General features: G+C 40.2%; 11 protein-coding genes, 7 long non-coding RNA genes and 3 pseudogenes across 52 annotated transcripts; 7 read left to right on the forward strand and 14 right to left on the reverse strand.

Moving 5' to 3' along the window:
- Nucleotides 1-1,057: 1,057 nt before the first annotated feature.
- On the reverse strand, nucleotides 1,058-39,165 carry LOC112672086 (protein FRA10AC1). Of its 6 annotated transcripts, none has more exons than XM_049103034.1 (15): nucleotides 39,147-39,165; nucleotides 38,048-38,117; nucleotides 36,345-36,421; nucleotides 34,640-34,735; nucleotides 34,467-34,512; nucleotides 31,085-31,161; nucleotides 29,937-30,020; nucleotides 29,136-29,220; nucleotides 20,949-20,994; nucleotides 18,388-18,501; nucleotides 17,253-17,295; nucleotides 14,598-14,713; nucleotides 9,380-9,418; nucleotides 3,739-3,814; nucleotides 1,058-1,245 (listed from the first exon to the last, which is right to left on the reverse strand). In XM_049103034.1, exons 3-15 carry the CDS (start codon nucleotides 36,419-36,421, stop codon nucleotides 1,203-1,205), a joined length of 942 nt encoding a protein of 313 aa, XP_048958991.1. In that variant the 5' UTR covers nucleotides 38,048-38,117; nucleotides 39,147-39,165; the 3' UTR covers nucleotides 1,058-1,202. The 6 variants fall into 6 exon arrangements, 5 of the variants coding, with proteins under 5 accessions (XP_048958991.1, XP_025322353.1, XP_025322350.1 ...); XM_025466568.3 differs by lacking the exon at nucleotides 39,147-39,165 and adding an exon at nucleotides 38,312-38,382; XM_025466565.3 differs by lacking the exons at nucleotides 38,048-38,117; nucleotides 39,147-39,165 and adding an exon at nucleotides 38,165-38,254.
- A 33,487-nt stretch (nucleotides 39,166-72,652) lies between these two features.
- Nucleotides 72,653-98,813, reverse strand: LOC112672090 (uncharacterized). Its single transcript, XR_003144029.3, has 5 exons — nucleotides 97,904-98,813; nucleotides 94,490-94,529; nucleotides 76,077-80,028; nucleotides 75,709-75,812; nucleotides 72,653-74,815 (listed from the first exon to the last, which is right to left on the reverse strand). It is a non-coding gene; the product is annotated as an uncharacterized LOC112672090 (long non-coding RNA).
- Nucleotides 76,068-114,956, forward strand: LGI1 (leucine rich glioma inactivated 1). Of its 3 annotated transcripts, none has more exons than XM_025466576.3 (8): nucleotides 76,068-76,583; nucleotides 76,978-77,049; nucleotides 96,140-96,211; nucleotides 96,309-96,380; nucleotides 107,499-107,570; nucleotides 110,170-110,339; nucleotides 110,616-110,780; nucleotides 114,539-114,956. In XM_025466576.3, exons 1-8 carry the CDS (start codon nucleotides 76,369-76,371, stop codon nucleotides 114,574-114,576), a joined length of 876 nt encoding a protein of 291 aa, XP_025322361.1. In that variant the 5' UTR covers nucleotides 76,068-76,368; the 3' UTR covers nucleotides 114,577-114,956. The 3 variants fall into 3 exon arrangements, with proteins under 3 accessions (XP_025322361.1, XP_048958992.1, XP_025322359.1); XM_025466574.3 differs by having other exon boundaries at nucleotides 76,070-76,583; nucleotides 113,758-114,956; XM_049103035.1 differs by lacking the exon at nucleotides 107,499-107,570 and having other exon boundaries at nucleotides 76,069-76,583; nucleotides 113,758-114,956.
- LOC112672088 (uncharacterized) lies at nucleotides 107,380-123,647 on the reverse strand. Of its 12 annotated transcripts, XR_007406678.1 has the most exons (8): nucleotides 123,269-123,573; nucleotides 121,144-121,202; nucleotides 119,374-119,583; nucleotides 116,265-116,447; nucleotides 112,708-112,779; nucleotides 112,263-112,448; nucleotides 109,034-109,300; nucleotides 107,400-108,781 (listed from the first exon to the last, which is right to left on the reverse strand). It is a non-coding gene; the product is annotated as an uncharacterized LOC112672088 (long non-coding RNA). The 12 variants fall into 12 exon arrangements; XR_004810332.2 differs by lacking the exon at nucleotides 121,144-121,202 and having other exon boundaries at nucleotides 112,263-112,374; XR_003144025.3 differs by lacking the exon at nucleotides 121,144-121,202 and having other exon boundaries at nucleotides 107,401-108,781.
- Nucleotides 123,648-124,880: 1,233 nt separating this feature from the next.
- On the reverse strand, nucleotides 124,881-127,015 carry LOC112672634 (stress-induced-phosphoprotein 1-like; annotated as a pseudogene).
- Nucleotides 127,016-130,444: 3,429 nt separating this feature from the next.
- Nucleotides 130,445-136,127, forward strand: LOC125753895 (uncharacterized). The gene is made up of 3 exons (XR_007406679.1): nucleotides 130,445-131,082; nucleotides 132,390-132,994; nucleotides 133,778-136,127. It is a non-coding gene; the product is annotated as an uncharacterized LOC125753895 (long non-coding RNA).
- Nucleotides 136,128-190,612: 54,485 nt separating this feature from the next.
- Nucleotides 190,613-201,613, forward strand: SLC35G1 (solute carrier family 35 member G1). 2 transcript variants are annotated; one of them, XM_025466578.3, is made up of 3 exons: nucleotides 190,613-190,876; nucleotides 196,377-196,557; nucleotides 198,532-201,613. In XM_025466578.3, the coding sequence occupies exons 1-3, from the start codon at nucleotides 190,699-190,701 to the stop codon at nucleotides 199,274-199,276; spliced, it is 1,104 nt and encodes a 367-aa protein (XP_025322363.1). In that variant the 5' UTR covers nucleotides 190,613-190,698; the 3' UTR covers nucleotides 199,277-201,613. The 2 variants fall into 2 exon arrangements, with proteins under 2 accessions (XP_025322363.1, XP_048958993.1); XM_049103036.1 differs by having other exon boundaries at nucleotides 196,449-196,557.
- A 74,367-nt stretch (nucleotides 201,614-275,980) lies between these two features.
- On the reverse strand, nucleotides 275,981-278,034 carry LOC112672583 (uncharacterized). Its single transcript, XR_003144364.3, has 2 exons — nucleotides 277,831-278,034; nucleotides 275,981-277,014 (listed from the first exon to the last, which is right to left on the reverse strand). It is a non-coding gene; the product is annotated as an uncharacterized LOC112672583 (long non-coding RNA).
- A 323-nt stretch (nucleotides 278,035-278,357) lies between these two features.
- PLCE1 (phospholipase C epsilon 1) lies at nucleotides 278,358-599,462 on the forward strand. 6 transcript variants are annotated; one of them, XM_035708087.2, is made up of 34 exons: nucleotides 278,358-278,508; nucleotides 321,321-322,901; nucleotides 431,591-431,879; nucleotides 463,693-464,009; nucleotides 511,324-511,469; nucleotides 516,957-517,215; nucleotides 518,854-519,059; nucleotides 524,763-525,438; nucleotides 532,526-532,708; nucleotides 534,128-534,245; nucleotides 535,255-535,411; nucleotides 538,104-538,226; nucleotides 538,310-538,446; nucleotides 539,882-540,120; nucleotides 541,630-541,691; nucleotides 541,772-541,937; nucleotides 545,386-545,493; nucleotides 547,181-547,297; nucleotides 549,093-549,251; nucleotides 558,060-558,189; nucleotides 561,166-561,207; nucleotides 562,378-562,499; nucleotides 563,444-563,561; nucleotides 567,828-567,959; nucleotides 570,743-571,033; nucleotides 575,785-575,948; nucleotides 577,642-577,903; nucleotides 579,936-580,054; nucleotides 582,448-582,576; nucleotides 585,904-586,113; nucleotides 591,217-591,375; nucleotides 593,217-593,432; nucleotides 593,764-593,954; nucleotides 595,447-599,462. In XM_035708087.2, exons 2-33 carry the CDS (start codon nucleotides 321,672-321,674, stop codon nucleotides 593,947-593,949), a joined length of 6,972 nt encoding a protein of 2,323 aa, XP_035563980.2. In that variant the 5' UTR covers nucleotides 278,358-278,508; nucleotides 321,321-321,671; the 3' UTR covers nucleotides 593,950-593,954; nucleotides 595,447-599,462. The 6 variants fall into 6 exon arrangements, with proteins under 6 accessions (XP_035563980.2, XP_035563981.2, XP_035563982.2 ...); XM_035708088.2 differs by having other exon boundaries at nucleotides 561,169-561,207; XM_035708089.2 differs by having other exon boundaries at nucleotides 535,255-535,363.
- On the reverse strand, nucleotides 303,980-304,234 carry LOC112672097 (NADH dehydrogenase [ubiquinone] 1 alpha subcomplex subunit 3-like; annotated as a pseudogene).
- LOC112672096 (heterogeneous nuclear ribonucleoprotein A3) lies at nucleotides 307,324-308,881 on the reverse strand. The gene has a single exon (XM_025466592.3). It carries the CDS (start codon nucleotides 308,841-308,843, stop codon nucleotides 307,707-307,709), a length of 1,137 nt encoding a protein of 378 aa, XP_025322377.1. The 5' UTR covers nucleotides 308,844-308,881; the 3' UTR covers nucleotides 307,324-307,706.
- Nucleotides 596,399-632,094, reverse strand: NOC3L (NOC3 like DNA replication regulator). Of its 2 annotated transcripts, XM_025466583.3 has the most exons (22): nucleotides 631,920-632,094; nucleotides 630,969-631,176; nucleotides 628,669-628,801; nucleotides 627,334-627,491; nucleotides 626,462-626,515; nucleotides 624,483-624,613; nucleotides 621,609-621,770; nucleotides 620,973-621,066; nucleotides 617,764-617,939; nucleotides 617,233-617,361; nucleotides 611,599-611,730; nucleotides 609,571-609,651; nucleotides 609,178-609,278; nucleotides 606,571-606,643; nucleotides 606,389-606,452; nucleotides 606,235-606,306; nucleotides 604,665-604,846; nucleotides 603,725-603,853; nucleotides 602,997-603,094; nucleotides 601,521-601,605; nucleotides 601,046-601,185; nucleotides 596,399-596,507 (listed from the first exon to the last, which is right to left on the reverse strand). In XM_025466583.3, exons 1-21 carry the CDS (start codon nucleotides 631,926-631,928, stop codon nucleotides 601,057-601,059), a joined length of 2,400 nt encoding a protein of 799 aa, XP_025322368.1. In that variant the 5' UTR covers nucleotides 631,929-632,094; the 3' UTR covers nucleotides 596,399-596,507; nucleotides 601,046-601,056. The 2 variants fall into 2 exon arrangements, with proteins under 2 accessions (XP_025322368.1, XP_048958996.1); XM_049103039.1 differs by lacking the exon at nucleotides 596,399-596,507 and having other exon boundaries at nucleotides 599,851-601,185.
- A 321-nt stretch (nucleotides 632,095-632,415) lies between these two features.
- On the forward strand, nucleotides 632,416-753,802 carry TBC1D12 (TBC1 domain family member 12). Of its 5 annotated transcripts, XM_025466589.3 has the most exons (14): nucleotides 657,504-657,536; nucleotides 690,974-691,097; nucleotides 694,667-694,703; nucleotides 714,492-714,607; nucleotides 724,271-724,353; nucleotides 726,864-726,981; nucleotides 728,424-728,530; nucleotides 735,543-735,623; nucleotides 739,001-739,089; nucleotides 739,968-740,039; nucleotides 747,558-747,686; nucleotides 747,949-748,058; nucleotides 750,639-750,897; nucleotides 751,960-753,802. In XM_025466589.3, exons 5-14 carry the CDS (start codon nucleotides 724,329-724,331, stop codon nucleotides 752,026-752,028), a joined length of 1,059 nt encoding a protein of 352 aa, XP_025322374.1. In that variant the 5' UTR covers nucleotides 657,504-657,536; nucleotides 690,974-691,097; nucleotides 694,667-694,703; nucleotides 714,492-714,607; nucleotides 724,271-724,328; the 3' UTR covers nucleotides 752,029-753,802. The 5 variants fall into 5 exon arrangements, with proteins under 5 accessions (XP_048958997.1, XP_025322369.3, XP_025322374.1 ...); XM_049103040.1 differs by lacking the exons at nucleotides 657,504-657,536; nucleotides 694,667-694,703 and adding an exon at nucleotides 632,416-632,555; XM_025466584.3 differs by lacking the exon at nucleotides 694,667-694,703 and having other exon boundaries at nucleotides 656,423-657,536.
- On the reverse strand, nucleotides 661,998-665,546 carry LOC125753896 (uncharacterized). The gene is made up of 2 exons (XR_007406681.1): nucleotides 665,184-665,546; nucleotides 661,998-662,063 (listed from the first exon to the last, which is right to left on the reverse strand). It is a non-coding gene; the product is annotated as an uncharacterized LOC125753896 (long non-coding RNA).
- On the reverse strand, nucleotides 748,235-771,781 carry LOC112672098 (uncharacterized). Of its 2 annotated transcripts, none has more exons than XR_003144030.3 (3): nucleotides 771,642-771,781; nucleotides 754,771-754,871; nucleotides 748,235-748,873 (listed from the first exon to the last, which is right to left on the reverse strand). It is a non-coding gene; the product is annotated as an uncharacterized LOC112672098 (long non-coding RNA). The 2 variants fall into 2 exon arrangements; XR_007406680.1 differs by having other exon boundaries at nucleotides 771,480-771,769.
- A 41-nt stretch (nucleotides 771,782-771,822) lies between these two features.
- Nucleotides 771,823-816,499, forward strand: HELLS (helicase, lymphoid specific). 3 transcript variants are annotated; one of them, XM_025466581.3, is made up of 22 exons: nucleotides 771,824-772,003; nucleotides 772,414-772,535; nucleotides 778,649-778,771; nucleotides 782,795-782,851; nucleotides 786,021-786,057; nucleotides 786,139-786,203; nucleotides 789,323-789,364; nucleotides 793,578-793,802; nucleotides 794,532-794,714; nucleotides 795,355-795,498; nucleotides 798,638-798,834; nucleotides 799,037-799,133; nucleotides 800,902-801,063; nucleotides 802,317-802,456; nucleotides 802,539-802,677; nucleotides 803,876-803,959; nucleotides 804,041-804,160; nucleotides 806,506-806,622; nucleotides 807,183-807,342; nucleotides 809,392-809,488; nucleotides 809,570-809,646; nucleotides 815,926-816,499. In XM_025466581.3, exons 1-22 carry the CDS (start codon nucleotides 771,973-771,975, stop codon nucleotides 816,018-816,020), a joined length of 2,514 nt encoding a protein of 837 aa, XP_025322366.3. In that variant the 5' UTR covers nucleotides 771,824-771,972; the 3' UTR covers nucleotides 816,021-816,499. The 3 variants fall into 3 exon arrangements, with proteins under 3 accessions (XP_048958994.1, XP_025322366.3, XP_048958995.1); XM_049103037.1 differs by lacking the exon at nucleotides 778,649-778,771 and having other exon boundaries at nucleotides 771,823-772,003; XM_049103038.1 differs by lacking the exons at nucleotides 771,824-772,003; nucleotides 772,414-772,535; nucleotides 778,649-778,771; ... (5 more) ...; nucleotides 794,532-794,714; nucleotides 798,638-798,834 and having other exon boundaries at nucleotides 795,361-795,498.
- Nucleotides 816,500-833,942: 17,443 nt separating this feature from the next.
- Nucleotides 833,943-854,233, forward strand: LOC112672584 (cytochrome P450 2C41). Its single transcript, XM_025467767.3, has 9 exons — nucleotides 833,943-834,165; nucleotides 835,581-835,743; nucleotides 835,913-836,062; nucleotides 840,309-840,469; nucleotides 842,921-843,097; nucleotides 845,962-846,103; nucleotides 846,263-846,450; nucleotides 851,898-852,039; nucleotides 853,863-854,233. The coding sequence occupies exons 1-9, from the start codon at nucleotides 834,001-834,003 to the stop codon at nucleotides 854,042-854,044; spliced, it is 1,470 nt and encodes a 489-aa protein (XP_025323552.1). The 5' UTR covers nucleotides 833,943-834,000; the 3' UTR covers nucleotides 854,045-854,233.
- A 10,838-nt stretch (nucleotides 854,234-865,071) lies between these two features.
- LOC112672099 (cytochrome P450 2C21) lies at nucleotides 865,072-899,019 on the reverse strand. 2 transcript variants are annotated; one of them, XM_049103042.1, is made up of 10 exons: nucleotides 898,883-899,019; nucleotides 888,625-888,713; nucleotides 886,561-886,723; nucleotides 884,692-884,841; nucleotides 882,155-882,315; nucleotides 880,176-880,352; nucleotides 879,083-879,224; nucleotides 876,233-876,420; nucleotides 872,126-872,267; nucleotides 865,072-865,728 (listed from the first exon to the last, which is right to left on the reverse strand). In XM_049103042.1, exons 3-10 carry the CDS (start codon nucleotides 886,679-886,681, stop codon nucleotides 865,547-865,549), a joined length of 1,263 nt encoding a protein of 420 aa, XP_048958999.1. In that variant the 5' UTR covers nucleotides 886,682-886,723; nucleotides 888,625-888,713; nucleotides 898,883-899,019; the 3' UTR covers nucleotides 865,072-865,546. The 2 variants fall into 2 exon arrangements, with proteins under 2 accessions (XP_048958999.1, XP_025322379.3); XM_025466594.3 differs by lacking the exon at nucleotides 898,883-899,019 and having other exon boundaries at nucleotides 888,625-888,846.
- Nucleotides 894,882-896,044, reverse strand: LOC112672635 (succinate dehydrogenase cytochrome b560 subunit, mitochondrial-like; annotated as a pseudogene).
- A 16,694-nt stretch (nucleotides 899,020-915,713) lies between the features above and the next one.
- Nucleotides 915,714-962,916, reverse strand: PDLIM1 (PDZ and LIM domain 1). 2 transcript variants are annotated; one of them, XM_025466595.3, is made up of 7 exons: nucleotides 962,704-962,916; nucleotides 945,804-945,955; nucleotides 943,493-943,577; nucleotides 938,673-938,872; nucleotides 923,323-923,474; nucleotides 916,667-916,784; nucleotides 915,714-916,228 (listed from the first exon to the last, which is right to left on the reverse strand). In XM_025466595.3, exons 1-7 carry the CDS (start codon nucleotides 962,797-962,799, stop codon nucleotides 916,042-916,044), a joined length of 990 nt encoding a protein of 329 aa, XP_025322380.1. In that variant the 5' UTR covers nucleotides 962,800-962,916; the 3' UTR covers nucleotides 915,714-916,041. The 2 variants fall into 2 exon arrangements, with proteins under 2 accessions (XP_025322380.1, XP_025322381.1); XM_025466596.3 differs by lacking the exon at nucleotides 962,704-962,916 and adding an exon at nucleotides 954,947-955,035.
- LOC125753897 (uncharacterized) lies at nucleotides 950,091-954,937 on the reverse strand. Its single transcript, XR_007406682.1, has 2 exons — nucleotides 951,362-954,937; nucleotides 950,091-951,085 (listed from the first exon to the last, which is right to left on the reverse strand). It is a non-coding gene; the product is annotated as an uncharacterized LOC125753897 (long non-coding RNA).
- Nucleotides 962,917-965,800: the final 2,884 nt, after the last annotated feature.

The raw sequence follows: 965,800 nt of genomic DNA on the forward strand, positions 1-965,800 counted from the left end.
AATCTCACATATAATAGAAGCCTGATGAATATTTGAATTAATGAATAACAACTATTTAATAAAAGGAAAATCTCTGATACTAACCATTTAAAAGTAAAACACTAAACTACTTATCCTGCAATTTAATGCTAATCATTCCAATGTTTAAATGCCATTTAAAATAGTTTATCTTCAACAAAATAGTTGAAATGCTATGATTGCTTTCTATAGGTCCTCTCTCTTCACCAAATCGTCCATTTTCTCCTCTATCCATCTCTTTATTCTTTACAAAAATGGGTTAAAACCTTTTTTAAAAAATTAAATCCATTTAAAAATTTGATGAAATCTATGGACTCTTTCCCTCCAAAAAATACACATAATCATCGAACTCACATACAGATTCTAGGAGTACTTAGCACACCCACTGACTCTGAGGGGTATGATCATCAAATTAAGAAGTTACATTTTATAATATATCCTGGCATATAAGTATATCCATATTTTATGACTGTATCTGAGATAAGCTCTAGCAATACTATTATTCAGTTAAATTATCTTATAGAATCTCTCTGTTGGAGAGTCAACTTTTGTGAACCTAATAACTGTTTAAGACTTCTGGGACCTCATTTGCCATGCCCTGCCACCCCATGGTATTAATTTACTTTATAATAAACTACTCACATGCTGGGAAGTCAAATTTGATTATAACAAACTCCCTTAAATACTATAGGTGAGAAGGAAGCAAAAGAAAGGTAAGGCTAGAAACTGGTGGTAATGGGAAAGAGGGGTGCCGATATATCAAAAGAAAGCAAAAAAGTTGAAGACATACTCTATTTTATCATTTTTGCGAGACACCAATAATTCTAATAATTTAAACTAATTTAGGCAAAGGAAGATAATAAGAATGAGTAAAGACAACTACAAACTGCAGGAACAATGGACTCCCTGTACAGTGTGCTAGCTTCATCCTCTACGAGCTATAAATGGAGCAGTTGTAGGATAAGCAATTGAAAAGATACATAAGAGAGGGGAAACATGTCTCCAACAGAACTGAAAGACTTCCAAAGCAGCCAACATCTTGAAAGTAGTTGGATTTTTATTTCCGAAGACAAACCACTCAAGCTGCAACTTGTAGATAAATTTTTTGTGAAGAGTTTCAAAAAAAAAAACGAAGTGTCAAAGTGTACTTTCACATTAAGGAATGTGGGCTTCTCTCTTCCATCTCACAGAAATAAATCTTGAAAATAGTCATCAAATTCTTCTTCTCTATTTAAAAGAAAAAGTATACATATTGATTAAAATCAACAGTTATAGAAAAAATTACTGGGTGACGTATGTGATTAATGAAAATAAAATATTTTAACTTAATATAATTTGCTGATTTTTATATATATTGATACATTTCATGATACAGCCAATCAAAACTAAGAATTAGTTTTTGGAATAATCATAACTATACTCAGACTGATTAAATTTAAAATGTTTTACATGTTGTCACCTCTCCCTAAATGTTTTTTTTCCAAAGATTTTATTTATTTATTCATGAGAGACAGAGAGAGAGGCAGAGACATAGGCAGAGCAAGAAGCAGGTTCTCCACGGGAAGCCCAATGCAGGACTAGATCCCAGGACCCAGGGATCATGACCTGAGCCAAAGGCAGATACTCAACTACGAGCCACCCAAGCTCCCTCCCTAAATGTATTTTTTACCTAAGATTTTTACCTTAAAGTATATTCTTTGTGAAATGTTACTGCTTTTCTTTACTTTTTTGGTGGACTTTGTAACTTATCTGTTCATTCTCATTCCAAACTATAGTCTGATCAAGAAATGAATGAAAAAGAAAACTATTTTCAGGAAAAAAACAAGTCTTACTCCTAGGAATGGGGAAAACCTGCTTAGGCTATAGGTTTTTATTGCTCTGAGAATAGTAAATATATTTGTAGCAGTAAATATCATGTCTCAAACAATGAGTCAAACTCTGAAAGGAGATATGAAATTGTATTATATAATATGTTAAAATACTATGAAAACTGTGTCAAGTACGAAATAAATATTAGCGCTGGGAACCAGAGTGGTACAGGAAAATACGACAGGGTTTCAAGTCAGAGAGTGTTTAAGTCCCAGCTCTGTCACTTATTGGCTTAGATGAGCAGGTTACTTAACTTCTCTGGGCTCAGTCTCCTTATTTATTCAATGGAGAACATTATATTTCTTCACAGAGGTGCTGTGAGGATTCAATGTATATACACGCAGCTGTATATTTGTATATTGTTGTATATTGTTTTCTTCCTTCTGGGATAGGGAATTATGCTGGAAAATCAAATTGAGTCTACCAATCTCTTCAGAAAAAGTTTTTATTTTTTTATTATTTTTTATTTTTTTAGAAAAAGTTTTTAGATGAAGGATCTATAATGGCACTACATTATCTGGTTTCAAGTAACTGTGAATGCATAAAGCCATTATACCCATGTTCAAATTTTTTAAAAAATTACAGAATCAGATAAAGTTGATTTAAGAATAATCTTCAATTTGGTATTCCCCATGTTATTGTCCCTTCTTCCCCAATATGAAAGCAAAATGCAGTAAAATTTTAAAAATTGAAGAACTTAAATATAGGAAATTAACTGAATTTCTGTGTAGGTTTAGATGTTTAGTACTTGATCAATGTCAAGTATTTGTAAGGTCACAAAGAGTGCTGGATTATGAGTTTTCTTAGGATTTACTCAAGTATCATCACTGCCTAAAAAGGTGAGCTAATCTTAAGTTCTGTTCTGTCATTTTCAACGACAAAGCTCCTTAATGGGAAGTTATACCATTAAAAGTTTAGTCCACTGTTTAATTAGAATAGCAGAATTTTATTTACAGTGAAAACTTTTTTATAATCTGTTCTATAATGATTACACATTTAGGAATTCTTTATTTGGCTAGGGGGAGAAAAGTTAAGGTCACAGAAAAAGTTATCTTCTTTAAAGATTATTAAACACACCTGAATTCTATTACACTGAGAACATATCATAAATAGCAAGATGTTTCATAATCAGCTTAAATTAGTGAATTATGATAGATTTAACAGGTGTCTTTCCATTATGAACCAATATGCCTAAAGACTAAAAAATGGCACTAAAATTTATTGAGAACTTATATTTGTAGGTATTGTACCAAGTGCTTTACCTTCTTTATTTCATTAAATCTTCGTAATAAACTCTATGCAGTAGTTATTATTTTATTGTCTTTTAACAGATAAAGCTCAAGGGCTAAACATCCCTGCATATGACAAGAGTTGATAAAATTTCAGCCCACATCCAGACAGCTCTTCCAACCCAAAGCAGATAACAATGTGCACACTGAGTTATCTGTCTTTGGGGGGCTAAGGTAGCTGTTGCCAAGTAAACTTTTACCCATACGTAGCTTCAAGGGGCTCCCTGTACAAGTTTATGATGATCAGAATATCATGAATAGGCTGCTCTGAAGTAGGAAACAGCCCTTCTCTGAAGGATTCCAAGCAAAGACCAGAGGGTCATTTGTCAAGGTGAGCTGAAGAAAGGTTTACTCACTGAGAGGAAGCTGGATGAGTTAGCTATTTATGGCCACAAACAATGACTTCCGGGAATAAACTCTGATCTTACCATGCTAGGCAGTCCTTGGCATTAAAAAGACATTCATGACAAGCTTTTTCATTAACTGTTATCAAGAATGGCTGTGGTTGTAGCTTCTTTACTGATGCAAAGGGTATACATTATCTATTAGTATCAGGACTCACTGTGATTTTTCATCTGTCTCTGGTAGGGGGCCCTTCCAAAGTTCAGAATCTGAAGTACCTTCTTCATCAGAATTTCCTGTTCATTTAAAAAGAGATTTTTAAAAATGTATTATATTTAAAACACATTTTGAACTACCCACCAATGCAACTAAATTAACCTCAGATTTAACAGCAGTTTATTTTTAACATTTATGGCTCTGAGGACGTAATTCACTCTTTCAGACCAATAAATTCTTTTTTAAAAATAAATAAATAAGCTGAGCTATACCCAAGAGTCTCAGCAAAAAAAAACAAAGAAAGTCTCATGGGAAAATTCCCTAAGTTACACTGAGTTAAAGTAGCAATTCCAGTATTAACTTTTAAAAAGGAACTATCTCTTGCAATACAATTGTCTTTTAGTTTCTTCTTTCTGTTGGCATACAAAAGACATGCAGGTTAAGATTTGGAGTATAGGTAGAGTATATTTACATTAGGATCAAGAACTCAAAAAAAAAACTAGTATGTAGGACTAGCTAGTTAAATTATAAAAAATATTGTCAGATGCTTTTAAAAATTGATGCTGATTAAATTAATTAGAAGAAGTTGGTTTCAGTAAAGAACTAGGCATACTCACATTGTTAGGAGTAAAAATTATGTAAACTTTTCTTTAGGAAAATTTAACAATATGATCAGTTTAAAATGTACATATCCTTTGACCAGCAATGCTGCTGTTAAGGATTTAATTATTTACTTAGAATAAATAAGCACCTGAGATACATGTACAAAGACATTAATTATATAACAACAAAAGAAAAACAACCTATATCCCACCAATTAGGGATTAAGGATGGTTAAATTAATATTATACAACTGTTTAAAAAAACCTTAATTAGCATATCTATATGTATTACCATGGAAAAATGTCTGTGCTGTATCAATTTTTTTAAAAGTTACAGAAAGCAAAAAAAAAAAAAAAAAATTACAGAAAGCATTCATGGTATAATCTAATTTATGATTACATATGTGTATATAAACTGTAAGTCTATAAGGACCAACCAAACTTAACAGTAATTATACTACCTGTGGGCCTGGGATACTTTCACTTTATCTTAAGTATTTCCAAAATTTTTTGTATTTTAAACAGTAATCATGTATTACCCTTAAAAATCAATCAAAATAATAAAGATATTTCTATTTCTTAAATATAACAAAATAGACATGTTTCAGAAAATCACCCTGTATTATTGAACTAAAAATTATCAAACTCTGAAAAATGTATTACCAGGCAATAAAAGTATATGCCATAAAGTAATTACATTACAAATAGCTCCTCTCCAATAAGTTAGTCTCAAAAAGAACGGACACAAATTTGGCCTGTCAATACAGCATGTCCTTTACTTAAACACACATAAAAATAAAACAGCATTGATTTGCCACAGTGGTTTTAGCCTTTTACCTGTTGGACTTTGATCCTTGAATCAATATGCATGTCTGAACTTTGGTCCTAACTGCATCTATTCTGTCTAGCATAAATTTTAACAAAAATGACAGGGGAAAAAAGAAAAGGCAAGAGGTTGTACTTTTTTTTTTTTTTTAAGGAGGGAGTGGGGGAGGAGTAGAGGGAGAAGAAGAGAGAGAATCTTAAGCAGGCTGCATGCCTAGTGTGGAGCCTAAAGTGGGGGGGCTCAATCTCACAACCCTGACATGATGACCTGAGCTGAAATCAAGAGTCAGATACTTAACTAACTGAGCCATCAGGCGCCCCAGCGGTTATATTTTTAATGATATACAGAGAAAGACAGTAAAAAGATGGTAAGATTATAAAGCCTTGGGAATCAGATTCCCATGCAATGACAATCAGCACTGAAACTGCCAGTGTCTCAAACTGAATGTGTTGAGAAGAGAGAATAAGTGTTCTACTCTTATTTTTATAAAAACTCACTAACATGAGATAAAGCACAAAAAAACTAATTAGGCCTAATGGTTAACATTACAGTGTTACCCTGTTAATGATGTCAGAGAACAAAACTTCTGCAAGATCTTTGAAAGTGGGCAGCTAATTTTAAAAGGCCTTACAACCACCTGTCCTCTTGTTCCCTTTCAAGAGTATTTCCCACATGCCAGCTTCCCTGCACTAGTTTTCTGATACCAGATAACCCAGTTTTACTAAAAGATCAAATCAGTTTAGAATATTCTAAAATAACTCTCCTTGAAAGATTACATGCTTTAAAAGTAGCCAAATATTATTAGAGAATCAAATCTGAAAGACTGGACTACATGGCCTTTAAGTTCAACTCTGTGAACCTATACCATCCTAGTTCCTGGAGAGTGGCAGCAATTAGAAACCATTCCTAGGGTAGCTGGTAAGGCCAGCCGGAGGTAGGAAAGGCACTGCTAAGGAAATCCCAATGAGAAGAACAGGCAATACAAAGGGTGCTCTTGTATTAGTGTCAAAGCTGTGCAGCAGTTCTTAGCAAGTGGGGATCAGAATGTAAATCACTGACTTGCTGTGTGGGATTCTGCAGGTCTTTAATCTAGCCCTCATATAATGATTGAGTCTCTTACTGCAAGAGAGTGGCTGTTCAATCTATGCTTAAACACCTACTTCCTGAAGCAGCCCATTCCTCCATTCCTTTCCTCAGATAGTTCTGACAAGTTTTTCCTTAAATTAAGGCAAAAATCTGTCTCTGGGCAATTTTTATCCATAGATTCTAGTTCTGCCAAATAGTCATCAAAAATAAGTCTCCTACCCAAAAGCAATTTACAAACATCTACAGTTTCCATGTCTACCTCCTTACCCTTTCCCTCCCATTCCTTCACTTTTCTCCAAACTAATCTATATTTCCTTCAACTTTCTTCCTATGACACAAATTCAAGTTCTGTCAATGCCTTGGATATTCATTCTTGACCCGCTTTAAGTTTTCAATGTTCCTTTTAGCAATGTGATGCAAACTGCATACAATTTGAATTGTCTGAATAATGAAAACAGACCGGTCATCTTGGTTTTTCTAGATATTATATTCTAGATATTACCTAAATAACTTGGGTTTCCTGAAGAAGTGGCAAGTCTACAATTATGGTAACAAATGAACAGGTCCAACTTTTACAAGACTTAACTTTTGATATGACCAATTTTAGAGAACAAAACACAGAATCTGTTTAATGTCTGTTTTTTTTCTTTTCTCCAACAATAATAGCTGCAGGTTATCAAGAACTTACTTTCTGCTGGACACATGCTTTACATATATATTGATTTATTTGGCTCTGATAATAATAAAACAAAGTTAAGTCTCTATATCCATTTTACAGATAGAACTGAGACACAGATCAAATTATTAAATGCAGATTTGTAGAATGTATCTGCCAAAATTAGAGTAAAAAGAATAAATTTACATTTGATTCACTGATGAACAGTTATTGATGATATAGGTAAAGGGGCACAGACTTTGTGGAATTATAAATCTGTGTTTCATCCCAATTTTGCTATTAACCAACTACTAGATTTTAGGCAATTTATTTAAGTCTCTGGGTCTTGGTTCTCCTATCTGCAAAATGGGATACCAAATGCCCATTATTAAGATTAAATGGTGTAACACAACTAAACCACTTGCCATTGTGGCTGATGGAGTAGATAATCAACAAAGGCAAGTTAAAATTACTTTTCCCCACAGAAATAGGGTTTTTCTTCATGGATTTGGTTTCTATAATCCATATGTTAAATAATGGTAAAAGAGAGCATTATCCAATTGGAAATGGAAGATTATATATATATAGATATACTACTTTGGCCCAAATAGCATGAGTCTATCTATCAGTCTCATGCCTAGTTATGTTCTAGAAACTCACATTTTTACCTAATTTAGGAAAAGAGCTACAGATCAATTAGGATTCACATGGGAAGAAACAAACTATCAGTGCTTTAGAACAATTCAAATATGCTGAAAACAAAATTGGTATGAGCAAAATAATTTATAAGGAATATGTTGTATTCCTAAACTAGAGGAATGCCTCCACTGACACCTCCCTCTCCATTCAATCTTTAAACGATAAATATCTTAAAACTTCTCTTTTTCTATTTTTCACAGTGCAAAATTTCTGATTACCGACCACTTAAAAATTCTCCTTAAGTGGGGATCCCTGGGTGGCTCAGCGGTTTAGCGCCGCCTTCAGGCTGGGGCGTGATCCTGGAGTCCTGGGATCAAGTCCCATTTCGGGCTCCCTGCATGGAGCCTGCTTCTGCCTCTGCCTGTGTCTCTGCCTCTCTTTCTCTCTGTGTCTCTCTCATGAATAAATAAATAAAATCTTAAAAAAAATTCTCCTTAAGAATTACATTAAAATGCTAATAATATTTCTCTCTGAATGGTGGGATTTGGAGTAATTGCTAATTTTTTTTCTGAGTTTGCCACAGTAAATATAACTTTAAATCAGAAAAAAAAATCTTAAGTTTAGAAATTTCCAAGCCTAGAAGTCTCAAAAAATAAGTCTAGATATTATAAAATAAATTAGATATGTTATTGAACTGCACTTTATTATTAGCCCTAACCCTACTGCAAGGTCTTTAAGAAATCTGATACTGTATTACTACTGAGATGCAAGGCTACTGCTTGTTGTATCACAGGTGGGTGCCCTCTTTTATGAATCCACAAGAGAGTCTGCTTTCTGGAAAAAGGTGATCATATGCGTACAATAAATCATTCTATTGGTGGTTTCCTTCTTTGTTTTGGTTGTTTAGAATAATAGTGACATATGTGTGATCTACCTATGTAATTATGCAGGACTTTTTGGTAAACATTTGTCTGTTAATTTTACCTCAAGCTTTACTTTGCTATTCTATCTTATTTTTCCATTATTCTGATTTTACTTTTTAAAATTCTATTTTACTGTATATATATATTTATAAATCATTTTAATGTTTTTTAGAATGTTACAGGGAAAAATAATAAAATCTGTGGCAAATACTCAATAAAATCCAATCTGGTTTGACATACTCTGGTGAAAACAACAAGTACTTCTTAAAAAACGATCCAATTGTGGGCAGCCCAGGTGGCTCAGCGGTTTAGCACCGCCTTCCGCCCAGGGCGTGGTCCTGGAGACCCGGGATCGAGTCCCGCATCGGGCTTCCTGCATGGAGCCTGCTTCTCCCTCTGCCTGTGTCTCTGCCTCTCTGTGTCTCTCATTAATAAATAAATAAATAAATAAAACTTAAAAAAAAACCAAACTATCCAGTTGTAACTAGTTGCCAACTTTTACTTTCCATGCACAAACCACATATTTCATTTGATCAGTCAAAATCACCAAATAACAGAGATAACTCAGCATACAATATAAGTAACATTTCTTAAATCTTAATCCTCTTCTCCAATTCTTTCTCCATTCCAACCTCATTCTTCTACTTTTCTTTCTTTATATTCTATAAAGTGAAATTAAAGTGTATATCCATTGTATTTACTGAAAAAGAAATTTTATGTTCTTCTATTTTAAAATAATAAAGTTTAATAAGTTCAAAATTGGGGAAGAAATCATACACTTTTGTTATTTTTTTCTATGACTTAGTACAAAAATTAAAAAATAATATATCAGAGCAAGTCACAATTGATGAGAAACCCAAACTGTGAATAACTTGAATCTATATATTTTTATTAAATAAATACTAGATACTTACTGTTTACACAACTTTCTGATTTCTTTGAGGATGAATGCCCTGAAAGGAAAACAGCATTGTTTTGTTAAAAATCATTTTGCAGTGGTGTAACTAACAGTTACAGCTGTAACCAGAATTCTTCCTAAGACTAGTTTACATAATCTTCTAATCTTTCATGTTCCTCAAAAATCTCTCTCTAATTAAAATACCTCTTTTAGGGATGCCTGGGTGGCTCAGTGGTTGAGCATCTGCCTTTGGCTCAGGATGTGATCCCAGAGTCCCAGAATCGAGTCCCACATCAGGCTCCCTGCATGGAGCCTGCTTCTCCCTCTGCCTGTGTCTCTGCTTCTCTCTCTCTGTGTCTCTCATGAATAAATAAACCAAACCTTTAAAAAATAAAATAAAATACCTCTTTTAGGCAGAGATATTTTATGCCTAGAATATATAGCACAAAGCTTAAAAAGTAATGAACACCTGTAAAAAAAAAGAAACTCAGGTGCTAAAAAAAACTTCATAGATTAACTGCAATATAAGTATTTTATCTATAGCAATGTTCAACGTCTGAAAGCAATTTACGAATACTAATTTTTCACAATACTTTTTCATATACAGATGAGAATTCTTAGTAACTAAAATTCATACAAATATTATTCATAAAATAGTTTCAGTTCTACAATAGTTACCCAGTGAGAGAAATAGAAAGAAAAAAGTACTAAAAATCTACTAGAATAATTTTAAAAAATCACTCTAGAGTCTCCTGTAATAAGACTACAAGGGAAATAATTCTGAAGGCTGATAAAAAAAAAAAAAAAAAGACAGATAACAGATGGAGAGTAATGACCCCTACAACCTCCTTGGACAGGAGATCTCATAAACTGAAGCTGACGCATAAATGGCCCCTTTCAGGCCCAATGAAGAGGGTGTCAGAAGTATAGGGTAAAGACTCCACAGGAAGCCAAGGCCTGGACTACAGCAACTACTTTAGGTTATTGCTTCTTTTTTGGTTTTGTTTTGTTTTGGGGTTATTGTTTCTTCACTCCGATTTCCTACTTATCAGAAAGCAAATAAAAACATAGCTAAGCTGGTGACAAATTCTTCTCTGTCATATGAGAAATATAATACCCATTCCAAATGTCTATAGGTAAAAAAAAAGATTAGGCTTACTTTGGAGGCCTAAGGATATAACTGGAATCAAAGGGCAGAAACTGCAGATTTGGGCTAAATTAGTTAAAGAGAAACTTGCTAGGATTACAACTAACTGAAATGTAAAAGGATATTTTGGATGGTAGTAAGTTCCTCTTCCCTGGAAGCAAAAGCAGAACAAGTACTTGATATAGAGCCGTACATCTCAACTTTATGGTGCGTATGAATCATCCCAGAACCCGGAATAGTAATTCAGGAGATTGGGGAAGGGTCTGAGATTGTGCACTTCTAACAAGTTTCCAAGTGATGACAATGCCAAAAGACCATACTTTGAAAAGCAAAACCACAGAGTATCTTTTTGATCATGAACCCAAGGCTGAATTCTGATGTTCCTTTCAATTTGAGAAACTACTGTTTCACTGATTGACTCACTCACCTAACATTTATTGAATGCCTATTATGTGGAGAAAGCACAGTGCTTAGAAACTGGAGACAAAGACTTAAGTCTCACAGTTCCTTCCTTAACAGAAAAATTATTCCGAGGGTGAAATGTATTTCTAAAGGAGAAGTGCAGGGTGCTACTGGCATGTGTAACAGTGACTTAACCTTGCTTAGAAGAGTGGGGTGAAGGATGTCAGGAAAGGACTTCCCAAGGAAGTGAGTTTGGGGATGCAGTGGTAGTGGTAGGAGCGATAAGATCTTCTACTTTCTGCCAAAAAAATTCTATCTAAGTACCTTGTTCTGCTTAGACCTGCCAAAGCAGACTGGTCCTCAAAGTCAAGTTATTGATCTTACATTTTCTCTCTATTCAGTCATTTAGCTAACTAGCTATCCAATTATCCATCCACCCACCCATTTACTTAACACTTTATATGGTAGTAACCTGACACTACAGGAATAAGTGGGATCACACAGGGAGAACAGAGAGAAAGAAGAAAAGTTCAATAAAAGCCTTGGGCAATTCCAACACTGAGGAGGACCTATAATCAAGAGGCAGAGGAGAAGCCAGAAAGATAGGATGAAAATCAAGAAAGCAGACTGTTTTGAGAACTTTCCTCAACAGTTCAAATGCAGCTATTAAGAATTTATTAATTACTATTCAAGTTTGGGCCAAATTAAGGTGGTCGGGCAGCCTGGGTAGCTCAGCGGTTTAGTGCCGCCTTCGGCCCAGGGCATGATCCTGGAGACCTGGGATCGAGTCCCATGTCAGGCTCCCTGCATGGAGCCTGCTTCTCCCTCTGCCTGTGTCTCTGCACCCACCCCCTCTGTGTTTCTCATGAATAAATAAATAAAATCTTAAAAAAAAAAATTAAGGTGGTCTGGCTATAAAGTATCACATCAAAATCAAGCTAGTTCCAGATGATCCCAGATACAATGATATTGCAGAGTTCCCATTGGTTTTCCTTAGTTTGCTAAAGTGTTGTCATTTTCTGCTTTACACCATAGAAGTTGAAAAAAACTTTATCCTGTACTCTGCTATCAAAGGTGCTCTAAATAAAGAATAAATGAGAAACAGTTATCTCAATTCCACTCTGCTTTGATTCTCTATTCCTGACATTCTGAAATAATCTTCAAAGTCTTTCATTCTCTCATTCTTTATTATTTACACCTAACATGTGCTAGTGGGGTGCTGAGGATACTAATTGGAAGTACTAATTTAAATTCATGGTCAGGGATGGAATCAAGAAAGGATCAGTAACATTTAAACTCAGACCTGGAGGATGAGTTAGGGTGGGACCTGGCAGTGGGGGAGGGGTTAGAAAGAGAGGAAGCAGTATCTACATATTCCCTAAATGGAAAGAAGTTTGGCGTTTTCTAGAAACTGAAAGGCTATGAGCATGGAGTGTGAAAGTGAGGTGGAGTGTGGTGAGAAACAAGTGTTGTATGATGGATCATACAGAGCACCTGGGCTTTGTGCAGATTTTGGTACTATCCTAAGAACAACAGGAAATCACTGCTTTATTGAGAAGGCATTAAGGGAAGGGCAGGTGGGATGACAACACAGTGGCAAAACTAGTAAGGACAATATAGCAGTAGTCTAGATGAGATAACATGGTGGTTTGAATTAGGGTGGAGAGAACTTGAGAAATACATACTCTGAGGGTAAAACTGACAGGATTTAGTGACAAATTAAACAAATAATAAGAGAAAAGATGTCAAGGATAATTTCCAGATATCTGATTAGTTTTTAGGTTGACAGAGGTGTCATCTACTAAAATATGGAACACTACAGGGAAAACGACTATAAGGAAGATCACATGCATATGTATGTATAATCTGAGGGGTCCAATCCTATAACTGATCCTGAGTATCCAGCTACCTAATTGTCTGCTATGAAGGTACTAAAGAAGATTTTACAATGTAGGAATTATTCTTTAATTTGGAATATGTAGTGATTAACATGGTATCATACTATGATATAAATATAATATTATATAATACAATAATGAATACAACAAAACTCTCAAGTACGATACATTAAACATTTTTAAAACAAAAATGTTTTAAACTCAAATGGAATTTTCACATTAATTAATCAAGTTATTTTGGAGTTGGGAAATGATTAAGATAGACACAAAAAGGCATTCTGCTTCAAGTACCATTTCCCAATTGTCAAAAACAGTATTTTCTCCTCACCATCTATCAGTATCACCAAGTTTTCCACTTGGTGATATTATATGCTTGAATATGTTAAGATTCACTAGAAAAGTACATGTAAGAATGAAACCTATCTAATAATCTTCATAGCTGGAGCAAGGGAGCCCTCTCCTGTCCAAGTATTGTGTTAACATTAGGCTTAATCTAATATAGTCTACCATTAGCTTCATAATTTAAGTTCAGTTCACTCTAAGTTATAGCAAATTTGACTGTATTATGGCCTGAAAAAGAAACTGGCAGTAACCTTCATAACAGCTAACTATGCACCAAGCACTGTGCAAACTGCTTATATGCATTATCTCATTTCAACTTCTGAACATTCCTATGAGTTAGGATCTATTGTCATGACCATTTCATATATGAAGAAATTAAGGCTTAGAGAGCTTAAGCAGTACTGAGGAAGAAGTGAGTGAATGACTGATGGATTTGAATTTAACAATTATTTACTAAGCATATGTGCACAGCACCATGCTAGGTTCTGAGGACACACATATATATCAGGCTCCATGATTTCAGAAGCTCATAGACCATGGTAATGAAATCCCAGTACTACAATTTTACACGGACTTATAGATGATGTAATGTTTTACAGTGTTCAAAATGCCTTTCACATTCTTACTTGGTTCTCCACAAATAAGCTCAAATAGTACAGAAGCCAGATATTCACATCACCCGACTTATATAAGGAATGTAAAACTAAAGAAGTTCAGGTATTTTCTCAAGGTAACAAGTCTATTAGAGACAATATCAGGAAGGAGAATGTTGTTTGCAAGATTATTACCATCTGCCCAAAATGGTAATACCATTTCTTGAATTTGTATTAAAACCAACCTTGTTCTTGACACTCTTTAAAAGTTGCTATAAATTCTTATCTAAATTCCCCAACCAGGGGGCACCTGGGTGGCTCAGTCAGTTAAGAGTTCAACTCTTGATTTTGGCTCAGGTAATGATCTCAGAATTCTGAGACTGAGCCCCATGTCAAGCTCCATGCTGGGCTCCAGCTCCGTGCTGGTATGGAGCCTGCTTAAGATTGTCTCTCTCCCTCTGCTTCTCACTCCTTGTCTTAAAAAAAAAAAAAAAAATCTTATAAATCCCCCAACCAGTTTCCTTTCAACCACTGTAAGATTTATTTTTTATTTGAGAGACAGAGCAAGCTATGGGGTGGGGGCGGGAGCTGGGAGGGGGCGGCAAAGGGAGAGGGAGAAGGAGCACCTGACTTAGGGCCAGGGCTCCATCTCACAACCCTGAGATCATGACCTGAGCCAAAATGAAGAGCTGGACACTTAACTGACTGAGCCACCCAGGCACCCTCCTTTCAACTTGTACAGAACAGAAATCTAAATGCATTCACCAATTAAATTCTTCATTTGACACATACAGCAGATTACATTTCATGTTAAAAAATGTGAGTAGATATTATATTTTGATTTCCTTTTACCTTTATCCTTTTTCTTAGAGGTCTCTTCTGCAGAAGATAATCTGGATTTTTTATGTGATGACTCTTCATCTTTTTTGGTTTTGTCCTTTCTTTTTTTTGACTTGACTTCTTTTCTCCTTTATATTGAACAATATAAAATTAAAGTTAACTTTTTCAACTGACCTTTATGAAATATAAGAACCAACGAGCAAAAAGTCAAATCAATTAAAGTAACTTATTTTTACAACGTAATTTACATAAGGAACCCTCAGATGAATCTGTAAATACTTTAGGTTAGGTTGGTACATTAAAGACAATTCTGTAAGATAATAAAGTCTAAAACTCTAAGACAAATTATTTTTTATAAGTTCTGTATACAAACCTTAGTAAATATAAATCATAGTTTTACTCATTTCCTCATTTTCTATCACTTAGCCATTTTTTTTTAAATTACAAAATCAAATGTCATTTCCCTCCATCTAATTCATAGCTACCTATATTTTTAAATAAATAAATAAATGAATGAATGAATGAATGAATGAATGAATGAATGAAAGAAGAAACAATGCTGTAACAGCTCTAAAATACCACTAAGGGCAGCCCTGGTGGCTTAGCGGTTTAGCGCTGCCTTCAGCCCAGGGCGTGATCCTGGAGAACCCGGATCGAGTCCCACATCGGGTTGCCTGCATGGAGCCTGCTTCTCCCTCTGCCTGTCTCTCTATCTCTGTCTCTCTCTCTCTCTGTGTCTCTAATATATAAATAAAATCTTAAAAAAAAAATAAACTACCACTAAGTAGAAAATTCTTCTGTTATGAATAAAAGAACACAGTATCAGACATTTGGTGTATGTGCTTGGCTGAGGAGCCAATGGGGCGAAGCTACCATCTGTGGGATTATGACTGAATGCCTCTAAGTCAGAATCCCGCCCAGGGCTGAACGATAAGGCAGCGCCGGGGAGCCTCAGTTGGCCTCGGTTGGTTGGCCTCGGATAGCCGGTCCCCTGCAGGCCCCAACACACGTGGGGACGGAGGTCGGGTGTGGAGAGCCCCTCCTCCCGGGAAACTGGACGCGGCAGAAAGGGGGCCGTGCCCTCGCCCCTCACGCAACACACGTTCGTGGGGAACCTGGTGCTAAACCATTCGTAGACGACCTGCTTCTGGGTCGGGGTTTTGTTTGTAGCAGGGCAGCTCCCTCGCTGCGATCTATTGAAAGTCAGCCCTGGACACAAGGGTTTGTAAAAAAATAAATAAAAATAAAAAAATAAATAAAAGAACACAGTAAAGCATAAAGGAATGAGGATGGAGGGGCTTACTGTTAACTCAAATGTCTACTTTACACCACTTGTCCTTTTACTGCTATAGCTTTATCTCTTCTAGGCCAGGTTTACAAGGCTGTCAGTACCATAGTTGGCAAGCAATTGATTTTAACTGGTTAAGAAAGGAAATACTAGACAGGAAAAGGTGATAATGCTGAAACTAAAACCAGGAAGGAGAATGAAGAGACATCAAAGAGGTTCAGTTTCAAGAAACATACTCATCAGACCTCCCAAATTAAGGAACTTATACCAAATGCTATAATACTATTTAAGGCAGTAACACGTTCTCTCATAAGAATTATGTCAATTTTGAAATGAAGCTTGAAAGTCAAAGTCAAAAGCCTCTCTGATATCTTTCAGTATCACTGATGGGAGAGGGGAAATAAAGATTAGGCTATTCGAGTAATCTAAAAAATCCTGCTTTCAAGAATTTAAAAATTATTCATTACTTAATATTTATTTTTAATAACTAGAATTCTAGATTGCTAACATTTATAACATAGCTGATTTTTAATTTAATATACTGACATACACATTTTATAAAGTTGCAGAATCTCATTATTAAACTTTCAACTGTTATTCAGGCCCTGAAACCTGACCATCACAATAATGATAGGTCACAGATTTTCTCTGAACATCTTCAATGCCAGGGACCCCATTATGCTTAACTTACCATATACCAGGCTCTATGTCAAGCACTTTATATGCACTTTCATCAATCCCCATGATAACCCTAGCACATTCATTTTTAGAGGTGATAAAATTGAGTCTTACAGAGATTAAGTACCTTGCCCAAAGAAAACAACTAGTAAGTGGAGAAGCTTAGAGGAATACACAGGGTCTGATTTCAAAGTCCATGATCTTATTTACATGTACTGCACATTGAAGAACACTAATTCCTCCCACACTCAACATGACAGACACATTCTATCTCACTCGACAGGAGGCTGATTTTAACATTTAAAATGAGAATAAAGGTATACAATCCTTTGGAAGAATGACAAACTCCAAATAAAATACTGTTTAAATGAAACATAAGAATCATTTTATAAAGATCTACTTTACAATAGTTTCCAAGAATACTATGGCTTCTGAACATTGACTCCAAACTAAAAATTCTAGCATCTATCAACTACCCTGCACAGGCCTTCATCTTTAAAACTGCTTGGCTAAAGGCATGGCAAACTTCCAGCTTCCCAGTATATATATGTACAGTGTATCACACAATAATGCTGAATATTCTATATAATCAATTAATTAAACCATCAACCACTCATGTCCACATTTAGACATTCAGTGCAGGTAAGTGACTATGCCCATGATTACTAACCATTAACAACAGTATTTTAAGATAGTATTACCTGTGATGAAAATTTAATTTAAAGGAACATTCTTTGCATAATCCTAAAAAAAAAAAAAAAAGTGACACCACTGAAAAGTTGATTTTGAATTAACTGTACTGCTACTCTTTATTATCATACATTCCCATTTTTCCTTATATCCCTTTTTCAGGCTATTTGAAAAAACAATCTGATTCGTTCCACCTTAAAAAATGCATATGCATAATAAAAAGGGCAACAGAAATGTGTGAAGAATTGAAAATATTCTAACATTACTTTAGAAAAAAGTGCTGTCAATTTACTCCAAAAGCAAACTCTGTTCATATATAGCACTAATGTCTCACATCAAAGATATCTAATGAAAATAGTGCGGGTATGGTCACTTCCTGTAAAGTGCTCTAAGAGTTTTCAAATAGAAAAGAGCTTTTCAAAAAGTTCCACAATTGTGGCATCTTCTTTTGCCTTAATCTTAGTTCACTCCAGTTGCCTTTCCCTCATGAGTACTTCCAGGAGGAACTTCTGCATTGGTGTGCATTGAGTAGCACCTGAGGAAATTCTTGACTTTGCTGGTATACAGAAAACTCTGAAGCATATTTATTTAGGAGTCAGAGAAGGTTGCTAACATGATGGACAAAAGAAGCTGACCCATAAGACTAGCTTAGTTTAAAAAACAAAGAAGGAACAAAAAGTTCTAAAACATATTAAGAGAGACTGCTGTATTCTGGGGTATATAACCTTAAGCTTTTAAGACTGATATCAAGAACAATTATGCCATCCTAAAACTTTTTATTGACACAAAGAGAGTATATTTATTGTCCACACCACAACAATATGGCTACCAAATAATGAGAGATTTTACATTGCTTTTTCTGATACTCCGGATCTCATTCTGCATTCGTGACATTCTCATATTAATGGGAAGAGGTCTTCATTTGGCATTAGAACTATTTCACCTAAAGGTCACCATAAGGCTGAGAGTATAAAAACTTCGGCTCAAAAGTTTCTGCCACTTTGAGAAACTCAGAAAAAAGTGCACTTCCAGAAAGATATATTAAAATTTTTAAATTAAATTTTAAATTAGCCTATATATTTTTATATCTGAATTATTAGATAAATTTTGAAGAAGTCAATTATATCCCACCTAAAGTCAACTTACTTAATTTAACAAGTGCATTTCTCTTTTCACCATGCTCAATATAACCAAAATTAACTTCCCAACTCTTCAAATCTTCTTTTTTATCACAGCACTTATTTCCACAGAAAAATTGGCCTGCAATAAAGAAATATCAACTATGATAGTTGGTGACAATATTTATCTGTACAATCTAGAATTACTCCTGAAATTTACTCTTAACATACATAAATTCTTAGTTCTAGGTAATAAGCACCAAAAACTAACTGAGCATAATAATAACTACAGTATGCTCAACGGATGTGTATACAGGTATTAAATCAAAAAGCTGAAGAAAATGTCTTTTTTTTTTAAATATTTTAATTTATTTATTCATAGAGACAGAGAGAGAGGCAGAGACACAGGCAGAGGGAGAAGCAGGCTCCATGCAGGGAACCCGATGTGGGACTCGATCCTGGGTCTCCAGGATCACACCCCGGGCTACAGGCGGTGTTAAACTGCTGTGCCACTGGGACTGCCCTGAAGAAAATGTTTTTTAAAAAGAAATCTGTCACAGAATTCTTGCTCAATAGATAACACTGTTTAGATAAGGGTTTCAGTGACTCCCTGTTAGGAAATCTTATACTTTGGAAAATGGAAGTACAAAAAGAGTATACTGAATGATATTCTAAAAGAATAAATGTATTTTCCATAGTACGTGTATTTACACCTGGGTGAATCCTTTTTAATAGTTAATAATAATTTTTAAATTGACTAAAATTCTTATTTTAATTATTAACTTTATGGCACCTATTTTAAATACCAGCATAAAATGACATTTAAAGGACATTTTAAAATGGGTGGACTCTGAGATGAAGTAAGAATAAGTAAACAAACCCAATGTTCTAAATTTTAGAGTTTACCTGACACTAAAATCAACACCACCTTATCATGTCCACTGTGTACTAAAACGTTTTGCAAAGAAGGATTAACACTGATGACCCATGAGAAAAAAATAAACTACTCAACAACTATTTACTTTCACAGCAGAAGATGAACCTCCTATTTGTACAAGCAAAAAGGAACTTTTATCTCAATAATCTGCACCAACAGAAACAAATCTAAACTTTTCGTAAAAAAGAAATTAAAAATTAATTCTGAAAATTATCAGTCCAAAGAGCCTGTAACTATTCTATAACTTTTCTATGCTATAACTTGGCATTTTTACTCATTCCAAATGAACACTTCATGAAATCTGTGTATGTTTAATAATGTCTCTATTGCTAAAACCAAAAACGTTATACTTCTAAATCAAAGCAAAAGCTTTCTTTCACCAACTAATTCTTTTTTCAGTTATACTAACTTAAAGAATGCCCATCATTTCTTTAAGGCAGCATTACTTACCATCACCTGAAAATGCCATCTAATAAAAGTACAAAATTTTAAAACTGTGAGACATTTCAAAATTTTTCATTGTTTAAGTAAAAACACAAACTAAATGTAATACTAAGAGTTTTAAAAAGTTAAAAATAGCTTTAAATTTATTCATTTTCCTTCTCCTTAGAGTATCTTCACAAGGCCAATCATTCTTCTAAAGAAAAAAAATTCCTATTTCTTAATTTTGTTTTACTGCATATCCAATTTTATACCTCACATACACATCCAATTCATGTAAGATGTAAATGACCCACAATGATGACATCAATGTTTAATCATTTTAAAATGCAACCTTTATTTTCAGTTTAAAGGTTTTTAAACTATTAGTTTAAAATTATTTCCTAAATGCTCTTATGTAGTTTACAGAAGCATTAACACTTTAAAATGCAATTATCAATAAGGAGTTAATTTAATATAGAGACAGCATAAAGATACTAATTTTTCGGAGATCTATGAATAGATTACAACAATGAGTAGAAAAAGCATTTATTGATTGCCTATCAAATGTCTGATCTTTTGCCATAAGACTAAATATTTGGGCTCAATCTCAATGACATTCCAAATAAGAACTAACTTGTCCAAAAATTCTATTAGGTTCAAAGTGATATTTAATCTCTACTTTCAAAACATGATTAGACTAGGGGTGCCTGGGTGGCTCAGTGGTTGAACATCTGCCTTTGGTTCAGGTCGTGATCCCGGGGTCCTGGGATTGAGTCCTGCATCAGGCTCCCTCCAGGGAGCCTGTTTCTCCCTCTGCCTATGTCTCCCGTCTCTCTCTCTCTCTCTGTCTCTCATGAATAAATAAATAAAATCTTTAAAAAAAAAAGTGGTTAGACTGGCATACAATAATACCAACTCATTATTCCAAAAGTTTATAAAAAGAAAAACTCAAGTATTCATCCTTTATCAATTTCTTTTAACTCTTTTGACATTTTCTACTTCTACTCCATTGAATGTTCTAAAACCAAAAATGTAAAGGTAAAAATCACTAAAGCATTATATTTTGACTTTGCTAGTAATATATCATGAATACACTGTCTCTAATTTTACTTTTATAGATAACCATTTATTAAATACATAAGGAATAATCTTATCCAATGACTTTAATTCAATAATACAACAAAATAACCTTATCCTATTAAAAAGTAAATTTTCAAAAAAGAAATTACCTTTTCCTGAAATTACTTCTTTTTCTACTCGCCACCTAAATCCAAACTAATAAGAAAAAAGTTATATTTACACTAGCATAAATTTAAACACTATTTAAATTGTATATATACCTAAACATAGAGCCAACAATTGACATAACGACATTTACCAACCTAAAAAGCAAACTTAATTCTGCAGGAGGGGAAGATGGCAGCAGAGTAGGAGGACCCTAGGCTTGCTTTGTCCCATGAACACAGCTAGGTAACTTATCAAGTTATCCTAAATACCCTAGAAATCCATCTGTAGACTGGCAGAACAAATTCCACAAGTAAAGGCAGAGAAGAGGCCACATCAAAGTAAATAGAAAGTGTGGAGATGTGACTTTGGAAAGAAACAGATAGTGGCTGGTAGGGAGGGACCTATGGTCAAGGAGAAGGATGAGAGATGGTACTAACACACAGGGGAGCATGCAAGGCAAATGAATCCACATAGTAATTGGCTTGGAAGGCAAAAAAGGCCAAATTTGGTAAGTTCATGCAACCAGTACTGCTTAAAGTTTAGAGTTTTAAAGATTAGCATGCTTGGCTCTGGGAGACCTTGGAGGACATGGAGGCTGCTCTTGGACAGAAGGCAGGGGAAACACCCCATGGGCATATAGTGTGGAAAGAGTGATTGAAGAGTGCCTGGGGCACATAGTGCAGAGGTTAGTTGCTCATGTCCCAGAAAGGCAGTGTTCTGAGCATGTCCCAGAAAGGCAGTGTTTAGAGAAAAACCCCTGGGAATAAAGCAACTGGCCAGTACCATTTCCCTCCCCTGCCCCTCAGCATAAACACAGAGCCATCTACAGAAATCAGAGCAGTGCTGACACTCACTACCTAACTTGCTTACACCAGGCCCTGCCTGCCCCCCTTCCCAGGCACACTTGCCTCAGTCTCAGCACAATGATCCCCCCCTCCCCAGACCACTAACTCAAACCCCTTCCAGACCATGTCTCCCTATCTCGGAGTTTTGCAAGGCCTTGGTTCTAAGTGGCAGTGACAGGTCTCATTTCACGAGCACACCTAGTTAAAACACACTATATTCAGGCCAGAGACTGAACACTGCCTGTGACAGGCAAAGAAAACATTTGCAGACAACTGGCCTGAAGGATAAAGCAGCCAGGACACAACAGCAGAGTGCATACAGTATACACTGGAGACACTCCCAGAAGTACCAAGCCCTGGAGAACAGGGGACACTACTCTGCAGGGCACTACAAGTTCTCTTCTGCATAAAGCCAGTACTCCCAAGAACAGATGTAGCTGACTTTCCTAACACAGAGAAACAAGCACAAAGATTTGAACAAAATGAAAAGACCGAGAAATTTGTCCTAAATTAAAGAACAGGACAAGGCCATGGCTAGAGATCTAAACAAAACAGATATAAGTAACATGCCTGATGGAAAACTGAAGCAGTGATCATAAAGATACTCACTGGACTTTAGAAAAGAGTGGAAGGCATCAGTGAGACCATTAACACATTAACACAGAGATAGGAATAACAGCAGAGATAAAGGGTTCAATACATGAAATGAAAAACATGCTTCATGGAATAAACAACCGGCAGGAAGAAGCGCAGACAAATTAACGGCCTAGAAGACAAGAGTGGTGGAAGGTAATCAAGATGAACAAACGAGAGAAAAAAGAATTATGCAAAGAGATAGTAGATTCAGGGAACTCAGTGACACCATCAAATGTAGTAATATTTGTATTATAGGAGTCCTGGAAAAAGAGAAAAAATGGGGCAGAGGATTTATTAGAAGAAATAATAGCTGAAAACTTCCCTAATCTGGGGAAAGAAATAGTTATCCAGATCCAGGAGGTGTAGAGAACCACCAACAACATCAAAAAAAGCAAATCTCCGCCAAGACATATTGTAATTAAAATGGCAAAATATAGTGATAAAGAAAAAATATTAAAAGCAGCAAGACAAGACAGTTACATACAAAAGAAACTCCATAGGGCTATCAGATTTTTCAGCAGAAACTTTCCAAGTCAGAAAGGAGTGGCATGGCATATTCAAAGTGCTGAATGGGGGAAAAAACCTGTAGCTAAGACTACTCCATCCAGCATGACTATCATTCAGAATAGAAGAAGAGATAAAGAGCTGCCCAGGCAAATAAAAACTAAAGGAGTTCATGACCACTAAACCAACCCTGCAAGAACTATTAAAGGGGACTCTTTGAGAGGAAAGGAAAAACCAAAAATGAGAGTATGAAGGTAGGAAACACAAAAGCAGTGAAAATGAATATTTCTGTACAAAAACAGTCAAGCAACTCACAAAATAGCTACAGCAGACAACAAAAAAAATAAAAGTCATCAAATAGGTAAGGAAGAAGTAAAACTTTCACTATTTGCAGATGACATGATACTGTATATAGAAAATCTGAAAGACTCCACCAAAAAATTATTAACTGATCAATAAACTCAGTCAAGTCGCAGGATATAAAATCAATGTACAGAATCTGTTTCATTTCTATACACCAGTAATGAAGCAACAAGAAGAGATATTAAGAAAACAATCTCATTTACAATTGCACCAAAAATATATGATACCTAAGAACAAATCTAACCAGAGAGGTGAAAGACCTATACTCTGAAAACTATAAAACACTGATGAAATAAAGTGAAGATGACACAAAGAAATGGGAAGACATTCCATGCTCATGGATTGGAAGAACAAATATTATTAAAATGTCTATCCTACCCAACCCAAAGTAATCTACACATTTAATGCAATCCCTATCAAAATATCAAACAGCATTTTTCACAGAAGTAGCACAAAGAATCCTAAAATTTGTATGGAACCACAAGGGACCCTGAATAGCCAAAGCAATCTTGAAAAAGAAAAGAAAAGATGGAGGCATCACAATTCCAGACTTCCACGTTTCATTACAAAGCTGTAGTAATCAGAACAGTACAGTTCTGGCACAAAATCAGAAGAATAGAAAAGAAGTGAACCCACAAGTATATGATCAATTAATTAATCTTTAAAAAAACAGGAAAGAAAAAAAAAAAAAACAGGAAAGAATATCCAACGGGAAAAAGACAGTGTTTTCAACAAATGGTGTTGGGAAAACTGGACAGCAACAAGCAAAAGAATGAAACTGGACCACTTTATTACACCATACACAGAAATAAATTCAAAATGGATTAAAGACATGAAATCATGAAAATCCTAGAAAAGAACACAGGCAATAATTTATTTGACATTAACCACAGCAACTTTTTTCTAGATAGGTTCCTTGAGGCAAGGGAAACAAGAGCAAAAATAAATGATCAGAACTATATTTACAAAAAAAAAAAAAAAAAAAAGGCAGCCCCGGTGGTGCAGCGGTTTAGCGCCGCCTGCAATCCAGGGCGTGATCCTGGAGACCTGGGATCGAGTCCCACGTCGGGCTCTCTACATGGAGCCTGCTTCTGCTTCTCCCTCTGCCTATGTCTCTGCCTCTCTCTCTCTCTCTGTCTCTATGAATAAATAAATAAAATCTTAAAAAAAAAAAAAAACTACCTTTGCACAATGAAGGAAACAACCAACAAAACTAAAAGGCAATCGATGGAATGAGAGAAGGTATCTGCAAATGACTTATCTGATAAAGGGTTAGTTTCTAAAATATATAAAGAACTTACAAAACTCAACACCCAAAGAACAAATAATCTAATTTTTAAAATGGGCAGAAGACACTAACAGACATTTCTCTAAAGAAGACATATAAATGGCACACACAAAAAGATGCTCATCATCATTTATCATGAAGGCAATGCAAATCAAAACTACAAGGAGATATATCCTCACACCTGTTAGAATGGCTAACATCAACAACACAAGAAACAATAGGTTTTGGTGAGGAAATGGAGAAAGAGTAACTCTCTTGCACCATTGGTGAGAATGCAAACTGGTAAGGCCGCTCTGAAAAACAGTATGGAGGTTCCTCAAAAAGTTAAAAATAGACCTATACTACAATCTAAAAGTGGAACTAGTGAGTATTTACCCAAAGAAACAAAAACAGGGATACATGCACCCCTATATTTACAGCAACATTATTTACAATAGTCAGGATATGAAAGCAACCCAAGTGTCCATCAATTGATAAATGGATAAATATAAATATAAATACACACACACACACACACGCAATCGAGTATTATTCAGCCATATAAAAAATATCTTGCCATTTATAACAACATGGATGGAGCTAGAATATAATGCTAAATGAAATAACTCCATAATAATACCATAGGATTTCACTCACATGTGGAATTTAAGAAACAAAACAGATAAGCAAAGGGAAAAAAAAGAGAGATATAAAGACAAACTAAAAAACAGACTCTCAACTATAGAGAACTGATGGTTACCAGCAAAGAGGTGGTGGGAGGAAGGGTGAAATAGGTGATGGGGATTAGGAGTGCACTTGTTATGAGCACCCTTAAAATAAAAAGTTAAAAAAAAAGAAGCAAACCTCATTCTCATCATGATAGCTTTTTCCTCCTTTGAAGACTCTAGGTATTTAAAAACACATTTGAACAATTACCAACTTCTCTGTTATGGAATAATCTTCTTTACTTTTGAACTACCTATTAAAAGGTATAGTGCTAGGCCACAAGATACCTAAATTTAAAAAAATATGTATCTTGTTTTATGACACTTCCTGATACAGTAAAGAGGCAATATACTACAGTACAAAAGAATTAGATTCTCTGAGTTTTACATCTTAGCTCCACTACTTAACAGCTTTATAATAGTGGACAAGGTATTTAATGTTCTTGTGCCTCAGTTTCCTTATATGTAATGTAGAGATAATACAGTACCTACTTCTTTAGGTTAAGAGGTTTAAATGGGATAATACACACAAAGTACTCAGAATAATACCTGGTACATAGTATCCCAGGGGTTAGCAAACTATGGCCTGCTCCCTATTTTATAAACAAAGTTTTATTGGAACACAACCAAAATTATTCATTCTTGCATGGTTCTTTCTCCACTGCAATGGCAAAGTAAAGAACAGGAAAGAGGAAGGGAACCCTTTGGAGCCTTTGGAGCCCAAAAGTGGAAAGCAGTGAAACTTCTGTACAGATTCCTAAACATAACTTTGTTTTTTGGCTAAAAATAATTTTTCTTTTTAATGTCTTTCATATTCATATGCTAATTTTCTATAATTTCAGTAAATAACTTAGTTTTCTATTCAGTTTACTAAAATGGTTAAAAATTCAGCTTTAGAATTATGCAGACCCAATGTAAGCTCTACCATTCATTAACTAGTTCTGGGGCCTTGGAAAGTTTCTCAATTTCTCAGTCTATTTCCTTTTTATGTAGAAAAACCTCAATCTTATAGGTTGTTGTATTGAGAGATAATTCTTTTTTTTTTTTTTGAGAGAGATAATTCTGATAAAGTGTTCAACACCTGATTAACTTTGCTTATTTTTATTTTTTTATTACTTGAATTTGACAATTCTGTATTTTAAATGCAAATGAGGGCTCAAAATATTTGAAAAATATTCTGATTAAAATCCAATAAAAATAAAATCCTCCTAGCCTAGGAAAAAAAATTAAAAACTCAAAGTAACTGTTTAATTCTGTTTTAAACCCATACATGTATGTGAGGATTGCCTGCCATCTAACATTTATGTTGGGATGTCCAATGAAGCACATACCAATGTGTACACCAATAGCTTCTCAACTTTTTCTTCATTAATCCATTCAACAAATAATATTCAAATATTTGAATAATTATTAAGCAACTATTTACTGAGTTTGGCACTCTGCTGAAGATAGGATTATTAAAACAGAGTCTAATGTCAAGAAGTTTACAATCTTATAGGGGGATAGGAAATGCAAAACAAATACAGTATGTTCTACTAGTTAAAGGTTGCATGGAGGTTTTGTCTCAATGTGTTTTTTATATTCTTTCCAGACATAAATTTTCCTGCTGATAGGCTGTAATAAACACTAGAGTTACTAAGGATTGGTGCTAGGCCTTCTTCTCTTCATCTACCTTCTAGTACAAAGAGATCACACATGCAAGCAGTAAGACAGAGAGATCCTAACTTCCTGAAAACACAAAGTTCCATGACCATCTACTTGGACTTCTATGTAGAAGAAAAATAAACTTTTGGCTCATTTAAGCCAGTGTTAGTGTTATTTAGGAGTGCTTCAAGACCTCGCAGCTGAATCTATTCCTAACTGATGCAACAATCCAACAAAACTCTCAATGATGAAAGGGAAGAAGTAATAAGGAAGGGAATAGGTGTGTGGGACAAAGGCTAGAATTCACTAAAAATGCCCCAAGTAACAGGTGCTAAACTAGATGATTAATTAAAAATGAATAAAACACTGTCTTTGTAGAAATGAAACTATGACAAAATGCATCCTAGCAAGGAAATCAAAGATACTACTCTTAACTCTCTCCAATACCTCAAACATTGTATGCCCAAAAAACAGTAATATTTTCTAGAAAAGACCCCCCTCATACGTATGGAGTAAGGGCACATCAGAAATCCCTGTACCCTCCCCTCAATTTTGTTGTGAACTTAAAACTCTCTAAAAAATAGTCTTTAAAAAAAAGAAAGCATTTACCTCACTCCACATTTCCTATTTCTTATTTCTTACTTGGATTTACCCTCATATCTAACTATTCATCATGTTCTAATAGGAACATATGTAAGACTGATGAATCACTGACCTCTACCTCTGAAACTAATAGTAAATTATGTGAATTAATTGAATTTAAATAAAATTTTTAAAAGGGGAAAATATAATTTTTTCCAGATTATCCTCTTTAAAGTATGATTTCCAATAATATATTACATATTTTAAATGGAGAATACAAATATTTATTGTTTTATGTACACTTTTCCCCCTTGACTAGATTATAGGGTTTTTTTGTTTGTTTGTTTGTTTAAGATTTATTTATTTATTCATTCAAAGAGAGCGAGAGAGAGGCAGAGACACAGGCAGAGGGAGAAGCAGGCTCCATGCAGGAAGCCTGATGTGGGACTCGATCCCGGGTCTCCAGGATCACACCCCAGGCTGCAGGCAGCGCTAAACCTCTGCACCACCAGGGCTGCCCGATTATAGGGTTTTTTTGAAAGGTAATCATGCTTTAATTCACAGTGCCCTGCCCATCCTTAATTAATCCTGAAGAGCAATCAACAAATGAGCCAGTGTTGAAAAATCTGCTTTATCATGCAATCCTAGAAAGATTTGTATTTTATACTCAACTTGCACTGTAGTAACTTCAAGTAACTCCAATTACCGTGGTGCCTTTTAGATTTGATATGATCAATAACTAGTACAGAGAGGAGAGCTAGTTCCTAAGAAACTGAGAAAGTCTTTGGGTTACATGACATACATGGGTTTGTAAACAGGGTTGCAAAACTGGACACTCTTATCTATAAAAATACTGTGAAGCAACCCACATAGTAAAGGCACTATTGAAAAAAATATTAAACCAATCATGCTTCTGAGATTTAACTAATTAAATGAAAAAGAAATACTTAAATAAATCTAAGACAATTTTTTAAATAGACTGTCTTAATACAAATGTACACCATCTAAAATATACAGATTTATGCAACATTCTCTCCCCCCATTTCAAACTGACATCATCTGTTTCAGGTCACCTTCTCCAGCTGCAAATGTGAAATTTGAGATAGAAATAAAAATCACTTTAGTATCAACTAAAGTAAGATGTAAAGCAAGAACGGAAATCTGCCATTACTAAATAGCACTGATAAGAGTTAATTATACTAAAACAGACGTTGATATAAAAGAAGATGTGCACCTGCCTCTTTATAGATGGTAATTTATTTGAAAAAAAAACATATCAATTTCGAACACCATCCATGATACAAGACATCATCCTGCAGTGTCAAATCATTCATTATAATCAGTAAAGGCTCTAGGTCAGAGTCAGGATGAAACAGGATCCAGTAGCCACTTGTGTTTAATTTTAGACTATTCATGCCTCAGCTCACAAAGTACCCTTGACTAAAAGGCCCTTTGTAAATTTCATAGCTGCAGAGGTTAAACCATCCAGATGATATTTCATAGATACAAGACAACCTACACTTGAATTAGCAGCTTTAAAAGAATAACGTGGGGCATGATAGTATAATTAAAAGTAATACTATACTTAAATAAGAACCTTCTATAAATATTTGGAAGGCATACCTTATTTTCTTTGTATCTACTGAGATCTGCTATGCAATATTCCTTGAATAATTTATCATAGTATTTCTTTGCAAGTCTCTTCTCCCTAGAGCCATAAAAAATAGATAAATCTTTTACATTTAGAAATTCAACCACAGTTTGCCACTTGGAAGCAATGCCAAGTAAATAACGTATATCATATAAATATTAATGTTTTAAAAGAGGCCTATTACTTACATGTGCATAGACTAGTTGGATGTTAACTATTAATAGTGGCTCTCTTAAGGAAGGAAACTAGAAGATTGACAGTCAGAGGAGAGGAGACTTACTCCTTGCTTTTTATCTTTTGTAATGTTTGCACTTTTAAAACTACTTTCAGCCTGACGGGATGAGCACTGGGTGTTATTCTGTTGTAAATGTTGGTAAATTGAACACCAATAAAAAATAAATTTATTTAAAAAAATAATAAATAAATAAATAAATAAATAAATAAATAAAACCACTTTCAGGTATTACTTTTTCTCAAAATATTTTTTAAAATTTTGTAAAAGGTGTATTACAGGACAATAAACAATACAGTAAAAATGTAATAAATTTTCTTTTCAAGACAAAGTGAAGCAATGAGAAGTTAGTTAAAACTGCTAAAAATTACTGAAAGAACCAAACCAGACTCAATACTCTGAGGCATGTTTTTATGTCCTCCTTATCCTCCATGCACAGGCTAAATGCCTTGGACAGGTGGCAGGGTAAGAAAACACAGAGAGAACAGGAGAGACAGGACTAAAGTATTTTATGCGTTATGTCTCAGGTGGAAAAAATTACCAATTCATGTCCATTTCATCCTCCTCATTCCACAGGAATCTATGATTTTCTCGTATAACATCCATATCTGTCTTGTCATTTTCCCTGGAAAATAAAACTATTTTAATTACACATAACCACAAAATTTAGTCAAATTTAGGAGGTTAAACAATTCTGTGAGATTTTTTAACACTTGGGAGAAAATACATGAAGATATAGTTTTCTGTGTGAATATATACGTATGTACATATATTTATAAAAACAATTTTCATATTTTCAAATGACACTTATGAGTGCTGTTAACAGAAGCAAGTGGATAAGGCATCCATTCACCTCTTGTACTGGCTTCAATTATACAGATGGTCCTAAACGACCAAAGCCAGGATGAGAAACCTGAATAAACACTAAATGGATAAGGAAAACTTATGAAAATAAGTTTAGAATTGAAAAAAAGTCAGTAACCCCATCCCACTGAGATCACATTGAAAAACTATATGAAGAGTTTTCCATATCTCATTTCACTACAGCTTTCTAGAAAGACTGAGTAAGGGCAGAAGAGAATTAGAGAATGCGGGGGGAGAGGGGGTGTATTTTAAGATCCTAACAGTCTGGGGGTATAACAAGGGAGTGTTGGGGAATATAGGCTAAATTGAGAGGGGAGATAAATTTGGGGTAGATGAGATCATGTAAAGTTTTTTAAGGCTCTACCTAACTCAGAAAATTATTAAGTCAGAGAAAAAAACCCACACAACCAAGAGTCTTTGATAGAAGAGCCTCAAATATAGGAATTGTTTTTTTTTTTCCTGTTTGCCCTATCTTTTAAAAAAGCAAGCCCAAACATTGAGTCTAAGAAGTTAATTAGTTCAAAGATCCTTGCCCAGAAAAAAAAAAAAAAAAAAATTTACTGCATAATCAGGCACATGAGTATCCCTCACATATCCTATTATTGCCAGGCGCAGATCTGGCTCAACAGGCTACCTGAGGCCTGTTGCCAGAGAAATGGGATTCATGATGAGGTACTTAGCAAGAAGTTGTGGATAGCCTCTTCACTTTAGGGTACTATAAATGGAAAGCAGAAAAGAATGACAGAATCAGAAGACACAGTAGCTGTGGATCTTTAAAGACATCTACACCTTTCTCACATTCTATGTAAGCTTCATGACACTTACCCCAATCGCCTGAAGTCTTCTTTTTTGCCACCATAGTATAAAATATAGTCATTTACAAACTTTGTATGCCTTTGATACTGAAATGCAAAAAATTAAGGATTTGACTTGCTCAGGAGTTGTTCTGTGCCTATGATATATGAGTAAGGAGAGAAAAACAGCATGAGTCTACTTAGTTTTTTAAATATGCAAATACAGGGGCACCTGGGGAGCTCAGTCAGTTAAGCATCTACTGTCCCCTCAGGTCATGATCCCAGGTCCTGGGATCAAGCCTCATGTCAGGCTCCCAGCTTAGCAGGGAGCTTGCTTTTCCTTCTCCCCCTGCCTGCCACTCCCTCTGCTTGTGCTGTCAAATAAATAAAAATAATTATAAGTAAATAAATAAATATGCAAATAGATACTGTACATGCTTATGGTTTTTAAAAAATATCTACAAGGGGACACAGGGGTGGCTCACTCAGTCAGTTGAGCGTCCAGCTCTTGATTTCAGCTCAGGTCATGATCTCAGGGTCCTGGGATTGAGCCCCACATGGGGCTCCACACCCAGTGGGGAGTCTGCTTGTCTCCCTCTCTCTGCCCCTCCCCCCACTCACATGCAGGTGGGCATTCTCTTTGAAATAAATAAATAAATCTTTTAAAAAATATATCTAAAAGGTTAAATATTAAACTGTTAGAAGGAGTCAACAATGTAGAGCAGAAGGGCTTTCATTTTCTACTGAATATCATTTATATTGCTTTGAATATTTTTTCAAATTAAAGGTAAGGAGTACAAATTGCATTTTATTACTACAAGATATAATTTAATTATTCCAGTAATGAAAAAGCCTCTAAAATAGAAGATACAAATTTTATATATTAAATCCTAGTATTAGGCTTTCAAAAATATGTAAATATAACAAATCAGATGTTCTTTTTTATACTTTCAATATTTAAGGAATTCAGTCATGTTTAATTGTTTTTTAAAGATTTATTTATTTATTCATGAGAGACACAGACTGAGAGAGAGGCAGAGACACAGACAGAGGGAGAAGCAGGCTCCTTGCAGGGAGTCCAATCCGGGACTTAATCCTAGATTCCGGGATCACAACCTGAGCCGAAGGCAGGCGCCCAACTACTGAGCCACCCAGGCATCCCAGTCATGTTTATTTTTAATGCAATATAACAAGATATACGAGCATTTTACTTTTTTGTTTAAAAAGTTCAATGGTATTCTCTCCAGAGCAGAGCATGCAAATTACAGAACTGATCTCATCCATAATGCTGTCTGATTACACCCTATTATGTCAAAGGTAAATAATGACTTAATTCATCACAATATGTTCTAATAGAATATTGAATCAGAATATAACACTTCCAAAACTGGCAACAAAGCAGCTAACCTTTCAGAAAAGAAAAAAGAGAAAGCCAGATATCCAGAGATTTGCTCTTGGCCTGTCTCTAACTGGTCATACAATCACGGCAAGTCACCTCAATCTTTTAAAACTAGGGTTAGCAAATTCTGTTAATGGTACATACGCAGGCAATATGGTACCTGTCACAACAGCTTGGCTCTGTCATTTTAGCATGAAAGTGGGAACAGATAACACCTCGATGAATAAGCACAGGTATGTGGCAATAAGACTTTATTTACAAAAATAGGTGCTCAATGGGTCCTTGGTTCCAGGAAGATGGTGTAGACAAAAATGTACTTCTCCCTATTCTTCCCACCAAGAACAACTAAAAACCTTGGAAATTATATCTTAAACAAATATAAGACTCTGAAAGGTGAGGAGTCGAAGGCATAACAGCTAGAGAGCTCAAGACCTATGGTATGACATGGTAGTAAGTTACTCAGGTTTTCTTTTTGACTCATAAACTCAAACAGAAATAAAGAAGCTAGCAACCTAAAAATCCCAACAAGCATAGACAAGAAGAGTCCCAACAAAGCTCTCTCTAATTGAATAATCAAGAGAGAGGGTAGCCTAACATGAGGAAACTTAGACAATATCTACTCTACTCTAGCCAGAAATCCTAGAAATACCTGGCCCAACCTCTCCCCATGCCAGAAAAGGGGACCTACACTTTCACACTCACCAGGCTATAACTAGATCCCCCAACACCCTCAAATGAGTGGGGTCATAGAAGGCATAACAGATGCTGAAATACTAAAGGAACAAGTGGCAGATGAGATCCATGGGAAAGCCAAGCCATTGGGTTAGAAGAGGAATAAATCGGTGGTAAGATAATTTCTATAAGTTAAAGAAAAAGATTAGGAATGATAACAAAGGAAACAGATGGCAATAGGTAGATGATGTATCTAATTGCCATCATCTCCTTCTCTTAATCCTGACTGTAATAATAAATACCAAGAAACACTATAGGTCTTGGTTGGCTTCTCTTTCATTCTCCAACATTCCCAACTGTAATATGGATGGCCAGTGGTAGCAGTCAGAATAATGAGCCACAGTCTTACCAAAAAGCTGAAGTGAGACATGGCTATAATAGCGGAAGCAAGATACAGCTTAAAGATAGTCCTAAGTCATGCCTGAGAGATGAAGCCACAAGAGGTCTGAGGACAGTCCACACACCCATCTATCTACTTTTAGGTACAAGTTTTACGAAGACCTTAAAAAGCCAAGAACCAGATAGTAAAAGAGTAAGAGTTAAAATGAGACTAAAGATAAAAGCAGTACTAAAATGAGAAATGTTGAGAGCGTGGCAAATACAGGTTGGAAAAATAACTGCAGGTTCATGGACTTTGTAAACCTATTTATAGATCATTAGTAATATGTTTTATTATTATTATTTTAAAGATTTATTTATTCATGAAAGACAGAGAGAGAGAGAGAGGCAGAGACACAGGCAGGCACACAGGCTCCCTGTAGGGAGCCCAATGCAGGACTCGATCCCAGGACCTGGAGATCTTGCCCTGAGCCGCAGGCAGAGGCTAAACCACTGAGCCACCCAGGCGTCCCATGTTTTATTATTTTTGTCTTTAAATCTTTCTTATGTATTAATAAAACAGAATTGTACTCAAAAGTATAAATGACAAGACTGCACATCAATAAACACCTTTAAAAACATAATTTAGAAAAAAAAAACATAATTTAGGTCTACCTGACTTCACAAGATTTTATGAAATAAAAAAGTAGATTTTAAAATATTCTAGGGATCCCTGGGTGACACAGCGGTTTAGCGCCTGCCTTTGGCCCAGGGCGCGATCCTGGAGACCTGGGATCGAATCCCACGTCGGGCTCCCGGTGCATGGAGCCTGCTTCTCCCTCTGCCTGTGTCTCTGCCTCTCTCTCTCTCTCTCTGTGTGACTATCATAAAAAAATTTAAAAAAATAAATAAAAATTTAAAATATTCTATTGGTTATAAAAATCTAGAAATACAAAAAGGATACAGCATCCATAGCTATGAGATGAAACCTTCTATTTCTTGCTTCTTCCCTGTTAAGACAAATTTTAAACAAATTCAAATGTCCATATTCTAATATAATTAAATCTCCAAGTCCTTGAGTTTATAAAAACATCTTAAGCCAAAAAAAAAAAAAGTAATTTACACTGAAGTACATACCTATCCAGCAATTCTGCTGCAACTTGTTTATGGGCCACCTTTCCATGTTTTTCTTTCTGAAATGGCTTTTTGAGCAGTAAATCATCTTCAATTGTCCTGTTTGTGATGAAGAAAAGTTAATTAAATTATAAAAGAAAAATTATCAAAAATTATTAAAAGAAAAATTATTATAAATTATTTTCTCAAAAGGCATTTGCTGTTTCTTTATACTTTAAAAATTGGAACATTTTTAAAAATTCAAGTCTTAAAAAAGACTCACTGATCTTTAATGAGACATGTTAGTCTTGCTCCAATAACTTAATTTCTTAACTTTATTTAATACATAAAAAATAGAGAGGGTAGCCCAGGGGGCTCAGTGGTTTAGTGCCGCCTTCGGCCCACGGTGTGATCCTGGAGACCCGGGATCAAGTCCCACGCTCGGCTCCCCGCATGGAGCCTGCTTCTCCCTCTGCCTGTGCCTCTGCCTCTCTCTCTCTCTCTCTCTCTCTCTGTCTCATGAATGAATGAAATGAATGAATGAATGAATGAATAAATAAATAAATAAATAAATAAATAAATAAATAAATAAATAAATAAATATAAATTGAGAAGATGAAACTAATGAATGGGTTCTGGGGTCAGGCCACCCAGATTTCAGGATCCAAACTTGGGCTCTGTCATTCACTATCTTAATCTTAAACAAGGTTAAGTTACTTGATCTCTTTGTGTCATAATTCTCCTGTTTGTAAAGTAGAGATATTGAAGCTTTTGGTTGATAATACAAAAAAAGAGCTAGATTATAAGTGATATAGACTACAGATGATCATCCCTAGTTAAGAAGATAGATATAACCCTAGAGTAGAAACTATTCAACTAGATTTACTCAAATTCTATTCTTACAATGTAGTATTTCTGAATGAAAAATCCTGAAAATGTAGAAAACCATACAATGTAATTTATTATGATTATTTCTATTCTTTTGGTTATCCATGAAGTCTGAGTATCTAACAAAATGTTCAGTCCCATTTAGTATGCCTAAGATATGGCTCTCAGTCTGAAATAAAGCAATTTTTATAAGTTTGGTTAATATGAATCAGTCAACCACTCCTAAGTTAACAGATAAAATCTAGTTTCCAAGCACTACAAGCTGAAAACAATGCCCCTTAACACAGCAACATCACCAAGATGCACACTTCTTATAAGGCCCAGGTTTTTTTTGCTGACAGTTCTTGTCCCTTCCAATTCAATAAAAACTTCCATGAGCTCCCTCCTTTGAGCATTTAGTCTGTTCATTCCCAAAACCATAAAACTGCACTGTATCACAATCTCACCCTCCACATTAACCTCATTTTGAAGTCACGTACTTGCAAAGGGACCACCAACCAAGCTCCCTTCTTAGCTATGACGTTTGCAAATAAAGTCCTTAAAAGCTGGATGAAAAAGAGATGCAACAGAGAAATCTAAGAGTTTTAATTGATTTCCTTTCCCCCCACTTCCCTTTCCATAAATCCCTTTAAGTAAGTTAAACATTACTTTCTTATTTTTCACATAACTGTTCTCAAATTCTCAAGTCAATCCATTATAGTTTAATAAACAAAAATTCATTCAGTAGAGCAACACTGTCTTCCCATGCAAACACAATCCAAAAATTTTCAAATACTTATTTATACCTCACCGCAATCTAGAAAGGATTTGAAACACAGACAAAAAAAAAAAAATTACTTACCTTTTTTTCCTTTTGTTAGATTCTCCAACTTGTTCATCATCACTAAAATCAGAATCATAGCCTCCATGTCCATGCATCTGTAAAGGAGTATAAAGTCAGTTACTTAGAACTTAAGTTGCCATAGTTCAGGAAACAGAATAATTCAAAAATAAGTTATCTTTAAAAGCCGTAATAATTTTAATGGATCGTGGTGGATATATCACTGTTCGTGGGCTATCCAGCCACCTAAAACTTTCATTCACTTTGAAATAACAGATTTACCCTTCAGAAAATGACTCAACATTTTCCACCTTAATTACCAGGAGGCTACTCTTTGACCTCATTGAGAACAAGCTCTAGAAGCTGCTGTGTGACTGCACACAGGGTTGTGATGCTTCACTTTTGACTCAAGAGGACTAACAGTTGCTGTGTATTTATTATCATCAACTATGCTCCAGACATTATGGTAGGTCCTTAACAAATGATGCTAATTCTGTAAGTTAGGAACTATTATCTCCAGTTTACAGATGAAGGAATCAAGGACAAAGTTAAGTAAATCAATTCTATAGCAGATAAGTGGCTAAACTGACCTACTTGATTCTTAAACTCATGATTCCAACGACTCCAGATTGCCTCTCTGGAATATGCTAACATGATTATACTCCACTAGACTTACTGTATCTGTGACCAGTACACCATCGATGCATTGAAGCTTTCCTATGTTTATTTCCACACATGTTGAGGTTTCCTTTTTCCTTTAAACCGAGTTTCTTTGAGGTAAACAGTCTTGCCTTTTGGCCTAGTTAATTTTATCTTGTTCCAACTCATTTCTTTAACTTAAATTCTTAGAAATACTGAAAGATTTCAATTGTCACTCAGTTGTGTTGGAAACCTCTGGTTTCAGCATTATATTGAATTTGGGACACACATTAATGGGAAATCAGTAGATGATTGGACTTTTGATATCATACTCAATTCATACGGCCACAAGGAACTAGTCCTGGTCAAATGATACCATCAGAATGTCTAAACTTTAATATTTACTATTACAAGTGCAGCAGGAAAAAGAGGAAAGCACCCCCTAAGCTTTCTGGCCCTGGACCTAATAGGACAAGGTACGTTCTAGTCGTGGCCACCTCGAGTAAACGAAGTCTGTGATCTTTCTCAAACTCTGGTACCTGGGGCACACCTCTCCTTCCTGGCCCACAGAATTCTAGAGAGGGAGGTCCTAGCCCGGGTTGGAGGTAAAGGCACGTCTGTAAAGGAGGCTCCCGTCTCACACCCCTTGCTCCGGCTGTCGTATCACGTCTGTTCAAGCCAGCCCCTCACCGCTGAGGTCCTCACTTTCTTGGCATCTTGAGGAGGCCGGCCGCTGTGTGGGGCTTAGAGATTTTATCTTGCCATCAGCCTACCACAGGGGAACCCTGCTCTGAGCCTCCCACTCGTCTTCCGTGGTGCACGTTCCTTAACCTCTCCGGGCCTCGGTGAGGCTAGTGGTCAGACTGCCGCCCTCAGAGGGCTCCACGTTAAAGGAGTTACAGCCTCCAAAGAGTTTTAGAGGACAGTCTGACATGTAACGATCCTGTACCTGCTGACCATTATCAACGTCATCTTGTTCCCACCACCTCCTACCCTTGCTCCCGCTCGCCCATTTCTTTTTTCTCTGGCGTCTGCATCCCATACCCATCTCGAATGAGAGGTTGCACGAAGAAGCTCTCACTCACTTCAGGCCACGAATCAACTGACAGGGGCCGAGAGAAATGCGAGAAGGGAGACGCCGGGTGTTTCTAGAACCTACCAAAAGAATAACAAACAGACAAACAAAGATAATCAACTAGTACCATGCGAGGAACCAGTTTGGAGGGCCTTCTCCCCGACCCCAAATACGCTCAAGGCCCTTATCGCACGCCCCGTCCCCCCTCCCCGCTCTGCCAAGGACGCGCGCGGAGTCCTTCCCCCTTTTCCCGGCGGCCACAGCGACGACCCACGGCCTGAGCGCGCCGCTGCAGCGCCCGTCCGGTCCGCGCCGGCCGCACCGCACCGCCCCGGCCGCACCGCCCCGCCGCCGCGACAGCCGCCGCCGCCGCCGCCGCCGCCGCCGCCGCCGCCGGCTCCCCGCCTCTTTCTACGGGTCCCGACTGGGCGCCGCTTCCGGCCCGACTCGGCCGCGTGTCACATTCACAGGACTCCGTCTTGGGGCGCGGCGACCTTGTGCTACAGCCAGAACAGCCCCGGGAAACGGAGGCGGCGGAGAACGGGGCCCGGAGCGGAGGCAGAGGCTTCCTGCTTTCTCAAGTCGAAGCCCTGGATTTTCTCCTGGGCCTCCTTCCCTTCGGGAGCCCATCATCTAATGTCGTGTGGCACTGCTCACACGACGCCCACGCCCTGCGTTTGAAAATGTTTGGTTTCAGAAAAAGCCCTGCCTGCATATCACCTGCCGTCCTCTTTCTAGTAACCTTAGTAACGCCTCCTCGGAGCATCCTCGCGGAGCGTCTGTCTCCGATCTGCCTCTCCTCCCCCTTACATAAAACAGTTCTCATAATTAGAACAAAAATAACTTTCCATCATTTCACCGCCCACACAATAGATACCATTCCAAATGCTGTGCTGGTGGCAGAGGAGCTCATGGAATATCGGAGGAAAGGAAGAACAGGGAATAGGGGAGATGGCCCAGGGTCTCGGATTCTCTGCAGGCAACCACCTGGCACACGTGAAAGGGGATCCAAAATAGTTCTTTTTAAAAAAGAAGACAAAGAAAAAAAAAAAAAACACATAGCAAATTTTACATTATTTGAGCCCCACCGGGTTCTCCCTGTGCTTTACCTTTTCCATGCTATGATGCTCCGTTCTGCTTTGCAGACTAGTTCCTGGGCTCCTGCCCGTCTGCCTGCAGCTAATGCTGTTCACCCTTGCTGCCTCCCCAGGAGCAGCAGCAGTTCCCTGGAAATCAGAAGCGCTAATTAAGTATTTGCTGAGTTGAACTGGCAAGCCACTGACTTTTACAGCGGGCCCGTCTTAGGGAAGACTTTGGCACTAACATAGATACCATTTTACATCTTTTGCATTAAACAGAAGATAATGATATTCACGGCCCCCTTCTATTCCTGACAGAAATTATAGATAAATCCCGCTTTACTCAATGCAGTGAATGTGATCTTAAAGATCTGTCAGTTAAGTTATTGTAAATTCGATTATTTCAAAATACAATCAGATTATACTTTTTTTGAGAGGGGAGGGGAGGGGGGAAGAGGAGGAAGAGACAGAGTGTCTTAAGCGGGGTTCACACACTGTGCGGAGCCAGATGCAGAGTTGGGTCTCAGGACCCTGACATCATGACTTGAGTTGAAATCCAGTCCAATGCAATGCTAAACAGACTGACCACCCAGGCGTCCCAGATTATGCTTTGATAAAAACATTTACTACAAAAAATATAAAGTACTTTAAATTTAATATTATACAACACTGAATTACTTTGTCAAGCAGTTCGTTTTTAAGTATCTAAAATCTACATTTAGTTCTTTTATTACTACTAAAACCAAGCACATCTGTACCTTGTATTCAGTTTACTTTCTACTAGTATTTGACATTTAATAGCATTTTTCTACCATACTTGGTATGTTTCTGTTATCAGCCCCATTTTGCAGGTGAGAAATTAAAGCACAGAACTTAAAGCCACAGACCTGGTGAAGGTCTAGAACTATGAGTGCTTGTCTCTCAACAAGACTCAGTTTCCTCTCTGTCTGTGTGTCTCTGTCAATTTCTCCCTCTCTTTTTAACTCATTGATTGTGTGGAAAGTAGACCCTGGTTCAAACATTTTAAGAATTTTAGATCTGTTGCTGCCAGACCATTCAGCCAAATATTTGCATTTTTCCCTTTGAGGCAACAGTTATTGAAAGAGAGAAAATAGGATAGATCACATGATCTGAACTAAAAACAATTTGTGCAGGATAGAAAACCTACCTGAACGGAAAATCTCAAGTTAGCAATCAACAACTATAAAAACACAAATATGTATTAAGTGCTTGCTCTGCTCAGAGCACTGTGCTAGTTATCAGGGTTACAAATATGTAAAAGCCACTCCTTACCCTCAAAGGTTGACAAATAATAAAGAAAGAATATATAGTATAATAGCAGCAATATATTCTATGCAGGCACCTGGCTGGCTCAGTCATAAAGCCTGTGACTCTTGATTTTAGGGTTGTGAGTTTCAGCCCCCCTGTTGGGTACAGAGATTACTTAAAAAATAAAATCTTAAAAAAAAAAAAAGAACAACATATTCTATCATATGCCAAGTACCTAGTAAATGGCATGAACCTATGGTTCCTAATCTATAAAATGTGCTATTTCAATGAATGTGAAAATTTAAATGTACACCAGTGCCACATGCCATGCTCAAATAAAGCAACAAAATACTATAATAAGTGTGTGGTGGGGGTGAGGGAAGTAGGTCTCACTCCTGTGCATTACCCTTCACTGTCAACATACCTACTCTTATTGCAAAAGTTCAAAAAGCTTCTCTGGGAAACAGTAAAGAGCCACATTTCAAAGTCAGCCAGACTTTCCTTCACTTACTAGGTGGGAGATCTTGGGCAAATTATTTAATTCTCTGAGTCTTAATTTTTTCATCTACAAAATGGAGATTATACTAGTAGCTATCTCACAGGGGTTATTGACATTAAAATGAAATGATGCAGTGAAAATGCTTAGCATGATGCCTAGTTCATAATGAGTATGTAATGAATGCTACTTGAGGAAAGAATCAAATAACAAGCATTCTTTCCTGAGAATAAGATTAACAATTAACTGCTACTTAAATAGAGCCCAGAAACAGATCCACACATATGTAATCCCACGATTAATGGCATAGTTTTAAGTGTGGAATTTTCAATAGATAGTTTTGGGTCAATCGAAAAATATGGGAAAAAAATACTGATTCCTACTTTACACCATACACAAAAGTCAGTTTCAAAAAAAAAAAAAAAAAAAGGAAAACATCTCCATGATATTTCATGATATCTTCCTTAGGGTATAAAAAAATTTTCCTAGACAGGACATACAAAGGGCTAACCATGAAAGAAAAAAAAATAAAGACTTCTGTTCATTTAAAAGACTTAATTAGGGCCCTCTGGGTGGCTCAGTGGTTGAGCATCTGCCTTTGGCTCAGGTCATGATCCCGGGGACCTGGGATCGAATCTCACATCAGGCTCCCTCAAAGGGAGCCTGCTTCTCCCTCTGTCTATGTCTCTGCCTCTCTCTGTGTCGCTCATGAATAAATAAATAAAATCTTTTTTTAAATAAAAATAAAAAATAAAAGACTTTTTTAAACAATGAAAAGTTAATTCATGAAGTAGGAAAAATATTGCAGTATGCACATTTAACAAATTACCATATTATATGAAGAACTTTAAAAATCATTAGGTAAAAGGCAGAAACCTAATAGAAAATTTAGCCCAAGTCTTGAACAAACAATTCACCAAAAAAGATATCCAAATGGCCAATGCATATAAAACAAAGTGCTCATCTCTACTAGTTACCAGATAAATGGAAATTAAGAACATCATATACACCATTACACACCCACCAGAATTGCTAAATGGAAAGGACGGATTGACTACTAATGAATATATCCTGTGTCTCATATATTCCATTCCTCAGTGTATTTTCAACAGAAAAGTGTACATATGTTTATTGAAAGACCTGAACTAGGAAACACTAGTTATAAATAACAGCACTATTTATAAGTAAAACACAGGAAGCAACCCAAATGTCCATCAGCATTAGAAGAGTTAAATAAATTGTAGCTTATTTACACTATGGAAGACTATGTAGCAATAAAAGAAAATAAACCACAACTATATGCATCAGCACAGATAAATCTCACAAATATAATACTGGGCAAAAGAAACAATGTATATGCAAAAGAATATCTATAATACAATCCCATCTATATAATGAACAAAAGCAAAAGTAATCTGTTATGATTTGGGATAATGGTTTCCCTGGTGGGTGAAGATGAGGTGACCGGAAGGGGGCACAAGACAGTAGTGGGGAGGGCTTATGGGGAGATGACAATATTCTGTTTCTTGATCCTTACATTCATTACATGAGTGGTTCACTAACACCTACGGCTTATATACTTTTTTTTTAATGATTTATTTATTTATTTTAGAGAGAGAGAGAGAGCAGGGGAGGGGCAGAGGGTGAGGGAGAGAGAGAGAGAGAGAGAATCTCAAGTAGACTCTCCATGGAGCCTGACGAGGGGCTCGATCTCAGAAACCTGAGATCATGACCTAAGCATCTGAAATCAGGACTCAGATGTTTAATTGACTGAGCCCCCCAGGTGCCCCTGGTTGGTGTACTTTTATGTATGAATGTTATACTTCAGTAAAAAGTTTACATTTTAATAAATGTAACTATTCCTAGAGGTTTTTAAAAACTTTGACTCTGTTGGGTAAATGGAAGTGTTAGTGATTAAAGCAGTGTCAGGCATGACAGAACAGGTTGGGGAATAGGTGAGATTTCCTGGGGAATCATGCCATATAAATGCTACATAGTCAAAGACAAATTTCCTAGGCACTGAGTTGGGGGCAGGTGGGAGGTAGTGGGGGATCTCTGTAAGCGCTTAGTGAGTACCCAAAGAACTGAAAGTACTCAGGCCTAGAATCCTTGGCAGGGTCAGGCTATACCTCCTGAACAAGTCAGGATCTGGCAGATGGCAGCTCTACAACCTCCGTGGTAGAGCTCAGTCCATGAATAGAGACACAGCCCAATAGGTATCTTTTGCAAGGTGGTCAATGTGTAAATGCCCAAAGGAAACTGCCAGAGCATGAACACTGTGGGTTGGATGGACAGCAATATACCAAGTACCAAGTGAACTGATAGTCATCTTTAGGCCTGCTCCCAGGAGGCAAGAACAGAGACAGGATGTCTAAAAAACCCCTCCCTGAGGCAGTCGTGGATAAGGAGCTTTGTGATTAAGAGATAAGGAGACACCAGATCAGACGAAATGAGAAGCAGACACCAGGAACACTAAATGTCACTGGAAAACTGATGCACTTATTTTTTGTCATATAATATCTGTGTGTCTAAAGATTTCATGCCTCACTCAGGCATACGCAAAGTAGAGAGATTCACTACACTAATGAAGGTGGATGGATGTTGTATCTCTGGATCCTGCCTCAAGGGCTGCCCAGGCCTAGGCCTATAATCATGGAAAATACATAATTCCCCCAACAAGGCCCAAACTCTAAGTGGGACACAGACACAGAAATAGGTCATTAGAGTACAGTGCTGTGAGCAGTGATGGAGATGAAACCAAACGTCTGTAAAAGTGCCAGGGAGGGGCCTCTAGTCCTGAGAATAGGAAGACTGGAAATGCTTATGTGAAGGAGGACTTTGTTTATGTTCCAAATGCCACAGATTTAACTCCATGCTACAAACTGCACTGACTTTGCATCCAAAGGATAGGGAAGTATGTCCTTCCAGGCCTCTCACATTTCACCAGTAACTACCAACAGCCTCTACCTCTTTTTTTCTTGCTTTGTAAGCAAGAACCAAGTAGGAGTTGACCAAATCACATGATTTTACAGCATATGAACACAAGTTGACCATGTAAAGAGCATGCTGGTATAGTCAAGTGAAATGTCCAGTGAAGTAGGGCTGCTGCCTGGTTAAGGATACATGTTAGTGTTATTATGTGGTCAGGCAATTACATGTAAATAGTAAGCAATTTTCCTAAATGCTCCTTTAATTAACATAATCTCTGCAAGTAAAAACTCTTTGACTAGTTGTTTTGGTACTGAAAGTGATCATTGGCGGTAGGAAATAGAAATACTTAAACACATACAGTGACATAAATGACTGAATAGGCTCAGAGGAGCAACGGTAAATAGGAGATGGAGAGCTCATGCCTCTCCTTCATCAGGCTGTATAAAAGCAATAGCATCCAAAGTAATATTTGGATCCATAAACAGAACTTTTTCAATGGCACACTTTACTGTCAAGAATTCAGTTAAATACTGTAGGAGGCATACAATAGAAACGCAGACCAGAATTACTAGACCAATCCATTTTTCCAGAGAAGTTGGGAATTTGGATTCTTAGATTCAATATTTTGATTTTTAACATTGGCATCTTATTCAAGTTTAAAAATCAAAGCAAAACACCATTTGAAACAAAGCACTTCTGTGAGCTGCATTCAGCCCATAGGATGCCGATTTCCAAGGAGTGGGTGGTCCATTATCCTCCTTGGAGATGGTGGTTTGGAAACAAAGATCATGAAGCTATCTTGAGTTTATCTTTTGAGGATAAGACAGGCTCCTGGCAGGTCAAGCAGGAAGAATCAAAGCCTTAAATAAACACTCAGGAAAGGGGACTTGGAGGGGTCCCACCTAAATTCCTGGGCAGGAATATCTATGTTGGCTGAGAAGAACAGGGTGACCCCTATTGGGAGGATGGAATTCACATACCAGAGCGTACTGACAATGTTGAATTTTACCTGAGCTCTTCACTCCTAGAAGACAGGGATGATTAAAGGAATCCCCTCATTTTTGTGTTCTGGAGAACAGCCTACCGCAAAGAACAACTCTTTCCCATAAGACTTAGATAAGACTTAGAAGATCTCTGTTTAACTTATGACAAAGCTACATACAGACCTTCCAAATTCCCATTCATTGCCTCAAATGATGAGCTGAACTGTTTACTCCACTGATCAATTGAAACACAGTGTTCATTAACCAAACTATGGTTAAGCTTCTTTCCATCTTCCAAGCCCCTGAACTTTGGTGTTCCTGTAGCCTGAGCTACAGTGAATCCCTCTTGAGAACAGAACAGTCTTAGCATAAAATCCTCTCTGATCTACCCTCTAATCATGCCACCCTTTCATTCCATTTCCCCACATTTGGTTCTTTCCAGCCCTGCTTGTGCCTCTCTGCAAAAGACAAGCTTTATTTGCCCTGAACCTTGAGACACTTGCAGGTTCCTCCTGTTTCCTCCCTTTTAAATATCTTTGAATAAAAGTCTCTCCTAACTATGTCCTGATTTGTTTTCTATTAGACAATGTCCTTACGCAGCCTATACTATTTAACACAATTTCTGACAATGAAGTGTGTTGCTGACATGGTTAAGTTTCTAGCCAGAAGTATTACTTTGTTGGATGATGCCCTCACATGACAAGAATTAAACAGCAGCTGAAGTGGCCCCCCATCACTGGACAGTGAGTTCCTAGACATCAGGAGTTGGCTTCTGCAACACCACACTCAATTTTCCCTCTTTCTCAGAGTCAGTGCCTTATCAGGCTCCTGGTGCTCTGCAGGGCTGGGACTGGGTGTTCATTGCTACCTGCACTATCAAACATGGCCATGGCCCAGAGGTCCATCTACATGCTGATGCGCCGCAGTTTATATTCTTTATGGCTGAATAATATTCATTGCATATGTATCACATTTTGTTCATTCATTGATCTGTTGACAGACACTTGGGTTGTTTCTACTTTTTGGCTATTGTGAATAATGACAGTATGAACATCTGTTCAAGTCCCTGCTTTCAATTCTTTTGATATATCTGTAAAAGTAAAATTACTGGGTCATGGGAGTTCTATGTTAACCTTTTAAGAAACTACCAAACTGTTCTCCATAGCAGTTATTATTTTACATTCCTACCTTCTCCATACCCTCATCAATATTTGTTATTTTAAAAAATTTTTTTTAAGATTTTATTTATTTATTCATGAGAGACACAGAGAGAGGCAAAGACATAGGCAGAGGGAGAAGCAGGCTCCATGCAAGGAGCCCCATATGGGACTCCATCCCGGGACCCCGGGATAATGCCCTGAGCTGAAGGCAGACGTTCAACCACAGAGCCACCCAGGCATCCCTAAAATTATTATTGTTATAGCCATCTTAGTAGGTATGAAGCAGTAGCTCATTGTAGTTTTTTTTTTTTAAGATTTTCTTTTTTATTTATTCATGAGTGACACAGAGAGATGTGGAGACATAGGCAGAGGGAGAAGCAGGCTTCCTGCAGGGAGCCCAACATGGGACTCAATCCTGGGTCCCCAGGATCATGCCCCGAGATGAAGGCAAACACTCAGCCACTGAACCACCCAGGAGTCCCAGTAGTTTTGATTTGATTTCCCTAATGACTAATGATATTGAGCATCTTTTCACATACATATTGGATATTTTTATATCTTCTTTAGAGAGCTGTCTATTCTAGTCCATCGCCCATTTTCAATTTGGGTTCTTTGGTTTTTCTGTTGCTGAGTTTTGGTTTTGTATAAACTCTAGATATTGATTTCTTATCAGCTATATGATTCACAAATATTTTCTTCCATTCTGTATGCTATCTTTTTTGCTTTCTTGGTAGTATCCTTTGATTTAAAAATATAATTTTTTAAAAGCCAAAATCATGACTCTTCTACATATATAAAAATACATTATCAGGATTTTATTTACCTAACTCATGCGACAACCAGCAAGAGTTTACCATCAGTTCAAAGAAAAAATCAAAGAACCGACGAATAAAGGCAATCAGGAAAGCTAACAGGAATTTACAAGGAGATGCAAAACTGGTCAATATCCAAGAGCAATAATCAATTGCACTTGCATTAGACAAAATGCATTTGCACCTCTATGGACAAGAATTATTTGTATGTTATCAGTTTTATACAACCTAAAAAGTTGTAAAAATACCTCAAAGATGATGAAAGTCCCAATAACTCAGTACGGTGCCAGCCTGGTAACCTTTTTTTCTGCCTGTTTCAAAGTCTTTCATCATTTTTCCTGGTGCCACTCTCGGACCACCCCACCATCACCACTATCCCACCAGTAAGGAGCACCAGCTGCTCTCAGGTTGTAAGTCCTTTAGCAGTGTGATGGCTACTGGGGACAGTTATTTAAGCTCAAGGACTGCTCATTAGGTGCTGAATGGTGGAGGTATAGCTCTCCAGCCATTCCTGCTACAAATACTCCCTATCTACTCTGAGATGGCATTATGCTATGAGCACAGTGGGGAACACGCAGACTGATTTTTGTCCCCTTACTGTCCAAATGGGGACAGGAAGAATAGTAAAGAGACAAAATCATTACAAAGTGATAAATACAATGAAGGAAAATAGCTGCCAACACAGAGAATCACCATGAGGAGCTTAGGTGAGTAGGGTGGCCAGGATGGCTGTTCTGAAAAAACATTTAAGGTGTGACCTGAAAAATGAAGAGGAGCCAGCTAATCTGAATGCGATGGTGGCAGGAAGCCAGCAGAACAGCCAACTCTACAGTTGGTCCTCACCCTCTGTATTTCTAGGGACGGGTCTGCAACAAGTACAGCTCCTGCTTATCCCCGCCCCAGTGTTCAGGAGGCGAGACAGGCCAGGTTCTGCATTCCCAGTGGTGCTCCTGGCTGCCTTTGAGCCTAGGCTTCAAAAAATGTCAAGGAGAAAAGGGTCCCTCCCAAACCAGCTTTCCCTCCTTCCTCCTCTGACCCAGTTTCCCTCTGCAGGACCCCCATCTGCTAAGTGAAGTCTGAAGGGTCTTCAACTTGTGAACCAGGGTTGAACAAAAAAGATAAAAGGCTTTAAAAATGCAAATGAGTGGCAGAATTAACACATCCGTGAGACTGTGTAAAACGATCGGCTTTCTGCTGAACTGTTTTGATTACAAAGCTGCAAAGCACAGGGCTCTTATGGGCAAGAGGAAAGACCCAAGGGTCGTGTAGGGTATAGGCACCCAAAGCAATGTATCATCTGCCTCACGATTTTGTCCAGAGCCTGGGCAATAGTTCATCCCTGTTCCAAAATCATATGCCGCTTCATGACTCTCACCAGGATGCTGGCACCAGAATGGCTGGCTTTGGAACCATCTGCCCGAGCTGGAGTGCTGAGTGGATGGTTCATGGGGACAGGCAGCAGAGGGAGGAGAAGGCAGGGGGCAGAGTCTGGGGCCACTGATCCGAGCAGGAGAGGAAGAAGGAGGTGGAGAACAACAGACTCAGAGAGACCACAGAACCAGAAAAAAATGTTGTATCATAGCAACCGAAGGAAATGTTTAAAGAAAGGAAGTGGCCAATTATGCCAATACAGAGGGACTGTTTCTCAAAATGTGTGTGGTTCTGGGAACACCCACATCAGAATCACTTAGGGCATCATTAAGAATTAAGATTCCTAGGCCTCGGACACCACCTGGTTTGGAACCTCTGGCCCTGCAACCAGGAATTGGCATTTTAAAAGGTGCTCAGGGATACTGATGCATGTTCTGGGGTAATGTGTAATACATGGGACGTGGAGTCAGAACCGAGTCTGATCCTGGTTCCTTCACTTAAGTGATTTAACTTCTCAGGTTTTTTTTAATTTGTAAGATAATACCTACTACATAGGGTTGATATGAGGATAATCTTCACAATGAGATTATATTTATACATACAAGCTATATACTCAGTGCTTAGCACAATGCCTGGAACACAGTTGGAAGTCAATGAATATCAACTGCTATTGTTACATAATGAAGAAAGGCCACTGGGTTTGGCAAGAAGGGGATTTTCAATTTTCCAGATAGTAGAGCAGCTTGGGAAATTTCTGGTAATTAGAAAGCAAATACATGGATAAGAAGTAGAAGTAGCAAGTGAAGATCACGTTCAAGTTCAGAAAAAATGTGCAGCAGAAGAAAAGCTATTGGGGTTGGTAGTTAGAACCAGGTATGTTGGTGAGAGAAAGGTGACTATGGAAAGACCACTGAGGAGGGTGCTAGAAGGCCCCGGTAAGGACAGTTTCAATGGGGCAGATAGAGAAGGCACGAGAAGAAAACAGGAATAGGAGTCCAGTCTCAGAGAAGGTGAGAAGGAGTTCTGGAGGATGGATAATTGGGTGGGTATGAGTTAAGAGAGGCTAAACCATTTCCCCTGACATCAGGGGAAAGAATTACAGCGTGAGTTTACTAAGTGAGGACCCTGTTCCAGCAGCATCAGAACCACCAGGAACAATTTGCCTGCTCCAACACAGACCTACTACTACATCAGAAACTCTGGAGGATGGGGCAATCTTTGCTCTAACAAACCCTCCAGGTGATCCCAATGGTACCCAAAGCTTGAGAACCACTGGATTAGGCAGGAGTTGAAGAGTTGATACAAAGCTACGTGGTGCCGTGGGCAGGCCATCTGCCCAGTGGGGAGGGTGGCAGAGGGCACATGGGAAGGCTGAAGAAGCAGAGGAGGAGGCTGGGACAACTGTCATGGGCAGATGCTAAAGTCAGTAAAACATGTGCAAGAATTTCCAAACTACAAGATGCTATAAGCAGGTAGGAACATTTCTGTCCTACAATAACAACACCTCTCAGTTGTCAAAAAATATATATATAGTTCATAATATTCAAAAGCAACATGTACTGAGATATTTATAATATTGAAAAACTAAACACTTAATTGCCCAACATGAGTGAAAGCATTAACAAAGCCCCAAGGTATTCATTAACACCTTGTGCAGACTGAGACAATGAGAAAAAACGTCTAAGTACAGGGGAGGAAAATACCTACAATAGTATACATATACAATTTTTTTTTAAGAAAAGCATATTTGGATGGATTCTAGGATTTTAAAATAGATTGCCAAAGGCCACTGGAGCCAAGAACATGGCTGTTACACTTGCCACCCTGGAAGCAGTGGCCATTGGTAGGAAGAGTTAGTCAGCAAGGCCTTCTGGATAAAACAGGCTTTAATCTGGGAGTTGACAGCCATGGGGTGGTGCAGGGACCAGGAGCTGCTTTCTGACAGCTGCAGTGGCTAAGAGCCAGAGCAGCTAGGATGGAATCATTTGAGTTTGTTCAGAGTCCTTAAGGCTACCCATATGTCTGGAATAGAAGAATGCCATAGAGAATAATAGGAGATGGTCTTGACAAGCTAGGGTGGTGATATTTTTAAAATTCAAACTTGGGACCCAATGCCCAGCAGAGTAGAGATGCTATCGGGAGTGTGGGCCAGCATATCTGAATGTGGGCATTCCTGGGAAATGTGAGAACAGGGCAGTCCTGGTGGATGGGCAGTTCTAGGAGACCATTTACATTTGGAGTCCCCAGTCATTTATAGATAAGGTAAAGGAAGGCAAGGGAAATTGAAGAACATGCCCAGAGTTCTACAGGTTGAAAGCTGCAAAGGCCTAGGCAAAAGCTAGATCTCCTATTTTATTACCATGATTTCTGAGCTAAAAAAAAAAAAAAAAAAAAACCTGAGCTGAAAAGTTGAAATGAGATGTGACAGGTAACAGGGAGTTGTAATGAATCATGGCCTAGGAAGCAACACGGTGAGTGGAGTGTCTGAGGCAGGACAGCGACACGTGAAGGGAGAGGATCACTGGAGGACCAGCAGCAACTCTAGGCATGTGGTTAATTAGGGCCTGGACAGATTGCTGGCTATGACATTAGTAAAGAACCACAGAGAGGCATGGCATTCCTCTCTCACTTCACACTGTCCCCAATTTCCTTCCATCCGTTCCTTAGGACTCATTTCATTTGCTTTCAAGGCTTTGTGGACACAACTCAGCACAGACTTCAGCCATCCTGTAGATCTTTCAGATATTGTTTGCTAAGCCATGCTCTACATCTTCCAGAACCAGTGCTATACCCACTGGTAAATAAAAGGAATTGAACCCACCACAAACTGCAAGGGGCCCCGACCCTGTGGCCTTTTACAAATACTGTGGTATTGAAGAAAAGGCTGACAGAGCAGAGAAGCGCTGGGATGTCTCACCTCTGCTCTTCCCTCACACCTCCAGTTTCCTTCGCTCCTAGGGGACAACTGGAGGCATCACACTAACATTAGGACCGAGAGGATGAGGTTCCAGGCTAAGCCCTCACAGACCCAGAACTTAAATGGTGAAGGAGAAACAAGACCAGAACCAGGTCTCTTAAAGACTTCTCTGCACTACAACCTGTCTTTCCCCCTCCCTGAAATGCAACCTGAAATAAAGTTCCAAAATAAAAAAAATCTTTTTCAGTATTAATTACATAGAATTTTTAAAAATTACATAGAGAGAATATATATAAAATATAAATGTATTTGTATAAAACGTAATTATATATTTGTATATAAAATATACATATACATCATATATATACAGACTAGAGTCAATAGAAAGCGATAAAGTTATGGTAAATGCATAGAAATCCAAATGTCACCTTCAGTGCAGTAACTGAACAGCATTCTTTAAGTCAAATTATTTTCAGAAAAGGGAGAATGAAGAATTTTTCCTTTAAGTTAGATCTGCCATCAGAAGTAACTGATCTACATGTGCTTTTCTTTGTTGCGTTTCTGTTAACTTCCCTTGGAACCGCGTTAGGTTATTCCTGGTACTTGTTTCCCTTTCCTTCTATGACCCAATCTGCTGAAAGGAGAAGACCTTATCTTTGCATGCCTCATGATTCTTTGTATTGTTTTTGGCACATTGTTTATTCTTCCAAATGTTTTGGCACCGTATTTGTGCTTTATAAACATTTGTGGAATGACAGCACATAAAGTAACTTGCAGCCAATATTTTTGCGACTTGTCCCTTCACCAAGTAAAGGAGAAAAGTCAAATAGCAAAATGGATGTGCCACATCAAGTGGAGAATTTAACAACTTGCTTTTCCAAAGAAAACACCTTAGAAAGCTTTGGGTTCACACATACAATTCTGAAATCCACAGTCACACAGATGAGTCTCAACAGTTGAATCAAGTCTTTGGAAACAAATTAAACATTTGACCAATTTGATCAATTGGGGCAGAATCAAATAAGATGTCAGATGGCATTTAAGCCAATTTCCCTTTCTATAATCATGAGTTATTTTAAAGCACACACACACAAAAATCCTCAGGACTGTGTTTACTTACAATATTTTAAGAAAACTGCTTTGCTTGCTTTTCTATAAAACCAAGAACAGAGTAGTTTCCTAGACTTCTCTCCGATGTTTCAGCTAAAAAGTTAAATGAATACCAGTGCCAATAAAATGAGGAGAAAAATTATGCCAAATGCTTGACACCAGCTGCAGCAATTAAGTAAGCACCTGCTTTATGTTTCATCTCCCATCACCCCCTCCCTGCTTCATTTAGGCTGGTTTCTGAGGTTTTTTGAAAATAAATGCACCTCAGTGGACAAGCACACAAATGTGCTTTTCCCTCTTTTTTTCTTTCTTTCTTTCTTTCTTTCTTTCTTTCTTTCTTTCTTTCTTTCTTTCGCTGTCATTAACTGGAGCAAACTGAGTGGCAGGAATATCTGGACAAAGGCAGGGTAGTAAAGGCACTTAAGTTTCAAAATCTAGAGTTTTGAGAATGTTGGGGGCAGATGTAACCATAGTGATCAGCCCTGCTATGAGTGCTGATGTATGCTGCTTGTACTAAGCAGCAGACTATACCATCCCAGGGAGACCCTGCAGATGAAGATGTAGATTTGATTTCTGGAAGCAAGGTTTCTATTGGCTTAAAAAGCAACTTTCTCTGCAGAGATTCAGGCTTGAAACGAGTTGCCATCAAGTAGTTCAAGACTGTTATCAGCACAGAGCTAGCATGAGCATCAAACAAGATATGAAAGACATAACAGTGCTTTGAAAAGTTAAAAAGATTATGCAAATGTGAGGCAGGTATTAATATTAAACATGCTTATTGAAATCCAAAGAATAGAAACTAGACAGTAAGCATATTCATCCCCTGGAAGTAAATTAGCACTTTTCAGAGCCCTGAGCTACCATTTCCTCTTTCCGCTTTCATCTTCTCTGTGGAAGCTGGCTCAAGACATGCCTCACTCCTGGGAGATTGGGAGGCATACGGGAGATCAAGTGAGATAATGTATGTGAAGCACCTTGCTCCATGCCTCCCATATGGAAAACACTTAATAAATGTGACTTGATTTCAAGGAGGAAATTAAATACATTAGCCTGAGAATTCTTCGTACCTGCAGTCCACCAGATGCTTTTCATTAAATTATGTCTCCAAGAGAGAAGAATGGAAAGTCACCCTCAACAGTATTGAATCAGTGAAGCTGACTGCTTCTCACTTGGAGAAAACAGACGTGAAACCAAGACATTGATCCTTCAGTTCATGGGTACTAGAGTAGCAACCATTCCTTTCTTCCCATATTGATTATTATCCCTCTGTTCTCCAGGGGGAAATGTTAAAGCTGCTTTTGCAGTTCCTTTAACAAAGCTAGACACTCACAAAAGAGAGATTCTGAGAATGGAACAAGAACTTCTGAAAAAAAAAAAAAAAAAAGAACTTCTGGATGCAGACAAGCAGCTCCTTGAGGGCAGGGACATGTCTACTCGTTTCCTGCCATGACTCAACACCAGGTAGAGTGCCCCTGCATGTAAGGAGCCCTCAGGGCATATTCATTAATGAATCCAGCCGCATTAGAGATATGAGGAAGAAAATGAGGTATCAAATTAAAGATCTCTTTTTCCACAATTTCATTGGTAGTTTTGCTTACTCTGCCTTTGGTTCAGAATAACGCCACATTTGTGTTACGGCTCAAACCATGACAATTCTGTAACTCTGCATGGTGACGTGTGGAGCTAGACTTACTGTGGTGTTCACTTCCCAAAGTGTACAAATATCGAATCATTATGCTGTGCACCTGAAACTAACATAATGTCATAGTTCTATTATACTTGAATAAAAGAAAAACATAATGATGCTGAAGTGTCATTCTTGATCAAGGGTCCACCCTACTCTTCTTAATAGTGTGCTCAACCCATCAATAAAAGTAAGAGCTCCAGGAGTACATAGTCCAAAGTGGTCAACTTATTAATGGTTAATGAGTTAATATTGCCTCAAAGAAGAAGCCAGAAAGTCTGGTCTGTCTACCTAAGAGCTCTGCCATCTGTTGTTGGTACAGATTTACATTTGTGCAAAAGAAATGTAGTTGTATAGAATAAGCCTCTATTTTTTTAAGATATCGCTACAGCACCAAGACAGATAGCCACTGACAATCCTAAGAGATTCTGCACCAAACAGATCTGTGCTTCCAGTGTTTTATCACTTGCAGGTTTACATATACTCATGGACACACAGCCTGTTTATCCCTAAGGCATATCTATGGTGCCTGGGTGGCTGGACCAGCAAGTCCAGCATCAGCCTTACACCATGCTGAGAATCCTCGTTTTGAGTATTTTCTCCTCTGGAGAGCCTAGAAACCTTGAGCTTGAGTTCAAGGAGGTAACACTTGAGCAGAGCCTTCAAGGATGGAAAGGAGAGGAGGAGATGGCATACTACGAAAGAAAACACTCTACCAAAGACAGAGTAGGGCTTTTTTTTATTATTATTTGCTTTTTGTTTTCCTTAGGTTTCTAGCAAATTTAATGCACAACATTCAAAACTCAATAATAAGGAAGAGGTGAATAAAATAAAAATGGGGTCAAGAAAGAGGACTATGGGCAAGAAGTGGACAAGTTAGGATCTGGAGCAGGGAGGTGTCTTTCTTTGAGTATCACATCTCATCCAATCCATAGTCTTCCTTGGGGCCAGTCCCCCACTGTCACAACTGAGGGCTTCATGAAGACGCTGTACCTAGCCCAGCATTCATGGTAGCATTTTCCATTCATACTGTCATCATTTTCCCCTAGTGGCTTATTACAGTGGCGCCAATCTGGTAGCTGGGATTGAAATCTGTGAGTCCTATGTACATGATGGTGCTGTGGCAGGGGGCTCCCGAGGCACCTATGCCTCACAGGGGCTGCCGACAGGCAGTCTGGGCCTTTTCTCTTTGGTGAGGAGCTCAGTGGTCTCAGCCTCAAGCAATTTTCATCTGTCTGGACACAAAAATCATGCAAGAGTAGGGAGGTAGGAAATGTCATAGAAAAGCAGGGCCATTTGGGAGATCTACAATTGCAGGGTGGATGGAGTATAGAGGTGACAAGACTTAAAGAAGCATTCATTCTTTGGAATACAAAGATACCTTGAAAGGTGCTATTTGTACCACATTTTAGACTTGGTGTAAAATCTAGAACCTACTGCCATAACTGCAGTGTCCTGTAGATCAGTGGTGGCCCCAGGGAGGCCTTAAAGAGCTATGACAGCATATTGGGAAGAATCGGACTTCCACATCATTAGGGTAACATGGCTCAGGTGGGTCTATCATACAACATGGACTAATTTTTTCCAAGACAGGAATAGGTTAAAGGTGGAAAGGCCCTTAAAAACATACCCAAGTCAGCACAGGATAATTAGAGAAATAATTCTGGTTATAAGAGTAAACTCCTCAAAATCTTAATCTTGATTGGTAAGGAGTATATTTATTTGTTCATTTGGCCCAGGAGAGTGTGATTACCCATGATTGGTTAGACCAATACTTTTCATTGGTCCTCTTCCCTGGCCATCAAATAAATCCACCTAGGGAGCTTTAAAAAATCCCCAGGGTGCCTGGGTGGCTCAGTCAATTAAGTGGCTGCCTTTGGCTCAGGTCATAATCTCAGGGTCTTGGGATGGAGCCTGGCATGGGGCTCTCTGCTCAGCGGGGAGTCTATCTCTCTGCCCCTCCCCCACTCGTGTTTTCTCTCTCTCTCTCTCTCTCTCTCTCTCTCTCTCTCTCTCTCCACGCCTCTCTCTCTCAAATAAATAAATAAAATCTTTTTTAAAAAAAATTCCCGGGACGCCTCCGTGGCTCAGTGGTTGAGTGTGTCTGCCTTTGGCTCCGGCCGTGATCCTGGAGCCCTGGCATGAAGTCCTGCATCAGGCTACCTGCAGGGAGTCTGCTTCTCCTTCTACCTATGTCTCTGTCTCTCTCTGAGTGTGCCTCATGAATAAATAAATAAAATCTTTTAAAAAAATTCCCAATGCCTAGGTCCATTCCAGTGACTCTAGATCCATCTGGGTTGAAGGAACAATGAGTGGGAAGACCTAAAGAACAGGATAAGTTGGGCAGCCCCGGTGGCTCAGCGGTTTAGCGCCGCCTGCAGCCCGGGGTGTGATCCTGGAGACCCAGAATCGAGTCCCACGTCAGGCTCCCTGCATGGAGCCTGCTTCTCCCTCTGCCTGTGTCTCTGCCTCTCTCTCTCTCTCTCTCTCTCTCTCTCTCTCTCTCTCTCTGTCTCTATGAATAAATAAATAAAATCTTTAAAAAAAAAAAGAACAGGGTAAGTTTCTGGGGATATTTATAGTTCTACTTGCCTGGAACACAGCATAGGGACATGAAGCATCAGGTGACACACTGGGGCCACCACTGTTCAATGGGACATGGAGGTAATGGTGTAGGTTTTAACTTCCTGTCCCCAAGTCTAAAATGTGGTAGGTGTCCCTGCAGCCATATCACAGCAGAGGCTATTAAAGAAGGGAATCTTTTTTTTTTTAATTTTTTTAAATTTTTTAAATTTATTTATGATAGTCACAGAGAGAGAGAGAGAGAGGCAGAGACATAGGCAGAGGGAGAAGCAGGCTCCATGCACTGGGAGCCCAATGTGGGATTCGATCCTGGGTCTCCAGAATCGCGCCCTGGGCCAAAGGCAGGCGCCAAACCGCTGCGCCACCCAGGGATCCCTAAACAAGGGAATCTTAAAGAATCTTTGGGAAAGGGTACAATGGTTGTTATGGCAGACATGAAGTATTCCTCAAATCATGTCTCCTTTTTCTCCTGGTAAAGGACGATGTGACTGAGTTCTGACCAGTGGAGTATGGGTAGAAGCAATACATGCCACATCCAAGGCTGGATCTGAAGAAAATTTCGCTTGACAACCTCCCCATGTGCACTCTCTCCCTCTCCCCTCATCTGCTGCTGGGTGGCAGAGTCCAGAGGAGGACTTCAAGGTCCTGGGGAGGATGTGCTATGAGTAAGCAGTCAACCTCTACTGTATTAAGTCACTGAGATTTGGGGAATGTTTGTTATGGCAGTTAGCCTACCCTGATTTATATAGCAATCATAGATCAAACTAATTTATTTATAAGCACAATGTCAAGAACAGCAAGTATTTTAGTAATAGCTACTTATTATTATATGATATTTGCCCAGCTTTGGGTATCTAGACTTTCCCTCCCCTTTTTTTCTAAGGTTATTTCTTCCCTTGATCCAGTGACCAAGGCATATCTGGATGTCTATGTCTATTTTGTCTTTAAGCCTGATCACAATGTCAGTGCAATACTTCTTCCTGGATCTTGCTTTTCTCATGCATTTCCTTGCAAAAAAATATGGGGAGAGAGGAGATGCTTCTGTTGACATGATAGTGAGACAGAAGCATGAGGCAGTCCAACTGGCACCACTCATCACGGCTCTGCTCTGCTTTCCCGGCCTTTCCGCATGAAGGCTACAGGGCCGAGAGTTCAACTAGCTTGAGGACTAATTGGAGGAGTAGTACAATCTGCTCCACTGGAGAAAACATTCCATAAAAATTGTTCCTGCTGAGTTTTCTCACAAAACTTCCAAATTTTAATTAGACGCTGGATGAACCAGATGGGCGGCAATTCTGACGAATACAAGGAGTTTAAGTTATGGAAGAAGCAAGTGCTCCTATACTAAGATTAAAAATCAATAGTCATGTGACTAGGTGACCACTTAATCCACATGATTTGAGGAACTCCAGGGGTTCCCTGTCGAGTGTCAGCAATACCTGAAAAGTGGTTCATAGCAAAGCTTTCACAGTTATCTGTCACTTCACGGGATCTCCCTTAATGCTCTCAATTCTCCAGCAAGGTAGGGGTGTAAGTATGGACCCCCAAGGCACCGTGAAAGCAAGTGATTTGCACAAGACTGCACAGCTGGTAAAGAGCAGGATGGGGGCTCTTCACATGTTTAGTGGCTTCAGAGTTTCTGCTACACCCCAAATTGCCTCTGCCATTGTTAAAGCTTCACTTCTTTGGGCTCACAGCATCTCCTAAGCAACTGATCATTCAAATGAAATCTCACCTGAATCTTAGTGTAGAAGTGGAGCTGTTCTGGTAAAAGTGTATTTATGGGAAGGAGAGGCAGGGAGAGGGAAAGATTAGGGAATTAGATGCAAAGCCCAAGAAATACAGTCTAAAAGCCACTAGCTTAAAGCATCTGTGCCCTATTTTGATACAAATGGCCTTGGAGGAACCACTTAGTGTCATTCATACACTGTATCCCATCAGATAACTTCCTACTAGTGGAGACAGGGAGATAGAATAGCAATCCCACATCGAAGGGCCCTGTTGACACATGGCCAGGTGGGAAGAAGAGAAGGAATACAACAACGGATGAAAACCAACTTTACATTCTGCTTCAGGTTTAGTCTGCCTGGGGAGGGAATTGAATTTTGCTGCTGCTAATATAGTGCTTTTTGAACGCTGATGTTTAAAGCCAATACTTTAAAGTATTCCTTGTATTTCATCAAGTGCCATGAGATTCGGGGTTTTAGGGACCAGGGAGAGTGATGGAAACCAGACACCAAGCTCCCCAAATTCCTGGGAACAGGCAGATACAAGAGATGAGAGTGTGGGCCGCTGGACAGTGACAAGGCTTAGTGGGAGAAGACACTGGATGGGTCCTGATAAATTGGGAGAGATTAACTGAGGGGCTGCCCGCCTCCCATTACCCCCCTCTTCACCCCTTCCCTCTCTGCTTTACTCAGTTCATGTGGATCGAGCTCCTCCTGCAGCCAGCACTAGCACATGCTGGAGGATTTACAGTTCCTACTAAAGATCTCTTTCTTAATTCTTTTTGAATGCCCCTCTTAAAGAACAGTGGTATTTCCCACATTCAATCCTGAAAAAATTTATCTTTACTAAAAAAAAGGAGCAGTTAATTTTCTCATTTTCCTTGGCTTAAATCCTACCTCTGCTGTTGGGTGGCTTTATGATCTATTTATTTTACCTTTCTAGCTTCAGTTCCCTTACCTGAAAAATGGGCATAGTAACACCTACCTTGGGGCACATGGGTGGCTCAGTGGTTGAGCATCTGCCTTGGGCTCAGGTCATGATCCCAGGGTCCTGGGATTGAGTCCTGCATTGGGCTCCCTGCAGGGAGCCTGCTTCTCCCTCTGCCTTGCCTATGTCTCTGCCTCTCTTTCTGTGTCTTTCATGAATAAATAATCTTAAAAAAAAAAAAAAACCCACACCTACCTCATAGGGTTGTAATGAGAAATAAATGATAGAATGAAAAATATATAAACGGTTCTTAGCACAGGGCTCAATACCCACACAGGGCCCAGTGAAAGAGATCAGAGTATGCCACCCCAAAATATGCCACTTTGGAATAAAGTTTGTTTTGAGCTGAAAGGGGTTAGCTCTTTGCTCTTTCCCTTCCTGTTTAGATGCAGGGCACACATTTCCCTTTGTAAATATAATAGAAGTTTTCATTTGTAAATGTGACTACCTCTCCAGTACCAGGAAATGAACTACTCCCAGACAATTCTTACCTACATAACAAACCTTACTAAACAACTCTTTTTTTTAAGATTTTATTTATTTATTTATTTGAAGGAAAGAGCCAGAGCCAGAGAGAGAGAAAGAGCACTAGCAAGGGGAGGGACAGAGAGAGAGAGACGGAGAAGCAGGACCCCGGGATCAAGACCTGAGCTGAAGGCAGATGCTTAACTAACTGAGCCACCCAGGTGCCCTAAACAACTCTTATCTACCATATGTTTCCTAGTCACCTTTTCCTAACTCACTGACATTCCAGAAGCCCCAAGCCCATTTTCCTTTGTCTAGCTTCTTCTCCAGACAGTGCCACCCTCTGTTATGATGATATAGGAGTCCCAAATTCTAACACCTCCTTAAGTCATGTTTCTTTATGAATTCCTTGGCATAAGTATATAATTAAATCCTATTTTTTAAAAACTCTTGTTAATCTGCCTTTTGTCAGTTTAATTTGCTGGGCTCAGGTTGAGAACCTAAGAGAGTAGAAGAGAAAGATTCTCCTTCCCTAAGGAGAAAAGACACTTTTTTCTTGTTTCACATTATACTCTGTGTTCCCTGGTTTACCCTAGAAGCCATTTCTCAGAAGCCTTGGCCATGGGGTGCCTTGGTGGCTCAGTGGTTGAGGGACTACCTTTAGCTGAGGTCGTGACCCTTGGGTCCTGGGATGGAGTCCCGAATCGGGCCTCCTGCAGGGACCCTGCTTCTCCCTCTGTCTGTGTCTCTGCCTCTCTCTGTGTGTCTATCATGAAGAAATAAATAAAATCTTTAAAGAAGAAAAAGAAGAAGAAGAAGAAGCTGCAGCAGCAGCCTTAACCATTTTGGGGAGGATTCAGAGGCAAAGGAGTGAGAAGGTTTCCCAGATCTTTGGGAGCAGAGGGACTACAGCGGGACACTCTATCACTATAGCCACCTGACATTCACAGGCACTTTGGGGACCCTGAGGAGGCTACCAGAATGGACTCTGAAACAGTAATGGAGCCCGTTGGGTTTAGTTGAAACTTCCCTGATACCTCAGTGGAGACTGTGCTGTTATCACTATTCCACTACTCTGATCGTCCCTAACACAGCCTTCTTCCACCCTGTGCTTCTCTTGTTTAATTCGTAACTCCTCCTCTAAATTATATCATGCCTGAGGCAGGAGTGCTGTGGGTCCAGTGCTGTGCTTTGCCTCGTGGAGAAAACACACTTAGCACACATGTGTTGAGCGAATGAACTTACATAACTATGCTGAGTAAGAAACAAAATTCAATTGTTCATAGTAAACCAAACAAACAACAATCCAGTATTTACTTAGTTCTAATCTGAGTGTCATGATTACAGTCAAATGTCAGATGATGGGTGTGCCTGGATGGCTCAGTGGTTGAGCGTCTGCCTTTGGCTCAGGTCATGATCCCAGGGTCCTGGGATAAAGCACATCAGGCTTCCCGTAGAGAGTGTGCATCTCCCTCTGCCTATGTCTCTGCCTCTTCTACGTCTCTCATGAAGAAATAAATAAAATCTTAAAAAAAAAAAAAAAGTCATTTAAGCAAGGCCTATGTCCATCATGACTTGCTTCAATGTTGGTCCAGAAAAGTGACAAAAGGGGAAAATGTGGTTTTCCTGGAAAAACCTTAACAATCATCTCAGAGTGTTGATGCCATCATTTGAGATCCCCTCTGAAATGTGGCTGCTCCCTAGGGTGAGGATAGGAAGGAATGCCACCTCTGGACTGTGTTTCTTTAGGGTCCTGTGATTTATCCTCAGACTAGAAGGAACGTACCCATAACAGAGGCCTGGGGTTGAGGTTATAGTCTGGGCTGAGAAAGCAGCCATTCCAGTCTGTTCTTCCCTCTGGCCAGGTTGGTTTCTCCCCTCAGTCATTCTGACAGCTTGAGGAGGGGCGCTTTTGCAAGGGTACCTCAGATAATGAAAGATCCGAATAATAATAGCTTGCTATGTGCTAGGCACTTTCTTACATTATCTCATTTCCTTTCCATCACAATCCTGTGAGATGAGTACTGATATGTCCATTTTACAGATGAGAAAACTGAGGATAAGAAAGTTTAAAAATTTTACCAATGTCACTCAGCTAGTAAATGGCAAAGCCAGGAGTTGAACTGTAACTACCATGCTAGCCTGCATCCTCCTGGATTGAGATGACCCAAGGGTCACCCCAGGCTTCCCCCGAGAGCCTCCAGAGCCAGGGCTGGATCAGCCTCAGTCATTTCCATGCCGCAAATGCCATATACTACACAGACATTTTACACAGTACTCATCTCATGTGGACAGGCCTCAAGAACAGCCCATAATTTCATAATGTCAAAAATAAGGAATCACATGGTAAACATTTTGGAAACAGAAGTCAGTTTGAAGCCCAATACTATATGGCCTTGAGCAAGTCATTTAACATCTGTGACCTTGTGTTCCCTTATCCACAGGCTGGGGGTAATAATGCCTCATATGCAAGGCAGGTAAGCTGAACAATTGGTCCGGCAAGTAGTGGTTCTTCCATCTTCCTGGCTCCACCACTGTGAGGAGTGCATGCAGTGCCAAGTGTGTGGCCAGGAGAGGGGCTGGTGCAGAAGCCTGACACTTCCTTGCTATATGATGCTCCTTTCTGCTCCAGACCAGCAAGGCACTAAGCCTATGGTCATAACCACTTCCATCATTCCCTTGCCATGTTCTGGGGTTAAATTCCAAGCTTCTGGGATCATCATTCCTATGAAAACTTAATGGGTGTAATATAGGCCACAAGTCACGGGCAGCAATGGAAAGCTCTTGTTCTTCCAGAATGAGAGTACAAAGCCAAACAAAACAAAACAGGGCCTTTCTTTGGGGGTAAGGGAAAAGCAAGAAGCTTGAAATCCAACATCACGAAGTTCAAGTTTCCAAAGCACGAACACTCTCATTGCATGTTTCTCCTTTAATTTCAGAATCTTAAACAAAAATAACCAAACAAAAAATCACTTAATGACCTCTTGAAAAGGTAAAGAACTATTTCTTTTAAGAAAAAATGACTGCTAATAACTACAGTGGGAGTGATTCAGGCATGAAGAAGGAGAAGGAGAAGAAGAGAGAATAATCATAGTTTCAGCTTCATATTCCAATAAACAAGCCTTCCCTAGGGCAAGACATCTCTGAGGCACTGCTTTCCCTTACAGTCCCCAAATCATATTTCTGGTTCAATTATGTTCATCTTGCCCACGACTTAGAATTATGCTTGTTTTATTCACTAACAACCTTTTTTTTTTTTTTTTTTTTTTTTGCTATTGAAGTCTAGCTGGTAGAAGGGCAGCCTACCAAGGCCTTCCCTGCACTTTTGGCATTTGGCTCTGAAAAATTCAAATATAGTTCTAGAGAAAATGCTAAATAGCTAAAATCATACCTTATAAAAAAAATTCTTGGATCAGTTGCTTCTGTACACTTTTGTTTTAAATTGAGGTACAAGTGACCTATAATATCACATTAATTTCCAGCGTACAACTTAATATTTACATGGAGTTTTGCAAAATAATCAGCACAATTAATCTAGTTAACATGTATCACCATATATAGCCACCAAAAAAAGTTTTTTTTTCTTGTGATGAGAACTTTTAAGATCTACCCTCCTGGCAACTTTCAAATATGCAATATGGTATTGTTAACTACAGTCAATACAGTATGCTTTTGTATTTTGATTTAAACTTCACCACGTGCATTTTGGTTACCTGTAGTCCATGCAGTCACCATATACAAAATGAGGTAAATGGGTGCCTGGGTGGCTCAGTGGTTGAGCGTCTGCCTTTGGCTCAGGTCGTGATCCCGGGGTCCTGGGATCGAGTCCCACATCAGGCTTCCTATAGGGAGCCTGCTTCTCCTTCTGCCTATGTCTCTGCCTCTCTCTGTGTCACTCATGAAGAAATAAATAAAATCTTTTTAAAAATGAGGAAAACAAAGTCTTTTCAAGCCTCTGTTTTGACAAGGTATTTCTCCTGCCTGAGGAGAGAAGCTTGGAAGTTCTAGAATGTTAGTGCTATGAAGATGGAGAAACTGAGGCCTGAGGAAATGAAAGTCTTGCCCACAGCCACATGGCCTCTTAGCAGTTCTTGCCAGAGGGTATCTGTCAGTTTGTTTTGGATTCTGTATGTAAAGCATTCAGCTTCCCTGGGTTAATGGATTATTGATTAATGTTCAGAAGAATATACAAAGAAGTTTTTATGTTCCCACTATGAGAACTTCTTTTGTTCCTTCTCAGTGGGAATGCTAAGAGCTTTGGGGCAGGACAATTCTTTGTTGTGTGTGGAGGTTCCAAGAGTTTCAGGATGTTGGCTTCTCCAGTCCAACAGTTGCAGCCAGGGTGAAGCTGGAGGCAACTAGGCCAATGTTTTCACAACTCCTCATGGCACTCTCATAGCTATGAGTGACTCGCTGTTGTACACTCAAGAACCTGTTCAACACTTTCCCTACCTTTCCAATCATCTTCTCTCCAGTGGGATTGCTGGCAGAGGCAGTTCACATGTCCAGGATCCCTAGATCTCATCCAGCCCAAGCACGTCCTTTGAAAACCAGAGCCTCAATATCAGGAACTATATGCAAGGTCATACAGCTCATCCCAGAACCAGATCTTGGCTCCTTGTCTACCATGTCCCAGAGATGAACTTCCCATATGCCACAGTTTTTCCAAGGATCAGCCCTGGTTACATGGCCAGGCCAGCACCAGGGCCCAATACCCATCACTCACAGGGGTTCTGCACCCCATAGTCTCCAACTGCTTATTGTGTGAGTAAGGTGAGGTATCCTTTGTTCCGGGAAACCACCCAGAAGCAAGGAGACAGTGCTGTGGAGTGATAAAGAGAGTGAAACATCTCTGGTTTTGTTGTTGTTGTTGTTTTAAGATTTTATTTATTTGACAGAAAGAGAGAGCACAAGCAGGGGGAGCAGCAGGCAGAGGGAGAGGGAGAAGCAGGCTCTCGGCTGAGCAGGGAGCCCGATGCGATGCGGGGCTCAATCCCAATCCCAGGACCTTGGGATCATGACCTGAGCTGAAGGCAGATACTTAACCGACTGAGCCACCCAGGTGCCCTGACACGTCTCCGTTTTTAAGCCAGATGGACCTTATCTTGGGCAAGCTGACTCTTTTCTGCCCTTCAGTTTCCTCATTTTTGAATCGGGAGTCAATAGTAGCCAAACGATGTTTGTTACAATTAAGTGAGGTAGCAGCTCCAAAGCACCTACACCGCTGCCTGCCAGGCTATAAGCACATGCTAAGTGTTATTTGTCAGCAGCAACACCACTGTCCTCTTCTTTCTTCATCATCAATTACATCAATTGCCTCCCCTGAAAACTTCACAGAGGAAAGAAGGCAGGGCCAGTTTAATTTCTCTCTGCAGCATGAACCAGAGGTCCTCATTCTTTGAGGCTGCAAGTAATGGTCCCCAGTCCATGCCAAATTCAGTTGCTACTCAATAATGAAGACAGCTATGAATAATATAAATTCAGCATACTAAACTGTAGCAATAAAAATTAAACAAAGTTTATTTTTTAAGAGCAAAAGAAAATACCAGCCCATACATCTAAACTATATTTTCTCCTTTATAATGCCATTTTAGTTCTTTCACCTAGGTAATGATCATTCAGTCAAGGGAATAGAAAGATACATAAATTGAAGATCCTGTCTTCAAGGAGGCTTTTTACTTTTTTTTATTTATTTTTTTAAAAAAGATTTTTATTTATTTATTCATAGAGACACAGAGAGAGAATGAGAGGCAGAGACACAGGCAGGGGGAGAAGCAGGCTCCATGCAGGGAGCCTGATGTGGGACTCGATCCAGGGTCTCCAGGATCATGCCCCGGGCTGCAGGCGGCACTAAACTGCTGCACCACCAGGGCTGCCCTCAAGGAGGCTTTTTAAAACAGTACAACTGGAGCACCTGGGTGGCTCAGTGGTTGAGTATCTGCCTTTGGCTCAGGTCATGACCCCCAGGTCCTGGAATCAGGTCCTGCATCAGGCTCCCCAAAGGAGAGCCTTCTTGTTCTCCCTCTGCCTGTCTCTGCCTCTCTCTGTGTGTGTCTCATGAATAAATAAATAAAATCTTTAAAAAAATAATAAATACATAAAAAATAAAATAAAAAATAAATAAAGCAGTAGAAGTTGCTGCCTTTTATCCCATCCACCCAGGCTTCACTCTGTGATGGGCTTGGAATCTCCATAAACCAAAGAGCACCAAAGCTAAAATCCTACTGGACTCACTGACCCTCCCATTCCCTTCCTTGCAGACCACCACTTCTAATGGGGTGGTTCCCCAGGCTTCCACACTGTTCTTAGTTCTCCTAGAGCCCTGTCAGTTGCTTCCTATTGAGGAGTGGTTGGAAGTGTGTATTAAACATGTCTTTTTATTTTCTATATTCTGATGGTTTGACATTCAAGGTCTTCCTGACCTTAGAGGGACCACCTCTGCCAGAGTTAACCAATTCCTAGAGTTTGTAAATGACTCATCTGTGAGAATATCTTTCACATGCAAACCCACCAATACAGAGGCCAGCTCCCCAACCATCTCCTCTACTGGGCTCTCCTACTCTGAGCCTCTTCCACCTGCCCTAATAATCCCAGAAGCAGCTATCAGACAATTAGGGACAGCTCCTCTATCCCAAAGCCCACTGCATATTCAAACTAGAACAATAAAGGCTCTTGTCTACATTTTCCCTTCACACTTTATGCCTCCTGACTGTCCCATGTGCTTCCTCATGTGCTTCCCTGCGTGACATGCCTCCTGTTTTACACTCCTGGGGAGAGTACAGCAACTTCTTCCTTCATGACAGTAACTTCCATGTCTGCTGGTCTTACCATACCCAATTAAAACAAATCTTGGCTACCTTTACAATAAAGGGAAATAAAAAGGGGGAAAAATCAGAGATAAAAGCCAGCTGGGGAGGGGTGCTTGGGTGACTCACCCGGTTAAGCGGCTGCCTTTGGCTCAGGTCACAATCCCAGGGTCCTGAGTTGGAGGCCCGCACTCAGTAGGGAGTCTGCTTCTCTGTCTCCCTCCCCCAGGTTGTGCTCTCTCTGTCTCTCTCTCAAGTAGATAAATAAATAAAATCTTTTTTTTTTTTTCAAAAAAAAACTAGTCGGGGAGGAAGGGTAGAATTCAATTTAGTAAACATCATTAAAACAGCATAATAACTCCTTGTACTTGTAAAAGATTAGAGTTGATAAAATAAGTTCATAGACACGATTTCATACAGCCCTTGACAAAAGCCTGTGAGGTCAACACTGATCTCATTTCACACAAAGATATGGAGATAGAGAGAGGCCAAGTGATTTAACCATGATCCCACAGCCCGTAGGTAGCAATGTCAGAATTTGAACTTGGCTCTGTCAATTTCTTTTTTTGGGGGGAGGGGGGCACCGTTCACACAATTTTATTTACTCTAAAGTCAGCGACATTATCCTGATATTCTTTTTTTTTTACATTTTTTAAAATTTAAATTCAATTTGAGATCTGTCAGTTTCTACAATTCTCCTGCTGTCTCTCAAAGAAGCAGAGAGAAAATTAAGAATGGAAAGTGAGCTGCCTACCTTCTTATAATCTGGGTATTCTTTCTGTTTGCTGAAGACAGAGCCTTGTGTGTCCTTGCATTCCCCCAAAGCCTTGTGCATAACAGAGTATTCAGAAGTACACACTGAACCAATAAATGAAGAGCAATCCAACGGGGTGGTTTACAGTTCCAAGCACCTTAGGAACCCATGGACCCTCCCTCTCTTGTCCATGGTTCTGACACAACTATGTCGCATTGGTGCATCAAATAGATTGAAGGAGATTTTAAGATATTTCCTACACAAGACACTGGAGCTTCTGTCAGAAAAATTTTAAAAGAAGTAGAAAAGAAAGAAAGAAAGAAAGAAAGAAAGAAAGAAGGAAGAACGAAGGAAGGAAGAGAGGAAGGAGGAGAAGAAAGAAAGAAAGAAAGAAAGAAAGAAAGAAAGAAAGAAAGAAAGAAAGAAAGAAAACCCTACACGTTTTTTCGTATAGTTTTGAACAGATAGAGGCCAAAGAAGCTGTTCTGGTGTGGCTTGCATCCGGCTGTGTTTTTTCTTAAGCAACCGATTGCTCAGGAAACTCACTTCTGGGACTGAGAAGTTTGGTTTAGGTTTCTCAGAATGCCTAAATGTCTGACCACTTTTCATCACAGAAGGCTGGACCTATGATTAACTACTGGTTTCCTTTGTTTTACCAAATAGATGTAACCTATCAACTTCAGCTGTAACATAAGATCTATTTTTCCATGGACGTCTATCCTGAAATGGGAGATACGTTCACGCGTGAACATGGTGTGTTTTATTTACCACCAAAGGCAGATGGTAATCTTCTTTGTTATCATGATTTAAGACTGAGCTACCCACAGGGTCACTATTCAGTTTTCCGGGATAGTTTGGTCCTACTGTGTGCTTAAAACCTTGAATTTTAGAATTAGAAAAATATGATTTGAGTTCCAATTAATAATAGCTCCATGACTTTGGGCAAATGATTTAACCCATTTGACCTTATATTTCTATGAGATGGGGTAATAATAGTACTTATGCAAACCTTTGAGAAGAATTAATATCTAATTCAGATATATATAATACAATTATATAGAACACTGTATGAGTTATGTGTATGTTATACATTTAAAATATGTAATATTTGTTGTTGAGAATTAATATTAGTAAAATGTTTTATCCATATACCTGGCATATAATCAGCAGTCAGTGTGTGGCAGCAAGAGTTAGTACCTTTGATTCTTCTGCTCTTAGCTAGGCACTTGGGCCTTTGCTGTCTGGGCTGTGGGTACAGAATTAATGGCTTCCTGGTCAAAGCTCCCTCCTTAGCCATCCTGGCTAGTATGTTCCTGCTTTCTATCTAACTTCTGTTTTTCCTCCTTTGACAAAGGAGAGAGGTTGGGTCTAGCTCCATGTCCATTAATTCGACAGGTATTTATTGAGCATTATTTCATTTTTCCTGTAGCTGCATTAACAAACTACCCAAAACTTACTGGCTTAAAATCATTTTATTTGCTCACAGCTCATAGATCTGGTCTGGGCTCAGCTGGGAGTCCCTTTTTTGGTTTTGCCAGTGGTCACTCTCATGGCTGCATTCATCTGATAGACCCAGCTGGAAGCTGAACTCAGCCTGGGTTCCGGGGTGGCTGGGTCTCTTTCTCTACAGAAACTCAGGATTTTTAACTCTATGTGGCCTCTTCACAAGGAGCCTGACTACTTAAATGACACCTCAGGGCTCCTAAAAGGATAAAAGCAGAAGCTACCAGTTCTTAAATATTCTGATCAGGAAACTGGCACCATATCACTTCTGCATGTTTTGTTGCCAGTCTAGCTCCCAGGGGAGAGGGCACAAGGGCATGAATACTGGCAGGCCTGGGTCATTGAGGACCATTAATGTAACAGACCATGGAAAGCATATTCTCTGTTCCTAACACTTTGCTAGGTGAAAACATCAAATCAAGTTTCTATCTCCGTAGAGCCTACATCTCAGGGCAGTGATTATGGTTACCAAAACTTGACAGTGCATTGGAATCACTTGGAAGCTTTGTGAAAACACAAATTTCTGGACCCTCACCCACAGTTTCTGTTCCCATTTGTTGGAGGTGGGTCCCAAGAATCTATATCTCTAGCAAGTTGCCATGTGATAGCCATGCTGCCAGTCTGGGAACACTTTGAGGACCACTATTCTGGGGTTCAGTTCTTTCACCAGAATACATCCCCAGAGATGTTACTTCCATTGGTCTGGGGTAAGGTAATTTTTAAAAACATTTCCTAGGTGATCCTAATGTGCCCGGATTGAAAAACACTGCTTGTGAGTCTATTCTGTCTGTCTCTCTCTTTTTTCTTACAAGTTTCCTTGAGCTAGTCACAATTTGTTTTATCTTTATGACCCCACCTAAATACTTCTCTTCTTCAAAGCAAGAGTTCTCAGATTTTGCTGCACTTTAGAATTTCATGCAACCTTTAACAGTCTTAATGTCCAGGTCATACTCCAGACCAATTAAATCAGGACCTCTAGGGATGTGACCCCAGCATTAAATATTTTTAGAAACTCTCTAAGTGATTGCGAAGTGCAACAAAGTTTGAGAATAGGTGCTTTAACATGGCCTTGGTGTTATTATCATGGTACACATTTCTCAGTTAAAAAACGATCTTTCCCACACTGATTTTCAGTACCTTCCTCTGAACACTAAAAAAATGCAGAGTATTTTAAACCAGAATTTAACCTTCTCCTCTATATACTCCCACTTACATCTGCATTCATGCCTCAGTTGCATAATTATCCCTTAGGGAGACCAGATTTTGCCACATTTGCCCTTAAAATTTTTTTTTACCAAGACCGTGAAGAACTTTTGGTGAGGAAGGGGTTAAGATGGTAGCCCAGTTGCATGCTGGGAATTGTAGTACAAGAGCAGCGCCTCGCCAATGAGGCACTATGGGCCTGGAAAGCAGCACCCGGGACTCCTTCTCCCCCTGACCCTTTGGGGAGGCAGCTCCCAGGAGTGGCTAACACCGTGGGCATCAGACTGAGAGATGCCTGGGTTGGATCCCAGTGCCGCTCCTTACCAGCTACAGGACCCTGGCAAGCTACGTCACCTCCTGGCCCTAAGTTTTCTTTTCTGTAAGTGGAGAGGAAATAGCAACAGCAACAACAATAATAATAAGTATTTAGCCCATTGGATTGTTATGAGGATTAAATGAATTAATTACAGTAGGGGCTTAAAACAGCAAATGGCACAAAATATGCATTCGTAAATGTCTGCTTTTGTTAGTACGGTCTTCTAATTCCTCTCCTGGCCAAAGTTGGACCAGGAGAGTCAAAAATGCCCCAATCCCACAGTCAGGACACAAGGGTTTAGCTGTCTTTTCAGAAGTTATCCATGTCTGTTAGTCTAAATTGTACCCTGGTCATTCTCTTAAAAATCATGAGGTTGGTTGGTTGGGATGATAGGCTGGGGCCACGGGATATGATATTAGCTAACACATGCTGGTATACATGCCATCTCGTAGTGAATGTCCCTTGGTTTTGCCTGCCCGGCCATCCTCTCTACTCCTGGTAATAATTCCAAAGTTTCTATTGGGGCACAATGTCCCCTCCACTGCATCCACCCTTGATGGGATTGCTGCCAAGGTGTCCTGCTTTCCTGTGGCAAATGGGTGGGCACCTGACCCCAGCTCAGCCCACTGGGCTCTCTCCTCTAGGGAGGAATATGGAGACAAGAGCTGCTTGAAATGGATTTACCTGAGGACGTTGTCCCTTACCTCCTGTCGCTTACATCCCCAAACTCTCACAAGTTTCTCCTTTCTGAAACCTATTTGGACAGCCCTTCCTTGGATTCCACGAGTCACTTTATCACCATGGCAATAAGGGCCTTTTTTGCTAAGACTGGCAGAATCAATGTCTGGCACTTTCTACCAAAGAGTCCTAAGTGACACACTCCTTCTAAGTAATCTTTAAAATCTGGTCCTTGGGACGCCCGGGGGGCTCAGCGGTTGGGCTTTTGCCTTTGGCCCAGGGCGTGATCCCGGAGTCCCGGGATCGAGTCCCACGTCGGGCTCCCTGCATGGAGCCTGCTTCTCCCTCTGCCTGTGTCTCTGCCTCTCTCTCTGTGTCTTTCATGGATAAAAAAATAAAATCTTTTAAAAATAAAATAAAATAAAATAAAATAAATAAAATAAAATAAATAAAATAAAATAAAATAAAATAAAATAAAATAAAATAAAATAAAATAAAATCTGGTCCTCTGCTCTATGCCCTTGCCCTCTTCCCATCTAATTTCTGGCAGAATTATCAGTAGCTGAATGCCTTCTTTGTGACATGTCTTCCACATGTATTATCACTAATCTTAATATCAACAATGCAAAGATGGTATTACTGCTACTTTAGCAATGTAGAAAATGAGGCACAGAGAAGCTAAGCAGCTTGCCCAAGGTCACACAGCTAGTTAATAACAGAAATGATATTCCAACCAATCTACCCAGGCCCCTCAATCAGTGAGTGAAATTTTTTGGAATTGTGTTCAACATTTCTCTGCCATTTCACAGACTCCTGGGGTGGGTGAAGATCTTTTGCATTCTCTAATGAAGTATTTTCTTTTACTTTCTTTCTTTCTTTTTTTTTTTTTTCTTTTTTTCAGTCATATACTGATAGTAAGAAACATTTTACATCAAAGCTCTCCCCCCACGGGCACATGCAAAGAAGAGCTGATACCCGTTTGCATGTGTGAGTGTTTGTAAAAGGAGGCAGGGCCAAGCTAGAGCTTTTAAGGCTCGTAATAATGATTTGTTTACTTGCATAATGCGTGTTTCCTAGGCCACGCCAGCTTGAGGGGAGAGCTGGGATCAGAACCAGCACAGGCTGTTCCTCTCTCGCTTTGCTTTCATCAGCTCCCCCAGAATCTCCAGCTCCTCCACGAAGCCCCAGTCCAGTTTCTGAGGATGCCCAGAGAACATCACACATGTGTACCCAAACACAGGCCAGGTCCTCGTGTCCCTCCTCTCATGCTCTGGCTCCCTGCTGGCATCATTTGCCAACTCTTCGATGTGGCTGTCACTGCTGCTGGGCCACTAATGTTGAGCTGCTCCTGGTGGAAAACCCAGTGACTTTGGTGATGTGTGAGTGAGTCATGGGCTTGGACGGGGATGCTGTTGTATCTCCACAGCAGCTCCAGTGCCACAAGGCTGTGTGCAGTTCCTCCTAGCACCCACGTGCAATGCCCTGATATCCACTAAACTAGAAAAAAAATCCCTTTTGTCACAGGGATCCCAAAGTAGATTCTTTTCACCCCTTCTAACATGTTCAAGGCATGTTCAAGGGCAACAGGCTGACAACAATCTCCATCCTGTGTCCATACCCACCTTCTTTTTCTCCAGCTCTGGATCTTGTCCTTGGACTGAGCTTGGGTGTTCTCACTCTCACCCAGACTGGTGAGTTCTTTCTTTCTCAGGAGGATCCTTGGTTGCTTTATGCAAATAGACTCTTGGCAAGGCCACAGACTGTCATCTTGCCCAGAAGTGCCTGCTCCCTAGAGTGAATACAGACTTAAGAGAAACCCATTTTTATTTGAGAGCTTTGCTTCCCAGGTATCAAGAGTCACATGTTCGGAGTTCAAGTCTTGTTGCAGTGATGATGATGATGATTAACAAATCTTCCCCAGTATCAGATCCCAGGTTAACACTTTAGATACATTTAATTCTGTCAACAATTCTATGTGACATGTATTACTATTATACTCATGATACAGAGGAGAAAACCAAGGCTTAGAAAGGTTACATTGTAGACTGCGGTCACATGGCTGGCAAAGCACAGAGCCAGCCCTGGACCCACTCGGCTACTCCTCTACAGCTGGGCCTGTGCATCCACCCTTCTGCAGCCAAGCCTCACAGCCTCCCTGGGCCTCCTTCCAGCTCTCTTTGGTCCTTTCTAGGCCACTCTCTCAAGGGCCCCCACTGTGATCCACAGGTTGTCAAACCTTATCTAAAGGTTTCCAGTTTGGTGGAAGCCCCTAAGCTTCCACCCTCCCAACTCCCACGTCCTCTCTGTGCCCTCCCAGGGCTTCCTGGAGGAGGAGGAGTTGTGGGGAAGGGAAGTCTCATCAGCACTAAGAGTCCCCTCTCCAGGTCCCTCAAGACTTCAATATGGCAAACTGCTCTTCCCAGGCCCCTCCTCAGATCCAATTCTGGAGCCTGGCAGTTTCTCCTCCCTGAAAAAGCCATCAGCATTCCACATTACACGGTTAAAATTTTGCCTGATCTTCGTGGGTTAGTGGGTGTTTTAATTCAATAGGGAATTCAAGTCTGGGTTTTAAATGCCATAGAAAAAGAAAAAGTTACTGTCTTTTCAGAATGCCCATTGTAATTTGTCCTTAGAGTCCCCCACTCCCCTCCCCATGGTCCTTTTTCCACTTGAACGGACAAACTGAGCCACCAGATAAATACAGCTGCAAAGTGAAGTTATGGATATGATTTCTTTCCCTCATTCATTTGCCCTTCTGGCTTAGTCAAGTCATAGATGAAAGACTGGTCACATTTTCTTTGACCAGTCTACGGAGTGCAAAGCCAAGGGCTGATCAAGCAATCTTGATAATTTGATACATTTGAAAGTGAAACATAGGGAGTGAATTATCTGTTTAACCAAGTATCTGTGAGAATGTCACCCCATACACAGTGGCAGCTCTGCTCCCGATCATCTGTATGACCTCTCAGGAATTCACTTTCCCCATCTGTAACATTTTGGGGATTGGATCTGAGAATTCTGAGGTCCCCGAAAGTTCTTGGGATCTTTATTTTATACGTACAAAATGCATCATTTAAAAGTCAGGTAAGTTAGGGAATGGATGGTTAGAATAAAAACAATCCTCTATAAAATTTTTACCACGTAATTATTTTATGGAGCAAGTTTCCACTGTGCACTTGAAACGGGATTCAATTTACAGAAATCTGGCTTGCAGCCCACTTTTAAGTGACACTTTTACCATTTCAAGTGGGGCTTGCCTGTGGGTCACGGTTTCTAAAAACACTATCAGGAGATCCCTGGGTGGTGCAGCGGTTGGGCGCCTGCCTTTGGCCCAGGGCCCGATCCTGGAGACCCGGGATCGAATCCCACATCGGGCTCCCGGTGCATGGAGCCTGCTTCTCCCTCTGCCTGTGTCTCTACCCCTCCCTCTCTCTCTGACTATCATAAATAAATAAAAATTTAAATAAAAATAAAAACACTATCAATCCTCTCTCCACAAAGACTCTGGCAGTGAAACATTAGTAGAACTTATTCTAAAATCATTACTTCTCTTAGATTGAGGTTTTTTTCCTTTTTTGTCAAAATACAACAGATTATATCACTCATTGCCTAAAACACTGTCCTCAGGGTTGAGGCCAGGCCCTTGTGTGTCTATTTGCCCCACCTGGAAGGTTCCTGCTCTCTCTTTCATTTCCCTTTATCTGAGAACTCAGCTCAATCATCACTTCAGAGAACTGTCCTCTGACCCCCTTGATGAAATCAAAGTCCTGTATTCTAACTGGGAGATGTGATGTGAAGTTTCTTTGGATGAGCAAGTTCTGGTCACGAATAGCCTACAGGCTCCATTGTTGCTCTACAAGGCACACTGTTTGCCCACTGTGTGCACCACGCCATCCAGGCACTGGATTCACTTCAGGGTCTCTATCCTCCAGAAGCTTACAGCCTGCTGGGTCAACAGACAGTAATCAGATACAAGAATGAACATGCCTGCCACCGCCCCCCTCCCTCCACCTCCAGAGCTTATTGAGATGAAACAAGGGATTGCAGGGAGCGTGGGGTGTGTGTTGGGAGGGCAGGGGTGGACTGCCAATGCATCAAGCTCCTGTGGAGGAGGAGTTTAGGTCATAATCACACATATGCTGGAACAGTCCTTTACTGCTTTCAGTCTAAGAAGCCGAACGAGAGAAAGGACTGACATCCCCTAGCCGGCTGTGCCAGCTTGAGAGATGGTAAGAGGACCAAGGGTCTATTCTCCTCCTTGTCCTCCGAGCTACAGGTCTTCCCACCCTCTTGGACTCTACCACTGTGCCCCAGTGTCAAGGTCTGTTTTATTCTTCTTTGAATACGTTTCTATCCCAAAGGTACATTCTGTTTCCCATCAAATATGGCAGTGACATAGCCTACCATTTTGATGTAATATTCATAATATTATGGGACATCTATGCTACCATTCCCATTTCACAGACAGGGTAACAGATGCAAGGATAACAGTGGCTGGTTTGTGGCAGAACTGGGACCTCAAAGCCAGGGCCCCGACTCTTTAGTCCAGGGCTTTCCCCACCCTGTCTGAGCCTCCAGGGCTAAACCAGGCCCTGTACAGGGCCCCAAAGAGCCAAAGTTGGCTGCCTCCTGCTGGCAGGGAGCTCCTTCAGGCTTCTGGTCCTACGCTAGGGAAGGGAGTGTGAGAAATGAAGAGGGTGGATTATGCACAGAGGCAGTCTACATTCCCATTTCCTCCCTCATCACGGAAGGAGGAGATGGCTTACCCATGGGGGGAGGGGGATGAAAAGCAATAATTCGTAAGAGTTGGTAAGTGTCAGCAAAGTATTTACTCACATTCATTCCCTGCAAGTCCCCTTCTCCATGTGCTCCTATTTGTCTTTCAACGATGGCACCGATCAGGTGGATTCAGCACGAAATACCAAGGTTTTAGCCAAATGCTGCAGAGGGAGAGTTTCATTTAACTTCATTTTTCCAGCCGGGGCTGGCTCAGAAGCGAGTTTTTCTGACTCGGTCCTTTGCTACATGCACAGCAAATTCCCAGGGGTTTCTGAGACTGCCCAGACCTGACACACGATGACTGCTCCCCCCCGCCCGCCCACCCACTCACTAATAGGACATAAAGCGCTCCTATTTTTGGTAACAATTAAAGGGCCTCCCGGTGCAAGGCAAAGGGCTGTTTATTTTCTGTTACATCACTTCACTTTGCCTTCGAAGGCTGGTCTGCGCGCCGCGTTCTCGTGGTGATGCAAGTCGGCTCTCTCCTCCAGCACTTGGGTCCCTCCCATCGCCAGCACCTCACAGGTCTCTTCCCGAGCAGTGCGTTGCTGGAGCCAAGAGCAGCTCACGAATCAGCTGCAGGTCCCCGTTTTGAAAAGCAGAGATACAGAGGCAGAGGAAAAGGGTGGACTCCTGTGTGACCTGGTCTCAGAGCAAGACAATCACCAGCTGAATTCCAGAAGCCCTGTTCATGTTCGGGGATATTTTTTCGACTGCATGGAATCAGAGAGAAGCCAAAGGATGGGAAATGCCTGCATCCCCCTGAAAAGAATTGCTTATTTCCTATGTCTCTTATCTGCGCTTTTGCTGACTGAGGGGAAGAAACCAGCGAAGCCAAAATGCCCTGCCGTGTGTACTTGTACCAAAGATAATGCTTTATGTGAGAATGCCAGATCCATTCCACGCACCGTTCCTCCTGATGTTATCTCATTGTAAGGCCCGTAAGCATTTTGATATCTAATTTACGATTTAAAAATTCCAGCTGATGTATTTGGGGCTTTGTATGTATCAGTAGGAGGGCATGGAGAGAGAGATTCCTCTTGCGTGCTTGGCCATTTGACAGTGCTAACATTTTGCTGCATTTGGAAATTTGGATTTTGATTAGCTGCTATGGAACATGCTTAGATGCCCCCCACCCCTGACCATTATTATGAGAAACCTGTAGCAGATTCATCTCTCCTACTTCATCTGGGAAGGAACAGTATCGTACTTCATAAAATAGTGTCGAAATAGTGACTGTTTTGCTAAACCAGATTAACATAAGGTTTGTTCTGTGTGTGTGTCTCTTTGTGTACGTCTGTTTGTTTTTTGTTTGTTTTCTTTCAGATCCTTTGTGAGATCTGGTTTTACTGAAATCTCAGAAGGGAGTTTTTTATTCACACCATCGCTGCAGCTCTTGTGAGAAATATTTATATCATGACTATTTTTAATATAGCATATATTTGGATAAGCCCTCTAGTAAAACGATCTCAATATTAATTTTGTCAAATGTGATTGTATTTCTGGAAAGAAAAAGATGATTAGTAAAGTCAGAGGTAGCTGGGTTTGTTTGCGACTTGACACGGACAGTGCAGGTTGATTCTTGCAATGGTAAATTTGCTAACCTGTAATGCTGTCTACTTTAATGGCTATTTATGAAGTTGTTGGAATGTTTGCAACAATGATCCCCATTCCATGCCACTATTTTACTTTCATTTTTGACTTGGGAACTTTGCTTATTTTGCCCTGGAGTTTTTGAATTAGTCGATACAGAACCCTGCATAACATATGCGCTCAAGATGTTGTCTCCCGGGGATCTGGGGCAGGCTGCTACTCTGTATGATTTACCATGTGGGGAAAAACAAATCCGGGTTCTTTCTAGGTAACTCCTTAATATATTAACTCTCGTGAGGCTGTTTTCTGATCTCCCATAATTTATAACTGGTCCCCTTACAAGGAGGGAAAGAAAATATTAATATAGGATAGTGCAAAGGATTAGTCTTTGCTGTGTGTTTTGAGTTAGCCACGAGGGAACCACATATTCCAGCTATGTCTCAAAATAGTCAAAAAACAATATTTAACTAAGAAATCGGATTTCTCCACAGGCACAATATCACATGTATAATTTGTTCTGATGTGTAATGTTTGGCCATTGGAGTGCTAGTTCTTAGAGCTGGACCACGTGAGGGTCAAGAAGTTCCCCCCTCCAGGACTCAGGTGTCAGGCGACAGATTAGAGTTGTAGTGACATGGTTCCAGGAGGAAATTAGCCAATTGTTGATCAACTGAGCTTTCATTATCTGAACTGCATGATTCAGGACCCAAGTTTCTTACTTGCTTATTTTTTGTTTGGGGTTTTTTGGTTGGTTGTAGTTTGTTTTGTTTTTGTTTTTGTTTTTTTGCCCTAATTGGCCATTTTGGCTGTTCGAGGTTATATATACAGAGACATACAGCATGGTTTGAAATTGGAGAGACCTGTGTAAATCTATCCTCACCACTCACTAGAAACTAGACATAAAAACTTGTGCAAATGACTAAGTCCCTCTGAGCCTCAGTCTCCTCATCTGTAAAATGGAGGTGATAGTACATTGAAGGGTTGTTTTCAGAGATAAATAAGATTTAAGTAGATAAAATGCTTGGTGTCAGGTATGACAAATGGTTACACATTTTATGAAAGATAGGTTTTTAATTTGTACGTAAAGTTGAAAAGCTAAAAACAAATTCTATTGAGTCCATTAATCTGTTGTTTTATCTGTATGAAATTCCAAAACTGGCCTATTTCATTGAAATCATAAACCTGACCAGGTGTCCAGACATTATGTAACAATGTTGGCTAATGTCTTTCTACTAGCTAATGTCTGGGGGTGATATACAGTTGAGTAGAATATTCTTAAGGGATTGATCTTATTGAGGTCTAGTGGTATGATTAGGGGAATTGTTAGCACATCAAACAAATCCAAAAAAAGAGTCTTTAGCACATAAAGAGGCAAAGTCTCCAATGCTGGGATCCTTCCGCAGCATAAAAATTGGTTGTATCTGGAAAAGTGATAACTGTGCTTATGTTGTCCACTTATTAAATAAACAAATGGCTCGTTTAAAAGGCATCCTTTTCAGGAGCTAAGGCACTTCTTTCTCCCCAGGATAGTTAAATAGATGAGTCCTTAAAATTCAAGAAGAGGCATCAGTCAATACATACTAATATTCCAACAGTAAGTAGATGTTAGCTGTGACAGAAAACCTGGCTTGAGCAACACCCAATCAGTTAGAACACGTCTACTTGGTTTGTTTGTTTTTTTTTTTTTTTTTTTTTTTACAGTGATGGACCAGTCTCACAAGCGCAGATGCTGGACAGTGGTATAGGAATAGTTACCGGCTGCTGCGGGGTAATGTGATTACACGTATTTAGAATCACAGAGGGAAGCCAAGGAACTGGTTTTAAATAGCCCACACGGAGTGTGTGCCATGCCCCTGTGTCCCATGCTCTGAGTTCCTATGGAACATTCCAGCCTTTATTTCTAAAAGCAGTTCAGGTTTCAGAAATAACAAAAGGGCGAGTAATTCTTGCCCTGTTTGTCCTTGCTTAACTCACATTGGCTAACCTCAACATGCAGATTTGTGCCGGGGCAGATCTTATGCAAAAGTGTCAGGTGTCAAAGTTTGTCTCCGATCTCAGCACCTTGTTTCCTAATGATTTTGTTTCCCATTCTTCCTGCCCAATGGTCTTTGCTTCCTCCTTCTCCTGAGGAGAGGGTCTAATAAGCTCATTTTCACTGAGAAGGAAATAAATCATAAGACTCCAAACATGAATTGTGCCATAATCATAACATTGATGGGAATAGATGGTTCACAGACGAGAAGAGTTCTTCTGTGGGGCAGGGCCATCCAATGCCCTGAAAACCCCACATGGGTTGCCAACCCCCACCCCCTGGCACATGAAGACGAAGGGGTCTGAATTTGCCTTTGCCTGACTTTTGCCGTGAGATGAGGCCTGGATCACACCAGCCATTTCTTGTGGTTTGCAATGAATTCTAATAGCATTTATGACCATGGATTACCAAACTGACCTGTCAAATCCTGTGAAGAGATGAACTTCAGACTTGATTCTGCTTGTTTGATGTGCAAAGGCAGTTGGTTTCTTGCTCTGTTGTTGGAAAGGGAAAAGAAATGACCCATTCCCACCATCCATGCTGACAATCTGATGATTTTGTTAAGGCCCCAAATGCTTTTTCAGACCTTCTGCAGAAGCATGATGAGAAGTACTTTTTGAAATGTCAGCCTGGGGTACTGAGGAAAACAGGCGCAGTGCCTCCTTAAGTTACATTCAGTGTTTTGGGAGAAAAGATCCTGGTAGGCCGTGGCTGACGTGTGTCAGAGAGCAAAAAGAACAAAAGCCCACACTCTGTAGAGAGGAGAGGAAGAAAAAGAATTATCTAGTAAAAATTCATCAAATTAGTTGTACAAAAAACTTTTTTAAAGATTTTATTTATTTATTCATGAGAGACACACAGAGAGAAGGCAGAGACACAGGCAGAGGGAGGAGTAGGCTCCCTGCAGGGAGCCCGATGTGGGACTTGATCTTGGAACTCCGGGATCCTACCCTGAGCTGAAGGCAGACGCTCAACCGCTGAGCCACCCAGGTGTCCCTAGCTGTACAAAATGTTTTAAAAATATCTTATTTCTTGTTTTAAGCAGCCACAATAACAAAACTTTGCCCGAGCAAATGCAATTTCATTCATGGTTTCCATAGAGCCAGGTGTGAAACATAACCAATGAGAATGATTATTCATTTGGGTTTGCTTTTAGCAGTGGGGAACTATGCTTGTAGTGAATGCAATTTACAGAAATGTGTTTTCACACATTAAAACCCTGTTCTTCTCAACTACAGACTGAAATCCCCAATGATAAAAGCTCTTTGCAGAAGTAAAATTCTAACTGAATAGTATAAAATGTGGCCACATTGCCATTTGTTCATAAAATTTTTAATAAACGAAATCCCTCTGACTCTTGCAAGAGTTCTATTTGCAGGGAACAAATTACAGGGTTGATTTTTGTATAGTGCTCAAAAAAAAAATTCCATGTATATAAGAACTCAGTGTGGTCAGAAGAAAATTCTCTTTAATCCAGTAATATTTGGTTTTGTTTGAAGCAATAGAATTGATCCTTCTGGGGGAAAAAAAATCACTATTTAATAATCCACAATCAAGACACAAGTACATAGTTCATAAGAAGTAAAAAATTAAAAAAGGAAAAAGCAAATACCATGAACAAGATAATGAGTTCATCTTTATGAAGGTTTTACCATGTAGTCCCTCAAAATATTATTTGTCCAGGAAAAAAATATCCATGGCCTATCTCACCTTTCCAGTGATCAACCCCTTTCTCAAATTCCTCCTCATATTACAAGCATAAGAAAAATGCAGCACTCTTTAATGACTACTCAAGCCAGACCTAAAAGCTAAGAGGGCTGCTAGAGGAATTATTAGCTGATTATGGGTGAGCATGTTTTGGTTTGTGGCCAGCTAATGCCCCCTACAATAGAACAAGGAGTAAAGATTTCAGTCAGCAACTAGATTGTTTTGTCTAAAATTTGCTTAATGACCCCTAGCTCTGATTTTTAAACTTTTTAATTACTTAATTGTTGTGACTGCAAATTAACCCTATACAACCAATGTTTTCTCTGAAAGTGTATTTCATCTTCTCAATTATTCAAGCAAGAAATGGGAGTTACCAGCCACTTCTCCTTCACTGTCCACTTGCAACCAGACAAATCCTCTCTCAAACAGGATGAGAACCTGCCACCTCATCTTCACCCCAAGGCCATGGCCCTAATTGAAGCTGCAATCAGTGATTCATGGGCTGCTGTGGGAACTTCTGTATTGGGTGCCCATCATACCTATCTCCATTAGTGTTACCTTCCTAAAACACAGATCTCATCATGTCACTCTTGTGCTTGGAAATTTTTAGTGATTCCCCAGAAACAGAAAAAGTCTGAATGCCTGAGTTGGTATTAAAAGAATTTGCTTATTTGACCGGGGTCATCTCTCATAATATTGACACCATGCACAAACACACACACACCCATGTACACACAAACACTCCCTAAACCCTAGCCATAACAAACTGAAGTACCTTATTCCCTGACCTCTGTTCTTTCAAACTCTATAGACTTTTTAGATATCTCTAATTCTTCCTGTCACTAGAGCTATTTGTGTTTCTATCTGCCCCATGTCTCTGGACGTCAATGGAGGGTTACCAATAGCCAAGGTCCTAGAAAAGAGCTGGGATGTTGCAAGCCTAGACTAGCATATATTTGTTGAATTCAATCCATAGTTTCACAAATTTTATATTAAAGAGTCTTGCTTTTCTATCAGTAGATAATCACATTCTTTTTAACGTTTGGTGTACCCTATCAGATTTCACATGAACTAACTGCGTGGAGGTCTATAAAGTGAACTAAACCAAAAAAAAAATGCGAAAAGAGTCTGTTCAGTCTCAAAATAAACATATTGTTCACCGACTCAGCTACCTCCTGTATACTGGCATTTATGTTGGGAATCATCTTCCTTCCCTAGGAACGAAGGACTAACCCAACAAAGAGAGTCGTGGTTGGGTGGTACTCCCTCAAACCAAAGAGAAGCTCCCCAATCTGTCCTAGGGACCCAGGTAACCTAGAAAGTGTGAGACAGGACACAACAGGGCATCATGGGGGGAGCCCCCAGGTCTAAGGCTCCAGTTCCTGGAGGACTCGGACCCTCCCTCCTGAAGGCCTGAATTTCAAACTGAATTTGAATGGGTCAGGCAGAGTCTAGTCAGGCAACTACCTTGCCTTTGGGACCAGAACAAAATAGTAGAGGGCAGACTGAGAGACACGGGCACATCCTCTTCCCCAGGAGAGACCAGGGAAAAATGGCAGTTTGCATGGCAAACACCTCCCTCTTCTTCAGTGCCTCTTCACGCTCTTACTGCCTTTTCCCTCATCTCTTCACACCCATTTCTGGGCTGTCCCAATCCCCTCTTATGTATCATGTGTATTGCTTGTACACATAAATTATACTTTCAAAAAAAAAAAAAGGAAAAAATCATGGTGCTATGATGTCAAACTTCTTCAACAGAGATTTCTAGTGTACCAGAATTAAAAAGGCAAAGCATAGGGCAGCCCGGGTGGCTCAGCGGTTTAGCACCACCTTCAGCCCAGGGCCTGATCCTGGAGTCCCACGTCGGGCTTCCTGCATGGAGCCTGCTTCTCCCTCTGCCTGTGTCTCTGCCTCTCTCTCTCTCTCTCTCTCTCTATCTCTCATAAATAAATAAATAAAATCTTAAAAAAAAAAAAAAAAAGGCAAAGCATCCAAAGCGTTACTTAGACCCTTTGCCTAACACCCTTCTATCCGCTTGGACTTCCTTTGGCCTTTGACATATAAAAAAATAATATTTGAAAAAAAAATCATATTTGCCTCCCAGGTTCTCTATTGACTCTGGAGGTTGACGAGCATCAAGTGTGTGAAGGGTAAAATTCCCCTTTATTCAGTCTGACAAGACATCCAAAGGGAAATGTTGGGTAAGCAGTATTAAGATGAAAAAAAAAATCACTAACCGAAAGGTAATTTCATTTTAGACTTATTTATATTTGCTTAGCTAAAAGTAGGTATTCATCGTAGTGTGGCAAGCAGTAACAAAATGAAAGGAGCAAAAGACTCCCATTTCAGTAAAAACATTTTGGGACTCTACTGTGCAATGGGCATAGCATTGGGCTTTGTGAGGGACACAAAGATGACTATCATCTCTGTCTCCCTCCCTGCCCTGATACGGCAGCTCCAAGCTGCCAGTGATCCCTCAAAAGGTAAATTATAATTGCCTGCATTTGAATGGATCATAAGGTAGTCTCTTTTTACATTTTTTATCATAATGTAGTCTTGATAGACTTTCTCATTTTGTCTGAAATGATATTCAGTTGATTGGTGATGATAGGACTTTTGCCAACTGTTGAGATATAGGCTACGAAATGATTACAGGGGCTTTATGTTGACAGCTGTGATATGAAAATGGCTAACCCTGGAGAGCTGGCAATGTGGCAAATAGCAAAGGACACAGGTTTTGTGGTCAAATAAACATGGGCTCAATCACCACTCTGCTGCTTAGTAGTTCTATGATTTGAGGCAAGTTGAATCAAGCCTCATTATCTGCATCTGAAAAATGGGGAACAACCATGGTACCTATTGCACAGGATTACAGTAAGGATTAAACGAAGTAGTAAATATAAAGTGCTTGGCACAGTTCCTGTAACTCAATAATAAACGTTAGTTTTTATTACAGTTTTTGAAAATCAGTTTAATTTGACCGACCACAATATCTGATTAGCATCTGATTGTATGGGCTGGGTATGCTTATGATCCTAGATTCAAAATGTTGTGGTTCTACCCATAGGTCTCCATCAGAACCTGATAAGAAATCTTTCCTTGAAATACTTCTCACAGAAAACATGAACCATTTACCTTTCTGGGGTAGAAGACTGAGAAGAAGCAGAATCCTCTCACTTCTTCCTCATGAAAAAACAACTGGTACCACATTTTGTAAAACATGATTTTGTTCAAAATTATTAGCACTGACCAGTCTTCAGATGAGTGGTTCTGTGGTAGGATGAAAAGAGGTCTGAACTAGAAGACATGAGTTTCAAATCCATTTCAACCACTAATGGGCTTTCTGAACTTGGGTTGGTCACAAAATATCCCTGGGCCTCAGATTGTATATGTATAAAATACCAGAGATAGTTAATTTATGGTTTTCAAACTCAAATGCCAATAGGGGTTGGGTAACAGGGTAATAAAAGAAGCAGTGGGATATAAGACAATAGGCAGTGGTAGTGACTGAGGTAAATCAGAGAAGACATACTTTGCCTAAAAATGACATCCTCAGCTCCAGCTGGTTATTGCTGATAAGAATATGGTACATGAATATGGAGCCATATTTTCCTAATTTTTAGGAGAAGGCAAAAATCTGGAAGCAGATCTTAAAAAGGATAAAAACCAAACAAAACAAGTTGACATTTTGAGATGGATATATTTAATTAACTAAGGTGTCTTCCTGGCTTAAAAAGGTTCTATTCTATTCTATTCTATTCTATTCTATTCTATTCTATTCTATTCTACAGATAGAGTTACTTTAAATTAATATAATATAGAAAGTGGTCTTGTTAAAGAAATAGAATTTATTAGATCAATTTTAACAAACCAGTAAATAGGATTATTAGATGAAAGAGCCTCATAATATGGAATTGGCTATCATAAAGTCATTATTAAAATAATAATGTGATTCTCAATTTTCCAAATAGAACCCTTGGGATTTACCAAGACCTCCTCATGGTGGATGATGATAAAACAGTATTTCATTATCCCTTCCAAGGGCAGGGACTGGAAAGAAATTGTTGTGCCCATTTACATGGCAAGATGGCAGGTGTTTGCCTATGTAAAATGTGATTAAAGAGCAATAAGTCCTTAAAAAAAAAAAAGTAAACAGACTAGAGTTTATATGTACAAATAACTCTGGAGTCAATATAGAACTCCTGTGGTAGGTCATGGATTCCTCCTAACTATGCTTCCATAGCTAAACATTTCTAGATCCTTCTCTGAGAACTGTCTTCACTGCCAGTTTACAAACCATGCAATAAAACCAGGCAGTTTTGTTAGGAGGCGTTTGTCATTTTTGTATTGCCTGATACTAAGCACTTTATAGATCTCATTTTTTACTTCATCATCACAGTAACCCTATGAGGGTGTATAATTACTTCCATCCCACAGATGAAACACAGAGTCATAGAAGAGTTTTAGGTAATCTCCTCAATGACACACTCCTCCTAAGTGGCACATCTGGGGCTTAACCCCACATCCTCACTTCTAACTACTTCTATCTACTTCCTCTTGAACATGAATCACAGGGCTTGACTTTGCATAGTTCCGTTCCCAAAATCCAACCCCCTCTCAAAGGGACAGCCTTTGCCATTAATGAGGGTATTCAGGGGAATGTGTCCTGATTCCTGGAGACAATTAATGAGAAGGAGTTTCAAAAGCCCTTTGAAAGAGTGGTAGCATTACTGGCAAGAACATCTCGTTTCCCTAGGATTCAACTCTAATTTGTATGTGTAAGCTCTGGTCTCCTTGCTTGAAAAAAAAAAAAAAAGAGAGAGAGAGGAAAATAGCAAGCAAAAAAGGACTTATATACTTTAATGTTATGCCTCAGACCAATGTTTTCTAAATTTGTGTCCTGTGGAACAGTTATCCTGAAAGAAACGGGTCTGTGCTCCAAAAAAATTTGAGAAACTGCACATTTTATCCCTACCTTGGCTACTCACAAAGCACTTTGGCTTAAAAAAAACCTCTGGAATTATTTTATGTCATTTCACTTTTCTTAACATCTCATAGGATATTGGGAATCTATGCCTTTGGTACTCATATTATTTATTAGCTTAATTATTTATACCTCACCTCTTCTAGAAAAGCTTGCCAGCAGTGCTTAGGCAGGTACAAAGAATTCCATCTTAAAGGATACACTAAAATATCTATCTCCATATAAGGAGTTAATTCAATTTTGTTAGTGTGAGTGTGATATCTGGGAGCATGCCTCCCTCTCACACTGTCTACCTAGTCAAGCAGCTTGGCACACATAGCTTCTTTGAGGACCTCCCAGTGGATGCTCCTTCTTTCTAAGGAAGTAGATTACCACTTGCAGCATATTCAACAGGAAAAATGCCCCTGAGCTTACATTTACACTCTCACTATTTTTGTTTGGAGCATGTTCCCTCACAGCCATTTCCCAAATGCCTAATCCAGCATTTACCTGGTATGTTCCATGGTTCATATTCAGTTTACATAAAGCTCAATGAAAAAGGGTCCCATGATCAATAAGATTGGGAAACTGCGTGTTTCATACCCTTTTGAAGAGTCTCAATTTATTTAAGGATAAAAAGATTAATGTAATTTAAAACCTTACTTATCTTTACTTATGTACTTTCCCCAGATTTATCTGTTTTTTGTTCATGTAAAACCTCTCAACCCTATGAAAGCCTTGAATTCCAGGGAATATACTCTGGGAACTATCCGGCAAGGCTGTTCTAGATTTGCGGCAAACACTGGGCAAATCTGATGGGACAAAAAAGAAGCAGCATGGCCTTCTTTTTTGAAAGCCCATGACCATTACCAGTCAAAGCACAGAATCCTAGCTTTGCCAATTTCAAGTTTCAAATTACTTTGCCTCTCTCACCTTGATTTTCTTCATATTTTAAGAGAATATGAAACCTAAATTACAGTGTTTATTTTAAGATTAAAATGAGTTCATAGATGGCAAACTGCTGAAGATGAGACTGGGCACAGTGTAGGCATTCCATAAAATTTAAGTCCCTTCTCCTTGGTGCTTCAGGACCAGAGCGATACAGACTGAATTTATAAACAACATCAGAAGGGTGGGCTGTTGACTAGTTATACCAATTCCTAGACTAGTTATGCCAACTCCTAGAAAGTTTGACTGTCCTGGTGTAAGAGTTAATAGACTATAAGAGCAAAGAGATAGATCCATGCTCCGATCTTTGCTAGTATGCATGCCAAGAATACTCCCAAGGGGATCCCTGCAAATTTAAAACCTACATTCTAATCCTGGCCTGCTGTTGATAAAAGATGTATGTGACCTTGGGTAAATCACTTAACTTCTGCAGACCTCAGTTTCCTCACCTGTAAAAAGAGGAATTGAACTATGTCTCTCTGGATTGCCCCTCACCCCCCACCAGATTTATGTGAAGCTAAAGTAGGGTTATTTCCTACTTTCCTATTTCGGTGGTAGTGTGCTTAAGGATCAGCTGAATTTCATTGAAAATGTTTTTCAAAGATGAGAGGCCAAAAAAACTCCACAAAACAAAAACTGACATAATGTGCTCACGTGTGATGCTTCCCATTTTAATGCTTTCCTATCTTAAAAGCATATTTTTAAATATGCAAATGTAAATTATTCACATGGCACATACCCTTAGAATTGTGCATTTAACTAAGGTGAATCATCAGCCTATTATTAATTATCATTCAACCAGCCCTAGTCTTTTAGATAAAGGAGAATATTAATATCTAAAGGGGCTGACTCATTTCAGCACAGTAAGCTCTAAACAAGTTGTCAAACCCCTCCCACTGTTCCCCTAACTAGCTCATCTAGCAGCCCATGGCCTATATGGCTTGATCTCTTATTTACCTGTATATGCATATATACATCACATATTTGCCTGCATTTGTGCAGTTTTGTGTTTTTACACACTACCCATGGCTGCCTAATTCCCTCTACAATGCCCATAACAATTCTCTGGGACAGATGACAATCTCACTAGATCTCAATTTCCCTAGCAGTAAAACTAAGGTTCTTCACTATATCTAATGGCTATTCCAGCTCTGATGTTTTATGTCTATGCTCTTTACTTAGATAGTCTTTGGCAGAAGCATTGGGGATATGTTCATATACATTATCTCATGTAATTCTTAGAATCTCCCAGGAAGTCTTGTTGCTATCATAATTCCTATCTTGACAGATGATGAAACAGATTCACCTACTTTATGTACCATGTACATAGTAAGTGCCAGTTACAAACTTAGAAACCAGATTCTCCATTCTATATCTGATCAATGCCATCTCCAAGTGCCAAACAAGCAAACAAGTATGGGCTGCCCACTCTTTTCTTCTTCAATCCAGAGTAGTCCTCACTGAGAGGAGAGTGTATGGGAGATTCCCCTAAATCATCTCCCCTCCATAGCCAAGAGAATCTGCTCTGGGCTAGAAGACACCATGCAGACCACTCATGGGTCAATGACAATTCTGATGATGATTGAGATGTCACAGGTGACTAGAGGAAGTATGTAGAAGTGTCATTAGAGCTAGAGATCCCTGGCACATGACAAGATGAGCAGTCTGGTTTGAGACAAGGGGAGATTTTCTCAGTAGGGTTACTCCTGCCATTCAGCTCTCTGCAGACCTGCCTTCACACCACTACCTGCTCCCCATGCAGAGCCCATGCTTAGTCTTTCGTGAATAAAGCCCACAATGCTACAAGCATAGACTCATACATATTTCAAGCTAGAAACGACCTAAAAAAATCATCTTGTTTAGCCCCCTCATTTGATAAATATCTTAAGGCCATACAGAGGATCTACAACCAATTCATGGGAATTAAGACCCAAGCTTCCTGATTCCCCCTTCACTGCTGGAAAAGTGAGGAACCAGGGCAGGAAACTACTTCAGCAGCCCATCAGCCTCAGGCTCATTGACACATGGGCCTTTTGCTCTTGGACTCCCATTTCTGGCTTCTTGGCTGGGCATTGGGCAACCTGAAATTTGACCTTCCACTGTAGCTAGATTTGCATTTTCTGATCTGCTCATTTCTTTACTTCTCTGTTGCCACCTCAGTTTCCCTCAGGACTCTGAGCTCCACACTAACGTTGTTGCCCACTTCTTTGCTCCTTTTGAACTAAATGCTCTGGTCCTAGCTTTTCAGTTCAACTGGGAAGCTCCTAACAACTTCATGGCCTTGGTGTTAATTTATTGCTTGTGAAGACATGTGACCCACCCATCTAGGTAGTTAGATGTAGTCACCAGAAAGAGGGAGTAGAGCTCGAGGTGAGCAGATATTTTTCAAATATCATCCTCTGTTCCCAATGCAATATTAACAATAAAATAATGAAAGCTTAAAAAAAAAAAAAACTATCATTGGAGCACCTGGGTGGCTCAGTTGGTTAAGCATCTGCCTTCAACTCAGGTCATGATCTCAGGATTGTGGGATTGAGCCCCATGTTGGGCTCCTTGCTCAGCGGCAAGCCTGCTTCTCCCTCTCCCACTACCCTCCCCCTGCTTGTGTTTTCTTCTCTCTCTCTCTCTCTCTCTCTCTCCCCCTCTCTGTATGTCAAATAAATAAATAAAATTAAAAACAAAAACAAAAATAGAAAACAACCTATCATTGACAGGAATTATAAGACTATTATTCTAAATGCTTGTGGAAATCAAATATACAATTTAAAAAGATTATTACCTTTCAAAACTCACTGGATGCCTTATTTGAGAGTAAAGTCTTATTTCTAAATACTTTCATTTTAAATCAGAAAGAATAAAATATATGAATTGAACACTAAACTCAATATCCTAAGAAAATAAGTATCAGATAAAATAATAAATTAGGAAGCAGTAGGAATAATAAATAAATCCAAGATTTGATTCTTGGAAAAACCCAATAAAATAGCAGACATTTGAAGGAAGCATTACTCATAAGTGGGGAAAGCATCAATTATTCAACAAAAGATTTTAAGTAAATTTGAGTATTTAGGAAAGAATCGAGGCAGTATCTCACCTCACATTAAACATCAAAGTAAGTCCCAAATGGATCAAGGAGTCAATTGTTTTAAAAAAAGTTTTAAGGGGGTAGTTGTAGGTACTATTTCATTGATCTTTATACAGGAAAGAGCATTTTTAAGAATAAAAGCAAAGGAAGAATATACAATACAATATTTTGTTAAAAATGTAAAACTTCTATATGTTAAAAATCATGAATGAAAAGACAAATCATAATTTATAAGGAAAAACCCTATCAAATAAAGATAAGAAAGGAATAAGTACTGTTCTGTTTTGTTTTTTTTTTTAATTTTTATTTATTTATGATAGTCACAGAGAGAGAGAGAGGCAGAGACACAGGCAGAGGGAGAAGCAGGCTCCCCACAGGCAGCCTGATGTGGGACTTGATCCCAGGACCCCAGGGTCCTGGGCCGAAGGCAGACACTCAACCACTGAGCCACCAAGGTGCACCAGTAATGTTCTTAATATATAGAAAATGCTCAGAAAGTAACAAAAATGGTCAAAAGATGATTTTGTAGAAAAAGAAACAAAAATTATAATTCTAAAAAAATTTGTAATTCTAAATGTTGATGAGGATGTGGTAATAAAATAGGTAAAAGTATTTGTATATGAGAATGGTTATAGTAGTGTTTATAATAATAAAAATTGGAATAAAAAATAAATAAAAATAAAAATTGGAATCAACAATAAAAAGTTATACAAAACTTAATCATCTGTTAAAATAATATTATCGAGGGGCACCTGGGTGGCTCAGTGGTTGAGCATCTGCCTTTGGCCCATGGCATGATCCCAGGGTCCTGGGCTTGAGTCCCACATCAGGCTCCCCAGCAGGGGAGCTGTGGCACAGGAGCTCCCTCTGCCTATGTCTCTGCCCCTCTCTGCATCTCTCTGCATCTCTCATCAATAAATAAATAAAATCCTTAAAAAATAAAATTATATTATTGAAAATTAATTGTCATGAGAAATTTTTCATGAAAAAATAAGTACATAAAAAGGACAGAAAAACATAACAATTTTTATCCCAATTTTATAAATATATATGTGTATATCTCATATATGTATTGTGTATGCATATCAATATCTTTGGGTAGTATGATTATGCAATCTTTATCTTTTCCTTTAAGCCTTTCTGTGTTTTTGCAGAATTTCTATAATAAGCATATTCATGTGCAAAACACACCAAAGTGCATTAAAAATTTTTAAAGTCTTTACTTGAAAAAAAAATACAGGTTTCAATGATCTTATGTCACTTTGAGACTACTTAAATTGATCTAGTTCCTTTAAAAAGGGGATTATTATCTAATTAGATTTCTTAAATCCTTATGAGCTGAGCAGTGTTGTTAAGATTGTCTACCAGAATGTAGATCTTAAGTTATAATGTGATCCTATACTGAGATTTGCCAATAGGGCATTGGACAAGGTGTCTTGGGTGTGCCAATAGGGCACTGGACAAGGATTCTTGGGCCTCGTGACCTTAAGCAAAGCTGTTAACAGCCCTCTGAGCCTCAGTTTCCTCCTATCAAGCAGATATTAACACCTCCTCTACCACTTTCACAGAGTTTTTCCAAAGACCAAATAAAATAATCCAGCAGGAGCCCATGAAATATAGGCTATTATGAAGGCAACAACCATCCTTTAAAGAATGAACTATTGCCTGCCTGGAATTAACAGTTGGTATGTACAGTCTTCCTAAATCTCCTTCTTGTAAGGAAACATATACTCTCTTGGTTGCAGAGGGGAAAAAAAAGTTCATTCCTCCTATTGTCCCTTTTCTTACTGAATTTGTGAGGGTGCTAATTAAAAGATATAAGTGCATCACCTTTGGGGCTGAAGTACAGATAGGTCATTGCACATCCCTGTGTTCACCTCCACCAAAATGCTAGGGGTAAATGCCTGGTGGAAATGGCAGAGACCTCACAGGTTCCCACAGGACCAAAGGTAAAAAGGGCAAACTCTACACTGTCTGCACAGATCCACCGGATGATTGCTTGGCAAGGCTATGGGATTCAGATCTCTGATTTGTGGCTCAGAATAACAAGTTCATTCATATAGTACATTGGTCTCCACCAACCCTTCCATGATGCTGCTATTGTGAAGATGGTTGTCAAATCTGAGTCACATTATTGCAGACTCTTACTGCATATAGTTTTGGGGACGGGACAGTCCACAGCACCTCTATATCCCAGAGCCACTGCTTCAACCAGACTTGCTGCAAAAAGCAGACTGCTTTCTCAGCTGCCACAGGTAAAGGGGAGGGAAGGTTGTGCAACTGACGTAGAAGGAAAGTCAGGCTGCATGTAAGAGTCACCCGGGGAACTTTTGAATATCCCCATGCCTAAGCCACACTCAACATGTAGAATTTAACTCCTCAGGGTTAGAACTGGGTATCAGTATTTTTAAAGCTTCTCAGGTCATTCCAAGTGCAACCAAGATTGAGAAGCAGTGGCTTAGGCATCTCCCCTGCTCCAACATTCACATACCCTTCCCTTTTCAAGTCCTCTTCCACATTCTGCTCTCTCTTGAGTGTGCCTTGCACATGCTTTGCCTGCCACGGAGCTAACTCAACCCTGAGGCATCCTTTCTCCTTTGGCTCCTCTGCTGGCTGGTTCCATTTCTGCTGATCCCAAATCCCCAGGAAGAGATAGCCCGACTCACCTTTCTGAACTAGGGTATTTGGGCCTTGGAAAGCTTTATGGTATCATACAGAGTATTTTACATTATGGTATCCTACAGAGTATTTTACATTATGGTATCATACAGAGTATTTTCACTGCCCACCTCAGGATCTGGATTCACCTCTGGATGAAGACCTGAGCCCTTCTTGCCCTAATAACCTGTGGAAAGGGACAGAGGTCATGTGCTATGAAACATGGCCAACCTTGGTCCTCTCCAGGTCTGTCGTATGCAAAGATGGTATGGGGGTGGCACAGTTTCCTTTTAACAGGAGCCCTGGGATTCTTGGCTCAATAACAAATCGTAGTATTGAAATCAAACATACTTCCAAGAAGTTCTTAAAAATCAAAGATCATTGTTTTGCCCTCTTTATAGAATATGATTTTTAGTCTTTTTAAGTACACATAGGACAATAAAATACCCTGCTCAACTATTTTTATCGTGTATGTATAATTTTATACATCTTTGTCCACAGAATCCTTGTCCATAGGAAACTAAAATTGAATTTAGAATCAAAAGAATAAAATATTCATTATTACTTTACCCAGAGGGATTTTTTTAAAAGTTCTTATTAAGAAATTTTTTATTGAAATATAATATATATAATGAAAAGTGCACATATCCTAAGGGTTTATCTCAATGATTTTTTAAGACAACTTTTTTAGAGCAATTTTTAGGTTTAGAGCAAAATTGAGGAGAAGGCACAGAGATGGCCCATATACCCCCTACCCTCCCACGTACATAGCCTCCACCATTACCAACATCCCCCACCAGAGTGGGGACATCTTTACAGTCGATGACCTACATTATTGCCCAGGGTCCCTAGTTTACACTAAAGTTAACTCTTGGTGTTGTGCATTCTACAGGTTTAGACAAATGTCTAATGACATGTACCCATCATTATGGTATCATACAGAGTATTTTCACTGCCCTAAAATTCCTCTGGGCTCTGTCTAGTCATCCTTCCTCCCCACCACCATGATTTTTTATAAAGTGAACACCTTTGTAACCAGCATCCAGGTCAAGAAACTGAGCACAATCATTACCCCAAAGCCTCCCTTTGTGCTCCCTTCCAGTCACTACCCCTTGAGGGTAACAAGTATAGATGAGTTTTACTGTTTTGTTTTGGTTTGTTTTGTTTTGTTTTACTTTATATAAATGAAATCATATAAGATATACTTTATTGTGTTCTGGCTTCTTTCTCTCAACTTAGGTTTGTGAGATTCATTCATATTTTTGCATGTAGTTTCAGCTTTAGCCAGAGATTTTGATCCTTGAAATCTGGTTCAACAAGCATTATTTAACCAGGAACTATGCTCAGGGCTGGGGACACAAAGGCAAACAAGGGTAAGCCCTTGCTATAAAGAACATTCAATCTAGTAATGTAGTAATGACAAGAATTTAATGTAAAGTGAATTCCTTTTGGTTTAACAAATATTTGTTCAGTGTCCACTATGGGACAGGCAGTATCACAGGTGCTAGGGATAAGCAATGAACAAGCAGATACAAATTCTAGTGGAAATTCTCTGTTTTATTTCCCTGACATGTGTGGGCAAGTTCTGCCCACTAATATCCATTTCCTGCTCTGTTGTGCATCTGCTTTCAACATAAGGGGGACTAGTACTGAAAGCTATTTCTTCTGGCAACTTGGGTATACTAGTTTTGAAATCGCTGGTCCAACCATGAGGCAGCTTGTGAACCAGTGAGCACGGGAGGTATTTCTCTGTATCTATTTTGCCTTATTCTATTCTCTCCATCCCTGATACTGCCTGTACAGAATGAAACAAAAATCTGAAACTTAAGGAAGGCTTTGGATGTTAGCTTACCTTGGAGTAAAGCTGGGAAATCTTGTTGCTTTCCCGAACCCTGTAGTAAGAAGAAACAGTGGCCAAAGTTGGACTGAAATCATAAATCTTTGAATTTGTTTTAATAGCTACAAGTATCTAATATGTATCATTACTCATTAATGTTGACATTTCAGAGCCTAGTGAATGATTTGAGTATAAAGCTATGATGGAGGAGGAGGGATAGAGAATCCAACATCACTCCAGAATTGATAGCTTAAGAAGAAATGGAACAGATCATCTAATTTTATTTGTTTGGTTTGTGTTTTACCTCATTTTTATGGAAAATGTCAAGCGTATATCAAAGTAGAGATAATAGCAAAATTCACTTCCATGTATCCATCTTTTACCTTCAAAGATTATCAATCATGCTCAATTCATCTCTAACCCACTGCTTTCTCCTCCCCTTATTTGGAAGAAATCCCAGATATCAAATAAGTTATTCATAAATGTTCAGAAAGTGAGGTCTCTTAGTTTTAATCTCCTTAGTTCATCAGCACAGAGAGGCAAAGTCACCAACGTGGTTAGTAGCAATTATTTTTAATCCCTAGACTTCAAAAGTCAAAAAGGTTACTAACAGAGAATATTGGACTTTACATAGTGCAGTTAAACGGCATGTATGAGACATGAATTGTCAAGTTATGTCAAACATCTGGTCTGATCCATGACCATGGTCACATATTGGATAATAGTTATAAGTGGAATAAGAGGCTCCCCACACAAGAACCTTAAGATGTAGACTGAACATCACTTGAATCCACTATAAATTTGTCATCAGTACATTTACAATCTTATTTTTAGCTTGTATCAACATTTTATCTAATGAATTTCATAAATTAATACTCTAAAAAAACCAAACAAAACAAAACAAAACAATAAAACCAACTCTGTATTATTTGGCCTACAATCACCTCTTTTAAATCTCCCATTCAGAGAGTGGCTACTTTTCCAAACTGTTCAACATGACGTTGGGACTGCTAGTTGATGTTCCTTTTCATCAATAATTTCAAAACAAATTCTTGTGGATTTTGAAATTGCAAATAAATGTGTCCAAGTGAAACTGTTCTTTTCAACTAGTTAGTAATAAAATGGGTCTAAGACCTTTCCTAAGCTGCATTGTTTCCCGTCTTCAGCCTGTTCTATTTTCTAAGGTTAGTTGATGTTCATTGAGCCAGTGTCAATGGCTTATCTACTATGAGATATCAAAGCACAACTAGGCTTTGATGGAGATACTTTTCCAGGGTTTCCAGGCTTAACACCCTGAGTTACCATTGTTGGAAGATACAATGTTCCAGTAGTTTCTAGTAGCAAGAGGGAAAGATTCTGTTAGTGTCTTTGTTGTGAAAATGTGCAAAATGTTGCTTTGGCTGCTTTGACTGTCATACTTGTCGAATTGTATCTCAAAATGTTACCCAAGGTAGGTGACATCCATCACTGTGAGAAATGGGACATAAAGCCTCTCCCAATGTGTATTCGATGAGGAGATAATTGGGGGTAAAAAAAAAAAAGCTGCAAAGATTACCTAAATAAATAACACTGTAAAAGGCAGATACCCAGTCATTTTTTCATATACAACTCTCACTCATTTCCCTGTCAGGTTAACCATTTTCATTGTGTACTTTTTCTGGGCAGATTATTCACATCGAACTCCTTTGATGTGATAAGTGATGATGCTTTTATTGGTCTTCCACATCTAGAGTATTTGTAAGTAAAGAAACTTTTTTTTTTGACATAATGATTCAGGACAAGTGTTCTCAGTTTCCTACAGCCGTCTGACAACAAATATTATAACCCATTGCAGATTCATAGAAAACAACAACATCAAGTCCATTTCAAGGCATACTTTCCGGGGACTAAAGTCTTTAATCCACCTGTAAGTATGAATGTTGCTCTTACTTTTTAAGCGTACTAAGGGACAATGCAGTTTGATAATCTGTGGTTCAAATGCCCACTTCATAGGTAGCCCATGAAGATTTAAGAATGATTTATCCCCATGCACACGTGCCATATATCTCCCAGTCATCAGCCAGTGTGGGTTCAGGAAATTGATTACTATTGATATGATTAGCCTAATCCAACCATAATTAGGAAAACAACCTAATGCAGGAAAGTTGTGTGACTGAAATAACTTTTTTATCATCTACATCATTACTCCCTTCATGGGTAATTATGGGTTGACTATATACCTTAATTTGATATGTGCTGTTTTTCTTTTTCTGTGTAAGCCCTGACTTTATATACATTTATACATATACTATAAACACCAGCTATGTTTACACAATATCTGAACAATTTGTTTATAAATTAAATATTTAATTATTCAGTGAATGACTAGAGCTACAATAGTTGTTCTTAACAGGAGACAATTGTGCCTCTTAGGGAACATTCATCAATATCTAGAGACAAGTTTAGTTGTCAGAACTCAGTGCTGTAACTGATATCTGGTGGGTAGAGGACAGCGATGCTCTCCTAAAAACCCTGCAATATACAAGACAGCCCCCACAAAAATGGAATCTGCACCCTGAAATGGCATAGTGCTGAGGCTGGGAAGCCCTGAAAAACATGAACCAAATAACTTATTTCTCCTAGCCTCTCTCACCTCCTACACACACACACACACACACACACACACACACACACTTTGAAGGAAGCTAGAGGGCATGGGAAGAAAAGGCACTAAGATTTATTAAGTGCCTACTATTAGGTCAGTCAATTTGCTTTACTTGGATTTTCATTTAATCCTCTCAACAATCCTGCCAGATAGACACAATAATCCCCATTTTAGAAATGAGAAAACAGAGACCTGGAGGGGATATATGACGAGTGAGCTGAATAGTTATGGGATTATAACATCAATTCAACAGTTGAACTGCAAGGGCTACTCATTCATTCAAGACTATTTTTCAAGTGCCTAATATGTGTCTCATTAATATTAAGACATAGATGCAGAAGATCCCGATGTCATTCTGTTAACTTTTACATGTCCCTCATAATACCTCACTGACAATTGTTCTAAGCCTCAGAATGCAGCAGGGAACAAGGCAGACAAAAATACTTGCCTTTTGAACCTACGTTCTAGTATGACCACATAGCCATTACACTTCCTCTCACCAAACTTGTCTCAACTGCTGTTTGGATTTGCATGGGCAGATGTATTATGCTCAAATCATTAGGCTCTTCAAGTCCTCAATAAAAAGTCATTATAATAAAAAATATTTGCTATGCTATGCTACATGTCAATGATGTAACACAATGCAAAAATAGGCTGTGTATGGTATAAACATTATGCCATTTTGTCAGAGAGCCAAACACTGACAAACCCCATTGTTTAGAAAACAATTAAAAAAAAAAAAAAAACAGAAACAAATATATGGAAGGGGAAATGGGAGTCATCACCTCAACTTGAGAGCTGCTTAATTCACATAAATCCCATTCAACATAGCTTCTGTGTGATGCTCAGCATCATAAAGTGCTGAAGGAAATATGTAAAATCCAGGTGTCCTCTCTGGGAACTCGGGATATAAGCCTTGCTGTTCCCATTGGTCCATTCAGGTGTATCTTCTCTCCAGTGTAAAGGATTACCTGACACAGAAGAAAAAGAGGAAAGAAGGAAGAAAGGATGGAAGAGAGGAAAAAAGGATAGACAAAAGAGTTAAAGGAGAGAGGGAGAAAGGGAGGAAAGAAGGGGAAGAGAAAACAGAAGGAAAGAGGGGAGCAATGGGGAGCAAGGGAGAATGAAAAAAATTTATGTAACACCCTAATGAAAAATATCTATTTTGTTTAACTGGAGCCTATTAGGTCCATCAAATGAAATGGGAATTGAAATTTGGGTCATAATGAGGCCTTTTATCACAAGGAGACACTAGTATAGCATGTGCTTAGTATCCAGACATTTTCAAGCTCAAGGGAACACCAAAGTCAGTCTTCAAAGAGAGAAGCATGAATCTAAAAGGTCAGACAGTGAAAGGGAAGTCTAACCCTCTGACCAGGTGCTAGAGGTGGGAAGAAAGTGTTAGGAGGGAACAGGTTAAAGTTAATTGAGTGAATATGACCCTTAGGTCTCTTTATCTAACAGTTAGGTTGACTCATATGGCATTGCCAGTATTAGACTGTTTTTGATCTACAAAAATGCAATGCCATATGGTTCATCCTAAATAGTCTCTAGGGAGTGCCACACAAAGATGAATAAGATCCAGTTTCAACCTGGAGGAGCTCAGTCTGACAAGAGGAATTAGACAAACAAATATTTTCTCACTGAGTGCCTTTGTCCCCAAGTTATGTTCTCCTTTCTAATTATGCTATTCAAGATGTATTTCCTCCTTCCTCCCTCCCTTCTTCCCTCCCTTCCTTCTTTTTTTTTTTTTTTTTTCCTTTCCTTTCTTCCTTTCAAGGAGAGATGGGTAGGGAGGATTTGAAACTCAAATGTCCCTCTGACTGCTCACTACATCAAATTAATTTTCCATTATTTACCACCTATAAATAAATCTGACATTTGTTTGAGCCATTAGTTTCCTTTTTAGGATTTTAGGCTTTAAATGCACTTTCTTCCACCTCAGACCAACTCTACCCAATCAAAGGGAAACACTGGAGGAAAAGTTTACAAAGCTCTTTCAGATTCTTGACCTCATGATAGTTTCCTGGTGACCTTACAAAATAGTGCTTAGCACACTACCCCTGGTGGACAGATGAGAACATGAAGGTGTACCCTGCATTTAAGCTGCTCCCCATCTAGTAGTAGTAAAGGCAGAAGTTTCTTGGGTTCATTAATGGGATGTCTCATGCCCTCTCCATTGTGTCAGTCATAGCAGGACCAGAAAGCTTTGACTGAGCTGCCTGGATCCTTCCACAAGACATGGTCTCAGTAGCAAATATGACTAGAGAAGAAGGAGAAGATCCTGAAGACAGGGGCCCTAACTTTGCTTTTAGACTCCAAATGCAAATAATTGTATTCAGACATATACTTTTAGATCCAACTGGTTCCCACTCTGGCCTAACATTGCACCTACCTGAGGATTTTTACAAATTCCATTAGTTCCTAAGGAAGCAACAAACTTATCTCACTTTCAAATGCATCTATCTCAGGAGACTTAACTTCTAAAAAGAGATTTATAGACAACTTGAAAGTTACTATATATACCCCTTCCCTCTCAAGCTAGCTTTCAGAAAAGGGAAAATTCCTTACATTTCAGTCCTTACGATGCCAGTCAAATCCTGGGACCCTCTATCTTATTACTTTATTCTGAGTTACTGTCCCAATGTTATACGTGTTTAACTTTAATGTTTGAATAGTTCATATTTTTCAACAAGGTTTGAATTTTTCTGATGAAATCAGAGTGAAAATGCATTAAAAATAGCTTATGGCCAATGATGACCAAAATCTCTAAACATGATGTATTGGTTTCTGTTAACACCCATGAGCCTTTTTAGTAGTGATTTCCTTTGGTATCACATATGTATCACTGTGACTAAGACCCAGTAGAGGCAGGACTGTTGGCATGCATGTATAAAAATATTTGGGGAAAATTGTCATCAATCTATATGTGTTGTGGAGCACCTGCTGATTTCTCAGCATTGGGGGGTGGGGGGTGCAAGAGATATATACAGTAGTCCTCAAACTCAGGATGCCTGTGTGTCCCCAGTCAGTCAGGTAGGATGTCTTCATTTCAGCCTTCACAATGACATGCATATAAAGAGGCAGTGCAGTGTAGTGGCTGACAGTGACCTCTGCCACTGGACTGTCCAGGTTCAAAGCCTGAATATCTGTGGGATATCAGGTCACTTAGCTTCACTGTGCCTCAGATTTCTCATGTGTAAAATGGGAGTGATAATAATCTGTAAAAACGGGGACAGGAGATAATAAGGTACGTAGGAGTACCTGGCTCCTAAGGTTGTCCTAAGATCAAATGAGTTAATCTATGCAAGATGCTTAGAACAGAACCTGGTATGCAGTAAATACCATTATGTAGGAATAAACTAACACTTGCTGCCTAACCTCTGTTGGTCCTGGATCAGGATTCCAAATGCTGCAGTTTTAATCCACTTTAAGCATTTTGTATGAAATTAAAATAACTGCACTTGAAACACTGCAAAATCAGTGAGACACCGACTCAAGCTGAGAATCTGCACTGCAGGGAGGCTGGGAGCACCCCAGATGGCTGTGGGCGCTGCTTTCTTAGCAGTGGAGCCCAGTGGCACTGAAACAAACGTGCTATCTGAGCCAGTCTGGTCTGCCTTAAAGAGAAGACTTTCCAGTAGATTCCATAGTCATAATCAGAGGTTTTCTCAGGTAAACCAGGATGACACCAAAGTGGAGGGAATGGTCATCCCCTCTGTTGGGAAGGAAAGACTGCCTGCCAATGGGAATGCTTGAAACTTCTCAGCTAGTTTCAAGGCAACTAGATGTTCGGTTGGGCAGTTTCTGGTATCTTAAGGAATGTTTCTTAGGCAGGCTTTGAATCACCAGGAAATGGTGCTTAGTTGAAGGCACACTTTAGAGAGCCTCCACACTGCTTTGGAATGATTGCCACACGGAGGTGAAAAAGAGGAAGAGGGCACATTGTGAGCAGCAGGTCCATGTGATGTGGGGGTGGGTGGCAAGGGCAGTTCCCAGGGTTTGCACTTTCTTCCCAACTCAGTGTCTTTGTACAAGGGGTCTAAGAGAAGCATCCTCTACTCTTTTCTTTGTCTAGATTGCTGTCCTTCCTCTCCTCCACTCCAGCCTGCCCCATTCATTCATTACTTTCAAAGTATCTACTTTGTGCCATCACTAAGAATACAGTGGTAAGAAGAGCATCCTTCCAGTACTCACAGCAGAATCAACCTAGAAAAAAATTAACATCGATGAAATATGTCCTCGAACCTTTCATCACCTTGTCTTCACTAACCTCCTGATCAGTTCTATCTGTGCCCCTCCCACCCTCCCCCACCCTGCCCTGCCCTACTCAGACATTCCAGTGCCATCCTATTCTGTATAAAAACTCACTGACTCAAAACTACATGGCTTAAAGTGTTGCCTCTCCTCATATCATTTCATGATTTTTAAAGATGAAGCCATAGACTTTCGTGGTGAAAAGCATAAAGATGTAATTTCAGAACTAGAATAGAACTTGCAAATAATTCTGACCAAGTGATCATTTACTTTATACAAAAGAAGAGAGCCAGGACTCAAACCCAGATATGCCATTCCTGGACTATGTCATTTCCAACCCACTCCCCTGCCCAATCCAAGGAGCCATGAAGAGGGCAGACAGGCAAAGGGTCAGCATGGACAGTCACCAGGATTTCCTTCAGTCATATCACACTGAACATCTTTTCCTAACAACTCTGGTAGCCACCTCTGTCTCCTTGCCTCTCTCTCCATCAGCCTTCTAATTTGTCTTTCTCTTATTCCTAATGATACTTGTATTTAGTTTTAAAATCCAGCACTGATTTGGCCCTTGCTCACCTAACAGACTTTCAAAGAGGAAGGAGGACCCCCCCCCCCAATTCACACTCACACTCTTTCATGCCATCTCACTCTGGACCAGAAGGGGAGAGAAGAAGGTCTCTAGACCTTGAGGACCAGTAGCATGTCTCTCTGCAATCAGTTGCTTTCCAAATAAATATCCCCCATGAGATGAAATCTGTATTAATGATTGAAAGAAAATATGACAAAAATCTTAAGGGTGATTACCTCTGCCAGATGATTATTTTATCCTTTAAAAGAATAACTTTTACACTTACCAAATTTTCTTGAAGAAATAATATTACACATATATGTATGCATGTATATATATGAAAAAATATATATGCCAATGACATATATATCACATAAAAATATATATATGTATATGTTTTATGTATATCATAAAAGATGAAACACTTAAAAATACCAAGGCATGGAGTCCTGTCTATTCAGAGAGGCAAAGAAAATAGGTGATTTCACTCTCCTGAGCTGAGCATTCAAAAGTTCTTAGGTATTAAATATCACTGGTTTTGATAACAACAAACAAATTAGTTTTGTGGCCTTGATTATCTGACATAAGGTTTAAATATTCACCTACAGATGCAGAATTTTTACCTGGAATCCACTTCAAAAGCATGTGTATAAAAAAAAATTAGTTGTGTGTGTTAATTTTCAGAACAAATGGGGATGCCTGGGTGGCTCAGCAGTTGAGCATCTGCCTTTGGCTCAGGGTGTGATCCTGGAGTCCCAGGATCGAGTCCCACATTGAGCTCCCTGCATGGAGCCTGCTTCTCCCTCTGCCTGTGTGTGTCTCTGCCCCTCTCTCTCTCTTTCATGAATAAATAAATAAAATCTTTAAAAAAATTTTTTCACAATAAATGAAATTGGTATTCTTTACTCCATTTTGCAGATGGAGAGGCAGAAACCAAAAGAGGTTAAATCAAGTAGGTGAAAGGCATACTCCTGAAAATGAGGATACTCAAACTGAAGCCCTTGTCTGCTTGAGAGGGCTTCACTCAGTGATGCCAGGGATGAGAACGACAGCCAGTTTTACAAAAGACACAGAACATATTTCAACTAGAGCCTCTCTTAGGGAAAAGGAAATAATAATATGAAGCTGTTACTCTGTGAAGCTGGGAGGATGATGGAGGGAAAGGAGAAACTGAGAAAATTTAATGCATTCGATTTTTCCATTTTGTTCTCCAGTAGCAAGACTCAATGCAGGGATGGAATCTGAAGAATCAAATGATCCTAACATCAAGCCTAAAAACTCTAACCCTAACCCATGAAATGCTATCTCAATCTCTCTAGCTCTTTAAATAACCTAATAGGCACCAGATCTTCACTCTTTTCACCTAAGGACCAAATGCTGAGCAGGCTTCAGGAAGCATTGGGAAGTTGCTACTTTTTCTTCTTGGCCACCTTGGTGCAGAGTCTGCAGGAGACCCTATCCCACCCCACCCCCCATAGAGAATTTCCCTTAGGCCCCCAGATGCCTGAGATGGTTTTGAAGCTCCAGGTGCTCCTCAAAGCTGAGTTTCAGCTGGTGCAACGAATCAGAGGGATGGCTCCCAATCTAGACTAACTGCAGTCCTAAAATTCTCCAGAGGATGAGGGCCTGAAACCCTGTGGGAATCTTGTGAGTAAAATGGGAGCTCCATCCTGAAACCCATCTCATGAAAGAGTTGATATCATCTGACCATTCAGGCACCCACATACTGACCCTGACATTTATTCACACTCCAGGTCAGTAACTTTGGGGCTTTATGAATGAAATAAAATAGCTGTTTTAGAATCACTAAATCCTCACTGGACAGAACCATTCCATACACACATACTAAGCAATGGGGTGTTTTTATTTATTTTTATTTTTATTTTTTTAAAGATTTTATTTATTTATTCATGAGAGACAGAGAGATAGAGATAGAGAGAGAGAGGCAGAGATACAGGCAGAGGGAGAAGCAGGCTCCATGCAGAGAGCCTGACGTGGGACTCGATCTGGGGTCTCCAGGATCACGCCCTGGGCTGAAGGCAGGCGCTAAACCACTGAGCCACCAGGGCTGCCCAATGGGATGTTTTTAAAACCTCAACTTTATTCTTTGTTTCTTCTGAATTTAACAATACGTGCTTGATGATAAAAAAAAATCTCACAATCTAGACGTCTATATAGCAAAAGTAAAAGATTCCAAATGTAAAAGATTATGTCTCCTTCTAGACCTTTCTTTATGCATTGTTAAATATGTGTCCTCCATCCCCAAGTGGAATTACTCTCTACTTACTATTCTCCAATTTCCTTTTTTTCCCCTTAAGCATCATTTTGTGTTAAATCATTGAGCTCTGCCTCATGTTTTAAAATTTCCTGCAAAAAAATAAAATAAAATAAAATAAAATAAAATAAAATTTCCTGCAACATATTCCATGCTAAGTATAAACCATCACTTATTTACACAATCCCTTATTAATGGACATGTAGGTTGTTTCCAATTCTTTTCTATTAGACATAATGCTAGAATAAATATCTTTCCCCAATTGTGCTCAAAATAATTCAACTCCTCTTCACTTGGTAAATTGGTAAATACTCTTAATTGGCCAGCTAATTAATGTGTGGAGGCATTTCGTATCTCTCTTCTTAACTTTGCATATTCTGCTGGTCTCCTATGTGCCCTATGCATCCTTCACCATTTACCCATCAGTCCGCACTGGAAAGCTACTTTATATTAAGGCTGTTGCATTTGTTTTGCAGAATAATTCCTGGGATTTCTCAGAATTGCTTTCCTAGGACATTCTCTGCTCCAGTCCCTTCTGCCTCCTTTCTTTTTATGCAAATGTAAACCCAGTCACTGAGGCCTCCCAAAGACTTTAGGGAAACTATCTAAATCCTTCTTGGGGGAAGCCTGGGTGGATCAGTGGTTGAGCACTTGCCTCTGGTCCAGGGTGTGATCCTGGAGTACCAGGATCAAGTCCCATGTCAGGTTCCTTGCATGGAGCCTGCTTCTCCTTCTGCCTATGTCTCTGCTGTGCTCTCTCTCTCTCATGTTTCTCATAAATAAATAAAAATCTTAAAAAAAAATAAATCCTTCTTGGACCTCAGGCATCCATCCAGAAGCCTTCCTGTCCTTTCTGGGTCTTACTTCCTCTTGTTTCTGCCTCTTTTATGAGGCCAGGCAGACTTCTTATGCCTACTCCTCAGCAAACCTAGGCATGAAGCTCCGTCCTATCTTTTTCAGAAACAATCCACTGTGAGTCAGTATTTCACTGAATTTTGGCAGTGGAACAGGAAGAGAGTCACATTAAGTGCAATAAATCCATCCACCACTTCTGTCTCTGGCACCTCTCATGCCTCCCTGCCTCCCCCACTCACTGGTCCCCAGAGTGAGAGCCTGCCTGTGACAAGAAGTCTTCAAAAGGCATAAAGCCTCATTTTACAGCCCAAGAATGCCAGCCTGCCCTCATCAGCCCCATCCCCCAAGGCTGTTGAATTAAAAGACCTCCATCTTGTCATGGAAAAATGATCTCTCTCTACCCCAGAAGCATTGTAGCCCCAAGTCTATGTCTTAACCGCTGCTTCTGTAGTTGGCCTTCACCTTGGCTTTGTGAGGCCTAGAGCTTCTAACCTTTGGGCAGCAAGTGGAACTCCCAGATTTGCTCATTGTTTAAAAGAACTGCCTTGGGCAGCAACGCAAACATGGTGCCTCTCCCTGGGCAACCCTGATGGCAGTAGTAATTCAGGACTTAACTGTTTCTTCACTTCACGCCCACTGTCCTATGACCCAGCCTCCTCTAAATTTGCACCTTGCAACCAGTTGCAGTTTGTTTCATCCACTTAGAAGTTCACACGAGAACTTTAAGACACATAACTTGGGAATGACTCAGGACTAGTCCAAGACACCAGAAAGTCTCTTCATTCAACTAGGCAGAAAGGTGAATTATAGAGACATTCTTTTGAAAAGTCTTCTTTAGCACATTTTATTAATCCTAATACCACTACAGTCATAGTGGTTCTTTCATATGGCCAATTTTCTAAATGTTGTTTATTTGGCAAGCCCTTCTCCTGCTTTTCCTCTCACCCTCTTCCCTGCTGTTCTTTGTTAAAAGGTAGACCAGATGCCAGGTACCATCGGGAGTTATCTCATTTACTTTCTCTATCTTGTGACACGAGGTATTATTACCTTCCCCTAAAAACGAAAAAGCTAAGTCCTAAAGAAGATTCATAGTTAAAGTCACACTGCCAGGAAATAGTGGAGTCAGGCAGGATTCAAACCAAGCTCTGAATAGCTCCAAAACTGCCCTTCTTTACATAATGAACCGTCATTGAGACTGGAACATTCAGATTCAGTTCCCATTCTTATGTTCCAAGGTCCATTGAAAAGAGTTTTCCAACCTACTCACAATTTCTAAAACTCAGGAAAACAACATAATTAACTTTAAAATAGGTTTTAAAAGTCTTGAATGTTTGCACTTGAGAAATCTCATATTAATTAGGGCAGGTAAAAGACAGAAGAGTTTTAAGAGTCTTTTAAATGGAATTTGAGAGAATTTTCAAGGACTTTGAAGGCCAACAACATAAGCTCTTTGCTTCAGTTTAGTTTTTAATTTTTTTGTGGAAGAAAAACATTCATAAGAAAAGTATATAACAGGTATATACACACACAAGTCTGGTTAAGAGAAAATGATCAGCACCTACATCCCTTCTTATCATGCAGGGGCCACTCCTTGTTATGTCTACACTTCTGCAATATGGACACATTTCTCTTTTCTTGATACCATCACTCCTTACTCATTAGCTTTGATTAGAATAATTATAGTGATTCATGAAAGAACACATAGAAGGAGAAAGAGAAAACAATTCCTGTGACAATAAGACAATTGGAAGAAAAGGAAAGGAGATGATTAAAAAGGATGGATGGAGGACGGATGGGTATTTGTGAGAAAGTTGTTTTCTGAGGTCAAATGAATGGAACTAAAAGAAAAATATAAAAAAGGAGTATATACTTTGGAAAGAATAAAACGATGTGCTGGCAGGGGAATAGGTTAGGTAGATCCCCAAACTCTAGAGCTATTGGCACTGTCACTTGGGGTTTGGCCATGGTCTGATGGCAAATGAGAAGAGAGGGAGGAGCAGGGGCAGCCTGAGTGTGAAGGGAAATGGGCACTGTCACCCATTTAGTTAGTCATCATTTGGGACATATCCCCTAGACTGACTAAGAGTATGAATCTCATATTCCATTCTACATAGAAAGATCAATGCCCAATGTCATTTTGTTGCTGGTGATTTGGGGGTTGTCAGTTTCTTTTTTGCCATGATACATAAAGTGCCATAAAGACTGAGTGAGCATTAAAGCAAAGAAACCAAGAATTGAAAATATGATAGTGGGAATGTTAGTAGTATTTTAGAAGAAGAAATAAAAAAGGTACTGCAAGTAATTTAGTAAAGTCAGGAAAGAATAAAAGGAATTCATAATTAAGTTTTATCATAAAATGCATTTTATTTAGTTTATCATTATAGTTTACATCAGTCTTTTTTTTTTTATTTTTTTCTTTTTCCAGGAGCCTTGCAAACAACAATCTCCAGACACTCCCAAAAGATATTTTCAAAGGCCTGGATTCTTTAACAAATGTGTAAGAGGACCTAAGAAATCATTGATTAATTAATTTGTAGTAGTTAACAAAGAAGCCTAGTATTGATGTTTAGAATTTGTAATTGGCTTTAAATTTTAATTAGGGCCTTACAATTTAAATTTTAAATTGGCTTAAATTTTAAATTTACTTGAACTAATGTTTGAGTCTTCTATGGTATTTCCCACTGGAAATTCTGAACATAAAGTGCCCAGGCATTCCTTGGGGCAAAGTGTGTGTCCTATGGGAGGAGGTGCTGATAAGCGACTTTGAGGGGGTGGGAAGAGGAGGCCCAGAGTAAAATTTCAAGATGCCTTTTTTCTCATGAGGTCCAGGAAATGGGGCTACAAAAGGAAAAACATAAAGGAGTCTGGGAAACTGACCGAGTGTAGAAGAAAGGTTACACCCATGGGTTGGTCAGTCAACAGAGAAATGGAGCAGGAAGTGGGGGAAGGGAGGCAAGTTTGCCTTTTCTCTCCTTAGACTGAACAACAACTCTAGGCTTAATCCCCAGGAATTTGGCTTAAGCCCCAGGAAAGGGAATGAACTTAATTATTTTTGACCCTTTTTCAAACAAAAGAGCTTTCAAACTTTGACTTTTAAGCCTCAGAGTGAAAGATCTTTGTAAGGAATTTGTATATTTTGTTGTAAGCAAAACAAGTAATATATGCCTAACTCTCTCAAAAGCAATTTAGCTTCATTAAGTTCCTTCCAGACATTAGAAGGGTATTTAAATGGTCATAAGGTAGATACAGGGACAAATGAAAGGATATATGAAAAAAAAAAAGGTTTCTTATCAATTAAGGTATTTTGCTACAGAATATATACTCAAAACAACTTTTCTCCAATCTGAGATCTGAGTCAAGTATTTTCTCCTAAACCTAGTATTTAACTTCAAATCAGTAAGCTAATGAAAAACTTTCTTTGTTCCTTCTGGTATTTCCCCAGCCCCGCCTCAATGCCTAGTGCCCCAATTCCTGAATGATGATTTATTTCCAAGAGAGTGCCAGAAGCAAGACACATCCAAGAGGGTCTCGGACAGACCACGGTTATCTGTTCTGGTTTACAATCACCCAGAGAAGTTCACACTCATTATTTAGGGTCAGAATATTCTTGGGAGATGAAGTCAGTCTTGGGAATGTCTTGGAAGTTAGATGATACGCCATGGCAGACTTGAGGATGCAGCTTATTTGGGTGTCATCCTCTGGCCCATCCTTGAGAAAAAAACAAAAAAAACAAAAAACAACAACAACAACAAAAACACACTTGAAATTGACTCGGTCTCTATGGAAATCCCATAATGGGTTTGGCCTCTTGGGCCTACTCTGATATGCCCAAATTAAGAATTATCTAAGAAGTACAAGGATCCTTGCCAACTTGTCTTTTAGCGGATTTCTTGGTTTTCTTGAATGTATCCCCCAAAAAACTTTTTTAAATCCTTCAACATTTAAAAATTATTCACGTACTGTGTGAAGATGAGGCAGTATCTATCGTAGGAATTCTGTGTGACTGAGAAGGGTCTAGGAAGGAGCTGGAATTTCTGAACAGAAGCAATGCAAATAAACAGAAAGCTTGGTGAGTTGGGATCATATGTGGAAACTGAAATTATCCATGCTGTATAGTTTATCACAGACATGAGCTGCTGTACGTCTGAGTTAACTCTGCTGTGTCAAAGCCATTTCCTATTAAAATTGAATTTGTAGACCATGGAATAGCATCCGGATGAATTCCATCTGTGAGGAAGAACAAAAACAAATAACTCCCTTGATTTAATTGAATATGATACAATAAGGACTATATTCTACCCTCTAGACCTGCACTGGCCAACATGGTAGCCACACATGTGGTTACCAAGCAGCGTTCCAGGTGCATCTAAGGAGCAAAGCTTTAGATTTCACTTAATTCTTAAAAAAAAAAAAAAAAAAGATTTCACTTAATTCTTAAAAAATTAAGTAAAAAACTAAATTTAAATTGAAAAACAGATTCTCAGTTCAATTATTGAAAGAATTATGTTTGGAACAACTTGGACATGTGAAACTATTTTTTCCAACTATAAATTTTATGAAATCTAAATATAGATCACATACTTCTGATGAAAACTTAGCATCCAAATTGAGATATTTTTTAAAACTGTAAAATATCTCATTAATAATGTTTGTATTGGCTACACATCTAAATGATAATATTTTGTGTGAAATATTAAATAAATTATATTATTTTAAAATTAATAAAATAAGTTATTTTAAATAAAAAATATTTTAAAAATTAGTTTCACCTACTTCTTGTTACTTTTTTCAGAAATACAGAAAAATTTAAATTACATATATAGTTCACACTGTAGTTCTACAGACAGCACAGCTCTAGACAGAGCCACCTTTGATCCAAGAGGGAATAAGTTATGAAGTTCTATTGATTGGGTGGCATTCAAGGATGAACTGTGGGAACTCTCTAAAATGAATTGTCAGTCAAGTTCAAGGTAGATCATGGGGCATGATGTAAAACTGGGTAAAGGCATTCTCCATATGTTAATTGCTGAAGTAGAAGTCATACCTGTTTAGGTAGAATAATCCTACAGCAAAAGCAACTGAAGTTTGTCTTTCAGGGACCTGAGAGGGAATTCATTTAATTGTGATTGTAAACTGAAGTGGCTGGTAGAATGGCTGGGCCACACCAATGCAACTGTTGAAGACATCTACTGTGAAGGCCCCCCAGAATACAAAAAACGCAAAATCAATAGTCTCTCTCCCAAGGATTTTGATTGCATTATTACAGGTAATTATTCCAAATCATTCCACCTCATAAAGCTAAAAATAGGGCTACATTTTTGTGTGTGCAGAAATTGATATTTTTTATATCTTTAAAAGCCAACCAACCAATTTTACTTTTTAAAATTTGATAAAGCATTAAAACTTTGTGTGTTTAAAAGCAAAGTAAAATTATCATTTTACTATTACTCTTAAATAAATGTATCTCTTAAGAACATTTGAGATCTAGCCAAGAGTGACGCATTAGCACATGGTTATTCATCATCATTTCCTATTTTTGCAGAATTTGCAAAGTCTCAAGACCTGCCTTATCAATCACTGTCCATAGATACTTTTTCTTATATGAATGATGAGTATGTAGTCATTGCTCAGCCTTTTACTGGAAAGTGCATTTTCCTTGAATGGGACCACGTAGAAAAGACCTTCCGAAATTATGACAACATTACAGGTATGAAAAGCCTAATCATATTTTGAATAGAAAGTTAAGCAAGTTGGACCAAGGGCAACAGAAAAAGACAACTGATATAGGGGATGCGTGGGCAGGCTTAGAGTCCTTTAATTCCCAACTGTATCATTTACTAAGTGACTGAGGACTCTCCTAAACCTCAATTTCCTGACTTGTAAATGAGAATAATAATACCTAACTCACAGGATTGTTGTAAGATGATGTAATCATAAGATAATGTGATCACATATTCAAGAAACTTAGCATAGAAGTTAGCAAAGTAAATATGCAATAAAAGATGGATTATTTTTCTTCAAAAGAAAAGTATTGGACTAGGAATCATGAGTTTTAATCCAGGTTCTGCCACAAACTAGCTGGGTGAGCTACTCACCCTCACTGAGCCTTCCTTTTTTCTTAACTATGAAATAAAGATGTTATTTTAGATCAATGACTCTGCAAGCTCTGTTGCACAAATGTGACTCCTAAAAAATGTTAATGTACGCCTTGTGACAAAAATGGTTTTTGGTTCAATAAATCTGTGAACCATATCGCCCTCTTAGAGATTCATAATAATATACATATGAGGCTCTGAGAAGTCTAGCAGTGAGGAAGCCTCTTTCCAGTGTTTTGTGCATTTAATTTGAGCTTGGGAACCACTTTTTTTTCCATGAAAACTTTTACTTAGGTGACCTCTTAAATTTTGTTCTCATTTCCACAAGTTTATAGTTTTTAAACAAGTTAGAATATGGAGCTTCCTCTGAAACGTTTCCATCAGCTTTAGCTTCTAACACCTTTAAATCTGCTCCTAAGGGGGACCTGGATGGTATAGTTGGTTAAGCATCTGCCTTCAGTTCAGGTCATGATCCCAGGGCCCTGGGATCAAGCCCCGCTTTGGGTTCCCTGCTCAGAAGAGAGTCTGCTTCTCCCTCTCCCTCTTCCTGCTTATGTTCTTTCTCACTCTTTCTCTCTCTCTCTCAAATAAATAAATAAAATCCTTTTTAAAAATTTAAAAAAAGAAATCTGCTCCTAAGAACGTTCAAACCTCCCTGTATAAGAGTACCCTTTTTGGGTGGGAAGGGTCATAATTAGATTGTGTTGGTGGCCTTCAGCCCCATTACTTACAGGATCAAGACAGGTCTGGAGTTTGCTTGAGACTGAGGTGCCCAGATGAAGAGATTTTCTCCAAACTGAAGTCCTCCCAGAAGCTTCCTTCTTTCTCAAGGAGGAAGATCATGCTTCCCTTTCTCCCAAACCCCTCAGTTTTCCAATGAACTGCAACAGCTTTGTGCAGTTTAAATTAGGTTCTTACCTGTGTATAGTCTATCAATTATTCTAGATGATTCTTCAGATGAACACTTGAAAGAGAAATGAATCACATATATACAGACTTTCAGAGGACATTATCTCATCAAAGATAACAAATATATTCCAAATGATGCATCCACTTGAAAGATATTGCTAATCATTCATGGTGTTCTTACTTACAGAGTGCAGACAGAGCTACAGAATCCTTCTCAACACAGTTTTCCAATCAATCAGTTGATCAGTATTGATACATAGTTGAGATCTAGTGGCCATCCGTGATCTAGTCCAAACCCTTATTGTACAGAGTGAAAACTGAATTACAGAGAAGCTAAGTGATTTTCCCAAAATCACACAATCACTGGAATCCTGAAAAGTGTCACAAATAGAATAGTTTCACCTTAGTAGAAAGAGTTGATGCAGATCTTACTGCTTTGGAGCTTTCAAAATTAGAAAAGTCTTGAGGCCCAGATTTTCCCTGCTCTGTTTAGATTTCCTAGAGCCAAGCTCCCTCTAGTTGATCAGAATTTACTGATATATGTCAAACTCTTACTGAAAGGATACTGAACAAGGATACTGATCCATATTGTTTTCTGCAATATCCCAAAATAACTTTCAGGAGTTTTACCTGTGACTGTAAACCTCTTTTCATTTTTCTCAAGGATTCCTCTTCCTTGTCTTCTCTCTTGCCACCAGTGACCTAAAGCATCAGAAAAATGATAAGTGGCATCTCTTTCCTTCCTTAGGGGAAAATCAGGTTATTTTTAGAGCAAGAAGCCATTCACACTAGGAACAAACTAATTACAGGTAGAACCATGGGCTACCCAGATCACTGCTCAAGACTTTGTAAGTTGGGGGACGCCTGGGTGGCTCAGTGGTTAAGCGTTTGCCTTTGGCTCAAGTTGTGATCCCAGGGTCCTGGGATCAAGTTCCACATCGGGCTCCTTGCGTGGAGCCTGCTTCTCCCTCTGCCTGTGTCTCTGCCTCTCTGTGTGTGTGTCTTTCATGAATAATTAAATAAAATATTTTTTTAAAAAAACAAAACAACTTTGTTTCAAGGTTTCTAGAAACTTGTGGGATTCTAGTCCAAGTTGGAAGCCCTGGAATAGCTCACCTCCCCAAAGGTTGGGTTAAAAGCATAGAGACTCTGGTAGACCTGGATTTGATTCCCAACTTTGCCTTCTCCTAGCAGCACTGAACCTCTCTGAGCTTCAGTCTGCTCACTTGCAAAAGGGAGGATAATGATATTTATGTCTTAAGATTATTGGGAATTTTTAATGCGATGATTTGGCAAAGCACATAGTTAGTGCTCAAGAAATGGCAACTTTCATTAGAATTATGGTAATTAACTCATGATGTGTCAGGGAAAGCAATGCTTTCTTTCTGCAAGAAGTGAAAGGAGAAAACTCAGGCTGTAGCTGTGTGTCCTGAACGTCTAGTGCAGGTTGGATGTGACTTGACAACTCAGTTTTCGGTAACAAGGCCTCATGAGGCACAAAGGCACAGAACTTCATAATCCTGCTGCCATTGGGCCTTGGAGATTGGCCTTGCCTATTCAACCAAGGAAATGTCTTATTCCAGGCTGATCTTGGTGGAAGTTGTATGGCCTCAGCCTGCACATTTACATGCTGCAAAAGAGGATGGCCATCCAACTAATCTCTCATTTGTCTTTTCCCAGGCACGTCCACTGTAGTGTGCAAGCCTATAGTCATTGAAACTCAGCTCTATGTTATTGTGGCCCAGCTGTTTGGCGGCTCTCACATCTATAAGCGAGACAGTTTTGCAAATAAATTTATAAAAATCCAGGATATTGAAATTCTCAAAATCCGAAAACCCAATGACATTGAAACATTCAAGATTGAAAACAACTGGTACTTTGTTGTTGCTGACAGTTCAAAAGCTGGTTTTACTACCATTTATAAATGGAATGGAAATGGATTCTACTCCCATCAATCCTTACATGCGTGGTACAGGGACACTGATGTGGAATATCTAGAAATAGCCAGAACACCTCAGACACTCAGAACGCCTCATTTAATCCTGTCTAGTAGTTCCCAGCGTCCTGTAATTTATCAGTGGAACAAAGCAACACAATTATTCACTAACCAAACTGACATCCCTAACATGGAGGATGTATATGCTGTTAAGCACTTCTCCGTGAAAGGTGACGTGTACATTTGCTTGACAAGATTCATTGGTGATTCCAAAGTAATGAAATGGGGAGGTTCCTCATTTCAGGATATTCAGAGGATGCCATCACGAGGATCCATGGTGTTCCAGCCTCTTCAGATAAATAACTACCAATATGCAATTCTTGGAAGTGATTATTCCTTTACTCAAGTGTATAACTGGGATGCAGAGAAAGCCAAATTTGTGAAATTTCAGGAATTAAATGTTCAGGCGCCGAGATCATTCACGCATGTATCCATTAATAAGCGTAATTTTCTTTTTGCTTCCAGTTTTAAGGGAAATACACAGATTTACAAACATGTCATAGTTGACTTAAGCGCATGACACACCAAATTCTGTGGCTGCCATCAGAAACTTTCTACAGTACATGATCCGGATGAACTCAATGCATGATGACTCTTCTTATCACACTTGCAAATGAATGCCTTTCAAACATTGAGACTACTAGAACCAAGCACTACCAGTATCTCCATCCCTAACTGTCCAGTCCAGTGGTGTGGGAAGTGACCTTTTATAAGACAAAATTGAATCGTGTGACTGTTCTTTGCAGTGAAGATGTGTAAATAAGTGTTTAATGGTATCTGTTACTCCAAAAAGAAATATTAATATGTACTTTTCCATTTATTTATTCATGTGTTCAGAAACAACTGCCAAATAAAATGTTTACATTTTCTTTCATATCCCAAAGGTAATCATTTATGGTTGTTTTATTCTTGGTGATGGTATGTTGAAGAAATAGTATTATACAACAGGGTTATGTTTAGATCAAGAGCTCATGGTATGAATAAGGAGTGAAAATGAAACACTAATATTCATTACCCAAGATTTATGAACAGGTTTTTTGGCTGATTTGGAACATTTAAGGGTGTTTCCAAAGGTCATAGCTTTTAAGAACATTTTGTGGTGAAATAGTGACAAATTTAAAGCAGGATAGAGAAATTTACTTATTACAAATTGGAAGGGAAGACTAATTGGAAATAAAGACTAGTAAGGCCAGCATCCTTTTCCTATCTGATAGCTCTAGCTAAAAAAAATATATTCAAAAAACTTATTAAAGAAGTGAAAGTCAAGATTTTGAATTTTAAAAACTGTATTTAGGGACTTTCTAAGTGTCTGAATGACCTAGAATCATCTAAGAGCTGATTGAGATTGTAACCTTATACTACTTGCCTCAAATTCACCCTATATGGAGGCCTCCTAATCTGATTAAGGATACTTCACTTCTAGACATCAGTTCGGGTGTTACTGACATGTTGCAGAGTACCCAGGAGGCTCATATTTGATTTCTAAACTCCTGCTCCTGGATCACATGGATTGTTAGCACCTAGCACAATGCCTATGATAGGGTAGGCTCTCAAAACTGCTTTTGAAGATGCATGTGTGTCCTCCTGATACAATATAATAATAAACTTCTAAGTCCCTCTGATCTAATCAGTCCTATTTATTGAGTACCTGTTCAGAATGGGGTATTGTTCTTGTGGTGTTGGGGAGAAGAATTGAGGAGGAATAGGACATGGCCCTTACCCTCTGGGGCCTTAGATTAATTGGAGGGTTAGGACACAGAAACCTACAGAGTAAGCTTGTAAGTGCCAACCATCATCTGAACATTCTGATTATAAAAATCCTGGGAGTATCAAAGATGAGTTCCTGGAGGAAGTGGTCCTTGTTTGAACTTAAAGGGGACATATGGCTTCAAAAGGGGATCACGGCGGAGAAGATACTCATGGCATGAATTGGTTCTGTGTGAATCAGAGCTTCCTCCAGCTTTTTATTCCCCACAATCCTTTGCTGAATGAATGGGTAGGGGGAGGAAGGCAGACAGCAACCCCACTGCCATCATATACTAGGCAAAGTTGAAGCACCAAAGGTACACACAATGGTTACACATTTTCCAAGAAGCAATACCTCAGGAAGTTATACATAGGAAACAAATTCCTTTACCACGTGAGGAAGATATTAACTGACACTAGAGTTATGGGTGATAAGAAGTCTTACCTATTCCTGATCTTGTGCCCAGGGAGAACTGGCCTTTGGATTTCTTTATTTTTTTCAGTTCCCTTTTTCTATAAGCGGCATATATGCTGTTGAAGAACACCTGCTTTGTACAGACTGGATTTAAATCCAGTCTTGCCATGTCCTGGCAAGTTACTGAAGTCCTCTGAATCTCAGTTTCTTTATCTGTAAAGGGACAATAATGCCTACTCCAAGTACAGTGGAAGGATTAAATGAGATAATATGCATTTGGTGGATTGAATTTTCCAAATATGGCCACAATATTTTCTAACCTACATGTTCTATGAGAACTTTGCCCCTCACCTCGTCAAGAGGTAGTGCCTAATTCCATTATTCTTAAATCTGGGCAGGCTTGTAATCAATAGAATGTGTAGAATGTGGTGGAAATGATGCAGTTTGGCTTTTGAGCCTAGATCATAAAAACAACAAAGCTTCTTTCTTGTGAACTGGGCCAATTGCTTTTGGAACTCAGAGCTGATCCTACAAGATCCCACTAGGTTGAAGCCACCATTCCGAGGAAGTCCAGGCTTTGGTCGACAGCCCCAGCTGAGGTCCCATTTAACATTACATCAAGCACTGGTCATATGAGTGAAGATGCCTGTGGGTGATTCCAGCTCCTCGATGTCAAATCTTCCCAACCGAGGCCCTGGACATTATGAAGCAGAGACAAGCCATTCCCAAAGCATCTGGTCCAAATTCCTGACCCACAGAATTTATGAGCATAATAAAATGGTCTATTTAAGCATCTAAGTTTTGGGATGATTTGTTACATTGCAGCAGTGATCAGAACAGCACACAAAGTACTTAACAGAGACCTGACACAAATTAGCACTTACTAAGTGTGCTGGCTCCACACTCAGAATATTGCATGCTTCTGGGTCAAGCTCTACATTATTACCTTAATGTAATTCATGGTCATTTCCTTTTGAAAGGATATCTCTTGTTTTCAATATGTTGCCAGTGTTCTAACTCTGTGCCAGCCTATCTGCCGAGTTCAGAGATGCAGAGATGAAAGGCCTAGGGGATCCCTGGGTGGCTCAGCGGTTTATTGCCTGCCTTTGGCCCAGGGTGCAGGTCCTGGGGTCCCGGGATCGAGTTCCGCATCGGGCTCCCGGCATGGAGCCTGCTTCTCCTTCCTCCTGTGTCTCTGCCTCTCTCTCTCTCTCTCATAAATAAATAAATAAATAAATAAATAAATAAATAAATAAATCTTTAAAAAAAAGAAAGAAAGAAAGGCTTAGATTCTTTGTTTTCACAGAAGCATGACTATTTAAATTGGCAAACCGACTCTCTAATTTACCTGAAACCTGAGAGCTAGAGATACGAAGCAAAGTGAGCAGAGGGAGGCAGCTACAACCTAAGCCTACAGACAGTCAATCCAGATCTTTCTTCATCACATGGTACTACCTTTCAACACCTCACCCTCCAATCTAAACATAGGATTGTAGATGGGGAAGAGGTGAGGAGTGAGAAGACTGACAAGAATTTAAGAAAACTGAGAAGGACAGATGGTAGGGCCCATGTTCACAGGAATTGGCCAATCCTTCCTGAGAGTTGCCCTCTCTCTCTCTCTCTCTCTCTGTACCCATCTTCTATCCTATACTATATAACCCTGGCTCCTCTCCAGCCAAAGATGATTGAACCTGGAGGAACTCCTGATCCAGGGTTCAGCCCGGAAACTGGACTGGGCTCAGCCTGAACTGATCTAGTTCTCTCTCCTGGATATCTGGATTTAGGACCACAGCGGCTGGGTCAATTGGCTACAGGCATCAGATTTGTAAAGTGACTATCTTAAATCAGGTTCCCTCAAAGCAAAGGGATTTACTGAGGGAGTGCTCTCCTGTTATACTTATAAGGGAATAAGACCAGGGCAGGTGAAGGTTCTACACAGAGACGTCCTTTCAGGAGAAGTTAGCTTCAGACTGACCCCAATCCAGAAATCCAGAGTGTGAATCGTACCACACAGTGTGTCCTGCCTTGAGGCAAGGAGAATGGATGTTTATACCTCCCATCTGATAGTCTTTGACCAAAGAGTATGGGGACATGAAAGAGATGACCTCTCAGACATCTCCAGCAATGAAGGCTCCCGTTGGCTAAGGACAATCCTCCGGATAAGTATGCAAATCTAGGCTGTTATGAACTGACACCCATGGCAGCTGCAGGATGGGTACTTCAACCCAATAAAGAGCTTCTGGGCAGGAAACAAGGGCATATGCTACAGGCACAGTGACAGAGATGCTGAAGACACCATTTTGGAGCAGCTGTAAGAGCAGAGGAAGCTGGTCTGAAAGGTAAGAAGAGAATGATGTAGAAGGTCAGAGAGAAGCGAAGGTGAGAAGCTATAGTCTGAGGGGGAGGAGGAGGAAGAGCAAAGAGAGAGAGAAAAGGGAGGAAAAGGAAGAGGGAGGGAGGTCTGGTGACCCTGGTAAATTCGCCTGAGAACCAGACTCTGTGAAGCTAACATACACACATTTATTAGGTGGTACCCTTGAGATGCCACCTGGAAAGGATGAGAAGAAAGGAGAATTTGACAGAGAGCAGCTGAGTCGTGATGCAGTTCCAATAAAAGCAGCCCTGTAGGGAACTGAGATTTTCCTTCTCAGGTATCTCAAGTTGGAGCAAGGAGACCCACCAGATCTTTCCACCTCCATGGTGATTAGTCACTGGATGTAGGCTGGAAGAAAGCATGGCCCCAAGTGAGGCTGCGTTTTAACTACAGCAATCCCCAGAGGCTAGCAGAGGTAACAGAGGCTGTTTCTGAGTCCTCCCAGCAGCTAGGAAAGTAAGTCTTTTATTCCTGAAGGAAGATCTGGGCAATGCAACACAGCATGCACCACAGGGGGAAAGAGGGAGAGAGAGAAGAGTGGAAGAGATTCCTAGTGACTGTCCATTTCCCACTCATCCCTCATTACATGCAATGGCATTGCCTGCCCCTGAATTCCTTGACGTACTTCTGGAACCTTCTACTAACAACCCTGCCCCACCATCACCACACATACACATTTGGCTTTGTTCTATGTTAGTTTGAATGGATTTCTGTATTTGCCACACAATTATCTTTACCTAAGTCAGAATGTATAGGCATAGTTACCTCAGTGTGGATACGATGCTGAGTACTGGATATTTCCATCTCCTTTTCCTCTGCTATTCAAACTGCTTGATTTCTATTGATCTTATCTTCAAGTTCACAGACTCTCTTCTCTGTCATCTCTTAGCTCATTTCTTTAAAGAGTAATATTACTTTGACTAGATCAGAGCTGCTCACTTTAAAAAAATTGTTCCAATGTTTAAAAAAATTAAACTGTGGAAATTAAAAAAAAAAAAACTCCAATGTATTTTTGGCCAATGTCTTTCCATTGTGTTGTGGACCAATATTTTTGGAAATTAAAATAAAAATGAATTACCAGAAAATTAATCACACACTTCATTATTACGGCAATGACAAATTGCCGTAAAAGCTCCTCAACATTTCCTCTCAAGTCGTGTACTCATTCCATCCCAAACTGATTCCAGACTCCATCTGGCCTGACATTGGTCCTGGGATCACATCTGTAGGTACACTGACTAGTCAATGAGGGCTCCACTCCCTCAACGCAGTTCTTACATGTTGATCTTAGTGTGGGATGTAGATGCATTTTAACATGATTGAATGGATGTCCATTGCATAGAACATCTAGGACCACCACCAGCCTACGAAGACCTTCAAGTGGCCCTATAAAGTCCTAAAGATTGAGTTCAAAATCTAGCCAGCTTCTTCTTCCACTCCAGCATCCTCTGTTTTACCCACACTTTCTTTAAACTCACAATTTGCCAATCCCTGTTCATCTGAGCATGTACTTGCTTCTGTGCCCAGGCTACCCTACCACCAATAATGCCCTTTCCCAACTCTTCTACCTTTGGACATCTTAGTCCTCACCTAACCACCTAGATATGGTTTCTCCTTTCTCCAGCTTTCCCAACCCATGGTTTTTACCATAAGCAAGGTTCATAGTTCATTCTGCCTTGTATTATGGTTGGTTGTTGTTGTATCCATCTCTCCTACCAGGTTACACATCTCTGCAGGTCAGGACTGTGTCTTAGGGGTCTGTGATTTTTACATCCCATCCCCCCCTTTATCCCCTGGAATAGTCTTATGTTGTAGAAAAAAAGCTGGTGGAAATGAAATAGCTTTAAGCCCACCAGCTTTAGCCTTCTTGTTTGCATATCTCAGAAGCAGCTTCCTCCCCTACAGCAAATTTCCAGCCCCATAAAGAATCCTGGTCATGGATTACCCCAAAAGAATAGACCTGCACAAGCCCACCTGCTTCCCCGGGATAACTGGGGTATTCTAGAAGATAAAGAGACATAATTTCTTTTCTAAATAAATCTCCATTCAAGCATAAGAAGCAAATCTACCTAAAAACTGATCCACAAAAATGAAGGATGGGAACTAATTTAATTAATCCATGGAGACCCAAGAACAAGAAGCTTGATACTAACACTTTCAGAAAGTCTATGCCCTTTGAAAGTTTTATCCCCGAGAAGGATCCACATCCGTGGTCGGCACTACTCAGATGTCCCGAAAGAAGCATCTTCCCTAGCTGAAGCCTTTAACAATAATTCTCTGCAAAACTGTGTCCCAGAAATCAGTCCTCCCAACAGTGCCAGATCCCAGGACAACTGTTCTTTGTCCTTTATTCCCTTAACCTTGTCTACCCACACATATTTAACAATTCTAAAATAAATAAATAAATAAATAAATAAATAAATAAATAAATAACAAAAAACTTTAGAAATTGTAATATTTTAATTTAATATTATAATTTATATTTTAACATTTTAATTTCATTATAATAATAAGTGGCATTTATTAAGCACTTACTATGAGCCAGGCACTATACCATGTGCTTTATCTGTATTGTTATTCCATCCTCTGTGATTCTGCAATAGGGCATTGTTTTACAAATTAGAAAGCTTAGTCTTAGAACAGCAAAGTAACTTTCCCAGCCACATAGCCAGTTAAGATGCAATGTCAAGATTCATTTTGGGTAGCATCCATCAGTGACACACCATGCTATAAAGTTCTTAAAGACAAAATATATATTAAAAATTCAGAACTCAGGGTGCCTGAGTGGCTCAGTGGGTTAAGCGTCTGCCTTCAGCTCAGGTCAGGATCTCAGGGTCCTGGGACTCTTGGGGTGTCTGAGTGGCACAGTTAGTTGAGTGTCCAACCCTTGGTTTTGGCTCAGGTCTGATCTCTGGGTCGTGGGATTCAGCCCTCAGTAGGGCTCTTCACTCAGCACAGAGTTCGCTTAAGATTTTCCCTCCCTCTCCCTCTGCTCCTCCTGCTTGTGCTGGTGCTCTCTCTCTCTCAAATAAATAAATAAATCTTTTTTTAAATGTCAGGACTCTTGTAAGCTGCCAGATAAACACCCCAGTCAAGAACCCAGAACATTCCAAGTATCCTAGGACTATTGACTAGTACTTACACCAATGGACACAAAAAGCTCAATTTTATCAAAAACATTTCTTGAACATCTATTATAGGCAAAGTACTATGGAAGATGGTATGAAGAAAACAAAAATGAGCGAGAAATTGTCCCTACCCTTAAAGGATTTATGTACCTCTGGGGTTTATTTCTAAAAGGCAGCATGCAAAAACAATAAAAGGGGCAAAAGTAAGTTCTATAGGGATCTAAAGGAAAAGTGAAACATGACCTGTGTTTTCTTGCTTTTTGCCTGTAGATCTGACCTGCTGTTGGCCACAATATTTCTCTCTTTAGAGCAGTGGACATAGTAATTAACAACATGTGTTTAGATGCAGACAGACCTGGGTTTGCATTTCATTGTGGCTGCTCACAAACTATAAACTTAGACAAATTAATTAATCATTAATCATTTCTCCACCCAGGATCTGATCCCTGAGGAGACATAGTGGTTTGGATTCTTTTTGTTATAAGTTGCTGAAATCCAACTACAATAGTTTAAATATAAAAATACATATAACTTTAGAAATACCTGGACCAGATATTCAGATGCTATTTTCATGAATCTGTTTATCTCTGACTCTATTGTTGACTTCTATCTAATCAGTCTCTCCTTTTGTGGTAGAGAAATACCGGGATCCCTGGGTGGCGCAGCGGTTTGGCGCCTGCCTTTGGCCCAGGGCCCGATCCTGGAGACCCGGGATCGAATCCCACATCGGGCTCCCGGTGCATGGAGCCTGCTTCTCCCTCTGCCTGTGTCTCTGCCTCTCTCTCTCTCTCTCTCTCTCTGTGACTATCATAAATAAATAAAAAATTAAAAAAAAAAAAAAGAAAGAAAGAAATACCCATCAGCTCCTCCAACAGGACATCTTGCCAATTTAGCTGTGCTTAATAAAAACACAGTGCTCCTTTTCCAGTAGTTCTAGCAAAAGTTTGAAGCTGATGCTCATTGGCCCAGGGCTCATCCCTGAAGCAATTGTTCTGGCTAAGGAGAGAAGGCTCTGATTGGCCGGGTGTGGGTCACGTGCCCACCCCTGGAACCCATGGGTGAGAATCATGTGCAATGAGAGTGAGGTAAGAGTATTTCCCTAAAGCAAAATTGTAGTGTTGTTAAAAAGGAAAAAGGATGCTGAACAGGCAAAACAACAACAGTCATCAACCGGAGGTGTGGTCTCTGTGGAGAATCTCGATTCAGAGAGCCAGAGTTACCAGGAAAGGGGCCACACCCTTAAATGTGTCTAGAAGCCCTTCACTAAAAGGTTTCAAAGAGTCCTTCCGGCTCCTATTTTGCAAAACTTGACAAAATATAATCTCCCATCTTTGTCTATTATTCATGACGATTCACTGTTACAATTGCTATATACATTTGTAAATGGTGTTCTCTCAAACATTCTGTTTTAAAATATTTAAACTGATATCCTCTGTTTCAAAATGATGTTTTCCCAAGTGAAATCAAGCTGCCAATTCTGATTTAGTGGCCACCCATTCCCTGGGAGATGAGATCAAGCATTCCTAGCTCACTTTTTGTTCTGGATGTGCTTCCACTTCAGATCAATCTTCACCTGGCAAGGGCAGCTGTCTCTTTGCTCTGATCACCTTGAGACTGGCTTCAAGATTAAAATCTTAAAGGCTCCTTACTGGCCCAGGATTCTCCTTACTTAGCTTTCCCACAGGTATCTAGGTATTAGCTGGAAATTATCATAGATCAACCTTAGCAAAGAAGAGAAGAACACAAAACACTGACTTCTATTAATAATGGTTCCCCCAACTGGTTTCCCTCCCAGAACCACCTAGAAAGCAAAAACTAACTATCTAGCTTCCTGGGACCCCACCTTAGAGCCACTGAAACTGAATCTTCAAAGAACAGGACCCAGGAATTTTTTATTTTTAAACATTCCTTAGGTGATTGTGATGTTGTTAGCCAATCACATTGAACTGACCAGCAGCACGTCAGGAACACCAAGCCTGTGGTTACAATACTTGGCCAAAGCTTTCCAATGTGCTAGCTTTAAGGATTACCTAAAGCAAGACATTGAGTTTCTTTTAGCCTTAGTTTTCTTTATAAGATCTTGGAACTGGATCAGGTCAACCTACAGGTTCTTAGAGCTCTGAAAAATCTGTAACTCTCTGTTATAGGAGAAAAACATAGCTTGGAAGTTTGGAGATCTTGGCTCATACAACCACCTTTATACTTTTGTGACCTTGAGAAGTCACTTGCACTTCCTTGCTCACAATTGCTTTTCTTTAAAAATTAGTTGGCTGGAGTATATGAATTATAATTCTAAGATAGCTGTAAGATAACACTTAAGCCTTAGAATATTCTCTAAAATAATTGTCAAGATGTACAGTATGAACAAGCTGAGGTTGATCATGATTTCCTGTTGACTTGGGTTTGCTGGGTTGAGAATCTGCAAGCAGCATTTGGTATGTTGGTGTTTAATGGATATGACATTTCACTACACCAAATGGGAATGGAATATTTTTAGCACAGAATTCTCTAAGTTTTAGTAAAGAGGGCTTGTTCTGTGAATGGAGTGTGAACAAGCAGAGATACTATTTTAAAAGACCAAATATAATCCCCCTCCCCATCACAGAATAGTCATACATGTACATATTTTCACCACAAAGCTGGAAGATCTTACCCCTTTTTATAGCTCCTAAAAGGCAGCATTTCATCTACTTTAATAACTCTACTGGCTCACACACATTCCTCCTGTCTTCGCATAGCCTGCATACTTATGGTTAATAGGTTAAAATATTGTTAATGATTGAAAGCAATAATAATAGCTACCATTTATTGAGCACTTAATATATGTAGAACGTGCTGAATATTTTATGTGTATTTAGTCATTCAACCCCTGTAACAATGCTATTATTTTTTAAATAATATTTTTTTATTAGTTTTCTAAAGAAAAAATGGAAGTTCAGAGAAGTAAGGAAGTCTATGTAAGGCATGTAGCTAACAGCTGAACTAGGATTCAAACCAGGTGTCTGCAATCAGGGCCCTAATGACTGACCTACACTGATGTACTTACACTGATCGTTATCAGTCAGGATAAGCTGGATTATTAATACTTGGGTAGCACTGAAATATTACTGGCTTAAAATAATAAAGACTTATTTCTTGTACATGTTACTGAGAGCACTGTTCCAAGTCATCATAATCTATTCCATCAACACATGAATTGATGGAATAGCCACTATATGGGACATTACTAAGTAACAGTATCAGAGGGAAAAAGAGCCATGGCAAAGTATGCATGACTGCTACTACTGCTTTTATTAGAATTCTTTATCTGAATTTTTAAAAACAATGTGAATATAGTTGGGACCTGAGGTCGGGAAGACTATCCTCCCCTCCCCACACATGCTCATTGCCTCAAATAAAAAATAACCAACTATGGGAGAGCAGGTGACACAGTGACTGGGAATGGAGAAGCAAACATGGAACCCCAGGGCAGCAGAAGACACCACGCATGTGCTGGGAGGGCCCAGAGGCAGTAGCAGTACGAGTAAAGTCAGTAAGACTCTGTATCTTCCACATTGGTCTATGTAAACAGAGAGAGAGAAATTGTTTGTTTTCCCTTGCTCTCCTCTCTGCTCCATGCTACTCGCTGCTGCAGTCCCTGCTCTTTCTACATGAGGGTGAAGGAAAGAGGATGATGAGCCAGTCATCACCAAATTGTGACAGACCCACACATCCATCAGCTTCGGGATCTTCTGTGTTCTTACAGGATTCTTCAAGTGCTCACTGAGTGCATATGGGTCCTTCTGCATCTGTTCCAGGATAAGCTGTATGACCATGTCACTCATTATCTTCTGCACCCCCAGTTTGTCACATTGGTTCTATTAGGCCATCATATAGCATTGGTAACCATCTGCCGCCACCTTACAATTGGAGTCCAGATCTAATGCCTTCAGGTAGACATCCATGGCTTTAATGTAGTGCTTCATCTCCTCTAGTGCAGCTCCTTGCTGTGTGTAACCCTTGATGAAGGTTGGCGCCAGCTGGATACATTCCTCACAGTCCTCACAGTTTCCGCTGGTGCTGGAGTTTGGTATAGCAGGCAGCTCCATTGCTGTACATGTTGGCATCTCTTGAGTTCTGTTTGATGGCTTCTGTATTAATGCTTCATGGCCTAGGGAGAGTCCCCTTTCTGAAAACATTCATTGCCTTTGTTCTTCTCGTCCAATGCCAGGTCAGGGTTTATATGTAAGTCAGCTGCTCCCTGTCCTTGATGATTTTCTCCACCTGTTGGTATTTCTTGAGCACATCTTGGGTTCTGTGTTCTGCCAAAGACTTGTTATAGAAATGGATGGCATCCTTATACTTTTCTTCTTTGAAATAGGAGTTGCCAATTCAAGCATAAGCTTTGGAAATAGTCTTCTCAATTTTCTGACCCCACCTCGATGGCCTTACAAAGCTCCCAGCATTTACTACAGTCATCCTCCTTGAAGTACATAGCTGCCTTACTGGTTACGTAGGTTGTGTTGGTAGGATCCAGGTCCTTGGCTCTGTCATAGTGCTTCAAGGCTATATCAAAGTCTTTTGTCTTGGAGGCCTCATTCCCCAGTTCTTTCTCTTTCAGTGCCTGCTTCTTATCCTATGGAAGATCTTCTTCCACTGGCTGGCTTGGTATCCTTTTTGGGAGGAAGTAGCAGTAGAGCTCTTGCAACTCCCTCTTCCTCATCCATACTGCCCAGATCCACTCCCAGGAGGGCACTGAGAATAGTCACAATCCCTGGATCTTAGTTTTGTACTCAGGTCATATGGCTTGCTTCATAGTTGCTCTATCAGCTGCTGGTAGGTAGGATTAGTGAGCAGCATCCTTGTTCTGGGATCACTCTCCAACTTCTGATACAGATTAAGCATGTTGAAATAATCCATGGGTTTCCTCTCTGCACAACCAGGGCCTCCATTTTCTGTAAGCCTTCTTTGATCTAAGGATTATTTGCTGCATGTTTTAAACCCTCTTCATAGGTTCACTTGGCTTCTTCAGATTGGTTTAAGAACTCAAGAGCTGCTGCTTTTAGTGAATAGAACTTGCCCCAGTCAGGCTTTAAGTTAATGGTGTTGCAACCATCCTCATAAGCCTTCTGGTTGTCACTTCTCTTGGCATAGGCTGCTGAGCGATTACCATAAAGCAAGTGGTTCTGGGGATCTGACCTAATGGCCTCAGAGGAGCTCTATAACGCATCATCGAAGTTGCCTGCACTCAGGGCCTTATTGCCTTTTCTTTTCGCTAGCTCATTTACCTGCTCCATAGCCCAGCTTGGAACTGGATTGAATCAATTCCATCCGCTCTGCACTCCCAACCCTTAAAACCTATTTTCATTTAATACTTGGATAACTTTTTTAAAGAGAAGTTTCTCTAAAAATGGAAAGATTAAAAGGGCCTCAGTCCTTGGAGATGTCTCTGTTTGATGAAGATTTTACTGTCTTGCCCTCCTTTTTTTTTTTATTGGAGTTCAATTTGCCAACATATAGTATATCAGCCAGTGCTCATCCCGTCCTGTCTTGCCCTCCTAATATGAGGCCAATATGCCCTGTAGTTATCAATGACATGAGCCAGATGGTCATATTTACAGTATTTACACTGGTGTAGGGGCAAAGTGCTGACCACTTTTATACACACACATCTGCTAAAAGGCTCTTCCATGACAAAGAAGAAAGGTTACATGGTGGGTATATTGTCCCAGAAATATAGCCCAAGCATAGCACTGCCAGACTGCATTGGTGTGCCAGGAAGGGCCAGAGGGGCTAGCCCAAGATTCTAAGGTGGTCTACAGCATACAATAAAATTTGGCATGTGTTATTGGTCCCTGATAACCCGGCACATTGGGCTATCTAAACTTAGTGTCCCTTATCTTCAGGATACCCAACTTCACCCCCATTAGCATCTTTCCAAAACTTCTCCCCTTTACTTTCAGTTTAAAGGGTCAACCTGATGCTAAGATTTGAGATATCTGCAACACTCAGCTACTGCTTCAAGGATACTATAGTAGAGGAAGTGTAACAATAGCAATTATTATTATGCTATAGAAAGTGGCTTTCTCTTTAGAGGCTCCCAAATAGAAACTATCATAATATATGGGGGCAAGGTCAAGAGATATCATTTGATAACATATTGAATGAGTCAGGGCATAGTTGATGAGCTCAGATATTTCCTGGACATATTTCAGGGCCCTTCCCAGAAATAACCCATTATCCATTGTGATGGGTGCCAGAATCATTCACCCGGGGATGTTAGATAGATAAACTCTACATGGAAGCTGAAACCTGGCTCCATGCCACCCTCCTTAATAATAAGAGGGATTGCAAAGGAAAAAGAATTAGAGGGTAATAATCGCAGCCTTTTGGGGGAGAGACAATGAACCAATGGTTAACAGGCGGAATATGCCCCCTGTGGCCAGCAGAGGGCAGCAGAACCAGACTACTCCTGCAAGTGACTCTCCAGGGACCCTGTGGGAACTGCTCTGGACATCTGTGCTGCAGGAGACCAGGACCACAAAGGGTAGTGCCAGAAAAGGTACAGCTAAAGTGGGGAGGGGTTTTGGGGAAAGAGATTTCCTTCCCAGTGATAACATTCTTCCATGAAATCTATCCACTGTCCTGCCTCCTGGGAGATTAATCTTCCAAAGCCTAGTCATCCCAAGAGGAACAGTCAGAATAGCAATTTGGATCATGCAAAGCTGAATACTAGAACATAAACTCCTAATAACTCAATCAAGATATAAACGATTCATTAAATTCAGCCTGAATCAGTGCATCCTTCCCTGTGTGCCCCAACAGATTTACCATTACATTGCCTGTGCCACCAATGTCCACTGCCTCCACAACACAGAGGGATACTGGGGCACCTGGCTGGCTCAGCAGTTGAGCATCTGCTTTTGGCTCAGGGCGTTTGATCCTGGGGTCCTGGGACTGAGTCCCGCATCAGCTCCCTGCATGAGCCTGCTTCTCCCTCTGTCTATGTCTCTGCCTCTTTTTCTGTGTCTCTTATGAATAAATAAATAAAATCTTAAACACACACACACACACACCAGAGAGATAATATAAACACTTAACTCTCATTTTCCCTATAGATGTCCTGCCCTCCATCTTCTTTTCTAGAAAGTCAGTGTTCTCATTCAGAGGATGGTAAGTATGGGCAATACACACAAAGCGAGGGCCATACTTCATTGCCTCCCATTCTTCTTTGGTTAAGCCAGAGATGACGGGGTATAGCTGAATTTTACCGCTTTTGAAAACTAGCAAGACTCCTTTGACCTCATGTGTAGAAGTAGGGTCAAGTAAGATGTACCACTAAGAATCATAGCTATTAAGACAGCTGTCCCAAAAGGTCTGGGCAGATGCTCAGATGCTTTAAAGAAATTATGGCTAGCTTTGTTCTCAAAAATGTAAGTCTAACCAGACAAAAACCTTGATGTTAACATATTTCCAGTCCTTCCCCTGGCCCTATAAGCTAAAGAGGGTTCTGCCTTTTTCTGTTCGGTTTCTTCCTTTCCCATAGTCCTCCCAGCAGGGTCCTGTTTTAGAGACTCTCATGAAGCAAAATTGGGAGGAGAATAACACAAAGAAACTCACAGATCAGGCTGAAAGAGGATGTCCAAATCTGTGTTTTAGAAGCAAGAGGGCCAGCAGCAGCTGTGGAAGGGGAGTGGGTGACCGAAGACACAGGAATTCTAAGTGTTTCTGTGAGTTACAGCCATTAATGACATTTAAAAAAAAAAAAAAAGTTGCTCAACTGTTCATTTGGTGCAAGTCTTCTCTGAGAGTGGACCCTATGAATCATAGTTACAATAGAATTATAGACACTAACATAATTCTGCCTCTTGCTTTGAATGATCATTTGCATAATTTGAGTAGGTTATCCTGCAGTGCATGAGGAACATGGAAAAATACCTAACTCACAGAATCTCAGCATACCAAAAGCCAAGCAAATCAAAAGCCAAAGACTTATCAAAACACTGCTGTTTCTGATCTTTGCTTCCATGTTGCTGCACCTAAAGCTTTTCAGAATCATTTCTGTGGCTTGAAAACTGTTGGAGATATTTCCACTCCATCCCTCTTGGAAAGTTCCTTTTTCTAGGGACCTTTAGCTTTGCCATCTCATTACACAGCTGAAGACTGTCCTCCAGAACCTCTGGCATGACCCAGCCCGACCCAGCTGATGCTTTTACATTGATGCCTCCCCCACATGACAGAGCCAGTGATCTTGGTTCAGTGCAGTTCCTTTTTCTGTCCTGAAAGGACACTTTTAACTTCCAGAATTGAAGGCGGTTATAGAAGAAAACAGTTACTGGGTGTTGTTATAGCCCCAAGACCAAAAAGCAATTAATTAAATGTTACATTACATATGGATTTAGGTGACACCACAGTACGAGAGGACCAAAGTGGCTTTTCCTCCTTAAACAGGGAAAACAAAAAGAAGGGGTAACATTACCTAGAGAAAATCTCTCAGCTGCAGATAGAATTTTTATATCTGAGCAGCTAGGATTTTCTCTCTTCTCTCTCTCTCTTTCCTCCCTCTCTCTCTCTCCCCAAATTTTTTTTCTTCATTGGAGGAAGATGAGGGCAGAGATAGCTGAGAGGAGCTGGAATTCACTGGGGAAATTACCTCAGAAGCAAGCTATGGAAGAGGGCACCACAGAAACAGGTTCCCATGTAACCATGGTGACAAGCAGCATCAGGAGGAGGTGGGGAGATGAGGGAGCAAAGAGCCTGTGTAGTTAGAGGGCAGGAGAGAAGGCAGGGAGAGGAGGGGACACCCAGGTCAACAGGGAGAGTGACAAGAGCTTTAAAGCCAAATTCAGGTTTTTATTTATTTTTTTTAAGATTTTATTTATTCATGACAGAGAGAGAGAGAGAGAGGCAGAGACACAGGCAGAGGGAGAAGCGGGCTCCATGCAGGGAGCCAACGTGGTCCCTGGTCTTCAGGATCACACCCCCAGCTGAAGGCGGTGCTAAACCTCTGCACCACCGGGGCTGCCCAAATTCAGGTTTCTAAAGGAAGAAAGAATTTGTGGCTGCAATGAACTAGGAAGGCAGGATGTAGATCACATTACAGATTCTTTTTACATTTAGAAAGGGTTTTAAATGTTTCCAGAATTTAGCTATTTTAACAGAGCAAGATTAGGAAAGAGCAGTGGAAAGTTGCGGCTGAGTTGGGGGTGGGGATGGGGTGTGTTGGAGGAGAAAGGAAGGCACCCTCAGAGTTACCCAGAAGCCCTAAGACTGCTGTCATCTAGAGTCAGTTTAGCACCCGGCTGCCTCTGGTGGCAGCTGTCTTCCCAGAGATTCCCTGAGGCTGAAGTGGAAAAGCCAAGGCTGGGTAAGTACAGGATGCCTACATTTAGCAAATACAAATACAGGATGCAGATTAATTGTGACTATCAGATAAACAGCAAATAATATTTTAGTAGGTTTGTGTTTCATGGCAACTCTCATGAGGTGGCACTCACTAAATATCTTCTTGTTCTCTCATCTCCTCTATATTTAAAAAAAAGAAATGATAGGGCATCTGGGTAGCTCATTCGGTTAAGCATCTGCCTTCAGCTCAGGTCATGATCTCAGGGTCCTCAGATCTAGCCTGGCATCAGGTTCCTTACTCAGCAGGGAGTCTGCTTCTCCCTCTTTTCCCCACTTGTGCTGTCTCTCTCTCACTATCTCTGTCCCTCTCTCTCAAATAAATACATAAAATCTTTTTTAAAAAATAAAGGATAGAGGCAAGGAAGGAGAAAAAGAAGGAAGGGAGGGAGGGAGGGAAGATCTGAACACCAAATGCTAGTTTCTTTCTGATTACTGACCCACCTTCCATTCCTGCTTGCTCCTCTCTCTCCTCACCATCATAGAACATTCTCTAACTATTCTCTAGCCAATGTCTTCAAACAAACAAATCAGAACAAAGTCACACACAATCAAACCAAACCTGTCTGGTTCAGACTGTCTTTTCCTGGGTGCTACCTGTGTGTGACGACACCTTCAGCCTCATCAAGAGCCTTTACACTGACCTCACTAATCTTTCTTGCAGCTGATATAGGAAAGATGTTAGGATTCAAGGCCAAAGGCCATGAAAGAATTCTTGAGACATCTTGGTGCAAAAAAGGTGATTTTATTAAGCATGGGGACAGGACCCCTGGGCAGAAAGAGCTGCACTGGGGTCATGAGGAGTGGCCAATTATATACTTTCAAGTTGGGAGGGGCTTAGGGATAGGGTAAGTCTCTAAGAAATTTTGGAAGCAAGGTTTCCAGGACCTTGAGAGGGCTAGCTATTGTTGGGTTTAATAAAACCTTAGTCATGAGACCCTTCAAATGTATATTGTTGGGCCATATGCTTAGGGAATGATTGCCAACACGTATCTTAGAAGGTTTAGAGATAAGGGAAATTTTTAAAGGAATTTTTATTTTTACTTTATTTTTACTTTATATTTTTACTTTATATTTACTTCAGCAAGAGAGAGTGTGCACAAACAGAAGATGGGGCAGAGGAAGGAGAAGCAGGCTCTCCACTTAGCAGGGAGCCCAATGCAGGGTTTGATCCCAGGACCTAAATTTCAAATTTATTGCATATCAGAATGGCCAACCTTTGACGTGGGATGGCCCCAAGAAGGAAATTTCCACCTACCTATTATCTTACAGGTTAAGGCCGAGATCTTCAAGGATGAACCGGACGGCCACCCTGACCAGGTGCCCTACATCCTGTCCTGGCAGGACATGATCGAGAATTCCCCTCCTTGGCTAAAACCCTTTTTACCCCCCAAAGCGCACATCTCAGCTGAAGGTAAGGAGAGACTCCGGGTCCACCGCCAGACTCTAGGGGCAGGTCTCCAGGCTGCCGCGCACAAGCCTACCAATCTGGCCGAGGTATGGTTATGTGAGACAGGGTAAGGGTGAGAGTCCAGCAGCCTTCTTAGAGAGAGTCATAGAGGCTTTTAGGGAGTGCACCTATGAACCCAGAAGCCCCGGAAACAAAGGCCGCAATTATCATGGCTTTTGTTAACCAGACCACTCAGGACATTTAAAAAAAAAAAAAATTGCAAAAAGTAGAGAGACTGGGAGAGAAGAGCTTGCAGGACTTAGTGATAGTAGCAGAATGAGTCTATAATAATAGAGAAAGTCTGGAAGAACAACAAACCAAACTAAGTGACCGGCAGACCCGAAACCTGGCCAGGATCCTGCTGGCCACACCATGGATGACCCACAGGAAAGACGGAGGCACCTCAAGAAGCTGGCTTCAGGGACAGGTAAGGAGGATGACCCTGGTCCCCTTCGGGAGCGCCCTAAGCTGAACAAAAACCAATGTGCTTATTGCAAAGAGGAGGGCCACTGGGCGAAAAGCTGCCCTAACAAAAGATCTAAGGCCCCTGCCAAGATCTTGAAAATGGGGGACCTGGACGATTAGGGGAGTCGGGGTTCAGCACCCCTCCCCGAGCCCAGGGTAACTCTTAAAGTGGAGGGGCAACCTGTTGAATTCCTAGTGGACACTGGGGCACAACATTCAGTTTTATTACAACCCCAAGGGAAATTGGCAAGCAAGACATTATGCAAGGGGCCACGGGCACCAAACAGTACTCATGGACTACCCGAAGAACTGTGGATCTCGGCGTGGGCCGGGCATCCCACTCCTGCATGGTCATCCCTGAGTGTCCCTATTAGAATACCTGCTGTTAGGTCGGGATTTGCTCACCAAGATGGGGGCACAAGTTCGCTTCCACCCCGAAGGGGCAAAAGTCCTAAACAAAGGGGCACCCGATTCAGGTGCTTGTCCTGAGTTTAGAAGACGAATATCGTCTCCACCAAACGCCCTCAGCCCCAATGACTGACAGTGACTGTCGGCTGCTGCGGGAATTTCCCCAAGCGTGGGCAGAACCCGGGGGAATTGGGCTGGCCCGGCACCGACCGGCCATATACATAGAACTAAAGCCGGGGGCAGACCCTGTCAGGGTCCGCCAATACCCCGTGCCTCTCGTCTCCCAAACCCAGACTGGGACCCCCCCCCCCCCGCCTGTGAAGAAATTTTGGCGCAGGTGCAGGGAATCAGAGATCTCCAGGACCAGCCACTGCAGACGGACGCCACCTGGTGCACGGACGGCAGCAGTTTCCTCTGAAAAGGAATCGGATGCGCGGGGGGAGGGGGCGGGGGCAGCTGTAACCATGGAAACGGAGACCCGATCGGGGGCACCGACCCTGCCCGACACCCCCAACTATACTGATGCTGATTTACACTGGATCAAACCCTTGCCTGTGACCCAGTGCTTGCGTGGCTGGTGGAGGGCGGCGGACTCCAGCATCATCCTGCCGAGGAACTAGGACGGCGAGTCCTATCCAGGATGCATCGGAGCACTCACGTGGGGACAAGGAAGGTGGGAGACCTCAAGACATGCAAAGATCACTGTTAAAGACTCTCGAGCAAAGATGGAGCAGATCGTGGCGAGCTGCCACGCGTGCCAGTTAACTAATGCCTCCGCCCATGGATCTAACCCGGGCACCCGGCTCCAGGGGGACCGCCCAGGAGCCTACTGGGAAGTGGACTTCACTGAGGTAAAACCTGGAAAATACGGATACAGGTATTTACTAGTGTTTGTAGATACTTTTTCAGGATGGACAGAGGCATTTCCCACCAAACATGAAACGGCACAGACCGTGACCAAGAAACTGCTGGAAGACCTCTTACCGAGGTATGGTTTTCCTGTTAGGATCGGATCAGACAACAGCCCAGGACTCGTCTCTAAGGTAACACGGGGAGTGGCCCTAGTACTTGGGGCAGATTGGAAATTACATTGTGCATATAGGCCCCAGAGCTCAGGACAGGTAGAGTCCAGGACAGGTAAACTAAATTAGCCCTGGAGACTGGAGGAGACTCTCTCCTCCCCTTTGCCCTATATAGGGTGAGGAACTCCCCGTATAAGATGGGACTGACTCCCTATGAGATCATGTTTGGTCTTCCTCCACCTGTTATCCCCAATTTAAAACCTGAGGTGCTTGCTGAGTTTGATGATCATCAACTTCTTTTCTCCCTCCAAATGTTACAACGAACCCATGAGCAGGTGTGGTCTTAGCTGAGGGCCCTCTATGAGACTGGTCCCCCGAACCCCCATCGATATCGGCCAGGTGACTGGGTGTAGGTGCGGAGATACCAACACCAGACACTTCAACCTGGCTGGAAGGGACCTTCCATCCTGACCACTCCCACCGCTCTCAAGGTCGACGGGATTACTCCCTAGGTCCACTACACCCCCTCCGGCCAACTGACCCACGTGCTGTTTTCAAGGACTTTGTTCCAAAATGGAAAAGCCAACCAGACAAGGACAATCCCCTAAAGCTAAGACTGTGCCGTTCTCACTTATTTCCCACCTCCAAGACTCCCTAGTCTGAGGTTGTCCTTCAAAATAAAAGAGGATTAGACTTAGTCTTCTTACAACAAAGGGGGGAGGTATGTGCTGCCTTAAACGTAGGATGTTGCTTCTTCACTGGAATGTAAATGGGAGCGAGAACAGCAACAAGGTTGGTTCGAATCCTGGTTTAATCATTCCCCCTGGCTCACTCTGAGAGGAACCTGGACCCATGATTGGGTCCTTCCTTAGGTTCCTCTGAGAGGGGGAAATGTGGAGGCTGAGAAAATTAAGGCCATTCCACTTTAAGTTCAGCGTTAGCACAAGTACAGCCATCCCAGGCCCCTGTGAATAAGAGCTGAACTTTACCTTACTTCAGTTACAGAAAGAAAACAGCTTACAGCTTAACATCCTAGAAAGCCTCACATTAGAATAAAAACAGCCCAAGCCAAGGGCAGGAAGCCCCTATTAGAATAAGAACAGAGCTCATTGCGCTTGAAACCCCCATATCAGAATGTAAGCAGAACTTGAGAAATTCCTCCACCCCTTCTGGGGGTCCCCTAGACCAGCCCTTAAAACTAAGCTGAAACCCACCTCAGGGTCCAAGTCCCTGCTCCGCTGTGTCGGTTTCACTTGGACCCAAGCTCGAGCTTGTAAATAAACCCTCGTGTGTTTGCATCGGTGTCGGCTCCTCGGTGGTTTCTCGGATTCGCGATCTTGGGCACAACACTGCCCTAGACTCTTAAGTTTCATGAAGGTAAGAACTATGTTTTGTTCATCTCTATTTTCAGGGTCTAAACAGTGCCTGGCCCAAACTCAGCAACCCTTCAATAAATGTTAGCTCCCCATTATGCCTCCTGCCAACTGGCCCCTACCGCAATCTCCTAGATTTTCATCAGAGCCTGGATCCTGGCCAGTTGCCTGCAAACTGGAGATTCTTGCCATCTGCCATCCCTTCCTAGTCCTGCCTTCTTACTCTTTATCTTCAACTGGTGCTACTGAAAAGTGATCTGATCACAACCAACAATCCCACACCACAAAGCTTCCTCTGGTTTGTAGCCATCAGAACCATCTTTTGTAATCAAAACATCATGTTATGTGGCCAAGGCATTCTTTTTTTTTTTTTTTAAGATTTTATTTATTTATTTGACAGAGAGAGAGAGAGAGAGATTGAGAACGAGCAAGCACAAGCAGGGGAGGGATAGCAGAAGGAGAGGAAGAAGCAGGTTCCTTGCTGAGCAGAGAGCCCATGAGGCTCAATCCCAGGACCCCAGGATCATGACCTGAGCCGAATGCTCAACTGCTGAGCCACCCAGGTGCCCCTCATTCTCACTTTTTAAGAGGCATAAAAACCTCTAGAAAAGGTTCTCAAAATAAATATACTCAATCCTATTTCTTGCACCTCAAATCTATAAGAATGAGAGATAATATATTAAGATATATATTTAAACACTACTCTCAAAACACAAGAGCAAAATCTCAGTGGCTCAAAAGAGAGAGACAAACTTAATAAGCAAAATGTTAAGTCACGGGAACCAAAGGTAGGACTGGAGCCAGGCAAGCAAAAGTGGAGTTAAATACCTCCTAGGTAAGCCAGAATGCACCTTCTGTAAGAAGAACCTGTGCTGGGCTTCCCACCCAAGAACAGTGGGTGACATAGCTCCACCCACACATCTAGAATTCTGGCAGAAACACACTACTTGCTCAGGGCCAGTGTCCATAGCAGAGTCCCCTCCCGGTCTGTACCATGTGAATTCTGGAGAATTGTTGCTACAGAAATGGGGAGTTCTGAGCTAAACTGTAAATATATGACATGGATTGTGTTTGGTCAATCCATGGAGACCAAGGCTAAGGCAGTTAAGAAATTACCACACAGACAAGGGAAGTAGAGGAGAAAATTCCCACACAGTATGAGATTTCAAGGAAAAGTTTAGAAACACATTTAGCACAATGAAAAGTAGTTATAAAAGAGAAATTTATATCCTGAGGTGACAGATGAAAAGAAGTTTGAAATGAATCTGTCTGAAATCTTCAAAGAAATACAATAAGGTAATATCAATAGAATCATAATAGGATATTATAAAACTGGAATAGGTAAATAATGAAAAGAACACAAAAGAATTATCCACCTCAAACTTAAAAAAACAAAACCAGCCAGCTCTTAAAGTAACTGTACTTCACTACATTGACAGAAGAGGGTGATCTTGAACTAGGAATGGCAAATTGCTCTGAATGAAGTATGAAATGAAGTATCATAAATCCACACGAAGCTACTCAAAAGAGAAGAAATTAATTAGGATAAAAACATCTCAGTTGAAGACAGTTTTTACTGAAAAACAACCACAGAGCAATCGCAAAACACAAAATTCCAAGTGGGATATCCTCAAACAAGCATTAGAAAATATGAAAAACTCCTTAAATCAGAAATTCAAATCCAAGATCAGAAATGGACAAAGTGGTAAGTAGGTAGGTAGGTAGATGGATAGATAGGTAGATATATCGAAGTCAGGAAAGAAAAGACAAAATCATCTTAGGAATGAAAGCTACATTATGAGTCCCCAGTGGAGAATATACTCAAATGAAGTTTTAATAAAGAGTACTGAGGAATGGCAGGAAAATATAAAAGAAAATGAAAATGAAATAAAGAAATAAAAAGATTCAGAGAGAAAGTGGTTGAAATGGAAGACAGAGAAAATTAAGAATACCCATGAAAGAAGACACATGAAACACTGGAATAAAACTTGTATTTAAATCTACAATCCAAAATGGAGAGATATACCATGTTCATGTATTGGAAGACTGAATATTATTAAGACATCAGTTCTCCCCAGACTGAACTATAGACTGGCTAGGAAAAACTCCTTATTTCTCCTTTTTTCTCACACAACTCTTCACACAGTGTTGAATAGAAGTGTGGATCTGTTCCTACACTTACCAAACTCTCCAATACAGCTGGGTATCCTACAGTTCAACTCAATTCTGCACTGTCTACCTGGAGTTAGCATTAGATCCCACAAATAAAGGGCTCAGTACAATAAGGCTGTCCCCACTTCAGGTGCCTATTTTAAGTCCTAGGTTGTCTCTTATACCTCTGACCAACAAACAACCTGCTATATATCAGGGTTCCTGTGACTCCCTTCTCAGGTCTGGTAACTTGCTGGAATAGGTCACAAAAGTAAAGGAAACACTTACTAGATTTATTATATAATAAAAGATATGATAAAAGACATAGATGAACATCCAGGCAAAGAGATACATGGGGCAAAGTCTGGAAGTGTACAAATGTAGGAGGTTCTGTCTCCGTGGAGTTGGAGTATACCACCCTCCCAGTAAGTGGATGTGTTCGCCAACTCAGAAGCTCTCCAAACCCTATGCTTCTAGGATTTTTATGGAGGTTGTATTGTGTACGCATGATTGATCATTAACTCAATCTGTAGATCCTCTCGCTTTCTCAAAGAATAGGAGGTGGGCTGAAAGTTCAAAGCTTCTAATTGTGGCTGCATCTTTCTGGTGACCATCATGCATCCTGAAGCCATCTAGGAACCCACCAAGAGTCACCTCACAAAAAAAAAATTCCTATAATCCAGGGAATTCCAAGGGATTTAGGGGCTCTTTGTTAGGAACCAAGATCAAAGACTAAATATTAGAACAGAAGATGCTACTTGTGCTCTTAACATTCAGGAAATTACAACTGTTTTAGGACCTCTGTGCCAGGAATCGGGGACAGAAACATATTTTTTTTTCTATTATTTCACAAGACACAGTATTGCTAAGATACCAGTTCTCCCCAAATTGAACTATAGACTCAATCCTAATCAAAATCCCAATAAACTTTACTGTAGGAATTGATAAGCTGTTTCTAAAATTCATACAGAAATGCAAAAACCTAGAAGAGCCAAAACAATTTTGAAAGAAAAGAACAAATTTGGAGGACTTACAATATTTGATTTTAAGACTTACTACAAAATGAGCTATAATCAAAAGAGAGTGTCATTCAATGAGATATATCACTTCATGCCTGGCCATCATCAAAAAGAAAGGAGATAATACATGCTAGCATAGATGTAAAGAAAAGGAAGCCCTTGTGCACTGTTGGTGGGAATATAAATTGGTGCAGCCAGTATAGGAAAACAGCATGGAGGTCCTAGAAACAAATATATATATATATATATATATATATATATATATATATATATATATATATATAATATGATCCAGCAATTTTACTTCTAGGAATATATCCAAAGGAAACAAAAAACACTAACTTGAAAAGATACCTGCACCCCCACATTAATAGCATTATTCACAATAGCCAAGATATGAAAAAAACCTAAGTGTCTACTGATACATGAGTGGATAAAGTTGTGGTATGTATGTGGTATGTATGTGCACATGTATGTGTAAATTTCCAGAGGAAATTTAATCATTATGACAACATGGACAGACTTAACATGACCCCAAGTCAGACAGAGATAAATACTGCATGTTTTCATTTATATGTGCAATCTAAAAAACACCAAACTGGGCAGCCCCGGTGGCGCAGCGGTTTAGCGCTGCCTGCAGCCCGGGGTGTGATCCTGGAGACCCAGAATTGAGTCCCACGTGGAGCTTTCTGCATGGAGCCTGCTTCTCCCTCTGCCTGTGTCTCTGCCTCTCTCTCTCTCTCTCTCTCTCTCTGAATAAATAAATAAATAAATCTTAAAAAAATAAAAATTAAAAAACACCAAACTTACAGAAAAAAAAAATAAGATTCATGGTTACCAGAGGTATGGGTGGGGAAAGGTAGATTTGGAGGAATCTTGTCAAAACATACAAACTTCCAGTCATAAGATAAATAAGTACTAGAGATGTCATGTAAAATACAATGGCCATAGTCAACACTACTAGATGATGTGTAGGAAAGTAGTTAAGAGAGTAGATCCTAAGAATTCTTGTCACAGGAAGACATTTTTTTGTTTCTTTTTATTGTATCTATATGAGATGATGAATGTTAACTAACCTACTGTGGTAGTCATTTCATGATATATGTAAATCAAAGCATCATACTGTATGCCTGAACCTTATGCTGTGATATATGTCAATTATTTCTTAATAAAACTGGGGAGGAAACTATGAAAGAAAGAAAGAAAGAAAGAAAGAAAGAAAGAAAGAAAGAAAGAAAGAAAGAAAGAAAGAAGAAAGAAAGAAGAAAGAAAGAAAAAAGAAAGAAAAAGAAAGAAAGAAAGAAAGAAAGAAAGAAAGAAAAAGAAAGAAAGAAAGAAAGAAAAGAAAGAAAGAAAGAAAGCCCTTGTGCAGTGGTACTGGCACAAGGCTTGACATATAGATTAGTGGAAAAGAGTAGAAGGTCCTAAAATATACCCACATATTATATAGTCAATTGATTTTTTATAAAGGTATCAAGGTAATTCAATGGGGAAAGAACTGATGCTCTTTCAAGAAATGGTGCTAGAACAACTGAAAATCCATATTAAAAAATGAACCTCAACTATTACTTTACATCATGCATAAACATTTAAGTTGAATTATAAACCTAAGCATAATATTTAAAAATATAAACCTTGTAGAAAAAAATATAGTAGAAAATGTTTGTGACACTGGGGTAGGCAAAGATTTCTTAAATTGGGCATGAAAAGCAAAACATATAAACATATAACATATAAAAGCCCATATAAATTGGGCTTCATCACAATTTTAACTTGTGCTCTTTCAAATACACCATTGAAAAAGAAATAGACAAGCCATATAATGAGATAAAATATATATACATTATATATATATATATGTCTTAGGTTATATATATGACCTATGAATTATATCCAGAATATAAAAAGAACTCTTGTAACTCAATAATGAGAAGATAGATTACTTCATTTTAAAAACTGGAAAAGAACGAAGATTGGGAAGAAAGAGTCTCTGGCAAGCTGATGTGGTATCCTCAAGCCAAAGTCAGGGTCCTCTTGATAGAACAGGCTCACCTTAGTTAGTCCCTCTGCCATGCTCAGTCATTGGAGGAAGCAGCCTTGGGCAGCAGATCTCCACACAATGGTGGCAGTGGATCTAGAGGGGCAGAGGTGGTGGCCAGCTAGGGAATTTTACTCTTCACAGTAGAAGATGGAGATGGTACATTTTCATGACCACTCCATCCTCTCTCCTTTCTATTCTCCTTGGCCCGTGATCTCCCAAGTATCATTTTCCTCTGAGCCTCTATTCCTCCTCTATAAAATCAGAGAGATGGTACCAAACATTATGCATTTTCCTAACATCTGACAAAGATGAGGAACTCCAGCTTTCCAAGAGGCTCCCTTGAAATTTTGCAGCAGAAAAATACTATTCTCACTATTGCTAGGGCCTCTTTTCTCTAGCCCCAGGTCCCCTAGCGTGGTGTGTACCATCCATGTCAGAGAATTCTGTCCCATTCCTACATTGTAATAAGAAGATGCTAGAAGGCAGAAAATCCCACATTATACCATCAGCCAATTCTTTTTTTTTTTTTTTAAGATTTTATTTATTTATTCATGAAAGACACAGAGGGAGGCAGAGACATAGGCAGAGGAAGGAGCAGGCTGTCTAGGGCGAGCCTGATGTGGGACTCAATCCCAGGGCCCCAGGACCACAACCTGAGCCTAAGGCAGATGCTTAACCACTGAGCAACCCAGGCGTTCCCCATTAGCCAATTGTGTGTGTGTGTTTCTCTCCTAGTTTTAAGCAGCTTTTAACTATTTTAAGCATGTTTCTTTCCTTTTTTTCTCTTTTTGGAAGACTTGGTGATATAACACACGGTTTCAAGTTTTTGCTGCCAGAGGCCCCCTGGAAATAAGCAGAGGAATATTCCTATGGGTTTTGATCAGATCTCACATGGGTCTACACAATGCGTCAAATGATCATCCACCAGGAGTTCACAGACTGGTGCCCCAATTGACTGGGCACCGAGGTCCAAAAGCTCCCATTTTATATCTTTGGCAAAGTTCTCCTCACACAAAACTCTACTCTCTTCCCCACAGGATGGTGGGTGGGATGAAGGAGTGGTTTTCCTCAGATATCAAACAATGCCACAAAACTTGCCTCTCCCCATATCTATTTTATCATGTGAAGAACATTGGGATACATGGGTAAGAGGCATCTATATATTTGGGGTTTGTGAAAAGTGATTTGAGGCTGATGAAGAATATGTCACCTCCATGGAGGGGTGAGGTGAGGGTTGTCATTCTCTGTACACACTTGGTTAGAGCAGCAGATGCATGTTGGGGAAGAATAAAAATCAGATTAGATAACTGACAGTAGTTTGCCAGCCATGGGATGCTAAGAGCTATAGTTTATCTTCTCAGCATATCTTTCTAGACTCATTTTGTTCTTGTCATTCAAGTCTTAGCTCACATGTCACCTCCTCAGAGAGGTCATCCCTAAGCACCCATTCTAAAAATCACTCCCTCCCTGCTACCCCATCATGTCACTCCACTTTATTTTATTTGGAGTACTACTCATATTTAAAATTATGTTACTCATTTACTTATATTCTTGTTTGTTATCTTTGCCTTCACTAGAGTGTAAATTCCATGGGGACTGAGTCTATCTCTGTTTAGTTCACAGCTACAATCCCCTGCCTAACATTATTCCTAGCATTTAGTAAGTACTCAATAAAATAGGTATTGAATGAACAAGTGAATTGACATTTTTTTCATTAAACATCATGAATATTTGTTAATCCATACCAGAAACATAAGTATAAATGCTATAATGATAGACGCATCAGTGCCACAGGGGCCCATAACTTGCACTGTTCCTCAGAATCCATGTGGACTACTTTGCAAATTCTGAACTACATTTGAAAAGTCACTGACAATGTCAATGAAGAAAAAGACAGAAGTTGAGAACTTGCAGAATCTTTCTCAAGTTCTAACACAGGGTTTTCTGATTTGACATTTAAGAGAAAATCAGCAAATCAGTCTATATCCGACATAAATCCAAGCATTGAAAGGTAATAATTACTCACGAACATTACATTTAAAAACCTTTAGCATGAAAAAAACTTTAGGCAGATGGGTGTGTTTGACTTAATTTTTATTTTATCTCAGAAAAGAAAAAACAGACTTAACTGAGTCTTTTTAATGAATAAAAACTTATATTAACACTAAATAAAACTTGCCACAAGCTGGCAATGGAGTATTTGTCAAAATGTAGGTGGAGAAGAATCAAATTCAATTAATCACCAAGAACTCAGAGTTCAATCAAGGATAGAAAAACAGGAAGAAGAATATTAAAAGCTCTCACATATTAATGAAGTCTGCACACCACTTCCCAATATGTAAGATTATAATAGTCAAAATTTGTGTTATCTGCAGCTCTGGGTGTAATTCTCCTATATTTTAAATGTCACAAAAGTTCATTTCTTCAGATCTGCAAAGAGCACAGTTTTTCTAAAAATAGACAAATAGAGCCTGTAAATCCTTTACCCTGCTGAAGTCTAAGTATTTATAATTATGCCTTGCTTTTAAAAAGGAGGCAGGTACATTATCTGTGCCTTTTAAAGAGATGTTCGGGAATTTGGTTAAGGTTGTCAAATTTATAAGATGGTTGATTAGCTTAAAACAGGCTATTTGGGCTTCTATTTTGATTTTGAAACTTCTGGCTTCATTAATTCATTTTCCATTCACTTCCTTCTAATGCTGAGTTATGGGTCTATGTCCATCGTAGATAATGTGCCTCTAGTTCAGAGCCTCTGTGTTCCCAGCAGAACCTAGCATAATTCATTCATTCAAGTGTTTGTAAGTGCCTGCTATGATCTAGAAACTGCAGAAACAACAGTAAACAAAGACATCTGCCTTCTTGGAGCTTGCATTTTAGTGACAAAGACAAACAATAAATAAGATAAATAAGTAAAATAAGTACTCTGGTAGAGGGCCGCCTGGGTGGCTCAGTGGTTGAGTGTCTGCCTTTGGCTCAGGGCGTGATCCTGGAATCCTGGATAGAGTCCTGCATTGGGTTCCCTATGGAGAGTCTGCTTCTCCCTCTACCTAAGTCTCTGCCTCTCTCTCTCTCTCTCTCTCTCTGTCTCTTATAAACAAATAAATCTTTTTTTTTTTTAAGTACTCTGGTAGAATGTGATGGATGCTAAGAAGAAAGCTAACCAGAAAAATGTCCATAGAAAATCTGTGTATGGGTGAGGGCTATAGTGGAGTCAGCATAGCCAGAAAAGGTCTCAAGGAGAAAAGATGTCATTTAAGTAAAGATGGGAAGGAAGGGGAGCATGTCAGGTAGATAGCGAGCACTCAGGTGCTCTGAACCACAGTCAAATGATTGCTCAGCTCTCACTGTATTTGGGATGTCTTCTCCTTTTGGGCACTGATGTGTTTACACTATAGATGGTTTGTCCCTTCTCATAACTCTTGAATAGTGTCCTTATCAATAGCTTATAAACAGCAATCCCAAATGCAGCTGATGTACATATCCACATCCTCAAGAATAAACGTCTCTACATTCTCTGAAATTGGCTGAAAAGCCAGCTGACTGGATACGTAAGGGTTAACACGGTAGCTTGGACTAGTGACAGGTAAGCAGCAAGCCTGAGGCTGTTTGGATGTGGAATAGTACTATGCATAAGTAAAGATGAAACGGAAGTAATTAAAGACTTCCAAAGAGAAAGCAAAAGACAGAGGTGTTGCTATCAGGAATTTAGGTTTTATACGCAAACCGCAACCAAACTCCACATTATAAACTAGTTTTCTATCTCTGAGATGCAAATGTGTGGATGAGTCTCTGCCTCTGACACTTATTTACTGGTCACACGCAAAGGGCATGTTGTTCTTGGGGCAAACAACTGCCACAAGGGCCTTAATGCTCTTTTTAGCTCTGTATGCTTTTGCGCCTAGGCACTCCTGACCTTTAGCCTGCTGTTCATTCTTCTAAGACTCAAAATTTGGAAGTTTTGAGTCACCAAAATTTCACCTTATCTGTCAAAACCCATTGAATAGTAACCATTAAGATTGGTGCATATCACTGTAGGTAAATTATACCTCACACACACAGACACACACACACACAAAGTAAAAGGAAAAGGCTTCATTTCCTCTGAGAGTATTCCTGGCACAACCTCATCTTTGTCCCGCGTCTCAGCAGGAATGGCCATCAACACTGGCAGGCAGTTCCAGCATCTGGGGGCGAGCTTCCTAGAGAGCCAAGGAGCCAAAGGGAGGGGCATTAGTGCATCTGGTAGCAATCCGGGTGGATTATTATCTTTTTTGCCATTTCTACATTCCACATTCCCCCTCCTTTTTCCTTTCAACAGTAGACAGATAATTACAGCTTTCTGGGCTTCTGTTCACTATTGAATTATTAATTTTAATATGTCCTCCATCCTTGTTAAGTTTTGGGATTCAAATTTAGCATCACAGGGATCCCTGGGTGGCTCAGCAGTTTAGCGCCTGCCTTCAGCCCAGGGCATCATCCTGGAGTCCCGGGATCAGGATCGAGTCCCGGGATCAAGTCCCTCATCGGGCTCCCTGCATGGAGCCTGCTTCTCCCTCTGCCTGTGTCTCTGCTCCCCCACCCGCCCACCCCGTCTCAAATGAATAAATAAATAAAATCTTAAAAAAAATTGCATCATAATTCTGATGTGTCCTATCCATCCATCCAACCATCTGTCCACCTATCCATCTTGTAACTGTTTATAGCATAGCTCTGAACTCCAATTGCCTAGGTTGAAATTGTGGCTTCTTCACCTACAAAGTAACTTTGAACAAGTTACTTAACTTCTCTGAACCTCAATTTACTTATCAGTAGAGTGGAATAGGAATAGTCCTTAGGGACGCCTGGGTGGCTCAGCGGTTGAGCGTCTGCCTTTGGCCCAGGGCATGATCCTGGGGTCCCGGGATCGAGTCCCGCATCAGGCTCCCCACATGGAGCCTGCTTCTCCCTCTGCCTGTGTCTCTGCCTCTCTCTGTGTCTCTCATGAATAAATAGATAAATAAATAAAATCTTAAAAAAAAATAAAAAGGAATAGTCTTTATTTATGAGAGTTACTGGGAGAACTAAATGGGTTAATGCACATAAAATGCATAGACGGTACCCAGCACTTATCAATCAAAAATTCACAGTGAGCATTCATTCATGAATCATTCACTGAGCATCTGCCATATGCCAGAACTGAATTTGACACTATGGAAAGATAATAAATAAGACAGGAACCTTAACCTTAAAAACTGAGTTTTATGAGGGAAGATTTATAGACAGACGGACAGACAGACAAATACAACAGAATGGATTGAACCTATTATGAGGCAAGTCCTAGGTGCCATGGGAATCCAAAGAAAGGGTCCTCATCTTTCACTGGGAGACAAGTCAGTGAAGACCTCCCAGAGGTGGAATTAGTTGGACTAAGTCCTACAATTCTGGCTTCTTCTGTTTTTTTTTTCCCCCAAGTTCACCATCACATTGATGTCTTTGCTTCTGATTCCACATTCTCTGATGCCCTGGACTAACATCCAGACTTTAGCATTCTTATTTCTGGTTGGTGTCCTGCATCCCCTGTAACTCTAAAAGGACCCAAGCCTCTTCTCCCAAGAGTAGAGTAGGCAAAAAAGAACAATAGTGCTAGTAATATGGTAATAACAAATGTTCAAAAAAAAAAATGTTCAAGTTCCCATTTCATTCAAAGTGAAAGCCCTTCTAAAGGCATCCAAGGTGCTATATCAGCTGCCTCCATCATTTCTCTGATCTCTCTATCATGTTATTCCTTTTTCTTCTGCTCTAGGCAGACCTTTTTGCTGCTCCTTGAATATATCAGGCACACAACCACCCCACACAACCACCCCGGGGTCTTTGCACTGGCTTCAACCTCTGTCCAAGGTTTCTTCCTTCTACATCGGCAAGTCTCATTCTCTCACCTTCAAATCTTTACTCAACTGACCACCCTATCTAAAATGCAAACCCTTCCTCCTAGCACTTCCAAGCTTCCTTTACTGTGAGCTCTTTTTTTTTCTAAAGCGCCCATCATGTTTTCTCATTCTCCATAATATACTTATTTACTGTGTTCATTATCTCTTTACTCCACTTGTAAGCCTCCGAAGAGGAAGGACATTTATCTGTTTTATTCACTAAATAGGCTATGTCAGTGGTTAGCACATCGTGGGTGCTCAATCAATATATTAAATGAGAGGATATTCACATTAGCCGCCTAAAGGAGAGCTTATGAGGCCACACAAGTTAGAAAGCACAGAACTAACTACCTTTTAATTATTAAGCTGCAGAAGTGTAAAAAACTCATTCTGATTTTACCCTTTAGTCAACAAAGCAGTAAAGGTCCTTGAACTTCCTTAATGAGTTCATGAGAATGACGGGTAATCAACGTGAAGCAACTAGTTGCTCTGCCAAATTAGCTCCTAGGATCACCTGAAGAGCCCCTTGGGAGTGGAACAGGCCTCTCTCTGGCTCCCCAATTGTGTGCCCAGCTGTCCGTGCAAGCCCAGAGGGGTATTGAGAGTGGAAAGAGAGATGAGACAGCTTCTACCTCAGGATCTCTGAAAGTTCCTGGTAGTTCTCCTTGCCTATAGGGAGCCTGGGACCTTCCCAGCTGGGGACCCTCAGCGTGGATCTTGGGTTGTTGGATTCCTCAAAGGTTGATCCTAGAACCATTTAACTAGAACCCAACTCTAATTCCATGCATGCTCATGGGATAACTGAATCTGAACCATGTTCTCTGGAATCTTCCCTGGCCTTGGCTTTTCCTGGTCAAATGGCACTCAATCTCTCCTTTTATAGAAACTGATGTTCTGACTGCAAATCCAGAACAGATTGCCCTGGTCAGACTGGGTCTGGATCCAGCTGGGCCACTTAACTGGCTAATTGACTTTGAACATGTGTTTCAACCTTTTGACAATACTGAATCTTGAGTCCCAAGAAAACATTGAGGGTTAAGAAGTCCCCCCACCCTTTCGTACATCAAAATCCCTTTATTTTTTTGTATTCTAGGAACAGCTAATCTCACAAAGGACAACTCTGACCTCCCCAGATTCCAAGATAAGACCTGTCTCCACCCTTCCCAGAACTCCCCTAGATCCATTCGCTTGTTTATTTGTTTCTATAAAACCCCAGACCCCCTTCCCTTTCACTGAGATAGTCCTAGTTAATGAACCTTCTCCCTAGCGCAATAGCCTGAATAAAACTAGCTCCTTAATTGTCCAGTGCATTTTGTCTTTCATACTTTTAAGCCTCAGTTTCTCCACCTGTTAAAAGATCATCATAACTACTTCCTAGGGATAGGTGTAAGGATTAAATGAAATAATGTGTGAAGTGTAGTGAGCCCTCAATAAATATTCTGATGGGATTATTCCTACTGTTAATTCCCTCCAGCCTGGTCCTACCAGGCCTTGATCTTTAGGCTTCCTGTGCTTATAAATGTCTGAACATAAGAACATTCGTTTTTAGTAACTTAAAACTTGCTATTACCACACATTGTTAATATGTCATTTTTCTAGAAGCTTTTGAAGGGTTTAGTCACATGTAGTGCTACTGAGCCACTATCAACCACCATTCTAAGAGCATGTCCTAAATGCTATCTGAAAACAGCATTTCAGCAACCCATCTCCATCCAGATATGGAGTTCTGAACTGCTTCCCCAACCTACCCCAGACTGTTCTCCAAGATCTGGCTTGCATTTCCCTTCACATTTGATTCTTGGGGTGTTTTGGGGTTTTTTGTTTGTTTGTTTGTTTGTTTTTTCCTATTCAGCTATATGTCTCCGTGTTCTCATGGGGCTGGGGGTGGAGAACTCCTTTAGCTCTGGGGAGAGCTAGAGCTAATCACTCCCTCACTGCGCCTCTGCAGAACCTTGTCTATAGTTGGAATTAGAGTCCTCCCAGGAAGCAATTTAATACTCCTGATACCCAGGTGGCAACAGAGCAACTAAATCATAACCTCTGGATATGGGACCAGGATGGATGTTTTTAAAAAGTCCCTAGATGTTTCTCTATGCAGCCAAGATTGAAAAACATTGTTATACAGACTTCTGTGGTATCAAACACCTTCTAGTATAATTTACCTTTCTGCCTTCCCTGATAAACCAAAGTTCTTAATCTCCAGTTCATGGACCTTTACAGGGATGATCAGGGATCTGTGACCCAGAAAACATCTATAATCATTCATCCCTAGTCTAAAAGCTCCTTGAGAACAAGGCTTATAGCTTATCCATTATTGAAACCACTGTGTTAACCCTTTCTCACTCAATAATGTAACATTTATGCAATGATAAAACAGATATTGGAGGACAGCATCTCAGGAGGCATTGCACAGAAATTCTTTGAGGAAAGAAGATGAGAATTAGGTTAAAGAATAATTTCATAGCTTCACATGCACAGAATAAGGGAGAAGAAAAATCTTTTTCCCTCTACTTTCCTGGATTTAATGTCTGACCCATTAACCAAACTAATAAAAGAGTAATAAGAGAAAAAACAGTTTTGATTACATATCCATGCAAGGGAGTTCAAAAAAATATAGCTCAAGGAAGCAGCCCCATGGTTGAGGCTTATATCCCATCATAAGCCAAACAAAGGAGTTTTGGGGCTTCCAGTCAGGAAAGCCAAGATATGGGAAGGGGAGGGGAAGAAATTTATGACAAATAAGGATTGTCATGTTACTCTGATAAAAGCCTCTCAGAAGATAAAGATTATCTCTGAGAGCAGCTCTCTTCCTGATATGGAGACATCTTTATATGAAAATTTCCTTTATAAGTGCAAATTTCCTTTGCAAAAGGAGAAATTTATACTTTATTTTTCAGTAGTTAGGGGGAGGTAAAGAGCTTTTCTTGTGCTTGCTGGTTCTCAATGGTCTTTTAGCACAAAAGAATACATATACCGAAGAGACATATTTGCAGATAGATATTGTGGTACCCTTCATATGTTTATTGAGGGGTTTGATTCCTGTCAAATTGTAATTGTCTGAAAGTTTGCAGCATTTGAAGAATTATCCCAAGTTCAAAATGTTTGCCCAGGTTAATTCATTTTAAACCAACTTAAAGATTCGCCCATTTCCCTTTTTCTTTCACCTTAATTGGATAATAAAGTTGCAGAGAAGTTTTGAAATGAAAATGCTTTAAAATTCCTCCTGTATGGGACACCAGGGTTACTCAGTGGTTGAGTATCTGCCTTCGGCTCAGGGCGTGATCCCAGGTCTGGGGATCAAGTCCCACATCAGGCTCTCTGTGAGGAGCCTGCTTCTCCCTCTGCTTATGTTTCTGCCTCTCTCTGTATCTCGCATGAATAAATACATTAGAATCTTAAAAAAAAAAAAAACAACTCTTAATGCATATTTGAGCTGAAGGGGAGCAGAATATGTAACCCCAAAATAAGTCCCTTGAACACGTGAATTATTTTGAGCTGAAGGTAATAAAGACCCAGATGACCCAAGAAAAACTTTTTTTTTTTTTTTAAGATTTATTTGCGAGAGCAAGAGAAAGCACATGCACAGGTGCAAGTGGTGGAAGGGGCAGAGAAAGAGAGAGAGAGAGAGAGAGAGGAGAGGGAGAGGGAGAGGGAGACAAGCAGACTCTCTGATAAGTTGGGAGCCCCACGAAGACAGTGACACAAGGTGATTCCAGGACCCCAAGATCATGATCAAAGCCAAAATCAGGAGCCAGGTGCTTAACTGGCTAAGCCCCCCAACACCCCACAAGAAAAGCTTTCACCTATCCCTTAACTGCCCAGAAGAATTAGATAGGTGCCCTGGCACAGAGAGAGAGAGAGAGAGAGAGAGAGAGAGAGCATGCTATTACCAGAGATAGCTTTTACCTGAATGGCAAGGCAAACATATAAGTAGCAAACACCTGCTCTTCATATTGTCCTATGAATTACACTCCTCCCCTGTAAAGCCCCCAGCCCCTATCCCATTCCTTAGTTCATAATGGCATATAAACCTCAATTGCTGGACTTATCCTTGGGTCTCATAGTCTTATAGGCACCACATATGTATGTAATTAAACTTGTTTTTCTTCTACTACTCTGTAAGTTGTTGATTAGACCAGCCAAAGTATCATGAAGGATAGAGGGGAAAAAATTGTTCTCCCTAAAAGATTATAATCATCTGAGGTCTCATTATTATCACTGGAATGGAATACTGCACAAATTCAGAGATCAAACATGATCACATCTCTGCTTGAGGCCCAATCTGCCTTACTAGCAGAAAGCAATGTTTCCTATCTTGAATTGTACAAGAACCATGGGGGAAGAGTAGTGAGTAGGGATGGGGGCGTCTCACCTCAGCCAAAGAGGAATTCAGTCCAATTTCCTTCATCTCTGCTCTAGCAGGGAGTACCTGTATTGAGTGTGCCTTTTTATTTTCTTCATTTCCAATGCTTTGACAATTTGGGGCCTTGCTAACTGTAGATAGACTGTGTCTTCCAGGGTTAGCCTAGAGAGAGTAGATTTGCTTAGATTTCTCTTTTCCTATGCAAACTAACCAGTCCAGAGCCCATATCCCCACCACCTCCTCTATCAGCTTCTCACAGAGGGCCACTCTTCCCCTGCCCTAACCATCTCAGGGCCAGGTACCAGACAACTAGAGACAGACCTATACCCCAGAGCTCACTGAAATTATTCAGACTAGCTAATCCTCAGCCTGCTTACATGCCTCACCTGTTTCTTTCCACAGAAACCACAATAAACATACTTGCCCACATTTTTCCTGAGTTCCTTTTGCCTCTGAACAATCTTGTTGCTTCTCTTTATGCCCCCCATCCCCCACTGTGGTGTGGCATGCTCCCTTCTCTCGGGAACTATGAATAACTCTCTTTGTTGGCAATTGTTTCCCAATCTGTTAGTCTCACTATTCTTGAATAATAATAAAAGTTACATGTTAAAACCCACCAGAGTGGTGAATCCAGCAGGCTATGGCTTCCGAGGGCATCAGCATTGAAAATGGGTCTTATAAAGTCCAAGATGCCTTGGCAAGTCCCCTACTGCCATGATGTCTGTATGTTCTAGATTGCAACCAAAACTGTGGGAAATCCTGGGAGCAGAGCCCAGATTAGCCAGATTCAGATTAGCCCAGATCCCACTTTTGGGATCCCAAGACGGCAGAGCCTTAGCCTTTCAGTTCACATATCCAGGAACCTCCTGAGAGAAAGTCTGCCTGGTGGAAGCAACATCACCTCCATCAGCCTTGTTCTCTTTCCCTTCACCCTGGCCCATTTGGGGTTCCCCACTAACTCAAAGCTTAGCTTTCAGAAAGGTTTAGGGACAAATGTTTTTGGAGGGCTCAGGCTGCTTCAGAGATTGAAACAGTAATATGAGTTAAAATGGGTTTTGAGCTGGCCAGAGAACCTAGTCAAGATATAAACAAGTATGTGTCCCAAGTTCCAAACAAGCGACATACAAATGCAGTTTCAGAATGTAATGCTATTTGCAGGCAGAGTATGGCCTGACTTTACAGCCTCTAGCTAGTGGCAAAGGGGTTGCCGTGGAACAATCACTGCCCTAGGAGGCTGGGGTACTATCCCCAGCGTGGCCACTCGGCTAATTCAGTAAAATTGGCATGCCAACTTTAATACCTTCCTTACCAGAAATTAGGAGAGTGGATCAGATTGTCTCTTGAAGTTCTAACAATAATGTAAAATTAAAGCTGAACTCCAAGAGGCTCATTTCCTGCTGTGAAGAATTCCTGCACTAAATGAATTATGGAAAGTTTTAGGACTGGGAGTGGTTTGACACCAAAGGATCCTCCTTCCCTCTCTGGGAAGGAGTTTACTAATTCAAGGATCACAACAGAGAGGAGAATAGGCAGTGGGTTGAGGGCTTTAAGGATGGTTGGGCCTGAGACTCCAAGGTTCACAAAGAGACCAGGGGTGACCAATTTATTTCTTGCTGCAATTTCCTTTTTCTCAAATCACGTGCGGTATCCCATCTCAGTAGTCTCAGAGTAGCCATTTGCCTTCATTCCAAAGAGTAGTCATTTGCCACCTGCGGGTTTGCATTAACATAAACTATACAGACACCTTTTTGTTCTAGAACAAAAAGCCTCTCTGTAGGGTTGCTTAAGGCAATCAGACATTCTGCTTAAGAAAGCCTGAATTAATTGCAGAAAATAAGCTGATATTCTGCTCCAAGTACTTTTGAAGGGAAATAATTTTGAATGGGTTTGTAACTGGTTCACTTACACAATTTTTGGTTTTTTAAAAGGATTCAGTGAGCTTTTACAGTTTAGGGTCCTAGGTTCAGTAAAATTTGCCCTGGGCAAGATGTTAAACATTGACACTCATGTACATCATCTTTCCATAGTGTTTATTACAAACATTCAAGCTACCGCTACTAATTCCTTAAGGGATATTAGGCTATATTAAATGTCAAGACCTATTTTCACATTTCTATTTTCATTTTGCTAACTAGCACTTAACCAAAACCTGATTGACCCTCATCAACCAGTTAACAAAGAGACAGATTTCAAAAAGAATTTTCATTTAAACACATCACTGGACTAGAGTGCACTAAGCAGCAGGCGTTGGCAAAGCCTGGAGGTGGGAAAGACAGTGACTAGGGAGGCTGAGGTTAGTAAAACTCAGTAAACAGAGCAATGGTCTTGGAACCCAGAAGTCATAGGTTCAAGTCCCAGCTGTGTAGGATAAAATGACCAAATGAATTATTGTTCAAACCAGGGCACATCTGACAGTAATGTTGCAGGATTTCTCTGCCTTTACTGCTTGTGGTTCTTGGTCACGTCGCTTCAAAGAATGAAGAGGTAGCCAGACAAAAAGTGGTGGGCAGCAAAGTTTATTGATATATATAGCACAAAGCTCCCAGAGAGGGGTGGGAGCCCAAGAGGGTTGCCCTGGAGTTTCTAGTTTATAGGTTTTTATGATCTCTTTTGCGGGACGATCTTAAGCAAGGAGGGTGTACTGAGTCATGCCAATCAAGGCTTTGGTCATATACCTGTCTACCTGTTAGGTTAATGTCAGTGTGCTGATGGTCTTTTTTGCTGACATCTGGGGGCTTATGTCTTAACTGCCTCTTGCTTGTGATATTGAGAAATGTTTTGTGGTTAATTGCCTTATTTTAGGACATTTTGCAGAAGTCATTTCTGCAAAGGCTGCAAAGCAGAATGCTAGTGCAGCCCTGTCTAAGCTGCAAAACAGGATGTTGGTGCTGTTTTTTAGCTGTCCTGACTCTGCAGTTTCTTACTGGGGATCCTGGCCCTAACTACCTAACTATCTAACTAACTCCTAACAGTAACAGGGGTTTTTAACTGGATGGCAGACCAGGATAAAAGAACAGAAATTGATGTGGGAAACAAAGAAGAAAAATTATTGAATTTCCTATCTACAGCCCATTGACAAGTCCTCAAAACAGGCAAAGTGACATCCCCTAGCAATTCAACTGCCTAGATGTTATTTTGCTAAGGGCAAAAGGCAATCTTAGCCCAACCCCCAAGATCCTGTAAATCTACTTAGATAAATAAAAAAATCTTTTGGAAACTTCCTTTATCTCTACCCCCCCCCTATACATTTGGCAATCATCCTCCAAGTATATGACCCAACTATATACATTGAAGGGTCTCATTGAGTAAGGGACAGGTGGAGCTAAGTAGGGAGAAGTAGGTAGGGGGCTACACAAACAGGCTCACAGAAATCCCAGAAATGCTGATTACACTGATTACTCTAACGCATAATGAAATCAGTAATAAGGCAACAATCCAGGCCACCCTGATCTGAGGTCAGAGGTGGGGTCTTTTAATGGCAGTCACATTGTGACCAGACCCCAAAAAAGAACTAAGCCATTAAAGATGTTATCATCAGTCCTTATTCAAACCGAGACACTACAAGAATGATAAGGCCACAAGCTCCCTGGTCAGTGGAACATATAAATAAAAATAAAAGACTGTCAGTAGAGACCCACATTGGCAACCTTTTTGGAACCCTTCTCACTCCTGACAGGTTTTTCTGTATCCTTGCTTAATAAAACTCTATCACCTTTACTCACTCTCCTTTGTCTATAAGATTCATTCCTTGACCCTGTGAGACAAGAACCTCCCTTGCCCACTTCAAAATTTTCTTAGGAAAATCAGAATGAGTCGTCATCATCCCACATGGTTCCTTAGCAGTTTTGTGACAGTAGGAAGTCATTTGACCTTTGACCTCTCTGAGCCTATTTCCCAACTTTACAATGAAGATAATAATGTCCTCCAGGATTTTAATACTTACTAGACTTGGAGATATATCTCAATGTACTTTATAACTTGTAAAACATAATATAAATGTGTCATAGTTGAAAAAAACAAGTTTATTGCTTGCTACTGAGAGACTGAATATATGAACAATGGCCAGACCGTACATAAGAAATAGAACTTTGGGGATCCCTGGGTGGCTCAGCGGTTTGGTGCCTGCCTTTGGCCCAGGGCGCAATCCTGGAGACCCAGGATTGAGTCCCGCACTGGGCTCCCTGCATGGAGCCTGCTTCTCCCTCTGCCTGTGTCTCTGCCTCTATGTCTATCATGAATGAATGAATAAAAAATAATAATAAAAAAGGGTCTAAACAAACTATTCTTAAAAAGAAAGAAAAAGAAAGAAAGAAAGAAAGAAAGAAAGAAAGAAAGAAAGAAAGAAGAAGAAAGAGAAGAAAGAAAGAAAGAAAGAAAGAAAGAAAGAAAGAAAGAAAGAAAGAAAGAAAGGAATAGAACTTTGAGGGGCACCTAGGTGGCTCAGTAGGTTAAGTGTCTGCTGTCAGCTCAGGTCATGATCTCAGGATCCTGGGATCTAAAGTTCCACATTGGGTTCCCTGCTTAGTGGGGGGTCTGCTTGTCCCTGTCCCTCTGTCCCTCCCCTTCTTATGCTTACTCACCTGCACTCTCTCTCTCAAATAAATAAATAAAATATTTAAATAAACAAAGCCCTAAAGCTGAGGAAAATAGGTGCTAAGAACATTCAGAGGATGAAGAGGAACTCAAGAGGTCCTGCTATCATTCTGTCATCATTTCCTACAGCCTAAATCAAGAGCAGAAATATTCCCAGAGTAGTAGGACTACCTTAGAAGGGTGTAGAGTCTTCCCGAGCAAGGATATTTGCATTTTCTGTGAAAACTGACTCCATATAAAATAGTAGAGCTTGAGACTTCTCACTGGAACCCTGAATAGGCAGCTGCTTGCTCATGAGAGGGCACCAGCCCAGAAGGGGCTGGGGGCGATAGTCAGAAAAGGTTATGTTGGAAGAGGTCACCTTGCCTTGGGTACATTTCCTATGTCCCTCCATCTAGATGTGTTTGGTTCTGGCTGATGAGATATACAGCATCTATGCAGTACAGAGATCCTGCAGGGCCTCCTTCCCTGCAAAGGTTTTATTTTTCTCTCTTTAGTCCCTCCTCTGCCTCTCCAATCCTGGTGGCTACAGAAGCAGAATGGAAAAAAATGGGAATGGACTGTATCTTCCCCAGTGCGGGGCCCTTGGTCATACCCAAGTTGGGGAGGAAGGAAAGAGCATTGAGTTGGATGTGAAACTGAAGCTTCTCATTGTGCTGGACTAGGCTGGACTTTTTAAAACATGAGTGTGGCCAGGAAGCTTTGAGATCTGCCCAAGATGTCATTAAGAGGGAAGCCCGGGTGGCTCAGCGTTTTAGCACAGGCTTCGTCCCAGGGCGTGATCCGGGAGACCCAGGATCGTGTCCCACGTCGGGCTCCCTGCATGGAGCCTGCTTCTCCCTCTGCCTGTGTCTCTGCCTCTCTCTCTGTGTGTCTCTCATGAATAAATAAATAAAACCTTAAAAAAAAAAAAAAAAAGATGTCATTAAGAAACAAAAAATAGGTGTTTAGTGGATTTTAGTTCAATGACACTAAGCTGTCTAGTACATTCACACACTCTATTTTCTTAAAACAAGGGTGGAGGGCACATTTGTATGTTGTGCGGAATATGTATAGATTAAGGTGGGAGGAAACACCAAAATTGGGTAGCCCCAGTGGCGCAGCGGTTTGGCGCCACCTGCAGCCCAGGGTATGATCCTGGAGATCCAGGATCGAGTCCCAAGTCGGGCGGGGCTCCCTGCGTGGAGTCTGCTTCTCCCTCTGCCTGTCTCTCTCTCTCCTTCTCTCTCTCTCTGTGTCTCTATGAATAAATAAATAAAATTAAAAAAAAAAGAAACACCAAAATTAAGACAAATGTCTCCCAAAAGAAACCAGTGAGCCAAAATACATCATTTTAAACTTCAATATCCTATGACATGCAGGATCCTCTCCTACAACTCTTGACTTCTTTATTGCTGAGTACACAAAGTAAGGTAGTCAATAAATAGTCATTATGCATCAATGACTGAATGATTCTATATGAAAATTATTTTCTTAATCTTTGCATCAAGAAGGCAGCTTCTATCCTCAAACTCTTCCCTATTTTTAAAATGTTTAAAATGTAATCTCTGTGCATATATTCAACAAAAGAGAAGCTTGAAAATGGAATTACAGCTTTCTAGACATTAAAAAAGTAGGAAACTAATTTGTTTTACATAATTGCAATCTGAGTTTCAATGAAGAGTTTAAGCCATCCTTCATTTTTTGATAGATGCTGACACCTACTGGCCAAATTTGATATTAAATGCTTGCCATGCTTTGACCAAGAAGAAATGTTCCTGGTTCTTGGAGGGAGAAATTTGGAGAAGAGGGGGAAATCCTGGTTCTAGGTGGGTAAGAGTGTGACCACTGGGAAAGAGAAATGCAACTGTGAAAAAACACCTAAGGAAAAGAATCACAGAGTAGCTTCTGAAAAGTCATCAATTAGTTGACCCCAGAACTCCTGGCTTGCCCAACTTAAGCCCTTCCTCTCCTTGAGTTTTTCACTTGGTGTTCTAAGTGACTTTACTACAGGTGCACAATTCTGCCTTCAAACTAGACTTTGGAAAAGAATCACCCTCCAAGCTACCAAACAGAAGTGCTCCTGCATCCTTGTCTGGGCATCCATGTGGCGCCTGATCATCCACATTATTATTGTTTGGAAGCTCATCCTGTGCTACTGTGCTAAATGCTTTATAAGTGCACAGAGCCTGGAGTCGGGCTGCCTGGATCCCAATATGGCTCTGGTGTTTATAAGATATCCCACTGGTCAGATGACTTAATCTCTCTTCCTTATCTCTAAAATGGAATCAACAATAATGCCTATCACATAGAGTTCTGGTGAGGTTTTAAAAAGTTTGCATATGTAAAGTGCTCAAAACAATGCCTAGTACAACTCAAGTGCTATAAAGAATGTTATTCTTACCTTACTTCACCTTTACAATGAGACTCTAAAATAAATACTGAGGGAACTGAGGCTTAGTGTATGAGTTGGAAATGCTTTCACTTCAAATAACTGAACACTGGGATGCCTGGGTGGCTCCTCGGTTGGGCATCTGCCTTTGGTTCAGGGCAGGATTCCAGGATCTGGGATCGAGTCTCACATCGGGCTCCTTGCGGGAGGCCTGCTTCTCCCTCTGCCTGTGTCTCTGCCTCTGGGAGTGTGTGTGTGTGTCTCTCATGAATAAATAAATAAAATCTTTTAAAAAAATTAACTGAAAACTAACAATGACTTAATAAAGTTCCCCTCCCACCACGGCTCTCTCTGCTCTCTCCCCACCCTCAGCCCATCTCTCCCTTAACAACCAGTCCAGAGGTAAAGTGCCAGCTGGCACTGGCTAGATGATGCCAGGGCTAGTGTCTGGGAGATTATTTAGGTTTCTCCGTGTCAGGATCACAAGATGATTGCCCAGTTCCAGGCATCATGTCTGTTCAGCAAGAACAGGGATAGAGAAGGAACCCGAGGGCATTAGTTCCATTTGTTCTTTTATAAGAAAAGCAAAGCATTCCCAGAATCTTTCCCATTAACTTCTACTGCTTATGTTCCATTGACCAGATCGGTGTCTCTTGTCACTCCCGGCTAAAAAAAGAGTGTGGGAAAGTGAGTATCTAACTTTTCCTGATCTATTGCAGCAGGCTGCAAAGGAGAAGGGAGTTGAGAATGACTATCGAACCAACCAGCCAGCTGTATCTGCCATATCTTGGAGAAGATAAACCACTTGATAAGACCATATCACTATTACTGGTGGTGGTGCCAGCATTCAAACCCAACAGTCTGGCTCCTGGTCTACCTTTTGCCCCCAACCCCCCCCCCCCATCTTTCTAGTATCCCAGCTTCTCGGTTTTTTGTTTTTTGTTTTTAAGATTTTATTATTTATTTATGAGAGACACAGAGAGAGAGAGAGAGAGAGGCAGAGACACAGGCAGAGGGAGAAGCAGGCTCCATGCAAGGGGCCCAATGTGGTACTCGATCCCGAGACCCCAGGATCACACCCTGAGCTGAATGCAGACGCTCAACTGCTGAGCCACCCAGGAGTCCCTAACCCAGCTTCTCATAAAGGCATGATCTATCGGCATATGCACAACTTTCCTGTAGAATAAGGGAGACTTGGCCTCATAAGGTATGCAGGAGAGAATTACAGTTACGTGGCTTACACAAGTACAGCCTGACATACTTTCCTTTATAAATTCTGATTTTCATAGTTGCAACTTGCATTTCTCCAAGGCTGTCCTGCTTAATCTTGGTCTCAATCCTTGGTCTAGTCTTTCTAAGAAGAAGTCCAGCTTCTTTGTCCTCTCCCTTTATCTTGTATCCTTGGCTCTTAAGCTTTGCCCAATGGAACTCATATAAGCCATTTTTCCCCTTTGTCAGGGTTCCATTCCCCTAACATTTCCCATTCGTAGTCATTTCACTTCTTTCTTCTTTTCTCCTTCCTCTAGTCCATGCTTCTCCTTTTCCTATCCTACCCACTTGCATCTGGAACAGGGCACCACTACAAACTAATTTCCCAAGCCTAGTATCTCATTGCTCATCAATTGTTTATAGACCATCATGGCAAGTGTACAATATTTTATTGTATGAGTACTGGCATTATAATAGGGCAAACCTTAGATAAAAACAAATATAAAATAAACATAAAAAATGGGGCACCTGGATTGCTCAGTTGGTTAAGCAGCTGCCTTCAGCTCAGGCAATGATCCCAGGGTTCTGGGATTGAGCCCTGCATCAAGCTTCCTGCTCTCTGGGGGTCCTGCTTCTCCTTTTCCCTCTGCCTGCTGATGCTTATGCTCTCTTTCTATCAAATACATTTTTAAAATCTTAAAAATATATATAAAAAAAATATAAAAATAAATATAAAAATAAGCATTGCTCAACTTTATCATCACATGGATAGGAGTCCTATTCTGTTCATTCATAAAAACTATTTGTCTTTATTATGGTATAACACAAATAACATAAAAATTACCATTTTAACCATTTTTGAGTGCACAGTTCCATGGCATTAAGTACATTCACACTTCACACTGTTGTGCAGCAATCACCACCACCTATCTCCAGAACTTTTTCTTTCCTAAACTGAATCTGTACTGTTAAACACTAACTCCTCATTCCTTGCTCTTCCAGTTCTTGGCAATGACCATTTTATTTTTTGTCTTTATGATTTTGCCTCAGAGTGGATTTATTTTGTACTCTTGAGTAGAATAAGCTCAGAATCACTGCACGTAAATTGCAAATGTTACACAGAGATGTAGGTTCAGGGAGGGCCTGTTGTTGGAGGTTGCTGCAGACCGAGTTGCCTGCCTGTGGCAATGCTCAGGATAGCCCAAATGACCATCAGATGCCAAGGGGTGAGCTGTTGAAAGAGAAGACCCTCCCACTCTTGACCCCAACCCCCAATCCCACCCCTGCAAGCTCCCTTCTGATTCTTCAATTCCATGAAAAGGAAACTTGGACTGACTAATATGAAATGTGTTAATAGAAAACACAAGTTGGCTAGGTTATTATAACCAATATGTCCATACATGAGCTATTGAAAGTTAATGCCAGATTTGTGTATAATAATGTCAATGACATCTTAGTCTTTTGATTAAGGCAAGTATCTCCAAAAAAAAGAACAAAACAACAACAAAAAAAAAAAAAAAAAAAAAAACAGGAATGAGGGATGTTGAGGTGGTGAGAATAGGCAAATTCTGTATGGTAAAAGTTGCAGATAGAAAGCCTGTAGGCCAGATTCAGATCAGACTTGCCCAGTTTGGCCTGCATGATATATTTTCAAACGTGTTTAGTTAGCAGATTTAAACATCTAATTTCTGGTTTTACTTGAAAAATCTGACATCATTAGGCCTGTAGTCCTGCCTGGCAAGAAAATAAGGTTCTCCACTTCTTGTTCCCCTACAGCCAAGCCCTACGAGCATTTAAGTTTGCAATTCTTTCTCTTTGGGATTTGGAGGCCATCTTTATTTTTATTTTTTATTTTTTTAATTTTTTTTATTTATTTATGATAGTCACAGAGAGAGAGAGAGAGAGAGAGTGAAAGAGGCAGAGACACAGGCAGAAGGAGAAGCAGGCTCCATGCAGGGAGCCCGACGTGGGATTCGATCCCGGGTCTCCAGGATCGCGCCCTGGGCCAAAGGCGGGCGCCAAACTGCTGTGCCACCCAGGGATCCCTGGAGGCCATCTTTAAACATACACTTAGTAAAATGTCAAAACATGATTAACTTTAGCTTTATTTTTTTAATTAAATATTTTATTTATTTATTTGAGAGAGAGAGAATAAGCATGAGTGGGGGGCAGAGGGAGAAGGAGAAGCAGACTTCTCACCTAGCAGGAAGCTCCTTGTAGGGCACATCCCAGGACCCCGAGGTCATGACCTGAACTGAAGGCAGATGCTTAACCTACTGAGTCAGCCAGGTGCTCCTAATTATAGCTTTAAAAATACAATTTTAATGTTTTCTTTAAAATATTTTATTTATTTATTTGTTTGCTTGTTTGTTTGTTTATTTGAGACAGAGAGTGTGGGAGGGGGAGAGGTATATGGAGAGGGAGAGAGAATCTCAAGCAGACTCTGTGCTGAGCCCAGAGCCTGACTCAAGTGTTGATTGCTCAATCCCGAGACCATGACCTAAGCCAAAATCAAGGGTTGGGCATTTAACCAACTGAGCCACACAGGGACCTCTAAAAGATAATTTTTAAATGAGTAGAGGAAATACTTGAAAATGAAAATGAAGATTCCATGAGTGCTATGGAAAAGGAGGTTTGACTTCATTAAACATATGCAAGGTTGGTAAAATAATTTAAAGAAATTGGGGTGCCTGAGTGGCTGCCTTCAGCTAAGGTCATGATCTCACAGTCCTGGGATCCAGCCTCAGGTCAGGCTCCCTGCTCAGCAGGGAGTCTGCTTCTCTGTCTCCCTCTGTCTTCACCCCTACCTTCCCACCCCCAACCCCCATTCATGCTTTCTCTCTTTCAAATAAATAAATAAAGTCTTAACAAAAAAGGGCACCTGAGTGGCTTAGTGGTTGAATGCCGGCCTTTGACTCAGGTCAAGATCCCGGGGTCCTGGGATCAAGTCCTGCATTAGGCTCCCTATAGGGATCCTGCATCTCCCTCTGCCTGTATCTCTCTCTGCCTGTCTCTGTGTGTCTCTTATGAATAAATAAATAAAATCTCAAAAAAAGATCTTAACAGAAAAAGAAATATGAGAGGAAAGGTCAATTGATAGATGCCACTCACCACTCCCCCCCAACCCCTGCTCTGTCTCCACAGCACTTACCATTATTTAACATATCGTATGCTTTAGTTATTTATTACGTTGATTTATGTGTATAATACTTATTATAGCTTAATAAAGTTATATTTTTAAATATAATTATTCATGTTCACTTATTTTGTTTCTATTCTACTAGAATATAAGCTTGCCAAGGGTAGAATTTTCCCATCTGTCTTATTTATAGTTGTATCTCGAGAGCTGAAAATAGTTTCTGACACTTAGCAATATTTGCTAAATGAATGAATAAACTTATTGTGAGCAAGTAGTGCTGTATGAGCAGTTGTGAGTGGTACAGGGGATATATATGACACCACATCATGTTTGAAGCTCTCCATGTAATTAGACAAATAGGACATACAGACAAAAGACAATAGTAAAAGATTTGCATATAATTTTTAAACTTTTAAAATTTTTAATGTTTTATTTATTTGAGAGAGAGAGATCATGAGCCTCCCTCCCCCACCCTTGGGAGGGGCAGAGGGAGGGGGAGAGGTAGAGGGAGGGAGAAGCAGACTCCCTGTTGAGCAAGGGTCCCAGGATCCTGAGATCATGACCTGAGCCGAAGGCAGCTGCTTAACCTACTGAGCCAACCAGAAGACTCAACCAGAAGATTTGTATATAATTAACAAATGACTGGAGGAGACAAAATGTTCCAAAACTGCAGAGAGAGGAGAGACTTCGACTTGTATTTGGATGCTCAGGAAAGCTTCATAAAGGTGGGACTTAATTTCAACTTTGAAGGAAGGGTGAGGAAAAAACAATCAGATGACATCTGTGAACATTTTCACTCTATCATTCCATAGTCTGAGCAGAATTTAACTAAAGTATATATTCCTGGAGGTCTGAGAACAAGTAACAAGTAATTCTCCAAAGCAATGTTTTTAGACATTTAGTTCATGGCAAGGTGAAGGATGAATTCACAGGACACGGTATTGACAGTACTTGCAGAGGCAAGGGAAAGAAGTCCTGGAGATTTCACAGCTTAACTAACTAAGAGTATCAGTAACAGAAATAGAGAAGTCAAGGAAAGGTAGAGGCAGCTGGTCAGGATTTTTATCACAAGTAACAGAAATGCAATTTGAACTTCTATGGCAAAATAGAGACTCTTGGCTCATGAAACCAAACTGTGGAAAGAGCAGGAATAACATGGAGTCTCAAGAACATTTGGCACAGGAACTCGAAGTTCATTTCACTTTCCATCAGCATCTGTTTCTTTTCTCTGGGTTCCCTTCATTCATGAAGGGAGAGTACTTCTGCCAGCATCTCCCAGGTTCACATGCTCCCCACATCAGAGATGAGAGCATTTGCTTCCTTAGTTCCAATTAGAAAACTCCCAGGGAACCCTAATCAATCTATTAGGGTCTCTATTTTAGTTGGAGAGAAGAGGCAGAGGACTCTGATTAGCAGTGCCCACTAAATCACCGGGTTGGCAGTTGGAGCAGTCCCTCAAAACAAAGGCGGGGTATATTTTGAGAAAGAATAGGAACACATGCTTGATAAACAAAGCAACTAATGCAAACCATAAGGGACAGGCTGATAGCCATTTGTTTAAACATTTTAAACTTTGGTAAATGGCATACATGTAAGATTGCAGAATTACATGATCTCAGAGTTCCGTAAAAGTCATCTGATCCCACATCCTACCTAATGTATTCATTATTTCCATAATATTCCCAGCAAGTGATCTCCCAACAGGAACCCAAACAATTTACTTCCTCCTTAAGCACTGTATCCATTATAAAATGTTCCTAGTTGTTACAAAGGTGTTCCTTATAGTCAGGTAAAATTTGCCACCTTAGAATTTCCACCAGTCAGTGGCAACTTCCTCTGTTGGAGGTGTCCAAAATGAATCTCTTCCATTCTGCAGGTTCTCTCATTTTCCCCAGTGAGTCTCTTCTTCTCAGGCTAAGTACCAATTTACTCCAACTATTTCTCATGTGGCATAGAAATTAAGTCTCCTTGGAGTGAATTCTTTCAACACTCAACAAATGTTTATTTATGCACTTGCTTTGTACCAAGCAGTAAATTGGATCTTGAGAATAAGATGATGAGAAAAACAGATTACATCCCTATCCTAATGGAGCTTACAGTCTAGGAGAGACAAATGCTATATATTCACACAAAAATATTGCAACCATGATAGATACTATAAAGAAAAACTACACTAATTAATTATCGTAATTTTTGGTGGCCAGCATCATGTAAAATGCTTCATGTATGGTCTTGCCAGCAATAATGATGGGTGATTTAAATAGGTACACAAATTCCTTGACATTGCCTTCAAAAGGTGCAACCCTCCCCTTGAGTATTCACTGGACCAACAGGAAAAAAGCAGAAGTGACAGGATGCCACTTCAGAGACTAGCTCATAAAAGGCACTGCAGTTTCTTGCTTGCTCTTTCTCTCATGAAGGGAAAGTCAGCTTCCATCATGAGAAAGCTCAAAGGTCCAATTAAGATGCCCACATGTGAGAAATGGAGGTCTCTGGCTAACAGTCTTGTGAGAAATGTTGGAAGCAGATCCTCAGTCAAGACTTCAAATGGCCACAGCCCTGGGCAAATTTCTGTTGCAACTTCATGAGATCTGAGCCAGAAATACCCAGAAAACCAGTCCTTAGTTCCTAACCCACAGAAACTGTAAGATAATAAGTATATGTTTTAAGCTGCTGAGTTTTGAGAAAATTGGTTACACAGTTATAAACAATTAATATAATAGCCAAAATATAACAATTTAACATCCATCTGAAAATTAATAAATGGAAACATCTTTTAGAATGGAGTCAGAAGGCTGCCAAGGGAAGAAGCTCTCACACCCTGCCACTCATCAGTCGTAGATCCCACAAGAAGAGACAGACTTTGTAAGTCTATATACTATTTTACTAACCCAGCAGGAGGAAGGAGGATTTTTTCCTTCCCTGGCAAGAGACCAGCCAATGAGAGTCACAGCTCAGCCAATGAAAAGCTACTGTACTTCCAGCTCCTAGTTTACTCTAATGGATTTAGTTAAAAACAGCCACTTCTAACTCCCCTCTTTGCTCTATGAAAGAGCCATTCCTCTCTTTTGTTCTCTAGACTTGGCTGTGGTTTCCTCATCTTTTGGTTGTTCCAGATTGTAATTCTCAGCAATTCCTGAATAGACCTATCTCTTGCCAATCAAACAGCTGGCAGTTTTATTTTTAAGATTAACAACATTCTTCACATTGACTATTTTAGCTCTCAGATTGCCCTGTTGATTCATGTTGATTTTACTGTCAATTAATATTCCTCAGTCTTTTTCTCTCACATTCTATTAAGACTTGGCTCATTGTTCCATCCTATCAAAATCCTTTGAGAGTTTAATTCTCTTTCAAGATACTAAGTTATCCCTCTTGCTTCGTCCTACTTCATGGAAGAAACAATAACATCAAAATCCATGAAACTGGGTGGTAGTCCCAGATTTGCCACTAACTGGTTGAGTGACAATGAGAAAATCTCCCAATCTCCTTCAGCTTCAGTTTCTTCATGTACAAATTGAGTATAATAATGCTGACTTTGTGGGGGCTCTGTGGGCAGACTAATCCAAGATCTATCTGTTCCTAGATCCTGGACTCACCAGCTACAAGGGACATCTTTCACCTGCTGAGCTTTTACTCTCTTGCCTGCTTCTGGTAACAATTCAAATTTCTTTTGAGCCACCCCTCCTACATTCTCAGTCTATACAGTTCAGCAAGGGACTGCTCAATTATAAATGACTTTAAATTATAAAGACTGTATAAGTGTAAGAGGTTTCTGGTTTGGAGTAGTGGTTGAACAATGTCAACTCTAACTCCACATCTCTGAGATTCTCTTGGCCTTCTCATTGTCACACTCCAGTCTTTTCATTCTCATGCATCAGTGGCAGAGCAGGAAGTTACTGGGTGGGATGTGGGGTACACATATAGAAAACTGGTTTCTCTTTCAATCAGGGGAGAAAATTGTTATGACTTTATCATATTAATAATTAGTAAACAAACCTACAGGATGCTGGACAGTGAGCTGGAATTCAACAAAAGACCACAAAGAATTGAAATAGAGAGGTTTATTACTCACAGGTACTAGAGGAAGTATAATGCATGCCTTGAGAGACCACACAGGGAAGTCAAGGCAGGGCTCAGGCAGAGAGACAGGCAGGACCTGGGGCACATGTATTAATGAGGGTCTATAGGTGAATTGCTTTGGGGAATCCCAAGCCAGATTTCATCAATTTAAACCAAAAAGAGCAGGGTTTTTGATAAGTTTCCCAGAGGTTTTACCTAAGAGGAAGGGTACAAGGGTAAGGCCCTGGGAGTTGGGGGAAATTGTTTATCACAAAGGCAATTTCAAAAGTCATATCAGAAATTTACACTTACTTAGGACTCTGTAGGCTATTATCTAGGGTATGAGCTTGCATGAGGAGGCTAATGTTAGTTTAAGGTCTCTAGAGTTCATTTGACCAAAGAAAATAGATGCTGAGGAAGCAATCCCAGAGTAGCTTAGCTCAACCCCCTTTTTCACTTCACTGGCCAAACTCAATAGCATGAACACACCTAGCTAGAAGGAAAGCTGAGAAATTGAGTATTTGGCTTTTTCAGACTCTCAGGCAATGGAGAAGATGACAGAGAAATAATAGTTGGGTAGGTAGTTAATCAATAGCATGTGCCATAGGTAAGCACATGACCCAGACTAGCGAATTAGCATATTCCATCCTCTCAATCACAGGAAGGGTGCATGGATGGATGGATACATGGTCCTGCATGGCTCCTCAAAAGTCAGAAATACTGTGGCCATTTGCCACCATTAATAAGGAGTCTGCCTGTGAATGGTGTTGACACAGAGGAAGCAGAGTGAGAGGCAGAGAAGCATATTCCAGTTGACCTCATTTGAGTGCCTTGCTACTGTCATGCCTAAGCCAGCCATACTTTTCTTCTGGTCGGGGGAGGGGTGAAGGGAGGTGGGTGGGCGGTGGGCATAGGGAGAAGGAGAGAGAATCCTAGGCCTCCATGCCCTGCACAGAACCTAAAGCTGGGCTTGATCTCACAACCCTGAGATCATGACCTGAGCCAAAATCAAGAGTTGGATGCTTAACTGACTGAGCCACCCAGGTCCCCCCTAAGCCAGCTATATTTCTTAAACTTGCCAGTAATGTGAGCTAATAAAATCCCTAGACCAATATGGCTAGCATATTGCTTTAAAAACCTGCAATATACCATGTTTCACAATATTCATACCTTTTGCAGTCTCTCTCCTTGAATCTGGGCTGGCCCTCTGTCTTATTTTAGCCAATAAACTATGATGAAAATGACATTGTGCAAGTGCTAGGTCTAAACCTTAGGATTTGAGCCACTGCACTTTCGGAAATCAGCCACTCTAGAAGTCCACTACCCTTAGATAGTTGTGCTGTGAGGAAGTCCAAACTAACCATATGCAAGAGAACTGAGGAATCTAGCTGTATTAGTCAGGGTCCTCCAGAAAAACAGAACTAATAGGATATGTAGATATATACAGCAAGAGATATATTATCAGGGATTGGCTCATAATGTAAGCTGAGAAGTCCCATGATTTGCCATCTGTAAGCTGAATACCCAGGAAAGCTGGAAGTGTAGTTCCAGTTTCAACCCAGGGGCTTGAGAACCAAGGGAACCAATATGTAAGTCCCAGTCCAAGTCTGAAGGTCCAACCAAGAGTGCTGATATCCAAGGGCAGGAGAAGACAAGTAACCCAGCTCAAGTAGAGAAAGCAAATTTGCCCTTCCTATGCTTCTTTATTCTATTCAGCCCCTCCATGGATGGGTGATTCTCCACCAAATTGTCAAAGGTGATCTTCTTTACTCAGTCTACCAATTTGAATGCTAATCTCTTCCAAAAACACCCTCTCAGACACACCCAGAAATAACATTTTTAAGTTACCTGGGCGTCTCTTAGCCTGGTAAATATTGGCACATAAAATTAACTATCACACCAGCTATCAGCAAGAACTGAAGCTCCCAGCTGAAAGCCAGCACAACTTGTCAGCCATGTGAGTGAGCCCTCTTAGAAGTGGATGCTCCAGTTCCAGTTGATAAGCTTTCCCCACTGAGTTCTATCCACAGTGCAAATACATAAAATGGTTGTTGTTTTAAGCTTCTCAGTCATGGAGTTGTGTATTACACAGCAATAGATAGTTAAAACACTGAGTAGGATTCAGGTATCATTTGCAGTTGAAAGGTCTTTAGCTAATACACCAGCCATATAACCTTAGAGGAGCTGTATTATCTGCTCACAATTCAGTTTCTTTAGCTATACAAACTTGTAACCAACTTTCAGTGTATATTTAATTTTCTTCCACTCTTTGGGTTATTTTTAGGGTTAAAATGAAATAACACATATAAAAGTACCTTATAATATCAAGGATTCTTGCTGACTCCCAGTGACCACTGCTTTCCCACCTGCCTTGCTGAAATCCAGCAACACTGTCTCCAGCATTGCTTGATCATCCAGCTTTGTAAATCATCAAAAAGTGAGTAGGATTAACTTAGCTAGTAAATTCCTGCTGATACACAATGACCATTGCTTTCCCAAGTGGGTAAAAGATTCACCAAATAGAACTTTCTAAACTTTTGCCATGAATAAAGAAGGCATAGAAAGCCATTTAAAACTGAATTTTGTTCATTTCTGCATTTATTTCTTGTTTATTCCTGTTTCCTTCCTTCTCTCATCTCACTTCCCTTTCTACCTGCCATCCCCAGATTAGATGAGGATTCTTTGGCCTTGACTAGTGAGGAAATTGACTCCGCTTTTCTTTTCTTTTAAGAGAGAGAGAGGCAAAGACACAGGCAAAGGGAGAAGCAGACTCCATGCAAGGAGCCCATGTGGGACTTGATCCCAGGACTCCAGGATCACACCCTGGGCCAAAGGCGGGCGCCAAACCGCTGAGCCACTCAGGGATCCCTCCACATGGTTCTAAGAGGAATATTTCATCCTGATTCTCCTCTGGACATGCAAGAGGTACAGAACAGAAATCTGAGATTGGTTTTGGAGTTCTAAAAGCAGGGGGATCTAAATTGCTTCTCTCCAGTAGAATCTGGGAGGGGCAAAATAGCAGAAACTGGGAATAGGTTTGGGGTTTTGAGCTCAGTGGGGACTGGGGGCAAGACCTCAGGCTAGAAATGGCTGTGGTGGCCTGGGCAGAAGGGCTTGAGAAATCTTCACTGGAGACCCCCATACCACACTAAGTATGGATACAGGAAATGATTCCCCTTAATACATCCCAGGCATAGTAGCAACCATCCAACAAGATTCCTTTGGGCCTGGTTTGATGAGCAACACCAGGAACCCCATGCTCCTGGAGAAGGCACCCAGTGAGCTGAGAGAACACCAGACCTAAGAGAAGGACCCAGCCCTAAGGAGGGATGACTCAAGTGGAACCTGTGTGGATTTACTAAAGACCAGGTGAGAATGAAGACTTCTCAGCAGTGGCCAAACATTCCACATGCCCCTCCCTCTTGTACTTTAACATAAAATACTAGAACTTTGTTGAAAGATTGACTAAGAATTTAAGGGCTACCACTCAAATAAGAGTGGGAACTCAGAACAGAAATCAAGCTGATTTATGGGGCTCCTGGGTGGCTAAGTCAATTAAGCATCTGCCTTTGGCTCAGGTCATGATCCCAGGGTCCTGGGATCAAGCCCCACATCCGGCTCCCTGCTCAGCAGGAACCTACTTCTCCCTCTGCCTGTCACGCCCCCTGTTTGTGCACTCTCTCTCTCTCTCCCTCTGGCAAATAAACAAAATCTTTAAAAAAAAAAAAAGGGGGGGGGGGCAGCCCGGGTGGCTCAGTGGTTTAGCACCGCCTTTGGCCCAGGGCATGATCCTGGAGACCTGGGATCCATTCCCACATCAGGCTCCTGCCTGGAGCCTGCTTCTCCCTGCCTGTGTCTCTGCCTCTCTCTCTCTCTCTCTCTGTGTCTCTCATGAATAAATAAATAAATAATCTTTAAAAAAAGAAAAAAGAAAGAAATCAAGCTCACTTATAGAAAACTAAGTGCTCATATTTTTCATACCTGAATTTGTACAAACATATTATCTGCCTGGATTTTGGTAAAATAGTTTGCAGATGTATGGGGAGTACTGGGACCTGATTACCTCAGGTGCCATCACCCTGTGATACCAGGACATGGACTCCCAGTATCAAGCCCAGGGCCATTTGATTCAGTTCATGAAGGCGGAAGAGACTGCTGCCAGCAAGTGCCACTGAACAGTGGTCAAGCAGATTTCAAGATCAAGGTCCTGGTGTCTCACCAGGTCCAATGTGGACAATAAATGCTATACCTCACCCCTAAGAGGCCCAACATCATCTTTTATTATTATTTTTATTTATTTCTATTTTTCCAACACCCTCTTTTAGATACAGGGCCCTTCCAATTCCCAGGTCTGCTCAAATAAATTCCTTGGAGGGAAAAAAAGACATACTCTCCACCTAGGGAATGTGTCAAGTGGAAATGTGGAAGATGGGTAGGGATTAGGGAATAATGAAACATGAGAGAGAGAGTTCCAGGCAACAGGAGGAGCAGTGTGCCCTCCTGTTTTCAGAGAACTGTGTAGTAGTTCATTTTGAGTAATGTCTCATGTAAAATAATTTTTGTTTGTATATTTTATATACCATTAAAGGGACAAGCCTCAAAAGTTACCAAAATCCAGTGGTTTCTGGTTACCTGAGATATATTGTACATTCCATGATGTTAGTTCCCTTACCCAACTTTGCATAACATTGGGGACCATTTTGAACTACATTGTTTTAGTGGAAATCTACTGGAGTATCTGCCATTTCTCAGTGACCCTGTTCACAGTGAATTGCTCTTCCGTGAAAGTGGACTCCTGGCAACCTTGTTTGTAATAGATGATCCTGGGCAATTATAAATCAGATTGAGGGAGACATCTGGCTCCATCTGAACCAATCAGATTCTCTTCTGGAAATTAAGTTTGGTGGCTAAGCAACAGCTTGTTATTCTCAGTATGCAGCTGGAACTGAGGGACACAATAACCCCAAAAGCTGACTTTTCTTTCACTGAACAGAGAAGTGAAGAAAGAGAAGAAAAAGGCAGATGGGCAGGGAGATCGCATCATGGAATCATCTGTTCCACAAAGAGAGAAGAGTCTGAGAGAGGGTGCTTTACTTCTGAGGGCAATCCTGTAGGAGATCCAGCTGCATTCTCACCTTTGGCTTCTGAGACACACCCTGTATCTCCTTACATACATAATCCCCCATCTCCACTTGTCTTTTGTGAAGCTAGTTCAAGTAAATCCCATTACTTGCAAGAAAGAGTTCAAAGATAGTGATTATTTGTGTGTCTTCATTTTCTGGTGGGACAGTCAGTACCTGTTACATGCCTAAACAGTAATGTTGCAAGACCTCAAAATAAAATTATTCCCTGCTCTAAATGCTTGCCTATGACTCAGCAGTTTTCTTCTCAGAGTCCCTGCGAAGTCCTGGTAAATCTCAGCCAACTGCTGCCCTCTCCCTGTTCCCCAGTAGGTTAGGGTGACTGCTTCTGCAACTTCACACTAACTTGCTCAAGGCATATCATATGAATAAGTTGTCTAACACATTGGGATGCAATGGTGAACAAGACAGACCAGATACCTACCCACCCAGAGCTTCTAGCTTCTAGCTGGAATTAAACACAAAATTATAATTCTATTTAAATATTGTTTAGCCAAGGAGAAGTACAGCATGCTAGAAAGACACATGGCAGGGGGTACCTAATCCAGTCAGGTAGGGGTGGAAGAGGAAGAGTGATTTGTCAAGAGGGAACACAATACCCAATCAAAGTCATTGATTACATTCATCTGTTAGGCTTCAGACATTGTTCTAAGCACTTTGTGTGTATGAGATCATATAATCCTCACAAGTTTATATGGTGAATACTTTTATTAGCTCCATTTTATAGATGATTCAGGTCCATCATAGAAAGATTAATAAGCACATCTAAGAACATACAGTTAGTAGTGGTGGAGCTGAGATTCAAACCTGGGCAGTTTGAATAATAATTGCTTATTTATTGATGGAACAGCTACAAACTGGACAAAGCACAACAATGGTTATCCCTCCAACAACACCCCTACTGGTCATTCTTATTCCTAAAATGCTAATACCTGTAGGCCTTGAAATGAGCATCTAGTGTGACTACACTGGATATGTGGAGTTAATGTCAAGATATAGAAAAAACATTTTGAGGCAATTCTGTCATGTTATCACACTCCAGATAATAATGAACAGCAGCCACGTTATTATCAGCAGTGACCTCTACATATTGGGAAGCAGGAAAATAAACAGGATCATTTCAAGGTTGCAACAGCTGCCAGCTGAAATTACCCCATTAAAGGGAACTCCAGAGGAGTGGTTGCTGGGTAACAGGAGAAGCTTGCTGACATGCAGCACTCCTTTTCAGGAAACTCTTTCCATGCAGATTTTTATTTCCACAATTTTCTTTTTTTTTTTTTTTTAAATTTTTTTTTTTTCATTTATTTATGATAGTCACACAGAGAGAGAGAGAGAGGCAGAGACACAGGCAGAGGGAGAAGCAGGCTCCATGCACCGGGAGCCTGATGTGGGATTCGATCCCGGGTCTCCAGGATCGCGCCCTGGGCCAAAGGCAGGCGCTAAACCGCTGCGCCACCCAGGGATCCCATATTTCCACAATTTTCAGATTGATTTTATAGCTTCATCAGAAAATGATTATTTGGGTACTCTATTTCACAAAACATACTGCAGCATTTACTCGTGAGAAGCCATTGAGAGGTGAACCAACTTCAGGCTGAAAGCTTAATTACCAGAACTTGAGTGCTATTTGGATACACTATATTTTGTACTAAAAAAGAAGAGATGGAATTTTTTTTAGATTGACATTGTATTCATAATTCATTAACAAAATATGGCATTCTACTTTAGAAGTTTTTTGTTTATTTCTGCTCTTCTTTCCTTCTGGCCTTTATTCCCCCCTCCTCTTCTTTTGGCTCACATCTATCCAGTTAAGTCTCTGATCATTTCCCTCCTGGAAACTTTATAACATTTAAGTAAGAGATAATGGCTTGGTTTGGACATATGAACTCTCAGAGACAATGGATTTATTTTTTTCAATTTCTCATCTCTCTTGATATTAACTGTGTGATTGATAGTCATTAGGGCTCTCACAAATATCTTGGCACTTCTGTTTCTGGCACATGGCAGGACTGCACCTCTCACCCATCTTGAAGCTAGGCGTGATCACGTGACCTGCTTTGTCCAGTAGAATATGAGCAGAGTGATGTGAATGAATTAAAAGCATGTAAGGCAATAATAATGGAAAATTACAAGTTTGGACAAAAATTTGGAGAAACTGGAGCCCTCATATATTGCTACAAGAAACATAAAAATAGTGTTACTGTTGTGGAAAACAGTTTCTCAATAAATTGAACATAGAATTACCATATGACCCAGTGATTCTGCTCCTAGGTATATACTCAAAAGAACTGAAAACAGATTTTTTTTTTTTTAAGATTTTATGTATCCATTTGAGAGAGAGAGAGAGAGAGAAAGCACAAGCAGGGGGAAAAGAACAAGCAGACTTCCCACTGAGCATGGAGCCCCATGGGGGGTTTGACTTGGGCTTTATCCCACAACCCCAAGATCCCCACAACCGTGAGATCATGACCTGAGCCAAAGTCAGACACTTAATTGAGTAAGCCACCTGGATACCCTGAAAACAGATATTTAAACAAAACTTGTACCTGAGTTTTCATAGCAGCTATATTCAAAATTGTCAAAGGTGGAAACAACCCAAATGTCTATCAATTGAAAAATAAACAAAATGTGGCATACACACATAATGGGATATTATTCAGCCATAAATAGGAAGGAGATATTGATATGTGCTAAAACAGAAATGAAGCTAGGAAACAAGATGCTGAGTGAAAGGTACCATATGTAAAAGGCCACAAATTATATGATTCTATTTATTTATTTATTTATTTATTTATTTATTTATTTAAGATTCTATTTATTTATTCATGAGAGACGCAGAGAGAGAGGCAGAGACCTAGGCAGAGGGAGAAGCAGACTCCCTGTGGGGAGCCCAATGCGGGACTTGATCCCAGGACACTGGGATCACCCTGAACTGAAGGTAGACACTCAACCCCTGAGCCACCCAGGTGTTCCACTCATATGAAATATCCAGAACAGACAAGTAAAGAAAGCAGATTAGCAATTGCCTAGAGTTGGGGGTGAGGGGTGGGGGTAGGGAATGTGCTTAATGGGTGTGGGATTTCTATTTGGGGTGATAATAATGTTATGGAACTAGATAGTAGTGATGGTTTCAAAACATTGTGAATATACTTACTGCCACTAAATTGTACACATTAGTTAAGATAATAAATTTTGTATAACGTGTGTTATATCACAATTTTTAAAAATGAATGTGTGTGTGTGTGTGTGCATATGAACGGCATATATAATTCCCCAGAGCAAACATGAGTTGATAGGGAATATATATCAATCTGAATGATTACAGCACGACTAAGAAAGAAACTTTTACTATTCTGCCATTTGTTGCAATAATAGCATATACCCCATCCTGACTGATACAAACTATTATACTGCATTTATTTCACCTAATCTTTTCTTCAGCCTCCTTGGTGCCAGGTACTGGGGAAGCAAAGATGAAAGGCCATAAGCAGCTTACAGATTAGCAAGAGAGATAAACATGTTAACCTAAAAGTGCTCTTCTGTGTGATGATGCTCTAATGGAGGTAGATTATGAGCATAGGGGAAGCATAAACGCTAGGATGGCCAATTCCACCCTGGAAACTCAGAGAAGGCTACCTACCCAAGACAGCCAAGAATGAATTACATTTTATTTTTATTTTTTTTAAGATTTTAATTATTTATTTGACACAGAGAGTGGGGCAGGGGGAGAACACAAGCAGGGGGAATGGGAGAGGTAGAAGCAGACTCCCCACTGAACAGGGAGCCCAATGCTTGGTTTGATCCCAGAACCCTGATATCATGACCTGAGAAGGCAGACGCTTAAACGACTAAGCCACTCAGGCTCCCCTGAATTACATTTTAAAAGATGTATAAAAGCTAGTGAAAGGGAGAGATTCACTGAAGGTTTATAGAAGAGCTTGTGTTCTATGCAATGATATAGGCATGAAACAGCTGGGCATATGGCAGCAAATGGCGATCATTAGATAATAAGATGTAAAGTGATGAGCACTGGAGACGGAACTAGAAAAGTCAACAAGTATCTGGAGTTTAGACCTAATCTTTCCATTCATGCCATACATGGAAAATGAAAACACTTATAGCATACTGGAATAAAAAGTTGACGCTTCTAGTGATTGACAACACATCTGGCCCAAACTTGTTCACCCCTGGCATTCTTAATCCACACACAATTGAGGCACATGTTTTGGGAAGCTCTCCTATGAGTAATGAAGTAACACTGAAGATTTTTAAGCTAGGAAATAATATAAGATTTGGAAAATAGGCGTGCCTGGGTGACTCAGTCAGTTAAGCATATGCTTTCAGCTCAGGTCATGATCCTGGGGTTCCAGGATCAAGCTCCATAATGGGCTCCCTGCTTAGTGGGGTGTCTGTTTCCCCCTCTGCCTCTGCCCCTCGCCTTGTTCTCTCAAATAAGTAAATAAAATCTAAAAAAAAAAAAAAAAAAAAAGAAGAAGAAGAAGAAAAGATTTGGAAAATAAAGGAGTATGAAGACTAAAATTGAAGTCAGAAAGATCTAGAAGGAGTTAACGGCAACAACCCAGAAAAATAATAAGAGCTTACATCATAATAGTGGCCATGGAAATAAAAAGAGGGGATAGTTTCAAGGTATAGTTACAAGTGACTTCCACAAGGTAGAATTAACCAACCTTACTGATTGATTAGAAGTGGAGGATGAAGGGAGAGAAAGAGGCTGATATGGCTCCCCACCTGGGTCGAATGTTACTGTTCCACTGGAATAAGAGGGAGAGGAATGAGAGGATTGTGAAGACAGGAGTCAGTTATCAGGGACCTGTTGAACTGATGTGCTAGTGGGAGTACCTGAAAGGCAGTTGAAACCCAGGGTAGAGATTCAGGGTATGGGTTCAGAGAGAAGACTGGAATAGGCGTAAAGATGGGGAGTGGGGGTGTCATGGACAGATACAAGCAGTAGTTAAAGCCCTGGGAATGGATGAGTTGGTTGAGAGAGGACGTAAGTGAAAGAAGAAAAGGTCCAAGGTCATTTAAGGGGAACATAGAGGAAGGAAAGCCTTTGGGAATAACATTGGCATTTCTTTGATGCATAATAGGATTTCTCAACTGACTGAACAGATATCCGTTGAAAAGAATGACTCTCTTTAATCTTTCTAAATCTGTCTGAATTATCTGTAAAGGCACCTCTGGGAAATTCCAGAAGACTGGTCCCCTAATACAGCCGGATACTTTTTATGAAAAATGAATGTTTAAAGAGCATATCACTTGAAGTAATTTTAACAAAGTCATAGTTATGGCTCTTGCTAACATATTACTACTATTTATTATGATTATCTACTCATATGTCTATCCCTTCTCACTGGACTGTAAAATCCTCAATGCTAGACAGCATTGGTGTCTAGCATAGTACCTGACACATAGCACACAGTTGATAAATATTTGTGAATTACTATGAATTTGAGTTTTAAAGTTCAATATATTCAGAGTATAACTCAGTTTCAGTAGTCTTTCCAATGGAAATATGTTAAATTGGCACGATATACTATAGTTCTAAATATGGTGGTGCCCTTCATAATAGTCAACATTGATAATGATGCATGATATAGTCATAAAATGTCACATAGTAAAGAGAATAAATCAACTGAAACTACCTGTAACAAGGATGAATTTCACAGATATGATATTGAATGAAAGATACCACACAAAAACAAGTACATATGTAGAATTCCAATCATATGAAGTTCATAAACAAACAAATGTATTGCATAAGTTTTAGAAGTCTGGAGAGTTATCTTTGGAGGTGGGGTAGTGATGAGGAAGAGGCACAAGGAAGACTTTTGCAGAACTGGTTATGTTCTATTTTTTGATCTAGGTGTTTTTTTTTTTTTTCCATGAGTACATTAAATTTGTGATCCTTCATTGCACTGTAAACTTATTACTTGCATTTTTCTGTACGATCGCTAGACTTCAATAGAATATTGCTTTACACAAATAATTCTGATACATGATACTACATGATAACTAATAACATGAAAAAATAATTCCTACAAGTGATGAAGAATAAAGCTTTAGGCAAGTAATTGAACCTACAGTAATCAACTAATAAGAAAAGAGAGAAAAAAGAATGAAGCCAGTGGGTTTCAGGTGTGGGAGACTTCGTTGGTTTATTAGCTAAAGCCCCAAGTGGTTGCTGATAACTACATATCTGCGTGGGATCAAAACACAAACCGTGGATGGCTCCCCGGTTTAGCCCCGCCTTCAGCCCAGGGCCTGATCCTGGAGACCCCGGATTGAGTCCCACGTCAGGCTCCCCACATGGAACCTGCTTCTGTCTCTCTCTCTCTCTGCCTCTCAATAAATAAATAAAAATCTTAAAAAAAAAAAAAACCCAAAGTGGCCTTGCTGTTTGATAAGGCCATCGCAATTTCTGATCATTTAGCACAACTCTCACCAAAGGACACTTCATTCCATTAGATCAAAACTCTGAGAATAAAGGACTTCCACTCAGGCTGTAATGGAGTAACTGGTATTATCCTAGCCGCCCTGGACCCCACCCCCCCCGCTGTAAATAAAGTACAGATAAATATGAAACAAATCTATTTTTAGACAGTGAACAACACTCTATACAAGAGTATAATCTCTCAGAGAAGGGGAACAAATGAGGGAAGTCCTTCAAATTGTCTCAGCTTCAGGCTTAAAGGCACTTAGATTCTGACACAGAGAGGAGGAACCCAAAGCATAATAGCCTTACTCAGTTGAGGAGACAGAGATTCTAGTTTGTTGAGATTAAGATACCTGGAATTTGGGATCCCTGGGTGGCGCAGCGGTTTGGCGCCTGCCTTTGGCCCAGGGCACGATCCTGGAGACCCGGGATCGAATCCCACGTCGGGCTCCCGGTGCATGGAGCCTGCTTCTCCCTCTGCCTGTGTCTCTGCCTCTCTCTCTCTCTCTCTCTCTCTGTGACTATCATAAAATAAATTTAAAAAAAAAAAAAAGATACCTGGAATTTGCACAGTAAATGTGTGAGAGGAGGATACTATGCAGAGAAAAAAAACTTCCAGAAATCTGCATACAGTTGGGGGGTGGGGGTCGGGTGGGGAAGACAACTATTGAAGAAAGAAAAACTTCCAGAGAGCTAGGAGCTGAACAACCCTGAATTTCACAAAATTTGGGGAGACCTTTCTATTCTGATTAATCACAGTGGAAAGATCTCATTAAACATCTAGGACATTCATGAGGGATGCCAGAAAGCCCAGGTCTTATGAGTAAAAATAATCTAGCTGTAGAGTTAAAGCTACCATGAATCCATTCTAGTGGAGTAAAAAGTCAAACTTTGAAAGTATCAAGCTGAGCCACAATAAATTAACTGCAGGGCAGAACAAAGCTCAACAGTTCTCTTTTTGTTTTGTTTTGTTTTGTTTTTCTGTTTTTAAGATTTCATTTATTTATTCATGAGACACACACACACACACACACACACACAGAGGCAGAGACACAGGCAGAGAGAGAAGCAGGCTCCATGCTGGGAGCCTGATGTGGGACCTGATCCCAGGACTCCAGTATCATGCCCTGGTTGAAGGTAGACACTTAACCACTGAGCCAGCCACGCATCCCAAAGCTCAATAGTTCTTAAAGGAAGACAACAAAATCTAGACTCTATCCTAATCAATAAAAACAAAACAAAACAAACAAAATAACACTGACCTGCAAAGAAGTAGGAATATGTAATCTATAACTAGGAGAAAAGTTAGTCAGTATGGAGACCCAGAAATGACAGAGATGATGGAATTAGCAGATGAGGACTTTAAAACTATTATTGTAAATATAACTTAAAGGAAAACATAAACACATTAAGGCAAGAAATGGAAACTATTAAGAAGATCCAAATAGTAATTTCTAGGGGGATCCCTGGGTGGCTCAGCGGTTTAGCACCTGCCTTTGGCCCAGGGCGCAATCCTGGAGTCCCGGGATCGAGTCCCGCATCGGGATCCCGGGATGGGGCCTGCTTCTCCCTCTGCCTGTGTCTCTGCCTCTCTCTCTCTTTCTCTCTCTTTCTCTCTCCCTCTCTGTGTCTATCATGAATAAGTAAATTAAAAAAAAATCTTAACAATAGTAATTTCTAGAGTTGAAAGACATAACACCTGAAATGAAAAATTAATTAGATTGGCCTGATATAAATGTAAATACTACAGAAAAAGACAAGCAATTTGAAGACATGAGGCAGAAACTATTTAAACCAAACCACAGAGAAAAAAGAGGATTAAAAAATGAATAGCCTCAGTGATCTATGAAACAAGAACAGTCTAACATTTACATACTCAGAGTCTCAAAAATTAGGAGGGTAGAGTAGTAGGGCAGGCCAAGAGAGAAAATATTTGAGGAAATCATAGCTGTTAATTTTCTACATTTAATGAAAAATATTAACCCAGAGAGCCAAGAAGCTCAATGACCCCTGAAGAGAAAACTACAAATTACATCAATGCATACTAATGAAAATCAATGATTAAAAAGTTGCCAGAGAAAGTAGGGCAACAGAGATAAGAATATTCAATTCAAGCCAGAAGAAAATGGACCAAGATCTTTAAAGGATTGAAAGGAAAAACCGTCAACCTATAATTGTGCTTCCAACAAAAACATCTCTTAAACACAAAAGAGATATAAAGGCATGTTTCAGACAAAGAATTATGTGCCAGCATATCTGCTTTACAAGAAATGTTTTTCAAAGTTCCTCAGACTGCAAAAAAATGACATCATGTAAAAACTTAGATTGGTATGAAGGAATGAAAAGTGCTGGAAATGGTAAATATTTGAATATATCTAAAAGGTTTCTCTCCTAATTTTTAATCTCTTTAAAAGATAACTGACTTTCTTGAACAAAATAAAAACCAATGTATCTCCATGTGAAGAACCTTCTAATATTCCATTTCCCTTGTCCTGTTCATTAAGATATCATTGTCATAATCGTCATACACTTTATTTCTACACAGTAGAAATGTGAATATATATGCATGTGCACACAGGCACATGCACACGTATACAACTCGCAGGATGAAGGAAATATTCACTGTGGCAGAATCAGACTGGCCTTAGAGAATCTGTTGTTCTAGGGCAGTAATGGTTAAGATTCAGAGTGGGTATTAGAGAGTACAGGTTAAGTTTAACTCTACCAGTTATTAACTATCAGATGCTGAGCAGGTTACATAACTTGCCCAAACCTCAATTTCCTTATCTGTATAATGCAAGTAGTGCCTATTACTAGCATGGGTGTGAAGATTAATTAAATTACCATAGATAGAGTGTTAGCACATCGCCTGGCTGACAATAACAAGGACCTGACGGGGGCACCTGGGTGGCTCAGTGGTTGAGCATCTGCCTTCAGCACAGGTCGTGATCCCAGGGTCCTGAGATCGAGTCCCACATCAGGCTCCCCTCAGGAAGCCTGTTTCTCCCTCCGCGAATGTCTCTGCCTCTCTCTGTGTGTCCCTCATGAATAAATGAGTAAAATCTTTGGAAAAAAAAAAAAAAAAACAAGGACCTGACAAACAACAACTATTACTGCACTAAAATCAAATGTGTCCCCACCTTGCCAGATATCAACTTGTTTGGATAGTGGTTGATCAAAAAGATATGACAGGAACTAGGGAAAGCAGGAGGTGGCAAGTGGCACTACAATCTTCCAAAGAGAAATACAAGAAATCATCTAACGTAATTAGAGACTTAGGAATGTATGAGTCTAATGGCAACCCGTAGAAGAGTTAAAAACAGAAATTGTTTACAGTGATTGTCTCTGATAAGTGGGATTGTAGGGAAGAAAGAAAAGGTTTTATTATTCATAGTATACCCTTCTATACTGTTAAAAATTTCATCACTCATTAAATATTACATAGAACTTCAAAACCTAGTTCTATAAAGTACATCTGGGGGGGGCAAGTAGAAATGTTAAACAAATATACCTGAATTTGTATAAAAATGGACTCTCTTGAGTGCTTCCCATCCTCACCACCACTGAAGGTGAAACTGCTTGCCATTTCAGAAGACTGGTACTGGCTTCCATCAGGCTGTGGCAAACAAGAACTCTGTGTGTGTGTGTGTGTTATGCTCACACATGCATGCAAACCTGTGCACCTCCATTTGTCTGGAAAGTAAATGCTTTATTGTTTAATATCAGAATCTTCTGCTGACACTTTGGTTATGCCTTCTTCCTATTACTAAAATTAATTACTATTTTTACTAAATTCATATTTTTCCTTTTGGTTGATAGCATGAAAAGTTGGGAAAAAATCCAGTAATGAGAAAATAGAAATAAAGCAGACACCTGGAGTGCAGGAAAAATAGTAGAGCGCACTGGAGAGACAGTGGATGCAGAAAATAACTAAAATCAGGTCTGCATTGCTCGTGGGTATCTATTCACTTTGCAAATTGCCTATGAACTCTCATTCCACCCCAGCCCTGTGGGTCCTAGCCAAGATCAGCTTTGGACAACATAAATGAGATAGAAAGAGATCAGAGTTGTGGACACTGGAGCATGTTTGTTCTCGTAGCAGATGAGAAAGTAGATTGGTTTCTATTATTATTGTTATTATAAAAATTGCTTTTTTTCTTTGTTTCATAGCATTTACTCCAAGAAAGTTAAGATGCTAGACACATAACATAAGCCTAACACAAACCACACAGCATCACTGTGGTATAGAACATAGTCATGGAATGTTGTGAAAGTACTGGCCTCAAAGCTGAAGCCAGGATATAATGTGAAAGGGACTGTGTCCTAATGAGGTCCTTTCAGAAACCAGCAATCCTGGCAATCAAGACCCCTGGATAAGTAAAGTTGTTGGGACTATGGACTTTGACTCCTGACAGTCTTGTATTCCAATCCTTTGTCTGCTCTTCCCTATCAGTGTGCCTTTTTGACAAGTGTTTAACATCTCTGAGCCTTAATTTTCTTATCTGTAAAATGGGGATAATAAAATGCACACTTTTTTTTTTAAAGTACTTACTATCTGGCATTCTACATGTATTACTTCATTTCATTCTCATAGCAGTGTATAGTATTATCCCATTTCATTTATTTTTATTTTTAAACATTTTTGTATGTTTATTATTATATTTCATAAAATTATACCTTGCAGTTCAAAACAAATAAAATTTTTAAAAAATTTGTGTATTTCATGAAGCAAACTATATACTAGGTAGTCCAACTATTAAAGTAAAGCCATGTAGGAGCACCTGGGTGGCTCAGTCCATTAAGCATCTGGCTTTGGCTCAGGTCATGATCCCAGGGTCCTGAGATCCAGCCCCATATCAGGCTCTCTGTTCAGTGGAGAGTCTGTTTCTCTCTCTCTCTCTGCCCTCCCTCCACTTGTGCACTCTCTCTCTCTCCCTCAAATAAAGAAATAAAATCTTTAAAAAAATAAGTAAAATAAAATAAAGCTAAGTTATGATTCTTAGTTAACAAGGTTTCTTTTTTTCAAATTTTTACTTAAATACTAGTTAGTTAACATATTGTGTAATATTGGTTTCAGGAGTAGAATTCAGTGATGCATTACCTACATACAATACCCAGTGCTAACAAGTGCCCTCCTAATACCTATCTCTCATTTAGCCCACCCCCCACCCATTTCTCCTCCAGCAAACCTTAGTTTGTTCTCTATTTTTAAAAGTCTCTTAGGATTGTCTCCTCCCTTCTCTTTTTATCCCCTTCCCATACATTCATCTGTTTTGTTTCCTAAATTCCACATATGAGTGAAATCACATATTGTCTTTCTCTAACTCCTTTTGCTTAGCATAATACACTCAAGCTTCCTCCACATTGCTGCAAATGGCAAGATTTCATTCTTTTTGATGGCTGAGTAATATAATACATGTATATATAATATATATACATATATAACATATATATGGTACATATATAACATACACACACACACACACACACCACTCTTCTTTATTTATTCATCAGTCAATAAATATCTGGGCTCTTTTCACTGTCTGGATATTGTTGATAATGCTGCTAGAAACATCACATGCCCATACCCCTTCAAATCTGTATTTTTGTATTAGTTGGGTTATTATCCCATTTTATAAATGTGAAAATAGAGGCTCCTAGAGAGGCTAAGTCACTTGTTTGAAATCACACAGCTAGTAAGTAAGGCAGCTGGTGCCCCAGCAGTTAGACAAGAGCCCTTCCGTTAATCATTACACTAAAATGTATGATAAAGTTCACCTGAGGATTAAATGAAATGCATTTAATAGTGGTTGGCATACTTCGAGCATTTAATTAAGAACAATTATTATAATGAGATCTGGGTAGAATCCAAATCCCAAACTATAATAAATTTGGGGTTAAAGTGGATTGTGTTATACTTTTATCATCTAGGGCAAAGCCTAAAGTACAGACATCCATCCTCATTCTCAGGAGATTTGTAAGCAGAAAGCAAGTTCCCACAGGAGGGTACAGGTTCCCCAGAGGCAGGGCAGGGCAGGGGCCATGAATCATTTTTACTGGAGCTACCTTTCACAGGGAAAAACAGATGAGAGCAGGAAAACAAGTCACTGGAGAAAGTCCTGGTGTTATCAAGACCAGCCGGGTGCTCCCTCTGACCGCTTGGGATCCCACTTGTGACTTCTGAGCTTAAGAAATAGAAATGGAGGGGCACCTGGGTGGCTCAGTCAGTTAAGCAGCTGCCTTCAATTCAGGTCATGATCTCAGGGTCCTGGGATGGAGCCCCACATTGGGGAATCTGCTTAGCAGGGAGCCTGCTTCTCCTTCTTCCTCTGTGCTTCCCCCCACTTGTGCTCTCTCTCTCTCTCTCTCTCTCAAATAAATAAATAAAATATTTTTAAAAAATAGAGATGGAGAGAGCCAAAAGGGCCAAGCGGATGTATCCGGATCTGCACAACTGCACGGAACCCAGTGTCTTGATTCCTTGCCAGTGGGTCAACCTGGCAGGGACAGGAAGCTAAGCAAGATGCACACAGCATGGGTTCTGCATACTAGGTAATGCTCACATCCTCTTTTGTTCCTCCATCATCCCTCACCCCACCCTAGAGAGGACTCTAGCCTTGTATCGTGCCCCCACTGTATCCCTGCTAGGAACTGGAAGTAATCCAGTGCAGGCACTCAAACATTAGTTGAATGAGTTACGTGAAAATGGCATTAAGATAAACATAAATATATTGGGGAATAGAATAGAAAAGTGGCATACATGTCTAAGACAGGACAAAGGACTTTAAAGAAATTTCCCATTTCTGAAGAGGGCTTTAAACTCCGTCTCCAGGGGACCCCTGGGTGGTTCAGTGGTTTGGCGCCTGCCTTTGGCCCAGGGCACGATCCTGGGGTTCCGGGATTGAGTTTCGCGTCGGGCTCCTGGCATGAAGCCTGCTTCTCCCTCCTCCTGTGTCTCTGCCTCTCTCTCTCTATGTCTATCATAAATCATAAATAAATAAATTTAAAAATATAAAAAAATAAACTCCGTCTCCAGAAATTAAAGTTTACAGTTCCAAGTGTTCACACTTTTTTAGCTGTTAGGGATACTTGGATGGAAAAGTTTCAGAAGCCCAGAACACACTATACCTTGTTACCTCTTTTCCTTCTACTATGTAACTTTTTAATGTATTATTATCTGTCTACAATTATGAAGGAGAACTGAAGAAAGGAGAGCATGGCTAGTGCTGGGGAAAATATCTTGCACTCCTGGGTTTGTATGCAGACTCAGGTTTACTTCAACTTTGGATCTATGTTGCTGGCTTATTGGATGTCAGTTGCATACCCTCAGAAAGTAAGATTTTTCCCCTGGCATTTCTTTTTTAACTTTTTTTTTATTGTGGTAAAATACAAACAACATAAAATTTACCAGTTTAATCATTTTTAAGTGCACCAGTTCAGGGGCACTTAGTACAGCAATGTGAACTAAGGGGCACTCAGTTCACATCGTGGTGCAACCATCAGTCACCATTACCCACCCGCACAATGTCCATCATCACAGATTGACACTCTGTACCTGTTAAACACTAACACCCCTTTTTCTCCTCCTCTTGGCTCCCGACAACCACCACTCATTTGTCTTCTATCTCTATGCATTTGACTATTCTAGGTCCCTCATATAATTGGAATCAGATGGGATGTGTCCTTTTAGGTTTGGCTTATTTCACTTTGTGTAATGTTTTTCAAGGTTCATCCATGTTGGAGTATGTGTCAAAATTCCCTTCCTTTTAAGGCTGAATAATATTCCATTATATGTATATACCACATTTTGTTTATCCATTCATCTGTTAGTAGACATTTGGGATCTTTCCACCTTTTGGCTACTGTAAATAATGCTGCTATAAACATTGTTGTACATATTATCTGTTAGATTCCCTGCTTTCAGTTCTTCTGAGTATATAACTAGAAATGGAATTACTAGATCATAAGGTAAATTCTAGGTTGAAATTTTTCTTAGGAACTGACTCTGGCTTTTTTCCCTGTTATATTTCCAGAATCAGTTTTTAGAATCTATTCAAACAGCTTATTTTTGGCTCTCCAATGTACTATCCTACATTTATACTAAACTACCTCTCTTTTGCTTGTTCCCTCTTTCATTTATCATGGTATTCAGAATTATGATCTTACGTTCCACAGTACTGATATTCCCCAAAACACAAACATTGGACCTCATTCCTTGGAGGAAACTGCCTTTTCCAAATCATGAAAATACATTAGTTAAAAGAGTAAGAGATGAACTTTTTTTTGGAGTTGAGGAATGGGGAGCAGTCTTTCAAATCAGTACCAAGATACCAGTCTGATATGAATCAGGTAGACATACCAGAAGAGAGCTTCTGATTTACAAATGTCTCACTCAGGAATATCCCTGACATATAAATGGTCGCAGAAATCGGAAGTCCAACTCCTCCCCTGCAGTAGCCAGAGGTCTCCACCTGCCACCACTGCGATGATGAGCTCTTGCACTCTCATTTTTTCACGGGACAGCTACTGCAGTGGGCTGTGAGCTGATTTCCCCCAAATCAGAATTTCCCTGTGGGGAAGCCCATGTCTCCCCAGCTTGAAGTCATTGTCACCAGAGTCTCGAAATAATAATGCTCAAAGCAAAACTTAGTTACTCCATGCCTCTGCTGGGTGGAGAGGCAACTTGGGAGCCATGTCTTGTGAACTGAGTCTGGTCCACACTTTTCTTATCAGTTGCTTTTTATGTTTCTATGGCTCTTGCTTATTTAGCAAACAAGAAAAACTACAGTGACTGCTATCTTTCACATATCGATGTCAGCAGCAAAGGGGAAGGAATTTAAAGGGAATAAAAGTGCAAGGCCCAAATTTTGCAGGATTTTTTTCCTTTGAGTCTGCAGTTTTTAGTCATGCTGCTTCAAAGAATGAAGAGATAGACCAGGCGGAGTGGTGGGCAGCAAAGCCAGGGTTATTGAGCAATAGCAAAGTGATAGTACAAAGCTCCCCAAGACGGGCGGGACCCTGAGACGGTTGCCATTGAGGTTTCTAAATCTAGGGGTTTTTATGGCTTTGCTGGAGGGATGTTTTAATTTGATTAACCCTCCCTGCGTCTGTCATCCAATCAGGCTTTTGTCATCTATCACATGGAAAAGGCTGGAGGTCTCCTTCCAGGGTGCTGTAAAACCCTTTTGAGGGTGGTTTCCTCTTGGAGGGGGCAGCCTTGTCCTTGCCTACCTTTCTTCCAATTATCCTTCATCCAAAGCATCCCATCATCTGTCGTCACCCTAGTCAATACTGATATGGTACCCATTTTCTTCTCCCTTTTTGTGGATGGCATTGAACGTGAAGTAGTCAAGGCACTTCTTGATCAAACCATCTGATTCTTCCTTACACTTCCTAACCACTATCTTTACTATTTGAAAAGGAAAACTAACAGAGTCCCTGGACCCAATTCCACTTGGGGGTGGGGTGGGTGGGTGGTAGGAGGTTTCCCCACATCAACAATTTTCCAGATACCAACTGAGTGTCCTACGATTCAACTCAATTCTGATACTGTTTACCTCGAGATAGCATCAGACCCCACAGATTAGGGATCAGTCCTCCAAGCCTGCCCCTAACCCCTTCAGATGCCAATCGCAAGTCCAGGTTATTGCTTGTGCTTCTGACCTACCAGCTATAGGTTGGGGGTTCCCAAGACCCTTGCCTCAGGTTTAATGAATTTACTAGAGCAACTCATAGAACTAAGAAACATTTTACTCACTAGATCATCAGTTTACTATATAAAGATACAACTTAGGAATAGCCAGATGGAAGAGATCCACAGGGCAATGGATGGGGAAAGAATGCAAGGCTTCCTTCCATGTGCTCTCTAGGAGAGCCACTCTCCCAGTACCTTCACGTGGTCACCAATAGGAAGTTCTCCGAACTCCATCCTTTGGAGGTTTTTATGGAGGATTCATTATATAGGTATGACTGATTAAATTACTAACTAGCCATTAATGATGGAACTCAATCCCTGTGCCTTCCCTCTCCCCACAGGTGTTGAGTGCAACTGCAAGTGCCAACCCTCTAACCACTGGTTGGTTCCCCTGGCAATGAATCTCTATCCTTAGGTATTTTCCGAAAGTCACTTCATTAACATAAACCCAGTTGTGGTAGAGAGAGGTGTGTTATGAATAACAAGATGCTGGGATGCCTGGGTGGCTCAGCGGTTGAGCTTCTGCCTTTGGCTCAGGGTGTCATCCTGGAGTCCTGGGATCAAATCTCATATTAGGCTCCTGGCATGGAACCTGCTTCTCCCTCTGCCTGTGTCTCTGCCCCTCTCTGTGTCTCTCATGAATAAATAAATAGAATCTTTAAACACACACACACACACACACACACAACAAGATCCTTATTACACCTTTATGGCTCTGAAGCTATTTTAGGAACTAAGGACAAGAGACCAACTATTATGACAAAAATTGCTCCCATTGCTCTTGTCACTCAGGAAATTCCAAGGGTTTTGAGAGCTGTGAGCCCAGAACCATGGATGAAGAGCAAATAAATATGTGAATGACCAAATATATATTTCCTGTAAATCACAATATTGCAGGAACTCTTCAAACACTCTGCACATCTAAATCTTTTTTTTTTTAAAGATTTTATTTATTTATTCATGAAAGACACACACACAGAGAGAGAGAGAGAGAGGCAGAGACACAGGCAAAGGGAGAAGCAGGCTCCATGCAGGGGAGCCTGATGTGGGACTTGATCCCAGGTCTCCAGGATCACGCCCTGGGCCGAAGGCAGGCGCCAAACTGCTGAGCCACCCAGGCATCCCCAGCACATCTAAATCTTACAAATAAATGTAGTTGTGAAACTGCACTTGATGTCTAGATGTTTGGAGAAGCTTTTTGGTTCTTGTTTCATAATCATGGTCTATGACCCTCACCACACTTCTCTACAATTTACCCACTAAAATATCACCACCACCACCACCACCACCACCACCACCAACAACAACAACAACAACAAAATCAGTTTCATATATTTTTATAAGCAGCTTTAAATTCTTTTTAATGCAAGGCAAAAGTATATGTTAACCAAGTCAGAATTGAGGTGGCTATCTGTTCCAGTTTGCCTACAATAATCCCAGTTTATGCCTAGTGCCCTGCATTATTTTTGAAAGAGCTCCTTTTACCCTTAAAAAGGGGGGGGGGGGTTCCAGTTTAGAGGATAAATTATATGTTCACCTTATTAAAAATACACCTTGATTTTCCAATAAAGTGCTTTTCAGGTGACACTGTGCTTTTGCCCACATCATTGGACTCGATCAACACAACTCTGCAAAACAGGAAGGGAAATATTTTATCTCTGTTCATTAAATGAAGTAACCAAGACTTCAAGTAGTAGGTGGTGACCGTCTGAGGTCACATACTTAAGGACAGAATCAGAGGCAGAACCCAGGATTCCTGACTTCAAGTCCAGTATTTTTTGGCTGTCGACCATTCCACAAATATCTGAGTAAAGACAAACTTCACTCTCCTGGTTGGTAAATCCGCTTGCACTTGGACTTAGAACATTTTAGGCAGGTTCATCCCTTCCAAGACACTGTCCTTTCACATTTAAAGCAAGCAGAGATGAAAGAAGACTTACATAAAGAGCCCATTAGTGAATCCTAGGGATCCTGGGGCCAAATGACCTATGTTTTTTACTTTACTGGGTGCAATTACATCAGGTTATTGCAATCTTACATCTAACCAAATTAGGATGTCTCAGTTAACAACAACAACAACAACAACAAAAAAAAAAACAAGAAAAAAATCAATAATGAATGCCTACTAAGAACACATAAATGGGTCCTGCCCCAGTCTTACAGATGTATTTTCCCTATGGTTATGTGCTAACCTTTTTTTTTTTTTAACCTAAAGCCAGTAAAATTCTACCTTCCTTGGATAACTGGCAAGGAGACAAAGGCAGGCAGTGTTTGCAAGGGGTCCAGGGCATCCGAGAGGTGCTGAGGCCGCCGCCACACCATTCACTACACGCACACGGTCCTGCCCTCCGGTGCCTGCCCCCGGAGGAGGCCACAGGGCTCCCAGGCGTCCCTCCCTCTCCTGCAACGGCAGGAAGGGCTCTGCTGCGCCTGGGGAAGGAGGACTGCGAGCTGCCGGCCGGCGGAGCTAGACCAGAGCCGAGGGGAGGACGCCCGCGGCCCGCGGGGGGCGCCGGCGCAGACCCGGGGGTCCGGGCGGCCGCGCGGGAGGCGACCGGCGCCCGAGGTACGAGGACGGCGGGGGAGCGGCGCGGTCCCGGCGGGGAGGAGGCCGCGCGCATGCGCCCCGCCCCGCCCCGCGCCGGCCGGAAGAGCCGGGCCGCCGAGCCGCTGCTCGCCACGCCGGGCGCCACGGCGCAGGGGAGAGCGCCCGCCGCGCGATGCGGCCCCTGGACGGCGCCGGGGCCGCCGAGGTGCCCGAGCCCGGGCTGCGGCCGGCGGACGACGCGCCGCGGGGAGCGGCGGAGGAGCCCGCGGCGGCCGAGGCAGCGGGGACGCCCGGCCCCGGCCGCCGCTGGCTGTGCGGCTCCTCGCCGTGCGGCTGGTGCGCGCCGCCGGGTGAGTGGGTGCAGACCCGGGCGCGGGTCTCGGGTCTCGGGTCTCGCCGGGCGGGGGGGGTCCCCGCAGCCGCGGGCGGGGGGCGCAGGGAGGACCGCGCCGCGTCCCTCCCCGGCTCCCCGGGGAGACGCTCGAGCCCTCCCCTTGGGGTCTGCGGAGCCGAACCCCTCACGGCTCCGCGCGCGGACACCGGAGAAAGTTTCTGGTTGTGTTTGGAGCCCCTGGGGACTCCGGAACTGGCGTGGAAGTAAGGCGTTGCGGGGGCACCGCGGGGCCAGGTTGCAGCGTGCGCGCCCTGCCGGAGGTCGGAGGCCGGAGGCCGGAGGCGCGGGGTCCCGAGAGGCCACCGAGCCGGCCGCGGCTGGGAGGGAGCGGCGCCGAGCGGCGGTGCGGGCGGCGGGCCGGGTCCTGCCACGGGAAGTCGGAAAGCACAGAGCGGGGGCGCCTGGGGGCTCGGTCGGTTGAGCGTGGGGCTCTCGATCTCCGCCCGGTTCTCCATCTCAGGGTCCTGAGTTCAAGCCATGGAGCCTACTTGATTAAAAAAAAAAGCATAGAGTCTAGAAAATGCTTGCCTTTAAAGTCTGAGACTCTTGGGAAGGCAGAGTTGAGTGGGAAACCACCTGGGTCTTGAACTTTCGGTGTTAGGACTTTTTTGTTTTTGTGATTTTTTACAGTATCTTTATTCATAACACCTCACACTGAGCTAAGCCAAAAGTCCATTCATAATATAACGAATATTTTGTGATTTTTTTTCTATTTTTTAAAAAAATATTTTATTTATGTATTTATTCACGAGAAACAGAGAGAGAGAGAGAGAGAGAGGCAGAGACACAGGCAGAGGGAGAAGCAGGCTCCATGCAGGGAGCCTGACGTGGGACTCGATCCCGGGTCTCCAGGGTCATGCCCTGGGCTGAAGACGGCGCTAAACCGCTGAGCCACCCCGGCTGCCCTCTATTTTTAAAAATTTGAATCATTATATTATAGACCTGAAACAAACATGGGAGGACTAGGATTAGCATTAGTTGCTAATTAGGATTAGTTGGCTAAACAAGGCAGAGGCACAATATTACATTGTTAGGAGGTTCAGACCTGTCTCAAAAGCCAGGTCCCTGCGTAGAAACGCCCTGATCCTGTTCAGCCTCTTCCTTCCACAAATGAGGAAGGTGAGGGCTTGGGGGTGGGGGGAGGGCGAAGGGGGTTGCTTTGTTTTCCCCTAGATCTGGCAAGTAAGTATGAGTGAGACACAGCACAGGTGGGTGCTACAACAAAGTTCATGCTCTCAGCATGCCAGAGACCCAGGCCAAGGCCCTTTCTGCTGACCACAGTGCTCCTTTAAGCATATTCCTCCTTAAACTGCACCATCCACCTGGAGCATCTTCCTGAAAGAAGAGGAAATAGATCTCCTGTTGCAAGACAAAGTTACACCGTCTGCATCATCTCATTCTCTGAGTACCTCCTCTAAGTGTGACCCCAGATTTCTACACCTCCAACACAACCCCATTTGCTCCTTCTCCCTATTGATTATGAACTTCCCGTAATATAGGGAGACGAACCCCAGAGGATGATTCTTGCTCCATTTTTGTCCTAAATACTAACAAATGACCAGACTTCTGGTTATTTATGCATGACTGGTACCTCCAGAGCAGGGGTCACTCCAAGCTGTGTTGACCAGATGTGCAGCCCATGAAGAGGTGAATTTCTCACCTTATCAGTTTTTATGGCTGTCATTTGGTGAAATGCTGAGTCAGTCCATACAGACTCTTAAATGTTTCCGCTGTTTATGAGCCAAAGAGGAATACTGTGCACTCAGGCAGCACATGGCAATGTGATAACCCTGTCTTAAGCAACTGCACTTAAGAATCTTGCGGGGTATTTTAACTTAAAAGAAAGCATTTAACTTCAAGGAATAACAGTAAGACTTAGTAATAGTGATTGTGAGATTATGAGATAATATTCTGAAAACAGAATTGCTTTAACACTTTAAATCACTGTACTGTTTGTTGTCATTGAACTTTGTGATGGTATCATTTTAACGGCTTAATCATGGTTATCTCAGGAAAGCTCATTTTCAGATTCAGGTTGAGACCCTTATCTGTTTTTCTGCCTTCTTGCTCCATTTTTGTCCTAAATACTAACAAATGACCAGACTTCTGGTTATTTATGCATGACTGGTACCTCCAGAGCAGGGGTCACTCCAAGCTGTGTTGACCAGATGTGCAGCCCATGAAGGGGTGAATTTCTCACCTTATCAGTTTTTATGGCTGTCATTTGGTGAAATGCTGAGTCAGTCCATACAGACTCTTAAATGTTTCCGCTGTTTATGAGCCAAAGAGGAATACTGTGCACTCAGGCAGCACATGGCAATGTGATAACCCTGTCTTAAGCAACTGCACTTAAGAATCTTGTGGGGTATTTTAACTTAAAAGAAAGCATTTAACTTCAAGGAATAACAGTAAGACTTAGTAATAGTGATTGTGAGATTATGAGATAATATTCTGAAAACAGAATTGCTTTAACACTTTAAATCACTGTACTGTTTGTTGTCATTGAACTTTGTGATGGTATCATTTTAACGGCTTAATCATGGTTATCTCAGGAAAGCTCATTTTCAGATTCAGGTTGAGACCCTTATCTGTTTTTCTGCCTTCTTGGATAAACTTCCCAGACATCATACAGCTATCTTAAGACATCTATTTATTTTTTTAAGGTACAGTGTGGATCTTAGACTGAGGCAAGAAGTTCTAGATTTGTGCCTCTTCTGCTCCTGAAAAGAGTTCTCTAGTGTAGCACTGGTTCTCAAGCTGGTAGAGCTTTTTACAGTTGCAGAGATTCTGTACCAGTGGGCTCAGGAACTGAAGTTTAAAAAGTTACTCAGTTGATTCTCATTCCCAGCCAGGGCTGTGAATCACCAGCTTAAAGCAGAGGATAGAGAAATGGAGCAATTTTTCAATTTTCTTCTAACTCAGGAAATTACACTGTGGCCACTTACTTAATTTGAATTTAGAGTTGCCAAATTATTAGCTATGCTTGTAGTGGAATATGATCATAGAAGCACATTACATAAGCAGATACCTCTTTGAATTATGCTACTTTCTTGTTCATCTCCACTGGCAGAAAGGAAATTATTCAGTAAGAGACGGGTCTGCCTGAGTAGAACCAGGCCACCCTCATAACAAATAATCAAGCTCAGCCATGCCTTGTAACAACAGCCATGTCCCGGTCAGCGATCATGGGCCTTAACGTGTTTATAGGCAAGAAAATATGTGAGTGTGGCAGTGTTTTAAGAGACAAAAGAAAATTAGAACCAGGGGTATAAAGTTAAGTTTTTAAAAGGTTAAATATCATGTGAAGTTACAATATTCCTGGAGAAAAATTTAAAAGTTTAGGTTGGAGAAGATCCTTGAAATATAGACCAGGGAGATGTTTTCTGTCCTGGATCTTCCTGTTCTGTCTGAGGTTGCAGGTTCTATGTATGAGTTGGATTTCTTTTAAGAAACTTTTAACTTATTTTATTTGGACCTGAACTCTGAAATTTCAGAAGCTGAACTCCGAGGCTGACCACAGCCAAGGCATGTATTTTGTGGCACTTAACTTAGAAGTCTTCTAAAGTTTCCTTCTCGTGGGCTGAGTATGTGCAGTTTGTTTCTGTGGTATCTGAGCACCTAGGTATTGAACAGAATGTGGAGGATTCTGGCACTTAAAAACATATAACCCTTGACATGACAACTGGTAGCTTTAAATGATTTTCTTTGACTAAAGAAAATCTGTTCTTTGAAGAAGAGGTAGAGGCCTCTGAGCACATGTACCTGCAACAGGAAGAGGTAGAGGCCTCTGAGCATACCCGCATCTTTTACTACAGAGGTCATGCTGTAGCATATGCCCCTGGGAAGATAGTGCATCATCATACTTTGGTCCCAATTCACAAGTGTTTGTCACTTGTGGGCAAAGGTATCCAGCTAATATAAAGATGCTGAAATGTATTACCTGGTGTCTGCATTTATCAGAGAAGGGCGTTTTTCATAAACATGATTATGCAATATTGTTTCTATAGCTGAGTGACATGTTATAAATCCCCAGCCTGGAATGACAGTCCTAGTTTTACTACAAATGGCAGTGCCCAAACAATACACCCTTCCGTTTTGCTGTGCTCCTAACTGATAAGGACCAATAAATAGTGTTTCCTTCTTATTCTCCCCTTGTTTTTAATTTCAAAAAAGAAAAGAAAAAAAAAAAACTAATATATTCCTTGGTGTGTCACCTCTCACCTCTCTTTTAGGGAGTTCTCTGCTTACTCTGTCCCTTTTTTGCTCCCCTTTGAATGACAAGGTTGGGGAGGGTATGAGATTGAAAATAGGTTCTTGTCGTAGGTAACTAAGATAGAGGAAGTGGCTAAACAAATGTTTAATGCTCATACAGTAAGTCATTAATGGATTGAATATATGATGCCCTAGAGAAAGAAGTTTCCTGGTTCAGATCTAGCCAAGAAGTTAGTGCTTAATGGCAGTTCTAACTTTTAAAACTATATTTTAAAGCACTTTGAGGTCAGAGAGGTGGTAGATATCCTAGCCCCTGCCCTCAAAGAGTTTGTGTTCTAAACGGAAACAAAATCATAAACCATGAAAAATAAAATATTTGATTAACAGTTCAAAATCACAAAACAGAGCCTTCCCAGATTATGCTGTCGCCAGTGGTGTTAGACTTGGCGTCTTTCCATGAAGTTCTCTCATATTCTTTCATTCAGCAAGTATTTAATCAAGGTCTTCTGTGTGCCAGCATAAACAAGACAGTGAGGTCCCAGCCTGGAAGAGTCCACAAGCTTGTGGGGGAAGTAAGATAATCAACAAGTAGCCATATGACACCGCTATAAACTGTTGTCCAGAAAGAATGTGTTCTTCATAAGGCCCGATTCACCAGTGAGATGATATAAATTATCACTCAGAAGCATTTTTCTCTAGCCATCTTGACAAGCGTTTCTTTATTTTTTTTTATTTTATTTATCTTTTTATTTATGATAGTCACACACAGAGAGAGAGAGGCAAAGACATAGGCAGAAGGAGAAGCAGGCTCCACGCACCGGGAGCCCGACGTGGGATTCGATCCCAGGTCTCCAGGATCGCGCCCTGGGCCAAAGGCAGGCGCTAAACCGCTGCGCCACCTAGGGATCCCTTGACAAGCGTTTCTTAAAGATTTCTCTCATTGTTTTGGCAAGCATTTTTACTTCTTTTTGACTTACAAGTGAGGGATGATTCTTGAGCCAAAGGAAAATCCATTTTATGGGGTAAAACTGCATTTCAAAGTTACAGGTTTAAATTGTTGCTTTCATCAATGATTCTTCATTCTTGGTGGGGAAATGGCTTGGGTCCAGAGAATGGATATGCTTAGGAGACAGTATTTGTAGCCTGTTAGCTATTAACACTGTTCCATTTTTCTCAATTCCTAAGTGAAAATAATAAAACATACACTTGGAAGCAAGGACTAACCAGAACTTAATCTTTTTCAGAAGCCAAGAAGAAAGCACCCTGTCCTGGACTTGGCTTGTTTTATACATTATTGTCTGCCTTCCTTTTCTCAGTGGGCTCTTTATTTGTTAAAAAAGTGCAAGACGTCCATGCTGTAGAAATTAGTGCATTCCGATGTGTGTTCCAAATGCTAGTCGTTATCCCTTGCTTAATATACAGAAAGTAAGTATTTCTTACCTGCAAAGTAGAAGGTATTAACAAATGTTTGTGAATCTTTTGACCTGCTTATTTATTCTATAGTGTCTGCTTTATCCCTCCCATAGATTTACCAGGTTCCTACATCCTTTGGCTCTGATTAATAAAAAGTCTCAAGGACCCACCCACAGAATATGCTCTCATAAGCACATACCACATGCCCAGCAAAGGAGGGGAAAGAGATTGTTGTCCTGCACTCTCCATTTTGAGAACAAAGCTTTCCTTGTACAATTCCCTCCATCTTTTACCACCCTTCCTTCTTTCCCTTGGCATACTAGTATTTAGAAGAAAAAAGTAAATGAGGAGAAGTGGTGGTGTCTCCTCATACCAGGGTTTCTTTCAGTAGAATGGGCTGCTCTGTTATCAGGGCATACAGAAGGTTACTGTAATAATATCTAGGTCTACCCCTAGGGTGATGTGGGAAAGGAAGAAGGTAATTTTGAGCAAGGCCTTTTAAAATTGTTTCATATTTAGTGTCCTCATCTGTGAACTGAGGGAATTATATACACCTTTGTTGCAAGGGCCAAATAAAATTTATTATAGATCAGAGCTCTTTGTATAGAATGTAACAGTATATGAAAACTATGTTCCCCATCCTTACTGTTCTCTCCCCACACAGCACCTCTTCCCCTTCCATATAGAATCCCTTCCCTTCCCTTTCCCAGGTTAAAATTATGCCTCTCTCACCCCATTATAACCTCTGCCCACTCCTTGTACTTAGAACCCCTGGAGGAGAGACCAGTTGGGTCCCTTGTGGATGTCTGGCTCTTTCACTCTTTGGGCAAAAAAATGCTTAAACCCTAAACTAAATGCTTCAGTCACATGCCACCAGTCTCCTTGTATCTATAACACAGTACAGATTCATTTCAAAGAGTTTCATTCCGTATCCTGAGGATTTGATGAAAAAGGTCAAAGAAAACTTACTAAGATTTATATTGTCAGAAATTTCTGTGTAAGTGTGGACAAGTCACAGTATTTTAGGAAATGATGGTAAGACTTCAGAAATTTCTAAGGTTGCAACAGACCACTGATGCTAACACAATTTTCTTCCCTATAATAAAAGAATTGGCAGTGAAAGGCAAAGAATTTTTTTAAATCTTAAGCACCAATCTGTTCTGACCCATTTTATGTTTCATTATAATGGAAGATGATATGGTATTCCAAGCATTTTCAAAGTGTGAGTCAAAGGTGACCCATACTTACATTTCTAACTCCAGATATCCAGGGGTCCTCATGTCAGGCCTACAGGCTACCCTACAGATAGATGTTCAGTGCTGGCATAGGTCAGCAGGCTGCACCTAGTCTGACACGTACCCATCACTTTGCTTGGTAAATATTTAAGTTTAAAAAAAAAATTTAGTAGCTTAACTCTTCCTGCAGAGAACAATGAAAAGTTGTCTCACATTCAATGGCAAAAATAAATTTTAGCATTGCTTCCACTTTTATGGAAAAACGCCTAAGTTTGGCAACACATACCAAATTTTCTTATGTAGGACAGCTCAGTCTTGAAATTACATTGATTATAAAAATTCCATGTTGTCAGTGTAGAAAATCAGGGGAAAATAAAGAAGAAAAATTACATATGAGTCCATTTTTAAGGTTTGCCCACAATTAACATTTCAGTACCTTTTTTGTCTTTTATGCAAGCGTATAAACATAGGGAAAAAATTCTATTTGCTGAATTATTGTACTATTTATGGAGTTCTCTTTTGCTATTTTTGCTTATACTGTGAACACTTCCATGTTTTTAGCTATACTTAGAAACCAGTATTTAAAGGTGTGGTTTATAGGTTTAAAGGTGTGGGCACTATTATAATTAATTTACTATTCCCTTATTTTTTGACAGTTAGGACTTCAAAAATAATGCTTAAGTAAGAACTGCAATATCAAAAAACAAATGGCAAGTTGGTTTAATGTGCGTTCCTCCGTTTGAATTTGCAGAACTGGGTTTATAGGCCCCAAAGGTCAGCGCATTTTCCTCTTTCTCCGAGGAGTTCTGGGCTCCACGGCCATGATCCTATTGTACTACGCTTTCCAGGCCACATCCCTCGCCGACGCCACGGTTATCACCTTTAGCACGCCCGTGTTCACGTCTATCTTTGCTTGGATATTTCTCAAGGAGAAATACAGCCCTTGGGATGCCCTCTTCACCGTCTTCACCATCACCGGCGTGATCCTTATCGTGCGGCCCCCGTTCCTGTTCGGCGCCGGCGCCAGCGCGGCGAGCGGGGACGGGGACTACTCCGTCCACCTGAAGGGCACGGTCGCCGCGGTCGCGCACGCGGTCTTCGCCGCCCTGACTCTGGTCATCCTCCGCAGGATGGGCAAGTCCGTGGACTACTTCCTGAGCATCTGGTATTACGTCATCCTCGGGCTGCTGGAGTGCGTCGTGGTCCTCTTCATCCTAGGGGAGTGGAGTTTGCCCTACTGCGGCTTGGACAGGCTGTTTCTCATCCTCATCGGCCTGTTTGGTTTGGGGGGTCAAGTGTTTCTCGCGAAAGCCATCCAGATAGAAAAGGCAGGGCCGGTGGCAATAATGAAGACTATGGATGTGGTCTTTGCTTTCATCTTGCAGATTATCTTCTTTAACGATGTGCCCACGTGGTGGACGGTGGGCGGGGCGCTGTGTGTCATCGCCAGCAGCTCGGGCGCAGCGATTCGGAAGTGGTGCCACGGCGCGCAGTGAGGCTCGGCTGGGCCGGGCGTGCGCAGCGTGGGCTCGCGTCCCGCACACCCCACGCGTGCGCACGCCAGAAGCAGCATTTCCCTCACTGATCATACTTAATAAGTTTCATAATTAAAGTGCCATTTCTGAATATGGGATGTCTTTAATGAGCTAAGAATTAGCCAGTCCGTGTGGTCTAGCGATTTTCTTTTTTTTTTTTTTTCCCTCAATGATGTGTTGGTTTGGGTTTGGGTTTTTTATTGTTCTTGGGGTGGCGTCGGTAAGAGGACAGATCATTTGTTGCAAAAAGCCCTGCAAAATGTTTTATGACTGGTGTATGTAATTTCTTTGAAGCATATTTTTGGTACTGATGGTACTGATAGAGGTGGGAGAAAATTTTAGAACCTCTTTTAACCAGTGTAGAGGCTAAGAAACTTATGGATAATAATGCTGCTATAATTGGTATTATTATGTTGGAAATTCATTTGAAACCTAATTCCACTTAGGAGGCCAAAGCTGAAACTTGGAAAAGGTGCCTACTTAATGGTGTTAATAATACAAATCAGCCTTATTTTCAAGGCTTTTATAATGATTATTATTCTTTTAACCCATATGAGTGCCTTTTCATTTTGATGCCAGAATTTTTTATATGTAAAGTTAAAAAACATTTTTGATCACCCCGTTTGACTGGTTTTCTGTTTCAGTGGCATTCATGATGGTAGTAGCTCTGTCATTCTGTAATTTTAAGTTGTCCTCTGTTTTTTTGAAACTGCACTACATTTTTCTTCACTTTCTAAGATTTCAGGTCTTTAAACCACAAGAGAAATCTTGGCATAACCAGTGTGCACATTTCCATCCTGAAGTATTTTCCCCTCACTAGAAATGTGATTTTCTATAACTTCTCTTTGAATTTATAGTATGATGCCAAATAAAATTTTCTCAGGATTTTATTAGGTTGAACCATATGAAATTGCTGAAATTTTACCATTTTAACTAACAAAAACCATAGTTTCTTATGGTTCACCCTAATAGATACCTCCCTTACCTTCTTTACACCAAATATTTAGAACACTGTGGCATATATTTTTTTAAAACAACTTTTTAAAAAATACGGTGATCCTCTTAAACTTATTTTTATAGTCTTTTTCCCTTATGGAATTATATATAATAGTGTTTCATGTTATTTGTTAAATGTAAAGACCTGTGAATCCATGGTTGATTGACTTTTGTAGTTGCTTGATTAGGAAAAAAAAAAAAAAATCACTGTTAAGTTCTAGTATATCAGTATGTTATTAAATGTCAATGCTGCACCATGACACTAACTTCATGAATTCAAACAACATTTTATATCTGGAACTTCATCAGGCCAATACTCTGCAGTTAAAGAGAGAATATAATATTTAAGAAAGCTTGGGAGGTTGATCGGGAAGTAGAGAGTACACACAAATGATTCTTTTTCACAATAAACCCTTTATTGGTGAAGCTATGATGGTTTCCAACTCTTACTGTCCAACCTAGCAACTGTTATTATCTTAAGCCTGTATATTGGAAAGATTATAGGCTTTCTCTCCCTTTCATCATAATTCTTCAAAGAAAGAACGAACTTGGCTTCTGAGGTTTATGCCTTGGTGAGAAAGGATCTTTTCTAGTAGTTTCAAGAGGAAATTTTTAGCTTGCTGATTTTCCCAAATGTTTCCCACCTGACAAATCCTAAATGAAATCTACTTAAGGGAGTCACACTATCATTATAATTTTAGCCTAACCCACAATTTTTGGATTTAGAGTTGCAGAAGCATCATTTTACAAGGATATTAGATAGTTACAAGACCAGAGCATTTTAGAGCTCAAAGGTTAGAAATCCTCTTGTAGGAACCGCACTGCATGGATAGGGATGCTGGGGAGGGGATCTGCCCAAGATGGGTTTCCATGGCCTTCTCCTCTCCCTTACTTCCACGATAAAGTATGGAAAGTAAATGACTGCTTAAGCTACCTAAGGTAAATTAACTCAGGGAACCCTCTCCTGGTTCTTTACCTTGCACAATAAAAGAACCTATGGGACATTGAGAGTTAAATCCCTTTGGGCCTGTACACTAGAGACATGTTTTATTTCAACAGTGTGGTTTAAGTACTTGAATGTCACAATATATGACCAAGGTTGGAGAAAATGTTTCTTCTCTCAACTTTTACAGGGTGTCATTCTTAAACACTTTTATATAATGTCCAAGGTATATACAAGGATGTGTATTGTAACAATTATAAGTGTATATTTTACAAAGATTGTAGTTTATATCTTGAAAATATTTTTGTAAATTGTTTTTATTATTTAAATACTAATAAAGTTAATATCGAAGAAGGCTACATGTTGGTTTTTATGATTATAGTAAATGTGCTCACTGACTTATTTCCTTTTTCATCCATGTGCTTCAAAATTCATTTTATAAAGGATATTGATCTCTGAATGACTATTCAGCTGTGATGTAATCTCAAATTTCAATCTGTTTTTTTGTTTCCTTGGTACTGTTATATCCAATCTAATATCTCTAAAATAAAGACCCTAACCTTCCTTTCCAGTAAGGCCTTCATCATTGTGGACTCCCAGAGCTTGGAGTAGCTTTGAACCCATACTTTTATTTCCATAGCTAATATGTCACTAAGTCCTGGAGTGTCTGTCTTCTTATTGTCTCATGGATTCATTCTTTCCTTGCCATTTCCACTGCTACCATCTTAGTCCAAGACTGACCACCTCATGGCTGAATTATAACAATTATAACAATATTCTAATGGGTTACCTACTGCTTGACTCTCTTCCACTCAGATCCTTGTCTCACTGCCAGATGGACCTTCCTAAAGCCCTGCTCTCATTGTTAACTTTGGTTCTCATAAAACCAGAATGATGCCATATCACGTACCACATCTCATCCAAATTATTTTTCTGGCCCTACTCCAGATTTTCCAACCTGATTTCCCATGTCCCAACACAAATCCATACTCTCATCAATCTTTCCACGGACTCCCACATTTGCCAAGGGATTCCTTCCTATGTCTCCCCTGCTACCTTTGCCTTCTCTTTGTCCTCTAAACCTCCTAGCCTCCAGGGCAGCCCTGGTGGCGTGGCGGTTTAGCGCCGCCTGCAGGCTGGGGTGTGATCCTGGAAATCCGGGATAGAGTCCTGCATGGGACTCCCCGCGTGGGGCTCCCCGCGTGGGGCTCCCTGCATGGAGCCTGCCTCTCTCTTTCTCTGTGTGTCTCTATGAATGAATGAATGAATGAATGAATGAATGAATGAATGAATGAATAAATAAATAAATAAATAATAAATAATAAATAAACCTCCTAGCCTCCAAAGGCTCAGCTTGAGATTTTGTTTCTTCTGCTGCTTCCAGCTTCTGCCACCCACACTTGCCCACTCTGACAGAGTGGATACGGCACTGGAATAGGAAGGAGTCTAAAGATAAGAGTGTGGTTGTGTCACTTTCCAGATGACTTAGTCACAATGTATCTCAGCCTGTCCTCATTTGTTAAATAGAATATTACTTGCCAACCCATGTTCCAAAGGAGTGCCACAGAAGGACTTGCAGACCACAAAGGAAGATAACACTACCGTATCAAACTGCAGTTAGAGGTTAACATTCTCCTCTTAAAAATTATGTCCAGTTCTGGGTCCTTCGTTCTGAGCAGTTTCGCGAGGACTGCAGGAATCGTCTAAAGGATTTCAAACCTCATTTGACTTCTTCCTGCCAGAACACAATTCCACTGTTAAGTTCCTGGCTGATCTGCCCACATGGGTACCAAGGGTCACCAGTCTTATGCATAGGTGTTGCCACTTTTCCAAAAGTTCTGGCTTTGGCTCTAATCCTGTGTATTATACTTGAATCTGGCTGGGGAATGATCCTGATTTTTTGTGTTTCCCATGCACTACTCTCTGTACTCAGTATGGCTTTTTTAGCCCTTATCTGTTCACTCAGTAAGCACAATTAGTCTCTTAAGGGTAATCTGGTGGTAAGAGCCAGATGTCTTTATGTAACATATTGGCCTCTGATGTAGGTGTATGGAGCTGTGGTCAGTACTGGGCATAGGATTTGATTCTTAGGGTGTAGGTTGGGCACATGAAGCCTGGGCACTACCCCAAGCACACCATCATATGGTCTCTTTGGTCTAAGAATTCACTTAGAATTCTTCAGGCTGCCCTAACAGGGACTCTCTGATCCACAAAGACCTATCCAAGTTTTAGCCTATTTGAACACAAGGTTTGGAGAAGCTGGATTTGGAAAACCAATTCACAGACAGCCTGTGAAAACTGGTGCTGCCTGTCTTCTAGAAATTGGGGTGAGGCTTTATAGAAAGAAGGAGGGTAAGGAGAAGACATATCTAATGTCAAGGCAGGGCAGAAAATGTTGCATCATAGAAGTCCAGTCCACAAGAAATATTCCACTGGGTTGCATCAGGTACCATGCTAGCTATCATCTTTTAAGCCAGATTTTTAACAATATAAAAGAATGATATTCTCACTATATTTTTAAATAGTTATTTTTCATAACTATTATTTATGTTAACATTATGTAACATTTTAATACATTTTTTTTGTTTTGCTTTCAAATCTAAATATCTATATATAACCCACTTAACAGAAGCTCTTTGGAGTTCTCAATAATATTTAAGAAAGTAAAGGAATACAAAACCAAAAAGTTCCCAAGCTGCAGATTTAATGTATAGAATTCTCAAATTTGAAAACTTAAAAGCAATGATTGAGCCCACTATCAAATCTATCAACTTTTTCATTTCAAACCTGACAGTTTGAAAGGCAGGTAAATAACAATTTCTAAATTAGAAACATTTTTAATGTGATGTTCCATTTTAGAATTATGAGTTACACAACCCTAAATCTACATAAGAGATCCAAATTATCTACCCGACAGAGAGCAAAGGAACAACAAGAAATCCAAGTGGCCTATGCTCATAGGGTCATATCAAGTTGTCTTTGTTGCTTCCTATGTATGTGTCTTAGCTCCTTTGTACAAGCATTTTAGAAAAGTCAGAAGACTTTGATACTTGGCAGGTAAGTATGTATATTGGTACAACTTCTATGAAGGGCAATTTGGCAGTATCTATCAATTTACAAATGAACATACTTTTTCACCCAGAAATTCCATAATTCCATTTCAAGAATTTATCATACATATATATATATATAGTATCATATATATATACTTATTGTAAAATAAAATGTACAAGTTTATTCATTGCAGCATTACTTGTAATACAAAAAAATAGAGCTAGTCTGATGGTAATGGTAATGAGTTAAATGACTAAACAAGTAATGGTACTGAAAGGGAGGAAGAAATTTTCCTCTGTCCAAGGTTCTTCTAGCTGGACTAATAACTAAATTTACATAAGATAGATTAATGGAAGAAAAAAAACCTCACAAAGTTTTATTACATGTGCACAGAGTCCAATAATGAAATTGAGACCTAAAGAAATGACCAAGGCAGGCAGTTTTAATACTTTTTAGACAAAGAGACAATGAATCTATGAGGAATTGACAGGACAAAAATAACTTTGGGAGCTTCAGTAATTAAAAAATTCTAAACAGTATTTGGGCTTAATAAATCAGTAAAAAGTAACAAGAGTCATTTATACAGCCTTCTTGGCTCTAAATTTCCATCTCTGGTGATAAAGATATCTCTACTTCTTCATACAGGGAGAGCACCTTTCACTTGGGAGATTTCTTTACTGCTTTCAGGGGGACAGAAAAGGGCCTGAATGTTCTTGCACAGGCTGTGTCTTAAGTAACTTTTATTTAAAATATTTGATATGCCAAAGTGACATATTTGGGGTGGACTGCCCTTGGTCCTTACGATACATACATAAAATGAAATACACAATAAAAATAAATTAAGGAAGAGCAAGGAAGCTTTCTTCGTATGAGTGTGGAGTAATCTTCAAGATTATTAAGTAAAAAAGCCAGATCCAGATAGTAATACAGCATAGTATGTATTCATTTATGTAAAAAGAGGGTAAACAGGATATTCCAAGAGGATATACAAGGAACCAGTAACATTGGTTGCCTTTAGGGAAAAGAATTTAGTGGCTGAACGAGTGGAAAGGAGACTTTTAATTAAATTCCCTTTTATACCTTTGAAATTCTGAACCATGTATATATGTGACCTAGTCAAAAAACAAAATAAAATATAAACTGGTGAAACAACAACAAAAAATGACTTGTAGAAAGGAAGGGAGAAAAGAAAGGAAGGGGTAAAATAGAGATAATAGAGATATCCATATACATATGCATAGAGAAATGTTTACTGCTTTAATCTGAGCCATCACTGTGGTTCACCATTACTGACTTCCTTTTGCCTCATTCAGCCCACGAATTAAATTCCCACATGCTCCATGACTGAAGAAAATATAAAAGGAAAACCTGAATTTCAGCTTAATAAAATCTATCTTCCAAGATCCCAGAAAGCATTGCCCAGCCCTGAGCCAAATATCTATCTTTCCATAGCACCAGAACCATTTTTACAGGGAAAGGAAACTAACATTTACTAAATATGTCCCATCCAGGCCAGGAGCTTCTTGATTTCTGTCTCATTCAGTCCTTGCCAACTCTGGGAGATGGGCTGAATAGAAAACTGAAGTTCAAAGAAATTGAATAGGGTCAACCTACCTAGTAAAGTCTAGTGCTCTCACTTGTAAATGGTGAAGTTGGCCACTACCCTAGGTCTGCCTGACCACAAAGATTTGATCTTTCCAATTCCCCATGTCACCTCCCTAGCTGGCATAGAATGCACACTAGGGAGTCACTGTAGCATTTGTCACTGTGGTGAAAAGATTGTTTCTTGACTTTGGGATTTGAAGATATGTATGCCCTCTTCGTCTCTCCTTTCCCATGCATGTAGCAAGAGCTGAATGTGAAAGAATAGAAGGTGACAACACTGCTTATATTTTAGTTTTATTTCTTTCAATCTATCAATATTTATTGAGCAGTAGCCATATACAATCACAATCAAAGCAGGGAAACATCAAATATTGTCAAGTATTGCTTTCAAAATGTTCAAAACTGGATGCAAACATGACATACACACACTATAATAATCCATACATATGTGCTGCAATGAGAACCTCGAAATAAGATAGTCTCCTAAGGTGACAAATCAAGGAAAAACAAAGAACAAAGGTCACCTAAAGATACAGAATTGAATTTTGGGTCAGCCACATTTAGCCATAATTTACCTAGATGTACTAAAAACATTTCTAAAGATATAATGTACCAATTGGAATAAGGGTTGGCCAGGCTTGGAAACAGGAAAGAAGGGTGGTTACATCAGGTATGTTCCCATTGTAGAGATGGGCTGCACCAAGATGGTGAGTTCCTAGTTTTTCTCCTTAAAGTGCTCCCAGTAGCTAAGAAGGGTCTAGAGGCATAATCACAGAGGTATCACCACAATCACAATGCAATAACAATAATCACTACCCTTTATTGTATCCTTCATGTATCAACTACTCTCCTAACTGCTTTTTGTACTCAGGATCATTAAGTCCTTGCAACTCTATAAGGAAGGCTTTTTATTGTCTTCATTTCATCCTGGAGGAAATAGAGGCTTGAAGAAGTTACATGACATGTCCAAGTTAAGTGACTTGTCTACTTGCTAATAAGAGTTGGAACTTGGGTCTTAAAACCCTGGTCTGTTAAACTCCAAGTTTACATTCTGGACTCTGCTCCTCTACCGCTCACCCTAAGCCTGAAGCCATGCTTAAAAAAAAAAAAAAAAATCCCAAGTTTTATGTGCCCCCTGGCACACTGTAGAGTAGCTCAAGGGACTCTTCAACTCTATTTTAGGAAACATGGCCAATGATTATGCAGTTAAGTCCTCATGCTACTGAAAACTAGAACTATAAAATCACAACCCTTATTCTTTCTATATCCATGTTATCAGTATCTATGCAATTATAATTTGGCTTCTCATATACTTTAAATGCAGAGGATAATGGATTAAGCAAAAGATTAAGCCCTTGGTTCCCTAAACTGTTGTATTTCTCATTGTATACTAGTAAAATTGGCATTGTTCCACTTATTGGTCTCCATATACTTAGTCATTGTGACTCTTCCCAGAGGGATATATTGCTATTCCCAGCATCCCTCATCCCTTTTCTTCTAAGCTATTACTCCTATATTACACAGGGTAATTATGCTAGCTCATATAACAACCCCCAAATCTCAGGTATGTGCCAATAGAGTTTTATTTCTTAATTATATCACAATCTGATTAAGTTACAAGTTATAAGCTCTCTGTAGTTTCTCCTTTAAGCAGTGACTCAGGCTTCCAGGCTCCTGCCATCCTAAAGTCCTAACTTCTTAAACATGTAACCTCTAAGCTTGCTGCAGATTTCATTACCACATGAACTTGCATATGCGGAACATCACTTACACCTAAATCTTACTGACCTTAACCTAACTGAAAAGGAAGGTAGGAAATAAGGTTTTCATCTGGTTCCAGGAAGAGGAAAAGAAAATAGAACTTGGTGAACATATAACAGTATCTGTACTGCAACCCCATCCCTTTGGAGAACCACCCAAACCTAATTCCATATAGTTCTAGTGGAACTGGCAATACAGAATCTCATCAACAATAATGGCCTAAGGAGTGGGTGGGCCTATGACCTGAATGCAACAAAGTCAAGTTTCTCTCTCCTGATCATTTGAACATTAAGCAGAGTCACCAGAGCAGAAGAAGGGACATAGTTGAGTTGTCTGACAGCAGTGTTCAGTGAGGTGGGCCTTGGGTGCTGGCTGCCAAGAGGTGTCCAATTCTTTAGTCAAGTCTGTGAGCTCACCACTATCATTCCAATTAATCCCCTATTCACAACTAAAGTAGAAACTGTAAAGTAACAGTTTCTGTTACTTGTACCCCAAATAGATAATATTTGCTATCTATATGCTGACCAACCAAATTCTCACTCCCTCATGACTCAGCCCTGAACTATAATTTCACTGAGGTGGTGCCTCCCCTTGGGGATCTGATGCAGTGTCTGACCAATCTTTTTCAGGTGACACCACTTTATCTCATTGCAAGCCATCTTTGAATTTCTATGAACATGAAATTTCTTAGAAATGTCCTTGAGTTTCTATGAACATGAAATTTCTATGAAAAAAAAGCAATTAAAAATATAAAGTGGATGTCTAAGGCCAAATAAGTGATAAAGACAACATGATATCCTCAACAAGGGTATCATGTGGGCAATAGAATCATATCCAGGAGTGATCTCTAAAGAAAAATCTCAGACAATACTTTGTCAACCTTTTCTATTTCACAGACAAAAGTCAAGATTTTACAATAATAGCACAGTCCAGTAGAAGCATAATGCAGGTCAAAGCTCTTAAAATTTCCTCTCAATTTTTCCTTGGAATAACCTTATGAGATCGATGTTCTTTTCCCTCTTTTATAGATAAGAAAGATAAGACTCAGCATGTTTAAGAGACCTCTGTAAAGTCACACAGCCAGCAAAGGACAGAGGTAGAGCAGGCCACACATGGGTCTATTTGACTTGAAGCAGTTTCTAATTGATCTCATGCTTCCCATTTATAATACAAAAAGTTTAATTGGTCTGGACTTTATCCTACACGTTGAGAAGCAGGGCAGAGCCTAAACATAGTCCAGGGGAACAATACTCATACCACCAGTAAGATGTGTACCAAACCAGCTGCTCCCTGTGAAGGCAGGAGACACCTGCTATGGAACTGAGAAGAGCAGGGATAAGGGGCTAATTGATTTCCCCAGCCAAAAACACCCATGAGAAACAATGGTGAGGAGATCAGCAAGGTGAAAACAAGAGAAATGTTTACACTAACCGGAAAGAGATAAATGAGTTTGAACATTAACAAAGGGCAGAGTTGATGATACAAGACAGTCATAACCCTGGCAGATAAACATGCAATTTCCATAAAGTGAGTGGAAGTGAGTGCCATAGGTCCCACCTGGTAGCTTACCCTTGGGAGGAGGAGAAACCAGAGCCCTGGAGCCAGGTCAGGGGTTACCCAGATTGGCTGGGAAGCAAGTCAGAGGGAGACCCAAGGTCTCCAAAGATGGGAAAGGAGATGGGAGTGTGCAATCATCCAAGGTGTGTTGGGAGAATACATGTGGTGGTGAGATCCATGTGGGCTATCAGGGCAGACACACCTGCTTATTACTCATGCTCAGCAAGGACTGACCCCAAAAGCTAGAGCTCATCTAAACAGAACTCAGTGAAATGAGAACATCATGCTGAATTTGCCACATGCTTACATTATGCTTCTTCTATATTTAGAGTTTAAATACTTTTTATTTATGAAAGGATGGCAATAGTGTATAACCATTGTTTGGATGGCTTTGTCTGTCTTTTTTTTTTTAATATCTTTACTTAGCAAATATAGAAGTTGTCAACCTTATTTGGTCCTTCAGTTTTATTATTTAAGAAAAATTCTTAGTGGTAGGTAAAGTTTTAAAAATCACGGGTTAAGATTCTATCCTCTCTCATACATACTAGATTTTTGCTTCTCCTAATTTTAACTACTCCCTCTACCAGAGGTCCATGACTTTAGCCCATAAATATGCTCACATTTCTTCCAATTAAATCAAATTAAATGGAATCTTCCCTAAACTTTCTTTCCCTCCCCTCTAAATACATCCGATATCTATTTCTTCTTTAACTACCATTCTTTCCTCAATCTCGCAGCTGTTCCCCCTAATTTTTCACACTGGCACTTGAATATTCAACAATGATCAATAGCTTCTCCACCAGAATAAAGATTAATTAAAATCTGTTATTCAGTTCTAAAGTTTTTTCTTCTGGTTGAATTATTGTGAAAATGGTACTGCCTTCTTCCTATTAAATCACTTTGGGAGGGCCCAGGATTTTGGTTCTATTACATGTTAGATGTTTATGTATAAGAGAAAAGCCATGTTCCAAACTGGTTTTCAAGTAAGTATTTTTTTTTTATCTTTTTATTTTGACTTAATTTCAGAATTACAGAAACATTGTAAGAATTATATAAATTCCCATTACCTTTTACCCAGATTCCCCAAGAGTGAATGAACATTTAAGAGTAAGTTATACACATGATGCCATATAGGTCTTGTGTTATTCAAGATTCTCCAGAGAAACAAACTAATAGAAGACATATATTCAAATCTTGAGAAAGAATTATTTTATGTGATTGTAGGGGCTGGCAAGTCTGAAATTTGTAGAGCAGGCTGGTAGCCCGGAAATTTAGGTGAGAGTTGATATTGATATTGTCTTGAAACTGAATTCTTCAGGCAAGCAGGCTGGAAATTTAGATAGGCTTTCTATGTTGCAGTCTTGAGAATTCCTTCTCCTTTGGGAAGCCTAAATCTTTCCTCTTGAGGACTTCAAATGCTTGGGTAAGGCCCATCCACATTACAGATGATAATCTGGTTTACTCAAAGTCTATTGATTTAAATGTTGATCACATTGGGGTGCCTGGGTGGCTCAGTCAGTTAAGCATACCACTCTTAATTTCAGCTCAGGTTATGATCTTAGGGTCCTGAGATTGAGCCCCATGTCAGGCTCTGTGCTCAGCAGGGCATCTGCTTGAATCCTCTCTCTCCCTCTCCCCTTCCTCTTTCTCTCTAAAATAAATAAATAAATTCTTTATTTTTTTTTAAATTTTTTAAGCTTTTATTTATTTATTCATGACAGCATAGAGAAAGAGAGAGTGAGAGAGAGAGAGAGAGGCAGAGACACAGGCAGAGAGAGATGCAGGCTCCATGCAGGGATCCTGATGTGGGACTCGATCCGGGTTTCCAGGATCACACCCCGGGGCCAAAGGTGGTGCCAAACCACTGGGCCACCCGGGATGCCCAATAAATAAATCTTTAAAAAAAATTAAATGTTAGTCACATCCGAAAATATCTTCACACCAATATCCAGATGGATGTTTGACCAAACAACTGAGCAGCATAGCCTAGCCAAGTTGACACATTAATCAACCATCATACCCCTAAAATGGTCCTTTCAAAGGCTACCCAGAGGCTTAGGCTATGATTTTTCAGCAAAGACAGTGATAGTATTTCAAAAAGAAAGCTTTTAAAATTCAGAAATCATTTCCAGGAAAGTGGTCCTTCATTTTTTTCTAAAGATTATCTATTTATTTATTTATTTGAACGACAGAGTGAGATCGAGCATGAGCAGAGATGGGGAGGCAGAGGGAGAGGGAGTAGCAGACTCTCACTAAGCAGGGAGCCAGACTTGGGGCTCAATCCCAGGACCCTGGGATCATGACCTGAGCTGAAGGCAGAGGCCTAACCGACTAAACCACCTAGGAGACCCCAGGACAGTGACTTCAATGAAATGGTTTAAAAGTTACCATTATCACAGAATGCTGATTTGGACATGTGCCTGGACTACACTTTAGGGAAAAAAAGAATCCTCAAGATACCATAGACACAATAGGCTCAGGCCGCCCTTGGTTTAGAGCTCAATTTTACCAGAAGATGTCGCTATAGTCAGGCATTATTTTAGAACAACACAAAAAGGTGACCTCATTTGTGTTCAAAGGATATGGGGGGAGGCGGGGGGAGAGCAAACTAACTCTTACTCTTCTATATCTAAACATGTACTCTTCATTTTAAGAAAACACAGTAGGCATCTAATAATCATTTGTTGAGTGAATTAATGAATAATCAATGTATATTAATTATTCTACCTGGAAATTTTTATAATTGAGTTATGCTCTGATAGGTGAAGAGGAGGAAAATTTGTCACCCTAAAATGTGGCTCTTTGGCATAAAGACTATTTTAGGCTGATTATTGTTAAGAAATTGTAGATTCAGGAAAAGCTCTTTACCTTTCTTTCAAATGCCTAAATTTACATAACATTACAGGAAGAGCTATTATCAGAGATACCTTTTTACCTAAGAAACTTATCTGTAACACGGGGCAACCTTTGTTCCCTGAACATCTCCTTGCCCTTCCTGTGAATGGCCTTCCTTCCCTCTGTACCCCTAGATTCCTACCCTTCCCCTTAGCTCAAGATGTTATGTTTCAACTACCTAGTTGCCCTTTGAGTGTCATATTTTTATAGGTTTCCCATAGGTACATTACATTTTAAATTAAATTTTTCTATTGTTAATCTGTTGTATGTTAATTTATTTGGCCAGCCAAAGAACCTAGAAGGGAAGTGATAAAAAGAAACAAAACAAAAATTGGAGCCACTTCTGCTAAACCCCACCAAGACTTAACATGTAACCTAACTGCAGTTTCAGCCTCGGTAGGAGTGGAATTTTAAAACCAATCAGTCTGGAATTTCTTGATCCCACTAGTGAGGTCATTTGCATAATAAGGCCTCTGGGCTTGCCCTAAGGGAAAGTAACTTTGCCTGAAATAATCCACTCATAACTTCCTTGTCCCACTTGCTAGATAAGATGCTGCTCCACACTGAGCTCAGTTTTACTAAAGAGCAAGATGTGATTTGTCGAGTTCCATGGGAAAGTGAAGCATAGGCCACTTGTTTTGTCCTCCATCCAAGAGATAGGAAAGAGACAGATCTTCCTGGCACCAGAGAAAGGCAAGTTCTAAAATCTGGGAGAAAGAGCCAAGAAACAATTCCCACTAGTTTTCCTTCAACACCCACCATCTTTTTTTAAACTGAGGTTTGCCTGCATAAAACACAGAGATTAGGGAAAGTTTAGAATTATTCAGAGGTTTGCTACTGATTTCATACAAGAATATGCATTATATCCATTTTGAACTCTTGCTAAGGAGCTCACTCTGCCAAGTCCTTTATCTGATTCAATCCTCTCAAAACCTCATAAGGCAGGAATTTTTATTGTCCTAACTTTTATAGATGAAATATCTGAAAAATAGCTGGTGGGGAGTTAGAGGTCAAGCAACTTGTCTAGTACCACCCGGTTAACGAATGGTAGAACCAGATCCAAACCCATCCCTGGAAGAAGCACTCTGCCAGGCTCTCTTAGGTTATTATTCCCAGGTAACAGGCTCTAGGCAGAGTCTGACCATAGATTACATGTAGACTCAACCTTAAGTTCATTTTACCCCATTCGTTTTAAAAATCTTAATTAACTGAATCATGCCTATGAAAGAGGTACTCTGCTTTGTGCTAGAAGAGAAATGTAAAGGAAAGAAGCCGAGTGCCCTTAGAATTTATAATTGAGTGGCAGAAGTGTGGGGAGGGGTGTCTGGAAATGAGGAGGGACTTGAATGAGGAAGGTCACCCAGTCTCTGTCTTCTCCACATAGCTTAGGAAGGTTCGGGGAAAGTTGAAAAGATTTAGAGCAGCTGCTATGAGGAATGTGTTAGGTTAAATAATATGTCTGGAGAAAAGAAGGGTATTTCAGGATCTTTCTTTCCACTTCTTAGAATTAGTTGAGCTTATTTTCTAATCTAGTCTTGTCTCTCTCGCTTTTTTAAAAAAGAGTTGGTACTGCTTTACACTTTCCTTTCAAAGACCCCATTTATTTATTTGAGTGAGTGAGTATAAGTGGAGGGAGAGGCAGAGGGAGAGAAGCAGACTCTCATCCCAGGACCCCAGGATCATGACCTGAGCCAACGGCAGATACTTAACCAACTGAGCCACCCAGACGCCCCTCTACTCTTCTCTTTTGAAAATTTGTCAGCACTTAAATTTTTTATCACAAAAATAGATAATTGATAATATTACCTTATGGAGGAGGAGACTTCTTTGAAATGCTTACTCGACTCTCAGAGTTGACTATCTTTTTTTTTTTTTTTAAAGGTTTTATTTATTCATTCATGAGAGACAGTGAGAGAGGTGCAGAGACACAGGCAGAGGGAGAAGCAGGCTCCATGCAGGGAGCCCGACATGGGAGTTGATCCCCGGTCTCCAGGATCAGGCCCTGGGCGCGCTAAACCGCTGAGCCACCCGGGCTGCCTCGTCTTTTTTTTTTTTTTTTTTTTTTAGATTTTATTTATTTATTCATGAGAGACACACACAGAGAGAAAGAGAGAAAGAGAGAGAGGGGCAGGGACACAGGTAGAGGGAGAAGCAGGCTCCATATAGGGAGCCCGATGTGGGACTCAATCCCCGGTCTCCAGGATCACGCCCTGGGCTAAAGGCAGCGCTAAACCGCTGAGCCACCGGGGCTACCCTTGATTATCTATTTAACTTTTTTTTCTTAAGTCATCTCAGTTCTGAAGTAAGGAAACAACCAAGTAAGAAATGGCTTCAAACCCCAAGTTGAAATTGTAAAACAAACATCTGCGTTTGCTAGTACCTTCAAGGCACATGGGTTGTATTGCCCTAAATCTTACCTTTTGAACAATGTCATCTGCCTGCCTTGTGTTTCTTCCTAACCGTGTACACATTTCCTGGCTCCACCAGAATGTTTTCATTTCTGCCTTCATTCCACTTAAAATAGTTTGTTAAATTATCACATTGCAGGGATGCCTGGATGTCTCAGCAGTTGAGCTCTGCTTTTGGCTCAGGGCCTGATCCTGGGGTCCCCCGATCGAGTCCCACATCGGGCTCCCTACATGGAACCTGCTTCTCCCTCTGCCTGTGTCTCTGCCTCTCTCTCTCTCTCTCTCTCTCTCGGTGTCCCTCATGAATGAATAAATAAAATCTTAAAAAAAAATTATCTCATTGCATTTTATGTTTAGAAATCTCTTTGAGACATTCCATCCTGCTTCTAGCAAGGGCGGTAAATCTGTTTGAGTGTTAATTACTAATGTAATTTCTTCAGACTCAAATCTTCCCTCATACACTTTGCTTCAGAGCAGGTAGAAAATGCTGCCGTGGAGAAATTAAAGATAAAAATCTCTTAACTGACGATCTAATAACCAAGTCCATAACCCAGTACCTTTTTTCAGAGAAGCCTTCAAAAAGTGTATAAACTGGTTTTTAAAGCCCTACAGAGGATGAGAATTCCCCAAACAGGAAACACAAATGGCTAACGAATATATGAAAAAATTTCAACTTTTTGACAAAGTACATTAATACAACAATGAGTTCTTTTCACTTTAAGTAAGAATCTTTGTTTTTGTTTTAATAATACTCAATATTGGCAAGAGGGTGCAAATTGCCAGATGGCACTGTGGTTGGCAGTGTAAACTATAAAATCTTTCTGAAAATAAATTTGTAATATATGTCATATCCTGTGGCCCAGGAATTCCATTTCTAGGACTTTTTCCTAAGACAACAGTCTGAATGCAGGAAAAAAAAAAAAACCTTTACATAAAGATAATCTTTTTGTATAATTTATAATAATAAAATATAAAGAACTATACTCCTATTTGAATATATTAGTTTTTTTTAAAACTACATCCATAGATTAGGATCCTAAGCATCCTTTTACAATTATGTTTATAAAGACAAAACTAAAGGAAAATAATTGTGATGTGACATTAAATGGAAAAATCAGAATAAAGATGTATAAGCAAATATATGTATAATACATATAAAGTACATATGTACATATATGTATATATACATCCACGTCGTCTTGTAAAATAACTAGAGGCGCTCTGAGGCTCTAAGTATGATTCCACAAAGCGAAGAGAGCAGTTCAGTACCTTACCAATGTATTGTCATCACTCAAGTCATTAATTTCTGAACCATGACATGGTATCAGTGACACTTAGTACTTGTATTAGCTCAGATTCCCTAGAAGCAGAGCTTGAGACAGGGATTTGGGTTTATATGATTTGCTAGGGTGTGCTCTTCAGGAACAGCCTGTGAAAGCTGAGAGGAAAAGACTGGGGAGAGAAAGAGGCAAGGATGTGGTTTTAGGTAAAGTCTCTTTCTTACTGATCCTGGGAGTGCACTGGAACAGAAACTATACCTTAGTGTTACAGGTGATTCCCTTCTCCAAGCTGTTCTGGGGTTGGGGGCTGGGGAGAGAAGGGTAGAATCATGAACAGCCAAGTTCAAAGCAGCAGGGCACAGGGTGCAACAGTAGATAAGATCTGCACTGGTCCTGTTGTGTCAACGAAGCCATGTAGCCACAACTAAGCCATTATGAGCATTAAATGACACCACTGTGTGGCCCTATAAGAACCATCAAGGAACATAGCTTTTTTTTTTTTTTTTTTTTTTTTTTTTAAGATTTTATTTGTTTATTCATGAGAGACACACAAAGAGAGGCAGAGACACAGGCAGAGGGAGAAGCAGGCTCCTTGCAGGGAGCCCGATGCTGGACTCAATCCCAGGACCCTGGGATTACAACCTGAGCCAAAGGCAGATGCTCCACCGCTGAGCCACCCAGGTGTTTCAAAGAACATAGCTTTTTATATTCTTAATGTTAACTAGCTACTGATTTTTTTTCTCTCTCTCTTTCTCTTTTTTAAAGATTATTTGAGAGGGAGAGAGTGCATGTGAGAGCACGGGAGAAGGGGGGGGGGGGCGGGACAAGCAGACCGCGCTGAGCGCAGAGCCCAAGGAAGAACTTGATCCTAGGACCCTGAGATCATGACCTGAGCTGAAACCAAGAGTCAGCAGCTTAATGGACTGAGCCACCCAGGCACCCAACTAGCTAACTGATTTTCAAAGACCACATCTAAATTTAATTATGTGACATGGAAGCTCAGTTTAGAGAGCACCCCTTCCCCTGGTGTGGGCACCATCCATTGTTTCCACAAGCTTTGGTCACCTGCCTTCCTACTGCTTACAGATATGGGGTGAGGGTGAGGATGGGCAGAGCAGGAGCAAGGACATGGGGTTGAGCTCTCCCTATCAGCTAGATAGGATTTTTCCTGACTCTGTTCTTCTCCTGGGTACAATAAAATAATTAAATTAAATCAATAAAGCATCCATAATCTGGGCCCGGAAATCCCCAGAAATTGTATCCAAAATTCAGTCTTCCATGCAATTTTCTGGGATTCCAGTGCCTAACTTTCATCAGATTCTTACAGGAGACTTTTAGCTGACTTCCAAGCTTCTTTCCACTCCAGCACGCTGATAATGAGTGTGAGAAGAGACTTAAGTGAAAGGAAGATATCAAGCATTCAATTCTTTGTTCTGGTTTTATAAATATCTTGGGTTAGCAGAAGGATTCTTTATTCTCATTTTCCCTCAACTCTCATTCAGATTTAGGAAAATTAAATGCAGGCTTCCAAGGTACATCAAATAACTTTCAAGGCTACATTTTCCATGCTCCCCACCCTGGTGATAGGTGGGTGTTATCTTCATTTTACAGAGCAAGAAACTGAGGTGCCTGGGAAGGGACTCATCCAAAGTCCAACAGCACCCCCTTGTGGTTTGGTCCCAGGTGGCAAAGAGGTGGAATCTAGTGGCTTTCAAATGTCCTGGGGAATATATATATATATATATATATAATTTTCCCCCCTGGGGAACATATTTTTAAATATTTTTATTTAAAACAAGGTATATGTTTTCTTCCTCACTCTTTTAAAAATTATACTTTAGAAATTCAACAACACGGATGTGTAAAATATAAATGGAAGGCTCAAATCCCCAGTTTACCTCCCTAAGGGCTAAGTAATACAGTGATTCTTTCTTACGTATATAGATTTGTTTGATTGATCTTCACAAAAATAGAATTATATTTTACACTCTGCCCTGTAATTTCTGTCCAGACATTCTATCATGGGCATTTTCCATGTCACCATATAAAGATGTACCTCACTCATTTGAAAACTGTACTAAAAACAAATTTATATGTATTAAAAATCCATAACATGTTCATTTGAATCAGTAGCTTAAATTGTGAACGATGTGGAATGAAGCTTCTGCCATGGAGAGATTATTTGAACTTCCTCTAAACTACTTTTGGAGGTTGAAGTTCTTCACTGTTCAAAAAAAAAATTCAGGGGCTGTTCAGGACCACTCACATGGAACTGCCCAAGGACGCATGCCTCCAGCCCCAGGGAGCTGTTCTCTAATAAATGTCGGACAAAGTTCAGGCCCATCTGTTTTGTGCAGGTGCTCATAAGGTCATAATTCTAAACTGTGCAGTAGCAAGAGAACACATCAGATGTTTTATCATAACTATACTGTATTATACATAGATTTAGCTCTTACAATTTTGGTGTCCTGCCTGTCCAATCAACAATACTTATAATATTTATAAGTTTTAGACACATATGGCTTAGCTTTTAACTATAAATGTTATTATATTTTTGAAATAAGTAACCTAAGAACTAAAAGTCAACTGATAGATATATGATGGATAGATAGATAGATAGATAGATAGATAGATAGATAGAGATGTATAATTACTTAACAAATCTTATTCAGGAGGAGGGGCAAGACGGCGGAGGAGTAGGGTCCCCAAGTCACCTGTCCCCACCAAATTACCTAGATAACCTTCAACTCACCTGAAAATCTACGAATTCGGCCTGAGATTTAAAGAGAGACCAGCTGGAATGCTACAGTGAGAAGAGTTCGCGCTTCTATCAAGGTAGGAAGACGGGGAAAAAGAAATAAAGAAACAAAAGGCCTCCGAGGGGGAGGGGCCCCGCGAGGAGCCGGGCTGAGGCCGGGGCGAGTGTCCCCAGGACAGGAGAGCCCCGACCCGGAGGAGCAGGAGCTGCACCGACCTTCCCGGGGGAAAGGGGCTCGCGGGGAGGTGGAGCAGGACCCAGGAGGGCGGGGATGCCCTCGGGCTCCCCGGGACACTAACAGACACCTGCGCCCCGGGAGAGTGCGCCGAGCTCCCTGAGGGCTGCAGCGCGGGCGGCGGGACCCGGAGCAGCTTGGGGGGGCTCGGGGCGGCTCCGCGGAGGGGGCTGCGGGGCGGGAGCAGCTTGGAGGGCTCGGGGCGGCTCCGCGGAGGGGGCTGCGGGGCGGGAGCAGCTCGGGGGGGGGCTCGGGGGGGGCTCCGCGGAGGGGGCTGCGGGGCGGGAGCAGCTGGGGGGGCTCGGGGGCGGCTCCGCGGATGGGGCTGCGGGGCGGGCGCAGCTCGGGGGGGGCTCGGGGGCGGCTCCGCGGAGGGGGCTGCGGGGCGGGAGCAGCTCGGGGGGCTCGGGGCGGCTCCGCGGAGGAGGCTGTGGGGCGGGAGCAGCTGGGGGGGCTCGAGGGCGGCTCCGCGGAGGGGGCTGCGGGGCGGGAGCGCGAGTCCAACAGCGCAGACACCGGAGCACAGGGCGCCGGGACACAGCCCGGGATCCGGCCTCCCCCCAGACAGGCAGAGGCCGGGAGGGCCCAGGACAGCGAGGACGCTCCTGCCCCAGCTGAGCAGATCAGCGGCCCCGCCCGGAGCCTCCAGGCCCTGCAGACGGAGAGCTCCGGAGTTACTGCGGGGGCTGACTCCAGGGCTCCAGGGCTGGCCCCGCCACTGCGGTTGTTCCTCCTGGGACCTCACGGGGTAAACAACCCCCACTGAGCCCTGCACCAGGCAGGGGCTGAGCAGCTCCCCCAAGTGCTAACACCTGAAAATCAGCACAACAGGCCCCTCCCCCAGAATACCAGCTAGACGGACAAGTTCCAGGGGAAGTCAAGGGACTTATACAGGGGAAGTCAAGGGACTTACAGTATACAGAATCAGAAGAGGGATCCCTGGGTGGCGCAGCGGTTTGGCGCCTGCCTTTGGCCCAGGGCGCGATCCTGGAGACCCGGGATCGAATCCCACGTCGGGCTCCCGAGGTGCATGGAGCCTGCTTCTCCCTCTGCCTGTGTCTCTGCCTCTCTCTCTCTCTCTCTCTCTCTCACTGTGACTATCATAAATAAATAAAATAAAATTACTTAATAAAACTAAAAAATAATTTAAAAATTGATATCAAAATAATACCATTTAAAAAAAAATCAGAAGATACTCCCCCGTGTTTTTTTTTTTTTTTGCTTTTTGATTTCTGTTTGCTTCCCCCACCCTTTTTTTCCCTTTCTTCTTTTTCTTTCTCTTTTTCTTCTCTTTTTTCTTTTTTTCCTTTTTTCTTTTTTTTTTTCTCTTTTTGTTCCTTCTTTCTCTCCTCTCTTTTTCTCTTTTTCCCAATACAACTTGCTTTTGGCCACTCTGCACTGAGCAAAATGACTAGAAGGAAAACCTCACCTCAAAAGAAAGAATTAGAAACAGTCCTCTCTCCCACAGAGTTACAAAATCTGGATTACAATTCAATGTCAGAAAGCCAATTCAGAAGCACTATTATACAGCTACTGGTGGCTCTAGAAAAAAGCATAAAGGACTCAAGAGACTTCATGACTGCAGAATTTAGAGCTAATCAGGCAGAAAATAAAAATCAATTGAATGAGATGCAATCCAAACTAGAAGTCCTAACGACGAGGGTTAACGAGGTGGATGAACGAGTGAGTGACATAGAAGACAAGTTGATGGCAAAGAGAGAAACTGAGGGAAAAAGAGACAAACAATTAAAAGACCATGAAGACACATTAAGGTAAATAACGACAGCCTGAGGAAGAAAAACCTACGTTTAATTAGGGTTCCCAAGGACGCTGACAGGGCCAGTGGGCCAGAATATGTATTTAAACAAATCCTAGCTGAAAACTTTCCTAATCTGGAAAGGGAAATAGGCATTCAGATCCAGGAAATAGAGAGATTCCCCCCTAAAATCAGTAAAAACTGTTCAACACCTCGACATCTAATAGTGAAGCTTGCAAATTCCAAAGATAAAGAGAAGATCCTTAAAGCCGCAAGAGACAAGAAATCCCTGACTTTTATGGGGAGGAGTATTAGGGTAACAGCAGACCTCTCCACAGAGACCTGGCAGGCCAGAAAGGGCTGGCAGGATATATTCAGGGTCCTAAATGAGAAGAACATGCAACCAAGAATACTTTATCCAGCAAGGCTCTCATTCAGAATGGAAGGAGAGATAAAGAGCTTCCAAGACAGGCAGGAACTGAAAGAATATGTGACCTCCAAACCAGCTCTGCAAGAAATTTTTTGGGGGACTCTTAAAATTCCCCTTTAAGAAGAAGTTCAGTGGAACAATCCACAAAAACAAGGTCTGAATAGATATCATGGTGACACTAAACTCCTATCTCTCAATAGTAACTCTGAATGTGAATGGGCTTAATGACCCCATCAAAAGGCGCAGGGTTTCAGACTGGATACAAGAGCAGGACCCATCTATTTGCTGTCTACAAGAGACTCAGTTTAGACAGAAAGACACCTACAGCCTGAAAATAAAAGGTTGGAGAACCATTTACCATTCGAATGGTCCTCAAAAGAAAGCAGGGGTAACCATCCTCATATCAGATAAACTAAAACTTACCCCGAAGACTGTAGTGAGAGATGAAGAGGGACACTATATCATCCTTAAAGGATCTATGCAACAAGAGGACTTAACAATCCTCAATATATATGCCCCGAATGTGGGAGCTGCCAAATATTTAAATCAATTAATAACCAAAGTGAAGAAATACTTAGATAATAATACACTTATACTTGGTGACTTCAATCTAGCTCTTTCTATACTCGATAGGTCTTCTAAGCACAACATCTCCAAAGAAATGATACACTGGACCAGATGGATTTCACAGATATCTACAGAACTTTACATCCAAACTCAACTGAATACACATTCTTCTCAAGTGCACATGGAACTTTCTCCAGAATAGACCACATACTGGGTCACAAATCGGGTCTGAACCGATACCAAAAGATTGGGATCGTCCCCTGCATATTCTCAGACCATAATGCCTTGAAATTAGAACTAAATCACAACAAGAAGTTTGGAAGGACCTCACACACGTGGAGGTTAAGGACCATCCTGCTAAAAGATGAAAGGGTCAACCAGGAAATTAAGGAAGAATTAAAAAGATTCATGGAAACTAATGAGAATGAAGATACAACCGTTCAAAATCTTTGGGATGCAGCAAAAGCAGTCCTAAGGGGGAAATACATCACAATATAAGCATCCATTCAAAAACTGGAAAGAACTCAAATACAAAAGCTAACCTTACACATAAAGGAGCTAGAGAAAAAACAGCAAATAGATCCTACACCCAGCAAAAGAAGAGAGTTAATAAAGATTCGAGCAGAACTCAACGAAATCGAGACCAGAAGAACTGTGGAACAGATAAACAGAACCAGGAGTTGGTTCTTTGGAAGAATTAATAAGATAGATAAACCATTAGCCAGCCTTATTAAAAAGAAGAGAGAGAAGACTCAAATTAATAAAATCATGAATGAGAAAGGAGAGATCACTACCAACACCAAGGAAATACAGATGATTTTAAAAACATATTATGAACAGCTATACGCCAATAAATTAGGCAATCTAGAAGAAATGGACGCATTCCTGGAAAGCCACAAACTACCAAAACTGGAACAGGAAGAAATAGAAAACCTGAACAGGCCAATAACCAGTGAGGAAATTGAAGCAGTCATCAAAAACCTCCCAAGACACAAAAGTCCAGGGCCAGATGGCTTCCCAGGGGAATTCTATCAAATGTTTAAAGAAGAAACCATACCTATTCTCCTAAAGCTGTTTGGAAAGATAGAAAGAGATGGAGTACTTCCAAATTCGTTCTATGAGGCAGCATCACCTTAATTCCAAAACCAGACAAAGACCCCACCAAAAAGGAGAATTACAGACCAATATCCCTGATGAACATGGATGCAAAAATTCTCAACAAGATACTGGCCAATAGGATCCAACAATACATTAAGAAAATTATTCACCATGACCAAGTAGGATTTATCCCCAGGACACAAGGCTGGTTCAACACCCGTAAAACAATCAATGTGATTCATCATATCAGCAAGAGAAAAATCAAGAACCATATGATCCTCTCATTAGATGCAGAGAAAGCATTTGACAAAATACAGCATCCATTTCTGATCAAAACTCTTCAGAGTGTAGGGATAGAGGGAACATTCCTCAACATCTTAAAAGCCATCTACGAAAAGCCCACAGCAAATATCATTCTCAATGGGGAAGCACTGGGAGCCTTTCCCCTAAGATCAGGAACAAGACAGGGATGTCCACTCTCACCACTGCTATTCAACATAGTACTGGAAGTCCTGCCTCAGCAATCAGACAACAAAAAGACATTAAAGGCATTCAAATTGACAAAGAAGAAGTCAAACTCTCCCTCTTCACCGATGACGTGATACTCTGCATAGAAAACCCAAAAGTCTCCACCCCAAGATTGCTAGAACTCATACAGCAATTTGGTAGCGGGGCAGGATACAAAATCAATGCCCAGAAATCAGTGGCATTTCTATACACTAACAATGAGACTGAAGAAAGAGAAATTAAGGAGTCAATCCCATTTACAATTGCACCCAAAAGCATCAGATACCTAGGAATAAACCTAACCAAAGAGGTAAAGGATCTATACCCTAAAAACTATAGAACACTTCTGAAAGAAATTGAGGAAGACACAAAGAGATGGAAAAATATTCCATGCTCATGGATTGGCAGAATTAATATTGTGAAAATGTCAATGTTACCCAGGGCAATATACACGTTTAATGCAATCCCTATCAAAATACCATGGACTTTCTTCAGAGAGTTAGAACAAATTATTTTAAGATTTGTGTGGAATCAGAAAAGACCCCGAATAGCCAGGGGAATTTTAAAAAAGAAAACCATGTCTGGGGGCATCACAATGCCAGATTTCAGGTTGTACTACAAAGCTGTGGTCATCAAGACAGTGTGGTACTGGCACAAAAACAGACACATAGATCCATGGAACAGAATGGAGAACCCAGAAGTGGACCCTGAACTTTATGGTCAACTAATATTCGATAAAGGAGGAAAGACTATCCATTGGAAGAAAGACAGTCTCTTCAATAAACGGTGCTGGGAAAATAGGACATCCACATGCAGAAGAATGAAACTAGACCACTCTCTTGCACCATACACAAAGATAAACTCAAAATGGATGAAAGATCTAAATGTGAGACAAGATTCCATTAAAATCCTAGAGGAGAACACAGGCAACACCCTTTTTGAACTCGGCCACAGTAACTTCTTGCAAGATACATCCACGAAGGCAAAAGAAACAAAAGCAAAAATGAACTATTGGGACTTCATCAAGATAAGAAGCTTTTGCACAGCAAAGGATACAGTCAACAAAACTCAAAGACAACCTACAGAATGGGAGAAGATAGTTGCAAATGACATATCAGATAAAGGGCTAGTTTCCATGATCTATAAAGAACTTCTTAAACTCAACACCAAAGAAACAAACAATCCAATCATGAAATGGGCAAAAGACATGAAGAGAAATCTCATAGAGGAAGACATAGACATGGCCAACAAGCACATGAGAAAATGCTCTGCATCACTTGCCATCAGGGAAATACAAATCAAAACCACAATGAGATACCACCTCTCACCAGTGAGAATGGGGAAAATTAACAAGGCAGGACACCACAAATGAGGATGCGGAGAAAAGGGAACCAACCCTCTTACACTGTTGGTGGGAATGTGAACTGGTGCAGCCACTCTGGAAAACTGTGTGGAGGTTCCTCAAAGAGTTAAAAATAGACCTGCCCTACGACCCAGCAATTGCACTGTTGGGGATTTACCCCAAAGATACAGATGCAATGAAACGCCAGGACACCTGCACCCCGATGTTTATAGCAGCAATGTCCACAATAGCCAAACTGTGGAAGGAGCCTCGGTGTCCATCGAAAGATGAATGGATAAAGAAGATGTGGTTTATGTATACAATGGAATATTACTCAGCCATTAGAAATGACAAATACCCACCATTTTCTTCAACGTGTATGGAACTGGAGGGTATTATGCTGAGTGAAGTAAGTCAATCGGAGAAGGACAAACATTATATGTTCTTATTCATTTGGGGAATATAAATAATAGTGAAAGGGAATATAAGGGAAGGGAGAAGAAATGTGTGGGAAATATCAGAAAGGGAGACAGAACATAAAGACTCCTAACTCTGGGAAACGAACTAGGGGTGGTGGAAGGGGAGGCGGGTGGGAGGTGGGGGTGAATGGGTGACGGGCACTGAGGGGGGCACTTGACGGGATGAGCACTGGGTGTTATTCTGTATGTTGGTAAATTGAACACCAATAAAAAATAAATTTATTAAAAACAAAACAAAACAAAAAACAAATCTTATTCAAAACAGGAAATTCAAATAGCTTCAAATTGAGCTACCTAAGCTTAATCTGGCAATGCGGAACACAATTGTACCAATCTTACAATGTAGACAAAATTGCAGGGGTGAAATTTTAAACACAACATTCTTTTATGCAATCTATAAAACAAAATGTGATTGTTTTAAAATTTTAAGTAAATGCTTCACTGACACAGAAACTATCTGAATATTTTCAAAATGGCTTTGTTGAACATCTCATAATGTTACAATACACACCTGAAAAGTGTGTTATACCAAAAGAACAGTAAAGCATGGTAGCTCATGGTTCCAGCTCTGGAGACTGATGAACCTAGATTTGAATCCTAGCCTCATCACTAGCTAGATGATCTTTAGCAAGTAACATCACCTTCCTAAACTTCATCTGTGTAATGGGTTTATTAGTCCCTAAGTAACAGGGATGTTGCAAGGATTACATAGGATCACAATAGAGTTTAGCATAATACCTAATACTGAATAACCTTTAAGGATTATTATTCTTTTAAACAAAGGAGAAGCAAAAGCCACCAAGAGCCAAATTGAAGGATGTTCTTCTCTGAGGCCTTGCTGAGCAACAAGTAGCTCATCAGTTGTCTCACCTGTGTAACCCTCCCACATGGTGTTCCTTTTTTTTTTTTTTTTTTAAGATTTTATTTATTTATTTTAGAGAGAGAGCATAAGCAGGGGGAGGGGGAAAGGGCAGAGGGAGAAACAGACTCTCCACTGAGTAGGGAGCCCGACATGAGGCTTGGTTCCAGGACCCTGGGATCATGACCTGAGCCAAAGGCAGACGCTTAGCAGACTGAGCCATCCAGGCACCTCTTACACATGGTGTTCTTAACCACTTCACTGCATGATCTCACAGTGTCTGTTCCTAGCAGGGAGATGCCCTTCATTAAATCTATTTTTCTTCTTTCCTGACATCTGGAAAATGGAGAGAAAGTGTTAAAGTTCAGTACAAGAAAAGGCAAATGTTAGCAGAGAAAAGACTCTTGCTGCAGGCCTCTGAGGAAAGCTGCCCAGAAGTGCTATGATGCCAATGTGATCTGAAGGGAAAAAATCGCTTCCAGGCTAGAATTCACAGTGAATTTATTTTGTCTTCTTTTTCATGAAAGTAATACGTATAGCTGGTAAAGAAAAACAAAATACATACTACAGAGAAGTTAAGCATTATGTTTCCTATCCCCAAATACCTGCAGTCCTGGTCTCTTGCTCCAACTATTGGTTTTGAGGTCTTTTGGGGTCACCTCCATTGGAAATGGATTTCAATAGGACAATCTTGTCCAAGCATTTGTAAAGTCTGAGGTCAGGATTTGGTGAACCAAAGGAAACAAAAGGATTCTGTGTTCTTCTGGTTAAGGACAGTGTCAGCATCAGGAATTAGCAAACATTGTCCTAGCAGAATTTGAAAATGGAATTCTGGAATAAATGGGCAGATAAGGGTCAAAAGGGCCAGCAGAGCCAGCAGAGGGACTAGGGTTGTCTTTCCTGTTTATCTCTTACCTCACCCATCCCAAGGTTCCGGGTAGAGCCAAGCAGAGGACCATCATAAACTGGACATATGTCCATAGTTGGTCCAAAGAACAAGGCTTGGAAACTAGGTTAGATACCAGATCTCTTCCTGTCACAACCAGGCACCTAGGATGGTGACAGAATAAACTTGATCTTAAATGTTCTGGTCCTGGCACCCAGACAGATCCCTGAAGAAAAAAGAAGAGAGTCCACCTGGTGAGATGCAGTATTCTCTTAGCCAAGGCAGTCACAAGTAAATTAGAATAAGTCAGAACTCTACTCTCCTTCCCATAGACAGGCTAGCCAATATGTAACTTACCTAGCAGGAATTTGGAAGCTGATTAAGGAAATGAAAGCAATCCAAATTCATTTTATTATGGTCAGATGCCAGCAAAATAAATCTAGATTATCATTATGTATTTATATGCATGAAGGGAACGATTTGGCATGTATTGCAAAGTATTTAATTTAGACATATCATGGCATTCAATGGTTTGTTTCATTATGCCTTTATTTATTGACATGCCAACATGACCACAGAAAATGCTAAGTTCCTGCCAGTACTTCACTGACCTTCTGTATTATTAGGAAAAATTAAAATGAGCTATACAGGGGGAAAAAAAGATTCATTTTCATAAGTAGCTTATGTGTGATGTAGTAAGATCAGTGAAACTCAAGGAGGAAAGATGTCTCCTTCAGCAGCTCTTTGAAATTTCTCTGCCTTTTCAAAGGCTATCCTCCCACCTCCATTGTATCCTTCCAGGCTCACCATCTTTTATGATTTTCACTTCCCAGTTGGGATGCGTTTCTCCCTCTTTTCTACTCCTGGGTGCGCTGCTCTTGCTTAAATAATTGTACTAGCAATGTGTTTTAAGGATTAAATTAACAGTCTGATTCTCCTACTGGTCAGTGAATTCCCAAGAGGGCGCAAGACTCAAGAAATTGCCTTGCTCATTATGTTACATTACACAAAAAAGTACCATGCTGCAGTCAAAGAGAATAAGGAGCCATCAGGCCTCAGGGATATGAAAACTAAAGAGACAAGGAGATACCACTTCACATCCTCTAGTCAAAAAGTTGATAACAGCAAGTGTTGGCAAGAATATGGAGAAACATGGAGAATGGAGGAACAAAATGTGGCATATCTATACAATGGAGAGCTGGGAAAAAAAAAAAAAAAAGAAAGGAAACAAAGTACTGATAGATGACACAACATGGATGAATCTTGAAAACATTGTGATGAATAAAACAGGCCAGACACAACAGACTACACATTGTATGATTCCATTTACATGAAAGGTTAGAATAAGCAAAGCTAGAGAGACAGAAAATAGATTGGTGGTTTTTTAGGTTGGTGGATTTGGGGGAAATGGTCAGTAACTGCTAATGGGTACTAGGGTGATGAAAATGTCAAACAACTCTGTGAATATACTAAAGTTATGGGGATCCCTGGGTGGCGCAGCGGTTTGGCGCCTGCCTTTGGTCCAGGGCGCGATCCTGGAGACCCGGGATCGAATCCCACGTCGGGCTCCCGGTGCATGGAGCCTGCTTCTCCCTCTGCCTGTGTCTCTGCCTCTCTCTCTCTCTCTCTGTGTGTGACTATCATAAATAAATAAAAATTAAAAAAAAAATTAAAAAAAAATTCTTAAAAAAATATACTAAAGTTATTAAATTGTATACTTCAAATGGGTGAACCATATTGTATGAGAGCTATATCTCAATAAAGTTGTTACTAAAAAAAATAAGGAATGGGATCCCTGGGTGGCGCAGCGGTTTGGCGCCTGCCTTTGGCCCAGGGCGCGATCCTTGAGACCCGGGATCGAATCCCACGTCGGGCTCCCGGTGCATGGAGCCTGCTTCTCCCTCTGCCTGTGTCTCTGTGCCTCTCTCTCTCTCTGTGACTATCATAAATAAATAAAAAAAAATTTAAAAAAAAAGAACTTAATATTTAAAAATAAAAAAATAAAAAAAAATTAAAAAAAAATAAAAAAAATAAGGAAGAACTCTTGAATACCTCACGGTATGATTTCTAAGATAAAGCTAACCAAAAAACAAAACAAAAACAAAAACAAATGTGCAAATTTATAATATATGTGTAAGAAACAAGGTAAATAAAAAATATGCATACGGCAGCTTATTTTAGCAAAAAGAATCACAAGAAGGATAAACCAGATATTAATGATAATGTCCCCTATAAAGGAAAAGTGGAAAAGTGGTGGGAGAGGAAGAAGAGATATTGTCACTTCTCTGGGTAAACTTTTGTGTATTATTTTGACTTTTGGAACCATGCTAATGTTTTTACATATTCAAAAAAATTAAATCAACAAGTTAACATGAAAACTAAAATTGAATGCAAACAAAACCAAATATATCAAGCTGTATATCAAATGGATAATATAATTGCATGGGGGAAACTAATTTAGGACTCTGAACATATAAACATACTCTAAAGACAAAAAGAACCAGAAACAAATTTTAACTTTTGCTTAGTAAGTTTGTTAGTGGCAGCAGTATGGGTGTACTCTCGGAGTATTTTATAAATATCATAGGATAGAACAAACAACCTCATATTGAAGTTTTTGGAGATCAGAGCTTTGCAGTTGGAAAACAAATGTGTAAATATAAATGGGGCATGGATACGAAGAACTCTGTGCTGCTGGGCTGGTATCAGAGGAATCATTATAAAGTAACGATTTAAAAATACATAGGTATAGATTTACTATTTATATTGGCTGAAAAGGTCTACAAGAAATCACAACCCAGAAGCAATAAGCACACTAAGTGCCCAGATCTTGGTTTCTAAATTCCATTCCCCACTAATGAAAACCAGAGCTTGTTGGAAAAAATGGCTGATTGTAGCACTGTGCCGTGGAAAACACAAAAGAATTACCTTGTTGTGTAAAGAAGAGTTCAAAAAATATGAGGATATGTCAAAAGTTTCATGTTCAAGTCAGGGACAATTTGAGCAATAAATAAATATCATTAGTAACATATTATAACATGTTAAACAAAATAAGAATCCATGAGCCCATACTGATTAAATAAAGGATAGATAGAGGATGGATAGATGATGATAGATAGATAGATAGATAGATAGATAGATAGAGATAGATAGATAGACAGAAAACCTACTTATACTGGAAAATCAATCGATAAATGTGGATAGAACGATAGAATTAGAAAATCACTAAATTGCTAGTTGGCCACCAATATAGTAATAAATTCAGCCAAGAAATATCAGTGAATATTGAAATTAGTGGGTGAATATTTAATGAGGAACAGAATACTTACATCATCAGAAAATAACTATATAAAATATTTTTTGAGTATAAGGTGAGAGAAAGTAACTATAGTAGAGAAACCTTGCAGCAGATACCACTTTAATCAAGTAATGAAGGTTAACATCACCATGATAGGAAAACTGAAATTGTATGCTACCTCATAGGATATATTGAAGATACACAGGATCACTTTTGAGATATCCCTCCCAAAACATAAAACTTGAATCTAATCACAAAAAACATAGAGCAGTCAAATTGAGGGACATTCCACAAAATAACAACTTTAAGAGTGTCAAAGTCCTAAAAGTCAAGGAAAGATAAACAGGTATGGCAATTAATTGCAATATGTATTCCTGGGTTGGATCTTTTTGTGACAAAGGACGTCCATGGAACAAAGAAGAAACATGCATTGGGTCTGTAGATTAGATAGTAATCATCAATGTTAATTTTCTGATTTTAAAGGTTGTATTGTGGTTTTGTAGGAGCATGTCCTTGTTTAAAAGAATTCTAAAGTATTCAGGGGTAATGGACATTATGTCTTCAACTTTTCCTCAGATGGTTGGGTGATGGGGAACTCTTTGTTCTATATTTGCAACTTTTCTTTAAGTTTGAATTTATTTCAAAAAGAAAAAAAAAGATTCTGTAAGTCCACATTTCTCCTAAAAATAAACAGACATAAATAAAGGAGTAAGGGGAAAGAGAAAGTTTCTATTTACAGAAAAATGTCAAATGCAAAATGTATGAGGTACAATAGTTTTTTGAATCAGCATTTTGAACTACTGTGTTATTAATTGATTCAGGCAAGAATCACCAATGGTTGCTAACATTATTGGTCAAAAATTTGTTGGGGAAAGGGAATAAAGGGGAAAGGAGAGAAAATGAGTGAAAATATCAGTGAGGATGACAAAACATGAGAGATACCTAACTCTGGGAAATGAACAGGGGTAGTGGAAAGGGAGGTGGGCAGGGGGTTGGGGTGACTGGGTGATGGGCACTGAGGGGGGCACTTGGTGGGATGAGCACTGGGTGTTATGCTATATGTTGCAAATTGAACTCCAATAAAATAAATAAATAAATAAATAAATAAATAAATAAATAAATAAATAAAATCTTTAAAAAATTTGTTGGGGACTAGAATATGTATACAGACTCAAAGCATCTTCTTAAAGATTACTTATTAATTATAGAAGAAGAAATGGTACCTTTACAAAAACATTGTAAATACTACTGTAGCCAAGTGATCAAAATTAACATCACCCAAGGTGGGATGAAGGAACATGAGGTGATATCTGCCCTGATGCACTGAAAGAGTTTACCATGTTGTATTCCCGCCAAGAACACATCTTCATAATGAAGTCACAGAGGCACTCAGACACACCTCAAGTGAGGGACATTTTATAAAGCAATAGGCAAGTACTCTGTAAAAATGTTAGTGTCATGAAAAACAATGAAAGGCTGACAAGACTTTGCAGATTGAAAAACACTAAAGAGATGTGGCAGCTAAATGGAATGTGTGTGTGGTCCTGAGTTAAATCCTGGATTAGTGAAGAAAAGTATTGTTATATTCAATATTGAGACTGTCAGCAAAATTTGATAGAAACTGTATTTTAGATAATAATATTTATTGGATCAATGTAATTTTCCTAAATTTGATAATAACAGACTGTCCTAAGGAACCGCAAATGATCCTAATAGCCAAAAGAATCTTAAGAAAGAAGAACAAACTGGAGGTATCACAATTCCAGATTTCAAGATGTACTACAAAGCTGTAATAATTAAAACAGTATGGTACTGGCACAAAAATAGATACACAGATCAACAGAACAGAATAGAGTTCAGAAATAAACACACTCATACGGTCAGTTAATCTATGACAAAAGAGATAAGAATATAGAATGTGGAAAAGATAGTCTCTTCAATAAATGGTAATGGGAAAACTGGACAGTTATAGGCAAAAGAATGAAACTGGACCACTTTCTAACACTACACACATAAACTCAAAATGGATTGGAAACCGAAAGGTGAGACCTAAAACCATAAAAATCATAGATGAGAACAAAGGCAGTAGTTTCTTTGACATCAGATATAGCAACATTTTTCTAGATATGTTGCTAGATATGCCTTCTGAGTCAAAGGAAACAAAAGCAAAAATTAACCATTGGGACTACATCCAAATAAAAAGCTTTTGCATAGTGAAAGAAACCACCCATAAAACAAAAAGGTAATCTACTGAATGGGAGGAGATATTTGCAAGTGACATATCTGACAAGGAGTTAATATCCAACATATATAAAGAACTTGTACAATTCAACATCCTCCCCCCTCCCAAGAAAATCCAATTAAAAAATGGGCAAATATCTGAAGACACATTTTTCCAAAGAAGACATACTGATGGTCAATAGATACATAAAAAGATGCTCAACATCATTAATCATCAGGTAAATGCAAATCAAAACCACAATGAGAGCTCACTGTATACCTGTCAGAATGGCTAGTATCAAAGAAGAGGGTGCTGGGTAGCTCAGTTGGTTGAGCAGCTCACCCTGGGTTTTGGCCCAGGTCATGGTCCTGGGGTCCTGGGATGGAGCCCCAGTGTTGGGATCCACACTCGGTATGGAGTTTGCTTGATATTCTTTCTCCCTCTCCCTCTCTCCCTGCTTTCTCTCTAGCTCTCAAATAGATAAATCTTTTTTTTTTTTAATAAGAAGAAATAAGAAATGTTAGAGAAGATATGGAGAAAAAGGAACCTTGTGTACTGTTGGTGGGAATGTAAGCTGATGTAGCCATTGTGGAAATGGTATGGAAGATCCTCAAAAACTAAAAATAGAAATACTATAAGATCCAACAATTCCACAAATGGGTATTTACTCAAAGAAAATGAAAACACTAATTCAAAAAGATATATCCAAAAAAAGATATATGAACCCCTATGTTTATTACATCATTATTTATAATAGCCAAGATTTGGAAGCGACCTAAGGGTCCATTAGTACATGAATGGGTAATGAAGACGTGGTGCACACACACACACACACACACACACACAGAGGAATATTTACATAGCCATAAAAAAGGATGATATCTAGCCATTGGTGACATGGGTGAACCTAGAGGGTATTATGTTAAGTGAAATAAGTCAGTCAGAGAAAGATAAATACCATATGATTTCACTCATATGTGGAACCTAAAAAACAAAACAATAAACACACACAAAAAGAAATAGTTATAATTCTAAGGAGATACCCATTAGCAGTAAAGGGTCTTATTCTCTTTAGCTTACTCTTAAATGTTTCTTTAGAAAAAAAGAAAAACATGTGTGTGTGTTTAAGACAGAGAGAGAAAGACAAATGTATCAAATTGCTAATAAAAGGCTAAGTTTTCAAAATTTTAATTTATAAAGAAATTGTCTTCCTCAACTCTGTATCCCCAGGACTCCCCTAGCCTAACCTTGGGAACATAATAGATGCTCAACATATGTTTATTAAACGCTTAAATTAAATGAGAAAGTCTGATCAGGACTCTTTGATCTGTAAGATATCCTGTTCAAAATGCTTAGGTGAAGGAAGTACATTTAACTATAAAGGAAGTCAGTACATTTAACTATAAAGTCAGAAGGTATATTTGCTTCGGGCATATCTGGATCCAGGGGCTCAATCAACATCCTTAAGATCTGGACTTTCTCTCTTTCTTGCTCTCATTCTCTCCCTTTGCCTTATTTTTCCTATGTTGTAAATACATTTTCCTCTGTTTCTTCTACTCTCTTTCTTAAGCTGACTCTCCATATGGTAGCCCCATACAGCTCTCTAATTCAGCAGAAATAAGGATATTTCTGTCCAACTATTCCATATTCTTCCACTACTAAATCTCACTGAACTGACTTGAGTAGTCAGAGAGGATGAAAAATGCTGATGGGCAGATATGAGACTTGTGTTCTCAAGTGTACCTACATGCCTTGTGGAATGAGCAGCCTTAAAAGTTTCAAAACACAAAGCCATGCAGGCTCTTGGAACATTATCACTGAGATAAGAAGTGCAGCCAGGTTCTCCCTTCTCCCCTGGTCCCTTTTGATTAGCTTCTCTATGAGCCTTGTGGTACAAAATGATCAGCTGGACACTACAAAGTCCCCACAGTGAATCTCCAAAGCCCAAGCTATTTATCCTCGGAGGTTAATCCACTATGCTTCAAAATAAAATGATGTAATTTGAAAATTAAAGGAAAGAAAGTTCCACTAAATCTCTTCTTTAAAGAACAGTGATAAGAGGTACTTAGGTAGGTCAGCTGGTTATGCATCTGACTCTTAATTTCATCTCAGGTCATGATCTCAGGGTTGTGAGATTGAGTCCCATGTTAGGCTCCATGCTAGGCATGGAGCATGCTTAAGATTCTCTCTCTCCCTCTCCCTCTGCCTTTCCCTCCTGCTCTCTCTCTCTCTCTCTAAAAAAACAAAACAAAACAAAACAAAACAAAAGGACAGTGATAAAATGTGATTACCTGCTCTAATATGCTACAATCCACCAGTTATGATAAAATCAGTTCAATTAATCAAACAGTGGACAATTTTAGACATTTGGGGGAGTCCTATGAGATTTCCAGAAGTAGAAACTATGGTCTCTGCTGTCAAAAGTTCTCATTTCAGTCAGGAGAGAATTTACACACTAGAGACATTCACCAGGAATCTGATCTAGCCCCTAGGTGCCAGAGATGTGGTGAAATTTTGAGTTCCCTGTGAGTTCTGTGGGTTTAAGGGCAAACAGAGCTCAAGAGAGATTAGAATGTGACATCAACGAGGATACGGCTTTTTGCCTATCCTACACTGATATGACTCCATGCCTAAAAGAGTGCCTGGCCCATAATAGAGCACCAGTAAGCATGTATTAAATGAAAGAATGGACTGAGGATGCCCAAAAAGGACATCAGAAAAAGTGGGAGGGAAAGTGAAGGCTAAAACTTAATGAGAAAGGATGGGGACCACACTCTGGACCTGAGAAGAATGGGGTGGCTGGCAGAATGGGGCAAAGCCAGGCCATACTGGAACCAATGATTCACAGTGGTGCAGAAGGAGACTTGGTGAGCAGCAGATGGTATGGGGGCACCGAGTTGTGGAGGGCAGTGGTCACTAATCAGAAGCCCCAGGCTACATAAGCTGGCAGATATGTTTTGTTTGACCTCCCCAGTGTTTTAAAGATTTATTTATTTTAGGGAGGAGGGGTGGAGAGAATCTCAAGCAGAGAGTGCAGAGCCCAATATGGAGCTTGATCTCACAATCCTGAGATCATGACCTGAGCCAAAACCAAGAGTCTGACACTTAAATGACTGAGCCACCCAGGTACCCCAAGACCTCCTCAATGTTTTAAGAATGAAAAAATCCTATATGGCATTCAGATTTCCAGCTTCTCTTGAATACTCAGAAGATCTGGCAGCCATGAGCCATGTTGTCACACAGGCACAGCTGGTGGAGCTAAGTGGCCTCACAGGCCTCACGTCCTCTTCATTTTACCACAGCCACCTACTCCCAGTTTTGTTACCCCGGGACCAAGTCTCTCCTTTACATGACCTGCAAACTCTGTAAGGATTTGAGCTCGTGGCATCATATGTGGACTGCGAATTTTACTCAGTTACCTCTGAAAACCCACTTAGCACCTTCACCTTCCTGTTTGTACTTTCTGCATTGTATTCTGTTCTCAGTAAAATTTCACAATGTTTTAAAAATAAGTATCAGGCACTCAGAGTTTGGCAAAACTAAGCTAATGCTTGAAAACTGTAAAAAAAAAAAAAAAAAAGAGGCATAAACAAATGTTTTACCACAATTTGGCTCAAAGGATTCCCATTCATTTAAAGACTTGAGAAACAAAGTCATTGATGATGCCTGCTCCCTTACCGCACCCCCACCCACAATGTCCCAGAGCTACCATCTCTTTAAAGACATTGGTATGAATATTTTTGCCATTTCCTTCTCCAGTATTTTCAGAAACTTAACACATGCTGGATGTGGCAGGTGTGATGCTAATTTTATTATGGGTGGGAGTCCACCCAGCCAACTATTCAAGAAGGGCTTTGGGAATTGTATCAGAGCTTCAAGCTGGTTGGAGCATATTGTGCTGCCTGAACAACATCCCATTTGGGCACAGGTCCACTGAGTGGGGGCCTCCTTCCAACCAGCTAAGCCCCCGTGAGCTATGAGTATGAGTATTAAAAAAAGAAAAAAAGTCACCACCTGTTTCAGCTTTGGCAAGAACCCTAAAATAGAGCAACCATTTCTCACGAAAGCTGAACTTCAGCATTTGCAGTTGCTTACTTCCTTATCAAAAATCAATTTCTGCCTATTATATAACCCACAGAAATAGGATGACCTCCCCTACTTTTCTAATTCACCACTTTTCTTCTTGACCAAAGGAATCTTTTTGAACACTTTTGTGTAGATTTGGAGTTAATGGGGAGGGTTTTATTTTCCCCCCTATGAAAAGCCATTGACCCACGAAAAAGAAGACATCTATTTATTAAAAAATTTTTTAAGTTGTTCACTTTTAAAAGGAAGCATCTGGCTGAGTGTTCTTTGTTTTGTTTGGTTGTTGCTTTGTTTTGTTTTCCTTTCTCAGGCAACCTGCAAGAGGATGAATGAAAAAATAAACAAACAACATAAAACTTTATTCAGTAAATACAACAATCCATAAAACAGCCTTCAGCGTGTATAATAGTATCCATGGAGGGAGATGGATAAAATGGGATGGCAAAAAAAGGCCAAGAGAGAGAAGGAAAGAGGAACAGAGAAGGAATGAGAGAGACAAATGTCCTGGAAGATAGGAAAGGAAAAGCCTAATGCTGACTCCTCCTCATACCACTCTCCACGCTCCCAACCCTAGTGCCTGAACTCCTCTTACATCCTCATTGTGCAAACGCTACACCTCCTTGGCCTATGTCCACAAGCCTCTGGAACTTCTCTCTAGTCTATTCAGCTGGATCCCTTATGCCTCGGATCCAACCCCTGGGCCACCCTGATAAAATCAACCACAGGATCTTCTTTCACCAAACATGTCTGAATCTCCTCAAGAATAATGAGCACACTCCAGGTAGAAATATCCCTATGATAGGTTATGCATCTTAATTATCCAGTGCTTTTTTGAGAGTGTGCATGGTTTTATTGACTACATTTTGGATGGCTCATTTTTAGGAGTGGAGAAAAAAATACATGCCTAGCTCTTTATAAAATCAGCATTTCCTGATTTTCTGTTTAGCACCATTGCCATCCGAGATATTGAGAATGACTAATTCAAAAGGGCCTTTTCTCACCCCCTAAAACATAATTCTCTAGTATTCACAGCACTAGCCATTCTGTCAAAATATCTTATATGCAGCCCTATTATTTCTTTTATTTAAATAAATTCAAGTTGTTAATAGTGAAATTAGATAAGCAGGATAAAAATCTTAGAGGAAAACAAAATCTATTCCTTAAATTTTACTCACAGAAATAGGATGCTTTCAAATATACACATTAAAAAAATAGTTTACTGTAAAATGTGGAGGAAGAAAAAATATAAAAAATAGTTCTGAAAAACCATTAGGAATTATAAGTCATCAGTAAAGTAAATACATCTCATCATTTCCTTCCTCCCACCACAGCTTCTGGCCCCCATTGATTCTGCAGTGTCTCTTGGTAAAGAGCACACAGAGAGCGGAAGTTAAAGATAGATAAGTGGATTCTAAAGTCTGTGAACTCAGTAATTTTATCTTCCTTCAGCCAATCTTTAATTTAGGCAAGGACTCAGAAGTCAGCTTCCACTGCTCATCCCTATTCTTGGCCTTCCAGTTATATCAGATAATCCTTTTAAGGCCTGGCATTCTTATTGTCAAATACAATTGCTGGTTAATCTGATGGCTGCCTCCTTTCCTAAAGAAAGTCCTTCTAAAACCAGATGAAATTATGTCAGATCTGGCCTCAGAGCTCCAAGCTCCTCCCTAGCCTCTGGTTCCAACAGTGAAGAATGAGCGATGTTCTCAGCAGACCTGGGAATGGGAGACCCCTGACCTGGTTCCATTTATGTTCTGAATTTATGTTAAGTCTTTAGAATGCCTGGGTAGCTCAGTGGTTGAGCATCTGCCTTTGGCTCGGGGCGTGATCCCAGAGTCCCGGGATCGAGTCCCACATCGGGCTCTGCCTATGTCTCTGTGTGTCTCTCATGAATAAATAAATAAAATCTTAAAAAAAAAGAAAGTCTGAAACTGTGTGTCTCTCATGAATAAATAAATAAAATCTTAAAAAAAAAGAAAGTCTGAAAGTGAAGCCAGAAGTTTATTTGAATTCTATTATGAAACCAGTTAATTTTCTGGTCTACTAGAAGGGTAGCAGAGTGATTTGTCTAAAAACAATGTCACGCCTCTGCTCAAAAGCATCCAGTGGCCCTTCTCACTCAGAGAGAAACTTCTTCAGCCAACAAGTTCTTTTATTTTATTTTATTTTATTTATTTATTCGTGAGAGACACAGAGAGGCAGGACCTAGTATATAGGTATATACCTAGTAGTAGATCTCTATTATTTTTATCCTACTTTATTTTGAGCATTTTTTACTATCTGATATATATTTACTCACTTTCTTTTCTTTTGCCTGCTCTTTTCCTGCCAGAATATACGCTCCCTGAAGATGATTTTTGGTCTGTTTTGTTCACTGCTTAGACTAGTACTGGCACATGGTAGCCAGCAATACATGTACACTGCATGAATGAAAGAGTGCTAGTATCATTAGGGCAAACTGAAGGGAGGAAAATCTATTAAATCAGCAAGTTGATTGTGTACACATTACAGGTTACTTTGTCAAGAGGTTTGGAATGATAGCTTACAGGGAAGGAAGAAAATTTTTAGAGCTATCAGCCAGTGCCTTAGTCAAACAACCACGTTGTGGTCCCGGCTCCTCCTCTATAAAATGTCAGGATTGGACCAGTGTTCCTGACACCCTGTAGCTCCATATTCCATGATCCAACATAAAAATTAACAATTGACTTGATTTGCTCATGCAAGTGTTTATCATTCATTCACTCACTCATTCAACAAATATTTATTAAGTGCCTTCATGAGTCAGACAGCACGCAGGTGCCTTATTTGGACTATTGACAATCATAATCTACGTGGAGGGGAATTACACCCTTGCTGATTTAATTTTTTTTCTTTTTTTCTTTTTTTCTTTTTTTTTTTTGTGTGTGTGCGTATCAACAACTACAGCTAAGTTGGGCTCTAAAAAATGAATGCTATCTCTTAACTCTTTTAAGTTTCTAAGACATAGGCAGAAACTGGAAAGCTGAAAAATATCAACATCAACATAAGTTTATTATTATTTATTTTAGTGTCTTCCAGTTTTTCTAAAACATACTCATTATCAGAAATAGAGTGGTAAGTGGGGTGTGGTGCAAAAACCTCTGCAGACTGATTGGCCATAGCTTTTGCTCTGTGGAAAACTAGTGTTCACCCTACCTCTTATTGTCGTTTTCATGATGGTCACAGACTGAAGCATTGCCTGAAATGAGACAAATTTCTCTATCATTTCTTTATCCAGGCAGTTTATGGCTTGACTTAGCATACTTCCTCAAATGTTGGCGGGCAGAAGGAGTTAGAGAGTCAAAAGCCTTTTTCTAGAGGTGCTTGGGTGGCTCAAGCATCCAACTTTTGATTTCAGTTCAGGTCTGATCTCAGGGTCCGGGATGAAGCCCATTGGGCTCCATGCTCAGCAGGGAATCTGCTTGAGTTTCTCTCTCTCATGTTTTCCTTTGCCCCTTCCCTGCTTGCACATGCCGGGATGCTCTCTCTCTAAAATAATAAATAAAATATTTTTTAAAAAAGGCCTTTTCGGGATGCCTGTTTGGCTTAGCAATTGAGTGTCTGCCTTTGGCTCAGGTCGTGATCCCGGGGTTCTGGGATCAAATCCCACACTGGGGTCCCCGCAGGGAGCCTGCTTCTCCCTCTGCATAGGTCTCTGCCTCTCTCTCTGTGTCTCTCATGAATAAATAAAATCTTTAAAAAAAATAATAAAGCCTTTTCTACTCCTATTGACATCGTGTCTGTGAATAAGCCACACATTGTTCCCTTGTACTTTGGTTTCCTCATTAGTAAGATTGTGGGTTTAGACTTTAGACCCCAGGCTCTTTCAGGCTGAACATGACTATCTGTAGAAGAAGAACAATCCTTGCAGAAAAAAGAAAAAAAAAAAAAAAAGAACAAGAACAATTCAAAACAGACAAAAAGCCAAGGTGATAAGATAATAAGATGTCCTATTGTCCAAAGGCCTTATTTTTGCTGGAGAGATACACTTGCAAAATCACTGGCTATGTTTTTGGACCAAATACCCCAAAATGTACTTTGTCTGAAATATTTGCTATGATTAAGTTCCAGGAACAATTTTTCAACATCTGCCTACTGCATTTTTAAAATTAATTAATTTATTCATGAGAGACACAGAGAGAGAGAGAGAGAGAGGCAGAGACATAGGCAAAGGGAGAAGTAGGCTCCCTGCAGGGAGCCTGATGTGGGACTGATTCCAGAACCCTGGGATCACACCCTGAGCCGAAGGCAGATGCCCAACCACTGAGCCACCAAGGTGTCCCTGCCCACTGCATAATGTTAAGAAAGTGTCTTGGGAGAGTGAAGTGGACTTGGGAGGTAATATGTAAGTGCTTCATTCAACAAACGTTTAATTGCCTATGATGTCCTAGCCTGCAAGCAGGAGGTGGTTAACATTTTTTCATCCACACTCTGCATTGGGTCTCCATGAGACAGGTATCACTGGCATACTTTGCTTCATAAATGAGGACAGCTGAGGCTCTAAGATGTAAAAAGCTTACCTTTGTGAGGATTATACAAGTCATGGACAAAGTCTATGGGCCCCCAAAGATTGGACACTCTTTCACCCTGTAAATACCACTCCAAACACATCTTTCACATTCACTGATGGATCTAGAATGTTATATTTGCATATGAAGTGAACAATATGTATTGGAGATAATAGGTGTTAATAATTACAATTCTTTTTCTTAAAAAAGGAGGATATTTTATCCTGTAACTGGAGAGTTTTATGAAAAACTGAAAAATCTGACCAATTCCTTTATTTTAAATCACCAAAGATAAATCATAAGGCACCTCTCTAAAAGGAAAAGTCTGTAGTGAACTTTGGAAGCTCTGAAGTGCTGTTTGCAAGAAAATTTAGGTGAATATATTATTCAAATTTTGTATGGGGGGCGGGTTCCCTCCCCATATATCAGAAGTCGTTAATAGATACCTCCCCTAAAGTGAACTCAGTAACTAGATGACCAGGACACTACATGTTACCTCAATTCCTAAGATGTCAATTTCCTTATTTGCAGGATATGAGGGCTATATGGGAAGATCTGCAACTTAGTTCTGCTCTACAGCCCTTTAATGTGATCCTGGGATATAAATCATGCTGGCAGGGCACCTGGGTGGCTCAGTTAAGCAGCTGACTCTTGATTTAAGCTCAGGTCATGATCCCAGGGTCCTGGGATCGAGCCCCACATCAGGCTCTGTGCTCAATGAGGAATCTCTCCCTCTCCCTCTGCCCCTCCCCCTGCTCACTCACTCTCTCTCTCTCAAAACAATAAATAAAATCTTTAAAATCAACCAATCACACTTTCCAAATAATTCTGTAAAATTGTAAAAAAAAAAAGGAAAAAAATGTTGGCTGTAAATTAGTTGTATCTACTGGTCATAAATGATAGAAACAGCTCTTGGTATTGTAAAATAATAAAATAAACTCTGGAAATTGAAGTAAAAGCAATAGAATGAAGCTTAGAAATAGGAATGAACTAGAAAGTTTTAGGTAGTAGAAACAAAGAAACATCATCTTCCTGTTCAGTAGCTTTAACTGTTTAGGGCCACTGTAATGTTTCAGAGAGAGAGCATCTGAACGATTTAGTTTAGAATTTCTGCCCTGCTTTGGCCAAGGGAAGGAGACTGCTCATGTACAGTGGATCTATATTATTTCTGATTAGAGGTGACCATAGAACCCCCCCAAGCAAAAGTTGGGTGCTGTTACCAGAAGAAGAGAGAGGAAGCTGGGCAGGCAAAAACAACAAATGTCCGTGAACCCAATGTCAAGAATTTGGCCTTACTGTCCCCTTGGAGGGATCTGTGACACAGGTTTGGGGCTAGGGACAAATACAAGCCATGAATAGACACATGAGGATAAACCCTGGACCAAAGCTATGGTCTAGGCCAGGAAGGGGCAGGCTGGAGCTGAGGAAGGCAGATGACAAGAGAGGACACTTAGAGCTCTGAGGGGTGAGCAGCTGTATTTTCTGATACGCACTTCATCCAGCCGCCTGCACTGAGAATGCACCACATGGTCAGTGGAATGGAATGCAGGGCAGACACCAGCCCCTCCAAAGCACAGAAATCTGATATAATGTCTTCAGCCTAATGCATGTCCGGGCATTTTCTCTGATTTAATTCCAATTCTTTGTGATGTCCTACAAAATAAAGATGGCCAGGCTGGGTCAAAGGGTCAGACCAGTCAAGTGAGAGTGGTCATGCCCAAACTGCACATTTAGGTGAGGCCAGGTACAGTTGAGGGTAAAACTGCCCTTTCCCCTTTCACAAGCTGAGGCTCATACAGCTGATACTGGAGAGGGGTCCTGGTTTGCTTTGGAAGGGGCTGGTACCTCAAGGGTAGAGGAGACTGCTATGATAGAGGCATGGGGCACAGCAGCTTTTGGAGCCAAGGACTGGAGCCAAAGGAGCAATAACAGCTGCCAGATCCAAGAGGTCAATTTGAGACTGTGTTCAAGAATGAGGCAAGAGACCAGGAGCTAGGATTTAAAAAGGTCTGGAAACACAGTGGGAAGTGGGATGGTTTGAAAAAGTTCAGGATATAGACTATACAGCCCAAGGGCCAAAGTCTTGTTTTCACTGGGTGTTGGCCACATGGCAGGGACCTGGCAGCCAATCAGAATAATTTCATAGCATAGAGCTGGCCTGGAGGAAAATGGGCAAATACCCAAGGTGTCCATGGACACCTGAGCAGGCAGGAACTAGGAGTCTAAAGGCTGGAATCCAGAGTCCCAGAGGTCAAAAAGTGGGCATTAGCCAATAAGACAGACCTCTACTTCCAGCAATACCTCCAAGTGAGGACACCAGGTCATTGGACTTGGTGGTGATGCCATCTTCTAATTGGGTAAGTACAGACTCTTAAAAAAAAAAAAGGTCCTGTTTCTCTAAGCAGTTTTCAACCATGGCGGCACACTGGAATCACCTGGAATCTTGAATAGGTCAATGCCAGGACTCCGCCAATAGAGTCTAGTTTAGTTAGTTTGGGCATAGCCTGGACTTTAGGGGTTTAAAACTGTCTTTAATCAGGATTAAAAATATAAATATTCAAAACTTGGAAAATTACAAAATGTCAACTAATCCTTCTACAAACAAACTAGCTCCTGATCAATAACTCAAATGCCCTCTTTGTGAGTTCTAGGGAAAAAAGAACCCTACCTCATTCATCTCTTTTTCTCTCAGCATCCAAAACAGTTCTGGGCATATATTAAACACTCATTAAAAATATTTCCAGTTGAAATAAAATATTTCTCAAAGGGCACACAACAAAAGTGTTAAGTTGTTCTTTTGGTAGTGAAACTACGGGTGCCTTTTTTCTTTATTTTTTAATCTCAATTTTTGTATTTTTCAACAGTGAACAGGAACTACTTTTACAGTTAAAAATGCATATTTTAAAAATTCTCATTGGGAAGACCTATTGAATCTCCAGTGGGGGAAAAAAAAGGAATGCTTAATATCATCATTGCTTAAATATTTCCCAATGAAGTAGTTTAACATTCATACCAAGACTGCGAAGATTCAGTTTGAGTTTGAGAAACTAATAATTGATGGGACTAAGAGACAGGAGCAGTTATGCACATTTTGCAAATGCTTGCAGACAGCAACAGGAAATAAGAAGATATATAACTAAATGCTTTACCAAACAGGCCTGAGGTAGTGATTACTGCTGGATGAGAACATTTGAACATCTGGTCTGCTTTTTCAATATCTAATTTACCTTCAAACATCAAATACTCAGTTTCTAAGTTGATGATTACAGAATACTATTAGAGGCGTCACATCAAGATTCCTCCACCTCAAAGGATTCCTTAAAAAAAAGCTGAGGTTTTTGTTTTTGCTTTTAATAATCTGTAGTGGCTCTAATCAAGGATTACTAAACCTTGGGTCAGAGTATTTATTGTGTTTAATCTACTAATGGAACAGTTGTATCTTGTAAATTATTTCAAATATTATTAGATTTGTGTTTGCCTATTTTTAAAAAATTCTTTTTTTTTAAGGCACTTCATACTCCACTTGCACTACCTACAAAGCCCTACACCTACAGACAGTGGAGTCTACAGAGGGTGGCCACAGCAAACCTCCGTTAATAAGGTTGTTGTGATGCAGGACAAGTCACCTCCATAAATGAAAACATTATAGCCAAATGTGAGAGGTTTTCTTTACCCTATCAGAATGGTAAGCAGTTTCCCCTCTTAACTTGCTTATACAGAAAGCACACTTTAAACACATTAAAAAAAAAGATACAGAATACCATAAATGGATATTTGTCTATTGTTCTATTTTGCAGAATATATGTGGTAAGGTATTGTTGGAATACCTAAGTGATGGCTGTTTATTGTTTTGGTTAACACGAAATACAAAAAGAGAAGATACTTGAAGAGTACTGAAAGGAGTATTGCAGATGACAGATTCAGTAATGGCTCCAGCAGACCTCAAAGGATTAGTTTTACAGCAAGAAACTTGGGGTAACCTGGCTAAATATTTCACTCACGTGATCAAGGAGGTTGGGGGTCAGATGGCTGGGATTTGCTTAGCAGTGCTGGTGACTGTGGCTTGGCCAAGGCTTGGGGTTAATTTCTCCCCCATTGCTTCAGACTCTACAGAACATCCTGCTTATGCCCTGTGCTCCACTGTAGAACTTGTGGTCTCACCCCTCAGGTCAAGGCTATCTTAAAATGGCAAGATAAGGAGCAGGACTGGAGCCAATCTTTAAAAAGGAGGAGGGCTGGCTGGCTTAGGCTGCTGGGTGTGAGAGAGATGAAGACGTTCTTGTCAAAAGCCCAGCAAGGATCCTTTCAAATTTCGTTGTTATAAATGTCCTGCATTTAGGCAGCATTTCCCACTTTTAAAAAATTAATTAATTAATTAATTTTTTAAAAAAAATTATTTATTTATTCATGAGACACACACACACACACACAGAGGCAGAGACACAGGCAGAGGGAGAAGCAGGCTCCCCACCGGGAGCCCAATGCAGGGACTTGATCCCAGGACCCCGGGATCTTGAACCAGAGGCAGACGCTCAACAACTGAGCCACCCAGGTGTCCGTCCTACTTTGATCCAATGGAGTAGGCACTGGGAAGGAGAGAAGCAGGAGGAAATGAGAATGCTTAGGGCCTGGAGAGTAAGGAAGGCTTTTGCACAGGATATGATTTATCTGGACCCCAGTTGATTTCTCACTGGGGTTCCACAAACTGACCTGCATTATCAGAGCCTCTTCCATATTCATTTGAATTTTTTTCAGTGATGGAACATTTATGCTTTCAGTGGTTGCATCTGAATTTTGGAATAGCCGAGCCGATTCAATTAGAATTAAGCTGAGCCAATCATAACCTACATTTGGATAGAGCTTTTCATTTCACGAGATGCTATAACAATGCCTTGTTTCATTTAATCTCCAGGACAACCCCTGGAGTAGGCACTATTATTCTCTAGTTGTAGAGGAGGAAAGTAAGTTTGAAGCAGTTAAAAGATGTGCAGAATTGCAAAACAGAGGCTGGACTTGAATCCAGATCTGATTCCAAATCCATTGCTTTTTACTCCATATCAGAGATGCTGTTTTTAATTTAAAATATATGAAGCAGTAGTATGGGGCAACTTAACTAATTTTAATACACACTAGGATAATCTTGGGCTAAAGACAATTCAAAAAGAGGATTTCCAAAACATTTTAAGCAATGTCATCCTCACCAGGATAAACATGTGTTTTCCTAAGAAATAAATGTATGGTTTTCCTATCTTTCCAAATGCATGGTTAGATTTTCAAAGTCCTATTATTTTATTGTTACAACTGGTAAGACTTTAAAATGCTTACTATATTTGCTTCCATAAAAATCACTACGCAGGAAAAAATACTATTTAACATCTGGGAAAAAGCTATTAGACATCTGGGAAAGAAAAAATTGCAAAGAGCCTCTAATAGGACATAAAACCAGACTTATGGGCTACTTTTTATCTGGGAAAAGAAAAAAATGTTAGCATAATAATAGTTATACCTATACCACAAGAACCTCATTATATTTCAAGGTTTTATTCTAGAGATTCCAAGGAAATAAAGAAATGTGAGAGGGGTATTTCCCTAATTCATTTTTTTCCCTCCCATTTTTGGTTTTTGGTCATTTGTTCCATTATACCCACCTTTCTTTTAGGTGACTATGTAGGAAATCAGCATGCAATAGTGTTCTATCAAGATAAAAGTGTCCTGTAGGTGCCATAATTGATCATTGAGTGGCTGGACACCGGTGTGCTCCAGCAGCTCAGAGCTGAATGTTAAATATTCAGGAATTTGGGGAGCCAATTGTTAAACTGTTGGTACTTCAAACTACAGGGGGAGTATTTACAACATGGAAATCAAGAAACCTGCTACAAATCAGGGTTCCCTCCCCACCCAGAGCTAGTTTGCCAGCACATTTCCTGTCAGTCTGAGGAATTAAGGATGGGGTTTTGCTACTTTACAAATGTTGAAAGTCAGAGAAGAACGAAGAATGTGCCATTTTGTCCAGTAACTTTGGATTTGATTCATAGAGTTTTAATAAAGCTGAGAGAGTTGGACTGCATTTAGGGACATTTCTGCAATGTCGAACAAACGTTTGGCACCACATAAGCAATTCAATATGGTTACAGTGAGTTGTTTAATTTACCTTCGGGTTAAAATGATGTAAGGTGGTCACTACATATTGTCAAATGAAAAAAAGCAAGTCACGAACTGCATACTGTTGATCCAAGAAAAAAAAATCAATGTCGATATGTATATTCTGGAAAAATATATACCAAACTGATGAACTCTTAAAAGAGCGGGGAGGAAGAATAATGTTTACTCTTTTTATTTCTGGATTGTACTTTATTGCTTTCTTTTTTTAATGAACATTATATTTCCTTATAACTAAATAATAATTTTAAAAGAAGGAAGAGAACCATACAATGTCAGATAAATTTGGTCAGGCTAACAATTTGACAATGATATGCTCATAGCATAAAACTGATGCAACTGATTATTTTCATCCCCATTCTTATAGTCTCATTCTATTTTCCTTTTTTAATTGTCTTGACTTTTCAAACTGTTGTTCTCAATAAGTGCATTTCCATCTTTTGGGCTCCAAATTTTCAATTTAAAATACTTTAAAATTGTACCTGCTTTAAAATACTTTAAAGGAAGTTCCTATATTTCATGAAAGACATACCAACTCCACCGTTGGGATGAGTTAGGTCTTAAAAGCCCACCACTATGTCCAGGATCAGTTAGGTCCTGGACTGTGTCCATTAGCAAGCCCCAGAGGACTCCTAATTCCAATTGCTGGTTGCAGGCAGAGTTGACAAGATTTTCTTCTGGCAAACTGCTTTGCTCTTGTCAAGGAAAATTTGTAAATGGAAAGTTTGTTCATAGGGAAGTTTCTGGAGAACTCTAGCTAAGTTGTATTTCTGGCTTGGCCATAAATGAACTACATTACTTTGGGTTAGTCATTTAATCTTCTAGAACCTCATCTGAAAATAGGGATAGTACTGTATTTCCATGACTCTAAGATATACATTTCCTCCTATATTTTACTACTCCTGAGATGGGATGTGTCTAAATAAATTTTCCAGCTTCCGGGCCCAGTATGGGAGATAAATGTCATTTGTGAGTGTAGGAGAACTTCGAAATTTCCATAAAGGTATCTGTTCAGTTCATATCACTTTGCATTTGGTAGCACTGCATGTGTTTATTTGCATTTCATCTTAAGTAACTCTACATTTACATTTATTCTAAGTAAAGCAAACCTTAGTCACTGGAGGACTGATGAAATCTCCATATTTTCTTGTTAAGTAACAACAGACACTCTCTAATAACTATTAAGAAATACAGTCTTCCACTGGTGACATGTCACAACCAAGGGAAAGGGAAAATAACACTGGCAGGCTAATGTTAATAATTAATTAAATTAGTTATTAACACTAATGTTGTTAATGTCAATTTAATAAAGATTAAATGAGATTTTGCTCATAAAATGCTTAGGATACTACCTGTTACATAGTAAGCACTCAAGAAACATCTTCATCATTGTCATCATCACACTTTGCAACACATTCATTGAAAATAACTTACCATATCCATATCTCACAAACCCTGGGCAAGGAAGGCAGTGAGATCTGAGATGATGGTTCTCAACCTTAACCAAACCTCAGAGTTACCTGGTGAGATTTTGAAAAATATCAGTGCCCTGAGACCCAGACCAATTAACCCTCTAAAGGTTGGGCTCTGGCACTTGAAGTATTAATAAAGCCTCCCCAGTGATTCTAATGTACGTCACATTGTTAGTGATTCTCAAACTCAGCTGCACATGAGGGACCCCCACAGCTCAGCTCAGCACATGAGCTTCTCAGGGTAGAGATCTAGGTATCAGGTTTTCTTTCCTAAGTGGTAAAGCCCAAACATCAGAATAACCTGGGGCCCTTGTAATTGAATTCAGACTCACATACACCCCAGTCCCCCAATTCTTACTTAGGTCTCAGGTGAGAGCCTTGTAGTCTATATTTTTAATAAGGTCCCCAGTTTATGCTGTGATATGGATTTGAGAATCATCAATCTAGCTTCATTCACTAAATCGGCAGTTAAAAGAGCTAGTCTTAGTTCTGCTAACTAGTTCTCTTGTACAGTTCTCCTCTATGAAATAAGGAGGTTGGATGAGATGTACTCTAAGATGTCTGAGATCCATTCTGACTCCAACATGGGAAGCCTGAGTCATTGGTCTACTGTGGGACATTTGTTGTGCTGTCTGGTGAAGGCAGCCTTCTGTCCACCTTTTTTGGGAGTGTGTGATTTTAATGGGAGCTGCCAATCTTCCTATAGAAGTCATCTCCCAGGCCACTGTGATTGGTCTAAGGTTGAATATTTACCCAAAGTGAGTCAACTGGAGTAATTGTGCAATAGTTTTGGACTTCAGGCCATAGAACCAAAGATTCTGAGACTTCTCTGGTGATAAAATGGAAGTTGCTTATCTGGCAGCCACAGATACCTATTCCTCTGCCACAACCAAGGGAATGAAGGTGATGTTCTAAAAAGCCAAGATGAGAGGTAGAGAGAATGTAGCCTACTTCAAATCTCTAATTTTAGGGCTTGTAGTTTGGTTATATGAATCAGTTAAGTCTCAAGTTAGATTTCTATCAAACACAGAACCAAAACAAACAAACAACAAAAAAAAAACCTCCCAACTAATACAACTGATCCTAACTAAAAATGACACTATAATTTACAGAGGTTTTATGCATATGCTCCCTCGGCTTCCTAATGATAAACATGAAGTAGCATGTGTATTTTCTTTTAAAACTGAGATATAACAAACATACAATAATATTCACTAAAGCATACAGTGGTTTTTAGTATATTCACAAGGTGTGCAATCATGACCACTGTCTAGTTCCAGAACATTCCATCATCCCAAAAGAGCAACCCCATCCCCATTAGAAGTCTCTCCTTATTTCCTCTTGGCCCCAGCACATAACAACCAAATCTACTTTCAGTTCTTACATTCTTCATTGGAAGGTAAGACAAGGAGATCTAGAAATTTTGGTGGCTTTCTTAAGCTTTTCTGAAGATGCTAGAGTTGAGATTAGAGCCTGTTAAACCATTCTGCCTCCCTTTTGTAGACATATTTATGCCTGGTTTATTTCTTCAAGTTATTATATTTGTTTGCTATTGTAGACGGGGAAGAGGGTTAAAACAACTACATGTAAATGCTGTAGTCATTTAGAAATGGCATTGTTTTGTTCTGAAAGGGCAATTTACTCCTACGTGGCTTGCTTTAATTTTGTTAACGTTGTGCTTTCTTAATAAAAGAGATCAGTATGCTTCTTTGCAACTGAAACCCACTTGACCTCCCCAGGAGGGGGAAAAAATGGTTATTGAAGTTAAGTCAATTGAGCTGGAACTGACTGTCTTATAAATCTAAGGAAGAAAACAAGTTTTAGTCCCCTTTGGAGCCATATGTCTTAAGTATTGTAATTCCATTTTAGTCTACTAAGCTACTGAACAGGACAAATAAACCTTATACAAAATTCAGAGTTCAATAGGATTATAAAAGAGACATCAGAGAGAAGATGTGGATATATTTTGATTCATTTGGAATTCAAACCAACTTGGAGCCTTTCATTTGGCAGATATTATTTTAGTAAGAGTTTTGCCTACCGACTGCTTTAATCTAATTCTAGAAACCAATAAACTGCAATCTAATTGGGAAATGATGAAAGACAGTGATTTGGAGAAATGGATTTGTTTACATGCAGTTTTGTCCAAGTTCAGCTTTGTAGAAGAGTCAGAAATATCCAGTCTCTACTTTAGGGGTAAAAACACATCTCGAGGTACACACCCACATAGCTGGGTATGTATCTCCCTTTGTGTGCTTTCTTTCCATTCATGGGAGTCTATTTCTGTCAATGGGGATAATACCAGGCCTGCACATCCCAGCTTCCAGGGCCCCTCAGGGTGAAGGACCAGAGAACAGCAAGTCCCTAGAACAATTGGGGTGCCTGTTCAATTTTGGCTGCCCGTGTCACTGCTCTGCCAGTCTGTTGAAGCATTTGGGGGAACACCCAGTCTTTGCAGAAGCTTGAACTTGGCTCTAGAGGAAAACAATGAATAAAGAACAAATTTTCTCTGAAGCTGAGAACAGGGGGCTTCACTCTCCTAATTTTTCTGACAATCAGCCACATCTGGATCAGAAAACCCAGTGCACATGCATGACAGGAGGAGGGACGACATACACTCCTTCCCTACGCACCCTGGATATGGTGGGTTTAATGGTCTCTCTCACAACCAACCGTTAATAGATGTTTATCTTCCCCAAAAGACACATAAAGAGAGGCTCAATCTCACTAATCATCGGGGACATGCAAACCAAAATCACAATGAGATATCACCTCATACCACTAGGAAGGGATACTATCAGAAAGACAAGAAATAACAAGTGTTGGTGAGGATGTGGAACAAAGGGAACCCTGGTGGGAATGTATGCCTTAAACTAATATAACATTGTATGTCAACAGTACTTCGATACAAACAAAGAGATACTCACTTTCTATTTGTTTCACAAAGCCATAGTGGTTTCATGTCTCTGTCCTTGGTCCACACTATTGCTCTACTAGGACAACCACACCTCACTTCTTTCAAGACAGTCTCCTAGATTTGGCTTATACTGTCCTCCTTGGAAGTCTTTCCTGATCCCCCTCGTCTGTAGTCCTGGTTAGCTCCTTCCTCAGTGCTCCTCTAATATCCACCCAATCCCATTCTGCATCCTCTTCTCATGATGACTATTGTACTCTGTTATTACCTTTCCTTTAAAAATATCCCCTATTTGATTGCTTCTACAGAGTCTGGCTTACCATGCTTATCCCTGTGTCCTCAAGACCTGATATCACACTTGGCTTATATCAGGCATTTCATTCACTCAAAAACATGTATTGGAGATGTATTGTGTGCTAGTACTGCGTAGGGTGCTGCAGCTAATCAGCATACAGTGCTTGCTGAATGAACAGTCTCCCATCCCTTGGTTCTGTGCCATCTTTTGCAGTGCAGTGGGAAAGAGAGCTTGCCAGGGGTGTTGGGTATCAAGGTGTGAATGGAAGAGACAAGAGTGATCTCCCTTGTTATTTTTGTTTACATGTATTGACTGCTCACTGTGTGCCAAGCACAGTGTCTAGGACTTCATGTGCATTCACACACTTACTCCTTTGGTACCATCTTTATCTCCATTCTATAAATAAGGAAACTGAGGTGTAGAGGTTATAGTTTGCCTAAGGCCACAGGGCTAATAAGTGCAGCTAGAAATAAAAGTCAGGCCATCATCACTATACTATATTATAATCGGTGGGAGATGAAAGAGAGGTCAGTTTTTTTCTGATCTCTGTGAATGGAACTTCTTTTCAACCCTCAGATGGAGGCCAACTCTGGGTCTGGGCTCTGAAAAGCCAGCTCCAGCTGACTGCCACTATGCCACTGAGCAGTGAGCAGCTATGGTTCTGACCCATTTAGTAGGCAGCGTAGCATGATGATAAAAGCCCAGTCTCTGAACTAAACTTCCTACATATGGGTCTTACCTCTATAATGTCTCAGTTCTACAACTTTAGATGAGTCCCTTAACCTCTGTTTCCTCATCCGTAAAATGGGAGATACAGATTGGAAGAGGGTGATCAGCCATATCAGCTCGTCTGGGACTGCCTAGTTTTAGCTGAAAGTTCTATATCCTAGAAAATGTATTAGTTTCAGGCAAACCAGGACGGTTGGTTACTCTCAGCCAACTGTTTTGCTCTAGGATTCATGGCCTTTATGAGGACTGTTTGAGTTCAGTATTATCAAACATGGCCACTGAAGACTCTATAGCAGCTCTCACCCAAGAGTCTACATCAGAAGCACCTGGAGGGCTTGTTAAAACAGATTGCTGGGCTCCACCCCCAGAGTTTCCAAATCAGTAGGTCTGAGGTGGAGCCTGAGAATTTTTTTTTTTTTTTTTTTTGAGAATTTGTATTTTTAACAAGTTCCCCAGTCATGCTGATGCTGCTGGTCTTAGGAACACACCTTATGAATTATTGCTTCTGTGCATTTAAACATCAGTATCTTGGGATCCCTGGGTGTCTCAGCGGTTTAGCGCCTGCCTTTGGCCCAGGGTGCGATCCTGGAGACCCGGGATCGAGTAGCACGTTGGGCTCCGGGCATGGAGCCTGCTTCTCCCTCCTCCTGTGTCTCTGCCTCTCTCTCTCTCTCTCTCTCTCATAAATAAATAAATAAATAGATCTTTAAAAAAAAAAAAATCAGTATCTTATTAGCAAAGAAATTGTATTTGAATGAAATTTAAATTTCAGCTGCCATGACATGACAGGAAAAGCTGAAATTTCATAAATGTTTTGGTTTATTTATTTTTAAAGATTGTATTTATTTATTCATGAGAGATACACAGAAAGAGAGAGAGAGAGGCAGAAACATAGGCAGAGGGAGAAGCAGGCTCCATGCAGGGAGCCCAATGTGGGACTCGATCCTAGGACTTGAAGATCAAATCCTGAGCCAAAGGCAGATGCTTAACTGCTGAGCCAGCCACGCATCCCGATATTTTGGTTTATATGTGCACCACCTTGGGGCTACCCAAATTGGTATTAAGATGAAAATATTGCAAGGGACAATATGTTAGCAGTTGTGCTAAGAAAATTGGTTTGTTGGTTTAACCAATAAATAGAGTAAACCAGGCTTCTTTCACTTAATCTTTAATATACTAAAATGAGATGTAAATCTCTGAGGGAGATGTTACATTTCCCAAACTTTCTAACCACAGAAATCTTTGCTCTCCAGTATTTGGAAACTATTGCTCAATTTACAATGTAATAAAAAATCATTCCACCAGTTTTAAAGTAACATTTAATCCCTAATCTCTTACTCATTAATTGGCCAATTGCTAAATCAAATTATGTAGTACTGAAGGTAATGAAAACCTTATTTGTCTACAGATTTCTGCGGACCACTTTATGTGTCAAATTTAACTTAGATTGTTCATACATGTTTTTCTTTATTACCCAAGGTCTCAGGAGCACATCTTTACTCTTGCCATGGACATTTTTGGAGATGGCTGTAGGACTCATACAAATCCTTCCTCTGAGAGTGGCACCCAATAGCTATGTCAGGGCCACCAGACCCTCTCAGCAGCCACAGTCCAAAGTTGTTTCATGCCCCACGCTGGCTGATCTTTCCTGAGAATTTGAAACTGTGAACTGAAAGACAGAGTCTAGAAAGCCCTTGGAGCCTCTTCATATCAACGGCATAGCACTAGTGAGAAGGTCTGCCACAGTTTCCCCATGTGTAAAATGAAGCAGATAACATATCTACCACACACAACTGATATAAGGATTGAGTGAGTTAATACACATGGAATACTTAGGAGTGCCCGATGCATAGTAAGAGCTTTTTAATTATGACTATTTATTAATGCTGTTATCAATTAATTGAAGATAACAAGCCTCCTTCCCTCTCTAAACCTCAGTGGTTCAAATTCTTCTTGATTTTCATGAGATAATGCAGTGTCCTTCCAAAATATTCCTTTATGGCATCTGGTAAGAGGAATAATAGTCACCCAAATAAATATACCCAAGTTCTAATCCCTGGAACCTAATGAACCTTATCTACTAAAAGGGACTTTGCAGATATGATTAAATTAAGGAGTTGAACATAGGGAGGTAGTCTTGGATTCTCTGGGTAGGCCAGAGAAGAGATGTGATCACGAAGCAGAGTCAGAGAGATCTGAAGATGCAGCATGGCTGGCTCTGAAGATGGAGGAAGGAGCCATGAGTAAAGGAAGGTAGACAGCCTCTAGAAACCCTAGAGCTTTGAGAAGGGATGCAAAACTGCCAACACCTTATTTTTAGCTCAGTGAGACCTATTTTGGATGTCTGAACTTTTGGTTCTTACTTTCAGAATTATAAGATAATAAAATTGTATTGTTTTAAGCCACTAAGTCAGCTATTACAACAGAAATAGGGAACTAAAATATGGCATAGGCTAGGCAAAGCTGGATTCTGTTGCTCAAGACCAACCAACCAACTAAACAACAAACAAACCCTAACCATCGTAGCTCTACAATCACTGGAAGAGTCTGAGGCATGGAGAGGTCTCTGTTGGGTGATTTTTCAGCTTCTTATGGCATCTAATACAATCGCTAGGTGGTATTTTACTTATAGCTGGATTGGTCTGGGGGCGTTTATGATGGCTTTACTCATATGCCTAGCACCCTAATGGGGACAGTTGGAAGGTTAGACCTTTCTCTCTCCCATGTAGTCTCAGGGACTCTCCATATGATCTTTCCAGCAGGATAGCTGGACTTCACACATGGCAGCTCTAAAGAGCGAGTATTCCAAGAGAACCAAGCAAAAGCTGTAAGGCTTCTTATGAGCTTGTTTTGGAAGACTCAGAAAGTCACTTCCACCACATATTATTGGTTAAAGAGCAACGTATAGAATTAGTTCCACCAAGAAAAGCATGTGGCTAACATGCAGAGAGGAATAATTTCTCCAAAGCAAGACTGGAGGCGCTATTACCAGTGGAGGGAGAAAGGAAAACAAAAACAAAAATAAAAAAACAGAACAGAGGTCTACCAATGAAGGTATAGAAGCCAGCGAGTTGACAGATGAGAGAAAAGCAACCCCTATAGCCAACCTACTTTAAAGTGCCTATATTAAAGAGTGTGTCTACAGCTTTAAAGAGATAAAATATGTAAAGCAAGTGCGGAATGAATGGTAGCTATGAGTTTCATTCTTTGTTTCTTGTTTAAATAACTTTTGAATGTACTGATAAAATAATAGCATCAAGAGAAATCATAATATTCAGGATTCTACCACAGTGGCACCTAGTTTCAAATTTCCTTCCAGTCCATACCCTTCACATACATAGTTTTTACAAGATTAACTAATTTGTCACTTGATCTTTAGAATACCCACAGGGTACACTAAAATATGGGACCTTTATCCACCATGCCATGAAAGCTTTTATAGAAATAAATTTAACTTTGTTGAGATTATTATTGCATAAAATGCAACAGTTTTAAATGACTTTAAAGAAAAAAAAATCACCCATAATTCTGACACTGTAATACAATAAATTTAATGTTTACATATTACCTGTTAGTCTTGCTGCATATGCATACATACTTTTTTCCCCAAAGTTGGAATCACAATGTTCTTTCTTTCTTTTTTTTTTAAGAACTAAATGCTTACCATTAATAGTTTGGTTTTCATTTTAGGAAGTCTTAAAACCGATGTTTCATGCTTGCATAATATTCCATCTAGTGGCCGGGCATAGTTTCCTAAAGCTAACACTTATTGTTAGACATTAAAGTAATTTCTACTTCCAATTGTCAAGCCCAGCATTTTGCTTTTGTCAACCTAATTTCTGGAAATGAATCCTCAGGGCAATGATTGCCTCCATCATTATAAATGTTTCAGTGCTTAGTAAGCACTGCTCCATTCTAGTCCACATGGGCTGAGCCTATGGTCATGCCCTTGGAAGTTCGACTATAGTTTCTTACCACTTTGGCAGTACTGGATATTATTTTAAAAAACAAAGCACAGTGAAGTGGGAGGAACTGGTTTAATAGGCATAAAATGGGATTTGTTTTTCTTGAGCTGTTTATTTTTCTATTGCTATTTTATCCATTTTATTTTGAAAATGTTTAACCTTACAGAGGTTGAAAGAAAAATATAGTGAATCTCATATTCCCTTTACCTATATTCACTTATTGTCAATATTTTGCCACATTTTCTTTTTCTCCTCCTTTCTCAACATATGCACACACACACACACAATTTATTTGCTGAACCATTTGAAAACTGTAGACATCATGATATTCTATTCCTAAACACTCCATCATGTGTTTCCTACATAATACCATTATCATTCACAGTAAATGTAACTGTGATACAAGTTAGTGTCTAATATATAGTATAGAAGCCAATTCCTCAATAATTACAAAATATCTTTTTTTTTTTTTTTTCTAAGTAGGCTCCATTCCCAGCACAGAGCCCAAAGTGGGGCTTGAACTCACAACCCTAAGATCAAGAGCTGGGCTGAAATCAAGAGTTGGATGTTTAACCAGCTGAACCCTCATAGGTGCCCCACAAAATGCCTTTTCAAGCTGCTTCTTGGGATGCCTACACGGCTCAGCGGTTGAACATCTGCCTTTGGCTCAGGTCGTGACCCCAGAGTCCCGGGATTGAGTCCCACATCAGGCTCCCTGCATGGAGCTTGCTTCTCTCTCTGCCTGTGTCTCTGCCTCTCTCTATGTCTCTTATGAATAAATAAATAAAATATATTTTTTTAAAAAGCTGCTTTTTAAAATCCAGGATTTAGTCAAGGTTCGTACATTACATTTGTTTGTCACATCTGTTAGCTGTCTAGAAAAGTGCCCTGTCATACTTTCAACTGTTTCAGAGGCTTTTTTTGTCGTTTTTGTTTTTGTTTTTGTTTTTGTTTTTTTAACAGTCCTTACCAACTGTTTCAGAGTATATTCCACGTTCTGGATTTGCCATATTGTATTCTTCATGATTAAATTCAAGTCAAACATTTTGGTCAAGAACACTACACATTTGATGATGTGTGTACTTCCCATTGCATCTCATCAGGAAGCACATTATACCAGGTTGTACAATTATTGCTTATGCTAAGTTTCATAACTGTACTGTCTGTTGTAAAAGCACTTTTTCCCTCCCTCTGATACTCAAGACTCTGTGAATATCATGTTCTCCAACATTTCACTCAGAGTGTTTGGGATCTCCTGACAATGCTTCCTAATTAGTTACTACATTAGTGGCTACAAAATGATGATTCCTAACTCAATTCTTCCTTTTTACATATTAACTGATATTCTTATATAAAAATGAGCTACAACTCTTTTAAAATACTAGTGTGAACTCATGAATTCTTTTTTCAATGCAATGTTAAAGTTCATCGTATTGCTAGTGATTTTGAAGCTCAAACTGTCCCAAACTGGGACTGGATAAGAGCTTCTCAAGCTAACTCCTGTGTCCTTTTGACATGTTCCCACTGGTTTTTCAGCTCTTCTTTGAATTTCGGCACAAAAAGACATTATAGGCTCACCTTGTACTCTTATTGTCCCAGACTTGGGATAAGTAATTTCTCTAAGGAAACCTGGTTCCTTTTAGGGGGAAGTGGTATGTAGTAACCAAGATCTGGGGGGTACTTGTGCTCATTGCTACTGGGGTGTCACTATTTCTAGGCCCTGTCTGTGGAAAGGCTTAACATATGTGTATATGTATGTGCATGTATCTATTTGAAATCATGATTTCACACTGATACCTCCAATTCAAACATATCATCACAAGATTCTTCCTCACCTTCCCCTACTCCACATTTGTATTTCCCTTCTACCATAGTGAAAATTCTGGTTCCCCAATATATCAACATATTGCTCTATTACACAACATGAAAAAATAGTTTCTGAATTACTATGTCAATATCACTACCAAAATAAAAACTACAAAGTGAAATTCAAGATCTTGAAGATTTTTTCTTGTTGGTTTGTCCTTTAACTATATCTCATATGGGTGTACCATTAGAATATTATGCTAAAAATTTTCTTAGATTAATTTATTCTTATGTGTGGGTATATTATCAGTTTGGTATCTACTTATATTGAATCTTATAGTTTGCTTTTTTCATCATTTTTATTTGAATTTACTTTTGAAAATACAGAATATTTTATGTGGCTCTAAGGTTAAAACTATATACAAAATATGATAGGCTGTTCTACTGGTAGCCCTCAATGAACTATAGTATCTGGTGTTAGTGTCCTGTGTAGTCTTCTCTCACACTGACATGGGATTTGGCCAGATGACAAACACGTATGATCAAGGAGAGGTTTGATTAAATCTTACATTGAGACTTGTCGTCTGGGAACATTCTTTGAACTCAGCCACCAAACTGTAAGAAATACAGGCTCTCTTGCTAGAAACAGAGACCAGGTAGAAAGACCCAGGAAGAGAACTGAAGCACCCCAGCTGAACTTCTAGCTTAAGGCAGCCATATGAGTGATTCTACCTGACACCATGTGAAGCAAAAGAACCCTTCCAGAATCGTGAGAAATTACAGATTACTATTGTTTTCAGCCACTAAGTTTGGCGTGTTGCACTGTAATAGATAACAAAACAAAAGATATTCACAGAGAAGTCTCAATCCCATCTATTCCATTTGTATATTTTTGCACAAAAAATTACCCCAAAACTTACAGGCTTAAAATAATTTGTTATTATTATATCTCACTCTTTAGTGGTTCAAGAATCAAGGAAAGGTATATCAAGGAAGCCTTGACTCTGCTCTACAATATCTGAGGCTTCAGCTAGGTTGATCTAAATGCTACAGGCTAGAATAGCTGGGAAGCTGTTAGGACACACCTCTCTGTCTCTCTCTCTTCACACACACACACACACACACACACAGCCATCCACATGACTAAGGCTCCTTAGCAATATGGCAACCGCATAGTTGCTTCTTACAGAGCATTTCAGGGCTCCATGAGTGAGTGTTCCAAGAGACCAGAGCAAGCTCTCTTTCTCTTAAGGTCCAAGCACGTACACTGACACAGTATTACTTCCATTTGAATTCTGTTAGCCAAAGCTATCACAGAATCTACCTATATGCAAGGAATAGGAACATAGACCCCACCTCTTGATGGAAAGATGTCAAAAAATCTGTGGCCACCTTAATCTGCCATCTCATCCTTTCTTTCTCATCCCATTCTCTCTTTCCCCCTTAAGAAACCATTTTAATTGTGTGTTTTCAAAAATAAGTGAGAACACCCACAATTTGTATTTCCCACTTGAACCAATAGTACTGTTGGATAATAAACAGGTCCATCACCCTCAAAGTTTCCTCCTGTCTCTTTGTAATCTTTCCCTCCTGCCCCACCCCAACCTTGTTCCAGGCAACCACTGATTTATCACTATCGTGCTGATTCTGTCACTATAGGTTGGCTTACTTTTTAAAGAATTACACAGAAATGAATAATACTACATATACTGCTTTTCATATTGTTTTTTGTGTGGCTTCTTTCACTTAGCATAATTATTTTGAAATTCATTCATATTGTTGTATGTACCAACAGTTTATTCCTTTTTATTACTGAGCAGTATTTCATTGTAAGGATATATCACAATTTGTTTTCCTGTTCATCTGTTGATGAGTATTTTTTTTTTTTTTTCCAGTTTGGGACTTCTCTTAGTCTGCTAAGGCTACTAATTGCAAAATACTATAGACTGAGTGGCCTAAACAACAAACATTTATTTCTCATAGTTCTGGGGACGGGAAGTCCAAGATCAAGGTGTCGGCTGATTCACCTCCTGATGAAGGTCTTCCTCCTGGCTTGCAGACAGCCACTTTCTCATGCGTCCTCACAAGGTAGAGTAAGCTCTGGTTCTCTTCCTCTTCTTTTAAGGACACTAAGCCCATTATGGAGGCCTTACTCTCATGATCCCAACTAAACTTAATTACCTCCCAAAGGCTCCACCTCCAAATACTGTTACATTAAGGTTAGTGCTCCAACATAGGCATAGGAAAAGGACACAAACATCAGTTTGTGCTATTACAAATCACAAATAAAGCTCTTATGACCACTCATGTAAAGTCTTTGTATGGATATTTGCTTTCCTTTCTCTTGGGTAAACACTTAAAAGAGAGATTGCTGAGTCATATTAGGTGTATATGTTAATGGCAAGAGTTTAGGGAGCCTGGGCGGTGCAGTTGGTAAAGCCTCCAACTCTTGGTTTCCACTCAAGTCATAATCTCATGGTCTTGAGATCAAGCCCTTCATCAGGCTCTGAGTTCAGCCTGGTGTCTGCTGAGATTCTCTCTCCCTTTGCCCCTTCCACTCATGCTCTCTCTCTCTAAAATAAATACATAAATCTTAAAAAAAAAACCCTGCTAGAGTTTATATGCCATTTTTCATTCTACCAGTAATATATGTTTCAACCGTTTCATATCTTTACCAATAAACTACAACACTTGCATTATCAATTTTTTTGACTTTAGCCATTTCATTAGATTTGTATGGTTATTTCATTGCAATTTTAATTAACTAACATAACTAATGATATTCATGCAATAATTTGCCATTCAAATATCTTCTTTGGAAAAATCCATACAAATCTTTTGACCATTTTTAAAATTGGGTTCTTTGTTCTCTTATAGTGTTTTCAGAGTTCTTTATATATTTTATATTCAAGTCCTTTATCAGATGTATAATTTCCAAATATTTTCTCCCGGTCTTCAGCTTATCTTTTCATTCCTTCACAGTGTCTTTAGAAGAGTAGAATTTCTTAATTTCATTGAAGTCCAATTATCAGTTTTTTTCTTATATGGATCAAATATTAAGTGCTGTATCTAAAAAAAAAACAAAAAGCAAAAAAAAATCTTTGCTAATCTAAAGTCACAGACATTTTCTCCAGTAAGTTTTTTATTTTAGGTTTGAATTTAGATATGTGTACCATTTTTTTAAGTAGTACAAGACATGAATTGAGGTTCTTTTTTTTTTTTTTGTATATGGATATCCAATTGTCCAACACCACTTTTTGAAAAATACTTTTTTTTTAACTTAATACATCCTAGAAATCACTCAATACTTATTAGAAATATTTAACATTCTTTATTATGTCCACATGGTATTCTGTTATATGAATGTGCCATAATTTATTCAACCAGCCTCCTAAATAGGACTTAGGTTTTATTCAAAATTTTAAATTTGAGAATTACAAATAATTTTATGATGGATAACTTTGTGCATATAGTGTGTTTTGTCTATTTATATATTAATTTATATCTTTGAGGTAAATTTAGACTACTTATTTTTCAGATATTTTCAGATAGAGTTATGTTAGATGTTTTGAGGCCTAAGCTTAACTCTTGGCCATATTAATTAGCCAAGAACTTACTACTTACTAGGAAGTATACTAGGTGTCCTACATACATAACCTAATTTCCTTTTCACACTCTCTGATTATTATGCCCATTTTAAAGGTAAGAACCTGACGTTCTGAGATATTAATTCAGTAGTTCTGAAATGCTATTGGGTCTGGGCCATTTTGAAAATCTGAAAAAAAGCTGGAAAACTTTTGCAGAGAAATTCATCTGCATGACATTTCTAGGATTTCATAGACTCACCTACTCCTCACCTGTAAGTGCCCACACTCACAGGTAGATTATAACAGTAGCTATACTTTGAACTCTCCCTCCATACACTTGTCATGAAGATTTTACATTTTTCTAATAACCAAGTGGTCAGAAAGGGAAGGAAGATAGAGGGTGCAGTCTTATTTGTCCCTGAGAAAACAGTTGCTAAAGCTATAGTAGGGGATGTGACCAGGGGAAGGTCCCAGCTAGACCAATCAAAGTGATTTGATGCTAGCAAACACTTGCTTAAGCCAGGCCATCTCACTCAGAAGTCCTGGCCATTTGACTCCCTCACAATACTTAAAATCTACAGATACAAGTCTTTGGTGACAAGAGTGTTGAATGAACTAACTGGATTCTAATATTCTGAAGTAGGTGTTAGGGAGAACTGTCTAGAACTATGCCACACTTATGAATTGGCTCATTCAACAAATTATGTTAATGTTTATCAAGTACCTCCTATATATCAGGCTGTCTTCCTGGCATTTAATTATCAGCTCATCTACTTCTCACTGCCATACTAGAAGGTAAATACTATTATCATAAGTAAGAGGGGAACAGGATTTGGGCCATGGTCGTCTAAGTCTAGGCAGCATCTTAGCCATGAGTCTGTATCTGCTTATTGAGAACCTATTCACTCACCTTCCCCAAAGTAGATACATGCCCAACATGTTAAAAACAGCCAGAAGCTAAATATAATGAAGAGGAAAAACAAAAGGGAAGAGGTGAGAGAGATGTCAGGAGACCAGGTCATGTAGAGCCTTGTGGGCTGAGGAAAGACTTGTGAATGAGATGGAAGCCACTAGGGGGTTGCAAGTAGAAGAGTGGTGTGATTGGGATTGACTCACACTTTGAAGGAATTATTCTGGCTGTGGTGAGGAAACTAGATGGTAGGTGGCAAGAGCAGAAGCAGACAGACCAGAGAGGAGGCTGCTGACAGATGTGCAGGTGAAAGACAATAGTGGGTCCAGGCACTGGAGGTTGTGAGAAAGGAACACCAACTTTACAGCACATAATTGAGCTTCATTACTGGTTTCCTGGTGGCTCTTGACTCCCAGAAACCAATCGCTGACCAACATGTGCATCTGCAGGCTACTTGAAGTGTCCAAGGTCTCAGATTAGGAGTTCCTGGTCTAAGGAAAGTATCTAAGCAGAGCAATAGCTCTATGTTGTTTGACTTACCAGAAAGCATGTAGCTTAATATAGATGAAAAATGAAAAACTTTAATGAACTATGGCAGAGCCTCCAGCCTCTAATAAATTTGAGCATGCCTGCTCCTTCAACAGTGAAATTATGCTCAGAGTTCAGACCAAATTGCATTAACTGTTGCTTCCATGTATTCAATAAAAAATAAAAGCATGAGTCACATTCCCAATTCCAAAAGTCACACTTTTTCAATACTGTAGTAAAGGCTGCAGGAATGTATCTGGCTGGATCTCAATGACTGATCCTCTACGGAGTTACCATCACCAAGGGCTGGTCCTTAGTCTTGTAGAGCCAGGGATTTCATCTGGTTGTTGACCCAGGAGTTTCCTAAAGGAGGCTCCTGACCTGCCTGAGGATGCATATGGCCCAGAGCAGAGATTGTTGGTGTACCCTTGTGGGAGCCAAAGTCTAAGAAAGATGTCATGAGATGTCAAATGGCTCAAGAGAGATACCACATTCAGCAACAGGGTGCTCAGGAGGAAGGTGGGTCATTGAAGATCAAGAGAGAGTCATTACTAACTGTAGGGAGCGTCATTACTAACTGTAGGGAGCAACTGCCTTGGTTCAAATCCTGATTCTGCTACTTAATTTACTTAATATTTCTGTATTGACACTAAATGAGTTAAAATGTATGATGTACATAAAATAGTGGCTGGTATATTATGTTATGATATGATAAAATCATAGCTAAATGAAGAACAAAGATAAGTTAGGACAGCTACCAAGAGATCAAATTGAAAAGAACCTGGTATTTTACAAGGTGAAGCCCTAGGGCTAATTCTCTCTAGTTAAGATCTACCCCAAAAGCATCCACATTCTAATCCCAAGAACCTATGAATATATTACATTACATGGCAAAAGAGATTTTGTGGCTGTGATTAAGGGTCTTGGGATGGGAAGATTATCCTGGATTATTGGGGTGATCCAAGATCATCACAAGGATCCTTAGAAGAGGGAGATAGGACATCAGAGAAGGACATGCCACAGCAGAAGCCAAGATGGAGGTCACAAGCTAAGGGAGACTGGCAACTCTTGGAAGCTGGAAAAGGTAAGAAAGATCCTCCCTAGAGCCTCCTGAAGAACCAGCCCTGCTGATACTTTGGTTGTAGCCCATTGAGACTGATTTGGACTTCCAACCTCTAGAACTATAACATAATAAACTTGTGTTATTCTAAGCCACTAAATTTGTATAATTTGTTACATCAGCAATAGGAAATGAATAGTCTTCACCACTCAATGAGGTATCAGTACTTCCATATTACCTCTGGGATGATACTTCCTGATAACACAGAGTATGCTCCCAAATCTCTCCTGTAAATTGTCCCAGGCAGTTTTCTGCAAGTACTAATGCCCTGTCTGGTTCATGTTTCTGGCCACTTCAGTCACTTGGGTGGTGCTTGTTTTACTTACATTAATTGGATCATATAGTGAAGGATTTTTTCTAGATAATATATTCAAAGGAGTTATAGTTTATACAGTAGCTGTATTCCGTGAAAAAGAGAGCATACACCAATCCCTTGTGAAATAAGTCATTTCTGTACTTTAGTCATGTTTTTAGGTATCAGTGAGACTATTTAAAAATACCCTACCGGACGCCTGGGTAGCTCAGCAGTTGAGCCTCTGCCTTTGGCTCAGGGTATGATCCCAGAGACCGGGGATCCAGTCCCACATTGGGCTCTCTGTGAGGAGCCTGCTTCTCCCTCTGCCTGTGTCTCTGCCTCTCTCTGTGTGTTTCTCATAAATAAATGAATAAGATCTTAAAAAAAAAAAAACTACAGTGACTCCTTTTCAAATGATTTTGTTTAATTGGAAGCATATCTTTATAAGCAGTATCTTAAACTATAGCTCTAACTTCTGGTTTTTGCTTATTTACACATTCATCCTTTCGACCGGTATCCACTGAGATGCTATTTAGTACCACCTATAGCATAGGAGCTGGGAAATGATAATGAGTGGAGTCAGACAATAAAAAAAATAAATAGAAAAATATTTTCTATTTCAGGCTGTTAAAAAAAAACAGCTAAAAAAAAAGCTATGTAGAAACTAAAATAAAGTGATGTGATAAAATTGAAATAAGCTTTAAAAACTCACTACTGATCACCCTGTGGAATGATTACCTCCCAAGTATGGGAAGATGTCTCGAGAAATGCCTTTCTATCTATGAAGCTTTGGCATAGCTCATAGGTAGAAGCTGGAGTGTGTTTCCCCTGTAAGTTTGAAGATGAACTTGTTTGTTCTTTCTAGGGCAAAAGATGAGAATGTGTTAAAAGATCTTCACACATGAGACACACAGTAAATAGGTATTATTATTATTCATTATTTGTCAATGTTCAGCCCTCCATGGTGTTCTGAGTTCACCGGGCAAGTGGAAGTTACAAATACACAGCAGTTGGTTTCACTTAGGCAATGGTCTATTCCAAGTCTTCATGGTTAGAGAATTGTGACTGGAAAGGTCATCTGTGTCCCATGTTGGGTGCCCACAGCAATGACAACAGCAACATTCCTTCTTCAGAGGAATATTCCTGCACACTGTCACCTGCTTGATCCCAGGGTATCTGTTTGGTAGAAACCAAGCTGCTATTCCCCAGTGAGGCACAGGGGAGACAGCACTCCATGACTTCTGACAATCTTCAAGTCCCTTGTCTGAGTTTGTTTGCTGCCTTAGTTCCAAACCACCTTCTCCCAACTGCTCACTGTTCCATTTTGATTCTTGCCTTTTTTTTTTTTTAAAGATTTTATTTATTTATTCATGAGAGACAGAGAGAGAGAGAGGCAGAGACACAGGCAGAGGGAGAAGCAGGCTCCATGCAAGGAGCCGGACGTAGGACTGGATCCTGGGTCTCCAGGATCAGGCCCTGGGCTGAAGGCGGCACTAAACCACTGAGCTACCTAGGCTGCCCTTGATTCTTGTCTTTAATTTTAGATTCGACATTCAGGATCACTTTCCCATCAGTGGCCCTAGATCTTCCAACAATAATTCTTGTTCTCCATCCATGCCAGCTGTGCTGCTGCCTCACATCAGATCAGATCAACCAGCCTCCAAGTTCACTTCAACCCTTTGAAGCAGCTTTTCCTCAGGCACTACCCATGTGAACAACCCCCCACCCCTCAAGCTTTCCCTACTCCATTGTCGTGAGCTTGAAAACTAAGCAGAGAGTTTTTTCAGAGACATTAGCCTAAAGGCAGTATAATAATAGGGGTTAACCAAACAGGTTCTGGAAAAACACAGCCTGGCTTGGAAAACCAGATCTTCCACTTATCAGCTATGCAAACTTGGACAAATTTAACTTTCAGATTTCTCATCTATAAAATGGGGCCAATGATTCACTGAGGTAATGGCTATTAAGGGTTTAGCTCGAGCCTGACTCATAGTAAGTAAATGTTAGCTACTTTTGGTCCTTTATCACAAATTTACTCAATAACATAGTGACCTGAAAGTGTCAAAGGATGCCTACCTTTCCACCAAAGTGCAATCTCCCATAAAGGCATGTATTTTATAAATCTTATTTATAAAAATGGATCCCCCTTCTCTAAAATCAAAATGGAAAAGTATTTGATTGTATGGCTCATGTAAAAGATGAGAGGATAATTCTCTGGAGATGTGGCAGGTTACCAATGGCAGAAACAGTTTGATACAAGGCTTAACCATAGAACATCCTGAGAAAATGTAGAAAAATGGTAATCTATGGCTGAGTGAAAGAAGTGGAGAATAAGGCTGAAAAGATAGGAAGGGGAAGGTAATGGAGGGCCTCAAATGTCAGGTTGAATAGGAAGCAGTAACACGCCAGGTGATAGGCTCTAGAGGCCCAGGCCCTGGATATGAATACTGGCTCTCATATTAAGTAAGCCAATGGCATTCAAACTTTTCTGAATATGACACACAGTATAAACGATGTTTTACATTGTGTTCCAGGACACACACACACACACACACACACACACCACACCACACAACTCCTGAATCAAAGGTTAATGAAACAGTTCTTACCCTTACAGCATGGTGTATTTTGATATTTTTTCTGCTATTTTATTTCATTTTTCAAAGCTGCTAGCCATGGCCACTAAATTGACCTCATGACCTATTAATGAGTTGAAGCCCACAGTTGAACTAAGAAAAATTCTTATCTCTGAACTTTAGGTACCTCATCTATGAAAAGGAAATAATGCTGGTGCTGTAGAGTGGGAAATAAGATAAACTATGAAAAGCACCTGAAGAGTGCTTGATACATAGCACATACTCGGTAAGTGCTCAAAATATTTTTGCCAATGTATTGATGGAATTGTAGAGAAAAGTTCTGAGCAGCTAAAGATTCCTGATTTTAAGTCTGGTGATCAGGGAAAATTCTGCAGTGACATGAATTGGATGAGGAGTCAGGAGAAAGCTAACTGGGGATACCTTCAGAATTATTGCATGGCTTCAGTTTGCTTTTATTTTCAGACCATGGTAATCATACTTGCTCACTAGGCAGTTTGGTTTTTGTATTTTTAATTGTTTTTGATACTTTAACATGCTGTTTTAAATATTTATGTTTTTAAATATTCACTCAAGTTTCTTCTATTGCTTTTAAGACTTAGAAAGCCCCTCCCCAAAATTGGACAAAGGAAATATTCATCTTCACTTTATTTTACTTTTTTATGTTAATAGTTTCATTTTAACATTTAGTTATTCATTCTTCTGAAATTTATTTGATATGTGTGTGAGGCAAGGTTCTCACTTCATATTTTGCCAAATAGCCAAATTTTTAATACCACTGTTTAATAATTCATCCTTTTCCCGTTAATGTGTCAAATTTATCATTTATTAAACCCAGATATATTATATATGTGTGTGTGTGTATTTGGGTTATTTTCATACCATCTTTTCTATTATTTTGTTCAGTTCAGTCTTGTGATCATATTACATATATTTTTCTTTTGCAGAATTGAGAACATTTTCAAACATAAAAATGTACAGAAACTAATAAAAATTATGTATCCACCCCTCAGAATGAACAAATGTTATTATATTTGTTTCAGATATTTTTAGTTTACAAACTTTAATTTTTAGAACAATTTTAGGGTGATAGCAAAATTGAACAGAAACCTCCTGTTTCCGCATATGTATAGCCTCTTCCATTATCAAGATCCTGCCCCAGAATGGTACTTTTTTTTTTTTAAGATTTTAATTATTTGAGAGAGAGAGAGAACGAGAGAGCTGAGAGAGTGAGAGAGATCATGAGCAGAAACAGGGCGGGAGGAGGAGAGGGAGAAGCAGACTCCCTGCTTAGTGGGGAGCCCAACTTGGGATCATGACCTGCAGAAAGCAGCCTAGGACTGAGCCATCCAGAGTGGTACATTTGTTACAACTGATGAATCTGCACTGATACATCATTATTATCTAAAGTCCATAGCTTAAATTAGGGTTCAGCTTTGGTGTTATATATCCTATGGGTTTTGACAAATGAATAATGACATGCAGCATAGTTCAGCTGCTTTAAGATAGTTTAGGTGCACCTAGCACTCATCCGTCCCTCTTACCTAACCTCTGGCAAACACTGATCTTACTGTCTCTATAGCTTTGCTTTTTCTGAATGTCATAATAGTTGGAATTATACAGTATGTAGTCTTTTCAGATTGGCTTCCTTCACTTAGTAATATACATTTAAGATTCCTCAATGTCTTCTCATGCTTTACTATTACAGTTCTGCTTATCACTGAATAATATTCCATTGTCTGATTATACCACAGTTTATTTATTTACTCACATACTGAAGGATAGCTTGGTAGCTTCCAAGTCCTCGCAACTATAAACAAATCTGCTATAAACATTTGTGTGCAGGATTTTATGTGAACATAAATTTTCTATTAATTTTAGTATATACTAATATGCTGGATTACATGTAAAGAATATGTTCAGTTTTATAAGAAATTGCCAAATTACCTTTCATGGTAACTTTACCATTTTGCATTCCCTCTAGCAACATATGAGAGTTCCTATTGCTCCATATCCTTGTCAGCATTTGTATTATCAATGTTTGGGATTTTAACTATTCTAATAGGTATGTAATGATACCTCATTTTTTAAAAAATTTGTAATTCCCTAATGACATATGATGTTGAACATCTTTTCACATGCTTACCTGCCATCTGTCTATCTTCTTTGGTGAGATGTTCAGGTCTTTTGCCATTTTAAAAATTGGTTTGTTCATTTTCTTATTGTTGAGTTATAGTTACTTTTATACTTTGGATAATAGTCCTTTATCAGATGTGTCTTTTGTAAATGTTTTCTCCCAGTCTGTGACTTACCTTCTCATTCTCTTGACTGTCTTTCACAGAGCAGAGGTTTTTAATTTTAATGAAGTCCAGTTTCAGATATTTTTAAAGACCAAAAGCATTACAGATATAATTAAAGTGATATTTATATCCTTCCCTTTCATTCCCTTGCCTGTCTAGAGGCAAATTACTGTCATTCACAAAAAGGGTTTTCTGTTCACACATCCTTTTTTTCTTTTTTGTTCACACATCCTATTCATGTTTTTACACTTGCGTATCTTGTATGCCCATGAGCCAGATATAATCTTATTTTGTTTTTATTTTTTATTTTTTTTTAAAGATTTATTTGTTTATTTATTCATGAGAGACACACACAGAGAGAGAGAGGCAGAGACACAGGCAGAGGGAGAAGCAGGCTCCATGCAGGGAGCCCGACGTGGGACTCGATCTTGGCCCTCCAGGTTCACGCCCTGGGCTGAAGTCAGGGCGCTGAGCCACCCAGGCTGCCCATTTTGTTTGTTTTTAAAAATTACAGCAATGGTATCCTACTGTACATGTCATTCTGCATTTTTTGTTTTTCACTCAGCCTATTTTTTAAGATATAGCTTGATACTTATGAATCTAATGCATTTACTTAAATTATTGCATAGCATTCTGTTACATGAGTAAACAAAAGCAGATGTGTTAATACATTATCCCATAGATGTACATTCAAACATTCAGGCTTGTTTTAATTAATTAATTAATTAATTAATTTCCGTTCTCTCTCTCTCTCTCTCTCTCTCTGTCTTTGGGTAATTAACAACAAGGCTGCAAAGAAAGTATAGTATGTTTCTTCATGTATATATGCAGAAATTCCTCTGTGTATATACCTAGATGTGAAACTGGATTTGAAGCATAAGGATATCTTCAACTTCACCATATACTGCCTAACTGCTCTTCTAAGTGTTTGTACCAATTTATTGTCCCAGCAACAGTATATATATTACTACATTCTGTAATTCTAACATTTGTTCTTGCCAAACTGTATTTTTTGTTGCCAAAAAGCTGGTGTAAAAAAAAAATCTCACTTTAAAATATATTAGTTTTTCCAAGATTATAAATGAGGTTTAGCATGTTTTCATGTTACTGTCCTTTTATTTTTTCCTATCAATTACCTGTTCATATCATTTGCCCATTTTCTAGTTTTCCCACTGATTTCAAGACATTCTTTAAAGGATTCTAAAGCTTTTTGTTATGATGTTGCAATTTTCTTCTTTCATTCTTTGGATTTTAACTTTGTTAACGATGCCTATGCTTATACAGGTTATATAGTAAACACCAAATTTACCAATTGTCTCTTATTATTTAGCTTTTAAAGGCATTCATCAAAAAACTGCCTTTCTACCCTGGGACTGCAGATCTTTATCCTATATTCTTTTCTAAAAGTTATAAAGTTTTTATATTTGAGAGGGTATATCTCATTCTTTATCCACTATCACAGAGTCATCCTGGCTCTTCTGTGTCAGATGCCAAAGAAAACATAACAGTCCTTTTGGTACCAAGGTAAGAGATCACATTACCTAAAAAATAAAAAAAAAAAAGGTGAGATTGGCCTCAGACATTTCTTAAATAAATGCAGAAAGGATGCTGAATGCAGAGAAGCTAAACAGGTGTGGGAAGGTCCCTAAAGAAGACACCCAAGGCTGCAAACATCCCACAAAAGAGGCAAGATGCCAAAGAAAATGACACACCCTGAAGGGAAATCCTATAATTCCATGTTGGAAGAGCCTAAAGAAGTTTGAGAAGCAATTTATTGGAGGAGGCAAGAAAACAAGTACTCACATACATTGTCAGTGGAAATAGAAAGTGCTACAACCCCTATCATGGTCAATCCTGCAGTTTTTAAATTTAAAACTTTTGAAAACTTTGAAACCTAGCACTTCAACTTACAGCAATGTCTCCTATAGAAATACTGCTCATACATGAGTAAAATGATGTGCATACAAGGCTATTCATTGCAGCCCTTTTTGTAATTACAAAAGGATGTCAATTACTTAGATTAGACAACAACTTAGATGTCCATCAAGGGAGGACTGGATAAGTAAATAATGAGATGGCTATATACTGGGGTGCAACTGTTAGTTTAAAAAGGAAACAGTACTCTGTACTATTATGGGAACATCTCTACAGCATCCTATTAGGTGAAAAAATCAAGGTACATAAAACATCGTGGGTTATTGACACTTTTTTGAAAAAAGGTACAAATAAATATTTGAATCTGCATAGAACAGCCCTAGAAGGATATCTAAGTGGTTTTGTGAGGGTGAGGGAAATGCAGAGAGAGAAATTCACTTTTTGCACCTTTTGAAAATTTGTCCATGTTCCTTAATCTACAGATATAAACTGATTCAAATTGATCTACAGATTCAATCCCTACCAAAATCCCAGCTGACTTTTTTGGCAGAAATTGCCAAGCCAATCTTAAAATTCATATGGAAATGTAAGGGACCCAGAATAGCAAAAACAACCTCGAAAAAGAACAAAGTCAAAGGAATCACACTGCCTGTGATAGCTATTAAGTAAATAAATTTGTTTTATTTTTATTTATGTTTTTGAAAGATTTTATTTGTGTGAGTGTGGGAGGGGTGGGGAAGAGAGAAAGAGAGAGAGAGTGTGTGTGCACACAAGCAACAGCAGGGAGGGGCAGAGGAAGAAGCAGATTCTCTGCCAAGCAGGGAGTCTGATGCAGGACTTGATCCCAGGACCCTGGGATCATGACCTCAGCCGAAAGCAGTCGCTTAACCAACTGAGCCACCCAGGCGCTCCAATAAATTTGTTTTAAAGAGTAACAAAGAACCAGGGTGCCTGGGTGGCATTGTTGATTAAGCATCACACTCTTGGTTTCAGCTCAGGTCCTGACCTCAGGGTCCTAGGATAGAACCCCCCATTGGGCTCCACATTCAGTGTGGAATCTGCTTGGGATTGTCTCTTCCCTCTCCCTTGGCCCCTCCCCCCACATGCTTGTGCTCTCTCTGCCTCTTTTCCAAATAAATAAATCTTAAAAAAAAAACAAACTAATAACCTAACACACTTAAAATTGTCCATTTAATTCTTTTTAAAATTAATGGCATAAGATTTTTCATACAATTGTCACGTGATCTTTTACTCTCTACTATAATTCTAGTTATGTCCAACTTCTTTGGAGCCAGACTGCCTACGGTCTTTGGCAACTGGCCATGAAACTTTAGCAAACTACTTAACTCCTCTGTGCCTCAGTTTCCTATTATGTAAACCAGAATTATAAGAACATTTATTTCATAGGCCGATTGTAAGGATTAAATGAGTCATGTCAAATACTTCCTCTGACACTAAGTCACCTTTCAATAAAGTTTACAACCATTCTCACACTATTTATGTATTTTTCTTTTACCTTAATTATTCTTGCTAAAAGCTTACCTAGCTTATTAGTGTTTTTAAATTTGCAGCTTTTTTTTTTTTGGTTTTCTACTTAATGTATTACTTTTCTTTTAGGCTTTAATCTGTTGTTCTCTGACTAGTTTCTTGTGTTGAATGCTTACACAGTTTAATATACACCTTTCTTCTTTTCTAATAAATGCTTTTTAAAAGATTTATTTATTTTTTGAGAGAGAGAGTGCACAAGCAGTGGGGAGGGGCAGAGAGAGAATCCTCAAGCAGACACCCTGTTGAGTCAGAGTCTGACACAGGACTTGATCCCAGGACCCTGAAATCATGACCTGAGCTGAAATCAAGAGTTGGATGCTCAGACTGAGGCACCCAGGAGCCCCTCTAATAAATGCATTTGAGAGCTATAAATTTCCCTTCAGTACTGCTTTAGGTACAGCCAACAAGTTTAGGTATATAGTTTGTTATTTTTAAAAAATTATCATTCAGTTCTAAATATTTCAGAATTTGTTATGATTTTTTCTTTAGCCTATTAATTACTTAGAAATATGTTTTTTCTTTTCTAAATTGTTCAAGCCAAACTTCCTGGTTGCAAACAACAAAAACAAACTCTTGCTAGCTTAAGTATAAAAGGAATATACCAGAATAACTGGGAAGCCTGGAGAATCAGGCTCAGAAAAAGGCTGGAATCAAGAAATAAAAGACATAGCCACACTCATATGACAGGAGCAGCCAGAGTAGGACAAGTTGCTGGTGTTTCTCCACTGGACATTCACTGCTACCACATGACCTCTACCTGTGGACAGTCACTATTGATGCTGAAATGTCACCTTTGCTCTCTTCCTAATGTCTTTCTTTTACAACATCCTTTTAGCTAATCATTTATTTTTTTTTTAACGATTTGTTGAAATGTTCAGTCAAGTTTTTTAAAACTTCTCAATATGGAAAATATTAAACAAAAGGAAAAGGAGGGAGAATATTATAATGAAATTCAATGTGATGATCACCTCAGTTTCAGCAAATCAGCATTTTCTGGCAAATTTTTCAAAAAAAATTCTGGAGGGATTTTGTTACATGTTAAGTATTAACTTAGTAGAAATTGATATTTTTAAATCTTTAAGTCTTCTCATGAATGAATAGTATGTCTCTCTTTATTTATTCAAATCTCTCTAATGTCTCCAAAATAATTAGACATGTGTGTGTGCACACATGTATACAGATGTATGTATATCATTATGATTATCCCTGATTTCCATATTTTAATGCTCTTGTTGCTATCATGAATGAGATCACCCCCAATATATCACTAAGTAGTTATTAATGTTATGTAGGAAAGCTGTTGATTTTTTTAATGTTTCACATATATCCAGTGACTCTAGTAAGTTCTCATTAATTCCAAGTATTTTGTATTTTGTAGTTTCTATTACCTAGAAACATAATCACATTTTTTCTGCAGATAATCATAATTTTACCTCTTCTTTTTCAGGAGGTACATTTTTTCTTCCATTGTATCCATGTGGCTAAACCTCTGAAGAAAAATGTACTGCCCCCATGACTGGGCTCCCTTTACATTTATGACCACAATTGAACTCTTAATGCCTGGCATTATATTTCATTATTACATTCGCTCTCTCACTTTCCTAAATGAGTATTTTACACCTTCTCTCTCAAATTTTTTGCACCTCTTACCTGAGGACATTGTTTGCCATTTCATTGAGAACATAGAAGCAATCAGTAGAAAACTTTCAGAAGCTTCTAAAAACTCTACCTACCTCCCAACATCCATATCTATTTTTCTAGTTGCTAAAGCTACAGAGCAAAGTTATCCCAAAACTTGTGGCTTAAAAGACTGAAAACATTTATTTTACTCACAAAACTACAATTTGGGCAGGGATTTGCAAGGATAGCTTTTGTCTGCTCCCCTGGCTAGAGCTAGGATGGCTTGAAGGCTAGGTCTGGAAACCCCATGAAGTCGCACTCACTCACAGGTCTAGGGTTAATGCTGGTGGTCAGCTAGGATCCTGTCTGGGACCATCAGATGGAACCCTTCCTTCTATGTTCTAGGTGCTTCACATAGATTAACTCATTCAATTCTCATAACAACACTTAGGAATAGGTATAGTTTACCGAAGAGGAAAATGAGGCAGAGACAGGTAGGTAACTAGCCTGAGGGCCTACACCAGGGAGACAGATTGAGGATTTCAACTCAAGCGGTCCCATACTAGTCTATGCCCCTAATACTGGCTATGCTGAGAGATAACATTTAGGACTGCCTCTCCTGGCTTTGCCCACTGTTCTCACTAGATCTCCTCTACCCTCACTCCTAAGCACCTTAGAGAAGTAGAGCTACCTACTACTTTAACAAACAAGGTTTTTTTCCCAACAACCTCAAACTGCCTTGGTACTTCACCTTCACATATGACAGAACTCTAAAAACCTTGTTAATGGTGCTCACTCCACTGTCTGAACTTCCTAGCCTACTTGCAGAGAGCTGGTAGACCCAGTACAATCTGATGCATGGACTTCAAAGGAGAGAAGATGGTGATTCTCAAACTAAAAGCTGGCTTGTTCCTTCCATTCTTGGTCTTCAAGGCTACCAAGATGTCTGTTGGCAAATACCTCTGCCTGGCAATAAGCTACTGTTTAGCAGAGACCAATAAATTTGTCAGCTATGCCCGTGCAGACCTTGGGGCTTGTTTATAAATGGGTTAACTGATGGCTGTCTTGTTGAGTGTGGCAAAGGGCCAATCTTTTTTCTGTAATATGTGCAGTAGGGAGTGTGGGGCCTCCTGTTGGCAGCAACAACCATGAAGTCAGAGACACCCTCCCCCCCGCCACCAACCTGAAAAATTACAGGATGGGAGAGGAAGAAAATAGGGAGATGATTCCATTTCTTAAAATGGTTTTATGACTTAAATTCCCTAGTCCCAACATTTATAACTTATTTAAATCAATTTCTATCAAATGGAGACCATTATGTAACAAGTTCAGAAAATAAGTGTGCTTTCTTCTGAAATTTCAAACACAGACACACTATATTTAAATAAAGTTTCCACAGCATTATTTCCTGGGGGTTTGCTTTTATTGCTTTTGAAGATGCAGAATCATCTTGTATACAAAGATGCATAACTTCATTGAAGCTGAATTTTCCATGGAAATTATTCAGTGCTCCCTCAATTCCCCCCACTTTATCTGACAGTCTTTCTTCCTCCAGATAATGGCTGGCAGCAACCCACAGCATGGAGGTTATATGCTGCACTTTTGAAAAAGTCTTGAATGGAGCCATTGTTCCCCTGAGATGGTCTGCATGTTTCACTGAACAGAGAGCAGGGTGTAAAAAAGGCACCTTGTGTGCAACTGTTGGCGAGGTTGGGAAGTGAATTAAAATCTCCAGAAAGTCTGGGCAGTGCTGTTCAGAGGAGCAATGAACCCTCTGGAAGCACTGTTAGCTCAGACATTCCAATGCGGTGAGGCAGCCTCAGGGACGCGGCTCCCTCCAGTCTCATTTAGAGAGGGAGCGAGGGGGCGAGCAAAGGACATTGATTTGGACGGGCTCTCTTTGCAAAGATTTGAGGAAGGTGCTATTTCCCAGGCATGGATGGGATGGTTGATTATCACACTCAGGTAACCTTCCCGTTCAGTGGACCTAGATTTGCCTTGGTTACTAACAGTGCAATGACTCATTTGGAGGATTCAATGTTAACTGCTTGTGCATCCACCAGTTTGTAGCAATCTAATTCCCATGTGCCTATTTCTTTTTTTTTTTTTTAAAGACAACGCAAGTCTTTGGGGGCTCCAGGTGACTGATGATATTTGACATTATGAGATTCATTAATCTTGTTTTATTTAACTTAATTAATTATTTAATTAATTCATTAATCTTGTTTACTGTCAGCAGTGGTTCCTTTTTTCCTGGCTCCTCCATTCACCTGTCCAGCGTGGACCCAGGGATTGCAGTGACTGACCACTCCCTATTGCTCTAGTGCTGAGATCTCAAGCGCTTACTGAACAAAGAGTTTCCTCAGTGTCCTCTGCAGAGACCCTTCCAAAACCAGCTCTCAAGGGAGGCAGTGATGTTAATTTTCATTAAAATCCTAGTGATGAGAAAATAGCAAAAAAAAAAAAAAACAGTTAAGGACCAGGCTGGCAGATTTCTCTTACAGGCAGAAATTCTTTGGTGTCCTCTGGTGCATTCTTGCTCCAACCTCTCCTGTGCCCTGGAGGCTCAAAGTAGGGGAAGTCACTTTTAAGATCAATAAGAAAAAAAAAAAAAAAAGAAAGAAAAAAAGAAAACTTGAGCAGGAGGAAAGTGTGGGAGGAGGTGGGGATGTTCTAGTTAGAGGCTCAGCCTAAACACACGTATAGAGTTGGAGTGGGAGACATATGCTGGGTGGTCCATAGTAACCAGGATGAGGCGGGTTCCTCCAGTCGTGGGGAGTCAGTTTGGAAGGCAGTGGGGAGCCTCTGAAGGTTTCTGCACAGATTAAAGTTGTAGAAGAGGGAAAACCCTATGACTGTGGATCCAAGAAGAGGACAGAGGAGAGGGGTGATGGGCCTCAGGAATTAATCCCGATTGAAGGTACCAGATGTCAGACCTATGGAAAGGTCATGTGTCTATCAAAGTAGGTAAAGAAGAACAGGTTTAGGGGAGAGGGGAAGGGATGATAATCTGACTTTTCTTCAGGTCCCCGGATCTCCTGACTGTCGACAGGCGGTCAAACCCCCCGGCGCCGAGGGGCGACCCCGCAGGGCCTGCAGCGTCGGCGGTGGGTGAACCAACATCCCGGGGTTGGCTTCGGCAATGACAGGGCCCTGGGTTTGGAGTCCGCGGCCCTGAAGCGAGAGGAGTGCTTGGCACAGCGCCAGGCACCGTACGGCGCTCAGTAAAATCTGTTCAGTTAACGACTGACCGAACGGGTCCGAGAGCCAGCGCGGCCTTTCCCAGGGTGACCGCGGTCACGGGTCCATGCGCCACGAGCCTCAGTTTCCAGCAGTGCCAGGCAGAGGCGCTCCCGGGAGGAGGTGTGGGCTGCGGTCCCCGCGGCCCGAGCGGCCCAGGGCTGCCGCCTCCCCGGGGCCCGCCGCCCGCTCCCGCCGGGGCAGAGGCCGAGGCCGAGCGGGGGGCGCGCGGCGGGCCCGGGGCGCGGGCGGCAGCCGGGTCCGCCCCTCGCCCCCGCCCGCTCCGCGCGGCCCGAGCCGGGGGCGGGCCCGCCTCAGGCCGCTCCCCCCGCCGCCCGGGGGCCCGCGGCGGCGCTCTCGGCCTCTCACCCGGGGCGGGCGAGTTCTGGGAAAGGCCTGCCCAGGGCGGGGGCCCGCTGCCGCCCGCGCCGTCCCGTACCCGCAGCGCGGGCGGAGCGAGAGAGCGGCGCCCCCGGGGCGCACAGGCTAGCGCGGCGGGCGGGGGCGGGGGGGCGGGGGCGGCGCGCCCCGGGCCCTGCCTCCCGGGCACTCGCCTGGCTGCGGCGCGCTGCTGGCCCCGCTCCGCCGCGGACACTCGGGAGCGGGGACCCCGACGCCGCCGGCCGCAGGCGCGTCCCAGACGGACGCTGCCCTTGGGGACTCCGGCGCGACGGGCCCGGAGAGGAGAGGTGAGGAGACGACTGCGTGGCTCGCGGCCCGAGGGTGGCGCAGGGGACGTGGGCTCTTTCCGCGGGGGCGGCCGCGGGCCGGCACCTGGCGCGGGTCCCCCCCCCCCCCCCCCCGGCGGACGGAGGCCGGGCCCGGGGCGCGCAGGCCGCTCCCGCTGCGGGGCCCCTGGGTGCGGGCTTCGCTCCCGCGCGCCTCGCCTCCTCCCCGCCGCCTGGTCTGTGCACTTGCGGACGCGGAAAACCCAAGCTCTCGGGGAGGCGGCACCTGGCAGCTGCACCTCGAGGAAGGTGCCTACGGCATTGTTCCTGGAGAGACCGGTCCACAGCAAGTCCTAGGAAAGACCGCGTTGGACCCGGGCTCACTTTAATGACTACAGGAATGGCCCCGTCTTTTTTAAGGCGCTCTGGTGCTATGATAAGGAATAGCCTAGAGCCCGAAGTCCTCCGTCGTGGCTAATATTAAATGCACAGTGCAAATGTGTGGGTTCCCCGCCCCTCCCCGTGTCTAGTATTTCAGCCCCGGGACGGTTGGTGCAACAGACTCAACTAAATTGTTCCGTGTAAGAAAGATTCTACATCAGCGTCCTTTTCAATAGTGAGCTCCCTGAATAGATGTTATGGGGCATTCACTTCATTGCACACCGTTCATAATGGTGGTTGCACTTTGCAGAATTTGCTGGTAGGTCCTTTAGATTCCTGCAAGATTAGGCGCATTTCCTTGTGTTTCTTGTCGGAACCCCCGGCGGTGTAGGGTGAGGCCACTGCCGCCAAGAACGCTTGACCCACCAGGGAGAGTTGTTGAGAGCCTGTCTTGGGAGGTGGACGCAGGTGACCCCATGGATACCGTCACGGCGGAGAAGGGGAGCGGAACTATCGCTGGATACTGTATGCAGCCATGTCCTCACAGATATTTTCTAAAGAATGCCTGAAGATGCTGTCATCTAGAACATCCTTTCCATTTTCCTCTTCTTGAATGCCCTTCCCCACCCATTTCACCACTCTAAACCCTAACCATCCATCCAGATGAATTTTATTGCTGCTGTGAGGCCCTCCCCGATAACCCCAGCCTCAAATAGTCAACTGTCCCCTGCTGGGATTCCTGCAGCATTTTAGGTTCCAGACCTTCCTCCATTCTCTTTCTTTGAGAGTTATTTGTGTGCAGGTCTCCTTTTCCCTACTGAAGGCATTAACTGTGGCTTTCCAAGCACAGTGCTTTTAGCCATAAGACCCTTGGAAATAATTGTGGGCTGCTAATAAATGTTAAGACTTCGGTTCTTCAACACCAATCTTATTTTGGAGGAGATAATATAATTGAAAGTATAATTTGTTGAAAAACATAATATTTACCATTTACAGGCCCACAGAGGAACTTTTTCTTTGTACCTAGGAGCCATGCATAATAATTATCTTTGATCCATGCTTTGGGACCAAGTGAGAGGTGAGATTGAGCTGAGGGACGTTCTTCCAGTCCTTCTAGTAACATAAGCTCCTTGGATGTGCTCCAAGGTTGACCTGTGTCATTAAAAATTCCATGCTCAAGTGTGTTGTGGTGAAGCTAGATTCCAGTGAAGGTGCTTGGTTTTCTTTTTCTGTTTGCAACTGTGGTTAGTTACAGTCCCTTCTGGGCTTTTGTTGTATACTTTAAAACATGAATTTGATGTGTAACTTGTTATACATTTCTAAATGAATAAAGGATAATTGAAAAGAGTTGTGCATGATGTTTTGTAAAGCAGAGAGCAGGGAATGTTTCCCATGCTTGGACAAGAGGAGATATTTGCACAGAGCAAGGCTGCTCTGCACGTGTGTGTGTTGGCATTCCCAGTCTTCCCCACACCTGGCTGGCAAGCAGCCTAGGTAGGACAACAGCTGCTTCAGTCCAGACTCTGTCTCTCTCTGCCTGGGCCTACCTCTACTGGGGGTGAGTGGGGGGAGAGGGGGACTCCCAGGGAATACAACAATTTAGAGCTTCTGGATTAGAAGGAAAAGTAGGAGAAAAGCTAGAAAAAGCAGTAGCAGCTTGGTTCATCAATTTGCTTTCCTGCTGACATTTGGTCAAGATCTTGGCATTGAGCAAGTGGGAATTCAGTTGGGAAGAGGAAGGCAGGTGATGGGGAGCATGGCACTCTGGCAGAAAGGCTGGGAGGTATTAATGTGGCCCAGTTAGGAGGGGTCCCCAAAAAGGAAGTTGGAGATGGAGAAGTGGGGAGTAAACATAATATCAAAGATGTACTTTGCCGTGGGCCAACCATGGAGCCTAAAAAGGAAGAGAAAACTCTTCAGCTTCGTGTGGTCTTCTTTGCTTTCAGGTGCAGAATGCAGACTTATTTTTATTAAAGCTACAGTTCATCTGTGTTATGGCTTAAATAGGTTTTCATGGGCCAGATTGGAACCTAGCCCTCTATAGCTATGCTATCAGTATGGTAACCACAAGCCATGTATGGTTATTTGCTTTAAATTTAAATTAGAATTAAATGAAATTAATGGGCTACCTTTCAAGTGCTCAGTAGTTACGTGTGGCCAGTTGCTACCCTACTGGACGATAAAGATGTAGAACATTTCCATCATTTCAGAAACCCCATCCTAGAATATTGTTCTAAAGGACTCATGCCTATTTTTTTTTTCTTAAGATTTTACTTATTCATTTAAGAGAGAGAGTGAGAGCAGTGGGCGGGGGTTGGGGAGAGAGGAAGAAGCAGGGATCATGGCCTGAGCCGAAAGCAGACCTGTAACCGACTGAGCTACCTAGGTCCCGGGTTCATGCCTGTTAATCCCCAAGATATTGATGTCAGAACCCAATTCAGTCATAAATTTTTTTTTCAGTCATAAATTAAAATGTTCCTGTTTATAATCCTCTAGCAAATCTATTTAAATGCAAGTAATTGTAGCAGTTGTTGGTAACGCTTTTGTAGTGCTTACTGCATGCCAGGCAGTGTTCTAAGAATTCTACATCTATTAACTCATTTCATTCTAACATGAGGCAGCAAGTGCCAGAGACCTGTTGTCCGTTACCTGCAATTCCAAAATCAAAACAAGCTCTGAAAACTGGTTTTCTTTTTTTATGATAGTCACGGGGAGAGAGAGAGAGAGAGAGAGAGAGAGGCAGAAACACAGGCAGAGGGAGAAGCAGGCTCCATGTACCGGGAGCCCGACGTGGGATTCGATCCCGGGTCTCCAGGATCACGCCCTGGGCCAAAGGCAGGCGCTAAACCGCTATGCCACCCAGGGATCCCTGAAAACTGGTTTTCTTAAGTTTGGCTACAAAACTTAATCTGAGTTGACATGAGATTATTTTTTTTTTTTGACATGAGATTATTATAGTCTTTATTTTTCTGACCTGGTGAGAATTATTCATACATTTTTATTTCAGAAAGAATGAACATGTTTGCTGTGGATCCTATCAAGAGTGTTATGTAATATATGGTCTATGGTACTGTCTTACCATTATAAAAACCAAAAAAAAAAAGCCTTCTGATTTTGGATAAAGGAGTATGGGCCAACATTATCATGCCCATTTTGAAGAAAGGAAAACTGAGGAACTAAAAGGTTAAGCAACTTGTGTGGAATCATAGCAAGAAAGTGCCAGAGCCAGGAGTCTGTCGGAACAGGCTGGCTTCAGAATCCATTCCCTTGACTACTGCTATCCTGCCTCTGGTCTCATCACCCAGAACAAATGACTGGCCACTTTTTTGGCTGGGTGAAGCCAGATGGCTTTAATTCAGCTCATTAGAAAGCTTCAGGTAGAGCTCTGGCTAAATTGTTAAGCAGTTGAGATTGAAATGCTATGGATAGTTAAACTGCTGTAATAGGCACGCTTAGTGATTGTTAGCTTGCCCCTTTCTACCTCGTGCCAATCGCAATTTATTTTGAGCCATTTGCTCTATGAGAACCAATAGCAAAAGAGGATTGTGGCATTGGTAAAGCTAAATGCCAATGGCCTTTGTTGAAACCAGTGGCACATGGGGGTTTATATACTCATGATTGTTATGAGGTAGGAGGCAGGAGATGGTTTGGTCCTGGTATCTACTGACTGCTGAGCACTGATGAGGCCATTCTGGGGCTTGCAGGGGTTCTGAGACTTCCTGGGATGGTTTCAGAGGATCTGGATCCATCTGACTCATTTGGAAGTCTCTCCAGGGAGACTAAGTTCCTCTCTTCTTTTTGGAGGTTGACTAGAACTACAGACCTGGCCTTGGGTCGGGAATGGACTTTTCACTTTTCCTCCCCAAGTGGTGGCAGGAATAGGTGGTCCTTTCTTGACAACATTTGAAGAAATTCTTTTTATTTAAAAATTTTTATTTATTCATTTGAAGAGGACAACAGAGAGCGTGTCCAGGGTGAGGGATAGAGGGAGAAAGATAAGCAGCTCAGCAGGGAACTAGATGTGGGGCTCGATCCCAGAACCCTGAGATCATGACTGAGCTGAGATTAAGAGTGGGACACTTACAGACTGAGTCACCCAGGCACCCACATTTGAAGAAATTCTTAATTACCCCCAACGTTCTCCTTTGAGTATAAGAAAATGTTCTGAGTGTTCCACTGTCTGTGTGGATCTTTTAGTATGGGCTCCACAGAACCTCTGTCTGTGTCCAGGGAGCATTTTGCCTTTTATTTTATTTTATTTTTTATTTACTTATTTATTTTTATTTTTTTGCATTTTGCCTTTTATAGCGCAGTCACCAAGGTCCCTAATAGTCATGGTACAACCCTCCCCCCGCCCCCAAGTTATAATGATTTAAGCTGTAGGGACACAACACTCGATTGGTGAAATACAAAGACACTAGAATCAAACTTACCTAGTTTACATAGGCTTTACCACCTACTAGTTGTATAAGCAATTAACCTTTCTGTAGGATAGTGATTTTACAGGGTTGCTGTGAGACCTAAGCAAGATAATTCACTTACAGCACTTTGCATAATGCCCGGTAAGTAGTGAGTGCTCACAAAGTTAGCTACTAAGATTCTTATTCTTGCCCTCTGGGCCTGTCTTGCTAGTCTGCAATTTTAGGCTTTGGAGGGGTGTGTATGGTAGGCTGAATAATGCCAATAGCCTCCTAAAGGTGTCTAAGTCTTCATTCCTGGAACCTATAAATATGTTGCTTTACATAACAAAGGGACTCAGCAGAAGTGATTAAAGATTTTGAGATGAGGAAATTATCTGGATGGGCCCAGTCTGATCAAAAGGGTCTTTATAAAAGGGAGGCAAAAGGATCAGAGTCCCTAGTAGGAGATAGGGGTACTGAGCCAAGGAATGCAAGGCTGCCCAGAAGCTGGAAAAAGCAAGAAAATGGCTTCTTCCCTAGAGCCTCCAGAAGGAATGCAGCCCTACCAACCCATTTTAGACTTCTGACCTCGAAAACTGAGATAACGAATTTGTGTTGTTTAAAGCTACAAAGACTGTGTCAATTTTATCACAGCAGCAATAAGAAACTAATATGGCACAGAAGAGAAACAAGAAGGTGGTTGGGAGTTAAACAAAAGCTCTCCAATGAGGGAATGAGAACAGCCAACATGTAGTGCAGACCTTGCTGGGTACGTTTCTAAGTGCTCTATATGTATTAACCCGTCATCCTCATGACCACCTTCTGAGATAGGTACTTTTGTTATCTATATATCAGAGAAGAGGAAACAGAGGCTCTAAGAAGTTGGGTAATTTGCCAGAGGCTACACAACTAGTAGTGGTGGAGCTAGGATATGAATCCAAGTAGTCTGGCACTAAGTGCTACCCACACTGCTCCCCAAAGCAAGCATTTCTGTCTCTTAGGTCTGACAGCATCGGCCACTGAATGGTATGGGACTGTCTGGAATGAAAAGAATATTTGAATTGGTGAGAAGGAGGGCAATGTAGTCCCCCTAACACCACCTCCCCCTTCCAAAAAAAAAAAAAAAAAAAAGCCTGATATTGAAATGCTTGGTAAGTTTTTGCCATTGCTATCTCCTATGATATGTGTGGACAGCCCAGAGCTAGAGAACGCTGGCTCTGGGAGCAGTTCCTGTGCTGGCCACCCTCTCCTCTCATGCTCCCACCTCTCTTCTTAGAGCAGCCTCCCTCACTCACCACAGACCGCTGGCCCAGGCGTCCTGTTGGCTCTGCTTCCCACCTCTGCCTGTTTATTGGATTTGCCTCATTCCTGACTCTCTGCTCCAGCCCTGAATTCCACCTCCCTCTGGCCCCTCAAATGCTCAGACTGAGATGGTTAGCGTCAGGGACTGGATTGTGAGGGACCTTTGTGACTGCTAAGGTTGCAGGGGGAGGTTATTTTTGCCTTTTTCCTTTGGTTTATGTGGCTGCTGTTAGTTTTCTAGCTGTGCTTCTTTGGTCTCTCAAGCACATAATTTGGAGCGGTATTAGTTGGGACCAGTGGATTTCAAACTGTGTTCCAGGAGTATGTGGGGCCCCTACCAGGTGAGGGGTGTGGTGGGGAAGACCTCAGCCCTTCACCCTGCTTTTGTAGCCCGCTCTTACTAATTTTACTTCTCTATTGAGGTTCTGTCTTAGCTTTGTCGTGGAAAGGCAGTTCTAACTGCTAGAGACAGAGACGTTTGAGAGGAACAAAACTGCATGTTAAGGCACTCTATTTCTTCAGCCCAGAGACTGGGGTGTGCAAGACACAGAAATCTGTGTTTTCTCTAATTGCATTTTGCAAATTTGGGGTCTGGATGCATGTTGCTTAGCTTTGTTTACATCCTGCCTCCACTATTTATATACAATCTGCACAACCTTGTGCAAAACTTGGCCTCTGGGGGCCCAAACTTCCTTATGTATGTAATGGGAGGGGCAATAGTAGAACCTATGTAATAAATGAGATAATTCATGTACAGGGCTTAGATCAGTGCCCGATACACAATAAGATTTCAACTAACCCTAGCTCCCAGGATCCTTTTTGTTATTACCCAGTCTCCCAATGCTGTTGCAGAAGAAGCAGGCAGCCTCGTGTCTTCACGGGATTCTGATCTCCTGTGCTGCTGCAGCTGGGGAAGCGGGGGGGTCTCTTGTTCCTTCTTTCTCTGCCAAGTTGCTCCTGAAATTTCCCTCATCCCTGACTATAGATGACTTCAGGTACAGTGACAGAAGGCTGCCTCTCAGGGGCACAGCAGCCACACTCCTCAGGGTCTCTGAGGCCTCTCTGCTTCTGCCAAGAAGCAGGGTCTCTGCTACTTTTAGGATTTGTAGGACATTTCTTCTTTTTTTCCCCTGCCTGCCAGATGCAGGTACTGGGATGGGAGAGGTAGAATGAAACCCCGGTCTTTTCCCTGCTTCTTTTCCAAGGCATTTTGATTTATAATACAGACTGAATACTATTGAACCCTTTCCCCTCTACCCTTAGGACTTAACAAAATGTAAACATAAACAGGGTGGTTAAGCTTGACAGGGTTATTGGTCAGGCAGTGGTCAGTGCCATATGTGCTCAGTGGTAGCATTGCTGTGTACTCTATGGCATGATCTGCTACGTGGTGGCCCTGACAAATGTGCTCCATTTATAAAAATACTGGAAAGTCTCCTTCTGAGGGGGCTGATGATGTGTGCTCACAAGTCCAGAGGTATAACAAAACATGATGATAATCTATAAATTTTTAATGCCTTTTTGGAACAGCTACATTATAATAATAAAACAGTAAGGCTGCAATATTCAGAATTAAGGAATAGGCAGAAGCAAGGAAAGACTGTTTTGATGACTTCATTTTATGTTTAAACTATATAATATCACCGACTATGGAAAATCCAGGGAATGGAAAAAAAATCATTGGAAAAAACACATGTGACCAAGTGCATACTATACACATCTGGGATTAAAATATCATATAACACAGTTTAATTTGGATATCACTGGAATTGGTTCAAGTTACTGTCATTTCTAAAGAAGCCTTTATTCATTTGTTATTATTAATGACATGAACTCACATTTCATTGATGAACATATTTTCACCTATGTTATGTTTGCCTAAAAGAATTGAAGCCCTCTCTGGTAGTCTGGTTTGTCAATCTCAGAGAGGTGGATACAATTCACAGAAGTTAAATACTTTTGGCATGAAATTGTATTCCCTTTTCCCCCTAAAAGCAGAATGAATTTGGATGACAGAGCAAAGCATAAATCTCACTCTGTGTGTAGTTTGTTAACTGTTGGAGTATGAGCAGATTCAGATTCACTTCTTTGCCGCTCAGCAGGCTCAATAGTCCCTAACTCAGCCTGGATTACTGTGCTTGAGATTTATTTTTTCATCATGCCTCGGCATGGCTTTAAAATTCACAGTGGGAGGGATTGATAAAGCTCCAGGCAGTTGTGAAAGAAATATGCTCAATTAATGTTTGAATCTAACAGAGGAAGGTTAAGAACTTCTTTAGCTATTTTATATAGGAGCTATAGAAATTTACAAAAAGAACCCTAAAAGGTGACCTTCATGTACCATCAATGCAACATAGTAGTCAGACAGCCCTGAAGGTTCTTCCATGACAGCTCTTGGATCTAGGACTTTGACTACCCTTTGCTGACTGAGAATAGGCTGGGCCTCACCAATGCCAAGTCATGGGATGGCTGACAACAGGTGAAGTGTGTTCCCAACCCAGGCAGGCAGGCCCAGATCAAATTAGTTACAGAGGATAAGAGAGTGTGCTTATTTCTAGCTGCACTGTATAGTTCTAATGAATTATCACTATCTAAGCAGTCACATCTAAAATATGTCACCTATTTAGGAGATACTAGTTAAAAAAAAAAAAGAATCTTTAATCCAAACAATTTTAACTAAAATTTTATCTTTTAATTATTAATGGACATTATATATTCATTTTATGATTTGTTTATTACTTATTTATTCTATGCTGTGTCATCCAACAATGAAAATTGAGGGCTAGAAAGGAGGAATCCAAGTTTCCTCTTCTCACTTTTTTTTTTTTTTTGCAAGATTTTATTTATTAAAGAGAGAGAGTGAGCACTAATGAGAGAGCACAAGCAGGGGGAGCTGCAACAGAGGGAGAGGTAGAGGTAGGCTCCTGAGGATGCCTGGGTGGTTCAGTGGTTAAGCGTCTGGCTTCAGCTCAGGGGGTGATCCTGGAGTCCTGGGATCGAGTCCCACATCAGGCTGCCCTAGAGGAGCCTGCTTCTTCCTCTGCCTATGTCTTTGCCTCTCTCTGTGTGTCTCTCATGAATAAATAAATAAAATCTTAAAAAAAAAAAAAGAAAGAAAGAAATAGGCTCCTGGCTGAGCAGGGAGCCCAATGTGGAACTCCATCCTAGGACCCCAGGATTATGACCTGAGCTGAAGGCAGAGGCTCAACTGACTGAGTCATCCAGGCGCCATCCCACCTCACTTTTAAAGTTTAAAGAACTGGTCTCTTGAGAGACTCAGGATTTGACCAAAGCCAACTAGTTGGGGAATAGCAAAACTGAGACCTTTGTTTCAAATAGAATTATGACCATACTGTAGATACATAATACATAATTTTGAATCCTGGATTCTTTGTCTGACATTCATTTCATCATTAAGATGTTTTCATATCATTCAGTATTTTCAAACCTTGATTTCAGTGGCTGGGTCTCATTCTGTCTCGTGGAGGGGGTTAGAATCCCCCTATTGCTGGACACTTAGCTGTTGATCCCCAATTTTTTTCTATTTAAATACCTCTCCATTGCTCAGATCTCTAATTCTTTCTTTAGCAGAGGCCCTAGAAGTGAAATTACCAGATCAAAGTGTAGAACTTTTTAAAAAAAAATATTTTATTTATTTATTCATGAGAGACACACAGAGAGAGGCAGAGACACAGGCAGAGGGAGAAGCAGGCTCCATGCAGGGAGACGATGTGGGACTCCACCCGGGACTCCAGGATCACACCCGGTGAGCCGAAGGCAGATGCTCAACTGCTGAGCCACCCAGGTGCCCCAAAGTGTAGAACTTTTTTAGAGACTTCGAGTACATCCTGCCAAAATGCTCTCCAAAAAGGTTGTACCAATTTGCACTTCTACTAATGTTACCCTAGTCTTTCCAGTGGATGTAAGTGAAAGATACCAGACTTGGTATTTCATAGTTTGAACGTACATTTCTTTGATTACTGGAAATAAAATGATTATATATATAATATATAATATATATATATATAATATATATATCATCATTGTGCTTTCTCTTGGTTAATAGTTTTGTCCATTTGTCTTTTATTTTTTAATATTTTTTTTTAAAGATTTTCTTTCTTTATTCATGAGAGAGAGAGGCAGAGACTCAGGCAGAGGGAGAAGCAGGCTTCCTGCAAGGAGCCTGATTCCAGACCCAATCCCAGATGCTGGGATCACACCCTGAGCCAAAGGCAGATGCTCAACCACTGAGCCACCCAGGTGTCCCCATTTGCCTTTTTTTTTAAACTTAAGATTTCTTAATGAATTAAGAATGTAACATCCCTGCATTCTGTATTTTTGCAAGTATTTTCCTATCTTTGTCACTTGATGCTGTTTTTCTTAACTAGCATTTTTTTCCTGATTGCAATATAATACAAGTTTATTTTGGATAACTTGGAAAATAGAAAAGCTCAATAAAGAAAAAGTCCAAATATCACCCACAATTCTACCATCTAGAGTAATTAGAACATTTGGTTCATGGCTTTCTAGGGGTTTTTTCCTTGTGTTTTTTTATTTCTCCAAATTGAGATCATATTTTCATGTTTTATACGTTTTCACGTAACTATGTCAATCATAATTAAGCAGATTGTGCTTATCCCTGCTATGGGATACTATATAAAAATATTAATGAAATACCATATTTTTGAAATGTTTAGCATGTTTTTTAATGTACAGAAAATTTTAGTATCTATATGGTCATAGATCTATGTTTTCCCTGATAATTATTTCCATGGCCTTTAAATTTGTAGTCTTTATCTATTTCCTATGATTAGTTATATTTTTTAGATTTTCAGGCTCTTGTTTACATTGAGCTTTTCATTTGGAATCAGTTTTTTGTCCATTTTATGAGTTGAAGACCTAACCTATTTTCTAAATACTTAGTTTTCCTTAAAATATACTTATTTCCTCATATATATATATATTTATATATTTACATTCCTTATATAATTTCCTTGAATAATATATCTATTGGATAATCCTAGGCAATACCTAATCTTATTTCGTATATTCTAAAGTCAGCCTTAAGCCTAAAATAATCTATCCACAAATGCTTGAGTACCTTACTGTTTAGTTATGTTAGCCTTATAATGTATATTAGTGTCACATAGAGGCAGTTCTCTCTCGTAATTATTCAAATTTTCTTTATTATTACTTTTTTGCTTATTCTTGCCAATTAAATTTTGAGATATTTTGTGAGATCTCAAAAATCCACTGAAATTCTGAATGGGATTATAAGAAACCTATGTATTAATTCAGGAAGAATGAATATGTTTATAATATTTAGTCTTTATATACTACTATATTTCCTTTTCTTGAAAAATTATTATTGATGCGTGTTAGTTTCATATGTGCAACATATTGACTTGACAGTCCTATTACATTACTCAGTGCTCACCACAATAAGTATAATCACCAGCTGTCACTGTATAAAGTTATTACAGTGTTATTAACTATATTCCTTATGCTGTGATTCCCCCTCCCCCACCTCCTCTCTGGCAACCACCAGTTTTCTGTATTTAAAGGTTTGTTTGTTTTGTTTGTTCATTTGTTTTATTTTTTAGATTCCATATATAAGTGAAATCATATGGTATTTGTCTTTCTTTGTCTGACTCATTTCACTTAGTGTAATAACCTCTTAGATCCATCCATGCTTGATGGCCAGATTTCATTCTTCTTTATGGGTGCGTAATACTCCATTTTAGTGTGTGTGTGTGTGTGTGTGTGTGTGTGTGTGTGTATCACATCTCACATCTTTATCCTTTCAGTATGTTTCTTAATCTACTCAAATATATTTATATCCCTCATTAAATTTTGTAGTGATCTTCATATTAATCATAGTTTTCTTATTTTTTAGGGTTTTTTTTTTAGTTTTCTTATTTAAAAAAATGTTTTGTATTTTTTATTTAATCAACTTAATTTTTTAGTTGATTCTCCTGAGCTTTTTAGGTAAAGAATTGTATTATCTTCAAGTAAGGATTATTTCCCCTTTGAATCAGAGATCCCAGAACCTTAATAACAAAGAATAAGGATAATAGACCTTTTTATTTAATCCTGCTTTTAATGGAAATGCTTTTCATATTCACTAGGAAATACAATGTTGTCTTTTGGTTTTAAAAAGTTTAAATCACTTTGAGAAAGTAGTTTCATATTCACAGATTTAAATAAGAAATAAAAGAGAAAAGAATTATGTCACATGCCAAAAAGGTAATCTTTGAGGTGATTATATGCATTTTTTCACGTTTGACTACTGGTGTGTTTTATTAACAAATTTCCTATTGTTACACCATGCTGCAGTCATGTGGTGACACTTTATTATCATGGTGTTAATGAGTTAACATTAACTAAGATAGAGATTAATCTGGAACCAATTTAGATTTTACTTTGGATTTTTTTTTAGCTAGCTTTATTTTAGCTTTGGTCATCAAAGCCTGGTGTTAAAATTAGCTTGCTTCTCCTGTCTATGCATAGATTGGATTCCAAGAGACCCCTGTGCCTTCCTGAGAGTGACAGGGGCAGATTCCCATGTGGTAAGGAGCTGGTGTCGCTGTTTGTGTCGTGGAGAGTAAGGAGGATAAAGTATTTATCAGAGACTGATTAACTGAGGCTTTTTCAGTGTCCTAAAAATGCAATCAGTACCTTTGTTTTTTTTTAACCTGGATGCCCTTACCTCTTTATGTCTCTCATAAGATGGGCATAATTGGAATTCTGCTGTTAGAGGATTCCAGACACTGAATGCAGACCTCCTTTTCTGGAGCAGTGGGATGTTGAGTAGCACTGCAGCAAATCCACAGGACAGGCATGAGCTGCATCATCGCCTAAGAACCTAGCAGTTTTTAAATTCAGTGTCAAGGCTTAGTTTAGGTGAAAGGTTATAAATATATATATATGTTCCTGGGGTGCCTGGATGGCTCAGTCAGTAAAATGTCTGTGTTTGGCTCAGATCATGATCTCAGGGTCCTGGGATCAAGCCCAGTGTTGGGCTCCCTGCTCAGTGGGGAATCTGCTTCTTCTCTCCCTCTGCTGCTCCCCCCAGCTCTTGCTTGTGTTCTCTCTCTCTCTCTCAACTAAATAAATAAAATCTTAAAAAAAAAAAGTGTTCCTAAGGCACATAAAAAGGAAGAAAGAAAGCAGTTACAAAACTTAAGAATATTAAATGGAGAATACTATATGTGTGCAGTTTGTCCGCTATAGGATTGAGAAGCTGACCCCAAAATGTAGTTATTGTATGGGTGTCTTTGTGGAGAAACTGAAGATCATATGAACTTCAAATGTAGGGAGGTGGTTGGTTGTCTCTTCACCTTCGCCTTCTTCACACACTTGCTACTTATATGTTACCCCTCATTCCCTGTCTCCTCATTTTTTCCTACAATTTTGTTTTTTCCCAACCTTCTTTTTTCATCCATTCACCGCTAATATACACAGAGGTCATTTTGAGTTATTCCAGTGTGTCAGGCACTGTGGTGGCTGGTAAGATGAGCAGGACCCCCACAGCTACTGCCTACCTGGACTTACTGAGCCAGCAGTAATGTAGGTGAGAGCCTGACAATTTCTGGGATTTGTGAAACAAGGTGTTACTCTCTCCCTTTCTATCTCAGACATTTATTTATTTATGAAAGGGTAGTATAAAACATCACAGATGAGGAATCAGTTACAAGCCATAAAATACGAACATATTTTGTCAAAGGGGCTTGGTGAAAACTGCAGCTCGCCTCACAAGAAAGAGGCTTCTTTTTTTTTTAATTTTTTTTTTATTTATTGATGATAGTCACAGAGAGAGAGAGAGAGAGAGAGAGGCAGAGACACAGGCAGAGGGAGAAGCAGACTCCATGCACCAGGAGCCTGACGTGGGATTTGATCCTGGGTCTCCAGGATCGCGCCCTGGGCCAAAGGCAGGCGCCAAACCGCTGCACCACCCAGGGATCCCAGAAAGAGGCTTCTTGTACTGCTACTTGGTGTTTTCTTGAGCAAAACATTTTCATCTTCATGTGTTCCCCTTTTTAAAAAAAAAATATTTTATTTATTTATTCATGAGAGACACAGAGGGAGAGAGAGGCAGAGACACAGACAGAGGGAGAAGCAGGCTCCATGCAGGGAGCCTGACGTGGGACTCGATCCCAGGTCTCAAGGATCACACCCTAGGCTGAAGGCGGCGCTAAACCACTGAGCCACCTGGGCTGCCCCATGTGTTCCCTTTTGAAGACATTTCTTTTCAACTTGAAGAATTCTGGAAGCAAGGGCCGCTAGGATGAAGAACATGGCCAGTTCCAAGGAATAGGTTAGAATGCACAAGAAGAGGAGGCAAGTGGTCACCTCGTGACTGGCTCTGTTCTGTGCAGAGGCTCAGGGGAAAGCTTGGGAGAACGTCCAGGATGTTGGTTTCTGTTGTCCTGAGGAAGGCATTCAGGTCCTTCCGGAGTAACTAGTTTACATAAATGCTCGTCTGTTGATTTACTACTTTATTACATACGCTTCTTGAAATAGACTGCTGCTGGTTGATTCTGTAAAGAAGATGTTGACTATATTCCTAATTTTATACCCAAAATTTGCCGTCAAAGATCTTTTAGTCCAGCTAGGGAGACAGGGCACAAATAGTTAAAATTTTCAGTGTCCTTGTGAAGAAATGAGTCTCTGGCCATTTGTTAAATGTCTTGAGTCCAGGAGAGGGAGCTCTGGCTTGGATTTTCTGGCACAGAGTGAGGGCTTGACTGAGGCAGGGTATGGCTTGATGGAATAGAACGGTGTTCCTGCTTGGGAAAAGATGAAGTAGTCTCAGAAGGCTTGTTCACAGGAGAGCACAGCCCAGGTGGGCAGGGTCTCCTTCGAGGCTCTCTTTTTCCCTGTTTGCCCTGCATAAATGTTGGAGCTCCATAAGGTAAATCCACCTCCATGAGTTTTCATCTTTACATCAATGGTTCCAGATCTTTTTGTGGTCCACTCTTTACTCTTCAGCTCCAGATCTGCCCGTACAAATGCCTGTGTGACATCTTCCCAAAACTTGTGTCACCAATTGAACTCAACCTTTTCCCAAACCTCTTTCTCCTGTGTTCCTTAATGTGGTGAATAGAACACTTATATCGACCTACTTACCGAGACCAGAAACCTCAACTCTCCAAGGCTATCCCTTTGGAGCCCATGGTCTTTTAGCACTGGGGGCTTTTCCCCATTTCAATGTCTGTTTTCCCCAGTAGAGTATATGCTCCATGAAGCCAGGGGCAGGGACTACTGTCGGTGTTCATTTCTTTTATCTCCAGTCCCAGCACTATTGAGCCTGACAGATATTGATTGATTGACTGTGTGAATTGAATTTCTGTTTGTCCTGCCTTCTAAATATTTCTCTAGTTAAGCAGACCTCAGTTTGAAATCCAACTTTGCTGTTTATAAGCTGGCTAATGTTGATATTTTTAAAATTTTATTTTGAGATAATTTTTTTGATTTACAGATTAAGCTACTTTTAATCTGAGTTCCTGGATCCGTAAAATGAATATTATCCTAGTACCTATCTCATAGATTTGTGGTAGATTAAATGAAATAGAGCACATGAAACATTATTAGTGTTTTTGACAGGTGCATACTCTATACTGTTACAAAGTTAGGTTGGAAGCTAGAACATTGAAGGTCTTCAATACAGGTTAAGAGGTGTATGCTTTATCTTTCAGAAGATGAAGATCATGAAAGTTTCCAACGATGCAGTGGAAAAACCATGAGCTCTGGAATCAACAGATATAGGTTCAGATCAGAACTCTACGACTTAATAGCTGTGAGGCTTTTCACAAGTTTCTTAGCCATTCTCAACCTTAGTTTTAAAACCTCCAAAATTGAGGGTCTTCTGGGTGGCTCAATGGGTAAGTGCCTGCCTTCGGCTCAGGTCATGATCCCAGGATCCTGGGATTGAGCACTGCATCGGGCACTCTGCTTAGTGGAGAGTCTTTTTCACCCTCTCCCTCTGCCCTTCCCCCTGCTCGTGCACACACACATGTTCTCTCAAATAAATAAAATCTTAAAGAAAAAAAAAACTCTAAAATTAGGACAATAATACCTTGTACCAGGAATTGTTGTAAGGTACAGGTAATATTAATAACTGAGATAGTATATGAAAAGTATCTGACAAGGTACAAGGTATTATTAATAAGTAAAATCGTATATGAAAAGTGTCTGACACTAATTTGTTCTTTTGGGTTTTGTTTTTGTTTTTTGTTTTTTTTTAAGTTGCTCTCTTTCTTCCAGTGATAAGCTCTGGGTTCCGTTGGAAGGAGATGTATGATCCAGAGGCTTGTCTTTGGCTCAGCTCAGTTTAACATTTTTGTCAGATACTTTAATGAAGCCTGATTTCCTAAATTCGCAGAGAACTCAGTGTTGAAATAGCTGATATAATAGGTGATGGAATGGAGGCTCAAAATGACATCAACAGGCTGACATGGGAAGTCAGGCATCTAGCAGATGGATCCAAGCAGTCAGGAGCAAGGAGACCAGTTGGAAGATGATTCCACTCGTCCAGGTCAGAGATGGAAAGGACCTGAACTGGGTGATATCAGTGACAACAGAAGAGAGTTAACAGTTGGGAGAACTTTTTTGAAGAATCACTAGAATATAGCAGCTAACTGGGTGAATATGTGGATAAAGACGGCCAGAGATGAAAGAGAAGTTTCCTTTCTTGGTTCCTGGGAAAAAGAAGGTGCCAGTTACTAGGAAGCAGGAAGTTAGGCAAAAGAATTGAATTAGGGAGAGGAGGAAGGCAGGAGTCTGGTTTTGTACACGGGGTATTGGCTCTACCCAACAGGAAGTTGGAAAGTCAGGACTGTAGCTTATGGGAGAGAGGCTGTGTCTGGAAAGAGGCATTTGGGAGTCATCCACATAGAGGTGATAGTTGAAGTTGTGGGTGGGAGGGGATGAGATGGCCAAGGAGTGGCCGGTGCTATTCAGAATCATTAGCGTTGTTGGCTCTAACTTAAGATAAGCAGGATAAACAAACCCTTCCCCAAGTGGGAACTAGTTCTACTGCCTTCCTCAGGTTCTTTAACTCATTCAAGCAGTTTTACAGGATGAAAAAAAACACATAAAATAATATCAGATTTAAAAAAATCATATCTTTGATTTGTATATTATGGTTTATTTTTAGTTATGCAAGTAATACCTTCTTGATTGGAAAGAATGTAAATACTGTATAAACACAGATAAAGTAAAAGTCCCCATTAACATTAACCCTTGTCCAATTTTACTTTTTTTTCGGAAGTAATCACTGTTACAAGTTCAGTGGGTGTTCTTACAAATTTTTTTATGCATTTATATAGTTGTACTCATATATACACATAAAGATACACTTTTGGTTTTGTGCGTATGGTTTGGTTTTATATAAGTGAGTTCATAAAATGTTCTTTAATTTTTATTTTCATTTATTTATTTTTAAATATTTATTCATTTGAGAGAGAGATAGTAGGGGGAAGGGCAGAGGGAGAGGGAGAGAATCCCAAGCAGAGGCCCCTGAGTTGGCTGTCAATTCCACAACCCTGAGATCGTGACTGGAACCAAAATCGAGAGTCCAACACTTAACCAACTGAGCAACCCAGGTACCCCAATTTTTACTTTAAAAAATGAAACAATATGCTCTGAAACTCTTTCCAAGTAAATTTATTTAGATCTGAGTCATAAAAACAAATAAAAAATCTGTTTTCCTGGGTATGAATATACTGTTTTATTTAATCATTTCCTTATTGATGGAATATACCATGTTTTCAACTTTTGCATCTGTCCATCCTACAGATATTTATTGCTTGTACTGTGTAGGAGACTGCCCAGTAGATACTAGGTATGTTGGTAAATAGTAAGCTAGGGTTTTGCAAGTGTTGGGGTTGATGAGAAGCACATCTTCCAGGGGTCAACTATGAATATGCTGTTAACCTTATGACAGAAAATTTCTTTGTCAGCCTCAGCCACTTGCTGTGTTCAGCCATGCCAGAGCCTTCTCAGCGCCTTAAGCTAGAGGACCTGGAAGTAGCAGGAAGAAAGGGAAAGGATTAGCCTATACTAATGAGATGGGGCTTCCACCTCTATCCCCAGGTTCAAGCCAAACGAAGTTATAGTAATTGATTGTGGGGGAGTAGAGTGGGTTTGAGAACGTTTTTCTTATCACAAACATAATCAAAATGAATATACAAAACTTTAAGTTCACACTTGAGAGCTTCTGAGGGTATATCCACCTGTGAGAAACTGGTTCATTGTTCTCTTTTCTCTTGAGTACATATGATTGAGGCAGCTCCAGTGTAAGGACAGCAGCAGAAGGAAAGGGAGAAGGAGCACCTGGGTGACTCAGTGATTGAGCGTCTGCCTTTGGCTCAGGTTGTGATCCCGGAGTCCTGGGATCAGAGTCCCACATCAGGCTCCCTGCATGGATGGGGCCTGCTTCTCCCTCTGCCTATGTCTCTGCCTCTTTCTCTGTCTCTCAACAATAAATAAATAAAATCTTAAAAAAAAAAAAAGGGAAAGGAAGAAGAACCCCTTCTGTAACTGTTTTATCTCAACCCAACCATTCTTTTCCTTTTTCCTCTTTCTCTGCTTTTCCTGCCTTTAATGCTCTGAATCGATTGTACCACATTTAGTGAGCAAGTTTGGGGCATAGGTGTTTTATGCAACAACGCCAGGGCCCTAATTTTCCTTTTCTTCATTTCTGCTGCCTTCTTCACTCAGGACTCAGAGAAGGTTCATTCCACTTTGGGCTAAAATGCAGGGAATCATGCTGGTCCTTCTTTCTCCTCTTCCCTCTGTTCAGCACTGGCTCGGCAGCTGGGAGGCTCTGCCAGGAGGTCAGGAAGCTGCACCATCCCAGAGCAAGACTGCCAAGAGCAAGGGCTTCACGGCAGTCCTGAATCAATGACCTAGGCAGCCGTGTCCTCTAGCATGTGTGACAAGTTTGGCTTGGAAATTTCTTGGGATCTCTCCAATTCCCCAAGCCAGGCCCCTCCCAACTTGAGTCCTCTGCTTGTAGCACAGTGAAGACTGGGGGATCCTTTTCATTTTACCTGTTTCTACTCCTAGCCAAGCCAAACTGGCCCTCAGGGCCGCTGGACACTGAATGGGCTCATCTCCACATGGCTTCCACAGGGATATGTCTGAAGCACAGCTCTCATCTGCTACTTGCAGAAAAGTGGTTGGTATCCACTTCTTTGGGTACATGTCCCAGCCCCCTTTGTCCCTCTGATCCCCACCTATCTCCTGGCACCCTGAACACCCCAGCAGCAGATGCCTAATGCTTTCACTACTTGGAGCTCCCTAAATATAACACATGGTCTTCCCATTCTGTGTCTTACCTTGGGCTGCTCACTTTTCCCCATCCATCTTTCTTCTGTACTTTAAGTTTAGGTGTCATTCTAGAAAGCCTTCCCCAACACACGCACACACACACACACACACACACGCACACACACACACACACATCTAATACCATATTCATGTCACTGACCTTGAGTTTTTTGTTTAGTATCTGTGTCTTCCACTCCAGGATGACAGTCTGAGTCACCTCTCTGCCCCAGGACCTGGAATATATACTGGACACTCAGTTTATGCTTGTTGAACTCAGATGACCTGGGGCAGGGATTATCTTTGTGGTTCTTCCAGGTTTGCCTACCTGACAGATCCCTGACTTCCTAAGTAACATCTTATTATTTGAGAAATAATGCCTTATTAGTGAGGAAACACATTGAGAGTCCTTGCCTTATAATAAATAATTGTGTTGCATTCAGTTTGGGTGGTTTGCAGGGTGGAGCATCATCATTTTTAGATTCCAGACAAATCTCTGCCTACGAAGAGTGCAGAAGTAAGGAGGAGCCACATCATTGTGTCAAGGTCAGGGTGTCATGAACTGCCTTTCCCCCCAACCCGCTACAATAACCCCACCTATCGTGTGGAGTCTTTCCTTTTACAAAGCACCTTGGCCACAGCTGATTTCTTGTGTCTTTTCCTGTAAATCATCTTGGGAGGTAGACGGAACCCGTGTATGCATAATTTATCAAGTGAGGCCAATTCATTTATTTATTCTACAAATATTTATTGAGTTCCTACTGTGTCTCTGCTTTGGGAACATGGTAGTAGACAAGACTACTTTTGCAGCTCTCAGGAAGCTCTGGTCCTAGTTGCAGGATGCCAACCAGTAGCTAGTATACAAATAAGTAATACATTTAATTTCCAGTGGTGGTAGATGCTCAGAAAACAATCAGGCAGTGGAATAGGATGGAAAGCAATGGGTGGGAGGGGAGAAGGCCACTTTAGAGCTTGCAGAGCCTTTCTGAGGTGATGACATTTGAGCTGAAATCTGAAAGGTGAGAAGCAACTGGCTAGATGGTGTCTGAGGGAAGTGGAGTGACTTGCTGAAAGTCCCAGGGTGGAGCTGGCCCTGAAGCTGTGAAGCAAGCTCATTCCCCGATGTTCCTTAAGCCCTTCTCTTTCTTCTCTACCATGTCCAGGTACACCCATGAGTATGTTGGGGTAACAAGCTATGGGCAAGAAGTGGATGAGGCATGCTAACACATGTCAGGAACTCTCACCAAGTATGGCCCTGTCAGCTATCCTTAGAAAGTACACGGCAGTCCATATTTGAAGAGGGGTCACCCAGGGGCCAAATTTCTTCATCATTTGTCTCTCAGTAGGTCCATTTCACAAGGGATCCCTTAAGAGTAAACCTCACCTCTTTCCAGATCAGCAGGAAGGGGTATCACAAACTCCTCTACAATGCAGGTTATCATCCTGCCCTGTTTGTTTTTTTTTATTGTGATAACGTATACATAACATAAAACTGGCCATTTTAACCATTTTTAAGTGTAAAGTTTAGTGGTATTAAGTGCAGTCCATTCTTGTGCAGCCACCAATACCAGCCATCATCAGAACTAGTTCATCATCACAAACTGACACTCTGTACCCGTTCAGCACTAACTCCCTGCCACCTTTTTTATTTTTTTAAAAGATTTTATTTATTTATTCATGAGAGACACAAACAGAGAGAGAGAGAGGCAGAGACACAGGCAGAGGGAGAAGCAGGCTCCATGCAGGAAGCCCAACGTGGGACTCAATCCCGGGTCTCCAGGATCACGCCCTGGGCTGAAGGCGGCGCTAAACCCCTGAGCCACCGGGGCTGCCCCCTGCCACCTTTTTTAAAGCTCTGGTGGATCACAGGTAATGAAATGAATGCCATTTTACAAAAGCTCACCACCACCTGCACCCTCCAGTGAGTTTGTCCTCCTTGTGTTTAATGCAGTGTCATCGATGTAGCAGTCTGAACATAGCTGGCACTAGAGTCACCTGGTTGGCAGGGAGAAGAAGGGGAAGTGCCTGCTGAAATTTAGATCTCCTCTGTCCTTCCTGAATCAGAACCTCTCACCCAAACCTGTGTATTTGTACTAAGTCTCTCACATGATTATAATGCTGACCTAAATATGAGAATCACTAGTTTCAGCCTAATGGGAAGAGCACATGAAGAAGAATATTAGTGAGGGCATAAAGGGCTTGCTATGGGGAAGTAGCTACCTGCATTTGAATACCTGCCTTCCCCAGTGGCTAGCTGAATAATTCTGGGCAAGTTGTTTAATCTCTAAACCTGTTTTCTTATCTCTAAATTGGAAATTGTGGTCTTAGTATGTATCTCACCAGAGTTGCTGTGATGATTGAGTAAGACATGAGGTGCTCAGATGGGTGCCTCGCATGGACGTTCTCAGGTCTTTTTTTTTTTTTTTTTTTTTTTTTTTTTATTTATGACAGTCACAGAGAGAGAGAGAGAGAGGCAGAGACACAGGCAGAGGGAGAAGCAGGCTCCATGCACCGGGAGCCCGATGTGGGATTCGATCCTGGGACTCCAGGATCGCGCCCTGGGCCAAAGGCAGGCTCCAAACCGCTGTGCCACCCAGGGATCCCCCCGTTCTCAGGTCTTGATGTGGCCTAGAGGTGGCGAAGTGACCCAGGAGATTACTGTACACAGGGTGGTTCTGTTTTCTTGAGGAGTTATGGGCAAAGTGGATCAAAATGTATGATTTCAAAAGTGTTTCATCTTTCTCTGTCATCCCACTGCAGGAAAGGAACCAAAGTTTTATTTAGGATAGGAAATATATAGATATGCCTGCAGCGATTGATAGGGTATAGTATTCTTGAAAAATATTTTCAGAGATGGATTTGTGTGGAGAAATTCCTTAGAGGATGGTTAGGTGATGAGTAGTAATGCATGTAGTACTTAGCTGTGGGAAATAAGAAAATGAGGCTCTGGTATTTGTCCCTGATACTTACCAACACCCCATTTTTGAACAAGGGCAATTAAAGCTTGCTTAAAGAATGTTCTGGGTGGCTGATGCAAGAGTAGTTTGAAAGTGAGTCTCATAGTCACTTGTCAAAGAAGTTTCCTCAGTAGAATGTAGCTCTGCAGAAAGGAATGTAGAGGGGGCTAAGGAGTGATAAACAGGACACAAAAGTGGAGGTGAATGCAGGTTCAGGGAGTAGCAGACCAGACCATGCTAGCTGAGGTGTGTCAAACTGGTGGGTTGGAGAGTGGTTTTGATTAGATCACCTTCAAACTGGGCTCTATTTGGCCTAGTTTAATATAAAATATCACCTGAATATGTCTCTTTGATAAATTTCAATTAGAATCAGTAGTTTTATGGACCATTTGTACTTAGTGCTTAGCATAGGATTTGGCACATAGTTAGGCGTTCAAAACTTTTTTGTTGAATAAGTGAATAAATATACCCTTTGGCTGACCAGCCCTTGCAGGAAAGATTGAGCGATCTGGAAGTTATTGTACTCCAAGGATAGGACCGTATTACAAATATATCAAACAAGTAAGATTAGGCATGACTTCAGGGGAGCATTTTCCATGATCTCCTCCTTTTTAAAATAATATTTAGAACATTGGGAAAGGAACATTGTTGATGTTTGTATAGATTCCATTGTGTTCAAAAGTTATTCCTTTGGACAATATAATATTAATATTAAACAAACGAAGCAGGATATAATTTTAGTTCTGTATAGATGTATGTTCATGGGGGAAAACTGGAAGCAAGCTGTAAGAAAATTAGGACTTACCTAATGATCTTACCTTATCTTTATACTTTATGCTTATTAGACTTTTTTCAAATTTTCTGCAGTAAATCTACTTTCATAATCAGAAAAATATAACATATGTTATTTGTTAAACAGTATAGAATGCGGTACAACACTCTTGCCAAAACTTGCTTTGTTTTTTTTAGCCCTAGAACTCATAAAAGTCATAACTGATATTTGGAATAATGATATAGTGGTAACAAAAATGAACTATACCTTACCAAGTGTCATGTGACATTATTGATTTACTGAGGAGCTTATACGATCTAGGTCCCGAGATTGGCCATCCCATGGCTCCTTGCTTCCACCTGCATATCCTCACCCTCCCTGGATACCCTTTGCCCTCCATCACCTTTAAGAGGCTCATGAGTGTCCTGAAAGCTGGCAATGCAGATCAGAGCCACCCTGCTTGCTTCAGATTGTGGACTCTGCAAACAGCTCTGTACTTGAGTTACACTACCCTGAAAAATAGCAAAAGTGCCAAGGTATTTGCCTACAGACTAAAAAATTTAAAATGACAACAACAAAACCCCCAAAACTTATGTGCTTCATTTTTTTTCAAATACAAAAAAGTATAAGTAATATTTCTTCTCCCTTTTGGATGACTTCTTAGTGATAGATCAGAGGCACAGCTAAAATGAACTTTGAGAGGGTTTTTGGAGGGTTTTCTTTTTTTTTTTTTTTTTTAAGATTTTATTTATTTGAGTCAGAGAGCACACAGTAGGGAGGAGGGGCAAAGGGAGAAGCAGACTCTCCGCTGAACAGGACCCTGGGATCATGACCGGAGCCGAAGGCAAATGCTCAACTGACTGAGCCATACAGGTGCCCCTGAACTTTGAGTTTTAATGAGGTATTCCATTTACATAAGCCATTAGAATAGTATCAGCTCCTCAGCTGTTGGCTTGGGCTTCCACCCAGAATTTGATGTCATTGGTGGACATTCATAAGGAACAGGAATTATTTTTAAGCTTGTTGACCAGAGGACCTCTGAAGACCTTCTTGGTACTAAATATAATGTTAAATATAATGCAAATATAAAAAAGAAAATGGCTAGAAATGGTTATCTTATGTGTTAGGTATGTGGATTCAAAATGCTTTCCATCTGTTAAGGCTTTATGGGAGAGCCTCTCTGAAACTGGAGAGTTATTTAGTCTGGAAAATGTTTTACTCTGTGAGATGATGAAATGTAGGCTAGGTATCAGATGTGGGGGAGCCAGGTAGGAGGGAGCTCAAGAAGCATAGCCATGAAGAAAAGAGTTTGCAGGAGCTGAATCATATCCTATTTTGATTAAATCAGGATCATTTTACTGAGAGACTGTAATGTGAGAATGTGTTAGGTAGTAGAGCAGTTCTTTTATGTTTATCTCATCCAGAGTGAGTTAGTTTTCATCACATGTATTTTTAATTCTTTGGAAAGACAATTACATTAATTGAGGAATGACTTACAGAATACCAGTTTGAAAAGAACATTTAGTGAATGGATGTGTTGATATTGTGAACTGTCAATTAACTAAAACTTGCTTGTAATATGAGCATGCTGAATGGTGGCTGGCGGTTGGCTGCTTGGGGAAGCCCGTTATATTTTTAATGCATAGGATGGATAATACAAGGGCTTTGAGAAAGCAGCTCTGGGTTCTTCTCATTTTTTTCTTCCCCTTCATTGCAAGACTTCCAATGTTGCCTTGACCTAATATGAGAACTTTCCAGCACCTCTCCAGGATGGTTCTACTCCTGCTGCTGCCATTAGGCTTAGCAAGGGTAGAGTAACCTCCACATGCCAGTCAACCTGCAACCTTCCATCCCATCTCCAAACATGGCCAAAACTCCTTCTCTCCTCCATTTTCTCCCCGGCCTCACTTCCCAGGCCAGAGTCCTTTATTAAAGGACTATGATATTCTCTGGGAAGTCTTTGCTGTTAAGACTTGAGTTCCTGGGATCCCTGGGTGGCTCAGCGGTTTGGCGCTTGCCTTTGTCCCAGGGCGTGATCCTGGAGACCCGGGATCGAGTCCCGCGTTGGGCTCCCGGTGCATGGAGCCTGCTTCTCCCTCCTCCTGTGTCTCTGCCTCTCTCTTTCTCTCTCTCTCTCTCTCTCTCTCTATGTCTATCATAAATAAATGAGTAAATCTTAAAAAAAAAAAAAGACTTGAGTTCCTGTTATTTTTTATCTTCACTTTTTATCAGTTGCACAATTAGTACACACACTATTGAATGATTCTCTCACTATTTCCCCCCCTGGGGTTACTCTATGCATTTTATTGGCTACAGGGGAGGGGCTGCCTCCATGTCACCGGAGATGCTCACAATTTCTTCAGCCACTCCAGGCTGGGGCCCTGGGGGTCCTGGAGGTGGCTGGGCACGTCAGGCATGTTCCCATCATCTCAGAGGGGCACTGGATAGTTGTAGGGCATGGCCTGGTTGATCATGGTGGCATATTTGGTGAAGGGACTGAGGGTGGGCAGAATCACAGTGAGGCCTCCGATGGTGAAGGATGCGAGCAGCACCGGCAATTTGGCCCAGGCATCCTTGAGGAAGGTGGCGAGTCTCCCAGCCATCTGATCTCTGTGGCGGCGGCCAATTCTTTGACTTTTTAACTGCCTGGGTTATTCAGTATTTTATGATATTAGCTCATATCCTAAGTTTTTTCTTTATGGCTCTGTAATAGTGAAGGATTTTGCTGTAGGCAGGGATTGTGTCTTTTTCTTCTTGTGGAGCCATGTAGTCCCTTGCACATGTGCCAACACCCAGTATATTTGTAGAGCTAAACTTAAAAACTAATTTAGCTGCTTCCACTGGATGAGATAAAAAAAAAATCACCTTTTTGCGTACAAGTAATATTCTATACAAAACAATATATGAGCAAATACTTATTGAGCCTTTATTATTGTAGTCCTGGGAAGTGATTTAAAAGAAATAAACATGGTTCTACATCAGGAAGAAATATGTGATGACACTGGATATAATGATAAGAATAAAGGGTACTATTTTTTGACAGATTACCACTTTGTAGGATTATTGTGAGGGTTATATGAGAAACTATTATTTCCTCCCATGTCACAAATATAAGAACTAAGCCTTAGCAAAGTTAAATGGAGATGGGATCCAAACTCAGATTGAATGATTCCACTGCCCTGGTGCTATGTCAGCACCATATTATGCAGTTGAGCAGGTTGTTCAGTGCTTGGAGGTGCCTGGCCGAGAGCACAAGTGGTATTGAAATGCAGCCTGCAGTCCACTTGAAAAGCTGATAGGAGGTAAAGTATACAGTTGGAGGAGTGTACACCTGTGCAGCTACTACTCCTTTGTGCCATTTTATCATCTTATCTGTGCTGTTTTCTACAGTTGCAATGAGTCACATATGACTATTGAGCACTTGAAATGTGGCTAGTGCAGCTTTGGAGCTGAATTTTTAATTCTCCTTAATTTAAATTAAGTTTTTACTTAAACTCAGATGGCCACATATGGCTAGAAGCTACTACATTAGCACAGGTCTAAAGGTTCAAATAAATGGAATCATTCAGTGCATAGCTTCTTTGATACAACCTAATGTTTTTAAGATTCATCCACATATGTTACATAATTAGGGGATCATTCTTTTTATTGTTGAGCAGTCTTTGATTGTATGACTATACCACAGGTGGTTTATTTATCTGTTGATAGGCTTTTAGGTTTTTTCCCAGTTTGGGCTGTTATGAATAAAACTGCTAAAGACATTTGCATACGAGTCTATTTGTGGATGTATGCTTTTATTTTTCTTCTACCAGTGGAATTTTTGGGTCATCTGGTAAATGTATATTTAACTTTATAAGAAGCTGCCAAACTATTTTCAAAAGTGGCTATACCAATTTATATTCCCACCACAATATCCAGTCTCTCCAAGTTTGTACCAACTTTAGTATGGCCAGCCATTTTAATGTTAGCAATGCTAGTGGGAATGAAGTTCTATCTCATTGTGATTTTAATTGGTATTTCCCTGATGACTAATAACATTGCACATCATTTTGTGTGCTTGTAGGCCAATTGTATTCTTTTATAAAGTGCTTATTCAAACTTTTGCCCTTTTTAAAAAATAGTGTTGTCTGTCTACTTATTACTGAGTTATAAGAGTTTTTTATGTGTTCTGGATGCATATCCTTTATTAGATATTTATCTTACAAATATTTTCTGCCATACAATAATGGCTTGCCTTTGCAGAGCAGATGTTTTTAATTGTGTTGCAGTTTATCAATTGTTTTTCTTTTGTGATTTGTACTTTGTGTTCATTCTAAGAAATTTCTGCTTACTCCAGTAGTTGTAAAAATTTTCTCCTATGTGTCCTATTAGAAGTTTTATAATTTTGACTTTTACACTTAGAATCCATTTTGTGATCCATTTTGAGTTAACTTTTGTGTGTGGTGTGAGGAAGGGATTGAGCATCTTATTTTTTTCATATAGAAATATTCGTGTATGTTATTTTATGAAGTATCTGTTCAAGTCTCTTGCTCATTTTTTAAAAATTGTGTTAAGTGCTTATTACTGAGTTATAAGAGTTTTATGTATATTCTGGATACAGGAATTTTTTCACATGTATGTTTTGTTTTTTGTTTTTTGTTTTTTTTCACATGTATGTTTTGTGAATATTTTCTCCCACTCTGGGGCTTTTCATTCTTCTTTCCTCCCTTCCTCCCTCCTTTCCTCCCTTCCTTCCTTCCTTCCTTTTCTTTCTTTCTTGAAGAACAGAAGTTTACAAATTTTTTAAAAACTTTTGATTAAGTCCATTTTACTTTTTTTTCTTTGTGGTTAGTGCCCTTTGTGTCCTAAGAAATTTTTCAGCATCCCGAAGTTATGAAGATTTTTCCTGTTTTCTTCTAAATGTTTTACACTTTTAGATTTTGGTTTTAGCTTTATAATCTGTTTTGAATTAATTACTGTGTATGGTGTGATATAGGGGTTGATGTTCATTATTTTTCTATTTGGATCCAGTACCATTTATTGACTATCCTTTTCCCACTGAATTACCTTTGCATCGTTGTTCAAAAGCCAATTGACTGTGTATAGGTGTATTTCTGGATATTCTATTTTATTGATCTAAATTTCTATCCTTTTGCCAGTAACACACTGTTTAGATTACTGTGGCTTTGTAGTAGTATTGAAATCAGACTGTGTAACTTGTTCTCCAATTTGTTCTTCTTGTGTGTGTGTGTGTGTGTGTGTGTGTGTTTTGTTCTTTTTTGTTGTTGTTGTTCTTTTTTTTTTAAGATGAGACACAGAGGGAGAGAGAGAGACAGAGACAGAGACACAGGCAGAGGGAGAAGCAGGCTTCTTGCAGGGAACCGGATGTGGAACTCAATCTGATCCCGGGACTCTGGGATCATGCCCCACGCTGAAGGTGGTGCTAAACCAGGGAGCCACCCAGGCGGCTCCTCCAATTTGTTCTTTTAACTATTTTGGCTACTCTAGGTCCTTTACATTTTACATGAATTTGTGAGATTGTTTCATTATTTGAAGATCAATCAGTATAGTTTACCAAGGAGATAACTCATACAGTCATCTTAATAAGTGGAGGAAAAGCAAAAACTCATTTGTAATAAAAACTTCTAGCAAATGAAGGATGCAAGGAAACATTCTTAGTTTATTTTTTTATTTTTTTTTTTTTATTGAAAAGTTAAAAATTCCTTAATTTTTTATTCCTGGTACCACTACCACAATTTACAGGGCAATATACCTGATGTAATGAAAAGAAAAAGAAAAAGACAAAGCTACAACAGATAAAAGACCTCAGGAATGTACATCTAATTGACACTACATTGCATTAATCAATAGCTGCACTTTTTGCAAACTGTGGCTATGACAGTCCTGAACAAGAAGGGTTTCCTGTTTAAGCTGCAGTAACTTTTCTGACTATGGATCATCGTTCCTCCTGTGGCAGATTTTTACAGTTCCTCTAATGCATTTGGGACGACTGTCTCAAAGTAACCTGCAGCTTTCCTGACAACTCCTCGCTCTCTCTCCTGCTAAGAACTGTAGCCCTTTTCTTCTGAAATTTTTTTAGAACCTTCTGCTACCATATCCACCACTTCCACCACCAGATCCATAACCACCACCATAGGGACTGCCCGAGCTTCTTCCACCAAAACTGCCCCCTTTCATGGGTCCATAATTTGATTGCTGTTGTCCACTATAATTTCCAAAATCATTATAGTTCCCACCACCACCATAGTTACCACCTCCAAAATTTCCTCCTTCATTGTAACCATCGTATCCTCCACCACCACCACCATATCCGCCTCCTTGGTTTCCATATCCTGGTCCACCACCACCATAGCCTCCTCTACTACTATAACCAGGACCACCACCATAGTTGCCACCATCACCTCCAAATCCATTATATCCACCATCACCTCCTCCATAACTACCTCTGCTGCCACCACCTCCACCACCATAGCCTCCTCTTCCCCCAAAGTTTCCACCACGGCCAAAATTACCACCACCTCCAAAGTTTCCTCCACGACCCATGAAGTTGCCAGATCCACCTCCACGACCTCTTTGCGATCCAGCAGACTGCATCTCTTGTTTAGAAAGGGCCTTTTTCACTTCACAATTATGCCCATTAATAGTGTGGTATTTCTGAACAACAATTTTATCAACTGTATCATGATCATCGAAAGTTACAAAAGCAAATCCTCTCTTTTTTCCACTCTGCCGGTCTTCCATAACTTCTATGGTTTCAATTTTGCCATACTTTTCAAAGTAGTCTCTCAAATTATATTCTTCTGTATCTTCTTTAATACCACCAACAAAAATTTTCTTCACTGTTAGATGGGCACCAGGCTTTACAGAATCCTCTCTAGAAACAGCTCTCTTTGGTTCCACTACACGCCCATCAACCTTGTGTGGTCGGGCACACATTGCTGCATCCACCTCTTCAACACAAGAGTAAGTCACAAAACCAAAACCCCTGGAACGTTTTGTTTGGGGGTCTCTCATTACCACACAATCTGTAAGTGTGCCCCATTTTTCAAAATGTTCTCTTAAACTATCATCCGTAGTTTCAAAGCTCAAACCACCAATAAACAGTTTTCTCAACTGCTCGGGTTCCTTTGGATCATGGCCCTCCTCCCCCCGGCGGCGGCGGCGACGGCCGGAGTCGGGCTGGGGGCGACCGGGCGGCGGTTTTACCTCCATTTTGAGACCGGACTCGCCTCTTCCAACTCGAGTTCAATATCACATTCTTAGTTTAATAAAAGATATTTGTAAGACACAGTTAACATAATATTAAATTGTGATGTATTAAATACTCTCCCTCAAAGACTGAGAACAAGGCAAAGATGTATGGTCTTTATACTTATATTGGTATCATAATTGGAGATCCTAGCCAGTGCAATAGGCAAGAATAAAAGGTATGCATTTTGAAAAGAAATAAGTAAAACTTTCTTTATATGAAGATGACATGGTATTTGTATAGAAAATTCTAAGTCATCTACAAAATATCTGTGGAAGTAATAATTGAATTTAGCAAGGGTATAAGTTGTATTGTTTACACACAATATTCAGTTGTATTCCTGCATACTAGCAGCAAACAACTGGAAAATGAAACATAAAATAATTCTGCATATAATAGCAACACTATCATAGGAGCAAATTTAGCAAAAGATATTCAAGACCTCTATAGATAAATACAAAATATTACTGAGATAAATTTTTTAAAAATATACGTGGAAATTTCTGTTGGTGAGCACATGGAGATTTGGAGAAGGTGGTGTGCTTGGAGAGGGCATGGAAGCTACTTGACATTGTCCTATGCGTTGCCCTATGCGTCTCTACCATCCGGCTGTTCCTGAGTTATAGTTTTACAATAAACTAGTAATCTGTGTCTCATCCTCTCAGCCATCATTTTCAAAGCAGTAAATTCATTGTGGAACAAAGTGGCAGCAAATGTCAGACTCTCTTCTCTGGGCTTCCTTGGTCTAATGCCTTGGTAGCTCTTTAGCACCTTTATGAAAGTTCCAGATGAACCAAAAATTGTGAACCAAAAATTATTGAGGAACCATGAAATAATCCTTTGTTTTAATAATTTATTAAGAGTTCATATTTAGGGTGCTTGAGTTGCTCTGTCGGTTGAACGTTTGCCTTCAGGTCAGGCTATGATCCCAGGGTGCTGGGATCAAGTCCTGCATTGGGCTCCTACCTGCTCAGCAGAGTCTGCTTCTCCCTCTAACCCTCCCTCCTGCTCATTCTCTCTCTCTCTCTCTCTCTCTCTCTCTCTCTCTCTCTCTCTCCCCCTCCCTCCCGTGCTCTCTCTCTCATGCTTTCTTTCTCTCTCAAATAAATAAAATAAAATCTTAAAAAAAATAGTTCATATTCAGACAGTACCATGCATGACTTGATTTTCCTGCGTAGGTTCCACAGAGCTATGTGGTTGACTCTGCCACCACCTCTACACAGCATAACCAGTTTACTCAGCCACTGTCCGCTGCTGCCTCCTTTGAGCAAATGCAGTTCAGCTGTGTGACATTCCATAAACAGCACACACATTGTATAAACAGTGTGGCCATGCAGCAGCTCTTGCATCCATGACATACAGAAAATAGTCAAGAAGGGCTCTCCACTACCCCAGGATCTAGAGTTTTCTTTTTTTGAGTTTGCTCTTATAGTGTCACTCATAACTGAGACAGCTGCCAGGCCCAGCTATCACACAATATGTCCTATTAATAAAAACAAGAAACATGCAGGAGTTAATTCACCTAAACACAGTTTAAAGTCAGTTTAAGGGCAGCCTGGGTGGCTCAGCAGTTTAGCGCCACCTTCAGCCCAGGGAGAGTGATCCTGTGGACCTGGAATTGAGTCCCACATTGGGCTTCCTGCATGGAGCCTGCTTCTACCTCTGCCTGTGTCTCTGCCTCTCTGTCTCTCACGAATAAATAAATAAAATCTTTTTAAAAAAGCCACTTTAATTATAGGGCACATCTTGTTCCCAATATTTTATTTTTAAAATACTATTAGATGTCCATGGCAGTTATAATATAAAGGTATTTCAACTTAAATATTAGCTCTGAGGATATCAGATATTGTTTTATGGAAAGCTTTTAAGTCACAATAAAATAGTTAGCAAATGGCAAAAGATATATATATATATATATGTATATATATAGATACTATATCTATGTGCATATATATATGCATGCCCATACGTATATTCTTCATTATATATATATATGGAGAGAAAGAGAGAGAACTCTAGTGTTAGCTAGCTATATCATGATTATGGATTAGACACCTCAATATTGGGGGCGCCTGGGTGGCTCAGTCACTTGGGCCGCTGCCTTTGACTCAGGCCTTGATCCCAGAGTTGGAGGATCAATCCCCACATCTGCCTCCCTGCTAGCCTGCTTCTCCCGGCCTCCCTGCTTGTGCTTACAACCACACCTGCTCTCTCTCTCTGTCATATTAATAAATAAAATCTTAATAAAACAAAAACCTCAATATTTTTAAAATGATATTTCCCTCCAAATTGATACATTAATTTACATTACCAGTCCCAAGCAAAGTTCCTGCAGGAATATTTTTTCTTTTTTTTAGTTTATTAATATAATTTATATTGAGTTTTGAATGTTAAACTTTCATTCCAGGGATTAAACCCCACTTGGTACTAATGTATTAACCTTTTTATATATTGGTACATTTAATTTCTAAATATTTCTTTAGAATTTTTACATCTATGCTCACAAGGGACATTGATCTATAGTATTTTTCATGTAATGTCTTTGTCTACTTTTGATCTCAGGGCAGAGATTTGCCCTCACAGAATGAGTTGGAAAATATCCCCTCCTCTTCAATTTTCTGGAAAAGTTTGGGTAGAATTTGTATTATGTTTTCTTTAAATGTTTGGTAAAATTCACCAGTGAAACCATCTTGGCCTGAAGTTTTGTTGTTTGGGTTTTATTTTAAGGTTAGATTTTATTTTATTTTTTTATTTTATTTTATTTTTTTAAGGTTAGATTTTAACGGCAAATTCAATTTCTTTAATAAATTAAAAGTCATTCAATTTTTCTGTTTCTTCTTGAATAAGTTTTGGTAGTTTGTGACTTTCAAGGAATTTGTCTATTTCATTTGAGTGGAAAATTTATAGGTATAACACTGTTCATAATATTCCTTAATTATCCTTTTATTATCTATAAAATCTATAGTGATATTACTTTTCTCATTCCTGAATATTGATCATCTGTGTCTTCTCTCTTCCTGATCAGTATGATAGGAGTTTTATTAAGTTTATTGATCTTGTTAAAGATCAGCTTTTTATTTCATAAATGTTTTGATCTTTCTATATCATTTATTTTCTTTCTTCAGATTTCATTTGTTGTTCTTTCTCTAGTTTCTTTTTTTTTTTTTTTAAGATTTTATTTATTTTTTCATGAGAGACACACAGAGAGAGGCAGAGATACAGGCAGAGACACAGGCAGAGGGAGAAGTGGGCTCCATGCACGGAGCCTGATGTGGGACTCAATCCCGGGTCTCCAGGATCACGCCCTGGGCTGAAGGCAGTGCTAAACCGCTGAGCCACCTGGGCTGCCCATTTCTCTAGTTTCTTAAGATAGAAGCAGAGGGCATTGATTTGTATGTATGTATGTACTGCTTTAGCAAATTCTGATATTAACATCTTCATTCAGTTCAAATAGTTTCTATTTTTTCTTGATTTTTGTTTTTTTTAAGTTTTAATTTAAATTCAGTTTAGTTAAAATATAGTATATTATTAGTTTCAGGGGTAGAATTTAGTGATTCATTAATTGCATATAACAATACCCAGTGCTCATTACATCACCTGCCCTCCTTAATGCCCATCACCCAATTACTCTATCCCCTCACTGAACTCCCCTCCAGCAGCCCTGTTTGTTTCCTATAGTTAAGAGTCTCTTACAGTTTGCCTCCCTCTCTGTTTTTATCGTATTTTATTTCTCCTTTCCTTTCACTATGTTCATCTGTTTTGTTACTTACATTCTACATATGAGTGAAATCATATGGTATTTGTCTTTTTCTGACGGACTTATTTCACTTAGCATAATACTTCCTACTTCCATCCATGTCGTAAATGGCAAGATTTCATTCTTTTTGATGACTGAGTGATATTCCTCTGTGTGTGTGTGTGTGTGTGTGTGTGTATCACATCTTCTTTATCCATTCATCTGTCAATGGACAGACATCTGGGCTTTTTCCATAGTCTGGCTGTTGTGGACCCTACTGCTATAGGAATTTTTTTATTGATATTCTCCAGATTGGGGTAAGGTGTGGATTTACTGTACTAGATAAAAGGCACTATGTTTTTTCTCAAGTAAAGGAGTGACAATATGATGAGAATAATGTTTGGGAAGTATTTTTCTGCACTTTCTCTTAGCCAAAAGTCTGAGAAGTGAGGGAATATTTTTCTGAAAATTATATGCGATGGACTGAAATAGGAGGCGGTTAACATTTAGGAAACTGAAAGCTCTTCAGGAATCCAGGTACTAATGGACAAGGAGTGGGTTCAAAGAGCCATGGAAAAGAAAGAATAAAATGTCTATTGGGACTATATACCTTGATACTGTGCCAGGAATGTAGGGTGCAGAGTATTTCTAAAACCCTTAAATCTAAGGATGCAAGGTCTCTGCTCTTCACAAGCTTTCAATCCAAGCAGTAGTCCTATATAATCGGTAGCTACGGTATAGTGTTTCATGACATGCTGTACTGGTGAAAGGTAGGGAGAACTGTGGGAAACAGATGAGAGCAATTAATGCTGTCCAGTCAGCGTCAGGGAGGGCTACAGGCGGGAGATGCCATTTACACTGGGCTAAGGAGTCTTAGCAGAGTTAGAAAACAATGGAAAGGAAAATGCACGGAGGCATTAATGCTAGGCTAGTTCCATACATGGAAAAAAAGACTAGTATGACAGGAGATCTTCTCCTTGGGGGTATCATTTAGAGATGAAGCAGGAGAAAATAGACTAGGACTAAATCATGGAGGATCTAATGCCACCTTCTGCTACTCACTTTTCTCCCTTTACGTCTCTTATCAAAAACATGCATCTTTGTGTGCATGAGTGTGTGTACGCGCATACACAGAACTCCAGAATTTCTTGACATGATTGTACTACAGCAAAGGAGAGGGAATCCTGTTAAGTGTCACAACATTGCAATCCTATCTGCTTCCACTCTTGGCTTAAAGTTCTAGTAATGTCTATGACTCCGTATTTCTGGGAGAGCAATAAGGTGAGAGGGGTCATTTGCAGGCTGATGGAGACTGTGTTTGCAGTGAGGATTTCCTTTCTTTGTGAGTTTTACAATTGAGAATTAATCTGTTATGAGCAAACTTTTTTGTAATCCTCCATTTTACTATATTGGCGACCTCATCAATGTATTAGCTCAAAAATATTTGTATATCTTTGTCATCTACCTATCAGTTAACTCCTGATATCTAATATACTCAGTATATAAAGATTGGGGTATCTCTGGGTTTTCTGGGTCACAAGTATAGCATCCCAGACTTTGAAACTTTTCTGATAGAGGGGGTGAAAGTCATAAAAGGTTAAGTCTGGGCCTTGGAAAAGAACCCAGAAATAGTACACCAGTGCCTTTGGAGAATGTTTTAAAAGCTTTGTTTCTTTGTAAGTTATGGAGTTTCCATCATAATAGTTTGGAGAAAGGAGGTCAGGAGGGAGTGGAGCAGCAGACAGTGGAGAAGAAAGTGAAGACTGACTCATCCTGTAGGGTTTGGGTGTGGGTGTGCCTGCAGTAGAGAGAGAGGGAGGAAGGATTGTGTAGGCAAAATATTTTCTTTAATCTCTTTGCAGAGTGGGCTTTGGGGAAGAGAATGCATAAGTAAATAACTGTGGCATGGTTGTTTATCTATCATATATGTGATACCGTAAGTGCATCTATAAAATCCTTTAAGTTTAAAGATGAAATAGGACTGTTACATCCCATTACTAGCTCTGACAGTTGTCCTAGTATTTCTTTCTATGATGATGAAATTACTTTTGCTTTCTTTGATTGAATTAAATGTTTTCCTAAGAGCTTCAGATGAATTCATAGTTATGCATTGTATTTTCCTACTTCTTTATCTTTCTGTACACTGTTCCTTTTACCCAAGGTCTCTTTTTTGATTATACATATAAGTAATTGCTACCTCTCTGTAAAGTTCAAGCTTAAATCCCCCTCCATCAGAGCTTTACTGACCTCCTGCTTCTGAACCTTGCTTCTGAACTCTGGAATGCTTAATAAATAATTGACAGTTGTCTGATAGTTTTTGTTGTTGTTAGATCCCACCTCCTTCTGACATTTATAATCATAAAAAACAATGTGCTTGTATTTAACATTTTTCTCATTTAATTGTTCTTTATGGCACAAAGGATTTCATCTGGTTTAGAAACAAAATTGAAAAAAAGAAACATAAAATTGGAGACATACTGCAAATTAGTGATTATAACTTTCTAATGCAGGAATTCTCTCTATAGTTTCTTTGTTATATCACATCTCTACTTTTAGATAAGCCATTCAAATATTCTGAACATCATCCATTAAATGGGGGTGATAATAGTATTCCTTTATTAATTAGGAAAAGGTTTGGATGTGACAGAAAACCTAAAATACTGGTGGCTTAAACAGCATAAAATTTTATTTTTCTTTCCCTCAAATCCAGGAAACAACCACCCAGGTTTGTATCTTATTTCTTTATGAAAGGCGTCCATTCTTAGTTTACCTCGTGGTCTAAGATAGCTGCCTCAGCTCCAATCATCATGCCTTCCCTCCAGCCAGCAGAAAGGAGAAAAGTGGAGGAGAAAGGCACACCTTGTGGTTCAAAGACATCTCCCAGAAATAGCAAACCACTTCTGCTTATATCTAATTAGCAATAACTTAGTGGTATGGCTATATCTAACTATAAGGGCTATAAGGCTGATATAGGGATGGCCATATGGTTGGCTAAAATTCAGAGGTTCTATTACTGAAAAAAATGTGAACAGATTTTGGGTTCAATTACTAGTTTCTGCCACTCTACTGATAATGTTATTATAATCAGATATTATGTACACTGTGCTTAGAACATGCCTGACACACACTCCATGCTCAGTAAATACTTATGAGACATTAGTTTTATAATTAGCCATTATAGATAGTATTCATTCACTCTGTTATTTTTCAACACCTATTGAACACTTGCTGTGGTGTACCCTGTGCCTCTTTCTATTTAAATCTCTATATCAACAATGGGGAGAAGACTACCATCCAGAATAGCTTCTCCTTTGTTAAACAGATCTAAAAGTTAGGGAATACTTTATCACACTAAGCCAAAGCATACCTCCTCAATAATTCATTTGTTTTGGCCCTGATCCTACCTTATGAAACAAAATAACCAGCCTATTTTCTCATCTCTGCTCTTCAAATATATGAAGATGGCAGTCAAGGCTTCTACTTAGCTTTTTGGCTCTAACTAGACATTTTATTAACTCATTTACCTAGCACACAGTTTGGCAAACTTTTTTTATAAAGGACTAGATGGTGAATATTTCTGGCTTTGCAGGCCTTATGGTTTCTGTCACAATTTCTCAACTGTATCATTATAATGCAAAAGAAACCATAGACGTTACATAAATGAATGGCTATGGCTGTGTTCCAATAAAATTTTATTTACAAAAGCAGCAGGTCAGATTTGGACCTTGGTCTGCAGTTTGCCAGCCTGATTTAGCCCATGAAATTTATTAACAAGGCTATTTGTGACTGTTATTTCTCCATCCTGAAGGTGAAAACTTACTCTATGTCACTTCTGATTCTTCTTAAACCTTTTCTTTTCTTTTTTTTTTTTTTTTTTTCCTGTCTTACTACTTTGGCTAGGATTTCCAGCACTCCCTGCATCTCCTTAGCCATACTTCATGGCCAATCATTTTCCTAGACATATTACCCATCCTAGCTCATCTCCAGCTTGGAAATGCTACCTTGACAAGTTACCTCTGGTTCTTCCATATTCTTAACCCACATATCCTTTGGTCTCTCCCAGGCTGGTCCTTCTCTAGTATTCCCTACAAACCACATTAAGAAAAGAAGAATCTTTTTCTCCACCTCTTTCTTCTTCAGAACTGTTAGACTACGATCTTTATTCAGTGCTTCAGGGTTTTTTTGGCCAACTGTCTAATGCTAACTATAACTTTAACCTAACACATCGTCTCTCACAGATAGCCTAGGCCTAAGCCAAGAGGTGGTAGGTAGAAAATTAACATTTATTGATTGACATATAAAATACATAGATTTTTATTCTAATGTCATAGAAATGGAAAGTATAATTTGGGATCGATCATATAACCTGCTCATAGTCATGCAGCTGGATTCAGGGAGTCCAACTCAGTTATAGAATTGAAATTTAAATTTGAGTGAACCTGGTAAGTGGAGTGAGAGCAATCTGGCAAAAGTAAATTGAACACCGTGTTACCAGTGGGGCCGCTAAACTTTACAAGGCATAGAATAACAAACACTTGCCCTTAACTTTTGGTTTCCAAAGCATTTTCTTCACAGTCTGATGGAATAGTTGATTTTATTTCTGTCTTACAGCAGAGGAAATCAAACCAAACCCAAAGTAGTTAAAATATTTGCCTGAAGTGCCAGGTGCCAATGTCTTACTGTTTTTCTCTATGAGAATCCACATTTGCTCTTTTCTAAAAAGTCCACCCCACCTCTTTATCTAGCTAATTCCTTCTTATCTTTCAGCTAGATCATCATCTTCTCCAGGAAATCCTCCCTGGCAATAACTTCCACCTTGTCCCCACTATCTGATTTAGGTGCTCTTTTCTCTGTGTTAACCCAGATTATAGCCCTATTTGCACTGTACTTTACCTGATGATTTATTAGCTTATAAAGAGATCAAGGACAGATTCTGCCTCATTTATTTTTGTACTTGATAGGAATTTGGTTAATAAAAGAATGACCTGAGCTGCAGTCTTCAGTCCTTGGTCTTAATTACAGCTGGAGGCAAAACAAAGATCTCAGCCTTCCAGAGACAAAACTGAAATAAAAGAGGATCCTCCCAAAAGCCATGAATCTCTGCAGCCAGTGGACATTAGGAATTCAAACCCATGAGGTTTCAGACTAGGTAGCAAGAAAGCATCCTAACTATAATAAAGAGCATAGATTCTGGAATCAGGTTATTGGGTTTGAATCCTGCTCCATCATTTTCCAGCAGGGTGATCTTTAGCAAGTGACCTAGCTTCTTTCTGCTTTGGTTTCTAATCTGTCAAATGTAGATAACGATAGAACTGATCCATATTAGTTTTCGCTTGCTGTGCAACAAATTACCTCAGAACGGTGCCTTGAAACAATAAACATTTATTATCTCACATTTTCTGTGGTTCAGGAATTTGGGAGCTGAGTGCTTCTGGTTCAGGCTTGCTCATGAGGTTAGAATCAATATGTAGACATGTAGACCATGGCTGCAGTCATGTGAAGCCTGGACTGGTGTTGGAGGATCCCCTTCCAAGATGACTCACTCCAGTGGTTCTTGCCCCCTGGAACTCTGCTTTTGACATGGCAGCTGATTTCCCCCAGAGCAAATGAGAGGAAGAGCAAGGAGGAAACCCCAATGATTTTATAACTTTTTATGATCTATTCTCAAAATGTATGTATTCTGTGTGTTGGAAGTCACTACGTACAGCCCACATTGCAAGGGGAAGACAGTTAGGCTCCACTTTTTGAAAGGAGTATCAGAGAATTTGTGGACATATTTTAAAACCATCATGCTATCTTGTAGGGTTGAGTGAGAATGAAATGAAATGAAAATCTTTAAAATAAAAAAAATAAAATTATCTATGTAGTTCTTGGCATGAAAAGCTGTTCATGAATTGAATTTGTAAAAAAAAAAAAACAGGTGTAAAGCAGGATATACAGCATGATCTGGTGCTTGTGTAATTATATACTATATCTCTGTGTGTTGATGCATAGGGAGCCTTCTGAAAGGGATTTCCTCAAACTATTAATAGTGGTTATCTCTGGATAGTGGGATTTATGTTAAGTTGAAAATTTTTTTTCTTTGTGTTTTCTGCATCATTTGAGTTGGTTTACACTGAGCATATATCTCCAAAAATAATAGAGGCATTTTTTTTCCCCAAAGAAAATAAAAAAGAAACCAAGCTGGGAGGAGGATGTGAAAGGTGGAAGGCTTAAGTTGAATCAGTACATTGCTGCTCACTGTGGGCCGATTGACTCCCTGTGAAGTATCTGGTGTCCTCTGATTTTTTTTTTAATATTTTATTTATTTATTCATGAGAGACACAGAGAGAGACAGGCAGAGTCTCAGGCAGAGGGAGAATCAGGCTCCATGCAGGGAGCCTGACATGGGACTCAATCCTGGGTCTCCAGGATCAGGCTCTGGGCTGAAGGCAGCGCTAAACCGCTGAGCCACCTGGGCTGCCCACCTCTGATTTTTTTTTTAAGATAGTTGTGAAGACTGCATATGCTAGAGCAGGTGATTGCACTTGAGGGGCATATATGTAAGGGAGGAGGGATTGCTACTTCTTCGGGATAACAGGAAAAGAGAGAAGCAAGGGGAGGAGGGACACCTGTGTGGCAAAGGGCAAAGATAGGTCAAATCTGGTGTTAACAGCAGAACATGAATGCTCATCAATTTTCTTGGAAAGGACAGCTTTATCTACAAAGGAATAGTATACTTGTGATGTGCAACCATAGTCTCATAGTGACTTGTATATCCTTGATAATTACACTTGCCATACTGAATTGACATTTGTTCAGTTCTCCCTCTCAATAGACTTGCAAGCAGGTCTTGTATATCTAGCCCATTATACATTTCCCAGTATAGAACAGGGTTCAATAATTTGGAGAATAAAGATAAACTGAATTCATTTTTCATAATGCTTTTCATAAATCGAATTTATTGAATTTTTTTATGTCCACTTATATTCACCTTATAATTTCTTATAAGAAATTAGAAGGGGATCCCTGGGTGGCTCAGCGGTTTAGCGCGCCTGCCTTTGGCCCAGGGCACGATCCTGAAGGCCCGGGATCGAGTCCCATGTCAGGCTCCCTGCATGGAGCCTGCTTCTCCCTCTGCCTGTGTCTCTGCCTCTCTATGTCTATCGTGAATAAATAAATAAAATCTTTAAAAAAAAAAAAGAAATTAGAATATATATAAATTATAGAATAATTTATAATTATTCACCAATAATTTCTTATTCAAAGGAAACAGAGGGAGTACACAGTCACATTTGCCACATTATTCTTTGTTCATCTTTTCCTTTTTTTCTACCTTTTGATTACTTGAAATTTTTTATGATTCTAATATTTTGACTTATTACCTGTATTTTTTCTTAAAGTGGTTGTGTTGGGGCTTACAATATACATCTTTAACTTACAACAGCTTGCTTTTAAGTATAATTATACCAATTAATGTAGAAAATAATCTTACAACAATATACTTTCTTTTCTCTTCTCTTGACCTTGTGTTATTATTGTCATTTATTTTTCTTCTGCATTTGTTAGAAACGCCACAATACATTATTATTATTTTTGTTTTAAAAGATCAGCTGTCTTAAGTGGTTTACAATAAGAAAAATTGTATTTACACACATATTTAATAACATTTTCCATACTCTTTATTCTTTTGCATGGATCCAGATTTCTATCTGGTATCATTTTTGTTCTACCTAAAGTACTTCCTTTGCCATTTTTTTTTTTAATTTTATTTATTCAGAGAAAGAGAGAGACAGGCAGAGGGAGAAGCAGGCTCCATGCAGGGAGCCCAATGTGGGACTTGATCCCGGGTCTCCAGGATCACACCCCAGGCTGCAGGCAGCGCTAAACCGCTGTGCCACTGGAGCTGCCCCTCCTTTACCATTTCTTATAGGCAAATTTGCTGGTGATGAATTCTTTCAGCTTTTGTATGTCTAGAAAGTTTTTATTTTATTTTTGTTTTCAGAAGATATTTTTGCTGAGCATAGAAATCTAAGTTGGCAGTATTTTTTCTTTTAGTACTTTAAAGATTTACTCCACTCTCATCTGGTTGTATTGTTTCTTATTTTATTTTATTTGTTCATCATTATAAGTACACTCTTCAATCCCCATTTCCTATTTCGCCCATCCACCCCACTTTTCTCCCCATGGCATTGTTCCTCATGAGAAGCCTGCTGCCATTCTTATTTTTGCTTCTCTCCATTTAATTTGTCTTCTTTCTCCAGTTTTTATGGGCTTATTGAACTCTTAATTTTTTTCTTTATATCAGCACTCTGTTGGGTTCAACCTGAGTTCCCCTTTCCTCCCTTGTAGACTAAAAACTCTCAAGCTGTAAATTAGGGCATTTATAGGACTCATCTCATTTTGTTTTTTTCTTATTTCAGGAATCACTATTCTGTGTTACCTGTTGTTCAATATGTAAAAACCTTTTTTTTAATGATTTTTTTCAGTTGTTTAAGGTGGGGGGATAATTCTGGTCTCTGTTATGACTTCACTTTGTCTGGAAACAGAATTTCTGAAATATTAAATCAGAAAAATAAATACCTAAAACATTAAAAGTAACTATAAGATTGCAAAGCTCCTTCCTCAAAATTAGTTCATATTTTGTGTTAGCTTAGAATTATGAGTTCAGTTTTAAAAATTTATTTCATGTCACAGTGTTTGACATCATGTCTTTTTCTTACAGGAAACATTCAAACTGGATTTTTAAAACATTAGTAAGTCAGTGATCAGAATTTACAGAATGCAATCCCCAGTAAAAATCTCAAAAAGAATTCCTTCAACTAACAGAGTAAAGAAAGTTGAACTACCACCTTGAAACCCTGGTCTAGAAAAACGTATTGCACATGACAGGAAGTGACAACTAGGGAAATATATTTGGCTCTTAATGCACCCGAATCAAAGAAATTGTCACAGTGCTTCTCAGAGGACTTGTATATCTGAGATTATTTTAACAATAAGTTGTTTTATAAAAATCTTGACATGATCGCCAGGGAGGAGAGACAGCAATAGCTAAAACCTGTGTGTGTGGGTCAGGATGACTTCTGAAGGAATGGCAGCTTCTGTTCTCACACCTGTGACTCAAAGAAAAGTGACATTTGCTCCATCGGCTGTAGATGAAAGTAGTGAAAAGGTCTCAGACATCAGTGTTCCAAAGGCACATAGTGTCAAGCAGAGTGAGCAGACTTCTACCATCCCGTGGATGAACAAGCTTAAAGAAGAATCTTCTGGAAGCAACTTGCCCAAAATTCTCTCCATAGCAAGGGAGAAAATAGCAAGTGATGAGAACAGCAATGAAGAGTGCTGGACGGAAAGCACACCAGTTTCTGTGAAAAACCTTAACATTAACCATAACAACATCCTGACAAACCGCCAGTGCGTCCTTCCTCAGAGCCAGTCTTATGACACGTGCAATTCTGTCATGGAGGAAGACCCATGTTTAGAAACTGGAATCTCATCCTCACTGGAAAGAAAGGTATTCCCTGGAATTCAACTGGAAGTCAACAGACCTCCCATGGACTTTAGGCCTACAGGCCTAATGGACTTTAGTACCTTAGGAAGTCAGTCAGCCATTGTAGATACTGGCCAGGCGCACCCTGACAGCAACAAAGCAGCATTTCAAATCTTTAATTATAAAGTTGACAGAAGGATGTCTGACACTTTCTGTACCCTGTCAGGTGACTTGATATTGGATGACTGTGGAAACTGTGTGCCACTGTCATCTGGTTTTGGCGGGGAGCAAAAGAAAAATTACGTGGCATATACCTGTAAACTCATGGAATTGGCTGAAAACTGTGATAATGAGAATGGACAGCTGCAGTGTGATGATTATGATGCCTTGGATGACAAATACTTGTGCTTTGAAGATTCTTGCCAAAGGGACAGTGTGGTATGTTCAAGTGACAGCTTTCGCAGGGAGGACCTAACTAACAGTCCACCTGCCAAGACCTTTCTGAGCCATTTTGAAGACTTCCCTGATAATGGTGAAGATGTAGAAGATTTTTTAAAAAACAAAAAGGAGAGATCCACTTTGTTAGTGAGGAGATTTTGTAAAAATGACAGAGAAGTAAAGAAATCTGTGTATACTGGGACAAGGGCAATCATGAGAACTCTGCCTTCTGGTCACATTGGGCTGGAAGCTTACAGTTACATCGATCAGAAGAGAAGTGGTCCCTTATTACCCCGTGGGAGAGTTCTGGAACAGCTGCCAGTGGTGGCAATTAGGCAAGATGGGAGCCAGTGCCTGTCAGAAGCCCAGTGGTATCGGGTAAGAGTTAAAGTTTCTTTTTGACCACATCTTTAAACTTGATCTTTAAAAATCCAATTTTCCATTGTTTTAGTTCATGGAAAGTTTTAAGTTCTGTCAAATTGTGATTCTTAGGGGAAGCATTTGTAGTTACTGGAAACTAATAGACCTAACAGATACTCCAATTGATAGCTGTTAAGATTGAGTTAACTTTGCAACGATTTAAGTAACTAAATATACATATATATGTCATCAGGAGTGCAGAAATTAGGGAGATTCCCTAGTTACTGTATGTAAGATTATAAGACAGACTCCTGATAGTGGGAAAGAAGCTCCATTGACTGATTATCTAGTCATGTCCTTTGGAGGTACATGCCTATGTTTTTAGGTTGCAGGGCCTAAAAGAAGTAAAAATCTGGTTTCCTCCATTTTCCAACCAGTATTCCCACATTCTTCCCTTTTTGTCTTTTTTGTGCCATGGACCCCTTTGGCAATTCAGTGAAGCCTCTGGACTCAGAAGAATGCTTTTAAATGCATCAAATGAAATATAAAATGTTAGCGAGGACACAGATTATGTGGCCATATGTACATTTACCAAGATATTGTTTGAAATTGTGATATATGGTAGGTGCTTCCTTATTAACACATTAAACAGTGGCATTCAGTAAGGCGATAACTACTGTAATTTCAAAGTAGTAGGAATATCAGTAGGGAATGGTTTCCCTGGGGCTTTGCCAGTTTAGCACTGCAAATCCTGCATCCAGGGAAGCCCCTTAGTCCTGGCCAGACCAGGGTAGTTGGTCACCCTGAATATAAATACTCTTTTAGGGATTTGACCATGACTGTAATATATGGAAATATCTGTGATTTCTATTGGTGACAAGATCACAGATGCTATTCCTACTGCTGAGGCTTGTTGCCTATATTCATAATTGAAAGATATGCTAAATGTCTAATTCTCACATTTTAGCATTTCACAATTCTTTGAAACCTGGCCTTGTGAATAAATACCCAGTTCAGAAAAACATTATTTTTATTGGAACACAACTGGTATATTTTTACTATCATCATCATCAGTCATGGTAATTAATACTTACTGTGCATTTTACATGTGCCAGACGTTGGGTTACATAATTTACATTATTGATGCAATCCTCTCAGCTATCCTCGGATACTGGTATGAGTATTAACCCCATTGTTTTTCTAAGAAAATGGAGTCTCCCCTGAGACGTACCTTGTCCAAGGTTAGTTAACTGCTAAGTGGTATAACTAAGGATTGTAATCCAAGGAGCCTAGACTCTTAGTTTCTCAAGATCCAGAAAAAGAAAATTGAGAGTAAGCTTTTAAAGGAACAGAAGAATTATGTTCATTTCAGTGTCTGTTGATTGAGTAGCCATACTCACTGATGCTTAATGGATTTAGCTGTGTTCAGTGTGGCAGTTCTAACCCTGGTTCTGTACTAGAACCACAGTGTCCAGGCCCCACTCTAGACCCTCTGAATCAGAATCAGTAGGGTAGGGTACAACATGAATGTTTTTTCAGAGTTTCCCTGGTGATTCTATGATTCTATGGAGTTGAGAACCACTGTCCAGGAGCTTTAACTGAGCTCTTTGCTCTTTGGTCAGGACATTTGGGGAATATTTACTGTCTTAAAGTCCCTGACACTGCTTGGGTTCTCAGGAGTGGCAGGGTTGAGCTGAAAGCCTGCCTGAAAAGTGATGACTGACAAGCCCTTCTTTCTGTGCATTGAACCTACCATTCACCCAGCAAGTGTCGGCTGATTCGTTTTTACCACTTCACCTTATTCCTCATAAAACCTGAGTTACAAGCAAGGTGATGTCAATGACACGCAGGCTCCCCAGCCCTTCTGGCTAAATTATCCACACAAAGAGAAAGGAGCTCATCACAGTAATGTGTCTTCCCAATTAAAAATGCAGGAATTTAAAAAATTCATGCACACCTGAAGTTGAATGTTAAGAATGCAACAGAAATTTAAATGCAGCAAAGAGAATGTAAGCTGATTGATTGAGAACCGTTATCACAGGCCACATGTCCCACCCCTTCCCCCTTACTCAGGCACAAGGGTCATGAGCCTGCTGTAAGTAATTGCAGAATAATTTCTGGCGTGACCATACTCACTCCTCCACTTTCTGGAGCATTGCCACTTCTCCTGAGAAAGCTCACGGATCCCTAGCTCCACTCAGCCCCTTTCTGTCAGCCAGAGGCCCTGGGATGGGTAATTTCCAGTGAAAAGAACCAAAGAGATGATGCAAATCATCCTCCCTTAGTCTCTGGAGGCTGGGAGAGGTTGCCACACCTCAGTCAGAGTGAACTCCAGGAAGTCCTTTCTCCTTTCTGACGGGTTTGCAGGAGGCTGTGGGCAAATTTATTAACACTTAAGATGAAGCTGGGGAATGGATTGATGGTCCACTCCTTTCTGAAGGGAGAGTTCTGAAAGGGAGAGCCCTTTTTGAATATTCTAACCATACCATGGCAGGAATGACTCCGTAATTTCTAAAGTATAGTATTCTCTCAGTATCTCAGTTTTTAGCATAGAGTCTGGTAGAAATCTTTCTCAAAATTGCACAGATAAATTATAGCCACTTCCTCCAACTCCTATAAGCAGCTTCCTTCACCTGAACAAAGCAGACCCTAGTACAGTGCTCCCGTTCCTGATCATTTCACATGTAGCCATCCTGGTTCCCCAATCAGATTATAAATTTATTAAGGACAGGAAGTGGCCATACCATTTTCCTACTCTCCATGATGCAAGCATAATGCCAAGTATGTGAAAAACAGGACAGTGTCATCTTAGGAACATGGTCTCTGGAGTCAGCCTGCCTGAACTGAAAGTCGACCACAGTGACTTCACCATTTATGGCCAGGTGTGATTTCAGGCAAGTTATTTGACCTCTTTGTTTCTAATTACCTTATATGTAAACTGGAAGTAATCATAATATTAGGGGATTAAATGAAATGGCCATGTGAAGTTGACAGCACAGTATCTGGCAAGGAGTGGGAGCCACTGTTCTCACTCTGGCAATTTATTACATGCTTTGTCATGAACACGTGCCCACCGCCTTCTGTTCTTTGGAGCTTCTCCCATAGGGGAGTTTATGGTGAGGTGAATTTGAATGTATGTCTCTCAGTTTATGATGTGGTAGCTTGTATAGTCCTTCCTACACATTTTTTTTTCCTTCCTACACATTTAAAGAATGTGTTGTGTCCAGTTAGTTCCTCTGCCTCACACTGAAATTTTTTTCATGTATGCTTCGTCAAAATGACCCAATTAATTTATGTTTGCACAGCTGTGCAGGAAGAATGGAAGATGTTAATGAGGATTAATGCTTGCTGACTGACTAACCATATTGGTATCCTCCTCCCCCTGCTTGTGAGAAATGAAAATCCTATCTCTTATCCAGTTACAGCCACACTCCTTATTCTCCTGCTCTACGTTTATTGGCTTAACAAGAGGGTAAGAGGGTATATTTTGGCAGGTGTGGCTCAAGTCTCCAGGTTGAAAGTAGGCTAAGAGTGTTTTTCCTTCTAAAAAAAACTCTCTCCCTGCCTGAATTTTGGGGAGTTTAGGGTACTTAAGAGTTATTCTGAAGATGAAGGACCAGAAGTTCCTGCCTGTGCTGGAATCATTCATGTAAGCGGAGTCCCATGTACACTGAAGAATGGAGCATGGAGGAGGGGAGGGTGGCCAGGGCAGACGGGCCACCAGCTCCCATACCATCACTTAATTTATCTCTCTGCTGTGATCTGCAAGAGGATTTATTGTAAAAGGATATGGGTGTCAAAATAGGAAAAAATGAAGTGTTATTCATTTTTTTAAAAATCAGACTACAAAAACTGTAACTTAGAAAGTCAAACCAGCTTCTGTGTTGTTAGCTCTTATCCTCCTTTCTTCCTTCTAAAATATATCTTTCTTCTTCACATTTTATTCTACTCTTTTGCAGAGAAAATTTAAACGTAGGAGGCAATGAAAAAATTTTGAGTGGCTTAACATAAATACCTTTGTCAGTATAAATGTCTTTGAGTCCATATTTTCTCAGTTATGTGTCAAGGGACCAACCAATAACAAATTATTCTTGCAAATTGTAACTTTTAGGGATGATCAGATATCCACTGGGCTCTGCTGTCCAGCGTTGTCGTAGGTGGCTGCTGAAACAGCAATATGTTTCATTTTCTCCTCTGGAAATTTGGTCTCCCTACACATTGGGTATAATGTGGACTTTGAAATAATTAAAATTTCACAGGGTGTGCAGGCAAAACTAAAAGCCTGGGCTTGGTGGCATGCCAGGCCCCCTCTTCCATTTCTAAGGGTCACGTCAAGTTCGTGACATGGATACAGGACGATGTTGTCCCCTTCCTGCTGAGCACAGTGAAAGGGAACCCAGATCCCGGACGGACAGCCCCTGCACAGTTTAGTCACGTCTGGTGCATCAGTGGAAAATGTGACAGGCTGTCAGAGGCTGACACTGTGGTGATTGGACAGCTTTCTCGTATTAGCTGCATGGGGGCAGTTTAGGATAAATTTGCTTCCATATCTCTGTCTACCAGCTCTTTGGCTAGGATTCGGCAAAAAATGGAATGACAATGAAAAATGCTGATCCTGGACACTAAATTTAAGGTGAATATATTCATGGCCACTGTTACTCATACAGTAGCCTGGGACAGTAACAGCACTAGGCTTGTTTTTTTCCTTTTCCCCAGATGTCCTGCATAATGAGAATTAGGCCTCATCCCTGGATATGGACCATGGTTAAAATGTGGCCTGAAAAGAATCAGAACCCATAAGCCAGAATAAGACTATCAGATGGAGTCTTGATCTAATGCACACTTTGCATTTTTACGCAGGAGGGATTTGGGCTGCCCATAGAATGACCTCCTGTAGTCATGTGTGATAATAGTGTTCCTCTTCCCATGGTCCCCTCCCTGGGTGCTGATTCAAATATAAGTCCCCTTGAGGGCTTATAGGCCTTCTGGAGTAGTGTGGAGGTTTCTTCTCCAGTGACCACAGGATCCAGCATCAGGGACTGAAGCATCATTGGGAGTGAGGGGTGACTATCCCCTGATTCTTCCATGACTAGACTAACTCATGACTCATGAGGAGAGGGCCCTCCCTGAAAAGCTCTTCTCAGACAGTGGTGCTGGGTCATTTTCTGGTCTTGAAGACCTTTATGACACTAATATGGTTTTCCATCCATTGGTTCTTTTTTCTAGCAGCTGGCCTGGATACATTCAGAGCCTGATATTAAATATGAGTCCTGCAGAGCTCAGGCATCCAAATCCCAAACCCTAGCCAATATTTAGCCCTTGAGCCCCTGCCCCATCCCAGTCATTTAGGCCATCACCCCTCAAACAGTCTTCAGCAATACAGAGATTGCATTATCTTTCAAGGATAAGGAGAGCCCATACTTTGAATCCCTAAAGCAGATCTCTTTGGAGGCAAGGAGAAATTGATTACTTCTGTTTTTGATAACTTTATTGATAGTCTTCTTTATTTTGATAGCTTTATTAAGTGGTTTTTGACCTAGTCACAGATATGTGCAGCCATCACCACAATTTTAGAACATTTCATTACTTCATAAGGAAACCCCATACCCTCTAGCTATCAGCCTCCATTCTCCTCATGCTGTCTCCCCTCCCCCACCCAGAAGCATCCACTGATCTACTTTCTGATCTCTAAGTTTCCCTATTCCCTATTCTAGACCATCATATGAATGTGCACTCTTTTGTGACAGGCTTCTTTCACTTAGCATAATGTATTTTTAAATTTTAATACCAGTGTACTGAACACAATATAATATTTTTAAGGTTCAAGGTACATCTCTACTGTAGCATGTGTAGGTACTTTGTTTTTTTACCTCTGAATAATACTCCATTGTATGAACATATGACATTTAATTATCTATTCATCAGTTGTTAGACATCAGATTCTTTCCACTTCTTGTCTGGTATAAATAATACTGCTGTGAACATCCATATGCAAGTGTTTGTGTGGACATATGTCTTCATTTCTCTTGGGTACATATCCAGGAGTGGAATTACTGAGTTTTATAACTGTGTTTAACCTTCTGAAGAACTGCCAGACTATTTTCCAAAGCAGCCACACCTTTCTGCATTCCCACTAGCAGTGTGTGAGGGTTCCAATATTTCTATATCTTGACCAGCATTTCTTAGTGTCCGCCTTTTTGGTTATAGCCATCCTAATGGATATGAGGTAATATTGCATTGTAGTTTTGATTTGTATTTTCCTGATAGCTAATGATGTTGAACACATTTTCCTTTGCATATTGGCCATTTGTACATCTTTGGAGAAATGCCTATTCAAATCTTTTGCCTATTTTTAAATTTCTTTTATTATTGAATTCTTTATATTTCTGGATGTAAGTCTATTTTCACGTATGTGTGTATGTGTGTGTGTGTGTGTATAGAGGTACAGGTATGGACATGGATATAATGAATGCAAGTCAAGAAAGTAGCAAAGAAGGCTTACAATTTTAATTCATAGTGAAACTTGTTAAGTATTTTCTTTGGACATTGATCTCATTCTCAGTCGTCTTTTTCAAATTTGCCCTACTAGCAACAATGGTTAAGTCAAATTTTTTTGACTTCCTTCTCCCCCAAATTCTTTCTGAACTCCAGTCTGCATAGTTTCTCACTCCTCTTCTGCCTGAGCTTGTATTATATAGGCCATTTTTCTTATTATCTAAATTCTGCACCCCAGAGCAATGGCAGATTGTCATCTGCAAACTTGTGCATTACATGGAATGCATCCAAGGCAAGGCTGATTAAGGAGGTCACCACTTTACAGTAATGTACTTCATTATGTACAAGTGGTGGGACCAAAACTAGGCTGAGACGAGCAGGGTGCCTGAGTGGTAACATTTAAGGAGGCACTCAATCTCAGGATCTGGCTGGTGCTAGCTCTCTACTTATCAACTAATGCTTCCTTAAATTTTGAGCCCTAGGTAGCTCACTTTTCTCACTTTAGTCCCAGACCTGGGTAGAGGATCTAAGAGAATCTGTGGTTTAGAAACGCCTATCATCTTTTTAGCTCAGGAATGGCCTTGACTAATCCCTCTCATATACCTTAATGCACATACTGTTAAAATACAAGCTAAGAATGGTTCCTCATTTTTGAAGCATTCAAAAAAATCAAAAGAAGAATGCTATTTCATGCCATGTAAAAATTATATGAATTTGAAATTTCAGTGTTCACAAATGAAGATTATTAGAACACAGCCTCATTCATTCCTTTTAATACTCATGTATTTTTCTGTAGCTGCTTTCTCCTTGTAACAGCACAGTCAGGGAGCGCTAATTGAGACTATATGTCTTGGAAAGACTAGAATATTTATTATCTGGCCCTGTAGAGTAAAATTCCCCCTGGTTTAGAACATCCCTCTCTACCTGGCTAGTTTCTACCCATCCTTTAGTCCTGAGCTTAGGTTTCACATCCTCTTGGTGGTCCTTTCCTGTGAACCCCTCCCCAGCATGGACCCCAGTCCAGAGTTTCAGCCAGTGCTGATATGTATTTCTCGAATGATTCCTTGAATTATAAGTAAAGAAAAGCAGTTTCCGCTCACTGCTGATGTCTCCTTCTCTCCTTCCCAGACCCAGTGCAGGCTTATAAGCTGTCCTCCCTTTGACCATCGGAGCTTGGAAACACTTTCTTTGAGCAATATCTAGGACAGAATCAGAATTTCCCATTGCTATTCAGAAAGGCCTTTTTCAGTCCTGTGAACCCAGAGACCTATGCTTGTTACCTCCACAGACTTGTCCTGAAAGACAAAGAGGGGACATTTGTAGATCTCCTTGTCTGTGACCATTTCAATTGCAAAACCCCCTGGGAAAGTTTCCATATGTTTTGCGTTTACAAGGGGAGCATCTAAGACTGCTGTTTATCTGCAGTGGGCCACAGAGGAAAGAAGCCCCCTCCTCGAAGATCCTGGAGCTCTGTCCCTGTCCTTCGGAACCTGTAGTCCGTACAGGCACAGATTTCTACCATGGACCAGAGGGGATCTAGCTTCTGTTTCTCAGTGGTGGTCAGAGGTGGGGTTGGTAGTAAAGGGATAGGGTCAGCATGCTGTGTTGAGGAGATCATTCTTAAGTTGGGGAGGTATTTGGTCAGTTTCTTCATACCATCTGACCCCCAGTACGATCAGGAATAAACTTGAGGCAGCATCCTCCCCCACACACCCAAAATAAGACCTAAGTATCAATTCCAGCTCTCCCATTAACTGGTTGTATGACCTTAAGCAGGTCACTGCTGAGATTTTTAGTTCCTTTGAAAACGAAGTAAGGATAGGGGTGCCTGGTTGGCATAGTGGGTTAAGCGTTTGAGTCTTGATTTTGGCTCAGGCCATGATCTTGGGTTATAGAATCCAGCCCTGCATCTGGCTCCTTGCTCAGTGTGGAGTCTGCTAGACATTCTTTCTCTCCCTCTCTGCCTGTTCCTCTCCCCTGCTCATGCTCTCTAAATAAATAAATAAATACTTTTTTAAAAAGTGAGGGCAGACATGTATTCACTGCCTGCTGTGTGCTATAAAATTTGCATATGTTAATACATTATAAGTTACACATTTCATCTTATCTCTGAAAGCCCAACAATCTGTGATTTTCCTGATTTAAGTCTTGACTCTGGATTTATGGTGGAGTAAATATTCTACCTCCCCCAGCACTGCCTCCTAGAGGCTTGATTTGGAGAGAACGTTGTAGTCACTCTCCAGCACTTGCAGTAGTGAATGGGCGCAGGAGAGATGCTTCTTCATCAATGGCTAAGCCCTGAAATGCCTATAGCAATAAAAAAGCAAGCACTTGGTGGGCTTTTACTGTATGCTAGGCACTGTGCTTTCCAGACATGACCAAGGTCACACAGTGTTAGGACTCCAGCCTTGGTTGGGCTGTCTCCAAAGCCCATTCTCATAACCACTCCTCAGAGGTTCCTCTGGAAGATTCTGATGTAACTCATCCCTATAACTTGGCAAGAGGTTCTGTTCCCTTATTAACTGTGCAAACTTTGAGCTGGATGAGCCCTTAAGCTGTTTCTCTGTCTTCAAATGTGATCTGGGTGTGACCTTTGGATGAAATGGGAGATGTGGGGAACAATACCAATTCTTAATGTGAGGGGTGTGTTGGCTCTTGAAATGGCTAAGATTTATTTTTATGACTCAGCCTGCTAGGGGGAGGAAACCAAGCCCGAAGGTTTGAATTTTTCACTGAATTGCTGTAATTTAAAAGTACATTTTGAGAGTTTTATAAGTAAGTAAGCAAGAACAGAGTCCAAAGCAAACTGCACACATCTGACTCAGAATCTATAGCTTATTCATGATCATGCTAGAATGACCAAAACTGGTGCAAACATAGTTTAGTATTTTTCCATTTTAATTTAAAGTTTTCTGTGATCTTTGAGGGTTCTGACCAACTGCCCAAAGTATGAAAAACATTGCTCAGGAACATTTCTTTCCGTAGTCCCACCATTTTCACCTCCTTCACAGGGTTGTGAGGTTGGAGGGAAAAAAATGAGGCTGGTTGTATATTCAGATGCTTGGCAAACATTACAAAATGACCCCAGGATTATAAGTTTTCTTTTCTTACTCCAGGCTCTGAGGCTTCAGCTTGAGGTACCTGGGGGAAAAGGGGATTCCAAAACTATTCTGGAGGCAGCAAAACAAAGCCAGAGTCAGCTGTTTCCTTTCTATAAACGCTGTAAGCATCCAGGGGAACCTGCTTACTGAAACCTGACCCTTTGGTTTCCTCATTGTGAGGCTGGCCTAGTTTTCATAACTTCATTTTAAACTTGAGATTAGGTGATTTTTGTCACCAACACCTACTTCATCTTATCCCTGTGTTTTAATAAAACAAGGAATCAATTTATCTGTATACCACGTTGAGCAGCCTAGCTTCAGAAAATTTAGCATCAAATTATAAACAGTGACACTTTAACAGTGAATGTGGATGTGTCTCGAGAGCCAGCATGTGGGAGTTTGGCAGTTGGAAAACCCCATGGCTTCAGTTTTTCCAGATTATGTACCCTTCCATCACATAGTAATTTCTTAGCCTTGAAAAACTCTTCTAGAATAAGAGAAATGTTCATTTGAGTTCTAAATTGGTGATCCAAAACTGGCTTAGTAGCAGATTCATTATTTTTCTCTTTAATGGGGCCAAAGAAAATGGTCTCATGTCCTGGATGGACCAGCAAGTTCTTCTTTTGTTGGCCACATACCAAATAAGGGCACTGTAGTGTGGGTATGACTCTGCCATGACTAATATTTTGTGACGGTAATGCCATTATTGTGGCGACCATCTTTTCCAAATAAAAAGTTGGGAACTTTTTGTTGAGAGGACAGAGGGGCAGAATATTTGAAATTGAGACTGACTCAGGAAATCCAGAATGATTGGTCTTGGAGTTGCTGTTGATCACAATACAAAGGAGAAAGAATGTGAGTGAACTAGAGCACATCTACTTTGTTGCAAGAAAAATGAGGAGCTTCAAAATGAATGACTTGGTAGTGGTACTAAGTGTGTTGTAGAGACAACACATTAGGAGCCCAGAACAGAATCTAGCAAATGTTTTTCTCAAAGTTTTTGTTTTTCTGTATTTTTTCCAAGTACTTGGTAGCTACTGTGCTTTGGAAGTATAAAAGTAGTAAAATAGATTTCGTTGAAAGACTAAGATATGCTCAGCTAAATAAGGGTTGTCTCTTTCTAAGAAATCACCTTGAAAGGCAGACTCCATTTTCCACTTATGTTACCATTATGCAAAATGTCTTCATCCTTTGAGCTTGGATGGGCATTTTAGAAACAGTCCATTCAAGCATCCTAGCTAAAGGTGATTTAGCTCAATTTGATATAGGACTGTGAAGGATAGGATTGGTTTTATTAGGGGCTTTATAAACAGACAAGAGGTGAAAGGAGGTATCTGGAAATGTTTTGAGTAAAGGTAAAATTATAAGTTCTGCATACAACACGAACTGGTATACAAACTTGGTCATTGCTTCACAGTCTTGCTCAGTATCAATGGATAGTTCGGACATACCCACAAACCCACAATGCCCATTTGGCTTGTACTCAGTCTCATGTACACGAAGCTCATATCACAGGTGAGAATGAAATTTAGCCCCATCTCCACAAGCCTTCTTGGCCAAGTGCTCTTGTACAGGGTGCACCTGCTCAACCATACAAGGTGATCCTGGTGATCCATACCATGTGGAAGACAATCAGAGGAGCTACTGAAGAACAAAGCTACAATTGGATTTTTTCTTGGATTCATATATAATGTGCTCAGCACAGTGGAGTTGTTAAGTTCTAGTGGTCTGAAATATAAACAAATAGTGCAAATGCTTTTCTAGGTAAATATAAAATAAGTATTTGATAACTTCATGAACTGTAGAATTCTCGAGCTGGGAGGCCCATCTTCTATAACCTTTTTCACTCCCTCATTTTATGGATAAAGTAGACAAGTCCCTCCACAGTGGAAATTATTTAACCAGATTCACGTAGCTAATAATGGAAGACACAGAACTAGAATCCGGATCCTCATCTCTCAAAATAGGATGAAAATATATGATACAGCCTTTCACATAGTAGGTGCTCTATTAATGTCAGCTGATTCTGAACCCCAAAGCCAGAGACATGGATTCCTGATACGTCACCTGCCCTGGCAGAGCTCATGGTAAATAATGGTGGAGGCCACATGCCTTATCTTTCATTTGTTCCACAGTTTTCCCAGATTGTAAATGATCATGGTTGGTGCATATTCAGTCACCTTTTTTTGGTGTTCTCTGGTCCATTCCAGTTTTCACAGCTTTTCCTATCTTCAGTTCTTTAAGAAGCTGGCTCATCTTATTGCAATAACATTGTCAGTTCTTTAAGTACTCTGAGGTGCCCTTTAAATTTGAATGTAGCCAAGTTTTGTTGAGTTCATTTCTCCCCTTCGTCTAGTTTCTTTCCATCCTTCACTTGGCAGGTAGCTCTCTCTGGTTAACGACCAGGTCTTCAAAGCATATGGAGCAGCCGTGAGATCCCTCCCAGTCTCTCAGGAGGATATTTTCCTGTGTTCTTTTTCTCTTATTTATGGGATGTGGAGCCAGTGAGAGACACTGAGCCCAGCAGGAAGGGCCAAAGTGGGCTCAAGTAATTGAGCCAGCAATCCCAGGCTCATAAAACATTAGCACTGGAAGCGTCTTGGAGACTGTCAACTCCAGCTCTTCATTTTACAGAGAAGGAAACTGAGGCTGAAAGGAAGGCCTAGGTCCACTCAGGTATCAGTTTCACAGCCAGGCCTGGAATCTGGGTTGCTCCCAAGCCAACTCTCCTGCCCTGTGCCAGATGCCAAACACTGTTTCTGACCCATAGGCAAGGAGTGAATTGATTGTATTATAACAGATAAGTTATTCGAGGTATAAGGCTCCATAGTGGTTAAGTAAGCTGGGAGCCAGCTGGCCTATGTTCAAATCTGACTCTCTACTTACTTGCACTGTGACCTCATGAAAGTTACTTAACTTCTCTGTGCCTCTATTTCCTATCCTCTAAAGTGGGGATTATAATTTAACCTACTTATTGGGATTGTTATAAGATTAACAGGTTGTTCTATGTTAAATGTTAACAAATGTTAATAAAAATGTTATTAATTTTAAAGCACTTAGAACAGTACTTGACACTGCTGTTATTTTCCTTTTGATTCTTAAGCCTCAATTTTTGACGAAAATTCTGAATTATCTCCCTACAAATACAAAGTTTTCTCTAGGAACCCTGAGGGAATAACTCTAAATTGTGGGATAGTCTCCAAGTGCTGTAAGAGTGGCAGGGGGGTTTGTATAGTCTGAGAAGGCTTCCTGGAGGAGGTGGGCTATCATTTGGCTTCTGTCAGGAGTTAGGATTGTTCTGCCTACAGTGGGCAAAGTGTTCCATCATAAGAAAATTGACCATCTTTCTTCTTGCTGAAGTCCGCATTTGGTTTATTCCAAATGTAATGTTGATTTCAGAGGCCTTCTGGCATCTTGCCTTAGCCATTTTCCCCCAAGGAAATTGCTTCATATAAAATTTAAAGTGACATAATTTTTCTCAACAGAATAGGAATCTCCCTGTTTTGTTTTCAAAGCACCTCTTGTGAAAATTGCCTTCTATACTTTGCAAAGGTTGTTGGCAGCATCTGTTGATGTAAAGCAAAAAGGACTGGTCTGTTTGTTTGTTCATATAGTTGGTTTTTGGTATTGAAATGAGGACCTGTCTAACTCACCATCTAAAACTGAGGCTAGGAAAACCCTACACCTAGCCTGTTAGCCTCCTCTTTTGGCTCTCCCAGTTTTAATCTGTCCAGGCACCATTACCTGAATCTCATTTCTGTCATTCCCTTACTTTCTTTTGTATGCAAGGTTGTTGCATGTATGTGTATACTTAAGAACTATATAATAATACTAAATTCCACTGCATTTTATACTTTAAAAGTTAATTAGTTGTATGTCACATTATTTTCACCTTAATATTAAAAACTATGCACTTTTAAAGATAAAAAATGGTCATGGGAGGAAAAAGAGAGAAGCAAACCAAAAAACAGACTCTTTACAATGGAGAACAAACTGATGGTTAGAAGAAAGGAGGTGGATGGGGGATGGGTGAAATAGGTGATGGGAATTAGGGAGTGCACTTGTGATGAGCACCAGGTGTTGTATGGAAGTGTTGAATCACTAAATTGTACATCCGAAACTAATATTAGACTGTATGCTAACAAACTGGAATTTAAATAAAAACTAAAAAATAACAAATAATAAAATAAAATAAATTTTAAATTTAAAAATATGCATTTTTAGTTTTAGTTGTTTTGAACTTTTCATAAAGGCATAGTATGTGTAATTTTTAAAATTTTTATGCATTATATTTCTTTTTTAAAAGAAAATAAGTTATTTATTCATGAGAGACACAGATAGAGAGAGGCAGAGACAAGATAGAGGAGAAGCAGGCTCCATGCAGGTAGCCTGTTGTGGGACTCTATCCCAGGACTCCAGGATCATGCCCTGACCTGAAGGCAGGTGCCAAACTGCTGAGCCACCCAGGGATTCCCATGCATTATATTTCTAAGTTTTATTTATACTGTTATATGTTTTAGTTTGTTTTGATTGCTGTATAATATTCCTCTGTGTAAATATAGCATAGCTTCCTCAGGCATTTTCCTGTTGATATGCATTTAGGTTGTTTTTATGTTTATGCTATTTTAAATAGTTCTTCCACGACCTTTTTTTTTTTTTTTTTTTTTTGTCTATGTTGCTTGTTACATACGTCTAAAATTTTCTCTTGGACGTATACCTAGGAGTGGAATTGCTGGAACATAGGGCATGTGAGTATTCAATTTAGAAGATAGTGGTAAACTGTTTCCTAAAGTGGCTGCACCAATTTAGACTATATGCCCTGCCCCTTCCCCCACCCCCTGTGATGTATAGAAGATTCTATGAATCTGTATCCTCTCTAATACTTGGTATATTCCAACTTATTTTTGCCAGTCAAGCAGGTTTAAAAACTTTTCTCTGAGGTTCATTTGGTATTTCCTGATCACTAGTAATATTAATCATATCTTCACATTGTCATTGTTTTTTTATTTGTGTTTGTGTGTGTGTGTTGTTTTGTTTTGTTTTAAAATAGGCTCCACACCCAGCATGGAGCCCAACATGGGGCTTAAACTCATGACCATAGATTGAGAACTAACCTGAGATCAAGAGTCGGACACTTAACCAACTGAGCCACCAAGGCACCATCATTGTTTCTTTTTCTATGAAATGCCTTAGATCTTTTGCCCATTTTCTATTGGGTTGCTTGTGCTTCTGATTGATGTGTAGTTTTTGTATATTCCTGATATCCATTTTCATTTGCGTGTATTGCTGATATTTTACCCAGTTTAAAATTTTTTTTGGTAAAATTTCTCTCAATAAGATATACAAAATTTTAATTTAAATAGTCAAATTTATTAAAGTTTTATTTTATGGTCAATGCCTTTTGTTTTTAAGAAAACTTTCTCTACCTGAAAGCTAAAAGTATTCATTTGTATTTTCTACTATGAGTTTTATTTTTGACAATTTAATTCTCTAGTCTGTTTAAATCCTTGATTTTATATATGGTATGAGGCAGGGATTTCACTTTAATCTGTTTTCATATCAGTATCCATTTTCTAGCTGTAATCTGACATGCCCCTCTTGTCATATATCAAAGTTCCATACATGCACCAGTCTTCTCTGAGCTCCTAACCTAGCTCTTTGGTTAGTTTATCCATCACTGTGCCAATAACATTAGGATGTATAACAACTTCTTTTGAGAAGTGTCCTTACTATTCTTGGCTCTTTACTCTTTGAAATCATGATGATGATGATGATGATCATGACTGATGACTGAGGACGGAAGCATCACATAGTTACAGAGAAATATACAAGCAGTACAAAGGGAAACACAGTGATGTAACTGGTACCAAAATCAGCAAATGGAAATTAGCACCCCACAAGCCTTACTTGTATCATCTTCCAGTCTCTCTCTCTCTGTCCCCCAAAAGTAACCAGTCTTGTCTTCTAACACCATACATTCATTTGGCCTATTTTTGAACTTCATATAAATGAATTCATAGAAGGTACTATTTTGTATGCTTTCCCCCAGCATTATATTGTGCAGTTCATCCCTGTAGTTGTAGTTTGTGCATTCTCTTTGCTATGTACTATTCCATTCCATTTTATGACTATCCTACTCTTTATCTACTCTACTATTAATAGTCATTTGAGTTGTTCTCAGTTTGAAGCTATTGTGAATAGTACTATTCTGTACCCTGCCAGCCTCCAAGCCCTTGCCTGAGCTGATTCCCTCTTCCTGTTATTCTTCCATTCCCTCTGCTACTTAAGACTCTGGCCATTTTATAAAGCCTTGGTAAGTAAGGCCCACCCGTTTTGGGAATCTTTCCATCCCAGTATACCAAGCTATTCTCTGTTAGGGCATCTAACCTTGTAGCTCATGAGTTGAACCCTAACTGCAATACTTGGAAGGTTTTTTGCAGGAGAAAGAGGAGGAGGAAGAGGAGAAAGAGAAAATGAGAAAGTTTTACAAAGCAGTTAATATCTAGCAGATAGGAACTAATCAGATCTAAGCACTTGCCAGGGAAGAATTGGAAAAATTTTTCCTAAACATGTAAACATTGAGTTCACTTTAGTCATATGCAAGGAAAGGATGGAGTACAAAGCTCCCAAGATTTTGTGTATGTCAAAGAGATAATGGGGATAACCAATTTCCATTTCATCCTTCTCAGGAGAAAGTGTAGGCCAGGTTCATAGCATGATGTAATGGAGAAAATGACTGAAGTTGTTAATGACTTATGCGCTTCTACCCTTAACTATTGCCAGTTTATGGGATGGGATACTTAGAAGAAGTCGAAGCAGATTATTAATACTTAGTTGATTTTAATGCTGTCAGATGGCTATGTAATTGAAACTTGTTGAAAAGATTTCCTCAACTGTTTTTTCAGATTAGGGACTTTGGGGACCAAAAGGCTCTGTGCAGTAGTGGTTTGAAGTGCATCCTTTTTTTTTTTTTTTTTTTTTTTTACTAATGAGACAAAGATCTGAATAAACTTAATTAGAAGATGCAAAAAAAAAATCCAAACCAAACAAAAACAATGTAATGCATATTTGTTAAAATAAGTAAAGATGCTCAGACTCAAACTGGACATGACACTTAAACATTTTTTTATTAATTCATTTATTTAACAAATATTTATCAAGCACCTGCTACTATGTGCCAGTACTGTTAAGGAGCTAGAGAAACAGTGAAAAAAAACAGAAGCATCTCTGCACTGTTGAAGTATGGTAGTTGGGATATAGGTTCTCTATCTTTAACAATGACCAAAAATAGAAGTGGCTTAAATAAGATAGACATGTTTCTTTGTCACTTAAGAATGGTCTGTGGTTATTTAGAAATTTTACCCTACAAACATCCTCCAGGGACTCAGGGTCATTCTGGTGTATTTCTGTTATCCACATGGTCCAGATGGCTCAGCATTTCATCCATGTTCTCAATGACAGGAAGAAGAAGAGGGGGAAAAGATGGCATGCGTATTCCTTTTATTTATTTTTACTTTTATTTTTTATTTTTGTGTATTCCTTTTAGAGGACACACCCCAGAAGTTGTCTACATCACTTTCCAAAACATGCCATTGGCCAGAATTTTGTTACATGATCATTACTACCTCATTCCAAAGAAAACTGGGAAATAGAGTCTTGATTCTGAAATATCTTAGACACAGATAAATTCAAGGGCATTATGTCTATGGGAGAGTGTATACTGGAGAACTAGTAGTCTTTGCTACATTCAGGGAAAAACACATTAGACAGCAAATATTATATAGTCAGATGATATGTGTTAAATCAACATACAGAAATAGAGGATAAAGATGAAGAAAAAGGTACTATTTTAATAAGAGAGGGAATAATTCTCTGATTAGGTGATATTTTATCAGGAGTCATATGGAGAATATGTAATTCTCACATTTCTAAGGGTTTCTAAGCTCACAGACTTGGAGAGTTACTTAGAAGAAGTTGAAATCATAATTGCAAAAGAGAATCACAGTTTTTCATGAGTAAGAATCACACTTTAAGATTTTGCCAGCTGTCTTGGCTTGTCTGGGTGATCAAACTTCAGCTCCATCATTGTAGCTCATTATAAGAGAACCTGATCCATCTGAAAAACAACTATATTCATCAGAAAGATATGTCATTCCATAAATCTTGGCAATGAGCGTATACATCCCAGAGCAAGCCAGAAATTTCTGATTATGTGGTCAAACATTGAGCAGTGCTAGAGACCGGTGGGCATTATAAAAGTATATTCTTCATCATGAAACTACTGAAATTTAAACTTAAAGTCACCATTAGTAAAATAAACCTGGATAGAGAAATTGAAATGTGTTGGGACTGAATGGAGTCCATAGTTCTTGAAGATCTCTCAGCATGTCAAACACACCAGTATTCTCATCAACACGACTAAAATTGAACAGTAACAGGCAAACCGCCTATACACCAGTAGGCTTATGGTCATCTGACTCATTACTTGAATCCCCTTGTATTTTTATATATTATCTCCCTGACTAAGGCCTTAAATTTTTTTTAAAAGGGTAATACATACTTCTTATAAAGAAAAAATGGTGTATAAAATCTTAAAAGTGATTCTTCCTTCTCCAATCTCCCCTACCCCTATTTTGCCTCCAAATTAACTGTTTGTTCTGGTTCCAGACCTTTTCCTAAGAATTCTATCTAGGTTTTAAGCTTCTTGTTTAACTTTGTAATCATTTCTACCTGGAAGAGTGCTTTGCACAGAACAGGTTCTCCATAAATATTGATTGATTGATTTGACTAGTGATTGATAAAATAGAGTTCAGGAAGGAAAATACCCAAATGGAAATCTCGAGCCTTGTGAGAAGCTAAGTGCAATATTTTCAGAGTTGCATTTGACGAGAAATATTGCTAATAACCTTTTAAGGAACATTCTGGGTGCTATTTTTCTACTTCCTCCTTCCCCCTTAGTACAAAATCATGAAGACATCATCAACAAAACCTTTTCTCAAAGCTATGTGTGATTTCCTTTCCCACATCTTCCCTCTTAGTGAAGAGCCTGTGGAAGGAGGAGGTGGGCACGACAGGAGAGGGGCCCTAGCAGTAGATAAATCTCTAACTTTGTTCTGGCTGGCTCTAAAATTTGCTGTGGGGTGCTTTTATCGGTAATTTCTTTTACAGATGTTTTCAGAGGAAGTTGAAATTATGCTGGTAAAAACACATCTAGACTCCACAGTGCAATTTAAACATACTGTATTTTATTTCCTCAAGCAAAAGGGCTGGGAACTCTTTTTCTTTCTTTCTTTCTTTCTTTCTTTTCCTCCCTCTCTCTTTTCCTTTTTAATTAAAAAAGGAAATGAACCAAAGAAAGTCTAAAGTATCTCTTCCTATCTGGACTAAAAAATTAGTTATTGCTTTGGGAATAAAGGTAGTGATCATGATGTTTCATTTCTAGTTAACCAGTAATTGTCTTTAAATGTAAAGAATCATGACTTCAGAAGATTAAAAAATATGTAGTTTTAAGGTGTGATTCATATTATTTCCCCAAGGTTTCATTTTAATTTTATTATCCTCCAACCCCATGACTAAACGTTTCTTTGGCAGTTGCAAACTGAAAAAGTCTGGGCTATAATAAGCCCTTTGCTGCTTCTGATTAATGGCCATGGATATGCCTTTCATTCCTTCCGGTGAACCTGAGATGTACTGTCTTGAGGAGTCCTTTCCGAAGGGAAAATTTTTGGAAGGCCTTCCATTTCTCTGAGTTTTCATAATAGTGAAATGTGTTATACAGGCAGCTGAGGGAGCAGTTAAGAGTGAGGCTCTGGAAGCAGGCTCTGTTCCACCATTAACTGGTGGTGGAGCCTTCAGCAACGTACTTGATCTCCTTAAGACTTAGTTTGTCTCATCTGTAAAATGAGAACAGTGGAAATAACACCTAATTCAGAGACATAAGATTGGATATCTGAAAAAACACTAAACATAGCACTTGGTAATTGTCCCAAGAGATTTCAGTAGCTGCAATTGTGATTATGACCTCTCTGTGACTGTCACTGCTACTCCTAATGGACTGTGAAGCCCCATAGTAGAGGAATATGCTGTGCCTGAGCAAATAGTGTGTGCGTTACTGTTATCTTATGTAGCATGTGACATTTTTACCCTGTTAGATGGCAGTCATTTATAGCCTGTTGCCCATCCTAGATTGTACCCCTCCTGACCTGCTCCTATATACTAGCTTTTGCATCTATCAGTAGACCCTCAGGATGGCTTGCTTTGAGCAGGTCCTCAAGAAGGGGTGTTTTGTTGTGTGGGGTTTTTTTTTTTTGTTTTTTTTTGTTTTTGTTTTTGTTTTCTGGGTTTTTTTGAGAAGGAGAGAGAATGGGTGGGGGAGGCAGGTGAGGAGCAGAGGGAGAGAGAATCTTAAGCAGACTCTACACCCAGCATGGAGCCCAACATGGGGCTTAATCTCATAACCCTCAGGTCATGCATGACTTGAGCATAAATCAAGAGTTGGATGCTTAACTGACTGAGCCACCCAGCACCCCTCAAGAAGAGTTTCTTGAATTGCACTGGGAAATCCTAGGTGGAAGCTGGGTTCCAGCCTGCACCAGAGTAAAGTCTCTCTCTTAGAAATATATTATATATTTATATATAATTGTTGAATGAAGGCCAGGGATAGGGATTTAGGATTTTTGCATTCCAACCAGGAACTGGGGCTGCCAAGGTGCTAGTCACTGTAGTAAGAGCCAGCCTTCCAGTTTCTAAATAAAGTTGAAAAATAGAGCAGATTTGGAAAGCAGAAGTTAGTCTCTTTTACAGGATGGCCAGATTAGTTTCTTTCTTTCTTCCTTTTTTTTTATTTTAGTAAATATTTTAAATTACAAGAAGTAAATGAATACAACTTGAAATTCAGATTCATAAGTTGCCAGAGTCCAGGTTGAAGAAACAGGTGGTAGGAGTGTCCATACAAATGATAAAATCATCAAGGGAAAAATGCAAGTCTGAGAGTCTCAGGATATAATTGAGAAAGTCTCATAATGTGAGAGATGGGAATGGTCAGCTCCACAGGCTTTAACTGTGGATGACGTCGGCCTTGCTGATCTTTCCAGCCAACAAGGATGAAATCAAACCAAAGTAAAATGAAAAAATGCAAAATCTCTGTCCAGTCTATATTAAAGAGGCTACAGGTCCTCCCTGCTAACCCTGGGCTCCGGGAAGTGTTTGGGGAGAAAGAGACCATGTTAAATCCAAAATTATTCCTTTTTCCTCTGCTGGCCAGTGCTTCCACCTCCAACTCATCTCCACTAAATCTTTGATTTCCTTTCTCCCCTCAGATCTCTGCTTTTCTGGGATTTCAGTTAAAAACTCCAAACTTATCTTCTCAGAGATGAGTTAAGATGGTATAATAGGGGAACCCTGAGCTTGCCTTGTCCCTCCAATACAGCTGGATCCAACTATTTTGAACACCTAGAGTTATGATCTGAAGATTAAAAAAAAATCTGTACAGTTGGAGGAAGAGAACACAACAGAGGCTTATCTTAACAAACAAATCAAAGCACCCCTAGTTAAAGATCCAAATACTCCCTAATACAAGCAAGGAGGACCTCTGTAAAGGACAGAGCAACGTGAAAGAGCAGCCATAACATAAGAGCAGAGTGTACAGAGCATATACCAGAAACACTTCCTGAAGTTTTTGCTATTCTTGTTATTGTTGGTTTTGTGCGGGTTTTTTTCTTTTTTCTTTTTGTTTCTGGACAAAATGATTAGATAGAGAAATTCACCCCAAAGGAAAGAACAGGAGATAGTACTCCCAACCAGGGATTGATTTAATCAATACAGATATAAGTAAGATGTCTGAACTAGAGTTTAAAACAATTATAAAGATACTACCTGGGCTTGGAAAAAAGCATCAAAGACAATAGAGAATCCCTTACTCTAAAGATAAAAAACTAAAATCTAGTCAGGCTGAAATTAATAATGCTAGAACTGAGATGCAGTCCCAAGGGGAGGTCATAAAAATGAAGATGAACGAAGCAGAAGAGCAAACCAGTGATTCAAAAGATAAAACTACAGAGAAAAAATGAAGCTGAAAAGAAGAAGGAAAGAAAACTACTAGATCACAAAGGTAGACGTAGGGAACTCAGCAATTCTGTAAAGTGGAATAATATCTGAATTATAGGAGTCCCAGAATAAGAAGAGTGGGAACAAGGGCAGAAGGTTTATTTGAACAAATTATGGCTGAGAACTTCCCTAATCTGGGGAAAGGAACAAGCATTCAGGTCCAAGACACACAGAGAACTCCCTTCAAAACAACAAAAATAGCAGATCCCTGGGTGGCTCAGCGGTTTAGCGCCTGCCTTTGGCCCAGGGCGCGATCCTGGAGTCCCGGGATCAGGTCCCACATCAGGCTCCCTGCATGGAGCCTGCTTCTCCCTCTGCCTGTGTCTCTGCCTCTTTTTCCCCCTATGTCTATCATGAATAAATAAATAAAATCTTTAAAAAAAACAAAAACAACAAAAATAGGTCAACACTTGGACATATTATAACGAAACTTGCAAATTACAAAGATAAAGAGAAAATCCTGAAAACAGCTCAGGTCAAAAGACCTTTAAACTACAAGGGTAGACACATAAGGCTGACAGCAGACATGTCCACAGACACCTGGCAGGCCAGAAAGAACTAGCATGATATATTCAATGTGCCAAATATGCAGCAAAGAATAATTTATCCAGCAAGGCTGTCATTCAGAATAGAAGGAGAGATAAAGAGTTTCTGGAACAAACAAAAACTAAAGGAATTTGTGAACATTAAACCAGCCCTAAAAGAAATGCTAAATGGGACCCTTTGAGTGGAGAGAGAGACCAAAAGCAGCAAAGACTAGAAAGGAACAGAGACAATCTATAGGAACAGCACTTTACAGGTAATACAATAGCACTAAATTCATAGCTTTCAATAATTACTCTGAATGTAAATGGACTAACTACTCCAATCAAAAGACACAGAGTACCCCCCCCCCAAAAAAAAGACACAGAGTATCAGAATGGTTAAAAAAAAAAACAAGACCCATCCCATCGATATGCTCCTTACAGGGGACTCATTTTAGACCCAAAGATACCTCCAGATTGAAAGTGAGGGGATGGAGAAACATTTATCATGCTAATAGACATCAAAAGCAAGCTGGAGTAGCCATCACTATATCAGACAAACTAGATTTTAAAACAAAGACTGTAATAAGAGATGAAGATCTAACAACTATAAATATTTATGCCCCTAACTTGGAAGCAGCTGAATATATAGATCAATTAATAACAAAATTAAAGAAACTCATTGATGATAATACAATAACAGTAGAGACTTTAACACCCCACTCACAATAATGAAGAGATCATCTAAGCAGAAGATTATCAAGGAAACAAGGGCTTTCAATGACACACTGGATTAGATGGACTTAACAGATATATTCAGAGCATTTCATCCTAAAGCAGCAGAATACATATTGTTTTCAAGTGCACATGTAATATTCTCCAGAATAGATCACATACTTGGTTACAAACCAGGTCTCAACCAGTACAAAAAGATTGAAATCATACCATGCATATTTTCAGACCACAGTGCTATGAAGCTTGATGTCAACCCCAAGAAATTTAGAATGACCACAAACACATGGACGTTAAAGAACATCCTACTAAAGAATGAATGGGTCACCCAGGAAATTAGAGAAGAATTTAAAAAATACATTGAAGCAAATGAAAATGAAAACACCACAGTCAAAACCTTTGGGATGTAGCAAAGATGGTCCTAAGAGGGAAGTATACAGCAATATAGGCCTTCCTCAAGAAATAAGAAAAGTCTCAAATACACAACCTAACCTTACACCTAAAAGAGCTGGAAAAAGAACAGCAAATAAAGCCAAACTACAGCAGAAGAGAAATAATAAAGATTAGAGCAGAAATCAATGATATAGAAATAAAAGAAAAAAAAACAGTAGAACAGACTGACAAAACTAGGAGCTGGTTCTTTGAAAGAATTAGTAAGATTAATAAACCCGTAGCCAGATTTATCAAAAAGAAAAGAGAAAGGGCCCAAATAAATAAAATCATGAATGAAAGAGGAGAGATCACAACCAACTCCAGAGAAATACAAACAATAATAAGAGAATATTATGAGCAATTATATGCCAACAAATAGGCAATCTGGAAGAAATGGATAAATTCCTAGAAACATATAAACTACCAAAACTGAAACAGGAAGAAATAGAAAACCTGAGCAGACCCATAACCAGCGAAGAAATTGAATCAGTAACCAAAATACTCCCAACGAGTGTCCAGGGTTGGATGGTCTCCTAGGGGAATTCTACTAAACATTTAAAGAAGAATTAATACCTATTCTTCTGAAACTGTTACAAAAAAATACAAATGTAAGGAAAACTTCTGAACTCATTTTATGAGGCCAGCATTAGTTTGATCCCAAAACCAAAGACCCTACCAGAAAGGTGAATTATGGACTAATATTCCTGTTGAAAAGGGTGCAAAAATTCTCACCCAGATACTAGTTAATGAGACCTAACAGTACATTGAAAGGATTATTCACCATGACCAAGTGGGATTTATTCCTGGGCTGCAGAGGTGGTTCAACATCCACAAATCAATAAATACATCAGATTAATAAAGCATAAGAATCATATGAGCCTCTCAATAGATGCAGAAAAAACATTTGATGAAATATGCCATCCTTTCTTGATAAAAACTCTCCTCCATGGGAAGCCTGAGTGGCTCAGCAGTTAAGCATCTGCCTTCGGCTCAGGGCGTGATCCTGGAGTCCCGGGATCGAATCCCACATCGGGCTTCCTGCATGGAGCCTACTTCTCCCTCTGCCTATGTCTCTGCCCCCCGCCTCTTTCTATGTCTCTAATGAATAAATAGAGGGATAGAGGGAACATACCTCAACATCATAAAAGCCATTTATGAAAGGCTCAGAGTGAATATCATCTGCAACAGGGAAAAACAGAGCTTTCCCCTAAGGTCAGGAACACAACAGGGATGTCCACTCTCACCACTGTTGTTCAACATTGTACTGGAAATTCGGTCTCAGTAATCAGACAACAAAAAGAAATTAAAATCATCCAAATCAGCAAAGAGGTCAAACTTTCACTCTTCACAGACATCATGATACAGCATGTAGAAAACCCAAAAATTGCACCCAAAGAATTGCTAGAACTGATAGCAGGAATCCACCAGCAAAGACACAGGATGTAAAATCAACACACCGAAGTCTATTGCATATCTATACACTAACAAAGAATCAACAGAAAGAGAGATCAAGGAATCTATACCATTTACAATTGCACCAAAAACCATAAGATACCTTGGAATAAACTTAACCAAAGAGGTAAAATATCTGTACTCTGAAAACCATAGCTTATGAAAGAAATGGAGGAAGACACAAAGAAATGGAAAAACATTCCATGCTCATGAATTGGAAGAACTAATATTGTTAAAATGTCTATGCTACCCAAGGCAATCTACACATTTAATGCAATCCCTATCAAAATACCATCAGCATTTTTCACAGGGCTGGAACAAACAATTGTAAAATTTGTATGGAACCAAAAAAGACCCCAAATAGCCAAATAATATTGAAAAAAACAACCAAAGCTGGAGATATCACAATTCTGGACTTCAAGTGGTATTACAAAGCTGTAATAATCAAGGCAGTATGCAAAAAAAAAAAAAAAAAAAAAACACAAACAAACAAACAAAAAAAAAAAACAAGGCAGTATTATTGGCACAAAAGCAGACACATAGATCAATGGTACAGAACAGAGAATCCGGAAATGGATCCTTAACTCTATGGTTAACTAATCTTCGACAAAGCAGGAAAGAATATCCAATGGAAAAAAGTCTCTTTCAGCAAATCATGTTGAGAAAATTGGACATCCATCGGCAGAAGAATGAAACTGGACCACTTCCTTGCACCATACATAAAATAAACTCAAAATGGATGAAAAAACCTAAATGTGAAATGGGAATCCATCAGAATCCTAGAGGAGAATGCAGTCAGCAACCACTTTGACCTCAGCCACAGCAACTTGCTAGACACGTCTCCAAAGGCAAGAGAAACAAAAGCAAAAATGAACCCTTGGGATTTCATCAGGAAAAAAAGTTTTTCCACAGCAAAGGAAACAATTAACAAAACTAAAAGGCAACCTGTGGAATAGGAGAAGATATTGACAAATGACGTATCAGAGAAAGGGCTAGTATTCAAAATGTATAAAGAACTTCTCAAACTTAACACCTAAAACCCAAAAAATCCACTCAAGAATGGGGCAGAAAACATGAACAGACATTTCTCCAAAGAAGGCATACAAGTGTCTAATAGACACATGAAAAAATGCTTAACATCACTCAACATCAGGGAAATACAAATCAAACCCACAATGAGATACCACCTCACACAAGTCAGAATGGCTAAAATTAACAACTCAGGAAACAATAGATGTTGATGAGGATGCAGAGAAAAGGGAACCATCTTACACTGTTGGTGGGAATGCAAGCTGGTGCAGCCACTCTGGAAAGCAGTATGGAGGTTCCTCAAAAAGTTAGAAATAGAACTACCCTACGACCCAGCAATTGTACTACTGGGTATTTATCCAAAGTATACAAACATAGCCATTTGAAGGGGCATCTGCATCCCAATGTTTATAGCAGCCATGTCCACAATAGCCACAAAAAGAGCTAAGATGTCCATCAACAGATGAATGAGTAAAGGTGTGTGTGTGTGTGTGTGTGTGTGTACACGTACATACATACATATATACACACACCCATTGTATACGTATATATATACACACAATGGAATATTCCCCAGCCATCAGAAAGAATGAAATCTTGCCATTTGCAATGACATGGATGGAACTAGAGGGTATTATACTAAACGAAATAAGTCAGTCAGAGAAAGGCAAGTACTATATGATTTCACTCGTGGAATTTAAGAAACAAAACAGATGAATGTAGTGGAAGGGAAGGAAAAATAAAATACAGTAAAAACAGAGAGGGAGGAGGCAAGCCATAAGAGACTCAACTATAGGAAATAAACAGGGCTGCTGGAGGGGTGGTGGGTGGGAGATAGGATAATTGGGTGATGGGCATTATGGGGGGCACCTGATGCAATGAGCACTGGGTATTATATGCAACTGTTGAATCACTAAATTCTATGCCTGAAACTAGTAATACATTATATGTTAACTAAATTGAATTTAAATTAAATAATTTTTTAAAACAAAAATTTAATAAAAATTTAGAAAAAAGAGGGGATCCCTGGGTGGCTTGGTGGTTTAGCGCCTGCCTTTGGCTCCAGGCGCGATCCTGGAGTCCTGGGATCGAGTCCCACGTCGGGCTCCCGGCATGGAGCCTGCTTCTCCCTCTGCCTGTGTCTCTGCCTCTCTCTCTCTCTCTGTGTGTCTATCATGAATAAATAAATAAATAATTTTTTTACAAATTTAGGAAAAAGGGGCACCTGGGTGGGTATCTGCCCTCAGCTCAGGGTGTGACCTGGGAGTCCCGGGATTGAGTCCTACATCAGAATCCCCTCGAGGAGCCTGCTTCTCCCTCTGCCTGTGTCTCTGCCGCTCTCTGTGTTTCTCATGAATAAATAAATAAAATCTTTTTTAAAAATTTAGAAAAGAACCTCCAAATGTCCTCAATGCCATTCTCAAACATAATGTAACAGCATTCAATAATGTTGACTAAAACTTTCCACATGACCAGTGCTCTCTGTAGGAGGATTTTTGGGTTACATCTCCCTTTGCCACATGATGCATTCTTTTTTTAAATAATAAAATCATTATTGAATCATAGAACATGGAGTCCAAGAAAAGATATAAAAGTTGGAATGTAGAAATTTGATTTGTAGAAAACATCAAAACATCACTCTCCCCCTGTCCAGCTGTGTACCTACCCCCACGCCACACCTCTGGTAGAGGGTTCTCCAGCAAGGGCACAAGGGGGCAAACCCCTCCTAGTATAAGCAGTTTGTTTGCAGCATCCCCCAGGCCATGGGGACAGTGAAAGTGCAGAGACCCTGGGTCAGAGCTGTACCAGGGTGGGGTGGGGTGGGCTGAAGTGAGGGGCTGATATCAAGGCAGGAGTTTCCAGAACAGGCAGGACATAAATGCACCCTGAGGGACAGTGTAGGTCCTCAACCTTGCAAAGACAGACACCCAGGACAGGTTGTCCCAGAAGCCCTGACTTGGGAGCCAGCTTGAGGTTACAAAGAGGAGGCAGAGCTCAGGGTGAAGGCACACGGCTGCCCATCCAAGGGCACCTTGAGGCATTCTTACTTTTGAAGCCCTTCCTGGTACTATTTTTATATAAACCATTTTAAATATGGCTTTTGCTTTAGGTTTTTGAAGGGTTTTTCATTATTTTGAATTTTTAAAATAATAAATTCTTTGCTTGGTTCCTGTGATTTAAGGTGTGTTAAGTTTCTACATGACCATGTAGAATGAACTTGTAGTTAGTGGACATATTATTTTGGGGGAGAAATTTCATTTATAATTTTGATATTGTAGTTTTTCTTTCATATTTGAGCCAACCAATTATTTCTTCAGGGCTTAGTTATTTTCTGTAGGCCCTTAAAAAGTTTGTTGGCATACTATGAAGGATAAGACAAGATAGAACCAGTTTCTTTGGTGGAGCTTATGGTTAATAGGACCTTTGTTCTGTCATAGAAATTACTGACACACTACTAGGTGAAGCAAGAGGTCACATGGAAGGGTGGACAGACCCTCAGTCTCTTACAATAGCAGAAGATGTGTTCTATAAAGGAGACTGGCTAGCTCTCTGCCAAAACTGTCTTCCTTTTCTTTTTAGCTCCCAGCCAGACCACATTTCTAGACTCCCTCGCATTGAAATGCACCCATGTGCCCAAGTTTTGGCCAGTGGAATGGACAGAGTTAGAAGTATACCACATCTAGATGGGGCCCATAAACAAAACTTCCTAGTTGATCCTCTTGCCAGCTCTCTTTTCACATCCACCTGCTGGAGATGCAGGATTGGGGACCCAGGAGAGGTGGAGGGCAAAAGGCAAGGAGTCTGCTTGCTGAATCACCATGTAGAAATCTTCCTGCTGAGTGCTCACAGCTAACTGTGTGGACACGAACTATTTTGTGGAGCCTTTGAGGGTTCAGAGGTTCAGGACTTAACTCTTAACAACAGTCAGAATCATCTTAGCCATTAATAACATTCCCTCATAGGCTCTTAGTCTATCAGAGCGAACAGATGAAAATTAAATGACCCCACAGATTATTCAGGTGAAATTAAAATGCCCTGCTCAGTCAGAGAATATGAGAGCAAACCTAAATAAATTACAGTCACTTTTGAATAGCTGAAATTTGAGCACTATGATCTGATGTGATTTTATTATGGAAGGAGGCTGTATAATGGGATAATATTTGGTCCTGTATCATAGGGTTATTCCGAGGACTAAGTGTTGTATTGTAAATAAGCTAATAATTACACACATAAATTAATAAAACATAAAACATTGCCTGAATTGTAATAAACATTTACTGTTTTTGTTGTCTTACTTTTGAGTTATACTTTCTGCGTTCAGATCCCAACTCTACCTCTTATTGTAACCTGGACAGGTTACTTAACCTCTCTGAACTTCAATTTCGCCACCTGTAAGTAGGGCTGCTAACAATACATGCCTCATAGAATTATTGTAAGGAGTAAGGAGACAATTTATGGTTCCCTCTACAGTACCACATGTAGTGCATAACGAGTTAATGGCCTCTCTCTCTTCAAGCTGCTTTAGAGCAACTTTTCCTTGAGCTATTACTATGTTAGCCTCCATACTCTGCTCATAGAGACCTTACTATCATTAGGAAGGCAAGATATACACACAGAAGTAATAACCATTCAAGGTGTTACATATGTGATTTCATGTGAATATGAGTGACTGTTTCACTGTTGTGGTCTTGTATCAGTTTGAATTGTCAAAGGACCTTTCAATCCATTGTGAGGCGCTGTGCAGCTCAGCGCAGTGATCTAGGTCTATATCCAGTGGATTTCTGTAGCATGGCTATTCTATGGATATCAGTGCAGCATGATTATATTTTTTAGCAGACTCTTTCATACCTCAGTAAGATAGAATTTTCTGAAAGTTAAGATTCATTCTTTTGACTTCATTATGAAAGAGCAGCACCATATGCTTAAATTTATACTTATTACTCTTGGATTTTTATCAAGATTAAATAGAGTGGAAAAAAGAGAGAGAGGGTTGGACCAGTTTTTAATGTGATTGAAAGAGTACCCAGAATTTATGATTCTCTTTGTCAGACACCATGAAATTGTTTTATGAAATATTAAATAATCAGGAATATTGTTATATATTAAATACCTTATTTTATTTTATTTTATTTTATTTTTTAATTTATTTTATAGAGCATGTGAGCAAGGGAGAGAGAGAATCTCAAGCAGGCTCTACACCCAGTGCGGAGTCCAACAGGGTACTCAGTCTTACAACCCTGAGATCATGACCTGAGCCAAAATCAAGAGTTGGACACTTAACCAGTTGAGCTACCTATGCATCCCAGTACCTTCTTATTTTAGATTATAGGATAGACTGTAATGGGTAGTATAAGAAATGTATGAAGTAATTGATTTTTCAAATTTTAACAATTACGTATCTTGCTACAAAATTGAGAATACAAAAAAGAGAAAAGGAAAAAAGTTATCTGAATTAAACCACCAAATAATGGCCAATATTAGTATTTGGTGAATTTCCTTCTAGTCTTTGTAGCATATACTTTTTATCCCCTCAAATTGTGAGTCCTATCCTATTTAATGTTTTTTTCTTAGCCTTTTTAAAAAAGAAGTTTTATTAAGGTGCGATTTACATAACGTAAAATTCACCCTGTTAAAATACGTAATTCACTGGTTTTTGGTGTATTTGAGATGTTGTACAACCATTACCATAGTCAATTTTAGAACATTTTCATTACTCCAAAGAGAAACTCCATCTGTTACCAATTACTCCCCATTCTTCCTCCCTCCAACCGTAGAAACCATTCATCTCCTTTCTCTCTCTGTACTTATTCTGGACATTTTGTATAAGCAGAATCATACAGTAAGCAGAATACACATTGGCCTTTAGTGACTGGCTTTTTTCATTTAGCACCGCATTTTCAAGGTTCCTCTATGTGTAGCATGTATGTCACTATTTTGTTCCTTTTTTAGCTGAATAATATTTCATTATACTTTTTACTTATCCATTCAGTAATTTTTAGACATTTAGATTGTTTAAACCTTTTGGATATTATGAATAATGCTGCTCTGAATATTTGTATACAAATTGTTCTGTAGACATGTTTTTAGTTCCTTTGTGTATATACCTAGGAGTAGAAATTCTGGGTCAAGTGGTGATTCTATGTTTAAAATTTTGAGAAATCACCAAACTGTTTTCCAAAATGACTTCACCATTTTCTTTTTTTTTTTTTAATTTTTATTTATTTATGATAGTCACAGAGAGAGAGAGAGAGAGAGAGAGAGAGAGAGAGGCAGAGACACAGGAAGAGGGAGAAGTAGGCTCCATGCACCGGGAGCCCGACGTGGGATTCGATCCCGGGTCTCCAGGATCTCGCCCTGGGCCAAAGGCAGGCGCCAAACCGCTGAGCCACCCAAGGATCCCCACCATTTTCATAATGTTTTATAGACTGCTTTTTCATGTAGCATTTTATCATAATCATTTGTGTCACTAAATTATTTTTGCAAATATTATTTTTAATAGCTGACCTATATTCCATCCTGTGGTTATACAATAATTAAGTCAACTATTTTCCTAATGCTGGACATTGTTGAAGAGGATGATGATGATGCAGTGACTGTGTGTGTGTGTATGTATGTGTATGTATGTATGTATGTACTTATTTATTTATTGTTTAGTAGGCTCTACACCCAACATGGGGCTTGAACTCATGACTCCAAGATCAAGAGTCTCACATGCTTCACCAGCTCAGCGAAGTGCCTCCATCCCTCTTCCTTTTAGAGTAAATTCCTAGAAGTAGAGTGTTTAGGTCAAAGGATATGTATTTTTTTAAGATTTTATTTATTTATTCATGAGAGACACACAGAGAGAGGCAGAGACACAGGCAGAGGGAGAAGCAGGTTCCATGCAGGGATCCCGATGTGGGACTTGATCCTGGAACTCCAGGATCATGCCCTGAGCCAAAGGCAGCTGCTCAACCACTGAGCCACCCAGGCATCCCAGGGTATGAACGTATTTTAGACCCTTATTACTTAGTGTGACATTTTCCTCTAAGAAGGATTAACAACCTACGCTTTCACCAAACTGTGTGCATGGCTCTGTCATGTCCTTTGCCCATTTTTTCTAATGAGAACCTAGCAAAAATCTGTATTAGTCTCTCTCTCTGTCTCTAATAAATAAATAAATAAATAAATCTTAAAAAAAAAAAAAAGAAAGAAAGAAAAAACGGCAACCCAGGTGGCTCAGGGGTTTAGCACTGCCTTCAGCCCAGGGCATGATCCTAAAGACCCGGGATTGAGTCCCATGTTAGGCTCCCTGCATGGAGCCTGCTTCTCTCTCTGCCTGTGTCTCTGCCTCTCTCTCTCTTTGTCTCTAATAAATAAATAAATAATCTTTTAAAAAATCTGTGTTAGTTTTCCATGCTGCATAGTAAATGCTACAAGTGCTTTGCCTTTAAGAAACACAAATTTATCATCTCAGTTTCTGTAGAGCAGATGTCTGGTGTGGTGTGGCTGGATCCTCTGCTCAGGTTTTTACCTAGCTAAACTTAAGGTGTTAGCCAGGGCTGCCATACTCATTTGGGGCTCGGGGGTCTTCTTCCAAGCTCACTGGTTGTTGTTAGAATTCATTTCCTTCTCACACTTTCTATTAATTAAATTACTTTCTTTGTCTTTGAATTAGGAGAAGATACCCTGGTACTCACTTTTAGCAGTTCTGCAGGTACAAGTTTGAGAACCAGTGGACTAGATTAATTTTAAGACCTTTCTAATTATAATATTTTACCAATTGTTATCTATTTGGCCATCTTTCTGCAACAAAAACCTAATTGTAACTGGTCTAATACAGCCTTTCAGAAGTATACTTCAATTAACAATGACAAAGAAACATTTTCTCAGTGGAGAATTTATGCTTTTGCTTGTTACTGTGTGTCAACGTGTTTTTTAAAATTTCAAGTGCCACATAAAATTAGCTGTATTATTGTTATTGGTGTGTAAATTTGGGGGGAACTTGGTGCAGTCTCTCAATACTCTTCTTTTTTGAGAATTATGCTAGTCTCTGGAATCAGAAACATCAATGAGAAAGATGTCAAAAACTATGATGGCCTTTTTTTTTTTTTTTTTTTGCAAATGTGTTCTGTAAAGTATTTTTGAGCCAAGCATCCCATGATAGCCAAGTTTGGGAACAAATACATTTCCTATTTCTAATCCCTTATGTGCTCCTCTGCAAAGTCATAGTACACATGAACACTTGAAAAGTTCTTCAGTAAAGAGCTTGTTTGAATTACTACATCAGATTTTCCTTGGCTGTGGAATGAGCATGCTATAGGCAATGCTGCTTTATGCCTCTCTTTCTCTTCATTAATCAGGTTAAGCACAGCTCAGTGGGTTTTCTCAAACTTGGGTGATGACCAGGGGATCTAGAAAAAATTACCTAACTTGTCTGGGATACTATTTCCTATTATTTACTTGGTAAAGTGAGCATTGAGGGATTAATTACACTTTAAAGTCTCTGTTCTAACATTATGGGATTCCATCATTTATTATAAAAGTGTAAAGGAAAAACTTCTGGTAAACACAGCTTTGCTGAAAATAAAACAATTAAAACCAAAACCAAAATATTAAAGTCATCTACTGGCCCTCAGAGAAGCAGTTGGATCATGGAAATCTTTCCTCATGAATTTTTGAATATCCCTTAGCATAAACATGTGCCCATATCAGCATAGCTTACAGTGATCTGTCTAAATGATAAGTTTGGTGTGCTCTCATATATTGGACCCACAGGGTGGTGACAAAATGAAAGGGGAAGGGAGAGAAGTTTGGTTGAACAGAGATAGTTGTGGTGGAAAGCGAGATAATAGATATGTGGAAAGGAATGTATTGAGAGCCTTGAATGTTGTGGGGCTGATAGGCAGTACTTCCTGAGTATAGAAATAACATCATGACAAATACAGTTTAGCTGAATTTCTCAGGCTGTGATGCATAGGATAGATCAGAGGAGAGAATTGCTACAAGACAAGGACTGAGGCCATGGCAGCAACCTGCTGGACAGAGATGGGGCTGTGCCGGGTGAGGGCGAGAGCAATGTGGAGGAAGGGTTGTTGGAACATGGTAACTCATGAACTCTGACTCTTGGGGAAAAAGGAGGAACCAGTGGTGACTCCAGGGTGGAGATCTCAAAAGAGGAAGTGATACTGTTGGTATTGACAAGGTGGGTAAGCAGAAATGGTGACTCAGAAGTAAAATGGCACTTTTTACTAGATATGTTGAAATTTGGAAGGGTACCAAGGCAGCCCAATAGAGCTGGCCACTAAGCAGGGCAGGCAAGTACGTTGAGAAGTATGACAGAGAAAATAACTCTGTTGCTTCTCTTATCAGAAATATCTGTGTTCCATGCTAATCTTGTTTGCTCAGGTACTTTTGCAGTGGGAAGATACCTTTGTACTCCATTTAAAATATCTTCTACATTGTTTGAAGGTGAATTTATTACAGTGCTCCAAAATATTGGACACTTATACTACTTTTCAAGCTCCATTTTATTTCTTTATACTTTTGTGAAATTAATAAGTGATCTTTTTTTCAACTCAAATACTGGGCATGCTCTTCCAGCTCCCGATGGCTTTTGCTGTTTGTTTCCATCATGGCCCTTGAAAGAGTGAGTGCCTGTGTTTGATTAAATTTGCACACTGTTGGGATCCCTGGGTGGCGCAGCGGTTTAGCGCCTGCCTTTGGCCCAGGGCGCGATCCTGGAGACCCTGGATCGAATCCCACGTCGGGCTCCAGGTGCATGGAGCCTGCTTCTCCCTCTGCCTATGTCTCTGCCTCTCTCTCTCTCTCTCTGTGACTATCATAAATAAATTAAAAAAATAAAATAAAAAAATAAAAATAAAAAAAAAATAAAAATAAATAAATTTGCACACTGTTAAATTGCATCAGGTTATAGTGGAAGCATTCTTTGTGATTTTTGTTTGCCTTCTTAAAATAAAAAGGCAGCTAAAAACAATATCCATATAGGGACTTCCTTAATGTTCATGGCTTTAATGGCATGTGAAGCCCTAACTCAGGGCTTAGGTGGTGCAAGAGACCATGTGGCTCTGAAATGCAGGCTTACTACAAGCCTGGTCTCCATCAAGTTACTTTTTCTCACTAGGCTCTAGATTTCTCTGCTCTAAAATGGAGATAACCATACTACTTATTTCCTAATGTGGTTGTAAGACTGGAGTGAGTTGATACATTTAAGGCTTAGCATAGTACCTGGCATCTGGTAAGTACTCAATAAATAGGGACTATTATTATCATCATTATCACTAGCAATGGAAATGTGTGAGGTCTACCACTGATAGAACTAGTTAAAATTTTAATTATATAGAAAAGAATAAAGACATATAAAAATAAAGAAGAATATGAGAATAAGATTACCTTTCTCTCGATGTCTGTTTCTTAGTTTTGTGAGCTTGGCAAAACTTCCCTGCGCCTTGAAGAAATGAGTACTCTTGTGGCTGGCCTTACATGAAAATTACAAGGATTAGTGTATTTATATTGAACTTCTGGATTCTCTGATTGCAAAGTAGGAAATATTTTTTGCAGCTGTGATACATTAATGTTAGCATGAACCCAGGCACAATTACTGGACTTAAGAATTTTTTCCTGCCCTTTTCCAAATTTCATGAACCCTTTCTGTGTTTCTCAGTTATGAGACTAAGGAAATGGCAGAAAATGTGGCTCCAAGGTATAGCGAGGAGGAAGCCGTGGGACAAGGGCACTGGATGCTCCACGTGGCAAATTTCAAGCAAAACCTGTTTTGTTTTTTTCTGGTCTGAGAAAACTTTCCACAAAACGTGTTTCTCACCAAAACAAGCTGGAGAAACCGGTTGTGTAGGAAGATTATAACAAGTTGTGGTGAAAATGAACTTCCTTTATTGGAAGTCAAAAGATTAGCTTGAGCAGCCAATCTCTAAGTGGTAGTTCTTCCAGAGTCTGTGGAAATGGAAGAGACCATAGAAAACCAACACAGTGTTTCTGTGGATGGGAATTAAAGTGTACTAAGGACCTGGCCTTTAAGCAAGGCACCCAGGACAAACAAAAAGCAGGGATTAACATCACATAGAAGAGTAGTTGGATTTCTTATGATGTGTGTGCCATTAGCCAAAGAAAAAATGCCTTTTATGCTTACACAATCAGGAAATTATCCCCTAGGATTTTCTGTCTATTTTTTGTTCAGGCAAGTAAGGGAGTAAAAGTTTAACCCGTAATATCTAAATTGTAGCACCATAAAAACTCAAGTAAAAAAGTTAGTCTTTGTTTTTACATGCCTCCAGTGATGCCATTTGGAGGGACTGCTCACATGAGGAGCCAGTATAATGATGAAGAGTGAAGACTCTTGAGCCAGACTGCCTGAGATTGAATCCAGGTTCCACCTCTTCATAGCTGTGTACCTTCAGGCAAGTTTCTAGACCTTTCTGTGCCTCTATTTCCTCATATTTAAAATGGCAGGATAGCAGGAGCCACCTCAGGTTGTAAGGATTGAAAAGAGGTAATAAATGTAAAACATTAAGGACAGTATGTGACATACAGAGTAAGCAGTAGGTATGAGTTAGCTATTATTATTTTGATAACTTGGTGGTTAAGAGTGTGGGTTCTGGACTCAGATGGCCTGAAGCTTGACCTTTGATGTGTTACCTAACTTCTCATAGTCTTTACATTTGTCAAATGATTATACCAATGTTACCTACTTTATAGGAACGATGTGACAAGTTTACAAAGCACTTTATCATTCACACAGTGCCTAGTATATAGCAAACACTCAATAAGTGTTAGCTATTGTAGATTTTTAAAAAATATATCTTTGTTGTCTTTAAAACATACCATTTTTAGCCCTCAAGCAGAAAATTGGAAAATCTGAAGGTGACAACTATGGGAGCTTATCTCTACCCTCTACTGCGGGAAGATCCTTCCCAGATTTTATGTTGGTGCCTAAACAACAGAGTTAATTATTGTCTTTCTGAATTAACTTTCCAGACCACACTGTTCTATAGCCAATCTTGGCAATACATCAGGTTCCAGGAAAGTACGTGAATCATCACAGGATGCTCGACTCTGTTCTTCTGAACTTCATAAAAACATGTGATTCTATTAGCAGATCTCATGAGTCTCCTTCTCTGATATTCTTACTTCCTTTCATCTTCTGCTGGCTCAGCCCTGGTTTCACACCTACCACTCCATGCCTTCTCCCCTCCTGCTACCTTTGGCCCAATCCCAAACACATGCAGCCTTTTCTTACCTGGACTCTTTTCCCACCCACTAACTTCTTGCTATCTTTCCTCCTGCTCTCTGCTGTGAGCAGATCCTGTATCTCTGCCTTGCTCACTACTGTCACTCCTATCCAATGGGAGTACGATGGGGAACAAAAAGATAGTCTACCCTTGAGAGTAGAAAAAGGAATGAGAAAAAAGTCTTTGGATCATACTGTAAACAAACAAACAGATGCAGAACAAATATCAAAAACACTGAACTTTTACCCCAGTTATTGCTCAGGGCTCTGCTGAGAAAGGTCAAGAAGAGGCAGGAAAAGGGATAGGTTACTATTTATTATAGCATAAGGGCTTTTATTTTATTTTTTAAAATATTTTATTTATTTATTCATGAGAGAGAGAGAGAGAGGCAGAGACACAGGCAGAGAGAGAAGCAGGCTCTACGCAGGGATCCTGGTGTGGGACTCCATCCCAGGTCTCCAGGATCACACCCCGGGGCTGAAGGCGGCGCTAAACCACTGGGCCACCAGGGCTGCCCCATAAGGGCTTTTAAATGTTCCTCAACCTTCAAGAAGCCTGGCCATGTAATGAACAATTAATATGACTCAAGTTCTGTGCTCAATGCTTTTACTGCATTCATTTATTTAATCTTCACCAAATCTACAAGGTAATGATTATCATGCTCGTTTTCAGATGAGAGAATTTAAGCTCAGAGAGGTTAAGTAAGTTGTCCAAGATCACCCAGCTAGGTGATGAAGCTAGGTAGGATCGGAACCACAGTTCTGCCAGATTGCAAGTCTATTGCTCTCAGTCATCCAATTAACCTGCTTTACTATGGTAAGTCTCTCCAAGTCTGGTCATTGTGATCACCCTGGATTGGCGACAAGGCAAATTGCTTTTATAGGGATAAAAATATATAATGTGTAGGAACATATAGGGCAATGATGTAAAAAGTTAAGGGCTATTATGTTACAGAATCTAAAGTGTTACCAAATGACTGCTTAAACCCCCAGGCTTGGCCCTTGCCCACCTATCACAGTCTGCACCCATCACCCCTGCTCCCATACCTCTGGTTTTCCTCAGCACCTCCATTGTGTGCTGTGCTCCTTGCTACCTCAGGGCTTTTGCACATTCTATTCACGCTGCCTGGAACGCTCTTCCCTGCTTCTCTCACCCACCTTGACCTAACCAATTATTATTTCCCCTCCTAGTACACAACTGAACCTCACTTCTTTACAAAAGCCCTTACTAACCACCCCATTCCCCACTAGGTTAAACCCCATAGAACCCTGCACTTTTTCTTCATATGTCTATACAACTCTAATTAATTTAAGCAATGTATCTTCTCACTAAATGGCATGTCTCAGGAGAAGACCACACTCTGATTGGTGAAGCACTCCTAGCAGCTCTATAAATATCTATTAAGTGGGTGAATAACTAGTGATAAGTAAATGGGGTGAGGGAAAGCAAAAAAATGTGCCAATTGATTAAACTCCATAGGGAGAATAATTCATTCAGTTCACTCAACATATATTAGAAGAATGCCTACTATATACCAGGCTCTGTTCCAGATGTTTAGTCTGGGATTATGGAAATGAGACGTGGCAATATTATGGCAAGGACTGACAACATGAATATCCTGTAAGAGTTGGGGAGAAGGTGACAGTTCAATGCCTACTCCCAGCACAGGGCAGTGAGAAAGGCAGATCTCCTCCTTCCCCACGAAGAAAGTGAGGCTTCCATAAGTGAAGACTGTAGAGTATCTGAAATCTTCAGTTAGGAATGAAACACCTATAAAGGGGAGGAGGGGCAAGACGGCGAAAGAGTAGGGTCCCCAAATCACCTGTCCCCACCAAATTACCTAGATAACCTTCAAATTATCCTGAAAATCTATGAATTTGGCCTGACATTTAAAGAGAGAACAGCTGGAATGCTACAGTGAGAAGAGGGGCCCCGCGAGGAGCCGGGCTGAGGCCGGGGCGAGTGTCCCCAGGACAGGAGAGCCCCGTCCCGGAGGAGCAGGAGCTGCACCGACCTTCCCGGGTGGAAAGGGGCTCGCGGGGAGGTGGAGCAGGACCCAGGAGGGCGTGGATGCCCTCGGGCTCCCGGGGACACTAACAGACACCTGCGCCCCGGGAGAGTGCGCCGAGCTCCCTAAGGGCTGCAGCGCGCACGGCGGGACCCGGAGCAGCTCGGGGGGCTCGGGGGCGGCTCCGCGGAGGGGGCTGCGGGGCGGGAGCAGCTCGGGGGGCTCGGGTGGCGGCTCCGCGGAGGGGGCTGCGGGGCGGGAGCAGCTCGGGGGGCTCGGGGGCAGCTCCGCGGAGGGGGATGCGGGGCGGGAGCAGCTCGGAGGGCTCGGGGGCGGCTCCGCGGAGGGGGCTTCGGGGCGGGAGCAGCTCGGGGGGCTCGGGGGCAGCTCCGCGGAGGGGGATGCGGGGCGGGAGCAGCTCGGGGGGCTCGGGTGGCGGCTCCGCGGAGGGGGCTGCGGGGCGGGAGCAGCTCGGGGGGCTCGGGTGGCGGCTCAGCGGAGGGGGCTGTGGGGCGGGAGCGCGAATCCAACAGCGCAAGCTCCGGAGCACAGGGCGCCAGGACACAGCCCAGGATCCGGCCTCCCCCGGGACAGGCAGAGGCCGGGAGGGCCCAGGACAGCGAGGACGCTCCTGCCCCGAGCTGAGCAGATCAGCGGCCCCGCCCGGAGCCTCCAGGCCCTGCAGACGGAGAGCTCTGGAGCTACTGCGGGGGCTGACTCCAGGGCTCCAGAGCTGGCCCCGCCACTGCGGTTGTTCCTCCTGGGGCCTCACGGGGTAAACAACCCCCACTGAGCCCTGCACCAGGCAGGGGCAGAGCAGCTCCCCCAAGTGCTAACACCTGAAAATCAGCACAACAGGCCCCTCCCCCAGAAGACCAGCTAGACGGACGAGTTCCAGGGGAAGTCAAGGGACTTAAAGTACACATTATCAGAAGATACTTCCCCGTGGTTTTTTTGTTTTGTTTTGCTTTTTTGTTTTTTGGTTTTTGTTTTGTTTTGTTTTGTTTTTGCTTTTAGATTTCTGTTTGCTTCCCCCACCCTTTTTTCCCCTCTCTTTTTCTTTCTCCTTTTCTTCTCTTTTTTCTTTTTTCTTCCTCTCTTTTCTTTCCTTCTTTCTCTCCTCTCTTTTTCTCCTTTTCCCAATACAACTTGCTTTTGGCCACTCTGCACTGAGCAAAATGACTAGAAGGAAAACCAGACCTCAAAAGAAAGAATCAGAAACAGTCCTCTCTCCCACAGAGTTACAAAATCTGGATTACAATTCAATGTCAGAAAGCCAATTCAGAAGCACTATTATACAGCTACTGGTGGCTCTAGAAAAAAGCATAAAGGACTCAAGAGACTTCATGACTGCAGAATTTAGAGCTAATCGGGCAGAAATTAAAAATCAATTGAATGAAATGCAATCCAAACTAGAAGACCTAACAACGAGGGTTAACGAGGTGGAAGAACGAGTGAGTGACATAGAAGACAAGTTGATGGCAAAGAGGGAAACTGAGGAAAAAAGAGACAAACAATTAAAAGACCATGAAGATAGATTAAGGGAAATAAACGACAGCCTGAGGAAGAAAAACCTATGTTTAATTGGGGTTCCCGAGGGCGCCAAAAGGGCCAGAGGGCCAGAATATGTATTTAAACAAATCCTAGCTGAAAACTTTCCCAATCTGGGAAAGGAAACAGGCATTCAGATCCAGGAAATAGAGAGATCCCACCCTAAAATCAGTAAAAACCGTTCAACACCTTGACATCTAATAGTGAAGCTTGCAAATTCCAAAGATAAAGAGAAAATCCTTAAAGCAGCAAGAGACAAGAAATCCCTGACTTTTATGGGGAGGAGTATTAGGGTAACAGCAGACCTCTCCACAGAGACCTGGCTGGCCAGAAAGGGCTGGCAGGATATATTCAGGGTCCTAAATGAGAAGAACATGCAACCAAGAATACTTTATCCAGCAAGGCTCTCATTCAAAATGGAAGGAGAGATAAAGAGCTTCCAAGACAGGCAGGAACTGAAAGAATATGTGACCTCCAAACCAGCTCTGCAAGAAATTTTAAGGGGGACTCTTAAAATTCCCCTTTAAGAAGAAGTTCAGTGGAACAATCCACAAAAACAAGGACTGAATAGATATCATGGTGACACTAAACTCTTATATCTCAATAGTAACTCTGAATGTGAATGGGCTTAATGACCCCATCAAAAGGCGCAGGGTTTCAGACTGGATACAAGAGCAGGACCCATCTATTTGCTGTCTACAAGAGACTCATTTTAGACAGAAGGACACCTACAGCCTGAAAATAAAAGGTTGGAGAACCATCTACCATTTGAATGGTCCTCAAAAGAAAGCAGGGGTAGCCATGCTTATATCAGATAAACTAAAATTTACCCCGAAGACTGTAGTGAGAGATGAAGAGGGACACTATATCATCCTTAAAGGATCTATGCAACAAGAGGACTTAACAATCCTCAATATATATGCCCCGAATGTGGGAGCTGCCAAATATTTAAATCAATTAATAACCAAAGTGAAGAAATACTTAGATAATAATACACTTATACTTGGTGACTTCAATCTAGCTCTTTCTATACTCGATAGGTCTTCTAAGCACTACATCTCCAAAGAAACGAGAGCTTTAAATGATACACTGGACCAGATGGACTTCACAGATATCTACAGAACTTTACATCCAAACTCAACTGAATACACATTCTTCTCAAGTGCACATGGAACTTTCTCCAGAATAGACCACATACTGGGTCACAAATCGGGTCTGAACCTATACCAAAAGATTGGGATCCTCCCTTGCATATTCTCAGACCATAATGCCTTGAAATTAGAACTAGATCACAACAAGAAGGTTGGAAGGACCTCAAACACGTGGAGGTTAAGGACCATCCTGCTAAAAGATGAAAGGGTCAACCAGGAAATTAAGGAAGAATTAAAAAGATTAATGGAAACTAATGAGAATGAAGATACAACCGTTCAAAATCTTTGGGATGCAGCAAAAGCAGTCCTAAGGGGGAAATACATCACAATACAAGCATCCATTCAAAAACTGGAAAGAACTCAAATACAAAAGCTCACCTTACACATAAAGGAGCTAGAGAAAAAACAGCAAATAGATCCTACACCCAGCAGAAGAAGAGAGTTAATAAAGATTCGAGCAGAACTCAATGAAATCGAGACCAGAAGAACTGTGGAACAGATAAACAGAACCAGGAGTTGGTTCTTTGAAAGAATTAATAAGATAGATAAACCATTAGCCAGCCTTATTAAAAAGAAGAGAGAGAAGACTCAAATTAATAAAATCATGAATGAGAAAGGAGAGATCACTACCAACACCAAGGAAATACAAACGATTTTAGAAACGTATTATGAACAGCTATACTCCAATAAATTAGGCAATCTAGAAGAAATGGACGCATTCCTGGAAAGCCACAAACTACCAAAACTGGAACAGGAAGAAATAGAAAACCTGAACAGGCCAATAACCAGGGAGGAAATTGAAACAGTAATCAAAAACCTCCCAAGACACAATAGTCCAGGGCCAGATGGCTTCCCAGGGGAATTCTATCAAACGTTTAAAGAAGAAACCATACCTATTCTCCTAAAGCTGTTTGGAAAGATAGAAAGAGATGGAGTACTTCCAAATTCGTTCTATGAGGCCAGCATCACCTTAATTCCAAAACCAGACAAAGACCCCACCAAAAAGGAAAATTACAGACCAATATCCCTGATGAACATGGATGTAAAAATTCTCAACAAGATACTAACCAATAGGATCCAATAGTACATTAAGAAAATTATTCACCATGACCCAGTAGGATTTTTTCCCGGGACACAAAGCTGGTTCAACACCCGTAAAACAATCAATGTGATTCATCATATCAGCAAGAGAAAAACCAGGAACCATATGATCCTCTCATTAGATGCAGAGAAAGCATTTGACAAAATACAGCATCCATTTCTGATCAAAACTCTTCAGAGTGTAGGGATAGAGGGAACATTCCTCAACATCTTAAAAGCCATCTACGAAAAGCCCACAGCAAATATTCTCAATGGGGAAGCACTGGGAGCCTTTCCCCTAAGATCAGGAACAAGACAGGGATGTCCACTCTCATCACTGCTATTCAACATAGTACTGGAAGTCCTAGCCTCAGCAATCAGACAACAAAAAGACATTAAAGGCATTCAAATTGGCCAAGAAGAAGTCAAACTCTCTCTCTTCGCCGATGACATGATACTCTACATAGAAAACCCAAAAGTCTCCACCCCAAGATTGCTAGAACTCATACAGCAATTTGGTAGCGTGGCAGGATACAAAATCAATGCCCAGAAATCAGTAGCATTTCTATACACTAACAATGAGACTGAAGAAAGAGAAATTAAGGAGTCAATCCCATTTACAGTTGCACCCAAAAGCATCAGATACCTAGGAATAAACCTAACCAAAGAGGTAAAGGATCTATACGCTAAAAACTATAGAACACATCTGAAAGAAATTGAGGAAGACACAAAGAGATGGAAAAATATTCCATGCTCATGGATTGGAAGAATTAATATTGTGAAAATGTCAATGTTACCCAGGACAATATACACGTTTATTGCAATCCCTATCAAAATACCATGGACTTTCTTCAGAGAGTTAGAACAAATTATTTTAAGATTTGTGTGGAATCAGAAAAGACCCCGAATAGCCAGGGGAATTTTAAAAAAGAAAACCATATCTGGGGGCATCACAATGCCAGATTTCAGGTTGTGCTACAAAGCTGTGGTCATCAAGACAGTGTGGTACTGGCACAAAAACAGACACATAGATCCATGGAACAGAATGGAGAACCCAGAAGTGGACCCTGAACTTTATGGTCACCTAATATTCGATAAAGGAGGAAAGACTATCCATTGGAAGAAAGACAGTCTCTTCAATAAATGGTGCTGGGAAAATAGGACACCCACATGCAGAAGAATGAAACTAGACCACTCCCTTTCACCATACACAAAGATAAACTCAAAATGGATGAAAGATCTAAATGTGAGACAAGATTCCATCAAAATCCTAGAGGAGAACATAGGCAACACCCTTTTTGAACTCGGCCACAGTAACTTCTTGCAAGATACATCCACGAAGGCAAAAGAAACAAAAGCAAAAATGAACTATTGGGACTTCATCAAGATAAGAAGCTTTTGCACAGCAAAGGATACAGTTAACAAAACTAAAAGACAACCTACAGAATGGGAGAAGATAGTTGCAAATGACATATCAGATAAAGGGCTAGTTTCCAAGATCTATAAAGAACTTATTAAACTCAACACCAAAGAAACAAGCAATCCAATCATGAAATGGGCAAAAGACATGAAGAGAAATCTCACAGAGGAAGACATAGACATGGCCAACATGCACATGAGAAAATGCTCTGCATCACTTGCCATCAGGGAAATACAAATCAAAACCACAATGAGATACCACCTCACACCAGTGAGAATGGGGGAAATTAACAAGGCAGGAAACCACAAATGTTGGAGAGGATGCGGAGAAAAGGGAACCCTCTTACACTGTTGGTGGGAATGTGAACTGGTGCAGCCACTCTGGACAACTGTGTGGAGATTCCTCAAAGAGTTAAAAATAGACCTGCCCTACGACCCAGCAATTGCACTGTTGGGGATTTACCCCAAAGATACAGATGCAATGAAACGCCGGGACACCTGCACCCTGATGTTTATAGCAGCAATGGCCACAATAGCCAAACTGTGGAAGGAGCCTTGGTGTCCATCAAAAGATGAATGGATAAAGAAGATGTGGTTTATGTATTCAATGGAATATTACTCAGCCATTAGAAATGACAAATACCCACCATTTGCTTCAACATGGATGGAACTGGAGGGTATTACGCTGAATGAAATAAGTCAATCGGAGAAGGACAAACATTGTATGGTCTCATTCATTTGGGAATATAAATAATAGTGAAAGGGAATATAAGGGAAGGGAGAAGAAATGTGTGGGAAATATCAGAAAGGGAGACAGAACATAAGGACTCCTAACTCTGGGAAACGAACTAGGGGTGGTAGAAGCAGAGGAGGGTGGACGGTGGGAGTGAATGGGTGACGGGCACTGGGGGTTATTCTGTATGTTGGTAAATTGAACACCAATAAAAAATAAATTAAAAAAAAAGAAACAGCTATAAAGGAAAGAATGCGAGGGAAAGATATGAGTAAGTTGATGTCCATGTTTAGTCTTGGCCTCTGATTCTCACTCAGTACTCCTTAGGGAAACTGTCTGTTCTTAGGTCTTCTACTAGCTTGTCTCTGTTACTCCCCTTGTTTATATCTACCACTCCAACTACTCACTCAACTGCTGCCTCTACCTGACCTGGGTTCTGTACCTTTGTCTGTCCTAGTCATTGAAATCTGGTTGTCTTTGTTTCAATGATCCATTAATCTGGTCTCATACTCTTGGATTGCACTGGAAATGGGATACAATGTATGCATTCCTTTCTCTTCCTTTGACCTACTGGCTCTGAGCCAAAGCTGGCCTGTGTAGATACTTACCATCTGAGGAAACTTAACCCCTGTTTTCCAGTCCTAGACCCAGACTCATGTCCAACCTTCTCTTGGCCTTACTCCTTAGAGTAAAACCTTATACTGTTGCTGCCTTTATTTCCTCCTACATAAGAGACAGGTCTTTGGGTTCCCATCACCAATTTTGGTTCAACATAACCTAAAACAGCATTTACCTCCATATGCTTCATTCTTTCTGTACTTTGGTCGGGTTGCAGATGTAAAACTTATTGCAGCATATTTGCCTGCCCCGTTAAATTATGAAATCTCTGAAGACACAAATGTCCTTAATTATCTCTATGTTCCAAAATTTAGCTCAGGCCCTGAAAAATAAAAGAAGACCTATAATAAATGATGTTCCAAAATTAATTGGAAAATGTCACTCTTCCAGAAAAGCTGCAGTCTGCTTGCACCATCAGGAAAGTTCACACTATTTCCACTTCTTGTGCATAGGACCACTGGCTGCTAGAGGGCATCAGGGCTATGATAGCATTGTCATCTTCAGATTATTTGGGGGAAGGTTCCATGGTCAGTTGATAGAGTCAGGGCCATGGCCTCTTTGCTTGTAGAGGACTTCCTAGATACCAACATGCACAAAAGTTCATCTATTGATTTTCACAAGTTCCCTGCCCCCTCCAGCCTGCTAAAGATAAAGATAAAGTCTGTGTTTGTTTTTTCAGTGTTGCATTTTCTGTCTCTTCCAAAAGAGGTAGTATTCTGGGTGGCTGAGAGAGAAGCTAGGTTCCTTTCTAGAATAATGGACACCCAGGGGAAGGAGGACTCAGAAATCACAGAGGTCTGTGTTGAGAAAGAGTGAATTTGGGGGTGGGGAGGTCGTGTTGCAGAGAGAGCTCTGCAGCTGCTAAAAGGTGAAAAGGAATTGGGAGACAGTAGAGAAGAAGTGAATGAGCCTCTCTGGTGTTCTTTAAGAAAAGCAAATAAAAGATTTGACCTGGGAAAAATCTTTCTCTGTATTTTTTATTGGTCTATCCCTTGCCTGGCATATGGGAACTTCTCAATAAATACTTATTGAATTAATTCCCTAAATATTCCTTAAATATTAGAACTGTGTCTTCAACAAATGATGATGTCCAGACTGTAGGCCCTGTATTCATACCAGTCAGGGTAGTACAAGTCTGGGAGCACAGTCCTTTGACACCATGAATCTTGTATGGTGGGGTGTTACAGAGGAGCAGGGACACATAGACCAACCCAACCCCAACTTCACAGTGAAATGACCATACTTTGGTGTGCAGTGATAGTTCAGGACCAAGGACAGCATCCAGTGGCCGCTCCCCCTCACATTTTAGTGCTGCTACTCCCATGCTTGTGTGTGATTCAACATCCTGGGCCCCTTATCTTTCTATCACACCTACTCTGCACCCTCCCAACTGGAACCAATCCAACTACTGCCTTTGCCATTTCTAGATGTGGACTACCAAATACTGCCAGAGAGAAGTGACAAAACTGAGCCCTCAGATGACACACAAATTTGTGCTCTTGTATTAAGCTTTACCAATAAGTCTTAAATGTTATCATCACTCTACTCGATACCCCACAATGTTTATTTCAATCTACATCACTCTAGGCCCTCACTTTTGCCTGCTCTATCAGTTATAGTGTGTGATTCTGCCTCCTGCTTCCATAGGAAAAGGAAGTTACGAGGCAAGAATTTCTTTAACTCTTTATTCTGTTTTGCCAGCCCTCAAAAGAAAAGGTGTCCTATGGCCTTCTCAAAACAAATTAGCCTACCTTTGCTTTTGATTTTTCTCCCCATCCGTCCAGGTCCTCTAGGACCAGATGGTGTTCCATCAGCTATCCTCCCCCCTCCTCTGGTTCTCTCTGGATCCTCCCCACAATACTGATTGGTGTTCCTAGACAAACTGTGAGAGTCCATCATAGTTATGTAGATTTAAGCACCCTTTTCCAGGCCTACTGAATCAGAGTCTTCAGTGGGGTAGGGGGCTGGAATCTATATTTGTAGCAGGTATACATGGGTTGGGAAGCCTTCCTTCTTTTATTCTTGTGGCCCCCAAATCATCCTCTACTTAGGAGCCAGAAAGACTTCTCTGAAGTGCAAATTTACTCACATCATTCCCTGTAAAAAGCACTTTAGCAGTTTTTTTGTTTTGTTTTGTTTTGTTTTGTTTTGTTTTAACAAGTCAGGGTCAAGGCAGGATGCACATAACACACTCAAAATGGCTAATTTGAAGACTTTATTGAAGGTCATATTTTAAAGGTATGGCAGAGAGAGGGACCTAAATGAGGGCTCTGCAGGACCCCAGGGCTAACAGCAGGAACCCTGAAAGGGTAAGGGGAGGGAGTGGTTACTTATTTAGGGAGAGAGAGCTGCCTAACTTGAGCTGCATTTAGTGGAAAGGTGCATCCAACCTACAGCAGTAAATTCAGCATCCCTCTGAATTCTTGCCAGCATTCCCCATTGGATGAGGCAAAGAGCCAGTGGCACAGTCTATATTTGTCAACTTCAGGGCATAGAACATGGTGGAGAAGGGAAAAGAGTAGGATTTGGGAAAGTAGGAGAGATAGGTGGGGTACATAAATAGAAGTTACCTATCATGTATTTCTAGCTAGTGCTAGGAACTAAACCTTCATGGGTATATAGTGTCTATCAGGCTGTCCCTTCCTGCCTCCTGTCCTTCCCAGAAACCACTGTAGGTTTCTGGGGCTCTGGAGCAGTCTTAGGCTACTCCTTTGCTCATGTATCTATCTGCTCATATTACCTACTTTGCCTAGAATGCCCACTCTATTCTTATCCACCTAACATCTGCCAAACTTTCTGCAAAACTAACCTGAATGGCACCATCTTTATGAAGACTTCCTTTACCCTCCTCACCAAGTAGAATTGGCCACATTCCTTTTTGCTTCCATAATACCTCACACTTATTCCATCATCATAATAATAGTTAACATGTAGGGAGTGCTTACTATTTGCTAAGTACTGAGAAGTTTGCATGTGTTAACTGATTAAATCCTCATAAAAATTTAGTATCCCCATTTTACAGACAAGTAAACTGAGACACAGAGTGGTTAAGTAAAATTGCACTAGACTACCTAGCTAATAATTCACAAAGCCAGGATTTGAAACCAGGGAAACTGGCTCTAACTACTAATCACTCTGCCATAGAAACCCACAGCACCAGTACCATATGACTTGCATTAATTTATTTACATGTCTGTCTTCCTTTACTAAACTATTAACTTACCAAGGATAGGATGGTGTTTTATTTATTTTTTTTCTTCACTTCCCCCCGCCTTCTCCCAGTACTTAGCATAGAACTTGGCAAATAGGAGTTACTTAATAGATGATGAGTGGAAGGAATGAGTGAAGGGTGAAGGAAGAGAAATCTTTTGCAAACATTTTCTCTTTACAGTTGAAAAGACTGCACCTCAGGGAAGCTAAATAACTTTCACTGGCATAGCCCATGCTATGATGTCAATCCAGGTCTGCTTGATGATAAAGTCCATGCCCCCCACCCACTATCAGGTTACTTCCAAGAGGAATACAAAACTTTAATGTGATACAATTGTTCCCAAAGAAAAACATGGCAAACCACTTAGCATTTTATGGATCTAGCATAACTCAGATAACTCAAAGGAAATTGGGTGCCATTTGAGGTCAAGACCCAAAGCAAAAATTACTCAGGAATAATAAATTAGTGCTGGAGGGGTGGTAATGGAGGTATGGGACAAGGAGAAAGTTCTAAGTCCGAATTCAAGTTACTATCCAAAGAGTTGGAATTTAAGAACCATAGTTCTGGAACTGGAGGACAGGCATCTGACCCCATTGTGCCTCTTTTTGAAGCCACAACTTGAATAAACAGAAAATAGCTATGATTTAAGGAATGTGCCTTCCAAGGAATGGGGAAGGATTTGATCAAAGTCAATTCTATAGGATGGCTATCTGGGGACTCTAATTCTATAATGAGTTACTAAAATATCACTAGAATATATTGGAATTGATATGCTACTTTTCTCGGCTTTTCCATAGTCAATTCCTAAAATGATTAGGGAAAGAGGAATTTGTCTTTTCCCATGCAAGTCTCTTTCCATCAAATAAAAACTGTTTTGAAGCATGCGCACCAGTGCTGGCCACTCTTCAAAAAGTGAGCAGATAGGGTGTCTGGGTGGCCCAGTCAATTAAACATCCAACTCTTGGTTTTGGCTCAGGTCATGACCTCAGGGTTGTGAGATCGAGTCCCACATCGGGCTCCATGCTCAGCTCAAGGTCTGTTTGAGATTCTCTCCCTCTCCCTCTGTCCCTCCCCCTGCTCATATGAGCACTCTTTTCTCTCTCTCAAATAAAATAAATAAATAAAATCTTTTTTAAAAAAGTGAGCAGAGTGTAACTGCTGCCATTGGCATCAGCATCAATCCAGACAATGGCCAGTTGTCATCAGCAGGTGCCACCGACCAATTCTAAAACTGAATAATGCATGACGTAATACTTATCTAAATTATAAACAGTTAAGATTCCTGGTTTCAAAAAAATACTTGCCAGAAAGTAATACATCCCTCTTTTAAGCATAAAGAATGAGATGCACATTTTCTTAATAGAAGATCAGCTTTGTCCTTGGTCCAACAAGTAAATTTTGAGCAAACATGTTAAGAACATCAATGTTAGGACTATCCATATGTCTGAGACTCCTCCTCTGTACCCACACCCTCTGTCAATAGCCTCACCCTAAAAAGGAAGAGCTGGTTACCCTCCCTTCCCCAGGAACAATGATCCTCCAGCCCAGGCCAGGTTGTTCTCCTTCTGGTCTCTCAATTTGCTCCTTCTCTTTCTTTCTTTATCTCAGTCCAGGCTCTGATTGCCCAATTACTGGGTCAGTTGCTTCTCTTTTCATTTTCGCATATAATGAGGGTTAAATTAATGTCATCTGATGTCATTAGGTGGCGCTCGTCGTGGAGTTTCCCCAGAAGCGACCACTCCAGACTCAGAAGCATTGGTTGGCGATGTGGAGGTTTACTGAGTAGAGGGTTTACATCACTTTCCCCTCAGCAACAACTCCGACTTCCTCTCTGGCATCTCCAACTGCAAAGGTGATGCCAGGAGTTCTTTTTCTCCTCCCTGCCCCTCATCTCCCACCCCAGAGAGCATCCAGCTCTCCATACTCACGTCTTCATCCTTCCCTACCCAACTTACCACTTCAAGCTTTGGGCATTTTCTTGGAGTGTAACCCACTGGCCCCAAGCAGATTATTACATTTATCTTTTTTTTTTTTAAGATTTTATTTGTTTATTCATGAAAGAACAGAAAGAGAGGCAGAGACATAGGCAGAGGGAGAAGCAGGCTCCCTGCAGTGAGCCCAATGCAGGACTTGATCCTGGGGTCCCAGAATCACGACCTGAGCCAAAGACAGATGCTCAACCACTGAGCCACCTAGGAGTCTCTACATTTATCTTTTTTTTTTTTAAGATTTTATTTATTTATTCATGAGAGACAGAGAGAGAGAGAAAGAGAGGCAGAGACACAGGCAGAGGGAGAAGCAGGCTCCATGCAGGGAGCCCAACGTGGGACCCCATCCAGGATCTCCAGGATCAGACCCTGGGCTGAAGGTGGTGCTAAACCGCTGAGCCACCTGGGCTGCCCTACATTTACCTATAAATGAACATTCTGGCAAATACATTTTTCCCCGTGTCATTATTTAGATTTTTATAGGCTATCTCAGGATACTAATCAAATTTATATACCTTTTCATAGGTGAACAGGTTCTGAATTCCAAATAACTGACTTAAAAACTTGTAACTGGTATAACTACAATCATATGGAGCTAGTGAAGGCTAAAAATCATCAGGAATGGTTTCACGGAAAGTGAGTCTTAAGTTAAATTTTGAGGGATACGCAAGAGTTCAGAAAGGGAGATGTTTCAGATGAGGAAGTGAAGAAACAGAAGCAGAACTCATAAGGGAGAGCAAAGAGAAGAGAGGAGTAAACATGTTGAGAGAGTTTTACCTAATAGTTTAAATAAACAGACTCCAATTGAATGATTTGTTTCTCCTCCTCTCAACTTTCTTTGATTTTAAGTTAGGGATGATAATGCTGGGCAGACATGTTGCTGTTTACCCACCACATCCAGGGCAGACCTTACTAGTCACCATGACACTTTTGTGGGGGAGAAGTCCAGATAAGGCCTAAAAATCCTTCATGATGAAACATCCAAACACTTCTACCAGTTGATTAGAATTGGCATGCAGTATGAAATTCATTTTTCTATTCGTGGCCTGCATTTAATGACTTTTATCTCTAAATCGAAATGTATTATGACTAATTTATTTAAAAATCTAAATATCTATTTATAACAACTTTACTATAATTGTTCAAATTATAGGATACTGTTTGTCTGGGATATAAATTTCATAGTGATACACCAAAGCCCTTTTAACTGATGCCTGAATCCATTTGCTTTTAGAAAAGAACATCAGTCTAGTTACTGATGTTAATAGTTACTGTTCTCAGATTTCAGTTTTGCGTTGATCCATTTCCCAGAACTTGGTACTAATTTTCTTAAGAATAATTTTTATAATACCAAGTGGAACAGCTTTATTGATAAATTCTAATTCTCTCATCAAATAGATCACTTATGCCTGGACAATACAGCTCTCACATGTTTTCCACAAAGACAGTAAGATTTTAAGTGTCTGGGCTTCTGTGGATTCCCTTCATTGCTTACCTTTTTCTCTTTCTCCTGCCATTTAATTCTTATCTTCCAAGAACTGGCTCAAGTATTATCTTCCTGTGATATCTTTCTTGAATCTCCATATCCACCATCAGACTTAGTGTCCCTCTTCTCTGCTCCATAGCATTTTGTATTTGCACCATTAGCAGAATGGCTAGTTAGCCGGGGACATGCCCCCCTCTCCAGCTGCGCAGGGAGCTTTCTGAGGGCAACTGAGTACCTCACCTCCTCATTACCCAACACAGTGTAGGGGCCAGAAGCATTCTTTATTTTTGGTTACAGTAAGACATCATTTAAAAATACTAGGCTAGTAGAGGCACCAGGGTGCCTCAGTCAGTTAAGTACATGACTCTTGATCTCAGCTCAGGTCCTGGTCTCAGGCTTTTGGATTCATGTCCTTCTAGCCTAGGAGAATTTTCATTTTGTTTGAAGATATCAAAGTTTGTGCTGTTTTACCTGAGAAAGCAAAATTGACATAAAATTAGAAGACAAATACATATATGTGGACTTCGGGAGTATTGGAAGACTGAGTAGTTTTTCTACTGACTAAACTGCTGGCATTCTGTTTTTTACAATAAAAGTGCCATGGGGTGAAAGCATTGGTGTTGGTGTCTATCTCAAGCTGAGCCTACCTTTGTTTGAGTGAAGGGGAATGTATTTGGATCATATGACTGGAAACATGCCTGTCATGAGACAAATATGTGGGCATTTCTAACAGGACAACAGATGATATCCTCTTCCTGAGTACAATGGGAAAAGCAGGGAGTGTGGGGAGGCCTGCATCATGACCTGGATGAGAGAGTACATTCAGAATGTGTCTTGATGTTCAAAGTTCCCTTCCTCTTGAGCATTACCCTTTGCCTCAGTTTTCCATGTGAGAAATGGGTGGAAGTCAGTGGAATTATTGTGTAATAAAAATAGCTAGTGTTTACTTCCTATGAGTCAAGGACTGTGCTGAATACATGAGCTCATGTAGTCCTAACAACAGCCCTATACAGTGGTAACATTAGGATTCCCCCTTCACTGGAGAGAAAATGGCAGCTTGGCAGCCCAGTGACTTGCTCAAGGTCAGCTGCAAGAAAGTGGGAAACTCGGTGGCTTGAATCCAGGTCTTCCTAACTATAAAGCGTTTCCTTTTACTTCTATGCTAAGCTGCCTCTGTGGGAAATCTGGAGAGTTTCATAAAAGAGCTCTACATAGAATGGGTCAGGGAATCCTTATTAGAGTGTTCAGTGGGAAGTTAATGAAGACAATGTTCTCTATTTTCTTGAGAGAGCTTCCAGCTGTTTTGAAACTGTACAGTGCTTGATTTGATCAATAATGTGATCTTTTGAATCCATTTGAGTTAATATTACTGCCAGGTGATTTCTGAGACTTTGGTCCGTTGCAGTAGGAGTTCAGAGAACAAAGGTCCCTGTTAGGACTGGAGGGGGTTGGTGCAAATTGAGAGTTGTGGCTGCCTCTCCTCAACTGGGTCTTGCTGTCTTCTTTCCTGCCAGTAGGTGGAAACAGAACTGAATCTTCCAGCCCTTGTTCTTCCAGCTGAATCCCAGCAGGATTCCTTTAATTTCTGCCTCAAAAGAACAGCAGGAAAAAAAAAAGCCCTCAGGAGAAGTTCGGAGTGTGCAGTTAGGGGGTGGCATTCTGCAGTCAAACTGGAGTATTTCCAGCATGATGGTAAGATAATGGGTTGAGCCTCTACCAAGGCCAGGTGCTGGAAGCAACTGCTGGCAATCTTGGGTGTCCTGTGAGCACTGCTGGACATCCCACTTCAAGTAGGGTTTTTTCCCCCTGTCCCAGCCACATACCCTTTTCTAAGGCTTTTGTTCCAAGTTTTAAACCTTCGTACTTGCTCTCAATTTGTATATCATCTTTTTTTTTTAAACCACATTTCATAAAAACTTACCATAAGTGCATAAATGAACAAATAAAAGGCAAAAGTCTGGGATGCGTGGGCAGCTCAGTGACTGAGCATCTGCCTTTGGCTCAGGTTGTGGTCCTGGAGTCCTGGGATCGAGTCCTGCATTGGACTCTCTGCAAGGGGGCCTGCTTCTCCCTCTGCTTATGTCTCTGCCTTTCTCCATGTCTCTCATGAAAAAATAAATTAAAAATCTTTAAAAAAAAAAAGGGGGGTGTCTCCCACTCATGGTCCCCCTCACCTCCTCAAAGTATTCACTAACTGTTTGTGGCATAGCTACCCAGACATTTTTCTGTATGTCTACTATGATAGATCCTCATTTATATAAAACCAGAATCCTGTAATAAGCATTATTCTGCATCTTGCCTTTGCCATCAGTGGCGTATAGCTGTCCATGCAGTGATTATCTGAAGAATAGTGGTTCTCAGTTGGGGCAATTTTGCACACACACCCCTCCCCGTATACATCACACCTACTTGGCAATGACTAGAGGCATTTTTGGTTGTTATAACTGAGGGTAGAGGGAGGTGCTCCTGGCATCTAGTGAGTAGAGCTCAGAGATGCTGATAAACATCCAGTGATACACAGGACAGCCCCTCACTACAAAGATTGATCCAGCCCCCCATATCGATACTACTGGGTTTGAAGAAGCCCTTCTTTCTCTCTCTCTCTCTCTCTTAATATTTTATTTATCCATTCATAAGAGACACAGAGAGAGAGAGAGAGAGAGAGAGAGAAGCAGAGACACAGGCAGAGGGACAAGCAAGCTCCATGCAGGAAGCCCAATACAGTCCTCCCAGGACTCCAGGATCACCCCCTGAGTCAAAGGCAGATGCTCAACCACTGAGCCACCCAGGTGTCCTGAAGAAGCCCTTCTCTAGAGAGCCTCACTCTTTATAGTGGGTGCACAGTATTCTATGGTGTGGATTTCCCATTCTGTGCTAATCAGTCTTCCTAGGAGCAGTCCCCTAAGGCTGTTTCCAACCCTTTGCTCTTAAAATGTCCTAGCAAATGTTGTTAACATCTTTGTGCACTGTGAGATTTTGTTTTTTTTTTTCTTTTTTTTCATTTTATTTGTTTTTATTGAAGTTCGATTTGCCAACATATAGTATAACACCCAGTGCTTATCCCATCAAGATTTTGTTTCTACAAGATAAAGACAGAAAAGTAAAATGTCTGAGTATGGGAACTTTATTTTATTTTATTTTAAAAGTAAAAGATCTAAAACCAAAAACTTGTTTCTTAAGCTCCTAGCAAGCTCATTTGGTGGCAAAACCTGACTTGAACATGGCATGAGGCTAGTTACAGTCTTTATTTATTCTATTTAATGGGAATATTCAGATGCTTTGTGATTATAGAATGCTGCCTCTGTCTCTGATAGGAATGTTAGAGTAAAAGTACCTCATTGGTTTTTTTTAATCTTAAAAAAAATTGAATCCCAAAGTTTTCTAAACTTTCTGATATTGTAGTGATGTGCTGCCTTTAGACCCTATAATCCTCATGAGCAGATAGTGATGATTTTGATGATAGTTTTGTATTCAGCATCTAAAACCTCCTTTTAATGGTAATTTGGTTGTATCAAGAAGAGCTGCATGTATTCAGGTCATAATTAATGCCAGTGCCTTGTGGTTCTTAGCCCATCAGAAAACAGCAAGCATGACCTTGAGAAGCACTTTTTGCCTTGATATTTATGAGTATATTTATAATATTTTCAATAACTACAACAATTGCTTATTGTGGTTCATGCTTAAAAAACATTACCAGGGGGCACCTGTGGGGCTCAGTGGTTGAGCATCTGCCCTTGGTTTAGGTTGTGGTTCTGGGGTCCTGGGATTGAGTCCCACCTCGGGCTTCCTGTGGGGAACCTGCTTCTCCCTCTGCCTGTGTCTCTGCCTCTCTCTCTCTCTCTGTGTCTCTCAAGAATAAATAAATTAAAAAACAAAACAAAACATTACCAAGTCTGACTTTTACCATGGTGTCCCTAAGAGGTGTGTTTTTAGCTTTCTTTATACTTGAGGGAATGGGCTTCGGCAATTGATGACTTAGGCAAAGTAACATATATGGCAAAAAGAAGCAGAACCCAAGCCTTCAATAGTGTGTGCTGCATCCCTCCCCAGTTTAGTCCAATTCATATTCCCCTGTGTGGAGCAGAATTTTAGTATTTCTACATGGATGGCCATTAAAATTTTCTGAGCAAAAAAAAATAGTTTCAAGTTCCCTTTTCTCTCAAGGAAGTTGCACTTGGACTTGAGGGCAAATAGGTGAATGTCACTGGAGTCTAGTGGATATTTTCATCACAATGTTAAGAGAAAGTCATTGGAGCAAATCTGAGGTCACACACTCTCCCACCAGAGGACTCCAGTATCGAGCGTTGTTTGAAATGAGAAAATGCTAATGTCTTCCCTGGAGTCTGGATTTGAGATGATATTAGGGGAAAGCTTTCAGTTTTATTTCTCTTGGTTTAATCCCAAGAAGATGTCACTTTTCATTATGAAAATTGCAGGTGTAAAATATATTATCTTTTGTTCTCTATAGCAGAGCCAATTCAAGAACCCTCTGGAGAAATTCCTGTCCCAGGCCAGTTGGAATTTCTGACTCTTGAATCTTTTGTGTGTGACCAGCTTCAGCTAAGGTAGCATCCAAGAAGGATGCTCCTAGATTGTTTTTTGGTTTTTTTTTCCTAACTGCCTCTGACATAATCCGCTTTGCTGCCTTCTAGCTCTAGGAGTTCCTCCAAAACTCAGTGTGCAGGAAATGTTCCCATTCCTCAGCAGATCCTTGTTCCTCAATGCACCTTTCCCAGGGTGTCCTCTGCAGTTCAACCTACTGACTTGTTTTCAAATTTATCATTTATTTTACATCGGTGAAAGGCAGTATCACAGTATGAACTGTATGCAGACCAGTTAAGTTCTCCTGTTAATCCTTTTCCTGCCCAGCTTTTATTATTGCTTTTAGATGTCTTTCAACTTTTTACACCTGATCCTTTACCCTGGGTGGTTTCTCTCTGGTTCTTTGATTCTTGAGAAAGATCAAAGTGCCCATCCTCACAGCACCCCAGAACCTTTCATAGAGGTTTCTATACTGCACTAACACCACACAGCCCTAGGCTTCTTTCTGCTTCAGGGCCTTTGCACATACTGGTTTCTCTGCCTAGGATGCACAATTCTACCTACTACCTCATTGTATCTGGTGGTTAATTTCAGTTCATGTCCTCAGAGAAGGCTTTCTAAAATCATATCTCTTCCCCTTGCCAAGACCAGACATTACTTTGATTATCTCATAAGTCTGTCTCTACCATAAGACTGGACATGGTATTAGGCCAGAGACCAGGCAAAATACTCCAGTACAATAAATATTTGTGCAATGAGTGGATAAGCAAGGCCTGTACTGCTCTGTGTTACCAGAGAAGTAGGTCCTGTGCTTTTAGACTTTATTTTCTAGACTAGCATTTTCTCTAAAATGTGCATCTTTCTGGGCAGCCTGGATGGCCCAGCAGTTTAGCGCCTCCTTCAGCCCAGAGCCTGATCCCGGAATCCCGAGATCGAGTCCCACATCGGGGGACTGCATGGAGCCTGCTTCTCCCTCTGCCTGTGTCTCTGCCTCTCTCTCTCTCTCTCTCTCTCTCTCTCTCTGTGTCTCTCATGAGTAAATAAATAAAATCTTTTAAAAAATAAAATGTGCATCTTTCTTCTAGTCACTCACCTGTCCTTTCTGCTGCCCCCACCTGCCAGCCTTTACACTATCCTTCTCCAAGGCATCCTAGCTCCCATCTGGACCTAGTCAACAAGTTCAAAAACTGGCTTATTTAGGCATTTTTCTATTATGTCATTCTTCCTCAATATCAACAGTATTGTTTTAGATATAGTTTGTTTGCTTATGCTCACTTATTACTGTTATTTCAAGCATATAGGAAAGCACAGAGAAGTTTATGACAAATAGTCATGTATCTACTGCCTAGAGTTGCAAATCCTGTTTGCCTCAGATTTTTTAATGAAATGAAATGTTAAAGAGACCTATTCTCTATCTTCCTTCCTCAGAGATAACCACTATGGGGACAATTGTCAGAGTAGTCCCTGGAAAATCTTGAAGTGAAAGAAAATAGAAAATTTGACATCTTAGCTAGCCTTATGGATGGGAAATACTATCTCACTCTTGTTTTCATTTATATTTTTCTGATTACTGGTAAGGTTAAACATTTTTCAGTTTATTGGCTACTTGGGTTGCTTCTTTAAATTGTCTATTTGCATCTTTTGCCATTTTTGTGTTTGGTTGTCTTTTTCTCATTGATTTGTAAAGTTCCCTGTGTAGTTGGATTATTCTTTTGCTTTATATGTGTTGCAAATACCTTCTTCTAGTCCATAACTTTTATTTCTTTTGTGTCTGTTCAAAATATCATGTGTTATATAGAAATTTTAGATTTGAATGCAATCCAATTAACATTTTCCTCTTTGATTTCTGTTTTTTGTATTTGTATTATATTCCCTGCCCTGTGATTATAAAGATATTCTCAAAATGTCTTTAAATGTTTCGCTTTTCACGTTTTAAATTTTCATTCATCTGGAATTTATTTTTGTTATTAAGTAGAAATCGAGTTGGTTTTTTTTTTTTTTTTTTTTTTTTGAGTTGATTTCTACCAAGCTGCCACATACAGTTGGGTGTATTTTTAACTTTGCCATCTTTATACTTCCTGTTTGTTTTTCTTGTCTTATCACACTGCCTAGGACTTTCAGTGCAGTATTAAATTGATGTGTCCTCAGCCCTATACTACATCTCATTTAATTTGATTACTGTAATAGTCAGTAATGCAGGTGTTATTTCAACTTTATAGATGAAGGTACCAAAACTTGGAGAGGATGAATAACCTTCCCAGAATCACACAGCTAGTAAGTAAATAAGTAACAGAGTCAGTATTCAATTCCAACTCTGAGTGACTACAAAGTTGAACTGCTTATACTGCCTCTTGTCACGAATGACTTGAGGAAAAGATATTCCTTCTACCTTGTCTACTCTTGCCTGGATTCTCTATGTATAACGAGGAAAGGAGATTTTATTGAAGTCATGCCAGAAAAGCACTTCCAGTGTGTCTGAACAAAACCCACAGACTTTGTTTAATTTAGACCTGCCAAAAGCAGATTAAAGAACCTTGTAAGTATGGAACAGGTCTTATTCCAGTTGGAGTAAGCATTCACGCAGGTTTAAAAAAAAAATAAAAAGTCCTATGTTGGTGGAACTTTAGAAAGGAGAAGTAGATCTTCATAGTAAGTTAACATTCTCGGAAATATTAACAAGTAACTGGAATTTCCTTCCTTCCTTTCTCCTTTTCTTTCTCTTTTCCTCCTTTTCTTCCTTCCCTCCCAGCCTCTATCCATAAAAGATTTGAGGCATCCTGCACGTATCTGCCCAAAGCAAAATAAAATAATAAAATGAGAAAAACAGGAAAAAAGCAAAAATAAATATGGCAAAATTAATGTTTGCTTTAGCGTCATTTGCAAGAGTTTGGCCACAACATAGACCTGAGCATCCTAGCAACTGAAGCAAAGAAAATCTGTCCAACTATACAATTCATAGTGAGCATGGGATCAAAATAGAATGGTTGCTAAGGACATACATAGCATTTCCTACTTCTGCCATGGTCTCATACAGGGACCGTGTATGAAGATGTCGGCAATGCTCACCAGCGTCTTCTCAGGAAGCACACATCACCTGTACCCAGTTCCTCTACTCAACCCCAAGCTCTTGAGGGAACAAGCACCATATCTGTTTTATCCTTCATCATATACCAGAGCCCAGCACAGAGCCTGATACATAGTAGGTGCTCAGGGTATATTTTTTGAATGAATGAATATGTTTTGTAACATCCGTCAGTAAAAGCCAATAGCTGGGTACAAGATCAATATGCAGAGATCAATTATATTTCTTTACACTAGCAATGAACAAATTCAAAATGAAATTAAGAAAAACATTCCTTTTATAATATCATCAAAAAAATAAAATGCTTAGGAATAAATTTAACAAAAGTTTTGAGACTTGTACTCTGAGAACTATAGAACATTATTGAAAAGACATTGGAGCAAATTTAATTATTTATTTATTTATTTATTGGAGCAAATTTATTAAAAACAATTTTAGGGGAAGTAGAAATACTGATATTTTAAGTATGTGGCTTTCCAATGATTTGATTTGATCAAAGACTGTAATATAAAATTTTAGTAGAAATATATAGGCCAAACATACTTCTGGCAATTCTTTCTGATCGTTACTTTTTGCATCCAAGCTCCTGGTAAGAAGGAACAGCAGAGAATCGGGATTTTTCATTCTTGGTTAAGAATCTGAAGGGTAAATATTACATGTTGCCAAGAAAGGGTATTGCTAGAAACTTAGATGAATCTATAATATACCATAATTACTTTGTGAGTTGGGAAACGGTATATTAGATAGAAAAAAAATCAGGATGTATGTGGAAAATGGGAAATTGCCTCAAATGCTTAGCAGCATCTAATAGGACCCTTTTATTGATTACTGAATTCGGCCATTAATCTGTATTCTGATACCTGCCTTAAAAATGTGTCTGTTGTCGTTAGCGGATTTTTATTGAGCCCACTATGAGTGCCTAACACTTTTGCAAACAGCTTCACTGATGTTCTCTCATGTAAGGCCCTTAGCTGTATAAAAGAGGCACTGCTTTGACTTTCTCCTTTTACAGAAGAGGACACTGGGGCCTAGAGAAGTTAAGCCACTTGTCTAGGGTCACACAGGAGATGTGACAGTGTCAAGAACAATAGCCTGCCCCCGGGAGCCACGCTGCCTGTGCACTCAACCTTCTTGTTGTGTTGCTCCCACTTATTTCCAGCCCAATGAGGGCAAACACTGGTTTCCTGTGATTGGCCAAGAGTGATGTTCCCTGTTAGCTATGGTGTATTGGATGGTCTCTGGGGGCCTTGTTTTGATTTTGTCCTCAGGACACCACAGTTAAAGAATCGCCCCAATTTTAAGATCATCTTTCCAGAGAATCTCCTAGAACTTTAGGATAAGCAGTTACAGTTTGTACAGCCTTTGCCAAGTGCTGGACTCAGAAACGTTACTGCTCAGACAGGAGCCTTGACATGAGCACAGTTGCCAGGCTTACTTCCTGCTTCACAGGATTCTCATTCTGCAAAGGTAACAGAGTTTGTAGTGAAGACGCTGGACTCTGAAGTCAACCAGTCCAGTTCAGATCCTGATTGAATATGGAACCTTCTTCATACTGGTCTTGGAAAGAATAACTAGGCCTATCACTTAGGGCACTTCACATGCCTTGGGGCACTTAGAAAGCTTTTAAGAATGGTAGCAGCTAAACACACCACCTTTTAAAACTGGACATTGGGGTAGGGAGTGCATTCTGACAACAGGCAGACACAGCTGGCAGTTCAGAGCTCACAGCAGCTTTGTGTGGCAGATGGCAAAGGCTGCTTGGACACTTGCCATCCCCGACTTTGAAAATTTAAACATTTTCAAGATTATTTTTAACCAAACTTAAAGAATAGGGATTCCCACAGTGTGAAGGAGGCTGCCTAGGCTTTGCCATTTCCCACAGGGAAAGAGACCAAGGGAAACTTCTTTTTTGTTGGGGGAAGAGAGGAGGGAGAGGTGAGAGTACAGGGTGGAGGATGAGCACTGAAGTGGGAGCACCAAGCCTGGGTCCTCAGGCAGCGACCCCTGGAGCTCCTGGCACTCTTTCCACCTCCATAAAACCAGGGAGCTGGACTATGGGCCCTCCTGATGCTGACATTCTGTGAAACCATAAACGCTTCCTTGGAGCTGCAGTTTAACATGGGCCCTCAGCTTTTATGGAGGAGCTATGTAAGTCTGGGCCCTTGCAAAAATGTCTCTGTATCTTGTATGCAAGTCCCAGGGAAGGGATTGTCCTTCATATTACCCAGTGCCCTATATCGCAGCTTATAAATTCCTCTCAAAATTTGGAGCCAGGAAAAAGTTTGCTTCTCAGCTTGAACCCTTACTTTTTTTTTTTTTTTTTTTTGGATTGGATGACATCTGTGCTGTCCCCTCCATTTGTTTCTCTTCTTACTTCCTTTGCCAAGAGGCTCAAGAGCTAAATACAGTGGTCAACAATAGTGGCTTCCCTCAGACAACTTGGGGCTTGAAATTTTTCTCAGAGCTGAATATTATTGTTGCTTGATTTTATGTACCATAATACAGAAACCACACCAAATCCTTCTGTGGCACTCAACAGGGCATGAATCATTGACACAGAATGACGTAGTGACTAGATGCAGAAATACACAAATGCTGTCCCCCCACTATCAGTGGCTTCATTTGTCACCATCTTTCACAACTCTCAGTGAGTGTGAAACAATAACAACACGTGTGAGGTCTGGACCTGGCACTAAGTCTTTTATATGTATTTTCTCATTCAACCACCTTGTGTTTGGGGGTATTATTACATTCTTTATTTAAAAGTGAGGAAAGTCAGATACCAGAAGGTTAAGTAGCTGGACAAAGTCTCAAGTGAATGAGTTAATGAAAGACCACTCCTTTCTGTCACTGCTAGTGGACAGGCAGGCCCATTAGATCCAAGGAATTCCTTTGGCCCTGGGATTCTGAGTGGGAGAGAGGCTTTGGCCCATCTGGTGTTGGCTTGTTTATGTGGATAATTAGTAAGCCAAGCACAAGCAAACAAAAACCAGGAATAAACATGAGGATGGGAAGGGGAGAAATGATGACCACCAAAGACAAGAGAAATGTCTAGATTCTGACTCTCCTAAGATCAATCCTGAACTCCCATTGAGCCTATTTGTTTGAGGAACCCTGTGGAGTCTCAGAGATGTCGGCTCATCTCTTTTGGAATGTGTATGGAGTCAGGCTGTGGTTGGGGAATGGTTCCTGGGATGTCCCACATTTCCTCATACTTGGATTTACTAGGAGTCCAGCTTGGCTGTGGGGCACAAACCCTGCCCACCCCTAACAGAGTTGTGGAAACATTTCCCAGTATTGCCTGACCTCCAGATCTGGCACTAATGGAGGAACCTGTCAGCCCATTCAGCCATAAGCCCTAAACTGATCCTGCATGGTGGCATCTTTAGTGCCTGTCCTCACTCCTCTCCCCACTGAATACAAGACTGGCCATGAGTAGGGACAGGATGGGAAGTTGTCATGGCCAGGCTGAGCACCCAGGGCTTGGCCTCGTAGACAGACTGGGTAAGTATAGCCTTACTTTGGCCTTTGGACTCAGCTGGGAATATGTCCACAGTCAGTATGCAGATATCCAGGTATGACCAAATAATAACACAACTTTTAACATTTCACATTCAAAAGTATCTCGCATTCAGCCAAAAATATCTATTAAAGCATTCCCCTGTGCCAAGCTTCATTCCATGTGCTGGGGGCACAGTACCAAGCAAGGTAATCGGGGCATGCTGATAGGGAGCTCACTGCAAATGATTATGCAGCCTGTTGCCCCTGGTATAGTCAAGTGCTGTGCTTGGGAAGCCTTGTCTTTTGGAATCACTTTGGTTGACTCTCCCTTTAATCTGGAGATGGTATCATTGCTCAAAACATTTTTGGAACTGCCCTTTAGGAATCGCCTTCAGGGCTAGTCTGGGCCACACAGGAAAATCCATCTCACTATTTTATAGCCACACCTAGCTGTGACCAAAAATGGTTTTGCCCAGCTTAATGACCCACTTTATTCCCCAGACTTGGCTCTGATTGACTTGCCTGTGAGCCAAAATTACATCCACCCTCCTACGATGGATATTTACCACCATTGAATATATTAGTAGTAATTTGGATACTTTTGAAATAATTTCTCACTTGCCCAAACTCCCATCACCCTTGGTGGCTCTGTAGTAACACTTAGCCCAGGCTCCCTTTTGGTAGAATAACCTTGTTCTGCTTCCACTTGCCCTACCAGGTGGGGAACCTTTGGAAAACAGGACCATATAGTTACACTCTCTGCAGTGCCAAACATGGAACAGATATTCAAAAATGTGTATTTACTAAAATGGGATGGACAGGCTCTAAAGGACGTTTCCAAAGAGGTGTTCCAGAATTTCTCTGAGTGACAAGACTATCATTGGAAGAATAGGTATTGTAGTATAGTATATGGAGCTCTAGAATCTTTCGGGCCTGGCTTCAATCCCTACTCACCCCCTTAGCCAGCTGTGTGGCTGGCCCCATAAGGCATTCATTCCCCTGAGTTTTCATTTCTGCATCTGCAGAATAGGGATGATAATACTGCCTCATAGAGACTTTTATAGGGCAAGTGACAATATTCACAGAGTGTCCTTAGCACAGTGCCTATTGCATAGTACACTAACTCAATAAATGGGAATGATATTGTTATTACTATTGTTATTATTATGTCTATGGTGGCAGTGGTGATGGTGATGGTTAGTGAAGCTGGCAGGAGCAATAGGCTGATGGTTAAGGAGCACACCACACAAATCTGGTACCACTACTTACCAGTTCACCACCACTTCATTCCTCTGTGTTTGGGGGTTCCTTCATCTGTAGAATGGGAACAATAATAGTATCTACCTTGCAGGATTGTTGTGAGGGCTCAGTGAGTAAGGTGTTAGCACAATGCCTAGCACATAATAAATACTTTGTAGTTTCACATTGTGATCAATAATACATCTGAAACCAAACCGTCTGCCTCTAGCATCCCCACCAGTCTCAAGCCAGGCAGTGAGCAGTTATGAAACCTTAGTCGATCTCTCCCCCAAGCAAGTGCCTTTCCCCTCTTCCCTCTCCTCAAACCCTTCTCACATCTTCCCATTCCATCTGTTTCAGGGACTGTAAGATCCTAAAGTAATCAATAGCAGTTGTCTGTTGGGAATGGTATTGAGAACCCTTAGGCTTTCTTGTTCATCAAAAGTTATAGGAAGAAAAATGGACTTCCGGCTTAAAACAACACTTTTCCTGAGAGTTACCTTTACTTTGAAGGCATCTGCACCTTTAGGATCCTCTCATATCCTGTAGCACGGCAGGCTCCCACATCCCTGGATTGGTGCCTTCCAATTACCCTCTCGATACTAGGGTTTTTGCACACAGATTCACTTTGGGTTCTGTTTGCTACCTTTTATTCTCTTGACTAAAACGATGGGTAATTGAGAAGTTCTGAATATCTTTTTTGGAAAATATACTCTTGATGAGACCAGAACAATCCAAATAACTCTCCATGTGCCAAGGCCAGATTAATAAAATCCAAAGATGAATATATATATTTTTTTCTCTCCATCTAGAAAAGTTGTATTTCACAACAATTCTTACAATGTCCTGACTCTGGATCAGGGCCCTCCCCTGATTCTGGATATTACATCATTTTATTTCAGCTAATGTAAACACTCATCACCCTGTGTGTTGCAGGATTTTTCAGTACAGTTTGAGATTGGGCTTCATTTGGTGGATCTGAGTTGTTGCAGTGACTGATAGTTTCAGAAGGAAATGTAGCAGGAAGAGGCTTTGCAGGAATGGAAGAGGTGAGGCAGCTTCATGTGAGATTCTGCAAAGGGATTAAGATTTGGCACCGACTTGGTTTCTGTGCAGCCTCTTAGGCAGAGAGCCTGGCGAGAGGGAAGCAGGCTGTCAGCTGGGGCTTTGCACGCTCTCAGCCTGCCTTGAGGTTTGGTTGGCTCTTCCCTCTCTCTGCAGTACCTAATTTTACCTTTCTTAAAGGATGGATATGGATGCTGGAGGCTTAAGGAAGACGAGGTAAGGGCTCCCATTGTCCACAAATCCCCCAGTTCCTTAATGCATGGAATCTTGGGGACTGTTTCTTCACTCACACCGCTGTGCAGTGTTAGCCAAAACACAATTCCTATGAGACGTTTCACAGAGAAGATCAGGGAAGTTTCTTTCTTAGTTAAGAAAATTTCTAAAATGTTTTAGCCCAAAATAGTTAGCTATAGAGATGCAATTTTTTCCTTTGAAATCACAGCTTTAAGATTACTTCTTTGCATTTTAATCTGCTAGATTTTGAAAAGAATCTTGATGGTGTACTAGATGTTTGTTTTCCTTCCTTTTATAATGACCTGTGGTGTGTTATATATCAACATCTAGTGTAATGAAGATGAGTAATTCGTTATATTCTTCAAATAAGTTGATATTCTTTTTGCAGATTTGATTTGTTTTTTTCTCTTTCTTAATCTTTTGGCTTTTGTGCATATGGTACCCGTAAGGAATATCTTTAAGTATAGCTAAGTTTTAAGAAGAAAAAGTATATACTTAGAGAGTTCAATTCAATCATATTTTATAGGATCCCTGTTTTAAATGAACTACATGTTTTTGATGCTTCAGATGTACTTTATTAAAAAATTTTTTTTCAGTGTAAATATCTGTGGCTGGTGGGAAAGGTAGTTTAGCTTATCTGTGTGGTTGAGCTATTATTTACAAGCAGTAAAAGCAAGTTAGACCTTTGATAAGATCAGCTCAAGAAGAGATCATTGGAAGAGTAGTTTCTGCTCACCACCAACTTAATTCCAAATTCTGTTCCTTTTCTTAAAAAAAAAAAAAAATTCTGGAGTTAAAAATAACCCAGAATAAAACTTGAAAACTGTTTTGTTTCTCTGTATTTGGCTAACTTCATTGCAAAGTACTGTGTTTAAGGAATTCAAGCTATGAGGACTCCTCTTGAAATGGTTTGCTCAATTCTATCTGTGAATTTCTATACTCTTTTCAAGAGCAGAGGATGTTTTGTGAGTATGAAGATTCAACTTTTCACCGAGTCTTCATTCCTAGTCTGCAGCCTTGGGGGATGGAAAACAACTCTAAGAAAATAACATGAAAAATCATGTCCATTTTCTGACACAGATTCAGTTCTCCAGTGTCTGTCATATTGCAGAGTTGCCAAAGTGAGGAGAGGGGGGCATTTGGCCCCCCTCATTACAATGAGTGACTTCCTCGGACTGTTGTGATTGATAGAGGCAAGGACTCGTGATCCCTCTTATTTACTGAAAGTAAACTGTTTTTGTTCAGTGTAGGGATCTCTGACCCTGCCTTCAATTTTGTTTGGGTGAGGGGGGTAGGGTCTGTGCATCCAGTTGTTCTTACTATTTTTGTTTGATGAGCCCTTAGTTCATGAAGTCCTCTGGTTTTTCCTTTGGAAATAGACTGACAGTAGAGTCTTAGCCTCATGTATTACTTTAACTTAGCTTTTTAGCCATTATGTTTTTTCTTTTAGCAAGATGGCTAAAAATAAGGCAGTCTTAATGCAAGGTGTGAGAGCAGCTATCATCTTTAGGAAAATAAAATCAGGCCAAGGGTTAAAACATACATGCAGACTCTTAATTGGCTGTGTACACTCTCTTCCGATTATTGAAGAATCTAGGCAAGCTATCGTAACAACTGCTTTCCCTAATGGAGCTTAAAAAAAAAAATCAAGCTGTATAGTGTGGAAACGGTATGTCATCCTGGCTTTCCTCATTGTCACATTGATATCTTCTTAAGGGACATCTGGAGTCCTCTAATATTTTTAGAAATGTCAAACAAAATATGTTTTGTTAACAAAATATAATTTTGCCAATGTATTACCTTATCCTCATTCTATCTTCTTCCTCCTTGCTTGTCATTTAGGAGAGAGGGGAAATTGTCCAGCTAAACAGTTGAGGAATGATTGTTAGGAACATCCTAGAGTAGTTGCTGTGAGTTATCCTTTCCTTTTCAGTGTGCTCTTGATAGAGATTCAGTGTATTTGTTGTTTTTATTTCTATTAAAACAGCAAGATAGTCACATGACTGAAAAAAAGTTTTTTTAAGTACAAAAAGGGTAAATAATGAAAAGCTTCTTCCATGGGTTCCAGATACCCCGTTTCCCCTCTAGGTAACTGAAAGAATTCTGGAAAGGAGTAAACAGCACTTTAGACCTGTGCTGCTCAAGTTTGGTATGCCAGGGCAAACACCTGCAGAGCTGGTGAAAACACAGCTTCCTGGGCTCCCCCTATGCCCCTACACCCTTGTGCCCCTGAGATTCTGACTCTGGAAGAAGGAGATTGGATCCCAGTATTTGCATTCTCCATGGTTTCCCAGGTGCTGATGCCATCTGGTGGGATCACACTTTGAACAGTGCCGGTTTAAAGTGAAGTCCTCCTTTTTCTGTGTCCATTTCCCACCCTCTTTCCTCTACTTTTCAGAATGGCTGAAATCAACAGCCCTGGTAACCCACTGGGAGAAAACTGTGGTGACAAATAAAACACATCTGTAAATAGAATTTGGCTGGAGAGAGGGGGTGGCGATGGGCTAAGGCCTTGTGTGTGATGGACACACACTGGGTACAGGGCATTGTCTTACAGTTGGTCTACTGTAAATTCACATCTCAATTACAGCCTAAAATGGTGCCAGCAACTGAGGTGAGCACCACCTCCATGAAAAATCTTCTTACAGGTTGTAATTTTGAAAATATTTGGCATAATTATATGTATACACACACATCTATGTATGTGCTGGGAAAACGACCCAGCCTCTGTCCCCTTTCACCTCTGCTTCCCTATAAGTGCCACCATATCTCCTGTCTGATGGCAAATGGCATACGTGAATATGTTTGACACAAGTGAACACAGGTCACTCTGTGGTACTGAGCAGTGTTTTCCATGAAACCAGCCCAAATTGGAAACAGGTTTATTTTCCTTTATTTACTGGGTCAAAAAATGTTTAGTGGGGGCCTGGTACACCACACACTGCCAGGGATGTGGATGCAGCAGGGAGGTGGATGACATGGTCCCTGCCCATGAAGCTTCAGATATAGTAGAGATTCTTAGAAAGGGAGATGAGTAGTCCAGCACAGAGATGGAGGAGGGAGAGAAAGGGAGAATAATAATGTATGAGGCATATGGTTAGTAAATGGCTGGTTGTGTGTATGGATCCCTTCCAGTAAATGACTGGTTGGGTGGATGGATCCCTTTAATTGAACTGTCATATTCAGTTCAATTAAATAGTTACTCAATGCAAGTCATAACATTAGGACTATAGGGGACACGCATGAAAGTAAAACATAGTTCTTGCCCTCAAGAAATTTGCTATTCAGGGGCAGGTGATACAACTCCCAACTGTCCAGCCCTGTCTCATTTTCATAGAACTTTCCCATATATTGTGGACTCTCGGTGATAATGTGATGTGGATTGGATAATAAAATATAATTACTTGTTTCTGGTACCCTCTTCTGCCACTTCCCAAAGGAGCTGTTGCAGCAAGAAGAACCAAAAGCTAAAACAACCTACTATGTTGTATTTAGTGCTCATTGCACACCTACCATGCTTTGCCACAAGAAGCCATTTGAATTCAAATGGCTTAGATATCTAATACTAATAACCTTCATATTCTCACCTGCCACATGGAGACATACAAAGAAACAGCAGGTGCACTTGTGTGTTGTGGGGTGGAGAGGGGTTTTGCCAGAGGCTATGTATGTCGAGTGATTTCTCCACTGGAGTCCATCTAGCTTACGAATCCAGGAAGGGGTCAACAGATTGCACCATGAGGAAAGAACTGTGGCAACCACTGCAAGTTTAGGCAGGTGTGGACACGGGGAAGCCTTAGGGCATTCTAGAATAGGGACTCCATCTTTGTAACAATTGGCAGAAGGAGTTGTACGCTGGCACTAGCTGGGTAAGGACAATCTGATGAAAATGGAGAAGGCAGAGGTCGGAAATCAATAGGGTGGAAACTATCCTGTGCATGTCTCAAAGGTAAATTCCCAACTCTCTCCTTTAGTCCCAGTAGCATGACCTGGGAGCAAATAATAGAGTTCTGAAGGCTAATTTGGGAAGCTGAAAAAGAGGCTGAAGATCAGAACTTTTTGTGATCATTGCTGAGCTATAGCCATATATATATATATATATATATGGCTGTAGTCCATTGATGGCTATCACACATAGCACAGATGGAAACAGGTGGAATTTGAGGGTCCTGGTGAAAGCAGATATAGGGATATTGTGTTTTTTAGTTAGGAATCAAAGTTGTGAGATAGCTGTCAAAGAAGGGTAAGAAACCAGAATCATGAAACAGATTGTCAGAGCACTGGAGAAATCCAAGGAGCCTCAGCATAAAAATGGCATCAGGAAATGTCCAGTGGGTAGAAGTAGCCAACAGTAATGAAAATATGGCAGTAGAAAGGGGTTATAAGCCACCTGACAAGGATAATGAGATTGAGCTGGGAACTGCAATAGGACTGGCTAAGCTAAAGAATCGGGCCAATTAGTAATAATGAGAGTGTTTACTCACTTGCAAATTGGCAAAATATCTCCCTGGGATGAATTAGGACAAATGATCATTTCCTGTCCTAATGATTTTACAGAAAAAAAGGAAGAGAAGCACCATAGGAGGTGCAGAGAGTATCTGTGTGTAACTACTGTAATTTAATAACTCTAATAAGTTTAAGGTGAACAGTCTGGTGTAAGAACGGAAAATGAAGATAATATGTACGTAACAAGAGAAGAAAAGCATGTGTACAGTAATAGAAAAGGAATTATAAACAAAATGTCAATCAACCTCAAGAATCTTGCCAGCTAATTTTTAGAAAACACTACTAAACGTGTTTTAGGAGGCACAAAGTATGACAAAATTTGAGAAATCATTTTTTTTGGGGGGGGCTTGGAAAGAACCAACTTTTTTCCTACTTTACCTTCTTTGGCCAACACAGAAAGAATAAAAAAGAGTTTGCTAAACACTTACTTTGTACCAAGCATCAGGCACAACCCTCTCTGGCCTTACTTCATTTGACTCTCATAGCCCTGGAGGTTGGGATAATAATCATGATTTACAGAATCAGCCAAAACAGGATTGCTGAAGACAAAGGCACGTTCGTAAGAAAGAGATATCTTCAGAAAAAACAAAAAGTTAATTCAGTTGGAAAATTAGGGGAACCCACTCAGGAAATGCACAGAAAGGATCCCACATAATTTAAGGAGCATCTGGGATCCCTGGGTGGCGCAGCGGTTTGGCGCCTGCCTTTGGCCCAGGGCGCGATCCTGGAGACCCGGGATCGAATCCCACATCGGGCTCCCTGCATGGAGCCTGCTTCTCCCTCTGCCTATGTCTCTGCCTCTCTCTCTCTCTCTGTGTGACTATCATGAATAAATAAATAAAATCTTTAAAAAAAAAAATTTAAGGAGCATCTTATAAGAATCAGATATTAAAAAAGAAAAGAAACAAGAGGATCTTTCAAAGTAATTGAAATGAAGAAACCAGCCAACTACCTGGTAGAACCTTTGTAGATAAATGATCAGAACACTCCTTTGGATTTTGGAAAAAGAGCCAGCAGACATAATAAATTATGTGCCCTGAAATTTTCAGAGAAATATATCAAAATGAATATCATTCTTAAAGTATCTTTAGAAGCAGAGGTACTAGATCAAATAGTAGCCAATGCACAGAATGTTCTGGACTTAGTTGATAAATTGGGTGTGGATAAATCACGGGGACAGGTTGGCATTCATCCAAGAGTTCTGAAGGAATTCAGGGGTGAAATCGTGGGACTGTTGGTCAAAGCATCTAAATTTTAGCTTCAAAAATCCAGCAATCCTCTAACCTTCTTTGTCTCATAAAATTGCTTGCCTCCTCTCTCTGCACTACATTATTTGAACATAAATTATAATATATGTGTAAAACATGAAATGCAATATACCAAATAAGAAAATATGTTTTAAACAGCAGTGATTTTGAATTGCCAAACCCTGTTGTGTCACAGTCTTGAAAGTCTTTGTGAACATTTCATTCTTGAAATTGCTGAGAATTACCCAGCCCCTTAGGATCATGTAAAATAAGCTTATAATTGTTCATGTGAACTCAGTAGCAAAAGCACAAAGAAATGGGCAGTGACTCAGTGTTTTGAGAAAATATTTATCATACAGAGCTGCTTTGCTAAAGGGAGAGAAGATTCTTGCAGCCTCGGAAATGGACGCTCAATGTCCATTAATTACCTAAAAGGCATGTGGAGGATTTGAAAACTAATCAGCTTCTGAGCCCCTAAGTGCACAGTCCAGCTGCCCAATTTGCCCGGTGGTCTGGCCCTGCTCCCAGCTGGCTCAGGACTTCTTCCCTTTCTCATGGCCTTGACTTCGTCTAGCCCTGCTCAACTGCTAGTCCAGACACCCTGTTCTCAGAATTGTTGCAGGCAGCCCTGACTCTCTATCATCCATGGCCTGCACAGAGCAGGAGTTAGGATGAGGACCCTGGCCAGAGTCAGAACAGAATTTGTGCTGAGTGACATGGAGAGGCCAGTACAGGGAGTTGGTCAGGGGCAAAGCAAGCAGCAGTAAACAAGAGATGGGAGCTGAGGTGAAGGTCATTCGGCCATTTCAAGGGCCTTTTCTGAGCATCTGGAATATTCCAGGCATCATACAGGGATACAGATGTGAATGAGACAGCCACAGTGGGAAAGATAAATAATGACACTAGAGCAGGATTTCACAACCTCGCACTAGGGGCATTTGGAGCTGGATAATTTTTTGTTGTATAGGTGTCCTGTGCATTACAGGATGTTTAGCAGCATCCCTGGCCTCTACCCACTAGGTTCTAGGAGTATCCTCTCTCACACACCATTGTGACAACCAAAAATGTCTCCAGATACTGCTGAATGTCCCCTAGAGGCAAAATTGTCAGTAGTGGTTAATCACTGAGGTAAGGTATGATAAGTGCCTGAAGGGAGAAAGAACAGGCAATTAATATGGGAGCTCCTGGTAGGTCCTCTTAACCCAGACCTGGTGGGCAGGGGAGGCTTCTGGAGCAACTCATAACTAAGATGAGAGCTACAGAGGGAGTGAGTGATCCTCAAGGGCAAGTTTGGAAGAGGAGTGTCAGGAAAGGATGTCCTTCAGGCAGAGGGAACAGCCAGGCCTGGAGACAGAGAAGAAGCCCTTGGCCAGTTGAGTAGTGACTCGTGGGTGGTGGATATTCTTTTTGGTGCACCCCTTATCCCCAAGAGGCAGCATTTTACTCCCAGGGTCCACCAGCAGATTAACACGTTTGGATGCTGCAATTACACCAAAGCAGCCGCCACTGGATGAGTAGCAACATTGGTTTAGAAATGTTTAGCCCATTGTTAAAAGTATAGGGTAAGAAATGGGTCTCTAATGGTGTTTTTTCCATAAAACTCTAATTGCCCCTTTCAGCTCTAGTATCTACGTTTGATAAGCAAATCTAATCAAATTAGAGCCAGATTCAAAACTTGTTAGCATAAACTTCTTTTTTTTTAAAAGATTTTATTTATTCATGAAAGACACAGAGAGAGAGAGAGGCAGAGACACAGGCGAGGGTAAAGCAGGCTCCACGCAGGGAGCCGGATGTGGGACTCGATCCTGGGACCCCGGGATCACGCCACAGTCCGAAGGCAGACACTAAACAGCTGAGCCACCAGGGAATCCCAGCAAAACCTTTTCTCACAAGGCTACCCCAGGAATTGCTTTCCATTGCTGGGACTACAGACTCTTTCAGGAACTACAAAGGATACATTTTAACCACCTTTCAAATTCCTCCCTCTTGAACCAACGCTGTTATAGAGAGACTGGTTTTTATTTCCACCAGGAAAGGGGCTATGAGCCATGGGCTGGGTCTGCCTCAGGTCTATACAACAATGAACACATTGGGGAAGTATGGCGCTCTGAGTAGCAGGACTAATTTCATACAGCTACTAAGGGTTACAGGTGGGATCTGAACCCACCTTTTAGACTCTGATCCCATGTGCCTTCTACTTCCATATTCTGGAGGGACCACCTACCCAGTGGTCCTTGCTAGAGCCCAGATCCCACACCATGAGGACAGACTGGTTGGGGGGCTTCTCAGGCTGCATGGCAGATCTGGACTGGAATGACCTCCAGGACTAAAAGTGAGGTTATCATCTCCAGCTGTTCTTGGGGGCTTCTTGTGATCCAGATACACCCTTATTTGAACCATCAGTTCACTGATCATTCAACATTATTGAAACGTCTTCACAAGGCCAGACCTTGGTTCTCTTCACCCTCCCCTCTGTCCTGCTGCTACCATGGGTAGTATGCAATGATGCCCAAGAGTCTAGGATCAGGATTTGGGAGACCTAAATTCTAGATACCCCTGCCTTTTACTTGCTTTTTGGTCTTGAGTCTGTTGGTTATCCAGCTGACTCATTTGTGAAATTATCAGCCAACCATAAACTCTACCCAGTTGTCTCTACTGGTTGCCCTGGGTATGGAATAACATAATGGTTATAAAGGCAGACTGAAAAGGTGCATAACTTAACACCTGTCAGAAGGTACAGTGTCAGCAATGGGAGTGACAAATTGAATTGGTGCACAGTAGGAACTTAATACATGTGTGTTGAACAAAGGTGTGAAAGAAACTCCATCAGGAGGTAAATCCCAGAGAGGAACTTTATATCAGAGTCTGATTGCCCTGTCAGGCAAACAGCTGGAAACTATAATAAAGAGGAAGCTCTCCAAACACTTAGGTAACATAACATATTAGGCATAGGGCACAATTCCTTCAATGAAAGAAAGTACCAAGAAGATCATAACTGATCATAACTTGGATCCTACCAAGTACGTTTCACAGATGATGAAACCAAGGATCAGAGACATTTGGTGGCTAGACCAAGTTTGTGTGCATTATCACTGGCTGCCTGGGATAGAGGATGAAGGGGGAGACCAAGGTGATGGTGAGGTTTCTAGCCAGAAGAGTGGAAGGAGAGAGTAGAAATGGTAGAGCCGGGATAGCAGGGACAGTGAGCCTATTTGTGGAAGGAGAGGCAGAATGGTCCAGGTCACGACAGATGCTTAACCTCACTTGAATGTACATTTGAGAAACTTTATATCATCAAGGAAACTGAGCTCTCTTGGAAAAAAAGTAGTTGCAGAACAAAACAAGATTTCTGGGGACTCACACCATTCATTCTTTCTTTAAACAAACAAAAAACCTTATTGTGCAAGTTTTTGAACAAACAGAAAAATATTGAGAATAGTATAGTGAATCCCCTTGGGCCCATCACCTTGCTTCACCATTTATCAACATTTGCTAGTGTTGTTTCATCGGTCACCTCCCAGGAGTATTTGCCACTCCTGCTGGAGTATCTAAAATAGACCCCAGATTTATATCATTTCATCCATAAATACTTCATTATATATTCTTTTTTTAATTTTATTTATTTATTCATGAGAGACACAGAGAGGCAGAGACGTAGGCAGAGGAAGAAGCAGACTCCACGCAGGGAGCCCGATGTGGGACTCAATCCCAGGACCCCAGGATCACACCCTGAGCCAAAGGCAGATACTCAGCTGTTGAGACACCCAGGGTTCCATTTATTATATATTCCTTTTTTTTTTTTTTTTTTTTTATTTATTTATGATAGTCACAGAGAGAGAGAGAGAGAGGCAGAGACACAGGCAGAGGGAGAAGCAGGCTCCATGCACTGGGAGCCCGATGTGGGATTCGATCCCGGGTCTCCAGGATCCCGCCCTGGGCCAAAGGCAGGCGCCAAACCACTGCGCCACCCAGGGATCCCCATTTATTATATATTCTTAGAAAGATTTTTATAGAAACATAACTACAGTATTATCCATATCTAAACAAACAAATAGTAATTCTAAATTACAATTTAATAATGAGCCTCTATTCAGATTTCCCTGATTGTCCCCAAAATGGCTTTTAATATTTGATTTTTGGAATCAGAGATCAGATGAGAAATATTACATTTGAATGACATATCTCTTAAGTCTTTTACTCTGTAACAGATTCCTTTCTTTTCAGACATGATTTACGTGTTGAAGAAGATGGAGCAATTTTCCCATAGAACATTCATTCTCTTTTAAAGCATCTTGAATTCCCCTTATACTTCTTATAAGTGCACTGGGCATACAATTGTTGGTGACTCTGGAAGTATCTCTCAAGAGTCTCCATCACCATGGCCAATGCTGCTTATGTTTTTGAAGAGCAAGCTGGGTACCAGGCTGAGCAAGAGCAGCCGTATTTGCTTTACCAGTGGTAGAATGGGAACACAGCATGGGTAATGCTGTGCCAGGCCATTTGAGAAATGTGGAGAATAGGGAACTGCCTTCACATGGCTCTGAGAAGCTTATCACTCAGTTGGAAAGAAGATGATTATGCCTTTATAAGGCAGACTGAAAAGATGCATAACTTAACACCTGTCAGAAGGTACCTCCCATTGTGTCAGCAATGGGAGGGACAAATTGAATTGGTGCACAGTAGGAACTTAATACATGTGTGTTGAACAAAGGCGTGAAAGAAACTCCATCAGGAGGTAAATCCCAGAGAAGAACTTCCTATCAGAGAGTCTGATTAACACAAGGCAGCGCAGTGCTGAGAAGTCAATTAAACTGCACTTGGCTCCAGCCTCAGCTATGACACTTAACAGCTGTGTGATTACAAAAAAAAAAAACAACAGCTGTGTGATTACAAACCAGTCACTTCATCTTTCTGAACCTAATTCCTCATCTTTAAAACAGGGACATTAAACTCTGCCTACCTCAGGATTATATGAGAAGTGGGAAGTGTGGGCCCTGGAGTAAGACGATCAGGAGCTGACTCTAAGCTCTGCTTCTTCCTAGTGGAATTAAGTACTCACACTTCGCTCCATGCCAATCGTGTCCTCAGAACTTCATGATCCGTTTTAAAGGTGGCCAAACTGAGGTTTAGAGGAATAGTTTGTGCACATTTACCTACTTAGTGTACTGGGATTGAATACAGGCAAACTAATATGGAGCTTACACAAACTGCTGGGATATATTACTTTTCCCATCCAAGTTTATCAAAATTCAGTACCCTTGTATGTGAGGAGGGAAACATTATATCCACTTTATGGAACTATTGTGAAAATTAAACAAGAAAAACATACTCAGCAGGTAGCAAATGCTCAAGAGTATTTGTTTTCACAGTTGTTATAAAATAATAAATTACTATACCAGTTGTTGGACAATGCTGTGGACTATTACATTGTGAAGAGCCATCTGCAGGTGTATTAGGAGCATGGAGAAAGGAATCTCTAAGTTGGATTGAAGCCTTTATGGCAGGGGAGGAGGCAGGTAGGCCCCAGCAGGGATTGGATTTGACTATCATAGGAGATAAAGATGTAAAGCAAGAGGGGAGAGCCGCCCAAGCAGGAAGACTTGATAGACAAATAGTATTCAAAAGAACACTATTTTTAGTTTAAACTAGAAGTTTAAACTTCTTAGTGTCTTATTAGTGCAAGTGAGTGTTTAGATGGTCAGAGAGAACACACATAGACACCCTGGACCCCTTTCAGGAGGGTCTGTAAGAAATTAGAGAAAGGGGCGGTTGTTAGGAGCCTGCTCTGGGTGCAGCTCAACACAACTTCTGACCAGTCTGTCCGTGATCTCAGTGAGTCACTGAACTTTGCATTCCATTATTTCTTCCTAGGTAAAATGGAGATCATAAAGGACTTACATCTTAGGGCTGCTTGGGGGGATTATATCATGTGGGGAAAGAATCCATAGAAGTCAAGACCCAGAGTTTTTTTCCATTCTGGCCTCCATATGGTGCTTCCTGCCTCTATTGTGGCCTCGCCTTCCCCTCCCCTCACTCCTTGAAGGGCAGCCAGGACTCTGGGTCACCCTGGGTCAAAGGCTAGCTGACTAAAGCACCGGGATGTTGCACCAGGAGGATGCTCTCAAAGGCTTATTCCTTTTGGTAGAAACACGGCCCTGGATAAGAAAAGGTGTGAATCAAGAGGAGGGATTAGATATGCTTTTCTGGACCTGGTTAATTGCTCTGCCCCCCACCCCCAGTATTTGCTTGGGTAAAAAGTCTATCCCCGGTTTCTTGAAAAACTTAGAAGAAGCTCCCTCAGTCTGAAGTTGTTAAATCATTTGTCTGTGAGCTTTTGACTACCCTTGGGACTCTTCCTTTCTTCAAGTGCTTGGTGCCTGAATCTCTGCAGATAGGAGAGATTTTAAAGGTCACTAACACTTTGTTTTGTATGAGTCAGTCAACTGCATTGGCTCTGCCCTCATGCTGCAGGCAGACTTCTAAGGGAGGACGGATACAAGGAGGTTAATGATCTGTTGCAAGACTGGTGAGCAAAACTCATCTTGGAGAGAAGGTGTACAATTCACTGCTGGGGAAACATGGGAGGACTCCCTTGCCTTTGTGGAATTGGAGGCTCTTCCTTTCCAATGGAAGGTTCTTCTTCAGGTGGCCTTCCTGGAGAAAACACCTAGAGAATGAATGTGACATAGCCAAAGTTATTAGGAAAAGGAAATGGCATTTACAAAAGCCTGGAAGTCAGGAAGAAAGAATAAGTCCATGATGGATTTGGGACACCTGAAGGGAGCTACTTCTGCAAATGTACCAGCCCCTCGGAAGATCTCCCCATAGAGGGAAGTGCAGTCATTGTCAGAAGCCATGCCATGCAGAACCTGGACCTGGTGTAACAAGGAAATAGGATCTATGGTGGGGTGAGAGGTACGAGTAACGTAGGTGTGTGTGGTCTGCTTTCCTTCTCCTGAGTGCCTTACCACAGTGTGACCACCACAAAGCTCCCCCTTTGGGGGCCTCAGTTTTTTCATGAATGAAACAGGCACTGGATGAGCTCCTTTCAGTTCCTCAGTTCCATGGCTCTCTGAAATTATTTTTAAAGCTGAGAAAAAAAAATCAAGTAACTACTGAAAACAGATTTCAGTCCTTATTAGGTTGCAAAATGGGAACAGAAACAGAACCTGGTATTGAGAAAGAATTCAAAAAAAACAGTTAAGGAGAGACATCTTTGATATTGAGTAGATAAAGATTCCATGGCAATTCAAGTCAGTGCTGAGCTTGAATTACCAAAAAACAAGAGCTGAATCACAGGAGAAAGAGGAAGAAAAGAAAAACCCTCCTCAGAGGCAAAGGGGCCTTTGGAAACCAGTGTCTGAGGGCCATCCCCAGGGTGGAATGGGTTACTTAGTAAAGATGATGACCAGGAACTGCACAGATGTGCAATGTTTTGATGGCAGTGTTTTTGTGATGTATATCAAAGAGCATGTGCTCTGTGGGCGGGGAGGGGGCTGGATTGTGTTAGCTTGTAGAAAGATGCAGGCCGAAGGGCACAAGGAAGTTGTCACCCTTCGCTCTGTGCTCAGACGCTGGAGGGGTCTAGCTCTTGAAGCCAGAAGGCCATTTGTAGAGCTGAGTGAGTGCCGGCAGGCCAGGCCAGGCCAGGCAGGGCAGGATGGAGGTCTGACGCCTAGTGGGGTGTGTGTGTGTGTGTGTGTGTGTGTGTGTAGTAGATGTCTGTTTGGGGCATGTACTTGGTGTTGCCTAGAGACCTCTGAGGCCAAGGGACAGAATCCCCTAGGAAGCTAGATGCTTGGGGCTGCAGCTGAGCAACTTGTCTGCTCTGCTTGCCAAGAAGCCAGGTTCTGATAAAGAATCCTAGAGAAGAGAGGAGAATGGGTTTTCTTTCCAGCAGCATTATAATATTATAGAACCAGGGCGAATCATCATCGTCTTTATCCTGGTAACAATAAGCATCTGGTAGGTGTCAAATGTTAGGCTAGCTCCTTTACCTACATTATTTCCAGACCTTCCAGCAACCCATCAAGTGGGCATTATTTTTACTATTGCCATTTTATTCATTTTCCCCCTCCATTGCAGAAGTGGAGTCTCAAAAAGTTTGGGCCTCAAAAGTAGTGAGTTGAAAAGATGAGGATTCATACCACATTTACCTCCTTTTCTTTCATGAGGCACAATATGAATTGTGGTTTTCAGTCCCACACAGGCCAATTTACCAGTGCTCCCAGTAATGTAGAAAAGTGACATTGTATTCACATTTATACTTTAATAAACTGAAACATAATGTCTTCATTTAATAAATAACATTATGGCTGTCCTATAATTTGCATTTTTTTGACAACTAGAGAAGGGAACAAAATTTACTGTTTGTCTTCCCAGGTGAATGAATTGTCTTCCTGGTTTTTGCCCATTGCTGGCCCTCTCATGGCACAAATGAATACAATACAGTCTGGCAAAGGTTAAGTGGCCTGTCTCAGGTCACACAGCTAGTTGTTGGAATGGCCAAGGCCAGAACTCCACTGTAGGGTCTCCTGACTGACTTAACCAGCCTTCTGCCCCATAGCTGAGCTTCCAGCACCCCTCAACCTGCCACCTTGAGGAGAGGAACTCGAAGCTCTCCTCATTCCAGGGGCTGTCCCAGGGGAAGAAAGTACAAGATAGGCAGCTCTTTGAGCAAAGCATCTTGACATGGAATCCTTCCTACAAAAAGCTTTGGAATCTCTTCTGATGAGTAATAGGCAACCACTCAGACACACTTTAAAATAGCTGGTTTGTTTTGAAATAATAATTTTTAAAAATGCAAAGTAGAAAAACAGCAGAAGAGGCAGATGGCATGTTTTAAAAGAGTTCTTACTGAAGATTTTAAAAGCTATTATAAAAACCAGCTAATAAACTGCCCATCACAATCCAGAGAAGAATATACCTAAGATCTCCCTGGAGCACTCGGAGACAAAAACAGCCATTACTGCGAAATCTCCTGTTTCGTGAGCACTGTCAGGTGTCATGCTAAGTGCTTCTTGAGTACTCTTATTTATTCTTCACAGCCACCTGATAAGATAGATACTGTTATTACCATTATCACCATTTTATGGCTAGGCAAACTCAGGCTTAGGGAGAGTCAGCACTTTTTTTCAAGGTCACAAGATAATACGTGGCAAAATTGGGGCTTGAACTCTTAATTCAAGGTTTGTGCTCTTAATTATTTATGTTACCAGACACCCTCTAGTCCCTTAAATGGTGCAGTGGCTGCAGCCCTCTGGCTGGCCTGTGAGGGGGCAGTTGTTATGAAAACAAATTATCCCAACCACTTTGAAGAATGGGTCTAAAAAGAGCATCCAAAGGACCATTTGTCAAGAACATTTTTCTTTTTTTTTAAGATTTATTTATTTATTTGTTTATGAGAGAGAGAGAGAGAGGCAGAGACACAGGCAGAGGGAGAAGCAGGCTCTATGCTGGAAGCCCGACGCGGGACTCGATCCTGGAACTCCAGGATCGCGTCCTGGGCCAAAGGCAGGCGCTAAACCGCTGAGCCACCCAAGGATCCCCCAAGAACATTTTTCAATTCCAATAATTAAGGCTTAAGAAGTTAGGTAATTGGGCAGCGATGGTGGCTTAGCAGTTTAGCACTGCCTTCAGCCCAGGGTGTGATCCTGGGGACCCAGGATTGAGTCCCACATCGGGCTCCATGCGTGGAACCTGCTTCTCCCTCTCTGTATCTCTCATGAATAAATAAACAAAACCTTAAAAAAAAAAAAAAAAAAGAAGTAGTTAGGTAATTTGCTCCAGGTGACAACTCTACATTTTGGAGCCAAACTGACCCAGACTCAGGCATTCAAGCATCAAGTCTCCTGGGGTGTTTCCCTCCCCACTGCCGTGCATTTGTGCAAACATGTGTGCACGCAAACATGCGTGCACACACACACACGCACACAGAGACACACACACACACACACCTTATTCAGAAAGGCCAAGAATAAAATGGGTTCAAATAACTCAAGCAAACGGTTGAAATTACAGACTCTGAGGCTGGTGGGCACCATGCCAGGGCATTCTAATTTCATCTCTATCAACAAACTTGTATCTCTTTTATAAAGAGAAGAGTCATTTTGATTTCAGCAATCCTGGCAGGAGGTTTTTAGTGTAAATTTTTCCTAGTCCTTCCTAAGTACAAATGAAGAACAGCCGATCCCTATCTTGTCTAATGTATGGTTTTCTGTGGTACTTTTGTGAGTGAGTAGGATGAACAGAGAGGAAGTATCCTTTAAGAGGATCAATATGCAACTGCTCTCAGCTGCCTTGTGTTGCCTCTAGCAACTAAGACTTCTCTTATAAACACATAGACAGTGCTTACTGCGTAGCAGGCACTATTCAAAATAATGTAGAAATAGTAAATCCTCATCACAACCCTGTGGGAGGAGGACTGAAGAGGAGGAGGTACGTAACTTTCACGTGGGTAGTGAGCAGCAGGGTTGGGCTCAGGGCTCAGGTCACTTGACTTCTGTGCCCGTTTCCCGTGGGTAGTGGAAAGTTGCAATCTCTTCTAACATCGAGTTGATTATCTTCGTGCAGGGTTTTTCTCATGCAGAGAGTAAGGCTGAAGTTCATGTATCTCCTGACCCTGGGTGGGGAGAGAACCCAGCTCCAGCAAGCAATGGGAAATGAGTCAGAGTCTTGATTTTGGTGGTTTACTTTGTGAGAGAGATTTGATGAATGAATGAACAAATGAAACAGGCTTTTTGCAGCTTCTGTCTGCCACCCAGCTATTCCATGATTTCCTTCTTTTGATCTTTTAAGACATCTAAATACCCACAAATTCAGATATTACAGTCTATAATTGGCCTTCAGGCCCCTGTCTGCATCTGGCACAGTGGACTTGACTATATTTCACCCCTTGTACATTTGACCTCTCACTCTAAAAATAAGGGCCAGATAAATGCTTATATTCTTTATGGAACAGATGATGGTTTTACTGGGTGAATGTGGCTTATGCTTTAGAACAGCTGCATGTGTGGAAGGAAATTATTTGAGTAACCCATTTTCAGACCTTGACACATACATTTGGCCTAAAATTCAGTATGTGCTTTCTCAAAAAGGAAATGAATGTAAACAATCTTCTCTTACATTATCCTGTACATCTGAATCGTATGTTTCAATGACTTCTCTTTTGACTCTAGTATAATATATTGGTAATGGGAAAGGAAGTCCCATTCAGTTGCCACTTTGTAATGACATGAAAACTATAGAATGTTGGAGCCAAAAGGGGCCCTGGAGATCATCAGAGGTGACCCTGTCATTTTATAAAAGGATTCTGAGACTCAGAGAAACTTGAGTCTGGGGCCCCTCACATCAGAGGTGGTGGACATGGGACCAGAGCCAGGTCCAAGCCAATTGAGTTGGCCGATGCTGGGATGAGCTTTGAAAAGCTGGTGCTAAGAGATTCTCTGGCCACCACAGTTCCCTCCCTAGCCCCTCCCCTCAGCTGCCTTGTCTACACTGGAGATTGCCAGTCTGTAATCTCTGTCCTTGGGTACCTCTTCTGCACCTTGCCTGGAATCCCCTTCATGTATCTGTCCCTGGTTACCTGAACAATGTAATGGCCTCCTGACTGACAGCCCCCAATCTTCTGGATCATCTCCCCACCTGCACACACAAAATACTTTTAAGACATATAACCAACATGCCCAAAAGGCCAGTCTTGATTACCTTGGTCCTTTTCTAAAATGCTCTTATCTGTTTCATTTACTGATGTGTCCCAGTCATCTAGAACAGTGCTTGACACATAGAAGGTGTTTAATAAATATTTGTTGAATATTTATCTCCTATTGAATAAGTTAGTTCTCACTCTTTTGCCTGGTGTGCAAGGCATCTGGCACTACTCTTTTCTTACTTTTCTCCTTCCATCCTCTGGCCATTAAAGAAAGAACCAAATCATTCTTTTCCTTGGCCAACAATTTACTGAGCATTTACAATATGTCAGGCTTTTTCTAAAACTTTAGTGTATATTAACTCATTTAATTGGCACAATAACCCTACAAGGTTGGTACTGTCATTATTACCATTTTACAAATGAGAACACTGAGTCACAGAGAAGTGGAGTTACCTATCACTTGTAGGAAAAGGCAGAACTGGATTCAAGCTCCCAGTAGAATGGCTTCATAGTCTGTGCACATGACCACTGTGCTGTAACTAGCTTTCCTGTTTATGTTTAATTACAGATATCAACAATCTAGAAGTACCCAAAGTAAAAAGTGACAATCCTCTACCTCTCCAAGAAAATCGAGGCAATCCATGTGTATCTTTCCATATTGATGTATTTATATTATTATAAAACAAAAATTGACTCATATTACAACTTGCCTTTTTCACTTAGTGTATTTTTAAGAACTTTTCATGTTAGTAATATATCACTACCTCACTGTTTTCAACTATTGCCTAGTATTCATTGTATAGATGCACTATCATTTATTTAATCAGTCCCATTGAACCCTTAGTTGTTCCTAAGGGAACAATGCTGGACTGAACATCATTGTACAACTATGTGTGCAATGTTAATATTTCTGCAAATTTTTATTCCTAAAAATGTGATTGCTGAATCTCTTAAAGTTGTGATGGATATTGATCAGTGGTCCTCTCAAGAACTTGTGCCAATTTATCCTCCTGCCCATACTGTCTTGAAGTTCTCCGTGACTTTCTTTTCCTTTTCAAATGAGTTCCGGAAGGGAACACTGGTGCCTTTCCTAATAGTTCCAATCCTCTCAGAGAACTTCTCTTCTCTGCTTCTCACGCCTCTCTTTTCTGCAGAGGATACATTTCTTCCTCCCACATGGCTCAGCTAGATCAGATTCCCCCCCTGCTCAGTCCTTCTTGCTTGTGCTTCCCCAGCCCCTCTGTTGACCTCTCTCAGTTATGCAAAGAAATAATAGGATCCTCACTGGGAAGAAGGGTTCTTTGCTGCAATTTTCTTATCAAGAGAACTTAGAAGCTACTTAGAAAAGAGTGAACTCTGTATTCCTGGCTGTGATGCCACTTCCCTTCGTGCCAGTTGAGATTGGGGTTCACAGTCTTGCAGCATTACTCTTTGACTGTGTAGGGAAAGATGATCCCCTAATCTTGCTCAGCCTTATTTGGGGCACAGCAGTGAGTATGACTAAGAAAGGAACAAAGAGTTACAGTGGAAGGCAAAACTAGGCAAGGGCCCTTTAAGTGATGAAGGACATGGAAGAGGAAGGATAAAGGCATAATGCTTGCTGAACCCCTCCTTTGTGCCACTCTCCTAGCTTACTTGGTACTTTACATACATTATTGCATTTCAGTCCTCCAGGGAGAACAGACTAGACAGATGAGGAATGTTCTGTCTGGAAAAAGGAGGAGGATATGAACAAAGTTTCTTAAGTCATAAATATTTCTAGTGTAACTACTGGGAAGAAGAAAAGATACCCCTTGAAGTGAGAGCAGAGCCAGTCTAGTACAAGAGAAAGGTAGTAAGTAGTACTTCTCAAAGTGGCAAGTAAACAGTGGACTCTATAACCAGAAGTGTGGTGCAGATGGGAAAATAGATTATTTTTAAAGGTTTTAGAAAACTGCATGGTAATAGGTTGCTTAGGGTCCTTAGCCATTTTTGTTGATGCCAAGGGATCCAACGCTGCTTATGGCCCTAGTGTCCATGAAGGTATCTAGATTGGAAATGGGTGGAAAGAGGACATTCTGAGATTCCTTCATCTCTCTTTATTTTTTTTTAAAGATTTTATTTATTTATTCATGAGCGACAGAGAGAGAGAGGCAGAGACACAGGCAGAGGGAGAAGCAGGCTCCATGCAGGGAGCCCGACGTGGGACTCGATCGGGTCCCCGGGATCACACCCCGGACTGCAGGCGGCGCTAAACCGCTGCGCCACCAGGGCCGCCCCTTCGTCTCTCTTTAAACCACAGTCTCTCTACTACTTATCTTTTGTAAATTCTAGACTTCTACCTGAGATTTCTCTTGAAAATACATTTTTTGTTGTTATTTAAAAAGTCCACAAGCCATTGCATTAGTTTCTTTGATTTCATTGTTGGAGATGAGCCCCGGGCTAAATGGACCATGGGTATAGCCCACTGTGGTGGATTTACCTGCAGACCAAGGCTCCACTGTTGCTTCTCTCACTTCCATAGCATAGGCTGGGGTTTGTTGGGCTCCTTGTCCATTCCTGACCCTGACTGTTCATGGGGGAGGGCAGGGAAGAGAGGGCAAGTATGCCAGCAGGAACTGTTCCCTGGTCCTGGTAGAACAAGCCCAGTCTATTCATCAGACTTCCTGGCCCCTACCCCACTATGCCCCAGGCAAGGTCTGAGCTCCTCTGCAGCTGGGGGCCTCTGAGAGCTTTGCCCGCTGGGTGCCCCAGGACAAGTCAGGGAGGCCTCGGTGTCCACCTCACTCAAGTTCATGCCTCCTCTGAGTTCCTTATTTAATGCCTCCTCTTGCCTGGCCTTTGTGGTGGTCTCTGAGTCAGAAGATGGGGTTGAAATCTCTGCATGGCCATCTTGCAGCTCTAAGATGTACAATACTCTGAACTTTTCTCCTAACCTTGGTCATGTGTCTATTTTAATAGGTTCCTCTGGGGCAGTTGCAAGGATGAGCTGAGATAATGCAAATGACACACTTTAGCAGAGTGCTTATAATGAGGGATACCCTCAACTGTCCTCAGTGATCATGGTTGCTGCGATGATACGTCATTTTTATGCCTCCTTTCATCATTGCCAACATCCTGGTCCTGGACCTGTGACTTGGAAGGAACTTTTGATTCCTGCCATGATACCTGATTGTGAACCACTAATTCTCCACCCAGACCTCTTCCTATTTCTTTCCATTTCTTCAGCTTGCCTGATCAGACTGATTTTTCTGTGCTTGACAGTATTTAGGTTGACATCATAAAGGAGAGCACACAATACATGGGAATACATAATAACAACACTCTATTTTTTTTTAAAAGATTTTATTTATTTATTTGAAAGAGAGAAAGTGCATAACCAGGAGGAGGGGCAGAGGGAGAGAGAGAAGCAGACTCCCTGCTGAGTGCAGAGCCCAACCCAGGCTCCATCCCAGAACCCTGAGATCATGACCTGAGCCAAACACAAGACACATAACCGACTGAGCCACCCAGGCACTCCAATAACAACCCTTTTTGTGCTGTTATTGCATTTAGAGAAGTATGTATCTCCAAAACTACTCATATACTAATTCATATTTGATAGTCTTCCTATTTTGAATTGAACATTTCAGATGTCAGTGACAAAGCTGGGGACATGTTACACACCAAGACATATTGCTTTGAATTGATTTATATATACTTGCAGGTTTCCCTTTGAACCTGGGAGCAGGAAGAGAAAGTCACAGTTTAACTTCTGCTTCTCTGTAGCTATCCTATAAGCTTCTAAAACATAAGGAAGAACTGGTTTGGGTGTTAATGAAAAAAATTTTATCTTTGACCTTATTCTTGTTTTAATGTTCCCAAATTGATCCCAATCAACAGCTGTTAAGATTTTTGTCAGAAAAAAAAAAAAAAAAGATTTTTGTCAGAATCATTGCATTCCCAAAAGCCGAAACACCTGAGATAAAGAGAAAATGCAACCCAAAATGTTTAAAAATAAAATAGTGAAACTCCTTTAATGAACAGAAAATGGCTTTATGCTTATAGGAAAGACATTGTAAATAAAATCATTTGCCTCTGTAACCAGCAAGTCCTGCCATCTTAAGGGCATATTAGGTCTCTTTGTGCCAAAAATCACAAGCCTTTCATTCTTGTTCTCATGGTCTACTGCAGTGCTCTATTCAGAAAGTTGTGGGATGAATTTTTTTTTCCTAGGTCCTTTGATGTTCCTCAAATGGAAACACTTTAAGTTGCAAGTTTGGAGTATGTTTTTAGACTAGAGCAGAACCAGAGTCCAGGGGAATGTTTCACATGGGTTTTGATGTTAGATAGAATCATTTCACAAATCCTGTTTGCCTCTCAATATTGTACATGGATTATAGACCCTTTTTAAGATTTGTCCAGAAAATAACCACTCATGAAGAAAAAGTTTATGCACAAATATGTATATCACAGCAGGCTGAAGACCTGGAACAACTACAATTTACTCTACAAAGAGAAAGGTTAATTACTCTGTGGTTGAATCATAGGGAGCAGCTTTACATAACAAATAAAGTAGTGTCTTAATAATGTGGAGAAAACTTGGTTGTCATGCTATACAGAAAATGCAGAATATGAATGGTGTGTAATACAATCACAACTATTACATGTGAAAATATAAGGACAGTGGTATCACAGGCAGTCTTTTGCTTTTCTTAATTTTCTAATTTTTCTGTAATGAGGGGGAATGGATGGGAAACATTTGGGGGGCTAAATATAGGAGCATTATCCTTTTTTGTTGGTGATTTTCAGTTTGATTGGATTTGTAGTGCTATAAAAGTTTTCTTTGATTTTTCTAGAACAGTTTCTCAACCTCAGCCAGTTTTCTAGGCTGGATAATTCTCACTTGTGGGAGTGGTCCTGGACATTCTAGCATGTTTAACAGTACCATTGGCCTCTACCCATTAGATGCTAGTAGCACGTCTTCAACTGTGACAACAATGTCTGGCAATGTCTCCACATATTGCCAAATATTCCCTAGGGGAGCAAAATGGCTGAGAACCACTGTTCTAGGATCATGTGCTGATACTTTACCAAATGTCCACTCCTCTGTGAAGTAAGAGGGACCAGAGAGATGGTGAACCAGGAAGGAGAATGTGTGTACCAGGGGGTTTTGGTGAGTGACTTAAGCCTGGAGCTAGTAAGACCTCAGGTCAGTGTAGTGAAGAAGGGGCAGAGAGAGGGAGAGAGGAATCCTGGAGACCCTTCCAAGGGGAAGCAGGTACAGTGTTCACAGTACATTGTTTTCACAAAGAGGCCATGGTGGCTGGCAGTCCAGAAGCAACCTGACTCCGAGACATGCACCAAGAGCTAGCAGTATCTGTTCAGTTGTGCACAGCATGGAGAGGGCTAGGAATTCTCTCGTTCATGAAACACTTGTTTGCCAGAGAGGTGCTTGGCATTAAAAAAGTACGGCAGGAGGTAGCAGAACCCCAGGGTAGGGTTCAAGGAGAGGTCTTCAGCCTCTTGCAGGCAGAGGTGGAGTGAGGAAGGAGTCTGCCAAGCAGCAAGGCTCCAAAGAACAGAAATATGAGCAGTTCCGGTCACAAGAAGGAGGTAGACCCCTGACTTCCCAGCCAGAGATGGGAATGAAAGCAGAAGCGCACTTGACTAGACATGGTGGAGCCTGCACCAGAGACCTAAGCTCCTTAAATTCCTCCTGACTCAGAACAGGATTGTCCTCAGAACCTGGGGCAACACACAGCTGGCAGGTGGAAGAAGCAGAGCCTCACAGGGGGAGCTGGCTGAATGGGCAAGAGCCCTGACGGCACTACCCAGGTGGAAGTGAGATGGTGCAGGGTCTCAGGTCTAGATTGAGACGTTACACATGTTCTGAGAGGACAGGAAGAGACAGAGTCAGTTTTCCTATAGGAATGATCAAAGAATGTGCACTTTTTGAGTTTTGATATGCAGTGCTAAATTACCTTCCAAAATGACAGTATAATGATCAATGGGTAAAACATGATTTTAATATTTTATAGTGTTTAAATAATAAATTTATTATTTAAATTTATTATCTTAAATGTTTACAGAGGTTCATAGCTGTTGCAGCTTTGTTTCTGTGACCTGTTTTTGATCATATCTCTGATTTATACAATGTCTAGTCAGGAACACAATCCCAAATAATAAACATATATTTGGGAAAATATACTTTATGACAATCCACTTTATGGCGCGATTTCCAGAAACGATGTGACACAAAGTAAAGATTGTAAGGTTGGTGTTGTTTTATCTGTTTGTGAATTTTCATGCTTTTGTCTTCTTCAATGGCTAATTTATTTTCTATCCTCTACTAGAAATGTATATTTAATGAAGTTTGAATGTTCTTTTTAAAAAGTGTGTAGAGCACAGGAAGATGAATAGGTGGATGAGTAAGATGGTGGCTCAGTTGAATATTATGTGTATCTTCTCTTTCATGAAATAAGTCCATTCAATTAGTATGAATAATATGAAGTTTCCATTTTATAGCTCAGAAACGGTCAGATATCAGCAATTTTGTACGATTCAGTTTAATAGTAATGTTGGCTATAAAGAAAATTTTTGTGAAATGAATATTCTGCTTTTCATTACTTTCTTAAAAATTTAGAGATTCATTTTCCTGAAGACAGAGTTGAAAACTTTGGCTGTGTATCCTTCTGGGCATGGCTGGAATTCAACAAATTATTCTTGCTTAGGTGGTGTTTCCATTGGAACAAGAGTTCTTAGCCCTGGCTGTTCATAAAATCACATTTAAAATTGGGCAAAGATACTGATGGCCCCCACTACAGGATGATAAGTCAGAGCCTTGGGGGGGAGGAAGGAAAGAGGAAAGGCTCATGCCTCACTACCTTCTGTCCCCTGGGTGACACTAAGGTACAGTTACCTTTGAGAACCATGCACTAAAATTCCACTTTAAGGAGTCTTAGCAAAGCTTTTTTAGGCCCTAGAAAACAAAAACACAGCAACTCTGCTCCTGATCTATTTTCTGAACTTGTTTTGAACCAAGTTCCAAGGATGAAATGTGAAAAAATTTTATACTTAACTTGATTGAACCCATATTTTCATTTTCACTCAGTAGCACATTTATTGGGTGCCAACTATGTGCCTGGACCTATGGATCTGGGTATTTGGGGGAAACAGATTAGTGATAAGTAAAAGGAGAAGACTATGGATCCTTGAAAAAGCCATAGGATTATATAAAATATCCAGAACTGGCAAATCTATATAGATAGGAAGTAGATTGGTGGTGATCTAGGCCTGGGGAGGTTGGGGAGAAAATGGGGAGTGACTGCTAATGGGTATGGGACTCTTTTATTGGATAATAAAAGTGATATAAAATTGATTGTGGTGATGATCGCACAACTCAGTGAATATACCAAAAACCATTGACCGTACACTTCAAATGGATGAATTGTGTGGCTTGTGAATTAGATCTCAATAAAACTGCTATTAAAAAAAAAAAGCCACAAGTATCCTTCACTGGGAGGACTTCACACTGAGTAGTTGAATTGGGACTGGCAGAGGAGAAACTCAGTGCTATACCCTCATTCCTTTCAAAATTGACAGAACTTAAAATGGGGACAATTCTGAAAGCAAAATGAAGTAAATCCTGATTGGTGACATTTAATTATCACCTGTATTCCAGATAGCATGTGAGTGATGAGACAGGAAGATGGGCCAGGAGCCATGCAGATGTCCTAGGACATCCAATGGGTGAGAAAGAAACAAGAACTTTCATACAACTGACTCAGTCCCAGAGCTCCTAAGTGTTTTACTTTTATAATTCATATAATCACCACAGTCTTATCCCCATTTTCCTTAGTGAAATGAGGCACATAGAAGGTAACTGTCCCAAGGTCATGCAACCAGCCAAGTAGTGACTTTAAGATTGCCTTGAAGAACAGATAGGATTCTGATAGGTGACAAAGGAAAGCTTGGGTGTGCTGAGTTCGGAGGGATGGTGGTAAGCAGCTTGGTTTGGCAGGAGCAGTGGATCCCTGGAGGGTAGTAACTGAGAATGAGTCCAGAAGGGTGGACAGATGATGGAGGCACTGTCATGACTACATCCCAAGATGCCATGGGGTGGTCACCATTGGAGATGATTGAGTCAAACCGAGGCTTAAGAAGGCCATGTATTCTCAATGCTCAGGTATGTGTTTCTGTCTGATGTGTGTGTCTCTGGGTCTGTTTAGCAGCAGCTATGAGTGTATTGTCTGGAGCACCACCCAGTGTCATCTACATCTTACCTGGTGCTCGGGTAAGACACACCATAGGACCTGCCATCCCACTTGACCCCATGATCTGGCGTCTGGTTGGAGTAGCCATCAAAAGAGAAGTCACAACAACCTGGGGGAACTACAGAGCCTCCAAGGACCTGCCTTAGAACCTTAAATTCTTTGCCATGATACCACAGTCCCAGCCCAGGGGCTCTCCCCAAGCCCAGAATGCTCAGAACATTTGGCATCAGACCTCCTGGACGAAAAGGCAAACTCTATACAAAGGGGAAGGAAAATACTGTTCTCCTTTGACCCCCTCACTCTCTTCAAGACGGGAGCAAGTTGGGCTTCCCAGCCTTCTCCCCCTTCCCACCAGGATGGATAGGGATGAACAGTAATGCAGCTAACAAGGGCAGAGGAGGGAAGGACATCCAGCATCTTTGGCTGACAGTCTGATCTCCAACCCAGACCTGCATTCAGAGCCAGCAACTTTTCATCCCCATAAACTCATCCCTGTGCACCTTCCTAGCCCAGTGTTGTCCATCTCAGAGCTTAGTTCATTCAGGAAGGTTTTTCCTTCAGATTGCTGTCTGTTCTGACTTCCTCTCCTGCTTGGATATTTATAACAAGCTTCATAGCTCCTCATACCTTACAGGTAACTTTGCTTTTTATTAAGATCTCCATGTTACCCAGATAATCAGGAATTCACAGTACAGCTGCTCTTGCCTTATTTTTTCATCCACCGGCCTTACTATAGGTTCATGTATTACACCCTGTCTCATGCCCTTGCCTGATTTGGGGGATGTGGTAGCTACTCACTTCCCCCATGAAGTCAGCCTGTTCCACTTGCCTGAACCTTTCTCTTCTCACTTATTATCTCCTGTCACATCCTGTTCATTAACTTTCCTTATTACCTGACCTGCCTTCCAGCCACCTTTGGTCATGTAAGAGACACTCAATGAAGCAGGGGTGAGTCATTGATTAATGGGTGAGTACTTCATAGGTTGGTGCTTCATAGGATGGAGGGTGATAATTGTTCTGATGTCTAAAACCAGGCAAACAGCAGGTGCCTCCAGAGCAGACTTATCTGAGACTCACTGTTCTTCTTCATGCCCCTACCTCCCTCTTTCCATCCTGAGCTTCAAAACTGCATCTTTCTAGGATTCTCTTCTTGTCAAATTCTTTCCCATTCTTAACTGCTCATACAGTGGATCTCATTTATCCTCACATTCACTATACATACACTTCTTGGCTTTGCTTACTTTTTATGTCTCATGTCTGAAAATAATACTAGATATGATTTTTTTTAACGCTTTGTGAGTGGCCTTTGATTGATTTTGGAAATAGAGAAAGGATTCATGGCCTTGATAGGAAAAGGTTGCTCCGTCTGTCTTAAGAATTCTTAGAAATGTGTCCTGGGCAAAACATGGATGAGGAAACCTGTTGGAGGAACTGATGGAAACAGAATTAGCCCAGTCAAGGATAGCCATGCCCTCCTTCCTAACACAGAATATGTCCTACTTCCTGCTTTCTCCATGGCTGACAGGTGAAGAGTGGAAAAGGAGCAGTGTGGAGGGAGGGCATCAAAAGAAAAGAACTTCTATACCCCTGACTTCCTGGAGCCTGTTTCTTCTCTATTCCTAATGCCTCTACCTCCTTTTTGTAGTACATCATAGTCACTGCTATATCACAAATCAGCAACAGTTAAGAGGGTTATCTGTGGTCTCTCCATCAGTTTGGCTCCATGCCAGGTCCCCATATGTGCTTCTTCTCCATCCATGATGAGACAAATATAGCTCCTTCCTCTCTCCTTCACTCACAGGAAGTAAATGGCTAAGCACCATTGGGGTTCTTATAGTGAGGGCACAAGATTTTGAGAAATGGAAGAGCACAGGGAATGAGCTTCTCAGTTACAAAAGATAGCCTGATGATAGAACCCTCTAGCTGAACCCTCATTTTTTCTCCAGAAGACACCCACTGATGTTCAAAGAAACCACAGAAATGACTGGGATTTACACTGAAGTATGGCCCAATCAGAAGACCCCCTTCTTCCAGCTCAGTACTGCATGCACTAGGCCTCCTTTAGTTCCTACCTGCTTTGCTGACAGTGAGCCTCAGCTGCCCTGGCCTCCCTCTAGGGAGGCGATGATGCTCTCTGCATTATCTTTGCCTCCTTCCTTTGTCATTACTGGTAATGTCCAGTAATGATGCCAAGAGCTAGCTGAATCAATTCAGGGAATATATGATGAGTTCCAACTGTATGCAGCTGATCACTGGATCATGGCGGGTGCAAAGAAAATCCTTGAGACACCCACCAGTGATTGATCCCAGTGGGGTCAGTCATGCCTGTCAGGAGACACACTGTTGTTGACATTGCCTTTAATTATATGTAGTCACATCTGTATAGTATCCCTTACAAGCTCTTAGAAAATAATGACTGCATTCAGTTATTCAGGGTCTCTGCAAGTGAAAGACAAAGGTATTTTAGACTGTTGCAACCCAGAGAATCTGGAGACAAGGAGAGAGCTCTTAAGTTTTCTTTTTACACAATGGAGCTTCATACCATTATTCTGTATATAATCTTTTTACCAAAACACTGTCGCCTATTTCTGTCAACAAAAGACCTCTTTGTTTTGATAGCCAAGAAAAACCTTAGGCTCAGCAGAGACAACAGAACAGGCTTTTTAAATGACAAAATGTAAGGGCCAAAATGCCTTATTTTTGGAATGTAAATTAGAAGCTTTTATTTTATTTTATTTTAATATGAGTGTAGTCCTCCGTTTTGATGAACTTTAGGTGCTGTTTTGTTTTAATAATATCCGTGTAGTTCTTTGGAATGCACCTCATGGTGACTATATCTTTTGTATCTGACTACAGAGTAGGCACAGATGAAGTGGAAGGTAATAACTTCTCATACCTCTGAGCATGTTATCTTTGACCTTCGATCTTTCCATATGATCCTATTCCTGAGCATATGTGCTTATGCACACACGTTAGCCAAGAGCCTCTCTAACAAGACAGAAGCCCTCTATCTCAGGGAGAGAGTCCCTGACTCTTCTTCATTAACTTGCATACAGTTCTCCATTATTTTGGAAACTTCTTGAAGGCTTACATTTCCACTTCTATATTCCCAAGATGGAGAGGAAGGCAGTGTTTCCTTCAGTCTTTCTCATCTCTTTCTGGCTCTATACATCCAGCTAGACAGGGAAAGTTCTCAATCGCTACCCACTTTGTCAGATGCCTGTCTCATTGTTACACTGCAGGTGTGAATGAGGTCAGTAGTCTCTCTCCTGTTCCAGGCTGGTAGATAATGTTGAGCACTTTGTCCATTCCCACTGGCTTTTGTTAACAAGGAAACCATCACAATGTAAGAACTCTTAGAAGTGATCATCTTAGGGCACTTGGGTGACTCCTGTCCGTTGTGTCTGACTTGGGCTCAGGTCATAATCTCAGGGTCTTGGAATCAGCCCTGCGTTGGACTCCATGCTCAGTGGGGGAGTCTGCTTGTCTCTCTCCCGCTGCCCCTTCCTCCACTCATGCTTGCTCTCTCTTCCTGAAATAAATAAATAAAATCTTAAAAAAAAAAAAAAAAAGAAGTGATCATCTCTATCCCATTGGTTCCTTGAGAGCTGAGACTGGATCTTATTTGATATTACATCTTCAGCATTTAGCATGCTACCCCCAGAAGGGTATTGGTGTCCGCAGACAAAGGAGATAGAATCCTCCAGCTATAAACTTTTTTTTTTTTCTACTGAAGTTACTTCCATGGTTGTTAGCTTAGGAAATATTTGTGAAAGGGAATAGTTCTGGGCTAATTGCATTCGCTTATCAGAACTCAGAAAGACCTTGTCTACACCCAAGGCTCATTACTCACTCTCAGTTCCAACCACAGGGAGCCACTCTGTACTTGCTGTTCCTTCTGTTTAGAATGTTTTCTTCTCTCATACCTGATTCTGCCCTCATTTTTGGCTGGCTAACTCTTACTGTCTTTAGGTTATGTTTAGTTGTTACAACCTAGGAAAAGCTTTCCACTCCCCCGCCTCCATGGCCTTCTAAAACCCTCTTCTGTGTTACCAAAGTACTCTGTGGTCACACCATTGCAGAATCACATGCTATAAAAGAATTTCTCATTTTCTGGCCTACCTCCCCAAATACTTGGTTACTCTCTTGAAGACAAAAACTGTTTTATTCATCATTTTATTCTGGCACACTGTTTGGCACAAATCCACATTCAGTAAATATTTGTTAAGTGAATGAAGGAATGGAGTCCAAACAAGGAAGACATTCGTAGGCATAGATTTCTTCCTCTTCAGAGATTAGGATGCAGCCAGAGACTTTGTCCATGTCTACCTTTCATGCCAATCTGTGCCACTCCAAGGATTCCTGAGTGAGTACTCCTGCCTGGGACCTGGTTGTTACTTATGTTCTGTCAGAGGCTGCCCTTCTCTGCATGGGGGTCCCTAGGATTTCCCCCCAAGCTGGGCTATACCCCTTTCCTATACCATACCTCAACTCTCCATCCTGTCCAGGCTCCTGGTGCCTTTTCTCTCCTAGACTCAGCAGTTCCTCTCCCAGGCTCCATGTCTTCCTGACCTATCTGAGTTCGATGATCACTCTGTCTCCTGGAAACCTGGTGCTCTCCATTCACTCATCATGGCCCAGTCCATTTGTTTTGCCTGAAGCATGTTTACTGGTTGGCATGTGGTTGTTATCAACCAGTTGTTAAGCCTGATTCTACTTTGGATGAAACCTGAGAGTCTATACTGCTAGTTCTAAACAACTCTCAAGTCTTACTGGTAGTATGAGGCTCTGAAGTGGGTGCTGTCATGCCTGCAGCCAGCTTGATGAGTTAAGGCCAGGAGTCAACTTACACAGGGTGCTGTGTTTCAGGGTTGGTCTAATGTTGGATCACTACCAAATTTCTATTCCTTTGAGATTAGGGGGAAGAATGTCCCTAGCTCCTCTCTGGTGACCATTCATTTAGCCCCCATTAGAGGAGAGACTTTCAAGGATTAAACCACTGCAGATTTCCAGTAGAAGAAATACAGTACATTCAATAATGACAAACAACTATCTACTGACAATTAGAGGAGGGTCTCTGCTTACAGATCCTACTAGTCAACACTCCTTTATTCCTACCTTCTTCCTTTGCCCTCAGAAATGAAGCTCAGAGAACCCCCATCAAAAGATGGTGGGAGGGGACGCCTGGGTGGCTTAGTGGTTGAGTATCTGCCTTCAGCTCAGGGTGTAATCCCGGGATCCTGGGATCAAGTCCCACATGAGGCTCCCTGCAGGGAGCCTGCTTCTCCCTCTCCCTATATCTCTGTCTCTCTGTGTGTCTCATGAATAAATAAATAAAATCTTTTTTTAAAAAAAGAAAGGTGGTGAGAAGAAATGAGGGGTTGAGGAGAGACACAGGCAATGGGAATAAAGGGAAGGCAAGGCAAGAGCATGAGGAAGATAGGAATATCAGGGGATTTGAAATTGGGGAGGAATAAAAAAATTTGAGAGTGAAGAAACCATGAGGATCCAGGGAAAGTTGGAGAAAATATCCCAGGAGCAACCTGGACAGAAAGAAAACAGAGAAATAGGAATAAAGAAGCCTGCTTTAACTGCCATATGAACCAAGAGGGGATACATATATATATGCCAAGATATCTCCACAGGAGATATATTTTTTATATATATATATATAATATATAGTATACATATTATGTTATATATTTTATATATATATATACTAGAATATAACTTAGCCATCAAAAAGAATGAAATCTTGCCATTTGCAGTGACATTGGATGGAACTAGATGTATTATGCTAAACAAAATAAGTCAGAGAAAGACAAAATAAGTCAGAGAAAGACAAAATACTTCACTCATATGTGGAATTTAAGAAACAAAACAGGTGAACATGTGGGATGGGGAAGAAAAGAAAGATACAAACCATCAGAGACTCTTAATGACAGAGAACAAACTGAGGGTGAATAGAGGGAGGTGGGTAGGGGATGGGCTAAATGAATGACAGAGATTAAGGAGGGTTCCAGAAACCAATATTGCTATGTATGTTAACTAGAACTTAAATAAAAATCTGGGAAAAAAAGAAAACAAAAACCACAGATTACTTCCCCACTGCTACTAGATGGTGGCATTAAAGAGTCCAACACGATCAGCCAAAGATCAGGGTCTTTCCTCTCTACCACCAGGCTTCTATTCTGCTATTCCATCTCTGGTGGTAAGAGCAGTATGTTCTGGGAGATCAGCCTCGGGCAGTCTTCAGGCAAAGCGCAGAAGAAGGAAATGCAGTGTTGGTTGGTCCAGAAGCAATGACTCCAGGCAGTCCAGGGCAGAAGAGGCCAGGACAGAGTGAGTGGGGGGATTCAGTTGGCACAAGAAGCAAGCAGCCTGGCCCTCTGGGTCAGCCTTGGTCCCCTCCACCTGTTGTGGACACACAGCAGTCTGGAGCCATGGGACTTCAGGAATTTTCTGCCCCCCTCACAGCTTCACATGTGCATAGCTTAGCAAGAATGTTGCTTCTGAGCCTCTGAGCCAAGGCATCATGGTCCACAGGATTTGTGAGTTTGTTTTTTTCTTACAGGGGCTTTGTCCCCATGTGATTCATTAATTGACCCATTGCTCCTTAGAGCTGCAGGGAGCCTGGTAGTTCAGGTCATTAAATCCCTTCTGTCGGCCTAATTCATGGCTTGACATCACAAGCCTCACAACATAATCCATTTGTCCTGATTTGATTGATTTTTTTTCTTTCCAAGAGGCGTCCTTAGCAGCCAGGTTTTCTCATTATGATATGATTCATCTGTATGGTAATTCCCATTAGAATTAGTATCTCAGACATGATTCATCCTTGGTAATATTAAGCCAGAAGCATCATTTCAGAAAGGCCTGTTCCAATCACAAGGACTTTCTGTGATAGATGCCCCATCATTCAGCTAGTATTTGTAAAATTTACTCTGTGCTGGACTCTAAGCTGGGGCTTTGGGGAATATAGATATGGACTTCACCCTTGACTCAGGAGCTCCCATTCTGAAAGAAAGGTGACATGAATGTGAGTATTTATGGAACAGATAATGAGAAGTGCAGAGATAAAGAGTAACATGTTCTACTTAAAGTCTTAGGTAGTGATTCTCAAACTATCAGTAATCAAGGTCACCTGGAGGACTTGTTACAACACATTTCAGGCCCCAGCCCAAAGGTTTCTGATTCACTAGGCCTAGTGTAGGGCCCAAGAATTTGCATTTCTAACCAGTTCCCGGGTAATGATGACATTATGGGAACTGTACTTTGGGAAACTGGCTTTAAGCCTTCAGTGATTTCTCTGTTGGCTCCCTTTCTCTACAGCCTGCAGGGTGCTAAGCAGTGCACTCTGTGCTGGAGATAGCCTGTTAAATAAGACATGGCCCCAGGCCTCTCTGGGAACTCACAGCCTGGGAGGGGAATAAAACAGTGACTTCCATATCTCACAGACGTGCCTTTAGAGAGTTTTGCAAATGGGCAGTTGGAGCACAGAAAAGAAGATGGTCTTTTCTTGCTAGTGCCTGGAGAAGGCTGCATGGAGGAGGCAAAGTCTGAATGCAAGGATAAAATGTGGATTGAAAGAAGTTATGTGGAAGGGCTTTTCCAAATGTTAAATTCCCAGTTTATCAAATGTCTGGGACACCCTCTCACACTCCTTCTTAGATGTTTCCTGCAATAATAAAGGTTCAGCTTACTTCCCATAGAAGCAAATGGCGGAGCTCTGGTTAATTGGCCTGGCCTTAGCAAAGCCTTTATTTTTGGCTCCCTGAAGCTGTGTTTGGTCAGCGTCTCCTGCATGGTCTGAATATTCTCAGTAGAATGGAATTCTCCGCACAGGCACTTGAATGGAATGTGGAATGAAGAGCAGAGGAAACGACCACCTGCTACCAATATCCTGCTCCCTGTTCCTGCCACTAGGTCTGCAGGTTGCTTCAGCCCTTATCCCCTAAAACAGCCTCATTGCTTTTGTTGACTCTTCAGGAAATATGGCAGTTCCTCCATCATTCCATTTTGTTTAGACACACATACCCCTCAAACTTCCAGTATTTTCAACCTTCTTAAACACTGCTTCTAGATTCCAGAAGTTAGGAAAAGGGCCCAGGAGACCAGTAAAAGGGGTTTCCAAACCACAGCTCCTAACTGCATTGTTACCCAGCCTATTTACTCACAGTTAACACAAAGTTCAAATAAATGTGATTATTTGGTTTTCTGGCTCAGGCTACTTTAAGAATCACATTATGGGGAGATAAGGTGCTATTAGAAGTGCATAATTGTCACTAGTGACAAATGACAACTGATATTAAAGAACACTGATAAGATAGAGGGAAACAGAAGATCCTAACTAGGGGCACCTGGGTGCCTGAGTCAGTTAAGTGTCCAACTCTTGGTTTCTGCTCAGGTCATGATTTCAAGGTTATGAGATCAAGCCCAGTGTGGGCCTTTGCACTCAGCAGGGAGTCAGCTTCCCTCTCCCTGCTGCCCCTCCCCACCCCATACACACTCTCCCTCAAATAAATAAATAAACCCTTAAAAAAAAAAAAAAGAAGACCCTAACTCTACACTGTATTAGAAAATAATGATCAAAATTGTCATCAAAATTAAGGTTAATCTCCTCCATCTCCCATTTAAGAAGGCTAGGAAGCATGGATCACTGAACAGTAACACTAAGATAATTGAAGATACTGTTGGCTAACCCTTTATGTTGAAGAATATTCTTTGAATTAAGCTGAACTAGGAGAGTCAAGATATGAATGTATATCCTGTTTTTTTAAGCCCCAATATTTCCAAATCATCATTTTCCTGCAGAATCAGGATGGAAAATAGATCAGATTAAGCATTCTCAATCAGCAAATTATAATAGAATAATGTTAAACTGGGGATCCCTGGGTGGCGCAGTGGTTTGGCGCCTGCCTTTGGCCCTGGGCGCGATCCTGGAGACCCGGGATCGAATCCCACATCGGGCTCGGTGCATGGAGCCTGCTTCTCCCTCTGCCTATGTCTCTGCCTCTCTCTCTTTCTCTCTCTGTGACTATCATAAATAAAAAAAATTAAAAAAATTAAAAAAAAGAATAATGTTAAACTATTGGCAAATATCTCAGAACAGGCCACATTTGGTTAGTAGCAATTAGGAGCCTATTCTGGATACTTTGTAAACATTTGATGCCATTTCATGTGATTTCCATGTCTGATGTTCAGCAAATACGAGTGACATTACAATGTCTCCTGTAGTTCAGATGACTCCACTAGATTCATGACCAAAAAACTGGAGAATTCTAGCCAAGTTCTTGGAGAAGATATGGAATAGAGACATTTATTAATTTAATCAAGAACTTATTGAGAAACTATTATGCCAAACACTCCTAGGCACTAGAAATAGAGCCATGAAAAAAAGAAGCAAAATCCTAATGAAGCTGATATTCCAGATGGAGGAGACAGCCAATAAACAGAATCCTACAATGATCCCTCTTAAAAGTGATTTCTTTGACAACTGTAGTATAGGATTCCCTAACTGGTTAGTAGCACTGATGGAGAATCCTAGTGCTAAGTCCTAGCTTTGTGCATACTGGTTCTTTAAGTCGTGGTAATCTCTCTTCCTAGAGCTCTTCTGAAGTTTTAATGAAATCATGGCTCGAGGCTCAGTACCCACTTCATTTTAAGCACTCAGTAAATGTTGCTGTGATTACAACATAGATAGATATGATAGATATATCTATCTGATATATCGACTATCTGATGGTCGATAGATACCTAAGTAACAAGCCTTCTTCTTGTTGAAAGATTTCAGAAGATATGCCATCAAATCTAGGAACATCATAATTTTCCATAACTCTGACCCCAGAAAGATAGCTTTTAAAGCAGAGCAAGTTATGAAATTTACTCCCCTTGACCAGTACCCTCTTTGATCCCAGTAGAAGTCAAATTGAGACAAAGCTCTTGGTAGCTATGTAGAAGAAGGAGCTCTCCTGGGTGAGTGCTGTGGATGTGGTATATCTGGCTTCTTCATGCCTTTCCATGCACCAAAGTCTTTGGCTTTGTCTTATCTGAATTGCCCCAGCTCTCCTCAGTCTTGGATGTTTCTTTTATTTTGTTTTAATTCTGAACTCTGCGTCCCAGTGCTGGTTTCTACAAGGTATATCTCTTTCTTGAGTCATAAGGAGCGCAAATGTTTTCTTAAGTTTGTCCAAGCACTACTTGCTTTTCTGCAAGTAACTTCATAATATCAAGGTCATCCTGCTCAAAGGTAGCACCTTGGCATAAAGGGGATAGTGTACCTCCATGAAAAAAAATCCACTCACAGTCCGCAGTCATTGTCACGCGGAGCCATGAGGGGTGCTGTTGGCAACATTGATCTATATAGCTATCTATGTAAATCTTAAATCTCTAAGAATTTAACAATGACCCAATGTAAAAACCTCGACTCCTTTTCTTTCCTCATTCCCAACACTTCAGCAAGTCCTGTGGAATCTATATTCAAAATATATCTTGACTGTAACAGTCTTCAGCATTTAATTAACTTGTTTGGCCCACATATGTATTGTCTGCACACTAAGATGAAGCTCTTCCTGCTCACTGTTGGATACCCAGTAATTGGGCTTGACTTAACATATGTGCTTAATAAATATAAATCAATTGTTGAGTGAATGAGTGGACACATACCTGTTTGGCAAACTCAGATGCTGTGTTGTGACATGTTGATTTTATCTCAAAAAAGATATTGGCCTATACAGGGTGGTGGTGTCTAGTTTTCAGCACCTTTAATATCATATTAATCAAGTGAGATAAAGTTTATGTATTTTTTTTTACATTGTACTCTAAAACTATAAATCTCCATATAAAGGAAGCATATTTGGTCATTCATTAATCATAATAACTTGCTTATTTTCAAAAGTAGTTTTAGGGTGACCATGAAAGGAATTATCATGAATCAAAACAATAACAGCATTATAAACACCACTTAAATATCTTGCCAAATAACAATATTTTCTTGAATCCCGCTGTTTGGGCTTTTGGTGTAACCAAGTTTAGTGCAATGGATAAAGCCAGACCACAGAGCTGGACAAACCAGATTTCAGTCCTGGCTCAGCCTTTTACTAACTGGATGAAGTTGGCTGTATTTCTCCATCTCTCTAGGCTTACTATTTCTATTTGCAAAATAAATCAACCTCACAGGTTTAGTGTGTAGATTCAAATCTCATGTAAGTAAATACTTATCATTGTACCCAACACACCATCATTGTGTCAGTTAACTTTTGTAACAAAGCACTCCCAAAATGTAGAGATTTTTAACAACAATCATTTACTTAGCTCTGTGTTTCTGTGATTTATCTGGATAGCTCACCTAGTCTGGATCGACTAATCTCTGCTGGGCTCTCTCATGTATCTATGATGACAGTTGGACTGACAATTGGATGAGCTAGGATCTAAGATGGCCTCGCCATGTGTCTGGCCGGAGTAACTGGGCCATGGTCTCTCATCTTCCAGCAAACTAGTTCTGGCTTCTCCACATAGCAGTTGTTACAGAGTTCCCAAAAGCAACAAGAGGGCAAGGTCCAAAGAACAAGTATTTTTCAAGACTTTACATGCATCACATTTGTTAAATTCCCATTGGTAAAGCAAATCACAAGGCTGGCTCAGAATCAGTGAAAGAAATAATTTATGGCCATTTTTACAGTCTAACATGATCAGAATTGTCACCATCGTTGTAAAAAAAACAATATTTGTTGAGTATTTTTTAAGTGGTAGGTGCTATTCTAATTGATTGTATTTATAAAAAGCTTGTAATCCTTACCTCAACCTTATGAGGCAGATACTATTATATCCTCATATTGGAGAAAAGGAAACAGAGACACAGAATGACAAAGGAGCTGATCCAACGTCACACAACTGGGAAGCAAGGGAGCAAGGATTCAAACCAACATTCATATGTTGGTATGTTGGTTTCAATCCATATTCATAATGACTGTTCTATACTGCATCCTCTTCCCACTCTACATATGTAGGACTTTCCATGATTGTTTCTTTTTTTAAGTGGATGATCTAATAAGAGGTTATAGCCTGAATTTAACATGTTCCCTGAGCATTGTCATATCTGTCACCACTTCATCCATGTTTCAGCTTTCTTCCAACAGACACCTTATTAAAGCTTACCCAGTATTGTTATGGCTGACCTGTGTTAGTCCAGTTCTTGGTAGAACCTGATTATTTTTTGTTTTTAGTGGTTGGAGTGTTAGCAGTGGTGTGGAGTTTATTCTAGAACTTTTCATCTTTATTTCTTCAGAGAAATTTGAGGATTTGGAAACAAGTGACTTATGGTGATGCTGAATGATTAATAAATAAATACATAACATATATATATATATATATATATATATATGGTAAAATGCAATACCCCTTGAAAGCAGAGACTGTGACTTTGTCTCCTTGGCAACTAGCAAAGGGAAGAACACCCAGAGGACATGTTACGGGAGCTCAGTATATATTTATTGTATATAGTTACACCAAGTTCATGTCCCATTAAGGCAAGGGATCACACACTTATATACTAATAGTGACCAGATATTGGCAACATGTAATCACTAGAGAGGGGTAGAACTGGAGAACTCATGCCTCAGGTAACAGGGAAAGGTCTAGCCATTTGACACCGCACGGGAATGTTTAGTGTTGCCAGATTGTTCTAGTTTTTAGGAAATGCTGTAACTTCAAATGTGTATGTAAAATTTCCTGATTTGATATGATGTTTTAAAATATTAAATAATTGGGATCCCTGGGTGGCTCAGTGGTTTAGTGCCTGCCTTCAGCCCAGGGCATGATCCTGGAGTCCCAGGATCGAGTCCCACATCAAGCTCCCTGCATGGAGCCTGCTTCTCTCTCTGCCTGTGTGTCTGCCTCTCTCTCTCTCTCTCTCTCTCTCTCTCTGTGTGTGTGTCTCTCATGAATAAATAAGTAAAATATTTTTAAAAATAAAAAATTAATTAACTAATTAAATAATCTCTACAACCCAACATGAGGCTCAAATTCACAACCCTGAGATCAAGAGTTGCATGCTCTACCAACTGAGCCAGCCAGGCACCCCACTTTCCTGAGTTTAAAACACTATGTCGGGGATCCCTGGGTGCCTCAGCGGTTTAGCGCCTGCCTTTGGCTCAGGGCACAATCCTGGAGTCCTAGGATCGAGTCCCACGTCGGGCTTCCTGCATGAGCCTGCTTCTCCCTCCTCCTGTGTCTCTGCCTCTCTCTATATATCTATCATGAATAAATAAATAAAAAAAAAACACTATGTGTCAAATCAAACAGATCTTTTGATACATCTGACCCATGGCCAGCCAATGTGTCACCCCGTACATCAGGCGCTGACTGGCATCTCTGTTGTATAACAGCTGTCCTAAAGGCCCAAGAAGGAAGGGGAACCACAGAATAAGGCAGAGATGGAGCAATGAGATAATAAGAGAGGCAGAACTTCAAGAAAGATGGAAAATTGTCTATTTCAGAGATTTCACAGAGGTCAAGGAAATGAAAATAAAAAAAGATCATTTGATTCAAGTAGATTATTTGGTACAACACTGCATTCACAGGCTGTGTTTTTAAAAAAGAAAGAGAGAAAGAAAAGAAAAGAAGAGAAGAGAAGAAAAGAAAGAAAAGAAAAGAAAAGAAAAGAAAAGAAAGAAAAGAAAAGAAAAGAAAAGAAAAGAAAAGAAAAGAAAAGAAAAGAAAAGAAAAGAAAAGAAAAAGCAAGCCATGGGCAAGTAACATGAGAAATACTCCAAACAGTTAAACAAAATAAAATCAATTTCTTTTTTTTTAATTTATTTTTTATTGGTGTTCAATTTACTAACATACAGAATAACCCCCAGTGCCCGTCACCCATTCACTCCCACCCCCCACCCTTCTCCCCTTCCACCACCCCTAGTTTCCCAGAGTTAGCAGTCTTTACGTTCTGTCTCCCTTTCTGATATTTCCCACACATTTCTTCTCCCTTCCCTTATATTCCCTTTCACTATTATTTATATTCCCCAAATGAATGAGAACATATAATGTTTGTCCTTCACCAACTGACTTACTTCACTCAGCATAATACCCTCCAGAAAATCAATTTCTTTACTCTGACCCTTTTCATTGTCTTTAATATCCTAATATGCAATGTAAATCTTCAAAAGGAGAAATAGGTACTGTTTCAGTGATCAAGAAGTCATTTCATACAGTTCCTTTAGATCTAATGACCTGGGGAAAACATTTAAGGAAAGCTGTATAAGGGACTGAATGAGTGAGCCACTGGGACTCTCTGGAGGAGTGATATGGAAACTGGAATGCATAAGGTAATGAATGAGGCATGATAAGCCAGTGGAGCAGCTTAGCATGTAAAAAAGTAGGTAAACCCATTAGTAACTAAGAACCATCAGCATCTTAACTTTGTAAAATAAAAGCCTTTTAGCATCATTCCTCTGATAAAAATGAATAAACCAGGGCACCCCTGGTGGCACAGCGGTTTAGCGCTGCCTGCAGCCTGGGGTCTGATCCTGGAGACCCAGGATCCAGTCCCGCGTCGGGCTCCCTGCATGGAGCCTGCTTCTCCCTCTGCCTGTGTCTCTGCCTCTCAGTCTCTCTCTCTCTGAATAAATAAATTAAAAAAAAACTTATTAAAAAAAATGAATAAACCAAAAAAAATAAAGGGGTCCCCAACTTCTCATGGATTAAACCTCTTTGCCTGACATTCAAGGTTCTCCTTTATCAGGCCAACTGACATTTCTGATTCCCCTGTTATGTCCTATACTTATTCTCTGTTCTAAATACCCTGCTCTGCGCTCTGTCCTTAGGGCATTTTCTGTTTTCCAGCCTCTTTACCCTTGCTTACCTTGTGAGTTGCCTTCCCCAGCTGCTCCGATTAGAGCTGTGCCTATTTTCCAAGGCACAGCTCAAATCTGCTTTCCTCAGAAGCCTTCCTTAGCCATCAAACCTCACAGTTTTTTTCTCTGAATTTCTAGAGCATTTAAATTTCTGAAGGATTCGTTTGAGACTTAGTGTGTTGGAGATTGCCTATATGATTGGGAACTGAGAGAAGAAAGGCATGTCCTGAGCTGTGCAACTCTCAACCCCCGTTTACCCTCACAATACACCCAAATAAGGTTAGGATGATATTATTCAGCAGCACATAAGAACAAGGGTATAACCCCATCACAGTGAATTTCATAGACTATGCTCTGTTGTTCTGCAACCACCTGCTGCTATTCCCTGAGGATAGAAGAGTTCATTCTCTTCTTGCTTAGAGTAATCAGTGCCATTTGTAGATACTAGGTTGAGCACTTACATGTATTGTCTTGGTGAATCCCCCAATTTCTCTAAGAAGGGGCACTAGTATCCCCAGTTTACAGAAGAGGAAGCATTCTCTAAACATTCAAGTCAGATTGTTCATGTTTATGGCCCTCTCTTTAGCTGGTCAAGGCAGAACCAGCAGTACAACCCCACATTCCTGACCCAAAAGTCTGGGCTTTTTCTGTCTCAGCACACCATCTCCATGGCTACACTGGCCACCAGAAATTTAATGACAGAGAAAGGAAAGAATTCATACTTGCCCTTCAAGTGGCAAGTATATATTAGTAGACTGCAAAAGGCAGAGTAGAAGTCTACTGAGAGTCAGTGCAGTTTGAATATGAGAGGTATTCTGGGAATATTCTAGGATCTGCTAAGGACCTAGCACAGCCCAGTGGGCATCCTCTTGAGAACCAGTGGGTTGTGGTTAAGGTGAGGTTTGGAGGTTTGTGCATGACAGGGGCACATGCACAGCCCGGAGGACATGTGAGGGTCTTCTCTTCCTTGGGTACTCACTGATGTCACTAGGGGGATTGACCTCCATTTTCACTCTGCTATGAGCTCTTTGATTATCTCTCTGTCTCTCTTACTAGACTTGGAACTCTCTGAGGGGAAAAGCTGTCTTATTTACTTAGACCTGATGCATAACTGGTATATAAATATAAAATACTTGTTGATTTGATGAATGGATGACAAGGCAAGGTGCTCAAGGTGGAGATAACCCAATATAGTCCACTTTTACTCCACTATCAGAAAACTAAATTAACTATTTCTTCCCTGTTGTTTATATACTACCCAGCAGTCTCAGGCCTCCCAGAGACCTTCACAAAACCCAGAACCTCTCTTCAATAATGTAGAACCTCATAATTTTCAGGCCTCATCTTCTAAATTAGATTGTGCAGTTTTTCAGCACAAGAGGTATGTGCTACTTCTTGTACATGCCTCACATCCTTCAGCTCACTGCCTCACACAGAGCAGGATCTATATAAATGCATGTTGAACAACTGTATTGGAATTATGATTGGAAGCCTATCCTAACTGTACAATCTCTGTGAGATAATTCTTGGTGAATTCAGATGATAAAAGGGAGAGGAAATCAGGATGGTGATAGAGACAGAGCAAGAACAGTGGGTAGGATCTGTCAACTCATTGGATGTGGAAGATGAGACAAAATGAAGAGGAAAAAGGATTCCAAGACTTTGAACCAAGCTGATGGGCTGAAGGATTATGCCCAAGAGAGAAATATAGAACTTCTACTTCCCCTGAACTTCTCATCCTCACTGCACTTTGAGCAGAGAGAAAAAGATTCCTCATGAATGTCCGGCTCAAGTGTTCCTTGGAGGCAGACAAACCTGTGGCAGTCAGGCACTCAGGAGAGTTCAAAAGGACAAAAAGGAAAGGTTGACTTTGTCACTCTGCAGAAGAGCTTTGCTCTGCCAAGGAGGAGGAGGAGAAATTGGAGCTGAATATATTTTTGGTTGGAACTACTTGTAAGTGTTCTGTTTGATAGCAGAGTTGTTTGAATGGCCGATTTCATAACTGCACATAGCTTTTCCAAATAAATGGTGTCTGTAGAATGTTCAGGTTAATGCATGAGTCCAGTGCTCAAGAGTGTTTGTGCTTAGAGCAACTGGGCCTTCTTTCTTAATAAGTCATCTTGGCATTTTGTCAACAAACTAATTTGCTTTTCTAAGAAACTAGATTAATACTTCCTGTACTCTGTGCTATTCACAGATCTACAATGCAGTGAGAAGGGAAGAAGAAATAGAAAATACCATTGGATCTCTTCTCCATTACTTTACCAAGCTCCCAGCCTCCAAGACAGCCCATGAAAGGATTAGTGTTGGTCCATGCCTAAAGCAGTGTGTCCGAGACACCATATGTGAGTATCGTGCCACCCTCCAGAGGACGTCCATATCTCAGTACATCACGGGTTCGCTCCTAGAAGCAACCACATCTTTAGGAGCGAGAAGTGGCCTACTCAGTACTTTTGGAGGATCCACTGGACGAATGATGCTAAAAGGTAATGTCTGAGATTTACTTTTCACTTTCCACCCTTTCAGTGCAGAAAGGAATCTAAGTTAGCATTTATGCATCTCCTCATGGAAAATTGAGTTTACTTTTTGGCAATTTTAAATAAAGTTTGCCACTGTCATAAGCTATAAAAAAGATAGTCCTTTATCAAAATCCTTTAAGGTATAAACATTCCAAACAATAAGCATTAAGATTTTGAGATTGTTTTTTCAAAAGCAGTATGACTGATTACAAGATTATCTTTAATCAAAAAGAAACTATTCAGACAAAGCGTTTCTCCTAGTGGTGGTCTATGACAGATGTGATGTGATAAGATGTGATAAGATGCTTAAAAACAAGTGTGGTCATGTGGTCACAGTGAAAACCAACACTGAGATGGAACAGAGCAAAATGTAGTCCTTTCTACACAGAATCAATAAGTTCGTGTTGACCAGAAAAGCTAAAGGCCATCTTCCAATGATTCCCATCTTTAAAAAAAGGATAGTCAGGCATCCTGCTAAAACATGAAAGCCAATGGAAAATGAGGTGCTTCAGCACCAGAACTTCCCAGCTACTTCCCACGAGTAGCAGACAGGCAGGTCAGAAATGGCAGTGTACCAAAGAACCTTGGAGATTTGTGCACTGCACAGCTGTCACAACCCGCTTGGCAGTCTTCCCTGGCAGGAAGCTGCCATCCAGACGGGGACCATGCAAAGCTACGTTCCACTGCCTGGGGGCTGCCAAGAGCTTGATCTGACATCCGGCCATTTCTCTCAAGGAGAGCAGCTACTGCCCCTCCACAGCAAGCCCCAGACCTATGGCTAGCAAGCCAGTGGCCTTCCTCCTCAATTCTTGGCCACCCTCCCACCCCACACCACACACACCTGGGCAGGCTCAAGGGGAAGTATACACCTCCCTGTGTACCATGTGGGTACCATGTAGGTTTGTTTTCTGGAACCATTTTAATTTTGCAGCTTGGTTATAAATAATGAACGAAGGAAAACATAAGTTGTGGGAACACTAATCCAAGTGACCAAAGGGTTTCATATGTTTTTTGAGTTCCTACTAGGTGCTTGGTGCTGGGTAGGGAAAAAACAGTTCCTGCTGCCATGGAGCTTTATAGTCTCTAGATGGTAAGCAGTTTCCTCTATGCACAGGACTCAGGATTTCTCTACTCTATTGTAGCTCCTGATGACTGCCAAACTTCCATTCTCCATCCATGCTCTTCCTAGAAAGTTGGGCTGAGATTGGTATGCCGAGTTATTGTTGCTTCAAGGCTTGTGACTCTATGGGACCTCATCCTGTGAGTTAATCAACTTGTGTTTCTCAGATACCCCATCTGTGCCCAGCAATGTAGGTATATGGAAGATTCTAATGACGTACAAGTCAGTTTACTTGCCTTTAACTTGTTTATGATCCTAATGAGGAGGCCAGCGTTGTGTGCACCAAGTATTCGAAGAATAATATAAGACTAGAGAGAGTTAAGTGCTAAATAGTGTGAAAGTGCCTCCAGTAGTTCAAAGAGTTTAGAGAGGGAGTTAATGTTCTTTATGACAAATGGCATGGCCCAAAACATGAGACCTCAAACAAACAAACAACCATCAGTAAAAGCCACTTTCTTTCTTCTCCGTTAATTGCAAAGGGACAGATCTCAGACTCACCAACTAAGGCAGCTGCCTCCAGCTTTATACAGACCTCTAGGAAAAAAGGAGGCTGCTTGTTAATATGTCTGTTGCCCTGATAGTAACTTGACCTCAATTGCTATCTGTACTTCTCCCTTCAGATCAGAACATTTTTTTAAAAGATTTGTTTATTTATTTTAGAGAGGAGGGAGGGAGCGCTAGAGGGAGATGGAGAGAGAGTCCCAAGCAGACTCTGCACTGAGTGTGGAGCCTGACACAGGCTTGAGCTCACAACCCTGGGATCACAACCTGAACTGAAACAGAGAGCCAGATGCCACCCAGGCACCCCCAGATCAGAACTTTTTGATCAATATTCTTAGCTCAGAGATTCATTGGCCCATCTGCTAATGTGTTATCTTTAAATTGGCAATTTGTACAAGAGTTGGGAGTTTCTTTAACTTTCTGTTTTGTAGTTCTTTAATGGTTTTTGGTATCCCTCTGTAAGTAGCTTCTGCTGAATAATACAATTAGCTGGTTGGCTTCTGTTCCAGGCTTACTTGTAGCTCTGACTTGTTTTCTTGGGAAACTTTTACAACTTCTGTACCTTCTCCTGTGGGGTCCTCAGAGTCTATACATGCCATAGTGAAACATGTTTCTTTAACATGCAGTGGAAGAAAATATATCCAAAAAACCACATCAGCATTCAGAATCATAGAATTTTTTTTTTAAGATTTTATTTATTCATTCATGAGAGACCAGAGAGAGAGAGAGGCAGTCACAGGTAGAGGGAGAAGCAGGCTCCATGCAGGGAGCCGGATGTGGGACTTGATCCCAGGATCATGCCCTGGGCCGAAGGCAGACACTTAACCACTTAACCACTGCGCCGCTGAGCCACCCAGGTGACCCAGAATCATAGAATGATTATAGAATCTATAGGTTCAGCATACTGACTAGTTGAGTCTTGACCTCTGTTGGCCATATACTCCAGCAGGAGGTCTGGTGGACACACTGGCACTGTAACCTGGTTGTCTGATTCTTTTATTGTTCATTGTGTGTCCTGTGGCATTGAGTTGGCTGACAGCTTTCAGCTCTGTATTACTAATGAAAATCTCTGGGAAGTATATAACACAGACTCCGTCCCATTTTATAAATAACTTGTATTCCAGAAGTTCTTTTCTCAGGAGCTGTGTGGAGCTTAGAATTCTTTACTAGCGACACAGTATTAAACATTGTGATTTGGTTGACTCTAGTCCTCAAAAGCCTCTTTAACCCACAACACAGTTGAAATCTATAGACTTCCCATGGAAGTGTATTCTCTTTATTCTCTTGTAACACTAGTACTGGAATACTGAGAATCAGCCTCCAAAGAAAAAGCAATACAAATGAGTTGAAAGAAACTTCTTGTGTAAGGGAAATACATTTAGTCCAGGTGAACACAGTTAAATTGAAACTTCTATGAAGATTTTGAAAAGAACTTTGGGCCATTTTAGAAATTTTAGATATTAGCATCTAGTTCTCTTTTTGGTTAATCACATTTCAAAACTCATACCTATATATAAGAATCAGAAAATTATTATCCCAAGACTTTACTCTCCCCACTTTTTAAATGGAGGCTTATAAATGGAATGAAAAAGAGAAGAGAGGCAGGGCAGGGTTTAATTCCCCACCCCCTTAACCCCCGAGGAAAACGTTAAGGAATAGATTCAAAAAGAATGACTTCTTCCATGAGAAAGGTCATATTTGAAGTAGATTAAATGGGTTGGGTAAAGGTAGAGAAAAAGGAGAGAAAAAGACAAGTACTGTTTGATTCCATTTATATGAGGCACTTAGAACAGTCAGCATCATAAAGACCAAGGGCTGGGAATGAAGAGTCATTGGTACTAAGTATAGAGTTTCCATTTTACAAGATGAAGAGTTCTATACAACAGTATGAATGTATCTAATACCACTGAATTATACACTTAAAAGTGGTTACGATGTTACATTTTATATGTATTTAAACCTCCTTCTCCTCCCCCTCAAAAAAGAATAAAATATTTTAAAAAGAGGACAAAGATGTTATGTAGGTCTTTGGTCCCCAGGTTTATTAAGATGTTAGAATCAAGGTTCTGGAAAAAGGAAATACGAAAACAGCTTCTCATGTGAACATCCAGGGTGGGGTGGAAGCATGTCAACTTGTCTTCTGGAATGGTTGTGATTACAAGATGAGGTTTGGAGCCTGCAGTAGTTGAAAATAGGAAGAGAAAATGTCCAATCAGTTGTTCACCAGTCACAAGGCATTCACAAGTCAGGAACTGGTGACTCAAGGCTTGATTGGCCAGAGTTCTGCAGCCCTGCAGCTTTACCACAGACTACAGGATTCTGCTAACTCTTCAACATCTCATTGAGCTTCCACACCTCCAATGATACAGGTGACTCTAGAAAGACCAGTCAGGAGACGAACATTCCTGGTTTCCTGCCTTCAGGATCACTAAGGATGATCTATTAAGTCAAAAATTTGCCAAATAACAAGAAACATTTTCTGATATGAAGCATTGATTAGCAAGAATATGCCCTGGATATCAAAGGTGTGTTATCTCCAAATGGGAAATGGAGCATTTATACCATCTACTTCTGGTCTAGGTCCATTTCTCCCTCTCCCCATTAACCTTGCTAGAATCTCAGGATCAACCACCTGTAGCAATGACAGCCAAAAGAATTATTGATGTCAATAATCAGGAGGCTTTCTAAACCCATTACCTGCTTTTGTTTCTATTTTTTTATATGTACTATCTACTGAAAATTACAAAAAGCAAGATAAAGTAACAAGGGAGAGAAAAAAGTGAGATCACTGATATTAATGTAAAATGCTGATAGTAAAATTAGAAAAAGTAGTGATAAGGGAAAGGATTTTTCATTAGAAGGCAGCTAAGTGTTTTCAAATGTGCATATTGTACAATGTGCATATTGTACCAGCCAATATAATAAATTTGGTACATTAAACTCATTTTTTCCTTCCCAAACTGTTGCTAAGTAAATTTGTAAATTTAAGAATTAAGTATTTACATATAACCAGGACAATGCTTAGTTATTCATATTTAAATTATGTAGTAGAAAAGAAAACTCCATTGTTCATTTTAACCAGTTTGAGTATGTGTGTATGTAGAGAATAGCTATTAAAGTTATTGGTCATATATAGAGTGTAAATAGAATATTAATATGAAAACAAAAATGCCTTATATACTTAATATTCTTATTGAAAGTAGACAATATTTTATTTCTGATAGAAAGGTCTAATAAATTTTTCTTTTATTGCAATAAGGATATTCTATTTGTGTATTTTTCTAAAATTAATATCTTCAAGGATAAAAACAAGAAGTTGTAATAAGAGTACACACACACATTTGAACTATGTGGCTGTACCTCATAAATAATTTAATTTATAAAGACTGTCTTTGTTGACTTCCTCGTAATCAAAACAATTACCCTTTCCATGCCTACCAAACAGAGGAAGGCATATGCATATTTCTCATTCCCAGATTTATTTAAAGAAATCCTCTGACTTATTAGTTTTGTGGCCTTGAAATTATTTTCTTGGTATGTGTTCATGTAATTTGGGGTATGTTTCTATACCAGTTAATCAACTAGAAAGTATTCATTCACCGTGGCCAAGTGCCATATCACCTCTGGGAAGAATGCAAAGGATTACATCTGGAAATCTTCAACTTGAACTAATCTTCAATTTCTCACTCCAGAGAAAATTTAATATTAGGTCTACTGAAGTAGCTCTTACTACCTGCCAAGAGATTCATGAAGTGCTGGGCTACACAATTGATGGCAGGATCTGTAGCTCCTGGGGTAGGTTTGGTGGGTATAGGACAAGGCCCTATGCCTTCGGTGTACAGTAGTCAGGTGTCATCCAGGACTGTGACTCTGTGCCTGAGTGTGAGCCACGAATGTGATTCCATGTCTAGGTGTGACCTAAACTTGCTCAGATGTGACCGAGGAGTGCATTTCCCCTCCTAGGTAGAACCTCAGAGTAAAAAGTACCACACATGACCCACACATGTCAGTCACTTCATGGCCAGGTGTGAGGGTTGTGACCCTGTACCCCTTCTTATAACCAGGGATGCTTCCAAAGTACCAGGGAAGAATGAAGTCATGTACCTCAAATGTAGTAGAGACATGATGCTTCTAAAGCTAAAACAATTATGGATATTTTGAAGGGGAAGAAGAGTAGAGCAGAGGAATGACTTCTTCTTCTTCTTCTTCTTCCTTCTTCTTCTTCCTTCTTCCTTCTTCTTTTTTGTTTTTTGTTTTTTGTTTTGTTTTTCTCAAGATGCCATCCCCATTACTGTTATCTCTGAAATTTTAAACTCTTCTGTAAAGAGAAAATTGGGCATAGCGATGGATTAGAGTAAGGTAGAATTACGATACTACTACTTGTTTACATTTTCTTAGTTCTTGCTGAGTGCCAGATATTGCTCTGAGTGTTTTGCATGTATAATTTCATTGAAAACTATTCAGTGGTCCAGTGAAGGAGGTACTATTTACTAATGAGGAAACTGAGGCCCAGAGACATTAAGAATCTTGCACCTGGGTACAGAGGTAGTCAGGATAGTGTGAGTACTTGAATCTGGGTAGCCTGTTGAGCTCATACCATGTTCCAGGCAATGCATCAAGTCCTTTTAGTGCATTATTTAGATTAGTCTTTATTGTGGGTTGACTTGTGTCCCCGAAAAGAGATATGCTGAAGTCCTACTCCCTAGTACCTATGAATGTGACCCGTTTGGGTCTTTGTAGATATGCTCAAGTGAAGATGAGCTCATTTTCAGGGAAAGTGAGCCCCAAACCCAGCAACTGGCTTTCCTTGTTAGAGGAAGAGAAGAGACATAGAAGCATACCCACATTGTGGTGAACACCATGTGATGATGGAGGCAGAGATGGGAGTGGTGGAACCATAAGCCAAGGAATGTCAAAGACTGCCAGCCACCACCGGAAGCTGGAAAGAGACAAAGGAGGATTCCAACCAGAGTCTTACAGGAGGCATGGCACTGCTAACACCTTGACTCTGGATGTTTAGCCTCTAGAACTAGGAGAAGATAAATTTCTCTTGTTACAAACCATTCCATTTATGATAACTTATTGCAGCAGCACTAGAAAACTAAGACAATCCTTTTGATAATGCTGTGAGGAGGAAATTATTAGCACCAGAAAACTGAAGCTCAGAGAGGTTAAATGACTTGCCCAATGTCACACAACCATTGGTGTGTGCAGGCAACCTAGACCAAGCTTCTCTAAGGTTCATGATCACAGCTATGATGGAGACATATTTGCAGCTCTCCAGTGGCAATGTACATCTCCACCTTGTTTTAGTTATTTGGACGTTTTTCCAGTAATAAGCTCTGATGTTCATCCTCCTCCCATACACACTTTGCCTGGCACAGGACCAGGCACAGATTAGGTCTTCAGGGGGCTGTATTTTATGATAAAAAGCTTAGATTTTACCTTGTCAGTAATGAAGGATGCTGGAGGGTTCTGAGGAAAGGTGTGATTTGATCAGATTGGGTTTTTAGAAAGACCCATCTGGCATAAACTTTCATGGAATCGAGTAGTGGATGTGTTCACAGAATCAAGGAACATGTCATTGCTATTTGATAACACTTAATTGAATGAGGTAATTTTGGAATCAAATATGTAGGTTATACAGACATATCATAAGCTATAGGTTATAGAGACATATCAAACTCATACAAAACAAAAATGCAGGGATGCCTGGGTGGCTCAGCAGTTGAGCATCTGCCTTTGGCTCGGGATGTGATCCCAGTCCCAGGATTGAGTCCCACATCAGGCTCCCTGCAAGGAGCCTGCTTCTCCCCCTGCTTATGTCTCTGCCTCTCTCTGTGTGTCTCTCATGAATAAATAAATAAAATCTTTCAAAAAATGCAAATATATTCAGGAAGTTTTTGAGCTGGCACAAAAGCCATTTCTAGTGTCTCAGCAAGCCATTCTAAGCACCAGGGCCCTGGAATGGTTGCAGGGCTATCTCTGGGGCTCCCCCTTACTCTTGTCTGAATTCCTCCCCTCTCCTTCCAAGGCACCAACTGCCTCTGGAGGTCCAGAGCCACCTTGACTATACCAGCCCATCCACTCCTCACTCATGGCCCCATAATAACATCATTTCCTCTTCTTTCTGTAGTGGATCCCAGCTGAGCTTTGTGAACAAAATGCCCTCATGGATTAGAATAGAGTTCTGGAGTGTTGACTGATGAGGGAGACTCCCTTGGGAGAGCTGGAGACAGATGGAAGAGCTGATGGCAACTGGCATAGGGAATGGGGCACACAGGTGCAAAGACATGAGACAGGAAGAGACACAATGTGTTCAGGTAACTGCTGGTCTACCAGGCTGTCCTGGCTGCAGCTTGGGAAGTACAGAGGCTAAGTAGGAAGACATGGGGCTGGGGCTAGGGGAGAAAATAGGTCTCCAGGGGGCTGTATTTAATGATAAAGAGCTTGAATTTCACCTTGCAAGTAACAAGAAATGCTGACGATTAGTAAAGAAGGGTGTGATTTGATCAAATTGTGTTTTCAGAAAAATCCATCTGGCTACAGTAAGGGGTGAGGCTGCATAGTGTGTCATCCTTAACCCCGGCATAAGTGTCCAAAGTATAGCCTCCTGGGCTTTACCCCCAAACCTACTGAGTCTCTGATCCTACAGGTCAGTGTGCTTGGTGTGGAAGGTGGGTGGAGAGAAAGGAAAATGAGAATTGAAGCACTTAGGAAGATACTGCTAAGGCATTCTTCTTGGTAGGGTGTTTCTGGCACATTTAGCCACGTAAAAATTACAAAAAGGCCCCCTCCCCATTCTCTGTAGGGTAATACAGCCTCATACCCATGCATATCATTTAGTGCACAGCATGCTGGCTGGATTTCAGACCTCTTTTCCATTCAGGTAAGCTCCTTTGTGCAGTGCAAAAACTTCACTGTATCAAAAAGTCTGAATCCTGAGAAAGCAGCAGAGAGGTGTATGTAAGGGGTAAAATTAATAGAATGTGGAGATTGAATGGATATAGTATAGATAAAGGCAGCTGAGCCTAAGATGACCATTAATTTTACCTCTAAAAATATCCTTCCAATTTGTTATTAATGGTTAAAAATCAATAGGATTGTTGAATCATATGCCCACTCTTACCCTGTACCCACCATCACTTTAAGAAATCAGGAGGTTAAGCATTCATTAAATAATAATTATTGAGTATAAGTGCTAAAACCTCCAAAATAGGAAACTAATAAATTCTTCATGATGAAAAAAAAAGTCATAATTCTTGAATTCAGAAAGCTGATTGGTGGGCAGCTTCGGTGGCTCAGCGGTTTAGCGCCGCCTACAGCCCAGGGCGTGATCCTGGAGACCCAGGATCGAGTCCCACATCAGGCTCCCTGCATGGAGCCTGCTTCTCCCCCTGCCTGTGTCTCTGCCTCTCTCTCTCTCTCCTCTCTGTGTATTCTCATGAATGAATAAATAAATAAAATCTTAAAAAAAAAAAAAAGGGAAAAGAAAAGAAAGGTGATTCGTGAGGACAACAACACCAGGTAACCACTTGGGGTCTCTGTATTTGAGCTGGTCATAGTTACAGAATTTCAGAATGGTCCATGTTCCAGAAATTCATTTGGAAGATAGTTATTTGAAACTCTATACCCAAAGACAAAACAGCAATTAAATTCCAAGCCTTCCCCTAAATACTCATTCAATATAAATTCAAATAAAATTGAACTCTGAATATTTTAAATGAATAAGTCCTAATAGATGATTTTTCTAAGTCCCAATTCCTTATCTTTCATTGAGATGATTGAATATATTCTTGTTTCAAGGGAAGGGAATATATAAATAGGGATGTAAACTTTCTTTAGTGTAAGGACATAACTGCCCAAGAATAGATACAGAAACAAGCAAAAATGGTTACTTCCAAGAGAGGCCTTTTGCTTGTCAATTTCTACTCATCTGCACTGTTCAAATGTTGATTTCCATGAGCCCATACTACATGGATCATGTTTTAAAAGAGACTTTTGGAGCCTATGTGAGGATTCTGATGGATTCAAGCCCCTCATTTCTAGTACCACTATTGCCAGCTGCCATACTGAAGACCATTTGGGGCTCTCATTCAAATGAGAAAACAGAGGGGAGGACCAGAGGCTTCTTTGAAGTAGGGTGGGGAGAGGGTCTCAGAGTGAGTAAGACTAGTGTGATTTCAGGCTCTTCTTTGTTCTGATAGGATTGTCAGCCTCTGAGTTGCTTCCTGATTTAAAGAAATGCAATGCGAGCATCATTCTGTCTTGGATTTGAGACTTGATTTCAACACTGCGTTATCTTGAATAGGTGACTTTCCTTCTCGAGGCTTCAATGTCTACATCTGTAAAATGAAAATAAGAGCACAACTTCACAAAGTTGTTTTGAGAATTAAATAAGATACTGTATATAAAGAACTTAGCCTAGTAGCTGGCACCTAATATGTGCACAATAAATGTAATGATGCTGATGCTGAGGATGATGGTGGTGGTAATGATTGCTGCCACCTTGGAATGTCAGCCGTCCACTGTTCTTAATTCAAGTGCTCTGCTCTTAGCTCAGTCACAGATGCACACAGAAGGAAAGACACCCTCCAGGTTTCCATGGCTGGAGACCCAGAGCAGTAGCACCTTAAGGGACACTTGAAAGGAGGTATTTGCAGCATGGGGGCCCACCCCTACGTAAAGTCTTCAGTTAGGTTTTCCTTAGGACCCATGCATCAGGCCATTTATTCATTCATTTGTGTATTCAACAAATATTTATTGAGCATTTACTGTGTTTGAAGCACTATGCTAGGTCCCAAGGACAAAACATTGAATAAGATATAGTCTTAACTTTCAAGAAATTCACTTGCTATTGGAGGAGATGGACAGATAAACATGCAGTTTTGGGGTATAAATGTTATAGTTGCAGTAAGCACAAGATGTAGAGGCTCAGAGGGAAGTTCCTATACCATCTCAAGTGAAGGCTGTTTCTAAAACCATTTACAAGCCTGGAGAAATGTGAAGCCCTATTTCACCATGGAAAACAAGCCCTCCCCTGCATTGTCAAACTTCTGTTGTTTCTACTTCGTTCTTTGTTGGCATCATCTCTCTCCCCTTCAGAGAGGAAAAGATGTGAAGCATTTATTCCCAGGATTAAGAGGCATGTCTAAAATCTGTGATTGGTACAGAAATTAATGCCCAGGTGAAAATTGGTATGTATTTATGAAGATGCATAAAATTAAATGAGATTTTTGCAGTAAATGTAACAATCCTTTTGAGTGTTTTGGATTCTTTAATCTTTTAAAGAATTTTAAATGAACTACGAAAATTCTTGTCCATCAGAACAGCTATAGGACATAATAGAATAGTTATAGAACATATGCTTATAATTTGTTTATAATAACATGTGGGTCAGTACCAGATATTTAAAGGCATCTACATTTGGGACCCCTGGGTTGTATTCTGAGATATGCACGGGCTCTGGAGGATTTCAGGTCATGGGTTTAGGAAGCTGGGCAAGAAGTTTGGACAAAGAGGAGAAGAGTTGTAAACACAAACAGGTTGACTTTGAACTGGCTTCTGGTGGTGGGGGTGGGGTGGGGGTGGGGAATCTCCCTGGGAGGCATAGGAGTTGTTCTAGACAGGAAAAGCACATGAGATGAAGTTCCAGGGTCAGAATGAGTGCAGTATCTGGGAAACAATGAGGAAATGATTCTCAGCAACAATCTAGTGAGTGGGTACGAGAGATAAGATTCATTTGGTAGATGTGGTTACAGTTCTGAGAGCAAGATGAAAATCTGGACCTCAAGCATTAGAGAGCCGTCATTGACTGTCAGAAGGTTGAATATTAGGAAGGTCAGGCCAACAGCAGCATGTTGGAGTCAAGAGCCTGGAGGCAGAGTCACACTCTGTAGGAAGGAGAGAGACAAACACAAGCCTAAATGATTATTCCCAGATTAGGAATGGCACACCCAGAATAAAGAGCCAGAAGCTGATGCTAGCCCTTGTAGTTTCATTGGCACAGTGCAGTGGTTACAGGAAAAAGACTAGTCTTGAAAATTTAGCATCATCACAGAGAAAGATGAAATGTAATAAAAATTACAGTTGGTTCAGAATGGAGGCATTTTTTACTACAACACAGCACCGCTGTGAAAATCTCCAGGCTCGTGCCAATGGAGAGAGGCTGCTAACCTTTTCCTGGAGTCAGGGCATCTGAGTGCTCTTGGTGTATTGGCCCAGCCCATCTGGCTGGGAGCAGGGCCTCCTCTGGCTTCCATAAAGCATAGATCTTGCCCAAATGTGGAAAACCTTTAGGGACATGAAAACCATTAGGGATCCGTAGCCCTGATTTGAACCAAGCAGAATAAACAAACCCCTGCCCAAATTGGAACTTGCTGGATGCCTTTCAGAGTTATCCAAGGAGAGAGGCTGGAAGCCTCAAGGGTCTTCAAGTGGGGTTAGGTCTTGTTTCAGCTGCTCTGCTCCAGTCTGATGAGACTTAAGTCTTTGTCCTTTTCTGGAGCATTTTAACACCTCACATGCACATCCACAAATGGATTGTATTCTGAACCTATCACATAGACAGTATTTTTTTTTTCCTTGCTAGCGGGATTTTAAAGCCCAAGTTAGATCTTCTGGAAGTGTGTTATATATCCAGGAACTCGGTTGGAAAAGGTCCAGAGAGCATTCACATTTTCCATAGACAGGGTCTTGCTAAGTTCCCAACCTCGATTTCTATTTTCAATATCCTTTGTCACTCTTTCCAGCCGCATAAGTTTAGTTAGTTTTCTATATGCATAGCATCATATAACTTTACATCTAACTCCCCAGAACTGTGAAGTGGCTTATTTTCTTTTTTTGATCCCGATGATTTTTTAAAAACTGGGGAGGCAGATTCAGAGAGAATTACAAATGTTCATTAGTTCACTAAGTAGTCGCCTCAGTGCCTGCTGGGGGCAGTTTGGGGACAGACAAGGGGGAGGGGGTTGAAGAAGAGCAAACAGTTCCCCTAATACCCTGTTATTCGTGATCCACTAAACATGGAGGTGGACAAAGGGTGAGGAAACCAAGCACAGAGATAAAGAACCAAGCCCTCCATGGTCACAAATTCAGAGGCCAGAGAAGCATGATTTGAACTACTCTCAAGCTAGACCAGAGCTGTCTCCAGTCTGCCTGTAGGAAATACACTGTAATATAGCACAATATAGGAAACATTTCTTGAGCTCTGGCTGTGGCTTTGTTCTAGTTGGGGATAAAAACAGTGAAAAAAGGGCAGTGTTTTTAATCCCCGGGAGTTAGTGATTTCGTTGTGGTTACATTGTAGCATGATACATATGAGGCTAAGGTTGGTGTGTCCTTTGGTGACAGACAGACCTAAACCCACATACAAGCTGTGTGACCCAGGGCAGATTACTTACCTTCTCTGTTCCTAAATTTCATCATCATCTTGCTCGTAAAATGGGGACAATGCAGATAATTGCCTCAGAGAATTAGACTGGTATACCATAAATGAATCTAATGACTATAAGGTGATTAGCACACTCTCAAAAATAAAAAACAGAGCTAACAAGATGGAGATGGGACAAAGAAGACATTCCCGAAACACCGAGAACAAGGGCTTAGCTGTAGAATGGTCCCCTGACAGGGACCAGCAAAGAAGGAGGGGTCAGGTTTGGCAGGAGCAGAGCAAGGGAACATGGAGGGGACTGTGAGAAATGGAGCGCCCTGGTCTGGAGGCTTGTCTGGAGCAGGAGGCTCAGGGAGGGGGCAGACAGGGCTCTGGATGACAGTCCTTCCTAACTCTTGCTTTCAGAGCTCATTTCTCCCATCCATACCTACTCCTCCCCATGATTTCAAGCCACATCAGCCACAGACAGCACCTCCACCTGCCCAGAAGGTCTTTTTAATCTTCCTAGCTTGCACAGTGGAATGATACACAGATAAATCCGTTCCTCTCCTTCTCTAGCTCAGGCATGAGAAAGTTGGAATTTTTAATGCAAATGCTTCCTTTCAAAAGGAAAAGAGAGAAAGGATGGAAGGAAGGGAGGAGGAAAGAGATGGATGAAAAGAAAGGAAGGAAAATGGAACCAGAAGGGGTAAGGGAAGGTTATATCAAAATAGCAAAGTTCAGCAAAGCACAGACTTACTAGCTTATTTATCAAAAGTGGGTCCCAGATCAACCTTGACGATGGATTCCACTTGTAGGACTTCCTGTTCTTCTTCCTATCCTTGCTTCTTCCCTGAATGTCTGGACTTGGAGAGATTACACTAGCTATCTGAGGAAGATCTGCAGACTTGGCTGCCATGTCCCTCCCAGAACCTCTGACCTCTTCACAGAGGACCCTAGGTCTTGGATCTCTTTGATCTTAGGCTGTGTCACACTCCTTTGTGCTTATCAATCTCTCCATGTATTTATTTGGTGATGGTTACTGAGCTCTCCTCTCTGTGGGCACTCTGCCAGGGGCTGGAGACAGCAAAATAAGGTGTAGGAGGCCCAACACCAGTGCCAATGACTCTGAACACAGCACTGAGAAAGAACCTCCCTGCAGGGTGCCTGCTTCTCCCTCTGCATATGCCTCTGCCTCTCTCTCTCTCTCTCTGTGTCTCCCATGAAAAAATAAAATCTTAAAAAAAAAAAAAGTTACTAGTATTAATCTTTTCTACTACTCAGTACAAATTAATGGAAAGCCATGTATTTATGAAGTGATCAATGTATAATAAAATAACTTCGATTTAGGCTTCTTTGTTGAAAATGGATTTTTGAAGTGTAGTTTCAGAGTGCCACTCTGGGGGACCTCAAATTTGATTATTCAGTCTCTCCAAGCCTTAGTTTTCTGTATCTGCAAAGTAGAAATAATAGGCTTGTCCTATAAATCAAAGGATTGCAGAGGCATCTGATTTGTTGACTGTAAACAATTATACAAATGTAAACTGCCTTTGCTACTACTATTAATAATTGTGGTGATAAACAATGGCTGTAGTTGTGGCCATGGGTGAGGTTTGTAAAGCCAGCCAGCTCAACCTCTCTATGTCTGGATGCTTCTGTGTTGACACGTAATGAAACTCCTTCAGACAGAGCTGAGCTTCTCAAACTGTAATGTGCATCTGGGTCCCCTGGGAAACTTACTGAAATCTTGGATTCACTAGGTCTGGGATGGGATGAGATCCTCAATGTTTATGAGGTTCCCTACAGTGCAGTTGTTGCTGGGCAAGGCCCTCCCTCATATTGAGTCTCAAGACTCAAGGTTCTCCCTGAAAGCCTCCTCAAGGGAACCTCTCTGTGTCTCATGGCTTCTTTGTCTCCCACCTTTGCTTGAGGAGAGCTAACTCACCTTTTGAAGGCCAGGAGCTTCCCTGCCAGGTCTATATCTGGTCCTGGAGCAAGATAGCCATCTGCTACACAGAGCAAAAACCCCATCCTCCTGCAGCACTCTTTGCTTGCTGCCACATCTGGGAGGCAGAGTATTTTTTTTTTTATGTTCTCCTGAATTTTCATTACACAGTACCTTGACGTCTGATCCTCAGCTCAGAAGAGGTGTCCATTCACCCACTCTGCTTGAATCTGTCTTTGAACCCTGGGACACTGATCTGAGCAAATCACAGAAAACTGACTGCAGAGTCTGCATTATTTTTTTTTAAGATTTTTATTTATTTGACATAGAGAGATTGAGAGAGAGAGCACAAGTAGGAGGAGTAGCAGAGCAAGAGGGAGAAACAGACTTCGTGCTGGGCAGAGCCCAATGTGGGGCTCGATCCCAGGACCCTGAGATCATGACCTAAGCTGAAGGCAGACACTTAACCAACTGAGGCACCTAGGCACCCCAGTATCTGCATTATTTTAAGAAATAGAATTCTAGGTAAAAACATGAGTTCAGGGACACCTGGGTGGCTCAACGGTTTAGAGTCTGCCTTCGGCCCAGGGCATGATCCTGGAGTCCTGGGATCAAGTCCCACATCAGGCTCCCTGCATGGAGCCTGCTTCTCCCTCTGCCTGTGTCTCTGCCTTTCTCTGTGTCTCTCATGAATAAATAAATTTTAAAAATCTTTTAAAAATAAACAAACAAACAAACATGAGTTCAAGTCCTAGCTATGCCACCTATTAATCCTGCAACTTTAATCTTTTCTCCCCTACCTTCCATCCTCAGTCCCTTGGTCTCATTTGGTTTCAAGATCAACTTAAAAAGACCTCAAATAATCACCCTTGATAAAAATGTTGGGAGTTCTCTTTGATGCCCACGATTAGTGGCCAGTGACTCTAAGACTCACTTAGAGGCCAGAGGGAAATCACTCAGTCTGTGATTGTTCCTTCAAAGACAACAGAAGTGGCCAGTTGGGTCCCTTTAGGTGAAGAAATTACAGAGTAATTAGATATGACCCACCAGCTGTCAGAATATAATCTCCTTGTATTATTTATATTTATATCTGTAACTGTAGACAAAAAGGAAGTCACCCTGAAAGAAATAACAGACCAGTGAGTAATTGGGCCTTTAACAGAATGAAGGAGCCACATGCCTTATGTGTATTTTAGACCTATTTCCCCCTTTGCCAACTCTCATATGCCTCTAAATAAGTGAATATCAACACACTCCCAGTGTATATGATAATCTGCTCACAGTTTACATGGAAACATGCAGGGCTTCTATTAATGGCCTAGCCACTGTGCTGAGTGTTTTTGTGTACATCTTATGAAATTCTAGAAACAACCTGGTGAGGTGGGATCTTGATCCCCATTTTAAAGATGAGAAAACTGAGACTTAAGGCTATAAACTGGTGCCCCTTTAAATTATACTTAAGAAATTGGGAAGGGGAAGGATCACAAGTGGCTTTACACTCTGTTGTCCTGAGCCATTCCCTTCTGGCCCCAAGTTTGCCTACCCCAGTCCGCAAACCCAAGCCTCTATGCTTGGGCTAACTGGGTGCCCCTGTTTTAGAAGACATTTAGGAACCTCATGGTAATCCCACCCCTTCCCACCTCAGAGGTGTGTCAAAGTATTCATTCCATGTATGATATTTAACTTGTGAGGAGATTAGGAAAATTTATTTTCCCCATCTTTTCTTATCTTTGATGATGTTTTTACTCCTTCTTAGCTAGGAGTTCACAGGAAGATGAGCAGATGGCCTGGTTTGCTCCGAAATATTAATCACAGGGTTAAGCAATTCAAGGGTGGGGAGCATGGATTTGAACTTGGTTCCATACTACTTCAGAGACCTGGCACCTGAGCATTTTCCTGTGTTGCATCTGAAGCCCATGGTTCTTCCTTATTACCCCATGCTTCTGGTAAGAGGCACACGAATGAAGGTGCCGTGCCCAAAGCCCTTATGTCTACAGCCCTGGTTTGTAGGATGAGAGCTGGCCGTAGTCCAACAGCAAGTCATAGATACCTGATGCTGGTCGGCCTGGACTGTCTGTGTCCATCGGTAGGCACCAGCACCTCTTTTGTCTCTGCTGCTCAGACTCATGGGAGAGAGGTCAACAGCTGTTCTAGTTCCTATGACTGTTTAATACCAAGTCAGAAAGTAACTAACCTTAGGAAGGGAGTGTGAAGTTTCTCTCGGATATGTATAAACCTGTGTGTTTTCTTTACACATTTTATTGGGCTGGCTTCCACCTTTCTCCCACCTCCCACTGCCATCGTGAACATCACCTCACAGGACCAAATGGCCTTTCTAACCCCTGACATGTTGGCCTAGGAAGAATTTTATAAGGATTCTTCTTGGTGTCTTACAGCTAAGGACAATCAGGAGGCTGTTGCAGACATCCACGTGGTAGCTGAGAGAAAGCAATGAAAATAGGAAAAAAGAAAAAAAAAGAAAATAGGATGGAAGGGACCTGTTCTTGGGACAACTGGTGGTTGAATGGATTTGAACTCTTCCCAGGATGTTAAAGAATAACAGACACCTCCAAGATTTTGGACCCAGAAAGATGAAAGTGGTACCATAAAAAGAAAGTGAGAAGTATATCCATATTGGATATCTTGCTTTGAGATGTTGGAATGTTCAAGGAGATGCTCCCAAAGCACCAGCATTGAATCTGAGTGAGAGGTCAGAACTAGAATTGTACATTTGCAGGTCATCTGCTTGGCCGTGATAGTGACAGCTTGAGGTGAGCTTTTCTGGAGGAGAGAGAAAAAGACATTTGCAGGTCATCTGCTTGGCTGTGATAGTGACAGCTTGACGTGAGCTTTTCTGGAAGAGAGAGAAAAAGACAAGCAGAGAACTGAGACATGTACATTCAGACTGAGGGGCTGCAAGAAGGGGCAGAAACCACTACCATAGCTGGAGAGTTAAGAGGAAAGCCAATAGAGTGTAATGCCCTGAGCCAGAACTCAGGAAAGTCCATGGTGTTGGGCTTAGAGTTGTAGATTATGAAACTCGTGCTACATGACAACTCTCTGTTGATGTTAATGCACCAAATCATAATATTCTCAAATCTATTGTTAGCTACAGTGGCATAGATAGCTATTTTTTCCTGTTAAGGTGAGTTTGATTTTGTCAATAAATAGCTTCTATTTATATAAAACATAGTCAAACGTAGTCAAAAAGCCAATAACTGCCTAATTAAATACAAAACAGTTCCTGTATAGCCTCACCCACTACTGAATTGAATTCCCATAGGAAGTACTTAATGAGTACTTAAGAAATAGTACTTGGTCAATAAGTGAGACACTGTGAATCCTATGACCTTCCAGGTTTTGGTGCCATTTCAGTTGAAAAAGGGAAATAAAATAAATAAATAAATAAAATAAAATAAATTAAAATTTTAAAAATTTAAAAGAAAAGAAAAAAGGAAATAGACAGTTTGAATATGTACATAAATTAACCTCAGGTACCCAAAGTAAAAAAAAAAAACAAAAAACAAAACAAAAACGGTAAAGAGGATGGACTTTGGAGTCAAATGGGTCTGAGCCATAATCCTGGCCTCACTACATACTACCTGTGAATAATTAGGCATGTTACTTAACCTCTCTGAGTTTCCTCGGCTATAAATGGAATACTAATCTTACATAGGCCACAGAGGTGCTGACAGGGCTAATGGTGATAATTAAAATGTTAGCAAGTAATACTATTAGTACCATTATTATTGCCTTCTAAGGGAAAAAAAATTTCCAGGCCCATATGTGTTTTTCTTATTAAGTGATTTTGACGTACCTAAAGTCTGGCCCAAGTCATTTCTGCAGTAATATGTACTAAATTAGAAATTACATGCACCAGTTTTAAGTCATAGAGCTGTTTTAATTGATACTCATATCGTCAAGGGTTAAAAATTCACATTGTGATTATAATAACAATAATATAGAGTGCATGTCCAACATGAATTTTAAAAATATATATTTCCTTTAAAACAAATACAATTTTTAAAAATATCAGAGTGTTTGTGATGTGAAGTCATTGTTACAGTCACGTCCCAGTTTGTCATCTGTTCTTGTCCAATGTCAGGTCCAATTTAGGGCTAGAATTGCAGATAGACAATAAATATCTGGTGGTCTTGTACAAGGTTCTTCTCAGATATTCTTAAACATGTAATGTAAAACTGAGTGGACATTTTAAAGATATGAAAACCAAAGTAATACACTATTAATGCCTTAATGGATAACAACCACATGGTCATCTCAATAGGTGCAGAAAAAACATTTGACAAAATCTAGCCCCCTTTTATGAAAAAAAACCAACAAAATAGGAATAGAAGGGAACATCCCCAACCTGACAAAGTGCATCTATGAAAAATTCACAGTTAACATAATGCATAATGGGAGAAGCCGGAAAGCTTTCCACCTAAAATCAGGAACCAGACAAAGATATCTATTCTCACCACTTCTATTCAACATCATACTGGAGATTCTAGCCAGGGCAGTTAGGCAAGGAAAATAAATACAAGGGCATCCAGATTGGAAAGGAAGCAGTTAGACTATCTCTATTATCAGATAACATGACCTTATATATAGAAAATCCTAAGGAATCCACTGAAACACCATTAGAACTAATAAATTAGTTCAGCAAGGTTGTAGGATATAAGCTCAGTTGTAATTCTGTACACTAGGCATGAAAAATTGAAAAGTGAAGTTAAGAAAACAATTCCATTTACAATAGTATCAAAAACAAAATATTAGGGACAAATTTAACAAAGGAATTCTAAGACTTGTACACTAAAAACTACAAAACATTGTTGAGAGAAATTGTATAAGACATAAACAAATGGAAAGACATTCTATGTTCATGGAGTAGAAGATTAATATTGTTCAGATAACAGTACTCCCCAAAGCAGTCTACTGATTCAGTGTCATCCCTGTCAAAATTCCAGCTGCATTTTTTGCAGAAATTAACAAGCTGATTCTAACATTCATATGGACTTTCAAGGATAACCAGAAGAGCCAAAATAAGTTTTTAAAGGAAGAATTAAGTTGAAGGACTCATACTTCTGATTTCTAAACTTATTGCAAATATATGGTAATCAATTACATGTGGTACTGGCATAATGACAGACATATAGATCAATGGAATAGAATAGAGAGCCTAGAAATAAACCTTAGCATATCTGGTCGAGTTATTTTTAAGAAGGGTGCCAAGATCATTCAATAGGGAAAAGAACAGTCTTTACAAATAGTGCTAAGAAAACTGAATTATCTACATGTAAAAAAAATGAAGTTGGACACTTATTTTCCACTATGTACAGAAATTAACTCAAAATGGATCAAAAACCTAAATGTAAGACCTAAAATTATGAAACACAGCAGGGGAAAAGCTTCATGACACTGGATTTGGCAATGATTTCTTGGACGTGATACTGAAGACACAAGCAACAAAAGAAGAAAATAGATAAATTGGATTACATCAAAATGAAAAGCTTTTGTGCATCAAAGAACACTATCAGTGGAGTAAAAAGTCAACCCACAGAATGAGTTAAAATATTTGAAAACTACATATATAAGAAATTAGTATCCAGAATATATATAAAACTCAACAACAGGGCACCTGGAGGGCTCAGTCAGATAAGCATCTGCCTTTGGCTTAGGTCATGATCTAGGGTCCTGGGATGGAGTCCTGCACTAGGTGCCCTGCTCGGCAGGGAACCTACTTATTCTTCTTCTCCCTGTTCGTGTGCTGTCTCTGTCATTATCTCTGTCTCTCTCAAATAAATAAATAAAATCTTTTTTAAAAAGATTTCATTAAAAAATTCAACAGCAAAAAGACAATCCAATTCAAAAATGAAGAAAGGACTTAAATAGGTATTTCTCAAAAGAAGATACGTACATGACCCATAAGCACATGGAAAGATGCTCAATCATTAGTCATTAGGGAAATGCAAATCAGGGCCATAAGATACCACTTCATAGCCAGTAGGATGGCTATAATTTTTAAAAAAGAAAGAAAAGAAAACAAATGTTCATCTGGAGGTGGAGAAATTGGAGCCCTATTCACTAATGATGGGAATGTAAATTGGTACAACCAGTGTAGAAAACAATTGGAGCAGTCTTCAAAATAATGCTAAAGTTACCATAGGACTTAATAATTCCACTCCTGGGTATCTACCCATGAGAAATAAAGAAATATTCACATAAAAGTTTTTGCACAAATGTTCATAATCGCATTATTCGTGGTAGCCAAAAAGTGGACACAACCTGATTGTCCATCAACAAATGAATTAGATAAACAAAATTTGTTATATACATAAAATGGATTATTATTCCGCCATATAAAAATAAATGAAAATCCTAAGGAATCCACTGAAACACTATTAGAACTAATAAATTAGTTCAGCAAGGTTGTAGGGTATAAGCTCAGTTGTATTTCTGTACACTAGGCATGAAAAATTGGAAAGTGAAGTTAAGAAAACAATTCCATTTACAATAGTATCAAAAGCAGAATACTTAACAAATTTGACTAGGGTGATAGTTGTATAATTCTATGAATATGCTAAAAAACATTGAATTGTACACTTTCAAAAATGAATTTTATGGTATGTGGATTATATCTTAATTTAAAAAGAAAGAATGGACATAAATAGCTCAGCAGTATTTTGGCATGAAAAGATTTAATTCTGAGACTGCTCTGACATCTAGATGGAGTTTGCTGATAATGAGAGTTAGAAGGGATACGAATGTTCACTTTACAGAGGGAGGAGCTACAGAGTTCGGAACAGCAGGGGTTTGATAGAGGGGCTTTTTTAAAATTAGGTAATCTGTTAGTACAATGTATGGCAAGATGATACAGACATTTCTTATTATATGAACAAATGAGGTATCATTAGGGATCTTAAAAAAAATTTTTTTTTATTATGGTAGGCACCACACCAAAGGGTACAAGTTGCAGGTTATAAAAATAAAGCAAAAGTTTCCATAGCTTGAAATGATTTGATACATGACAGTCTCTTCCTCGGCTTCTAAGATGAAAGGCCCCAGAATTCCTTCTTATTCTTTCAAATGATGACTTGATGATAAAAATGACTAACTACTGAGAACTGAATACATATTAAACTTCTTACATGCATTTTCTCATTTTAATTTCCCCATCATCACTGTGACATTAGTTGTTGAAAACTTAATCAAGATCACACAGCATGTCAGTGCCAGAGCTGGGCTGCAACCCCATACCTGTGTGATCTCAAGACCTCACTCATAACCACTGGACTATGCCATCACCTTCCTCTGGAGGAGAAATCCCCCCAAGAGTTTATAGTTCCTGAGATTCTAGCCACACGAATTTGGGAGGCAGCAGTGTAGAGAGAAAATACTGTGAATTGGGAGTCCAGGGCCTGATTCTAGTCCAGCTTTGTCCTCATCAGCTCTGTGACCTTGAGTAAGGAACTTGACCTCTCAGAGGCATATTCCCTGATTTGTGAATTGTGGAAAATTCATCTCAACTATCCCTGTAGTTCCTTCCAGCTTGAGCATCTGGGCTGAGTCCAGAATCTGGCTGAGTCCACTCAGAAAAATGTGAAATTCATTTGTAACAGAGACACTAAAGAACATAATCATCAAGTCAGTGTAAGGTGGTAATTTGGGGAGCCTGGTCTTTGGTGTCAGTCTGATGTGATACTGGTTCCATCGTAATCTCAGCAAATTCCTTAACCTCTGCCCCTGTCTGCTAAAATGGGGATAATGATAGCATAGCGTGCTGTGCCATCTGCACAGAGAGGTTGTGAGCACTGAGTAAGATTTCTGTAAGTTCTAGTACATACTACATACTACATACTATGTAGGTATTATCTATTTCTTAATAACATAGTAAGTAGTCACTATTATGTTATTAGTAATTGATTTATGATTATTATTATTGATGGTTATAATTATAACATAGAGACACAAAATCCCTTAAGGAAAATTAGTGTATGTTTCAATAGCCCAGCCACATTAGACTCTGAAGGTCAGGTGGCCTGCATGGTCTCAGTTCTAGAATCATCCTTGCCTACTAGTGATACGGAAGAGCTCGATTCTTGTCTCATGGAGTCGAAGAATGAATCTCCAGGACACAGGAGGAGTGAGTAAAGTGAGAAGTTTATTGAGCCAAGATACAGAGAAAACTCTCAAGTGAGGGTGGTCCCTACAGGGTTGCCACTAAGGGCTTGTAGTGGCAGTCTTTTATTGAGAAAAAATTATAAACATAACATTGACTACTAGAGAGTCATTAAAAATACTAGAAAGCTCATTTTAGAATTGGATAAATGAATACTGGAAAGTAAAGTTTTTTAAAATGTTAGAAAAAAGTATGTTTCCTCTGCTCTCTAATTTGGTAAATACTGTGTGTATTTGTAGAAAAAACCCAAACACATGAAATGTTGCAAGAGAAATATTAACAGATTATCTCTAGGTATGGGATTATTGATTATTTTAATTTTCCTCTTTATGCTTCTCTACATTTTTTATACTTTCACAGTGAGCTCATAGTTTTTGGAAATCTGAGTGCAGAAATTATTTTTTATTAATAAGAAGTGTCAGATTTTTTTTTCTTCTCTGAGTCTTTTCAGTCTGTTGTTTTATCAGAATGTGGCTTAATTTTCAATCTAGGCATATTGGGTTTTTTGTCTCTCTTTTTTTTTTAAGTACCAACTTAGAAATAATATGGTACATTGATTTTGTGAACTCATCTTTTTCATTGTAGTATTGAGGACAAGCCAGACACATTTGTTGCAAGATTGATTAGTTACTCTGAAAACCAATAACAGATAATGAGAGAGAATCACCAATTACCTAACCTTTCTCTGAACCCATTTACTTCCCTGTTAAAAAGCAATTTCTTTTTAAAAAAGCAATTTTTAATTCTGCCTGAGATTAGTGTCTAAACCACCTCTAAGTCTTTTATAAAAAAAAAATCAACATCCTTCCTCTCCTGTCTTATTTTATAATTGGAATTGTACCCCTCAAAGTCCATTAAATGTGCAGTTGATAAATCTAATGCTTAGCTTAAAAAAATAAACAGGCTGTCTACAAAATTAATCTAATCCAAAAAATGGGTAGATATGATAGAAATTTTTCCACTTTCTTCCCTAATTTTAATTTGAAGAAACTTTTCAAAAACAATATTGTGATATTTATTAGGAAAAAATCTAAACAGCACAGATGTTAAACCAGCTTTTATCCATGAGAAGATTGAAATTTTGTTCTCTGGAAGAATTTTTCAGATATCATTTTGATACATTTTTCTAAACACTGTCATATGTACAGTAGAAAAAAAGTTAAAACAAAATGTGCAATCTATAAACACTATTAGTGTGGTGTGTACTGGACAGATACGCAAATACATACCTACATTTGTAAAATTATTTTTCCTCCAACAGCATCATATTTTGTTGTTCCCAATGTGGTGGAGTTTTTTTACCTAAATTTATCATGAAAAAAATGTCAGTGTCCGTACATATAAGTTTACCTCACTTTGTATTTTTGCAAGAATTTCTGTTGGATAAAATCCTAGAAGTGGAATTGCTAAAACAAGAGGTGCACTATGTAAATTTTGGTTTGCCCTTCCCAGGAAGCTTATGCCCATTTTACCAACACTCACAGAGAATGAAAGTAAAAAGTCATGTTTCAGAAGCAGGTTCTCCCAAAGCTTTACCTCGGTTCAAAAACAAACACATCAACAAATGCTAAATTACCATCAAAATATAACACAAGTACTATGCTCAATTTTTCACTGAAGTCAGATTCCTGTAAGGTATAATCCTGCCATGAAACAATAAAAATTGAACTGAGTAAATTGAAGATTTTAGTGGCTTTATTAAGCAACTGATTTGTAAATCAGACAGCACCCCATCTAGCAAGTAGAATTGTATTAAAGGGAAGGTTTTAATAGGGAGATGAGTGAGGCAAGAGGTTATTTGTAAAAGAAAAGATGGATTGTTTCAGGCCAGATCGTCTTCCCTTGGGGAAAATGGTAGGGGGTCTTATTAGGATTGGATTACCTCATCTTTGGGGGGGAAGAGACTCAGCAAGAAATCAAGGGACTCCATCTTCCCTGCAAAAGATCCCTCAAATGAGGATAACAAAGGGCCAACCTTTGGAATCAGAGCTGAATTTTCATTCCATCTCTGTCTCAATTGCAGAGTGTCTTTAGACAAATTTCTGAACATCTCTGACTCCTGTTTTGCCATCTATAGAATAAGGATAATCACAGTTGCCTTAAAACAGTGTTCTTTGTAGGAATGAAATGGGTTTCTTGGTGCAAAGAGCTAATAAATGAGGAGGAAGAGGTAGGTGAGTAGCTGTTGTTCAGAAGCTAGAAAAGGATTAGGGTATTAGCCAAGGGTATCCTGGATAATAAAGTTTTTAAAACTTTTGCAAAAACCCCTAATGAAATTGCTAACATGGTATAGTTAATACATACCATGTAACACTACACCTTCTTCCCCCACCCCCCCATTTCTGTCCTCCCCACCTTGCATTATATTGTTTATCTGTCTCCTTTCTTAGAATGTTGTGTATGAACAGTGATCTTTTCATGTCCACTAAATCCCAACATCAGTGTAGCCTGAAACAAAGTCCAACACATAATAGGCACTCAATAAATGAATCGATGAGTGAATGAATGAATGAATGAATGATGCATGGAGTTTCTACATAAGCCTTTCTTAAACCAATTCAGATGTACTGGCAGCTAATGAGGCTGGCCTTGGGATACAGATCACACCCAAGGTAACTCAGGCTTGGCTTGGGGTGATGGAGAGTACTGGGCCAAGAGCCAGAATCTTCAGATTTCCGCTCAGCCTTTGCCAGTTTCAGGGCTGACCACTCACAAACTGTATTCTTGGGCAAATCACATAGCAACTTAACTCAAGCTTTGTAAAAAACAACATTAGCAATGCTTGCCTGTCCAGACATCCTCATGTTATGCAAGAAATTATGTGACATTCCTTGGTAAACTCTAGGTTTTCTTGGGCGGCACAGGAAGAAAGACCAAATGCTTTTAGTTTTGATTGGGACCAAAAAGCAAAAAGAGAAATAAATGGGAAGTGGCAGGTTATGCTGGGCTTGAGCCCAAGCCCAAGGCGCTTCCGTGGGCTTGGACCCAAACTTGCATTTCTGAGCAAGTGCTAACCCTGAGGGAGGGGCTGGGTTTCTTGAGGAAGAAGTTCCCCAGTGGCTGTACACCAGGTCATTGGGTGGGCAGTTATCAAGGAAAAGTGCTCATCAAGTTGAGAGGCTTTTCTGGATATATCTGGACTGCACAATATGTGGACAACCCCTGGAAATAGCAGCTTATCATCAAAATTGGGGGCTTTCTGATTACCAGAAAGGAAGCCAGGAATGAAGGCCTCTGGGAATGGCAGGGGTAGATACCACTCAAAGGAAGCCCTAGGAGGCTGGATCCAACTGGAGACCCTAAAGTCTAGGGTGATGTATTTTTACGTAGATGTTTTGATCCTCCCACTACCCACATGGTTTTGTCATGAGCCACACCTGTTCTCTAGTGCCTTCTGGAAAATACAGCTTCATTCCTCATTTTCTACAGTGATCCTCTGTCTCTTCTAAGATACACTGCAGCCTGTAAGGAATAACCTGCGGTTTTCTAAATAAGCCAATGTGCCTCTCACCCACTGACCTTTTACACAGAGTTCCAACAACAGGGCAGTCTAAACTTCCTTGGATACTAAGTAACCTCACAAACACCATAAGCCCTATTCCCCCACTGACAATCACTGAGTGTGATGATAAAAGTCCTGAAGGGACTGGAATTTCCATGTAAATGATATATAGACAGCTGAGGACAGGTTGAGGACAGCTACTGTCTGCTGTGATAGTACAGTCCCCTTGTGGGAATTATTAAAGGCTCTGAGAAGTCCTGCAGTTAAAATTGGGAGGGGAGGAACCAGAGTCTTGTTTAAATTTGTTTAACCCAGTAGATCTCTAAATTATTAACCAAGGAACCATGTTCTGCAGAAATTTAGTATAATACTCTTTGGGAAATACTGTTTTAAAGCATGGAAATGTCCTTTTGAAGTTATAAGAAGGAAAGGAAAGAGCACCTTTAAGTGTGGTTATGGTGGTGGACATGATGGTTTTACCCTTCAGGGTCAAATCCTTTACCTTTGGAGTTTGAAGAGTTTATTTTATCAGATCATTCCAAGCACAAGAAGTTGATTTATACTATCACTCCAGTTGCCTCTAAAAACCAGAATGTCAGTGTGGCATTCTGTTGTTCCATGAGGCCATATGCTGAGTGATCAGGAACATAAGTCCTAAAGTCCAATAGACCCTGATTCAAACCCCAGCTCCCAGCTTACTTCCATGTGACTTCTTGTGAGCCTCATATAATAATACTCTATACCTCTTGAATTAATCCTTATAAAATACTTAGTTCAGGAAGCTAATATTTGAGCAGAGAATCAGAACTTACATATACTGTGTCTCATGGTAAATACTTCCAGGGTGTGACCTTGCCTAGAGATATAGCCCTCTTCTACTGTAGAATAGCTGTTTAACTGAAGAACATAGAGTTGGGAGCAAACATTGACTGTGATTGAGGTGGGTAATTGTATCACCATAAATTTTCTACTAACTTTTTCACAAGAGAAGAACTGCAGCTTCTAACGGGGTTTTATGAATTTTGTTCCACGACTAATGAGGAAATGCCAGGGGGTCATATTGCTACTAGGTCTCTTATCCATCGTAGAGTTGTCCATCCTGCAGAAAGGAGGGTGTGACAGTGATGTAGAGCTGGGGCCGTGCAGCATGAGAAGGGGAAGAAGGAGATTATGAGGAGCATTAAGCAAGAACGATAGAAAATGGACGTTTTTAAAGTGTGGAACTTGGGGATCCCTGAGTGGCTCAGCAGTTTAGCGCCTGCCTTTGGCCCAGGGTGTGATCCTGGAGTCCCGGGATCGAGTCCCATGAGTCCCATGTCAGGCTCCCTGCATGAAGCCTGCTTCTCTCTCTGTCTCTCTCTCTCTCTCTCTCTCTCTCTCTCTCTCTCTCTCTCTCTTTTTCTCTGTGTGTCTGTCATGAATAAATAAATACAATCTTTAAAAAAAAAAAAAAGTGTGGAACTTATGGGACAGAAAATTATGCCCCAAGATTTTTGGGATGTTCATTATAGTGCATGATATAAAACCCCTGAGTACCTCTGCTTTAAGGAAACCCACGGGAAAGGTCTACATTATGTTTCAAGGTTTCTAACATCAGATTTGTGTTTCCTTTGAGTGCCCTGTCATGCTTATCCTGAGACACATGGGGCTGTGGTATTTATTAAGGTTACAATGACCAGATTTCTTTTTACTTCTTTCATTCGATTTTTGAAGGTCTCCTTTATTGCTGCTTCTCACCAGTCATTAGACTCTTTATTCATTGTAACAGCATGTGAGTCTTATTTCAAGATATATTGCAGTTTATAATATATTATCTTATGTTATTTATATATTTTATTAAATTATCTCTTCTCTTACATATTAGATAAGCAATTTCACAAGATTTAGAACTTACTTTCATTTCCATCAGAGAGTGCTGTATTTTGAAATAATGTTTCTGAGTTGGTTATTTCTGGGAAGACTTCCCATATAGGGCTAATTCCACTATACATAAATTATCAGTATCCAGAAGCTACAGTCTGCCTGTCATCAAACCACATTCTGAGTCAATTTTCAGGAAATCCAGTACTTTCTAACCTATTCAGAAAGTTAAAGAGTAAGGCCACATAGATTTAAGCCATGTAGATTTGAGCCATGTAGATGTAGATTTGAGCACTTGCCATATTTTAATTATTTTCAAATAAAAGCTTAGAGAGAACCAATATGACTTGGTAGTCCTTGCTTTCCACTGTTTGATCCAAAAAAATGGATAAAATGGTTACAATAAATCATTGTGCTCTTTACTCACTTGTTCACCTTTTAGAATCAAAGAGAAACAATAATTTGGATACTACAGTTTTTATACAGAAGACAAAACAGGAAGCTCTGACTGGAATATATTTAAAATAGGATCAGGTTTGTATCAGTGGAGAGAAGTATTATTCAAACTTTACAGTTTGCTTCTTATAATTTTTGTTAGATTGTCACTGAGAGCATTTCTGAAAAAGGGGAACAACTCAATTAAACAGCAAATATCACCAAGAAATTTTCTTGAACTATACTTCAGAGGTGATGGGTGGGCTCCATGGGAGAGGATAGGGTGAGGGAAGAATGTCAGAGCTCAGACTATCAACAGAGATGCCCTGTCAACAGGGTGGTCTAAGAGCTAAGAGCTCCCAGGTTCTGTTTTTCTCTCCCACATTGTTACTGGTTTCTTAATTTGGGCAGATTGGATGGCCTAGTTTTTGGATCAGAAGATATGGTCACCATACTTCTAGAGGAATGTAGACTACCCTCCACAGAGGGAACACAGTAAAAGGAAGGCTAAAGAAGATTTGGAGTTTAAGAGAGAAGGGAAGTTTCATGGGCTTGTTTTTAAGGGTAAGGGTAACCAAACACTTGGGTAGGCAAAGAAAAGTCCACGGAGAGAAGGACTGATGGGTAGATAACCATTGAGGCAAGTTGAATAGGCTTAATCACAAACCTAGGTGGGCATTGGAGAGGAGACACACACCTTTCTCAGAGCAGGAGGAGAAAATGAAAAACATAGAGGCATCTAAACTAATGGAAGGAGTCCCTGACACCTGGCAGTTATCATAGTGTAGTAAACATGTGGTAAGCATTAAACACGGTAGCTACATTTGTGGTGAGCACAGCATCATGTTTAAACTTGCCAAATCACTGTCGTATGCCTGAAACTAACATGATGTTGTATGTCAACTACACTCAAATAAAGACAATTTTAAAAAAAGAAATGATTAAACAAATGTAAGGAAAACAAAGATAGGTTTGGGAGTGTGAAAAGAATAGAAAGGCTACACCGCCAAAATAAAGAAGACAGTGAGTTATTGAGGAAAATAAACAAATAAATTCATGTAAGCCTGAAGCTGCCCTGAGGGCCAGCTGAAGTGAGATAACACAAATTAGCAAGGATCCCATCATTGAGTAGCAGCAATGTCAGTGTCATCTTACAGCAGCCCAGAAGTCAAGGACGAATGGTTGAGTTTAGGACTGAAGATTGGAAAGTACATGTTGTAGAAGTTCAGGGAGACTTGGGAGGGCATCCTGGCTGCTGTGGGTGCCATGTTAAAATGCTGACCATGCATCCAAACCAAGACCAAGGGAATGGAAGTCTACCAAGGACAGAGAAGGTTTAGGAGAAGGGTCGAAGGGAAAAGGCAGTCAAATTCAAGGCCAAGAACTTCAGAGTTCAGTATTACAGAGACGGAGCATTTGGAGTGACGATTCCAAGGTTGTCTGCAGTAGAGATTTAAAAAAGAGTCAAGGATGCTGAGATCTGAACGTCGATGAAGTCTTCCTTATGAACTGTGCTGTTGTTCAGTGTCCAAGACAGGTGACAGTCGGCAGTGAGGAATGCCACACCATCAAAAGGGTTTTATTCTGCAAAAGGGTCTGAGAATGTTTTAAGAAATTAAGAATGTAAGAAAGATTCTGGGGAAGTAGAATGTGGTCACCTCATGAAGCACTATGAAGGGGGGCTGGCCAAAGAGGGACTGCTGGGAAGGAAAAGGTGGGAACTGGACAAGGAATGGAAGCAGCTTGGCCCTCAGGGCAGCATCTCCTGAAGGGCTCCAAGCAGCGCTAGTCCCACAGAGTGGCCCAGTAGGTGTGCTATAAAGTGGGCTCTGGGGAACACTGGATTAAGTAACGTAAATGGATTTCTTTACTGCAAGACCCCTTCGAGCCTTAAACAATGTACCTATGTGCCTTGTGTGTTTCCAGAAGGAGGATTTATGACATACGTGACATTTCCCCAGTTTAGCCACAAAACTGATCATACTTTGGAAAATTTTGTTGTAGGGCTCATCAGAGATTTTCAAAGCTTTTTGAACAGATGGATAGATGGTTAAGCAGATGAATGAATGGATGGCTTGTGGGTAGGAAATGAGACAGATCAGGGAAGTGGTCAAAATAATGTGAATCTATGCCAAGCAAATAATTTGGAGCCTATGAATGCATTTGGTACTTCTGTCTAGTGCACTTGCTGTGCTCTCTCCCTCACAGCCTCCCTACTGCCATTTCCTACTGGAGTAGGAAATAAGATTTATTTGTTTAGACACATCTCCTTATTACCTGTTCCTCCCTTACTTTCATAGGTGGTTCTGTCCCTGCAAACCCCAAATGGTTCTCAGCAGAATCAGTCTTTGAGGGTGGAATGTCAGCAGGTAGATCATGAAGTTTTGGACCTTGTGTACATTGGGTTCCAGGGATCTCCTGATGTTTACACACTATGTGCACATGTGTCCACATACATCCTCCACCCACAGCCTTCTTTCCTCTTCCATCTCAGTTGCTGTACCCACACCCACCTTCATTTCTCTTCACTCTGATGCTTAGCATTGGAGGATGAGGAAACAAATGGTACATTTGACTTCTCTACTGCTCTGCAAAGTGTCATAGTGAACTGGTTAGAGCATGGTGTGTGAGATCAATTCTCCTTCTGAAAATGGGGAACTGAGCCTTTCCCCACCCCCCAGGGGGCAGGAGCATACAGGCAGGACAGTTATCTGAAGGGTCTCCAAAACAAGAAGGGTAGTAGAGAACTATTCACCAAGCAAAAACTTGGTTAAGAAACCTGTAAGATTTGAAATGGTTCTCAAGTAAATATCTGTTGTGGGGATATCAACCTTGGTGTCACCACAACTTTTGTTGCTTTATTTTAGAACGCCAGCCAGGCACCTCCATGGCCAATTCCAGTGCCCTCCCTTCAAGTTCCGCTGGAATCAGCAAGGAGCTGATTGACCTGCAGCCTCTCATTCAGTTCCCAGAGGAAGTCGCCAGCATCCTGATGGAGCAGGAACAGAACATTTACCGAAGGGTCTTACCAGTTGACTATCTTTACTTCTTGACCCGGGACTTGAGCACTCCAGAATGCCAGACACCCCTGCCCTGCCTCAAAGCATCCATCTCAGCTTCAATTCTTAGCTCCCAGAACGGAGAGCACAATGCCCTGGAAGATCTTGTGATGAGATTTAATGAGGTAAGAAGCCACTTGGAGATGTACTTGTAATCGAAACTCTAGTAAGTGATTTTTTAAATACGTTTCTCCTTTTAGGTTTGTGTGTTATCGGTGTCTCATCCACTGGTTGTTCTTGCCACTTTCATGATGGCTGCTTTCTTCCCAAGCAATGAGATAGACAACACATTGTTGTCACTTCACTCCAAACTGCACTAGGCCTAACCTTTCCTATCCTCACCTCTGTCCATGGGCCTTCTCCCTTTGGACCACCAGTCCCTGCTCTCTTCTCCCCTCCCCCTGTCAAAATATTCTCCCTGGAGTCATTTTCCAGTATTCTTCCAACTTGTTCCTACAGGTGCTTTTAAAACCAAATGTCTCAATTTTGAGTTCTGACAATGTGATCCCTGGCCATGGGATCTGTTTAACCTACCCCCTCTTCCACTGTCAGGGCTCCTCAGCAGAAATTTAAAAACCAGTGCACCTGGGCCAGAAGCATGGGGAGGAACGTGGGTTTGAGGGGCAATCAATTGCCCCATTCCTGTTCCCTGTATCCCATCAAGATCCTCAATCCCAGAAAGTTCCTCCAAGACCTTACCAGAAGCCAATGCTGGAGAGGAGAGCTGTGACCAGAGTCTGGGAAGGCACTTGAGAGGAAGGCACTATAAGAGGTCTAGGGGCTGGAGGAAAAGAGCCAATGGTTAGCATGGTGTGCCCCTGGAACAAGGATGAGGGACAGGAAAGAAAGGCAGGTCTCCATCCAGTACTGGGGTCAGGGGGTACTGCGTTCTTGCACTCAAAGAACACTTTCCACAGTATAACCCCACACCAAGAGTTTTCTGTTCTACATTTTATTTCTTAATTTAAGCCTATTTCTTAGGCTTAACACAAGATTTCCATCTGTGTTTGTTGGTTGGTTTAACTCCTCAAATATAATAGTTTCCAAGTTTCAATTCATCTAGTAAACTACAAGAATGCTGAGGTTGCTCCTGTTCTGTGTTCTGAATATCTCAGATGGATGGAGGGTCAATCCAGTTTGTTACTTAGACCCTTTCCAACTATGGCAGCTCACCCTGCAGCCTCCATAGCCTGCCGATCATGAGCACAATGGTGGTAGTAAATGTCAGTGACCTTGATAAGGCCCAATGGATCCAAAAAGTTTTAGAGGCTGAGCCCAAGCAGTTCTGTGTCCAGACATGCCCCAAACACCATTCCTCAAAGGAAGATCTGTTATCCATAGGAATCGCTGATACCATCTAGCATTGTCATGCTCATCATTTTACATGTACCATTTATTTGTTCTTCATAACCCTGGAAGACAGATACTCTCATTAAGCCCATCTTACCAATAAAGACACTAGGGCACGAGAAGATGAAGTCATTTGCCCAAAGTTACATAGATGATAGGTAGCAATAGTGATATTCAGACCTACATAGTCAGAACCCAGAGCCTGGGCTGCAAACTACTATACTTCTACCACTATCAGGCTCATGTGAAACGCTGGCATCTCATCCCACTCCAAACTGAGCAAGACAGATTCTCTGGGAGTCCACTTGAGAGCCTGTGAACCACACTACCCTTACATTGCTTTTTAAAATAAATCTGATTTTCTTGATTTTCCCTACTAATAAAAGCAGGATGGAAAATGGAAGTTCCAGAACATTGAGTGTTTTGTGGATTTTACCATATATTGTGTATTGCTTTAAACTTCCAGATCTACTCACTCTCACAGCCTTAGGACCTTACCCTTGTCCATTGTTGTGGTGATTTTAAATTCTACCTGAAATTTGCCTTGCTTGAACTTTTAAAATCTAATTTTAAATTAATTTTGCGGAAAGAAAATTTCAGTTTCTTCTATTCACTCCCATAACCTCAGGAATCAAAGATGAAGCAGTGATTTCACTAATTCAGAGTTAGTGATGATACAAAAGCACAGCTGAGTTGAGGTATGCTTTGGACTATCGCTGAAAATAGTTTAGCTAAGCAGCTTCAGAACATAAACAAGACTTCTGGGAAAACACTTAAACTACTTAAGAGAACAGTCTGTTTTCAAGTATTCTCAAGCATCTATTTTCATACAAATTATGGATACTGATTAAAAATCAGTTTTTTATAGTCACAGGCAGATCCAAGACGACCTCTAGTAGGTAACTCTGAGCTAGCTAAATACTAATTGCTTTATATACCTTAGTGCAGAAAGGCTGCATTACGTTAAAAGAGAATTCTTAAGATTTTTGTTTATTTAGAAGAGTCTTGCCTTCAAAGTAGTGTGGCTTTACTTTCTATAAAGAAAAGAGAAGAAAGGAATTAGCATTTATTTACTAAGTCTTCTGGACTGGCCATTTTCACATTTTTAAATCCTATTTAATCCTCATGATAGTTGTGTAAGGCTGTTACCATTATCCCTGATTCCCAGACAAAGGAAGTGAAACCTTAGTAACAAAACAGATAATGATAGTATTGGATTATAGTTCATAGAATAAGTATTCTTGAGTCCCATACTGATAAAAATAAATGAATAAATTCATCAGGGGGAGGGGAGGGGAAACTCTTAGTTATAAAAGAATCAAATTTAAATGTAGAGGTATGAAAGAAATAGGAAATCGCTTTTAGGACCACCAGCAATAAATTGTTACATACAAGAACCACTGATGAATGCTAATATTATTGGGCAAAAATATGATGAGAAACAAGATATGTGATTCAGAGCCACAAGGGGCACCTGGCTGACTCAGTTGGTAGAGCAATTAATTGTTGATCTCTGGGTCATGAGTTCAAGCCTCACATTGGATGTAGAGATTACTTAAGGAAACAAAAAAATAAATAAAAAGCCAAAGTATCTCTCCATAAAATATTTATTAATTACAAAAGGAAAAATAGAACAGTGGAAAAACCCAGTTGGCACCACCTTCAGTAAGTGCTCATGATTAACACAACCAGTAATAAGACATATTGACATGTTAACTCTTGCTGTGGCGCACTAAGAAGACCGTGACATCATCTCTATGATGTTCTTGACACAAAGAGAAAAGAAAAAGGCATAACCTAAATCTAATCATGGGGGAAAAAACCATCCAACAACCCCAGGTTGAGGGATATTCTACTCTTCAAGAGTATCAAGGTCATGAAAGGTACAGACTGAGAAAAACTACCAAAGACTAGAGGAGACAAAGAGACATGACAACAAAATGCAGTGGGGGATCCTACTGGATACAGGGCTAGAAAAAAAAGACATTAATGGGGCAACTGGTGAAATTCTCATAAGGCATATGGTTTATTTTGTATTAGAGGATCAATGTTAATTTCCTTGTCTTGACAATGGTACTATGGCTATGAAAGAGGCTAACATTAGGAGAAGCTGGGTGAACTGTATACAGGAACTCTACTATTTTTGCAACTTTTCTGTAAGTCTAAAATTACTTCAAAATAAAATGTAAAAAAAAAAAAAAAATAACGGGATCCCTGGGTGGCGCAGCGGTTTGGCGCCTGCCTTTGGCCCAGGGTGCGATCCTGGAGACCCGGGATCGAATCCCACGTCAGGCTCCCAGTGCACGGAGCCTGCTTCTCCCTCTGCCTATGTCTCTGCCTCTCTCTCTCTCTCTCTCTCTCTCTCTCTCTCTCTGTGACTATCATAAATAAAAAATAAAATAAAAAATAAAAAAAAAAATACCAGTGCATCTCAGAGAGGTTAAGTCACTTGGTCAAAGTCACACAGTGGCCAAGTGAATGTCAGAATCCAGATATCTGTCTTCACAGTCTACTCTCTTCTAACACACTTCCTTGCCTCTCCTCTCTGCTTGTTAAATTACCCAAGTTTGTAGTAAAACCAGAATTGCTGATTGAGAATTTAATCAATCTTGAATCTCCTTTCTCTTTTCTCTCTTCCCACTTCCTTTCTAAGTCTCCTGTACATTCTATTCTTTTTCTTTTTTTCTTTATTTTTAAAGATTTTTATTTATTCACGAGAGACAGAGAGAGAGAGAGAGGCAGAGACACAGGCAGAGGGAGAAGCAGGCTCCACGCAGGGAGCCCGATGCAGGACTCGATTCCGGGTCTCCAGGATCATGCCCCAAGCTGAAGGCAGCGCTAAACCACTGAGCCACTGGGGCTGCCTGTCTATTCTTTTTCTATTCCTCTTTCTGTTTCTATTTTTATCTAATCTCCTTTATCATTCATTCATTCATTCATTCATCATTTAAGACTTATTTATTGAGTACCTCCTATGCTATAACCTTCTCTTTTTTTTCACTGTGTCAAACATATTCGTTTAAGAAATTATCAGTATATGATAAAAAATCTACAACATTATAAGACCATACTTTGGTTCTGTCAAAATCGGATACACAAAATAAATGCACTTTCCTCAGTGGAAGGAAGATATATATATTGCTTGGAATGCTGGAGAATCTCAAAGACAAGATAGAGAATATTAGCTCCATGGCAGGAGTGCTAGTTGCTTAGGGGAGAGGTAAATGCATTTATTTATGCATTCAATTATTCAGTTAACATATTTTCAGCACTTCTCAGAAACAGGGCACCATGGTGGATAAGCACTGAGGAAAATGAGTAACAGTCTGCGGCTGCCAGAAGCTACCAGTCTTAAATTGTAGTCAGGCACAAATCACTACCAAAAAAGGCAGAAAGTCCGTGCAGTGTGAGTGGCACAGATGTGGGAGCTGAGGTGTCTAGGTGGGTGATCAGAGCCCTCTCTGCTCGGCTTTGGAGGTTGGGGCTGGACCTTGAGGTATGGCTGGGATAGAGGGGGGACATCACAGGAAAGGGAGAATATTCCAGACTAAGAAGACAGCCAGTTGATATTATGAGCAAGACTTATTGTGTAGGGAGGAAGCTTGCTCCTGATCATCAATAGAATATTATTCTGACCCAGAAGTTTCCCAGATTCTAACAACTCTTTACCCAATGACTTAACTGTAATGTGGGGAAAGGAAAGAAAACCCCTGATGCCTTTTGGGCAATGTTGCATAACATTTGTTCTTAGGAAAATATGGTTAAAATGCAATTCAAAGTACAATCATAAAAATAACTGAAGAAAATGGCTTACATTAAGGAGGGCCAGGAGATAAATCATTCAAAATCAGTTTAGATTCTGGGTTGGAAAGCAGTGTTTCTCTCCGTTCCCCATTCTGCACAACATCAGGACTGGTGCACATCAGAGTAACCTCTTCAAAACAGTCAACTCTTTATCCTTGCAACTAAATGGAAGATGCTGGGGGTCAGCCCTGAAGCCAGTGGTAGTCGGATAGCAGAGGTGGGGCTGGGGGGTGTATTTGGATAAACTCAGTCCTACTTTGCTTGATTTGGAAGGCAGGTCTTCCTGAACCCTTTTGATCTGGACGTCTCTCTTCATTCATACTCTTGATCTAATAAGTCTCCGAGAAACACCAGCGTTCTTTCTTTTTTCAGGTTGAGCAACCTTACATCCTGACCACCCACAAAGTCTCTTACTTTGACAGTCTCCAATCATCCTGGGGGGTTTTCCCCCTACTCTCTTCCAGTATCCAGCCTCTGCCTTTAGTGCAGATTCCTTTTGATCCTACAGGTTTTTTTGTTTTTCATTTCTTTTAGAATAAATTCCAGAGCCATTTATCTTTTCTAGAGGAGACAGAGAGGTGTGCTTTTGTAGATAACTTCCCTGAAGTGATTGCATACTTTAGCACATGAACTAAGACATAACTAGAAGCTATTAAAGATTGAAAATCATCCTTACTTCCTTTGTTCTCATGCCTTTCTTCCCCCACCACCCCTGGGGATGGTGGTGGAACATGGCAGGTGGGTGGTGTTGTGGGATTGAATTTCTGAGTCACTGGTTCTCAAATCTTATGCCTCTTTAATATCTTTAATATGGCCTCTGCTTCTTGTCTTATTTCTTGTGCACCCATTGATGGCCTTGGAAGTTGGAACTCGCCGTGGGCTGCCTCTACAGCTGGGCCTCAGGACCTACCAAAAAAGTGAATTTTTGGCTCTATAACCACCACTGCCCACACCATTGCCAGATGATCTTTTGTGTAATAGATAGTTGATTTCTCTGACTGGAGACTGGTTTTCAGCTCAAAAGGCAATTAGCAGGTTCACTTTTCCCTGTGGTCTGAATAGTTTTTGCTCAGAGTAGTTTTTAGCAAGAGCATTCATCTGGGCTCCTCTTTTGGATCAGGTGGTCCAGGGGAAGGCCATGAGCCCATGAGCTCACAGTTGTTCCAAGCCCCCAGAATACCCTGGAGGGATTCCACTTAGCTCTTTGTCCCAGGTGACCTTTTCCTGGTAAACCTAAGCAGGCATCAACTTGCTTCTTTAGCCACACGAATGCAGGTAGCCCAAAGTGACACTAACTTCTTACTTGTTCCTTCTGTTGGGTAGGTTTCACTAGATTTCAGTTCAATGGCTTAAAGGCCATCCCCTCTATGAAGAATGCCAAGGTGCAGCTTAACTCTCTGGGAGAGAATCACAAGAATAAGTAAACCGTCTGGCCAGAGAACTGTTTTGGCCTGGGTCCTTTCAGCCAGAATCCTTTATATATTTCATAAGTGGTGATCAATTTGGCATTTTCCAACATCTAAAAGTATGTTCCATCATAGCCAAGGAGAGACCATTTCTGCACAGTAAGGAAAATGCATGACATATGATAATGGCAGGGAATAGGGTGGGGGAGTGTCCTCATGCCCAAATATATTCTTCATTTGAAATATTTTGGAAAAAAATACTGTTTTTTTTTTTTTAAATCTGTATATTCAATCATGTTAGAAAAAATTCCTATCAAAGCTTTTCTCCCCTCCTTTTATGCAGACAGCCAAGTAAATCATCTGTTTAGGGCTGCTATACAAACTTCTTCCTCATATCTGAATACTCCTGGGGTGCATTGCTAATGAAGCACCCTCAGGGTAAGGGAAATTTCAGCTCACTGTGGAAAACCAGATTTCTCCTTGGGAAAGCACATCTTCCTAGGGGCACCTCTGAAAGTAGATACTACATTCATTCTCCAGAACATTTCAGCACACATTCCCGAGTTAACAGAAATTTTAGTCCAGAAATTTCTGGACCAAAAAATAGAGTAGGCAGTTAAACCACAAGGACTCAGCTGTGTAGGGCAGTATTCTAAGAGTAGTGTTATTAGTAGAGGCTAATCTGTCCTGGAGCTGATTGACAGCAAATTGTGATTGGCAGTTCTTGGCAATCAGCACTCACAGGACTCTACTCATTCACAGTAATGGTCAGTGAACAACAGGGCTGGGAATGAAGAGCAGCATCACCGTGCATCATCATTCAGGCTGCAGCTCTAGGATAGGCCTGCCTGGGGTCTAATCCACCATTCCCAGCTGCAGAACCTCAAGCTAACTCTCTAATCCCTCATCTCTAGATGGGAATAATAAAAGTACCTACCTCATCTGGGTTATATGAATGTTCAGAGAGATAATGTGTGTTGTAAAGCATGAGGACCTAAGACACAAATGGTTCAATGTTGGTTACAAAACAAACAAACGTAAAACTAAAATAACGAGTAATAACGAATCCCATTTCTTTTATTATAATAACTGTTTTCCCCCCGCCCGCCGCCCCACGCAATTTAACAGATGAGAAAACTAAAGCACAGAGAAGCTAATTAAATGACGTGTGAATTTGAACTAGGATTTGAATCCAGGTGATCTGGTTTCCGAAGCTAATGTTCTTGGATCGTCTACCTGGTGCTATTAAATCAAAAGCTAAGGAGCCTTTTTTCCTCAATTTAGTTCTCTTATATGAAAAAAAGCCATTTTCTTCATAGGAGGACTCAAAATATTCTTTATGATTTCAACATATATAATGAATTTAACCTCTTTGTTGAATTTAACCTTTTTGCTGACTTTAATACATGTGCTCACTTCCTGATATTGAAAATGTGGTATCTCCTTTGAATTCGAAGGCTGTGCTCCTTGACATGGAGAAGATAATCCTATCTTGAGGTGTCCAAGAATATTGTCCCAGAAGAACATTAGAATACTTTGTTATTTCCACAGGATCAAACAGAAGGGGGATTTTAGGTCTTTGGCTTTTAAAGACCTTGAGGTATCAGATGCCTGAGAATGTAGTATGCAAAAAATAAATCCAGGTTTTACTTTATTTCTTTATCTTCCTCTCTTCACCATACCATCTCTGTCATGTTTCTTTTTCATTCCCTACTTCTATATTGCATGAAACCTATACCCCAACAGGGATGGTTTTTGAAATTCAAAATCTTAGGTCCTATCTGTATGTACTTCCAAAAATAACAGGGGGGAGGGAGTCTGTGCACAGTGCGGGGACAGCAGGAGAAGGTGGTGGACAAGGGCTGCCACACACCATGCCTGTGCTTATTCTTTCTTTTTTCATTTTATTTAAATTCAATTATTAACATATAATGTATTATTAGTTTCAGAGGTAGAAGTCAGTGATTCATCAGTCTTCTATAACACCCAGTGTTCATTACATTACATGCCTTCTTTGATGTCCATCACTCAGTTACCCCATTCCCTCACCCTCCTCCCCTCCAGTGACCCTCAGTTTGTTTCCTGTGATTAGGAGTCTCTTATAGTTTGTCACCTCTCTGATTTCACCTTGTTTTATTTTTTCCTCTCTTCCCCTATGATCCTCTGTTCTGTCTCTTAAATTCCACATATGAGTGAGATCATATGGATAATTGTACTCATTCTTTAAATATCTAATGCAATTTCCTTGAACAGTGGTTTTTCACTGATCAGCCAAATAAAGGCAAGGAATTAGAATTATTTTCAAAATATGCACATGCCTGCAGCCTACCCCCCAGGAGTTTCTGACTCCATGGATATGTGGTGGGCTCAGGGATCTGTATTTTTCAAAAGCTCCACAAGATAATTCTGATGCCACCTATGGTTGAGAATCACTGCTCTAGACCATTAGCCCCACTGGAATTCAAAGAGAACAAAGCTGTGTCCCAAAGCAAATAGGACGACACTGATTCCTGTCTTTGGGGTCATCCATTACTGCAGCTAGTTGAGAATTGGCCAAAGTAAGTTTTAATAAATGCGGTGGCTTACTTGCTTGTCTTCTTTTTATTTTTCCTCTTATTTTTTTCTTTCTGCATTTTTTTTTTCATTCTTTGGTACTTATGCTGCAGTGGAGAACTTGGTTTGAAATCTTAAATATTTAAACTGTTTTGTTACTATGACCGGATATTTTCATTCTTAGTGTCCCTTCTTTTTTTTTTTTTTTTAAGTTTCTTTTTTTTTAAAGATTCTATTCATTTATTCATGAGAGAGACAGAGAGAGAGGCAGAGACATAGCCTCTCGGAGAAACAGTCTTCTTCTCAAGGGGAGCCCTGTATGGGACTTGATCCTGGGACTCTGGGATCATGCCTGAACTGAAGGCAGACGTTCAACCACTGAGCCACCCAGGTGTCCCCTTAGTGACACTTCTTAAAGCTCCCATTATGTCTCTAGGATTTAACCAACCCAAAATGAGAACTTGCAGTTGACCATTGGAGGCCTCTTTTATTCTGTTTAAAGCAGGCATCAAGTCAGTACTTCAAGCTTGGGACCTGTAGAAATAAGAATAAAATCAATGGAAATTAGCAGATGCACAAATAAGAATTTTAATGTATGTGAGAAGTATTTTTCTTGCTGTTGCTGTTAATTATTGTTATTATTATTATTATTACAAATAGTAAACATGACTCAGAGAGGCAGTGTCTATTCAAAGCACACTGTTCTTTGCCATCACATATATCACTTCAATGACACTGAAACTGTGGGGAAGACCAGGTAGGCTTTAATCAGAGACTAGGATTTTAAGCCTCTCTCCAGTTCTGCATTAAATGACCCTATTAGGACATTTAATTCAACTCTTTAAAAAACCATTCTCTCAGAGATCTTTACTGCAAATGTAGGAGCCAAAGAGGAATGTAATTATGCTTTGCCAAGAATCTACATTTGCGCAAGAGATTTAAACATTCATAAATCCAGTTGCCTTCTCAATGCCTCCCCTTGGCATTTTTCATTCAACAAGATTTTATTGAGTACCATCTTATATACTAGGTGCTGATTTGTGCCTGGGGGTTCAGCACAGAACAAGACACACAGAGCCATTGGCCTTACAAAGCTTCCATTCTAACAATGTCTAAAAGGCAGCTCAAATGTGATCAGAATAGAACTATAGTATTGACATCTCCACCCCTCCATTCATGTACCACCCGTTTTCTTCCTCATCTTAGCATCTACCCAAGTGCTCAGACTAACAACCTAGGACTCCTAGATTTTACTCTTTTTCCAAACCCTTAAAATCCAAACTATCAGCAAGTCCCATTTTCTTCACTGACAAATATATTTGAATTGGCCCACTCCTTAGTATTTCACCTGCTCCCACTGGCCACCATTGCACTCACCTTCAGTACTACTTTTATGCTTGCATACCCTGTAATTCATTTTCCACCCAGCACCCAGAGTGATCTTTTATAAACATAAAGCAGATAAGGTCACCCCCTGCTGAAAATCCCCCAATGGCTTCCCTTTGCATTTGGAATAAAATCCAAAATGCCAAGACCATGCATGATTATGACCATCTACGTCACCCTAACTTTACACCAGCCACCCCTCTCTCTGACTCCGTTCCAACCACGTTGACCTTTAGTCTGTTCTTGGACATACAGAGTTAGTCTTCTCCACATGTCCTTTGCACTTGCTGTTCTCTCTGCCTAAGACCTTCTTACCCTGGTCATACCCAACTTCTGTCTTCTCTTAGTCATGTCTCACCTTGAAAGTCAGGAAAACTATTGACTCATTTGCTTTTTCATCCTTAGAAACTTTTAAAACTTGTTCACTGCTATATGTCTAGTTCTTTGCAAAGTGCCAGTTATATAATAGATGCTCAATAAATAAGGACTTATGAATGCATAATGCTAGTTGATGTTAACAGTTGTTGAAATAAGTGCTATTGGAAATACAAAGAAAAGCAAGACATAGCCCTTTTGTTCAAGGAATTTATAATCTAGTTCAAAGCATATAAGACCTAAAATATGGAATAAATATATACCAAAAAAAGGCAATGTAAAGCATCAGCAATCATGTGAGAGATCATGGTGAGAGGACTGTCATGGGGTAGTGGAAAGAGTATGATTCTATTCCTAACATCTGGATTTGAGTCCGGGTCTACAACTTATTTACTATAGAACTCTGGGCAAGTAAGTGACATAAACTAATTTCAGCTTCATATTTCTTACCTGTAAAATGGGATAATTTTATCTTTACATGGTTGTTGGGACATTTAAGGAAGATAATAGAATAGCATAGAATAGATACTCAATAGTAACTAGTTTGATTCCATGATGCATGAGAAGCAAGGTCTGTGTTTGCCATGAGAGGAAGGGAGAGAGCACCAGGCACATTGCCCTTAAGGATGACCAAAGGCTTCAGAACCTTAGTGGTTGGGAAGGCTTTTGCCAGACACAACTATGAACATTATCATTGATGAGGTTTCAGAGGTTATGATATATACCCCTGTCATCCACCAAATGTAGAAATCTCTCCATTGTAAATTCTTACCTAGTTTTTGCTAAAAACTTTCAAAGACAGGGTTCACTTCATTTTAATGAGCCTGTTATGTTGATGGAATTCAATTTGTTTTAAAATTCTTCCTTAAATCAAACTGAAATCTGCCTCCTTATAAATTCCACCTGTCGTTCCCGGGGGAATAATAGAAATTGTCTTCCTTTGTTTGGTTCTCTTGAGGCTGGACATTCCCCATATTGTCAAAACATAGCATTTTTCAATATCCCTCTTAAAAAGGAAGCTCCCTAGTCTGTTCTGAACACCTCCCTTCTTGCACTTGGGTCATTATCCTGCTCTGAATGCCTGCTAATTTGATTACTTTTTTTCTATAAGCTGTGTTTAATTATTAGCCCCCCTTCGACTTTGAGCATGCAAATGGCTAAGTTCATCTTTTCTTTGTGCAAAGATTTTTTTGTTTGTTGTTTTCTTTCATGGATATAATCCTTTATATTTAAGTCTACTAAATTTTATCTTTTGGGGGCATTAAGGCCTGTCAAAAAGTTTTTTACTATTAATTCAGTTATTTATTGAGTTAGCTAACCACTTCCAATTTTTTTTCATACTCAGGCTTGTTACATAAAAATGTCAAACCAAATAAGGATTAATAGGAAGCCCAATGGTACATCATTAGAGTGCTCATCAGGTTGGCCTTACACCATTAATCCCCTCTTTGCAGAGTGTTTTTAAGCTAGGTATGAATTTCCTTAGCTCTGCAATCATCCAACAGAGGTTTCTCATTTTGTCTCTTCTTATAACTTGAGATACTCCATGAAATAACTTCCTAAAACCAAGACACATCCTTGATATGTAAGTCAAATTTTCCTTTCAAGAGGAAAGAAAAGAGTGGTTAATTTGGCAGTTAGCCAATTGAAGATGTCTTAACTTTTTTCCCAGTTATTTAGGTGGTAGTGATGGTGATGATGATGGTAGTGATGATGATGATGGTGGTGATTGTGATGATGGAGATGATTGTGATGGTAATCATGGTGATCATGGTGATGACGACAGAGAAATTAATTTGCTGCTGCGAATTCTTACACTGGGCACTCTGCCAAATACTTTACATACATACATTACATTTGGCTTTCATACAATCCTGATAGATGGAAATCACTGCTTTATTTTACAAATAAGAAAATTGAGATTCAGAAAAGTTACATAAATTGCCCAATATGACATTACTGGGAAGTGACTAAGCCCTGATGAAACTCGGGCTTTTATGAACCCCAAAGCCCAAACTCTTTGTTATATTGCTTTATATATAGAACTGCACATCTAATTGCACAATAAACATTTGTCATGAGATACCATGAATAAAGAAATGGGGCAATAAAATGCCGGTTTGTTTGAGGGATCTGGGGGGTAACTAAGTAAGACCAGCATTGCATTTCCCACAGTGAGTTATATGGTATGTCAATATGCATTCTGTGGAAAAATGGTCTAACATATATGCTACATGGTGGGCAAACAATGATAATGAAGGTAGGATTTTTTTTGTCATTGCAGGACTTCTCAGGTCATTTATTATGCTAATGTTTATTGAGACTCTCTCAGAATGCAGTATTTGACAAACATACTTGAATACTGAGTATCTGGTACCTATTATAGAACATGCTTTGGGAAATCCTGTCATGTAGGGGAGATAGGTGGGTCTGTCATACAGGGGAGGAAGTAGGTCTGGACCTTAATGCCTCAGCCTCCCAAAAGCAGCTTAGCCACAGATCCCTCAAAAGCTGGAGAAGGAGCAGGAAAGGAAGTACACATGTGAAATATTTAAGTTACATGACAGTTGAAATACATTCTAGTATTCCCTCTTCCCTTCCTCCCTAGGATGAGGGTTCTGGGTTAGTTAGGGCTGGACAGTTCCACAGTGGACCAAGTGAATGAATGGCAAAGAGGTGGATGGCAGGGAGGATCTTTCAAATGAGAGAACTAGCTTAATCAAACATATTCTGGGCAGGCTCATCCTTGATACCAGGAAGAGAGAGCCATCAGGAAGAGTTGCTGTAAACAACAAGGGATGATGACGAGAGCCCTGGTATAGGATACTGGTGAGCAAAAAAGGAGAAAATGGCTCCCAGTTGTTTAGAAAAAGAAACCTACTAGTATAGTGACAAGTTGGGTAGGAAGGCTGAATGCAGGGAAAGGTCAAGACTGACTTTAAGCTTCCTGGGCAGGGCATTGGAAGACGTGAGGCACCTGTGACACCATCTGAACAGTAACAAAGTCCATCTAGGATGGTCAAGTGCACATGCTCTGATTCACACATACAAGGTTTCAGATCCTAACCCTGTTACTTATTAGCACAATGGATTTGGCCAAATTATTTTGCTTCTCTGCGACTATTTCCTCACTGATGAAAGGGAGCTAAGGGTAGTTTCCTGATGGGTTGTTGTAAAAGTTAAGATAATTACTCCTCAGCTCAGGATAGTGCCTAGCACAATTATAGGTACTCAACAAATGTTACTTGTTATTTCTATTATTGCTACTGTTATCACCATTATTATATCATCATCTTATAAGGCTATACTTGCTTTGAGGCATGAAGGTCTTAGGATAAGAGTAAAGTAAGGTTTTTAAGAGTGTGGAAGGTAGGAACCTAGAGCTCATATACTAGGAGATTGAAGCTGCAGATACAATTTGAGAATAATCCCTATAGAAGGATGGCTGCGCCATGAGAATTCATCTGTTTTCTAAGACCTCAGGTGTGAGAGAGATCACAGATTGTAAGGATCCAGTTTTGGTAACACCCACCATTGTGGCAGGTAAAAGGATCCAAGGAGAAGGAGAATGTGGGCTTCACGTGAAAATCAGGCAGCATGAGTAATGAGGACCAAGGGGGAAGAATCTCAAAGATGAGTATCACGTTCTGAGCCAGGGAAGTTCAGAAGTGCATTATAGAGGCCGCAATGGTGAGCAGATCAGAGAATGACATGGCCTTACTAACCTATCCCCTAAACTGGGCCACACCCCAATGTAGTGCAGGGCCAGATTTGCAGAAGGATTTCTACGGACCAGAGCAGAGAGGAAACTAAAAATGCCGTGCAACAGCAGTGGAAGCCTGAACTGTTGTCACGATGGGAGACTTCGAAGATGTCAGAATAGGTACTTTTCAGTATTTGAAGAGTTACCACAAAGATGAAGTTGACTTATTCTTTGTGATGTTAGCAGGCAGAACTAAGTCTAGTCATTTTACCTCAGCTTTAGAGCAGGCTGCCTCTGAGGCAGTGAATCTCTTATAACTGGAGAAATTTCATACAGAGTCTGGCTGATGGGCTGCAAAGCTGGGAAGAAACTCTTGGTTTGGGTTGGAAGGTTGACCTAGATCAAATCATGGCACAAAGGGCAAATCCATTCTACCACCTGTTTTTATATGGCTTGTAAGCTCAGAATTGTTTTTACATTTTTAAAAATGATTTTTAAAAATTAAAGGAAGAATAATATTTTGTGAAATAATATTAGGCGAAAATGTATGCAATTCAAATTTTAGGGTCCCTAAATAAAATGTTATTGGAACACAGCCATACTCATTAGTTTACATATTGTCTGTGGCTGCTTTGGCACTGTAATGGCAAGGCTGAGTATTGCAGCAAGATTGAATGGCTCACAAAGCCTAAAATATTTATCATCAGGCCCTTTACAGGACAAGCTTGCCAAAAGGTTTGAGATCATCTAGTGGCCTCTTTTCAACTGGAGATTCTGTGAGAGAGGAAAGTTTTTGCCTTAAATTTGGGTGGGAGGCCAGGGGTCACTTCGAGACCCCTGCAGGGGTGGAAAACCTGGGTACAATGGTGAGAAAATGTAGATATTGGATTGGGAATACTTATTTGAAAAGTCTGACAGAACACAAAGGTAAAACCTGGCTGATGGCTCATCAGACCAGCACAGAACAGGGAAAGTATTTGTCGGGTGATAGGAAGATGTATATTCGTTTGTGTCAGAAGCGAGACATAAAAACTTTTCCTGTGCTTGATGAACCTACCGGTATTCTTAGTATCTGCTTTATTTTACGGCACAGTTAAATATATCTGTTGTCATATCTCTCAGCAAGAGGGGATTTTCTAAATGTTCTTGTTTATAAATGTGCAGAAATTTTTTGCACAGAGAGTCATGCTTTTGTTGGCCAAAGAAAGTGAACACTTGCTGATTTTCTGGCAATCCTAACAAAAATACTGAAGTGTATTTATACTCTGGGGGCCAGAATGAATTTCAAAATGACACTGCTCAGATTCATAATCAGCCCAGTTTTCCTCTTCTGCCTCCACTGAGTTTAACAACTTTGTCAAATCCCTTCCTCTGAAATCCACTTCTGCAAGTGAGTTGAAACTAATTCTCTCTCCTGCAGAATAAACATAAGGCGGGCTTCCCTGCTAGGCTCTCAAAAGCTTGGTCCCCCACCAACGGATGAGATAAGCAGGCTAAATCCATGGAAAGTGTGGTATGAAACTATCTTTTTTTTTAAAGTACATTTTTTTATTGCTTCTTACGGTGTGATTTCCTTATTAACATCTTGTAACAGTTATCAAAATGTTTACTTCACACTACTTTGAGGCATAATGTCATTTCAGTAGCATTTCAAGCCAGACACAGGGACTTAGTTTCTGTTCCTATTCCAAATAAGGCAAGATACATATTATGTAGCCCAATGTAAATTAACTGTTACCTATGCCTGTGAGGGATATTCTGCTAATAAAAACCCACGCAGGACTAAATATCCTACTTTGGCTAACAAGGTTGCATCCATTCCCAGGGGAATTGTGTGACTATGAACAAAAGCTATATTCATCCATTTGATTTTCCCATGTGTTCCTTGTCCCTTAACACTACTAAGAGATAGGTGTGTGCTCTTCATTCTTTAGGAGCTCTTTATTGCCAAGCAAAAAGAGTGCAGACATTTTAGCCACATGCAAGGGGCTCTACAACCTACCTGTCCAGTTTTCTTGTCCATTGATCTCTGCATGCCCCTTTCACATTTGTCAGCCTCAGTGAGTTACTGTTGTACTCCCTAGGAAGTAATGGAGACACTGCACAATTCCAGAGGTCACCATTCACATTCTGCACAAAGTAGCAGCTTGGCTGAGACCACTGGCTGTGAGACTTGAATTGGAATCCCCGTTGTACCTCTATACCTTATACCTCAGACTCCTCTGTAAAATGGTGCTAATGACACCCACCTAACAAATAGGGTTATTTCAAGAATTAAAAGAGATAATTTGGGGGGAATACATTTGCCACAGTGATTGACCCAGACTTAAGAATTCTATAAGTAGTTACTTATATATGATGATGAAAACTAATAACTCTGGATTACTTTTAGAACAGGTAAGGAAATTTTCCTTGCTTCCAATTCTATAACATTTTAAGATCACTACTTACAAGCTCTCAAAAAGTTTGGGGAAATGATTCCCATATTCAACAGTTTAGCACACCTCAGCGGGCTCTTGAATAGATACAGGTGCTGATATTAGGGTTAGTTCCACTGTCTATCTGGATTCATAGAACAGAGAAACTGCATCTAAAGTAAAGTTTTCTAACATTTTCAACTCATATCTTCTTTCAAACTGTTAAAAAAAAAAAAGACCTGTCATATCTACATTTAATGTGATTTTGGAATTTCCAAATCTAATTAGTAGCGTGAATAAAACCATTTCTAATACTGAATATACATTTTTCAAACATTACATGTTCTCCTCTCCCCTACCTGCGCTGCCCCTGTCCTGGCCAGGACTGTCCTCACCCACCTCCCCAAGGTGAGAATCACAGTCAAAGAGAAAGAATAGTGGACTAGTCCAGTTCCACTAGGGCTCTTCTATTTCTTGTGCTTTGTGATTTAAGGACTAAATGTCCCAATTCTGGAGATCCAACTTCTCCTAACAGGAAAGGGACACAATGAGAGATGATGGGAACAGAAGTTTGGGCCTGAGAATGTCACCCTAAGAATTGGGGACCTTATCTATCTATCTATCTATCTATCTATCTATCTATCTATCTATCTATCATCATCATCTATCTATCATCTATCTATCTATCTATCTATCTATCTATCTATCTATCTATCTATCTATTTATTTATGGAAGAGAAGGGACATGACATGACATGTCTGAGAAGGAGAACACCATATCCAATGATTCCCTTTCTGTTGGGAAAATGAAATTGGTGGGGGGGAGGACATTCTACAGCAGTATAACTCCCTAAAGATATTAAGAACATCTTTCTTAGAAACCCTTAAGAAAACAATACATACCATCCACTTGGGATGGTTTTAGGAACCAAGTTAGAAAACTCTGGACTATAGATGTGAGACTCTGACTTCAGGGAATTGCTTTCATATCTGTACCATGAATCTAAAAAAGATCAAGGCAACTTTTAATAAGATCATGAGTCTGGAATCTTCACTTTGTTTCTAGCCGGCCATGTCATATTGAATAAGTCCTTTAGCCGGAGTGCATCATTTTCTGATCATAAGATAAGGGATTAGACAAGATGATCTCCAGGACCCCCTTAGACCTTGAGCTCTGGAGTCTGACCTCCCCAAGTTAAGTCCCAGCTATATTATTTATAAGACCTGGGTTTCTAAATCTTTCTAAGCCTCCTTTTGCCTGTCAAGTAAGGATTTGACAGGATTGTTATGATCAAGAAATGTCATCTATTGTTATTATAATCCTCTGATGCTTAATGTATAGGGTGAATTGAATGTAATACTAAATCTAAAATATCCTATATGTACTACTCACTTCCTATACCTCTATTTGCAGGGAAAAGAGAGGGAGGGACTGAGTGGGCCAGTCAAAGCTGTGGACTCAGGGGGCTTCATTCTATGGGGTTGGAGTGACACTGAGGGTTCTGTTATTGCAATATATTTTAGCATGCAGTGTTTTCTTCCTTCCTTTGAGGTGATGATTTCTAACAAGTTCATCTTTATCCTGATTATTACAGCTGGGCAGAGCCCCTAAAGGAGAAGCAACTGCACTCCTAGCTTGAGTGAAGGAAATCTTTTTAAAATGGTAGGGTAGGGGATCCCTGGGTGGCTCAGTGGTTTAGCGCCTGCCTTTGGCCCAGGGCGTGATCCTGGAGACCCGGGATCGAATCCCACGTCGGGCTCCCGGTGCATGGAGCCTGCTTCTCCCTCTGTCTGTGTCTCTGCCTCTCTCTCTCTCTCTCTCTCTCTCTCTGTGACTATCATAAATAAATAAAAATTTAAAAAATAATAAAATAAAATAAAATGGTAGGGTAGGATCTATTACCTGCTTTTTATGGGAGAAGTTTAGGGAGAAAAGTCCCACTCAGGTTTACTGAGATGGAACTGCCCAGCCCAGAATGCCCGTCCACCTTCCTGGCTATTTTCTCTATTCCTGACAACACTGCTTTTTTGTTTGTTTGTTGTTTTCAGTATAGTTTATTATAAAAGTTTCATTGAGATATAATCCAAGTGCTATACACCATACATACATATACTTAAAGTATATAGTTTAGGTAAGCACTGAGTAATATATGGAACTGTTGAATCACTGTAACACTTTGTATTATACATTAGAATTAAAATTTTTTTAAAGAAAAAAATTATAATAAAAAGTAAAGTCTACACTTCAGTGACTTTTTAGTATATTCATAGGGTTGTATAACTATCACTATAACTTTATTTTTTTTTCACTATAACTTTAGAACATGTTCATTGCTCCAAAAAGAAACCCATACTTATTAGCAGTTGCTCCTTACTCCTCACTAACCTCACCCCCTGAAAACCACTCATTTATTCTCTGTTCCAATGGTTTTGCCTATTCTGGACATTTCAAAAGGAATCATTTAAGATGGGGTCATTTGTGCATGATTTCTTTCACTCAACATTGTTTGTAAGCTTCATCCATGTTGCAGCATGTATCAATACTGATTTCTTTCTTATTGCCAAATAATACTCCATTGTATGGCATATCTCATTTTATTTATTCATCAGTTGATTGACATTAGAGTTGCTTCCACTTTTGGGCTATTATAAATAATGCTCTAATGAGCATTTCATATATTTTTGTGTGGATGTATGTTTTCATTTCTCTTGGGTATATACCTAGGAGTGGAATTGGTATATATGACAACTCACTGCTCAGCATTCTGAGGAATTGCCAAACTGTGTTGCAAGGTAGCTGCCCTATTTTACACCCTCACCAGCAACAAATGAGGGTTCTGGTTTCTCCCCATCCTTGTCAACACTTGCTCTTCTCATTTTGTCTTACAGCCATTCTAATAGGTGTGAAGTGGCAGCTTACTGTGGTTTTGATTCGATTTGCCTAAGTAGGCTAATAGTGTTGAGCATTTTTTCATGTGCTTATATTAGTGTACCTTCTTTGGAGAAATCCTGCATTCAAATCTTTTCCCATAACATTTCTGACAATGAAACGCAGGACATTAAGATGTAGTCTCATCCTTCATAGATTGGCTATGGTCATTCCAAGTCCTTAAGGATGAATATGTGTCCTAGGAAGGAAAGTGAGAGAGCTCTACTTCCAAGTGTGAACAAGAAGAGAGGGGTCAGCACTTAGGATTTCTACTCTAATCCATAAGCAGAGAAGACTGGAAATCAGTTGTTTTCTAGAAATGTGTCCTTTCTCAGAAAAGCTCTGGACATGAAGGTAGAAGACCCAAGTTCAATTTCTGGTTCTGCTTGGTGACTGTGACCAACTTGCTTGGTAGGTAACTAAGCTTCTTTAAACTTTCCTTTCCATCACCTTCCCCTTTCATATTTCATCCTTCCTTTTTTTAATTGAAGTATAATTTACCTACAATAGAACTCACCCTTTTTTTGGTACTATTTGAATTTTAACAAATGCATACAGTTGTGTGATGGACCACCATAATCCAGATAGAGAATATTTCTCTCATTCCAAAAGTTCCCTTTCCTCCTTTGTAGTCCGTCTCTTCCCCTGACTGCAAACTTCTGGGAATATTGATCTGGTTCCTCTCTTTATCCTTTTGCCTTTTCCAGAATATCCTTTAAATGGAATCTGACAGTGGTGGATAGCCTTTTGAGCTTGGCTTTTTTCATTTAGCAGAATGCATTGGAAATTCATCATTGTTATTGCATACATCAGTAATTTTTTCTGAGTAGTATTCCATTGTATATATATCTATGATAGTTCTTTCTTTTTTTTTTTTTTTTTTTTATTCATGAGAGACAGAGAGAGAGAGAGGCAGAGACACAGGCAGGCTCCATACAGGGAGCCCGATGTGGGACTCGATCCCGGGACTCCAGGATCAGACCCTGGACTGAAGGCAGGCACTAAACCGCTGAGCCACCCAGGGATCCCCTATGATAGTTTATTATCCATCAGTTGAGAGACATTTGGGTTATTTTCAAGATTTTTCATGATTATGAATTAAGCCACTAAAAATATTCTCAGGTGAATATAGGTTTCATATCTCTTGGGTAAATACTAAACTATTTTGTAAAGTGATGTACAAATTGTCTAAATCATTTGGCATTCCCAGCAATATGTGTCAATTCCAGTTGCTCCATATCCTCTTATCACAAACTCGTTTTTTCATCAGTAAATGAAACAGCAAACACTGCCTTAATATCACAGGACTGTTAGATAGAAATAAAAGTGAAACTGTATAAGTGGAAGTGCTTTGTAAACTGTGAAGTGCTACAGCTGAGTAAATGCTGCTGAGAGTGATCATGCCCACTTTATATATAAAATTGTGTTTCCCACATGAGCCAAATGTTTCATTTTTCCCTCTACATCTTGGCAGACAAAGTGAGTTATGGCAAGTCTAAAGCAGCAAGAGGTTTGCCTTAGATGCATTCTAGAGTTTGTTTTGGCTCGAAGTTTTTGAACTTTTCACAGAAGCAGATAAATGACCAAGATGTAAATCATCAAGTGTGAGTCAGCTTTGTAAAGAAAAATGACCCTATGTGATGGAAGTCAGCAGGAGTGGAGTCAGCAGGACAGACGGTATGACGTGCTGTGGGAGAAATACATGCAGACTTAGCCAGGCAGTGTCCCCAGGGCAAGGCATTTATGATGGCTAAAGTAACTGAAAGGACTGGCTGTCTAAAATGTTCTACTGCATTAGGGGTGAGAGAGGTGGGTAGGAGAACTGACAATAAAAGCCCTTCAGCATTCTTCAAATGTTGGAATTTACTGATTTCCATGTTAGAACAAGAAAGGCATAGGAAACAAACAAGCAAAGTTTTTCTCCTTGACTTCAGTGTGAACTAATACTTACCATACTTTACAGACGGTTACATGTAGAAATATTTAGAGATATGTATATATTCATTGGTCAGTGTACATACGTACATTTTCTTGTTCTGTCATCTGACAGGGCCTAGTAGCAGCTGATACCCCAGTAGCAATAAGCACATCTTATCCCCAGACCTTGGTATCTAATACCTTTTTTCCAATAAAAAGGAACCTGGGCTCCATAGAGAAATACTTCATTCTAAGACTGGAACTGGAAATAACTAAGATGAACCTGGAGCATCTGGTATTGTTAGTATATAAGGAAATAGTCAAAAACCCACCATGAATGGGGTATATCAAAGCGGCCAGGAACCAACTGAAAAAGGTCCCAATAGTCAAAGCTAAAGCAATTTGAACAAAATGAAGTAGTATTAGGTGATAGCCTGTTGTGATTTTGTTAAATGAACATTAGTTTGTTTGTTAAGTGGGACCCTGGAGTGTCCGGAAGTGAGCCACATTTCAACAAAAGACCACAAGGAAAAGTGAAATAAAGAAGGTTACTACTCACAGGTGCTGGAAGAAGAGCATGGCATGCCTACAAGAGCCACTCTGGGAAGTCAAGGCAGGCTGCAGGCAGAGAGAGAAGCAGGATGTGGGACACATGCCTTTGTTAGGGTCCACAGAGCAATGCTTTGGGGTTACTGTGCTAAAGCCAGATTACTCAGTTCAAACCAGAAAGAGCAGGGTCTTTCAGGAAGTCACATCATACAAAATATGTATTAATCAACTGTTATCAGTAAGGCTTCTGGTCAATAGTAGGCTCTTGGGGATCCCTGGGTGGCGCAGCGGTTTAGCGCCTGTCTTTGGCCCAGGGCGCGATCCTGGAGACCTGGGATCAAATCCCACATCGGGCTCCCGGTGCATGGAGCCTGCTCCTCCCTCTGCCTGTGTCTCTGCCTCTCTCTCTCTCTGTGTGACTATCATAAATAAATAAAAATTTAAAAAATTAAAAAAAAATAGTAGGCTCTTGGAGTTAAGTTTTGAGGCAGTCCAAAGTTATATGTGGATTTTTGACTGTGCGGGGGCGGGGGGGGGGGGGGTCAGTGGCCTTAACCTCTGTGTTGTTCATGTCAACTGTAAACAGATCTCCTATACAAAAGAATTCCAATTAACTATTTGTAGAAACTCCACCCTCTGAGAGGTTTGGCATACCTCCTACCCCTTCAGCATGAGCTGCATGTAGTGACTTCCCTCCAAAAGGTACAGTATGAAAAAGGAGGAAAAATGAGTAACTTTACAGGGAGGGAAGCAAGCTAACACTACCTCAGCCAGGTTATCAAGGTTAACATCAACAGGCAAAAGTCATGTTGATAACCTGTGCCCTTGTTGTGATATAATGAGAAAAGCATTTTGCTTCTGTGGTTTTCCTTCCACAAACCTGTAACACCAGTCTAAACATGAAAAAAGCATCAGACAGATCCCAACTAAGGACATTCTACAAAATGCCTGGCCAATACCTCTCATAACCAAGGTCATTAAAAATAAGGAGTCTGAGGAACGCCTGGATGGTTCAGCCAGTTAAGCACCCAATTTGTGGTTTTAGCTTGGGTCATAATCTCAGGGTTGTGAGATCAAGCCCCACATCAGGCTCCATGCTGGTGTGGAGCCTACTTAAGATTCTCTCTAACCCTGTCCCTCTGCCCTGCCCCATCCCTCCCACCCCTGCATGCATGTGAGGTCTGTCTCTCTCTCTAAAAAAAAAAAAAAAAAAAAAAAAAAAAAAAAGATTAAAAATAAGAGTCTGAAGAAGCAGTCACAGTCAAGAGGAGCCTGAGGAAACACAATGATTAAACATAATATGGGATGCCTGGGTGACTCAGCAGTTGAGCAGCTGTCTTTGGCTCAGGGTGTGATCTCGGAGTTCTGGGATCGAGTCCCACATCAGGCTCCCTGCATGGAGCCTGCTTTTCCCTCTGCCTGTGTCTCTGCCTCTCTCTCTGTCTCTCATGAATAAATAAATAAAACCTTAAAACACACACACACACACACACAATATGATATTCTGGACAGGATTCTGGAACAGAAAAAAGACATTAGGTAAAAAACTAAGAAAAAAATGAATAAAGTATAGAATTTAGTTAATAATATACCAATTTGCTTTATTAATTGTGACAAATGTACTATATTAACTTAAGATGTTAATAAAAGGAGAAAACTGGGTGCTGTATATATGGAAATCCTCTGTACTATCCTCATTATTTTCTGAAATCTAAAAATATTCTAAAATAAAAACTTACTTTAAAAGAAGTTATTGCCTTACAAAATAAGAACTAGAAAGACCTAAAATTTCATTTGTTTATATAGAACACTTTACCTCACTGAAAACATTCCCTGAGGAATTTCAGTTCAATCTTGATGAAATTTTAAGTAAGATACATTCTTTCAGAGGTTGTTTTCCATAAATTGTGTGAGTTTCAAATGAAACTTCTATTATGACTTTTTGTATTGTTGCTCATTGAGATACCCCAAAAAAAGATGACTATAGATATTTGGGGGGCATTTCCTTTTAAAAACTTAAAGAAAGATGGAGAAGGAATTGGTAAAAAATAAAAATTAAACAGATAGTCATTCAGACTATCAGACACAAAATCAAAGGCCACTCCTTCTGCCAAGTTAAAAACAAAATCCAGCTTGGTTTTTGTTTGTTCTCTAAAATGTTATTTAGTTTCACTTTTCAAATTAACAAATAAGAGCACCATACAAATAAGATCAACTTAACAAATGTTACAGATCTCTATATTTTACAATGTGACCATGGCATGGAGAATATGTCCACTTACAAACATCTAGACTGTCTGGATCAATTAAAATGTATCATACCAAAGGAAAATTCCTATATTCCTTTTTTCAACTTAATTTATTCCTGGCCCCAAGTCCCCTTTCTCCCCTAAGATAATACTGATGCCTTTAAAGGATATATGTAGTGGTTTCATCTTTCATTGCTTTCTAGTGAGCTTCCTGTAACAGAAGGTTTCTGGCAAGATGTTTTTACATTCAGATCCAAATCACTGTGATGAAACGAAGCCAAGAACTTTAGTATCATCACCCCCACCCCCTCCGCGCCCCCAACACCACCACCAAAGAGCTGATGCTCCTCGCCCCTGCCCTCCTCCCCCCACCAGCAAGACTCAGGCTGCCAACCACTCGGTTTGCTAGGCTTTCTTCTCCTTGAGCCCTGACCTTAGAACAATGCCCCCCCCCCATTACTCTCCAGGGGCACTTAGGTTTATTATATGCTAAGCTGGCCATTTAGGACTTGATGACAAGGTGAGGAAAATTTGCAAGTATGCACTAAGTCCTGCAGAGTTAGACAATTACCAGGTACGGAGTTTCTTTGCTGATTTGATTTATTGTAACATAAGTCTGGCTCGTCACAATTTCAGTCTGAAAACAGTCATGTGTGCAGCTGTCTCCACCCCAGGGAGTTAAGTCTTCCTCAGCTAAATGTACCCAGGTCCTTCAGTTCCTGCCAGGACTACTGTGTCCTCTCAGGCTTTTCTGTATGATTCTTGCTTATAGTTGGTTAAGTAAAATTGTTACTGACTGGCTCTAGCCTGACCTGGTCATGGCAATAGCCACAATTAGCTGAGCATGAATGTCGGCACCAGGCTGTGTGCTCCATACATGTGGACATGTGGCTTCATTCATCTTTTGCACAGCCCTAGAGTATAGTTACTGTTGGCTCAACAAACTTGGAAAACACGTCTGAGTGCACCCAGCTGGCATATGGGAGAGCTGCATGCAGACAAATCATGGTCTCATCCCATTCTGCTCCCCCTGACTTGTTACCCCTCCTGAATATCACTTATGGACACCTGTTTGTCTACCCTGAATATGTATCCAAATTAACACTCTTAAACCCATCTCGAGATTTGCCATATCTTTCCATATACAAGGAAACATCAAAGTACAAATAGGATTTTTTACTTCATATGAATGTTTTAGGCAGAAATTAGTATTTTAAATCCAATTGATCACATTTGCTTTGGGAGTATAAACTACCATATTTTCAGTTTCAAAATGTAGAGTTCTTCCGCTTGCATTAAATTCATTATGTCCTTTCTGGTGACCCCACACTCCACAACAAAAATATCATACTTGGCAATACTTGGTTTCCTAAAGGTATTTTGTCCAAGTTCCCATTATTATGTCTGAAGTCCCAAGTGAATTTGGTAGACTCTTTCCTGGAGGTGGTCCTCTGTAAACAGAAAAGATGTGAGAAGGTATCTCCCTGGATCCTGTCAACCTGTGCATTGACACGATGAGTAGAGAAAAGATCACACAGACCACAGCCTTGGCTTCTCTTTCCAAAATCAGAGAACACAAAGAAAATCAAACTGAGCGAATATCCACATGTAAAGGGAAAAGAAATACTCATGTTTAATTTGAAACAATAGAGGATGGTGGAAGGGTGGGAACCCTTAGGTTTTAGTCTGAAAGCTTCCCTAATCAACTATTTGTTTTTAATTTTTTTTAAGATTTTATTTATTTATTCATGAGAGACACAGAGAGAGAGACAGAGACACAGGCAGAGAGAGAAGCAGGCTCCCTGTGGGGAACCTGAGGCGGGACTGGATCCCAGGACCACGGGATCACGCCCTGAGCCAAAGGCAGACACTCAACCACTGAGCCACCCAGGTGTCCCCTAACCAGCTGTTTGTGGCTGTTAGTAAAGTCAGTATCTCTGGGCCTTATTTTCCTTACCCGTAAATTGTAAAATGTCACCACTGGACTGTTTGTTAATGTATCATTTATGTCTCCTCCTCCTTGAAAAAAACAAAACAAAAGACCTCAAGAGGCTTTTAAGAACAGTGCAGCAAAAAATCTAGGATCACGCAAGCGAGGTTGGAATGATGTGGGCAAGAATGCCTAGGCAGAAAGAAATGGATACCATTGATTCAAAAGTAGGTCAGAAGCTTCCAGATAGCCTAGACAAAAAGAGAGAGGTGATGGACTATATTGTTCTTGTTATCTGAAAAAGGAGTGTGGAATGGAGGGAATAGAAGGAAGAAGAGGAAGAAAGGGGAGGAAAAGCAGCAGCATACCAAATTGTCAGAAAAGCCAAGCTAAACTCTGGGAGGAATTGTTTTATGTGTCCTATAGAAAATGGATAGTCTTCAAGAGCAGCTTTCAGAACAAAAACATTGGAAACAGTCTTTCTCCGGCCATATTTTATATCGACCCTCAATAAAAGGACATCATTAAAATGCATAGCTCTCTAAAGATATCCGTGGAGAGGGCTAAAATAATCTGATCCAGGTGCTGGCGGGGAGAGCTTAGAAAATCTAAGGAATGAAGGCCTGTTTTGACCCTTAGAATGTCTTTCTCAAATACCACTTGCCTCAGCCAAGCTTTTGACAGGCGTGATGTGCTACAGATGGTTGACAATTGAGATTCCAGGCAAGTCCCTTCATATACAAAAGTAATTCATGTTTGTGAACATTCTCCTACTTCTCCCACCTTCCTATTTCCCAGGGATTCTGGGGACATCTACCTGCAGAGAGGGCCAGTAAACTTTATTATTATGGAGGGAGGGAATTTCATCTTCTACCATATAAAATGCTGTATTACTGGATTTTCTTTTTACAACAAACATGACTTGCTCAAAATAATAGCAATTAAACCAGGGACCAATAAATAAATAAATAAATAAATAAATAAATAAATAAATAAATAAATAAACCAGGGACCTTGGAGTTCTCGGGGGCGGGGGGGGGGATGCAGAGGAGGGGATGGCACGGGTTCACTTAAAGGAGGGAGGGAGAAAGAATGAAAATAAAGCACAGTTACATGCAAGTAGATTTGAAAAGGTCTGCTTAGCATATGAAGCCCTAGTGTGGTCCTATCACTTAGACATTGCTCCACAAATATTTGTTGAATGATGAAATAAATAGAAATGGAAGAGAGCACTGGCTAGTGAGAGTCTGGAGGCCAAGCTGTTTCAACTAGGAAGCAAATGTACTGTGGCTTCTTTAAAACACTTTGTTGTGAAAACGGCAGCATCCTCAGGCCCTTCCAGGATGAGCAGCCCCAAAATGCATCCCCCAGATTCCTAAATGGGTTCATCTGTCAACCAGAGTTATATGTCAGAGGTGGGCTGCCAGGAGTGCCTCTTCTGATCCAGGAAACCTGGGAATGAGCCCTTCCTCCTGTTATCATTCAGCTAGTGCTTTCGTTTGCTTCTTGAGGCCATTCTTGGAATATCCTTAATTTGTTTCTTCAGTCATTCATCCAGAAATACTTCTTGAGTGCTACTATATGCCAGGCACTGTTCTAGGCTTTGGAGATCCCTGCAGTGAAAAAACAAAATTCTCTACTGACGAGTTACATTCTAGTTAGGTGGAGACAGATAATAAGAAAAATAAGTAAAATGTATGGAACGATAAGTGTTAGGGAGAAAATAAAGCAGGGAAGAGGTATGGGGAGTATTAGGGAGGGGTGGCTATTATAAGCTTAAGGAGGGTGGTGAGAGAAGACTCACTGAGACCCTAGTATCTGAGTAAAGACCAGAAGAAGTTGAGGAGTGAACTATCTGGAGACTGCAGGAAGAGCAGTCCAGGCAGACGGAACAGTAAGTGCAAATGCCCTGTGGAGATAGGGTGGAGGTGGAACACATACCTAACACATTCAAGGAACAGTAAGGAGGTCGGTGTGACATGCCACTGGCAGTTGAAATTAATATTCTTAGTGATGTATGTAGCTATAGTTGATTCACTTATTGCTCTGTTATTCTACTGAGTGTTCTTTATCTTTCTATCATTAAAAGATGTTTCTCTCTCTCAGACACACACACAAATACACAATGTTTAAAGTATTTTTATATTTATTTTTCATTAGTAAATGTTTAATTAAAAAGGCCAAATATTCTTTCACAATTATGAATTCACTAACCATTGTAGCTTAATTGTAGGACACTGTTGAACCATTTACAAAGGATGAATAGCCTTCCTTTTCTTTCCCAACACAAAGGAATTGGGGCAGGCCCACCTCAATGAGGTGAGGGGCTGGAAGCCACACAGAGGCACATCAATGGTGTGTCCTAGGATGCAGGACAGTTAAGGGGCCACATAGGTGGTAAATAGAAAAGGAGGGAGATTGGTTACTTTGAGCAAATAATTAGGTAAATAAGTAAGTACATTTAGGGCAAATCTTTGAAGCCAGGTGTATCACTGTTGGAAAAGATACTTACAATCCTAGAGAGGAAGAAGGCTAGAAAGAACCTTGAGGTATTAAATGGAAATGTAGATTTCATTATGAACTTGTGTTTTACATATATACACATAGATTATAGGAATAGTTTTAGGGATGTGTGTGGGTGTGGGTGTTCCAGCTCTGTGTGCTTAGAGACTAGAAACAATGACATTTTGGTAGCATTGAGCACATTTAGAACAGAGATACTAGATTCTAAATACCATCCAGAGGCTTTTTTGGAGAAATGGGTGATCCCACAGCTGAGATAGAGAAAATTAAGATAAGTCTACAATATCTTGTTATGCTAGAAAGCAAGGAAATGCTCCAATGATGATGGAGACATATCAAAGGGACTCATGAGCCACTGGAACAATTTGAATTTTATTATGATAGTCATGGATTCCCAAATAGTGAAAAAAAATTGCATCCATGAGTCTATGCAGATTTAAATAAGTGAATAAATAAATAAATAGATAAATGGGGGAAAGGGTGAATTCACTCTTACCAAAGAATGCAGCTAGTAAATATAGAAGGAATGGTGGAAATATAAATCACCATTTGACAGCTGTCACAGAGGTAGATGGTTGATCCCGGTGGTAGTCATCAGCAGAAGGCAGGTGAACAGAGGATTGATAAGGAGCAGGATTCCAGTGCAATCCTCAATTTATCTCCCCACAAAGTACCAATCAATAGATAAATGGTGATTTTACATTGGCAAAAACTCGCCACATGATCAAGATCCATAGGACCAAGTGGTGCAGTGTTGACATCCTCCTGTGCTCTCTAATATGAGGCATCCAGCCAAGCCCAGCTTTGTTCTGGAACGTTCCTGACAAAACAGCATAAGCTAAGTCTGGTCATGAGGAAATATCCCATGGAGCCAGGTTGAGGGCTGTCCTACAGAATGAAAGGCCTGCCATCTTTGAAACTGCAGAGGACACAAAAGACAGAAGAATGCATCAACAGTTCCAGGTTGGAAGACACTGAACAGACTTGAGAACAAAATGCAAGGTGTGGGTCCCCAGACCAGCAACATCAGCACCATCTGGAAATTTGTTGAGAATGCAGACTCCTCCCCTCAACCCCCAGGCACCCACACTCCACACCGACTGAATCAGGAACTACATTTTAACAAAATCCCCAGTACTTCCTGTACATATTTAAGTTTGAGAATGCCAGGGCCCTTGATCACTTCCTAGGCTTTATCAGAATCACCTAGGAGAACTTTTATTTAAAAGGACAGCTTCCTACCTCCCTCCCCCATACCCTGAAATAGGGTGCTAAATGGATGCTAAATGGTGACGTCTGCAATTGGATATTTTTATGGTTCTGATATCGAGCCATTTGGAGAACCACTGGGCTCTGATTGGCGATGTCTGTCATATGTACAAGTGACTGGAACAGGGACCTCAAAACATGGACTGGAGAATCAAGCTAATAATCACCAGGATGCCCCCAAGTACCACGACATGACCCCAAACTAATACTCCAGTGCAGGGGTGGAATGTAAATAAATATTGCTGGTTCACATTTCAGGAGTTTTCCAGAACATTTAAGTGGATTTGAAAAATACTTTTTAAAAGATTGTTTGTACAAACATCATATTCTTTCCAGTCCTTCTTTGGCATAGAAGTTTAATCAGATTTAAAATGGTGAGTGTTCTTTGTAAGGTTGTATGTTTCTTTTCTTCTAGGGCATGTAAAACAAGACATCTGGGTTTTATCATTAAAATACTAAAACATGTCCAGCATTTTTAGGAAATTTTTAGAAGTTTGTATGCTATAGGTGTTGGATATATTTGAGAGAAGGCTGTAGTCTATTCATTTAGAGTTTTTAAAAGTTTGTGCATGCCAAATATTTTGTGTCAAAAAAATATTTGAGTAAACCATTTAAGTTTTTGACTGTATTTTCCAACACTTAGAAAATTAGGAGAAAATAGAAATCTCTTAGTCAATCTTATGTGAAAATATCTCATTTTTCACATATTCTTAGTTTTATATTATACACTGAATTCTCAACAATTCATGCCAAAATATGTCTTTACTCTCTTATTAGTATCTTTCAGTTTATCTGTGGATATAAAAAGCACCTTCTCTGATTAATTTCTACCCTGCCACAGGAAAGATATAAAAATACAGAATTTAAAGAGTGAGGCTAGGTGTATTGTAGGCATATTCTCTGCAGGGGTCTAAGACATGATGCTCCGCCATCCTGATATGGAACAGAGAGGCCAGGGAGAGGCCAAAGAGGAAAACAGCAAGGGAAACATAAGACATTTTTAAAAGTTGTAATTTCTAATTTCAGAGAAAAACCACATTAAATGTAGGTTCCACACAAAACCAAATCATTGGATATGTGCCCAATAATATTAGTAAAATTGGCTAACCTTTCCAGTAGGCTTATAGATATACAAAACACTTATCTGCTTTATCTCCTGTAATCCTGCAATTCTAAGGCAGGTGTTGCTCATAGGCCTGCTTTAAACTGAGGTACAGAAGAAGAGAGACTATGTAACTGGCGCCGTACCACACGGTTAGTTAAGTGTTAGAGCTTAGACTTGAAAACAGCACCTCTGACCTCAAACACAGGCTTGGTCTGCCCCCCACTGCATGTAGTAAAGAATATTTGTCCAGTCAACATCCCCAAAACAAGATCTTTTTTTTTTTTAATTTTTATTTATTTATGATAGTCACAGAGAGAGAGAGAGAGAGAGAGAGACAGGCAGAGGGAGAAGCAGGATCCATGCACCGGGAGCCCAACGTGGGATTCGATCCCGGGTCTCCAGGATCGCGCCCTGGGCCAAAGGCAGGCACCAAACCGCTGCACCACCCAGGGATCCCCCAAAACATGATCTTATTTTTTTTGCCTTGCTTTGATTTTTTTGGTATGATACGGGTCACTTTCTAATACTCGAACAGTGTGTTTTTTACTTTTTAGTTTCTGTCATCAACACCCTTGGCACTTTCCAAGTAAATATTTCCCTAAAGAGATTTCTCAAGCCAGAAATGGAACACATCTTTACCCATCCAGAGTGAACAGTCAGCCCTTCTAGAGAGGAAAAGTAAGGCTGGTGTTTGGCCGCCGCCCCCAATCTTGCCACAGCTCTATGTACCCCTTAAATTACCAAACCCCAAAGAAGGTCGTTCACTTTTATAGAGACTGTCGACACACCCCCAAAACTGTCAACACTCCCAGATTTCTTTTACGGACTCTCCTGATGACAAGGAGCAGGCTCTAACTTCAGCCCACTGGGCGAAATCCCAAGTCCTGCCAGCATCATAGCCCCCATTTGCTAAACTAATCCCTCTTCTGCTCGTCTGAAGTTCACGTCAACTTTCCCACATCCAGTGTTTTGAGTTTCTGCAGCTCCTATTCTGGGGTTTGTGCCCTTGAGCTGTGAATCAGGGTCCCCAACCCATGACCACTGCTGCTACCACTGAGCAGCTACCTTCTTCCCTTCCTGAAACAGATCCTGGCAGGATTTTTCTGGAAAGGTTCTTCCTGCCAACCCCCTCTCCTCCAGGAAGCAGAGGAGGTTTCTTGTCTCCTCCTTTGACCTCTCTTGCCATCCCTGGTAGACACATAGCAACCACATCAACTTTAATGTGTTCTTGCTCCTGTTTTCCTTCTGCCCCAAATCTGCACTCTCCTAGCCCTTTCCCCTTCTGTAGCTGGTCTGCAGGGCACAGCTGGAATGTGTGGCTGGAAGGGGAAGAGTTCAGGGTGCAGCATGTCTGAAATCCCACAGGCAGGTGGCTGCTGTTGAGGGCTGTGATATGGCAGACCCTGTGCTAGCCACTCTGGTTTCATAGCCCTGACTCTTCTTCCTTTTGTTCCTTGAGTTTTGCCCAACTAGGACCCACTGCCACCATTCCTCAGGCCATCAGAGCCAGCATCATTAGCAATTCCTGAAGCTACCAGCTCTCCTTTTCCTCACCATCAACTTCTTCACTCAAGTGAGCCTGCTTCTCTGAGGCGCCACGGGTGGAGGGGCCTTTTCACAAATCCTCTTCACAGAGATGATGGAAGCCCAGTATGTCCTGAGGGCAAGGAGACCCGGGGTCTAGCCTTGGCACTGCCAATGACTAGGTGGGTGACCTTGGACAAGTCACCTAACCCCTCTACTTCTTGGGGTTCTTCATCTAAAAAATAAGAGAAATGGGATAAATAACTGCTAAGGTCTTTTGATTTATTAGCTGCCACGTTTTGTAGTAGAACCACATGTCTAAAACCACATGTCTGCTCAGCTCTGTTCTCATGACAGCCTTGGGTATGAAATAAGAGTTGCCAAGGTGCCTTCATCTCATTTTGGAATATAAGAAAAATCTTCCTGTGTCTTGGTTTTAAAATTCCTTCAGTGATATATTGATTCCAAATTTATGACACCAGTTATAAAATCAGATGCTGCCATTTCTGACTATTTCTACCTCTCGAAGTCTACTCACACCATGTAGTTTCTAGAGATGAAAGAATGTGTTCTCAGGTTGGACAGATGCAAGGAGAGGTCTCCAGAATTGCCAGTGGAGATGAGCCTGTCTGGCTATGTTCACTTCATGATAAAGGAGTTTGGAGAGACCCAGTGCCAATATCCCAGGGTCTTTCTAAATGTAAGTATTCCTTTGGGAAAGAAAAAAAAAATTGCATGGTCAGAAGAATTTGAGAAACTCCAAATATTAGCTCCTTCTTGGAGATTCACCATGTGCATTAGCATATTTAAAGCTCCAAGAAATCCTGCCAGTAAAGAAATCTTAATTTATCCTAGCACTTTCCAAATTTATAGAGCCTTAGATACTTTGTTCACAAAATACTTTTACATCTGGTAGAATATTTCCCCGGAACAGAGTTTGGGAAGCATTGCCCCAAAACATTCCTGACCTATCTCTATCTGGGTCTTCAGAGCAGAAAGGGATAACTAGAGATACTGGAGTATTTATTGAGCACCTTCTGTATACAGAGCACATGGGAATAATTAAAAATTGGCAGGTCACCTGTCTAGCAGCCAGGATTTCAAAATCTAAAGCTGCAGATGGACAGGCACAGGAATAAGAATGCCAGTCAACAAACAAGACAAATGAAGTGTCAGGTGCCACTTGGGAGCACTGGAGCCAGGCCACAGGGCAGTGGTCTGACTTCCGAGTTGAATTTCCCTGCTCTCAGCTGTCAGTCTCCAGTTCTTTGCTTTGCTCTACCAGGCAGTTACCTTTCCCAGTTACATGATATCAAAGCAGGACATTCACTGTTTATTTTTAAGATTAAGTGGTTGGTGAGGCACACTGAGTAATATTATCCTGTGCTGACCAACCTAGAACTTTCACCTTACACGTACTGCTCCGTTGGGTTTTATTTGGAATTAGAATCTGTTCTTTCCCCAGAAGAGATGACCTCCTTTTCCCAAAGTAAGAAAGATATTGATATGGCCAACATCTCATGCTGTTGTTTGATCCCGGAGTGAATCAAGTGTCATTGCAGACGTGTACCTGATGTTTCCCGGACAGGGGGCCCAAGGTTCCCAGGGCACCTTTCTAGGATCTATTTGTGATTAGCTATTATTTTTCCAAGCACTTCCCCTGGAACAAAGCCATATCTCTGTGTCCTCACTTCCTCACAAAGCCCCCGCCCACACCCCTTTTCCCCATTACCTGTTTTCCATCCGCAAACATTCCTTAGACTTTCTATTGATACGTTTTTCCTAAATTTCTTTTCTTGCCTCTTTTCCACTTTTTCTCTGCTTCTCCTTCTGGCCTCTTTAAAAGAACTGAAGGCTCATTCTTTTCTGAGGGTTTTTAACCTTAGGAAGTTCCTCTCTGCTAAAGAGAAGAGAATCTAGCACTGTAATAAAAAAGGCCAACATTGTTTTCTACAAAGACTAGATCTTGAAAAAGAAGTTGTTATTTTTTTAAATTATCAATAGTAGTTGACATTTATTGAGTATGTTCTCTGTCCAAGCAATAGAGCCCTTTACCTATATGTCTTAAAAAAAAAAAAAAAAAAAAAAAGACTCTTTTTAAATACTTCTTACAATATAGGAGGTTTATCATTACCATTTTATGGATAATCAGTTGAGTCTCAAGGTCATAGAAATAATAAAAAAGCCGGGCCAAGAAATGAACCTGCCATGTCTCTGGCTGCCCAGCCTGTGTTCCCATCTCTCCCCCACCCTCCTTTAGAACAGGGAAGTTGAAGAGACTGAATTATGGTTTTCATCAAATTTATTCCCTAACAAGTTTCATTCACAGAAGCTCACCCCTCCACACATGTACTGCACCGACAGTAGATTGAATTACCTCCTTAATGATCTATTATATGCACCAGTGTCCAGCTTGGCCAGGATGTAATTGATCTTGGTAGGATGCCAATATCCTTTCTTTCTTCACACAGATTTATCTTCAGGGGAACATATGCCAAAACATGCAAACCATTTTATTTCCTTGCATTCTCTCCTTCCTGCTTGATCATTAGTGTTGGTTTCATTATTAGTCTGCTCTTCCCTGCTCACCATCCTCACTGCAATCAGCAAACATTTGATATTGGGCCCTACAAGTCAAAGAGTGACTTGCTGGGCTCATTTTTACTTTCTTGTGACAGGTATCCACCTGCCCGGGGCCCATAGTGATTTATAGCATGTCTCAGAACCTCTGGACTTACTTGGTGACCCTGAAAGACAGCCTTCACTCTTCTCCTTTTCCCAAGCAGTATGACCTATGCACAGTGACTTCCCCATCCAGGGGACATAAGTAACCTGGGGGGGGGGCCACTTCCTGTGCATTACTCATGGCTCCTTGAATGGGCCCCACCAATTCCAGAGCAGATGAGAAGGTCACCATTACCCTCACTCTCTGATGCCTAATTATCTCAAGGAAAATAGAATCTTCCAGTCATGGGCCAAATTACCCACAGGCCTTCCATGTCACTGCTCCCTGGGTATCCTTACCCAGCACTGGCCTCTTGAGCTTCTTGGGTGAAGACCCAGCTGATGGGGTGGGGCTGTTAGCCTCACTTCCCCTACTGCAGCCCCCAGATACCATGGCATTCAGGTCTTGGACACTGTTCTGAGAACAGCAGCACTGATGTTGAGTCAGCTGCTGTGGCAGCTGTGCCTTGTGCACGACTCAGAACAAGAGGTCATTAAGCACCTGCCACTTGAGCTGGACCCTGTGCCAGGAAATAGATGAGTGAGATAATCCATACCTGTTTTCAGGAAGCTTGAACTCCAGTGCCAGAAGCCAGGGGGGAAGTGGTCACAGTGCAGTGATAAAGTTAGGTTAGGGCAGAGGACGCATTAATGTGAGGGTTCAAGGAAGGCTTCCTGGAGGAGGTGATAACTGGGCTTACTTGGCAACCAGTGAGATATGGGGATGGTAGGGAGAGAAGAAGTCAGGGACTGGGGTCAGGGTGGGCTTACAGAGCCTTTGGGCCCTCCAGCTAGAAATGCCCAGTTAACTCTTGGATATACAGGACAAGAGATAGATATTCAGAGATAGCAGCAGGGGCAGGAGGTGTAAAACGAGGTTAGTGAAGGAACTCCTCTAGGGAGAAGAGATAGTATAAGAGCCAAGGGCAGAACCCCCAAGAAATACCAGCATTCAAGAACTGACTTGTGCCAGCAGAGGATAATATTATGAGCATGGGCTCAGGGGCTGGCTGGGATGCCTCGGTTGAGATCCCACCTTCACGACTTACTACTTGCACAGGGTGTGTGACCCTGTGCAAGTGATTATACCTCTCTGTGCTTCCATTTCATCTATAAAATGGGGTGATAATGACATATACCTCATTGAGTTGTTGTAGTACGGGAAGGATATAAACCAACATTTTCAGAGTATGGGCCCAATAGCTTAATTTAGCTGATCTTACTAAATAATTTAATGCATTATATTAATTAATAAAGCATTTAAAACAGTCTATTTAAGTAGATGGTAAAAGAGCATTTAATAGCATTATTCCTCCACTGATTTCAGAAAAAGGCAAAAGGAAAAAGAGCCTGTGACACAATCAGGCCTTTCCGTGCCCACTGGCAGGGCTCAGTTGAGATCCTCAGTGAGTAAGTGAAGGAGAGCCCACACGGGAGCCAGATCACAACCAGGATGGGAAGGAATGGATCATGCTGGGTGGTGCAGATGCCACCATCTCCTGGGAGGGCAAGGGTCGCGGCTGCCTTACTCACTGCATGCCCCAGTGGCCAGAGCACTGCCCAATGAGTGGTGTATGAGCTCCTTAAGGACAGAAGAGCTCTCCGTTTGCTTAATGAGTATAGATTTTCTGAAGGTCTTGCAGCTCAGCTGCCATGAAGGAGCTGCAGGGACCAGGGAAAGCACGTGGGCCACTCCAGTGGTGGCCACAATTTGGGGCACAGGTTTCTTGGGGGCATCTCTTGACTGTCTGGGACACCTACTTGTTTCTGCAAGTGAGCTGCAGGATAGAATCTCATAGACCTTCTCCCTTCCAGACTCTCTAATTCATGAGATCCTGTCCTATTCTGCATGTCATAGAAAACATGGAATTTTAGACAGGTGACAGAATAGGAACATTTGTAGACAATTGGCACATGCTTACACCTCTCTGAGCTTTCAGAATGCCAGTATTCTGTTTCTAAAGGGGATGTTCCTTCTTTGAGCTGAGCTCACTATAGTGTTGTTAAGGCATTTCTTTGCTCACTAGATCAGGGTAGCTGTTGCGGCTATAATACAGTTTTAAAAGCTATAATGAATTCACTCTGGTCTAATGCACATAAGAGAAAATGGAAAGTAGTAAAGCATGGTAGTTCAAAAGCAGAGGATTTTCATTTGGCTCATTCCTTGTTTATAGGTTGTGTAACCTTGACAAACTAGCTCTGCCACTCTGAACCTCAGTTTACTAATCTGTAAAATGGGAACAGTATAAGTACTAGCAGGTAAGGCTGAGGATTAAAAAGGATAAGCAATGTCCCTTTCACATGTAAATGACCACTGCATGGAAGCTGTAGTTATTCTAAGTATTATTATTAAAATCATACAAAGAGAAGAAGAAATTGAGTCATAAGTGGCCCTGATCCTATCAGGATAGTTTGGAGCTAACTTGTATCAAGACTTTTTCTGTAAACTCCTAGGCATGGGTTTTAATCCCATTGTTAAAGTGAAATGAGTGACGTTTGGGTGGCTCAGCGGTTAAGCGGCTGCCTTGGGCTCAGGGCATGATCCTGGGGTCCTGGAATCGAGTCCTGCATCGGGCTCCCTGCATGGAGTCTGCTTCTCCCTCTGCCTGTGTCTCTGCCTCTTTCTCTTTGTGTCTCTCATGAATAAATAAATAAAATCTTTTTAAAAATAAAATAAATAAAGTGAAATGAAATGAAATAACAAAGACCCTATTCTAGGGCTATCAATAAAATACCTTTACCAGAGGAGAGAATATGAATGAAATGAGACTCACTCTTGAATACCATTTAATAATTGGTTTCAGAATGAATGATCCCTTCAATTGAGCTTGGTAAGGGAGTGGAGGATAACACATCCTGCATAGCCCTTGGCAGTTCTCAGCAATCCATTTAACTAGAAATGGCATTTGCATATTGAAGTCAAAATGTTTCCTCTAGTAGCTTTTAAAACACTAAGTAGCCATAAAAAAGAATGAAATCTTGCCATTTGTGACAACATAGATGGCTGAGAGAATGAGCTAAGTAAAAGAAGTCAGACAGGGAAAGATAAATACCTCTGATCTTACTTATATACAGAATTAAAACAACAACAAACCAAGCTCATAGATATAGAGATTGGTGGTTGCCAGAAGTGAGGTTACAGAGTGGGGAAAATGGGTGAAGAGGGTCAAAAGGTACTAACCTCCAATTACAAAATAATTAAGTCTTGGGTGAGGGGGCACCTGGGTGGCTCAGTGGTTGAGCATCTGCCTTCAGCTCAGGTTGTGGTCCCAGGGTCCTGGTATTGAGTCCCATATCAGGCTCCCTCCTCAGTGGGGAGCCTGCTTCTCCCTCTGCCTATGTCTGTGCCTCTGTGTCTCTCATGAAAAAAAAAATAAAAATTTTTTAAAAATAAAAAAGTAAAAAATAATAATTGACTCATGGGGATGTGATGAACAGCATGGTAATCACAATTAATAATATGTATTGCATATCTGAAAGTTACTAAGAGTAGATTGTAGAAGTCCTCATCACAAGAAAAAAAAATTATAACTATGCATGGTGATGGGAGTTAACTAGACTTAATTGTAGCCATCATTTTGCAATATAGATATGTATTGAATCATGTTGTTTGCCTGAAACTAATATGTTATATGTCAGTTATACCTCAACTTAAAAAAAGAGTGCACTGTCACAGAGAGCGGAACAGCAAAACATTTTCAAAACTTAGAATAAATGTATTCTTTGTACAGAAAGGCAGTTTAAATTAAGTATGTCCTGTGGAATTGAACACTTGTCAAAACCTGTAGAATTCACATTGAGAATATTTACATGTAGTTTATTGACACAAACTGTCGGTTAAATGGAACCAAAATAAAGAAAAAAACATTTTAAGAGAAACAGTAAACAATTCTAAGAAATTTAGAATTTAGAATTTCAGGAATTTTTAGTTAAAGAATTTGAGAACAAACATCTTTTTGCAAACCAGGGAGAGAACATTCTGCAAACAAGAGAAGGATGGCCAGAATACTATGGTTTCTATCCTCAAGGAGTTGACAATTTAGAGAAGGTGGATATATATAAATACATCTGACTTAATTGCAAGGCAGGACATGATATCTTCTTTCTCTTATATTTGCTCCAACTCCTTGTGCCCCCATGCCTAGCCTAGTTCCTGGCATATGCGCAGGCACACAGTTACAGTTTATAGGAAGAATTAGCACTGTTACAGAGATATGAATACAGTACTTTGGGACAGCAGTGGGGACCAAGGAAAGGTAAAAAGACTGACCTCCAATCATAGTAGCATAGAAATGGGTCAAGTTGGCCTAGTACTTAGCCAGTCAAGGTATCCACTACACCACTCCCTAATTACTTACAGATATTATTTCCCCCATGAGGTTCCAGCCTCCCCAAGAGCAGGTGCCATGTCTGTCGTGTTTACTGGTGTCGAGCATGGTACACAGGATATAGTAAATACTCAATATACTCATTAAGTATTTGTTGAAAGAAGGAGGGTCATCAGATTTATTTGTCAAGGCTTCCCCCGCCCCCCCCCCCCCCCCCCCCCCGTTGCAAGTTAACACCAATTCAAACCCGCTTAAAGAAAATAAGGGCATATTTTGGTTTATGTATATGGACTCTTCATAGGGCTTCAAGTATGGCTGATCTAGAAATCTAACTAAGGGCCTCAGGAATCTTCATTTTTTAAAAAAATTTTATGTATTTATTTGAGGGAGAGCGCACACACACACACACACACACACACACAGAGGAGCATGTGTGCCCATGCGAGTGGGAGAAGGGGCAGAGGGAAAGGGACAAGCAGACTCCAGGCTCAGTGCAGAGCCTGTCATGGGGCTCAGTCCCAGGACCCCGAGATCATGACCTGAGCCAAAACCAAGAGTCAGACATTCAACCAACCTAGCGACCCAGGTGCACCGCTCCGCCCGCACCATCTTCATTTTTACTTTGTGTTGTCTTCATTCCCAGGTAGGCTCTCCTGATATTGTGGCAAATACAACCAACTCATATCTTTACAGTTTACAATAATAACAAAAAGATTGTGTCTCTTTTCCTGGTCGTTTTGGGGAAGAACTCAGTCAAGGGGGGGGTCTGGCGTGGCTCGTATACTCATCTTTGAACAAGCCCCTGAGACCAGGCCTAAAAGCTGGGGAGGAGCAACCTCATGAATTCTAGCTGATTTCAATTTAGAGACATTGGACAGCCAAACCAAATGAACAAAAGCCCCTGTATATTCACACCCCATGGAAATTAGACAGTCGCATAGAGACAGGACTAGGCAGAGAGTAAGAGATGATATAAAACATAGTAGGGCTGAAATATCGACAGATGAGTGGTGGGCAGCAGTGGGAATTAAGTGCTGAAGATGTAAATTTAGATCAGATGCTGTGCCAGGTTTGAAAATAAAAAAAAAAAGAAGATTTGAATTCATTCTGTAGACAACTATGATGCAATGTGAGAAGAAGAGGAGAGAGTATAATCCAAGATGTAGTTAGAGCCTCTCCAGAAGCCACCATTAAAGGCCTCTCTTTTCCCCTCTGTGTCCCTCCTAAACCAAGAGTCACCACCAGTGGAAACATGCCAAGCCAGACATGGAATTCAAGAGACTCTCCTGCAGCCACTTCGCATCCAGAAGGATGCCTGGGCACATGTAACTTGCTGGCCTCTACATCCTCATCACTGAGCCCCCAGTGTGACCATGTCATGGCCTCTGCTTTAAGGAGTTCACAGCTGGAGATTGTCTCAGACAAAGCACTAGAAATATACGCATATGAATATGTACATAAATATGTGTGTGTATATATACACACACATATATATGGGACTGGGAGGTTAAAGAGGAAAAAAAGGAGCACTTTACTCCTCATGAGGAGTCAGGGAAGCCTTCAGAGAAGAGGAAATATGTGAGTTACCCTTCTTCTAGGAAAGGCTTGTGCTCGGGGCAAACACTTCTGAGGCCCTAATTACATACACACTGAGCATCATGGTGTTCTGATCTTCACCTACAGTCTCTAGTCTCATCCTCACAATCCCTCTATGAGGTAAATACTATCATTCTCATTTTACTAAAGAGAAAATTGAGGCCGATAGCTAGGAGACTTGCCTCAGGGCCAGACACAAGGAAGCAGTGGAACAGGAGTGAACCTGGTCCACTGGGCCAGTGCCATGCTCTCCACCACAGTACTCTCCACCTCCCTGTGATTGCTCCTGCCTGCTTGCAGGTGGGTTACAGTTACACCTCCAGCTCAAGTAGGTTACAGATATGATGATCCATAGTATTGGACTGGTACTACACCAAGGACGCTTCTGCTCTGGGACAGTTCTCAACCTAAATGTGCATAAAATTCACTGGGGAGTTGTCTTAAAATGCAGATTCCTGGGCCCTGCTCTCAGAGAGCCTGGGTGAGACCTTGGAATCTGCATTTGAACAAACACCCTTCTACTACCACTAGAGGTTCTGAGGCCAGTGGTGCGCATTTTGAAGAGTGCTGCCTAGGCAGGTGTGTGTGTGTGTGTGTGTGTGTGTGTGTGTGTGTGTCTGACAATGTGACCACAGTTCAAGCGTTATTTTAGGAAAGCTCCTGGAGGGCAGGTGCACCATGCACCACACATAAACTACTTCAGAACAGCTTGTCCAGGTTTTCATTGTCTTCTATGGACCCCACTATTCGAACCCAGCCCTTGCAGTTAGGGTGACCAGATACCCACCTCAAAGGATCATCTTTCCATGAAAATTGCTCCACATGTTCAAAAAAAACTTTTTGGCACCAAAACATTGGTCTCTTTTTTTCTGGACCTGGGAACAGCAGTAGGAAGTGTTCAAGCCTTTTCCCAAATATAATCTCTGACCGATTGGAGGCTGAGAATCCTCTCTGCCCGAGGCCTCCTGGGACTCTGGGTGGCCTGCCTGTTGGTCAGAGGCACCAAGCATCCCCACGCTGGAGATGTGGGAAAGATGGTCTCTGTCCTTGAGGACTTAAGGTCTAGTGGCAGAGATAGAACAGACCCATGTGAAAGAGTCATGCACACAAATATAATAAAAATAAAACATATGCAAGTCCTTGCAGCAGTGAGAGTCCCAGTGCAAATATAAGTTTCGTCTCAAGGTCCAGCGTAAGACAAGGCGAAACAGGAAGAAGCTGGATGTGAGTTGCGAGGTGAGCCATGAGAACAGCCTTCCTAGAGGAAGTCCGTTTTTTCCTTTGCCAGATCTCAGGGAGTGCTTAGGTAGGCATTGCCATGGGTGGGTGGGGCAGACCCCATGTCTGCCTTTTGGGGAACCAGTGTGGATTGTGGGGGCACCACAATGGCCCAGCACGTGGATGTAGCCCAGAAAGGAAACAGAGTGGGCCTCCTCCAGAAAGTGATGTTTTCATCAGATTCCTAAAGGCAGCCCTGCCTCTGACTTTAGGGGAGCCAGGAGGAAAGACAAAGGACCAAGCACAGAGAAGGACCCTGCCTGTGACCTGCCCACCTTCTCCTTCCATGCTGCCTTGTGTGAGGTATTCCACTATGTGTGGATACCTCAGACCTCAGGTTCAAACTCCATCCTCACCCCACGGCCACTCAGCCAGCCTTTGGGCCTAGTGTTATGATCTACCCACAGGAGGACTGATCCAGATAAAAGGCTCTCACGGGCCCAGAAGTGGGATTGAGCTGTTTTGGACAGGGAATTTGGGGTCTGCAGATCTACAGGGTCCCAGGTCTACAGGGGTGAATGATCTGTAAGTGGATGTACAACCTCTAGGCAGAGACATTCCCTTCCACCCCAACATGGGCCTTCTAAATCATGGAGCCCAGGGCAAGAATCTTGATGGCAGAGTCTGAGGGCAGTTTTGTCTAAGATAAGTAGGCATTAGCTAAACCAAAGATCAAGGATTGGGGGGCTGCCTTCCCATAGAAGACCCCTGAAATAAGAAAAGGCCTTGGTCATCTCCCTAAAAGTAGAGGTATGGGGGAGCCACGGTGAGGTTGGAGAACCAACAGGGGCCCAGGAGCCAAGGTAAGGATTTGGCTCTACAAAGGCCGTAGGCAAGTCATGGTGGGCCAGGGAAAGATAATCATGAATGGAGCAAGAACATTCCTTCCAATCTGAGCTTGTGCAATGCCAACAAGGTGTTTGATGTGAGGAGAGCAGGCTGTTCGGTTTGGCCTAAGAGTACTGACAAAGGCAAGGGCAGAAGAAAAGAAACATCAGGAGAAGAGCCGTTGTGAAAGAGTTGTAGGCATGAACCGGGGGTCAGGCCCTTGGGGTAAGCACAGAGCCTCTGGAGGAACTGTGGAGGAAATGGGCTGGGGGTCAGAGTCTGTCTTTCTTCTGTGCTGACCATTCAAAAAGGCGAAATAATCTACCACATTCAACACCTTTCTACTTCTAGGGATGCTCCCTAGGCTTGAGTCATAGTACTTTCTATGTATGGGATTTTTATGTTTTTCTGTGTGATTTCAGTGTCCTGAAATTCTTTCTGGATTGCAACACATCCTATTTTCCACTTAGTAAATATGATCACCGTTTGTTTTGGGGTAACATTTTTCAGTCATTGCCAAATTCTCATGGGGCTTTTGGTGACATTTATTTTTCATAATTAGGACTGAAACTCTCATCACTTAATGCCCATGAAATTATGAATACATTAGGCCACAATAAGAATTATCCCTGATATGTCTGTAAGCAGATGGTGTATATGTGTGTGTGTGTGTGTGTGTGTGTGTTTATGATAACAGTGCTTACATAATCCCAACAACCAGACCCTGGGGACTCACACTCAGAGATGGAACGGCTGGTTTAAATTAAGTTTCCATGTGAAATACCGTATCGCTATTTTTTTCCTAGCATTGTGGGAAAGTATATGGAAAATGATTTGACAGATAGGAAATAAATCTGGATGCATGATCAGGATTGAGACACAAACCACGTGGTGGCCTGCGCCTGCTCGTGAAGCAGGCTTCTCCAAGGAAAGGTGAATTAACCTTTTCAGGCTGCTAGACTAGGAAGTCACTGCACGGTACCAGAATAGCCTGAAGGAGTCGTGACTTTCCAGAGCCACTGATTTGCCATCAATTTCAATTTAAAAAAAAGAAGCTAAAAAAAAAAAAAAAAAAAAAAGAAGAAGCTAAAGCCATAGAAAGAATATAGCCAGAGGTCTCAAGAATTAATGCAATGAGTGTCTAAGGAACCATTTTAACTTTGGGGATTCACTTTTACTTGTAAGGATATGGTTTTGAATTTCTAGCTCAAAGAGTCAGTAATTCCATTATTCTAAGTGTTTTCTCATGGCTTCCCAAGTAGGATAGTCTCATCAAAAGCAAATCACACATTGAAGGGGGCACTTGACGAGTTGAGCACTGGGTGTTATGCTATATGTTGGCAAATTGAATTCCAATTAAAAAAATATACAAAAAAAAAAAAAAAAAAAGCAAATCACACAAAAGCAAGAACTGCACCAGAGCACCAGTGACAATCTTTATTGACAAAACAGTTTCTTGCTCTAGAGAGCCCGGGTTTCACAAAGGTGACTTCAGACTGGGTAAGCAGGTGATGAGGAGACCAGGCATCAAGACAGTGATCAAGGGATTGCTCATAGCTGCAGGTGAGAGTTTGGCTCCCAGAAGGTTCCTGTGTGCTCAAAACAGCTCCGGGAGATCAGAACAAATAGTTATCTTAGGTTATCTTCTTCCCAAGAGGCTCTGAATTCCTTCCAGGATGATCTGGACCAGGGCTTGTCCTAGGAGTCTGATTCCAGATCTGTTCTCCTGATGTTGCACAAAGTCTGGAGCAGGTAGAGAACAGAGATGCATGCTCAGAGTCCACTGGGCCTGGGCTGGGCTCAGGGGTGGCAGGTGGTCCACCACATTCAGCATTGCTGGCTGGTACCACAGCGTGACCCTGTTTTATCACCAAAGGTCCCCGTTGCCACTATTTCCCCATTGTTTCCGTGTAGGAAAAGGAAAGGGGTGTTCAGCACCTATCTTTTCTGTCCTGCTTTTTTCTATGCTTTCATCATTTTTTAGTACTCTTCTTGGTATCTTCTCCTTTTATTCCAACTCTGTGTTCAGAGGTACTGCTCTTAACTGAGTGCTTAGAAAAACCTAAGTGGTGCCAAGTTTAAAGAAACTGTCACCCCTCATCAGATAAAAAAGCACCCGACTGGGAATCCTTATTTTGACATCAAGAATTGTGACCTCAGAAAGTCACTTCTCCCATGAGCCATAGATTCTTAATCTGGAAAAAATGGGTTTGGACTGCCCTCTGTGGTTGCTGCCAGCACTGAATGTCATTCATTCCTACCATTTTCTCGATGGGGGTGGGGAGGAGGTGGACTAGCCAAGGACCTTAAATTTTTTTCTGCAGTTGCCATGGGTGACCATGAACTCTAGTGTTTAGGCCTCACTGTCTCTCAGGCCAGGGAAATGAGCTGGCCCCAGGTTTCAGCACTGCTATTGAACCCGTACAGCTACTGGGGCTGTACGGGGTTAAGAGCAAGGCTTTGGTTTGTTAACAACTGAGTTTATCAGCCCCAACTTTAGCCAAGATGGAGAAAGTGACTTAAAGGAACACTAGTGTCCTAGCACCAAAGTATAGGTAGCAGCAAATAACCTTGGAGATTAAGCAGAGGATTCTGAGGCTGCATATCATAAAGCAGGGACTTAGTAGTGGGTAATTATTAAATATTATACACTAGTCCATATAGTAGAAGAAACTAATCCTATTAGAATAACCCTCATCCCAGAGCTTGTATATATACATTAGGCGTTTAGGGAGTGGTTAGTAGTGCCACCTCTGGGACACACACCTAAATTCAAAGTCAGGCTTTACTGCTTTGAGTGGAAGGCTTGAGCAAATTTCTTAAGCCCTCTGTCCTTCAGTTTCCTCATCTATAAAATGGGGATAATAATAATCCCTGACTCTTAGGTTTGTTGTGAGAGATAAGTTGACATGTGTAAAGTACTTAGAATAATTCCTGGCAACTCGTAAGTGCTAAGTATTTGTTCTTCCAATATTACTTTGTCAGTTGAGAGGCATAATAGATAATGCATTTGTGAAGAATAGCTTAAATATGTTTTTTGGCATTTTTTCATTTGATATTATGCATTTTACTATTTGATAGATATTCTTTAATTGATGGACTAAGTGCATTGATTGCATTTAATCTTGCTGTCCATCAGTCAAATGTATTTAAATTTATTTAAATCAATATTATCCTTAGGCCTTACCTAAGATTCTTACCATCTCATGGAATTTTATAGCTCAAGAGGGAGTTTACGAATTACCTTTGAGCTTCCTTATTTTAAAGATGGAAGATGATGAATAGGGAGAGGTTATGCAACTTTCCTAGAATCCCATAGCAAAACAGTGATGCAGTCTAGATAGAGCTTCACCTCAAATCCCTCAGCTGGGTCATTCATTTCCTAATACTAAACTGATTTTTTAAAAAGAAAACGTTTTCCTGTAAAACAAAACAAAACAAAACTCATTGAGGGGCATCTGGGTGGCTCAGTCAGTTAGGTGTCTGCCTTCGGCTCAGGTCATGATCCAAGATCCTGGGATTGAGCCCCATGTCAGGCTCCCTGCTCAGCATGAGTCTGCTTCTCCCTCTCCTTCTCCCTTTCCCTCTATGATCTCTCTGGATCTCACTCTCTCTCAAATAAATAAATCAAATTAAATATATTCACTGAGTTTGCAGGATGCAGGCTCAGTGGATGACCCTGTCTGCATTTTCCAGGTGAGCTCCTGGGTGACATGGCTGATCCTCACGGCGGGCTCCATGGAGGAGAAGCGAGAAGTCTTCTCCTATTTGGTGCATGTGGCCAAATGCTGCTGGAACATGGGCAACTACAATGCTGTCATGGAGTTCTTGGCTGGTCTCAGGTATGGAAGTGCAGAAGATGGTTATCTGGATACCAGCCGAATGGCACTGAATTAATTGCCCTGGAAATCGCATTTACCCAGACCAGGCAATTGGTAGTGATTGTTTGGGGGAAATACATTATTCTTTGCTAACACCACAAATCTTGTCCCTCAGATATGCAGCAGAATTCAGTGCCTGCGGCCAGTGGCAATCCTAATTGGTTCTGTCTGCTCTGATCCCATGCTGTTGGCTGTGCTTGAGAAAATTATCTGGTTGCATAACTCCATCAACCCCATCACTGATCCCCACTTGCTCTCTGTGCCCAGTAAACTCCACCATTATCTGTCTTTTCTCAGCTCTGCCTGGAATTGCCTCAGCACTGTAGGCTCCCAGCCACTGACTGGGAATGGCTAACACTGATAACAAGCATTCAATAATGTCACTTGATATTTTTATTGAACACTAAACAATGTATCAAGCTTTGTACTATGCATTTCCTATGCATTAAATCTTTTAATTCTGAGAACAATTTCTTGGTAGATACTGTTATCCTGACATCATACAGAAAGAGAGAGAGAGAGAGAGGAAGGAAGGAAGGAAGGAAGGAAGGAAGGAAGGAAGGAAGGAAGGAAGGAAGGAAGGAAGGAAGGAAGGAAGGAAAGAGAGAGAGAGGAAGGAAGGAAGGAAGGAAGGAAGGAAGGAAGGAAGGAAGGAAGGGAGGGAGGAAGGGAGGAAGGGAAAAAAGAAAAGGAGGGAAAGAAGGAAGAAATGAAGAAACTAAAGTTAGGAAAAGTCATTCACCTGCGGCCACCTGGCATGTGTGGAATGTGAATGCAGGCAACCTTGATTTGAGAGCCCTTGCCCTTCACCTCTCAAATCCTGCTCTTATGCCTTCTCCCCTAAGCTAATAATAAGATTACCATTTTATCAATAAAGTCTCCTGCCTTATTCCCTTTCAGCCGCAGTCACCTGGCATAAAGTAACTGCCCCTCACTCTTGTGGGAGGCAAGGTAGTATGGGGAAGAAGGGTATAAGTCTGTTGGGTCAGAATAACAGGGAATCAAATTCTGGCTCCCCAGTGGAATAACTGCGTGATCTGAGTAAGTTTCTTGAACTCAGTGAGCCCCAGTTTCTTGATCTGTAAAATGGGGATGATAATAATAAGAAACACCTACCTCCTCACACAGGATTTAGTGAGATAGTATAAAGCGTTTGGCATACAGTAAGACTCCATAGAGTTAACCTGTTGTTAGTGTCTGAGATTCACCTTCCCAGTGAGGGTTCTCACTATAAATAGGTCTTTCCTCATAACATTATTGAGATTTTTCTTTGATTCTCCAGATCCCTGCAAAGGGATTCTGGGTTGGGTGAGGAAAGGAAAATTCTCAAGAGTTGGATTTTTTTTTTTTTTTGTCTTTTTGAACTTTCTTAACTAAGAATAAACTCAAATGATCCTGTCACTGGCATTTAAAATGGCCATACAAACGTATCCAGTATGGCTCAAAAGAAGGGAAAAATAGAAAAAGTACTGGGAGAACAGGAGATAATTTGGATGACTGGATTTTCTTTGTGATAAATTTTCTACAAAGAACCAGTGTTATTTTTCTTAAAAAAAAAAAAAAAAAAAAAAAAGATCATCTTATGATAAAATAGTTCTTTTTTTTCTTTTCGTTTTCTTTCTTTCTTTCTTTTTTTTTTTTTTTTTGATAAAATAGTTCTATGTTATTGATTCTTATCCTCTCTGCTTGGCAAGCTAGTGTTGCCTACTGGCTGGTGACTTTGCTTCTTCTCTTCCTGACCTGACAGTCCTCATAGCATGGTGGCCAGCTTGCTCCAAAGTGAGCAACAAGAGAGCAAGGCAAGAGCTGCAGTGCCCTTTATGACCTAGCCTCACACATCACACAGTGTCATTTCTACCATATTGTAGTGATCATATAAGACAAAGCACGGTTGATGGGGTCAGGGGGATCTATACCGTACCAGGAGGTGTGGATCATTGAAGGAAGCAATTATAAGTAAAAGATTTACATAGAACAATATTTAATCAATATTTGTCATTTTAAAATAACCCAAATGAGCATCGGTGGGGGAATGAAGGAAATAATATGATGCATCCTTACAATGGAATATTATTTAGCAACCAAAAATGATGTTTTTGAAATATGTTTAATGTTACTGGAAAATAAGCAATATATAATGCATAAAAATATCTGGGAACAAGGCTGTCTTTACTTAATAACTTCAGCAATATTTAAACAACATTTATAAAATAGTCAGACCAGACATCTACAAATAGAGTAAATACTGGAAGGAAATATGCCTAAAGTTGTCTGTGGATAGTAGCGCTATGGGTGGATTTTCCTTATTTTGGGTATTTTCCGGATTTTCTACAAAGAGCATCTAGTACCTTTATAAACATAAAAAGAAATAAGAGCTTTAAAATAATGTCAATTCTCAATCTAACAAAAAAAAAAAAAATCATTTGATCTGATCTTGCTGAGCTTGGTCTTTTGACCCCAAGTGTACCAGGATGGCCCCATTACCTACAAAAAGAGGGATGATCCAATAATGAGACTCATGTCATGTATTCACTTTGTTTATTTATACTTCCATTTCCTGCCCCCAAAAGGATTCTCACCAGTTTAATAAGAAACCAGTTTGAAAAAAAAAAAAAAAAAAAAAGAAACCAGTTTGTAGAACAAACTGGACTCAGTGCGGTGAAATCAGGAAACAATTTTATTTTTCTGTCTTTCTGACCTGCCTGATAAGGCCCTCCCTCCCCCGACTCTGGGTTACACCTTGTGAGGTCCTATAGCTTTCACAGTCACTGATTTGGTGAATAACTTGTCTCATTCTCTTATGCTCATGAACATCAATAAATCTCAGAAACATACAGCCGTGCAAGAAAAGCAGGTTGCCTGCGTACCTCCAGTACGACACCACTTGTATAAAGTTTAAAAGCACACAATTCTGCATGCTGCTTAGTGATACGTACGTATGTTGGGGAAACATAAAGAATTGTAAGGGGACGGAGAACACTGAAATACAGTTGTGGTCCTGTTCAGTGACGGAGGGAGGAGTGTGGGCTCATGGAGGAAAGCACCAGGGCCTCAATCACATTATTAATGTTTTATATTCTAAACTGTGAGATTAGTGCATGGGCGTTTGTCGTGTTGTACTTCTCTATGTCCTCTGAATGTCTGATATATGACATAATCACTTTTTAATCCAGTTCGATATAAATCAAAATGTCAGTCTCTCACTTGATTTAAAGCTTCACCCTTTCCCCACATTTCACAGCTCAACCAGTCTCAGAAACTTGCAGTAGAATGGGAGGACGGGGTTTACTTTTCTTCTCTCCAGCTCAGGGTCCCTACAGAAAAAGTGGGTGAGAGAAGAAAGAGGGGGGGAGTTGAGGTAAAGGGAGCAAAGGTCTCACTTGATTGGGACAGTTGTAATCTGACCCAGGTGCTCCCACAGAGAGGGATGTGGTGTGCTTTTAGGGTTCCTTCCTAGTTACTCCTCCTCACTCCCCCTACCTGATGCCCTGTAGGTACCTCCCACTGCACCGTTAGCCAGCAAGGGGCAGGGTGGCCTTCATCCCCAGGATCCAGCTCTGGAGGTCCTGCCCTCATAGACTCTTTCTGCTAGCATCCCTTCCTTTGGCTAGGAGGCCTTTTTAGACAGCTCAGCTGCAACTGCTCATCCCGGGGTCCCTTCCTGACTTACAGGAAATGCTCAGTGCTTTGCCCTCCCAAAGTTTGCAAATGCAACACAGGCTCACTGGAGCCTTCAGGCAGCTCTAGGCAACCTGTCATCTTTAGACTTTCCCAGGCAAGAGTCACACATCAGGCTATGGGATCAGCAAACTCTGAACATAGGTCAACCTCTCCATGGAGTTCACTTGAAGCCTCTGCCCTGGCGGTGATCCTCCTCCTTTCACATATAGTACTCTGACAACTCTATCCAAAGAAATACCCCCTACCTAGCTGCTCAGATCCAATTCTTCTGCATTGGCTGATGGACAGTTGTAGACTACAGATGGCAGAGCAGTTTGTGTGTCCTTGTGACATCCTGGTGCCTCTCTGTAAGGAGTTGGGGCACAATGTCACCTGTTGTTCTCCGCAGCAGTTTCTTTTCTTTTTCTTTCTTTCTTTTTTTTTTATGGTATATTTTTTTATTGGAGTTCAATTTGCCAACATACAGCATAACACCCAGTGCTCATCCCATCAATTGCTCCCCTCAGTGCCCGTGACCCAGTCACCCCATGCCCCCGCCCACCTCCCTTTCCACTGCCCCTTGTTCATTTCCCAGAGTTAGGTGTCTGTCATGTGCTGTCACGCTCTCTGATTTTTCCCACTCATTTTCTCTCCTTTCCCCTTTATTCCCTTTCACTATTTTTTATATTCCCTGTATGAGTGAAACCATATAATGTTTGTCCTTCTCCGATTGACTCACTTCACTCAGCATAATACCCTCCAGTTCCATCCACGTTGAAGCAAATGGTGGGTATTTGTCGTTTCTAATGGCTGAGGAATATTCCATTGTATACATAGACCACATCTTCTTTATCCATTCATCTTTCAGTGGACACCAAGGCTCCTTCCAGTTTGGCTATTGTGGACATTGCTGCTATAAACATTGGGGTGCAGGTGTCCTGCCGTTTCACTGCATCTGTATCTTTGGGGTAAATCCCCAGCAGTGCAATTGCTGAGTCGTAGGGCAGGTCTATTTTTAACTCTTTGAGGAACCTCCACACAGTTTTCCAGAGTGGCTGCACCAGTTCACATTCCCACCAACAGTGCAAGAGGGTTCCCCTTTCTCCACATCCTCTCCAACATTTGTTGTTTCCTGTCTTGATAATTTTCCCCATTCTCACTAGCGTAAGGTGGTATCTCATTGTGGTTTTGATTTGTATTTCCCTGATGGCAAATTATGTCTCCGTAGCAATTTCATCATAGGAAGAGTCCTATTTAACATTCTGTTATGCAAATAGTATTTTAAGATAATGTCCCTCAGGATGGGCCAGTGGCTTAATGTCAAAGCTGGATTTAGTTAAAAACAATTGTACAAAAGAAGCTGAAACAGGGTTTATGTATATCACTGAGGGACTGACCTAATTCAAGGATAACCTTTAAAAGATCAAGAGTGGATGGACCATGTTTTGTGCAGACAGTCCTCCATAAATATATGTACAAACCAAATTACCCACTAAGTTTTTGGCTACAGCTGCCAGAAAAGCTCAAACCTAGGTTCAACGCCCACCTTCTGGAATTAACTCCTTACACACATGTTATTTGTATCTGCCTGACTTAATTTTGTGTTTTGGTTTCTAAAAGTAATACATCATTTGGGGAAGTAGGTAGAGATAGGAGTCCTAAATAAATATTAAAACATAAGGAAAACTGAGGCAAAGAGAATGGATTTGTGTGGAATTTAGGGTGTATACTGTAAACTGTATTATTATTTCTCCTTTGGTCTAAAAAATCATCATTTACTTGCAATAGGTCAAGAAAAGTTTTAAAAATGTGGCAGTTTATGGACCAATCTGACCTCGAGACCATGAGGAGCCTGAAGGACGCCATGGCTCAGCATGAATCTTCCTGCGAATATCGGAAGGTGATAACGAGGGCTCTGCACATACCTGGCTGTAAAGTGGTTCCATTCTGTGGAGTGTTTCTGAAGGAGCTCTGTGAAGTACTGGACGGAGCCTCTGGCCTCATGAAGCTTTGCCCGAGGTACAATTCCCAAGAAGAAACTCTAGAGGTGAGGCCTTTCAAAATCTGAAGAGTCATTGCTGCCAGCAGAGAGAACCTGCTGAATCTAGGTTATCTGTTGTCACTGTTGTGTTAAGTCCAACAGTTAGGTCCTTGGAAGTTCCAAAGAAAAGCATGTCAGTTAACACTGGGGCTTAATCTTGTTAAATTAACTTTAAAGGAGCAGTGTGTAAGTACAAGTGGAAATGGGGGTTGTTTTCTGATTTTATTTTATTTTTTTAAGGGATGACAGGCTTTCTTCTCTCATTGGGTGGGAATGTCTGGATGCTGAGGATAAAAGAAGTCAAGCAAGAGTATTAGCTTTTCAGAATTAGAGGGAGAAAGCATGGCAGGAGGTCAGTGCTGCCTTGCTTTCCCCCTTTGTGGGAGGATGCTGAAGAAGATGGCATCTCATCAAAAGACAAGCTCCAGATTCCAGGCCCTGCCTCAGCTCTCCCAGGCCCATGGCCTCTTGTTCCTGACTCTGAGAACAGAGAGGACTGTGTGAAATCTGACTCGGGGCATCAGGCATTGGAGAGAAGGGGCTTTGAGAAACTGGAAAAAGAAATGAAAGAAGGGACTAAACTGGGGAGAACTTCACCAAGATTTTTTTTTTTTTTAAGTTTTAGAGGTAGAGTTTAGTGATTCATCAGTTGTATATAACACCCAGTGCTCATTACATGGAAGGCCCTCCTTAATGCCCATCACTTAGTTACCCCATCCCCCCACTCCCCACCCCTCCCCATACCTGTTGGTTCCAAACCCAAATCTAGGATTGTTCTCACCTTGGCAACAGCATCACTACTGACCACACACACACACACACACACACACACACACTCACACTCAAATATACCCCTTCTCAGTGGCTATGGGATGACTCCTAAAACTTCAGCCTCTTCTGTGCCACCTGGGAACCAGGGAATCACCTGGTGTCAGGGAAACAAGATCCTCTGGTAGGTACAGACACTACCAGCTTGCAATCCTCTGGCTTAAGTGGGGAGATAAAAGTGCAATAAATGGAGGAAAGAGCTTAAAGCAAGCCCCCCAAGCTATGCCCACACCAGCTCCCTCACATCTTAAAAGCAGGGGATGCCACATCCAGTGGCACAGCAGGAGCTGTTACATTTAATGGTCATGAATACACGCGGTAAGATCTTTAAAACCACCAGGAAGTCTCAGTGCTACCGTCGGATATGTGAGAAATAAAGCAAAACGTCATCCTTTCTCAGTGTTTTCCTTGGGCCCCAGGAATTTTATCTGGTTCCACAGAATAATAGACTTTTGTCATGGTTTTTCTCAATTCTCACTACCAGGATAAAACAACCCTACCCCTTTTCTGTAAAGTGGCTAATCTTCTCCCTAGGGAACCTTGAAATAATATTGCTTTTTGTGTTGTAAATTTAAAATGGAGTGTTGATTCCTAGGGGGACTAAAGTTGTCTTAGCAGAAACAAGAATGAGTTCTGATAGTTCACGTGGTGAAACGAAAATATGTTTTTCCTGGAGACTCTGTCTTTTTCTTTCAATAAAATAGGCACAAATGCCATTATTTATGACTACTCTGATTTTATTTCCCTACCCAAGTAGGTTATTTAGACATAGCACATGAACTTGCAATAACAAATTCTTGGTATGTTTTTCTGTAGTTTGTAGCAGATTACAGTGGACAAGATAATTTCTTACAACGAGTGGGGCATAATGGCTTAAAGAATTCAGAGAAGGAGTCCACTGTCAACAGCATCTTTCAAATCATTAGGAGCTGCAGCCGAAGTCTGGAGGCTGAGGAAGAGGACAGCCCCAGTGAAGGGAACAGCTCTAGGAAAAATTCTTTAAGGGACAAAGCCCGATGGCAGTAAGTTTCACATTTTAAAAAGAGAGATGCTCATTTTTTCTTTTTCCTATTTCAGTTTGGTTTTGGGTGGACTCCTAACAAAAACCCACCACCTCTATTAGGAAGCCATGCTTTATGTTCCAACTTAACCAATTCTGAATTAGAATTTACCTTCCTAATTTGGCTGCTTTGTTCTAGGATTATTGCTCATAATTTAACTTCTTACCACCTATTATCTCTTTAAAAAGAACCAACTAGAGCTATCCTGTCATTTCTTAAAATTCGGCAAATTAAAGTTCAGGATTAGAACCATGATATTTTATTATTTCATAGCTTCTATAAAATTGGTTTTTATTAATTACTGGGCAGGACACAGGGACAGGTGTTAAAATATTTTTAAGTCAAATATACTGATTTATGAGGGCTAGAGTAATACCTGGAAGCCAGTAGTTTTAGCAGCTCCCCTAAACTTCTGGGTGATTGTAAATTAGGTGATTTAAAGATCTCACTTCCAGAAGCATAGGTCTGCAAGGTGTCATCTGTAGCTTTGTAATTGTTCAGTTGGTTCAAATGCTCTTTATCCATGGGCATTGCTGCCCCACTAGACATGCATACCCACAACCAAATGAGAAATTTAGAAATCAGCAGTCTTGGGGCATGTGCTGTGCCTCTTCAAGGCCATTTGCTCACGGTGAAACCTAACTCAAATGGCAGAGCCTGCCTGGTCCAGCTGGAGTAATCCTCTAGGGCCTTCCATAACCATTAGGTCTACTGACTTTGACATCTTTGCAGGAAAGATTTTATCTGTAGTCAGTACTCATGAGTCATACCTTGCAGTTGTCTTGGAGTCCTTATACACACTTGTATGCATTTAGAAGACATTTTGGTTTGTTTTACAAAGGCTTTCCTGGTTGTCTGTGTGTGAGCCTACACTGGGAAGGGCAACAGTGTTTTTAGAAAATAATTTCTTTGCAGTTGGAGCACCAGATCTTTAGAATCTGTTATGAACAAAGAAATGAATGCCTTGTGTCTGAATACCTAATGCCATTTTGTTTTGAGGAGGGAGGTAAACCTATATTCCAGATTTCTCCAAAGGACCCAGATGCTCAAAGAATCATCTTACCACAGTTTCTTAACCCTTAAGTTCAAATATCTCACAAGTAGCTCCTATCAGTTTTTTGGTTGTTGTTCTTTTTAAGATGATCCCAAACCAAAGATTATTTGAAAGTTTTCTCACTAACTGTTGGCTGATCTTAGCAATCTAGATACATAGAGAGGACCATCAACAAATAAACACAGGTCTGCACAGGAAGGGCCTCATAACCATTTCTGTCCTTAATCTATATCTACCTCTATCTACCTATCCATGTTTATAGGTATGTAGGTATATACCTATCTCCTTCCACAAAAGATTTCATAGATGCTTATAAGAATAAATATAAGTAGTTGAGGATATTAAGGAAAAAGGGAAACAGGAGAGGAAAAAGTAAAACATACTGAAATGTATACCATCTCCTACAGTGACTAAATTTGGTTCTGAGAATTCTTAGTGACCAAAGGAAAGAGAACATGATCCATGATAAGTTTTGCAGTATTTGTAAGAAAAATCAGACAGGTGATTTAGAGAAGAAGCATGCCTTTTCCCCAGATTGAGACCTGACTGAATCCCTTTGTTAAATCCTGCTAGAAGGGAGACATCATCCCTCAATAGATCAAGTAATGAATTTCGTATGGCTCTTCTTTATAACAACATTCTCTTGGGGCTGTGTCAGGGTACAGGGTGTTACTTAAAGTTACTTAAAGGTGTCAACCTTTCTTTCTTTCTTTCTTTCTTTCTTTCTTTCTTTCTTTCTTTCTTTCTTTTTTTATTTTTAAGATTTTATTTATTTATTCATGAGAGACACAGAGAGAGAGAGAGGCAGAGACACAGGCAGAGGGAGAAGCAGGCTCCATGCAGGGAGCCCAACGTGGGACTCTACCCCGGGTCTCCAGGTCTTCAGCCTGCGTGGGCTGAAGGCAGGCGCCAAACCTCTGAGCCACCTGGGCTGCCCTGTGTCAACCTTTCTAAAGTACTTTTAGGAATGCTGCCTTTGATTGAGCCTTAAAGACCTAGCCTCTGAGTTTCCCTTAACATTATATTTTTTTTAATTTGGGAGTTCCTTCACTGATACATTCCTTATTTCATCCCATCACTTCTGAAATTTTTATTTCCAATTTTCTGCTCATCCCCTGTCCTCTTTTTTTTAATAAATTTATTTTTTATTGGTGTTCAATTTGCCAACATACAGAATAACACTCAGTGCTCATCCCGTCAAGTGCCCCCCTCAGTGCCCGTCAGCCTGTCCCCTTTTTAATCATTTTATCATCTGCATCCCAAGATCATTGCTCTTCCACTTCCCATTTTAAGCAGTCTAATAGGGGAAAAATTTTAAAATGCAAATATCCTGTGAAGCCATATTGAAATCACATTAAAGCTATGTCCCTCAGTACCAATCATAGTTTTTTTTTTTTAACCTCAAGTGACTGCTTCTCTGAAAAGAACCACTGAACACAAAAGATAGGGGTGGGGGTGTTAAAAGAATTCACTGAAACTAGATCAGCGGGCACTGTTTCCGGGACCATCTGCCAGGTCTTGGGAATCCATTCCTGAATCAGAGCCCCCTGTTATCATTTCCAGCACAAGGTTGTATATAGCAAAGGGATTTCCAGATTCCAAGACCCATAGGAACCATGCTTTGTTGTTGATTTGGCTGAAACAAAGACTCTATAAACAATAACCTTCAGCCCTGTTCATGTGGCAGCCACCTACTCTGTGGAAATTACACCAAAGAAAGAAGTGACAATCTCATAGTCTTTCCTTCACCCAGCCTGCAGGGTTCTCTTATAATTTGTCTCAAATCTTTCACTCCTCTGCCAGAAAAATCCATTTGAAGCACTCACAGAAACCCCAGGAAAGTGATGGTAAAAAGTTCAAGTCCTCTGCAGTAAAGGAATAGGGTTGAGAGAATCTCAAAATGTCAGTGGCATCATATGGTCAACCTGTCCAGCTCCCCTGTATGGATGAAGAAGTGGTGCCCGGAGAGGTGAGATCACTTGCCTACAGATGGGATGCCTTCAGAGCTGGGGCTAAGCCCGGCCACGTATTCAGTGCGGGACACAGTCTTTTTTCCTGCAGTGTTCAAGGCATTTCTTACCACCATAGAGGGGCTAACCCTCAGCTTCTTTTAACTTCTAGTTCCTGTAGATTAGGAACATCTGAGTTCCAGAAACACTTCCGTTACCCTCTGTATGACCTATAAAGCTCATTAATAATGACTTAAAATTTGCCAGCATGGAGAATAAACAGCTTTGCCTGGGTGAGTATGTGAAAGTCATGGAGGCTTAAAAGAAGTGTGTGGTGCCATTGTAGGGAGATGGAGATTCAGAATATTAATATGTGTAGAAAAGAGTGTGTGGTCACATAGGAGCTTCAAGTTCTTAATATTGTTGTCCCTCTTTGAGATGATGCAGCTTAAGAAGGATATGCACATTTGAAGAAATTGGATATAAGTAGATAACAAGTTCAGACAGAACCTTAGAATGGAGGCTGCATGAAATGATTAAGAGCTCAAACTTTGCGGACACATTGCCAGCACTCTATGTCACCTGAGTGGGTGACTTAATCTCACTAAGCTGAAGTTTTGTTTGTCTGTAAAATGGGAATTGTAAAATGGGAATGGCCATAACGCATTATAGAGTTGTTGTAAGGATTAGATGGGATAAGCAGGTTTACATTGTAAGTGTCACATAAATAGGGCTGCTGTAGTTAATGGCTGCCATCACACCCTTTGGTGCCAAGCCAAGGCATCTGGGGGCCTGAGCACTTAGGTGGCATTTGGCAGCAGTCACCATTTTAGGACCGCTCCTCAGTCATGATCCCCCTCTTTACTGAAGAGAGCTGAATTCTGTGCCCTCTTACTCCAAAAATCTCCTTGAGACTTGCCTGGAAGATTATCTGATCCCAAAGAGATAGAAAATAAGAAAGCTGAGCAGAAAGAAGTACAGTATCTGAGAAAAAAATCATAGTTACCATTTCACACGCACACACACACACACACACATTCAACACGCAGGCCCAAAATAATAAAAGGACAGGAAACCAGGTATTCTCCATAGAAGATGGTGACAGACCAGTCCCAACCTTACAAACACCCAGCTCAAAACATCCTTTAGATCACAGACTGCTTCAGGCCAGCCCAGACCTTAATTAACATGGTCTCTGCCACACCACCTCTGGCTTTGCTGGGGGTAGTTGGGACCCTCCTGTTCTCTCTCTTCCTGGGCTAGTACCCATGACCAATCCCATGTCTCTGACCTGTAACAAAGAAAGCCATTTCCCACTGTCTGCCCAACGTTGAATTGAAGCCAGTTTATCACTCGAATCCTGACTTGAAACTTGGACACCATTTCCACAGTAAAGCAATGTTTGGGTGGCTACACTTTGAAATATTGACTTTGCAAGTATAATCGAGACGATAATAATATTAGTAACATTTAACATTCCATTATTTATTGAGAGACTACTTTTGAACAAACACTGTCCTAAACACATATATTAAACTATATAATCTTCCAACAGTTACATTTGACTCAGGATCTCATATCTCCCAGGGCCAGGATTTAACCTCAGGCAGGCTGGCTCCCAATCATCTTTATGGTCCTATAATCATATTAACTTTGTAGGAAGTAATAAACAGTTATGAGGAAAATACATAACCAGATTGATTAATAGCCCGCTTGTCCCCTTGTATAAAATTTTCTTCAGGTTGGGCAGCCCCAGTGGCCCAGCGGCTTAGCACTGCCTTCAGCCTGGGGTGTGATCCTGGAGACCGGGGATCGAGTCCCATGTCAGGCTCCCTGAATAGAGCCTGCTTCCGCATCTGCCTGTGTGTGTCTCTGCCTCTCTCTCTGTCTCTCATGAATAAATAAATAAAATCTTTTAAAAAAATTTCTTTGGAGAACATTAGAAAAATATTTATCTGTCAATTTATGGTTTCTAACTGACCAACACTGCAGAACTTCTTTGGGGGATGGAGTACAAACTTTCCTTCTTTTTCACTCCTTGGTCATCTTCTTGAGTCATAGAACCTAAGCCTGACAAGGTAGTTTCTTTGCTGGTAAACACATTTTTGATATTTGGTTCCTAAATAACCCTTTAAGTGCTGCCTTACTCCTTCTTGTAAACCCACAGAAACTTGTCTCCTGAAAGACTCTGGCACAGAAATGCATAACATTCACCATGTGATCTACAAGACAAAGCTACTAGTACCTTCTCAACGTAAACTTACTTTGTTACCAACAATTGTCAGTTTTATCTTGGGCATTAGTCCTGAGAAGAATGCCTTTTTTTAAGCTTTACTTATTTTTATTTGAGAAGGGGGTGGAGGGACAGAACCCACCTGCCTGCTATCTCTCTCTCTCAAATAAAATAAATAAGTAAAATCTTTTAAAAAATTCAATAACTTATCTAGCAGTCCCTTTCCTTGTGCCTTTGGTCAGACATATTGCTAAATACAAGCTTTTAGAATGCAGCTACCAAAAATCTACTCTGACCTTTAGCCTTTTATATTTCCTATGCTAATTTGAATTCGGGTGAAGTGAAAAATGATGCCTGGTGTCATTAAAAAGCTTTATGTTCTTACTTCTGATTAGAAGACAGACCAAATTTCTCTCTCTTTCCGCTAGATTTATAATCGGAGATTTGTTGGATTCCGAAAATGACATCTTTGAGCAATCCAAAGAATGGGACTCTCCCAGCTCAGAAGAGCCTCAGAAAGCCTTTGACCATGGGACAGAGCTGATCCCTTGGTACGTGCTGTCCATCCGAGCAGATGTGCACCAGTTCCTGCTACAGGGCGCCACCGTCCTCCGCTACGACCAGGACACGCACCTCTCTGCCCGCTGCTTCCTCCAGCTTCAGCCTGACAATAGCACCTTGACATGGATAAAGCCCACAGCTGCCTCCCCGGCCAGTGCTAGAGCAAAACTCGGTGTGCTGAGCAACACGTCTGAGCCTGGCAAGTTCCCGTCACCAGGCAGTGCCGGACTAAGCGGCCTGGCCGAGGGGGTCCTGGATCTGTTTTCAGCAAAGGCTGTGTACATGGGACACCCTAGCATTGATATCCACACTGTGTGTGTCCAGAACAAACTCGGTAGCATGTTTCTCTCAGAGACTGGCGTGACCCTGCTCTACGGGCTCCAGACCACAGACAATAGATTATTGCACTTTGTGGCACCCAAACACACTGCTAAGATGCTCTTCAGTGGATTGCTAGAACTCACGAGGGCCGTGAGGAAGATGAGAAAGTTCCCTGACCAGAGGCAGCAGTGGCTGCGGAAACAGTATGTTAGCCTCTATCAGGTAAGGGCGCAGCCTTCCCCCTCTCCTCAGTACCTGATTCTCAAGATATTAATCTTGCAAAACCACACTTGGACTACCAGGGTTTGCTCTCACACTTGGTCACCTACTACCTGAGTGATACTGGGCACCTTTGTCTTCGCCTCTCTGTGCCTGGCTTTCTAATCTATAAAACGAGAGCGATAACAATACCCCGTCATAGGATGGTTATAGGGCCCAACTGAGTTAGTAGGTGTAAAACCATAATGTCAGCTGCTGTGTATAAAGAATAGTGTCTGGTTTGTCGTAGATCCTATTAGTATTTTGTATGAACTCAGCGACTGGTCATTGTACTCCTCACGTAGGAAATAAACTAGTTAATACAAGCATTTTCACTTACTCAGTTTCCATCAGAAGTATTATGGTGGGAATGTCTTTATTATTAATTAGGGATGAGCTGATACATTGGAAGCCTTCCTTTTGGAAACTGAAATCCAGCTTCATCACTTAATATGCTACATGACTCTCAGAGCATTAATTTACTGTGTATTGCTGCCTCACTGTAGAACTTCTAAGTTTAAAAGAAACCCTCCCAAATGTGGGACAACTCATACATGGAGTTCTGCCTCACCGGGTTTCTGTTGGCAGCCGCCCTGAGGAGGCAGTTTCTCACAGCCAGCTGCTTAAAGTGAGTGTGTTTCTCATGAACCCTAAAATTATCAAGTATTTCAGCACTAAGGGTGGCAGCAGGACTGGCCTGAGTGAGATGTGAGAAGAGACACAGGCATTACCTGAGTAGCATACTTGTAGAGATCAGAGGGCAGATTGCTGAGAAAGTGAGTCAGAAACCCTACCAGAGGGGGGGCACTGTTGGTGGCAGTGCCAAATGGGTTGTATCCAAATATTCAGTTTTTCTCTGTTATGCATTTCCATCTTTTGGGCAAAAAATTATGGTTTTTTACTAGTCTCATAAAACAAATAGAACTATAACTTATATTACTCAAATGACTGATTTCATGTACTTTTCACATTTCTCACACATTTTCTCCCCCCTGGGCTGTAAGTAGGGACATATATATAATGCTCCTCTTTCCCCTTTCCCCACACCCATGCAATACTTATGAGAGCATATCCTGAGTAACTAACTAGTAATTGATTAATGAGCACATAGGCCTATGGACACGATCATGCTAGTACTGCACAGCACAAAGCCTGTTTCAGTTAACTCATCTTTTTTTTTTTTTTTAAAGATCTTATTTATTTATTCATGAGAGGCACACATGAGAGAGAGAGAGAGAAGCAGAGACACAGGCAGAGGGAGAAGCAGGCTCCATGCAGGGAGCCTGACATGGGACTCGATCCGGGTCTCCGGGATCACACCCCGGGCTGAAGGTGGCGCTAAACCGCTGAGACACCGGGGCTGCCCTCAGTTAACTCATCTTAAAACAGAAACCAAAACACATGCTTCCTGTCCACTCTGCAGAGAGATTCCAGTGTGGTCAGATGCTTGGAAAAAAGGTCTTCAGGAGCTATTGTAAATATTGATTTTTAGTTATAATCATTTCTCAGCCTTCCAGAATCATATAAATCCATTCAACCTGGACATAAACCAAAGTCTCAGAGCTCAGTTAAAGTCACAGTCATAAACCCAACATGGTTTATTTGCTCCATTTATTCCCTTTTTCGATTTTATAGCATAAAGTAACTGAATCAACACCTAAGGCATACTTGGTTTCTCATTCACCCTGGCAGCCTTCAGTTTTTGCTGAAGGAGGCACCAGCAGAAACCAGGAATAGCAGAAAAGGTAAAAGGCACTGCAGGTCAGTGACAAAGGAAGGGACCTGGAGGCAACCCAGTCCCTCCCAGTTGCAAACATAGCTACAAACCCCCTGCCTCCATCCCTCCACCACTGCTTGGAAACAAGCTGTTATGATGTAAAGGCAAAACAGCTCCCTGTACCTCAGCCACTTCTGAAAACACAGACGTTTTGAACGATCTAAACATTGTTCTGCGTGAGCCACCCAGAAAGACAAGGCAACATGTCTCAGAAACAGATCCTCAAGATTAAAAAAAAAAAAAAAAAAAAGTGGAAAAGGTCAGTGAGTGATTAGTTTCCCATTATGTAGACAAGCTCCCAAATTGTCTCAGAGAACATCAAAAAGATGCTACCAGTGTGGTACTTGGAGAACAAAAAGTCAAATAGGCAACCTGTTAAATGCCCCTCTTGGTGACTTATAATACTGCTTAGCACACTAGCACACTAGCTCCTGAGAAGTCCTAAGGTACAAAAGAAATTAATTTAAATGTATTTATACATTAAAGTACTTATGAACAGTCTTGAGTTCTTCTAAACTTATGTTAAGAGCCCTGTAAGAGTATTTCTTTATTCCCAGTTTGGAAAGGGCTTATGCAGAAAATAATCTTTCTGGGGCACCTGAGTGGCTCAGTTGGTTGAATAACTGACTCTTAGTTTTGGCTCAGGTCATGATCTCAGGGTCATGAAATTGAGCCCCATGTCAGACTCCATGTTCAGCATGGAACCTCAGCTGGGTTCTCAGTTCTGCATAAGACTCTCTCCCTCTCCCTCTGCTCCTCCCCTCTAAAATAAATAAATAAATATTTAAAAGAAAAAGAAAATATAATCTCTCTGACTGGAGTCCTCTTGTGTGATGAATATATGTGAAGTTGCTCTTTTTTTTTTTAAAGATTTTTTTTTATATGAGAGAGAGCATGAATGAGGGGTGCAGAGGAAGAGAGAGAAGCAGACTCCCCACTAAGCAGGAGCCTGATACAGGGCTCAGTCCCAGGACCACCTGAGCCAAAGGCAGACCCTTAACCTACTGAGACACCCAGGCACCACATGAAGTTGCTTTAAAATACAAATATTTTAGTACTAGTAAATGTATTTGATCTAATGGAACTAGAAACAGGAAATAAAGCAAAAGACAAGAAGAAACAGTAACATTTGTAATGAAGCCTAAGAATACAGGAGAATAAAAGAAAGTAAGCCCCAGAGATTTGATGTGGGGTATGGGACAAAGACTGGTATCATAAGCTTTGGCTTGAGGTTGCATGGGCAGAGCTGAAAACCCAAAGTATTGGGTATTTGAAAAGATCTCTGGGAATCTGAAAAGATTCAAGACAGGGTTCTCAGGTGAACTTCTGTTGTAACTAACATGAACAGATTCTAAGTGTCTTCGAGGGGAAAAAAAGAATTTATTTAAAGGATTAGATTAAACTGTCTTCAAAATATGATATGGAAAGATGATGCCAACAGATAAAAGTGCATGAATATTTTTTAAGGAATCAGTTTCCTGATCCTAATATCCATATGAACTTCTTTTAGTTTCCCATATTCCTAGGCTTCATTACAAATGTCACAATTTCTTGTCTTTTGCTTTATCTCCTGTTACTATTTCCATTAGAGCAATTCATGTTTACTAGTATAAAATGCTTGTATCTGAAAGTAACTGTTTTCTAAAACTGAGAATGTAGTTTCACTTACAATAGACTGTCTTCCAAATTAAAAAGAGAAGGTACATCCTTCACCCACCCCAATGAAGTTTATTGTTTTGTACATAATAGAAGAAAGAGTCAAACTACATTTCAGTTCCCAGAAAGTCTCCTTTAAAGATTAAACAAAGACATATGCCTTTTCCAGGCCTAAAATATTTCTATTAAGAGTAAAACTTGGGATCCCTGGGTGGCCCAGTGGTTTGGCGCCTGCCTTTGGCCCAGGGCGCGATCCTGGAGACCTGGGATTGAGTCCCGCGTCAGGCTCCCGGCATGGAGCCTGCTTCTCCCTCTGCCTGTGTCTCTGCTTCTCTCTCTCTCTCTTTCTCTCTCTCTCTCTGTCTATCATGAATGAATGAATAAATAAATAAATAAATAAATAAATAAATAAATAAATCTTAAAAAAAAAAAAAAAAAGAGTAAAGCTTGACCTTTATTAGGTTGTTCTGAATTTGGAAATACCAAAGCAGTAGAGGCTGGTTCTTTTATATACATGGTATGGGTCTATTAAATTTTTTTATTAAAGATTTTCGTTTTTTAGAGCAGTTTGAGGTTCATAATAAAATTGAGAGGAATGTACAGAGATTTCCCATAAACAACCTTCTGTCCCCCATGCATGAATAGTGACCCCCACTGTCAATATCACTCACCAGAATGGTACTTTTTTTTTTTAAACAAAGGATGAATCTACATTGATAAATGACAATCCCCTAAAGTCTATAGTTTACCTTAGAGTTCATTTTCAGCACTGTATATTCTGTAGGCTTACACAAATATATAATGACATATGTTGATCATTATAATATCCCCCATGGAGTATTTTAACTGCCCTAAAAATTCTCTGTGCCCTGCCTATTCATCTCTTATTCCCACTCTACCTCACCCTCCCCTCCTCCCCTGCAACCAGTGATCTTTTTACTGTCTCCATAGCTCTGCCTTTTTCAAAATGTCATATAGTTGGAATCATACAATATATAGCCTTTTCAGATTGGTTTCTTTACTTAGTATTATGCATTTAAGATTCCTCCATGTCTTCCCATAACTTGATAGCTTATTCCCTTTTATTGCTGAATAATACTCCATTGTGTACATGTACCATAGTTTATTTATCCATCTACCTACTAAAGGACATCTTGGGGCAGCCCGGGTGGCTCAGCAGTTTAGCGCCGCCTTCAGCCCAGGGCGTGATCCTAGAGTTCCAGGATGGAGTCCTACGTTGGGCTCCCTGCATGGAGCCTGCTTCTCTCTCTGCCTGTGTCTCTGCCTGCCTTTCTCTCTCTCTCTCTCTCTCTCTCTCTCTGTCTCTGTGGGTCTCTCATGAATAAATAAATAAATAAATAAAATCTTTAAAAAAATAAAAAAATAATAAAGGACATCTTGATTGCTTCCAAGTGTTGGTATTATTAATAAAGCTCTTGTAAATATTCATGTTCAGGTTTTTGTGTAGACTTAAGTTTTCAACACTTTTGGGTAACTCCCAAGGAACATGATTGCTGGATGGTATGGTAAAAGAATGCTTACTTTTGTAAGAAGCTGCCAAAGTGGCTGTGCCATTTTGCTTTCCTACCAGAACGAATCCTTATTCCCATTATTCCTCATCCCCACCAGCATGTGATGTTGTAAGTGTTCTGGATTTTTGCCATTCTAATAAGTGTATAGTAGTATCTTACTTTAATTTGCAGTTTCCTGATGATCTACAATGTGGAACATCTTTTCATATGCTTCTTTCCATCAATATCTCGCCTTCAGTCAAGTATCTATTGAGGCCTTTGGACTATTTTTTTAGTTGGGTTGTTAGTTTTCTTATTGTTGAGTTTTAAGTTTTCGTTGTATATTTTAGATAACCATTCTTTATCAGATGTTTCTTTTGCAAACATTTTCTCCCAGTCTGTGGCTTGTCTTCTAATTCTCTTGACAATGTTTTTCCCAGAGCAGAAGTTTGAAATCTTAATGAAAGAATCTATTAAATTTCTAAAAATGAGTTAGTTAAAATCCATAGGTAAAGTGTTTACAAAATTTCTTTCAACATATGTTATTCGATAAGGTAGTTAAAATTTATTTATGAAATTGTTTCATGAAATGTTTATTCCACTTTGAAGTCAATTGTAGTGACTTGTTAGCAGGGAGCCGGCCTGCCTCAGGAAGGAATGATCTCTAACCATTTTTATTCTCAGTAGCACTGTATTCAAGATTCATTTTCCAGGGAGGGAGATTCTGATTGGCTTATTTGGATCTTGTTCTAACCATTGGTCAAGGAAGAATGTTCCACCTTGATTGATAGATTCAGACTATATCCAGTGGAAAAGAGATAAAGTAAAATTGAGGTATGGTTAGAGGAAAAAGAAATGATTAAGGAACAAGCATAAATCCCAGATATCCATCAGAGATCACCAAAAGGTTTCCCACATCAAGCATCCAAATTACTCAGCATCCTCAGATCCATAACAGGATGCAGGAAGTGGAAGGTCACAACTCAAGTCATAAAATCACATAGCTATTGAACTTTAGGGTGAAGGAACAAGCACACACACAAAGACCCTTTTGTTATTTACAGAGTGTCTACAACCAAAGCAAAATCCATTTACAGTAAGTACTTCTTTGGAGTTGCAAAGGAGGGCTGGCCTAAAATCTTGCAGAAAGTAAAGATAGTAAATTATGGGAATTAATTTTAAAAGGTCCATGTTATGTAACCTGCGATATATCATCCATATTGTCTTTAATTCACATGTGACATTTTATAGTTTTATTAACTGGCCTCCTGACTTAGAGAAGTGTTGGCAGTTGTTTAACAAGTAAATCTCTGCTGTTCCTGTGTATGTTGCTCCGAGTTACCCTGTGAGAAACCACTATTGTGAAGCACTGCCTGCCCCTTAAGTATCTTTTTGCTGCTCACAGTATCATAATATGCATGCTGTTCTGCATGCCCTGGGCTCTCTCTCCTTGGGTATTAGTCACTCAAGAGGACAGCAGCCCATTTTTTTAAATGTATTTATTTTACTGAGTATAGTTGTTGACATATAATGTTACATTAGCTTCAGGTATACACCAACTATTTAATAATATATTTTCTCTGTGGTTTTCTTCCCAGAACCCTCTGAAGCAAATTTCTCATATGCCACATACTTTGTATTTCAAGTCAAATTGTCCCAAGCATCAAACTAGGTAAAAACAACCAACCAACCAAACAACAACAAAACAAAAACCTAGGATGATGCAATACATATAGAACTTGATCTTAAGTAGATTCACACACACACACCGTCAGTCCTCCAAAGCCCTAATTTGCAAAATGTATCTTCCTGAATATTCCTACAGTGGTAATTCTGGAATGTAACCTCTGAAACTGGAAAGGAAGTTTGTTTTAATCCCATTTGAACAGTGGCCCCTTAAAGCACATCCCAGCAGGGATATGACTAGGACAACAGAGGACATAAGAGTCCTGATGGGTAGGAAACAGCCACTTGGGTGGCCAGATCTCTAGTCTTCTGTAACTGCCTGTGCTCTTCCACCTCTGGGAATTTACTAGAAGCCATTCATGTAGTGACTTCCCCATTGTCTGCTGTTGCGTTGTGCGTTCAGAATGTGATTGTTTTACAGGAGGACGGACGGTATGAGGGCCCAACTTTGGCTCATGCTGTGGAGTTGTTTGGTGGCCGGCGATGGAGTACACGCAATCCCAGCCCTGGGACATCTGCAAAGAGTGCTGAGAAGCCCAGTGTGCAGAGAAACAACACCTTGGGCATAACCACCACCAAGAAAAAGAAGAAAATCCTTATAAGGGTAGAGTGTTATTTATTACACATCAGACCCAGTCATCCAGGGCTGTCTTATGGTCCACATCAGCAGAAACTACTTAGCACATTTGGGTTGGGGGCAAGATGAAACAAATGAAATTCAAGTCCTACCAAGCACCTCCTGGCGCCAGGACCAATTAGGAATTATGTCAACACCTGGAAAAGTCAGGGGCCAAAAACAGTGAGGACTCAGTAAGAAACATTGTGAAGCCATCCACAAAGTGCCATGGGAGCAGACATGAGGAAGATCCAGGGCTAGGATGCAGGCAGAAGAGGAAGCTTCCCGGGAATTGGACAGATGGGTCTTGAAGGATGTATAGGATTTATCAGACAGACAACAAAGGGGAAAAGCATTTCTGGCAGAGGAGGCAGCAGGGAGGCACGAAAGACTTGGCTTGTTCAAGGAAGCACATGTAGTTCTGGGTTCATGCTCCAAGCTGGGGTACAGGCTCTGTGGTGGGCAAGCAAAGGCTAAGAAGACCAGAGATCCGGTTTAGAAGGTCTTAAGAGAGCCAAAATGCTGAATGTAGAACGTAACTGAAAATATATTATCAGGAGAAACAACCTAAATGTCCATCCACAAATGAAAGACGAAGAAAAGGTGATGTATACATATAATGGAATAGTGTCCAGCCTTTAGAAAGAAGGAAATCCTGTCATGCTACAATGTGGGTGAACCTTGAGGACATTACCCTGAGTGAAATAATCCAGTCACAAAAGGACAAATGTGGCATGAGTCCACTCATATGGGGTACCTAGAGTGGTCAAACTCTTAGAAAACAGAAAGTAGGATGGTGGTTGCCAGGGACTGAGAGGAGAGGCATAGGGGAAGTCGCTTTTCCTTGTGTATAAAGAGTTTCAGTTTTCTAAGAGGAAAAAGTTCTAGAAATTGATTGCACAGCAAGGCACATAGAGTTAGCACTATTCTTCTTTATGCCGTAAAATGGTTAAGGTGGTAGACTTTCTGGTTTTTACCACAGCAGAAAATATTTGGTTAGTTACCACTATATATTCTATATTACACGATATATAGATTATCACTATAGTGCGATAATGTATTTTCTCCATGGTTATCTAGAAAAAGTCCCATGCTTTATGTATGGGAGACTATTGATGCCTCAGCCAAGCTTAGTCTGCTTCATACTTTGGTCTCTATGCAGAGATGCCAGGGGTGATGTGCCTGCTCTTGTCAGCCCCCTTGCCTCGGCATGCTGCTATACAGGGAAGAACAAGTAAGAGAGGGTAGTGTGAGACCACTGGGCCAGCCTTCACACAGAGCTCTATACTGGTTTAGAATGGATCGTGTTAAAGGTGGGGCAGTCAGAAGGGGACCAACCTGAGAGGCAGCAGGGCCCCGAGGAAGAGAAACCCATTCCGAGGGGAATTGGTATGTGTGTGTTCCCAGGGTGAGAGTGGAGAGGCAGCCGACGATGAGATGGCCACCCGGAAGGCCAAAATGCACAGGGAGTGTCGCAGCCGGAGTGGTTCTGACCCACAAGACATGAATGAGCAAGAAGAATCTGGTAAAGCTGCATACTAACACCTGAGATTTTTTATTACTATTATTATTTTATAGGGAAAATATGCATTTGGTTTTGGATTATGATTTAAGTATTATGGACATTCTTTTTTTTAATGTTTTCTTTTTTTTTTTTTAAGACTTTATTTATTTATTCATGAGAGACACAGAGAGAGAAAGGCAGAGACACAGGCAAAGGGAAAAGCAGGCTCCATAGAGGGAGCCTGACGTGGTACTCGATCCCGGGTCTCCACGATCATACCCCGGGCTGAAGGCAGTGCTAAACTGCTGGGCCACTGGGGTTGCCCCCCTCCCCCTTTATTTAAGATCTTATGTGTTAGAGAAAGAGAGTGCATGAGCAGCGGGGAGAGGCAGAAGGAGAGGGAAAAGCAGACTCTCTGCTGAGCAGGGAGCCCAATGCAGGGCTCAATCCCAGGACCCTTGGATCATGATCTGAGCTGAAGGCAGACACCCAACTGACTGAGCCACCCAGGTGCCCCATATTGTGGACATTCTTAACAAAACTCTTTGTCTTGTTAAATATACTTATCTTTGTATTTAACTAGATAGTGGTACCCAAGAGGTACTTCTGCAAGCTCAGCATACTTGGAAGAAAATACTCATTAATTAACTTGGCCTTATGGACAGGGGATGTGAGATATACAAAATACAATGTGGTAGATTAGATTAGATCAGGGATTCTCAACCACGGCTAAGATTATTTTTTAAAAATATCTGGGTGCCCTGGCTGCACCCCAGCCCAACTGAGTCTAACACTCTGGCTGGGACCTGAACATCTCTATGTATTTAAGCTCCTGAGATGATTCTGATGTACAACCAAGGTTGAGAACTCACAAGTCCACTCATCAGAATATCTTGATACTTCACATTATAGAAATTGCCTGCATAGACTTATTTGCTAAGACATTCAGAAGCAGCTTTTGTTTTTCTTTGATTACTAGAGAAAGAGTAAGCTGATGTCATTGTCTGGTTTCTTTGTTTCTCTCTCACAGAGGCAAATGCCATCATGAGCCCTCCTAACACTCTGCCTTCCAGAAGAGCCCACTCTTTGACTACAGCTGGGTCCCCTAATTTGTCTGCCGGGACATCATCTCCCATCAGGCCAGTGTCCTCCCCTGTGCTGTCTTCTTCAAACAAGAGCCCATCCAGGTGGGGCCTTAACATGATAAAACAGAAGGACCCTTACATCATTCAAGTTGTGTAGAAGGGCATCCTCCAGTGCTCTGTGGAAAGACTATCTCTGATTTTAACTTAAAAATTACATTGAAAACTGAAAAACCCCAAATTTTTAAATGCTTCTAATTTTCCCAATTTTACCCTCTTATCTTCTTGCATTACTGTAATCTCTCCTAATAATTTAACAGACCAGTCCTTCAGAGGTCAATAGGACTAACCAAAACCCAAGCTATAATTTTCTAAAGCTGCCTTGTCGAATGTAGTAGCCATTGGCCACAGGGGGACAAAGAAGATGGCTATTTAAATTCAATTTTAAATGCATTAAATAAAATTTGAAATTCAGTTCCTCAGTCATACTATGCATATTAAAAGTGTTTTATAGCTACAAGTGGTCTGTGGCTACTATATTGCACAGTGCAGATATAGAACATTTCTGTCATTCTATTAGATAGCACTGCTCTAATGAGGAATAAATTAAGTTTTAACATAAGCTACTTTACCTTTTGCTGTTAGGTGAAATATATTTAAAACTCCTCTTGTATATGAGACAAGATAGAAATGACTGGGGAAACAAATGTATTAGAGCAACTTGGGTATATTAAGGTAATTCTAAAGCTGGTATTATAGTAAATTACTTTATAAAGTCCATGCAAATTACAGATTTCAGACAACATCTACCCTCTCAGAAGAAATAATATTAAGGTGAAAGCCTTCCAAAGGAATTAGAATGCTACACGATCTCCCTCAACCCCCAAAAAAGTTTAGAAATGCAGAGGTTCCAGACAGAACCAAGATAAAACAGTCACTCTTTACTTTATCAAACAGAGGAGTGGTAGGAAGAAATGGGTCTGTGCAGTCACTGGCTTTGGAAACGTTAATTACACACTCCTGTGTGTGTGTGTGTGTGTGTGTGTCTGTGCCCCCGTGTGTGCGAGGCACAGACACACAACACACACACAGTCTTTCTCTCTCTCTCTCTCTCTCTTTCCCTCCCTCAAGGAAGTTTGCTACTGATAAGAATCCTACAGTAAATCATCTTTTAAAGGGAAGCATCATTCACAATGTGAATAATGAGCATAAATAATGCTTTATACATTTAGATTTCTATGCTTGGTGAAACTGGGTCAGAGGTACATGGGAATTCTTTATACCACTCTTGCAACTTTTCTGCAAGTTTAGGTTTGTGACCAAATTGAAAGCTACAAAGAATCAGAATTCTTTCTATTTCAGCCTACACAATATCCTGGGTAAATAATAAAATAGCCAGAGAACCTGGATAAAGGGGCTTTTCCTTTATTTCTATCACTCACGAGTGGAAAAGAGAAGGACAGAATAAGGGAGGAAAGTCTTTTCAAAGAGATCATGCCAGATTCAGGGTCACAGGGCTCACCCACCTGAGGACAGGGTCCATGCCCACCAAGTAAGCTAAACCCAAAAGATAAGACAAGGAAAGAAGAATTAGCCCAAATGCTATTCGAGGAGAAAGCAAGCCTGAGACCTAGAAGGGGAGAGAGTGGACAGAGTTTCCTAAAGCCTAAGGGAGAAGGGTACCTGCAGACAGTGGCTGACCTGGGACCAGAAGGGAGGAAGACAGAGAATGTACTCCCTTAAATGCAAATGATAAGCCACTTTATCAGATGTTTTCCCTCTTCCTGAACCTCCACCCTCTGTTTCCAACAACACTTTGGGGATCAACAGCCCATGCCCACAAACAACTACCAATCTATCCTTTGTAATTCTCTTCCATGCACAGAGGTGACTTTCAGATATCAACACAAAATAATTTTCCATGAATAAACACTATTAGCAGATTGAGGATAAACTGGCTATTCATTAAAATATTCTCTATGCTTTCTTCTATGTTTGAAATATTTCAGAAGTAAAAAAATACAGCACAAAAAAACAAAAATAAAAAAAGAAAGATCCTATTTATTGATTTGACTAAAAACCAATCAAAATATTTCTTATACTATCCTCTCAGAGAACCAGTATAGAAAATAAAAATGTTGTGAAATAGCTAGCCTGAGCTTTTGACCAAGTGGGCTGATATTTTTATATTAAATATACAGCCTTGGCAGGTGCAGATATGCTCTAGGCAGAATTGGCTGCTTTCCATTCTTAATTATTTTTGTGACTCACATTTTCCATTAGTATTAAAAGTCCTTCCTTGTTTTCATCTAATAACTGGTTAAGAAAGAAAAAAGAGAAGACATTGATATGTTCAGGACTTTCTTTTTAAATGTGTTTCTGTAATTTAGGATATAGGGAAGAATGTGCAAAATTTTCCATAGGTTATGCTCGAGTACTTTGGGGCACTTTTGAAAAAAAATGACTTTTCTTCAGAAACATTGAACTTAAGGTTTTCCCCCCCATTGACCTGTGATTTCAAAGAACTGTTTTGATTAGTAAAAGGCTATTTTAGCTTTGTGGCCTTATTACATAGGCTGTAAACATGAAGTGGTTTCACTGTGTAATATGTCTTATTTACTCTGACACAACATAGATTAATTTGGAGAGAAATGAAAAGAGAGTCTGAAAAAAGCCTCAATCTTAAATGACTTGCTATCCATCTTTTTTGCTCATATTGCTCCTCAGAGGGCATCTGTTGGGGCAGAATGACACCTCTAGCCTTGGCTTGCCTGTTAAGGCCATGTCTTTGTTGCAGTGCTTGGAGCAGCAGCAGCTGGCATGGAAGGATCAAAGGAGGAATGAAGGGTTTTCAGAGCTTCATGGTTTCAGACAGTAACATGAGTTTTGTTGAATTTGTTGAGCTGTTCAAATCATTCAGGTATGGCATGCTTTCTTCGTACCCTTTCTCAGGCCCGTTTTTGTAACAATACCAAACCTGAGTGTTTTCTATTCCCTGCCCAGTGTGAGGAGCCGCAAGGACCTGAAGGATCTCTTTGACATCTACGCTGTGCCCTGCAATCGGGCCGGCTCTGAGTCGGCCCCGCTCTACACCAACCTAACAATAGACGAAAACACCAGCGATCTTCAGCCTGACCTAGGTTTATGCAACAATTTAATATTTCCTCTTGAGACCTTTCAGTTATAATCTGAGGATTATTTCAAGTTGTCTTAGGGATGGGTACTATTGGTATCGTAGGTGAGGAAATTCATCATTGTGGACCTTACCCTACACACACACACACACACACACACACACACACACATGCATTTTTCCTATTATTAATATCTTGCAGTATTAGCCTGGTATATTTGTGACAGTTGAGCTGATATATTGATTATAACTGAAGTTCATAGTTTAGCATTCACTGTTTGTGTTGTACATGCTATGGGTTTTGACAAAAATATAATGACCTGTATCTACCATTACAGTGTCATACAGAATAGTTTTGATCTCTTAAAAACTCCCCTATTCTCTGCCTTTTAATTCTTCCCACCTTCACTGTGAATCCCTTTTTACCATCTCCCTAGTTTGTTTTTTTCCAGAATGTTGTATAGTTGGAATCATACAGTTCATATGTAGACTTCAGATTGGCTTCTTTCTCTTAGCGATATATATTTAATGTTCCCTTATGTTTTTTTCATGGTTTGGTAGCTCATTTCTTTTTATCACTGAAAAATACTCCATCACATTGATGTATCACCATTTGTTTATCCATCCACCTTTTGAAGAACATCTCAGTTCCTTCCAAGTTTTAGCAGTTATGGATAAAGCTACTATAAATATTTGTGTGCAAGTTTTGTGTGGACATAAGTTTTCAGCTCCTTTGGGTAAACACCTGGGAAGGCAATTACTGGATCATATGAGTAAGCCTATCTTTAGCCCTGTAGGAAACTGCCAACTTCTCTTCCAAAGTGGCAAGAATTAAAATGACTGGCCGTACCAAAGTTCATGCCAATGTGGGACACCTGAAGCATCACTGGTGGAAAGATAAAATGGTACAACCACCATGGAAGAGCTTGGCAGTTTCTTACAAAATTTAATATACTCTTATCATACAATCCAGCAATTTTATGCCTTGATATTTACCCAAATAAGGTGAAAATTTATTTTCACACCGAAAACTGCACACAAATGCTTATGATTATAATTTTGAAGTATAAAACAACTATAATTTTAAGAGTACATCTTCATTGTCTTTAAAAGTAAACATGTAGTTATTCTCAAAACCAAAGTTCAAATTCAGCCTGAAGTCCCCAACTAAATGTACCAGTTAGCTCTCATTTAATACCCTGAGCTCATGGGCTTTCAACATGGGCTTTCATCATCATTGACCTAGTTCTCTCTTGTTTCTTTAATTCATTGATTCATATTTTTTTTTATTCCTTTAACTATGTGAAGCCAGGAATAAGCACTGAGTTTAATGGCTGGTTTAGATCAGTGTTGAGACTAATCCACAACACCATTATCTCCAAATGAACTTTGTGAAAGGCTCTGGCTAACTTGTCCACATTCTGTGGGTGGTTCTGTTTCAGATTTATTGACCAGAAACGTCTCGGATTTGGGGTTGTTCATTAAGAGTAAACAGCAGCTGTCAGACAACCAGAGGCAGATTTCTGATGCCATTGCTGCTGCAAGTATCGTGACGAATGGCACTGGGATCGAGAGCACATCTTTGGGCATCTTTGGGGTTGGCATACTCCAGCTCAATGACTTCCTAGTCAACTGCCAGGGAGAACACTGCACTTACGATGAAATCCTCAGCATCATCCAGGTTTGTACCCATTTTATATGCACGTATGTAGAAAGCCTCTGATTATTCTAATTGTTTTCTGCTAGACATATTGTTTCTATACTTCTTTCCAAAGCATTTAAGCCTGGGACAGAAACAGAAGGATTTTATTTAATGCCAAGTATATGCATTCTTATCCAACATACAATTAACAGAGATCACAAGCCTTCTCCTAGTGACTATTATAAGGAATCAGTACATGATTCTTTCTTGTTGTTCTAGCACAGGTAATAAAATTAATAGTCTAGATTTCCAGCCTCTTTGATCATTTAGCAAATATTTGTTAGCTCCTACTAGGGGCCTGGCTCTGTTCCAGGACCTGGAAATATAGTAGTAAATAAGATTACCTTCTGATCTTTACCTAGTGGGTGAGGCAGACAATAAGCAAATAAAGATAGAATGTAATTTCAGGTATTGATAGATTCTGAAAAAAAAAAAATCAAGCAGAGTAAGGGGACTTAGTGATGTGGGAGGCTGAGAGGAGGAAGCACAGGCCACGCTGAGGAGGTGACAGTGGAACTGGGCCCTAAATTAGTAAACCACATGAAGGTCTGAGGAAAGAACATTCCAGACAGGGAGTAGGGAGCTCTGAGACTGAGGTGGGAGTGAGACAACAAAAAAGCTGGTGTGATAGGAGCCCCATGAGCCAGAGGTGCAGTGGTAGACATGATTCCAGACAGATGGGCAGGGGCCGAATCATCTGGGCATTCTGGGCCATGGTAAGGAGTTTGGCTTTAGTCCATTGGACATGGGAAGCTATTGGAAACTTTAGAGCAGGGGAATAACAGGATCTCACTTATGTATTCAAGAGGTCACTCTGGCCCCATTGGGAATTGAAGTGTGCTGGTGATGGAGTGGAACCAGAGAGACCAAGTGGGAAGCTGTTCCAGTAGCCAGGCAAGATATGATGACGATGGCTTCCACTAGAGGGTGGCAGGAAATGGGCTGGGATGCTCGTTAGGGCCACCACGTGGAGCAGAATCAGTCTAGGTTTCCAACCTCCCTTGTTGACCGATTGGGAATCCATGGATTCACTGCCTGGCAGCTGATCACTGGAAATGCCAACGATGTACAATTATCATTCTACAGTCAGGTGCTCACTCTCCTATTATTGAGTATGAGCACTGCACTAAGTACTCTCTATGAATCATCTCATTTTGCCTCTCACCAACTCTGTGGTGCCTGCTTATCCCCATGTTCACCTGGAATACGCTGATAACCATTTGTTTTCATATGAATCAGCCTTCTCCTTTTCCTTCGCTCTCCCTTTTTCTCTTAAATAAATATACTTTGTATAATAAACGCACATATAATAAATGTTTTCTTTGGGACTAAAACACTACGTCTTACCACTACATAACTAAATTAGTTCAAATATTTGGTTTAGATGTTTCCTGATGAAAACAGAACAGCTTTAAAAAATGATGTGGTGGGTTTTCTCCCCCCTTGGTTTCCTTTACCTAAATAACACTCTTTTTGTGTCCCTTGCAGAAGTTTGAGCCTAGCATTAGTATGTGTCATCAGGGCCTACTGTCCTTTGAAGGATTTGCAAGGTAACTTTTAAAATATCTTTTGCCCATCATTTAAGAGCATGTTTTCCCCCTGCAGTCCTAAGAAAATGTGTTTCCTCTAGGTTTCTGATGGATAAAGATAATTTTGCCTCCAAAAATGATGAGTCACAGGAGAACATTAAAGATTTGCAGCTGCCTCTCTCCTACTATTACATTGAGTCTTCACACAATACCTACCTCACAGGCCACCAGCTCAAAGGAGAGTCATCGGTAGAACTCTATAGCCAGGTACAGAACTTCGTGTGGCATGTGATTTCCACTAAAGCTTATTGATGTAACCCCCAAAGTAAAAAAACCCAGACCCCCTAACTCCTTCGAAGAACATACAAACTATTACGTCTGAAATGTGACAAAACATAATGTGTGGGAAAACTGCCTACACATACAGTTGTTTTCTTTCTCCCTCCTATACTTAACCTTTATTCTAGGCACCAAAAAAAAAAAAAGTATTTGTTTGAGACTCAGCTTTTAAATCCTTCCTAGTCTGACCTACTCCTACTAAAGTTAGATTTTCCCATGGGAAAATTAATCATTTCACTAAATGCTAAATAAATCAATATAGTGGGAAAGCATAATAGAAAATGCAACTTTCTATGAAGTTATTCCCAAAGTATTGTTTATTTTCATTTGCAATTTGTTAGACAGTCAGTCCTTCCCTATGGTAACTCACTTAAGGAACAAAAATCTACAAAGACTGTAGACATTGTCTCCACACAGTTAAATTCATGGGAATGTCCTTGGAAACTCGTAAGGGTCTTTGGACTAGAAAAAGCACATCCTTATGACCTAAACACCAACGCTCCATGATCTGCCTGTCAGTTGCTTCTGTTTTATTTTCTGTAACTTTCTCATCTACGCTGCCTGTTTTCTGACCTCCTACACGAAGACTTAATCAGGAAGAAGGTAGGCTAGGCCCAAAGAATATAAGAATGGGGTTTTAAGGGGTGACGCAGGAGGATGTTCAAGGATGAGAATTATCATTGTTTATGCAAACCCAGCAGAGCTGAGTTTCCTTTGTTCTCTAGATCAGCCCAGATATTCCTCAAGTATGGGTCAAACTTCTGCCCAAAGCTTATCTAATATGGAATTTATATTTTAAACTCTAAATTTTAAAGGATTTTTTTTAAGATTTATTTATTTATTTATTTATTCATTCATTCATTCATTCATTCATTCATTCATTCATTCATGAGACACAGAGAAAGAGGCAGAGACACAGGCAGAGGGAGAAGCAGGCTTCTCGCAGGGAGCCTGATGCAGGACTCGATCCAGGGACCCCAGGATCACAATCTGAGCTGAAGGCAAATGCTCAACCAGTGAGCCACCCAGGTGCCCCTACAGGACTTTTATTATGAGATGGAGATGTGTCCTTAGAGCAGTGATTTTCAAAATAGAAGTTCTCTCAAGGGACCTCAGCTATGGACAATGAGAGGAACAAGCAGCAGAGGGGAAGGCCCCATCCTCTGCCCCTGCTGTAGCTAAAGTCCTATTCTTCTGTGCTTTATATATGACCCTCCATTTGCACAGAGGATTCCAAGGCTAAAAAGGGGTTTAAAATCCACTGTTCTAATTCTAGGGCAAAGAAATGCAGTGTATGTGGTGGGTCTGTATATATTTCTCCCAGGGAAGTGAGCAGGGGCCAATGTCCTAGCTTTAATTTCTATCTTACTTCCCTGTTTGACCTCCAAGAGGTTTTTCTACCTCTTTAATATGACACTCCAAATACAGATTGTCACAGCCTTTGAATGAGGCACAAGAACCCTCAAATGGAGGGGTGGTTAAATCCAGTGTGAAGATCCCTTGTACTATATTACTTACCACTCCATTTTTATTTATTTATTGATTTTAATTTGTGTTTTTAAGTATTTTATTTATTTATTTATTTATTTATTTGAGAGAGAGCGAGAGCACAAGTGGGATGAGAGGCAGAGGGAGAAGCAGACTTCCTGCTGAGCAGGGACCCCCCCAGATGTGGGGCCACCCAGACGCCCCTATTTCTCACCACTCTCTGCTTTCCCTCAGCCCTCCTAGTCACCTCCTCACCTCACTCCACAGGACAGATCGAAAGTGAGAAAAAACCCTGTTCTCCCTGAAATTTCCAGCCCTGGTTTTCTTTTTCTAGCTTTCTGTGGAGGTCTTGATGTCATGAAGACTTTGGAAAGACCTTTAGTCTTTTCATGCTGAAAAACCATCTCATGTGCACCACTCAGTGAGCGTTCCTTGGTGTGGCTTACTACAGAGATGAGGCATCCTCATGCTCTGTTGTCATACGACACAACAATTCTCAGCCCAGAGCAATATACCTCTAGATACTTTAGCTGCTAGAGGAAGCTGATAACCTTGGGAGTTCAGGCCACAGAATCAGTTCCATCTGGGAGATGGGTCAGGTCACCTGGGAAGCCTGGGTGCCACATGCTATGCAATGGGAAGAATCTAGCAAAGGAGTTCATAAAAAATACTAAAATAAGGGATTCTACTGTCTGAGTTCTGTTGCAGAACTCTAGTGGCTGCTCACCCACAGTATTGGATTGCTGTCACATGGAAATAGTTATATGGAGTTTTTTTTTTTAATTTTTTAAAGGATTTTATTTATTCATAAGAGATACAGAGAGAGAGAGTGAGAGGCAGAGACAGGCAGTGAGAGAAGCAGGCTCCATGCAGGGAGCCCAACGTAGGACTCGATTCCCAGGTCTCCAGGATCACACCCTGGGCTAAAGGCAGGTGCTTAACCACTGAGCAACCCAGGGATCCCTGTTATATGGAGTTTTAAATCAGTGAGTTGGCCCATTCACAGATATATCTGCCTTTTGGTTTGCTTTACCCTTCCAATACACTAGAAATCTTTTAAGGTAGTTCACAGAGTCTATGGAAGAAGAGGTTCCTGCAAGCAAATATTATAGACCTACAACCCAAGCACACGAGTCAGGAGCTCTGCTTCCAGCTCTCCATCCAGGATAGCAAATAGGTATTATCTCATCTAATTCAGCAGTGGTGCCTCCTGGAGCACTTTCCTAAAGAGGCTGTTAGATAACATATGAAAGCTTAGGAGGTACATATATTGTGATTGATTACTGATGACTGCTGTGGATATGGGAGAGGGGAGTTTATGGATTATTTGCCTCTGTTATCAGATTAGACAGCAAGACAAATCCTTGATGACTGGCTTGCTTCTACTCTTCTTCTACACTATATGTTCATAGTAAAGGCATTAACGTAGTATCAGAATTGGGGTCTAAATAGAGGAGATTTTATTCTGATTGGATTCATACAAATGTTTAGCCAATTGACTTCATTTGCTTTGGTCTGCATCATCAGCCCCTTCACCTCCTCTCCATTTGCCCAGCTAGAGTGCTAGCCTGGCTCCCTCATTTCAGGATGTACCATGTGTAGGCCCCTTGAGGGACCAAAGCTCCTGGGGAAATAGTCATACAGTTTTGCTATCAAATTTTACCTTCCAATAGTATTCAGCTCTGGTAAACATTCTTTCCACCACAATCTGTTCTCTCCCCTAATTCACTGTGGCCTTTGGCCAAAATGCAGGATTTATTTTAGATCATCTGCCCTTCTGTTTTAGCCCTGAATCCGAACACTGATATGTAGAAGCATGTGTTGGGTTTAGTTTGAGGCTCTGTGTCCATTTGCTCATCTGAGGTGGATCCATTCATTGATCACACAGGTCCTCCTGCAAGGCTGTAGAAGTGTAGAGTTGGACTGCTGGGATGGAGATGACGGGATGCCCATCATCTATCACGGACACACACTAACAACCAAGATCCCCTTCAAGGTAATGCTTCATAACGTTCCTTAAATCAGAGCACAGTCATTATCTTCATTAGTCTTTTAAATGAGTGGCTTTTCCAAATTATACCTGAGGTTGGGGTTCTGATATTGAGTCTGTGGACTTCCCAAAATTGTGTGGGATGTGCACATGTTCATTTTTCTGGGAGTTGATATAGAACTCTCATTAGACTCTCATTTAACCAGAGTTTAATAACCATTACCTTAAATGAGTTATAATAACATTGTTGCAATTTTTACATCATAAGATGATATATAAAATGTAGGGGCTTTTTTCTTCTTATAGGAATTAAAAGTCATTTATCCTGGTGTCCTGCTGATAAAGATGAACATCATGTGTTAGGAGATGCTTAAATAATTAATATTATACAGTAATGAGAATTAGTTCCACCTGAGGAGGTCAGTCACCTAGGAAGACTAGTCTCACTGGATTATTGTTTCAAATTCTTTTTTTTTAAAGATTTTATTTAGGGCATCCCTGGGTGGCTCAGTGGTTTAGCACCTGCCTTCAGCCCAGAGCGTGATCCTGGAGTCCTGGGGTCGAGTCCTACATCAGGCTCCCTGCATGGAGCCTGCTTCTCTCTCTACCTGTGTCTCTGCCTCTCTCTCTCTCTCTTTCTCTGTCTCTAATAAATAAATAAAATCTTTAAAAAAATAAAGATTTTATTTATTTATTCATGAGAGAGGCAGAGACACAGACAAAGGTAGAAACAGACTCCTCACGGGGAGCCCGATGTAGGACTCGATCCCGGGACCCCAGGATCACCACCTGAGCCAAAGGCAGATGCTCAACCACTGAGCCACCCAGGCATCCCTTGTTTCAAATTATAAATGGTTTATTAGTTCATTTGCAATTACTATCCTCTTTCAGAATGATTTTAGCTGTGTAAAATCATTCTTCTCTAAACTGAGGCTGAGCTGGGATGGAATGCTAGTTTTTCTGTCTTAGATGCTGAGGAAAACAGCTAAAATGCATTTTCTCTTTAGCTCATTTTCCTATTCATCTCTCTTAAAACTTTTGTACTCAGTATTGAAGGGGGGAGATTTAATAACTGTGTTTACATGCACACATAAATATATGTATATATGTCTTATTGCCCCAAATAGATTGATTATAAATTCCTTGAAAGTAGGAAAGTATCTTAAGCCTCATTATTTTTGATGCTGTAACAAACTGTGACTTTTACCTAAAATGTAATCAATATACATATTGACTTGTTAAATTTGGCACACTAACAACTGTTCCTTATAAAGTATGTGAACAAAACTCAATATGAACAGTTTAACATGTTTCTAGAAACAGCCTGTCATCTTACTTAATTTGAAAATACATTTTAAAAGATAAAAACCATTTTGGCGGGCAGCCCCAGTGGCGAGCAGTTTAGCGCTGTCTGCAGCCCGGGGCATGATCCTGGCGACCGGGGATCGAGTCCCACGTCAGGCTCCCAGCATGGAGACCTGCTTCTCCCTCTGCCTGTGTCTCTGCCTCTCTCTCTCTCTCTCTCTCTCTCTCTGAATAAATAAGTAAAATAATCTTTAAAAAAAACACACACACACATTTTGGCCAGAATCTTCTGCATACAACAGTGTAGGTGCTTTCTGTGGCTATAAGTACCTCTTCAGTCGCCCTGAACAGACATCTGGACTTTAATGAGCTGTTTGGGCTCTCGCAGGAGGTGGTTGAAGCCATCGACCGCAGTGCCTTCATCAACTCTGACCTGCCCATCATCATATCGATTGAGAACCACTGCTCGTTGCCTCAGCAACGAAAAATGGCAGAAATTTTCAAGGTAAGCTATTAGCTAAGACTTAGAATGGTATCTCGGTCTTGTCACTGTTGCTTTTACATGGAGCCACCATGGACCACATCACAGCTGAACCTCAGCCATGAAGCACCTACATTTAGGGTCCCTCGGACCTAAGAAATAAGGGTGCCCTGAGAGCTTGGGCTTCCTCTTGAATGATCCATCTTTCCAGCTGAAGTGATGAAGCATTGATGTATGGTCTCCTGACCATTTCCAGAAAGCCATAGGAGATAAGGAGGGACTGACTCTCCAAGGCTACAGATCTCCCTACAGATCAGGGATGCTAGGATGGCACCTGTCTGTTGTATGTGGAAAAGCTAAAAATATCTCAGAGCAAATCTTGTGGCTAACTCTACAGATATGGGGATCCAAGTTGGCAAAGAGCTTAGACTGGCCAGAACAGTTGCTGTGTTAACACTTGGCCCTTCGTTATACAGGTGAACTATAACGCAGACAGATTTAGGGTCAAATACTCCATCATATTTCCCCCTTCTCCACTGAGTAAGGCACTTATGGAAATACGGTTCTCAAGGGGAGGGAATGGCATGGCCAAAGGGAAATGTCCCCAAATACTTATGCCAACTAAACTAATCAGCTTTGTATATTGCCTTTGTTTTGCCATCATTTAGAATAATGGTCTCAACTTTTTTGATTGTATGCTCTGTCAGTAAAATACTGTAGTATGTATTCTTATTGTATGTTTATTGGCTTATTCATGCATTATATATATCCTACTTATTAACATATTTTATACATTAATTAAAACATGCAAAAACAGACTATGAAAGGAAATAACATAGAAAGAGTAAAGAATAATCCTTATACTATTATTTATTAATGGTACAAAATTTCTTTTGCTCTCACAAAACATTTTAACAGTAAATTTATTATTTATTACCTAAGTTTTTAGTGGGAGTGATGTGATTGAATATGTTCATTTTTGGAAATTTTTATGATTTGGCAACTTGTATGTCTGGCTTTAGGTTTAGTTTAGTATATCAGTATTTGATTTGAACAGCTATCGTAGCCACTAAAGATACCTTGCAGAGAAACATGGATGCGGACGGAAAGGAGTTATCATTAGCTGCTCTTGCCAAATCATGGTACTCATTTCTCAATTCCATTAATGAGGTAAAAATAGGTGAAACACTATTAAGCTTCCATTTTTTAAATTAAAAAATAACCAAAGATAGAAATTGCCATATTTTCTATCTTTACCCCAATGGATTGTCTTGTGCCTACTCCCACGACCCACCTCCTTGAGGGATACACATTCCCCTTTGGAGGCCAGTGTTCAAAAAATCTTTGTGAGAAGGGTATGTGCAGTTTTTTATACTAAATGGTGGCAAATTCTCTTCATAATCTTTCATCTTTGTCACCACTCCTTAGCTACTTCAAGGTTTCTATCTTTTTGACTTCTTACCCACACCTGGAATGGATCATATTCTATGAACCACAGAATCTAAATGAATCTCCTTTTCTTCTTTAGATATCAGACCCTAGAACATTTTTGCAAATAGTTAGAGGTCACACACACACACACACACACACACACACACACACCCGCCCACGGAGAATGGCCTAGAGCACTCCTCCTGCCCTTCTAACCACCTCCCTTCCTTCCAGTAAGAAAGTGTTGGCAGGGAGCAAAGACACCACTTCTTTCATACTTTCTCTTCCTAGGATTTGTAGAACAATTCAACTGAGCTGAAATAGCTAGTTGAATAATTCAAGCATGGGTAAAAGGCACTGATTATGCATTTTCCTTTATTCTTCATAGACTGTGTTTGGAGAAAAACTGGTGGCTAAATTCCTGTTTGAGAGCGATTTCTCAGATGATCCAATGCTTCCCTCACCTGACCAACTTAGGAGGAAAGTGCTTCTTAAAAATAAGAAGCTAAAAGCCCACCAGACACCAGTGGATATCTTAAAGCAAAAGGTATTCTCCTCTCATTATAAAGGCTATGGGTATGCGATATGCCCAGAACAAAGAAATCAATGTTATTCTGACCTTTCAGATGACCTGCAGGGTAATCAGTTTTTGATGATTGAGTTTCCTGGAATGATAAATTTGAGTTTTGGCTTTCCCTTTAATAGACTGATAAATATTGTCCTCCTATTCATCTAGTATTTTATTTTATGAAGTTAATTTCTCATGTACCTCATTATTAATTTACTCTGAGAGGAATAACATGTGACTCTTGTTTCTGGACCTGGACTTCATAGCTGTCAATCCCACAGTGGTTGCTATGTTCCCCTTTAGATAAAGCCCCCTATAGGGAGATACCACCCCCCCAGAGGGAGAGACCCATAAAGAGAGCACTTGGACAAGGGACTGTGACTCCTGAAATCAGTAGTGGAACCACAATCCCAGCAGCCCTGTGGTCCCAGCCCTGTGGCACAATGTTTCACTGTGGCATGTGGACTCCAGGGCACTCCCATACCCGCCTTATCCACAGAGACCACAAACCTGCTTATGTAGAGAACCTTCAGCCCAAGGACCCATGAAAAAGTTTAGGTCCAGAGCCACTGAGTTTATATGCCAGGTTGCACTTATCCCACAGAATGACAGCTGCCAAAGTTCTTTATCTTATTTAGGGCTTTGTCTTTATTATTGGCCCTAAAACACCACTTTCAAAACTTAACAACAGCCAGGAGTTGCCACCCAAAGCTCAGTACGCTGATGCCATTCCAGCAGCTGGGATAGTCTAGAGCTCAATCTAGGTCATGGCCGATGGCTCTTAATTTCTGTCTATGCCATCACCTCCAAGCCTCTAGGACCTACTCCGATCCTGCTTCAGTGGCTTCCAGAGAACAGAGAAGTCACCAAAAGGATTCTGTGTGCCCAACAAATTTAGACCCTTTATCCAAAGTCATTAATAAAAAATCTCAAGTCTAACTTGAGTCAAGTGTCCAGTGTCCTCTACCTAGTTGAGTAGTCAATTTGGAACAATTATCAAATCTTCTGAAAGCCCTAGTTTGTAGAACTTACAGGTAAGGGCCTGAGCTTAAAGTCAAGTGGTATATAATATGGTACAGGAGAAAGAGCATTAGGTGCAGAGCTAAAATACCAGTTTCTAGTCTCTGGCTCTATCACAAACCAGCCATGTCACCATGAGCCAGTCAATCTTTCTAGGCCTCCATTTCTTTCTCTGTAAAATGAGAATGCTAAGGTAACTAGCTAGCTTCATAGGACCCTTCTGACACTACCATCTCACAAAATCTTTCCCAAAGTGAATCATGGGACCCCTGTCAGAATTGCAGACCACTCTGTAAACATTTTATTGTTCCACTTCTCAGTCTCTATTTCCAGTATTTCTTGCCATTTAGAACATTACTACTTCCCTGAGAGGTCCTTAAAGAATCTTGTCGTCTGCTGGGAGTTCCCAGATTGTCCACCCCACCTGTAGTGGGACTCCAGGCTGCCCAAAGTCCAGGCTGAGTTAGGGGTTTACATTATATCAGCTAAAAAATTCAATGATTCACCAAATGCCCAATTACTTCAGATGTCCACAGGGGTGGGGAGGAAGGTGAGGTCAGAGGCTCCATTATCTTTAGACTTACCCTTCTGAACAGAAAAACTAATATTTACAGAAAGGGCCCCAAACCAATCCAGCCAGCAGATTCCTACTGATCATGTTTGTCCTAAATGGAGTGGCTTAGGATTACCATGGATCCTCTAGAACTATGGTCATTGAACTTTTTTTGCTCAAATATCTCTTAAAATTTTTTTGAAAAACTGTATTTCTCACATGTTTTTCCCTCTTTTATACATATTTAAGTTGACATTAAAATTTTTATCACAAGTTTAGTTACAAAGGATAGATTTTCAAACATAATATTCCTTATGTATAAATATAGATAAAATAAATTATATACCAATAATAATGTACAAAACAATCATCATTGTCAAAGAAATCAGCCCAGTCAGCTAGAATATGTTTGGTCAAAAAGAGTCTGATTTTATTTTTTTTAATTCAGTTAAGCATTGTATTATCATCCCTATAATGACCATATGACTTTTGAATATTAATTCTAAGATGCATGGATGGACAGACAAAAGGAAGGAAAGGGAGGGAAGACAGAGAGAGACAGAGATATAGACAGGGATAGATAGACAGACAGACAAAGGCATGGAACCTTGAATTTACTTGTTGCCTGTATGAAATAAGATGCTCCCCTCAGTACTTTTTCTAGACTCTCAGGAGCTCAGCTCTGCATTCTCAAATGACCCTTTGCTACCTCGGGTAGTTTCCACCTCATCTTATGCATCACAGATTTTTTTTTTCTTTTAAAGATTTTATTTATTCACGAGAGACACACACAGACAGAGAGAGGCAGAGACACAGGCAGAGGGAGAAGCAGGCTCCATGCAGGGGGCCTGATGTGGGACTTGATCCCGGGTCTCCAGGATCACACCCTGGGCTAAACGCAGTGCTAAACTGCTGAGCCACCTGGGCTGCCCACATCACAGATTTTTTTACTGGTAAGCAAGAGTTACACTTTCGTTAAACAAGAGAAGAACAATTATGACAAAAGTGTGGGGAAGAGAGAACCAGCCAGCCGTGAGCTTGTTCTCAGGCAGTCCTATTTTTTAAAGAGTACACATAGAGTTTGAAAATCTTGACTCTAGAAACAGATTCCATTAAAAATATATGAAGCCACACATCCCTGGAAGTCTTAGAAGTAGCTGGAGGTACACAGTTTGAAGATTACACGTGGCTCTTGGCCAAGAGTTGCAAAACTGGCCACCTTCAGGGGTCAAGCAGAAACATAAATGTGAGGGGCCACCTTGGTGTATGACAGCTGGAAGCAGTCAGGACAGGAGTGGGGCACTCATGCCCTTGTAAATAAACAGCTTTAACTAAATTCTTTTTAAAACACTGCACCAGCCAAACCAGACTGGTCTGGAGGGGAAGTCAGCCATGAGGACCACCAGTTTGATCCCTCTGCTGGGTCTGCCTGTGTCCAGTTTTGGACTTCAAAGCTGCTCCAGAAATCCTGGCATCTGTTTGGATTCCAGAGACCACAAGATCTATGCTGATGGATTTTGTTAGGAAGTCATTTTAACTAAAATATTAGCATGTTTTCCCTAAGTCCTGGCCGTCCACAAAGGCTGTATCAGTAACTGACTACCTACCATGGGGTGCTGTTTCTTCTATACTTGTTTTCTTTACTCAACAACTACTGCCCACTCCTGACTGCCAGGCAGACACAGCTGTCCTGTGTATACCTCTGTGGTCTTCTAGATGTGTTGGAATGTTGTAGCTTGTTGCCTTTCCCGTTCTTTGCAGGCATTTGCAGTTACTTATGCGGCCTCCAATTCACAAATGAATATATCATGCTATTTCAGAAGTCTTCTTTATGTTGAGCCCAAATCTTCCTGCCTGTTCCTCCTTCTCTTTGGCGCTACTTCTTCGCTCTGCAGCTGCACAGACCAATTCCATATCTAGAGAGCTAGCATGTGTCTCCCACCAGCTTTTCTCTTCTCCAAACTAAACATTCTTGTGTCAACTGTTTCTCACAGGATATGGCTGCTCAGACTCTTTTACTTTCCTTTAAGGATGTTTTGGATATTCTTTAATTTGTGGATCTTCTTGAATTTGCCGATCTTAAGGTGTAATTTCCAGAACAAGTCAATACTCCATATAGGGTCTGATAGCACAAGGAGGGCAGCAAAGCCATCACCTCTCTTAACTTAGACTTTATGCCTTAGTTAATACAGCCTAGAACTATTCTCGCTTTTAAAATTCTTCAGCTCACATTGGGTTCATGTTGAGTTTGTGGAAAACAAAAAAGAGTTCAGTTATTTTCACAGGGACTGCTCTTTGGCTAGTCTCCCCACTTTTTCAAGTTTACAGTAAATTTTAATCTTTCACGGGCAGGAGCCTCGCATTTATCTCTGTTAAATTTGTCCCTCTTGGTTCTGGTATACCATTCATAAAAGGTTCTTTGTGAATTTTGACTTCTGATATCCAGTGTATTTATTAGCAGTTTTTCTTATTGTGCCTTCATTCCAAGTTGCCCTTGAGCCAGATCAGCAAGCAGAGAGCCTAGCCTGTGGTCCTTCTTAAAGAACCTTCCTGGAGTTTAGGTGATTATCACTCCTGTCTAGTGCTCTCCTCTCCTGCAGCCCACATTTCTCCAGAATCTGCTTTAGCTTCTTTATTTGTAGAATAGAAGACTGAGGCCTAGCCATTTATGTGACTTTCTCAAAGCCACCCAGCTCATAGTAGCAGAGCTAGGATTCAGATTCAGGTCTTTAGGAAAGACTCTTTCAAAGGCAACAAAGAAGTCAGAATACAGAGGTTCCTGGGTGGCTCAGTCAGTTAAGCATCCAACTGTTGGTTTCAGTTCAGGGCATGATCTCAGTGTCATGAGATTTAGCTGCACATTGGACTCCGTGCTCAGCGTGGAGTCTGCTTGTCCTTCTCTCCCTGCTCCTCCCCCTCACTCACACACACTCTCTCTGTGTCTCTAAAATTAATAAAATCTTTAAAAAAAAAGAAGTCAGAATGCATTGGTAATCACTGGAACACTATTAAAAACATAGATTCTTAGGTCCCATATCTGCCCAACTAAATCAGAATTTTCACGAGGAAAGCTGGGTAATCTGTTTATTTTAAAAGAATTTGGGATCCCTGGGTGGCGCAGCGGTTTGGCGCCTGCCTTTGGCCCAGGGCGCGATCCTGGAGACCCGGGATCGAATCCCACGTCGGGCTCCCGGTGCATGGAGCCTGCTTCTCCCTCTGCCTGTGTCTCTGCTTCTCTCTCTCTCTCTCTCTCTCTCTGTGTGTGTGTGTGTGTGTGACTATCATAAATAAATAAAAATTAAAAAAAATTAAAAAATAAAATAAAGAATTCTTATCACCCTGGAAGTTTGGAAATACTACTTATCTCTTATTTCCCACAAAGTGAGTTACCTTATCCAAAAAGTCTAAAGAGTTTAGTGTTCTGGAGATGTATTATTAGTAAGCCCATACTAACTCTTGCTAATCACCTCTTTATTTTTCGTGTTCTCACACCAACTAATTAATAACCCATTCTGAAACTTTGTCAGGTATCACCTTGATGCTCCCCACTATATAATTTTCACAATTTAGCTCTTCCTCTTTTTGGAAAAATGGGACAGTATAATCCCACTTCTAGTTTTTAAGACCACTTCCAGCCTCCCATACCAACAATCATACCTGCAAGGTCTTTCAGTCATCTGGCAGATTGTGGCTTTAGATCTGGTGATCTGAGCTCACACAAGCTGGGTGAGTGAATGCCTAAAGCTCCTATGTTCAGACCCAACCCCTCACCTACCTGGGTCATTGCCATACCAGGAACTCACCCTCAGCAAGGGTGGGTTGCCTCAGAGCCAGGGGGATTTCTGAAGCCTTCCATCTGCCTCAGACTCATGCTGAGGCTCTTACTGAGTCTCCCTAACTACACCACATCAGATCTCTAGTTTTCTCCATGGTCTCCAGCACTTCAACCTGCTAGACACAAACAATGCATGTGAGATGACAGGGACTATGCAAGGTGCCAGTGGAACAGAGCAGAGCAAGACATGGCCCTTCCTAGACCCATCTGAGCCAGTCTCCTCATCTGACCCCCAGCTCCAAACCCCTGACCTATGTCTGAATTACTTTTATTCAAGGGCTAGGATGCTATCTTTCTGCCTCAAAGTAGGATATTGCAAAGAATAAGGATGTCAGCTCCTGGTTATCCTTTTGGCCACCTCTCCATACTTCTACACTGCTGGAAGTGTTTGGGAGTTTAAGGGACCTTGGCATGCTGCTTTCTGACATTGCCAGTCCCCGAATCTTTGCATGGAACCTCTCCCATCATACGGTTCCCACACTTTTCTGCCAGTGGGTCTACCAGGCTCCTTGCATCATCATTCCCAGCCCTTGGCTCTACCTTGAATGCTGGCTGTGTCACAGCCCTTCTCTTATCCATGACAAATAGACTTGCTGTTGTGGCTTCCTTTAACCTAGAGCAGATTTCCCAAAGTTTAAAGAACACTAATGCTATGAAACATGCTGAGAAAAGCGGGGCGGGGGGGGGGGGCAATGGGGGGGGCAATCCCTGGTTAAAAAAGCGTGAGAGGGCAGCCCGGGTGGCTCAGCGGTTTAGCACTGCCTTCAGCCCAGGGCCTGATCCTGGAGACCCAGGATCGAGTCCCATGTCAGGCTCCCTGCATGGAGCCTGCTTCTCCCTCCGCCTGTGTCTCTGCCTCTCTGTCTCTCTGTTTCTCATGAGTAAATAAATAAAATCTTATAAAATAAAATAAAATAAAATAAAATAAAATAAAATAAAATAAAATAATAAAATAAAATAAAATAAAATAAAATAAAATAAAATATAAAAAAGTGTGGGAAATGCTGTACTGGAGATCTTTGAAGAATCACCATACCCTTTAGCATATTAAATGAAGACTATGTGAAACCCCATAGCAGGAATGTTTCAGTTTGTTTAAGTGCTGTTCCCAACCTTCCATTGTGTTTTGTGGTTACTGTAATGGTCAGTTTTCACCTACTAGCTATCAACACCCATGGAGCTAGTGTTCCATAAAACCCACTTTGAGAAATCCCAGCCTAGACAATGTTCAGTTGTCTCAAGTGGACTGTATTGTAAAATATTTTATGTGGATAAAGACACAGCCTAAATTATGTCTTCCTTAGGTACACATTTTAATTATAAAAGTAATATAACCACATAGAAAATTTAGGAAATAGGGATCCCTGGGTGGCGCAGCGGTTTAGCTGCTTCTCCCTCTGCCTGTGTCGCTGCCTCTCTTTCTCTGTGTGTCTCTCATGAATAAATAAATAAATAAATCTTTAAAAAAAATAAAATAAATAAAATAAAACATCCATAATTCTGACATCAAATACAACCTATATTATAGGGGTTCTTAATATTAATAATATATCCACAGAGAGAATTCAAGGGTGCATGATATAGATGAAAAAAAAATTACCCCTCCATTTTCACTGACCTCCAGCTAAAATTTAGCATTTCCTCCAATAATAAACCACAGTAACACTGGCAGTATTTGGATCTTCATCAGCAATAGAAATTATAGTTTTTGTCTGTTACATCACAGTTGTTTCCAATACCTCCAGGAATAATTTATGCCGATCACTATTTCAAAAATATCACTTGAACTACCCCTTATACATTTTTGTTTGTGTTAATAAACATATTCCTATAGCACCACAATTTTTTCTTTTAATATTTGATAACTGTATTCAACATTTTTTGTAATCTTTTGTACTTTGTTTTATGCATTTAAAATGTCGGAGTGCCTGGGTGGCTCAGTCAGTTGAGAGTCCAGCTCTTCATCTCAGCTCAGACAGATCTCAATCCCAGGGTCTTGAGTTAGTTCAAGCCCCACACTGAGGTCCGTGCTGGGTGTGGAGCCTATTTTAAAAAAGAATAATAATAAAATAAAATAAAAAACATTCTGAGAAAGGATCCTATCTCACCAGACTGCTTAAGGGATTTATGCACCACAGTAGGTCAAGAATCTTGAAGTCTTATTTTTTTTCAAGCAGACATACCATATTTTATTGCCCCATTCTTCTATTGTTGGATTTTAGGTTTGTTTCTTGTTTTTAATTCATGCAAGAAACTTTTCTTACATTTCTGCTTATCCTTTTTTTTTTTTTAAAGATTTTATTTATTTATTCCTGAGAGACACACACAGAGAGAGAGAGAGAGAGAGAGAGAGAGGCAGAGACACAGGCAGAGGGAGAAACAGGCTGCAGGCTCCATGCAGGGAGCCTGATGTGGGACTCGATCCCTGGTCTCCAGGATCAGGCCCTGGGCCAAAGGCAGGCTCTAAACCGCTGAGCCACCCAGGGATCCCCACATTTCTGCTTATTTCCTATGCTAAGTTCCCAGACCTCTATTAGCCCTGTGTCCTGTGTTATCACCTCGCAGTAATTCTAGTCAAATGTAGAGGCACATGATCTCCCTCATAGCACCCATCAGATTTCCAGAAGTTTCTGAGCCTAGTTGATTAATCTGATTGATGATTCAGATAAAGTCTGCTGAAAAACTTTATTTAAACAACTACTCAGTCTCATTGTCCATAAGGATTCCAACCCTTTTCTTGCCAAAAGCTTTTAGATAGCCTGATTCACTTCATCATTTGGGAGTGATGGTTGTTCTCCCAAGCACCAAGGTTTGTTCTGTAGGGCTTGCCCCAGGGAACTCGGGTGGCTGGGCACTACATACAGATTCCCTGTGATTGTTGTTTAAGGCTCCTGGATTATTTTTATAGGGATAACATTCTCCCAAGTATTGATACTGAACTTTAGATGAATCTAGATTTTTTCCTTTTTTTTAAATTTATTTTTTATTGGTGTTCAATTTACCAACATACAGAATAACCCCCAGTGCCCATCACCCATTCACCCCCACCCCCCGCCCTCCTCCCCTTCTACCACCCCTAGTTCGTTTCCCAGAGTTAGGAGTCTTTACGTTCTGTCTCCCTTTCTGATATTTCCCACACATTTCTTCTCCCTTCCCTTCTGTTCCCTTCCACTATTATTTATATTCCCCAAATGAATGAGAACATATAATGTTTGTCCTTCTCCAACTGACTTACTTCACTCAGCGAATCTAGATTTTTATTTTCTCTCTCAAATGAATCAAAATAAGTTAAGCCACTTTTTAGGTGGTCACTTTGAAGGCTATAAATGAAACTTCAGTAGCTTAGCATATGCAATTTTTAATTACTGATATCTTCCAGGCTCATCAGTTAGCATCCATGCAAGCTCAGGCTTATAATGGGGGAAATGTCAACCCTCCACCTGCTAATAACGAGGAAGAGGAAGATGAAGAGGACGAATATGATTATGACTATGAATCCCTGTCTGATGGTAAGATAAACACAACCCTATGCTGTGTGCAGGGAAATGCCTGGATGATTTTCTGTTGTGGTTTTTTTGTGTCTTCTCCCCCCCCCCCAACCCCCCCCCCCCCACACACACACAAATGAGTCTGGCACTTCACAGGCCAACCATGCAGATTATTGTAATCACTGTCCAGGAGTTCCTGAATCCCATTGCTTAGTGAGGAGGACCAAGCAAGGAAGGGGATTCTGTTAGCCACTACAGCCAACTTTCAAAGAGAGAAAAGGAGGGTGTGGGAAGCAACACAGGGGTTATTCCTGAGGTTTCTGGAGGAAAAGGTGGAATTGCAGCAGAGAGACCCCATTCTCACCCTTGCAGTTTCTGAGGCAGCTAATGCTCTTGGCAGTCATTGTGGCTGCTGGCTCTTCTCACTCCTCACCACCTGCAGGGGGCAGCATCGCGGTACTGTGCTCTCTGCTCCTCCTCACCACCTTCACATATGTTTTTTTGTAAGAAATATAGAAAAAATTTTTTAAAAGAGCAGCATTTCACTTCCCCCTCTCCTCGGTTCTCACATCACTAAATCAACAAGGTGTTTCTGTCTGGCTCCTTCAAAGGGACAAAATATGGTTGATGGCTAATGGCCTAATACAAAAAAGTCACATGAATGAAGTTATCTACAAATTATAGGTGAAGGATCCCTCTTACATGAGAATTAGATTTCAGGTGTGTTCGTTTGTACTAAATTGGTTATAGATTGCAAAATGTTTTCTAGGTACCATTGCTGATGGTAAACTGTTTCAGTAACTTTTGAAAAGTAGTGTAATAAAAAAATGCCAAAATTTCTATTTACACAAATAACATTACATGTGTAGAATATATTATTTCTATGTAGGATCATTGTTTTGCTAATATGTAGATATGCCCAGACCAGCAACCATTTACCATTGGCATGAAGACAGCCAAGCTACCCTCCTCCAAATATCTGCTGCTCATGCTCCAGGATTGCCCCCAAGTTATGTCCAGTTCCATGAGCTTCCATCAGGGCCAGCACTTACAGCCCAGTCTCCTTTTGCCTCCTAAATATGATACTAATCTATGTCTATTTAATATTTGCCCTTAGTAATAGTTTATTGCTCCATGCCATCAACTAAAAGCCAAATTTACTTGACCTGAAATCCATCAGATAATGTGAGGGCCATAATCTCTAATGGGGAAAAAAGGGGGGAAAATGAAAAGAAGTCAAGATAATTTCTTGAATCCTATTCCTGAAAACTTGTGGGAATATGAGTATTCTTATATTGACTTAATCTTCCCCATGGATCCCTATTATAATTATGGTGATGCTGTCTCAGAGGAACAAATTTATTCAAATAAGAAACAAAACCACACTTAAGAACTCAACCAATCCAGATGTCATTTGCCTCTGTGAGAAGTTAGTTCGCTGGAAGATAAATTCACTCTATCATAAATTACTCCTGTGTTTCTTCTGTACTTTTGAGCCCAGGAAGAAGGGGCTTTTCTTAATTATTAGTAGTATTATTATAGGAGTTTTTGATATGCAAATAACAAAATGATCAGATATTTATTTATTTCAGTTAGGAGAGTAAACCCAAAGTACCCTGCTGAATTTCTAAGATAGTTGCATGCTTTTTTAAAACCTGCCTTGCTGGATGGGGGTACGCATGGAAAGGGGGCCTCATTACGTCCTGCTTCAATAAACTATGAGATATCGGGTCAATATCCTGTCTCCACTCTAGGCCTTATGACCCTCAGATGTGTAATGAAAAGATTCTGTTCAGTGTTGACTGGTGTTCTCCTTCTTCTAGCACTAACACCTAAGATCTATGACAGCTGAAGGCCACTGCCACCACATGGGTATTTCCCATTTCATTGACAGATTCCTCTGACTGGCTGATTCCCAAACAGGCCTTGTAGTTTTGCCATAACTTGTTTCAGCTGGTTGTGTTGGGGCTACCTCATGCTACTGTTAAATGCCCTGTCAATCTTGCAGGCTTGGTGTGGTTTCTGTGGTGCCTCCCTCACGCACCTCTGTGCAGATCCCTCTACCGTCTTCACACCCTCTGACTAAGATAAGAAGGGAATGGAAATCTGCCTGCTCTGTGTAGAATGATTTGGAGCTTCATTGGGGACCTCAGAGATTTCTCAGCTTCTTGTAATGATGAGTCCTTTTGAGGAGATGTAGAAGCTGTGACCTGTCACCCTCGGGGAACTAGGCATGCTCTCAAAGTTCTGCATACGGTTGCAGGAGGGTGGCTGGCCTTCTGAGGCCCTCACAGACGTCCCAGGGGAAGGGCTCATCTGTAGAATCTGGGTGGCCAGTTTATCTCTGTGACAGCTCTGGTCCTCAGTTTCATGTCTATAAAGTGAGAGAATTAGTTTACAGCCCCTTTGGGCTATAAAAAATGTGACGATTCCTAAGCACACAGTTAATTCCAGAAGATCTAAAGGAAGTTGCAGATGAGGCCCATGTGTTTCAGGAATTCCTACTCTGCCTTTTGGCTAAGAAGTCCTTCATGAATATTTATTTTATTAAATTCCATTAAATAAATATAAATTAATTTTCTTCCAGCCTTGCTGTTTATCTTGACCAGCTTTGAAAAGGCAGTAAAGAGTATAGATTTGAATTTGCAACTTAACATAGACGTTCTAGGACAGTGACTGCATGATTCTAACAATTCAGTCGATTTCTATCCATTTAACATAATGCATTACTGGAATGTTATGACAGTCAGTAACTGAAAATATGTAATGTGAATATGGCAGCATGATTAACATTAACAATGTTTGCATTTCTTTTATTGCTAGGCCTGGCCTCTCTAATAGTCAAAATATTAAATCAATAGAGGATTTCTTGTTTCATTTATCTCACAATCTAAGCAATTGTTATTTATGCTTTGCTTCATACCTTAATTTAATTTATCTGGCTTTTGTCTTAATTTTCCTTACTTTTATCCTCTTTCTGATTCTGTTTTTCTATAGCAGATGTCCTTACTGCTTCTCCTGCTCCTAACAGTCAGGAAGGTAAAGCCGTTTAAACTGGGCATTTTAACTGCATGAATGTGGACATTCCGTGTTCAGGTTCTTAGCCCTGATTAGCATGAAATCGTGATACTTACATGAGTAAAAATGTAATGAAGTAATTGATCTTGTTTACTTCTTGACAGCCTGCTTGGCCCTTGTTTGGTATAAGGATATTTTGGTGTAAGCATTTATGGTCTGGTGAGTTAGTGAACCTTGGGTGAGAAATGAGAGCTTTCTTGTTTTTCATTTTAAAAGAGCATAACTGTGGGGCACCTGGGTGGGTCAGTGGTTGAGCTTCTGTCTTTGGCTCAGGTCGTGATCCCGGGGTCCTGGGATCAAGTTCTGTATTGGGCTCCTCACCAGGAGCTTGCTTCTTCCTCTATGTCTCTGCCTCTCTCTCTCTCTGTCTCTCTGTCTCTCTGTCTCTGTCTCTCTCTCTCTGTCTCTCATGAATAATAAATAAAATCTTTTTAAAAAGTAAATTTAAAAAAATAAAAGAGCATAACTGTGATGTGCTTCTAACAGCTTTAAAGTCATTTTGAATAGAAATACCAGAAGAAGAGCAAAGTGTAAGATTATTTGTCATGCTTTAGATATTCCTAGGTATATTTTAATTTCTATCATCAAGGTTTTGCTTATTAAATTCATAAACAATTATGAAAACTCTACTTTTTAATTAAGTAGAATTGTGAAAACTGCATTGCAAATAACAGTATCTTTTTTCCCAGGGTTTGACATTTCTAGAAGTAAAAGATGCTAATAGCTTCATTTTAAAATGAGAGTGATTAACTCCTGTATGCACAATCTAAAAGTGCTTCTACTACTAAGTCCTCTCCAAACTTGTGTGCTGAGGCTTCTGACACAAGGGTGTCTAACATAAGGTTTGTACAGTCCCAGTGATCTGTATGGACTTGAGCCTTCTCATTTAGATTATGTCTATATGGTACCAAAACTACTGGTAAGCAATTCAATTAAAAATAAATACATCATTGACCAAATTTAACAAATTTTAAAAATTATACTCCAAGCCATCGTTTTGGCAAAATGTAGCCAGAGCCTCAGTCTTAGTAGATAAGCACAAGTGTCTGGATATCCTTGTAATGATGTAGACAAAGCTCTCAAGTGAAACATTTGGTTCTTGTTTGCTGAAGCCTGCCAACTTATTTTCAGACAACATTCTAGAAGACAGACCTGAAAATAAATCATGTAATGACAAGCTTCAGTTTGAGTATAACGAAGAAATCCCCAAGAGGATAAAGAAAGCAGATAATTCTGCTTTCAACAAAGGAAAGGTGGGTGAATGGCTTCTGTTCAGTTACAGTTGGGCCACAGCAGTCTTGTCAGTTGTGGGTAGAATTTCACTCTCTCCTGGTCCCTTCCCTTCCCATTTCCACCTGCTTTCTCTTAGATGCCAAAGCCCACATGGTGATGTATGGGACACCTTCATGCCATTTGTAGAATGATAGCCACTGGTTCATCCAAACAATAGCTAGAGAAGATATACAGTGTGGCAGGCACTGAGATGACACAGGAGGTAGTTTAGTGATGGAGACAAATATGTAAACAGTGCTTGTAAATGAGTACAATGTGTAGATGAGTACAAAGACCTGTGACTACACAGTGTTATCAGAGCATCAGGGAGGATGGTGTTGGAAAAGATTTGGCCAAGTAGACAAAAACAGAACGTTTAGGCCAAGAGAACAGCCTGGTACATCCAAGGAATTTCTAGAATTTTTAAAGTGTTTGGGATGACCAACCAGATAAACAGGGCCAGGATTGTTAAATGTTCACAGAGGAGTGACATGGAGAATAGAGATCTAAATGAGCTACCCAGACCCTGCCTTCAAGTGCCTCCTCACACTATGTAGACTCTGAGCAAATCTGTAGACACAGTTTCAGTGACATTGTGAGAAAGCTCAATAATAAAGTATGTCAAAAATGTGAGCCATAAAAGATGCATATTCAATCATCTCTCATTCAACAAATATACATTGACTATTCCACATTTAAGATACTGGACTGTGCCCTCAGCGAAGATGAAGATGAGTTAGGCCCATCACTTACTTTCAGAAAGTTGTGACTCTGGGAAAGGTGTTGGGACATGTATGTGGATAGATAGAGAGCAATGTGAAACACACTGATGGCATGAGAAAGGAACAGATAAAGACCTTTGGGGATTCAGAGGTAGGTGGGCATACACTTTCTATGTAAACTTGTGTCATTTTTCCCTTGATAGGTTTATGACATGGAACTGGGAGAAGAATTTTATCTTCCTCAGAATAAAAAGGAAAGCAGACAGATTGCACCAGAGCTTTCTGACCTTGTCATCTACTGCCAAGCGGTAAAGTTTCCGGGTAAGAGTAGACAATATCATCTATAGGAAAAGATACCAAAAGATAAAAATGTGCCATTTATTTAATTGGACACTGTAAATACTTTCAAAATAACTAAATTGTGTTATCAAAGTCATTGTTACACTACCTTCTAAATATTTTTTATAATTATTATTAGCTTTGATGGTCATGGGGAAAAATATCATAAAATGTTTATTTTCCAGATATCATATCTTTTTGTAATAGTTAATAATAATGATAATAATAATATTCATAACATCTTAAGAGCTAAAATTTATTAAGCCCTTCAGTACCAGGATTTGCGCTAAGTATTTTACATACATCATACTACTGACTTTGCATAAATCATGTTACATTCTGTGAGGTAGGTGGATTTATTCCCATTTTTAAATGAAATGAAATCTGAGAAAGACAAACTGGTTCAAGGTTTCACAATGTATCAGCTAAGACTCTTTTGTTTGAAAGTGATAGAAATTGACTTAAGCAAAAAAGAAATGTGTTGGCTCATGTGTTAAACATAAAAACATAAAAATGAAGGGATATACAAGTTTCAGGTACAGGTTGATCCAGGGCTTCTCTTTCCCCATTTCTCACTCTGCCTCCTCTGGGTTGTGCCTATTCCCTTTGTGATAGCAAGGCGGGTGCAGCAGGCTAGCACTACATGTTTTCAGATTAGCTCAGTCTAAGAGTTTCCCAGAAATTTCAGCACCAGTTTCATTGTTTTCCATTGAGTCCTTTGCCTATCCCTGAACCAGTCCACTAATTCCCCAGGACTGACAATTGACAATCTGGGGCTTGTGGCACATTCCCCATCTTTGAGCTGGGTAGCAAGACTCCACCCAAACCACAGGACCAAGGGTGGGATTTCAGCGGGAGAGTAGGTTTCCCCAAGTGGCTATTCCTAGAAGTACAATGACCTTAATGATGATAAACCATTCCTCCCACCCAAAAAAATGTGCATTTCAATTAATAAAAGGTAGAGCTATGATTCTGAAGGCTATCTCCAAAGCCCTGCTCTTAACCATTGCACTATCCTGCCCCTCTTGTTAGAGTGTGATCTCTGCATTTATCCAATTGCGTGTCCCACAAACGGGGCATCAGGGGCTGCAGGGCAAACAGGAAAGTCCATAAATATAGGAAAGTCAGGAAAATTAATCTCCTTATACTGTGAAAAAGGATCCCCTTGTACAAAATTTCTAAGGACAGAAAAGCAGCTGGAAACAGGAGATTCATCTAAATTTTGGAAAATGAAGTATATAAACTTGGCCTAAGAGATGTGTTAAAATTTCAACCCTGCATGTGAATGCAGATCCTGGCCTCCAGAGGCATATCTTATGCCTCACTTCTCATACTCTGCCCTACAAACAGGACAAAGGTATTAGGCTATTAAAAAAATAGGTAATAGCAGTCCTTTCACACATATGGAAGAAATTACAGATAGAAGTTCCTCAATTTAAGGTTTTTTCCCATAAGCTGTTTTTTTTTTTTTTTAAGATTTTATTTATTTATTCATGAGAGAGGCAGAGACATAGGCAGGGAGAAGCAGGCTCCCTGAGGCGAGCCCCATGTGGGACTCGATCCCAGAACTCTGGGATCACACCCTGAGGCGAAGGCAGACACTCAATCGCTGAGCTACCCAGGCGTCCCCCATAAACTGTTTTTAAACATTTGGCAGCTGCTACTGCTTATCTGATAGCAAATCTTGTTGAGGAAGATATGAATTTATAAGTAGCAATCAGAATCTTCAAAGAAATGTAAGAACCCAGCTATTTAGGTTTAGTCTCACAGATCATGACTTTCTGTCAACGTAAGTATGATATGAACGTATTTGCAGCTGGAAGATCATTCTCCTTATGGGATAAAATCCTTTTCCTGTCAAGGAGCCTGGTGGCTTGCATGTCCTTTATGACTGGAACAAGTGTGAGGTCCACGGCATTCACAGATCAAGAATCACTCACATTCTCACATGCTCATGTGCTGGCTCACATGCTCACATTCGAGAATCACTGCATGGCTCGTTCTTTATAAATTCAATGGACACCACACCCAAACCATTCCACGGACTTTGTTCTTCTCAAGCACTGATTAAATAGTACAAATTCCCAAAGATATTTGAAGTCACTGTGAAAGAAAGTTTATGTACCAGTAGAGAATTGTGGGAGAGCAAAAAGGTCATTGGGTCCAACTTCTGACTTGAGACACAGGCTAATAAGCATGGGGTCATTTGGCTTATGTTTAAAATTGCAAGAATGCTATTCTTAAAAGTGTTTATATAGCACACGTTCTTTATGGGTATACTACATTTAATTTGGTTTGAGGTTTTGGGGAGGTTTTTTTTAGTAACTGAGGTTTCTTACAGTTTTCTCTCCCCAAACTTACTTCCTCTCAAAATTAACAAAACTGTGCTACCAGAACCATTGTTCTAATAGATTTTAAATATTTATTGTTATATGCTTTGTTTCAATGCTCATGGGGAAAGCAGATAAAATGTTTATTTTGCTACACTATTGACTTTGATTTTGCTACATTATCAATTTCAATGCATCTCACCACAATTCCAAGTCCCTTCTAAGGAGCCACATGCAAAAAAAATCTTCAGAGCAGTGAGACCACAAAGATCTGTGGCATTACCTTCCCCAGAAGGAAATTAATTACCCAAAGATCATGAACCTGCTTCAATGGCAGAGCACACCTCCTCCGTGGCCTTGACTGGGTCAGTTACATAACTTCTCTGCACTTCCAATTCCTTATCTGTAAAAAAAAAAAAAAAAAGTATAACTTGCAGGGTGGTTGTAAAAATTAGCAATAAAGTCTATAATGTGATTAACACACTATCTAGAAAAGAATTGGCTCTCTGGAAGTGGTGGTTGTTGTCATTGATAAAAGGGCCAACAGGGCACAAGAAGGTTGTTTATTGCTGTATCAGTGATTCAAAAGGAATCAACAGATTCCTTCCCTTTTCTTGATCACCCAGCCAAGGGAACAACCAGGCTCTTCACAAAGGAGTCCACATACCCTTTGATGTGTGCCAGGATGTGTGCAAAAAACCCCAGAATCAACAGCTCCCTCACTCTGGCCCCTTGAGAGAAAACCTACTGTGATATCACTGTGCTGAGGGCAAAATTCACACAAAATTTTAAGATAAAGCATGAGAACCTCCTAGTCCAAGTTTGTGCATCTTTGTGGTTACAGATACTTAAGAGGAAAAAAATATTTAGAAGCCCCACAGCTGCTATGAACTGAACACTTTCTCTGACCAAGACACTCTGCTAAGTATGTATATACACATGATCTCATTCAACCCTAACCATGACCCTTTCACAGATGAGGAGGGAGTAATGCAGAGAGGTTAAGTAATTTATGTGAGGTTGCACTGCTAGGAACAGGGTTTAAGCCCCAATGTCTCCGCTCTTATTAAGCACCGCCTAATCCTGTGTTTTCTCTGATGATGTTCTTGGAAGGCGTATTTTCATCTCCAAGAGGACCTCCTGAATGCTGCTTCAGCTGAAGGAGACACTTTCTAGTGCTACAGTTGTACACAGTAGAATGGTTTGGAGGCAGCACCTCTGGCTTGATTAGTGCTCTTAAATGACTCTTCCTGCACTGGAGCCAGGTCTGCACTCATTTCCTCATTCAGCAAAAGGCTATTAAGTTCCTGCTGCACAGCAGGCACTATGCCAGGTGGGAAGGGTCAGGCAGTGGTTGGACTAGGAGGAAGCAAAAGAAGCCACGAAACATCATGATCATCATAACGTATTTCCCATCGAACCCTCAGATTAACCCCCGTGAGTGAGTTCCTATCATCACACCCATTTCATAGATAAGGAGATAGGAACGGATAAGGTAGATGTTATGCCAACCTCATACTGGCAAGAACTGAACCTAAACAATGAGACACTGAAGTTCAGACTTTACCCAATCTTTCATTGCTCCAAGTTGAGTAATTAGGTTCTAATAATTAAATATTGACTTGGGGAGCTTTCTTTTCATGCAGTTTTTCAAAATCTTTCTGGTGCACAATCAAGTGAATGTATTGTGATTTTGTGATGATCATGCAGTTCTTGTCCTATTTGCCTCCAGAGAGAAAAACTTTGCTACCACTGCCTGCAATGCTATTATTAACTGTGTTAAAAATGCTAGTAGATCTTCTGTCCCAGGGCTGCAAGGGAGTAGTAGGACTTCAAAATAAACAGTAACAGGGATGGAAAATGTTGAGTTCCCTTGCTTGTAGTTTTTGGCTTATTTATTTTCATTTTATGGGAACAGGGCTGTCAACTCTAAATGCATCTGGCTCTAACAGAGGAAAAGAGAGGAAAAGCAGGAAGTCCATTTTTGGCAACAATCCGGGCAGAATGAGCCCTGGGGAGACAGCATCGTTTAACAAAGCATCTGGAAAAAGTAAAGTCACCTTCTTCCCATATTTTGGCCCGATTCTGCATGCTGGATGATTCCAATACTTGACCATCTAAGCACTTCTCTTGAACTTTTAATTTCTTTTTTTTTTATGTTCATGAATGTTTATGTTATCTAAGTGTGGTACCAATATATTTAAAATTACAAATTTACACTCTTACCTTCCTAAAAAATAACATTTCACTGAAGACGTTCTAAACATGTTTGCCTCAAAAGTAAAAGCTGGAGCCACCTTGGAACATTCTAGTTGTTTTTGGAACTCCTCATCCTTATAACTCTTCATCCTTATAACTCCAGAAGATATATCCATTTTATTTCTAATTACTTTGTATTATAAAAGTAATAAATTCTCATAGTTAAAAACTCAAACATTTCAGACTATTATTAAAATTCCTTTCCACTCTCAATGTCCCAGTTCTACTCCCCAGAGGCAACCAGTGTTAGGTTTATTGTGTTTTCTTCAAGAAAAATAAAATTCTTTTTAAGATAATACAACGGGATATAACTGAAGATACTTGGATAACTTTTTTTTCTTGAGGTAAAATTTGTATATAACATTATACTAGTTTCAGGTGTATAACGTAGTAATTTGATCCTTGTGTGCACTACAAAGTGATCCCCACAATAAATCTACTTAAGTTGCCATCCATCATCCTACACTTAACCCCTTCACCCATTTCACCCACCCCTTCACCCTCCCCCTCTGATAACCACTGACCCATTCTCTGTATCCAGGAGGCGTGTTTGGTTTTATATGTTTGTTTTGTTTTTTATATTTCACATGAGTGAAATTATGTGGTATTTGTCTTTCTCTGACTGATTTCACTTGGCATTATGCCCTCAAAATCCATCCATGTTGTTACACATGGCAGATTCTCCTTCATTTTTATGGCTGAGTAGTATTCTATTGTGTGTAGATAGATAGATAGATAGATAGATAGATAGATAGATAGATAGATAGATAGATAATCACATCTTCCTTATCCATTCACCCTTCAGTGAACACTTAGGTCGTTCCCATATCCTGGCTATTGTGAGTAATGCTGCAGTGAACATTGGGGTACATGTATGTTTTTGAATTAGTGTTTTTATTTTCTTCAAATAAATACCCAGAAGTGATATAGCTGATCATATGGAATTTCTATCTTTAATCTTTTTTTTTAATCTTTAATCTTTTTTTTTTTAATCTTTAATCTTTTGAGGAAACTCCATACTGTTTTCCATAGTGACTGCACCAGTTTGCATTCCCCCCGAACAGTGTACAGAGTTTCCCTTTACTCCACATCCTCTCCCACAATTGTTATTTCTTGTTTTTTTATAATAGACATTCCAACGGGTGATATCTCATTGTGGTTTCAGCTTGCATTTCCCTGGTGATCACTGGTGGTGTCCATCTTTTCATGTGCCTATTGGCCATCTCTATATCTTCTTTGGGAAAATGTCTGCTTAAATCATCTGCCCATTTTTGTAATCAAATTGGGTTTTTTTGCTCCTGAGTTACTTGAGTTCTTTATATACTTTGAATATTTAACCCCTTATCGGATATATGACTTGCAAATATTTTTCTCCCATCCCGTAGATTGCCTTTTCTTTTTATTGATGATTTCCTTTACTGTGCAGAAGCATTTCAATCTGATGTAGTCCCACTTGTTTATTTTTCTTTTTGTTGCCTTTGATTCTGGAGTCGGAGCCAAAAATTCAACAGGAAGCTTATTGCCTTTGTTTTCTTCTGGGAGCTATGTGGTTTTAGGTCTTACATTCAAGTCTTTAAACGGTTTCAAGTTCATTTATTTTGTATGGTGTAAGATACTCTAGTTTCATTCTTTTACGTGTGGCTGACCAGTTTTCCCAACACCATTTATTGAAGAGACAATCTTTTCCCTAATGTGTATTCTTGGCTCTGTTGTCATAAATCAATTGGCCATATATAAGTAGGTTTATTTCTAGGGCCTCTATTCTGTTCCACTGATCTATGTGTCTCACTTTATTCCAGTACCATATTGTTTTGATTACTATAACTTTGTTGTATAGTTTAAAATCAGGAGACATATATAACTTTTATACTTCTATAACTCTCCTCATAGCTTTCTATACATATCTACCTTACTGCATGGTATTCCACTGTGTGGGTATACTGTCATTTATTAAACCACTTCCTTGCTGGTAGAACATTTTGGTTGCTTCCTGGGTGGTGGTGGTGGTAATGGGTGGTTTTGGAGTTTTGGTTTTGGTTTTCTTTAGTTATTTAAATTAAAAAAAAAAAAGCAATGCTAGAGTGAACACCCTTGGACACATATGGTTGTCGTATTTGTGCAAATTTATCCATAGAATAGATGAGCTACTGAGGCAGAGGACTTTCAGGCTTTTTATTTAAATTAGAGTTGTTATACTCATCTTAAAAAAAAAAAGATTTATTTATTTATTCATGAGAGACACAGACTGAGAGAGAAGCAGAGACATAGGCAGAGGGAGAAGCAGGCTCCTCTCAGGGAGCCTGATGTGGGACTCGATCCCAGATCCCAGGATCACAACCCGCGCCAAAGGCAGGCACCCAACCGCTGAGCCACCCAGGCATCCCTGTTACACTCATCTTAAAACACAATAGCTATCATTTTGTTTCAAGGTAGTAGACTAACTCACAAGGAACAGGCAAGATGTATTCCAATCTGTTATGTGTTATGATTGCCTACTGGGATGTTCAGGTTTATCTTTCTAAAATATTTAAAGTTTTCTGCACTAATCTGAGGCTAATCTTTTGGGGGGTTTAGGTTCCTGTGAAGGAATGCGACAGGCGTGGGAGGAATCTTCTTCCCCCCTCAACCCAACCACATCCCTCAGCGCTATCATTAGAACTCCCAAATGTTACCATATCTCATCGCTGAATGAAAATGCCGCCAAACGTCTGTGTCGCAGGTATTCTCAGAAACTGATCCAGCACACTGCCTGTCAGCTGCTGAGGACTTACCCGGCTGCCACACGCATCGACTCCTCCAACCCCAATCCTCTCTTGTTCTGGCTCCATGGGATACAGCTCGTGGCACTCAACTACCAGACAGATGGTAATGGGCCTGCTTCACCCAGCAGGGTGCCTCTCCACCTCTCTCCTCTGTGTCTTCTATTTCAGCAAATGTAGTACAACAAACAAGATTGCTTAAAGGGAGCAAGATTCCACATGGGGCATACCATATAGGAGGGTTAAAGTACAGAGGACCAACAACAGAAGTGAATTTGATAAGGAATTGGGTCCTTGGTGTTTCGATTAAGGCAATAGATAGGAACCATGAAGGGTCCCTCATCATCTCCTGCTCCTGCCCCATTTTTAAAGCATTTTTTAGACATATGACTGCTCTTGATAGGGTTGTGTCCAGTTTGTTTTTCAAGATCTTTGGGGGTAGAGATTTCCTAAAGCCTCTTAAGAAATTCTCTTGCTAAGCTCTTGTTCTTGCCATCAAAAACTAGTGTGGCTCCAAACACTTGGCAAAGTAAAATCATTTTAGCTTCTTCTCTTCCCTTTGAGATTGAAATAGAGAATGATGGTCATTGCCCTAGGATTGTCTAACACAAAGGAAACCAGTATATGAACCACATGAACAGTGAGAGTAGTGTCCGTGTTTCTCTACTGCGGATGAGACTCTCATAACAGGGTAACTGATGAGACCTAAACCTCAGGTAAGAGCTACTGTTTATGGCATGCTTACTGTGCACCAGGCACTGAGCTGAATTCTTGACCCCCTATTATCTCATTTAATGTTCGCAAACCCTATGAGGTAGCTTACTTGTATAATCCCTGTTTGTTAGATGGGCAAACCAAGGCAGAAAGAGATTAATTTGCTCAACAAGAATGAATTATAATTAATAGACTCAAGGACTCTGTGAGTTTAGAGGATAAAGCATTTGTTTCCACTTGGTTATGGGGGAAGGGAGCTACAGAAGATAAAGAATAAAAGAGGAGTGTTTCCTAGAAGCTCATTCAAAAACCAGAGTCTTTCCTTTGAATAGTCGAGTGGCCTCCCCAATCCTCTCATGTGCACTGAATCAGATCCTAGTTAACCATGCTGACCCATCAACCAAAACACAGCCCTCTCTCCTGCCAATGTCAAACCACAGTGCTAGTCCTGGGACCACCTAGCAAACTGGCACTAGCACCAGCAGTATTCATTTGTGGCTGACCCTGCAGACACATGGTCAGAGATATCAGTCCTGTGTTTTTGCCCTTTCATATTTGTTTCTTTCAATTGATATTAAATAAGTCAATGCAAGTGAAGTACCATACTCAACATACAGTCTGGCACATAGAAAGCATTCCACAAACATTAACTATCATAAGTGTTTTTGATAAGTTATGAAAACAGTATGATTTGGACTCTCAAATGGAAATAATAATGAAATATTTTCAAAGTTGTAAAAGTTTCTTTTCAGTCTGTCCCGAGTGGCTTGTGGGTTCATATCTCTGGCCCCATCCTTAGCCCTGTGTCCACTGGTCCCCTTGGTTATCATGATACTGAAATATTTTAAGTAAACTGAAGTAACCAGCAAAATGGTTTTCTCCAGGAAATGGAAATGCATTTAGTTTGGTATGTGTCCTTTCTCCTGAAGTGCCGAGTCTGCTGCAGACATCCTGGCTCTACTGATGGCAAAGGGAGCTACAGTGACGGGGAACATGGGAATTATCCCTCCTTGAGCCACCCCGCCATATGAAACACACCCTGAGACTGCAGCTCAGCCTCCACACACCCCTGAAGGTTTCTCCTCTGGCCCAAATCAAGCCAGAGAGTGTGTTGGAGCTTACCCACTCAGCAGAGGCAGATGGTTGTATCGTGCGGTTCATCCTTAACATTTCTCTGCAAAACCTTCCAACTCCCAGAAGGGAGTACTGCCATATATCCTCTCTTGGTTTCAATATGGCAAACAATGGTAAACATCTGCCTAGGCTGGACGAACCACAACTACATGCAGTTTCAGGGTGTTTATCTGTAAAAATAGTTTTCCTCAAACTGGGGGGTAGAGCCAGGTCAAGACCTTGCATGCAGTAGGTGCTCAATAAATGTGTGCTGCACTGAGCCAAAACAGATTGTCTCTATAAGCCCCACTGCAGTCTGAACCTATGATTCATGATTTTTGGTCCAGATCTCTCCTAGGTACTTCTTTGTGAATTGCAAGTCCGTATTGATGAGTCAACATTGGAATCATTATTTTTAATTCTTGAAAAGGATTTCTAGGTTAGGGAGTGCTTGATATTCTATGAAATGACCCCAACCAAATAACAGAACCCCCCCCCCCAGGGTCCCTTTAGCCTCCAGATATGTTCTATGGATCATCTACCTTACCCCTTCCTGAATTTCAGGGAACCTGATGTACCAAAGGGGTGTCCACAGACTTAGGGTGATCTCTTCCCAGGATTTCTTTTTTTTTTTTTAAGATTTTATTTATTTATTCATGAAAGACACAGAGGGAGAGGTAGAGACACAGGCCGAGGGAGAAGCAGGCTCCTTGCAGGGAGCCCAACATTGGACTCGATCCCGGGACTCCAGAATCACTGCGCCAAAGGCAGGGGCTAAACCGCTAAGCCACCCAGAGATTTCTAATGGCTCCTTCAACTCCTGAATGTCTGCAGTAATCTAGAACCAGGTGTAGCCCAGGTCTCCTCAGTAAAACCAACTCTTGAGTTGGGAAACTTGTCTGAGCTTGGTGTGCAGATAGACTGGTTTTTGCTGGCAATAGTCCCTCAAAGCTCTTTCCATCTGGGGCAGAACAATTTCTGCGTCATGTCCTAGGATCTACAAGTATAGACATTTAGCCCTAGTTAAAAGATAAGCTTCTATTAATACTTATACTTTCCTAAATGATTGTCATACTCTTTCTAATGACTTTTCCAGCCCCCAAACATAAAGATAAATATTATGAGAGTGGTGGCTACTTAATACAGAGTTTTTAAAAAGAAGAAAGACCATAAAGGTAATGCTATGCTTGATCTGCCATTAGATGCATTGGCTGAGAGGGATGATGGGGTTACACAGATTCCTGCACATCCTGTCCACGTGGCTAGAACAAGGGTTTTAAAACTATAGCCCTAGATGAAGTTTTGGAACCAGCTGCAGGACTGTAGGAGGACTAGATTTAAGGTCTCACCTTTATTCCAAATGAGCAGCTCTGCGTGGATCTATTTCACATATTGGATCACCAATGAGATTTTAGGTAAGGAAAAGTGCTTTAAAGTTCTGGAAAGCTACAAGGATAGACACATTGCTAATAAAATCAGACTTCAAACCCAAATGGGTGTTGATTTCGTAATCATATTTAATGGCTGCTTTTATCAAGCACCTTCTATGTGCCACATGCTGGGGTAGGGGCCTTCACACATCATCTTATTTATCTTTATGATACCCTTGTGAGATATAGATTATATGGCTTCAGCAGTTAAGATTCGGTAGTTAAGATAATATATATTACATGGTTTGGTATTCAAGATGAGTCAGTCTGTCTGGGTGTGAACTCTAATGTCCACCACTCACTAGCCATGTGCCTTGAGTTTTTTCATTTCTTGTGCCTTGGTTTCTTCATCTATAAAAATGAAAATACTAAAATAAGCTATTTCATGGGTTATGGAGGCACTGATGCACACAAAGTGTTTAGAACGGGGGCTGGTGCATGGGAAGGGCGCAGTGAGTTGCTGTAATTTTGTTAGTAGTATCTATCCATTTCACATTTACCATCTGCATAGGCTAGTTTGCTTCACTCTGTTGCCTTAATGGATCAGTCGCAAGGGACTGGATGGTCCTGAAAGGTTGGGTCCAGTGTGCTAATTTTGTAGATAAGGACCCCTGGAGCTCTCTTGTGTCTAAGACATCTTCCCCCCAAAATTCCTGCATGTGGCCTCAGCCAACTCCACAAACACAGAAACATTTTATACACAAGACAAGTGAAAGCCAACTTTCTCATTCCTCCACGATGCTTACTACACTTTTCCTTGAGGTTGGTCCATGTAGCAAAGTTTACTCTGCACATGGGAAGAATCTATCAGAGGAAACATTTGTCAGGTGTGTCTCATAAACTTTTTGCTCATTTGGGCAACTTTTATACAGACTTGCACCATCAGATGAGTATTTGAGTGTGTAAGAGCCCCAAAACAGTGCAGGGATCCAATTGTTCATCAAAGAACTATGCCAAATAAAATCTGGCCACAAATTCTGAAAGCTGTTGTGAGAGTTCCAGGCATTTATGATTGAGGAGATCGTGGACATGATGTGAATCACATGTAATAATGATTTTGTTTTCATATTGAACTACAATTATAAAAAAAAGTATTGCAATTTATGGGTTGAAATGGAGATTTCAAAGACAAAGTATGGTTTTCTGGCTATTCTCTTAGCCTTTCTTGTATTACTAAGATTTCATCTTATATCTGGAAAAGCAAGAATTGTTCATAAAATTGTCTGCAATGTTTGTTGCTTGGGGATAAAAAAAAATGCCATTATTCCTTTCTAAACCTCAGTATAAAATGAGGTCTTTCAAATATTTTTCTGGATGGATGTTGTGAATTTTTATTTGCAAGAGTTTTTAAGTGGAAGAACATGGGATGGAGCATGAGCTCCGTGAAGATGGAGTCTGCGTCATGTCAGCAGCTGTGTCTCGGGTGCGTGACACAACCTGGCACAGAATTGGCACGCAGTGAGTCTAAGCCATGAATAGGCGCTTATCTCTTCTTCATGCTTAGGGGAAAATTGATACAAAGTTCTTTTGAATTAAAAGTGAATGTGTAAGATGACGCGTGAGCCACCAAGTAACAAGAAATACTGATTTTATTCTGCAGATCTCCCTTTACATTTAAATGCTGCCATGTTTGAGGCCAACGGTGGCTGTGGTTATGTTTTGAAACCCCCCGTTCTGTGGGACAAGAACTGTCCCATGTACCAGAAGTTTTCACCCTTGGAAAGAGACCTGGACAACATGGAGCCTGCCGTCTATTCCTTAACTGTAAGTACGGCCTCCGTTGGCAGGCTGTGGAAGATCCGTAAGCCTTCCTAAACACGAACTGGTTTTGACTTCAAGGCGTCACAGAGGTCTCATGTCACAATTTTGTTCAGGCAGATTTAGTTCCCAAAAGCATTTCTTTACCTCTCAGAAACCAGTGGCTCGGGATCCCTGGGGGGCGCAGCGGTTTGGCGCCTGCCTTTGGCCCAGGGCGCGATCCTGGAGACCCGGGATCGAGTCCCACGTCGGGCTCCCGGTGGATGGAGCCTGCTTCTCCCTCTGCCTGTGTCTCTGCCTCTCTCTCTCTCTCTCTCTCTTTCTCTCTGTGTGTGACTATCATAAATAAGTAAAAATTAAAAAAAAAAGAAAGAAAGCAGTGGCTCTGGTTTAGGTACACTGTCACCAGGCCCTATATTTGCCAGAGCCCAGTAGGTGGACTTATGAGGTCCTTGCTTCACCTGCATGCTGATAATGTTAATTCTATCCTCCAGCCCCCGAGCTTTGTAACTGCGAGTGGGATCCCGTAAACATTAAGCTCCTGGTTAGAGCATCTTAAACTCTGACAAGTTCTTACAAGATCAGACAGGCCTCAATATACAAATCAAATAAATATTTTTTTCTCCTTACAGTGTAACCTCTATCAGCCCTGCACCCCTCCTTGTTCCTTTTATTACCTAATTTACTAACCATCAGAACCCCACAGGCTGCCCCCTAACAGCTCAGCCCGGGTAGCTCACACTTATTCACTGCTCTTTCACTCCCAATAAGCTGATAGAGACAAAAACCCACCAGATGGTGATAGGAAAGGCAGGGAAGGACGAAGTTACCTTTTCTCTTCATCTTCACATCTTGTCTGTCCCTCTGCAGAGACTGCTGGACAGCCTGTGCTCACGACGCCTCAGAGCCCCAGGGCTACGGGGAGCAGCGGGGTGGGGGGAAACCTGCTCACAGTTGTTCCTCCTATAGTGCTTTTCTCTGCCCCCAAGACCAGGGCAGCAGCCCCTTTCTGTTTGACCATTTCAACTGGACTGAGCATAGTTCCATCTACTTACAGAAGGTGGTGGATCATTTTTAACAATATTCCCTGTGACCTGTTCCAAAACTAAACTATTTAAGAACACAATTTGAGGTATATCAAATATAGACACCTAAAACATTTTGAGCAGAATGTCAATAACCAGTTCTCAGTGACATTGCTTTCAGTCCCCTTTTCTCTTGCCTTCTTGAGAAATTTTATTATCTTAACTGCTTGGTTTTTTTTTTTATAATTTTTATTTATTTATGATAGTCACACAGAGAGAGGAGAGAGGCTGAGACACAGGCAGAGAGAGAAGCAGGCTCCATGCACCGGGAGCCCGACGCGGGATTCGATCCTGGGTCTCCAGGATCGCGCCCTGGGCCAAAGGCAGGCACCAAACCGCTGCGCCACCCAGGGATCCCTAACTGCTTGGTTTTGACCGTTTTTACAGTTGAAAGGTTACAGTCAAGTGAATGCTGTTGACAAAATAGACTTTCACATTATTCCAGTCATGTGATTACCTAATGACAATCACTTTTTTTTAAGCAACTTTATTAACCATTTACCCCGTTTCATTCCAGAGTATTCTCTTTCTTGGTGGAGGGAAGGAATGAGGTACAGAGGTTGCTTTGTTTCTTTTGCATCTTCAGTGACTTTGATCCTTTTCTCCCCACTCAGATTGTCTCTGGTCAAAACGTGTGCCCAAGTAGCAGCACGGGAAGCCCATGTATCGAAGTGGACGTGCTGGGCATGCCCCTGGACAGTTGCCACTTCCGCACAAAACCCATCCACCGGAACACTTTGAACCCCATGTGGAATGAACAGTTTCTCTTCCGGGTTCACTTTGAAGATCTCATATTCCTGCGTTTTGCAGTTGTGGAAAACAATAGCTCAGCCATAACCGCTCAGAGAATCATCCCCCTCAAGGCTTTAAAACGAGGTAGAATAAAATTGTCAAAATGGTGATAATTCTTGCAGCTAACTGATGGATGCCCTGGAGTTCCTGATGCTCTTCTCTCAACTTGTGTGTATGTTTAAAATTTCCATGGTACAAAGTTAAAATAAGAGGCACAAAGAAATGATAAAAATTTGAACACTGTTTAAGCACATCTCAACAGAGATTTATCTTTTACATTATCCTACAACCAGAGGTGTTGACAACATCCCGTAAGAGTGCAGCGTCTCCTTCTGCTCATGCAGGGAGGAGTGGTTGTGCTCCTTTTCCCACACACTCCTTCCCAGTAACTCCCGCCGCATCTTGGCATGTTTAAAGCAGGGACTGATGTTAGGAGAGGAGCCCAAGGGGCGCCTGGTAGCTTGGTCAGTAAAGCACAGGACTCTTGTTCTCAGGGTCTTGAGTTTAAGCCCTATGTTGGGTCTGGAGCTTACTTGAAAAAAATTTTTTTGTTTAAGCAGGCAGAGAAGAGCCTGAGAGGAGGGGGGCCCAGGGTGTACTCATCACAGAGGCCGGCCAAAGGTGGAGTTGGACCCACCATGGGGCGGGGGGGGGGGGGGGGGGGGGGGGGTGCTGGAGGTGGGTGTTGGGGACAGAGCAGGGGCAGGTGGAGAGTCCTGAGCAAAGGCCAGAGCCAGTGGCCTGATGTGGTTCAGCTTTGCTGTGGCACTCCTGGAACTTTAGCTAGTTGCCCCAGTCAGCACCACTGCATTTGCTCCTCCAGCTTGAAGTGTATCAGAGTTTCCTGGGACTCTTGGTAATAAAATGCAGATTCTAACTCAGAGGATCTGAGGTGGGGCATGAGATTCTGCATTTCTAACAAGGTGCCTGGGATGCTGCCCCTGCTGGTCTACTTTGAGTAGAAGGTTCTAGTACATTCTTCCCACAGCCACACTCCAACTGCCACAAACATGTTACAGGCTCCTACATTTTGTTCTTTTCCTGTTTTTTCTTCTCCATGGTGCAAGTAGTACTTGGGCACTGCCTTCGTCAGCTCAGGCTACTAGAACAGACCAGAGGCTTAAACAGCAAACATTTCTTTTCTCACAGTTCTGCAGGATCGATATCTCCCAAGGCCTCTCTCCCTGGCTTGTAAGACAGCCACCTTTTCGCTGTGTCCTCACATGGCTATACCTTGGTCCCTGTGCATGGCGCCTGGCGTCTCTCTGTCTTTGTGCTAATCTCCTCTTTTTATAAGGACACCAATTAGGCTGGTGTAGGGCTTACCCTAATGACCCATTTTAACTTCCTTAAAGGCCCTAACCCCCTTTAAAAGCTTTACCTCCAGATATAGTCACATTCTGAGGTCCTGAGAGTGAGAGCTTCAACATAAGAATTTTGGGAGGACACAGTTCAGTTCATAACAGCTATTGCAGAAATATGAGAAAGCACAGAGAGGCAAAAAACATTCTTACATACTTTACATGATATACATACATATACATATTATGTAATGGTTGTTTTTTGTTTTGTTTTGTTTTGTTTTGTTTTTTTACCACTCAGTGTTTTGAGCCTGACTAGTTCTCACTTCCTGATTTGGTGGGGGAACAACTTTTCATGTTGACTGCCATGCATCTTCATCACCACTTTTACTGGCTACATGTTATTCCATTTCATACTAAAACATTCACACCATAATTTACTTAGCCAGCCCCCTGTTGGAATATTATCACTAAAAATGTTCTAAAAGGAATATTTGTAAAACAGTGACTATGGGTGACTTGATACAGAAATGATCAGGTCTTCCCAATATATTTTGTTTGAGTGTAGGATTTTCAGTTTGAGTCTGAGTCAGAAATACATGGACAAGTTAGTTACCACTAAGCGATCCAAAACTATCCCCAGGGGCAGCAGTCTGCTGATGAAAGGCCATCTGTTGGCTGCATGCCTGCTGCCACTCCCTGCCCATCTCAAGGCCTGATATCTGCTAGCCATTTATTGACCTTCCTGGGGTATCTTTTGCACAGAGCTCTGGGGTACATGGCTAACAAGCTTCTCCAATTCTGCATTATTCCAGGATATCGACATCTTCAGCTGCGAAACCTCCACAATGAAGTCTTGGAAATCTCTAGTTTATTCATAAACAGCAGAAGGATGGAAGAAAATTCCTCCAGCAGTGCCACGCCAGCCTCTTTGGTAATGAAGTTCCACAGTTTATTTTCAAGGATTGCTATGCTGGGGGTAGGCTTTCTTGTGGCACAGTACCCGGGACATTAGAGTTCTTAATTAGGTAATAATGGAAGTAATAATAACTATAACATCTGGCACTTGTTGATTTCTGTGCACTTTACATCTATACTGACTCGGTTAATCCTCTCAGTAACTTTGAGAAGTAGCTATTGATACCATCTCCATTCTATAGGTGAGGAAGGTCAGAGCCAAGTATATCTGAGGTCACACAACTGTAAACCCAAGTTATTCTAGCGCCAGAGCCCATATTCCTAATGAGTACATGATAGTGCCTGCTGAGGAGGTGAGCCCAAAATAACACCAGGGGGAAGACACTAATTAAGCAAAGCTTGGGGAAGATGCAGAATCGACCCTCTTGGAAATGGGAGGGGAACACCACAGAAAGAGCCACCATTGCAGATTCTCTGCTTTAATAAGTTCCCCACGTAAGTTCTATGCCCACTAAAGTTCAAGAACCATTGGACCAGCACTCACCCCAGTAATGCAAGGTTGTTTACTTAAACAAGTAGCACTGCTTTAATTAACTGGTTGATTCCATTGTCTTGCCCTTTAGAAATGAATTTAAAATGGTGCCCATTGATTACCTCTTTACATATTTGATAACCTGTTCGCTGTTGCATCAATCTTACACTTCATCATAGTGCTAACAACCTGTGGAAAGGCGTCCTGTATGCTCACAAATGGCACTAGCTTGACCACTGCCATGGCCACCTATAAATCCCCCAGCTTTCTTCTCTATTCCTCTTCCCCTCACCTCATCAGTATCTTCTCTCTCTCTCTGTCCTGACCTCATTTCCTTAGGTTCTCTTCCTTTTCCCTTCAGTGTATGGCCAAGGTCGAGAATAGCACCTTGGCCAAGGTGAAGGGAGCACTGCCTCTACATGTGCAGAGGACGGGGAAGCAGGGCCAGGGCTGCCTGGTACCTAAGGGCAAGAATCAGACACTTTCACAAAGCTGAAGCAGGGCTTAGTGCCATATTCTGAGTCCATCACCCTGCATACCGGTTAGCACTGAAGATTCCACACATGCCATGAATGAATCATTGTTCCTCACAACACTTCTGACACCAGATATGCAGGGTCTTTTCTGACACTTATTCAGCTCTGACAGCTGGGTGTCCTACCTTTCAATTTGATTCTGACACAGTCTACCTGGAGTTAGCAACAGATCCCAGAGTTAAAGGCTCAGTCCCACAGGACTGTCCCCACTTCGCATGCCAGTGGCAAGTCCCAGGCTGTCGCTGGTACCGCAGACTGACCAGCTATAAGTTCAAGGTTTTCCACAACCTGTTCCTCAGTTTCAGGAATTTCCTAGAATCATTCACAGAACTCAGAAACATGCTTTACTATTACCAATTTATTATTAAGGATACAACTCAGGAGCAGCCAAGTGGAAGAGATACATGGAAAAGAGGGTACAGAGCCTCCCTGCCCTCTCTGGGTGCACCAGCCACTCAGCATCCCGAAGTGTTCACCAACCCAGAAGCTCTCAATCCCCATCTTTTAGGGGTTCTTATGGAGGCTTTGTCCCCTTTTTGGGGACAGAAATAATAATAAAATAAGATAATAATTCCAGGGCCAGGCATAATGTCTGATTCAGCTCTCCATCAATGAATTTTTATTTTGAATTAATGAGTATATCTTAATATACAAAATGCTCAGAAAGTTATGAGTTACACATCTTCTCAGCTCTTACTAAAACAGAAAAGCTTTTCATAATTGTTTGTGTCCCTGAGCAGTGAGCTCTCAAAGACCATAATATTCTGTTTATCATCTTACCAACCAAAATTCTAACCCAGGATCCTAAACAGAACTTAATAGACACTGTTGAAGGTCAGTTCATAAGTAAGAACTAACATACATTTCAAGTATCATCAGTCTCCTAAGTATGATGGAAAGAGTCCCTATTATTTAAAATAAATTAATATTTTAATGTTATGCAGCTAATATCCTCACTAGACTATTTTTTTAAGATTTTAATAATTTATTCATGAGAGACACAGAGAGAGAGGCAGAGACATAGGCAGAGGAAGAAGCAGGCTCCGTGCAAGGAGCCCAATATGGGACTTGATCCCGGGACTTTGGGATCATGTCCTGAGCCAAAGGCAGACCCTCAATCACTGAGCCACCCAAGTGTCCCTATCCTCACCAGACTATTAAGGAAGATGCAGCATCACCTTTTCAATCACAAATATACGCATCAGGTATAGAAGAATGATTTTCTTTCGCATATATGTGTCCCCTACAGACTTCTAAGAACTAGCACTTCTGTATTGAATATAGCTTAGAAATAACATGAGAATGAGAATGAATGAGAAACCATGCTATCTTCCTTGACAGATGTTTAATACAGAAGAAAGAAAATGTTTGCAGACTCACAGAGTCACAGTGCATGGGGTCCCAGGTCCAGAGCCCTTTACTGTTTTCTCCATAAGTGGAGGCACGAAGGCAAAGCAGCTTCTCCAACAGGTGAGTCCACTAAGCCCATGGTTAGGAGAGTCCAGCATCTAATATATATGGTGTGTGTGTATGTGTGTAAACACATGTGCAAACACAAAAACACACATAAAACACAACGTCCATGTTGGTGATCTACTTTTTGATTATTTGTATGATTCAATACTGAGATCCACCCTAAGAATGACCTGCGAGAACTTAGTACCACTAGATAAGCTAACCTGTAGAAAAGAAATTTTTTTTTAAGTTTTACTTATTTATTCATGATAGACTTGGAGAGAGAGGCAGAGATACAGGCAGAGGGAGAAGCAGGCTCCACGCCAGGAGCCCGACATAGGACTCGATCCCCGGACTCCAGGATCGGGCCCCGGGCCAAAGGCAGGCGCCAAACCGCTGAGCCACCCAAGGATTCCCTAGGAAAGAATTTTTAACCTTTCTTCAAACACATAAAAACACGGGGCTCAGGAAGGGTAAAGATCAGAAGGAGAGGCTCTCCAAACGTGGTAGTCTTTGCTTCTCAGCCTAGACCTGGGCTCCATCTCCCTTTTTAATGAAGAGCTTACTGATCAATCAGAATTTGCACACAAGCTGAATGGAATTTGTTTGAGTTGAATCAACTTTTTAGAGCATCAGGTTGGAGCACATAGCCAAGAAGACATCTTCAGTCTTTATTTAGGTCTTTGTTTGCATGTTGAGCACTGCCCTTATCCCTCTTCCCCTGGCACTTGATCTCAACCCTTGAGATCCTACCCCTCTGGTAGTGCAAAGATGCCAACAGGGCCTAACACAAAAGAATAAGCTGTTCCCCAAAGCCCGCAGCAGCACTGGCCTGAGTACCCTTACATGATACTGCTTCTACATGGGATCCCCCAGAGATCTCTGCGGCTTTCTGTAGGCAGGGCCACTGCCCCACAGGAGGACATGTCAGAGTGAGAAAGCTGGGAACAAAGCAGCATCCAGAGGGAGGCAGCTCCTCAAAAGGAGAGGCAAACCCAAACCCATGTGTGATATCTTTTCTCTTCATACTAGAAACTCCACCCCTGCTTGGCACAGTGACCTAACATCCTTGCAGACTAACCCAGTTCAGAATCCCTTCTCCTCCTTGCAGGTAGACCAAGGGAGCAGTGACCAAAAGGAGTGACCCTTGGGCTCTCTCTGAAGTTAGGGTGTATAATGAAATGTAGTTGGGATTATAGAATGTATGGGGTGGGAGGGGGTCAAGATTAAAAACCAATCAAACAACCATAAGGAACAAGAGAAATAGTTCTGGTTTTTGAGAGGGGGTCTCTATGAACAGGCAACATTTTGCCCCATTTTATTTATTTATTTATTTTTTAATTTATTTATTTATGATAGTCAGAGAGAGAGAGAGAGGCAGAGACACAGGCAGAGGGAGAAGCAGGCTCCATGCACCGGGAGCCCGACGTGGGATTCGATCCCGGGTCTCCAGGATCGCGCGCCCTGGGCCAAAGGCAGGCGCTAAACCGCTGCGCCACCCAGGGATCCCCTGCCCCATTTTATAATTGACCTAAAGTCAGAGGAAACAGCTTAAGTGCCAGATTTCATAGACTAACAGAAGCTCTACCAAGACTTTGCAGTGGGGGGCGGGGGCAATATTCGTTTTGGGGGGCATGTTTTTGTTTTGTTTTTAATTTATTTATTCATGAGAGACACACAGAGAGAGGCAGAGACATAGGCAGAGGGAGAAGCAGGGACCCCGAAGCAGGACTCGATCCCAGGACCCTGGGATCACACCATGAGCCAAAGGCAGATGCTCAACCACTGAGTCACCCAGGCATCCCTTGTTTTTGTTTTTTAAAGCAATCAGGCCATGAACTTCAGTGTCTACTCTCACAAAGTATTGTTGGGGATTTGGAGACTCTATAATGAAAACATTAAGTATGGCAATATGTCCACAGAACACCCATAAAAAGAAGCCGATTACTTTATTGTCACCCCGTGTGAATAATGCCATGGATATCAAGCAGAACTGAGGAGGGGGTGATGCTGCCCTCTCGTTGGGGTGAGGTACCGACTGACCTACTCTCGGAAGCGTCACATCCTGAATTACTCAGTAGTAGTAGCTGTCTTGCCCCCACAGGATCCATAGCCCAGCATCAATTATAGACTGAGGACTGGGGTGAAGGGAGCAGTGTCTTCCTGAGAATCTTCTGCCTCCACCATCCTCAGTTCACTCTGTTCTTCCTCCCAGCCAGACAAAGCAGGGCCAAGTGTTGGCTCTGGTAGTTGCATCATTGGCGGGCAAGGAGCAAAGTGTCTGCCTAACCCAAGCCAGATGGCGGCAGCCTTCTCCATCCCCGCTTGGAGTCCAGCCTTCTGTCCTCACCTGTATGAGGCGAATGTGAAGCAATGCATCAGCCAGAGGAGCCTTAATGTTGGCTAGTGTTGAATAAGTTCTCACGATGTGTCTGTGTCCTGCTTCATAACCAGTGCCTCCATCGTAAAATGAAATTAAGAGAATGTTACTCTTACTATTACCATTTTATGGATGGGGAAACTGAGTCTCCTGCCCAACGCCCAACAACCAATAAGTATTAAAGGCAAACCCAAGGCCCGGGTCTGTCTGGCCCCAGAGCCTCATCTCAGCCACTCTGTTGGGTCGCCTGGGGTCAGTAGCCAACAAAGAAAACAAGCTTGCAGGCACAGTGTCAAGAGTTAATTGAAAGGAGAATTCCCAGGAACTTAGATCAGATGAGATTAGAAGACAAGTATTTCCAACACAAGAAAAAGAGAGGATGTTGGTAAAATCTGTGCTAGGTTCTTTGCCAGTGGTCCTGTGTTTTAAGATTACAGAGAGCTAAATTCATAGATTGGGAAGCCTAAAGTTCTTAATTCAGTAGGAGCTCTCATTCCAGCTGTGGGAAAAATAGTTATGCTCTCTGGGGATTATGAATAAATTGTGTCGTTGCCCAGAATGAACATAAACAATCCTTGTTGAATATAAGAGAGTTCTGAGGTTTTCCAGGAAGAATTAGGCAACACTACAGAGTAGGTCTCACTTATAAATGGCACATCAAACCTATGTAAACACTGTGAAAATAGGCTTATCTTGTGAGGTTGTGTGTGTGTGGTTGTGTGTGTGTATTTATTCAAGTATAGTTAACATACAGTGTTGTATTGATTTCAGGGGTACAACAATGTAATGATTCAATAATTCTCTACAGTGCTCAGTAACCACCACGATAAATGCACCGTTAATCCCCCTTCACCCATGTCACCCGTCCCACCGCCCAGCTCCCCTCTGGTGACCGTCAGTTTGTTCTCTGTAGAAAACAGGCTTATTTTTGGATTAAAGTTTTGCCTTTGCTTTTTCCTTAGATTCTAACTACTGAACAAGACACCAAACCTATTGTCACAGACTATTTTTTGATGGAAGAAAAATATTTTATATCTAAAGAAAAGAATGAATGCAGGAAACAACCATTTCAGAGAGTCATCGGTCCAGAAGAAGAGATCATGCAGATTTTAAGCAGCTGGTTTCCAGAGGAAGGATATGTTGGCAGGATTGTCTTAAAAACCCAGCAGGAAGTAAGTGTGTCCTACACCATAACAACTCAGTATGTGACTAACCACCTCACCACTAGCTACCCTCTTAATTCGGAATTTCTTGTAATTGAAGTTGCTTTATGTTCTTCCTCTTAAGTAAATGTGCAGAAATGATTTTATTCTTCTGCATGTATCAAGAATGTTCTAAGTTACAGAAATTCAGTCTAAAAATTATCCTTTGTGTAAGAAAGGGAGCAGGAATTCAAAGGATTCCTTTTGCATGCCATCGGGGTAGGTGGGTCCAGGATTTGATTTATGTGCGAAGAGGCATTGTCTGAAGGGTCGTGGTAATGTGTCACGCTAGTCCCATTGGTGTTTTACATTTAGAGATTGGTTTCATGCGTACTAAAGTTTTGGCTAATAAAACGTTCTGTGCTTATAGGTAAAAACAACAGTAGTTCCTTGAAAATATTCTATAACTTCAGAAAAAGAATAATCTTTCAGCCTCAGCCAGAATTAGTAAAAATTAACATTACGTTCACTAACATTCCCGTGGTCACTTCCACAAAGGAAACAATTCTAACATTGTTAGCTCTTGTTGGACTTCGTGGACTTTTTTTCCAGAATAAACTGATGAGAGCCCACTAGCTTACTGCCATTTTTTAAAATGATGTATAAAGTCATTTCCTCAGTGTAGACGGTCATGCCTCATGATATGTCAATAATGAAGGAGTTGGGTCAGTTCAACAATTAGAGTAAACAATATTTATTGAGCACCTAATATGAGCCAAGCCCTCCTCTGGGCACACGATTGCTCCTTTGGGGCATGTAATAGAGCTTGGTTGGCACAACGACCATCAGAGGCCATGATGTTGGGACACAATGGAGATGATAATGAGGCAGTTTTCAGCATCATATGCTACTTTTTTACTATGTACCTAATTATGAACATGGCCTAACAGCCTCCATGGAGCTACAGCACCTGCTCTGGGAGCCACAACCATTGCCTTTCTTCCTAACCTTGCCCTAGACCATAAAAGGACACTTCATTTAGGCAGAGAAATATAATTGTCTCCCTAACCTCCTCTCCCTCTCAGACATTCACATTGTAAAGACAGGTAACAAGCAGTTCTAATAATTATAGCTTTATGAGAAAATATCAGAGGGCTTACCTGGGCTTTGGAAGCCATCTTCAATTTCTCTCTACATTTTTTCTTATTATTCTTCATTGTCTTGCCTCATTCTCTAGCTACGTGTAAAAAAAACTATTCTCTAAGTAATAATATCAGTAAGTGAATTTTCAAACCATGTAGTTGTGTAATGATTTACAGTGTTTAAAGTTTTCACTCACTGCTTTCAATTGAGGGAATGGAAACCATCTCACACATAAGGAAATGGAGGTTCACAAGGTTAAATCATGATAAGGTAAGACATAGAACTCACATCTCTGGCTTTCCGGTTCCCCACCCTGCACTCCCCATGCTGCTCCTGAGCCAACACTCTTGGGCACTGGTGCCCAGCACTGTGGGGGCAGCAGGAGGCAGCAAGTAGGAGAGAACATGGGCAGGCTGTTTTGAGTGTCATATAGCCAAAAGGGTTGTGGAGGCTAGGAAGCCCATCTCCAACTTAAAATGCACAAGGGGCACCTGAGGTACATTGGGTTAAGCTTCTGACTCTTGGTTTTGGTTCTTGTCATGATCTCAGGGTCCTGGAGTCGAGCTCCACATAGGGCTCCACACTGAGCATGGAGTCTGCTTGTCCCTCTCCCCGCTGGCACTCTCTCTCTCCCTTTCTCTTTCTCTCTATAATAAATAAATTAATTAAATAATTAATTAAAATATTTGAAATGTATATGAAAGGGGTTTCTGGGTGGCTCAGTGAGTTAAGCATCTGCCTTTAGCTCAGGTCATGATCCCAGGGTCTTGGGATGGAGCCACACGTCAGGCACCCTGCTCAGCAGAAAGTCTGCTTCTCCCTCTCAATCTGCCTGTAGCTGCCCCCCTGCTTGTGTTCACTCACTCTCTGCCAAATAAATAAATAGAATCTCTTTTTTTAATAAATAAAATGTATATGAAAACAGGCTGTAGAGACCTGAGGAATAAATATTTAATAAGGGCTGGTGGAAGAGAAACATTCTGAAGAATACAGGGGATAAATTAGAAGGGAAGGCTAACAAGCATTTTCTGATGGGGAAAATACAGTAAGCTCTCCTGCCTTTGTGGGAGGATTTTTTTAAAGATTTTATTTATTTATTTTATTTATTTTATTTATTTATTTATTTATTTATTTATTTGAGAGAGAGAACAGGAGTCGGGGAAGGGGCAGAGGGAAAAGCAGACTCCCCACTGAGCAGGGAGCCTGATTCGGGACTTGATCCCAGGACCTCAGGATCATGACCTAAGCCAAAGGCAGGCACTTATCCAACTGAGCCATTCAGGCGTGGGGAGGTTTTTGAAGTGACTGACATGTTCCTGCTAAGATAACAAATCACATTTAAAGTGTTTAGGTTGGGACGCCTGGGTGGTTCAGTCGTTGAGCATCTGCCTTCAGCTCAGGGTGTGATCCCGGAGTCCTGGGATCGAGTCCCACATCAGGTTTCCCTGCATGGAGCCTGCTTCTCCGTCTGCCTGTGTCTCTGACTCTGTCTCTCTGTGTCTCTCTTGAATAAATAAAATCTTAAAAAAAAATAAAGTGTTTAGGTTGACCTGGTACATAGTGACACACACAGGTACATATTTGCTGACTGAATACATGAATTCAGCAGTTATTGAATGAGCAGATACTAGCATAGTCGATAGGTCTGAGCTATAAGTATTTCCACTTATTGCATTCTGTGGAACTCGTGAGATAAAAGTAGTTTGCCCACATATTCAAAGTCCCCAAACTGCTATGACCTCTGATCTCTTCTGCCCGCCTGCCTGCCCGCCTTGTATAGTTGTCTCGCCTCCTAGGCTCTCAGGTGGTCAGGATCACATCTTCCTGCCGTCAGTATGCCCTCCTGTGACACCTCCTGGATGTGAAATCAGACAGACCTGGCTCTGCCACAAATTAGATGGCCTTGACAGCTTGTTTAACTTCTGTAAACCTCTGTTCCCTAACCTGTAAATCTGTAATAGAAACTACTTTACCTGATTAAAAAAGATAAACATGAGACTCATGCCAAACATATAGACCATATGTAGAAAAATGTTTAGTAAGCCTAAAGAGCTTCAAGAGAAGGCTGTTGTTCTGGCCATAGAAGCTGTGCCTTCTAATGCGGCAGAGAACTCCTTGCAAACAAATAAGTTCTGAGGGAGGTTCCAAGGAGCTCTCTTGAAAGTCATGCTTATTGCATAGTTATTGAGGTATTTTATGTGTCTATTAGAACCTTTTTTGGTTTTTTTATGCTTGCTTGCTTCGTGGTTTTCAAGATACAGATTATAAATTGTCAGATGAATTACCACCCAACCCCACTCTCCAACTGATTAAATATATTATGATCAACACAGGGACATATTACACAGCTAAGTCTCTAGGAACTGACACGAAATGAGCACCACAATCTTTTAAGTAGGGACAAAAAACAAGTTGCAGAACATTATGTGAAGTTAATATAATATAGACAGTAACTCCCCCCTCCCCAACACCAGTAATATAACAAATGGGGTCCAGAAACATCAGTCATGAAAACTGCAGAGACCATGACTGCAAGATTAAAGAAATGATTGGGGTGAGCCTGTGGGCTGATTGACAAGCTCCAGGAACCAGTCCTTTCTGGTCCTTGCTGTGGTTTGGCGCCACCTGGTGACGATATCCATTCTGACTTTTATATCCATGAGGACAATTCTGGGTCCCTAAGGCTGGTTGGAACCTCCAGAATAGTGACAGCAATTCTTGGATTTCTCTGGTTTGTTAGCACCATTTCAGTGGCTTGATCTGAGGACATTAGGCTAGGAAACTGTTGAAGATCAAAGGACCTTCCTGCTAAATGCTCACTTCCGGAGATGGGGTTGTCCCTCCCTCCTTTAGACCTCCCCCTTGCAGAAGCTAACCTACCCTTCATTTGAGACTAGAGCTAACAACAAACAGGAGCTATTTGGTGATTATATTATATCTAAATTCACACAATTCCAGGGCTTCATTGTATATACGTGTTCACATACACAGAAATACATATATCCATAGCAGATGTTTAGAAGTATATATGACCTAACAACAGTGGTTTTTTTGTAGAGAAGACGAGAGGAGTGAAAAAGCTGATAATAGGGAAAGTATGGCTTTTTATCAATATATTTCTATACTGCTTGAAATAATTTTAATAAGGTACATGTCTATAGATACATCTAAATATACTTAAAGTTACATGTGTAAAATTTACTGAAAGCCAGTTCACCAAAGCCAATTAACCTGATGATCAATTGTCTTAATTATTGAGAATTTTGTCAATATTCGTTTCAGGGTATCCTACCTCCAGCCATTGTTTCAGCCTTTTCACCACTGGTTCTTTTCTTCCAGCCTGGCTGAGGGGCAGTTTGCATGTTTCATTGTTCAGATATCTAGCATTTCTTAAATGTGTAGGGAATGGATGGGCTTTCTCTTAAATATAATTTACTCTGTTCTTATTTGGCTCTTGGTAATTGGCAATTTGGTACATTGTCCTTTTACAAATATATCTCCAGTTGACTTGGACCCAAAATCTACAGGTAGTAGGAGTAGGTGTACTGGCTTATTGTGAGCCAGACCTTAGCAGTCTGTCAACATCAGCAGAAATACCTACATTGGGACCCCTGGGTGGCTCAGTGGTTGAGCTTCTGCCTTCAGCTCAGGTCGTGATCCCAGGGTCCTGGGATTGAGTCCCGCATTGGGTTTCCCACGGGGAGCCTGCTTCTTCCTCTGCCTGTGTCTCTGCCTCTCTCTCTGTCTCTTATGAATAAATAAATAAAATCTTTAAGAAAAAAAGAAAAATACCTACATTACTTTCTTTCCCTCAGAAGACATGGGTATTCCTGTGGAATCATTTATGAACTATTAAAGTATATGAAATAGAAAGCTGAGAAATGGTTTCTACATTGCCCAGATACAGCTCACGTTTCCACTGTGGGTTTTTCTTTCTTGCTGTACATCCTCTTACCATTTACTCATACTTTTCTTCTTTTTTAAACACAGAACCTAGAAGAGAGAAGCATTGTTCAAGATGAGAAAGAGGTGATCTTGAGCTCGGAGGAGGAGAGCTTCTTTGTCCAAGTGCATGACGTTTCTCCAGAGCAACCTCGGACGGTCATCAAAGCGCCCCGTGTCAGCACCGCTCAGGATGTCATTCAACAGGTGAAAGCCTCCCCCTTGCTTGTCTCAGTCTGCTCATCAGTGTAAATCACTGGGACAAATCAGACGTCAGCTTGTCTTATGAATGAAGTTCTAGAACAATGGAGAAATGAAAAGGGAGAGTGTGTCTCTAGGTTGGGATACTAGTTCATTCCTTTAACAGACACTGGCCTAGTATCTGTTGGGAGTCCGGCTCTCTTTGGAAGGGTTGATAACAGATTTAAGAGGGGACTCCACAGAGTAGTAATTTCATCATCTCAGAAATGCTTAAGCCAGGCCCTGGTGACTGTTTCTTAAAGATCTTACAGAGGACATCCTGGAGGCCTTCTCTGGCCCTCTCGCTCCTCTAAGTCATGCTTCTTGGCATAGATGGTTTCAAAAAACTGTATCTCCTTTCTTCAAGCCTCGTAATGCTTTGTGTTTATTAAATGCCCATTTGAGAAGTAGTAAAGCTAATGGTTCATGGCACAGACTCTAGATCAGATAGCTCCAGGATCAAATCCCAGCTCTATTTCCTAGGGCCTCAGTTACAGTGGTGTGCTGGGAAACCAGCTCTCCTAAAGAAAAAGAAAAAAGAAAAAGAAAAAGAAAAAAAAAAAAAAAAAAAGCCCTATTTGATTTTTAGTATTTTGCCAATTTCCCTTCCTTCCTTCCTTCCTTCCTTCCTTCCTTCCTTCCTTCCTTCCTTCCTTCTTTTCTTTCTTTCTTTCTTTTTTTTCTTTCTTTCTTTCTTTTTCTTTTTTTTTATTTTTTTGATTTTATTTATTTGAGAGAGGGAGAGAGAGAGCCTGAGCATGAGAGGGGGGTAGGGGGATGCAGAGGGAGAGGGAGAAGCTGACTCCCTGCTGAGCAGGGAGCTTGATGTGGCCAATCCTGAGACTCCAGGATCAGGACCTGAGCTGAAGGCAGACGCTCAATGGACAGAGGCATCCAGGCGCCCCTAGTATTTGCCAATTTCTGTTGCATGGATACTGCAGCATGTCTGATTTTATGGCCTGTTCAAGTTGGTTCCAGCACACTATATTATATACTGGGTGGTAAGCTACTGCATCGGTAACATGGAGATAGTATAACAGTACTTTCCACACAGAGTTGATGTGAAGATTAAATCAGTAAATATACATAAGGCGTTCAATGTCTAGCACCTGGTAAGCACTATTTAAGTGCTATTTGCTATTACTACATGATCAGGTGGTTAATATTTTCCTCCTTAATAGAGTTTGACTCTAAGAGAGACTAGACATGTTTGTTTGTTTCCTTTATCTCCCAAAGTATAGTACGTATCTGGAACACAGAAGGCCCTCACTAAACATTTGATGAACAAGTAAATGTATAAATGAAAGATGATCTTGTACTAAATGGGAAGTGAGACCAGGCAAATTACAAAAATGCCTTCCACATCCAAGACCCTGTGACAAGGAGGCAGCTTGCTAGGACAGAGAGGCTCCCAAGGGTCAGGACTCTGTCCTTCATGGTCTCTGTGACCTTCATGTCCATGAGGCTTGGTGCATGTAGCAAGTCCAGTAGAAGTCCTTACTCTGTTACTCAGTAGCTGTGCATTCTCTGGAATCTGCTTAACCTCCATACATTTAAGTTTTCTTGTCCAAAAATGGGGTAATATGTAAATCAGGGTCTGTTGTGAAGCTTCATCAGGTAACATGGGAAAGCATATTATACGCAACAACCACACAAATGTCAAATGAGGGATGGGACGATACAATCTGAAAGTTCCCCTCCTTCTCTAAAAATTGGTGACATGTTCCCACCTTAGAGTTTCATTTGGAATGGATGCAGGTGCTGGAGATGATGTGTCAGTATCCAGTTGACCATCACTTATCTTTCAGACCTTATGCAAAGCCAAATATTCCTATAGCATCCTGAGTAACCCCAACCCGAGTGACTATGTGCTTCTGGAAGAGGTGGTGAAAGATGCTACCAAGAAGTCCTCCACCCCAAAGTCCTCCCAGCGGGTCCTTTTGGACCAAGAGTGTGTGTTTCAAGCCCAGAGCAAGTGGAAAGGTGCTGGAAAATTCATCCTCAGGCTAAAGGAGCAGGTGCAGGTAAAGTTCAAAGCTCTCTTGCTCTCTCCACAAAGGATCTGATGTTCATAACTACGTGGTAATCAAATCTGGGAACTCGTGAAATCTAGGAGAAAGTTTCAAAGTCAAGGAATATTGTTGGGAGAAAACTGTTTGGCTTTGTTTTTACTACATGAAGAGAAATGTGTGCTCCCTGCTGTGGTTAAGCAGTCCTGAGACGGGATTCCCACAGCACTTCTTCCCAAAGCTCTCCTGAGAGAGGAAGAAGAAAGGGCTCCATGATAGCTTGTTAGGTGATTGAGGATCCTGGCTTTTACCTTATACCCATGGAAAGTTTTTTTTTTTTCCACAGGCATCCCGAGAAGATAAAAGAAAAGGCATTTCTTTCGCAAGTGAATTCAAGAAGTTCACCAAATCAACTAAACAGCCCCGAGGACTCACATCTTCTCAGGTCTTGGCCTCAGAAAGTGTCCAAAACAAGGAGGAGAAGCCCACGGGCAGCTTGTCCTCCAGTGACACCACAGACTCCCGACAATAACCAAGGTTGGCATGTTTTACCCAGGTAGACTGAGTCATTGCACCATTTTGAAATAGGGGCCCATCTATACTACTGTACAAGGCAGCAGGCCCAGAGGAGGATGTCCCCTGAAGTCAGATGGGAATTGTACCAAAAAGCAGGAAAAGGGCTCTGAAGATCCATGTACTTTTAGCATTTATCATTTTAGACCACTTGTAGATAACTAAACAAAGGCCCCGAGAGGACAACTTGCCCAAACTACATCAGCCTCATTTTTGTTCAGACCTGGAACTGCCTTAATTATCTGTCACTAATACAGATATTCTTGAAGGACTGTTGTGGGTCATTCAACTCTCATGCCCTTGCATTTCTAGTTTCATGCTGTCCATTTTGAGGTTTGATTTAGCCACAATGACCTCACCTTGGTCTGCCTCAATTAAAAAATAAAAATCTGGCATTCAAGATCTTATGGTTAGAAAGAAAGCAAAATTGCCTAACAGCCTCTATCTGGAAACGGCAGTAAAGTCAGCCTTTGGTTGCCTGCCCATTGCTAGGTATCTACAGAGTAAACTTTGTTCCATCTTTAAACAAATTATATGGAACCCCAACTCAAACAAAAACAAAAAACATAAGGAAACCAAGCATAGATTTTTTTTCCTTTAGTTTCTTAATGAACCCAAGGGATTAGTAAAGCTCACTCTTTACCTGTGCCATTGTAGTTCTAAAATTGAGAGACTGCTAGCATAGCGAAGGCATTGCGGCTTACACTGCAGAGCTTCGTCTGCCTTTATCACAGTCAGGAATTTCTTATATAAAATCACAGAAGCTCGCAATTAAAGAATTCATTGATACCTTTTGGCAGGACCTAATCTGATTTACACGAGCACAAAAGAAGGCCCAATACACCGAGCCCATGTTTATAATTTAAGGAGAAAGTCCTGAATAAATGGTCCTCCATACTACAAATGCCTTCAGAACAACCCCCTCCTTCAGAGTATGAATCATGTTATGAACTCTTGTACAGATGGTGCCCTCAAAAAGGCATCCTTGTGAGGACTTTCTGTACTCATGAGGCCAGTTTTGTGTTTTTACTGCTTTCTGAGAACATAAGGTTTCATGTTACTTACTCAAATTTTCACCCCTGAAGTTTTAAGAGTTACCCCTCAATAATTTAGGAACTCCTGAACAATTATTTTATCTTACTCTTTTATCTGGAATAAGGCAGAGTTGAAGTAATTCCACCTTTAAGAAAAGTTGAAGTTTATTGTGATTAAACTGGATTGTGATTTTTAAAAAATCTTTCTAAAGGATGTGGTGTTCCAGGGCAGAAATAGGCTCGTGTTCCACCTCCCAGGAACATCGTGTCATAACACTGCGAGTTTATGGCAGTCTCTTCTTCCAAAGCAGCCACCAGACCTGTGGGTTTCTCTTGAATAACACTAAACCTGTACTACACTGCAGATGTTTCTGCTCCTTCATTTTAAATATACTAACAGGCTTATGTATACCACTTTACAGGTGAAGATCTTTTGGTAAGAAGTTAGTCAAGAGTGAACATGGTGGAAACAAATATAATTTCCTTACTTTCATTACACTTCAACTGGAAATTGATTTCTGAACTGAAGCCTTCTTCACTCATGATGTGAAGTCCATGCTGAGGTCAAGCAAAATGACACAGGGCTACCTACCAACCAGTTTCTTGATGAATGCAGCAAAGCAGCCCAGGAGACTGCCATTTTACAAATGTCAGCAGTTGGAACATTGCTAAGCTGCTTGCAGTAACAGACTTAGAGTAAGGGTCAGCAAACTTTGTCCATCAAGGGCCAGACAATAAGTATTTTAGGCTTTATGGGCCATATGATCTCCGCTGCAACTACTCAGCTTGGCTGTTAACAGTGCAAAAGCAGCCATAGACCATCTATACATGAGTGTGGCTGTGTTCCAATAAAACTATTTACAGACACTGAAATTGCAATTTCATATAATTTTCATGTCACAAGTAAATCCTCTTTGGGTTTTTTTTTCAAGCATTTAAAAATGTAAAACTATGCTTAGTTCAAGAGCCATACAGAAACTGGTGGTGGGCTGGATTTAGCCCAGGGCCATGGTTTGCTGACCCAACTTAGAAAACTGGGAACAAGAGCCACAGTGGTCTGAACACAAGCAAACTAGCTTTCATCACATTCATGACTGACAATCGGAAGCTTTGGGGCATTGCAAATGTAAATATAACCTGTAAGATTCATTAAAAAGTAAAATGTAGTTTCTATATTGTGCACCATTAGTGGACTCTTATTTGGCATTTCTTTTTATGTAGAGAATGATGGATTTTTTTTAAGTTTATTGCTTATGTATTCACAGATTATTCCACTTTTGGTTTTCACAGACTGAATTTAGAATGATGTATAAATTAATATCTTCTGAGTTGTGACATCTTAACAAGAAATTTAACCATTTCTTAAAGCAAAAGTAGACTGAGTTGGTGTTCGAATTTATTTATTTTGTATTTATTATACATAGCTTTCTTGATATTGCTTATGGATTAGAAGCATCAGTGGTTCTATTTGAAGACAAATCTCCTAAAAAGAAAAAATATGTGTTCTCTGAATACCTGACATGGAACAGAATTTCATGTAAAAAAAAAAAAAAAAAAAAGCTTTATTTTCATTTCTGATTAACTGAAGAGCTATTGATCCAAGCCATAATTGCCATTTAAGGTAATTACCTTTAAAATCTTGCTGTATAAACTATCACATAAGTGTAAAGGATTCTTCTCATTCTTGGTATGAAGCAAATTATGACTTTAAAAATGAAATGTGTTCCTCTAAAATCTAAATTTTATCTTTCTACTGATATTAAATTTTTTTCTTCAAATTATAAAGCACACCAAAAATCCTTTTTCTTTGGAAAGTTTTGGGGTTTTTGGTTCTGTTTGGTTTTGTTTCATTTATTTATTACCAATTATAAACATGAATAAAACAGTCCGCAGTTCTTTGCATATTCTAAAATTGGAAGTGTTAAAAAATACACCAGACAGCTTTCACATTAATGGAAGTTCTTACTGACTCAAAGCCTTAATGCTAGCTAGAACAGCCACCATTTGCTGGCGCCAGAATTCAAGCTATTCCAGTTTGATGTGGTTTGCCCAGGCTACAGGTTTCTCTTCAAGTCCTCGGTCTAGAAGAAATGCACAATACTGCCCCAGTTGGAAAAAATATTCCAGAAACACTCTCATGCTTCTATTAATTTGGCATTTTTTTCTGTTTCGGTTTACCGTGTACTGAAAACCGAGGTACTGGCCTCACTGGCTAGACTCTAAATGAAAACTGTGCAGAGAAACAGGCCGAGAAGCAAGACTCATCGCTGGAGGTTTAGACCTTGGCCTTGACACTAAGCTCCAGCCCTGCCCCGCCCCACCGCCATCTGTAACATAGTTGATTCCGTGGCAGGACAGTCTGAAACTTCTGGGACAGAAGTGAGACTAGGTTTTACAAGTGAATGTATTCCCTATGTCGAACCCAACTTGGTTGTTCATCCTACTTAGAGGTGAAAGTACATCCTCCATTGTATCAGAGTCTTGGGGACTTCCTTCCAGAGTCTTGGGGACACATTTTGCTCAAAATGTAGTGTCCACTAACTTGGCGTTTGCCAAATATATGAAATTTTTATTGGTAGCTTCTCTGAACTGTATAGCTATGTTGGTATACCAAATGAAAAATTATCCTTTTATTTTGAATGAATCAAACAGCCACTCAGACTGAACCAGTTACCAAATCATACTTTCCAGACTGCTAAAAATCTGGGTAGCAAACTTTTATCAGTAAAGTTGATATGGAAGAGAACTTAAATATGCAAAGGTTTATTACAAGATTTTGGAGAAAAATATGTTAACACACTTCACTAAAAACAAAGGAGCAGTTCTGTTACTGTTAGGTGATGCCAGCTTTACAGAATGTGTATAGCTGGTGAGAAAGGATTAGATAAGAATCCAACATGGTCTGTGACACTGAAAGAGATTAACTTCCCCTTGATCACCTGTTCATCTGGAATTGGTTGTTTTGCAAAGTAATAGGTTGCGTGAGGTAGTTAAGGAATTGAGGGTTAGTTTGAGGGCAAATCGATAGGAAGTAACAATACTATTTGGGCAGCAAATGCCCTCTTGAGGAAATACCTCTTTTCATATCATCCTTAGCAAGTAATAGTTGCTTAGCAATTCTCCAGTTGGGGGTAGACAGGAAGTGCAACTCAGCAGAAGTGAGTTTTTACTTAAATTTGCTTTCATACAAAGGTCTCCCATCTCCATGGCTCGGAAACACTGGAGGCTCACTGATGACGAGGGCCCCCTCCTGCCACACATACTCCTTTCTCAAACGCCATCTTCCCCTTCCTCTTCTCTTTCCTTCTAACTCCATAGACCTGTCCCCTCTGCCCAGATACCCACAGGCCTTGCTTAATTCTGACAAGTCACAGAGCCTGCATTCTGCCTGGTAAAACCGAATTCACTGCCACCACACCAAGAGAAGAGTAGGATTCTCCTGGCTGGGGTCTCATCTCTTACTTGGTGGAGGGAGAGGCAGCCTACAGCCTACAGCCTACAATTCTCTCGATGGCTGCCTCTGACCCCTTGCAGTTGCTTCTTACATGAGCAGCGAAGTGAGGGGACCCTCCAGAAAGTTACCAGAAAAGGAAGATTGCCTCTTACACAAAGTCCACCCTTAGGTCAGCACCCCCGTGATACCGTGTGTTGTTAACAATTTGTATGTTCTTGGCCATCTCTAAGTGTCAACGTCCTAAGGGATCAGTCTTTGGCTGACGGCTAAGGGTTGTGACGTGGGATGATCTAAATGTCGCTGAAATACTGAATCTCCATGATTCCCAAGTTATTCATATACATCTCTTAGATGTATAAAATCTCCAAAATAGTCTCCAGAATAGACATGCTCAAGCAGGTCTATGAAACCTTTCCTAGGTATCTGAACTTTGAAATAATTCACTCTGACACTGAACTGGGTAAAGTTCCAGTTTTTTAAATGTTGTGTGAATGATCTTATCCCAGTCCAGGGAAGACTGAAGCTGTGTCTTATACATATTACCCCCCACTTCACTTTTAAGTGCCTAGCACAGTGCTAAGCACACAGTAGGTGCTCGATATTTGTCTAGTTTAAAAAAAATATTAAGGCTGTGGTGTGTTATAGCCTCAGAGTGTGTGTATGTTACTGTTAATGACCATGATATTTAGTTCTGAAAATGAAACTCATCAAACAGGCCATATAAGTTTATGCACAAATAGATATCATTCTCAAACCAAGAGTAGTTGATACTAGATGTATAAATTAATGGTCCCACTGTGATTCTCTATATGTGTAACTAGGTTAAAAGCACAATACAAGTGTGAAATAGTTGATGAATTTCTATTTTAAAATGGATTTTTCACCTAAAGTACAGTTTTTGCTGCCAAAGTGAAAGATAAATGTATTTATATATGTTTGGTAAGTAAGTAAGTAAATAAATAAATGAATGAAGGAAGGAATAAATGATTTGTGACGTGTATTGGTCCCAGGGAAAGATCCTATGACCATCCAAAAAACTATTCATAACATTTCTGGACTGTTTTATATCTGAAATGTAGGTTAAAAGCAAATATGTGTATGTTAAATCGTACATTCTCATTAAAATAATTAAGCCTAAAATCACATGTAAGAACATGCCAAAAGATCAACATGCAATGTTGAGCTGATACTCTCCATTAAGCTGGAGTAATAAAGGAACTTTCTATTTTCATTTACTTCATGAGGGAAAAAAAGGGGGGACTTTAAGCTCTAGACCAAAAGAACTGGCTTCTATAGTTTTGAAGACATAAGAGATGTATTTAGTTGGGACTGCTGTGACTTCTTTAATTCTTACATAAGAAGAGAAGGCAAAAAAAAGTAGCTGTTTTATTCAGTTATTCACAGGAGAGGATATTTATAACCTGTTGTTACAAAAACTTAACTTCATAGGCCATTCCTAGAATATGACAATAACTTAGGTAAAATATTGCTTTTTAATTATATTCATAAGAATAGGACTTTATCTGTACAAAGAGACAAGGAAGAAGGAAGAGAAGGAAGAGGAATAGGAGAAAGAGAAAGAAAAGAGAAAAAGCCCTTCAACAGCATCATTTATCCTTAAAACAGAGTCAAGTCTTCAACTTGGCTTTCCCACCCAGAGTTCATCCCCCATCACCCTCCAGAGCACATAAGAAAATGCGACGAACTCTGAAGAGACTAGGATCACATTCAAACTTTTTTTGAAAGTAACCATAATGAACACTCTCATTTTCTTAAATAAGATCAAACTAGGTTACTTCTTAAAGTGTGTCATTCAGCAAGAGCCAATGAACTTGGCGTCCAATTTCAAGCTATTTTTTTTCTCAAAAATTTTCCTGAAAATATACTCATATATAGAACTTGTCTCATTTCCATCTATAGTGTTGCAATAAAAATGTACTTATTTCATTTGAGAGAGTTTGGTTATAAAGAGTAGCTGAATGGTAAAAAAAAAAAAAAAAAGCAATCTCGTGGTCTTGATTTTTCTGCACTCTATGCCCTTATTCTAATCTAGCAACTGTAATTCAATTAAGTTCACTCCAAAGATCTTTTTTAAACTATAACTTAAGATGTATATTGCTTTTGGGGTTTCTTTTTTTTTTTTAGAGAGGAAGAGAGAGAACAGGGAATTCGGGTAGAGGGAGAGAGAGAATCTTAAGCAGACTCCACGCCCAGCGCAGAGCCCGATGTGGGGCTCAATCTCATGACCCTGAGATGATGACCTGAGCTGAAATCCAGAGTCAGACGCTCAATCAAGCCACCCAGGCGCCCTTAGATGTATATTAAGTCTTAAAAAGCAATGTCATTAAAAAACTTCAAAATATGGGAATGGAGGGCTTTCAATTCTCCTTTCTTAATTACAATTTCAGAATTGGGGCAGAACCCTGTGCCGTGCAAAGGGAAATTCTAACCTCCTCTATGCATTTTCTTAGGAAGCTTCCCTTGTATAAAAAGAGAATGTCCTAAATAAACTAGTATGTCTCTGTGTGCACCTAAACAAACATAAATATACAATAAAGTCCACTGACACTTCACTCTTCTACCGTAGTGATGTTTTCAAATATTTGGTGAAATCCAGAGGGAAGTGAGTAGCTGCTTCACTGCAATGTCTTTTGATTAGTTGATTTAAATCTTCATTCAAAAATGAATCCCCTTGTAAAACTTCATTCTGAAAAAAAATGTTAAAAGTGACTCATATTAAAAGTTCTTTGTCATAAGCAAAAGCCAAGCCATGAGCAAAACTGAAAATGGCAACAGTGGACCCTGAACCAGCACATGACACCTGATAGTGACAAGCACTGGGTCAGGACCCGGACACATCCTACATGCCTACACCGAACAGAATGGTCTCATGACCATCTCCCAGAGTCCCAATCCCACACATCCAGCCCACCATCAATTCCTGAACATGGGAAAAAAAAATCTGTAATGCAATTAGGAAGTTGGAATCAGTTAATAAGTTTTTATTTCATCTTTTAAAAATAATGAAAAAATCTCACACACCTTTCTTTTGGAACTTGAAGATTCAACGGGAGGATTGAATGTCATTGCAGCCATGCTGTATGTCTCAAAGAGTTCTGCAGCAGATCTATAATCACAGAAGGAATGTAAAGACATCACTCTATCTGGATATCTAGAAAATAATTAGACTGTACCCAAAGAGAAGGACTCATTATTCTAATGGGCAGCCCAGTTTAGCACCGCCTTCAGCCCAGGGCCTGTTCCTGGAGACCCAGGATCGAGTCCCACGTTAGGCTCCTGCATGGAGCCTGCTTCTCCCTCTGCCTGTGTCTCTGCCTCTCTCTCTCTCTCTCTCTCTCTGTCTGTCTCTCATGAATAAATAAATAAAATCTTAAAAAAAAAAAAAATGCCAGAAAAGGATCATGAATAAGAAAGCTGATGGGTAATTGTTTTCTTCTCCATTTTAAAAAAACGAGGCTGGAGGACAGATAGGACGTATGAGGGAAAAAAGTAAATGGCATTTAATAAGGCCAAAAGTTATCTCTATTCTGCCCAGAAGGAAAAGGGTTCACAGAAAACTAGAGTTTATGCCTCATTTAGAATGAGGAAGCAGCTGACTTCTTCTGCCATGTAGAAATATACAGCTACTTTGCCAAATCTCCCAGTACTTCAAGAGAAGCTGGAACTTTTATTTTTAGGTGTATTTGTCCAATATTTAAAACATAGCAAAAAATTCAATTTTTGTTTAAACTTTGAAGAGGCCAGAATATCTGCTGGCCTATGGTCACTTGTCTGTGATCTCCAAATTCAAGAAACCAGGGGCTGCAAGTGAGGAGAGAAATCTACAGCAAACTATTAATTCTGAGCTGTGAGTACATTACAAGGTGTCTCTTACGTCATTTTCTTTTCCATGGAAAAAGGTCATTATTCTTTCAACTGTTTGGTACTTTTGAAATTTTTCAAAGTAAGAAGTTGGAAAGGAAACTTCTCCCAGCAGGACCCTAACTCCCAATCTGGAGCATCCAATGGAGGCTGGGGGGCAGATGTGGCCACACTACACCAAGGGGACTGCGAGGCCCATGGAGAAAACTGTGGCCTCTCTGAGTGGCAGTGTTCCAAAGCACTTCTCTTCTCTCAGTTCTGCCCTGCTGGCTTCAGCAGGACCATCGGGAGGAGGGGACACGGGACTCTCACTGTGGCTGGACTTGTGAATCGTCACATCTAGCAAATACAGCATTATCTTACTAAATGTCGGGCATTTGTGTTTTCACTATTCTTTCAATTTACCTGGATGTGTGAAACTTTTTATAACCAAAAACACATTAAGTGATCATCAAAAACACACTAACAAAATCACAGTCAGCATGTTTTCTCCTTAGAACAATTCAGGAATACAAATCAAGACCAAATCTAGATCAACTGGCACTTTGTATTTCCAAACCTAGGGCTTCCTAAAGCAGACTTCTCAGAGCAAATAGTGACCAATGGCAGGCCTGACACAGCGGGGCTGGCTACTACCTCCGGCTCAACTCTGGCTTGAGCGCTGCCGAGCCTTCAGAGGGGGCTCCGGCCATCAGGTGGGCCGCAAATCTCCGCACAATGGGATGGTAATGTCTCTGAAGGACAAACAGGACAACCACATTTTGCACGTCAGTAATTTATAAAAGACCAACCACAGCAAAGATATTCTTTAATAAACACTATTTCTTAAAATCACAGATACGTATGTAATTCACAGTAATCACATACCGAAAGAAAAAATACTCTTTGCTCACATGATTACATTAATCTGATGACCAAGTTACCAGTGACATAGCTTAGTCTAGCTTTTACAGTATGAAAAGAGTAATCTAAAAGCAATTTCTCTTTTAGAGTGGAAAAAGTTAGCTTACAACAGGTTTCCTGAGACATATCTGCTATAAGTCTCCCTTAAGGACACAGGCCACCCTCTTGAAACTGAGAGGCAACTTGTCTCATTGGGTGGGGCCATATGCAGATCTTCTATTCTGAATAGTGTTGGGGAAAGATTTCAATAATTTTTCTAAACTTCACCCCACAAAACTGCCATTTTCCACTTTCCTAGAAAATGTACCTCAACATCTTTAAGACCAAAGTGAAATGTAGACTATTAAAACAAGAATTCTACAAAAAGCCATCCCAGAACAAAATTATATTGAGGATTCTGGGAAATAACTACTTGGGGAAAAACTGAAAAACACTGCTCACAGAAAAAAGGTCATCCTTACCTGCAGTGCATGCAATTCCCAAAGCGCAGTGTTCTGAGCATTACAGTACTCGGGCTCATCCAACTCAGGAAGGAAAACCCCACTGCCCTGAGATTCGTTGTCAAGTAATAGATCTGTTTTTGGGAAAGTCTGCAAAAATGCCACATAAAAAGAATTAAATTCATATTCATAAAGAATATTAGGTTCTGTATTTTCATTTCTGTTTAAATTTAATTTGAAAAAAAATTAAAATAAATTTAATTTGATTTTATGCTTATATGAAGAGCTATATGCGGGGCACCTGGCAAGCTCAGTGGGTGGAGGAGTGACTCTTGATCTTGGGGTCATGAATTCAAGCCCCACATTGGGTATGGATAGAGCCTACTTAAAAAATAAAATATTTTTTAAAAAGAGCTATGAACACATGTACTTTATAGCTGTATTTATACTGACACAGAAATGTGTTCGTCAACATTGTAACACTAAAAAAAAAGTTGAATAACGTATATCTTAAAAAAATTGTGTTGTTGCCCGGGTGGCTCAGCAGTTTAGCGCCGCCTTCAGCCCAGGGTGGGATCCTGGAGACCTGAAATCAAGTCCCGCGTTGGGCTCCCTGCATGGAACCTGCTTTTCCCTCTGCCTGTGTCTCTCATGAATAAATAAATAAGATCTTTAAAAAAAAAAAAAAAAAAAGTTGTCTTGTCTATGTGTGCTGTATGTGTTTATATGTGAATAAAAAAAGTCTGCTGGAAGAAGAAAACTCCCCAAATGGTAAATGGTTACCTCTGCAGAGTGTCAACAGGGGTAGGAATGCTTTCTTTTTGTAATTTTATATACTTCTTTTCTCTCTGGATTTTGCCGTTAATCACAGTAATAACACAAATAGGGAAAAAAAGATGCAAACAAGACAGCACTGTTATATTACCAGAACTTAGCTATACTCCTTTGTATCATTACTTACGTGCATTAATATTCTGTTGGTTGCTAAAATGCCAATGCTTGAATTTGGAAGAACGTGAAGAGCAAGGGTACAAAGACGCTTGATGAAGGCAAGGGCTCTCTGCTGAGAAACCTGCTTTCTGCGCTTAGTTAGCATGACATCAAGGCACTGGAGTACAATCTCAACATCTTCATTGGTAGCACCTAAAACAGCGGATATACCCTTCAGGGCTGTTCTCATTGCGTTTTTTTTTTTTTTTTAATTCAATTAGCAACATATTAGTTTCAGATACAGAATTCAATAATTCATTGGTTGCATGTAATACCCAATGCTCATCACATCACATGCCCTCCTTAATGCCCATCACCCAATTACCCCATTCCATCCCGCAACATTCCCTCCAGCAACCCTCAGTTTGTTTCCTATAGTTAAGAGTCTCTCATGGTTTGTCTCCCTGATTTCTTTCGACTCCATTTTCCCCTCCTTCCCCTATGATCCTCTGCTTTGTTTCTTAAACTCCACTTGAATGAGGGATGCCTGAGTGGTTCAGTGGTTGAGCGTCTGCCTTTGGCCCAGGGCATGATCCTGGGGTCCTGGGATCAAGTCTCACATCAGGATCCTGCATGGAACCTGCTTCTCCCTCTGCCTGTGTCTCTGCCTCTCTTTCTGTGTGTCTCTCATGAATAAATAAAAATCTTAAAAAAAAAAAAAACTCTACATGAGTGAAACCATATAACTGTCTTTCTCTTACTGACAATTCTAAGCATAATACCCTCCAGTTACATCCACATCAGTATAAACAGTAGGTAATCGACCTTTCTGATGGCTGAGTAGTATTCCATTGTATATATAACCACATCTTTTTTTATCCATTCATCTGGCAATGGACACCTCAGCTCTTTCCAGTTTGGCTATTGTGGGTATTACTGCTATAAACACTGGGTTGCAGGTGCCCCTTTGGATCACTATCTTTGTACTTTGGGGGTAATACGTAGTTTTATTACTTTTCCATTACATAACTTCACTGCACTCCAGATAAACCCAAGCTGAACTGTCATACCTGTCCCAAATCATTTCCCTAACCAATGAGGTAGTGCTATACTACTCATGAGACAGAGAGGGTTGTACTACAGCTCCAGTCAATTCCAGAAATTCTCTCTCCAATTCTTATGAAACATTAAATATAGATGTGTGGTCCTCAGAGGCCAACATTTTAACACACCAATTCTGATTTCTCATTTTTCATTGTTATACCAGTCACAAGATATTCTTAAAAGATAAGTATTTATTAAAAACACATTATCATGGGATCCCTGGGTGGCACAGCGGTTTGGCGCCTGCTTTGGCCCAGGGCGCGATCCTGGAGACCCGGGATCGAATCCCACAACGGGCTCCCGGTGCATGGAGCCTGCTTCTCCCTCTGCCTGTGTCTCTGCCTCTCTCTCTCTCTCTCTGTGACTATCATAAATAAAAAAAATAAATAAAATAAAATAAAATAAAATAAAATAAAATAAAATAAAATAAAATAAAATAAAATAAAATAAAATAAAGTGTCTAAAAAAAAAAAGACACATTATCAAAATGTACATACCTGCATGTAACTTAAACAGTGTTTTATATAGATGTGTATAGAATTTCATCGGATCAATATTCAGAACATCACCTTTGAAATTACAACAAACAATTAGGTATGTTACAGCCTCCACAGGTAAAGCAAACAAAACTTGATTAAGAAAATATCTTACCTTGCCCAGAAAGAATATGAAAAGCAGTCTGTACACAGTGAAGGCTTTCTCGATAGCTTAGGTCCTTCAAAAAAAAAAAAAAAAAGAGAGAGAGAGAGAGAGAGAGAGAGAGAGAAAAGGACATTAAGGATAATAATCAGCATTTGTATCTTAAAAAGTAATTCATTAATAGAGTTACTTACACCAGACTCAATGAGAGTATGAAGTACTACTAATAAATCATCAAAAAACTCCACATTTATAAGGTGAGCAAACCTAGAATCAAACAGATTCTAGTTAATCGGTGACCTAAAAGCAGAAATAAAACAGCTAGGAATTAATTTTGACTTTAAAGGCATATTTGTAATATTCCTTATTTCAATGTTAGTTCCAATGGAGATATTGGTAATTATTGATACTTTTTATTAATTGAAAATGGTCTTTATGACAATTCATCCACAGCTGGACACTATACTCTTTTTTTTTTTTTTTTTTGTAAATTTTTATTTATTTATGATAGTCACAGAGAGAGAGAGAGGCAGAGACACAGGCAGAGGGAGAAGCAGGCTCCATGCACCGGGAGCCCGACGTGGGATTCGATCCCGGGTCTCCAGGATCGCGCCCCGGGCCAAAGGCAGGCGCCAAACCGCTGCGCCACCCAGGGATCCCTGGACACTATACTCTATGCTCAGCAGGAATATATAAGAGGCACTAAATAAACTGAAAATATTTCAGGAATATTTCTGCCCTACAAAACAAGTTCTTAAAAATGAACAATGCCCCAAGGAAAGTTTATCAGCTACCGAGCTGTTCTAACTCATAAAAGGGCCAAAAGCATCAGCTTCTGGGAAAACGGGAAGCAGGAAAAAGGGAAAGGAGGAGAGACTTTTACAGGAATATGGAAAAAATATTTACTAAAGCTTTAAAAATAAAATGGAAAGAATATTGGACATACAGTCTAATTCAAGTTCTGCAATTACTTGCCTATGTGATCCTTTTCAGTCCTGGGCCTCTGTTTCTAGGAATAATTGAGATCACTCAGTAGAGTTATAGGAAGAATAATCTGATCTACTAAAGGTGAGAGCACTTTGTAGCGTATAAAATACTAGGCATTGAAGTACTTAAAGATTTTTCAGTATTAGTGCAAGAGCCTTTGACACTATGTAAATCTCAGAACAAGAAAGAATCTTAAAAGTGATATATTCTCCATGTACCAGTATGGCTTTTTTGTGAAGCAACTGGGCAGTATTTATCAAAATTTTAAAAGAGCAGACCCTCTGACCTGCCGACAATATATGCACACAAGCGCATGAAGATATTTTCAGTGCAGCACAGGGCACAGGCCAAATAAAAGTATTATTGATCCATAAAATGGAATATCCCAAATGTTAAAAAAAAAAAAAAAAGTGGACATAATCATGCCAACATGAAAAGTTACCCAAAGTAACCATTTTATCAACAAGGAAAATACAAAGTACAGAGCAGCATACAGAGCATGATTCTACCTGTGTGACAAAAAGACAGACTCATGTACATATCTAGGAGTAGAATTTGTCATTTTTAATTTTATATTCTTTTGAACCATCTGAATTTTTAAAGTAAGAATGTATAATTAAAAACTTTTTAAAATAAAGGAATTGGTCATTGAAAAACAAACAGTAAGTCCTATCCAATGTAGGAATAGTCCCTTGTCTGACCAATCTCTCTTCAAATCTTTTCAGTAACAAGGCCCAATTACTTTTTTTTTAAATTTTAGTTATTTATTCATGAGAGACATACAGAGAGACGCAGAGACATAGGCAGAGGGAGAAGCAGGCTCCATGCAGGGTGCTCAATGCGAGACTCGATCCTAGAACTCCGGGATCATGCCCTGAGCCAAAGGCAGACACTCAACCACTGACCCATGCAGGTGTCCCAGCCAAATTACTTTAAAATCCCATTGCCAAATAGCTACAATCATTAGGAAGACATTTCTTATACTAAACAGAACTTGCCTTTTCTCTCTTCCAACCATATATCCTATTTCTAAAGCTGTGCTATCCAACAATGACAGGTACTAGCACTTGCAGCTATTAGGCATTTAAAATGGGGCTAGTCCAACTGAGATACCCTGTCAGTGTGAAATATTCTCATCAGTTTTTATGAAAAAAAGAACATCAAATATCTCAATAAGTACTGACTGTACATCAAAATATTTTAGATAAACTGAGTTTAATATATTAAAATACATTAAAATTAATTGCACGAGTTTTTTTTTACCTTTTTAATGTGGATAACAGAAAACTTTAAATTCCAGAAGTGGTTTACAATATAGTTCCACTGCACTAGCCTACAGGATACTACCTCAAATATCTGGAAAACTATCACAACCACCATTATTCTAGTTCACTATACCACCCCAACAGGCTCACCAGAACACACTGAGAGATTTCTCTTTACAAAAGAAAAGACTGCACAGGACTCGAGAAATGATGTGCAAGCAGGATTAGAAGACTCAGGAGTCGCCTACATGGACCACACAAGAGTCTGACAGTGGGTCAGACCACAGTGCAGACAAAACAGTCTGAGACAAACCTCTGCAACCTAAAACATAGTCAGCAGAAGGAGTTACTGAAGGAGATTTAAAAAAGAAAAGATTTGAGATGAGAAAACTAAAAAGACAGCGTTATGAAGAGTTTCAAGGAAAGGCTGGTGACAAACAGAAATGGAAAAGGACCCGGGGTCAGCATGAGTGAACCTTCGTTAAAAGTCATGGGTTTTTTTATTTATTTGGAAAGAGTCTAAAAGGCGTCAACCTACACAGCCCTTACTTGGCAAGGCCTTCTAGAACTGCTGGCAGGAGAGGTGACCTCTGGGCCTTCTTCAATATTCTGAAGTAGGTTACAAACACAATATTCAGAGTCTCTGTGTGCTGGCAGAAGAAGCAGACAAAATGACTTGTGAGTATAACCCCGTCTCCTTTCTTCCGAGTTTCCACAACAAGGATGGTGAAAGCTCAACCTTCTGTCCCCTCCCCACCCTCTCCACAATCCAACAGAACAGGATGAAGCTATGTGCCCTGTGATGTCACGAGACCAGCAATGATCACATCAAAGCCTCAGGACTTAAACCCAGATTCTACAACCACAAGTTGCAACAATAGCCTCTAGTTAAAACCCTTTCATAAAACATTTTAAAAGCGTGAGAGAATGTGAACTGCCTACCAGTTTAAGTTTTCTCTCTGTGCTCTCTGAAGCTTCTGCCTCCAGAAGCTCTCGCTCTAGTTTCTCTTCTGCTTTCTTCCACTGTAAAGAGACAGGGAAAAGGAGAGTAAGAGCATACAGCACTGAGTGAAAATGCACGCTTCAGAGGCAGAATACTAAGTATCCCGAAATACACACCACAAATGTCTGTGAATACAAACACAAGTCAAATGTACACAGACCTGGAGAGGTGGCTAACCCCAACCACAGAGAGGACAGCGCTGCCTCTAGGGAGGACGGTGAGAACAAGACTGGGGAGAGGGACACGGGGACTCTTAACTATCGTCAATGGTTTCTTCTCATGAATGGAACTGAGGGAAGTCTACAAATATCTGCTCGTTGTGAAAGGTACATACGTGGGATACTTATTCTCTGGAGTTTTCTCTAATTTAAGTTTTTTCAAAAGAAAAAAAAAAAAAAGGAACACATGGAGCCCTTATTGTTAAATCATCTATACCATGGAAATTAGTCATCAACGATACTTCCTTAACACGTTTATATACAATGCATAAAACCAGATACTAGAGAGAAATTCAACAAAGTAATCAGTTTTTCCACATCCTTATGCTGTATGAGCAGCAAATAATGGTTACTCAGCTGCCTGACATGCAGGGACCAACTGAGAAAGGGTTTCCTGCCCTCATGCAAGTTAAGGAGCTGCCATGTTCTTAGAGGGCCCTCTGTTTCCACACCACAGCTATGTACATGCTGTTTCTAACAGGATATCCCAATCTATTTTAGGATATTGGGTATATTAGGATACCCAATCTATAAATAATTAAAATATTTACCTTCATTTGTTTCCAATCATTAAGTCTACTTTGGTATTTCTATCCCCTTTTCAAAATTTGTTAGATACATTCAAAGATGGATATCCCTGAAAATTTTTTGTTTTGTTTTTATAAGCAATTTGATAACCCTAATTAAATACTTAGAAATGTTCTGAGAATAACAATGCTGGTGGTAGTCATTAATGTTTATAAAGCATGCCCAGGGTCACGCACTTACTAAATGCTTTACCTACATCATCTTATTAAAATGCACAGTGACCCACAAGGTATGTGCTGTTACTAGCTCCATTTCTCAAAATTAAAAAATGTTACCAAAGTTTCATACTAAATAAACAAGGGCTGGAATTTCAACCTAGGTTTCAAATAAAAGCCAAAACAGAAACATTAACAAAAACCTACTTTGTTGCCAACTTTACATGATTATCGCCTTCCTGTCAAGGAAGGGATCTCAGAATCACAATGAATCTAAGACAATCTGAAGAGCAAAAAAAAAATAAATAAAAAGCCAACACTTCAAAGAAATTTTTTAATTGTTCTTTTTGCCAATGAATTGTCAGTTTAATTAAGTTAATAAAGCACTTCTTGGGATCCCTGGGTGGCGCAGCGGTTTGGCGCCTGCCTTTGGCCCAGGGCACGATCCTGGAGACCCAGGATCGAATCCCACATCGGGCTCCCGGTGCATGGAGCCTGCTTCTCCCTCTGCCTGTGTCTCTGCCTCTCTCTCTCTCTGTGACTATCATAAATAAATAAAAAATTTAAAAAATATATAAAAAGAAGGATATAAATTTTAAAAAAAAAAAAGCACTTCTTTGCAATAACTGGGAAAAATAAAATTTTCTAAATATCAGGTTTTGACATATTTGTATTTATGATTTAAATATCTATGCCTGGGGGCAGCCCGGGTGGCTCGGCAGCGCTAAACCGCCGTCAGCCCAGGGCCTGATCCTGGGGTCCCGGGATCGAGTCCCACGTTGGGCTCCCTGCATGGAGCCTGCTTCTCCCTCTGCCTGTGTCTCTGCCTCTCTCTCTCTGTGTCTCTCATGAATAAATAAAAATCTTAAAAAAAAACTATAAAAAAAATAAATATTAAAAATAAATATCTCTGCCTGTGCCTATACTATGATTTTATTTTTTATTTTTATTTTTTTTATACTATGGTTTTAATTTCAAGTCAAACAAAAAAGGAAATCAACCAAACCTTTCTCTGCATTCTTGATAGAGTTTTTCTCTTTTCCTTGAAAGTCATGAACTTTTTTGGTTTATTAATGTCCTCTGTATCTTTTTTCACTTCTAATTCCTTGATTCTTAAGCACAAGAATGTCTTTAACATCTAATATGAAGAAAACACAATAAAGAGCTTAATATTCATATTTCCCTCAAAATCTTTACACAGAAAAAGCATTCAAAAAGGTTTTTCTTCCTTTGTACCAAAACAAAAACACCTATGACACATCTTTTATCACCTTTCACACAACGCTAAACATATCTTATTGCTAAACATATTTGGTGATCTGTGTCTAGAAAAGAATACTAGTATTTGGCTAGATATACATAATGTTATTTTGCAGTGTAATGAGTACAAGGACGAGATAACACATTACCTGGCATCGGTAGATAGAATTACAAAGAGCGGACAGGCCAGAAAAAGGTTTGGACCAGTATGGGAGGAGAGGATGTAAATCAGATATTTCTAAACCAGCTTTAATTTACCAAACCAGCCTCTATTTTGCAGTTAGGAGTTCTAATCTTCATCTTTTCCCCCCCAATTAAAAACAAAAAACAAAACAAAAAAAAACACGTAGACCAATGTTGTTAACTTTAAGTTATTCGTCTCCAACTTCACCAAGAAACCAAGTTTCTGGTTCACTAGTCTAGAGTAGGGCCCTGTAATTTGTATTTCTAATTCCCAGCTGATGGTGGTCCAGGAACACAATGAAACTACTGCCTTAAGCCATTCAAAAAATCCAGAAACTAACGTAGAAATTGGTGTTTTGTGTACCACAGCAATCACCCAAACACAAAGACAAAAGGGGTTCAAATCCTAATTTTCTCTGGAAGAAACCATTCTACTGACCTCCTTCAGTCACAGCAGCATTCTTGGAAAAAAACACGTGAGAACTATTGGTTTGTGTTATTTTGATGCTCCATTATGTATATTTGGGAGAAAGTGGAATATTTCAGTTTACAGGGCTTAAAGCACAGAATGGAAACAAGAAAGAATTAAAAGCAGAAGAGCAAACAGGAAGTCTGCTAGGAACCAGAAAGGGCAATATGAGTATTCTGTAGGTATTCTATGTGCTCATAAGCTATCATGCACCAAATAAAAAAATAACTCCAGATTAAAGATGGTCAACTAATCTTTGTCAAGGGCACCAAGAATACAATGCAGAAAAGACAGTCTCTTCAAATAAATGGTGCTGGGAAAACTGGGTATCCACATGCAAAAGAATGAAACTGGACCTTCTGTTACACCACTCAAAAAATTAAAGTGAAATGGATTAAAGACATAAATATAAGACCCGAAACCATAAAACTCCTAGAACAACACATAGAGAAAAAGCTCCTTGGCACTGGTCTTAGCAATGATTTTTTGGATAGGACACCAAAAAGCACAAGCAACAAAAGCAAAAATAAACAAATGGGACTGGGACACCTGGGTGGCTCAGTCAGTTAAGCGTCTACCGTTGGCTCAGGTCATGATCCCAGGACCCTGGGATCCAGTCTTGCATTGGGCTCCCTGCTCAGCGGAGTCTGTTTCTCTCTGCCCTCCCCCTGCTGTGCTCCTTCTCTCTCTCTCTCTCTCAAATAAAATCTTTAATAAATAAATAAACAAGTGGGACTACAATAAACTAAACAGTTCCTGCACAGCAAAGGAAACCATCAACAAAATAAAAAGACAACTACTAAATGGGAGAAAATATTTGCAAGCCACATATCTAAGATAATATCCAAAATATATGAGGAACTCCTACAACTCAATGGCAAAAAACAAATAACCTGATTCAAAAAATGAGCAAAAGACCTGAATAGACATTTTTCAAAAAAAGACATACAACAAATGGCCAGTAGATGTACAAAACAGTGTTCAGTAGCACTAATCATCAGGGAAATGTAAACCAAAACTACAATGAAAAGTCAACTCACACCTGTTAGAATGGCTGTTATCAAAAAGATAATAGGGGCGCCTTGCTGACTCATTCAGAGGAGACAGCAACTCTTGATTTTGGGGTTATGAGTTCAAGCACAACACTGGGTGTAGAAATTACTTAAATAAATAAATATACTTTTAAAAAAAGGTAAGAGAAAATAAGTATTAGGATATGAAGAAAAGGAAACCCTTGTATGCTGCTAGTAGGAATGCAAACTGGTACAGCTATGGAAAACAGCACAGAAACTTCAGAAAATTAAAACAGAATTATCATATGATCTAGTAGTCCCACTTTTCTGGGTATATATCCGAAGGAAATGAAATCAGTATCTCAAAGAAATATGTGCACTTCCACGTTCATTGCAGCATTATTCACAATACAAAGATATGGAAACAGCCTATGTATCCATTAAAAGATCAATGAATAGAGAACCTGTGTTATATACATACAATGGAATATTATTCAGCCACTAAAAAAGAAGGATCCTACCATCTGTGATCAGAAATGAACCCAGAGGACATTCTAAGTGTAATAAGCTAAAGAGAGACAAACAAATACTGTACAATCTCACTTACATGGGGAATCTGAAAAAGTCAGATGTATACTAAAACAGTGGTTGCTGGGGGATGTGGGAAATATCAGAAATATCAGTCAAAGGATACAAACTTTCAGTTATAAGATAAATAAGCTCTGGGGGTTCTAATTTATAGCACAGTAATTAGTTAATAAAATTGTATTGTATAATCTGAAATATGCTAAGAGTAAATCTTCAGGATTCTCACCACAGAAAAAAGGTGAGAAGTGATAGATTTGTGATAGAGAGGTGATAATTTGACTGTGGTAATCATTTCACAATGTGTGTGTGTGTGTGTATATATGTGTGTGTATATATATAATCATGTTGTATAAATTTAAAACACATTGTACAGCCTAAATATAAAACAAAACAAAAAAAAAACCCAACACATTAAAGAACGTACTTTATATTCTAACATCACTAAAATTAAGTGTTTCCCTCTGTGCAAGTTTCACATATAAGCCATATTATCTGATCACTCTACAGTTCTCACTAACGACGCTAAGTATTTTCTCTTTAAGCCCAATATTTTTAACATTGTCCTATTGAAATTATCAGCTTTAAGGAACAAAAGAGAATTAATAGCAAACAAAGACTTGAAATTAGGAAATAAAACCGTAGAAAACATCAGCTTCACAATTAAAACTACAGGACTAAAAATGAAATTCATAAAAATATGTAAGACCCAAATGAAGACAATTATAAAATTTCACTTAAGAACATAAATGAAGGCTTAAATAATGGCAAGATATATATTCTCTTTTTGTTGTCTTTTTTGTTTTGTTTTGTTTTTTTTGTTTGTTTTGTTTTGTTTTGTTTTGTTTTGTTTAAGATACATATTCTCAAATAGAAAAAAGTCAATTCTGGGGCGCCTGGGTGGCTCAGTTCGTTAAGCATCTGCCTTCGGCTCAGTTCATGATCTCAGGGTCCTGGGATGGAGCCGCCTTCTGGGCTCCCTGCTCAGTGGGGAATCTGCTTCTCCCTCTCCTTCTGCCCCTTCCCTGCTTCTGCTCTTTCTCTCATTATCTCTCAAATAAATAAAATCTTAAAAAAAGAAAAAAAAAGTCAATTCTGTAAATAATTCTCCCAATCTAATCTATAGTTTGAATCAATTCCAATCAGAATCTCTATGTGAACTATTTTGAGAGGACAAATAAAAAAATCTCATTCTAAATTCCATCTGAAGTAATATATAAAAAGTAATTTAAAATATTTTGGAGGAAAAAAAGGGGGCCAATGTCTTTTATCAGTAACGCCCATTTTGATCAGTACCATCCTACCAAGTATACTATATAGATGTACTATACTACACATTATAGATATACAGCTACAGTTATTAAAAATAGTGTATTACTGGGACGCCTTGGTGGCTCAGTGGTTGAGAACCTGCCTTTGGCTCAGGGCATGATCCCGGGGTCTGGGAGCAAGTGCCACACTGGGCTCCTTGTGGGTAGCCTCCTTCTCACTTTGCCTCTCCCTCCCTCTCTCTCTCTTTCTGTCTTTCATGAATAAATAAAATCTTTTAAAAAATAGTGTATTACTTACAGGGGATTAACTGACTCAACAGAACAGAAAGAGTTCAAAATAAAATTCTGTGTAGGGATTTAAAATAAAATAAAGGCAGCATTTTAAATCAGCAGCAAAATGAAAATGGTATTGGAGTAACTGGCTATCCATTTCATTTTTTTCCCTTTTTTTTTTTTTTTAAAGATTTTATTTATTTATTCATGAGATACACAGAGAGAAGGAGAGAGAGGCAGAGACACAGGCAGAGGGAGAAGCAGGCTCCATGAAGGGAGCCCGACGTAGGACTTGATCCAGGGACTCCGGGATCATGCCCTGGGCCGAAGGCAGGCGCTAAACCACTGAGCCACCCAGGGATCCCGGCTATCCATTTCAAAAAGTATATGCATATACAAAGTATATGCGATTATACCATAAACACACACAAAAAGTCAAATAGATTATTCAAAAATAAAAAATGAACATTCTTCTAGAAGGAGAAAATCTATAATCCTAGGATTAAAGAAGTCCTTCCATGAATGACAAAAATATAATCTCATATAGAAAGGGGGAAAAAATTACAGTCAATTAAAATGTAAAACTTCTTTAAGACAAAAAAGACAATACAAAATTAAATGGTAGAGCAACAAACAAATACTTGCGACTTACATAACCAAAACTTATTATCCTTATATGCAATGTAACCTCAACAAACACACCCAGCTTTTGTTTCTTTTATTCACTATTTTATATACTCAGGACCTAGAAGAGTGCCTAGTACATAGCTGATACTTATTGAAAGGAGTATCAAAAAAAGCATTATGTCATTAAAACAAATACCTGAGGAGAAAAACTAGCAGCAATATAAATGGGTAAAAAAATTCAAATGACTAATAAGTATATGGAAGTAAAACTTCACCAATAAAGACGTACAAACAAAATATATATATGAAAACACACAGAATTATTTACCCACCAGACTAACAAGGACTAAATGGCAGAAACATTCAGCATTTGGTAGGTTGTTCTCAATGTGAGAACATAGTGATAAAATGTATTTGCAGGACAATGTGGCATTACCTCTCAAATTTATGAATGTGTATACTGTTGGATCCAACATCTAAAGTTTAAAAATTTAATCCAGGGACACCTGGGTGGCTCAGTGGTTGAGCATCTCCCTTCAGCTCGGGTCATGATCCTACTTCTCCCTCTGCCTATGTCTCTCTCTGTCTCTCATGAATAAATAAGTAAAATCTTTAAAAGTAATAACAATTAAAGGAAACTACAGCAGACATTAAAAAGAATGAGATATGAGATCATCCCATACAACACAAAATGCAAACAGCTCCAGAACAACGTCCATAGAATAAATGCATTTCTATTCTAAAATCTAAGCATGTATTAAATTATTTTTAAAATATATAAACAAATATACACATCTATATCTATAAACATCTAGAATATGTACTAAGTTGTTAAGAGTACCTATACTTGAGGGAGTTTCCTACTTTATACACTTCTGCGAAGAATAAAATTCCTTGTAATGACTGAAAATTAACTTTATAATTTAAAAACAAATAAAATGCAAAATAGGAAGGCTTACCTCTGGCCTAACTTCATAATTTCTGCCCTTCACAAAACCAGAAATTACTTTAATCACACCAAGGGAAGCTTGGCCTAATTTATCTTGCTTAAACAATTTCTTTACTGCCTCACAACACATTTCAGAGATCTGAAAAATAAAATGTTACACTCAGCCAGTTTTCTCAAGCTCAGCACCACTGGCATTTTAAGCCAAACAATTCTTCATGGGGGAGGAGAGGGGGCAGGGGGTGCTCCTGTGCATTGTGGGAAGTTGAGGAGCCCTGAGCCTTTACCCACAGGATGCTAGTAGAAGCCACTACAGTTGTGACAATCAAAACTGTGTGCAGCCACAGCCTCACATTCCCTGGAGGGTGAAACCACCTCCTGCTCAGAACCACTACACCAAACTTATGTTCAAAGAATTTTCTTAAAGAGGCAATGTTTAACAAAGTGATACTATTTTAGCAATAAATAATAGCTCCAGAAGAATTCTGAGGAAAAAAATAATCATAAACTCTATAATTTTGTATCCAGGATGACAGCAACCCACCGACTTTGACACGTCATTCATGAGAGGGACAATCAATACGATGATGTTGTTGTGAAAGTTGAAATGAGGTAGTGACACCAACAGCTCACACAGGCTCTTCACAGCCACTTCTGCCAGTCCTTTGTAGGCCTTTAAGGAAACTACATTACTTTTCTTCAGTTTCCTTTGCTTCCAGTCTAATCAAAAGATAACTGTAGTTACTTTACTTATTGATCAAAACTTCAACTAATTAGCTTTATTTTATAGTAATATGCAATAATATCCTATGCAAATTCTTAAGTGAGTCGAGTCCACATTTTGACACAAGTACAAACGCTATCATAAAATTTATCTGCCATCATCTACATGGACTCTAATCATCATGTTAAGAACTTTGGCTCTCCATACATTTTAAAAGATGTATTATTAGAAGAAAAGGGTCTCAGGGAATAAATCGGGGCAGGGGGAGACAGAGAGCTGGATACCTTAAGGAATCCCTAGGCTTGCTCTACAGGCTTTCCCCCAAAACACTAGACCACAAGTCAAGAAGACTGGGTTCAAATCCTAGTAGTCGTCCATTAATTAGCTAGTGAATATGAGCAAGCTCCAGACTCTGAGCCTTCATCTCTTCCATGTTCCAAAAATCAGATCTGGAGAATCTAAAACAACATTTCCGTTGACTTCCTGCTAATGCTCTCTATGGGATCTTTACCCAGGAGGTCCAGATTTAAATTTTTCTTCAAAATAGCCAATGATTCACAGTACTTTTCTAGGAATTTCTACACACATACTTTGCTACCATAACACAGCACCTTGAATATGAAAAAACACTGGTTTTTCTAGAGTAGGTTCAAGACTTCCTCCACATCATACACAACCAGAGATGAAAAAGACATATAGATGACAGTGCCTTTGTTTTAAGCTTGCTTCTCATGTATATGAGTTTTCCTCAAACAGGCTATATTCATCATAAGAACTGTATCTTCCATTTACTTAAAACTGACAAGACTTCATAATGGATGGATGAAGAGACAAAATGTGGTACATATATGTAATGGAATATTTTGCAGGCTTAAAAAGGGAGGAAATTTTGACACATGCTAGAAGAATCTTGAAGACATTATGCTAAGTGAAATAAGCCAGTTATAAAAAGGACAAATATTGTATAATTCCACATATAAGTTGAGGTTCCTAGAGTCAGATCTATATTCAATTCAAATCAGAAAGTAGAATGGTGGTTACCATAGGCCGGGGGCAAAAGGGAATGGGGAGTTCATGTTTAATACATACAGAACTTGGGGCAGCCCGGGTGGCTCAGCGCTTTAGCGCCACCTTCAGCCCAGGACATGATCCTGGAGACGCGGGATCAAGTCCTGCGTCGGGCTCCCTGCATGGAGCCTGCTTCTCCTTCTGCCTGTGTCTCTGCCTCTCTCTCTCTCTCTCTCTGTCATGAATAAATAAATAAAATCTTAAAAAAAAAAAAAATACATACAGAACTTCAGCTGGGGAAGATGCCAAAGTGCTGCAGATGCATAGCGATGATGGGTGTATGATGCTGGATTTACTTAATGCCACACAAGTGTACACTTTAAAAATTGCAAAAATGATCAATTTAATGTTACATATATTTTACCATAATTTTTTAAAGATTTTACTTATTTATTTATAGAGACACAGAGAGAGACGGAGACACAGGCAGAGGGAGAAGCAGGCTCCATGCAGAGAGCCTGACATGGGACTCAATCCAGGGTCTCCAGGATCACGCCCCGGGGCTGCAGGTGGCGCCAAACTGCTGCGCCACCGGGGCTGCCCCCCCCCTTTTTTTAAAGATTTTATTTATTTATTTATAGCATAATTTTTTTTTAACTTGAAAAAAGTACTTCATAACGGTCCCATCCGCTTAGAAAAGGCCTACACCTGCAGGGTACAATACAGAGGCCACAAACCACATGTGACAAGTGAGTAGTTGACCTGTGGCTAGTCCAAATGCAGATGTGCTGTAACTTAGTACCAAAAAAAAAAAAAAAAAAGGAATGTAAAACACCTCACTAATTTTTAAAATTGACTACATGTTGAAATAATAACATACATAGTAATTTTATTACTTTTTACTTTTTTTTCTTAGTTAGTATGGTTACGTATTTTTTAAATGACATGTGTGTCTCACATTATATTTCTATTGGACAGTGTTGGTCTACACAAAGCTCCCAGGCCTTGGTATGTATGCTCCTAAGTAGGCTCCAGTTGGGAGGCCAGAGCACAGAGGCAACATCCACAGTACTCAGTCCCACCATCTCCTTCCTGCCCAACAGGATTCAGTAGTCCCGCTCCAGCTGAGATAGCAATTGGGTGATCCTTAGGCTCATTACTGAGTAAAGGAGCCCAAATGAGTTAAATGAAAGCACCAGAGACCTAGGCAACTGAATTCTTCTCCATTCATCCTCTAATTTTCATAGGTCCTTCTTTTCTGAACAAAGAAAAAGAAAATAAAAGTTTGATGGAAGAGTTTATCATCCATCTACTATGACTGACTTCTAAGTCCATTTTCAAGGCACTAATTTCATCCATTTCAAGTCATACTTCTCCCCTAATTACCCTACCCAAATAAAAACCAGCAGAATAATTTTCAACCATTCATAACTAAAGAAAGAAACATATATCTACTTACTAGGGAAAGGCCTGGAGCAACAAAAATACTAACAGCTGATCAATACAGGGATAGGGCCTGTACAGGCCAGCCACAGTTATAAGCACCTTTATCTAGAAGTTAATTTCTCACAACAATCTTATGAAATAAGTACTTTTATTTATAAAAGAATGGAGACACAGAGAGATTAACTGATTTGCCCACCACATGGGTAGAAGTTAGAAAGCTCAGATTTGAACCCAGGCAGTTTGAACCCAGCAGTAGACTCTGCTCTTGACAACATGCTATACTGACTCTCACCACAGAGCACAGAATATAGAACTCCCTTGGGGATCCCTGGGTGGCTCAGCAGTTTAGCGCCTGTCTTCGGCCCAGGGCGTGATCCTGGAGTCCCAGGATCCATAGCAGGCTCCCTGAAGCAGCCTGCTTCCCCCTCTGCCTGTGTCTCTGCCTGCCTCTCTCTCTCTCTCTGTGTCTCATGAATAAATAAATAATCTTTAAAAAAAAAAAAAAAAAAAGAACATAGAACTCCCTTGCTGACCAAAGCTAAGTATGTTATATATTTTAAAAATGTTTAATATACCTTTAACCATTTGCTCCAGATTTTCCAAATAAAATTTATATTGGCTAACCAGGCCTTCTTCAAATTCTCTTAATTTTTGGGTTTCTTTGCGGATCTGAAAAAAAATAAAAAAGATCAATTATTTTTTAAAATCAAAATATCGAAATCCTGGGGCTCCTGGGTGGCTCAGTTAGTTAAGTAGCTGTCTTTGGCTCAGGTCATGATCTCAGCCCCACATCAGGCTCCCTACTCAGCCAGGAGCCTGCTTCTCTCTCTCCCTCTGCCCCTCCTCCCACTTGTCTCTGTCTCTCTCTCTTAAATAAACAAAATCTTAAAAAAAAACAGCAACACCTGAGTGGCTCAGCCATTGGGTGTGTCTTCTGCTCAGGGCATGATCCTAATCTCCTGGGATCAAGTCCATCAGGCTCCCTACAGGGAGCCTGCTTCTCCCTCTCTCTGTGTGTTTCTCATGAATAAATAAAATCTTAAAAAAAAAAAAAAACTTAAAAAAACATATCAAAATCCTTAAATTAGCACAAAATATGAGTGCCAAGTATATACCCAGTCCTATAAAACAAACAACTCCTACTATTTCTCCCATCTCTAGCTCTCCAAAATGTTCAGTTTATTTTGTGTAGTAATTGTATGTATCATTACCTTGGTGGATTTTTCTGCTTCTGTGAGGGGTCGTATTTTATATGAAGGAGTAATGTCTTTAAATAACTCCATCAAGGAAACTATCACCAGCTTTCGAACAGTAACAGCCACATCAGGATCCTGTTCCATCAGCATAGAACGCAGTTCTTTTAATTTTTTAATCTGTTAAACAAATAGCTTATAAGGGCAGAGAAACCATGGTAAAACAATTATGAACAAAAGACAAGAGCCTCACATCTGGAACAAGTGGAATCCATATAATGACTCAGAGTCTAGTCAAGCCATATACAACTCCAGATATTACCCACATTACCAAAAGATAAACCACTAAAACTAACCATATTTTTGTTAGAAGAGATACAGACTTTAAAAAAAAGTTTAAATTTATTAATTTACCTATTCACTGAAATTCTTTCTATTGGGTTTTCTTAAGGCATGTGTCCTGTTTCCCTAAAAACACTTTTTGAAATAAATTGTTATACACACATATCTGTGAATTAATCAGGAATTAAATATAATGTATCTATTAACTTTAACTACAAGACTCATACAAAAATCATTTGGTTTTTTTTTGTTTTTTTTTTAATACAAAAATCATTTGTATGAAGTAATGCAGAAGTAAAAAAAAAATGGTTTCAATGAATGTGCTTGCTTTAATGAACTACTATTGCCTGCTGGATCTCTTGAGAGAAGCAATACTCTGGTTGGTTAGCAACATTTGCCACAGCAGGGGGTAGGATAAATATGTCACCACCTATCTGCTATCCCTAACTTGTTTGAGGCTCCAGAGCTGGAAGACCCAGATTCCAATCCAGTGGCTATTAAAATCATAATGAATTTACTTGAATTTTTTAAGGCTGTTATTCAACTGTAAAATAAGATTAACAGTTCTTTTCTTTATGGTTTTATAATGATTAAATAAGATGATACAGATAAGAAATATTCCAACAGGGATCCCTGGGTGGCGCAGCGGTTTAGCGCCTGCCTTTGGCCCAGGGCGCGATCCTGGAGACCCGGGATCGAATCCCACGTGGGGCTTCCGGTGCATGGAGCCTGCTTCTCCCTCTGCCTGTGTCTCTGCCTCTCTCTCTCTCTCTCTGTGTGTGACTATCATAAATAAATAAATTTAAAAAATTTAAAAAAAAAAAAAAAAAAAGAAATATTCCAACCAACTTCCCCCAATTCTGTTCCAGATCTTCCCCTTTGTTTAAAAAAAGAAAAAAGAAAAAAAAAAAAACAAGAAAACAAGTACTACTCCAAAACATGTTTAGATGAAATTTTTTTTCTGCAAATGTAAATAATCTACTTTATTGTTCAATAAACAAATATATTCACAGTACGATGATGGGAACACCAACAGTAATAATAGTACCATTTTATATGACTTCATGTATATTTGATTATTTAATCCTCACAACAAAGTTTTAAAATAGGTACCATCCTCTTTTTAGTGATGAAGAAAATGAGTCTTGGCTAAAAGGACTTATCCAAAATCTAACAGGTAGTACTCTAGTTTTCTTGAATCCACATGTTGTAACCGTGACCATCTTCACCACTGTTTCCATGGCCCACTGATAATTCATTATAATTCTGATGTATTTCACTTAACATATTTTCCACTTGCAAGTACTCCTGAACTAATCTCACTGACTTTTGTGTAGCATCTTCCTTATTAAAAATCCTGTCAAGGGATCCCTGGGTGGCACAGCAGTTTAGCGCCTGCCTTTGGCCCAGGGCGCGATCCTGGAGACCCGGGATCAAATCCCACGTCAGGCTCCCGGGGCATGGGGCCTGCTTCTCCCTCTACCTGTGTCTCTGCCTCTCTCTCTCTCTCTCTCTCTCTCTCATTCTCTGTGTGACTATCATAAATAAATAAAAATAAAAATAAAATTATAAAAAAAAAATCCTGTCAATCAGTCAAGCAAATCTGCAAATGGGTTCCTTCTCCCTCATCCAATTAGTTTTTACACTTACCACTTTCAGAGTTACATTAAATCCAGTATCTCCATTTATTTTTATTATTTTATTTTATTTTTTTATTTTTATTATTTTAAAGAGAGACAGGGGAGGGAGGTGGAGAGAGAGGAAGAGAGAATCTTAAGCAGGCTCCATACCCATCACAGATCCATGAGCCAGAGTCATGACCTAAGCTAAAATCGAGAGTCACGCTTAACTGACTGAGCCACCGGGCACCCCTCAGTATCTTCATTTAGAGATGAGGAAATCAGACTCAAGGGCACCTGCGTGACTCAGTGGTTGAGCATCTGCCTTTGGCTCAGGTCATAATCCTGGAGTTCCGGGATCGAGTCCCACGTCGGGCTCCCTGCATGGAGCCTGCTTCTCCCTCTGCCTGTGTCTCTGCCTCTCTCTGTCTCTCATGAGTAAATAAATAAAATCGTTAAAATTAAAAAAAAAGAAAAGAAAAGAAGACTCAGATGAGGAAAATAAGACAAAGTGTTTAAGTGACTTTTCTAAGATTAAAAATTAATTTCAGATATAGGACTAGGCTAAGCTTCTGTCTACTCTTACTCTAGCTCAGTATTGTGTTTTTTTTTTTTTAATCTAATTTTTTTTTTTTTTATGATAGTCACAGAGAGAGAGAGAGAGAGAGAAAGAGAGGCAGAGACACAGGCAGAGGGAGAAGCAGGCTCCATGCACCGGAAGCCCGATGTGGGATTCGATCCTGGGTCTCCAGGATCGCGCCCTGGGCCAAAGGCAGGCGCCAAACCGCTGCGCCACCCAGGGATCCCTCAGTCATTGTGTTTTAATGTTTTTCCTTTTTGCGTGTGCTTATAGGTTATAAGGGAATCCTAAAATAGTATACATTTCCACCATATCTAAAATGAAGAGCTCAAAGAAATTGGTACCACTTACATTAGTTTCTGGGTCTGATAATATGGCAGATGCCAAAGTTGCAATATGCATTTTCTTCTCCTGTAGTTTCTTCCTTCTTTCAATTAAATGTTCTTCTAATGTCAGTTCTCGAATGGGATCTTCAACAATCTCTGAAACAGGTTAGATTTCTCCTCTTAAACATTTCTTTACAAGTATTTACAAGAACCTTAATCAATACAATAAAATTCTTATAATAATAAATAATAATAATGATAACTAACTTTTATAGAACACTTGCCATGGGCCAAGATTACTACAGATGATCAATCCTCTCAAAAATGCTATGAGGCAGGTACAATCATCATATCCATTTTGTACGTAGAAAATGAGGCATGGGAGAATAACTTGTTTATATTCATAGACCTAGCAGAAATGGAACTCAAACCCAGGTAGTCTGACTCGAGAGCTCATATTCTTAACTACTCTGCTAATAAACCTATAATAATTCCTAGTAATTAAGGGAAAAAGCAACCTGATTTAGTTTTTTAAAAAGAACACAATAATTAATAAGGGCACATGATGTAATGAGCACTGAGCACTATAAGACTGATGAATCACTGACCTCTACCTCTGAAACCAGTAATACATTTTATGTTAATTCAAATAAAATTTAAAAAATAAAATCTGTATATAAAAAAAGGAAAAAAGTATAGAATACTCTCCCTTGTTACTGTCCTTTGCACTACCAAAAGTATGTCCACTTTAAGAAAAGAAATTCAAGGGATCCCTGGGTGGCGCAGCGGTTTAGCGCCTGCCTTTGGCCCAGGGCGCGATCCTGGAGACCCAGGATCGAATCCCACATCGGGCTCCCGGTGCATGGAGCCTGCTTCTCCCTCTACCTATGTCTATGTCTCTGCCTCTCTGTCTCTCTCTCTGTGACTATCATAAATAAATAAAAAATTTAAAAAAAACAAAAAAAAGAAAAGAAAAGAAATTCAAAAGGAACTACATTTAATAAACACACAAGCATAATCTCTAATGAGTCTATGAACGATGACTGAAAACAATTGACCTGTAATCTTATTTACACTATTAATGAGGTTTGCTAAGCTATAGTAAAAAGTAACCAGCCTGTTCTATAGCAAATTTCAAACAAAAATAATTTCAAACCATAAAACATGTTTTGAGTTTAACTCTCATTGCAATTTAGTTATTAGAAACCCACATTCAATTATCTAAAACAGATATGTACAGACATCTGTAAGTATAACTGCTCTAATAAGTGAAATGATTTCATATCACAGAATCATTTTGTAATTTAAAGCTAAAAAGCTACAACATCTGGGTGGCTCAGTCAGTTAAGCATCTGTCTTTGGCTCAGGTCATAAGCCCAGGGTCCTGGGATAGAGCCCAACATCAGGATCCTTGCTTATCAAAGAGTCTGCTTCTGTTTCGCCCTCTCGCCCTCCTTGTGCCATTTCTCTCTCAAATAAATTAATAAATAAATAAAAACCCTTAAAAATAAAAAGTAAAAGTAAATAATGCTTTAAAAGTTAGCAATAGGCAGGAATTTCACTTAAAATTTTTTAAAAATTCAAAATGGAGGGACGCCTGAGTGGCTCAGCGGTTTAGTATCTGCCTTTGGCTCAGGGTGTGATCCCAGAGCCTGGGATCAGGTCCCACATCAGGCTCCAGGCTCTCTGCATAGAGCCTGTTTCTCCCTCTGTCTCTGTCTCTGTCTCTCTCTCTCTCTCATGAATAAATAAAATCTTCAAAAAAAATTTCAAAATGGTAATAATTTACAAGACTGTTCATGCACACCTAGACATAACTGCATAAAATTTTCCATAATAAAGAATCAAATTTCAAAGGTGAGACTTTCAACATGTGGGGAAATGTTCAAAATGACCTTGAAATGACCAGCACTCTGAAATGCACATTCCTGACTTTATCTAAAATTAAGTCACATTTACTATTCTCAATTAACAGTTTAGTAACTATAAAATACATCCCAATACCTTCCTCAAGTTCCACCTCTTCTTGATCCTCTTCATCTTGGTTATTGTCAATAACTATATGAAAAACATGTACGTTAAAAAATGTGTCAATACACATAAGTGATAAAACTACAAAGAAAAGCAGGAAAGTAATGACCGTAAAATTCTGGAAAGTAGTTACTTTTGTGAGGAGAGAGCAATTACTGATTGAGGGGCGCACAAGTTTCTGGGTGCTGGCAACATTTATTTCCTGCCCAGATAGCAGCTTTATGGGTGTGTTTCTTGATAAACCACATAAATAACTTCAAACCACAACTCTGACTTCTAGACTTCTGTGTTTTATTTTTGAAAAAACTAAACTTTTAAGGAAAAAGATACATACAAGAAAAAAAAGTGCTAAAAAAGGACAACTAACATGCTCTAATTTTAAAACAAGAGTATTTGGTGCAAAAAATTCTGAAAAGAAAATCACCTCAACATTGTAGCTTCAGTTATACTCCTGGTACCACAGACATGAGATAACCATCTGTATTTCTGGCCTAAATCCTCAAGCTTGCTCTATGACTAATTGCAGCTACCCCTTATTTTGTAGGTAAAAGGAAAAATAAAATTAAATCTTGAGTGAAAAAAAAATATGATGGTATTAGTAAAGAGCTAAAATGTTTACTAATACACTGGCTGATTAGATTTACCTGGCTTCTAGCCCGGGGGGCTCAGAGGTTTAGCACCACCTTCAGCCCAGGGCCTGATCCTGGAGACAAGGGATAGAGTCCCACGTCGGGCTCCCTGCATGGAGCCTGCTTTTCCCTCTGCCTGTGTCTCTACCTCTCTGTGTGTGTGTGTCTCATGAATAAATAAATAAAATCTTAAAAAAAAAAAAAAAAAGGATTTACCCGGCTTCTCCCTGGTCTGTGGGATTATACCACTTTTATCCTTGATGGGAAGCAAGTGAATCATTTCCTTCTCTGGTGCGGTTTGCAGAGTTCTTGGTATTTTTTCATATTTATCTATAACACGCTCATACTTTCGTTTCTTGGCGTGAACAGGTTCACTGCAGGGAAAAAAAATCAATTTTTAATGTATTTAAAAAGGAATCGAGAGACGCCTGGGTGGCTCAGTGGTTGAGTGTCTGCCTTCAGCTGAGGTCGTGATCCCAGGGTCCTGGGATCGAGTCCCACATCAAGTTCCCCTCAGGGAGCCTGCTTCTCCCTCTGCCTACATCTCTGCCTCTCTCTGTCTCTTACGAATAAATAAATAAAACCTTTGGGAGGGGAAAAAAAAAGGAATCTAAGGACACCTGGCTGGCTCAGTCAGTTAAGTGTCTGCCTTTGGCTCAGGTCATGATCCCAGGGTCCTGGGATGGAGCTCTATGTCAGGCTCCTGCTCAGTGGAGAGCCTGCCCTTCCCCCCTGCTCATGCTTGTTCTCATTGCTCTCTCTCGCTCTATCTCAAATAAAATAAAATCCTTAAAATAAATAAAAAGGAACCTAGAGATCTATCATTTTAAGAAAGTACAGAAAAGTAAACTGCTAGCCAAACTGAAACAGGTAGACAGATAGTAGTATCTAGATCAGGCACATAGCAGGGACTCAAATGGTAAATGAATAAAAGAACTGTAGTCTACCACAAAGACTATAGCCACATCTAGTTTTCCCTTCAGATGCAAAACAGAAGTGAAAGTTACAGCAGATTCTTTTTGAAGAATAGTCTTTTTGAAGACTATTCCATAGAGCCAAGGGTGACATCACCCTTCTTACTATTCCCAAGTAGATTCCTATCACCTATTTTACTTTCCCAAAAACCCTCAGACCATAGCACAGTCTTAGGAGTTAAAGAGATCTAGGTTTAAATTTCAGATCCACTACCTGTGATTGTACGAAGCATCAGTTTCCTCTGTAAATGGAATAATACCTCCCCAACAGGGTAACAACGGCTGAGGTTATGGCCATTAAGAACTCAGGACCGTTCCACCAACTCCCCAAACAGAGAACTGCATTCTTCCCTAGCACACTCTACTTCACTCTTCAGACTCGAAAAAAATAAAGATGTACACTAAATAAAATCAGTTTTATTCATGAACTTCCTTTATTTAGGAAATAAACTGAGTCACAGGGTTTATTCTCTTATAGTCAAGCTGAACATCTTGCACTCATCACCTAACTAAAATTCAGATTCAAGTTTTTAACACTGAAAGGACATGAATGATTATAATCTAAATGAAGCATTACCTAGAAGAAAGATCTCTCGTTAGAAAAGAGGCTCTTTGTCCTAACTCTCTCATTAACTGCAAGTCATCTTCATCCATCATATCCAAAGGAAGCGCTTCCTCTTCTTCCTCCTCTTCCCTCTCAATTCTTTTACCTGTTCCAACAACAACAAAATCAGAAACATGTATTAGAGGTATAGAACTCTGTGTTTTTGTGTGAAGAAGAGGAAACGTTTATGGTTTTCTAGTACGTTAGCCCAATGTTTCTAAATGGAAGCACTAATGACACATTGGCCAGACAGTTCTTTGTTCCACTGCGGTATCCTGAGCTAGGCAGAAATGCTATCATCTCCAAATCCTGACATCTAAATGCCAGGGAGCTTCCCAAGTCACTGCTACAACCAAAAAAATAAAACGCCTCCACGCAATCTGCAAGATCTTCCAGAGCATGTGAGAGAACCAATGATTTAGCCGCTTCACTTCTAGATCCCTAATGACTCCTCCCACTTCCATTCCACTTCAGCCACCCCCTCCATGGGCCACATCCCAAACCCTGGCCTTCACCCCCCCGCCCCGTTCACCCCCATTCCCGTTTGTCCTTCCAGCTCTCATTCAGTTGCTTCCACTGCACTTCTGTAACCATATATATAGACCTTCAATCCTCTAACCACTCCACTTCTTTCATTGTGTTTCTATCCTCACTTTGGTGCTTCTACTGCATAGTTATCATTTCAACCGCCCTCGTGCCAATATTCTCAATTCTCAAAAATAAATATATTTTTCCCCATTTATTCAAATGGCATAAGCATCTCATACATGGTGATAGCCTATAATTTCAAGTGAGTGAAAGCATCAATACACGCTTTCACCTTTTTTGTTTAAAATTAACGATTTTGTAGACTATTTCATGTTGGAACATAAAAAAGTTTCCTTCTTTCTTTAAACACCCTTTTCCTGATTTCTAAGATACAGTTCTGATTTTCTTCCTAATTCTCTGGCTCCTCCTCAAACCCCATTTACAGGTTTTATGCATCCACCCATTCCTTAAATTCTTTCTTGGCTCTCCTGTTCTCACACTATGCATTCTTCACATTGATTTTACCCAAGTCTAAGGCTTCAATTACCATCTATATGTAGATAATTCCCAAAACTATTCTCTCTAACCCAGATATTTCAGGGCAACCCTGGTGGCTCAGCGGTTTAGCGCCGCTTTCAGTCCAGGGGCTGATCCTGGAGACCTGGGATCAAGTCCCACATCGGGCTCCCTGCATGGAGCCTGCTTCTCCCTTTGCCTGTGTCTCTGCCTCTCTCTCTGTGTGTGTCTCTTATAAGTAAATAAATAAAATCTTTAAAAAAGAAAAAAAGATATTTCATTTGAACGTTATAATTTTACACCAAACTGCCTAACAGACTTCATTTATATGCTCAACATGTAAAAATGAATATTTTGCTTCTTATATATAATTAGTAACATATCACATTTTTCAAATTCTACTAAAATTTAAAAGAGATCTTAAAAAGCATCTAACTCAACCAACACTTTTTTTTTTTTCTAAACAGATGAAGTACCTGGAGAGTAAGTGACCAGCCAAGGCCACTTTGCTAATAACAAAAGAGAAAAACCCAAGTTACCTGACTTTCAGTCCAACGACCTTTTATACATCATAATAAAATGTAGCCAAGGGATCAAACTAAATAGATCAGGTTTAAAAGAATGAGATATACATGGAAAGACTGAACGGTCAGGTACAATCAAATATGAATACCCTGAAAGTACTAGTAACATTGTAGAAGAACTGGCCTGACTCAGAATGGTCATATTTCCTTACCCGTTTTGAGTACTTGGGAGTTCTTGGATAGTTTTACAAAAGAATAACCCTGACAGTTGTTTCACTCTACGTTTCCACATGAAAAGAAAGCCAGAAGTTTAGAAAACTAAGTGAACTTTGGCAACGCTATGAAGAATGCCCCAGACAAAAGCGATGTTCTTACCTTAGCTAATTGCCAATGAATGGCAAAGTGGCAGCGCTGGCATGCTCCCCATCATTTATTTACACGGCAACTCTAAGTTTGTTTTCCCAAGTATTCTATCTTCAGATCTGCTTTCTAGACAAACTAAGAGCAGAGGCTAGCTCTTTATCACAATTAATACTATAATACTGTAATGTTTTCTCATATGGATTGTGATAAAGCAGATAGGACTACTATCCTTACCTACTCTTGGGAAAATCTAAAAAGAGGAACTACTAGAAAGCAGTTATTTCATGAGCATTTCAGAACAAATCAATAGAAACTGTAAGACATGAACACTTTCACAGTTACCTGGTCTTTTCTCCTTTGGGTCCTCCAGTGGGATCGGTTTCTTAGACACAGCATCCTTTACAGCTTGCCTTAGTTTCCTCTGTTCTTTTCGGTACTTCTTGAGAGTGCTTTGTTGTTTAAATTGCTTATTTTTTAGCTTGTTTTCAAGTTTGACTTTACTAGTTTTTAGTAACTTCCGAAAGCTTGGGATCTGTTTTTTATTTCTTCTCTAGAAAACAAGAGGAGCACTGCATACCCAGAAATTTAAACTGCATACTCAGAGCAAAACGTTGTCTTTAGAATAAGTGACATTCATGTATCGCCCTACTCTTTGCAAAGTTCTCCAACATACTTGATTTCCAACAGCCCCGTTAAGCAGTGATTGCTGTTACCTCAAAATTACTGAGGAGAAAGCTAAGGCTGATTTTATATGACTTGTCAAGGACTCCTAAACTGAGGGGGGCAAAACAGAATTCGTATCTTTGGACTTCAATGCTTGCTGGTAACCCCTCATTCAGAAATCCAAATTCCAGCTCTTTTTTTCTGTGAGTACAGGGGCAAATCACTAACCTTCCTATCTCTTTACTCATTAGGGGGAAAAACAGACTTATCTGGAGTCCCTTGACTCACATTATAAACTCGTTGAGAGCAGTACCCAGTTACCCACTTGAAAAATAAAGGTTCGAAAGACAGTCTCGAAGAACCCTTTAACGTCTCCCACCCTACAGACACGAGACTCCGTGCTCGCCTCACTGCGGCCCCCTGAAGCCAAGTGTGCGCAAGGTGTGCGGTCCAAGAGGCTCCAGATCTAAGTGCCAGGAGGCTGGCAGCGCACACAACCGCGAGGCGGCCCCGACTCCAAGCCACCGCCTCCTATACAAGCGCAAAAACTCCCCGAAAAGCCACACCGGGCAGCGACTGTCAGCCAAAGGGGTCCTAAGCCGCAGAGACCAGGCTCCTCAAGACACCTACCGCCTTCATCCTTAAATACGAAGGGAGTCCCGACGCTACGGCAAGACCAGGAATAGAGGTAACGCAGGAATCCGGAGGGGGCAACACACGCGCCCAAGGTACCACACCGCGCAAGGCGGAAGCCCCCGCTGGCTCCTCCCCATCCTCCGCCGCCGGAAGTGGGGGCGGGACTTCCGCACAAGGGCCTGGCCGCGCGCCCTCTTGCGGCGCGGGGCAGATGGCTTCCCTGGCGCTCGAGAGCGCGCGTGGAGACGCGTCGGCGCTGGACGAATGCGGGCGGGCCCGGGCGGGGAGCTTCGCAAGGTCTGTGATTCTTGCCCTGTCGCCCAATTTCCTTTAAAAGTCTTGGAGACGTCGGGCTCCGCCTTTCAAAACGAAAGGGCTTGATTTTTATCAGTCACCTTACTGCCCGTTGTGCCTTTCTTCACGCAGCTGACCTCGTCTTCCTGTCAGAGATACTGACTGGCCGCTGGTGTTCCTCCGTCGAGGCTTGGGAGGCGAGGCAGACAAAGGCTTCTTCCTTTCGTGGAATGCCGGCCGCGGCCTCCCCCACCCCCCGGGCTCCCTGGGAACGTTGTTGTGGAATGGCGAATGACTTCTCGTGACCTTCCGGAACTCAAAAGCCTCGAATTCTTGGTATTTTATTTTGAAACATTTCTTGCCTTCGTTTTAACCGTTGTCTGATAAAAAGAAGTATGTCGGTGAAACCCTGCGTTTCCATATTTTACAACGATGACCTGTGTAAATTTTACTGTCTGCTTAATCCGCCAAAGTCATTCATTTCAATAGGATTTATGTAATTTGCAAGAAAGTGTTTTTCAAAATGTTTGTCCCCCAAAGGCCTTTTTTTTTCCCTGAATAAATTTAAGAATGCCATTTCAGTTTATTTTAAAGAAAGTCAGTGATTTTTGAGCCTATGTCTCAACTGGAGTCCTGACCCCTCCAGTCCTAAGCCAGGTGGGAAGAGCCAGGAGGGGCTCAGAAGTCTGAGCTCCCTGGTGGGTGTTAGCGTTAAAGAGACTGAGAAGAGGGATCCCTGGGTGGCGCAGCGGTTTGGTGCCTGCCTTTGGCCCAGGGCGCGATCCTGGAGACCCGGGATCGAATCCCACGTCAGGCTCCCGGTGCATGGAGCCTGCTTCTCCCTCTGCCTGTGTCTCTGCCTCTCTCTCTCTCTGTAACTATCATAAATAAATAAAAATTAAAAAAAAAAAAAAAGAGACTGAGAAGAAACCTCCCAATTTCTGTGTTCTAATTCAGAGACCAAGAATCCCATTCTATCTGGATGGAATTCTTTCCCTCCCAAGTTCAGTGGTTTTTCCCTGTTGTGCTCTCTCTCCTTCCACACACAACCCTCAGAAACAGCAGAGCCTGTCCCCTGGAGTATTACTTCATCAAAAAAAATTGAAAATATCAGCCTGTGCTCTTCCCAAGTGCCCAAATCCCTTCCCAAACATAGTAATTTATCTCTCATCACTCCCATCCTTCCAGCTTTACCTCCAGTCTCCAAGGGTGAGGCATCCCCATTTCTATTCAAAACCAATTTTCTCCCAACTTCATCAGACTGCTGCGTTACTAATTATCCCCTTCCTGTTTTCCCTCTCCAATGGATTCTTCCTTTCAACCTATTAGTATATTCAAATTGATTCCATAATTTGTTTTCTTTTTTTTTTTTTTATGTAATTTATTTATCCCAGAGAGAGAGAGAGGCAGAGACAAGACAGAGGGAGAAGCAGGCTACATGCAGGGAGCCCGACGCAGGACTCCATCCTGGGTCTCCAGGATCACGCCCTGGGCTGAAGGTGGTGCTACACCACTGAGCCACCCGGGCTGCCCCTATCTTCTTTTTTTTTAATTTGAGAGAGAGACTGAGCAGAGGGGAAGGGCAGAAGGAGAGGGAGGGGCAGACTCCCACTGAGCAGGGAGTCTGACTTGTGGCTCCTTCCCAGGACCCTGAGGTCATGACCTGAGGCAAAGGCAGACACTTCACCGACTGAACCACCCAGGTGCCCCTGACTAATTCCTTTTAATTGCTGTTTCATTTTCCAAAAAGCTGGTATTTTGGTGTCTCTACTTCCTCTTTTCTATTATGACAACCCAAGTTTGTGCTAGCTTCTTGAGGAATTAAATCATTTGCTTGGCCCGTTTTAAGTTAATGATCAACTTGAATCCTTAGATCATTTTTAAGCACTTGTTGCCAAGCTGACTCCCTCCCATCTTGAATTTGAGCAATCTATCATTTGAACACAAACTTAAAAATGGAAGTTAATGTGATTCCTACTAGCTTAATCTTAATGGTTTTTCAATTCTTTGGTCTCCAGCTTTGTATCATTTCCCATTAACTCAACCCACAGCTAAAGTCAGTTTGGGTTCTAGGGCCTCTTGGATCCTCCAGAGTTTTCCTGAATGCTTGCTTGGGCTAAGAGAGATCACTGGGCTACCTCAAACTAGCTTCACAGGGATTGTACTCAGAGATTCCTATGAGCCCTTTTGAGCAGTCTGTTAAGAGCCCATCTGGACCTGCCTATAACATTCCATTGTCCTTTTCATTAGAGTCACCAAGAACCTCCAAACTGTTTTTCTTTTTTAAGTGTGCACTAAGCTATATCATTTCTTTTTAACCTCACTAGATCTCTCCACTTCATTTGATGCTACACATTTCTCCTTTTTTATATTACGCTTTCAATGTCCTTGGCCCTCCTAACAACCTCTTCCCTGAGTTCTTGTCCCAACTCCATTCCTTCTTCTTCATGCCTCTTCAATGTAGGTGATTTTCAAGGTTCTGGTCTTGACCCACTTTTCTACTTCTCATTCTACTTGCTCTTCCAGTGTGAGCTCATCCATCTACATATTGCAAAAAGATTTCCAAATCGTTTGTCCAGTCCATGCCTCTCCTTCCAGGTTTCTTTGTTATAGCTACCTCCTTCTGGACATCTTCACATAGTAACCATGGAACTTCAAATAACCGTGTTCAGAACCAAACTATTTTCTTCACTTGTACCTCTCCCAATATGCCCTATTTCATTCTTTTACCCACAGCTAGAATCCCGGTATTTCCAGAAATGTTGGAACACAAACCAGGACTTTCTTGGCCATGGTCTATAAATAAACTGATTTGAAAAATGTCACTAAGTATGCGTGGAACAATAAGGCTTCTGGTGTTCCTGTCCCACAAGATAATTCGTAGAAGTTGTAACAAGGAACCTTGAAGAAACTAAAAACACATAATAGGCTCAAAGGAGGTATGTTATTATTTCCTAATGAGAAATTACTAAATGGTGCCAGATTATAAATATAAATCTCCAAAATTCAGACATCAAGAACTTGAAAATGTGTATATGCCATTGGCCTCTTCCTTAGCTATGTAAAAATATACTTGAGAAAAAATGTATGTATAGTTGAGAAAGATAATTATGTATGACCAAATAGAGATTAATTGAAGAGATTGTATAGGTGCTAAAAAATAAAGAAAAGCTTGGGAAGAAATGACAGAGCAATGTATACTTAAATGGACCCTTACAGAAAGGACAAGTTCTATAAGTTCACATAGATGGGATAATATTTTCTGAGCAAGATTACACAGGTAGTGCAAATAATTTATATTGTGGACCATCAGGAAATTAGGTTAAAATAGCTAATAACCATCATTACAACTGATGATTAGTTGTGGAATTAAAATTATAAATAAGGGACGCCTGGGTGGCTCAGCAGTTGAGTGTCTGCCTTGGGTTCAGAGCATGATCCTGGAGTTCCAGGATCAAGTCCCACATCGTGCTCCTTGCATGGAGCCTGCTTCTCCCTCTGCCTATGTCTCTGCCTCTCTCTGTGTGTCTCATGAATAAATAAACAAAAAATCTTAAAAACAAAATTTGTAAACAAAAGATTAATGCCAAAAAATAATAACACACCAACATCCTCTCAGCAGTTATTACACACACAGAAAAAAGTCCTCCACAAGTGATTGCAACTTTATACTTGAAGACTTTCACAAACCCTGCAAAGCAGGGCTGAAGTGCCAAGGAATTTTTACCCCTGAGAGCAGCCTCCAACCAGTGATAAATTGAAGTTGAAGGATAAATATACCAATTTGGTACGCTAGAAAATGTACTCCAAAGATCTCGGGCCCTAATCCCTGAAACCTGTGAATATTACCTTATATTGGTCAAAGGTGTGATTAAGGATCTTGAAATGGAGAGATTATCCTGGACTATCAAGGTGGGCCCTGAAGGGAATCACATGTCTGTATGAGCTAAGAGGAAGGAGATTTCATACAGAAGAGGAAGAAACAGTGTGACTACAGAGCAGAGATTGTAGTGATGTAGCCACAAGTCAAGAAATGTCCCAGCACCAGAAAGGGGAAGGGGCAAGGGACATATTTCTCCTCTTAGATCTTCCAGAGGGAGTGTAACCCTCTTGACAACTTGACTTCAGTGATCATGATTTCTGATTTCTGATCCCTCAACTTGTGAGAGAATGAATTTCTATGGGCATCTGACTGGCTCAGTCGGTAGAACATGCAACTCTTGATCTCAGAATTAGAGGTTCCAGCCCCACATTGGGTATAGAGATTCCTTAAGAAAAAGTTTAAAATCTTTTTTTTAAAGTAAATTTCTGTTGTTTTCAACCACCAAATCTGTAGCAATTTGTCGCAATAGCCATCAAAAACTAATACACCAATATTTATACTAATCAGTATGCCAATGTTCTCGTTCCTAAGAGGTAGGATGACTCTGAGGCATCCTCTACATTGTCTCCCAGAGAGCCACGAAAGGCATGTGCACCACCTACAAAGCTAACCTACTCATCAGCCCACTCTCTTACTGTCCTCTTCCCAGTCTCACTTCCCCACCCCTTCTATCAATGGTTTCTGGACTCTTCTTGAAAATAAACCATTTGCGGGACGCCTGAGTGACTCAGTGGTTGAGCATCTGCCTTCAGCTCAGGGCGTGATCCTGGAGTCGGGATGGAATCCCACATCAGGCTCCTTGCATGGAGCTTGTTTCTCCCTCTGCCTGTGTCTCTGCCTCTCTGTGTGTCTCATGAATAAATAAATAAAATCTTTAAAAAAAAAAAGAAAGAAACCATTTGCCCTCAAATCCTTGTGTATTAATTTCTTCCTGGGGCTGCCATAACAAAGTACCACAAGTAGCATGACAACAAGTTTATTCTCTCACAGTTCTGGAGGCTGAAAGTTAAAAATAAAGGTGTTGACACAGTTGACTCCTTTTTAGGACTCTGAAGGAGAATCTCTTCCATACTTCCCTCCTAGCTTCTGGTGACAGCTGAAAGTCCTAGGAATGCTTCAGCTTGTGAGTGCAAGATTCTCATCTCTGCTTCCATTCATACATAGCATTCTCCCTTGTGTCTGTGTCTTCACGTGGCTGTCTTCCCCTCATACTGAATTATGGGATCAGGCTAATGACCTCATCTCAACTTGATTACATCTGCAAAGCTCCTATTTCCAAATAAGGTCACATCCATAGGTACTGTGGGTCAAGATTTTATAATCTTTTGGGGGGCACATAATTCATACAACGTTGACTCAGGATCCAATTCAGGGACTCCAACCTAATACAGCTATCACTTACTAAGCATTTTTTATGTTTCCCTAAGTATAAACTATTTCATTTTATCCTCAATAATCTTATGAGATAAATATTAGCTCCATATTAAAGTTATTGACTTGAGGATTAGATATACTCTAACAAAGTCTGCATTTCACTAGGTGGGAAATGTAATAAAATGCTAGTTCCACTAGCTGGAGTTTTTTTCTACTTAAGATTTTTGTTAATAAATTGAATTTCTATGACATGACATTTCCTCTTTCTTGTATTAGTTGTTCAGACCCATTATTTATTCATTGCTCTCCAAAATCTCTAGGGAAGGGGAAGTGGATTCCATGCACAATGTCATGTACAGTTTCTGATAGTCCCTTGGCAGCAACAGTTCCTCTCCCCTCCCTGTACCAGACTCTGCTAGGAGCTCTCTATGAAAGAATGTTCTGTAAAACAAGGACACATTGTCTCTAGACCTCTATTCTAAAGCTTCTGGGAAGTATAGCTGAGCAGGGATGAGACTATAGATTGAAATTAACATCTAAACTAACATGTAGATCATTTCACACCCCCCACAACGGTGCCCTGCTTATCCTAATATTCTCTATTCCACCTATTACCAGAGTTCAAGTCCTCCCTCTGGTTACTACTTTGGAAATATAACATGGGCTTACCACATACACACAGAAGACCTACTTAGATGGCATTTATGTTTCGGATTGCTTTCCTTCATTTTCCAAGTTACTGCTGCTGATTATAATTAAAACCCCCTTGGGTGAATAAATGGATACATAAGTGAAATAAGTGGCTATCTATGAATAGAATGATAAGAGGTCTGGATGATCTAAAATATCTCCTCCTACAGCTGTCACTCTAGAAAGAAGATAAGATCTTCCCCTACAGAATCTCTCTCTTGGGCCCATTAGTCCAAAGGGACTTTTTAATATGCTATTTACGACCTTTTAACATCCAGAAAAAAGGAAATTGGTGGCTTCTGGAGGTAGCAAAAATGGGACGTGAAGGTGTGGAAGGATGTAAGTGGACAGGCTCCAAAATAGCTAGTTTTTAAACATGATCTATAACGTAAGGAGGTATGTGTATATCATAATAGAATTACAGCTTTAGTGGGAATATGAGTTATCTATTTCTGCTTAATAAATTGCCCTAAAACTTAGCAACTCAAAACAATAAACATTTATTATTTCACACAGTTTCTGTAGGCTTGCAATTTTGAAGTAGCTCAGCAGAATGGTTCTGGTTCTGGAAGTTGCAGTCTAGGCATTGGTTAAGGCTGCACTCATCTGAAGACTTCACTGAGGCTTCAGGATTAACTTCTAAGATGGCTCACTCATACGTCTCTTGACAAAAAGCCTCAGTTCCCTTACTGCCTGTTGGCAGGAAGCTTCAGTTACTTACCATGTACCCATCTCCTTAGGACTGCTTGAGTATCTTCATGACATAGCAACTGGCTTCCCCGAAAGCAAGTTATCCAAGAGAGAGCAAGGGGAAAGTTCTAATGCCTTTTAAGATCTAGTCATATGGGGCAGCCCGGGTGGCTCAGCAGTTTAGCGCTGCCTTCGGCCCGGGGTGTGATCCTGGAGCCCCGGGATCGAGTCCCACATCGGGCTCCCTGCATGGAGCCTAATTCTCCCTCTGCCTGTGTCTCTGCCTCTCTCTCTCTCTCTCTCTGTGTGTGTGTGTCTCTCATGGATAAATAAATAAAAATCTTTAAAAAAAATCTATTCATATGGCAATGTTCAAATCTGGTTATATTTAAGTCACCTAGGAGCTTTCAGAAACTAACAGTACCCCATCCCACACATTTGAAATCAAATCTCTGAAGGTGATGCCTAAGCTTTGGTGCTTTTTTACTCGTTTTAAGCTACTCAGATGACTCTAATACAGCCATGTTTGAGAATCCTATGTGGGGCACTTACTCTCAAATATAGCTGTATCTTGGAATCACTTGGGGGCGGGAATGGAAAACACTGGTTCTTTGGTCCTGTTATGGATTGAATTGTACCACCACTACGACCCCCAATTCATGTATTGAAATCCCACCCCAGTACCTCAGAATGTTATTAAACTCAGAGATAGGATCTCTAAAGAGGTCAAATGAGGTCATTAAGGTAGGCCCTAATCCTTATACAAATAGGGGTCCTTATTAGAAGAGATTAGAATACAGGTTCAGAGGTAAGACCATGTAAAGGAACCACTAGGAAAAAAAAAACACCATTTACTAGCCAAGAGGCTTTGGAAGAAACTAACCCTGCAGACACCTTGATCTCTGACTTCTAGCCTCCAGAATCATGAGAAAGTAAATTGTAGGTAATAAATAATCATGAGCTCCTCGGACTCTGATACTTTTTTTATGGCAGCCCTAGTGAACGAATACAGGACCAGTCCTCAGAATTCTGATTTGATAGGAATGGATATAGCTGGGGATCAGAGCATTTTTAATGCTGTTTCAGTGATTTTAATGTGCATCAAGGTTAAGAGCCCCTGCTTTAAGTATCCCGAAATCTGACTTCATCTGTTTAAACAAACAAACAAATAAAAAGATATAGTATTGGAAATCATCACCTCCATTATTCAACTTGTTAAAAGTGAGTCACTTAATTCAGACCACACTTGATAGGGAAATGAGAGTTCACTTTTTTTTTTTTTTTTTGAGAGTTCACTTTTAAAAGGGAGAAGTATCAAAAACATTTATGGACACATTTAAAAATAATCAGTGTTGCTGGGGTGCCTGGGTGGCTCAGTTGGTTAAATGGCTGGCTCCTGATTTTGGCTCAGGTCATGATCTCAGGGTCCTGGGATGGAGCCCCAGGTCTGGCTTTGTGCTCATTGAGGGATCAGTAGGGAGTCTCTCCCTTTGCTCCCCACCTCCCCTGCCCCGCTCCTGCTCTTGCTTTCTCTCACTAAAATAAACACATCTTTAAAAGAAATCAGTGTTGGGTTCAATGAACATTTATTAAGCATCTTTATTGGAACCTAGATGGACACTGGAATTCAAACACGAAGTATTTTTCTGTCACTCAGGACTAAAGAAATTGGAAGTTTTGTGTAGGTAGATAAGAGGCAACTTTAGAACACAAGATGTTACAGGACTGTGATAGTTTAAAGCCGAATGTTCATGAGGTGAGATGTAAATCATGGACAGTATGAGGGACTGATTTTCTCCTGAGCAGAGGAGAGAGGTTATTTTATAACCATGTGACTTCCCATTCTTGAAACGTTTGTAGGATCTGAACTGAGAAGGACATACAGAGATGGTGACTCATTCCATCTTGCAACCCTTGACACCTGGATCATTATTTTTTATCTACAAATAATATTTACTGGTTTGTTGAATTAAATTTAACTGATGAATACAGATGAATCCTAAATATAGACTCACGTACTTCATTTGATTGTTGTAAATTTAGATTACTATGGTTTAGAATAGTGTTTTCTGTCACATATATATTTTTTTAACATGGTCAGCTCTTTTCTTTAGAATTTAGAGCAGTCACAGACAGAGGCATAAACCCTTTGAGGCCCATGGCCCACATTCTGTCAGTGGCATTGCTGTTTGGTTAAAATAGTGTGCGTCTGTGGGTCTGTGTGTGTGATATTTTTTTTAAAGATTTATTTATTTATGATAGACATAGAGAGAGAGAGAGAGAGAGAGAGAGAGAGAGGCAGAGACAGGCTCCATGCCGGGAGTCCGATGTGGGACTTGATCCTGGGACTCCAGGATCGCGCCCTGGGCCAAGGGCAGGCGCTAAACCGCTGAGCCACCCAGGGATCCCCTGTGTGTGTGATATTTTTAATCGATTTTCTAATGCCTTTAGGTGGGGCACACACTCAGTACGCATTCTCTTGTTCTCCACTACTTCCTGTTGTCTAATATCCATCAGCCATATTGGTTCTTAAAGGCTTCAATGTGAGACCCATGGATCTAGATTTAAAACTTCAGGATTCTAGTGCATAATATTATTTTGGCTTATTCTTTTTTTTTTTTAAGATTTTATTCATTTATTTTAGAGAGTGAGAAAGAGAGTGAGTAGGGAGATAGAGTTTTCTGCTTGATTTCTTTCTCCTTATTTCCTCCTTCCTCCTTTTTTTTCCCCCTTGAATGGGAAGGATCATGAACAACTTCCTCAGTTCTTAACACAGTATCATCATTTATCCAGCCAAAGACTCTCAGTTGCATTTTTTATTTAGCACTATATTCAGTTTTATTTCTTTTCAACAATTCCTTTCTCTTCTCTTCCATAGGCAACTATTTTAATGCATTTAATGTAGATTCTAAAAATGCATTTCTATTCTTGTAAAAAGAGACATTTCTGTTTTGTGTATAGGTATTTTTAATTTATGTAAATTACATTATGTTCTTTTCCACTTGACACTATTTTTTTTGGTTTTACGTTATTTATTTGAGAGAGAGCATGTGTGAGCAAGAGAAGAGAGGGGGAAGCAGACTCCTCCTGAGCAGGGAGCCTGATGTGAGGCTCAATCTAGGGATTCCAGGATCATGACCTGAGCCAAAGGCAGACGCTTAACTTACTGAGCCACTCAAGATACCCCCACTATTTTTTTTAATATTCATCCAGGTTTCTCTGTGTATCTAATTTGTCGTTACAAATTGTTGCATCATTCTCTATCATGGTTCATTTACCACTTATTATATATTTACTACAGCTGCACTGTCTTCAATTCCTTTCCACCTCAAACAACAATAACAATACACACACTCTTTAATGAGGGTCCTCTTCTCTTTTTTGTTTAGATTTTATTTATTTATTGGAGACGGGGGGGGGGGGCAGAGCTCCCTGGCAGGGAGCCCAACGTGGGACTTGATCCTGGGTCTCCAGGATCACGTCCTGGGCTGAAGGCAGCGCTAAACCGCTAAGCCACCGGGGCTGCCCTAATGAGCATCCTCTAACATCCTCTTAGAGATCTGTGAGAAAATTCATCTGAAGAGTATAACCAGGAATGGAATTGCTGGGTCATAGATTACATATTCACTTGATTTAACTAAGTCATGCCTGCTGGGTCTCCAGAATAGCTGTATTTACCAGAGATTTTCTGTTCTATGTTTACTTCATCCCTACTGCTAACAGAGCATTCTGGATTCTTCAGTTCTTTTTCTCTTTTACACCTTTTATCCTTCATATACCCATAGTGAGCGCAAACCACCAGAGTTCTATTCTTCCCCAGGAGTCTAGACCCAAAGCTAGTTTACCACATTCCCTTCAGGAATTCACAAGACACTTATACACTAAAGATAATCATCGTCTTCTAAAGGAGATTTCTGTTTTCTTTCTCTAAATATTTAAAGTACTGTAAGATTATCTTTCAGCTCATAATTTATATGCTCCTCCATGGTCCCCTTTCAATTCACAAATATTTCTTAGGATTTCTAGTCACTAAGTGGACTGAAAACAAGTTGGACCAAAGAACTTTTTGACTTAGTCTCAAAAACAAAACAAAACAAAACACGTAAGTGGCTAATATGGGAGAGAGGTGGGGTGTGGGACAGGTTCACCTTAATTACTAGTCAAAGTAATTTGAAATACTTAAGAATAGTTTAAAAATACCTAAAATTTGGGACACCTGGGTAGCTCAGTGCTTGAGCGTCTACCTTCGACTCAGGGCTTGATCCCAGGTCTGGGGATTGAGTCCAGCATGCAGCTCCCTGTGAGGAGCCTGCTTCTTCCTCTATGTCTCTGCCTCTCTCTGTGTCTCACATGAATAAATAAATAAAATCATTTAAAAAAAAAAAACCTAAAATGTTTTCTATATTCTTTTCTATTATAAAATGCCTTCCTATTATACTTTTATAATAAAAATAAGACTTTACTGAAATAAAAAGGGAAATATTTAATCTACTCCAGGTCTGGCCCCAAACATTTCTGAAAATACTAACACTGAACAGATTTAGTCCCCCTTATGCTAAATTTATGCAAAACTCACTTCATTATAACAGTAACAGCTATTTGCAGAAACTGTCACTATTTTTGCAAATCTGTCAATAGATTGTTTTTGTTTTTTTAGTTTTTGTTTTTGATATTTTATTTCTTTAAGAGAGAGAGAGAAGGGGCAGAGGGAATCTCGAGCAGAATTTTAAGCATACTCTCTGCTGATACAGGGTTTGATCTCCCAACGCCAAGACCACAACCCCAGCAGATATCATGAGTCCCACACCTAACTGACTAAGCCACCCCGCTGCCCTTTAATAGATGCTTATAGATGCTTTTTCTTCCAAATGTAACTGAATGCCCTCCTGCAGCATAAAAAACATTTGCAACTCTTGTCACAACTCATAATTATGACATGTATATGGGAAAAATGTCAAGATTTCCATTTTTTTTAAGATTTTATTTATTCATGAGAGACACAGAGAAAGAGAGAGAGAGAGAGAGAGGCAGAGACACAGGTAGAGGGAGAAGCAGGCTCCATGCAGGAGCCTGACATGGGACTCAATCCTAGGTCTCCAGGATCAGGCCATGGGCTGAAGGCAGCACTAAACCGCTGAGCCACTTGGGCTGCCCAAGATTTCAAATTCTTGTGGAGGATTACCATTTAATCAATTTTTAAAATTTCATCAAAAGGAAGAATGTAAAAATTTTAAAACCTCCATTAGTCTTCTTTCATGTCTGTCCTTTGTGGCCTTTATAAAACTAGACATGCAGTTTTATACATCATTGTCATTATGATATATAACTGTATCTCTACCTTTTACTTAATATTACTTTGTAAAATTTCTCCCTATTTCTGCATTTTTATCATTTTAATCATCTTCCTCTTTCACTGGTATATTAGATTTTCCTATACTTCCTATATTATTGACAATTTCAGTAGTTTTAAATTTTTAACTATTAAATATCTTGCTATTAGCATTTTTGTATAGCTTTTATGTTATTCTTTTGAAAGATTTCCTATGACAGATTCCTAGGAGTAGAATTACAGTGCCTCTTAATATGTGGCATCAGTTTGCTTCTCTAAAGGATCAGTATGCATTTCTAAAGCACTTCATCTGTCTCTTGGTTTGTGGCTGTCCCTCTGTGGCTTACCAAACAGCATCTGCTTTGTGATTTTACTATCATTTATTTTCAACACATATCTCACCCTGCTGAGTTAATCTGTAATGCACATCCTTTCGATACTTGTTATCTAACTGTAATCCAGAATCTCAGACTTAGTCACCCCCTCTTACCAGCTGAGGCTTTACCAAGCGTGTATGGCACTAAACCATTTGTGAGCATTGAAGATGATTTCAGTAGCAATCCAAGTCACATGGTCCCACAGAAGGTTGCCCATTCCCATTGCTTTACAGAAATTTCTTCTGGATTTTGATATCAAATTTATTCCAGGTCTTGTCAGCCAATTTCCAGATGGACATATTGACCACATTTTTGTTTAATCAGTTCATCATCAAACTTCATAAGCTCATCAGTATATAGTGAGGACAAGCTATGTTTATTTTAGGTTTCACTAGTGTCTACTCATACAACAGAAGTCATCTTTAGGTTAAACATTTATCCATGGGAGATGAAATTGTGTGTTCAGGAGTGTAAATGGGAATCTGTTTCAGGCAGTTCTTAACAAAGGCTTTGAGGATTATAGATAAATTTAGTCTATTGAGTTGGGAATTCCTGGGATCTAAATATGTTTTTTTAAAGATTTTTCTTATTTATTTGAGAGAGAGAGAATGAAGTGGGAGAGAGACAGAGGGAGAGGGAACAAACAGACTCCTCGCTGAGCAGAGAGCCTGAAATGGGGCCAGACCCCAGGACCCTGAGATTATGACCTGAGTTGAAGTCAGACGCTTAACTGACTGAGCCACCCAGGTGCCCCTAGATATGTATTTTGATAGCAGTTTTATTCATCCATTTATTTCTATATTCCTTTAATAAATGTTTATTGAATAGCTACTGTGTCCTTGGCACTATACTAGTTATTATTGCTAAGAAAGTGAACAAAACAGACACAATCTCCTTCCTCTAGAGCTTGCAGTGTACAGTGTGTGTGTGTGTGTGTGTGTGTGAGTCTGTGTATGTGTATATACAAATGATAGTCCAAAATGCCATAAGATTGGAGCTGTGATAGTGGCTACAAAGAAAAAGGGTGCTTTGAAAGCATGTAACTGGAGTCTAATCAATTAGAGGGGAGGTCAGAGAAGTCTTCTCTGGGGAGGTAACATTAACACTGAGTCTTGGGGGCACCTGGGTGGTTCAGTCAGTTAAGCAGCTGACTGCCTACTCTTTATCTCAGCTCAGGTCATGGTCTCAAGATTCAGAGTTCAAACTCCATGTTAGGCTCCATGCTGGGCATAGAGCCTACTTAAAATAATAATAGATAAATAAATACACTGTGTCCTGAACAAAGAGTAGGAATTAGCCCTACAAGGTGGGGAAGAACCCTCGAGGCAGGGGGACCAACATACATGAATACCCTTAGAGGAAAGGGGCTTTGCACATAATTTCAGAAACAGAGAAAAGGGAGATGTGTCTGAAACATGATGAGTGGGGAAAAGAGAAAGGAGAAATAAGGCTGAAGAGACAGATAAAAGTATAACAAAAATCCCAGGTCATTATGCAGAACATCCTAGATATATACAAGCTTACAGAAGGAGTTTTGTAGTATCTGAGATGAAAAGAATATCAAAATGACTAAAGTTTAGGGTTCTGGGGAGAGAAGAGGAAAAGGGAAGGGAGATGCCTGGGTGGCTCAGTGGTTGAGCATCTGCCTTCGGCTTGGGTCATGATCCCAGAATCCCAGGATCAAATCCCATGTTGGGCTCTCTGCATGGAGCCTGCTTCTCCCTCTGCCGTGTCCCTGCCTCTCTCTGTGTCTCACATGAATAAATAAATAAATGAATAAATAAATAAATAAATAAAATCTTTAAAAAAAAAAAAAGAAGAGGAAGAAGGGGTTAGATAGGTACATAGACTGTGAAGAGCTTTGTAGGTCATGAGAAAAGATTTTGTCTTTTGTCTTAAGAGAATAGGAAGCCATTATATTTAGATTAAGGAAGAAGAACCCTCCCCAAGTGTACCCAGAAAAATATAGCCAAAAATGTAGGAGAAAAAAATGGAGACAATGGAGTAATGAAAACTTAGGGAAAAGTGTTTCTTTTAAAAGGTTGAAAGGTGGGATGCCTGGGTGGCTCAGTGGTTTGAGCGTCTGCCTTTGGTCCAGGGCGTGATCCTGGAGTCCCAGGATCAAGTCCCATGTTGGGCTCCCTTCGTGGAGCCTGCTTCTCCCTCTGCCTATGTCTCTGCCTGTCTCTGTGTCTTGAAAGTTTAACATGATGATGACTAAAAAAGCAGGGCAGTAACATGATCAGATTTGTGTTCATAAAAAAAGTACTTTGGCAGGGTGCCTGGGTGGCTCAGGTCATGGTCCAAGGGTCCTGGGATCGATTCTCACATCAGGCTTCCTGCCTGCTTCTCCTTCTCTTTCTGCTTGCTGCTTCCCCTGCTTGTGCTCTCTCTCTCTGTGTCAAATAAACAAATAAATAAAATCTTAAAAAAAAAAAAAAAAAAGTACCTTGGCTGCAGCCATGGAAAATCATTTGGATGTGCCCACAAGTGAATGTGGGAAAACCAGCCGGAGGTTAATTCTGTCACCCAGGAAAAGATGATGGCAATTTAGTCTGGGTGGGTGATATAGTGTGAAGTGAATGCATTTAAAAGATATTTAGATTAGATCCTCAGACTTTATCCATTTTATAGCTGAAAGTAGGTAAGAATCTTTCAGCTATCCAATTTCAGAGGCTCTAATGTAAACCGTGATGACTATAGTTAATAACACTATTATTATATTTTTTAAAATAACAAGAAAAAACATTTTATATAAAAAAATACAAAATATGTAGGAGGTAAAAAAAAAAAAACAGACAGACTTTAGTAACTACTTTGTGTATTAGCTTCTTAGGGCTGTATAACACATTACCAAAACTTAGGTATCTTTAAAACAACAGAAATTTATTTTGTCACAGTTCTGCAGACCAGAAATATGAAATCAAGGTATTGACAGGGTGGATTTTTTTTCTAAGGCTCTGAGGGAGAATTCACTTCATGCCTCTCTCCTAACTTATGGTCACTGTCAGCAATTCTTTTTTTTTTTTTTTTAAGATTTATTTATTTGACAGAGAGAGAAGAGAGAGAGGATGCACAGTGAGGAAGGGCAGAGGCAGAGGGAAAGGGAAATTCAAGCAGACTCATCTCTGATCATGGAGCCCAATGCAGGGCTCTATCTCATGATCTTGAGATCATGACCTGAGCCGAAATCAATAGTTGGACACTCAACGAACTGAGCTATCCTAGCTGTCAGTAACTTTTTGTGTTGTGTTCCTTGGCTGGTAGACATATCATTCCAATCTCTACCTCCATCTTCACATGACCTTCTTCCCCGTGTCTCTATGTGTAGGTTTTTTTTTTTTTCTGTCTTTTAAAGGACACCTATCACATGTATTTATTACCTCTATGAGGAGAAGGAGTATGTCTAATCCAGGATGATCTCATGTTAAGAGCCTTACTTTAATTACATCTGCAAAGATCCTTTTCTGAATAGTCATGTTCATAGGTACTAAAGGTTAGAACTTGGATATATCTCTTGGCAGGACACAATTCAACCCACTACACTTGGCTAAGGGGATAAGGAAGAGGGAGGTATCAAGGATGACTCTTGGGTTTTAGGTTTGTGCAACTAGATGTACAGTACTGTTATTTAGTAAGGTATAGAATATTATAATAAGAATAGATTTAGAGGAGGCAATTATGAGTTTAGACTTGTACACATTAGATTTTAGGTGGCTTTGAGACCAGCAAGCAGAAATGTTGGGTAGACAGTTGGCATGTCAGATCTGGAAAGACCAAGTGGTTGGTCTCTATTAAGAGACCGTATTAAGATAGAGAACAATGGAAGAAAACCAGGAGAGACTCATTTTAGTCATGTTATGTTTGTGATGCCTAGAAGTATCTGGAAATGTCATATATTTGGATTGTAATGTGGGAGTGGTAGGTTAAATTCTAGTCGTCAGTTTATAAGTGATCATCTAAATCATGAGAATTAGTGAGATTTCCTGGGGTACAGAGGGTTGAGTGAGAAGAGAAGAGGCTTCAGACCTATTCCGCTAGGAAATTTCATTAAAGAGGAAGAAATCCTGCCTTCCTAGGAAGAAATTGAAAAGAGGTGGCCAAAGAGGTAAAGAGGAAAACTGAGAGACTATGGCAACAATACAGCAATGAAAACTAAGGAAAAAGAGTGTTTCTTTTAAAAAGTTAAAAGCCAGGGAAAGGAGTGTTTCAACATGGAAGGAGTGATCAACAGTGTAAATGCTGTTGAAAGATAGAGCAAGATGGAGACTGAAAACTTTCTATTGGATCAAGAATAGTAAAGTCATTAATGAGAGTAAAGAATTGTAGAATAAATGGGAGGTGAGGGGACCCCTGGGTGGTGCAGCGGTTTGGCGCCTGCCTTTGGCCCAGGGTGCGATCCTAGAGACCAGATCGAGTCCCACGTCGGGCTCCCGGTGCATGGAGCCTGCTTCTCCCTCTGCCTGTGTCTCTGCCTCTCTCTCTCTCTGTGTGACTATCATAAATAAATAAAAATTTTAAAAAAAATGGGAGGTGAGAAAATGGAGACATCTTTAAAATAGCTCTCTCTCTTTTTTTTTTTTTTCTTAAATAACCTTAAATGTAGAGAAAAAGTTACAAACATAGGGGCACCTGGGTGGCTCAGTCAGTTAAGTGTCTGCCTTTGGCTCAGGTCATGATCCTGAAGTCCCTTGTCAGGCTCTCTGCTCAGCAGGGAGTCTGCTTCTCACTCTGCTCCTCCTCCTGCTTGTGCTCTTTCTCTTGCTCACTGTCTCAAATGAACAAATAAAATCTTTTTCAATTTACTATTTATTTATTTATTTAAAGATTTATTTATTTATTTATTCATGAGTTACACACAGAGAGAGGCAGAGACATGGGTGGAGAGAGAAGAGAGAAGCAGCCTTCCCACAGGGAGGTCCATGTGGGACTCCATCCGGATCACGCCCTGAGCTGAAGGAAGATGCTCAATCACTGAACCACTCAGGAATCCCTAAAATATTTTTTTAATTTTTTAAATTTTAATTTTTATTATTTTAAAATATTTTATTTATTTATTCATGAGAGACACATAGAGAGAGAGGAGAGAGGCACAGAGACACAGGCAGAGGGAGAAGCAGGCTCCATGCTGGGAGCCCGACATGGGACTCGATCCTGGGTGTCCAGGATCACGCCCTGGGCTGAAGGCGGCGCTAAACCGCTGGGCCACCTGGGCTGCCCTAAAATCTTTTTTTAAAAGAAAAACTTGTAAACATAAAGATAGTAAAATATTCATATATCCTCCCAGATGCCCACTGATAACATTCTATCCCATTTGTCTTTGTCATGTGCTCTGTATGTATGTGTATGCATGAATAATTTTTTTCTGAATCGTTTGAAGGTAAATCCCATATATCATAGCCCTTTACCCTAAATACTCCACTGTATATTTCCTAAGAATAGAAATATTTTCTTATAGAACTGATATACCAATTATAAATATAAATTGTAATTGTAACTATCAATATTTACATTGACACTTTTATTTAACCCACTGTGCATATGACAATTGTGTTGGTTGATGTAATAGTGTCCTTCATAGACTGTTTTCCTTTTCTCTACCTAGTACAAAGTGAAGTTTAGGGGCAGGTATTACATGTAATTGTCATTTTGTTTTAATCTTCTTTCATCTCAACTATGGCCACAGCTTTTGTCTTTCAGGATACTCGCATTTTTTAAAGGAGTCCCCTATTTCATTATTATTTTTAGTATTTTTAAAAGGTTTTATTTATTTATTCATAGAGACACACACACAGAGAGAGGGAGAGAGGGGGGGGGGGCAGAGACACAGGCAGAGGGAGAAGCAGGCTCCATGCAGAGAGCCTGACGTGGGACTCCATCCAGGGTCTCCAGGATCACGCCCCGGGCTGCAGGCGGCGCTAAACCGCTGCGCCACAGGGGCTGCCCTATTTTTAGTATTTTTTAAATATTTTATTTATTTATTTGAGAGAGAGAGATGGAGTCAGGGGCAGAGGGAGAGGGAGAGGCAGACTTCCTGCTGAGCAAGGAGCTTGATCCCAGGATCCCAGAATCACAACCTGAACCAAAGGCAGACACTTAATGGACTGAGCCACCCAGGCACCACCCCCCCCCACCATTTCATTTTTTAAATAGAATTTTCTTCACTTTGAATTTGATGATTTTTGTATGATTAGATTGAGTTTATACATTCTCAGCCACACTGTGCCCTTTTCAGGGTATCACATCTAAGTGTGTGCATAATGTGTAAACAGCTTTTTAAAGAAGCTTGCTTGCTCAGGGAAGCAGAGAGATAAGGTTGTAGCTATAAGCCAGTATTTCTCAACATTGGTTGTAAATTAGAAGTACTTGAATAGCTTTTAATACCAGTGTAAGGCTCCTTTCCAGAGATATTGACTTAATTGGTCTTGGGTGGTGACCAGACATAAGCATTTTTAAAACTTCCTAAATGTTACTAATGTACAACTGAGTTTGAGAAACATTGCTTGAAGAGTATGTGGGTGATGATAGTGGTGATTTAACATGATAGAAGTTAAAATATGTTTTAAAGCTTTTTGAAATCCAGTTCAAAAGAAAAAGGTTGAAGATTAAAGAAAGATACAAAGAGTCTAGAAGCCTTTTATTTGAGGCCTTTGTACTCTTCTTGAGTACAGTTGTAGCAAAATAATATTATGGGATAATGGGACCATATTTACTGTTCAATAATGAGGAAAGGATCATACAAGTAGAATATGACAAATTGTATTTTGAGAATTCTGTGAAAGTCAAATGTTCTTAGAAAATGCAAGAATACAAAGTATATTCATAGTTTTCCATATTTTAACTGTTAATTAATATTTTGTAACAGCGATTATGAATATCCTATCTCTAGATGCCCGGGTGGCTTCTTGGTTGAGCATCTGCCTTCAGCTCAGGCCATGATTCTGGAGTCCTGGGGTTGAGTCCCACATTGGGCTCCCCACAGGGAGCCTGCTTCTCCCTCTGCCGATGTCTCTGCTTCTCTCTGTGTGTCTTTTATGAATAAATAAATAAAATCTTTTTTAAAAAGGATATTTTTTTTCTCAAGGGAACCAATCCAATCAAAAGATGGGCAGAAGACATGAATAGACACTTTTCCAAAGAAGACATCCAGATAGCTAACAGACACATGAAAAAATGTTCAACATCGCTTAGCATCAGGGAAATACATATCAAAACCACAATGAGATACCACCTCACACCAGTCAGAATGGCTAAAATTAACAAGTCAGGAAATGGTAGAAGTTGGCAAGGGTGCAGAAAAAGGGGAGCCCTCTTATACTGTTGGTGGGACTGCAAGCCGGTACAGCCACTCTGGAAAACAGTATGGAGGTTTCTCAAAAAGTTGAAAATGGAGGGCAGCCCTGGTGGCTTGGTGCCGCCTACAGCCTGAGGTGTGATCCTGGAGACCTGGGATCGGGTCCCACGTCGGGCTCCCTGCATGGAGCCTGCTTCTCCCTTTTCCTCTCCCTCTGCCTGTGTCTCTGCCTCTCTCTCTGTGTCTATGAATAAATAAATAAAATCTTAAAAAAAAAAAGTTGAAAATAGAGCTACCCTACAACCCAGTAATTGCACTACTAGGTATTCACCCCAAAGATACAAATGAAGTGATTCAAAGGGGCACCTGCACTCCAATGTTTATAGCAGCAATAGCCATAATAACCAAACTATGGAAAGAGCCCAGACGTCCATTGACAGATGAATGGATAAAGAAGATATGGTAATATATATACAGTGGAATATTGCTCAGCCTTCAAAAAATCTTTCCATTTGCAATGATGTGGATGGAACTAGAGGGTTTATGCTAAGTGAAATAAGTCAATCAGAGAAACACAATTATCATAAGATTTCATTCATATGTAGAATTTAAGAAACAAAACAGGAGCATAGGGGAAGGGAGGGAAAAGTAAAACAAGATGAAATCAAAGAGGAAGACAAACCATAAGAGACTCATAATCATAGGAAACAAACTGAAGGTTGCTGGGGGGGCGGGGACGGTCACTGGATGGGGTAACTGGTGATGGACATTAAGGAGAGGACGTGATGTGATGAGCACTGGGTATTATATAAGACTGATGAATCACTGAATTCTACCTCTGAAACTAATAATACTGTATGTTAATTAATTGAATTTAAATTAAAACAATTTTAAAAAGAATATCCTTTCTCATGATAACAGTTTCACCTGATTTATAGGAATGTACCAGGATATTTTATTTATGCCTACAGTTGTAGTAATATAATATGGTACCAAAAGATTTTAATATCAGGGGACCTGGTTGGCTCAGTTGGAAGAGCACATGACTCTTAGTCTTGGAGTAATGAGATCAAGCTCCAAGTTGGTGTAGAGATTACTTAAATAAGTAAAACTAAAAAAAATGTTTAATGTCAAACTCTTAAGGACCACAAAAAGGATAGTCCACACCTTGAAAGGAGATTTTTTTAAATTTGCAAGATGGCATATATTACTTATCAGATAAGACAGAAACTTACCATTGAAAGTGGAAAATATAACCACTAACTGCTAAGAATGACTACAATTTATTATGGAATACATATTATTGTAGACAAAGTTACAAAACATAATTGTATTTCAGTTTGAAGTCTTCACTGAGAAAACAGTAGCATCCCATGGGTTATTATGGTTCATAAGATTTTTGTTGCTACTGACCAGGGGAGAGGAAGGAGGTGAAATAAATAAACCATTTAGAGAAACTGGAGTTTAAAATATTGCAGTGTGGTTTCATAGAGGGAGAAATAAAGCAGTACCTAGAAAGTAGTAAGTTAGCAAGTTAGAAAAGGCTTAAAAAGTTAGGAAGTTAGGAGAGTAAGGAAAGAAAAAAAGTTGAAATGAAACAAGGTTGTGATTAGACTCTCTCAGCTATCTTCACCATTATATAACTATAATTATGTCTAGATTATCTCCTAAATTAATGAAATTTTTTTATTGAGGTGAAAATTTACATAAAATACAGCTATTTAAAATGTACAATTCAGTGCTATTTAGTTCATTCGCAATGTCATGCAACCACCACCTGTATCTCCTTGCAAAACATTTTTCATCATCCCATATCCATTAGTCTAACCCTATTTCTATCCTCTCCCCCCCCTCCCTCAAGGAGACATTGGCAGTCACCAATCTGTTTTCTTTCCCTATGGATTTACCTATTCTGGATAGTTCATACAAATGAATTATACAATGTGGACCTTTTGTGTCCCGTTTCTTCCACTTAATGTTTTTGAGATTCATCTACTTGTATCATATATCAGTACTTCGTTTCTTTTTATGGCCGAATAATAGTCCATTGTATAAATATCATATTCTGTTTATTCATCCCTCTGTCGATGGACATTTGAGTTGTCCCTATCTTTTTTTTTTATGAATTGTGCTGCTAAGAAATGTTCATGTATAAGTTTTTGTATGAACATCTGTTTTCTTTTGGGTATATATCTAGGAGTGGAATTGCTAGGTCATATGGTAATTCAATGTTTAACCTCATTAGGAACTACCAAACATTTTCCATAGCAGCCATACCATTTATATTTCTACTGGCAATGTTTGAGGGTTGTACTTTTTTCCACATCCTCTACAACACTTACTTTCCACCTTTTTGAATATATCGATTCTACTCAGTTTGAGTGCCATGTCATTGTGATTTTGATTTATATTTCCCTATTGACTAATGATATTGAGCACTACTTTATATGCTTATCAACAGCTATTAACATATATTCTTTGGAGAAATGACTGTTCAAGTCTTTTACCCACTTTAAAATTGGGATTGTCTTGTTAAATTGTAAGAGTTCTTTAGGGACGCCTGGGTGGCTCAGCATTTGAGCATCTGCCTTCGGCTCAGCGCGTGATCCTGGGACCCGGGATTGAGTCCCACATCCGGCTCCCTTCAAAGAAACTGCTTCTCCCTCTGCCTATGTCTCTGCCTAAAGATTTTATTTATTCATAAGAGACACAGAGAGAGGCAGAGAAATAAAATCTTTAAAAAAAAGAATCCTTGGGATCCCTGGGTGGCTCAGTGGTTTGGCGCCTGCCTTCGGCCCAGGGCATGATTCTGGAGTCCTGGGATCGAGTCCCACATCGGGCTCCCCACACGGAGCCTGCTTCTCCCTCTGCCTGAGTCTCTGCCTCTCTCTTTCTGTCTATCATAAATAAATAATCTTTTAAAAAATTTAAAAATTCTTTATTCTGGATACTAGATGCTTAACGTATGATTTACAAATATTTTTTCTCTTACTATATTAATTTTTCTTTTTTTTTTAAAGATTTTATTTATTTATTCATGAGAATACACAGAGAGGAGAGAGAAGCAGAGACACAGGCAGAGGCAGAGGGAGAGGCAGGCTCCATGCAGGGAGCCCGATGTGGGACTCGATCCCGGGCCTCCAGGATCACGCCCTGGGCTGAAGGCGGCGCTAAACCGCTGAGCCACCAGGGCTGCCCCCTATATTAATTTTTCTACCTCTGTCCTTCAAGTCATTTCTTCTGAAAGATCTTGACAATAAATATATTGCTAACTGTGCCCTTGCCACTTAGTCCTTCCTTAAGGTCTTCAAATATGCTCATTATAAAAGACATTTGATGTTTCTTAAACTGGGTGCTGCGCACATGGGTGTCCATTTTATTTACACATTTTACTGTCACTCATGTATAGGTTATATTCTCTCTTGTATATATAAGAAGAAAATAAAAAGGCTTGGCAATGCTGCTTTCTCTCATCACTACCCCATCCTATTTTTGTCCTCTTTCATTGACATACTTGTAGAATGAGTGGCCAATATTTCCCCCTTCATGTTATCTACCCCTAATTCCTCTTTATTTTATTTTATTTTTGTTTCTAATTCCTCTTTAATCCTTTGCAACACAACTTCTTTACCCATCTTGAAATAATGACACCTTTGAGCCTCTGCCCCACCTCCATCTTTTTTCTTTCTTCCCAGGCAAAGTCACTAATGACTCACCTTGCTGCAATATGCAGATGACTGTTCAACCCGTATGTCCAAATCTAAGCCCTAATCCGTCTTAGAACCCTAACTATATCTGAATATTCCCAGTCTTTTTCTTTACCAGATACATTTCTATTAATCAGTGTCCCCCCACCCCCCACTCCGCCCAGATCCAAATCTCTATTTCTTCAAACCACATTAGTTTCGGTCTCAAGAGTTTTGTAGTAATTGCCAGTTCCTCCCTCTTCAATCGCTTCTTATAGCTGACCAGTTATCACGTCTTATGATTTCTACTTTAAATGCCTTTCATTTCCACTCAGTGGCTACCACCCCAGTTTAATCCATCATCGCACAGCCTCTCTCGGACTCCACTCTTTCCCTCAAGTGATAATAGAAATCTCTAGGAAGCGCGATGTGATGAAACATGGTGCTAGATAAAAAAGATTCCTTTGGTAGTATCGTGGAAGAAGACGTGGGGAAGGGAGGGTGTTGGGGTGGAAGGATGAAGCCCCAAATTGCGGCAATGGCGGTAGAGAAGATGCATGAAAAAGCGTAAAGTCGACGGGTGACCAACGGGAGGTGGAAGGACTTACATCTTCTACCCTGTCTTCTACTCCCATAAACTAAGTACGTCGAGGGACTTTTTGCTAAGGGAGGCAAGCCGGCGCCTCGGTAAGCACGGTCACGCTCGGAGCGAGCCAACCGGACTCCACCGTCCGGATGGCGGACCCCAGATTGGCCGCGGGAGTGTTAGGGAGCCGGCCCCTCTAGCTCCCGTCTCTATGGTTCGCGGGATCTCCAGGTCGGGGTTTGGCCCGGCCGGCGTTTGCGCGTGCGCGAGCTCCTGCGCGTGCCCGCCCTCCCGCAACTGCCCGAAGCCCCGGGCGGGAGGGGCGGGTCTGGGAACGTTGCGGCGGCCGTCGCCGCGGCCCCAGCCCCCAGGGTTCCTCCGGGCCCAGGCTGTGCCGGGGACTCTTGGCGTCGCCTCCTCGGGTGGCACCCGCCCGGCCCTAGATGGTGGGTCCGGAGGATGCCGGAGCCTGCTCGGGAAGAAACCCTAAGTTGCTCCCGGTGCCGGCGCTGGAGCCCGTGGGCCAGGACGGAAAGATGATCCGGGCCACGGGCGGCTTCGGCGGAGGCGTCGGCGCTGTGGAGCCGCCGGCAGAGGAGGAAGAGGAGGAGGAGGAGGAGGAGACGCCGCCTCAGCAGCTCCTCCGGCGCTATCTCGCGGCGGCCGGCGGGGGACAGCTGGAGTCGGCGCTGTGCTCCCGTCCACTCCCCGCCCGCCAGCCCCGCGCCGCGCCGCCCCCGGCGGCCCCGCGCCCTGACGCCTGCCCGCGGGACTCGGGCTCCAAGCGGCGAGGCGCGGCGGCGGCGGACGTCCGCGCGCCGCGGCACAGAGGCATGACCAACGGGGACTCGGGCTTTCTGGCGGGCCAGGACTCGCGGGACCTGGAGGAGGCTCGCGGACTAGCCCGCGCTGGCGGCCGGGACCCGAGCCGCCGCCGCCTCCGCCCGCAGGGGCCTGGCGACGAGGGCGCGGACGGCTCGGGCAGCGCGTCCGACTGGGCCGCGCCGCTGGAGGACCCGCTGCGGAGCTGCTGCCTGGCGGCGGCGGACGCCGACAAGCCCCAGGGCGCGGGCGGCGGCTCGGAGGGCGGCGCGGGCGGCGACGGCGGGAGCAGCGGGGACTCGGAGCGGCCGGGAGCCGGCGCCGGCGCCGGGGGTTGCGAGGAGGGCCCGTCCGCCGCCGCCGCCGCCGCCGCCGCGGGAGCCGAGAGGATTAGCGGGGGCGCCGGCGCTGAGCCTCGCCCCGGCGTCCCGGACGTTCGCGTGAACTCTCGGAACACGTTCGAGGTGAGCCGCGACCACCTGCCCCCCGCCAGTCCGCCGGTGCCCGCGCCCGCCGCGGAGCAGGGCGCCGCGGGGACCTCGGCCCGGGCTCGACGGAGCGGCGGCTTGGCCGACTTCTTCGCCAGGTACAGCGCAGGCTGCGCCGGGGCTCGGGGCGGGCTCGGGGCCGGGGCGGAGGTCGAGGCCGGGGTCCGGCGGAGAGCGGCTCGAGGGCGGCCTGCGGGCGGGCTCCCGCCGCCGTCAGGACTCGGCTTTGATTTGTCACCGCGGGTAGAGGAACTGGGTCTGCATCGTGTTGCCTGTGGGAGAAGTTGCCGACTTTGTGGGGAGCGAATCGTTCTGTTGCCCTGGCGGGCCGGGGGCTATACCAGCAGCCACACCTGGTTTCCGCGTATTCCGGTCCTGCCGCGGCTGCAGTTTTGCCTCCTCCGGAAAAGTAGACAGCCTGCTCCGTTCTCAGTTTATTTTTTACTGTCCTGTGAGGATTAGGGTTGGGGGAGTGGGGGTGGGCGCGGCGGTGCGTGTGTACGGGTGTGGTGGTGAAAGAGAAAGGAAGTCGTTTTGCAGAGATGGCTATTTGCGTGCAGTCTAAACCCATTCAAGTGGCTTGGGAATTCTGGAAATTGGAAGTGATTGTGTTTCATAGTGTTTAACTGTTTCAGTGGCCTTTATTAAAATGCAGTCAGTTTGGAATTTAGAGTGTGAGCCAAGCCCTTAAAGCCAAATTGCTGTGGCGCTTTATCTAGAAAATCCGTCTTCTCTACTGCCAAATAGGCCTACACTTTCCTCAGCAATTTCTTTTTAATTTCTGACGCCATTGTATTTGAGTTTTGACCTGCTGTTCTTGAAATTAAGTTATGGTGCTGGATGTTGCAGATTTCGGAATAGGGTTTTGATAGGGACAAAACACTCATCCTATTGCACGTTAACGAAATGCCAATTTTCCTGGAGTCGTATCTTGATACCCTTTTTTTTTTTTTTCTTTTAATCTCTAGTCAAATAGGAAAGTATTCCCAACTTGTAAACTCTCCCTTTCAGAGATCTTCTGTGTTTTTGTTTCCTTCTTAGGGATCTTGATAGAAATGAAAGAAACAAGTTATGCAGCTCTAGTTTTAGAGAATTATGCAATCCGTGTGCATATTTGTAGACACAGGCACAATTTTCTCATTGTAACTAATATTTATTTTTCTGTCTTATCCTTTGTTTTTCCTGCTTCTGTGGATTTACAAAAACAAAGTTGTTTACATCAAGATTAGGAAATCCTGATTTTGTGTTACTAGTAGGACAAATATATAGTAGTGAGACTTGCATTTGTGTCTATAGTTGCAAAAATACACAAAAAATGTAGTTAAAGCTTATAGTGGCAATATTTTAAGAGCATGCAAGATGAGCAAAGTTTATACATTTGTGAGCTTTGGGTGTTTATTGGTCCTGTTTTGATTTCAGGCATCAGGCAATTTTAGACCTGGAAGCAGCTTTGGAAATCACTAATTCAACCACTGTACCCAGAATGCCTGCTGTGTGCCACCCTTGTGAATAGAGATGATTTGGACAGTGGAGTACAGGCTAGTAGGTATTAAGTTTGAAGACAAATGCACATACATGGATTGCAAATTATGAACAGTAACAAGGCAAATTAATAGGGAGAAATTTTGATATAATTATTTTTTTCTTTAGTCTAATAGGCTAGACTAATAGGATTTCAGTTAATATGGCTTGATTACTACATTCATACAGCCACATTAATCATGTGTATCAGAGCACTGGATTTGAAGTCAGAAAATAGGTACCAGGAAGTTAATTTCTCTAAGCCTCATTTTTCTTAATTTAGATCTGAATGTCAATCTACTCTGTCAGTTGCTTCTTTGTATAACTTTCTTGGGAAGGGACACAGAGGCACAATCTTTCTTTTAGCATTTAACTAAAACCTTAACTGGATTCTGAACACTTTAAAGGCAGAGACCATGATCTTCATCTCTGAGTCTACAGTTACTTAGCACTGGTATTGAGAACCTTGCTTAGTTTATGTTGAATTGGCAACTTTTATGGACTCTTCCTCTTTACTATTCTCTAGGTAGTGTAATTTTGGTTTTTTGTTCATAGGCTCCATCTAGAGCCCAGCTCAGGGCTTGAACTCATGACCTTGATGAGATCAAGACCTGAGCTAAGATCAAAAGTTGGAAGCTTAACCAACTGAGCCCCAAGTAATTTTGAAGAAATCTTCTATTCCCAGGCAGAATGATCAGAAATTTCCTTTGCCTTGGCAACTTAAGAGGTTTTATCCCTCCGTTCATGGGTACAACTGTCATTCTTAACTCTGAAGCTTCAGATGAGGGATCCTCTTGGGGATATCTTGTTCTAGGATGTATTCTTGTTCTTGAGTGCAGCCCCTACCTACCGCCACCTCATTTTTTGATGAAGAAACTCATTGTCTACATAAGTTTAGGTAGCTAATGGCAGAACTGGAATTAGAAACCAGGATTCCTCTTTTCAGACCAGGTTTACGTTCAGTCACAATTTATATTAGCCTGTGGCTTTTTACTCTCTCACCTGCTTATCCTCCATCTTTACCTTCTTTCTCCTTCCTTTCTTTCTCTTAACCTGGCAAAAATCTGTAACAAGTACTTTTTTCTTTTTTTTAAAGATTTTATTTATTTATTCATAGAGACAGAGAGGCAGAGAGAGAAGCAGGCATCATACAGAGAGCCTGACTGGGACTCGATCCAGGGTTTCCAGGATCACGCCCTGGGCTGCAGGCGGCGCTAAACCGCTGCGCCACCGCGGCTGCCCTGTAACGCCACCGGGGCTGCCCTGTAACAAGTACTTTTTTTTTTTTTTTTTAATTTATTTATGATAGTCACACAGAGAGAGAGAGAGAGAGAGAGAGAGGCAGAGACACAGGCAGAGGGAGAAGCAGGCTCCATGCACCGGGAGCCTGACATGGGATTCGATCCTGGGTCTCCAGGATCGCGCCCCTGGCCAAAGGCAGGCGCCAAACCGCTGCGCCACCCAGGGTTCCCTGTAACAAGTACTTTTAAGGAATAGTTTCAGGGATGCCTGGGTGGCTCAGCGGTTGAGTGTCTGCCTTTGACTCAGGGCATGATCCTGGACTGAGTCCTGCATTGGGTTCCCTATGGGGAGCCTGCTTCTCTCCCTCTACCTATGTCTGTCTGTCTGTCTGTCTCTCTCTCATGAATAAATACATCTTAAAAAAAAAAAAGTAATAGTTTCATGTTTGTTTTAACCAAAGTAAAGATAGGGGAACATTTTATAGTGATTTACCTGTTACTACAAAGTTACCTTCAATTAAGTCACATCATTGGCGGAAGCTTCATTGAGTAGAGTAGAAATTCTATAGGAGCTAAAGGAATTTGGTCCAGGATGGGACTGCTCTCCATCTCCTATTTTCCTTCTCTTCCAGATGAGGGAAGTTCTAATTCAGTCCCCGTCGGGGGCTTGCCCTCAGCTTCAAATGTGCATCTCTCTGTGAATGGTGACTTGACGATGGGAGCTCCAGAAGTAATATTCCCTCAGATCCTTGATCTTTTCCTGCTCATAAATGTTTAAAAATGCTAGGTGGGGAGGGCAGCCTAGGTGGCTCAGGGATTTAGCGCCACCTTCAGCCCAGGGCCTGATCCTGGAGACCCGGGATCGAGTTCCACGTTGGCCTCCCTGCACGGAGCCTGCTTTTCCCTCTGCCTGTGTCTCTATCTTTCATGAATAAATAAAATCTTTAATAAAAAAAAAATGCTAGGTGGGGAGCACCTGAGATGGCTCAGTCATTTGAGCCTTGACTCTTGGTTTCTGCTTAGGTTATGATATCAGGGTGGTGAGATCCAGCCCTGTGTCCGGCTCCACACTCAGTGGGGAGTTGCTTGAGATCTTCTCCCTCCCCCTCTGCCCTTTTATTGCTCATATATATGCACGCTCTCTCTCAAATAAATAAGTCTTAAATAAAATAAAAATGCTAGGTGGGTGCACTACCCCTACTATCACCAACTAGCAGTAAGAAGATGAAAACTTAAAAAAAAAATCTCTTGTGTTTCTGGGCTAGCCTTCATTTTTCAAGGATCTGCTTATTTCAAAAATAATTTTAAATTATTTTTAAGGGTCCTTCAAGCAAATTCATGTCTTAGTTTTTTTTTCAGACTAGATTGGTTTGTTTTTTAGGTAGGTACACCCTTTATAGATGTATTTTTTTGAGCCATTTAACACTTTTGAATTTTGTTCAGATAGTACTGGCATAGTTACTGTTATTTAGAAACACACAGGTAAAAAAAAAAAAAAAAAAAAAAGAAACACACAGGTATCTGTGTCTCCAGGTAGTACTGATAATTTTTTTTTTTAACAAAGTCTTCATGTGAATCATGAGAATCTGGTGGCCTTAAAGGGCATAACTAATGTTGAGAAGGAAGTATTGAAGATTTTTCCTTTTATTTATTAAAAAAATATTTTTTTAAGGTCTTATTTATTTGAGAAGGAGAGAGGGGGGTGAGGAACAGATAGAGAAGCAGACTCTCTGCTGAGCAGGGAGCCTGATGTAGGGTGGGGTTCCATCCTGGGACTCCGCCATCATGACCTGAACCAAAGGCAGACACTGAACAGACAGGCATCCAAGCGCCCTTTTTCCTTCCTTTTTTTTTTCCCCCTTCCTTTTGAAAAGAGAATTGACGTTATAAATTATGAAACATACAGATCCACCTTGCTTTTTCTATAGTTACTGACGTCTGAAACTTAATACATGTTGTGGTAAAAAATTATTTTCATGGAACTCTTTTTATTACAGTTAGGTTGAATGAGGAAGACTGAAGGCTCTTTTTGTGATTTCTTTTTTTTTTTTTTTAATTTTTACTTTTATTAAATAGGCTCCACACCCAACATGGGGCTTGAACTTATGACCTTGAGATCAAGAGTCCCATGTTCCACCTCTACTGACTGAGCCAGCCAGGTACCCCTAGTGCTTTCTTTTCATATCTAGACAGTCTCCATTCTCCCCAATATAAAAAATGTTTAGAATGTATATTTTTTTGTTAAATATGATAGAGAATTTTAAATTCCTACAATTACAGTTTTTCTTTCCCCTCCCCCCCGCCTTTTTTTAAGTAGGCTTCATGCCCAGCCTGGAGCCCAATTCAAGGCTTGAACTCACCACCCTGAGATTAAGACCTGAGTGAGGCCAAGACTCAGATACTTAATCAACTGAACCACCCAGGAACCCCGTACAATTTTTCTTTATTTAAGGTTGTCAGAAACAGCAAAATCAACATTTCTTTTTCCACCTAGAATTTACTTTAGTTGGCAAGATCGTGATTCACCTAACTGAACCATCATAACCCTCTGTCATATAGGGCTCCCCTATTTGTTGCACAGTGTATATATTCCTTCCAGCTAACTAAAATAAGAACCTATTTTTCAAAAATTCCTTTTTTCAACATTTTAGTGAAGAAGAAGCAAAATATCAAACTTCTGGTAAGTTTTAAAAAGCTTTTTATAGCTCTCCAGATCAAGGATTTCTTTAATACAGGTGTGGTGTAATTATTTATAAGGAGAATGAAGGAATATCTTGACTTAAATATTAAATTTCTATTATAAGAGATTATAAAAACATGAAAATATTTTTTTTCTATGTCACTAATGAAACTTCTTTGGACATTACTTGTATATTATAATTAAAATGTTTGAAATTTTTAGAGAAGCTGAAAAGAAAATGTAATTCGTTGCTCTAGAATAAAAACAAGATACTTTTTAAGATTTTAGAGTATTGTGGGATCCCTGGGTGGCGCAGCGGTTTGGCACCTGCCTTTAGTCCAGGGCGCGATCCTGGAGACCTGGGATCGAATCCCACATCGGGCTCCCGGTGCATGGAGCCTGCTTCTCCCTCTGCCTGTGTCTCTGCCTTTCTCTCTCTCTCTCTCTCTCTCTCTCTCTCTGTGTGTCTCTCATGAATAAATAAATAAAATCTTAAAAAAAATTATAATGATAATTTCTAATTCAGGAAATACTCCTGTGTGACCTACAAAAGGATTCATTTTTATTTTACAATTACTTGCCCATAGTCAGATAGTGAATGAATAAAAGAATCAGACTAACGATCTGATTCCTAGGGCTTGAAGCTAATATACTGATTTCTATGAATCATGAGAAGTTTACAAACAAAAACATAGCTTTTGGTGTAGTAAAAATACCATTGGCTTGAGAGATAAGATTTTTGGCTTTTGTCCTGGGTAGCTGCTTCTGCCATTGAATAATTGTATGACCTTGGGCAAATAACTAAATTTATAGACTTCAGTCTCATCTGTGAAATTAGGAGATTCAGAGTCCCTTTCAGCTTTAATATATTGTGATTATATTAAACAATATTTTTGCAGTACTATTGTAGACCTCAAAATTTTGCCAGCTTAAATATTACAAATGTGAACTGAGTTAAAAAACAGGGTGTAAAAAAAAAAAAACAGGGTGTTTGGGGACGGCTGGGTGGCATAGCGGTTGAGCCTCTGCCTTTGGCTCAGGGCATGATCCCAGAGTCCCGGGATCGAGTCCCACATCGGGCTTCCAGCATGGAGCCTGCTTCTCCCTCTGTCTATGTCTCTGCCTCTATGTGTCTCTCATGAATAAATAAGTAAAATCTTAAAAAAACAAAAAACATAAAAAAACAGGATGTTTGTTTCATCTATAAAATGAGAATGTTGCCAGAGATAGAAATATCTCTGACTCTAAATTCTGCCTTGCAGCTCTTTCCACTATTTTTCCATGCCTCCATAATGGTGCGCATGAATGTCCTGACAGATGCTCTTAAGAGCATTAACAGTGCTGAAAAAGAAAGGCAAACCCCACATTCTTATATGCCATTCTCCAAAGTCATCATCCAGTCTCTGTGAGGGTGCAGCATGGTTACATTGGTAAATTTGAGATCATTGATCACAGAGCTTGGAAAATTGTTGTGAACCTCATGGGCAGGCTAAACAAGTGTGGAATAATCAGACCCAGATTTGATGTAAAACTTAAAGATCTAGAAAAATGGCAGAATAATCAGCTCCCATACCCCCAGTTTGGTTTCATAGTAGTGACAACCTCAGTTCATATCATGGACCATGAAGAAACAGGATGAAAACACACAGTAGGGAAAATCTTGGGATTCTTTTTCTAGGGAAGTAATACATATGTGAAAATAAAATGCCTCAATGGGAAAACAAAAAACAAAACTCTACCTTGCACATTTCTTTTAGTAAAGGACTAACTCTGACCCAGAATAATCATGCTAAACATCAGTTAATCAGTTTTGTTTCTTATATGTATATAGTATAGAGCAGCGGCTCTAATTAGAAAATTCTAGATTTTTTTTCTTATAATATCTTTGGAATAGGAAGAAAAATAGGATAAGTAAATTCTCGTTAATGTACTAGAACTTGAGACCTTAACTTCTAGACCATGATTTATATCTCAGAGGTTCCCAGTGCTCTACTTTGGCGAATAATACCCTAACACAATAAGTCCAAGCTTTTTTGTTATACTTCAAAATTACCTAAAAGCACGTTTAAAGAAATGAGATTCTCCAGAATCCACAACCCCTCCTTTGTCAGATTCAGGGGACTTGCTTTTAGGCAGATGGCATATTCAAACTACAGGATAGTGTAGTATTAAAAATACTGGTTCTAGAGTTAGACTGCTTGGTTTGAAGTAGCTTACCTAGCTGTATAATTCTGCACTAGTTATGTGGCCCCTCTGGATCTTAGCAACTCATTCATAAAGTAAGGATAATTGGTGATACCTACCTCATGAGACTGTCCATGAGATAATGTTCTGAGAGCATTGTATTTCTTATGTGGCATATAATGAAGGTTCAGATGTTGTTATTCGGACTTCATTCAGCAAGACAGCTGCAGCCCCTTCCCCAACTTCATCATTGAAATCCATTGGTTTAAAGAAAGGAAGAGATGAATGGATTTTTTTATATACTACCTGAAGTAACATTATATAATTTGTGTACTAGATTTTTATTTTTTTATTTATTTTTTATTTTTAATTTTTATTTATTTTTATTTATTTATGATAGTCACAGAGAGAGAGAGAGAGAGAGAGAGAGGCAGAGACACAGGCAGAGGGAGAAACAGGCTCCATGCACCGGGAGCCTGACGTGGGGGGACTCGATCCCGGGTCTCCAGGATCGCGCCTTGGGCCAAAGGCAGGCGCTAAACCGCTGCGCCACCCAGGGATCCCATAGATTTTTAAATATAATTGGTATTTGGGATTGTATGGACTTTGATTCAAATGGAGTGTGATGCTGTGATCTAAAATTTCCAGAAGTCTTGAAGCTTTGACTAAAAAGCAAATCTGAGAAGGAAATGAAAGCAGGGAATGTTGAGAACGATTAAAATATTTGTATCTTTTATTGTTTTAAGGAACTTATAGACAGGCAAAAGCAAGTTTTATAGTTCATGAAATGTTTAGCTTGGCTCACTCATATATTTCATATTTAGTATGTTGTGGTGGGAAAGCTTTGGGAAGAGTGGAAGCATTTGGAGATTTTGAGGTGACACATCTGTTACCCATCTCTCCAAGTATATTGGAAAGGGGAAAGTCAGTCCTTTTCAAGACAGCTTGCTTCTTCCTAGGAACTCTGCTATCTATGCTGAGTTGTCCCCAGGTAGTTCTGATTGATAGTTGCTTGGACCCTACTACAATAATTCTTAAACTTTAGTGTTTAAAATTACCTAGAGGAAGGAGGTTGTTAAGAATGCAGATTTCTTGAGCTCCCCCCACTTACCCTTTCGATTCACTAGATCTTGGATGGGGCTCAGCAGTAAACCAAGTATTTTACAAGGGCTTCCTAGTGATTCTGATGCAGGTGATTCCCAGGCTATGATTACTGAAATAATTGATAGGTAGATCTCCTCAGATAACAACTGAAAGAAGGTGCAACATGCATTTATAACTCATTACCTTATTGATTTAAAATTGGGTCATATGTAGGTCCTCTGTAATTGGTGAGTTTAAGTACAGATACAATAGAGAACAGGGGTAAATATAAATGTAGAAGTATTTTGCTAGCCTTCAACAGGTTGAAAGGTTATCTCTGCCTGATTAAATCTTAGCTTCCTTTTTATTAGTGGGAAGGGTCTTTTACTTTCACTTTATGTTGTGCAGATAGCCATGTTTGCCTGGTCTGTGAAAAGCTTTAACTTTGAAAACCTTACTCAGATCTCTTCAATGTAGAGTCATAACTTTACCTCTCCCTATTTATAGCTTATCAAAAAAGGTGTTAATTTTCCTTCCTTCTGCCGCTAGTTGTAACTCCTTTCCATGTCTTTAAGAAAAAATCCTGCAGACTGCACATGGCTTATTCCCCTCTAGATTTGCTGCTTCAGCCCTTCTTGGACTTCTTATTTCTGTGGCCAAAAGAAGAAAGAGGGAAACCCCATGTGACTGTCTGGGTTTTCAGCAGGCTCTTTCCTGCAATTAAGAGAAGTTTACCTTAGGAAACCAAGTTACAAGTTATACTCCTAGTTTAGAGCTACTTTGAGAGTGAACTTGGTAATGTGTTTAAATTTACCTTTGAATTTGGCTTTTCACTTTTTTTAATTTGAATTTTATTTTGGGATACATTATTGGCTAGAAAATATTTCCATCTGCCTGTTTCTAACCCCACAGAGATTAAAACATTATGAGTTTGGAACAGAACATGATAGTTTTGAAATCAAATTATGTGCTATTTTCTCATATTTTCCCAAATACTGTAATGTATAACTACCCATCATACATTGGGCATTGTTTACAGTTTCCAAATCTGGTTTTCATCTAGACTGTTGATGGTCATCTTCTAGTCAAATAGGGGAAATACTTTTATTGCCCCCAAGAAAAAGGTATTCAGAGACTAAAATTTAATTTTTTTGTAAGTAAAACAGAAAGTGCTCATCCTTTTTTTGGTTTAAAAAATAGAAATTTCATGTATGATAGTTCTGTAGGTTAGTTAGAAGCCTAACAAGTCTCAATGGGCTAAAATCACTGTGTCAGCAGGGCTCCATTCTTCTCTAGAAGCTTGAGGGGAGGGTCCATTTCCTTGTCTTTAGAAAATGCTCATATATTGTTTGCTTTTGAAAAGCAGGACAGGAAATATAAAATAAAACTACTAAGGATAAATCTTTTGTTTCCATACTATTCCAGTTAAGGTGGTAAGGAAAAAGATAAAATTGGAGAGTGTGAAGTTACAGTTAGAGACAGGAAAAGCTGTTACAAGAATGAACTTGAAGAGATTTCTACAGAGAAAAATTGCTGAGGAAAATATGTTAGTTGGAAGTTAGCTCATACTTTGGCTGCTAGGCTTTAGTATATTACTACAGATTATCCCCATATTTATTTTTCTACCCTGCTTACCTCAACGCCTTTGTAGAGGTTTCTGGCAACTTCTTTCCTTAAAGATATGTACTGTGCCTTCCTCTTTAAATAAGTAAGTAAATAAATAAATAAAAACATATGGTTGATACATCTTTTATATATGTACATGAGTATATATTATGTATATATGATGTAATATAATGTAAAATAATCCATATGTATATGTAGGTTTAATTTAGGCTTTAAAAGTTTAGGAGCTAGTATGATAGATTCAAATATTAAAAAGTACTATTTTATTCAATGTGTTCTTCCTTGAGTTTCAGTGTTAAAAGGAAAATTATCTACAGATATCACGGTTCAGCTTGCAAACAGAATGAAAATCCCTCTCACCCGTAAGGAGAAAATTAATTGCTCATTAGCAGGAAGATATATTGTGTAGTTTTATTTTTTATTTATTTGTTTTTTTAAAAGATTTTATTTATTTATTTATTTATTTATTTATTTATTTATTTATTTATTCATTCATTCATTCATTCATTCATTCATTCATTCATTCATGAGAAAAACAGAGAGACCTAGGCAAAGGGAGAAGCCAGCTCCCTGCAAGAAGCCCGATGCAGGACTTGATCCTGGGTCCAGGATCATGCCCTGAGCCAAAGGCAGACACTCAACTGCTGAGTCACCCAGGAGTCCCATGAAGTTTTAAAGTTTTTTTTCTTTTTTTTTTTTTTAAAGATTTTCTGTATTTATTCATGAGACACACACACACACACAGAGGGAGAGGCAGAGACACAGGCAGAGGGAGAAGCAGGCTCCAGGCAGGGAGCCCGATATGGGACTCCATCCTGGGACTCCAGGATCACGCCCTGGGCTGAAGGGAGGCGCTCAACCGCTGAGCCACCCAGGAGTCCCAGTTTTAAAGTTCTGAAGTTAAGTTATTGAAGTTTTAAATAAGTAAAAGGTCTCAACTAAGTAGTTTCTGTGTTTCTGAAGAGTGATGAAGTAGACGTTTGTAAAATGTAAGTGATAAAATGTAACGCTCTTCCCCCCCCCCCCCCCTTACATTGCCCTTGACACTCTTCACCTCACCCCTGTTGGATTGACTTTTTAATTTATTGGTACTACCTAGGATTGAAGAGATTAAAATCCTGGGTGTTTGGAAAACAGAGGATTTGTTGTGATTCAGAATTGGGTGTTGAGAACCAAAATTTGTTATCAAAGACTAATAAAATTTTTGATAGATAATTATTATATAAGGTAACAAGCACAATAATTGAACATATAACCAGGAAACTATGGCCATCTTTGTAATATTCTCCTAGAAATGCATTAATACTGTGAAGAATACTTAGGACAGCAATTAATTTTCAAAATTGGAAGTACAAGTAACAATTATACTGCAGGAAGGAACAATTTTAGAAGCTAACCACTATTGGGACACCTGGGTGGTTTAGCAGTTGGGTGTCTCCCTTTGGCCCAGGGCTTGATCCTGGGGTACTGGGATCAAGTCCCACATTGGGCTCCCTGCATGGAGCCTGCTTCTCCCTCTGCCTGTGTGTGTCTCTGCTTCTCTCTGTGTGTCTCTCATGGATAAATAAATAAATAAATAAATCTTAAAAAAAGAAAAGATAACCACTGTTACATTTTTCTAAATAAAATAATAACTAGCCATATATTTAATGAGATAAGATTGTTTTGCTCTAGGAGGCCACCAAAATATAATCTTTTGATTTGGTTGTCTGTTTAAAGGAAACATAACACCATGTAGAAAGAAGAGACACTTACCTTGGTCACTAGAGGGATTTCAGCTATGCTACTGGAAGATAAGTTCTGGGACTCCTGAGTGGCTCAGTGGTTGAGAGTCTGCTTTTGGCTCAGGGCATGATCCTGGAGTTCTGGGATCGAATCCCACAATGGGCTCCCTGCACGGGGACTGCTTTTCTCTCTGCCTATGTCTCTGCCTCTCTGTCTCTCTCATGAATAAATAAATAAGATCTATTTTTTTTTAAAGGAAGATAAATCTTACTATCTTGCATACCATCAGTCCTAGAAGTACTTCAAGGTCAGGCCTCAGCAAAAGGTCAACAAAACAAACCAACAACCACCACCACCACCCTAGAGCTAAGTGTGTTTTTTGCCTCTTAATTCTTACAGAGTTTAGGCACCTGATGGATATTGTTTAGCCTCTGCTTGAATTCTTTTACTAACAAGGAGGTCAATTTCCTCAAGACAGCCTATTGAGGGTATTGTTAGAAGGTTCTTTATGTGAAGACAGTGTATCTCTTTGTAATGTTTCTGGTCCTAATTTGCCCCTTAGAGCCACAAAGAACAAATTAGTTTTTTGTTTTTGTTTTTTTAAGATTTTATTTATTTATTCATGAGAGAGTGAGAGAGAGGCAGAGACACAGAAGGAGAAGCAAGCTCCATGCAGGGATCCCGCCCTGGGCCCAAGGCAGCGCTAAACCGCTGAGCCACCTGGGCTGCCCAAATTAGTTTTTTTACATAACCACCATTAAGATATTTAAAGATTGCTTCTGAACCTCTTTTTTGTTTTTGGACCCTCTGACCTAAGCATACATAGTTCTTATGAGTTAGTTTGCAATTTTCTTATCATTTATTTATTCAACGAAAGCTTTTTTTTTTTTTTAAGATTTTATTTATTTATTCATGAGAGACAGAGAGAGGCAGAGACACAGGCAGAGGGAGAAGCAGGCTCCATGTAGGGACCCCGATGTGGGACTCAATCCTGGGACTCCAGGATCACGCCCTGGCCTGAAGGCAGGTGCTAAACCGCTGAACCACCCAGGGATCCCCCCCCCCCCGCCGCCTTTTTTTTTTTTTTTTTAAGATTTTATTTATTTATTCACCAGAGACACGGGGGGAGGGGGGGGCCCCCCCGCAGAGACACAGGCAGAGGGAGAAGCAAGCTGGGACTCCATCCCGGGACTCCAGGATCACACCCTTGGCCAAAGGTAGCCCTAAACCGCTAAGCCACCCAGGCTGCCCTCAACAAAAGCTTTTGAGCTCAATTATGTATATGAGGCACTATGGAAATTAAACAATATTAAACTTAAGATGGGGAAGTCACATAAATCAGTACTTCTACAGTATTACCTGATTAGCGTTATAAAAGAAGATACAGGATGCATCAGTAGCACTGAAGGAGTGATTAACTTTGTGGGTAGGAAGTTAGGGAACTCTTCACGGTAGATGAAATAATGAACGTTTGGTCTTTTACTAATGAGAACAGTTGGGATTGGAATGAGGCTGACTGAGGACCGTACAGGCACACAATAACATGTGCAGAATTTATGCATGAAATAGCACAGCGCTTTTGGGACTGCAGATAGATACTCAGTATGACTGCCCTTAGGGCAGGTGGGGTACAGTGTCAAAATCTGAGGCAAAATGTTGGAGCTGAACTGTGAGGGTATTTGATGACAGAAATAAGCAAATTGAATTGATTTCACGAGGGGACCTTTGATGGGGTTTTTTTTTTTTTTTTTTTTTTAAGATTTTGAGAGAGAAAGCAAGCACAAGTGGTGGGGGGGGGGGGCAGGGAGGGGAATGGGAGGGAGAAGCAGATTCCCTGTTGAGCAGAGAGCCCCACGGTGGGCCCTATCTCAGAACTCTGGGATCTTGACCTGAGCTGAAGGCCGACACTCAACTGACTGAGCCACCTAGATGCCACTGACGGGTTCTTAAAACAAGGGCAGCATGCTCAGAATAGCTTTTTTTAAAAAAGTTTTTAGTAGGCTCCACACCCAGCATGGAGCCCAACATGCGGCTTGAATTCGGGACCCTGAGATCGAGACTTGAACTTAGATCAAGAGTTAGATACCTGACTGACTGAGCCACCCAGGCACCCTGCAGAGTTGTGTTTTAGAACAATGACTCTTGTGGCAGATGATTTGTGACTTGTGAAACCAGGGTTTGGATACACTGTGGTAGTATATGGGTGCTTGTCAGTCTCTTTATTAAAATGTGATATCTAGTAGTTGATATAAATAACATTAAATTCAGTCTTTGTCAGAAGGAATCACTAACAAATTGAGTGACATATGCTTATACCAGATGCCTTTTTGTGAAGCTTTAATGGAAGAAAACTTTGAATCTAAGTTTTGTTTTGAGAGAAGAGGGATAACGTGAAAATGGAGAGTTGTGTGAGAAGTTATGTCTACCATGTTTTATAAGGAATTTGATGAGGGGGGAAAGAGCCAGAATAGCTGTTAGGCTGGGGTTTTTTTTGTTTTTTGTTTTAAGATTTTATTTATTCATGAGAAACAGGGAGAGGCAGAGACACAGACAGAGGGAGAAGCAGGCTCCATGCAGGGAGCCCAACGTGGGACTCGATCCTGGGATTCCGGGATTACACCCTGAGCCAAAGGTAGATGCCCAACCACTGAGCCACCCAGGCGTCCTTGCTTGTTACTTTAATAGTATCATTTCTCAGAGTATTTTGGTGCTTGTTTTTGGGGAGATTGTTCTATAGGAGAGAAATCAGTTGAGCCAATGTAAGATAGGACTTGAGGAACTGAATGTTGGACGGGAGTCAAAGCTGAAATACATTTAGAAGCCAACTAAGCAAGTTTAGTTGTACATTAACTGTAATAAAGTACTTTAAATAATATCCTAGGTATAATAGATTTATCCCCAGGCAAATAGTTAGACATAATATGTAAATAGTTGTGGTTTGTATAAACTGACATAAATGACTTCACCTTCATATTCTTTTAAAGGATTAAAGATTTCGGGTCTGCCACCCTTAGATTTGGCCTCTTGGGTAGATCTGGCTCTATCAGCTTAATTTTGATGGAGCCTAAAACTGTTTTGTTAGTTATCACTGTGTTTGCAAAACAGTCCATATTTAAAGGACTTTTTTTTTTTTTAAGATTTATTATGAGAGAGAGCGAGAGTGCAAGCTTGTACACACACAAGTGGGAGGAGCAGAGGGAGAGGAAAGAGAATCCCAAGCCGACTTCTTGCTCAGCCCTACACAGGTCTGGATCTCACCACCCTGAGAACATGACCTGAGCTTTAGGGACTACACCACCCAGGCACCCCTAAAGAACTATTACATAGATTTTGGGGAAATCCATTATACAGCATCTATAACTGGCAGTGTTAATGTAATAGAAATATTGAACTCTGTATGGTAAATGTTGCCTTAATGATGTTGCAAGTTTTGAAATATCCTTTATACCTTTTCCACTTGTGACATAAATCATATCCTTTAGCTTTTCTTTTCCTTTTTTTTTTTTTTAGAGAGAAAGAGAGCCATGAGAGTGGGGTAAGGGCAGAGGGAGACTTGAACATGGTTCCATGCCCAGCCCAGAGACCTATGTGGTTCTTTCTCATGACTCTAAGATTATGACCCGAGGGGAAATCAAGAGTTGGATGCTTAACCAACTCAGCCTCTTCTTTAGCTTTTTTGATTAGCAAAACAAATTATTCTCAATTTCAGTAGAAGTTGATGTATCTGGTTTTTTCTTGCACCCTACCTTATATTTTTGATCCTTTATTAATAGCAAACACACTCATCTTTTGTCATTTTATTCATTCTTACAAATCCATACTAAATAACACTTGTTTACCATCACTAAAGTTTTTTTTTTTTTTTAAAGATTTTATTTATTTATTCATAGAAGCAGAGACACAGGCAGAGGGAGAAGCAGGCATCATACAGAGAGCCTGACGTGGGACTCGATCCAGGGTCTCCAGGATCACGCCCTGGGCTGCAGGCAAGCGCCAAACCGCTGCGCCACCGGGGCTGCCCAAGTTTTTTAATAATTTTAAATATTAGCCTTTATTTTAGATTGATAAAACTTAAAAATAGCTCATGTAGAATAAACATTTTAAAATACAAGTACGCATTTTTGTATCTTGTTTAAAAAGCCTTAACCAATGGAATTAATTTTCTGTATAATGTATTTAATTCCAAACACTGCCAGAAAAAAGAAAAGTGAATTTCCTTGAAATAGTTCTTACTTTACAAAGTTGTGTAGTTTAGATATGGTTTTTGGCTTGGCATATTTATTAATACTGGGAGATGTGGATTTAGTCTTAAACTGATGATCAGGTTTTAAAAACTGATAATTGGAAGTTTAGTTTTAGATCTCTTAACATTTTTTATTATGGTAAAATACATATAAAATTTACTGTGAGTGACATTTAAGGCATTCATGGTGTTGTATAGTCCAAGGCATTTCATTACTCCAAAAGGGACCTCCATTCCCATTAGTAGTCACTGTACTCCCTTCTCCCCACAAGCCTCTGGCAAACACTTATCTGTGTCCTGTCTTAGTAGGTTTTCATATTCTGGATATTTTGCGTAAATGAAATCGTACACTACATGGCCTTTTGTGTCTTCTTTCACTTAGCATAATGTTTTCAAGGTTCATCCATGTTGTACATGCTACAATTCTACTTTTTTTTTTTTTTAAAGATTTTATTTATTTATTCATGAGAGAGAGAGACAGAGACCCAGGCAGAGGGAGAAGCAGGCTCCATGCAGGGAACCCAACGCAGGACTCGATCCCGGGTCCCCAGGATCACGCCCTGGGCTGAAGGCGGCACTAAACTGCTGAGCCACCCGGGCCACCCAGTTCTACCTTTCATAACTGAGTAGTATTCCATTGTGTGGATATACCACATTTTGTTTATTTATCCATTGACAGACATTTATTTGGGTTGTTTTCACCTTTTGGTTCTTGTGAATACTGCTGCTATGTACATTTTGTGTACAATTTTTTTAAAAAATACTTCTCAAGTTATTTTGGGTGTTATGCCTAGGAGTGGAGTTGTTGGGTCATATGATGATGTTTAACTTAATTAAGGAACCACCGGTTGTTTTCCACAGTGTCTGTACCATTTTATATTCCCACAGCATTGTACAAGGATTCCACTTTTTCTACATCCTCTTCAACACCTATAATTTTCCTTCCCCCTACCCCCTAGTTAAAGCCATCTTAGTGGGTATAGAGTAGTATCTCATGTGGTCTTTTTTTTTAAGATTTTATTATTTATTCATAAGAGACCCACAGAGACAGGCAGAGACATAGGCAGAGGGAAAAGCAAGCTCCATGCAAGAAGCCTGATGTGGGACACAATCCTGGATCCCAGGATCGTACCCTGAGCCAAAGGCAGACGCTCAACCACTGAGCCATCCAGGCGTCCCTCACTGTGGTCTTAATTTGAGTTTCCCTAATGGCTAATGATGTTAAGCATCTTTTTGATGTGCTTGTTGGTTATTTGTGTATCTTTTTCGGAGAAATGTTTATTCAGAACTTCTCATTTTTGATTGGGCTGTTTGTATTTTTGTTGGGTTATATGAGTTCTTTATATATTCTGAATACCAGCCCTTTATTAGATCTATAATTTGGAAATACTTTCTCCTATGGCTTGTCTTTATACTTTCTTGGTAGTAAAGAAAGTACTTATGATGCACAAAAGTAGAACTTTTTAGCTTGGCTATATTTGGGGCACCTGGATGGCTCAGTTAAACCTCTGACTCTGGATTTTGGCTCAGGTCACGATTTCAGGGTTGTGAGCTTCATGCTCAGCATGGAGACTGCTTGCGATTTCTGTCTCCCTCTCCTTCTGCCCCTCCCCCTACTCTTAGGTGTGCATGCATTCTCTCTCTCAAAATCTTTAGACTGACTATATTACAGTTCTAAGTATGTGCAAGCAACTTAGTTTATACTTTAATAGGGGAAATAAAATGTGTATATAAGATATATAGAGCATAGAGGCAGGAAAGTACAGAATATGTAGAAAAGAGTATAGAGTTTGGCTGATATGTTAGGGTTAGTGTTTGTAATTTTAAGGAACAGAAGCCCATCTAAGCTACCTTAAATGAAGCAAGGTTTATTGTAGGCATGTAATAGGCATCTTGTGGATATTTTGAAAATAGAAAATAAAATATACCTGGGCTATAGAGTGTCTGCAACAGTGGTTTCTCCACTTTTCAAGAGACGGTTTTTCTCATCTCTCTCTCTGCTAGTTCTTCAGTGCATGATTTCCACCTGCAAAAGGCCTATAACGCTGTGTCCCACCTCTACCTGATTTATCAGTTTAAGCATCTACCAGCCTTCAACTGACTCAGTCTCTAAGTCTCTTATTTAAAAATCTTGGGACTCTGATTGTCTCAGCCTATGAATTAATTTGTTCCAAAGGACAAGGCCATAAGATACAAATGCAGCCACATGGGGCTACTGCTTCAGTAAGGATTGGGGCAGATGCACAAAAAAGTGGGAGTGGGTCACAGGTGTGCTAAAGTCACATATATTTCAGCTCATATTTTCCTTGTTACCACTCATGTTCTTGTTCTAAAAGTCCTTTCCTATACTCTTCCTCTTTTCTTCTGGTGGTTTCTGTCTTCCCTCTGAATGTCTTAGATACTACATTGGGTGTATGATGGAGATTTTCTTTATAAAGCATTCGGGACATGGTTTAATTACTATGTAGCACAAAAGCAAAAATATTTTAAAAATTCTTTTCCTCTTTTTTTTCTTTTTAATTCTTTTCCTCTTAATTGTATTCCATTTTATTCTCTCCGTGCAACAAAAGTATAAAAAGATCTCTATTAGTAAGACAGTGCCTGAAACTTACTATGGCTGGCTCAATCAGTAAAGCATGTGACTCTTTTTTTTTTTTTTAAGATTTTATTTATTTATTCATGAGAGACGCAGAGAGAGAGAGAGGCAGAGACATGAGCAGAGGGAGAAGCAGGCTTGGGACTTGATCCTGGGACTCCAGGAACACACCCTGGGCCAAAAGCAGGCACTTAACCATTGAGCCACCCAGGCGTCCCAAGCATGTGACTCTTGATCTTGAGGTTATGAGTTTGTGTCTCATGTTGGGTGTAGAGATTACTTAAAAAATAAATGTTTGTTTGAAACAAGAAATAAGATATACCATAAGATGACTTGCTGACATGAACGTAGGAAGAAGAAAATAATTTATATTTTTGAACTTTAAATGAATATCAAAAAAGATTTTGGCAATGTGTAGAATGAAAGAGAATAGGAATAGTTATGAAGTTTTTACATGTTAATTCTGTGAAGGATGCGAACAAGTGTGGTTAGAAAGAAAAGGAACAAGAGACCTGGCTCAGGTCTCCAGTGATGTGACTTTGACAAGTGATTTTATAGGCTTTTTTGGGTGGTTGGGGTGGCACATTCAATACTCGGAAAATTCGATGGAAGTTACAACTGCCTAAGAAAAATTTACGTAAAATTTATATTGTTTACTTTAAATTGTGCATACAGTTTGAGGAGGCTTGTGGACATTCTCTAGCTCATTCATGTAGATTCATTGATTTATGATGAAGAACCTTTGACCTAGTTACTCTCTGTCATCCCTAGCGGCTCTAAAATACTTAAAAAAAAAAATTTAACCTTCCCTTCAGCTTTACGTTCTGTGTGGGATTTCTTTGACAAAGAATAAATTTTACTGAGTTCTCTCCTTTTTTGATAGCTCCAATCTCTGAGAATATAGGTTAGTTTAGAAGTATATATTAAGGGGATCCCTGGGTGGCTCAGTGGTTTAGTGCCTGCCCCTTTTGGCCCAGGGCATGATCCTGGAGTCCCAGGATCGAGTCCCAAGTCAGGCTCCCTGCATGGAGCCTGCTTCTCCCTCTGCCTGTGTCTCTGCCTCTCTCTGTGTGTGTGTGTGTGTCTCTCATAAATAAATAAAATCTTAAAAAAAAAAAAAAAGTATAAAATAAAAATTTTGTATTTTTTTGATTTTTACAATTTGTAATAACAACAAGGAGAAGATCCAGAAACAGCCTGAAAAAGAAAATTCTTGGAATTAAAGCCTCAGTTATCTGGCAGAAAAAGTACTTTTTTTGTATATAGTCAGCTGAAAGTCTTTTTCAAGAAAAATGATTGAGGTTTGGAAAGAATGTAAGTAATCTTCATGCCAGATCTTTAATCCAAGATACTCAAGGATAGCCAAAGTACTGCATTTTAAAGAGACAGTACTTTTACTTTTTGAATCAATTATGTAGTCAACTGTGGCATTCCATGATCACTGGATAATGTTTTCTTTTTGGCCTTCTATTTTGCTTTGGGGAAACTTAAGTACAAAGTCCAGGAAGTTGATGTGTTTTCAGCAGTCCAGTTTCTACTGAGACAGTTTGAAGATCAGGTCGTGATTTCTAGTTTAGTTTTGTTAACTAATTTTTTTTACTCTTTTTTTTTTTAATATTTTATTTATCTATTCATGAGAGACACAGAGAGAGCGCAAGGCAGAGGGAGAAGCAGGCTCCCCGCAAAGAGCCTAGACCCCGGGATCACGTCCTGAGCCAATGGCAGAGGCCCAACCGTGAGCCACCCAGGCGTCCCCTCTTCTTAGTTTCTTTTTTCTTTTCTTTCTTTTTTTTTTTTTTTTAAGATTTATTTATTTATTCGTGATAGAGAGAGAGAGAGAGAGGCAGAGACACAGAGGAGGAGGGAGAAGCAGGTTTCATGCCAGGAGCCTGACGTGGGACTCGATCCCGGGACTCCAGGATCGTGCCCTGGGCCAAAGGCAGGCGCTAAACCGCTGAGCCACCCAGGGATCCCCTGATTTTTTTTTTACTCTTGATTAAAGTTGAATTCTTAACTGCTCAAAAAAGCATTCTAAACCCATTTGAGTGATGATTAGAATTTAAATAGTCATATAGGTGTAAATGTTAGGCAAAAACTGATGTTTTTTCCTGGAGCTGACATTGTTGGTTAGTAAGAAGATTGATGATTTAGGCAGTCCTAGTTTTTATGTAAGTGTCAAATTCCATAGTCTGAGAAACTATAGAATTTACATGATTTTTTTCTCAGAACTTACATGGTTTTGTCATGTTTACATGGGTTTGCCAATTCTTAAAGACAAACCCTGGAGATTCTGCTACTTCAGAAATCACTGTGTAAGTTTTGCTCCTTTTTGGCTAGCTTTATCCTTTAATACAGTGTAGTAGGCAAGTGGTCTGATTGTTTTATCATATGTAACTCTTTTTGTGTGGTAAAAGAAATGAAACCTTGGAAAAATGAAACACATAGATATGTGAAGCAAATATTAATATTAATAAGCAAGAATCATTAACCAACCTTTATTATAAAAGCCACTGAGAAAAAAGATAGGTCTTTTATTTTTTTCTCTTTCTCTTCTAATCCCCACATCAGTTTTTTTCTTGGTGTTTTCTTCATTTTTATGTTTTCAGTAATATGGAAACATTGAACCGCTACTTCTCACCTAGTACTGTTTCTTAACTGGTACAACAGATTTTCTCATTTTCTTTTTGCTAAAAAGAGTGGACATAGATTTGAGGAGAGAATGGGAGATGGTGTGTTTGTCTATGTGTGTAGATACTTGTGTGTGTGACAGTAGTGTAACAATAGTGTTGATTGGGGGTAAGAGAATGAATTTAATGGAGAAAAGATCGATTACCATTACCATTTCCTGTTCTCTAGATAAGATGTCACAGGATGGGGAAAAAAAAAACAAAACCAGAACACCGAAACTAGAAAACACATAGTTTTTAATATCTCCAGTGTATCTGAAGCAGAAAGATCCTTTCAATTTCTAAAATCTTGACTTACAGAGTTTGGGGAGAACCAAACCAAATCTGAGTTTGAAATCAGTAAGAAAAAAAAACATTGGACACTGATAAATGGGACCTTAAAACGTCAGCTTTGTGTTGATGAAACCTGTACTGAAAGACATGCCTTTGGCTGCAGTTTGCCTCCTAAATACTTCACCTGATTACATATATCCAGCTAGTCACTAGCACAGCAGACCTTTCCTTAGGGGGTTGGAGGCAGAGGGGTACAGAGGAAACAACCTCATATTATTAGGAAAGCAGACCAAACTGTATCTTCTCTACTGTAGGCAGCAATGTCTGTCACCAAAATTTAACCCCTCAGGTGGAGGAGATAAATGAAGGAGCAGAAAGAAGCCAGGAGTGTCCCTCCTGTCCATCTCTCCCCTTGAAACATGATGAATACAGAGTAGAAGTGATCTTTTCCTCCCAACACTGCCATGTAAATCTCATTCATACAGTCAAGCTCTACCTCTGGAATCCAGAGAGGAAGAACTGTCCTTTTTTGTGTGTGCGGGTGCTTGAACATATTTGGTTTGTTTTGCTAAGAACTTTTTTTTTTTTAAGATTTTAATTTATTTATCCATGAGAGAGAGAGAGAGAGAGAGAGGCAGGCAGAGAACAGGCAGAGGGGGACGCAGGCTCCATGCAGGGAGCCTGACTTGGGACTCGATCCTGGGTCTCCAGGATCACACCCTGGGCAGAAGGTGGTGCTAAACTGCTGAGCCACCTGTGCTGCCCGCTAAAAACCATTAGTGTTGACTTATGTTTAAGAAATTTGAATATCTTGGGGGATAGAAAAAAATGGAAGAGTGTGTGTGTGTGTGTGTGTGTGTGTGTGTGTGTGTGTTTTCAAAAGGTGATACGGAGGAACCTAGTCCCATACATTTATTTGCATTAAGACCTCAGCTTCACTAGTTCCCTGATAGTGGATTGGAGAATGATGGATGAGGTCTAAGAAGAATGACAGCAATATGACATATTTTTGAACTATTAATAAACCTTTTCGTTATGTTTTCCCTTAAGACTTTAGAGTGATATTCTTTTCCTACACTGCTAGAACCCATTTGATCTATATTAATCTCATATATTTGTAATAATATCTTAAAATTGCTTTGCAGATGTATGCCTTTTAGTTACATTATATCCAGTTTTTGAGGCAGGGGGTAACCTGAAAACCTAATCCAAAATTTCTTAGTGGCATAAGAAATTAATGTGGAACATTATCTGGTGGCCTTTCTTAGCAATTGGATACCTGTTGGCTCCTATTTCTTTTACAGAAGTTTCTTCTAGTAACCAAAGTTTATCAGATATGTAAACTTAAGGTATTTGGCTTTGGTTTGTTTGTATAATTTAATGAAAATTTAAGCTTCATGATGAACTTATTATCATTGTAATATTATAATATAAAACATATTGAAACCATATTGAAACTCTGTTGTGGAGGTTATGCATTTCCCTTGCTTTTTTCCTTCTTATCCTTTCCAGTCATTTCAAAATTCTTCAGAAACTACATCCATAGAAAGGCCTACTATTGTTTGGTTTAAGAAGTTAGTATTCCTTGATTTTAATTTTGGAGTCGAAAATATCCTTATAAATTAATTTCAAACATAAACACACATCTTACATCTTAACAGGCTTTTTGTGATGCAGGATAATTTCTAATGGTCTTTACTAGAAGACTCATGTATATTTGGCATCTTGGCTGTGATTTATGAAGAGTTTTGTAACTTATACAGGTCTGATACACAGTATTAATATGGATAGCCTCTACTTTTTCATATGAGAAAACTAGAGGTTTGGTAGTGATTACAGTACCCTCACTGTAGATAAAAATATAGAGACATGAGCACCCTCCAAGGGGTGCTCTCTGTAAAGCTTTATGCATGGGGAATTTTCTGATCTGTGATTATTGCTCTCTCTTGGTATAACTGTATCTTATGCTTGTGGTTTCCTCATTCTGCTGCTTTGTCTTATTCTCAGCCAGGTCATATTATTTGAAGTTATGTTTCACTGCATTTAAAAAGAATGCATAACCCCTTCTATTTTATGTTAGCCTGCTGTAATTATATACATAATTCTACATTTTTAGTACAGAGAATGAAATGCTATTTTTTCCCTTCATAAAACTATCTTCTTTATATATTATGAAGAGACAAACGATTTATAGGCTTTTAGATTTGAAACAATTTTTTTAAAAGACTTTTTAATTTATTTATTCATGAGAGAGAAAGAGAGAGGGGGAGAGAGAGAGAGAGAGAGGCAGAGACATGGGCAGAGGGAGAAGCAGGCTCCCTGCAGAGAGCCCGATTCTGGACTCCATCCTGGGACTGCAGGATCATGCCCTGGGCCAAAGGCAGACGCTCAACCACTGAGTCACCCAGGTGTCCCTAGATTTGAAACAATTAAAATTGTAGTGAAAGATCTAATTATGGTCAGTCATTAGAGTTGGTGGTAGTTGTAAAAAACACACCAACAAAACTTGTTCATTGTACACTTTTTTACCCCCAAGAGCTAATTTTTAGCATGAGGTCTTCTGACCCAGTAATTACATACATCAGTATGCTGATTGAGACAAATTTATATAGAGATGTGAATTGACCCTAAGAAGAGTACTTAAAATCTGAAATGCTTATCAGCTTTGGCCCAAATAAATATACCCTAAGCTTGTGGCAAAAGTGGATACCTAGCACTGTGTAGGAAAAGGCTGACTTTATGGCTTCCCAATGGTGGATTCAGAATATGCAGTCTTTTAACTATTTTAGATAATGCTCTCCAGTTATTAGGGAGTTACAATTGGAATTAGCTAGGTTAATAACAGCAAAAACTAGTATTTTTTTGACACATACAAAAGAAAACATGTAACAGATATGTGAATTATGAGGCACAGTGTACATTGGTGAACCCTTTGCCTAGTCTCAGAAATAGAATGTTATCAATACTTTTGAAGATATACCTGTGTCTTACTACCCTTTTTTTTTTTTTTTTGGTCTTACTACCCTTTTCACCCCTGAGAAGTAACAACTGACCTGAATTCATTTGGTAATTTAAGCAATAGTTTTTGCCATAACATTTTTCTTACTGTATTATTTTGAGCTTCATAAAAATGGTATACTGTGTGTACTCTTCTGCATTTTGATTTTTTGTTTTAAAAAACTCAGCATTGTTTTTAAGATTCTTCCGTGTTGATGGATATAGCTTTGGTTCATGTTCATTGAAGAAAAATGTTGCATTTAATAACATGCCACAATTTAAGTTTTCCATTCTTTTTCTGCCAGTGGATTTTTGGACTATTAAAGATTTTTGCTCTTTTACGTTAGTCTTTCTTTCTTTTCTTAGATTTTATTTATTTATTCATGAGAGACACACAGAGAGAGAGAGAGAGAGAGAGAGAGAGAGGCACAGACACAGGCAGAGGGAGAAGCAGACTCCATGCAGGGAGCCTGATGCGGGATTCGATCCCAGGTCTCCAGGACCATACCCTGGGCTGAAGGTGGCGCTAAACCTGAGCCACCCAGGCTGCTCATCTCTTGTAAGTTTCTTGAATGTTCTTAAATATATCTTTTTTTCCTTTCCTCAAAGTGTTTTGGCTGTTTTTGGTCCATTCTTCAATATAAATTTTAGAGTTTTTTCAAGTTCTCCAAAAACCTTGTTGAGGGGCACCACAATGGCTCAGTCAATTAAGTGTCCGCCTTCAGCTCAGGTCATTATTCCGGGGTCCTGGGATCTAGCTCTATGTTGGGCACCCTGCTCAGGGGGAGCCTGCTTCTTCCTCTCCTTCTGCCCCTCCCCCAGCATGCGCGTGGGTGCTCTCGCACTCTCTCTCAAATAAATAAATAAAATCTTTAAAAAAAGAAATGGAAAAGGTGGGCGGTATCCTTTCTTAAGGAAGTTCTCTTCTAGTCATCTTTTATAGTTTCCATCAATGGGAATGTTCACATTGACTTCACCATCTTTTTTCAGCATTGAGGTTATCATAGTTATTTTCCTTTTTTCTGTTAATGTTTTTTTTTTTAAGATTTTATTTATTTATTCATAGAAACACAGACAGAGAATGAGAGGCAGAGACACAAGCAGAGGGAGAAGCAGGCTCCATGCTGAGAGCCTGACGTGGGACTTGATCCAAGGTTTCCAGGATCACGCTCTGGGCTGCAGGCGGCGCTAAACCACTGCGCCACCGGGGCTGCCCCTGTTAATGTTTTGAATAACGTTTAAGATCTTACCAAGTTTGACTGCCTTTGCATTCCTGAGACAAATGTAACCTAGTCATGATATTTTTATCTATCTTTACAGATTATATTTCGTTTGCTAATTTTTTTAGGATATTTCTTCTATGTTCATGAGTTAGATTGGTCTATAATCTTACTCTGTTAAGCTGTTCATGTCTGGTTTTGTTAGTTCATATTGGCCTTAAAGATATGATTAAAGATTACTCTCATTCTATAAAATGTTTATACAATATTGATGCAATCTGTATCTTGAAAAATTTGGTAGAACTCTCATATAAAACTTACATGCCTGATTTTGGGGGAGAGAAATTTTAACTTTTACTTCAGTTTTTAAAATGATTTTGGGATGATTGATATTTTCTGTTCTAAGTCTGTTTTGATAAAATTTTATATATATATATATATTATATTTTTTTTTTAAGATTTTACTTATTTATTCATGAGAGACACAGAGAGAGAGAAAGAGGCAGAGACACAGGCAGAGAGAGAAGCAGGCTCCATGCAGGGAGCCCGACGTGGGATTCGATCCCGGGTCTCCAGGATCATGTTCTGGGCCAAAGGCAAGCGCTAAACTGCTGAGCTACCCAGGCTGCCCAATAAATTATATTTTTACATGGTTCTGTCCATTTTGAGAAATGTTCTAAATTAATTGGCCTAGAGTTGTTTATAGATTCTCTTCCCTTTAAAAATTTTGCTGCATCTGATTTTATGGGCTTCTCTTTACTCCTAATTTATTTATTTCTATTCTTTTTCCATAACTCCTGGGGGAAATTTTGTCTATTTCACTAAACTTGACAAAAGACCAACTTTTGGCAGTGTTTACCCTCTGTATCTGATTGTTAGTTTAAATAGTCTTTTAATTAACACCTGTCTTGAAGTATAGTTTACATTCCATAAAATTCATCCATTATAAGAGTACAGTTCAATGATATTAAATTTATATAGCTATACAGCCATTATTGAAATCTAGTTGCAGAGCATTTCTGCCACACCAGAGATCCTTTGTACCCATTTTCATCCCCCATGCAACCACTAATCTAACTTTGTCTCTATAGAATAGGCTTCTTTGCATAGTTCATATAAACAGGATTGTACACATGGTCTCATACATCTGACTTCTTTCATGGAGCATATTTTGAGTTTATCCATGTTGTAGCATGTATCAGTTGTCTCATGCCTTTTTACTGCTGATTAGGATTTCATTATATGAGTATATACATTTTGTTTGTATATTCAATAGTTGCTGGATATTTAACCTGTCTTCACATTTTTGCTAGATATTTAACCTGTCTTCACATTTTTGCTATTATGAATACTACTACTGTTAACATTTCTGTGTAAGCCGTCATATGGACCTATGTTTTCATTTCTCTTGGGTAGGCATCTAGGAGTAGAATTGTTGGGTTGTATGGTAATTTATGTTTTACTTATGAAAGAAACTGCCAAATTGTTTTCCAAAATGGCTGCACCACTTAACATTCCTGCCAGCAGTTTTCCAAGCCTTTGGACCATTTTACATGCCCGCCATCCCAGCTTTTCCACATCCTTGCAAACTTATTTTTTTGTTGTTTTATAAATAATAGCCATCCTTACTGGGTGTGGTTGGTACCTAATTGTGGCTTATGATTTGCTTTTCCTCAATGCTAGACTTATGAACAGTTGTTCATATTGTAGTGACGTCCCATTTTTATTTCTGCTTTTAGTGATTTGAATCTTACCTCTATTTTCCTAGTCATCTAGCTAAGGGTTTATCAGTTTTATTTATCTTTAAAAAAAAAAACAGCTTTTGGGGAGCCCGGGTGGCTCAACGGTTTAGTGCCGCCTTTGGCCCAGGGCATGATCCTGGAGACCCGGGATCTAGTCCCACGTCGGGTTCCCTGCATGGAGTCTGCTTCTCCCTCTGCCTGTGTCTCTGCCTGTCTCTCTCGAATAAATAAATAAAATCTTAAAAAAAAAAAAACAGCTTTAAAATGTTTTTTCTCTATTATTCTATTCTCTATTTTCATTTATATCCACTCTAAACTTTATTCTTTCCTTATGCCAGCTTTGGGTTTAGTTTGGTCTTCTGATTTCTTCATCTATGCAGTTAAGTAATTAGTAAGAGATGGTTCTTTTTTTTTTATTATTTAAGATTTTATTTATTTGAGAGCAGAGCTGGAAAGAACATGCAAGTGGGGAGAAGGAGCAGAAGGAGAAGCAGACGCCCCACTGAGTTGGGAGCCAATCCGGGGCCTGATCCCAGGACTCTGGATCATGACCTGAGCCAAAGGCAGATGCCTAACTGACTGAGCCACCCAGGCATCCTGAGATGGTTCTTTTTTAATGTATGTGTTTACAACTATAAATTTCCCCCTTAGCTGTATCCCATAAGTTTTGGTATGTTGTGTTTGTTTAAATTCATCTCAGGGTGTTTTCTTTCTTCCCCCGAGGTATTTTCTAAGTAACCTTGTGATTTTTTTCTTTGACCTCCTGATCATTTAAGATTGTTTTGTTTAATTTCCACATATTGGTGAATTTTCCAGTTTTTTTCTGTTACTGATTTCTACTCTGATTTTACTGTGATTGAAAAAGAAACTGCATGATTTCAGTCTCTTTAAGGTTATTAAGACTTGTTTTGTGGGTTAACATACAATTCATCCTGGAAGATGTCCTCTGTGCCCTTGAGAATGTATATTTTTACTGTTAGATGGGGTGTACTTGTATGCCTGTTAGGTCTAATTGGTATATAATGTTTTAGTCTTTTCCTTTTTGATCTGCCTGGTTGTTGTATGTATTATTGAGACTAGGCCACTGATGTCTCCAGTTATTATTGTAGAACTATTTCTCTTTTCAATATTGTTAATTTTGTTTCACATATTTTAGGGCTCTGTTGTTAGGTGCATATATGTTTATAATAGTTATTATATCTTATTGGATTAACTTTTTTCAACATATAATCTTTTTTGTGTCTTGTAACCTGTTTTGTATTAATAACTATTTTGCCTGACAATAATATAATCACTCCAGGTCTTCTTTGGTTAGTATGATGCTCTCAATATAATTTTCCATTCTTTTATTTTCATCTTCTTTGTATCTTTTTTATCTAAAGTAAGTTGCTTGGGGTGCCTGGGTGGCTCAGTTGGTTAAACATCCAACTCCTGATTTCAGCTTAGATCATGATCTCAGGGTAGTTAGATCGAACCCTGCATTAGACCTCATGCTGAGCATGGAGCCTGCTTAAGATTCTCTCTCTCCCTCTCTCCCTTTACCCCAAATCCTCTACTCTCTTCCCCCCTCTAGAAATAAATACATAAAATGAGTCTCTTGTTGTCTATTTGACTATTGTTGTCTGTTGACTAATTGACTATTTCAATTAAAAAAAAGTCTCTTGAAGACAGCATATGGACAGTGTTTCATTCAATCTGCCAATATCTCTCGTGTGGAGAGTTTAATTGACTTATATTTAAACTAATTGTTGGTGAGGAAGGATTTATTCCTGCCATTTAGCTATTAGTTTTCAATATGTCTTTTATGGTTTTTGTTCATTAATTCCTCCATTACCACTTTTTTAATATAATTTTTGTAGGACTATTTTGATTCCCTTCTTTTTCTGTATATTTTAAAGCCATTAGTAGTAACTTTAAGGATTACAGATAACATCTTAAACATACAGCAACCTATTTTGAATAATACCAAATTAGTTTCATTAGTATATAGATCACACTACTAAACATCTTTGTCCCTTCTTTATATTCTTATTGTTAAAGATTACATGTTTATACATTGTGTGTCCATTAACATAAATTTATAAATATTGCTTTATACATTTGCCTTTCAAGCCATATAGGGAAAAAATAGTTTTACAAACCAAAAATACAATAATACTGGCTTTGACATTTACCTATCTAATTAATTTTACTGATGTTCTTTATTTCTTCTCATGGCTTTGAGTTTCTCTCTGGCTACTTTTTGTTTCAAGCCTGAAAAACTCCCTTTAGCATTTCTTACAGTTCCGGTCTATTGGTAATGAAATCCTTCAACTTTTGTTTATCTGGAAATATCTTCATTTGTCTTTCATTCTCGAGAAAGAGATTTGCCACGTATACAATTTTTCATTGCTATTTTTTTTCTTTTAGAACTTTAAATATGTTATCCCACTAGTTCTGGTCCCCATGGTTTCTGATGAGAAATCAGTTAATCCTATTGAAGATCTCTTGTTTGCGGTATTTGCTTCTCTTGCCGTTTTCAAAATTTTCTCTTTGTCCTTGGGTTTTAGCAATATGACTATAATGTGTCTCAAAGTTTATCTGCTTGAAGTTTGCTGAGCTTCTTGGATATATATATATTCATGCCTTTCATCATATTTGAGAAGTTTTTAGCCATATTTCTTAAAATATTTTTTTCTGCTCCTCTGTTTTTCTTTTCTCCTTCTAGGACTCTTATGGTACATGTGTTGGTATACTTAAGACTGTCCTACAGGTTACTTAGGCTCTGCTCATTTTTATTCATTCTTCTTTCTGTCTTCTTCTAGGACTGAATAATTTCATTGGTCTTATCTTCCCATTTGCTGATTTTTTTCCTCTGCTTGCTGTAATCTGATGTTGAACTGCACTAGTGAATTTTTTTTCATTTTAATTATGCTAGTATTCAACTCTAAAATTTGCTTGGTTCCTTATTATAATATTTTTTCCTTATTGATATTCTTATTTTGTTCATACATTCCCCACTCACCATTTCTTTGTAATTTCCTTTAGTTTTTTGAGACAGTTAATTTAACATCTTTGAGTAGTAATTCCACTCTCTGGGCTTCCTCAAGGATGTTTTAGTCCAATCCTATTTTTCCTGTGAATGATTCATACTTTGCTCTTTTTGGGTGCAGTGTAATTTTTTATTGAGACCTGGACATTCTTATTACTATAATGGGTATTTAAATCTGTTACACTTCAGTGATTGCTGATTTTTGCTTGTTGAATGCTAGAGTCATCCATTTGTGATATTTCCAAACTATTTTGCAAAGTGTATACTTCTTTTTGTGTGGGATCACAAGTTTCTGTTTTTTTTTTTTTTAAGATTTTATTTATTTATTTATGAGAGACACAGAGAAGCACAGAGACATAGGCAGAGGGAGAAGCAGGTTCCCCACAAGGAACCTGATGCGGGACTTGATCCTGGACCCTGGGATCATGCACTGAGCCGAAGTCAGACACTCAACTGCTGAGCCACCCAGGTGCCCCTCAAATTTCTGTTCTTATTTCTGCAATCAGTTGGTAGCCTGAGAAAGATTTTTTCCTTAAATATCTGGCTCAGAAAGACGGACAGAAAAGAATTTTATCTTTTTTAATGTTCCAGTAGACACCATCAGTAGAAACCACTGCTGCAAGATGACTGAACTGATATAAGTTAGGTGTCTGTGCTGGTCCCTCAAGGCACTGCCAGACCAATAAAATCCATAACTCCAAATTTTAGAAGGATGTGATCCCAACTATCCCTCCTGATGCATCAACTTCAGAAACATGGGCTCCTAATCCCCAATGCTGTGGAGGGAAGGATTGAGGAACTGAGGGAAGGTGGTTGTTTACACGTGTTGTAGACTTAGGAAGGATCAACATCCTCTTCCTTCATGTACTTACCTGTTTGTTACAAGAGTTTGATAAGGTTCTAGATTTCTAAAATGGTTCATTACAATTGCTCTTTACAGCTCAATTTTTACTTTGGGGGAGGAACTGAGCTCTAGATCTTCCTGTTTCTCCATTTTGCATCAGTGATGCTTTTGAACTGCAAATTTGATTTAAATTTGTTTTAAATTTGATTAAGACCAGTTTACCAATTTTTTATTTTAGTGGTGCCTGGGTGGCTCAGATGGTTAAGCATCTGCCTTTGGCTCAGGCCATGATCCTGGGGTCCTAGAATCCAGCCCCACATCAGGCTCCTTGCTGAGCATGAAGTCTGCTTCTCCCTTTGCCCCTCCTCCTGCTTATGTGCATGCAGCGTGCACATTCCCTCTCTCAAATAACAAAATCTTAAAAATTTAAAAAATATTTTATCGTGACTTTGATGTCATATTCAAATTTTTTGCATAAACCATGGTGACTCCTGTGTTTAGCATGGCTGGATGGCAGACCTTTGGAGTATAGGCAGGCCACAGAGAGCCTGGTAGGGGCAGCATAACATGGCTTGGTAAGAACTGCCCAGGGAGTACAAGTGAGCTGTGTGGGGCTTACCAAGGGAACAAGTATATCACTGCCAGCAAGAAGCCTTTGGGGTGATAGTTTCCATATCAAGAGGGCTGCAGAAAAGCCATCTCCAGGCTGAGTTTGCTGATGCTGCAAGTTTGCTTAAGGACTACATGTCCCCGGCACTTGACTGATTAAATTTCTACTGAATGTCCTCACACCCGTGCCATTGACCCACCTTGCAGCAGCTAGAATTCGCAGGAAAGCTCTTTATCCTATAGTGTCTCTTCATTGCCCTCTATTAAGAAAATTTAACAGTTTCATGTTCATTTTGAAGGAGAAATGCTCATAGAAATTCTGTTATTACACACATGATATCAGATGTTATTTAAATTAATAGACCATCCTTTGAGGGTTGAAATTTTATGTTATAAAAATATCAGTCCTTAGTATAATCATTATTAAAAACCTCCAATCTAGAGATCTTATTAAGTAGAAAATTGAGTACTATTTATATAATCCCTGAGATGAAACTTCTAGGGCCTCCTAAGTAGAAATTACTCTACATCAGTTCAATTCCATTGCACACCCAAGGAAATGAGAGTGTCTCTTTAATCTATTATGGATTATCCCACATTTTTTGGTAATATTTTACTTACTTATTTGAGAGAGAGCACAAGAAGAAGGAGAAGGAGAAGCAGGCTCCCTACTGAGCAGGGAGCCTGATGTGGGGCTCCATCCCCAGGACCCTGGGATCGTGACCTGAGCTGAAGGCAGCCACATAACCCACTGAGCCTCCCTGGCACCCTGAGTTTCGTCAGTCTAATAGTCAGTTGTATAAGTAATAGAAATAATTTTATTTAGGGGTACCTGGCTCACTTGGTGGAGCATGCAATTCTTGATCTTGAGGTTGCGAGTTACAGACCTATGTTGCATGTAGAGATTACTTAATAAAAAAAATCTTAAAAAAAGAATTTAAAAGTATTTTGTATTTGTCTTGAGTACAAACATACTTTAAAAATTATTAAGTAGGGGATCCCTGGGTGTCTCAGCGGTTTAGCGCCTGCCTTTGGCCCAGGGTGTGATCCTGGAGTCCCAGGATCAAGTCCCACGTTGGGCTCCCGGCATGGAGCCTGCTTCTCCCTCCTCCTGTGTCTCTGCCCCTCTCTCTCTATGTCTATCATAAATAAATAAATAAATCTTTAAAAAAAAATATTAAGTAGTCCTCTGGTTACCAGAAACACAATTCATGTAACTTTTTTGTGTTTCAGAAACCTTTTTCCAAAAAGGACAAAGGAACTCAAATCAGTTGTCCATAGTGCTCCTGGTTGGAAATTATTTGGTAAAGTCCCTCCCAGAGAGAATCTTCAGAAAACTTCCAAAATCATTCAACAGGTAAGTACTAATATAGTCATGTGGTTTGTCTTAGTGTTTCAAATATTTTTTGATAACTAATCATATTCCACTTTCATTCATACTTTTTCTACATAAAAAATTGGGGGATTATTAGATATTTGTAGTAATGTAAATTTTTTTTTAATCATGCACATATTTTCAGTTATCTTTTATGGTTGTGAAAATTCTCTAAAGTGATAGAACATTGGTTTTTTTCACCCTAGTTTTTCCTTGCAGAGCTTTTTGGCTTGTTTGTTTCCTTCTTCTTAGCTAAGCACTCTTACCACATACTTTGATTTCTAGTGGCATATGGTTGCCAGTGGTGCAGAATTGTCAATTGATGAAACAGAAAGCAAAAACTGAGTAAATTTTGAGGTTGAACTCTGTTTTTGATCACTTTTCTAGTGTTCTGCCTAAACCAAGGACTTTGTGAGATGGGTGGGTATATAATCTGTTTCTAGTAATTTTGGAGCCAGTTCTTCTACTATCTGTATTAATATCCATATTCTGAAGCTCTTAAGAATTTTAGATATTTGGCTTTAAAACTTGACTCCATTAGTACTAGGATATCAGTGAGACTGGATCAATTTACAGGCATTTTTAAGTTCTGAGAAGTTGTTGCTCAGGAGATACGTATGTACTGCATTTCCTGTTTCTCTCCTTCCCATTCGGAGTTTTTCAGATTCAACACAATCATCATGTATAAAAATAATCACATTAAGACAATAATCATCATTCAAATTGGATAAAATATCTTTCAATCTTCCATTAAGGATTTAATAGTGCCTCTTATTGCTTAAAGAGAAACTGGTTTCCCAAGTAATACAAGAAAATTTTTAGATCTTTAAAAACTTTGTTGTAGTTAATTTTATTTACAATTAAAATATTGACTAGTTTATAAAGGTGCTGGGACTTAGAACTGTAGTGTTGTGTTTTGCAGCCTGTGAGCCCAGGTACCCCATGTGCTGCAGCTAATGCAGAGGGGAACAGTGGCAGACTCATTGATATTCCACGTGTGTTGGGATACAGCACAGACCATTATCTTCAGATTATACACAATTTCAACATTAAATGGCATTATGTTTTTTTTCTGGCATATCTTTGTGAATCTGGTTTTCTGAGATTGCTGTGATGAAAATCAGATACTATGCAAAGATCAATGTTCAACAGGAAATGAGCGTGATCGTGTCCAGTCTGATTTCAAGATTTGTAAAATTAGAGTGCACCACAAGCATACATGCCTAATAAGTAATTGTGGTTATTTAAGAATGAAAACCTTTTTCCCTTCAATTTATATGTATTATTTTTTCAAATGACTACTAAGTGTTAGGACAGAAATCCTTATTAAATTGTTGGACATAACTATTTATTAAACAGAATATTTAGGCATTTCTGTTGGTTTAGGGGAAGTTGTGAAAAAAATTATTGGTACTCTAAGGGTACTGTTAACCAAGAAACTAGGAATTTTTGCTATCTCAACATCTTAAATTTTAACTTTTTTATAAAGTCTGAAAGTAACTTTTCTTGTCTAGAGTTTTTCAGAAGACCAAGTTCGCCCTCTAGAGGCAAAACAGTGGTCTTGCTATTGAAGGTTTGTATTCTTGACTTTATGATAGTTTATGTTAAATATGCATGTGCATACTTTTATATCTTTATGTAAACTAACATTCTGCCATAGGTCTCTAAATTACTGGTTGGATAATTTTCTGTTTACTTATATGCTGTATACGTTTTAATTAGTTTTCATTTTGGAAAGTTAAGACCACATTCTTTCTTTTTCATATATATTGTGTGAAAATTTGATGAGTGCTCAGGGAAAAAACAACTCTTATTTTTATGTGGGAAGAGAGAGTGGAGTTTAAATGCAGTTGCTCTCCTCTATAGTCCTTTGTCTGGCCTTTTACAAATGATGTTATCTCCTACCTGCTACTTTTAGTTTTTGAATGTTCCAGCAATGTGGAGGTACTAGTGTGTATTTTGGTGCCTTTTCCATGATTGTTTGTTTGCTGGGAGGTCTGGTAGATAGTGAAGTCTTTTTTCTTCTGATCCTTTTCCACCCTCAAAATATGTAATCTCCCTTTGGATGGAACCTATTTCTGCATCTCCCTGTCTGCTTTTTCTTTCCCTATTTCTGTGTATGTTCTCTCATCCTCATTTGTCTGACTTCGCTCCCCTTTTTCCTGCAGTTGTCATTTTCAAAGTGGGCATGATTTTCTTTTAATAGTAACAGCAAATTTATAACTTTGTGTCTCTGTTGTTTCCACAGCCCTGACTTTTAAACTGTAAAATATTAATGAATATAAAAGTATATTTGAGATCCTTTACCATTTACTCCTTTTGAATGAATGCTATATGTTCAGAGTCAGAAATAAAAAGTGAAAGTATTACCAGTAAAGACGTGAGGAATGTTAGGGCATGTCTTTATTTTCTTTTTTTAAAAAAATATTTAATTTATTTATTTGAGAGAGAGAGAGCAGGAGCAGGGAGAGGGAGGGTGCTGGGAGGAGCAGAGGGAGAGGGAGAAGCATATTCCCTACTAGGCAGGGAGCCCAACACAGAATTTGATCCTAGAACTCTGGGATCATGACCTGAGCTGAAGGCAGATGCTTAATGGGCCGAGCCACCCAGGCTCCTCAGAACACATCTTTCATGTTTTAGGGCAGGGCTTTATGCTATTCAGGCTATAGAAAATGAAGGTTGCTTAGTAATTCCAGTGTAAAAGTACCTGAAAAAGTGAGGCAGTGCTAAAAGTACAAAACAAAAGTACATTCTGCTGGGCTTTCTAAGGATTCCTTACTTGCAAAAAAAAAAAAAAAAAAAAAAGGATTCCTTACTTGCTTTTTGATTGGCATAATAGTAAGTTTTACTGAGAGATTAGAGGAGGAGTAGTATCTCATAGGATAATAATTTTTTAAAGCAGATATTCAGAAAGGAGTTGATATATTCTTAAGTATGATTATATTATTGGGCCAGAATTTTCTTTTTAGTGGAAAGATCTATAAGATTATAAAGTAACTGTATGGAAAAGTAAGATTTTATTTATAAACTTTTTTCCTAAATTATTAATTACACAATTAACACATGATTGCATTCTCTATAAAGTATAAAACATTATAGGAAGATATGTTTCATTTCACTTCCCCCTCACATTTTTAGGCCTTTTAAAATTCACTTTTTGTGTGGAAGCACATATAATTGTATGTGTATATTTTTACATATGTGGTGTTATCTATATTTTTATAATTAATTTTAAGTACAGGATATTACTCTATATAATTTTTTTTGCTTTATTTATATTTACATGTTTTGCACCCTTGGCTTTTCAGAGATACATGAAGTTCATAAGTGGAAGATATTTGTAGGTTATTTTTTAAATTTTTATTATAGTAAATTTATTAAAGTTCTGATCAATTATAGTGCTTTCATGTTAGGATAAAGCAACATAAAAATCATTTTAGGGTAACAGCAAAGTCAAACTTATGTTTGGCATTTAACTTGAATCAATTCCCAAATCATATGAATATTCATAATATTATTTTATGAGGATTATCACATGTGTTCTCTTGCAGGTGTGAAATTCCTGCTTGTGGCCTTTTGAACCAGTTGGTGAGCCATATTAAGAATTGCATCTATTAATTATAAATAGTATTTCAGTTATATTGTATTCAATTGACCTAAGTTTTTGGTTTTTCTAAATTAATTGGCCAAAGTTGGAGTGTAGCTACATTGTCTTATGACCTCCAAACTGCAAGTAAGAATGATTACAAATAAGCCATGTTATGTATAATTGTAACATGATTGCAATCTAGATTGAATATACCCTATTTATGTCAAACTGACAGATTTTTTTTTGCTGGATACTGTTTTTATATTGGCATCTTGAAATAAGCGAATGAGGTTATAGTACTTAGATGATGTTTCCAGTTTTTCATCACTCCTTTTTCTGAGTGAAGTTTCAGTTGAGAGGTTGAATCACTTTCACAAAGCTTTTGACAGGTAAGGGAAAAAAAGTTTTAAGATACTAACTGAACTCTTAATCTGAGCACTTCAAAATGTATTAAAAATCTAAAAGAGTAGGTCACTTTCCTCAGTTAAGCCATTGCCTTTGAAATGTTTTACTGCAGGAACAATAACATTATGAAAAGGACTAGAATATGTGTGCTTTGTGAGCAATACTTAAATATACAACATTGTGAAGGTGTTAGAGTTTAATATTGTGGTTAATAACTTGATTGGTGTGTGCAGCATTAGAATACTTGAAAACAGTTTGTTGGCTTTAATTATGCTTAAATATAGGTACCTTCAGTGTAAAATTTGAGTAGTGCAAAAAGTACCTACTTCCTTATTTGTGGTTAAATTGTGGAGGGGCTAGACTATGTTCAGAATTTATTTTTGAAGAGTCCTTAAAATTGTTACACCCTTGTGTGTTTCATTTTCACTTTTGTTTACCTAGGTAATGTCACCTTGAGAAGGTAGTCAGTAACTACCTTTCCAGCTGCATGTGTGTTCTTTGTTTTATAGTTAATGATAAATTATTGTCTTTCTTCCTCATTGTTAATAAACTGATTTCATAGAAGTTAATTTGTATGGTCTGAGAAAGGCATTCATAATAGCTCAGCCTGTGCTTCTTGGAGAGGAGAAAAGTATAAGCCTTAAGAGAAAGCTTACTTTAGTTGAAGAAAACTAAAAGAATAAAAGCAGAAAATTCTCACAAATTGAACTGTGCAGGATTTGGAGGAAAGTTTTTTTGATCTCAGAGACAGAGACTTGGAAAAGGGTTATAGTCTGAAAATACTGACTACTTGTTATTTGATTCTGTAAATTCAGTTTGTGTCAAAGTTATATTAAAAGTTTTATTTTGTCTTTATGTTAGACTTGAATATTACATTAGGCATCAAATTAGATGAAACAAACAAAATTGTTCTAATAACTATACCAAAATGAAGTTTACTAAGGTATTCCTGTATGCCAAAGGGTCATGAAATGTTTTGTCCCAAGGTATCATTTAAGGTTTAGTTATGCGATGGATTTTATTTCTCCTGATTCACAGACTCTGGAATAAAATTTAGAGTCAGTAAAGGCATCATAATTGGCTTTATCCTCTCTGCTCCAAGCTTGATGGTTTCCCTGGCTTTTGGATCAAGTTGTGTAAGAGAGCCTCTTTATCTTGGGCAGGCATGGTCTTGAGGTGGTAGGGAGGTCTGTCTACATGGGGAGTTACTTCCATTTCTGAAATAATATTCTGGCTATCTATAAACTATTCATAGCATATAGAAATATGAGGGTTTACTTATTGATGCAGCTTTAACATTAACTCCTTTAGGAGAGGTGTTCTCACTGTCTATTGAAATTCAAAGTCAAGTAGGTTTATGTCAGGCTCTTTTGGTTTTCATGTTATCTTTGGAAGAGAAGCTCCTATTTTATTCTTTCTTCTCCCCAGTTCAGTATTTTACTTCTTTAAGAAGCTATTCAAAGACTCTGGCCACCCTCCCTTTGAACCCATAGTCTGATCTTTTCTCACATTGCCGTCCTAGTCACCTTCTTTCTGGTAGGTATCTTTAGCTACAGGGCCCACAGCATCAAAGTGTCGCAGAATACCATTCTGCTACCAGCTCACCATGTGACTTCATGTTAGCAAACTCTAAGCCTTTTCTCTAGCAGAAATTGAAGGATAAAATTCTTGAACAGATTCTAAGATTCTTCTCTAAGATTGTCTGGCTTTTGTTTCAATAAATGCATAATTCAACATACATTGACATGTATTATATAATAGGTATGGCTTGAGTTCTTGGGATGTAAATAAATATGAGTCCTAGTCTTTGAATTATTCTAGTATAACTATGAGGCAAGGCAAAGCTTTATATATAATTTTAATGATTTTGAGTGCTGTAGTACTTTGTCAACAAAGTATGAAGAGTACACATATGAAAGAAAGTACTATTCTTTCATATTGTCTTCTGAAGTATGCTAACTAGTAGGAGTTTATAAGGTAGACAAGATGGGGAAGGCCATTCCAGAAAGAGGAAATTGAACAAGCAAGCAGGAATCAACAAGATTTGTTTAGTTAGTAGGCCAGTATATCAGGGATATAGGATAGATGGTGAAAGGTCATTAGCCACAAGATTAGAGAGTTGGGTTTTATCCAAAATACTTTTAAATAAGGTACTGAGACATCAAATTCATATATTAGAAAAGTAATTCTGGAGGTATTATATAAACTAAATTAGAAAAGAGTGGGTTGGCAAACAAGGATATTAAGATTTATTGTAATAGTCTATGATTCTGGTTGCTAAATACAGTGGATTACCTAGAGAATGTGTTAAAAATACAGCCCCATACATTGAGTTCCTAATGTCAGATTTGTGTTTTTCAATTCTTGTGTTTCTAGTTGGCTCTTTTTCAAATCTGCTATATCACTTTTTACAGTTTACAGTTCCCTGCTGAAATTTCAAGCTTGGCCTTTATCTCCTTAAACATAGTAAGTATAGTTGTTTCATAGCCTGTGTCTGATAACTCCAGTGTCTGCAAATTCTGTAGGTCTGTTTTTTTTATTTTTTTAAATTTATTTATGATAGTCACACACAGAGAGAGAGAGAGAGAGAGAGAGAGAGAGGCAGAGACACAGGCAGAGGGAGAAGCAGGCTCCATGCACCGGGAGCCCGATGTGGGATTCGATCCCGGGTCTCCAGGATCGCACCCTGGGCCAAAGGCAGGCGCTAAACTGCTGCGCCACCCAGGGATCCCTGTAGGTCTGTTTATATTGAAAATTATTTCTGCTAGTTTTTTTTTTAAGATTAATTTACTCGCGCGCGCGTGCGAGAGAGAGAGAGAGAGAGAGAGAGAGAGAAAGCAGGTATGAATAGGGGGAGGGGCAGAGGGAAAAGGAGAGAGAATCTCAAGCAGACTCCTTTCCGGGTGCCAAGTTCCACATGAGGCTCCCAACTTATGACCTGAGCTAAAATCAAGAGTTGACCTGAGCTTAAATTCAAGAGTTGGGGGCCTAACCAACTGAGCCTCCCAGATGCCCCTCTGCTAGTTTTTGTTAGATGCTACTTTATCTCTGCATGCCTAGTTACCTTTGCTTGGGTATTGGATATAATATTTGGAACATATATATAGAAAACAACTTGAAGGCTATCATCCTTGAGAGATTTTAATTTATGTCTCTCAGGTACCTGATGGTACTAGCTATCTAGTTTTTTCTTCCTTTAAGATGAGCAGAGCTCAGATGCCGTCTGTTTTGGCCATTTTTCTTATTAAGTTGAAAACATTTTTGGGGGCAGCCCGGGTGGCTCAGCGGTTTGGCGCCACCTTCAGCTCAAGGTGTGGTTCTGGAGATCTGGGATCAAGTCCCATGTCAGGCTCCCTGCATGGAATGGAGCCTGCTTCTCCCTCTGCCTGTGTCTGTACCTCTCTCTCTATCTCTCATGAATATATAAATAAAATATTTTTTTAAAAAAAAACCGTTTTTGATTATTAAATCAACTTTTCATTCCTGGGATAAACTCGCAATTAGTCAAAGTCATCATTCATTTTGTATGTTGCTGGATTTGATTTGCATATATATATTTTTTAAAGATTTATTTATTTATTCATTAGAGAGAGAGAGAGTCAGAGACACACACAGGCAGAGAGAGAAGCAGGCTTCATGCAGGGAGCCCAATGTGGGGCTCGATCCCCAGACGCAGGATCATGCCCTGAGCCAAAGGCAGATGCTCAACCACTGAGCCACCCAGGTGTCCCTAATTGATAAACTTCTTTAGAGTATTTTTGGATTCATAACAAAATTGAGCAAAAAGTATAGAGAATTTCTGTATACCTCCTGTCCCACACAGGCACAAACTTCCATGCTGTTGATTTCCTATACCACTGTTTTGTACCTTTGTTAACAATCAGTGAATCTACACTGACACATCATAATCATCCAAAGTCCATAGTTTACATTAGGGTATACTCCTGGCGTTGTGTACATTTGAAGAGTTTGACAAATGTATAATGACACTATAGTATCATAATTTCACTTTATTCATTAATGAATAAAGCTGCTATAAACATCTGCAATTTTTTTATGGATATAAGTTTTCATTTCATTTGGGTAAATGCCAAGGATTCTGATTGCTGGATCATATTGTAAAGATATGTTTAGTTTTATAATAAATAGCTAAACTGTATTCCAAAGTGGATGTACCATTTTTCATTCCCATCAGCAGTAAATGAGAATTCTATTGCTCCTCATCCTCATCGGCATTTGGTGTTGTCAGTGTTTTGGATTTTGGGCATTCTAATAGGCATGTAGTAGTATCCTATTGTTGTTTTAACTTTCAATTCCCTATTAACATATGAGGTGGAGCATCTTATGTTTACTATATATCTTCTTTAATAAGGTATCTCTTCAGATCTTTTGCCATTTTTTAACTGGATTGTTCATTTTATAACAGTAAGGACAAGGCATCTCGGTGGCTCAGTCAATTAAGTGTCCAACTTTTGATTTTGGCTCAGGTCATCTCATTCGTCAGATTGAGCCCTATGTTGGGCTCTGTGCTGATAAGTAGGGAGGGAGTCTACTAGAGATTCTCTTCCTTTCCCTCTGCATCTCCCACACTTGCTTGTTCACACTTTCTCTATAAATAGGTAAATTTTTCATATATATGTATAAGAAGAACAGAACTCAGTAGACTTTTAAGAGTTTTTTGTATATTTTGTCTAATAGTTCTGTATCAGATACATTTTTTGCAAGTATTTCCTGCCAGTTTGTGGCTTGTCTTCTCATTTTCTTATAGCATCTTTAACAAAGCAGAAGTTTTTCATTTTAATCAAGTTCTGTTTCTCACTGATTTCTTTCATGGATTGTTCTTTTGGTGTTACAGAAAAATTATCATCATGACCAAGGTCATTTAGGTTTTCTCCTGTCTTCTAGGAGTTTTATAGTTGGGTATTTTTTGTTGTTGTTTTTTTTTAATGTCTATTGAGTTTTGTTTTTTTTTTTTTAAGATTTTAATTTATTTATTCATGAGAGACGCAGAGGGAGGAGCGGGCTCCCTGCAAGGAACCTGATGTGGGACTTGATTCCAGGACCCTTTGCCCTGAGCCAAAGGCAGACACTCAACCACTGAGCCACCCAGGCTTCCCTATTGAGTTAATTTTTATGAATGATAAAAGTCTTTATCTAAATTCATTTTTTTTGCATGTGGATGTCCAGTTATTCACCGTTTGTTGACAAGACTGTCTTTGTTTGATTTTGTTGCCTTTGCTCTTTTGTCAAAGACTAGTTGACTGTATTTATGTGGGTCTATTTCTAAGCTGTCTGTTCTGTCCCATTGATATATTTGTCTTTTCTTTTGTCAGCACCACACTATCTTGATTATTGCAGTTTTATAGTAAGTCTTGAAGACAGGTAGTATCAATCTTCTACCTTTATTTGTCTCCTTCAATATTAAGTTTGCTATTCTGGGTCTTTTGCCTCTATCTATAAACTTTAGAATCACTTTGTTAATACCCACAAAATAACTTCCTAGTATTTTGATTGAGATTATGTTGAATTAATAAATTTGAGAAGAACTGACCTCTTGTCAATACTGACTCTTCCTGACTAAAAACATATCGTATCTCCCCATTTATTTTGTTCTTTTTGATATCTTTCAACAGAGTTTTATAGATTTCCACTTGTAGATCATGTACATATTTTGTTAGATTTATGCCTATATCATTCTTTTGGATGCTTATGTATAAATGCATTTTAAATTTCAAATTCCATATGTTTATTGCTGACAAATAGGAAAGGAATTGGCTTTCCTTATATCCTGCAACCTTGCTATAATCTCTTGTTAGTTCCAGGAGTTTGTTGATTTGTTCAGATTTTCTACAATGATAATCATGGCATCTGCAAACAAAGAGAGTTTTTATTTTTTCCTTCTCTATCAGTATACTTTTTATTTCCTTTTCTTGTTTTATTGCATGAAGTAGGACTTCTATTTAAAGTTGACAGGCAATGGTGGGAGGGGATATATACTTGTGTTCTTGATTGTAGTAACAAAACTTTGAGTTTCTCACCATTAGATATACTAGGTCCAGATTTTTTTTTTTTGCTATTATTTAAAAAGTGTGTGTGTGTGTGTGTGTGTGTGTGTGTGTGTTGTTCCATTATATCTCTGATCATTTCTTTGGGATAACTTTTTTCTTTTTAAATTTTATTTTTTAAATTTATTTTTATTGCAATATAGTTGACACAATGTTACATTAGTTTCAAGTGTTCAACATAATGAATTGATAGTTATGTTATGCTGTGCTCACCATAGTATAGCTACCACCTGTCACTGTGCTATTACTAGCTACAGATTTTTAGTAGATATTATTTATCAGGTTGAGAAAGTATCCTTTAATTCCTAGTTTACTGAGTTTTTGTTAGGAACGTGTTGAATTTTGTCAAATACTTTTTCTGTATTTATATGATCATTTGGTTTTTCTTTAGCCTGTTGATATGATGGATTATATTAATTGACTCTAAAATGTTGAGTCAGTCAGCCTTGCATACCTGGGGTAAATAAATTCCCCTTGGTTGTTGTGTATAATCCTTTTTAGACATTGTTGGATTCAATTTGCTAATATTTCATGGAGGATATTTGCATCAATATTCATGTGAGTTATTGGTCTATAATTTTCTTATGGTGTCTTTTTGCATGTTTTGATATTAGGATAATGCTGGCTTCATAGATTAAGTTAGGAAGTAATACTCCTTTTTTAAAAAAAATTTATTTATTTATGATAGTCACAGAGAGAGAGAGAGAGAGAGAGAGAGAGAGAGAGAGAGAGGCAGAGACATAGGCTGATGGAGAAGCAGGGTCCATGCACCAGGAGCCCGACGTGGGATTCGATCCCGGGTCTCCAGGATCGCGCCCTGGGCCAAAGGCAGGCGCTAAACCACTGCGCCACCCAGGGATCCCAGTAATACTCCTTCTTCTGTCTTCTGGAAGAGATTAGAAAATTGGTATAATTTCTTCCTTATATGTTTGGTAGAATTCACCAGTGAAGCCATCTGAGCCAGGTGCTTTCTGTTTTGGAAGGTAATTACTGATTCAGTCCTCCTTCTCTCTTTCCTTGCCTTCTTTTCTCTTGCTTCTCCTTCCTTTCCTTCTTTCTTTTCTTTCCAGAGTTATTAGGCTGATTCAGTTTTTTTAAACAGATAATAAGCTTTTCAGATTATCTATTTCTTATGAGTTTTAGCAGATTGTATCTTTAAAAAATTGATCCATTACATCTGAGTTACCAAATTTATGGGCATCTGGTTGTTCATAATATTCCTTTAATGACCATCAGATCTGTAGTGATGTTCCATCTTTGATTTCTGATATTTGTAGTTTTTGTCTCTTTCTCTTTTCTTTTTTCTTAGCCTAACTGGAAGCTGTGTCTTCATTGATTTTTCTGCCTCCTGGGTCTGTCAATTCTGATAGTGGGGTTTGGAGCCTCTACATATAATAGTGGATTCATCTGTTTTCTCCTATAGTTTTTTCACTTTTTGCTTCAAAATTTTGATATCTATTGTTCAGTGCATACACATTAAGGATTTTTATGTCTTCTTGGAATATTGACCCCTTTACCATTATATAATGCCTCTTTTTTATATCCCTGATAACTTTTCTTTCTCTGAAGTTTGCTCTTTCTGAAATTAATATAGCTATTTCTACTTTATGTCTTAGCATGGTATATCTTTTTCTGTCCCTTTACATTTAATTTATAAATGTCTTTATATTTAAGTAGATTTCTTGTAGACATTGTTAGCTCTTATTTTTTGATCCCACTTCTTTATTTTTTTTAAGATTTTATTTATTCATGAGAGACAGAGAGAGAGAGAGAGAGGCAGAGACACAGGCAGAGGGAGAAGCAGGCTCCATGCAGGGAGCCTGACGTGGGAAATCTATCCTGGGTCCCGAGGATCATGCCTTGGGCTAAACCCCACGCTAAACTGCTGAGCCACCCAGGCTGCCCGATCCCACTTCTTTTTTTGGTATATTTAGACCATTCATATTTGAAATGATTGTCGATGTTGTTTGGATTAGTATCTTGTTCTTCATACTTCTTTTTGTCTTCTAATCTTTTGCTGCCCTTTGTTGTTTTAATAAAAAAATTTATTCTAATTTCTAGTCTTAGCATATCAGTTATACTTCCTTTAAAAATTTCATTAGTGTTTGTCCTAGAGTTTGCAATATGATTTCATTTACAGCTAATCCAAATTCATTTTCAAATAACTTATACTATTTCACAGGAACTGCGAGTACCTTATAGTAAAAAATTCCCAGGGTGTCTAGGTGGCTTAGTCAGTTAAGCATCTGATTTTGGCTTGGGTTATGATCCCTGGGTCCTGGGATTGAGCCCTGCATCAGGCTTCCTGCTCAACTAGGAGTCTGCTTCTCTGTCTTCCTCTGCCCCTTCCCACTGTGCATCTCTCTTTCTCTCTCTCAAATAAAAATCTTTAAAGACACAAATTCCGCCCTTCCATCCCCTGTATCCTTGCTGTCATTTCATTTCACTTGTATGTAAGCACGTATAATTATGGATGTATGTATATACACATACACACACACACACACACACATATATATATAAATGCATTTGTAATTGAATATATCATTATTTTGAACCAACTGTTATCTATTAGATCAGTTAAGAATAATAAAAATAAAAACCTTTATTTTACCTTTATATGTTTCTTCCTGATGCTCTTCCTTTCTTTGTATTCAAAAAAAGTTTTTGACCTATATGATTTTCCTCCTCTCTAAAGAGCTTCTTTTAACATTTCTTGCAAGGCAGATCTAGGTAGCAGATCCCTTCAATTTTCTTTTAATCTTTATTTTTATATTTATTTAATTTGCTTTTGAGGGATGCCTGGGTGGCTCAGCGGTTGAGCGTCTGCCTTCGGCTCAGGGCATGATCCCTGTCCTGGGATTTAGTTCCACATCGGGCTCCCTGGGAGGAGCCTGCTTCTCTCTCTGACTCTCTCTCTGTATCTCATGGATAAATAAATAAAATCTTTAAAATAATAATAATAATAATAATAATTTCCTTTTGAAGGATCATTTCACAAAATACAAAATTTCAGGTCATTGCATTTTTTTCTTTCAACACTTTAAATGTTTCTTGTTTCTTCTTGTATGGTTTCTGAGAAGTTGAATGTAATTCTTATCTTGGCTTCTCTATAGGGAAAGAGATTATTTTTTCCTTCCGTGGCTTCTTTCAAGATTTTTTTCTTTATCTTTGTTTTTTTGCAATTTAAATATGATCTGCCTAAGCATAGTTTTTTTTTTAGGGGGGGGCCTTTATTCTGTTTGATGATCTGTAGTTTGGTGGTTGACATTAATTTGGGGAAATTTGCTCCTTTTAATATTCCATTACACATAAATACTTTTGTAGTTGTCCCATAGTCCTTGGATACTCTTTTTTTTTTTTTTCCCCTAGTCTGTTCTCTATGTCAGTTTTAGAGGTTTCTATTGAGATATCTTTAAGCTCAGAGATTCTTTTCTCAGCTGGTAGATAGTCCTATCTACTAATGAGCCTATTAAAAGCATTCTTCGGGGATACCTGAGTGGCTCAGTGGTTGAGCATCTTCCTTTGGCTCAGGTCATGATCCCAGGGTCCTGTGATCGAGTCCCACATCAGGTTCCTTATGGGGAGCCTGCTTCTCCCTCTGCTTATGTCTCTGCCTCTCTGTTTCTTTCATGAATGGATAAATAAAATCTTTAAGAAAATGCACTCTTCATTTCTGTTGTAGGTTTATTTTTTTATCTTTCACATTTTTTCATTCTTAAGATTTCTCTTTCTCTTATATTGTCCATCTGTTCTTGCATGTTTACTTTTTTCATTAATACCTTTACATATCAATCATTGTATTTAAAAATTCTTTGTCTACTAGTTCTAACATTCCTGCCATATCTGACTCTGATTCTGATGCTCATTCAGTTTCTTTAAACTGTTTTTTGCTTTTTATTATGCCTTACAACTTTTTATTGAAAGATGGACACAATGTGCTGAGTAAAAGGAACTATAGTAAATAGATAAATAGACCCTTAGTAATATAGTAGTAAGGTGGCTTGGGGAGGGAAAGTTCTATACTCTTATGATTAAACCTCAGTCTTTTGATGATTTTGTGTCTTTGGATTGTGAACTTTACCAGTATGTCTTAGTCTCCATCTCCCCTTAGGTGGGAGAGGATGGCTAGAGTGGGCTGAAGTTGGGTGTTTCCTTCCCCCCAGGTAAATTAGGCTTTGATAAAACCCCAACAGATTACTCTCTGATAAAATAGTTTCTTCTGAGAACGAACCTTTTTAAGGAAAACAGATGCTCTAGTTATTTCAAAATAGTTCCTTTCAGTTAATAATCAAAATCTATGAAGAACTTATCAAACTCAATACCCAAAGAACAAATAATCCAATCAAAATGGGCAGAGATACGTGAACAGACATTTCTCCAAAGAAGACATACAAACGACCAACAGACACATGAAAAAATGTTCAACATCACTCTGCATCAGGGAAATACAAATCAAAACCACAATGAGATACTGCCTCACACCAGTCAGAATGGCTAAAATTAACAAATCAGGAAACAACAGATGTTATTAAGGTATAAATTTCCCTCTAGCCATGCTTTAGCTGTATTCCACAAGTTTCAGTATTTTCATTTCAAATGTTTTCTCTTTTTCTTTATTTCTTTTACTAATGATTATTTAGAAGTTTATCATTTTAATTTTCTAATATTTCACAATTTGCCAGATAAGTTTCTGTAAATGATTTCTAATTTAATTCTGTTACGGTCATATAATATACATTATGCAATTACAGTCTTTTTTAATTTGAGACTTGTTTTATGTGTCAGACAGAGCTTGTTTTAGTGAATATTCCTTCTGCACTTGAAAAGATTGTGCATTCTGCAGATTTTGGCAGTGAGTTATATAAATGTCAATTAGGTCTTACTAGATAGTGTTTTTCAAGTCCTGTATAATTTGCTGATTTTCTGTTTATTCTGTGAATTACTGAAAGAGGAATAATAAAATCACCACAATCTACTTTGCTGTTTTTCCTTTTGCTACACATGTAGCTTTTTTTGTCTTCTTGATGAATCAACCTATGAAGTTTTTGTCTGACTTTAATTTAGCCACTGAAGCTTGCTTTCAGTTAGTGGTTGCATGATACTTGTTTTTCTATTCTTTTTTACTCATCTTTAAAGTGGGTTTCTTATATAACATGTATTTGAATCTATTGTATACTGTCTGATATGCTGAGCTTTTTATGTATAAGTGTCATTTAATGTCATAATTGATGTGACTTGTTTTAAATTTACCATCTTGCTATTTCTTTTCAAATTGTCCCATCTGGCCTTTGTTTCTTTTTTCCTCTTTTCCTGCCTTCTTTTGGATTAAGTGAGTATTTTCAGTACTCCACTTTATTTCCATTATTAGTTTATTAGATATGCCTTTTAGTTTTTTAGTGATTGATTTGACCAACAGTTCTCAAGTGTTTAAGTTTCACAGATCCTTTGGATTTGTAGTGATTAGAGACCTCAAAGAATTTTTGCTTAAGATGATTATCAGTTATTACTATACCCAAAATTAAAACTGAAAAATGTGTAAGTATTTATTAATTCATTTAAAAATAATAATAGTAAAATCATTACATGTTAACATAAGTAACATTTATGTTAACTGTATTTTTAAAAATCTGTTAAAAAAAAAAACTGGTGGGAAGAGTGGCATTGTTTTACCTTTTTTCCCCCTTCTTTGAAGTCTGGCTTAATAAAAGGCTAGATTATATATCTATTCTTGCTTTCAATTTCTTGCTATATGTTGTTTGGTTTATATCTGGGAAGAAAATCTGGCCTTAAACAGATAATGTAGATAGTGTTAAAAACAAAATTCAGTTGAGTAACTGTGAAGGTCTAATTGGCTTTATTAAGCAGTTTATTAATCGCATAGCATCCCTTTCACAGCATAGCTCCGAGGAGCTCTGAGGAGCTTTACAAAATGGAAGTTTTTTATAGGAAGAAAGGTGGGACAAGACATTATTAGCAAAATAAAAGAAAGGATTATTTCAGGCCAAGTTGCCTTTCTTTAGGGATGACCCCTTGTAGGGTCTTATGATGAGGATTATTACTTCATTTTCCTTGGGGAATGGAGGTGGGAAGAATGGAGAGGGCCCATGTGACAGATTACCCCATTTGGTAATGACCAGAAAATTCCTGTCTGATTAAGACTACATTTCTCGGGCAGGTTAAAACTGCAGTTAGGTTAGTTATCAAACCCTGTGTGGTCTAAATGATTCCATTTTGGTCCTGTGGTTTTCTTTCTGTAAAGGGAAGAACATTTTAAAAGCCTTTTCAGTTATTTGTGGATATTCTTTGTCACACTCAAACTATCAAGTGGTAGTCTCTTAAAGGTAAGTTATATTGTGGAATCTGAAAATATATAACTCTGCAATATTAAAATCCATTGTTCTCTCCTGCACTTTGGATGTTTTTACCCCATGTGGTTTCATAATATCATACATTGATCATTTGGAACATACTGGTTTACCATATTGCAGATCATTTAAATGTAATATTTTATTATACAGTATTTAAAAATTATAGTAATATCACCACTGATTTCATCTAAAAATTTATTGAAAACTGTCAAACATATGGTGGCATTTATAAGTTTGCTGAATTTCAATTTCCCTTGAAAGATTGACTTTTATTATTGACAATAATTATTCAGTTGCTTTTCTTGAAATCGTTACTTCACTTCATCATTTTTTGTTTTAATAAACATTATATTGGAATAAGTTTAGATTTATAGAAAGGTTGAGAAGAAAATACAGAGTGTTCCTGTATATTCATTCATTTTTCATTAATGGTAACTCTACTAGCATTATTCTGGGCTTTGTCAAAACTAAGGAATTTATATTGGTATATTGCTGATAACTAAACTCCAGATTTCATTTGGATTTCACCAGTTTTCCTACTTATATCCTTTTACTGTTTCAGGATCCAATCCAAAATAAAATACCATATTGTATTTTGTTACCATGTTTCTTTGTCTCTGTGGACTTTGACAATTTCTCGATTTTTCCTTGTTTTTATGACCTTGACACTTTTGAGTGGTACACTTTTCAGGTGTTTTCCAGCATGTTCCTTACGAGAAAAACTACTATTTTCTCTCTCTCCTTAATATTTCTGACACCAACTGGGTAGGATTCCCCCCCCCCCCCCCCCGCATGGTGACCAATTCTTTTGACAGCAGTGCGGTGTTCTACAATTGAATTCACTTCTGACGCTATTTACTTGGAGTCAGTGTCAGATTCCACAGGTTAAGTTTTTTTAATGTTACTTCAGCACTAGGAGAGCTAATGTTAATACACTGACAAACTATGAATATAGTTTTGACTTTGCAGGCCCAATAAAAGCATCTCTGGGACACTGTTGAGAACTGCTGCAGTAGGGCTTATGATACTTTCTCATAGTCTACCCTCAATAGTGTTTTGTCACTTTGTGTATGATGTAATAACCTTACAACAGCATATTGCCATTCTTTGTCTTCTCATTTCTGTGCTGTAAACCCCTTCATACGGTGATAATATTTTTGCTTTCAGTAGCTCTGTATCTTTTAAAAATATCCTTTAAGTGAGGGGCACCTGTTGGTTCCGCGGTTGAGCATCTGCCTTTGGCTTAGGTCGTGATCCCAGGATCCTGGGATCAAGTCCTGCATCAGCCCCCCCCCTCCCCCCCCAGGGAACCTGCTTCTCCCTCTGCCTAAGTCTCTGCCTCTCTGTGTCTCTCATGAATAAATAAATAAATAAATAAATAAATAATCTTTTTAAGAAAAATGTTTAAGTGACTTTTATATTTTTGTCCTTTATGTCTTTTCCAAAATGTCTTTTTATATTTTTCCATATTTTACTATTTTCATGCTTTTCATTTCTTTGTATAAGCCCCTTTTTTCATATGATACAGTCCTTCTGCCTGAAAATTTTCATTTAAATACAGTTCAGGTCTACTGACAACAGATTCTTTCAGCTTTTGTCTGAAAAATGTTACTATGCTTTTGGGTTTTTGTTTTTTTGAGTAAACTCTGTGCCCAATATGGGCCTTAAACTCATGACACAAAAATCAAGATTTGCATGCTTTACCAACTGAGCCAGCTAGGCACTCCTATTACTATTATGCTTTTGCTTTTGAAATATATTTTCTCTTGGTATGGGATTCTAAGTCAACAAGGTTTTTCCCCCCTCATTGTTTTATTTTTTCTTTCAGCATTTTAAAGCTTTTTCCATTCTTTCTGACTTGCATAGTTTCAGATGGTTCTGAACGTTCAGGTCTCTCCTGAATGTTCTATGTATTCAGTGATGACTTTACATTTTGGTTGGTAAGAATGTGAATACTTCTCATCTCTAAGTGAGCTCTGGGGACTCTTTCGCTTACTGCTCCCCAGTAATTAAAATTGTTCTTATCCCAGGTGCTGTTTTTGCCTAGTCTTGTGTTTTGCCTTACACGTTGAAGGTTAGTGTTCAGCTGAGACTCAGCAGGACTCCGATGCAGATTCCTGGAGCTCTTTCTCAGTGGAATGCTTTCTTTTTCACTACTCTGGCACACAAATTTTGGCCCTCCTCAGCCACTGTAAACTAACGGTCAGTTTTTGTTTGAATTTCCCCTTTCTGTACTGATGTCCAGGGTGGCCTTCATGCACAGTGGAGTGATGCTAGCTAGGCTTATCTTGTTTCCCCTTTGTCAGGGATCATCACAAAGGCTATTTTCAGCAAGAAAGGTGCTATGAATTACCCAGTACACATGTGGGAATTTACCCTATCTTTGTAAAGAATTAGCCAGTGTGTTTATGTGTGTATGCGTGTGTGTCATTTTTAGGAATGTAGATGAAAATAAAATGCTTCTTTGAGTTTTGAATTACATATTCAAACGATTACGATATAGTATATAAAATAATGTATTAAGAACTAGTACTGGGGATCCCTGGGTGGCGCAGCGGTTTGGCGCCTGCCTTTGACCCAGGGCGCGATCCTGGAGACCCAGGATCAAATCCCACATCGGGCTCCCGGTGCATGGAGCCTGCTTCTCCCTCTGCCTGTGTCTCTGCCTCTCTCTCTCTCTCTCTCTGACTATCATAAATAAATAAAAATTAAAAAAAAAAGAACTAGTACTTTCCTGTTCAAAACTGTGTTATTAAAAAAGAAAAAAAAAACTGTGTTATATCTTCAACATCAATGTTTAGCATCACTGTGATCACTGTAACTGGTTTTGGGGTCTCTAACCCCGGAGCACATTATTTTCACTTTTGTCCAAGCTGTAGAAGATACAGTGCCCTTTTTTTTTTTTTTTTTTTTTTTTTTTTAAAGTAGGCTGCACGCCTAGTGTGGTGCCCAACACGGGGCTTAACTCTTGGTCCTGAAATCAGGATCTGAACTGAAATCAAGAGTCAGACACTTAAATGACTGAGCCACCCAGGCACCCCAAAGATACAGTGCTTTTTGATTCTTTGTACTATCTTCTATGAGAAATTTTGTCTCAAGCCATAAATTTCCAAATGTATTACATTTTTTCTTTCGTTCTATAGGTATAAAATTATCACTATAGCAAAGTCTCTTACTATGTTATTTTTTGATACAATATAATTTTATATATTTAAAGACTTAATGATAGCTTGCAATCAGATGGTTATAACTCCAGAAATAAATATTTTACGTTTAATTTCTTCCTTTCCTACTCCAGTTAAGCAAACAACAATAAAAAATTCCGCTCATCAACAAGTGACCTTCCACACTGATTGAGATAATTTCAAGATATGTGTCTTCTAATAATTTGCTGTTCAAAATTAATAGAAAGTACCTAGTATGAAAGATGCTATTAGCAAATGGGCTACATCTTTTCTGAGAGATAATTTTGGGAAAAAATATCTTTTCTTTTTATATGTATAGAATATCTCTTTACCTTGGAATTGTAAGACATTTTTTCTACCTTACACTTAAGGAGATGACAACAACTGCCTACCATATTTTGATCAGACTAGAATGATTGCCTGTTAGATGCATATTTTTTACGGTAGCAGAATAAATTATTCTACAGATGTTTGCCTGTCTGCCCTTAGCATTGGTTTCACATACTATTCTAGTTATCTCAATTAAAGTAAAAATAGTTTATAGGACAGAATATTTTGAGTGAAAAAGAAAGAATAAATTACAAAAATAATAAATAGACTTCATTACAACATCCCATAGAAATACATTCCATATGTTAAATGCTGCTTCTCTTACATTTAGTGGATAGATTCCAACTACTCATAAAATAGGTCAGTTAAAACAGCTTTGTTGGCAGAAAATGGAGCAGAACCTTAGAGTATTTTCAGATGGTGAGTGTACTATGGCTAGCATTATTTACTGATTTCTTTGGACTATGATATTTCCAGTTGCTTTTTAATATTGTAAAATTCCTTTATAGCTTTATAGATTGTAAAGTTATAAAGGACCAGGTCACAGTGTTTAGCTCATTATTAAACTTCTGTTGAGGAACTATATGGGGGATTTTTATGATATGATAAGACACAGGGAATTAAAGAGGAGAACCTCTTAATCATTCAGATTCCTGTTGTTTTTCTACATATATTTAAGCATATGTGACATACTTGTTTATCATTTCTTTTGACTACCACATCGGAGAGCACAATTCTAGAGGCTTAATCATATTGAAGTTTGATTTTTTCTTTTGGCAAGAATATTTCAGGAATTGTGGTATGTACTTCATACTGTGCACCATAAGAGGAAACATCATCTGGTGGTCTTTTCTTGTGATGTTTAGTTGAATCAGTGTATTGTCAGTCTGATCTACCCATTTTACAGATCCCCATTATTCTCTCACTTAATGATTTTATCTCATTTTTTAAAATTGTCATAGACAGCTACTTGACTGTTAATATAGTAAAGTATAGATTGTTAAAAGGCCAGGCTCTGGAATTATACTGTCTGCCATTTATGACCTTCAGCAAGTGACTGCATCTTTTTGTGCCTTATTTTCCTCTACTGTGCTTAGGTGCCTCCCTCACAGGGTTCTTTCAAGCATCAAATGTGTTAAATGTTTAACATGGTACATTGTGTCAGTAAATATTGTTAATATATTGATTTAGAAGTGCTATTTTATTGTGTGCATTAGCATTTTTTTTTTTTTTTTTTTTTGCCTGGGAAGTTTTTTTAAGTAATAATCATTATATTCTGTCTGTCAGTGAGACCAGGTCACATTGTAGGAAAACAAAGTGCCATTTATTTATTTATTTATTTATTTATTTATTTATTTTAAAGATTTATTTATTTATTCATGATAGACACATAGAGAGAGAGGTGGAGACACAGGCAGAGGGAGAAGCAGGCTCCATGCAGGGAGCCTGACGTGGGACTCGATCCTGCGACTCCAGGATCGCGCCCTGGGCCAAAGGCAGGCGCTAAACTTCTGAGCCACCCAGGGATCCCACAAAGTGCCATTTAAATGATTAAAGAAAACCCTCATCTATGTCTAGCATCTGATTTTTAATAAGAAAAATACTAGCAGAAAAAGGGATTTGTTACATTTGAGTTTGTAACAAAGAAAAGAAACCTAATTAAATATATATATCCTAGATGTTAGGAGAAAAAATTATGAAAAAGAAATGAGTGACCTTTTGACTCTCAAAAGCTATGTAGTTCTTTGCGATGGGAGGTAGTATAAATGAACATACATAATCCTAAATAACTTGAGAAAGAAGTCTTTAAAAATCCTGTGCAGTTATCCAGGAGCTCTCCGATTAACAGCATAGCTTTACTAGATGGAAGGGGAGAGGCAGAACTAAAGAATTATAAAACAGTAATACAAACCTTTATAAGCACTGGCAGTAACTATAAAGTAGGCTGGAGTTTATTAAAGATGTTTAAGGCAGCATAAATTTCTTAGAAAGTAATATGGCAAATTGGAAGATTAAGCCTCAGCAAGACCATCAAATTTCTAAGGGAGATAGAACCATCAGTTTATTATTTTACAACTGTTTGATTCAGTAGGGAGAAATAGTCTTTGATTTGGAAAAAGATAATATAAAAAGAATTATAGGCCATGGTAGGAAAGCAGCCAGTAAGTGGATCACTTGATCATGTTAAGTGCATTTCATTTTCTTCATTTAAATTAATGTCTTCTCTAGCTGCCAGTAAAGACTTGCAAATCTACCCATGAAATTGTTGTATAATATTTAAGAATTTCTTTTCTTTTTAAGACTTTATTTATTTATTTGGGAGAAAGAGAGCTCATGTGAATGGGGATAGGGAAAGAGAGGGCAAGGGAGAGAAACCCAAGCAGACACTCACTGAGTGCAGAGCCCCACACGGAGCTCAATGAAGGGCTTTCTGGGATCTGGAGATCACAACCTGAGCCAAAACCAAGGGTCAGCAGACACTTAACTGAGCCACCCAGGTGCCCCTTTGAGAATTTCATAAAAAATATACTCATTACCTGGAATGGCCAAATCTAGATTTATTTATTTATTATTACTTTTTTTTTTTTAAGAAAGGGAAAGATGTGGGTTCTGGAAATTTTTTTTTTTTTTTTTTTTTTTTTTTTGGTTCTGGAAATTCTAAGCCTGTAAGCTTCTTACTGATTTTTGTTGAAATTCTGGAAATAATTTCAGTAGAAGTCTGTGAACATTTATGAAAAAAATGCTCATCTATAGAAATTTAAAGGTATCTACCAAGAACATACCACGTCACATTCACTTTCTTTTGAGAAGTTTATCTGTTCAGATGAATTAGAAAAATACTGTAACAATAGTTTCATGATTTTAGTGGTACATTTCACAATCTTTTGCCATATTTTTGGATAAGAAATGATGGTGAATTGTTTACCTTTAAATAGGTAGTTGTATAGTATTTAGATTTAGAGTAGGTCAAAATTCAAAACCAGCGTTTGATTACAGTGTTAATCTTGGGAGAGATCTTTAAGGCATCACAGTAGGATTATGCCTGTGTCAACATTTCCATTATTGATCTGTCTGAAGGGTTGGAAAGTACATTTATCTGCTTGTAGATTATTCAAAGCTGGACTTGGATAGCTGATACCATAGAAGGCAATCAGAAACCTCTTCCTAAAACCTTACCTCATTAACCTAGTGTATTTGTATCTCCCCACTCTCTTAACATACTTTGATACTTTATATGTAATATAAATTCATGATTTAGATTGCTTCAGGGAAAAGGGACTTTTTTTGGTCTGCCTGATAGTTTTATCAAATTAATGTATCAGTTGTATGTGTCTTTTATTATAGTGTATCCTTAATGATACAGATTTAATGATGCAAGCAAAGTTGGAAAAGATTCTGCATAAAGTATATATATTTTTTATCTACTCTAGGAGTATGAAGCACGAACAGGGAGGACCTGTAAACCACCACCTCAGTCTTCAAGACGTAAGAATTTTGAATTTGAGCCACTTTCTACCACTGCCCTGATTCTTGAGGATCGACCATCGTAAGTATTCTGGTTATCATCAGGCACACTGTTTATATTTTAAACTTCAATATAAATTTCAATTTAAATATATTGAGAAATATTATTTTGGAAAATTTTAAAAATCTCAGTCATGTATCCTAAAACTTATAGTGAAGAATATATTACTGATGTCCAGACTTTATACATATTTTCTTGAAGTATCTCTGCACCAATGTGTGAAACAGAAAATCTTGGCTTTTTCATATCTATTCTTATTTCAACCCTCCTGCTTTATCTTAACAAGATAAGGCAATTATTTTTCCTTTCTTAACATTTAGTATGTACGTAAGACACGTGTGTTCTTGCCATTTGGCAAGAACTTGCCATTCCAGTTCCAAATTTTGAAATTGGAACTGGAAATAAATAATTACTGACTATCAACTCTTTGGTTTACTATTATAAAGAATACATTTTTCCCCCCTAAGATTTTATTTTATTTTTTTTTAATTTTTATTTATTTATGATAGAGAGAGAGAGAGAGAGAGAGGCAGAGACACAGGCAGAGGGAGAAGCAGGCTCCATGCACCGGGTGCCCGACATGGGATTCGATCCCGGGACTCCAGGATCACGCCCTGGGCCAAAGGCAGGCACCAAACCACTGAGCCACCCAGGGATCCCCAAGATGTCTTGATTCTTAACTCTTTTCCCCTTCTTGGGCTCTCTGGATATATTCTTTTTCTTCTCTTAGACTTCTCTTCCTTCCAGTATAAAAATTCCTAACCTGTTTTGTCATTTTCCTGGTCCGCAGCTTTTCCCACCCATTATCAAGAGGAACATAATAAAAGACTCTAGAGCCAAATAGGCAGAGGTTGAATTGAATATTTTTTAGACATTGTGAGAGAAGAAAGTATGGACATAAGTATATTATTATTTTTTTATTCCTATTGCATTCCTTCACACTAAGGAACTGTGATCAAGACAGTCATCACTCCTTTCCATTGGTTAAAAAAAAAGCTTTTCAGAGATTTAGTTATGAGAACATGTCAGAGTTTTATTTCAGTCTTACTGTCAGGCCAGTTCATAGTGGTTAGATGAGTGAGAAAAGAATGCCTGGTTAAAAGACCTTCCGACTCTCCCAGGTAGTCAGCTTGAACAGGTAGATAACTAAATTCCCAGAAGAGTTTTCTTAAACTGGTTGAAATTCATCCAAAATGGATTAAGCTCTTTACCAGGACTGTTCATTTCTTCCCAGGAGTTCATAAAAATTCTATGCAAAAAGTTCTGTCCTAAACAGTATTTGGGACATATTTTTCTTTATGCCATATTTTATTCTGCAGTGAAACCTGTTTCTTTAAGTCCTGCCTTCATGCCTTTGCTCCTTTATTGCCCTCACTTAGGTGCAATTCTTATATCCACTTCTCATTTACCTAACCCTTTAATGACTAGGCTTTATCTTTTCTATCCAGTCACGTCTTTGACTTCAACCTTCAGTGATCTCTGCTTCTCTTAAATTTTTCTTGTAACTTGTACAAGCAGTTCCACAAAATTGGAACTTGAAATAGTACACTAGACACAGTGAATTTATAAGAAGATCTCAGTGTGCTGAAAATGTATAAACAACTGAAAGAATGACTTTCTTTTCCATGCTACCATCTGAAATTAATATGGTAATTATAATAAATGTTACAGTTTCTATGCTGTTTCTGTAATTTTGTTTATCTGTAATATAGAGATCAACTTGATAGCTACTGTTCCCCTCAGTTCTGAGATGGCTGTAATTTAAAATTTTTGTTCACCTTTCTACAATTGGAGGGGTCTTTACATTTATGTAACTAAAGCTAACAAACGAAAGCTTTCCATGGTGTTAGAATATGGGAGTACCTGATCGCTCATCCCTCCTCTACTTCAACAGTTGAATACTAGATCTAGAGAACCAGTGAGAATGAAAACTTTCACTTTATTAAGGATAAGACCAGATGAGAAGGCATGGTGCAACTTGTTTATTAAATGGCACTCTGGGGTTCCTTGGTGGCTCAGTTGGTTGAGCATCTGACTCTTGATTTCAGCTCAGGTCATGATCTGAGGGTCGTAAGATCAAGCTCCACATTGGAGTCCAACACTTAGCAAGTAGTCTGCTTGAAATTCTCTCACCTCTCCCTCTGCCCCTCTTTCTGCTCATGCTCGCTCTCTCTCTCTAAAATAAACAAACTTTTAAGATAAATAAATAGTAAATGGCACTTCCTACTTTATCTCCTTCAGAATACCCTCTTAGCAGATTTGGGCCAATTCACATCCATCCCTTCATGGGCTAAGAAGCTGGAGCAGAGCCTTGTATAATCTGTAGTTCTGTTTCTGGATGCAGCCAAGTTCTGTTAATACTACTACTTTATCTATGAGGTGGCATCTGGGTGCGGTTGAAGAAAGGGGAAGAGGTTTTTCCTCAGTGTGAAATTGATTTTGGAAACTTCCTCTTTCATAGGTCACAGTGATAGTAGGAGGAAAGGAGGAATTTCCCTTTGCAAAGGAAGTTTGTGAATTGGTGCTACTTTTCCTTTTTTAGTCTCTGTAATTTTGCAGAAACATCCAGAGTCATTTACTGCATAGATCTTTATAGTCAGAACTTCTTTACATATGAAGCAACTATAGCATTTAATCATCTGAAGTTTCAGAAGATTTCAAATGTAGGAATTTCTGTAATTTTATCCTTTGGTTGTTAATATTCTGTTTATGTTTTGCTATCTTAATCCACCTTGCAATAAAGCTAGCCTTGGACAGGAAGGTAAGGACATCCATACAAGGTGACTGTGTTGTTGTGAGCCTCTTCTATGTTTTAAATCAGTGATGCTTATAGGACTTTTTAAAAACCACCAGTGGATAGAGGTACCTCCTCTTTCTCCTCTGGCTTCCTATTTTTTTTTTAAGATTTTATTTATTTATTCATGAGAGACAGAGAGAGAGGCAGAGGCACAGGCAGAGGGAGAAGCAGACTTTATGCAGGGAGCCCAATGTGGGACTCGATCCCAGGACTCCAAGATCGAGCCCTGGGCTAAAGGCAGGCGTTAAACCTCTGAGCCACCCAGGGATCCCTCCTCTGGCTTCCTTACTGAATTACTGCATACACAGTACCAAACCAAATGGAGAAATCCTTAAGATACAAGTGAAGGCTGACAAAGTGAAGTGTAGGTTTTTATGTGATACTTTTGAAAGGCAGCAAATGTTCATACCATGTATTTTAGCATGATATCCTACCTTAGATATTCATTGATGGTTTCTTCTCTTGACCACATAACTAATTTACATTTTTATGAGATAAGAATAATCTTTTTTTTTAATTTTTATTTATTTATTATTTATTTATTTATGATAGTCACACAGAGAGAGAGAGGCAGAGACACAGGCAGAGGGAGAAGCAGGCTCCATGCACCGGGAGCCCGACGTGGGATTCGATCCCGGGTTTCCAGGATCGTGCCCTGGGCCAAAGGCAGGTGCCAAACCGCTGCGCCACCCAGGGATCCCAAGAATAATCTTTATCTTTTTTCATAGAGTGACTAAGAGTACTGAGTGAGGTGCTTAGTATTTCCTGAGTGATTATATTCACTCAGCCTTTGGTTTTCTTTTCTTTCTTTTTTTTTAAGATTTTATTTATTTATTCACGAGAGACACAGAGAGAGAGAGGCAGAGACATAGGCAGAGGGAGGAGAAGCAGGCTCCATGCAGAGAGCCCAATGTGGGACTTGATCCCGGGATTCTGGGATCATGCCCTGAGCCAAAAAGGCAGACACTCAACCACTGGGCCACCCAGGCATCCCAGGCTTTGATTTTTAAGACTAAATAATCCTATTTTTAAAATTTACTTCTCCAGGCAAATGAATGCAAAATCAGTGGGTTTTTTTTTGGGGGGGTGGGGGGGAGATAAAAACACAAAAATAATATATGTATTTGTTTTTATGTTTTATTCATTCACTGTCTAGCCTATAATTACTTAACCTTTAGGGTGCTGAAAGCTCTGAGCTTCCTCAGAATGTCAACTATTAGTAGGATGCCTACCATATGAACCATTCACCTTTAGAGCATAATTATTGGATATGTACAATGTACCAAGGTTTTTGCATTTATGATGATTTGAAGAAGGGGATGCCAATACTTAGAATAATTAATAAGCCAATGATTATTTATGTACTGTTTTTGTTTAGATTATATAAGTCCTCACTTAAAAAAAACTGAAAACACAATAAAAAAAACGTGACATAGGACTATCTGAAAAGTTCTATTTCCTGAATGGTGTTTAACTCCTTTCTGTAAATCATTTCATGCTAAGACTGGCGTGCTTACCACAGATATAAATAAAGCTATCTGCTAGCCTTTTCTCAAAATCTTTCAGGACTAGGTCAACATAGTTTGGGGAACTATCTGGAAAAATCAAGGTGTGAATGGTCAGTGAAACAGTAACATGTATATAAAGGGACTGTATTCTCTCATTAATTAGGCCTTTATAACCATGGTTTGGGGACATGGTTCTGTATTACATAAAATCTGTGGTCTTTGTGCTTATTCACAGTTTAGTTCTATTTTCTTACATAGAGGATTTAGATAGCAAGTTACTGCTCCTCCTTTTTCTAGAGTCTAGACCTGTAGTCTCCATTATGGTAACAATTAGTCACATGTGGCAATCTAAATTTAAGTCTAATTAAAATTAAATAAAATGCAAAAACAAAACAAAAATAAAATTAAATTAAATTAAATGTAAAATTCATTCCCTCAGGCATACTAGCCACACTTCAGGTGCCTGGTAGCTTCATAACGGCTAATGGCTGCTGCATTCTGAACAGCACAAAAGAACATTTCTATCATTGCAGAAAGTTTTAGTACTGGTCTAGACCATGAGAAGAGACTGAGACTGTGCAGAGAAGAGATTGATCTATTTAGTTCTATAAATTCTGCTTTCTTAATAAATAGAAGACCAGATCCCCCAAATTGTATTCTTAAGTCTAGACTACTCTTTTGCTGAGACTTGTGGAAAAGAAACAGGAAGGGATGAAAGTGCCAAAAGCATTAAGATTCACACCAGGAGAAGCAGGCAGCATTCTAACTGAAACGAATGATCAGGTCCTTTTGGTAGAAAATAGTATTAATTGATGAGAAGTCTTAAGAGTAGATTTATAATTCAAAAACTAGAAATGAAATTTGAATTAAGCTGTTTTCTCTGCTGGTAAAATACAGATTTCTAAAGGTAGATGAAGTATAGCTATCAATCAAATAATTTTCTGTTGGGCAGCCCCAGTGGCTCAGTGGTTTAGCGCCACCTTCAGCCCGGGGCGTGATCCTGGAGACCTGGGATCGAGTCCCACGTCAGGCATCCTGCATGGATGGAGCCTGCTTCTCCCTCTGCCTGTGTCTCTGCCTCTCTCTGTGTCTCTCATGAATAAATAAATAAGATCTTTAAAAAACAAAGCTAGATGCTAAGGAGGTGGAGAAATTGGTCTTTTATTATAGGATGGCAATCAAGGTTCTTTTTTAAAATTATTTTTTGGGCTTCTTTTGGATAAAATATTTTGTTCAAGTATTTTTTAATTTCATCTATTATTGGTGAATTGCCTATATTTTTAATATTTTATTAGTAATTTCTCTGTAGTTTATATCTTGACTCTTCATGGGCTACCTTCAAGTGATATACATTTTAAATATATAAGACTATAGCAATATGCTTCTGCTTTACAGGTTGTAAAGCCCATGTATTAGGGTTCTTCAGAGAAATAGAAATCCCATGTATTAAGGTTGTTCTTTATATATATCCTATATGTAAGAGATTTATTAGAAGGAAGTGGCTTTCATGAATTTGGAGGCTGAGAAGTCTAAAGATCTGCAGTCAGCAAGCTGGGGACCCAGAAGAGCTGATGTTCCAGTTCAAGTCCCAAGGCTGTGAAGTAGGAAAGCTGAAAGTGCAATTTCCAGTCCAAGTTCACAGGAGAAGACCCATGTCCCAGCTCAAAGGCAGGCAGGAAGAGTGGGACAGAGAGTGACACACAAAACTAATCATTACATCTACCATACATTTTTGTTATTTTTTCTTTAAACTTTTTATCTTCTAAGAATCTGTGTAACTAGATTTCTATCTGCTATTATTTCCTTCTACTGAATTTTTTTCTTAAGATTTTTATTTATTTGAGAGAGAGAGAAAAAAAAAAGTGTGGTAGGAAGGAGCAGAGGAAGAGAGACAGACTCCCTGCTAGCAGGAAGTCTGATGTGGGACTTGATCCCAGGACCCAGAGATGAAGGCAGACGCTTAACTAAATGAGCCACCCAGGTGCCTCCTGAACATTTCTTCCTTCGTTCTTTCAGAGAGAGAGAGAGAATAAGCAGGGGGAGCAGCAGGCAGAGGGAAAGGGAAAAACAGGCTCTTCACTGAGCAGAGACTGATGTGGGGATTAATCCCAGGACCCTGGGATCATGACCTGAGCCAAAGACAGAGGCTTAACCAACTGAGCCACCCAGGCGGCCACTGAATGTTTTTTTAACACTTTTTGTAGTGCTGATCTGCTCTCTGAATACTTTTACTTTGAAATGCTTTTAAGATTTTTATCTCTGAGTTTCATGAATTTGATGATAGGCTTTGGTGTGGATTTCCTCGTGTTCCTTCTGTTTAGGGTTGATTGAACTTCAGTGTGTCTGCATTTATCATTTTTTATCAACTTTGGAGAAATTGTAGCTTTATTCAACTATTTTTTTTGTCTGCCTCCTCTCCCCTTTCTTCTGAGTCAGTTAAACATATATTATGTTGCTTAATACGATTCATATCCCACAACTCAGGCTGTTTTGGGGGTGGGGGTTAAGGGATTTTTTTTTTCCTTTGTCTTTCATTTTGTAGAGATTTCTATTATATCTTAAATCTCATTTATTTTCTGCAGTTTGTAATCTGTCAGGCCCATCTTTTGTGTTTTTTCAGTTAAGAAATTATACTTTTCATCTGTAGAGATGCGATTGGATCTTGAGTATTTCATATCATGTTCCTGCTGTTTTCCACTTTCTTGAGTATATTTACAACAGCAGTTTATCATCCTTGAGTTATAATGTTGTTATCTGATATTTCTGCATTATCTCTGCTGATTTTTTCCTCAGAATAAATTGTATTTTCCTGCTTCTTTGCTTCCTTAGCAATTTTTATTGGACCCTAGCTTTTGTGACTTTACATAATTGGATGCTGGGCTTTTTGTGTTCCTTTAAATGTTGTTTGTCTTTAGTCTCATATGAAGTTCTTTGGAATTGGTTTGACCCTTTTAATCTAATTGTTGTTAGAGTGATGCTAGAAGAGCCTTTAGTTTAGGACTAGTATCCTTACTACTAAAGCAATATCCTATCTATTCACTGGATACCCTATCTATTAAGAGGTCTTTCCACTCTGGATGGACCAGTGTGATCTTTGAGAATGTTCTGCCTTTTCCTTTTCTGGTATTTCTTTCCTTGGCTACTGTAATTTGATCACACACATGCATAAATAGTACTCGGCCAGAAATTTGAGGGTCCCCCACTGTAGATCCCCTTTCTCTGTGCTCTGATCTGCAAAGTCTAGCTGTCTCAGCCTCTTCAACTCCAAACCCTGTTTCCTCAACTCAGCAAGACTGATGAACCCTGGGTACTTCCTTCTAGCACTGAGACTTGGAAGCCCCAGTCTTTATATGCTCAGGCTTTTGTATTTGTAGCATTACCATGTTTGTTTCCTTTCTCATAAGGATCACTGTCTTGTGGTGCCTATTGTCCATTGTCTAGGAATTATTGCTTAGTATATTCATTTTTCTAATTAATCAAGCAGAGGGTAAGCCTTTTCCTCTTATTCCATTATGGTCTAAAGAAGTCTTAAGTCATTCCTCCTTGTTACAACATACATGAGGAATCTATGTTGAGAAGAAGAATCTACCTTGAGAGGTAAAATGTATCATTTGAAAGTTTGTCACTTACCTTTCCCCATCCTAGCCTGTTGAAAAAAATTTAAAACACTCAGGGTCACCTAGGTGTCTCAGGCATATAGCATGTGACTCCCCCCCCCCCCTTTTTTTTTTTTAAGATTTAACTTACTTATTCATGAGAGACAGAGAGAGAGGCAGAGACACAGTCAGAGGGAGAAGCAGGCTCCATTCAGGGAGCCTGACGTGGGACTTGATCCCGGGACTCCAGGATTGCGCCCTGGGCCAAAGGCAGGCGCTAAACCACTGAGCCACCCAGGGATCCCCTTAAAATTTTTTTAAATTAAAAAACCTGACCCCTCAAACTTGACATTATAATGATATATTTGAATATATGGTAATACTCAGATGTCCTTCTTTCGCATAGTCATATATCTAAATCACCTGTTCTGTGAAGCTATTAATTTTATTTTTTTAAGATTTTATTTATTTATTCATGAGAGATAGAGAGGCAGAGGGAGAAGCAGGCTCTGTGCAAGTAGCCCAATGTGAGACTGGATCCTGGATCCCAGGATCACACCCTGAGCCAAAGACAGACGCCCAACTGCTGAGCCACCTAGGTGTCCAAAGCCATTAATTTTATAAGCCAAAATATATTATATGCAAGTGATTAACTGATTATCAAATTTGTTGTTAGAATGTTATCTTAACACTGTGAAAGTGGGAAGCAATTTGCTATAAAAGTATACCTGCACTTACCACATGACCCAAGAATTCTACTCCTAGGTATTTACCCTAGAGAAATGTACCCTGGAGTAAACATATACCTGCATGAAGACTTGGGGGTGAATATTTTTAATAGCTTTATTTGTAGTGGCCCTAAACTGGAAATAATCTAGATATTCATCCACATGGATAGAGCACTGCCCACCAATTAAAAGAAATACATTACTAATATGCAGAATAACGTGGATGAATTTCAAAAGTATGCTCAGCAAAAGAAGCTAGACACAAAACAATCTATATGAAATTCTTTAAAAGGCAACCAACTGTGAGTGCCAGGATGGCTCAGTTTTTAGGTGTTGGCTCTTAGCTTCCGCTCAGGTCATGATTTCAGAGTCTTAGGATCCAGCTCCATGTCAGGCTCTACACTCAAGAGGGAGTATGCTTCAGGATTTCTCTTGGTATCTCTGCTCCTCTCCTTGCCCCACTACTCTTTCTCTCTAAAATAAAGAAATCTTAAAAAAAAAAAAAAAGGCAACCAACTAATGTATAGAGATGAAAATCAGAGTTGTAATTAATTGCCTAAGGTAGGAGGTGGGTAAGTATTGAGTGCAAAGGGGTCATAGTCATAAGGAAACTTTGTAGAATGAAGGAACTGTTGTATATCTTGATTAATATGTTGGTTGCACCAAGTATATACATTTGTTAAAACTTGTCAGACTGTATTCTTGAAATGTGTTCATTTATTGTATGAAAACTATACCTCAAAAAGTTGACTAAAGAAACCTAGTAAGTGGGTTTAACAAACCACCTAGAAATATTGGCTGAATCTGACACATTTAAATAATATATAAACAAGTATACTACATCAGAATATAAATATAGTAACGTTTATATAACAAATATTAGCAACCTGGATTCTGATTATTTTCTAAAATGCAGAGTTCTTTTCAACCTTTTACTTAAGGTATGAAACAAGAAGCTTGGATAGAAATTCTTTGTATTTGGCTATTAAAAGGAAGAAATTTATACATTTAAAAGTTAGTTTTTAAAAAATTGGCTTAAGACATTTTTTTTCCAGAAATCTTCCTGCCAAATCTGTGGAAGAAGCTTTACGTCACCGACAAGAATATGATGAGATGGTGGCCGAGGCTAAAAAACGAGGTATAAAGTTTAACTCTGATTGGTATATTTAATTTACTAATGTCAATAGGCATCTAACCCGTTGGTTAAATTTCAACAGGAAGGATGATGAGAAATTAAGTCCATCTTTAAAATGATGCTGTTAAATAAATAAATAAATAAATAAATAAATGCTGATTTCTCATTTTTCTAACTAAATCTGTTATTAAAAATGTCAAAAAAATTAAAAATAATAAAAATAAAATGTCATACTTTTTTTTCTGCAAGTACTTTTATAAAACTATTATGAGGAGAAAGGCAGTAGACTAAGAGGGTTCTTGTAATTGCAGTCATAAACCTTGGACTACTATTATTTTAACTTATGAATGAAAGTGATACGAATTTATTTCATGAAATTCACTTGTACAGTTTTTAAGCTTTTAAATATTATAATTTAATACTTTTAACACTTTAAGGTAACTTCCTATAGGACTGTGAGAATACGATTTGAAGTTGGAGTTTACTAATGTGACTTAATGGAGTCTCTCTAGATTCCCAGAAGTGTCATTTGGACAGGCGCATAAATGTCTATTCTGGTGTAAAAATTCACACATTTATTTATTCTCTCCTCCAACCAAAAAGTATAATGTAAGGATAATTTAGCAGTATTTATTTACTAACCATTGTTAGTTCAGGATACACTTTTAGAAAATATTATACAGCTATATATATTTTTAGACACATGCCTTTTAACTCATTTTTTTTCTTTGACTTAAGTTAATAGAATACTAATGTATACATTTCTATCTTGTGGCTTTATTTTGGAAATAAAGTTAATTTTTAACTGTTATAAGAAACCTATAAGGCCAGTTATATCTTTCTAAAAGCTGTATCATTTAAACATTGGTTGAATTTATTTTACTGTCTCAAATTTGAAATATTCCTAACATACCCAACAAATTTTAATTGACTCTGAACTTTGACTTTACTAGTTGATTAATGTTTAAGATAGTTATTGATAAGTATGTGATGCTAACAACATGATATGATAGAAATAACATTAAATTGGGAAATCGGAAGGTAATGACTTTAATCTTCTTTGACACCGCATGTAAATAAACCTAATGTTAGTTTTCTCAAGACTGTGAAGTTTGGGGGGGTGGTTAGGTTGACTAGATTTAGGCTTTCAAGCCATTCTGTCTATACTTTTTTGGTTTATTTTATTATTTTATAACACTTTTTTATTTTAAAAGCAGTGGAACTCTCTCCAACAAAACGTTACATAGGAGTGCCAAAGTGGCTCAGTTGGTTGAGCTTCCAGCTCTTGGTTTTGACTCAGGTCATGATCTCATGGGTTGTGGGATCGATCCCCAGGTCAGGCTCTATGCTCAATGGGAAGTCTGCTCGAGATTCTCTCCCTCTCCCTTGCGTCCCGCACCCCCTGCCCCAACACCTGCTTGCTCTCTGTCTCTGTCTCTCTCTTTCTCTCATAAAATAGATCTTAAAAAAAAAGAAACCTTATATAGATTTTAATATTTACAACAAATTAAAGAAAGAGGAGTTGCTTACTTGACCTCCTGCTTACCCCTTAAAATGATTACTGAGGTATTTGTGAAACGCAGTTAGTAAACATTTAGGCTAGCTGACCATTGAAGTCCCCATTGGTTCTAAATTATGTATAAACAGATGGGATGCCTGAGTGGCTCAGAGGTTAAGCATGTCTGCCTTCAGCTCAGGGTGTGATCCTAGAGTACCAGGATTGAGTTCCACATTGGGTTCCCTGCATGGAACCTGCTTCTCCCTCTGCCTCTGCCTCTCTGTCTCTCATAAATAAATAAAATCTTTAAAAATTATATTTTAAATATATTATTATATAATGTATTATATTTGACAATATGATGTAATTATATTTTTTATGTACATATCTATCACTTCTCTCTTTTTTAAAAAAAGATTTTATTTATTCATGAGAAACACAGAGAGCAAGGAAGAGATATAGGCAGAGGGAGTAGCCCGATGTGGGACTCAGTCCCAGGACCTGGGATCACAACCTGAGCCAAAGGCAGATGCTCAACCACTGAACCACCCAAGTGCCCCTATCACTTTTCTTTTTGAGGCACCTCTTATTTCAGAATTGTGACTTCTGATTTTCAGAGGAGTGTTGTGTATTTGTTAATGGTTTTTTAAATTTCAATCTAATTAGTAAAGTGAGACATCATAGTAGAAAGGGTAAATTATAAAAGTACCATTGGCAAAATTACTTTTTAATATCATTTAAAAAATTTATTTTAGAGAGCATGAGCAGGAAGAGAGATGCAGAGGGAAAAGGAATGAGAGAATCTCTCCTTGCTGAGCATGGAGCCCAGTGCAGGGCTTGACTTCATGACTCTGAGATCATGACTTGAGCATAAACCAAGAGTCAGATGCTTAACCAGCCGAGCCACCCAGCTACCCCTAATGTCATTTTTAATACCTCTTTTTTAGACTTAGATAGAAAAGGGCATATGACCTAACTTTTTTGTATTGAATTAATTTTTACTTGTTTAAAACAGAAATTAAAGAAGCCTATAAAAGGAAAAAAATAATGAAAGAACGATTTAAACAGGAAGAAAATATCGCAAGTGCAATGGTAATTTGGATCAATGAAATACTGCCCAATTGGGAAGTAATGTAAGTAAGCAGACTTTTCCTGAATTCCAGTCTGTCTCCAAAGATCTCATGTTTCTAATACTCTATTTTTATTACTTCCAACATGTATCTTATGCTTTGGCTAAATGAAACTGTGAATCAGTGTCTGAAAATTTTCATGATTATTTCTGTGCCTTTAATTTTATAAATCCCTCAGTCTCTAATACATACTTCCCTAACTGACCACCCTCTATGCCTGTCAGAATCTTACCTATCCTTTGAAGATATCCATCTGAATGCTAGTTGATCTGTGAAATGGTAATTTCCTGTTACCATATTTTCTTAATTCTGACATGTCCTTTGTCACAAGATGCACTATTGATGTAATAGCAGGTTTTTGTAAAGAAAATATTAAAGACATACATTCATTGTAAGATGCATTTATTAGATGTTAAATATTAAAGTGATTTTTAATATGCTTCTCTCATAAACATAAATTTGCTATATACGACCTTTCCCTTCTATAATGTCCCATAATAGTTTGAGACTAATGTACTACTTGCTTTACTTTGTCGTTTATTTTCTGATATTTTTGTATATGCCTTATCTTCTCTCTAGACTGGAGGGTTGGAGATGTATTCTGCAGTGCCTAGTGTAGGATACGCATGAGGAATTTGTTAATATTGGTACTATGTGATAGATAACAAATTAGACTCTTTACATTAATCACATTTGATTCTGTTGATCTTCTCCCACTTATAGAGAAGCTCAGGGTCAGAAAGGTTAAGTAATTTGCCCAAGGTTATACAATTAATGAATAGTTAAATTAGATTTGAACTCAGGTCTCTATGACTCTAAAGCCTATACTTTCAATAGACTGCACTGCCTCTCAAAGACAAAGGCCTTACCCATAGTAAATACCTTGTGGTTGTCTTTTTGTTACTGAGTTGACGACAAATTTTTATGTTCCTTTTATCTTGTTTTTTTTGTGATTGTCCCATATTTCTGATTCTCTGTACCCTATAAGTGGCAGCTGTTGAAGGCAGCTCCCTTTAAATTACTATTGTCTTCCATAGGGTGCTATGTATTCTTTAGGTTTCTGTTGCCTACAAACATGAACCCCATGGAAAGAATGCATCACATATTTAACCTGTGTTCTTTTTTTTTTTTTTTAAAGATTTTATTTATTTATGATAGACATAGAGAGAGAGAGAGAGAGAGGCAGAGACACAGGCAGAGGGAAAGGGAGAGGCAGGCTCCATGCCAGGAGCCTGACGCGGGACTCAATCCCGGGGCTCCAGGATCACGCCCTGGGCCAAAGGCAGGCGCTAAACCACCGAGCCACCCAGGGATCACCACATATTTAACTGTGTTCTTAAAAATCATTCAGTCACTTGGCCATAGACTAGGTAAACCATCATGCAACTAGTGTTTTTGGTATAAAAAGTAACTCTTTCCTTTTTTTTCTCCCCCTTTAATTCTAGGCGTAGTACAAGAAGAGTTCGAGAATTGTGGTGGCAGGGATTGCCCCCTAGTGTTCGTGGGAAAGTTTGGAGTCTAGCTGTAGGAAATGAACTAAATATCACTCCTGGTTTGTATTCTATATTCAGTTACTCCCACACATGTGAATAGCCATCTCCAGAGTTACAAAGCAGATTACTAGATTGGCCATTTAAAAAGACATTACCATATATAATGTCATTTTAAGAGCATGCTTCATTCCCACTCCTTCTAAAACCTTTATGATTTAATGAGTAAGTTACTATATAAGTGAGATTTATGGGTTTTCCTTTAGTTGACAACCATCAGTAATATTATTGACATCTAAATATCTTCACTGCAGATAACTTCTGGGATTCTAGGTAGCAGTGGATGTATATACAAGGAAAAGTAAAATAGTCTAGTCTATTCAAAACAACATAAATATTGGTGGAAGGCTAGAAGTTTCTTTTCCTGCATCTCTATCCAAACCAGTCCTTTTGAATTTTTTTTAGTTGACAGTTTTCAAATTTAAAAAACAAAAAGAAGACTCTCAAGAACTGTTTTTTTTCTTATGCTTTTTAAAACCTTAAAGGATAAAAGTAAAATGTAGAGTGGTTTAGAGGCAGTACAATAAAAAAAGAAAGGTTATATAAAATTAGGATAATATCAAATAGAGGAAAATGTAAAGTAGTTAGTAATAAAAGGTGCTAATAAATAGGTCTGAGTGATAATGACAGTGCTAGACAGTTGCACCACAGAAAGACTTAGGGACTCTGGTATATAGTAATGTGAATAATAGATTGTTGCTGTTACTTAAAAAATGTTATTACATGCTAATTTTTTAAAAGACAAACAATAGTAAGGAACAAGCAATGTTTCTTCTCCCTCTTCTACTCAAACTCCTGCTTTTGATCCTGCTATAAGTTAGCAGTTTAATGTATGTTCTTCTAGATCTTTTTCCTACGCACATTAAAAAAGTGTGCATCAACGTATGATAATTTTTAAGGCTCCCTCCCCCCAAATAAAGGAATGTGTGCCATAAGCTTATTTTGTGGCTTTTTTTTTTTTCAAACTATACTCTGTCTTGAACATCCTTCCATATCTCTACATACAAATGTACCTTATGTATACTATAGCTGCACTGTATTCCACAGTTTGGCTGTACTATAATTTATTTAATCCTTTTCTTAGTGATAGCCAAATCAATGACATATATATTAAAAGAACAACAGGTACTGTTTTTTTACCTCTCAAAAGTGATTAAAATAAATGAGAATCACCCACATAGGGTATGACTGATAATAATATAGAAATTTTTATCAAAGGCCTAAAAAATAACCTTTGACCTATATATTCTTGCTCTAAAAGTAAGAAAATCAACAGGATTGGGTACAAAATCTTTTCTACAAGGATGCCCGTTATAGCAAATCAGCTTTATATTAACTGGATAGAATTATAACAATAATCTTAAAAGTGATGCCAACTTTGAACATGATTATGAATGATTTTTTTAAAGATTTATTTAAAAGAGAGAGCATAAGCCAGGGAGAGGGGCAGAGGGAGAGAAAGATAAGCAGACTCCTTGCTGAGTGGAGAGCCTGATGCAGGGTTCAATCCCAGGACTCTGAAATCATGACCCGAGCTGAGATCAAGAGTCAGACATTTGGGATCCCTGGGTGGCGCAGCGGTTTAGCGCCTGCCTTTGGCCCAGGGCGCGATCCTGGAGACCCGGGATCGAATCCCACATCGGGCTCCCGGTGCATGGAGCCTGCTTCTCCCTCTGCCTGTGTCTCTGCCTCTCTCTCTGTGTGACTATCATAAATTTAAAAAAAAAAAAAAAAAAAAAAGAATCAGACACTTAACCAACTGAGTCACCCAGGTGTCCCTATGAATGATTTTTAACATTGATTTTCACAAGTATCATAATGAACATTTTACTTTAAACTAGACTTTTTTTTTTTTTTTTAATATAATTGAAAGGAAGAATTGAATGAGGTACCTGGCTGGCTCAGTCACTAGAGCATGTGACTCTTGTTCTTGGGGTTGTAAGTTCAAGCTCCGTGTTGGGAGTAGGAGTTTACTTTAACAAAAATCTTTTTTTTTAAGATTTTATTTATTTATTCATGAGAGATACACAGAGGCAGAGACAGAGGTGGAGGGAGAAGCAGACTCCATGCAGGAAGCCCGATGTGGGACTCAATCCCAGGACTCTGGGTTCATGCCCCGAGCCAAAGGCAGATGCTCAACTGCTGAGCCACCCAGGCATCCCTTACAAAAATAAATTAAAAAATAAAGGAAGAATTAAGTTTTTAATTTAGCTTAGAAAAGGTTAGAGTCTACCTAACTCAACCCTTCCCTCCAAATAGAACAGAGATTTGTTTTGCCCTCTGTGTTTGAAACAAAAGTAAATATATATATATATATATATATAATAGTTAGAACTCTCAGATAAAATCCTTGACTTTAAGGACTATTGGACATATTGTAATTGTTTAAAGCCTTAAAAATTGGTTTTGCAGACAGATGAGGTGATAAAGTATTGATGGCTATTTGAAATTTGCAGTTTTGTTCAGAACTTTGGAGTTAGGGGATCCCTGGGTGGCGCAGCGGTTTGCGCCTGCCTTTGGCCCAGGGAGCGATCCTGGAGACCTGGGATCGAATCCCACATTGGGCTCCCGGTGCATGGAGCCTGCTTCTCCCTCTGCCTATGTCTCTGCCTCTCTCTCTCTCTCTCTCCCTCTCACTATCATAAATAAATAATTTTTAAATTAAGAAAAAAAAAAGAACTTTGGAGTTAGGATTTTAAGTGTCCTGATAACTTCTACATTAAAATAATGGTTAAATTGGTATTAACCTTTTGTGATACTATAATCAAAAAGTTCTTTTTCAAGCTCAAAATTTATGAAGTTGGTAACATAACCAAGTTATTTATTTTGAAAGTAATTTTATATTTTCTCTACTAAATAGTTGTGTATTCAGGAATGGATTAGGTGATCATTCTTTTTTATTAATGGTAGGAAGGAAGCTAAATTTCAATTGAAGCAAATTTATTTTTTTAAGATTTAATTTTTTAAAAAATATTTTATATATTTGAGAGAAAGAGAGAGAGTGAGAAGAGAGAGTATGAGCAGGGGGAGAAAAAGGAGAAGCAGGCTCCTCATTAAGCCAGGAGCCTGATGTGGGGCTCGATCTGAGAATCCTGGGATCATGACCTGAGCAAAAGGTAGATGCTTAACTGACTGAGCCACCCAGGTACCCCCCAAATTTTATTTATTTTAGAGAGAACGTGACTTGGGGAGAGAGAGAGAGAGACAGACAGAGAATCTGAAGCAGACTCCATGTGCACTGAGCATGGGGCCCAATGCAGGGCTTGATCTCACAACCTTGATTGAGGTCATGACTTGAGCCAAATTCAAATGTCAGACACTCAACCGACTGAGCTACCCCAGCCCCCCAAAGTAAATGTGCTTTTGATGATTTTGTTTACTTTTAATGATTCTTAACAGTTTGAATTTTTACTTATTTAATCATGACATTTATAACCATTTAGAGAATAGTAGAATAAGGGTTTGTAGAATTAGAATAGAATAGTAGAATTAAAATAAGTAGAATAGAGAAAAAGAGTAAGGGTTCTAAAGTCAGTCAAATGTGGTTCAAATCTTGGTTCCACTATACATTAGGTTTGTGACCTTGGGCAAATTACTTAACATCTAAGAGAATTCATTTTCTTCATCTGTAAATGGAGGTAAGATTATTAAGCTATCTCAAAGGATTGCTCTAACAGTTATTTGTGGTAATGAATATAAAATTAGAGTGAAAGTGAAATTTGCTGAGAGTATATACAACATCATCATTGTCAGAAAATGAGAAAGTGAAACCTAGACTGATCTCAAAGAGTTCGTAATTCAAGTCCAAGATACATCTTTAAGTCTGCTTCAGGTTCTACATTTGTAGATTCAGAATAACGTAAATGAGATATGTGGAGTCAGTCAAGCATGGAATTGAACTGAGATTTCAGGTCTTCTTATAGTAAATAAGCACCATAAATCTTCCCTGGAGAGATGTCCTTTGATTTTTTATTTTTTTTATTTTTTTATTTTTTTTTATTTTTAAAGATTTTATTTATTTATTCATGATAGTCACAGAGAGAGAGAGAGAGAGAGAGGCAGCGACACAGGCAGAGGGAGAAGCAGGCTCCATGCACCGGGAGCCCGATGTGGGATTCGATCCCGGGTCTCCAGGATCGCGCCCTGGGCCAAAGGCAGGCGCCAAACCGCTGCGCCACCCAGGGATCCCTGTCCTTTGATTTTTTAAAGTGCATTACCACATTATTATTAGATCAATTTTGGGGCTCCCAAAGATGATTTATTCTGTGGGCCATTCTTCTCGGAGCTTTAAAATTTGAGTAGAATAGTGAAACTGGATGTGGCTTGGAATCAATTTGAAATCAGAAATTGTGAACTTCAGTTTGGTATCTGATAACTGCAAAAAAAAAAAAATTGTATATCTGAATTAAAAAATTATATCCACCTCTTCTATCAAATTGTTGATGGACTCAAATAATAGAAATTTTGACTTTTTAAAAAAATTTTCTTTCTAAATCTTTGAGTGATGAAAAGTGAAAAGGGAGAAGAGCTCAAATAGAGTAAGAGTCTGTTTGAAATATATCTAGTCAGCTTTTTTTTTTTTATAAAGATTTGATTCTTAGCGATATGAGAATATTTATTATTATGGTACAGTCATACATTGGAATACTGTGCAGTTGTTTAAAAAAAGAAAACTAAAGCAATTTTATTCTCCTAATAAGGGATCGTTTCCAATATAATAAAGCAAGATGCAGGTCACTGTTGTAATATGTTGCCACACTTTTTTCAAGAGGAAGATAGATCTGAATATACTTGTGCATACATATTTCCATCTTTAGATTTCTGGTCAGCATAGTTACATCTGAGGGAAAGAAATTTATTTTTCATTCTATACTGTTTTATACTATTTGAATTTTTAAAAAATCATATTCATCCTATTGCCTTTAAACAAACTTAAAAAAAAAAGGCAAACTGAAGCAAAAATGATCTTGGTATTATGGGCAATATATAAATGTTGGTGTTTGGTAAGATATGTTTTTTGCTGTTCATCTGTCATTGAAATGTTCTGTTTTTGTGTAATTTAGAATTTCAGTAATGGTTAGCAGTAAAGACAATTAAAATCTGAGAATTGAAAAAAATTTAGTTTCTTTTCTTGAAATTGTATTGAGATCCTGCGTTTGGATGCATAAAGTGGTAGTTTCAAAAGTTGATTGGGCACTTGAAAGGAGTAGAGATTTTTGAATTCAGGCTCTCCGACCAAATCTGAAGTTTAGGTAGCTTTAGATAGCAATATCATAATGGAGAAACCGGTTTGAAAAGAGAAGGAAAGTAAATACTAGCATTTATTGAGGGTCTGTAAGGTATCAAGAGCTTTATGAAAATTATCTTGTTAATTATCAGAATCTTTCCAGTTATTGTAGTAAATAGTTTTGGTAAAATCAGGTTCTTCAGTTTGCCACACTTTTGATGCCTGCTATATGAAGCTGTGATAAGATTTTTCTCTATTTTCTCTACTTTTAAGAGTAAAAGTTAAATCAGAATTCATTTACCCCCATATATCCAATCTCTTAGCTAGAGGTATATTCTGTAGGTTCTTCAGATATCTGCAGTTGGGCTTCTGCCCCCTCCACCTTCAGATGTTGCTCCCACCAGGGTCACCTATGATCTCTGTGCTACAAATTCCAGTGTGTACTTTTGCTATAAGATACTGGACAGTTGATCACTTCCTTCTTTGTAGCTTACATCCAAATGCTTCCAAGATTTTACATATATTATCTCATTTAATATCTGAAACCTCAGGATTTTAAGTACTAGTACTATCTCAACTTTATGAATGAAAAACTGAGGCTAGAAGAGGTTAAGTAACTTGTCCAGTGTCACACAGCAACTCCCACACAGCAACTCCCTATCCTATGTATACTTAGTGAAATGCTCTTTCCTTTGGTTTCTAAGACAACTGGTTCTCTTTTATTTCTTTGTGCATTTCTTATTCTCCTTCGGATATGCCTCTTCCTGGGTCTACCCTTTCAGTATTTGTCTTTTCTGGAAATCCATATTTCTCATTTTTTCTTGCCCTATATAATCTTGAATACACATGAAAGTGGTTTTAATCACCACCTATATGCTGATGCCCCTCAAACTCTTTCTCTAGTCCACATGTGCCACCTTCAAATCAAGTTTATCTAAAAGTGAACTTACCATCTTCCTCCATCCCAGAAATCACAAATTTGCTTCTTCTGTGTTCATTCTCTCATTGGCAGTATTATCTACCCAGCTACTCCAACCAGAAACCTGGGAGTCCTAATGATTCTGCCTTCTTCCCCTCACTCTCTTAACAAGTTCTGGTTTTTCTACTTTCTGAATATCTTTTGTGTTCATTCCTTCCCTCCAACTGCACTATCACTACTCAAGTTCAAGCCTCATCATCTTTTGCTTGGGCTATTACAATAAAACTGTTAACTTTCCTTCAGCAAAACTTCAGCTTCAACCTACCTATGACACTACTGCTGGCATAACTGACACAAATCACATAAATCAGACTGTGCTATACCCCTGCACCTATGGATGAACTCTACCCGCCTTAGCATACCATTTGAGTCCTGTCCTGTCAGGAACTAGTGCTTGCCTCTGTCATCCAACCTCCTCATTTCCTCTTCCACCCTCACCCATTATAATATAAGAGTACTGAAATCTCTTGTAATTCATCCAGATAAGTCATGATCTCTTTTTTTCTCTGTGACTCTGCCCATGATGAGAATTCTTAGAATGCCTTCTTCCACCTTGTTCATTTATAAAACTCCTATCTATTCTTTATGGACAGCTCAGCTCATCACTTCCTCTAAGAATCCTTCCTTTATTTCCCATCTGGGTTGGGAAATTCTCACAGCACTTAATTCTCAAAACTATCTTGTTACATGTGTAGCCCCAAGTTTACAAATGAACCTTTCCACGACCAGGGGAAAAAAAAAAGTAAAAGTTAAAATATATGAATGTATTTTTCCTACTACTTACTAATTTTTATTTTGTTTTCCCTAGAACTTTATGAAATCTTCCTCTCAAGAGCAAAAGAACGGTGGAAAAGCTTCAGTGAAACAAGTTCAGAGAATGATATGGAAGGTATGATTTTTTATTTTTAGTAAAAATTTCTGGGTGAAAATCCAGTCAGATACCAGTGTGGTTTTTTACCATGGGTCAGGAACTGTAGTAATTGCTTTACAACATTATCTCCTTTAACATTAATAGCCCTTTAAGTAGGTGATATTATCCCAAAAAGTATAGGAGGAGACTCAAAGTAGTTAACTTGTAAGCAATGAAGTTGTGAGGTAAACCCAGATTTTTGGACCTGGGAACCCAGGATTTGTTCACGACAGTAAGACTGATGGAGTGAAGTATTTTTAAGCCAACTTTTAACTTAAAAATAGATGGTCTTCGCTCCTCACTTATGACCTCCTATCTCCTCACTCACTGACTTTCATTTACTCCCTAATACATTATTTATCATTCTTATCATGCCTTAGCTTTTGTTCATTTAATTAACTCATAGATGTCATCTTTCCCTTCATTCTCATCAGTTTTCTTTCCTAATCATTTTGGAGAAGATAGGAACACTTTTTTCCTGTTGTCATTATTTCTTAAACATAGGTAGAGGGCAGCCTGGGGGGTGGCTTAGCGGTTTAGTGCCACCTTCAGCCCAGGGCACGATCCTGGAGACCCGGGATCGAGTCTCACATCAGGCTTCCTGCATGGAGCCTGCTTCTGCCTCTGCCTATGTTTCTGCCTCTCTCTCTCTCTCTCTCTCTCTCTCTCTCTGTGTCTCTCATGAATAAATAAATAAAATCTTTAAAAAATTAAAAATATATAGGTAGAGGGCAGCCCAGGTGGCTCAGCGGTTTAGTGCTGCCTTTGGTCCAGGGCCTGATCCTGGAGACCCGGGATTGAGTCCCATGTCAGGCTCCATGCATGGAGCCTGCTTCTCCCTCTGCCTGTGTCTCTGCCTCTCTCTCTCTCTCTCTCTCTCTCTCTCTCTCTCTCTGTGTCTCTCATGAATAAATAATAATCTTAAAAAAAAAAAACATAGGTAGATTTATTCAGCCATCCCTTGGCCTTGAATATGGAGAGCTATTTGTCTGCCACTTTCCTTTCTATATTTGTTCTGCTTCATAGATAGCAAACACTCTTCTCTTGCCAGTAAGTAAAACTCTAAAAATGAATGTGGTTTAGAATAGAGAAATGGTTTTCTATTAGTTTGTAAACGACTCTGCTAACTTCTTTGAATACTGTTCTATTTTAGAAGGATGAACAGTAGGGTGGGGAAAATCAAGTAAACAGTGTTAGAGAGACTTGATTTGAAAAGGGTTCACGTAAGTGTCATCTTGAGACCTGTTAGCTATGTCAGCTATTTGTGGGGAAAGTAAAAGTGCAAGGAAGGTGCAGATGTAAGACACTTTATACTGACAGGACCTTAGCTGTTTCATAATTCTTTTTGAATTCATTTTTATGAAATACTGAAAATATAAGAATTAAAATTATAAGCATTTACTTTTGAGACATTGTCATGATTACATGGTAAAAGTTGCACTTTAGTAGAAATTAATTGCATGTAAATGAAGAATTGTTCCAGTTAGAAATCATCTTCTGTCTAAATTATTGATTTCTTATTCCCTGTGTGTTTATAATTTGCAGTTGTCATTTAACTTTTTTGGCCATTTTTTTAAAAATATTCTGCCTCAATTCTCCTCTTTTTTGGACTCCAATTACATATGTGTTAGACCATTTATCAGTGTCCTACAAGTCTCTTTCACTTAAAAAACGTATTTTTTTCTTTCTGTGACTCGGTTTAAATGATTTTTATTGACCTGTAATCAATTTCACCAATCCTCTATTTTCCTATATCCAGTCTATTAGATCTGTCCAATGTGTCTTTAATTTCAGATATTTTGTAATTCTAGAATGTCTACCTGGTACTTTTTGTAGACTCTATTATATCTCTGTGGAAATTATTCATCTTTCCGTCCCATACATTTTCCCCCATCTTTTCCTCTATTTTCTTTAACATTTAACAGTTAATATTCTTATTTGTTAATTTCAGTACTGAGTCATCTTTAGGTCTGCTTCTGTTGGCTCATTTTCCCCTTGATTACAAGCCAGTCATGTTTTCCTGCTTCTTTGCATGTCATAAAATGTTTTTATTATACATCAATCATTGTGTATAAGAATATATATAAACTGAAGTTGAGGTTTCCCCTGCAGACGAAGTATTCTCTTTTCTGTCAGGCAGTTGCGTTATCACCTCAGCTTAATCAGTAACTGAGCTACATTAGGCCAAGGTTTCAGCTTTAGATGAACTTAGTTCATTGTGGGTTTCAAATATCTTGGTAGGAAGAACTGTTCTATTTTTATTCTCAGCTTCTTCCTCTCCTGAAATACTCTCCCAAAGGCCTTGTGATTTTGAGTAATTTCCTTCTACCTTTCCAGCCCTGCCTTCTGCCCTACACTAGCATCAGCAAAAGCCCCTAGGGATAAACCAGTTCTACATTCAGGCTCCTGCAGATTCTATCACAGCAGTCTTATTTGGCCATGAAAAGCTCTTTTGGTTTCTCTCTTCCCAAGCACAGTACCTTTGTCTATGACAAGCTCAGTCCTGAACTCATGCCTAGACTTGGCAGATACCTCTAGGAAGAAAAATGGCCACCTTGGAAAAATTCTTCTCTTCCTGGGATTTAAATCTTTTAGATATCTCTATGTCCACAGCATTCTTACACCTTTTTAAAAAACTTGTGCGGGCAGCCCGGGTAGCTCAGCAGTTTAGCGCCACCTTCAGCCCAGGGCCTGATCCTGGAGACCTGGGATGGAGTCCCACATCGGGCTCCCTGCATGGAGCCTGCTTCTCCCTCTGCCTGTGTCTCTGCCTCTCTCTCTCTCTCTCTCTTTCTTTGTGTCTCTCATGAATAAATAAAATCTTTAAAAAAAAAAAAAAAACTTGTCCTATTTGAAACTTACTTGTTTTTTCCCAGTTGTTACTGTGGGAGTGATAGTCTGCTCTTTTTTAAATTTTACTTTTTTAAGATTTTTTTCATTTATTCATTAGAGACAGAGAGGCAGAGACATAGTCAGAGGGAGAAGCAGGCTCCCTGCAGGGAGCTCAATGCAGGACTCCATCTGGGAACTCTGGGGTCACTCCCTGAGCCAAAGGCAGATGCCCAACTGCTGAGCCACCCAGGTGTCCCTGATAGTCTGCTCTTCTCTTGCCTAAAAAAACTAGAGGTAGAAATCTTTCATAAACCTTTCTGACAAATATATAAATATTTTCTTCATGTAAGAGGCTCTAAGTTTGAGGAAAAGCTGTGTGGCATTTCTTTAAATTTCTTGATTATTCAGCTTTTAACTTTCCTTAAGTAACATATCTATGCTGTGTGATCGATCAATCTGTATGTACAAGATTGAAATGGTTATAGCCAATAATCATCTTAATTTTATCTGCCTGGCAAATACAGGTGTATCTCTTGCTGATCGGGAGGCCAGTCTGGAATTAATTAAGTTGGATATATCCCGCACATTTCCATCCCTTTACATCTTTCAAAAGGTGAGGATTTCTAACCAGTTAGAACTACTTTAAAATTTTTTTTTAATCCTAGGCAACAAATTATAAAATGCATAGCTATTATTTTTTAGAAGGCTAAACTATAAAAGTTGGAGACCTTTATATAAAAATGTGAAACTATTAGGAAAATTCTAAAGGAATTTCTGTTGTTTTGTTCTACTGACTAAATGCATTACAGTTAGCATAGCCCATAATGACTTCATTAAGGTGAATTTCTTTTACTTTTTATTCTGTAAGATATTTGAATTCGAATATTTTTGCTTATTAGTCAGTTGTTAAAATGTAAAAACCTTTTCCCAAATCTTAGTTTTCCAGAATTACTATGGAAATAGGAAAAAATGGTTCATAAAAATGATTTTGTGCAGAGGCTGTCATGAGTTGCTTCTAATTTGAGAAATGGTAACATTTGTGTATACTTTATATTTCACACATGGAATTTCTCTAGATTGATAAAATGAGATAAAAATTTTTACCACTAAGATTAAAATTCTTAACAAACTTAATTTGGTATAGTTTGATGATTTCTTTTTGCTAAAATTACATTGTGTGAAAGGAAACAGTCTGTTTTCATCATAATCTTAGTGTATCAAATTTAGAAACTGTAAAATGGTACATAGACTATATAACTTGTATCCATCAAGTGAATTTATTTGGCTTTTTATTGTTCAGGATTAAATATTTTTTTATTAATTTTTTAGAGGAAACATCTTAGAGTGTATTTAGAATATTTCTGACAGTGATACAATTTACTAAAACTACTCATTTAGGAAATGCTAAAGTTTATTTAAAAATTAATTATTTGGGAATTAACTTAGAGACAATTATTTGTACAGTTTGACATTTCAGTTTTCTCTCCTAAGGGTGGCCCATATCATGATGTCTTACATAGTATCTTAGGAGCATATACCTGTTACAGACCTGATGTTGGTTATGTAAGTATTTGTTTCAATCTGGTTTTTGAATATAAACATCTTATCTGTTATCAAAGTATCTTATGTTGTACTAGCTCCTAAATGTATGTAATCGCTAGGTCTTGTTTTTCTTGGGTTCATCAACCTACCCAGAGAGAAATCTTTGCAGGGGCTTGAGACGGTCTGCCAGATTTCTGGAAGAACTGCTGGGAATTTTATTATTCACTCTGCAAACTCTTATTAATTGCCACTGCTCTTGGGGTGGTGCCTATTGTCTTCTCACTGTGCCTCCAGAGATAAACTTCTTCTATTATGTCAGGTTGAAGGAAAGATGGGCATCCGTCCATATAGAATAGAGGAGGGGATTTTCTCCTTTTATAAATTTTCAACCAATCTTAGTTTTGTTTTGTTTTTTTAAGATTTTATATATTCATTCATGAGAGACAGAGAGAGAGGCAGAGACACAGGCAGAGGGAGAAGCAGGCTCCCCACAGGAAGCTGGACGTGGGACTCGATCCTGGGACTCCAAAGGCAGATGCTCAACTACTGAGCCACCCAGGCATCCCTCAATCTTAGTTTTAGCTTAAACTCCCCTTCTTCTCCCCCAGACCCCCAGTTTCAGAAGGGCCTGATAACCAGTTTCTGAGCCTTCCAGATTTGTGGCTGAATTGGTGTACTGCTTATTGGCTTATTGGCTTATTGGCTTCCTCCTCTGCAAATATTTTAGTTTTAACATTCTCCATTTAGTTACAATTTCTAGAATGCTAGTGACATTTTTATTTACTGTTTATATTATTTTCCATTCTCTTTGCCCTCCTAGTATTTCTTTTTCTTTAATGTCATTTTAGTTGGATTTTGGAGGGAACATAGAAGAATGTAAGTGTTCAGTTTGCCAAGTTTAATTGGAAGTCATAAAACCTCATCTTCAAAAAAAAAAAAACTCCTCACCTTTGTCTTAAAATAGAAGAATTTAAGAGAATAGGATTGTCTGGTGCAACTTTATTTTGTTCCATGTTCATTTGTACATTAGTTCATTCATTCACTCAAATATTTATTGTGTGCTCATTGCTATAGGTCAGGTGTTGTTCTAGGCACTTTGAGGTACTTCAGTGAAGAAAATAAAAATTCCTCTCCTTCTGACACTTAGAATGTAGAAAGAGGAGACAGACAACAAACAAATCATATATTGTATTAAAAGGTGATAAGTGGGCAGCCCCGGTGGCGCAGTGGTTTAGCGCCACCTGCAGCTTGGGGTGTGATCCTGGAGACCCGGGATCGAGACCCACATCGGGCTTCCTGCATGGAGCCTGCTTCTCCCTCTGCCTGTGTCTCTGCCTCTCTCTTCGCTCTCTCTGAATGAATGAATAAATAAATCTTTAAAAAAAAAAAAAGGTGATAAGTGCTACAGGACAAATATGACATAGTAAAAAGGGGGGAAGTGCCAAGTTTGGGTATGGGGCAGGTTTTAGATTAAAGATGGTCAAAAAAAAAAAAAAAAAGATGGTTAAGTAGTCGTAATGGAGAAAGTGAAACTTGTATGCAGAGTCTAAACTCTTGCTCATGTATTATTACATCATAAAATGTAAAAATATTATGTAATGTTCATATCTGTGCCCAACATGGGGCTTGAACTTACAACCTGAGATCAAGAGTTATAGGCTCTACCCAGAGCCAACCAGCTGCTCCTGAACATTCACATTTTTAAGTTGACATTCAAATTTTATCGTCATGAGTTTATAAAGGATTTAATTTTTAGTACTTGCTAAATGTTATTTTAAAATAACACTCAGGGGGATCCCTGGGTGGCTCAGCGGTTTAGCGCCTGCCTTTGGCCCAGGGCGCGATCCTGGAGTCCCGGGATCGAGTCCCACGTCAGGCTCCTGGCATGGAGCCTGTTTCTCCCTCCTCCTGTGTCTCTGCCTCTCTCTCTCTCTCCCTCTCTCTGTGTCAATCATAAATAAATAAATAAATAAATAAATAAATAAATAAATAAATCTTTTAAAAAAATAAAATAAAATAACACTCAATCTTTTTTAAAAAGTGTAGCTATTTAAATAATATAATGGGGATCCCTGGGTGGCTCAGCGGTTTAGCGCCTGCCTTTGGCCCGGGGCACGATCCTGGAGTCCCGGGATCGAGTCCCACTTCAGGCTCCTGGCATGGAGCCTGCTTCTCCCTCCTCCTGTGTTTCTGCTTCTCTGTCTCTCTCTGTCTATCATAAATAAATAAATAAATCTTAAAAAAATTTTTAAAAATAATAATTATATATATACTATCCACTTAAAGAAAAATATATGACCTATACAGCTGTCAAATAACTATGGTGTATACCTGAAACTAATACTATATGTTAACTGTACTTCAATTTAAAAAAAGAAAAATACAGGGGCACTTGAGTGGCTCAGTGGTTGAGCCTTACCTTCAGCTCAGGCTGTGATCCTGGGGTCCTGGGATAGAGTCCCTCATTGGGCTTCCCGTGGGTAGCCTGCTTCTCCCTCTGCCTATGTCTCTGCCTCTCTCTCTGTGTCGCTCATGAATAAATAAATAAAATGTTAAAAAAAAAAAAAGGAAAAGAAAAATATATGAACAAGCTCTACATTAATAGTTTACAAATTATGCAGATTCTCTTTGAATTTATGTAAAATGACCACACAATATAACCTAACTGTGGTAATGCCAAGCCTTAATGGCAAACTAGCCAAGTCAGATTTATTTTATAAGATAATAGTATAAACTATGTTAGAATATATATTTCATGTTGTGATTTGACAGAATGGGTTTTTAATATCACAGCCTGAGCTGAAGGTAAGGCTCAACCACTGAGCCACTCAAGTGCCCCTGTATTTTTCTTTTTTTAAATTGAAGTACAGTTAACATATAGTATTAGTTTCAGGTATACACCATAGTTATTTGACAGCTGTATAGGTCATATATTTTTCTTTAAGTGGATAGTATATATATAATTATTATTTTTAAAAATTTTTTAAGATTTATTTATTTATTTATGATAGACATAGAGAGACAGAGAAGCAGAAACACAGGAGGAGGGAGAAGCAGGCTCCATTAAATTAATTTAATTTCACATGCTGAATCTATCAGTAAACCACACAAAAGTTTTATTTCTGGGATTTATTCAGTATATCTTGAAAAAAATTGGTGGTTCATATTCCAGTTATGTTTAAAAGAACCAAGGGCGCACCAATCTATATTATATTACTATTTTTTAATTTGTTCTCCTTGGGACTCTCTCCCTCAGTCGCTGTGCATTTTTAGAAAGTGGTATAGAAGAGGTGAGGTCACCAAATGAAAGCTGTTACTACTACTCTCTATTCTACATATACTGAAATTCAGTCCTATTTCTATTCACATATGTGACAGGAAGCCATAGGGCTCCCTCCAAGCAGTATTTCAAATTATCTTTTGTTTCGCATTCATGGTTCAGAGCGATTCATCATCATAAGTTAGAGAATGGGTGAGGACCGTGACTTTCACTTGGTACTGTGAATGTAATGATATTCTAAGGCAAACCATGTATAGAAAGCGAACATGTAAATGGAGGATCTGGGAATGGATTTCTCTAAAATAATCCATCACGGTGTACCATGTACTCTCTGGAAAGTTCTTTATGTGTCTCCAGGGCACCTTCTTCCCAGTTTTTTTTTTTTTTTTAAGATTTTATTTATTTATTCATAGACACAGAGAGAGAGAGAGGCAGAGACACAGGCAGAGGGAGAAGCAGGCTCCATGCAGGGATCCCGATGTGGGACTCGATCCCGGGTCTCCAGGATCACACCCCAGGCTGCAGGCGGCGCCAAACCGCTGCGCCACCAGGGCTGCCCATTCTTCCCAGTTTAAGACCACTGGTGTCTAGATTGTTGAATTGTATTCGTTTTCTGCTTTGAAGAAATGGTTATAGGTTCCTTCTGAGTAGAATAAAACTCTAGTCTTGAGTATCAATTGTTTGTAAGGTCCTCTGACACAGGCTTTCTCCTTTGCAGCAAGGAAGTAGGTAGCTATTATTTTGCCTAGACTGGGTCTACTGTGAACTGGGCTTGTGCGGTGGTGGGGCTGGAAAGTCGGTATGTCTCATAATCATAAAAGTGGAAGTGAGAAGACACATTTTCCAATAGCTCAGGAGGAGTAAAAAACTGTAGACAAGGATTTTACTCTAAGACCTTGGTAAGCTTTGTAACTTTCCCACATTGATTTTTCATTATAGTTCTCCATTTGTCTATAGTGATTATCAGCAAAACTAAAACAAGAAAGATCTGTGTGCAGCATGTAAGGGTAATAAAGAATGGGGAATCTGAGTAGATGACCTCCTCCTATGACCTAGGCAGGCATAGGGGAATAAAGAAAGACTTCAAGTAACAGAAAGTGGATGGGTTACACAGGTACTTCAAATGGCTAAAGTTTTATTTTTTTAAGTAAGCTCTGTGCCCAGCCTTTTAAGCTGAGTGATCTATACATAAGGTGTTTAAGAAGTAAAATTTTAGGGGTGCCTAGCTGGCTCAGTCAGTAGAGCACGCAACTCTTGATCTTTGGGTTGGTGAGTTCAAGCCACACATTGTGCATTGTCATTGTTTAATTGGCAGCATTTTCCTTTTTCAGTGTTACATAAAATAATGTTTCTTAAACAGCATCTTAGATTCAATTAAATATATTAATTTCTTCTCTTTGCTGCCTATTACAGATGGCTAACAGCTTTCCCCTTGCATCCATTCAACAGATTTTGTGGTACTAAAAATATAATTGTGAACAAACAGACACAGTCTCGTCTCTGTATTGTATTAGTTTCCTATTATGGCCATAACAAATTGCTACAAACGTAGTGGCTTTAAACAATACAAATTTCAGGGCACCTGGGTGGCTCAGTCAGTTAAGTGTCTGCCTTCGGCTTAGGTGGTGATCCCAGGGTCCTGGGATTGAGCTATGTTGGGCTCCCTGCTCAGGGAGGAGCCTGCTTCTCCCTCTGCTACTCCTTCTGTCTCTATTCACTTGCGCTTGCGTGCTCTCTCTTGCTTTCTCATAGAAATAAATCTTTAAAAAAAAGTACAAATTTATTATCTGGCAGCTCTGGAGATTAGAAGTCTGAAAGTCAAGATTTATTAGCAGAGCTGTTTTCCTTCTGGAGGCTCTGGAGAAGAATTTATTTCCTTGCCTTTACCAGCTTCTGGAGGCTGCCTACATTCCTTGACTCCTGACCACCCCCACCCTCCATCTTCAAAGCATCCTCAAATCTCTCTGTGACTCTCCTACCTCCCTCCGTCATTTAAAAGGACGAGATGATTACATTGGGCTACCCGCATAATCCAGGGTAATCTCACCATCACAAAATCCTTAATTTAATTACATCTTCGAAGTCCCTTCTGCCGTGCAAGGTAACATTTTCACGGGTTACAAGGATTAGGTTGTGGATATCATCCTGGGCATGTTATTCTGCCTGCCACAGGTCCTATCCTCATGGAATTTATACTCTAGAAAATCAAGTAGGGAATTACTGCAGATTTTGCAAAGAGTACTCAGAAGAAGCCAGAGAGGTAGAAGGAGAACAAGAAATACCGGATCACAGAAGCAAAGGGAATTCTGAGGGTAGAAAAGTACCTATTTTACAAGTTATTGGTCATCCTGGAAAGAGGAATTTCAAGATAGTATAGTAACGGAGTGGGAATCCAAACTGAAGTGTACTGAGAAAGGAGACATAGTGATTGTAGGCAAACCTTCAAAAAATTTGGGAAAAAGAGGGCAGCCCGGGTGGCTCAGCGGTTTAGCGCCTGCCTTCTGCCCGGGGCGTGAGACCGGATATCGAGTCCTACATCGGGCTCCCTGCATGGAGCCTGCTTCTCCCTCTGCCTGTGTCTCTCCCTCTCTCTGTGTCTTTCGTGAATAAATAAACAAAATCTTTTTAAAAAAAAAAATTGGGAAAAAGAGACAGTGGTTTCTTTCTTTCTTTTTTTTTTTTTTTTTAAGATTTTATTTATTTATTCACGATAGACACACACAGAGAGAGAGAGGCAGAGACATAGGCAGAGGGAGAAGCAGGCTCCATGCTAGGAGCCCGATGTGGGACTTGATCCCGGTTCTCCAGGATCCCGCCCTGGGCCAAAGGCAGGCGCCAAACCGCTGAGCCACCCAGGGATCCCGAGACAGTGGTTTCATTGTAAACACTGTTAGTGTTGTTTTGTGTAAGTCTGTTATGCACATCTCTACCAGAAATAAGTGCCTGATGACGTTTTTTTAGTTAAAGAATGAGCAGTGGCTCCATATCACTAACCTACTAAAAAATGTACAGCAGTAAAAAAAATAAAAATAAAAAATAAAAAAAAATGTACAGCAGTTCTCCATAACTCACAAGCAAGCATCTGTGTGGCCGAACTTTTTCCTCAAGGCTTTCACTGTTTGTAAATGCATCCTACTTAAGTTCTCTCAATATAAAGATTGTGCTCCAGCTGAGCTGGTCCTATGTGTCTTTGCTTATATTTCTTTTCTTCCCTGGAATGTTTTTTCTTATTTTTTCATCCTGCTTTTCCAGGAACCTAGCCTTACTGTTCACCCTCCCACCACCCCTACTGTCTTAGAACATCAGCAGCACTTCTCATACATCTCTTTTATTCTTGGTTCCTCACTTTCTACCTCAGACAGATGTGCTGTGACAATGAAGACAATCACCGGATTTTCTCTATCCTCTACTTTGAAAGACTTCAGACCGAGAGAAAATGAAAGCGAGATTAGTACACAGAGATAGGCTTTGGTAGCAAGTAAAAGCGGATACTTTCTTAAGAATTTTTTTCAGAAATTTTCCCTAATTCTTTTTTTTTTTTTTAAGATTTTATTTATTTATTCATGAGAGACACAGAGAGAGAGAGGGAGGCAAAGACACAGGCAGAGGGGGAGAAGCAGGCTCCATGCAGGGAGCCTGACGTGGGACTTGATCCCGGGTATGCAGGATCACACTCTGGGCTGAAGGCGGCGCTAAACCGCTGAGCCACCTGGGCTGCCCTCCCTAATTCTTCTTAAATTATAACACATGAACAAGAAATGTAAGATTAGGGAGATTTCATAATTATTAGCAGGTTCTCTATATTATTACTTTCATTGACATATAAAAAGAAATCTTGATTAATTCTACTTTAACATTACTTTATAATTTTTTTTTTAAAGATTTTATGTATTCATGAGAGACACAGAGAGAAAGAGAGGCAGAGACACAGGCAGAGACACAGGCAGAGGGAGAAAGAAGCAGGATCCATGCAGGGAGCCCGACATGGGACTCAATCCCGGGTTTCCAGGATCACGCCCTGGGCTAAAGGCGGCGCTAAACTGCTGAGCCACCGGGGCTGCCCCGCTTTATAATTTTTTAAGACTACAATGAGTATTCTTAAAATACCTCTACACCTCTCTCTCTCTCTCTCTCTCTCTCTCTTTCATGAATAGATGAATAAAATCTTTTTAAAAAAATTTTAAAAAGAATACAATAAGATAAACTGTATAGAATTATTATTGTAAGCACATTTTGATTAATTTCTTTTCTCTTTGAAGGTACAAGGGATGTCTTTCATAGCAGCAGTTCTCATTCTCAATTTGGAAGAGGCAGATGCCTTCATTGCATTTGCAAACCTCCTCAATAAGCCATGCCAGTTGGCCTTTTTTCGTGTGGATCACAACATGGTATGAACATTTGGAATGAATTGTGATTTCCTTTGACATTCAGTTTTTATAGTCTGAATGCTCAGGGTAAAAAACATTAATTAGAAGACCAAAATAATCTGATCTAAAATAAGTTTTTCATTGAAAACTCCTACCAATCATTGATGAAAAGACTCAGAAAGCAGTGCTAAGCAAGATATTCTCTTAATTTATTATTAAGGATTTAATTTCTCTATTTCTAAAGTATACTTCTCAATAACTTTATTGGTATTTCTGTCTTTAGATGTTGAAATATTTTGCAACATTTGAAGTATTTTTTGAAGAAAATCTCTCCAAATTATTTCTTCATTTTAAATCTTACAGTCTTACACCAGACATATACTTGATAGACTGGTAAGTCATAACAAATAAAATACAATTAAAAGAAAAAAAGTATAACTTTTTTGTGTATTTTAGGAACTAGCGTAAATCTCATGCACACGATAAAAACTCCTTCCCTTACAAATAGAGAAACTCTCACATTTTTGTGGGGAGGCATTTGATTATGGGCTGAAATCAGAATCTCTCAGTTTGTATTTTAGTTTCTTTTTTTTTTTTTTTTTTTTTTTTTGTATTTTAGTTTCTTATCTATAAAATCAGAATAATACCTGTATCTTGGGTTGTAGTGAGAGTGTTCTACATGGATTATTATCTCCTTCAATATCTACATGCTGTGGTATCAGAAAGAGCCATGTCTTTATCATTTTTAACATATAAGAACTTGCGATAGTTATGATAGTGGGTTGTTGTTGTTTTCACTAAGGGCTTTGTTTTTTTCAAGACTTTCTCCAGCCTTTTTTTTTTTTTTAAATCCAGCTTTTTGACAGAAGAGATCACTCTTTTTTCCCAACATTACAGTTATACGTCTTCCTTGCCAAGGACTCTTTTTTTGTTTGTTTTGCTTGCCGAGGACTCTTGTATGAGGCTGCCAGTTGATACAGAATGGTGGGGTGGTGAATTGTGCCAAAGGGAGCAGCAGTTATCTTAAGATAGGTTGTTAAGGGGCAGCCCGGGTGGCTCAGCAGTTTAGCGCCACCTTCAGCCCAGGGTGTGATCCTGGAGACCTGGGATGGAGTCCTGTGTTGCGTCGGGCTCCCTGCATGGAGCCTGCTTCTCCCTCTGCCTGTGTCTCTGCCTCTCTCTCTGTGTCTGTCATGAATAAATAAAATCTTTAAAAAAAAGAAAAAAAAGAGTACATATGAAACATTCAGACCTTCCATATGGCCATGCCTCCAGTGCCTCCATTCAACCATCCTTTGCAACTAGAGACACCTGACACCCCCCAGCCCAACCCCCCCACCCCCCCTTCAGAAGCTCCTGGCTGGGGCCCCTCCCCTCTCCCCTCCCCCACATTGCCATAAAATCCCAATTATCAAATTCCGTTGATTTCATATAAATGATACTAAGTTTTAATATAGAAAAATAATTAATGACCTTGATCAAATACGCTATATTCCCAGTTGTTTTTGGTTTATTTAAGCTTTTTTAAAAACTTATTTTTCAGTGTATTCTTTTCAGTTCCCACTAGGAACATTAGAGCTCCTTTGGGAAGGACCCAAGATAATGGGGAGAAGAAAGATTTTATGTTATGAGACCCAGAGGACCAAGATCAAATACTAAATCTGTAGAGAGGGGGGAAAGTATTCAATTGTCCGTCTTGAGGACCAACAAGTATCACAGTTGATAATAGGGAGCAGGATGTAACTAATAGTACTGTGTACTTCCTAGGCACTGCTGGTACCCTCTCTCATTTTGAGCAATGAATTACCATTCTCTGTACTACCAGGGGTGTGCTTTTGCCATGCAGTTAAATATGTGTTTATAATTAAGAAATAGACATGGATTTTTGTTTAACTGCCTCTGTTGAACTTACTGCGGACATATTCCAGAATCAGTCATGCAAGAAAAGAGAGAAATAAGTAAGTGGCAGTGCTAAAGGGTAGGGGTGGGAAGAGCCTTTAGTTCCCTCCCTCAAGTTTCATCAGCACTGCCTCAGATAAACACAGTCTTTGAAAAAAAAAAAAAAAAAAGTCTTACTTTGGGGGCGGCTAGCTTAGTTGGTGGGGTGTGCAACTCTTGATCTCAGGGTTATAAGTTTGAGCGCCATGTTGGGTGTAGAGATTACTTACAAATAAAATCTAAAAAAACAAAAACCCAAAAAACTTTTGCCAAGGCTGCTTCAAGAGAAGTTCTCTAGCATCTGCTCTCCCTATTTCCCCAACCAGAATGCTGCCTTAAAGTACCACTTGATAGAGAATTACATGATCAGACATTGTCAGAAAGGATGGCAAAACCATTTTAGTGATTCTGTTGGAACCATATATACTCCAAAAGAAGTAGTAAGTAAAGTTTGGTAAAGGAAAAAAAAACAACAACCCAGTATATGTTTATGGTAGGAGAAAAAAGAAAAGTCAGATGTTACAATTTTGTATTTAGGTTACTAAAAGATGATATTTGGGTTCCTCATAAAATAATAAGTAACTTTTATTGAACATTTCTTTTTTTTTTTTATTGAACATTTCTTATGTGCCAGGCACTGTTCTGAATACTTTGCATTTATTCCTTTAATTTTCAAAACAATCCTGAGAGGTAATATTATACTTTGTTTACTAATGAGGAAACTGAGGCACAGCAAGGGTATGTATCTTCCTCAAGGTAACACTCCTAATGCCAAACTCAGACATTCTGGTTTCAGAGCCCACAACCCTAACCACTAGGTGTTTTGCCACTCTAATTTGTGTTAGGCCAGGTCTCTGTGGGAGGTTGTAAATTACTTACTCCTTTCCCACTACTCAAGTTCTTTGAACGAAGGAATCGTATCGTATTTACCCTCTAATCCCTAATTAAACACTGTTCTTTTTATATAGAGATGATTAATGAGTGAATGAATAAATGAATGAAAAGTATCAATGACTGTTTTCTCCCTAATTTTAGGATCTTCACACTATATAGCAAATCACTACCACTTGACCTGGCCTGTCGAGTCTGGGATGTATTTTGCAGAGATGGGGAGGAATTTTTATTTAGGACTGGATTAGGAATCCTCCGATTATATGAAGATATTCTCCTACAAATGGACTTTATTCATATAGCACAGTTTCTAACTAAATTACCAGAAGATATCACATCAGAAAAGCTGTTCAGCTGTATTGCAGCCATTCAGATGCAGAATAGCACCAAAAAATGGACTCAGGTAGAGTTACTTTTTCCTACTTATTCTAAAAGATGTGTTAAGACAATTAGTTGCCTTCTTATAAAAGCTATTTATTTCTCGGGGCAGCCCCGGTGGCGCAGCGGTTTGGCACCGCCTGCAGCCTAGGGTGTGATCCTGGAGACCCGGGATGGAGTCCCACGTCCGGCTCCCTGCATGGAGCCTGCTTCTCCCTCTGTCTGTGTCTCTGCCCCTCTCTCTCTGTGCCTATGAATAAATAAATAAAATCTTTTTTTTTTAAAGCTATTTATTTCTCAAATGTTAGTGCATAATTTAAAAAGTTTTTTAAAAAATAATTTTTTTACTTTGAAAAGGCAAGAATTTAAAGCAGATTGCTTCTCTTTCCAAATCTGTGGCTTTTTTTTCTTTTTATGTAACTTTGGTATTTCTTTCTTCACATTTCTTTCTTTCTTCAAATTTCAAATAGACAACAGTGTATCAAACACCTACTGTAGGGACCCAGGACCCCTGGGTAGCTCAGTCCGTTAGGAGTCTGACTCTTGGTCTCAGTTCAGGTCTTGATCTCAGGGTGATGAGTTCAGGCCCTATGTTGGGCTTTACACTGGGTGTGGCACATACTTAAAAAACAAACCACCTACCTTATACTAAGGATTTGCAATAGAAAGAATATAATGTATGATACTGGCTTTTTAGATGGTTAGTCCTGTTAGGGAAGCAAACGTTGGCAATCTAAGTTAAGTACCATAAAAGATAGAATAATCACTTGCTCCTTGAATGATAGACAATAGGCATCATAAGCTCACAGTTTTATTGCTTATGAAAAAGAAATGTAAGAATATGGGTCCAGAAGATGTTCTGTTACCAATAGTAATTTCAGAATATTTGGCAAGTGAAAACTGGAATCTAATTATATACCATAAATTTGGGTTGAAATGAACAAGAGGATTTGAGAATGGCAGTCTTTCAGGGGCAGAGGTAAATATACTAAAGTTTTTCATATTAATGAACTATAGTTGCTTAAATCTCTTTAATCTATGCAGTAGTTAATTTTGAGGATTAATCTTTCCTTTATATAATTTCCAGGTCTTTGCATCTGTAATGAAGGATATTAAAGAAGGAGACAAGAATAATAGTCCTGCTCTGAAAAGCTAATCTTCAGAATTAACAGACTAATTGAAACATAAATAATGTTGTTTTGATAAAAGTTTTTTGTTTCCTATGTAAAAAACATGGAAGAAAATGTTGGAGAAACTTAAAAGAATCAAGACATGGGAAACTGCTGATTTTGAATTCCATGGCTGAAGTAAATGAAATGAGTAACTGATTGACAGTATTAATAAAAAAGTATTTTGTAGGGAGAGCCATTTTACAAAAGGAAAAGTTTAAATGGCTAGTTAGTACTCCATAATTTGGAGTGAACAGTTTAATGCAATAAACTTTTTTAACAGCTTTGGAGATTATTCAGATTTTTACATCTTTTCTTTTTTAACAATTACCATAAAAGCACTTTGGAAGTCAGAGCAGAATTGTTGAATATTACTTTAACTTCCAAAATACTATTTGAAATAAACACCTTAATACAAATATTATCTTCAGTTCTGACCTTTTGAAGATATTAGAGACCATGAGAAAGTAACTTTGATTGTAAAGTATTTAAGTCACAGAAGTTGTTACCTTCATTCACAGGTCGGGGCAAATTTGGGTTTTCTGGGAACTGGAAATACTGGTGGGAGCTTGTTTCATGTTTGTTTAGGTGTTTTTCCACAGTATCATGTCTGTCTGTTTTTGAAGGGAAATTGTTTCTTAAAGAATTCCTGTCAAAGAATTCTAGCTTTTCTGTTTCTAGTCTAAGGAGTTATTCTAATAATTTAAGAGAGCTAACTGGTAGAAGGAAAGTTCTTTGCACTTTAGTGGACTGAAGACTTGATTTTGGAAGTAAGTCCATAAATATAAATGAGATTTTTCCACTGGTAAAAGTAAAACATAGGAATTCTGAGAGCTGAAATAGCATGCTACTTGGCAAGACTTTAAATTTTTTAGTTAAAATTCCTTCACTGTCTATAGAAACAAAATTTAATTCCAGTTTTAAATTTGAAATCTTAATATGTAGCCAAGTCTATGACTTGTAAAACACTGTGCATAATTTTCTAATCAATGGAAATAAGACTAAAAGAAAAAGATAAAATTAACTTTTTTCTAATGAGTCTAACTTTGATGATATAGTGGATAAAGAAATTATTGGTAAATCAACATGAAATTTATTATTATATGTTTAATCCTTGAACCTAAAATAAATCACTTGAGTATTATAAGTGGTATCTGTATAACATACTCTTTGGTTAATAATTAGATGTTACAGTGTGCTTTTATGTTTGCAGTTTAGTTTAAAACAACACTTGAGCATACTATTTCTGTTAGTGGTATATAGTCTTCAAACTAACAAGCCTGTGAACCTTGTTAGTTCAGTGACTGCCTCTTCAGGAGTATGGGACCAGATGATGTCCATATATTTTTACCCCATGGGTCATTCTAGCCTAGGGACCACTAGTGGAACCCTCAGAAGTTAACTCCTATCTTAGGAGCTTACTTAGTGGAAACTAGTATTGTAATAAATATTGAGGGAGTACCCAGGGTCTTAATAGGTTTCAGAATGATATTTTAACTCTGGTAACTACTTCCTCGATATTGGTGACCCTGATAAGAGGGAATGTAACCCCTGGCAGTAATCTCATTGAAGTTATACTACCTGCCTAAATTTAATCTTATGTTTGTGTATTTGTTCCCAGTATTTCTTTTTCTCATTTTTATTATTGTACAGTTTCTTTACTTTTCAAGTATAAATGTGTATATAAAATGTAAATACAAGGAATTCACTAAATACCACTATTAATAACTACTGTGTAAATAAAACTTGTAAGCAGAGTAATTACTTGAAATGAGTCTTCATTACTTTGGGGATAACTGGTTTATTTAACCACATTTGGAGGGAAAAGGAAATTTTTTCTTTTTTTTTGGACAAATTTCTCTTCGAAGGGATATTTTGGTCCTTCAGCCTCTTGAGACTCAGTACTGGCAGCTGAAATATTATCCTGTATCTTCCTTTGAACCTCCTATACAGGTAGTATAGGGTTATTCAACACGGTCAGTGTATGACAATTTTGTTTCGTTTTGGTTAAAGTTGATTTCAATTAAAAAGTTTTCCTAAAATCTTTAAGATTATGTGAAATTTAATATGTATAATATGTTTCCTTTGTCTATTCTTTTACATAAATATATATAGATAATTTCTCAATTCATTGTCCTTTCAGCCCAGGTACAGATTGTATTATTTAAATGCTACTTAGAAGATCCTAGTATGACCTTTTCTAAAAGTCATAGAATATAATCATAGTTTTTACTGATTTCTTTTGCAGTGATGATCTTCATATAATATTATTGGTCTGGGTGTATTTGTTTGACTTTACAAAAGTTAGATAGCATCTTCTCCCTCTCCTTCTGCCTGCTTACCCCCTCCCTCACCTGCCCCAGCTCAAGTCTGTCTCTCTCTCTCAAATAAATAAAATATTGAAAAAAAATAACAGTTTTCATTGTATCTTAGGAATTAATGCTATTTTTTACCTAAAGCAGTCAATGTTTTAGAGACTATACTGTTGGAGGATATAAATTCTAAAGTATATAATCATGGAATAATTTATATTCATAATGCCATATGGTTTATTTTGATTTTTCTTATTTTTGATTGGATAAAACTATTTTGTATTCCATGAGCACATTCAGATAGAGAGATGGGTGTAAAAGAGGCAAAAAAATATGTGACAAAACAGCATTGGGAAATCAGCTTTTCATTTGCCATGACTAGTTGACATATATAGGGTCAGAAAACAAAAGTCTTACCTCCGGGGAAAAGTGATTTTTGTACTGAATTCATTATTTTGATGTTGTCAAAGCAGTGCCCAAATCCCAAATGTAGTAAAACTTCATTAATTAGAACTTCGCTGTTTCACAACATGTAAAAACAAAAATTAAAATAGAAGATTTTAGGGAAACTAAACTACACTTCAGAGAGAGTAGAAAGCCTGGCCCTTTAAAAATATTGTTAGTAAACAAACAGTGTGATTGCAGTAGAAGTGAACTACTTGGTATTTTGAATGAAAGTAGGAATGTTTGCTAAGCCCTGCTAAACACTGCCTCTTAATATTTTGATAGGCTAAAATTGCAAGGCTTGGGAAGTTAGCAAAATTGCATTTCTTTCCAAACATTCTAATCATTCATATTTATCTTCCCTCTGTTTCAATTAATAAGGTTTTACTATTTGCATTTCATTCTGTGGGAAAGGTTTATTTTCTAATAAGTACCAGAAAGAAGTTTTGACTTTCAAAAAAATTGCATTACAACGTGTTGCATTTGTTGAACATTTAAATAAACAGTACTTGCATGATTTTATGTAAAGTAAAATGACTTTTGTACTATTGCATTGTATTTGGAAAATCATTTTTGTAATATGTAAATGTAAACTAATACAGATTTGAAAAAGTATGTAAAATTGACAACAATGGTGTATATATGTTCTAATTTTTCATCTTCAGGTAGAATACTATACATAATGGTATTATAAAAGCAGAAAGTGAAGCCTGTTTTTTCCCAGTGTAGGCAAAATTGATAATCAATATTGTAAGTAAATGATGTATTTTGATTATTACATAAATCCCAAGGCTTTTAATTTTAATATCTAAATTATTAAGAAACTTTGAAAGGGAAGTATTGACTGAATTAAAATCTTGTAGATTATATGTAGGGTGCCTGTGTTTGGACTTTGAAAGTGAGAAAACAAATTGGAAAGTTTTGAATGATAGGGTTTGTTCTGTCCTAAAAGTATACTAAGTGATTTTTTTTCTAATATTTTATTTATTTATTCATGAGAGACACAGAGAGAGAGGCAGAGACACAGGCAGAGGGAGAAGCAGGCTCCATGCAGGGAACCCGATGTGGGATTTGAACCCAGGTCTCCAGGATCACACCCTGGGCTGAAGGCGGAGCCAAACCGCTGAGCCACCGGGGCTGCCCCTACTAAGTGATTTTTTAACTAAATTTTAATGTAGAAAGGGAATTTCTATTTTGTTGTAATATTTCTTCTGATTTGATTTTTAAAGCCACTCATATGGGCCCTTGAAAAGTAAACAGTTCTCATCAAAGTTTTAATAATGTTTTACACTCTTTTAAAAATGCAAATCAGTTGGGCCTAGGTGGCTCAGTCAGTTAAGCCGCTGCCTTCAGCTGAGGTCCTTAACCCCCAGATCCTAGGATGGAGTTTTGCTTTGCTTCGGGCTCACCGCTCAGTGAGGAGTCTGCTTCTCCATCTCCCTCTGTCCCTCCCCTATGTTCATGCTGGCTTTGCTCTCTCTCTCTCTTGTTGTCTCTCAAATTAAAAAAAAAAAAATGTAAATCATATCCTACCATTTCCTTGCTCAAGACCCTCTAGTGGCATTCTTAATAACAAAAGTCCAAACTGTTTGACTCTGCTCTACAAGGTCCTATCTGAACTGTTCTCTCTGCTTATCTCTACAATTCCAACTACCACTTAACCTCAACTCTACTGCAGACCTAGTAGATCTCTTGCCATTTTTCAATCTGCCAGCCTCCTATCTCCTAAGGGCTTTTACTCTTGCTGTTCCCTCTGAAATGCTCTTAACCTGGGTCTTTGTATGGCTTATATACTCTTTTGATTCAGGTCCCTGCTTCATGTCACCTCCTCAGAGTTACAGACCTTCCTGTAAATATCCATCCTCTATCATTCTCATGACCTTACTCTGTTTCGTATCTCTAGTGTCTGCCACTTATCACTACTTGACGTTGTTTTATTTATTTATTTATTTTTTTAAAGAAGAGAATAGTTACACGACTCAAACCTCCTGATTTTTATTTTATTTATTTATGATAGTCACACAGAGAGAGAGGCAGAGACATAGGCAGAGGGAGAAGCAGGCTCCATGCACCGGGAGCCCGACGTGGGATTCGATCCCGGGTCTCCAGGATCGCGCCCTGGGCCAAAGGCAGGCGCCAAACCACTGTGCCACCCAGGAATCCCTTGACGTTGTTTTATATGTTTGTTTGTTATCTCCACTACAGTGTAAACTCTGAGGTCAGCAACATTGTCATTGTTTACCACTGAATGGGTAGTACCCAAAGTAGTGCTTGGCACTAGTCATGATAGGTATGGATGGATAGATTGTTTTTATTTTAGGCCAGTCCTCAGTGAACTTGCCTTTCATTTCAAATGTATCTGTTAGATGATGCATGTAGCCAGAAGCCCAAGTCATATTTCTGGTTCATTCAGAAAGAAGGTTCAGCAATTAAAGGTTAAGGAGAAGAGAGTGAACTAAGAGATATCAGAAATAGGAATATCAGGAGTGTGTTGGGGTCAGGAAAAAAAGAGATAAGCATATTTCCATAAAGGAATGAATGATAGTGTCAGGTGGTGGTGAGGTTGAGATGAGGACTGAGACATGCCCATTAAATTTAGCAGTGTGTAGCTTATTGATTTCTCTAGTTTGGTGTATTTTGCCTGTAGCATCCAGACAAATGGTTGAAGAATCAGTGGGAAGCAAGAAAATAAGATTGCTAGTATAGATAATTCTGAAGTTACCTGTAAAGAGGAAGAGAAAGCAGAAAGTAAATAGCTGGCAGGAAAAAAGGAGGTTGCCCCTTTCCTTTTTTTAAGATGGGAGTGAGTTATTTAAATATTAATAGAAGATATTCAGTAGAGGTTTAAGAAAGAGTGAGAGAATGGGATAATATGTAATCTAAGATTCCTGAATAAACTGTAGGGAAATGGATGCAAAGCATGACATTAGGGAAATTGGAAAAGGTGTTTAGATGAAGGTAGTTTTTAAATGTGTTGAGAACCTGAAAGGGGAGTTCTTTCTGTAGCTATTGTTTACTTTGGGAGGTAGGCAGGAAGTGGGGCCATCTAGTATAGCAAGAAGGAACGTGGTTTTGTTTTTTTTATTTGAGTTTTTCTTGTTCCCACTTCTATGATTGGGTAGATGGGTGAAACCATTAATATGAAAGGGATTTCTAGGAGAGGAAGACATTTTATGTGGGTAGGGAAAAATAATGACATAACATCTTAGAAGTAAATATTAGTGCCTCATCTGGATAGTCTACCTCTGACTTTTGTATCCCACCTTGAAGCCAACTCTGCTTCATTCATACTGGCCGCCTTCTAATACTCAAACATGCCCAAACTTATTCTTGCTTTAGTCTTTTTGCACTAGCTATAGCTTCTGCTTAGACTTCAATGAGGGGTTCAAAACAAGTCTCCCCAGAATGCCAATTTTGCATACTGATTATTTTGAACTGAAGAACATTTAAGGCCCAAAAGAAGAGTTTTTTAGGTCCCCCCTCAATTGACTAAAAGAATTTAGATAGAGAGCCCAGTCTAGGAAGAGAATCACCAAAGATAGTTACAAAGAGTATGGACTAGACATGGGAGGCTGGGAAGGGCCTGTTTGTTCAAAGTTCTCTCTGTGTCCCTTTCCCTGTGCATGGCATGGTGAACATTTGTTTACCAAACGTTTGTTCTTCACATCTACTTGTGAATTGTCTTCCTTCTCTTTGAAGCTCCAGATCCCATCCCCTTCTTTGTAGCTCAAATGGCATATAAGCCTCAAGTGCCTGTCACGGAATCTCTCCTTTTCATTGTGGGCTCCTGTATGTATGAAAGTAATTAAATTTGTTTTTTCTTTTGTTAATCTGTCATATGTTAATTTGATTAATAGACCAGATGAAAGAACCTAGAGTGGTAGAGGAAAAATTTTTCTTCCTCTACAGTTGGCTGCCACAAAGGGAAGAACTTCACTGGCTGGACAGTGCTCACTCTGAGGCTGCTACGGGTGAGAGATCCTGGGACCTCTGAAAAAAAGCTGGCAGAAGGTAAGAATTCTTACATTAATCTCCCGGGTCTTTGCCTGTGGGGTCTGGTGGAAGCAAGTGTCCCTTTTCCTTTTCTAAATTTAGATTAGTAGGAAGAGATATTTGTGGAACTAGTTCCTGGGTATAGCAACTCTGGTAAAGATTTACTATGATTCACAGGCAGCCCCGGTGGCGCAGCGGTTTAGTGCCGCCTGCAGCCTGGGGTGTGATCCTGGAGACCCAGGATCGAGTCCCACATCAGGCTTCCTGCGTGGAGTCTGCTTCTCCCTCTACCTGTGTCTCTGCCTCTCTCTTCACTCTCTCTGAATGAATAAATAAATACATCTTTAAAAAAAAAAAAAAGATTTACTATGACTATTCTTGATTTTATTGATCTTTTTCCTCCCAGAAATAGTTACTGTTTTTCTTTGTCTCCATCTGTCTCTGGCATAGGCCCTATAAGCCAGCTGTTCAAGCCAGCCGTATAGACTAGTGAGTTCACAGTTCTCACCAGACCAGCATCTGTGTAGACAAACTGTTGTAGGCTAATGGGCACATGAGGTAAATATTCTTGCTAAGGGACGTCTTTGAAGCCAGAGCTACAAAATTGGTGCGCATGGATTGAGCACTTAAGAACTGTTAGAAGCTTACCACTTAACTCAAAGACACATGTGTTAGGATAAGTCGGTCACTGAATGGGTTGCATTGACACCAAGGTCACCTGCCAACCTCAAGAAAATACCCATGCAACAAGGTACACTGTAAAACACCACACAAACCCCAACCCAGCAGCACATCCTGCTGAGGTACTAGTTTGGCTCCAAGAGACCCAAGGATTTAGCTAAAGCTGGTAATGTGCATATGAGAAAAACCATATGGAAGTTTTCCTTTTGTCGTGTTCTAGGCCTTAAAAGCTTGGCTTTATGACTAGTGAGAATATTATATCTGGTCTTAGACAACTGGAAGGTATGTGTACCAGTGTGCATTTTGATAGCCAGTTGAATAGACTGCGTTTCCCAGTCACAAAGTCACAAGCAGCATTCTCTTCATCTGACTGTGCCAGCTTCAGGGGAGCTTATCATAGGGGGCTTTTGTCATCTCAATCTTCATTGTTATTGTTGGTGCTGGAAAAAAAATAACAAAAAAGAAAAAGAAGGGGATCCCTGGGTGGCTCAGTGGTTTAGCGCCTGCCTTTGGCCCAGGGCGCGATCCTGGAGTCCTGGGATCGAGTCCCACGTCGGGCTCCCAGCATGGAGCCTGCTTCTCCCTCCTCCTGTGTTTCTGCCTCTCTCTCTCTCTCTATGTCTATCATAAATAAATAAATAAATCTTTAAAAAAATAAAAATAAAAAATAAAAAAACATTAAAAAAAAAAGAAAAAGAAAAAAAAAACACATTCCATTAGTGGGTCTATTACTGGAGGCACATCTTGTGGGACACCTAGGGATTGTTTTCACTACATCTTAATGCCTATAACCCTGTGATGAGGGGCTTTCCTTTCCTAGACTATCTTTGCAGTGAACTTTTTGGATCATGGGGCTGCATCTTCTGCACCCTCTCCAGGGATGCCACTTTTATAGTAAAGATTTATTTTGATCCCAAAAGTTATCTCTGGGTCTTTCCACAAAAAGGCTTATTGAATTGAGTTGCTTTAGAATAAACATACTATTGAAAGTCTTACTCGTCAATGGCCAGATGATAGATTTCTCAAACTGCAAAAACTTTTACATTTGAAAAGTTTTTAGAAAGCTGTCATCCAGGGGCACCTGGGTGGCTCTGTTGATTAAGCATCTGCCTTTGGCTCAGGTTGCGATCCCAGAGTCCTGGGATTGAACCTTGCATTGGGCTCCCTGCTTGGTGGTGAGCCTGTTTCTCCCTCTCCCTCTACTGCTCCCCTTGCTAGTGTGTGCATGTGTGCTCTTTCTCTCTGTCAAATAAATAAACAAAATATTTTAAAAAAGAAAACCCTTATCCTAAACAACTGTTTCACTGGTGCCTATGAGAAGACCAAAAGAAGACACAAAGAAGTAAATGGCTAGCCTTAGGGATTCCCTTAATAAGAGGAAAAGAACAGAAATCAAATAACAAAAATTAAAAACCACATCTTATGTAAGTCCTCCCTTCTCCTTCCTCTTTTTTTTTTTTTTTTAAAGATTTTATTTATTCATGAGAGACACACAGAAAGAGAGAGAGAGAGGCAGAGACACGGGCAGAGGGAGAAGCAGGCTCCATGCAGGGAGCCCAATGTGGGACTCAATTGCCAGTCTCCAGGATCAGGACCTGGGCCAAAGTCAGCGCTAAACCACTGAGCCACCCAGGCTACCCTCTTCTCCTTCCTCTTATACACTTTTATATCTGATTTTCTGTCCTTGGTCCTTCAGATCTTCTGGATCTCTGGGCCCTGGGTCCAAGCCCCTTCTCTTAAAGCCCTACACCACCTCCTCAGCCAATTCTCTTAGATCCTAAAACTTCTCCAGTTTCTCCAGAAAGTCCCTTAAATAGCCAACTGCCTGTTTTCCCTTCCCCTTATTTGCAAGATTTACAAAGAGTGCTCTGGCCTGATCTCTAGGCCCAGGGTATATAGGTTACTCACATAAATACTAAAAGCCAGGAAGTGAGCTTAGCACAAGCACCCAAGAAGGGTAGTAGGGCTCTCTTTGCTGTTCCTAATAGCTCCTCCTATTTTCCAGATCTCTGTAACCAGTCTCTGCCAGCTTCAGGCATTCAAATAAAGTGTACTTTGTAGATGTATCCTGGACCCCTACTGCAAAGAATTAATGTCCCCTGGACAGCAGCAGATCTTCTGAATTTTAAAGGCTTTTTACCTCTACTTTCAGAAGATCTCAACAAATTTAGAGAAGAGTTGGAAATATTAGTGGTCATCAACAACCCCACTCACAGGTTATATGGCTGTTATATGGCTATATTGGCTACTAAGGGGTGTTCTTCCTGCCCATGATTGTACTGTAATTATCAGACAAGCCACAGAGCCGCCAGGGGAAAACCCCACACACAGAGAAAACAGATGGCCAGAATTTCTCCCAGACCCACCTATAAATGACTAGGAAATGGCTCAGCTGGAGGTTCATATTCAAGGTTTGATAGGAGCAATATTGGAGACTGCCCCCTCACCCTAGAGTGAACTGGTCTAATACTGAATTTTGCCCTCAGAAAGGAGAGCAAAGATCTTTCTCGAATGTTTTGTAATATAAATAATATTTTTATATATTTACTAATATAATACAGACTTTCCAATAGCATACTACATTGAACCCAGAATACCCAGGACATAGTCTTTTAATTTTGCTTTGGTGGGAAATTTTCTCCCTAGCATAAAAAAAGTATGGTGGTTCTGCAAATCTCTGAGCATCATAAGGCAGGCAGGCAGGCAGCTACTCAATTCTTTGAAAATAGCTTATTGGATTACAAGAGGAGGGGTGCCTGGCTGGCTCAGTTGGTAGACCATGTGACTCTTGGTCTTGGGGTTGTGAGTTCAAGCCCCATATTGGATATAGAGCTAACTTTATATATTTTTAAATTTATTGTAGACTTTATTTATTCATGAGAGACAGAGAGAGGCAGAGACACAGGCAGAGGGAGAAGCAGGCTCCATGCAGGGAGCCCAACGTGGGACTCGTTCCGAGTCTCCAGGATCACACCCTGGCTTGAAGGCGGTGTTAAACCACTGAGCCACCTGGGCTGCCCTAGAGCTAACTTAAAAAAAATAAAAATAAAAATAAAAATAAAAAAACAAACAAAAAAACAAGAGGAAACAAATTAAAAATAATAATTCTTACTTTGCAATTTGAATCTTTATAAAAGCAAAAGCATGGTGTTGAGAGTAACTCAGAATCTACTTAGAGCCCTCCCCATTTGCCTCGAGACAGTTGCAGATACTGAAAAAATAAGAAATTTTGGAAGAAAAATTCTCCTGCATGTAAGAGAAAGGAAAATTTAAGGAACATAAACAATCTCCCTAGATTCTATCACCTCCAGAAGGTTTTTCCTCCTCCTGTGGGACAGTTCCCCCTCAAATGACAGGGGCAAGTGAGACTGGCACCCCAGAGTCTGCCATTAAGCCTAAAATAGAGGATTGGGAATTGGATTTAATTGACACTGGTGTAACTTTCTCCACACTCTGCTCAGAGAATTTATCTCTGTCACCTCTGAATCTTTTTTTTTTTAAGCAGTTTATTTAAAAAAAAATTTTTTTAGAAGATTTTATTTATTTATTCATGAGAGTCACAGAGAGAGGTGGGGGGGGGGGCGCAGAAACATAGGCAGAGGGAGATGCAGGCTCCATGCAAGGAGCCCCATATGGGACTTGATCCCAGGACTCCAGGATCATGCCCTGGGCCAAAGGCAGGCACCAAACCGCTGAGCCACCCAGGGAGCCCTGTCACCTCTGATTCTATTCAAGCTGTAGTAGTCCCTGGGCAACATATTTCATTGGCCATATCCCAGCTCAACCCAATATCCTTAGGCCCTCTTAACAGCCATCATGCGTGCTTGCTTGCTTGCTTGTTTGCTTGCCTGTTTGCTTTTCTTCCTTCTTTCTTTTCCTTTCTTCTTTCTCTTTCTTTCTTTCTTTCTTTCTTTCTTTCTTTCTTTCTTTCTTTCTTTCTTTTCCTTTCTTTTTCTTTCTGTCTTTGTCTTTCTCCCTCTTTTCTTTCTTTCTAATTATTTTATTTATTTGAGATGGGTGGGGAGAGAGCACGAGCAATGGGGGGGGGAGGTAAAAGAGAGAGAGAAGCAGATTCCCTGCTGAGAAGGGAGCCCAACTTGGCACTCGATCCCAGGACCCTGAGATCATGACCTGAGCTGAAGGCAGATGCTTAACTGACTGAGCCAACCACATGCCCCCAATCATGCTCTTCTAGTGTTCAACTCCTCACCAGCAAACCTTTTAGGTGGAAGTTTGTTATATAAATTTAATGCCACTACAAAATATAATAAGAAAGGTGTTTTTTTTCCCCCTATCCTCAAACCAAACCCTGAATTTCCTACTTAATCTCGATTTAAAGTTCCTCTGAAGAGGATAAATGTTTAAAAGAGTGTCCCAGTTGGGGTGTTTGGCTGGCTCAGTTGGTGGAGCATGTGACTCTCGATCTTGCGGTTGTGAGTTTGAGTAAATATATACATACATATGTACGTACATACATCTGTACAGTCCAAATTAATCTCTGGGCTACACATGCAAATAAAGTTGCTTTTTACTGAGTACAGAGCCTGTGCACCTTACTTGGAAAACAAACCATTTCCATCAGTACTAGCCCAACATCCTCTTCCCAGAGATGCAGAGTGAGGAACTGGACCTATAATAGACTCTCTTTTGCAGCAGGGTATACTTGTTTTTACTTCCTCACCCCATAAGACTCCTATCTTGCCAGTAAAGAAAGAAGGTAAATTTGACTTAGGAACCAAACATCATTTTGTATAAGACCTAAGAGCCATAAAAACTTTTATAATTCTTCACAACCCTCTAGTCCAAAATCCAGCTACTATTCTTCACCTCAATTCCTGCAGGCTGGTTTCTAGTAATTGGCCTCTCCTCAGATTTCCTTTCAATCCCAATGCATACTGACTCACAACTTCTCTTGGCTTTTACTTTTAGAAGGAGAGAGTTAATGTGGACTTCCATACCTCAGGGATATTGTGAATCTCCCTCTGTGGTTTTCCAAGTCCTTAAAGCTGACTTGGATTCTGTAGCCTTCACTCAAGGTTCCACTCTTGTTCAGTATGTTGATGACCTTTTACTTTGTAATCAAACAAGGCAGGGAGCTCTTATAGAGCGCTCTCATTCCCTAAAGGCACTAGCTGAACGAGGTCATAGAGCCTCCAGAACTAAATTTCAATGGGTACAAACAACTGTTACCTACTTAGGACGTGAGATATGTCAGGGCACTCAAAAGCACAATCCAAGGGGCACCTGGCTGGTGAGAGGAGCATCTACCTCTTGAGCTCCAGGTCATGAGTCTAAGTCCCATGTTGGGTGTAGAGATTATTTAAATAAAACTTAAAAAATCACCCCAAAATGCTTTGAGTCAATTTTGTCCATCCTTTTTCCGAAAATGAAAAAAGAGATGTAAATTTCTCGGGCCAGGTGATTACTGCTGCCAATGGATTCCTAATTTTGCTGCCCTTGCTTTTCTTCCCACATACCACTCTAGAGACCATGTCCTAGCCTTCAAAGGCACTAATCTCCTTTAAAGCTTTAAAATTAACATAGTCGATACCCCTAGTTCTTGGTTTACCTAATTTTGACAAACTTTTTTTATCTATACTGCCATGAAAATAACAAGATTGCTGCAGGTGTCCTAGAACAATCTTTTGCCTTCCAGATACATCCTATGGCATATTTCTCATGCCAGTTAGACCTTGTGGCATCATGTATGCCCCCATGTTTGTGTGCAACAGCTGACTGATAAAGCCAGTAGGCTTACATTAGGCTACCTCATTCACCTCTATGTCATACCGTGTCTGCCCTCTTATAAGTTCATAAGACATAGCATCTCTCTACATGATGACAACTACTTATGACTGGCTCCTTTGGCAAACCCTTTTATCATCTTATGTCATTGTAACAATTTTTAAATGATTTTATTTTTGTAAAAGAATTAATGTAATCTCTGTCCTCAATGTGGGGCTCAAACTCATGACCCTGAGATCAAGAGTCAAATGCTTTACTGACTGAGCCAGCCAGGTGCCCCAACAATTATTCAAGTAGGCTCTATGCCCAATGTGGGACTTGAACTCAAGACCCCAAGATCAATAGTCTCATAAAACTCACTTTTCCAAAAAGGTAGGTGGCAGACCAAACACAGTCTTATGCCAGTTTACCAAACCATGGCCACGTTAACTAATCAGTTTGTTGATTATGTCCAACATCTACATAGTGCAAAAGAACCTGAATATTTTTCATTCCTGTCACTGTGAATATGTGGTGGACTAAATATGGAAGATGGATGTATGACAGGGTAAGGTATCCATGACTAGAAAAACATCACTTTGCCTCTTCTGGGGAGTTATTTGGACCCAGGAAAATCTCTATAGAAGTTCAAGGACTGGAGTGCCTGAGTGGCTCAGTTGGTTAAGTGTCTGACTCTTGGTTTCAGTTCAGGTCATGATCTCTGGGTCATGAGACTGAGTTCCACATTAGGCACTATGCTCAGTGCAGGGTCTGCTTGGGCTTTGTTCCCCCTCATTCTCCCTCCCTCTCTGCTCCTCCCTCTGCTCTGCTCAAACTCCTCCTCTCTCTCTCAAACCTTTAAAAAATTTTTTTCAAGGATTTGTCCATGCCCAAATAAAATAGGCAAAAAAGTTTACCTTTGTATCCAAAAAGGATGCCATTGGACCTTTCCTGGATGGCATACCAGAACAGTATTACAATCAAACCCTGTGGTTTGATTCCACAAATGCTATCTTCAAACCTGTCAAGGAGATTAAAAGTGACTCTGGCACTATCTTCTACAGCACAGATGTTTGACAAATGTTTTGGATGGTTCACAGACCATCCTTGTACAACTCAGGGTATCTTAGCTGCTCCCCTGACTAGACTGGCCAATGTTACAAACTATATATAGGTGGATCAAAAAGCTGAACTCTTGGCCAGGTGACACCACCAAGCTTTATAGCTGCCAAAGCCAGACTGCAGGCTCCTATAGCAGATATTTTGCAACCTGTTCTGCTCTTACAAACTGGCAGGAGTACATGGAAAGTAAGGATGTATGAATGCTAACAGTACTAGCAGTACAGGGCAGAAGATGTCCCAAATCTGGAAGATCACATATTCCACTCTGACCTTGTCTATGAACCACACTGGCCTTTTTATCTTATGTGGGAACAAAATTTATAAAGGGTTCCTACTTAAATGCTCAGGACCATTGTCATCCTTTGTCACCAGATACTCCATCTTAAATGCCAACCAAATTGCAAACTTGGGCTCCTTTGTTCATAAGGGTATGCCACATAAACATACTAAGCAAGAAGTCACAGGGAACCCACTCATGTATTGGCACTCCCGAGTTCTTTTCAATGTTGAAGACCTTATTCCCAAATTTTGTCATTTATGACTTGAAAAAGGTGATCTTAAATCTCCCTATGGTAATAGAACAAGAGTTCAATATACCATGCAAACTTTGAAAATACTCCAATCAGAAGTTAATAGCTTAGCCTCTGTGGTACTCCAAAATTGATGTGCTCTGGACACAAGGACTCTCGACGAAGAGGAGCTTATATAGTCATTGGTGAAAAATGCTGCTTCTGGGCAGCCCTGGTGGCACAGCGGTTTAGAGCTGCCTGCAGCCCGGGGTGTGATCCTGGAGACCCAGGATTGAGTCCCACATCGGGTTCCCTGCATGGGGCCTGCTTCTCTCTCTGCCTCTCTATGTCTCTATGAATAAATAAATAAAATCTTAAAAAGAAAAAAAAAAAAAAAGAAAAATGCTGCTTCTGTGTAAATGAGACAGGACAAATAGTGACTGACTTATATCTATTAAAAGAATATTAATACTTTTATTTCTTGCCTGATTCCTTTCTTTCCATGTCAATAGTGCTCTTACAAACATGGTAAACATTCCTAAAACCCACTGGACTTTCTGTCAGAAGTGTGGCAAGCACCAACCCCACAAAGTAACATAGTACAAGAAGGACAAAGATTCTCTATAGGCCCAGGGAAAGCAGCAGCATGACAAGAAGCAGAGTCGCTGTGGTGGGCAGACTAAGCCAATTTTCTAGAAAAAAAGATTAAAACTACAAAAAACGTTGTACTGAGGCTTGAATGTGTTGAGCCCAACCTCAGATCTAAGAGAATGCTGGCTAATAAGCAAACATTTGACCTGACAGGAAGAGCAAAGGCCATGGGATACAGTTCTAAGCTTCATATCTTGTTTTATTATGAGGACATCTTTTAAAAAAAAAAAAAAAAAGATCTTATTTATTTGAGAGAGAGTACTCACATATATGTATGCATGTGTGTAGGGGTTGGGGATGAGAGGGAGAGGAACAGAACTGCACTCAGTGCAGAGCTGCACTCAGTGCAGAGCTGGATGGGGGACTCACACGTCAGATGTTTGACTGAACCCCCCAGGCGCCCCTGAAAATAATAAAATCTTGAGTTTATGTTCAAAAAAAGTAAGAGAAGGGGATCCCGGGGTGGCTCAGAGGTTTAGTGCCTGCCTTCGGCCCAGGGTGTGATCCTGGAATCCCGGGATCAAGTCCCACATCAGGCTCCCTGCATGGAACCTGCTTCTCCCTCTGCCTGTGTCTCTGCCTCTCTCTCTCTCTCTCTCTGTGTCTCTCATGAATAAATAAATAAAATCTTAAAAAAAAAAAAAAAAAAAAAAAGGAAGAGAAGGGGGTGCCTGACTGGCTGGGTTGGTAGAGCATGGGACTCTTGATCTTAGGGTCGTGAGTTTGATCCTCATGGTAGGGGTAGAGGTTACTTAAAACGGTTAAAGTGGCAAAGGTTATGTGGACTGTACCTCAATTAAAAAAAAATGTTTGGGGATCCCTGGGTGGCTCAGCGGTTTAGCATCTGCCTTTGGCCCAGGGCGCGATCTTGGAGTCCTGGGATCGAGTCCCACATCAGGCTCCCGGCATGGGCCTGCTTCTCCCTCCTCCCGTGTCTCTGCCTCTCTCTGTCTCTAGGTCTATCATAAATAAATGAATCTTTAAAAAAAATGTTTTAAGAAGGGAGAGAAGATTAACACTTTCCATCAGATAAATGAAGCACAGCCATTTTATTGGACTGATGTAGTCCCAGGGTTGAGAGACTGGTTGAATGGGTTGTAGGGAAATGTGCTTTGATTTGTTCTTTTCTGTTTGTTCATCTTCATTCTTTGTTTTTTTTTCTCCCTTTGCAGATGTCTTACCACTCAGCTACTCACCTGATTCTTCTGTCCATGGCCACTAGCTCAGCTTTTTTTTTTTTTTTTTTTTTTTAAGCTTAGCTTTTAATATGTGCAACTTCCAGGAAAGTTTCAGACAAGTGGTTCAGAACAAGTTTCCCCAGAGTACACCCATTTTGGCATGCTGATTATTTTAAGCTAAAGACAATTAAGGCCCAAGAGTCAAGAATAAGTTGTTGTTTTACCTCCCCCCTCAACTGCTTAAAAGAATTTACAGAGGGCCTAGGCTAAGAAGAGAGCTATCACCAGAAACAATTACAGAGATTAAGAACTAGGTGTGATGGTAAATGGGGGAGAATTTTGGGGACCTGTTTGTTAGAAGTTCTCCCAGTCTCTCTCTGTCTTTGGATGGCATGGCAAACATTTGTTTACCAAATATTTGCTCTTCTTATCTTCTTGTGAATTGTTTTCCTTTCCTTCTTAGCTTAGAATGGTATATAAGCCTCAATTGCCTGACTGAGCTGAGCCTCTCATTGACTCTGTGGGACTCCCATATTTAATTAGGTAAGTAAATTTATGTTTCTCCTGTTAATCTGTCATATGTCAACTTAATAAATAGACCAGACAAAAGAATCTAATAGGGTAGGAGAAAAATGTTCCTCCCCTACAACTATCTTCCCCTGGGCTAGCTGGCTGTTTGACATTCACTTCTCAGCTTAAATGTTAGTCACTTCCTCAGATACCTGACTACCCAGTCTAAAGTAACTACCCAGTTACTCTTACACCACTCTATTCTAATATTTTGCAGAGTACTCCTCACACACACCCTCCTACACATGCTTACTTGTCTTAACTCCCAAAATGTAAGAACTGTATCAACAGGGATCTTGTTTTATTCATTGCTGTACAGCTCCTGGAAATGTTTCTAGTACCCAGGAGACATTTAATAGGCCCTTAAATAAAAATGAGTGAACAAAGCTTTGACTAGCCACTCAGGGAAGGCCTGCATGATGGCAAATGTGTCAGGAAATAGATGCACCAGTGCACTTATATTAACAAGTATAGGGCCAGATGTTAGATGTCTTTCCTTTCAATCAGATGAAATTGCCTTGAACTCCATCTCATGTGTGTTTAGACAAATCTTACCCACTCTCTCTCTCAGGAATTAGAAAGTTAGTTGTCAGCCTTAAGCTGATCATTGAAACCAGTAAAGCAGCTGCTACAAGTACAAAGTATATAGACAAAAGCGACAAATAGAGGAAAGATTTTGGGAGCTGGACCACAATTGAATTCAAAAGGAGATTTTCAATACATTAGGGGAGGGGCATCTGGGTCGCTCAGTGGTTGAGCATCTGCCTTCAGATCAGGTCCTGTTCCTGGGGTCCTGGGATGGAGTCCTGCATCAGGCTCCCTTCTCCCTCAGCCTATGTCTCTGCCTCTCTCTCATGAATAAATAAAAAAATCTGTAAAAAAAACCCTTAAAGAAAACCCTGTGAAAAGCTGTGTTTCAGAAGTAAGGAGAAGGAAATTTTAGGGGATAGGCTGAGAAAGTAAAAAATGTTAAGTGAGATTAATAGTTATTGCCTTAGGTTAGAAGAAGGTAGGGTTTAAGAGTATTTTTTAAAGATTTTATTGATTGATTGATTGATTGATTGATTGATTTGAGATTGGCAGAGACACAGAGGGAGAAGCAGGCTCCATGCAGGGAGCCTGATGTGGGACTCGATCCCGGGCTCTCCGGGATCAGGCCCTGGACTGAAGGCAGCGCTAAACCGCTGAACCACCCAGGCTGCCCAAGAGTATTAATCATGGCTATATTTTATCTTAAAATAATACTGAAGTAGGAGTCAAAAGGCTTGGGTTTGGCTCCCATTTTATTACAAAATGATCCTAGGACTCTAGGCAAGTCAGTCTTTCTGAGCACCAGTTTTCTCACCTACAACATAGGAATAAAAGTAATCTGGGGGTCCCTGGGTGGCTCAGCGGTTTAGTGCCTGCCTTCCCTCCGGGTGTGATCCTGGAGGTCTGGGGTGGAGTCGCACATCGGGCTCCCTGCATGGAGCCTGCTTCTCCCTCTGCCTGTGTCTCTGCCTCTCTCTCTCTCTCTCTCTCTGTCTCTTATGAATAAGTAAAACCTTTAAAAAAAAAAAAAAAGGAATAAAAGTAATCTAATCTCAGAGTGTTATGAAAGTTGAAGGTGTTTATGATGGATATATGCTGCAAGCCCTTAACTGTGTACAATTATTAAAGTTGTCCTGATTCAGAAATTAAGGAAACAGGTGGTAACAGGGCAGGTATATCAAATTCCCATAAGCGGAGGGGAGCCAAGGAATTTATTGAACAGGACTGCAGACAAGAAAGGGAGCTGAAACAAGAGTCAATCGCCTGACTGAGGGATCCCTGGGTGGCGCAGCGGTTTAGCTCCTGCCTTTGGCCCAGGGCACGATCCTGCAGACCCGGGATCGAATCCCACGTCAGGCTCCCGGTGCATGGAGCCTGCTTCTCCCTCTGCCTATGTCTCTGCCTCTCTCTCTGTGTGTGTGTGACTATCATAAATAAAAAAAAAAAGAAGAATTTCTTCTAAAAAAAAAAAAAAAATCGCCTGACTGAGCCCCTGATCTATTCCTGAATCTTCTGTCTTTTCTACGGCCACTTTGTTGGCTTTATCACCACATTCAGCTCTCCCTTATCCTGAAACACTTTTCTTGAACTCTTCCACTCTCTTACCTTCCTATTTTTCTCTCACAAGGGAGCTCAGAGCTTCTAGGTCATTTTAAGTTTTCACCCAAAACGTGGACTAAGGACGGTGGGCAAGATTGGCAGTATTTGCTTTTGACCTCCTCACCTGAATACGCATACGTATTTCCTGCCCAAGGGGTCATCGGTTGGCAGGATTTACTCATAACAGCCAGCGTCTGAAGGTGCCTTGCTAACCAAAGTATTGTGTAGTTCTGAACCATCATCCAATACGTGAGGAAATTGGGCTCTCCACGGTACACAGACTCACCCGTCCAGTGTTACACACCTCGTTAAAAGCTAACTTCTGCAGCAGAACCCCGTTTTCCCCAGAAAACATTCAGGAAATCACGCACCGTTGCCCAGGTGAGTTCTGATGAAAACTAGGTTGCGCCAAATCTCGCGCCTCCGGGATTCGGGGGCGGGGAGGGGAGCACGAAGTATCGCGAGATGACAGCGTTTTCCCGCGAAGGAGAAGCGCGCGTTTTTCCCTTGCCGGGGATTTGGTCAGGAGGCTGGGCAGGCAGCGGCTGTGAGACTTGGGCGCGCGGCGTTGCGGACGCTGAAAGGCGAGGACCAGGTTCCCGAGTGTGTGTCCAGCCATGCCGGCGCAGCAGCCCGCAAGCAGCGGTGGTGAGTGAGGAGACCCTCCGAGCACAGTCCGAGCTGGGGGCGCGGGGGGGGGGGGGCAGCATGGAGGCTGTAGCCGAGATTGGTCGGTGAGCGCTGCCTCCTGGCAGAGCCTGAGGAAGGGAGGGCAAGAGGCTGTGGAGGGTGAGCGGGGGGCGCCCGGAGTCGCACATATGTGCGGGATATAGGAGGCTTTATACAGAGGGGCTGCATTTGGGCGAGCATCCCGACTGGTAAACTGAGGTCCTGACCGCTTGGTGACGATGTGGAGATCCAGGCAGGCTGCCTTCGGGGTGCTGATGCTGGAGTCCCCATGGGTCGGCTTTGCCCCAGATGCCGCGTAATGCTGTTCGATGCGGGAATGGAGTGGTGATGTTTTAAAACTGCAGTTGAAGAACTTTCACCCCGCTTAGGGTCCCTGGCTCCAGATACGGTTGAGCCACCGGAGCCTGCCGTGATTACCCAAGCCATGCTGGAGGAGGAGGAACAGCTTGAGGCTGCTGGGCTGGAGAGAGAGCGGAAGATGATCGAAAAGGTAATTTAGGAACCAGGTTCACCGTCCTCAGAGCCAGTGGTAAACTCCTCGGAGGTTTGGTTTGTTCTTCCGCCAGCTTGGTTCAGACCCTTTCAAACGGGCTTTGTTACTTGTCTGTTGGTCTGTTTACTCACGCTATCTCTGGGACACACCTTCGCTCGTACTTTGAAAGATGCTTCTGTGAGACGTAGTCTCGGTCTGTGAGCATCTCAGGTTGCTTCTTTGGCCAGTTATTCTTCAAAACGGGTAGTGAATTTCTTAGGTATTTTAGTGCCATTTGCCACCTACGTGATAAACTTGCTTTCCATTTTCCTTTGGTTTCTTGAACGAGTGCTAAGTAAGATTGTTTAGATAAAAATGGGGTGTACTTTTTCAGTGATAGGTGGTTTTCTTGTACAGAGTACATATTTTGTAGATTACCGAAAGCAGTTTTTTTTTTTTTTTTAAGATTTTTCTTATTTATTTATTCATAGAGACACAGAGAGAGAGAGGCAGAGACAGAGGCAGAGGCAGAGGGAGAAGCGGGCTCCGTGCAGGGAGCCCGACATGGGACTCGATCCCAGGTCTCCAGGATCACGCCCCAGGCCGCAGGCGTCGCTAAACCGCTGCGCCACTGGAGCTGCCCCAAGCAGTTTTTTTTCAATTGGAGTTCAGTTTGCCAACATACAGCATAACACCCAGTGCTCATCCCATTAAGTGCCCCCCTCAGTGCCCATCACCCAGTCACCCCCACCCCCCGCTCCCCCCCTTCCACTCCCTTGTTCATTTCCCAGAGTTAGGAGTCTCTCCTGTTCTGTCTCCCTATCTGATATTTCCCACTCATTTTTTCTTTCCCCTTTATTCCCTTTCACTATTTGTTATATACCCCAAATGAATGAGACCGTATAATGTTTGTCCTTCTCCGACTGACTTATTTCACTCAGCATAATACCCTCCAGGTCCATCCACGTCCAAGCAAATGGTGGGTATTTGTCATTTCTAATGGCTGAGGGATATTCCATTGTATACATAGACTACATCTTCTTTATCCATTCATCTCCAAAAGCAGTTTTTAACCACTTGAAAACTCAGTCCTTTACGTGTATTTCATTCCGTTAATGAAGCCCCACCTGGTTGCATAATTGCATATGCAAGAAAAAGAAATGATAACCACTAGCACTTATGTATTGCCAGCTAAATGATTTTCTTGTTATTATTTATTTATTTATTTAAAGATTTTATTTATTTATTCATGACAGACGCACAGAGAGAGAGGCAGATAACACAGGCAGAGGGAGAAGCAGACCCCATGCAGGGAGCCTGATGTGGGACTCCTGGGTCTCCGGGATTCGGGATCTCGCCCTGGGCGCCCTTGGTTATGCAGGCGCTAAACCGCTGAGCCACCTGGGGATCCCTGTCATAATTTATTTAGCTCTTCCAATACTGTGATGCTATCGGGACTTTTGGTATCTCTCCATTTACATATGAGGAAACTGGAGCAGTTGGGGGTCACACACCAGTGAACTCGAATTTGAACTGTCTTTTGTATTCTTGTCCTTAATCCTATACCTAAGGAAATATACATTAATGTTTAATTCATGTAATTACAAAATTACTTAAATTGGGAAATAATGCACCCAAAAGACAATCAGTTGGTTCCCTGATTTTATATCAACAATAATGATTCTTTTGCCAGTACTGTAAACACGCCTTCAACACTGTTCTGATTGTTGTACATTTATTTAACTAATTGAATCCTCAACTAGGTTATAATGTTATTCATTTTTACTAGTATTAAACTTACTAGTTTAATTACTAGTATAAACTATTATTAAAGCATTCTGTGAAATAAGTTCTATTTTCACTTCATTTTACAGATGAGAAAACTTGCGTGTAGAGGATGTGGGGGGAGGGGAAATCCCACAGCTTTAAGTGGTAGAGCCAATATTGTAATGTAGGCCATATGATTCCAGAATTCACACTTTCTAACCATCATGCTGTACTTTCACTCCAGTAATACTAGTTTCATTATTATTTACCATCCATAGTTGACCGTAATCAGTTACGGTAATCTTAAGAAATTTTAATAGAATCAAGAAGTCAGCCATGAACCACTTTTCACTTACTTTCATTGTACTTTATTCCACAGTATTATCATTACTTGATTCTCATTTTGTTTGTTGAGAACATGTCTTTTACTGTTCGTTTTTGTTTTTTTGTTTTTTGGGGTTTTTTTGTTTTTTTAAAGATTTTATTTATTCATGAGAGACAGAGAGGCAGAGACACAGGCAGAGGGAGAAGCAGGCTCCATGCAGGGAGCCCAACGTGGGACTCAGGTCTCCAGGATCAGGCCCTGGGCTGAAGGCAGCGCTAAACTGCTGAGCCACTAGGGTTGACCTCCTGTTCATTTTTGTAGGCTGTGCACCTAGCAAATAGGCAATCGCTAAACAGTTTATTGAATTTCAAACTATGGAAAAAGAATATTTCATGATATATTACATATCAATGTATATGATTATATAAATAAAATAAATGTACTTACTAGCCATGTAACAAGGTGATAATTATAAGGGGTGCATCCTGGGGCAAGTATTTTGAATTGAATCAACTTCAGAGGTGGTAAGAATAAAGCCTTCATTTTTAGTAGTATATCTTTGGTTTTGTGACTCATGAAGACCGTTGGGTACAAAAGTACTATCTCAAGAAAAATTATGAGGTACAGTAAGAAAATATTTCCAGAATATATAAATTCAGTGGATGAAACATTTTCACATTTTTCTTTTAAAAGTTTTCTTTAAGTAATCTTTACACCCACGTGTGGGCTCGAACTTAGAACCCCAAGATCAAGAGGTAAATGTTCACCAACTAAGCCAGCTAGGTGCCCCCATTTCCACATTTTAGAAAGATCTCTCAAAATTTATAGTACCGTAAATATTTGCTGATTAAACTAGGAATCAAGATGACTTAACTTTCAGTGAAATTTTTAAGCTATTGAACAAACATTTTGTAATCAGTCTGAAAATTTTTTAGAATTATTATTCTTGAGGGATAGGTATGGTAAAGGCTAGCTTTTCTTTAGCAGTTATTCATCGTAGAACTTAAAGTAGGACTTTTTATCCATTTTCAATCCTTCCATGAATAAATTGTATGGCTCTTTTCAATTCTCACACAAGAGTGATTTGCCAAAACTAGTAGTATTATGGCCTATTATGCTTTTTTATGCATCGGTATTGAAAGATTAAGTTTTGGACTTTAAACTTATAAGTTGGGATCCCTGGGTGGCACAGCGGTTTGGCACCTGCCTTTGGCCCAGGCACGATCCTGGAGACTCGGGATCGAATCCCACGTCGGGCTCCCGGTGCATGGAGCCTGCTTCTCCCTCTGCCTGTGTCTCTGCCTCTCTCTCTCTCTCTCACTGTGTGCCTATCATAAATAAATAAAAATTTAAAAAAAAATAAAAAATAAACTTATAAGTTGTTCCTTACTTAACCATGGGGAAAATTCTAAGAATTAGTTTCTCCCTACATGTCTTTGGAGGCCAAAAAAATTCCCTGTACAAAAATAGATTTCTTTTTTTTTTTTTGGAAAATACAGTATTTATGGGCATCTATTTAGAAGTACTTAAGAAGAGCTTGCTTAAATTCCTTAATGAGAAGCTTTTACTTTGCTTTAGGAGATTGTAAAGTTTATAAAGAGTAGAGAATGGCTTTGACGTTCATTTGCTACAGTTGTTTTCTTTGGCTTTTCACCTGCATTTCCTTTTGAAAGAAGTCATTGTTAGTCTAGAAGACTTAGGAGTAGCGTTAATGTGTATGTAGTGGGGGAGGGGAAAGGTAAGAGTTGGGATAAGTGTTAGGCAAAAGGAAAATGGTTCATATTTTGTAGAGTGAAATACCCCCATGTTGGGTGTAGAGGTTACTTAAAAGTAAATTTTTACCAAAAAAAATTTTTTTTCCAAAATCCAAGCAATTTCATCTTCCAATTTATAATGCCCATTTCATGCATGGACTATTGAAATAACAGTAACATATTGATAATAGTAAAAGACTGTCCTAAAAGAACTGAAAATAGTTTGTAAGATGTTAACAGATTAACTGCATGGATAGGATTGCTTCATGAGTGTTTTTTAAATATTTAATTTTTCTAAAATGTACATTTATTGTTACTGGATTTATTTTTAGGGATTTTACTGTCACTGCTTTTGTAATAGAAAAATTTATTTTGAAAGAAAAGCTAGAGAGAGGATAGAACATTTAGGAAGAAGTAAAAGCCAATATACAATGGTTCTGAATTAAAAGGTCAGGCCTTAAGCATTAAAGTTAACTTGGTTATGCCGTTTCAGCCTCTGTGCATGGGTGTGTGTGTGTGTGTGTGTGTGTGTGTGTGTGTGTGTGAATGAACCCTTATGCACACACACTTTGTCTCAGGAGTAGAATTGTTGGTTGGTAAGGTTTGCATGTATTTGGCTTTGAAAGGTGAAATTAACTGGATTCACTTCAGCTCACTTAGTGTGCCTTGTGGGGTTTTTTGTTTTTAAATTCAGATTATACTGAGTTGACAGATTATGAACTGGATTGCTCCTGTTTCGGTAAATAAAGTCCTATTGGAACATGGCCTTGCTCATTTGTTTATATATTGTCTATTACTGCTCTTGTGCAAAAAGGCAGAATTGAGTATTTATAAGCCATATGCTCAAGTATTTAAATAGTTAAATAAGAAAAAATTTGGCTCTTAAAAAAATTGTGGGTCACTGAACTATACTATTTATTTGTTGCTTTTATGTTTTCCATCTTGTGTCCTCTGGTATTCCCTTAAAATATTTTACTTTAACAGTGAGCTGAGAGAGGATTTCTCCTCAGTTACTAGACTATTGTAGACGTAGAAATCACTTAATAAATAAATGGTGTATGAAAATAATACAGAAAGCAGGCTTGTAATTTGAAGGTGTACAGAAGTGAAAGAGCTCAGAATAGAAGCAAAAGAAGCCTGAAAAGAAGGGCAAAACTCTGGAGACACAATACTGAGGAGGAAGAAGTAGATAGATTGATTTTAAAGATTTTTATTTATTTATTCATGAGAGGCAGAGGGAGAAGCAGGCTCCCTGCTGGGAGCCCAGTGGGGTGGGGGGGACAGGAAATGGACGACAGGATTCTGGGATCATGACCTGAGCTAAATGCAGGCTTTCAACCATGGAGCCACCCAAGTGCCCTAAGAAGTAGCTTTATATTCATAAGTAGGTTTAGCATGTTGAAATGCTTTGGTAATGTGGTTTTGTTTGGATTTGTGTTTTTGTTTTCTAAAATAATCTCTAGACCTGAGGCTCAAACTCATGACCTTGAGATCAAGAGTCCCATATTCTATTTATGAGCCAGCCAGGCATCCCAACAATACAGGTTTTTTTTTTAATTTATTTTTAAAATATTTTATTTATTTATTCATGAAACACACAGAGAGAGGCAGAGACATGGCCTGAGGTATAAGCAAACTCCCTGTGGGGAGCCCCATGCAGGACTCCATCCCAAGACCCCAGGATCATGACTTGAGCCAAAGGCAGACATTCAACCACTGAGCCACCCAGGCGTCCCCCGACAGACAATACAGTTTTAAAATTCTAAAAATAGTTCTAGTTCCTAGCCAGTCATTTTTTAATTCTAATGGTCTTTCAAATAAAACTGGTACGTAAATATATTCTGAAATCAATTGATTGTTTAAAAACTTAAATCTAAAATAAAATAAAAATTAAAAAAATAAAATAAAATAAAACTTAAATCTGCTTGAATTAAATATTTACTTCTAATGTTAGTTTATATGTTTAAAAAATGGGCCCTCCATTCAGTGGATGCCACTAAACCTGTCCAGAGTCTGGAATTTCAATATTTTCGTATCAAAGCTGCATCATACTAAATGGCATGTTGAACCCAGGAATCCGATTTTTTCAGCTATTTGTTCTAGTTTTTGGTTTGGAAAATAAACCATTGTTAGTAAAGTTAATAATATAAAAATATTTTTCCCCTTTAATTACAGGAAATGTATTAAATCCAAAGAGCATTTATTTAGCCTTTTTTTAAAACATCCTATTCAAAACATCACATGTGTCAGAAAACTAATAATTATGGTAATTTTCTTTTGGATAGGCTCGCATGTCTTGGGACAGGGAATCCGTGGACATTCGGTACCGTAGACTTCAACATTTGCTTGAGAAAAGCAATATCTACTCCAAATTTTTATTGACTAAAATGGAACAGCAGCAACTAGAGGTATGTGTATGTAATGAATTAGAACTAGTAGCTTAAATTTTTTAAAAACCACTTTATTGAGATATAAATCACATGCAGTAAGCTGTACACATTTTAAATTTACTATTCGATGAGTTTTGACCAGTGTATAGACATGTCTTATGACGAGCACAGTCAAGATGAAGAGCATTTCCTTTACCTCAAGAAGTTTCTTCTCTCAGTGATCCCCATCCCTGGACGCCAGACCACTCATTTCTGTTTTCTGTCAGTATAGATTAGTATTGCTTTTTTTCTAGAATATTACATAAATGGAACCCTGCAGTAATCACTTTTTTGTGTCTTGCCTCTTCAGCTCAGCATATGAGATTCGCTCATGTTTATTCTGTAGGCCGTTTCATTCTCTTTACTCTTGAGAAGCATTATTATATGAATATAAACCATGTATTTTTGTTTCTTTTGCCTTTTTTTTTCTTTTTTCAGATTTATTTACTTATTTATTTATGAGAGATACAGAGAGAGAGGCAGAGACACAGGCAGAGGGAGAAGCAGGATCCTAACAGGGAGCCCAATGTGAGACTCAGTCCCGGATCTGGGGATCACGACCTGAGCTGAAGGCAGGCGCCCAACCACTGAGCCACCCCGGCGTCCCTCTGTTTATTTTTCTGATTTTTATCCTATTTAGTGATAGTTTTTGGATGCTGGAAATTGTGAACTTAATGTTGCATACTCTCTCTTTTTTTTTTTTCTTTTTTTTGTCTCTTTTTTTTAATTGCTTTTTTTTTGAAATGTAATTGTTATATACAAAACACACGTATTTAGTATGTTTTGGTGTGTATACACCCATGAAACCACCAGTCAAGATCATGAACATAACCATCAACTCAAAAAATCGTCCCTTTTTTTTTTTTTTGAGGATAATTGACATATAACATAATATTAGTTTCAGATCATTCAATATTTGTATATATTGTGAAATCACAGTAAGTTTAGTTAACATCTGTCACTATACATAGTTACGAAATATTTTTCTTATGATGAGAAATTTTAAGCTGTACTCCCTTAACAACTTTTATTTTTTATTATTTTTTTTTTAAGTTTTTTTTTTATTTATTCATGAGAGACAGAGAGAGAGAGAGGCAGAGACACAAGCAGAGGGAGAAGCAGGCTCCACGCAGGGAGCCTGACGTGGAACTCGATCCCGGGTCTCTAGGATCACGCCCTGGGCTGAAGGCGGCGCTAAACCGCTGAGCCACCCGGGCTGCCCCATAACTAGATATTTATACTTTGGACTCGTCACTCATTCCCACCACCACCAAACCATCAGTCTAATCTTTGTATCTATGAGTTTGGAGTGGTTTTGTTTGGTTTTGTTTTGTTAAAAATCCACAAGTTAGGTTATATGGTATTTGTCTAAGTCTGACTCCTATTACTTAGCATAATGCCCACAAGGTCCACCCATGTTGTTTCAGATGGCAAGAGTTCATTCTTTTTTATGGCTGAATTCCTTTTTAAATTTTCTCCCATCCTTCACTTCCTGTTTGCATCACCAAATAGCCACTGATTTGCTTTCCATTATTATTTTTTTTTTAAGATTTTATTTATTTATTCATGAGAGACACACAGAGAGAGGGGCAGAGACACAGGCAGAGGAAGAAGCAGGCTCCACTCAAGGAGCCTGATGTGGGTCCCCAGGATCACAACCTGGGCTGCAGGTGGCGCCAAAACGCTGCGCCACCGGGGCTGCCCTGCTTTCCATTATTAATAGATTCTTTTGCATTTTCTGTTGGTGATATGTTCTTTTAGCTTTTATATTTCTGGAAAAGTCTTCATTTGTCTTTGTTTTTGAAAGATTTTTATTGAGTAAAATTTGTTTTTCTTCAGTGCTTCTGCTCTCCTGCCTGGGTGTCCCCACCCCTATGATGTTTCCCTGTTTTCTAGTTTACATTAAAATCAAAATCTTTTTTTTTTTTTTAAGATTTTTATTTATTTATTTGAGAGAGAGAGAGAGCCTGGAGCCAGGGATGTGGAGGGGCAGAGGGAGAGAGAGAGAAGAAGGCTCCCCAGAGGGAATGACACAGGGTTCAATCCCAGGATCACAACTTGAGCCAAAGGCAGATGCTTAACCAACTGAGCTACCCAGGTTCCCCAACAAACCCAAAATCTTAATGATTGGTCTATAAGATTATAAATGGTCAAAAAAAAAAAAAAAAAGACTATACAGTCTAGCTTCCTCCCTCAATCCCATTACCTTCAAGACTTCCTTCTAAGTGTTTCCTGCCTTTGTGCCTTTGTACTGACTATTTGTGCTTGGAACCATCTTCTCATAGATATCTGCATAGATGACTTCATCACCTTTAAGCCTTGGTGTAAACATTTTCCTATGAAGCCTGCTTTCACAACCTTAAGTGAAATTGCTATCTGACACTTTTTCACCCGCACACTCCTGATCCCCTTCACCTTGTTCTGTTCTTCCCATTGTGCTAGTATCTAAGATACTATATAATTTATTTATAGGGATCCCTGGGTGGTGCAGCGGTTTAGCGCCTGCCTTTGGCCCAGGGCGCGATCCCGGAGACCCGGGATCGAGTCCCACGTCGGGCTCCCGGTGCATGGAGCCTGCTTCTCCCTCTGCCTGTGTCTCTGCCTCTCTCTCTCTCTCTCTCTCTCTCTCTCTGTGTGTGACTATCATAAATAAATAAAAAATTAAAAAAAAAGAATTTGATTTAAAAAAAAAAATTTATTTATTGCCCACTAGAACATATATTTAAAAACTTGTGAAAATTTCAAGGCTCTAGTAATTCCCTATGTTCCCCATCATTCATATTTCACAATTATGAATCAATATTTTTTCCTTTGTTGAATCCCTTTTAAACCTTTGTGTGATAAAATGAAACACAGGTAAAGAAAAATAAAAGTCACAATGAGTTATAAGGCATATCTTTTAACCACCTTTTGGGAATGGTTTGAGTCCCTTTTAGTCTTAAAGCTTTGTTAGGGTGCAGATGGACCAGCTTTATTTATTTATTTGTTTGTTTATTTTATTTTTATTTAAAGATTTTATTTATTTATTCATGAGAGACAGAGAGAGATAGGGAGAGGCAGAGAAACAGGCAGAGGGAGAAGCAGGCTCCATGCAGGGGACTCCAGGATCACACCCTGAGCTGAAGGCAGGCACTTAACCACTGAGCCACCCAGGCTTCCCTGGACCACCAGCTTTTAGTCTGTTAGTAACTTGGCTCCTCTTCTGAGTACTCTATGTTGTCACTTTGCCTGATGAGTGCAAACTGTTCCTGATCCCCTGTAAGCACGCGGATTATTCTACTTGGCTATTTTCTAATGGCCTTGGTTTTCTTACAGTCCTGTCACTGACCAATACTCAGCCTGAAGACTTAACTGCATATATTGAGAGCTTTCTTTGTGTGTGGCTCTCCTCTCTGGTACCTGACCGTAGGTATGCTAGCTGGTTTGTTTTGTACTTTTGTCTCTTCAACTCCGGGAAACTGAGCTGTTAAGATTCTTTCTCCATTATTTGCATTTGGAAATTACCTTTAGGGCAGTAAACTGAATAATCAGGATTGGCCCCATTGGTTCCCTCTATCAGTGTTCACTCTACTTTGCTGCGTATTGTCTGAAAAGGACTGTTTAATATATTTTATTTGAGTTTCAGTTGCTTAAGAGAGGAGGGTCTGTTCCCTGTTGCTCCATAAAGGCTTTGAAGTGCAAGTTTGTCCTTGTTTTTATTTTTTTTAATTTTTTTTTAACTTTTATTTATTTATGATAGTCACAGAGAGAGAGAGAGGCAGAGACACAGGCAGAGGGAGAAGCAGGCTCCATGCACCGGGAGCCCGACGTGGGATTCGATCCCGGGTCTCCAGGATCACGCCCTGGGCCAAAGGCAGGCGCTAAACCGCTGTGCCACCCAGGGTTCCCTCGTCCTTGTTTTTAAATCTTTATATAGCTTTTCATTGTGCACGTGTTATTCGAGATGTATGTTTTATACTTTGCACTTTCCACTTATGACACTCTGAAAAAATTATCTTACAGGAACAGAAGAAAAAAGAGAAACTGGAGAGAAAAAAGGAAACTTTAAAAGTTACTAAGGTAATATAGTAAGCTAGAAAAATCCTGTTACCTTAAATATTAAAGAAACTTTATAGTTTTAACTTTATAGATCATCTAATTAATTTTTTTTAAGATTTATTTATTTATTTATTTATTATTTATTTATTTATTTATTTATCTTTGAAAGGCATAGAGAGAGAGAGGCAGAGACACAGGAGGGAGAAGCAGGCTCCATGCCAGGAGCCTGATGCGGGACTTGATCCTGGGGCTCCAGGATTGTGCCCTGGGCCAAAGGCAGGCTCTAAACAGCTGAGCCACCCAGGGATCCCCATATAGATCATCTAATTAATTTTAACCTTTATCTGAAAACCTATCTTTGTTATAAGCTGTGTAGAAACATGTAAACTCTTTCCCTGTATTTTTAGATAGGAAAGGAGAGCTAAAGTATAACCCTTTTGGTTTTTTATTCTATTTTTCATGATAACAAAGTTTTGCTCTTATAAGTGGCCAGCTCTTTTGGTGCTCATAATGATTATTCTTTCCTCCTTAATGCTTCCAACTTCATCATGTCAGCTTGGATCAATAATAATATAAATTTGTGTCTTGTGAATAGCTGCGGAGCCAAAATTGGAGCGGATTAGGCATATCTCCTAATAACATTTCAGATAATAGAGGATTCATTTAGGGATACCCTGAATTTTAGATACATACAGTCTTTTGGGGTAAATTTATTTTTAACATGAGGCTGTTTAATGTCATATTGATGGGAACTGTATCAGGAACAGTTGTACTACTGAAAAGAGAAATAATAAAAGCAACATTTATTGAGTACTTATTGTGTCATGTATTCTAAGCTTTATGTTTATTTTTTATTTTTTTAAGTAAGCTCAACACCTGGTGTGGGGCTTGAACTCAAGACCCTGAGATCAAGAGTCACATGCTCTACTGACTGAGCTAGCCAGGTGCCTCAACATTTTTTTTCTTTTTTGGGGGGGGTAAATTTCCTTTTTTTTTTTTTTTTTTTTTTTTTTTAAGATTTTCTTTATTCATGAGAGAGACACAGAGCACAGAGAGAGAGAGGCACAGACACAGGTAGAGGGAGAAGCAGGCTCCATGCAGGGAGCCTGACGTGGGACTCGATCCTGGGTTTCCAGGATCATACCCTGGGCCGAAGGCAGGCGCCAAATGGCTGAGCCACCTGGGCTGCCCTGGGTAGGTAAATTTTCAAACCTCTTTTAGGTAGAGGTAATGTTTTTATCCCTATTTTACATATAAAAAAGCTGATGCAAAAAGTATGATCCATCCTCATCATTCACAGATTTCATATTTTTTTCTTAGCCTACTTGCTGAAGTTTATTTGCAGTTCCAGAATCAGTATTTGGGTTTTCATGGTCCCTCAACAGGCATGCGCCTTGTGCAGAATGGGAAAAATTTGAGTCTCTAACACACATTCCCAACCAAGGTTAAAGTGGTGCTCTGCTTTTCTTAAGCTGTTACACTGTAAACAAATGCCCTTTTCATGGTTTATTTAATGTCATGATTTTTGCATTTTTGTGGGTATTGTTGATTTTGCTGTTAAAACCACCCTTGGCCACATGGTACTGAATTGTCAGCTAGTGTTTCTGATGGAAGGAGACTGTGATGTGCCTTATGGAGAAAATGTTAGCTAAGCTTCCTTCAGGCTGTTAGCTCTGAGTTCAGTGTTAATCAACATGTATATAAAATGTCCTTAAGTAACAACACATATAAAATGGGGTTATGTCTTCATCAGTGATGAAGTGCCCAAGAGGTTGCTGGAACTAAGCTTGTGTTTCTCCTTGAAGCAGTGATTCAGTATTCACTAATCCAGTATTAGTTATCATATAGAACAGAGTGAGAATTGACTATAACTTGCTGGAAGTCACTTATTCAATAAATAGTAATGCTGAGTTGGTTTCTGACCTTACATTTCTTTACTAACCTGACTTTATCAGGTAATATCAAGATGCCAACAAGAGTACCTTTAAGTCCACTTGATTCTTTAGAGTGCTTAGTGTTGATATTAGAGTACAAGTAGATAATTTTGTAATAAAAAGTTATTGAAAACTGCTAATATTTGACTCAGTTGTTAATTTCAGGGACTTGTTTTGGGTTTTTATTTTTGTTTTTTTTTAAGATTTTATTTATTCATGAGAGACACACAGAGGCAGAGACATAGGCAGAGGGAGAAGCAGGCTGCATGTGGGGAGCCCCATGTGGGACTCGATCCGGGGTCTCCAGGATCCACCTGAGCCAAAGGCGGATGCTCAACCACTGAGCCACCCAGGTGTCCCTTATTTTGGGTTTTTGAAGAATATATACTTATAATTTTACTTGCTTAATCATTTACTCCCTACTTTTCAACCTATAGGTTTAATCCATTGTTCACTTTTGTCTAGCTAACTTTTTATACCAGGGTTTTGTTTTTTCCCACCTGCTATATTCTAAAAGTGTCAACCATTAAGTTCTGCCTATTCCGTCTCACCAGTCCCTTTTGCTATTTTATATTTTTAATCCTCTAACTTTTAACTTTGTTTTAAAATTTATCTTCTTGGGGCACCTGGCTGGTTTAGTCAGTTGGTAGAGCACATGACTCTTGATTTCAGGTTGTGAGTTTGAGCCCCATATGTTGGTGTAGGATTTACATTAAAAAAAAAAATTTTTACTTCTGTTGTTTTGATTTCTCATACATATTTTCTCCCTATTCTTGAGCTTCTTTTCCAACTCTCATTTTGAAACTGTTTTTGAACATCTCTTTCCTGTATTTCCCCTCACTAATATTTTTAAATCAGTATTCTCTTTTATTTCTGCTTTCAGTTTTATTTAACTTAAAAATTTTACTGAAAATGAGTAGTCCCATACCATACCCATTGAATATCTTCAGCATAAACCTACAGTTACAGAAGATAACACATGGTAGTTTCAGAATAAAAATGTCTTCTATGTTTAATTTGGAAATCTCAAATGAGAAAAAAATTGAGGAAAGTAGTCATCCAGAGAAAGGAATATGGTTATAAACAAATTCTACTGGGGAAATGTGAAAAAAAGATGACATGTTGGTAAGAATAATAGTAAAGAGTTGTGGATGTGGCTCAACTGCAAGGAACTTTTAACATTTACTTAGTGTCTTCTAATACGTAATACCATAGAAGACCTTAGAAAAATAATATCCTAAATTCTTGTTTTATAGGGTAAAAATTCCATTGGCGCTAGTGAGGAAAATCCAGGTAAACTTCCTTGTTCTACTTTTGAAGAATATGTTTATAATTTATTTTTATTGCTATTAAAAATAAAATTTTTTTTAATAGTTATGAGAAAGAAGAGAGGAAGAGAAGATGAATCCTACAATATTGCAGAGGTCATGTCAAAAGAGGTAAAAATAAAGTGGAGTAAGCACATAAGATTCACTGTTGAGTAAAACCTGTTGAAGATTTTGAACTGTATTAAAACTGTGTGAATTGCTGTCAATCAGCTTTTCAGTCTGTAAGGGCTTATTTCAGGGAAGAAAATGGCACCATCTTCCTGTTAAGAGAACATGAGCTTGGCCTAATTAGAAATTATTATAATAAAAGATAAATAGTTATTATCAGAAATTATTTTAATTTCTTAAAACTTCAATACCTGATATTGAGGGGATTCCTGGTGGCTCAGCGGTTTGACGCCTGCCTTCGGCCCAGGGCGTGATCCTAGAGCCCTGGGATCGAGTCCCACCTTGGGCTCCCTGCATGGAGCCTGCTTCTTCCTCTGCCTGTGTCTCTCTGCCTTTCCCTCTCTCTCTCTCTCTGTGTCTCATGAATAAATAAATAAAATCTTTAAAAAAAAAAAAAAGACCTTATATTGAGAACTTTATTCTTGTTCCTTGTTGAGGACCTTTAGGGAACTGAAATCATATAGTCCTTTTTATTTTAAATATTTTAAAGATTCTGTTTATTTGAGAGAGTACAAGCTAGAGAGAGGAGAAGTAGAAGGAGCCCGACCTGAGGCTCAATCCCAGGACTTTGGGATCATGACCTGAGCTGAATGCAGACGCTTAACTGACTGAGCCACCCAGTCACTCCCATAATAGTCACTTAAAAAAACAGATCCTTTTTTACCTTCTTACTTAATAACTCATAAAACGGAAATTAAAAAGCATGTTCAGTTATAACAGACCTTAAGTATTATTTTTTTTAAGATTTTATTTATTTATTCTTGAGAGACACAGAGAAAGAGATGCAGGCAGAGGGAGAAGCAGGCTCCTCATGCTGAGCCTGATATGGGACTTGATCCCAGGGCCCTGGGATCACATCCTCAGCCAAAGGCAGATGCTCAACCACTGAACCACCCAGGTGCCCCGAGACCGTAAATATTCTTCAAGCATATTTTAATATGTTACATTCTTAAATTTAACAAAATTCTAACTACATTTTTCTTTAACTTGAAATTCAAACTGTTAAAATCTTCATAAAGTATAAAATAAGAAATTTCACATAATACTTTAAGGATGCACTCTGATATTTTCCTTTTTTTTTTTCTTCTTTCATTTAAAAATGTTGGTCAGGACCCATTTAATTGGATATGAAACAGCATGCAATTTGAAAAACACTGTTATTTAAGTATTATTTAGATTTATTGAAATTTAGCCAGTCCTCCAGCTGTTAATTTATCAAATATTGGTAGCATATCAGCTGTCGGCAGACTTTGTCCTAACATGCAGAAGATCAGTTGATCAAGAAAAGTAGACAGTGTCTTTCCTTAACTTCCATCCAGTGAGAAATCTATGTAAGTAAATAGTCCATTATAAATTGGATGCTGTCAAGCCTATAAAAGGATTCTAAACTCAGGCGCTAGGTTCATAAAATTTTTATCTAGAAGGTGGCATCTGAATTGTGACTTGAGGGGAAAAGCAAAATCATCTAAAGGTTGGCGAGAGTTAATAGGGAAATAGTAAGATATAGGGAAGATAATAGTGAAGTGTTCTAGGAAGAGAAAAGACTTCTTTGACAGACGTCCAGAGGCAGGAGAAATCCGGACAAGTTCAAAAAACTTAAAAATACATTTTTGTTTCCAGTTTGTATTGTAAATGAAAAGGTGGTGAAGAATGAAAACTATAGAGGTAAACAAGGTCAGGAGTTTAGTTAAAGGGTTTAATTTTTAACAGTACTTCATAGATGGTATTATGTTTTATCTTTTGATTCATTCACACATGGTTTTTTGTTTTTTTTTTTTTAAATTTATGAGAGACACAGAGAGAGAGAAAGGCAGAGACAGGCAGAGGGATAAGCAGGCTCAATGCAGGGAGCCTGATGTAGGACTCGATCCTGGGACTCCAGGGTCACTCCCTGAGCCAAAGGCAGATGCTTAACTGCTAAGCCACCCAGGCGTCCCACACATTGTTTTTCAAAAACGTTGAGCTTAGCTATTCATTTATTTTTGCTTAGTTTAAAAGACCACTCCCCTGTCAGTTCCTTGTATCCCTTCAGCCTTAGGGTTTGAATATATATACCTACAAGTACTTTACATATACACATGAAACACATGTAAGCATGTACATTATGTGTATGTCAGCCACTTAACTGATGTGTTCTATTCTATGCATCTTAAATTCAAGAAACTTTGAATATCTACCATTTCATCCCCTTTCTCCTCTGCATGTGCTATTCTCTCCTTAAACATACCCTATCTTTAATGATTATGCCCTAATGATAACTTTTTCAGATAATTTGATACAATACTCGCCTAATTCATCAAGTGGCACTCAGGTATTGCTTGTCTTCCTACCCTTAGGATTTATTAGGTACTTCAAAATCAGAGTTTTTTTATTCTGTGTTTTTAATTTATTTGTCTCTGCCTTTTGCTTTGCTCAAGATTGCAAATTCAGATGTCTGTCCACAGAGGCGTAAAGTGGGCTAGAGTTGAGACTATAATACATTTGGAAGTGATTCCTTAAATACCAGGAGTAGCCACAACTTAACTCTAGAGCCGGGGTTAGAAAACCTTTTCTGTGCAGAGCTGGATAGTTTTTTGTTTTGAATAGTTTAGTGGGTGACTACTCAAAGGTGAACTTTGCCGTTGTAGCCTGAGAGCAGTCATAGACAAATTAAGCAGATATGCTCAACTTTGTTCTACTTAAACTTTTATTTACAAAAACAGGCTGCCACCTGGAGTTGGTCTACAGGCTATAGTTTGCCAAACCCTGTAGTAGAGGATTACTGTTATGTGTGAATTTGGACTTAAGTCTCTTCAGATAAGCTTTGGCTTAAAAAATTAAAAAAACCTGGAACATTTAGGAAATATCCCAATTTTTAAGTGTTGCTAATTAATGCATAGTTTTATAAGACACTACAGCCTTAATTTTGCCTGAGATCCACCAGTTTGAGTCCTCTGTATTTTAATTACCTTGAGAGCCTTATCCCCATTTCCTGGCATGAAGTTAGAATAAATGTTTATTTAGTAAATAAATGAATGAACTACATACATTGTTACTTTATTTCTGTTTTCTTGATGTTCTAGGAAATTTTGTCTGTGGCTAAAAAAAATAAAAAGGAGAATGAGGTAAGAGATTTATGAGAGATATTAAATGTAGGAGCCATGTTTGTTTCCCTGATTATTAGCTCCTTTAATCTCCAGGGTACATTTATTTCTTTTAAAGATTTTATTTGAGAGAGACAGTGTGTGCATGAGCCGAGGATCAAGGGGGTGGGAGAGGGTGAAGGAGAAGCAGATTCCCCACTGAGCAGAGACCCCAGACATGGGGCTCAGTCCCAGGACCCTGGGATCATGACCTGAACCCAAGGTGACTGAGCCACCCACGCACCCTACTAGTGTACATTTTTTTCTCGGCAGGTACTTTATTACTTAACCTTAAAAATTTTTACTTTTTATCCTATCATATTTCTTCCTTATGTATCAACTTAAGGTGTCCTGTTGCATGTTTCTTAATGTGTAAATACTAGTTTATAGATCCTTGAGAGTTTAAGTGGTAATGCAAGTGCCTGTAACCATGTGCATTCCATATGTATATATTCCACAGCTTGTGGAAACTCTGAAAGATGCCTTGATCTTGTTTCTGACATTAAATATTATCTTTGGATCTTTTTGGGAAGGCTTCTCACCCCACCCTCATTTTATGTGGAGAAGTTCCTTGTTACCTGAGTAATCACTATCCAAGTCCCTTTAGTTACAAGATTTCTTTGGGAAGCAGAAACAATTGTAACATGAAAATGTTCACCAGGGGATATAGCAATTAACTTACTTATCTAAGATTAATAATAGGCTTTTGGGAAAATTGATGACATGATTATAAAATGAGAGATACTCTGGTTACCCATCATAATTTTGACCAAAATTTACATCTTATATATAAGTGCATTGATATTTATTCTTTGTTCAGTATAAGAATTAGTTTATGATAATTAACAGATAATTATAACTCAACAATATTAAATGTAAATGAGATTAAGCATATTTTTTTAAAGATATCATTTATTTATTAATGAGAGACAGAAAGAGGCAGAGGGAGAAGCAGACTCTCCAAGAGCCTGATGTGGGACTCTATCCCAGACCCTGGGATCACACTGAGTCAAAGGCAGACACTCAACTGCTGAGCCACCCAGGTGTCCCTAAGCATGTATTTTTAAAATATTCAGTTGTATTTTTTAAAGATAGAGCTTCAATCTCATTTCCCGTGATTTGCTATGAAATTTTGACCATTTTATAATATGCAGTAAGTAAATGTATACAATGCTTGTGTTAATTCTGATGAATTTTGATAAATATATACATCTGTGTAACTATCACCCAAATCAAGATTTAGAACGTTTTCATATGGTAGAGGGATCCCTTGTATCCTTTGCCAGTCATTTCTCCCACCACCAAACCTAGAAGCCAACTGCTTTTTGACTTCTGTCACAGACCAGTTTTGCCCAATTTTTTAACTTTTATTACAGACTAGTTCATACAAGTAAAATCTAAATATGTAGTCTTTTATTTCCTATTACTTTTTACTCAACATAGTTGATACTCATTTATATTGTTAACTACTAGTTTTTTTTTTTAATCGCTGAGTAGAATCCCATTGAATGAATATTATAATTTCTTTATCCATTTTCTGGATAGGTATTTGAGTTGTTTCCAGTTTGTGACTTATGAATAAGACTTCCATGATAATTTGTGTGCAAGTCAGTGTGGACATGCTTTCATGTTCTTGGTTGTATACCTAGGAATGGAATTGCTGGGTCATATCATAAATGTTTGTTTAACTTTATAAGAAAATAAGGATCTCTTCTTGAACACAGCATTTCACTCTTTAACAGCAATATGCAAAAGTTTCTGTTGATATTATTTCTAGCATTTCACTTAGTCTTTTATTTAGCCTTTTTACTGAATGTGAATGAATCTTGTATGGTTTTATTTTGTGTTTTCGTAATTACTAATGATGTAAAGCATATTTTCATCCTCTTAATGGCTGTGTGTTTTCTTTTATACAGTTTATAGAAGTTTCTATTGATATCTTTTATTGTTGATATAGGAGTTCTTTATATAATGTATAGGTTCTTTTTATGTTTTTTTCAAAGATTTTATTTATTTATTCATGAGAGACACAGAGAGAGAGAGAGAGAGAGAGAGGCAGAGACATAGGCAGAGGGAGAAGCAGGCACCATCCAGGGAGCCCAATGTTGGACTCCGTCCCGGGACTCCGGGATCATGCCCTGAGCTGACGGCAGACACTCACACGCTGAGCCACCCAGGTGTCCTGTATAGGTTTTTTGTCAGATTTATGTACTGTACTTTCTTTCAGTTTGTGGCTTGTCTACTCATTTTCTTTTTTTTTTTTTTTTTAATTTTTATTTATTTATGATAGTCACACACAGAGAGAGAGAGAGAGAGAGGCAGAGGCAGAGGCAGAGGCAGAGGGAGAAGCAGGCTCCATGCACCAGAAGCCCGACGTGGGATTCGATCCCGGGTCTCCAGGATCATGCCCTGGGCCAAAGGCAGGCGCTAAACCGCTGCGCCACCCAGGGATCCCTGTCTACTCATTTTCTTAACGGTATCTTCTAGTAGGCAGAACTTTTAGGTGTTTGGTTTGTTTTTTTTGTTTTTGTTTTGATAGAGTGTGAGTGAGAGAGCGTAGCAGAGAAAAGGGCAGAGGAAAAGGGAGAAACATACTCCCTGCTAAGCAGGGAGCCCCAAAGTGAGGCTTGATCCCAGATCACCAGGAGTCACTTAACCCACTGAGCCACCCAGGCTCCCCAGAACTTTCATTAAAGGTTTATAGTAGCTCAGTTTATCATTCCCCCACCCTGGACTTTGGTGGTTAGAGCGTTTTTGCCTTTTATAATAAATTTTTGCCTATCGTGAGGTTATCAATATATTTTTTTTAAGATTTTATTTATTTATTCATGAGAGACACACACACACAGAGAGAGGCAGACACACAGGCAGAGGGAGAAGCAGGCTCCATGCAGGGAGCCTGACGTGGGACTCGATCCTGGGTCTCCAGAATCACACCCCGGGCTGCAGGCGGCGCCAAACCACTGCGCCACCGGGGCTGCCCTCTATTTTCTTCTAAAAGCTTTACGGCTCTGGTTCTGATGTTTGGGATGCTCATCACTGATTACTTTTATGTATGGAATAGTGAAACTCAGGTTTGTAATTTTCCAGTTGAATATCTAGTGGCATTATTTTTGGTATTTCTCATTTATAAGACTTTCCCATCTCAATTGACTCAATCCTCATGTTCACATTCTTAATATAGGGCTGTGGACATCGCTAACCAATAAAATCTGTCATTGGTCATAGGTTGGTAATGAGTCCCTACAGATAAGTTGATACTCAAGTGTGATGTAGTTAGTTCTTAAACTTTACTTAATTTCCCCCTTTCCTGCAATGAAAGTAATTATTTATTTATTTATTTGTTTGGTTAATTTATTTTTTTTTAAGTAATTATTTAGATGGAAGTAAATGTTTCTGTTTCCTTGAAAGGAAATTTTTTTCTTTTTTCTTTTTTTTTTTTTTTAAGATGTCATTTATTTATTCATAGAGATGCAGAGAGAGAGAGGCAGAGACACAGGCAGAGGGAGAAGCAGGTTCCATACAGAGAGCCTGACATGGGACTCGATCCAGGGTCTCCAGATCACGCCCTGGGCTGCAGACAGCGCTAAACCGCTGCGCCACCGGGGCTGCCCTCATTTCTGTTTTTTACAGACATTATTCATTATCTTTGCTTTGGGTGAAAGAACTTACTATTAAGAAAATAGTTTAATAAATTCTTTTTTTTATTTTATTTTATTTTTAATTTTTATTTATTTATGATAGTCACACAGAGAGAGAGAGAGAGGCAGAGACACAGGCAGAGAGAGAAGCAGGCTCCATTCACCGGGAGCCCGATGTGGGATTCGATCCCGGGTCTCCAGGATCACGCCCTGGGCCAAAGGCAGGTGCCAAACCGCTGCGCCACCCAGGGATCCCTAGTAAATTCTTGAGTAGCTAATTTTAGAGGTTTGGATGGGAGGTAAAATTATAAAGGTCATTTCAATAGCATGTGCCTGTAATCTGAAAGAGTTATTGTCAGATTTTTTTTCCAATGGCTTTACACTTATGAGAGAATGGGGGTAACTGTCTCTTAGGTTTTCTTCCACAAATGGTTTTATTTCTCCATATTTGATTAATGGATTATAGGACTAGGTAAATTTTGATTAAGTTTTCTGATAAATAGAAGGTAACAGCATTATGTATCAAACTTCTAATTAAGCTTGTTTCTTTACAGAAAGAAAGCTCCTCTTCTAATCTCTGTGTAGAAGACCTTCAGAAAAACAAAGATTCAAATAGTATAATTAAAGATAGATTGTCTCAAACAGTTAGGCAGAACACTAAATTCTTTTTTGACCCAGTTCGGAAATGTAATGGACAGCCAGTACCCTTTCAGCAACCAAAACACTTCACAGGAGGAGTGATGCGATGGTACCAAGTGGAAGGCATGGAATGGCTTAGGGTAATGAATTCTTAATTTTAATACAAGATACTGGTTCATTCTACATAATAACCTATTTTTTTTTAATTTTTTATTTTATTTAATCATGAGAGACACACACAGAGAGAGAGGCACAGGCAGAGGGAGAAGCAGGCTCCACGCAGGGAGCCTGATGTGGGACTTGATCCTGGGTCTCCAGGATCACGCCCTGGGCTGAAGGCGGCGCTAACCCGCTGAGCCACCGGGCCTGCCCCATAATAACCTATTAATGTGCTGTACCACAACTTGAGTTGTTCCAAGTTTCGTTTTTTTTAAGATTTTATTTACTTATTTGACAGAGCACAAGCAGGGGGAGCTGCAGGCAGAGAGAGAGGGAGAAGTAGGCTCTCCGCGGAGCAGAGAGCCCAACATGGCACTTGATCCCAGGATCGGCATCATAACCTGAGCCAAAGGCGGACACTTAACTGACTTAGCCACCCAGGCACCCCTCAAGTTTCATTATTAAATGTGAAACTTTTGTGTGTAGATACTTTCTAATTTATCTACACTAAATTTTATTCAAGTGTTTTATTCAAGTCTGCCAGCATTTTTTTATGGCTTTGATAACCAACTTCCCACAATTGTTATTATAACAATGAATGTCAGTCTTACCATAATTACCATCTTTGAGTAAAAAGAAGAAATAAACTATTGCTAATCCAACAGGTGTTTATATCAGAATTTAAATACATTGTGTATTATTTTGTCCAGATGCTTTGGGAAAATGGAATTAATGGCATTTTAGCAGATGAAATGGGATTGGGGAAGACAGTTCAATGCATTGCTACAATCGCATTGATGATTCAGAGAGGAGTACCTGGACCTTTTCTTGTATGTGGCCCTTTGTCTACACTTCCTAACTGGATGGCTGAATTCCAGAGGTTTACACCAGATGTAAGCTGTGTTTCCTTTTGTTGACTATATTATAGTTTCACATATTTTATTTTGTTGCCTCAATTGTAGAATTGTTACTATAATTATATGGTTTCTGCACTACAGAAACACTATCTTGAGGATTTTTTAAGTTTATTTAAGTAATCTGTACACTCAGGATGGGGCTTAAAGTCATGACCTCGAGATCAAGAGCTGCATGCTCCTCTGAGCCAGCCAGGCACCTGTACTTGAGTTATTTTTCAAATTTTAGCAAAATCCACATTATGTGTATATGGAAGAATAGGTATTAGTAATCTCAAATATTTGCCAAATATATCCCTGGATCATTTTCAGTGCATTGGATAATTTCATTCACTTAAGACTGAACTTAAAGAGAAATTATTTCTCTTTCTATGGTGTTTTCCTTCCATTTATACGTATCATCTTAGCCATATCCTTGCCTTACACCTGATTTGTTTTTATGGCTTGTTTTCTCTTACAGTAGTAGAATATTAGAGGGAATTGACTCATTTTGCTATAGACAGAGCTAAGATTAAATTATCTTTTTTTTCCTCCTAAATGATTAATTGTATATTTTCCAAATTTTTGATATTTGCATTTTATTCTAAAGTTTGTTATAAATCAATATAAAATCTTTTAGATTCCTACTATGTTGTATCATGGGACCCAGCAGGAACGTCGAAAATTGGTAAAGAATATTCACAAGCGAAAAGGGACACTGCAGATTCATCCTGTGGTAATTACTTCATTTGAAATAGCCATGAGAGACCGAAATGCATTACAGGTACGATTGGTTTCTATTAAACTCTTAGTAATCCACAAACCACATTTTTCTTAGTTCATAGCACTTTCTTACCATCCAATAAGCATTTGTGTAATTTTTTTTTTTTCTGGTGAAAGCAATAGATTGTGTTCTACAGATTCTTCTAGAAACCATAAGTTTATATTAATAGATTGAGAGAAGATTGTAGTCTAACAAGAATTTAAAAAGTTGATGGCACTTGACCTATAGCTATAATATCAGCTTGTCATAAATCTAATCTGAGTATGTTACAGATACCTGACTTATGTTTTAAGTATATAGAACTTGTCCATTTAATTTTAATTAAGTAAGAATAGAATATATGAAGACAAGTTATTTTTATACTACTTCTGGATATATGGCATACCTGTTTTTTGTGTGTGCCATAGCTACTTATTTATCAGTGCCCACATTACAAAATAGTTGGAAAGTTAACCTTTGCTCATTGCCTCTCTGTTTTTCTTTTTCCCTGTTCATTTTTTGATATTTGCACTTTTCTATTACTGCTCCACCTATATCACATACAGGTTCTTTACTAATTTCTTTTTCCTTCCTCTGGTTGGTATATCAAATTTTACTTGTGTGCCAGAGGAAATTTGGAATATGAATTGCAATTGTGTTATTTCATAGTAAAAGCAGTATACACTGCGTGTAGGAAAAAGCATACAGACTTCAAAGCAATTCTGAGAATGCTGCTGCTGTATTAAATATTTTTATTAGTATATAGATATAATTGATACATTGTGTCTTGAAACTTCAGCTTTCTGCTAAATAATATAACATGAAGATATAATTATTTTGACCTCCCTACCTCACCCATATTAGAACAGATAACTTTCTTATCAATTCCATTTGCTAGTGGCTAGAATTTTTGTAATTCTCCCTTTCACTGAACTTAGGATATCATTTTTTTAGATGTTATTTATTTATTTATTTGACAGATAAGAGAGAGCCAGAGAGCACAAGGAATGGCAGAGGTTGAGGGATAAGCAGACTTCGCCCTTAGCAGGGAACCCGACATGGGGCTTAATCCCCGGACCCTGTGATCATGACCTGAGCCAAAGGCAAATACTTAACTGGCTGAGCCACCCATGTGCCCCTTAGGATATCATTTTAAGGATCTTCACTTTCAGGGTGCAGGGCTCCTATTTATTGCTGAGTGGCAGCAGAAATATCTGTTAATAAATCATTTTTCAGAACCCTCATTTCTGTTGAATTGGGTTTTCTCTTTGCATTCGTATATTCATTTATATTTGTTTGGCTTTTTTATGGTAGATGTGTTATAGTGAGAGGTTTATTCAGGTTATTTGGTATTACCGGCAAAAGAAATCTCAAGTTGTTTTTCTTTTTAAAAAGTCAGTAGGGGCAGCCCCGGTGGCACAGCGTTTTAACGCTGCCTGCAGCCTGGGGTGTGATCCTGGAGACCCAGGATCAGGTCCCACATTGGGCTCCCTGCATGGAGCCTGCTTCTCCCTCTGCCTGTGTCTCTGCCTCTCTGCCTGCCTCTCTCTCTCTCTCTGCCTCTGAATAAATAAAAAATAAAGAACACAAGAAAGAAGTGTTGACAAGTATGTTTTCTACATACTTGTTTAAAAAAAAATAAAGTCAGTATTATGTTAAAAAAAAAAAGCTTTTTTGTTCTGCTATAAATGTAGTAAAATGAAATGCAAAAAATGCCCCATTTCATACTCTTCCCCTAATTTGCCAATCCTATTCTCCGAGGATACCTACTTGGAGATGAACTTTATGCTTGCCTGATCAAGATAAAAGAGAAAGTACAGATAATAAAAATAAGATTTTTTTGTCATTTTTGCTTTTTCTACAGGTTTTTTTTTTCTCCTTTGATATTATAATGCTCTGAATAAGATTGTGGTTTTGTTGTTTTTACTTTTTTTTTTTACCAGGTTTTGAAAAATGAGAAATTAAAATAATTTTGGGCCGCCCAGGTGACTTAGCAGTTTAGCGCTGCCTTCAGCCCAGGGCCTGATTCTGAAGACCCAGGATCGAGTCCCGCGTTGGGCTCCCTGCATGGAGTCTGCTTCTCCTTCTGCCTGTGTTTCTGCCTTTCTCTCTCTCTCTCTCTCTCTCTGTCATGATAAATAAATAAAATCTTTTTTAAAAATTAAAATAATTTTTATGATATCTTAATGAAAATAGATGGGTGGCTTTCTGTGAGGATAGAAATTACTAAAACTGCCTCCAGATGAAAGGGAAATGCTAAACTAACCCAATAGTTATGTAAGAAATGGAGAACACCTTGAGAGTGTCAATTTCAGATGTAGGCCTCAAGAATGAAAATTGTCTTAATTTTTCAGAGCATGTGGAACATGCTATAAATATATAAAAGTTTTTAGTTCTTTTTTAGGAATTTAGTATAACACTAATTAAAACCTGACAAAGCATTACACAGGGGAAACTCAGACTGCTGGTTTTGTTTTTTGTTTCATTGTTTTTAAGATTTATTTATTTTCTGAGAGAGAATGAGAGAGAGCACAAGTGGGAGGGATAGAGTAAGAAGGAAAGAGAATCCCAAACAGACTCCACACTTGAGTGCAAAGGCCAATGCGTGGCTTAGTCTCATGACCCTGAGATCACAATCTAAACCAATATCAAATTGGACACTTAACAAACTGCACCCCCCAGGCCAACTGAAGACTTGACCTCTTTGACTAAAGAATGTGAATTAAAAATTTTTTAATAAATAATCTAAAAGTAGATGGATATTAATTAGACATAGCCAACTGAGGTCTATTTTTTTTTTAAGATTTTATTTATTTATTCATGAGAGATGCAAAGGGAGAAGCAGGCTCCACGCGCAGGGAGCCTGATATGAGACTGGATCCCGGGACTCCAGGATCGCGCCTCGGGCCAAAGGCAGGCGTTAAACCACTAAGCCACCCAGGGATCTCCTGAGGTCTATTTTAGAAACACAGGTATACATCAGTTTTAGGGAATTTATTTATCCTTTTAATAGATCAGAGGAAAATAAGATCATCTCAGTAGATACAGAAATGTTATTTGATAAAGTTAAACATCCATCCCTGGTTTTATTTTTAGAATTGTTTTTAGGAAAAATTGTGAGATCATCATTTTAAAGTTTTTCCCTAAATTCCTTTTCTAGCACTGCTATTGGAAATACTTAATAGTAGATGAAGGACACAGGATTAAAAACATGAAATGCCGTCTAATCAGGGAGTTAAAACGATTCAATGCAGATAACAAGCTTCTTTTGACTGGTACTCCCTTGCAAAACAATTTGTCAGAACTTTGGTCATTGCTAAACTTTTTGTTGCCAGATGTATTTGATGACTTGAAAAGGTAGGTAAGCCAATTATTTAACTATTTTCTATACCTCTTTCTAACCTACTCAAACCTGTGCTCTTAGTTAGAATTACCTCCTTTCTTCTAGGTTGTTGGATTAAAATGATAGCTTTTTGGCAAGTTCTATTGACATCAATTATATGTCAATATAATTGATTTATGTGATAGGTTAACTTGTAATCATTTTTTTGTCTTACAGCTTTGAATCTTGGTTTGATATCACTAGTCTTTCTGAAACTGCTGAAGATATTATTGCTAAAGAAAGAGAACAGAATGTATTGCATATGCTGCACCAGGTTATGACTTTGTCTTACTCTTCTTAATGTGGACTCCTAGAATAAAAAAGGAACCCCCTAGATTAATGAACCTCTCAGATTTACTTTCTCCCTTGCTTTTCCCTACCCCCGAAGTCACTTTATAACAGAGCTCAAAGTGCTTTTCAAAATTTTGTCCTTTTCATGTAGATGCCTTTTATCCCTGTGGTTATTCATAGGTTTATCAGCCAAAAAATGAGTGTTTTTTACCCAGTGTTTGCCAGTAATATTTGAGTAATTCACTTCCTTGCATGATCCATATTTTTTTCCTGCAGTCTTCACCCATCCTTCTTTTCTTCTTGACTTTATTTATTTATTTTTTTAATTTTTTATTTATTTATGATAGTCACACACAGAAAGAGAGAGGCAGAGACACAGGCAGAGGGAGAAGCAGGCTCCATGCACCGGGAGCCCGACGTGGGATTCGATCCCGGGTCTCCAGGATCGCACCCTGGGCCAAAGGCAGGCGCCAAACCGCTGCGCCACCCAGGGATCCCTTCTTCTTGACTTTAGACAAACATAATCCAACAAAGATCTAGTCATTTTCATATGTGAGCCTAAAAACTTCTCAATTGTGCTTTGACAGTTGTATTCAAAATCCATTATAATTTTTTTCTTTAAAGTTTACATATTCATGATAAAAATGTGAAATAGTACAAAAATGGCAAGTAAAAATAAAATCCCAAATCATACTTTCCCTACCAAATCATTTGTATTTTTTTCCCTGATAATTGGTGTATTTGTTTCTGGGCTCCTATTTACAGATTTTTTTTTCTTTCTTAAACTGCTAGTAATTCCTCTCTGTCACTGGTAAGGTCTCTCTGTGCTTGGCTCTATACCTGTGGAGTATTTAAGTACAAAGCCCTAAAATGAATTTTCTTTATGTAAGTCAGTTATCAATTCATATTTCAAGGTAAGGTTATAAAGGATATACAATTAAAAGAACTCTTGTTTCTGTGTTTATAAATGTGAAAATTACATGTCCTCACACAACAGTAAGATGAATAAAAGGAATTTTAAGCTTGAAGTTTTAGAACTTCTAGTTTGTTGTATTTTGGAGCCCAACATGGGGCTTGAAATCAAGACCCTGAGATGAAGATCTGAGCTAAAATCAAAGTCGGATGCTTAAGGAGTTGAGCTACCCAGGCACCCCTGAAGTTTAAGAACCCCGGGAAGGAAACTCATTTCTACATCCATTTCTACATTCACACATCCATATGTGTTAGGTTTTTTGTTTGTTTGTTTTTTAAAGATTTTACTTATTCATAAGAGACCCACACACAGAGAGAGAGGCAGAGAAGCAGGTTCCACTGTAGGGAACCTGATGCGGGACCCGATCCCGGGACACCAGCATCACGCCCTGATTCGAAGGCAGGCACTCAACTGCTGAGTCCCCCAAGCATCCTGGTGTGTTAGTTTTCTACTAGTCCAAAACCTCACTTTAAATGCTGTGGGCTGTAACTTTAATCCTAAGAGGCATTAATGTCATCTTCTATTTTTTCAAATATTCAAGATATATTAGAGTTTCTGAAAAATTGGTAAATTTTGAAATGTTTTAGATAAAAACTATGAGTTTGTCATGTGGTCTGGTCTGAAGAAATTTCAAGAAGATATTTTATCTCTCCTTTCAAAACTTAATAGTATTTATAAAGGAAAAAAGAGAAGGGACAAAGAGGTATGTGGAGAGAGTATTCCCTGAAAGCATAAGAATGCTTAACATTCACATGTTTTATTTATGTTTAAATTTTAGATTCTAACACCTTTCTTACTGAGAAGACTAAAATCTGATGTTGCTCTTGAAGTTCCTCCTAAACGAGAAGTAGTTGTTTATGCACCACTTTCAAAGAAACAAGAGATCTTTTATACAGCCATTGTGAACCGTACAATTGCAAACATGTTTGGATGCAGTGAGGTAGAGTGTAGATTTGAAATAAACTATAAATAACAGTTGGCATTGGAAATTTCGTGGTTGATTTTAATCTTAGTGCTTATTACCTCTTTTTAGGACTTGTAGAGGGTAACTAGTTCTAACTAGCATATAAAGCATAAGTTGAATTACAAAAATTGTCACCTAGTAATTCTGTGATCCTACTAAAATTCAGTTGATGGCTCATGCATTAATTGCTTTATAGTTATCTGGAATGTTTGTTAAAATTTGTTATTGTGTCCTAGATTAACCCTGATCATGCTATTTGGGGATTGGACTTATATTTGAACAAGCACATAGTAAGAGTTTTCTCAGCTAGACCAGTCTCCCCTCCACGTACATAATCCCTTTATAGGAAGTGATTGATCTCCAAAAAATTTAATAGAATACCTTATTTGAAAGAACAACCTTCTTTAGTCACCTACCATATTATAAAAGATTAAAGTGGAATGTGATTATAACTAAAGTGTAGAAGACCTTTATTTTATTTTTTTTTAAGATTTTATTTATTTATTCATGAGAGACACAAAGAGAGAGAGAGAGGCAGAGACACAGGCAGAGGAAGAAGCAGGCTCCATGCAAGGAGCCTGACGTGGGACTCGATTCCGGGTCTCCAGGATCACAACCTGGACCGAAGGCGGCAGTAAACCGCTGAGCCACTGGGGCTGCCCTAGAAGACCTTTAAATTATGTTTATGTAAATTATGTTTCAAAACATTAGTGGCTCTATACATTTCTGTTTTGTACAACTATTCTCTTCCCCAATTTTTATTATAATTAAAGGGAGGATATGTCTTTTTAGCTACTAGAACTTTATAATCATTACTTAATATGAGGAATTTCATTGCAGTGTTAAAGCCAAAGAAATACTCTCTAACGCAAATATGTGGAGTCCCTTAATTTAGCCCTAAGTTATTAAATTTCTTTATATAAGTTCAAAACCGTTACATCATCCTTAATTTTTTCTGCGAATATATGAAAGCATTTACCCTAATTCTCTGATACTGTCGTAAGCATTAAAATAATTCGACTTCACATGACATTTGCAGTTGGCCAAAATTTATAGATCCTTGATTTTATGCCTTTGGAAATCACTAAACTTGATGATGAAAGACAATTATTTTTTTCTTATGTCTAAAAACATTTGCACATTAAAGAAATTACAACCCACTTTGTATATGTTTAGAATTTAAGGGTATAGCTTTTTAAACATACATTCCTTTTTAAATTCACTTTTAGAAAGAAACCGTTGAGCTAAGTCCCACTGGACGACCAAGACGGCGAGCCAGAAAGTCAATAAATTACAGCAAAATAGATGATTTCCCTAATGAATTGGAAAAACTGATCAGTCAAATGCAGCCAGAAGTAGACCGAGAAAGGTGTGAGTTTAAAATAAATTTAAGTATTCTTTAAACTGATCCTTTTTGTCTTTCTCACATTCATGGATTATGTTTTTGGTAGAGCTGTTGTGGAAACAAATATCCCTGTGGAATCTGAAGTTAATCTGAAACTGCAGAATATAATGATGCTCCTTCGTAAGTGTTGTAATCATCCATATTTGATTGAATACCCTATAGACCCAGTCACACAGGAGTTTAAGGTGAATACCATTTAATAGTGTACTGTTCTGATTTCTGTAATTCATTCTTCGTCTCTCTCTCTCTACCATCCTCCCTTTCTCCCTCAACTCAAATAAATTAATAAATCTTTAAAAAAAGAATAAACTCCGACATCTGTGCAGTAAGTTTAAACTTACAGTTCTCCTATTATAAAATACCCTTTCAGGGGCACCTGGGTGACTCAGTTGGTGATGCATCTGCCTTTGGCTCAGGTCCTGATCATGGCGTCCTGGGATTGAGCCCAGTGCCAGGCTCTCTGCTCAGTGAGGAGTCTTCCTCTTCTCTCTCTGCTCCTCTGCCCCCACTCATGTTCTCTCTCTCTCTCTCAAATAAATAAATAAAATCTTTTTATTTTTTAGATTTTATTTATTCATGAGAGACAGAGAGGCAGAGGGAGAAGCACACTCCCTATGAGGAGCCTGATGTGGGACTTGGTCCTAGGACCCTGGGATCACGACCTGAGCGAAGGCAGACACTCCACCACTGAGCTACCCACGTGGCCCAAATAAAATTTTTTTTAAAAATAAAGCATTTGGGAGAGGAGCGGGGAGGATAAATCAAGGGGGGACTTCATTTGATTTCCATTTTTGTGAAGTCATTTATTTTTTTGAGGGAGTATGTGTGTGTAAACAGGAGAGGGGCAGAGGGAGAGAGAATCTTAAGCTGCCTCCATGCTCAGTGTGGAGCCCCATGTGGGGCTTGATCTCATGATTCTGAGATCATGACCTGAACTGAAATCAAGAGTTGGGTGCTTAACCGATTGAGCTATCCAGGTGCCCTCAATTTTAAATTCTAGAGTGTGTCTTTCCTTGAGAAAGAACTATCTTCTGATTTAAAAAGATCAAATAATAAGGTCAATTTTTCTTTAAGATTTTATTTATTTATTCATGAAACACAGAGAGGCAGAGACACAGACAAAGGGAGAAGCAGGCTCCATGCAGGAAGCCTGGTGTGTGGGACTTGATCCTAGAACCCCGGGATCACACCCTGAGTCAAAGACCGACGCTAAACTGCTGAGCCACCCAGGCAGGCGTCCCTCAATTTTTTTTTTTTAATTTAAAGTTTAATGGGGACTTGTCATTGAAAATGAACTATTTACCTGGATTTTATTTTGATAAAAGACAGATTACTAGTAATTATTGTGACTGATTTTTCTGTTCTTCTTTGCCTGCTTTTAAGATTGATGAAGAATTGGTAACAAATTCTGGGAAATTCTTAATTTTGGATCGAATGCTGCCAGAACTAAAAGCCAGAGGTCACAAGGTGGTACTTTTGATTGGATTTTTGGTTGCTTAATTACCTCTTATTAATTGATACAGATACTATGATATATTTAAATTTCAGGTGCTGCTTTTTTCACAAATGACAAGAATGTTGGACATTTTGATGGATTATTGCCACTTCAGAAATTTCAACTTTAGCAGGCTTGATGGATCCATGTCTTATTCAGAGAGAGAAAAAAATGTAAGAATGCTTACATCATACGTACCAAATTCTCTTTTGTAACTGTCTTGATTTCTAATGTAATGTTCAGAGTAGACCCTCAAATTGGTAGACTAAACACCTTGTAGCAGGGTCAAAAATATAAGCATTTTTATTTAGTAAGCCTTAATGTTTCTTAAATTATGTATATTTTCTGGTCCAACTTGACTTAATATCCTACTTCACTACCACTGTGACTGTAAGGATATTGAGATAACCAGATCTTTTTTTCTTTTTTTTTTTTTTTTTTTTTAATTTATGATAGTCACACAGAGAGAGAGAGGCAGAGACACAGGCAGAGGGAGAAGCAGGCTCCATGCACCAGGAGCCCGACGTGGGATTCGATCCTGGGTCTCCAGGATCACGCCCTGGGCCAAAGGCAGGCGCTAAACCGCTGCGCCACCCAGGGATCCCACCAGATCTTTTTTTCTCCTGAGTTTGGCTCTTCCCTCTACTCCAACATTTCACTAGAAATTTAAACTCTATAGCAGTTGAAGAATTTTACAGGAACCACCTGTAAATCCACCGAGAACCTGCTGTTAGCCTATCCTATTCCTTTTTTGTCACATACATGTGATCAAGAATCAGTCCATTTCTGTATCTACTTAACATTTTATCTTTTGGGGGATATTTCAAAATAAATTATAGATGATACTTCTATTTCAGCATATTTTGTCTTTTTGGGTAAATTTTACATATCCTGAGGTGAATAAAGGAAAGTGTTTATTTTCTGAGTTTTAATGAATGTATATATGTGTGACCCAAACTCCTATCAAGGTACAACAACTTAACATCAGCTCAGAAAGTTCTCTCAGGCAACCTACCTGCCTACCCCATCTCCTGGGAAACCACTTGGGGTTTTTGTTGTTGTTCAGTCCTTATATCTTAAGAAAAGATGACCTAAGCTTTAAAAAAAATAGTATTATTAAATATTCTTCCTTAAACTTCCCTTGTGATGTGTGAGTTTTCTTTTTTAACAAAAATATCTTTTATTTATTTATTTATTTATTTACTTACTTATTTACTTATTTATTTTTATTCATGAGAGACCCAAAGAGGCAGAGACACAGGCAGAGGGAGAAGCAGGTCCCATGCAAGGAGCCCGATGTGGGACTCGATCCCGGGTCTCCAGGATCATGCCCTGGGCCTAAGGCGGCACCAAACCACCAAGCCACCCGGGCTGCTCCTTCCCCCCCTTTTTAAGAATTTATTTATTTATTTATTAGAGTGAAAGAGAACATAAGCAGGGGGAGCCGCAGAGAGGTGGATAAGAATCAGGCTCCCTCTACAGGGAGCCAGATGTGAGGCTCCACCCCAGGGTCAGAGATCATGACCTGAGCCTCCAGTAGACACTTGACCAACTAAGCCACACGAGTGCCCCAACAAAAATGTCCTTAATAAAAGAGGGGCTTGGAAAACAAATGAAATTAACCTAAGCAAAAGATGTTTATAAGCTAATTATTTGCTAGATCTGAATGATTGATTCAGTCTCCAGTGGATACACCTTTTAATTGTTATAACAAAATAATTTTCCTCTTTGGTTCTTTTGGTTAGCGTTAGTTCTGTTTTTATTTCTAATGCTCATTGCTATGATTTATTAGAGTGAAAGGGTACAGGTTAAAATCAGCAAAAAGGGGCAGCTTGGGTGGCTCAATGGTTTAGCGCCACCTTCAGCCTAGGATGTGGTTCTGGAGTCCTGGGATTAAGTCCAACATCGGGCTCCCCGCACAGAGCCTGCTTCTCCCTCTCTCTGCCTGTGTCTCTGCCTCTCTGTCTTTCATGAATAAATAAATAAATAAATCTTAAAAAAAAAAATCAGCAAAAAGTTGACTCACATAGGGTGAAGTCTAGGAGAAACTAGATGTGAGTTTTCAGTGAGGTCACATAGGCAGCATTTAATTGTCCCAGCAGCAGTTTGTAACTGCACATGTGAAGTAAGCCAGAGAAGCTCATTGAGCCTTGGTGTGCAGGGTTTCCATTGAAGGTTAGTCACATAGGCATTATGTATCTGTGTGACTGGCCTGAGTTACCCAGTCTCAAGGCCCTCTAAAGATCAAATTGATTAGAGTGCTTCCCCGGTTTACTGTCTTAACCTGGGCAGTAGGTATGCTTAGCGATTTTTTTTTTTTTTTTAATTTCATGGGAGGGGAGTCTGATAACTTTCTTTTTTTCAGCAAATTGGTCTTTTTCAACTTTCATGACTTCTGGGTTTTTCAGTATTTATTTACTCCATATTGAAAGTGCTGTAGATACTGAAGAATTCATACTTAGTTTGAAGAATGCTGGTTATTCTTTACTTTTTTTTTTTTTTTTTTTTCTGCTTTTAGATGCACAGCTTCAACACAGATCCAGATGTATTTATCTTCTTAGTGAGTACACGAGCTGGTGGCCTGGGCATTAATTTGACTGCAGCAGATACAGTTATCATTTATGATAGTGATTGGGTAAGTTGGAAGTATGGCAATATACTGTTATATTTCCATTCTGAACTTTTTATCTTTCAATGTGCATTTTGCGGTTTTATCTATTATCTTTCATTGTATGCTTTGCAGTTTTGTTTATCTGTTTTGAAAGGGTATCCCATCTTAAGACAAAAATCATTACCAAGTGCCCTGTATGTAAAGACTTGAACATATTTTATCATTGGAACCATTCTAGAAATCTAAAATGAGTTAGGAGACTTTAAAAGATTCGATTGGATCATGCATTTGACTTTACCCATTTAGTAGGAGTTTAAATAACTTTAATGTTAAACTGTTAAATATTGGGACCCCTGGGTGGCTCAGCGGTTGAACATCTGCCTTTGACTCAGGGCATGCTTCTGGAGTCCCGGGATCGAGTGCCGCATCAGGCTCCCTGCATGGAGCCTGCTTCTCCCTCTTTGTAGGTCTCTGTCTCTCTCTCTCTCTCTCTGTCTCTCATGAATAAATAAATAAAATCTTTAAAATAATAATAAATAAACTGTTAAATATTATTAAATATTATTTTTCTCTATCACTTTAAGAATCCTCAGTCGGATCTTCAGGCCCAAGATAGATGTCATAGAATTGGTCAGACAAAGCCAGTTGTTGTATATCGTCTTGTCACAGCAAATACTATCGATCAGAAAATTGTGGAAAGAGCAGCTGCTAAAAGAAAACTGGAAAAGTTGATCATCCACAAAAGTAAATAATACTTTGTAGTACTTTTCTTATTTCAGTTGTCTGTTGTATATTGTGAGATTTCATTACTGTTATTTTCTTGTAATAGAAATTGGCACAACTTAGTGTAGGATTTAGAGTTAGTGAAGAGGTCGCTCAGTTAGGTCAGCATCTGACTCTCGATCTCACCTCAGGTCTTGATCTTAGGGTCGTGAGTTAAAGTCCCATATTTGGTTCCATGCTGGGCCTGAAGTCTACTTAAAAAAATAAATAGTGGGGAATTTACAGCTGTAAAGACCTATACTAGGTTTGTATGACTATAAACAGAAATGAAGAAAAAACTAATGGTAGTATCTAGATAAGGAGCAGAGGGGGCAGAGAAAACTCCAGGACACTTTCAAAGTGCTATATCTTAACCTCTGTCCTGGGGATTTGGCATGATGTTAATGCTTATTCTTGGTAAGAGATTACCTGCCAAAAGACTTTACGAAGACTTCAAGCCACTTCTTACAAGTCCAGTATACTAAATACTAAAAATACATTGAAGTAGCGCTATTAAAAATGTATTTACTTGGTTGAACTCACTTTTTCAAAAAATATTTGGCTCTAGAACATTCTTTTCATCATTTTAAACCTAGTATTTTTTAAATAGTGTGTTTTTATTTTTGAAGATGGGGAGAGAAGATTGCGGGGATAGACAGGGAGGGAGAGAGAAAATCTCAAGCAGGCTCCATGCCCAGCATGGACCCCACCCAATGCAAGCCTTAGTCTCACAACCCTGAGATCATGACCCGGGCTGAAATCAAGAGGAATACTTAACCGACGGAGTCACCCAGGCACAAATACAGTGTTTATAAACTAGAAAAGATTCTGAGAAGTAGGGGAAGTAGAGTAAGTAAGGCATTGGTGTTTTATATTTTGTTCCCTAAGATTCTACTTTTATTTGTGTAATATCAAATTCTATTTGGAGAAATTGGCTCTATGGCTATCTTAACAAAAGTTGAAAACATCTATAAGTTGTGAAGCCTAGAGAAATAGGAACATGATAATGTTGAAAATCACTATCAGTTTGTTTTCTACTACTTTTCTACCTGCTTTCTACTTAAATACTTTGTCTCACATATATGACTGAAGGAAATGTGGGTTAGCTTTTAGAAATCTTCAGTTTAACTTGACTGAACATTTAGATTGTACTTGGAATTTACACTGGAGGAAAAAAGAACTTTTCTAATAAGATTTTGTGCAAATTAAAATTTTTTCACCTGTGTTTATTTAGAAATTTTAGTGATGAGATAAATTTTCTTTATGGACTATAATTTAAATTCAGTAAAGTGTATGTCTAGTTTTCTTTTCCCAATTCCGTTTTCAGCATTTTGAAAAATTTATATCAAAAAACAATTTGAAAGGAATTTTTTAAGTACTGACTTTGTTGAGGTAATATACATACAGTAAAATACTGATGGTAAGTGTACAGATTCATGGATTTTGACAAATGTATACACTTGTAACTATTCTCCAGATCAAGGTAACAAAGCTCTGGTTCATCCAAAAGCATTTCCTTGTGCATCATTTTCCATGTTCCCTTGTCTCTCAGTAAAAGGCAATCACTGTTTCAGTTTCTGCCACATAGAGAAGTTTTCCTAATCTCATATGTGAATTCATTTGTATGTATGGAGCTACTTTTGTTCATAGTATTTTAAGATTTGTTGATGTGTGTATTAGAAGTTAATAGTTTATCCATTCTTTATTAATGTTTAAATTGTTTTCTAGATTTTGTTTTTTATGAGTAAGGTGCTCTTGTTTGCTCAAGAGTTTGTGGACATATGCCTTTGTTCTTGGTCTTTGAATGAGTGTATGTTTACCTATAGGAAATTGCTAAACTTTTCCCCAAGTGGGCATACCATTTTATACTTCTACCAGCAGAGTATGAGAGTTGTGGTTGCTTTTCTTCCTTATTAACACTTGACTTTGCTTGTTGTTTTTAACATAAGCCATTCTTTACTGGTTTGTAATGTATATTTTGGCTTTAAAAGTAATTTTCAGTGTTTTCAATTTCTTGAAAATTTTTTCTAGATCATTTCAAAGGTGGTCAGTCTGGATTAAATCAATCTAAGAATTTCTTAGACCCTAAGGAATTAATGGAATTATTAAAATCTAGAGATTATGAAAGGTAAGCCTTTTTTTTAACTTGAGAAAAATGTAATTCAGTTTTGATTTATCATAAGGACTTGAATATTTTGTTTCCTTACAGGGAAGTAAAGGGATCAAGAGAGAAGGTCATTAGTGATAAAGATCTGGAGTTGTTGCTAGATCGAAGTGATCTCATTGGCAAGTATCATGCTTTTATTTTCTTTAACAGAAACTGAAACAGTCATGTAAGAAGAGAGAATAGTAATACTATACTCTTATATGTAATTCATTCAGCCACTAGTCCATATTTTTTTTCATTGTGAAAATTTTGTCAGAATCTTTAAATTATGAGATTTTACTCTTTCACTCAGGCATCTTTTACTGAGAACATGTCTTTAAACATGGTCACTATGTCGTAATTACGTTATTACATTTAAGAAAACTGACACTAAACCTTTGATATCATCTACCTAGGCCATGTCAAGATTTCCCCAGTGGTCTCAAATCTTTAAATTCAGGATCCAGATTTCACTGTTGACTCTCTTTTCTTCCGTAACACCTTCCTCACTTTTACCATGTCATTGACAAAAACTGAATTGTTTGTTTTATATAATGACCTACATTCTGGAATTGGCTGGGTTTTTTTGTTTGTTTACCCCTTTTGTATTGTTCTTTGATTTGTTCCTCAGTCTACTTATTTTCTGAAAAGTGGTAATAGCTATGTACATAGCTATACAAGCTTAGATCCAGGTTCCATTTCTTAGGAATACTTTGTTCTTTCTCTCTTTGAGAAAAGCACTTGTTAGCATTTATTTATTTATTTAGGTTTTATTTATTTATTCATGAGAGACCGAGAGAGAGAGAGAGAGAGAGAGAGAGAGAGAGAGAGAGTCAGAGACACAGGCAGAGGGGAAGCAGGCTCCATGCAGGGAGCCCGACGTGGGACTCGATTCTGGGTCTCCAGGATCACACGCCGGGCTGCAGGTGGCGCTAAACTGCTGCGCCACAGGGGCTGCCCACTTGTTAGAGTTTAATGAGTCTCCTTCCATTTGGCTTTAAGCTACCAGGACATCCCCCACCACTACCACCACTATTAATCTTCTCAGCTCTTCTGCTAAAGAATTTAACCTTCTGTGATGACAGGCTGATTTGGGAGCTTTCCCTTCTGCAGAACTTTGTGACTTGATTGCATTTTGTCAGTCGTAGAATCAGTTTCAGTCTTGTTTTTCCTGCATTTATTTGCCAGTGTCTGTTCACTAATAAAGGTTGGCAGATGTGCAGAAGGTCCGACTCCTCTTTAAGTGGTAATGCACCATACCAGCTTTCCCAAAGTAACCTGGGTGATGTTTTTTGAAGTTGATCCTGCGTTGATGCTACCAGCATTACCCTGGCCTTCTGGGTGCTGTTGGTACTTGTCATTTTGGTTGTGGTTCACATCCTGACATTTCCAGGTCTTCCATAGTCTGGGTGCTATTTTATTTTACTTTTTAAGATTTTATTTATTTATTTATTCGAGAGAGAGAGAGAGAGAGGCAGAGACACAGGCAGAGAGAGAAGCAGGCTCCGTGCCGGGAGCCTGATGCAGGACTCGATCCCGGGTCTCCAGGACCACGTCCTGGGCCGAAGGCAACCACTAAACCGCAAAGCCACCTAGGGATCCCCATGGATGCTATTTTAGCAGCCAAGACAAAGGAACTGTTGTAGTTTAAATCCTCCCAGGAGGCACATATATCTGAGTTTCTCCTTTTTAGTGAGCTAAGATTAGCCAGCTGATTCAGGCTGATCTTATTATAAAGTTCTATGTTCTATTTAACCTGATGGTTTTAGTTAAGAATTTTTCCCTATCAACTCTTTGGTTACTCTGTACAGGATAAATTGTTTCTTTTATTTATCAATCTTTAGAATAATGAGTTGATGCCTACAATGGTAACCATAAATTATCTTGAAAACAAATATACTAAATATTTTTAGCTCATCATTTCCTAATTAGTTTATAACAGTACTAATATCTATGCTCTCGATTGTGTGTATTGTATCTATAGAGTAGAAATACTAAATAATGGTGTACTACTGCATATCTTTTCCGAACCCTAGTTCAACACTGTTATGGTGGTAGCTTGGTATTGATGATGGTAGGGATATTTAATACCATAGAGATAGGAAAAAAACTACAAATCAGGGCCTTTTGGTGGGCAGGGCATCAGGGAAGTGGATTATTAAACATTTATGAGCACATTACTGAGTTTAGTTTCATGGTGTCTTCAACTTCGTTTCAAATACCTCTTCTTTTTATATATTCTAGATGTAAATCCTTTATCCAATACGTGTTTTTTTGTTTTGTTTTTTTCCCCCTAAATTCTGCACCCAGTGTAGTTCTCAAACCTATGACCCTGAGATCAAGAGTCACGTGCTCTACCTACTGAGCCAGCCAGGCACCCCTTGTCTTGCACTTTTCTTAATTAGTGTCTTTTGAAGGTCAAAAATGTTTAATTTTGATAAAGTCTAGATCTTTTTTTGTTACTACTCATGATTTTGATGTCATGTGTAAGTAATCTTTGCCTGGTGAAGGTCATGGTGTTTTCTTTGAAGAATTACAGTTTTAGTTCTTGGATCTGAGTTAATGTTTCTGTGTAGAGTATGAGGTAAAAGTTTAAATTTCTTGTGCATATTGCACCATTTGTTGAAAAGACTATTCTTTCCCTATCGAATTGCCTTGACACTGTTATTATAAGTCAATTGATCATAAATCTTCAGGTTTAATTGTGTACTATGAATTCTGGCCCCTTCGTCTGTTTGTCAGTCCTATGCCACTAGCACACTGTCTTGATTATAGCTTTGTGGTCAATATTGAAACTGAAGAGTGAATCCAATTTTGTTCTTTTTCTTTCTTTTCAATTTTGTTCTTTTTCAAAATAAGTTTTAGCTATTTTGAATTCTTTGCATGTTTAGTTTCAAATATTCATGAAAAAATAAGAGAAAGATGAGTCCTATGGCCAAATCTTAAATATATTATCAAATAAAAATCAGCCATATAGGGGTCCCTAGCTGACTTAGTCTGTGAAGTGTACAACTCTTGATCTTGGGGTGTAGGTTCAAACCCTGCATTAGGTATAGAGATTATACAAAAATTTAAATCTTTCACCTCCATTTTTCTTAAATTAGATATGGAGAATAATGGGCAGCCTGGGTGGCTCAGCGGTTTAGCGCTGCCTTCAGCCCAGGGCGTGATCCTGGAGACCCGGGATCTAGTTCCACATCAGGCTCCCTGCATGGGGCCTGCTTCTTCCTCTGCCTGTGTCTTTGTGCCTCTCTCTCTCTCTCTCTCTCTCTCTCTCACATGAATAAATAAATAAATATCTTTTTTAAAAAAGATAGGGAGAAGAATGTTGTTAATCTGGTAAAATGCATTCATCCAGTAAATTCCTAAAATCAAGAGCAATCAAGGATAACAGCTCTCATTCCCACTGTACAGTATACAACATTGTATAATTTACAAGGAAGTCCTAACTAATGGTATAAAATAAAATAGGTAGGGGAGTAGTAATTGGTTTTAGTGTAGTATTTGCAGATAATATAATCATCTCCATAGAAAGTTAGGGAATTTAGAGATTTTTAAAATAGAAGTTGAGGGGATCCCTGGGTGGTGCAGCGGTTTGGCGCCTGCCTTTGGCCCAGGGCGCGATCCCGGAGACCCGGGATCGAATCCCACATCGGGTTCCCGGTGCATGGAGCCTGCTTCTCCCTCTGCCTGTGTCTCTGCCTCTCTCTCTCTCTCTCTCTCTGTGACTATCATAAATAAATAAATTAAAAAAAAAATAGAAGTTGAGAAGGTTGCTAATAATTAATAGTATGTGTATCAGCAATAATTATTTTGAAAATCAGATGTTTCAGGGGCACCTGGGTGGCTCAGTGGTTGAGTGTCTGCCTTTGGCTCAGGTTGTGGTCCTGGGGTCCTAGGATCAAGCTCTGCTTCAGGCTTCGCATGAGGAGCCTGCTTTTCCCTCTGCCTATGTCTCTGCCTCTTTCTGTGTGTGTCTGATTGATTGATTGATAGAATATTAAAAAAAAAAAAAAAGGAAAGGAAAGAAAATAAGATGATTCCAATAGCTTCTTTAAGGCCATTATGGGCAAAATTATGAAGCCTAGAAGGACTGAATAAATGTACATGATTTAACTATATTCATGGAGGTGAATTATGAATATAGGTAAATATGTACATGTTAAAGGATAAGTCATTCTTCCCTAACTTAATAGTCTTTATATGATTTTCTAATTAAAACCCCAATAGGGGATCTCTGGGTGGCTCAGCAGTTTGACATCTGCCTTCGGCCCGGGGCATGGTCCTGGGGTCCCGGGATCGAGTCCCGTTTCGGGCTCCTTGCATTGGAGCCTGCTTCTCCCCTCTGCCTGTGTCTCTGCCTCTCTCTCTCTCTCTCTCTCTCTCTCTGTGTGTGTCTCTAATGAATAAATAAATAAAATCTTAAAAAAAATAAAGCCCCAATATGTCTCTTTAAAGAACTATGACAGGCAGTTTTCAAAATTTATATGGAAGATTAGTAAAGGCCAAAGAGCCAGGACAATTTTGAAGAACAAAATATTCCATACCATGTATTAAGATAAAATTTAAAATATATATATAAATTTTTTTTAAGATTTTATTTATTCATGAGAGAGAGAGACAGGCAGAGACACAGGCAGACGGATAAGCAGGCTCCTATATAAAATCTTAAAAAAAAAAAAAAAAGGACACCTGGGTGGCTCAGTGGTTGAGCCATCTGCCTTTGGCTCAGGACATGATCCCAGAGTCCCGGGATCGAGTCCCACATCGGGCTCCCTGCATGGAGCCTGCTTCTCCCTCTGCCTGTCTCTGTCTCTCATGAATAAATTAATATAATCTTGAAATAAATAAAGGTCATAATAATCAAGACCAGAATTAGCATATGATAGGATAAGTGGACCAGTGGTTTGGTGAATCCAGAAAGTCAACCAAACTTGAATGGAAAATCAGTAAATGACAGAAATGGCAATTCAGACTAGAGAGAGGGAATTCCTATTATTCAAATGCATGATATAAGGACATTTCTAATCAACATCTGAGAGACCTCATACTCAACAAATTCTTTTTTTTTTTTTTTTTTTTTCCAACAAATTCTACATAGATTAATCTAACTGGTCAAAACCTAAATATTAAAAGCGAAACTTTTTAAAAATAGGCATATATATGTATGATTTTATTTTATTATTTTTTAAAGATTTTATTTATTCATTCATGAGAGACACAGGGAGAGAGAGAGTCAGAAACACAGGTAGAGGGAGAAGCGGGCCCCATGCAGGGAGCCCAATGTGGGACTCTCCGGCCTCCAGGATCACGCCCTGGGCCGAAGGAAGCATCAAACCTCTGAGCCAGCCAGGGGATCCCCTATATGTATGATTTTAAAACAGGAAAAGAATTTTTTTTTTTAAGTTTATTTTAAGATTTTATTTCTTTATTCATGAGAGGCAGAGACACAGGCAGAGGGAGAAGCAGGCTTCGTGCAGGGAGCCACCCAGGCGTCTGAGGGAAAGAATTAAGGTACAAAATTAAATCAATAGATTTTATTGCTTTAAAGACTTGTATGAAAACAGATGATATCATAAACAGAGATTAGAGACAAACCACAGAAATATTTGCAACACATACAGATAACTAAAAGCAAGAAAAATGGACAACTTGAGTGGTTACCAGGAAAGAAGTGGCCAGTGAACATACAAAGATGTTTCAACAGCCAAAGAAATTGGAGTAATGCCATTCAAAATCAGTAGAGATTTCACTCCGTAGCTATCATTCACAAAAATGTAAAAGAGCGGGATGCCTGGGTGGCTCAGTGGCTGAGTGTTTGCTTTCAGCTCAGGGCATGATCCCCCAGGGTCCTGGGATCCAGTGCCACATTGGGCTCCCCACAGGAAGTTTGCTTCTCCCTCTCTGCCTATGTCTCTGACTCTTTCTCGATGTCTCTCATGAATAAATAAATAAAATATTTTTTTTAATAAAATCTTTTTTTAAAAAAAAATGTAAAAGACCACATATTAGCCGTGGGGGATGTGTATGAAGATAATTATCATGGTATCTTGCCTCTCAGCTTTTAAACTAACCATGATTGGGCTTTTTTTTTTTTTTTAAATATCCGAAAATGCAATTTCGAATTGGTGCTCTATACTCGTGTATCTTAAATTCAGCAGAAGTGATTTTGATTAGCAAACTGATGTTTGTTCCTTAGACGTCAGTTCTCATTGTAATAAGAGGAGTACACTTTCTCACTTTTGCTATGTTGACTATAAATGATTAAGGAATAAAGTGCCCCACATTTCTGTAGGTTTTTAAATTGTGGACAGACTCTTCTCATGACAACATATTGAACATCTCTTTTAAGATTCCTTTTTGGGTTCTTATACTTTTTAAAAAATAAATAAATATTTGTTTATATATTTTTTTCTTAGATCAAATGAATGCCTCAGGACCGATTAAAGAGAAGATGGGGATATTCAAGATACTAGAAAATTCTGAGGATTCCAGTCCTGAATGTTTGTTTTAAATTGGAGCTAAAGACTGTCTTTTTAAAGTTTAAAGTTTTTGGTTACATCTAGTGATTTACCTGTATTGGTTTTAAAATCCAGATTATCCACTTTACTTTTTTGATTGTATCAGTTTACATAATGAAACTAGTTCCATTGCATAATTAATACATAGTAATTTTATGAGCCTTATTAAGAACAGAGAAGTATTCAAAGTAACTTTAGGTTTTCCGTTAATTTTTCAGGCTCAATAATATTCTTGGGTACAGGCTGATTTGTACTTAACCACTGCCAGATTTATACAGTCTTCCTGTGGAAGTTTAATGTCTTTTTCCCCCTTTTTAGCAATACAGTTCATGGGTTTGGGGTACTTCAGTTATGGAGTAGGCTTTGATGGGGGGAAAGATTGGGATTATGCTTTCTCTTGTTTAAATAAGAAATTGTTTGATTTTAGGGTCTATTTCTATAAAATACCTTACCAAATAAATGTTTGTCTTAAGACCGTCTCATCAAATTATTTTTTCAGAAAAATAACAGCAAAAGTCTTGACTGGCATTGTTGACTTGATTTTATTCATTAGTACTATACACATATATAAAGATTTCATCTGGACATTGGTTAATGCAGAGCAGGCTCTCAAAAAAATTCCAGGGTCATGACAAAAGACCGGAAATTGGAAGTGGTAGTATATCATGCAAAACAAGAATAGAACAAGAAAGAAGAGACCCTGAAAATGTATGGTGAGGGGGGGTAAATAGTACCCGAGAGAAGAATAAAATTCATAGTATACGATAGAGGAACATAAAGGCAAAAATGGGAACAATTTAGGCCAAGTATGTGTGTGTATGTGTGTGTGTATATCAGACTATGGGGCAGAGTTCCTGAATGCTCTCTGAACCATTTCTGTGTAGGTTCTTTGTCTCTTGTGAAAACATGTTTAATGTATATTAGGTTATCTCTCCCATAGTGTAATTGAGATAGGACTCAAGAAAAACTATTTTGAGAGAATATTCAGTCTGATGAACAGACTACAGAGAGGTACTACAGAGAGGTGTGTGTTTTAAGTGGGAATGTCTACCAGTCACCCATGCTGACCAATCATCCCTGTAACTTGGTTGCTTAGTAGTTCTACTAAGAGAAACAGGCAGAGGGAGAAGCGTGTGTCTCTTAAGAATAAATAAATAAATAAAATCTTTAAAAAAAAAAAAAGTCTGCTTCATTAAACCGTGAGGTTTTTAAAAAATAAAAAAAATTAAAAACATTTAAAAAATAAAAAAAATTCTGATTTCCAGAGCCTTAAAATATTTTATTCCAAAAATTTTTAACTTTTTTTCAATTTATTTTTAAGCTACATTATTGTTCATTTTCACATGCTTTTCTTTTTTTTTTTTTAATTTTTATTTATTTATTTTATTTAGTCACACAGAGAGAGAGAGAGGCAGAGACATACGCAGAGGGAGAAGCAGGCTCCATGCACCAGGAGCCTGACCTGGGAATCGATCCCAGGTCTCCAGGATCGTGCCCTGGGCCAAAGGCAGGCGCCAAACTGCTGAGCCACCCAGGGATCCCTTCACATGCTTTTCATACACACTCTTAAGTTTTAGATGGCACTTTCTTCAGTGAATGTTGGCTCTAGTCTACAGTGAGTACATCCATTGCTAGTATTTTAAATTATAGCGCAATACTGTTTTGGGTGCCTTTTTTGAGCCAAAAGACTTAGGAGTTACGTTTCCAAGTAATTGCTCTATTTAAGTTCACATTTTGTTTTTAATTATCCTGAAATGGGATTATAGGAAATGATGTCCATTACAGTAATTTTTTTTTTAAAGATTGAGACTCTCTTGTAGTCCAAAATGATGAATTTTGTTACATGGTCACCTGCTATTAATTAACATCTATCCAGATATTTACAATTACATCACTCCTCTATTCTTTTACAAGTAGGCTCCATGCTCAGTGTGGAACCCAGTGTGGGGCTTGAACTTACGACCCTGAGATGACCTGAGCTGAGAACCAGAATTGGATGCTTAACTGAGCCACCCAGGCACTTCTCTATTCTTTGTCTATAGGAGTTTCAAGCACCTACTGAATCAGCTGAACATTATGTGTGAATCTCCAGGGATGGTGAATAATGGATATAAATTTTAGGTTGTAATTTTTTTTTTCCTTCAATACGTTGATAATCTATCTCATGATCTTTTAATTAAAATAAGACGTGCCATCTACTGTATCTCTGTGCCTTTGTAAATGAGGTATCTAGCTTTAGAAGATTCTCTCTGGTGTTATCTACAATGCACCCTGGTATAGTTTCCCTTGTCTTTTCTGTTTAGCACCTGATAAACTAATCTAATAGAGGTCCTTCCTCTCTTTAATTTTAGGAGAGTCATTTTTTAATTTTTTTAAAGATTTATTTATTCATGAGAATCACACAGAGAGAGGCAGAGACACAGGCAGAGGGAGAAGCAGGCTCCCCAAAGGGAGCCTGATGTGGGACTCAATCCTGGATCCTAGGATCACGACCTGAGCCAAAGGCAGACGCTCAACCACTGAGCCCCTCAGGCATCCCCTGAGAGTCAATACTTTTTAATCCAGTGTGTTTACCTGGTTCTTCTCGGTAATTGTATTCTGGTTTCATGACTCCAACACGCTCTATTATACCGTGAACAAGACCTATACAGTACACGCTACCTCATGGAGATGAGGAGGCTGACAGATTGGGAAGTGAGTGAGATCCTTTGGGAGGAAGAAGGGATAGAGGGACATTCATTCAAAAGTGAATTGTGAGCTGAGACTTGAATGCAAGGGAATTAACCATGCAGATATCCGATTGAGGAACATGACTAAAGATCAAATCCAAATATAATCAATGAATTATGAATTTTTGATTACCTTTGGTACTTCCAATGCCTCTGTTAGAAAAGCAAAATAAATATAACAGACCTGTTTTCCCTGGGTTTTCTTACCATTTGTTTTATCTGTACTGGAAGAAGTGCTTTTTATTAATTTAATGTTTCCCAAGCTTCACTGATTCATGTACCTGACATAGATTTTTGCAGTGTAGAATTAGTTCAGGTGATAAAGATTATAAGAGTGGTTACAAGAGGGCAGCCCTGGTGGCTCAGCGGTTTAGCACCGCCTTTAGCCCAGGGCATGATCCTGGAGACCCCAGATCGAGTCCCGTCAGGCTCCCAGCATGGAGCCTGTTTCTCCCTCTGCCCCTGCCCCTGTCTCTGCCCCTGTCTCTGCCCCTGTCTCTGCCTCTCATGAATAAATAAATAAAATCTTAAAAAAAAAAAAAGTGGTTACAAGAGAGAGTTTAATTAGGAAGAACAGAAACTCCTGAGATGCTAGCAACAGTAGATCATAATCTAAATGGCAGTTACACATAATCTAAATGTGCATACAACTGAGCACTGAAGATTCTGTACTTTTTTTTTTAATTTTATTTTATTTATTTATTCATGAGAGACAGAGAGAGAGAGACGCAGAGACACAGGCAGAGGGAGAAGCAGGCTCCATGTAGGAGCCCAATGCAGGACCCGATTCCAGGACTCCAGGATCACAACCTGAGCTGAAGGCAGACACCTAACAGCTGAGCCACCCAGGCGTCCCTATTTTTATTTCATTAAAGAACTCTAAAGCTAAAAAGGAATGAAATCTTCATCTGACCACCTTAATTAGGTAGGTGGTGGCAGAGTACTGAGCATGAAGAGAGGCAGGCATACTTTATAAAAGTTCTGAAATACTCTAGAAAGAGGAGCAGAGCTCATGAGCTCATGTAACAACCCCCCTCCCCTCAATAGATGGTCATATTTAACCAAAATAGTGACGGATAGTTAAGTTAACAAGACTCCGGAAGAAGTAAACAAGACTCCAGAGGCATGACTTGGAGGGTCAATCTGTTGATTGATCTGGCTAAGACACAAAAGATTTGTGAAAGAGAGATCAGGAAAAATTATGGACAATTTATGCTTTAGGGCTTTCTCATAATGGTCTCTGTGGACATAGCCCAGGAATTTGAGCTTTTAATTATGTATTCATTTCAATCAAAATCTAAACAAAATGTACACAAGCACATTCTATTTTTTTTAAAGATTACTTTTAAAATTTATTTATTCATAGACAGAGAGAGAGAGAGGGAGAGAGGCAGAGGGAGAAGCAGGCTCCCTGCAAGGATCCCAATGTGGACTCGATTCCGGGTCTCCGGGATCATGCCCTGGACTGAAGGCAGCGCTGAACCGCTGAGCCACCAGGGCTGCCCTATACAAGCACATTATAGATCACATGAATGACCAACCACTTTATAATCAAGTACAGTGGTCTATAACCTGGATTTAAATGCTTGTAGTTTCAAATTATGTTGGTACCACATAATACCTAGACAGCATTTATCATCTGGTAGCAGTGGTGTCTTTGCTTGGCACTGCTGTCGAACTCCTATCCTAGTCACACACAACTGGACTGTATTATAACATGTAGTAATTTAAGCTTCGTTTGTCAACTATAAGCCAAACTTTTGTAAAATTCTAAGAAAATGTAAAAATATTTTTAATAATTTTAAAAAATAATTTTAAAAATTTTATTTTTTATAATATTTTATTTATTTGACAGAGAGAATGAGCACAAGCAGGGGGAGTAGCAGAGGGAGAGGGAGAAGCAGACTCACTGAGTGGGGGGCTCAATTCCAGGACCCTGGGAGGTAACACACTAGAGGTGTATTATTCTAGGAAACGTTGCTTAAAGCAAACTGAGGTGACAGATACCAGTAAAAATTGTTCCAATGGAAAAACAGGGATGAAAATCTGACTGGAACAGGTTCAGAAAAAATAGAACAAACAACAACAACAACAAAAACAAATAAATAGGGACCTCTGGGTGACTCAGTTAATCATTTGCCTTCAGCTCCGGTCACAATCCCAGGGTCCTGGAATTGAGCCCCCCACTCAGTGAGTCTGCTTCTCCTTCTCCCTCTGCTACTCCCCCTGCTTGTGCTCATTCTCTCTGTCAAATAAATAAAATATTATAAAAAATAAAAAATTTTAAAATTATTTTTTAAAATTATTAAAAATATTTTTACATTTTCTTAGAATTTTACAAAAGTTTGGCTTATAGTTGACAAACGAAGCTTAAATTACTACATGTTATAATACAGTCCAGTTGTGTGTGACTAGGATAGGAGTTCGACAGCAGTGCCAAGCAAAGACACCACTGCTACCAGATGATAAATGCTGTCTAGGTGTTATGTGGTACCAACATAATTTGAAACTACAAGCATTTAAATCCAGGTTATAGACCACTGTACTTGATTATAAAGTGGTTGGTCATTCATGTGATCTATAATGTGCTTCTATAGGGCAGCCCTGGTGGCTCAGCGGTTCAGCGCTGCCTTCAGTCCAGGGCATGATCCCGGAGACCCGGAATCGAGTCCACATTGGGATCCTTGCAGGGAGCCTGCTTCTCCCTCTGCCTCTCTCCCTCTCTCTCTCTCTGTCTATGAATAAATAAATTTTAAAAGTAATCTTTAAAAAAAATAGAATGTGCTTGTGTACATTTTGTTTAGATTTTGATTGAAATGAATACATAATTAAAAGCTCAAATTCCTGGGCTATGTCCACAGAGACCATTATGAGAAAGCCCTAAAGCATAAATTGTCCATAATTTTTCCTGATCTCTCTTTCACAAATCTTTTGTGTCTTAGCCAGATCAATCAACAGATTGACCCTCCAAGTCATGCCTCTGGAGTCTTGTTTACTTCTTCCGGAGTCTTGTTAACTTAACTATCCGTCACTATTTTGGTTAAATATGACCATCTATTGAGGGGAGGGGGGTTGTTACATGAGCTCATGAGCTCTGCTCCTCTTTCTAGAGTATTTCAGAACTTTTATAAAGTATGCCTGCCTCTCTTCATGCTCAGTACTCTGCCACCACCTACCTAATTAAGGTGGTCAGATGAAGATTTAATTCCTTTTTAGCTTTAGAGTTCTTTAATGAAATAAAAATAGGGACGCCTGGGTGGCTCAGCTGTTAGGTGTCTGCCTTCAGCTCAGGTTGTGATCCTGGAGTCCTGGAATCGGGTCCTGCATTGGGCTCCTACATGGAGCCTGCTTCTCCCTCTGCCTGTGTCTCTGCGTCTCTCTGTGTCTCTCGTGAATAAAAATCTTAAAAAAAAAAAAAAAATATATATATAGCATAATCCTTAGAGAAAATATCAGATCTTTTTCTACTTATGGGGATATACCTTCAGGAGAGTACAGAATCGGGGCAGCCCAGGTGGTGCAGCGGTTTAGCGCTGCCTTCGGCCCAGGGTGTGATTCTGGAGTCCTGGGATCAAGTCCCACATCAGGCTCCTTGCATGGAGCCTGCTTCTCCCTCTGCCTGTGTCTCTGCGTCTCTCTCTCTCTGTCTCTCATGAATAAATAAATAAAATTAAAAAAAAAAGTACAGAATCTTCAGTGCTCAGTTGTATGCACATTTAGATTATGTGTAACTGTCATTTAGATTATGATCTACTGTTGCTAGCATCTCAGGAGTTTCTGTTCTTCCTAATTAAACTCTCTCTTGTAACCACTTTTTTTTTTTTTTAAGATTTTATTTATTTATTCATGAGAGGCAGAGACAGGGGCAGAGACAGGGGCAGGGGCAGAGGGAGAAACAGGCTCCATGCTGGGAGCCTGACGGGACTCGATCTGGGGTCTCCAGGATCATGCCCTGGGCTAAAGGCGGTGCTAAACCGCTGAGCCACCAGGGCTGCCCTCTTGTAACCACTCTTATAATCTTTATCACCTGAACTAATTCTACACTGCAAAAATCTATGTCAGGTACATGAATCAGTGAAGCTTGGGAAACATTAAATTAATAAAAAGCACTTCTTCCAGTACAGATAAAACAAATGGTAAGAAAACCCAGGGAAAACAGGTCTGTTATATTTATTTTGCTTTTCTAACAGAGGCATTGGAAGTACCAAAGGTAATCAAAAATTCATAATTCATTATTATTTGGATTTGATCTTTAGTCATGTTCCTCAATCGGATATCTGCATGGTTAATTCCCTTGCATTCAAGTCTCAGCTCACAATTCACTTTTGAATGAATGTCCCTCTATCCCTTCTTCCTCCCAAAGGATCTCACTCACTTCCCAATCTGTCAGCCTCCTCATCTCCATGAGGTAGCGTGTACTGTATAGGTCTTGTTCACGGTATAATAGAGCGTGTTGGAGTCATGAAACCAGAATACAATTACCGAGAAGAACCAGGTAAACACACTGGATTAAAAAGTATTGACTCTCAGGGGATGCCTGAGGGGCTCAGTGGTTGAGCGTCTGCCTTTGGCTCAGGTCGTGATCCTAGGATCCAGGATTGAGTCCCACATCAGGCTCCCTTTGGGGAGCCTGCTTCTCCCTCTGCCTGTGTCCCTGCCTCTCTCTGTGTGATTCTCATGAATAAATAAATCTTTAAAAAAATTAAAAAATGACTCTCCTAAAATTAAAGAGAGGAAGGACCTCTATTAGATTAGTTTATCAGGTGCTAAACAGAAAAGACAAGGGAAACTATACCAGGGTGCATTGTAGATAACACCAGAGAGAATCTTCTAAAGCTAGATACCTCATTTACAAAGGCACAGAGGTACAGTAGATGGCACGTCTTATTTTAATTAAAAGATCATGAGATAGATTATCAACGTATTGAAGGAAAAAAAATTACAACCTAAAATTTATATCCATTATTCACCATCCCTGGAGATTCACACATAATGTTCAGCTGATTCAGTAGGTGCTTGAAACTCCTATAGACAAAGAATAGAGAAGTGCCTGGGTGGCTCAGTTAAGCATCCAATTCTGGTTCTCAGCTCAGGTCATCTCAGGGTCGTAAGTTCAAGCCCCACACTGGGTTCCACACTGAGCATGGAGCCTACTTGTAAAAGAATAGAGGAGTGATGTAATTGTAAATATCTGGATAGATGTTAATTAATAGCAGGTGACCATGTAACAAAATTCATCATTTTGGACTATAAGAGAGTCTCAATCTTTAAAAAAAAAATTACTGTAATGGAGATCATTTCCTATAATCCCATTTCAGGATAATTAAAAACAAAATGTGAACTTAAATAGAGCAATTACTTGGAAACGTAACTCCTAAGTCTTTTGGCTCAAAAAAGGCACCCAAAACAGTATTGCGCTATAATTTAAAATACTAGCAATGGTACTCACTGTAGACTAGAGCCAACATTCACTGAAGAAAGTGCCATCTAATACTTAAGAGTGTGTATGAAAAGCATGTGAAGGGATCCCTGGGTGGCTCAGCGGTTTGGCGCCTGCCTTTGGCCCAGGGCACGATCCTGGAGACCTGGGATCGATTCCCAGGTCAGGCTCCTGGTGCATGGAGCCTGCTTCTCCCTCTGCGTATGTCTCTGCCTCTCTCTCTCTCTCTCTCTCTCTGTGTGTGACTAAATAAAATAAATAAATAAAAATTAAAAAAAAAGAAAAGCATGTGAAAATGAACAATAATGTAGCTTAAAAATAAATTGAAAAAAGTTAAAAATTTTTGGAATAAAATATTTTAAGGCTCTGGAAATCAGAATTTTTTTATTTTTTTAATGTTTTTAATTTTTTTTTATTTTTTAAAAACCTCATGGTTTGATGAAGCAGACTTTTTTTTTTAAGATTTTATGTATTTATTCATGAGAGACACACACACACAGAGAGGCAGAGACACAGGCAGAGGGAGAAGCAGGCTCCATGCAGGGAGCCCGATGTGGGACCCGATTCCGGGTCTCCAGGATCTCACCCCGGGCCGATGGCGGCACTAATCCGCTGAGCCACCGGGGCTGCCCTTAATTTTTTTTTTTTAAGAGATTTTGCTTATTTATTCATGAGAGGCACAGAGAGAGGGCAGAGACATAGAGATAGAAAAAGGCTCCTCGAACGGGAGCCCGATGCGAGACTTGATCCCCCGATGCGAGACTTGATCCCTGGACCGGGATTAACGCCTGAGCCTAAGGCAGACGCTCAACCAATGAGCCACCCAGGCGTCCCAGAAGTTTCAGAATTTCTGATACAAAAATGTAAGAACTGCTTCTTGGGTTATTTTTCTTCTCTGGATGCCCAGTGAATTCTGTGGTCTCTATAGGAAGTTCCCCTGCACAGTTTAAGATCCTGGTGGAAGGACGCCTGGTGGCTCAGCGGTTGAGCACCTCCCTTCGGCCCAGGGTGTGATCCTGGAGTCCCGGATCGGATGGAGTCCCACATCGGGCTCCCTGTAGGGAGCCTGCTTCTCTGCCTCTGCCTATGTCTCTGCCTCTCTCTCTGTCTCTCACGAATAAATAAGTAAAATCTTAAAAAAAAAAAAAAAAGATCCTAGTGGAAAAGCACATGCTCCGGGGAGGTTTGGGAGTCATGTGAGTCCAACTCATTTTCTGAGAAGAGCACTCTGGGAAGAGGAGGGAACTGTTTGTTGTTTTAAGTTTTACTTATTTACTCATGGGAGACCAGGGGGAGAAGCAGGCTCCCTACAGGGAACTTGATGCAAGACTCAATCTCCCAACCTTGGGATCATGACCTGAGCCAAAGGCAGATGTTCAACCTCTGAGCTACCCAGGCATCCCAGGAACTAGTTTTCCATGAACCTCTGAACTTGCCCTCCTGGGGTGTTCCAGTGGGTCAGATCTGCTAACACTAGCCTGGGAGGCAGGTGCACCTGTCACTTTAACCCCTAGTCAGCAGAGATCACCTGAATGTTGTTTGCATGACCTTTGCAAAGTGAGTGTAACTCTTCACAATCTCCGGCAGAGCATGAAAGTTCTAATTTCTCTACATCTTCACTGATTCTTGTTTTCAATCTTTTTCAATACATTTGTGGTGAGTGGTATCTCCTTGTGGTTTTCTTTAGTATTTCTCTGAGGATACTTATCACTTTTTCACACATTCCATGTGCTTTAATTTATTTGTCAATTGTCTTTTCAAGTCCTGCCCATTTTAAGTTTCTTTGTATTATTGAGATTTACTTATTTATTCATTGAGATGTCAGAGTTTGAGGAAAGGAGGTTACTAACACAGATAGGGCTGCTTTGCAATGGGACCTAGAGTCGTGGTATGAAGAGGGCATCCTGCATCCCCATGGAGAGGCAGCCAGAATAGGGATCATAGTCCAAGTAAGGCAGGAAGGGCACCTACAAGGACAGGATAGAAGCTGCCTTGTTTGGGGAGCCAATGCCCACTCATGTTGATGAGAATGTCTTCATGGGCATGTCACCTTGATATGGGGATCAGAAACACAGCAGGATAAGAAGGGCTTCCCCACAAATGACTGTCCCCAGTTGGAGTATCAGTGCCTTACATGGGTGAACGCTGCATTCCCAACAAGGGTTGGCTTGGCACAATAATTGTAGCCCAAGCATATTAAGGAGAAATCTTTAGCCCAGGGAGGGTTTGGTGGCAGAAACAGATTGGTTTCATACAGAGGAATTGATCAAATAAGTATATATGTTAAAAATAATGGGAAGCTAAGTTTATCACTGTCAGCAAAGGGAGGTAAAAATATAGAAAGGGAGAAAACAGAGATAAACCCTATGGTGTTGGATCAGAATAGAATATATGTGTGAATTCATTGTAGTCATTATATATAGGTAGTGTAATAAATAGAGGTATAAGTGTATGCATGTATTGGACATTTTTATGTCTATGCATGTGTATACAATGCATATATCCCCTAGTTCTATAAACTGAGAAGTCCTGGGAGCTGTTGCACTCCACAACAGTGAGCATACCTAGTACACACATTTTTAAAAATATTTTATTTATTTATTCATAGAGACAGAGAGAGAGAGGCAGAGAAAGAAGCAGGCATCATACAGAGAGCCCGACGTGGGACTTGATCCAGGGTCTCCAGGATCACACCCTGGGCTGCAGGCGGTGCTAAACCGCTGCGCCACCGGGGCTGCCCTACACACTTTTTTTTTTTTAAGATTTATTTATTTATGATAGACAGAGAGAGTGAGAGGCAGAGGGAGGGAGAGGCAGGCTCCATGCCGGGAGCCTGACGTGGGACTCGATCCCGGGGCTCCAGGATCATGCCCTGGGCCAAAGGCAGGTGCCAAACCGCTGAGCCACCCAGGGATCCCCATCTACACACATGTTTTAAACCACTTTTTTTTTTTTTTAAAGATTTACCCATTTATTTGAGAGAGAGGGACAGAGAAAGCATGTGAGCAGGGGGAGGGACAGAGAAAGAATACCAAGCAGACTCTCCACAGAACTTGGAGCCTGATATGGAGCTTGATCCTAGAACCCTGAGACCATGACCTGATTAGGAACTAAAAGTTGGACGCTCAATGAACCAAACCACCCAGCAGTCCCTCTAAACTACATTTTATTAAAGATTTATTTATTTATTTATTTATTTATGTATTTATTTATTTATGATAGACAGAGAGAGAGAGGGGCAGAGACACAGGAGGAGGGAGAAGCAGGCTCCATGCTGGGAGCCCCACGTGGGACTCGATCCGGGACTCGATCCGGGACTCGATCCCAGGACTCCAGGATCGCGCCCTGGGCCAAAGGCAGGCTCTAAACCGCTGAGCCACCCAGGGATCCCCTAAACTACATTTTCTATTAAGAACCAGGACTCTCTGAAGAAATAGCTAATTGGAGAGAAGGGCAGTAGAATGTATGAGACTGGAATATATCGTTCCTTTAGAAAATAAGGAGTTGTTCAAAGATTGATGGGGTTATGTGAAGAGGGCAAAGAATTCGGTCATTAGACAAGTTGAAAAACAATGATGTAATGGATTGGAAAGTAACTGAATGCCTGATTCCATGATGATTCATAAATACCATTGAAAACTTGGGGCAAAAAGAAAAAAAGAAAAAGAAAACTTGGGGCAGCCTGGGTGCGGTTTAGCGCCCCCTTCAGCCCAGGGCGTGATCCTGGAGACCTGGGATCGAGTCCCACGTCGGGCTCCCTGCATGGAGCCTGCTTCTCCCTCTGCCTGTGTCTCTGCCTCTGTTTCTCTCTGTGTCTCTCATGAATAAATAAATAAATAAATCTTAAAAAAAAAAAAAAAGAAAAAGAAAACTTGATGAATAGTTACATAGTTTCAAAGTGTCTCCTCCAATTATTTTTTAATTACAAATGCTATTAAAATAGTTTTATGGTAGGGGTGCCTCAGGTGGGGGTGGCTCAGTCAGTTAAGCATCTGCTTTCAGCTCAAGTCTTGATTTCAGGGTCCTGGGATTGAGCCCCAAATGTAACTCCCTGCTCAGCGGGGAGCCTGCTTTTCCCTCTCCCACTCCTCCTGCTTGTATTTACTCTGTCAAATACATAAATAAATTTATTTTATTTTATTGTATTTAAAGGTTTTATTTATTTATTCATGAGAGACACAGAGAAAGCGAGAGAGGCACAGACACAGCAGAGGGAGAAGCAGGCCCCATGCAGGAAGCCTGACATGGGACTCAATCCCAGGTCTCCAGGATCACGCCCTGGGCTGCAGGCGGCGCTAAACCGATGAGCCACCCGGGCTGCCCAATTTTTTTTTTTATTTTAAAAATAAAAATAAACAATTTTATGGAAGAGACTACCAGGCACTCTTAAGTAATCAAAGTTGACACCCATAATGGGCAGATTGTAGTTGTTTGTCATCTTAATAGGACACAAAGAGAAGAAAAAGCCTTCTTTGATATTCCTGTCAAAGATGCATAACCTCAGGGCACCTGGCTGCAGTTGGAGCATGTGACTCTTGATCCCAGGGTTGTAAATTCAAGCCCCAAGTTAGATGTAGAAATTACTTAAAATCTTTGGGGGCGGGAGAGGTACATAAACTGAATCTAATCATGAGGAATACCAGACAAACCCAAATTGAGAGACATTTTACAAATACTCAGCATATATCTTCAAGAGTGGCAGGGTCAAGGGAAAGTCCAGGGAAAGCTAAGGAACTATTCTAGACTGAAATAGATTAAGGAGACATGACCACTACTTGCAACATGTGATTATGCGTTCTGAATGAATATGAAGGATATCATGGGGACTTTTGGTGAAACATTAATAGAAATGAGGATTGGGTGGTCCCAATGCATCAATTTTAGTTTCCTGATTTTGAAAGTTGTATTATGGTTATATGGGAGAATTGCATATAACCATATCAAAATATTTTGGTTTTGGAACTTCAGGTCAGTAAATTACTCTCAGATGTTCAAAGTAAAGGAAATTCTTTGTACAGACTTTGAACTAATCTATACACTTAGGATTATTAAAAGTAAAATATGTAAAAATACACATATCAAGCCAGTAGGGGCACCTGGGTAGCTCAGTGGTTGAGTGTCTGCCTTTGGCTCAGGTCATGATCCCAGGGTCCTGGGATCGAGTCCCACATCAGGATCCTTGCAGGGAGCCTGCTTCTCCCTCTGCCTCTGTCTCTGCCTCTGTCTCATGAATAAATAATATCTTTTTTTTTTTTTTTTCAAAATTTATTTATTTATGATAGTAACAGAGGGAGAGAGAGAGAGGCAGAGACACAGGCAGAGGGAGAAGCAGGCTCCATGCACCGAGAGCCCGACGTGGGATTCGATCCTAGGTCTCCAGGATCGCGCCCTGGGCCAAAGGCAGGCGCCAAACCGCTGCGCCACCCAGGGATCCCTATCTTTAATACACATATTTATATATGAAGCCAGCAGTGGGCTCATATCTAAACTATACAAACCCTTTTGTAAAGGGTTTTTGTAAATTGATATTGCCAAAGGACATCAGAAAAAGCACTCAGCATCATGAAGTGTCATGAAAACGTGAATTAAAACTACAGTGAGGTATTACATATCTGTCAGAATGGTTAAAATGAAAAACTGAATATACTTAGTGTTGGCAAGAAAGTAGAGCAACTGCCAATCTCACAGTAAAACTAATCAAGCATTTGGATAATTATTTGTCAGTATTTGGCAAAGAGAACACTACATCTCCAGCAATTATACTTGTAGATACATACTGAGCAGAAATCCAATACATTGGGATACAAAAACCATCTATAAGAGTAACACTTCATAATATTCTCAAACTAGAATCAACCCACATGTCCATCACAATATGATGAAAAAAAATAGTGAAATAGTTATAAAATAAGTGACTAGGGGCACCTGGGTGGCTCAGTGGGCTAAGCATCTGCCTTCGGCTCAGGTCATGATCCTGAGGTCCTGGGATCAAGCCCTGAATCCAACTCCCTGCTCAGCACAAAGTCTGCTTCTCCCTCTGACCACCCCCTGCTGTCTCACTCTCTCAAATAAATAAATAAAATCTTGAAAAAAAATCTTTAAAGACACTATAAGAAAACATAACTAATGCTATTTGCAGCAACATGAAATGAAGAAACTAGATACTAAATGTAGGATTTTGCTTATATAAAGTCCACAAGCAGGGAAAACTAACCTTTGACATGATACTGGATACATTAAGGAGGAGAAGCTACCAAATAGGCATAAAAAGGCTTCTGGGGTCCTGGCAAATTTTTCTTGGTCTGATTTCACAGTATGTGTGTTCAAATGATAACTCCCTGAGCAGAACTTTTAAGACTTTATATATATCATGCTTCAATGAAAGGTTTATTTACAAAGAAACAATTATATCCAGAGTACTCTGTCACTGTGGAGGGCTTCCTGCTGAAGCCCCCTACCTATACCCCACCCCCACCCCCACCCCAACCATCCATTCAGGCCGTGATAGAAAATCCCTTCAGTGTGTGATGTTACCAAACTGGGAATTAAAAAGCTGAATTCTAAGACAAGGTCTTATACTGGATGAATTGATGACAATTCACCTCACCAAGTCACCAATTCCTCACTCCAAAAATGAATGTAGGGATGACACTAGGGATTTGATTCCTTCCATCTTGAATCATCTGTCACTCTTTTGTTTTATAAAGTGAAAGGGCCAGGCAGGAGCCTCAGCAAGAGGAAGGAGGAGCTAGCAGGGACACCCATCTCCCAAGTAATAAAATGATTGCTATTAAGAGAGCCATGGAAGGGTGCCTGGCTGCATCAGGCAGTAGAACATGCAACTCTCCATCTCAGGGTCGTGGGTCTAGCCCCACATTGGGTGCAGAGCCTACTTTTAAAAAAAAGAAAGAAAGAAAGGCTATGGAGTTCATTAAGTAGTGTGGCTCTTGTAGATCTAGGGCTAGGTGAGTGAGTCAGCAAATTAATGCTTCTCTTTTGTCTTTGGTAAATTACAAAATTTCAGCAAGCCCTGGACTCAACTTTTAAAGGTTATAAATCTTTTCTGACCCCTGTTTTAATCAATGCATTCTGCCATTATTGACTCAAATGTTTATTTGAAAGTCACTGACAAAGATAGTTCATGGAATAGTGAATCATACTCAGTGTACATTCAATAAATGTGGAGAAACTTAGTTGAACTGAATGTTTTTCTTGTTGGGAAGCATGCACCGCTCAGGGCATGTGAGCTCTGAACTCTACCACCTGCAATCTGTGTGTCCTTGGCAAAGGTGCTACAGCCCTGAGGCCCAGCTGCCTCATTCTTAAAATGGGAATATTATTTTAGGCAAAGGTAACTGAGTATCAAAAGAGAGATGATAAGAGGCACCTGGGTGGCTCAGTGGGCTAAGCATCTGCCGTTGGCTCAGATCATGATCCTGAGGTCCTGGAATCTAGCCCTGAATCCAACTCCCTGCTCAGCACAAAGTCTGCTTCTCCCTCTACCCCTCCACCACCTCCACTCATGTGCTGTCTCTCTGTCTCTCAAATAAATAAATACAATCTTTAAAAAAATATGATGATAGGTATGAAAATTCTGTAAATTATCAATATCCCTGTAATCATGAGTGATAAAACGTAACTGGGGTCTTGATAAAACTTGTTTAGTAAAAGAGCTTAGAAATAACTGCAGTAATCAATTTAGAGGAAATATATTTACAGAACATCACTTTGTACAAGCATTACCATTAGTGATCTGATAATGCACATCTATTATTCCAGTGATATCTAGACCTTCAGGACCACTGAATGTAGTCCATTCAGGTCTTCATGTTGTAGTGCTTCTGAGGACTTTTTTTTTTTTTTTTTTAAGATTTTTAAATACTCTTTACACCCAATGTGGGGCTCAAACTCACACCCTGAATATCAAGAGTCCCATGCTCCACCCACTGAGCCAGCCAGATGTCCCAGTTTTGTGGGTCAATTTAATGAATTCCCTGAATTCCATTCTCTGGCTTTTATTTTAAAATCTTTCCTCTTGGGGGATCCCTGGGTGGTGCAGCGGTTTAGCGCCGCCTGCAGCCTGGGGTGTGATCCTGGGGACCTGGGATCGAGTCCCGTGTCAGGCTTCCGGCATGGAGCCTGCTTTTCCCCTTTTCCCCCTCTGCCTGTGTCTTTGCCTCTCTTTCTCTCTCTCTGAATAAATAAATAAATAAATAAATAAATAAATAAATAAATAAATCTTTAAAAAAAAATAAAATCTTCCCTCCTTTGCTGTGCATACTTCATTCCATTATTTTTACAATGACAGGCCAAAAAAATCAACAGAAGGTGTTATGTCTAGAGGTCACTGTGAGGTGGAGGAAATATTTTCTCAAACCTCCTAAATTATTGGAGATTGGCTCTTCTGTTATCTGAGCAAGTTTCACTCCACAGTGATGGAAAGGGAAGAATCCCTATCTTTTATTTTTTTTCTCTTGAAAACCTATGGCCCTTTTATCTGTAGACTCACTCTGCTTAGTGAAGCCTGTTATTTTGTGAACAGTGAGGTATACATACATTAGAGGAACTAATGTTTTGGGGGTTTGATTTTGTTTTCCTATAATTGTTGAGGCAACTGTGATATAAGCCATAGTGCATAACAATGGGCATCAAAAGATCTAAGTTCAAATCCCATTTTAGTCATTTATAAACTGTGCAACACTGGTTGAGTCTCCTGTTGTCTCCAGATTTCCCTTTCTCCATTTGTAAAATAAAAATAAAAATCCCTTTTCCCTCTGTTGAGGGATGAGGATGCCAGAGTTTGATATATATAAACTTACTTAGCTAATTACTTGATACATCTTTGGACATTCAAGAGTTACATTACCTAGCTTATGGTTTTGTTTTGTTTTTTTAAGATTTATTTATTTATTTATTTAAGAGAGAGCAGGCGCAGAGGGTGGGGCAGAGGGAGAGGGAGAAACAGACTTCCTGCTGAGCAGGGAGCCTGATGCAATGCTTGATCCCAGGACCCTGAGATCATGACCTGAGCGGAAGGCAGACAACCAACTGAGCCACCCAGGCACCCGTCTAGTTCATTCTTAATGTTAGTACAATACACTAAAATATTTCAAAAGGCTTTCATTTTCTAGGACAAAATATACTGGTGTTCAAGAAAACATCCAAGGATAAACTTTTTTTGTATATAAGGATTTCCCCCAAATCATGAATTCTCAAGTGGTCATTAATCTGAGAATCCAGAATGTTTTAAAATTCTTTTTTTTTTAAAGACTTTATTTATTTATTCATGAGAGACACACACAGAGAGAGAGAGGCAGAGACACAGGCAGAGGGAGAAGCAGGCTCCATGCAGGGAGCCCGACGTGGGACTCGATCCCGGGACTCCAGGATCACACCCTGGGCTGAAGGTAGTGCTAAACCACTGAGCCACCCGGGCTGCCCTGTTTTGCAGTTCTTGTGATCAAATAATTTACCGGCTTTCAATTGGAACCACCTAAAGTGTTAAAAAAAAAAAAAAAAAAACCCAAACAAACAAAACCCAAAACATTACCAGTACCTGGACTCCATCCCAGACCTGTTAGATCAGAACCTCGGGCATAGTATTAGATAGAAGCAAAAGAAAAGAACACCGTAACAAAAAAAAAAAAAAAAAAAGAACACCATAGTTTTATCTTTATCAGTGGGCCAAAGTCCCTTCAAAAGAGAGATTAAAGTAAATCCAGCTGATGGATTATGAGTCACATGTTGCAGGGAGTGTTACAAAAGCTTTAGACTTCAAGCTCACAGTTGTCCAAGAAAGCTTCCATGGATCCAGTTGTGGTTCTGGTGCTTTGTCTCTCCTGTTGCCTTCTCCTTTCACTCTGGAAACAGAGCTCGAGGAAGGGGAAGCTCCCACCTGGCCCCACACCTCTCCCTTTTATTGGAAATATCCTACAGTTAGATAAGGACATCAACAAATCCTTAAGTAATGTAAGTATGTTTTATGCTCCTTCAGCAGTTTGCAAACGGTATGTATGTTAACCTCTACTTTTAAATAAAATGTGTCTATTAAAATTAATATATTAAAAATATTAGGATCCCTGGGTGGCGCAGCGGTTTGGCGCCTGCCTATTTTTATAAAAATAAAAAAAAAAAGAGTTGCTTGGTTTCTGCTCAGGTCATGATCTCGGGGATCAAGCTGTCATTGGGCACCGAACTCAGCACAGCTCAAGATTCTCTCCTTTGCCCTATGCCCCTCTGCCACTCCCACTCATGCTCTTTCTCTGTCTAAAAGAGAAAAGCCAGGAATTCTGCCTTTTTTTGTTTGTTTCACAGCCTTTTGCTATGATTTCTGCCTGAAGATCAATGGTAAGAGAGGTGTTTTGTGATTAGAGATTTCATTCAAGAAGTCATCTACTAGTCTGTGTGTTTAGTTCAATAGCCATGAAATTGAAGTCTGGAGAAGCAATTGTGCCTGATATCAAGGAGAGAACTCTAGGTTCAGAACTAGCATGAATGAATGAAAAACAGGAAATCATCAGGGTCAGCATCCTCCAATTCTGTACAAAGCTGCTGTCCATATCCTGTGAACGGTGCAGAATAGAAGAAATTGTTCTTCCATGAGATACTGTGTGCCTTTTCATGTTAGTAATACCAGCAGGTCTCAAGCTGGAGTGGGCATTAGCACTATCTGGGATGATTTAAAACAAACAAACAAACAAACAAACAAACAAACAAACCAACAAACATTTCTAATATCTATCATAAGGCTCCTGAATCAGAATCTCCGGGGGCTAGGGGTTCCTGGCTCAATAGAGCTTGTTACTCTTGATGTTGGAGTTACGAGTTCAAGCTCCATGTTGGGTGTGAACATTACTTAAAAATAAAATCCTTTAAAAAATAAAATAGAATAAAAAAATAATCTCCAGGGGACGAGCTTTACGGGTGATCCTGAAACAGTTCGGTACTGGTCCCAAAGCTAGGCACTGGGGACTCGTAAGTTGCTCAGACATCAGAGGTTGGCCAACCTAAGTAGGGTTGAAATTTGAGTGTTCTGTTATTAGACACTGGAAATATACAGGAAATTCTTTGAGCTTCAACCTCTTTATCTGTATAACAGGGTAAATAAGCCTAGCTCAAGGTGTTGATGTGATGATTAGTTGTAATAATCTGAGTACCAATTGCGCAGGCCATTGCCTGTCACATCAGAGGCCCTCTATATGTGTCAGCTGTAACAATCTTATTCATATATAAGATCCAGAAATATTGAAGCCACGTGCAGAATAAAAACATCGACAATATGATGATATCAGGCTGGCTTAATCATGCACACATACAAAAATCATGCACAAAATATAAATTGTGACTTCTTTTGCTAATATATATTTTTCCTTTGAATTTCTCAGCTCTCAAAAGCCTATGGCCCTGTATTCACTCTGTATTTTGGCATGAAACCCACTGTTGTACTGCATGGGTATGACGCAGTGAAGGAAACCCTGATTGATCTGGGAGAAGAGTTTTCTGCAAGAGGACGTTTCCCAATAGCCGAAAAAGTTAGTGGAGGACACGGTAGGTGTGCATGTACACATGTGTTCAGCACCGGTTATAGGGTTGGGAAGGATGGAAAACAGGAATTTGAAGAACTCAGCAGAACTTGGCCCATCATGAGTCGCCCAAGTATCCGCTTCCTCCTCCTTGCCTATGGCCTTCCCTCCAGCTTCTGTTCCCCCTTTGGTAGGAATCATTTTCACCAGTGGAAACAGATGGAAGGAGATGCGACGCTTTGCCCTCACGACCCTGCGAAATTTGGGGATGGGGAAGAGTGACCTTGAGAGCCGAGTTCAAGAGGAAGCCTGCTACCTTGTAGAAGAGTTGAGAAAAACCAATGGTGAGTGATTCTATAGCTCTGGCCTTGGCTGATTGTTCTCTTGTCTCCTGATGTCCTTGGAAACATTTCAGCCTCGTATGGCGAAACGGGTGTAGCAGAGAGCCACAGGAGCTTCTATGTATCTAGGCTTGCTGTGTGTGTCCTTTCATGACTTGTGCATACAGTGTGGGTATAAAAGTTCATTTAATCCTTTTCTGTCCCAAGTGTGTTTATTTCCAAATCATTACATCATAAATGTAAAACATTAGGGGACTCATTTAAAAAAAAATTTTTTTTAAGATTTTATTTATTCATTCATGAGAGACACAGAGAATGAGAGAGGCAGAGACACAGGCAGAAGGAGAAGCAGGCTCCATGAGGGGAGCCCGATATGGGACTCGATCCTGGGGCCCGAGGATCACCCTCTGAGCCAAAGGCAGACGCTCAACCGCTGAGCCACCCAGGCATCCCATGGACTCATTTTTTTTTTTACAGAGTTAGAACAGCATTTTTTCCTATACTGTAAATGTGGGTTACTTATTTCAGAACATGTCACCAGGGTATACTTGTCAAGTGGACACAGTGGAAGCTACCTCATCACACCCTTATGGTGCTCATGAAACCAGTGACATGTGCTTTTACTTAATTGGTCTATATGTGTTTAGTCAACTTCATTGATCTTCTGAGGGTTTTTTCTAAGGTCTATGTCTACATTTCTGGCTAGTAATGATACTTTTTATGGTTGTAATTGCTTAGGCATCTTTACTGCTGCCCTCATTAATTTTGATGTCCCTGTCAACAACTATTTTGTTTATTTACTTATTTTTAAAAGATTTTATTTATTTATTTGACAGAGCCAGAGAGCACAAGCAGGGGGAATGGTCGAGGGAGAGGGAGAAGCAGGCTCCCTGCTGAGCAGGGAGCCTGATTCAGGGCTCAATTTCAGGACACCAGGGTCATGACCTGAGCCCAAGGCAGATGCTTAATGGACTGAGCCACCCAGGTAACCCAACAACTATTTTTTTTTAAGTTTTTATTTAAAATTCCAGTTATTTAACATACAGGTTTTTTTTTTATTAGTTTCAGGTGTACAATGTAATGATTCAACACTTCCATATGTCACCTGGTGCTCATCACAAGTGCCCTCATAATCCCTATCACTTGCTTAACTCATCCCCCCACCCACCTCCCTTCTAACCATTAGTTTGCTTTCTACAGTTAAAAATCTGTGATCTATGAAGTGCTTGTCACAATGAATCTGTCAGTCTGGATTCCAAATTACTCTGTTTTTAAATTCTTTCTCTCAAATGAAGTGAAAGATTAAAAACCAGATTTTTTTTTAAAACCAGATTTTAGCTGTGAATTTCACAGGCATGCACACACACACACACACACACACACACAGAAATCTCAAGATCTTCCCAAATTATCCCTAAGGTTTTAAAATAATTTTTTCTGAAAGCTTAGTGTCCTTGCATGTTTTAGCTAACAAGGGGTCTGGAATAACAGCTAACTAAAATTCCCTCTCCTTCCTCATTTTTTATTCTGGTCACCTTTAATTACATTGATGATATGAAGTCGAAGGCTTTTACAGATAAAGTTTATTGATCATTTGATTATAGAAATTTCATTGAAAGGGCACCTGGGTGGCTCAGTGATAGAGCATCTATCTGCCTTTGGCTCAGGTTGTGATCCCAGGGTCCTGGGATCAAGTCCCACATTGGGCTCCCTGCAGGGAGTCTGCTTCTCCTTCTGCCTATGTCTCTGTACTATTAAGTTTTATATAGTTGTTTGCCTGCTTATTTATGTTCTCTGAGTCTCTCATGAAAGTGTTTATGTGCCTCCTGTGGTAGAATCCTGTTTCTTGGGACGCCTGGGTGGCTTAGTGGTTCAGCGTCTGCCTTTGGCTCGAGTCATGATCCCGGAGACCCTGCATGGAGCCTGCTTCTCCCTCTGCCTATGTCTCTGCCTCCTCGGGTCTCTCATGAATAAATAAATAAAATATTTTTTTAAAAGAAATTTCACTTAAATACTTCTCACTAAAAACAAAACCTTTCCTCTGCTTTCTCTGTAAAATGGCAGAGTTGACCTAAATGATAGTCCAGTTAAAAATTTAGAACTACGGTCTTCTAATGTTTATATATAGAAATACTCCAGAATTCCACAAGAGGGCAGGCTGTCCAAATAAGTCTGGGGCCTGACTGGTGATGATGGACATTATTTCCTAGAGAAGAAAATTATTATTATTTTCTATATTGCAGTAAAGAAATACAAGGACCCTGTTTATTGCCTTTTATTTATTTTTATTTTTTTATCTTTTAAATAAATTCCATGCTGAACGTGAGGCTTGATCTTATGACCATGAAATTAAGAATCACATGTTCTATCTACTGAGCCAGAGGCAACCAAGGACTCTATTTACCAATTTGTTCTTTTCTTTTTGCCTTGGTAGTGATTTAAGTTTGACATGGAGATTTCTTGTTTTATTTCTATTTTAGGCAAACAAATCTGTACTATAATTTATATTCATTTGTGTTAGTTTTTCTTCTCATGCAACATGGATAGCTTTTGCTTTTTTAAGTTTATTTTGTTCATCAAAATACCTGAATTTTTCCATGATCTTTCTTTCTTTGATCTTTTCCTCTGCTGGTTTTACACATGGTTCACTTCAACTATTCATTATATATAAAAGGTTTCCAGGTCACTAGCTATTTTCTTCCTACTTGAGTCTACAAGCTTAACAGGCAGGTGTGATTCTGCATCGATAACTTGAATTATTAGTTGCTTTTTTTTAAAGGTTTTATTTATTTATTCATGAGAGAACCAGAGAGAGAGGTAGAGACACAGGCAGAAGGAGAAGCAGGCTCCCTGCGTGGAGCCGGATGTGGTATTTGATCTCTACCCCCGGGATCACACCCTGAGCTGAAGGCAGATGCTCAACCACTGAGCCACCCAGGCATCCCCGGTGTTTTTTTTTTTTTTTTTTTTTTTAATTTCTTTTTATTATTATTTTTAAGTAATCTCCACACCCAAATTAGGACTTGAACACTTGACTCCAAGATCAAGAGTCACGTGCTCACTTCACCTACTGAGCCAGCCAGGTGCCCCCATTAGCTGTTTTCATTTTTTTTTTTTTTAAAGATTTTATTTATTTATTCATGATAGTTACACAGAGAGAGACAGAGAGGCAGAGACACAGGCAGAGGGAGAAGCAGGCTCCACGCAGGGAGCCCAACGTGGGATTCGATCCCGGATCTCCAGGATTGCGCCCCGGGCCAAAGGCAGGCGCCAAACCGCTGCGCCACCCAGGGATCCCCATTTAGCTGTTTTCAAAAGTGGTTTCTGGGCAGCTGGGTGGTTCAGTGGTTGAGCATTTGCTTTTGGCTCAGGTCGTGATCCCAGGGTCCTAGGATTGGGTCCTGCATTGGGCTCCCTGCATGGAGCCTGCTTCTCCCTTTGCCTCTGCCTCTTTCTGTGTCTCTCATGAATGAATAAATAAAATCTTTAAAAAAATAATAATTGAAAGTGGGTTCTTTATTTTTTTTATTTTTTTATTTTATTTTATTTTTTATTTTTATTTTTTTAAATTTTTATTTATTTATGATAGTCACACAGAGAGAGAGAGAGAGAGGCAGAGGGAGAAGCAGGCTCCATGCACCGGGAGCCTGACGTGGGATTCGATCCCGGGTCTGCAGGATCGCGCCCTGGGCCAAAGGCAGGCGCCAAACCACTGCGCCACCCAGGGATCCTTATTTTTTTTTATTTTTTAAAAAAGATTTCATTTATTTATTCATTCATGAGAGACACACACAGAGAGAGAGACAGAGACACAAGCAGAGGGAGAAACAGGCTCCATGCAGGGAGTCTGACGTGGGACTTGATCCCGGGACTCCAGGATCACGCCCTGGGCCAAAGGCAGGCGCTAAACCACTGAGCCACACAGAGATCCTAAAAGTGACTTCCTTAAAGTTTTTCTTTTGCTTTTCAAAATAATAGTTACCTTGGGTCCGAATCAAGTAAACAAAGATAGTGATCTAATTGGAGTATTTGGAGAACTATTATTAAACAAACTAGGATAGAATGGACATTGCATTTAAGAGAAAAGTGATGTGTTGATTTTAAGCATGCTGAAATTTTTGCTGATAAAGGGGATTGCTAGGTAGATATTGCTTTAGAGATTCTAAAAATTGTCATTACCTATTATCAACAATAAAGACTTTTATATGCGTGTTTTAATGGTATTTTATAAATTTTTCCTATTCTTTAGCCTTACCATGTGATCCCACTTTTGTCTTGGGCTGTGCTTCCTGCAATGTGATCTGCTCCATTATTTTCCAGAATCGTTTTGACTATACAGATCAGACTTTAATTGGTTTCTTGGAAAAACTTAATGAAAACTTCAGGATTTTGAGCTCCCCATGGATCCAGGTGAGGTCAAGATCCTCTCTTTTCTCTGACAAGTCCAAAATTGTGTATGGATCATTCTGTGAAGTGAATGAAAACTGGGCATTTGGATATTATAATGTGGTAACTGTGGAAATGAAATTCTTCATCCTCCCTGAGATTTGTTTTTTTTTTTTTTTTAATTTGTTTTGCTTGCTATGGGTTTATTTTGCTTTTTGCTTTCTATAGGCTATAGATGTTTACTTAGTGACTTTTCTGAACCGGTTTGCTAAGTCTCTTCTTTGTCATATATGGTCTCTGAAATCTTTGATTCTTTAACTTGTGTTCAGGTAGTGTTTTGATGGAGTTTTCCTTGAATGGGACAAGTGGAAAAGAAGGGAGGAGGAGGGGGTGTGGGGAGAAAGAGAGGAGAAGGGAGAGGGAGGGAGGAAGAAAGGGAGGGAGGGAGGATGGAGGGAAGGACAGACTAAAGAACTCTTCCAAATTGGTTCTGTGCTGGGGCACTCCCTTCAGTGCTTTTATCAGACTGTTTTCAATTCTTTCTCAATCCTGTTGCTTACACACTGAGCCAATATCAGCCAGAGGTGAAAGCTTAAGGTCTTTTGAGGTCTTTTCTTAGCCTATGTCCTGTTTTCTGAATTTTAAAATGTCTAAATTCCTCAGTATACATGGGTACTTTTGAATGCCCTGATTTCTAGAAGATATTCTCTCCCAAGCTTTTCTTCCCAGCATCTGGTGCTCTATTTTAAATAATCTTTGCCTCAGGAGGCTGTGGATTATTCATTTGCCTTACAGAAGTTTTGAGACATGCCTGTTGCTTTCCCACCCTGAGTTCTAGGTTAGATGAAACAAAGACAAGAGTCTGTGTCAGTCCTTCAGATTGCCCCAGAGAAATTGCAACAGAGTAAAAACACAATATTTTGTAAAAATCTGCTCTAGTCTCTTGAACTAGAAACCAGAGTCCCACACAAGGAGCTGCCCTTGTTAAAACCACTGCTAAACTGAGGAAGGAGGTAGGACAGGGGCAAATTAAATATTCCACAAGCTTCCCCACCATTTTCAAGTTGTCTTTTTCTTGATTCAGCATTCACATGATGGCTATAAGCCTTTGTTTTCTAGAGTTCTGACAAGTTGATTCTTATGGTTTTTGCTAAAACTTTTAAAAAATATTTTATTTATTTATTATGAGAGACACAGAGAGAGAGAGAGAGAGAGAGAGAGAGGTAGAGACACAGGCAGAGGGAGAAGCAGGTTCCATGCAGGGAACCTGACGTGGGACTCGATCCAGGGTCTCCAGGATCACACCCTGGGCCATAAGGCAGACGCTTAACCACTGAACTGCCCAGGTATTCTGGTTTTTGCTAAAACTTTTCGGCCTTTTTTTTTCTTTTTAAGAGTTTTTTGTTGTTGTTGTTGTTTTTGTTTTTGTTTTTGTTTTTTTGAGAGTCCTGCCTTTGAAGGTGTGTACTCTGACATTTTCACTGGTCATACTCAGTGGAGTGAATTTTTGAATACCATACTCCTCTCCTGCCCAGGGCAAGTGTCATGGAGTGTACATCTGGGAAGGATAGTTGAAACCTTTATTTCACAGACAAGAAGACAAATGTCCAAATGTGGAGCTGGTGGAATTCAAGCCCATTGACTCCCTGGCCAGTGGTCTTTCCAAGGCCCAGTTTTGGTAACTGTCAGAAACATGCCCACAGCAGTTAATGGGCATTCAGGTCCTTGCTGAAAGGTTCCTTTTGCCCACAAGGTTTGTCCTCCACTCACACTTAGTGACCTCTTCATCATATTCCTTCACAGAAATATGTTAATTTAGGAAGGAGGAGCATATCTCCTTCAAGCAGAGAAAACCTTTGGGACCATGGATGCCACCAGGGAACACTGATGAGGGAGTAGCTTGTGCTATGAATTAGGTTTTGCCCAAACTCCCTTAACTTCAGTCTTTTTTTTTTTTTAAGATTTTATTTATTTATTCATGAAAGAGAGAGAGAGGCAGAGACACAGGCAGAGGGAGAAGCAGGCTCCATGCAGGGAGCCTGATGTGGGACTCGATCCCAGGTCTCCAGGATCACATCCTGGGCCGAAGGCAGGGGCTAAACCGCTGAGCCACCCGGGCTGCCCAACTTCAGTCTTCATCTATAAAATATGAATCATAGTAATTCATGGCATTCTATATTTTAAGGTTGTAGGGAAGAATTAATATTAAAAAATGAGAGAATGGATGTAAAGATGCTTTAATACTATAGGGTTGATGTATGATGTATAGGAGAATATCATGTATCATCATCTGGTCAGAGTTTCCCCTCAGGTTCTCTATGAGCACAGAGGATTACTTTATACACACAATGCAAAATGCTCCCCCAGAAGACAGAGACCATTTTGTCTTCATCTCATTTTTTAACCAGGGCTTGGCACGTTTTATATATGCTTTCAAAACTTTTTAACTTTATTAATTTTTTTTTTATCTTTAAGGCCTACAATAGTTTCCCTGCTCTCCTTCATTATCTCCCAGGAAGCCATAACACAATATTTAAAAATTTTGCTTTCATAAAAAGTTACATTTTGGAGAAAATAAAAGAACACCAAGAATCCTTCGATGTTAACAATCCTCGGGATTTCATTGATTATTTCCTGATAAAAATGGAACAGGTAAAATGCAGATCAGTTATTTGTTTACTTGTGGTTTTTGGTTTACTGATTTGTTCTCTCCTTATTGAGGATATTTAAATTGTCAGGTAAGAAATGCTTGACAATCACTTTAGGTACTTATGTATGCATAGATCTGGATTGAGCATCATAGAATGCGTTGTAAAGAGCTAATTCTAGAGAAGGAAGTTCCTTCATCTGAGGCCATCATTACTTTATCCAATCACTTTGTAGCTCTGCTCAGAAATGAGAAACCAATGAGTAGCCTAACATGGCAAGATGTCAACGATAATGATGAAGATGATTGTCAAAGAATTGTCCCTGGATTTCAATTGGACTGCTCAAATCACATATTCTAGGTAGAATGAAGTGAAGAAACTGGTCAAGTGGTTTGAAGAAACTAGAAGAGTGAAGAGAATTAACTTCCACTCTCTGCTTTCTCTGCCATTAGGGCAATGATTTTTATCTTTCTAGCGATCAGCTGATTTGAGAATCTGATTAAAAGTATGGTCACCTTCCCAGAAGAATGTACCTATGTGCATGTTTTTGTATTTTGCACATATTTTGAGGGATTTCCTTAATGCTAGTAAGACTCTCCACTGATTCTAGGCTAAGGAAGTTTCTGACATCTCTCATACTTCAATTAGCAGTATTTCCTTAATACTATATTTAAAAACTGCATTGCTCCTCTGGACTTCATGATAGTATTTAGATTCTAGCTTATTATTCCTTTTGTTGTTGTTAATATCTTCACATAGTATAATTCACATACCATACCGTTCCCACATCTCAAGCACAATTCAGTAATTGTGTATTTTCAGATTTGTGCAACCACCACCACAATCAATTACCGAACATTTTCATCACCCTCAAAAGAAGCCCCATAAGATTGAGTACTCATTCCATTATTCTCAAAGCCTTCCAGCTTCAGGATTCACTATTCTACTTTCTGTCTCTATAGATTTACTATTCTGGATGTTTCACAGTAATGGATTTATACAGTATATAGTCTTTTGTTCTAGCTTCTTTCACTTCATTCCTTAGGCATAAAATTAGGCATAAAGTTGATAACCTATGTGTATGGAAGCACTGATTCTTCAAATTTACTTTAACAGATGGAAATGCTAATAATGTTTTATAACTGACCTATTCCTTTTCCTGGCCTTCAGTAATTTGGGGTTGGCAAGGTTAGAAAAGTGTGTGATGTTGATGTTACCAATGGGTCTAGCAGTAGAGCCATTGAGGTTAAGCCTGCCTTAATGGAGTTGATGACATGTTAGGCATGCCGCAGGTCTTGGGGATTGTAAGAATTTTATTAATGTTGGCCTAGAGGACTGGATAGGAAGAAATTTTTTTGTGTGTATTTTAGTGACTTTCTTAGTCAATATTTCAAATGGCCACATTGTTGTTGTCAATTTCATGTCACCCTTATCTTAAACCAATTTCAGTTGTCCTTGTGAGGTGCTTTTACTCCACTTAAAATTTATGAGATCTCTTTTTTTTTAAATTTTTATTTATTTATGATAGGCACACAGAGAGAGAGAGAGAGGCAGAGACACAGGCAGAGGGAGAAGCAGGCTCCATGCACCGGGAGCCCGACGTGGGATTCGATCCCGGGTCTCTAGGATCGCGCCCTGGGTCAAAGGCAGGCGCCAAACCGCTGGGCCACCCAGGGACCCCAAACTTATGAGATCTCTTTGTAGTCAGTCTCTTATCCTCAGCATCTGCCTCACTCTCCTTCATCCACTATGGGTGGTTAATGCTCAAATTTTCTGTCTTCATGTCTGTAATATTCTATTTGTATCCCCATTAATTCCTGCACTTGTTTCCTAAACCAAATTGCCTCCTGCCTCACATCTGGAATACAATAGCAGCTGGCCCCCTTTTGTCTTTGTAAATCCATTCTCACAATAATCTGTTCTCAGATATGCTGCCATGTTAGCTTTTGCATATTTTCAACTATATAATGAGTTTTTAGGCAATATAGAGTCCATAGAAATTCTATAACAGAAGAGGAGAATTGCAAACTCTTGATCATGGTTTATGCCATTTTTCAAGATATGGCTCTAATTTACTCATTTCTATCAGTTAAGACTGCATTTGCCTACCAACAAGAGAAAACCCAATTAACAATGTTTTAAAGAAATAGTGGGTTTATTTACCTCATGTAGAGAGGATATCATGTTGAGCAGTCCAGGACTTGTACAGTAGTCCTGAAGTATCATGGACTCAGGTGCTTTCTTCCATTTTTATTTAGCATTCTTTTTTTCTTTTCTTTTTTTTTTTTTTTAAGATTTTATTTACTTATTTGAGACAGAGACCGAGATAGTGAAGGAGATCGCAAGAGAAAGTGGGGAGGAAAGGGAGAAGCAGGCTTGCGGCTGAGCAGGGATCCCCATTCAGGCCTTGATCCCAGGACTCCGGGATCATGACCTGAGCCAAAAACAGATGCTTAACTGACTGAGCCACCCAGGTGCCCCTTTATTTAGCATTCTTAGTATGTAGGCTTCATGTTCATGTTTCCAGATGATATCTATACTGTCTCCACCTATATGTGTGTGTAGCTCTGCAGTAAGAAGAAGGAAGGAAAGAAAGTGACATCAATAGGCTATTGGTAAGAAATGGATTGCTTGGCCAATTTAGCTGCAAAAGAGGCTAGGAAATGAAATTTGTAGGAAAGCAAAGGATAAGGGAATAGGAAATAAAGATTGGGTCAACTAATCCAGACAATTTTCCATACCACACAGTTGTTATTTTAACACTGCAGTTTCTAAGTTTGCTTAACTTTATAACGATGTGTTACTTTGGATTAGTTGTAATCACATATCCTGGTGAACCAGTAAATACTTATGTCAAATAATTCCTAGGAAAAGCACAACCAGCCATTGGAATTTACTTTCGAAAACTTGAAAACTATTGCCACTGATTTGTTTGGAGCTGGGACAGAGACAACAAGCACAACCCTACGATATGGTCTCCTGCTCCTGCTGAAACATCCAGAAGTCACAGGTATGGCCAGCATGGTGGGCAGAGTGTGCTTTGAGGCATAAAACTGATGTTTATAATGATGTTGGAATACCTTCAAAGAGTTCATATTACCTGAATTGGCATGTAAACGTATGTATGCATTTGTCTCTTCGTTCATCAGTCTCATTTGTATTTTATCAGTGAAAGTCCAGGAAGAGATTGACCGTGTAATTGGCAGACACCAGAGCCCTCACATGCAGGACAGGAGTCGCATGCCCTACACGAATGCGGTACTGCATGAGATTCAGAGATACATTGACCTTGTCCCAAACAGCCTGCCTCATGCAGTGACCTGTGACGTTAAATTTAGAAACTATGTCATCCCCAAGGTAAGATGTGTTTCTCCTACACCTGACTTCAGCGCTCATGAAGTTCCCATATTCACAGTATGGTTTCAAACCTCTACCAATATTTATGAGAAAAGTGTGTAAATCATACTTGTGGCAGCTTGATGGTTTTTGTGCTGTTTCCAGTTTGAGACTATAAATTTTTTAAAATATTTTATTTATTTATTCATGAGAGACACACAGAGAGAGGCAGAGACATAGGCAGGGGGAGAAGCAGGCTCCCTACAGGGAGCCTGATGCAGGACTTTATCCCAGAACCCCAGCATCACAACCTGAGCCAAAGGCAGACGCTCAACCACTAAGCCACCCAGGTGCCCCAGGCTATAAATTTTTACGACAGGTTTCAGTATCTGGTTGTGTAAATTTTCCAAATTTGTTCTATTTCTTTAATATTGTTTTAGCTACTCTTATCTGTTTACATTTCCAAATAAATTTTAGTATCAGTTTAATCAATTAATCAAAGCTCTTGGCAGTGATTTTTATCAGGGTGATAGTAAATTAATTTGGAAAGAATTGACATGTTGAATCTTTCAATTCATGGATATGGTATATTCTCCAATTTATTTGGGCTTTCTTTAATTTTTTTCAGTATTTTCCGTGCAGTGGCTTGTACATCTATTAGGTTTTTCCTAGATAAATGATATTTTTGATGTTATTATAAATAGTATAATTTTTTAAATGCCTATTCTACTTTTTTGGAAATATAATTGACTTTATTATTTTGAATGCCTTATCTCTAGCAACCTTTATTACTAGACTTAATTGTCTTTATTATTTAATTGGCTTTATTATTTTGAATGCCCTATATCAGCAACCTTTCCAGATACACTTATCGTTGTTAATAACTTGTGGATTTGTAATTTCCATGTACACAGTTCTGTGATGTGGTTTAATATTTGTTTTAGGGATCCCTGGGTGGCGCAGCGGTTTAGCGCCTGCCTTCAGCCCAGGGCGCGATCCTGGAGACCCGGGATCGAATCCCATGTCGGGCTCCCAGTGCATGGAGCCTGCTTCTCCCTCTGCCTGTGTCTCTGCCTCTCTCTCTCTCTGTGACTATCATAAATAAATAAAAATTTTAAAAAAATATTTGTTTTAATAACTACTATTTGAGCTTTAAATTTTATATAGTTACAATTAGATTTAATTTTTTTTTTAAAGATTTTTATTTATTCATAGAGACACAGCTAGAGAGAGAGAGGCAGAGACACAGGCAGAGGGAGGAGCAGGCTCCATGCAGGGAGCCCAACGTGGGACTCGATCCAGGGTTTCCAGGATCACGCCCTGAGCTGCAGGCGGCGCTAAACCGCTGCGCCACCGGGGCAGCCCTAGATTTAATTTAAAGATAAGTAACCATGGATCACTCACAGCCACTGTGTTGGACAGGATTGTTCTAAGTTTTTTTTTTTTTTTCTGTAATACTTAAAATCTTTTTTTTTTTAATTTTTATTTATTTATGATAGTCACAGAGAGAGAGAGAGAGAGAGAGAGAGAGAGAGGCAGAGACATAGGCAGAGGGAGAAGCAGGCTCCATGCACTGAGAGCCCGACATGGGATTCGATCCCGGATCTCCAAGATCGCGCCCTGGGCCAAAGGCAGGCGCCAAACCGCTGCGCCACCCAGGGATCCCAATACTTAAAATCTTATCTTAAAACCATCCTTTTTTTTTTTTTTTTTTAAACCATCCTTAATTCTGCAATACTAAAAACTCAAAAAATTAAAAATAAATATGTTTGCTGCAATTTCATCCAGGGACCAAAACCTAACTTGAACTGAAGTGAATCTATTTATATTCTTGTTGATGCCACTTTGTGTAAATATCATGTTTTGCTAAAGAAATATCAATGTGGGGGCACCTGGCTGGCTCAGTTAGTGAAGCATGTGACTCTTGATCTTGGGGTTGTAAATTCAAGCCCTATGTTGCATTTAGAGATAACTTAAAATAAAATCTTAAAAAAAAAAGGGAATATCAATGTGTTTGATTATATGGTACTACATTATTGGGAGTATTTTACTTTATTTAAAGATTGATTTATTTGGGATCCCTGGGTGGCGCAGCGGTTTGGCGCCTGCCTTTGGCCCAGGGCGTGATCCTGGAGACCCGGGATCGAATCCCACATCGGGCTTCTGGTGCATGGAGCCTGCTTCTCCCTCTGCCTATGTCTCTGCCTCTCTCTTTCTCTCTCTGTGACTATCATAAATAAATAAAAATTAAAAAAAAAAAGTAATGTACATTTTTAAAAAAAAAAAAAGATTGATTTATTTGAGGGAGAGAGAAAGCAAAAGAGAGCACAAGTGGAAGGAGAGGTGTAGAGGAAGAGAGTTCCAATTGCTCTAGACACCCTCCACCACTTGCCATTGTTGGTGTTTTTACATTTTAGATACTAAAAGTGCTTGCGTAGTGGTATCACATTTTGTTTTACTTCTATTTTCTGGATGGACAATGATGTTTTGCTTCTTTTCATATGCTAATTGACTATTCATATATATTTTTTGGTAGAATGCTGAAGTAATATTCCTATAAGGTAAGGTCATTTACTTATTTAATTATTGCAATCCTTTATATATTTTATATGTAAGTCTTATATCATATGTAGGTGTTGCTAACATTTACTCTCAACCTGTGAGTTGTTTTTTTTTTTTCTTTCTTCCTTATGTGTTCAAAGAATGTCTTTCAAAGAGCAGAAGTTTTGGATTTTGTTGGAGTCTAATTTATCAATTGTTTCTCTTTTGACTTGTGCTTTTGTGTCCTACCTTAAAAATTTGTTGCTGACATGTGTTCCCAAATACTTGCCCTTATGTTTTCTTCTACGAGTTTTATACTTTCAGTTTTTATATTTAGGTCTGTGACCCATTTACAGTTCATTTTTACTTATAGTGTAAAGTGGTAATTGTATTTTTTTGTTGTTTTTCTGGATATCCAGAACTTGTCCCAGAATCATTTATTGAAAATATACTTGCTTTTTAAATCTTACAGTAACACTTCTACGTATTACTTGTCTTAAGATATATAAAGCAATAATTTTGAAAACAAAATTATAGATTTTAAATATGAGAAACTTAGAAGATGGAATTTCCTTCTAATTTTTAATTTAAAAAATTAAAAAATATAAATAGCATTTAAACACACACAATGGCTCTGTAATGTCTTATGTATATATAAATAATATATATGAAAATGTGTATACATTTATATTTTAAGTGCATATCTACCTATGTCCATCAATCTTTCTCATTCCTAAATACTGCGGTATGTGCCTTCTAAGAACAAGGGCTTCCTTCAGAGTAATAACAGCATTCACAATTAAGGATTTATCATCTATACAATAATTTTATCTAATATATAGTCTATAATTATATTTTTTTCAATTATCCTAAAATATCGTTTATAGCTTTTTTTGAGGGGGCATCTAGTATCTTTTTTTTTTTCCTAAAGATTTATTTATTTATTCATGAGAGACACAGAGAGTGAGAGGCAGAGACACAGGCAAAGGGAGAATCAGGCTCCCTGTGGGGAGCCTGATGCGGGACTTTATCCCAGGACCCCAGGATCACGACCTGAGCCAAAGGCAGACACTCAACCACTGAGCCACCCAGGTTCTCGTGGGGGCATCTTCTGTCTAATCAAAGAATAAGTATGCAATTTGATTATCTGTCCCTTTTGGCCCCTTTTGTGAAGATCAGTTCCTCTTCCTTTATTTGTTTCATTTCAGTACGCTTAACAGTTTTGAAGAGTCCAGGACAGTTGTCATGTAGAATATTCCTCAGTCTATTTTGGTGTGGTTTTGGTTTTGTTTTGAGATTAGATTCCAAAGCTGTGTTTTGGAGAAGAAAATTACATAGATGATGTATATGTCCCACTACATCACATTTTGGCTAGAGACATGTAATATCAATTTATACCATTATTGGTGATGCTAAGGCAATCACTTATTAAGGAGGTATCTGCCATAATTCTCTACTACTGAGATTCTATTTTTCTTTTCTTTTTTTAAAAAGATTTTATTTATTTATTCATGAGAGACACAGAGGGGGAGAGAGAGAGAGAGAGAGAGAGAGGGAGAAGAAGAGACACAGGCAGAGGGAGAAGCAGGCTCCATGCAGGGAGCCCAACGTGACTCGATCGCAGGTCCCCAGGATCACACCCTGGGCTGAAGGCAGGCATTCAACCACTGAGCCACCCAGGCGTCTCAGTAAATACATTTTAAAAATAGAATCTCGTCAGGCTCCCTGTATGGAGCTTGCTTCTCCCTCTGCCCATGTCTCCGCCTCTCTCTCTCTCTCTCTCTCTGTCTCATGAATAAATAAATAAAATCTTTAACAACAACAACAAAACAAAACAAAACCAACAAAAAAGACTCATATGCTGTATCAACTGAGCCAGCCAGGTTGCTGGCTGCTCCACCAGAGTCATTTCGAATCAGATCAGACCTCAATTTTGCTCCACCAGAGTCATTTCGAATCAGATCAGACCTCAATTTTGCTCCACCAGAGTCATTTCGAATCAGATCAGACCTCAATTTTTTTTTTAAGGATTTTATCTATTTATTTGACAGAAAGAGAGCACAAGCAGGGAGAGTGGCAGGCAGAGAGATAGGGAGAAGCAGGCTCCCCACTGAGAAAGGGTCCCAGGACCACGACCTGAGCCGAGGATAGACACCCAACCAACTGAGCCACCCAGGTGCCCAAGACCTCTATTTTTAAAAGTCCTATGAACAGATTACTAATACTCCCGACTTTTCAAGAGCCAACAGAGGCTTCAGTTTTATTTATTTATTTATTTATTTATTTATTTATTTATTTATTTATTTATTTATTTATTTTAATCTTTTTTATTTATTTATTTTTATTTTTTAACATTGTATTTATTTATTTGAGAGAGAGAGAGCATGAGCAAGGGGAAGAGAAGAGGAAGAGGCAGAGGGAGAGAGAGAATCCCAAGCCAAATTTGTGCTGAGCTTGGAGCCCAACTTGGAGCTTGATCTTATGACCTTGAGATCCCAATCTCAGCTGAAACCAAGAGTTGGACACTCAACCAATTAAGCCACCCAGGCACCCCTAGACGCTTCCATTTTAAACCGTAATCCACATGAGGTCCATGAAAACTGAGGCGATGAAATAGAGCAGTGAGTGGACAGACACAAGTGTCCAAACATTGTGATCAGTGGAGGTGATTCAAAGGTCTGGTGCCCAAGAAACCAAGTGCTCAGTATTTCAGACCCTACTGGAGGCCATTTTAGCATCCTGACTAGCATGGCCTTAATATCATCCCAGTTTATTACTTGGTCTGTCTAGCTGAAAATGCCATTGCTCTTCTTTGGACCTGGGATTCCTCACATATAGATCAAAATATGGAACTAAGTGATTTGCCACATTTCTTCCAGTTCCACACCTTCTTTATAACCCAGCTTATCTTCGTCTGTTCATTCCAGGGCACAACTATATTAATATCACTGTCTTCTGTGCTATCTGATGAAAAAGAATTCCCCAGACCAGAGATATTTGACCCTGCCCACTTCCTGGATGATAGCGGCAACTTCAAGAAGAGTGACTACTTCATGGCTTTCTCAGCAGGTAATAAGAATTAATTTCCTTAGGTGCTGAAGGGGAGAAAATATTTTGGGGGAATCAGTTGAAACTTACATGGTACCTGCTCAAGGCTGGATAGAATTGTTCTTTGTCCACGATCAGAAGCATCAGTCCCAATGCCAATGCACTTTCCCCTACTCACCATACATCCTCATTATTGGAACTTTGGCTCGGTGACCCCGTTCTTCCAAAGTGAGAAAGCTAGAGAATTAAGTTCATTGAATTCTGCCTCTAGATATATCACTGAACCACCAAGAGCTCCTCTTAGCAGATGAAACTCATTTAGACTTTACTCTCTGGCCATATATAACTCCTCAACTTTGAATTAAGTATCTTCTATGTGGGATGTCTGTGTCTGACTTCAGCTCAGGTCACAATCTCAGGGTCCTGGGATTAAGTCTTGCCTTGGGCTCCCCACTCAGTAGGGAATCTGCTTGTCCCTCTGCCCTTCCCCACCACTCATACTCTCTCTCTCTCTCTCTCTCTCTCTCTCTCAAATAAATAGATAAATAAACAAAATCTTTTAAAAAAGATATCTTCTATGCGATATCCCTTACTGCCCAGTTATGTAATATATATAAGTATCCATAAGCACAGAACAGACACCAAAGAGGCTCACACTCTAGTGAGGGAGGCAAATTAGTAAATCTATTAAGACTAGTGTTGTGGGAGAGAAAAACACAGGCTGCTCAGGAGACCAGAAGAGGGGGACGCCTGGGTGGCTCAGTGGTTGAGCATCTGCCTTCACGCCCAGGGTGTGATCCTGGAGTCCCAGGATCGAGTCCCACATCAGGCTCCCTGCAGGGAGCCTGCTTCTCTCTCTGCCTATGTCTCTGCCTCTCTCTGTGTGTCTCTCATGAATAATAAATAAAATATTTTAAAAAAAGGAGACCAGAAGAGGAAGCTGCCTGCTTCCTGCTCATTCATACTCTACAGTGAGGCATAAAGTGGAATAAACAGCATTCTAACAGCAGAAAAGGAATTTGAGGGCAGCCTGGGTGGCTCAGCGGTTTAGCGCCAACTTTGGCCCAGGGCGTGATCCTGGAGTCCCGGGATCGAGTCCCAGGTCAGGCTCCCTGCATGGAGCCTGGTTCTCCCTTTGCTTCTCTCTCTCTCTCTCTCTCTCTCCTCTCTCTCTCTCTCTCTCTCTCGAATAAATAAATAAATAAATAAAATCTTAAAAAAAAAAAAAGGAATTTGAGGGCAGCCTAGGTGGCTCAGCGGTTTAGCGCCACCTTCAGCCCAGGGTGTGATCCTGGAGACCTGAGATCGAGTCCCACGTCGGGCTCCCTGTGTGGAGCCTGCTTCTCCCTCTGCCTGTGTCTCTGCCTCTCTCTCTCTCTCTCTGTGTCTCTCATGAATAAATAAATACAATATTTCTTAAAAAATGAAATCACATGAAGGGAAAAAATCTTTGTCTAAATTTTATGCCCAAGGTAGAAAGGGAAACACAGATATATGAGTTCCCTTCTCTTAGTCCTCCCTCCAATGCACTTGGACAGGTGGATTATTTCTACAAGAATTTGTGGAAACTGGAAATGTGAAAAGAGCAATTATAATATGGGAATACATAATGAAGTGCTTGATATAGGCCTGATACTCAAGAGATATTTGTTGAATAAAGAGTTCCCGTGAAGATACTCAGTGAATAGCAACCATTTCTCTCCTTCTATCCATCTGTCCCTCTAACCTTCCTTACGGCTATCCATCAGTATAGTCATCCATCAGATAATTTTTGTGACATACTTTTGGGGGCAGTTCAAAACATAGCATTCAAGAAACAAATCCCCTGTGTTTGTTATTTTCAGGAAAACGAATTTGTGTGGGAGAAGGACTGGCCCGCATGGAGCTGTTTTTATTCCTGACCACCATTTTACAAAAATTTACCCTGAAACCTCTGGTCGATCCAAAGGACATTGATACCACCCCACTTGCCAGTGGGTTTGGCCATGTCCCACCCACCTACCAGCTCTGCTTCATTCCCGTGTGAGGAAAGGCAGACCACCTGCCTGCTGTTGTGCTATTGTCTGTAGATCCTCTTCCTCTGGGGTATCATTCATCTCCCTCTCACTACTGGGGATGCTTTCCCCGACCTTATCTCATATTTCCCCATTCCTTCCATTCCCAGTGAACATCCAACCTCCATTAAAGGAAAGTCTCCAGAATTTCTTTGCACAAATGCTGTACTGTTTTTTATACTCTGTTACACGTGTATTTGCCACCACATATGCTAATACTTATCTAATATTGAGCTGTTATTATGTTATCCCTGTGAAATGGAACAAAATGATTAGTATAAGCAAACACAGAGCCATTTGTCCTCTGCATGTTCTAAATGGAAACCATTATCATTTGCTGTGCCAGTTCTTAGACTTTCCTTCTTTTGTGCACAATACTGGTAAGAAATGGAAGAAAATAGAGTCCAGAGAGGCCACTCTGTCCTCATGATGATAAGCACAGAGAGGGGCAAAGGGGGAAGGGGGAAAGGGCAGGAAAGCTCTTTTGGCTTTGTGTCATCTACAGTTCCTTAAGCTTGGATTTGAAAGTGAGAAAAGTTGTGTCCAGGAGCCAGGTAATAGTGAGAAGATCAGTGATAGGGAGGAAAAAATAATCAGTGTAGAATTCATTTCTCTGCTTTGGGCCAGTGTGACCACCAAAGATTTGACATTTTCTTAGTTTGTGTTTCAAACTTAGATTTAAGTATTAACATATGCTTTCATATTGCTAATCAAATCTTCTAAGTGTCATTCTTTGCTCCCTGACCTAGAACAGAATCCCTGGGGCGGTGGGTGGGGGACATCACTTCCACCACATTGTTTTATATCTAACACATGAGTGATGCTATGATCCTAAAGTCTTTATTTTTTTTTTATTTTATTTATTTATTCATGAGAGACACAGAGAGAATGAGAGAGGCAGAGACACAGGCAGAGAGAGGAGCAGGCTCCATGCAGGGAGCCCGATGTGGGACTTGATCCGTGACTCCAGAATCACACCCTGAACCAAAGGCAGACGCTCAACTGCTGAACCACCCAGGTGTCCTGCCACGGAAAATTTTAAATGATAAAAACATGGGCAAATGATTTGGATGGACAAATTACAGAAAAGGAAATGAAATGGTGACTAGGTAGATGAAAATATCTGGGAAACAAAAGGTACACTTGACCTTAGCCAAAAAGCTGAGAAGCAATAGAAATAAAAGGTACAAATTAAAACTACATTATATTCCTTTAAACCTTGATTAGTAAATGAAAAGATTTAATGGTGGGCATCCTGGGTGGCTCAGCGGTTTAGCGCCGCCTTCAGCCCAGGGCGTGATCCTGGAGACCCGGGATCAAGTCCCACATCGGGCTCCCTGCTGGAGCCTGCTTCTCCCTCTGCCTGTGTCCCTCTGCCTGTGTCTCTGCCTCTCTGTGTGTGTGTCTCTCATGAATAAGTACTTAAAATCTAAAAAAAAAAAAAAAAGATTTAATGGAAGTATTAGCAAATGTGTGTGCCACTAAGCAGTCTTGTGTATTGTTCTAAAGTTATCTTCTTTGTGAAGCCTATACCCTGAGATTTTTTTTTTAATTAATTTGTTTATTTATTTGAGAGACAGAGGTGAGGAGAGCAGAGGGAGAGAGAAACTTTAGCAAACTCTGAACTCACCAGGAGCCCAGCATGGGCTCAATTCCATGACCCAGAGATCATGAGCGGAGCCAAGTGGAAATCAAGAATTGCACGCTCAAATGACTGCACCATCCAGGCATCCCTGCCCTGAGATTATTGTAAACTTGTAAACTCTACTCCATCATAACTTTCCCTCTCTTTTAGCTTTTGAGGCTCCTTATGGTATTTTTTGCCACTTTGCATGTTTCATGTTAATTAACCTTTCTCATAAACCTAAGGGGTGGATAATATTTGTATGTGTTTCCTAATGGTGCTATAACAAATTACCACCGAGTGTCTCCAAACAACACAGATTTACTTTCTTATAATTCTAGAGTTCAAAAGTCCAGTATATGTGATCTTGGGCTAAAATCAAGGTGCTGACAGGGCTGCTTCCTTCTGAGACTCTAGGGAAGAATCCATTGCCCTGCCTTTAGCTTTGAGATGTGACCAGCATTCCTTGGCTCATAACTCCTTCCTCCCATCACTCTCATCCTCTTGCTTGTCTTCTCCTCACTCTGATCTTCCTGCCTCCCTCTCCTAAGGATTGGTGTGATTACATTTGGTCCATCTGGCTAATTTAGGATAACTTTCTTATTTTAAAATCCTGAACTCGGGGATTCCTGGGTGGTTCAGCTGTTTAGCGCCTGCCTTGGCTCCAGATGTGATCCTGGGGTCCCGGGATCGAGTTCCGCATAGGGCTCCTTACATGGAGCCTGCTTCTCCCTCTGCCTGTGTCTCTGCCTCTCTCTCTGTGTCTCTGTGTCTCTCATGAATAAGTAAATAAAATCTTGAGAAAAAAAAAAAGTTAAAAAAAAAATCCTGAACTTAATCATATTTACACAGTTCCTCTCACCCTTTAAGGTATATAATCACAAGTCCTGGGGATTAGAACATAGACATCCAGACAGGTAAATATAAGATACATTTCCCTTAATTCCTAGCCCAGACTCTGGTGTTAAAATGTCCAGTAAATATTTACTGAATAAACATAGATGAAAGAGTAAGCTTAGACCTTTATTTATTTATTTTTTATTTATTTATGATAGTCATACAGAGAGAGAGAGGCAGAGACATAGGCAGAGGGAGAAGCAGGCTCCATGCACCAGGAGCCCGACGTGGGACTCGATCCCAGGTCTCCAGGATCCCGCCCTGGGCCAAAGGCAGGCGCTAAACCACTGCACCACCCAGGGATCCCTAAGCTTAGACCTTTAAAGAGGGTTTTAGGATATAAGAAGTTCCCTCAACTCCTGTGAGAAGTCCTCGTATATCTTTTTTTTTTTTTTTTTAAGATTTTATTTATTCATGAGAGACACAGAGAGAGAAAGAGGCAGAGACACAGGCAGAGGGAGAAGCAGGCTCCATGCAGGGGAGCCCGATGCAGGACTTGATCCCAGGTCTCCAGGATCACACCCTGGGCCGAAAGCAGATGCTCAAACATTGAGCCACCCAGGGGTCCCAAGTCTTTGTATATCCTAATTATTTTTTTTCTATAAGGAAAAATACCCAAATTTCAGTAAGCCTGTTTAAAAAAGAACAAAACACAATAAACCACAGCCGCAAAATGGTGTCACTTAGGCTAAATTCCCAAACTGAGGCTAAATACATAATCTAATTGCAGTTTCAACCTCAGAAATGTAGTCTTCACTAGTCACCCAGAATTTTTCCATCAGCAGCAATGAGTCTGCCACCTGGGGTCCTCTCCACCCCCCTCAAAGAAAGTGAATCCATCTGCATAGTCAGACTTCTTGCTTTTCTCCCTTTAGGAAGTAGCCACATGTTGAAACAATCCTTTTCTGCAGCTAGTAGCTCTCTTCCCCCACCCTGCTTCTAAGAAAACCTTCTATTTTGTGTATGTCTTTAGAGAGCCACCTATTTGGTAGATGAGATGCTGCTTGATTCATAAATCATTTAATAGGGGCAGTGGTTTAGCACCATCTTTGGCCCAAGGTGTGATCCTAGAGACCCGGGATCGAGTCCCACGTCGGGTTCCCTGCATGGAGCCTACTTCTCCCTCTGCCTGTGTCTCTGCCTCTCTCTCTGTGTCTCTCATGAATAAATAAATAAATTCTTTTTATTTATTTTATTTTTATTTTTTTAGATTGATTTTTTAAAAAAATTTATTTATGATAGTCACACACAGAGAGAGAGAGAGAGAGAGAGGCAGAGACACAGGCAGAGGGAGAAGCAGGCTCCATGCACCGGGAGCCCGACGTGGGACTCAATCCTGGGTCCCCAGGATCGCGCCCTGGGCCAAAGGCAGGCGCCAAACCGCTGCGCCACCCAGGGATTCCCTAAATTCTTTTTTAAAAAATCATTTAATAAAGCCAATTAGATAGATCCTCAAATTTCCTCAGTTGGATTTTGTTTTTTAACAAGGCTTGTTTAAACTGATTTTTTTTAAAAAAGATTTTATTTATTTATTTATTCATGAGAGACAGAGAGGGGCAGAGACACAGGCAGAGAGAGAAGCAGGCTCCATGCAGGGAGCCTGATGCGGGACTCGATCCTGGGACTCTGGGATCACACCCAGGGTTGAAGGCAGGCCCTAAACCACTAAACCACCCAGGGATCCCCTAAACTGATCTTTTTTGAAGTTGTTCTTTAAAAAGAAACAGATGCAAATCACACCCAGACTTCCCAGTAATTACTTTCCCTAAGTTTATTAGATGTAGGATACCCATATCTTATTCTTCTGTTATATGAATATAATAGCATTTGATGGTTGAGTCATGAGACTAATATCAGAGTATCTAGGTAGACTTCCAAAACTAGAAGGTTTCGTTCAATCGTTTTTAATTTTATTAAAAACAATTTTAGGGATCCCTGGGTGGCGCAGCGATTTGGCGCCTGCCTTTGGCCCAGGGCGCGATCCTGGAGACCAGGGATCGAGTCCCACATCGGGCTCCAGGTGCATGGAGCCTGCTTCTCCCTCTGCCTGTGTCTCTGCCTCTCTCTCTCTCTCTCTGTGTGACTATCATAAATAATAAATAAAAATAAAAAAAAAATTTTAAAGACCTCTAATACGGTGTTTGCAAAGATCCAATTTCATCATTCAAGAATCTCTACTACTATGAAGTTCTAAATGAGGTCAAACTAATTTAATAGAGTTAGAAACCAGAGCAGTGTTTGCTTCTGAGAAGGAGGATTGCCATGAAGACATGTGAAAGGAGTTTTCCAGGGGGATAAGATTATTCTATACCTCGATAGGATGTGGTTACTTGGGTGTTGGTGTTTGTGAAAACTAGGCTGTAACATCAGTTCTTATCAGAAGGCCCCAGGGCCCCCCAAAATAAGCAAAATGTTTAAGGCTATTTCAAAAAGGGAAGGTGTTTCAATTCCTTGAAATTAATTTCTTACATCTATTCTGATCTAGTCTGACCCTATGTTTATACTTGTCCTTTGAGACACAGAAATTGAAGGGACCCCATGAAAAAAAGCCATTTTTCCCTCTTAGCTGCTTTCCCTGCTTATACTCTTGCTAAGACCTGCACCCCTACCTTCCACATGCCTTAATGTGTGTCCTCCTTGTAAAGATCAAGGAGTTAATGATTTCCTTGGAGTCTTCCGGCATAATAGGTAACATCTAAGGAGTGATGACACAGGATCATCATAAACGTTCTCTAAGACCACTGACTCCAAACACCTTGACTGCAAAACCCCTGGCTTCAAGGAACAAGTGACATAGGAAGGACTCCTGGACCCTGTCCTTGTTCTGAGCGGTTCTTGGATGCCTGAGAGGACATGTGCACCAGATCACAATCACCAATAAAAACTCCAGACTCCAAACAAGGACAAGACTCCTTCCTTTCCTTTCTGAGTTTCCTAGACACTCAATTTGTGTCTGCTCTCTCTATATCGCCAATAAACTCTGCTTTCACCTCCTGTTGCCTCATGTTTGACTTACATCCTGAGTGAAGCCAAGGACCCTCTTGTCTGGTCCTACTGGACCCCCTCTGGGTCTCTGGACCTGGCCTGCTTGTATTACTTTCAAGATATAGTTTGGCTTCAGCTTTGCATTGTGGTTGAAATATTAATCTTGATAAACATGATTTCTGATGCCAAATAATAAAATATTTAAGACAAGATGGTAAGTGCATATGCAGAAACTTTTTTTAAAAAGTCTTTTAAAAAATCAAGCCATTCTTTCCAAGTAACTTACACTATTTTTTTCTTTTCAAATAAACTAATACATGTCCCAAGGGCACCTGACTAGCTCACTAGATAGAGTATGCAACTCTTGATCTCAGAGTTTACATCCAAGCCCCACATTGGGTGTAAAATTACTTAAAAGAAATATTAAACTAATACATGTTCTGTGCTGAAAGTGTCAAAACATCAGATACTTAAAAAGAAGAAAAGTATCACACATAATTTCAGCACCCAGTGACTTCTTTTAAAAACTTAGAGGAAAATCCCTTTTTCTTTAAAATGGAAGGTGTCTACACATTTGTTTGCAACATGCTTTTTGGCTTTGTACGTTCTGAACATTTTGTTGCTAACAAAAATGTTTCCCTGAGAGGAAAGCAGTGAAGCCAGATTGGGAGCTGCTGGGAAGGGAGTGACAAGACAGGACTGACCCTGTAGCATGTTGCTGTCATTTGGCCTCTCCTTGCCACCATCTACAGAGAGGACTGTCTCCTGAGCTGGGTGCCTGGAGTTCTGTTAGACATGGAGGAAAAGTTGCTTTTTTTTTTTTTTTCATAGAATCCTGGCTGCACTGAGCTATAGGAAGCAAAGGGAGCATATCTATGGGGAGAATCTGTTTGCCTACAGAGTGTTTTAGCCAAATTTAAAATACTTTTTTTAAAACAAATTTAAAATACTTAAAGCCTTTGTCAGAGAGATAAGAAGCTTGAGTTACAAGCTGTTATAATCATCCAATGGGTGATGTTGTTATCTACACGAAATCTCTCTTTTTTTGGTTAAGATTTCATTCATGTATTTGTGAGAGAGAGTGAGCAAGCGAAAGAGCACAAACAAGGGCAGAGGTAGAGGGAGAAGCAGGTTCCCCGCTGAGCAGGGAGCCAGATGCAGGCTCAATTCCAGAACTCTCGGATCATGACCTGAGCTGAAGGCAGATGCTTAACTGACTAAGCCACCCAGGTACCTCTAAGTCTTTAAATATAAATTATTACAAGCCATCTGTGAAGGATAATTCCATGTCAGAGTTCAAGTTACCAATCCAATATGCTTTTATTTCTTTAAAAATCAGAGCATATCAAACAACAGCAGAATGATTCTCTACTACCAGCTTTTACTTTTACGAATTTTAGGGAGTGATGGAGATTGGTGCTGTCTTTTGACAGATTTCTACTTTAATTACTTCCTGATTTTTGTTCACTTTGTCTTCTGTGAATCTGTCCTTATTTCTTTTAAAGAAATTGCATTGGAGCTGTATAACTGGTCAACCGCTCTGTTTAGGCCTCCAGCTAAGTTGGCTCTTTGCACCAACTCCCCTCCCAGCATCATGACCTCTGTGATTACTGTGCCTGTGACCATCTCTCACTGGCCTGGGCTGAGTTTGGACTAGAGCCACTGAGTGGCTCTAATGGTCAGCTTGGCTTCTGAAGTGTCTCTCAGGCCTTTAATTTTTCACTTGACAATGAAAGGAAACCATTTCTTAGTGACTTTAGTCTTTTTCTCCAAAGAATATAAAATTCTGCTCCAAACTTAGAATGTATAGTATTTCACTTGAAAAGGAACTTTCTTTAGGAGTTGGTTGACTCGGGCAGCCCGGGTGGCTCAGTGGTTTAGCGCCTGCCTTTGGCTCAGGGCTTAATCCTGGAGACCCGGGATCGAGTTCCACATCGGGCTCCCTGTGTGGAGCCTGCTTCTCCCTCTGCCTGTGTCTCTGCCCCTCTCTCTCTCTCTCTCTGTCTCTCATAATGAATAAATAAAATCTTAAAAAAAAAAAAAAAGGAGTTAGTTGACTCAAAAGATTTCCTATTATTGATAGTAGTGGTTCAGTAAATACACTTTATTTTATTTTTTAAAAAGATTTTATTTATTTATTCATGAGAGACACAGAGAGAGAAAGAGAGACAGACAGACAGAGACACAGGCAGAGGAGGAAGCAGGCTCCACACAGGGAGCCCGATGTGGAACTTGATCCCAGGACCCCAGGATCAGGCCCTGGGCAGAAGGCAGGCGTTCAACCACTGAGCCACCCAGGCATCTCAGTAAATATATTTTATTTTATTTTATTTTATTTTATTTTATTTTATTTATTTTATTTTATTATTTTTTAGTAAATACATTTTATTGATGAGTTTTAACCATCCCATTTCATAAACTTTTCTTTGCCTTGGTTAAGTGACATGAAATCAGTGGAGGCCCTCTCAAAGTATAAGCTGGAAGTTAATCTCAAAAGATAGTACTGAAATGTATACTGAAAACAATTATATATGGCAATATACTAAAAAACCACAAAAGGTGGCATGATTTCTCCATTAAAACTGATCTTTGGGGGACACTTGGCTGGCTCAGTCTGTAGGGCATGTGACTCTTAATATCAAGGTTGTGAGTTCAAGCCTCACATTGGACATACTTAAAAAAATTTTTTTTAAATAGCTGAACTTTGGGGTTCTAAATATGATTTCAAGGAATCTTTCCACATTATAGGACAAAAATCTCAATTTATTTTGCCTGTTGAAATTAAGTTGAAAGTTATTCTATAAATTAAGCTGAAAGTTATTCTATAATTTATCTTTGCAATGTCTTACAGCTTCCTGTGTGTCTTTCAAATCATTTCTTAAATTATTTCTAAATCTTCTATTATTTTTGATGCTATTGATAGACGGAATTCTTTTTGAAATTTCATTTTTTTAAAGATTTATTTATTTACTTATTCAGAGAGAGAGAGAGAGAGAGAGAGGCAGAGACACAGGCAGAGACACAGGCAGAGGGAGAAAGAAGCAGGCTCCATGCAGGGAGCCCGACGTGGGACTCGATCCCGGGTCTCCAGGATCACACCCTGGGCTGAAGGCGGCACTAAACTGCTGAGCCACCCAGGCTTCCCTAAGCCCACTTTGTTGAGAGCTTTTATCATGAGTGAATGTTGAATTTCATCAAATGCTTTTTCTGAATTTATTGAGATGACCATGTGACTTTTTTTAATCCTTCATTTTATTAATGTAGTGTATCAGATTGATTTCTGGATATTGAACCATCCTTGCCTCCCCCAGAATAAATCCCACTTGATTGTGGTGAATGATTTTTTTAAAAAAGATGACAGATTGATTGATTGATTTGAGATGCACAGAGAGAGGCAGAGACATAAAGAGAGAAGCAGACTCCCTACAGTCAGCCCAATGTGGGACTCCATCCCAGGACACTGGGATCATGCCCTGAGCAGAAGGCAGATGCTCTACCACTGAGCCACCCAGGTGCCACATGAATGATCTTTTCAAGGTATTGTTGAATGCATTTTGCTGGTATTTTGTTGAGGATTCTTACATCTATGTTCATCAGGGGTTTTGGCCTATAGTTTTTGTGTATTTTGTTAGTGTCTTTGACTTTGGAAACGGTAACATTGGCCTCATAGACTGAATTTGGGAGTTTTCCTTCTATTTTTTAGGAGTAGTTTGAGAATAGGTATTAACTCTCCTTTAAATATTTGGTAGAATTCACCAATGAAGCTATCTGGTCCTGGACTTGTGTTTATGAGGAGGTGTTTTTTTTGTTTGTTTGTTTTTGTTTTTTAAGATTTTATTTATTCATGAGAGAGAGAGAGAGAGAGACAAGCAGAGGGAGAAGCAGGCTCCATGCAGGGAGCCCGATGTGGGACTCAATCCCGGGTCTCTAGGATCACACCCCGGGCTGAAGGCGGCGCTAAATTGCTGAGCCACCCAGGCTGCCCTATTGGGAATTTTTTGATTACGGATTCAATTTCCTAGTAATCAGTCTGTTCAGCTTCAGGCTTATTCTTGATCCTTGGGTGACTGTCATCAAGACCTTCAGGGCTTCAAATCAAGGGGTTTGCTTGGTTCTTCTTATTTGGCCAGCTCTGAACGCCTCATTTTTTTTTCTTTTAGCCCAGAGAATTTGCAAAAATTCTTTCCAGATTCTAAGGCTCCTAAATGATATTTTATATAGTTAGCCTTTCAGCCTCTCAGCACCTGATTTCTTTTTTTTTTTTAAGATTTTATGTATTTATTCATGAAAGACACACAGAGAGAGAGAGAGAGGCAGAGACACAGGCAGAGGGAAAAGCAGGCTCCATGCAGGGAGCCTGATGTGGGACTCAATCCAGGGACTCCAGGGTCATGCCCTGGGCCGAAGGCAGGTGCTAAACCGCTGAGCCACCCAGGGATCCCCTCAGCACCTGATTTCAAATCAGTAATCACCTCAATGGTAAAATCACACAAATATCAGGCTTCCCAATATGGATTTCCCAAGCCCTCTGTCATTTTGTCCCCACGAATCTTCACAGCTTTCATTGCCTTCCCATGCTGACAAATATATATATGTACATTTGTGTGATAAATCAGAAGGAGACACAGACATAGGTATAGATGTTATATTTGGAAAGTTCTGGTTATTTCAATGAAATGTTAACAGATGATAAGATTTCCTACTTGAAAATCTAAATTTTTAGTTAAAAATTACTAAATCTGTCAAAGAATTCAATCCTCAGTGTACACAAAGGTTTGGTCAAATAGTCTTTTTATTACACTCATGATAGAAAAGTAAGCAGATCCATAACTTTTCTTCTGTTATGCTTCAGTATCTATAAAAAATAAAGTTCACATATATGTGCAGCCACTTCATATCTATTCCTGAAGAATAATGAAAGATATATGCATATGGGACTTTTATATTAACAGAAGTTCAAAAATAATCTATTCTTGAATAAGGAGCCAATTTAAAAAATTATTATAGCCATTGCAACAGGGTATTATATTTATACCACTTGTAAAAATACCTATAATGTTATTATATAAATTTCACCACCAAATCATAGGTATATGATATATAAATATATAGGTATATACACATACATAAAACACATATTTCTGTATATGTATATTCAAATATAATCATATATACATATAATCCTCCCCTCTTCTTTGCCTTACTATGTCTATGTATGTATGTGTCTCCAATTGTGTGTTTAACCAGTAGGGAGAAGCAGGAAGGGCATCCTTGGACAGAGCAACAAATTCATATTTTATCACACATTATTGCCCCTGCCTGGAATGACCTTCCCCTGTTTTCTACCTGCATGGACATACTCATATATACATACCTATACAAATGTGTATCACAATTATTTTTTAATAACCACTGGGAAAAAACAAATTACACATGCTAAACTATCAAGAGATAAGAGGAAGAAATGAGTGAATTTCATGCATTTAAAAAAAATTTGTTTTTAAAGATTTTATTTATTCATGAGAGACACACAGAGAGAGAGAGGCAGAGATACAGGCAGAGGGAGAAGCAGGCTCCATGCAGGGAGCCCGGTATGGGACTTAATTCCAGGACTCCAGGATCAGGCCCTGGGGCCGAAGGCAGGCTCTAAACTGCTGAGCCACCCAGGAGTCCCAATTTTTAATTTTTAATGGAAGAAAATATGACAATAAAGTACCTTACATTGGTATACACTGCATATGAGATACAGCATGAAATCTTAGGACTGGATTACAAAAAAGAATTTTGTTTCATACAGGGAAATTTGAACTGAATCTTAAAGGATAAAGACAATGAAAAGAAAGGGTCAGGAATGTCCTTCCTGATGTGAAAGGAGAGGTGGATGGTGGCTGACACACAAGACAGAAAAGCATCTGGCTTGTTCAGGTGAGGTCAGTGTGGCTTTGCAATCTGGCGGCCTGGCCTTTCTTCAGACTGGAACAAAACAGAGCTTATAGGAAGGTGGTGTAGCACCCAACCCATTGGCAATTGGGGTGGTGTCAATGTCCTTTGGATCAACCAGAGGTTTCAAGGTGAAATGCTGTAAAATATTGGTCAGTAGCAAAAACAGCTCCATGCGGGCCAGGCCTTCTCCAACACAAACTCTCTTCCCTAAAAACAACATATAAATTCAATATTCATTTAATTCTGTTTCTGAATTAGCACACAGGGAAGCTTAAATAAATATGGACTGAGAAAATAAATATGTTAATAGACTAATTAATCCATGGCTTCTTTTATCTACACCGAAATTTGGCTTCCTTCACTTCCTCAGTACGTATTTTTGTGTGCACGTGTAGAGGCAAGGGCAGCTTGCCCCTAGATGGGCCACTTTGGCATAAAGATTATTTTAAATTAAAAGCAATTAAAACCCAGCAAATTCAAAAAAGCTCCTTACCTCTCCTTCAACTGCCTGTCTGTACCAGGAAGAGAGCAATTAACAGATTATTCTTTATCTAAGAGACTTCTCTGTATAACAGGGCAACCTTTGTTTTTGAAACCTCTCCTCTCACCTTCATGCTAATGGCTTCCTCCCCTTTGAATCCCCAGACTCCTGCCACTCTCCTTAGCTCAGAATGTCCCAGAGGCCTATATTGGAATATTCTATATTCTATATTCTATATTCTCTTTGGAATTTCATGTCTTTACGGGTTCCCTATACCTGTGAAACTAAATTTGATTTTCTCCTCTTAATCTGGCTCATGTCAATTTGATTTTTAGTCCCAGTGGGAAGAATCTTGAAAGGCAGAGGAAAATTCCCCTTCCTAGAAAGCTGGCAGAATTGGTAGTATACTTTAACACACTGGACACTGCTTGCCACAGACACAGCTGCAGCCAGAAGATCCTTGGGACATTTGACATACAACTGGCAGAAGGTAAGATTTCCTACCATGTCAGTCTTCTGGAATCTGAGGAGTCTGATGGAGCAAGAATGCCGAGAGTCCTTTTTCTGTCTTTCTGAATTTATTTATTTAAAAGATTTATTTATTCATTCATTCAGAGAGAGCGAAGAGAGAGGCAGAGACATAGGCGGAGAGAAGCAGGCTCCATGCAGGAAGCCCGATGTGGGACTCGATCCCAGGTCTCCAGGATCACACCCCAGGTTGCAGGCGGCGCTAAACCACTGCGCCACCGGGACTGCCCATGTCTTTCTGAATTTAGATTACCAGGAGAAAATACTTGTGGAACTAGTTCCTTGTGTTTAGCAACTCTTGGTGAATTTGGTAGAGTCCTCTTTGTGGGAAACAGATTAACTAGAGATGATCTTCGTTTTCCTTTGTGTCTCTTATGTCGTTTGTAATAAAAAGCAATTACCATAGTGCAGAAAGTAGGCATAGGCCCTATAAGCCTGCTGTTTGAGCCAGCCCCACAGGCTGGTGAGTTCATGGTTCTCATCAGACTGGCACCTGTTTAGATAAAGTTTGCTGTAGGTTAAGGATTGTTGCCAAGGGACATCTTGGAAACCAAAGCTCCACAATTGATAGGCATGAGTGGAACACATAAAAGCTATGATAGCACTCACCACCTCAAGATGGCTCCTGTAATAAGTTGGTCACAGAACAGGTTAGATTGACACTTGATCACTTACCAACCCAAGAAAATGAGGTGTGCAGTGAGGCACACTGTAAAAACACTGTAAATCGTTAACCCTGTGGCACATCCCTCTTAGGTATTAGTGTGGATCCAAGGGACCCAAAGTTTAGCCAAAAGAAAAACTAGGTAAAGTTTTTCCTTTTGTCTTGTTCTATGTCCCAAGAGCTTGGCTTTGTGACCAGTGAGAATATTCTCTTTGGTCTCCACCATCCAGAGGATGCACTTGCCAGGGTGCACTTTGGTGGCCAGCCAAACAGAATGGGATCTGAGTCTATCTCTCTCTCTCTCTCTCTCTGACCACACCAGCTCTCAAGGGTATTTGTCATGAGAGGTCTCAGCCTATAGGAACCTTTATGTTCTCAATCTTTGTTAGTGCTGGAAAGTTCCATTACAGGAGCACATGCCCAGCGTCGCAGATTTACTGAGTCTGTGTCTAGAGGCATCTCATGATTTCACTGGAGACCAGTAATGAAGGCCTCTGCTTTCTTAGACAAATTATGAGAAAAATCTTTTGGATCATAAGGGTTCCGTCATCTATGCCCTCTCACTGGATGCCTCTTGTGTCTTTGGTTAAAGCATTAAAAGGCTTATTAGTTTGAGTTGCTCATAATAGATCCCACTCATGGATTCTTTAAATTGGCTGTTTGAAAAAAGAAAAACTTTCTCTCTCTCTCTTTTTTTTTTTTTTTTTAAGATTTTATTTATTTATTCATGAGAGACACAGAGAGAAAGAGAGAGGCAGAGACACAGGCAGAGGGAGAAGCAGGCTCCATGAGGGAACCTGACGTGGGACTTGATCCCGGAACTCCAGGATCATGTCCCAGGCTGAAGGCAGGCGCTAAACCACTGAGCCCACCGGGCTGCCCAAGAAAAACTTTCTTAATAGAGACCTCTCAATTGTCCTACTTTTGTTTGTTGTTGTTTTTTCAATTGTCCTAGTTTAATGGCTAGCCTCAGGGACTCCATTGACAAGATAAAAGAACAGAAATTAGAAATAAGAAAAAGAGGGAGGTATTTGAAAATTGGGCCTATGATGTCCTCCCCACAAATATTAGTAAAAACCTAAGCTATAAAAATATTTTTAGGGCAGCCCGGGTGGCTCAGCGGTTTAGCGCCGCCTCTAGCCCAGGGCGTGATCCTGGGGACCTGGGATATATATATATATAATCTTATTTGTGTGTATGTGTCCCATGTTGCAAATGTGAGATATTTTCTCTCATTTCAATTTGCTAAATTGAATTTGTAAAAGAGTTCCATTTAGTTGAAGGCAGCCCTCGTAAGGATTGGGCATTCTAAGAACTCAGAAAGATAGAAACTAAGATAAATGTTTTTCAAGTTTATGTGATCAGGGAAAATACTCAGTATTAAAACTAACTTAAGGGATGCCTGGGTGGCTCAGCGGTTGAGCCTTTGGCTGCCTTTGGCTCCGGGCGTGATCCTGGAGACCTGGAATCGAGTCCCACGGGCTCCCTGCACGGGGCCTGCTTCTCCCTCTGCCTGTGTCTCTGCCTCCCTCTCTCTGTGTCTCTCATGAATAAATAAATAAAATCTTAAAAAATAAAAATAAAACTAACTTAAAGTTGTTGGTTTAATTAAAATAGCTGTGTCTTTAGAGTTATCAGGATTAAATATAAAACTTGTAGCCTGCCCGTGTTTACTAAAAGTCAAATAAATTCATATTATCTCTCACAAACTTTATGAGAAAAAAATGATGGTTGACTTTGATGCCTCAAAATATTTTATACGTAGTCTAAACTGTTCAGAACAAGTCAGTTAGATGTAGATAAGATAAAAAGGTTTGTAGGCAAACTTTTATTATTATTTTCAAAGATTTTATTTATTCATTTGAGAGAGAGCGATCATGAGCAGGGGGCTAAGCAGGGAGCCCAACACAGGGCTCAATCCCCGGACCCTGAGATTATGACCTGAGCCCAAGGCAGATAGATGCTTAACCAACTGAGCCACCCAGGTATCCCCTAAAGATTTTATTTACTTTTTAGAGAGCAAGAGAGCAGGGGAGGGAGGGTGATAAAGAATCTGAAGCAGACTCCACACTGAGCATGGAGCCCAACAAAGGAGCCTGATCCTGCAACTTTGAGATCATGTGTAGGTAAAAATTCAGGTTACCAAAGATTTTGGTAGTTCTGTAAAAGTTTAAAGTTTTGCTAAATGTTAAGCTAAATTAATTGAATATCTAGATCATTTCCAAGTAAGATAAAATAATGAGACATTAAGTACTGAACATAAGTTTATCTCTGTTGGGCGGGCGGGATCAAGGGGGATGGGGGATGGGGGGGCACCAACAAGACAGCGGCGGACCCCCCCCTTGTGGCCCCCACCTCAGAACCTTCCGGGCAGCACCACCCGCCCGGAGGACACCGGACACGTCATCAGGGGAGCCTGGACCTATGCAGGAAGCCTGAACCGTACTTTACCCAGACCCCATATAAGGGCAGGGGCAGTCATCGCCCCAGGCCGATCTCACCAGTAATAAATAAGCCTAATACCTGTCACCCCAGCAGACACCAACCCCTTAAAAAGCCCACTTGCCCTCCCAGCCGCCACTTCCCTGCTCTCTCCCCCTCCACTGCGGCTGTGGGGATTATGTGTTGTTTTACAATATATCTTACTGCCCAGAAGTTTTCCTGAGGCTGGCAGGTGACCTCCTGTCAATCCTAGGCAAGCGCTCATAAAGATTGGGCACTCTAAAAACTCAGAAAGATAGAAACTAAGATAAATGTTTTTCAAGTTTATGTTCTCTGACCAACTTATCCTATCACTGGAGCCTTCTTGAGGTGGTGAGTGTTCTAACAGCTTTTTTTTTTTTTAAGATTTTATTTTTTAAGCAATCTCCACACCTAAAATGGGGCTCAAACCCACAACTCCGAGATTAAGAGTCACACGCTCCACCAACCAAGCCAGCCAGGTGTCCTAGTTCTAGCAGTTTTAAGTGTTCAATCTGTGTCTGCCAGTTCTGCAGCTTTGGCTTCCAAGATGTCCTTAAGCAACAGGCTTTACCTCATGGGCCCATTAACCTATATTAAAGTTTGTATGACAAACAAAATAAAAGACACAAAGGAAAACAAAGAGCGTCTCTTGGAGGAAAAGAGATCAGTTACCAAAGAGGACTCTACCAAATTTACCAAGAGTCACTAAGCCCAAGGAACTAGTTCCACAAAAATTTTCTCCTGCTAATCTAAATTTAGAAAGAGAGAAATAGGACTCTTACCATTCTCGCTCCATCAGACTCTAGATATTCTGAGAGACTGACATGGTAGGAAATCTTACATTCTGTCAGCAGAAGGTGTATGGGGTGAGCAGTGTCCAGAGAGTTAAGGTATCCAGCTGACATAGCAATTGTTGGGAGCAAGAATCCCCTGTCCCTTTCAAGGTCCTTTTAGCTGGACTGAGAATCAAATTGACATGAGACAAATTAACAGAAGAAAATCAAATTTAATTTCGTATGTAGAGAGAATATACACAGACCTAGAAATTCCAAAGACAGGCAAAATGAGGTATATACATCATCCTAACTAAGGAGGTAGGAAAAAAAGAAATATTACAAATTAGCCACAAGCATATTAACTAATCACTTATCTCCAAACAGACAGTTTCTAATGTTATCTGGATTCCAGTCAGTCCTCCAGCCTTCCTCTCTGCTCTGCCTGTTGATATTTTCCATATCCTTCTAGATCCAGCTCAGATGTCTTTCGTCTACCCAAACTTATTTGATGTGCTCAGAGTATATAACTCCCTTTTCTGTTTTCTACAACACTTGTTAATGCTTCTAAAATAGCACCTTTCAGATGAAATTATAATTATTCATCTGTCTCACATACTGGAGCCTAAGCTCTTAAGGTAAGGCCTCAGATCTTGTAATAATACCCACAGTGTCAGGGCAAACGCAGGTCTACAAGCCCTGTGACTTGAGACTCCTTGAGGTTTCTCTTCATTATACAGTAATGGGCCCAAAATATAGGAAGAAAGATAAGGAGTAGTATAATAGTACCTTGCTTTGTGATCATCTCTGGGCATTGCTCATAATCTTGTGCAAGTGTTGCTTGACACTTATTTTTTTTATATATTCAATCAAAAGGAAATCTGTTTTTGTCTTGGTTTCAATTACTTCTACAGGAAAGGCCCTTTATCCTCCTCCCTCCCCCTTTTATTCTCCTTTGGAATGTGCTGAATATTCTCCTTTCTCCCACTTTCCAGCTCCATTTTGTGTTTAACTTTTGTGCCTACTCTGTTCAGGAAGCTGATTTCTATGGACTGCATAAACCGAAAAGTTAGTTCCCTTCTGGATTCTGAATAAATTCAGAGCATTAGATATTAACAAGGTCAGAGTATTTATTCCCTTATCCCACCCTGCCAGGCTACAATTTAGGCAGTGGCTATATTGCTCTGCTATAGATACATTTCCTGTTGAGGCATCCACTCCTTCTTTCCTAAAGTTCTATTTAGGTTCCAGTAATGCCCTCCTCTCACCCTTTCTGACCTAGGATGGTAACATCTTTCTGCTGATGCTGGTCCTGAATGCTTTATCACACCTTGTCACCTACCTTAATCCTGCCCATACCTCTGAAAATAGTCTCATGATTAAATTCTCTTTAATTAACTTTTGAATATGCCACCTGTTTCTTCCCAGGACTCTGACAAATTAAAGGGAGATACTCAAATTTCCCTTACCTTCTATCTACTCTACCCACTGCCTCTTCTTAGGAACCTCAGTGGTGGGTTCTGGAGCCAAACTTGGCAAGCGCAGCCTCCAATCAAACAAGAAGTAACCTGGGCATTGGGAGTGATGCCTCTAGCCTCATGCAAATGACAATTTATCTAGCCCAGAGTAGCCGCCATGCAAAGCCCTTCCTCATCTCACTACCCCGATACATAGATAAAAATGAAACTTGCTTGCCTGCTGAGAAGGCCATGAAGTAGTCACTCTTCTTAAAGCTGCCATTTTCATCCAGGAAGTGGCCAGGATCAAACTGATCTGGGTTGGGGAATCCTTTCTCATCATGCAGGACAGAAGTCAGAGATGTTAATATGGTTGTGCCCTGATATGAAAAACAAAAACAAACAGATAAACTGAATTATAATGAAGGTCATGGAGCTTGAAATCCTTTTGTTTTATAGATAAGGAGAGAGGTACAAAAAGAACTTATTTACTCCATGTCACAGAACAAACTAATGACCAACTCTAACAGGTTTTAAATCCTGTAATGCTAATCCAAGGCACTATTAACTGATTCCAAAGTCATTCTATTCAGTTTGTGGCCTGACTCTAGCATGCTCTTTTAAGAAAATTAAGGGATCTCCCTAGAATGCATTGTTCCTGACAAATAAATTGCAGTATTATCTAAAAGTGCTCATGCCACTGAAAATCAGCTTTCTCTTTGGAACCAAGTATGAGGTCTTCAAAATCATACTTGAGTGGTCATTCCTGAAAACCCTTCACTTTCAAGGATAACAAACTGAGGGTGTCTGGCTGGCTCAGTCAATAGAGCATGCAATTCCTGTTCTTGGGCTCGTGGCTTCAAGCCCCACCATGGGTACATAGCTTACTTAAAAATAGTTTTTTTTTAAAAAAAGATGACAAATGGTTAAATATCCCCTCCTCCCATTGTGCTCTTTCAGTTGAATTATTGCATATCTTTATTGAAATGAGAGCATTTCTGGTTTCTAGTAGGGTTTTCTTAAGCTCACAGATACGGTGTAACATAACGATTTGGAGTTTAGTTTTCAAAATCAATCCAATCTTTCTATTAAATTAAGCTCTGTGATTATAGGTTACTTGTTTAACATTTCCATGCCACATTTTCATTACTAGTAAAATGTAAACAATAAATCTGCACTAGTAAATAATACATTGCACACATAAAATGAGATAATACAAGAAATACTTTTGCACAAAGATTATTTTACCACATGCTATGGGTGCCTGGATAGCTCAGTCAGTTGGGCATCCTACTCTTGATTTTGGCTTAGGTCATGATCTCAGGGTCATGAGATCGAGCTCTGAATCTGGCTCTGCACTTACATGGAGTCTGCTTGAGATTCTCTCTCCCTCTGTCCCTCCCCCTGCTTATGCCATCTATAAATAAATAAATTAATTAATTAATTTAAAAAAATCCTTAAAAAGAAAAAAAGATTCTCTCTCTCTCTCTGCCCCTCCCCACTGCTCACATGCTTTCACTCAAAAAAGATTACCACTATTCTCTATAAGTCCATGGTTATAGGTTGGGTGACACACACACAGGAGGGGACTCCATGAAGCCTGTCCCTGTATGATTGCTTGAGAACTGAAGCTGGATATCAGATGTTATGCAGAGATGGGGGAGTTGAGATTCCAACCGAGCTAGGGTGAAGAGAACTTTCTTGGCACCTCAGATTTTTTGTGGTAGCCCCCAAACTTGTAAATTGTTAGGTTAAAGAACCCACACTGGACTAAGGGTCATGCATAAAAACTAAATTCAAAAGTGAAACTAACCCACAATGAAAGAATTATAGTAAGCTTAACAGACTGAAAAACTTTTGTCAGTAATTTAGCTGTCTGCCGAAATAAGTCAATGTCCTTTAAAGGAAGATAGTATAATCAGATTCTCCACAAGGCATCATTCAAAATGTTCAGCATATAATAAATTGGTTTTTTTTTTTTAAGTAGGCTCCAAACCTAATGTGGGGCTTGAACTCACAACCCTAAAATCAGAGTTGCACACTCCTCTGACTGAGCCAGCTAGGTACCACAAACATGCGAAAATTTATTAAACATGTGAAAAAGAAGGAAATGTGATCCAAAATTAACAAAAAACAAAAACAGAACAATAACTAAGATTGAATAAACAAAACTCTCTCAACAGACACCATTCCCAGACCAGATGGCTTCACAGGTGAATTCTACCAAACATTTAAAGAATTCTCAAAAAAAAAAAAAATAAATAAAGAATTCTCAACAAAATCTTAGCAAACTAAATTGAATGGTACAATAAAAGGATCATATACTGTAATCAAGTGGGATTGATTCCAGGGATGCAAGGATGGTTCAACATCCACGAATCATTGTGATATGAAGGCTAAAAATCATATGATCTCAGTAGATGCAGAAAAAAAGCATTGAAGAAATGCTCAACAAAGTAGATATAGAGGGAATGTACCTCAACATAATAAAGGCCATATATGATAAGACCACAGCTAACATTATCCTCAGTAGGGAAAAGCTTTAGCTTTTCCTCTAGGATCAGGAACAAAAGAAGGATGCCTACTCTCACCACTTTTATTCAACATAGTATTAAAAGTCCTAGTCTGAGAATTTGTCAGGAAAAAGAAAGAAAAGGCATCCAAATAGGAAAGGAAGTAGAACTGCCACTGTATGAAGATGACATGATACTGTAGATTTGAAAAAACCCTGGGCACCTGGGTGGTTCAGTGGTTGAACGTCTGCTTTTGACTCAGGTTGTGGTCCCGGGATCCTGGGATTGAGTCCTGCCTCAGGCTCCCCACAGGGAGCCTGCCTCTATCTCTGCTTATGTTTCTGCCTCTCTTTGTGTTTCTCATGAATAAATAAATAAAATCTTCTTTAAAAAGTAAAAATAAAAAAACCTTAAAGACTGCACCCAGGGATCCCTGGGTGGCGCAGCGGTTTGGCGCCTGCCTTTGGCCCAGGGCGCGATCCTGGAGACCCGGGATCGAATCCCACATCAGGCTCCCGGTGCATGGAGCCTGCTTCTCCCTCTGCCTGTGTCTCTGCCTCTCTCTCTCTCTCTCTCTCTGTGACTATCATAAATAAATTAAAAAAAAAAATTAAAAAAAAAAAAGACTGCACCCAAACTGTTAGAATAAATGAATTCAGGATAAAAATCAATATACAAAAATCTGTTGCATTTCTACACATTAATAATAAACCATAAGAGAAATTATGAAAATAATCCCATTCACAACGGCATAAAAAAGTCTAGTGATAAATTTAACTAAGGTGAAAGATCTGTACACTGAAAACTATAAGACACTGATGAAAGAAATGGAAGACAATACATAATAAGTGGAAAGATATTCTATGCGCATGGTTTGGGAAAATTAATATTGTTAAAACATCTATACCACCCAAAGCCATCTATAGATTCAATGCAATCCCTATGAAGATTCCTATGGCATTTTCACAGAAATGGAACAAACAATTCTAAAATTTGTATGGAACCACAAAAGATCCTAAATAGCTAAAGCAATCATAAGAAAGAAGTACAAAGCTGGAGGAATCACACTTCCTGATTTCCAATTATATTATAGAGTTATAGTCATTAAAACAGCATGATATTGGTATAAAAATAAACACATTAGATAAATGAAAAGGAATAGAGAACCCAGGAATAAACCCCATGCATAGATGGTCAGTTAATTACTAACAAAAAGCCAAGATATACAATCAAGAAAAGACAATCTCTTCAATAAATGGTGTTGGGAAAACTGGACCATATCTTACACTCAAAACTTAACTCAGAATGAATTAAATAATTGAACACAAGACCTAAAACCACAAAACTTTCAGAAGAAAACAGGTAGTAAGCAGTCTTGCTAATGAATATTATGAAGAAAATCCTGTGGGAGTCTAAGCACTATTATTTATAAAATTTTATCAAGAAAGTAAAAGGAAAGGAGCATGTGGCCAGAGGGTAAGATGCCTGGGTTATGACTATGTCATACCTGTACATGGTTAGGTAATCTATAATCCTACTGTTGTGATACTTGATAACCTAACATTCTTAAGGAGGGGGCCCTGGAGGGGCTCAGTGGCTTAAGCCTCCAACTCTTGATTTGGCTCAGGTCATGATCTCATGGTCGTGAGACTGAGCCCCTGGACACGCTCCAGGCTGGGTGTAGAGCCTGGAGATTCTCCCTCTCCCCCTGTCTGCATTCTCAACTATATATATATATATATATATATATATATATATATATATATATATATATACATATTTTTAATTTTTTAAAAAAATTCCTTAAGTAGTAGCAATGAAATATCTCTCACCTTGGGAATAAGGTATTCTCTAAACTTGATGTCCTGAGTCACTGAATGGGGCAGATTGTTGGGGACAAGATCAATGTATCTCTGGATCTCATGTACCACAGCATCTGTGTAGGGCATGCAGCTCCTATCTTGCATGCAGGGGCTCCGATGTCTGCCAACTACACGATGAATCTCTTCCTGGACTTTAGCTGGCAAGACAGGAATCAGAATTTATGTGAAATGGAAATGTCTTTTGATTTGGTCTTCCTTTGTGTTTTTTTTTTTTTTTGAAAGATTTTATTTATTTGAGAGAGAGAGAGCTCATGTGCACTTGAGGGGAGGGGCAGAGGGAGGAGAGAACCCCAAGCAGACTCTGTACTCAGTTCAGAGCCTGACAGAAAACCAAATCTCATGACCCTGAAATCATGAGCTGAGCAGAAACCAAGAGTCAGACACTGAACTGACTGAGCCACCCAGGCACCCCTTGATTTGATCTTAATCATGGTTACATTGTGGGAGGATATTGGGAAAGGGGAAAAATCACATATGGCTACTTCCAAAGGGGAGAGAAAAAGAAATCTGTTTCCTGGGCAAATTGGAGTCTCATTAGAGAATTAAATAAATGTACATATAAAACAAACTATACCATGAGATCCAACTCTGATTTCTCTATTTTGTGTACTTTTGTTTGATAAACTTATGGATATTGGGTCTTAAAAGCGCACTACAAACCATACTGTTTAACCACTTTGTATATGCCAGTTTTTGTTTTAAATAGGTAAGTTCCAAGAGGGTAAGAACTACCCAGTGCAATAAATGTTTAATAAATAGAACAACTAAGATGTTTGACTCAGCACATAGGAAGTTAACATTTATTTAGAATGCAAAATATGACAGGCATGCTGTACAATGTATTACATTACTTTATAATTCCTCAAAACAGTCCTGTGTGTTGGGTATTATCTTATGTGTCTCAAAAATAAGGGAACAGACTCATACAAGTAAATATATTCCTTAAGGCCACCCAGGTGTTATGTGGTCTTTCTCATTCCCAAACCCACAATGTTAGCAATTGAGTAAGATTACTGAAAGTAATTTTGTTAGCAAATTACAATTTTTCCTTTATTTGCAAAATATTGCAAAATATGCTCTTTTACTAGGACTGTTCAGTAGTTAACCATTTATTAGCTTTCTCCTATGAGGGAAAGATTCTGTGAATGTATCATCTCCCCTAAACAGATGAGAGACCAAGATATGCAGAGTAGTCATGAGTCAGAGATCACATAGCTACCTACTAATAAAGTCAGAATCTGAAGTCACTGTAGTCAGTCTAGAACCCATTTTCTCCAGTATCATGTTGCTATTTGGTCAAATGGTATTTATCTACTACCTGAAGAGATGTCTTTATTAATGGAGCATGTGACAACTCTGTGGTTTGACAGCTATAAGGAAGACAGGAATTCTAGAGAAGTGTTAAACTTCTCGGATTGAGAAGCTGGAGTTTCATCTAGAAGAGAGTGACTATGTAAAGTGGTTTGGAACCTACTTATAAAATCAGAATGCTTAGAGAATGGCGAAGGGAGGGATGAAAATGGGAAGAAAGAAAAAATATAAATGGATATGATGCAAGAAGAAATGAACATGGAAGCAATAGGGAGCTAGGACACAAAACGGGCTTTTGCAATGTACACAAGATGTAAAGGTCTAGAGACAACTGTCATACGGTATTTGTAGTCATAATCAACATGGATCTAATAAGAGGGAAGTTACTTGACTTGAAAGAGTCTGTGTCACCTAAGGGAAACACAGTATTATATCCCATGAGTGAGAGCAAAGGAATTTCAAAGCTATGCTTCCAAATCGCACCATTTGGAGAGCACTTCTTACTTACCTTGGGAGGACAGGAGGACCTTACACAAAGGAGAGTAATGTGGTGCCGATGTCACAGGGATAAGCCTCCTGAGATGTAACTGTGTTAAAGTGTCTCGGGGCAGCCCGGGTGGCTCAGCGGTTTAGCGCCGCCTTCAGCCCAGGGCCTGATCCTGGAGACCCGGGATTGAGTCCCATGTCGGGCTCCCTGCATGGAGCCTGCTTCTCCCTCTGCCTGTGTCTCTGCCTCTCTCTCTCTCTCTCTCTCTCTCTCTCTGTGTCTCTCATGAATAAATACATAAATTTTTTTTAAAAAAGTGTCTCGGTGTGCCAAAGCACAGAACATGATATAGTAGGGAAGGAAATATCTCCTTAGATGAGTACTCAATAAAAAAAAAAAAAAAAAAAAATGAGTACTCAATAAAAAAGAGAAGCAAAAGGGGAAAGGTTGCATTTGCAAGAGAAGTTATGTTTGTGAGGAAGAATTTATTTGCCCAAAAGGATATATTTGAAAATAATTTATTTGTATATAACTTTTTTTAGAGAGTGAGTCTCTTTGATAAAGACACTGTAATTTTTGTTGAGTCAATCCTTACATTGCAAGTGAATTTGAGTAGAAATATCTTCTGACAAAAATATACTTATCTGACCATGCAAAGTGTATCAAATGGTATCTTCTTAGAGCAAGTGGAAGACTGATTCTTCCAGGTCCTAAGACAACTCTGCTATTTGCATCTGTTAGGAAGTAAATCAGGGACATTCCACCACAGCAGGGAAAATGGTGAGCTGTGCCCTTCAAATCTCTGCTGCTGCTTGAATATTTCATTTCCTTTTATGTACTATAAACGAATTTGAATTGATTTATCCAATGATGGGAAGATGTACCAAAGATAGAAAATTTTTTGTGTGTATTGTCAAGGCAGGTGAAGAGTGGGACAATTGTCAGTGTCACCTGTCACTTTCTACGTGGAATTGCACCCTGCCCAACACTTGTGACCATACCTGTGACATCTGGGTGCTTTAATAGCACCAATAGTCCGTATCTCAGGGTGGTGCTCGTTGTCTCTGTTCCCGCACTAAACACATCCCATATGGTAATGATCAAGTTGTCCATGGTAAATTCAGACTGTTTGTTGTGTTTTTCCTACAAACAATGTGTTACAATTACTTGGTAAATAAAAGAGTCTCAGAGGTGACTTAACTCAATATGACATAGTTATTTGGTGTGAGTGCTACAGCTGCAGGTCAATTAGAAAGTTGTTAGGGTTCCTTCCAACAGTTAAAATATAATCAGAGTTATAAACTTTCAACAAGTCCTTTCCGATTCTTCACTTTCTCATCCCCTAGAATTGATCAGTTGCTCTACAATTTCTTTGAAACACAATTTTTATCAACTCCTCACTGCTACTCGTTGTCACTTTTAGCATCTATTGCCTATTTAATAATGTCTAATTTTCCCATTCAAGCCATCTGAACCACTCACCCCGCCAGTGCATCGTTATTCCCAACTCATCAATCATTAAACCCGTGACAATTCATCAGTTACAATTAAGATCACCTCTCTGAAAATTCCACACACTTGATCACTGCGCTTATTGATCCCTGGACCTACTATGTTGTCTCTGTTCATCTAAGCTAAAGTTTCTTCAGAACCTACCTCATCTGTGAAGATTTCCTACTGCCTTTCCAAAGTAAGCCTTTGTAGATCCCTATCCATTCCTGTGTTCCCTCTCTGGTTACATCTTCCAGTTGCTGAGCTTATTCAATGAAGGATGATGTGTTGTGTATCATTAATCTTGAAGTGTGTGAGTGTATATTTCAATCTGCCCTCAAATAAAGAACCAGCTTTAACATGATAAATATAAAACCTGCAAAGCCATTTTCAGTGAGAATTTAGCTATATCTCAAGATACCCAATATCGTTTGCACAAGCAAGAGGTCAGACAAGCAATTAATACATCTTTCGGAAGGACCATTTGTTTTATTTATTTTTTTTTTTGGACCATTTGTTTTAATATCGCAGTTTCACTGGGAAGAACAAATCTAATCCATGAATCACACACACCACCCACAAAGATAAAGGGTCACATTTTACCTTTTCTATTTTGATCAGGAAGTAGTCAATAAAGTCCCGAGGGTTACTAAAGTTTAGAGATTCTTCGTGTTCTTTTATTTTTTCCGAAATAAACTTAAATTGGTTAGCAATGTTTTTAAATAACACATGATGACTTCCTGGAAGGTAATGTATTAAAAGAGGGAAAGCATTGTAGAGCTGAAAGAGGAAAGAATCATTCATTAATTCACTCGGCAAAGTTTTACAGGCCTATGTTATGAATCAGACACTTAGTTTATGCTGAGGATATAAAGAGGAGTAAGATATGCTTCCTGTACTATGACGTACTTGGAGTTTGAAGGACAGGGAACTGACACAATCTCTGGACCTACAGGATGCACGAGTCACAAAGTGATTTCAAAACCATTTAAATTTCTTTCCTAGCCATAACTCTGTGAAGGAATCCAGGAGCATACCATCTTTTCCCAAAGGTGAATATTGAGGTTCAGAAAGGTCAGTCAACCTTCTGAGACATCAATCTCGTAATAGAGCTAGAACCTAATGTTCATCCCAGTTTACCTACATGTATTTCTACAGAGTCACCTAAAAAAGTTTACAAGGCTTACAACCTTTTTTTTTGTAATGAAGAAACTGCACCAGAGAGATTAAAGAAATGCCCAAATTACTTAGTTATTTAGGGATTTTATACTCTCAGGAATATGCACACTGCCCTTATTCATCAGCCCATGGCCAGTCCTAGAATTTACAGATTCTACTTTATTTTTTTTTATTTAATTTTTATTTATTTATGATAGTCACACAGAGAGAGAGAGAGAGAGAGAGAGAGAGGCAGAGACACAGGCAGAGGGAGAAGAAGCAGGCTCCATGCACCAGGAGCCCGATGTGGGATTCGATCCCGAGTCTCCAGGATCGCGCCCTGGGCCAAAGGCAGGCGCTAAACTGCTGCACCACCCAGGGATCCCTACAGATTCTACTTTAGACAGTACCTCATGAGTTAATGCTCTTGGTGACACTGAAGCAATTTATTCTTTCCAGTAGCTTGTATCAAACTACGTAGAGAACTGAGAACTCTAGATTCCAGGTCTATCTCATTCCTTGTCTTGGCTAGGCTATTTTAGTGATAGTTTCTTGTTCCAAAAAATGAGTAGACTCTTTGTTCTCTAGAGTCCTTTCCAGGGGGAACACATCATGACCTTATGGTTCACACATAATTTTAGTTCTTAGTAACATAAGTTACTAACATTTTCTGAGACTGTACTGTAGTAAGAAACACATTTCATATCATCACCCTCTTCATCTATTGGATATAGAAAAGGTTTCTCAAAAAAACACTTTGCTATAATTGATGTACTATACTACATTTCTCTATCACTATATTTCATGGTTTTTAAAATAATTTTTTAAAGATTTGTTTTAGAGAGTGAGAGAGCAAGTGAGCATCAGGTGGGAGGGAGAATCTCAAGCAGACTCCCTGCTAAGCATGGACCCTGATGCCAGGGCTCAATCCCATGACCCTTGAGATTATGACCTGAGCCAGTATCACCAGTCAGATGCTTAACTTGAGCCACCCAGGTGCCCCACTATATTTCATGTTTTAAATATCATTTCAATACATTAAATTGATTTGATAACTCACTCACTAATTGGTTGCAAATGATAGTCTGGTAAACATTATTTTAGCCATTTGGAAACAGGACAAAGGGATGAGGTAAGCATGAGCAACAGATTAGCTAGAAAATTATTTTCCATTTATTTATTTATTTTAAAAGATTTTATTTATTTATTCATGATAGACACACAGAGAGAGACACACAGAGGGGCAGAGACACAGGCAGAGACACAGGCAGAGGGAGAAGCAGGCTTCATGCAGGGAGCCTGATGCAGGACTTGATCCCGGGACTCCAGGATCATGATCATGCCCTGGGCCAAAGGCAGGCGCTAAACCACTGAGCCACCCAGGGATCCCCTTATTTGCCATTTAAAGAGAATCTTGACCTTACCTGTATCCAGGAGGTGCTTGAAATTAGAAGGTTTTCATGAAAATACTCTAACAAGGTTAAAAAATCTTTATCATCATACTCAAAACGATTCTGGAAAATAATGGAGCAAATCACATTGCAGGGAGCACAGCCCAGAAGGAAAGTAGGATCACAGGGAGATGCTAAAACAATATAATTTAAAAGAGCACAATTTTAATATTAATCTCAAGTTGATTGTTTAAAATGATTGGAGAAGGGCTGACTTTGGATATTCATTTAAATATCGGAATTACCTGGATGTGTCATCATTGCCATAAACTCAACATGCCTAAAATTGATGGTTTGCCCAAACAAAGCTATCTAATCCAGCTAGCCCATTTATTAATTTTCTCCAAGTGTTCTATTTATGTTATTCTCCAAATAAGAACCACTGGATAATTCAAAGGAAGTCACTTTAAAATATCTTGAAAGCTGTAAAGTTTAGCTTTTGGTGTGGATATTTCTTCATGATACCTGGAGGAAGCTGAGCAACCAAATAAGAAAATCAGGAGCCTGGAGATACTTGAAACCATATTTTATAAAACATAGTTGAAAAAAGTTGGGTGTGCATTTCTTGTAGAAGAGAAGATCAGGAAGTAGTCAATAAAGTCCCGAGGGTTACTAAAGTTTAGAGATTCTTCGTGTTCTTTTTTTTTTTTTTTTTTTTTTTTTTTTTTTTTTTTTTTTTTTTTAATTTTTTTTTTTATTTATTTATGATAGTCACAGAGAGAGAGAGAGAGAGAGAGGCAGAGACTCAGGCAGAGGGAGAAGCAGGCTCCATGCACTGGGAGCCCGATGTGGGATTCGATCCCGGGTCTCCAGGATCGCGCCCTGGGCCAAAGGCAGGCGCCAAACCGCTGCGCCACCCAGGGATCCCTCTTCGTGTTCTTTTATTTTTTTCTGAAATAAACTTAAATTGGTTAGCAATGTTTTTAAATAACACATGATGACTTCCTGGAAGGTAATGTATTAAAAGAGGGAAAGCATTGTAGAGCTGAAAGAGGAAGAGAAAAATAATTAGAGAAATTGGAGTTCCATTTGGATATTTGAAGAAATACGTTATATAGTATTGGAACCTGGCTTCCTATATACAAAACATGACTCCATTTTTTTTTTTTAAGATTTCATTTATTTACTCATGAGGGACAGAGAGAGAGAGAGAGAGAGAGAGAGAGGCAGAGACACAGGCAGAGGGAGAAGCAGGCTCCCTGCAGGGAGCCCGACATGAGACTCCATCCCCGGTCTACAGGATCACGCCCTGGGCTGAAAGCTGTGCTAAACCGCTGGGCCACCCGGGCTGCCCAACATGACTCCATTTTTTGATGTTTGGCTGCCAATAAATTTTGAACCACACCTTTTCTTCTTCTACTCACATCTGGACAAACTGATAAAAAAGCTCAAGTGTTCCTTCCTTTGGAAATAAGACATTTAAACTATACAACCACTTACTTGCACACAGAAACTCTCATTCCCTACCCCATCCCTTAACCACCATAAAAACATCAAGCCACGGCAGCCTGGGTGGCTCAGTGGTTTAACGCCACCTGCAGCCCAGGGCGTGATCCTGGAGACCCGGAATCGAGTCCCACATCAGGCTCCCTGCATGGAGCTTGCCTCTCCCTCTGCCTGTGTCTCTACCTCTCTCTCTATGTCTCTCATGAATAAATAAATAAAATCTTTAAAAAAATTAAAAATATTGATAACTCACTCACTAATTGGTTGCACCTCCTCTCACACTCCTGCATACACACACACACACACACACACACACACGCATGCACGCATGCACCAAGCCAACTCGTGCTACTGAAGCTCCCTCCATTCACACTCACACTCCTCCAGGTGAGCTATAATGCAGCCCTAAGCACTGAGTTGGATTTGGCGTGAATCCTACCCCTGAACCACCAGTGCTTTCTTTTTCCCCCAGTTTTACGAATGTAACATTGACAGCCCTGAGTAAGTTTACAGTGCTCAGCATAATGACCTGACATACAGCTATAGTGAAATGTTTGTGATGTTCCCGAGAACTTACTAGAGAAATTACTTCATTTTGCAAGGTGTGGTGGCAAAAACTATTAGCTCATTACCAAAATCCATGTTCTCCTCATTGTCCTATGCACACAGATAACCACATTTCCCAGTTCCTCTTAGAGTTGGTGTGGCCCTGTGACTGAGTTAGAGCCCATGGGATGGGAATGGAGTTTGGTGTCCCATGGCCATACCTAGCCTACTGAAAACACAATTTACCCTTTTCTTGGGTCTTTGCTTCTTCTGCTACCATGCAAGGAGATAAATTCTGGATGACACTGGAATGCACATGTTGAAGAAAGACATCAGGTCTCTTATCAAGCTAGTGCCTGAAAAGGCTATCATGCCAACCACTTCACCTCTTAATACTGCTATGGGAGCAAAATAGAAACTTCTTTTGTGCTTGAACTGTCAGGTCGCTCTGTAACCTATCTGAAACAGCATATAGTCTTCCCAAACTATTACTGTTAACTACATAAAGAAATACACACCGTTGGTTTTTTTTAATGCTTCCACTAGATACAAGGCCTCTTCTTGAATTCTGTCTTCAACAGTCTTCTTTCCCATCCCCATATTCCGCAAAACTGTCAGGGAAAAACGCCGGGTTTGCTTCCATTTTTCTCCGTTGCTGAAAACAATTCCTATCAGAAGAAAAATTGGGGGGGTGGGCACCTGAGTAGCTCAGTGGTTTAGCGTCTCCTTTTGGCTCAGGTCATGATCCTGGGGTCCTGGGATTGAGTACTGCATCAGGCTCCCCACAGAGAGCCTGCTTCTCCCTCTGCCTTTGTCCCTGCCTCTCTCTGTGTGTATCTCATGAGTAAATAAGTATTTTAAAAAATAAAAAAAAATTTTTAAAAGAGAATGACTTCCATTACCATGAATTCCAGCTGAGAGTCTTTATCTCAGCAAATAATAATCACACGTAAACAGGGATGTAAATACAGTGGTGCCAGCCACAGGATTTTCCAATGAGCCCTGCTTTACCAGCCTCCTGTTAACCCAGCCTAGGATCTGTCAAGACTCTGGGTTTGACATATTGCTCAACCCTTCTTCATCTGTTGGCTCCTTCAAACCTCAGAATAACTGTGAACCAAATGTTTTGTCTGCATTTTACTGATGATCATGGAGACAAAATGCTCTGTGATCACACAGGTCATTGTGAATCCAAGTCATAGGGAAAATTTTCAGGGCTGGTTTCTGTATGTTGTAAATGAATTGTAGGCGAGGCAACAAAAAGAGTCAGTTCTCAAGAGGAGGGGAGAACGCACTGGAAAGAAGTTCATGAAAATATATTCCTCCTCATTTTCACATTTCCTCTCTCTGTGTTAAGTCTTTTTCATGAAATATGGTTTCTTTTTTTTTTTTTTTAGATTTTATTTATTTATTCATGAGAGATACAGAGACATAGGCAGAGGGAGAAGCAGGCTCCATGCAGGGAGCCCGATGTGGGACTTTATCCCGGGATTCCAGGATCCAAAGGCAGATGCTCAACTGCTGAGCCACCCAGGTGCCCCCATGAAATATGGTCTTAATACCATGGAAGTTCAGTCAGACTTCCAGAGCCATGACAAAATCAGGAGAAAAAACAATTTTCATAGGAAACTTGTCCATAAAGATTTTAAAGAACAATGTGGAAGAGGAAGTGACCCCATTCAGGCCTTATCTCTTTTTGCAGAACCCAGTGACCCACCAGAGGGCCGGACAGCATAAGGCCAGCTCCAAAAACAAATGGAAGACAGTTCAATTACTTTAATTTAAAAAGGTTTTCCTATTATCACTTGCAATCCATATGTACTCACTATGCTGTTTTCCCTAAACCTCTTTTCAGAGCATATTTGTACTTTATGCATTGTATTCTATTGGATTCAAATATATCTTATGCTTTTTTTAGAAAAATAAAAGATTGAAGGCAAAGCTGAAAATATCTTAAACCTATGTTGGCTCCATGCATACTATATGAATTTCCTAAAATAGCCTCTTGGCCACCATGACTCAGGCCAGAAAGCAAAATGTTTCGTGACTAGGATAACTGAGTCATTTCCCTCTCTTCTCTTTTCTCTCAGTCTCTTATTATCTTAACTGAAATTAACATTAGCTTAACTGGCCATAATTTAAAATGAACACAAATTCATACAACACTAACAGTGAGATGATTTGCTTCCATTGCATCTACTGTTTCACGGAGACTTTGAGTCCCCTTCATAATCTAAAATATGGATTAATGATCCTTTACTGAAAAATGTTGGAATTATGACATTTTCATAAATTTCTCTAAATATTTACAATGTCTCAATCCCTTAGCCTGTTTCAGAGTCTTTGCGACATACAAACCCACATACGTTCCCCAAATTGAGACATACCTAATCCCTGTATGGTCCAGTCCAACAATGGGAAATGGCCTCTGCCTGAAAACTCTTCACTCCGATCAATTAGAGCTTCCTTCACCGCTTCATACCCGTACAACACCACGGTAGGCTTCATGCCAAAATACACAGTGAACACAGGGCCATAATTCTCTGCTAGCTGGGAAAGGAATAGGAGGTACAAGAGTAGTAGAATTTCAAAATTAGAAATGTAGATAAGTGAGGGAAATAGCTTTAATCTTACCAAAGAGGCATTTTAATATTCATTCACCCATTACAAAAGATTTCAACTTCTAGAAATAGTAATTTAATAAATCATATTAAGTGGTAATTATCATATTGTTAGAATGTTGCTATTATTATTATCATTACCAACAGTTATCCTTTATTCAGCTTCTACTATGTGACAGGGACTACATTATGGATTTTATTCATACTATTTTATTAGCTTTTATCTGCCAAACCTATAACTGCATCAAATTTCTCCTTCCTTCCTATAGTTACAATAAATGATGTATTTTTTGTCCTGTTTAAGGGAAATCCCTCCTCTTGCCCCTGTGTAGACACATAATCATCCCTCATTATCCCCTCTCCACATCTTTTTAGTACACAGACTGCTACATAATAATACATAAGGATCTGACAATATAGTCATAGACATTTCCCAGCTTCCCTATGTGGCCATATGACTAAGTTTGCATGAACCGCTATTAACAGAAATGATGTGTGCAAATCCTACACTGGGTGTAGGGCATGCATTTAATGGTAAATGCATGCCCTCCATTTCTCCCCCTACCCATGGACTGAAATTTGACAGCAAGGAGATAGCTCCACTGTGTCCATACACATGAGAACAATAGCCTAGGCACCCAGGATGGTAAACTACAAGACTGAGAAAAACTGGTTCTCTGAATGACCTCAAGGAAGAGAGGCACTCACCTCTATATCATTCTGTGAGACAGAAATAAGTTCCTGTTTTCTTTAAAGCCATTGTGTTATTGGGATCTCTCTGACATGGCAGCTTATTTGGTACACTAAATGATGTAGGACCTATACTTTTTCAACTTACCTTACAATTCATTCTCTATAAAGCAACCAGAGCGATATTTTCACAAGGCAAATGCTAACATGAGAGTCGATGACATCACATTGCTCTAATGCTAACGACCAATATTCTTCTTTTTTTCTTTTTTTTTTTTTTAAGTAGGCTCCAAGCCCACTGTGGAGCACAACACAGGGTTTGAACTCACGACCTTGAAATCAGACCTGGGCTGAGGGATGCCTGGGTGGCTTAATGGTTGAGCATCTGCCTTCGGCTCAGGTTGTGATCCTAGAGTCTGGGATTCAGTACTGCATTGGGCTCTTTGTGGGAGCCTGCTTCTCCCTCTGCCTATGTCTCTACCTCTCTGTGTGTGTCTTTTATGAATAAATAAATAAAATCTTTAAAAAAATCAATGTGCGCTTTTAGGAAAATTTAGTGTTGTGACTCTGTAAATCAGTAGAACTTTGTTTTTTTTTTTTTTTAACTGAAAGCAGTTTCGTTGCCATTAGAGTTTACCAAAGAATAATTATTAAATAATAATTACTAGTCACATTACAGACAGGGAATTCCTTCTTTTGGAAATTTCAACAATTATCTCACGGATTTATTTTCTGGCAGCCTTCCAGCTGTATACCACTTAAAGTCACATCTGAATATACAATGGACACTTGCCTTTCTTTCTTTCTTCTTTCTTTCTTTCTTTCTTTCTTTCTTTCTTTCTTTCTTTCTTTCTCTTTATTTCTTTTTCTTTCTTTCTTTTTTAAGATTTTACTTATTTATTCATGAGACACACAGAGAGAGGCAGAGACATAGGCAGAGGGAGAAACAGTCTCCTCATGAGCTCCCAGGACCCTGGGATCACGACCTGCGCCAAAGGCAGATGCTCATCCACTGAGCCACCCAGACATCCTGATACTTCCCTTTCAAACCACTTCTTTAAAACATGGTGTCTGGGATCATATTTTATTTAGATATTGGGCTGTAACTGCAAACAACTGGAAGGAAAGTATCATACCTACCTTGCTTAGGGATTTGCTGACATTCTTAGTATTTATCTGTAGAATATTTCCAATGATTGGGAGAGGAGTGGGGCCAGGTGGCAGCTTCCCTTTGGCACGATTTTGATTCCACAGAAAGAAAGAAATCAAACAAGAAAGACATATCACCAGAACTATGAAGAGATCCATTGCTGTGCTTTGTGTAAATGCAGTTGAAAGCTTGGAATCCAAAGATTTTATAAATACTAAGTTCAAGTTGATTATCAAATACGCACAAAGTCTTTGAACTTTTGGGTAAATAATTATTTTATCTTCAGTGGACTCTGACCCATTGGTAGAAATTAAAACAAAAACAGTCATCTTAATGTTGATAAATATCTAGGTTTTCAGTAGTAATTTCAATTAAAACAATAACACTTCAGAGATGGTCATATTTTAATAGTGAAATTGAAAGCTATCAGATTTTCAAAGGGCTGGAATTCATGATTTTGACAAATGATGAAAGAATATCTTACGTCAAAATTTATCATTACATGAGCAGAAGAAAGAAGCACTCCTAGTGCCTTTTCCCAGAAAATCCAGGAAAAATGAGAATTAAGAGACAGAAAGGAGGAGGCAGGGTAAAAAAAAGAAAGGTATAGTGAGGTAGTCTCTTCTAGAGAAAAGGAGAGATATCCCAACTTTCTTGGCAGAGCCCTTTTCTGTATGTCAAGAGTTTTGACACTTAACTCCCAAAGGGGCTGCAGGATCCACAGATGGTAGATAGGAGACAGAAATCTACCACGTCAAGGAAAGAAATCACTCAAACAGTGGCAAGTCCCTTCGGTGATATTATCCATCCTTCCCCCTGCACATCCATTTCCAGTGAGAGTCCTATAACCAGAGCCTACAATGCTGGTTCTCAGTTAGGCAAGGAAATATACTCTAGCGTTCAATACTATATTTGAAAGTGTCTAGAAACTTAGAGATATGAACAAAACTTCAGGACTCAAAAAAGTATTTGAGAAAATCCAATGAGGCATAACAAACATCACACTTAGAAATCAGAACACTAACTCCTGAAGAAGCTAACTTTGAGAAAACAGAAAAAAATATTAAAATAATTTTAACATCGGAGGTATTAAAACTGTGCCTTCAGGGAGGAGTTAAGATGGCAGAGTATAAAAGGGCCCTGACCTTGCCTCATCCCTCAAACACAGATCAACATCAAATCAGTTTGAACAACTAGGGAATTGATCTGAGGATTAAGAAAACAAATATACATGATTGGAGGGAGAGGATGTGGCAGATGCAAGGCTTATCTTAACAAATCAAAGCACAACTAGTTAAAGTTCCAAACCCTCCCCACTGCAAACAAGGAGGAACACTGTGGAGGACTGAACTGTGGGAAAAAGCCGTTAAAACACAACAACGGGGTGCACACAGCATATACCAGAACACTTCCTGAAGCCCCAGGCCCCGGACAGTGTATGACTCCTTCTTAACACAGTATTACTCTCAGGAGCAGGTAACATGATAAGCTTTCTTTCTTTTTTTTTTTTTAAAGATTTTATTTATTTATTCATGAAAGACACACAGAGAGAGGCAGAGACACAGGCAGAGGGAGAAGCAGGCTCCCTATAGGGAGCCCAACGTGGGACTCGATCCCGGGACTCCAGGATCACGCCCTGAGCCAAAGGTGGCACTAAACCACTGAGCCACCCAGGGATTCCCCATGATAAGCTTTCTTAATATACAAAAGACAGAAACTTAGACATATGAAAAGATGGAAGAATTCTCCCCAAAAATAAGATCAAGAAAAAAATCACAGCTAAGGATTTGCTCAAAACAGATATAAGCAAGATATCTGACCAAAAATTTAGAACTACATGGGCATCTGGACGGCTCACATGGTTAAGCATCTGCCTTCAGCTCAGGTCAAGGTCTCTGGGTCCTGGGATCGAGACCCACATTGGGCTCCCTGCGCAGTGGGGAGTCTGCTTCTCCCTCTCCTTCTGCCTCTCCCCCTACTCATGATCATGCTCTGTGTATGTGTGTGTGTGTTTCTGTTTCAACTGAATAAATAAAATATTTAAAAAAAATGTAGAACTATAGTCGGAGGAATACTAGCTGGGCTTGAAAGAAGCACAAAAGTCACCAGAGAAACCCTGGCTGCAGAGGTAAAAGACTTAAAAACTAGTCAGGCTGAAATTAAAAAAATGGTATAACTAAGATGTAAAACTGACCAGATGTAATCACAATGAGGATGGAAGAAGAAGATCAAATACGTGATAGAGAAGATAAAATTATGGAAAATAATGAAGCTGAAGAGGGAAAGAAAACTATTAGATCATGAATATAGACTTAAGGAACTTAGCAATTCCATAAAGCACAATAGTAGCCATATCATGGGAATCCCGGGTGGGGAGGGTGGGGAGAAGGTTTATTTGAACACATTATAGCTGAAAACTTCCCTAATCTAGGGAAGGAAACAGATATTCAAGTCCAAGAGGTATAGAGAACTCCCCTCAAATTCAACAAAAACAAATCAACACCAAGATATATCAGAGTGAAACTTACAAAACACAAAGATAGAATTCTGAAAGCAGCACAGGACAATGGTCCTTAACCTACAAGGGTAGACACATAGGGTTAGCAGCAGATCTGTCTACAGAAACTTAGCAGGCCAGAAAAGAGTGACATGATATATTCAATGTGCTAAATGGGAAAAACAGGCAGCCAAGGGGGCGGCCCGGGTGGCTCAGTGGTTTAGCACCACCTTCGGTCCAGGGCCTGACCGTGGAGACCCGGGATCGAGTCCCACATCGGGCTCCCTGCATGGAGCCTGCTTCTCCCTCTGCCTGTGTCTCTGCCTCTCTCTCTCTCTCTGTGTCTCTCATGAATAAGTAAATAAAATCTTAACAAAAACAAACAAACAAACAAACAGGCAGCCAAGAATACTTTATCCAGCAAGGCTATCATTCAGAATAGAAAGAGAGATAGTTTCCAAGACAAGTGAAAACTGAAGGAGTTTATCAACACTAAACCAGCTCTCCAAGAAATACTAAATGGGACCCTTTGAGCAGGAAAGAGAGATCAAAAGCAACAAAGACTGGAAAGGAACAGAGACAATCTACAGGAACAGCAACTTTACAGTAATACAATGGCACTAAATTTATACCTGTCAATAATTACTTGGAATGTAAATGGACTCAATGTTCCAATAAAAAAAAAATAGGGTATCAGAGCACCTTGGTGGCTCAGTGGTTGAGTGTCTGCCTTTGGCTCAGGTCATGTTCCCGGGGTCCTGGGATCGAGTCCTGCTTCTTCCCCTGCCTGTGTCTCTGCCTCTCTCTCTCTGTGTCTCTCATGAATAAATAAATAAATAAATCACTTAAAAAAAAGCCAAAGTAATGTTGAAAAGAAAAGCAAAGTGGAAAAAAAAAAAAAGAAAGAAAAGGAAAGTGGGAGGAATCACAATTCTGGACTTCAAGTTGTATTACAAAGCTATAATCATCAAGACTGTATGGTACCAGCACAAAAACAGATACATAAATCAATGGAACAGAATAGAGAACCTAGAAATGGACCCTCAACTCTATGGTCAATTAATCTTCAACAAAGCAGGAAAGAATATCCAATGGAAAAAAAGTCTCCACAACAAATGGTGTTGGAAAAACTGGACAGCCACATGCAGAAGAATGAAACTGGACCACCATAAACAAAAATAAATTCAAAATGGATGAAATACCTAAATGTGAGACAGGAAACCATCAAAATCCTAGAGAAGAAAGAAGGCAGCAACCTCTTTGACTTTGGCCACAGTAGACACATCTCCAGAGGCAAGGGGAACAATGGCAAAAATGAACTATTGGGACTTCATCAAGAGAAAAAGCTTCTGCAAGTAAGGAAACACTCAACAATACTAAAAGGCAACCACCAGAAAGGGAAAAGATATTTGAAAATGACTTACTGGATAAAGAAAGGGTTAGTATCTAAAATCTATAAAGAACTTACCAAATTCAACACCCCAAAACCAGATAATCCAGTTAAGAAATGGGCAGAAGACATGAATAGACACTTTTCCAAAGAAGATATCCAGATGGCTAACAGACACATGAAAAGATGCTCAACATCACTCATCATCAGGGAAATACAAATCAAAACTACTATGAAATACCACCTCACATCTGTCAGAATGGCTAATATTAACTCAGGAAACAATAGATGTTGGCAAGGATGCAAAGAAGGGAAACCCTCTTACACTGTTGGTGGGAATGCAAATTGGTGCAGCCACTCTGGAAAACAGTATAGAGGTTTCTCAAAAAGTCAAAAAATAGAGCTACTCAACAATCCAGCAACTGCATTACTATTTATCCAAAGGATACAAAAATGCCGATTTGGAGGGGCACATGTACCCCAATGTTTACAGCAGTATTATCAGCAATAGCCAAATTATGGAAAGAGCCCAAATGTCCACCACCCGATGAATAGATAAAGAAGATATGGTATATATATACACAATGGAATATTACTCAGCAGTCCAAAAGAATGAAATCTTGCCATTTGCAACAATGTGGGTGGAACTAGAGTGTATTATGCTAAGTGAAATTAGAGAAAGGCAAGTATTATGAGTTCACTCATACATAACATTTAAGAAACAAAACAAATGAACATAGGGGAAGGGAAGGAAAATAAAATAAAAACAGGGAGGGAAGCAAACCATAAGAGACTCTTAAATATAGAGAACAAATAGGGTTGCTCGAAGGGAGGTGGGTGGAGGGATAGGCTAAATGAGTGATGGGCATTAAGGAGAGTACTTGATAGGATGAGCACTGGGTGTTATATGTAAGTGATGAATCACTAAATTCTACTCCTGAAACCAATATACTACACTCTATGTTAACTAACTTCAATTTAAATAAATAAATTTTGGAAATAAAAAAATAAGATTAATATCATAAAATAAAATTTAGCAGTATAAAATAGTTATTAGAAAAGAAAAAGTTATTAGAAAAAGAAAAGATCTTGGAATTAATATGATTTCAAAAACATTTTTTCAAGTAAATAAATACGCTGAGTAACTAACTAGAGTTAGCTGCAGTTCAATTTACTTAGCAGAAAGACATTGGGAAACCAGGGGTTTTCCAGGAATAGAGTACAAAATAATAATAATGAAAACTATAAACAAAGTTGGACAATAGTTCTAGAAGTACAAGTGAATTTATGACAGGAGTTTCAAGGACAGAAAATATAGTCAAATATAAAAATAAGCAAAGGAAATCAAGGAAAAATTTCCTAAACTTGTGAAAAATCCAAAGGATCCACCAAGTTGGTAGCAGGATTAAAGTAAGACTCATGTTCCCATAATCTTTTGAGACCTTAGAACATTAAGAAATAAAAACAAAACCCTAAAAAAATTCTGGAGCAGAAAAGAAGTTATAAAGGATAACACTCAGTTTAGAATAAGGCTTCCCATATATGATGCTTCTACATGACAGTTTACAGTGCGGTAAGGTCTTTGAAGATTCAATAGGAAATGATTTTCAAAATTATTATTCTATGCCAAACTAGAATTCAAATATGAGGCACACCTGGGTAGCTCGGTGGCTGAGCATCTGCCTTTGGCTTAGGGCTGATCCTGAGACCTGGGATCTAGTCCCACATCAGGCTCCCTTCATGGAGCCTGCTTCTCCCTCTGCCTGTCTCTGCCTCTATCTCTCTGTGTCTCTCATGAATAAATAAATAAAATCTATTAAAAAAATAAATAAAAATAAAAATAGGCTTGTTTTTCCAGAAATGCAGGGAAAAGAAATAACCATTAATAGGTTCAATGGTAATTTTCTGGCTTTTCCTTTTGCATCAAAAGCTATGTATCTTTTCTTCAAAGCACCTTCTAGCTAGGACAAGCTAATTCCCCTCCACCCCCATCCCTCCTACTTTCAGCCATACCGTTTGGGTGCTGAGGACCCCTGAACTCTGACCAGTGAGTAGAATTGTCCTGTAAGCTAGTGACCCCAGGCAGTGGAACCCAAAGGCCCACTCCCAGTCCCCATGGCAGAGGCCAAAGAACTGGCCTTGTTTTCACTGTCTCAAAAAGAAGGAGCCGAAAGCTGACTGCACAAATGAAGGCCCCATATGGAGAGAGAACGAGGCTCCTAGGCCCAAAGGAGACTGTAAACTAGGGGAAGGGAAAGAGAAGTTTTGAGTCATTCCATCTTTAGAAACAAAGGGGAAACTGGACCTTTGTCCACTGCTCTCATTCTATAAGGTACTTTATTGCTCCTGAGCTCCAAGGGGAAGTGCAAACACAAAAGGGTCTAAATTAATCAGGAGATGCTAGGAACTTCAGCTCTTCACGTGGCTGCCAGCCCTACAGGGGACAGCACAGTGAGAACCAAGATAGCCACTCCAGACTGGTACAGCTGGGGAACCTTCAGTCCTCTCCCTGGGTCTCGCATCAAGTGTCGGATCTCATTGCTGATATGATACGTGAGAGGGAAGAAAGTGCAAACTTGGCTGTGCAGATCGGTGACGGCCCTAGACACAGGAACTTCACAAATGAGACTCAAAGTTCCCAGGGGCCCTCAGGCATGACAAACCAAAAAGAGAGACCCCTGTACCCAAGGCCATCCCAGTATCACAATGACAAACAGATACTACTATGTGAAGAGACCAACTGTAGACAGTGATATGGGGAGACAGAGGAGTTTTTTTAATCTAAATATTGACTCATAATGTGGTAGTAAAGCTTAAAGAAATTAAGTTATTTTTTATTAAAAAGGAAGGGGCTACAATTCTAGATGTTTTAAATAAAATATTTAAGATAATACAGAATGAAGGGAGTGTCAGCGTTCTGAGAGCTGTGTCCTGCCCTCAAAGTCAAGTTATATGTGGATTTCCAGCTATACAGGGGTTGACCTCCCTTGCCCCTGTGTTGTTCAAGGGTCAAACTCTATGACTTTATGAACTCTGCATTGGAAAGTATTTCAACTAAATTACCAAACATCTGTCGAGTAAATACCATGTATCTTGCAATCTGATTTTGACATTAAACCATTTGTTTAAATAGTTACAGAGCTGACAGTTTCACAGTGGGTAAATAAAAAGGAGAGTTCAGAAAAGTTTGTCCCTTTGCAATCTTTAGAACTCTCCCCCTCCTCCCAAGGCCGAGCATGAAGCCATGTGGGCACGTGCTGACAGCCAAGGCCTCTGCAGCTGCCCAGGTCAGCCCTGTCTCGTCCCAGGCTGCAACACCATGTGCACCTGTAGCTAGCCCCTCCAGCCGTGCACCCAGCTTCATTCACTGCAGCGTGCACACCTGGTAGGAGAGTGGGCAGCCCTGGGACAGCACACCAACAGCCAGGGGCCCTGCAACAGCCAACGAGCCCTTCGTTGGCCTGATCCTTGCTGCCAGACCTTGGTAAGTGAGATAAACCAGTCATGGAAGGACGTACCGCATGATTTAACTGAAATGAAATATCTAAAATAGTCAAAACTCAAAAAAAAATAAAAATAAAAATAAAATAAAATAAAATAAAATAGTCAAAACTCCTAGAAGCAGAGTAGAATGGTCTTTGCCAGGGGCTCGGGGGAAGAGGAAATAGGGAGTTGCTATTCAATGAGCAAAGAGTTTCAGTTACATAAGATGTAAAGTTCTAGAGATCTGCTGTACAACATGGTGCCTATAGTTAACAATACTGTATTGTGCACTTAAAATTTTGAGCAGACAGATCTCATTTCAAGTGTTCTCACCACAAGGAAGGAAAGGTGTTGTGCCTAAGATTGCGAATCCGAGAAACCACCAAGGAGCCGACACCGATGCAAACACACGAGGGTTTATTACAAGCTCGAGCTTGGGTCCAAGTATACCCGACACAGCGGAGCAGGGACTTGGGCCCCGAGACTAAGAGGCTTAGCAGCTTTATAGGGGCCAGTGGCCCATGGGATACGCAGAAAGATGCACAGTCATGTCGGTCCACACGCAGGTGGCCAATTGAATTACATCTTACCCTACAGTATCCACTTGAGCTGGCCTATTACTTTGGTCAGAATCGGGCGCAGTTTTGGCGGGCACAAGGCAGGGTTACATTTTTATGAGCCGATTTCCGATTAGGGTGTGCCCAGCGGCTTGACTAGGGTGGGGCAGCGCCTTAAGCAATAAGCAGGTCATGTGGGGGTCATACAGGAGGTGGCGGGTGTAGCGCAAAATGGAGTTAGTCCTGCTCTGCTTGTCCAGGGGTAGGGGATTTTTGTTAAATTTCCTGGGTCCCACAAAGGAAGGAGGGATTGAGGGAGGGAGGGAGGGAGAGGGGAAGGAAGGAAGGAAGAAAAGAGGAAGGAAGGAAAGAGGAAAGGAAGGAAGAAATTAGCTATAATCAAATGACCAGTTGCAGAATCAAGGACTGTAGTTATTATGAACAGCTACACTTTGTTATAAGTGTGTGTGTGTGATCTTTGTTAGGATATCAATGAGAAGAATAAACATCACCCAAGGACTTGACATCTTCTTTTGTCTAAAGGGTTAGTTTTTGGTTTTGGGGTTTTTTGTTTTTTGTTTTGTTTTGTTTTGTTTTAGTATGCAGGATAGTTGTATCATGTTAGATAGAAGTATGACTTTGTTATTTCTTTATTTAGAGATTACGTATGATTTAAGGAGATGTGTATGGGTGCCAAATTTATAAGAGGTGTATTGTGATGGTTAGTATTGTGTACCAACTTGGCTAGGCTATAGTACTCAATTATTTAATTGAATACTAATTTAATATTACTGTAAAGGTACTTTGGAGGTGTGGTTAATATGGACAATCACCTGACTTTAGGTTGACACACTGATTCACTCTAGACACATAAACTCCCAATGAAGTAAATACTGTAATAATTCATTTCCTTGAAGAGATGAAAACATGGTATTCCAGATACTAACCAGTATACCAATATCACATGGTTAGTAGGCCCCAGAGCTGGAATTTGAACTGATGCACTGGCTCCAGGGTCTGAGCTCTTAACCACCATACTATCCTGCCTCTGACTGAGGTAGATCTATGTGAACAGATGTGAAACAGTTTCCAAGTTATCCTAGTAACTGGAAAATCAAGGTGCAGATCAGGACATACAAGGTATTAACATTTATCATCAAAGATACCTAATTTAGTTTGACCATTATTCTCTCGGAATTTTATGCAGCTATGGCTGCACTGTTGATATACCCAGTGATGATTATACATTCTGAAAGCACTCTGACTCCAAAAAGATGATTGGATGTCTCTTTCTCTCTCTGGGAGCTTTTAAGATTTATTTAATCTAAGCAATCAAAAGTTTTATGATCGTTGTGTCTTGAGATTTTTCTTTCACTGTGCTGTGAGCTTTATAGTCTCTTTCTATCTAGGTATCAGTATATGGAAGTTTTTTCTCTGGGGATATTTAGTTTCCCTAGAAAAGAATCCTATAGTCTTCTGTTACCTGGCTGCTGGGTTACTGGGAGCAGAATGGAAGAAGGACCTAGGGATCCCAGAAATCAATATGTGAACCATTGTCCAATGCCCAGGTTTTCATCCCTGTACCTCATTCTGACTTCACTATGCCAGCTGTTCCAGGTCCAGGGGGTCTCGTTTTAGTTTCTCTAGAATAGGTTTTAACCTGGGGTGATTTTTGTCCACCCCCAACCCAAAGGACAATTTGGCAATGTCTTAAGATGTTATTTGTTGCCATTAATTTTGGCATCTGGAGGGTAGAGGCCAGGAATGCTGCTAAACATAGTACAATGCACAAAACAGCTCCCCACTACAGATATTTGTCCAAAATATCAAGTACTGAGGTAGAGAATCCCTACTCTAGAGAGTGAACATCCTATATCCTATAGGAACAAACATGATGTGATTGCAAAGGATAGTGGAAAAATGGAGGTAGCAACAGCTATGAATGCAGAATTTCTTTTTTTTTTTTTTTTAAGATTTCATTTATTTATTCATGAGAGACACTTAGAGAGGCAGAGACACAGGCAGAGGAAGAAGCAGGCTCGTTGTGGGGAACCTGATGTGAGACTCGATCCCAGAACCCCAGGATCACACCCTGAGCCAAAGGCAGAAGCTCAACCGCTGAGCCACCAAGGTGCCCCAGAACACAGAATCTTAATACACTGTACTCTTTTAGCTTCATCTATGCTTTCTTCCTTGAGAACTGGCACTTTCAAATCTTGAATCTCTGAAGGATTCTGTATAGGTAATTTGACTTCTTTCTCATGGGTAAACTTCATGAGAGGTTTGGGTTGTAAATTCCTTCACTCTGCTAAATTACTTACGGTTCCAGGGCACCTGGGTGGCTCAGCTGGTTCAGCATCTGTCTGGCTTGGGCTCAGGTCATGATCCCATGATCCTGGAATCAGGTTCCGTTTTGGGCTCCCTGTTCACTGGGGAGCCTGCTTCTCCCTCTGCCTGCCATCCCCCTGCTTGTGCATGCTTTCTCTGACAAATAAATAAAATTAAATTAAAAATTCAAAAATAAATTCAAAAATAAAAGTTACCATTCCTCCAACTGCTTTTTTTAAAAGAAGTCATCATGACTTCTTTAAGAAAAAAAAAAAAAAAAAAAGATTATTTATTTATTTAATTTGAGAGAGAGAGAGAGAGATAGGGAGAGAGAGCATGAGCCAGGGCAGGGGAGAGAGAGAAGCAGGTTCCCTGCTGAGCTTGATCCCAGGACCCTGAGATCATGACTTGAGCCAAAGGCAGACACTTAACTGACTGAGCCACCCAGGTGCCTCAACCTCCATCTGCTTTTTTTTGTCTTTCACAAATAGATTGAAATCTTTCTTTAAAAGATTTTCTCAGGATGCCTGGGTGGCTCAGCAGTTGAGCATTTGCCTTTGGCTCTGGGTGTGATCCCGGAGTCTCAGGATCGAGTCACGTATCAGGGTCCCTGCACAGAGCCTGCTTCTTCCTCTGCCTGTGTCTCTGGCTCTCTCTCTGTGTCTCTCATGAATAAATAAAATCTTAAAAAAAAATAAAAGATTTTCTCATTATTTTTAAGTAATCTCTACCCCCAACATGGGGCTGGAACTCACAACCTTGAGGTCAAGAGTTGCAGGCTCCACTGACTTAGCCAGCCAGATGCCCCTAGATTGAAATCTTTTATTGGCTAATCATTCTAAGTCCTTTGTTTGAAAAGTGGTACTTGTTTCCAAGTCCCTTAGAGTCTTCTTAGTGTGATTTTGGAAGGAGCAGATACAGATTTATATATCAACCTGTCATACTTCATCAGCATTCCCTCAAGGATGGACTTTTTTTTTTTAAAGATTTATTTTTTTATTTATTTATGATAGAGAGAGGCAGAGAGAGAGAGAGAGAGAGAGGCAGAGACACAGGCAGAGGGAGAAGCAGGCTCCATGCCGGGAGCCCGATGCAGAACTCGATCCCGGGACTCCAGGATCGTGCCCCGGGCCAAAGGCAGGTGCGAAACCACTGAGCCACCCAGGGATCCCCAAGGATGAACTTTTATAAAGAATTTACTTATAGGGCCTCTGGGTGGCTCAGTGATTGAGCGTCTGCCTTTGGCTCAGGGCATGATCCTGGGGTCCTGGGATCAAATCCCATATCAGGCTCTTCACAGGGAGCCTGCTTCTCCTTCTACCTATGTCTCTGTGTCTCTCATGAATAAGTAAATAAAAATCTTTTTTTAAAAAAAGGATTTACTTATATATTATTACAATATTGACTCAGGGCACCAGGGTAGCTCAGTCAGCTAAGTGTCTGTTCATCTTAGCTCAGGTCTTGATCACAGGGTCGTGAGGATCCACTCAGCGTGTGGCCCACTTACAAAAAAAGTGAACTTATATAGATAGGGATGCCTGGTTGGTACAGCATGCTACTCTTCATCTTGGGGTCGTTGTGAGTTCACGTCCCACACGTTGGGCACACAGTTTAAATTTTTTTTTTAAATAAAAATATTGACTCAGATATTCTCTGTACTTGCTACTCTTCTAGATATAGCTTTCTTCTGGAATAGTAAGTTTCCTTTAGCTACCTCTTTTGTCCTTCATAGCAATTCCCTTCTCCTGAAGCTAACTTTTTAGAATGCTTCTCAGACTGCAAAATCATCTGAGACCATTTCTCACAAAATTCCAGAATTTCTTTCATTCTTCAGTAATAGAAAAAAGTAGGGTATCCATGTTCCCACTCCCAATGCTGGAACATGATTCTGGACATTTTCACTATGAAGAATGAATTGTGAAAAAATGCACACCCATCAAGAAAGTGGCCACCTTAGGGGAAAAAAAAAAAAAAAAAAAAAAAACCACCTAAGACAATTTGAGCCGGCTGTGCCTGCCCCAAACCACTACTATAAGGCTGGGATTCTGAACATGGTTTAGAGAATGATCACATCTCCTGTCCGCTCTGCCCTCCAGTTTTCTCTGACATTCTCCTTTTGATGTTATTTACTCTCTCCAGTCCCACCAGGCAATCTGAACAAAAGATGGCCATGGGCTCATCAATATAAATAATAATGAAAATTTTTTAAGAAAAAGAATCAAGAAAAAAAAAAAAGAAAAAGAAAAAGAATCAAGGCAAAGACTACTCATGGCTTTCTAACTTCTATTAATTCTAATCTATTCCAAAAATTCACCTTTATTATTATTTTTTTAATCAAATCTGTGCTCTTAGGATATTTCAACAGAAGAAAGTGTCTGTATCTCAGGATGACGTTCCTTATTTCTATCTCAGCACAAGTCAGATATAATCATTTCATGTTGTCATAGCTAAAGTTTTTAGCATTTAGTGCTTCCTTGGTGTGACTAGATGCAATTACTTAACAAAATCATTGCCCAATATATGACCCAATATAAAGAAACAGTAGTACAAGGTCCCCCTGGATATACCCATCTGTTCAAATGCATCAGAAGATTCAGTGGTTCTTACACCTGGCCTATCAAAATTATGCTAGACTCAAGATAAGATAATGTTTCCTAAAACAATGAAGTTCTATTTAAATATAGTACTGGGAAGATACCTTAGTAATTCAGATTCCAGATGACTTGGAGCCCTCCTTACCCTGGGAGTAGTGCAGAGGCTTCATAGCACCCATGACACCCATAGAAATGTCTACAAAAAATAAGTGGTAAATACAAGTAAATTCTTCCCAGAAAGAACTATGGCCTCCAAAAGGTTAGGAATCATTCCTTAGGGATACAAAAAAGGGCGGATACTGGAAGAAATTTGTTTCTTCCTACAGCTCCTGAAACCACATGCTTAACCCAAATCACTGCACCTCGTCCAGACTTCATGAAACTGGTGGTTCAGACCAAATTCAACAGAAAATTACTTGAATGTCACTCCTTCTGATCTTCTTGACTCTATCCATTTAGGGTCCTAGGTCCTGCCCACTAACCAATTTCTCCATTTCACCCAGTGTTACAAAAAGTAGTTGGTTAAAGCAACTATAATTTCAGAGGAAGAAGTGTCCTTTTGTCCTCGGAGAGTACCACTTCTCTAAGTGTTCTAGAATCTTCCCTTCAGTGGAAACTTTGCACCCAAACTTATGTCTTTATTTCCTTCCTATGCAATCTTTCCACCTGACCCAACCAACATTTAAATCTGTCATCCAGCTCTTTCCCACTTCTGTTTAACTTCTCGGATAGAACATCTCTCATTACTGAAATTTCTCCCACTGTCTCCTTCCTTCTAAACTGCTCTCTTTAATTAGGACTTCCCAGAAAATTCTCTTTACCCATCCAAAGGCCACCTGGGTGTCCACCTTCCTAACTAAAAATCGGATTTTTAAATGTTTTTCATTTCCTTTGGCTTCTTTAGACCTGCCCAAATGATTATCTTCCTAGATCCATGAGAACACAGAGAGACAATCTTCATGTTAATTTTGACTCATTTATCATCAAACTTCTCTGTATTTCCATGGCTATAATGATTATCCAGACTCTTAGATGCTAGGTCTAGAAATTAGAGATCTTCAGCAAGGAACCCCATCTCAATGTATTCTCAAACACTTCAGGGAACTCCTGTTTAATTTCCCTCAAATATCACCTGCAAGCACATCTTTATTCTTGCTCAAATTTCTTTTTAAGATTTTATTTATTTATTCATTAGACGCACACACACACACACACACAGAGAGAGAGAGAGAGAGAGAGAGAGAGAGAGAGGGAGAAGCAGGCTCCCTGCAGTGAACCTGACGTGGGACTTGATTCCGGGTCTCCAGGATCAGGCCCTGGGCTGAAAGTGGCGCTAAACCACTGAGCCACCCGGGCTGCCCTCTTGCTCAAATTTCTATCTAATCAAATTAAAAATTTCTTTTTTTTAAAGATTTTTTTAAAAAATTTATTTATTCATAGAGACACAGAGAGAGAGGCAGAGACACAGGCAGAGGGAGAAGCAGGCTCCATGCAGGGAGCCCGATGTGGGACTCAATCCCAGGTCTCCAGGATCACACCCTGGGCAGCAGGCGGCGCCAAACCGCTGTGCCACCGGGGCTGCCCTCAAATTAAAAATTTCTAACTCAGTATTAAGGTCAGACCGTAAATACCAAACTCCAATTCCTTGTCAGTCCAAAGCCCTCTTTCTCTCTACCCAGTCTCCTTCCCAGTCCACTTGTCCAGAGTTGAGCTTGTCTTTACCCCATCTGAAATTACCTTCCTTATCCTTTCTGGCCTATTTATGCCATCCCTAATTTCCTTTTAAGATCTATTTATTTATTTGGGGAGTAGACAGAGCAGAGGGAAAGAGAATCCTAAGCAGACTCCGAGCTGAGCACACAGCCTGATGTGGGGCTTGATCTCACAAACCTAAGATCACGACCTGAGCCAACCAAGAGTCCGATGTTTCACCAAACGCACCACCCCAGTGCCACTCTGCCATCATTTCTTTTAAGTACACTATGATTGCACTCTGGTCAGTCATCAATCACAGCTTCACCTTAGAACACGGTATTTTTTGTGTGCTGCTCCTTAAAAAAGACGATTATTTCATCCAAGATGTAAGAATGTATATATTCTGCCTTTCTTCAGTTACACCTTTACCACTTACCAAACAAGGACCATGTTTTCTCTCTCTCTCCCCTTACAAGACTGAAAGTCCCCCATGATGCTTAGTGTAAGTCCCTGCACGAGGTCCCTGCTGCCACGAATGCTTTTCAAGTAGTAATATTTGCCCACTCACCTCAATGACACCAGAAAGAACAAAAGGATGAACCTCATAACCCAGTTCACATTTCCTTACACTCCTATATAATTTTGGTGTTTATAATCAATTCACAATTGATTTTTTAAAACTACATAAAATTATATATCGAAAATATGCCTCAATAAAAATGGCTATATAAAAAGATTTTCAGACATTCCAAAATGAAGTAAATTCATCACAGCAGACCACACTCATAAGATTATGACTAAAATAAATTGTTCATGCTAAAGGAAAATGATCCCAGATGGAAGCATAGATCTGTAGGAAGGAATGAAGACCACTGGAAAGGGTCATGAAGGAATTACTTACATAAAATTGTTTAGAGTATTATAGACTAACTTTTAAATTTCTTTTAAAGGGATCCCTGGGTGGCGCAGCGGTTTAGCGCCTGCCTTTGGACCAGGGCGCGATCCTGGAGACCCGGGATCGAATCCCACGTCAGGCTCCCGGCATGGAGCCTGCTTCTCCCTCTGCCTGTGTCTCTGCCCCTCTCTCTCTCTCTCTGTGTGTGACTATCATAAATAAATAAAAATTAAAATAAATAAATAAATTTCTTTTAAAGACTATTGTTGGGTTTAAACACAGGTAGAAATAAAATATATAACAATATAAAAGATGGGAGGCAAGAAATGACTATGCTACTGTAAGGTTTATATACCATGCTTGATAGAGTATGATGATATAAATTATAAGCCAATAAAAACAACAGAAAGAATAGACGGAGCTTATAAATAATTGAGATAAAATGGAACCATAAAAAATCAACAACTGATCCAAAAAATGCAGGTTAAAAAAAGAAAACAAAGAACAAAAATGACTCTGAGAAAATCAGTAGCAAGATGACATTTACCCAATGACATCAAAAAATTCAATGAAATAGGGGTGCCTGGGGGGCTCAGATGGTTAAGCATCTGTCTTTGGCTCAGATTAAGATCTCAACGTCCTGGGATCAGTCCACATTGGGCTTCCGGCTCAGCAGGGAGTCTGCTTCTCCCTCTCCCTCTGCCTCCCCAACCTACTAATGCTCTCTCTCTCTCTTTCAAATGAATAAAATCTTTAAAAAAAGAAAAAGTAAAAAGTAAATGAAATAAAAATAGTCAAAACTAAAAAGTAGAGATCGTCAGGCTGAATGAAAAAGCAAGACTCAATCAAATGCTTTCTACAGAAAATCAATTCTAAATACAAAGACTAGAAAAATTAAAAGGATGTGATATTCAAACACTCATCAAAGAAAGCTGGGACGGCTTTTTAATATCAAAGTAATTTCAGAAGAGGGAATACTACCTGAGATAAAGATGTTCACCTCATAAGCACAAAGCAGTTACCTCATTACAAAATAGAAGAATCTTAAATGTATATGCACCTAAAAAAGAGCTTTAAAAGATATAAAACAAAACTGACAGAACCAAAAGACATGATCATAGCTATAGATTTCCAGTATCCCCTCTCAGTAAATGACTAAATGAGTAGACAGAAAATCAGTAAGAAGATAGAAGACTTGAGCCTAATTACCCTGAACCTATCAACCAATTTGACCTAATTAATGTAGTTTATAAAACACTTCATCCTAAATAGCAGAGTACACATCCTCTTCAAGTACACATAGAACAGTCACCGGTTTAAAGCATGATCTGGGCTATAAAAGAAACTGAGAGTTGATCAACTGAAAAGGATTTAGTTCCAATTCACGGTGGAATTGAATTCGATATCAGTAACAGAAAGACAGAAAACCACCAAGTATTTAGATATTAAACACAATATTCCAGAGGTCAGAAAAGAAATCACAAGAGAAATATTCCAGGGGTCAGAGAAGAAATCACAAGAGAAATTGGGAAACTATTTTGAAATGAATGAAAATGAAAACACAGCCTATCAAATTTGTGGCATGCAGCCAAAGGAGTGCATAAAGGGAAATATATACCACTAAACACTTGTGTGAGGAAAGAAAAAAAGTCTCAAACCACTGACCTAAATGTCTACCTCAAAATAACCGGAAAAAGAAGATCCTACTAACCCAAGGCAAAGAGAAAGAAGGAGATAATAAAGATGACTACAGAAGTCAAATAGAAACGAAAAAGAAGACTGATCCAGAGGACAGAAGACACAAATTACAATACAGGGTCCCTACGTCAAGAAGGGGTAAGTGACTTGGCTAAGTTCTCACAGCTAGGAGTGGTGGAACTGGTTACCCTGGGAGAAAAGCTTGGTTCCTTTCAGAGTGGGGTGAGTCCAGGGGAGTGAAAGTCTGGCAGAGGCAGGTCTCTCCCCATGAGTCCCCAGGTCTCCAGATCCCTCTCAGGAGGGAGGACTCTCCCATGGCAAACAGGTATAGTGGGAGAGGGGAGAGCAATAGAAACAGGACTCCAATGTGCCCAACACACTGGAGCACAAAAAGAACACGTCATCTTTTCAGCCACAAGGTGGAGCCTACAGCCTGGATTCATTCTGCTGGTGGCTCGCTGTGCTTCAGTCCCTCCACTGCCCTTGGCCTTTGCTATCTGCACCCACCAACTACTGCAGGAAGGATAGGCTCAAATCCAATCAAAGAGGGCCTCAGGGACAAACCAACAGAATCCCACCACAAAATAATTTACCTCATAATTTATGGTACACACACCACAGGAAACAGCCAGATGTGCAGCTCCTGTAACAGGCCAAGGCAAGAACAGACCAAGATTACTTTATTTATCAGTGTTTAATGGCCCACATGGCTTTCTTCCTTCCCACTGCTAGGCTTTGCCCACCTGTGTTTCAGCAATGACTGACCCACACGCCAGGCCTTGACCAGCAGCCTCCGACCACATGCAGACTGGTTGCCCTTTCTCCTTGGACTCCAGGCCTTCCTGCAGAAGCTGGAATGAGGTGGACTACTTTTTTTTTTTTTTTTTTTTTTTTTTTTTTTTTTTTATTGGTGTTCAATTTACTAACATACAGAATAACACCCAGTGCCCGTCACCCATTCACTCCCACCCCCTGCCCTCCTCCCCTTCTACCACCCCTAGTTCGTTTCCCAGAGTTAGCAGTCTTTACGTTCTGTCTCCCTTTCTGATATTTCCCACACATTTCTTCTCCCTTCCCTTATATTCCCTTTCACTATTATTTATATTCCCCAAATGAATGAGAACATATAATGTTTGTCCTTCTCCGACTGGCTTACTTCACTCAGCATAATACCCTCCAGTTCCATCCACGTTGAAGCAAATGGTGGGTATTTGTCATTTCTAATAGCTGAGTAATATTCCATTGTATACATAAACCACATCTTCTTTATCCATTCATCTTTCGTTGGACACCGAGGCTCCTTCCACAGTTTGGCTATCGTGGCCATTGCTGCTAGAAACATCGGGGTGCAGGTGTCCCGGCGTTTCATTGCATTTGTATCTTTGGGGTAAATCCCCAACAGTGCAATTGCTGGGTCGTAGGGCAGGTCTATTTTTAACTGTTTGAGGAACCTCCACACAGTTTTCCAGAGTGGCTGCACCAGTTCACATTCCCACCAACAGTGTAAGAGGGTTCCCTTTTCTCCGCATCCTCTCCAACATTTGTTGTTTCCTGCCTTGTTAATTTTCCCCATTCTCACTGGTGTGAGGTGGTATCTCATTGTAGTTTTGATTTGTATTTCCCTGATGGCAAGTGATGCAGAGCATTTTCTCATATGCATGTTGGCCATGTCTATGTCTTCCTCTGTGAGATTTCTGTTCATGTCTTTTGCCCATTTCATGATTGGATTGTTTGTTTCTTTGGTGTTGAGTTTAATAAGTTCTTTATAGATCTTGGAAACTAGCCCTTTATCTGATATGTCATTTGCAAATATCTTCTCCCATTCTGTAGGTTGTCTTTGAGTTTTGTTGACTGTATCCTTTGCTGTGCAAAAGCTTCTTATCTTGATGAAGTCCCAATAGTTCATTTTTGCTTTTGTTTCTTTTGCCTTCGTGGATGTATCTTGCAAGAAGTTACTATGGCCGAGTTCAAAAAGGGTGTTGCCTGTGTTCTCCTCTAGGATTTTGATGGAATCTTGTCTCACATTTAGATCTTTCATCCATTTTGAGTTTATCTTTGTGTATGGTGAAAGAGAGTGGTCTAGTTTCATTCTTCTGCATGTGGATGTCCAATTTTCCCAGCACCATTTATTGAAGAGACTGTCTTTCTTCCAATGGATAGTCTTTCCTCCTTTATCGAATATTAGTTGCCCATAAAGTTCAGGGTCCACTTCTGGATTCTCTATTCTGTTCCACTGATCTATGTGTCTGTTTTTGTGCCAGTACCACACTGTCTTGATGACCACAGCTTTGTAGTACAACCTGAAATCTGGCATTGTGATGCCCCCAGATATGGTTTTCTTTTTTAAAATTCCCCTGGCTATTCGGGGTCTTTTCTGATTCCACACAAATCTTAAAATAATTTGTTCTAACTCTCTGAAGAAAGTCCATGGTATTTTGATAGGGATTGCATTAAACGTGTATATTGCCCTGGGTAACATTGACATTTTCACAATATTAATTCTGCCAATCCATGAGCATGGAATATTTTTCCATCTCTTTGTGTCTTCCTCAATTTCTTTCAGAAGTGTTCTATAGTTTTGAGGGTATAGATCCTTTACATCTTTGGTGAGGTTTATTCCTAGGTATCTTATGCTTTTGGGTGCAATTGTAAATGGGATTGACTCCTTAATTTCTCTTTCTTCAGTCTCATTGTTAGTGTATAGAAATGCCACTGACTTCTGGGCATTGATTTTGTATCCTGCCACTCTACCGAATTGCTGTATGAGTTCTAGCAATCTTGGGGTGGAGACTTTTGGGTTTTCTATGTAGAGTATCATGTCATTGGCGAAGAGGGAGAGTTTGACTTCTTCTTTGCCAATTTGAATGCCTTTAATGTCTTTTTGTTGTCTGATTGCTGAGGCTAGGACTTCCAGTACTATGTTGAATAGCAGTGGTGAGAGTGGACATCCCTGTCTTGTTCCTGATCTTAGGGGAAAGGCTCCCAGTGCTTCCCCATTGAGAATGATATTTGCTGTGGGCTTTTCATAGATGGCTTTTAAGATGTCGAGGAATGTTCCCTCTATCCCTACACTCTGAAGAGTTTTGATCAGGAATGGATGCTGTATTTTGTCAAATGCTTTCTCTGCATCCAATGAGAGGATCATATGGTTCTTGGTTTTTCTCTTGCTGATATGATGAATCACATTGATTGTTTTACGGGTGTTGAACCAGCCTTGTGTCCCGGGGATAAATCCTACTTGGTCATGGTGAATAATTTTCTTAATGTACTGTTGGATCCTATTGGCCAGTATCTTGTTGAGAATTTTTGCATCCGTGTTCATCAGGGATATTGGTCTGTAATTCTCCTTTTTGGTGGGGTCTTTGTCTGGCTTTGGAATTAAGGTGATGCTGGCTTCATAGAACGAATTTGGAAGTACTCCATCTCTTTCTATCTTTCCAAACAGCTTTAGGAGAATAGGTATGATTTCTTCTTTAAACATTTGATAAAATTCTCCTGGGAAGCCATCTGGCCCTGGACTCTTGTGTCTTGGGAGGTTTTTGATGACTGCTTCAATTTCCTCCCTGGTTATTGGCCTGTTCAGGTTTTCTATTTCTTCCTGTTCCAGTTTTGGTAGTTTGTGGCTTTCCAGGAATGCGTCCATTTCTTCTAGATTGCTTAATTTATTGGCGTATAGCTGTTCATAATATGTTTTTAAAATCGTTTGTATTTCCTTGGTGTTGGTAGTGATCTCTCCTTTCTCATTCATGATTTTATTAATTTGAGTCTTCTCTCTCTTCTTTTTAATAAGGTTGGCTAATGGTTTATCTATCTTATTAATTCTTTCAAAGAACCAACTCCTGGTTCTGTTGATCTGTTCCACAGTTCTTCTGGTCTCGATTTCGTTGAGTTCTGCTCGAATCTTTATTAACTCCCTTCTTCTCTTGGGTGTAGGATCTATTTGCTGTTTTTTCTCTAGCTCCTTTATGTGTAAGGTTAGCTTTTGTATTTGAGTTCTTTCCAGTTTTTGAATGGATGCTTGTATTGCGATGTATTTCCCCCTTAGGACTGCTTTTGCTGCATCCCAAAGATTTTGAATGGTTGTATCTTCATTCTCATTAGTTTCCATGAATCTTTTTAATTCTTCCTTAATTTCCTGGTTGACCCTTTTATCTTTTAGCAGGATGGTCCTTAACCTCCATGTGTTTGAGGTCCTTCCAAACTTCTTGTTGTGATTTAGTTCTAATTTCAAGGCATTATGGTCCGAGAATATGCAGGGGACAATCCCAATCTTTTGGTATCGGTTCAGACCCGATTTGTGACCCAATATGTGGTCTATTCTGGAGAAAGTTCCATGTGTGCTTGAGAAGAATGTGTATTCAGTTGAGTTTGGATGTAAAGTTCTGTAGATATCTGTGAAATCCATCTGGTCCAGTGTATCATTTAAAGCTCTCGTTTCTTTGGAGATGTTTTGCTTAGAAGACCTATCGAGTATAGAAAGAGCTAGATTGAAGTCACCAAGTATAAGTGTATTATTATCTAAGTATTTCTTCACTTTGGTTAATAATTGATTTATATATTTGGCAGCTCCCACATTCGGAGCATATATTGAGGATTGTTAAGTCCTCTTGTTGAATAGATCCTTTAAGTATGATATAGTGTCCCTCTTCATCTCTCACTACAGTCTTTGGGGTAAATTTTAGTTTATCTGATATAAGGATGGCTACCCCTGCTTTCTTTTGAGGACCATTCGAATGGTAAATGGTTCTCCAACCTTTTATTTTCAGGCTGTAGGTGTCCTTCTGTCTAAAATGAGTCTCTTGTAGACAGCAAATAGATGGGTCCTGCTTTTTTTTTTTTTTTTTAACTTTTATTTATTTATGATAGTCACAGAGAGAGAGAGAGGCAGAGACACAGGCAGAGGGAGAAGCAGGCTCCATGCACCGGGAGCCCGACGTGGGATTCGATCCCGGGTCTCCAGGATCATGCCCCGGGCCAAAGGCAGGCGCCAAACCGCTGCGCCACCCAGGGATCCCTGGGTCCTGCTTTTTTATCCAGTCTGAAACCCTGCGCCTTTTGATGGGGTCATTAAGCCCGTTCACATTCAGAGTTGCTATTGAGAGATATGAGTTTAGTGTCATCATGATATCTATTCAGTCTTTGTTTTTGTGGACTGTTCCACTGAACTTCTTCTTAAAGGGGAATTTTAAGAGGCCCCCTTAAAATTTCTTGCAGAGCTGGTTTGGAGGTCACATATTCTTTTAGTTGCTGCCTGTCTTGGAAGCTCTTTATCTCTCCTTCCATTTTGAATGAGAGCCTTGCTGGATAAAGTATTCTTGGTTGCATGTTCTTTTCATTTAGGACCCTGAATATATCCTGCCAGCCCTTTCTGGCCTGCCAGGTCTCTGTGGAGAGGTCTGCTGTTACCCTAATACTCCTCCCCATAAAAGTCAGGGATTTCTTGTCTCTTGCGGCTTTAAGGATCTTCTCCTTATCTTTGGAATTTGCAAGCTTCACAATTAAATGTCGAGGTGTTGAACGGTTTTTATTGATTTTAGGGGGGGATCTCTCTATTTCCTGGATCTGAATGCCTGTTTCCCTTCCCAGATTAGGAAAGTTTTCAGCTAGAATTTGTTCAAATACATATTCTGGCCCTCTGTCCCTTTCGGCGCCCTCGGGAACCCCAATTAAACGTAGGTTTTTCTTCCTCAGGCTGTCGTTTATTTCCCTTAATCTATCTTCATGGTCTTTTAATTGTTTGTCTCTTTTTTCCTCAGTTTCCCTCTTTGCTATCAACTTGTCTTCTAGGTCACTCACTCGTTCTTCCACCTCGTTAACCCTCGTCGTTAGGACTTCTAGTTTGGATTGCATCTCATTCAATTGATTTTTAATTTCTGCCTGATTAGCTCTAAATTCTGCAGTCATGAAGTCTCTTGAGTCCTTTATACTTTTTTCTAGAGCCACCAGTAGCTGTATAATAGTGCTTCTGAATTGGCTTTCTGACATTGAATTGTAATCCAGATTTTGTAACTCTGTAGGAGAGAGGACTGTTTCTGATTCTTTCTTTTGAGGTGAGGTTTTCCTTCTAGTCATTTTGCTCAGTGCAGAGTGGCCAAAGCAAGTTGTATTGGGAAAAAGAGAAAAAGAGAGGAGAGAAAGAAGGAAAGAAAAGAGAAAGAGAAAAAAAAAAGGGAAGAAAAAGAAGAAAAAAAAAACGAAAAAAAAAAAAAGAGAGAAAGAAAAAGAAAGGAGAAAAAAAGGGGGTGGGGGAAGGAAACAAATCAAAAAGCAAAACAAAACAAAAACAAAAACAAAAACAAACAAACAAAAAAGAACCACCGGGGAGTATCTTCTGATTCTGTGTTCTTTAAGTCCCTTGGCTTCTCCTGGAAGTTGTCAGTCAGTCTAGCTGGTGTTCTGGGGGAGGGGCCTGTTGTGCTGATTTTCAGGTGTTAGCAGTTGGGGGAGCTGCTGTGCCCCTGCCTGGTGCAGGGCTCAGTGGGGGTTGTTTGCCCCGTGAGGCCGCAGGAGGAACAGCCCCAGTGGCGGGGCAGCTCTGGGAACCTGGATTCAGCTCCGGCAGGAACTCCGTCTGCAGGGCCTGGAGGCCCCGGGGCGGGGCCGCTGATCTGCTCAGCTGGGGCAGGAGCGTCCTTGCTGTCCTGGGCCCTCCCGGCCTCTGCCTGTCCCGGGGGAGGCCAGATCCTGGGCTGTGTCCCGGCGCCCTGTGCTCCGGAGCCTGCGCTGTTGGATTCGCGCTCCCGGGCCGCGCAGCCCCCTCCGCGGAGCCACCGCCCGAGCCCCCCGAGCTGCTCCTGGAACCGCGCAGCCCCCTCCGCACGGAGCCTCTTCCTCTGCCCGAGCCCCTCCGAGCTGCTCCCGGGGCCGCGCAGCCCCCTCCGCGGAGCCGCCCCCGAGCCCCTTCAGCTGCTCCGGGTCCGCCGGGTCCCGCCGTGCGCGCTGCAGCCCTTAGGGAGCTCGGCGCACTCTCCTGGGCGCGCAGTTGCTGTTACTGTCCCGGGGAGCCCGAGGGCATCCTCGCCCTCCTGGGTCCTGCTCCACCTCCCTGCGAGCCCCTTTCCCCCGGGAAGGTCGGTGCAGGTCCTGCGTCTCCGGGACGGGGCTCTCCTGTCCTGGGGACACTCGCCCCGGCCTCAGCCCGGCTCCTCGCGGGCCCCTCCCCCTTGGAGGCCTTTGTTTCTTTATTTTCTTTTTCCCCGTCTTCCTACCTTGATAGAAGCGCAAACTCTTCTCACTATAGCATTCCAGCTGGTCTCTCTTTAATTCTCAGGCCGAATTCATAGATTTTCAGGATAATTTGAAGGTTTTCTAGGTAGTTTGGTGGAGACAGGTGATTTGGGGACCCTACTCTTCCGCCATCTTGCCCCTCCCCCCGGTGGACTACTTTTTAAGCTCCTGTTTCTCTTGTAGCATCTCACAAACCTCAGATTCTTGGCCTACACCAAGGTTGCCAAGAGTGTAATGCTTTCATCTGTGAAGAGTGTATGGAAATTCATGATGTGTCAGAAGTTAGAAACAATTCACCATGCATCTCCCTTCAGAAAACATTAAACACAAATCTCAGGATATATACATGTAGCCACAATGGAATAAACTTTCTCTTAATTCAACAGATGTTTTTGCCAAGGTTTTGAAGTATTTTTATCACCAGAACTGGCTGTTGCTTCAATGCGGTGTCTTCTGCCAAATTGTTTCAGCAATTCAATTCCTTGTCGGCTTAATCCCATTGGCTAGAAAAGCTCTAATTCTTTTCCAATTGATTCAATGACATGGCACCAAGAGAATATTTAGAGGGAGGAGGGTAGTGGGCCACAACCTAACCACCGCAACAAATCCCCTGAAGCTCCCAGTCCTTGGCCACAGGCATTCTTCCAGAGCAGAAACCTCAGCGTTTGCTGTAACTTCCAGCACATGCTCATTCATGACTCAATACGTTCTAATTCTCATTTGCACAGAGTCCCTGGTTCCCCACCCATGAAATCGCCTGTTAGTAGGGTTTATCATGTTCTCACAGCAACACAACAAATATAAGTGCATTTTGTAAAGTACCATCAGTATAAGGGACCATCATACCTGATGTAATTTCTAGATGCTACTCTTTCCTCTAGAGCAGCGCTCCCGGAGGTGGATGATGGGGCAGCTGAGGGAGCGAACTCAGCTCATGCCTGAGGGATGGGGGACACCAGGCTGCACCTGCTACACTTCCTCCTGCCATTGTGCACTCCTGGCATAGAGGAGTGGGGCTAGCAGAGTTGACAGGTCTCCTGCTCTAGGGGCCCACTGCAGAGGGAGACGCTCTCTGTTGTCTGGCTGAGGAAGGAGACAGGAGGAGGGCAGCCCGAGCCAGCCTGCTCTGTGTTAAAAATCTGCCTCAGATCCAGTGATTTCTCCCCACTCCCGCCTCCACTACCCTGTGCCAGTCTTTCCATTCCCCACCTGGACCAAGGCAGTAGTCTGGGCCTAGTTTGTTTCCCTCTTGCCCATGATGGTTAGTTTTTGACATGGAATAAAACCAGCCATTTGAATGGGTCAGTTTAAAGTATGTCCTTGTGAAAAAAAAAACCTCCAAATAAATCCCATCAAAGAAAAAAAAAATTCAAAGTTTCTGTCATGGTTGTCACAAGTTGATTTTCCTAGGAAGCAAACTGTGACCTGGTGGTTAGTGTGAGGAAAGTTTAGGAGGGGTGCCCTTGGGACCACGACCTGGGGTGGTGGGGGTGGGGGAGGGAGGGAAGTAGAATTGGGCAGGGGGAGAAGTTGGCTATGAGCAATACAGCCTGCATGAAGGCCTCAGCTGACCCTTTCAAAGCTCTCCAGGGCTGGGGCAGGGGGCCAGGCCCAGATATGCCTGCTTCCCCAAGCACTGGACCACCTGAGAAAGGCGATATGCACAGCCTCTTCAGCTCAGACACTCTGGAAGAAGGCTGATGGACGTGCCCTCTGCCAGCAACTCTCCTGGCAGCTCAAGAACAGAGTCCTTGGGTTCTGAGATGGTATCTGAGTGATGCAGCAGGTGTCAACTTTCAGTGTCATGCAACTTCTGAAGGCAGCCCCGCCTACGTTCTGGTGGGCCAGCTTCTCCTGTGGGAAGCTTAGAAAAGGAAGGTCACTGAGATACAGCCTCTGCCCCTTAAGACAGTTGATAACTCAGGCTCGTTAACTCCAGTTTCCATCACACATTCTAAATTCCCTTCACCCTCACCCCGTGCCTGTGTGTCTGAGGCTTACTTGACAGTATGACCCAGAGCCTCATCCTTGCAGGTCCCTAACCACTGGTCCCATGTCCTCCTTAAGCTGTGACTGCTGAACTTGTCTATTTGCCATTAAAATGCCACAAGGGACTACCAAGAGGTGTCTGGTATCATGTAGGTGATATCCATCCTCAGTTTGCTTCCCTTCACAAAGGAGAGGGGCTACGGTGGCAGCAACCAGCCTGGAGAGGGACTCATTAGGGAATATATATTTTTTTACATATTTTATTCATTCACTCATGAGAAACACAGAGAGAGACATAGGCAGAGGGAGAAGCAGGCTCCTGGCAGACAGCCCGATGTGGGACTCGATCCCAGAACCCAGGGATCACACCCTGAGCCCAAGGCAGACGCTCAACCGCTGAGCCACCCAGGTGCCCCTCATTAGGGAACATTCTAAGGCCAGCTGGTAAAACTCCCGTCCCAGAACAACCCGATAGAAAAGACATTGTTTCATTAAAACATAATGAGGTTGATCTTATGTTAGCACCAGAGAAAGATCATCTGGAGCAAGCTTCTAAGAAAGGTGAGAATATGGCTCATTCAGATGTCAATCTTTTCACACCTGGAGAAGGCCTGTGAGGCTCAGAGAAGCGCAGAACCCAAAACAAGAGGGGAGGCCTCGGGAATCTCACCTGGCTTGAGACAGGAAAGAGGACGCATGGGGAAATGACAGAGACACCACACCGCCTTGGAGTCTATAAATTTATTGAGTAAAAACGAATCAATGTCAAACATATTCAGTTCGGTTTGGTTCAAATGTGGCTGATGTCCATCTGCAGCAGAAATGAACTGAGGTAAAGAGAAGACCCAGGGATGCTGGCAAGGGGGCCACTGAACAAAACAATCCTCTGTTAATTGTAAAAGCAGGCGTCACACAGCCAGTGAGTCAGTTAGCAGAGGCAGGGAGACGTGGTGTTTAATGAGCAGGGATAAAACCAGAGTCAGCAAGAACTTTCAAGAGAGGAGAGGGCCAGAGCATTTAGAGATCGAGTTGCAACAGGTGTGGACCTGCCGGTTCACTTGGGGAACACTGTGACCACGTCGTAGCCTTCAGGGGGTGTGACCCGCTCCCGGGCGTGCTTTTCACAATAGATCTGATCCTCTACGAAGAAGTGGCCCTTCTGTTTCAGATTTGTGCCACAGTCAGTGCACACATAACACTCAGGGTGACGGTGGCGGTCCCGGAGCTTCACGAACACGCCGCTGTAGGGGGGAGGGGGGAGGCAGGAAAGGGCTCCGTTAGTGACAAGCACCTTCGAGAAGCATCATGGCCTTGGGGGCACGGGGTGGGGGTCCTTCCAAGAGGCCCATCCACAAGTGGATCAGGGCCTCAGACCCGGCCTCCAGTCACAAAGCAGCTGCTCACTCCTGGGCTCCACAGACATTGCTCCCGAAGCCCTCCTGCTTCCACGGAGCAGCCCTTATTCTGGCGTCACATCATTCAACCCTTAAGGTTCCAGGGCCAAGGAAAACCTTCACACCTGGCTCTGGACAGAGGGCCTACGTGGCCTCCCTGCTCCATTTTCCAGGCAGGAACTCTTCCCCATCACACCCAAAATGTACAGCATCTGGCACTTTCCACATCAGCATGGTTTACCAAGCCTGCAGGGCCTCCAATGCCTGGGCGAGGCTGATACTCACACAATGCCGGTGCCACATTTGTCACACATGGGCAACTTCTGGGCGTTTCCAATAGACGCAGCCACTTTGGTGACCGGAGCCTTAACACTTCTGAAACCTGATGGCTTGTTGGGATCCCCTATAACAAGGAAAACACTTGGGTTGGCCAGGAAGGGTGGGATTGCACAAATTTCATTTAGCTTTTTCAGAGTCACTTATACTATATTCCAGCAAGTTCCTGGAATCCAACAGACCTGACTCTGCTGCGTGATCCTGAAAAAGTTACATAACCTCTCTGGTCCCCAGATTCCTTTTATATAGAGGAGATTATTTTTCCCTTCACAGTGGCACAAAAAGATTAAAAAATACACAGAAAGCCCTCCCACAGTACCTGGCAAAAAGTCAGCCCTCAAAACACAAATTACATTTCATTCTAATTAGATGCACGCACATACAGATTTGGGAGCTTAAAAATGACTTATACAGTTGGAATAAATAAATAAATTCTCTGATGATCAAAAGACAATGTATTAAAAAAAAATGACAGTGTATTTAGATGCTGAAAGAAACCATATCACAAGAAGTACAAAATCATTACAGTTGAGCATCTACAAGCAGCCAGATAAAACTCCCCTGCTCCACAGTAGAGAAAGCAACCTTCCTGCCATCAGCCTTGTATGCATAAAATAAGCTCCTAGTCGCTGGGTGCTGAACCAAAGCCCAGTCCAGCACGTCTTCAGAGCCCTATATCATGGTAGCTATTAACAACAGCAGGCTATTAAAATTATTGTATTTATTCAGCTGGTTAGCAGTACTGTTGTCAGCTATTTACACGTCTCTGTGACTGGACTGCTAATTCCCGGGACACCAGAACCCTGTTTTATATACTTCATAATACTGCACAGAGCCTAGCATGAGACTGATGAGTGAATAATAGAGGCTAAATGAACAGTAAAATGCCGTGACAGATACTTGAGGGTCCCTACCTTAGTCCAACATACTGTGGCCCCAGAAGCCAGAGAAGTCTCTACACCAGTGGTTCTGAACAGGCATCTGTGAGCATGCCAGGCACCAGGAAAGATTTCCTAAAATTCAGAGACCAGGCTCTTCCCCAACGCTGCAGAAGGCACATCTCCAGGTACAGGGCCTCAGGAGACCCTGCTCTATGTCCCTGGTTAAAACCCACTTCTTCAAACTGAAGCAGCAGTTCTAAAATTCATTCTGTGCATCAGAATGATGTGGAAGGCTGACTCAAGGCCCTGCAGCTTGCTGGGCCTCCCCACCAGTTTCTAATTCAGTGGGCCTGAGGTAGGGTCCATGAATTTGCATTTCTAACAAGTTCTCAGGTGCCACTGATGCTACTGGCCCAGGAAACACATTGAGAACCACTGGACAAGAGCAAGAAAATGGTCTTCTGTATAAGGTGAGGGGGTGAAGAAAGTCATCCTGTAGCTGCAGCCAGGCTGGGCAATCCTGGGGCTGACAAATGAGGGGTCTGGTTCTCTTGTTCTTTTAGAAAATAAGTCCCCATATGTTGACCTAAAATTGATATGAATTCAAATAAGGGGCATTTATAATTAGTTAAGATGGTAAATTGTATATTTTGTCCACAATTACGTATACCGTCCCTACCCTTGCCACACATCCCAGTAGGATCGGTGATTCTCTACTGGGGGTGATTTTGCCCCTCAGGGAAGTTTTGGTTGTCACAACTAGAGAGCAGTGCTTCTGGCCACTGGGTGGAGGCCAGGGGTGCTGCTCAATGTCCTAAAATGCACAGAACAGCCCCACAACAAGGACTTATGTGGCCCCAAATGCCTATAGCACCAAGCTGAGAAACCTTGTTTGGTCCTGTCCCCATGTAGCTTCCAACCTCTGCCTAAAAACAGCAAGGCCCCAAGAGTGACACCTCCCTCTGCTGGGCTCCTGGAATGGGAAGACTCATGGAGCTACGCCCAGCCTTGCCAAACTGGGCCGATCCATAGCCCGATTGGCAGCCCCCATAGAACATGAACAAGAAATGCATCCTGCAGCCCACTGCTGGCTAATGCAAGCTGACAGCTGGCTGGGGATATTTTGATGCCTTATGGAGACTGGTAAGAGGGAATATTTAAAAGCAGCCCATTTTAAATGTCCTATCATGGATGTTGATGGCATGGTCTCTCAGGGTTCCCCCATTAATGCAGGGATGCATCCTGCGCCAAGAAACTGATCGACACAGATGTCCATCTGGAGACACAGGAGAATGGGCAGATGTCAGGAGGCTCCAGAGTTTCCATTGTTTTCAGCCAGAAGCTCTACAGTTAGGCTTAGGCTTGGGGCCCAGTCCCCATCCCGCCTCCCCCCGTCAGGTGCCTTTGGTGCTTTGGTAATCCCCAAGTCCAAGTACGTTTTTGCCTTCCCAAACCTTCCTCCCTTCCTTGGCCACAGTCCCAACTTTGTTACAGACTTTTTTGTGTTGTAATTTTAAAAAATACTGCATTGAAGTATCATTTTTGTCTTGATTATTGAGGTTTTTGGTGACTCCTTAAATTCTATACCCAAGGCAAATGCCTCCCTCTTTGTCACCCTAATCCTGGCTCCCTACAGGGATCTCAGAAAGGCCTGGGTGGCCAACATCATGACTCAGGCATCCCAAACAGTCTCATCCTCATGTGCGGGCTCCTGCTGCTGGAGCCACCCGGGCTGCCTACCCTGGGAAAGAAGGAAATGCAGCATCTCTGTGGCATCTCTGCATACCCAGATGGCTTGGAAGGGAAACTGACTGCCCAGGGAACCAGCTCAGTGAGGTTGTGGTCTCAGATGATGGGGCTGTTTTTCACATAATTCATTTGATCAGCAGAAAATTTACCAGAAAAGCGTTGCATTTGCAAGAGGGCAGGAGAGAAGGAAGGAAGAATATGAGAGCCCAACTTGGTAGGAGAATCCATATCTCTTTTTCAAATAAAGAGAAGTAACTGGACGAAACCGGAGCCAGAGGGCAGCCCCGGTGGCGCAGCGGTTTAGCGCCATGCCACCTGCAGCCCGGGGTGTGATCCTGGAGACCTGGGATCGAGTCCCACGTCGGGCTTCCTGCAAGGAGCCTGTTTCTCCCTCTGCCTGTGTCTCTGCCTCTCTCTCTCTGAATAAATAAATAAATATTTGAAAAAAAAATTAAAAATGACACACACACAAAAAAAAACGGAGCCAGAGCGTGGTGGTGGTGGGGGGCCACCTGGTTGGCTCAGTCAGTAGAGCATAGACTCTTGATCTCAGGTCATGAGTTTAAGCCCCAGGATAGGTGTAGATATGTTTTTTTAACAAAGAAAGAAAAACAAACAAACTGGGCACAGCTTGAGAAGAGGCAGCTGTGTGCAGGACATAGCCAACCAGCAGCAGTGTGTTCAGCCCCGCAGCTCCACCTGCTGGCTCCATTTTCTTTTCTCACTTATAGACAATACTGCAAACCCAAAGAAATTTCATTTTGTCCTTCTGAACAAGCTTACAGTAAAAATATTAGCCCCCTTTAGACTCCGGGAAGCTACAAAAATTTCCAAATTTCTCTTTTTTCTGTGGAAATTTGCACGTCAAAGCTTTCTGGGAAAAAAAAGTGAAAATGCCTTCAGTAAAGCCCCTTTTTAATCCACTTTTTCTCTATCCACTTCACTGCTCAACCACCTTCCGTTGGTCCACATTATCAAAGAACCCAATTCATGGTCCTTAAGCAGCTGGTGGTCTTCCAGGATGGGACTCCAGGATGTGAGGATTCTCCTGCAGCCCTGGATACCTTGATACTTCCTGAGCATGTCATCTCAGAGCCCCTGGTGCCCACTGTGTTTTCTCAGTCCTTGATGCCTCCTTCTAAGTTTCCTCTTGTTAAAAGTCCCCTTAAATGGACGAACGGATGATAAACAAGATGTGCTATAGGCACATTGTAGAATATTCAGCCTTCAAAAGGAAGGAAATGCTGACACCTGTTACCACATGGATGAGCCTCCAGGACATGATGCTTAGTGAAACAAGCCAGTCATCAAAGGCAAATGCCATAAGATTCTACTCCCAGGAAGTGCCTGAAGTAGTCAAATTCATGGAAACAAAGTAGAATAGTTGTTTCCACAGGCTGGGGGTAGGGGCTCTGAGGAGCTAGTGTTCAATGGGTACAGAACTTCAGTTCTGCAAGACAGAGTTCTGTGGGTGGGCAGTGCTCATGACTGCACAATGGTATGGATGTAACTACTGCCACCAAACTTACACTTAAATATGTTCAAGACAGTCAATCTTATGTTAGCTATAGGTCACCACAATTTAAAGAAAAAAAAAGTATCCTTGTTCCCTGCAAATTTGGCATTTCATCCAGAGCAAGATAAAGTTTGAGAAACCTTGGGCCCTTTCACCTAGTCCAGAGGCTGAATTTCACCCAAAATAAGAAGACCCACGTTTTCGGAGGTTTGTTGGCAAACCCTGCTGCAGCCAAGCCTCCCATGTGGGCCTCACTGACAGTGGGCCTGGCGCTTTCCATGCACCATTTCCCTTAACACTCTAAACTGTCTGTAAAGTAGCCATTTATTAACCTCCCTCCTGGGACATGTGCAGAAATTAGGGCTAAGAGAGATGGGCAGCCTGCTTGGGGTCTCTACGTCACAGGCAGAGACCAGATGCCGGTGCTGCTGGAGCACTGCTGCTTCATGAACCTGAGGCCTTCCTGAAATACGGTAGCCCTCACTGAGTGCTTTGTTACGGACCAGACACTGCTCTGAACTTCGACCATTTCATCTCAAATAAAAATAGGCATTTGCGCTCCTTCCCCCGAGAGCCTTCTGCATGTATGTGATGGATGTATGGACTGGAACTTATACTGTTCTATTCAGTAAAACTTTACTGCAACTACATATTAAGAGATATGGAAGAGACTATAAAATCCATTATCTCCTTTCTTTTTAGCAAAATTTTTATTTTCTTTGGAACAAGAAGATATCCATCCCAAGGAGGAAAGAACTATAATTCCCAGACTCTCCTGCAACTAGATGTGGCCATGTGACCAAATTCTGGTCATGTGAAATGGAATGCTAGTGTGGGACTTCTGGGAAAGAAGCAGCTGGCGTGTCTGAAAGGAGGAATCCCTGCTTAGCTTCTTCCTTCCCAGTGCCTGGATGTGGTCATGATGGCTGGAGCACCAGCTGCCAACCAGGGCCGTGAGATAATTTTGAGAATGGAAGCCATGGGTTTGGTAGATGGAGAACAAGATGGAATGAGTTCAGATCTTGATGAGCATGGAACTGCCATATCAGGGCAGCTTGGTGAGTCTGGGCTTTAGGTCCTTCTCTACGATATGAGGGCATTTGACTAGATGTGTTCTGCACTGTCTATGTCTGAGTTTGGGCTAGAATGGACTGACTTTTCCTCCCTTAATTGAAGGGTTTTGCACCCACTGAATCAGAGTAGAATAAGTTGTGGTTTCTCATGTTTGATAAAACTGTCATCCTCCAGGGTTGGTCCCGAAATCACTTGACAGCCCTAATACTGGAACTTAATACAGACTATGACTCATTCCTTCCAAAATGCACAGGTACAACAAGCAAAGGGGGGAAATTGCTGGTAAAACAATATCCGTTCAGCATAAAAAGAGAACTTTTCCTGTAACTTCCTGTGCTTATAAATTGCCAATTTTTCTAAGGTACACCCACCCAAGTGGGGAGGAAGCCTGGGTCTGGGTTTGTTCAGTAGGGAACTCTCAGCTCATGAAGAACTCCCAGGAAGCCAAACCTGGAGCTGGGGGTCAGGGAGAAGGAGGTTCCTCTGGCAGGGGGTGCTGGGCTGTGGCTCCCACTGGCGGCTCAGAGCAAGCAAGTTGCTCCTTTCCTTGGGGCGGGGTGAAGCAGGTTTCACTGCACGCCTTGGGAAAGGGGGAGAGAACAGGGAAGGGAGGCCTCTGGGGAAGCACCTGAGCCTCAGGGAAGGCCAGAGACACGGGGGGGAGGGTGGTGCTGTGGGCCATGCAGAGCCGTACATCAGAGTGCACACTTGGGACAAGCTGAGGCTGGCCTAGTGCCTCTTGACAAGGTCTGAAAACAAAATCAGAGGCATGAAGCACCTCCTGCGTGCTGGTCACGCTGGCAGGTGTTGGTGCTGTGCAGGACCTGGATCCTCATGCCAACTTTAGAGGACAGTACTTCTGCCCCTGACTGACCAAAGAGAAAACAGGCCCAGAAAGGTCACACAAGGAGGATGTGGCCAAAATGGGGGTTCTCTGGCTCTCATCAGTCCATCTACCCAAGAGCAAGAACAAATGCACCACCCAGCAGCTTCACTGTGTTGCTGATTCCTTTTCGTTCTGCTTGCCACGGCCACGGCCTTCGCCCAGTCACACACATCAGCCACCACAGAATCATGGGGTATGGGCTCAAATCAAACCAATGGACAACAGACAGACAAACAGAATCCCACCATAGGCAAGCTCACCCTGATGTCAGCCTCCTAAACTCATGTAATAGGAAACAGCTGGCCAGGTGTATTTGGAAGCTCATGCTCTCTCTCTCTCTCTCTCTCTCTCAGAGCCTTTAGCATTTTAAAAGCCATGCTTTCCAACATGCTTCTTCCACCCACTCAGGACTGTATTCACCTTTGTTTCAGCTACGAATGACCCTGACCTGGGTCTTGCCCAAGTCTCTGACCTCATGCATGCATGCAGGGCTGATTACCTTTCTCCTCAGACTCTAAGATTTCCTGCAATACCAGGAATGAAGTGGATTGCTTGGGGGGCTCATTTAACTCCTGTTTCTCTTGAAGCATCTTGTAAACTTCAGATTCTTTGTCGATGACAAGTCCACTTGGAGGCTGAGAATGGTCTAAGCTGTAAAGAATGTTTGGAAATTCATTAGGACATGTCAGAAGTTAGAAAAATTTCACCCCCTTCCATGAAGACACCCCTGAATCAAAGGGGGGGCTAGAAATGATCCCATTGGACAAAGCCCTCTCTGAACGTAGCCACAGACCGCCTGCCACTATTATGAGGTGTCCGTAGTCTGGGCTGGCTGTTGCTTCAATGTAGTAAGAGGCCATTTTCCCCAAATAGTTTCAGTAATTTGATTACTTTTTGGCCTAATCCCATGGAATGGGAATGCTGTGCTTCTTTCTTAATTACATAAACAACATTACGTCAAAAGAAGATTTAGAAGAGGAAAAATGTTAGCCACAACCTGACCACTAAAAGTTCGGCTGGGTCCCCTCGGTATGGGCCGCACGCATTCTTCTCACGGAGCAGAAATCAGTGTTCTTTCTTCCTGATGATATCAACGTGTTTCGACGTGATACCAGTGGGTTTCTATCTCCACAAACTCTCACAGAAACTCTCTGGGCACCTCACCGACAACTCAGAGAGCAGCTCCCAGGGTGGCGGCAAGGATGAAAAACACAAGTGCCCGGAAGCAGTAAGTGCTGTCCGATGGAAGGGAGGGGCCGAGGCCTGAGCTCAAGACCCCAGGCCAGGACAAGGCAGGCCGAGCGAGGGCCACTTGCCCCCAGAGCCCATTTTCCAGGCCACGGGCCTCTGCTGCGTGCTCTCAGAAGGGGTAAAAGGGAAGGAGACTCCAGTCAACTACTTGCACAGTGTGTCCTGAACCCCCCGGCGCTCAGCACCACCACCTCCACCACGTGGCCAAGCTGCTACTGCTGACCAGCACAACGGACCACCTTTGTCACCTGTCCCTGAGCTGCCATTCTTAGCGCCGAGACAGTCTTATTTCCAAACAGTGATCTATTAAACACAAGAATTGCACAGTGTCGTGATGGGCTTCCAAGGGTTCTCATCTGACTTAGAATCAAATACTTACAGTTTTAATAACAAAATGCAAGTTTAATCAATTTCATCTCCTTTGGAGTAAATACTCATTACAGAATGTAGAAAGGCCCTGAAGAATGTGGCTCTGCTTCCCTCTCCAAACACATGGCCTGCCAGCCCTTGCTTGCTTGGCTCTAGTCACATCAACCTCTGTGCTGTTTCCAGAACACAGGCAGCCTCAGAGCCTCTGCACTTACTGCTCCTTGTGCTTGGAGGGCTCTCTCTCCAGATTGCCCCAGGGCAGCCGCATTCCCCTCCCCATCTCTGTTCAGATGTCCCTCCTCAGAGAGGCCCCCCCTTCCCATCCCACCCCTGCCCTCACTCTATGGCACCTTCCCCTGTTGTCTCTCACCCCTGTCCCACTGACTCTACATGCATCTGACGGTTTCTTCACTGCCTTTCTCCCTTCAGACAGTGAGCCCCATGAGGACAGGTCTTGGTCTGTCTTGTTCACCAGCACAGTCCCATTCCTGGATCAGTGCCTGGCACAGGACCAGGGCTTAGCAGGTACGAGGGGAGTGAAGGGAAAAGGCCAAATATATCAATTTGCTCCACCCTATCCCTACTCCTATGGCATCACAGGGGAGCCTATAGGGCAGCAGGACCTCCTAGGGGTATGCCGGGGCTGGAGGGTAGGGTGGTGGGGATTGGCAGCCCGGCCTCCTGGGCCCAGATCCCTCCTGCTTCTCAGCCTCAGCTGCTTTTTCAGAAGCTGCCACTCTCTAGGGAAGAGAAACAGTAGGCCTGATGGGGCCAAAGAGCAAACGTCAGGGGGCGATGCAGTGTACCGATGCAGATGCAGATGGTAGGTTTGTGCCCAAGCACATGGTAATCTGTGGGCAACAGAGCTCTGTGCTGCCCAGCCCGCCAGGCCACCTCCCAGGTTTAAGGAGCAGGAGGCAGCGGCCACAGCAGTCTTCCTCAGCAAGCCTAACTACTCTGTCTTTGGAGCTGAAGCCACTTTTACAAGTGCAAGTGAATTACGCCACTGACATTTACTCACTCGCTGCCCACCCACCCGCCCATTGTGTCATTTGTTCACGTTCCCTTTTAAAAAGAAAACAGGTATATGGATAATTATAGAGATAATTCTCCTCAGGTTACTTCTCCTTCTCTCTCTCTCTCTCTCTCTCTCTCTCTGTCTCTCTCTCTGTCTCTTTCCCGGTCAGCCTCCCTGGGACACTTGGGGTACTCAGGTCCCAGCTGGAAGCAGAGTCAGCTGCATCAGTGAAAGCTCAAAGAGTGAAAATGCTATGCTGCTGCCAGGGAAGGTCAGATGGAAGTAGGGAGACTCATCAGCGGGTCACTCATGCTGGCTGCGGTGGGGGGAAGGGAAGCCAGCCACCAGCCCCGTCCACTGCTGCTGGTTGGTCCCTGCCTTTGTCTCTCTCCCTCCTACCCACAGGGGCCTGTGGGAGCCCCCCCTCCCCCAGGCAGGTGATGGGCCACCCAGACGAGCGGTCTGAGGTGGACTCGAGTAGAGTCCAGTGTCCCCACTCTGCCTCTGAGACACATGAGGTTACTCGAGGCTACTCCTCAGCGCTGGACGGGGGAGAGGTCTGGCTGCCCACGTGGCCCCCACCGCCGCCGCTGGGGCTGAGTGGTAGCCTTGTTACTGCTCAGTGGTGGGCCGGGTCCTCTCTTCCTACCAGGCTTTTTCTTTTTCAAGATTTTATTTATTTATTCATGAGAGACACAAAGAGAGAGGGAGAGGCAGAGACACAGGCAGAGGGAGGAGCAGGCTCCATGGGCAGCCCGGGTGGCTCAGCAGTTTAGCGCCGCCTTCAGCCCAGGTTGTGATCCTGGAGACCCGGGATCGAGTCCCGCGTCGGGGTCCCTGCATGGAGCCTGCTTCTCCCTCTGCTTGTGTCTCTGCCTCTCTCTCTCTCTCTGTGTCTCTCATGAATAAATAAATAAAATCTTTTTAAAAAGCTTTAAAAAAAAAAAAAATGCAGGCTCCATGCAGGGAGCCCAACATGGGGCTCGATCTCAGGTCCCCAGGATCAGATCCAGGGCTAAAGGCAACGCTAAACCGCTGAGCCACCAGGGCTGCCCAGGCCACCAGGATTTTTCCGTCTCGGCTGCATAGGGCTGAAACTTGGGCCTTTTCCGATGCCACCCTGGCAGGTCCTCATGATCCTGGTCACAGCCTGGTGAGGGTGGAAGTCTGGACGGCCTGCTTGTCTTAGTTGGGATTTATAGACACATCATCGAGTTGCTGCACAGGTGCTGGCTCAAGTTTTAGAAAAATTAAAGAGCCCCTCCCATCTCCATTCTGGCCACCTCATTGTTTCGACGGAATGGATTTTCATCCCAGGGTTGTTGTGTGGATCCTGTCCCAGAGCCAGGAGTCTGAGTCACCCAGGCATCCTGGAGCTGTCTGTCTTTTGAAGGAGTTTTGTTTGATTAAAAGCTTGTATCTTATTAAATGGTGAAGACTGGGGATGCCTGGGTGGCTCAGTGGTTGAGCATCTGCCTTTAGCTCCGGTTGTGATCCCTGAGGTCCCGGGATCAAGTCTCATGTCAGGCATCCCTTGAGGAGCCTGCTTCCCCCTCTGCCTCTCTCTTTGTGTCTCTCATGAATAAATAAAATCTTTTTAAAAAATGGTGAAGACTGAGTTCAGAAGAATGTGGTAACTTTCAGCGACCCCCTCTCCTTTTTTCCTGGTGACTCAATCACATCCATTATATTTTTGAACCCTTATCACTAGAATCCTTTCTTCCATTGTTCTCACCATATGTGAAAAATGAGAATGATTTTCTTTTTCCTCCATTTCTTAGGCATGTTTTGTTCTGGAATTACTTTTTAACATATTCAGGATATTATTTTTATTTTTGTTTTGTTTTTAAAGAAGATATTGATTTTTTTTAATCCCAGTATATTTAAGTGTCCCCTTAATCCCCATCACTTGTTTCCCCCATCCTCTCACTCCCCCACCTCCTCCCCTCTGGTAACCATCAGTTCCTTCTAAGTTATGAGTTTTTTGGTTTGTCCTTTTTATTCTTTGTTTTGTTAATGATACTATTTTTTTAAAAGATTTTTTTTTATTTATTCACGAGAGAGAGAGAAAGAGAGAGAGAGGGAGGCAGAGACACAGGCAGAGGGAGAAGCAGGCTCCATGCAGGGAGCCTGACGTGGGACTTGATCCTGGGTCTCCAGGATCAGGTCCTGGGCTGAAGGTGGCGCCACACCACTGAGCCACCCAGGTTGCCCAAGGAATGGATATTGAATGTGCTTTATAAATTGTCAAATGGTAGAGTAATATAATCAGTACTTCAAAATAAATAGTAAATTGTTTTCCTTTTTTTTTTTAATCACAGAAACATATTATAGGATTATTTGTTGGAAGAGTACATGATGACCTTGTGGTTTGAGTTTTGTCATTTTTAGTGTTCCCCTGGTGGCTTCCAGACATAACAACATACACCAAAGAAGGGGAAGAATTCTCCCAAGAACATTCCAGGGTCTGATCTTGATTTTAAAATAGTTCTAAGTGTAATAGGAAAAATGATTTATCAAAAAGAATGTAATATGTTTACATAGGGCAAGCTCAGAACTCAGGACCCACAGAGAGAGACATACAAATCAAATAACAGGGCTGAACAGGTGGTCCAAGAGGAAGACCATGGCCCTTGGTGGAGACCGCTCGTCCAGGTGGCCCATCACCTGCCTGGGGGAGGGGGGGCTCCCACAGGCCCCTGTGGGTAGGAGGGAGAGAGACAAAGGCAGGGACCAACCAGCAGCAGTGGATGGGGCTGGTGGCTGGCTTCCCTTCCCCCCACCGCAGCCAGCATGAGTGACCCGCTGATGAGTCTCCCTACTTCCATTTGACCTTCCCTGGCAGCAGCATAGCATTTTCACTCTTTGAGCTTTCACTGATGCAGCTGACTCTGCTTCCAGCTGGGACCTGAGTACCCCAAGTGTCCCAGGGAGGCTGACCGGGAAAGAGACAGAGAGAGAGACAGAGAGAGAGAGAGAGAGAGAGAGAAGGAGAAGTAACCTGAGGAGAATTATCTCTATAATTATCCATATACCTGTTTTCTTTTTAAAAGGGAACGTGAACAAATGACACAATGGGCGGGTGGGTGGGCAGCGAGTGAGTAAATGTCAGTGGCGTAATTCACTTGCACTTGTAAAAGTGGCTTCAGCTCCAAAGACAGAGTAGTTAGGCTTGCTGAGGAAGACTGCTGTGGCCGCTGCCTCCTGCTCCTTAAACCTGGGAGGTGGCCTGGCGGGCTGGGCAGCACAGAGCTCTGTTGCCCACAGATTACCATGTGCTTGGGCACAAACCTACCATCTGCATCTGCATCGGTACACTGCATCGCCCCCTGACGTTTGCTCTTTGGCCCCATCAGGCCTACTGTTTCTCTTCCCTAGAGAGTGGCAGCTTCTGAAAAAGCAGCTGAGGCTGAGAAGCTACAACTGAAACAAGATATTCAAAAAAGGACTAGAAGATATGCCGATGACAAATAAACACATGAAGATGTTTGACATCTTTACCTACTAGGGAAGTGCAAATGAAAACCACAATAAGGGATCCCTGGGTGGCGCAGTGGTTTGGCGCCTGCCTTTGGCCCAGGGCGCGATCCTGGAGACCCGGGATCGAATCCCACGTCGGGCTCCCGGTGCATGGAGCCTGCTTCTCCCTCTGCCTATGTCTCTGCCTCTCTCTCTCTCTGTGTGACTATCATAAATAAATAAAAATTAAAAAAAAAAAAGAAAAAGAAAACCAAAATAAGATAATTACTATACTCCTATTCAAGAATGGTTAAAATAAAAAATAGTGACAACACCAAATGTTAGAGAGGATATGGAAAAACTTGATTATGCAGACACTGTGGTAGGAATGTAAAATGGTACACTCTGCAAAACAGTTTAGCAGTTTTACAAAATTGAACATGTAACTATCTTATGACCCAGCAATTGCACTCCTGGGCACTTATCCCAAAGAGATAAAAATTTATGGTTGCACAAAAACCTATTCATAAATGTTTATAGCAGCTTTATTTATAAAAGCTGAAAACAAGACACAATCCAGATGTCTTTCAGTGGGTGAATGGTTAAACAAACTGTGGTACATCCATACCGTGGAATAAAGACAAATGGGGATAGAACAGCTAGACAGAAGATCAATAAGGAAACACAGGTATTGAACCACACTGCAGATCAATTGGATCTAACGGACATATAGAACACTATACCTCAGAACAGCAGAGTATACATTCTTCTCAAGTGCATATGGAGTATTCTCCAAGACAGATTACATGTTAGGCCACAAAAGAATCCTAAATTTATGAAGACTAAAATCACCAAGTATCTTTTCTGGCCATAATGGAATGAAGCAAAAAATCAACGGCAGAAAGAAAACTGGAAAATTCACAAAAATTAGAAATTAAACAATGCACTCCTGAACAAACAATGGGACAAAGAAGGAATCACAAGGGAAATTACAAAATATTTTGACACCAATAAAAATGAAAAAAACAACATACTAAGACTTACGGGATGTGGCAAAAGCAAAGAGGGGACTTTATAGCAATAAATACCTAATTAAAAAAGAAGAGAGATCTCAAATAAGCAAATTTTATACCTCAAGGGAAAAGAAAAAGAAGAACTACATCGAAAGTTAGCAGAAGGAAGAAAGTAATAAAGATCAGAGCAGAATGGGGATCCCTGGGTGGCTCAGGAGTTTAGCGCCTGCCTTTGGCCCAGGGCATGATCCTGGAGTCCCGGGATTGAGTCCCACTTCAGGCTCCCTGCATGAGGCCTGCTTCTCCCTCTGCCTCTGTCTCTGCCGCTCTCTGTCTCTCATGAATAAATAAATAAAATCTTAAAAAAAAAAAAAAGATCAGAGCAGAAATAAAATAGTGAAGAGAAAAATAATAGGAAACCATCAACAAAACTAAGAGTTTTTTTTCAAGATCAACAAAATTGATTAACTCTTAGCTAGACTAAGAAAAAGAGGGAAGACCCAAATAACAAAAAACAGAAATGAAAGAAGAGACATTATAGTGGAGATGACAGAAATAAAAAGAGTCAAAAGAGATTATTATGAACAATATACACAAATCGGATAATCTAGAAGAAACAGATCAATCCCTAGAAACACACAACCTGCCAAAATCAAATTATGAAAGAAAAAAATCTGAACAGACCTATAATAATTAACAAGATTGACTCAGTAATCAAAAGTCTCCCAACAACAACAACAACAACAACAACAACAACAACAACACCAGGACCAGATGGCTTTATTGGAGAATTCTACCAAACAATTAAAGAAGAACTGACACCAGGGCACCTGGGTGGCTCAGTCAGTTGGGCGTCTGACTCTTCATTTCAGCTCAGGTCATGATCTTAGGGTTGTGGGATTGAGCCCTGTGTCAGGCTCCCCATTCAGTGGGGAATCTGCTTGGGATTCTCTCTCTTCCTCCTCCCTCTCCCTCTGCCTCTCCCTTCCCCATGCTCATTCATGCTCCCTCTCTCTCCCCCGTCAAAAAATCTTTAAAAAGGAATTGACACCAATCCTTCTCAAAGTCTTCAAAATAACAGAAGAGGAGGGAATACTTTCAAACTCATTCTAAGAGGCCAACATTACCCTGATAACAAAACCAGGCAAAGATACCACAGGAATATAAAACTACAGACCAGTATCTCTAATAGTATTGATGCAAAAATCCTCAGCAAATGGAATCCAACATCACATTAAAATGATTATACACCATGACTAAGTAGGATTTATTCCTAGAATGCAAAGATGACTCAACATAAAAAAAAATCAATTAATGTAATACACTTCATTAGCAGAATGGAAGATAAAAACCACAAGATCATCTCAGTTAATCAAGAAAACACATCCCACAAAATTCAACACACTCTCATGATAAAAACCCTAAGCAAATCAGGAATAGAAGGAAATTATTTCAACATAATAAAGGTCATGCATGACAAGACCACAGCTAACATCATACTTAACAGTGAAAATCTGAAAGCTTTCCCTCTAGGCTCAGGAAAAAGACAAGGATCACTCTCATTACTTCTGTTCAACATAGTATTGAAATCCTAGCCTATGCAATTAGGCAAGAAACGGAATAAAAATCATCGAAATTGGAAAAGAAGTAAATTTATCTCTGTTTACAGATGGCATGATCTTATATGTGGAAAATCCTAAAGATCCACAAACAAAACAATTGTTAGAATAAAGGGATTCAGCAAAGCTGCAGAATCAATTCTGATATCAACACATGAAAATCAATTGTGTTTCTATATATTGACAATGAACAATCCACAAAGAAAATTATGAAAACAATCCCATTTACTTTTTTTTTTAACAATCCCATTTACAATAGCATCAAATGAGTAAAATCTGTGAGAATAAACTTAACCAAGGAGATGAAAAATCTGTACAATGAAAACTAAAAAACACTAATGAAATAAATTAAAGAGACACAAATAAATGGAAAGACATCCATGTTTATAGACTGGAAGAAATAATAATGTTAAAATATATATATTACTGAAAGCATCTCCAGAGTCAATGCTATCCCTATCAAAAACTCAATGGTGCTTTTTGCAGAAATAGAAAAAAGCATCCTAAAATTCATATGACATCTCTAAAGGACCCCAAATAGCCAAAACAATCTTGAGAAAGCAAAGCAAAACTAGGGATATCATATTTTCTAATGTCAAGACATATTACAAAGCTATAGTAACCAAAATGGTGTGGTACCTGCATAAAGACAGGCATATAGACCATGGAAGAAAATACAGAGCCCAGAAAAAAACCTGGTAAATATAGTCAAATGACCTTTGAAAAGGATGCCAAAAATACACAATGCAGAAAGGATAGTCTCTTCACAAAATGGTGTTGAGAAAACTGGGTATCTGTATATAAAATAATGAAAATGGACCTTTATCTCATCAGATACAAAAATCAATTAAAATATGGATTAAAGACTTACTATAAGACCTGAAACCATAAAAATGCTAGAAAAAAACAGAGGTAAAGCTTTGTGACATCAGTCTTGGTAATGATTTCTTGAACATGATACCAAAGGCACAGGCAATAAAATCAAAATTAGACAAATGGGAGTATATCAAACTAAAAAGCTTCTACATAGCAAAAGAAACAACAGGGTAAAGAGGCAATCTATGGAATAGGAAAAAATATTTACAAACATATATTTGATAAGGGGTTAATATTCAGAGTATATAAAGAATTCCTACAACTTCAGGACAAAAAAAAACCAAAAAAACAAAAAAACAACCAAATCCAAATAACCTGATTTTAAAAATGGACAAAGGACTTGGACAGACATTTTTCCAAAAAGACACAACTTGGCCAGCAACCATATGAAAGGATATAGAACACCTGTGACAAATAAATAAATAATCCCCAAACCAAAACAAAATACCAATAAACCACAAATGTTGGTGAGGATGAAGAAATTGGAACCCAGTGTACTGTTGGTAGGAATGTAAAATAGCACAGTGCTATAGAAAACACTATGTTGGGTTTTTTTTTTTAAGATTTTATCTATTTATTCGTAGAGACACACACACACACACACATAGAGAAGCAGGCTCCATGCAGGGAGCCCGACGTGGGACTCCAGGATCACACCCCAGGCTGCAGGTGGCGCTAAACCTCTGCGCCATGGGGGCTGCCCTATATATAGAAAACACTATGAAGGTTCTTCAAAAAATAAAAAATAAAGTTACTATGTGATCCAGCAATCCCATTTTTGGTACCTACACAGAATAATTTAAGTCAGGATCTCAAAAAGATATTTGCACACTCATGTTCAACGCAGTATTAGTCACAATACCTGAGGTGTGGAAGCAGCCTACATGTCCACTGACAGATGAAAGGATAAAGAAAATGTGGTACATACAGAGGATGGAATATTGCTGAGCCTTAAAAAAAATATCTTGTCACATGCTGCAATGTGGATGAACCTCGATGACATTATGCCAAGAGAAATAAACCCTTCACAACACACCAAATACCATATGATTCTACCTATATGAGGTACCTAAAGTGGTCACTCTTACTAGCAGAGTGGAAGGGGTGCCTGGGTGCCTCAGTTAGCATCAGACTCTTGATTTCAGCTCAGGTCATGATCTCAGGGTTGTGAGATGGAGCCCACACTGTGCTCCTCCCTGGGTAAGGAGCCTCCTTAAGATTCTCTCTCCCTCTCCCTCTGCCCCCTCCCTTAAGAAAAAAAAAAAAAGAGGGGAAGGGCAAAGGGGAGCTGTTCAGTGGATACAAAATTTCTGTTTTGCAAGATGAAAAAGTTCTAGAGATCTGTTGCATAATGATGTGCATATAGTTACCAGTCCTGTACACTTAAAAATGGTTAAGATGGGGCACCTGGGTGGCTCAGGGGGTTAAATGTCTGCCTTCGGCTCAGGTCATGATCCCAGGGTCCTGGGATGGAATCCCGAATTGGGCTCCCTGTTCAGCAGGAGTCTGCTTCTCTCTCTCCCCCCCTCCCCATTTGTGTTCTCTCTTTCTCTCTAGCTCTCTCTCTCTCTAATAAATAAAATCTTTAAGAAAATAAAAATAAATAAAAATGGTTAAGATCACATATTTTATGTTAAGTATTTTTTACCACAATGAAAAATATCCTTAGAACAGGAAAAAGAGGGAACTATTGGTACATGAAACAATCTGAATAAATCAAACAAATTTCCAGTGGATTATGCTGAGTAAAAAAAAAGCCAATTCCAAAAGGTCAACTCTTGTATGATTCCATTAATAGGACATTCTTGAAATAACAAAATTATAGAAATGAGGAGCAAATTAGTGGCTGCCAGGGGTTAAGGTGGGTGCGAGGATGGGGAGAGTTGGGTGTGGCTATAAAAGGACAACATGAGGGCCCCTGTGGTGAAGGAAATCTCTGTCTTGGCCTTACTGACCTCAGTATTCTGCTTTTGATATTGTGCTATAATTTTCAAGGTGGTACCATGAGCAAAGGGCATGGGGGACCTCTATTATTTCCTACAGCTGCACGTAAATCTACAATTACTTTAAAATAAAAAGTTTAGGGCGTCTGGGTGGCTCAGTCAGTTAAGTGTCTGCCTTCGGCTCAGGTCATGATCCCGGGGGTCCTGGGATGGAGCCCCATGTGAGAGCTCCCTGCTCAGTGAAGAGCCTGCTTCTCCTTCTGCTTCTCCCCCTGCTTATGCTCTCTTGCTCTCTGTCAAATAAATAAATAAAAATCTTTTTAAAGTTTAATTAAGCTTAAGAAATCTTTTCCCCACACGAGGGACATTAAGTGCTAACTGGAAATAATGGAGAGATTTTGGTCCTTGATTGTTAGGTCAGCGGGGATGAAGGATGCAGGCTGACTCAGAAAACCTCTTCATGTTGGAGGTGCCTCAACACGGTTACCCCATTGTTCACCAAAACACACAGCACTGAGAAACCCTAGCTAATCCTTTTTGGGAAAGGAGCCTAGCTAGAAGTCTCCCTAAATTTCAGTCTTCAAAGGCCTAGATGAGGGACCTGTAATAAGAAACCAGAGGAGTGATTATGGGCACCAGGAGAGGAGGGAGGAACACCCAGACTCCAGAGCCAGTTCTCTGGGGGCCGTGAGCAAGTTTAGCTAGGGGGTAAACAGTCACCATCATGATGGAGATTTTCTTCTGATCCAGCTCTGAATGAGTCAGGGTTAATATAATCTCTCTGGTATCATTTGAATGGAGAACAATGCATCCCTTTATTCCCACTGCACCTGCTTAGCAGTATGCCTCCTGAGTATATGGGGGAGGGGGGAGGGTTCAGCCTGAGAACACAAGCCGGAAGAGCTGGTATCCTTGGACTACTGTGTTGGTGAAGGGAGCCCACTCTTTCCACGCGAGGCCACCACTCCATCAGGAAGGCGATAGACTGTGCTGGTTCGCTGGACTTAAGCTACGATGCTGAAAAGAAGGCAGTCTACCATAAGTCATAGCAAAATCTTCCCCAGAACATTAATCTACGTGCTTCTAGCCTTCCAGAGCCCCCAGTACTCAGAAGTGATGGGTATGGAGTCCTCACAGGCAGTGAAATCAGTAATAACCGGCATTCACTGAGCACCTGCCAGAGGCCAGGGGCTGTGCTGGGTGCTTTTTTTGCACACCTCACTGCATTCCTTAAATGACCTGCTGATGAGGTAGAAAGTATTAGGTGTATGTCAGAGATGGGGAGGCTGAGTCTCAGAGAAGTTACATGGTCTGCTCCAGGTCTGAGGCCTACCCGGAATTCACCTGCCCTCTGTCTACGAAGCCTGTCCCTTTAGGATAGTATAAAGCAGCATCACATCTACAAGGAAATCCAGGCCCTGAATTATCAGAAAATGACTAGAGCCCTTAAAGTCAGTTAGTTCAAAGAGGTCAGAGGGCAGGTAAAAGCTTTCGGCTGACCAGAGCAATATTTCCTCCAGCCACGTGGTACACAGTAGGTACTCAATAGATGATTGTTAAGCTGAACTGCCCCCAAGGCCCTCCCACTCAGCTGTGTGTGTGTGTGTGCGCGCGCACGCGCGAGCGTGCCCGCGCGCTGGGAGGACAGGCGACAGATGTCGCCTCTTGCCTGCCATCCCAGTTTAATTAATTTGGAAACAGCAATGCTGTCTGTATTGTCACATGGGGACGCCCAATGAGACAGGGAGCCACACACACCCTAGGCTGCTTTGAAGTGTATGGGACAAAGAAACTCAGAGTGAGCCCCAGGGAATCGGTGATGACCTCAGATGCAAAGTATGAAGTGAGCCAATTCTGGAACCTCAGTGAATTTTACAGACTAAACAGTGGGAGTTGAGTGAGCGCTTGGGACTTCTGCTGACTGAGCAAGCAAGCTACCCAGGGGCTGCCACACCAGTGGCCTCTCTAAAGTGGGCTGGTAAGCAGAGCCCCACGACGGGCAGCATGGCCCTTTCAGGTTCTGTCTCTGCCATGGGCTGCTGGTATTCTGTTTCTAGATTTATCCTCAGAGTCTGGAATGAGGCAGAAGCTCGGCCCCCTGTGCTGAGAAAATCTGGAAAGAAAGCCGTGATACCAAGAAGACTCAGAGCCTGCTGTAGCCAGAAAGTCCATGACAGGAGGGGACAGGGTCTACAGGAAAGGCTTGCAAGTGCTCAGACAGTTTCAGACTTAATTGTTTCAGATTGGAAGGGGGGAGCAGGTGGGGAGCATGAGAGAAGAAAGAAGACATTAAGAAAGGAATAGCCACCAAAGCCAGACTAAAGTACGCCCCAGCTTCATATTTCTCCCAATGCATAGCAGCTCTTTCAATTAAGGATGTGTCATTTCCTGGGTTATTAAACCCAGATCATGGAACATTCCACTGCGGGACAGTAAAAGAGGGTCATGTTCTCAGCTTCCCCTGGCCCCAAAGCAGCAAAGAACAGGGATCATAGCCCTTGGAGTTTTGGCCATTTGACTCCCCAACGGAGCTGCCTAAGAGAAAGCTTCCCTTCAGGTCATGTTCATGGAAAGCCCAGGGTGGGGGGCAGCATGATGCTCTCTCTCAAGTACTACGTCACCTCGAAGGGTATCATCATCTTAAGCCACTAAGGCCCTGCGGAAATCAGAATTTGGGGGAAGAAGCACCCAAAAGCAAGGTAAGCCATTCTGCCTCGCTTACTACAATGTCAGTAACCTTGAACAGAGATCAGACAAGGTTTGGACCACATGGTATTTTCCAACAAATCTGTCACCTACATTTAAAAATTAGGAGGTCTTAGATTAAAAAAAAAAAAAAAAGGTTTTCTAGCTTCCGTTTCAGTGAAATTAAATCAGCAGAAACTAACTGAGCAGAGCTGCGGGAGCCACTCTGGGCGTGTTGCACGTTCAGCTGCTTATAGGCCACTCTGTGCCCCCTTGTCTGCACTCTGAGCTCTGCCCTCAGGTCCTTATCTTCCCTCTCACCTTTGGGCACCTGAGGGGGCAACTCATGACCTAGTCCATCATCTTTTCACTCACAGAGAACTGGTCCCACCTCCTATTTATTCTCCATCCTCAAGCCCAGATCCTTTGCTATGGGCTGTGGTATCCCCAGTATTCCTGGGTTCATTTTCAAAGAGTCTGGGAAGGGGCGCCTGGGTGGCTCAGTCAGTTAAATACCTGACTCTTCATCTCAGCTCAAGTCTGGATCTCAGGGTTGTGGGTTCAAGCCCCGCACTGGGCTCCATGCTTGGTGTGGAGCCTACTTAAAAAACAAACCAACCAGGACACCTGGGTGGTTCAGTGGTTGAGCGTCTCCCTTTGGCTCAGGGCGTGATCCCGGGGACCTAGGACCGAGTCCCGCATCCGGCTCCCCACGGGGAGCCTGCTTCTACCTCTACCTATGTCTTTGCCTCTCTCTCTGTGTCTCTCATGAATAAATAAAATATAAAAACAAACAAACAAACAAAAAACAACCAACCAAAGAGACTGGGATGGAGTGGAGACTGGGATGGAGCAGACACTGGGCCCTCTCTGCTGGGAAGCCAGAGGATACTTCGGATAAAGAGTCGGAGGCAACTATGGCCACATGGCTGGTGACAGGAGGGGACAGGCCTCCCGAGCCCTGAGGAAGATACTTCCTTAAACCTCTCTACCCTGTCCACCTGCAGCTCCCCCCACCCCACCTCTGCCCCAGATCAGAACCCATTCCGACTGACACACATTTATATCCTCACAAACTTCTCTTCTATTGTTTCCACTGGGCCACTCTGGAGAAGAAAGCAAACACTCGTTCACAAAAACTGCATCATGAAGTACTTGTCCCTTGCTCAGATCAGATGGTGAACACAAGCAGAAGCCCCAAACTATAAATACTAACGAATTTTCAAGAAATCAGTAGGGCTGTCAAAGAAGGAATACGATCACTGAGAAGATGGTAATGACCAGAGAAATCCAGAAAAGAACAACACAGGTCTCAGTGAATAACTGATTAGTTCGTGCCAGGCACAGTACTAGGTGTTTTCACACATTACTTCTTACGTTCACAGCAGACCTACAAGGCAGTGGTATTTGCCCCTTTATAGAAATAAGGAAAATGAAAAAAAATAAAAATAAAAGAAATAAGGAAAATGAATGCAGAGACAACAGCACTAAAGGAGACTTTTTTTTTTTCCTCTCTGGAAGGCTCAACCTCCCTTTATCTGTCTGGACAAACCTGGTCCTGCTGCGAACAGCTTTTTCCAGGACTGGTCTGTGGGGGATTTCAGGGGCCTACTTACGCTCTGCCATTTGTCTCCTGCCCACTGGCTGCTGTCTTTGACTCCAAGGCGTTGTTGAAGTTGGATATGTTTTCAGAGGAATAGAGGCCAGCTGGGTTGTTGTACTGGTTTGTGATGACCCTGGGGGCAGAGCTGGAGGCCGGCGAGGCGGTAAAGGGCATGGCACTCCGGTTGTGGGCGCTTCCTATGTGCAGGACCTCCTGTCGGCAGAGATCAGAAGAGAAATCAAGGAGGCGCTTGGTGCACACCCCTCGAGGGACAGTGCAGGCTGAATGCAGAAAGAAAGAAAGGTGTTCTGATGAGCTACAGTGGCCCTGGGTCGCACACCAGCTCCGGCTTCTCCTTTTTCCCTGGGGCCCAGTCAGGCCTGATCTGCAGCTGGGCACCCGTGGGCACGACACCCCCAGGTGCCTTGGGCTGTCATGATTCAAGCTGGAGCTGATACACCCTTTCAGGGCACATTCCAGAGGGATTACGGTACAAGGAGGAGAAGAACAGGCAGTCGCTTGGGTCAGTGTGGAGCAGGAAACGATAAAATGTGGAAACAAATTAGCTAGGATCCAGTGGGTCAGACAAGCAAGATAAGAAGCCTGTGAGGCCACCGGGCAAAGCAGCTGCTGAGATGACAGAGGTGGCTTGGTGCTCTGGCAGGAAGGGGTAGAAAGAGCTCAGGGTCTGTGGTTGCTTGCAGGAGAAGGCCACGGCTCGGCTGGGCAGGCAGAGGCTGGAGCTAGAGGCTGGAGCTACCGGTTAGAGGGGCACGTCCAGGAGCTCCTTGCACCCGGCCCCTCCCAGAACGTGAGCCGGTGCCCTCCACCCCTCCCCGGGCTGCCAGGAGCCCTGGGTAATTCCTGCCACTACAACAGCCCAGAGCTTCTTTGCAAACACTTACACACACACTTTTTAAACTAACATTCCTGTTCTTAAAAATCATGGCTTTTCTGACAATCCAACTGGAAAGATGCTTTTTCCGCACAAATATTCTGGACCAACCCGACTACACGGACGGTGCAGCTATTAAACTCAACATGCACCATGTTTTCTGTGTTCCCCGATACAGAACTTTCCTGAACCCTGTTCTCTTTCTTAACACCGAGGCCCATAACAACTGGCCCCCAAAGAGTTCTGGTCTTCTGTTGCTCTTCCTTTTTTTTTCCTTCTCTCTTTTTTGCCAAAACTTCAAGTCTTTTGTACCTTCTTAAAAACACTATGATGAAAAGTAATGGCCTACTTCACAATGTACTGATTTAAAATAAAAGACCACAAGAAAATATTTTGATTGCAATCTCTTTTTCACTAGTCAGATAGGCTTCCTTTTTAACCAGTTGGAAACAGTGAGGTTTTAATGTAGAAATGAAGGCTGAGTTCACTTTGTCCACCTTGGACAAAAGCAAAGTACACACAGATCCTTCATAAAGGGGGAGGTCTAATTAGTTAGGAGAGTAACTTCAGCAGTAACCAAAGCATGGTTAAGTGAATTTTACGGAATGACAACCCCTGAGGAATAGTCATTAACAGCAGGGGATTTGTAGATCAGCGGTGGATTTGTAGATTGGTGGTGGCTTCGGGACTTTGGTGCATGCACGTCAGGGCAGCGTGGGATAGACACACAGACACAGCCATAGTCGCAGTTCTATTCTCTCTCTCTGCAGCAGTTCCTCAGAGCAGGATGCTGAGCACCAAGGAAGATTCCAAGGAAGATTCCTATTTTTCTGTCTCCACTCAATTTTCCCATCACTTCCTGTTTGGCTTTGGGCAAGTTCTAGCTCTCTGAACCCATTTCTTTTTTTTTTTTTTTTTTTTTAATTTTTTAAATTTATTTATGATAGTCACAGAGAGAGAGAGAGAGAGGCAGAGACACAGGCAGAGGGAGAAGCAGGCTCCATGCACCGGGAGCCTGATGTGGGATTCGATCCCGGGTCTCCAGGATCGCGCCCTGGGCCAAAGGCAGGCGCCAAACCGCTGCGCCACCCAGGGATCCCTCTGAACCCATTTCTCATCTTTACAATGAAGTAAATAAAACCTTGTCCATAAGGACTTGGTGTGACATACTAGCATACCAAGCACAGTGACTGGCACGTAGCAGACATTCAACCAGTGTTGGGTCCCTTCTCCCTCCCTAGAAACACCTTTTCAATTAGAACGGACGTCAACAGAAAATTATCCCAGTTGGAAATTCTGAGTTTTCACTTTATAGAGAATCTTCTGAGAATGTATCTGTTTTGTACATAAAAGGAATATCTCTAACCCCATGTGAATACTGGTCTGTCCAGAAGTCAGGCGGTTAATTCAGGGCCTGCCTTTGGGAAGGATGATGTAATTGTTTGGGCTTTGTATTTATCAGTCTCCAAGGAAACTCAATAATGAGGAAATATAAACTAGGTGTGTAACTACTCTGACCTCAGATAAGCTGGGGTGGTGGTTGGCATTACATGAACTAACAGATCTTTTAATTATAGATGAACTCTGCTCTTACTCATTCCTTTATTTTAGAATGACTGGAAGTGGAAGGTTTTGGAAAAAGGAGAGTGGGAAGTTTTTCATAGGAATGAAGAATTACTGGAATCAAAAGAAAAATATATTCAAGTTAGATGCTAAAGTATTTGTAAAGAATTTTTTAAATTCTTTTTTTTTAAAGAAGGGAAATACCTTTCAAAATATGAATACAGGGACCAGATTATATGTTTATGATGAAAACCCAAGCATAAGACATATAAAAAGTATTAACTGAAACATTAAGTATTACCTTATTTAAGCGAAGATAAGATTTTAGGTAGACCAAATTAAAACAAAATCATTCCTTATGTATTATAAAATGTATGAGAACATAACACATTAAAACTTAACATTTACAGTAAATTCAGTGAAGTAGCTAAGAAAGAACTCCTTGGGAAATTGGAATTAATGGTGACATGTTTAAAATCAGTTTGCATGAGGTGTGCCTGGCTGGCTCAGTTGTAAAAGTGTGTGACTCTTGATCTCGGGGTTGTGAGTTTGAGCCCCATGTTGGGTGTAGACCTTATTATAAAATAAATAAACTTTCAAAAAATAATAAAAAAATAAAATTAGTTTGTACAACTACTGGTTTATAGGCTGAGTGCCATTCTATCAGCTTTCCTTACAGAGCTATACGGAAAAACATGTTTATGCCAGTTTTGAAATGCCAGATGCAAAATGGTCCTTAATATAACTCTTAGGATTTCCTGAGTATGACTTTTATGTATTACTGAAAAAAATGTTGTGTAACTACATTTCAGAAATTTTAACAGATACCTTTGAGAAAACTGGACTTATAAAAAACTACTCAATTTATTCACACAATACACTCCATGATTTCGTTTTCTTTTTTTTCATCAGTTCATTTTTTTTTTTAATTTTATTTATTCATTCATGAGGTACACAGAGAGAGAAGAAAGGCAGAGAGACAGGCAGAGGGAGAAGCAGGCCCTATGCAGGGAGCCTGACATGGGACTCAATCCTGGGTCTCCAGGATCAGGCCCTGGGCCGAAGGCGGCACTAAACCGCTGAGCCACCCGGGCTGCCCATGAGTTCATTTTCATAGAAGTTTCCGTCATGTATAAAGGATAGCTAGCTATGTGTTATCTTTTTATTTTATCTTGACTTACCATAAAAAGTCATATCCCACATTTAGAAAAAAAAAGTTAAAATTCAAATCTTCAAATGGGGTTAAATGTATAACAACAATCACAAACCACCCTAAGAGTAGTTTCTGTTTTTTGTTTTTTTATGATTTTATGTATTTACTCATGAGATAGAGTAATTACACAGAGAGAGGAGCCTGATGCAGGACTCAATCCCAGGACCCCGGGATCACAACCTGAGCCAAAGGCAGACACTCAACCTCTGAGCCACCCACATGCCCCTAAGAGTAGTTTTTAAAAGCCAATTTATCAATTTATTAACTTTAACTTTAACTTTTTGTTTGTCTGTTTTTAAATAATCTCTACACCCAACATGGGGCTTGAACTCATAGCCCTGAGGTCAAGAGTCAAGTGCTCCACTGACTGAGTCAGCCAGGCTCTCCTCTTTATTGACTTATCATTAACAATTCATTCATGTATCCAAGACACACTTTGTAAAAGGGAGACAGGTCAGACATGAGGAATTTTGCAAAAATGTTCTAAACATTCTGAAGTTTCTTTCCCCCTTATTTCAAAAGAATACCCATTCGTTGTAGATAATGTAGAAGATACAATTAAGGAAGAAAGAAAGAAAATCACTTTTGATCTAACTACTGAGATTTGTTTACGGGATCTTCAGATAGTCTACTTTGCTCAGAAATTCTATCTGGCTGACAAGCCGTACACTGACTGCCTACCGCATTGTCAGTCTGAACTGCCACTTTATTTTGTGATTTTAGGGTCTCGCTTCTACAAAGAGGAGAGAGTCCACTGGAAGGCTCAGGACAACCAGAGAGTGGGGCCCAGGGAGGAGAGGCAGGCCTCAGGACCTACCCTGGTCTTCTCCCTGGTATGATGGGCAGGTCGCTGAAGCCCACCGGGAGCCGAGCCAGCTCCTTTATTTCACTGCTGTCCTGCCACCCTGTTCGGCGCAGGAAGGCTTCGGCCCACTTCCTGTATCACTTCCTACACTCAGGCGTCACTGCCCTGGGGCTTTCCAGCGCCATCCTCCCGCTCCTTACGGGAAGAAGGGAGGGAACCGGAGCCAGGTCCCTGCGGCGTCAGCGGGGGGCTCTCCGGGCCTCAGCCTCGCCCAGGCCTTCAGGGCAGGAGACATGGGAGCGCGCTAAGCCGTGTCAAAGGGGAGACGGCAGGCTGGGCGGGCGATCGAGTACTTACTTGGGGTTCCGAGGCCAAATTCATCTTGTACGGATGACGTTTCCCTTCCTCTGTCACCAGGGGAGACCAGATTTTTTGTTCAGATCTGTGACAGATTGACAACGTGGTTGTTTCATCCATGTTAAATAACATATCCTGAAGTCAAGAAAATGTGCCCTCTTGCCTGACCCCCGCCTCCAAACCAGCACTCGGCCGCCCCCCCTCCACGCGCCCCCAGCAGGTCTTTCCAAAGCACCAACCTGATGACATCTCGTCTGACGGCTGCCCGGCTGCCCGCACCAGCCCCCAAGGACTTTCCCTGTGGCCCGGACCTCTCCCAGCTCACCTGCTCTTACTACCCTCCGCCTTGCTCCTGGGCAGCCTCGTGCCGTCCCACCTCTATCAGGACGAAACGAGCTTCTCCTCTACCTCTCCCAGGGTTCTTGAGCCATACCACATAACCAACTTATTTGTGAATAACAGGTCACCACGCTGGCCCAAATAAAAGCAATGCCTCCCATCTTGAGCCGGAAAGGGTTTTTTTGTACTGATCACACAGCAACAACCTTAGTCTGGTCCCGGCTTTCAATAGTGTAGTTCTTTCCTCTCTGAGAAAAAGAACATTTATCCTGTATGGTCAGAGTGCCAAGCACGGTGCTGGACCGATACAAGATATACCTGTTGAATTCACTGGCAAATGAAAAAAAAAAGAATGAATGAATGAATGTCTTGGAAAGCACTTGGACTGAGGTAGAAAGGGAGATGAGAATGAGGGACAAATGTGCTTTTGAGGGGACAGGAAAAAAATGGTGCAAGGCAACTGGCTGGCTCAGTAGGTAGAGCACGTGACTCTTGATCTCAGGGTCATGAGTTCAAGTCCCACGTTGGGTGTAGAGCCTACTTATTTAAAAAAAAAAAAAAAAAAAAAAGGTGCACCTTCTATGGGACCAGGGCTCTGAAGTATACAAAATATCCTGACCTCTTCCCCTACATTTGGTCTCCCTGTCAGTCCTGTGGCACAAGGTAGAAAAAGCGATAAAACCTATTTCATAGATAACCTGAGCAAATGTTCACAATGAAGAACAGTAGAAGCAGGGATCCCTGGGTGGCTCAGCAGTTTCGCACCTGCCTTTGGCCCAGGGCACGATCCTGGGGTCCCGGGATCGAGTGCCGCATCGGGTTCCCGGCATGGAGCCTGCTTTTCCCTCTGCCTGTCTCTGCCTCTTTTTCTCTCTCTATGTCTATCATAAATAAATAAAAACAAATCTTTAAAAAAAAAAACAAACAGTAGAAGTTAAGGTTAATGCCATTAAGCAGCAGGTTAACAGCACTCTTAGATGGCTCAGTTGGATGAGCATCTGCCTTCACATCAGGTCATGATCCCAGGGGCCTAGGATCAAACCTCACATTGGGTTCCCCCTTAGCAGAGAATCTGCTTCTCTCTCTGCCCTTCCTCCTGCTCAGGCTTTCTCTTAAATAAATAAATAAAGTCTTTTTTTAAAAACCCACAACCAAACAGCAGGTTAACAGAAGATCAGAATGAAGAGTATGGACTTGATTCAACAGGAAAGAGGGAGCCAGTAAGGGTTAAACCGAAGCTCTCCTGAAATCATGCCCGTGTAGGACCCCTCCCAAGACCTCACCCCGTCACAATTCCCAGGGCCCTCTCCTCACATGGCAACCCCCTGAGAACATCCAACTCTCCCTCTCTGTAGCACACAGAAGCTCACAGGCAGCATTTTGTGTAAGCTGTTGCTGACATCTTTCTCTGCGACTATAACCTGTTGGCATGGTACCCCTGCTTGGTGTGGGGTGGCATAGGCAGCACCCTCAGGAGATTCCCAATGGTTTCCAGGAAGAAATTTTCATTTATTTAAGCTAATACTTTTTAAAAAAGATTTTATTCATTTATTCATGAAAGACACAGAGAGAGAGAGAGGCAAAGACATAGGCAGAAGGAGAAGCAAGGAGCCCGATGCAAGACTCGATCCCAGGATCCCGGGATCACGTCCTTCGCCAAAGGCAGACACTCAACTGCTGAGCCACCCACACATCCCTCACCTAACAATACTTAACTGATTTTACTTCCCCAAAGCTTTGGCTGGTTGTGTTGAAGCAAGTGAAAATGCAGAGCTCCTAGAGAACGACACCCACTCTTGGTCCAACTAGAAGCAGCACTGGGAAAATGTGAGAGGAAAATGAGCAACCTGAGGAAATTCCACTCCTACAGACCTGCCAGCCTGTCCGAGGCACACATGGCACTGGACTGGGGGTGGCAACCTTGCCCATACACAGCCTCCAGCGGGTGGCTGAGCACTTCCATGGGCCTCACCTGGTGACTGTGAGGGTCATGTTGTCCGTGCAGCCCTTGATTTTGTTCTGAGCTTCCAGGTGTGTCATACCACTGGTATTTTCCCCATCGATGGCTGTGATTACATCTCCGATACATAAGTTAGCTGCCGCAGCCTTGCTTCCGGGAGTGACCTAGAAAAAACGAAAGAGCAGGTTAGTGCCTCTTTGCCACCAAGGAAACCACTGAGGAAGTCACTACTGGGTGAAGTATTCGCTCATGTGGATCAGAGCATTTGAAAAACAAGAGGGCTGAAATCATACTTTTCAATAATAACAACCCTTTACATCCACATCATTATGGGTCACAGAGCCCCATATACCCTGTCTATATATCCTGTCATCAGATCCTCAGGACAACCTTCTAAGAAAGGACACATACATTAGAGACTAGGACACTGAGGCTCAGAAAAATCTGTGATGTACTTGGGATCATCCAACTAGTACATCACTGTATTACTAGCCATCCAACTAGTATATTTACAGAGCCAGAACCCAACCCTGAAGCCAGACCCAAAGTTCTTCTGGCTGAACTTCACTGCTTCCTTAAAATAAGTTACCAAGTACATTAAAGACACACATACATATAGAGAACATTATGTACAGCAACAGCCTATTTCTAGAAAAATCTTAATACATTATTTATGCACAGAAAAAATTGGAACACTGCAAACTGTTCACAGTTATATATTTCTGTAATGTTTTTGTTTTTTACAATAATCTTGGATTACTCTTGTAATTAAAAAAAGGAACAGAAGGATGCCTGGATGGCTCAGTTAGTTGAGCCTTTGACTCTTGATCTCAGGGTCATGAGTTTAAGCCCCATGTTGACCTCCACACTGGGCCTGCAGCCTCCTTAAAAAAAAAAAAGCGATAAAGAATATTTTAAAAGGTGGTAATATGGTCCATTTCCTCTCACCCAAGAGGTTGATTATGACTAGGATCATCCCCTATAGGTGGCTGGTTTTCTGCAGGCCAAATCTTCCAAACTAGCCATTCCAAATTTATGGGCTACCAATGCTTGGGGAAAGCCAGTCCATTACTACAGTGAGCCATCAAATCCATCTGCCAGCTGAGCATGACACATGGATGGAATAAATATCATGCTTCACACACAGATGTGCAGCTATTTTTCAAGTGAATTACAGAGGATATTGTAATGAATGAGGCACAAACTCATTCTGCAGTAGTACTAACCACAGAGCAATATTTTGAGGCTAGGTATTTTCTAAACCAAGGTATACTAAAAATACTACTATTGTCCCAGTATTGGTCCATGACTTTGATATTAAAAGACCTTCCTTGGGATGCCTGGGTGGCTCAGGGGTTGAGCATCTGTGCCTTTAGCTCAGGGCATGATCCTGGGATCGAGTCTTGCATAGGGCTCCTCATGGGGAGCCTGCTTCTTCCTCTGCCTATGTCTCTGCCTCTCTGTCTCTCATGAATAAATAAAATCTAAAAAAAAAAAAAAACTTAAAAAAAAAAAAAAAAAAGAACTTCCTTGATGGGACTGCAAGAACTCCAGGTGCAGAATGGTGGCAACACACACATACAGACCCCCAGCACTCACAGGGTCCTAGTCCCCGCCCCTACACCCCCACATCCCCACCCAATGCCTATCCCCACCCCACCCCCACCTCCACTCTGGAGTCAACTGTAGAAGATCTTGTGAACACCTGAGTGTCTCCACAAGGCTGAACCATGAGTAAGAAGCCCCCTGAGGCACCAAACTAGAACACAAGGTCTTACACCCTAGGCCTCCATATCTGATGCAGTTTTCAGCAGCCATGGTTTCTAATCAGCCCTTGTGAATCTGAAAATTTGTCTGCCCTTTGCGCTGTGGTATCTCCAGGGACTGGCCCCTTCTGAGGCAGCTGCTGTGATGCTGCTGTCATGGTCCATACCCCCTTCCCCCACCACCAGCTCCTTGACCCCATAAAGTAAAGGGTGGATGGCTTGATACTTGGGGGTCTCTTCCGGTTCACATATGCTATGACTTTATCAGGCAAAATTCTTCTGGAATGTAGCAGGATGTGGAAGCCAGAGCAGAGATCTTGACCTCCTAACCTCCCTTTCTGGCTTTCCCATCATCTGTTTACCAGAGATCTGTCTTTGCAAAAAGCCCTTGGGGTGCCTGGCTGGCTCAGCTGGTGGAACATGTGACTCTTAATCTCAGGGCTGTGAGTTCAAGCCCCACGTTGGGTGTAGAGATTACTTAAAAATGAAATCTTTAAAGAGGCGCTGGGGTGGCTCAGTTGGTTAAGCGTCTGCCTTCAGCTCAGGTCATGATCCCAGGGTCGTGGGATCCAGCCTTGTGTCTGACTCCATGTTCAGCAGGGAGTCTGCTTTTCCCTCCCCCTCTGCCCCTTCCCTCTCCTGTGCTCTCTTTCCCTCAAATAAATAAAATCTTAAAAATAAAATAAAAAATAAAATCTTTAAAATACACAATATATAAACAAAAAGCAAGAGCCCCTGATCCAAGGTTCAGACATTCTTCTCATCCAGCCACGGGGAAAAGCTCTTCTATCTAGGCAAGGGCAGGCTGCTCTCCCCAAGTCCATATGGCAGAGTCGGTCCCTGGATGAACCTGAAAACAAATTCATTTTCTGCCCCTCTTCCTGAGAAGACTGATCTGGTGCAACTTCATGTTTATTTCACTTTTTTAAAAATCAAGAACCAGGGATCCCTGGGTGGCGCAGCGGTTTGGCGCCTGCCTTTGGCCCAGGGCGCGATCCTGGAGACCCAGGATCGAATCCCACATCGGGCTCCCGGTGCATGGAGCCTGCTTCTCCCTCTGCCTATGTCTCTGCCTCTCTCTCTCTCTCTCTCTCTCTCTCTCTCTCTGTGTGACTATCATAAATAAATTTAAAAAATCAAAAAAAAAAATCAAGAACCATATATACCCTCTTGTTTTAAAAATGGTCCTAGATGGGGCACCTGGCTGGCTCAGTTGGTAGAGCATGCAAGCCCTGATCTCAAGGTCATGAGTTCAAGCCCCATGTTGGGCGTAGAGCTTTACTTAAAAAATAAAATATAGGGATCCCTGGGTGGCGCAGCGGTTTAGCGCCTGCCTTTGGCCCAGGGCGCGATCCTGGAGACCCGGGATCAAATCCCACGTCGGGCTCCCGGTGCATGGAGCCTGCTTCTCCCTCTGCCTATGTCTCTGCCTCTCTCTCTCTCACTGTGTGCCTATCATAAATAAATAAAAATTAAAAAAATTATTTAAAAAAATAATAATAAAATAAAATATAAATAAATAAAATTTTAAAAAGACCTTGAAGCATTACTCTGGGACTTTAATAATTCTGTTGGCAAATTCTGTCTCCGGAGACAGCAGCCTGATGGAATCCATCTATCATGAAATCTAATAGTGTGAAATCGATTAGTATGAAATCTAATAGCATTAAAAAGTCCCCTTAGGATAAAATCCAAAATCATTAACAAGCCCATGCTTCCTTCCTCACCTTCCTCATGCCACCATCCTCCCCATCCTCTAACAAAGCTCTAGCTATAGCCCTCCATAGTTCTTTCCCACTGCAGGGTCTTAGCACCTACTATAACTTCTGCCTCATTAACCTTGACTCTTCCTCCAGGTCACATGTAAATGACCATTCTCAGGCCTTTCCTGACCTCCAATCCAAGGTAGATCCTCGCCTTCCTTTTAACACACTGTTCTTCTTCATGACACTTGTCACATTATGTTTACAAATCTATTTTGTGGGTTTATTTATTTAATGTCTCAGGGCCCATTTACTAAACAGTACGGTGTGGGAGGGCAGGACTTTGCCCTTTGCACTGTGTTATCGATAGTAGATGCTCAATAAATATTTGTCCAATGAATGACTGAATCTAAAATATCTAGTGTTGTTAAATATATTATCATGCTGCTTCATTATACTCTTTCAGGAATGACTATTTCAAAAGGAATCAAATAATCATTTCCCTCAACATCACTATCCTGGAAGGTGACCACCCACAAAACTAAAATGATGAGACAAGGGTAGTGGGGGAGGGAAAAGCTTGAAAAAATAAAAATAGAAGTTTCTTTTCCTTTCATATGCTCAGCTGCTAAGAACTCTGAAATTTCCAGCATTGATTCAAACTGTCTTGTGTGAGACGCAATTCTGTTAAGTACATCATCCTGACATGTCCTAGACAAGCTAGAACCAGCCTTAAGAGTCCCAAGCTGGAGTAACCGAAGCCTGGCCATCCCATTTTTTGGTCTGATTTTTTCTTTCTTTCTTTCTTTTCTTTCTTCCTTCCTTTTCTTTTTCTTCCTTCCTTCCTTCCTTCCTTCCTTCCTTCCTTTCTTTCTTTCTTGACAAAAGGATGGGAAGTCAAAGTTAGTCTCAGAAAGTTACAAGACAATATCATCAGCTGGGACTCAAATGGAATGACACAGAAACAGATGAAGTTCACATTCTCTGAGCCATCTACTATTGGGGGAAAAAATGAATTTAAACAATCCTAAAGCTCTTTTCCATACAATCTCATTTTGATGACCTTACCACCAACATATAAGATAACTTCACAGATAAGGAAACAGATTCAGAGAAGCTGTGACTGGTTCAAGTGCTCACAGCTAAAGACTTGAGCCTGAACTTGAAACCACATGCCCTCATTCCAAATCCCTTTCCCTTTCTGTTTACCAAGCAGATGCTCCCAATCTAACTGACAGAGCCAAAGAGAAATCCAAATTTAAAGCCACACCTCTGTCTCCTCTGCTGTGGCCTTCCACTGGAGGAACTGGCGTCACAACCCCCTGCCGCTGGCTAGGTGTCTCCGCATAGCAGGACAATCATCTCAACTGGCCTCTACAGGGCGGGGCCCAGTAACCCCACCCTACTAAAATACCCAAATCAGAACACAACCCTGGAAGGGTCTCTAAGAAAGAGAAGAGCCCTGGTTCTCCAACACTGGTTAGTCCCTATCCTGAACAGTGGGCTCTGAGCCTCATGACATATAACTGTTATAATCATAATCAATCATAATCACGGCTGTCAGTTACAAAGTGCTTCTTACGTGCCAGGCACAGTTTAAGTATTTAAAGGCGAGGCTTCACTTACCACTCCTCACACGGTGCTGGCGAGGGCCTGTATCATTACAGATGAGGCAGTGAAGCAGCAGAGGTTAAAGCCCTCTGCATGAGGCTACACAGCTGGGGGGCTCCATCCACTTAACCCAGGATCCCACACTGTCTGGTTTAATGTCCTCCCGACCGTCAAGTGCCATTAGAACCAGCTCATAATGGAGCCAGCTTCAGTTCTGGATGTCCCTCCAAAGAAATAGATCCATTAGATCAATGAACATCCTTGAAAACTCTCTCGTTTGGCTCTATTCCCCAGAGACCATACAACATAACTCTTGCTGCGTGAGAAAAAATGGGTTTAGGCATGATAATTTCCACTAACGAACAACCTGCCATTTTCTGCAGAATTGACTCAGGTCTCTCTCGCCCTTCCAGGCCCCCAAGGCAGACACTTTGCTCAGTGGCCAACCTGGACAACCACCCTGTACTGCAGAACTGAATGTACTGCATACCCTCTGGCCATAAGTGAACCGATACTCTTGCTCCTCTGTGATAACGGCAGGTTTCTATTTTATCCCTCCTCTGTTCTTTCTTGTTCTTCCTCATTTTCTCTTTCTTGTTCTTTCATTTACCAGCCATTCCTTAAGTACATTCTGAAAGAGAATGTAGCTTGTTGATTAAGATGTGGCTTCTGGGGCAGCCCGGGCGGCTCAGCAGTTTAGCGCCACCTGCAGCCCGGGGTTTGATCCTAGAGTCCTGGGATTGAGTCCCAGGTCGGGCTCCCTGCATGGAGCCCGCTTCTCCCTCTGCCTGTGTCTCTGCCTCTCTCTCTCGGTGTCTCTTATGAATAAATAAAAATTTTAAAAAATTATTTTAAAAAAGATGTGGCTTCTGGAGACAGACGGCCAGGGTTCGAGTCCTGTCTCTGCCAGTTGTGAGCTAAGTGTCCCTGGGCAGGATGTTTCACCTCTTCTCATCTAGGAAACAGGAGTGATAACAGTCCTGGCATCGGAAGGCTGTTAGGAGGATTACATGAAATGATTCAGGCAGAGTACAATGTCAAGCTCTAGAAACACAAGCTACTGTTTATAGATTCTGGGAACCACACAAGGCACTGAAACAAAGGCCTGAAAAGGATGGTGCCTACCATCAAGGTGTGCACAATCTCCTAGGGGAGACAGGCATGTACCATGGCTGGTAAGTGCTGTGATGGCAAAAGCAAGAGGCTGTGGGAACCTAAAGATAGAATCAGGGAAGACTCCCAAGAGAAGGTGTTGCTTAAAACCGTGTAAAGGCACTAGAGGATGTGGGGAATAGTGTGCCCCGTGTGGATAAAACACAGGAAGTAAAGGGAGAGAAGGGATGAGGCTGTAAGGACTCTGCAAGATTGTACTTTGACAAACAATGGAAAACTTGCCAATATTTACATATTGGTAAATTTCACTGAAACCCCTACATTCTCAGCCTCTTGTGAAAAATCAGGCAATTCTGCACCCAAATAATCAGCACAGGCTGAGGAGCCTCTGCCCTCTTAGGTAAGGCATAGGCTCTTCATTTAGCACAGTCCCCACCACATTGTACTGCCCCTGACAGTACGGGAACGGGAACGTTGTACCAGTTGGCATTGATCATCAGAAAATTCACAGCTGGATGTAGTGTGCAATTACAGAAACCACTAACCACTCCTGCAGCTATTAATTTAATTTTCTTATGACCTCACCCTCCAGCCAAAACTCATTTGTATTGCTTTCTGACCCCTTCATGCAAATGTCCCTGTGACCACTGGCTTAGTTTTAAAATTATGTAAAGCAAAATTAAATGGAGAAATGTTTTATAACTAGGACCATGAGATATCCTGGTATGCCCAGGACACTAACCTATTTTCCCAGCTTCATTATGAAAGGCACCCCATTTCACTTTTACCAATCTTCCAGTCTGGATGATAAACTGAATTATAGGCCCTTTTGACAGAGAGGGGATTTTAGCCAACTATTTGTCAAATAGTTTAAACAGTTTTGTGCAGAGCCTTTTTTCCCTAAGGGAAAAATTATCTCTATTCAGGTTTTTACCCGTGGACAGGAATATAGGGCAACTTCCTGAATGTTCACAGGACACTGTTAACCTTGCCCCCTTGGAATTGGCCTCTACACTTCAAGCTAGAAATGGACCCAACTCACCAGTAATTCAGGAGAACTCTGATATTTGCAAGGATGAAGCAACTGTTCCCAAGCGGGTCAGTCATCAGATCCCCTGGAGTTTTTAAAAATATAAATAGATCTCTCCATCCCACCTCAAATCTGCTGAAGAGGTTCTACACAGATGCCAGGAACCTATCTATTTTGTAAAGCTTCCCAGAAAATGCTGAAGCTCTCCAGGTTTGGAAACATTCAGAAGGATGGTGACTACCCTGAAGCTCTCTCCCTGAATGAAGTTGTAAGATAAAAATACTTAGACTCTAAAATCTTAGCTCCTCCAGAAACAACCTCAAGGGCTTACACTCCTATTAAGTGATGTAGAAGGCCCTTGAAAGAAACATTAGAATAGTATTTCTGTATCTTACTAAAATAGAGTAAAAAAAAAAAGTATATATATATATGTGTGTGTATGTGTGTGTGTGTGTGTGTGTGTGAACAATATGATAGGGGCTGACATATATATATATATGAATATATATGTATATTATGTGTATATGCCCCCTATATATACATATATATGTTGTATGTATATGGCCCCATACACATACATGTGTGTGTATATATATATGCACATGTGTATATATATGATCAATATCCTTGAAGGTGATATAGAAACTGCAAAGTAGGGCAGCCCCAGTGGCTCAGTGGTTTAGCTCTGCCTTCAGTCCAGGGCGTGATCCTAGAGACCTTGGATCGAGTCCCACGTCAGGGTCCCTGCATGGGGCCTGCTTCTCCCTCTGCCTGTGTCTCTGCCTCTCTCTCTGTGTCTCTCATGAATAAATAAATAAAATTAAAAAAAAAAAAAAAAGAAACTGCAAAGTGTAAAAAGCAATTTCATTCCAGATGTTGAATCACTCAACATGGTTGCTATTTTGCCTTGGTTAGAACCTAACAGCTCAACATGCAATTACAGAAACCACCTGATTTAAAGGTCCTGGCACATTTCTTTCCTTTATTATGTTCCAACTTTTAAAAAATATTATTATGTGTGTTTTTGTGTTGAAATATTGTAAATACGTGTTGTAAATCACCTTAAATTCCTCTTAGGTGCAATAGTATAAATACTGCTACAATTCACCATTATATAAAACAAGACTGGTATAAGGAAAATTGGAATTCAAATTCAATCTCAGTGCCATGTGTCTTTAAGGTCAACCTCCATTGATTTAATGACTGTATCAAAGTAGAAGATAAATTTCTAAATTTCTTTTAGAAATTTAAAAGATTCTGAGCTGGCCAACAGCACAGCACCCAACCCTGCAGTATGCCATTTAGATATGGAATTTGAACTCTCCTGAGTCAGACTTCTGGCTCAATTTGTTTGTGGGCCCAGGCTATGGCACCGACTTTGAAGCTACATTATAGCCACAGAAGCTGTATAAGTTTATACAAGTTCCCCTGAAAATCCCCAAGAATGTTTCAAAACAGTCTTGGTTACTCTATAACCATTTAATTAACAAAAAAAAAAGGGGTAACAGAGTAGGGATCAGGTGCCTGTAGATGAGCTGTGCCTTAGTCCTGCTGAAGCTCACTGTAAAAGGAAGCTACTCACACTAAGGAATGGTGGCAGTTGAGAGTGACTGCTGTCCTAGTCTGAAAGATCAAACATCATTTCTTAGGTAGGAATATAATTAAAAATGACTTTAAAAAAAATGGAACACCCTAATTTGTCAAGAAATCACCAAATCTCTAAAACAAGCCCTTATGAACCCATGTGTTTTTTATTTATTAAGATTTTTAAGTAATCTCTATACCCAACATAGGACTCAAACTCACAACCCTGAGATCACGAGTCACATGCTCTACCAACTAAGTCAGCCAGGTGCCCCACCCCATGTTTTTAAATTGCTCCAATAATTAGCACCCATAACCCAAAGCCCAACCATTGACCAAACACATAACCTTGGGCAAGTTGCACTCTATACTTCAGTTTCTTCATTTATCAAATGAAATTCATAATTAGAATCAACCCCATTAGGTTGTTGGGAGGATTAAGTGACATCATAGGTGTCAAGAATTTAGAACAGTGTCTGGCATGTAATAAGCACTCAATGCACAGATCGCCACTGGTGTTTTTTTTTAATAATACCACTGTATCCTGATGCCTTCTAGATGTTAGCCACAGCACTAGGCTCTCCGTATACGTCATCTTAGTCCTCACCACAGCCTTTGAAAACAAGTACTATTATCCCCACCGTACAAGGGAGGGTGCTAACACAGAGCTAAGAAATGGACAAGACAGTATCTGAACCCGGAGCAAGCTGATTCTGAGATTGCATTTCTCCAAGACATCAAGAGATCTTTAACTCTTGATTTGCTTCAGTAAAAATAAGGCAGAAAGTACAAAACAGGGGCGCCTGGGTGGTTCAGTCAGTTGGGTGTCTGTCTTCAGCTCAGGTCATGACCTCAGGGTCCTGGAATCAAGTCCCGCATCAGGCTCCCCACAGGAACCTGCTTCTCCCTCTCCCTGTGTCTCTGCCTCTGTGTGTCTCTCATGAATAAATACATAAAATCTTAAGAAAAAAAAAAAAAAAGCAAAAAAACTGAACTTCCGAAGCCCCCTCCTGCTTTCTTCCCTTCACTAACCTCTGACCCTGACTTCTAACACATGGGTTAATTTTGCCAGTTTCATTTTATGCAAGTGGAATCACATAATATGTACCCTTTTATGTTTGACCTCTTTCAACACAGTGTCTGTCTCATTCATGACATTGTGCATGGTTGCAATTCCTGCAATTGCTGTTGGTGTCTTATACCCTATAACTATACTACCATTTATTTTTCCCTTCTACTGTTGTTAGACACTGAAATTATTTGAGTTTGGGGCTACTGTGAATAGTGCTGGTTTGGAAATTCTTGCCATGTCTTTTGGTGCCCATGTGGACACATTTCTATGGAGTATTTAGCAGAATTGTTGGTCCTAGGGCATGGGTATGTTCAGCTTTAGGAGCATGAGTATCTTTTATAATTTGTTTAAAAAAGAAATGGATATAAATCATTGTAGCACCATCTGAATTTGATCCATCTGATTACCTTTTAGACATCTTTATCTTCTATACGTCATATCTATGTCCTTATCATCTCATGTGGTATATGAGCAGTTATATCTGTAAGAACTAGGTCCTGAGTCCATGGTCAAGTACGCGGGCTCCTTCAAGACTAGAGTTCTTCAGGAAATCATTTTTAATGTTTATCGCATTTACCAAGAAGGCGGTGTACAACACCCATGAAAGTACACTGCAGGCCTCAGTACAGAGGAGTGTTCCAGCTCACCCACGATAAGGCTAACAACAATATCAACAATCACACAGGGTGCTAAGTGCCATACAGAAATTACCTTCTTTTCCCTTAGGGGTTCATGGTATATTTCATTCTGACTTTGGCTTGGCTGAAACTTTCCAGGCCCACTGGCTGGGCAGGCTGGATCTGTCTATCCCTAGTCATCTTCATTTGACACAAAAATTGTCCCCAAATCCCCTCTTACCCACCCTGGCAGCCTTCTCTCTAATCCTTCCAATCCTCTGCACTTCTGTTCTCCACTGTCCACGTGGGCATGGAATCCCACAGCTGGACTGTCAATTCTCGCAGGTGAGGCAATGGCTTCTGGCTTTTCAGGGGATTGGGGAGCAGAGGTACTCTCTGAGATGCTCTGAGCTCCAGGAGCCCCAGGACTGAGGCCACAAAGCAGGTGGAAGGCCACCACAGCTAACCCTCATGGGTACAGCAGGCTCTGGGGTGAGGAGCCCAAGAGAGTCCTCTCTACCTCTCATATTATACCTGCACCATCATTAGCACTTCTTGGAGCAGAGCTGTGTGCCAAGATATCACCAATGAAATACCAACAGTTATGGGTTGTCAAGAGGCAGAATATAGTGGTTAAAGCTGGCCTGGGATCCAGTCTGTCTCACTTCAAATCCCAGCTTGGCAATTTACTGATTGCCCTGTGTATCTGTGTCATGGGTTGTGAGGAGCACAGAAGACAATGCGAGTGCACACATAGCACAGGGAGAGCATTCAAGAAATGTTAGCCGCTAATAAAATGGTTATTACGGGGATAACCTGGGTGGCTCAGCGGTTAACCATCTGCCTTTGGCTCAGGGCATGATCCCGGAGTCTGGGATCGAGTCCCGCATCAGGCTCCCTGTGAGGAACCTGCTTCTCCCCCTGTGTCTCGGCCTCTGTCTCTCATGAATAAATGAGTAAAATCTTAATAAAGAAAGAAAGAGAAAGAAAGAAAAGAAAGAAAGGAAAGAAAGGAAGAAAGGAAGAAAGGAAGAAAGAAAGGAAGAAAGGAAGAAAGGAAGAAAGGAAGAAAGAAAGAAAGAAAAGAAAAGAAAGAAAAGAAAGAAAGAAAAGAAAGAAAAGAAAGAAAAGAAAAGAAAGAAAGAAAGAAAGAAAGAAAGAAAGAAAGAAAGAAAGAATATTATGAAATAGAGATTAAAGCCATGGGTTTTGAAGCCAGACCAGTCAGCCAATTCCAGCTCCATCACCTACTACTGTATGAAGCAGGCCTAGTACTGAACACTTGCATCCTTCAGTTTCCTCATCTGCAAAATGGGTATCTTAATAATTATATCTGCTTCATAAGATATGTGTAAAGATCACTAAGGGAATATACTGAGCACACAGAACAGTGCCTGGCATATAAAAAGTCCTATATTTTAACTATGACCATTTTAACTATGGTCATTATCACAAGCTGGTCAAAAAATATTTCTCACACAATCAAGTATAAATCAAGACTCTTGTGATTAACATGAGAATCTTTTTTTTTTTTTTCTTAAGATTTTGCTTATTTGACAGAGAGAGTGAGCACTAGGAGGGGGAGTGTCAGAAGCAGACTCCCACTGAGCAAGGAGCTCAATGCAGGACTCAATCCCAGGACCCTGGGATCATGACCTGAGCCTAAGCAGACACTTAACCGACTGAGCCACCCAGGCACCCATAATACAAGAGTCATCTTAACACGGATATTCACAGATGAGTAACGTAAGGTAAATCCATCTGAAAACATTCCTGAATTCATAATACGTTTTCTTAATCAACTTCTTAATAGTTGAAGGCACAACCAATGCCATATGCTGGAACATTTTTTTAACAAGAATCAGCCCGCATATGCAAAGGGTAAAAACCAGTGGGCTTGTTTATTATTTTATCTTTACAGAGAACTGACCCCTAAAGAAGGTGTGCGACTTGCCCAGGGTCACCCGGTGTGGTGCTTAGGACTGGACTGGAGCTCAGCTTGACTCCTGGCCCTGGACACGTTACCAGGCACCCTACAGATGTTCTGGCAGCTTCCCCAGGCTTTCCTCTGAGACACACCGAAGTCAAATCATCCTTTAAAAATTAATTTTCTGGGGATCCCTGTGTGGCTCAGCGGTTTAGCGCCTGCCTTCGGCCCAGGGTGTGATCCTGGAGTCCCAGGATCAAGTCCCACATCGGGCTCCCTGCGTGGAGCCTGCTTCTCCCTCTGCCTGTGTCTCTGCCTCTCTCTCTCTCTGTGTGTCTCATGAATAAATAAATAAAAATCTTTAAAAAAAAATAATTTTCTGACATAGCTGCTTTTGCTCATTTTTAATCAATTTCTACCCTTTCCTTTATAAGGAAGTAGTTCAGTCAATGAAAAATTATGTAAATTCAAGCAAATTTCCTGACCTATGGGCACCGAGCTTCCCCTCTTTTCCTCTCCAGGAGTAAGGAGATGGTGTAGGCAATGAGCACAACTTGGAAGCCAGTCCCAGCCTGCCCCGTGCGCAAGAGTAACTGTTCGGTGCTCTCCCAAGTCCTGATCAGCTGAGGAGAGTGTGACCTCAGCAGTTAGGTGATAATCTCCTCTTGGTCATCTGCCTTGCTATAATACCGGAGAGCCATTTTTCTCCCCTCTCCTCAAAGACAAACCCTGACATCTGGGAGGTTGGGTAAGAGGAGAGTATTTGTCCACAAAGTCCCAACACAGCTTGGTGGATGTCATGCCAGCAGGCTCAAGTATTCACTTAAGTGCTATTCCAGGGGCACCCACTACATTTGGCATAGAGATTACTGAAAAAAAAAAAAATTCTTTGGAAGCACTTAAGGGCTATTCCCTTTGATTGACCCTCTTCCTCCTCTGTTCATAGATCAACCACAATCAGCGGGAGCAGCTAATATTTCCCAGGTGAAAAAGAGCAGGGCAAGGGCTATTAATACATAATCCGCCTTTATGGACGTGTCTTGCCTTTCACAATTTGACACACAAGCCCCGCTCTTTCCACCTTTAGGACATAAGTCTACTTGAGTATGAAAATAACACTCTTAAAAATCTGAAAAGACCCTCTGGCTACAAAGTGTCCATTATTGAGCTTCCCTTAGGATGCCAGAACAAAGGGTAAGGCATTCCCCCATAAAACCACACTGCTCTTAGCAAAGGCTTACTCAAGAGGCAAATGACAGCTCCTCCCTCGAAGAGCACCCCCTTATCTCTGGCCCCACCCCTTCCTGTCTTTTGTCAGTTGCCGAGAGAGAAAAACAGTCAACATAAACTGAGCAGCAATTTTGGCCTGGGTGTGGATTCTCTGAAGGCTTCCCTTGAAAGCAACTAGAGGAAATAAGAAATTGATATGGGGAAAAAAAAAAAAAAAAAAACCCACACACAACCTCAAGGAGATGGACAACTGTAGATCTGGAGCAAGAAGCGACAGAAAAAAAATCTCAGGGGACAGAAACAATGTGTGGCTAGATCATCAGGGAATCCAAGGTAGGGGCCCCAAGTGAAAAACTGGGAAAAGGAAGAAAGTTGGCTCATGTCCATTTAAAGTTGAAAACCTGGATCGAAATTTTAAGCTTATCACAATAGCACACATGAAAACAATGAGTGAAAGCAGCTCTTCTCACAAACACAGCATATGCTCCATAGGATTCTGCTCAGAAACAGGTCAAAATTAAGCTATGGTGTTCAGGATGCATATTTAGGTGGTAAAACTATAAAGAAAAACAAGAAAGTTGGTTACCGTAAGTCAGGATCGGATTATGTCTGGTGTGCTTGTTCTATTTCTTATTGGGGTGCTGGCAACGTTCTATTTCTTGATCTGGGTGGAAGATTATACAGGTATTTACAAGTGTTTGCCATGCAGCTATATTTTATGACTTTTTTATTTCAAAAAAGAAAAAGAAAACAATCTCAAGTACACACAAGATTACAGTTACATTCAGGAGCTTTAGCAGTTTAACAGAAGATTGGAGCCAGAACCAGAATAATTCATGCAAGAGAAAGCAAACATTGTTACCTAAATGAAAGGCACTCCTTTCCTCCCCTAATTTTAGCATTTGCTTTGGTGTGGAGACTCACAGGCTACACACATAATACCATACTAACAAAGTGTATCTGCCCACAATGATAAGTGTAGCACACCTACCAACCAAAAGGTGTGTGTACCTCTTTGTCACTGCTCACACCTCCTCACTCCTGTCCGTTGCTTCCAAAGCACTTTCATCAAACAACAACAACAACAACAACGCACTTTCATCTTGTTTAACTCACAGCCAGTGGTTGGGGTCATCCCCATTTCAGAGACCTAGGACGGGGGGAAGCCTCAGCTAGTAGAATGCTCACATCCAGCTACGGCTCAAGTAAGCAGCAGAAAGCAGACCACCATCAGATCCCGACGACCACCACAGGCCCCTCTATGACAACGTTCCTGTCCCCAAGAGGTGAGGAGGCACACATTCCTTCCGTGTGGAAATAATGAGATGAAAAAACAAGTGAATTACCTTGAGCACGAGTGTCACCTCCACTGAGTCACTTTCACTTTTTAATTAAAGCAACTGCCAAGGGCATTATAAAGATTAGCTTCCCTCACTTCCCCATGAACACCTTGAAAATGGAGCTGTGTCCTCTCATATCTGGGGACCCCTCCCCTGGCTTTGCACAGTATATGCTCATTAAACATGTGCTCATAAAGAAATGAAGAAATACATGAAGGTACAAACCAATGAATTCAGTGCTGTGCTTTCCACGCCATTGCACAGTGCCACTCGCACTGACTTTTTAAAGCACTTAAAAAGATAGGCGGTAACTGCCCTTTTAACAGATTGGCAATCTATCCTCCTCCTCTTAAGAAAGGGTTTCGTGTCCTATATAAATTCAGAAGTGGAAAGGGCTGACAGGTTAATTATAGACACAAAGAGCAAGGACAAATGGACTATGAGGTAAGCAAGTTTAAATGTGCCTTCCCTGGACAACACTTATTAATAAGCCTGCCAGCGTTTACTGGGGACTGCCAGGTTCAGCTCTATGCCAGGCTTGGGGGGCAGGGGGTGGGTCTAGATAAGGGGAAGGCACAGTATCTACGCTTGAGTAATTCGCCTGGTGGCTGAGCAGACAGCATGTACCTGCAAGGATTATCAAAGAAGTCTCCTCAGGACAGCAGGTGGAAGAGATGCGGAATACGGCCTAAGAACCCAGGCATCTGCCCCTTAGGGGATGGGATGGTCAGAGAAGACCTGCTTACTGGGCTAGACCCACTTGGAAGGAAATGTGGCCAGGACTGTGGCTGGCAGGGAAGCCAAGTCTTTGCCTCCTGCACCCCCCACCATATTCCCTCAGCTACTGGAGGCAGGGATTCAAGCAAAAAAACAAAAAAGAAAACAAAACAAAACCCCACAGGGATCTTCCCCTTCCCACTCCATCCTCCCTACTAAGAATAAAGAGATGTTCAGATAGCGGAGGAGGCAAGTTTAGGGTCAGCTTCACCAAGCAGATGGCCCCAAGAATGGAACAGGAGGCTTCTAGGCAGGGCGTGAACACCACAGAATGCTTTTTGCTGTCCTTCTTCTTTAGGTCGGAAAGTATTTATTGGCCACTTTGTAGGCGCAGGCAGTGATTAGGGCAACCCCACCTGGACAGCACAGTTAGTCCAGCCCAGGTGACCAAAGCCTGGGCCTCCAAACCCTGAGTCTGAGTCTCCCTGGGGTTTCTGCTTTATGGAGGGGGGTAATGGGCCTGGTGGTCTCAGATGGAACCTGGGCCCTCCCAAAGCAAGGGGGCCCGGCCAAAAAAGTTTTCAGGTACCCGTCCCCTGGTCCCCTCGGGCGGCAGGGTAGGAGCCCCTCCCCACGCAGTATTCCGGGGAACGGCGGCTCTCCGCTTGCGACCCGGGAACGCCGGGCAGAACGCGGCGCGGCCACCTCCCCGGGAGGAGGGGAATGCCCGAGCGCTTACCTGAGCTGGTCTCAAAAATCTGGGCTTTTCTGCAAAACCTATGAGGGAGGTGAGATCTGGCCACAGAGCGAGCTAAGCGTTTACCAGTGGTTTCGGGAATTCACCACCTGCCCCGGGCCCCTTCCCGCCCACTCCACCCGCTTCGGGGCTGTCCAGCCGCTTCCAGTCCGCCCCGCGCCACCGGGCGACTCGCGGAGAAGCGCGGCGGGTAGGGGGGCGCGGGGTCTGCGGGGACCCTCCTGCCCCGCGGCTGACGAGGCGCGTCCACAGCCCGGGCCGCGCTTCCGGGGCGAACCAACGAGCGCAGCGGCGGGGAGCGGGGAGCGGGGAGCGGGGAGCGGGCTCGGGCCGAGGCGCACCTGGACGCGCGCCGCCGCCGCCTCCGCCCGGCCTCCCCGCCGCCCCCGCGCGCCGCCGCCCAGCCCGGTGCGCCCCGCGCCCTGCGCGCCCCGCTCGCCCTTACCCGGGAAACGGCCAGGGGTTGTTCGAAGTCTTTGCCCCCCACGAGGCGGAAGCCCCACGGCCCCGGGCCCTGGAGCACGATCTGCTGGGTGGCCATGGCGCGGCGACCCGCGGGAACCGACGCGGCAGGACGCGCTGCGCTGGGCTCCCCGGCAGCGGTCGGACCAGGAGCGCGCGGCGCGGGCCCGGGGAGCCTGGGCGGGCGGGAGGAGGGAGCGCGGGGGCGGGGGCGGCTCCGCCTCGGCCGCCCCGCCCGCCCTCCCGCCCTCCCGCAGCCGGCGCGCCCGGGGCGGGGCGGGGCGGGGTGGGGTGGGGGGTCCTGGGTTCGCCGCGGCCCGGCCCCAGGCGCCCCCCCGGCCGCCCCTCCGCTCCCCTCCCCGCCGCCGCCGCGGGTGCTAGGGGACAGCCCGCCGGCCCGGCTCGGCGCTCTCCGGAGGGAGCCGGGAAGTGCCGTGCCAGCGCGACCCCCTGAGGCCAGTGCATTTTCACGTTTGCTGCCTGTAAGGGGCAACGATGTTTAAAAGGTACTTTGGAATGGTCTCATTTGATGCGATGTAGCAGTCAGGGCGTTTAGCCCCATTTTACAGGTGAAGTAACTGAGCCCGCCAAGTTAGAAGACTGGTCGGTCGGGGCCACACGGCTGGTCCGGGATGTAACCGTACCGCGGCCTACCACTGCCGGGGCTCCGCGTGCTGGAGAACCTCAGCCTGGAACTTTTCTAATGCTAATAAGACCATCCCACGCCGTCGGAACTGGACTTCAAAACTTTCCTAGAAACTGTCCCTCCGGGCTGGAGTTCCCTGTAGGTTCTGACCTTCCCAACAAATCAGACCTCGGGTCTGGGGTGGGCCAAAAGCTAAGTGCATGGAAAGACCCCTGGGTTGAGGACAAAAACCTGAGTTCCCAGCTTGCTACCAGCCTTGTAACTGGGCTCCCTGCCATCCTGGCCCTTGAGTGCATTCCCCACACCAGACCAGCCAGACCAGACCCCCCCGCTGTCCCCTGGGTCTCCCCACTCCAAGTAAAGCTGAAGTCCTTAAAATGCTTATAGGGCCACCCACAGAATGGCCCAGCCCCCTCTCTGATCTCATATCCTCCTGCTGCCCCCCACCCCACACTGGCCTGGCTCCTGCCTCCAGGCCGTGGCCCTCCCTGTAGGGCCTCTGTCTGGAATGCTCTTCTCCCAGCCGTCCATGGCTTTCTCTTTGTTCAGACGTCATCACACCAGTGAGGCCATTTCTGAGCACTGTATTTGAAACCTTCTCTCTAGACTGCCCTCTCACCTTCTCTACATTATTTTTCTCCACTGTATTTATTACCACGTGACATATTTAATATTTTACTTGTTTGTCCCATTCCCATCCCTAAGCATTACTTCCGTGAGGGTAGCAGTATTTAACTGTTTTGATCACTGCTGTATCCCAGTGTCTAGAATAGTGCCTGACACCTAGTATCTAACGAATGCAATACACTGGCCAACCTTATGATCACTGGCCCTCTGTGGGGCCAGGGTCTTCATAGATTTCTTGGCACTCATTCATAGTGGCACCCAGGCCCCAGCACGATGCTTGGCACAGACCCCACGCTCGACGCATTTTGTGTCTCCCTGTAATCCTGGCATACCTGCCAAGGAGTCCTGTGCACAGATTTACACATAAATGGATTACCTCCCTTGTCCAATTGTGTCATGGCACAAATGCATATATCTGGGAGTGGTTTGCTTGTTTTTAGAAATCAGAGTGGATTTATGTTATCTACACATCCCTCTCATTCCCTTGCACCCTGGAATTCTTTCTTGAATCTGAGAAAAAGGAATGGAGGTACAGCCAGGAACCAGTCCCCTGCTTTGTCAAAGCCAAAAAGACACCTTCTTTGATTGGATTCTATTGATTAGAAAACATGTTGGTGTTTTGAGTCCGTGCAGACTTTTGGAGAATCCCTAAATTCTGAGTCTGCCCTGAGATGTGCAGCCAATTTGAATATTTTGTATCCTAGGAGGAGAAGAAGGTTGAAAAGCCACAGCTTCTGTGCTCCCCAAAGGTGGGGGCTGCCTCTTATTCCCAGGTATTATGCTAGCACGAACTTGATACATCATAGGTGCCAATAAGTGCTTATTCTATATAATATTCTTTACAAATATAGGGCACTAGTACTTCTGTGAGCACTTGGGAGTCAAGTTGCTTCATTTAGCTGTTAAATGTTCTCAGTTGCAGACTGGCTTTCCATAGTGAGAGCTATAAACGTCAACCCTTTGACCCACTCATCCTCTTTCTGGGCACTGATTCCCAGGACATAACTTAAAAGAAGAAAAAAAGCTATATGTACAAAGATATTTATAGCCACATTATTTATAATGACAAAAAACTGGAATCAAGCAATAGCAGAAAGTGGCTAAATATGGTATTACCATGAGAGAATAGTACACAGCATGAAAATGAGAACAGTGAAGACTATGCACAGGCAAGGAAATGTGCTTTCAAAATAGGTAAAAAAAAAAAAAGTTTACAAAATTACTTGTAAACCCAATATTATGATTTATAAACAAAATTATTTGTAAATTTTATGTTAAAAAATAAAATCCATGGGGGCATCTGCCTTTGGCTCGGGTTGTGATCCTGGGGTCCTGGGATTGAGTTCTGCATCAGACTCCCCGCAGGGATCCTCCTTCTCCCTCTGCCTGTGTCTCTGCCTCTCTCTCTATGTCTCTCATGAATAAAGAAATAAAATCTTTTTAAAAAATAAAAATAAATAAAAACCATGTCTACCTGTTGTTAAAAATTAGGAGAAAGTACAAAAACTAACTTTGCATTGGGGGGTGGAACTGGGGAAATGTTTAAAAGATCATTTCCTCTAATGATGATGTAAAGTTTTCAAAATAAAAATCAAGGTCCTTAGATGGAGACTAAATGCTAATCTAATCTTTGTGTGGGGGCTAGGGACTTCATCTGCTCTTTTGATCTTTCTTCCTGTGCCCCAGAAGGAGCTCTGAGCTGGGCACACAGCTTGTATTCAGAAAATACCCCCTAACAGACTGACAGCTCTGACCCCAAATGCAAGCAAACTTGTCTTAACTTCAACACTATTACTTATTTATCTAT

This window comes from Canis lupus, chromosome 28, assembly GCF_003254725.2.
Source record: "Canis lupus dingo isolate Sandy chromosome 28, ASM325472v2, whole genome shotgun sequence".
NCBI classification, from domain to species: Eukaryota; Metazoa; Chordata; class Mammalia; order Carnivora; family Canidae; genus Canis; species Canis lupus.

What these genes read in the sequence shown, in the direction of transcription:
- LOC112672086 (XM_025466565.3), bottom strand. An exon ending in GTAGATACAAAGAAAATAAG is followed by an intron (nt 20,995 to 29,135) that starts GTATGCCTTCCA and finishes TTTTCTTATTAG; the next exon opens with TTTGGATTTAGGTGGCGAGT. An exon ending in AAATGCACTTGTTAAATTAA is followed by an intron (nt 17,296 to 18,387) that starts GTAAGTTGACTT and finishes TTTTTTTTTTAG; the next exon opens with GATTATGCAAAGAATGTTCC.
- LGI1 (XM_025466574.3), top strand. Translation starts at nt 76,369, where the DNA reads ATGGAATCAGAGAGAAGCCAAAGGATGGGAAATGCCTGCATCCCCCTG. An exon ending in CTAAAGTCTTTAATCCACCT is followed by an intron (nt 96,381 to 107,498) that starts GTAAGTATGAAT and finishes TTCTTTTTCCAG; the next exon opens with GAGCCTTGCAAACAACAATC. An exon ending in AAATTATGACAACATTACAG is followed by an intron (nt 110,781 to 113,757) that starts GTATGAAAAGCC and finishes GTCTTTTCCCAG; the next exon opens with GCACGTCCACTGTAGTGTGC.
- SLC35G1 (XM_025466578.3), top strand. Translation starts at nt 190,699, where the DNA reads ATGCGGCCCCTGGACGGCGCCGGGGCCGCCGAGGTGCCCGAGCCCGGG. An exon ending in CGGCTGGTGCGCGCCGCCGG is followed by an intron (nt 190,877 to 196,376) that starts GTGAGTGGGTGC and finishes AATCTTTTTCAG; the next exon opens with AAGCCAAGAAGAAAGCACCC. An exon ending in CCTTGCTTAATATACAGAAA is followed by an intron (nt 196,558 to 198,531) that starts GTAAGTATTTCT and finishes TTGAATTTGCAG; the next exon opens with AACTGGGTTTATAGGCCCCA.
- LOC112672096 (XM_025466592.3), bottom strand. Translation starts at nt 308,843, where the DNA reads ATGGAGGTAAAACCGCCGCCCGGTCGCCCCCAGCCCGACTCCGGCCGT.
- PLCE1 (XM_035708087.2), top strand. Translation starts at nt 321,672, where the DNA reads ATGACTTCTGAAGGAATGGCAGCTTCTGTTCTCACACCTGTGACTCAA. An exon ending in CAGAAGCCCAGTGGTATCGG is followed by an intron (nt 322,902 to 431,590) that starts GTAAGAGTTAAA and finishes TGCTATTCACAG; the next exon opens with ATCTACAATGCAGTGAGAAG. An exon ending in AAATCCTCAGCATCATCCAG is followed by an intron (nt 540,121 to 541,629) that starts GTTTGTACCCAT and finishes TGTCCCTTGCAG; the next exon opens with AAGTTTGAGCCTAGCATTAG.
- NOC3L (XM_025466583.3), bottom strand. An exon ending in CAGAGAGAAAACTTAAACTG is followed by an intron (nt 609,279 to 609,570) that starts GTAGGCAGTTCA and finishes TTCTTCTGCCAG; the next exon opens with CACACAGAGACTCTGAATAT. An exon ending in ACTGTTTAAGTTACATGCAG is followed by an intron (nt 604,847 to 606,234) that starts GTATGTACATTT and finishes CCGCTGTTTTAG; the next exon opens with GTGCTACCAATGAAGATGTT.
- TBC1D12 (XM_025466584.3), top strand. Translation starts at nt 656,572, where the DNA reads ATGGTGGGTCCGGAGGATGCCGGAGCCTGCTCGGGAAGAAACCCTAAG. An exon ending in TTCAGAGAATGATATGGAAG is followed by an intron (nt 735,624 to 739,000) that starts GTATGATTTTTT and finishes TGGCAAATACAG; the next exon opens with GTGTATCTCTTGCTGATCGG. An exon ending in TTCGTGTGGATCACAACATG is followed by an intron (nt 747,687 to 747,948) that starts GTATGAACATTT and finishes TTCTGTCTTTAG; the next exon opens with ATGTTGAAATATTTTGCAAC.
- HELLS (XM_025466581.3), top strand. Translation starts at nt 771,973, where the DNA reads ATGCCGGCGCAGCAGCCCGCAAGCAGCGGTG. An exon ending in CCAGAAGTAGACCGAGAAAG is followed by an intron (nt 802,457 to 802,538) that starts GTGTGAGTTTAA and finishes TGTTTTTGGTAG; the next exon opens with AGCTGTTGTGGAAACAAATA. An exon ending in CAGTCACACAGGAGTTTAAG is followed by an intron (nt 802,678 to 803,875) that starts GTGAATACCATT and finishes CCTGCTTTTAAG; the next exon opens with ATTGATGAAGAATTGGTAAC.
- LOC112672584 (XM_025467767.3), top strand. Translation starts at nt 834,001, where the DNA reads ATGGATCCAGTTGTGGTTCTGGTGCTTTGTCTCTCCTGTTGCCTTCTC. An exon ending in AAAAGTTAGTGGAGGACACG is followed by an intron (nt 835,744 to 835,912) that starts GTAGGTGTGCAT and finishes CCCCTTTGGTAG; the next exon opens with GAATCATTTTCACCAGTGGA. An exon ending in CTTCATGGCTTTCTCAGCAG is followed by an intron (nt 852,040 to 853,862) that starts GTAATAAGAATT and finishes TGTTATTTTCAG; the next exon opens with GAAAACGAATTTGTGTGGGA.
- LOC112672099 (XM_025466594.3), bottom strand. Translation starts at nt 888,792, where the DNA reads ATGGATCTCTTCATAGTTCTGGTGATATGTCTTTCTTGTTTGATTTCT. An exon ending in TCAGCAAATCCCTAAGCAAG is followed by an intron (nt 886,724 to 888,624) that starts GTAGGTATGATA and finishes TTCCTTTCCCAG; the next exon opens with CTAGCAGAGAATTATGGCCC. An exon ending in CAAGCACCTCCTGGATACAG is followed by an intron (nt 880,353 to 882,154) that starts GTAAGGTCAAGA and finishes TTCCTCTTTCAG; the next exon opens with CTCTACAATGCTTTCCCTCT.
- PDLIM1 (XM_025466595.3), bottom strand. Translation starts at nt 962,799, where the DNA reads ATGGCCACCCAGCAGATCGTGCTCCAGGGCCCGGGGCCGTGGGGCTTC. An exon ending in AACCCCTGGCCGTTTCCCGG is followed by an intron (nt 945,956 to 962,703) that starts GTAAGGGCGAGC and finishes CGTTTTTTCTAG; the next exon opens with GTCACTCCCGGAAGCAAGGC. An exon ending in ATTTGGCCTCGGAACCCCAA is followed by an intron (nt 938,873 to 943,492) that starts GTAAGTACTCGA and finishes CTCTGCCGACAG; the next exon opens with GAGGTCCTGCACATAGGAAG.